This window comes from Scyliorhinus torazame, chromosome 1, assembly GCF_047496885.1.
Source record: "Scyliorhinus torazame isolate Kashiwa2021f chromosome 1, sScyTor2.1, whole genome shotgun sequence".
Lineage (NCBI taxonomy): Eukaryota > Metazoa > Chordata > Chondrichthyes > Carcharhiniformes > Scyliorhinidae > Scyliorhinus > Scyliorhinus torazame.
Genome location: NC_092707.1, coordinates 7,909,399 through 8,972,442, shown reverse-complemented (window position 1 = coordinate 8,972,442; position 1,063,044 = coordinate 7,909,399). Strand labels below are relative to the sequence as shown.

The window sequence follows — 1,063,044 nt, the reverse complement described above, 5'->3', positions numbered from 1 at the left end:
ATTAGCAAAAGCACCCCCTAGGACATTGGTTCCAGTCCTGCCCAGGTGTAGACCATCTGATTTGTAATGGTCCCACTGCCCCCAGAACCGGTTCCAATGTCCCAAAAATCTGAACCCCTCCCTCCTGCACCATCTCTCAAGCCACGTATTCATTCTGACTATTCTTGAATTTCTACTCTGACTGTCTCGTGGCACTGGTAGAAATTCTGAGATTACTACCTTTGAGGTCCTACTTTTTAACTTATCTCCTAACTCCCTAAATTCTGATTTTCGGACCTCATCCCGTTTTTTACCTATATTGTTGGTGCCTATATACACCACGACAACTGGATGTTCACCCTCCCCCTTCAGTATGTCCTGCAGCCGATCTGAGACATCCCTGACCCGTGCACCCGGGAGGCAACATACCATTCGGGAGTCTCGTTTTCGACCACAGAAACGTCTGTCTGCTCCCCTTACGGTTGAATCCCCTATGACTATAGCCCTGCCAGTCTTTTTCCCACCCTTCTGTGCAGCAGAGCCAGCCACGGTGCCATGAGCCTGGCTACTACTGCCTTCCCCTGGTGAGTCATCTCCCCCACCAGTATCCAAAACGGTATACCTGTTTTGGAGGGAGATGACCGCAGGGGACACCTGCACTGCCTTCCTGCCTATTGGTCACCCATTCCCTTTCTCCCTCACCAATCCTAATCTGCGGTGTGACCAACTCATTGAACGTGCTATCCACGACCTCCTCAGCATCGCGGATGCTCCAAAGTGAGTCCATCCGCAGCTTCAGAGCCGTCATGCGGTCTAACAGGAGCTGCAGCTGGACACACTTCCCGCACATGAAGGAGTCAGGGGCATCGGCCGCGTCCCTGAACTCCCACATTGAGAACGAGGAGCAGAACACGGGTCTGGGATCTCCTGCCATTTTTACACTTTACCTTAACTGATTACAAATATAATATCAAATAATGAATAGGTGAAAGGAATAAAGATTTTACTTACCAATCACAATACTTACCAACACACGAAGAGTTAAATTTCTCCCAGCTTTCTTCGAGCACTTTCCTTACCAGCCAATCAGATCACTGCTTTGCTGTGATGTCACCCTTCAAGGTAAATTTTTAAAGTTCTTAAAGAGGAAAACTTACCTTCCCGACAGACCCCTGGCCACTGCTACCACCGAAAATCTGAAGGCCGCTTCTCCTGCAGCTGTGTCCCCGCCGCTCTCCTCGCGCTATTTTATCCTGTGTCCCCGCAGCTCCGTCCCCGCCGTTCTCCTCGCGCACTTTCACTGAGTCCCCGCCGCTCTTCTCGCCCTCTTTCACTGTAAATACAGGTAAAAATAAAACACTTAACCAGCAACCACTGCGCCCCTCACGAGAACAGCAATCAGCTGTTATGGGCCTGTGCAAACAATTTAAATCTTTACTACTTACCCAGCAGTCACTCTGTCCTCTCTCCGACCGGATTCAGCTGGAAACTCCCTACAGTAAGTTTTTTGAAAAATGTGCGCCCCTTCTCAGCAAGCACTCACTCAGCAATCACTGCACCCCGCACGATAACACCTCAGGGAAAAGAAAAACTACTTACCAGTCACCAGCCAATCACTTACCTGCAGGCTGTGACGCCACGGTTCAACTTCTTTCCACTTCTACCTGCCCTCGAGTCTCCTTCTTGATCTTTACTCGGCTGGGATCCTTACAGTGATTGTCCTTTTTTTTTGGTTAGAGGAGGAGGTAGGGAGGGAAACACTGAAGAAGTGTTTTGGGTTCAACTGTCACTTGACAACAGCTCCTCGATTCCACCGTCAAGATTTAGTGTTGGGTGGGGTTACTGGGTTATGGGGATCAGGTGGAGGTGTTAACCTTGGGTAGGGTGCTCTTTCCAAGAGCCGGTGCAGACTCGATGGGCGGAATGGCCTCCTTCTGCACTGTAAATTCTATGTTCTATGTAAGATACGGTGACCGCACTGCACTGATGCAAATTTTCCCTGCAGCAGCCAATCAGCAGCTCTGCTCTACTGCCCTCTGCTGGATGCTTGCTTTGACTTAAACACCTAGGGTGTCTTGCTCAGGTACACTTTCTGGATGCAGTGACCGCAATGCACTGATGCAAATTTTCCCCGCAACAGCCAAAACAGCAGCTCCGCTCTACTGCCCTCTGCTGGATGCTTGCCTTGACCTGAACACCTAGGGTGTCTTGCTCAGGTACACTTTCTGGATGCAGTGACCGCAATGCACTGATGCAAATTTTCCCCGCAACAGCCAATCAGCAGCTCCGCTCTACAGCCCTCTGCTGGACCCGCATAGTCAAGAAGGACCGGTGGCCATGGGCGTCCCAGCCACTCCTAGGTCTGGAGACCGGCCGATGGAGAAGTGATTATTGAGTCTCAGAGAATCTTAGAGAATCACAGAATTTACAGTACAGAAAGAGGCCATTCGACCCATTTGAGTCTGCACCGGCCCTTGGGTCCACTTAGGTCCATGCCTCCACCCTATCCGTGTAACCCAGTAACTCCACCTAACCTTTTTGGACACTAAGGGCAATTTATCATGGCCAATCCACCTAACCTGCACATCTTTGGACTGTGGGAGGAAACTGGAGCACCCGGAGGAAACCCACGCAGACACGGGGGAGGATGTGCAGACTCCGCACAGACAGTGACCCAAGCGGGGAATCGAACCCGGGACCCTGGCGCTGTGAAACAACAGCGCTAGCCACTGTGCCACTGTGCCACCTGGGATATTACAGAGGAGACATTGCTATGCCATTTCTTTAATGGCTTTATCAATGGCTGGCCACCATATATACCAGCACCTCCATCTTTACTCTGGCTGGGCACCAGGTATGTCCTGGGGGAGAGGTCCCCTGGCTAGTGGTGCAGTGATGTCCTCACCGACCTGTGGAATACACAGTGTCAGGTCTCAAGAGTAAGTTAAAGATGCTCTTTTTATTTAAGAGCTGTTGTAGCCAGGTCTGTCTGTCGTTCCAGTTTGCCATGGGATTTTAGTCTGCCAAGACGTGTCTTCCAGTTTGCTCCTGAAATATTCTCCCCAAGGGCTCTGTGCAGAGAAACGCGAGTCAACCTGATTGTTAACTTTATTGAAAGGTGGTATTTGAACTATATTGGTTTGCTTAATTGGAATTATACAGTGTCAGGTGTCAGGAGTAAGTTAAAGATGTGCCTTATATTTAAGACCTGTTGTAACTGTTAATTATAAAGCTATTTATGTGATGTTAATGTGGTTAATTCAGTGTTTCAATTAAAGTTTGTTTTCACATAAAAGATAGCTGTTGGTCAGCGTTCTCACTCCTGTGGCACAGTGACATTCCCTCACAGTTTTATAATTTGTAAACAGTTGGATTTTTATCCGGCATCCGAACATTGGTGTAATGCTGCCAAGGTTGTGGCTAAATCCGGAACGAAGCGGCCATGATAATTTACCATGCTGAGGAGCTCAGTTACATTCTCAGGTGCTGGAACCTCATAGATAGCCGTGGCTTTCTCCTCGAGAGAATGCGAACCTGTCGCATCGACACGGAATTCTAAATACCTCAGCTCTCAGGCGTGGAATGTACATTTTCTGTGTTTGAGGCAGACACCCGCCCCTCCTCCAGGCTGGACATGTGCTCTTCAGGAGTAGTCCCGGTGACTAAAACGCCGGCAAAGTAGACCATGGCCGGCATTCTCCCGCAATTACCGGGACGGCCCGACGCCGGCTTTAAGAGAGGCGCGAACCGCTCCAGCGTCGGGCCGTCCCGGAAGTTGCGGAACGCTCCGCATTTCCGGGGGCTAGGCCGGCACGGAGGGGTTGGCACAGTGCCAACTGGTGCTGAAGGGCCGCCGTGGGCCGGCGCGAGTTGGCGCATTCGCAGAACTGCCGGCATGTTTCCTGCGCATGCGCGGGGGGTTTCTTCTCCACGCCGGTCATGGCGGAGCCTTACAGTGGTCGGCGTGGAGGGAAAGAATGCCCCCACGGCACAGGCCCGCCCGCAGATCGGTGGCCCCGATCGCGGACCAGGCCACTGTGCCCCCCCCCCGCCCCCGGGGCCGGATCCCCCCGCGCTCCCCCGAGGACTCCGCTAGCCACCCTCCAAGCCAGGTCCCGCCAGGATGGACCATGTCCATATCGCGCCGGCCAGACTGGCCAGAATCACGCGGCCGCTCGGCCCATCAGGGCCTGGAGAATTGCCAGGGGGGCCGCTGCTAACGGCCCCTGACTGGCGCGGTGTGAACCCCACCCCCGCCCGAAAACCGCCGCCGGGGAATTCGGCAGCCGCCGTCGGAGCGGCGGGGCGGGATTCACGCCGCCCATCAGCGATGCTCCGCCCCGGCGGGGGGTCGGAGAATCCCACCCCATCACTTTGGGAATCCCTTGAAGGAGGTTTTCCACCATACACTGGATAATAGAGCAGGCGGATGCTGTGCCACTTGGCAACTTCATGTGTTGAATTAGGTCCATGTGTTTATTTATCGTGGCAAACATGTTGGATTCTTCATCCAATTCTAATTGTAGGTATGCATGGCTGAGAACTAACTTAGAGTAGGTGAGCCCTCCTGCCAGCTTGGCGTAGAGGCCTTCGATCCTGGGGATCGGGGACCTATCCACCTGGGCAGCTTGATTTATGGTTAATTGTGGTCCCCACAGATTCTTATGGATCGATCAAGCTTGAGTACAGGGACTATGGAGGTTGCCCATTCAGAAAACTGAATCAGTCTAATGCCCAGTCCTTCTAATTGCTTAAGCTCAGCTTCAAGCTGCTGATGCAGAGCACAGGGAACTGGTCTGTCTCTAAAAAACCTGGGTGTCGAATCCAGATAGGCATAAATTTTGTTTTTTGTTGCTTTAATCTGGCCTAGTTCGCTGTGAAAAACGTCCTTGTATCTTCTCAGGGCATCTCGAAGGACACCGTTGGAAATTTTAGACATTTCTAGCCAATTGAGTTTGATCGGGTGTAACCAGCCCGATGCCATGAGGCTGGGTCTGTGCCCTTCCACAACACACCTGGGTTGATGGGCATCCTGCACTTTGTAAGCCAATGTTGTGTTTCCCGGGTGTAAATGGAAAGCTTGCCTGTGGCGCTGCTCGAATTGAAAGTTTGAGCTCGGTCACGGAGGTACTTGAACGTCTGCGTCTGTACCCCACACCTGTCACTGAGGCCCAAGTGAATGCCCAATTCACCGAACAAGCACATCTTTCGGGACTTGTGGGAGGAAACCGGAGCACCCGGAGGAGACCCACGCAGACACGGGGAGAACGTGCAGACTCCGCACAGACAGTGACCCAAGCCGGGAATCGAACCTGGGACCCTGGCGCTGTGAAGCCATAGTGCTAACCACTGTGCTACTGTGCCGCCCATTCAGGGACATTGCATTCTCCATCTCACTTGGTTCAGTGGTATTGTGGACTGCTGCTGTTGTATTTTTTTGCATGGGCGCGCACTGCCTTACACGACAATGTGCTTGACTATGGGCCCTTACAACGGAAATACACAAACCTGCTACAATGGCAAATCTCAGGGGTATAGTCCTGCGCCCCCCCCCCCCCACCCCCAACACACAACAGTTGGACTTCACCTCTGACTTAGGTCCATGTTCCCAGTCCTTTGACTCCAGCCCAGTCCTGAAGACCATGTCTGTTTTTTTGCTGTGTCTGCTGCTCCTGCCACACACTTGGCGGCCACACCGCCCCATACTTGATTGTCCTCTCCTTCAGCCACACGGGACTGAGTGGTACCTCGCCCACTGCACTCCATTACCTCAGCTACCTCGATCACTTTTTCCAATGTTGTGGTAGAATCAGCCAAGAGATTCTTTCGGGTGTTGAGGTTGTGGATTCCACAAACTAACCGATCGTGCAGCAGATCACCAAGCACGGTCCCAAACTCACAGTGCTCAGAGAGTTGACGAAGCCTGGTTATGAAAGCTGAGACAGACTCTTCAGAGTCTGTGACAGCGGATTGAATTTATACCGCTGGAGGATGGTCGAAGGTCGGAGGTGAAAATGGTCCTTGACCAACTTGAATATCTGATCAAAGGTCTTTGAGTCGGGCGCCTCCGAGGACGTGAGGTTCCTAATTCCATTGTAGGTTTGGGGCCTACAAACTGTCAGAAGTATCACCTTCTGCTTGTCTTCCCCTGGGAACTCATGGAACAGTCTGGAAGCTTCCAACAGTAACAATGGGGTTTACTACTGAATGGCAAAGGCATAAGATGATGGGTCTTATCTCTTCGGCTCCAGGGTCCACAATGCCCAGGCCCCTGATCCCAAGGCCCCGCACTAACTTGCTATTGGCTTCAGCACGATTGGCCCCCAGCAGGTCACATGACCCGCCAGGCCCGCCCCCTTAAAGGTGCCTCGCGACCACAGCAGCCTCTCACACTACTGGTGCTCGCGATCTCAAGAGTTACATTTTGTCAACAATGGTTGTCCACGTTAGCACAACCTTCTCGCGTCTTGGAAATGTCCAATCCCATTTTTGTTCTATTCATTCATAGGATGTGGGCGTTGCTAGCTGGGCCAGCATTTGTTGCTTATTTCAGAGGGCAGCAAAGAGTCAACCAGTCAACTGTGGGTCTGGAGTCACATGTCGGCCAGACCAGGTAAGGACGGCTGATTCCCACCCTAAAGGACATGAGTGAACCAGATGGCTTTTTACAACAAATGATTCAGTCAACTATTAATTCTATTTTTTTTTCTGAATTTAAACTTTACCATGTACTGCCTCCCCAGAGTATTACCCTGGGTGTCTGGATTACTAGTCCAGTGACAATACCACTACGGGGCACGGTAGCATTGTGGATAGCACAATTGCTTCACAGCTCCAGGGTCCCAGGTTCGATTCCGGCTTGGGTCACTGTCTGTGTGGAGTCTGCACATCCTCCCCGTGTCTGCGTGGGTTTCCTCCGGGTGCTCCGGTTTCCTCCCACAGTCCAAAGATGTGCAGGTTAGGTGTATTGGCCATGCTAAATTGCCCTTAGGGTCCAGAAAAAGGTTGTGTTGTGTTGGGTGGGTTGCTGGGTTACGGGGATAGGGTGGGATGTGGGCTTAGGTAGGGCCGGTGCAGACTCGATGAGCCGAATAGCCTCCTTCTGCGCTGTAAATTCTCTGATTGCATCCCCAGTTTTGCTGGTTTTTTAAGCTGTCTGCTCAATCAGTATTAACTTTCAATTCATTATGTTTCTTTCTTTCTTTCTTCAGAGTGAGACCAGCAGCTACGTGTCCAGGGCGAACTTTGGAATTGGGTTTATGAGACTGTGATTTAAATGACAATTTCTGACCACTGCGATATTTAACTTGGATTTGGATAGGCTAAGTGAATGGGCTAGGGTCTGGCAGATGGAATACAATGTTGACAAATGTGAGGTTATCCATTTTGGTAGGAATAACAGCAAAAGGGATTATTATTTAAATGATAAAATATTAAAACATGCTGCTGTGCAGAGAGACCTGGGTGTGCTAGTGCATGAGTCGCAAAAAGTTGGTTTTCAGGTGCAACAGGTGATTAAGAAGGCAAATGGAATTTTGTCCTTCATTGCTAGAGGGATGGAGTTTAAGACTAGGGGGGTTCTGCTGCAATTGAATAAGGTGTTAGTGAGGCCACACCTGGAGTATTGTGTTCAGTTTTGGTCTCCTTACTTGAGAAATGACGTACTGGCACTGGAGGGTGTGCAGAGGAGATTCACTAGGTTAATCCCAGAGCTAAAGGGGTTGGATTACGAGGAGAGGTTGAGTAGACTGGGACTGTACTCGTTGGAATTTAGAAGAATGAGGGGGGATCTTATAGAAACATATAAGATTATGAAGGGAATAGATAGGATAGATGCGGGCAGGTTGTTTCCACTGGCGGGTGAAAGCAGAACTAGGGAGCATGGCCTCAAAATAAGGGGAAGTAGATTTAGGACTGAGTTTAGGAGGAACTTCTTCACCCAAAGGGTTGTGAATCTATGGAATTCCTTGCCCAGTGAAGCAGTAGAGGCTCCTTCATTAAATGTTTTTAAGATAAAGATAGATAGTTTTTTGAAGAATAAAGGGATTAAGGGTTATGGTGTTCGGGCCGGAAAGTGGAGCCGAGTCCACAAAAGATCAGCCATGATCTCATTGAATGGTGGAGCAGGCTCGAGGGGCCAGATGGCCTACTCCTGCTCCTAGTTCTTATGTTCTTATGTTCAGGCATTGTATTGTCCAGGAATTTTAAATTCTCAGCTCACTACTGCTAGGTTTGCTGACTCTGGATATTGAAGCTGGGCTTTCACGCGATTCAGTGCAGTGAGGAACTTAATTTCTGCCGTCAGCTTGTAGCCAGTTAAAATGGCTAACTCCCGATTTAGAATGGCTAACCCCGATTTAAAATGGCGAACGGCAAAGGCTGATGGGAAAATCAGCCAACAGGACTAAAACTAGCAGCTGCAGGTTGAGTGTGTATTTACCTCTGGAAAGGCCAGACAAGATCGATACCGGCAACCATCAGCATAACAAAACACCAGCCATCCGCATATTAATGAGCAATCCCCGAGAACAATAAGCAACATTTAGACACACAAAGCAAAACCAGACTCTTTGGCGCCAGCAGAAGCCTACACAAAGGGAGGTGAACGACCACCTCAATACCGCCCATCGATCAGGGAACCGCTCCAGCATTGGAGAAAATCGAACCAAGTGATTGGGACAAAGTCCAATCACTTGGGACCAGGTACAGGGTCCACCCGAAAGGCGGGAAGCCCCTGGGGACTATAAGAATAGAGTCCAAGTTCAAATCGACCCTTCTGCTACCCCTTCAGCATCCTCCTGCACCCCTCTGCTTCTTCTTCTGACCGGGTCACTCAGCAACGCAGACCAACCCTTGACAGTGACCGGTCCAGCCATCGCGAAACATCCCGTAAGTCTTACTTCAACGCTCGCTACGAGATAGGCACTCCTAGCTACCAATCTGTACCAACTTCGAATCCCGCAGGCTCAGAACCCGAACGAAAGGCCATTTGTTCCCCTGACCTGGTGGGCCAGTTCCAAGTTAAGCATTGGCCTGTTAGTTGTAGGAAGTAGCTTAGACGTAGAATTTGTACATGAGTAGTGATTGCTGTGTATAATAAATGTGCTTTGATTTAACTCTTACTAATCGGTGTATTGGGTTATTGATCATTACTCGGACTTGAACCACGTGGCGGTATCATAAAGATACCTGGCGACTCGAGAGCAAAGGTGATAGAACAGAACAATTAAACTAAGGCAAAAGTTAGCAACATTTATTTGGCGACATCCTGACGGGACCCAATCTAGAAGTGGAAAACCACTCCGGGAGAACCCAGAATTTGAATGAGAGATCCAATTGGGAACAGAAAACCACAAGTGTTCAAGCAGTTCTGATCAATACTCATAATTCGGAAGTGTGTGTATGCATGCGTAACTAACAGGGCGATAAGGTAAAACTGATAGATTTTTTTGTTGCGACAAAACTGTCGGAAGTTTGTATATCGGAAAGTAGCGAAAGCCGTACCTGTATTTACAACACCGCCTTAATACCCCTGTTCCAAATTTAAAAGAAGCATTCGGATAGGAAAGATGGCAATGCAGGCAATGCAGCACCTCATGAATCCTGAGGAATTTGCGGTCGCAGCAACCAGCAGCAGTAGAGTGGGACAATGTCCCATTTGGGAGGAAGAGATCAGGAAATATCTCAAAGGGAAAGGATGGCACTTTTGGAATGATTTCTGTGATAACGAGGAATCAGGCCCCGGGAGTATAGGACATACTTGGTGGGAGAACCTGAGCGAGATCCACAAAAAGAGCTTAGGGAAAGCTCGCAAGCCGATGGCAATCGTGTCCTGCTTGGCACAATAGCGAGGCACAGAGGAGGTTGTTCGGATGCTCTGGAAAGAAGTTGAGGGCATACATCGGATGAGTAAAGTCGATGTAAGCGAGGTAGAAAAGGAGAATATGGAATTGAGGAGGAAATTGGCAGCAAAAGATGGAGAGGTGGATGACGCCAAAAGGGCACACCAGTCTTGTCTGGCGCATTTAAGCAGCTTCCAGTCTCAATACGAAAAGGCCTATCAGGACACGCAACGTGCAGTCCTGGTACGAGAACAGGTAGAGGCATTACAGAGACAGTGTAGCGATCTAAAGGCAGCATTAAGAGCACTCCATGCTGCCACCACAGAACAAAGACAAAGCACGTTAGATCACGCAAAGTGCCGGAAGCAGATTGCAGAGCTGCAATCGCTGCTTTCAGTTCAGAAAGGTTTCCAGGAAACCTTTGGAGAAAAATTAGATCAGGAAGACGGCACTGATTGGGAAGAATTGAATGAAATAGCGCAGAGATATGTTCAGGGAACATGTGCGCAGGGAAAGCCCCAAAAAAGGAAAGCGCCCCAACCCCCCACACAGCAGATAGTTCAAGCTCCAATGAACCCAGTAACCACACACCGCACTGCCACATCAGACGATGCGGAATTTCTATACTCCACCCCCTTAACAGTGACCCAATTACGGGACGCGTGCGATAAGATCACACCGTTCGTCCCCACCTCAGACCCCCACCATTTCTTTGCCACAGTCAAGCATAAGGCGACCATGTACGGCCTGGATGAGCGAGAGCATGTAAAGCTCACCGTTTTAAGTTTAGATCCGTCAGTAGCAGCAGCCCTTCCCGACCCACAGAATGTAGGAGGAGGCACCCTTACAGAAATGCATGCCGCGATCCTGGATGCGATCGGGTATAACCGGGGTGACCCCGTAGATGGCCTCAACAAATGTAGGCAAAAGAAATCCGAGCACCCCACAGCGTTTGCTGGACGCCTGTGGATCCACTTTGCAGCAGTCTTTGGAGACTTAGACCGTGCCCATTTGTCCCCAGACAACATGGCCAAATGGACCCGCACCCTTATCTCCCATGCCACAGAAACAGGACAGAAAGCTTGTACGAGTTATGATCCCTCAGAGGAGGCCCATAACGAGACGTGGGTAGTGAAAAGATTGTCCCGCACTTGGGAGCAATCTGTTCAAACCAAACCCGCAGTTAAGAATACCGAGGAAAAGCAGGCCGGTGCAGATATGCAGGCAGTAAAAACAACACACCAGAACCCCGCATGGGTGAATGAGGGAAAGAACAGCCCCCCACCCAAGTCACTGGAGTGTTACAACTGCGGACAGTTGGGACACTTCGCAAGAGAGTGCAATGCCCCTTAAAAGCCACAGAGAGCCCAGCAGACGGGCACTCTGATTAAGAAAAAGGCAGAGCCCATTCATAGCGTTAGCGCCCGTTCAGATCAGGCGGACTTGACCGGAACGGACTGATGGTGTACGGGTTCCCCCAGTTGGGTCTGCGACACCCTTTGGGATAGGTCCAGACGACCGGTAGTTGCAGCGAAAATTTGGGGACAGCCCATCGAATTTCTCTGGGACACAGGAGGGTCCCGCACCACAATAAATTCCTCCATCCTGTTTCAAAAAGACACGTGGCCCACTACAGCCACTATCACCCTCAGCGGCTTTACAGGCCACTCACAGCAGGGACACATCACAGCCCCTGTACCCATCCAAATCGGCACCATCACCACCAAGCACCCCGTAGTTTTCGTTGACCTGCCCCACACAGCAGAACACATTCTAGAAATCGATTTCATGAATTCCCATAATCTTTCATTCGATCCAGTCAACCAGTGTGTCTGGAAGATGGCAAAATCCGCAAGAGCCCCCGCAACGCTCAACATAGGAGAGTACGCGAACAAAATTAGCGGCGTAGGCGAATTTTGGTTCAACCCGACCACGCTTAGTACGGACAAGCAGGTTAGGGCAGTTCTGCAAAAGAACAGGGCAGCATTCGCGACCCACAAACACGACTGTGGACGGATGACAGGCTCCGTACAAATAACAGGACCTGACCCTAGACCCCAAAAACAGTATGGATTTCCCCAAGAGGCAGAGGGAGAAATCTCCAAGGTAATAGAAAGCTTATTAGAGCAGGGCGTACGTAGATCAGTAGCCTCCACTAATAATGCCCCGATTTGGCCAGTGAGAAAGCCCGATGGATCATGGCGACTGACCATCGATTACCGGGAACTCAACAAAGTCACCCCCGCAGCAGCCCCCACAGTAGCAACAAGTCCCGAGACCATGCTCAAGCAGGGACTCAATTCCCGATTCTTTACTGTTTTGGACATCAGTAATGGATTCTGGTCCATTCCATTGGCAAAGGCGTGACAGTACAAATTTGCCTTCACCTTTAAAGCGCAGCAGTACATGTGGACATGCCTGCCACAAGGATTCCACAACTCCCCCTCCATTTTCCACCGACAGCTGGCAAATGGTTTAGCCAAATTCTCTTGCCCCGAATGTCTGGTACAGTATGGAGACGACCTACTGCTGCAGACCGACACCAAGGAAGAGCACATTGAGCTTCTGTCCGAACTCCTGGAACTCTTACACTCAATCGGTTCTAAAGTCAACCCCAAAAATGCCCAGATTTTGGAAGATAAGGTGATATATTTGGGAACAATTATCACGCATGGTAAACGTGAGATTGAGCATAAAAGGATTGACTCGATTGCTAAATTGCCCCTTCCCCAGAACGTTTCAGCCCGCTGGTCGTTGTTAGGACTGGTTGGCTACTGCCGAAACCACATTGACGGTTTCGCCAGCAAGGCAGCGCCCCTCTCAGACCTCCTAAAGAAAGGAGCCCCCTGGGAATGGCTTCCCCGGCATACGGATGCTGTGAACTCTTTAAAACAGGCACTCATAGCAGCCCCCGCACTACAAGTTCCAGACCCGCTTTCCCCTTACGCCATAGAGGTAGCGACCACAGACCGCACCCTTTCGGCCGTGCTCCTCCAGGAACGGCACGACCCAGTTAAGGCCCGTAGCTTACGCCTCCAGAATTTTAGATGCTGTGGAGCAGGGATTTTCAGCCTGTGAGAGGCACCTGCTTGCAGTATTCTGGGCAGTCAAGTATTTTTCGTATATTACCGGACTGAACCCCATCACAATTCTCACCGAACACACCCCCACCCAACTTTTACTGGACGGACGACTCAAGGACGGTACAGTAAGCCAGATTAGAGCAGCGAGATGGACCCTTCTCTTGCAGGGACGGGACATCACTGTTAAAAGGACAAAGACACACACCTATTTAGCCGACAACATACAGTACCCCGGAACCCCCCATGAATGCGAAATTATCTCTCCACACCACAACACAGGACCCTTTATCGCTAAAACACCCCCCAGACAGATAGATAGTTCAACCCAGAGCCCCCCGCACACGGACAAGTGTGAGCCCATAAAGATCTATGTGGATGGATCTTCCACAGTCTTGGATGGGAAGCGCATAACAGGTTGCGGTATCTATGTCGAGGATGCGCAGGGACGCGCCCTCGAGGAAATATCGTTAAAACTTCCAGGCCACTTAGGCGCGCAGGCAGCAGAGCTCGCGGCTATCGCATATATAGTGGACCACCCAGATTCCTTCCCCAGCCCAGCAGACATATACTCGGACAGCCTCTATGTCTGCAACAGCATCACGGAATTCCTGCCCCTGTGGAAAGCAAGAGGATTTGTTTCCGCAGACGGAAAACCCCTCCCCTCAGCCCCATTGCTCCATCATATTTTAGAAAGAGCCCAGAACAGGACTTTTGGGATAATCAAAGTTTGCAGCAACCATCGTTCCTCCCCCCCTGGAAATGTGAAAGCCGACACACTGGCTAAAGCAGGTTCCAGGCATGGATACCTTTGGACACCCCCCGAAAGCGCACCAGTGAGCGCAGTTCAGGTCTCACAGACAAAGATCGAGGATCTAGTGGAGGCCCAGAAGCAGGACAGCAATCTCAGGGAGATTGTAAAGGGAAAATATCCAGCTCCCTCTGAGAGGTTTAAAAATGCACTGACCACACATGACGGTGTGGTGTTAAAGGACACCCTCCCTTTATGTGGTTCCTGAACAGGACAGGAATCAATTGATTTGCTTGTTCCATGACGGTCATGGACATCAGGGAATCGATCCCACTACAGCCCATCTCAAGCAGCTTTGTTGGTGGCCAAATTTAAAGGAAGATGTAAACCATTATATCGAGAATTGTCTTATCTGTGCCCAGAATAATCTGGACAGATACGCCAAAAAGGCTCAACTCAGCCACACCCGACCCGTTAATGGCCCCTGGACTAACCTCCAGATCGATTTTATAGGACCATTGCCCCCTTGTAGGAAGGGCTATAAATATGTACTTGTGGTAATTGACACATTTACAAAATGGGTGGAAGCATTCCCAGCCCGCACAAACACTGCAAAAACCACAGCCAAGATTTTGACCCACCACATCTTTACAAGATGAGGACTCCCCCGCAGCATTAAATCCGACCAAGGCTCCCATTTTACGGGACGTGTCATGCAGAACGTCCTCACAATATTTGGCATCACCCAAAAATTCCACATAGCATACCACCCACAGTCGAGTGGTATCGTGGAGCGCATGAATCGGACCCTAAAATCCACCCTCAGAAAAATGGTCCAGCAGAACAACACCACTTGGGACTCAGTCCTCCCATTTGCGCTGATGTTTTTGCGTAATACAGTTTCAACATCCACAGGTTACACCCCACACACCCTCATGACCGGATGCCCCATGAAAGGCACAGATTTAGACCTGACCAGCCCCGAAGTGACGGCCCTCACACACGAGAAAGCCGTGGAGCAATTAGTGGAAAATGTTAAAACGGCTCAGTTAGCAGCCTCAGTGAAATTGGGCACAAGAAAGGAACAGAGTAAGGCTTGTTTCGACAAGACAGTGCATGCGACTGAGTACGATATCGGACAGCAAGTGATGCTCTCTGTATATAACCCCAGCACATTCCTGTCACCAAAATACTCGGGTCCGTACTCCATTGCGGACAATGTAAGCCCTTCCGTCTACAAGATAAAGTACCCCAATGGTAAGACTGCGTGGTTTCATATCAACCAGCTGAAGGCACATGGAACACAGTCTAACCACGCACACCACGTCATGCTTGACGCAGCACACCACACCCCGCCCACAGCCAACGTAACCCTACCATCCCCCAACCTGTCCAGCCCAGCCACGGACTCGACCTCGACTCCACCCCCGAAATATACACTCCGCCCCGGAACGCCCAGACTGCAGCAGCAGAGACAGCGACTGTGACTCGGACGATAGCCACAGCACGCCTCCCTACTATCCTCATACAACCGGACCCATACCCAGCGACTCCGACTACGATCCGAGTGATCCCTTCATGATCACTTTCCTGAACAAACCCCACCACCGACCACCGAACCACACTGACGACCCCGATTCTGTCCCCACACAACTAGACACCAATTACTGGCACCGTGACAACTCATTCCGACTCGTCCGCAACGGCGAGAGCAACCCCAACTCACACCATGCAGCCCTGTCAGCCCTAATCCACTCCAGAGTTTGGCACCCGGGAGAAGAGGACGACCTTGGGTCTGACTCCCAAACCGCCAACCCCTTTGCGACCCTGTTCGCAACCGAGAACTGAGATGTCCAGATGATGTTTTAAAAGGAACCGCTTGGGAGAAGTGGTGTCCTTTCTGATGGAACCTGCAGAATGTTCTATGTTGTTTGTAAGTTTGTTAAATGTTGTATGTCCGACAGGAGAATTTTTTCTCACTGCCCCACGCCTATTCGGCCGAAACCTCTGAGGACTTGCCCACAGAGACTCACCAGTTCAGCAGAAACCTCTGAGAGCTTGTCTGCAGAGATTGGTTACGGAACCAGACGCCCGTTCGTAACTGTCCTTCTGGATCGAGGGAAGAACCACTACGGCAGCCCCACCACGATGACTACATTTCTTGCCCGTTCTTGTCGGTTGCTCAGGCAGTGGAGAAACGACTTGAGACCCGCCCTGCCTGGGAACCCCCCCTCTGGTCAACTACGCTCGGGTAGGAGAGACACGGCATTGGTAGCCGTCCTACCGGGGACTCCATCCAACTCTTACCCGTCGCGGCCCATACGCACCTCATTTTGGCTTTTTCAGTTCAAAAAGTTTTGTTTTGTTTAGGTAACCTTTAGGTTGCCGGCCATCTGCTATTTCCATCCTGGAACATTTGGATGGTAAATCAGCACTGGCTCATTATTGGGAAGTGTGCCGTGTCCTAAAATTAGTTTTTTGAAAAAAAAATGAGGGAGTCACACATAGTGACCAATTATAAAGGGAATAATTGGCACTACAGGACAGACACACTAGCGTATGAGATATTAAACAAAGATAGTTACAGACACTATGCTTGTTTCTACAGAACTCCAGAAGCTCCAGGACCGGAGAAGACAAAGAAAGAAAAGGAAAGAGAAGAGCCATGGGGACTTCCTTCAAGTGGATCACCCTTGTGCTTTTGGACATTTGGTTGCGCGTGACCGCGAACCCCATGACTTCAAGACGCCCAGCCGTTAATGTTTCACTATCCTGCAGAGCCCAGTCACCAGCGACAACACATCTTGGTGTGCCAGGTTTATAACCTGGTACTCTCTGTCCTATGTAATCGAAACATTACTCGCATTAGCGATACTCTGCTGCATTGTGCAGACTATGCGTCTACGGAAATGGAGAAGGAGAGCCTACCGCTCTCGAACCCCGATATATAGGATCAGATCCCCTATGTTCGGTTACGACCAGACTCCCGACCCTCGTGATCTATAATAAAGTACATTCACTTGCATTTATTGATATTGTAAATAAAGAACTATAAAGAACTTTTTCATGAGCAAATTGTATGATCCTGAGCTTGACTGCCAAGCCAGGAAAGACTGTATGAAATGCTATGATTTTGTTGTACGATTGAGGAGGTTAGGATAATGGAATGTTTAAATGAGTTTAGTATATTAAGAATAAGTTCGAGGTTCCCAGTTTATTGTTTCATAAAGCATGTCCTTGTCTGACATAGCACCCTTAGAATTGTTAGTTAAACATTTTTTGCATAGCTATGGTCAGTGCAGAGGCCATGAAAGAAGTGTCCCCCCACCCAGGTCAGGGAATGGAAAGCAACATAGTGATGTGATCCTTCACGCTTCGCGTTAGGATCACAAGGAGGGAATGTAGCCAGTTAAAATGGCTAACTCCCGATTTAGAATGGCTAACCCCGATTTAAAATGGCGAACGGCAAAGGCTGATGGGAAAATCAGCTAACAGGACTAAAACAAGCAGCTACAGGTAGACTGTGTATTCACCTCTGGGAAGGCCAGACAAGATCGATACCAGGAACCATCAGCACAACAAAACACCAGCCATCTGCATACTAATGAGCAATCCCCGGGAACAATGTGCAACAATTTAGACACACAAAGCAAAACCAGACGTTTCGGCGCCAACAGGAGCCTACACAAAGGGAGGTGAACAATTACCTCAAGACTGCCCATCGATCAAGGAATCGCCCCAGCATTGGAGAATATCGAACCAAGTGATTGGGACAAAGTCCAATCACTTGTAACCAGGTACAGGGTCTGCCCTGAAAGGCGGGAAGCCCCTGGGGACTATAAGAATAGAGTCCAAGTTCAAATCGACCCTTCTGCTACCTCTTCTGCATCCTCCTGCACCCTTCTGCTTCTTCTTCTGACCGGGTCACTCAGCAACGCAGACCAACCCTTGACAGTGACCGGTCCAGCCATCGCGAAACATCCCGTAAGTCTTACTTCAACGCTCGCAACGAGATAGGCGCTCCTAGCTACCAATCTGTACCAGCTTCGAATCCCGCAGGCCATTGGTTTCCCTGACCTGGTGGGCCATTTCTAAGTTAAGTATTGGCCTGTTAGTTGTAGGAAGTAGGTTAGACGTAGGATTTGTACATGAGTAGTGATTACTGTGTATAATAAATGTGCTTTGATTTAAACCTTACTAAGCGGTGTGTTGGATTATTGATCATTACTCGGACTTGAACCACGTGGCGGTATCAGAAAGATACCTGGCGACTCAAGAGCAAAGGTGATAGAACAGAGCAATTAAACTAAGGCTAAAGTTAGCAACAACAAGCTTCCAAGCCTTTCTGTGGCGCTTCCCTCTGACCATTTTACCAGGTCAGAGTTTGAAATTTCCTTCAGTTTTCCAGGATTTTAATTTTCTTCTGCAGTTTCTTTGAGGTCCTGTGTTGTTCCATTCACTACAACCATGTTGTAAGGTGTTGGGCGTAGTACAGTCGGTCTTAAGATATTCGTAGTCTTGGGTAGTTCAACAGTGAGTGTTTATTAAGTACGAGAAACTATGTACACGATGACAGAGAAGGTCCACGCTCGGGAGCTGTCTCCAAGCTTGCTTCTGTACACGTCTCTGTCCGACACTACTACACTGACCCCCAGGTCATACATCACTGGGTGGGTGGCACTCGGGCCCATGTTAACCCTTTATGTTCAAGACCCTTTTCCTACAGACGGTACGAGGAGGGTGACAATGTGGGGATCGCATGCATCCCTTGCGAAAGAAATCCTCGGAATTCAAAGCCCTATTTTTCTTTGCACTCTCGGTTACGATGTGAGGTGAAAAATATAAACAGGCTTAAACTCAGTCACAGTTCTCATTCAGCAACGGACAAAGTCAAGGAAGCCAATCCCCGAAGCACCAATAAAAATCCCAGAATACCAGGCAATAAAAACAGAGTCTGACCTATTCAGTCAGTTTAAATAAGTCTTACACTCGCAGAATTTTAAACACTCGCATACTTAGTCAGGCAGTGACATTACAGGCCAGGTGGGATGTGAATATCACAGTTAAACACCAGCACGGTAGCATAGTGGTTAGCACAATTGCTTCACAGCTCCAGGGTCCCAGGTTCGATTCCTGGCTTGGGTCACTGTCTGTGCGGAGTCTGCACGTTCTCCCCGTGTGTGCGTGGGTTTCCTCCGGGTGCTCCCGTTTCCTCCCACAGTCCAAAGATGTGCAGGTTAGGTGGATTGCACATGGTAAATTGCCCCCAGTGTCCAAAATTGGGGTTACTGGGTTACGGGGATAGGGTGGAGGTGTGGGCTTGGGTAGGGTGCTCTTTCCAAGAGCCGGTGCAGACTCGATGGGCCGAATGGCCTCCTTCGGCACTGTAAATTCTATGAAATACTTCAAAACAATTAATTTTTTTAAACCAGGTTTCGAAAGCTTGAAGAGAGGTGTACGTAGGAATAGCCCTGAACAATGGAATGGGACTGATGGGTATCACTCACACCCATCAGCCGGTTCCAAGATTCATTAAGGTCATGGCTGATCTTCATCTTAACTCCACTCACCCGCCTTGACTCCATGACCCTTAACGCCCTTACCCAATAAAAATCTATCAATAAAAATCTATCAATTTCCGGTTTGAAATTTTTAGTTGACTCCTGTGGTGTTCACTGTGTGGTAAATTCAGGATGGTTGGCGTAGTGTTCACAAAGACCGCAAAATAGCTTGACCCTAAAACTATAAATGTATTCACACTATGATGCACGATCAATGACCACTAAAGCGAGGTTGTAGTCCAACTGAAGGCTTTAATAAGCTAGATGTTTGCTCCTGGTGGCGACGGGTTTGCAATCCGGGGTGAGATTCGCAAACAGGGGTGAGATTCGCAAACAGGGGTGAGGTTCGCAAACAGCGAAGGCGGATCGACCCTGAGGGTCGCGAGGCCGCAGACAGTGAGGGGGGGTATAGGGCCACCGAATTTGAAAGTTAGACTTTGGAGATTGCACTGGAAGTCTAAACCTAGGAGTGTGGCCGCACAGAGGTGGGGAAGGACGTAGAGTCGGTAATTTTTAAACTCCCTTCCCTGGACTGTGAGGTTTGCTACACAAAACCCCTTTATCTCTACTGAGTGGGAACCGGAGGCCAGGGAGATTTTTTGATTACCGGGGTGAACGAGGAAAGAACAGCGCCTTACCGTGTCGGGGTGTATGAAGCTCTCCGTGCTCCCAGAGTCGATTAGGCAGGACGTCTCGTGTCCCTTGATAAATACAGTCGTTGTAGCCGTTGAGAGTGTTCAAGGCCGGGACTGACCCAGAGTCACCGAGGCTAACCTCAGCAGTTGAGAGTTCTCTTCGGGCAGTGCGTGGTCCGCCGAGCTGGGGTCCTGGGGGTTCATCCAAGATGGCGGCTCCCATTGGTCGCACATGGCTGGGGGTGCACAAAATGGCAGCGCCCATCCATCTAACGTGGCGTCCACAGGACAAGATGGCAGCCCCCGGGGGCCGAACGTGGCCCTGGAGTAGGAAGATGGCGGCGCCCGCTGGCCGCATGGGGACCGTGGAGAGGTTTGTGGTGGCGGTCCACATTCGCCACCTGAGACGGCGGCAATGAAATGAAATGAAAATCGCTTATTGTCACAAGTAGGCTTCAAATGAAGTTACTGTGAAAAGCCCCTAGTCGCCACATTCCGGCGCCTGTTTGGGGAGGCTGTTACGGGAATTGAACCGAGCTGCTGGCCTGCCTTGGTCTGCTTGCAAAGCCAGCGATTTAGCCCTGTGCTAAACGCACGAGCCTGACATACCACCACGAAGTGGCCCTTTTTACCGCATCCCTGGCAGGTGGATGCGCGGGCCGGGCAGCGCTGGCGCGGGTGCTTGCCCACAAAAGTAGCAGCGGGGCACCCTGGAGTTGCCAGGCTGCCTGGCAGCGCAAGCTTTTGGGGGATGGGAGATGTCTCGGGGTCGGCTGCGGAGGGATTCCATGCTGCCCAGGGGGCTGCTGCGCGGTCGGGAACATAAGCGCGGGCGTTTCGGGAGGCCACATCCAGGGAGCCTGCGAGGGCCCGAGCCTCCTTGAGACCTAGAGTGTCTTTTTCCAGCAATCGCTGGCGGATTTGGGAGGACAGCATACCTGCCACGAAAGCGTCCCTGACCAAGAGTTCAGTGTATTCGCTCGCCGAAACTTGCGGGCTGCTGCAGTTTCTCCCCAACACCAGGAGTGCACGGTAGAATTCTTCCAGCGATTCCCCAGGGATTTGTCGCCTCGTCTCTAGCAGATGTCGGGCGTAGACCTGGTTTACCAGGCGAATATAATGTCTTTTTAGCAGCTCTATTGCCGCATCGAAGTCTTCCGCTTCTCGATGAGGTATAAATCTCCGGGCTCACCCTCGAGTGCAGGACGTGCAGTTTCTGCTCTCCCGTGGGTGTGTTTTCGGCCGTCCCAAGATATCCTTTAAAACACGCCAGCCAGTGCTTGAAGATTGCCACTGAGTTCGCCGCGTGGGGGCTGAGTTGCAGACACTCCGGCTTGATTCGGAGCTCCATCCTTTTAAATCTAGCTTATTAAATTGATGCATGATCAATGACCACTAAAGCGAGGTTGTAGTCCAACTGAAGGCTTTAATAAGCTACATGTTTCCCCCAGCAGCTCAGGTACAGAATGAAGGCTGCTGGGGCGGCACGGGCTCTTATACCCCGCCTAGCAGGGCGGAGCTACCATGCAGCTTGACCAATAGAAAGCATACAGTTTCTACCAATGGTGTTCCAGCATTACCAGGTACCGTAATACCTCTACTACCACACACTACTAATTTGGATTCGACACCTACTCCTAAAGAATGCACAGTTGATTATTAACATTTAAACTACACTCATCTACAACTAATCTTAATCCTGATATAAACTATGATCTGCTCTCCCTCACACTATTTGTACTTCTGACTATCTCTAGCTAGCTCCTGCACACACAAGGCTTAGCATCACTGCCCTATATACTTGTAATTGTAGCTCCTCTAGTGGCTACTCTAGACACTTCATCAACCCTTGCAGTTCTTACAGTTATGATAATACCACAACTCCCAGTTTCGGAAACATTTTGACAGAGAGAGTTCTGGATTCCCCTTCATGTGCTTCTTGTCGAGAACCCCGCTGGCTGTGCAATGCGAGACTATCCCGAAACCCAGAAGGATAACTTGGAATACCAGCTCTCAGTGTGTGTCTTTTCAATTTGGTGTGCGGTGAGAAAAATATGTGAACCAGGGAGGAATAGTCCAACAATTAATAAAGATTGTTCATTAACTTTTTTTAAATGCACTACAAGAAGGATTATAATGCGTTACAATGCTTAAGCAGCACACTGATGGCCACACACGCAGTATTACAGGAAAATACCTCTTGGTTCCAACTATGGATGTTCCCTGAATTCTGAGACACCCCTTTGTTCACAAGTAGCAGCAAATATTAAATACCTCTACGAGCTAACTCCAGCAAATAGTTACCACGCACAGGTTATGTGGCCACATTTGGGGGGGACAAATGAAAATGAAAAGAAAATCGCTTATTGTCACGAGTGGGCTTCAAATTAAGTTACCGTGAAAAGCCCCTAGTCGCCACATTCCGGCGCCTGTTCGGGGAGGCCGGTACGGGAATCGAACCGTCTTCAGTTTCAGCAAGGCCGGTATCTGCTCGTTTTGAGTTTTGACCTTAACCAGCTGCCTGTTCAGCACTAACTTGTTTTTGGGAGCTTGTTTCTGCAGCCGCGTGTGGCTGGTGGTAGCTGTGTCTGTGTTTGTTTCCTCTCTCCCTTTTCTCCCAGTCATTGTGTTGTGGATATATCATTTTTCCCTTTGACGGTAACCACCCTGTGAAGCCGGCTTTTTGCATATCCATGTCACCAGTGGCCCCTTCCCGCCGATTGGAGCACATTCCCATCATGCTGACTCTCCGTCTCCCACCTCCTGACTAACTATCCAATTCCAAACGCAATATACTGTGAAGGTTGGAAATCTGAAATGAAAACAGAAGGCAGTGCTAAATATTCAGCAGGTCAGGCATCCCCTTTGGAGTGAGGAATGGAATTTATGGGTAATATTTAATATAAGTGACAGAGGGGGGGGGGGGGGGGGGGGGTTCGCACCCACCCACTGGAGAGCTGGCCCGAGCTCAATGTTGACCCTTTTCAGAAAGGCCCATTGAATTTTGTGTCACTCAGGCATCAAAGACCCTGGGGGGGGGGGTCCCCTGGGTCCCTATCCCCATCCCCCCATGAGCTGCCAGCAGCTTCAATGGCAATGCCACGAAGAAGGCTGTGGTTGCTGCCAGTACAATATCCAGCCGAGGTTTAGGATTAGGATCGTCACTGGATCCCAGACCATGCCAGATGTGTTGGGGGTGGTTGAGGAGTGTGGGAAATAGGGATAATATCAAGGGCAGGGGGCTGTCTCTCACTGGGACCCTTTTCCTGATGCCAGATCCCTCGATTAGACACTGAGTGCCTTTGAATTCAGTGGAACTCCGTGGTTTCAACAAAGAACAAAGAACAAAGAACAAAGAAATGTACAGCACAGGAACAGGCCCTTCGGCCCTCCAAGCCCGTGCCGACCATGCTGCCCGGTTAAACTACAATCTTCTACACGTCCTGGGCCCGTATCCCTCTATTCCCATCCTATTCATGTATTTGTCAAGATGCCCCTTAAATGTCCCTATCGTCCCTGCTTCCACCACCTCCTCCGGCAGCGAGTTCCAGGCACCTCTGTGTAAAAAACTTGCCTCGTACATCTACTCTAAACCTTGCCCCTCTCACCTTAAACCTATGTCCCCTGGTAATTGACCCCACTACCCTGGGGAAAAGCCTCTGACTATCCACTCTGTCGATGCCCCTCATAATTTTGTAGACCTCTATCAGGTCGCCCCTCAACCTCCGTCGTTCCAGTGAGAACAAACTGAGTTTATTCAACCGCTCCTCATAGCTAATGCCCTCCATAAGAGGCAACATTCTGGTAAATCTCTTCTGCACCCTCTCTAAAGCCTCCACATCCTTCTGGTAGTGTAGCGACCAGAATTGAACACTATACTCCAAGTGTGGCAAAACTAAGGTTCTATACATCTGCAACATGACTTGCCAATTCTTATACTCAATGCCCCGGCCAATGAAGGCAAGCATGCCGTATGCCTTCTTGACTACCTTCTCCACCTGTGTTGCCCCTTTCAGTGACCTGTGGACCTGTACACCTAGATCTCTCTGACTTTCAATACTCTTGAGGGTTCTACCATTCACTGTGTATTCCCTATCTGCATTAGACCTTCCAAAATGCATTACCTCACATTTGTCCGGATTAAACTCCATCTGCCATCTCTCCGCCCAAGTCTCCAAACAATCTAAATCCTGCTGTATCCTCTGACAGCCCTCATCGCTATCCGCAATTCCGCCAACCTATGTGTCGTCTGCAAACTTACTAATCAGACCAGTTACATTTTCCTCCAAATCATTTATATTCCTACAAACAGCAAAGGTCCCAGCACTGATCCCTACCGAACACCACTAGTCACAGCCCTCCAATTAGAAAAGCATCCTTCCATTGCTACTCTCTGCCTTCTATGACCTAGCCAGTTCTGTATCCACCTTGCCAGCTCACCCCTGATCCCGTGTGACTTCACCTTTTGTACTAGTCTACCATGAGGGACCTTGTCAAAGGCCTTACTGAAGTCCATATAGACACCATCCACTGCCTCGCACTAATACGTCCATTTGCTTCCAAATGGGAGTAGATCCTGTCTCGAATAATTCTCTCCAGTAATTTCCCTACCACTGACGTAAGGCTCACCAGCCTGTAGTTCCCTGGATTATCCTTGCTACCCTTCTTAAACAAAGGAACAACGTTGGCTATTCTCCAGTCCTCCGGGATATCACCTGAAGTCAGTGGGGATCCAAAGATTTCTGTCAAAGCCTCAGCAATTTCCTCTCTAGCCTCCTTCAGTATTCTGGGGTAGATCCCATCAGCCCCTGGGGACTTATCTACCTTAATATTTTTTAAGACACCCAACACCTCGTCTTTTTGGATCTCAATGTGACCCAGGCTATCTACACATCCTTCTCCAGACTCAACATCCACCAATTCCTTCTCTTTGGTGAATACTGATGCAAAGTATTCATTTAGTACCTCGCCCATTTCCTCTGGCTCCACACATAGATTCCCTTGCCTATCCTTCAGTGGGCCATCCCTTTCCCTGGCTACCCTCTTGCTTTTTATGTACGTGTAAAAAGCCTTGGGATTTTCCTTAACTCTATTTGCCAATGACTTTTCGTGACCCCTTCTAGCCCTCCTGACTCCTTGCTTAAGTTCCTTCCTACTTTCCTTATATTCCACGCAGGCTTCATCTGTTCCCAGCCTTTTAGCCCTGACAAATGCCTCCTTTTTCTTTTTGACGAGGCTCTCGTTATCCAAGGTTCCCGAAAATTGCCGTATTTATCCTTTGCTCGTCATAGTGTCTGCACGGCGAGTCCACCGCCTGCCACTGGGTGAATACCAGCAACGGTTGGATGATTAATGCCCCTGCAGCAGGCATTCATTGATCACTTAGAGGCCTCAGGAAGTGGCATGGTAGGAAGCCGTCCAGGGGCTTCTCCCCGTTGACTTAATTGGAGTGGGGACGGGGAGATATTGGTGTCCATCACCTGCCACTCTCCTGCCCAATCAAGTGCCCCATCTCGACAAAACCTGCCATTAAATGCTGCCCAATGTTTCAGACTGTGAGCCTCCATTTCCAAGGCAAAAGGTCACTTCTAATTTTACCAGGATGCTACTAATTAAATAGAAAAGAAAAAGTAAATGTATATAGAACCATCCGGAGCCTCATGGCATCCCAACACACTTCACCGTAAACGACGAGGTACTTTTGAAATGTAGTCCCTCCTGCAATGTAAGAAACACGGCTTCCAATTTGCGCACAACAGGATCCCACAAACGGCAATGGAATAACGGCCAGGCAAGCTGCTTTAGTGATGTTGGACATGTGGAGGGGGGGAGCTCTCCCCCCCCTCCCCGCCCACCCCCCCCCCCCCCGTTCTTCTTCAAAATAGCCTCATCATAGGATCTTCACATCTGTTCGAGGGGGCTGACTGTCGTCATGGTAACATGTGACTGCCCAATAGAAAACAGTCCTGCAGACATGAAATGAAAAGTGAATCTCTCCTGAACGGTGCCCCCAGTTGAACAGGGGCAGCTGAGATTTCATTGTGCTGTTTAATAACCAAGGTAGAATCATCTAGCATGTTCTGTGCACCAAGGGAAGCTAAACATATGGAGGAGCAGGACCGTGGGGGACTCGAACACCAGCCGCTTTCAGAGCTGCAGTCCCCAGATAATTCTTCATTACATTAAAAAGCGCTTGCACTGTGAGCAAAACCCAGCTGAACACATCAATCAGAATATCGATATCAGAGAGAAAGCCACAGACACAGCTTGATAAACAAGGGACTATTTTCCGTCTGTAAATCCACCTCTTGAGGAGATGAACATGCAGTGTTGCTGATCTATAGTTGCTCAATCCCCTGGAGGACATGTTGCCATCTTCCTGTCCAGCACTTTGCAGGATAAACAAGCTTCACTTACCGTCTATCTCCAGTTTGATTTAGCAGAATGTTCATTAGGCAGTTGAACTTGGAGAGCAACATTGGCAAGCAGCTAAAGGCTACAAATATCACAGACTACACTAGGAGAATGAGACGTCTCAGCAAGTCTGATTAATAGGGAAGAATGGATGGGACAGCAATAACAACTTGCATTGATATAGCACACTAATATAGTAAAACACTCCAAAGAGCTTTGCAGGAGTACAAAATGTGACACCAAAATACAGGTGACTGATATCAGAGCAGGTGAGTGAAAACCAAATAACCTTCGACCGTCACATTCTGCGTCCTGTCACAGAACCAATTTTGCCATGGACTCTGACCTTCTTGGTCAGTCCCCCATGCATGGGCCTTGTCAAAAGCCTTCTTGAACTCCATGTAGACTACATCAACTGCACTGCTCCCATCTGTACACCTAGTCACCTCCTCAAAAGATTCAATCAAATGTGTTGGACATGATCTCCCCTTGTCTATCCTGGATAAATCCTTGCTTCTCCGAGTGGAGATTAATTCTGTACCTCAGACTGTTTTCCAATAATCTCCCTTACTGGAGTTTCCCTATTTCCCTTCTTGAATAATGGTAACACATTATAAGACCATAAGACATAGGAGCAGAATTAGGCCACTCGGCCCCTTGAGTCTGCCCCACCATTCAATCATGGCTGATATGTTTCGCTTCCCCATTCTCCTGCCTGCTCCCCATCACCCATGATCTCCTTATTAATCAAGAACCTATCTATCTCTGGCTTAAAGACACTCAGTGATTTGGCCTCCACAGCCTTCTGCGGCAAAGAGTTCCACAGATTCACCGCCCTCTGGCCGAAGAAATGCCTCCTCATCTCTGTTTTAAAGGATCGTCCCTTTAGTCTGAGATTGTGCCCTCTGGTTCTAGTTTTTCCTATAAGTGGAAACATCCTCTCCACATCCACTCTATCCAGGCCTCACAGTATCTTGTAAGTTTCAATAAGATCACCCCTCATCCTTCTAAACTCCAATGAGTACAGACCCAGAGTCCTCAACTGTTCCTCATATGACAAGCTCTTCATTCCAGGGATCATTCTTGTGAACCTCCTCTGGACCCTTTCCAAGGCCAGCACATCCTTCCTTAGATACGGGGCCCAAAACTGCTCACAATACTCCAAATGGGGCTGACCAGAGCATTATACAGCCTCAGAAGTACATCCCTGGTCTTGTATTCTAGCCCTCTTGACATGAATGCTAACATTGCATGTGCCTTCTTAACTGTCGACTCAACCTGCACGTTAATCTTAAGAGAATCGTGAGCAAGGAGTCTGTTATTGAAAATATGGAAAGATGTGTCATTTGAAACATGGAAGTCTGGCAATATCTGGTCTGAGAGAAACACGAGAGGATACAGGGAAAGATCCCACAAAGGGTAATCAGCAGCTGCCAGGAGCAGGATTGTAAAACGCAGATAGGCTTGGTCAAGCAGGCTTAGCAAACAAGACAAACAGGATTTTGAATGAAGACAAAAACAATGTTTCACACCTTCATTGAAATTAAATATCTTAGTAAACATCTGGAAAGGAAAGGCTGAGGTTCAGTTGAATCTGGTGACAATTCTAGGTGTGAAATTTTGCTAAACCAGGTAAATTAAGGAAAACTGGAGACTATCTGTCTCCGAGAAACATAATTCAAAGCCAAAATCAAAGCCAAAATTATGAGCTGAGGACACAATTGGAAAATAAAACTATAGAAATGACAGGAACCAAACCAAAACTCACAGCTCTATTGAAGTTAAAGCATTTTGAACATCACGGGCGTGTTTCTCCGACCGCCCGCCAGGTCGGAGAATCGCCAGGGGCTGACGTGAATCCCACCCCCGCCGTGTCCCGAATTCTCCGCCACCGGAGAATCGGCGGGGGTGGGAATCGCGCCGCGCCGGTCGGCGGGCCCACCCCCGGCGATTCCCGGCCCGCGATGGGCCGAAGTCCCGCCGCTGTCAACCATCTCCCGCCAACGTGGATTCAACCACCTTTTGAACGGCGGGAGCAGGCAGCGCGGGCGGGCTCCGGGGTCCTGGGGGGGGGGGGGGGCGCGGGGTGATCTGGCCCCGGGGTGTGCCCCCACAGGGGCCTGGCCCGCGATCGGGGACCACCGATCTGCGGGCGGGCCTGTGCCGCTCCCGCGCATGCGTCGCCCGGCGGAGACCTTTCAGCCCCGGCTGGCGTGGTGCCAAAGGCCTTTCCCGCAAGCCGGCGGAACGGAAACCACTCCGGCGCGGGCCTAGCCCCTCAAGGTGAGGGTTTGGCCCCTAAAGGTGCGGAGAATTCCGCACCTTTTGGGGCGGCCCGACGCCGGAGTGGTTCCCGCCACTCCATCCCGTCGGAACCCCCCGCCCCGCTGGGTAGGGGAGAATCCCGCCCCACAAAGGAAACAATGTAATCAGAGACCAGGGGCGAAATTCTCCGGTGTCGGCGCGATGTCCGCCGATCAGCGCCCAAAACGACACAAATCAGTCGGGCATCGCGCCGCCCCAAAGGTACGGAATCCTCCGCATCTTGGGGGCCGAGCCCCAACCTTAAGGGGCTAGGCCCGCGCCGGACTAATTTCCGCCCCGCCAGCTGGCGGAAAAGGCCTTTGGTGCCCCGCCTGCTGGCGCGGAAATGACATCTCCGGGCGACGCATGCACGGGAGCGTCAGCGGCCGCTCACGGCATCCCCGTGCGTGCGCTGTAGAGGGAGTCTCTTCCGCCTCCGCCATGGTGGAGACCATGGTGAAGGCAGAAGGAAAAGAGTGCCCCCATGGCACAGGCCCGCCCGCGGATCGGTGGGCCCCGATCGCGGGCCAGGCCACCGTGGGGGCCCCTCCAGGACCCCGGAGCCCGCCCGCGCCGCCTTGTCCCGCCGGTAAGAGAGGTGGTTTAATCCACGCCGGCGGGACAGGCATTCTAGCAGTGGGACTTCGGCCCATCCGGGCCGGAGAATCGCCGGGGGGGGGGGGGGGCCGCCAACGGGCGCGGCGCGATTTCCGCCCCCGCTGAATCTCCGGTGCCAGAGAATTCGGCAACCGGCTGGGACGGGATTCACGCCAGCCCCCGGCGATTCTCCAACCCGGCGTGGGGTCGAAGAATCTCGCCCCTGAGAGCTGGAGGGACAAATTCTCCGTTATCGGCGGAAAGTCCGCCGATCGGCGCAAAAAACGGCGCAAATCCGACTTGCGTCACGTCGGAAAAATGGGTCGATAGTCTCCGGCCCGAAATGGGCTAGCAGCGACGTAACGGGATCCGCGCAGTGGTTCATGCCGTGCAGCGTCATACGCGCTGCACGGCGTGACGGCTCATAAGGCCGCGCTGCTCCCCCCCACCCGACCGGAACACCCGACCGCAACACCCGACTGGATGGCTGGCCGTCGCTCAGCCCCGAGGTTTGAGTCACGCGATGTGGAGGCGCTCCTGGACGCGGTGGAGCAGAGGAGGGACGCCCTGTATCCCGGGCACGGCCGCAGAGTTGCCCCACGCCACAGCCGGCGTCTGTGGAGGGAAGTGGCAGAGGCCGTCACCGCTGTGGCCCTGACACCACGGACAGGCACCCAGTGCCACAAGAAGGTGAATGACCTCGTCAGAGCAGGCAGGGTGAGCCTCCCCCATATCCCCCCTCCCCCATATCACCCCCTCCCCATATCCCCCCTCCCCATATTCCCCGTATCCCCATATTCCCCCTCCCCTATATCCCCCCTTCCCCCATATCCCCCCTCCCCCATCTCCCCCTCCCCGTATCCCCCCTCCCCCATATCCCCACTCCCCCATATCCCCCCTCCCCATATCCCCCCTCCCCCATAACCCCCCTACCCCATATCCGCCCTCCCCCATATCCCCCCTCCCCCATATCTCCCATATCCCCCCTCCCCCATATCCCCCACTCCCCCATATCCCCCATATCCCCCATTTCCCCCATATCCCCCCTCCCCCATATCCCCCCTCCCCCATATCCCACATATACCCCCTCCCCCATATCCCCCCTCCCCCATATCCCCCTCCCCCATATCCCCCTCCCCCATATCCCCCTCCCCCATATCCCCCATATCCCCCCTCCCCCATATCCCCACTCCCCCATATCCCCCATATCCCCCTCCCCCATATCCCCCTCCCCCATATCCCCCTCCCCCATATCCCCCCTCCCCCATATCCCCCTCCCCCATATCCCCCCTCCCCCATATCCCCCCTCCCCCATATCCCCCATATCCCCCTGCCCCATATCCCCCTCCCCATATCCCCCATATCCCCTCCCCCATATCCCCCCCACCCCCATATCCCCCATATCCCCCCTCCCCATATCCCCACTCCCCCATATCCCCCACTCCCCCATATCCCCCATATACCCCCTCCCCCATATCCCCCCTCCCCATATCCCCCATATCCCCCCTCCCCCATATCCCCCCCTCCCCCATATCCCCCCTCCCCATATCCCCCCTCCCCCATATCCCCCATATCCCCCCCTCCCCCATATCCCCCCCTCCCCCATATCCCCCATACCCCCCCTCCCCCATATCCCCCCTCCCCCATATCCCCCATATCCCCCCTCCCCCATATCCCCCTCCCCCATATCCCCCCTCCCCATATCCCCCCTCTCCCATATCCCCCCTCCCCCATATCCCCCATATCCCCCCTCCCCCATATCCCCCCCTCCCCCATATCCCCCCTCCCCCATATCCCCCCCCTCCCCCATATCCCCCATATCCCCCCTCCCCCATATCCCCAAGTGAATCCAGCCCTAACCTTAACCTCTGCAATGCACGCGCAACCGATGGCGTGCATTCATATACCTGCCTAACACTGTTGCCTTTTACCCCTGCCGCCCCCCCCCCCCCACAGGAGAAGCGCGCACACAACAATAGGGAGCATGTGAGGACTGGAGGAGGCCCTGCTGATGAGAGGCCACTGACCGTACACGAGGAAAGGGCCCTGGAACTGGCTGGCGGACCTGAGGACCGGGAGGTTGCTGATGTAGAGGCGTACTAGCGAGTGAGCCACCGACAGCCCGTCCCCATAGCCCCCCTCCCCTATATCCCCCTCCCCCGTATCACCTGATCACTGCCTGATGTCTAACCATGCATGCTTCATTGTGTATCGCAGGACCAAACGTCCAGGCACCCATCCCCGCAGATGCAGACCGCCCGCAGGATGCCCCTCGGAGACCACAGGAGACGGAGAGACCCGGACCCTCCAGCATGCGACGCCCGCAGGATGCCCCTCGGAGACCACGGGAGAGGAGAGACCCGCACCCTCCAGCATGCGACGCCCGCAGGATGCCCCTCGGAGACCACAGGAGATGGAGAGAACCGCACCCTCCAGCATGCGACGCCCGCAGGATGCCCCTCGGAGACCACAGGAGACGGAGAGACCCGCACCCTCCAGCATGCGACGCCCGCAGGATGCCCCTCGGAGACCACGGGAGACGGAGAGACCCGCACCCTCCAGCATGCGACAACCGCAGGATGCCCATCGCACACCACGGGAGACGGAGAGACCTGGAGCAACAGGGAGACGACACCCCCGTCACGTGCGGGAGCGACCACCCAGCGATGAGGGGGGCAGCCACAGGCCCCGTCACATCCGAGCCAGGACACCACTACCCAGGACACCACTACCCAGGACACCACTACCCGGGACACCACTACCCAGGACACCCCTACCCGGGACACCACTACCCAGGACACCACTACCCAGGACACCCCTACCCGGGACAGCACTACCCAGGACACCCCTACACGGGACAGCACTACCCAGGAAGACAAAATACCGGACAGTGAGTCAGAGTGGATGGGTGGAGACGAACCCCCCACCCCAAAGTGCCATGGACTCAGAGTGGGACGAAGAGCACGACACAACGCCACTGCTGTCACCAACACCCTCCACCATCGCAAAAACACTCAACTCGGTTGGGCACTTTAGTGATGAGGTGTCTGGTACACTCACTGGTGCGCACAACACAGCCGTCCCGGTACAGCAGGTGGAGGTAGGAGCAGCAGAGGGACCGGGCGGTCGGAGGGCAGCCCAAGCGAACATCTGCCGCCCAGATGGATCCCGGGTTCCTGCAGTTACCACACCCACACATAGATCCGATGCAACCACCGACCCGGAGACGAGCGAAGAGGGTGACGGGCGGCTTGCGGCGGCTGCGGTCGCAGGTGGAGGAGTCCACCCGCGTCCAGGAGCTGGGAGTGGTGCCGGTCATGCGTGCCACCCAGGCTGACACCGCACGGGTGGCGTCCGCGGTGGAGGCAATGGGTGCGACGGTGTCAGACATGGGGAACGGTTTGCGAGGCCTGGGGCCTTCCGTGCAGGCGGCGCCTGTGGCCCAGGAAATGGCTGCCCTCTCACAGGAGGCCATGAGCCAGCGCCAGCGCCAGATGCCAGAGGCGCTCAACGCCATAGCCCAGTCTCAGCAGGCCATGGCCCAGTCTCAGCAGGCCATGGCCCAGTCTCTGCAGGCCATCGCTGAGGGCATCGGCGCCAGTGGCCAAGTGCGAGCCGGCGTCGCACTGTCACAGACAGGGTTTGCCAACACCCTGGGCTCCATGGCTGCAAACCTGCAGACCCCTGTCGATACCAGCACGGGCCTCCAGGACTGGCAGCGCCAGATGTCGGGGGGGCATTGGATGGCCAGTCCGTTCGCATCCCCCACCCATGTAGAGGCCTGGGGGCCATCGGGCAACCCGAGGGAGGAGGAGGTGGTGTGGTCCGTCCCGGCTCCCTCTGTAGGGGAGGTCCCGGTACACCGCGACACCTCGGACTCCCCCCCTTCCGTCCCAGGTGCATCGGGTGGGCAACGGGCAGGACAGGCTGGCAGCTCGCCATCCCAGTCGCCCGGGCCGCAGTCTGGCCCATCTAGGCCAGGACGCCCCAGGAAACGGCCGCCAAAGGGATCCAGTGTCAGAGGGCAGGAATCACAGGAGTCCACCTCCAGTTCTGCTGTACCATCTGGGGAACCACGTAGACGTAGTCAAAGGGCCCGTAAGGCCAAACAATTAGACACTGAGTAAGTTGGCACGGGTGCAGGGCACAGATGAGTTTTAGGGGCTAGGGCACGTGCATGAACTCGTTTGGTTATTATAGTCAATGTTACACCTACAGAAGCTGCCTTTGTGCTCTGTCCAAAGTGTGCGGGGGTGTCATGTACGTTGAGCGCAAGTGTGTGTGTGAGGGGTGGTCTTACCTCAGCCCCAGGTGAGTCTGCCCCCTTCCCCCTGGGCCGCCATCAACATCCCCCGGGCATAGGACGGGACCGTGCGCTGCAGTGTCACAGCCGCATGCAGGGATGGTCCGGGTGGATGGTGGTACTGTGGCCATGGGTCAGACATAGTCCAACGATGTAGAGCCAGGAGCTCATCGCAGGGCGGGTTGTCATCATCCTCCATGGCCTGCGATAGACACGCGTCCACCCGCAACTGTGTGAGCCCGGCCCGTTGTGCCGCAGGTGGATCGGCAATGGGGGGGGGCGGGTGGTGTGCATGCGGGTGGGGTGGGTGGGGTTCGGGAGGGGGGTGAGGGTGCTGGGTGGGTGGATGGGTGGGGGGTGTGGGTGGTCGGCTGTTGCCATGGTGTGCGGTCTGTGGCCATACTACCCGATTCCCACGCCCACCTAGTCAGTGAAGTGGGCGTCTATCAGTCTGTCCCGTGCCCGCTGGGCCAGCCGGCAATGGTGGACAGCCACCCGCCTGTGTCTACCCCGTCTGCCCTGACCATTGCCCCCATCCCCCTCATCTGGGGAGGACTGGGCCTCTTCCTGCTGCTCCTCCACTCCACCCTCCTCTGCCTGCGGCACATCGCCCCTCTGCTGGGCTATGTTGTGCAGGACGCAGCACACCACAATGATGCGGCCGACCCTATCTGACCGATACTGGAGGGCGCCCCCAGAGAGGTCCAGGCACCTGAAACGCATCTTCAGCATGCCAAAGCACCTCTCGATCACTCCCCTTGTCGCTACATGGGCATCATTGTAGCGGTTCTCCGCCTCATTGCGTGGCCTCCGTATAGGCGTCATCAGCCACGATCGCAATGGGTAGCCCCTGTCGCCCAGCAACCAGCCCCTCAGCCGGGGATGGCGTCCCTCGTACATGCCGGGGATGGATGACCGCGACAACACGAATGAGTCGTGTACACTGCCTGGGTAATGGGCGCAGACGTGCAGGATCATCATGCGGTGGTCGCAGACCACCTGTACGTTCATCGAATAGGTCCCCTTCCTATTAGTGAACACGGCCCTGTTATCTGCAGGTGGCCGCACGGCGACGTGCATCCCATCGATCGCGCCCTGGACCATGGGGAACCCGGCCACGGCAGAGAAGCCCATGGCCCGGGCATCTTGGCTGGCCCGGTCCACGGGGAAGCGGATGTAGCGGTGCGCCATGGCATATAGGGCATCTATCACTGCCCGGATGCACCGATGCACCGATGTCTGCGATATGCCGGACAGGTCCCCACTCGGCGCCTGGAATGTTGCATAAAAGTTCAGGGCCACCGTAACCTTGACGGACACGGGGAGAGGGTGTCCCCCGCCAGTGCCACGCGGTGACAAGCGTGCCAGCAGGTGGCAGATGTGTGCCACGGTTTCCCGCCTCATCCGGAGTCTCCTCCTGCATTCCCGGTCCGTGAGGTCCTGGTATGACTGCCGGGGCCGGTACACACGGGGCGCCCTCGGGTGCCTCCGTTGCCGTGGGGCCGCGACGTCCTCCTCCCCCTCCTCCTCCTGTCGGTCAGGTGTCCCTCCAGCCTGGGCGGCTGCCGCCTGTCCCTCTGCGGCAGCCTGCGCCGCCTCTTTGGCACGCTCCTCCTCCTCCTCCTCCTCCTCATCCAGGGCAACATAGACATTAGCGCCTGCCGCCACGGCGGCCAACATCGCTGGATGATCGGAAAACATGACGGCCTGGTGGGGGGGAGGGGAACGACGACATGTCATCATTGCCCATATCCCCTCCTCCCCCCAGCCAGGTGGCATGGACCGCATGGGTCCAACTGTTGGAGGCTGGCACCTGGCCAGGTGGACCAACTCACTTGCCCTCACATCCCCCTCCCCGGCACGGACCCCCCCCCCCCAACCACCACACCGGCACGGACCCCCTCAGCCTCCACCCCGGCACGGACCCCCCATCCCCCTCCCCGGCACGGACCCCCCCCCCCCAACCTCCACCCCGGCACGGACACCAACCTCCATCCCCGCACGGACCCCACATCCCCCTCCCCAGCACGGACCCCCCCCAACCTCCACCCCGGCACGGACCCCCCCCCAACCTCCACCCCGGCACGGACCCCCGCCCAACATCCACCCCGGCACGGACCTCAACCTCCACCCCGGCACGGACCCCCCATCCCCCTCCCCGGCACGGACCCCCCCAACCTCCACCCCGGCACGGACCCCCCCCCCCAACCTCCACCCCGGCACGGACCCCCCAACCTCCACCCCGGCACGGACCCCCCCCCCAACCTCCACCCCGGCACGGACCCCCCCCCCAACCTCCACCCCGGCACGGACCCCAACCTCCACCCCGGCACGGACCCCCCATCACCCTCCCCGGCACGGACCCCCCCCCAACCTCCACCCCGGCACGGACCGCAACCTCCACCCCGGCACGGACCCCCCATCACCCTCCCCGGCACGGACCCCCCCCCCAACCTCCACCCAGGCACGGACCCCCTCCCAACCTCCACCCCGGCACGGACCCCCCCCCCTCAACCTCCACCCCGGCACGGACCCCCCCCAAACCTCCACCCCGGCACGGACCCCCCCCAATCTCCACCCCGGCACAGACCCCCCCAACCTCCACCCCGGCACGGACCCCCAATCCCCCTCCCCGGCACGGACCCCCCCTCCCCCTCCCCGGCACGGACCCCCCATCCCCCTCCCCGGCACGGACCCCCCCCCAACCTCCACCCTGGCACGGACCCCCCCCCAACCTCCTCCCCGGCATGGACCCCCCCCCCCCATCCCCCTCCCCGGCACGGACCCCCTCCCGGCACTCCCCCGGAGCCCAGCCCACTCTAACCACCCACCCCACCCCCCCCCCCGCCGCACACGCACACACACACAACCCGAGACACACCTCTCCCCACACATTCAGACTGCGGCCACACCATCGCCTGCCCAGAGCCAACCCCCCCAGGCCGTCACTCACCTCCACGCTGGTCGGCGTGAACCTGGAGCACCGGGTCACGCCGATGAAAAGGAGGTTTAATTTACGTCGACGTGAACGGTCATCACGTCGACAGGACTTCGGCCCTTCCGGAAGGGAGAATATCGGCAGGCCGAAAATCGGCTGCCTTGCGCAGACCCGTGACATTCTCCGACGGCAGCGGCGCCATTAACGCCCCGCCGACTTTTCTCCCTTCGGAGACTTCGGCAACCGGCGGGGGCGGGATTCACGGCGGCCAACGGCCATTCTCCGACCCGCTGGGGGGTCGGAGAATGACGCCCAAGATCTTTTTCCTTTGTGTAAAGACGGTGATTGCATCTTTTGAAAGAGAAAATATAATAATAAAATAACTTTATTTAACCTGAAATAGTGGTTATTCCAAAGTCTACTTTACTTACTTAGCAATGTGGGAGCCAGGATTGATGCTACTAAGTGGTAAGTACTAAGATGAAATCTTCGTTGAAGGTATGGGTTATACTGGGGGATAACTTGAAAACATAGTTTGACCTGAATAGCACCCTCTGAAGCCTGCACCGGAGTCAGGGAGTGAGAATCCCTGATCACCATTTAGAATGTCGGCCCTTTCTGGTATAGGGGGACTTCTAAGAATAGTGGTGAGTTTTCAAAAACAACTCCCAAGTCCCTTTGTGCTTCTGATTTCCTAAGCGTATTCCCATTTAGAAAATAGCCTTTACCTCCATTTCTCCTTCCAAAGTGCATAACCTCACACTTTTCCACATTGTATTCCATCTGCCACTTCACTGCCCACTCTCCTAGCCTGTCCAAGTCCTTCTGCAGCCCTCTTGCTTCCTCAATACTACCTGTCCCTCTACCGGTCTTTGTACCGTCTGCAAACTTAGTAACAATGCCTTCAGTTCCTTCTTCCAGATCGTTAATGTATATTGTGAAAAGTTGTGGTCCCAGCACAGACCCCTGAGTCGCACCACTAGTCACCGGCTGCCATCCTGAAAAAGACCCCTTTATCCCCACTCTCTGCCTTCTGCCAGTCAGCCAATCCTCTATCCACGCCAGGATCTTACCCTGAACACCATGGGCTCTTAACTTATTGAACAGTCTCCTATGTGGCACCTTGTCAAAGGCCTTCTGGAAATCTAAATAAATCCCGTCCATCCGATCCAGGTGATTTATCCATCTTCAGACTGACAGTTTCCCCAGAACCTTCTCCTTAGTGATGGCGACTACATTCTCTTGGTGTTCTGGCATCCCACTGGTATCTTCCACAGTGAGGACTGTTGCAAATTAACTATTTTCTTTGTTTTCTATTACTTCTTCTGCAGCCGAATTTTCCAGTGGTCCAATGTCTATTCTTGCCTCTCTCTTAACTTTTGTATATTGAAAAAATCTCTTCCTGTCTTCTTTTATATTACGAGCTAGCTTGCATTCATACTTCATCATCTCCCACATTATGGCTTGTTTAGTTGTCCTCCAGTCCTCTGGCACCTTTCCCCTGGCCAGAGAGAACATAGAACATAGAACATTACAGCGCAGTACAGGCTCTTCGGCCCTCGATGTTGCGCCGACCTGTGAAACCACTCTAAAGCCCATCTACACTATTCCCTTATTGAGAGGATTTGGAAATTAGCATCAGAGCCCCTGCAATCTCCTCCCTTACCTCCCACATCAGCCTGGGACACATCTCAGCCGTGGCCAGCACGGTAGCACAGTGGTTAGCACTATGGCTTCACAGCTCCAGGGTCCCAGGCTCGATTCCCCGCTTGGATCACTGTCTGTACGGAGTCTACACGTTCTCCCCGTGTCTGCATGGGTTTCCTCCGGGTGCTCCGGTTTCCTCCCACAGTCCAAAGACGTGCAGGTCAGGTGGATTGGTCATCCTAAATTGCCCTTTGTGTCCAAAAAAGGTTAGGAGGGGTTATTGGGTTACGGGGATAGGGTGGAAGTGAGGGCTTAAGTGAGTCGGTGCATACTCGATGGGCTGAATGGCCTCCTTCTGCACTGTATGTTCTATGTTCTATGTTCTATCTGGGCCTGGGGATTTATTCATTTCTAAGCACTGTAACACCTCCTCCCTCCCAATGTTAATCTATCCAATTATATCACAGCCCCCTCCCTGCTTTCTGTACCTAGATTGTCCTTCTCCAAAGTGAACACAGATGCAAAATATTCATTTAAAATCTCACCTCCACCTTCAGATGCACATAGAGGTTACCACCAAGATCCCTAATGGGTCCTACTCTTTCTCTGGTCACCCTCTTACCCATAATATCATAGAAACATAAAAACATAGAAAATAGGTGTAGGAGTGGACCATTCGGCCCTTCGAGCCTGCTCCCCCATTCATTATGATCATGGCTGACCGTGCAAATTGAGTATCCCACTCCCGCATTCTCTCCACACCCCATATCGCTTTAGCCTCGAGGGCCACGTCCAGCCCCCTCCTGAACATATCCTGCAAACCGGCCCCAGCAGCTTCCTGTGGGAGAGAATTCCACAATTCACACCTCTCTGAGAGAAGTTCTTCCTCATCTCAGTCCTGAAAGGCTGACCCCTTATTCTCAGGCTGTGACCCCGAGTTCTGGACATCCCCAACATGGGGAACATTCTTCCCTCATCTAGTGTGTCCAGTCCCATCAGGATTTTTTATGTTTCTATGAGATCTCCTCTCATTCTTCTAAACTCCAGTGAGTACAAGCCCAGTCGATCCAGTCTTTCTTCATCTGTCAGTCCTGCCATCCCGGGAATCTCCTCTGCACGCCCTCCATCACCAGTACGTCCTTTCTCAGGTAAGGAGACCAAAACTGAACACAATACTCCAGGTGTGGCCTCACTAACACCATATACAGTTGCATTTGTCAACATTGTATTCCATCTGCCAGACCCTAGCCCATTCACTTAACCTATCCAAATCCCTCTGCAGACTTCCAGTATCCATCGCCCGGTTGGGGCGATGGATAGTTACAAGGTAGCAAGGAAGGATCTAAAGAGAGAGCTAAGACGAGCAAGGAGGAGACATGAGAAGTATTTGGCAGGAAGGATCAAGGAAAACCCAAAAGCTTTCTATAGGTATGTCAGGAATAAGCGAATGACTAGGGAAAGAGTAGGACCAGTCAAGGACAGGGATGGGAAGTTGTGTGTGGAGTCTGAAGAGATAGGCGAGATACTAAATGAATATTTTTCGTCAGTATTCACTCAGGAAAAAGATAATGTTGTGGAGGAGAATGCTGAGCCCCAGGCTAATAGAATAGATGGCATTGAGGTACGTAGGGAAGAGGTGTTGGCAATTCTGGACAGGCTGAAAATAGATAAGTCCCCGGGACCTGATGGGATTTATCCTAGGATTCTATGGGAGGCCAGGGAAGAGATTGCTGGACCTTTGGCTTTGATTTTTATGTCATCATTGGCTACAGGAATAGTGCCAGAGGACTGGAGGACAGCAAATGTGGTCCCTTTGTTCAAAAAGGGGAGCAGAGACAACCCCGGCAACTATAGACCGGTGAGCCTCACGTCTGTAGTGGGTAAAGTCTTGGAGGGGATTATAAGGGACAAGATTTATAATCATCTAGATAGGAATGATATGATCAGGGATAGTCAGCATGGCTTTGTGAAGGGTAGGTCATGCCTCACAAACCTTATTGAGTTCTTTGAGAAGGTGACTGAACAGGTAGACGAGGGTAGAGCAGTTGATGTGGTGTATATGGATTTCAGCAAAGCGTTTGATAAGGTTCCCCACGGTAGGCTATTGCAAAAAATACGGAGGCTGGGGATTAAGGGTGATTTAGAGATGTGGATCAGAAATTGGCTAGCTGAAAGAAGACAGAGGGTGGTGGTTGATGGGAAATGTTCAGAATGGAGTACAGTCACAAGTGGAGTACCACAAGGATCTGTTCTGGGGCCGTTGCTGTTTGTCATTTTTATCAATGACCTAGAGGAAGGCACAGAAGGGTGGGTGAGTAAATTTGCAGATGATACTAAAGTCGGTGGTGTTGTCGATAGTGTGGAAGGATGTAGCAGGTTACAGAGGGATATAGATAAGCTGCAGAGCTGGGCTGAGAGGTGGCAAATGGAGTTTAATGTAGAGAAGTGTGAGGTGATTCACTTTGGAAGGAATAACAGGAATGCGGAATATTTGGCTAATGGTAAAGTTCTTGAAAGTGTGGCTGAGCAGAGGGATCTAGGTGTCCATGTACATAGATCCCTGAAAGTTGCCACCCAGGTTGATAGGGTTGTGAAGAAGGCCTATGGAGTGTTGGCCTTTATTGGTAGAGGGTTTGAGTTCCGGAGTCGGGAGGTCATGTTGCAGCTGTACAGAACTCTGGTCCGGCCGCATTTGGAGTATTGCGTACAGTTCTGGTCACCGCATTATAGGAAGGACGTGGAGGCTTTGGAGCGGGTGCAGAGGAGATTTACCAGGATGTTGCCTGGTATGGAGGGAAAATCTTATGAGGAAAGGCTGACGGACTTGAGGTTGTTTTCGTTGGAGAGAAGAAGGTTAAGAGGAGACTTAATAGAGGCATACAAAATGATCAGGGGGTTGGATAGGGTGGACAGTGAGAGCCTTCTCCCGCGGATGGATATGGCTGGCACGAGGGGACATAACTTTAAACTGAGGGGTAATAGATATAGGACAGAGGTCAGAGGTAGGTTCTTTACGCAAAGAGTAGTGAGGCCGTGGAATGCCCTACCTGCTACAGTAGTGAACTCGCCAACATTGAGGGCATTTAAAAGTTTATTGGATAAACATATGGATGATAATGGCATAGTGTAGGTTAGATGGCTTTTGTTTCGGTGCAACATCGTGGGCCGAAGGGCCTGTACTGCGCTGTATTGTTCTATGTTCTATGTTCTATGTTCTATCCTCTGCACTTTTTGCTTTACCACTCATTTTAGTGTCGTCTGCAAACCTGGACACATTGCCCTTGGTCCCCAACTCCAAATCATCTATGTAAATTGTGAACAATTGTGGGCCCAACACTGATCCCTGAGGGACACCACTAGCTACTGATTGCCAACCAGAGAAACACCCATTAATCCCCACTCTTTGCTTTCTATTAATTAACCAATCCTCTATCCATGCTACTACTTTCCCCTTAATGCCATGCATCTTTATCTTATGCAGCAACCTTTTGTGTGGCATTAATGTGTATTGTGAAGAGCTGGGGTCCCAGCACTGAACCCTGCAGTACCCCACTAGTCACTGCCTGCCACTCTGAAAAGGACCCGTTTATCCCCACTCTCTGCTTCCTGTCCGCCAACCAGTTCTCTCTCCACGTCAGTACGTTACCCCCAATACCATGAGCTTCAATTTTGCTCATTAATCTCTTGTATGCTTGATTGTCAAAAGCCTTTTGAAAGTCCACAACAACCGCTGGTTCCCCCTTGTCCACTCTGCTGGTCACATCCTCAAAAAAGTCCAGACGATTTGTCAAGCATGATTTCCCTTTCGTGAATCCATGCTGACGTGGGCCGATCCTGTCCCCACTTTCCAAACACTCAGTTATTCCATCCCTAATAATTGACTCCAGAATTTTCCCCACCACTGATGTCAGGCTAACCGGTCTATAATTCCCTGTTTTCTCTCTCCCTCATTTAAAAAAATGTTGGGTTACATTGGCTACTCTCCAATCCATTGGAGCTCTTCCAGAGTCTATAGAACGCTGGAAAATGATCGACAATGTGCCCACTATTTCTAGGGCCACTTCCTTAAGTACTCTGAGATACAGAGCATCAGGTCCTGGGGACTTATTGAATTTTAATCCCATCAATTTCCTCAAAATGTGGGCGCACTGTAGTACAGTGGTTAGCACTTTTTTTAAAAAAAAAATTTTATTCAAATGTTCACAGAACATCAACAACAAAATACAGAAATAAAAGAACACCCCCCACCTTATAAACAATAAATTTACAGCCATCATCAACACAGAACAAATATACACGCCCACTCAAGAAAAACGAACCAACACCTCCAAACAAACCCCCCCCCACTCCGGGCTACCCCCCCCCACCCTCCGAGCAACCCCCCCCCCACCCTCCGAGCAACCCCCCCCCCACCCTCCGAGCAACCCCCACCCCCCTCTGAGCAACCCCCCCCCCCCCCCCCGGGTTGCTGCTGCTGACCATCTTCTAACGCTCTGCTAGGAAGTCTAGGAACAGTTGCGACCACCTGAAGAACCTTTGCACCGATCCCCTTAAGGCAAATTTCACCCTCTCCAATTTAATGAACCCTGCCATATCGCTGATCCAGGATCCCACGCTTGGAGGCCTCGTATCTTTCCACTGAAGGAGAATCCTTCGCCGGGCTACCAGGGACACAAAGGCCAGAATTCCGGCCTCTTTCGCCTCCTGTATTCCCGGCTCCTCTGCCACCCCAAATATTGCGAGCCCCCAGCCCGGCTTGACCCTGGAACCTACCACCCTCAACACCATCCTCGCTACACCTTTCCAAAAGTCCTCCAGCGCTGGGCACGCCCAGAACATGTGGGTGTGGTTTGCTGGGCTCCCTGAGCACCTAACACACCTGTCCTCACACCCAAAGAACCAGCTTATCCATGCCCCAGTCATGTGTGCCCTGTGCAGCACCTTAAACTGTATGAGGCTGAGCCTCGCGCAAGAGGAGGAAGAGGTCACTCTCCTCAGGGCATCCGCCCACATCCCCTCATCAATCTCCTCACCTAACTCCTCCTCCCACTTACCCTTTAGCTCCTCCACCGAGGCCTCCTCCTCCTCCTGCATCACCTGATACGTTGCCGAGATCCTCCCCTCTCCAACCCACACCCCCGACAGCACCCTGTCCTGGACCCTGCGTGGCGGCAGCAGTGCGAACTCCACCACCTGCCGCCGAACAAACGCCCTTACCTGTAAATATCTGAAGGTGTTCCCGGGGGGAGCCCAAACTTCTCCTCCAGCTCACCCAGGCTCGCGAACTTCCCGTCCACAAACAGGTCCCCCATCCTTCTAATACCTGCCCTGTGCCATCTCAGGAACCCTCCGTCCATCCTCCTCTGGACAAACCGGTGGTTCCCCCGTATCGGGGACCACTCCTCCCCCCCGTGCCGTCACCATTGCCCCCAAAATTTGAGGGTAGCCGCCACCACCGGGCTCGTGGTATACCTCATTGGAGGAAGCGGCAGCGGCGCCGTCACCAGCGCCTCCAGGCTCGTGCCTACACAGGACGCCATCTCCAGCCTCTTCCATGCCGTCCCCTCCCCCTCCATCACCCACTTACGCACCATCGCCACATTGGCGGCCCAATAATACCCACAGAGGTTAGGCAGTGCCAACCCCCCCCCCTCCCTACTCCGCTCTAGGAACACCCTTCTCACCCTTGGGGTCTTCTGCGCCCACAAAAACCCCATAACGCTCCTGTTAACCCGCCTGAAGAAGGCCTTTGGGATCAGGATGGGGAGGCACTGGAACAGGAACAAAAATCTCGGGAGCACCGTCATTTTAACTAACTGCTCCCTACCCGCCAGGGAGAGTGGCAGCACGTCCCACCTCCTCAACTCCTCCTCCATTTGCTCCACCAGTCTCGTGAAGTTAAACTTATGCAGGGCCCCCCAACTCCTAGCCACCTGGACCCCCAGGTACCTAAAACTCCTCTCCGCCCTTTTTAGTGGGAGCTCACTGAAGTGTCGGGTGCTCTGCTACACGGACGAACCAACACGGTTGCGAATGGTACAACGCAGTTTTATTTCAATCAACTATTAACAGAGTAAACTCTGGTACTCAGCACATGGTGAATGTCTGAGTAGCTGGCAATGAGGTCTGTGCCCTGAGCCGTCTCCTGCTCGAGTGCCCAGGATGTGTCGTGTTCCCTGTTTTGTACTGTGTATGCTCTTGTCTGTTGTGTTGTGTGTGTTGATTGGCCCGTTGATCTGTCCATCATTATGTATGTATGTATGTGCTATGATGGTCACCTGAATATCATGACACTCACCAATCCCCCTCTCCTGGTCCCCTGGGTGAACAACAAACAACTTGCTCTTCCCCATGAACAGAACACCCGGAGGCCTTGTTCATCGTGGCCGGAGACTTCAACAAGGCCAACCTCAAGAGTGTACTGCCAAAATTCCACCAGCACATCTCTTGTCCCACCAGGGGCAACAACACTCTTGACCACTGCTACTCAAAAATCAAGGGCGCCTACCGTTCCATCCCCCGACCGCAATTTGGGAAATCAGACTATAAGACGGTGCTCCTTCTCCCGGCATACAAGCAGAAACTCAAGCGGGAGAATCCAGCTAAGAAAGTTGTGCAGTGCTGGTCCGAGGAGACAGAAGAGCTCTTACGTGACTGCTTAGAGACAGTGGACTGATCCATATTTAAGAACTCAGCGACCAACTTAAATGAGTATGCCACCACCGTCGCAGACTTCATCAGCAGATGTGTGGACGACTGCATGCCAAAGAAAGCAGTACGTGCGTTCCCCAACCGGAATCCATGGCTCAATCGCGAGATTGACTCCCTACTGAAGGACAGATCTGAGGTGTTCAAGTCAGACGACCCTGACCTATACAAGAAATCCAGGTACGACCTCCGCAAAGCCATCCGGAATGCCAAGAGAGAATATCAAACCAAGCTAGAGTCACAGACAGACTCTCGGCGGTTGTGGCAAGGACTAAACAACATAATGGGCTACAAAGTGAAGCCGAGCAGTATCTCTGGCAGCAGCGCACCCCTCCCCGATGAACTCAATGCATTCTATGCTCGGTTCGAGCAGGTAACCAACAATCCGCTGGCGAGTGCCCCAGCAGCCCATAATTCACCCATACCCACCATCACAGCTTCCGAAGTCAGATTGGCCTTCCTGAAAGTGAACCCTCGGAAGGCAACGGGCCCAGACGGGATCCCTGGTCATGCACTCAGAGCCTGCACGGACCAGCTGGCAGAGGTATTCGCGGACATCTTTAACCTGTCCCTACTCCACTCCGAGGTCCCCACCTGCTTCAAGAAGACCACCATCATACCGGTACCAAAGAAGAACCAGGCAACGTGCCTCAATGACTACCGTCCGGTGGCCCTGACTTCAGTCGTAATGAAGTGCTTCGAGAGGTTGATCATGAAGCGTATCACCTCCATACTCCCAGAACGCCTTGATCCACTGCAATTCGCATACCGCTGCAACCGGTCCACATCAGACACCATTTCCCTGGTCCTACACTCATCCCTAGAGCATCTCGACAACAAGGACTCCTACATCAGACTCCTATTTATTGACTACAGCTCCGCCTTCATCACCATAATCCCAGCCAAGCTCATATCAAAGCTCCAAAACCTAGGACTTGGCTCCCCACTCTGCAACTGGATCCTCGACTTTCTGACCCACAGACCACAATCAGTAAGAATGAACAACAACACCTCCTCCACAATAGTCCTCAACACCGGCGCCCCGCAAGGCTGCATACTTAGCCCCCTACTCTACTCCCTACACACACACGACTGCGTGGCAAAACTTGGTTCCAACTCCATCTACAAATTTGCTGATGATACGACCATAGTGGGCCGGATCGCGAATAACGATGAGTCCGAATACAGGAGGGAGATAGAGAACCTAGTGGAGTGGTGTAGCGACAACAATCTCTCCCTCAATGCCAGCAAAACTAAAGAGCTGGTAATTGACTTCAGGAAGCAAAGTACTGTACACACCCCTGTCAGCATCAACGGGGCCGAGGTGGAGATGGTTAGCAGTTTCAAATTCCTAGGGGTGCACATCTCCAAAAATCTGTCCTAGTCCACCCACGTTGACGCTACCACCAAGAAAGCACAACAGCGCCTATACTTCCTCAGGAAACTAAGGAAATTCGGCATGTCCCCATTGACTCTTACCAACTTTTACAGATGCACCATAGAAAGCATCCTATCAGGCTGCATCACAGCCTGGTATGGCAACTGCTCGGCCCAGGACCGCAAGAAACTTCAGAGAGTCGTGAACACCGCCTCGTCCATCACACGAACCTGCCTCCCATCCACTGACTCCATCTACATCTCCCGCTGCCTGGGGAAAGCGGGCAGTTTATCAAAGATCCCTCCCACCCGGCTTACTCACTCTTCCAACTTCTTCCATCGGGCAGGAGATACAGAAGTCTGAGAACACGCACGAACAGACTCAAAAACAGCTTCTTCCCCACTGTCACCAGACTCCTAAATGACCCTCTTATGGACTGACCTCATTAACACTACACCCTGTATGATTCACCCGATGCCGGTGCTTATGTAGTTACATTGTATATGTTGTGTTGCCCCATTATGTATTTTCTTTTATTCCCTTTTCTTCTCATGTACTTAATGATCTGTTGAGCTGCTCACAGAAAAATACTTTTCACTGTACCTCGGTACACGTGACAATAAACAAATCCAATCCAATCCAATCCAATCCAATGTTGAGCTTGTACCCTGAGAAATCCCCGAACCCCCTGAGAATCCTCATCACCTCCGGCATTCCCCCCATCGGGTCCGCCACATATAACAGCAAATCGTCCGCATAGAGCGACACCCGATGTTCCTCCCCACCCCGCACCAGCCCCCACCAATTCCTCGACTCCCCCAATGCCATGGCCAGGGACTCAATCGCCAACACAAAGAGCAGGGGGGACAGTGGACACCCTTGCCTCGTACCCCGGTGTAACCAAAAATACTCTGACCTCCTTCTGTTCGTGGCCACACTCACCACCGGGGCCTCAAACAGCAACTTAACCCACCTGGCAAACCCCTACCCAAACCCGGACCTTTTCAGCACCTTCCACAGGTCCCCCCACTCTACCCTATCAAAGGCCTTCTCCGCATCCATCGCCGCCACTATCTCCGCCTCCCCTTCCACCACCGGCATCATTATAACATTCAAGAGCCTCCGTACATTCGTATTCAGCTGTCTCCCTTTCATGAACCCCGTGCGATCCTCGTGAATGACCTGCGGCACACAGGCCTCTATCCTCTTGGCTAAAATCTTCGCCAACAACTTTGCATCTACATTTAGGAGTGAGATCGGCCTGTATGACCCACATTTTAGGGGATCCTTGTCCCGCTTCAGGATCAATGAGATCAGCGCCCGAGATATCGTCGGGGGCAAAGCCCCTCCTTCCCTTGCCTCGTTAAAGGTCCCTACCAACAGAGGGTCCAGCAGGTCCGCATACTTCTTATAAAATTCGACCGGGAACCCATCTGGCCCCGGTGCCTTCCCCGCCTGCATGCTTCCTATCCCTTTGACCAACTCCTCCAACCCAACCAACGCCCCCAGCCCCGTCAGCTGCCCCTCCTCCACCCTCGGGAATCTCAACCGGTCCAGAAAGCGACCCATTCCTCCCTCCTCCAGTGGGGGCTCGGACCGATACAGTTCGTCGTAGAAGTCCCTGAAGACCCCATTGATACCCACCCCACTTCGCACCATGCTCCCTCCCCAATCCTTAACTCCCCCGATCTCCCTAGCTGCCTCTCGCTTCCGAAGCTGGTGCGCCAGCATCCGGCTCGCCTTTTCTCCATATTCATATAACGCCCCCTACGCCTTCCTCCACTGCGCCTGCACCTCCCTGGTGGTCAGCAGATCGAACTCGGCCTGGAGGCTGCGCCGCACCCCAAGCAATCCATCCTCCGGGACCTCCGCGTACCTCCTGTCCATCCTCGCCATCTTCCCCACCAGCCTCTCCCTCTCTCTCTTCTCCCTCCTCTCCTTATGGGCCCTAATGGAGATCAGCTCTCCCCTGACCATCTCCTTCAGCGCCTCCCAGACCACCCCCACTTGGACCTCCCCATTGTCATTAGCCTCCAGGTACCTCTCTATGCACCCTCGGACCCGCCCGCTCACCTCCTCGTCCACCAGCAACCCCACCTCTAAGCGCCACAGCGGGTGCTGGTCACTCTCCTCCCCCAGCTCGAGGTCTACCCAATGCGGAGCGTGATCGAAAATGGCTATCGCCGAGTACTCTGTATCTTCCACTCTCGGAATCAGCGCCCTACTCATAACAAAGAAGTCAATCCGGGAATAGGCCATGTGAACATGGGAGAAGAATGAGAATTCCCTGGCCCCCGGCCTCGCAAACCTCCATGGGTCCACCCCTCCCATCTGGTCCATGAACCCCCTCAGCACCTTGGCCGCCACCGGCCTCCTGCCCGTCTTAGACCTGGAGCGATCTAGTGCCGGGTCCAGCACTGTACTGAAATCCCCCCCCCCCCCCCCCCCCCCCCACCCCCCCATTATCAGGCCCCCTGTCTCCAGGTCCGGAATCCGGCCCAACATACGCCGCATGAACCCCGCATCGTCCCAATTCGGGGCATATACATTGACCAACACCACCCGCCCCCCTTGCAGCTTGCCACTTACCATCACATACCTACCGCCATTGTCTGCCACGATGCTCGACGCCTCGAACGACACCCTCTTCCCCACCAAGATCGCCACCCCCCGATTTTTTGCATCCAACCCCGAATGAAACACCTGGCCTACCCACCCCTTTCTCAACCTTACCTGATCCGCCACCCTCAGGTGCGTCTCCTGAAGCATGGCCACATCCGCCTTCAGCCCCTTCAGGTGCACGAACACCCAGGCCCGCTTGACCGGCCCGTTCAGTCCCCTTACGTTACAGGTTATCAGCCGGATCAGGGGGCTACCCACCCCCCTCCCCCGCCGACTAGCCATATCCCTTCCTCGGCCAGCCACGTGCCCGTGACCCCTGCACGGCCCGTTCTCCACAGCGGCAAACCCCCGCCCCGATCTCCTCGACCGACTCCAGCTCCCTCTTGGCCATTCCAGCAACAATAGGAAGAGGTTCCACTCACTGAATGTATAGTTGGCGTGTGACCATCAGCTGCCCATCATCCATGCCTGCGCCCAAAACCCGGGATGTGCGCACAACCAATACATCCTGGTGCCGGCGGTTCCTGCTACCTTTGAGGCGCTCCCTCTCGCACACCGTGGTGGCCTGTTGCATCCTTCTCCGGAGCAATGCAGCAATGTCCCTGTGCACAATCTCCTGAAGGCGGTTCGACTCCTCCAACTGCCCCTGTAGGTACTGGAATGTGCACCGGTGATGGGATTATACATTCCAGAAGCTCGATACCTGTCTCATCTACAGCTAATTCCTGGGATCTGGCAGCCCTCCGAGGGGAAGATCAAACAGAGAAAGAAAGCGTACAATAGGCACCAAGAACTAAACACTGCAAATAGCCCAGACGAGTGTAGAAAGTGCGGGGACAAAGTCAAAAAGGAAATAAGAAAATCAAAGAGAGGCCATGAAAAAAGATTAGCAAGTAAAGTTAAAGAAGACCCAAAGATATTCTACCAATATATTAATGGGAAAGGTTAGTTGACGAAAAAGTGGGACCTATCAGCGATGGAAAGGGGAACTTGTGTGTAGATGCAGAGGCTGAGGGAAGGGTTTTAAATAAATATTTTGTCTTTGTGTTTACAAAGGAAATGGATGATTGAGATATAATAGCCCAGGAGGAACACCGTGAGATATTGGATAGGATAAGCATAGGGAGGAAATACTCGAAGGATTGAAATCCTTGAAAGTTGATAAGTCGCCAGGACCAGATGGATTGTTTCCAAGGTTTCTGAAGGAGGTCAGGGAGGAGATAGCAGATGCCCTGAGGATGATTTTCCAATCCTCTCTCGGTACAGGGAAGGTACCGGAGGACTGGAGAAATACAATCATGGTACCATTGTTTAAAAAGGGATTGAAGGAAATGCCAAACAAGTATAGGCCAGTTAGTCTTACGTTGGTGGTGGGGAAATTAGTACAATAAATCCTGAGAGATAGAACATAAGAACATAAGAACTAGGAACAGGAGTAGGCCATCTGGTCCCTCGAGCCTGCTCCGCCATTTAATGAGATCATGGCTGATCTTTGTGGACTCAGCTCCACTCTCCGGCCCGTACACCATATCCCCGAATCCCTTTATTCTTTAGAAAGGCATCTATCTTTTTCTTAAAAACGTTTAAAGAAGGAGCTGAACTGCTTCACTGGGCAAGGAATTCCAGAGATTCACAACCCTTTGGGTGAAGAAGTTCCTCCTACACTCCGTCCTAAATCTACCTCCCCTTATTTTGAGGCTATGCCCCCTAGTTCTGCTTTCCCTGACCAGTGGAAACAACCTGCCCGCATCTATCCTATCTATTCCCTTCATAATTTTATATGTCTCAATAAGATCCCCCGCATCCTTCTAAACTCCAATGAGTACAGTCCCAGTCTACTCAACCTCTCGTCATAATCTAATCCCCTCAACTCTGGGATCAACCTAGTGAATCTCCTCTGCACTCCCTCCAGTGCCAATATGTCCTTTCTCAGGTAAGGAGACCAAAACTGAACACAATACTCCAGATGCGGCCTCACCAACACCCTATACAATTGCAGCATAACCTCACTAGTCTTGAACTCCATCCCTCCAGCAATGAAAGACAAAACCCGATTAGCCTTCTTAATCACCTGTTGCACCTGCACACCAACTTTTTGCGACTCGTGCACCAGCACACCCAGGTCCCTCTGCACAGCAGCATGTTTTAACATCTTACCATTTAAATAATAATCCATTCTGCTGTTATTGCTCCCAAAATGGATAGCCTCACACTTGGCAACATTGAATTCCATCTGCCAGACCCTAGCCCAATCACCTAACCTATCCAAATCCTTCTGCAGACTTCCGGTATCCTCTGCACTTTTTGCTTTACCACTCATCTTAGTGTCGTCTGCAAACTTTGACACATTGCACTTGGTCCCCAACTCCAAATCGTCTATGTAAATTGTGAACAACTGCGGGCCCAACACTGATCCTTGAGGGACCCCACTAGTTACAGGTTGCCAACCAGAGAAACACCCATTTATCCCCACTCTCTGCTTTCTGTTAGTTAACCAATCCTCTACCCATGCTACCATTTTACCCTCAATGCCATGCATCTTTAGTTTATGCAGCAACCTTTTGTGTGGCACCTTGTCAAAAGGATTAACTGTCACATAGAAAGGCATGGACTAGTCAGGGATAGTCAACATGGGTTTGTTGAAGGAAGGTCTTGCCTCACAAATTTGATTAAATTCTTTGAGGAAGTGACAAGAAGGGTTGATGAAGGTAGTGCAGTGGATGTGGTGTACATGGATCTTAGCAAGGCGTTTGACAAAATTCCAAATGGCAGATTGGTCAAGAAACAGGGGCTGGTTTAGCACAGGGCTAAATCGCTGGCTTTGAAAGCAGACCAAGGCAGGCCAGCAGCACGGTTCAATTCCCGTATCAGCCTCCCCGAACAGGCTGCGGAATGTGGCGACTAGGGGCTTTTCACAGTAACTTCATTTGAAGCCTACTTGTGACAACAAGCGATTTTCATTTTCATTTTTCATTTTCAAAGTGAAAGCCCATGGGGTACAGGGCAATGTGGCGAACTGGATAGAAAGTTGGCTTCGTCGCAGGAAACAAAGGTCGATGGCTGCCTTTGCAATTGGAAAGTTGTTTCAAGTGGTGCTGCACAGAGCTCGGTGCTGGGACCGTTACTGTCTGTGTTATACATTAACGATTTTGACGTGAACGTAGGGAGCACGATTAGGAAATTTGCAGATGACATAAAGATTGGCTGAGTGGTGGAAATTGTAGAGGATAGCTATAATCTCCGGAATGATATAGAACATACAGTGCAGAAGGAGGCCATTCAGCCCATCGAGTCTGCACCGACCCACTTAAGCCCTCACTTCCACCCTATCCCCTCCTTACCTTTTTTGGTCACGAAGGGCAATTTAGGATGACCAATCCACCTGCACGTCTTTGGACTGTGGGAAGAAACCGGAACACCCGGAGGAAACCCACGCAGACATGGGGAGAAGGTGCAGACTCCGCACAGGCAGTGACCCAGCAGGGAATCGAACCTGGGACCCTGGAGCTGTGAAGCCACAGTGCTGCCCATAGATGGGTTATGGATATAGATGGGTTGGTGGAGTGGGCTATAAAGTGGCAGATGGAATTTAACTCCGAGAAGTATGAGGTCATGCATTTAGGGAGGTCAAGCAGTTATCAGGAGTATACAATAAAAGTGAATATACTAAGAGGGGTGGATGAAGTGAGAGATTCAGGTGGACAGATACACAGGCCCCTAAAAGCAGCAGTTCAGGTGGATAAGGTTTTTAAGAAAGAATACAGAATGCTCTCTTTCATTGGCTGAGGTATAGAATATAGAAGTAAGGGGTGTTATAACCCATTTCCCATGACCCCCTCGGAATATGACCTTCCCCTTAAGACAGGCAGGCCCTTCCCTTTTAAGGGGGCGAGGTTTCCCTTTTACAAGGAGAGCCCCAGCTGTATAAAAACCCCGGCCCAGCTGCAGGTCGGGGAAGGAGACCCTGAGGGGAGTGGTGGAGTTCTGTAAGTGTATCGAAATGAACCTTGTTCGGTAATTTCTACTTCCATCTATGCGTTTGCTTACCTTAAATTCAACAGGATATAATGTTGGAATTGTATAAAACACTGGTGAGGCCACAACTGGAATATTGTGCGCAGTTCTGGTCACCACATTACAGGAAGGAGGTTATTGCTCTGGAGAGAGTGCAGAGGAGGTTTACAAGAATGTTGCCAGGGCTGGAATAGTGTGGCGATGAGAAGAGATTGGATAGGTTGGGGTTATTTTCCTTAGAACAAAGAAGGCTGAGGGGCGACTTAATTGAGGAGAACAAAATTATGATGATAAGAGATAGAGTGGACAGGATAAAATTGTTTCCCCTGGTGGAGAATTCTAGAACCAGGGGACATAGATTCAAGATGAGAGGCAGAAGGTGTAGAGGGGACATGAGGAAGAACTTTTTACACAGAGGGTGGTGGGAGTCTGGGATTCGCTGCCCGAGTTGGTGGTGGAGGCAGAGACCCTAAACTCTTTTAAACAACACCTGGATCTGCACCTTCAGTGCTGTGAGCTACAGAGCTATGGACTGGGTGCAGGGAGGTGGGTTTAGAAAGAACCCTGGGTGTCCTCAGGCTGGTATGGGAAAGGTGGGCCGAATGGCCTCCTCTGTGCTGTAGCTTTTCTATGATTCTGTGACTCCCTCAGGAGTTCCTACCTCCATGGATGTGCTGCAGCACGCGTGACGTGCTCACCAGATGGTGACCCAGGAGTCTCTTCAGTAAGATGACCCTCCGCGATTCTGGGATGACGGACGGTGCAGGTGAATGCAAATGTCGAGAAGTCGATGTCATCCCTGGAATGGCCCTCTGAGCTATGTTGCAGTTGTGGCTGTGGGCGGGTTGCCCCGGATGGGCCAGCCTGGTCAGTCGGTGGCCTTGCAAGACCAAAGACCAGGTAAGATCTTAGGAAGGAGTGGCCGAGGGAGATCACTTTGAATTAGGGGCTCCCTTCGTTGTCCCATGCTGACCCCTGCCTGGGAGATAGCCCTCTCCTCCGTCTCCCCGGCTAACTCCATCACTCTCTGCTTGGCTGCGGTGAGCACCCTGAGGTCCAGCAAGCCCCCTCCGGTCTGCTCCCGCTCCCAGCAGTTGTAGCCCGTCTAATCCTAGGGGATAGATATAGGACATGGTGCAAATGCATCGCTGTATTCTCTCCTCAATAATCAACTCTAATATTTTCCAGAATTTTGCCCCCTTCCCTTTTGAAACAAGGGGGCCACACTGGCAGTTTTCCAATAATTTGGCACAGGCCCAGAATCCAAGGAATTTTGGAGAATGACTACAATTGCATGCATGACCTTGTAGCTACCTCCTTCAAAAAAGCCCCTATTGCCTGTTTTTCCATTTCTCGCTAGCTTGCCCTCATAGTTTATTATCTCCTTCCAGTCTATCTTTGCTAGATTCTCAATCTAGCCCATTCTTCTGGCCCGCCACTAACTGTTGCCATTATTTTTTCTGCTTTCAACTATATACCCTCCTTGCCTTATTGGTTATCCACAGTGGGATCTTCCTCCCCTTAAGAGTCTTTCCTCCTCATTGGGATGTATGTTTGCTGGGAGTCATGAATTATCTCCCTCAATGTCCCCCACAGCTCACCTGTTATCTTACCTACTGTCCCATATGACCAGCCCACTTAGTCCAATTCCAACCTTCTTTAAATTTAACACTGATATTTTGTCCCAATTTTCTCCCACTCGAGCTGAATGCTGAATTATATCATCCTGTGATCACTACTTCCTAGGGGAACTCGAAGCTAGCAGAGTCCAACGGGTTTCTTAAAAGTCTTTTTATGCAGCAAACATTACCTACAATAGGCCCAGTTACACCTCACCGGGTCCTCTCTGCTTTCCAATTGTCTCCTTAGTGGCCGAGCTTCATAGTCATGTGGGTAAGCTACCCCTCCCACAGCAGGGGAGCACACAGTTCCAATGAGCACGGGGAAACAGTCATCCCCAACTGGATGAGTCCCATGCAGGTTATTACAGCGTCCTTAACCTGTCCAGTCCTGTTAGAATTTTATAGGTTTCTACGAGATTCCCCCTCATTCTTCTGAACTCCAGTGAATACAATCCTAACCGATTCAATCTCTCCTCGTACGTCTGTCCTGCCATCCCAGGAATCAGTCTGGTAAACCTTCGCTGCACTCCCTCGAGAGCAAGAACATCCTTCCTCAGGTAAGGAGACCAAAACTGCCCACAATACTCCAGGTGTGGCCTCACCAAGGCCCTGTACAATTGCAGCAACACACCCCTGCCTCTATACTCGAAACCTCTCGCAATGAAGGCCAACATACCATTAGCCTTCTTTACCGCCTGCTGCACCTGCATGCTTACCTTCAGTGACTGGTGCACAAGGACACCCAGGTCCCGCTGCACACTACCCTCTCCTAATTTATGGCCATTCAGATAATACTCTGCCTTCTCGCTTTTGCTCCCAAAGTGGGTAACCTCACATTTATCCACATTATACTGCACCTGCCATTCATTTGTCCACTCACTGAAACTAGTCCAAATCTCACTGAAGAACCTCTGCATCCGCCTCACAGCTCACCCTCCCACCCAACTTTGTGGCATCTGCAAATTTGGAGATATGACATTTCGTTCCCTCAACCAAATCATTAATATATATTGTGATTAGCTGGGGACCCAGCGCCGATCCCTGTGGCACCCCACTAGTCACTGCCTCCCAATTTGAAAAAGATGTGTTAATTCCTACTCCTTGTTTCCTGTCTGCTGACCAGTTTTCCATCTATCTTAATACAGTAGCTACCTCACTACACATTGTCAGATCCAAAATAGTCTGATCGCTAGTTGGCTTCATAGCATATTGCTCGAAGAAACCTAGCCGAAAACACTATGAATTCATTGTCTTGGCTGCCATTTCCAATTTGGTCAGTCAATCTATCTGAAAAGTGAAATCGACCATGATTAAAGCAGTGCTCTTTTTACATGCATTTGTTATTTTTTGATATAAACTCTTTCCTACAATGTGGTTATTTTTTGGGGACGATACAATACTCTTACCACTCTCGTCATTCCTTTGGTATTTGTCTCTTCCACCAAATCAACTCCCCATCCTCTGAGCCTGGATCATCTCTCAGGTCTGTACTTACCTCCTCTCGCATTAGCAGAGCTACCCCACCACCTTCTCCTTCCAGCCTGTCCTTCCGAGGAATAAAATTACGCTGAATATTGACTTCCCCACTTTGATCTCTTGCGATCATGTCTCAGTAACGGCCATCACATCATTTAACTCTATTTGTGCCTCAGTTCATTTATCTTGATTTTTATGTTGGGGGGGTACGGCAGGGTAGCACAGTGGTTAGCACTGTTGCTTCACAGCGCCAGGGTCCCAGGTTCAATTCCCGGCTTGGGTCACTGTCTGTGCGGAGTCGGCACGTTCTCCTCGTGTCTGCGTGGGTTTCCTCCGGGTGCTCCGGTTTCCTCCCACAATTCCCGAAAGACGTGCTTGTTAGGTGAATTGGACATTCTGAATTCTCCCTCTGTGTACCCGAACAGGCGCCGGAGTGTGGTGACTAGGGGCTTTTCACAGTCACTCCATTGCAGAGTTAATGTAAGCCTGCTTGTGACAATAAAGATTTTTGTTATAAAAAAGGTGCTCAAACTCGCTGCTCGCCCTCTGTCGTACTTCTGCAAAGAAATCACCTCTTGAGAACCTATTGAATCATAAGAATTTATTTTAGAACATTAAGAGTTAGTTGCATCAGAGCACTGAGCTCCAACAGTGGTTGCACTAATGACAAATCCCTCTCTCCTCAAATCTGAAATATTTCAAGTTGCATGTTCTGAGAAATCTGTTGCCGCAAATTAATTGTCTCCCTGTTGCTTTGACATCTGATTAATATTAATGTAACGTCTAGATGAATGGGAGAGGATTGCAATAACATTGCTTAGATAAAAGGGCTTTTTTTGATCAGTTCTTCAAATGTAAATGATTGGCGGTATCAATGTGGACGGATTTCCGTCTACACAACTTCATTTAAAGGAGAAAGTGGATGGTACTCCGCTAAAATTTTATGCATTGAATTGAACTCATGTTTAGCTTCATCATAAATCTGATCCTTCCTTTAAAGGCTGAAGCTGAGGAGGCGGCACCTTTGATTGAGGTGAGGGTGGGGGGAACATTTCTGGCCCTGGGTCAGCAGGTGTAGGGCCTGTTGAGTGAACAAAGAACAAAGAACAAGGAAGAGTACAGCACAGGAACAGGCCCTTCCGCCCTCCAAGCCTGTGCCAATCACGATGCCCCAACTAAAAAACAAAACCTTCTGCCCTTACTCGGTCCGTAGCCCTCTATTTCCTCCCTATTCATGGATCCATCCAGATGCCTCTTAAATGTGGCTAATGTGCTGCTTCCTCCACATCCTCTGGCAGCGCGTTCCAGGCACCCACCACTCTCTGTGTGAAAAACTTACCCCACACATCTCCCTTAAACTTTCCCCTCTCACCCTGAACCTGTGCCCCCTTGTAATTGACACTTCCACCCTTGGAAAAAGCCTCTGACTATCCACACTGTCTATGCCTCTCATAATTTTGGAGACCTCTATCAGGCCTTCCCTCAACCTCCGTCTTTCCAGTGAAAACAATCCTAGTTTATTCAACCTCGCCTCCTAGCCAACACCCTGGAGACCAGGCAACGTCCTGGTGAACCTTCTTTGCACTCTCTCCAAAGCTTCCACATCCTTCTGATAATGTGGTGACCAGAACTGCCCGTTCTGAGTGCAGGCTGAAAATAAGGTGAATAGTAGCTGTGGGGCACTTGTAACTGGAGAACGCAACCAATGTTCGCAGGGCAACTGGCTGAGGTGGACTTGCGTTTGGGCCGTGCTGACCAGTGGATATAGTGAGTGGCTGACTAGTGTCGCGATTGTGTCACTGGGTAGGGAAAGAGGGATGAATCTGATATGGAGAATGACTGCAGAATGCCAAGGTGAAGAGGTATTCAGGTGTTCTTGCGCAGGAGAGAAGTAGTATTCAGGTGCAGCATGTAATCAAGAAGTCATGGAATGCAGTCCTTTATTGGAGTTGAACGTAACAGTAAGGATGTTGGACGGGATTCTCCGACCCCCGCAGGGTGGGACAATCGACGGGAGTCGGCATGAATCCCGCCCCCGCCGTCCTCCTAATTCTCCCGCCCCCCCCCAAAAAACCGGCCCGGCATGAGTCGCGCCGCCCGCCTCGGAGAATGATGGGGTCCGGCACGACTCAACGGGCCCCGGGGCTGTCCGGATTCTCCGGCCCGCGAGGGGCCAAAGTGCCGCCCGCCTGTAGCCGGTCCTGCCGGCGTAAATCAGAGTAGGTCCCTTACCGGCGGGACCTGGCAACGCGGGCAGGCTCCGGGGTTCCTGGGGGGGCCCGCGGGGGGATCTTGCCCCGGGAGGTGCCCCCACGGTGGCCTGGCTCACGGTCGGGGCCCACCGATCCGCGGGGGGGGCCTGTGCCATGGGGGGCACTCTTTTCCTTCCGCGTGGATGACGCCAGCACGCGCTGGCACTCCCGCGTATGCGCCGGCTCGCGCCGGCCAGCGGAGGCTCTTCCGCACCGGTTGGCATGCGCCAACCACTCTGGGGCGGGCCTAGCCCCTGAAGGTGCAGAGGATTCCGCACATTTGGGGTGGCCCGATGCTGGAGTGGTTCACGCCACTCCGTCCCGCCGGGACCCCCCGCCCCGCCGGGGAGGGGAGAATCCCGCCCATTGTCTTTCTGTTATACGGAGAATTGGTGAGATCACCTCGGATACTGTGGGCAGTTTTAGCCTCTTATTTAAGGAAGGATGCAATTCAGAAGAGGTTCACTAGATTGACACTGGAATGGGCGGGTTGTTTTCGAGGGTAGGTTGGACAGACTGGGACTCTTTCTATTGGAGTTTAGAAGAGTGAGGGGTGATCTGATTGGAATTTATAAGATCCAGAACGGTGTTGAGAAGGTGGTCAAGGAAAAGATGAACCCTCTTGTGGCTGAGTCCAGAACTAAGGGGGCACTGTTTTAAAACTAGGGGGTCACCCTTTTAGGACAGAAATTAGGAAAATATTTTTCTCTCACAAGAGGTTTGTGCGACTTTAGAATTCTGTCGCAGAAGGCGGTGGAGGAGAAGTCATTGAATATTTTTAAGGCAGAAGTAGACAGATTCTTGATGGTGAAGGGGATCAAAGGTTATTCTTGATGGGGAAGGGGATCAAAGGTTATCGGGATAGGTGGGAATGTGGAAGTTGAAACACGCAGACCAGCCATGATCTTATTGATTAGGGCCAAATGGCCTACTGCTGCTCCTATTTCACATAGAACACATAGAACATACAGTGCAGAAGGAGGCCATTCGACCCATCGAGTCTGCACCAACCCACTTAAACCCTCACTTACACCCTATCCCCGTAACCCAATAACTCCTCCTAACTTTTTTGGTCACTCAGGGCAATTTATCATGGCCAATCCACCTAACCTGCACGTCTTTGGACTGTGGGAGGAAACCGGAGCACCCGGAGGAAACCCACGCACACACGGGGAGAACGTGCAGACTCCGCACAGACAGTGATCCAGCGGGGAATCGAACCTGGGACCCTGGTGCCGTGAAGCCACAGTGCTAACCACTGTGCTACCATGCTGCCCATTTCGTCGGTTTGTATATAACTTTCATCTGGCATGATGTTACTGCCGTTTATTGCCCATCCTTCTCCCATTCCCTGTCTTGTTTAATCTTTTCAGAGGGTAAGTAAGAGTTAACCACATTGCTGAGTCATCTGTGGGCCAGTCCGGAAGATGGCAGCGAGGAAACCTGCTCCTCGCTTCATCGAGGGTGCCTCAGCTGGGTGCTGTGGGGGAGAGGCCCGCCACTATATACCACCGCTCTGAAAGGAGGCCCTCCAGCAGGGGGACAAATCCCGCCTGGGAGATAGGGGCAGCAGCCTGACCAAAAAGGACAGGTGTCCGGTGCAGATCAAAAGCAATGACCTACTGCACCCAGCAGGGGTAAGTGCTCCCGGTCTCCCCTTGATCCTCTGCCTACCGTCACTGCCCGGAATGTCACCGCAAACCCTCATGCCCCCTCCTCACAGGGCTCTGGTACCTAAACTCCCAGCAACATCCTGTGGATCGGGTGGCGTGTATCTCGAAGGTGAACACCGCTTCCGAGATGGACGAGATGGCGGCTGCCATTCCCGAGGCTGCGGATCCAAAGGTTCCACATTGGAGACCTCCGGCATCTCCATCTCCCAGTCTGAGTCGGCGACCTCAGTCATCGTGACATCTTGACCCCCTTGGGGGTTCTGCTGAGGCCCTCAGTTGCCGGAGATGCAAAGGCTGAGCAGCGAATAGCAGCAGGTGTTGTCAGTGACATTCTTGCAACTGGAAAGTTGAATGGAGGCGTGTTCCATCGCAGGAGATGGTGCAAGCAGCAGGTGCCACCCACTCCTACACTGCAAGGGTGGCGTCTGCGGTGGAATGCCTGTAGCAAGAGATCAGATCCATGATGGGAGAACCCCGAGGCATGGCTCAGTCCCTGTGGACTATGGATCAGGGTTTCAGCTGTACGTTGCAGGCCATGGTGGGCCTCTAGGTCTGATAATGCCAGATGATGTTGATGCGTTTGGAGCTCACTCCAGCTGCCCCTCCGTCCATGGAGTAGCCCAGGGGCCCACAAGCCCCCGTAGGGAGGAGGGTGCCCTGACCACCTCCCGGGCCTTCCACCCAGGAGAACCTCGGAGTGCCCAGCCAACCTCAATGCTCCCTTCCTGAGTCCGGCACAACTCGGACACAGCGAGCAGAACGGGGTGACACAACAACACTAGTGCCACCCAAACGTAGGCACGGGCCCTCCAGTGGATGCCCACCAAGGGCACCTCGGGCAACAAGGCGTGGAAGACAGAAGGCCATCTCCACCTCTGATGTGGTTAGAACATAGAACATAGAACGATACAGCGCAGTACAGGCCCTTCGGCCCACGATGTTGCACCGAAAGAAAAGCCATCTAACCTACACTATGCCATTATCATCCATATGCTTATCCAATAAACTTTTAAATGCCCTCAATGTTGGCGAGTTCACTACTGTAGCAGGTAGGGCATTCCACGGCCTCACTACTCTTTGCGTAAAGAACCTACCTCTGATCTCTGTCCTATATCTATTACCCCTCAGTTTAAAGCTATGTCCCCTCGTGCTAGCCATTTCCATCCGCGGGAGAAGGCTCTCACTGTCCACCCTATCTAACCCCCTGATCATTTTGTATGCCTCTATTAAGTCTCCTCTTAACCTTCTTCTCTCCAACGAAAACAACCTCAAGTCCATCAGCCTTTCCTCATAAGATTTTCCCTCCATACCAGGCAACATCCTGGTAAATCTCCTCTGCACCCGCTCCAAAGCCTCCACGTCCTTCCTATAATGCGGTGACCAGAACTGTACGCAATACTCCAAATGCGGCCGTACCAGAGTTTTGTACAGCTGCAACATGACCTCCTGACTCCGGAACTCAATCCCTCTACCGATAAAGGCCAACACTCCATAGGCCTTCTTCACAACCCTATCAACCTGGGAATATTCCTGGGAATATACTCAGTGCAAGGCCAAGGAGGCTGACGGGCACAGAGTGGCCGCGGGCGAGGTTAGGCACAGGTAGTTGGTGGTCGTTATCACTTGTTAATCTGCGCTTGTCACTGAATTCAATGTTATTGTTGTTCATCACCTCAACACCTCATATTCCCGAACCCTCCTCCCAGTGACAGAGGCTTCTCCCCCTCTCACTGGCCCTCAACGTCGGGCAGACGGTCTCACCCACTCATTGCGACTGTTTCATTCGCAGTGATAGGACTCAGGCAAGATTGAGTGAACTCTACACCCTCATCCCTAACCGCCCTGTAGAGCCAAGAGCCAAGAATGTAGCTCAGACCCTCACTCTCACACTAACTGGGGAGTCAGCGTGCTGGCTTCAGACGTAAGCGATAGCTGAGGAATATCACAGATCAGGTTATGAACCAAGTGCTGGTAAATGGGATAGTACAGATTGGTATTTGATGGTCGGCATAGCTATGGTGGGCCAAAGGGCCTGTTTCTGTGCCGGATGACTGACTATAGAACATAGAACATAGAAAATACAGCACAGAACAGGCCCTTCGGCCCACGATGTTGTGCCGAACCTTTGTCCTAGATTAATCATAGATTATCATAGAATTTACAGTGCAGAAGGAGGCCATTCAGCCCATTGAGTCTGCACCAGCTCTTGGAAAGAGCACCCTACCCAAAGTCAACACCTCCACCCAACACTAAGGGCAATTTATCATTGCCAATCCACCTAACCTGCACATCTTTGGACTGTGGGAGGAAACCGGAGCACCCGGAGGAAACCCACGCACACACGGGGAGGACGTGCAGACTCCGCACAGACAATGACCCAAGCCGGAATCGAACCTGGGACCATGGAGCTGTGAAGCAATTGTGCTATCCACAATGCTACCGTGCTGCCCTTAAGAACAAATAAATCTACACTATATAATTTTACCGTAATCCATGTACCTATCCAATAGCTGCTTGAAGGTCCCTAATGTTTCCGACTCAACTACTTCCACAGACAGTGCATTCCATGCCCCCACTACTCTCTGGGTAAAGAACCTATCTCTGACATCACCCCTATATCTTCCACCATTCACCTTAAATTTATGTCGACTTGTAATGGTTTGTTCCACCCGGGGGAAAAGTCTCTGACTGTCTACTCTATCTATTCCCCTGATCATCTTATAAACCTCTATCAAGTCGACCCTCATCCTTCTCCGTTCTAAGGAGAAAAGGCCGAGCACCCTCAACCTTTCCTCGTAAGACCTACTCTCCATTCCAGGCAACATCCTGGTAAATCTCCTTTGCACCTTTTCCAAAGCTTCCACATCCTTCCTAAAATGAGGTGACCAGAACTGTACACAGTACTCCAAATGTGGCCTTACCAAAGTTTTGTACAGCTGCATCATCACCTCATGGCTCTTAAATTCACTCCCTCTGCTCATGAACGCGAGCACACCATAGGCCTTCTTCACAGCTCTATCCACTTGAGTGGCTATGATCATTCCTCACAGCGAGTCGTCATCACTCTCCTGCAATGACTGGGCAAGAGGCACTCAAAAACTCTGCAGCCCCAGCACCCTGATAGGTCAGGTAACCTTTAACCCCTGGGGGGTGGGGGAGGGCAGGGTTATTGAACTACCGGGCAACTTGCTAGTGCTTGTCCATGAAGTGGGAGGCAATGAGGGCACCCCAGGCCCTCCTGGCCATGCGCAGCCTCGCCCCTGCCTGGCCTCCATCCTCCTGTTCCTCAGCAGCCTCCGACCTCAACGACCTCCTCATCCAAGGACACAAGCCACTCTTCCAGGTCCTCCTCACGAAGGTCGTCGCCCCTCTGCGGAGCCGGGTTTTTTAGGGCACAGCAGGCCGCACAGCAAATGCGGGAGACTCTCTGGGGTCAGTACCGGAGGGCCCCGCCAGACCTGTCAAGGCAGCAGAAGCAGATCATCAGGAGGCCAATGCACCATATCTCAGACTGAGTGGCACCCTGAGCCGCTGCACCGGGCCCCTGCTGCGGTCTCTACCCTCCACACTGGTGTCGTCTGCCAAGACTTCAGGCGATGTCCCTTGTCCACTACAAACCGACCCTGCAGCCTGGGATGACCCTCGAAAATGCCAGGGATCTGCGATTGTCCGTACGATCGTACCATCTCTGGAAAATGGTGACACACTGTCAGGAATCACATCTGCTGCTCGCTCACCAATTGCGCATTGAGGGAGTGGGGCCCACTTCCTGTTTATAAAGGGAACTCCCATGGTGCCATAGGGTGCACAGAATGACATGGGTGTGGTCGATCACTCACTGCACCTGTGACACATCAGCAATTGTGCTGAATCCCATAGCTCTCTTAGAGAGAGAGGGAGAGATCACAGCTCCAGGGAGCTGGGGCTTGGGTGACTGTCTGTGCGGAGTCTGCACGTTCTCCCCGTGTCTGCGTGGGTTTCCTCCGGGTGCTCTGGTTTCCTCCCACAGTCCAAAGATGCGCAGGTTTGGTGGATTGGCCGTGATAAATCGCCCCTGAGTGTCCAAAAAAGGTTGGGTGGGGTTACTGGGTTACGGGGATAGGGTGGAGGATGCTCTTTCCAAGGGTCGGCACGGGCACAATATGCCGAATGGCCCTGTATATTCTACGTCTAAACCCGCCTCCTGAACACGATCGAATAACTCTGTCAGCCAGCCCCACACCTTGTCCATTGGCTATCGCTCACTCACCGCTCAGGGGCCCTCCCACCTGCAGAGCATGATGGTCCCCGGCCTTCGACCTCGCCCAGACAGAGTTGCCTTTGGCCTCCCGTTCCCCCGCCCCTATTTTCCATGTCACTGGGAGTTCTGACAGGAGGTTTATAAACCTCGCACATGACTAAGGTGCAGGGTCAACAGAATCGTGATGTCCGCCAATTTATCAATTAATTTAGAGCACCCAATTATTTTTTTCCCCCCAATTAAGGGGCAATTTAGCGTGGCCAATCCACCTACCCTGCACATCTTTGGGTTGTGGGGGTGAGACCCACGCAGACACGGGGAGAATGTGCAAACTCCACACGGACAGTGACCCGGGGCTGAGATCGAACCCGGGTCCTCAGCTGTGAGGCAGCAGTGCTAACCACTGCGCCACCATGCTGTCCCATGATGTCTGCCTTTAGGGTTCATGGATCCTCACTGGCCGACATCCGGGTCCGGCCCAGTGCTTCTTGATCCCATGTCCCCGAGCATTCAGCCTTGAACCTTGAGTATGTGGAGGCTGACGTTGTTAAGGGTTAACCCTGGTTCACTAATGTCCTTGAGGGAAGGAATCTGCCGCCCTTACCTGGTCTGGCCTACATTTGACTCCAGACCCACAGCAATGTGGCTGACTCTGAACTGCCCCCTGAAGGGCAATTAGGGCTGGACAATAAATGCTGGCCCAGCCTGCGACGCATCCCGTTTTTTAAAAGCAGTAGTAATTCGCATGAGCGTGACGTCACGTCTGGGAGTGGGGGGGCGGGGGAGGATGATTCAATAAGGTCTGAAAATACGACATTCGCCACGCTAAGTATATTATAATGCATTCGAATTGATGCAAATCAGGTCTGCGCCCTTCCTGGACATGAACCTGATCGGATCATCGAGGAGGGCTCGCGATGATCGCGTTCCGAAATCTCTCCAGCGCAAATCCCGCTTTGGTCTCTCGCGAGATTTTGCGAGATTTGCGCCTGCGGCTGTCGGACCCTCGAAATCCCGCCCCTCATGCCTGAGACTAGAATTGACATCCACTGAGGCAGAACACAATATTGGGTTGATATTTGTTCGATGGTCTTGTACTGATCACATTTCCCCTTGCTATTTCTGGATGAACAATGTAGGCATTCTTACCCTGACAGAGGTTCTTGTACCTACAAGTGGTGCAGCACGAGACGCGTTCTGTTTTATCATAGCTGCAATTAGTAGATCATTATGTTAAAATCCCAAATGGACCCAGTGTTCTAATGAGTTTGATTAATGTTAAATCACTTCACTGCGTTCGATATGTCACTTGGTACAATCCTGCTCCCTATCTCACAAAGACAGACTCCTGTGCAGAATATTGATGACCGTAGAGCAGTTGATCGATCTAGCTGGGGGGGGGGGGGTTCATGATGTTGATTTGTTGGCTGTTCAAACCATCCAATCTTCGCTTTTCTAATGTGGTCCCTCAGTTAATAAACGTGCATCAAATCCTGGCCAGAAAATTGAACACGTCCAAGTGTTCTGAGGCTCAATCACAATGAGGGAAATCTCACTTTCAGCAGCCTCAAGCCCACAGAATAATGTCTCCTCCTTTAAACCCCCCTGAAATTCAACCTTCTTGACCAAGCTCAGAGTCACCTCACCGAACACATTTCTTTTTGATTTGATGCCCGCGTTTCCCTGATTACGTTTTTGTGAATCACCCAGGGGGCATTTCTCTCTGTTAATGACGTTGTTGCCATGGTCATGGCTTTGGATTCTTGTCCGTCTGCAATGTCGCTAGCCAACAAAAACCTCGAGGCCCTATGAGACTTTCAGACTTTTGGGAAATAAATTCTGGAACGCTGCGCCCGTATCCATTCTGAGTCGACACCCAGTGGGGTTCACAGCACTGCTGTAAATTAGAATTGAGGTTAACGGTGACAGGAGCAATGTGGAGGGGTCTGGGCGGTGTCGGTCGGGAAATACTGTTCAAGAAGCAGAGGACACAGATTTGAGGTGAATGAACGACAAAGAACTAAAAGTGACGCCTTGTCTATGCAGCAAGTGGTCAGCATTTAGAACGCACCCCCTGAGGGTGCAGTGGAGGTAGATTCAAGCGTGGCTTTTACAAGAGAAGTGGAGGTGAAGGAGGAAAAGCAGAGGAGCGAGTGGCGGACTTGTTCTTTGGGGCAACATGAATGCGATGGGCCAAGTGGCCTCCTTCTGTGCTGTAGCCATTTTTCCACTCTATGGTCTACATCTCTGAAGGAAACCAGAGCCAAACAGACCAAGCTCCAAGCTGCCATCGACCTCAGAGATCAGGGCACGCCCCCCACTTGGTTCAGCCTCTTAGGCAACATATTTCAGGCCTGAATCATCATACCCCTGCCTTCCTGTCCAGCTATCCCTCCAGCGCTTAATTCAGTGCATGTTTGCTGGGTGGCCAATGCAAAAGGCACCCACACTCCCAATACAATCTTCAGGCTCCGCCATACTGGTGACAAACTTCACGCCAGCCATCACTCCGGTAACTCATCCACTGGCCCTGCTAAATAAGAAAGAACGTGCATTTATATACAAGACCAATCGAGGTCTCGGCTTGCCCCAAAGTGCTTTAAACCAAAGAAGTACTTTTGAAGTGTAGTCTCTGTGGTAATGTAGGAAACACGGCAGCCATTTTGCACACAGCAAGATCCCACAAACAGCGTTGTTGTAAACCCCCGCACCTTCTCCACTTACTGGACATTTGGTCCAATTCTTTAATGCCCTTAATTACTTCCCAAGTCTATTAATCTCAAGTCATTAAAAACTCAAATTAACCCCCAGCCCCAACAGCTTTTTTGGTGATACAGTTCCAGAGTTCCAGTAGCAAGGTCTATTTGCATGGAACATGTATAAAAGTAAAACATCCCGAGGTACGCCATAGCAGCACGGCAGCACATTGGTTAGCACTGTTGCTTCGCAGCTCCAGGGTCCCAGGTTCATAGAACGCATCACACAGAACATACAGTGCAGAAGGAGGCCATTCAGCCCATCGAGTCTGCACCGATCCACATTAAGCCCTCACTTCCACCCTATCCCCGTAACCCAATAACCCCTCCTAACCTTTTGGTCACTAAGGGCAATTTATCATGGTCAATCCTCCTAACCTGCTCGTCTTTGGACTGTGGGAGGAAACCGGAGCACCCGGAGGAAACCCACGCACACACGGGGAGAACATGCAGACTCCGCACAGACAGTGACCCAAGCCGGAATCGAACCCGGGACCCTGGCGCTGTGAAGCCACAATGCTAACCACTTGTGCTAATGTGCTGCCCCGGCTTCAGTTCCCAGCTTGGGATGACTGTCTATGCGGAGTCTGCACGTCCTCCCCGTGTGTGCGTGGGTTTCCTCCGGGTGCTCCGGTTTCCTCCCACAGTCCAAAGATGTGCAGGTTAGGTGGATTGGCCGTGATAAATTGCCCCTTAGTGTCCAAAAAGGTGAGGTTACAGCGTTAGGATGGAGGTGTGGGCTTGAGTAGGGTGCTCTTTCAAGGGCCGGTGCAGACTCGATGGGCCGAATGGCCTCCTTCTGCACTGTAAATTCTATGAAAACAAAATGCAACACTGAGACACATGAAGAGCTAGTTGTTCAGATGACCCTGGTCCAGGAGGTTGGTTTTAAGGAGTGTCTTGAAGGGGGAGAGCAAGGCACAGAGGTCCAGGGAGATAATCCCAGGGCTCAGGAAGCTGAAGGCACTGCCACCAATGGCAGGGTCATTAAGATCGTGGATGGTTAAGAGGCCAGAATTAGAGAAGCGCAGAGATTTCTGAGCGTCGTGAGGTTGGGGGAGATCACAGAGGTGGTGGGAGGGGAGGGCCAAGAAAATGGAGGGATTTGCAAACAAGGTTGAGAATTTTAAGATCAAGGTGATGCTCGAATTGGTTCAGTGAGGCTGGGGGGGTAATAGGGGAATGGGACTCGTTGCAAGATAAGGCATGGGGAGAAGAACTCTGGTTTATGGCGGATAAAATGAGGGTGAGCAGCCGGGAGTGCATTTGAATCTCAAGGTCACCAAGAATGAGGGTTTCACACACGGATGAGCAGAGACTGGGCGACCTCGATGATGTTGCGGAAGTGGAAGTAGGTGGTCTTAATGATGGTTTAAATCTGTGGGCGGAAACTCGTCTCGGGGCTGAATATGACACGAAGGGTACGAACAGACTGGTTTAGTCTTGGGCAGCATGCAGCCAGCGGGAGACAGAGCGGGGGAGGTGGGAAGGGATTTTGGAGTATGGATTGAAACAGTGGTTCCAGTCTCCCCAATTTTTAATTGGAGAAAATTCCTACTCGCCCAGTACTGGGAAAATGCGTGATTGTTCATTTTGGAAGAAAGAATGAAGAGGCGGATTATTATTTAGATGGAGAGACTGCTGAAAGCTGTGGTACAAAGGGACCTGGGGGTCCTTGTTCCTGTAACCCAGAAAGTTTGCATACAGGTGCAGAAGATAATAGAGAAGACAACTGGAATGCTAGCCTTTAATTCAAGGGGGCTGGAGAATAGAAGTGAGGTTTATGCCCTGCGCCTGCAACAGGATGCAAATGGGTCATTATAGGCAGCACAGTGGCTAGCACTACTGACTCACAATGCCAAGGACCCAGGTTCGATTCCGGCCTTGGGTCACTGTCTGTGCGGAGTCTGCACGTTCTCCCCGTGTCTGCGTGGGTTTCCTCCGGTTTCCTCCCACAAGTCCAAAGATGTGCAGGTTCGATGGGGTTATGGGGCTACTGGGGATAGGAGCTGGGCCGTGGGGTGGTCGCTCAGAGAGTCGCTGCAGAATCAATGGACCAAATTACTTCCTTCTGCACCGTGGAAAGGTGATAGTTCTATAGTTCTATAGTATGGGGGGTGGGGTGGGGGGGGGGGGGTGGGGTGGGGGGGGGGGTGGGGTGGGGGGGGGGGGGGGGGTGGGGGGGGGGGGTGGGGTGGGGTGGGGGGGGGGGTGGGGTGGGGTGGGGGGGGGGGGCATGTGGAAGCAGCTGTCAATCACAGCACAGTAATAATAATAACCTTTTATTGTCACAAGTATGAAGTTACTGTGAAAAGCCCCTAGTCACCACATTCCAGCGCCTGTTCGGGGAGGCTGGTACGGGAATTGAACCCGCGCTGCTGGCCTTGTTCTGCATCACAAACCAGCTGTCTAGCCCATTGAGCTAAACCAGCCCAAATCAACATCACAGAGAAATGAATGAATGGCTTGCAGATCGAATCTCTGAAGGAGTCGTTTTAATTCGGGGGTCTCAGGCTGGGAGGGGGGTTTGGGGGGCTTCGGCCTACCCCCATACTGTCGGAGGGAGTAGGGGGTGATCCAGAGAATCTCGGGGGAGGGGGGGGGGGGGACTGAATTGCGTTGCAGGAGTTGGGGCTCAGCCGCCGGACCTTGGGATCGGACCGTCCACTCGGATTGGCGGCCCAAAAGCGGGATTCGCTCGGGGAACCCTTGCCATTCTCGCCTCTGGCAAAGGATTGGAACTCGCTTCCTGATTTGTGCTCCCAGCGCGAGGGCAGATCCGGTGCAATTCTGCTCCGATGGGAGAACAATTCAGCGGAATTGTCCACCAGCGGGATCCTCCGCTTCGCCAGCAGCGCACCCACGCCCAAGTTTCCCAACAGGTGGGGGGGGGGGGGTGACAATGAAAACCCCATTGGCTGGCTGGGGGAACAGAGAATCCCGCTGGCGGCAGGGGGTTCGCCGCGCAGAAAAACGGGGCCGGCGGGATGGAGAATCCCACACATTGTCTCCCGGACGAAGAATCCTGCCCGCTGTGGACAGTTTTGCTGCCCTTATTTAGGGAAAGATATATTATCATTGGAAGCAGTGCAGGGGTGGTTTACTGAGATGATCCCGGGTAAGGAGGGACTCCCGTAGGGGGAAAGAACAAAGACAAAGAACAAAGAACAAAGAAATGTACAGCACAGGAACAGGCCCTTCGGCCCTCCAAGCCCGTGCCGACCATGCTGCCCGACTAAACTACAACTTCTACACTTCCTGGGTCCGTATCCTTCTATTCCCATCCTATTCATGTATTTGTCAAGATGCCCCATAAATGTCACTATCATCCCTGCTTCCACCACCTCCTCCGGTAGCGAGTTCCAGGCACCCACTACCCTCTGTGTAAAAACCTTGCCTCGTACATCTCCTCTAAACCTTGCCCCTCGCACCTTAAACCTATGCCCCCTAGTAATTGACCCCTCTACCCTGGGAAAAAGCCTCTGACTATCCACTCTGTCTATGCCCCTCATAATTTTGTAGACCTCTATCAGGTTGCCCCTCAACCTCCGTCGTTCCAGTGAGAACAAACCGAGTTTATTCAACCGCTCCTCATAGCTAATGCCCTCCATACCAGGCAACATCCTGGAAAATCTCTTCTGCACCCTCTCTAAAGCCTCCACATCCTTCTGGCAGTGTGGCGACCATAATTGAACACTATACTCCAAGTGTGGCCTAACTAAGGTTCTATACAGATTAAACAGGTGGGGTCTCTGGAGTTCAGAAGAATGAGAGGAGATATGAGGAGCAGCACGGTAGCCTTGTGGATAGCATAATTGCTTCACAGCTCCAGGGTCCCAGGTTCGATTCCGGCTTGGGTTACTGTCTGTGCGGAGTCTGCATATCCTCCCCGTGTGCGCGTGGGTTTCCTCCGGGTACTCCGGTTTCCTCCCACAGTCCAAAGATGTGCGGGTTAGGTGGATTGGCCATGATAAATTGCCCTTAGTGTCCAAAATTGCCCTTAGTGTTGGGTGGGGTTACTGGGTTATGGGGATAGGGTGGAGGTGTTGACCTTGGGTAGGGTGCTCTTTCCAAGAGCCGGTGCAGACTCGATGGGCTGAATGGCCTCCTTCTGCACTGTAAATTCTATGATAATCTATGATATGATTGAAACATACCAGATTCTTAGGGGGTTAGACAAGGTAAAGGTTGGGAGAATGTTTCCCCTCGTGAGAGGGTGAAGTCGCAGAGTACGGGGAAGCTCATTTCAGATGGATTTGAGGAAGAATTTCTTCTCTCAGATTGGTGAATCTTTGGAATTCTGTGCCCCAGGGTGCTGTGGAGGTCGAGTCCTTGAACATTTTCCAGGCTGTGATCCATAAGTTTTTAATCAGTGGGGGCATTAAGGCTTACAGAGACAAGGCAGGAAAGTAGACTTAGTGAGTGTTCGATCAGCCATGATCTTATTAAATGGTAAGCAGGCTCGACGGGCCGAATGGCCCCCTCCTGTTTCTATTTTTTATGATCCTTTGGATGTCTGTTCGTTTCTTAGTTTGTTATTCACAGCACAGAAGCAGGCCATTCGGCCCATCCTGTCTGCCCCGGCTCCCAAAAGAGCTCCCCAGCTAGTCCCATTCCCCAGCCCTCCCCAGCTAGTCCCATTCCCCAGTCCTCCCCAGCTAGTCCCATTCCCCAGTCCTCCCCAGCTAGTCCCATTCCCCAGCCCTCCCCAGCTAGTCCCATTCCCCAGCCCTCCCAGCTAGTCCCATTCCCCAGCCCTCCCCAGCTAGTCCCATTCCCCAGCCCTCCTCAGCTAGTCCCATTCCCCAGCCCTCCCCAGCTAGTCCCATTCCCCAGCCCTCCCCAGCTAGCCCCATTCCCCAGCCCTCCCCAGCTAGTCCCATTCCCTAGCCCTCCTCAGCTAGTCCCATTCCCCAGCCCTCGCCAGCTAGTCCCATTCCCCAGCCCTCCCCAGCTAGTCCCATTCCCCAGCCCTCCCAGCTAGTCCCATTCCCCAGCCCTCCCCAGCTAGTCCCATTCCCCAGCCCTATCTCCACAATCCTCCAAATTCATCACTTTCAAATATATATCCAACCCTCTTTTGAAACCTCCTGTGGAATCCGCCTCCACCACTCCCCAGGCAGCACATCCCAAACCCCAACAGCTCTCTGAGTAAAGAAGTTTCTCCTCATCTCACACCTAACTCTCTTGCTGACCACCTTGAAATTGTGACCCCGAGTCACTGACTTACCAACCAGTGGAAACAGAATATCCTTCTTTACCCTGTCAAAATTCTTCAGAATTTTGAACACCTCAATAAGGTCGCCTCTTAGTCGTCTCTGCTCCAAGGAGAATAACAATTTCTCCAACCTTTCCTTGTATCTAAAATTCCTCATTCCTGGTATCATTCCAGTAAATCTCCTCTGCACTCTCTCCAGGGATTTAACATCCTTCCTTAAACAAGGTGCCCAGAACTGAACACAATACTCCAAATGTGGCCTGACCAATGATTTGTAGAGGTGTAGCATCACTTCCTTGCTTTTATACTCTGTGCCTCTATTTATAAACCCAAGGATGCTATTAGCCTTCTTAACAATTGTTTCAACTTGTCTGGCCACCTTCAGAGAGTTATGCACTTGAACCCCGAGGTCCCTCTGCTCCTGTACTCCCCTCAAAGTTGTACCATTGAGCCTAAAACGTCTCCCCGTGTTTCTTCTACCAAAATGCATTCTGCTGCATTGACGTTCACCTGCCAGGTGTCTGTCCATGTTTCATAGAATTTACAGTGCAGAAGGAGGCCATTCGGCCCATCGAGTCTGCACCGGCCCTTGGAAAGAGCACCCCACTTAAGCCCACACTTCCAACCTATCCCCATAACCCAGTCACCCCACCTAAGCTTTTTCGACACTAAGGGCAATTTATCATGGCCAATCCACCTAACCTGCACATCTTTGGACTGTGGGAGGAAACCCACACACACACGGGGAGAACGTGCAGACTCCGCACAGACAGTGACCCAAGCCGGGAATTGAACCTGGGACCCTGGAGCTGTGGAGCTGTGCTAACCAATGTGCTACCTTGCTGCCCCTTGTCAATGTCCCTCTGGAGTCATTCAGCGTCATCATCACTATCTTGTCAAATACATGAATAGGATGGGAATAGAGGGATACGGACCCAGGAAGTGCAGAAGATTGTAGTTTAGACGGGCAGCATGGTCGGCACGGGCTTGGAGGGCCGAAGGGCCTGTTCCTGTGCTGTACTTTTCTTTGTTCTTTGTTTTGTTATTCACTCTGCTCTCTAGCTTAGTATCATCTGCAAATTTTGAGATTTTTCCCTCAACACCCACTTCTTTTTTTAATATAAATTTAGAGTACCCAATTTATTTTTTCCAATTAAGGGGCAATTTAACGTGGCCAATCCATCTACTCTGCACATCTTTGGGTTGTGGGGGCGAAACCCACGCAGCCACGGGGAGAATGTGCAAACTCCACACGGACAGTGACCCAGAGCCGGGATTCGAACCTGGGACCTCGGCGCCGTGAGGCAGCAGTGCTAGCCACTGCGCCGCCCTGCTGCCCCTAACACCCACTTCGAAATCAATTATATGAATCAGAAAAAGCAAGGTCCCAGCACTGAGTCCTGGGGATCATCACTTTAAACTCGTCTCCAGTCTGAGAATTGCCCATCTCCACCTACCCTCCGTTTCCTATCTCTTCGCCAACCTCTATTCCATGCTGCCAAGGAGCGAGGGAAAAAGCAGACACTTCAGGCGAGGGAAGCGAGCGGGGCCGGTCAAACGATAATGTTGGATGGGCAGCAGAAATTTGAGTTTGCGCTGGCCGCCCAAGATGTTGTAGGATTGACCAGGACCAGGATGACAAGGGGAGTTGGGAGGGTAATGGGAAGGAACCTTCCTGACTGTCTTTCTCTCCTCCCTCCAAGACTGCCGAGCCGTGTCAGGATGGAGCCAGTATAATTAGCAATCATTCCCAATACAGCGCTGGAGGAGAACAGACTCCAGCGGCTCAGAGATGTCCAACCCAGGGGGCCGCTGGGCAGGCTGAAGGACCGGCCGCCCATCGGGCCAGAGCGGGGCCTCGAAGGAATCTGAGAAGGAGATTGCGAGTTTACTGGACCTGGGTGTTCCTCACGGAGCTGTCAGACACCCTGTGCAGCAGGAGGCACCGGGACCATGTTTTAGCAGATCCCATGTCAGGTGGAGGGGGGCACTCGCTTCCTGTGGCCGTGAAGGTCATGGCAGACCTGATACTTTATGTGTGGTTAGACAGCAGGTCGGACGGGGCGTGGGAGGAGGGGGTAAGGGTGAAGGCGGTGAGGGAGGGTGAGGGGGTGGGCCGAGGGGGGGATGCCCACACATGTGTTATGGGCAGGGTCTCACTTGCTCGCCCGCCGCTGACCTCCGTGTCAGCGACCTCCCTTTCCTCTGGGCCGCTGACCAGGTCCAGTGCCCTCTGCTGGGCATGGTGAGGGGCCGCAGGGCTGGTGGGCCCCCTCCGGTCTTCTCCTGCTCTCGGCGATTGTGCACGGGGAGGGGGCACAATGGCACTGTGAGACATTCAGACACAAGCAGCCCAGGGGCTGGGTAGGCGATGGCATCAGTGGCTGGGCACCCGGCCATTGCGGCTGAAATGGGTGCTGGCATGTGGGGCAGGGTGGGGGTTTGGCTGCCCCCCGGGGTGGAGGGGCCAGGTTATAGGTGTGTGTGTGTGGGGGGGGGCGGGGGGGTGTTAGTTCCAGGGGCACAGCGCTGCCGACTCACCCTGGGCACCCTGAGGAGGTCGTGCAGTTTCTTCCTGCACCTGATGCCAGTCCGGACGACGTTGCCCACGGCACTGACCGCCTCTCCCACCTGGTCGCAGGCATGGCGAACGGCGGCGCCTGGTGTCCTTCCTCCCGGGCCGGGGTACAGGGTCATCCGCCTCTCCTCCACATCGTCCAGGAGCGTGCCCAGCTCAGCGTCCCTGAACCATGCCACTCCTCTCCTTCCAGCCATCTGGTTGGCTGGGACGGTGTGTGTGTGGGGGGGGGGTACACCATTTAAGTGCTGCAGCAGCTGTGAGCCTCATGTGCGCCAATCACAGAGCCGGCGAACCCAACGCCGTTTCGCTTGGAACCGTTGTGTTCCACGTGGCGACGGTGCTCGCCTAGTTAGAGTTGCTGAATCAGTGCCGCAGTTGCACCGTTTTTGCCGAGGTAAAACACCACCGTTCCCACTCCGGCGTCAGCACCTTAGTCTCGAAATCGGAGAATCCAGCCCAGGGTCTAAGTTGTTCACAACCTTCAATACGTTGTTTGGAAGGTTTTTCTCCATCGACAGCGACTGAGTAGCGAAGAGCAGCAATGGATGGAGAAAGAAGCATTGGCCCAACTTGTGAAAGGTTCGCACATTGTGTTCTCTGTCCCCACTTCAAGATCGAGACAGATCATAAACCCTCAGTAAAAATAATGCTAACAATCGCTCATTGTCACGAGTAGGCTTCAAATGAAGTTACTGTGAAAAGCCCCTAGTCGCCACATTCCGGCGCCTGTTCGGGGAGGCCGGTACGGGAATTGAACCCGCGCTGCTGGCCGCGTTCTGTATTACAAGCCAGCTGTTCAGCCCACTGTGCCAAGCCAGCCCCTACATTCCATGGCTGGATTCTGCGGTCAATGGGGTTTCCCATTGTGGGGCAGTTCCACGCCGTCAGGAGACCCTCGGGCTGCCGGCAAGACGGAGTGTCCCGCCAGCGGAGTGTCCCGCCCCATGAGGACGAGAATTCAGACCGAGAATGCTGCGGTAAAACAGGAGATGCTGTGCCCCGTATCCTAGTTTCAAAGCCTGCACGAGGGCCGAGAACCTTTGTTGAAGAGGTAGAAACCTTTGCAATGAACAACCATGATGTCTCGACCAGCAATAGTTGAGCAACAGATTGGATTCAGAGCTGCACAGGAAGCAGGGGAAGAATGTACTCTGGTCAGAGAGAACGGCGTCAAACGATGGCTCGCATACATGCCACGCAGTCCCATTCTCAGACAGGATGTGAACAGAGGGGACACCTCCGTCCAGTTGACCATTTCCTCATCCACGAACACCGGTCCAGTACGGGTCAATCCCCACCTTGAGCTTCGTGCAATGCTTGTGGGCCCAGCATGCTTCTACCTCGCCACTCTGCTACCTTCTGGACAATGATCACACTCAGTACATTTGGGCATCGCAACATGTCGATCCAGAAGAAGATATTCTATTTTGTGGCCAGGGTGTCTCAAAGTCACTGGGAGGGGCGGTAACAAACTGTATTACTTGTGCTATTCATCATCAAGAGACAAGAGGACCATTAATGTCATCTTCCTTTCCATCAAGACCATGGGCAAGTCTTGTGATGGAACTCTCCAAACACAGAGGTTAAATGTTCTTGATCATAGTTGACGACTCCTCCAGGTGGGTGGAAGTTAGTCAACTGCAGGGTCACACATCTGGAGCAATAATTAGATTGTTGAAGGAGATATTTGCGACACGTTTCATTTTGGAAGGAATAACAGGAAGACTGAGTACTGGGCTAATGGTAAGATTCTTGGCAGTGTGGATGAGCAGAGAGATCTCGGTGTCCATGTACATAGATCCCTGAAAGTTGCCACCCAGGTTGAGAGGGTTGTTAAGAAGGCGTACGGTGTGTTAGCTTTTATTGGTAGAGGGATTGAGTTTCGGAGCCATGAGGTCATGTTGCAGCTGTACAAAACTCTGGTGCGGCCGCATTTGGAGTATTGCGTGCAATTCTGGTCGCCGCATTATAGGAAGGATGTGGAAGCATTGGAAAGGGTGCAGAGGAGATTTACCAGAATGTTGCCTGGTATGGAGGGAAGATCTTATGAGGAAAGGCTGAGGGACTTGAGGCTGTTTTCGTGAGAGAGAAGAAGGTTAAGAGGTGACTTAATTGAGGCATACAAGATGATCAGAGGATTGGATAGGGTGGACAGTGAGAGCCTTTTTCCTCGGATGTGATGTCCAGCACGAGGGGACATAGCTTTAAATTGAGGGGAGATAGATATAAGACAGATGTCAGAGGTAGGTTCTTTACTCAGAGAGTAGTAAGGGCGTGGAATGCCCTGCCTGTAACAGTAGTGGACTCGCCAACACTAAGGGCATTCAAATGGTCATTGGATAGACATATGGATGATAAGGGAATAGTGTAGATGGGCTTTAGAGTGGTTTCACAGGTCGGCGTAACATCGAGGGCCGAAGGGCCTGTACTGCGCTGTAATGTTCTATGTTCTATGTTCTACGTGGGATCCCAGGGGCGAAATTCTCCTACCCGCCCCGCCACATTTCTGCGCCGACCGGCCGGCGGGAGTCTCCGTAACACCGGCCGGTCAATGGGGTTTCCCATTGTGGGGCAGCCCCACGCCGTCGGGAAACTTCCCGGTGCCGGCAGAACGGAGACTCCCGCCAGCGGAGAATGACGCCCCACGTCTTGTAACCTCAGACAATGAGCTGCTATTTGCCAATGAATACTTTAAAGAGTTCATTGCAATGTACAGATTTGCGCTATCCTTCAACTCCACTCCTCAATGATTCAGCACCTTGTGATCTCCAAATAGGAAGAAGACTGAAACTCTGTGTCCGCTCTCTCACCTCCCTATTCTCCTGTGCACTCACGCTGTGAGTTGCTGACTTGGACCAAAGTGAGAGAGAAACAGGATGAGTGTTGTTCCAACCAGATGGGGACCGATGACAAATGTCACAAATCGTACAATCTCCAATCAGGAGAGCGAGCTGGGATCTGAGACCAAGCTGATTATGGATGAGGAGTTTAACAGGCACCCCATCCACAGTGCTACTTGATCCAAACAAAGCATGGTATGGTGACACCAAACAGACGGTCACCGTCTCTCTGACGGTGGAAGCGGTCACACACCCACTCTGAGGTCAACCAGCAACCCAGGTGACTTCCTGACTGCTGAACATTGACTGGTCCCCCTCCTGCCCAGCAGAGTCTGAAAGATTACTTGTGGGGTTCTAACACCCAATCCCCTCCAAAAGAGGAAGAGGACCTGTTCAGGTAGACTGGGGCAATCCACACAGCCGTTATCCATATGATAAGACAGGGTAGGACGCAAAGGCAGGGAAATGCACTTTTGGTGCAAATCGAATTGTCCCTTAGTGTCCAAGGATATACAGGTTAGCTTACAGGGCTAGGGCGAGGGAATGGGCCTGTCTGGGCTGCTCTTTCAGAGGTCCAGTGCAGACTCGATGGGCAGAATGGCCTCCTACTGTACCTCAGGGATTTTACGGATTCGAAGTGCTTCATGAAGGTTCTGGTTGCATGAAATGGACAGGGTTGCACTCCCAATGGAACACGAGTCTTTAATCCACCTTGATAAGTGAAGGAGAAAAAGTGATGATACCCACACATGGGGGGGGGGGGGGGCGCGATTTACTGGCCGTGTCTCGCCGGAATCTGGACGGGAGGAGGCTGGAAGATCCCGGGAAAGGCCTTTTCCGGGATTCCCAACTGTCGCTGTACCTCATGAGATCTAGCAAAATTTCGCGAGACGTTGCGATAGGTATTCCGCCCACAATGGTTTTCAAAAACACACTTAACCCCCCCCGCCCCCCTGCCTTCGCCAGGTTGGACCGGCTCCCTGGACCTATTGGTTCCACTGAGGAGATCCCAGTGGCACGCCGGTGGGTTCTGGTCGCCACAAACGGGGACCAGGCGTACCGCCACTCGGGGGTGGGGGTCTCCCTGGCGATCGGAGGCCTCCGGGTGGCTGGTATTCTGGGTCGGGTGGCAACCTGGCAGTGATGATGCCACTTGGGAACCTTGGCACTGCCAGCCTGGCACCCTGGGAGTGCCAAAACTGGCACCTTGGGAGTGCCACCGAGGTGCCAGCCTGGCACCCAGGCGTCAGTGCCAGAGTGTCCGGTGGCATTTTCCCACGCTGGAGACCGGTCGCGGGGTTGCCCTGCCTGCGTGAGGTGGGCTGCGGGAAGGGCCTCGAAGAACTCCCAACATGTGAGTTGGGGCATTGGGGGGGGGGGTCCAGGGGTCAAGTCAGGGGGCCGAGAGGTCGGGGTGGCATTTAAAAACGGTGCCCCGATCTCTCCTTGCACTGAGGGACTCCGCTCGATGGAGCTCTTCAGTGCAGGAAATGTGACTGAGTGCTTCCTCGGCAGGGCGTTCCCCGTTCCACCCCGAAAGAAACGCCAATGCCGTGAGATAGTGGGGCGTCGCCCGCGCTCCAAGTGGCGGGAACAACCTCTCTAATCCAATCCAGATCGGACTCTATTTATATTCTGGTCAGAGTCATAGTGCCATATATGTGTACAGCACGGAAACAGGCCCTTCGGCCCAGCTGGTCCATGCTGCCCAGTTTCTATCACTAAGCTAGTCCCACTTGCCCACATTTGGCCCATATCGGGTCCGAAGTTTGCTTCCAAGTAACAACCAGAAGGCCTGTGATCAGAGCTAATTTGCAGAGTGGATTGGTCATGTGGCTTGATTTTACGTGAAATGTGACATTAATAGAAATATTGATGAGCATTAAAAATTGAGAAGTCATTCAGTGGTAGATTGAGAGTTCATAGATTTCCCTCCCCCAGCCTCGCACATATTTGGAATTTTAAACGGACAGTTTTTGGCATCATTTTTTTCTGAAATGAGCAATTTGATGCAGAACAGTGCCCCACAACACAGGAGGAGCTGACACTCTGCCCATTGTGTCCAGCGTGGCCCTCGGAAAGAGCTGTCCAATTCACCTCACGACCCAGCGCCCAGCGCCCTGCATAATCCTCCATTCTGGTTCTTTCTGGGCCGCGTCGCAGGAAAATAGGTGACTGGGTGAGAATGTCCATATTGTCTCGATGCACGCTGGACAGCTTCGACCTCAAATGATTACAGTCCTGTGACTCATTTTGACATCAAAACAGCCTGACAAGGATAGAAACCAGTTTAACTGGCCATCAGCTTGTTCAGTGTGACAGGGGTGACTGGGATCAGTGACGTGTGGGTGAGAAAAAGAGCCAACTCAGCGAATACCAGCGAACGGGAATTCATGGAATTTCAGCCAATCTCTTTTCAGGCCCGAGAGTGAAGCCCTGTCAGCTGACCAGGGGAAATTCAACCAGGAAGGGGGATGTAGTTAAATCCATCCACACCCTTATTGTTCTGAATCTGGGGCGTCATTCCCCGACCCCCCAGAGGGTCGGAGAATGGCCGTTGGCCGCTGTGAATCCCGCCCCCGCCGGTTGCCGAAGTCTCCGAAGGGAGAAAAGTCGTCGGGGCGTTAATGCTGCCGTCGGAGAATGTCACGAGTCTGCGCAAGGCAGCTGATTTTCGGGTGATGACCGTTCACGTCGACGTAAATTAAACCTCCTTTTCATCGGCGTGACCTGGTGCTCCAGGTTCACGCCGACCAGCGTGGAGGTGAGTGACGGCCTGGGGGGTTGGCGCTGGGCAGGCGATGGCGTGGCCGCAGTCTGAATGCGTGAGGAGAGGTGTGTCTCGGGTTGTGTGTGTGTGTGTGTGTGCGGCGGGGGGGGGGTGGTGGTTAGAGTGGGCTGGGCTCCGGGGAGTGCCAGGAGATGGGTCCGTGCCGGGGAGGGGTATGGGGGGGTCCGTGCCGGGGAGGGGGATGGGGGGGTCCGTGCCGGGGTGGAGGTTCGGGGGGGTCCTTGCCGGGGAGGGGGATGGGGGGTCCGTTCCGGGGAGGAGGTTGGGGTCTGTGCCGGGGAGGGGGATGGGGGGGTCCGTGCCGGGGAGGGGGATGGGGGGCCGTTCCGGGGAGGAGGTTGGGGTCCGTGCCGTGGTGGAGGTTGGGGGGGGGTCCGTGCCGGGTAGGGGGATGGGGGGTTGTGCCGGGGAGGAGGTTGGGGTTCGTGCCGGGGTGGAGGTTGGGGGGGGGGTCCGTGCCGGGGAAGGAGATCGGGGGGGTCCGTGCCGGGGAGGGGGATATGAGGGCAAGTGAGTTGGTCCACCTGGCCAGGTGCCAGCCTCCAACAGTTGGACCCATGCGGTCCATGCCACCTGGCTGGGGGGGAGGAGGGGATATGGGCAATGATGACATGTCGTCGTTCCCCTCCCCCCCACCAGGCCGTCATGTTTTCCGATTATCCAGCGATGTTGGCCGCCGTGGCGGCAGTCACTAATGACTATGTTGCCCTGGATGAGGACGAGGAGGAGGAGCATGCCAGAGAGGCGGCGCAGCCTGCCGCAGAGGGACAGGCGGCAGCCGCCCAGGCTGGATGGACACCTGACCGACAGGACGAGGAGGGGGAGGAGGACATCGCGGCCCCACGGCAACGGAGGCACCCGAGGGCGCCCCGTGTATACCGGCCCCGGCAGTCATACCAGGACCTCACGGACCGGGAATGCAGGAGGAGACTCCAGATGAGGCGGGAAACCGTGGCACACATCTGCCACCTGCTGGCACACCTGTCACCGCGTGGCACTGGCGGGGGAAACCCTCTCCCCGTGTCCGTCAAGGTTACGGTGGCCCTGAACTTTTATGCAACGGGGTCATTTCAGGCACCGAGTGGGGACCTGTCCGGCATATCGCAGACATCGGTGCATCGGTGCATCCGGGCAGTGACAGATGCCCTATATGCCATGGCGCACCGCTAGATCCGCTTCCCCGTGGACCGGGCCAGCCAAGATGCCCGGGCCGTGGGCTTCTCTGCCGCGGCCGGGTTCCCCATGGTCCAGGGCGCGATCGATGGGATGCACGTCGCCGTGCGGCCACCTGCAGATAACAGGGCCGTGTTCGCCAATAGGAAGGGGACCTATTCGATGAACATACATAGAACATAGAACATAGAACATAGAACAATACAGCGCAGTACAGGCCCTTCGGCCCACGATGTTGCACCGAAACAAAAGCCATCTAACCTGCACTGTGCCATTATCATCCATATGTTTATCCAATAAACTTTTAAATGCCCTCAATGTTGGCGAGTTCACTACTGTAGCAGGTAGGGCATTCCACGGCCTCACTACTCTTTGCGTAAAGAACCTACCTCTGACCTCTGTCCTATATCTATTACCCCTCAGTTTAAAGCTATGTCCCCTCGTGCCAGCCATTTCCATCCGCGGGAGAAGGCTCTCACTGTCCACCCTATCCAACCCCCTGATCATTTTGTATGCCTCTATTAAGTCTCCTCTTAACCTTCTTCTCTCCAACGAAAACAACCTCAAGTCCATCAGCCTTTCCTCATAAGATTTTCCCTCCATACCAGGCAACATCCTGGTAAATCTCCTCTGCACCCGCTCCAAAGCCTCCACGTCCTTCCTATAATGCGGTGACCAGAACTGTACGCAATATTCCAAATGCGGCCGTACCAGAGTTCTGTACAGCTGCAACATGACCTCCCGACTCCGGAACTCAATCCCTCTACCAATAAAGGCCAACACTCCATAGGCCTTCTTCACAACCCTATCAACCTGGGTGGCAACTTTCAGGGATCGATGTACATGGACACCTAGATCCCTCTGCTCATCCACACTTTCAAGAACTTTACCATTAGCCAAATATTCCGCATTCCTGTTATTCCTTCCAAAGTGAATTACCTCACACTTCTCTACATTAAACTCCATTTGCCACCTCTCAGCCCAGCTCTGCAGCTTATCTATATCCCTCTGTAACCTGCTACATCCTTCCACACTATCGACAACACCACCGACTTTAGTATCGTCTGCAAATTTACTCACCCACCCTTCTGCGCCTTCCTCTAGATCATTGATAAAAATGACAAACAGCAACGGCCCCAGAACAGATCCTTGTGGTACTCCACTTGTGACTGTACTCCATTCTGAACATTTCCCATCAACCACCACCCTCTGTCTTCTTTCAGCTAGCCAATTTCTGATCCACATCTCTAAATCACCCTCAATCCCCAGCCTCCGTATTTTCTGCAATAGCCTACCGTGGGGAACCTTATCAAACGCTTTGCTGAAATCCATATACACCACATCAACTGCTCTACCCTCATCTACCTGTTCAGTCACCTTCTCAAAGAACTCAATAAGGTTTGTGAGGCATGACCTACCCTTCACAAAGCCATGCTAACTATCCCTGATCATATTATTCCTACCCAGATGATTATAAATCTTGTCTCTTATAATCCCCTCCAAGACTTTACCCACTCAGACGTGAGGCTCATCGGTCTATAGTTGCCGGGGTTGTCTCTGCTCCCCTTTTTGAACAAAGGGACCACATTTGCTGTCCTCCAGTCCTCTGGTACTATTCCTGTAGCCAATGATGACATAAAAATCAAAGCCAAAGGTCCAGCAATCTCTTCCCTAGCCTCCCAGAGAATCCTAGGATAAATCCCATCAGTTCCCGGGGACTTATCTATTTTAAGCCTGTCCAGAATTGCCAACACCTCTTCCCTACGTACCTCAATGCCATCTATTCTATTAGCCTGGGGCTCAGCATTCTCCTCCACAACATTATCTTTTTCCTGAGTGAATACTGACGAAAAATATTCATTTAGTATCTCGCCTATCTCTTCAGACTCCACACACAATTTCCCATCCCTGTCCTTGACTGGTCCTACTCTTTCCCTAGTCATTCGCTTATTCCTGACATACCTATAGAAAGCTTTAGGGTTTTCCTTGATCCTTCCTGCCAAATACTTCTCATGTCCCCTCCTTGCTCGTCTTAGCTCTCTCTTTAGATCCTTCCTCGCTACCTTGTAACTATCCATCGCCCCAACTGAAACTTCACACCTCATCTTCACATAGGCCTCCTTCTTCCTCTTAACAAGAGATTCCACTTCCTTGATAAACCACGGTTCCCTCGCTCGACGCCTTCCTCCCTGCCTGACCGGTACATACTTATCAAGAACACGCAGTAGCTGATCCTTGAACAAGCCCCACTTATCCAGTGTGCCCAACACTTGCAGCCTACTTCTCCACCTTATCCCCCCCAAGTCACGTCTAATGGCATCATAATTGCCCTTCCCCCAGCTATAACTCTTGCCCTGCGGTATATACTTATCCATTTCCATCATTAACGTAAATGTCACCGAATTGTGGTCACTGTCCCCAAAGTGCTCTCCTACCTCCAAATCCAACACCTGGCCTGGTTCATTACCCAAAACCAAATCCAACGTGGCCTCGCCTCTTGTTGGCCTGTCAACATATTGTTTCAGGAAACCCTCCTGCACACACTGTACAAAAAACGACCCATCTATTGTACTCGAACTATATCTTTTCCAGTCAATATTTGGAAAGTTAAAGTCTCCCATAATAACTTCCCTGTTACTTTCGCTCTTATCCAGAATCATCTTCGCCATCCTTTCCTCTACATCCCTAGAACTATTAGGAGGCCTATAAAAAACTCCCAACAGGGTGACCTCTCCTTTCCTGTTTCTAACTTCAGTCCATACTACCTCGGAAGAAGAGTCCCCATCTCGCATCCTCTCCGCCACCGTAATACTGCTCTTGACTAGCAGCGCCACACCTCCCCCTCTTTTGCCTCCTTCTCTGAGCTTACTAAAACACCTAAACCCCGGAACCTGCAACATCCATTCCTGGCCCTGCTCTATCCATGTCTCCGAAATGGCCACAACATCGAAGTCCCAGGTACCAACCCATGCTGCCAGTTCCCCTACCTTGTTTCGTATACTCCTGGCATTGAAGTAGACACACTTCAAACCACCTACCTGAACACTGGCCCCCTCCTGCGACGTCAAATCTGTGCTCCTGACCTCTATACTCTCATTCTCCCTTACCCTAAAACTACAATCCAGGTTCCCATGCCCCTGCTGCATTAGTTTAAACCCCCCCAAAGAGCACTAACAAATCTCCCCCCCAGGATATTTGTGCCCCTCAGGTTCAGATGTAGACCATCCTGTCTGTAGAGGTCCCACCTTCCCCAGAAAGAGCCCCAGTTATCCAGAAATCTGAATCCCTCCCGCCTGCACCATCCCTGTAGCCACGTGTTTAAATGCTCTCTCTCCCTATTCCTCATCTCACTATCACGTGGCACGGGCAACAACCCAGAGATAACAACTCTGTTTGTTCTAGTTCTGAGCTTCCATCCTAGCTCCCTGAAAGCCTGCCTGACATCCTTGTCCCCTTTCCTACCTATGTCGTTAGTGCCAATGTGGACCACGGCTTGGGGCTGCTCCCCCTCCCCCCTAAGGACCCGGAAAACACGATCCGAGACATCACGTACCCTTGCACCTGGGAGGCAACATACCAAACGTGAGTCTCTCACGCTCCCACAAAATCTCCTATCTGTGCCCCTGACTATAGAGTCCCCAATTACTAATGCTCTGCTCCTCTCCCCCCTTCCCTTCTGAGCAACAGGGACAGACTCCGTGCCAGAGGCCCGTACCCCATGGCTTACCCCTGGTAAGTCCCCCCCCCCACAAGTATCGAAAGCGGTATACTTGTTTCTCAGGGGAACGACCGCAGGGGATCCCTGCACTGACTGCTTTTTCCCAGTCCCTCTTACAGTTACCCACCTATCCCCAATCTTTGGTGTAACTAATTCCCTTAAGCTGCTGTCTATGACCCCTTCTGCCTCCCGAATGATCCGAAGTTCTTCCAACTCCAGCTCCAGTTCCCTAACTCGGTCTTGGAGGAGCTGGAGATGGCAGCACTTCCTGCAGGTAAAATCAGCAGGGACACTAACTGCATCCCTCACCTCAAACATCCTGCAGGAGGAATATTGCACTCCCTTCCCTGCCATTCCTCTTACTTTCTACCAAGATCTGGCTAACAACTAAATTAAATTTTTTATAAAAAATAATAATAATATAATAAAATATGGTACTTACCTCAGACCAATGGGTTTTATTATTAGGTTAGAGGAGGAGGGCGGGTGGGAGACACTACACGTGTAGTGTCTCGGGTTTCCTCTCCACCAGAATTTATTGGTGAGGGTCTACCCAGAAGTCCGCGGGTCGACTTCCTGTTCCCGCCTAAAACACTAATTTGGAAAAAAAAAAAAAATTCTCAGCTCCTGCTGAAATTGACTAACCAGCCAGCTCCACTCCCGCCGAAATCGACTGGCCTGCCCCTGCAAAGACAAGTGGACAGGACAAGGACAGACTTACCTCCCAGCAGCCACTTCCGCACTGCTCCCGCGGAAACTGACTCACCAGCTGTTCTCCCGCCGAAATCGACTGGCCTGCCCCTGCAAAGACAAGTGCTTTTAAAGGACAGACTTACCTCCCAGCAGCCACTTCCGCACTGCTCCCGCTGAAACTGACTCACCAGCTGTTCTCCCGCCGAAATCGACTGGCCTGCCCCTGCAAAGACAAGTGCTTTTAAAGGACAGACTCACCTCCCAGCAGCCACTTGCGCACTGCTCCCGCTGAAACTGACTCACCAGCTGTTCTCCCGCCGAAATCGACTGGCCTGCCCCTGCAAAGACAAATGCTTTTAAAGGACAGACTTACCTCCCAGCAGCCACTTCCGCACTGCTCCCGCTGAAACTGACTCACCAGCTGTTCTCCCGCCGAAATCGACTGGCCTGCCCCTGCAAAGACAAGTGCTTTTAAAGGACAGACTTACCTCCCAGCAGCCACTTCCGCACTGCTCCTGCTGAAACTGACTCACCAGCTGTTCTCCCGCTGAAATCGACCACCGCATGATGATCCTGCACGTCTGCGCCCGTTACCCAGGCAGTGTGCACGACTCATACGTGTTGTCGCGGTCATCCATCCCCGGCATGTACGAGGGATGCCATCCCGGCTGAGGGGCTGGTTGCTGGGCGACAGGGGCTACCCATTGCGATCGTGGCTGATGACGCCTATACGGAGGCCACGCAATGAGGCGGAGAACCGCTACAATGATGCCCATGTAGCGACAAGGGGAGTGATCGAGAGGTGCTTTGGCGTGCTGAAGATGCGTTTCAGGTGCCTGGACCTCTCTGGGGACGCCCTCCTGTATCGGTCAGATAGGGCCGGCCGCATCATTGTGGTGTACTGCGTCCTGCACAACATAGCCCAACAGAGGGGCGATGTGCCGCAGGCAGAGGAGGGCGGAGTGGAGGAGCAGCAGGAAGAGGCGCAGTCCTCCCCAGATGAGGGGGATGGGGGTAATGGTCAGGGCAGACGGGGTAGACACAGGCGGGTGGCTGTCCACCGTTACCGGCTGGCCCAGCGGGCACGGGACAGACTGATAGCCGCCCGCTTCACTGACTAGATGGGCGTGGGAATCGGGTAGTATGGCCACAGACCGCACACCATGGCAACAGCCGACCACCCACACCCCCCACCCATCCACCCACCCAACACCCTCACCCCCCTCCCCAACCCCACCCACCCCACCCGCATGCACACCACCCCCCCCATTGTCGATCCACCTGCGGCACAACGGGCCGGGCTCACACAGTTGCGGGTGGACGCGTGTCTATTGCAGGCCACGGAGGATGATGACAACCCGCCCTGCGGTGAGCTCCTGGCTCTACATCGTTGGACTATGTCTGACCCATGGCCACAGTACCACCATCCACCCGGACCATCCCTGCATGCGGCTGTGGCACTGCAGTGCACGGTCCCGTCCTCTGCCCGGGGGATGTTGATGGCGGCCCAGGGGGAAGGGGGCAGACTCACCTGGGGTTGAGGTAAGACCACCCCTCACACACACACTTGCACTCAACGTACATGACACCCCCGCACGCTTTGGACAAAGCACAAAGGCAGCTTCTGTAGGTGTAACATTGACTTTAATAACCAAAGGAGTTCATGCACGTGCCCTAGCACCAAAAACTCATCTGTGCCCTGCACCCGTGCCAACTTACTCAGTGTCTAATTGTTTGGCCTTATGGGCCCTTTGACTACGTCTATGTGGTTCCCCAGACGGTACAGCAGAACTGGAGGTGGACTCCTGTGATTCCTGCCTCTGACACTGGATCCCTTTGGCGGCCGTTTCCTGGGGCGTCCTGGCCTAGATGGGCCAGGCTGCGGCCCGGGCGACTGGGATGGCGAGCTGCCAGTCTGTCCTGCCCGTTGCCCACCCGATGCACCTGGGACGGAAGGGGGGGAGTCCGAGGTGTTGCGGTGTACCGGGACCTCCCCTACAGGGGGAGCCGGGACGGACCACACCACCTCCTCCTCCCTCGGGGTGCCCGATGGCCCCCAGGCCTCTACATGGGTGGGGGATGCGAACAGACTGGCCATCCGACGCCCACCCGACATCTGGCGCTGCCAGTCCTGGAGGCCCGTGCTGGTATCGACAGGGGTCTGCAGGTTTGCAGCCATGGAGCCCAGGGGGTTGGCAAACCCTGTCTGTGACAGTGCGACGCCAGCTAGCACATGGCCACTGGCGCCGATGCCCTCAGCGATGGCCTGCTCAGACTGGGCCATGGCCTGCTGAGACTGGGCCATGGCCTGCAGAGACTGGGCTATGGCGTTGAGCGCCTCTGCCATCTGGCGCTGGCACTGGCTCATGACCTCCTGTGAGAGGGCAGCCATGTCCTGGGCCACAGACGCCGCCTGCACGGAAAGCCCCAGGCCTCGCAAACTGTTCCCCATGTCTGACACCGTCGCACCCATTGCCTCCACCGCGGACGCCACCCGTGCGGTGTCAGCCTGGGTGGCACGCATGACCGGCACCACTCCCAGCTCCTGGACGCGGGTGGACTCCTCCACCTGCGACTGCAGCCGCCGCAAGCCGGCCGTCACCCTCTTCGCTCATCTCCGGGTCGGTGGTTGCATCGGATCTATGTGTGGGTGTGGTAACTGCAGGAACCCGGGATCCATCTGGGCGGCAGATGTTCGCTTGGGCTGGGCTGCCCTCCGACCGCCCGGCCCCTCTGCTGCTCCTACCTCCACCTGCTGTACCGGGACGGCTGTGTTGTGCGCACCAGTGAGTGTACCAGACGCCTCATCACTAAAGTGCCCAACCGAGGTGAGTGTTTCTGCGATGGTGGAGGGTGTTGGTGACAGCAGTGGCGTTGTGTCGTGCTCTTCGTCCCACTCTGAGTCCATGGCACTTTGGGGTGGGGGTTCGTCTCCACCCATCCACTCGGAGTCACTGTCCGCCATACTCAGCGATTGAAAACGGAAAATTCTATGATTCTATGAAACGGCAAAACGATTTGATTGAAGTTAAACTCTGGGAGGGGTGGTCGGTGCGCTGCAGGCAGGAAGGGGACTGGGTGTGGGTGCAATGTTCTGTGAAATTTCTGGTTCATTTTCAAAGAAGTTCTGTTACAAAGAGACAGCTCGGATCTGTTGAATGTTTTTGAAGTCCAGCGGGTGATTTTAATGAAGTTCCAGTATTTTGCAATCAGAAACAGCACAAGGAAAACCAAAACGATATTTAGCTTGGGGGAAAAAATAACTTACAAACTCAATATCGGGCGAAATTCTCCCGAAACGGCGCGATGTCCGCCGACTGGCGCCCAAAACGGCGCCAATCAGACGGGCATCGTGCCGCCCCAAAGGTGCGGTATGCTCCGCATCTTTGGGGGCCGAGCCCCAACATTGAGGGGCTTGGTCGGCGCCGGACGAATTTCCGCCCCGCCAGCTGGCGGAAACGGCCTTTGTTGCCCCGCCAGCTGGCACGGAAATGACATCCCCGGGTGGCGCATGCGCGGGAGCATCAGCGGCCGCCGACAGTTTCCCACGCATACGCAGTGGAGGGAGTCTCTTCCGCCTCCGCCATGGTGGAGACCGTGGCGGAGGCGGAAGGGAAAGAGTGCCCCCACGGCACAGGACCGCCCGCAGATCGGTGGGCCCCGATCGCGGGTCAGGCCACTGTGGGGCACCCCCCGGGGTCAGATCGCCCCGCGCCCCCTCCAGGACCCCGAAGCCCGCCCACGCCGCCTTGTCCCGCCGGTAAGGTAGGTGATTTAATTTACGCCGGCGGGACAGGCAATTTATCGGCGGGACTTTGGCCCGTCCGGGCCAGAGAATCGAGCGGGGGGGCCCGCCAACCGGCGCGGCGCGATTCCCGCCCCCGCCGAATCTCTGGTGCCGGAGACTTCAGCAACTGGTGGGGGCGGGATTCACGCCAGCCCCCGGCGATTCTCCGACCCGGCGGGGGGACGGAGAATGTCGCCCATAATCTTTATTAGTGTCACAAGTAGGCTTACATTAACACTGCAATGAAGTTACTGCGAAAAGCCCCTAGTCGCCACCCTCCGGCGCCTGTTCGTGTACACAGAGGGAGAATTCAGAATGTTCAATTCACCTAACAAGCACATCTTTAGGGACTTGTGGGGGGAAACCGGAGCACCCGGAGGAAACCCACGCAGACACGGGGAGAACGTGCAGACTCCGCACAGACAGTGACCCAAGCCGGGAATCGAGCCCGGGTCCCTGGCGCTGTGAAGCAGCAGTGCTAACCACTGTGACACCGTGCCGCCCAATAATGGAATTGTTGTGATGTAGGATGCACTTCCCTCGATTATCATTGTTAGATAACGGATTACCCTCCCGTTCGAGCATTACTGGGATTTTGCTGTGCACAAATTGGCTGCCGGGTTTCCGAAATTATAGCCTTCAAAAAAGTGCCGTTGGATGTCCCGGGATTGCAAAAGGTGCTACAAATTCGTAAACACTTTCCTTTTTTATCTTTCGGCACGACTTGGGCTATTGCTGAGGTTTTGTGGCAGTTCCCAGCCAGCTGTTCCCACATCTGGGATGTATTCTGCTCTTGGCAGCTGTTCAATATCTGGGAAGAAAGATTCCAAGTGCCCAGCAGTAACGGGATGGGATCATCTGCTCCATCTTCCCCCTTCATTTCTACCAGAGCAACATTGGCTGCACCCTGGGCTCGGTCTGGGGAGGAGGGCTGGGGCGGTGAAATTGGCCCTGGGACCTGTCGAGGTCCCAAACTGTGACAGAAGGTGAACAGGAACGTTTCTTTGGCTCAGTGCTTACAGGTTATCCCGGATTCCAACGCAGTGAATGGAGACTGGAACTCTGCCAGGAGGAACACCTTGCCCAGTGAAGCAGTTGAGGCTCCTTCTTTCAACGTTTTAAGAAAAAGATAGACGCCTTTCTAAAGAATAAAGTGATTCGGGGATATGGTGTTTGGGCCGGAGAGTGGAGCTGAGTCCACAAAGATCAGCCATGATCTCATTGAATGGCGGAGCAGGCTCGAGGGGCCAGATGGCCTACTCCTGCTCCTAGTTCTTATGTTCTAGGTTAATCTCTAACAGGAGCCTCTTATCCATTGGGTGTGGGTGAACGCCCTCATTGCACGGCTCATGGGAGCCCAGAGAATCTTCTAACTGTATCGGACTTAACCTGCCTCCCAGCGACTTGGGAAAAGGCAATCCCTGCCACAGAAGGAGTGTTAATCAGCCCAAGGAAGAATCCTTCCTCACAGAGACGCAAGTTGCACACAAGAGTCAGGCAATGCCCATCTCCTACAAGAGAGGATCTAACCATCGCCCCTTGACATTCAAGGACATTACCATCGCTGAATCCCCCACAATCAACATCCTGGGGGTTACCATTGATCAGAAACTGAACTGGACCCAGCCACATTAATACTGTGGCTACCAGAGCAGGTCAGAGGCTGGGAATCCTGCGGAGAGTAACTCACCTCCTGAGCCCCCCCCCCCCCCCACTCCCTCCCCCCAAAGCCTGTCTACAAGGCACAAGTCAGGAGTGTGAGGGAATACTCTCCACTTTCCTGGCTGAGTGCAGCTCCAACAACACTCAAGAAGCTCAACAGCACCCAGGACAAAGCAGCCCGCCTGGTCGTGGTCGTGGGTTTGGAAGGTGCTGTTGAAGGAACCTTGCCGAGTTGCTGCAGTTCATCTTGTCGATGGTACACACGGCTGCCACAGTGCGTCGGTGGTGGAGGGAGTGAATGTTTGTGGAAGGGGGAGCAATCAAGAACAGCAGATACCTGGGAGCCACCTGGAGGTTCCCCTCCAAGTCACTCACCCCCCTGACTTGGAAATACATCACCGCTCCTTCACTGTCGCTGGGGCAGCATCCTGGCAGCCCCTCCCTAACAGCACAGTGGGTGTACGTACACCTGAAGGGCTGCAGTGGTTCAAGAAGGCAGCTCACCACCACCTTCTGAAGGGTAACTAGGGATGGGCAATAAATGCTGGCCTAACCAGCGACGCCCACATCCTGCAAATGAATTAAAGAAAACTTTTCTTCAAAGGAAACGGAGAAAGATACAAAAACCAGGCAGACACCATCTTGCAAGAATGCTAACCCATCCCTGGGTCCTTCCACCGGAGGAGAAGATAAAGATACAACAAAGTAACAAAACCACATTGAGTACTCCTGCCTGCAAATACCAAACACGTGCGTATTTCTGAGTTGATCCAACACTCTGCTGGAGATGTTTAAACACGACCCTATCCACCTGTCTTGGCACAAAGTCTTACTCAAGGAGCCTCGCCTCTCCTTCGATTCCCACCGAAGTTCCTGTGAATAGGAATCAATCTGAGGGAGCTTTATTTTTACAAAGGTTGAACGGAGCTGGTTCCCGCGGCAGACTTCTGTGAACGCAACTTTCTCACTGCCTGTTACCCGGTTTGAAAAAGAGATTGGTGCTCAGCTGTACCGTCTCAGTAATGTCTCCTTCATGACCACCGAAAGGAAACCAAGTTAGTCTTTCCACAGATCGTAGGGCGGTATAGTGGTTAGAGAACAGAAAAATGTTCTTCCGTCATGTCTGTGCCAACTCTGCAAAGAGCAATTCAATCGTCCCACTCCCCCGCCCTGTACCCCAGAGTCCTGCAGTTGTCTCTTCAAGTTAATTATCCAGTCCCCTTTTGAAAGTCATGCTTGATTCTGCCTCCATCAGACTGCCAGGCGGTCCATTCCAGATCCGAATCATTCGCTGTGTGCCATAAACCTTTCCTCGTGCCGCATTTGGCTCTTTGCAGTCAGTGTTCTCTGGTTCTCAGATCTCCACCAATGGAAACAGGTTCTCTCTAATCAACCCTGTCCACACCCTTCATGATTTCTGAATACCTAGAACATAGAACATAGAACATTACAGCGCAGTACAGGCCCTTCGGCCCTCGATGTTGCGCCGACCTGTGAAACCACTCTAAAGCCCATCTACACTATTCGCTTATCGTCCATATGTCTACCCAATGACCATTTGAATGCCCTTAGTGTTGGCGAGTCCACTACTGTTGCAGGCAGGGCATTCCACGCCCTTACTACTTTCTCAGTAAAGAACCTACCTCTGACATCTGTCCTATATCTATCTCCCCTCAATTTAAAGCTATGTCCCCTCGTGCTAGACATCACCATCCGAGGAAAAAGGCTCTCACTGTCCACCCTATCCAATCCTCTGATCATCTTGTATGCCTCAATTAAGTCACCTCTTAACCTTCTTCTCTCTAACGAAAACAGCCTCAAGTCCCTCAGCCTTTCCTCATAAGATCTTCCCTCCATACCAGGCAACTTTCTGGTAAATCTCCCCTGCACCCTTTCCAATGCTTCCACATCCTTCCTATAATGCAGCGACCAGAATTGCACGCAATACTCCAAATGCAGCCGCACCAGAGTTTTGTACAGCTACAACATGACCTCATGGCTCCGAAACTCAATCCCTCTACCAATAAAAGCTAACACACCGAACGCCTTCTTAACAACCCTCTCAACCTGGGTGGCAACTTTCAGGGATCTATGTACATGGACACCGAGATCTCTCTGCTCATCCACACTGCCAAGAATCTTGCCATTAGCCCAGTACTCTGTCTTCCTGTTATTCCTTCCAAAATTAATCACCTCACACTTTTCTGCATTCAACTCCATTTGCCACCTCTCAGCCCAGCGCTGCAGCTTATCTATGTCCCTCTGTAACTTGTAACATCCTTCTGCACTGTCCACAACTCCACCGACTTTAGTGTCATCTGCAAATTTACTCACCCATCCTTCTACGCCCTCCTCCAGGTCATTTATAAAAATGACAAACAGCAGTGGCCCCAAAACAGAGCCTTGTGGTACACCACTAGTAACTGGACTCCAGTCTGAACATTTCCCATCAACCACCACCCTTTGTCTTCTTCCAGCTAGCCAATTTCTAATCCAAACTGCTAAATCACCCTGAATCCCATGCCTCCGTATTTTCTGCAGTAGCCTACCGTGGGGAACCTTATCAAACACTTTACTGAAATTCATATACATCACATCAACTGCTTTACCCTCATCCACCTGTTTGGTCACCTTCTCAAAGAACTCAATAAGGTTTGTGAGGCACGACCTACCCTTCACAAAACCGTGTTGACTATCTCTAATCAAATTATTCCTTTCCAGATGATTATACATCCTATCTCTTATAAACCTTTCCAAGATTTTTCCCACAACAGAAGTAAGGCTCACTAGTCTATAGTTACCGAGGTTGTCTCTACTCCCCTTCTTGAACAAGGGGACAACATTTGCTATCCTCCAGTCTTCTGGCACTATTCCTGTTGACAAAGATGACTCAAAGATCAAAGCCAAAGGCTCAGCAATCTCCTCCCTAGCTTCCCAGAGAATCCTAGGATAAATCCCATCCGGCCCAGGGGACTTATCTATTTTCACACTTTCCAGAATTGCGAACACCTCCTCCTTATGAACCTCAAGCCCTTCAAGTCTAATAGGCTGAATCTCAGTATTCTCCTCGACAACATTGTCTTTTTCCTGTGTGAATACTGACGAAAAATATTCATTTAGCACCTCTCCTATCTCCTCGGACTCCAAGCACAACTTCCCACTACTGTCCTTGACTGGCCCTACTCTTACCCTAGTCATTCGTTTATTCCTGACATATCTATAGAAAGCTTTAGGGTTATCCTTGATCCTACCTGCCAAAGACTTCTCATGTCCCCTCCTGGCTCTTCCTAGCTCTCTCTTTAGGTCCTTCCTAGATAACTTGTAACTCTCGAACGCCCTAACTGAACTTTCATGTCTCATCTTTACATAAGCCTCCTTCTTCCTCTTGACAAGTGTTTTGACTGCTTTAATAAATCACGGTTCCCTTGCTCGACCACTTCCTCCCTGCCTGACAGGTACATACTTATCAAGGACATGCAGTAGTTGTTCCTTGAACAAGCTCCACCTTTCCATTGTGCCCATCCCCTGCAGTTTTCCTCTCCATCCGATGCATCCTATGTCTTGCCTCATCGCATCATAATTGCCTTTCTCCCAGATATAACTCTTGCCCTGCGGTATATACCTAGCCCTTTCCATCACTAAAGTAAACTTAATCGAATTGTGGTCACTATCACCAAAGTGCTCACCTACCTCCAAATCTAACACCTGTCCTGGTTCATTATCAATTACCAAATCCAATATGGCCTCGCCTCTCGTTGGCCTATCTACATACTGTGTCAGGAAACCCTCCTGCACACATTGGACAAAAACAGACCCATCTAAAGTACTCAAACTATTACGTTTCCAGTCAATATTTGGAAAGTTAAAGTCCCCCATAACAACTACCCTGTTGCTTTCGCTCCTATCCAGAATCACCTTTGCAATCCTTTCCTCTACATCTCTGGAACTTTTCGGAGGCCTATAGAAAACCCCTAACAGGGTGACCTCTCCTTTCCTATTTCTAACCTCAGCCCATACTACCTCAGTAGACGAGTCCTCATCAAACGTCCTTTCTGCCACCGTAATACTGTCCTTGACTAACAATGCTACCCCTCCCCCTCTTTTACCACCTTCCCTGAGCTTACTGAAATATCTAAACCCCGGCAACTGCAACAACCATTCCTGTCCCTGCTCTATCCATGTCTCCGAAATGGACACAACATTGAAGTCCCAGGTGCCAACCCATACAAACAAAGAACAAAGAACAAAGAAATGTACAGCACAGGAACAGGACCTTCGGCCCTCCAAGCCCGTGCTGACCATGCTGCCCGACTAAACTACAATCTTCTACACTTCCTGGGTCCGTATCCCTCTATTCCCATCCTATTCATGTATTTGTCAAGATGCCCCTTGTAGCGCACAAAGACTCCGTGAGACGAATAGAGTGAAGTGTAACCGAACAGCGTGAAGATGCTGTTCAGGGCTTTAATGACTGTGGCCGCGGTCATGTCGGAGCAGGGAATGGCAAAAGGGAAGCGGGAGTATTCGTCCACTACATTAAGGAAATACGCGTTGCGGTCGGTGGAGGGGAGGGGCCCTTTGAAATCGAGACTGAGGCGTTCAAAGGGGCGGGAAGCCTTAATCAGGTGCACTCCATCTGGCCTGAAAAAATGCGGCTTGCATTCCGCGCAGATGTGGCAGTCCCTTGTGACTGTACGGACCTCCTCTAAAGAGTATGGGAGATTGCGGGACTTGATGAAGTGGTAAAACCGAGTGAACCCCGGGTGGCAGAGGTCCTCGTGGAGGGTTTGGAGGCGGTCAATTTGTGCGTTGGCACATGTGCCGCGGGATAGGGCATCGGACGGCTCGTTCAGCTTTCCGGGCCGGTACAAGATCTCATAGTTGAAGGTGGAGAGCTCGATCCTCCACCTTAAGATCTTGTCATTTTTAATCTTGCCCCGCTGTGCATTATCGTACATGAAGGCTACCGACCGTTGGTCAGTGAGGAGAGTGAATCTCCTGCCGGCCAGGTAATGCCTCCAATGTCGCACAGCTTCCACTATGGCTTGGGCTTCCTTTTCCACTGAGGAGTGGCGGATTTCTGAGGCGTGGAGGGTTCGGGAGAAGAAGGCCACGGGTCTGCCCGCTTGGTTAAGGGTAGCCGCTAGAGCTACGTCGGAGGCGTCGCTCTCGACCTGGAAGGGGAGGGACTCGTCGATGGCGCGCATCGTGGCCTTTGCGATGTCCGCTTTGATGCGGCTGAAGGCCTGGCAAGCCTCTGTCGACAGAGGGAAGGTCGTGGTCTGTATTAGGGGGCGGGCCTTGTCTGCGTACTGGGGGACCCACTGGGCGTAGTACGAAAAGAACCCCAGGCAGCGTTTCAGGGCTTTTGGGCAGTGCGGGAGGGGAAATTCCATGAGTGCGCGCATACGTTCGGGGTCGGGGCCTATTATCCCATTGCGCACTATGTAGCCCAGAATGGCTAGCCGATCGGTGCTAAAAACGCACTTGTCCTCGTTGTACGTGAGGTTCAAGGCTTTGGCGGTCTGGAGGAATTTTTGGAGGTTGGCGTCGTGGTCCTGCTGATCGTGGCCGCAGATGGTGACATTGTCGAGGTACGGGAACGTGGCCCGTAACCCATGTTGATCAACCATTCGGTCCATCTCCCGTTGGAAGACCGAGACCCCGTTTGTGACGCTAAAAGGGACCCGTAGGAAATGGTATAATCGCCCGTCTGCCTCGAAGGCTGTGTACTTGCGGTCACTTGGGCGGATGGGGAGCTGATGGTAGGCGGACTTGAGGCCCACGGTGGAGAAGACTTTATACTGGGCAATCCGATTGACCACGTCGGATATGCGGGGGAGAGGGTACGTGTCTAGTTGTGTGTACCTGTTGATGGTCTGGCTATAGTCAATGACCATCCTTTGTTTCTCCCCTGTCTTCACTACTACCACCTGCGCTCTCCAGGGACTATTGCTGGCCTGGATTATGCCCTCCTTTAGTAGCCGCTGGACTTCGGACCGAATGAAGGTCCGGTCCTGGGCGCTGTACCGTCTGCTCCTAGTGGCGACGGGTTTGCAATCCGGGGTGAGGTTCGCAAACAAGGACGGGGGTTGCACCTTGAGGGTAGCGAGGCCGCAGATAGTGAGTGGGGGTATGGGGCCGCCGAATTTAAACGTAAGGCTCTGTAGGTTACATTGGAAATCTAAGCCCAGCAAGGTGGGGGCACAGAGTTGGGGAAGGACGTTAAGTTTGTAGTTTTTGAATTCCCTCCCCTGTACCGTTAGGGTAACTATGCAGAATCCCTGGATCTGTACGCAATTCCACCAACCTTTGTGTCGTCTGCAAACTTACTGATCAGACCAGTTACATTTTCCTCCAAATCATTTATATATACTACAAACAGCAAAGGTCCCAGCACTGATCCCTGTGGACCACTGGTCACAGCCCTCCAATTAGAAAAGCATCCTTCCATTGCTACTGTCTGCCTTCTATGACCTAGCCAGTTCTGTATCCACCTTGCCAGCTCACCCCTGATCCCGTGTGACTTCACCTTTTGTACTAGTCTACCATGAGGGACCTTGTCAAAGGCCTTACTGAAGTCCATATAGATAACATCTACTGCCCTACCTGCATCAATCATCTTTGTGACCTCCTCGAAAAACTCTATCAAGTTAGTGAGACACGACCTCCCCTTCACAAAACCATGCTGCCTCTCACTAATACGTCCATTTGCTTCCAAATGGGAGTAGATCCTGTCTCGAAGAATTCTCTCCAGTAATTTCCCTACCACTGAAGTAAGGCTCACCGGCCTGTAGTTCCCTGGATTATCCTTGCTACCCTTCTTAAACAGAGGAACAACGTTGGCTATTCTCCAGTCCTCCGGGACATCACCTGAAGAGAGTGAGGATCCAAAGATTTCTGTCAAGGCCTCAGCAATTTCCTCTCCAGCCTCCTTCAGTATTCTGGGGTAGATCCCATCAGGCCCTGGGGACTTATCTACCTTAATATTTTTTAAGACGCCCAACACCTCGTCTTTTTTGGATCTCAATGTGACCCAGGCTATCTACACACCCTTCTCCAGACTCAACATCTACCAATTCCTTCTCTTTGGTGAATACTGATGCAAAGTATTCATTTAGTACCTCGCCCATTTCCTCTGGCTCCACACATAGATTCCCTTGCCTATCCTTCAGTGGGCCAACCCTTTCCCTGGCTACCCTCTTGCTTTTTATGTACGTGTAAAAAGCCTTGGGATTTTCCTTAACCCTATTTGCCAATGACTTTTCGTGACCCCTTCTAGCCCTCCTGACTCCTTGCTTAAGTTCCTTCCTACTTTCCTTATATTCCACTCAGGCTTCGTCTGTTCCCAGCCTTTTAGCCCTGACAAATGCCTCCTTTTTCTTTTTGATGAGGCTCTCGTTATCCAAGGTTCCCGGAAATTGCCGTTTTTATCCTTCTTCCTCACAGGAACATGCCGGTCCTGAATTCCTTTCAACTGACACTTGAAAACCTCCCATATGTCAGATGTTGATTTGCCCTCAAACATCCGCCCCCAATCTATGTTCTTCAGTTCCCGCCTAATATTGTTATAATTAGCCTTCCCCCAATTTAGCACATTCATCCTAGGACCACTCTTATCCACCAGCACTTTAAAATTTACTGAATTGTGGTCACTGTTCCCGAAATGATCCCCTACTGAAACATCTACCACCTGGCCGGGCTCATTCCCCAATACCAGGTCCAGTACCGCCCCTTCCCTAGTTGGACTGTCCACATATTGTTTTAAGAAGCCCTCCTGGATGCTCCTTACAAACTCTGACACTAGCAAACATCGCGGCCAGGATATTTATGCCTCTCCAGTTTAGATGCAACCTGTCCTTCTTATATAGGTCACATCTGCCCCGGAAGAGCTCCCAGTGGTCCAAATAATGGAAACCCTCCCTCCTACACCAGCTGTTTAGCCACGTGTTTAGCTGCTCTATCTTCCTATTTCTAGCCTCACTGGGACTATCCTGCAGATAGACTGGGGACTGGGAGATCCTGCTGGTGTAGACATCAGCGGGACTGGGAGATCCTGCTGGTGTAGACATCATTTGGACTGGGAGATCCTGCTGGTGCCGACATCATTGGGCCTGGGAGATCCTACTGGTATAGACACCAGTGGGATTGGGGATCCTGCTGGTGTAGACATCATCGGGACTGGGAGATCCTGCTGGTGTGGACATCAGCGGGACTGGGAGATCCTGCTTGTGGGGACATCATCGGGACTGGGAGATCCTGCTGGTGCAGATACTAGTGAGACTGGGAGATCCTGCTGGTATAGACATCATCGGGACTGGGAGATCCTGCTGGTATAGACATCATCGGGACTGGGAGATCCTGCTGGTGCACACATCATCGGGACTGGGAGATCCTGCTGGTGTAGACATCATCGGGAATGGAAGATCCTGCTGGTGTAGACATCATCGGGACTGGGAGACCCTGCTGGTGTAGACATCAGCGGGATTGGGAGATCCTGCTGGTATAGACATCATCGGGACGGGGAGATCCTGCTGGTATAGACATCAGCGGGACGGGGAGATCCTGCTGGTATAGACATCATCGGGACTGGGAGATCCTGCTGGTGTAGACATCAGCGGGACGGGGAGATCCTGCTGGTATAGACATCATCGGGACTGGGAGATCCTGCTGGTGTAGACATCAGCGGGACTGGGAGATCCTGCTGGTGTAGACATCAGCGGGACTGGCAGATCGTGCTGGTGTAGACATCAGCGCGACTAGGAGATCTTGCTGGTGTAGACATCAGCGGGACTGGGAGATCCTGCTGGTGTAGACATCAGCGGGACTGGGAGTTCCTGCTGGTGTAGACATCAGCAGGACTGGGAGATCCTGCTGGTGTAGACATCAGCGGGACTAGGAGATCTTGCTGGTGTAGACATCATTTGGACTGGGAGATCCTGCTTTTGCCGACATCATCGGGACTGGGAGATCCTGCTGGTATAGACATCACCGGGACTGGGAGATCCTGCTGGTATAGACATCATCGGGACTGGGAGATCCTGCTGGTGTAGACATTATGGGGACTGGGAGATCCTGCTGGTATAGACATCATCGGGACTGGGAGATCCTGCTGGTATAGACATCAGCGGGACTGGGAGATCCTGCTGGTGTAGACATCATCGGGACTGGGAGATCCTGCTGGTATGGACATCAGCGGGACTGGGAGATCCTGCTGGTGGGGACATCATCGGGACTGGGAGATCCTGCTGGTGCAGCTACCAGTGGGATTGGGAGATCCTGCTGGTATAGACATCATTGGGACTTGGAGATCCTGCTGGTGCAGATACCAGTGAGACTGGGAGATCCTGCTGGTGCAGATACCAGTGAGACTGGGAGATCCTGCTGGTATAGACATCATCGGGACTGGGAGATCCTGCTGGTATAGGCATCATCGGGACTGGGAGATCCTGCTGGTGCACACATCATCGGGACTGGGAGATCCTGCTGGTGTAGACATCATCGGGAATGGAAGATCCTGCTGGTGTAGACATCATCGGGACTGGGAGACCCTGCTGGTGTAGACATCAGCGGGATTGGGAGATCCTGCTGGTATAGACATCATCGGGACTGGGAGATCCTGCTGGTATAGACATCAGCGGGACGGGGAGATCCTGCTGGTATAGACATCATCGGGACTGGGAGATCCTGCTGGTGTAGACATCAGCGGGACGGGGAGATCCTGCTGGTATAGACATCATCGGGACTGGGAGATCCTGCTGGTGTAGACATCAGCGCGACTAGGAGATCTTGCTGGTGTAGACATCAGCGGGACTGGGAGATCCTGCTGGTGTAGACATCAGCGGGACTGGGAGATCTTGTTGGTGTAGACATCAGCAGGACTGGGAGATCGTGCTGGTGTAGACATCAGAGGGACTGGGAGATCCTGCTGGTATGGACATCAGCGGGACTGGGAGATCCTGCTGGTGGGGACATCATCGGGACTGGGAGATCCTGCTGGTGCAGCTACCAGTGGGATTGGGAGATCCTGCTGGTATAGACATCATTGGGACTTGGAGATCCTGCTGGTGCAGATACCAGTGAGACTGGGAGATCCTGCTGGTGCAGATACCAGTGAGACTGGGAGATCCTGCTGGTATAGACATCATCGGGACTGGGAGATCCTGCTGGTATAGGCATCATCGGGACTGGGAGATCCTGCTGGTGCACACATCATCGGGACTGGGAGATCCTGCTGGTGTAGACATCATCGGGAATGGAAGATCCTGCTGGTGTAGACATCATCGGGACTGGGAGACCCTGCTGGTGTAGACATCAGCGGGATTGGGAGATCCTGCTGGTATAGACATCATCGGGACTGGGAGATCCTGCTGGTATAGACATCAGCGGGACGGGGAGATCCTGCTGGTATAGACATCATCGGGACTGGGAGATCCTGCTGGTGTAGACATCAGCGGGACGGGGAGATCCTGCTGGTATAGACATCATCAGGACTGGGAGATCCTGCTGGTGTAGACATCAGCGCGACTAGGAGATCTTGCTGGTGTAGACATCAGCGGGACTGGGAGATCCTGCTGGTGTAGACATCAGCGGGACTGGGAGATCTTGTTGGTGTAGACATCAGCAGGACTGGGAGATCGTGCTGGTGTAGACATCAGAGGGACTGGGAGATCCTGCTGGTGTAGACATCAGCGGGACTGGAAGACCCTGCTGGTGTAGACATCATCGGGACTAGGAAATCTTGTTGGTGTAGACATCATTTGGACTGGGAGGTCCTGCTGGTGCCGACATCATCGGGATTGGGAGATCCTGCTGGTATAGACACCAGTGGGACTGGGAGATCCTGCTTGTGTAGACATCATCGGGACTGGGGGATCCTGCTGGTATAGACATCACCGGGACTGGGAGATCCTGCTGGTATAGACATCACCGGGACTGGGAGATCCTGCTGGTATAGACATCACCGGGACTGGGAGATCCTGCTGGTATGGACATCAGCGGGACTGGGAGATCCTGCTGGTGTGGACATCATCGGGACTGGGAGATCCTGCTGGTGCAGATACCAGTGAGATTGGGAGATCCTGCTTGTGTAGACATCATCGGGACTGGGAGATCCTGCTGGTGCAGCTACCAGTGGGATTGGGAGATCCTGCTGGTATAGACATCATTGGGACTTGGAGATCCTGCTGGTGCAGATACCAGTGAGACTGGGAGATCCTGCTGGTGCAGATACCAGTGAGACTGGGAGATCCTGCTGGTATAGACATCATCGGGACTGGGAGATCCTGCTGGTATAGGCATCATCGGGACTGGGAGATCCTGCTGGTGCACACATCATCGGGACTGGGAGATCCTGCTGGTGTAGACATCATCGGGAATGGAAGATCCTGCTGGTGTAGACATCATCGGGACTGGGAGACCCTGCTGGTGTAGACATCAGCGGGATTGGGAGATCCTGCTGGTATAGACATCATCGGGACTGGGAGATCCTGCTGGTATAGACATCAGCGGGACGGGGAGATCCTGCTGGTATAGACATCATCGGGACTGGGAGATCCTGCTGGTGTAGACATCAGCGGGACGGGGAGATCCTGCTGGTATAGACATCATCGGGACTGGGAGATCCTGCTGGTGTAGACATCAGCGCGACTAGGAGATCTTGCTGGTGTAGACATCAGCGGGACTGGGAGATCCTGCTGGTGTAGACATCAGCGGGACTGGGAGATCTTGTTGGTGTAGACATCAGCAGGACTGGGAGATCGTGCTGGTGTAGACATCAGAGGGACTGGGAGATCCTGCTGGTGTAGACATCAGCGGGACTGGAAGACCCTGCTGGTGTAGACATCATCGGGACTAGGAAATCTTGTTGGTGTAGACATCATTTGGACTGGGAGGTCCTGCTGGTGCCGACATCATCGGGATTGGGAGATCCTGCTGGTATAGACACCAGTGGGACTGGGAGATCCTGCTTGTGTAGACATCATCGGGACTGGGGGATCCTGCTGGTATAGACATCACCGGGACTGGGAGATCCTGCTGGTATAGACATCACCGGGACTGGGAGATCCTGCTGGTATAGACATCACCGGGACTGGGAGATCCTGCTGGTATGGACATCAGCGGGACTGGGAGATCCTGCTGGTGTGGACATCATCGGGACTGGGAGATCCTGCTGGTGCAGATACCAGTGAGATTGGGAGATCCTGCTTGTGTAGACATCATCGGGACTGGGAGTTCCTGCTGGTATAGACATCATTGAGACTTGGAGATCCTGCTGGTGCAGATACCAGTGGGACTGGGAGTTCCTGCTGGTCTAGACATCATTGAGACTTGGAGATCCTGCTGGTGCAGATACCAGTGAGACTGGGAGATCCTGCTGGTGTAGACATCATTGGGTCTGGGAGATCCTGCTGGTGTAGACATCAGGGGGACTGGGAGACCCTGCTGGTGTAGACATCATCGGGACTGGGAGTTCCTGCTTTTGTAGACATCAGCGGGACTGGGAGATCCTGCTGGTGTAGACATCATTTGGACTGGGAGATCCTGCTGGTGCCGACATCATCGGGACTGGGAGATCCTGCTGGTATAGACATCACCGGGACTGGGAGATCCTGCTGGTATAGACATCAGCGGGACTGGGAGATCCTGCTGGGATAGACATCACCGGGTCTGGGAGATCCTGCTGGTATAGACATCAGCGGGACTGGGAGATCCTGCTGGTGGGGACATCATCGGGACTGGGAGATCCTGCTGGTGCAGCTACCAGTGGGATTGGGAGATCCTGCTGGTATAGACATCATTGGGACTTGGAGATCCTGCTGGTAGAGACATCATTGGGACTTGGAGATCCTGCTGGTATAGGCATCATTGGGATTGGAGATCCTGCTGGTGCAGATGCCAGTGAGACTGGGAGATCCTGCTGGTGCAGACATCATCGGGACTGGGAGATCCTGCTGGTGTAGACATCAGCGGGACTGGGAGATCCTGCTGGTATAGACATCATCGGGACTGGGAGATCCTGCTGGTGTAGACATTATGGGGACTGGGAGATCCTGCTGGTGTAGACATCAGCGGGACTGGGAGACCTTGCTGGTGTAGACATCAGCGGGACTGGGAGACCCTGCTGGTGTAGACATCCTCGGGACTGGGAGATCCAGCTGGTATAGACATCAGCGGGACTGGGAGATCCTGCTGGTGGGGACATCATCGGGACAGGGAGATCCTGCTGGTGCAGCTACCAGTGGGATTGGGAGATCCTGCTGGTGTAGACATCATTGGGACTTGGAGATCCTGCTGGTGCAGATAACAGTGAGACTGGGAGATCCTGCTGGTTAGATGCCAGTGAGACTGGGTGATCCTGCTGGTGTAGACATCATCGGGACTGGGAGATCCTGCTGGTGCCGACATCATCAGGACTGGAAGATCCTGCTGGTGTAGACATCATCGGGACTGGGAGATCCTGCTGGTGCAGATGCCAGTGAGACTGGGAGATCCTGCTGGTGTAGACATTATGGGGACTGGGAGATCCTGCTGGTGTAGACATCAGCGGGACTTGGAGACCCTGCGGGTGTAGACATCAGCGGGACTGGGAGATCCGGCTGGTGTAGACATCAGCGGGACTGGGAGATCCTGATGGTATAGGCATCATCGGGACTGGGAGATCCTGCTGGTGTAGACATCAGCGGGACTGGGAGATCCTGCTGGTATAGACATCATCGGGACTGGGAGATCCTGCTGGTGTAGACATCAGCGGGCCTGGGAGATCGTGCTGGTATAGACATCATCGGAACTGGGAGATCCTGCTGGTATAGACATCATCGGGACTGGGAGATCCTGCTGGTGTAGACATCAGCGGGACTGGGAGATCCTGCTGGTGTAGACATCAGCGGGCCTGGGAGATCGTGCTGGTGTAGACATCAGCGGGACTTGGAGACCCTGCTGGTGTAGACATCAGCGGGACTGGGAGATCCTGCTGGTGTAGACATCAGCGGGACTGGGAGATCCTGCTGGTATAGACATCATCGGGACTGGGAGATCGTGCTGGTGTAGACATCATCGGGACTGGGAGATCCTGCTGGTGTAGACATCAGCGGGACTGGCAGATCGTGCTGGTGTAGACATCAGCGGGACTAGGAGATCTTGCTGGTGTAGACATCAGCGGGACTGGGAGATCCTGCTGGTGTAGACATCAGCGGGCCTGGGAGATCGTGCTGGTGTAGACATCAGTGGGACTGGGAGATCCTGCTGGTGTAGACATCAGCGGGACTGGAAGATCCTGCTGGTGTAGACATCATCGGGACTGGGAGTTCCTGCTGGTGTAGACATCAGCGGGACTGGGAGGTCTTGCTGGTGTAGACATCATTTGGACTGGGAGATCCTGCTTTTGCCGACATCATCGGGACTGGGAGATCCTGCTGGTATAGACATCACTGGGACTGGGAGATCCTGCTGGTATAGACATCATCGGGACTGGGAGATCCTGCTGGTGTACACATTATGGGGACTGGGAGATCCCGCTGGTAGAGACATCATCGGGACTGGGAGATCCTGCTGGTATAGACATCAGCGGGACTGGGAGATCCTGCTGGTGGGGACATCATCGGGACTGGGAGACCCTGCTGGTGCAGCTACCAGTGGGATTGGGAGATCCTGCTGGTGTAGACATCATCGGGACTGGGAGATCCTGCTGGTGTAGACATCCTCGGGACTGGGAGATCCTGCTGTTGCAGCTACCAGTGGGATTGGGAGATCCTGCTCGTGTAGACATCATCGGGACTGGGAGATCCTGCTGGTATAGACATCAGCGGGACTGGGAGATCCTGCTGGTGGGGACATCATCGGGACAGGGAGATCCTGCTGGTGCAGCTACCAGTGGGATTGGGAGATCCTGCTGGTGTAGACATCAAAGAACAAAGAACAAAGAAATGTACAGCACAGGAACAGGCCCTTCGGCCCTCCAAGCCCGTGCCGACCATACTGCCCGACTAAACTACAATCTTCTACACTTCCTGGGTCCGTATCCTTCTATTCCCATCCTATTCATATATTTGTCAAGATGCCCCTTAAATGTCCCTATCGTCCCTGCCTCCACTACCTCCTCCGGTAGTGAGTTCCAGGCACCCACTACCCTCTGCGTAAAAAACTTGCCTCGTACATCTACTCTAAACTTTGCCTCTCTCACCTTAAACCTATGCCCCCTAGTAATTGACCCCTCTACCCTGGGGAAAAGCCTCTGACTATCCACTCTGTCTATGCCCCTCATAATTTTGTATACCTCTATCAGGTCGCCCCTCAACCTCCTTCGTTCCAGTGAGAACAAACCGAGTTTATTCAATCGCTCCTCATAGCTTATGCCCTCCATACCAGGCAACATTCTGGTAAATCTCTTCTGCACCCTCTCTAAAGCCTCCACATCCTTCTGGTAGTGTGGCGACCAGAATTGAACACTATACTCCAAGTGTGGCCTAACTAAGGTTCTATACAGCTGACATCATTGGGACTTGGAGATCCTGCTGGTGCAGGTAACAGTGAGACTGGGAGATCCTGCTGGTTAGATGCCAGTGAGACTGGGAGATCCTGCTGGTGTAGACATCATCGGGACTGGGAGATCCTGCTGGTGCCGACATCATCAGGACTGGAAGATCCTGCTGGTGTAGACATCATCGGGACTGGGAGATCCTGCTGGTGCAGATGCCAGTTAGACTGGGAGATCCTGCTGGTGTAGACATTATGGGGACTGGGAGATCCTGCTGGTGTAGACATCAGCGGGACTTGGAGACCCTGCGGGTGTAGACATCAGCGGGACTGGGAGATCCGCCTGGTGTAGACATCAGCGGGACTGGGAGATCCTGATGGTATAGGCATCATCGGGACTGGGAGATCCTGCTGGTGTAGACATCAGCGGGACTGGGAGATCCTGCTGGTATAGACATCATCGGGACTGGGAGATCCTGCTGGTGTAGACATCAGCGGGCCTGGGAGATCGTGCTGGTATAGACATCATCGGGACTGGGAGATCCTGCTGGTATAGACATCATCGGGACTGGGAGATCCTGCTGGTGTAGACATCAGCAGGACTGGGAGATCCTGCTGGTGTAGACATCAGCGGGCCTGGGAGATCGTGCTGGTGTAGACATCAGCGGGACTTGGAGACCCTGCTGGTGTAGACATCAGCGGGACTGGGAGATCCTGCTGGTGTAGACATCAGCGGGACTGGGAGATCCTGCTGGTATAGACATCATCGGGACTGGGAGATCGTGCTGGTGTAGACATCATCGGGACTGGGAGATCCTGCTGGTGTAGACATCAGCGGGACTGGCAGATCGTGCTGGTGTAGACATCAGCGGGACTAGGAGATCTTGCTGGTGTAGACATCAGCGGGACTGGGAGATCCTGCTGGTGTAGACATCAGCGGGCCTGGGAGATCGTGCTGGTGTAGACATCAGTGGGACTGGGAGATCCTGCTGGTGGGGACATCATCGGGACTGGGAGATCCTGCTGGTATAGACATCATCGGGACTGGGAGATCCTGCTGGTGTAGACATCAGCGGGACTGGGAGATCCTGCTGGTGTAGACATCAGCGGGACTGGCAGATCGTGCTGGTGTAGACATCAGCGCGACTAGGAGATCTTGCTGGTGTAGACATCAGCGGGACTGGGGGATCCTGCTGGTGTAGACATCAGCGGGACTGGGAGTTCCTGCTGGTGTAGACATCAGCGGGACTGGGAGATCCTGCTGGTGTAGACATGAGCGGGACTAGGAGATCTTGCTGGTGTAGACATCATTTGGACTGGGAGATCCTGTTTTTGCCGACATCATCGGGACTGGGAGATCCTGCTGGTATAGACATCACCGGGACTGGGAGATCCTGCTGGTATAGACATCATCGGGACTGGGAGATCCTGCTGGTGTAGACATTATGGGGACTGGGAGATCCTGCTGGTATAGACATCATCGGGACTGGGAGATCCTGCTGGTATAGACATCAGCGGGACTGGGAGATCCTGCTGGTGGGGACATCATCGGGACTGGGAGATCCTGCTGGTGCAGCTACCAATGGGATTGGGAGATCCTGCTGGTGTAGACATCATCGGGACTGGGAGATCCTGCTGGTATGGAGATCAGCGGGACTGGGAGATCCTGCTGGTGGGGACATCATCGGGACTGGGAGATCCTGCTGGTGCAGCTACCAGTGGGTTTGGGAGATCCTGCTGGTATGGACATCATTGGGACTTGGAGATCCTGCTGGTGCAGATACCAGTGAGACTGGGAGATCCTGCTGGTGCAGATACCAGTGAGACTGGGAGATCCTGCTGGTATAGACATCATCGGGACTGGGAGATCCTGCTGGTATAGGCATCATCGGGACTGGGAGATCCTGCTGGTGCACACATCATCGGGACTGGGAGATCCTGCTGGTGTAGACATCATCGGTAATGGAAGATCCTGCTGGTGTAGACATCATCGGGACTGGGAGACCCTGCTGGTGTAGACATCAGCGGGATTGGGAGATCCTGCTGGTATAGACATCATCGGGACTGGGAGATCCTGCTGGTATAGACATCAGCGGGACGGGGAGATCCTGCTGGTATAGACATCATCGGGACTGGGAGATCCTGCTGGTGTAGACATCAGCGGGACGGGGAGATCCTGCTGGTATAGACATCATCGGGACTGGGAGACCCTGCTGGTGTAGACATCAGCGGGACTGGCAGATCGTGCTGGTGTAGACATCAGCGCGACTAGGAGATCTTGCTGGTGTAGACATCAGCGGGACTGGGAGATCGTGCTGGTGTAGACATCAGCGGGACTGGGAGTTCGTGCTGGTGTAGACATCAGTGGGACTGGGAGATCCTGCTGGTGTAGACATCAGCGGGACTGGAAGACCCTGCTGGTGTAGACATCATCGGGACTGGGAGTTCCTGCTGGTGTAGACATCAGCGGGACTCGGAGATCTTGTTGGTGTAGACATCATTTGGACTGGGAGATCCTGCTGGTGCCGACATCATCGGGATTGGGAGATCCTGCTGGTATAGACACCAGTGGGACTGGGAGATCCTGCTTGTGTAGACATGATCGGGACTGGGAGATCCTGCTGGTATAGACATCACCGGGACTGGGAGATCCTGCTGGTATAGACATCACCGGGACTGGGAGATCCTGCTGGTATAGATATCACCGGGACTGGGAGATCCTGCTGGTATGGACATCAACGGGACTGGGAGATCCTGCTGGTGTGGACATCATCGGGACTGGGAGATCCTGCTGGTGCAGATACCAGTGAGATTGGGAGATCCTGCTTGTGTAGACATCATCGGGACTGGGAGTTCCTGCTGGTATAGACATCATTGAGACTTGGAGATCCTGCTGGTGCAGATACCAGTGGGACTGGGAGTTCCTGCTGGTCTAGACATCATTGAGACTTGGAGATCCTGCTGGTGCAGATACCAGTGAGACTGGGAGATCCTGCTGGTGTAGACATCATTGGGTCTGGGAGATCCTGCTGGTGTAGACATCATCGGGACTGGGAGTTCCTGCTTTTGTAGACATCAGCGGGACTGGGAGATCCTGCTGGTGTAGACATCATTTGGACTGGGAGATCCTGCTGGTGCCGACATCATCGGGACAGGGAGATCCTGCTGGTATAGACATCACCGGGACTGGGAGATCCTGCTGGTATAGACATCAGCGGGACTGGGAGATCCTGCTGGTATAGACATCACCGGGACTGGGAGATCCTGCTGGTATAGACATCAGCGGGACTGGGAGATCCTGCTGGTGGGGACATCATCGGGACTGGGAGATGCTGCTGGTGCAGCTACCAGTGGGATTGGGAGATCCTGCTGGTATAGACATCATTGGGACTTGGAGATCCTGCTGGTATAGACATCATTGGGACTTGGAGATCCTGCTGGTATAGACATCATTGGGATTGGCGATCCTGCTGGTGAAGATACCAGTGAGATTGGGAGATCCTGCTGGTGCAGACATCATCGGGACTGGGAGATCCTGCTGGTGTAGACATCAGCGGGACTGGGAGATCCTGCTGGTATAGACATGATCGGGACTGGGAGATCCTGCTGGTGTAGACATTATGGGGACTGGGAGATCCTGCTGGTGTAGACATCAGTGGGACTGGGAGACCCTTCTGGTGTAGACATCAGCGGGACTGGGAGACCCTGCTGGTGTAGACATCAGCGGGACTGGGAGATCCTGCTGGTGTAGACATCAGCGGGACTGGTAGATCCTGCTGGTGTAGACATCAGCGGGACTGGGAGATTGTGCTGGTGTAGACATCAGTGGGACTGGGAGATCCTGCTGGTGTAGACATCATCGGGAATGGGAGTTCCTGCTGGTGTAGACATCAGCGGGACTGGGAGATCCTGCTGGTGTAGACATCAGCGGGACTGGGAGATTGTGCTGGTGTAGACCTAAGTGGGACTGGGAGATCCTGCTGTTGTAGACATCAGCGGGGCTGGGAGATCCTGCTGGTGTAGACATCAGCGGGACTAGGAGATCTTGCTGGTGTAGACATCATTTGGACTGGGAGATCCTGCTGGTGCCGACATCATCGGGACTGGGAGATCCTGCCGGTATAGACACCAGTGGGACTGGGAGATCCTGCTGGTGTAGACATTAGGGGGACTGGGAGATCCTGCTGGTGTAGACATCAGCGGGACTGGGAGACCCTGCTGGTGTAGACATCAGCGGGACTGGGAAATCCTGCTGGTGCAGATACCAGTGAGACTGGGAGATCCTGCTGGTGCAGATACCAGTGAGACTGGGAGATCCTGCTGGTATAGACATCATCGGGACTGGGAGATCGTGCTGGTGTAGACATCAGCGGGACTGGGAGATCCTGCTGGTGTAGACATCAGCGGGACTGGGAGACCCTGCTGGTGTAGACATCAGCGGGACTGGGAGATCCTGCTGGTGTAGACATCAGCGGGACTGGGAGACCCTGCTGGTGTAGACATCAGCGGGACTGGGAGACCCTGCTGCTTTAGACATCATCGGGACTGGGAGATCCTGCTGGTGTAGACATTATGGGGACTGGGAGATTGTGCTGGTGTAGACATCATCGGGACTGGGAGACCCTGCTGGTGTAGACATCAGCGGGACTGGGAGATCCTGCTGGTATAGACATCATCGGGACTGGGAGATCCTGCTGGTGTAGACATCATCGGGACTGGGAGATCCTGCTGGTGTAGACATCAGCGGGACTGGGAGATCCTGCTGGTGTGGACATCAGCGAGACTGGGAGATCCTGCTGGTGTGGACATCAGCGGGACTGGAAGATCCTGCTGGTGTAGACATCAGCGGGACTGGGAGATCCTGCTGGTGTAGACATCATCAGGACTGGGAGATCCTGCTCGTATAGACATCAGCGGGACTGGCAGATCGTGCTGGTGTAGACATCAGCGCGACTAGGAGATCTTGCTGGTGTAGACATCAGCGGGACTGGGAGATCCTGCTGGTGTAGACATCATCGGGACTAGGAGATCCTGCTGGTGTAGACATCAGCGCGACTGGGAGATCCTGCTGGTATAGACATCAGCGCGACTAGAAGATCTTGCTGGTGTAGACATCAGCGGGACTGGGAGATCCTGCTGGTATAGACATCAGCGCGACTAGGAGATCTTGCTGGTGTAGACATCAGCGCGACTAGGAGATCTTGCTGGTGTAGATATCAGTGGGACTGGGAGATCCTGCTGGTGTAGACATCAGCGGGACTGGAAGATCCTGCTGGTGTAGACATCAGTGGGACTGGGAGATCCTGCTGGTGTAGACATCATCGGGACTGGGAGATGCTGCTGGTGTAGACATCAGTGGGACTGGAAGATCCTGCTGGTGTAGACATCATCGGGACTGGGAGATCCTGCTGTTGTAGACATCAGCGGGACTGGGAGATCCTGCTGGTATAGACATCAGCGCGACTAGGAGATCTTGCTGGTGTAGACATCAGCGCGACTAGGAGATCTTGCTGGTGTAGATATCAGTGGGACTGGGAGATCCTGCTGGTGTAGACATCAGCGGGACTGGAAGATCCTGCTGGTGTAGACATCAGCGGGACTGGGAGATCCTGCTGGTGTAGACATCATCGGGACTAGGAGATCCTGCTGGTGTAGACATCAGCGCGACTGGGAGATCCTGCTGGTATAGACATCAGCGCGACTAGAAGATCTTGCTGGTGTAGACATCAGCGGGACTGGGAGATCCTGCTGGTATAGACATCAGCGCGACTAGGAGATCTTGCTGGTGTAGACATCAGCGCGACTAGGAGATCTTGCTGGTGTAGATATCAGTGGGACTGGGAGATCCTGCTGGTGTAGACATCAGCGGGACTGGAAGATCCTGCTGGTGTAGACATCAGTGGGACTGGGAGATCCTGCTGGTGTAGACATCATCGGGACTGGGAGATGCTGCTGGTGTAGACATCAGTGGGACTGGGAGATCCTGCTGGTGTAGACATCAACGGGACTGGGAGATCCTGCTGGTGTAGACATTATGGGGACTGGGAGATCCTGCTGGTATAGACATCATCGGGACTGGGAGATCCTGCTGGTGTAGACATCAGCGGGACTGGAAGATCCTGCTGGTGTAGACATCAGTGGGACTGGGAGATCCTGCTGGTGTAGACATCAGCGGGACTGGGAGATCGTGATGGTGTAGACATCAGTGGGACTGGGAGAACCTGCTGGTGTAGACATCAGCGGGACTGGGAGATCCTGCTGGTGTAGACATCAGTGGGACTGGGAGATCGTGATGGTGTAGACATCAGTGGGACTGGGAGATCCTGCTGGTGTAGACATCATCGGGACTGGGAGATCCTGCTGGTATAGACATCATCGGGACTGGGAGATCCTGCTGGTATAGACATCATCGGGACTGGGAGATCCTGCTGGTATAGACATCATCGGGACTGGGAGATCCTGCTGGTATAGACATCATCGGGACTGGGAGATCCTTCTGGTGTGGACATCATCGGGACTGGGAGATCCTGCTGGTATTGACACCAGCGGGACTGGGAGATCCTGCTGGTGCCGACATCATCGGGACTGGGAGTTCCTGCTGGTATAGACACCAGCGGGACTGGGAGATCCTGCTGGTATTGACATCATCGGGACTGGGAGATCTTGCTGGTGCAGATCCCAGTGAGACTTGGATATCCTGCTGGTGTAGACATAATTTCGACTGGGAGATCCTGCTGGTGCCGACATCATCGGGACTGGGAGATCCTGCTGGTATAGACACCAGCGGGACTGGGAGATCCTGCTGGTATAGACATCATCGGGACTGGGAGATCCTGCTGGTATAGACATCATCGGGACTGGGAGATCCTGCTGGTATAGACACCAGCGGGACTGGGAGATCCTGCTGGTGCCGACATCATCGGGACTGGGAGATCCTGCTGGTATAGACACCAGCGGGACTGGGAGATCCTGCTGGTATAGACATCATCGGGACTGGGAGATCCTGCTGGTATAGTCATCATCGGGACTGGGAGATCCTGCTGGTGTAGACATCAGCGGGACTGGGAGATCCTGCTGGTGTAGACATCACCGGGACTGGGAGATCCTGCTGGTGCAGACATCAGCGGGATTGGGAGATCTTGCTGGTGTAGACATCACCGGGGCTGGGAGATCGTGCTGGTGTAGACATCACCGGGACTGGGAGATCCTGCTGGTGTAGACATCATCGGGACTGGGAGACCCTGCTGGTGTGGACATCATCGGGACTGGGAGATCCTGCTTGTGTGGACATCATCGGGACTGGGAGATCCTTCTGGTGTGGACATCATCGGGTCTGGGAGATCCTGCTGGTGTAGACATCAGCGGGACTGGGAGATCCTTCTGGTGTAGGCATCAGTGGGATTGGGAGATCCTGCTGTTGTAGACATCAGCGGGACTGGGAGTTCCTGCTGTTGTAGACATCAGCTGGACTGGGAGATCCTGCTGGTATAGACATCATCGGGACTGGGAGATCTTGCTGGTGCAGATACCAGTGAGACTTGGAGATCCTGCTGGTGTAGACATCATTTGGACTGGGAGATCCTGCTGGTGCCGACATCATCGGGACTGGGAGATCCTGCTGGTATAGACACCAGTGGGACTGGAAGATCCTGCTGGTGTGGACATCATCGGGACTGGGAGATCCTGCTGGTGTGGACATCATCGGGACTGGGAGATCTTGCTGGTGCAGATACCAGTGAGACTTGGAGATCCTGCTGGTATAGACACCAGTGGGACTGGGAGATCCTGCTGGTGTAGACATCATCGGGACTGGGAGATCCTGCTGGTATAGACACCAGTGGGACTGGGAGATCCTTCTGGTGTGGACATCAGCGGGACTGGGAGATCCTGCTGGTGTGGACATCAGCGGGACTGGAAGATCCTGCTGGTGTAGACATCAGCGGGACTGGGAGATCCTGCTGGTGTAGACATCATCAGGACTGGGAGATCCTGCTCGTATAGACATCAGCGGGACTGGCAGATCGTGCTGGTGTAGACATCAGCGCGACTAGGAGATCTTGCTGGTGTAGACATCAGCGGGACTGGGAGATCCTGCTGGTGTAGACATAATCGGGACTAGGAGATCCTTCTGGTGTGGACATCGCCGGGACTGGGAGATCCTGCTGGTATAGACATCAGCGGATCTGGAGATCCTGCTGGTGTGGACATCATCGGGACTGGGAGATCGTGCTGGTATAGACATCATTGGGACTTGGAGATCCTGCTGGTGCAGATACCAGTGAGACTTGGAGATCCTGCTGGTGCAGATACCAGTGAGACTGGGAGATCCTGCTGGTGTAGACATCATCGGGACTGGGAGATCCTGCTGGTGTAGACACCATCGGGACTGGGAGATCCTGCTGGTGTAGACATTATGGGGACTGGGAGATCCTGCTGGTGTAGACATCAGCGGGACTGGGAGACCCAGCTGGTGTAGACATCAGCAGTACTGGGAGATCCTGCTGGTATAGACATCATCGGGACTGGGAGATCCTGCTAGTGTAGATATCAGCGGGACTGGGAGATCCTGCTGGTATAGACATCATCGGGACTGGGAGATCGTGCTGGAGTAGATATCATCGGGACTGGGAGATCCTGCTGGTGTAGACATCAGCGGGACTGGCAGATCGTGCTGGTGTAGACATCAGCGCGACTAGGAGATCTTGCTGGTGTAGACATCAGCGGGACTGGGAGATCCTGCTGGTGTAGACATCAGCGGGACTGGGAGATCATGCTGGTGTCGACATCAGTGGGACTGGGAGATCCTGCTGGTGTAGACATCAGCGGGACTGGAAGATCCTGCTGGTGTAGACATCATCGCGACTGGGAGTTCCTGCTGGTGTAGACATCAGCGGGACTGGGAGATCCTGCTGGTGTAGACATCAGCGGGACTAGGAGATCTTGCTGGTGTAGACATCATTTGGACTGGGAGATCCTGCTGGCGCCGACATCATCGGGACTGGGAGATCCTGCTGGTATAGACACCAGTCGGACTGGGAGATCCTGCTGGTGTAGACACCAGGGGGGGCTGGGAGATTCTGCTGGTTTAGACACCAGTGGGACTAGGAGATCCTGCTGGTGTAGTCATCAGCCGGACTGACAGATCCTGCTGGTGTAGACACCAAGGGGGACTGGGAGGTCCTGCTGGTGTAGACACCAGGGGGGGCTGGGAGATTCTGCTGGTTTAGACACCAGCGGGACTGGGAGGTCCTGCTGGTGCAGAAACCAGTGGGGCAGGGAGATCCTGCTGGTTTACACACCAGTGGGGCTGGGAGATCCTGCTGGTGTAGACTCCAGGGGGGCTGGGAGATCCTCCTGGTTTAGACACCAGTAGGACTAGGAGATCCTGCTGGTGTAGTCATCAGCCGGACCCTCAGATCCTGCTGGTGTAGACATCAGAGGGACTGGGAGATCCTGCTGGTGTGGACAGTGGGGCTTAGAGATCCTGATGGTGTAGTTATCAGTGGGACTGGGAGATCCTGCTGGTTTAGACACCAGTGGGACTAGGAGATCCTGCTGGTGTAGTCATCAGCCGGACTGACAGATCCTGCTGGTGTAGACATCAGAGGGACTGGGAGATCCTGCTGGTGTGGTCAAGCGGGGCTGGAAGATCCTGCTCGTGTAGATAATAATAATAGTTCCTTGTCAGAAGTAGGCTTCAATGAAGTTATTGTGAAAAGCCCCTAGTCGCCACATTCCAGCGCCTGGTCGGAGAGGCTGGTACGGGAATTGAACCCGCGCTGCTGGTCTTGTTCTGCATTACAAGCCAGCTGTTTTAGCCCACTGTGCTAAACCAGCCCCATAGAAGCGGGACTGGGAGATCCTGCTGGTGTTGACAAGCGGGACTGGGAGATCCTGCTGGTTTAGACACCAGCGGGACTGGGGATCCTGCTGGTGTAGACACCAGCGGGACTGGGAGATCCTGCTGGTTTAGACACCAGCGGGACTGGGGATCCTGCTGGCGTAGACACCAGCGGGACTGGGAGATCCTGCTGGTTTCGACACCAGTGGGACTGGGGATCCTGCTGGTGTAGACATCAGCGGGACTGGGAGATCCTGCTGGTGTAGACAAGCGGTACTGAGAGATCCTGCTGGTTTTGACACCAGCGGGACTGGGGATCCTGCAGGTGTAGACATCAATGGGACTGGGAGATCCTGCTGGTGTAGACATCAATGGGACTGGGAGATCCTGCTGGTGTAGACATCAATGGGACTGGGAGATCTTGCTGGTGTAGACATCAGCGGGACTGGGAGATCCTGCTGGTGTAGACATCAATGGGACTGGGAGATCCTGCTGGTGTAGACATCAATGGGACTGGAAGATCCTGCTGGCCAACGTTGAGCCCCCAGCACCAGGAAACACCCCATGGGGAGAGGGCCAGAATCCTGCCCATAGTCAGATGTCCCTGTGTTAGAATCTAATTAACGACTTGTTTAAATATCCGTTTTAATGAACACCTTTGACCTGTTCCGTGTTGATGCTGATCATTAAAATGCTTTGTTATACTTACCCTAATTGAAATCTTTATCTTCCCAGCTCATAGTTTCGAGATTAAATGATTAGAAAGAGGAATGCTCACTTTGATTTTTATAAAACGCAGTCTGTCTGCTCCCAACTCTGCCAAACACCCGGCCCGATACTCCGCAGAACGTTCACTAGCGGCAGGTTTCACAGGGAGTTCCCCGCCGGTTTCACAGGGAGTTCCTCGCCGGTTTCACAGGGAGTTCCCGCCGGTTTCACAGGGAGTTTCCCGCCGGTTTCACAGGGAGTTCCCCGCCGGTTTCACAGGGAGTTCCCCGCCGGTTTCACAGGGAGTTCCCCGCCGGTTTCGCTGGCGAGTTTCCCGCCGGTTTCACAGGGAGTTTCCTGCCGGTTTCACAGGGAGTTTCCCGCCGGTTTCACAGGGAGTTTCCCGCCGGTTTCACAGGGAGTTTCCCGCCGGTTTCACAGGGAGTTCCCCGCCGGTTTTGCCGGCGAGTTTCCCGCCGGTTTCACAGGGAGTTCCCCGCCGGTTTTGCCGGCGAGTTTCCCGCCGGTTTCACAGGGAGTTCCCCGCCGGTTTTGCCGGCGAGTTTCCCGCCGGTTTCACAGGGAGTTTCCCGCCGGTTTCACAGGGAGTTTCCCGCCGGTTTCACAGGGAGTTCCCCGCCGGTTTCACAGGGAGTTCCCCGCCGGTTTCACAGGGAGTTCCCCGCCGGTTTTGCTGGCGAATTTCCCGCCGGTTTTGCCGGCGAGTTTCCCGCCGGTTTCACAGGGCGTTCCCGTCGGTTTCACAGGGAGTTCCCCGCCGGTTTTGCCGGCGGGTTTCCCGCCGGTTTCACAGGGAGTTCCCCGCTGGTTTTGCCGGCAAGTTTCCCGCCGGTTTCACAGGGAGTTCCCGCCGGTTTCACAGGGAGTATCCCGCCGGTTTTGCCGGCGAGTTTCCCGCCGGTTTCACAGGGAGTTCCCCGCCGGTTTTGCTGGCGAGTTTCCCGCCGGTTTCACAGGGAGTATCCCACCGGTTTCACAGGGAGTTCTCCGCCGGTTTTGCTGGCGGGTTTCCCGCCGGTTTCACAGGGAGTTCCCCGCCGGTTTCACAGTAACACAGTGGTTAGCACTGTGGCCTCACAGCTCCAGGGTTCCGGGTTCGATTCCGGCCTCGGGTCACTGTCTGTGCGGAGTCTGCACGTTATCCCCGTGTCTGCGTGGGTTTCCTCCGGGTGCTCCGGTTTCCTCCCACAAGTCCCGAAAGACGTGCCGTTAGGTGAATTGGACATTCTGAATTCTCCCTCAGTCACTTCATTGCAGAGTTAATGTAAGCCTGCTTGTAAGAATATTAAAGATTATTATTATCATATTCTCTGGAATTAGGGAAAAGGATCTGGTTGAAATGTAACATTCTTCGAGGGTTTGGCAGGATCGATGCTGAGCAGCTGTTTAGACGACTGGAGAGTCTGGAAGGGGGAGTCACTGGAACCCACAGTCTCAGGATAGCCATTTTGGACTCAGCTGAGGAGATATACCTTCATTCAAAAGGTTGTGGATCTTTGGAATTCTCCACACTGAAGGATTGTGGATGTTGGCTTTTGAGTATTGTGGTGATACCAGGTATTGCGGTACCTAAGAGGTGGATGACCATTGGTTAGACCCAGGAGTCTACCATTGGCTGTTGTACATAGCTCCGCCCTGAGAGGCGGAGTATAAGAACCGGTGCCGTCCCAGCAGCCTTCACTTTCTGTATCGAAGCTGCTGGGGAAGAGTTCTAGCAGATTAAAGCCTTCAGTTATGAATCACTTCGTCTTGAGAGTAATTGATTGCGCATCAAGAAAATTCAACACAGAGGTAAATAAATGTTTGGATACTAAGGGGCCAAGGGAAATGGGAAGCAGGCGGCAGTGAAGTAGAACGTTACCCATGATCTTACTAAATGCTGGAGCAGGCTGGATGGGCCGATAGGGGCTGTTTAGCACAGGGCTAAATCGCTGGCTTTGAAAGCAAACCAAGGCAGGCCAGCAGCACGGTTCGATTCCCGTAACAGCCTCCCCGAACAGGCGTCGGAATGTGGCGACTAGGGGCTTTTCACAATAACTTCATCTGAAGCCTACTTGTGACAATAAGCGATTCTCATTTCATTTCATTCATTTCATTTTCATGGCCCACTCCTGCTCCTATTTCTTCTACCTGTCAGGATTGTGGATGGGCTGATTGGTAACAATTACCCTTCAGCCGTTTGATTGTTGGAGAAAGGCTCGAGAAATAACCTTCAACGTGAGATAGGAACAATAGGGACCTTCAAGCAGCTGTTGGATAGGTACATGGATTACGGGAAAATGATATAGTGTAGATTTATTTGTTCTTAAGGGCAGCACGGTAGCATTGTGGATAGCACAATTGCTTCACAGATCCATGGTCCCAGGTTCGATTCCGGCTTGGGTCATTGTCTGTGCGGAGTCTGCACGTCCTCCCCGTGTCTGCGTGGGTTTCCTCCGGGTGCTCCGGTTTCCTCCCACAGTCCAAAGATGTGCGGGTTAGGTGAATTGGCCAATGATAAATTGCCCTTAATGTCCAAATTGCCCTTGGTGTTGGGTGGAGGTGTTGAGTTTGGGTAGGGTGCTCTTTCCAAGAGCTGGTGCAGACTCAAAGGGCCGAATGGCCTCCTTCTGCACTGTAAATTCAATGATAATCTATGATTAATCTAGGACAAAGGTTCGGCACAACATCGTGGGCCGAAGGGCCTGTTCTGTGCTGTATTTTCTATGTTCTATGTTCTATGTTCTAATAGGCGGCAGGGCAGCACAGTGGTTAGCACCGCTGCCTCACAGCGCCAGGGTCCCAGGTTCGATTCCCGGCTCGGGTCACTGTCTGTGCGGAGTCTGCACGTTCTCCCTGTGTCTGCGTGGGTTTCCTCCGGGTGCTCCGGTTTCCTCCCACAAGTCCACTAAGATGTGGGGCTGGATTCTCCGATTTGGAGATTAAGTGCTGATGCCAGCGTGGGAATGGTCGCTTCTTACAACTAAAAGAGCGCCGCAGAATGGCCCCGTCTGGTGGGGGGCTCGCAGGCAGGCAGCGTCTGGTGGGGGGCTCGCAGGCAGGCAGCGTCTGGTGGGGGGCTCGCAGGCAGGCAGCGTCTGGTGGGGGGCTCGCAGGCAGGCAGCGTCTGGTGGGGGGCTCGCAGGCAGGCAGCGTCTGGTGGGGGGCTCGCAGGCAGGCAGCGTCTGGTGGGGGGCTCGCAGGCAGGCAGCGTCTGGTGGGGGGCTCGCAGGCAGGCAGCGTCTGGTGGGGGGCTCGCAGGCAGGCAGCGTCTGGTGGGGGGCTCGCAGGCAGGCAGCGTCTGGTGGGGGGCTCGCAGGCAGGCAGCGTCTGGTGGGGGGCTCGCAGGCAGGCAGCGTCTGGTGGGGGGCTCGCAGGCAGGCAGCGTCTGGTGGGGGGCTCGCAGGCAGGCAGCGTCTGGTGGGGGGCTCGCAGGCAGGCAGCGTCTGGTGGGGGGCTCGTAGGCAGGCAGCTCTAGCTGCGAATACGGCTGGAGAATTGCCGGATTTGTGGTCGCGCATGCGCATGGCGGAGGCCTGAAAATAGTGACCCCCTTTGGCCAGCTCCCCACTCCCGGACCATCCCCCAACAGTGCCCCCAGCCCCTGCCAAAGCCCCCCCCCCCCCTGCCCGCGGATCGGCTCTCCCCCGACTGTGGCTGCGTTGGACTCAGTCTGCAGCTGTCATGCCGAGTGCCCGACAGAAGATAGCATGAGTGACCCACGCCGTCGAGAACTGGGCCCGTCGGGGGCGGAGCATCGGTGAGTGGGCCTCAGGGGTGTGGCGTACTCCGAGAGTACCCTGTGTTAGAGTGGGCGGAGCATTGCAAAAGCAGCGCCCACCCGCCCCGATTTCGCCGCCAACGTGGATTCACTAGCCGACAGCCGAACGCATCGGAGACCAGAGAATCCAGTCCGTGCTGTTGGGTGAATTGGACATTCTGAATTCTCCCTCAGTGTACTCGAACAGGCGCCGGAGTGTGGCGACAAGGGGATTTTCACAGTAACTTCATTGCAGTGTTAAGTGCTGCTCGACCTTGTGAGCAGGGAGTTGGCGAGTGCGGTCCCGGCGAATCAGCTGGCGAGCCTTCATTTGCGGCGAGAAGCCTACTTGTGACACTAAAGATTATTATTATTAACTCGGAGACCAGGCCGCCATTTTGAAAGAGTGCCCTGATCTCGAAGTGAGTTTGTTGTACACCCATCCCCCCACCCAGGGGCAATGTCACCCCCACACACATGGGCAATGTCACCCCCCCCACCCTGGGCAATGTCAGCCCCCCACCCTGGGCAATGTCACCCCCCCACCCTGGGCAATGTCACCCCCCCACCCTGGGCAATGTCACCCCCCAACCATGGGCAATGTCACCCCCACACCCTGGGCAATGTCACCCCCCCACCCTGGGCAATGTCACCCCCCCCACCCTGGGCAATGCCACCCCCACACCCATGGGCAATGTCACCCTCATACTCATGGGCAATGTCACCCCCCCACCCATGGGCAATGTCACCCCCAAACACATGGGCAATGTCACCCTCATACTCATGGGCAATGTCACCCCCCCACCCTGGGCAATGTCACCCCCACACCCATGGGCAATGTCACCCTCACACTCATGGGCAATGTCACCCCCACACACATGGGCAATGTCACCCTCACACTCATGGGCAATGTCACCCCCACACACATGGGCAATGTCACCCCCACACACATGGGCAATGTCACCTCCACACACATGGGCAATGTCACCATCACACACATGGGCAATGTCACCCCCCCACCCTGGGCAATGTCACCCCCACACACATGGGCAATGTCACCCTCACACTCATGGGCAATGTCACCCCCACACCCATGGGAAATGTCACCCCCACACACAAGAGCAATGTCACCCCTACACTCATGGGCAATGTCACCCCCACACACATGGGAAATGTCACCCCCACACACAAGAGCAATGTCACCCCTACACTCATGGGCAATGTCACCCCCACACACATGGGAAATGTCACCCCCACACACAAGAGCAATGTCACCCCTACACTCATGGGCAATGTCACCCCCACACCCATGGGAAATGTCACCCCCACACACAAGAGCAATGTCACCCCTACACTCATGGGCAATGTCACCCCCACACACAAGAGCAATGTCACCCCTACACTCATGGGCAATGTCACCCCCACACCCATGGGAAATGTCACCCCCACACACAAGAGCAATGTCACCCCTACACTCATGGGCAATGTCACCCCCACACACATGGGAAATGTCACCCCCACACACAAGAGCAATGTCACCCCTACACTCATGGGCAATGTCACCCCCACACCCATGGGAAATGTCACCCCCACACACATGGGCAATGTCACCCCCACACACATGGGAAATGTCACCCCCACACACAAGAGCAATGTCACCCCTACACTCATGGGCAATGTCACCTCCACACACATGGGCAATGTCACCCCCACACACATGGGCAATGTCACCCCCACACACATGGGCAATGTCACCCCCACACACATGGGCAATGTCACCCCCACACACATGGGCAATGTCACCCCCACACACATGGGCAATACACCACACCCTTCTTCAGGCCCCCCCAAGCCCCCTCACAGCACCCTCGCCCTTGCAGGACCCCCATCCATCACCCCCCCCCAACCTCCCAGAGGTCCTTACTTACCTGCCCTGCATTCTCCCACCCTTCAAACCCCCCTCCCCCCTCATTTTGTGGGCAAGGTGCCACTCGCCCCCTGGCTCTTGGCACTCGGGAACCCTGGTCCTGCCACCCTGGCACTCACGCCGTGCTCCTGCTGGCTTGGCAGATCCATCCGGGCACCTTGACAGTGCCAAGGTGCCCACGTTCCAGGGGGAGGGTCAAGGGGTCCACCAGGCATCCTGACCACCCAGGGGTCTCTGATGTCCCAGGAGACCGCCCCGGGTTCCGTTCTGCCTGGCCCATGTTTGCGTGGAGCCGCACTGACTGGCACCTGGCTGCAGCCTCCCTGGGGAGGCCGGAGAATCGCGGGAGGCCAGTGGATCCCGGGCAGGTAGGTTTACGGCCTACTTCCGCCAGCATCATTCCGCCCCACCCATTTGGAGCGGAGATCCGACTCCAACGCCTAGCGGGGCTTCGGAGAATCCCTGGAGGCACGAACCTGTCGGGAGGTTTGCTGGAGGCCGTTCCCGGCATTCCCGGCATTCTCAGGCCCCGTTGCATTCAAGCGAGAGCCCAACCCCAGAGGGCATGATTCTCCGGAAAAATTGTGGGTGCGAGCGGGAATGGCCGTGAGTTTCCCGTCGCTTGGCCCAGCGAGGCCGGCAACGCAATTCAACATTAATTAACTGGTCCACTCAATGAGGCCTCACGGGCTCCTCGCTGCAAATGAAGGATCGCCAGCTGATTGGCCAGGACCCCCCCCCCCCCCACACAGCGAACTAGATCGAGCAGCACTTAAGCTGCACTTGCTCAGCCAGCCCCAGCCAGCTCGCAACAATGGTGCCGTGGAGACCAGACCCAAGATTCGGGGACGCTGCGCTGGGAGGCTCCTGTTCCCCCGAGGGTCCCGGAGAGTCAGCTACAAGGCAGCCAGTGCTGCATGGGGCGAGGTGGCGGCAGCTGTCAGCTCGGGCAGTGGGACCAGGACTGGCCTTCAGTGCCGGAGAAAGGTCAACGGCCTACACCGGGCAGCACGAGTGAGTAGAACTCCCTCCCCCGCAATGAGAACATCCAACCCCCAACCCCCCAGGGGACCCCCAGCCCTCCGTCTAACCTCCCCCCCTCCCCAACCCTCCTCCCGCACCCCCTATCCCAGCACTGTGAACCGCGCGTTTGGCTAACGATGCCCTCTCTGTGTCTCCTCAGGGAAAGCTCTCCCATAATCGTCGGGAGAGAGCCCAGACTGGCGGTAGGGTGCCGGATGTAAAATTTCTCACCGCCTCCGAGGGGCGGGCCCTGGAGGTGACCGGTGTCGCCGAGGACAGGGCGGTCACCCACGCGGAGGCTGGCGGACGCCGCAGAGGTGAGGAACCACCGGCCCCACCCGGAGGACCTGTCACACGTGAGCAGTGATCCTCCTACAGACTGACCCATCCCTCCCACTGACCATACGTCCATTCTCCCGCAGGTCCCCCAGCCAGCACCGCCGGCCCTGACTCCCAGGAGAACACCTCGGAGGCGAGCTCCGAGGAAGACACGATCGAGGTTGTCATCCCCACCCTCCACCAGCACCGATACACACACCTCGGTGGGAAATGTTAGTGGTCAGGCTTCTGGGGCACAATCTGGTGAGCACCCCACAGCTGCTGTTGTACATCAGGTGGAGGCAGGAACCCCCCCAGGCCAGACAGCAGTCGGGGGTCTGCTGGATCCCAGGACCCAGCTGGGTCCCAGCTTGGTGCTGAGCCTGTGGAACAGGTATTCCCGGAGCTTATGGAGACGATAGGGAACATTCGGAGGGAGGTGTCAGCGTCTCTCCAGCAGATCCATAACTGATTGGAGGAGTAGCCAGAGTCGATGTCATCAGCATTGCGTGGCACCGGGGCCTAGGGCGGCGACCGCAGTGGAGAGCCTGGTACACGACGTTGCCTCCATTAGGGAAGGTGTCCAAGGTGTCGCAGAGTTGGTGACGGCCATGGCTGAGGGTCGCAACAGAATGTCCGACAGGCTGGGGAATGTCACCCAGCGCCAGGCTGACCTTGATGAGGTTCTGTGGGACATGTCCTGCCTCGCAGGTGAGCATGGCCCAGTCACTGAGGAGCATTGCCGGGTGCGATAGCCGGCTCAAACCAGCCGCCCCTCCATCTCAAAGTGAACCCCAGGGCCCGATGGGCACCATTTGAGCGAGAGCACAACGAGGCCGGAGAATCGCGGCCATTGAAAATAGTAGCTGGAAGATGCCATTGGGCCCTTAGCGCCTGCTGCATCATGTGGTGATACTAGGTATTGCGGTACCTAAGAGGTGGATGACCATTGGTTAGACCCAGGAGTCTACCATTGGCTGTTGTACATAGCTCCGCCCTGAGAGGCGGAGTATAAGAACCGGTGCCGTCCCAGCAGCCTTCACTTTCTGTATCGAAGCTGCTGGGGAAGAGTTCTAGCAGATTAAAGCCGATTAGTTATGAATCACTTCGTCTTGAGAGTAATTGATTGCGCATCACATCATTCATGGCTGATCACCCAACTCAAAAGCCTAACCCCGTCTTTCCTCATATCCTTCATCCCAAGTGCTGTATCTAACTGACCTTGGAGCGGAACTTCCAGGTGCTGGGGTTCCCAGGTGGCTGCTGCCCTTGTCCTTCTAGATGGTCGTGGGTTTGGAGGTTGCTGCCTAAGCAGCTACTGTGTGTCGGTGGTGGAGGGAGTGAATGTTTGTGGAAGGGGGAGCAATCAAGCGGGGTTGCTTTGTCCTGGATGGTGTTGAGCTTCTTGAGTGTTGTTGGAGCTGTGCTCATCCAGGCAAGTGGAGAGTATTCCCTCACACTCCTGACTTGTTTAATATTTGAATAAATAATCAATTGAAGTTTGATGTTGATTAATGATGACTCTGGAAATGACAGGAACCACACACATTCATGCACACTCTCACTCGCACAAACCCTCGTACACCTGCTGTCACGTACACATTCTCTCCCACACACTCAATCAGTATTTTCCACTCATGGAATTAATAAAACATCAAAATAACAACTTAACTGACTCCCAATTATATGCCAGAATTTTCAGAGAGATCAATTTTGGGCCCCACACCTCAGGAAGGACATACCGGCACTGGAGCGGGTCCAGCGGAGATTCACACGGATGATCCCAGGAATGGTAGGCCTAACATACGATGGACGTCTGAGGATTCTGGGATTATATTCATTGGAGTTTAGGAGGTTGAGGGGAGATCTAATAGAAACTTACAAGATAATGAATGGCTTACATAGAGTGGACGTAGGGAAGTTGTTTCCATTAGCAGGGGAGACTAGGACCCGGGGGCACAGCCTTAGAATAAAAGGGAGTCACTTTAGAACAGAGATGAGGAGAAATTTCTTCAGCCAGAGAGTGGTGGGTCTGTGGAATTCATTGCCACAGAGGGCGGTGGGGGCCGGGACGTTGAGTGTCTTTAAGACAGAAGTTGATAAATTCTTGATTTCTCGAGGAATTAAGGGCTATGGAGAGAGAGCGGGTAAATGGAGTTGAAATCAGCCATGATTGAATGGTGGAGTGGACTCGATGGGCCGAATGGCCTTACTTCCGCTCCTATGTCTTATGGTCTTATGGTCTTAATCCATCTGATCTGATTACTTTAATCAGCGTTTGGCTCGGGCCTGCTGAATCAGGCTCCAACTCCAGAGAGAGTTCCACCCTCAGGCCGGGGGAGGTTCAAACAGCATGGCAGAGGCCCAGCTGAAGCGGCAAAGTGTCTAAGAAGCGGAGCAAAGGAGTACGCCACCCCCCCCCCCCCCCCCACCACCACTCACCCACCCACCCCGTCCAGCTGCCGTTGAGCAGATCAAAGGTCCCATTGGAAAAAAGCAACAAGCGAGACGTCAAGTGTTTGAGGTAAATGTATGGTGGGAGTCGGGTCGAGAAGTGCAGACGGAGGGCCCGAGAGGCGGTATACTGGCCGGGCATCATTGATGACATTGCCAATATGGTGCTCAACTGCCCCACCTGCCAAAGATTTCTACCGGCGCAACCTCCTGAAACGCTTCAGCCCCATGAGCTGGTGACATCCCCCTGGGCGAAGGTGCGTGTGGACCTTTTTCACGCGCTTGGCAGGGACTATGTAATCGTCATTGATTACTTTTCAAACTATCCAGAGGTCATACGCCTGCACGATTTGACATCATCCGCTGTCATAAGGACCTGCAAAGACACCTTCGCTCGCCACGGCATTCCGATTACTGTCATGTCGGACAATGGGCCCTGTTTTGCCAGCCAGGAATGGTCGTCCTTTGCTGCTTCATATGGTTTCACACACGTGACGTCCAGCCCTCTGCATCCCCAGTCCAATGGAAAGGCGGAGAAGGGCGTTCACATCGTCAAGCGGCTCTTCTGCAAGGCTGCTGCTGCCGGATCGGATTTCTGCCTCGCCCTGCTGGCCTATCGCTCGGCCCCACTAGCCCCTGGCCTCTCACCAGCCCAGCTGTTGTTGGGTCGCGCCCTCAGGACCACTGTGCCATCCATTCTGGTACCCACAACCAACCATGCTCCGGTACTGCGTAGGATGCAACAGCAGCGCGTCGCCAGAGGAGGGCGTATGACACACGGGCAACTGATCTTCCCGCCCTGGCGCCTGGAGACAAAGTCCGCATCCACCTACCAGAAGGTGGCTGGTCAGCACCTGCCGAAGTTCTCCGACGCGTAGCTCCCCGCTCGTTCCCGGTTCGCATGCCTGATGGATCCATTCGTAGGCGCAATCGCCGGGCTCTTCGCCTACTTCCACGTTCGCTACGGGAACTTACACCGACACCCCGCCCTCCTGTTGTTCCTGATATCGACTTTGTAGAGCTTCCTGCCACCATGCCCCTTCCGTCGTCGTCCGTGGCCAGGCCCATTCCTCAGCCGGTGGTTCCAGACCCACCCTTGAGGCGGTCAACCTGAATTTGTCGCCCACCTACTAGACTGGACTTATGAGCCTGTTTGTACATTGAACTCATAATACCACTGTGTTAATATGTTTCTGTTCGTCCTTGTCGTTACAGGAGTTCGTTTTGTCGTTCAACATTTCCCCGTTCTTTGTTTATGGTACAACCTCGTTGTTATGTCACACCCGACATCGCCCCTTGTATATAGTTTAGCCCCATGTACATGCTGTAAATACTGCACACACACACATTTAGCTGCACTCAGTACACATCTCTATTTATAACCACACAGGCACGTGTTCTTGTAAAAAGGGGGGATTGTAGCCAGTTAAAATGGCTAACTCCCGATTTAAAATGGCGAACGGCAAAGGCTGATGGGAAAGTCAGCCAACAAGACAAAAACGAGCAGCTGCAGGTTGAGTGTGTAGTTAACTCTGGAAAGGCTAGACAAGATCGATACCAGCAACCATCAGCATAACAAAACACCAGCCATCTGCATACTAATGAGCAATCCCCGGGAACAATGAGCAACATTTAGACACACAAAGCAAAACCAGACTCTTCGGCGCCAACAGAAGCCTACACAAAGGGAGGTGAACGACCACCTCAGGACCACCCATCGATCAGGGAACCGCTCCAGCATTGGAGAAAATCGAACCAAGTGATTGGGACAAAGTCCAATCACTTGGGACCAGGTACAGGGTCCACCCGAAAGGCGGGAAGCCCCTGGGGACTATAAGAATTAAGCCCAAGTTCAAATCGTTCTTCTTGACCGGGTCACTCAGCAACGCGAACCAACCCTTGACAGTGACCGGTTCAGCCGCCGCCGATATCCAGTAAGTCTTACTTCAACGCTCGCTACGAGATAGGCGCTCCTAGCTACCAATCTGTACCAACTTCGAATCCCGCAGGCTCAGAACCCGAACAAAAGGCCATTTGTTTCCCTGACCTGGTGGGCCAGTTCCAAGTTAAGTATAGGCCTGTTAGTTGTAGAAGTAGCTTAGACGTAGAATTTGTGCATGAGTAGTGATTACTGTGTATAATAAATGTGCTTTGATTTAACTCTTACTAAGCGGTGTATTGGATTATTAATCATTACTCGGACTTGAACCACGTGGCGGTATCATAAAGATACCTGGCGACTCAAGAGCAAAGGTGATAGAACAGAGCAATTAAACTGAGGCAAAGTTAGCAACATTTATTTGGCGACATCCTGACGGGACCCGATCTAGAAGTGGAAAACCACTCCAGGAGATCCCAGAATTTGAATTAGAGATCCAATTGGAAACAGAAAACCACAAGTGTTCAAGCAGTTCTGATCAATACTCATAATTCGGAAGTGTGTGTATGCATGCGTAACTAACAGGGCGATAAGGTAAAACTGATAGATTTTTTGTTGCGTCAAATCTGTCGGAAGGTTGTACATCGGAAAGTAGCGAAAGCCGTACCCGTATTTACAGCACCGCCTTAGCTCCCCTGTTCCAAATTTAAAAGAAGCATTCGGATAGGAAAGATGGCAATGCAGGCAATGCAGCACCTCATGAATCCTGAGGAATGTGCAGTCGCAGCGACCAGCAACAGTAGAGTGGGACAATGTCCCATTTGGGAGGAAGAGATCAGGAAATATCTCAAAGGGAAAGGATGGCCCCTTTGGAATGAATTCTGTGACAACGAGGAATCAGGCCCCGGGAGTATAGGACATAGTTGGTGGGAGAACCTGAGCAAGATCCACAAAAAGAGCTTAGGGAACGCTCGCAAGCCGATGGCAATCGTGTCCTGCTTGGCACAATTGCAAGGCACAGAGGAGGTTGTTAGGATGTTCTGGAAAGAAATAGAAGGCATACATCGGATGAGTAAGGTCGATGTAAGCGAGGTAGAAAAGGAGAATTTAGACTTGAGAAGGAAGTTGGCAGCAAAAGATGGAGAGGTGGATGACGCCAAAAGGGCACACCAGTCTTGTCTGACGCATTTAAGCAGCTTCCAGTCTCGATATGAAAAGGCCTATCAGGACACGCAACGTGCAGTCCTGGTACGTGAAGAAACGGAAAAACGGGTAGAGACATTACAGAGACAGTGTAGCGATCTAAAGGCAGCATTAAGAGCACTCCATGCTGCCACCACAGAACAAAGACAAAGCACGTTAGATCACACAAAGTGCCGGAAGCAGATTGCAGAGCTGCAATCGCTGCTTTCTGTTCAAAAAGGTTTTCAGGAAACCTTTGGAGAAAAATTAGATCAGGAAGACGGCCCTGATTGGGAAGAACTGAATGAAACAGCGCAGAGATATGTTCAGGGAACATGTGCGCAGGGAACACCACAAAAGAGAAAAGCACCCCAACCCCCCAACAGCAGATAGTTCAGGCTCCAATGAACCCAGTAACCACCCACCGCACTGCCACATCGGACGATGCGGAATTTCTATACTCCACCCCCTTAACAGTGACCCAATTACGGGACGCGTGCGATAAGATCACACCGTTCGTCCCCACCTCAGACCCCCACCATTTCTTTGCCACAGTCAAACATCAGGCGACCATGTATGGCCTGGATGAGCGAGAGCATGTAAAGCTCACCGTTTTAAGTTTAGATCCGTCAGTCGCAGCAGCCCTTCCCGACCCACAGAATGTAGGAGGAGGCACCCTTGCAGAAATGCATGCCGTGATCCTGGATGCGATCGGGTATAACCGGGGTGACCCCGTAGATGGCCTCAATAAATGTAGGCAGAAGAAGTCTGAGCACACCACAGCGTTCGCTGGACGCCTGTGGATCCACTTTGCAGCAGTCTTTGGAGACGTAGACCGTGCCCATTTGTCCCCAGACAACATGGCCAAATGGACCCGCACCCTTATCTCCCATGCCACAGAAACAGGCCAGAAAGCTTGTACGAGTTATGATCCCTCAGAGGATCCACTGCATGCTCTGACCCATAACGAGACGTGGGTAGTGAAAAGATTGTCCCACACTTGGGAGCAATCTGTTCAAACCAAACCCGCAGTTAAGGATAGCGAGGAAAAGCAGGCCGGTGCAGATATGCAGGCAGTAAAAACAACACACCAGAACCCCGCATGGGTGAATGAGGGAAAGAACAGCCCCCCACCCAAGTCACTGGAGTGTTACAACTGCGGACAGTTGGGACACTTCGCAAAAGAGTGCAATGCCCCTTAAAAGCCACAGAGAGCCCAGCAGACGGGCACTCTGATTAAGAAAAAGACAGAGCCCATTCATAGCGTTAGCGCCCATTCAGATCAGACAGACTTGACCGGAACGGACTGACGGTGTTCGGGCTCCCCCAGTTGGGTCTGCGACATCCTTTGGGATAGGTCCAGAAGACCGGTAGTTGCAGCGAAAATTCGGGCACAGCCCATCGAATTTCTCTGGGACACAGGAGGGTCCCGCACCATGATAAATTCCTCCACCCTGTTTCGAAAAGACACGTGGCCCACTACAGCCACTATCACCCTCAGCGGCTTTACAGGCCACTCACAGCAGGGACACATCACAGCCCCTGTACCCATTCAAATCGGCACCATCACCACCAAAGTTAGCAACAGGATGTCATGATATTCAGGCAAACATCATAGTACAAACATAGATACAGATGGACAGATCAATGGACCAATCAACACACACACAACACCACAGCCAATCACAGGCAAGAGCATACACACTACAAAACAGGGAACACGACACTTCCCGGGCATTCCAACAGGAGACAGCTCAGGGCACAGAGCTCATAGCAAGCCACTCAGACATCCACCATGTGCTGAGTGCAATTACAAGATAGTATTAGGAATAGGTCCACAGATTCTCGGGTTATGATCGAAACTCAGTAACCAGTTTGCCACTGTAAATAAATGTTAGCAATAAAACTGAGTTGTACCATTCGCAACCGTGTTGGTTTGTCCGTGTAGCAGAGCACCCAACACATCAGTCGTGGGTTTGGAGGTAGCTGCCTAAGCAGCTACTGGTTATCAGTGGTGGAGGGAGTGAATGTTTGTGGAAGGGGGAACAATCAATCACCTGGATGGTGTCGAGCTTCTTGAGTGTTGCTGGGTCTGCACTCATCCAGGTAAGTGGAGAGTATTGCACCACGCACGCCTGGATTGAATCTGCCTCCACCACATTTCCAGGCCGTGCATTCCAGGCCCCACTCGCTGTGTGAAAAAGCTTTTTCTGACATGCCATTTGCCTCTTTCGCGAATCACCTTAGGTCTGTGTCCTCTCACTCTTGATTTTTTTCAGCAGCAGGAACAGTTTCTCCCTGGGCTGGATTCCCCGATTTGCAGACTATGGGCGGGATTCTCCCAGCCCTGGGCCGAGCCGGAGAATCCCCACGAGGGAGCCACGCCGCCCCGACGCTGGCACGCCATTCTCCATAGAGTGGAGAATCGGCGCCATTGGCGCCAGCGTGGTTGGCGTGGCGCCGGTTGCGGGTCGGTCACCGCGGCCGGCCCGCTGATTCGGTCCGCGGCCATAAGAAAAGAGCCGAGTCCCGCCGGCGCCGTTCTAACTTGCTCTGGGCCGGCGAGACCTCGGCGTGGAAGGGTCGGGTGGTGGCCTGTGGGGGGGGGTCCGGGGGGTCCGACCCCAGGGGGGGCCTCCGATGTGACCTGGCCCGCGATCGGGGCCCACCGATCGGCGGGCCGACCTCACTGGCTGGGGGCCTCCTTTCCTACCCGCCGGCCCCTGTCGCCCTGCGCCATGTTGCGTCGGGGCCAGCTCGTTGAAGGAGGCCACTGCGCATGTCCGCGTTGGCGCCGGTGCAACTGCGCATGGGCGGATCCCGCGGTGCACAGTTCGTGCTGGGATCGGCAGCTTGAGCGACGCAAACCGCTCTAGCGCCATGCTGGCCCCTGTTAGTCCTGGGAGTGGCCCGTACGATGGCGTGGACACTCCGCCGCGGGATGGGAAAATCCCGCCCCATGTGTTGACGCTGGCGTGCGAACATTGCCGTTGTACGCCTGAAAAACTGCGCAAAAGCTGCACCGATCCTCCACCTGGGGGGGGAGCAGGCACACAGTGTGGAGCCCCCGGCTTTACCTGTGGCTGCGGCCAGAGAAATGCCGGGTCCGTGACCACGCATGCGCATGGTGCTGGCCACGCACGCACCCGGCCTGCCAAAATCTGCCCCCTTTGACCAGGCTCACCGCCCCAGACTACCCCCCACCAGTGCCCCCAGCCTCTACCAGTGCCCCCCCCCCCCCGCCAGCGGAATGGCTCCCCCACAACTGTGGGGGCGCTGGACACAGTCCGCAGCCACCACGCCGGGTTCATAAAAATTAATAGGATAAGTGTTTAGGGAAGTCGGTCCATCGGGGGCAGAGCATCGCGGGAGGGCCTCTTGAGGGGGCGGAGCATCGGGGGAGGGCCTCTTGAGGGGGCGGAGCATCGCGGGAGGGCCTCTTGAGGGGGCGGAGCATCAGGGGAGGGCCTCTTGAGGGGGCGGAGCATCGCGGGAGGGCCTCTTGAGGGGGCGGAGCATCGCAAAGCGTCGCCGCCCCCGATTTCGCCATCGGTGACCGGAGAACCCCACCCAATATCTACTCCGTCCAGCCCATCAAGGTTTTGAACATCTCTGCCTTCTTCTCTCCTAGGACAACAGTCCCAATCTCTCCAATCTATCTTCATAATTGAAGTTTCCACAGGACATGTGCGTGTTACTGATTCAAACAAAGCTGGTAGGTAGAGCTAGTGAAGTGTTTGCATCACTACCGGGGGAGGTAGCTGAAACATATGAGGAGGTGAAGAAATCCATCGTAAGTGCATATGAGCTAGTGCCTGAAGCTTACAGACAAAGGTTTAGAAATTTAAGGAAAGAATTTGGTCAAACATGCATGGAGTTTGAAAGGCTCAAACACAGTAATTTTGATAGGTGGCTAAGGGCTTTGAAAATAGACCAAACCCATGAAGCTCTCAGAGAAATTATACTTTTGGAGGAGTTTAAAAATTCAATTCCTGATGTAGTGAGAACTCATGTGGAAGAACAGAGGGTTAAAACTGCGAGATTAGCAGCAGAAATGGCAGATGATTATGAATTAGTTCATAAATCAAAGATTGGTTTCCGACATCAGTTTCAGCCAGTGAGGGGTAGAAACTGGGGACATGAGAAATACTCAAGTGGTAAAGGTAAAGGTGATCTGATGGGAGATAATACCTCAGATAAGTGTACCTCAGATTAAAAAAGAAATCCAGGAGGGTGGAAAAGAAATGAAAAGCTTCAAATGTTTTCACTGGAATAAACTAGGCCATGTAAAGTCACAGTGTTGGTGGTTGAAGAAAAGCATTGGGAAGGCTGATGTGGTAAAACAGGATAAGACAGTGGGGTTTGTTAAAGTGGTAAAGGAAAGCCCAAGGGAAGCGAAGGAGGTGCTGAAAATAGATAAGTCCCCGGGACCTGATGGGATTTATCCTAGGATTCTATGGGAGGCCAGGGAAGAGATTGCTGGACCTTTGGCTTTGATTTTTATGTCATCATTGGCTACAGGAATAGTGCCAGAGGACTGGAGGACAGCAAATGTGGTCCCTTTGTTCAAAAAGGGGAGCAGAGACAACCCCGGCAACTATAGACCGGTGAGCCTCACGTCTGTAGTGGGTAAAGTCTTGGAGGGGATTATAAGGGACAAGATTTATAATCATCTAGATAGGAATAATATGATCAGGGATAGTCAGCATGGCTTTGTGAAGGGTAGGTCATGCCTCACAAACCTTATTGAGTTCTTTGAGAAGGTGACTGAACAGGTAGACGAGGGTAGAGCAGTTGATGTGGTGTATATGGATTTCATCAAAGCGTTTGATAAGGTTCCCCACGGTAGGCTATTGCAAAAAATACGGAGGCTGGGGATTGAGGGTGATTTAGAGATGTGGATCAGAAATTGGCTAGCTGAAAGAAGACAGAGGGTGGTGGTTGATGGGAAATGTTCAGAATGGAGTACAGTCACAAGTGGAGTAGCACAAGGATCTGTTCTGGGGCCGTTGCTGTTTGTCATTTTTATCAATGACCGAGAGGAAGGCGCAGAAGGGTGGGTGAGTAAATTTGCAGACGATACTAAAGTCGGTGGTGTTGTCGATAGTGTGGAAGGATGTAGCAGGTTACAGAGGGATATAGATAAGCTGCAGAGCTGGGCTGAGAGGTGGCAAATGGAGTTTAATGTAGAGAAGTGTGAGGTGATTCACTTTGGAAGGAATAACAGGAATGCGGAATATTTGGCTAATGGTAAAGTTCTTGAAAGTGTGGCTGAGCAGAGGGATCTAGGTGTCCATGTACATAGATCCCTGAAAGTTGCCACCCAGGTTGATAGGGTTGTGAAGAAGGCCTATGGAGTGTTGGCCTTTATTGGTAGAGGGATTGAGTTCCGGAGTCGGGAGGTCATGTTGCAGCTGTACAGAACTCTGGTCCGGCCGCATTTGGAGTATTGCGTACAGTTCTGGTCACCGCATTATAGGAAGGACGTGGAGGCTTTGGAGCGGGTGCAGAGGAGATTTACCAGGATGTTGCCTGGTATGGAGGGAAAATCTTATGAGGAAAGGCTGACGGACTTGAGGTTGTTTTCGTTGGAGAGAAGAAGGTTAAGAGGAGACTTAATAGAGGCATACAAAATGATCAGGGGGTTGGATAGGGTGGACAGTGAGAGCCTTCTCCCGCGGATGGATATGGCTGGCACGAGGGGACATAACTTTAAACTGAGGGGTAATAGATATAGGACAGAGGTCAGAGGTAGGTTCTTTACGCAAAGAGTAGTGAGGCCGTGGAATGCCCTACCTGTTACAGTAGTGAACTCGCCAACATTGAGGGCATTTAAAAGTTTATTGGATAAACATATGGATGATAATGGCATAGTGTAGGTTAGATGGCTTTTGTTTCGGTGCAACATCGTGGGCCGAAGGGCCTGTACTGCGCTGTATTGTTCTATGTTCTATGTTCTAAAAGATTGTACAGCCTGATCAAGATGTGATTGATAAGAAGGTGCCAGATGTCTTTAAAGAATTTACTTGTGTGGGTAAAGTTTACTCATGTGTATCAGGAGGAGCAGGTAAAGAAGTCACAATTTTAAGAGATACGGGAGCTAGTCATTCTTTAATGGTAAGAGATGAGGAGTTATGTAGTTTGGGAAGAATGTTGCTAGAAAAGGTGGTGATATGTGGAATTCAGGGTGAGAGGAGTAGCGTTCCATTATGTAAGGTAAGGTTGGAAAGTCCAGTGAAGAGTGGTGAAGTGGTAGTAGGAGTAATAGAGAAACTATCTTGTCCAGGAATACAGTTTATCTTGGGTAATGATATAGCTGGATTGCAAGTGTGAATGATGCCTACTGTGGTTGATAAGCCAGTAGAAAATCAGACAACTGAAGTGTTGAAGGACGAATATCCTTGGATTTTTCCGGATTGTGTAGTAACAAGGTCGCAAAGTCACAGGTTAAGACAAGAGGAGAAATCAAAGAGTGAAGAGGAAGTTGAAGTGCAATTATCAGAAACGATTTTTGATCAGGTGGTTGAAAAAGAATAAGAACAGGTGACTGAACAGGTAGACGAGGGTAGAGCAGTTGATGTAGTGTATATGGATTTCAGCAAAGCGTTTGATAAGGTTCCCCACGGTAGGCTATTGCAAGAAATACGGAGGCTGGGGATTGAGGGTGATTTAGAGATGTGGATCAGAAATTGGCTAGCTGAAAGAAGACAGAGGGTGGTGGTTGATGGGAAATGTTCAGAATGGAGTACAGTCACAAGTGGAGTACCACAAGGATCTGTTCTGGGGCCGTTGCTGTTTGTCATTTTTATCAATGACCTAGAGGAAGGCGCAGAAGGGTGGGTGAGTAAATTTGCAGACGATACTAAAGTCGGTGGTGTTGTCGATTGTGTGGAAGGATGTAGCAGGTTACAGAGGGATATAGATAAGCTGCAGAGCTGGGCTGAGAGGTGGCAAATGGAGTTTAATGTAGAGAAGTGTGAGGTGATTCACTTTGGAAGGAATAACAGGAATGCGGAATATTTGGCTAATGGTAAAGTTCTTGAAAGTGTGGATGAGCAGAGGGATCTAGATGTCCATGTACATAGATCCCTGAAAGTTGCCACCCAGGTTGATAGGGTTGTGAAGAAGGCCTATGGAGTGTTGGCCTTTATTGGTAGAGGGATTGAGTTCCGGAGTCGGGAGGTCATGTTGCAGCTGTACAGAACTCTGGTCCGGCCGCATTTGGAGTATTGCGTACAGTTCTGGTCACCGCATTATAGGAAGGACGTGGAGGCTTTGGAGCGGGTGCAGAGGAGATTTACCAGGATGTTGCCTGGTATGGAGGGAAAATCTTATGAGGAAAGGCTGATGGACTTGAGGTTGTTTTCGTTGGAGAGAAGAAGGTTAAGAGGAGACTTAATAGAGGCATACAAAATGATCAGGGGGTTGGATAGGGTGGACAGTGAGAGCCTTCTCCCGCGGATGGATATGGCTGGCACGAGGGGACATAACTTTAAACTGAGGGGTAATAGATATAGGACAGAGGTCAGAGGTAGGTTCTTTACGCAAAGAGTAGTGAGGCCGTGGAATGCCCTACCTGCTACAGTAGTGAACTCGCCAACATTGAGGGCATTTAAAAGTTTATTGGATAAACATATGGATGATAATGGCATAGTGTAGGTTAGATGGCTTTTGTTTCGGTGCAACATCGTGGGCCGAACGGCCTGTACTGCGCTGTATTGTTCTATGTTCTATGTTCTAGTAAGCTCAGAGAAGGAGGCAAAAGAGGGGGAGGTGTGGCGCTGCTAGTCAAGAGCAGTATTACGGTGGCGGAGAGGATGCTAGATGGGGACTCTTCTTCCGAGGTAGTATTGGCTGAAGTTAGAAACAGGAAAGGAGAGGTCACCCTGTTGGGAGTTTTTTATAGGCCTCCTAATAGTTCTAGGGATGTAGAGGAAAGGATGGCGAAGATGATTCTGGATATGAGCGAAGGTAACAGGGTAGTTATTATGGGAGACTTTAACTTTCCAAATATTGACTGGAAAAGATATAGTTCGAGTACAATAGATGGGTCGTTTTTTGTACAGTGTGTGCAGGAGGGTTTCCTGAAACAATATGTTGACAGGCCAACAAGAGGCGAGGCCACGTTGGATTTGGTTTTGGGTAATGAACCAGGCCAGGTGTTGGATTTGGAGGTAGGAGAGCACTTTGGGGACAGTGACCACAATTCGGTGACGTTTACGTTAATGATGGAAAGGGATAAGTATACACCGCAGGGCAAGAGTTATAGCTGGGGGAAGGGCAATTATGATGCCATTAGACGTGACTTGGGGGGGATAAGGTGGAGAAGTAGGCTGCAAGTGTTGGGCACACTGGATAAGTGGGGCTTGTTCAAGGATCAGCTACTGCGTGTTCTTGATAAGTATGTACCGGTCAGACAGGGAGGAAGGCGTCGAGCGAGGGAACCGTGGTTTACCAAGGAAGTGGAATCTCTTGTTAAGAGGAAGAAGGAGGCCTATGTGAAGATGAAGTGTGAAGTTTCGGTTGGGGCGATGGATTGTTACAAGGTAGCGAGGAAGGATCTAAAGAGAGAGCTAAGACGAGCAAGGAGGGGACATGAGAAGTATTTGGCAGGAAGGATCAAGGAAAACCCAAAAGCTTTCTATAGGTATGTCAGGAATAAGCGAATGACTAGGGAAAGAGTAGGACCAGTCAAGGACAGGGATGGGAAATTGTGTGTGGAGTCTGAAGAGATAGGCGAGATACTAAATGAATATTTTTCGTCAGTATTCACTCAGGAAAAAGATAATGTTGTGGAGGAGAATGCTGAGGCCCAGGCTAATAGAATAGATGGCATTGAGGTACGTAGGGAAGAGGTGTTGGCAATTCTGGACAGGCTAAAAATAGATAAGTCCCCGGGACCTGATGGGATTTATCCTAGGATTCTATGGGAGGCCAGGGAAGAGATTGCTGGACCTTTGGCTTTGATTTTTATGTCATCATTGGCTACAGGAATAGTGCCAGAGGACTGGAGGACAGCAAATGTGGTCCCTTTGTTCAAAAAGGGGAGCAGAGACAACTCCGGCAACTATAGACCGGTGAGCCTCACGTCTGTAGTGGGTAAAGTCTTGGAGGGGATTATAAGAGACAAGATTTATAATCATCTAGATAGGAATAATATGATCAGGGATAGTCAGCATGGCTTTGTGAAGGGTAGGTCATGCCTCACAAACCTTATTGAGTTCTTTGAGAAGGTGACTGAACAGGTAGACGAGGGTAGAGCAGTTGATGTGGTGTATATGGATTTCAGCAAAGCGTTTGATAAGGTTCCCCACGGTAGGCTATTGCAAAAAATACGGAGGCTGGGGATTGAGGGTGATTTAGAGATGTGGATCAGAAATTGGCTAGCTGAAAGAAGACAGAGGGTGGTGATTGATGGGAAATGTTCAGAATGGAGTACAGTCACAAGTGGAGTACCACAAGGATCTGTTCTGGGGCCGTTGCTGTTTGTCATTTTTATCAATGACCTAGAGGAAGGCGCAGAAGGGTGGGTGAGTAAATTTGCAGGCGATACTAAAGTCGGTGGTGTTGTCGATAGTGTGGAAGGATGTAGCAGGTTACAGAGGGATATAGATAAGCTGCAGAGCTGGGCTGAGAGGTGGCAAATGGAGGTTAATGTAGAGAAGTGTGAGGTGATTCACTTTGGAAGGAATAACAGGAATGCGGAATATTTGGCGAATGGTAAAGTTCTTGAAAGTGTGGATGAGCAGAGGGATCTAGGTGTCCATGTACATAGATCCCTGAAAGTTGCCACCCAGGTTGATAGGGTTGTGAAGAAGGCCTATGGAGTGTTGGCCTTTATTGGTAGAGGGATTGAGTTCCGGAGTCGGGAGGTCATGTTGCAGCTGTACAGAACTCTGGTCCGGCCGCATTTGGAGTATTGCGTACAGTTCTGGTCACCGCATTATAGGAAGGACGTGGAGGCTTTGGAGCGGGTGCAGAGGAGATTTACCAGGATGTTGCCTGGTATGGAGGGAAAATCTTATGAGGAAAGGCTGATGGACTTGAGGTTGTTTTCGTTGGAGAGAAGAAGGTTAAGAGGAGACTTAATAGAGGCATACAAAATGATCAGGGGGTTGGATAGGGTGGACAGTGAGAGCCTTCTTCCGCGGATGGATATGGCTGGCACGAGGGGACATAACTTTAAACTGAGGGGTAATAGATATAGGACAGAGGTCAGAGGTAGGTTCTTTACGCAAAGAGTAGTGAGGCCGTGGAATGCCCTACCTGCTACAGTAGTGAACTCGCCAACATTGAGGGCATTTAAAAGTTTATTGGATAAATATATGGATGATAATGGCATAGTGTAGGTTAGATGGCTTTTGTTTCGGTGCAACATCGTGGGCCGAAGGGCCTGTACTGCGCTGTATTGTTCTATGTTCTATGTTCTAAAAGATTGTACAGCCTGATCAAGATGTGATTGATAAGAAGGTGCCAGATGTCTTTAAAGAATTTACTTGTGTGGGTAAAGTTTACTCATGTGTATCAGGAGGAGCAGGTAAAGAAGTCACAATTTTAAGAGATACGGGAGCTAGTCATTCTTTAATGGTAAGAGATGAGGAGTTATGTAGTTTGGGAAGAATGTTGCTAGAAAAGGTGGTGATATGTGGAATTCAGGGTGAGAGGAGTAGCGTTCCATTATGTAAGGTAAGGTTGGAAAGTCCAGTGAAGAGTGGTGAAGTGGTAGTAGGAGTAATAGAGAAACTATCTTGTCCAGGAATACAGTTTATCTTGGGTAATGATATAGCTGGATTGCAAGTGTGAATGATGCCTACTGTGGTTGATAAGCCAGTAGAAAATCAGACAACTGAAGTGTTGAAGGACGAATATCCTTGGATTTTTCCGGATTGTGTAGTAACAAGGTCGCAAAGTCACAGGTTAAGACAAGAGGAGAAATCAAAGAGTGAAGAGGAAGTTGAAGTGCAATTATCAGAAACGATTTTTGATCAGGTGGTTGAAAAAGAATAAGAACAGGTGACTGAACAGGTAGACGAGGGTAGAGCAGTTGATGTAGTGTATATGGATTTCAGCAAAGCGTTTGATAAGGTTCCCCACGGTAGGCTATTGCAAGAAATACGGAGGCTGGGGATTGAGGGTGATTTAGAGATGTGGATCAGAAATTGGCTAGCTGAAAGAAGACAGAGGGTGGTGGTTGATGGGAAATGTTCAGAATGGAGTACAGTCACAAGTGGAGTACCACAAGGATCTGTTCTGGGGCCGTTGCTGTTTGTCATTTTTATCAATGACCTAGAGGAAGGCGCAGAAGGGTGGGTGAGTAAATTTGCAGGCGATACTAAAGTCGGTGGTGTTGTCGATAGTGTGGAAGGATGTAGCAGGTTACAGAGGGATATAGATAAGCTGCAGAGCTGGGCTGAGAGGTGGCAAATGGAGTTTAATGTAGAGAAGTGTGAGGTGATTCACTTTGGAAGGAATAACAGGAATGCGGAATATTTGGCGAATGGTAAAGTTCTTGAAAGTGTGGATGAGCAGAGGGATCTAGGTGTCCATGTACATAGATCCCTGAAAGTTGCCACCCAGGTTGATAGGGTTGTGAAGAAGGCCTATGGAGTGTTGGCCTTTATTGGTAGAGGGATTGAGTTCCGGAGTCGGGAGGTCATGTTGCAGCTGTACAGAACTCTGGTCCGGCCGCATTTGGAGTATTGCGTACAGTTCTGGTCACCGCATTATAGGAAGGACGTGGAGGCTTTGGAGCGGGTGCAGAGGAGATTTACCAGGATGTTGCCTGGTATGGAGGGAAAATCTTATGAGGAAAGGCTGATGGACTTGAGGTTGTTTTCGTTGGAGAGAAGAAGGTTAAGAGGAGACTTAATAGAGGCATACAAAATGATCAGGGGGTTGGATAGGGTGGACAGTGAGAGCCTTCTCCCGCGGATGGATATGGCTGGCACGAGGGGACATAACTTTAAACTGAGGGGTAATAGATATAGGACAGAGGTCAGAGGTAGGTTCTTTACGCAAAGAGTAGTGAGGCCGTGGAATGCCCTACCTGCTACAGTAGTGAACTCGCCAACATTGAGGGCATTTAAAAGTTTATTGGATAAATATATGGATGATAATGGCATAGTGTAGGTTAGATGGCTTTTGTTTCGGTGCAACATCGTGGGCCGAAGGGCCTGTACTGCGCTGTATTGTTCTATGTTCTATGTTCTATTAACAGATGGCGGATGAGGCAGATATTTTTAGTTCAGGAAAATTGGCGGAGGTACAACAAAAAGATCTAGAAATAAAATGGATGTATCAGAAAGCATATACGGAAGAGGAATCTGAGTGTATACCAGAGTGTTATTATCGTAAAAGTGATGTCTTGATGAGAAAATGGAGACCTTTACATATGCAGACGGATGAAAAGTGGGCAGAAGTTCATCAAGTAGTATTGCCGGTAGGGTATAGAAAGGAGGTGTTGCGAGTTGCACATGAGGTACCAGTGGGAGGTCATTTGGGAATAAGGAAAACTCAAGCTAAAATCCAGAAACATTTTTATTGGCCTGGACTACATAAAGATGTAGTTAAATTTTGTCAATCATGTCACACATGTCAAGTGATAGGGAAACCTCAAGCAGTGATAAAACCAGCACCCTTAATACCCATTCCAGCATTTGAGGAACCTTTTACAAGGGCCCTAATTGATTGCGTAGGACTGCTTCCTAAAACAAAAAGTGGGAATCAATATCTTTTGACTATAATGGATGTGTCTATTAGGTTTCCAGAGGCCATTCCAGTACGTAATATTACAGCTAAAACCATTGTGGCCGAGTTACTTAAATTCTTTACTAGATATGGACTACCCACAGAAATACAATCGGATTAAGGATCAAATTTTATCTCAAAGTTATTCAAGGAAGGTTATGGATAGCTTAGGAATAAAACAATTTAAATCAACTGTGTACCATCTAGAATCGCAGGGAGCGTTAGAAAGCTGGCATCAGACATTAAAGACAATGTTGAGGGCGTATTGTCAAGATTAACCAGAGGATTGGGATAAAGGAATCCCATTCGTATTGTTTGCAATTAGGGATGCACCTAATGAGTCTACCAAATTTAGTCCTTTTGACCTAATTTTTGGTCATGAGGTAAGAGGACCACTTAAATTGATTAAGGAAAAATTGGTGGGTAAGAAATCGGAAATTACACTATTGGATTATGTGTCAAATTTTAGGGAACGATTAAATAGAGCAGGTGAATTGGCGAGACAACATTTGAAAGTTGCACAAAATGTGATGAAATGGGTAGTGGACAAGAAATCCAAAGTTCGTAGTTTTGCCAGTGGGATAAAGTTTTAGTGTTGTTACCAGTGGTAGGTGAGCCTTTAAAAGCTAGGTTTTGTGGACCGTATCAGATTGAAAGGAAATTAAGTGAGGTGAATTATGTGGTAAAAACACCAGATAGAAGGAAGAATCACGAAGGTGTCATGTGAATATGCTTAAAAGGTACTTTAAAAGGGAAGGAGAGAAAAAGGAGGTTTTAATGATTCTAACTCAAAGTGACGAACCAAATCCAGATGACTGTGAATTTGACATACCTCAAATTAAATTGGAAAATGAGGATGTTCTTAAAAATTGGGATAAATTGTTGAGTTAACTTCCAGAGGAAAAATGAACTGACCTGAAAGAGTTATTGATAGCACATGGGCAAGTTTGTAGAGATAAATTGGGAAGTACTAAAATGGCTATACATGATGTAGATGTGGGAAATGCTGTTCCTATCAAACAACATCCATATAGACTTAACCCTTTAAAATTGGCACAGGTTAACAAAGAGATTGAGAGTATGCTTAAAAATGACATAATTGAAGTGGGTTGCAGCCAATGGAGCTCACCCATAGTGATGGTATCAAAACCAGATGGTACCCAACGGTTGTGTGTGGACTATAGAAAGGTTAATGCAATTACAAGAATGGACTCTTATCCTATCCCACGTTTGGAGGATTGCATTGAGAAAGTGGGACAATCAGCTTTTATTTCCAAATTGGATTTACTTAAAGGTTACTGGCAGGTACCTTTATCCGAAAGGGCGAAGGAGATTTCAGCTTTTGTGACTCCAGATGGTATATACCAATTCAAAGTTATGCCATTTGGCATGAAAAACGTCCCAGCCACATTTCAACGGTTAACGAACAAAGTTGTTTCAGGATTACCCAATTGTGCGGTACACATTGATGATCTGGTAATTTTCAGCCAGACATGGAAAGAACATTTAAAACATCTGATGGAGTTATTCGATCGACTTCAGGAGGCGGGTTTAGTGGTAAACCTAGCCAAAAGTGAATTTGGAGAAGCCCGAATCACTTTCCTTGCGGAGTTTCCGATACCCTCAAGACAAAGGGAAATAATGCGGTTTCTTAGCATGAGTGGATTTGATCGAACATTTGTGCAAAAGTTTTGTAGCATGATTACTCCACTGATGGACTTGCTTAAGAAACATTGAAAATTTCAATGGACAGCGGACTTTCGACAGGCATTTGACTGCCTGAAAGCTGTGATAACCAATGATCCTGTGTTGGAGAATTGCAAGGGACTTAAATTATCTAACTTTAAAGAGAAATGCTGAGGCGTAGAGCAATGGATGGATCGTGCAGAGACCTTCTTGTTCAAAGCGACTATCAATCGAGACAAATTTCAGTTGGAGGAAGAAGGAAAAAAAATGGACTATATTATTGGACCTGTTTGTGTGTGTTGTTTTTTTGAAACAAAAAGTACATTTACTGTGTGTATTTCTTAAAGGATGGTGAAAAGGTGAAAAATGAAACCATCTTGAAGTTGATGGGGTTTTTTTCTTGGGGGGGGGGGGGGAAATGTCATGTGAGAGTACCGTTTAAGAAATGGGTGTTTAAGAGATGTACCTTTAAGAAATGGAGCTGCTCATGTTACTGGAGTGATGTCAGAGTGTGGGTGGAGCTGAGCTCAACTTCTGTTTTTTTAGTTTCAGTTTGAGAAAGCTTGGGTGTGTCTGTGAGCTGCACTGCTGTTGATCTCTGCCATCCAAAAACTATCTATGGATCATTTGGTGAATTCAGAAGAAGTATAAATGTTTTCAGTCTTGAATGTAAACCCTGGTGTGCTCCTGTTTGGAGGTTTGTTAAGTCTTTTGGATGTTAAAACAACAGCATAGAGATTACTTAGTGTTGTATTCTTTGGGGGGTGTATTTGATTTACTGGTTGCTAAGATATTCACTGTTTGTTTTAGAAAGGTTAACTTGAGTTCACAGAATAAACATTGTTTTGTTTTTAAAAATACTCGTCCATTTCTGCTGTCCCACACCTGTAGAGTGAGCCGTGTGCTCCCCATACCACAATCTATTAAAAGTTGTGGGTCAGGTGAACTCCATGATACATTTTGGGATTTTCTAAATCCTGGCCCATAACAACGCCCTGCTCGGTCATTGTCTGTGCGGAGTCTGCACGTTCTCCCCGTGTCTGTGTGGGTTTCCTCCGGGTGCTCCGGTTTCCTCCCACAGTCCAAAGACATGCGGGTTAGGTGGATTGGCCATGCTAAATTGCTCTTAGTGACCAAAAAAGGTCAAGAGGGATAATTGGGTTACGGGGATAGGGCTTAAGTGAGTTGGTGCAGACTCAATGGGCTGAATGGCCTCCTTCTGCACTGTATGTTCTATGTTCTATGTTCTACATTCACCCCCCCACCATCTGGCCTAGGTTTGTGAAACCCTACCAACTGTCCTGGCTTGAGACAATTCACACCTCTTTAACCTGGGGTTACCCCTCTCTCTGGCTCTGTGAAGACTTAATTACCTGGAAATGCTCGCATTCAAAGTATCGTCTTGCATCTTTGACTTTGTCTATATAAATGTTTCTGGAACATACCTCTCCATTTACCTGAGGAAGGAGCAGTGCTCCGAAAACTAGTGATTCGAAACAAACCTGTTGGACTTTAACCTGGTGTTGTCAGACTTCTTACTGTGCTCCCCCCAGTCCAACGCCGGCATCTCCACATCATGTTCTCTGTCAGAACACTATTCACGAAGCCCTATGCTGCTCTTGCTCGTGTATCTGCTTTGTTTGGCCCCTGGTCCCGCACTGTACCCAATCACTGTTTGCTGATGTACTTTGTTGATTATTCTTTTAGTCTGCCGTGTACGTACTGTGCACATTCCCTTGGCCGCAGAAAAATACTTTTCACTGTACTTTGGTACATCAATCAATCAAACAATGAAGAGAAGGAGGAAGAAACAAAGAAATGCAATAAAAAGAAAAAAGAACGAGAGAGAAAAATGGAAACTAAAAGAGAGAAACATGTGAGAGAGCAAAAGAATGCTTTGGACTGTGTCGATGGGCGCTCGATGATGATGCCTCAGATTGGGTTTGACACCAGCTTGAAGAACTCAGTTGACTCCATTTGACCACAATGACATTAACAAATGAATTAAACACAGTCGTCTGTTTAATTTGCAACCCAATGAACCATTCAGAGTCACTTCAAGCATCGAACGCTCTGGGCTTCATGGAGCTCTCTGGTGCTCATTGAGCTCTGGTCATCAAACGGCCATTTATCCTGGGGTCCGGATTCCAACCACACAACAGTTTACACAGAAAAATCCAAAGTAAAATATTTGCTGAATCGGACGATGAATGCAGCAGATTCCCAGACATCGCAAGCAGTATATATATAAATGCCAGATCAATGGCAGGCACCAGAATATGCCAGCAGCAAGGGAGATCAGCACACAGGTCGATGCTGGGTATAATTACTTTCTAACTCAATTTCGTATCCGAAGGTGTGAGCTTTCTCACATCACTGTTGATGAAGAATCCCAGGTGCAAGGGTTGGGGGTGACAGACTAGACTAAAACTGGATGAGGGGCTTTGTTTAAAAGACAAACTAGTAGCTAATGGAGACAACGATCTTATCAATCTATCAATGGAATGATAGGTGAGGGCATGAGGGGTGCAAGGGTGGAGGGGCAGGGAGGGGTACGATGGAACGGAGGGTATACAGGCCGTGGGGAAGGGAAAGCAAGGGGAAGGGTGGGGAGCAGAGGGTGCACAGAAGAGTGGAGGACAGTGCAGCATTGAGGGTGCAGGGCACACAGGGAGAGGGATGGGGAACAGAGAGGCACACTGTGCCGGGGGGGGGGGGGGGAGGGGGGGGGGGGGCAGGCGCTGTCTCGGGCAATGTATAATGTTCAAGAGGACATCCGAAAGTAGACATCAACTCCTGCAAGAAACACCGGACCCAAGGTTGGATAAAAAATTTCCCCTGTTTAAATGATCCACTTCTCGAAACCTGCAGTGCTGCCTGCCTTCATCAATAAGACATCAGGCATGTTTGACGTAAGTGCCGTTTCTGGTACAGTAGGTCCATCAGTGCCCATTAAATCGGCACTGCGCTGCCCAATTTCCCAGCCAGGCGATGTTGCTCCTGAGCTCGGATCCAAACGCTGCTGATTCCATTATCACTTTGACCTATCCTCACTCGCTGTTCTGCCAACAGCTCGTTTTAAACATTTTCATTCCCATTTTCAAATCCCTCTATGTCTCGCCCCCTCCCTACCTCTGTAATCTCCTTCAGTCGCACAACTCCGAGATATCTGTGTTCCTAATGCAAAATGGACAAGTTCACATTTTCCTGCATTAAACTCAATCTGCCAGGTTCTCCCCCATTCTGCCTGTATCCCTTTGTGGACTCTGCACTGCCGCTTGACAACTTACTTTCCTCCCTATCTTGGTGCCATTGGTGGATTTAGCTTCCAGACATTTGGTCCCTCCATCCCACTCATTGATGTAAGTTGTAGCTAGCCAAGGCCCCAGCACTGATCCCAGTGGCATTCCCCTAGTTACATGTTGCCACCCCAAAAATAACCCATTCATTCCTACTCTTCCATTAGCTAACCAGTCCTTTATCCATGCTAATATATTACTGATGCACGATCAATGACCACTAAAGTGAGGTTGTAGTCCAACTGGCTTTAATAAGCTTGATGTTTCCCCCTGCAGCTCAGGTACATAATGAAGGCTGCTGGGGCAGCAGAGGCTCTTATACCCCGCCTTGCAGGGTGGAGCTACCGTACAGCTTGACCAATGGGAAACATACAATATCTACCAATGGTGTTCCAGCATTACCAGGTACCGTAATACCTCTACACCGACTACCACAGTTACCCCCCAACACCGCAAGTTCAAATTTGGTGTAGTGACCTTTAATTCACACCCTATCAAGTGATTTTTGGAAAGCCAAGTCTGCCACATCCACAGTTTCCCCTTTAGCTACCTTGCTTGATACTTAGAACTCTAAGAAATTAATTATTTTTTCCGTTCACAAAAGCATGTTAAGACTGACTGATCCCGTTATGTTTTTCCAAGTAACTCCTTCATAATGGACTCCAGCAATTTCCCAATGACAGATGTTCGGCTAACTGGCCTATAGTTTCCTGCCTTCTGACTCTCTCATTCTCTGAATAAATGAGCTGTTCTTCAACAACAAACAAAACCAGTAAACCCTGGACAATCCCAGCAGGCTTGACAGCATCTGTGGAGGGAGAAGGGAGCTAACATTTTGATGACTCTTTGACAAAGGTATTTTGTAATCTGGTGGGACCCTTCCAATATCTAAGGAGGTTTGGAACATGAGAACCAACACCTCTATTATCTCTGCAACCACTCATTCGGAGACCCTCGGGTGCAGGCCAGCTGGTCCTGGGGACTTGTCAGCCTTTAGGTTTGCTAGTTTTCCCAACACCTTTTCCTCACTGATGGTGATTTCCAAACCTGCCTCCCTTCTTTTTATCTCCTGATTTTCAAGTACCTTCAGCAAATGTTCGAAGGCTTCTGCAATGAAGACGGACACAACATATCTGTGCACGTTAATGTGAAAAATCGTGCACCATTTTCTTGTTTCCCATCAATAAATACTGGCCTAGCCACTGATGGCCACATCCAAGAATGAATTTAAAAAATTAATTCCCTAGATTCTCCCTCGACGACCAAAGCTTACTTTATTTACTCTTTTTGTTTTTACTTACTTGTAGAAACACTTACTTCCTGGTTTTATCTTTCAAGCTATCTGTATCTCGTATTCTAATTTCTCCTCTTTGTCAGTCTTTTCGTTGATGCGTCTTAAAATCTGTCCTTCCGCGAATTCAGCCACAGATGGTGCATCCTTCTCAAAGAGGGCAGGATCCCCCGGTCATCGATGCCAAACTCGCGTTCGGCGATCGGCCGGAGAATCCCCGTTTGCGCCGAAATCGGGGGGGGGGGGGGGGGGGGGGCCTCTTTTGCGAGGCTCCGCCCCCTTGAAAAATGCGTACCCTTCGAGTACGCCGCGCGCCGTCGGGACCGCCTCAGGACGTCACCCGAGGCCCTCCCCCAATGGGCAGAGGTCCCGACGGCGTGGAACACTAATCCATTTGTTCCCCGTGACTGAGACCAGTGCCGTCACAATCGGGGAGGGGAGCCGTTCTGCGGGGGGGGGGCGGGGGCACTGGTGGGGGGTGGTCCGGCAGTGGTGAGGGAGGTTACTGGGGGACAGTACGTGGCAGTCCTAGTCCGTGCGCAGCCGGCGCCATGTTGCACAGCGTGGACGCTGCAGGTACCCCGGCGTGCGCATGCCCAGCCACGGGACCTGGCCATTCTCTGGCCGTATCCGCAGGTAAAGCCTGCCCCCCCCCCCCCCCCCCCCCCCAACACCAGACGGAGGATCGGTGCAGCTTTGGTGCCGTTTTTTCTGACGTAAAACACGGCTGTTCCCACACCGGCGATAGCACTTATTCTGCAAATCGGAGGATCCAGCCCAGACACTGGGATAAATGGTTGCTGTCGGGACGCAGAATCCCGCTGCTGACAGGGGCGCTCAGACGGCGGGGCGGGGGGGGGGGGGGGTCCCGGCGGGATGGCGTGGCGGGAACCACTCCGGCGTCGGGCCGCCCCAAAGGTGCGGAAGTCTCCGCCCCTTTCGGGGCCAAGCCCTCACCGTGAGGGGCTAGGTCCGCGCCGGAGTGGTTTCCGCTCCACCGGCTGGCGGGAAAGGCCTTTGGCGCCACGCCAGCCGGGGCCGAAAGGTCCTCGCCGGGCGACGCGGGTCATCGCATGTGCGGGAGCGTCAGCAGCTGCTGACATCAACCCCGCGAATGCGCAGGGTTGGGGGTCTCTTCCACCTCCGCCATAGTGAAGGTGGAAGAAAAAGAGTGCCCCCACGGCACAGGCCCGCCCGCGGATCAGTGGGCCCCGATCGCGGGCCAGGCCACCGTGGGGGCACCCCCCGGGGCCAGATCGCTCGGCACGCCTCCCCCCCCCCCCCCCCGGACCCCGGAGCCCACCCGCGCCGCCTTGTCCTGCCGTTCAAAAGGTGGTTTAATCCACGCCGGCGAGAGAAGGTTGACAGCGGCGGGACTTCGGCCCATCGCGGGCCGGAGAATCGCCGGGGGCTGGCGTGATTCCCGCCCCCGCCAAATCTCGGAGGAGAATTCGGGACACGGCGGGGGCGGGATTCACGCCAGCCCCCGGCGATTCTCCGGACCGATGTGGGGTCGGAGAATCGCGCCCCGGATTTCTCCTCAGCCCACTGAATTCAATCCTCCACCAGTTGAGGGGTGTTATTCTCGCCCCCTTTAGAACTTACCGCTTGAGCCAAAGCATTGACCAAACACGTCCTTCTGTGTCTCGGTGTCCAAATTCTGTTTGACAATCACTCAATGAACTGGCATTTTAACACATTAAAAAACATTAGCGTTGCACGGTTGTTATTTACAATGATAGACCATGATCACTATCCCTGTGGAGAAGATTTTACTCTGCTTTCAAAGTTGTTTTCTTCCAGCATTTTCTCTGTCTCTCTCTGAGGCGCAGTCAATCTCAACCTATAATTTAAATCGAAATAAAATGACCAGATCGTAACAGAGTACAAAGAGGAGCAATTGCTTCATTCGCAAGTGTGACAGTCATTTATTTATCAGCCGCAGATTCTGTATGATACGTTCACAAAGTACACTCCAGCAAAATAGCTTTCCTCATTACAAAACAGTTTGAGGAAGATTACTATTCACTACCCATCAGCCAAGGTTAAGAGGTTGAAACAGGAGCGTGGCATCATCACGCTCAGTCAGGCACTGGCATTGAACAAAAAGCAGGGCAACAAGTTTAAAGAAAAGATCAATTTCCCTTCAGTTTTTCTGCTCCACCTTTGTTGCTTCTTCCGACATTCCCCTGAGCGGGTGCTCATTATTTGTGAATGGTCTGGACTTGGAAGAGGTGAGGGGTTTTAACCTTTCCCAGCCAGCAAGCCCCCGTAGCCCTCCTGGCCCCACCCCCGCCCCCCTCCTCGCCCCCGCACCACTCACTTCTACATTTGCCATAATGCAATGTACACTAGACAGAGGAGCAGGACAAGGCCATGGACCCTGCTCGAGGACAAGGCCATGCATCCTGCTCGAGGACAAGGCCATGGATCCTGCTCGAGGACAAGGCCATGGATCCTGCTCGAGGACAAGGCCATGGATCCTGCTCGAGGACAAGGCCATGCATCCTGCTCGAGGACAAGGCCATGGATCCTGCTCGAGGACAAGGCCATGGATCCTGCTCGAGGACAAGGCCATGCATCCTGCTCGAGGACAAGGCCATGCATCCTGCTCGAGGACAAGGCCATGGATCCTGCTCGAGGACAAGGCTATGGATCCTGCTCGAGGACAAGGCCATGGATCCTGCTCGAGGACAAGGCCATGGATCCTGCTCGTGGACAAGGCCATGGATCCTGCTCGAGGACAAGGCCATGGATCCTGCTCGAGGACAAGGCCATGGATCCTGCTCGAGGACAAGGCCATGGATCCTGCTCGAGGACAAGGCCATGGATCCTGCTCGAGGACAAGGCCATGGATCGTGCTCGACACATTAATAAAATCACGGGTGATCAACATCATGAACTGCAATCCCCACATCCCCTAGAATCCCTTAGATTTTTGGGCACTGTTGACTGCAGTCTTGAATAAGCTCATTGACTGAGATCCACACTGCTGCGAGATTGAGAATTCCGTGGGTGCATACTCAATGACTGAAGCAGCTCCTCATTCTTGGCTGACCCATTATTCTGAGGCTATAACCCCCTCGCTCTGGACTCTGACACCAGGAGGAAACAACCTCTCAGAGTCTACCCTGTCAAACAGTCTTTCAACAGATCATTTTTCTGAGCTCCAGGGAATGTCAGCGCATTCCACTCACCCTCTCCTGATGGGGTGATCTCTCATTCCAGGAATCAGTCCCTTGTGAGGCAAATACATCCTCCGCAGGTCAAGACCAAGATGTGTACAATATGACAGATATGGTCTCACCAAGGCCCCATATAACTGTTTACTCCAATCACCTTTGCCTTCATACTTGCCCAGTGTCTGCGTTCTAAGGCTTGTCTACAATTCCCTTTGAATACAGCCCAGAATGTCTGGGTTTCCCTCGGAATGCAGTTACCCCCACCCCCACACCATGCAGCCGGCCCCCCCCCCCCCCCACCCCCACACCCCACCCCCACCACCTTCATGGTCAGTCCGAGGGCCAAGGGGAGTTTACCGTGAGCAGCTCGTTGTGATGGATGGCGGGGATCTCACTGAAACTAAAATCCGAAACCTCGCCCCTGGCCCTCAGACCACCCTCCGAAACCCCGACACCCCATCGCACCGGGGCCCGGAACCCTTCGCTTCTTTTCCTGTTGATCAAGGGTACCTGTTTTCCACACCCTCCCGCTCACACACCACCTTTCCCCTTGGCGTTCCCCCCCCACCCCCTGATTAAACTCACCAAGCCGTCAGAGACTCCCAGCAACAAGTCATTAGGTTGATTCCGCAATGGAGCCCCAATCACCTCCCACTCTGGGGCTGGTTCAGCACACTGGGCTAAATCGCTGGCTTTGAAAGCAGACCAAGGCAGGCCAGCAGCACGGTTCAATTCCCGTAACAGCCTCCCCGAACAGGCGCCGGAATGTGGCGACTAGGGGCTTTTCACAGTAACTTCATTTGATGCCTACTTGTGACAATAAGCGATTTTCATTTCATTTCATTCACTCCGAGGGAGAGTTTTGGAAAAACATGAGCGGGAAAGGATAGGAAAATCGAATCTGTTGCTGCGATAAATTGACCGCTTTGCAAAGGTGCAAATGTCAGGAAGGTATATAGAAAAAACGTCAGTCTTTGACCTGTGTCACAATTAAATGATATATATTCACACCAAACACACATAAATTCTAATAATTCCCTCTCACCCCCACAACACATGCTCTTCACCATTTTACACTCAATGTAGTTAGCTTAAAGTTACAGTACACTTTTATATGTGCTTGTCATAATGGTTTGAGAACTCACAAAACAATCCCCCACACAAAAGGGGTGAATGATACACTCATATTAAACACTCATTAAACACAGGCTGGTAAAATGGCACAAAGCATTTCCTCCATCAGGGTGCCAGCTTTTAGATTTGCCGATGGCTGCAGATAATCCGACTTTCCTGTAATGAGTTTCACCTTTGGAGATACGCCCGTGTAACAAATACCTCAAATTCGCAAGTTTCTCTCCTTTTGAGTTTGAAAACAAAAAGAGAAATAATTGTACACTTCCTTCCTCTCCTGCTCACATCTGGTTTGTTGGGTGTTCTTCACATTGCGCCTGGACGAGATTCGGACTGTGGGTCAGGCCAGGAGGTCTGAGGTCACACTGCAGACAAGTCCATTCGGTTTCCAAACTCTGTGCTCTTGTCCCAGGTGTTCAGCTTTGTCGGGGTGGTGATGGCTCGATTTCCATTCATCTGCAGGGTGGAGAGGGAAGAGATTGCATTTCCGAGGAGCAGGCACGAGCTTGTTTTCTCTTTCATCAGTAATCTCTCTCGCTCTCTCTCTCCGTGACCTCCTCCAGCCCTCTGGGCGCTCGGTGGTCTTCTAAACCTCTTCTACACCCACGCCCATAATCCTCAGTTGATCCAAAAACTCTGTTCCCCATGAACCAATTCACACCGAGTCCCATTCCCACAATACCTCGTTGACCTACGATAGCTCCCACTCTGGCAGGTTTTAAAATCTCATGCTTGCATTCAAATCCCTCTTACCACTGTAGCATTCTCTGATTTACTTCCCGACAAAGATCTTCCCGCTCCTCCATTTCTGGCCCCTTGTGCATCCTCGATATTAATCATTCCACAAGTGGCAGCTGTCAGTTCAACTGTCTGGGCCCTAAGCTCTGCACGTCCCTCCCTCCCTAACCTTTCTCTCTCTCTGGCTCTCTCGCTCTGTCTATCACAGAATCTTAGAATTTACAGCCCATTGAGTCTGCACCGGCCCTTGGAAAGAGCACTCTACTCGAGCCCCACGTCTCCACCCTATCCCCGAAACCCGACCTAACCTTTTTGGACACTAAGGGGCAATTTAGCGTGGCCAATCCACCTAACCTGCACGCTTTGGACTGTGGGAGGAAACCGGAGCACCCGGAGGAAACCCACGCAGACACGGGGAGAACGTGCAGACTCCGCACAGACAGTGAGCCAAGCTGGGAATCGAACCTGGGTCCCTGGCGCTGTGAGGCAGCAGTGCTAACCGCTGTGCCGCCGCGGAGATTCTCTTATAAACAGCAGGGGCTGTTTAGCACAGGGCTAAATAGCTGGCTTTGAAAGCAGACCAAGGCAGGCCAGCAGCACGGTTCAATTCCCGTACCAGCCTCCCCGAACAGGCGCCGGAATGTGGCGACTAGGGGCTTTTCACAGTAACTTCATTTGAAGCCTACTTGTGACAATAAGCGATATTCATTCATTCATTATGTTTTTAGTTTCTGTTGCAAATAAATGAACATTTTGTCATAATACAGCCCAGTGAGAATAGGGCTATCTAAAAATAAACAAAAGCTTTGGAACTCAGGGACAGGATGCAGCCGTCCATTCTACCAGACCTTCACCTCAACTCCATCTATCAGCCCTGTTTCCATGTACCATCAGCCTACCCTTGGACAAGCAACTACTTCTCCAGTCACTGTTATTGATGGGAAGGCATTGAATATTTCCCATATCTCAGTGATGACCTTTCGCAAAAGGTTCCCATTGAAGAGTATACACGACACAGAATGCGCTGTGCTAGCAGAGACTCACAAAACACTGTGCAAATGGGGCGGCACAGTAGCACAAGTGGTTAGCACTGTGGCTTCACAGCGCCAGGGTCCCAGGTTCGATTCCCGGCTTGGGTCACTGTCTGTGCGGAGTCTGCACGTTCTCCCCGTGTCTGCGTGGGTTTCCTCCGGGTGCTCCGGTTTCCTCCCACAGTCCAAATACGTGCAGGTTAGGTGGATTGGCCATGATAAATTACCCTTAGTGTCCAATAAGGTTAGGAGGGGTTATTGGGTTGCGGGGATAGGGTGGAAGTGAGGGCTTAAGTGGGTCGGTGCAGACTCGATGGGCCGAATGGCCTCCTTCTGCACTGTATGTTCTATGTCAACTATGTCAAATGGGTCTTTGACCAACAGAGATCTTCAGAACAGGACAATGGCTGTAGTCTACAATGTTATTGTTGTTATCACTCCTCCATACAGCAATGTGACTTGGGGTCCCTTGTAACAAAAAACAAAGAACATTAGAGGAACAGGCCCTTCGGCCCTCCAAGCCTGTACCAGTCATGATACCAACCTTGGCTAAAACCCTCAGCACTTCCTTGTGCCGTATCCCTCTATACCCGTCCTATCCATGTGTTTGTCGAGATGCCTTTTGAACGCCGTTAATGTATCTGTTTCCACAACCTCCCCTGGCAACGCGTTCCAGGCACTCACCACCCTCTGTGTAAAAAAACCCGCCTCGCACATCTCCTCTAAACTTTGCCCCACGGACCTTAAACTAATGCCCCCTGGTGACTGACCCCTCCACCCTGGGAAAGAGTGCCTGCCCATCCACTTAAGGGTGACACGGCCGCACAGTGGTTAGCTCAGTTGCTTCACAGCTCCGGGTCCCAGGTTTGATTCCCGGCTTGGGTCACTGTCTGTGCGGAGTCTGCACGTCCTCCCCGTGTCTGCGTGGGTTTCCTCCGGGTGCTCCGGTTTCCTCTCCCAGTCCAAAGATGTGCAGGTTAGGTGGATTGGCCATGATAAATTGCCCCTTAGTGTCCAAAAAGGTTAGGAGTGTTTCCTGGGTTGTGGGCTAGGGTGGAGGTCTGGGCTGAGGTGGGGTGGTCTTTCCGGTGCGGACTCGATGGGCCGAATGGCCTCCTTCTGCACTGTAAATTCTATGTCTATGTTTCTATCCATGCCCCTCATAATCTTGTAAACCTCTATCAGATCACCCCTCACCCTCAGTCTTTCTAAAGAAAACAGTCCAAGTTTATTCAGAATCATAAAAATAATAATCTTTACTGTCACAAATAGGATTGCATTAACACAAAAACTGCAATCAAGTTACTGTGAAAAAGCCTCTCCTCATAGCTAACACCCTCCAGACCAGACAACATCCTGGTAAACCTCCTCTGCACCATCTCCAAAGCCTCCACATCCTTCTAGTAGTGTGGCGGCCAGAATTGTGCTCAATATTCCAAGTCAAACATCTAGACTTACTGTACATCGTTCAGGCAGAGCCATCACAAGCTCCCTTAAGGCACTAAGCTGTTTAATTATCAGCCTTTCTTAAGAAGTGTAAACTCCTCAGTGAGTGCTGGGGATTAGAAAGATTTACTCTGACATTACGAGATATGCTAACTGAGCTATCTATTTGGGTTTCGACAGTCTGAGGAAGGGTGACAAAACAAACTGGGCCCAGGAAGAATTTACCTCAACATTTAACATTCAAGCCATCATTCAAGGCTTGAACTTAGCCCCAGGTTCCAGCGGACCTCATTTCCGGGAGCGGGAGAGAGAGAGGGAGCCGGAGTGCAGCTTGGGATTCAGGTAGGTGCCTAAATTTACCCCCAGGTTCCAGCGGCCTTCATTTCCGGGAGCGGGAGAGAGAGAGGGAGCCGGAGTGCAGCTTGGGATTCAAGTAGGTGCCTAAATTTACCCCCAGGTTCCAGCGGCCTTCATTTCCGGGAGCGGAAGAGAGTGAGCCGGAGTGCAGCTTGGGATTCAGGTAGGTGCTTAAGTGTTTTATTTTTACCTCTATTTAAGTTGGGCGATTGCTAAACCCGAGACACTACACTTGTAGTGTCCCCCACCCTTCCACCTCCTCTAAGCTAAGGGGGTGAGTGAATATCAGGTAAGCTCTTTCTTTTCTTTTATCCGCAAGTTATAGCTTCAGATTTTCGGCGGGAGCAGTGGCCAGGGGTCTGTCGGGAAGTTAAGTTTACCTCTTTATAAACTTACCTTGTAGGAGAAGCGGTCTTCAGATTTTCGGCGGGAGCAGTGGCCAGGGGCCTGTCGGGAAAGTAAGTTTACCTCTTTAAAAACTTACCTTGAAGAGTGATATCACAGCAAAGCACTGACCTGATTGGCTGGTAAGGAAAGTGCTCCAATTAGCAGTAGCTGGGAGAAATGTAATTCTTCGTGGGTTGGTAAGTATTGTGATTGGTAAGTAAAATCCTTATTCCTTTCACTTATTAATTATTTGATATTATATTTGTAATCAGTTAAGGTAAAGTGTAAAAATGGCAGGAGATCCCAGACCCGTGTAATGCTCCTCGTGCTCAATGTGGGAGTTCCGGGACGCGGCCGATGCCCCTGACTCCTTCATGTGCGGGAAGTGTGTCCAGCTGCAGCTCCTGTTAGACCGCATGACGGCTCTGAAGCTGCGGATGGACTCACTTTGGAGCATCCGCGATGCTGAGGAGGTCGTGGACAGCACGTTCAGTGAGTTGGTCACACCGCAGATTAGGATTGGTGAGGGAGACAGGGAATGGGTGACCAAAAGGCAGAGAAAAAGCAGGAAGGCAGTGCAGGTGTCCCCTGCGGTCATCTCCTTCCAAAACAGGTATACCGTTTTGGATACTGTTGGGGGAGATGACTCACCAGGGGAACGCAGTAGTAGCCAGGCTCATGGCACTGTGGCTGGCTCTGCTGCACAGAAGGGCAGGAAAAAGACTGGCAGGGCTAGAGTCATAGGGGATTCAATTGTAAGGGGAGTAGACAGGCGTTTCTGTGGTCGAAAACGAGAGTCCCGAATGGTATGTTGCCTCCCGGGTGCACGGGTCAGGGATGTCTCAGATCAGCTGCAGGACATACTGAAGGGGGAGGGTGAACAGCCAGTTGTTGTGGTGTATATAGGCACCAACGATATAGGTAAAAAACGGAATGAGGTCCTGCAATCAGAATTTAGGGAGTTAGGAGATAAGTTAAAAAGTAGGACCTCAAAGGTAGTAATCTCAGGATTGCTACCAGTGCCACGAGACAGTCAGAGTAGAAATTCAAGAATAGTCAGAATGAATACGGGGCTTGAGAGATGGTGCAGGAGGGAGGGGTTCAGATTTTTGGGACATTGGAACCGGTTCTGGGGGCGGTGGGACCATTACAAATCGGATGGTCTACACCTGGGCAGGACTGGAACCAATGTCCTGGGGGTTGCTTTTGCTAACACTGTTGGGGAGATTTTAAACAAATGTGGCAGGGGGGGTGGGAACCAGATTAGGAAGTTAGAGGTCAGTAAAGAGGCAGCAACTAAAGCCAGTAAGGTTCTAGATAATAAACTCAATGTGACTAAGGGGAAGAGTAGACAGGGAAGAGATGATGAACGCAAAGGGACAGGTGGTCTGAGGTGCATTTGTTTTAATGCGAGAAGTGTAGCAGGTAAGGGAGATGAACTTAGGGCTTGGATTAGTACCTGTGAATATGATGTTATTGGTATTACTGAGACTTGGTTGAGGGAAGGGCAAGACTGGCAACTAAATATCCCAGGGTATAGATGCTTCAGGAGGGATAGAGAGGGAGGTAAAAGGGGTGGAGGATTTGCATTACTGGTCAGAGATTATATCACAGCTGTGATTAAGGAGGGCACGATGGAGGATTCGAGCACTGAGGCAATATGGGTATAGCTAAGAAATAGGAAGGGTGCAGTAACATTGTTGGGACTTTACTACAGGCCTCCCAAAAGCGAGCGTGAAGTAGAGGTACAAATATGTAGACAGATTATCGAAAAATGTAGGAGCAATAGGGTGGTCGTGATGGGAGATTTTAACTTCCCCAACATTGAATGGGACTCATGTAGTGTTGGAGGCGTAGATGGAGCAGAATTTGTAAGGAGCATCCAGGAGAGTTTTTTAGAGCAGTATGTAAATAGTCCAACTCGGGAAGGGGCCATACTGGACCTGGTATTGGGGAATGATCCCGACCAGGTGGTTGAAGTTTCAGTCGGTGATTACTTTGGGAATAGCGATCACAATTCTGTAAGTTTTAGTATACTCATGGACAAAGACGAGAGTGGTCCTAAAGGAAGAGTGCTAAATTGGGGAAAGGCCAAGGATAACAAAATTCGGCAGGAGCAACGGAATGTGGATTGGGAGCAGCTCTTTAAGGGCAAATCCACATTTGAAATCTGGGAGTCTTTTAAGGGAAGGTTGATTAGAGTGCAGGACAGACATGTCCCCTGTGAAAATGAGGGATAGAAATGGCAAGATTAGGGAACCATGGGTGACGGGTGGAATTGTGAGACTAGCTAAGATGAAAAAGGAAGCATACATAAGATCTAGGCGACTTAAAACTGATGAAGCTTTGGAGGAATATCGGGAAAGTAGGACAAATCTCAAATGCGCAATAAAGAGGGCTAAAAGGGGTCATGAAATATCTTTGGCTAACAGGGTTAAGGAAAATCCCAAAGCCTTTTATTCATCTCTAAGGAGCAAGAGGGTAACTAGAGAAAGGATTGGCCCACTCAAAGACAAAAGAGGGAATTTATGCGTGGAGTCAGAGGAAATGGGTGAGATTCTTAATGAGTACTTTGCATCGGTATTCACCAAGGAGAAGGGCATGATGGATATTGAAGTTAAGGATGGGTGTGTGGATACTCTAGGTCAAGTCGGCATAAGGAAGGGGGAAGTTTTGGGTATTCTAAAAGGCATTAAGGTGGACAAGTCCCCAGGTCCGAATGGGATCTATCCCAGGTTACTGAGAGAAGCGAGGGAAGAAATAGCTGGGGCCTTAACAGATACCTTTGCAGCATCCTTGAGCACAGGTGAGGTCCTGGAGGACTGGAAAATTGCTAATGCTGTCCCTTTGTTTAAGAAGGGTGGCAGGGATAATCCAGGGAACTATCGACATGTGAGCTTGACGTCAGTGGTAGGCAAACTGTTGGAGAAGATACTGAGGGGATAGGATCTATTCACATTTGGAAGAAAATAGACTTATCAGTGATAGGCAGCATAGTTTTGTGCAGGGAAGGTCATGTCGTACAAACCTAATAGAATTCTTTGACGAAGTGACAAAGTTAATTGATGAGGGAAGGGCTGTAGATGTCATATACATGGACTTCAGTAAGGCGTTTGATAAAGTTTCCCATGGCAGGTTGATGGTAAAAGTGAAGTCGTATGGGGTTCAGGGTGTACTAGCTAGATGGATAAAGAACTGGCTGGGCAACAGGAGACAGAGAGTAGTGGTGGAAGGGAGTGTCTCAAAATGGAGAAAGGTGACTAGTGGTGTTCCACAGGGATCTGTGCTCGGACCACTGTTGTTTGTCATATACATAAATGATCTGGACGAAGGTATAGGTGGTATGATTAGCTAGTTTGCAGATGATACTAAGATTGGTGGAGTTGCAGATAGCGAGGAGGACTGTCAGAGAATACAGCAGAATATAAATAGATTGGAGAGTTGGGCAGGGAAATGGCAGATGGAGTTCAATCCAGGCAAATGCGAGGTGATGCATTTTGGAAGATCTAATTCAAGAGCGGACTATACGGTCAATGGAAGAGTCCTGGGGAAAATTGATGTACAGAGAGATCTGGGAGTTCAGGTCCATTGTACCCTGAAGGTGGCATCGCCGGTCGATAGAGTGGTCAAGAAGGCATACAGCATGCTTGCCTTCATCGGACGGGGTATTGAGTACAAGAGTCGGGAGGTCATGTTACAGTTGTATAGGACTTTGGTTAGGCCACATTTGGAATACTGCGTGCAGTTCTGGTCGCCACATTACCAGAAGGATGTGGATGCTTTAGAGAGGGTGCAGAGGAGGTTCACCAGGATGTTGCCTGGTATGGAGGGTGCTAGCTATGAAGAAAGGTTGTGTAGATTAGGATTGTTTTCGTTGGAATGACGGAGGTTGAGGGGGGACCTGATTGAGGTCTACAAAATTATGAGAGGTATAGACAGGGTGGGTAGCAAAAAGCTTTTTCCAAGAGTGGGGGTGTCAATTACAAGGGGTCACAATTTCAAGGTGAGAGGGGGAAAGTTTAAGGGAGATGTGCGTGGAAAGTTTTTTACGCAGAGGGTGGTGGGTGCCTGGAACGCTTTGCCAGCGGAGGTGGTAGAGGCGGGCACAATAGCATCATTCAAGATGCATCTAGACAGATATATGAACAGACCGGGAACAGAGGGAAGTAGATCCTTGGAAAATAGGTGACAGGTTTAGATAAAGGATCTGGATCGGCGCAGGCTGGGAGGGCCGAAGGGCCTGTTCCTGTGCTGTAATTTTCTTTGTTCTTTGTATTATTTATCTTTAATATTCTGCAAATATAGAGCCATGTGGTGCCAGAACCGTTTTAATATTAATAAAGATAATTAACATTTGAAAAGAATTGGAAGCTTGAAGGGCAAGCGAGATAAGATAATCCTCCTTGTTAGGGATCAAAGTATAAAATTCTGATGACGTGACAAGGTAGATGCTGAGGAACTGTTTCCTTGGTTGGAGAGACTGAAGCTAAAGGGAGTCATAGCATCAGAATAAGAGGGCCAGCTATTTACGTCTGAGGTGAAGAGACATTTCTGCACTGATATGATTGTGAATTCTCTTTCCAAGGGAGCAGGTAGTGCTCAGTATTTGAGTAAATCGAAAGCTGAGATTGATGGTTTGTTGGACAGTCAGGAAATTAAGGGATATGCGAATATACAACGAATGGTAGGACCCTCGCAAACACTTCTGACCAGCTCAGTGGTTAGGAGTCCAGAATAAGACTTTGGATGGGATTTTCCTTCTGGTCCGCCGAGTGTTTGTAGCAGCGGAGGGTGGCTCGTCAGTGGTTGGCGGCAGGATCTCCATCCCACCGTTGTCAACGGGGGTTCCCATTGAACGAGCCCCTCGCCACCACGAAACCCGCGGCTGGTGGTGCACCGGCAGGAGGACCAGAAGGTCCCTCCAGGGCGTAATGGCCAGAAACTCCGACCCATTGAGTGAGAAGCAGGTGTTCAGGGCTGACGTCAGCAAGAACTTCGTCACAAAAGTTTGGGAGGGAGGGGGCGAGGGGGGAGTCTGGAACTCTTCCACAAACAGCTGTGATGTTGGGGTCAATTTCAGCTTTCAAGGGTGAGATAAGGTGAATATGGGGTAAACTTAGGTCGCTGGAGTCGAGTTATAGGTCAGTCATGTGAATCGAAGTGATTTGAAGAACAGTGCCTCATCTTCCAATAACCTGGTTTGTGCATTCCCAACTCAACACTGAACAAAGAACAAAGAACAATACAGCACAGGAACAGGCCCTTCGGCCCTCCAAGCCTGTACCAGCCATGATACCAACCTTGGCCAAAACCCTCAGCACTTCCTAGTGCCGTATCCCTCTATACCCATCCTATTCATGTATTTGTCAAGATGCCCCTTAAACGTCACTATCGTCCCTGGTTCCACCACCTCCTCCAGTAGCGAGTTCCACGCACCCACTACCCTCTGTGTAAAAAACCTGCCTCGTACATCTCCTCTAAACCTTGCCCCTCGCACCTTAAACCTATGCCCCCTAGTAATTGACCCCTCTACCCTGGGGAAAAGCCTCTGACTATCCACTCTGTCTATGCCCCTCATAATTTTGTAGACCTCTATCAGGTTGCCCCTCAACCTCTGTCATTCCAGTGCGAACAGTTCATTGGTCTTGATTGAATGAAGCAAATGTAAAGTCGCCACAGTCCCAGATGGCCATAGGCTGCTTTCCCCTTTCAGGTGGTGATTTAACCTGAGGGTCGCCACACCTCAGGCGAGGGGCAAGGTTGAGAAGGCGGCCTTCATGAATAACCTCGGCCAGTACAGGAATTGAACCCTAGCGTCTGGCCTTGTTCTGCATCACGGACCAGCCGTCCAGCCCACTGAGCTAAACCGGCCAGCTGAGGTTATTCATGAAGGCCCCGCCTTCTCAACCTCACCCCTCACCTGATGGGCGGTGACCCTCAGGTTAACTCACCACCAGTCAGCTCCTCCCCTCAAAGGGGAAAGCAGCCTCTGGTCATCTGGGACTAGGATGACTTTATTTGATTGAATACTTCTCCAATGTTTGAACGGTGTTTCTTGGTGGAAAGGGGAGGGATTTGCAAATTTGTACTTCTTCCGACTCCTTTTCGATCATGTATATTATTTGGTATTCATTTGATGTATGCAATGCTTATTTTGCTATCTTGTCATCGAATCCTAGAATTTACAGTGCAGAAGGAGGCCATTCAGCCCATCGAGTCTGCATCGGCCCTTGGAAAGAGCCCCCTACCTCAACCCAGATCTCCACCCTATCCCTGTAACCCAGTAACCCCACCTAGTCTTTCGCACACTAAGGGGCAATCTATCTTGGCCAGTCCACCTAACTTGCACTGTGGACTGTGGGAGGAAAGAGGAGCACCCGGAGGAAACCCACGCAGACACGGGGAGAACGTGCAGACTCCACACAATCACCCAAGGCCGGAATTGAACCTGGGACCCTGGAGCTGTGGGACAGCGCTGCCAACCACTGAGCTACTGTACCACCCCAGTTAAAAACAAATAAATAAATGTTACTCCTGCAGACTAACCCAAAATCTCCCAATCCCTTACCCGTCTTTATTCCAAAGCTGAGGTTGACAAGCCTTCTTCAGTCTCCCAGTTTTGAATAGTGTTATGCAATGGGAGTGGATTGTACTTACAATGTCTGAATTGAAAGGCTTCACATTGATGTTACGCATGGAGCTACTGTTGAGGGACCAGACCTTAGTTTTGTGTTTCAGCGCAGCTCTGACCTAAAAAGATTGAAACAAAAAAGAAACAAGCCATTAGCACAGGTGGAATGGAAGACACAAAAAGAGTATTCATCTTCTGCTCGACTAGTAACATCCTGCTTGTGACATTATGAGAAATGTACAGAACTGCAAGGGTTAATGTTATGTCCAAATCAACCACTAGAGGGAGCTAGATGCAGACCCATATGAAGCATTGTGCTAAGCCTTCTGGGAGAGTTTTGAGGAGAAGGCTAGAAGGCTAGGAAAGATAGTGTGAGTGAGAGCAGATCATAGTTATTGTATTAGTGTAGACATTAGTAGTAGATGAGGGTAGATTGTATGTTTATTATCAACTGTTTATTATAAAGGAATAAGTGTCGAATCCAAATAAGTAGTGTAAATAAATCTTCAGTTTTGTTGAATATAAAAGCCACTTGTGGTCTTTGTGAACACTACACCAACCATCCTTGGATCAGAACCACAAAGAGGCTGGTTTAGCACACTGGGCTAAATCGCTGGCTTTGAAAGCAGACCAGGGCAGGCCAGCAGCACGGTTCCATTCCCGTACCACCCGAACAGGTGCCGGAATGTGGCGACTAGGGGCTTTTCACAGTAACTTCATTTGACGCCTACTTGAGACAATAAGCGATTTTCATTTTCATTTTCAAGAGCACCACACTGCTGAAGAGCAAAATTCTCAAAACCTATCGCAGGAAACCTCCACAGTTCTTTCTGAGCAGATTCCAATTGCAACAAAGATGTTTCTTCTCCACAGACTCCATTTCAAAGATGCGTCCAAAACTATTTGAATTTCAACTCAGTTGTACTCAAGCCACTAATAATTACATTCGGTTTTGGAACTGTTGCCTCTTTGAAGCTGTGTCCTGCACACTGAGTGGTGACTTCTAAAGCTTAATCCAAAACTGGTTTGGATGGATTGAAAGCTGGTGGCCTGATCCTGGCTAATCCAGTTCCAGGTCTTTGAACAGTTTGACAGTGGCTCAAAGTGTCTGACAGAAAGATGAACTCACTTCTGTCCAATTCCCTTGGATATTAGTCAGTGAAATCCTAATCCAGCCCCAACTGACCCGAGGAACCATCAAAGCTCATCTCCGAACCGTCGACACAAATGGGTTTCCCCAACTCTAGGTTAACACCTGGCCAATGCCTCGCGAACCATTTTTCACACCGCGATGATTTAGCCTCAGCACTTGCAGGTTTGAAGTGTCCACCTTGATTTCCGGGTCGTACTCTCTCCCACTTCTGAGTCAGGAGGCAATCGGTTCAGGTCCCACGCCAGAGACGTGAGCACAAATTCCAGGCTGACACAGTGCAGTACTGAGGGAGTGCTGCACTGTTGGGGGTGCAGTCTTCCAGATGTTATGGGCCAGGGTTTAAAAACTCCAAAGTGCATCATAGAACATTACAGCGCAGTACAGGCCCTTCGGCCCTCGATGTTGCGCCGACCGGTGAAACCACTCTAAAGCCCATCTACACTATTCCCTTATCGTCCATATGTCTATCCAATGACCATTTGAATGCCCTTAGTGTTGGCGAGTCCACTACTGTTGCAGGCAGGGCATTCCACGCCCTTACTACTCTCTGAGTAAAGAACCTACCTCTGACATCTGTCCTATATCTATCTTCCCTCAATTTAAAGCTATGTCCCCTCGTGCGAGACATCTCCATCCGAGGAAGAAGGCTCTCACTGTCCACCCTGTGCAATCCTCTGATCATCTTGTATGCCTCAAGCAAGTCACCTCTTAACCTTCTTCTCTCTAACGAAAACAGTCCCTCAGCCTTATGGAGTTCACCTGACCTGTAACGTTTTGTTGAATTTGGTTAGGGTGAGCACAGAAGCCGACCGTTCCGGTGTTATTCAACAGTCCTCCTCGGCACTTCATCAAAATAAGCTTTATTCTAAGAACTTAGTTAACATTTATATATCACCAAACAGCAAGAATTTTCATCAATTACAAACACAGGGGCTGGTTTAGCACAGTGGGCTAAATCGCTGGCTTGTAATGCAGAACACAGCCAGCAGCGCGGGTTCAATTCCCGTACCAGCCTCCCCAAACAGGTGGTGGAATGTGGTGACTAGGGGCTTTTCACAGTAACTTCAGTGAAGCCTACTTGTGACAATAAGCAATTATTATTATTAAAGACCCAACACCGATACATGTATCGGTATCACCCTTAATGAATTCCCCCTTAACTGTTCCAATTCAAAAACAACATCCCATGAACTAAAGACCCCTTTGTAAGGGTGAGGCCCAGCACTCTGAATTCTCACTTGAATAAAACTGGCTTTTCCTAAGATTTTGACCCCATCTCATCACCAGGTTTAAACCCTTCCGGAAAGCAAACTATATATTTTAAGTTACCAAAACAGGAGGCAGATTTAATCAATGATTTTTTTTTTCTGGAACAACACTTTTAAATGGAAATAGAGAGAGACAGGCCAAAACACTTCTGTTCTCCGCCTCAGTCCACAGCAGCCAAAATGTGAAAGCCAAACGAAGAACGGCTCACAGAGCCACAGCCCAGCTCCACCCATACGATGACATAACTGAAGCCATGTGATAAGACAAAAACCTTTCTTATGAGACATGAAACCAATGCTCGCACTGCTTTCTCAAATGGATGTCAAAGACCCCGTTGCATTGCTGAAAGCTAAACCGCAGTGAAATGAAAAAGAATGAAAATCGCTTATTGTCACAAGTTGGCTTCAAATGAAGTTACTGTGAAAAGCCCCTAGTCACCACATTCCGGCGCCTGTTCGGGGAGGCCGGTACGGGAATATATCCGTGACAATATATCCATCAATAAATATCCCACAAGCTGGTTTCAGGGTTGCCAACTCTGGTTGACTGCATTCCCGGAGCTTTCACCTCGTGACCTCTGACTGGTTCCCCCCCCCCCCCCCCCCCACCCCCCCACAGTCCCACTATTGGTCAGCCCACACATCAATCCTTCCCACAGCCAATCAGAAAGCAAAAAAGCTCTTAGTTGCGTGATTGGATGACTCGTGACTGTTGATCACAACCTTTCCTCAGCCTTTCACAACATTGAAAGAAAATTAAACAAAACACCGTTCTGTGTTTGATGCTCCGAGGATTTTCTCCTCGGATGAATCTCCAATTGCTGGAGGCTCCAGGCCAATCCTGGCGAGTTGGCAACCCCTTGACTTTCGTTACATTTTGCCTCCAGCTGCGGCTCAAGTCTGCTTCTCGCAGCTCACGTACCGACAGACTTGTGAGCAGATAAGAAAAACACAAATCAAGATGCAAAGAACCTTGATCTGCATCGAATGTTCTTGCCTAAAAGATCACACCTTCTAATCTCAGAATCTCTTGCAGTGACGTCCAACTCCCTCAGGGTCCTTGATGCCTTTGGCCCGCTGCTCAGCCACTAACAAGTCACTCTGCAGTTTAACCGCTTCAGAGACGTTCACAGTCCAGTTCCTGAGCTCCCAACTTCATCCCTCCTCCCGGTACCTGCTCAGGCGGAATCAGAGAGCCCACAACCTCAATGTCAACATGGATAGTCAGAGGCTTTTTCCCAGGGTAGAGGGGTCAATTACTAGGGGGCATAGGTTTAAGGTGAGAGGGGCAAGGTTTAGAGTAGATGTACGAGGCAAGTTTTTTACACAGAGGGTAGTGGGTGCCTGGAACTCGCTGCCGGAGGAGGTGGTGGAAGCAGGGACGATAGTGACGTTTAACGGGCATCTTGACAAATACATGAATAGGATGGGAATAGAGGGATACGGATCCAGGAAGTGTAGAAGATTGTAGAAGATCGGGCAGCATGGTCGGCACGGGCTTGGAGGGCTGAAGGGCCTGTTCCTGTGCTCACAGAATCACAGAATTTAATCATAGAATTTACAGTGCAGAAGGAGGCCATTCGGCCCATCGAGTCTGCACCGGCTCTTGGAAAGAGCACCCTACCCAAGGTCAACACCTCCACCCTATCCCCATAACCCAGTAACCCCACTTAACACTAAGGGCAATTTTGGACACTAAGGACAATTTATCACGGCCAATCCACCTAACCTGCACATCTTTGGACTGTGGGAGGAAACCGGAGCACCCGGAGGAAACCCACGCACACACGGGGAGGATGTGCAGACTCCGCACAGACAGTGACACAAGCCGGAATCGAACCTGGGACCCTGGAGCTGTGAAGCAATTGTGCTATCCACAATGCTACCATGCTGCCCACAATGTACCTTGCTGTACATTTCTTTGTTCTTTGTCACTAAGAACCCCGATTCCCACCATCTTATCTTCGCCCATCTCCTTCCTTGGGCGGGGTAATTGCTAGGGAAGTGAGCTTGCTTGAGTCGGGACATTTTCCTACCGGCCAGATGCTTCTGTTTAAGCAGTGCCATATTTCACTCCAGGGGGGCAGGGGTGTGTTAGGGTTGGGCTTGTCTACCCTGGAAGCAGGTCCTGGCTGGCCACATACGAATGCCAGGGCGGGCTGGTAAGGAAGCCCACCACGCTCTCTGGAATTTTGTCCCAGTTGTTTTCGAAGCTGTTATATCCTATAGCCCCCCCCCCCACCCCTCATGCACCTCATACCCCATGCCACCTTCATGCCAACTCATGCCCCCACCCATCCCCCATCCCCCCTCATACCACCCAGTCACTCACCCAGAATTCACCTGGGGAAGATCACAGGATCATAGAATCAAAAAATCCCTACAGTGCAGCAGGAGGCCATTCGGCCCATCGAGACTGCACCAACTCCCCGAAAGAATACTCCACCCAAGCTCACTCCCCCACCCTATCCCAATAACCCCTAAACCTAACCTACGCATCTTTATGAAAACGAAATGAAATGAAAATGAAATGAAAATCGCTTATTGTCACAAGTAGGCTTCAAATGAAGTTACAGTGAAAAGCCCCTAGTCGCCACATTCCGGCGCCTGTTCGGGGAGGATGGTACGGGAATTGAACCGTGCTGCTGGCCTGCCTTGGTCTGCTTTCAAAGCCAGCGATTTATTGGACATTAAGGGGCAATTTAGCATAGACAATCCAGCACGTCTTTGGACTGTGGGAAGAAACCGGAGCACCCGGAGGAAACCCACGTGGACACGGGGAGAAAGTGCAGACTCCGCACAGACAGTGACCCGAGGCCAGAATTGAACCCGGGTCCCTGGCGCTGTGAGGTTGCAATGCTAACCACTGCTCATGTGGAGTCATGTGGAGCTGCAAATGAAACTTGGAACAATCTTCTGTCGCTCTCAGTCAATCACTTGATAGAGAAAACAAACTCCCTGACATAAAACCTGTGGTGGCTCAAGATGTACACTGGAGGCTTGCAGTACCTAACAAAAAGGTTCACTGATGAAAGGAAAAGGCTGATATGTAACACTTTGATCCCAGAGTCTACACTGCCCAGGGCCCACGCTGCCCTGGGGTCCCGTGCAAACTCCTATTGACCGGTCCAGTCCCGAGGACCTTGTCTTTTTCAAATTGGCAGGCAGTGACGAGTGGGGTACCGCGGGGATCGGTGCTAGGACCCCAGTTATTCACAATATATATCAATGATTTAGATGAGGGAACGAAATGTAATATCTCCAGATTTGCAGTTGACACCAAGTTGGGTGAGAGGGTGAGCTGTGAGGAGGACACAGAGATCCTTCAGTGTTATTTGGACAAGTTGAGCGAGTGGGCAAATGAATGGCAGATGCAGTTTAATTTGGATAAACGTGAGGTTATCCACTTTGGGAGCAAAAACGAGAAGGCAGACTATTATCTGGATGGCCATAAATTAGGAGAGGGGAATGTGCAACGAGACCTGGGTGCCCTCGTGCACCAGTCACTGAAGGTAAGCATGCAGGTACAGCAGGCGGTAAAGAAGGTAAATGGTATGTTGGCCTTCATTGCGAGAGGATTCGAGTACAGGAGCTGGGATGTGTTGCTGCACTTATTGAGGTTGAGGCCACACCTGGAGTAGTGTGTGCAGTTTTGGTCTCCTTCTCTGAGGAAGGATGTTCTTGCTCTCGCAGGAGCGCAGCGAAGGTTTACCAGACTGATTCCAGGGATGGCAGGGCTGACGTATGAGGAGAGATTGACTGGGTTGGGATTGTTCTCGCTGGAGTTCAGAAGAATGAGGGGGGGATCTCATAGAAACCTATGAAATTCTAGCAGGACTGGACAGGGTAGATGTAGGAAGGATGTTCCCGGTGGTCGATGTGTCCAGAACCAGGGGTCGCAGTCTGAGGATACAGAGTAGACCATTGAGGACAGAGATTAGGAGAAATGTCTTCACCCAGAGAGTGTCGGCTTGTGGAATTCGTTACCACAGAAAATAGTTGAGGCCGAAAAAGTGAATGGTTTCAGGAAGCAGTTAGATACAGAACTTAGGGCGCAGGGGGCCAAAGGATATGGGGGGAAAGCGGGATTAGGCCGTTGGATTGATTTGATCTGAATATTGAGTTGGATGATGAGCCATGGTCATAATGAATGGTGGAGTGGGCTTGATGGGCCGAATGGCCTCCTCCTGATCCTATTTTCGATGTGTCTCTGTCCAGTTCCCTGCCGTACCTGTTGATCCTGTCGCGCACATCACGGTCATACCGACCCATACTTGATTGCCCTCCCCTTCAGCCACACTTTGAGGCCTAGTGGCCTCTTTCTCGGCACACTCCATCGCCCGATCTATCTCGATCACTTTGTCCAACGTTATTGTGGTTTCAGCCAGAACCCTCTTCTGAATATTAAGGTTATTGATCCCACAAACCAGCCAGTCGCACAACATGTCACGGATCACAGGTCTCTTACTGCAGAGCTACATTTATAGGTTGGAGGATATCGAGGACCTTGGGTTGAAGTGTTCTTTGACCCATTTCACTAACTAGTCAAGTGCCTCCGGGGCCGTGAAATTAAACAATATGTTTGGGGCTCGCAAACTGTCAGAGAAGGATGTCATTCTGAATGCTTGCCTGAGTTTCAAAAGTGATTGTTATCTCAGCAGGGAGTTCTGAGTTCACTGTTTTAAGAGCCTGTTAAAGGTATGTCCTCACCTGTGATCTTGCTCACGGTTAAAAAAGAACCATGGCCGGGATTCGGAGCGCTGTGAACAACTCCGGCATCGGGCCGCCCGGGAGTTTCAGAATCCTCCGCACATCCGCGGGCTAGGCCGGCGCTGGAGGGGTTGGCGCTGCGCCCACCGGCACCGAAGGGCCTCCGCCAGCCGCCGCGAGTTGGCGCATGCGCAGGACCACTGGTGTATTTCCTGCTCATGAGCGGGGGGTTTCTTCTCCACGCCGGCCATGGCGGAGCCTTACACAGGCCGGCGCGGAGGGAAAGAGTGCCCCCACGGCACAGGCCCGCCCGCAGATCGGTGGGCCCCGATCGCAGGCCAGGCCACCGTGGGGGCACCCCCCGGGGCCGGATCCCCCCATGCCCCCCCCCCCCCCCCCGGAGGGCTCGGCTAGCTGCCGTCCAAGCCAGGTCCCGCCGGTATGGACCATGTCTAACCCACGCCGGCGGGACTGGGCGAAAACGGGCGGCCACTCGGCCCATCGGGGCCCGTAGAATTGCCAGGGGGGGCCACTGCCAACAGCCCCCGACCGGCACAGTGCGATCCCCGCCCCAGCCCGAAAACTGGAGCCAGAGAATTCGGCAGCCAGTGTCGGAGCGGCAGGGCGGGATTCACGCCGCCCCCCCCCCGGCGATTCTTCGACCTGGCCCCGGGGGAGAATCCTGCCCCATATTGCCACAGCATGCTGGTCACAGCAAACTTCATCAACATCGAAGATGTGTAAGGAAAAAAAAACACCTTAGCTTATTAGTCGACTCTACAAGATGATCGACTAAGTTCAAGGTCCCTTTGGAGACGATGTACCCAAACAACTTGAAGAACTGAAACTAGGTGTCTTGTCGGTACGGGGCAATCAATGTTTCTGGGTACTCTCTGTGGTGTTGGGTGTTCTAACACACAGAAGAGCCAACACAGTTGCATATGGTACAACACTTGTTTATTTAAACTCACTATTTACAACTTGGTCTTTGCACTCTGCACGTGGGGGGCTCCCTGCTTGTGGTGTTTCAACAGCTCTTTCATGCTTCCTTCTCCCCAGACCTACTGACCTCCAGGTGTCGTGCTCGTGCTTTTTATGTGGTTGGTGTTCTTGTCTGTGATTGGTTGTGGTGTTGTGTACTCTGATTTGCCTGTTAGTGTGTCCATCATGATGTGTGTGTTTGAATATCATGACATCCCCCCTTTTTACAAAGATATGTGCCTACGTGGTAATAAATATGATCGTGACGTGAGTGCATCTAAGAGTGTGTGTGTGTCGTGTGCAGCATGTGTCTATGACGGAACTATGTACATGGGGCGATGTCGAGTGCGTCACATGAATCCAGTTGTACCATAACATAACAGAAATGCGAACGAGAGAAGAAGAAAAAAAATTTTGAACAGTTGTCCAGTCAGACGACATCTGGAACGATAAACAACAACAGGTTATCATGTAAAATTGTCCAACTTATTAAACATATGAACTGTGTTATAAGTCCATTCTAATGGGTTTGCGACGAATTCGGGTTGACCGCCTTAAGGGTGGATCAAGAACCACCGGCTGCTGTGCAGGCATGGCCATGGGTGGCGATGGAAAGGGCGTGATGTGCGGCAGCTCCACAAAGTCATCCTCGGAAGCCTGTTGAGGATCTGGCGTGTTGTGTGGCTGTGAACGTGGAAGTCGGCGAAGGGCGCGCCGATTGCGGCGACGCACGGAACCATCCGGCATGCGAACCAGGAACGAGCGGGGAGCCACTTGTCGGAGGACTTCGGCCGGTGCTGACCAGCCACCATACGGTTGATGGACGCGTACTTTGTCTCCGGAGGACAGGGGGGGCAGGTCCGTCGCTCGTGTGTCGTACCGACCTTTCTGGCGATCACGCTGCAGTTGCATGTCCCGAAGAACCGCCTCATGGTCTGTTGTCGGTGCCAGGACGGAAGGTACCGTCGTCCTGAGGGAGCGACCCATTAGTAGCTGCGCTGGCGAGAGGCCCGTGGATAACGGGGCCGATCGATAGGCCAGCAAGGCAAGGTTAAAGTCCGATCCGGCATCAGCCGCCTTGCACAGGAGCCGCTTTGCGATGTGGACACCCTTTTCAGCCTTCCCGTTCGATTGTGGATGCAGAGGGCTGGATGTCACATGAGTGAAACCATATGCTGCGGCAAAGGACGACCATTCACGGCTGGCAAAACAAGGTCCATTGTCTGACATGACAGTCCTTGGAATGCCATGGCGAGCAAACGTTTCCTTGCAGGCCCCAATGACTGCGGACGACGTCAGATCATGGAGAGGCATGACTTCCGGGTAGTTTGAGAAGTAGTCTATAATAACAATGTAATCTCTGCCGAGCGCGTGAAATAGGTCAACACCCACCTTCGCCCAGGGGGACGTCACCATCTCGTGTGGTAGAAGTGTTTCCGGAGGTTGCGCCGGCTGAAACCTCTGACAGGTTGTGCAGTTGAGCACCATGTTGGCTATGTCTTCATTAATACCCGGCCAATATACCGCCGCCCGGGCCCTTCGTCTGCATTTTTCGACACCCAAGTGGCCTTCGTGTAGTTGACGAAGAATCATCTGGCGCACACTGTGTGGAATGACGATCCTATGCGATTTCATAAGGACCCCGTCTATATTGGTGAGATCATCTCGCACATTGTAAAACTGGGGGCACTGCCCTTTTAGCCACCCTTCCGTCATGTGGCGCATCACTCGCTGCAGCAGAGGGTCAGTCGCCGTCTCTGCGCGTATGTGGGCCAGACAAGGATCATCAGCTGGCATATTTGCTGCTGTCAGAGTCACGTGTGCCTCAATTTGACGCACGAACCCCTCCGCATCTGGTGGTGTGCTCACTGCTCGGGAAAGAGTGTCCGCCACTATGAGTTCCTTCCCCGGAGTGTAGATCAGTTCAAAATCGTACCTCCTGAGTTTGAGTAAGATGCGCTGGAGGCGAGGAGTCATGTCGTTCAGGTCTTTGTTAATGATGTTGACCAGGGGGCGGTGGTCAGTTTCGACCGTGAATCGTGGCAGGCCATACACATAGTCGTGGAACTTGTCCAGTCCAGTTAACAAGCCCAGGCATTCTTTTTCGATTTGCGCGTAGCGCTGTTCGGTAGGGGTCATGGCTCGTGAGGCATACGCAACCGGGGCCCATGATGACGTGCTGTCTTTTTGCAGGAGTACCGCTCCAATACCAGATTGGCTGGCGTCTGTTGAGATCTTTGTAGGGCGAGTCGCGTCAAAGAAGGCCAGCACTGGTGCCGTGACCAGTTTGTGCTTGAGCTCCTCCCATTCCTGCTGATGCGACTGGTGCCAGTTGAATTCCGTCGATTTTTTTACGAGATGGCGCATGTTTGTTGTATGAGAAGCCAGGTTGGGAATGAACTTCCCAAGGAAGTTGACCATGCCCAGGAATCTTAAGACAGCCTTCTTGTCAGCCGGTCGTGGCATGGCTGTGATGGCGCTAACCTTGTCTGCATCGGGACGGACCCCGGACCTTGAGATGTGGTCCCCGAGGAATTTCAGCTCCGTCTGGCCGAAAGCACACTTCGCACGGTTGAGACGCAGGCCATTTTGCCGTATGCGGGTGAAGACACGTCGAAGACGATGCATGTGTTCCTGCGGAGTGGTGGACCAAATGATGATATCGTCCACATATACACGTACCCCTTCGATGCCTTCCATCATCTGCTCCATAATGCGGTGGAATACTTCAGATGCCGAAATGATGCCGAATGGCATCCGGTTGTAGCAGAATCTGCCAAAAGGGGTGTTGAATGTGCATAGTCTTCGGCTGGCCGGGTCCAGTTGGATCTGCCAGAATCCTTTGGACGCATCCAATTTAGTGAATATGTTGGCTCGCGCCATCTCGCTGGTGAGGTCTTCTCGTTTTGGGATGGGATAGTGTTCCCGCATGATGTTGTTGTTCAGATCTTTTGGATCTATACATATACGGAGCTCGCCAGAGGGCTTCTTTACACAGACCATGGAGCTGACCCATGGCGTGGGCTCCGTGACCTTGGATAGGACCCCTTGGTCCTGAAGAATCTGCAGTTGTGCCTTGAGGCGGTCTTTGAGAGGCGCAGGAACCCTGCGAGGTGCGTGAACGACAGGGATGGCGTCCGGTCTGAGTCGAATCTTGTACGTGTGTGGCAATGTCCCCATGCCTTCAAAAACCTCCTGGTTGTGAGCGAGGAGGGAATGGAGATTCGCGTGGAACTCAGCATCCGGGAAGTCGGATATCTCATCTGGAGAGAGAGACATGATGCGCTGTACCAGGTGAAGGACCTTACACGCTTGTGCGCCCAGTAACGAGTCCTTTGATGAGCCCACAACTTCGAAGGGGAGTGTGGCCGTGTACCCCTTGTGAGTCACCTGTAGCTGGCAAGATCCTACGGACGGGATAACGTTCCCGTTATAGTCAACCATCTTAAGCCGGGATGGTGTGATGAGTGGTTTGACCTTCATGGCCTGGACTGCAGAGTAAGCAATCAGGTTGGCGGATGCGCCGGTGTCCAGACGGAAGGCGACGCGCGATCGGTTGACCGTCAGGGTGGCACACCACTCATCGTCTGGATTGATGGCATTGACCTTGTTGACATCAATGACGGCAACTCTGAAGTCATCCTGGTCATCTGCATCACTTAACTGGAAGTCTTGATGCGTGGGCTGGACGGTCCTGACTCGTGTGCGAGGTTGTCGAGGATGCGCCGGATCCATGGGTTGAGCCGCACGACAGCGGGCTGCGTAGTGGCCTATCATGGCACATCTGTTGCACTGTTGGTATTTTGCAGGACATTGCCCTTTTAAGTGTAGACCTCCACACTTGCTGCACGTCATGACGTCACGGCGTTCGTTGCGCCACTGCGCATGCGCAGTGCGATCTTGCGGTGGGCGCGCCTGCGCAGTGCGTCCCTCGTTGTGGCCGTTATTCTTGGCGCGCACCTGCGCGGGAGACCGCGAAAAGCGCGGGAAGCGGCCGCTGTCGTCCGGGCCGTGGGGCGGGAAGAAATCGACGGCCTGGATGCGTTCAACGTCGTGGGCGGCCTGGCTTGCCGATTCGACGGCTGGGGACCCCCTCCGTGCCAACTCGGACGCCTGGAATCGGGCAAAACGGCAGGTCGCATTTTCATGGAGGACACAGGCTTCCACAGCAGACGCTAAGGTGAGGCTCTTTATTTTAAGAAGCTGCTGGCGTAGGCCACTGGAGGCAACGCCAAAAACAATCTGGTCCCTGATCATGGACTCTGTGGTGGTGCCGTAACCGCAGGACTGCGCTAGAATCCGGAGGTGCGTCAAAAAGGGTTGAAAAAGCTCCTCCTTACCTTGCAGGCGTTGCTGAAAGATGTATCTTTCGAAAGTTTCGTTTACTTCAGTTTGAAAGTGCTGGTCCATTTTGAGGATGACCGTGTCATATTTGGCCTGGTTTTCGCCTTCCTCGAACACCAGTGAATTAAAGACATCATTTGGGTGGGGGCCTGCGTAGAAGAGGAGCATTGCAATCTTCGAATCATCCGAGACATTCTGTTTTTCGGTGGCACGGATGTACAGGTCAAATCGCTGCCTGTAGAGCTTCCAGTTGGTGCCTAGGTTCCCCGTGACTTGCATCGGCTGCGGTTTGCCGGTGTGGTCCATGTCCAGAATGGCAGGTTGGTAGGCAGGTATCGATCCACTCCTGTACCATGTGGTGTTGGGTGTTCTAACACACAGAAGAGCCAACACAGTTGCATATGGTACAACACTTGTTTATTTAAACTCACTATTTACAACTTGGTCTTTGCACTCTGCACGTGGGGGGCTCCCTGCTTGTGGTGTTTCAACAGCTCTTTCATGCTTCCTTCTCCCCAGACCTACTGACCTCCAGGTGTCGTGCTCGTGCTTTTTATGTGGTTGGTGTTCTTGTCTGTGATTGGTTGTGGTGTTGTGTACTCTGATTTGCCTGTTAGTGTGTCCATCATGATGTGTGTGTTTGAATATCATGACACTCTCAAAACTTGATGATCATCAAGTCAAAATAAAGTGGATACGGGTGCGGCTGTATCATTGATACCGGACACAATCTATCATGAGAAATTAAAGCACCTGCCATTGATTCCATCAAACGTTTTCCTGCAGACGGACACAGAAAAGGTCGTCCCAGTACCCAGAAGAAGCGTTACAGTAAAAGTGAATGTATATGGACAAACAGCAGAGTAGCCTCTGCATGTTGTCCGGGGAAAGTGTTCCTGCTTTATTCTGTCGAGCACGATTGGCAAAAATCAAACTCAACCGGGGAGCAGTGAATCTCCTGGTTGATTCAGGGAATGACCTACAAAAAGTTCTGGAAAAGTATAAAAACTCACTGGACTCAATGACAGAGGGTGAAGTCCAACTGAAAGTTAAGCCAAATAGTACATCAAAATGTCTCAAAGCCAGAACCGTACTCTACGCCATCAGGCCAACAGACGAAGAACAACTAGAAAGACTAGTCCAAACAGGAGTCATTGAACCAGTTACTACAGGTGATTGGGTTACAGCACTAGTTCCTGTGCTAAAACGAGATGGTTCAATCAGGATATGTGGAGATTTTAAGATAACTATAAACCGGGTATTGTGTGCAGATCACTATCCACTGCCATGGATTGAAGACTTGTTTTCTGGGATTTCTGGAGGTCCATCGCAGGCATGTTTACAAATGAACGTGGCCTGCAGAATCACAGCCGTTACTCACTATCGTGGGGCACAGAGGTCTGTTCCGCTACAGGAGACTTCCATTTGGGGTAACCTCTGCACCCGTCCTATTTCAGAGGTCCATGGACCAATTCTGAGTGGGCTAAATGGGGCGGGAATCTCTACTCCCCCAGCCGGGTGTTTCTCGGCAGCGCATCGTTCGCTGGCAGTGGGATCCTGTCTTCCCGCTGCTTGTTAATGGGGATTTCCCATTTAACCACCCGAGGCCGCCGCGAACCCCGGGGACGTGGTGTGGCTGTGAGCGGTAAAAGTGAATCCCGACGACCGGAGAATCCCCCCTGGTGTGGAATGTTATCTGGGTGAGATCCTCATCACCGGCTCAGGTGGACAAGAGCCCCCGAAGAACAAAATTGGAACATCTCCAAAACCATAATCCCGGGAGTTAGAAAGACATCCGTGAATTATTGGGTCACATGGACGATAAAGATGGTTTCCATCAGGAGCCAAAAAAGAAGATAGAAATCTTCGAAGTACCACGTCCTCAAAATGTGATGCAACTGAGGTGGGTTCCGGGATTAATAAACTATTATTGTAAATTTGTTCCAAACTTAGCAACGCTATTGAAGTCTTTACCTACTTTGTTATTTGTCAAAAAGTACGGCACTGGATAAAAGAATGGAAAAGAACAAAGAACAAAGAAATGTACAGCACAGGAACAGGCCCTTCGGCCCTCCAAGCCTGTGCCGACCATGCTGCCTGTCTAAACTACAATCTTCTACACTTTCGGGGTCCGTATCCCTCTATTCCCATCCTATTCATGTATTTGTCAAGATGCCCCTTAAATGTCACTATCGTCCCTGCTTCCACCACCTCCTCCGGCAGCGAGTTCCAGGCACCCACTACCCTCTGCGTAAAAAACTTGCCTCGTACATCTCCTCTAAACCTTGCCCCTCTCACCTTAAACCTATGCCCCCTAGTAATTGACCCCTCTACCCTGGGGAAAGGCCTCTGGCTATCCACTCTGTCTATGCCCCTCATAGTGCGCACAAAGTGTTAAAAAAAGCCTTCAAGAAGGCAGAGCTGTTCCTTCCCGACAATCCCAAACTGAGGTTACAGCTTGCTTGCGATGCATCACCCTATCGAGTTGGTGCAGTTGTCTCGCACATAACACCCTCAGGAGAGGAACGGTCAATAGCATTCACTTCACAGGCTCTTACTAGCGCAGAAATGAATTACTTTCAGCTGGAAGAAGAGGCGTTGAGTATTATATTTGGAGTTAAAAGGTTTCACCACTAACTTTATGGACAACATTTTACACTCTTGACAGATCAACGACCTTTGACGACAGTCTTCAAGTTGTATAAAGCAGTGTTTTCAAACTTCTTTTCCCGGGACCCGCTTTTGTCAATTGGCCGACCTTTGGGACCCACGCCACATTCGCTTACCCAGTCTATCCTGAGGCAAGGCAGTATTTGCGAAGCTAAAGTTTTCTTGCTCTCAGGCAAGGGAGGGAAAGGAAAGTATTTGGTTGTCCTGTGCTGGCTGCGGTCCTTCGCCTTGGCGCTGTCAAAAGGTCTGCGGAGATGCTAAAGGAACAATGTAAAATAAGTAACTATTCTGGTACTCCACTGCCAAAGAAACTTCATCCTGGGTTTCAGGCTGGTTCGGTTATTCTCACTTCCTGAGTGAGCTGGTCTAATGGCCACGACGGCCTTTTGCAAAAGGCACCTGGTGATTTACCAGCTGGAGATTTTCAGGTTAACAGGTCCTCCGAGGAGGATCTGTACTCCCTTCCCGCCCCTTTCTCCTTTCTCAAACCGAAGTCCAGAAATACATTTTTCCATTCCTTGTTGCGATCCTTTTGGGGAAAAAAGCCCATTGCAAAACTCTCAGGATGAAAAACAAAAGGCGAATCGGAAACGCAAGCAGAAGATGTTGGAATTGTACGGGGCCGGGTTAACCTAACCTCGTGAGGAGCAGCACCTGGGTTCAAACAGGAGTCCTGCCGCACATTCATCATTTCTCCCACCTCAAGGGACAGAAGACAATGGAAGCTTCTGATCGGAGTTAATGCAGCCAGTGTTCACCTTGGGAATTATAAAGCGGCGATTTCAACCTCTGTACCTTCCTCCAACAAATGCAGAGGCCAAGTGAGTCTTACAGTCACTTAAATGCTCAGTCAAGGCATCGAAGCACCAAGGTGCATTGTTCAGATGAGTAAATTACATCTTGATGGCCCGACAGCACAGTGGTTAGCACTGTTGCCTCACCGATCCAGGGTCCCAGGTTCGATTACCGGCTTGGGTCACTGTCTGTGCGGAGTCTGCGCGTTCTCGCCGTGTCTGCGTGGGTTCCCTCCGGGTGCTCCGGTTTCCTCCCACAGTCCAAAGATGTGACATGCTGAATTGCCCCCGAGTGTACAAAAAGGTTGGATTGGGTGACGGGGATAGGGTGGGGGTGCGGGCTTGGGTAGGGTGCTTTTTCTACGGGCCGTTGCAGACTTGATGGGCCGAAAGGTCTCCTTCTGGTTTAGCACAGTGGGCTAAACGGCTGGCTTGTAATGCAGAACAAGGCCAGCTGCGCGGGATCAATTCCCGTACCGGCCTCCCCGAACAGGCGCCGGAATGTGGCGACTAGGGGCTTTTCACAGTAACTTCATTGAAGCCTACTTGTGACAATACGTGATTATTATTATTATTCTGCACTGTAAATTCTGTGATTCCATGATCAGCCGAGCATTCGCGCAGTTCTCCATCTTGTATTGTGTGAGCGACGCCTCCGAATAAACCCCCCTTAATTCTGGTGGGTGGAGTGATCTGGCGCCGAGCTTACCAGTCGGTGTGTGTGAAATAATCAGAGTGGCTCAATGGGGGGCTTTCGTTCTGCCATTGAGGTGAAGAGCTCGGACCCTCCTGCATCGCTCCATTAATGACGAAAGGAGTCCTAGCTCGAATTGTGAGCGATGGTAGGAGGCCGGCAGCAGATGTTGGGGACGATGCAATCAATGGAAATCAGGCCTCTGAGCAAACAACCTGACTCCCACAGCAATGCGTCAGCCAATTATAATGTTTTCTCTCAGTGGTTATATATTTTCCTTCCCTCATAATATACTGCCCAACTTCTAAATTAAACTAGTCTCAAATGATGGCAGAGCACTTCCATTGTAATAAAACAACTGAGCTTAATGGGCCGTGACCATAACGGATGAGTTTGGTTCATTCTAATGCATTTGATATCGAGTCTGGGGCCAAGTTACAAAGGCAATATTCGGAAGGGAAATCATCACAGCTAAGGGTGAATTTACAACGTGTGCAACACAGGGAGAAAGTTATTTTCAAGGTGACTGGCATTGCAGGTGAATCTCGTTACAATCGGGGTCAGGGTTTGAAAGAGCCGGGAGCTGAGTCCTTACCAATCAATATCCCAGAGTGATTAGGTGTCGGATTGCTGATCACGCTGGTTTCAACTTGACCGTTAAAGTACCACAACGAAGGGAGCCCGGAAATGCAGCATTGTTACAGAATCAGGCCGTTTGGCCCAATCAGGCTGGGTCGGTGTTCTCCTCCGCCATGTGTGATGAATGCTATCTGTATACATATGTACCTTTAATGCGTAGGCCCCTTTAAGACCGGGTTTGGAATCCTGGGGGACTCCGCCCCCAGGGAACTGTATATAAGGTTACGTTCAGTAGGCAGCGTGCAGGGAGCACACTTCTTGGCAGCTGTCTGGTTCTCTGGTAATTAAAGCCTTTGAATTATCAATCTTCTCTCCTGAGTCGTAATTGAGGGTATCGCAATTTAATAACCAGACTCCATCGAGATGGACAGCGGTCTAAAGCTGGAGAAGCTCAATCTGGACCCTCGGTCGCCGGAGGCCACTGAAATTTTAAAATACTGGCTCTGGTGTTTTGAGGCCTACCTGAATTCCTCAGAGACTGAAGTTGACGGACCTCGCAAGCTGAGCTTACGACATGCCCGGGTGGGCCACCGACTATCCTCCGCGATCGAGAAAGCTACAACGTACGAAACGGCGGTCGAAATCCTCCAGAAGCGCTTCGTAAAGCCGATAAACGAGGTACACGCCAGACATGTGCTCTTGACCTGCCGCCAGCGGCCCAGAAATCAAACTCCCGGGACCACAGGCCCCGCAACGCAGCCGCGCGGCGGCCGGACATACCTACTTCCGGCGCGTCATCGGCCTCGTGCGAGTTATGGGGGCGGCCATCCTGGCGGCATCCATCTTCAAAACCCATTTTGCGAGTCCGATTCAACCGAGGACTCTGACTGCCCGCAACGAGGAGCGATCACGCTCGATCAATCTGCCCGCAACGAGGAGCGATCGCGCTCGGTCAATCTGCCCGCAACGAGGAGCGATCGCGCTCGGTCAATCTGCCCGCAACGAGGAGCGATCACGCTCGGTCAATCTCGGCCGAAGCACCTGCGAGACTCAATGACGCAGGTTCAAATCAACGGTCGCAACACCCCCTGCCTACTTGAGTCCGGGAGCACGGAGAGTTTTATCCATCCAGACACGGTAAGACGCTGCTTCCTGTGCACCTATCCCGCCTCCCAAACTATCGCCCTCGCATCTGGGTCTTATTCGGTCCAAATCACGGGGTATTGCGTCCCGAACCTCGCTATTCAAGGCACCAAATACGCCCGTTTTAAACTTTATGTCCTCCCTCACCTCTGCGCCCCCCTGCTGCTCGGTCTGGACTTTCATTGCAGCCACCGAAGCTTGACACTGAAGTTCGGCGGACCCCTGCCCCCGCTCACGGTATGTAGCCTGGCAACACTCAAAGTTGCACCACCCCCCCTCTTCGCGAACCTCACTCCCGACTGTAAGCCCGTCGCCACCAGCAGTCGGCGGTACAGAGCCCAAGACATGACTTTCATCAAGTCAGAGGTCCAGCGGCTACTAAAAGAAAGGGTCATAGAGGCTAGCAACAGCCCTTGGAGGGCACAAGTACTGGTAGTCCGTTCTGGAAAAAAACAACGTATGGTGGTGGACTATAGCCAGACCATAAATCGCTTTACGCAACTCGATGCGTACCCACTTCCCCCCCATAGCAGAAATGGTGAACCAAATCGCCCAGTGTCGAGTATTCTCCACGGTCGACCTAAAATCCGCTTATCATCAGCTCCCTATCCGCCCGGAGGACCGCCCCTACACGGCCTTCGAAGCAGCCGGTCGGCTCTTCCACTTCCTCAGGGTCCTTTTTGGCGTCACAAATGGAGTCTTCGTTTTCCAAAGGGCAATGGATCAAATGGTGGACCAGTACGGCTTACGGGCTACATACCTGTACTTGGACAACGTCAGCATCTGCGGCCATGACCAGCAGGACCACGACGCGTACCTGAGGAAGTTCCTCCAGACCGCCCGGGCCCTCAATCTGACATACAACAAAGAGAAATGCGTGTTCCACACAACCCGGCTAGCCATCCTCGGCTACGTCGTGGAAAACAGGGTCCTAGGCCCAGACCCCGACCGCTTGCGCCCCCTTAGGGAACTTCCCCTTCCCCGTAGCCTCAAGGCCCTCAAACGGTGCCTGGGGCTCTTTTCCTATTATGCCCAGTGGGTCCCCAGATATGCGGACAAAGCCCGTCCACTCATTAAGACCACGGGTTTTCCCCTGACGACTGAGGCTCAGTCGGCCTTCAGTCGTATCAAGGCCAATATCATCGAGGCCGCCATGCACGCGATGGGCGAAACCATTCCCTTCCAGGTAGAAAGCGACGCATCAGACGTCGCCCTGGCTGCTACCCTCAACCAGGTGGGCAGACAGGTAGCGTTCTTCTCCCGGACCCTCACCGCCTTGGAAATTCAACACTCTGCAGTCGAGAAGGAGGCACAAGCCATAGTGGAGGCCGTGCGGCACTGGAGGCACTACCTAGCCGGTAGGAGGTTCGCCCTCGTCACCGATCAACGGTCGGTCGCCTATATGTTCGATAATGCACAACGGGGCAAAATAAAAAGGGTGATAAAATTCCGAGGTGGAGGATCGAACTCTCCGCCTACACGTACGATATTACATATCGTCCGGGGAAGCTCAACGAGCCCCCAGATGCCCTGTCCCACGGCACGTGTGCCAACGCGCAAAAAGACCGCCTGAGGGCCATCCACGATGACCTCTGCCACCCGGGGGTCACCCGGCTTGCCCATTTCATCAAGTCCCGCAACCTACCTTACTCCACCGAGGCGGTCAAGACCATGACCAAGGCTTGCCAGATCTGCGCGGAGTGCAAACCGCACTTCTATCGACCAGACAGGGCCCGCCTGGTAAAGGCCTCTGGGCCCTTTGAGCGACTAAGTGTGGACTTCAAAGGGCCCCTCCCATCCACCAACCGCAACATTTATTTCCTCACTGCCATCGATGAATTCTCCCTCTTCCCCTTCGCTGTCCCCTGCCCCGATATGACCTCGGCCTCCTTAATCAAGGCAGTGCACAGCATCTTCACGTTGTTTGGTTTCCCGCTTATATCCACAGCGCTGGGGTACATCGTTCATGAGCGATGAGCTGCGTCGATATCTGCTCAACAAGGGCATCGCCTCGAGCAGAATGACCAGCTATAACCCGCGGGGAAACGGGCAGGTGGAGAGGGAGAACGCAACAGTTTGGAAGGCTGTCCTTCTAGCCCTACGGTCAAGAAATCTCCAATCGCCCGCTGGCAGGAAGTCCTACCCGATGCCCTACACTCCATTAGGTCGCTCCTCTGTACGGCCACGAACGAGACCCCTCACAACCATTTGTTTGTCTTCCCCTGGGGTCTCGCGTCCACGTTGGCTGCCGACTCCGGGACCAGTTCTACTCCGGAGGCACGTGAGGAGCCATAAGACAGATCCACTGGTCGAGAGGGTCCAACTATTACACGCAAACCCTCAATACGCCTACATCGAGCACCCCGACGGCAGGCAGGACACCGTTTCCCCGCGAGACGTGGCACCCGCTGGCTCGCCCACCGACGCCCCCCCTTCTACCGACGCTCCTCTCCCCACACCGGCTGCCAACTCCGACAGCGCCCCCCCCCCCCCCCCCCAAAGCGCCCCCCTCCCCCCAGCCGGCGCCAGCACCAATCACCCTAGTCACCCCGGATACCCCCCTGCTCCAACGCGGGCAAAGGCTCAGACAACCGTTCTCTCGGATATACCACCACCGAGGACGACTGTACCCACCGCACCACCACCGGAGCTGAGAAGGTCGACACGGACAATCAGGCCACCCAAAAGACTGAACCTGTAACTCCACTTCACCCCTGATGGACTATGCATTTTTTTTTTTAAACAGGGGGTAAATGATATCTGTATACACCTGTACCTTTAATGCGTAGGCCCCTTTAAGACTGGGTTTAGAACCCTGGGGGACTCCGCCTCCGGCTCCGCCCCCAGGGAACTGTATATAAGGTTATGTTCAGTGGGCAGCGTGCAGTCAGCACACTTCTCGGCAGCTGTCTGGTTCTCTGGTAATTAAAGCCTTTGAATTATCAATCTTCTCTCCTGAGTCGTAATTGAGGGTATCTCACCATGTGAGTAAGCAGTCCCAGTGGTCACCTCTGTTTGACCACATTGGCTCCTGGTCAAGACATGTCCTGATTTTAAAAGTCTCTTCCTTGTTTGCAAATCCCTTCATGGCCTCACCTCTGGAACCCCTGACCCCTCCCTGAAGTGTGGTCCCGGGACCTTGGCTCAGGCATGGTGCTGCAATGCCTCTCCCGACCACTGCAGCGCTGTGCCTGGTGGGGCTGCAAAGCTGCCAGCCGGTCTGATTGGCTGACATCCCTCCAAGGAGGGACTCCTGTCCCAGGGTGGACGGCGGTCTTCCCTGCTGCCGGTCATGCTCATTGGACTGGATTCTCCGATTTTGGGGCTGTGTCCGGAGGATCCGTGTTTTTTTTATGTGGGAATAATCGGCGAGGCCCCAGCACCAATCCTCCGACTGGTGAGAGGCTAACAGCTGCCCCATGTAAAGCTCACGCCCGATATAAACGTGAGGCAACCGCGCGTTGGGGAACGCAGCCCATTGGGGGAAGCCCTTCAGGTAACGTTGTGAGGCGCGCACTCCTCCATGACGATGTTTTGGAGGGGGCTGGGCATCCGAAAACAGGCGCTGCCCCCGATTCGGCCGTAAAAATGGGATCCTCCGCCCGATCGCCGATTACGAAATCAGTGCCAGGGAAGGAAGAATCTCACCCAGTGAGTGTGACAGAGCGGTGGGTCTGTCAGAGTCAATGGGGATGCCTTCACCACCAACACTCAGCGTGACAGCTGGCGAGCTCCTGCCGTCCTGAAAATCCAGGTCCTAGGAACGATCTGTTGTTATTCTAGAATTAAACGTGGCTGCACGCAGCACTGGAGTCACAGGTAACAGGTGTGCTGTGTACGTTCTGAGGATATCTTACCGATAGCGTTGACCCAATGGACAGAACAACTCTTGAAGATAAATAATTTTGTACAAACACTCACCTCTGAATTCAAAAGGCAATGGAAGAGAAAGATGAAAAACCCCTAAAGGGGAGAGAGAGAAAGAGTTAATCAACAAAAAAGGTGCATTGAAATGATCAAGACAAGTCAGAGGATTGGATTTGTTTATTGTCACGGGTACAGTGAAAAGTATTTTCCTGCGAGCAGCTCAAACAGATCATTAACAGAGGATAATTATCAAACTGTCGAGTCATGGATGGATGGCTGGTGATAGAAAATTGGTGATGTGGCTGCTTAACTACGCAAATTGTGATCCTAAACATTGATTCACTTGTACAAGGTGGCGGGTGGTCTTTAATAGACACACAAGCAAAGATCTGAAACTAATCTCAGAGGGCGGGAAGGGTTTTTTGGGGGGCCAGGAGGGGTGAAGTTGGTCTTGTCAGCAACTGAGTGCCCCCAGCCGCCATTTACCCTCCATTCCGCCACTCCTCTCATCCACCCCCACACTCCTCCACCCCCCACACTCATCCACCCCTCACACTCCTCCACCCCTCACACTCCTCCACCCCCACACTCCTCCACCCCCCACACTCCTCCACCCCCCACACTCCTCCACCCCCCACACTCCTCCACCCCTCACACTCCTCCACACCCCACACTCCTCCACACCCACACTCCTCCACCCCCCACACTCCTCCACCCTCCACACTCCTCCACCCCTCACACTCCTCCACCCCTCACACTCCTCCACCCCCTACACTCCTCCACCCCCCACACTCCTCCACCCCCCACACTCCTCCACCCCTCACACTCCTCCACCCCTCACACTCCTCCACACCCACACTCCTCCACCCCCCACACTCCTCCACCCTCCACACTCCTCCACCCCTCACACTCCTCCACCCCTCACACTCCTCCACCCTCCACACTCCTCCACCCCCCACACTCCTCCACCCCCCACACTCCTCCACCCCCCACACTCCTCCACACCCACACTCCTCCACACCCACACTCCTCCACCCCCCACACTCCTCCACCCTCCACACTCCTCCACCCCTCACACTCCTCCACCCCTCACACTCCTCCACCCCCCACACTCCTCCACCCCCCACACTCCTCCACCCCCCACACTCCTCCCTCCATTTACCACTCTTCCACTTATGCCCCCCACCCTTACCCTGCCACCCACACCCTATACCCCTCCGTCCCATCCTTCATGAACTTTTCCTCCTATTCTCCAGCCTGTGGAGCTATCAGACGCCTTAGTGCCCCACCAGCCCCCCCCCTCGCCCCCGCATCCACCCCCACCCCCACCCCCCGGCCCGGTGGGCTCCCCTCCCACCAGCCCCCCCACTCGCCCCCGTACACCCCCCCCCCTCGCCCCAGGCCTGGTCGCTCCCCTCCCACCAGCCCCCCAACTCGCCCCCGTACACCCCCCCCCTCCCCCCAGGCCCGGTGGGCCCCCCTCCCACCAGCCCCCTGCCCTCGGTGTGCTGAGTTGTCTGCCAGAACTCAATGAGCTACAGGGACCAGACTTGAACCTGGGAAGTGAAAAGAGGGGGTGGATAGGACATCCTCACCCAAACAAGAGCCCTCGCCCCCCCCCCCCCCCCCCCCGCCCCCACCGCTCACCCAGAGCACTTCCATGCCTGTCGATGTTTGACCTGATGCAGTTTCTCTGAGGATCATTTGTGCAAAATGAGTGGAACAAGGTGGAAGTTCGATCCAGGGTTGCCAACTCTGACAACAGCCATTCCTGGAGGATGCGCCCTTACCACGATCACCAGAAACACCAGTCCTCATTACACACCCACCCCTAACCCCCCGTCCCCCACCACCCCCAACCCCCCAGTCCCCCACCACCCCCAACCCCCCAGTCCCCCACCACCCCCAACCCCCCATTCCCCCACCACCCCCAAACACCCAGTCCCGCACTCTCCGCCACCCCCACCACCCCCAACCCCCCATTCCCCCACCACCCATAACCCCCCATTCCCCCACCACCCCCAACCACCCAGTCACCCACCACCCCCAACCCCCCATTCCCCCACCACCCCCAAACACCCAGTCCCACACTCCCCACCACCCCCACCACCCCCAACCCCCCATTCCCCCACCACCCATAACCCCACAGTCCCCCACCACCCCCAACCCCCCACCATCCCGAACCCCCCAGTCCCCCACCACCCCCAACACCCCAGTCCCGCACTCCCCACCACCCCCACCACCCCTAAACCCCCATTCCCCCACCACCCCCAACCCCCCAGACCCCACCACCCCCAACCCCCCAGACCCCACCACCCCCAACCCCCCAGTTCCCCACCACCTCCAACCCCCCAGTCCCCTACCATCCCCAGCCCCCCAGTCCCCCACCAGCCCCAACCCCAGCACTCCCCCACACTGCCCACCACCTCCACCACTGTAGACCAGCTCAGACTAAAAGCTCTTGTTTCACTGACCTGTAATGAGTTGAAGACGGCGAATATATATTGAAACATGAGGGCATAGTTATTAACCGCCAGCACTCCGCTTGCCCACGATATTCCCAGGATTGGAAGCAGAACGACCACGGCTTTGGCTGTCAGCCTAGAATGAAAAAGGTCAAAAACGTTTACAATGCAACCGGCCAATCAGCTTCCACCCCAACTGAGTGAACACTGCACTGTCAGAGGGTCAGTACTGAGGGAGTGCTGCACAGACAGAGGGTCAGTACTGAGGGAGTGCCGCACTGTCAGAGGGGCAGTACTGAGGGAGTGCCGCACTGTCAGAGGGTCAGTACTGAAGGAGTGCCGCACTGTCAGAGGGGCAGTACTGAGGGAGTGCTGTATTGTCAGAGGGTCAGTACTGAGGGAGTGCTGCACTGTCAGAGGGTCAGTACTGAGGGAGTGCTGCACTGTCAGAGGGTCAGTACTGAGGGAGTGCTGCACTGTCAGAGGGTCAGGACTGAGGGAGTGCCGCATTGTCAGAGGGTCAGTACTGAGGGAGTGCCGCACGGTGAGAGGGTCAGTACTGAGGGAGTGCCGCACTGTCAGAGGGTCAGTACTGAGGGAGTGCCGCACTGTCAGAGAGTCAGTACTGAGGGAGTGCTGCACTGTCAGAGGGTCAGTACTGAGGGAGTGCGGCACTGCCAGAGGGTCAGTACTGAGGGAGTGCTGCACTGTCAGAGGGTCAGTACTGAGGGAGTGCGGCACTGCCAGAGGATCAGTACTGAGGGAGTGCGGTACTGTCAGAGGGTCAGTACTGAGGGAGTGCGGCACTGCCAGAGGGTCAGTACTGAGGGAGTGCTGCACTGTCCGAGGGTCAGTACTGAGGGAGTGCGGCACTGCCAGAGGGTCAGTACTGAGGGAGTGCGGCACTGTCAGAGGGTCAGTACAGAGGGAGTGCCGCACTGTCAGAGGGTCAGTACTGAGGGAGTGCTGCACTGTCAGAGGGTCAGTACTGAGGGAGCGCTGCACTATCAGAGGGTCAGTACTGAGGGAATGCTGCACTGTCAGAGGGTCAGTGCTGAGGGAGTGCTGCACTGTCAGAGGGGCAGTGCTGAGGGAGTGCTGCAATGTCAGAGGGTCAGTGCTGAGGGAGTGCTGCACTGTCAGAAGGTCTGTACTGAGGGAGTGCTGCACTGTCAGAGGGTCAGTGCCGAGGGAGTGCCGCACTGTCAGAGGGCCAGTGCTGAGGGAGTGCCGCACTGTCAGAGGGTCAGTACTGAGGGAGTGCCGCACTGTCAGAGGGTCAGTACTGAGGGAGTGCCGCACTGTCAGAGGGTCAGTACTGAGTGAACACTGCACAGTCAGAGGGTCAGTACTGAGGGTGTGCTGCACTGTCAGAGGGTCAGTACTGAGGGAGTGCCGCACTGTCAGAGGGTCAGTACTGAGGGAGTGCTGCACCGTCAGAGGGTCTGTACTGAGGGAGTGCTGTATTGTCAGAGGGTCAGTACTGAGGGATCGCCGCACTGCCAGAGGGTCAGTACTGAGGGAGTGCTGCACTGTTAGAGGGTCAGTTCTGAGGGAGTGCGGCACTGCCAGAGGGTCAGTACAGAGGGAGTGCCGCACTGTCAGAGGGTCAGTCCTGAGGGAGTGCTGCACTGTCAGAGGGTCAGTACTGAGGGAGCGCTGCACTATCAGAGGGTCAGTACTGAGGGAGTGCTGCACTGTCAGAGGGTCAGTGCTGAGGGAGTGCTGCACTGTCAGAGGGGCAGTGCTGAGGGAGTGCCGCACTGTCAGAGGGTCAGTACTGAGGGAGTGCTGCACTGTCAGAGGGGCAGTGCTGAGGGAGTGCCGCACTGTCAGAGGGTCAGTACTGAGGGAGTGCTGCAATGTCAGAGGGTCAGTGCTGAGGGAGTGCTGCACTGTCAGAAGGTCAGTACTGAGGGAGTGCTGCACTGTCAGAGGGTCAGTGCTGAGGGAGTGCCGCACTGTCAGAGGGCCAGTGCTGAGGGAGTGCCGCACTGTCAGAGGGTCAGTACTGAGCGAGTGCTGCACTGTCAGAGGGTCAGTACTGAGGGAGTGCTGCACTGTCAGAGGGTCAGTACTGAGGGAGTGCTGCACTGTCAGAGGGTCAGTACTGAGGGAGTGCTGCACTGTCAGAGAGTCAGTACTGAGGGAGTGCTGCACTGTCAGAGGGTCAGTACTGAGGGAGTGCTGCGCTGTCAGAGGGTCAGTACTGAGGGAGTGCTGCACTGTCAGAGAGTCAGTACTGAGGGAGTGCCGCACTGTCAGAGAGTCACTGCTGAGGGAGTGCCGCACTGTCAGAGGGTCAGTACTGAGGGAGTGCTGCAATGTCAGAGGGTCAATACTGAGGGAGAGCTGCACTGTCAGAGGGTCAGTGCTGAGGGAGTGCGGCACTGTCAGAGGGTCAGTACCGAGGGAGTGCCGCACTGTCAGAGGGTCAGTACTGAGGGAGTGCAGCACTGTCAGAGGGTCAGTACTGAGGGAGTGCTGCACTGTCAGAGGATCAGTGCTGAGGGAGTGCTGCACTGTCAGAGGGTCAGTACTGAGGGAGTGCCGCACTGTCAGAGGGTCAGTACTGAGGGAGTGCTGCACTGTCAGAGGGTCAGTACTGAGGGAGTGCCGCACTGTCAGAGGGTCAGTACTGAGGGAGTGCTGCACTGTCAGAGGTGTTGTTTGAATTTAGATTGAAACAAGGACCCATTTACCCTTTGAAAGTGCTGAAAAAATTCCCCGTAAATTGAAACAGAATAGTAAATAGTAATAAATAAATAGTAAATAGAATAGCCGCTCTTTGAACGGAATAGAAAGCTCCACGCCAATTTGGTCAATATTTATTACTTACGAAAACTCCAGTCAGTCTGATGTTAGTTGCTTGTGGGAGCTTCCTTTGCAAAACATGGAGGCTGGTTTTCTACACTCCCGCTGTATATAAACTTTGAAAGCACAATTTGGCTTGACGATTCTTTGGGATGCAATGAAGGTTGTGGAAACGCGATCGAAATGCTCCTTTCTTTTATTATGCCTCAGTCATCAACCCGCTCATTCATACTTTGCAATCTTTCTGCCAAGAAACTGCAATTACCGCCAATGTCACACCCAATTAACATCGGCAACGGTGCCTGCTAGTCATTCCATTAACTCCACCTGCCTCCGTAAATAGACGTGTAGCTGTATCCAATATCGTGAACTCAGTGTGACTCCAATATCTCAACATTTCACAAAGTGCCCACTGCTGTTTGCAGCAAATCAGCTCCCGTAATGTCCCCTCGACGGAGGGAGCGGGGGGGGGGGGGGGGGGGGGGCTGGTGGCCCTTGGACCTTTGTTGTAAGTTTCTTTTACTTTGTCCTTTCTGTGGCTCTGTTCAAGTTATGGCAATCAGTGAGTTTGCCCTTCTTTCTATGTTGTCTCTGTCCGAATGCTTAGAGTCGGCAGGTATCGAATGATACCACCACAAATTTCAACCGGCTATCGATCAAAGAACCAAACTCCAGTTAGTTAGTTCAAGGTCAGGGATACTTTATTTACGGACAATTAGTCATGCAGCATAAACACTACTAGTTAACAACACCTATCAACTCAGACAACCTGTACTTAACCTCGGGCACCCGGCTTAGGTCAGAAAACAGTGGCCGCTGTTGGATTCTGGATCTCTCGGGTTCGAAGGAGTAACTGCTGCTCAGCGAGGCTCATCCGCCTGGTAGCGAGCGTTGAACTTGGGCTGTGTGTCTGAGGACTGTGTTCATGACCTAAAGCTCCAATGTCGTGTGTGAAGTTGGCCTTTCTATTCCACTTCATTGGGGTACAAAGGATAAAGAAAAGTACAGCAGAGGAACAGGCCCTTCGGCCCTCCAAACCAGCCTAGACTATGCTGCCCGTCTCACCTAAAACCTTCTACACTTCCGGGTCCGTATCGGATTGGATTGGATTGGATTTGTTTATTGTCACGTGTACCGAGGTACAGTGAAAAGTATTTTTCTGCGAGCAGCTCAACAGATCATTCCGTGCATGAAAAGAAATACATAATAGGGCAAACACAAAAGACACAATGTAAATACATAGACACAGACGCAGCATACGGAGTGTAGCACTACTCAGTAGAGAAGAGGTGTGAAGAGATCAGATCAGTCCATAAGAGGGTCATTTTGGAGACTGGTAATAGGCACGGTTACACAGTGGTTAGCACTGTTGCTTCACAGGCAGCACGGTGGCGCAGTGCATAGCGCTGGGACTATGGCGCTGAGGACCCAGGTTCGATTCCCGGCTTGGGTCACTGTCTGTGTGGAGTCTGCGCGTTCTCCCCGTGTCTGCGTGGGTTTCCTCCGGGTGCTCCGGTTTCCTCCCACAAGTCCCAAAAGACTTTAGGTAATTTGGACATTCCGAATTCTCCCTCTGTGTACCCGAACAGGCGCCGGAATGTGGCGACTAGGAGATTTTCACAGTAACTTCATTGCAGCGTTAATGTAAGCCTACTTGTGACAATAAAGATTATTATAAAGATTATTATTATAACAGTGGGGAAGATGCTGTTTTTGAATCTGTTAGTGCGTGTTCTCATATCCCTCTATTCCCAGTCTATTCGTGTATTTGTCAAGATGCCCCTCAAACGTCACTATCGTCCCTGCTTCCACCACCTCCTCCGGCAGCGAGTTCCAGGCACCCACTACCCGCTGTGTAAAAAAAACTTGCCTCGTACATCTCCTCTAAACCTTGCCTGGGAAAAAGCTTCTGAAAAAGCTACTGCACACTTCTTTGCAAGCACCAGATCTGCCTTTTGATTGGATGTGACACCAGTATCTATGGTGACCGTGCTCTCGGTGAGTCATAATGGGTGAAAATTATCATTAAAACTAAATGAAATCAGAAAATTGAATTCTGAGCCGAGAAATTGGAGCAACGTTTTGTTTTGCTATTCTTTCGCAGCACCTGGGTGTCGCTGGCCAAGTCCATCCCTAGATGCCCTTCAGAAGGTGGTGGCAAGTTGCCTTCTGGATCCGCTGCAGCCCTTGAGGCGTAGGTACACCCCCTGTGCTGTTGGGAAGCGAATTCCAGGATGTTGCCCCAGCGACACTGAAGGAACGGTCGATATATTTCCAAGTCGGTGAGTGACTTGGAGGGGAACCTCCAGGTGGTGGGGTTCCCAGGTATCTGCTGCTCCTGTCCTTCTAGATGGCGGTGGTCGTGGGTTCGGGAGGTGCTGTCTAAGGAACCTGCAGTGCATCTTGCAGATGGTGCACACGGCTGCTGCTGTGCATCGGTGGTGGAGGGAATGAAGATTTAAGATGGGGGATGGGGTGCGAATCATTTGGGCTGCTTTGTCCTGGATGGTGTCGAGTGTTGCTGTCATCCAGGCCAGTGGAGAGTTTTCCATTACACTCCTGACTTGTACCTTGTAGATGGTGGACAGGCTTTGGGGAGCAAGGAGGTGAGTTACTTGCTGCAGGATTCCCTGCTCTGACCACAGTATTTATATAGCTAGTCCAGTTCAGTTTGTGATAAGCCCCAGGGTATTGATAGTGGGGGGTTCAGCAATGATAATGTTTTGAATGTTAAGGGGACATGGTTGGATTCTCTGACTTGAAATGGTCATTGGCTGATACCTGTGTGGTATGAATGTTATTGGCCATTCATCAGTTTGAGACTGAGTGCAGTCTTGCTACATACGGACACAGCTTGCCTCATTACTGCAGGAGTTGTGACTGGAACTGACACTGTGCACCGACCGTGTGTTTTGATGTTTACATTCCATGGAATGTTCCAGTTCATAGAATTTACAGTGCAGAAGGAGGCCATTCAACCCATCGAGTCTGCAGCGGACCTACCTACCCCCCCCCCACCCCACCCACCCCCCACCCCTATCTCCATAACCCAGTAACCCCACCCACCCTTTTTGGATAATAAGGGCAATTTAGCACGGCCAATCCACCTAACCCGCACATCTTCGGACTGTGGGAGGAAACCGGAGCACCCGGAGGAAACCCACGCACACACGGGGAGGACGTGCAGACTCCGCACAGACAGTGACCCAAGCCGGGAATCGAACCTGGGACCTCTTGTGAAGCAAGAGTGCTAACCACTGTGCTACCGTGCCGCCCAGTTTGCCGAGGCCCTGTGTTCCACACCATCCCTCGAACTCGCTATGTGATACCTCCTAGTTGACAGGGTAGGGTGATAGCTGATAGGCTGTAAACGTGGTCCTTGCACTTACAAGAACAATCTCTTCAAACAGCAATATCAAAGTAGACTCAATCCTGGAGTCTGGAGACAGTCACCGTTTTAGAAACCGATTCAATCTGATTGGCCTGAATTTTCAGGAAGGCAAGGGCCACCCTCTATATCACCACCCCTTTCTCCATCGCCATCACCACCATCCTTCACCTTGCCAAGAACAAGCTTCCCTGTGGCGTGGACATCATCTGCAGGGTGGACGGGAAACTTGTCAACCGCAGCGAGTGAAATCCAATCTGAAAACGACACTGACATCGCTCGTGGAACTTCAGTGTGTGGATGGCGTCATCACCTCCACCCTCTCAGAAGAGAATCTCCTCGCCAGTTTGACACCTTCACGGAAGCGGATTGAAGAATTGGTGCCAGCCCCGACCTCAAAAAGCCTCAAGTCCTTAACCAACCCGCCCCCCCAGGGTAAGATCCAGTCTCTCTCCCCATCAAGATCAACGGGGAAACCCTACCAAACGTGGGACATTTCCCACACCTGGGGAGCCACCTCTCCTCCACGGCTGACATTGATGTGGAGATCCAACATTGTATCCAATCCGTAAGTGCCCCTTTCGGATGCCTAAGGTTGGGAGTCTTTGACAACCGCGACATTCATGATGACACCAAGATCCTCGTGTACAAGGCAGTTGTCTTCCCAACTCTTCCATACAGCTCAGAAATATGGACTGGGTGCAGACACCAACTCAAGGCCCTGGACAGGTACCATCACCACTCTCTGAGATGGATTCTCCGCATCATCTAGGAGGACAGGCGTACTAACGTCAGTGACCTTGAAGAAGACATGAGCACCAACAGCAAGGCTATGATCATCCGAAACCAACTCCGCCGGGGCAGCCACGTGCTTGGGATGTCAGAATCCCCGCTGCCAAAGCAAATCATCTTCGCCCATCCCAATGAAGGATTCCAAACAAGAGGAGGACAAAGGAAACTATTCAAAGACACCCTGAAAGGCTAATCTCAAGAAATGGAACATCAGCATCAATGCCTGGGAGATCCTTGCTCAGGAGAAACCAACGTGAAGGAATACTCCTGATTGAAGTGACACAATTCTTCGAGGAAACCCAATGGGAAGAGGAGGCAGTCGGGAAACCGGAGAGAAGGTCCTCTTGCACATCCACTCCACCCACCCCCCCCCCTCCCCCCCTCCCCACACCCCCAATTCTGCTGGGGGAGCATAAATATCTGGCCGTTAATCCCAATCTCTCTGTATAAACCTCTTCAGGAACACGCACCTCCCTATCTTTGTAAATGGGCCTCTTTCAGGTCCAATGCTCTGGTTTTCACAAGAGAATGGGGCTGATCATTCTGTGAGTTCAGAGGTCAAATTACTGTCATGGTATCGTGCTGTGCCAACTGTTTCCAATCAACTTTAATCTTTGGCTGCAGCTCTCCGTCTCTGAGCCTACCCTTCAATGTCAGGATCAAATCCTGATCTGTTGTGTCCATTTGCTTCTGATAACTTGGCCTTTCCATCGATTCAGGTGGTGCATCTCTGATGGGATTGTAGTGACGACAGATCACAACAGGAGGGCGTACTCGATCTCTACCATCCACCGCCCCGGCTCAGAGTGCAGCTCTCTCGCCTCTCGAGTTGTGGGTTCAAGCAGCTGCTCCCAATGCAGAACGGGGGGAGCACTGCACTGGTGGGAGTGGGCTGGATTTTCCGTCCCTGAGGCTAAGAGCTGACGCCGAGGGAGACTCCGTGGTGTTCCACAACGGGAAAACTGGCACGAAGCCCTCATCGATTCCACTACCGATGAGGGGCTAGCACCGGTGCCGCGTGAAACACCCGCGGAACGCGTGGAAAACGGATGAAGAATCGGCTGGACACGCACGGGGCCGTCAAGCTGCAGGCCCGGGGACGCCTGCAACCCCCCCCCACACGCGCGCCGATCGCGCCGGGAAAGACCGCGCAAGTTGTGCTGGGCTGCGTACCCGCCCACCCCCATCCCGCAGCCCACCTTCTGGCCGCCCCCTACCACTCCCCCCCGGCCCTGGCAGAAGCCGCCCGGCCAGCGGCACGGACCTCGCGCGAGCGTGGTGCCGCCAGCTCCTGACCGCTGGGCCCACACGCGGCCCACGCCGCCGGGAACCCGGCCCATCGGAGGCGAAGCATCGCGGGTGGGCCTGCTGATGACGTACCAACGGCGCTGCGACGGCGCGCGGCCCAATAACACCGACTTGGAGGAGGCGGAGCATCGCGACCCGGCGTCAAGCCGACGCCTGGCCCGATTCCGGCCTCAGGAACCATTCTCCGCCCGATCGCCGTTCCCGATTTCGGCGTCGGGCAACAGAGATTTTAAATGAGACCTCATCTGCCCTTTGTCCATTATTTCAAAGAAGGGGAAGGGTGTGCCGACCAATCTTTACCTCTCAATCAACATCGCAGAAAAAAAGACGACCTGGTAATTATCGCACTGCTGTGTGAGGGATCTTGCTGTGTTAAAATTGGCTGTTGTTGTGTTTCCGACACGACAGCAGTGACTACACTTCAAATATTTCTCCATTGATTGTAAAATTCTTTCACAACATCCCGAGGCTGTGACAGGCGCCATATAAGTTCTTTCTTTAGAAATGTTGGCTGACGGGGTAATGAATTTGGCTGCTCCCAATCCTGGCCATTCCCAGTCTTTAGCGGTTATGCTAATACCCCTGTCATAATCTACGGGCCTCACTTTCAGTCAGCCTCTCCCGCTATTTCCAATTTGGTGCTGGATAACCCACCCCCAGTTACCGACTCCCCTCAGCTTTCGCTCCTCGCTCAAGGTGGCTCCAGATTGTACTTTGCACCCTGTGCCTTTCCCTGGTAACTGCAGCTGGTGGGATTTATCAGCGACCGGCTCCTGGAGGAGGTGGCTCTGTAAATATTGGCCCCGAGGCCAATTGATGATTGGGCCAATTTCCAGGATGATTGAATTTGTTGAGCAGGAACAGGTACCAATGGATACGTTTTTGGAGGCAGGCTGGGGTTGCACACGGTGCCATTTTGACCCAGGTTCAGGGAGAGGGAGGCAGCCGGGGAGGCAGAGGGACAGAGGCAGCTGGGGTGGGCAGGGCTGTGGGGCAGGAGGTTGGAAATAGCGAGATAGGTTTGAAAAGCCTGGCCAAAAGTGAGGTGTGTAAATTATCTCAGGGGCATTGGCACAACAGATAAAGGAACATAAGTGGCATCGTATGAAAAATATATGGGGCCAGATTGTTCGATTCTGAGGCTAAGTGCGGAGGATCTGTGTCGTTTTACGTGGAAAAAAGATCGGGGGCGCCCCCGCACCGATGCTGCGACCGGTGAGGGGCGAGCAGCCACGGCACGTTAAACTCCCGGTCTCCAGGAGATAAACGGCAGGAGAATTGCCGGCTCGATGTTGTGGGTTCGGAATCACTGACAGCAAATATTCTCAATAAAAAATATTTTGTTCACGAGCTCCGCAACTACTTCAACACTTGTGTCCTGCTCGAGCTGCCGGCGATAACTCCCGGGGATAACTCCCGGGAATAACTGCCGCAGTCCCGGGAATAACACCCACACTCCCGGGATAACTCCCGGGGATAACTCCCACACTCCCGGCATAACTCCCACACTCCCGGCATAACTCCCACACTCCTGTGATAACTCCCACACTCCCGGGATAACTCCCACACTCCCGTGATAACTCCTGCTCTCCCGGGGATAACTCCAACTCTCCCGGGAATAACTCACGGGGATAACTCCCACACTCCCGGGATAACTCCCACACTCCCGGGATAACTCCCACACTCCTGGGGATAACTCACGGGGATAACTCCCACACTCACAGGGATAACTCCCACACTCCCGGGATAAATCCCACACTTCCAGGGATAACTCCCACACACCCGGGGATAACTCACGGGGATAACTCCAACACTCCCAGGGATAACTCCCACACTCCCGGGATAAATCCCACACTTCCAGGGATAACTCCCACACTCCCGGGGATAACTCCCGCATTCCCGGGATAACTCCCGCACTCCCAGGATAACTCCCACATTCCCAGGATAACTCCCACACTCCCGGGATAAATCCCACATTCCCAGGGATAACTCCCACATTCTCGGGGGTAATTCCCACACTCCCGGAATAACTCCCACATTCCGGGAGATAACTCCCATACACCCGGGATAACACCCACACTCTCGGGATAACTCCCACACTCCCGGGGTAACTCCCACACTCCCAGTATAACTCCCACATTCCCAGGGATAATTCCCGTACTCCGGGGATAACTCCCACACTCCCGGGGATAATATCCACACTCCCGGGGTAACTGCCACACACCTGGGATAACTCCCGCACTCCCGGAATAACTCCCACACTCCCGGGGATAATTCCCGCATTCCCGGGATAAGTCCCGCACTCCCAGGATAACTCCCACATTCCCAGGATAACTCCCACACTCCCGGAATAACTCCCACATTCCGGGAGATAACTGCCAAACTCCCGGGATAACACCCACACTCTCGGGATAACTCCCACACTCACGGGGTAGCTCCCACACTCCCAGGATAACTCCCACATTCCAAGGGATAATTCCCACACTCCCGGGGATAACTCCTGCACTCACGGTGACAACTCCCGTGCTCCCAGAGAAAGTCCTCGCCACCGGGAGACAACTCTCGGCTTGGGTCACCGTCTATGCGCAGTCCGTACAGAGGGAATGCCGCACTGTCATAGGGTCAGTACTGAGGGAGTGCCGCACTGTCAGAGTGTCAGTACTGAGGGAGTGCTGCACTGTCAGAGGGTCAGTACTGAGGGAGTGCCGCACTGTCATAGGATCAGTACTGAGGGAGTGCTGCACTGTCAGAGGGTCAGTACTGAGGGAGTGCTGCATTGTCAGAGGGTCAGTACTGAGGGAGCGCCGCACTGTCATAGGGTCAGTACTGAGGGAGTGCCGCACTGTCAGACTGTCAGTACTGAGGGAGTGCTGCACTGTCAGAGGGTCAGTACTGAGGGAGTGCCGCACTGTCAGAGGGTCAGTACTGAGGGAGTGCTGCACTGTCAGAGGGTCAGTACTGAGGAGTGCTGCACTGCCAGAGGGTCAGTACTGAGGGAGTGCTGCACTGTCAGAGGGTCAGTACTGAGGGAGTGCCGCACTGTCAGAGGGTCAGTACTGAGGGAGTGCTGCACTGTCAGAGGGTCAGTACTGAGGAGTGCTGCACTGCCAGAGGGTCAGTACTGAGGGAGTGCTGCACTGTCAGAGGGTCAGTACTGAGAGAGTGCTGCACTGTCAGAGGGTCAGTGCTGAGGGAGTGCTGCACTGTCAGAGGGTCAGTACTGAGGGAGTGCCGCACTGTCAGAGGGTCAATACTGAGGGAGTGCTGCACTGTCAGAGGGTCAGTACTGAGGGACTGCTGCACTGTCAGAGGGTCAGTACTGAGGGAGTGCTGCACTGTCAGAGGGTCAGTACTGAGGAGTGCTGCACTGCCAGAGGGTCAGTACTGAGGGAGTGCTGCACTGTCAGAGGGTCAGTACTGAGAGAGTGCTGCACTGTCAGAGGGTCAGTGCTGAGGGAGTGCTGCACTGTCAGAGGGTCAGTACAGAGGGAGTGCCGCACTGTCAGAGGGTCAGTACTGAGGGAGTGCTGCACTGTCAGAGGGTCAGTACTGAGGGAGTGCTGCACTGTCAGAGGGTCAGTACTGAGGGAGTGCCGCACTGTCAGAGGGTCAGTACTGAGGGAGTGCTGCACTGTCAGAGGGTCAGTACTGAGGAGTGCTGCACTGCCAGAGGGTCAGTACTGAGGGAGTGCTGCACTGTCAGAGGGTCAGTACTGAGAGAGTGCTGCACTGTCAGAGGGTCCGTGCTGAGGGAGTGCTGCACTGTCAGAGGGTCAGTACTGAGGGAGTGCTGCACTGTCAGAGCGTCAGTACTGAGGGACTGCTGCACTGTCAGAGGGTCAGTACTGAGGGAGTGCTGCACTGTCAGAGGGTCAGTACTGAGGGACTACTGCACTGTCAGAGGGTCAGTACTGAGGGAATGCTGTACTGTCAGAGGGTCAGTACTGAGGAGTGCTGCACTGCCAGAGGGTCAGTACTGAGGGAGTGCTGCACTGTCAGAGGGTCAGTACTGACTGAGTGCTGCACTGTCAGAGGGTCAGTGCTGAGGGAGTGCTGCACTGTCAGCGGGTCAGTACAGAGGGAGTGCCGCACTGTCATAGGGTCAGTACTGAGGGAGTGCTGCACTGTCAGGGGGTCAGTACTGAGGGAGTGCCGCACTGTCAGAGGGTCAGTACTGAGGGAGTGCTGCACTGTCAGAGGGTCAGGATGAGGGAGTGCTGCACTGTCAGAGGGACAGTACTGAGGGAGTGCTGCACTGTCAGGGGGTCTGTACTGAGGGAGTGCTGCACTGTCAGAGGGTCAGTACTGAGGGAGTGCCGCACTGTCAGAGGGTCAGTACTGAGGCAGTGCTGTATTGTCAGAGGGTCAGTACTGAGGGAGTGCTGTATTGTCAGAGGGTCAGTACTGAGGGAGTGCTGCACTGTCAGAGGGTCAGTACTGAGGGAGTGCCGCACTGTCAGAGGGTCAGTACTGAGGGAGTGCCGCACTGTCAGAGGGTCAGTACTGAGGTAGTGCTGCACTGTCAGAGGGTCAGTACTGAGGGTGTGCCGCACTGTCAGAGGGTCAGTACTGACGGAGTGCCGCACTGTCAGAGGGTTAGTACTGAGGGAGTGCCGCACTGCCAGAGGGTCAGTACTGAGGGAGTGCTGTATTGTCAGAGGGTCAGTACTGAGGGAGCGCCGCACTATCAGAGGGTCAGTACTGAGGGAGTGCCGCACTGTCAGAGGGTCAGTACTGAGGGAGTGCTGTATTGTCAGAGGGTCAGTACTGAGGGAGTGCTGCACTGTCAGAGGGTCAGTACTGAGGGAGTGCTGTAATGTCAGAGGGTCAGTACTGAGGGAGTGCTGCACTGTCAGAGGGTCAGTACTGAGGGAGCGCTGCACTGTCAGAGGGTCAGTACTGAGGGAGTGCTGCACTGTCAGAGGGTCAGTACTGAGGGAGTGCTGCACTGTCAGAGGGTCAGTACTGAGGAGTGCTGCACTGCCAGAGGGTCAGTACTGAGGGAGTGCTGCACTGTCAGAGGGTCAGTACTGAGAGAGTGCTGCACTGTCAGAGGGTCAGTGCTGAGGGAGTGCTGCACTGTCAGAGGGTCAGTACTGAGAGAGTGCTGCACTGTCAGAGGGTCAGTGCTGAGGGAGTGCTGCACTGTCAGAGGGTCAGTACAGAGGGAGTGCCGCACTGTCATTGGGTCGGTACTGAGGGAGTGCTGCACTGTCAGAGGGTCAGTACTGAGGGAGTGCCGCACTGTCAGAGGGTCAGTACTGAGGGAGTGCTGCACTGTCAGAGGGTCAGTACTGAGGGAATGCTGCACTGTCAGAGGGTCAGTACTGACTGAGTGCTGCACTGTCAGAGGGTCAGTGCTGAGGGAGTGCTGCACTGTCAGCGGGTCAGTACAGAGGGAGTGCCGCACTGTCATAGGGTCAGTACTGAGGGAGTGCTGCACTGTCAGGGGGTCAGTACTGAGGGAGTGCCGCACTGTCAGAGGGTCAGTACTGAGGGAGTGCTGCACTGTCAGAGGGTCAGGATGAGGGAGTGCTGCACTGTCAGAGGGACAGTACTGAGGGAGTGCTGCACTGTCAGGGGGTCTGTTCTGAGGGAGTGCTGCACTGTCAGAGGGTCAGTACTGAGGGAGTGCCGCACTGTCAGAGGGTCAGTACTGAGGCAGTGCTGTATTGTCAGAGGGTCAGTACTGAGGGAGTGCTGTATTGTCAGAGGGTCAGTACTGAGGGAGTGCTGCACTGTCAGAGGGTCAGTACTGAGGGAGTGCCGCACTGTCAGAGGGTCAGTACTGAGGGAGTGCCGCACTGTCAGAGGGTCAGTACTGAGGTAGTGCTGCACTGTCAGAGGGTCAGTACTGAGGGTGTGCCGCACTGTCAGAGGGTCAGTACTGACGGAGTGCCGCACTGTCAGAGGGTTAGTACTGAGGGAGTGCCGCACTGCCAGAGGGTCAGTACTGAGGGAGTGCTGTATTGTCAGAGGGTCAGTACTGAGGGAGCGCCGCACTATCAGAGGGTCAGTACTGAGGGAGTGCCGCACTGTCAGAGGGTCAGTACTGAGGGAGTGCTGTATTGTCAGAGGGTCAGTACTGAGGGAGTGCTGCACTGTCAGAGGGTCAGTACTGAGGGAGTGCTGTATTGTCAGAGGGTCAGTACTGAGGGAGTGCTGCACTGTCAGAGGGTCAGTACTGAGGGAGCGCTGCACTGTCAGAGGGTCAGTACTGAGGGAGTGCTGCACTGTCAGAGGGTCAGTACTGAGGGAGTGCTGCACTGTCAGAGGGTCAGTACTGAGGAGTGCTGCACTGCCAGAGGGTCAGTACTGAGGGAGTGCTGCACTGTCAGAGGGTCAGTACTGAGAGAGTGCTGCACTGTCAGAGGGTCAGTGCTGAGGGAGTGCTGCACTGTCAGAGGGTCAGTACTGAGAGAGTGCTGCACTGTCAGAGGGTCAGTGCTGAGGGAGTGCTGCACTGTCAGAGGGTCAGTACAGAGGGAGTGCCGCACTGTCATTGGGTCGGTACTGAGGGAGTGCTGCACTGTCAGAGGGTCAGTACTGAGGGAGTGCCGCACTGTCAGAGGGTCAGTACTGAGGGAGTGCTGCACTGTCAGAGGGTCAGTACTGAGGGAGTGCCGCACTGTCAGAGGGTCAGTGTTGAGGGAGAGCTGCACTGTCAGAGTGTCAGTACTGAGGGAGCGCCGCACTGTCATAGGGTCAGTACTGAGGGAGTGGCGCACTGTCAGAGTGTCAGTACTGAGGGAGTGCTGCACTGTCAGAGGGTCAGTACTGAGGGAGTGCCGCACTGTCAGAGGGTCAGTACTGAGGGAGTGCTGCACTGTCAGAGGGTCAGTGCTGAGGGAGTGCTGCACTGTCAGCGGGTCAGTACAGAGGGAGTGCCGCACTGTCAGAGGGTCAGTACTGAGGGAGTGCTGCACTGTCAGAGGGTCAGTACTGAGGGAGTGCCGCGCTGTGAGAGGGTCAGTACTGAGGGAGTGCCGCACTGTCAGAGGGTCAGTACTGAGGGAGTGCTGCACTGTCAGAGGGTCTGTACTGAGGGAGTGCTGCACTGTCAGAGGGTCAGTACTGAGGGAGTGCCGCACTGTCAGAGGGTCAGTACTGAGGGAGTGCCGCACTGTCAGAGGGTCAGTACTGAGGGAGCGCCGCACTGTCAGAGGGTCAGTACTGAGGTAGTGCTGCACTGTCAGAGGGTCAGTACTGAGGGTGTGCCGCACTGTCAGAGGGTCAGTACTGAGGGAGTGCCGCACTGTCAGAGGGTTAGTACTGAGGGAGTGCCGCACTGCCAGAGGGTCAGTACTGAGGGAGTGCTGTATTGTCAGAGGGTCAGTACTGAGGGAGCGCCGCACTATCAGAGGGTCAGTACTGAGGGAGTGCCGCACTGTCAGAGGGTCAGTACTGAGGGAGTGCTGTATTGTCAGAGGGTCAGTACTGAGGGAGTGCTGCACTGTCAGAGGGTCAGCACTGAGGGAGTGCTGTATTGTCAGAGGGTCAGTACTGAGGGAGTGCTGCACTGTCAGAGGGTCAGTACTGAGGGAGCGCTGCACTGTCAGAGGGTCAGTACTGAGGGAGTGCTGCACTGTCAGAGGGTCAGTACTGAGGGACTGCTGCACTGTCAGTGGGTCAGTACTGAGGGAGTGCTGCACTGTCAGAGAGTCAGTACTGAGGGAGTGCTGCACTGTCAGAGGGTCAGTACTGAGGGAGTGCCGCACTGTCAGAGGGTCAGTACTGAGGGAGTGCTGCACTGTCAGAGGGTCAGTACTGAGGGAGTGCTGCACTGTCAGTGGGTCAGTACTGAGGGAGTGCTGCACTGTCAGAGGGTCAGTACTGAGGGAGTGCTGCACTGTCAGAGGGTCAGTACTGAGGGAGTACTGCACAGCCAGAGGGGTAGTACTGAGGGAGCGCCGCACTGTCAGAGTGTCAGTACTGAGGGAGTGCCGCACTGTCAGAGAGTCAGTACTGAGGGAGTGCTGCACTGTCAGAGGGTCAGTACTGAGGGATTGCTGCACTGTCAGAGGGTCAGTACTGAGGGAGTGCTGCACTGTCAGAGAGTCAGTACTGAGGGAGTGCTGCACTGTCAGAGGGTCAGTACTGAGGGAGTGCCGCACTGTCAGATGGTCAGTACTGAGGGAGTGCCGCACTGTCAGAGGGTCAGTACTGAGGGAGTGCTGCACTGTCAGAGGGTCAGTACTGAGGGAGTGCTGCACTGTCAGAGGGTCAGTACTGAGGGAGTGCCGCACTGTCAGTGGGTCAGTACTGAGGGAGTGCTGCATTGTCAGAGGGTCAGTACTGAGGGCGTGCTGCACTGTCAGAGGGTCAGTACTGAGGGAGTGCCGCTCTGTCAGAGAGTCAGTACTGAGGGAGTGCTGGACAATTGAAGGTATCGAATGCTGGGTCTGGAGCCAGTTCCTAACACAGAGACGTCAGTTTTATTCTTTGCTTTATGACAACGTGGGCTGCAGTTTGGCCAGGATTCTGTGTTGACTCTTTGAGGCCCCACCATGTTTGATTTGCTGAATGTATTGCTGCTGACAGACAGTGTGTGATAGTGTGATCTTGAGCCAGATTTACCGGCAGAACTCCTGGGTTCAGCCTCAATTCTGCTGCCAGAAAATTGGATCTGCAATGCCAACACTTCAAGTTTGACGTCCTTGGCTGTTAAGTGCTTTTGGATGCCCTGAAGTCGCGAGTGATGTGATATAAATTCATTCGATAACTGCGCCCTGCCTTCATAGAAAAGTTTCATTCTGAAGACCCTCTAAAAAAAATCGCTTTAATGGTTTGAGGTTAATGTCTCCCTTAATGGAGCAGCAAACAGTGAAACATTCCCAACTTTGTATCATTGCACAGGAGTGTTGACAAGACAGAGTAACTAAACTCACAATAGGTGATCAAAGACCCAATAAACTATCATCTCCAAAATCCCTCCCTCCATACTGAAGTCCTGGCCTTGGGCCATGAAGTATTTCATTGTTGTTTGGGCAGGAAAGGGAGTTTTAAAGGATTTACGTTGGTAAATATTAGAAATAAGAGATGCGATTTAATGAAAAATATTGGGGTGTTTCCCGTAGCGCGCAGCACCGAGAAGGACCCCGGTATCAAACGGGACTTTGTTGTTTTGTGGGGGCCTCTGTGCAGCAAGAAACTGCGGCGCAATTTTTAAATGTCGCCACGATCTCTCGACCCCTACCCCCGGCCTCCTGACCCACCCACCCCCCCCAACTTACCAATCGGGGGGGGGGGGTTCTTTCAGCCCTCCCCCCTCCTCACCCCACCTCAGAAGGGCACCTCACCCTGCAATGGCAACCTGGCACCCAGGCACCTTGGCTCTGCCCCGTACCCCCACCGCCAGGATGGCAGAGCGGCAGGTCTCAGGGGCCAGGCTGGCAATGCCAAGGTGTGCCTGGCTGGTATCGGGGGTGCCAGGGTCCACCCTCCCCAGAGTCTGACCACTCGATCGCCCCCCCCTCCCCCTCCCCGCACATACATGCAAGTGCCGTCATGCGTGGACCACGTCTGTGGAAAGCATTGCTAAACGGCATCACAACGCGGTCTCCCAGATGTTTGGCCTTCCATTCCCCGGTCTCCGGAGCAGACTCATTTAGGTGGCAGATATAGGCAGGCTAGGAGATTGGGCCAAAATTTGGCAGATGAAGTTTAATGTGGGTAAGTGAGGTTATCCATTGTAGAAAAAATAAAAAGCAAATTATTATCTAAATGGAAAGGAGATTCAAGATGTGTCTGGGCAGAGGGATCTGGGCAGGGGGAGCTGGGCAGAGGGATCTGGGCAGGGGGAGCTGGGCAGAGGGATCTGGGCAGGGGGAGCTGGGCAGAGGGATCTGGGCAGAGGGATCTGGGCAGAGGGATCTGGGCAGGGGGAGCTGGGCAGAGGGATCGGGCAGTGGGAGCTGGGCAGAGGGAGCTGGTCAGAGGGAGCTGGGCAGAGGGAGCTGGGCAGAGGGAGCTGGGCAGAGGGAGCTGGGCAGAGGGAGCTGGGCAGAGGGATCTGGGTGTATAACCACCCTCCTCCGAAATGGCATCATTGCGTCGCACGCCGCAGGAACGGTTTTGACCCTGCCCGATGCTCTGCCCCCGATGGGCTGAATTCCTGACCGCGTGGCTGTTTTGTGGTCTGAGCTGCCGGGAACCCGGCGTGGCGGCTGCGGACTGCGTCCAGCACCGCCACGCTCAGCCGGGATCCATGCCGCTGGCCGGTGGGGGGGCTTCCGCGGGGGCTGGGGTGACTGGTAGGGGGTGGCCAGGGGTGGCCTGTGGGGTCGTAGATGGCGGGTGGGACCCGCTCACGGCCAGCACCATGTTGCACGGCGCGACTGCGGCAGGTCATCGCCGTGCGCATGCTCGGCCAGGGGCCCGGCCATTCTCTGGCCACTTTCGGCGCGGGAGTCGGGAGTTTCGCACGGGAGTCGGGAGTTTCGCGCGGGAGTCGGGAGTTTCGCGCGGGAGTCGGGAGTTTCGCGCGGGAGTCGGGAGTTTCGCGCGGGAGTTGGGAGTTTCACCCGGCGCTGCTGCCAGTCCCTCATCGATCCCGGAATCAGTGAGAGTTCGGCACCGAATTTGCCGCCGTAAAACGCCCGCAAAATCTTCTTTTCAGCCGGCACTTAGTCGCTGAAATTGAGAATCCAGACTCATACGTTTTTGAAAACTCTCAAACAATAAAAGAGCAGGTAAATGAAAGGCTTTTGTTCCCTTGTCCGGTTGTCCGACACCAAGACTCCCGAAACAATTGCTCTACTCCGAGCTCCGCAAGCGATCACTGGGAGGGCAGAGGAAACGATACAAGGGGCTGTTTAGCACAGGGCTAAATCGCTGGCTTTGAAAGCAGACCAAGGCAGGCCAGCAGCACGGTTCAATTCCTGTACCAGCCTCCCCGAACAGGCAGCGGAATGTGGCGACTAGGGGCTTTTCACAGTAACTTCATTGAAGCCTACTTGTGACAATAAGCGATTTTCATTTCATTTTCATTTTCAAGGGCACTCTGAAAGCCTCCCTAAATAAATGCAACATCCCCCATCGACAAATGGGAATCGCTGCCTCAGAACCCACACCTGGAGAAGAAGCATCGGCGAAGGCGCCAGTCACCTCGAGCGTCGCAGCGTGGAGCAAGCGGAGGCCAAGTATAAACAGCAGAAAGAGAGCGGGGAGTGCAGAGCGTCCCAGCCACCCACCTCATCAAACACCACCTGCCAAACCTGTGGCAGAGTCTGTGGATCGAGGATCGGACTATTCGTTGACGCAGAACGCACCTCCCCGGAGTGGGAGCGAGTCAGCCTCGACCCTGAGGGACTAGCCGAGAGAGAGAAGAGGTCCCTGCCGCACTCAACCATCTGGTCACAATTTGAATTTTTAAAAAAAATTTAAGTAACCAATTCATTTTTTCCAATTAAGGGGCAATTTCGCGGGGCCAATCCACCTACCCTGCACATCTTTGGGTTGTAGGGGTGAGACCCACGCAGACTCGGGCAGTACGTGCTTGAGCAGTTGTGAGGCTCAGGAATGTGGGTCATTGTTCTGGGAAAAGGTTTCCAAGGACTTTTGAGGGAATGATAGGCCGATTTATGTCAAAACACCACGGAGCATTTGGGCACATTATCCTTAGAAACTGTGTACAGTTCTGGTCGCCTAATTTTAGGAAGGATGTGGAAGCTTTGGAAAAGGTGCAAAGGAGATTTACCAGGATGTTGCCTGGAATGGAGAGTAGGTCTTACGAGGAAAGGTTGAGGGTGCTAGGCCTTTTCTCATTAGAACGGAGAAGGATGAGGGGCGACTTGATAGAGGTTTATAAGATGATCAGGGGAATAGATAGAGTAGACAGTCAGAGACATTTTCCCCGGGTAGAACAAACGATTACAAGGGGACATAAATTTAAGACGAATGGTGGAAGATATAGGGGGGACGTCAGAGGGGGTTCTTTACCCAGAGAGTAGTGGGGGCATGGAATGCACTGTCTGTGGAAGTAGTTGAGTCGGAAACATTAGGGACCTTCAAGCGGCTATTGGATAGGTACATGGATTACGGTAGAATGATGGGGTGTAGATTAATTTGTTCTTAATCTAGGACAAAAGTTCGGCACAACATCGTGGGCCTGTTATGTGCTGTAGTTTTCTATCTTCTATGTTCTAAACGTTACTCACTGACATCCAAAGTTCCGTGATCTTTAATCCCGCATGTCTGACTTACGCCCAGATTACGAGTGCCCCACACTTGAATAGGCAGGCGTTCAGAGTCCCGTATTGGTGACCCTCAACAGGTAACAACTGCCTCTTCCGCCAATTCCTCACACTGACACTCCGACATTATATTGCTGTTCAGCATGATGCCAGTGGGATGTAACATTATAGCGTGGAGTAATCATAGGGTATCAGTCAGACATGTGTTTGTACATCAGCAGCAACAACTCCTGCAGTTCTCACTCCTGGTGATGATTAAATATCTTCTCAGTAACTGCTTCTGATAACATTTCGAAATGGATCCCGGAACCTTAGACCCCCCACCAAGGCCTTCGGATCCACCCCAATGCCTCAACTTACCCCGAGACTCCCGCACCCCACCTCATCACCCCCGGCCGGATCCCTGGTGTGGGCGAGATGCCACCCGCCCAGGCACCCTAGCAGTGCCACAGTGCCCAGGTGGCATCGGGGGTGCAAGGGTACCACTCTGCCCAGAGCCCGACCGCCCAGGGGCCCCCGGTCAAGGAGCAGGAGGAGGCCATTCGGCCCCTCGAGTCTGCTCCACCGTTCAATATCACCACGGCTGGTCCTCGATCTCAATGGTTTTTTTCTATTTCTCCCCACGCCCCTTTGATGCCATTAAAATCTGAATAAAATCTCTCTCCTTCATGAACACGTTCAGTGACTGGGCCTCCACAGCCTTCTGTGGGAGAGAATTCCGCAGGTTCACCACCCTCTGAGTGAAGAAATGTTCCCTCATCTCGGTCCTGAATGGTCCACGTCCTACCCTGAGACGGTGCCCCTGGTTCTAGATTCCCCAACCAAGGGAAACACCCACCCTGCATCCAGTCTGCCCAGCCCTGTTTGTACGTTTCAATCAGATCTCCTCTCATCCTTCTAAACTCTAGCAAATACAGGCCCAGTCAAACACATCTCTCATAGAAACATAGAAAATAGAAGCAGGAGGAGGCCATTCGGCCCTTCCAGCCCGCTCCGCCATTCATTACGATCATGGCTGGCCATCCAATTCAATAGCCTAATTCCACTTTCCCCCCATATCATTTGATCTCCTTCACCCTAATTGCTATACCTAACTGCTTCTTGAAGACGTGCAAAGTTATGGCCTCAACTACTTTCTATGGTAATGAATTCCTCAGGCCAGCCACTCTCTGGGTGAAGAAATTTCTCCTCGTCTCTGTCCTAAATGGACTGTGACCCCTGGTTCTGGACACCCCCACCATCGGACAGTCCCCCCCATCCCCAGTATCAGCCTTGTGAACCTCCGCTGCACTCCCTCTACAAGTATATCCTTTCTCAGGTAGGGAGACACAAACTGCACGCAATACTCCGGGTGTGTTCTCTCCCAGGCCCTGTATAACTCCTGAACTCAAATCCTCTCGCAATGAATTTGCCTTCCTAATTCACCTGCGTCTCCACTTTCATTGGCCGGTGAACCCGGGTCCCTTTGTACAAAGGGGATTAAGTATCGGCAGATCATAGAAACACAAATCAAATTAGCAAAGAGTGTACGCAGTACACGGAGGAGGGAGTGAATGTTTCAGGGCTGGATTGGGCACCAACCAAGTGGGCTGCTTTATCCTGAATGGTGTTGGGTTTCCTGACTGTTATTGGAGCTGTACTCATCCATAGAGCATTCCATCTGACTTATGCCTCGTCGCGGGCGGCCAGGCTTTGGCGGGTCAGGAGGTGAGTTACTGTCTGCTGGATTCCTAGATTCTGACCTGCTCTTGTAGCCACAGTATTTCTTTTACACATTTGCGGGATGTGGGTGTCGCTGGTTAGGCCAGCGTTTATTGCCCATCCCTAGTTGCCCTTCAGAATTGTATGGTTACTCATAGAATCAGCTGGAGACAGGCCCTTCAGCCCTAACTGGTCCATGCCAGCCAAAAAGCCCATCTAAGCCAACCCCATTTACCTGCATTTGGCCCATATCCCTCTCAACCTTTCTATCCATGTATCTGTCCAAATGCCTTTTCAATGTTGTCAAGTCCCAGCCTCAACTACTTCCTCCAGCAGCTCATTCCACATACGTCCCACCCTCTGTGTAAAAAACATTGTTCCTCAGGTACCCACTAATTCTTTGCCCTCTTGACGTAAACCTATGCCCTCTATAGACATAGATAAACTGCAGCGCTGGGCTGAGAGGTGGCAAATGGAGTTTAATGCAGAAAAGTGTGAGGTGATTCATTTTGGAAGGAATAACAGGAAGACAGAGTACTGGGCTAATGGTAAGATTCTTGGCAGTGTGGATGAGCAGAGAGATCTCGGTGTCCATGTACATAGATCCCTGAAAGTTGCCAGCCAGGTTGAGAGCGTTGTTAAGAAGGCGTACGGTGTGTTAGCTTTTATTGGTAGAGGGATTGAGTTTCGGAGCCATGAGGTCATGTTGCAGCTGTACAAAACTCTGGTGCGGCCGCATTTAGAGTATTGCGTGCAATTCTGGTCGCCGCATTATAGGAAGGATGTGGAAGCATTGGAAAGGGTGCAGAGGAGATTTACCAGAATGTTGCCTGGTATGGAGGGAAGATCTTATGAGGAAAGGCTGAGGGACTTGAGGCTGTTTTCGTTAGAGAGAAGAAGGTTAAGAGGTGACTTAATTGAGGCATACAAGATGATCAGAGGATTGGATAGGGTGGACAGTGAGAGCCTTTTTCCTCGGATGTGATGTCCAGCACGAGGGGACATAGCTTTAAATTAACGGGAGATAGATATAAGACAGATATCAGAGGCAGTTTCTTTACTCAGAGAGTAGTAAGGGCGTGGAATGCCCTGCCTGTAACAGTAGTGGACTCGCCAACACTAAGGGCATTCAAATGGTCATTGGATAGACATATGGACGATAAGGGAATAGTGTAGATGGGCTTTAGAGTGGTTTCACAGGTCGGCGCAACATCGAGGGCCGAAGGGCCTGTACTGCGCTGTAATGTTCTATGTTCTAGTTCTCGAGTTCAGTCTCTGATCAATGGATGTTGATAGTGGGGGTTCAGCGATGGCAATGCCATTGAATGTCAAGGGGTGATGGTTAGATTCTCTCTTGCTGGAGATGGTCATTTCCTGGCACTTGTGTGGCGCGACTGTCACTTGAGGTTATTGACCAATTTGCTGCTGCTTTGGGCAGGAGTTAGATTTCCCGGCCCGATTGTATAATCAATGGGTATAAATTGAAGTGGTTTGGCAAAAACCCAGAAGGTGATGGTGCGGAATGTTTTTACCTGAGATGTTGTGATCTGAACTGTGCGCTGCCTGAAAGAGCAGCGGAAGCAGATTCAATCGGGAAAAGGGAATGTTCTCAGGGCTAGCAGAGGTGTTGGCCAAATGGCCTCATTCTGTGCTGTAAGGTTTTATGATTCAAAAAATGAGTGCGTGGGCTAATTTTGCAATTTACAGCAGATGCATCTGGGTGTTTAGACATACAATTCTAGTCAATCTCTCATGACACTGGCATTAAGACAGCCAAGATGAAGATCAGTCTTCAATGAAGTGGGATTAGAGAATGGTGATAATAGACCAGAGGGTAATTCAATCCCCATTTTAAACATTCATACAATTCACCCATTGTATGAATTGTTATCTCCGTGTTTATAATGGGAACTGCTTGTGTGAATGTGTCACACTGTAATTACTGCCTCTTGCTCATGGAGGTACCTGTAACAATGAAAAATGTAATGCTGAAGCTTCACTTGAAGTGCGGTTTAACACCGTTTAATGTACTTTCAGGATGGGGAGCACGGCAGCACAGTGGTTAGCACTGTTGCTTCACAGCTCCAGGGTCCCAGGTTTGATTCACGGCTTGGGTCACTGTCTGTGCGGAGTCTGCACCTTCTCCCCGTGTCTGCGTGGGTTTCCTCCAGTTTCCTCCCATGGCCAAAGATGTGCAGATTGGCCAACCTAAATTGCCCTTAGTGTCCAAAAAGGTTAGATTATTGGGTCACGGGGGTAGGGTGGAGGCGTGAGCTTGGGTAGGGTGCTTTTTCCAAAGGACCAGTGCAGACTCGATGGGCCGAATGGCCTCCTTCTGTACTGTAAATCCTACGGACTCTATGTGTGCGTGGCTGACAAGGTTGGCATTTGGTGCCCACCTCACATTACCATGATTGAACTGAGGAACGTTCCTGATCACTTCTGAGGGCAGTCAAAGGTCAGCCTCATTGCCATGGGGACTGGGATCCAGCCAGATTGGTTAAAGATGGCAGGTTTCCTTCCCCTAGTGGACATGAGGGAGCCAGCTGGCCTTCAAAGACAATCCGACAGCTTTCTGGCCGCTTTTACTGATCCCATTTTTATTTCCATGTTTTTGAAATGGATTTTCCAATTCCCAGGCAGGCCATGATGGGATTTGAACTCACATTCTCCGGATTATTTGCCGATTAAGCAATGATAAATAGATGTGGACTCCGAGGATGTCAAGCTGAGTGCGATAATTTAGCGTCTGGTATATTCACAGAAATCCCACCTGAGAAATGCTAATTAGAATGAAGAGACATTGGAAGATTTTTTTCTGCTTCTCCTTGAGGCATCACACTGGTGCACATCTCCAACAATCTGTCCTGGTCCACCCACGTCGACGCTACCACCAAGAAAGCACAACAGCGCCTATACTTCCTCAGGAAACTAAGGAAATTCGGCATGTCCACACTGACTCTTACCAACTTTTACAGATGCACCATAGAAAGCATCCTATCGGGCTGCATCACAGCCTGGTATGGCAACTGCTCGGCCCAGGACCGCAAGAAACTTCAGAGAGTCGTGAACACCGCCCAGTCCATCACACGAACCTGCCTCCCATCCATTGACTCCATCTACACCTCCCGCTGCCTGGGGAAAGCGGGCAGCATAATCAAAGACCCCTCCCACCCGGCTTACTCACTCTTCCAACTTCCTCCATTGGGCAGGAGATACAGAAGTCTGAGAACATGCACGAACAGACTCAAAAACAGCTTCTTCCACACTGTCACCAGACTCCTAAACAACCCTCTTATGGACTGACCTCATTAACACTACACCCTGTATGCTTCATCCGATGCCAGTGCTTATGTAGTTACATTGTATATGTTGTGTTACCCTATTATGTATTTTCTTTTATTCCCTTTTCTTCTCATGTACTTAATGATCTGTTGAGCTGCTCGCAGAAAAATACTTTTCACCGTACCTCGGTACACGTGACAATAAACAAATCCAATCCAATCCAATCCAATCAAACAACCATTGTCTCCAGAGAACGTGCGCTTGCAAAACATACACCCCTGGTAGCTGCAGAAACTGGATCCCACTGTCCGCGCCCATGAAACCTCCAATAGACAGCAGAACTGAGCAAGAGAGGGACTTTCGGCCGATTTCTCCACTCCCTTGCTGAAGACCAAATTAAACTATTAAATGTCCCCCACCCTTCCTCCCAGCCTCCCAGTTGAGATCATAGTCAAGAACGGCACCTTTAACATAGCAGAACATTCCAGAGTCCTTCACAGGAATCGGGAATAAGTTGATACTGAACCACATACACAGATGTTGGAATGGGTGAGCAAGAGTCCGGTCAGAGGGGGAGATTTTAATTGGAGGGAGACTGCAGAACTCTGTGGTACAGGGAGATCTGGATGCCTGCTACATGAATCAAAAAACACGAGGCTGCAGGCACAGCAAGTGATCAGGAAGGCGAATGGAATGTTGCCGTTTACTGTAAAGGCTCCTGGAGGAGCTCAGAGATCTCGGAGGGTTAGAACAAGGAACAAACGCAGAACAAAGAAAAGTACAGCACAGGAACAGGCCCTTCGGCCCTCCAAGCCTACGCCGACCATGCTGCCCGTCTAAACTAAAATCTTCTACATTTCCTAGGGTCCGTATCCCTCTATTCCCATCCTATTCATGTATTTGTCAAGATGCCCCTTAAATGTCACTATCGTTCCTGCTTCCACCACCTCCTCCAGCAGTGAGTTCCAAGCACCCACTACCCTCTGTGTAAAAAAACTTGCCTCATACATCTCCTCTAAACCTTGCCCCTCACACCGTAAACCTGTGCCCCCTAGTAATTGACCCCTCTACCCTGGTAAAAAGTCTCTGACCATCCACTCTGTCTATGCCCCTCATAATTTTGTAGACCTCTATCAGGTCGCCCCTCAACCTCCGTCGTTCCAGTGAGAACAAACCGAGTTTATTCAACCTCTCCTCATAGCTAATGCCCCCCATACCAGGCAACATTCTGGTAAATCTCTTCTGCACCCTCTCTAAAGCCTCCACATCCTTCTGGTAGTGTGGCGACCAGAATTGAACACTATACTCCAAGTGCGGCTTAACTAAGGTTCTATACAGCTGCAACATGACTTGCCAATTCTTATACTCCATGCCCCGGCCAATGAAGGCAAGCATGCCGTATGCCTTCTTGACTACCTTCTCCACCTGTGTTGCCCCTTTCAGTGACCTATGGACCTGTACACCTAGATCTCTCTGACTGTCGATACTCTTGAGGGTTCTACCATTCACTGTTTTTTCCCTACCTGCATTAGACCTTCCAAAATGCATGGGTTGTAGAACTGGAAGGGCCTACAGCGTTGGGAGGCACAGCGGCGCAATGGTTAGCACTTCTGCCTCACAGCACCAGGGACCCGAACTTGGGTCACTGTGTGTATGGAGTTTGCACGTTCTCCCCGTGTCTGCGTGGGTTTCCTCCGGGTGCTCCGGTTTCCTCCCACAGTCCGAAGATGTGCAGGTTAGGTGAATTGCCCTTTAGTGTCCAAAAGGTTAGGGGGGTTACTGGGCTACGGGGATAGGGCGTGGTTTTATGAGGGTCGGTGCAGACTCAATGGGCTGAATGGCCTCCTTCTGCACTGTCGGGCTTTTATGATTCGATGTTGGAAAGGGATGGTGTTATACATCATGCACACACACACACACACCAACCACATCTGAATAGATGGCCCTGGCTCTGCTGGACCATGTCCCCGTCCACTCTGACCCCACAGCCCACATCCTGGCCACCCCCCACTGCTCCCCCCAGCCCTGGCAGAAGCCCCCCCTGGCCAGTGGCACAGTTCTCGGTAGAGTGTGGCGGTGCTGGGCACCATCCATACGCCCTTTCTCTCTCTCCGCGGCCGGCTCGTCAGGTTCACGATCATTGAGAGCACGCGGACCGCGTCGTCGGGAACTCGGCCTATCGGAGGCGGAGCATCGCAGGTGGGCCCGCTAATGAGATGCGAACGCGGTTGCAACTGTGCGCGCCGTGCGTCGCAATGGCGCCTTTTTGGAGGGGGGGGGCGGAGCAGCACGATTCGGCGTCAAACCAGCGCCCGCCGTGATTTCAGCGTCGTAAGCTATTCTCCGCCCGAGTGCCGTGCCCAATTGCGGCGTCGACCAACGGAGACTCCCGCCCAAGAAGACTGCACTCTGCATCAGCCACAGTGCCCGCCAGGCCCCGAGCAGAGTGTGCGCAGGAAATGTGCTCTATTCCAAGGACTGTTCCTGGAAGCAGGTCAGCCTCACCTCCTCCACCATGAAGGCCATCACCAAGGGGGTCAGCATGGCTGCCAACCGGACCCCAAACAAAATCCAGGGCAGGGAGAAGAGGAATGATCTGATCCGTTCTGCCAGGGTAAGTCATCCTTCAATTCCCTTCAATCGCATCATGGCATCATGTACTCAATTGGCTGCTCTCTTCACGGATCTCACACAACCATTAGCAGGGGACACATCTCAACACCGATTGACTAACAGAAGCTTTCACATCACTACCATCCCATCGATCATCCTGCATACCCTCCATCCTCAATGCTGTCGGGGAGGGTTCACCACACACAGGGGATATGAATCTTTGCTAGTCTATAGAATGCGTAGAATCTCTACAATGCAGAGGGAGGCTATTCGACCCTTACAGTCTGCACCGACCCTCTGAAAGAGCACCCAATCAAGGCCCACTTAACCCCGTGATCCAACCTAACCTAACCTGCACATCTTTGGACACTAAGGGGCAATTTTAGCCTCGCCAGTCCACCTAATCTATGCTTCATCCATTCTCTTGACTAGCCTTTCTTGTGTCCTCATCCAGGGCAAGCTTGCCCACAACGCGTGGGATAAATCCCGGACTAGGAGAGGGAGGGGGACACACAGCTGACATCATTGGCCTGGCAGAGTTTGAGGAGTTTGTGGTTGAAATTGGTGAGGAGGATAGGGATCGCTTCTGTGGGGAAGGGGAGATGGGATTGCCTCAGCCATCCAGTTCGAATCACTGCTCCATGAATTCATCATATCCTGACAATCAGAGTGAGTTGCACATTCCTCCTGCCCTTCCATTAAAAACTCCACCCTCCAACATTTAGTGGACCTGCAGATCGAGACCCACAAGAAACGTCGCTCAAGCTCCCAGCCCCCACACCGTGTGTGAGGAGGAAAGTGATGAAGATCTGTCACAGTGCTCACCCCACCCTCCAGCTGTGCAGACACACATCTGGGCAGTAAGAGGCGGGGGAACATCACCCAATGGTGTTGGAAGCCCTCAGAGAGGGCAACCCCTGAAGTCATCAGAGGCAGGAGGGAAACAACTCCACGGGCTGTCTCCCCCCCCCTGCTGCAGATGTCAGGGTCGCACCTAGAGAGAGCGTAAGGCCGAGGGACATCAAAACATTTGGTTCACAGCTTGTTGCTGTTAGGTAATTTGGACATTCTGAATTCTCCCTCAGTGTCCCCGAACAGGTGCCGGAATGTGGCGACTAGGGGATTTTCACAGGAACTTCATTGCAGTGTTAAGCCTACTTGTGACATTAAAGATTATTATTATTATTGCTCAGCTGAATACAATAATTGTAACTAATCGAACCACTGGAAATATTTTCACTTTCACTGCGTGCCGTCGACTGTTTTCTTTCAGTGTCCTTCAAAAGGCCTCACGAGCCCCCACCGCCCTACCCCCACCCCCCCAACACTGCCCCCTCCACTCTGGCCAAGCAATTCCCCTGCACACAGCTGACCCCACAGGTGGATCTGCTGGGAGCCTCATGTAAACACACACACACACACACACACACACACACACACAGAGCCTTCATCCATCAAACTCATCTCATTGGTCCCTGACAAATTCAATAGGGCCTGCCGTGTGAAAAGAACTGGAACGGAATTACATTATCGGTAATGACCAATAAACAGGCGCTGTTTAGCACAGGGCTAAATCGCTGGCTTTGAAAGCAGACCAAGGCAGGCCAGCAGCACGGTTCAATTCCCGCACCAGCCTCCCCGAACAGGCACCGGAATGTGGCGACTAGGGGCTTTTCACAGTAACTTCATTTAAAGCCTACTTGTGACAATAAGCGATTTTCATTTCATTTCATTTCATTTCATTTGAGCTATTGTGGAATGTGATATTACCATTTGTATCAATAAAAAACCCCTGTGATATTAAATGGCAAGCAATTGAAGCAATCTCTCTGCCCGGTAAACACCCTGTTCTTTTATTTACCGTCTGACTGTCGCAAAAGCTCAAATGTTTTGGAGGCTACATCGAACCTTGTACTAATTGGTGACTTAGGCCACACTTTCCCTTTGTCTCTTTGACATCAACTCACTCGGCAGCGCTAACTTTTGTTTTGAGAGGTTGTGTGGCCAGTTCACCCTCCTCGGTGATGTGACAGGGCGTTCCCCTCAAGAATGTGGAGTCCGATCCTTATCTCCTTGTGACCTTGTCGGCCTGTGTGGTTCTGACTGCTGTAACAGCCAGTGCTTGGGCACTGTCCCTCTGATCGCCACACTTGATTCTCATGACTCAACTTGTTCTGTGCACACACACACGCAGGTAAACAGAAAAGGTCCCTCTGGTGCCGCTGTAAAGACCTTCAAACGGCTTTAGAATTCTCAACCTCTCATTTGCTTGGTGTCCTCAAAATGTAAATTTTTGGCCTGACACATTATACGTTACCCGGCTGCAGGATTTCATTCGAATAATAATCTTTATTAGCGTCACAAGTAGGCTTGCATTAACACTGCAATGAAGTTACTGTGACAAGCCCCTAGTTGCCACACTCCGGCCCCTGTTCGGGTACACGGAGGGAGAATTCAGAATGTCCAATCCACCTAACCGGCACATCTTTGGACTGTGGGAGGAAACCGGAGCACCCGGAGGAAACTCAATGTCAACAAAACGAAGGAGATTGTCATCGACTTCAGGAAGCGTAGTGGAGAACATGCCCCGTCTACATCAATGGGAACGAAGTAGAAAGGGTCGAGAGCTTCAAGTTTTTAGGTGTCCAGATCACCAACAGCCTGTCCTGGTCCCCCCATGCCGACACTATAGTTCAGAAAGCCCACCAACGACTCTACTTTCTCAGAAGACTAAGGAAATTTGGCATGTCACCTACAACTCTCACCAACTTCTACAGATGCACCATAGAAAGCATTCTTTCTGGTTGTATCACAGCTTGGTACGGAGCCTGCTCTGCCCAAGACCGCAGGAAACTACAAAAGGTTGTGAATGTAGCCCAGTCCATCACACAAACCAGCCTCCCATCCCCTGACGCAGTCTATAATTCCCGCTGCCTCGGAAAGGCAGCCAGCATAATTAAGGACCCCACGCACCCCGGACATACTCTCTTCCACCTTCTTCCATCAGGAAAAAGATACCAAAGTTTGAGGTCACGTACCAACTGACTCAAGAACAGCTTCTTCCCTACTGCCATCAGACTTATAGAACATAGAACATAGAAAAATACAGCACAGAACAGGCCCACGATGTTGTGCCGAACCTTTGTCCGAGATTAATCATAGATTATCATTGAATTTACAGAGCAGAAGGAGGCCACTCGGTCCATTGAGTCTGCACATCGACACGGGGAGAACGTGCAGACTCTGCACAGACAGTGATCCAAGCTGGGAATCCGAACCTGGGTCCCTGGCGCTGTGAAGCCACAGTGCTAACCACTGTGCTGTGCTACCCCACTTTTAATTAAACTCAAACTATTTCAATGCCACAATCAGGAGTGACCCTCAGCGGATAAAGTGTAAGGTTGGAGATGGGTACAATTATTCTAATAGGTAAAAGTAATTATACCCTCCCCTGCTCCCCCACAAATCAGGACTGGCCTTTGTTACAACTGGCTTATAATCAGTATATTGCTCAATTCAAGAGTGCAACTCGCTCCCAGCTACGAGTTTAAACTGGGGGTTGCCAACCCTCCTGGATTGGCCCAGAGGGGAGTTTAACCTCCAATACACTGCCAGCAAAAACATTATGGGGGGTCATTAAAAGCACTGAGACCTCCAATGAGACGTCCAACAGGCCACGAGAGGATGGGGCATTGTAGCAATGGGCATGTTATGTCTCGTGATTGTTATGATCAGAAGGAACATTCACATGTATGTCGATGTCATCCTGGCTACTTTAGAAAAGGATCCTGTTTTTAAAAATAGACAAATGGCTGGACAGCCAGAAGGGCCACTGCTAACCACATGATGATAGTGCTGGAAGTTCCCGGAAAGTTCAAAGAGAGATAAAGGCTGTCTCCTCAAACTCCTGGGGTCTTACACTCCTTGCATTGTATGAACGTTCCAGTCAAGCCAACACAAAAGGGGCAGGAGACGAGGGTTCTGCACCAGCCAGCTGTGGGCAAAGGCAGAGCTGTTGGAGACCCCCCCTTGTCTTGACGTCTCTGCAGTTACCTGCTCAAAACACAATGGGTTTTAATGAGGGGTCTCGTTCGCTGAATAGTTCACCCCAAAAACACCCTGCCGTACGACAAAGACAGGAGTTATTTAAATTACTTTAATTATACAGCTTCTATCTTCAGTCACTGTTTAACCTCAGAACTAGGACTCCAGGATAGCAGCCTGCCTCCGTCTACCGTTTATCACTTCACAGGGAGCAACAGAAAGAACCCTTCCCAGGTTTGAACTGCCTGACCCTCACCTACACTGCATTTTACTGGACCAATTTTACACTTGTATCGGTGTCGATAAGACAAATCCATCTCTGCGCGTTTTCATCCATCATGGGATTTCTGGAAAGCTGGATTAACCTGTAACAGATCCAGTCTGTTCCCCTCTGAAGGGATACACCAGTGGACATTTTCATTCTGGATTCTGGACTCACGTGAAACGATGATTTTATTTTTGTTTGCGGTCTTGGCCCTAGACCCCTTTCTTTCTCTTTTTCCTGTTTTGTGAATGCATAAGTGGGGGTTATTGCAACCCTAGGGATGGGCAATAAATGCTGACCTAAACAGTGGTTCCCGCATCCTGTAAATGAATTTTAAAAATGTTTTAAATGTGCTTCCCGTGTTTTTCAGAGTGTGTAAAATAAACTAACCTGCTGAGTTCACCCTATCTCGAGTTTGCTATGGTGTTATGAACAGAGGACCGGATCACTCCATAACTGAAGGACGGGGGAGGATATGCCATCACTTATGAAGAGGGAAATAAAAAAATCAAAACCACCTTTCTGCTTACGGACAGCTAGTGAGTGGCAAAATCAGAGATATTCCACCTGGTCACCTTGGCAGTGCCAGCCTGGTACCTGCCACCTGGGCACCCTGGCAATGCCAGAGTGGCTATCAGGTGACACTGCCAGGGTGCCAAAGTGGCACTGCCAAGGTGCCAAGGGGGCACTGCCAGGGTGCCACGGAGCCCGGGTGGCATTGGCAGTGCTGGGGTGCTCCCCTGCTGAGATTGCAACCATCCAGGAACTCCAGTCACCTGAGTAACCCTAACCCACCCCCCCCTGCACCCCGTTTGTGGGGACCAGTGCTAAACGGCGCCTGGCTGGGGTCTCCTCGGCGAGGCCGGTTGATCACGGGGGCCGGTTACACCTGACGGAGGCACAGTTAGGTGAGCCGTTAAGCTCACTTCACTGTGCAAGTGTGGAGCCCGCCCACAATGTCCTGCGAGAGATCTCGTGGGGCCTCAGGGCCGTCGGGAATCCCGGAAGAGTCCTCTCTCAGGAGTTACCGGCCTTGTCCCGTCCGGATTCCGGAGGGGCCCAGCCGGTAAATCGCAACCTCGATTTCCTCCTCTCACACACTCCTTAAAACCAACCACTTTTGATCACCTGCCCTAATATCTCCTTTTGCGACTGTGCGTCATACTTTGTTTTATAATGTTCCTGCGGAACACCTTGGGATGGTTCATCGTGTCAATGGCGCTATATACATTGTCATTGGTTAACTTCCACGGGAGTCCCCAGCCCATGTCCAATGCTGGGCATCACCGACAGACCCAGCTTTACTGGGCACGGTACCAGGGCTGAAAGAGTTCAATTACGAGGGTGTGTAACAGAAGGTAGGTTTGTATTTCCCCGAGGAGAGGGAATTGAGGGGTGGTGTGATTGGGGTGTTTAAAATGATGCAAGGGTTTGACTGGGGGAGACAGAGAGAAAGGATTTTCTCTGGAAGGGGAGTCGAGAGGACATGGTCCAGGCCGTTGATGTCAGGAAGCATTTTCTCCGCACTGGCAATGTTGGAAATCTGGAACTCTCTCTCCCTGGAAGCGCTGTGGATGGAAGGGAAATAGTTGGAGCTTTTAGAGACTGAGGTGGATGGTTTTTGGTGGGTAAGAATATCGTGCAAAAACATGGGGCTGACTGGCCTCCTCCTGTTCCTTATGTTCCCAAACCCCAGGCTGGCAGTGTTACGGTGCCCGGGTGGCATCGGCAGTGCCAGGGTGCCACCTTGACCAGATTTCAACACCCCGGGAGCCTCCGATTGCCTGTGAGACCCCGCTCCAGTTGCCATTCCCACTGGATCCCGTCTGTGGGGCAAGAGGGATCACAGGATATGGGGGGGGGGGGGGGGGGGGGGGGGGGGGATCAGGGTATGAACTTGATCAGCCATGTTCACAATCAATGACGGAGCAGGCTCGAAGGGCCGAATGGCCTCCTCCTGCTTCTATTTCAGAACTTTGACAGTGGAGGATAATGAAGAAAAACATGTTGGAAAGTTTATGGGCGGCACGGTGGCATAGTGGTTAGCACTGCTGCTTCACAGCATCAGGGTCCCAGGTTCGATTCCCGGCTTGGGTCACTGTCTGTGCGGAGTCTGCACGTTCTCCCCGTGCCTGCGTGGGTTTCCTCCGGGTGCTCCGGTTTCCCCCCACAAGTCCCGAAAGACGTGCTGTTAGGTGAATTGGACATTCTGAATTCTCCCTCTGTGTACCCGAACAGGCGCCGGAATGTGGCGACTAGGGGCTTTTCACAGTAACTTCATTGCAGTGTTAATGTGAGCTTACTTATGACACTAATAAAGATTATTATTATTTCTATTGATTATCTTTTAGCTTCAGATTTTCGGCGGGAGCAGTGGCCAGGGGTCTGTCGGGAAGGTAGGTTTACCCTTTAAAAACTTACCTTGCAGGAGAAGCGGCCTTCAGATTTTCGGCGGGAGCAGTGGCTAGGGGTCTGTCGGAAGGTAAGTAGCTGGGAGAAATTTAACTCTTCGTGGGTTGGTAAGTATTATGATTGGTCCTTTCACTTATTCATTATTTGATATTATATTTGTAATCAGTTAAGGTAAAGTGTAAAAATGGCAGGAGATCCCAGACCCGTGTTATGCTCCTCGTGCTCAATGGGGGAGTTCAGGGACACGGCCGATGCCCCTGACTCCTTCATGTGCAGGAAGTGTGTCCAGCTGCAGCTCCTGTTAGACCGCATGACGGCTCTGAAGCTGCAGATGGACTCACTTTGGAGCATCCGCGATGCTGAGGAGGTCGTGGATAGCACGTTCAGTGAGTTGGTCACACCGCAGATTAGGATTGCTGAGGGAGAAAGGGAATGGGTGACCAATAGGCAGGAAGGCAATGCAGGTGCCCCTGCAGTCATCTCCCTCCAAAACAGGTATACCGTTTTGGATACTGTTGGGGGAGATGACTCACCAGGGGAAGGCAGTACTAGCCAGGCCCATGGCACCGTGGCTGGCTCTGCTGCACAGAAGGGCAGGAAAAAGACTGGCAGGGCTATAGTCATAGGGGATTCAACCGTAAGGGGAGTAGACAGGCGTTTCTGTGGTCGAAAACGAGACTCCCGAATGGTACGTTGCCTCCCGGGTGCACGGGTCAGGGATGTCTCAGATCGGCTGCAGGACATACTGAAGGGGGAGGGTGAACATCCAGTTGTCGTGGTGCGTATAGGCACCAACGATATAGGTAAAAAACGGGATGAGGTGCTACAATCAGAATTTAGGGAGTTAGGAGATAAGTTAACAAGTGGGACCTCAAAGGTAGTAATCTCAGGATTGCTACCAGTGCCACGAGACAGTCAGAGTAGAAATTCAAGAATAGTCAGAATTAATACGTGGTTTTAGAGATGGTGCAGGAGGGAGGGGTTCAGATTTTTGGGACATTGGAACCGGTTCTGGGGGCGGCGGGACCATTACAAATCGGATGGTCTACACCTGGGCAGGACTGGAACCAATGTCCTAGGGGGTGCCTTTGCTAACATTGTTGGGGAGGTTTTAAACTAATGTGGCAGGGGGATGGGAACCAGATTAGGAAGTTAGTGGTCAGTAAAGAGGCAGCAACTAAAGCCAGTAAGGTACAGGTACTAGATAATAAACTCAGTGTGACGAAGGGGAAGAGTAGACAGGGAAGAGATGAAGAACGCAAAGGGATAGGTGGTCTGAGGTGCATTTGTTTCAATGCAAGAAGTGTAGCAGGTAAGGCAGATGAACTTAGGGCTTGGATTAGTACCTGGGAGTATGATGTATTGGTATTATGGAGACTTGGTTGAGGGAAGGGCAAGACTGGCAACTAAATATCCCAGGGTATAGATGCTTCAGGAGGGATAGAGAGGGAGGTAAAAGGGGTGGAGGAGTTGCATTACTGGTCAGAGATTATATCATAGCTATGATTAAGGAGGGCACGATGGAGGATTCGAGCACTGAGGCAATATGGGTAGAGCTAAGAAATAGGAAGGGTGCACTAACATTGTTGGGACTTTACTACAGGCCTCCCAAAAGCGAGCGTGAAGTAGAGGTACAAATATGTGGACAGATTATAGAAAAATGTAGGAGCAATAGGGTGGTCGTGATGGGAGATTTTAACTTCCCCATCATTGAATGGGACTCATGTAGTGTTGGAGGCGTAGCTGAAGCAGAATTTGTAAGGAGCATCCAGGAGAGTTTTTTAGAGCAGTATGTAAATAGTCCAACTCGGGAAGGGGCTATAGTGGACCTGGTATTGGGGAATGATCCTGGCCAGGTGGTTAAAGTTTCAGTCGGTGATTACTTTGGGAATAGCGATCACAATTCCGTAAGTTTTAGAATACTCATGGACAAAGACGAGAGTGGTCCTAAAGGAAGAGTGCTAAATTGGGGAAAGGCCAAGTAGAACAAAATTCGGCAGGAGCTGGGGAATGTGGATTGGGAGCAGCTCTTTAAGGGTAAATCCACATTTGAAATGTGGGCGTCTTTTAAGGAAAGATTGATTAGAGTGCAGGACAGACATGTCCCTGCGAAAATGAGGGATAGAAATGGCGAGATTAGGGAACCATGGATGACGGGTGGAATTGTGAGACTAGCTAAGATGAAAAAGGAAGCATACATAGGATCTAGGCTGAAGTGTTGGGTGCTCTGCTACACGGACGAACCAACACGGTTGCGAATGGTACAACTCAGTTTTATTGCTAACATTTATTTACAGTGGTAAACTGGTTACTGAGGTTCGATCATAACCCTAGAATCTGGGGACCTATTCCTAATACTATCTTGTAGTTGCACTCAGCACATGGTGGATGTCTGAGTGGCTTGCTGTGAGCTCTGTGCCCTGTGCTGTCTCCTGCTGGAAAGCCCAGGAAGTGTCGTGTTCCCTGTTTTGTACTGTGTACGCTCTTGCCTGTGATTGGCTGTGGTGTTGTGTGTGTGTTGATTGGTCCGTTGATCTGTCCATCAGTATGTATGTATGTTTGTGCTATGATGTTTACCTGAATATCATGATATAGGCGACTTAAATCTGATGAAGCTTTGGAGGAATATCGGGAAAGTAGGACAAATCTCAAATGTGCAATAAAGAGGGCTGAAAGCGGTCATGAAATATGTTTGGCTAACACGGTTAAGGAAAATACCAAAGCCTTTTATTTGTATATAAGGAGCAAGAGGGTAACTGAGAGGTGGGAAATGGAGTTTAATGCAGAAAAGTGTGAGGTGATTCATTTTGGAAGGAATAACAGGAAGACAGAGTACTGGGCTAAGAGGAAAGGCTGAGGGACTTGAGGCTGTTTTCGTTAGAGAGAAGAAGGTTAAGAGGTGACTTAATTGAGGCATACAAGATGATCAGAGGATTGGATAGGGTGGACAGTGAGAGCCTTTTTCCTCGGATGGTGATGTCTAGCACAAGGGAACATAGCTTTAAATTGAGGGAAGATAGATATAGGACAGATGTCAGAGGTAGGTTCTTTACTCAGAGAGTAGTAAGGGCGTGGAATGCCCTGCCTGCAACAGTAGTGGACTCGCCAACACTAAGGGCATTCAGATGGGCATTGGATAGACATATGGACGATAAGGGAATAATGTAGATGGGCTTTAGAGTGGTTTCACAGGTCGGCGCAACATCGAGGGCCAAAGGGCCTGTACTGCGCTGTAATATTCTATGGTCTATGTTTTATGTTCTAGAGAAAGGATTGGCCCACTCAAAGACAAAAGAGGGAATTTATGCGTGGAATGAGAGGAAATGGGTGAGATTCTTAATGAGTACTTTGCATCGGTATTCACCAAGGCGAGGGACATGACGGATGTTGAGACCATAAGACATAGGAGCGGAAGTAAGGCCATTTGGCCCATCGAGTCCACTCCACCATTCAATCACGGCTGATTTCAACTCCATTTACCCGCTCTCTCTCCATAGCCCTTAATTCCTCGAGAAATCAAGAATTTATCAACTTCTGTTGAGGCTGAGGATGGATGTTTAAATACTCTAGGTCAAGTCGGCAGAAGGAAGGGGAAGTTGTGGGTATTCTAAAAGGCATTAAGGTGGACAAGTCCCCAGGTTACTGAGGGAAGCGAGAGAAGAAATAGCTGGGGCCTTAACAGATATCTTTGCAGCATCCTTGAGCACGGGTGAGGTCCCGGAGGACTGGAGAATTGCTAATGTTGTCCCTTTGTTTAAGAAGGGTAGCAGGGATAATCCAGGGAATTATAGACCTGTGAGCTTGACGTCAGTGGTAGGCAAACTGTTGGAGAAGATACTGAGGGGATAGGATCTATTCACATTTGGAAGAAAATAGACTTATCAGTGATAGGCAGCATGGTTTTGTGCAGGGAAGGTCATGTCTTACAAACCTAATAGAATTCTTTGAGGAAGTGACAACGTTAATTGATGAGGGAAGGGCTGTAGATGTCATATACATGGACTTCAGTAAGGCATTTGATAAAGTTTCCCATGGCAGGTTGATGGAAAAAGTGAAGTCGTATGGGGTTCAGGGTGTACTAGCTAGATGGATAAAGAACTGGCTGGGCAACAGGAGACAGAGAGTAGTGGTGGAAGGGAGTGTCTCAAAATGGTGAAGGGTGACTAGTGGTGTTCCACAGGGATTCGTGCTCAGACCACTGTTGTTTGTGATATACATAAATGATCTGGACGAAGGGTCTGATTCGCAAGTTTGCAGATGATACTAAGGTTGGTGGAGTTGCAGATAGCGAGGAGGACTGTCAGAGAATACAGCAAAATATCAATAGATTGGAGAGTTGGGCAGAGAAATGGCAGATGGAGTTCAATCCAGGCAAATGCGAAGTGATGCATTTTGGAAGATCTAATTCAAGAGCGGACTATACGGCCAATGGAAGAGTCCTGGGGAAAATTGATGTACAGAGAGATCTGGGAGTTCAGGTCCATTGTACCCTGAAGGTGGCAACGCAGGTCGATAGAGTGGTCAAGAAGGCACACAGCATGCTTGCCTTCATCGGACGGGGTATTGAGTACAAGAGTCGGCAGGTCATGTTACAGTTGTATAGGACTTTGGTTAGGCCACATTTGGAATGCTGCGTGCAGTTCTGGTCGCCACATTACCAGAAGGATGTGGATGCTTTAGAGGGGGTGCAGAGGAGGTTCACCAGGATGTTGACTGGTATGGAGGGTGCTAGCTATGAAGAGTGCTAGCTATGAAGAAAGGTTGAGTAGATTAGGATTGTTTTCGTTGGAAAGACGGAGGTTGAGGGGGGACCTGATTGAGGTCTACAAAATTATGAGAGGTATGGACAGGGTGGATAGCAACAAGCTTTTTCCAATAGTGGGGCTGGGAGGGCCGAAGGGCCTGTTCCTGTGCTGTAATTTTCTTTGTTCTTTGTTCTTTCATTTGGAAAATTAAGATCCTTGCCAGTAGTTTTTATGTAATATTAATTCACCTGAGCTGAAGGTCTAATTAAAAGCCTCCTACAAAATTGTTATAATTATTAAATGAAGCCTCAAACGTTTTATTCCGCTATACACACAGCTGCTGCTGTAGATTTTTTGATACATTATACAATCAATTCATTTTCATCAAACATTCCTTATCACCGCTCTGTAATTAATAATTAGTTGCACAGAATGAATTTTAAAATGACAATTAAATACACTTGTTGGGTGCGATGTAATGAAAAACAGCATGCCATTCTGAGGGGCATTAGTTGTGTCGTTCCCGGTGAGTATAGCGGCAGGGACGTTGCGCTGAGATCGCGCTCAGTAACATTTCCTGCTCTCAGGAGCTCGCACGCCAGTGCAGGAAGAGCTCGGGGCGCCATTTCCGATCTCTCGATCCCCAGATGCGTCCCACGGTCCTTCCCAAGTCATCTGTGGGGTGTCCTCGCGCGCCCCTCGCACCGCACCTCCTAGGGGCAGGGCACCCCTGGACCCAATCCCCAGTGTGGGCAAAATGGTACCTGGGCACATTGGCACTGCAAGCCTGGCACTGCCAGGGTGGCAGGTGGCATCAGCAGTGTTAGAGCGCCACCTTGTCCAGATTTCAACCACCTGGGGGCCTCCGATTGCCTGTGAGAACACCCCCCCCCCACCTCAAGTGTCCTTCCTCCTGGTCCCAATGCTAAGCGGTGCGCAGCTGGGGTCTCCAATGCGAGATGGGTAGATCCCAGGGCCGGTTGGATCTGGCATGGCATAGATAAGTGAGCAGTTAAGCTACTTAAATATGCAAGTCTGGATCCTGCCCACGTAAGAATCCTAGAATCCCTACAGCGCAGAAGAATGCCATTCGGCCCATCGAGTCTGCACCAACCCTCTGAAAGAGCACTCAACCTAAGCCCACTCCCCCGCCCTATCCCCGGAATCCCACCTAACTTTTTAGACACTAAGGGGCAACTTATGATGGTCAATCGGCCTAACCTGCACATCTTCGGACTGTGGGAGGAAACCGGAGCACCAGGAGGAAACGCACGCACACACGGGGAGGACGTGCAGACTCCGCACAGACAGTCACCCAAGGCCAGAATTGAACCCGGGTCACTGGCGTTGTGAGGCAGCAGTGCTAACCACTGTGCCACCGTGCCGCCCATCCAGCATCAAGGATTAGGTCCAAGAGATCTCTTCTTCGGTAGATTCGCTGTCCCCGGAAATCGCTTCTCCAGCCGCAGCAGCTACTGGATCCAGCTGCAGGGTATGCGCATCCTCGGCATGTCCCCCAGGCACCGCGCTCACGGCCTGCTCGGGTCGTTACGGAGCCCCACGATTCACTTAGTGTCTCAAGTAGGCTTCAACGAAGTTACTGTGAAAAGCCCCTAGTCTCCACATTCCGGCGCCTGTTCGGGGAGGCTGAAAATAGGGACACCGAGATGGCGGAGGTTCGGACTCCGACATGGACAGGCAGGACGTCTCCGAGGGGGGAGGGCTCTGGTCCACAGCCCACGGACTTGCAGCCGTTACAACGTTCGTCTCAGAAGCGCTGTCTGCCCTCTTGATACACGCCGCCTGATCTGGCACCTCGTACGCATGATGCCCAGCCTGATGTCAAAAGTGTCCCACACTCTCCTTCACCAGGGTCTTCGGTGGTTTCCTCGGACTGTGGGGGGGGGGGGGGAGAATGTTGTAACCTGCCAGGACCCTATTGGGTGAGGACAGTTGGTTACCCCTTGGATCTTGGCGAATTTGTGCTCCCCGATAAGGGGATGGGACAATCGTTAACCTTTTAGCTGCATAAATAGAGCTAGCCAGTGCGGTACCGGTAGAGAGAGAGAACCAGTAGTGAACCACTGGCACTGTGTAAATATTGTTGGAAATAAAAGTTACTTCCTGTTTGACGCATGCTGGACTCTTTATGACACTCACAAAAGTGGGATTTTCCGCGCCCCCCCATGGCGTCTTTTGCGGAAGGAGAGGCGCTCCCCAATTACGGGATCTTCTGGTTCCGCGATTGTCAACGGGATTTCCTGTTGTACCCCCTGCGCCACGTGGGAAACCGACGTCGGGTATTCACCGTCAGCGGGACTGCAAGGTTCTGTCAGGGGGAATGGCCGGAACATTCCGGCCGATGAGCTGAATGACTTCCTGTGTTGGATGATTCTAACTGAGTTTCTGGGCATTCCAAACCAGCCCCAGTTCCAGGGAGCTAAACCTGTCAAGTTAACCCTCTGGGCATCTACACCCCATGTAGGGCTTGAATGTCCAACCTTCTGAATCAAAAGGTGACAGCCAAGTTAGCAAGTTCTGCTCTCATATGTACTAAAGTCAACACCTTACATACTGATAAACGTCAATCCCTGCTCTGTAGGGAGCTAGGTACTGCCCGAGATAACATTACAAAAGATACACAAGCAGACTTTATTGGGGAACTTTCACCATGACCCTAGTAACACTATCCTTCCAACAACAATGATCAACAGTACATGCTGAAATGGAAGCAGTGGGGGGAAGCACTTCTGATTGTTTGGTCATTAACCTTTCATTCTGCTACTTCCAGTGAGGAGTAAGGCACTTGGTTCTTCGAGCCTGCTCTGCTTTTTGTCATAATATACACCAGTGTATCATGGTGCAGACACACACACGCACACTGATGGACATGCAGTGGGACCAATCAGCATACACAACACCGCAGCCAATCACCAGTGAGAGCACACGCACTATAAAGACAGGGGACAGGAGAGTTCCCGCTCATTCCAGTAGCAGCTAGCTAGGAGCACAGAGCTCACAGCCTGCAACACAGACATTCACCATGTGCTGAGTGCATCACCTGGTTAGGACTAGGCAAGGGTCAACAGTTAAAGCTGGTATTGCATTTACCCACAGTTCAAGTATGTTAATATAGTTAACCTTGTAATAAAATAGAGTTGCACCACTTCCAGTGTTGGTGACCTGTTTGGGATCCAGAACACCCAACACATCACTTTTCAGTAAGATTAAGGCTGGTCCGACTTCCTCCAGCCTACCCCCGATAACAATCCCCACCCCCCCACCCCACCCCCTGATCTATGAAGAATCTATCTATCGCTGCCTTGACATTATTCAAAGACTGCCTTCTACTGCCTTTTGAGGAAGAGTCCCAAAGACTCAAAACCCTCTTGAGAGGACAACTATCACCTCGTCCCTGCCTCTCGGCACTCTCCACACCCTGCCCTTTCCTGAACACGGTGCTAACGCTGGGACATCACAAAACAGTCATTCAGCAGCTCACAGCTGTCAGCTGAACTTTGAAACTCGAAGGGAACCCGATCACATTGCAACGAAATAGCTCCGACATCACACGGCACGAAGCACCAACTGGCTCGATGATTGGGTAAAGGAGCAGGGAAGGGATTGGTTCGCATTTCCATTCTCAGCGGTGAACCATTTTTTTTCCAGGGTGACTACTTCAACGCTGACAATTAATTCTAATCTGGTGGTGTCAACTCCAACCCGGTTGATAAAGTGTTGAGGCGGCTCTCATTGTCAACAATGTTGATTAGTGACCCTTTTTCGCAAAATGGGTGACAGACAGTACAGGGGTTGAGGTCATCTCTCATGTGTTGGAATTACTTTTACCCCGTCACCGCTAGCTTTTCCTAATTCCTCATGGCTCTTTGGTTTTAAATGTGCACAAGCATTTATCATTAGCAGTGAAATAGGTGATTTTCCAACTCACTGGATAATGATGCGAAAATACTCGCTAAAGCGCTCCTGATTTCTCTGTTTTTTATTGAGTGAAATCTAACAATGGGACAGAGATGCATTGACTGACCTGAACGCATTCGCGTCTCCATGTATCTTGTAGTTGTCCGTACTGATTCGTGAAATGATCCTCGTTACGGCGATAAGAATGCCAATATTCACCTAAAATCAACAGAATGAATAAGGTTACTTTAATAGCATCTGCACACCACTCCTTTCAGCTAGCATTGGTAGCTGTGGTTTGATGCATCGCACTCCCACCCATTAGTCTAAAGGTGGAAGATGCAAGCCTGGGCCGGGGACTTGAGCACATTAACCCAGATTGACACCCCCAGTGCCAGTCCGGAGGGAATGCTGCACTGTCACAGATGGCTCCTGTGACATTATGGGAAAGACAAAGGATTAATGTCATATTATAATTAACCACTACATGGAGCTAGATGCAGAGCTAAATAAATAAAATAACCTTTATTGTCACAAGTAGGCTTACATTCACACTGCAATGAAGTTAGTGTGGAAATCCCCTCGTCGCCACATTCCGGCCCCTGTTCGGGTACACAAAAGGAGAATTCAGAATTCTCAGCCAGTACGGGATTTGAACTCGCGCTGCTGGCCTTCTTCTGCATCACAAACCAGCTGTCTAGCCCACTGAGCTAAACCAGCACTGACTCACAGACACCTGGGAGAGAGCTGGAGGAGAGCTCGAGAGAGCAGTGATAGAGAGGACAGTTATAGATAGAGTGGTGAGACTAGCGTAGTTGAGTGTAGATTGTAGATTAGATTATTGTTTACGATAGGAGTAAGTGGTCGAGCTTTGTTAACCAGTGTAACTAAAGGTTAGCTTTATTAATGAATTTAGCTTCTGTGGTCTTTGTGAACACGACAACATTCGTCCTGACAACAAGAATCACAAAGAACACCACAGCTCCTTGCAGTCGGAATGCTAACCCGAGACCTCTCATACGGGGTTATAGGTCCCGCGACTGTTCTCCCCGGTGGCCTGACCAATATTTATCCTTCAACCAACATCGCTGTTGTGTTGGGTAGGCTGGGTCGATGTGGACTGCACTTGATGCAGTGTAGCGAGAGACGACCTCCAAGACTTGATAAGATGCAACACAATTTTATTTAACATCTGAACTATTATACATGTTCAACTGTGGGTCGGCACTATGCTGACTTGACTGGAGACCTGACACTAGCCTAACCAGACTTACTAGCTACCACATGGTGTTTGCACTGGCCAGCTCACTAACTCTGACTGTCTCAGAGGCTGGGTCCCGAGAGAACGGGAAAACTGGTGCCCTCTGGCTTTATAGTGGTCGTGTCCTGTCTGGTGATTGGCTGCTCTGTTCTGTGTGCTTACTGGTCATCCTGTGTGTCAATCACTGCCTGTCTGCACTCCATTGTATACATAGATGTATATTATGACAATCGCTACAACAGAGTATTGCATTGCTGCTTGTGGGAGCTTGCTGTGCATGAATTGGCTGCAGCATTTTCTACATGGCAACAGCGTTTGCAGAAGCACTCCATAGGCTGCGATACAGTTTAGATTATCCTGTGGACATGAGAGGTGCTATATAAATATAGGGCGTGATGCACCCGAATGGGGACAGAGGTCCAGAGCAGTCGCGATTAGTCGGGTGTGTCCCGGCACTCGGAGCGCTGGAAAACAGCATGCTATCGAAAGGCCGAGTAGCTCGGAGCCTCAGCGGGGAACACGTGGCCGCACTGACTCCCGTTTTCTGCAGTGAGGAGCTCAGCTTGCCGCAACTCCTCTCAGCAGGGAGAGATCAGGACGCCGTTTTCAAATGACGTCCTGATCTCTCGACCCCTGACCTGACCCCAGAACCCCACCCCAAGCCACTGATAAGGGGGTCACAGATGTCATCTCCCCCCCCCCTGCATAGGGCATCCCCAGCCCCATCGGGCAAACAGTGCCAGCTTGGCACCCTGGAAGTGCCCCTGGCAAAACCACCTGGGCACCAAGGCAGTTCCACAGTGCCAGGGTGCCACTCTGTCCAGAGGGCAAGCACCCATGAGTGCCATTCGGGCTGGTCCCTGCTTGTGAGGACCAGCACTGAACAGCGTTTGCCCAGGAGTTCGATCCCATGCCTAGGGTAGATCTCGGGAATGCACATTAAAGCAGGACTAGCTGTCTCGCTCTAATATGCAGATTTGCCAGAAAGTGATCCCACCCACAATGGGGCGTGCCACGCTGCTTTCTGGGCATCACGCAGCTGGTAGATCTCACCCATAATCTTTAATAATAATAATCACTTATTGTCACGAGTAGGCTTCAATGAAGTTACTGTGAAAAGCCCCTAGTCGCCACATTCCGGCGCCTATTCGGGGAGGTCGGTACGGGAATTGAACCCGCGCTGCTGGCCTTGTTCTGCTTTACAAGCCAGCTGTTTAGCCCACTGTGCTAAACCAGCCCCCCGCATTATTTAATTATGCCTTAATTATTCCATCAAAGTTTAGAAGAGTTCGTTATTTTGCAATTCATCACAAATATGTATGAAAATGATCAAATATTTATGGAAGGCTCATCACCTTTGACAGATCATGGCTAATGGGGAGTTAAATAAACCCGGTTTAGCTCAGTTGGCTAGACAGCTGGTTTGTGATGTGGAGCAAGGCGAACAGCGAGGGTTCAGTTCCCGTACCGGCTGAGGTTATTCATGAAGGCCCCGCCTTCTCAACCGTGCCCCTCGCCTGAGGTGTGGTGACCCTCAGGTTAAATCACCACCAGTCAGCTCTCCCCCCCCCCCCCCCCCCAAAGGGGAAAGCAGCCTGTGGTTATCTGGGACTGTGGCAACTTTACTTACTTAATTACATAAAGGGCATTGACCTTTCCAAACTGTTTGTGCAAAATAAATTGCACTCATATAGTACCTATTACATAAGAACTAGGAGCAGGAGTAGGCCATCTGGCCCCTCGAGCCTGCTCCGCCATTCAATGAGATCATGGCTGATCTTTTGTGGACTCAGCTCCACTTTCCGGCTCAAACACCATAACCCTTAAACCCTTTATTCTTCAAAAAACTATCTATCTTTATCTTAAAAACATTTAATGAAGGAGCCTCAACTGCTTCACTGGGTAAGTAATTCCATAGATTCACAACCCTTTGGGTGAAGAAGTTCTTCCTAAGCTCAGTCCTAAATCTACTTCCCCTTATTTTGAGGCTATGCCCCCTAGTTCTGCTTTCACCCGCCAGTGGAAACAACCTGCCCACATCTATCCTATCTATTCCCTTCATAATCTTATATGTTTCTATAAGATTCCCCCCGCATCCTTCTAAATTCGAACGAGTACAGTCGCAGTCTACTCAACCTCTCCTCGTAATCCAACCCCTTCAGCTCTGGGAATAACCTAGTGAATCTCCTCTGCACACCCCCCAGTGCCAGTACGTCCTTTCTCAAGTAAGGAGACCAAAACTGAACACAATACTCCAGGTGTGGCCTCACTAACACCTTATTCAATTGCAGCAGAACCTCCCTAGTCTTAAACTCCACCCCTCTAGCAATGAAGGACAAAATTCCATTTGCCTTCTTAATCACCTGTTGCACCAGTAAACCAACTTTTTGGGACTCATGCACTAGCACATCCAGGTCTCTGCACAGTGGCATGTTTTAATATTTTATCATTTAAATAATAATCCCTTTTGCTGTTATTCCTACCAAAATGGATAACCTCACATTTGTCAACATTGTGTTCCATCTGCCAGACCCTAGCCCATTCACTTAGCCTATCCAAATCCCTCTGCAGACTTCCAGTATCCTCTGCACTTTTTGCTTTACAACTCATCTTAGTGTCGTCTGCAAACTTGGACACATTGCCCTTGGTTCCCAACTCCAAATCATCTATGTAAATTGTGAACAGTTGTGGGACCAACACTGATCCCTGAGGGACACCACTAGCTACTGATTGCTAACCAGAGAAACACCCATTAATCCCCACTCTTTGCTTTCTATTAATTAACCAATCCTCTATCCATGCAACTACTTTACCCTTAATGCCATGCATCTTTATCTTATGCAGCAACCTTTTGTGTGGCACCTTGTCAAAAGCTTTCTGGAAATCCAGATATACCACATCCATTGGCACCCCGTTATCTACCGCACTGGTAATGTCCTCAAAAAATTCCACTAAATTAGTTAGGCACGACCTGCCCTTTATGAGCCCATGCTGCGCCTGCCCAATGGGACAATTTCCATCCAGATGCCTCGCTATTTCTTCCTTGATGATATATTCCAGCATCTTCCCTACTACCAAAGTTAAGCTCACTGGCCTATAATTACCCGCTTTCTGCTTACCTCCTTTTTTAAACAGTGGTGTCACGTTTTCGAATTTCCAATCTGCCGGGACCACCCCAGGGTCTGGTGAATTTTGGTAAATTATCACTAGTGCATTTGCAATTTCCCTAGCCATCTCTTTTACCACTCTGGGATGCATTCCATCAGGGCCAGGAGACTTGTCTACCTTTAGCCCCATTAGCTTGCCCATCACTACTTCCTTAGTGATAACAATCCTCTCAAGGTCCACAGCTGTCATAGCCTCATTTCCATCAGTCAAATCCTCAAATGTCACAAACCACTTCACACCCAAAGATGTAACTTTTGTAAGTAGCCACTGTAGTTTCTGGACAAATGGAGCAGCCACTTTGTCCAGAAGACGTTTGCAGAAGCAGCAAAGCAATAAATGACCAGGTAATCTATCGTGATGAGGTGAAGGGATATATGTAGGTTAGGACTCTTCTAATTGTCTTAAAATGGGGGGGGGCACAGATAGGTTTACACAAGGTTTAGCACAGGGCTAAATTGCTGGCTTTGAAAGCAGACCAAGGCAGGCCAGCAGCACGGTTCGATTTCCGTAACAGCCTCCCCGAACAGGCGCCGGAATGTGGCGACTAGGGGCTTTTCACAGTAACTTCATTTGAAGCCTACTTGTGACAATAAGCGATTTTCATTTCATTTCATTCCAGTTTTCTGAACAAGGCCTCGGTTAATGTGATATCCGGAAGATGACATCCCGCTCAGTTTGGCACAGGTACCCATCCAGATTCTGGACTAAACTATCAGCGGGTTGATTTTGAAATCTGACCAAACATGGCTACATTTTTTTAAAAATGCAATTAATTGAGAGGTTCACCTCACAAAGAAAGTTTAGGTCAACTGTAAACTTCATCTTTAATACTTCAGAATCAAGAACACAACAGTTATGTAGCTTTGTTTCCGAAAATACATCTTGCATTAGTCTGGTTTGACTGCGAATTGTGAAGACTGATAAAATCCCCTGGTGAACCTTGCAGGCTGTGGGTTATGAGATTACCTGACTGCACCTCACCATAGAATCTTTTATCGATTGGCAGGTAGTGACTAGTGGGATACCGCAAGGATCGGTGCTAGGAACTCAACTGTTCACAATAGTGAGTTTTGGTAAATTATCACTCGTTTGGACGAGGGAACTGTCTCGAAATTTGCAGGTGATACAAAGTTGGGTGGGAGGGTGAGCTGTGAGGAGGATGCAGAGATGCTTCAGCGGGATTTGGACAGGCTGAGTGAGTAGCCACATGCATGGCAGATGCAGTATAATGTGGATAAATGTGAGGTTATCCGGTTCGGTAGCAAAAACAGGAAGGCAGATTATTATTTGTATGGGTTTTAATTGAGAGAGGTGGATACTCAGCGAGACCTTGGCATCCTCGTGCATCAGTCGCTGAAAGTAAGCGCGTGGGTACAGCAGGCGGTAAAGAAGGCAAATGGTATGTTGGCCTTCATAGCGAGAGGATTTGAGTATAGGAATAGGGAAGTTTTGCTGCAATTGTACAGGGCATTGGTGAGGCCACACCTGGAGTATTGTGTGCAGTTTTGGTCTCCTTCTCTGAGGAAGGATGTTCTTGCTCTCGAGGGAGCGCAGCGAAGGTTTACCAGACTGATTCCAGGGATGGCGGGACTGTCATATGAGGAGAGACTAAGTTGGTTAGGATTATATTCATTGGAGTTTAAAAGAGTGAGAGGGGATCTTATAGAAACTTATAAAATTCTAACAGGACTGGACAGGGTAGATGCAGGAAGGATGTTCCCGATGGTGGGGGAGTCCAGAACTAGGGGTCATAGTTTGAGGATAAGGGGTAAACCTTTTAGGACTGAGGTGAGGAGAAATGTCTTCACCCAGAGAGCGGTGAACCTGTGGAATTCACTCCCACAGAAAGTAGTTGAGGCTGAAACATTGTGTAATTTCAAGAAGGAATTAGATTTCGCTCTTGGGGCTAAAGGGATCAAAGGATATGGGGGGAAGGCGGGATCAGGGTATTGAACTTGATGATCGGCCATGATCATAATGATGGTGGAGCGGGCTCGAAGGGCCGAACGGCCTCCTCCTGCTTCTATTTTCTCTGCCTGTTTCCCCTTCTCTGCAACAGTCATTCTCAATCCGGGGTCCACGGACCACTGACGCAATGCAAGGGTCCTCCAGGTGTTCTGCACTGGTGCAAAATGCAAGTTCTTGATGCGCGGAGACACAGCCAAGGTCATGCGAGAGGACAAACCAGAACGCGGGCGCACCTGAGACCACACAGGAGGCCATTCGGCCCATCTTGTCCATGCCAGCCTGAGGTACCCAGGTGCCCTTTCTAAACCCACCTTCCTACACCCACCCCATAGCCCTGTGGCTTTTGGCACTGACGGTGCAGATCCAGGTTCCTTTACAAACAGGATTTACGTCACTGTTAATTTGGTTTGATTAATCTAGACTTGAGGCAATTATTAGTTCAGCAGAAGATTATGATAATTTTATAACATATTAGAATGTCTCAAATGAATGTGTTCTCCTGTGCTATTATATGTAAATATCTTTATTTGAGTTTCTCGCATGAATTAATCATTTACTTATGGTATCTAGTTACAAAAATTAATGCTCACATTTGTCACATCTGGCAGCGAAATAGTAGCAAAATATTTATAGTTTCCGTAACTGCATTCTACAAATCCAGAGGCCAGTCAGGCAGTCCAATAGCAGCGTCCTCTCCAGGAGAGCTTGACCAACATTGGGGCAGTAATCACTCAGATCTAGCTCCGCTGAGTGGGACATTCCCACTCATGCCTGACACTAGCCTCCCGAACCAAGAGCCCCACCCGCAACTCCGCCATGGCCGGAGTCTCCCATCAGGACAATGGGAATGCTCTTGGCGTGTCCTCAAAGCAACCCCGACGTGATCAAACATTCCCACCAGTTGACCGGCTGTTGAGCGGCCAAAATGGAGAAGGTTCACCCGGGATAGTCAACATCTTTCCCCAGAGGTAGGGGGAGTCTACAACTAGAGGTTTAAGGTGGGAGGGGGGAGATACAAAAGGGCCCAGAGGGGCAATTGTTTCACACAGAGGGAGGTGAGTGTCTGGAACGAGCTGCCAGAGGCAGTAGTAGAGGCGGGCACACTTTTGTCTCTTACAAAGCATTTAGACAGTTGTATGGAAAAGATGGGTATAGAGGGATATGGGCCAAATGTGGGCAAGTGGGACGAGCTTAGTGGTAAAAACTGGGCAGCGTGGACAAGCGGGGCCGAAGGGCCTGTTCTCATGCTGTAAACCTCTATGACTCCATGACCACATCAAGAGACCCTGTCAGAATGACGCATAGACAAAGTCAAAGTGTCCGAGGGAGCACACAAACCTTCTAATCACCCATTTGTCCAGCCCTTCAAACACCACCTCCCCTACAGGTGGCAGAGCCTACAGATCTTGTATTAAGCTTAACAGCCACATTAGAACCTAGTGATCTGAGCGTGGAAGCCAGGCATCAGCAATCACGGGGTTGGGGGGGGGGGGGGGGGGCTGCTTCAGAAGAAAATACACTGCGACTATTCTTCAGATTAATTCTGATGAGTTTTTTCATGGTACTAAGTGAAAGTGTGTTCAGGCCTTGTCGACGATCCACGGGGCCTTTTGACCCACCTAAGCGATCCACTGATGACAGAGTTTGAGAAGCACTGGTCATAACTATCTCAAATAATTTGAATGTTCGATGTGACTCATGAAGACCTAAAGGCTGGAGATGTGATCGTTAACACTCAGAGCAGGAATGGACCCAACTCCCAGATCCTGTGGACTTCTACACAACAGGATTCTGCCACCATGGTGAGATGAAAGGCGATGGATTTGTAGCAGGCGATTCTGAGAGAGTGCTACACTGACAAAGGAATGTGAATAAATGCTCAGTGTTCAGGGCCCATCAGCTACCATTAATAAAATGGTAGCCCGAAAATTATTAGAATGGTAGTAACTTCTGGCACAGGAGGAGGCCAGTCAGATCATCGTGCAGATGCTGGCTCTCTGAAAGAGCATTCTCATTCGTCCCAACCCCAACCCCTCCCATTGTCCCAAACCCTGCAATTTCATTTAAGTATTTATCAAATTCCTTTTTGGAGGTTATTATTGAATCGCAGCACCTCCCAGGTCACAACACCTCGCTGTGCAAAAACAAAACTGCTCATCTTCCCTTTGATTTGTTAGCCAATCTCTCCAATCGGTATTCCTGTGGTTCCCGAGCCTCCCGCCACTGGAAACACTTGGGCTGGATTCTCCGGCTAAGTGCCGGCTGAAACGGAGGATTTGCGGGCATTTTACGACGCCAAAATCAGCACTGAGCCGTCACCGATCCCGGGACCGGCGAGGGGCTAGCAGCGCGCAGGGTGAAACTCTCGGCTCCCGTGCCAAACACAGCCGGAGAATGGCCGGGTCCGTGGCCGCACATACACACACCGGCGTCCTGCAGCGGTCGTGCCGAACAAACCCCCGGACAGCGGCAACAACATGATCAATGAGGTAGATTTAAAGGAGCGACTTGGAAGAGGGGAGTGAAGTGGGGAGACTTAGGGAGGAGGTTTTAGAGCCAAGCATCTGAAGACAATGACAATCTTAGATACACCGGAGACCAGAATTGGAGGAGGGAGTGCAGACATCTCCAGGGCCTGAATGGTCCCCTCCTGATCCTACAAAGCATCTTCAGTCTGAATCAAGGAGATCTGATTGAATAAGAGAAAGTCCAGAAGTAAATCAGGTGTTTGGGGAACAAGCAGAGGCTCAGAGGCTTGGGGGCACAGGGAATGTGAGCAGAAATCTATCAACAACGTCTGTAAAATGTGTCTGCCTGTGAGATTAGCTTCACAGCGTTACTGCTCCTGGTCCTGTCTGTATCTGGGGGACAACCCGTCTCCCAGAGAATCACAGTGCAGAAGGAGGCCTTTCGGCCAATCAAGTCTGCATCAACCCCCCCAAAAGTCCACCCTACCTCGGCCCGCTCCCCCATCCTACGTCGTAACCCCACCCAACCTGCACATATTTGCACACTGAAGGGGAATTTAGCATGGCCAATCCACTTAACCTGCTCGTCTTTGGACTGTGGGAGGAAATCGGAGCACCCGGAGGAAACCCACGCAGACACGGGGAGAACGTGCAGACTCCGCACAGACAGTGACCCAAGCCGGGAATCGAACCTGGGTCCCTGGCGCTGTGAGGCAGCAGTGCTAACCACTGTGCTACCGTGCCGTTCGCCACACCCCTGACAAAGGAAGTTGCCCAAAGACTGATAGGTGCCAATCAATGTGTCAATTTAAATTTGAGAAGCACCGACAAGGGTATAAAAGGATCTGGATCTGGGGGGGTGTTGGAGTTGGGTTGCAGAGCGTTCTTTAAATTGTGGAATAAACACAAGGAGCTGAATGATCTCCTGATCCTGGAACCTCTAAAGCTGGCTTCTCCTTCACATTTTAGTGCACTGGCGTATCTGATCACATTTCGAGACTTAGCCAGGGGAGTGCCTGTGAAAGGCGACTCTCTTCACCCATTCAAACCAGACCCTTTGCCATGTTTGATGACCGAGGCTTTGATGCTCCAGCATTTGCAGCTGAGAAGGCAGCGAATCACAGCAGATTTCTGGGAAAGTCACTCTGCAGGGCAGCTCAGTTTCTCTGCAACAGAACCAAATGTGAGATAAGATTATCTTATCCTTCACTTGAAGGTGGATGACTCAGTGAGGTACAGGAGCTCATGGAGTGCACCAACGTACCAGGTGTGGGCCTGGGGGGGGGGGGGGGGGCAGCGGGGGCAGGGAGACGGGTAGAAATGGCATCTCCACTACCGATCATCAATTCACTGACAACCAAGGACTGGATTTTATGGGGCCCCACTCCTCCTCCCTCACCGCTACCCCCCCCACCCCCCCCCCCCCCCACCCCACCCCCACCGCTTACAGCACGTGAAAAATGCCAGCTTGGCGCTGCTAACCTGGCAGAGCCCATGCCAGCTGGCAGTGCCACCTGGGCACCTGGGCAGTGCCAGGCAGGCACCCAGCCGGCACCTCCAGGTGTCACCAGCAGTGCCAGGGCACCACCCCACCCAAAGGGCATGCACCTGGGGGCCTCCGATCCCCCTGGAAGGCCCCCATGAGTGCCGTTCCGTCCAGTCCCCGTCTGTGGAGACCGGCGCTGAACGGCGCTCGCCCGAGGTCCCCGAGGCGAAGAGGCTGAATCCCAGATCCTCAGGTACCCCAGGAACCTGCTTGCTCTGATATGTAGATTTACTAAAAGGTGATCTTGCCCAGCCGGGATTCACGTCGTAACGTCTCACGAGATCGCGTTGAATCTCGCGAGGCGGTGCGAGCCGGGTATATCCCGGGAGCGGGGTCTCCAGACTTTCGACGCCCACACTGCGCCGCGGGGAGCTGCTTTTCGGCTGAGGGATCGCGCCCGGAGTGTTTATTAACCATTCAGAACTAGTTACATCTCCAGGGTGTCGCCCAGTCAGAGTCGCAGAGTTTTACAGCCCATCAGGTCTGCGGCAACCATCAAAGCTCCGATTCTAATCCCAATTTTCAGCACTTGGTCCTGAGCCTTGTCTGCAATCGAGTTTCCAACTCACATCTAAATACTTGTTAAATATTGTGAGGGTTCCCGCCTCGACCACCCTGTCAGGCAGCGAGTTCCAGATCCTCCAACACCCACACCCCACCCCACTGACCTCCCACAGCCCCCACCCAGCACTCCCTCTACACCCAGCCCAACACACCCCTCACACTCATCCCGTAAAACTCACTGCCAGGGTGCCCAGGTGGCACTGCCAAGGATTGGGGCTTGAGAGGGGCCATGCCCTTGAAATGGGGAATGAGGGGGGTATGAAAGGTGGGGGTGGGGAAGGGCGGGTATGAAGGGGCCTCTTAAAAGTGTGGGGGGGGGGGTGGGTGTGAAGATTGGGGATCCAGGAAGGGGGGGGGGGCCTGAAAGGGGGGGGAGGGGGGTGAGGAGGCCTGCACAGAGGGGGTCCTCAGCGATGCCATAGTGTTGTGTCCTCACTTGGGGGGAGGGGGGGGTGGAGTAATGCCCATGTGTGCGGGGGGGGGGGGGGGGGGGGGGGGGGGAGGGGGGAGGCACCACCAACCTGGCAATGCCCTTGCCGCTGCCACCTGGCTCCTTCGCAGCGCCAGACTGGCACCCATGTGGCGGGTAGACCCTGGGAGCAGGGTCTCCCGGCTTTCCCTGTCCACGCTGCTTTTCCAGCGCCCGGAGGATCGCCTCGTCAGGTATGTTTCGGTTAAATTGAGCCCAGTGTGCATAAGTGTGTCTTGTGCAGATAAATGAAGTCTTTGTGAGTGAATGATTTGCATGTTTTGCATTACTGCACAATGTCAATCTATCCCTATCACCTTCGGTCACTGGGAAAGGTTCATAGTCACGGTTACAAAAAAACCCTTCTTGTATTCACAGAGTTAAGTTAACTGACAAGTCTCCCAGCTGAGCGGGTCTGGGTCTGGGAGCCAATGAAATGATACAAACACATGAAGAACTGTAAAAAATGCCCAAAATTTTGGCCTGATAACCACACCACAGCGAGGGAATGATTAGACCCGAGCAGAGCCAGCTCCCCATCATAGCTCACTATTCATTCAATCAACTCCACAATGTCAGCGTGGCAGCCCGCTGGGACAGGTCCAGCCAGCCAGGGTGTCTGTGCAAATCACCTTCCAACTGCTTTTATGTACTGCAATCACATTCTGCATCACAAAAATCTCAAGAAATAAATGATCAACCTCGCCATGAACTCGTCTGAGACAGGAAACATTCGACAACTTCAGTGCACCCCTGAGGGTGTCAGAGACCAGGAGGTGTCACAGCACTCATGCACACTCAGATATCGCAGCAACTACTGCACACTCAGACATCGCAGCAACTACTGCACACTCAGACATCGCAGAAACTACTGCACACTCAGACATCGCAGCAACTACTGCACACTCAGACATCGCAGCAACTGCTGCACTCAGACATCGCAGCAACTACTGCACACTCAGACATCGCAGCAACTGCTGCACTCAGACATCGCAGCAACTACTGCACACTCAGACATCGCAGCAACTACTGCACACTCAGACATCGCAGCAACTACTGCACACTCAGACATCGCAGTAACTGCAGCACTCAGACATCGCAGCAACTACTGCACACTCAGACATGGCATCAACTGCTGCACTCAGACATCGCAGCAACTACTGCACACTCAGACATCGCAGCAACTACTGCACTCAGACATCGCAGCAACTACTGCACACTCAGACATCGCAGCAACTACTGCACACTCAGACATCGCAGCAACTACTGCACACTCAGACATCGCAGCAACTGCTGCACTCAGACATCGCAGCAACTACTGCACACTCAGACATCGCAGCAACTACTGCACACTCAGACATGGCATCAACTGCTGCACTCAGACATCGCAGCAACTACTGCACACTCAGACATCGCAGCAACTACTGCACTCAGGCATCGCAGCAACTACTGCACACTCAGACATCGCAGCAACTACTGCACTCAGATATCGCAGCAACTGCTGCACTCAGACATCGCAGCAACTAATGCACACTCAGACATCGCAGCAACTACTGCACACTCAGACATCGCAGCAACTACCGCACACTCAGATATCGCAGCAACTACTGCACACTCAGACATGGCATCAACTGCTGCACTCAGACATCGCAGCAACTACTGCACAGTCAGACATCGCAGCAACTACTGCCCTCAGGCATCGCAGCAACTACTGCGCTCAGACATCGCAGCAACTACTGCACACTCAGACATCGCAGCAACTACTGCACAGTCAGACATCGCAGCAACTACTGCCCTCAGGCATCGCAGCAACTACTGCACTCAGACATCGCAGCAACTACTGCACACTCAGACATCACAGCAACTACTTCACTCAGACATCGCAGCAACTGCTGCACTCACACATCGCAGCAACTGCTGCACTCAGACATCGCAGCAACTGCTGCACTCAGACATCGCAGCAACTACTGCACACTCAGACATCGCAGCAACTGCTGCACTCAGACATCGCAGCAACAGCTGCACTCAGACTTCGCAGCAACTACTGCACTCAGACATCGCAACAACTACTGCACGCTCAGACATCGCAGCAACTGCTGCACTCAGACATCGCAGCAACTGCTGCACTCAGACATCGCAGCAACTGCTGCACTCACACATTGCAGGAACTGCTGCACTCAGACATCGCAGCAACTGCTGCACTCACACATCGCAGCAACTACTGCACACTCAGACATCGCAGCAACTACTGCACACTCAGACATAGCAGCAACTGCTGCACTCAGACATCGCAGCAACTGCTGCACTCACACATTGCAGCAACTGCTGCACTCAGACATCGCAGCAACTGCTGCACTCAGACATCGCAGCAACTACTGCACACTCAGACATCGCAGCAACTGCTGCACTCAGACATCGCAGCAACTACTGCACACTCAGACATCGCAGCAACTACTGCACACTCAGACATCGCAGCAACTACTGCACTCAGGCATCGCAGCAACTACTGCACTCAGACATCGCAGCAACTACTGCACACTCAGACATCGCAGCAACTACTGCACACTCAGACATCGCAGCAACTACTGCACACTCAGACATCGCAGCAACTACTGCACACTCAGACATCGCAGCAACTACTGCACACTCAGGCATCGCAGCAACTACTGCACACTCAGACATCGCAGGAACTACTGCACTCAGGCATCGCTGCAACTACTGCACTCAGGCATCGCAGGAACTACTGCACACTCAGGCATCGCAGCAACTACTGCACACTCAGACATCGCAGCAACTGCTGCACTCAGACATCGCAGCAACTGCTGCACTCACACATTGCAGGAACTGCTGCACTCAGACATCGCAGCAACTGCTGCACTCAGACATCGCAGCAACTACTGCACACTCAGACATCGCAGCAACTGCTGCACACTCAGACATAGCAGCAACTGCTGCACTCAGACATCGCAGCAACTGCTGCACTCACACATTGCAGCAACTGCTGCACTCAGACATCGCAGCAACTGCTGCACTCAGACATCGCAGCAACTAATGCACACTCAGACATCGCAGCAACTACTGCACACTCAGACATCGCAGCAACTACTGCACTCAGGCATCGCAGCAACTACTGCACACTCAGACATCGCAGCAACTACTGCACACTCAGACATCGCAGCAACTACTGCACACTCAGACATCGCAGCAACTGCTGCACACTCAGACATCGCAGCAAATACTGCACACTCAGACATCGCAGCAACTACTGCACCCAGACATCGCAGCAACTACTGCACACTCAGACATCGCAGCAACTACTGCACACTCAGACATCGCAGCACCTACAGCACACTCAGACATCGCAGCAACTACTGCACACTCAGACATCGCAGCAACTACTGCACACTCAGACATCGCAGCAACTACTGCACACTCAGGCATCGCAGCAACTACTGCACACTCAGACATCGCAGGAACTACTGCACTCAGGCATCGCTGCAACTACTGCACTCAGGCATCGCAGGAACTACTGCACACTCAGGCATCGCAGCAACTACTGCACACTCAGATATTGCAGCAACTACTGCACTCAGACATCGCAGCAACTACTGCACACTCAGACATCGCAGCAACTACTGCACACTCAGGCATCGCAGCAACTACTGCACACTCAGACATCGCAGCAACTACTGCGCACTCAGACATCGCAGGAACTACTGCACTCAGGCATCGCAGCAACTACTGCACACTCAGACATTGCAGCAACTAATGCACTCAGACATCGCAGCAACTACTGCACTCAGACATCGCAGCAACTACTGCACACTCAGACATCGCAGCAACTACTGCACACTCGCACATCGCAGCAACTACTGCACACTCGCACATCGCAGCAACTACTGCACACTCAGACATCGCAGCAACTACTGCCCTCAGGCATCGCAGCAACTACTGCACTCAGGCATCGCAGCAACTACTGCACACTCACACATCGCAGCAACTACTGCACACTCAGACATCGCAGCAACTACTCCACACTCAGACATCGCAGCAACTACTGCACACTCAGACATCGCAGCAACTACTGCACACTCAGACATCGCAGCAACTACTTCACTCAGACATCGCAGCAACTACTGCACACTCAGACATCGCAGCAACTACTGCCCTCAGGCATCGCAGCAACTACTGTGCACTCAGACATCGCAGCAACTACTGCACACTCAGACATCGCAGCAACTACTGTGCACTCAGACATCGCAGCAACTACTGCACACTCAGATATCGCAGCAACTACTGCACACTCACACATCGCAGCAACTACTGCACACCGACATCGCAGCAACTACTGCACATTCAGACATCGCAGCAACTACTGCACACTCAGACATCGCAGCAACTACTGCACTCAGACATCGCAGCAACTACAGCACACTCACACATCGCAGCAACTACTGCACACTCAGACATCGCAGCAACTACTGCACACTCAGACATCGCACCAACTACTTCCCTCAGGCATCGCAGCAACTACTGTACACTCATACATTGCAGCAACTACTGCACTCAGGCATCGCAGCAACTACGGCACACTCACACATCGCAGCAACTACTGCACTCCGGCATCGCAGCAACTACTGTACACTCATACATTGCAGAAACTACTGCACACTCAGACATCGCAGCAACTACTGCACACTCACACATCGCAGAAACTACTGCACTCAGACATCGCAGCAACGACTGCACACTCACACATCGCAGCAACTACTGCACACTCAGACATCGCAGCAACTACTGCACACTCAGACATCGCAGCAACTAATGCACTCAGACATCGCAGCAACTACTGCACTCCGGCATCGCAGCAACTACTGTGCACTCAGGCATTGCAGCAACTACTGCCCTCAGACATCGCAGCAACTACTGCACTCAGGCATCGCAGCAACTACTGCACACTCCCACATCGCAGCAACTAATGCACTCAGACATCGCAGCAACTACTGCACACTCAGACTTCGCAGCAACTACTGCGCACTCAGACATCGCAGCAACTACTGCACTCAGACATCGCAGCAACTACTGCACACTCAGACATCGCAGTAACTACTGTGCACTCAGACATCGCAGCAACTACTGCACACTCAGACATCGCAGCAACTACTGCACACTCACACATCGCAGCAACGACTGCACTCAGACATCGCAGCAACTACTGCACACTCAGACATCGCAGCAACTACTGCACACTCAGACATCGCAGCACCTACAGCACACTCAGACATCGCAGCAACTACTGCACACTCAGACATCGCAGCAACTACTGCACACTCAGGCATCGCACCAACTACTGCACACTCAGACATCGCAGGAACTACTGCACTCAGGCATCGCTGCAACTACTGCACTCAGCCATCGCAGGAAATACTGCACACTCAGGCATCGCAGCAACTACTGCACACTCAGACATTGCAGCAACTACTGCACACTCAGACATCGCAGCAACTAATGCACTCAGACATCGCAGCAACTACTGCACTCAGACATCGCAGCAACTACTGCACATACAGACATCGCAGCAACTACAGCACACTCGCACATCGCAGCAACTACTGCACACTCGCACATCGCAGCAACTACTGCACACTCAGACATCGCAGCAACTACTGCCCTCAGGCATCGCAGCAACTACTGCACTCAGGCATCGCAACAACTACTGCACACTCACACATCGCAGAAACTACTGCACACTCAGACATCGCAGCAACTACTCCACACTCAAACATCGCAGCAACTACTGCACACTCAGACATCGCAGCAACTACTGCACACTCAGACATCGCACCAACTACTTCCCTCAGGCATCGCAGCAACTACTGTACACTCATACATTGCAGCAACTACTGCACTCAGGCATCGCAGCAACTACTGCACACTCACACATCGCAGCAACTACTGCACTCCGGCATCGCAGCAACTACTGTACACTCATACATTGCAGCAACTACTGCACACTCAGACATCGCAGCAACTACTGCACACTCACACATCGCAGAAACTACTGCACTCAGACATCGCAGCAACTACTGCACACTCACACATCGCAGCAACTACTGCACACTCAGACATCGCAGCAACTACTGCACTCAGACATCGCAGCAACTACTGCACACTCAGACATCGCAGCAACTACTGCACACTCGCACATCGCAGCAACTACTGCACACTCGCACATCGCAGCAACTACTGCACACTCAGACATCGCAGCAACTACTGCCCTCAGGCATCGCAGCAACTACTGCACTCAGGCATCGCAGCAACTACTGCACACTCACACATCGCAGCAACTACTGCACACTCAGACATCGCAGCAACTACTCCACACTCAGACATCGCAGCAACTACTGCACACTCAGACATCGCAGCAACTACTGCACACTCAGACATCGCAGCAACTACTTCACTCAGACATCGCAGCAACTACTGCACACTCAGACATCGCAGCAACTACTGCCCTCAGGCATCGCAGCAACTACTGTGCACTCAGACATCGCAGCAACTACTGCACACTCAGACATCGCAGCAACTACCGTGCACTCAGACATCGCAGCAACTACTGCGCACTCAGACATCGCAGCACCTACTGCGCACTCAGACATCGCGGCAACTACTGCACACTCAGATATCGCAGCAACTACTGCACACTCACACATCGCAGCAACTACTGCACACCGACATCGCAGCAACTATTGCACATTCAGACATCGCAGCAACTGCTGCACACTCAGACATCGCAGCAACTACTGCACTCAGACATCGCAGCAACTACAGCACACTCACACATCGCAGCAACTACTGCACACTCAGACATCGCAGCAACTACTGCACACTCAGACATCGCACCAACTACTTCCCTCAGGCATCGCAGCAACTACTGTACACTCATACATTGCAGCAACTACTGCACTCAGGCATCGCAGCAACTACTGCACACTCACACATCGCAGCAACTACTGCACTCCGGCATCGCAGCAACTACTGTACACTCATACATTGCAGCAACTACTGCACACTCAGACATCGCAGCAACTACTGCACACTCACACATCGCAGAAACTACTGCACTCAGACATCGCAGCAACTACTGCACACTCACACATCGCAGCAACTACTGCACACTCAGACATCGCAGCAACTACTGCACTCCGGCATCGCAGCAACTACTGTACACTCATACATTGCAGCAACTACTGCACACTCAGACATCGCAGCAACTACTGCACACTCAGACATCGCACCAACTACTGCACACTCAGACATCGCAGCAACTAGTGCACTCCGGCATCGCAGCAACTACTGTGCACTCAGGCATTGCAGAAACTACTGCCCTCAGACATCGCAGCAACTACTGCACTCAGGCATCGCAGCAACTACTGCACACTCCCACATCGCAGCAACTAATGCACTCAGACATCGCAGCAACTACTGTGCACTCAGACATCGCAGCAACTGCTGCACTCAGACATCGCAGCAACTACTGCACTCAGACATCGCAGCAACTACTGCACTCAGACATCGCAGTAACTACTGCACACTCAGACATCGCAGCAACTACTGCACACTCAGACATCGCAGCACCTACAGCACACTCAGACATCGCAGCAACTACTGCACACTCAGACATCGCAGCAACTACTGCACACTCAGACATCGCAGTAACTACTGCACACTCAGACATCGCAGCAACTACTGCGCACTCAGACATCGCAGCAACTACTGCACTCAGACATCGCAGCAACTACTGCACACTCAGACATCGCAGCAACTACTGCGCACTCAGACATCGCAGCAACTACTGCACTCAGACATCGCAGCAACTACTGCACACTCAAACATCGCAGTAACTACTGCACACACAGACATCGCAGTAACTACTGCGCACTCAGATATCGCAGCAACTACAGCACACTCAGACATCGCAGCAACTACTGCAAACTCAGACATCGCAGCAACTACTGCACACTCAGACATCGCAGCAACTACTGCACTCAGGCATCGCAGCAACTACTGCGCACTCAGACATCACAGCAACTACTGCACACTCCGACATCGCAGCAACTACTTCACACTCAGACATCGCAGCAACTACTGCACACTCAGACATCGCAGCAACTGCTGCTCACTCTGACATCGCAGCAACTACTGTACACTCAGACATCGCAGCAACTACTGCACTCAGACATCGCAGCAACTACTGCACTCAGACATCGCAGCAACTACTGCACTCAGACATCGCAGCAACTGCTGCACTCAGACATCGCAGCAACTACTGCACACTCAGACATCGCAGCAACTGCTGCACTCAGACATCGCAGCAACTACTGCACACTCAGACATCGCAGCAACTACTGCACACTCAGACATCGCAGCAACTACTGCACTCAGACATCGCAGCAACTACTGCACACTCAGACATCACAGCAACTACTGCACTCAGGCATCGCAGCAACTACTGCACACTCACACATCGCAGCAACTACTGCACTTAGGCATCGCAGCAACTACTGTACACTCATACATTGCAGAAACTACTGCACACTCAGACATCGCAGGAACTACTGCACACTCACACATCGCAGAAACTACTGCACTCAGATATCGCAGCAACTACTGCACACTCAGACATCGCAGCAACTACTGCACACTCAGACATCGCAGCAACTACTGCACTCCGGCATCGCAGCAACTACTGTACACTCATACATTGCAGCAACTACTGCACACTCAGACATCGCAACAACTACTGCACACTCAGACATCGCAGCAACTACTGCACTCCGGCATCGCAGCAACTACTGTGCACTCAGGCATTGCAGCAACTACTGCCCTCAGACATCGCAGCAACTACTGCACTCAGGCATCGCAGCAACTACTGCACACTCCCACATCGCAGCAACTAATGCACTCAGATATCGCAGCAACTACTGCACTCAGACATCGCAGCAACTACTGCACACTCAGACATCGCAGCAACTACTGCACACTCAGACATCGCAGCACCTACAGCACACTCAGACATCGCAGCAACTACTGCACACTCAGACATCGCAGCAACTACTGCACTCAGACATCGCAGCAACTACTGCACACTCAGACATCGCAGTAACTACTGCACACTCAGACATCGCAGCAACTACTGCGCACTCAGACATCGCAGCAACTACTGCACTCAGACATCGCAGCAACTACTGCACACTCAGACATCGCAGCAACTACTGCGCACTCAGACATCGCAGCAACTACTGCACTCAGACATCGCAGCAACTACTGCACACTCAAACATCGCAGTAACTACTGCACACACAGACATCGCAGTAACTACTGCGCACTCAGATATCGCAGCAACTACAGCACACTCAGACATCGCAGCAACTACTGCAAACTCAGACATCGCAGCAACTACTGCACACTCAGACATCGCAGCAACTACTGCACTCAGGCATCGCAGCAACTACTGCGCACTCAGACATCACAGCAACTACTGCACACTCCGACATCGCAGCAACTACTTCACACTCAGACATCGCAGCAACTACTGCACACTCAGACATCGCAGCAACTGCTGCTCACTCTGACATCGCAGCAACTACTGTACACTCAGACATCGCAGCAACTACTGCACTCAGACATCGCAGCAACTACTGCACTCAGACATCGCAGCAACTACTGCACTCAGACATCGCAGCAACTGCTGCACTCAGACATCGCAGCAACTACTGCACACTCAGACATCGCAGCAACTGCTGCACTCAGACATCGCAGCAACTACTGCACACTCAGACATCGCAGCAACTACTGCACACTCAGACATCGCAGCAACTACTGCACTCAGACATCGCAGCAACTACTGCACACTCAGACATCGCAGCAACTACTGCACTCAGGCATCGCAGCAACTACTGCACACTCACACATCGCAGCAACTACTGCACTTAGGCATCGCAGCAACTACTGTACACTCATACATTGCAGAAACTACTGCACACTCAGACATCGCAGGAACTACTGCACACTCACACATCGCAGAAACTACTGCACTCAGATATCGCAGCAACTACTGCACACTCAGACATCGCAGCAACTACTGCACACTCAGACATCGCAGCAACTACTGCACTCCGGCATCGCAGCAACTACTGTACACTCATACATTGCAGCAACTACTGCACACTCAGACATCGCAACAACTACTGCACACTCAGACATCGCAGCAACTACTGCACTCCGGCATCGCAGCAACTACTGTGCACTCAGGCATTGCAGCAACTACTGCCCTCAGACATCGCAGCAACTACTGCACTCAGGCATCGCAGCAACTACTGCACACTCCCACATCGCAGCAACTAATGCACTCAGATATCGCAGCAACTACTGCACTCAGACATCGCAGCAACTACTGCACACTCAGACATCGCAGCAACTACTGCACACTCAGACATCGCAGCACCTACAGCACACTCAGACATCGCAGCAACTACTGCACACTCAGACATCGCAGCAACTACTGCACTCAGACATCGCAGCAACTACTGCACACTCAGACATCGCAGTAACTACTGCACACTCAGACATCGCAGCAACTACTGCGCACTCAGACATCGCAGCAACTACTGCACTCAGACATCGCAGCAACTACTGCACACTCAGACATCGCAGCAACTACTGCGCACTCAGACATCGCAGCAACTACTGCACTCAGACATCGCAGCAACTACTGCACACTCAAACATCGCAGTAACTACTGCACACACAGACATCGCAGTAACTACTGCGCACTCAGATATCGCAGCAACTACAGCACACTCAGACATCGCAGCAACTACTGCAAACTCAGACATCGCAGCAACTACTGCACACTCAGACATCGCAGCAACTACTGCACTCAGGCATCGCAGCAACTACTGCGCACTCAGACATCACAGCAACTACTGCACACTCCGACATCGCAGCAACTACTTCACACTCAGACATCGCAGCAACTACTGCACACTCAGACATCGCAGCAACTGCTGCTCACTCTGACATCGCAGCAACTACTGTACACTCAGACATCGCAGCAACTACTGCACTCAGACATCGCAGCAACTACTGCACTCAGACATCGCAGCAACTACTGCACTCAGACATCGCAGCAACTGCTGCACTCAGACATCGCAGCAACTACTGCACACTCAGACATCGCAGCAACTGCTGCACTCAGACATCGCAGCAACTACTGCACACTCAGACATCGCAGCAACTACTGCACACTCAGACATCGCAGCAACTACTGCACTCAGACATCGCAGCAACTACTGCACACTCAGACATCGCAGCAACTACTGCACACTCAGACATCGCAGCAACTACTGCACACTCAGACATCGCAGCAACTACTGCACTCAGGCATCGCAGCAACTACTGCACACTCAGACATCGCAGCAACTACTGCACTCAGACATCGCAGCAACTACAGCACACTCAGACATCGCAGCAACTACTGCACACTCAGACATCGCAGCAACTACTGCACACTCAGACATCACAGCAACTGCTGCACACTCAGACATCGCAGCAACTACTGCACACTCCGACATCACAGCAACTGCTGCTCACTCAGATATCGCAGCAACTACTCCACACTCAGACATCGCAGCAACTACTGCACACTCACACATCGCAGCAACTACTGCACACTCAGACATCGCAGCAACTACTGCACACTCAGACATCACAGCAACTGCTGCACACTCAGACATCGCAGCAAATAATGCACATTCAGACATCGCAGCAACTACTGCACACTCAGACATCGCAGCAACTACTGCACTCAGACATAGCAGCAACTACTGCACACTCAGACATCGCAGCAAATAATGCACATTCAGACATCGCAGCAACTACTGCACACTCAGACATCGCAGCAACTACTGCACTCAGACATCGCAGCAACTACTGCACTCATACATTGCAGCAACTACTGCACACTCAGACATCGCAGCAACTACTGCACACTCAGACATCGCACCAACTACTGCACACTCAGACATCGCAGCAACTACTGCACTCCGGCATCGCAGCAACTACTGTGCACTCAGGCATTGCAGCAACTACTGCCCTCAGACATCGCAGCAACTACTGCACTCGGGCATCGCAGCAACTACTGCACACTCCCACATCGCAGCAACTAATGCACTCAGACATCGCAGCAACTACTGCACTCAGACATCGCAGCAACTACTGCACACTCAGACATCGCAGCAACTACTGCACACTCAGACATCGCAGCACCTACAGCACACTCAGACATCGCAGCAACTACTGCACACTCAGACATCGCAGCAACTACTGCACTCAGACATCGCAGCAACTACTGCACACTCAGACATCGCAGTAACTACTGCACACTCAGACATCGCAGCAACTACTGCGCACTCAGACATCGCAGCAACTACTGCACTCAGACATCGCAGCAACTACTGCACACTCAGACATCGCAGTAACTACTGCACACTCAGACATCGCAGCAACTACTGCGCACTCAGACATCGCAGCAACTACTGCACTCAGACATCGCAGCAACTACTGCACACTCAGACATCGCAGTAACTACTGCACACACAGACATCGCAGCAACTACTGCGCACTCAGATATCGCAGCAACTACAGCACACTCAGACATCGCAGCAACTACTGCAAACTCAGACATAGCAGAAACTACTGCACACTCAGACATCGCAGCAACTACTGCACTCAGGCATCGCAGCAACTACTGCGCACTCAGACATCACAGCAACTACTGCACACTCCGACATCGCAGCAACTACTGCACACTCAGACATCGCAGCAACTACTGCACACTCAGACATCGCAGCAACTGCTGCTCACTCTGACATCGCAGCAACTACTGTACACTCAGACATCGCAGCAACTACTGCACTCAGACATCGCAGCAACTACTGCACTCAGACATCGCAGCAACTACTGCACTCAGACATCGCAGCAACTGCTGCACTCAGACATCGCAGCAACTACTGCACACTCAGACATCGCAGCAACTGCTGCACTCAGACATCGCAGCAACTACTGCACACTCAGACATCGCAGCAACTACTGCACACTCAGACATCGCAGCAACTACTGCACTCAGACATCGCAGCAACTACTGCACACTCAGACATCGCAGCAACTACTGCACACTCAGACATCGCAGCAACTACTGCACACTCAGACATCGCAGCAACTACTGCACACTCAGACATCGCAGCAACTACTGCACTCAGGCATCGCAGCAACTACTGCACACTCAGACATCGCAGCAACTACTGCACTCAGACATCGCAGCAACTACAGCACACTCAGACATCGCAGCAACTACTGCACACTCAGACATCGCAGCAACTACTGCACACTCAGACATCACAGCAACTGCTGCACACTCAGACATCGCAGCAACTACTGCACTCAGACATCGCAGCAACTACTGCACACTCAGACATCGCAGCAACTACTGCACACTCAGACATCGCAGCAACTACTGCACACTCACACATCGCAGCAACTACTGCACACTCAGACATCACAGCAACTGCTGCACGCTCAGACATCGCAGCAACTACTGCACACTCAGACATCGCAGCAATTACTGCACTCAGACATCGCAGCAACTACTGCACACTCAGACATCGCAGCAACTACTGCACTCAGGCATTGCAGCTACTACTGCACTCAGACATCACAGCAACTACTGCAGACTCAGACATCGCAGCAACTACTGCACTCAGACATCGCAGCAACTACTCCACACTCAGACATCGCATCAACTACTGCACACTCCGACATCACAGCAACTGCTGCTCACTCAGATATCGCAGCAACTACTGCACACTCACACATCGCAGCAACTACTGCACTCAGACATCGCAGCAACTACTGCACACTCAGACATCGCAGCAACTACTGCACACTCAGACATCGCAGCAACTAATGCACTCAGACATCGCAGCAACTACTGCACACTCAGACAGCGCAGCAACTACTGCGCACTCAGACATCGCAGCAACTACTGCACTCAGACATCGCAGCAACTACTGCACTCAGACATCGCAGCAACTACTGCACTCAGACATCGCAGCAACTACTGCACTCAGACATCGCAGCAACTACTGAACTCAGGCATCGCAGCAACTACTGCACACTCAGACATTGCAGCAACTACTGCACTCAGACATCGCAGCAACTACTGCACACTCAGACATCGCAGCAAATAATGCACATTCAGACATCGCAGCAACTACTGCACACTCAGACATCGCAGCAACTACTGCACTCAGACATCGCAGCAACTACTGCACTCAGACATCGCAGCAACTACTGCACACTCAGATATCGCAGCATCTACTGCCCTCAGGCATCGCAGCAAGTACTGCACTGACACATCGCAGCAACTACTGCACTGACACATCGCAGCAACTACTGCACTCAGACATCGCAGCAACTGCTGCACTCAGACATCGCAGTAACTACTGCACACTCAGACATCGCAGCAACTACTGCACACTCACACATCGCAGCAACTACTGCACACTCAGACATCGCAGCAACTACTGCACACTCAGACACCACAGCAACTGCTGCACACTCAGACATCGCAGCAAATAATGCACATTCAGACATCGCAGCAACTACTGCACACTCAGACATCGCAGCAACTACTGCACTCAGACATCGCAGCAACTACTGCACACTCAGACATCGCAGCAACTACTGCACACTCAGACATCACAGCAACTGCTGCACACTCAGACATCGCGGCAACTACTGCACACTCACACATCGCAGCAACTACTGCACACTCAGACATCGCAGCAACTACTGCACACTCAGACATCACAGCAACTGCTGCACACTCAGACATCGCAGCAAATAATGCACATTCAGACATCGCAGCAACTACTGCACTCAGACATCGCAGCAACTACTGCACACTCAGACATCGCAGCAAATAATGCACATTCAGACATCGCAGCAACTACTGCACACTCAGACATCGCAGCAACTACTGCACTCAGACATCGCAGCAACTACTGCACTCAGACATCGCAGCAACTACTGCACACTCAGATATCGCAGCATCTACTGCCCTCAGGCATCGCAGCAAGTACTGCACTGACACATCGCAGCAACTACTGCACTGACACATCGCAGCAACTACTGCACTCAGACATCGCAGCAACTACTGCACTCAGACATCGCAGCAACTACTGCACACTCAGACAGCGCAGCAACTACTGCGCACTCAGACATCGCAGCAACTACTGCACTCAGACATCGCAGCAACTACTGCACTCAGACATCGCAGCAACTACTGCACTCAGACATCGCAGCAACTACTGCACTCAGACATCGCAGCAACTACTGCACTCAGACATCGCAGCAACTACTGAACTCAGGCATCGCAGCAACTACTGCACACTCAGACATCGCAGCAACTACTGCACTCAGACATCGCAGCAACTACTGCACACTCAGACATCGCAGCAAATAATGCACATTCAGACATCGCAGCAACTACTGCACACGCAGACATCGCAGCAACTACTGCACTCAGACATCGCAGCAACTACTGCACTCAGACATCGCAGCAACTACTGCACACTCAGATATTGCAGCATCTACTGCCCTCAGGCATCGCAGCAAGTACTGCACTGACACATCGCAGCAACTACTGCACTGACACATCGCAGCAACTACTGCACTCAGACATCGCAGCAACTGCTGCACTCAGACATCGCAGTAACTACTGCACATTCAGACATCGCAGCAACTACTGCACACTCAGACATCGCAGCAACTACTGCACTCAGACATAGCAGCAACTACTGCACACTCAGACATCGCAGCAAATAATGCACATTCAGACATCGCAGCAACTACTGCACACTCAGACATCGCAGCAACTACTGCACTCAGACATCGCAGCAACTACTGCACTCATACATTGCAGCAACTACTGCACACTCAGACATCGCAGCAACTACTGCACACTCAGACATCGCACCAACTACTGCACACTCAGACATCGCAGCAACTACTGCACTCCGGCATCGCAGCAACTACTGTGCACTCAGGCATTGCAGCAACTACTGCCCTCAGACATCGCAGCAACTACTGCACTCGGGCATCGCAGCAACTACTGCACACTCCCACATCGCAGCAACTAATGCACTCAGACATCGCAGCAACTACTGCACTCAGACATCGCAGCAACTACTGCACACTCAGACATCGCAGCAACTACTGCACACTCAGACATCGCAGCACCTACAGCACACTCAGACATCGCAGCAACTACTGCACACTCAGACATCGCAGCAACTACTGCACTCAGACATCGCAGCAACTACTGCACACTCAGACATCGCAGTAACTACTGCACACTCAGACATCGCAGCAACTACTGCGCACTCAGACATCGCAGCAACTACTGCACTCAGACATCGCAGCAACTACTGCACACTCAGACATCGCAGTAACTACTGCACACTCAGACATCGCAGCAACTACTGCGCACACAGACATCGCAGCAACTACTGCACTCAGACATCGCAGCAACTACTGCACACTCAGACATCGCAGTAACTACTGCACACACAGACATCGCAGCAACTACTGCGCACTCAGATATCGCAGCAACTACAGCACACTCAGACATCGCAGCAACTACTGCAAACTCAGACATAGCAGCAACTACTGCACACTCAGACATCGCAGCAACTACTGCACTCAGGCATCGCAGCAACTACTGCGCACTCAGACATCACAGCAACTACTGCACACTCCGACATCGCAGCAACTACTGCACACTCAGACATCGCAGCAACTACTGCACACTCAGACATCGCAGCAACTGCTGCTCACTCTGACATCGCAGCAACTACTGTACACTCAGACATCGCAGCAACTACTGCACTCAGACATCGCAGCAACTACTGCACTCAGACATCGCAGCAACTACTGCACTCAGACATCGCAGCAACTGCTGCACTCAGACATCGCAGCAACTACTGCACACTCAGACATCGCAGCAACTGCTGCACTCAGACATCGCAGCAACTACTGCACACTCAGACATCGCAGCAACTACTGCACACTCAGACATCGCAGCAACTACTGCACTCAGACATCGCAGCAACTACTGCACACTCAGACATCGCAGCAACTACTGCACACTCAGACATCGCAGCAACTACTGCACACTCAGACATCGCAGCAACTACTGCACACTCAGACATCGCAGCAACTACTGCACTCAGGCATCGCAGCAACTACTGCACACTCAGACATCGCAGCAACTACTGCACTCAGACATCGCAGCAACTACAGCACACTCAGACATCGCAGCAACTACTGCACACTCAGACATCGCAGCAACTACTGCACACTCAGACATCACAGCAACTGCTGCACACTCAGACATCGCAGCAACTACTGAACTCAGACATCGCAGCAACTACTGCACACTCAGACATCGCAGCAACTACTGCACACTCAGACATCGCAGCAACTACTGCACACTCACACATCGCAGCAACTACTGCACACTCAGACATCACAGCAACTGCTGCACGCTCAGACATCGCAGCAACAACTGCACACTCAGACATCGCAGCAATTACTGCACTCAGACATCGCAGCAACTACTGCACACTCAGACATCGCAGCAACTACTGCACTCAGGCATTGCAGCTACTACTGCACTCAGACATCACAGCAACTACTGCAGACTCAGACATCGCAGCAACTACTGCACTCAGACATCGCAGCAACTACTCCACACTCAGACATCGCATCAACTACTGCACACTCCGACATCACAGCAACTGCTGCTCACTCAGATATCGCAGCAACTACTGCACACTCACACATCGCAGCAACTACTGCACTCAGACATCGCAGCAACTACTGCACACTCAGACATCGCAGCAACTACTGCACACTCAGACATCGCAGCAACTAATGCACTCAGACATCGCAGCAACTACTGCACACTCAGACAGCGCAGCAACTACTGCGCACTCAGACATCGCAGCAACTACTGCACTCAGACATCGCAGCAACTACTGCACTCAGACATCGCAGCAACTACTGCACTCAGACATCGCAGCAACTACTGCACTCAGACATCGCAGCAACTACTGAACTCAGGCATCGCAGCAACTACTGCACACTCAGACATCGCAGCAACTACTGCACTCAGACATCGCAGCAACTACTGCACACTCAGACATCGCAGCAAATAATGCACATTCAGACATCGCAGCAACTACTGCACACTCAGACATCGCAGCAACTACTGCACTCAGACATCGCAGCAACTACTGCACTCAGACATCGCAGCAACTACTGCACACTCAGATATCGCAGCATCTACTGCCCTCAGGCATCGCAGCAAGTACTGCACTGACACATCGCAGCAACTACTGCACTGACACATCGCAGCAACTACTGCACTCAGACATCGCAGCAACTGCTGCACTCAGACATCGCAGTAACTACTGCACACTCAGACATCGCAGCAACTACTGCACACTCACACATCGCAGCAACTACTGCACACTCAGACATCGCAGCAACTACTGCACACTCAGACATCACAGCAACTGCTGCACACTCAGACATCGCAGCAAATAATGCACATTCAGACATCGCAGCAACTACTGCACACTCAGACATCGCAGCAACTACTGCACTCAGACATCGCAGCAACTACTGCACACTCAGACATCGCAGCAACTACTGCACACTCAGACATCACAGCAACTGCTGCACACTCAGACATCGCGGCAACTACTGCACACTCACACATCGCAGCAACTACTGCACACTCAGACATCGCAGCAACTACTGCACACTCAGACATCACAGCAACTGCTGCACACTCAGACATCGCAGCAAATAATGCACATTCAGACATCGCAGCAACTACTGCACTCAGACATCGCAGCAACTACTGCACACTCAGACATCGCAGCAAATAATGCACATTCAGACATCGCAGCAACTACTGCACACTCAGACATCGCAGCAACTACTGCACTCAGACATCGCAGCAACTACTGCACTCAGACATCGCAGCAACTACTGCACACTCAGATATCGCAGCATCTACTGCCCTCAGGCATCGCAGCAAGTACTGCACTGACACATCGCAGCAACTACTGCACTGACACATCGCAGCAACTACTGCACTCAGACATCGCAGCAACTACTGCACTCAGACATCGCAGCAACTACTGCACACTCAGACAGCGCAGCAACTACTGCGCACTCAGACATCGCAGCAACTACTGCACTCAGACATCGCAGCAACTACTGCACTCAGACATCGCAGCAACTACTGCACTCAGACATCGCAGCAACTACTGCACTCAGACATCGCAGCAACTACTGCACTCAGACATCGCAGCAACTACTGCACTCAGACATCGCAGCAACTACTGAACTCAGGCATCGCAGCAACTACTGCACACTCAGACATCGCAGCAACTACTGCACTCAGACATCGCAGCAACTACTGCACACTCAGACATCGCAGCAAATAATGCACATTCAGACATCGCAGCAACTACTGCACACGCAGACATCGCAGCAACTACTGCACTCAGACATCGCAGCAACTACTGCACTCAGACATCGCAGCAACTACTGCACACTCAGATATTGCAGCATCTACTGCCCTCAGGCATCGCAGCAAGTACTGCACTGACACATCGCAGCAACTACTGCACTGACACATCGCAGCAACTACTGCACTCAGACATCGCAGCAACTGCTGCACTCAGACATCGCAGTAACTACTGCACACTCAGACATCGCAGCAACTACTGCACACTCACACATCGCAGCAACTACTGCACACTCAGACATCGCAGCAACTACTGCACACTCAGACATCACAGCAACTGCTGCACACTCAGACATCGCAGCAAATAATGCACATTCAGACATCGCAGCAACTACTGCACACTCAGACATCGCAGCAACTACTGCACTCAGACATAGCAGCAACTACTGCACACTCAGACATCGCAGCAAATAATGCACATTCAGACATCGCAGCAACTACTGCACACTCAGACATCGCAGCAACTACTGCACTCAGACATCGCAGCAACTACTGCACTCATACATTGCAGCAACTACTGCACACTCAGACATCGCAGCAACTACTGCACACTCAGACATCGCACCAACTACTGCACACTCAGACATCGCAGCAACTACTGTGCACTCAGGCATTGCAGCAACTACTGCCCTCAGACATCGCAGCAACTACTGCACTCAGGCATCGCAGCAACTACTGCACACTCACACATCGCAGCAACTAATGCACTCAGACATCGCAGCAACTACTGCACTCAGACATCGCAGCAACTACTGCACACTCAGACATCGCAGCAACTACTGCACACTCAGACATCGCAGCACCTACAGCACACTCAGACATCGCAGCAACTACTGCACACTCAGACATCGCAGCAACTACTGCACTCAGACATCGCAGCAACTACTGCACACTCAGACATCGCAGCAAATAATGCACATTCAGACATCGCAGCAACTACTGCACACTCAGACATCGCAGCAACTACTGCACTCAGACATCGCAGCAACTACTGCACTCAGACATCGCAGCAACTACTGCACACTCAGATATCGCAGCATCTACTGCCCTCAGGCATCGCAGCAAGTACTGCACTGACACATCGCAGCAACTACTGCACTGACACATCGCAGCAACTACTGCACTCAGACATCGCAGCAACTGCTGCACTCAGACATCGCAGTAACTACTGCACACTCAGACATCGCAGCAACTACTGCACACTCACACATCGCAGCAACTACTGCACACTCAGACATCGCAGCAACTACTGCACACTCAGACATCACAGCAACTGCTGCACACTCAGACATCGCAGCAAATAATGCACATTCAGACATCGCAGCAACTACTGCACACTCAGACATCGCAGCAACTACTGCACTCAGACATCGCAGCAACTACTGCACACTAAGACATCGCAGCAACTACTGCACACTCAGACATCACAGCAACTGCTGCACACTCAGACATCGCGGCAACTACTGCACACTCACACATCGCAGCAACTACTGCACACTCAGACATCGCAGCAACTACTGCACACTCAGACATCACAGCAACTGCTGCACACTCAGACATCGCAGCAAATAATGCACATTCAGACATCGCAGCAACTACTGCACTCAGACATCGCAGCAACTACTGCACACTCAGACATCGCAGCAAATAATGCACATTCAGACATCGCAGCAACTACTGCACACTCAGACATCGCAGCAACTACTGCACTCAGACATCGCAGCAACTACTGCACTCAGACATCGCAGCAACTACTGCACACTCAGATATCGCAGCATCTACTGCCCTCAGGCATCGCAGCAAGTACTGCACTGACACATCGCAGCAACTACTGCACTGACACTTCGCAGCAACTACTGCACTCAGACATCGCAGCAACTACTGCACTCAGACATCGCAGCAACTACTGCACACTCAGACAGCGCAGCAACTACTGCGCACTCAGACATCGCAGCAACTACTGCACTCAGACATCGCAGCAACTACTGCACTCAGACATCGCAGCAACTACTGCACTCAGACATCGCAGCAACTACTGCACTCAGACATCGCAGCAACTACTGCACTCAGACATCGCAGCAACTACTGAACTCAGGCATCGCAGCAACTACTGCACACTCAGACATCGCAGCAACTACTGCACTCAGACATCGCAGCAACTACTGCACACTCAGACATCGCAGCAAATAATGCACATTCAGACATCGCAGCAACTACTGCACACGCAGACATCGCAGCAACTACTGCACTCAGACATCGCAGCAACTACTGCACTCAGACATCGCAGCAACTACTGCACACTCAGATATTGCAGCATCTACTGCCCTCAGGCATCGCAGCAAGTACTGCACTGACACATCGCAGCAACTACTGCACTGACACATCGCAGCAACTACTGCACTCAGACATCGCAGCAACTGCTGCACTCAGACATCGCAGTAACTACTGCACACTCAGACATCGCAGCAACTATTGCACACTCACACATCGCAGCAACTACTGCACACTCAGACATCGCAGCAACTACTGCACACTCAGACATCACAGCAACTGCTGCACACTCAGACATCGCAGCAAATAATGCACATTCAGACATCGCAGCAACTACTGCACACTCAGACATCGCAGCAACTACTGCACTCAGACATAGCAGCAACTACTGCACACTCAGACATCGCAGCAACTACTGCACTCAGACATCGCAGCAACTACTGCACTCATACATTGCAGCAACTACTGCACACTCAGACATCGCAGCAACTACTGCACACTCAGACATCGCACCAACTACTGCACACTCAGACATCGCAGCAACTACTGCACTCCGGCATCGCAGCAACTACTGTGCACTCAGGCATTGCAGCAACTACTGCCCTCAGACATCGCAGCAACTACTGCACTCAGGCATCGCAGCAACTACTGCACACTCCCACATCGCAGCAACTAATGCACTCAGACATCGCAGCAACTACTGCACTCAGACATCGCAGCAACTACTGCACACTCAGACATCGCAGCAACTACTGCACACTCAGACATCGCAGCACCTACAGCACACTCAGACATCGCAGCAACTACTGCACACTCAGACATCGCAGCAACTACTGCACTCAGACATCGCAGCAACTACTGCACACTCAGACATCGCAGTAACTACTGCGCACTCAGACATCGCAGCAACTACTGCACTCAGACATCGCAGCAACTACTGCACACTCAGACATCGCAGTAACTACTGCACACTCAGACATCGCAGCAACTACTGCGCACTCAGACATCGCAGCAACTACTGCACTCAGACATCGCAGCAACTACTGCACACTCAGACATCGCAGTAACTACTGCACACACAGACATCGCAGCAACTACTGCGCACTCAGATATCGCAGCAACTACTGCGCACTCAGACATCACAGCAACTACTGCACACTCCGACATCGCAGCAACTACTGCACACTCAGACATCGCAGCAACTACTGCACACTCAGACATCGCAGCAACTGCTGCTCACTCTGACATCGCAGCAACTACTGTACACTCAGACATCGCAGCAACTACTGCACTCAGACATCGCAGCAACTACTGCACTCAGACATCGCAGCAACTGCTGCACTCAGACATCGCAGCAACTACTGCACACTCAGACATCGCAGCAACTGCTGCACTCAGACATCGCAGCAACTACTGCACACTCAGACATCGCAGCAACTACTGCACACTCAGACATCGCAGCAACTACTGCACTCAGACATCGCAGCAACTACTGCACACTCAGACATCGCAGCAACTACTGCACACTCAGACATCGCAGCAACTACTGCACTCTCAGACATCGCAGCAACTACTGCACTCAGGCATCGCAGCAACTACTGCACACTCAGACATCGCAGCAACTACTGCACTCAGACATCGCAGCAACTACAGCACACTCAGACATCGCAGCAACTACTGCACACTCAGACATCGCAGCAACTACTGCACACTCAGACATCACAGCAACTGCTGCACACTCAGACATCGCAGCAACTACTGCACTCAGACATCGCAGCAACTACTGCACACTCAGACATCGCAGCAACTACTGCACACTCAGACATCGCAGCAACTACTGCACACTCACACATCGCAGCAACTACTGCACACTCAGACATCACAGCAACTGCTGCACACTCAGACATCACAGCAACTACTGCACACTCAGACATCGCAGCAATTACTGCACTCAGACATCGCAGCAACTACTGCACACTCAGACATCGCAGCAACTACTGCACTCAGACATCGCAGCAACTACTGCACTCAGACATCGCAGCAACTACTGCACACTCAGATATTGCAGCATCTACTGCCCTCAGGCATCGCAGCAAGTACTGCACTGACACATCGCAGCAACTACTGCACTGACACATCGCAGCAACTACTGCACTCAGACATCGCAGCAACTACTGCACTCAGACATCGCAGCAACTACTGCACTCAGACATCGCAGCAACTACTGCACTCAGACATCGCAGCAACTACTGAACTCAGGCATCGCAGCAACTACTGCACACTCAGACATCGCAGCAACTACTGCACACTCAGACATCGCAGCAAATAATGCACATTCAGACATCGCAGCAACTACTGCACACGCAGACATCGCAGCAACTACTGCACTCAGACATCGCAGCAACTACTGCACTCAGACATCGCAGCAACTACTGCACACTCAGATATTGCAGCATCTACTGCCCTCAGGCATCGCAGCAAGTACTGCACTGACACATCGCAGCAACTACTGCACTGACACATCGCAGCAACTACTGCACTCAGACATCGCAGCAACTGCTGCACTCAGACATCGCAGTAACTACTGCACACTCAGACATCGCAGCAACTACTGCACTCAGACATCGCAGCAACTACTGCACTCATACATTGCAGCAACTACTGCACACTCAGACATCGCAGCAACTACTGCACACTCAGACATCGCAGCAACTACTGCACACTCAGATATTGCAGCATCTACTGCCCTCAGGCATCGCAGCAAGTACTGCACTGACACATCGCAGCAACTACTGCACTGACACATCGCAGCAACTACTGCACTCAGACATCGCAGCAACTACTGCACTCAGACATCGCAGCAACTACTGCACTCAGACATCGCAGCAACTACTGCACTCAGACATCGCAGCAACTACTGAACTCAGGCATCGCAGCAACTACTGCACACTCAGACATCGCAGCAACTACTGCACTCAGACATCGCAGCAACTACTGCACTCAGACATCGCAGCAACTGCTGCACTCAGACATCGCAGCAACTACTGCACACTCAGACATCGCAGCAACTGCTGCACTCAGACATCGCAGCAACTACTGCACACTCAGACATCGCAGCAACTACTGCACACTCAGACATCGCAGCAACTACTGCACTCAGACATCGCAGCAACTACTGCACACTCAGACATCGCAGCAACTACTGCACACTCAGACATCGCAGCAACTACTGCACTCTCAGACATCGCAGCAACTACTGCACTCAGGCATCGCAGCAACTACTGCACACTCAGACATCGCAGCAACTACTGCACTCAGACATCGCAGCAACTACAGCACACTCAGACATCGCAGCAACTACTGCACACTCAGACATCGCAGCAACTACTGCACACTCAGACATCACAGCAACTGCTGCACACTCAGACATCGCAGCAACTACTGCACTCAGACATCGCAGCAACTACTGCACACTCAGACATCGCAGCAACTACTGCACACTCAGACATCGCAGCAACTACTGCACACTCACACATCGCAGCAACTACTGCACACTCAGACATCACAGCAACTGCTGCACACTCAGACATCACAGCAACTACTGCACACTCAGACATCGCAGCAATTACTGCACTCAGACATCGCAGCAACTACTGCACACTCAGACATCGCAGCAACTACTGCACTCAGACATCGCAGCAACTACTGCACTCAGACATCGCAGCAACTACTGCACACTCAGATATTGCAGCATCTACTGCCCTCAGGCATCGCAGCAAGTACTGCACTGACACATCGCAGCAACTACTGCACTGACACATCGCAGCAACTACTGCACTCAGACATCGCAGCAACTACTGCACTCAGACATCGCAGCAACTACTGCACTCAGACATCGCAGCAACTACTGCACTCAGACATCGCAGCAACTACTGAACTCAGGCATCGCAGCAACTACTGCACACTCAGACATCGCAGCAACTACTGCACACTCAGACATCGCAGCAAATAATGCACATTCAGACATCGCAGCAACTACTGCACACGCAGACATCGCAGCAACTACTGCACTCAGACATCGCAGCAACTACTGCACTCAGACATCGCAGCAACTACTGCACACTCAGATATTGCAGCATCTACTGCCCTCAGGCATCGCAGCAAGTACTGCACTGACACATCGCAGCAACTACTGCACTGACACATCGCAGCAACTACTGCACTCAGACATCGCAGCAACTGCTGCACTCAGACATCGCAGTAACTACTGCACACTCAGACATCGCAGCAACTACTGCACTCAGACATCGCAGCAACTACTGCACTCATACATTGCAGCAACTACTGCACACTCAGACATCGCAGCAACTACTGCACACTCAGACATCGCAGCAACTACTGCACACTCAGATATTGCAGCATCTACTGCCCTCAGGCATCGCAGCAAGTACTGCACTGACACATCGCAGCAACTACTGCACTGACACATCGCAGCAACTACTGCACTCAGACATCGCAGCAACTACTGCACTCAGACATCGCAGCAACTACTGCACTCAGACATCGCAGCAACTACTGCACTCAGACATCGCAGCAACTACTGAACTCAGGCATCGCAGCAGCTACTGCACACTCAGACATCGCAGCAACTACTGCACACTCAGACATCGCAGCAAATAATGCACATTCAGACATCGCAGCAACTACTGCACACGCAGACATCGCAGCAACTACTGCACTCAGACATCGCAGCAACTACTGCACTCAGACATCGCAGCAACTACTGCACACTCAGATATTGCAGCATCTACTGCCCTCAGGCATCGCAGCAAGTACTGCACTGACACATCGCAGCAACTACTGCACTGACACATCGCAGCAACTACTGCACTCAGACATCGCAGCAACTGCTGCACTCAGACATCGCAGTAACTACTGCACACTCAGACATCGCAGCAACTACTGCACTCAGACATCGCAGCAACTACTGCACTCATACATTGCAGCAACTACTGCACACTCAGACATCGCAGCAACTACTGCACACTCAGACATCGCACCAACTACTGCACACTCAGACATCGCAGCAACTACTGCACTCCGGCATCGCAGCAACTACTGTGCACTCAGGCATTGCAGCAACTACTGCCCTCAGACATCGCAGCAACTACTGCACTCAGGCATCGCAGCAACTACTGCACACTCCCACATCGCAGCAACTAATGCACTCAGACATCGCAGCAACTACTGCACTCAGACATCGCAGCAACTACTGCATACTCAGACATCGCAGCAACTACTGCACACTCAGACATCGCAGCACCTACAGCACACTCAGACATCGCAGCAACTACTGCACACTCAGACATCGCAGCAACTACTGCACTCAGACATCGCAGCAACTACTGCACACTCAGACATCGCAGCAAATAATGCACATTCAGACATCGCAGCAACTACTGCACACTCAGACATCGCAGCAACTACTGCACTCAGACATCGCAGCAACTACTGCACTCAGACATCGCAGCAACTACTGCACACTCAGATATCGCAGCATCTACTGCCCTCAGGCATCGCAGCAAGTACTGCACTGACACATCGCAGCAACTACTGCACTGACACATCGCAGCAACTACTGCACTCAGACATCGCAGCAACTGCTGCACTCAGACATCGCAGTAACTACTGCACACTCAGACATCGCAGCAACTACTGCACACTCACACATCGCAGCAACTACTGCACACTCAGACATCGCAGCAACTACTGCACACTCAGACATCACAGCAACTGCTGCACACTCAGACATCGCAGCAAATAATGCACATTCAGACATCGCAGCAACTACTGCACACTCAGACATCGCAGCAACTACTGCACTCAGACATCGCAGCAACTACTGCACACTCAGACATCGCAGCAACTACTGCACACTCAGACATCACAGCAACTGCTGCACACTCAGACATCGCGGCAACTACTGCACACTCACACATCGCAGCAACTATTGCACACTCAGACATCGCAGCAACTACTGCACACTCAGACATCACAGCAACTGCTGCACACTCAGACATCGCAGCAAATAATGCACATTCAGACATCGCAGCAACTACTGCACTCAGACATCGCAGCAACTACTGCACACTCAGACATCGCAGCAAATAATGCACATTCAGACATCGCAGCAACTACTGCACACTCAGACATCGCAGCAACTACTGCACTCAGACATCGCAGCAACTACTGCACTCAGACATCGCAGCAACTACTGCACACTCAGATATCGCAGCATCTACTGCCCTCAGGCATCGCAGCAAGTACTGCACTGACACATCGCAGCAACTACTGCACTGACACTTCGCAGCAACTACTGCACTCAGACATCGCAGCAACTACTGCACTCAGACATCGCAGCAACTACTGCACACTCAGACAGCGCAGCAACTACTGCGCACTCAGACATCGCAGCAACTACTGCACTCAGACATCGCAGCAACTACTGCACTCAGACATCGCAGCAACTACTGCACTCAGACATCGCAGCAACTACTGCACTCAGACATCGCAGCAACTACTGCACTCAGACATCGCAGCAACTACTGAACTCAGGCATCGCAGCAACTACTGCACACTCAGACATCGCATCAACTACTGCACTCAGACATCGCAGCAACTACTGCACACTCAGACATCGCAGCAAATAATGCACATTCAGACATCGCAGCAACTACTGCACACGCAGACATCGCAGCAACTACTGCACTCAGACATCGCAGCAACTACTGCACTCAGACATCGCAGCAACTACTGCACACTCAGATATTGCAGCATCTACTGCCCTCAGGCATCGCAGCAAGTACTGCACTGACACATCGCAGCAACTACTGCACTGACACATCGCAGCAACTACTGCACTCAGACATCGCAGCAACTGCTGCACTCAGACATCGCAGTAACTACTGCACACTCAGACATCGCAGCAACTATTGCACACTCACACATCGCAGCAACTACTGCACACTCAGACATCGCAGCAACTACTGCACACTCAGACATCACAGCAACTGCTGCACACTCAGACATCGCAGCAAATAATGCACATTCAGACATCGCAGCAACTACTGCACACTCAGACATCGCAGCAACTACTGCACTCAGACATAGCAGCAACTACTGCACACTCAGACATCGCAGCAAATAATGCACATTCAGACATCGCAGCAACTACTGCACACTCAGACATCGCAGCAACTACTGCACTCAGACATCGCAGCAACTACTGCACTCATACATTGCAGCAACTACTGCACACTCAGACATCGCAGCAACTACTGCACACTCAGACATCGCACCAACTACTGCACACTCAGACATCGCAGCAACTACTGCACTCCGGCATCGCAGCAACTACTGTGCACTCAGGCATTGCAGCAACTACTGCCCTCAGACATCGCAGCAACTACTGCACTCAGGCATCGCAGCAACTACTGCACACTCCCACATCGCAGCAACTAATGCACTCAGACATCGCAGCAACTACTGCACTCAGACATCGCAGCAACTACTGCACACTCAGACATCGCAGCAACTACTGCACACTCAGACATCGCAGCACCTACAGCACACTCAGACATCGCAGCAACTACTGCACACTCAGACATCGCAGCAACTACTGCACTCAGACATCGCAGCAACTACTGCACACTCAGACATCGCAGTAACTACTGCACACTCAGACATCGCAGCAACTACTGCGCACTCAGACATCGCAGCAACTACTGCACTCAGACATCGCAGCAACTACTGCACACTCAGACATCGCAGTAACTACTGCACACTCAGACATCGCAGCAACTACTGCGCACTCAGACATCGCAGCAACTACTGCACTCAGACATCGCAGCAACTACTGCACACTCAGACATCGCAGTAACTACTGCACACACAGACATCGCAGCAACTACTGCGCACTCAGATATCGCAGCAACTACTGCGCACTCAGACATCACAGCAACTACTGCACACTCCGACATCGCAGCAACTATTGCACACTCAGACATCGCAGCAACTACTGCACACTCAGACATCGCAGCAACTGCTGCTCACTCGGACATCGCAGCAACTACTGTACACTCAGACATCGCAGCAACTACTGCACTCAGACATCGCAGCAACTACTGCACTCAGACATCGCAGCAACTGCTGCACTCAGACATCGCAGCAACTACTGCACACTCAGACATCGCAGCAACTGCTGCACTCAGACATCGCAGCAACTACTGCACACTCAGACATCGCAGCAACTACTGCACACTCAGACATCGCAGCAACTACTGCACTCAGACATCGCAGCAACTACTGCACACTCAGACATCGCAGCAACTACTGCACACTCAGACATCGCAGCAACTACTGCACTCTCAGACATCGCAGCAACTACTGCACTCAGGCATCGCAGCAACTACTGCACACTCAGACATCGCAGCAACTACTGCACTCAGACATCGCAGCAACTACAGCACACTCAGACATCGCAGCAACTACTGCACACTCAGACATCGCAGCAACTACTGCACACTCAGACATCACAGCAACTGCTGCACACTCAGACATCGCAGCAACTACTGCACTCAGACATCGCAGCAACTACTGCACACTCAGACATCGCAGCAACTACTGCACACTCAGACATCGCAGCAACTACTGCACACTCACACATCGCAGCAACTACTGCACACTCAGACATCACAGCAACTGCTGCACACTCAGACATCACAGCAACTACTGCACACTCAGACATCGCAGCAATTACTGCACTCAGACATCGCAGCAACTACTGCACACTCAGACATCGCAGCAACTACTGCACTCAGACATCGCAGCAACTACTGCACTCATACATCGCAGCAACTACTGCACACTCAGATATTGCAGCATCTACTGCCCTCAGGCATCGCAGCAAGTACTGCACTGACACATCGCAGCAACTACTGCACTGACACATCGCAGCAACTACTGCACTCAGACATCGCAGCAACTGCTGCACTCAGACATCGCAGTAACTACTGCACACTCAGACATCGCAGCAACTACTGCACACTCACACATCGCAGCAACTACTGCACACTCAGACATCGCAGCAACTACTGCACACTCAGACATCACAGCAACTGCTGCACACTCAGACATCGCAGCAAATAATGCACATTCAGACATCGCAGCAACTACTGCACACTCAGACATCGCAGCAACTACTGCACTCAGACATAGCAGCAACTACTGCACACTCAGACATCGCAGCAAATAATGCACATTCAGACATCGCAGCAACTACTGCACACTCAGACATCGCAGCAACTACTGCACTCAGACATCGCAGCAACTACTGCACTCATACATTGCAGCAACTACTGCACACTCAGACATCGCAGCAACTACTGCACACTCAGACATCGCACCAACTACTGCACACTCAGACATCGCAGCAACTACTGCACTCCGGCATCGCAGCAACTACTGTGCACTCAGGCATTGCAGCAACTACTGCCCTCAGACATCGCAGCAACTACTGCACTCAGGCATCGCAGCAACTACTGCACACTCCCACATCGCAGCAACTAATGCACTCAGACATCGCAGCAACTACTGCACTCAGACATCGCAGCAACTACTGCACACTCAGACATCGCAGCAACTACTGCACACTCAGACATCGCAGCACCTACAGCACACTCAGACATCGCAGCAACTACTGCACACTCAGACATCGCAGCAACTACTGCACTCAGACATCGCAGCAACTACTGCACACTCAGACATCGCAGCAAATAATGCACATTCAGACATCGCAGCAACTACTGCACACTCAGACATCGCAGCAACTACTGCACTCAGACATCGCAGCAACTACTGCACTCAGACATCGCAGCAACTACTGCACACTCAGATATCGCAGCATCTACTGCCCTCAGGCATCGCAGCAAGTACTGCACTGACACATCGCAGCAACTACTGCACTGACACATCGCAGCAACTACTGCACTCAGACATCGCAGCAACTGCTGCACTCAGACATCGCAGTAACTACTGCACACTCAGACATCGCAGCAACTACTGCACACTCACACATCGCAGCAACTACTGCACACTCAGACATCGCAGCAACTACTGCACACTCAGACATCACAGCAACTGCTGCACACTCAGACATCGCAGCAAATAATGCACATTCAGACATCGCAGCAACTACTGCACACTCAGACATCGCAGCAACTACTGCACTCAGACATCGCAGCAACTACTGCACACTCAGACATCGCAGCAACTACTGCACACTCAGACATCACAGCAACTGCTGCACACTCAGACATCGCGGCAACTACTGCACACTCACACATCGCAGCAACTACTGCACACTCAGATATCGCAGCAACTACTGCACACTCAGACATCGCAGCAACTACTGCACACTCAGACATCACAGCAACTGCTGCACACTCAGACATCGCAGCAAATAATGCACATTCAGACATCGCAGCAACTACTGCACTCAGACATCGCAGCAACTACTGCACACTCAGACATCGCAGCAAATAATGCACATTCAGACATCGCAGCAACTACTGCACACTCAGACATCGCAGCAACTACTGCACTCAGACATCGCAGCAACTACTGCACTCAGACATCGCAGCAACTACTGCACACTCAGATATCGCAGCATCTACTGCCCTCAGGCATCACAGCAAGTACTGCACTGACACATCGCAGCAACTACTGCACTGACACTTCGCAGCAACTACTGCACTCAGACATCGCAGCAACAACTGCACTCAGACATCGCAGCAACTACTGCACACTCAGACAGCGCAGCAACTACTGCGCACTCAGACATCGCAGCAACTACTGCACTCAGACATCGCAGCAACTACTGCACTCAGACATCGCAGCAACTACTGCACTCAGACATCGCAGCAACTACTGCACTCAGACATCGCAGCAACTACTGCACTCAGACATCGCAGCAACTACTGAACTCAGGCATCGCAGCAACTACTGCACACTCAGACATCGCAGCAACTACTGCACTCAGACATCGCAGCAACTACTGCACACTCAGACATCGCAGCAAATAATGCACATTCAGACATCGCAGCAACTACTGCACACGCAGACATCGCAGCAACTACTGCACTCAGACATCGCAGCAACTACTGCACTCAGACATCGCAGCAACTACTGCACACTCAGATATTGCAGCATCTACTGCCCTCCGGCATCGCAGCAAGTACTGCACTGACACATCGCAGCAACTACTGCACTGACACATCGCAGCAACTACTGCACTCAGACATCGCAGCAACTGCTGCACTCAGACATCGCAGTAACTACTGCACACTCAGACATCGCAGCAACTATTGCACACTCACACATCGCAGCAACTACTGCACACTCAGACATCGCAGCAACTACTGCACACTCAGACATCACAGCAACTGCTGCACACTCAGACATCGCAGCAAATAATGCACATTCAGACATCGCAGCAACTACTGCACACTCAGACATCGCAGCAACTACTGCACTCAGACATAGCAGCAACTACTGCACACTCAGACATCGCAGCAAATAATGCACATTCAGACATCGCAGCAACTACTGCACACTCAGACATCGCAGCAACTACTGCACTCAGACATCGCAGCAACTACTGCACTCATACATTGCAGCAACTACTGCACACTCAGACATCGCAGCAACTACTGCACACTCAGACATCGCACCAACTACTGCACACTCAGACATCGCAGCAACTACTGCACTCCGGCATCGCAGCAACTACTGTGCACTCAGGCATTGCAGCAACTACTGCCCTCAGACATCGCAGCAACTACTGCACTCAGGCATCGCAGCAACTACTGCACACTCCCACATCGCAGCAACTAATGCACTCAGACATCGCAGCAACTACTGCACTCAGACATCGCAGCAACTACTGCACACTCAGACATCGCAGCAACTACTGCACACTCAGACATCGCAGCACCTACAGCACACTCAGACATCGCAGCAACTACTGCACACTCAGACATCGCAGCAACTACTGCACTCAGACATCGCAGCAACTACTGCACACTCAGACATCGCAGTAACTACTGCACACTCAGACATCGCAGCAACTACTGCGCACTCAGACATCGCAGCAACTACTGCACTCAGACATCGCAGCAACTACTGCACACTCAGACATCGCAGTAACTACTGCACACTCAGACATCGCAGCAACTACTGCGCACTCAGACATCGCAGCAACTACTGCACTCAGACATCGCAGCAACTACTGCACACTCAGACATCGCAGTAACTACTGCACACACAGACATCGCAGCAACTACTGCGCACTCAGATATCGCAGCAACTACTGCGCACTCAGACATCACAGCAACTACTGCACACTCCGACATCGCAGCAACTACTGCACACTCAGACATCGCAGCAACTACTGCACACTCAGACATCGCAGCAACTGCTGCTCACTCTGACATCGCAGCAACTACTGTACACTCAGACATCGCAGCAACTACTGCACTCAGACATCGCAGCAACTACTGCACTCAGACATCGCAGCAACTGCTGCACTCAGACATCGCAGCAACTACTGCACACTCAGACATCGCAGCAACTGCTGCACTCAGACATCGCAGCAACTACTGCACACTCAGACATCGCAGCAACTACTGCACACTCAGACATCGCAGCAACTACTGCACTCAGACATCGCAGCAACTACTGCACACTCAGACATCGCAGCAACTACTGCACACTCAGACATCGCAGCAACAACTGCACTCTCAGACATCGCAGCAACTACTGCACTCAGGCATCGCAGCAACTACTGCACACTCAGACATCGCAGCAACTACTGCACTCAGACATCGCAGCAACTACAGCACACTCAGACATCGCAGCAACTACTGCACACTCAGACATCGCAGCAACTACTGCACACTCAGACATCACAGCAACTGCTGCACACTCAGACATCGCAGCAACTACTGCACTCAGACATCGCAGCAACTACTGCACACTCAGACATCGCAGCAACTACTGCACACTCAGACATCGCAGCAACTACTGCACACTCACACATCGCAGCAACTACTGCACACTCAGACATCACAGCAACTGCTGCACACTCAGACATCGCAGCAACTACTGCACACTCAGACATCGCAGCAATTACTGCACTCAGACATCGCAGCAACTACTGCACACTCAGACATCGCAGCAACTACTGCACTCAGACATCGCAGCAACTACTGCACACTCAGACATCGCAGCAACTACTGCACACTCAGACATCGCAGCACCTACAGCACACTCAGACATCGCAGCAACTACTGCACACTCAGACATCGCAGCAACTACTGCACTCAGACATCGCAGCAACTACTGCACACTCAGACATCGCAGTAACTGCTGCACACTCAGACATCGCAGCAACTACTGCGCACTCAGACATCGCAGCAACTACTGCACTCAGACATCGCAGCAACTACTGCACACTCAGACATCGCAGTAACTACTGCACACTCAGACATCGCAGCAACTACTGCGCACTCAGACATCGCAGCAACTACTGCACTCAGACATCGCAGCAACTACTGCACACTCAGACATTGCAGTAACTACTGCACACACAGACATCGCAGCAACTACTGCGCACTCAGATATCGCAGCAACTACTGCGCACTCAGACATCACAGCAACTACTGCACACTCCGACATCGCAGCAACTACTGCACACTCAGACATCGCAGCAACTACTGCACACTCAGACATCGCAGCAACTGCTGCTCACTCTGACATCGCAGCAACTACTGTACACTCAGACATCGCAGCAACTACTGCACTCAGACATCGCAGCAACTACTGCACTCAGACATCGCAGCAACTGCTGCACTCAGACATCGCAGCAACTACTGCACACTCAGACATCGCAGCAACTGCTGCACTCAGACATCGCAGCAACTACTGCACACTCAGACATCGCAGCAACTACTGCACACTCCCACATCGCAGCAACTACTGCACTCAGACATCGCAGCAACTGCTGCACTCAGACATCGCAGCAACTACTGCACACTCAGACATCGCAGCAACTGCTGCACTCAGACATCGCAGCAACTACTGCACACTCAGACATCGCAGCAACTACTGCACTCAGACATCGCAGCAACTACTGCACTCATACATTGCAGCAACTACTGCACACTCAGACATCGCAGCAACTACTGCACACTCAGACATCGCACCAACTACTGCACACTCAGACATCGCAGCAACTACTGCACTCCGGCATCGCAGCAACTACTGTGCACTCAGGCATTGCAGCAACTACTGCCCTCAGACATCGCAGCAACTACTGCACTCAGGCATCGCAGCAACTACTGCACACTCCCACATCGCAGCAACTAATGCACTCAGACATCGCAGCAACTACTGCACTCAGACATCGCAGCAACTACTGCACACTCAGACATCGCAGCAACTACTGCACACTCAGACATCGCAGCACCTACAGCACACTCAGACATCGCAGCAACTACTGCACACTCAGACATCGCAGCAACTACTGCACTCAGACATCGCAGCAACTACTGCACACTCAGACATCGCAGCAAATAATGCACATTCAGACATCGCAGCAACTACTGCACACTCAGACATCGCAGCAACTACTGCACTCAGACATCGCAGCAACTACTGCACTCAGACATCGCAGCAACTACTGCACACTCAGATATCGCAGCATCTACTGCCCTCAGGCATCGCAGCAAGTACTGCACTGACACATCGCAGCAACTACTGCACTGACACATCGCAGCAACTACTGCACTCAGACATCGCAGCAACTGCTGCACTCAGACATCGCAGTAACTACTGCACACTCAGACATCGCAGCAACTACTGCACACTCACACATCGCAGCAACTACTGCACACTCAGACATCGCAGCAACTACTGCACACTCAGACATCACAGCAACTGCTGCACACTCAGACATCGCAGCAAATAATGCACATTCAGACATCGCAGCAACTACTGCACACTCAGACATCGCAGCAACTACTGCACTCAGACATCGCAGCAACTACTGCACACTCAGACATCGCAGCAACTACTGCACACTCAGACATCACAGCAACTGCTGCACACTCAGACATCGCGGCAACTACTGCACACTCACACATCGCAGCAACTACTGCACACTCAGATATCGCAGCAACTACTGCACACTCAGACATCACAGCAACTGCTGCACACTCAGACATCGCAGCAAATAATGCACATTCAGACATCGCAGCAACTACTGCACTCAGACATCGCAGCAACTACTGCACACTCAGACATCGCAGCAAATAATGCACATTCAGACATCGCAGCAACTACTGCACACTCAGACATCGCAGCAACTACTGCACTCAGACATCGCAGCAACTACTGCACTCAGACATCGCAGCAACTACTGCACACTCAGATATCGCAGCATCTACTGCCCTCAGGCATCACAGCAAGTACTGCACTGACACATCGCAGCAACTACTGCACTGACACTTCGCAGCAACTACTGCACTCAGACATCGCAGCAACAACTGCACTCAGACATCGCAGCAACTACTGCACACTCAGACAGCGCAGCAACTACTGCGCACTCAGACATCGCAGCAACTACTGCACTCAGACATCGCAGCAACTACTGCACTCAGACATCGCAGCAACTACTGCACTCAGACATCGCAGCAACTACTGCACTCAGACATCGCAGCAACTACTGCACTCAGACATCGCAGCAACTACTGAACTCAGGCATCGCAGCAACTACTGCACACTCAGACATCGCAGCAACTACTGCACTCAGACATCGCAGCAACTACTGCACACTCAGACATCGCAGCAAATAATGCACATTCAGACATCGCAGCAACTACTGCACACGCAGACATCGCAGCAACTACTGCACTCAGACATCGCAGCAACTACTGCACTCAGACATCGCAGCAACTACTGCACACTCAGATATTGCAGCATCTACTGCCCTCCGGCATCGCAGCAAGTACTGCACTGACACATCGCAGCAACTACTGCACTGACACATCGCAGCAACTACTGCACTCAGACATCGCAGCAACTGCTGCACTCAGACATCGCAGTAACTACTGCACACTCAGACATCGCAGCAACTATTGCACACTCACACATCGCAGCAACTACTGCACACTCAGACATCGCAGCAACTACTGCACACTCAGACATCACAGCAACTGCTGCACACTCAGACATCGCAGCAAATAATGCACATTCAGACATCGCAGCAACTACTGCACACTCAGACATCGCAGCAACTACTGCACTCAGACATAGCAGCAACTACTGCACACTCAGACATCGCAGCAAATAATGCACATTCAGACATCGCAGCAACTACTGCACACTCAGACATCGCAGCAACTACTGCACTCAGACATCGCAGCAACTACTGCACTCATACATTGCAGCAACTACTGCACACTCAGACATCGCAGCAACTACTGCACACTCAGACATCGCACCAACTACTGCACACTCAGACATCGCAGCAACTACTGCACTCCGGCATCGCAGCAACTACTGTGCACTCAGGCATTGCAGCAACTACTGCCCTCAGACATCGCAGCAACTACTGCACTCAGGCATCGCAGCAACTACTGCACACTCCCACATCGCAGCAACTAATGCACTCAGACATCGCAGCAACTACTGCACTCAGACATCGCAGCAACTACTGCACACTCAGACATCGCAGCAACTACTGCACACTCAGACATCGCAGCACCTACAGCACACTCAGACATCGCAGCAACTACTGCACACTCAGACATCGCAGCAACTACTGCACTCAGACATCGCAGCAACTACTGCACACTCAGACATCGCAGTAACTACTGCACACTCAGACATCGCAGCAACTACTGCGCACTCAGACATCGCAGCAACTACTGCACTCAGACATCGCAGCAACTACTGCACACTCAGACATCGCAGTAACTACTGCACACTCAGACATCGCAGCAACTACTGCGCACTCAGACATCGCAGCAACTACTGCACTCAGACATCGCAGCAACTACTGCACACTCAGACATCGCAGTAACTACTGCACACACAGACATCGCAGCAACTACTGCGCACTCAGATATCGCAGCAACTACTGCGCACTCAGACATCACAGCAACTACTGCACACTCCGACATCGCAGCAACTACTGCACACTCAGACATCGCAGCAACTACTGCACACTCAGACATCGCAGCAACTGCTGCTCACTCTGACATCGCAGCAACTACTGTACACTCAGACATCGCAGCAACTACTGCACTCAGACATCGCAGCAACTACTGCACTCAGACATCGCAGCAACTGCTGCACTCAGACATCGCAGCAACTACTGCACACTCAGACATCGCAGCAACTGCTGCACTCAGACATCGCAGCAACTACTGCACACTCAGACATCGCAGCAACTACTGCACACTCAGACATCGCAGCAACTACTGCACTCAGACATCGCAGCAACTACTGCACACTCAGACATCGCAGCAACTACTGCACACTCAGACATCGCAGCAACTACTGCACTCTCAGACATCGCAGCAACTACTGCACTCAGGCATCGCAGCAACTACTGCACACTCAGACATCGCAGCAACTACTGCACTCAGACATCGCAGCAACTACAGCACACTCAGACATCGCAGCAACTACTGCACACTCAGACATCGCAGCAACTACTGCACACTCAGACATCACAGCAACTGCTGCACACTCAGACATCGCAGCAACTACTGCACTCAGACATCGCAGCAACTACTGCACACTCAGACATCGCAGCAACTACTGCACACTCAGACATCGCAGCAACTACTGCACACTCACACATCGCAGCAACTACTGCACACTCAGACATCACAGCAACTGCTGCACACTCAGACATCGCAGCAACTACTGCACACTCAGACATCGCAGCAATTACTGCACTCAGACATCGCAGCAACTACTGCACACTCAGACATCGCAGCAACTACTGCACTCAGACATCGCAGCAACTACTGCACACTCAGACATCGCAGCAACTACTGCACACTCAGACATCGCAGCACCTACAGCACACTCAGACATCGCAGCAACTACTGCACACTCAGACATCGCAGCAACTACTGCACTCAGACATCGCAGCAACTACTGCACACTCAGACATCGCAGTAACTGCTGCACACTCAGACATCGCAGCAACTACTGCGCACTCAGACATCGCAGCAACTACTGCACTCAGACATCGCAGCAACTACTGCACACTCAGACATCGCAGTAACTACTGCACACTCAGACATCGCAGCAACTACTGCGCACTCAGACATCGCAGCAACTACTGCACTCAGACATCGCAGCAACTACTGCACACTCAGACATTGCAGTAACTACTGCACACACAGACATCGCAGCAACTACTGCGCACTCAGATATCGCAGCAACTACTGCGCACTCAGACATCACAGCAACTACTGCACACTCCGACATCGCAGCAACTACTGCACACTCAGACATCGCAGCAACTACTGCACACTCAGACATCGCAGCAACTGCTGCTCACTCTGACATCGCAGCAACTACTGTACACTCAGACATCGCAGCAACTACTGCACTCAGACATCGCAGCAACTACTGCACTCAGACATCGCAGCAACTGCTGCACTCAGACATCGCAGCAACTACTGCACACTCAGACATCGCAGCAACTGCTGCACTCAGACATCGCAGCAACTACTGCACACTCAGACATCGCAGCAACTACTGCACACTCAGACATCGCAGCAACTACTGCACTCAGACATCGCAGCAACTACTGCACACTCAGACATCGCAGCAACTACTGCACACTCAGACATCGCAGCAACTACTGCACTCTCAGACATCGCAGCAACTACTGCACTCAGGCATCGCAGCAACTACTGCACACTCAGACATCGCAGCAACTACTGCACTCAGACATCGCAGCAACTACAGCACACTCAGACATCGCAGCAACTACTGCACACTCAGACATCGCAGCAACTACTGCACACTCAGACATCACAGCAACTGCTGCACACTCAGACATCGCAGCAACTACTGCACTCAGACATCGCAGCAACTACTGCACACTCAGACATCGCAGCAACTACTGCACACTCAGACATCGCAGCAACTACTGCACACTCACACATCGCAGCAACTACTGCACACTCAGACATCACAGCAACTGCTGCACACTCAGACATCGCAGCAACTACTGCACACTCAGACATCGCAGCAATTACTGCACTCAGACATCGCAGCAACTACTGCACACTCAGACATCGCAGCAACTACTGCACTCAGGCATTGCAGCTACTACTGCACACTCAGACATCGCAGCAACTACTGCACTCAGGCATTGCAGCTACTACTGCACACTCAGACATCACAGCAACTACTGCAGACTCAGACATCGCAGCAACTACTGCACTCAGACATCGCAGCAACTACTCCACACTCAGACATCGCATCAACTACTGCACACTCCGACATCACAGCAACTGCTGCTCACTCAGATATCGCAGCAACTACTGCACACTCACCCATCGCAGCAACTACTGCACTCAGACATCGCACCAACTACTGCACACTCAGACATCGCAGCAACTACTGCACTCCGGCATCGCAGCAACTACTGTGCACTCAGGCATTGCAGCAACTACTGCCCTCAGACATCGCAGCAACTACTGCACTCAGGCATCGCAGCAACTACTGCACACTCCCACATCGCAGCAACTAATGCACTCAGACATCGCAGCAACTACTGCACACTCAGACATCGCAGCAACTACAGCACACTCAGACATCACAGCAACTACTGCACACTCAGACATCGCAGCAACTACTGCACTCAGACATCGCAGCAACTACTGCACACTCAGACATCGCAGCAAATAATGCACATTCAGACATCGCAGCAACTACTGCACACTCAGACATCGCAGCAACTACTGCACTCAGACATCGCAGCAACTACTGCACTCAGACATCGCAGCAACTACTGCACACTCAGATATCGCAGCATCTACTGCCCTCAGGCATCGCAGCAAGTACTGCACTGACACATCGCAGCAACTACTGCACTGACACATCGCAGCAACTACTGCACTCAGACATCGCAGCAACTGCTGCACTCAGACATCGCAGTAACTACTGCACACTCAGACATCGCAGCAACTACTGCACACTCACACATCGCAGCAACTACTGCACACTCAGACATCGCAGCAACTACTGCACACTCAGACATCACAGCAACTGCTGCACACTCAGACATCGCAGCAAATAATGCACATTCAGACATCGCAGCAACTACTGCACACTCAGACATCGCAGCAACTACTGCACTCAGACATCGCAGCAACTACTGCACACTCAGACATCGCAGCAACTACTGCACACTCAGACATCACAGCAACTGCTGCACACTCAGACATCGCGGCAACTACTGCACACTCACACATCGCAGCAACTACTGCACACTCAGACATCGCAGCAACTACTGCACACTCAGACATCACAGCAACTGCTGCACACTCAGACATCGCAGCAAATAATGCACATTCAGACATCGCAGCAACTACTGCACTCAGACATCGCAGCAACTACTGCACACTCAGACATCGCAGCAAATAATGCACATTCAGACATCGCAGCAACTACTGCACACTCAGACATCGCAGCAACTACTGCACTCAGACATCGCAGCAACTACTGCACTCAGACATCGCAGCAACTACTGCACACTCAGATATCGCAGCATCTACTGCCCTCAGGCATCGCAGCAAGTACTGCACTGACACATCGCAGCAACTACTGCACTGACACATCGCAGCAACTACTGCACTCAGACATCGCAGCAACTACTGCACTCAGACATCGCAGCAACTACTGCACACTCAGACAGCGCAGCAACTACTGCGCACTCAGACATCGCAGCAACTACTGCACTCAGACATCGCAGCAACTACTGCACTCAGACATCGCAGCAACTACTGCACTCAGACATCGCAGCAACTACTGCACTCAGACATCGCAGCAACTACTGCACTCAGACATCGCAGCAACTACTGAACTCAGGCATCGCAGCAACTACTGCACACTCAGACATCGCAGCAACTACTGCACTCAGACATCGCAGCAACTACTGCACACTCAGACATCGCAGCAAATAATGCACATTCAGACATCGCAGCAACTACTGCACACGCAGACATCGCAGCAACTACTGCACTCAGACATCGCAGCAACCAATGCACTCAGACATCGCAGCAACTACTGCACACTCAGATATTGCAGCATCTACTGCCCTCAGGCATCGCAGCAAGTACTGCACTGACACATCGCAGCAACTACTGCACTGACACATCGCAGCAACTACTGCACTCAGACATCGCAGCAACTGCTGCACTCAGACATCGCAGTAACTACTGCACACTCAGACATCGCAGCAACTATTGCACACTCACACATCGCAGCAACTACTGCACACTCAGACATCGCAGCAACTACTGCACACTCAGACATCACAGCAACTGCTGCACACTCAGACATCGCAGCAAATAATGCACATTCAGACATCGCAGCAACTACTGCACACTCAGACATCGCAGCAACTACTGCACTCAGACATAGCAGCAACTACTGCACACTCAGACATCGCAGCAAATAATGCACATTCAGACATCGCAGCAACTACTGCACACTCAGACATCGCAGCAACTACTGCACTCAGACATCGCAGCAACTACTGCACTCATACATTGCAGCAACTACTGCACACTCAGACATCGCAGCAACTACTGCACACTCAGACATCGCACCAACTACTGCACACTCAGACATCGCAGCAACTACTGCACTCCGGCATCGCAGCAACTACTGTGCACTCAGGCATTGCAGCAACTACTGCCCTCAGACATCGCAGCAACTACTGCACTCAGGCATCGCAGCAACTACTGCACACTCCCACATCGCAGCAACTAATGCACTCAGACATCGCAGCAACTACTGCACTCAGACATCGCAGCAACTACTGCACACTCAGACATCGCAGCAACTACTGCACACTCAGACATCGCAGCACCTACAGCACACTCAGACATCGCAGCAACTACTGCACACTCAGACATCGCAGCAACTACTGCACTCAGACATCGCAGCAACTACTGCACACTCAGACATCGCAGTAACTACTGCACACTCAGACATCGCAGCAACTACTGCGCACTCAGACATCGCAGCAACTACTGCACTCAGACATCGCAGCAACTACTGCACACTCAGACATCGCAGTAACTACTGCACACTCAGACATCGCAGCAACTACTGCGCACTCAGACATCGCAGCAACTACTGCACTCAGACATCGCAGCAACTACTGCACACTCAGACATCGCAGTAACTACTGCACACACAGACATCGCAGCAACTACTGCGCACTCAGATATCGCAGCAACTACTGCGCACTCAGACATCACAGCAACTACTGCACACTCCGACGTCGCAGCAACTACTGCACACTCAGACATCGCAGCAACTACTGCACACTCAGACATCGCAGCAACTGCTGCTCACTCTGACATCGCAGCAACTACTGTACACTCAGACATCGCAGCAACTACTGCACTCAGACATCGCAGCAACTACTGCACTCAGACATCGCAGCAACTGCTGCACTCAGACATCGCAGCAACTACTGCACACTCAGACATCGCAGCAACTGCTGCACTCAGACATCGCAGCAACTACTGCACACTCAGACATCGCAGCAACTACTGCACACTCAGACATCGCAGCAACTACTGCACTCAGACATCGCAGCAACTACTGCACACTCAGACATCGCAGCAACTACTGCACACTCAGACATCGCAGCAACTACTGCACTCTCAGACATCGCAGCAACTACTGCACTCAGGCATCGCAGCAACTACTGCACACTCAGACATCGCAGCAACTACTGCACTCAGACATCGCAGCAACTACAGCACACTCAGACATCGCAGCAACTACTGCACACTCAGACATCGCAGCAACTACTGCACTCAGACATCGCAGCAACTACTGCACACTCAGACATCGCAGCAACTACTGCACACTCAGACATCGCAGCAACTACTGCACACTCACACATTGCAGCAACTACTGCACACTCAGACATCACAGCAACTGCTGCACACTCAGACATCGCAGCAACTACTGAACTCAGACATCGCAGCAACTACTGCACACTCAGACATCGCAGCAATTACTGCACTCAGACATCGCAGCAACTACTGCACACTCAGACATCGCAGCAACTACTGCACTCAGGCATTGCAGCTACTACTGCACACTCAGACATCGCAGCAACTACTGCTCTCAGGCATTGCAGCTACTACTGCACACTCAGACATCACAGCAACTACTGCAGACTCAGACATCGCAGCAACTACTGCACTCAGACATCGCAGCAACTACTCCACACTCAGACATCGCATCAACTACTGCACACTCCGACATCACAGCAACTGCTGCTCACTCAGATATCGCAGCAACTACTGCACACTCACCCATCGCAGCAACTACTGCACTCAGACATCGCAGCAACTACTGCACACTCAGACATCGCAGCAACTACTGCACACTCACACATCGCAGCAACTACTGCACACTCAGACAGCGCAGCAACTACTGCGCACTCAGACATCGCAGCAACTACTGCACTCAGACATCGCAGCAACTACTGCACTCAGACATCGCAGCAACTACTGCACTCAGACATCGCAGCAACTACTGCACTCAGACATCGCAGCAACTACTGAACTCAGGCATCGCAGCAACTACTGCACACTCAGACATCGCAGCAACTACTGCACTCAGACATCGCAGCAACTACTGCACACTCAGACATCGCAGCAAATAATGCACATTCAGACATCGCAGCAACTACTGCACACTCAGACATCGCAGCAACTACTGCACTCAGACATCGCAGCAACTACTGCACTCAGACATCGCAGCAACTACTGCACACTCAGACATCGCAGTAACTACTGCACACTCAGACATCGCAGCAACTACTGCGCACTCAGACATCGCAGCAACTACTGCACTCAGACATCGCAGCAACTACTGCACACTCAGACATCGCAGTAACTACTGCACACACAGACATCGCAGCAACTACTGCGCACTCAGATATCGCAGCAACTACTGCGCACTCAGACATCACAGCAACTACTGCACACTCCGACGTCGCAGCAACTACTGCACACTCAGACATCGCAGCAACTACTGCACACTCAGACATCGCAGCAACTGCTGCTCACTCTGACATCGCAGCAACTACTGTACACTCAGACATCGCAGCAACTACTGCACTCAGACATCGCAGCAACTACTGCACTCAGACATCGCAGCAACTGCTGCACTCAGACATCGCAGCAACTACTGCACACTCAGACATCGCAGCAACTGCTGCACTCAGACATCGCAGCAACTACTGCACACTCAGACATCGCAGCAACTACTGCACACTCAGACATCGCAGCAACTACTGCACTCAGACATCGCAGCAACTACTGCACACTCAGACATCGCAGCAACTACTGCACACTCAGACATCGCAGCAACTACTGCACTCTCAGACATCGCAGCAACTACTGCACTCAGGCATCGCAGCAACTACTGCACACTCAGACATCGCAGCAACTACTGCACTCAGACATCGCAGCAACTACAGCACACTCAGACATCGCAGCAACTACTGCACACTCAGACATCGCAGCAACTACTGCACTCAGACATCGCAGCAACTACTGCACACTCAGACATCGCAGCAACTACTGCACACTCAGACATCGCAGCAACTACTGCACACTCACACATTGCAGCAACTACTGCACACTCAGACATCACAGCAACTGCTGCACACTCAGACATCGCAGCAACTACTGAACTCAGACATCGCAGCAACTACTGCACACTCAGACATCGCAGCAATTACTGCACTCAGACATCGCAGCAACTACTGCACACTCAGACATCGCAGCAACTACTGCACTCAGGCATTGCAGCTACTACTGCACACTCAGACATCGCAGCAACTACTGCACTCAGGCATTGCAGCTACTACTGCACACTCAGACATCACAGCAACTACTGCAGACTCAGACATCGCAGCAACTACTGCACTCAGACATCGCAGCAACTACTCCACACTCAGACATCGCATCAACTACTGCACACTCCGACATCACAGCAACTGCTGCTCACTCAGATATCGCAGCAACTACTGCACACTCACCCATCGCAGCAACTACTGCACTCAGACATCGCAGCAACTACTGCACACTCAGACATCGCAGCAACTACTGCACACTCACACATCGCAGCAACTACTGCACACTCAGACAGCGCAGCAACTACTGCGCACTCAGACATCGCAGCAACTACTGCACTCAGACATCGCAGCAACTACTGCACTCAGACATCGCAGCAACTACTGCACTCAGACATCGCAGCAACTACTGCACTCAGACATCGCAGCAACTACTGAACTCAGGCATCGCAGCAACTACTGCACACTCAGACATCGCAGCAACTACTGCACTCAGACATCGCAGCAACTACTGCACACTCAGACATCGCAGCAAATAATGCACATTCAGACATCGCAGCAACTACTGCACACTCAGACATCGCAGCAACTACTGCACTCAGACATCGCAGCAACTACTGCACTCAGACATCGCAGCAACTACTGCACACTCAGATATCGCAGCATCTACTGCCCTCAGGCATCGCAGCAAGTACTGCACTGACACATCGCAGCAACTACTGCACTGACACATCGCAGCAACTACTGCACTCAGACATCGCAGCAACTGCTGCACTCAGACATCGCAGCAACTACTGCACACTCACACATCGCAGCAACTACTGCACACTCAGACATCGCAGCAACTACTGCACACTCACACATCGCAGCAACTACTGCACACTCAGACATCGCAGCAACTACTGCACACTCAGACGTCGCAGCAACTACTGCACACTCAGACATCACAGCAACTGCTGCACACTCAGACATCGCAGCAAATAATGCACATTCAGACATCGCAGCAACTACTGCACACTCAGACATCGCAGCAACTACTGCACTCAGACATCGCAGCAACTACTGCACACTCAGACATCGCAGCAACTACTGCACACTCAGACATCACAGCAACTGCTGCACACTCAGACATCGCAGCAAATAATGCACATTCAGACATCGCAGCAACTACTGCACTCAGACATCGCAGCAACTACTGCACACTCAGACATCGCAGCAAATAATGCACATTCAGACATCGCAGCAACTACTGCACACTCAGACATCGCAGCAACTACTGCACTCAGACATCGCAGCAACTACTGCACTCAGACATCGCAGCAGCTACTGCACACTCAGATATCGCAGCATCTACTGCCCTCAGGCATCGCAGCAAGTACTGCACTGACACATCGCAGCAACTACTGCACTGACACATCGCAGCAACTACTGCACTCAGACATCGCAGCAACTACTGCACTCAGACATCGCAGCAACTACTGCACACTCAGACATCGCAGCAACTACTGCACACTCACACATCGCAGCAACTACTGCACACTCAGACATCACAGCAACTGCTGCACACTCAGACATCGCAGCAACTACTGCACACTCAGACATCGCAGCAACTACTGCACTCAGACATCGCAGCAACTACTGCACACTCAGACATCGCAGCAACTACTGCACTCAGGCATTGCAGCTACTACTGCACTCAGACATCACAGCAACTACTGCACACTCAGACATCGCAGCAACTACTGCACTCAGACATCGCAGCAACTACTCCTCACTCAGACATCGCATCAACTACTGCACACTCAGACATCACAGCAACTGCTGCTCACTCAGACATCGCAGCAACTACTGCACACTCACATATCGCAGCAACTACTGCACTCAGACATCGCAGCAACTACTGCACACTCAGACATCGCAGCAACTACTGCACACTCAGACATCGCAGCAACTAATGCACTCAGACATCGCAGCAACTACTGCCACTCAGACATCGCAGCAACTACTGCGCACTCAGACATCGCAGCAACTACTGCACTCAGACATCGCAGCAACTACTGCACTCAGACATCGCAGCAACTACTGCACTCAGACATCGCAGCAACTACTGCACTCAGACATCGCAGCAACTACTGAACTCAGGCATCGCAGCAACTACTGCACACTCAGACATCGCAGCAACTACTGCACTCAGACATCGCAGCAACTACTGCACACTCAGACATCGCAGCAAATAATGCACATTCAGACATCGCAGCAACTACTGCACACTCAGACATCGCAGCAACTACTGCACTCAGACATCGCAGCAACTACTGCACTCAGACATCGCAGCAACTACTGCACACTCAGATATCGCAGCATCTACTGCCCTCAGGCATCGCAGCAAGTACTGCACTGACACATCGCAGCAACTACTGCACTGACACATCGCAGCAACTACTGCACTCAGACATCGCAGCAACTGCTGCACTCAGACATCGCAGCAACTACTGCACACTCACACATCGCAGCAACTACTGCACACTCAGACATCGCAGCAACTACTGCACACTCACACATCGCAGCAACTACTGCACACTTAGACATCGCAGCAACTACTGCACACTCAGACGTCGCAGCAACTACTGCACACTCAGACATCACAGCAACTGCTGCACACTCAGACATCGCAGCAAATAATGCACATTCAGACATCGCAGCAACTACTGCACACTCAGACATCGCAGCAACTACTGCACTCAGACATCGCAGCAACTACTGCACACTCAGACATCGCAGCAACTACTGCACACTCAGACATCACAGCAACTGCTGCACACTCAGACATCGCAGCAAATAATGCACATTCAGACATCGCAGCAACTACTGCACTCAGACATCGCAGCAACTACTGCACACTCAGACATCGCAGCAAATAATGCACATTCAGACATCGCAGCAACTACTGCACACTCAGACATCGCAGCAACTACTGCACTCAGACATCGCAGCAACTACTGCACTCAGACATCGCAGCAACTACTGCACACTCAGATATCGCAGCATCTACTGCCCTCAGGCATCGCAGCAAGTACTGCACTGACACATCGCAGCAACTACTGCACTGACACATCGCAGCAACTACTGCACTCAGACATCGCAGCAACTACTGCACTCAGACATCGCAGCAACTACTGCACACTCAGACATCGCAGCAACTACTGCACACTCACACATCGCAGCAACTACTGCACACTCAGACATCACAGCAACTGCTGCACACTCAGACATCGCAGCAACTACTGCACACTCAGACATCGCAGCAACTACTGCACTCAGACATCGCAGCAACTACTGCACACTCAGACATCGCAGCAACTACTGCACTCAGGCATTGCAGCTACTACTGCACTCAGACATCACAGCAACTACTGCACACTCAGACATCGCAGCAACTACTGCACTCAGACATCGCAGCAACTACTCCTCACTTAGACATCGCATCAACTACTGCACACTCAGACATCACAGCAACTGCTGCTCACTCAGACATCGCAGCAACTACTGCACACTCACATATCGCAGCAACTACTGCACTCAGACATCGCAGCAACTACTGCACACTCAGACATCGCAGCAACTACTGCACACTCAGACATCGCAGCAACTAATGCACTCAGACATCGCAGCAACTACTGCCACTCAGACATCGCAGCAACTACTGCGCACTCAGACATCGCAGCAACTACTGCACTCAGACATCGCAGCAACTACTGCACTCAGACATCGCAGCAACTACTGCACTCAGACATCGCAGCAACTACTGCACTCAGACATTGCAGCAACTACTGCACTCAGGCATCGCAGCAACTACTGCACACTCAGACATCGCAGCAACTACTGCACTCAGACATCGCAGCAACTGCTGCACTCAGACATCGCAGCAACTACTGCACACTCAGACATCGCAGCAACTACTGCACACTCAGACATCGCAGCAACTACTGCACTCAGACATCGCAGCAACTACTGCACACTCAGACATCGCAGCAACTACTGCACACTCAGACATCGCAGCAACTACTGCACACTCAGACATCGCAGCAACTACTGCACTCAGGCATCGCAGCAACTACTGCACACTCAGACATCGCAGCAACTACTGCACTCAGACATCGCAGCAACTACAGCACACTCAGACATCGCAGCAACTACTGCACACTCAGACATCGCAGCAACTACTGCACACTCAGACATCACAGCAACTGCTGCACACTCAGACATCGCAGCAACTACTGCACTCAGACATCGCAGCAACTACTGCACACTCAGACATCGCAGCAACTACTGCACACTCAGACATCGCAGCAACTACTGCACACTCACACATCGCAGCAACTACTGCACACTCAGACATCACAGCAACTGCTGCACACTCAGACATCGCAGCAACTACTGCACACTCAGACATCGCAGCAATTACTGCACTCAGACATCGCAGCAACTACTGCACACTCAGACATCGCAGCAACTACTGCACTCAGGCATTGCAGCTACTACTGCACACTCAGACATCGCAGCAACTACTGCACTCAGGCATTGCAGCTACTACTGCACACTCAGACATCACAGCAACTACTGCAGACTCAGACATCGCAGCAACTACTGCACTCAGACATCGCAGCAACTACTCCACACTCAGACATCGCATCAACTACTGCACACTCCGACATCACAGCAACTGCTGCTCACTCAGATATCGCAGCAACTACTGCACACTCACCCATCGCAGCAACTACTGCACTCAGACATCGCAGCAACTACTGCACACTCAGACATCGCAGCAACTACTGCACACTCACACATCGCAGCAACTACTGCACACTCAGACAGCGCAGCAACTACTGCGCACTCAGACATCGCAGCAACTACTGCACTCAGACATCGCAGCAACTACTGCACTCAGACATCGCAGCAACTACTGCACTCAGACATCGCAGCAACTACTGCACTCAGACATCGCAGCAACTACTGAACTCAGGCATCGCAGCAACTACTGCACACTCAGACATCGCAGCAACTACTGCACACTCAGACATCGCAGCAACTACTGCACACTCAGACATCGCAGCAACTACTGCACACTCACACATTGCAGCAACTACTGCACACTCAGACATCACAGCAACTGCTGCACACTCAGACATCGCAGCAACTACTGAACTCAGACATCGCAGCAACTACTGCACACTCAGACATCGCAGCAATTACTGCACTCAGACATCGCAGCAACTACTGCACACTCAGACATCGCAGCAACTACTGCACTCAGGCATTGCAGCTACTACTGCACACTCAGACATCGCAGCAACTACTGCACTCAGGCATTGCAGCTACTACTGCACACTCAGACATCACAGCAACTACTGCAGACTCAGACATCGCAGCAACTACTGCACTCAGACATCGCAGCAACTACTCCACACTCAGACATCGCATCAACTACTGCACACTCCGACATCACAGCAACTGCTGCTCACTCAGATATCGCAGCAACTACTGCACACTCACCCATCGCAGCAACTACTGCACTCAGACATCGCAGCAACTACTGCACACTCAGACATCGCAGCAACTACTGCACACTCACACATCGCAGCAACTACTGCACACTCAGACAGCGCAGCAACTACTGCGCACTCAGACATCGCAGCAACTACTGCACTCAGACATCGCAGCAACTACTGCACTCAGACATCGCAGCAACTACTGCACTCAGACATCGCAGCAACTACTGCACTCAGACATCGCAGCAACTACTGAACTCAGGCATCGCAGCAACTACTGCACACTCAGACATCGCAGCAACTACTGCACTCAGACATCGCAGCAACTACTGCACACTCAGACATCGCAGCAAATAATGCACATTCAGACATCGCAGCAACTACTGCACACTCAGACATCGCAGCAACTACTGCACTCAGACATCGCAGCAACTACTGCACTCAGACATCGCAGCAACTACTGCACACTCAGATATCGCAGCATCTACTGCCCTCAGGCATCGCAGCAAGTACTGCACTGACACATCGCAGCAACTACTGCACTGACACATCGCAGCAACTACTGCACTCAGACATCGCAGCAACTGCTGCACTCAGACATCGCAGCAACTACTGCACACTCACACATCGCAGCAACTACTGCACACTCAGACATCGCAGCAACTACTGCACACTCACACATCGCAGCAACTACTGCACACTCAGACATCGCAGCAACTACTGCACACTCAGACGTCGCAGCAACTACTGCACAATCAGACATCACAGCAACTGCTGCACACTCAGACATCGCAGCAAATAATGCACATTCAGACATCGCAGCAACTACTGCACACTCAGACATCGCAGCAACTACTGCACTCAGACATCGCAGCAACTACTGCACACTCAGACATCGCAGCAACTACTGCACACTCAGACATCACAGCAACTGCTGCACACTCAGACATCGCAGCAAATAATGCACATTCAGACATCGCAGCAACTACTGCACTCAGACATCGCAGCAACTACTGCACACTCAGACATCGCAGCAAATAATGCACATTCAGACATCGCAGCAACTACTGCACACTCAGACATCGCAGCAACTACTGCACTCAGACATCGCAGCAACTACTGCACTCAGACATCGCAGCAGCTACTGCACACTCAGATATCGCAGCATCTACTGCCCTCAGGCATCGCAGCAAGTACTGCACTGACACATCGCAGCAACTACTGCACTGACACATCGCAGCAACTACTGCACTCAGACATCGCAGCAACTACTGCACTCAGACATCGCAGCAACTACTGCACACTCAGACATCGCAGCAACTACTGCACACTCACACATCGCAGCAACTACTGCACACTCAGACATCACAGCAACTGCTGCACACTCAGACATCGCAGCAACTACTGCACACTCAGACATCGCAGCAACTACTGCACTCAGACATCGCAGCAACTACTGCACACTCAGACATCGCAGCAACTACTGCACTCAGGCATTGCAGCTACTACTGCACTCAGACATCACAGCAACTACTGCACACTCAGACATCGCAGCAACTACTGCACTCAGACATCGCAGCAACTACTCCTCACTCAGACATCGCATCAACTACTGCACACTCAGACATCACAGCAACTGCTGCTCACTCAGACATCGCAGCAACTACTGCACACTCACATATCGCAGCAACTACTGCACTCAGACATCGCAGCAACTACTGCACACTCAGACATCGCAGCAACTACTGCACACTCAGACATCGCAGCAACTAATGCACTCAGACATCGCAGCAACTACTGCCACTCAGACATCGCAGCAACTACTGCGCACTCAGACATCGCAGCAACTACTGCACTCAGACATCGCAGCAACTACTGCACTCAGACATCGCAGCAACTACTGCACTCAGACATCGCAGCAACTACTGCACTCAGACATCGCAGCAACTACTGAACTCAGGCATCGCAGCAACTACTGCACACTCAGACATCGCAGCAACTACTGCACTCAGACATCGCAGCAACTACTGCACACTCAGACATCGCAGCAAATAATGCACATTCAGACATCGCAGCAACTACTGCACACTCAGACATCGCAGCAACTACTGCACTCAGACATCGCAGCAACTACTGCACTCAGACATCGCAGCAACTACTGCACACTCAGATATCGCAGCATCTACTGCCCTCAGGCATCGCAGCAAGTACTGCACTGACACATCGCAGCAACTACTGCACTGACACATCGCAGCAACTACTGCACTCAGACATCGCAGCAACTGCTGCACTCAGACATCGCAGCAACTACTGCACACTCACACATCGCAGCAACTACTGCACACTCAGACATCGCAGCAACTACTGCACACTCACACATCGCAGCAACTACTGCACACTTAGACATCGCAGCAACTACTGCACACTCAGACGTCGCAGCAACTACTGCACACTCAGACATCACAGCAACTGCTGCACACTCAGACATCGCAGCAAATAATGCACATTCAGACATCGCAGCAACTACTGCACACTCAGACATCGCAGCAACTACTGCACTCAGACATCGCAGCAACTACTGCACACTCAGACATCGCAGCAACTACTGCACACTCAGACATCACAGCAACTGCTGCACACTCAGACATCGCAGCAAATAATGCACATTCAGACATCGCAGCAACTACTGCACTCAGACATCGCAGCAACTACTGCACACTCAGACATCGCAGCAAATAATGCACATTCAGACATCGCAGCAACTACTGCACACTCAGACATCGCAGCAACTACTGCACTCAGACATCGCAGCAACTACTGCACTCAGACATCGCAGCAACTACTGCACACTCAGATATCGCAGCATCTACTGCCCTCAGGCATCGCAGCAAGTACTGCACTGACACATCGCAGCAACTACTGCACTGACACATCGCAGCAACTACTGCACTCAGACATCGCAGCAACTACTGCACTCAGACATCGCAGCAACTACTGCACACTCAGACATCGCAGCAACTACTGCACACTCACACATCGCAGCAACTACTGCACACTCAGACATCACAGCAACTGCTGCACACTCAGACATCGCAGCAACTACTGCACACTCAGACATCGCAGCAACTACTGCACTCAGACATCGCAGCAACTACTGCACACTCAGACATCGCAGCAACTACTGCACTCAGGCATTGCAGCTACTACTGCACTCAGACATCACAGCAACTACTGCACACTCAGACATCGCAGCAACTACTGCACTCAGACATCGCAGCAACTACTCCTCACTTAGACATCGCATCAACTACTGCACACTCAGACATCACAGCAACTGCTGCTCACTCAGACATCGCAGCAACTACTGCACACTCACATATCGCAGCAACTACTGCACTCAGACATCGCAGCAACTACTGCACACTCAGACATCGCAGCAACTACTGCACACTCAGACATCGCAGCAACTAATGCACTCAGACATCGCAGCAACTACTGCCACTCAGACATCGCAGCAACTACTGCGCACTCAGACATCGCAGCAACTACTGCACTCAGACATCGCAGCAACTACTGCACTCAGACATCGCAGCAACTACTGCACTCAGACATCGCAGCAACTACTGCACTCAGACATTGCAGCAACTACTGCACTCAGGCATCGCAGCAACTACTGCACACTCAGACATCGCAGCAACTACTGCACTCAGACATCGCAGCAACTGCTGCACTCAGACATCGCAGCAACTACTGCACACTCAGACATCGCAGCAACTACTGCACACTCAGACATCGCAGCAACTACTGCACTCAGACATCGCAGCAACTACTGCACACTCAGACATCGCAGCAACTACTGCACACTCAGACATCGCAGCAACTACTGCACACTCAGACATCGCAGCAACTACTGCACTCAGGCATCGCAGCAACTACTGCACACTCAGACATCGCAGCAACTACTGCACTCAGACATCGCAGCAACTACAGCACACTCAGACATCGCAGCAACTACTGCACACTCAGACATCGCAGCAACTACTGCACACTCAGACATCACAGCAACTGCTGCACACTCAGACATCGCAGCAACTACTGCACTCAGACATCGCAGCAACTACTGCACACTCAGACATCGCAGCAACTACTGCACACTCAGACATCGCAGCAACTACTGCACACTCACACATCGCAGCAACTACTGCACACTCAGACATCACAGCAACTGCTGCACACTCAGACATCGCAGCAACTACTGCACACTCAGACATCGCAGCAATTACTGCACTCAGACATCGCAGCAACTACTGCACACTCAGACATCGCAGCAACTACTGCACTCAGGCATTGCAGCTACTACTGCACACTCAGACATCGCAGCAACTACTGCACTCAGGCATTGCAGCTACTACTGCACACTCAGACATCACAGCAACTACTGCAGACTCAGACATCGCAGCAACTACTGCACTCAGACATCGCAGCAACTACTCCACACTCAGACATCGCATCAACTACTGCACACTCCGACATCACAGCAACTGCTGCTCACTCAGATATCGCAGCAACTACTGCACACTCACCCATCGCAGCAACTACTGCACTCAGACATCGCAGCAACTACTGCACACTCAGACATCGCAGCAACTACTGCACACTCACACATCGCAGCAACTACTGCACACTCAGACAGCGCAGCAACTACTGCGCACTCAGACATCGCAGCAACTACTGCACTCAGACATCGCAGCAACTACTGCACTCAGACATCGCAGCAACTACTGCACTCAGACATCGCAGCAACTACTGCACTCAGACATCGCAGCAACTACTGAACTCAGGCATCGCAGCAACTACTGCACACTCAGACATCGCAGCAACTACTGCACTCAGACATCGCAGCAACTACTGCACGCTCAGACATCGCAGCAAATAATGCACATTCAGACATCGCAGCAACTACTGCACACTCAGACATCGCAGCAACTACTGCACTCAGACATCGCAGCAACTACTGCACTCAGACATCGCAGCAACTACTGCACACTCAGATATCGCAGCATCTACTGCCCTCAGGCATCGCAGCAAGTACTGCACTGACACATCGCAGCAACTACTGCACTGACACATCGCAGCAACTACTGCACTCAGACATCGCAGCAACTGCTGCACTCAGACATCGCAGTAACTACTGCACACTCAGACATCGCAGCAACTACTGCACACTCACACATCGCAGCAACTACTTCACACTCAGACATCGCAGCAACTACTGCACACTCAGACGTCGCAGCAACTACTGCACACTCAGACATCACAGCAACTGCTGCACACTCAGACATCGCAGCAAATAATGCACATTCAGACATCGCAGCAACTACTGCACACTCAGACATCGCAGCAACTACTGCACTCAGACATCGCAGCAACTACTGCACACTCAGACATCGCAGCAACTACTGCACACTCAGACATCACAGCAACTGCTGCACACTCAGACATCGCAGCAAATAATGCACATTCAGACATCGCAGCAACTACTGCACTCAGACATCGCAGCAACTACTGCACACTCAGACATCGCAGCAAATAATGCACATTCAGACATCGCAGCAACTACTGCACACTCAGACATCGCAGCAACTACTGCACTCAGACATCGCAGCAACTACTGCACTCAGACATCGCAGCAACTACTGCACACTCAGATATCGCAGCATCTACTGCCCTCAGGCATCGCAGCAAGTACTGCACTGACACATCGCAGCAACTACTGCACTGACACATCGCAGCAACTACTGCACTCAGACATCGCAGCAACTACTGCACTCAGACATCGCAGCAACTACTGCACACTCAGACATCGCAGCAACTACTGCACACTCACACATCGCAGCAACTACTGCACACTCAGACATCACAGCAACTGCTGCACACTCAGACATCGCAGCAACTACTGCACACTCAGACATCGCAGCAACTACTGCACTCAGACATCGCAGCAACTACTGCACACTCAGACATCGCAGCAACTACTGCACTCAGGCATTGCAGCTACTACTGCACTCAGACATCACAGCAACTACTGCACACTCAGACATCGCAGCAACTACTGCACTCAGACATCGCAGCAACTACTCCTCACTCAGACATCGCATCAACTACTGCACACTCAGACATCACAGCAACTGCTGCTCACTCAGACATCGCAGCAACTACTGCACACTCACATATCGCAGCAACTACTGCACTCAGACATCGCAGCAACTACTGCACACTCAGACATCGCAGCAACTACTGCACACTCAGACATCGCAGCAACTAATGCACTCAGACATCGCAGCAACTACTGCACACTCAGACATCGCAGCAACTACTGCGCACTCAGACATCGCAGCAACTACTGCACTCAGACATCGCAGCAACTACTGCACTCAGACATCGCAGCAACTACTGCACTCAGACATCGCAGCAACTACTGCACTCAGACATTGCAGCAACTACTGCACTCAGGCATCGCAGCAACTACTGCACACTCAGACATCGCAGCAACTACTGCACTCAGACATCGCAGCAACTACTGCACTCAGACATCGCAGCAACTACTGCACTCAGACATCGCAGCAACTACTGCACACTCAGACATCGCAGCAACTAATGCACATTCAGACATCGCAGCAACTACTGCACTCAGACATCGCAGCAACTACTGCACTCAGACATCGCAGCAACTACTGCACACTCAGACATCGCAGCAACTACTGCACACTCAGACATCACAGCAACTGCTGCACACTCAGACATCGCAGCAAATAATGCACATTCAGACATCGCAGCAACTACTGCACTCAGACATCGCAGCAACTACTGCACACTCAGACATCGCAGCAAATAATGCACATTCAGACATCGCAGCAACTACTGCACACTCAGACATCGCAGCAACTACTGCACTCAGACATCGCAGCAACTACTGCACTCAGACATCGCAGCAACTACTGCACACTCAGATATCGCAGCATCTACTGCCCTCAGGCATCGCAGCAAGTACTGCACTGACACATCGCAGCAACTACTGCACTGACACATCGCAGCAACTACTGCACTCAGACATCGCAGCAACTACTGCACTCAGACATCGCAGCAACTACTGCACACTCAGACATCGCAGCAACTACTGCACACTCACACATCGCAGCAACTACTGCACACTCAGACATCACAGCAACTGCTGCACACTCAGACATCGCAGCAACTACTGCACACTCAGACATCGCAGCAACTACTGCACTCAGACATCGCAGCAACTACTGCACACTCAGACATCGCAGCAACTACTGCACTCAGGCATTGCAGCTACTACTGCACTCAGACATCACAGCAACTACTGCACACTCAGACATCGCAGCAACTACTGCACTCAGACATCGCCGCAACTACTCCTCACTCAGACATCGCATCAACTACTGCACACTCAGACATCACAGCAACTGCTGCTCACTCAGACATCGCAGCAACTACTGCACACTCACATATCGCAGCAACTACTGCACTCAGACATCGCAGCAACTACTGCACACTCAGACATCGCAGCAACTACTGCACACTCAGACATCGCAGCAACTAATGCACTCAGACATCGCAGCAACTACTGCCACTCAGACATCGCAGCAACTACTGCGCACTCAGACATCGCAGCAACTACTGCACTCAGACATCGCAGCAACTACTGCACTCAGACATCGCAGCAACTACTGCACTCAGACATCGCAGCAACTACTGCACTCAGACATTGCAGCAACTACTGCACTCAGGCATCGCAGCAACTACTGCACACTCAGACATCGCAGCAACTACTGCACTCAGACATCGCAGCAACTGCTGCACTCAGACATCGCAGCAACTACTGCACACTCAGACATCGCAGCAACTACTGCACACTCAGACATCGCAGCAACTACTGCACTCAGACATCGCAGCAACTACTGCACACTCAGACATCGCAGCAACTACTGCACACTCAGACATCGCAGCAACTACTGCACACTCAGACATCGCAGCAACTACTGCACTCAGGCATCGCAGCAACTACTGCACACTCAGACATCGCAGCAACTACTGCACTCAGACATCGCAGCAACTACAGCACACTCAGACATCGCAGCAACTACTGCACACTCAGACATCGCAGCAACTACTGCACACTCAGACATCACAGCAACTGCTGCACACTCAGACATCGCAGCAACTACTGCACTCAGACATCGCAGCAACTACTGCACACTCAGACATCGCAGCAACTACTGCACACTCAGACATCGCAGCAACTACTGCACACTCACACATCGCAGCAACTACTGCACACTCAGACATCACAGCAACTGCTGCACACTCAGACATCGCAGCAACTACTGCACACTCAGACATCGCAGCAATTACTGCACTCAGACATCGCAGCAACTACTGCACACTCAGACATCGCAGCAACTACTGCACTCAGGCATTGCAGCTACTACTGCACACTCAGACATCGCAGCAACTACTGCACTCAGGCATTGCAGCTACTACTGCACACTCAGACATCACAGCAACTACTGCAGACTCAGACATCGCAGCAACTACTGCACTCAGACATCGCAGCAACTACTCCACACTCAGACATCGCATCAACTACTGCACACTCCGACATCACAGCAACTGCTGCTCACTCAGATATCGCAGCAACTACTGCACACTCACCCATCGCAGCAACTACTGCACTCAGACATCGCAGCAACTACTGCACACTCAGACATCGCAGCAACTACTGCACACTCACACATCGCAGCAACTACTGCACACTCAGACAGCGCAGCAACTACTGCGCACTCAGACATCGCAGCAACTACTGCACTCAGACATCGCAGCAACTACTGCACTCAGACATCGCAGCAACTACTGCACTCAGACATCGCAGCAACTACTGCACTCAGACATCGCAGCAACTACTGAACTCAGGCATCGCAGCAACTACTGCACACTCAGACATCGCAGCAACTACTGCACTCAGACATCGCAGCAACTACTGCACGCTCAGACATCGCAGCAAATAATGCACATTCAGACATCGCAGCAACTACTGCACACTCAGACATCGCAGCAACTACTGCACTCAGACATCGCAGCAACTACTGCACTCAGACATCGCAGCAACTACTGCACACTCAGATATCGCAGCATCTACTGCCCTCAGGCATCGCAGCAAGTACTGCACTGACACATCGCAGCAACTACTGCACTGACACATCGCAGCAACTACTGCACTCAGACATCGCAGCAACTGCTGCACTCAGACATCGCAGTAACTACTGCACACTCAGACATCGCAGCAACTACTGCACACTCACACATCGCAGCAACTACTTCACACTCAGACATCGCAGCAACTACTGCACACTCAGACGTCGCAGCAACTACTGCACACTCAGACATCACAGCAACTGCTGCACACTCAGACATCGCAGCAAATAATGCACATTCAGACATCGCAGCAACTACTGCACACTCAGACATCGCAGCAACTACTGCACTCAGACATCGCAGCAACTACTGCACACTCAGACATCGCAGCAACTACTGCACACTCAGACATCACAGCAACTGCTGCACACTCAGACATCGCAGCAAATAATGCACATTCAGACATCGCAGCAACTACTGCACTCAGACATCGCAGCAACTACTGCACACTCAGACATCGCAGCAAATAATGCACATTCAGACATCGCAGCAACTACTGCACACTCAGACATCGCAGCAACTACTGCACTCAGACATCGCAGCAACTACTGCACTCAGACATCGCAGCAACTACTGCACACTCAGATATCGCAGCATCTACTGCCCTCAGGCATCGCAGCAAGTACTGCACTGACACATCGCAGCAACTACTGCACTGACACATCGCAGCAACTACTGCACTCAGACATCGCAGCAACTACTGCACTCAGACATCGCAGCAACTACTGCACACTCAGACATCGCAGCAACTACTGCACACTCACACATCGCAGCAACTACTGCACACTCAGACATCACAGCAACTGCTGCACACTCAGACATCGCAGCAACTACTGCACACTCAGACATCGCAGCAACTACTGCACTCAGACATCGCAGCAACTACTGCACACTCAGACATCGCAGCAACTACTGCACTCAGGCATTGCAGCTACTACTGCACTCAGACATCACAGCAACTACTGCACACTCAGACATCGCAGCAACTACTGCACTCAGACATCGCAGCAACTACTCCTCACTCAGACATCGCATCAACTACTGCACACTCAGACATCACAGCAACTGCTGCTCACTCAGACATCGCAGCAACTACTGCACACTCACATATCGCAGCAACTACTGCACTCAGACATCGCAGCAACTACTGCACACTCAGACATCGCAGCAACTACTGCACACTCAGACATCGCAGCAACTAATGCACTCAGACATCGCAGCAACTACTGCACACTCAGACATCGCAGCAACTACTGCGCACTCAGACATCGCAGCAACTACTGCACTCAGACATCGCAGCAACTACTGCACTCAGACATCGCAGCAACTACTGCACTCAGACATCGCAGCAACTACTGCACTCAGACATTGCAGCAACTACTGCACTCAGGCATCGCAGCAACTACTGCACACTCAGACATCGCAGCAACTACTGCACACTCAGACATCGCAGCAACTACTGCACTCAGACATCGCAGCAACTACTGCACTCAGACATCGCAGCAACTACTGCACTCAGACATCGCAGCAACTACTGCACACCCAGACATCGCAGCAACTAATGCACATTCAGACATCGCAGCAACTACTGCACTCAGACATCGCAGCAACTACTGCACTCAGACATCGCAGCAACTATTGCACACTCAGACATCGCAGCAATTACTGCACACTCAGACATCGCAGCAACTACTGCCCTCAGGCATCGCAGCAAGTACTGCACTGACACATCGCAGCAACTACTGCACTGACACATCGCAGCAACTACTGCACTCAGACATCGCAGCAACTACTGCACTCAGACATCGCAGCAAATACTGCACACTCAGACATCGCAGCAACAACTGCACACTCAGACATCGCAGCAACTACTGCACTCCGGCATCGCAGCAACTACTGTGCACTCAGACATCGCAGCAACTACTGCACACTCAGATATCGCAGCAACTACCGCCCTCAGGCATCGCAGCAACTACTGCACTGACACATCGCAGCAACTGCTGCTCTGACACATCGCAGCAACTACTGCACACTCAGACATCGCAGCAACTACTGCACACTTAGACATTGCAGCAACTACTGCACACTCAGACATCACAGCAACTACTTCACACTCAGACATCGCAGCAACTACTGCACTCAGACATCGCAGCAACTACTGCACACTCAGACATCGCAGCAACTACTTCGCACTCAGACATCGCAGCAACTACTGCACTCAGACATCGCAGCAACTACTGCACACTCAGACATCGCAGCAACTACTGCACACTCAGACATCGCAGCAACTACTGCACACTCAGACAGCGCAGCAACTACTGCGCACTCAGACAGTGCAGCAACTACTGCACTCAGACATCGCAGCAACTACTGCACACTCAGACATCGCAGCAACTACTGCGCACTCAGATATCGCAGCAACTACTGCACTCAGGCATCGCAGCAACTACTGCACACTCAGACATCGCAGCAACTACTGCGCACTCAGACATCGCAGTAACTACTGCACTCAGACATCGCAGCAACTACTGCGCACTCAGACATCGCAGCAACTACTGCACTCAGACATCGCAGCGACTACTGCACACTCACACATTGCAGGAACTACTGCACACTCCGACATCGCAGCAACTACTGCACACTCATACATCGCAGCAACTACTGCACTCAGACATCGCAGCGACTACTGCACTCAGGCATCGCAGCAACTACTGCACACTCAGACATCACAGCAACTGCTGCTCACTCAGACATCACAGCAACTGCTGCTCACTCATACATCGCAGCAACTACTGCACTCAGACATCGCAGCAACTACTGCACACTCAGACATCGCATCAACTACTGCACACTCAGACATCACAGCAACTGCTGCTCACTCAGACATCACAGCAACTGCTGCTCACTCAGACATCGCAGCAACTACTGCACACTCAGATATCGCAGCAACTACTGCACACTCAGACATCGCAGCAACTACTGCACACTCACATATCGCAGCAACTACTGCACTCAGACATCGCAGCAACTACTGCACTCAGACATCGCAGCAACTACTGCACACTCAGACATCGCAGCAACTAATGCACTCAGACATCGCAGCAACTACTGCACACTCAGACATCGCAGCAACTACTGCGCACTCAGACATCGCAGCAACTACTGCACTCAGACATCGCAGCAACTACTGCACTCAGACATCGCAGCAACTACTGCACTCAGACATCGCAGCAACTACTGCACTCAGACATCGCAGCAACTACTGCACACTCAGACATCACAGCAACTGCTGCACTCAGACATCGCAGCAACTACTGCACTCAGACATCGCAGCAACTACTGCACACTCAGATATCGCAGCATCTACTGCCCACAGGCATCGCAGCAAGTACTGCACTGACACATCGCAGCAACTACTGCACTGACACATCGCAGCAACTACTGCACTCAGACATCGCAGCAACTGCTGCACTCAGACATCGCAGTAACTACTGCACACTCAGACATCGCAGCAACTACTGCACTCAGACATCGCAGCAACTACTGCACACTCAGACATCGCAGCAACAACTGCACACTCAGACATCGCAGCAACTACTGCACTCCGGCATCGCAGCAACTACTGTGCACTCAGACATCGCAGCAACTACTGCACACTCAGATATCGCAGCAACTACTGCCCTCAGGCATCGCAGCAACTACTGCACTGACACATCACAGCAACTGCTGCACTGACACATCGCAGCAACTACTGCACACTCAGACATCGCAGCAACTACTGCACACTTAGACATTGCAGCAACTACTGCACACTCAGACATCACAGCAACTACTTCACACTCAGACATCGCAGCAACTACTGCACTCAGACATCGCAGCAACTACTGCACACTCAGACATCGCAGCAACTACTTCGCACTCAGACATCGCAGCAACTACTGCACTCAGACATCGCAGCAACTACTGCACACTCAGACATCGCAGCAACTACTGCACACTCAGACATCGCAGCAACTACTGCACACTCAGACAGCGCAGCAACTACTGCGCACTCAGACAGTGCAGCAACTACTGCACTCAGACATCGCAGCAACTACTGCACACACAGACATCGCAGCAACTACTGCGCACTCAGACATCGCAGCAACTACTGCACTCAGGCATCGCAGCAACTACTGCACACTCAGACATCGCAGCAACTACTGCGCACTCAGACATCGCAGCAACTACTGCACTCAGACATCGCAGCAACTACTGCGCACTCAGACATTGCAGCAACTACTGCACACTCAGACATCGCAGCAACTACTGCACACTCAGACATCGCAGCAACTACTGCACACTCAGACAGCGCAGCAACTACTGCACACTCAGACATCGCAGCAACTACTGCGCACTCAGACATCGCATCAACTACTGCACACTCAGACATCACAGCAACTGCTGCTCACTCAGACATCGCAGCAACTACTGCACACTCACATATCGCAGCAACTACTGCACTCAGACATCGCAGCAACTACTGCACACTCAGACATCGCAGCAACTACTGCACACTCAGACATCGCAGCAACTAATGCACTCAGACATCGCAGCAACTACTGCACACTCAGACATCGCAGCAACTACTGCGCACTCAGACATCGCAGCAACTACTGCACTCAGACATCGCAGCAACTAATGCACTCAGACATCGCAGCAACTACTGCACACTCAGACATCGCAGCAACTACTGCGCACTCAGACATCGCAGCAACTACTGCACTCAGACATCGCAGCAACTACTGCACTCAGACATCGCAGCAACTACTGCACTCAGACATCGCAGCAACTACTGCACACTCAGACATCGCAGCAACTAATGCACATTCAGACATCGCAGCAACTACTGCACTCAGACATCGCAGCAACTACTGCACTCAGACATCGCAGCAACTATTGCACACTCAGACATCGCAGCAATTACTGCACACTCAGACATCGCAGCAACTACTGCCCTCAGGCATCGCAGCAAGTACTGCACTGACACATCGCAGCAACTACTGCACTGACACATCGCAGCAACTTCTGCACTCAGACATCGCAGCAACTACTGCACTCAGACATCGCAGCAAATACTGCACACTCAGACATCGCAGCAACAACTGCACACTCAGACATCAAAGCAACTACTGCACTCCGGCATCGCAGCAACTACTGTGCACTCAGACATCGCAGCAACTACTGCACACTCAGATATCGCAGCAACTACCGCCCTCAGGCATCGCAGCAACTACTGCACTGACACATCGCAGCAACTGCTGCACTGACACATCGCAGCAACTACTGCACACTCAGACATCGCAGCAACTACTGCACACTTAGACATTGCAGCAACTACTGCACACTCAGACATCACAGCAACTACTTCACACTCAGACATCGCAGCAACTACTGCACTCAGACATCGCAGCAACTACTGCACACTCAGACATCGCAGCAACTATTTCGCACTCAGACATCGCAGCAACTACTGCACTCAGACATCGCAGCAACTACTGCACACTCAGACATCGCAGCAACTACTGCACACTCAGACATCGCAGCAACTACTGCACACTCAGACAGCGCAGCAACTACTGCGCACTCAGACAGTGCAGCAACTACTGCACTCAGACATCGCAGCAACTACTGCACACTCAGACATCGCAGCAACTACTGCGCACTCAGACATCGCAGCAACTACTGCACTCAGGCATCGCAGCAACTACTGCACACTCAGACATCGCAGCAACTACTGCGCACTCAGACATCGCAGCAACTACTGCACTCAGACATCGCAGCAACTACTGCGCACTCAGACATCGCAGCAACTACTGCACTCAGACATCGCAGCGACTACTGCACACTCACACATTGCAGGAACTACTGCACACTCCGACATCGCAGCAACTACTGCACACTCATACATCGCAGCAACTACTGCACTCAGACATCGCAGCGACTACTGCACTCAGGCATCGCAGCAACTACTGCACACTCAGACATCACAGCAACTGCTGCTCACTCAGACATCACAGCAACTGCTGCTCACTCATACATCGCAGCAACTACTGCACTCAGACATCGCAGCAACTACTGCACACTCAGACATCGCATCAACTACTGCACACTCAGACATCACAGCAACTGCTGCTCACTCAGACATCACAGCAACTGCTGCTCACTCATACATCGCAGCAACTACTGCACACTCAGACAGCGCAGCAACTACTGCGCACTCAGACAGTGCAGCAACTACTGCACTCAGACATCGCAGCAACTACTGCACACTCAGACATCGCAGCAACTACTGCGCACTCAGACATCGCAGCAACTACTGCACTCAGGCATCGCAGCAACTACTGCACACTCAGACATCGCAGCAACTACTGCGCACTCAGACATCGCAGCAACTACTGCACTCAGACATCGCAGCAACTACTGCGCACTCAGACATCGCAGCAACTACTGCACTCAGACATCGCAGCGACTACTGCACACTCACACATTGCAGGAACTACTGCACACTCCGACATCGCAGCAACTACTGCACACTCATACATCGCAGCAACTACTGCACTCAGACATCGCAGCGACTACTGCACTCAGGCATCGCAGCAACTACTGCACACTCAGACATCACAGCAACTGCTGCTCACTCAGACATCACAGCAACTGCTGCTCACTCATACATCGCAGCAACTACTGCACTCAGACATCGCAGCAACTACTGCACACTCAGACATCGCATCAACTACTGCACACTCAGACATCACAGCAACTGCTGCTCACTCAGACATCACAGCAACTGCTGCTCACTCAGACATCGCAGCAACTACTGCACACTCAGACATCGCAGCAACTACTGCACACTCACATATCGCAGCAACTACTGCACTCAGACATCGCAGCAACTACTGCACTCAGACATCGCAGCAACTACTGCACACTCAGACATCGCAGCAACTAATGCACTCAGACATCGCAGCAACTACTGCACACTCAGACATCGCAGCAACTACTGCGCACTCAGACATCACAGCAACTGCTGCACACTCAGACATCGCAGCAAATAATGCACATTCAGACATCGCAGCAACTACTGCACACTCAGACATCGCAGCAACTACTGCACACTTAGACATCACAGCAACTGCTGCACACTCAGACATCGCAGCAAATACTGCACACTCACACATCGCAGCAACTACTGCACACTCAGACATCGCAGCAACTACTGCACTCAGACATCGCAGCAACTACTGCACACTCAGACATCGCAGCAACTACTGCACTCAGGCATTGCAGCTACTACTGCACTCAGACATCACAGCAACTACTGCACACTCAGACATCGCAGCAACTACTGCACTCAGACATCGCAGCAACTACTCCACACTCAGACATCGCATCAACTACTGCACACTCAGACATCACAGCAACTGCTGCTCACTCAGACATCGCAGCAACTACTGCACACTCACATATCGCAGCAACTACTGCACTCAGACATCGCAGCAACTACTGCACACTCAGACATCGCAGCAACTACTGCGCACTCAGACATCGCAGCAACTACTGCACTCAGACATCGCAGCAACTACTGCACTCAGACATCGCAGCAACTACTGCACTCAGACATCGCAGCAACTACTGCACTCAGACATCGCAGCAACTACTGCACTCAGGCATCGCAGCAACTACTGCACACTCAGACATCGCAGCAACTACTGCACTCAGACATCGCAGCAACTACTGCACTCAGACATCGCAGCAACTACTGCACTCAGACATCGCAGCAACTACTGCACACTCAGACATCGCAGCAACTACTGCACACTCAGACATCGCAGCAATTACTGCACACTCAGACATCGCAGCAACTACTGCACTCCGGCATCGCAGCAACTACTGTGCACTCAGACATCGCAGCAACTACTGCACACTCAGATATCGCAGCAACTACTGCCCTCAGGCATCGCAGCAACTACTGCACTGACACATCGCAGCAACTGCTGCACTGACACATCGCAGCAACTACTGCACACTCAGACATCGCAGCAACTACTGCACACTTAGACATTGCAGCAACTACTGCACACTCAGACATCACAGCAACTACTTCACACTCAGACATCGCAGCAACTACTGCACTCAGACATCGCAGCAACTACTGCACTCAGACATCGCAGCAACTACTGCACACTCAGACATCGCAGCAACTACTGCACACTCAGACATCGCAGCAACTACTGCACACTCAGACATCACAGCAACTGCTGCACACTCAGACATCGCAGCAACTACTGCACTCAGACATCGCAGCAACTACTGCACACTCAGACATCGCAGCAACTACTGCACATTCAGACATCGCAGCAACTACTGCACATTCAGACATCGCAGCAACTACTGCACACTCATACATCGCAGCAACTACTGCACACTCACACATCGCAGCAACTACTGCACACTCAGACAGTGCAGCAACTACTGCACTCAGACATTGCAGCAACTACTGCACACTCAGACATCGCAGCAACTACTGCGCACTCAGACAGTGCAGCAACTACTGCACTCAGACATTGCAGCAACTACTGCACACTCAGACATCGCAGCAACTACTGCGCACTCAGACATCGCAGCAACTACTGCACTCAGGCATCGCAGCAACTACTGCACACTCAGACATCGCAGCAACTACTGCGCACTCAGACATCGCAGCAACTACTGCACTCAGACATCGCAGCAACTACTGCGCACTCAGACATCGCAGCAACTACTGCACTCAGACATCGCAGCGACTACTGCACACTCACACATCGCAGCAACTACTGCACACTCAGACATCGCAGCAACTACTGCACTCAGACATCGCAGCGACTACTGCACACTCACACATTGCAGGAACTACTGCACACTCCGACATCGCAGCAACTACTGCACACTCATACATCGCAGCAACTACTGCACTCAGACATCGCAGCGACTACTGCACTCAGGCATCGCAGCAACTACTGCACACTCAGACATCGCAGCAACTACTGCACACTCAGACATCGCATCAACTACTGCACACTCAGACATCACAGCAACTGCTGCTCACTCAGACATCACAGCAACTGCTGCTCACTCAGACATCGCAGCAACTACTGCACACTCAGATATCGCAGCAACTACTGCACACTCAGACATCGCAGCAACTAATGCACTCAGACATCGCAGCAACTACTGCACACTCAGACATCGCAGCAACTACTGCGCACTCAGACATCGCAGCAACTACTGCACTCAGACATCGCAGCAACTACTGCACTCAGGCATCGCAGCAACTACTGCACTCAGGCATCGCAGCAACTACTGCACACTCAGACATCGCAGCAACTACTGCACTCAGACATCGCAGCAACTACTGCACACTCAGACATCGCAGCAACTAATGCACATTCAGACATCGCAGCAACTACTGCACACTCAGACATCGCAGCAACTACTTCGCACTCAGACATCGCAGCAACTACTGCACTCAGACATCGCAGCAACTACTGCACACTCAGACATCGCAGCAACTACTGCACACTCAGACATCGCAGCAACTACTGCACACTCAGACAGCGCAGCAACTACTGCGCACTCAGACAGTGCAGCAACTACTGCACTCAGACATCGCAGCAACTACTGCACACTCAGACATCGCAGCAACTACTGCGCACTCAGACATCGCAGCAACTACTGCACTCAGGCATCGCAGCAACTACTGCACACTCAGACATCGCAGCAACTACTGCGCACTCAGACATCGCAGCAACTACTGCACTCAGACATCGCAGCAACTACTGCGCACTCAGACATCGCAGCAACTACTGCACTCAGACATCGCAGCGACTACTGCACACTCACACATTGCAGGAACTACTGCACACTCCGACATCGCAGCAACTACTGCACACTCATACATCGCAGCAACTACTGCACTCAGACATCGCAGCGACTACTGCACTCAGGCATCGCAGCAACTACTGCACACTCAGACATCACAGCAACTGCTGCTCACTCAGACATCACAGCAACTGCTGCTCACTCATACATCGCAGCAACTACTGCACTCAGACATCGCAGCAACTACTGCACACTCAGACATCGCATCAACTACTGCACACTCAGACATCACAGCAACTGCTGCTCACTCAGACATCACAGCAACTGCTGCTCACTCAGACATCGCAGCAACTACTGCACACTCAGATATCGCAGCAACTACTGCACACTCAGACATCGCAGCAACTACTGCACACTCACATATCGCAGCAACTACTGCACTCAGACATCGCAGCAACTACTGCACTCAGACATCGCAGCAACTACTGCACACTCAGACATCGCAGCAACTAATGCACTCAGACATCGCAGCAACTACTGCACACTCAGACATCGCAGCAACTACTGCGCACTCAGACATCACAGCAACTGCTGCACACTCAGACATCGCAGCAAATAATGCACATTCAGACATCGCAGCAACTACTGCACACTCAGACATCGCAGCAACTACTGCACACTTAGACATCACAGCAACTGCTGCACACTCAGACATCGCAGCAAATACTGCACACTCACACATCGCAGCAACTACTGCACACTCAGACATCGCAGCAACTACTGCACTCAGACATCGCAGCAACTACTGCACACTCAGACATCGCAGCAACTACTGCACTCAGGCATTGCAGCTACTACTGCACTCAGACATCACAGCAACTACTGCACACTCAGACATCGCAGCAACTACTGCACTCAGACATCGCAGCAACTACTCCACACTCAGACATCGCATCAACTACTGCACACTCAGACATCACAGCAACTGCTGCTCACTCACATATCGCAGCAACTACTGCACTCAGGCATTGCAGCTACTACTGCACTCAGACATCACAGCAACTACTGCACACTCAGACATCGCAGCAACTACTGCACTCAGACATCGCAGCAACTACTCCACACTCAGACATCGCATCAACTACTGCACACTCAGACATCGCAGCAACTACTGCACACTCAGACATCGCAGCAACTACTCCACACTCAGACATCGCAGCAACTACTGCACACTCACATATCGCAGCAACTACTGCACTCAGACATCGCAGCAACTACTGCACACTCAGACATCGCAGCAACTACTGCGCACTCAGACATCGCAGCAACTACTGCACTCAGACATCGCAGCAACTACTGCACTCAGACATCGCTGCAACTACTGCACTCAGACATCGCAGCAACTACTGCACTCAGACATCGCAGCAACTACTGCACTCAGGCATCGCAGCAACTACTGCACACTCAGACATCGCAGCAACTACTGCACTCAGACATCGCAGCAACTACTGCACTCAGACATCGCAGCAACTACTGCACTCAGACATCGCAGCAACTACTGCACACTCAGACATCGCAGCAACTACTGCACACTCAGACATCGCAGCAATTACTGCACACTCAGACATCGCAGCAACTGCTGCCCTCAGGCATCGCAGCAAGTACTGCACTGATACATCGCAGCAACTACTGCACTGACACATCGCAGCAACTACTGCACTCAGACATCGCAGCAACTACTGCACTCAGACATCGCAGCAACTACTGCACACTCAGACATCGCAGCAACAACTGCACACTCAGACATCGCAGCAACTACTGCACTCCGGCATCGCAGCAACTACTGTGCACTCAGACATCGCAGCAACTACTGCACACTCAGATATCGCAGCAACTACTGCCCTCAGGCATCGCAGCAACTACTGCACTGACACATCGCAGCAACTGCTGCACTGACACATCGCAGCAACTACTGCACACTCAGACATCGCAGCAACTACTGCACACTCAGACATCGCAGCAACTACTGCACACTCACACATCGCAGCAACTACTGCACACTCAGACATCGCAGCAACTACTGCACACTTAGACATTGCAGCAACTACTGCACACTCAGACATCACAGCAACTACTTCACACTCAGACATCGCAGCAACTACTGCACTCAGACATCGCAGCAACTACTGCACACTCAGACATCGCAGCAACTACTGCACTCAGACATCGCAGCAACTACTGCACACTCAGACATCGCAGCAACTACTGCACTCAGACATCGCAGCAACTACTGTGCACTCAGACATCGCAGCAAATAATGCACATTCAGACATCGCAGCAACTACTGCACACTCAGACAGTGCAGCAACTACTGCACTCAGACATTGCAGCAACTACTGCGCACTCAGACAGTGCAGCAACTACTGCACATTCAGACATCGCAGCAACTACTGCACATTCAGACATCGCAGCAACTACTGCACACTCAGACATCGCAGCAACTACTGCACACTCAGACATCGCAGCAACTACTGCACTCAGACATTGCAGCAACTACTGCGCACTCAGACAGTGCAGCAACTACTGCACTCAGACATTGCAGCAACTACTGCACACTCAGACATCGCAGCAACTACTGCGCACTCAGACATCGCAGCAACTACTGCACTCAGGCATCGCAGCAACTACTGCACACTCAGACATCGCAGCAACTACTGCGCACTCAGACATCGCAGCAACTACTGCACTCAGACATCGCAGCGACTACTGCACACTCACACATCGCAGCAACTACTGCACACTCAGACATCGCAGCAACTACTGCACTCAGACATCGCAGCGACTACTGCACACTCACACATTGCAGGAACTACTGCACACTCCGACATCGCAGCAACTACTGCACACTCATACATCGCAGCAACTACTGCACTCAGACATCGCAGCGACTACTGCACTCAGGCATCGCAGCAACTACTGCACACTCAGACATCGCAGCAACTACTGCACACTCAGACATCGCATCAACTACTGCACACTCAGACATCACAGCAACTGCTGCTCACTCAGACATCACAGCAACTGCTGCTCACTCAGACATCGCAGCAACTACTGCACACTCAGATATCGCAGCAACTACTGCACACTCAGACATCGCAGCAACTAATGCACTCAGACATCGCAGCAACTACTGCACACTCAGACATCGCAGCAACTACTGCGCACTCAGACATCGCAGCAACTACTGCACTCAGACATCGCAGCAACTACTGCACTCAGGCATCGCAGCAACTACTGCACTCAGGCATCGCAGCAACTACTGCACACTCAGACATCGCAGCAACTACTGCACTCAGACATCGCAGCAACTACTGCACACTCAGACATCGCAGCAACTAATGCACATTCAGACATCGCAGCAACTAATGCACACTCAGACATCGCAGCAACTGCTGCACACTCAGACATCGCAGCAACTAATGCACATTCAGACATCGCAGCAACTAATGCACACTCAGACATCGCAGCAACTACTGCACACTCAGACATCGCAGCAACTAATGCACATTCAGACATCGCAGCAACTAATGCACACTCAGACATCGCAGCAACTACTGCACTCAGACATCGCAGCAACTACTGCACACTCAGACATCGCAGCAACTACTGCCCTCAGGCATCGCAGCAAGTACTGCACTGACACATCGCAGCAACTACTGCACTGACACATCGCAGCAACTACTGCACTCAGACATCGCAGCAACTACTGCACTCAGACATCGCAGCAACTACTGCACACTCAGACATCGCAGCAACAACTGCACACTCAGACATCGCAGCAACTACTGCACTCCGGCATCGCAGCAACTACTGTGCACTCAGACATCGCAGCAACTACTGCACACTCAGATATCGCAGCAACTACTGCCCTCAGGCATCGCAGCAACTACTGCACTGACACATCGCAGCAACTGCTGCACTGACACATCGCAGCAACTACTGCACACTCAGACATCGCAGCAACTACTGCACACTTAGACATTGCAGCAACTACTGCACACTCAGACATCGCAGCAACTACTGCACTCAGACATCGCAGCAACTACTGCACACTCAGACATCGCAGCAACTACTTCGCACTCAGACATCGCAGCAACTACTGCACTCAGACATCGCAGCAACTACTGCACACTCAGACATCGCAGCAACTACTGCACACTCAGACATCGCAGCAACTACTGCAAACTCAGACAGCGCAGCAACTACTGCACACTCAGACATCGCAGCAACTACTGCACACTCAGACATCGCAGCAACTACTGCACTCAGACATCGCAGCAACTACTGCACACCCAGACATCGCAGCAACTACTGCGCACTCAGACATCGCAGCAACTACTGCACTCAGGCATCGCAGCAACTACTGCACACTCAGACATCGCAGCAACTACTGCGCACTCAGACATCGCAGCAACTACTGCACTCAGACATCGCAGCAACTACTGCACACTCAGACATCGCAGCAACTACTGCACTCAGACATCGCAGCGACTACTGCACACTCACACATTGCAGGAACTACTGCACACTCATACATCGCAGCAACTACTGCACTCAGACATCGCAGCGACTACTGCACTCAGGCATCGCAGCGACTACAGCACACTCAGACATCGCAGCAACTACTGCGCACTCAGACATCGCAGCAACTACTGCACACTCAGACATCGCAGCAACTACTGCGCACTCAGATATCGCAGCAACTACTGCACACTCACACATCGCAGCAACTACTGCACTCCGACATCGCAGCAACTACTGCGCACTCCGACATCGCAGCAACTACTGCACTCAGACATCGCAGCAACTACTGCACACTCAGACTTCGCAGCAACTACTGCACACTCAGACATCGCAGCAACTACTGCACTCCGACATCGCAGCAACTACTGCGCACTCAGACATCGCAGCAACTACTGCACACTCAGACATCGCAGCAACTACTGCACACTCAGACATCACAGCAACTACTGCACACTCAGACATCGCAGCAACTACTGCACTCAGGCATCGCAGCAACTACTGCACACTCAGACATCGCAGCAACTACTGCACTCAGACATCGCAGCAACTACTGCACACTCAGACATCGCAGCAACTACTGCACCCTCAGACATCGCAGCAACTACTGCACACTCAGACATCGCAGCAACTACTGCACACTCAGACATCGCAGCAACTACTGCACTCAGGCATCGCAGCAACTACTGCACACTCAGACATCGCAGCAACTACTGCACTCAGACATCACAGCAACTACTGCACACTCAGACATCGCAGCAACTACTGCACACTCAGACATTGCAGCAACTACTGCACACTCAGACATCGCAGCAACTACTGCACACTCAGATATCGCAGCAACTACTGCACTCACACATCGCAGCAACTACTGCACACTCACACATCGCAGCAAAGTCACTCTCTCTCCCGAGACTGCAGGCCACACCACCACAACTCAGTTCGAGTTGAATGCATACACCAGCTGTCATACAATCTTCCTTCAGTGACTCCGCTGCTTGGGCAATACTTCACTTCTCATGACACAATAACACTCAAAAACAGGAAAAAGGATGAAACTCGAACCCCTTTCATGACCTCAGCAATGTTGAAGATGTTTTCCTGCCAACCAAGTACTTTTCGGGATGACTGACCATTGTAATGTGAGAAATACGGCACTCAATTTGTGCACAGCAAGCTCCCAGAAGCAGCAATGCGACTGCCGGCCTGATAATCTGCATTGCTGAAGTTGCTTTGTCGATAAATATTACCCCAGGATACCGGGGTGAACACCCCTCCCAGTGTAGTGCTGTGGGAGAACTGCACTGTCGGGGCTCCAGCCTTGCCCACGCGATATTAAACCCAGACCCTCTCGGCCCACGAAGGTGAATGTCGAACATCTCAGAGCCATTAGTTCGAAGAATAGAGCTCTCCCCAATATTTATCCTCCCAACATCAGTCGAATGGATTGTCTAACCATTAATTCTAGTTACTGGCTGTGGGACCTTGTTGGGTGTAAGGTGCCAGTCCCAAAACAACTCAGGTTGTAATTCAAAAGTTATTAATTGGCTGTAAACACCTTGGGGTATCGCGAGGAAATGACAAATCCTACGGAAACTCACTTTCTTCTGAAATGTGCGTGGATGGGCAGATAGAACGCGACTTAAATATCCTCAGCATCATCAACCCAGAAAAACTATCCCACAATATTCCTCCAACTCTGACGCTAATCGAACAGTCAGCGCACAGCAGATCGATACAGGCAGGCTACAGGATGGTTCTCCTGAACCTCATCAGCAAAGAATCTGACCATTCTGCCCACGGACTGCCCCTTGACAAAGTTTCCGGTGTGAGGCTCAGTGAGAAACATTCCCCTCGCTGAGGCAGGAGGCTCTGGGTTCCAGTCACCACTCCAGGTCAGCACAAAATCTACGCCTATATTCCCAGTGCAGTGTTGAGGGAGGGCTGCCCCGTCAGAGCTGCCAGGCGGGACCTCCGTTTCTGAGACTAAGTGTTGACGCCAGGACAGGGTTCGTGGACATACCCGACAGCAAAGCCAGCTCCGAATCTGGACCGATTCAGCTCCTGCGGAGGGGCAGCACCGGGGCCGCGTGGAACACAATCGATTCCAATGGGAAACGGTGCGGGATTCACCGGGTCCGGGATTGACTCAGGGGAGACTGACAGGCTGCAGCCGCCACACACATTACACTCCCCACACACACTCATCCCAGCCACACACACACATTACACTCCCCACACACACTCATCCCAGCCACACACACACATTACACTCCCCACACACACTCATCCCAGCCGCACACACACATTACACTCCCCACACACACTCATCCCAGCCGCACACACACATTACACTCCCCACACACACTCATCCCAGCCGCACACACACATTACACTCCCCACACACACTCATCCCAGCCGCACACACACATTGCACTCCCCACACACACTCACCCCAGCCGCACACACACATTAAACTCCCCACACACACTCATCCCAGCCACACACACACATTACACTCCCCACACACACTCATCCCAGCCGCACACACACATTACACTCCCCACACACACTCATCCCAGCCGCACACACACATTACACTCCCCACACACACTCATCCCAGCCGCACACACACATTACACTCCCCACACACACTCACCCCAGCCGCACACACACATTACACTCCCCACACACACTCATCCCAGCCGCACACACACATTACACTCCCCACACACACTCATCCCAGCTGCACACACACATTACACTCCCCACACACACTCATCCCAGCCACACACACACATTACACTCCCCACACACACTCATCCCAGCCGCACACACACATTACACACCCCACACACACTCATCCCAGCCACACACACACATTACACTCCCCACACACACATCCCAGCCGCACACACACATTACACTCCCCACACACACTCATCCCAGCCGCACACACACATTACACTCCCCACACACACACTCATCCCAGCCGCACACACACATTACACTCCCCACACACGCTCATCCCAGCCGCACACACACATTCCACTCCCCACACACACTCATCCCAGACACACACACACATTACACTCCCCACACACACTCATCCCAGCCGCATACACACATTACACTCACGACACACACTCACCCCAGCCGCACACACACATTACACTCCCCACACACACTCATCCCAGCCGCATACACACATTAGACTCCCGACACACACTCACCCCAGCCGCACACACACATTACACACCCGACACACACTCATCCCAGCCGCACACACACATTACACTCCCCGCACACACTCATCCCAGCCGCACACACACATTACACTCCCCACACACACTCATCCCAGCTGCACACACACATTACACTCCCCACACACACTCATCCCAGCCGCACACACACATTACACTCCCCACACACACTCATCCCAGCCGCACACACACATTACACTCCCCACACACACTCATCCCAGCCACACACACACATTACACTCCCCACACACACATCCCAGCCGCACACACACATTACACTCCCCACACACACTCATCCCAGCCGCACACACACATTACACTCCCCACACACACACTCATCCCAGCCGCACACACACATTACACTCCCCACACACGCTCATCCCAGCCGCACACACACATTCCACTCCCCACACACACTCATCCCAGACACACACACACATTACACTCACCACACACACTCATCCCAGCCGCATACACACATTACACTCCCGACACACACTCACCCCAGCCGCACACACACATTACACTCCCCACACACACTCATCACAGCCGCATACACACATTAGACTCCCGACACACACTCACCCCAGCCGCACACACACATTACACTCCCGACACACACTCATCCCAGCCGCACACACACATTACACTCCCAAACACACACTCACCCCAGCCGCACACACACATTACACTCCCCACACACACTCATCCCAGCTGCACACACACATTACACTCCCCACACACACTCATCCCAGCCGCACACACACATTCCACTCCCCACACACACTCATCCCAGACACACACACACATTACACTCCCGACACACACTCATCCCAGCTGCACACACACATTACACTCCCCACACACACTCATCCCAGCCGCACACACACATCACACTCCCCACACACACTCATCCCAGCCGCACACACACATTACACTCCCCACACTCACTCATCCCAGCTGCACACACACATTACACTCCCCGCACACACTCATCCCAGCCGCACACACACATTACACTCCCCGCACACACTCATCCCAGCCGCACACACACATTACACTCCCCGCACACACTCATCCCAGCTGCACACACACATTACACTCCCCACACACACTCATCCCAGCCGCACACACACATTACACTCCCCACACACACTCATCCCAGCCGCACACACACATTACACTCCCCACACACACTCATCCCAGCCACACACACACATTACACTCCCCACACACACATCCCAGCCGCACACACACATTACACTCCCCACACACACTCATCCCAGCCGCACACACACATTACACTCCCCACACACACACTCATCCCAGCCGCACACACACATTACACTCCCCACACACGCTCATCCCAGCCGCACACACACATTCCACTCCCCACACACACTCATCCCAGACACACACACACATTACACTCACCACACACACTCATCCCAGCCGCATACACACATTACACTCCCGACACACACTCACCCCAGCCGCACACACACATTACACTCCCCACACACACTCATCACAGCCGCATACACACATTAGACTCCCGACACACACTCACCCCAGCCGCACACACACATTACACTCCCGACACACACTCATCCCAGCCGCACACACACATTACACTCCCCACACACACTCACCCCAGCCGCACACACACATTACACTCCCCACACACACTCATCCCAGCTGCACACACACATTACACTCCCCACACACACTCATCCCAGCCGCACACACACATTACACTCCCCGCACACACTCATCCCAGCCGCACACACACATTACACTCCCGACACACACTCATCCCAGCTGCACACACACATTACACTCCCCACACACACTCATCCCAGCCGCACACACACATCACACTCCCCACACACACTCATCCCAGCCGCACACACACATTACACTCCCCACACTCACTCATCCCAGCTGCACACACACATTACACTCCCCACACACACTCATCCCAGCCGCACACACACATTACACTCCCCGCACACACTCATCCCAGCCGCACACACACATTACACTCCCCGCACACACTCATCCCAGCTGCACACACACATTACACTCCCCACACACACTCATCCCAGCCGCACACACACATTACACTCCCCACACACACTCATCCCAGCCGCACACACACATTACACTCCCCAAACACACTCATCCCAGCCTCACACACACATTACACTCCCCACACACACATCCCAGCCGCACACACACATTACACTCCCCACACACACTCATCCCAGCCGCACACACACATTACACTCCCCACACACACACTCATCCCAGCCGCACACACACATTACACTCCCCACACACGCTCATCCCAGCCGCACACACACATTCCACTCCCCACTCACACTCATCCCAGACACACACACACATTACACTCCCCACACACACTCACCCGACCCGCACACACACAATACACTCCCCACACACACTCACCCCACCCGCACACACACATTACACTCCCCACACACACTCATCCCAGCCGCACACACACATTACACTCCCCACACACACTCATCCCAGCCGCACGCACACATTACACTCTCCACACACACTCATGCCAGCTGCACACACACATTACACTCCCCACACACACTCATCCCAGCCGCACACACACATTACACTCCCCACACACACTCATCCCAGCCGCACACACACATTGCACTCCCCACACACACTCACCCCAGCCGCACACACACATTAAACTCCCCACACACACTCATCCCAGCCACACACACACATTACACTCCACACACACACTCATCCCAGCCGCACACACACATTACACTCCCCACACACACTCATCCCAGCCGCACACACACATTACACTCCCCACACACACTCATCCCAGCCGCACACACACATTACACTCCCCACACACACTCACCCCAGCCGCACACACACATTACACTCCCCACACACACTCATCCCAGCCGCACACACACATTACACTCCCCACACACACTCATCCCAGCTGCACACACACATTACACTCCCCACACACACTCATCCCAGCCACACACACACATTACACTCCCCACACACACTCATCCCAGCCGCACACACACATTACACACCCCACACACACTCATCCCAGCCACACACACACATTACACTCCCCACACACACATCCCAGCCGCACACACACATTCCACTCCCCACACACACTCATCCCAGACACACACACACATTACACTCACCACACACACTCATCCCAGCCGCATACACACATTACACTCCCGACACACACTCACCCCAGCCGCACACACACATTACACTCCCCACACACATTAAACTCCCCACACACACTCATCCCAGCCGCACACACACATTACACTCCCCACACACACACTCATCCCAGCCGCACACACACATTACACTCCCCACACACACTCATCCCAGCCGCATACACACATTAGACTCCCGACACACACTCACCCCAGCCGCACACACACATTACACACCCGACACACACTCATCCCAGCCGCACACACACATTACACTCCCCACACACACTCATCCCAGCTGCACATACACATTACACTCCGCACACACACTCATCCCAGCCGCACACACACATTACACTCCCCACACACACTCATCCCAGCCGCACACACACATTACACTCCCCACACACACTCATCCCAGCCACACACACACATTACACTCCCCACACACACATCCCAGCCGCACACACACATTACACTCCCCACACACACTCATCCCAGCCGCACACACACATTACACTCCCCACACACACACTCATCCCAGCCGCACACACACATTACACTCCCCACACACACACTCATCCCAGCCGCACACACACATTACACTCCCCACACACGCTCATCCCAGCCGCACACACACATTCCACTCCCCACACACACTCATCCCAGACACACACACACATTACACTCACCACACACACTCATCCCAGCCGCATACACACATTACACTCCCGACACACACTCACCCCAGCCGCACACACACATTACACTCCCCACACACACTCATCACAGCCGCATACACACATTAGACTCCCGACACACACTCACCCCAGCCGCACACACACATTACACTCCCGACACACACTCATCCCAGCCGCACACACACATTACACTCCCCACACACACTCACCCCAGCCGCACACACACATTACACTCCCCACACACACTCATCCCAGCTGCACACACACATTACACTCCCCACACACACTCATCCCAGCCGCACACACACATTACACTCCCCGCACACACTCATCCCAGCCGCACACACACATTACACTCCCGACACACACTCATCCCAGCTGCACACACACATTACACTCCCCACACACACTCATCCCAGCCGCACACACACATCACACTCCCCACACACACTCATCCCAGCCGCACACACACATTACACTCCCCACACACACTCATCCCAGCTGCACACACACATTACACTCCCCACACACACTCATCCCAGCCGCACACACACATTACACTCCCCGCACACACTCATCCCAGCCGCACACACACATTACACTCCCCGCACACACTCATCCCAGCTGCACACACACATTACACTCCCCACACACACTCATCCCAGCCGCACACACACATTACACTCCCCACACACACTCATCCCAGCCGCACACACACATTACACTCCCCAAACACACTCATCCCAGCCACACACACACATTACACTCCCCACACACACATCCCAGCCGCACACACACATTACACTCCCCACACACACTCATCCCAGCCGCACACACACATTACACTCCCCACACACACACTCATCCCAGCCGCACACACACATTACACTCCCCACACACGCTCATCCCAGCCGCACACACACATTCCACTCCCCACTCACACTCATCCCAGACACACACACACATTACACTCCCCACACACACTCACCCGACCCGCACACACACAATACACTCCCCACACACACTCACCCCACCCGCACACACACATTACACTCCCCACACACACTCATCCCAGCCGCACACACACATTACACTCCCCACACACACTCATCCCAGCCGCACGCACACATTACACTCTTCACACACACTCATGCCAGCTGCACACACACATTACACTCCCCACACACACTCATCCCAGCCGCACACACACATTACACTCCCCACACACACTCATCCCAGCCGCACACATACATTGCACTCCCCACACACACTCACCCCAGCCGCACACACACATTAAACTCCCCACACACACTCATCCCAGCCACACACACACATTACACTCCCCACACACACTCATCCCAGCCGCACACACACATTACACTCCCCACACACACTCATCCCAGCCGCACACACACATTACACTCCCCACACACACTCATCCCAGCCGCACACACACATTACACTCCCCACACACACTCACCCCAGCCGCACACACACATTACACTCCCCACACACACTCATCCCAGCCGCACACACACATTACACTCCCCACACACACTCATCCCAGCTGCACACACACATTACACTCCCCACACACACTCATCCCAGCCACACACACACATTACACTCCCCACACACACTCATCCCAGCCGCACACACACATTACACACCCCACACACACTCATCCCAGCCACACACACACATTACACTCCCCACACACACATCCCAGCCGCACACACACATTACACTCCCCACACACACTCATCCCAGCCGCACACACACATTACACTCCCCACACACACACTCATCCCAGCCGCACACACACATTACACTCCCCACACACGCTCATCCCAGCCGCACACACACATTCCACTCCCCACACACACTCATCCCAGACACACACACATTACACTCCCCACACACACTCATCCCAGCCGCATACACACATTACACTCCCGACACACACTCACCCCAGCCGCACACACACATTACACTCCCCACACACACTCATCCCAGCCGCATACACACATTAGACTCCCGACACACACTCACCCCAGCCGCACACACACATTACACACCCGACACACACTCATCCCAGCCGCACACACACATTACACTCCCCGCACACACTCATCCCAGCCGCACACACACATTACACTCCCCACACACACTCATCCCAGCTGCACACACACATTACACTCCCCACACACACTCATCCCAGCCGCACAGACACATTACACTCCCCACACACACTCATCCCAGCCACACACACACATTACACTCCCCACACACACATCCCAGCCGCACACACACATTACACTCCCCACACACACTCATCCCAGCCGCACACACACATTACACTCCCCACACACACACTCATCCCAGCCGCACACACACATTACACTCCCCACACACGCTCATCCCAGCCGCACACACACATTCCACTCCCCACACACACTCATCCCAGACACACACACACATTACACTCACCACACACACTCATCCCAGCCGCATACACACATTACACTCCCGACACACACTCACCCCAGCCGCACACACACATTACACTCCCCACACACACTCATCACAGCCGCATACACACATTAGACTCCCGACACACACTCACCCCAGCCGCACACACACATTACACTCCCGACACACACTCATCCCAGCCGCACACACACATTACACTCCCCACACACACTCACCCCAGCCGCACACACACATTACACTCCCCACACACACTCATCCCAGCTGCACACACACATTACACTCCCCACACACACTCATCCCAGCCGCACACACACATTACACTCCCCGCACACACTCATCCCAGCCGCACACACACATTACACTCCCCACACACACTCATCCCAGCTGCACACACACATTACACTCCCCACACACACTCATCCCAGCCGCACACACACATTACACTCCCCGCACACACTCATCCCAGCCGCACACACACATTACACTCCCCGCACACACTCATCCCAGCTGCACACACACATTACACTCCCCACACACACTCATCCCAGCCGCACACACACATTACACTCCCCACACACACTCATCCCTGCCGCACACACACATTACACTCCCCAAACACACTCATCCCAGCCACACACACACATTACACTCCCCACACACACATCCCAGCCGCACACACACATTACACTCCCCACACACACTCATCCCAGCCGCACACACACATTACACTCCCCACACACACACTCATCCCAGCCGCACACACACATTACACTCCCCACACACGCTCATCCCAGCCGCACACACACATTCCACTCCCCACTCACACTCATCCCAGACACACACACACATTACACTCCCCACACACACTCACCCGACCCGCACACACACAATACACTCCCCACACACACTCACCCCACCCGCACACACACATTACACTCCCCACACACACTCATCCCAGCCGCACACACACATTACACTCCCCACACACACTCATCCCAGCCGCACGCACACATTACACTCTCCACACACACTCATGCCAGCTGCACACACACATTACACTCCCCACACACACTCATCCCAGCCGCACACACACATTACACTCCCCACACACACTCATCCCAGCCGCACACACACATTGCACTCCCCACACACACTCACCCCAGCCGCACACACACATTAAACTCCCCACACACACTCATCCCAGCCACACACACACATTACAATCCCCACACACACTCATCCCAGCCGCACACACACATTACACTCCCCACACACACTCATCCCAGCCGCACACACACATTACACTCCCCACACACACTCATCCCAGCCGCACACACACATTACACTCCCCACACACACTCACCCCAGCCGCACACACACATTACACTCCCCACACACACTCATCCCAGCCGCACACACACATTACACTCCCCACACACACTCATCCCAGCCGCACACACACATTGCACTCCCCACACACACTCATCCCAGCCGCACACACACATTACACTCCCCACACACACTCATCCCAGCCGCACACACATTACACTCCCCACACACACTCATCCCAGCCGCACACACATTACACTCCCCACACACACTCATCCCAGCCGCACACACACATTATACTCCCCACACACACTCATCCCAGCCGCACACACACATTACACTCCCCACACACACTCATCCCAGCCGCACACACACATTACACTCCCCACACACACTCATCCCAGCCGCACACACACATTACACTCCCCACACACACTCATCCCAGCCGCACACACACATTACACTCCCCACACACACTCATCCCAGCCGCACACACACATTACACTCCCCACACACACTCATCCCAGCCGCACACACACATTACACTCCCCACACACACTCATCCCAGCCGCACACACATTACACTCCCCACACACACTCATCCCAGCCGCACACACACATTACACTCCCCACACACACTCATCCCAGCCGCACACACATTACACTCCCCACACACACTCATCCCAGCCGCACACACACATTACACTACCACACACACTCATCCCAGCCGCACACACACATTACACTCCCCACACACACTCATCCCAGCCGCACACACACATTACACTCCCCACACACACTCATCCCAGCCGCACACACATTACACTCCCCACACACACTCATCCCAGCCGCACACACACATTACACTCCTCACACACACTCATCCCAGCCACACACACACATTACACTCCCCACACACACTCATCCCAGCCGCACACACACATTACACTCCCCACACACACTCACCCCAGCCGCGCACACACATTACACTCCCCACACACACTCATCCCAGCCGCACACCCACATTACACTCCCCACACACACTCATCCCAGCCGCACACACACATTACACTCCTCACACACATTCATCCCAGCCGCACACACACATTACACTCCCCACACACACTCATCCCAGCTGCACACACACATTACACTCCCCACACACACTCATCCCAGCCACACACACACATTACACTCCCCACACACACTCATCCCAGCCGCACACACACATTACACACCCCACACACACTCATCCCAGCCACACACACACATTACACTCCCCACACACACATCCCAGCCGCACACACACATTACACTCCCCACACACACTCATCCCAGCCGCACACACACATTACACTCCCTACACACACACTCATCCCAGCCGCACACACACATTACACTCCCCACACACGCTCATCCCAGCCGCACACACACATTCCACTCCCCACACACACTCATCCCAGACACACACACACATTACACTCCCCACACACACTCATCCCAGCCGCATACACACATTACACTCCCGACACACACTCACCCCAGCCGCACACACACATTACACTCCCCACACACACTCATTCCAGCCGCATACACACATTAGACTCCCGACACACACTCACCCCAGCCGCACACACACATTACACACCCGACACACACTCATCCCAGCCGCACACACACATTACACTCCCCACACACACTCACCCCAGCTGCACACACACATTACACTCCCCACACACACTCATCCCAGCTGCACACACACATTACACTCCCCACACACACTCATCCCAGCCGCACACACACATTACACTCCCCGCACACACTCATCCCAGCCGCACACACACATTACACTCCCCACACACACTCATCCCAGCTGCACACACACATTACACTCCCCACACACACTCATCCCAGCCGCACACACACATTACACTCCCCACACACACTCATCCCAGCCGCACACACACATTACACTCCCCACACACACTCATCCCAGCCACACACACACATTACACTCCCCACACACACATCCCAGCCGCACACACACATTACACTCCCCACACACACTCATCCCAGCCGCACACACACATTACACTCCCCACACACACACTCATCCCAGCCGCACACACACATTACACTCCCCACACACGCTCATCCCAGCCGCACACACACATTCCACTCCCCACACACACTCATCCCAGACACACACACACATTACACTCACCACACACACTCATCCCAGCCGCATACACACATTACACTCCCGACACACACTCACCCCAGCCGCACACACACATTACACTCCCCACACACACACATCACAGCCGCATACACACATTAGACTCCCGACACACACTCACCCCAGCCGCACACACACATTACACTCCCGACACACACTCATCCCAGCCGCACACACACATTACACTCCCCACACACACTCACCCCAGCCGCACACACACATTACACTCCCCACACACACTCATCCCAGCTGCACACACACATTACACTCCCCACACACACTCATCCCAGCCGCACACACACATTACACTCCCCGCACACACTCATCCCAGCCGCACACACACATTACACTCCCGACACACACTCATCCCAGCTGCACACACACATTACACTCCCCACACACACTCATCCCAGCCGCACACACACATCACACTCCCCACACACACTCATCCCAGCCGCACACACACATTACACTCCCCACACACACTCATCCCAGCTGCACACACACATTACACTCCCCACACACACTCATCCCAGCCGCACACACACATTACACTCCCCGCACACACTCATCCCAGCCGCACACACACATTACACTCCCCGCGCACACTCATCCCAGCTGCACACACACATTACACTCCCCACACACACTCATCCCAGCCGCACACACACATTACACTCCCCACACACACTCATCCCAGCCGCACACACACATTACACTCCCCAAACACACTCATCCCAGCCACACACACACATTACACTCCCCACACACACATCCCAGCCGCACACACACATTACACTCCCCACACACACTCATCCCAGCCGCACACACACATTACACTCCCCACACACACACTCATCCCAGCCGCACACACACATTACACTCCCCACACACGCTCATCCCAGCCGCACACACACATTCCACTCCCCACTCACACTCATCCCAGACACACACACACATTACACTCCCCACACACACTCACCCGACCCGCACACACACAATACACTCCCCACACACACTCACCCCACCCGCACACACACATTACACTCCCCACACACACTCATCCCAGCCGCACACACACATTACACTCCCCACACACACTCATCCCAGCCGCACGCACACATTACACTCTCCACACACACTCATGCCAGCTGCACACACACATTACACTCCCCACACACACTCATCCCAGCCGCACACACACATTACACTCCCCACACACACTCATCCCAGCCGCACACACACATTACACTCCCCGCACACACTCATCCCAGCCGCACACACACATTACACTCCCCACACACACTCATCCCAGCCGCACACACATTACACTCCCCACACACACTCATCCCAGCCACACACACACATTACACTCCTCACACACACTCATCCCAGCCGCACACACACATTACACTCCCCACACACACTCATCCCAGCCGCACACACACATTGCACTCCCCACACACACACTCATCCCAGCCGCACACACACATTACACTCCCCACACACGCTCATCCCAGCCGCACACACACATTCCACTCCCCACACACACTCATCCAAGACACACACACACATTACACTCCCCACACACACTCACCCCACCCGCACACACACATTACACTCCCCACACACACTCACCCCACCCGCACACACACATTACACTCCCCACACACACTCATCCCAGCCGCACACACATTACACTCCCCACACACACTCATCCCAGCCGCACGCACACATTACACTCCCCACACACACTCATCCCAGCCGCACACACACATTACACTCCCCACACACACTCATCCCAGCCGCACACACACATTACACTCCCCACACACACTCATCCCAGCCGCACACACACATTACACTCCCCACACACACTCATCCCAGCCGCACACACACATTACACTCCCCACACACACTCACCCCAGCTGCACACACACATTACACTCCCCACACACACTCATCCCAGCTGCACACACACATTACACTCCCCACACACACTCATCCCAGCCGCACACACACATTACACTCCCCGCACACACTCATCCCAGCCGCACACACACATTACACTCCCCACACACACTCATCCCATCTGCACACACACATTACACTCCCCACACACACTCATCCCAGCCGCACACACACATTACACTCCCCACACACACTCATCCCAGCCGCACACACACATTACACTCCCCACACACACTCATCCCAGCCACACACACACATTACACTCCCCACACACACATCCCAGCCGCACACACACATTACACTCCCCACACACACTCATCCCAGCCGCACACACACATTACACTCCCCACACACACACTCATCCCAGCCGCACACACACATTACACTCCCCACACACGCTCATCCCAGCCGCACACACACATTCCACTCCCCACACACACTCATCCCAGACACACACACACATTACACTCACCACACACACTCATCCCAGCCGCATACACACATTACACTCCCGACACACACTCACCCCAGCCGCACACACACATTACACTCCCCACACACACTCATCACAGCCGCATACACACATTACACTCCCGACACACACTCACCCCAGCCGCACACACACATTACACTCCCGACACACACTCATCCCAGCGCACACACACATTACACTCCCCACACACACTCACCCCAGCCGCACACACACATTACACTCCCCACACACACTCATCCCAGCTGCACACACACATTACACTCCCCACACACACTCATCCCAGCCGCACACACACATTACACTCCCCGCACACACTCATCCCAGCCGCACACACACATTACACTCCCGACACACACTCATCCCAGCTGCACACACACATTACACTCCCCACACACACTCATCCCAGCCGCACACACACATCACACTCCCCACACACACTCATCCCAGCCGCACACACACATTACACTCCCCACACACACTCATCCCAGCCGCACACACACATTACACTCCCCACACACACTCATCCCAGCCGCACACACACATTACACTCCCCGCACACACTCATCCCAGCCGCACACACACATTACACTCCCCGCACACACTCATCCCAGCTGCACACACACATTACACTCCCCACACACACTCATCCCAGCCGCACACACACATTACACTCCCCACACACACTCATCCCAGCCGCACACACACATTACACTCCCCAAACACACTCATCCCAGCCACACACACACATTACACTCCCCACACACACATCCCAGCCGCACACACACATTACACTCCCCACACACACTCATCCCAGCCGCACACACACATTACACTCCCCACACACACACTCATCCCAGCCGCACACACACATTACACTCCCCACACACGCTCATCCCAGCCGCACACACACATTCCACTCCCCACTCACACTCATCCCAGACACACACACACATTACACTCCCCACACACACTCACCCGACCCGCACACACACATTACACTCCCCACACACACTCACCCCACCCGCACACACACATTACACTCCCCACACACACTCATCCCAGCCGCACACACACATTACACTCCCCACACACACTCATCCCAGCCGCACGCACACATTACACTCTCCACACACACTCATGCCAGCTGCACACACACATTACACTCCCCACACACACTCATCCCAGCCGCACACACACATTACACTCACCACACACACTCATCGCAGCCGCACACACACATTACACTCCCCACACACACTCATCCCAGCCGCACACACACATTACACTCCCCGCACACACTCATCCCAGCCGCACACACACATTACACTCCCCACACACACTCATCCCAGCCGCACACACATTACACTCCCCACACACACTCATCCCAGCCACACACACACATTACACTCCTCACACACACTCATCCCAGCCGCACACACACATTACACTCCCCACACACACTCATCCCAGCCGCACACACACATTGCACTCCCCACACACACACTCATCCCAGCCGCACACACACATTACACTCCCCACACACGCTCATCCCAGCCGCACACACACATTCCACTCCCCACACACACTCATCCAAGACACACACACACATTACACTCCCCACACACACTCACCCCACCCGCACACACACATTACACTCCCCACACACACTCACCCCACCCGCACACACACATTACACTCCCCACACACACTCATCCCAGCCGCACACACATTACACTCCCCACACACACTCATCCCAGCCGCACGCACACATTACACTCCCCACACACACTCATCCCAGCCGCACACACACATTACACTCCCCACACACACTCATCCCAGCCGCACACACACATTACACTCCCCACACACACTCATCCCAGCCGCACACACACATTACACTCCCCACACACACTCATCCCAGCCGCACACACACATTACACTCCCCACACACACTCATCCAAGCCGCACACACACATTACACTCCCCGCACACACTCATCCCAGCCGCACACACACATTACACTCCCCACACACACTCACCCCAGCCGCACACACACATTACACTACCCACACACACTCATCCCAGCCGCACACACACATTACACTCCCCACATACACTCATCCCAGCCGCACACACACATTACACTCCCCACACACACTCATTCCAGCCGCACGCACACATTACACTTCCCACACACACTCATCCCAGCCGTACACACACATTACACTCCCCAGACACACTCATCCCAGCCGCGCACAGATATTACACTCCCCACACACACTCATCCCAGCCGCACAGACATTACACTCCCCACACACACTCATCCCAGCCGCACACACACATTACACTCCCCACACACACTCATCCCAGCCTCACACACACATTATATTCCCTACACACACTCATCCCAGCCGCGCACACACATTACACTCCCCACAAACACTCATCCCAGCCGCACACACACATTACACTCCCCACACACACTCATCCCAGCCCCACACACACATTACACTCCCCACACACACTCCCCCCAGCCGCACACACACAGTACACTCCCCAAACACACTCATCCCAGCCGCACACACACATTACACACCCCACACACACTCATCCCAGCCGCACACACACATTACACTCCCCACACACACTCATCCCAGCCCCACACACACATTACACGCCCCACACACACTCATCCCAGCCGCACACACACATTACACTCCGCCCACACACTCATCCCAGCCGCGCACACACATTACACTCCCCACACACACTCATGCCAGCCGCACACACACATTACACTCTCCACACACACTCATCCCAGCCGCACACACACATTACACTCCCCATACACACTCATCCCAGCCACACACACATTACACTCCCCACACACGCTCATCCCAGCCACACACACACATTACACTCCCCATACACACTCATCCCAGCCGCACACACACATTACACTCCCCACACACACTCATCCCAGCCGCACACACATTACACTCCCCACACACACTCATCCCAGCCGCACACACACATTACACTCCCCACACACACTCATTCCAGCCGTACACACACATTACACTCCCCACTCACACTCACCCCAGCCGCACACACACATTACACTCCCCACACACACTCTACACTCCCCACACACACTCATCCCAGCCGCACACACATTACACTCCCCACACACACTCATCCCAGCCTCACACACACTCACCACACACACACTCATCCCAGCTACACACATACATTACGCTCCCCACACACACTAACCCAGCCGCACATACACATTACAATCCCCACACACACTCAGCCCAGCCGCACACACATTACACTCCCCACACACACTCATCCCAGCCGCACACACACATTACAATCCCCACACACACTCACCCCAGCCGCACACACACATTACACTCCCCACACACACTCATCCCAGCCGCACACACACATTACACCCGCCACACACACTCAGCCCAGCCGCACACACACATTACACTCCCCACACACACTCATCGCAGCCGCACACACACATTTCAATCCCCACACACACTCACCCCAGCCGCACACACACATTACACTCCCCACACACACTCATCCCAGCCGCACACACATTACACTCCCCACACACACTCATCCCAGCCTCACACACACTCATCCCAGCTACACACATACATTACACTCCCCACACACACACATCCCAGCCGCGCACACACATTACACTCCCCACACACACTCGTCCCAGCCGCACACACACATTACACTCCCCACACACACTCATCCCAGCCGCACACACACATTACACTCCCCACGCACACTCATCCCAGCCGCACACACACATTACACTCCCCACACACACACATCCCAGCCGCACACACACATTACACTCCCCACACACACTCATCCCAGCCTCACACACACATTACACTCCCCACACACACTCATCCCAGCCGCACACACACATTACACTCCCCACACACACTCACCCCAGCCGCACACACACATTACACTCCCCAAACACACTCATCCCAGCCGCACACACACATTACACTCCCCACACACACTCATCCCAGCCGTACACACACATTACACTCCCCACACACACTCACCTCAGCCGCACACACACATTACACTCCCCACACACACTCATCCCAGCCGCACACAAACATTACACTCCGCACACACACTCATCCCAGCCGCACACACACATTACACTCCCCACACACACTCATCCCAGCCGCACACTCACATTACACTCCCCACACACACTCATCCCAGCCGCACACACACATTACACTCCCCACACACACTCATCCCAGCCGCACACACACATTACACTCCCCACGCACACTCATCCCACTCCCCACGCACACTCATCCCAGCCTCACACACACATTACACTCGCCACACACACTCATCCCAGCCGCACACATACATTACACTCCCCACACACACTCATCCCAGCCGCACACACACATTACACTCCCCACACACACTAACCCAGCCGCACACACACATTACACTCCCCACACACACTCAGCCCAGCCACACACACACATTACACTCCCCACACACACTCATCCCAGCCGCACACACACATTACAATCCCCACACACACTCACCCCAGCCGCACACACACATTACACTCCCCACACACACTCATCCCAGCCGCACACACATTACACTCCCCACACACACTCATCCCAGCCTCACACACACTCACCACACACACTCATCCCAGCTACACACATACATTACACTCCCCACACACACTCATCCCAGCCGCACACACACATTACACTCCCCACACACACTCATCCCAGCCGCACACACACATTACACTCCCCACACACACTCATTCCAGACGCACGCACACATTACACATCCCACACACACTCATCCCAGCCGCACACACACATTACAATCCCCACACACACTCACCCCAGCCGCACACACATATTACACTCCCCACACACACTCATCCCAGCCGCACACACACATTACACTCCCCACACACACTCATCCCAGCCGCACACACACATTACACTCCCCACACACACTCACCCCAGCCGCACACACACATAACACTCCCCACACACACTCATCCCAGCCGCACACACACATTACACTCCCCACACACACTCATTCCAGCCGCACGCACACATTACACTTCCCACACACACTCATCCCAGCCGTACACACACATTACACTCCCCAGACACACTCATCCCAGCCGCGCACAGATATTACACTCCCCACACACACTCATCCCAGCCGCACAGACATTACACTCCCCACACACACTCATCCCAGCCGCACACACACATTACACTCCCCACACACACTCATCCCAGCCTCACACACACATTACATTCCCCACACACACTCATCCCAGCCGCGCACACACATTACACTCCCCACAAACACTCATCCCAGCCGCACACACACATTACACTCACCACACACACTCATCCCAGCCGCATACACACATTACACTCCCGACACACACTCACCCCAGCCGCACACACACATTACAAGCCCCACACACACTCATCACAGCCGAATACACACATTAGACTCCCGACACACACTCACCCCAGCCGCACACACACATTACACTCCCGACACACACTCATCCCAGCCGCACACACACATTACACTCCCCACACACACTCACCCCAGCCGCACACACACATTACACTCCCCACACACACTCATCCCAGCTGCACACACACATTACACTCCCCACACACACTCATCCCAGCCGCACACACACATTACACTCCCCGCACACACTCATCCCAGCCGCACACACACATTACACTCCCGAAACACACTCATCCCAGCTGCACACACACATTACACTCCCCACACACACTCATCCCAGCCGCACACACACATCACACTCCCCACACACACTCATCCCAGCCGCACACACACATTACACTCCCCACACACACTCATCCCAGCTGCACACACACATTACACTCCCCACACACACTCATCCCAGCCGCACACACACATTACACTCCCCGCACACACTCATCCCAGCCGCACACACACATTACACTCCCCGCACACACTCATCCCAGCTGCACACACACATTACACTCCCCACACACACTCATCCCAGCCGCACACACACATTACACTCCCCACACACACTCATCCCAGCCGCACACACACATTACACTCCCCAAACACACTCATCCCAGCCACACACACACATTACACTCCCCACACACACATCCCAGCCGCACACACACATTACACTCCCCACACACACTCATCCCAGCCGCACACACACATTACACTCCCCACACACACACTCATCCCAGCCGCACACACACATTACACTCCCCACACACGCTCATCCCAGCCGCACACACACATTCCACTCCCCACTCACACTCATCCCAGACACACACACACATTACACTCCCCACACACACTCACCCGACCCGCACACACACATTACACTCCCCACACACACTCACCCCACCCGCACACACACATTACACTCCCCACACACACTCATCCCAGCCGCACACACACATTACACTCCCCACACACACTCATCCCAGCCGCACGCACACATTACACTCTCCACACACACTCATGCCAGCCGCACACACACATTACACTCCCCACACACACTCATCCCAGCCGCACACACACATTACACTCCCCACACACACTCATCCCAGCCGCACACACACATTACACTCACCACACACACTCATCGCAGCCGCACACACACATTACACTCCCCATACACACTCATCCCAGCCGCACACACACATTACACTCCCCGCACACACTCATCCCAGCCGCACACACATTACACTCCCCACACACACTCATCCCAGCCGCACACACATTACACTCCCCACACACACTCATCCCAGCCACACACACACATTACACTCCCCACACACACTCATCCCAGCCGCACACACACATTACACTCCCCACACACACTCATCCCAGCCGCACACACACATTGCACTCCCCACACACACACTCATCCCAGCCGCACACACACATTACACTCCCCACACACGCTCATCCCAGCCGCACACACACATTCCACTCCTCACACACACTCATCCAAGACACACACACACATTACACTCCCCACACACACTCACCCCACCCGCACACACACATTACACTCCCCACACACACTCACCCCACCCGCACACACACATTACACTCCCCACACACACTCATCCCAGCCGCACACACACATTACACTCCCCACACACACTCATCCCAGCCGCACGCACACATTACACTCCCCACACACACTCATCCCAGCCGCACACACACATTACACTCCCCACACACACTCATCCCAGCCGCACACACACATTACACTCCCCACACACACTCATCCCAGCCGCACACACACATTACACTCCCCACGCACACTCATCCCAGCCGCACACACACATTACACTCCCCACACACACTCTACACTCCCCAGACACACTCATCCCAGCCGCACACACACATTAGACTCCCCACACACACTCATCCCAGCCGCACACACACATTACAATCCCCACACACACTCACCCCAGCCGCACACACACATTACACTCCCCACACACACTAACCCAGCCGCACACACACATTACACTCCCCACACATACTCAGCCCAGCCACACACACACATTACACTCCCCACTCACACTCATCCCAGCCGCACACACACATTACAATCCCCACACACACTCACCCCAGCCGCACACACACATTACACTCCCCACACACACTCATCCCAGCCGCACACACATTACACTCCCCACACACATTCATCCCAGCCTCACACACACTCATCCCAGCGACACACATACATTACACTCCCCACACACACTCATCCCAGCCGCACACACACATTACACTCCCCACACACACTAACACAGCCGCACACACACATTACACTCCCCACACACACTCAGCCCAGCCGCACACACACATTACACTCCCCACACACACTCATCCCAGCCGCACACACACATTACAATCCACACACACACTCACCCCAGCCGCACACACAGATTACACTCCCCACACACACTCATCCCAGCCGCACACACACATTACACTCCCCACACACACTCACCCCAGCCGCACACACACATTACACTACCCACACACACTCATCCCAGCCGCACACACACATTACACTCCCCACACACACTCATCCCAGCCGCACACACACCTTACACTCCCCACACACACTCATCCCAGCCGCACACACACATTACACTCCCCACACACACTCATCCCAGCCGCACACACACATTACACTCCCCACACACACTCACCCCAGCCGCACACACACATTACACTCCCCACATACACTCATCCCAGCCGCACACACACATTACACTCCCCACACACACTCATTCCAGCCGCACGCACACATTACACTTCCCACACACACTCATCCCAGCCGTACACACACACTACACTCCCCAGACACACTCATCCCAGCCGCGCACAGATATTACACTCCCCACACACACTCATCCCAGCCGCACAGACATTACACTCCCCACACACACTCATCCCAGCCGCACACACACATTACACTCCCCACACACACTCATCCCAGCCTCACACACACATTACATTCCCCACACACACTCATCCCAGCCGCGCACACACATTACACTCCCCACAAACACTCATCCCAGCCACACACACACATTACACTCCCCACACACACTCATCCCAGCCCCACACACACATTACACTCCCCACACACACTCCCCCCAGCCGCACACACACATTACACTCCCCACACACACTCATCCCAGCCGCATACACACATTACACTCCCCACACACACTCATCCCAGCCGCACGCACACATTACACTCCCCACACACACTCATCCCAGCCGCACACACACATTACACTCCCCACACACACTCATCCCAGCCGCACACACACATTACACTCCCCACACACACTGATCCCAGCCGCACGCACACATTACACTCTCCACACACACTCATGCCAGCCGCACACACACATTACACTCCCCACACACACTCATCCCAGCCGCACACACACATTACACTCCCCACACACACTCATCCCAGCCGCACACACACATTACACTCACCACACACACTCATCGCAGCCGCACACACACATTACACTCCCCATACACACTCATCCCAGCCGCACACACACATTACACTCCCCGCACACACTCATCCCAGCCGCACACACACATTACACTCCCCACACACACTCATCCCAGCCGCACACACATTACACTCCCCACACACACTCATCCCAGCCACACACACACATTACACTCCCCACACACACTCATCCCAGCCGCACACACACATTACACTCCCCACACACACTCATCCCAGCCGCACACACACATTGCACTCCCCACACACACACTCATCCCAGCCGCACACACACATTACACTCCCCACACACGCTCATCCCAGCCGCACACACACATTCCACTCCTCACACACACTCATCCAAGACACACACACACATTACACTCCCCACACACACTCACCCCACCCGCACACACACATTACACTCCCCACACACACTCACCCCACCCGCACACACACATTACACTCCCCACACACACTCATCCCAGCCGCACACACACATTACACTCCCCACACACACTCATCCCAGCCGCACGCACACATTACACTGCCCACACACACTCATCCCAGCCGCACACACACATTACACTCCCCACACACACTCATCCCAGCCGCACACACACATTACACTCCCCACACACACTCATCCCAGCCGCACACACACATTACACTCCCCACACACACTCATCCCAGCCGCACACACACATTACACTCCCCACACACACTCATCCAAGCGGCACACACACATTACACTCCCCGCACACACTCATCCCAGCCGCACACACACATTACACTCCCCACACACACTCACCCCAGCCGCACACACACATTACACTACCCACACACACTCATCCCAGCCGCACACACACATTACACTCCCCACACACACTCATCCCAGCCGCACACACACATTACACTCCCCACACACACTCATCCCAGCCGCACACACACATTACACTCCCCACACACACTCATCCCAGCCGCACACACACATTACACTCCCCACACACACTCACCCCAGCCGCACACACACATTACACTCCCCACATACACTCATCCCAGCCGCACACACACATTACACTCCCCACACACACTTATTCCAGCCGCACGCACACATTACACTTCCCACACACACTCATCCCAGCCGTACACACACACTACACTCCCCAGACACACTCATCCCAGCCGCGCACAGATATTACACTCCCCACACACACTCATCCCAGCCGCACAGACATTACACTCCCCACACACACTCATCCCAGCCGCACACACACATTACACTCCCCACACACACTCATCCCAGCCTCACACACACATTACATTCCCCACACACACTCATCCCAGCCGCGCACACACATTACACTCCCCACAAACACTCATCCCAGCCGCACACACACATTACACTCCCCACACACACTCATCCCAGCCCCACACACACATTACACTCCCCACACACACTCCCCCCAGCCGCACACACACAGTACACTCCCCAAACACACTCATCCCAGCCGCACACACACATTACACACCCCACACACACTCATCCCAGCCGCACACACACATTACACTCCCCACACACACTCATCCCAGCCCCACACACACATTACACGCCCCACACACACTCATCCCAGCCGCACACACACATTACACTCCGCCCACACACTCATCCCAGCCGCGCACACACATTACAATCGCCACACACACTCATCCCAGCCGCACACACACATTACACTCCCCACACCCACTCATCCCAGCCGCACACACACATTACACTCCCCATACACACTCATCCCAGCCACACACACATTACACTCCCCACACACGCTCATCCCAGCCACACACACACATTACACTCCCCATACACACTCATCCCAGCCGCACACACACATTACACTCCCCACACACACTCATCCCAGCCGCACACACATTACACTCCCCACACACACTCATCCCAGCCGCACACACACATTACACTCCCCACACACACTCATTCCAGCCGTACACACACATTACACTCCCCACTCACACTCACCCCAGACGCACACACACATTACACTCCCCACACACACTCTACACTCCCCACACACACTCATCCCAGCCGCACACACATTACACTCCCCACACACACTCATCCCAGCCTCACACACACTCACCACACACACACTCATCCCAGCTACACACATACATTACGCTCCCCACACACACTAACCCAGCCGCACATACACATTACACTCCCCACACACACTCAGCCCAGCCGCACACACATTACACTCCCCACACACACTCATCCCAGCCGCACACACACATTACAATCCCCACACACACTCACCCCAGCCGCACACACACATTACACTCCCCACACACACTCATCCCAGCCGCACACACACATTACACTCCCCACACACACTCAGCCCAGCCGCACACACACATTACACTCCCCACACACACTCATCCCAGCCGCACACACACATTTCAATCCCCACACACACTCACCCCAGCCGCACACACACATTACACTCCCCACACACACTCATCCCAGCCGCACACACATTACACTCCCCACACACACTCATCCCAGCCTCACACACACTCACCACACACACTCATCCCAGCTACACACATACATTACACTCCCCACACACACACATCCCAGCCGCGCACACACATTACACTCCCCACACACACTCGTCCCAGCCGCACACACACATTACACTCCCCACACACACTCATCCCAGCCGCACACACACATTACACTCCCCACGCACACTCACCCCAGCCGCACACACACATTACACTCCCCACACACACACATCCCAGCCGCACACACACATTACACTCCCCACACACACTCATCCCAGCCGCACACACACATTACACTCCCCACACACACTCATCCCAGCCGCACACACACATTACACTCCCCACACACACTCACCCCAGCCGCACACACACATTACACTCCCCAAACACACTCATCCCAGCCGCACACACACATTACACTCCCCACACACACTCATCCCAGCCGTACACACACATTACACTCCCCACACACACTCACCTCAGCCGCACACACACATTACACTCCCCACACACACTCATCCCAGCCGCACACAAACATTACACTCCGCACACACACTCATCCCAGCCGCACACACACATTACACTCCCCACACACACTCATCCCAGCCGCACACTCACATTACACTCCCCACACACACTCATCCCAGCCGCACACACACATTACACTCCCCACACACACTCATCCCAGCCGCGCACACACATTACACTCCCCACGCACACTCATCCCACTCCCCACGCACACTCATCCCAGCCTCACACACACATTACACTCGCCACACACACTCATCCCAGCCGCACACATACATTACACTCCCCACACACACTCATCCCAGCCGCACACACACATTACACTCCCCACACACACTAACCCAGCCGCACACACACATTACACTCCCCACACACACTCAGCCCAGCCACACACACACATTACACTCCCCACACACACTGATCCCAGCCGCACACACACATTACAATCCCCACACACACTCACCCCAGCCGCACACACACATTACACTCCCCACACACACTCATCCCAGCCGCACACACATTACACTCCCCACACACACTCATCCCAGCCTCACACACACTCACCACACACACTCATCCCAGCTACACACATACATTACACTCCCCACACACACTCATCCCAGCCGCACACACACATTACACTCCCCACACACACTCATCCCAGCCGCACACACACATTACACTCCCCACACACACTCATTCCAGACGCACGCACACATTACACTTCCCACACACACTCATCCCAGCCGCACACACACATTACAATCCCCACACACACTCACCCCAGCCGCACACACATATTACACTCCCCACACACACTCATCCCAGCCGCACACACACATTACACTCCCCACACACACTCATCCCAGCCGCACACACACATTACACTCCCCACACACACTCACCCCAGCCGCACACACACATAACACTCCCCACACACACTCATCCCAGCCGCACACACACATTACACTCCCCACACACACTCATTCCAGCCGCACGCACACATTACACTTCCCACACACACTCATCCCAGCCGTACACACACATTACACTCCCCAGACACACTCATCCCAGCCGCGCACAGATATTACACTCCCCACACACACTCATCCCAGCCGCACAGACATTACACTCCCCACACACACTCATCCCAGCCGCACACACACATTACACTCCCCACACACACTCATCCCAGCCTCACACACACATTACATTCCCCACACACACTCATCCCAGCCGCGCACACACATTACACTCCCCACAAACACTCATCCCAGCCGCACACACACATTACACTCCCCACACACACTCATCCCAGCCCCACACACACATTACACTCCCCACACACACTCCCCCCAGCCGCACACACACAGTACACTCCCCAAACACACTCATCCCAGCCGCACACACACATTACACACCCCACACACACTCATCCCAGCCGCACACACACATTACACTCCCCACACACACTCATCCCAGCCCCACACACACATTACACGCCCCACACACACTCATCCCAGCCGCACACACACATTACACTCCGCCCACACACTCATCCCAGCCGCGCACACACATTACAATCGCCACACACACTCATCCCAGCCGCACACACAATACACTCCCCACACACACTCATCCCAGCCGCACACACACATTACACTCCCCATACACACTCATCCCAGCCACACACACATTACACTCCCCACACACGCTCATCCCAGCCACACACACACATTACACTCCCCATACACACTCATCCCAGCCGCACACACACATTATACTCCCCACACACACTCATCCCAGCCGCACACACATTACACTCCCCACACACACTCATCCCAGCCGCACACACACATTACACTCCCCACACACACTCATTCCAGCCGTACACACACATTACACTCCCCACTCACACTCACCCCAGCCGCACACACACATTACACTCCCCACACACACTCTACACTCCCCACACACACTCATCCCAGCCGCACACACATTACACTCCCCACACACACTCATCCCAGCCTCACACACACTCACCACACACACACTCATCCCAGCTACACACATACATTACACTCCCCACACACACTAACCCAGCCGCACATACACATTACACTCCCCACACACACTCAGCCCAGCCGCACACACACATTACACTCCCCACACACACTCATCCCAGCCGCACACACACATTACACTCCCCACACACACTCAGCCCAGCCGCACACACACATTACACTCCCCACACACACTCATCCCAGCCGCACACACACATTTCAATCCCCACACACACTCACCCCAGCCGCACACACACATTACACTCCCCACACACACTCATCCCAGCCGCACACACATTACACTCCCCACACACACTCATCCCAGCCTCACACACACTCACCACACACACTCATCCCAGCTACACACATACATTACACTCCCCACACACACACATCCCAGCCGCGCACACACATTACACTCCCCACACACACTCGTCCCAGCCGCACACACACATTACACTCCCCACACACACTCATCCCAGCCGCACACACACATTACACTCCCCACGCACACTCATCCCAGCCGCACACACACATTACACTCCCCACACACACACATCCCAGCCGCACACACACATTACACTCCCCACACACACTCATCCCAGCCGCACACACACATTACACTCCCCACACACACTCATCCCAGCCGCACACACACATTACACTCCCCACACACACTCACCCCAGCCGCACACACACATTACACTCCCCAAACACACTCATCCCAGCCGCACACACACATTACACTCCCCACACACACTCATCCCAGCCGTACACACACATTACACTCCCCACACACACTCACCTCAGCCGCACACACACATTACACTCCCCACACACACTCATCCCAGCCGCACACAAACATTACACTCCGCACACACACTCATCCCAGCCGCACACACACATTACACTCCCCACACACACTCATCCCAGCCGCACACTCACATTACACTCCCCACACACACTCATCCCAGCCGCACACTCACATTACACTCCCCACACACACTCATCCCAGCCGCACACACACATTACACTCCCCACACACACTCATCCCACTCCCCACGCACACTCATCCCAGCCTCACACACACATTACACTCGCCACACACACTCATCCCAGCCGCACACATACATTACACTCCCCACACACACTCATCCCAGCCGCACACACACATTACACTCCCCACACACACTAACCCAGCTGCACACACACATTACACTCCCCACACACACTCAGCCCAGCCACACACACACATTACACTCCCCACACACACTCATCCCAGCCGCACACACACATTACAATCCCCACACACACTCACCCCAGCCGCACACACACATTACACTCCCCACACACACTCATCCCAGCCGCACACACATTACACTCCCCACACACACTTATCCCAGCCTCACACACACTCACCACACACACTCATCCCAGCTACACACATACATTACACTCCCCACACACACTCATCCCAGCCGCACACACACATTACACTCCCCACACACACTCATCCCAGCCGCACACACACATTACACTCCCCACACACACTCATTCCAGACGCACGCACACATTACACTTCCCACACACACTCATCCCAGCCGCACACACACATTACAATCCCCACACACACTCACCCCAGCCGCACACACATATTACACTCCCCACACACACTCATCCCAGCCGCACACACACATTACACTCCCCACACACACTCATCCCAGCCGCACACACACATTAGACTCCCCACACACACTCATCCCAGCCGCACACACACATTACAATCCCCACACACACTCACCCCAGCCGCACACACACATTACACTCCCCACACACACTAACCCAGCCGCACACACACATTACACTCCCCACACATACTCAGCCCAGCCACACACACACATTACACTCCCCACTCACACTCATCCCAGCCGCACACACACATTACAATCCCCACACACACTCACCCCAGCCGCACACACACATTACACTCCCCACACACACTCATCCCAGCCGCACACACATTACACTCCCCACACACATTCATCCCAGCCTCACACACACTCATCCCAGCTACACACATACATTACACTCCCCACACACACTCATCCCAGCCGCACACACACATTACACTCCCCACACACACTAACACAGCCGCACACACACATTACACTCCCCACACACACTCAGCCCAGCCGCACACACACATTACACTCCCCACACACACTCATCCCAGCCGCACACACACATTACAATCCACACACACACTCACCCCAGCCGCACACACATATTACACTCCCCACACACACTCATCCCAGCCGCACACACACATTACACTCCCCACACACACTCATCCCAGCCGCACACACACATTACACTCCCCACACACACTCATCCCAGCCGCACACACACATTACAATCCCCACACACACTCATCCCAGCCGCACACACACATTACACTCCCCACACACACTAACCCAGCCGCACACACACATTACACTCCCCACACACACTCAGCCCAGCCACACACACACATTACACTCCCCACACACACTCATCCCAGCCGCACACACACATTACAATCCCCACACACACTCACCCCAGCCGCACACACACATTACGCTCCCCACACACACTCATCCCAGCCGCACACACATTACACTCCGCACACACACTCATCCCAGCCTCACACACACTCACCACACACACTCATCCCAGCTACACACATACATTACACTCCCCACACACACTCATCCCAGCCGCACACACACATTACACTCCCCACACACACTCATCCCAGCCGCACACACACATTACACTCCCCACACACACTCATTCCAGATGCACGCACACATTACACTTCCCACACACACTCATCCCAGCCGTACCCACACATTACACTCCCCACACACACTCATCCCAGCCGCGCACAGACATTCTACTCCCCACACACACTCATTCCAGCCGCACAGACATTACACTCCCCACACACACTCATCCCAGCCGCACACACACATTACACTCCCCACACACACTCATCCCAGCCTCACACACACATTACATTCCCCACACACACTCATCCCAGCCACGCACACACATTACACTCCCCACAAACACTCATCCCAGCCGCACACACACATTACACTCCCCACACACACTCATCCCTGCCCCACACACACATTACACTCCCCACACACATTCACCCCAGGCGCACTTACACAGTACACGCCCCAAACATACTCATCCCAGCCGCACACACACATTACTCTCCCCACACACACTCATCCCAGCCGCACACACACATTACACTCCCCAAACACACTCATCCCAGCCCAACACACACATTACACGCCCCACACACACTCATTCCAGCCGCACACACACATTACACTCCCCACACACACTCATCCCAGCCCAAGACACACATTACACTCCGCCCACACACTCATCCCAGCCGCGCACACACATTACACTCGCCACACACACTCATCCCAGCCGCACACACACATTACACTCCCCACACACACTCATCCCAGCCGCACACACACATTACACTCCCCACACACACTCATCCCAGCAACATACACATTACACTCCCCACACACGCTCATCCCAGCCTCACACAAACTCACCACACACACTCATCCCAGCCGCACACACACATTACACTCCCCACACACACTCATCCCAGCCGCACACACACATTACACTCCCCACACACACTCATTCCAGCCGCAACCACACATTACACTTCCCACACACACTCATCCCAGCCGTACACACACATTACACTCCCCACACACACTCATCCCAGCCGCGCACAGACATTACACTCCCCACACACACTCATCCCAGCCGCACAGACATTACACTCCCCACACACACTCATCCCAGCCGCACACACACATTACACTCCCCACACACACTCATCCCAGCCTCACACACACATTACATTCCCCACACACACTCATCCCAGCCGCGCACACACATTACACTCCCCACAAACACTCATCCCAGCCGCACACACACATTACACTCCCCACACACACTCATCCCAGCCCCACACACACATTACACTCCCCAAACACACTCCACCCAGCCGCACACACACAGTACACTCCCCAAACACACTCATCCCAGCCGCACACACACATTACACACCCCACACACACTCATCCCAGCCGCACACACACATTACACGCCCCACACACACTCATCCCAGCCCCACACACACATTACACGCCCCACACACACTCATCCCAGCCGCACACACACATTACACTCCGCCCACACACTCATCCCAGCCGCGCACACACATTACACTCGCCACACACACTCATCCCAGCCGCACACACACATTACACTCCCCACACACACTCATCCCAGCCGCACACACACATTACACTCCCCACACACACTCATCCCAGCCACACACACATTACACTCCCCACACACGCTCATCCCAGCCACACACACACACATTACACTCCCCACACACACTCATCCCAGCCGCACACACACATTACACTCCCCACACACACTCATCCCAGCCGCACACACATTACACTCCCCACACACACTCATCCCAGCCGCACACACACATTACACTCCCCACACACACTCATCCCAGCCGTACACACACATTACACTCCCCACACACACTCACCTCAGCCGCACACACACATTACACTCCCCACACACACTCATCCCAGCCGCACACAAACATTACACTCCGCACACACACTCATCCCAGCCGCACACACACATTACACTCCCCACACACACTCATCCCAGCCGCACACTCACATTACACTCCCCACACACACTCATCCCAGCCGCAAACTCACATTACACTCCCCACACACACTCATCCCAGCCGCACACACACATTACACTCCCCACACACACTCATCCCACTCCCCACGCACACTCATCCCAGCCTCACACACACATTACACTCGCCACACACACTCATCCCAGCCGCACACATACATTACACTCCCCACACACACTCATCCCAGCCGCACACACACATTACACTCCCCACACACACTAACCCAGCTGCACACACACATTACACTCCCCACACACACTCAGCCCAGCCACACACACACATTACACTCCCCACACACACTCATCCCAGCCGCACACACACATTACAATCCCCACACACACTCACCCCAGCCGCACACACACATTACACTCCCCACACACACTCATCCCAGCCGCACACACATTACACTCCCCACACACACTTATCCCAGCCTCACACACACTCACCACACACACTCATCCCAGCTACACACATACATTACACTCCCCACACACACTCATCCCAGCCGCACACACACATTACACTCCCCACACACACTCATCCCAGCCGCACACACACATTACACTCCCCACACACACTCATTCCAGACGCACGCACACATTACACTTCCCACACACACTCATCCCAGCCGCACACACACATTACAATCCCCACACACACTCACCCCAGCCGCACACACATATTACACTCCCCACACACACTCATCCCAGCCGCACACACACATTACACTCCCCACACACACTCATCCCAGCCGCACACACACATTAGACTCCCCACACACACTCATCCCAGCCGCACACACACATTACAATCCCCACACACACTCACCCCAGCCGCACACACACATTACACTCCCCACACACACTAACCCAGCCGCACACACACATTACACTCCCCACACATACTCAGCCCAGCCACACACACACATTACACTCCCCACTCACACTCATCCCAGCCGCACACACACATTACAATCCCCACACACACTCACCCCAGCCGCACACACACATTACACTCCCCACACACACTCATCCCAGCCGCACACACATTACACTCCCCACACACATTCATCCCAGCCTCACACACACTCATCCCAGCTACACACATACATTACACTCCCCACACACACTCATCCCAGCCGCACACACACATTACACTCCCCACACACACTAACACAGCCGCACACACACATTACACTCCCCACACACACTCAGCCCAGCCGCACACACACATTACACTCCCCACACACACTCATCCCAGCCGCACACACACATTACAATCCACACACACACTCACCCCAGCCGCACACACATATTACACTCCCCACACACACTCATCCCAGCCGCACACACACATTACACTCCCCACACACACTCATCCCAGCCGCACACACACATTACACTCCCCACACACACTCATCCCAGCCGCACACACACATTACAATCCCCACACACACTCATCCCAGCCGCACACACACATTACACTCCCCACACACACTAACCCAGCCGCACACACACATTACACTCCCCACACACACTCAGCCCAGCCACACACACACATTACACTCCCCACACACACTCATCCCAGCCGCACACACACATTACAATCCCCACACACACTCACCCCAGCCGCACACACACATTACACTCCCCACACACACTCATCCCAGCCGCACACACATTACACTCCCCACACACACTCATCCCAGCCTCACACACACTCACCACACACACTCATCCCAGCTACACACATACATTACACTCCCCACACACACTCATCCCAGCCGCACACACACATTACACTCCCCACACACACTCATCCCAGCCGCACACACACATTACACTCCCCACACACACTCATTCCAGATGCACGCACACATTACACTTCCCACACACACTCATCCCAGCCGTACCCACACATTACACTCCCCACACACACTCATCCCAGCCGCGCACAGACATTCCACTCCCCACACACACTCATTCCAGCCGCACAGACATTACACTCCCCACACACACTCATCCCAGCCGCACACACATTACACTCCCCACACACACTCATCCCAGCCTCACACACACATTACATTCCCCACACACACTCATCCCAGCCGCGCACACACATTACACTCCCCACAAACACTGATCCCAGCCGCACACACACATTACACTCCCCACACACACTCATCCCTGCCCCACACACACATTACACTCCCCACACACATTCACCCCAGGCGCACTTACACAGTACACGCCCCAAACATACTCATCCCAGCCGCACACACACATTACTCTCCCCACACACACTCATCCCAGCCGCACACACACATTACACTCCCCAAACACACTCATCCCAGCCCAACACACACATTACACGCCCCACACACACTCATTCCAGCCGCACACACACATTACACTCCCCACACACACTCATCCCAGCCCAAGACACACATTACACTCCGCCCACACACTCATCCCAGCCGCGCACACACATTACACTCGCCACACACACTCATCCCAGCCGCACACACACATTACACTCCCCACACACACTCATCCCAGCCGCACACACACATTACACTCCCCACACACACTCATCCCAGCAACACACACATTACACTCCCCACACACGCTCATCCCAGCCTCACACAAACTCACCACACACACTCATCCCAGCCGCACACACACATTACACTCCCCACACACACTCATCCCAGCCGCACACACACATTACACTCCCCACACACACTCATTCCAGCCGCACGCACACATTACACTTCCCACACACACTCATCCCAGCCGTACACACACATTACACTCCCCACACACACTCATCCCAGCCGCGCACAGACATTACACTCCCCACACACACTCATCCCAGCCGCACAGACATTACACTCCCCACACACACTCATCCCAGCCGCACACACACATTACACTCCCCACACACACTCATCCCAGCCTCACACACACATTACATTCCCCACACACACTCATCCCAGCCGCGCACACACATTACACTCCCCACAAACACTCATCCCAGCCGCACACACACATTACACTCCCCACACACACTCATCCCAGCCCCACACACACATTACACTCCCCAAACACACTCCACCCAGCCGCACACACACAGTACACTCCCCAAACACACTCATCCCAGCCGCACACACACATTACACACCCCACACACACTCATCCCAGCCGCACACACACATTACACTCCCCACACACACTCATCCCAGCCCCACACACACATTACACGCCCCACACACACTCATCCCAGCCGCACACACACATTACACTCCGCCCACACACTCATCCCAGCCGCGCACACACATTACACTCGCCACACACACTCATCCCAGCCGCACACACACATTACACTCCCCACACACACTCATCCCAGCCGCACACACACATTACACTCCCCACACACACTCATCCCAGCCACACACACATTACACTCCCCACACACGCTCATCCCAGCCACACACACACACATTACACTCCCCACACACACTCATCCCAGCCGCACACACACATTACACTCCCCACACACACTCATCCCAGCCGCACACACATTACACTCCCCACACACACTCATCCCAGCCGCACACACACATTACACTCCCCACACACACTCATCCCAGCCGTACACACACATTACACTCCCCACTCACACTCACCCCAGCCGCACACACACATTACACTCCCCACACACACTCTACACTCCCCACACACACTCATCCCAGCTGCACACACATTACACTCCCCACACACACTCATCCCAGCCTCACACACACTCACCACACACACTCATCCCAGCTACACACATACATTACACTCCCCACACACACTAACCCAGCCGCACATACACATTACACTCCCCACACACACTCAGCCCAGCCGCACACACACATTACACTCCCCACACACACTCATCCCAGCCGCACACACACATTACAATCCCCACACACACTCACCCCAGCCGCACACACACATTATACTCCCCCTACACACTCATCCCAGCCGCACACACACATTACACTCCCCACACACACTCAGCCCAGCCGCACACACACATTACACTCCCCACACACACTCATCCCAGCCGCACACACACATTACAATCCCCACACACACTCACCCCAGCCGCACACACACATTACACTCCCCACACACACTCATCCCAGCCGTACACACACATTACACTCCCCACACACACTCATCCCAGCCTCACACACACTCACCACACACACTCATCCCAGCTACACACATACATTACACTCCCCACACACACTCATCCCAGCCGCACACACACATTACACTCCCCACACACACTCGTCCCAGCCGCACACACACATTACACTCCCCACACACACTCATCCCAGCCGCACACACACATTACACTCCCCACACACACTCATCCCAGCCGCACACACACATTAAACTCCCCACACACACACATCCCAGCCGCACACACACATTACACTCCCCACACACACTCATCCCAGCCGCACACACACATTACACTCCCCACACACACTCATCCCAGCCGCACACACACATTACACTCCCCACACACACTCACCCCAGCCGCACACACACATTACACTCCCCAAACACACTCATCCCAGCCGCACACACACATTACACTCCCCACACACACTCATCCCAGCCGTACACACACATTACACTCCCCACACACACTCACCTCAGCCGCACACACACATTACACTCCCCAAACACACTCATCCCAGCCGCACACACACATTACACTCCCCACACACACTCATCCCAGCAACACACACATTACACTCCCCACACACGCTCATCCCAGCCTCACACAAACTCACCACACACACTCATCCCAGCCGCACACACACATTACACTCCCCACACACACTCATCCCAGCCGCACACACACATTACACTCCCCACACACACTCATTCCAGCCGCACGCACACATTACACTTCCCACACACACTCATCCCAGCCGTACACACACATTACACTCCCCACACACACTCATCCCAGCCGCGCACAGACATTACACTCCCCACACACACTCATCCCAGCCGCACAGACATTACACTCCCCACACACACTCATCCCAGCCGCACACACACATTACACTCCCCACACACACTCATCCCAGCCTCACACACACATTACATTCCCCACACACACTCATCCCAGCCGCGCACACACATTACACTCCCCACAAACACTCATCCCAGCCGCACACACACATTACACTCCCCACACACACTCATCCCAGCCCCACACACACATTACACTCCCCAAACACACTCCACCCAGCCGCACACACACAGTACACTCCCCAAACACACTCATCCCAGCCGCACACACACATTACACACCCCACACACACTCATCCCAGCCGCACACACACATTACACTCCCCACACACACTCATCCCAGCCCCACACACACATTACACGCCCCACACACACTCATCCCAGCCGCACACACACATTACACTCCGCCCACACACTCATCCCAGCCGCGCACACACATTACACTCGCCACACACACTCATCCCAGCCGCACACACACATTACACTCCCCACACACACTCATCCCAGCCGCACACACACATTACACTCCCCACACACACTCATCCCAGCCACACACACATTACACTCCCCACACACGCTCATCCCAGCCACACACACACACATTACACTCCCCACACACACTCATCCCAGCCGCACACACACATTACACTCCCCACACACACTCATCCCAGCCGCACACACATTACACTCCCCACACACACTCATCCCAGCCGCACACACACATTACACTCCCCACACACACTCATCCCAGCCGTACACACACATTACACTCCCCACTCACACTCACCCCAGCCGCACACACACATTACACTCCCCACACACACTCTACACTCCCCACACACACTCATCCCAGCTGCACACACATTACACTCCCCACACACACTCATCCCAGCCTCACACACACTCACCACACACACTCATCCCAGCTACACACATACATTACACTCCCCACACACACTAACCCAGCCGCACATGCACATTACACTCCCCACACACACTCAGCCCAGCCGCACACACACATTACACTCCCCACACACACTCATCCCAGCCGCACACACACATTACAATCCCCACACACACTCACCCCAGCCGCACACACACATTATACTCCCCCTACACACTCATCCCAGCCGCACACACACATTACACTCCCCACACACACTCAGCCCAGCCGCACACACACATTACACTCCCCACACACACTCATCCCAGCCGCACACACACATTACAATCCCCACACACACTCACCCCAGCCGCACACACACATTACACTCCCCACACACACTCATCCCAGCCGTACACACACATTACACTCCCCACACACACTCATCCCAGCCTCACACACACTCACCACACACACTCATCCCAGCTACACACATACATGACACTCCCCACACACACTCATCCCAGCCGCACACACACATTACACTCCCCACACACACTCGTCCCAGCCGCACACACACATTACACTCCCCACACACACTCATCCCAGCCGCACACACACATTACACTCCCCACACACACTCATCCCAGCCGCACACACACATTAAACTCCCCACACACACACATCCCAGCCGCACACACACATTACACTCCCCACACACACTCATCCCAGCCGCACACACACATTACACTCCCCACACACACTCATCCCAGCCGCACACACACATTACACTCCCCACACACACTCACCCCAGCCGCACACACACATTACACTCCCCAAACACACTCATCCCAGCCGCACACACACATTACACTCCCCACACACACTCATCCCAGCCGTACACACACATTACACTCCCCACACACACTCACCTCAGCCGCACACACACATTACACTCCCCACACACACTCATCCCAGCCGCACACACACATTACACTCCGCACACACACTCATCCCAGCCGTACACACACATTACACTCCCCACACACACTCATCCCAGCCACACACACACATTACACTCCCCACACACACTCATCCCAGCCGCACACACACATTACACTCCCCACACACACTCATCCCAGCCGCACACACACATTACACTCCCCACGCACACTCATCTCACTCCCCACGCACACTCATCCCAGCCTCACACACACATTACACTCCCCACACACACTCATCCCAGCCGCACACATACATTACACTCCCCACACACACTCATCCCAGCCGCACACACACGTTACACTCCCCACACACACTAACCCAGCCGCACACACACATTACACTCCCCACACACACTCAGCCCAGCCGCACACACACATTACACTCCCCACACACACTCATCCCAGCCGCACACACACATTACAATCCCCACACACACTCACCCCAGCCGCACACACATATTACACTCCCCACACACACTCATCCCAGCCGCACACACACATTACACTCCCCACACACACTCATCCCAGCCGCACACACACATTACACTCCCCACACACACTCATCCCAGCCGCACACACACATTACAATCCCCACACACACTCACCCCAGCCGCACACACACATTACACTCCCCACACACACTAACCCAGCCGCACACACACATTACACTCCCCACACACACTCAGCCCAGCCACACACACACATTACACTCCCCACACACACTCATCCCAGCCGCACACACATTACACTCCCCACACACACTCATCCCAGCCTCACACACACTCACCACACACACTCATCCCAGCTACACACATACATTACACTCCCCACACACACTCATCCCAGCCGCACACACACATTACACTCCCCACACACACTAACCCAGCCGCACACACACATTACACTCCCCACACACACTCAGCCCAACCGCACACACACATTACACTCCCCACACACACTCATCCCAGCCACACACACACATTACAATCCCCACACACACTCACCCCAGCCGCACACACACATTACACTCCCCACACACACTCATCCCAGCCGCACACACATTACACTGCCCACACACACTCATCCCAGCCTCACACACACTCACCACACACACTCATCCCAGCTACACACATACATTACACTCCCCACACACACTCATCCCAGCCGCACACACACATTACACTCCCCACACACACTCGTCCCAGCCGCACACACACATTACACTCCCCACACACACTCATCCCAGCCGCACACACACATTACACTCCCCACACACACTCATCCCAGCCGCGCACACACATTACACTCCCCACACACACACATCCCAGCCGCACACACACATTACACTCCCCACACACACTCATCCCAGCCGCACACACACATTACACTCCCCACACACACTCATCCCAGCCGCACACACACATTACACTCCCCACACACACTCACCCCAGCCGCACACACACATTACACTCCCCAAACACACTCATCCCAGCCGCACACACACATTACACTCCCCACACACACTCATCCCAGCCGTACACACACATTACACTCCCCACACACACTCACCTCAGCCGCACACACACATTACACTCCCCACACACACTCATCCCAGCCGCACACACACATTACACTCCGCACACACACTCATCCCAGCCGCACACACACATTACACTCCCCACACACACTCATCCCAGCCACACACACACATTACACTCCCCACACACACTCATCCCAGCCGCACACACACATTACACTCCCCACACACACTCATCCCAGCCGCACACACACATTACACTCCCCACGCACACTCATCCCACTCCCCACGCACACTCATCCCAGCCTCACACACACATATCACTCCCCACACACACTCATCCCAGCCGCACACATACATTACACTCCCCACACACACTCAGCCCAGCCGCACACACACATTACACTCCCCACACACACTCATCCCAGCCGCACACACACATTACAATCCCCACACACACTCACCCCAGCCGCACACACATATCACACTCCCCACACACACTCATCCCAGCCGCACACACACATTACACTCCCCACACACACTCATCCCAGCCGCACACACACATTACACTCCCCACACACACTAACCCAGCCGCACACACACATTACACTCCCCACACACACTAACCCAGCCGCACACACACATTACACTCCCCACACACACTCAGCCCAGCCGCACACACACATTACACTCCCCACACACACTCATCCCAGCCGCACACACACATTACAATCCCCACACACACTCACCCCAGCCGCACACACATATTACACTCCCACACACACTCATCCCAGCCGCACACACACATTACACTCCCCACACACACTCATCCCAGCCGCACACACACATTACAATCCCCACACACACTCACCCCAGCCGCACACACACATTACACTCCCCACACACACTCATCCCAGCCGCGCACAGACATTCCACTCCCCACACACACTCATTCCAGCCGCACAGACATTACACTCCCCACACACACTCATCCCAGCCGCACACACACATTACAATCCCCACACACACTCACCCCAGCCGCACACACACATTACACTCCCCACACACACTCATCCCAGCCGCGCACAGACATTCCACTCCCCACACACACTCATTCCAGCCGCACAGACATTACACTCCCCACACACACTCATCCCAGCCGCACACACACATTACACTCCCCACACACATTCACCCCAGGCGCACTTACACAGTACACGCCCCAAACATACTCATCCCAGCCGCACACACACATTACTCTCCCCACACACACTCATCCCAGCCGCACACACACATTACACTCCCCAAACACACTCATCCCAGCCCAACACACACATTACACGCCACACACACACTCATCCCAGCCGCACACACACATTTCACGCCCCACACACACTCATCCCAGCCGCAAACACACATTACACTCCCCACACACACTCATCCCAGCCCAACACACACATTACACTCCGCCCACACACTCATCCCAGCCGCGCACACACATTACACTCGCCACACACACTCATCCCAGCCGCACACACACATTACACTCCCCACACACACTCATCCCAGCCGCACACACACATTACACTCCCCACACACACTCATCCCAGCCACACACACATTACACTCCCCACACACGCTCATCCCAGCCTCACACAAACTCACCACACACACTCATCACAGCTACACACATACATTACACTCCCCACACACACTCATCCCAGCCGCACACACACATTACACTCCCCACACACACTCATCCCAGCCGCACACACACATTACACTCCCCACACACACTAACCCAGCCGCACACACACATTACACTCCCCACACACACTAACCCAGCCGCACACACACATTACACTCCCCACACACACTCAGCCCAGCCGCACACACACATTACACTCCCCACACACACTCATCCCAGCCGCACACACACATTACAATCCCCACACACACTCACCCCAGCCGCACACACATATTACACTCCCACACACACTCATCCCAGCCGCACACACACATTACACTCCCCACACACACTCATCCCAGCCGCACACACACATTACAATCCCCACACACACTCACCCCAGCCGCACACACACATTACACTCCCCACACACACTCATCCCAGCCGCGCACAGACATTCCACTCCCCACACACACTCATTCCAGCCGCACAGACATTACACTCCCCACACACACTCATCCCAGCCGCACACACACATTACAATCCCCACACACACTCACCCCAGCCGCACACACACATTACACTCCCCACACACACTCATCCCAGCCGCGCACAGACATTCCACTCCCCACACACACTCATTCCAGCCGCACAGACATTACACTCCCCACACACACTCATCCCAGCCGCACACACACATTACACTCCCCACACACATTCACCCCAGGCGCACTTACACAGTACACGCCCCAAACATACTCATCCCAGCCGCACACACACATTACTCTCCCCACACACACTCATCCCAGCCGCACACACACATTACACTCCCCAAACACACTCATCCCAGCCCAACACACACATTACACGCCACACACACACTCATCCCAGCCGCACACACACATTTCACGCCCCACACACACTCATCCCAGCCGCAAACACACATTACACTCCCCACACACACTCATCCCAGCCCAACACACACATTACACTCCGCCCACACACTCATCCCAGCCGCGCACACACATTACACTCGCCACACACACTCATCCCAGCCGCACACACACATTACACTCCCCACACACACTCATCCCAGCCGCACACACACATTACACTCCCCACACACACTCATCCCAGCCACACACACATTACACTCCCCACACACGCTCATCCCAGCCTCACACAAACTCACCACACACACTCATCACAGCTACACACATACATTACACTCCCCACACACACTCATCCCAGCCGCACACACACATTACACTCCCCACACACACTCATCCCAGCCGCACACACACATTACACTCCCCACACACACTCATTCCAGCCGCACGCACACATTACACTTCCCACACACACTCATCCCAGCCGTACACACACATTACACTCCCCACACACACTCATCCCAGCCGCGCACAGACATTACACTCCCCACACACACTCATCCCAGCCGCACAGACATTACACTCCCCACACACACTCATCCCAGCCGCACACACACATTACACTCCCCACACACACTCATCCCAGCCTCACACACACATTACATTCCCCACACACACTCCCCCCAGCCGCACACACACAGTACACTCCCCAAACACACTCATCCCAGCCGCACACACACATTACACACCCCACACACACTCATCCCAGCCGCACACACACATTACACTCCCCACACACACTCATCCCAGCCCCACACACATATTACACGCCCCACACACACTCATCCCAGCCGCACACACACATTACACTCCGCCCACACACTCATCCCAGCCGCGCACACACATTACACTCGCCACACACACTCATCCCAGCCACACACACACATTACAATCCCCACACACACTCACCCCAGCCGCACACACACATTACACTCCCCACACACACTCATCCCAGCCGCACACACATTACACTCCCCACACACACTCATCCCAGCCTCACACACACTCACCACACACACTCATCCCAGCTACACACATACATTACACTCCCCACACACACTCATCCCAGCCGCACACACACATTACACTCCCCACACACACTCGTCCCAGCCGCACACACACATTACACTCCCCACACACACTCATCCCAGCCGCACACACACATTACACTCCCCACACACACTCATCCCAGCCGCACACACACATTGCACTCCCCACACACACACATCCCAGCCGCACACACACATTACACTCCCCACACACACTCATCCCAGCCGCACACACACATTACACTCCCCACACACACTCATCCCAGCCGCACACACATATTACACTCCCCACACACACTCACCCCAGCCGCACACACACATTACACTCCCCAAACACACTCATCCCAGCCGCACACACACATTACACTCCCCACACACACTCATCCCAGCCGTACACACACATTACACTCCCCACACACACTCACCTCAGCCGCACACACACATTACACTCCCCACACACACTCATCCCAGCCGCACACACACATTACACTCCGCACACACACTCATCCCAGCCGCACACACACATTACACTCCCCACACACACTCATCCCAGCCACACACACACATTACACTCCCCACACACACTCATCCCAGCCGCACACACACATTACACTCCCCACACACACTCATCCCAGCCGCACACACACATTACACTCCCCACGCACACTCATCCCACTCCCCACGCACACTCATCCCAGCCTCACACACACATTACACTCCCCACACACACTCATCCCAGCCGCACACATACATTACACTCCCCACACACACTCATCCCAGCCGCACACACACGTTACACTCCCCACACACACTAACCCAGCCGCACACACACATTACACTCCCCACACACACTCAGCCCTGCCGCACACACACATTACACTCCCCACACACACTCATCCCAGCCGCACACACACATTACAATCCCCACACACACTCACCCCAGCCGCACACACATATTACACTCCCCACACACACTCATCCCAGCCGCACACACACATTACACTCCCCACACACACTCATCCCAGCCGCACACACACATTACACTCCCCACACACACTCATCCCAGCCGCACACACATTACAATCCCCACACACACTCACCCCAGCCGCACACACACATTACACTCCCCACACACACTCAGCCCAGCCACACACACACATTACACTCCCCACACACACTCATCCCACCGCACACACACATTACAATCCCCACACACACTCACCCCAGCCGCACACACACATTACACTCCCCACACACACTCATCCCAGCCGCAAACACATTACACTCCCCACACACACTCATCCCAGCCTCACACACACTCATCCCAGCTACACACACACATTACACTCCCCACACACACTCATCCCAGCCGCACACACACATTACACTCCCCACACACACTCATCCCAGCCGCACACACACATTACACTCCCCACACACACTAACCCAGCCGCACACACACATTACACTCCCCACACACACTCATCCCAGCCTCACACACACTCACCACACACACTCATCCCAGCTACACACATACATTACACTCCCCACACACACTCATCCCAGCCGCACACACACATTACACTCCCCACACACACTAACCCAGCCGCACACACACATTACACTCCCCACACACACTCAGCCCAACCGCACACACACATTACACTCCCCACACACACTCATCCCAGCCACACACACACATTACAATCCCCACACACACTCACCCCAGCCGCACACACACATTACACTCCCCACACACACTCATCCCAGCCGCACACACATTACACTCCCCACACACACTCATCCCAGCCTCACACACACTCACCACACACACTCATCCCAGCTACACACATACATTACACTCCCCACACACACTCATCCCAGCCGCACACACACATTACACTCCCCACACACACTCGTCCCAGCCGCACACACACATTACACTCCCCACACACACTCATCCCAGCCGCACACACACATTACACTCCCCACACACACTCATCCCAGCCGCGCACACACATTACACTCCCCACACACACACATCCCAGCCGCACACACACATTACACTCCCCACACACACTCATCCCAGCCGCACACACACATTACACTCCCCACACACACTCATCCCAGCCGCACACACACATTACACTCCCCACACACACTCACCCCAGCCGCACACACACATTACACTCCCCAAACACACTCATCCCAGCCGCACACACACATTACACTCCCCACACACACTCATCCCAGCCGTACACACACATTACACTCCCCACACACACTCACCCCAGCCGCACACACACATTACACTCCCCAAACACACTCATCCCAGCCGCACACACACATTACACTCCCCACACACACTCATCCCAGCCGTACACACACATTACACTCCCCACACACACTCACCTCAGCCGCACACACACATTACACTCCCCACACACACTCATCCCAGCCGCACACACACATTACACTCCGCACACACACTCATCCCAGCCGCACACACACATTACACTCCCCACACACACTCATCCCAGCCACACACACACATTACACTCCCCACACACACTCATCCCAGCCGCACACACACATTACACTCCCCACACACACTCATCCCAGCCGCACACACACATTACACTCCCCACGCACACTCATCCCACTCCCCACGCACACTCATCCCAGCCTCACACACACATTACACTCCCCACACACACTCATCCCAGCCGCACACATACATTACACTCCCCACACACACTCATCCCAGCCGCACACACACGTTACACTCCCCACACACACTAACCCAGCCGCACACACACATTACACTCCCCACACACACTCAGCCCTGCCGCACACACACATTACACTCCCCACACACACTCACCCCAGCCGCACACACATATTACACTCCCCACACACACTCATCCCAGCCGCACACACACATTACACTCCCCACACACACTCATCCCAGCCGCACACACACATTACACTCCCCACACACACTCATCCCAGCCGCACACACATTACAATCCCCACACACACTCACCCCAGCCGCACACACACATTACACTCCCCACACACACTCAGCCCAGCCACACACACACATTACACTCCCCACACACACTCATCCCACCGCACACACACATTACAATCCCCACACACACTAACCCAGCCGCACACACACATTACACTCCCCACACACACTAACCCAGCCGCACACACACATTACACTCCCCACACACACTCAGCCCAGCCGCACACACACATTACACTCCCCACACACACTCATCCCAGCCGCACACACACATTACAATCCCCACACACACTCACCCCAGCCGCACACACATATTACACTCCCACACACACTCATCCCAGCCGCACACACACATTACACTCCCCACACACACTCATCCCAGCCGCACACACACATTACAATCCCCACACACACTCACCCCAGCCGCACACACACATTACACTCCCCACACACACTCATCCCAGCCGCGCACAGACATTCCACTCCCCACACACACTCATTCCAGCCGCACAGACATTACACTCCCCACACACACTCATCCCAGCCGCACACACACATTACAATCCCCACACACACTCACCCCAGCCGCACACACACATTACACTCCCCACACACACTCATCCCAGCCGCGCACAGACATTCCACTCCCCACACACACTCATTCCAGCCGCACAGACATTACACTCCCCACACACACTCATCCCAGCCGCACACACACATTACACTCCCCACACACATTCACCCCAGGCGCACTTACACAGTACACGCCCCAAACATACTCATCCCAGCCGCATACACACATTACTCTCCCCACACACACTCATCCCAGCCGCACACACACATTACACTCCCCAAACACACTCATCCCAGCCCAACACACACATTACACGCCACACACACACTCATCCCAGCCGCACACACACATTTCACGCCCCACACACACTCATCCCAGCCGCAAACACACATTACACTCCCCACACACACTCATCCCAGCCCAACACACACATTACACTCCGCCCACACACTCATCCCAGCCGCGCACACACATTACACTCGCCACACACACTCATCCCAGCCGCACACACACATTACACTCCCCACACACACTCATCCCAGCCGCACACACACATTACACTCCCCACACACACTCATCCCAGCCACACACACATTACACTCCCCACACACGCTCATCCCAGCCTCACACAAACTCACCACACACACTCATCACAGCTACACACATACATTACACTCCCCACACACACTCATCCCAGCCGCACACACACATTACACTCCCCACACACACTCATCCCAGCCGCACACACACATTACACTCCCCACACACACTCATTCCAGCCGCACGCACACATTACACTTCCCACACACACTCATCCCAGCCGTACACACACATTACACTCCCCACACACACTCATCCCAGCCGCGCACAGACATTACACTCCCCACACACACTCATCCCAGCCGCACAGACATTACACTCCCCACACACACTCATCCCAGCCGCACACACACATTACACTCCCCACACACACTCATCCCAGCCTCACACACACATTACATTCCCCACACACACTCCCCCCAGCCGCACACACACAGTACACTCCCCAAACACACTCATCCCAGCCGCACACACACATTACACACCCCACACACACTCATCCCAGCCGCACACACACATTACACTCCCCACACACACTCATCCCAGCCCCACACACATATTACACGCCCCACACACACTCATCCCAGCCGCACACACACATTACACTCCGCCCACACACTCATCCCAGCCGCGCACACACATTACACTCGCCACACACACTCATCCCAGCCACACACACACATTACAATCCCCACACACACTCACCCCAGCCGCACACACACATTACACTCCCCACACACACTCATCCCAGCCGCACACACATTACACTCCCCACACACACTCATCCCAGCCTCACACACACTCACCACACACACTCATCCCAGCTACACACATACATTACACTCCCCACACACACTCATCCCAGCCGCACACACACATTACACTCCCCACACACACTCGTCCCAGCCGCACACACACATTACACTCCCCACACACACTCATCCCAGCCGCACACACACATTACACTCCCCACACACACTCATCCCAGCCGCACACACACATTGCACTCCCCACACACACACATCCCAGCCGCACACACACATTACACTCCCCACACACACTCATCCCAGCCGCACACACACATTACACTCCCCACACACACTCATCCCAGCCGCACACACATATTACACTCCCCACACACACTCACCCCAGCCGCACACACACATTACACTCCCCAAACACACTCATCCCAGCCGCACACACACATTACACTCCCCACACACACTCATCCCAGCCGTACACACACATTACACTCCCCACACACACTCACCTCAGCCGCACACACACATTACACTCCCCACACACACTCATCCCAGCCGCACACACACATTACACTCCGCACACACACTCATCCCAGCCGCACACACACATTACACTCCCCACACACACTCATCCCAGCCACACACACACATTACACTCCCCACACACACTCATCCCAGCCGCACACACACATTACACTCCCCACACACACTCATCCCAGCCGCACACACACATTACACTCCCCACGCACACTCATCCCACTCCCCACGCACACTCATCCCAGCCTCACACACACATTACACTCCCCACACACACTCATCCCAGCCGCACACATACATTACACACCCCACACACACTCATCCCAGCCGCACACACACGTTACACTCCCCACACACACTAACCCAGCCGCACACACACATTACACTCCCCACACACACTCAGCCCTGCCGCACACACACATTACACTCCCCACACACACTCATCCCAGCCGCACACACACATTACAATCCCCACACACACTCACCCCAGCCGCACACACATATTACACTCCCCACACACACTCATCCCAGCCGCACACACACATTACACTCCCCACACACACTCATCCCAGCCGCACACACACATTACACTCCCCACACACACTCATCCCAGCCGCACACACATTACAATCCCCACACACACTCACCCCAGCCGCACACACACATTACACTCCCCACACACACTCAGCCCAGCCACACACACACATTACACTCCCCACACACACTCATCCCACCGCACACACACATTACAATCCCCACACACACTCACCCCAGCCGCACACACACATTACACTCCCCACACACACTCATCCCAGCCGCAAACACATTACACTCCCCACACACACTCATCCCAGCCTCACACACACTCATCCCAGCTACACACACACATTACACTCCCCACACACACTCATCCCAGCCGCACACACACATTACACTCCCCACACACACTCATCCCAGCCGCACACACACATTACACTCCCCACACACACTAACCCAGCCGCACACACACATTACACTCCCCACACACACTCATCCCAGCCTCACACACACTCACCACACACACTCATCCCAGCTACACACATACATTACACTCCCCACACACACTCATCCCAGCCGCACACACACATTACACTCCCCACACACACTAACCCAGCCGCACACACACATTACACTCCCCACACACACTCAGCCCAACCGCACACACACATTACACTCCCCACACACACTCATCCCAGCCACACACACACATTACAATCCCCACACACACTCACCCCAGCCGCACACACACATAACACTCCCCACACACACTCATCCCAGCCGCACACACATTACACTCCCCACACACACTCATCCCAGCCTCACACACACTCACCACACACACTCATCCCAGCTACACACATACATTACACTCCCCACACACACTCATCCCAGCCGCACACACACATTACACTCCCCACACACACTCGTCCCAGCCGCACACACACATTACACTCCCCACACACACTCATCCCAGCCGCACACACACATTACACTCCCCACACACACTCATCCCAGCCGCGCACACACATTACACTCCCCACACACACACATCCCAGCCGCACACACACATTACACTCCCCACACACACTCATCCCAGCCGCACACACACATTACACTCCCCACACACACTCATCCCAGCCGCACACACACATTACACTCCCCACACACACTCACCCCAGCCGCACACACACATTACACTCCCCAAACACACTCATCCCAGCCGCACACACACATTACACTCCCCACACACACTCATCCCAGCCGTACACACACATTACACTCCCCACACACACTCACCTCAGCCGCACACACACATTACACTCCCCACACACACTCATCCCAGCCGCACACACACATTACACTCCGCACACACACTCATCCCAGCCGCACACACACATTACACTCCCCACACACACTCTTCCCAGCCACACACACACATTACACTCCCCACACACACTCATCCCAGCCGCACACACACATTACACTCCCCACACACACTCATCCCAGCCGCACACACACATTACACTCCCCACGCACACTCATCCCACTCCCCACGCACACTCATCCCAGCCTCACACACACATTACACTCCCCACACACACTCATCCCAGCCGCACACATACATTACACTCCCCACACACACTCAGCCCAGCCGCACACACACATTACACTCCCCACACACACTCATCCCAGCCGCACACACACATTACAATCCCCACACACACTCACCCCAGCCGCACACACATATCACACTCCCCACACACACTCATCCCAGCCGCACACACACATTACACTCCCCACACACACTCATCCCAGCCGCACACACACATTACACTCCCCACACACACTAACCCAGCCGCACACACACATTACACTCCCCACACACACTAACCCAGCCGCACACACACATTACACTCCCCACACACACTCAGCCCAGCCGCACACACACATTACACTCCCCACACACACTCATCCCAGCCGCACACACACATTACAATCCCCACACACACTCACCCCAGCCGCACACACATATTACACTCCCACACACACTCATCCCAGCCGCACACACACATTACACTCCCCACACACACTCATCCCAGCCGCACACACACATTACACTCCCCACGCACACTCATCCCACTCCCCACGCACACTCATCCCAGCCTCACACACACATTACACTCCCCACACACACTCATCCCAGCCGCACACATACATTACACTCCCCACACACACTCATCCCAGCCGCACACACACGTTACACTCCCCACACACACTAACCCAGCCGCACACACACATTACACTCCCCACACACACTCAGCCCTGCCGCACACACACATTACACTCCCCACACACACTCATCCCAGCCGCACACACACATTACAATCCCCACACACACTCACCCCAGCCGCACACACATATTACACTCCCCACACACACTCATCCCAGCCGCACACACACATTACACTCCCCACACACACTCATCCCAGCCGCACACACACATTACACTCCCCACACACACTCATCCCAGCCGCACACACATTACAATCCCCACACACACTCACCCCAGCCGCACACACACATTACACTCCCCACACACACTCAGCCCAGCCACACACACACATTACACTCCCCACACACACTCATCCCACCGCACACACACATTACAATCCCCACACACACTCACCCCAGCCGCACACACACATTACACTCCCCACACACACTCATCCCAGCCGCAAACACATTACACTCCCCACACACACTCATCCCAGCCTCACACACACTCATCCCAGCTACACACACACATTACACTCCCCACACACACTCATCCCAGCCGCACACACACATTACACTCCCCACACACACTCATCCCAGCCGCACACACACATTACACTCCCCACACACACAAACCCAGCCGCACACACACATTACACTCCCCACACACACTCATCCCAGCCTCACACACACTCACCACACACACTCATCCCAGCTACACACATACATTACACTCCCCACACACACTCATCCCAGCCGCACACACACATTACACTCCCCACACACACTAACCCAGCCGCACACACACATTACACTCCCCACACACACTCAGCCCAACCGCACACACACATTACACTCCCCACACACACTCATCCCAGCCACACACACACATTACAATCCCCACACACACTCACCCCAGCCGCACACACACATTACACTCCCCACACACACTCATCCCAGCCGCACACACATTACACTCCCCACACACACTCATCCCAGCCTCACACACACTCACCACACACACTCATCCCAGCTACACACATACATTACACTCCCCACACACACTCATCCCAGCCGCACACACACATTACACTCCCCACACACACTCGTCCCAGCCGCACACACACATTACACTCCCCACACACACTCATCCCAGCCGCACACACACATTACACTCCCCACACACACTCATCCCAGCCGCGCACACACATTACACTCCCCACACACACACATCCCAGCCGCACACACACATTACACTCCCCACACACACTCATCCCAGCCGCACACACACATTACACTCCCCACACACACTCATCCCAGCCGCACACACACATTACACTCCCCACACACACTCACCCCAGCCGCACACACACATTACACTCCCCAAACACACTCATCCCAGCCGCACACACACATTACACTCCCCACACACACTCATCCCAGCCGTACACACACATTACACTCCCCACACACACTCACCTCAGCCGCACACACACATTACACTCCCCACACACACTCATCCCAGCCGCACACACACATTACACTCCGCACACACACTCATCCCAGCCGCACACACACATTACACTCCCCACACACACTCTTCCCAGCCACACACACACATTACACTCCCCACACACACTCATCCCAGCCGCACACGCACATTACACTCCCCACACACACTCATCCCAGCCGCACACACACATTACACTCCCCACGCACACTCATCCCACTCCCCACGCACACTCATCCCAGCCTCACACACACATTACACTCCCCACACACACTCATCCCAGCCGCACACATACATTACACTCCCCACACACACTCAGCCCAGCCGCACACACACATTACACTCCCCACACACACTCATCCCAGCCGCACACACACATTACAATCCCCACACACACTCACCCCAGCCGCACACACATATCACACTCCCCACACACACTCATCCCAGCCGCACACATACATTACACTCCCCACACACACTCATCCCAGCCGCACACACACATTACACTCCCCACACACACTAACCCAGCCGCACACACACATTACACTCCCCACACACACTAACCCAGCCGCACACACACATTACACTCCCCACACACACTCAGCCCAGCCGCACACACACATTACACTCCCCACACACACTCATCCCAGCCGCACACACACATTACAATCCCCACACACACTCACCCCAGCCGCACACACATATTACACTCCCACACACACTCATCCCAGCCGCACACACACATTACACTCCCCACACACACTCATCCCAGCCGCACACACACATTACAATCCCCACACACACTCACCCCAGCCGCACACACACATTACACTCCCCACACACACTCATCCCAGCCGCGCACAGACATTCCACTCCCCACACACACTCATTCCAGCCGCACAGACATTACACTCCCCACACACACTCATCCCAGCCGCACACACACATTACAATCCCCACACACACTCACCCCAGCCGCACACACACATTACACTCCCCACACACACTCATCCCAGCCGCGCACAGACATTCCACTCCCCACACACACTCATTCCAGCCGCACAGACATTACACTCCCCACACACACTCATCCCAGCCGCACACACACATTACACTCCCCACACACATTCACCCCAGGCGCACTTACACAGTACACGCCCCAAACATACTCATTCCAGCCGCACACACACATTACTCTCCCCACACACACTCATCCCAGCCGCACACACACATTACACTCCCCAAACACACTCATCCCAGCCCAACACACACATTACACGCCACACACACACTCATCCCAGCCGCACACACACATTTCACGCCCCACACACACTCATCCCAGCCGCAAACACACATTACACTCCCCACACACACTCATCCCAGCCCAACACACACATTACACTCCGCCCACACACTCATCCCAGCCGCGCACACACATTACACTCGCCACACACACTCATCCCAGCCGCACACACACATTACACTCCCCACACACACTCATCCCAGCCGCACACACACATTACACTCCCCACACACACTCATCCCAGCCACACACACATTACACTCCCCACACACGCTCATCCCAGCCTCACACAAACTCACCACACACACTCATCACAGCTACACACATACATTACACTCCCCACACACACTCATCCCAGCCGCACACACACATTACACTCCCCACACACACTCATCCCAGCCGCACACACACATTACACTCCCCACACACACTCATTCCAGCCGCACGCACACATTACACTTCCCACACACACTCATCCCAGCCGTACACACACATTACACTCCCCACACACACTCATCCCAGCCGCGCACAGACATTACACTCCACACACACACTCATCCCAGCCGCACAGACATTACACTCCCCACACACACTCATCCCAGCCGCACACACACATTACACTCCCCACACACACTCATCCCAGCCTCACACACACATTACATTCCCCACACACACTCCCCCCAGCCGCACACACACAGTACACTCCCCAAACACACTCATCCCAGCCGCACACACACATTACACACCCCACACACACTCATCCCAGCCGCACACACACATTACACTCCCCACACACACTCATCCCAGCCCCACACACATATTACACGCCCCACACACACTCATCCCAGCCGCACACACACATTACACTCCGCCCACACACTCATCCCAGCCGCGCACACACATTACACTCGCCACACACACTCATCCCAGCCACACACACACATTACAATCCCCACACACACTCACCCCAGCCGCACACACACATTACACTCCCCACACACACTCATCCCAGCCGCACACACATTACACTCCCCACACACACTCATCCCAGCCTCACACACACTCACCACACACACTCATCCCAGCTACACACATACATTACACTCCCCACACACACTCATCCCAGCCGCACACACACATTACACTCCCCACACACACTCGTCCCAGCCGCACACACACATTACACTCCCCACACACACTCATCCCAGCCGCACACACACATTACACTCCCCACACACACTCATCCCAGCCGCACACACACATTGCACTCCCCACACACACACATCCCAGCCGCACACACACATTACACTCCCCACACACACTCATCCCAGCCGCACACACACATTACACTCCCCACACACACTCATCCCAGCCGCACACACACATTACACTCCCCACACACACTCACCCCAGCCGCACACACACATTACACTCCCCAAACACACTCATCCCAGCCGCACACACACATTACACTCCCCACACACACTCATCCCAGCCGTACACACACATTACACTCCCCACACACACTCACCTCAGCCGCACACACACATTACACTCCCCACACACACTCATCCCAGCCGCACACACACATTACACTCCGCACACACACTCATCCCAGCCGCACACACACATTACACTCCCCACACACACTCATCCCAGCCACACACACACATTACACTCCCCACACACACTCATCCCAGCCGCACACACACATTACACTCCCCACACACACTCATCCCAGCCGCACACACACATTACACTCCCCACGCACACTCATCCCACTCCCCACGCACACTCATCCCAGCCTCACACACACATTACACTCCCCACACACACTCATCCCAGCCGCACACATACATTACACTCCCCACACACACTCATCCCAGCCGCACACACACGTTACACTCCCCACACACACTAACCCAGCCGCACACACACATTACACTCCCCACACACACTCAGCCCTGCCGCACACACACATTACACTCCCCACACACACTCATCCCAGCCGCACACACACATTACAATCCCCACACACACTCACCCCAGCCGCACACACATATTACACTCCCCACACACACTCATCCCAGCCGCACACACACATTACACTCCCCACACACACTCATCCCAGCCGCACACACACATTACACTCCCCACACACACTCATCCCAGCCGCACACACATTACAATCCCCACACACACTCACCCCAGCCGCACACACACATTACACTCCCCACACACACTCAGCCCAGCCACACACACACATTACACTCCCCACACACACTCATCCCACCGCACACACACATTACAATCCCCACACACACTCACCCCAGCCGCACACACACATTACACTCCCCACACACACTCATCCCAGCCGCAAACACATTACACTCCCCACACACACTCATCCCAGCCTCACACACACTCATCCCAGCTACACACACACATTACACTCCCCACACACACTCATCCCAGCCGCACACACACATTACACTCCCCACACACACTCATCCCAGCCGCACACACACATTACACTCCCCACACACACTAACCCAGCCGCACACACACATTACACTCCCCACACACACTCAGCCCAGCCGCACACACACATTACACTCCCCACACACACTCATCCCAGCCGCACACACACATTACAATCCCCACACACACTCACCCCAGCCGCACACACATATTACACTCCCACACACACTCATCCCAGCCGCACACACACATTACACTCCCCACACACACTCATCCCAGCCGCACACACACATTACACTCCCCACACACACTCATCCCAGCCGCACACACACATTACAATCCCCACACACACTCACCCCAGCCGCACACACACATTACACTCCCCACACACACTCATCCCAGCCGCGCACAGACATTCCACTCCCCACACACACTCATTCCAGCCGCACAGACATTACACTCCCCACACACACTCATCCCAGCCGCACACACACATTACACTCCCCACACACACTCATCCCAGACTCACACACACATTACATTCCCCACACACACTCATCACAGCCGCGCACACACATTACACTCCCCACAAACACTCATCCCAGCCGCACACACACATTACACTCCCCACACACATTCACCCCAGGCGCACTTACACAGTACACGCCCCAAACATACTCATCCCAGCCGCACACACACATTACTCTCCCCACACACACTCATCCCAGCCGCACACACACATTACACTCCCCAAACACACTCATCCCAGCCCAACACACACATTACACGCCCCACACACACTCATCCCAGCCGCACACACACATTACACGCCCCACACACACTCATCGCAGCTGCACACACACATTACACTCCCCACACACACTCATCCCAGCCGCACACACATTACACTCCCCACACACACTCATCCCAGCCTCACACACACTCATCCCAGCTACACACACACATTACACTCCCCACACACACTCATCCCAGCCGCACACACACATTACACTCCCCACACACACTCATCCCAGCCGCACACACACATTACACTCCCCACACACACTCATCCCAGCCGCACACACATTACAATCCCCACACACACTCACCCCAGCCGCACACACACATTACACTCCCCACACACACTCAGCCCAGCCACACACACACATTACACTCCCCACACACACTCATCCCACCGCACACACACATTACAATCCCCACACACACTCACCCCAGCCGCACACACACATTACACTCCCCACACACACTCATCCCAGCCGCAAACACATTACACTCCCCACACACACTCATCCCAGCCTCACACACACTCATCCCAGCTACACACACACATTACACTCCCCACACACACTCATCCCAGCCGCACACACACATTACACTCCCCACACACACTCATCCCAGCCGCACACACACATTACACTCCCCACACACACTAACCCAGCCGCACACACACATTACACTCCCCACACACACTCAGCCCAGCCGCACACACACATTACACTCCCCACACACACTCATCCCAGCCGCACACACACATTACAATCCCCACACACACTCACCCCAGCCGCACACACATATTACACTCCCACACACACTCATCCCAGCCGCACACACACATTACACTCCCCACACACACTCATCCCAGCCGCACACACACATTACACTCCCCACACACACTCATCCCAGCCGCACACACACATTACAATCCCCACACACACTCACCCCAGCCGCACACACACATTACACTCCCCACACACACTCATCCCAGCCGCGCACAGACATTCCACTCCCCACACACACTCATTCCAGCCGCACAGACATTACACTCCCCACACACACTCATCCCAGCCGCACACACACATTACACTCCCCACACACACTCATCCCAGACTCACACACACATTACATTCCCCACACACACTCATCACAGCCGCGCACACACATTACACTCCCCACAAACACTCATCCCAGCCGCACACACACATTACACTCCCCACACACATTCACCCCAGGCGCACTTACACAGTACACGCCCCAAACGTACTCATCCCAGCCGCACACACACATTACTCTCCCCACACACACTCATCCCAGCCGCACACACACATTACACTCCCCAAACACACTCATCCCAGCCCAACACACACATTACACGCCCCACACACACTCATCCCAGCCGCACACACACATTACACGCCCCACACACACTCATCGCAGCTGCACACACACATTACACTCCCCACACACACTCATCCCAGCCGCACACACATTACACTCCCCACACACACTCATCCCAGCCTCACACACACTCATCCCAGCTACACACACACATTACACTCCCCACACACACTCATCCCAGCCGCACACACACATTACACTCCCCACACACACTCATCCCAGCCGCACACACACATTACACTCCCCACACACACTAACCCAGCCGCACACACACATTACACTCCCCACACACACTCAGCCCAGCCGCACACACACATTACACTCCCCACACACACTCATCCCAGCCGCACACACACATTACAATCCCCACACACACTCACCCCAGCCGCACACACATATTACACTCCCACACACACTCATCCCAGCCGCACACACACATTACACTCCCCACACACACTCATCCCAGCCGCACACACACATTACACTCCCCACACACACTCATCCCAGCCGCACACACACATTACAATCCCCACACACACTCACCCCAGCCGCACACACACATTACACTCCCCACACACACTCATCCCAGCCGCGCACAGACATTCCACTCCCCACACACACTCATTCCAGCCGCACAGACATTACACTCCCCACACACACTCATCCCAGCCGCACACACACATTACACTCCCCACACACACTCATCCCAGACTCACACACACATTACATTCCCCACACACACTCATCACAGCCGCGCACACACATTACACTCCCCACAAACACTCATCCCAGCCGCACACACACATTACACTCCCCACACACATTCACCCCAGGCGCACTTACACAGTACACGTCCCAAACATACTCATCCCAGCCGCACACACACATTACTCTCCCCACACACACTCATCCCAGCCGCACACACACATTACACTCCCCAAACACACTCATCCCAGCCCAACACACACATTACACGCCCCACACACACTCATCCCAGCCGCACACACACATTACACGCACCACACACACTCATCGCAGCCGCACACACACATTACACTCCCCACACACACTCATCCCAGCCCAACACACACATTACACTCCGCCCACACACTCATCCCAGCCGCGCACACACATTACACTCGCCACACACACTCATCCCAGCCGCACACACACATTACACTCCCCACACACACTCATCCCAGCCGCACACACACATTACACTCCCCACACACACTCATCCCAGCCACACACACATTACACTCCCCACACACGCTCATCCCAGCCTCACACAAACTCACCACACACACTCATCACAGCTACACACATACATTACACTCCCCACACACACTCATCCCAGCCACACACACACATTACACTCCCCACACACACTCATCCCAGCCGCACACACACATTACACTCCCCACACACACTCATTCCAGCCGCACGCACACATTACACTTCCCACACACACTCATCCCAGCCGTACACACACATTACACTCCCCACACACACTCATCCCAGCCGCGCACAGACATTACACTCCCCACACACACTCATCCCAGCCGCACAGACATTACACTCCCCACACACACTCATCCCAGCCGCACACACACATTACACTCCCCACACACACTCATCCCAGCCTCACACACACATTACATTCCCCACACACACTCCCCCCAGCCGCACACACACAGTACACTCCCCAAACACACTCATCCCAGCCGCACACACACATTACACACCCCACACACACTCATCCCAGCCCCACACACATATTACACGCCCCACACACACTCATCCCAGCCGCACACACACATTACACTCCGCCCACACACTCATCCCAGCCGCGCACACACATTACACTCGCCACACACACTCATCCCAGCCACACACACACATTACAATCCCCACACACACTCACCCCAGCCGCACACACACATTACACTCCCCACACACACTCATCCCAGCCGCACACACATTACACTCCCCACACACACTCATCCCAGCCTCACACACACTCACCACACACACTCATCCCAGCTACACACATACATTACACTCCCCACACACACTCATCCCAGCCGCACACACACATTACACTCCCCACACACACTCGTCCCAGCCGCACACACACATTACACTCCCCACACACACTCATCCCAGCCGCACACACACATTACACTCCCCACACACACTCATCCCAGCCGCACACACACATTGCACTCCCCACACACACACATCCCAGCCGCACACACACATTACACTCCCCACACACACTCATCCCAGCCGCACACACACATTACACTCCCCACACACACTCATCCCAGCCGCACACACACATTACACTCCCCACACACACTCACCCCAGCCGCACACACACATTACACTCCCCAAACACACTCATCCCAGCCGCACACACACATTACACTCCCCACACACACTCATCCCAGCCGTACACACACATTACACTCCCCACACACACTCACCTCAGCCGCACACACACATTACACTCCCCACACACACTCATCCCAGCCGCACACACACATTACACTCCCCACACACACTCATCCCAGCCGCACACACACATTACACTCCCCACACACACTCATCCCAGCCGCACACACACATTACACTCCCCACGCACACTCATCCCACTCCCCACGCACACTCATCCCAGCCTCACACACACATTACACTCCCCACACACACTCATCCCAGCCGCACACATACATTACACTCCCCACACACACTCATCCCAGCCGCACACACACGTTACACTCCCCACACACACTAACCCAGCCGCACACACACATTACACTCCCCACACACACTCAGCCCTGCCGCACACACACATTACACTCCCCACACACACTCATCCCAGCCGCACACACACATTACAATCCCCACACACACTCACCCCAGCCGCACACACATATTACACTCCCCACACACACTCATCCCAGCCGCACACACACATTACACTCCCCACACACACTCATCCCAGCCGCACACACACATTACACTCCCCACACACACTCATCCCAGCCGCACACACATTACAATCCCCACACACACTCACCCCAGCCGCACACACACATTACACTCCCCACACACACTCAGCCCAGCCACACACACACATTACACTCCCCACACACACTCATCCCAGCCTCACACACACTCACCACACACACTCATCCCAGCTACACACATACATTACACTCCCCACACACACTCATCCCAGCCGCACACACACATTACACTCCCCACACACACTAACCCAGCCGCACACACACATTACACTCCCCACACACACTCAGCCCAACCGCACACACACATTACACTCCCCACACACACTCATCCCAGCCACACACACACATTACAATCCCCACACACACTCACCCCAGCCGCACACACACATTACACTCCCCACACACACTCATCCCAGCCGCACACACATTACACTCCCCACACACACTCATCCCAGCCTCACACACACTCACCACACACACTCATCCCAGCTACACACATACATTACACTCCCCACACACACTCATCCCAGCCGCACACACACATTACACTCCCCACACACACTCGTCCCAGCCGCACACACACATTACACTCCCCACACACACTCATCCCAGCCGCGCACACACATTACACTCCCCACACACACACATCCCAGCCGCACACACACATTACACTCCCCACACACACTCATCCCAGCCGCACACACACATTACACTCCCCACACACACTCATCCCAGCCGCACACACACATTACACTCCCCACACACACTCACCCCAGCCGCACACACACATTACACTCCCCAAACACACTCATCCCAGCCGCACACACACATTACACTCCCCACACACACTCATCCCAGCCGTACACACACATTACACTCCCCACACACACTCACCTCAGCCGCACACACACATTACACTCCCCACACACACTCATCCCAGCCGCACACACACATTACACTCCCCACACACACTCATCCCAGCCGCACACACACATTACACTCCCCACACACACTCATCCCAGCCGCACACACACATTACACTCCCCACGCACACTCATCCCACTCCCCACGCACACTCATCCCAGCCTCACACACACATTACACTCCCCACACACACTCATCCCAGCCGCACACACACATTACACTCCCCACACACACTCATCCCAGCCGCACACACACATTACACTCCCCACGCACACTCATCCCACTCCCCACGCACACTCATCCCAGCCTCACACACACATTACACTCCCCACACACACTCATCCCAGCCGCACACATACATTACACTCCCCACACACACTCAGCCCAGCCGCACACACACATTACACTCCCCACACACACTCATCCCAGCCGCACACACACATTACAATCCCCACACACACTCACCCCAGCCGCACACACATATCACACTCCCCACACACACTCATCCCAGCCGCACACACACATTACACTCCCCACACACACTCATCCCAGCCGCACACACACATTACACTCCCCACACACACTAACCCAGCCGCACACACACATTACACTCCCCACACACACTAACCCAGCCGCACACACACATTACACTCCCCACACACACTCAGCCCAGCCGCACACACACATTACACTCCCCACACACACTCATCCCAGCCGCACACACACATTACAATCCCCACACACACTCACCCCAGCCGCACACACATATTACACTCCCACACACACTCATCCCAGCCGCACACACACATTACACTCCCCACACACACTCATCCCAGCCGCACACACACATTACACTCCCCACGCACACTCATCCCACTCCCCACGCACACTCATCCCAGCCTCACACACACATTACACTCCCCACACACACTCATCCCAGCCGCACACATACATTACACTCCCCACACACACTCATCCCAGCCGCACACACACGTTACACTCCCCACACACACTAACCCAGCCGCACACACACATTACACTCCCCACACACACTCAGCCCTGCCGCACACACACATTACACTCCCCACACACACTCATCCCAGCCGCACACACACATTACAATCCCCACACACACTCACCCCAGCCGCACACACATATTACACTCCCCACACACACTCATCCCAGCCGCACACACACATTACACTCCCCACACACACTCATCCCAGCCGCACACACACATTACACTCCCCACACACACTCATCCCAGCCGCACACACATTACAATCCCCACACACACTCACCCCAGCCGCACACACACATTACACTCCCCACACACACTCAGCCCAGCCACACACACACATTACACTCCCCACACACACTCATCCCACCGCACACACACATTACAATCCCCACACACACTCACCCCAGCCGCACACACACATTACACTCCCCACACACACTCATCCCAGCCGCAAACACATTACACTCCCCACACACACTCATCCCAGCCTCACACACACTCATCCCAGCTACACACACACATTACACTCCCCACACACACTCATCCCAGCCGCACACACACATTACACTCCCCACACACACTCATCCCAGCCGCACACACACATTACACTCCCCACACACACTAACCCAGCCGCACACACACATTACACTCCCCACACACACTCATCCCAGCCTCACACACACTCACCACACACACTCATCCCAGCTACACACATACATTACACTCCCCACACACACTCATCCCAGCCGCACACACACATTACACTCCCCACACACACTAACCCAGCCGCACACACACATTACACTCCCCACACACACTCAGCCCAACCGCACACACACATTACACTCCCCACACACACTCATCCCAGCCACACACACACATTACAATCCCCACACACACTCACCCCAGCCGCACACACACATTACACTCCCCACACACACTCATCCCAGCCGCACACACATTACACTCCCCACACACACTCATCCCAGCCTCACACACACTCACCACACACACTCATCCCAGCTACACACATACATTACACTCCCCACACACACTCATCCCAGCCGCACACACACATTACACTCCCCACACACACTCGTCCCAGCCGCACACACACATTACACTCCCCACACACACTCATCCCAGCCGCACACACACATTACACTCCCCACACACACTCATCCCAGCCGCGCACACACATTACACTCCCCACACACACACATCCCAGCCGCACACACACATTACACTCCCCACACACACTCATCCCAGCCGCACACACACATTACACTCCCCACACACACTCATCCCAGCCGCACACACACATTACACTCCCCACACACACTCACCCCAGCCGCACACACACATTACACTCCCCAAACACACTCATCCCAGCCGCACACACACATTACACTCCCCACACACACTCATCCCAGCCGTACACACACATTACACTCCCCACACACACTCACCTCAGCCGCACACACACATTACACTCCCCACACACACTCATCCCAGCCGCACACACACATTACACTCCGCACACACACTCATCCCAGCCGCACACACACATTACACTCCCCACACACACTCTTCCCAGCCACACACACACATTACACTCCCCACACACACTCATCCCAGCCGCACACACACATTACACTCCCCACACACACTCATCCCAGCCGCACACACACATTACACTCCCCACGCACATTCATCCCACTCCCCACGCACACTCATCCCAGCCTCACACACACATTACACTCCCCACACACACTCATCCCAGCCGCACACATACATTACACTCCCCACACACACTCAGCCCAGCCGCACACACACATTACACTCCCCACACACACTCATCCCAGCCGCACACACACATTACAATCCCCACACACACTCACCCCAGCCGCACACACATATCACACTCCCCACACACACTCATCCCAGCCGCACACATACATTACACTCCCCACACACACTCATCCCAGCCGCACACACACATTACACTCCCCACACACACTAACCCAGCCGCACACACACATTACACTCCCCACACACACTAACCCAGCCGCACACACACATTACACTCCCCACACACACTCAGCCCAGCCGCACACACACATTACACTCCCCACACACACTCATCCCAGCCGCACACACACATTACAATCCCCACACACACTCACCCCAGCCGCACACACATATTACACTCCCACACACACTCATCCCAGCCGCACACACACATTACACTCCCCACACACACTCATCCCAGCCGCACACACACATTACAATCCCCACACACTCACCCCAGCCGCACACACACATTACACTCCCCACACACACTCATCCCAGCCGCGCACAGACATTCCACTCCCCACACACACTCATTCCAGCCGCACAGACATTACACTCCCCACACACACTCATCCCAGCCGCACACACACATTACAATCCCCACACACACTCACCCCAGCCGCACACACACATTACACTCCCCACACACACTCATCCCAGCCGCGCACAGACATTCCACTCCCCACACACACTCATTCCAGCCGCACAGACATTACACTCCCCACACACACTCATCCCAGCCGCACACACACATTACACTCCCCACACACATTCACCCCAGGCGCACTTACACAGTACACGCCCCAAACATACTCATTCCAGCCGCACACACACATTACTCTCCCCACACACACTCATCCCAGCCGCACACACACATTACACTCCCCAAACACACTCATCCCAGCCCAACACACACATTACACGCCACACACACACTCATCCCAGCCGCACACACACATTTCACGCCCCACACACACTCATCCCAGCCGCAAACACACATTACACTCCCCACACACACTCATCCCAGCCCAACACACACATTACACTCCGCCCACACACTCATCCCAGCCGCGCACACACATTACACTCGCCACACACACTCATCCCAGCCGCACACACACATTACACTCCCCACACACACTCATCCCAGCCGCACACACACATTACACTCCCCACACACACTCATCCCAGCCACACACACATTACACTCCCCACACACGCTCATCCCAGCCTCACACAAACTCACCACACACACTCATCACAGCTACACACATACATTACACTCCCCACACACACTCATCCCAGCCGCACACACACATTACACTCCCCACACACACTCATCCCAGCCGCACACACACATTACACTCCCCACACACACTCATTCCAGCCGCACGCACACATTACACTTCCCACACACACTCATCCCAGCCGTACACACACATTACACTCCCCACACACACTCATCCCAGCCGCGCACAGACATTACACTCCCCACACACACTCATCCCAGCCGCACAGACATTACACTCCCCACACACACTCATCCCAGCCGCACACACACATTACACTCCCCACACACACTCATCCCAGCCTCACACACACATTACATTCCCCACACACACTCCCCCCAGCCGCACACACACAGTACACTCCCCAAACACACTCATCCCAGCCGCACACACACATTACACACCCCACACACACTCATCCCAGCCGCACACACACATTACACTCCCCACACACACTCATCCCAGCCCCACACACATATTACACGCCCCACACACACTCATCCCAGCCGCACACACACATTACACTCCGCCCACACACTCATCCCAGCCGCGCACACACATTACACTCGCCACACACACTCATCCCAGCCACACACACACATTACAATCCCCACACACACTCACCCCAGCCGCACACACACATTACACTCCCCACACACACTCATCCCAGCCGCACACACATTACACTCCCCACACACACTCATCCCAGCCTCACACACACTCACCACACACACTCATCCCAGCTACACACATACATTACACTCCCCACACACACTCATCCCAGCCGCACACACACATTACACTCCCCACACACACTCGTCCCAGCCGCACACACACATTACACTCCCCACACACACTCATCCCAGCCGCACACACACATTACACTCCCCACACACACTCATCCCAGCCGCACACACACATTGCACTCCCCATACACACACATCCCAGCCGCACACACACATTACACTCCCCACACACACTCATCCCAGCCGCACACACACATTACACTCCCCACACACACTCATCCCAGCCGCACACACACATTACACTCCCCACACACACTCACCCCAGCCGCACACACACATTACACTCCCCAAACACACTCATCCCAGCCGCACACACACATTACACTCCCCACACACACTCATCCCAGCCGTACACACACATTACACTCCCCACACACACTCACCTCAGCCGCACACACACATTACACTCCCCACACACACTCATCCCAGCCGCACACACACATTACACTCCGCACACACACTCATCCCAGCCGCACACACACATTACACTCCCCACACACACTCATCCCAGCCACACACACACATTACACTCCCCACACACACTCATCCCAGCCGCACACACACATTACACTCCCCACACACACTCATCCCAGCCGCACACACACATTACACTCCCCACGCACACTCATCCCACTCCCCACGCACACTCATCCCAGCCTCACACACACATTACACTCCCCACACACACTCATCCCAGCCGCACACATACATTACACTCCCCACACACACTCATCCCAGCCGCACACACACGTTACACTCCCCACACACACTAACCCAGCCGCACACACACATTACACTCCCCACACACACTCAGCCCTGCCGCACACACACATTACACTCCCCACACACACTCATCCCAGCCGCACACACACATTACAATCCCCACACACACTCACCCCAGCCGCACACACATATTACACTCCCCACACACACTCATCCCAGCCGCACACACACATTACACTCCCCACACACACTCATCCCAGCCGCACACACACATTACACTCCCCACACACACTCATCCCAGCCGCACACACATTACAATCCCCACACACACTCACCCCAGCCGCACACACACATTACACTCCCCACACACACTCAGCCCAGCCACACACACACATTACACTCCCCACACACACTCATCCCACCGCACACACACATTACAATCCCCACACACACTCACCCCAGCCGCACACACACATTACACTCCCCACACACACTCATCCCAGCCGCAAACACATTACACTCCCCACACACACTCATCCCAGCCTCACACACACTCATCCCAGCTACACACACACATTACACTCCCCACACACACTCATCCCAGCCGCACACACACATTACACTCCCCACACACACTCATCCCAGCCGCACACACACATTACACTCCCCACACACACTAACCCAGCCGCACACACACATTACACTCCCCACACACACTCAGCCCAGCCGCACACACACATTACACTCCCCACACACACTCATCCCAGCCGCACACACACATTACAATCCCCACACACACTCACCCCAGCCGCACACACATATTACACTCCCACACACACTCATCCCAGCCGCACACACACATTACACTCCCCACACACACTCATCCCAGCCGCACACACACATTACACTCCCCACACACACTCATCCCAGCCGCACACACACATTACAATCCCCACACACACTCACCCCAGCCGCACACACACATTACACTCCCCACACACACTCATCCCAGCCGCGCACAGACATTCCACTCCCCACACACACTCATTCCAGCCGCACAGACATTACACTCCCCACACACACTCATCCCAGCCGCACACACACATTACACTCCCCACACACACTCATCCCAGACTCACACACACATTACATTCCCCACACACACTCATCACAGCCGCGCACACACATTACACTCCCCACAAACACTCATCCCAGCCGCACACACACATTACACTCCCCACACACATTCACCCCAGGCGCACTTACACAGTACACGCCCCAAACATACTCATCCCAGCCGCACACACACATTACTCTCCCCACACACACTCATCCCAGCCGCACACACACATTACACTCCCCAAACACACTCATCCCAGCCCAACACACACATTACACGCCCCACACACACTCATCCCAGCCGCACACACACATTACACGCCCCACACACACTCATCGCAGCTGCACACACACATTACACTCCCCACACACACTCATCCCAGCCGCACACACATTACACTCCCCACACACACTCATCCCAGCCTCACACACACTCATCCCAGCTACACACACACATTACACTCCCCACACACACTCATCCCAGCCGCACACACACATTACACTCCCCACACACACTCATCCCAGCCGCACACACACATTACACTCCCCACACACACTAACCCAGCCGCACACACACATTACACTCCCCACACACACTCAGCCCAGCCGCACACACACATTACACTCCCCACACACACTCATCCCAGCCGCACACACACATTACAATCCCCACACACACTCACCCCAGCCGCACACACATATTACACTCCCACACACACTCATCCCAGCCGCACACACACATTACACTCCCCACACACACTCATCCCAGCCGCACACACACATTACACTCCCCACACACACTCATCCCAGCCGCACACACACATTACAATCCCCACACACACTCACCCCAGCCGCACACACACATTACACTCCCCACACACACTCATCCCAGCCGCGCACAGACATTCCACTCCCCACACACACTCATTCCAGCCGCACAGACATTACACTCCCCACACACACTCATCCCAGCCGCACACACACATTACACTCCCCACACACACTCATCCCAGACTCACACACACATTACATTCCCCACACACACTCATCACAGCCGCGCACACACATTACACTCCCCACAAACACTCATCCCAGCCGCACACACACATTACACTCCCCACACACATTCACCCCAGGCGCACTTACACAGTACACGCCCCAAACATACTCATCCCAGCCGCACACACACATTACTCTCCCCACACACACTCATCCCAGCCGCACACACACATTACACTCCCCAAACACACTCATCCCAGCCCAACACACACATTACACGCCCCACACACACTCATCCCAGCCGCACACACACATTACACGCACCACACACACTCATCGCAGCCGCACACATACATTACACTCCCCACACACACTCATCCCAGCCCAACACACACATTACACTCCGCCCACACACTCATCCCAGCCGCGCACACACATTACACTCGCCACACACACTCATCCCAGCCGCACACACACATTACACTCCCCACACACACTCATCCCAGCCGCACACACACATTACACTCCCCACACACACTCATCCCAGCCACACACACATTACACTCCCCACACACGCTCATCCCAGCCTCACACAAACTCACCACACACACTCATCACAGCTACACACATACATTACACTCCCCACACACACTCATCCCAGCCACACACACACATTACACTCCCCACACACACTCATCCCAGCCGCACACACACATTACACTCCCCACACACACTCATTCCAGCCGCACGCACACATTACACTTCCCACACACACTCATCCCAGCCGTACACACACATTACACTCCCCACACACACTCATCCCAGCCGCGCACAGACATTACACTCCCCACACACACTCATCCCAGCCGCACAGACATTACACTCCCCACACACACTCATCCCAGCCGCACACACACATTACACTCCCCACACACACTCATCCCAGCCTCACACACACATTACATTCCCCACACACACTCCCCCCAGCCGCACACACACAGTACACTCCCCAAACACACTCATCCCAGCCGCACACACACATTACACACCCCACACACACTCATCCCAGCCCCACACACATATTACACGCCCCACACACACTCATCCCAGCCGCACACACACATTACACTCCGCCCACACACTCATCCCAGCCGCGCACACACATTACACTCGCCACACACACTCATCCCAGCCACACACACACATTACAATCCCCACACACACTCACCCCAGCCGCACACACACATTACACTCCCCACACACACTCATCCCAGCCGCACACACATTACACTCCCCACACACACTCATCCCAGCCTCACACACACTCACCACACACACTCATCCCAGCTACACACATACATTACACTCCCCACACACACTCATCCCAGCCGCACACACACATTACACTCCCCACACACACTCGTCCCAGCCGCACACACACATTACACTCCCCACACACACTCATCCCAGCCGCACACACACATTACACTCCCCACACACACTCATCCCAGCCGCACACACACATTGCACTCCCCACACACACACATCCCAGCCGCACACACACATTACACTCCCCACACACACTCATCCCAGCCGCACACACACATTACACTCCCCACACACACTCATCCCAGCCGCACACACACATTACACTCCCCACACACACTCACCCCAGCCGCACACACACATTACACTCCCCAAACACACTCATCCCAGCCGCACACACACATTACACTCCCCACACACACTCATCCCAGCCGTACACACACATTACACTCCCCACACACACTCACCTCAGCCGCACACACACATTACACTCCCCACACACACTCATCCCAGCCGCACACACACATTACACTCCCCACACACACTCATCCCAGCCGCACACACACATTACACTCCCCACACACACTCATCCCAGCCGCACACACACATTACACTCCCCACGCACACTCATCCCACTCCCCACGCACACTCATCCCAGCCTCACACACACATTACACTCCCCACACACACTCATCCCAGCCGCACACATACATTACACTCCCCACACACACTCATCCCAGCCGCACACACACGTTACACTCCCCACACACACTAACCCAGCCGCACACACACATTACACTCCCCACACACACTCAGCCCTGCCGCACACACACATTACACTCCCCACACACACTCATCCCAGCCGCACACACACATTACAATCCCCACACACACTCACCCCAGCCGCACACACATATTACACTCCCCACACACACTCATCCCAGCCGCACACACACATTACACTCCCCACACACACTCATCCCAGCCGCACACACACATTACACTCCCCACACACACTCATCCCAGCCGCACACACATTACAATCCCCACACACACTCACCCCAGCCGCACACACACATTACACTCCCCACACACACTCAGCCCAGCCACACACACACATTACACTCCCCACACACACTCATCCCACCGCACACACACATTACAATCCCCACACACACTCACCCCAGCCGCACACACACATTACACTCCCCACACACACTCATCCCAGCCGCACACACATTACACTCCCCACACACACTCATCCCAGCCTCACACACACTCATCCCAGCTACACACACACATTACACTCCCCACACACACTCATCCCAGCCGCACACACACATTACACTCCCCACACACACTCATCCCAGCCGCACACACACATTACACTCCCCACACACACTAACCCAGCCGCACACACACATTACACTCCCCACACACACTCAGCCCAGCCGCACACACACATTACACTCCCCACGCACACTCATCCCAGCCGCACACACACATTACAATCCCCACACACACTCACCCCAGCCGCACACACATATTACACTCCCACACACACTCATCCCAGCCGCACACACACATTACACTCCCCACACACACTCATCCCAGCCGCACACACACATTACACTCCCCACACACACTCATCCCAGCCGCACACACACATTACAATCCCCACACACACTCACCCCAGCCGCACACACACATTACACTCCCCACACACACTCATCCCAGCCGCGCACAGACATTCCACTCCCCACACACACTCATTCCAGCCGCACAGACATTACACTCCCCACACACACTCATCCCAGCCGCACACACACATTACACTCCCCACACACACTCATCCCAGACTCACACACACATTACATTCCCCACACACACTCATCACAGCCGCGCACACACATTACACTCCCCACAAACACTCATCCCAGCCGCACACACACATTACACTCCCCACACACATTCACCCCAGGCGCACTTACACAGTACACGCCCCAAACATACTCATCCCAGCCGCACACACACATTACTCTCCCCACACACACTCATCCCAGCCGCACACACACATTACACTCCCCAAACACACTCATCCCAGCCCAACACACACATTACACGCCCCACACACACTCATCCCAGCCGCACACACACATTACACGCCCCACACACACTCATCGCAGCCGCACACACACATTACACTCCCCACACACACTCATCCCAGCCCAACACACACATTACACTCCGCCCACACACTCATCCCAGCCGCGCACACACATTACACTCGCCACACACACTCATCCCAGCCGCACACACACATTACACTCCCCACACACACACATCCCAGCCGCACACACACATTACACTCCCCACACACACTCATCCCAGCCACACACACATTACACTCCCCACACACGCTCATCCCAGCCTCACACAAACTCACCACACACACTCATCCCAGCTACACACATACATTACACTCCCCACACACACTCATCCCAGCCGCACACACACATTACACTCCCCACACACACTCATCCCAGCCGCACACACACATTACACTCCCCACACACACTCATTCCAGCCGCACGCACACATTACACTTCCCACACACACTCATCCCAGCCGTACACACACATTACACTCCCCACACACACTCATCCCAGCCGCGCACAGACATTACACTCCCCACACACACTCATCCCAGCCGCACAGACATTACACTCCCCACACACACTCATCCCAGCCGCACACACACATTACACTCCCCACACACACTCATCCCAGCCTCACACACACATTACATTCCCCACACACACTTATCCCAGCCGCGCACACACATTACACTCCCCACAAACACTCATCCCAGCCGCACACACACATTACACTCCACACACACACTCATCCCAGCCCCACACACACATTACACTCCCCACACACACTCCACCCAGCCGCACACACACAGTACACTCCCCAAACACACTCATCCCAGCCGCACACACACATTACACACCCCACACACACTCATCCCAGCCGCACACACACATTACACTCCCCACACACACTCATCCCAGCCCCACACACATATTACACGCCCCACACACACTCATCCCAGCCGCACACACACATTACACTCCGCCCACACACTCATCCCAGCCGCGCACACACATTACACTCGCCACACACACTCATCCCAGCCGCACACACACATTACACTCCCCACACACACTCATCCCAGCCGCACACACACATTACACTCCCCACACACACTCATCCCAGCCACACACACATTACACTCCCCACACACGCTCATCCCAGCCACACACACACATTACACTCCCCACACACACTCATCCCAGCCGCACACACACATTACACTCCCCACACACACTCATCCCAGCCGCACACACATTACACTCCCCACACACACTCATCCCAGCCGCACACACACATTACACTCCCCACACACACTCATCCCAGCCGTACACACACATTACACTCCCCACTCACACTCACCCCAGCCGCACACACACATTACACTCCCCACACACACTCATCCCAGCCGCACACACATTACACTCCCCACACACATTCATCCCAGCCTCACACACACTCACCACACACACTCATCCCAGCTACACACATACATTACACTCCCCACACACACTAACCCAGCCGCACATACACATTACACTCCCCACACACACTCAGCCCAGCCGCACACACACATTACACTCCCCACACACACTCATCCCAGCCGCACACACACATTACAATCCCCACACACACTCACCCCAGCCGCACACACACATTACACTCCCCAAACACACTCATCCCAGCCGCACACACACATTACACTCCCCACACACACTCAGCCCAGCCGCACACACACATTACACTCCCCACACACACTCATCCCAGCCGCACACACACATTACATTCCCCACACACACTCCCCCCAGCCGCACACACACAGTACACTCCCCAAACACACTCATCCCAGCCGCACACACACATTACACACCCCACACACACTCATCCCAGCCCCACACACATATTACACGCCCCACACACACTCATCCCAGCCGCACACACACATTACACTCCGCCCACACACTCATCCCAGCCGCGCACACACATTACACTCGCCACACACACTCATCCCAGCCACACACACACATTACAATCCCCACACACACTCACCCCAGCCGCACACACACATTACACTCCCCACACACACTCATCCCAGCCGCACACACATTACACTCCCCACACACACTCATCCCAGCCTCACACACACTCACCACACACACTCATCCCAGCTACACACATACATTACACTCCCCACACACACTCATCCCAGCCGCACACACACATTACACTCCCCACACACACTCGTCCCAGCCGCACACACACATTACACTCCCCACACACACTCATCCCAGCCGCACACACACATTACACTCCCCACACACACTCATCCCAGCCGCACACACACATTGCACTCCCCACACACACACATCCCAGCCGCACACACACATTACACTCCCCACACACACTCATCCCAGCCGCACACACACATTACACTCCCCACACACACTCATCCCAGCCGCACACACACATTACACTCCCCACACACACTCACCCCAGCCGCACACACACATTACACTCCCCAAACACACTCATCCCAGCCGCACACACACATTACACTCCCCACACACACTCATCCCAGCCGTACACACACATTACACTCCCCACACACACTCACCTCAGCCGCACACACACATTACACTCCCCACACACACTCATCCCAGCCGCACACACACATTACACTCCCCACACACACTCATCCCAGCCGCACACACACATTACACTCCCCACACACACTCATCCCAGCCGCACACACACATTACACTCCCCACGCACACTCATCCCACTCCCCACGCACACTCATCCCAGCCTCACACACACATTACACTCCCCACACACACTCATCCCAGCCGCACACATACATTACACTCCCCACACACACTCATCCCAGCCGCACACACACGTTACACTCCCCACACACACTAACCCAGCCGCACACACACATTACACTCCCCACACACACTCAGCCCTGCCGCACACACACATTACACTCCCCACACACACTCATCCCAGCCGCACACACACATTACAATCCCCACACACACTCACCCCAGCCGCACACACATATTACACTCCCCACACACACTCATCCCAGCCGCACACACACATTACACTCCCCACACACACTCATCCCAGCCGCACACACACATTACACTCCCCACACACACTCATCCCAGCCGCACACACATTACAATCCCCACACACACTCACCCCAGCCGCACACACACATTACACTCCCCACACACACTCAGCCCAGCCACACACACACATTACACTCCCCACACACACTCATCCCACCGCACACACACATTACAATCCCCACACACACTCACCCCAGCCGCACACACACATTACACTCCCCACACACACTCATCCCAGCCGCACACACATTACACTCCCCACACACACTCATCCCAGCCTCACACACACTCATCCCAGCTACACACACACATTACACTCCCCACACACACTCATCCCAGCCGCACACACACATTACACTCCCCACACACACTCATCCCAGCCGCACACACACATTACACTCCCCACACACACTAACCCAGCCGCACACACACATTACACTCCCCACACACACTCAGCCCAGCCGCACACACACATTACACTCCCCACGCACACTCATCCCAGCCGCACACACACATTACAATCCCCACACACACTCACCCCAGCCGCACACACATATTACACTCCCACACACACTCATCCCAGCCGCACACACACATTACACTCCCCACACACACTCATCCCAGCCGCACACACACATTACACTCCCCACACACACTCATCCCAGCCGCACACACACATTACAATCCCCACACACACTCACCCCAGCCGCACACACACATTACACTCCCCACACACACTCATCCCAGCCGCGCACAGACATTCCACTCCCCACACACACTCATTCCAGCCGCACAGACATTACACTCCCCACACACACTCATCCCAGCCGCACACACACATTACACTCCCCACACACACTCATCCCAGACTCACACACACATTACATTCCCCACACACACTCATCACAGCCGCGCACACACATTACACTCCCCACAAACACTCATCCCAGCCGCACACACACATTACACTCCCCACACACATTCACCCCAGGCGCACTTACACAGTACACGCCCCAAACATACTCATCCCAGCCGCACACACACATTACTCTCCCCACACACACTCATCCCAGCCGCACACACACATTACACTCCCCAAACACACTCATCCCAGCCCAACACACACATTACACGCCCCACACACACTCATCCCAGCCGCACACACACATTACACGCCCCACACACACTCATCGCAGCCGCACACACACATTACACTCCCCACACACACTCATCCCAGCCCAACACACACATTACACTCCGCCCACACACTCATCCCAGCCGCGCACACACATTACACTCGCCACACACACTCATCCCAGCCGCACACACACATTACACTCCCCACACACACACATCCCAGCCGCACACACACATTACACTCCCCACACACACTCATCCCAGCCACACACACATTACACTCCCCACACACGCTCATCCCAGCCTCACACAAACTCACCACACACACTCATCCCAGCTACACACATACATTACACTCCCCACACACACTCATCCCAGCCGCACACACACATTACACTCCCCACACACACTCATCCCAGCCGCACACACACATTACACTCCCCACACACACTCATTCCAGCCGCACGCACACATTACACTTCCCACACACACTCATCCCAGCCGTACACACACATTACACTCCCCACACACACTCATCCCAGCCGCGCACAGACATTACACTCCCCACACACACTCATCCCAGCCGCACAGACATTACACTCCCCACACACACTCATCCCAGCCGCACACACACATTACACTCCCCACACACACTCATCCCAGCCTCACACACACATTACATTCCCCACACACACTTATCCCAGCCGCGCACACACATTACACTCCCCACAAACACTCATCCCAGCCGCACACACACATTACACTCCACACACACACTCATCCCAGCCCCACACACACATTACACTCCCCACACACACTCCACCCAGCCGCACACACACAGTACACTCCCCAAACACACTCATCCCAGCCGCACACACACATTACACACCCCACACACACTCATCCCAGCCGCACACACACATTACACTCCCCACACACACTCATCCCAGCCCCACACACATATTACACGCCCCACACACACTCATCCCAGCCGCACACACACATTACACTCCGCCCACACACTCATCCCAGCCGCGCACACACATTACACTCGCCACACACACTCATCCCAGCCGCACACACACATTACACTCCCCACACACACTCATCCCAGCCGCACACACACATTACACTCCCCACACACACTCATCCCAGCCACACACACATTACACTCCCCACACACGCTCATCCCAGCCACACACACACATTACACTCCCCACACACACTCATCCCAGCCGCACACACACATTACACTCCCCACACACACTCATCCCAGCCGCACACACATTACACTCCCCACACACACTCATCCCAGCCGCACACACACATTACACTCCCCACACACACTCATCCCAGCCGTACACACACATTACACTCCCCACTCACACTCACCCCAGCCGCACACACACATTACACTCCCCACACACACTCATCCCAGCCGCACACACATTACACTCCCCACACACATTCATCCCAGCCTCACACACACTCACCACACACACTCATCCCAGCTACACACATACATTACACTCCCCACACACACTAACCCAGCCGCACATACACATTACACTCCCCACACACACTCAGCCCAGCCGCACACACACATTACACTCCCCACACACACTCATCCCAGCCGCACACACACATTACAATCCCCACACACACTCACCCCAGCCGCACACACACATTACACTCCCCAAACACACTCATCCCAGCCGCACACACACATTACACTCCCCACACACACTCAGCCCAGCCGCACACACACATTACACTCCCCACACACACTCATCCCAGCCGCACACACACATTACAATCCCCACACACACTCACCCCAGCCGCACACACACATTACACTCCCCACACACACTCATCCCAGCCGCACACATATTACACTCCACACACACACTCATCCCAGCCTCACACACACTCACCACACACACTCATCCCAGCTACACACATACATTACACTCCCCACACACACTCATCCCAGCCGCACACACACATTACACTCCCCACACACACTCGTCCCAGCCGCACACACACATTACACTCCCCACACACACTCATCCCAGCCGCACACACACATTACACTCCCCACACACACTCATCCCAGCCGCACACACACATTACACTCCCCACACACACACATCCCAGCCGCACACACACATTACACTCCCCACACACACTCATCCCAGCCGCACACACACATTACACGCCCCACACACACTCATCCCAGCCGCACACACACATTACACTCCCCACACACACTCACCCCAGCCGCACACACCCATTACACACCCCAAACACACTCATCCCAGCCGCACACACTCATTACACTCCCCACACACACTCATCCCAGCCGTACACACACATTACACTCCCCACACACACTCACCTCAGCCGCACACCCACATTACACTCCCCACACACACTCATCCCAGCCGCACACACACATTACACTCCGCACACACACTCATCCCAGCCGCACACACACATTACACTCCCCACACACACTCATCCCAGCCACACACACACATTACACTCCCCACACACACTCATCCCAGCCGCACACACACATTACACTCCCGACACACACTCATCCCAGCCGCACACACACATTACACTCCCCACGCACACTCATCCCACTCCCCACGCACACTCATCCCAGCCTCACACACACATTACACTCCCCACACACACTCATCCCAGCCGCACACACACATTACACTCCCCACACACACTCATCCCAGCCGCACACACACATTACAATCCCCACACACACTCACCCCAGCCGCACACACACATTACACTCCCCACACACACTAACCCAGCCGCACACACACATTACACTCCCCACACACACTCAGCCCAGCCACACACACACATTACACTCCCCACACACACTCATCCCAGCCGCACACACACATTACAATCCCCACACACACTCACCCCAGCCGCACACACACATTACACTCCCCACACACACTCATCCCAGCCGCACACACATTACACTCCCCACACACACTCATCCCAGCCTCACACACACTCTCCACACACACTCATCCCAGCTACTCACATACATTACACTCCCCACACACACTCATCCCAGCCGCACACACACATTACACTCCCCACACACACTAACCCAGCCGCACACACACATTACACTCCCCACACACACTCAGCTCAGCCGCACACACACATTACACTCCCCACACACACTCATCCCAGCCGCACACACACATTACAATCCCCACACACACTCACCCCAGCCGCACACACATATTACACTCCCACACACACTCATCCCAGCCGCACACAGACATTACACTCCCCACACACACTCATCCCAGCCGCTCACACACATTACACTCCCCACACACACTCATCCCAGCCGCACACACACATTACAATCCCCACACACACTCACCCCAGCCGCACACACACATTACACTCCCCAAACACACTGAGCCCAGCCACACACACACATTACACTCTCCACACACACTCATCCCAGCCGCACACACACATTACAATCCCCACACACACTCACCCCAGCCGCACACACACTCACCACACACACTCATCCCAGCTACACACATACATTACACTCCCCACACACACTCATCCCAGCCGCACACACACATTACACTCCCCACACACACTCATCCCAGCCGCACACACAGATTACACTCCCCACACACACTCATTCCAGCCGCACGCACACATTACACTTCCCACACACACTCATCCCAGCCGTACACACACATTACACTCCCCACACACACTCATCCCAGCCGCGCACAGACATTACACTCCCCACACACACTCATTCCAGCCGCACAGACATTACACTCCCCACACACACTCATCCCAGCCGCACACACACATTACACTCCCCACACACACTCATCCCAGCCTCACACACACATTACATTCCCCACACACACTCATCCCAGCCGTGCACACACATTACACTCCCCACAAACACTCATCCCAGCCGCACACACACATTACACTCCCCACACACACTCATCCCAGCCCCACACACACATTACACTCCCCACACACACTCACCCCAGGCGCACTTACACAGTACACGCCCCAAACATACTCATCCCAGCCGCACACACATATTACACGCCCCACACACACTCATCCCAGCCGCACACACATTACACTCCCCACACACACTCATCCCAGCCGAACACACACATTACACTCCGCCCACACACTCATCCCAGCCGCGCACACACATTACACTCGCCACACACACTCATCCCAGCCGCACACACACATTACACTCCCCACACACACCCATCCCAGCCGCACACACACATTACACTCCCCACACACACTCATCCCAGCCACACACACATTACACTCCCCACACACGCTTATCCCAGCCACACACACACATTACACTCCCCACACACACTCATCCCAGCCGCACACACACATTACACTCCCCACACACACTCATCCCAGCCGCACACACATATTACACTCCCCACACACACTCATCCCAGCCGCACACACATTACACGCCCCACACACACTCATCCCAGCCGCACACACACATTACACTCCCCACACACACTCATCCCAGCCGTACACACACATTACACTCCCCACTCACACTCACCCCAGCCGCACACACACATTACACTCCCCACTCACACTCATCCCATCCGCACACACACATTACACTCCCCACTCACACTCACCCCAGCCGCACACACACATTACACTCCCCACACACACTCATCCCAGCCACACATACACATTGCACTCCCCACACACACTCATCCCAGCCGCACACACACATTACACTCCCCACTCACACTCACCCCAGCCGCACACACACATTACACTCCCCACACACACTCATCCCAGCCACACACACACATTACACTCCCCACACCCACTCCCCCCCAGCCGCACACACACATTACACTCTCCACACACACTCATCCCAGCCGCACACACACATTACACTCCCCACACACACTCATCCCAGCCACACACACACATTACACTCCCCACACACACTCATCCCAGCCGCACACACACATTCCACTCCCCGCACACACTCATCCCAGCTGCACACACACATTACACACCCCACACACACTCAACCTAGCCGCACACACACATTACACTCCCCACACACACTCATCCCAGCCACATACACATTACACTCCCCACACACGCTCATCCCAGCCGCACACACATTACACTCCCCACACACACTCATCACAGCCGCACACACACATTCCACTCCCCACACACACTCATCCCAGCCGCACACACACATTACACTCCCCACACACACTCATCCCAGCCGCACACGCACATTACACTCCCCGCACACACTCATCCCAGCCGCACACACACATTACACCCCGCACTCACACTCACCCCAGCCGCACACACATTACACTCCCCACACACACTCATCCCAGCCACACACACATTACACTCCCCACACACGCTCATCCCAGCCGCACACACACATTACACTCCCCACACACACTCATCCCAGCCGCACACACACATTACACTCCCCACACACACTCATCCCAGCCGCACACACACATTACACTCCCCACACACACTCATCCCAGCCGCACACACATTACACTCCCCACACACACTCATCCCAGCCGCACACACACATTACACTCCGCACTCACACTCACCCCAGCCGCACACACACATTACACTCCCCACACACACTCTTCCCAGCCGCACACACACATTACACTCCCCGCACACACTCATCCCAGCTGCACACACACATTACACACCCCACACACACTCATCCCAGCCGCACACACACATTACACTCCCCACACACACTCATCACAGCCGCACACACACATTCCACTCCCCACACACACTCATCCCAGCCGCACACACACATTACACTCCCCACACACACTCATCCCAGCCGCACACGCACATTACACTCCCCGCACACACTCATCCCAGCCGCACACACACATTACACCCCGCACTCACACTCACCCCAGCCGCACACACATTACACTCCCCACACACACTCATCCCAGCCACACACACATTACACTCCCCACACACGCTCATCCCAGCCGCACACACACATTACACTCCCCACACACACTCATCCCAGCCGCACACACACATTACACTCCCCACACACACTCATCCCAGCCGCACACACACATTACACTCCCCACACACACTCATCCCAGCCGCACACACATTACACTCCCCACACACACTCATCCCAGCCGCACACACACATTACACTCCGCACTCACACTCACCCCAGCCGCACACACACATTACACTCCCCACACACACTCTTCCCAGCCGCACACACACATTACACTCCCCGCACACACTCATCCCAGCTGCACACACACATTACACACCCCACACACACTCATCCCAGCCGCACACACACATTACACTCCCCACACACACTCATCCCAGCCGCACACACACATTACACTCCCCACTCACACTCACCCCTGCCGCACACACACATTACACTCCCCACACACACTCATCCCAGCCGCACACACACATTACACTCCCCACTCACACTCACACTGATGCAGGTAGGGCAGTAGATGTTGTCTATATGGACTTCAGTAAGGCCTTTGACAAGGTCCCTCATGGTAGACTAGTACAAAAGGTGAAGTCACACGGGATCAGGGGTGAACTGGCAAGGTGGATACAGAACTGGCTAGGCCATAGAAGGCAGAGGGTAGCAATGGAGGGATGCTTTTCTAATTGGAGGGCTGTGACCAGTGGTGTTCCACAGGGATCAGTGCTGGGACCTTTGCTCTTTGTAGTATATATAAATGATTTGGAGGAAAATGTAACTGGTCTGATTAGTAAGTTTGCAGACGACACAAAGGTTGGTGGAATTGCGGATAGCGATGAGGACTGTCTGAGGATACAGCAGGATTTAGATTGTCTGGAGACTTGGGCGGAGAGATGGCAGATGGAGTTTAACCTGGACAAATGTGAGGTAATGCATTTTGGAAGGGCTAATGCAGGTAGGGAATATACAGTGAATGGTAGAACCCTCAGGAGTATTGAAAGTCAAAGAGATCTAGGAGTACAGGTCCACAGATCACTGAAAGGGGCTACACAGGTGGAGAAGGTAGTCAAGAAGGCATACGGCATGCTTGCCTTCATTGGCCGGGGCATTGAGTATAAGAATTGGCAAGTCATGTTGCAGCTGTATAGAACCTTAGTTAGGCCACACTTGGAGTATAGTGTTCAATTCTGGTCGCCACACTACCAGAAGGATGTGGAGGCTTTAGAGAGGGTGCAGAAGAGATTTACCAGAATGTTGCCTGGTATGGAGGGCATAAGCTATGAGGAGCGATTGAATAAACTCGGTTTGTTCTCACTGGAACGAAGGAGGTTGAGGGGCGACCTGATAGAGGTATACAAAATTATGAGGGGCATAGACAGAGTGGATAGTCAGAGGCTTTTCCCCAGGGTAGAGGGGTCAATTACTAGGGGGCATAGGTTTAAGGTGAGAGGGGCAAAGTTTAGAGTAGATGTACGAGGCAAGTTTTTTACGCAGAGGGTAGTGGGTGCCTGGAACTCACTACCGGAGGAGGTAGTGGAGGCAGGGACGATAGGGACATTTAAGGGGCATCTTGACAAATATATGAATAGGATGGGAATAGAAGGATACGGACCCAGGAAGTGTAGAAGATTGTAGTTTAGTCGGGCAGTATGGTCGGCACGGGCTTGGAGGGCCGAAGGGCCTGTTCCTGTGCTGTACATTTCTTTGTTCTTTGTTTGTTCACCCCAGCCGCACACACACATTACACTCCCCACACACACTCATCCCAGCCAAACATACACATTACACTCCCCACACACACTCATCCCAGCCGCACACACACATTACACTCCCCACTCACACTCACCCCAGCCGCACACACACATTACACTCCCCACACACACTCATCCCAGCCGCACACACACATTACACTCCCCACACACACTCACCCCAGCCGCACACACACATTACACTCCCCACTCACACTCAACCCAGCCGCGCACACATTACACTCCCCACACACACTCCCCCCCAGCCGCACACACACATTACACTCTCCACACACACTCATCCCAGCCGCACACACACATGACACTCCCCACACACACTCATCCCAGCCACACACATGCATTACACTCCCCACACACACTCATCCCAGCCGCACGCACACATTACACTCCCCACACACACTCATCCCAGCCGCACACACACATTACACTCCCCACACACACTCATCCCAGCTGCACATACACATTACACACTCCACACACACTCATCCCAGCCGCACACACATTACACTCCCCACACACACTCACCCCAGCCGCACACACACATTACACTCTCCACTCACACTCACCCCAGCCGCACACACACATTACACTCCCCACACACACTCATCCCAGCCGCACACACATTACACTCCCCACACACACTCATCCCAGCCGCACACACACATTACACTCCCCACTCACACTCAACCCAGCCGCACACACACATTACACTCCCCACACACACTCATCCCAGCCAAACATACACATTACACTCCCCACACACAATCATCCCAGCCGCACACACACATTACACTCCCCACTCACACTCACCCCAGCCGCACACACACATTACACTCCCCACACACACTCATCCCAGCCGCACACACACATTACACTCCCCACACACACTCACTCCAGCCGCACACACACATTACACTCCCCACTCACACTCACCCCAGCCGCACACACACATTACACTCCCCACACACACTCCCCCCCAGCCGCACACACACATTACACTCTCCACACACACTCATCCCAGCCGCACACACACATGACACTCCCCACACACACTCATCCCAGCCACACACATGCATTACACTCCCCACACACACTCATCCCAGCCGCACGCACACATTACACTCCCCACACACACTCATCCCAGCCGCACACACACATTACACTCCCCACACACACTCATCCCAGCCGCACACACACATTACACTCCCCACACACACTCACCCCAGCCGCACACACACATTACACTCTCCACTCACACTCATCCCAGCCGCACACACACATTACACTCCCCACACACACTCATCCCAGCCGCACACACACATTACACTCCCCACACACACTCACCCCAGCCGCACACACACATTACACTCTCCACTCACACTCACCCCAGCCGCACACACACATTACACTCCCCACACACACTCATCCCAGCCGCACACACATTACACTCCCCACACACACTCATCCCAGCCGCACACACATTACACTCCCCACACACACTCACCCCAGCCGCACACACACATTACACTCCCCACTCACACACACCCCAGCCGCACATCCATTACACTCCCCACACACACTCCCCCCCAGCCGCACACACACATTACACTCTACACACACACTCATCCCAGCCGCACACACACATTACACTCCCCACACACACTCATCGCAGCCACACACACGCATTACACTCCCCACACACACTCATACCAGCCGCACGCACACATTACACTCCCCACACACACTCATCCCAGCCGCACACACACATTACACACCTCACACACACTCATCCCAGCCGCACACACACATTACACTCCCCACACACACTCACCCCAGCCGCACACACACATTACACTCTCCACTCACACTCACCCCAGCCGCACACACACATTACACTCCCCACACACACTCATCCCAGCTGCACACACATTACACTCCCCACACACACTCATCCCAGCCGCACACACACATTACACTCCCCACACACACTCCTCCCAGCCGCACACACACATTACACTCCCCACACACACTCACCCCAGCCGCACACACACATTACACTCCCCACTCACACACACCCCAGTCGCACATCCATTACACTCCCCACACACACTCCCCCGCAGCCGCACACACACATTACACTCTCCACACACACTCATCCCAGCCGCACACACACATTACACTCCCCACACACACTCATCCCAGCCACACACACGCATTACACTCCCCACACACACTCATACCAGCCGCACGCACACATTACACTCCCCACACACACTCATCCCAGCCGCACACACACATTACACTCTCCACACACACTCATCCCAGCTGCACACACACATTACACACCCCACACACACTCATCCGAGCCGCACACACACATTACACTCCCCACACACACTCACCCCAGCCGCACACACACATTACACACCCCACACACACTCATCCCAGCCGCACACACACATTACACTCCCCACACACACTCATCCCAGCCGCACACACACATTACACTCCCCACACACACTCATCCCAGCCACAAACACACATTACACGCCCCACACACACTCATCCCAGCCACACATACACATTACACTCCCCACACACACTCATCCCAGCCGCACACACACATTACACTCCCCACACACACTCACCCCAGCCGCACACACACATTACACTCCCCACACACACTCATCCCAGCCGCACACACACATTACACTCCCCACACACACTCATCCCAGCCACACACACACATTACACTCTCCACTCACACTCATCCCAGCCGCACACACACATTACACTCCCCACACACACTCATCCCAGCCGCACACACACATTACACTCCCCACACACACTCATCCCAGCCGCACACACACATTACACTCCCCACACACACCATCCCAGCCAACACGATGGCACTGGTTGTGCTGGAGCGCGCCCGTAATGGCGCTCGGTTTGAAGTGGGCACTCAGCGGTGTGCGCAGCTGCGTGGCTGCCTCCCCGGCTGCAGCAATGGTGTTCCGTGCCCGTCCACCCCGACCCCACAGCCCACCTCCTGGCCACCCCCCCGCTACTCCCCCCGGCCCTGGCAGAAGCCCCCCCGCCCAGCGGCACAACTGTCAGCACACTCTAGCGATGGTGGACCCTTTCCATCCCCCCTCTCTCCCCCTCAGCAGCCACGATGTCGGTTTGATGATTTGTAAAGTACAAGTGATCCTCGCCGTCGGGGACTCAGCCCCTCGGATGCGGAGCATCACGGAGCGCGCTAATTGGGCCCGCTAATGATATTGTCATGTGTGAGTCCCTTTTAAGAAATGGGGGTTCATCAAATAGCTGTAGTGGGTGTACTTTTTTGAAATGGGTGTTTAGTAGAGAACTGCAGTGATGTCAGAGAGTGGGTGGAGCTGGGCTGTCTGTCTGCTTTACTTTCATTTTAGGCTGTTTGCTACAGTGTGTGGTTAGTTTCGTTTTGGGAGCTGGATAGCTGCAGGCAAAGCCAGGAGCTGCATAAGGATCTCTCTACAATCTAAAGACTGTCTCCAAATCAATTGGATGATTGCAAAGTGCTGACTGCTCTCAATAGTGAATTTAAACCTGATCTTTGTGTTAAAAAGGGTCTTTTGTCTTCTGGATGTTGTTTGGGAATTTATTAAGGGTTATCTATAGAGTACTGTATTCTTTGGGGGATTTATTGGTGTTGATAGTTGTTAAGATGTTTACTGTGGGTTTATAAAGTGTTAACTGGTTTCATAAATAAACATTGTTTTAATTTAAAAGTTCTTTAGTTCTCTGTTGCACCACACCTGTAAAGTGGGCCGTGTGCTCCCCATAGCACAATACATTAAAAGTTGTGGGTCAGGTGAACTCCATGATACATTTTGCGGTTCTCTAAAGCCTGGCCCATAACAATATGCAAACGGTGTTTGCTGTACGTGCGTTCTGGAACGCATTGACGCCGCTGTCAAGGTGACGGAGAATCACAATTTGGCATCAAATCGCCACCCGCCGCGATTTTAGCGTTGGAACCCATTCTCCGCCCAATCGAGTTTCGCAATTTCGTCATCAGCCAAAGGACAATCCCGCCCACCGTCTTATGGACGAGATGTTAAACTGAGGCCCATTCTGCAATCTCAAGGGAATGTTAGATTCCCCCATGTTCTGGGCCATTAATTTTCCCTCAGCCATTATTAGGAGGAGATGTCTTATTGTTGCTTGTGGGAGCTTGCTGTGCACAATTTTCCCCCTGCGCTTCCCCATGTACAGCAGCGATCAGACTCTGCAAAGTATTTCATTGGCTGGAAAGCACTTTGGGATAGCATGCGGTCGTGAAAGGCACTCTATCGGCACAAGTGCTTCCTTGAGAAACAAAAAGGTCATGGCACAGGAGGAGGCCATTTTGACCCTGTACCTGGGTCAGTTAAGAAAGAGCTGTCCTGCCTAACCCCACTTCCCAATTCTTGGTCCTCATCCTCATGGGCAGCACGGTAGCACAGTGGTTAGCACTGTTGCTTCACAGCTCCAGGGTCCCAGGTTCGATTCCCGGCTTGGGTCACTGTCTGTGCGGAGTCTGCACATCCTCCCCGTGTCTGCGTGGGTTTCCTCCGGGTGCTCCGGTTTCCTCCCACAGTCCAAAGATGTGCAGGTTAGGTGGATTGGCCATGCTAAATTGCCCTTAGTGTCCAAAATTGCCCTTAGTGTTGGGTGGGGTTACTGGGTTATGGGGATAGGGTGGAGGTGTTGACTTTGGGTAGGGTGCTCTTTCCAAGAGCCGGTGCAGACTCGATGGGCCGAATGGCCTCCTTCTGCACAGTAAATTCTATGATTTTTTTATATTCACAGCTCCAGGGTCCCAGGCTCGATTCTGGCTTGGGTCACTGTCTGTGCGGAGTCTGCACATTCTCCCCGTGTGTGCGTGGGTTTCCTCCGGGTGCTCCGGTTTCCTCCCACAGTCCAAAGATGTGCAGGTTAGGTGGATTGGCCATGCTAAATTGCCCTTAGTGTCCAAAATTGCCCTTAGTGTTGGGTGGGGTTACTGGGTTATGGGGATAGGGTGGAGGTGTTGACTTTGGGTAGGGTGCTCTTTCCAAGAGCCGGTGCAGACTCGATGGGCCGAATGGCCTCCTTCTGCACTGTAAATTCTATGATTTTTTTATATTCACAGCTCCAGGGTCCCAGGCTCGATTCTGGCTTGGGTCATTGTCTGTGCGGAGTCTGCACATTCTCCCCGTGTGTGCGTGGGTTTCCTCCGGGTGCTCCGGTTTCCTCCCACAGTTCAAAGACGTGCGGGTTAGGTGGATTGGCCAATTGCTAAATTGTCCTTCGTGTCCAAAAAGGTTGGGAGGGGTTATTGGGTTACGGGGATAGGGTGGAAGAGGGCTTAAAGTGGGTCGGTGCAGACTCGATGGGCCGAATGGCCTCCTTCTGCACTGTATGTTCTATCCCCAGGGGTTACATGAGCTCGAGTGCCAACTGAGTGGTTTTTAAAAAAATTTCCAATTAAGGGAAATTTTAGCATGGCCAATCCATCTACCCTGCAAATGCTCAAACTCCACATGGGCAGTGAACCAGGGACGGGATTGAACCCGGGTCCTCGGCGCCACGGGACAACGGTGCTGCCCTATCCCAGTGTTTTTTAAATGCAATGTGGAACACTGATGGAAACAGACTCCTGGTCACAAAAACACTCAGCAACTATCGTCCTTCCCTCACATCACATGGGCTTTTACTTTTTTAACCAGTCTGCCGTGTGGAACCTTGTCAAAAGCCTTGCTAAAATCCATCTGGACTACATGAAATATGATTCCCTCAATGACCCTCCTGTTACCTTCACAATGTTAATCAGACACAACTTTCACTTCGCAAATCCATTCTGTCTGCTTAATCCATGCTTTTTTAAATGATTATTCTCAGAAATCTTTCCCATAATTAGACCACCAGCGAGGTTAGCCTGACTGACTGCTAATTATTCGGCCTATCCCCCTCTCCCTTTGAAACAGCAGCCGGGTATTAGCTGGGAACCCATGTGTAAGAACGGAGGACATAGTTGTAGGAGACTGGTTCGTCAGTCTGAGTAGCTATAGCAGGATTAACAGTAGCGTCGAATCCAAGTAGGAGAATTGTTGATAGTTTAATAAACGTGTTAAAGCTATCTCCAAGTCTGAACCTTCCTTTGTCAGAGTGCACGTCAAGGAAACAGCTTATGCTACGACAAGAGCGTAACAAAACATGGTTCCAGGAGTGAACTGTTTCAATCCATATCGTTAAAACTCAGCAAACAGTGACTACCAGCAACAGCAGCCAGGCAAGATGATGTTCGAGATTCCGGTCCCACAGCAGCTCAGGTACCACGGCAATCTCAGTGAAAACTGGAGTTGGTTCAGGCAGAGATCCGAGATCTACCTGGTAGCATCAGACCTAGTTGGCGTGGCGGATGCAGAGAAAATAAAGCTTCTACTTAACAGAAGCAGCTGAAATCTTCCAGACCTTCAAATACTCAAAGGGGCAACACAGGCAGTCCTGGATAAATTCCAAGAATTTTGCGAGGAACATACAAGAAGAAAAGGTAAAAGAGGCGCCAAAACTCACCGTGAGGCAGGCTTGCAGCAACGAACGGCAGTTTTGAATTGCAGCCATCTTGGAAAAGGTGCCGCACATGCGCAGTTGCGTGAAGAGCGCACAGAACGGGAAGGTGTTTGCAGCCAGAGAGGTTTGGAAAATGATGATCAGTACCTCCCATGCTTCTCGTATGGCGGCCTGGGATATCTTCCATCCAGACCTGGAGACTTACCCACTCTCACAGGTGCTAAACCTCTTAATATTTCCTCTCTCACTATGTTTATCCTAGTACAAAGTCTTACAACACCAGGTTAAAGTCCAACAGGTTTGTTTCGATGTCACTAGCTTTCGGAGCACTGCTCCTTCCTCAGGTGAATGCAGAGGTCTGTTCAGTGAATACTTTGTGCCTGTCTTCACAAAGTTCAGGGGAAGGAATGTGAAATATTGAACAGGATAAACATAATGTGGAGATGCCGGCGTTGGACTGGGGGGAGCACAGTAAGAAGTCTTACAACACCAGGTTAAAGTCCAACAGGTTTGTTCCAAATCACTAGATTTTTGAGCACTGCTCCTTCCTCAGGTGAATGACGAGGTATGTTCCAGAAACATATATATATAGACAGATTCAAAGATGCCAGACAATGCTTGGAATGCGAGCATTAGCAGGTGATTAAATCTTTACAGATCCAGAGATGGGGTAACCCCAGGTTAAAGAGGTGTGAATTGTCTCAAGCCAGGACAGTTGGTAGGATTTTGCAGGCCCGATGGTGGGGGGTGAATGTAATGCGACATGAATCCCAGGTCCCGGTTGAGGCCGCACTCATGTGTGCGGAACTTGGCTATAAGCTTCTGCTCGGCGATTCTGCGTTGTCGCGCGTCCTGAAGGCCGCCTTGGAGAACGCTTACCCGGAGATCAGAGGCTGAATGCCCTTGACTGCTGAAGTGTTCCCCGACTGGAAGGGAACATTCCTGCCTGGTGATTGTCGCGCGATGTCCGTTCATTCGTTGTCGCAGCGTCTGCATGGTCTCGCCAATGTACCACGCTTCGGGACATCCTTTCCTGCAGCGTATGAGGTAGGCAACATATGAGGGAGACAACCAGGACCTGGGATTCATGTCGCATTACATTCACCCCCCACCATCTGGCCTGGGCTTGTGAAATCCTACCAACTGTCTGTAAAGACTTAATTACCTGCTAATGCTCGCATTCTAAGCATTGTCTGGCATCTTTGACTTTGTCCATATATATGTTTCTGGAACATATCTCTTCATTCACCTGAGGAAGGAGCAGCGCTCCGAAAGCTAGTGATTTGAAACAATCCTGTTGGACTTTAACCTGGTTTATAACAAAGTTTGTGCTCGGGGGAAAGCCAGACAGGGAAGGTGTGGAAAGGGCTGGAGTGTCTGAACTCCATTTCACAATTGCTTTGAGCGACTGGGTGGTCAGAAAAAGCCGGAGGGAAGTGCACCAAACAGAGGCAGGAGCATACAGGAAGTGGTATAAAGAAGCGTTGAAGTGTTTTTATTTAGTCAGGAAGAATGTGTTGCTGTCTTCAAAACCTGGTGACATGAAGAGGTTTGTAGGAGCCACCTTCACAGTCCTCGTCAAGCTCCAGGCGGCAAATCTTCAGCTGTGTCACTGCTGAGCATTGCTCTGATGGGGGTTTCAGATGAATGGTTTGTCAATAGTAAATAAAGTGAACCAGCAGGCAACATTTTACTGGCTGCAGTTTAAGGATTTACCCGAGACTCAGGAAGGCAGTTGTGCCTGGGGAAAGGAGCGGACGGTGGATTCCGACTGAAGACCCAATGAGCATTCCTGACCCTCCTGGGCCCCAGGAACAAATCAATACAAAATGTCCAACCGCTTACTTTCGTCTGTGGGTCCTCAGTCAGGTCGGCTCTTCCTCATATAAGGCTCAGCCCCCCGAGCCTCGTCTACCATGGCTCCATTTATACACTGAGTTAGCAACATTCTATTGACCTCAGATCTAAAATGATTACTTGAGCCCCCACCATAGTATCCCTGCAGTGCAGAAAGAGGCCATTCAGGCCATCAAGTTTGCACTGACCCTCGGAAAGAGCGCTCTACCTAGGCCCAATTCCCTCGCCCTATTCCCGTAACCCCACCTAACCTTTGGACACTAAGGGGCAATTTAGCACGGCCAATCCACCTAACCTGCACATCTTTGGACAGTGGGAGGAAACCGGAGCACCCGGAGGAAACCCACGCACACACGGGGAGAAAGTGCAGACTCCGCAGTCACCCGAGGACTTGAACCCAGGTCCCTGGCGCTGTGAAGCAGCAGTGCTAACCACTGTGCCACCTTGCCGAATCTACAACTCTTTGTGGGAGAGAGGATAGCACTTTTACTTATCAGCTTGGATAGAAGACTGGCTAAGCTACAGAGAGTCGGGATGAATGGGTCTTTTTCTGGTTGGCGCGATGTAACTAGTGGGGTGCCACAGGGTTCGGTCCTCGAGCCCCAACTATTTACAATTTCTATTAATGACTTGGGTACAGGGATAGAAGGTTCTATAGCCAAATCTGCAGATTACACTAAAATAAGTGGACATTAAGTTGCAATAAAGAAATATGAGATTAACAAATGGATGGATAAGTTTGGGGAGTGGGCCAAAATGTGGCAGGTGGAGTTTAATGTGGATCAGTGTGAAATTATCCATTTTGGTCAAATTAATGGAAAGGCAACTTATTATGTAAATGGAGAGAAACGTCAAGAGTATTTCAGTGCAGAGGGATCTGGGTGTCCGAGTGCATGAACGGCAGAAAGCTAGCATGCAGGTGCAGCAGGTAGTAAGGAAGACAACTGGAATGTTGGTCTTTACAGCTAAAGGAATAGAGCATAAAAGTAGGGAAGTGTAGCTGCAACTGTACAAGGCGTCGGTGAGACCGTGCCTGGAGTACTGTGTACAGTCTGGGTCCCCTTAGTTGAAGAGGGATGTAGTGGCATTGGAGGCAGTTCAGAGGAGGTTGACTGATTCCACAGATGAGGGCTCTGTCTTGTGAAGAGAGATTGAGAATTGTAGGCCTATACTCTCTGGAGTTTAGAAGGATGAGGGGAGATCTAATTGAGTTTTGTAAGATGATAAAAGGTATGGATAAAGTTGTTGTGGAGTGGATACTTCCTCTTCTGGGGCAACGAGAGGTCAGGGAGGTAGCAGATTTAAAACAAGTGAATCTGTGCAATTCGCTACCCCAGAATGCTGGGGTGGATTTTGGGACAATGAGTAAATTTAAGGAGGAGTGAGACAGATTTTTAATTGTTAGTGGGTTGAAGGGTTATGGAGAACGGGCAGGACGGTGGAGTTGAGGCCAGGATGAGATCAGCCATGAAGGTATTGAATGGTGGAACGGGCTCGAGGGGCTGAATTGCCGACTCCTGTTCCGGGTTCTTGTGTTCCTCGGTCTTTTGTGTGAAGACAAGTTTTCAAATTTCTCTCCTGAATGTTTGGCTCCAATTTTAAGGTTCTTGTCCTGCGCTCTGGGTAACATTCTAGTGGACTTGCACTGCGTTCCTTCCAATATCAATATATCCTCTTGAAGGGGCAGTTCCCAGAACTGTACAGACTGCTCCTGGTATGATGGAACCAGGGTTTTGTACTCCAATGTTTGGTCACAGGGAAGCTTACTATCTGCATCTTTAAAGGGTGCCATTGGTTTCCAGTCATCGTTCCTCTCACCTGTTTGAAATGGGTTAAGTTCAGAACCTGAGGGAAGACTGCGGGATCAGTGGGGGAAATTCCCCAGGTCAGTCTAACTGTACCTCCACCACCACACCCTCCCCACCCAGCCCGAATCCCCATCACCGTCAGACTGACAGGGTTAAAGTCATCACCTGAGAGTGCGCTATCTGTCAGAGCAGGATGAATTTGGCTGAAGCCACCTTATTTGATAAACATTGCCACACTTCGACTGATATTTCTCCCTCGGTCATTGTCTGAAATGATTTTCAGTTTCAGGAGGAACATTTGGCGATTTGCATTTGAGAATGGAATTGTGACCTTGTCCCTGACATTGCCCGTAGCCCAGGATTACTGCTGAATAGCAACAAGAATAACATCTCAGCAATTGGAAATACTGCTCGAAAGGGGTCACCTACTGATGAACACACTGTCGCACACTCACACTCACTCACTTTCTCACACGCTCACTTTCTCACACACACACTCACACTGATTCAAACATTCACTCATGCACACGCTCATACATACATGTATATAAACATACACTATATGCTTGTATCTCTGTATGGCCTGGTGGTAATGTCACTGGAGTACCAACACAGAGGCCCAGGCTAACGTCCTGGGCACATTGGGATCAAATCCCACCCCAACAGCACGTGGAATTTAAATTCAATGAATAAATCCGGAATATAAAGTTGGTCTCAGTGATCATGACCATGAAACTATCACCGATTGCCATAAAAACCCATGTGGTCCACTAATATCCTTTAGGGAAGGAAACCTGCTGTCCTTACCTGGTCTGGCCTACCTGTGACTCCAGACCCACAGCAGTGTGGTTGATTCGTAACTGCGCTCTTTTGAAATGGTCTTGCAAGACACCGAGTTCAAGGGCAATGGGGGGTAGGTCACAAATGCCGACCTTGGGGGAGATATCATATACCCATTGGCTTTCTATCATCACCTCCCAAATTATTTCAGTACCACTGGTGCCAGAAATTGTTTGTCAGAAATGGTTCAGGGGGTAATCTCTTGCCTCGCACTTCAGAGAGCTGAGCCCATCATCCAGGCTGACAAGCCCAGGGCAGTACCGAGGGAGTGTTGCACTGTCGGAGGTGCTGCCTCTGAGAGGAAACCATGTTGGAGAAGTGAGGCCCTGTCAGAGCTCTCAGGTGGATGAGAAAGATCCCATGGTGCTATTTTAACAAAGAGTAAGTGAGTTATCCCCAGTATCCTGGGGCCAATATTTTTGCTCAGTTGACATCACTGTAACGGATTGTCTGGTCTTTATGACATTGCTGTTTTTGGGAGATTCCTGTGCAAATATTCCCTGTCATCTTTACTGCATTAAGAATCCCACATAAGTAATGATGATAGGTACGGATAAAGTGGACGTGGAGCCGATGCTTCCTCTTGTGGGCGTTCTAAAACGAGAGATCATAATCTCAGAATAAGAGGGAGCAAATTTAAAACAGATTTGAGGAAAAACTACTTCTCCCAAAGGGTTGTGAGTCTGTGGAATTCGCTGCCCCCGAGTGCGGTGGATGCTGGGACAGTGAGTAAATTTAAGGAGGAGTTTGACAGATTTTTAAATGGCAATGGGTTGAAGGGTTATGGAGAACGGGCAGGACAGTGGAGTTATGACCAGGATGGGATCAGCCATGATCACATTGAGGGTGTTAGGCTCGGGAGGCTAAATTGCCGACTCCCGCTCCTGGGTCATGTGTTCTAGGGAGGAGATGCTCTGGCTGATTTTGCAATCCAGCTCTTGGTCTGTTGCATTGTAGGTAGCAGACGAGGATTATGTCAGCCATGATAGATGGGCCGAATAGCCTAATTCTGCTCCTATATCTTATGAACTTATGAACTGATGTCTCGAGTTTTCTCAGACGCTAACCTACAACCATGATACTGAGGGGATTTGGTGTGAGTGTTGGTTTTAGACGAAGGTTAAGACCTTTGTTTTACCTTATCGGAAGTGCCAATGCGTCATCTGGATGGATCACATTACAAACACCAGGAGCCTACAGGAAGGAGACGTCCTGAGCGTGGAGGTGACCTCTCCCACAGGACATTGCATCAGAATACCAAACGCTCATCTTCCAATGCGCGCACTCGATACCCAGCTCACGACTGGTCAAGGATCACAGGGCGGGCAGGGGAAAATGATTCAGCAATACCCTGACACCCCCACCGGAAGACGATTTACTTGACTTCCACAGCTGGGAAGAGAGCGCCCCGGACCGTCCCGCTCCGCTCCAGCGAGGCGTTGCTGGTTGTGAAGCAGAGTGGACGACAAAGGCCAAAGACAGAAGAGCAAGAAGAAAGCACAAGAAAGAGATTGTCCCTGAGAAGGTGGTGGTGAGCTGCCTTCTTGAACTGCTGCAACCTATGTGGTGTAGGTACATCCACAGCGCTGTTAGGGGGAGGGTGTTCCAGGATTTTAGCCCAGCGACAGTGAAGGAACGGCGATATATTTCCCAAGTCAGAATGGTGTGTGACTTGGAGGGCAACCTCCAGGTTGTGGGGTTCCCGGTATCTGCTGCTCTTTACTTCTAGATATAAGTGGACCTTGGTGAGTTCCTCCAGTGCATCTTCTAGATGCTACACACTGGTGCTACTGTGCATTGGTGGTGGAGGGTTTGAATGTTTGTGGAAGGGGAGCCAATCAAGCGGGGCTGTTTTGTCCTGGATGGTGTCGAGCTTCTTGAGTGTTGTTGGAGCTGCGCTCATCCAGGCAAGTGGAGAGTATTCCATTACACTCCTAACTTTTGTCCTATAGACTATGGACAGGTTTTGGGGAGTCAGGAGTGAGTTATTCACCGCAGTCCCAGCTCGCTCCCAGGGACCGCCAACACTACATTCGGGCCGTGATTATATTTCAAAAGCACTTGATTGGCTGCAAAGTGCATTGAGATGTCCTGAGATCAGGAAAGGCGCTATATAAATGTAAGTCATTCTATTTCTATGTTGAGGAGTCTATTTCTTTAGACAAAGGTGCACCGCACATAGCGAGGAAGCTTTGCCCCCACATTGCACCTTGCCGCATCTCAAAATATTTTGTACACGGTGAGGAAAAGCAACTTAAATGTCAGTGCTTTTCACAAGCTGCGCACAGGGGCTGGTTTAGCACACTGGGCTAAATCGCTGGCTTTGAAAGCAGACCAAGGCAGGCCAGCAGCACGGTTCAATTCCCGTGCCAGCCTCCCCGAACAGGCGCCGGAATGTGGCGACTAGGGGCTTTTCACAGTAACTTCATTGAAGCCTACTTGTGACAATAAGCAATTTTCATTTTCATTTCATTTCATCCCAAAACATCCGCAGCCAGTGTGGTCGCTAACCTAATGTGAAAACCTCACTGCAGTGTTCTCTGCTTCAATCACTCCCTGCAGCAATGAATTCGAGCCTCACACAAAGCTATGTGTGAAATATTGCTTCCTGCTCTCGATCTTAACTCCGGCTTTCAATCTTCCATTTATATCCCCTCGTTCCAGACCCATCAGTCATTGCAAACCGTCTGAGGTCGGGAAGTGTGGGGGTGGTGGGGAGGGGGGGAGGGGGGAGAGAGGGGGGGCGGGGGGCGGGGGGGTCCTCCTTGTTGCTTCCTTCTCCAGGTCAGTAAAGATGGCCGACAGCTTGGGAGGATGGTGAATAAAGTGTACAGAATCCTGGCCCTTCTCAATTGCAACATAGAGGACGAAAGCAATGAGGTTTTGTTAAACTCGTATACGACATTAGTTCACCCTCAATTGGAGCATTGTGTCCAGTCCTGGGCATTAGAGAGAGTACAAATTAGATTCACGAGAATGGTTCCAGGAGTGAGGGAGTTCAGGTGCGAGGATAGATTGGAGAAGTTGGGACTGTTTTCTTTGGAGAGAAGATTGAGGGGAGATTTGATTGAGATGTTCAACATCATGAGGGGTCTGGACAGAGTAGACAGGGAGAAACTGTCCCCATAGGTGGAAACACGGAGAGCCAGAGGGCACGGATTTAAGTTCATTGGGAAAAGAAGCAATGGAGACACGAGGAAAAACGTCAACACGGTGAGTGGTTAGGATCTGGAATGTACTGTCTGTGAGTGTGGTGGAGGCAGATTCACACAGCGAGTAGTTAGGATCTGGAATGTACTGTCTGTGAGTGTGGTGGAGGCAGATTTACACAGCGAGTGGTTAGGATCTGGAATGTACTGTCTGTGAGTGTGGTGGAGGCAGGTTCACACAGCGAGTAGTTAGGATCTGGAATGGACTGTCTGGGAGTGTGGTGGAGGCAGATTCACACAGCGAGTGGTTAGGATCTGGAATGTACTGTCTGTGAGTGTGGTGGAGACAGATTCACACAGCGAGTGGTTAGGATCTGGAATGTACTGTCTGTGAGTGTGGTGGAGACAGATTCACACAGCGAGTGGTTAGGATCTGGAATGTACAGTCTGTGAGTGTGGTGGAGACAGATTCACACAGCGAGTGGTTAGGATCTGGAATGTACTGTCTGTGAGTGTGATGGAGACAGATTCACACAGCGAGTGGTTAGGATCTGGAATGTACTGTCTGTGAGTGTGGTGGAGGCAGATTCACACAGCGAGTGGTTAGGATCTGGAATGCACTGTCTGTGAGTGTGGTGGAGACAGATTCACACAGCGAGTGGTTAGGATCTGGAATGTACTGTCTGTGAGTGTGGTGGAGGCAGATTCACACAGCGAGTGGTTAGGATCTGGAATGTACTGTCTGTGAGTGTGGTGGAGGCAGATTCACAAGCGAGTGGTTAGGATCTGGAATGTACTGTCTGAGAGTGTGGTGGAGACAGATTCACACAGCGAGTGGTTAGGCTCTGGAATGTACTGTGTGAGAGTGTGGTGGAGACAGATTCACACAGTGAGTGGTTAGGATCTGGAATGTACTGTCTGAGAGTGTGGTGGAGACAGATTCACACCGGGAGTGGTTAGGATCTGGAATGTACTGTCTGTGAGTGTGGTGGAGGCAGATTCACACAGCGAGTGGTTAGGATCTGGAATGTACTGTCTGTGAGTGTGGTGGAGACAGATTCACACAGCGAGTGGTTAGGATCTGGAATGTACTGTCTGTGAGTGTGGTGGAGACAGATTCACACAGCGAGTGGTTAGGATCTGGAATACAATGAACAAAGAACAAAGAAAAGTACAGCACAGGAACAGGCCCTTCGATCCTCCAAGCCTGCGCCGACCATGCTGCCCGACTAAACTACAATCTTCTACACTTCCTGGGTCCATATCCCTCTATTCCCATCCTATTCATGTATTTGACAAGATGCCCCTTAAATGTCACTATCGGCCCTGCTTCCACCACCTCCTCCGGCAGCGAGTTCCAGGCACCCACTACCCTCTGTGTACCTTCGTACATCTCCTCTAAACCTTGCCCCTCGCACCTTAAACCTATGCCCCCTAGTAATTGACCCCTCTGCCCTGGGGAAAGCCTCTGACTATCCACTCTGTCTATGCCCTTCATAATTTTATAGACCTCTATCAGATCATCCCTCAACCTCCTTCGTTCCAGTGAGAACAAGCCGAGTTTATTCAACCTGTGTTGATAGCTAATGCCCTCCATACCAGGCAACATTCTGGCAAATCTCTTCTGCACCCTCTCTAAAGCCTCCACATCCTTCTGGTAGTGTGGCGGCCAGAATTGAACACTATACTCCAAGTGTGGCCTAACTAAGGTTCTATACAGCTGCAACATGACTTGCCAATTCTTATACTCACTGTCCCGGCCAATGAAGGCAAGTATGCCGTATGCCTTCTTGACTACCTTCTCCATCTGTGTTGCCCTTTCAGTGACCTGGGGACCTGTATTCCTAGATCTCTTTGACTTTCAACACTTTTGAGGGTTCTACCATTCACTGTATATTCCCTACCTGCATCAGACCTTCCAAAATGCATTGCCTCACATTTGTCCAGATTAAACTCCATCTGCCATCTCTCCGCCCAAGTCTCCAAACATCTAAATCCTGCTGTATACTCAAACAGTCCTCATCGCTATCCACAATTCCACCAACCTTTGTGTCGTCTGTAAACTTACTAATCAGACTAGTTACATTTTCCACCAAATCATTTATATATACTACAAACAGCAAAGGTCCCAGCACTGATCCCTGTGGACCACTGGTCACAGCCCTCCAATTAGAAAAGCACCCTTCCATTGCTGCTCTCTGCCTTCTGTGACCTAGCCAGTTCTGTATCCATCTTGCCAGCTCACCCCTGATCCTGTGTGACTTCACCTTTTGTATCAGTCTACCATGAGGGACCTTGTCAAAGGCCTTACTGAAGTGCATGTAGACAACATTCACTGCCCTACCTGCATCAATCATCTTTGTGACCTCAGACACTCACACTGTCTGTGAGTGTGGTGGAGACAGATTCACACAGCGAGTGGTTAGGATCTGGAATGCACTGTCTGTGAGTGTGGTGGAGACAGATTCACACAGCGAGTGGTTAGGATCTGGAATGCACTGTCTATGTGTGGTGGAGAGAGATTCACACAGCGAGTGGTTAGGATCTGGAATGCACTGTCTGCGAGTGTGGTGGAGGCAGATTCACACAGCGAGTGGTTAGGATCTGGAATGCACTGTCTGTGAGTGTGGTGGAGGCAGATTCACACAGCAAGTGGTTAGGGTCTGGAATGTACTGTCTGTGAGTGTGGTGGAGACAGATTCACAAAGCGAGTGGTTAGGATCTGGAATGCACTGTCTATGTGTGGTGGAGAGAGATTCACACAGCGAGTGGTTAGGATCCAGAATGTACTGTCTGAGAGTGTGGTGGAGGCAGATTCACACAGCGAGTGGTTAGGATCTGGAATGTACTGTCTGTGAGTGTGGTGGAGAGAGATTCACACAGCGAGTGGTTAGGATCCGGAATGTACTGTCTGAGAGTGGGGTGGAGGCTGATTCACACAGCGAGTGGTTAGGATCTGGAATGTACTGTCTGTGAGTGTGGTGGAGGCAGATTCACACAGCGAGTGGTTAGGATCTGGAATGTACTGTCTGTGAGTGTGGTGGAGGCAGATTCACACAGCGAGTGGTTAGGATCTGGAATGTACTGTCTGTGAGTGTGGTGAAGGCAGATTCACACAGCGAGTGGTTAGGATCTGGAATGTACTGTCTGTGAGTGTGGTGGAGGCAGATTCACACAGTGTGTGGTTAGGATCTGGAATGCACTGTCTGTGAGTGTGGTGGAGGCAGATTCACACAGCGAGTGGTTAGGATCTGGAATGTACTGTCTGTGAGTGTGGTGGAGGCAGATTCACACAGCGAGTGGTTAGGATCTGGAATGCACTGTCTGTGAGTGTGGTGGAGGCAGATTCACACAGCAAGTGGTTAGGGTCTGGAATGTACTGTCTGTGAGTGTGGTGGAGACAGATTCACACAGCGAGTAGTTAGGATCTGGAATGCACTGTCTGTGAGCGTGGTAGAGGCAGATTCACACAGCGAGTGGTAAGGATCTGGAATGTACTGTCTGAGAGTGTGGTGGAGAGAGATTCACACAGCGAGTGGTTAGGATCCGGAATGTACTGTCTGAGAGTGTGGTGGAGGCAGATTCACACAGCGAGTGGTTAGGATCTGGAATGTACTGTCTGTGAGTGTGGTGGAGAGAGATTCACACAGCGAGTGGTTAGGATCCGGAATGTACTGTCTGAGAGTGTGGTGGAGGCAGATTCACACAGCGAGTGGTTAGGATCTGGAATGTACTGTCTGTGAGTGTGGTGGAGGCAGATTCACACAGCGAGTGGTTAGGATCTGGAATGTACTGTCTGTGAGTGTGGTGGAGGCAGATTCACACAGCGAGTGGTTAGGATCTGGAATGTACTGTCTGTGAGTGTGGTGAAGGCAGATTCACACAGCGAGTGGTTAGGATCTGGAATGTACTGTCTGTGAGTGTGGTGGAGGCAGATTCACACAGCGAGTGGTTAGGATCTGGAATGTACTGTCTGTGAGTGTGGTGGAGGCAGATTCACACAGCGAGTGGTTAGGATCTGGAATGTACTGTCTGTGAGTGTGGTGGAGGCAGATTCACACAGCGAGTGGTTAGGATCTGGAATGTACTGTCTGTGAGTGTGGTGGAGGCAGATTCACACAGCGAGTGGTTAGGATCTGGAATGTACTGTCTGAGAAATGTGGTGGAGACAGATTCACACAGCGAGTGGTTAGGATCCGGAATGTACTGTCTGGGAGTGTGGTGGAGACAGATTCACACAGCGAGTGGTTAGGATCTGGAATGCACTGTCTGAGAGTGTGGTGGAGACAGATTCACACAGTGTGTGGTTAGGATCTGGAATGCACTGTCTGAGAGTGTGGTGGAGGCAGATTCACACAGCGAGCGGTTAGGATCTGGAATGTACTGTCTGTGAGTGTGGTGGAGGCAGATTCACACAGCGAGTGGTTAGGATCTGGAATGTACTGTCTGTGAGTGTGGTGAAGGCAGATTCACACAGCGAGTGGTTAGGATCTGGAATGTACTGTCTGTGAGTGTGGTGGAGGCAGATTCACACAGCGAGTGGTTAGGATCTGGAATGCACTGTCTGTGAGTGTGGTGGAGACAGATTCACACAGCGAGTGGTTAGGATCTGGAATGCACTGTCTATGTGTGGTGGAGAGAGATTCACACAGCGAGTGGTTAGGATCTGGAATGCACTGTCTGTGAGTGTGGTGGAGGCAGATTCACACAGCGAGTGGTTAGGATCTGGAATGCACTGTCTGTGAGTGTGGTGGAGGCAGATTCACACAGCAAGTAGTTAGGGTCTGGAATGTACTGTCTGTGAGTGTGGTGGAGACAGATTCACACAGCGAGTGGTTAGGATCTGGAATGCACTGTCTATGTGTGGTGGAGAGAGATTCACACAGCGAGTGGTTAGGATCCGGAATGTACTGTCTGAGAGTGTGGTGGAGGCAGATTCACACAGCGAGTGGTTAGGATCTGGAATGTACTGTCTGTGAGTGTGGTGGAGGCAGATTCACACAGCGAGTGGTTAGGATCTGGAATGTACTGTCTGTGAGTGTGGTGGAGGCAGATTCACACAGCGAGTGGTTAGGATCTGGAATGTACTGTCTGTGAGTGTGGTGGAGGCAGATTCACACAGCGAGTGGTTAGGATCTGGAATGTACTGTCTGTGAGTGTGGTGGAGGCAGATTCACACAGCGAGTGGTTAGGATCTGGAATGTACTGTCTGAGAGTGTGGTGGAGGCAGATTCACACAGCGAGTGGTTAGGATCTGGAATGTACTGTCTGTGAGTGTGGTGAAGGCAGATTCACACAGCGAGTGGTTAGGATCTGGAATGTACTGTCTGTGAGTGTGGTGGAGGCAGATTCACACAGCGAGTGGTTAGGATCTGGAATGTACTGTCTGTGAGTGTGGTGGAGGCAGATTCACACAGCGAGTGGTTAGGATCTGGAATGTACTGTCTGTGAGTGTGGTGGAGGCAGATTCACACAGCGAGTGGTTAGGATCTGGAATGTACTGTCTGTGAGTGTGGTGGAGGCAGATTCACACAGCGAGTGGTTAGGATCTGGAATGTACTGTCTGAGAAATGTGGTGGAGACAGATTCACACAGCGAGTGGTTAGGATCCGGAATGTACTGTCTGGGAGTGTGGTGGAGACAGATTCACACAGCGAGTGGTTAGGATCTGGAATGCACTGTCTGAGAGTGTGGTGGAGACAGATTCACACAGTGTGTGGTTAGGATCTGGAATGCACTGTCTGAGAGTGTGGTGGAGGCAGATTCACACAGCGAGCGGTTAGGATCTGGAATGTACTGTCTGTGAGTGTGGTGGAGGCAGATTCACACAGCGAGTGGTTAGGATCTGGAATGTACTGTCTGTGAGTGTGGTGAAGGCAGATTCACACAGCGAGTGGTTAGGATCTGGAATGTACTGTCTGTGAGTGTGGTGGAGGCAGATTCACACAGCGAGTGGTTAGGATCTGGAATGCACTGTCTGTGAGTGTGGTGGAGACAGATTCACACAGCGAGTGGTTAGGATCTGGAATGCACTGTCTATGTGTGGTGGAGAGAGATTCACACAGCGAGTGGTTAGGATCTGGAATGCACTGTCTGTGAGTGTGGTGGAGGCAGATTCACACAGCGAGTGGTTAGGATCTGGAATGCACTGTCTGTGAGTGTGGTGGAGGCAGATTCACACAGCAAGTAGTTAGGGTCTGGAATGTACTGTCTGTGAGTGTGGTGGAGACAGATTCACACAGCGAGTGGTTAGGATCTGGAATGCACTGTCTATGTGTGGTGGAGAGAGATTCACACAGCGAGTGGTTAGGATCCGGAATGTACTGTCTGAGAGTGTGGTGGAGGCAGATTCACACAGCGAGTGGTTAGGATCTGGAATGTACTGTCTGTGAGTGTGGTGGAGAGAGATTCACACAGCGAGTGGTTAGGATCCGGAATGTACTGTCTGTGAGTGTGGTGGAGGCAGATTCACACAGCGAGTGGTTAGGATCTGGAATGTACTGTCTGTGAGTGTGGTGGAGGCAGATTCACACAGCGAGTGGTTAGGATCTGGAATGTACTGTCTGTGAGTGTGGTGGAGGCAGATTCACACAGCGAGTGGTTAGGATCTGGAATGTACTGTCTGTGAGTGTGGTGGAGGCAGATTCACACAGCGAGTGGTTAGGATCTGGAATGTACTGTCTGTGAGTGTGGTGGAGGCAGATTCACACAGCGAGTGGTTAGGATCTGGAATGTACTGTCTGAGAGATGTGGTGGAGACAGATTCACACAGCGAGTGGTTAGGATCTGGAATGTACTGTCTGGGAGTGTGGTGGAGACAGATTCACACAGCGAGTGGTTAGGATCTGGAATGTACTGTCTGTGAGAGTGGTGGAGGCAGATTCACACAGCGAGTGGTTTGGATCTGGAATGTACTGTCTGTGAGTGTGGGGGAGGCAGATTCACACAGCGAGTGATTAGGATCTGGAATATACTGTCTGTGAGTGTGGTGGAGGCAGATTCACATAGCGAGGGGTTAGGATCTGGAATGCACTGTCTGAGAGTGTGGTGGAGACAGATTCACACAGCGAGTGGTTAGGATCTGGAATGTACTGTGAGTGTGGTGGAGGCAGATTCACACAGCGAGTGGTTAGGATCTGGAATGTACTGTCTGTGAGTGTGGTGGAGGCAGATTCACACAGCGAGTGGTTAGGATCTGGAATGTACTGTCTGAGAGTGTGGTGGAGACAGATTCACACAGCGAATGGTTAGGATCTGGAATGTACTGTCTGTGAGTGTGGTGGAGGCAGATTCACACAGCGAGTGGTTAGGATCTGGAATGTACTTTCTGAGAGTGTGGTGGAGACAGATTCACACAGCGAGTGGTTAGGATCTGGAATATACTGTCTGAGAGTGTGGTGGAGGCAGATTCACACAGCGAGTGGTTAGGATCTGGAATGTACTGTCTGTGAGTGTGGTGGAGAGAGATTCACACAGCGAGTGGTTAGGATCCGGAATGTACTGTCTGAGAGTGTGGTGGAGGCAGATTCACACAGCGAGTGGTTAGGATCTGGAATGTACTGTCTGTGAGTGTGGTGGAGGCAGATTCACACAGCGAGTGGTTAGGATCTGGAATGTACTGTCTGTGAGTGTGGTGGAGGCAGATTCACACAGCGAGTGGTTAGGATCTGGAATGTACTGTCTGTGAGTGTGGTGAAGGCAGATTCACACAGCGAGTGGTTAGGATCTGGAATGTACTGTCTGTGAGTGTGGTGGAGGCAGATTCACACAGCGAGTGGTTAGGATCTGGAATGTACTGTCTGTGAGTGTGATGGAGGCAGATTCACACAGCGAGTGGTTAGGATCTGGAATGTACTGTCTGAGTGTGGTGGAGGCAGATTCACACAGCGATTGGTTAGGATCTGGAATGTACTGTCTGTGAGTGTGGTGGAGGCAGATTCACACAGCGAGTGGTTAGGATCTGGACTGTACTGTCTGAGAAATGTGGTGGAGACAGATTCACACAGCGAGTGGTTAGGATCTGGAATGTACTGTCTGGGAGTGTGGTGGAGACAGATTCACACAGCGAGTGGTTAGGATCTGGAATGCACTGTCTATGTGTGGTGGAGAGAGATTCACACAGCGAGTGGTTAGGATCTGGAATGCACTGTCTGTGAGTGTGGTGGAGGCAGATTCACACAGCGAGTGGTTAGGATCTGGAATGCACTGTCTGAGAGTGTGGTGGAGACAGATTCACACAGCGAGTGGTTAGGATCTGGAATATACTGTCTGAGAGTGTGGTGGAGGCAGATTCACACAGCGAGTGGTTAGGATCTGGAATGTACTGTCTGTGAGTGTGGTGGAGAGAGATTCACACAGCGAGTGGTTAGGATCCGGAATGTACTGTCTGAGAGTGTGGTGGAGGCAGATTCACACAGCGAGTGGTTAGGATCTGGAATGTACTGTCTGTGAGTGTGGTGGAGGCAGATTCACACAGCGAGTGGTTAGGATCTGGAATGTACTGTCTGTGAGTGTGGTGGAGGCAGATTCACACAGCGAGTGGTTAGGATCTGGAATGTACTGTCTGTGAGTGTGGTGGAGGCAGATTCACACAGCGAGTGGTTAGGATCTGGAATGTACTGTCTGTGAGTGTGGTGGAGGCAGATTCACACAGCGAGTGGTTAGGATCTGGAATGTACTGTCTGAGAAATGTGGTGGAGACAGATTCACACAGCGAGTGGTTAGGATCCGGAATGTACTGTCTGGGAGTGTGGTGGAGACAGATTCACACAGCGAGTGGTTAGGATCTGGAATGCACTGTCTGAGAGTGTGGTGGAGACAGATTCACACAGTGTGTGGTTAGGATCTGGAATGCACTGTCTGAGAGTGTGGTGGAGGCAGATTCACACAGCGAGCGGTTAGGATCTGGAATGTACTGTCTGTGAGTGTGGTGGAGGCAGATTCACACAGCGAGTGGTTAGGATCTGGAATGTACTGTCTGTGAGTGTGGTGAAGGCAGATTCACACAGCGAGTGGTTAGGATCTGGAATGTACTGTCTGTGAGTGTGGTGGAGGCAGATTCACACAGCGAGTGGTTAGGATCTGGAATGCACTGTCTGTGAGTGTGGTGGAGACAGATTCACACAGCGAGTGGTTAGGATCTGGAATGCACTGTCTATGTGTGGTGGAGAGAGATTCACACAGCGAGTGGTTAGGATCTGGAATGCACTGTCTGTGAGTGTGGTGGAGGCAGATTCACACAGCGAGTGGTTAGGATCTGGAATGCACTGTCTGTGAGTGTGGTGGAGGCAGATTCACACAGCAAGTAGTTAGGGTCTGGAATGTACTGTCTGTGAGTGTGGTGGAGACAGATTCACACAGCGAGTGGTTAGGATCTGGAATGCACTGTCTATGTGTGGTGGAGAGAGATTCACACAGCGAGTGGTTAGGATCCGGAATGTACTGTCTGAGAGTGTGGTGGAGGCAGATTCACATAGCGAGGGGTTAGGATCTGGAATGCACTGTCTGAGAGTGTGGTGGAGACAGATTCACACAGCGAGTGGTTAGGATCTGGAATGTACTGTGAGTGTGGTGGAGGCAGATTCACACAGCGAGTGGTTAGGATCTGGAATGTACTGTCTGTGAGTGTGGTGGAGGCAGATTCACACAGCGAGTGGTTAGGATCTGGAATGTACTGTCTGAGAGTGTGGTGGAGACAGATTCACACAGCGAATGGTTAGGATCTGGAATGTACTGTCTGTGAGTGTGGTGGAGGCAGATTCACACAGCGAGTGGTTAGGATCTGGAATGTACTTTCTGAGAGTGTGGTGGAGACAGATTCACACAGCGAGTGGTTAGGATCTGGAATATACTGTCTGAGAGTGTGGTGGAGGCAGATTCACACAGCGAGTGGTTAGGATCTGGAATGTACTGTCTGTGAGTGTGGTGGAGAGAGATTCACACAGCGAGTGGTTAGGATCCGGAATGTACTGTCTGAGAGTGTGGTGGAGGCAGATTCACACAGCGAGTGGTTAGGATCTGGAATGTACTGTCTGTGAGTGTGGTGGAGGCAGATTCACACAGCGAGTGGTTAGGATCTGGAATGTACTGTCTGTGAGTGTGGTGGAGGCAGATTCACACAGCGAGTGGTTAGGATCTGGAATGTACTGTCTGTGAGTGTGGTGAAGGCAGATTCACACAGCGAGTGGTTAGGATCTGGAATGTACTGTCTGTGAGTGTGGTGGAGGCAGATTCACACAGCGAGTGGTTAGGATCTGGAATGTACTGTCTGTGAGTGTGATGGAGGCAGATTCACACAGCGAGTGGTTAGGATCTGGAATGTACTGTCTGAGTGTGGTGGAGGCAGATTCACACAGCGAGTGGTTAGGATCTGGAATGTACTGTCTGTGAGTGTGGTGGAGGCAGATTCACACAGCGAGTGGTTAGGATCTGGACTGTACTGTCTGAGAAATGTGGTGGAGACAGATTCACACAGCGAGTGGTTAGGATCTGGAATGTACTGTCTGGGAGTGTGGTGGAGACAGATTCACACAGCGAGTGGTTAGGATCTGGAATGCACTGTCTATGTGTGGTGGAGAGAGATTCACACAGCGAGTGGTTAGGATCTGGAATGCACTGTCTGTGAGTGTGGTGGAGGCAGATTCACACAGCGAGTGGTTAGGATCTGGAATGCACTGTCTGAGAGTGTGGTGGAGACAGATTCACACAGCGAGTGGTTAGGATCTGGAATATACTGTCTGAGAGTGTGGTGGAGGCAGATTCACACAGCGAGTGGTTAGGATCTGGAATGTACTGTCTGTGAGTGTGGTGGAGAGAGATTCACACAGCGAGTGGTTAGGATCCGGAATGTACTGTCTGAGAGTGTGGTGGAGGCAGATTCACACAGCGAGTGGTTAGGATCTGGAATGTACTGTCTGTGAGTGTGGTGGAGGCAGATTCACACAGCGAGTGGTTAGGATCTGGAATGTACTGTCTGTGAGTGTGGTGGAGGCAGATTCACACAGCGAGTGGTTAGGATCTGGAATGTACTGTCTGTGAGTGTGGTGAAGGCAGATTCACACAGCGAGTGGTTAGGATCTGGAATGTACTGTCTGTGAGTGTGGTGGAGGCAGATTCACACAGCGAGTGGTTAGGATCTGGAATGTACTGTCTGTGAGTGTGGTGGAGGCAGATTCACACAGCGAGTGGTTAGGATCTGGAATGTACTGTCTGTGAGTGTGGTGGAGGCAGATTCACACAGCGAGTGGTTAGGATCTGGAATGTACTGTCTGTGAGTGTGGTGGAGGCAGATTCACACAGCGAGTGGTTAGGATCTGGAATGTACTGTCTGAGAAATGTGGTGGAGACAGATTCACACAGCGAGTGGTTAGGATCTGGAATGTACTGTCTGGGAGTGTGGTGGAGACAGATTCACACAGCGAGTGGTTAGGATCTGGAATGCACTGTCTGAGAGTGTGGTGGAGACAGATTCACACAGTGTGTGGTTAGGATCTGGAATGCACTGTCTGAGAGTGTGGTGGAGGCAGATTCACACAGCGAGCGGTTAGGATCTGGAATGTACTGTCTGTGAGTGTGGTGGAGGCAGATTCACACAGCGAGTGGTTAGGATCTGGAATGTACTGTCTGTGAGTGTGGTGAAGGCAGATTCACACAGCGAGTGGTTAGGATCTGGAATGTACTGTCTGTGAGTGTGGTGGAGGCAGATTCACACAGCGAGTGGTTAGGATCTGGAATGCACTGTCTGTGAGTGTGGTGGAGACAGATTCACACAGCGAGTGGTTAGGATCTGGAATGCACTGTCTATGTGTGGTGGAGAGAGATTCACACAGCGAGTGGTTAGGATCTGGAATGCACTGTCTGTGAGTGTGGTGGAGGCAGATTCACACAGCGAGTGGTTAGGATCTGGAATGCACTGTCTGTGAGTGTGGTGGAGGCAGATTCACACAGCAAGTGGTTAGGGTCTGGAATGTACTGTCTGTGAGTGTGGTGGAGACAGATTCACACAGCGAGTGGTTAGGATCTGGAATGCACTGTCTATGTGTGGTGGAGAGAGATTCACACAGCGAGTGGTTAGGATCCGGAATGTACTGTCTGAGAGTGTGGTGGAGGCAGATTCACACAGCGAGTGGTTAGGATCTGGAATGTACTGTCTGTGAGTGTGGTGGAGAGAGATTCACACAGCGAGTGGTTAGGATCCGGAATGTACTGTCTGTGAGTGTGGTGGAGGCAGATTCACACAGCGAGTGGTTAGGATCTGGAATGTACTGTCTGTGAGTGTGGTGGAGGCAGATTCACACAGCGAGTGGTTAGGATCTGGAATGTACTGTCTGTGAGTGTGGTGGAGGCAGATTCACACAGCGAGTGGTTAGGATCTGGAATGTACTGTCTGTGAGTGTGGTGGAGGCAGATTCACACAGCGAGTGGTTAGGATCTGGAATGTACTGTCTGTGAGTGTGGTGGAGGCAGATTCACACAGCGAGTGGTTAGGATCTGGAATGTACTGTCTGAGAGATGTTGTGGAGACAGATTCACACAGCGAGTGGTTAGGATCTGGAATGTACTGTCTGGGAGTGTGGTGGAGACAGATTCACACAGCGAGTGGTTAGGATCTGGAATGTACTGTCTGTGAGAGTGGTGGAGGCAGATTCACACAGCGAGTGGTTTGGATCTGGAATGTACTGTCTGTGAGTGTGGGGGAGGCAGATTCACACAGCGAGTGATTAGGATCTGGAATATACTGTCTGTGAGTGTGGTGGAGGCAGATTCACATAGCGAGGGGTTAGGATCTGGAATGCACTGTCTGAGAGTGTGGTGGAGACAGATTCACACAGCGAGTGGTTAGGATCTGGAATGTACTGTGAGTGTGGTGGAGGCAGATTCACACAGCGAGTGGTTAGGATCTGGAATGTACTGTCTGTGAGTGTGGTGGAGGCAGATTCACACAGCGAGTGGTTAGGATCTGGAATGTACTGTCTGAGAGTGTGGTGGAGACAGATTCACACAGCGAATGGTTAGGATCTGGAATGTACTGTCTGTGAGTGTGGTGGAGGCAGATTCACACAGCGAGTGGTTAGGATCTGGAATGTACTTTCTGAGAGTGTGGTGGAGACAGATTCACACAGCGAGTGGTTAGGATCTGGAATATACTGTCTGTGAGTGTCGTGGAGACAGATTCACACAGCGAATGGTTAGGATCTGGAATGTACTGTCTGAGAGTGTGGTGGAGGCAGATTCACACAGCGAGTGGTTCGGATCCGGAATGTACTGTCTGTGAGTGTGGTGGAGGCAGATTCACACAGCGAGTGGTTAGGATCTGAAATGTTCTCTCAGAGTGTGGTGGAGGCAGATTCACACAGCGAGTGGTTAGGATCTGGAATGTACTGTCTGTGAGTGTGGTGGAGGCAGATTCACACAGCGAGTGGTTAGGATCTGGAATGTACTGTCTGTGAGTGTGGTGGAGGCAGATTCACACAGCGAGTGGTTAGGATCTGGAATGTACTGTCTGAGAGATGTGGTGGAGACAGATTCACACAGCGAGTGGTTAGGATCTGGAATGTACTGTCTGGGAGTGTGGTGGAGACAGATTCACACAGCGAGTGGTTAGGATCTGGAATGCACTGTCTGAGAGTGTGGTGGAGACAGATTCACACAGTGTGTGGTTAGGATCTGGAATGCACTGTCTGAGAGTGTGGTGGAGGCAGATTCACATAGCGAGCGGTTAGGATCTGGAATGTACTGTCTGTGAGTGTGGTGGAGGCAGATTCACACAGCGAGTGGTTAGGATCTGGAATGTACTGTCTGTGAGTGTGGTGAAGGCAGATTCACACAGCGAGTGGTTAGGATCTGGAATGTACTGTCTGTGAGTGTGGTGGAGGCAGATTCACACAGCGAGTGGTTAGGATCTGGAATGCACTGTCTGTGAGTGTGGTGGAGACAGATTCACACAGCGAGTGGTTAGGATCTGGAATGCACTGTCTATGTGTGGTGGAGAGAGATTCACACAGCGAGTGGTTAGGATCTGGAATGCACTGTCTGTGAGTGTGGTGGAGGCAGATTCACACAGCGAGTGGTTAGGATCTGGAATGCACTGTCTGTGAGTGTGGTGGAGGCAGATTCACACAGCAAGTGGTTAGGGTCTGGAATGTCCTGTCTGTGAGTGTGGTGGAGACAGATTCACACAGCGAGTGGTTAGGATATGGAATGCACTGGCTATGTGTGGTGGAGAGAGATTCACACAGCGAGTGGTTAGGATCCGGAATGTACTGTCTGAGAGTGTGGTGGAGGCAGATTCACACAGCGAGTGGTTAGGATCTGGAATGTACTGTCTGTGAGTGTGGTGGAGAGAGATTCACACAGCGAGTGGGTAGGATCCGGAATGTACTGTCTGTGAGTGTGGTGGAGGCAGATTCACACAGCGAGTGGTTAGGATCTGGAATGTACTGTCTGTGAGTGTGGTGGAGGCAGATTCACACAGCGAGTGGTTAGGATCTGGAATGTACTGTCTGTGAGTGTGGTGGAGGCAGATTCACACAGCGAGTGGTTAGGATCTGGAATGTACTGTCTGTGAGTGTGGTGGAGGCAGATTCACAAGCGAGTGGTTAGGATCTGGAATGTACTGTCTGAGAGTGTGGTGGAGACAGATTCACACAGCGAGTGCTTAGGCTCTGGAATGTACTGTGTGAGAGTGTGGTGGAGACAGATTCACACAGTGAGTGGTTAGGATCTGGAATGTACTGTGAGTGTGGTGGAGGCAGATTCACACAGCGAGTGGTTAGGATCTGGAATGTACTGTCTGTGAGTGTGGTGGAGGCAGATTCACACAGCGAGTGGTTAGGATCTGGAATGTACTGTCTGAGAGTGTGGTGGAGACAGATTCACACAGCGAATGGTTAGGATCTGGAATGTACTGTCTGTGAGTGTGGTGGAGGCAGATTCACACAGCGAGTGGTTAGGATCTGGAATGTACTTTCTGAGAGTGTGGTGGAGACAGATTCACACAGCGAGTGGTTAGGATCTGGAATATACTGTCTGTGAGTGTGGTGGAGACAGATTCACACAGCGAATGGTTAGGATCTGGAATGTACTGTCTGAGAGTGTGGTGGAGGCAGATTCACACAGCGAGTGGTTCGGATCCGGAATGTACTGTCTGTGAGTGTGGTGGAGGCAGATTCACACAGCGAGTGGTTAGGATCTGGAATGCTCTGTCTGTGAGTGTGGTGGAGACAGATTCACACAGCGAGTGGTTAGGATCTGGAATGTTCTCTCAGAGTGTGGTGGAGGCAGATTCACACAGCGAGTGGTTAGGATCTGGAATGTACTGTCTGTGAGTGTGGTGGAGGCAGATTCACACAGCGAGTGGTTAGGATCTGGAATGTACTGTCTGTGAGTGTGGTGGAGGCAGATTCACACAGCGAGTGGTTAGGATCTGGAATGTACTGTCTGAGAGATGTGGTGGAGACAGATTCACACAGCGAGTGGTTAGGATCTGGAATGTACTGTCTGGGAGTGTGGTGGAGACAGATTCACACAGCGAGTGGTTAGGATCTGGAATGCACTGTCTGAGAGTGTGGTGGAGACAGATTCACACAGTGTGTGGTTAGGATCTGGAATGCACTGTCTGAGAGTGTGGTGGAGGCAGATTCACATAGCGAGCGGTTAGTATCTGGAATGTACTGTCTGTGAGTGTGGTGGAGGCAGATTCACACAGCGAGTGGTTAGGATCTGGAATGCACTGTCTGTGAGTGTGGTGGAGACAGATTCACACAGCGAGTGGTTAGGATCTGGAATGCACTGTCTATGTGTGGTGGAGAGAGATTCACACAGCGAGTGGTTAGGATCTGGAATGCACTGTCTGTGAGTGTGGTGGAGGCAGATTCACACAGCGAGTGGTTAGGATCTGGAATGCACTGTCTGTGAGTGTGGTGGAGGCAGATTCGCACAGCAAGTGGTTAGGGTCTGGAATGTCCTGTCTGTGAGTGTGGTGGAGACAGATTCACACAGCGAGTGGTTAGGATCTGGAATGCACTGGCTATGTGTGGTGGAGAGAGATTCACACAGCGAGTGGTTAGGATCCGGAATGTACTGTCTGAGAGTGTGGTGGAGGCAGATTCACACAGCGAGTGGTTAGGATCTGGAATGTACTGTCTGTGAGTGTGGTGGAGAGAGATTCACACAGCGAGTGGGTAGGATCCGGAATGTACTGTCTGTGAGTGTGGTGGAGGCAGATTCACACAGCGAGTGGTTAGGATCTGGAATGTACTGTCTATGAGTGTGGTGGAGGCAGATTCACACAGCGAGTGGTTAGGATCTGGAATGTACTGTCTGTGAGTGTGGTGGAGGCAGATTCACACAGCGAGTGGTTAGGATCTGGAATGTACTGTCTGTGAGTGTGGTGAAGGCAGATTCACACAGCGAGTGGTTAGGATCTGGAATGTACTGTCTGTGAGTGTGGTGGAGGCAGATTCACACAGCGAGTGGTTAGGATCTGGAATGTACTGTCTGTGAGTGTGGTGGAGGCAGATTCACACAGCGAGTGGTTAGGATCTGGAATGTACTGTCTGAGAGATGTGGTGGAGACAGATTCACACAGCGAGTGGTTAGGATCTGGAATATACTGTCTGTGAGTGTGGTGGAGGCAGATTCACATAGCGAGGGGTTAGGATCTGGAATGCACTGTCTGAGAGTGTGGTGGACACAGATTCACACAGCGAGTGGTTAGGATCTGGAATGTACTGTGAGTGTGGTGGAGGCAGATTCACACAGCGAGTGGTTAGGATCTGGAATGTACTGTCTGTGAGTGTGGTGGAGGCAGATTCACACAGCGAGTGGTTAGGATCTGGAATGTACTGTCTGAGAGTGTGGTGGAGACAGATTCACACAGCGAATGGTTAGGATCTGGAATGTACTGTCTGTGAGTGTGGTGGAGGCAGATTCACACAGCGAGTGGTTAGGATCTGGAATGTACTTTCTGAGAGTGTGGTGGAGACAGATTCACACAGCGAGTGGTTAGGATCTGGAATATACTGTCTGTGAGTGTGGTGGAGACAGATTCACACAGCGAATTGTTAGGATCTGGAATGTACTGTCTGAGAGTGTGGTGGAGGCAGATTCACACAGCGAGTGGTTCGGATCTGGAATGTACTGTCTGTGAGTGTGGTGGAGACAGATTCAATCAAAGTATCTGAAGAGGATGAATGCAAAGGCTGGTGGGAGGAGATCTGGGAGTGAATTGCTTCTTTAGAAAGCCAAATAGACACGATAGACTGAAGAGCCTCCTTATGTGCTGTAACGATTGTGTGATTTCCTATTGGACAACTTTATATCTTAGAAAACCTTGCTCTGAACCCGAGTGGTTATCAAAGATCAACAGCAGCAACTTCTCTTCAAAGGTCATCTCTGCTTTTCTCAATTGGTATTTAATACCTGGCACAAAAACCCTGAAAACCTGTCAAGCACAAACTCCTTAATGCCCTTCACCCTTCAGATTTCACCTCGTCTTCAAACGCTTCTGATCCCAGAGCTTTGTCTTCAAATCCTGGCCACAAAACATTTGTAGCAGAAGCACACTTGTCTGCTTCTAAACCTTTTGAAGTTGCCAGATTTAGAATGTGTTTGTTCCGGCAATGAGGCTGAAATACACTTCAAGGCAGAATCTCGGATGGATCCGGTGACTGAGCGAAGTATCGGAAGATAGAGACAGACAGAAGCTGTGGATCGCTCGCGCCTTTCTGTATCTTAGAATATCCCAACGTGCTTTACAGCCAATGGTGTACTTTTTGAAGGGTTGCAATGAGGGGATGTGACAGCCAATGAGCACAATGCAAGCTCCCCCAATCAGCAACGTGATAATTGATGTTGAGGGTCTCCAAGCAGGTGAGCACAAAACTGAATTTGGCCATCCCACTGCAGTACTGAGCGAGTGTCATAGAATCCCTACAGTGCCGAGGGAGGTCATTCAGCCCATCAGGTCTGCACACACCCTCTGAAAGAGCCCCCTACCTAGGCCCAACCCTCCCCCGCCCTCTCCCCGTAACCCCAGTTAACCTTCACGTCTTCAGACACCAAGGGGCAATTTAGCACGGCCAATCCACCTCACCTGCACTTCCGGTTGAGAAACTGAAGTCTAGGCCCTGACATTAGGTAGGTAAAACAGTAGGGAAAACCCCTTCACGCCCTCGCCCCTCCCTATCCCTATAATCTCCTCCTGGCTACAGCTCTCCGAGATTTGAGCATTCCTCCAATTCTGGCCGCATGTGTTTCTCCCATTTTAATCGCACTGTCACCGGTGGAAGTCACACACTCCACGGCGGCACAGTGGTTAGCACTGCTGTCTCACAGCTCCAGGGACCCCGATTCGAATCCAGCCTCGGGTGACTACCTGTGCGGAGTCTGCACATCCTCCCCGTGTCTGCGTGGGTTTCCTCCGGGTGCTCCGGTTTCCTCCCACAGTCCAAAGATGTGCAGGTTAGGTGGATTGGCCATGATAAATTGCCCTTAGGGTCCAAACAGGTTAGGTGGGGTTACTGGGTTACGGAGCATGGGCCTAGGGGGGGGGGGGGGGGGGTCTGTTTCCAAGGGCCGGTGCAGATTCAAAGGGCTGAATGGCTTCCTTCTGCTCTGAGCGGATTCTACGCTCTATGCTTCTCTCTGGGCAGATGTTGCCAGACATTCGGAGTGTTCCAGCATTTTCTGCTTCTGGTTCAGAAACCCGACTTGGCTACGCATTGCATACATTAAAACCAAAGTCTTCTGAAAGAACTTGTCAGTGAGCATGTGAGGTCATTAAACAAGGCCTTGCCCCTCCTGCTACCAGTACCTGATTGGCTGCACTTCAGGCACTCTCTTGGGATTTACAAAGGTTCTACTCATCATATTTCCAACTTGATTATTCTTTGTACAAATAGCTGGTGGTGATGGTGATTGACACTGAAGCTTGGGAAAGGGGAACAAGGAGGACCAATGAGTTTAATTCCCAGTTTAAAGCATCATTACCAATATAGACAAAGAGTTCACTTTTCTCACATCAGTGACGTGCCGAATTATGGGCGATTTGATTGAAGTTCATGTGATAAAGGGAATAAATTGTGTTCTAATAGACAGCGTTCCAACAAAATCGTTTTTATGATTTCCTGAGGTGTAGGTACACCCACCGTGCTGATAGGGAGGGGGTTCCAGGATTTTGACCCAGTGAGAGTGAAGGAACGGCCGACCTGTCTCCAAGGCAGAGCCACAGTGGTCAACTGGGTGAGTTTGGATCTAAGGGAGTCAAAGAGGAATTTCCCAGGCTTTTCTTTACCCCGCCAATGATCTTCCGGTCCAGCTGATATCCATGGGGTGTTGCATGCCCCACACACTCCGTCACCGGGTGGCAGGGCAGGGTCACCTTCGGGGGGGTGGGGGGGGAGATCAGAATGCCCAGGTTTTTACGAAGCAAGCGATTGTCTCCCGGGTTTCTGAAGTCGAGTCACGTCTGTCCCACCGTTGAGATTGAGAGTGGATAACTCAATGTGGGCAGGTTGCTGCTGTCAGCACTGTTTCACGTGACACATTTACCAACGAGACTTCGGGGAGAGTCGTGAGATGCTAATCGGGTTTAAATGATGTCACCGAGGACACTCAACTAACCTTTGAGGCAGAGTTACTGGAACATAAATAGCATTGTGACAAGTGGTGGTTGATGCTGAACCAACAACTGTATTGAAGAAAGACACGAGGCACGATTCAACTACATGGGAACAAAGACCCATAGCGAGCGTGTTTAGCTGCGTGTCTCCCAGCACACGCAGCGACGAGAAACACAAGGCTATTACGACGCCACTCACGTTAAAGAAGGGGCCTCAGCGGGGAACGCACGGCCGAGGCTGCTCATAGCCCCGTTTCTTCACCGAGGAGCTCAACTCACCGGAACTCCTCAGTATAGAGAGAGATCGGGACGCCATTTAAAATTGGTGCCATTTAAAAACTCCAAGGCCCCCGACGCGACGCCCGACCCCCTCAAGCCCCAACTCACTGTGCGAGGGTCCCTGCCCCCCCCCCCCCCCCTCGCACACCCCCAACACCCACCCAGGGCACCCGAGCCAATCGCCAGCACATGAAAAATGCCACTTGGGCATTTTGGCAATGCCAGGCTGGCACCCAGGCTGGTACTGCCAGGGTACCCAGGGGCACCAGCAGTGACAGAGCACCACCCTGCACAAAGGGCATACATCTGGGGGCTTCCAATCACCTGGGAGACGCCCACGAGTGCCGTTCCATAGGTCCCCATTTGTGGAGACTGGATCGCGCCCGCTGCATAATTTAGCGAAAGACTCGAAAAAGGTTGAGGGAAAGGAAATGGAATGATGCGAACCTTAGCTCCCGACAGGGACCCGAATTCAGCCTGAGCAATAAAACGACCAACTGGCTAGCTCTTGGGCGAGAGGTTTTAGATTGCTGCGTTTGTGGAAGAACGACCAGCACTTGGGCATTCTGCACCGCAGGAAGGGAAGCTTCAGTAACCAGGGAATCCTACAGCACAGAAATAGGCCACTCAGCCCACTGTACGTGAGCCAGCTCTTTGGAAGAACAGTGCAATCAGTCACAAGCCAACTCTTACCCCGTATCCCTGCTATCGTCCCCCATTGCAAGCATTTACCTATCCTCCCGTCAGAGTGACAGTTAAATCTGCATTCCAGCTCACTGCATTAAAAAAATATTTGTCCTCATCATCCCTCTGCTTCTTTCGTCAATTATTTTAATTGCTGGATTATTTCACTCCAGCAAAGTTTCCATAAAGAAATCAGGAGCAAATTAATGATAAAATGATTATTTACAGAGCTGGAAAGGGTTCAAACTCTGATTCTAAACATTGTGGCCATTCGCCATTCCCGAGCCAGCAAAGCACACAGAGAAATCTTCAGCCTGATGCTATTAAAGTTTGTTCCAGATTCCCCCAGACGTCATTCCTATCGGGACTGCGAAAATGTCTATATTCAGCGTGCACGTTCAAACATGTGTAGTCTGACATTGGATGTGTGCGGTGCGCGATTGTCACTTACCACAACCACAAACAACGCAGGGGCCACAAACGCCCAGATGGCTCCTCGTTCAATAGACAACCAGCAGCTGCAGGAGCAAGAGGGAAATGAACAACAGCGTCAAGCAGTGATTACAGAAGAATACAAAATTCACAATCAAATCACAATCTGGGCAAATCCCAGGGAATGGTGTGCAATCAGTTTATTCACAGGCTCTGTACTGCCTGGGTAATGTTGACTCACACCTCAACGGGGTGTCCAGCAACACATATCAATTTAGCCGCCCGTTATACAGCCTTCTCAATGTTTGTTTCAATTCCACCGTCTGAGCGGTGAATCGGGGGCACAAATCTCACCTATGGGTCAGAAAATTCAGGTTTCACTTCAAAATACAAAAACAAGGCTGATACTTAGTACTGAGGGAGCACCGTGTTGTCAGAGGGTCAGTACTGAGGGAGAGTTGCTTGTCCGAGAGTCAGTACTGAGGGAGCGCTGCACTGTCAGAGGGTCAGTACTGAGGGAGTGCTGCACTGTCAGAGGGTCAGTACTGAGGGAGTGCTGCACTGTCAGAGGGTCAGTACTGAGGGAGTGCCGCACTGTCAGAGGGTCAGTACTGAGGGAGTGCCGCACTGTCAGAGGGTCAGTACTGAGGGAGTGCCGCACTGTCAGAGGGTCAGTACTGAGGGAGTGCTGCACTGTCAGAGGGTCAGTACTGAGGGAGTGCTGCACTGTCAGAGGGTCAGTACTGAGGGAGTGCCGCACTGTCAGAGGGTCAGTACTGAGGGAGTGCCGCACTGTCAGAGGCTCAGTACTGAGGGAGTGCCGCACTGTCAGAGGCTCAGTACTGAGGGAGTGCCGCACTGTCAGAGGGTCAGTACTGAGGGAGCGTTGCTTGTCTGAGAGTCAGTACTGAGGGAGTGCTGCACAGTCAGAGGGTCAGTACTGAGGGAGTGCTGTATTGTCAGAGGGTCAGTACTGAGGGAGTGCCGCACTGTCAGAGGGTCAGTACTGAGGGAGTGCCGCACTGTCAGAGGGTCAGTACTGAGGGAGTGCTACACTGTCAGAGGGTCAGTACTGAGGGTATGCTGCACTGTCAGAGGGTCAGTACTGAGGGAGTGCTGCACTGTCAGAGACTCAGTACTGAGGGAGCGCTGCACTGTCAGAGGGTCAGTACTGAGGGAGTGCTGCACTGTCTGAGAGTCAGTACTGACGGAGTGCTGCACAGTCAGAGGGTCAGTACTGAGGGAGTGCTGTATTGTCAGAGGGTCAGTACTGAGGGAGTGCCGCACTGTCAGAGGGTCAGTACTGAGGGAGTGCCGCACTGTCAGAGGGTCAGTACTGAGGGAGTGCTACACTGTCAGAGGGTCAGTACTGAGGGTATGCTGCACTGTCAGAGGGTCAGTACTGAGGGAGTGCTGCACTGTCAGAGACTCAGAACTGAGGGAGCGCTGCACTGTCAGAGGGTCAGTACTGAGGGAGTGCCGCACTGTCAGAGGGTCAGTAATGAGGGAGTGCTGCACTGTCAGAGGGTCAGTACTGAGGGAGTGCTGCACTGTCAGAGGGTCAGTACTGAGGGTGTGCTGCACTGTCAGAGGGTCAGTACTGAGGGAGTGCTGCACTGTCAGAGGGTCAGTACTGAGGGAGTGCTGCACTGTCAGAGGGACAGTACTGAGTGAGTGCTGCACTGTCAGAGGGTCAGTACTGAGGGAGTGCTGCACTGTCAGAGGGTCAGTACTGAGGGAGTGCCGCACTGTCAGAGGCTCAGTACTGAGGGAGTGCCGCACTGTCAGAGGGTCAGTACTGAGGGAGCGTTGCTTGTCTGAGAGTCAGTACTGAGGGAGTGCTGCACAGTCAGAGGGTCAGTACTGAGGGAGTGCTGTATTGTCAGAGGGTCAGTACTGAGGGAGTGCCGCACTGTCAGAGGGTCAGTACTGAGGGAGTGCCGCACTGTCAGAGGGTCAGTACTGAGGGAGTGCTACACTGTCAGAGGGTCAGTACTGAGGGTATGCTGCACTGTCAGAGGGTCAGTACTGAGGGAGTGCTGCACTGTCAGAGACTCAGTACTGAGGGAGCGCTGCACTGTCAGAGGGTCAGTACTGAGGGAGTGCCGCACTGTCAGAGGGTCAGTACTGAGGGAGTGCTGCACTGTCAGAGGGTCAGTACTGAGGGAGTGCTGCACTGTCAGAGGGTCAGTACTGAGGGAGTGCCGCACTGTCAGAGGGTCAGTACTGAGGGAGTGCCGCACTGTCAGAGGCTCAGTACTGAGGGAGTGCCGCACTGTCAGAGGCTCAGTACTGAGGGAGTGCCGCACTGTCAGAGGGTCAGTACTGAGGGAGCGTTGCTTGTCTGAGAGTCAGTACTGAGGGAGTGCTGCACAGTCAGAGGGTCAGTACTGAGGGAGTGCTGTATTGTCAGAGGGTCAGTACTGAGGGAGTGCCGCACTGTCAGAGGGTCAGTACTGAGGGAGTGCCGCACTGTCAGAGGGTCAGTACTGAGGGAGTGCTACACTGTCAGAGGGTCAGTACTGAGGGTATGCAGCACTGTCAGAGGGTCAGTACTGAGGGAGTGCTGCACTGTCAGAGACTCAGTACTGAGGGAGCGCTGCACTGTCAGAGGGTCAGTACTGAGGGAGTGCTGCACTGTCTGAGAGTCAGTACTGACGGAGTGCTGCACAGTCAGAGGGTCAGTACTGAGGGAGTGCTGTATTGTCAGAGGGTCAGTACTGAGGGAGTGCCGCACTGTCAGAGGGTCAGTACTGAGGGAGTGCCGCACTGTCAGAGGGTCAGTACTGAGGGAGTGCTGCACTGTCAGAGGGTCAGTACTGAGGGTATGCTGCACTGTCAGAGGGTCAGTACTGAGGGAGTGCTGCACTGTCAGAGACTCAGTACTGAGGGAGCGCTGCACTGTCAGAGGGTCAGTACTGAGGGAGTGCCGCACTGTCAGAGGGTCAGTAATGAGGGAGTGCTGCACTGTCAGAGGGTCAGTACTGAGGGAGTGCTGCACTGTCAGAGGGTCAGTACTGAGGGTGTGCTGCACTGTCAGAGGGTCAGTACTGAGGGAGTGCTGCACTGTCAGAGGGTCAGTACTGAGGGAGTGCTGCACTGTCAGAGGGACAGTACTGAGTGAGTGCTGCACTGTCAGAGGGTCAGTACTGAGGGAGCGTTGCTTGTCTGAGAGTCAGTACTGAGGGTGTGCTGCACTGTCAGAGGGTCAGTACTGAGGGAGTGCTGCACTGTCAGAGGGTCAGTACTGAGGGAGTGCAGCACTGTCAGAGGCTCAGTACTGAGGGAGTGCCGCACTGTCAGAGGCTCAGTACTGAGGGAGTGCCGCACTGTCAGAGGGTCAGTACTGAGGGAGCGTTGCTTGTCTGAGAGTCAGTACTGAGGGAGTGCTGCACAGTCAGAGGGTCAGTACTGAGGGAGTGCTGTATTGTCAGAGGGTCAGTACTGAGGGAGTGCCGCACTGTCAGAGGGTCAGTACTGAGGGAGTGCCGCACTGTCAGAGGGTCAGTACTGAGGGAGTGCTACACTGTCAGAGGGTCAGTACTGAGGGTATGCTGCACTGTCAGAGGGTCAGTACTGAGGGAGTGCTGCACTGTCAGAGACTCAGTACTGAGGGAGCGCTGCACTGTCAGAGGGTCAGTACTGAGGGAGTGCTGCACTGTCTGAGAGTCAGTACTGACGGAGTGCTGCACAGTCAGAGGGTCAGTACTGAGGGAGTGCTGTATTGTCAGAGGGTCAGTACTGAGGGAGTGCCGCACTGTCAGAGGGTCAGTACTGAGGGAGTGCCGCACTGTCAGAGGGTCAGTACTGAGGGAGTGCTACACTGTCAGAGGGTCAGTACTGAGGGTATGCTGCACTGTCAGAGGGTCAGTACTGAGGGAGTGCTGCACTGTCAGAGACTCAGTACTGAGGGAGCGCTGCACTGTCAGAGGGTCAGTACTGAGGGAGTGCCGCACTGTCAGAGGGTCAGTAATGAGGGAGTGCTGCACTGTCAGAGGGTCAGTACTGAGGGAGTGCTGCACTGTCAGAGGGTCAGTACTGAGGGTGTGCTGCACTGTCAGAGGGTCAGTACTGAGGGAGTGCTGCACTGTCAGAGGGTCAGTACTGAGGGAGTGCTGCACTGTCAGAGGGACAGTACTGAGTGAGTGCTGCACTGTCAGAGGGTCAGTACTGAGGGAGCGTTGCTTGTCTGAGAGTCAGTACTGAGGGTGTGCTGCACTGTCAGAGGGTCAGTACTGAGGGAGTGCTGCACTGTCAGAGGGTCAGTACTGAGGGAGTGCTGCACTGTCAGAGGGACAGTACTGAGTGAGTGCTGCACTGTCAGAGGGTCAGTACTGAGGGAGCGTTGCTTGTCTGAGAGTCAGTACTGAGGGAGTGCTGCACAGTCAGAGGGTCAGTACTGAGGGAGTGCTGTATTGTCAGAGGGTCAGTACTGAGGGAGTGCCGCACTGTCAGAGGGTCAGTACTGAGGGAGCGCTGCACTGTCAGAGAGACAGTACTGAGGGAGTGCTGCACTGTCAGAGGGTCAGTAATGAGGGAGTGCTGCACTGTCAGAGGGTCAGTACTGAGGGAGTGCTGCACTGTCAGAGGGTCAGTACTGAGGGTGTGCTGCACTGTCAGAGGGTCAGTACTGAGGGAGTGCTGCACTGTCAGAGGGTCAGTACTGAGGGAGTGCTGCACTGTCAGAGGGACAGTACTGAGTGAGTGCTGCACTGTCAGAGGGTCAGTACTGAGGGAGCGTTGCTTGTCTGAGAGTCAGTACTGAGGGAGTGCTGCACAGTCAGAGGGTCAGTACTGAGGGAGTGCTGTATTGTCAGAGGGTCAGTACTGAGGGAGTGCCGCACTGTCAGAGGGTCAGTACTGAGGGAGCGCTGCACTGTCAGAGAGACAGTACTGAGGGAGTGCTGCACTGTCAGAGGGTCAGTGCTGAGGGAGCATTGCTTGTCTGAGAGTCAGTACTGAGGGAGTGCTGCACTGTCAGAGGGTCAGTACTGAGGGAGCGCTGCACTGTCAGAGGGTCAGTACTGAGGGAGTGCCGCACTGTCAGAGAGTCAGTACTGAGGGAGTGCTGCACTGTCAGAGGGTCAGTACTGAGGGAGAGCTGCACTGTCAGAGGGTCAGTACTGAGTGAGCGCTGCACTGTCAGAGGGTCAGTACTGAGGGAGTGCAGCACTGTCAGAGGGTCAGTACTGAGGGAGTGCTGCACTGTCAGAGGGTCAGTACTGAGGGAGTGCTGCACTGTCAGAGGGTCAGTACTGAGGGAGCGTTGCTTGTCTGAGAGTCAGTACTGAGGGAGTGCTGCACTGTCAGAGGGTCAGTGCTGAGGGAGTGCTGCACTGTCAGAGGGTCAGTACTGAGGGAGTGCCGCACTGTCAGAGGTTCAGTACTGAGGGAGCGCTGCACTGTCAGAGGGTCAGTACTGAGGGAGTGCTGCACTGTCAGAAGGTCAGTACTGAGGGAGTGCCGCACTGTCAGAGGGTCAGTACTGAGGGAGTGCTGCACTGTCAGAGGGTCAGTACTGAGGGAGTGCTGCACTGTCAGAGGGTCAGTACTGAGGGAGTGCTGCACTGTCAGAGGGTCAGTACTGAGGGAGTGCCGCACTGTCAGAGGGTCAGTACTGAGGGAGTGCTGCACTGTCAGAGGGTCAGTACTGAGGGAGTGCCGCACTGTCAGAGGGTCAGTACTGAGGGTGTGCTGCACTGTCAGAGGGTCAGTACTGAGGGAGTGCTGCACTGTCAGAGAGTCAGTACTGAGGGAGTGCCGCACTGTCAGAGGGTCAGTACTGAGGGAGTGCTGCACTGTCAGAGGGTCAGTACTGAGGGAGGGCCGCACTGTCAGAGGGTCAGTACTGAGGGAGTGCCACACTGTCAGAGGGTCAGTACTGAGGGAGTGCCGCACTGTCAGAGGGTCAGTTCTGAGGGAGTGCCGCACTGTCAGAGGGTCAGTACTGAGGGAGTGCCACACTGTCAGAGGGTCAGTACTGAGGGAGTGCTACACTGTCAGAGGATGAGTACCGAGGGAGTGCTGCACTGTCAGAGGACCAGTTCTGAGTTGGTGCTGCACTGTCAGAGGGTCAGTACTGAGGGAGTGCCACACTGTCAGAGGATGAGTACTGAGGGAGTGCTGCACTGTCAGAGGACCAGTTCTGAGAGAGCGCCGCACGGTCAGAGGGTCAGGTCTGAGGGAGCGCCGCACGGTCAGAGGGTCAGTACTGAGGGAATGAACAAAGAACTAAGAAATGTACAGCACAGGAACAGGCCCTTCGGCCCTCCAAGCCCGCGCCGACCATGCAGCCCGACTAAACTACAACCTTCTGCACTTCCTGGGTCCGTATCCCTCTATTCCCATCCTATTCATATATTTGTCAAGATGCCCCTTAAATGTCACTATCGTCCCTGCTTCCACCACCTCCTCCGGCAGCAAGTTCCAGGCACCCACTACCCTCTGCATAAAAAACTTGCCTCGTACATCTACTCTAAACCTTGCCCCTCTCACCTTAAACCTATGCCCCCTAGTAATTGACCCCTCTACCCCGGGGAAAAGCCTCTGACTATCCACTCTGTCTATGCCCCTCATAATTTTATAGACCTCTATCAGGTCGCCCCTCAACCTCCTTTCTTCCAGTGAGAACAAACCGAGTTTATTCAACCGCTCCTCATAGCTAATGCCCTCCATACCAGGCAGCATTCTGGTAAATCTCTTCTGCACCCTCTCTAAAGCCTCCACATCCTTCTGGTAGTGTGGCGACCAGAATTGAACACTATACTCCAAGTGTGGCCTAACTAAGGTTCTATACAGCTGCAACATGACTTCCCAATTCTTATACTCAATGCCCCGGCCAATGAAGGCAAGCATGCCGTATGCCTTCTTGACTACCTTCTCCACCTGCGTTGCCCCTTTCAGTGACCTGTGGACCTGTACTCCTAGATCTCTTTGACTTTCAATACTCTTGAGGGTTCTACCATTCACTGTATATTCCCTACCTGCATTAGACCTTCCAAAATGCATTACCTCACATTTGTCCAGATTAAACTCCATCTGCCATCTCTCCGCCCAAGTCTCCAAACAATCTAAATCCTGCTGTATCCTCTGACAGTCCTCATCGCAATCCGCAATTCCACCAACCTTTGTGTCGTCTGCAAACTTACTAATCAGACCAGTTACATTTTCCTCCAAATCATTTATATATACTACAAACAGCAAGGGTCCCAGCACTGATCCCTGTGGAACACCACTGGTCACAGCCCTCCAGTTAGAAAAGCATCCTTCCATTGCTACTCTCTGCCTTCTATGACCTAGCCAGTTCTGTATCCACCTTGCCAGCTCACCCCTGATCCCGTGTGACTTCACCTTTTGTACTGATCTACCATGAGGGACCTTGTCAAAGGCCTTACTGAAGTCCATATAGACAACATCCACTGCCCTACCTGCATCCATCATCTTAGTGACCTCCTCGAAAAACTCTATCAAGTTAGTGAGACACGACCTCCCCTTCACAAAACCATGCTGCCTCTCACTAATAAGTCCATTTGCTTCCAAATGGGAGTAGATCCTGTCTTGAAGAATTCTCTCCAGTAATTTCCCTACCACTGAAGTAAGGCTCACCGGCCTGTAGTTCCCTGGATTATCCTTGCTACCCTTCTTAAACAGAGGACCAACATTGGCTATTCTCCAGTCCTCCGGGACATCACCTGAAGGCAGTGAGGATCCAAAGATTTCTGTCAAGGCCTCAGCTATTTCCTCTCCAGCCTCCTTCAGTATTCTGGGGTAGATCCCATCAGGCCCTGGGGACTTATCTACCTTAATATTTTTTTAAGACACCCAACACCTCGTCTTTTTGGATCTCAATGTGACCCAGGCTATCTACGCACCCTTCTCCAGACTCAACATCTACCAATTTCTTCTCTTTGGTGAATACTGATGCAAAGTATTCATTTAGTACGTCGCCCATTTCCTCTGGCTCCACACATAGATTCCCTTGCCTCTCCTTCAGTGGGCCAACCCTTTCCCTGGCTACCCTCTTGCTTTTTATGTAGTGTAAAAAGCCTTGGGATTTTCCTTAACCCTATTTGCCAATGACTTTTCGTGACCCCTTCTAGCCCTCCTGACTCCTTGCTTCAGTTCCTTCCTACTTTCCTTATATTCCACACAGGCTTCGTCTGTTCCCAGTCTTTTAGCCCTGACAAATGCCTCCTTTTTCTTTTTGACGAGGCCTACAATATCTCTCGTTATCCAAGGTTCCCGAAAATTGCCGTATTTATCCTTCTTCCTCACAGGAACATGCTGGTCCTGAATTCCTTTCAACTGCCACTTGAAAGCCTCCCACATGTCAGATGTTGATTTGCCCTCAAACATCCGCCCCCAATCTGTGTTCTTCAGTTCCCACCTAATATTGTTATAATTAGCCTTCCCCCAATTTAGCACATTCATCCTCGGACCACTCTTATCCTTGTCCACCAGTACTTTAAAACTTACTGAATTGTGGTCACTGTTACCGAAATGCTCCCCTACTGAAACATCTACCACCTGGCCGGGCTCATTCCCCAATACCAGGTCCAGTACCGCCCCTTCCCTAGTTGGACTGTCTCCATATTGTTTTAAGAAGCCCTCCTGGATGCTCCTTACAAACTCCGCCCCATCTCAGCCCCTGGCACTAAGTGAGTCCCAGTCAATATTGGGGAAGTTGAAGTCTCCCATCACCACAACCCTGTTGCTTTTACTCTTTTTTAAAATCTGTCTACCTATTTGATCCTCTATCTCCCGCTGGCTGTTGGGAGGCCTGTAGTAAACCCCCAACATTGTGACTGCACCCTTCTTATTCCTGATCTCTACCCATATAGCCTCACTGCCCTCTGAGGTGTCCTCCCGCAGTACAGCTGTGATATTCTCCCTAACCAGTAGCGCAACTCCGCCACCCCTTTTACATCCCCCTCTATCCCGCCTGAAACATCTAAATCCTGGAATGTTTAGCTGCCAATCCTGCCCTTCCCTCAACCAGGTCTCTGTAACGGCAACAACATCATAATTCCAAGTACTAATCCAAGCTCTAAGTTCATCTGCCTTACCCGTAATACTTCTTGCATTAAAACATATGCACTTCAGGCCACCAGACCCGCTGTGTTCAGCAACTTCTCCCTGTCTCCTCTGCCTCAGAGCCCCACTGTCCCTATTCCCTAGTTCTCCCTCAATGCTCTGACCTATTGCTCCCGTGCCCACCCCCCTGCCATACTAGTTTAAACCCTCCCGTGTGACACTAGCAAACCTCGCGGCCAGGATATTTATACCTCTCCAGTTTAAATGCAACCCGTCCATCTTATACAGGTCACACCTGCCCCGGAAGAGCTCCCAGTGGTCCAGATAACGGAAACCCTCCCTCCTACACCAGCTGTTTAGCCACGTGTTTAGCTGCTCTATTTTCCTATTTCTAGCCTCACTGGCACGTGGCACAGGGAGTAATCCCGAGATTACAACCCTAGAGGTCCTGTCTTTTAACTTTCTGCCTAGCTCCCTGAACTCCTGCTGCAGGACCTCATGCCCCTTCCTGCCTATGTCGTTAGTACCAATATGTACAACGACCTCTGCCTGTTTGCCCTCCCCCTTCAGGATGCCCTCTACCCGTTCGGAGACATCCTGGACCCTGGCACCAGGGAGGCAACATACCATCCTGGAGTCTCTTTCACGTCCACAGAAGCGCCTATCTGTGCCCCTGACTATCGAGACCCCTATTACTTTAGCTCTTCTGCGCTTTGACCCTCCCTTCTGAACATCAGAGCCAGCCGTGGTGCCACTGCTCTGGCTGCTGCTGTTTTCCCCTGATAGGCTATCCCCCCCGACAGTATCCAAAGGAGTATATCTGTTCGAGAGGGGGACAACCACAGGGGATTCCTGCACTGACTGCCTGCCCTTTCTGGTGGTCACCCATTTCTCTGCCTGCACCTTGGGTGTGACCACATTTACATAACTGCGATCTATGACTTTTTCCGCCACCTGCATGCTCCTAAGTGCATCCAATTGCTGCTCCAACCGAACCATGCGGTCTGTGAGGAGCTCCAGTTGGGTGCACTTTCTGCAGATGAAGCAATCCGGGACGCGGGAAGCCTCCTGGACATGCCATATCTCACAGTCAGAGCACTGCACCCCTCTAACTGACATTGCGTCAATTAATTAAAATTAAAAATTTAAAATATTTTTTATATATATATTTTTTAAAGTTACTGTTAACTATCTGTTTCCTAGCACTAGATTTCTAATATAAATGTGAAAGCTAAATATAGTACTCTCCATAGAATGCTGCACTGTCAGAGGGTCAGTACTGTACTGAGTCAGTACTGAGGGCATGCCGCACTGTCAGAGGGTCAGTACTGAAGGAGTGCCACACTGTCAGAGGGTCAGTACTGAGGGAGTGCCACACTGTCAGAGGGTCAGTACTGAGGGAGTGCTGCACTGTCAGAGGGTCAGTACTGAGGGAGTGCCGCACTGTCAGAGGGTCAGTTCTGAGGGAGTTCTGCACTGTCAGGGGATCAGTACTGAGTTGGTGCTGCACTGTCAGAGGGTCAGTACTGAGGGAGTGCTGCACTGTCAGAGGGTCAATGCTGAGGGAGTGCTGTACTGTCAGAGGGTCAGTACTGAGTGAGTGCTGCACTGTCAGAGGGTCAGTGCTGAGGGAGTGCCACACTGTCAGAGAGTCAGTACTGAGGGAGTGCTGCACTGCGAGAGGGTCAGTACTGAGGGAGTGCTGCACTGTCAGAGGGTCAGTACTGAGGAAGAGCTGCACTTGCAGAGGGTCAGTACTGAGGGAGTGCTGCACTGTCAGAGGGTCAGTTCTGAGAGAGCGCCGCATGGTCAGAGGGTCAGTACTGAGGGAGTGCTGCACTGTCAGAGGGTCAGTACTGAGGAAGAGCTGCACTTTCAGAGGTTCAGTACTGAGGGAGTGCTGCACTGTCAGAGGGTCAGTTCTGAGAGAGCGCCGCATGGTCAGAGGGTCAGTACTGAGGGAGTGCTGCACTGTCAGAGGGTCAGTTCTGAGGGAGTGCCGCACATTCAGAGGGTCAGTTCTGAGGGAGCGCCGCACAGTCAGAGGGTCAGTACTGAGGGAGCGCCGCATGGTCAGAGGGTCAGTACTGAGGGAGTGCTGCACTGTCAGAGGGTCAGTTCTGAGGGAGTTCTGCACTGTCAGGGGGTCAGTACTGAGTTGGTGCTGCACTGCCAGAGGGTCAGTACTGAGGAAGAGCTGCACTGTCAGAGGGTCAGTACTGAGGGAGTGCTGCACTGTCAGAGGGTCAGTTCTGAGAGAGCGCCGCATGGTCAGAGGGTCAGTACTGAGGGAGTGCTGCACTGTCGGAGTGCCGCACAGTCAGAGGGTCAGTTCTGAGGGAGCGCCGCACAGTCAGAGGGTCAGTACTGAGGAAGCGCCGCATGGTCAGAGGGTCAGTACTGAGGGAGTGCCGCACTATCAGAGGGTCAGTACTGAGGGAGCACCGCACTGTCGGAGGGTCAGTACTGAGGGAGTGCCGCACTGTCAGAGGGTCAGTACTGAGGGAGTGCGGCACTGTCAGAGGGTCAGTACTGAGGGAGTGCAGCACTGTCAGAGGGTCAGTACTGAGGGAGTGCTGTACTGTCAGAGGGTCAGTACTGAGGGAGTGCTACACTGTCAGAGGATGAGTACTGAGGGAGTGCTACACTGTCAGAGGGTCAGTACTGAGGGAGTGCTACACTGTCAGAGGATGAGTACTGAGGGAGTGCTGCACTGTCAGAGGGTCAGTACTGAGGGAGTGCCGCACTGTCAGAGGGTCAGTACTGAGGGAGTGCCGCACTGTCAGAGGGTCAGTAATGAGGGAATGCTGTATTGTCAGAGGGTCAGTACTGAGGGGGTGCTGCACTGTCAGAGGGTCAGTACTGAGGAAGAGCTGCACTGTCAGAGAGTCAGTACTGAGGAAGAGCTGCACTGTCAGAGAGTCAGTACTGAGGGAGTGCCGCACTGTCAGAGGGTCAGTACTGAGGGAGTGCCGCACTGTCAGAGGGTCAGTACTGAGGGAGTGCCGCACTGTCAGAGGGTCAGTAATGAGGGAATGCTGTATTGTCAGAGGGTCAGTACTGAGGGAGTGCCGCACTGTCAGAGGGTCAGTACTGAGGGAGTGCCGCACTGTCAGAGGGTCAGTACTGAGGGAGTGCCGCACTGTCAGAGGATGAGTACTGAGGGAGTGCTGCACTGCCAGAGAGTCAGTACTGAGGGAGTGCCGCACTGTCAGAGGGTCAGTACTGAGGGAGTGCTACACTGTCAGAGGGTCAGTACTGAGGAAGAGCTGCACTGTCAGAGAGTCAGTACTGAGGGAGTGCTGCACTGTCAGAGGGTCAGTACTGAGGGAGTGCTGCACTGTCAGAGAGTCAGTACTGGAGGAGTGCTGCACTGTCAGAGGGTCAGTACTGAGGGAGTGCTACACTGTCAGAGGATGAGTACTGAGGGAGTGCTGCACTGCCAGAGGATGAGTACTGAGGGAGTGCCGCACTGTCAGAGGGTCAGTACTGAGGGAGTGCCGCACTGTCAGAGGGTCAGTACTGAGGAAGAGCTGCACTGTCAGAGGGTCAGTACTGAGGGACTGCTGCACTGTCAGAGGGTTAGTACTGAGGGAGTGCTGCACTGTCAGAGGGTCAGTACTGAGGGAGCGCCGCACTGTCAGAGGGTCAGTAATGAGGGAGTGCTGCACTGTCAGAGGGTCAGTACTGAGTTGGTGCTGCACTGTCAGAGGGTCAGTACTGAGGGAGTGCTGCACTGTCAGAGAGTCAGTACTGAGGGAGTGCTACACTGTTCGAGGATGAGTACTGAGGGAGTGCTGCACTGTCAGAGGGTCAGTACTGAGGGAGCGCCGCACTGTCAGAGGGTCAGTACTGAGGGAGTGCTGCACTGCCAGAGGGTCAGTACTGAGGGAGTGCTGCACTGTCAGAGGGTCAGTACTGAGGGAGTGCCGCACTGTCAGAGGGTCAGTAATGAGGGAGTGCTGCCCTGTCAGAGGGTCAGTACTGAGGGAGCGCCACATGGTCAGAGGGTCAGTAATGAGGGAGCGCCGCACAGTCATAGGGACAGTACTGAGGGAGCGCCACATGGTCAGAGGGTCAGTACTGAGGGAGCGCCGCACAGTCAGAGGGACAGTACTGAGGGAGCGCTGCACTGTCAGAGGGTCAGTACTGAGGGAGCGCCGCACAGTCAGAGGGACAGTACTGAGGGAGCGCTGCACTGTCAGAGGGTCAGTACTGAGGGAGCGCCGCACAGTCAGAGGGACAGTACTGAGGGAGTGCTGCACTGTCAGAGGGTCAGTACTGAGGGAGCGCCGCACAGTCAGAGGGACAGTACTGAGGGAGCGCTGCACTGTCAGAGGGTCAGTACTGAGGGAGCGCCGCACAGTCAGAGGGACAGTACTGAGGGAGCGCTGCACTGTCAGAGGGTCAGTACTGAGGGAGCAGTACTATCTCCAACAAGAGAGTAACTAACCATCTCACCTTGGTAATAATAATAATTAATAATCTTTATTGTCACAAGTAGGCTTACATTAACACTGCAATGAAGTTACTGTGAAAAGCCCCTTGTCCCCACATTCCGGCGCCTGTTCGGGTACACAGAGGGAGAATTCAGAATGTCCAATTCACCTGACAGCACGTCTTTCGGGAATTGTTGGAGGAAACTGGAGCGCCCGGAGGAAACCCACGCAGACACGGGGAGAACGTGCAGACTCCGCACAGACAGTGACCCAAGCCGGGAATCGAACCTGGGACCCTGGCGCTGTGAAGCAACAGTGCTTGCCACTGTGCTATTGTGCTAATCAGTGGTATTTCCATCACTGAATCCCCCATTATCAGCAGCTTGGGTGGTTACCATTGACCAGTACCTGAACTAAACCTGTGACTACAAGAACAAGTCAGAGGTTGTGTGGTGAGTGGCTTACATGCCCAAAGCCTGTCCACCATCTACACGGCACAAGTCAGGAGTGTGAGGGAATACTCTCCACTTGCCTGGATGAGCGCAGCTCCAACAACACTCAAGAAGCTCAACACCATCCAGGACAAAGCAGCCCCGCTTGATTGCTCCCCTTCCACAAACATTCAAACCCTCCACCACCGATGCACAGTAGCAGCCGTGTGTACCATCTACAAGATGCACTGCAGGAACTCACCAAGTCTCCTCAGGCAGCATCTTCCAAACCCACGTCCTCCACCATCTAGAAGGACACGAGCAGCAGATACCTCGGAACCCCACCACCTGGAGGGTCCCCTCCAAGTCACTCACCGCCCCGACTTGGAAATATATCAAATAAATAGTCAACTCACAAAATTCAATTAAAACACAAGAAAGGCAAATATTTCATTTCTGATCATTCCTGGAGGAGTTTCTCACGGTGAGTGCAATGATGAATTGCTTTCGAAGGACCGGAATGTTAGACACATTCAATGTCTGAAGCGTTGTTTTGCGACAAAGGTTACTGCTTTGTCTTTTCAAGGTCGCTGCTAAGCTTCCATCCTCCCTCCTGTTCAATTCGCAAGATCAGAACAAAAAGCAGCAAATGATCAGCTTCCTCTCGCCATTTTTGCACTTTTGACTGCGGCAAGTTCCTCTCGCAGCCACTCACCATCCTGACTTGGAAATATATCGGCCGTTTCTTCACTGTCATAGAAACATAGAATTTACAGTGCCGAAGAAGGCCATTCGGCCCATCTAGTCTGCGCCGGCCCTTGGAAAGAGCACCCTACCCAAGCCCACACCTCCACACTATCCCCATTACCCCATCCATCCTTTTTGAACACAAAGGGCAATTTATCAAGGCCAATCCACCTAACCTGCACATCTTTGGACTGTGGGAGGAAACCGGAGCACCCGGAGGAAACCCACGCACACACGGGGAGAACGTGCAGACTCCGCACAGACAGTGACCCAAGCCGGGAATTGAACCTGGGACCCAGGAATGGTGAAGTAACTGTGCTAACCACTGTGCTACCCTGCTGCCCTGTCACTGGGTCAAAATCCTGGAATTCCCTTCCTAACAGCACTGTGGATGCGGAAACCGGAGCACCCGGAGGAAACCCACGCTGACACACCCGCCTCTCCACCACAGCGTCCAGCAGACAGGTGAGGGGCCCCCTCCGTGAATCGATTTCCTCGCTGCCACCTCCTGGGTTTGAATGAGAGTGAGCGCTGTGAGGCTGTTTAAATCCAGCGCCCCCTTCATTAAAGCGTTCGGATGACATCCCCCCCCCTCCCATCCCGGGGGCGGGTGTCTCAAATGCAGCATTTTTCACATGGGAACAAGTTTTTCTTCCAAGTCCCTGAAAACCGGGGCCGGCGGGAATCACACCGATTTTCACGCCACTTTGCAATTTTTTTTTAATGAAACCTTCTGCCCCAAAATCGTTTCTATTTTCCTCACACAACTGGAGGATCAAAGAGAAAACACTGGAATGCACTTCCACATCTCAAATTCTCACCTCGTCTCCGACTACCTGCAAAACGCAACTAATGAGGCGAAGATACAAAGATGGGGAAGCACACACTTCACCCAGGCTTCATAGTAATGAGCAAGAGACATGAATAATTGATCCCACTGGCAGAAGATTGAGTGATTGGCACCACACACACACGTCCTGCAGATTTCCATTCCAGGAATACCCGATGGAACTGCGGTTTAAAGTTTAATATATAATTCAGGATTGCACAAGCTCTTGTTATTCGCCCGCGCACACTGAGAATAATACATTGCAAAGCTACAGGGGCTGCATTAAACAGGGAGGTAGCTGCACCAACTGGGTTTCAGAGTAAAAGTTTATTCTTCCTGCTTTACAACAAATCTTTCACAGCTGCCCCCTTGCTACATAAAGTGACCGCTTTGAGCTGACTCCCGAGAATCTGAGTGCAACCTGAATCTGGGCACTTTTGCAAGAATGAGCAGGATTCAAAGAAACAGCAGCGCTGAATTTCTGCGCCCCCCCCCCCCCCCCCCCCCCCCCCACTCCCCCCGGCAGGGGAGGTAGATCACCATTGGCCGTCAGCAAGAAGCCAATGGCCATTTGCGTTGCTGGCCTGCTGCGCCACGGGGGGGGGGCCCACTGCGGGGGAGGGGTGGTATTATCATAGATGACGGTAATGCAAGGGTTAATGCAATGTGTGCAGGCAGTCACAAGAGGGAGCTATTCCTATAAGTATATAAGGGATGATGCTCAGCCTTGTGGGGCAGAAGGTTGGAGAAGGTGGTAGCAGCAGGAGTGAGGAGTTAGCTGAAGAGACTGAAGATAGAGAGATAGATAATCGTTTAATCTGGTAGTGAGTTAGTTGTAGAGAAGAATAGTTTATGTGTTCTTAATCAACTGTTTCTTAGGGATAAGTGTCGAACCCAGTTAAGTAGTGTTAATCAAGTAGTTTTGTTTGTCAAGAAGACTTGTTCTTCAATCAACAATATGGATAAACCATGAGGGTATAGCATAGTAGAGAACAACACGGGGAGAGGGGGAGGGGAGGGGGCTTCGCCGGGACCAGACATCCTGGCCAGCGAGAACGTTTGAAAGAATTACCTGATACGAAGTGTAGATACCTCGAAACAGGAGAGGCTCCATCCAACAACCACGCACAATAAATTAGGGGGCATCAACAACTTGCAAAGTGCCTCTGCTGTACTCAAACTCCCCAAGCTGCTTGACAGGAGTAATTATCGGACAGAATCTGTAACTGAATCACCAAAAACTCAGTCAAGCAAGGAGGTTTCAAGGAACTCCTTGAATGAGCGGAGAGAGGTCCAGGGAGGCAATCCCAGGCTCTTGGCACCACGTGATTTTCCTTGTTCTTACACAAACCCAAGGGAAATTGGACATCAGCGTTCTGAAGAAGTCGTGCGGGACTCGGAATGTTCGCTCGGTTTCTCTCTCCGTAGATGCTCCCAACCTGGCTGAGGTTTTCCAGGTTGTTCCTTCAGATTTCCAGCATTCACAGTATTTTGCTCTTGTTAAAGAATTTGGGAGAGTAAGGCGGGATCCAACAGCCACCCTGTGCCGGAAAAGCAGCCCGCCACGGCACAGCGTGGCCAATAGAAGGCGGGAGACCCCGTTCCCGGGATCGGCCCCGTTCCCGGGATCGGCCCCGTTCCCGGGGTCGACCTGGCTCGCCGCACCTCGCCAGATCCAACTTGATTTCGCGAGGCGTTGCGATGTAAATCCCGCCCATTGTGGGCAGGATCACGTTTTATCAAATCTGCATGTTCCAGCGAGACAGGTAGCCTCACTTTAATGTGCATATTCCCGAGGGGGTTGGAGGAGCAGCAGCAGGGTCAGCAATGCCGCCTGGGAGGCAGTGGCAGCGGCTGTCAGCGCGGGCAGCGTGACAGGGAGGACCGCCATACAACGTCCACCGACCTGCAAGGGCAAGTTACCACCTCCCTCCTGGCATCAGTTTCGCCTGCCACCCCTCAAATTCCCAACCCCCCCCCCAATCGACTGGCTGACACCTCGCACCCTCCCCACATCCGATCTTCAATCTTGTTCCTCACAATCCTCTGGCACCCACAGCACAATCCCTTCCTGCACAGATGTGGTGCCCACGCATGCCACCTGCTATATACCCCCCAATCCATCAAGCGTGCAGCTCACAATGCCCTCTATTTGTCTGTGCAGGAGAAGAGAGCCCATAATAAGCAGGAAAGGGCCAAGATGGTGAAGAAATCCCAGAGATTCAAGTCCTCACCCCCTATGAGGAACGGGCGGCGGAAATCGCGAGGCTGCCCGAGGTGAGAGCAGTCACCGACAGCGAGGGTGGCCTGTGCCAGAGGCAATAGGACCCACTGTCCCTTCACCCAGGTGACCGGTCTCAAGTGAGTTCTTCACGTCAGACAAAATGATCCTTCCCTCTGACTGACCACATGTCCATTCTTTCGCAGGAACCCCAGACCTCTGGCAGGAACATTAGGGAGGCCGTGCTCAGCTGCCCTCCCCTGGTCCACACACTTCCCCCTCCCCGCGAGGAGGTCGCAATTGGTGCAGATTTACTGTTTGATTGTTGTCAGCTGCCTTTATGGCACTGAGGCTCCTGGAGTTCAGGCTCACTGTTCAGCGTTCAAAGGTTGCTGGACATGCAGTGCACTAATCATCCTCTGAGACAGGGCACGTGAGCCCCCGAGGAGGCACTTGAGAGTTGAGGAGCGTGAAGTGCTCTCGCAACTAACGAGGCCAATTCCTCATTTGAAATAGCCTTCAGCTGTGAAGCTAGAGGCTGCTCACAGTCAAAGGGAGTGGGATTGAGTTTCAGGATAGAAGCCACAGCCGGGCTCTGTCCCGGGAGGGTTTGGTGGGACAGACAGGCTGCAGCTGTGGTCGCCCCTGTAGTGGGTCTCCACAATATTTAAACATGGCTTGAAGGCCTCACTGGCGCAAAGCCCCTAACCACCCCCACCCCCGGACCAGGGAGGACTCTTGACTTGAAGGCTTCAACCTCCTGACCAAGCCCAACCCCCCCTGAAGGGTCCCCCCCCACCGCCTCCCGACACATGCACAGGGGCAGCAGCTTTGGTGGCGTTGGGCTGCAAGCCGGACAATGGGAATGGCTGCTCCGCTCCTCTCTTCCCCGCGGCAGCCATTTCTGAAATGAAGTACTAAATGGCGCCGGCCGACTTCCCGCTGGGGAGCCGGTTAATTCCCAGGAAACTACTGAATCTGATAAAAGTCGATTGAAATGAATGCAAATCTGGAACTCGCAATCGGGAATGAGCCGAGATCCGGAACTCGATATCGGGAATGGGCCGGGATCCAGAGCTCGCCACCGGGAATGAGCCGAGATCCGGAACTCGCCACCGGGAAAGGGCCGAGATCCGGAACACGCCACCGGGAATGGGCCGAGATCCGGAACTTGCCATCGGAATGGGTTGGGATCCGGAACTCGCCATCGGGAATGGGCCGAGATCCGGAACTCGCCACCGGGAATGGGCCGAGATCCGGAACTCGCCACCGGGAATGGGCTGAGATCCGGAACTCGCCACTGGGAATGGGCCGAGATCCGGAACACGCCACCGGGAATGGGCAGAGATCCGGAACTCGCCATCGGAATGGGCTGGGATCCGGAACTCGCCATCGGGATTGGGCCGGGATACGGAACTCGCCACCGGGAATGGGCTGAGATCCGGAACTCGCCACCAGGAATGGGCCGAGATCCGAAACTCGCCGCCGGGAATGGGCCGGGATCCGGAACTCGCCGTCGGGAATGGGCCGGGATCCGGAGCTCGCCACCGGGAATGGGCCGGGATCCGGAACTCGCCACCGGGAATGGGTCGGGATCCGGAACTCGCCATCGGGAATGGGCCGCGATCCGGAACTCGCCACCGGGAATGGGCCGAGATCCGGAACCCGCGTCGGGAATGGACCGGGATCCGAAACTCGTCATCGGGAATGGGCCGGGATCCGGAGCTCGCCACCGGGAATGGGCCGGGATCCGGAACTCGCATCGGGAATGGGCCGGGATCCGGAACTCGTCATCGGGAATGGGTCGGGATCCGGAACTCGCCATCGGGAATGGGCCGGGATCCGGAACTCGCCACCGGGAATGGGCCGGGATCCGGAACTCGCCACCGAGAATGGGCCGGGATCCGGAACTCGCCATTGGGAATAGGCCGGGATCCAGAACACGCCATCGGGAATGGGCCGGGATCCGGAACTCGCCACCGGGAATGGGCCGGGATCCGGAGCTCGCCACCGGGAATGAGCCGGGATCCGGAACTCGATATCGGGAATGGGCCGGGACCCGGAACTCTGCATCGTGAATGGGCCGAGATCCGGAACTCGCCACCGGGAATGGGCCGAGATCCGAAACTCGCCACCAGGAATGGGCCGGGATCCGGAACTCGCCGTTGGGAATGGGCCGGGATCCGGAGCTTGCCACCGGGAATGGGTCGGGATCCGGAACTCGCCATCTGGAATGGCCCGTGATCCGGAACTCGCCACCGGGAATGGGCCGAGATCCAGAACTCGCATCGGAATGGACCGGGATCCGGAACTCGTCATCGGGAATGGGCCGGGATCTGGAGCTCGCCACCGGGAATGGGCCGGGATCCGGAACTCGCATCGGGAATGGGCCGGGATCCGGAACTCGATATCGGGATTGGGCCGGGATCCGGAACTCGATATAGGGAATGGGCCGGGATCCGGAGCTCGCCACCGGGAATGAGCCGAGATCCGGAACTCGCCACCGGGAATGGGCCGTGATCCGGAACTCTCCATCGGAATGGGATGGGATTTGGAACTCGCCATCGGAATGGGCTGGGATCTGGAACTCGCCATCGGAATGGGCTGGGATCTGGAACTCGCCATCGGGATTGGGCCGGGATCCGGAACTCCCACCGGGAATGAGCCGAAATCCGGAACTCGCCACCGGGAATGGGCCGAGACCCGGAACACGCCACCGGGAATGGGCCGAGATCCGGAACTTGCCATCGGAATGGGCTGGGATCCGGAACTCGCCATCGGGATTGGGCCGCGGTCCGGAACTCGCCACCGGGAATGGGCCGAGATCTGGAACTCGCCACCGGGAATGGGCCGAGATCCGGAACACGCCACCGGGAATGGGCAGAGATCCGGAACTCGCCATCGGAATGAGCTGGGATCCGGAACTCGCCATCGGGATTGGGCCGGGATCCGGAACTCGCCACCGGGAATGGGCCGAGATCCGGAACTCACCACCGGGAATGGGCCGAGATCCGGAACTCGCCACCGGGAATGGGCCGAGATCCGGAACTCGCCATCGGAATGGGCCGGGATCCGGAACTCGCCATCGGGAATGGGCCGGGATCCGGAGCTCGCCACCGGGAATGGGCCGGAATCCGGAACTCGCCACCGGGAATGGGTCGGGATCCGGAACTCGCCATCGGGAATGGGCCGGGATCCGGAACTCGCCACCGGGAATGGGCCGAGATCCGGAACTCGCGTCGGGAATGGACCGGGATCCGAAACTCGTCATCGGGAATGGGCCGGGATCCGGAGCTCGCCACCGGGAATGGGCCGGGATCCGGAACTTGCATCGGGAATGGGCCGGGATCCGGAACTCGCCATCGGGAATGGGTCGGGACCCGGAACTCGCCATCGGGAATGGGCCGGGATCCGGAACTCGCCACCGGGAATGGGCCGGGATCCGGAACTCGCCATTGGGAATGGGCCGGGATCCGGAACACGCCATCGGGAATGGGCCGGGATCCGGAACTCGCCACCGGGAATGGGCCGGGATCCGGAGCTCGCCACCGTGAATGAGCCGGGATCCGGAACTCGATATTGGGAATGGGCCGGGATCCGGAACTCTGCATCGGGAATGGGCCGAGATCCGGAACTCGCCACCGGGAATGGGCCGAGATCCGAAACTCGCCACCAGGAATGGGCCGGGATCCGGAACTCGCCGTCGGGAATGGGCCGGGATCCGGAGCTTGCCACCGGGAATGGGTCGGGATCCGGAACTCGCCATCGGGAATGGGCCGGGATCCGGAGCTCGCCGTCGGGAATGGGTCGGGATCCGGAACTCGCCATCGGGAATGGGCCGGGATCCGGAACTCGCCACCGGGAATGGGCCGGGATCCGGAGCTCGCCACCGTGAATGAGCCGGGATCCGGAACTCGATATTGGGAATGGGCCGGGATCCGGAACTCTGCATCGGGAATGGGCCGAGATCCGGAACTCGCCACCGGGAATGGGCCGGGATCCGGAACTCGCCGTCGGGAATGGGCCGGGATCCGGAACTCGCCATCGGGAACGGGCGGGAATCCGGAACTCGCCACCGGGAACGGGCCGAGATCCGGAACTCGCCACCGGGAACGGGCCGGGATCCGGAACTCGCCGTCGGGAATGGGCCGGGATACGGAGCTCGCCACCGGGAATGGGTCGGGATCCGGAACTCGCCACCGGGAATGGGCCGAGATCTGGAACTCGCATCGGGAATGGACCGGGATCCGGAACTCGCATCGGGAATGGGCCGGGATCCGGAACTCGTCATCGGGAATGGGCCAGGATCCGGAGCTCGCCACCGGGAATGGGTCGGGATCCGGAACTCGCACCGGGAATGGGCCGGGATCCGGAACTCGCCACCGGGAATGGGCCGGGATCCGGAACTCGCCACCGGGAATGGGCCGGGATCCGGAGCTCGCCACCGGGAATGGGCCGGTATCCGGAACTCGATATCGGGAATGGGCCGGGATCCGGAACTCTGCATCGGGAATGGGCCGAGATCCGGAACTCGCCACCGGGAATGGGCCGAGATCCGAAACTCGCCACCAGGAATGGGCCGGGATCTGGAGCTTGCCACCGGGAATGGGTCGGGATCTGGAACTCGCCATCGGGAATGGCCCGTGATCCGGAACTCGCCACCGGGAATGGGCCGAGATCCAGAACTCGTCATCGGGAATGGGCCGGAATCCGGAGCTCGCCACCGGGAATGGGCCGAGATCCGAAACTCGCCACCAGGAATGGGCCGAGATCCAGAACTCGTCATCGGGAATGGGCCGGAATCCGGAGCTCGCCACCAGGAATGGGCCGCGATCCGGAGCTCGCCACCGGGAATGGGCCGGGATCCGGAACTCGATATCGGGAATGGGCCGGGATCCGGAGCTCGCCACCGGGAATGGGCCGGGATCCGGAGCTCGCCACCGGGAATGGGCCGGGATCCGGAACTCGCCACCGGAAATGGGCCGGGATCCGGAACTCGTCATCGGGAATGGGCCAGGATCCGGAGCTCGCCACCGGGAATGGGTCGGGATCCGGAACTCGCACCGGGAATGGGCCGGGATCCGGAACTCGCCACCGGGAATGGGCCGGGATCCGGAACTCGCCACCGGGAATGGGCCGGGATCCGGAGCTCGCCACCGGGAATGGGCCGGTATCCGGAACTCGATATCGGGAATGGGCCGGGATCCGGAACTCTGCATCGGGAATGGGCCGAGATCCGGAACTCGCCACCGGGAATGGGCCGAGATCCGAAACTCGCCACCAGGAATGGGCCGGGATCCGGAACTCGCTGTCGGGAATGGGCCGGGATCTGGAGCTTGCCACCGGGAATGGGTCGGGATCTGGAACTCGCCATCGGGAATGGCCCGTGATCCGGAACTCGCCACCGGGAATGGGCCGAGATCCAGAACTCGTCATCGGGAATGGGCCGGAATCCGGAGCTCGCCACCGGGAATGGGCCGAGATCCGAAACTCGCCACCAGGAATGGGCCGAGATCCAGAACTCGTCATCGGGAATGGGCCGGAATCCGGAGCTCGCCACCAGGAATGGGCCGCGATCCGGAGCTCGCCACCGGGAATGGGCGGGGATCCGGAACTCGATATCGGGAATGGGCCGGGATCCGGAGCTCGCCACCGGGAATGAGCCGAGATCCGGAACTCACCACGGGGAATGGGCCGAGATCCGGAACTCACCACCGGGAATGGGCCGAGATCCGGAACTCGCCATCGGAATGGGCCGGGATCCGGAACTCGCCATCGGAATGGGCCGCGATCCGGAACTCGCCACCGGGAATGGGCCGAGATCCGGAACTCGCATCGGGAATGGACCGGGATCCGGAACTCGTCATCGGGAATGGGCCGGGATCCGGAGCTCGCCACCGGGAATGGGCCGGGATCCGGAACTCGCATCGGGAATGGGCCGGGATCCGGAACTCGCCACCGGAAATGGGCCGGGATCCGGAACTCGCCACCGGGAATGGGCCGGGATCCGGAACTCACCATCGGGAATGGGCCGGGCTCCGGAACACGCCATCGGGAATGGGCCGGGATCCGGAACTCGCCACCGGGAATGGGCCGGGATCCGGAGCTCGCCACCGGGAATGAGCCGGGATCCGGAACTCGATGTCGGGAATGGGCCGGGATCCGGAACTCGCCACCAGGAATGGGCCGGGATCTGGAGCTTGCCACCGGGAATGGGTCGGGATCTGGAACTCGCCATCGGGAATGGCCCGTGATCCGGAACTCGCCACCGGGAATGGGCCGAGATCCAGAACTCGTCATCGGGAATGGGCCGGAATCCGGAGCTCGCCACCGGGAATGGGCCGAGATCCGAAACTCGCCACCAGGAATGGGCCGAGATCCAGAACTCGTCATCGGGAATGGGCCGGAATCTGGAGCTCGCCACCAGGAATGGGCCGCGATCCGGAGCTCGCCACCGGGAATGGGCCGGGATCCGGAACTCGATATCGGGAATGGGCCGGGATCCGGAGCTCGCCACCGGGAATGGGCCGGGATCCGGAGCTCGCCACCGGGAATGGGCCGGGATCCGGAACTCGCCACCGGAAATGGGCCGGGATCCGGAACTCGTCATCGGGAATGGGCCAGGATCCGGAGCTCGCCACCGGGAATGGGTCGGGATCCGGAACTCGCACCGGGAATGGGCCGGGATCCGGAACTCGCCACCGGGAATGGGCCGGGATCCGGAACTCGCCACCGGGAATGGGCCGGGATCCGGAGCTCGCCACCGGGAATGGGCCGGTATCCGGAACTCGATATCGGGAATGGGCCGGGATCCGGAACTCTGCATCGGGAATGGGCCGAGATCCGGAACTCGCCACCGGGAATGGGCCGAGATCCGAAACTCGCCACCAGGAATGGGCCGGGATCCGGAACTCGCTGTCGGGAATGGGCCGGGATCTGGAGCTTGCCACCGGGAATGGGTCGGGATCTGGAACTCGCCATCGGGAATGGCCCGTGATCCGGAACTCGCCACCGGGAATGGGCCGAGATCCAGAACTCGTCATCGGGAATGGGCCGGAATCCGGAGCTCGCCACCGGGAATGGGCCGGAATCCGGAGCTCGCCATCAGGAATGGGCCGCGATCCGGAGCTCGCCACCGGGAATGGGCGGGGATCCGGAACTCGATATCGGGAATGGGCCGGGATCCGGAGCTCGCCACCGGGAATGAGCCGAGATCCGGAACTCACCACGGGGAATGGGCCGAGATCCGGAACTCACCACCGGGAATGGGCCGAGATCCGGAACTCGCCATCGGAATGGGCCGGGATCCGGAACTCGCCATCGGAATGGGCCGCGATCCGGAACTCGCCACCGGGAATGGGCCGAGATCCGGAACTCGCATCGGGAATGGACCGGGATCCGGAACTCGTCATCGGGAATGGGCCGGGATCCGGAGCTCGCCACCGGGAATGGGCCGGGATCCGGAACTCGCATCGGGAATGGGCCGGGATCCGGAACTCGCCACCGGAAATGGGCCGGGATCCGGAACTCGCCACCGGGAATGGGCCGGGATCCGGAACTCGCCATCGGGAATGGGCCGGGCTCCGGAACACGCCATCGGGAATGGGCCGGGATCCGGAACTCGCCACCGGGAATGGGCCGGGATCCGGAGCTCGCCACCGGGAATGAGCCGGGATCCGGAACTCGATGTCGGGAATGGGCCGGGATCCGGAACTCTGCATCGGGAATGGGCCGAGATCCGGAACTCGCCACCGGGAATGGGCCGAGATCCGAAACTCGCCACCAGGAATGGGCCAGGATCCGGAACTCGCCATCGGGAATGGGCCGGGATCCGAAGCTTGCCACCGGGAATGGGTCTGGATCCGGAACTCGCCATCGGGAATGGCCCGTGATCCGGAACTCGCCACCGGGAATGGGCCGAGATCCAGAACTCGTCATCGGGAATGGGCCGGGATCCGGAGCGCGCCACCGGGAATGGGCCGGGATCCGGAACTCTATATCGGGAATGGGCCGGGATCCGGAACTCGATATCGGGAATGGGCCGGGATCCGGAGCTCGCCACCGGGAATGAGCCGAGATCCGGAACTCACCACCGGGAATGGGCCGAGATCCGGAACTCGCCACCGGGAATGGGCCGAGATCCGGAACTCGCCACCGGGAATGGGCCGAGATCCGGAACTCGCCATCGGAATGGGCTGGGATCCGGAACTCGCCATCGGGATTGGGCCGGGATCTGGAACTCGCCACCGGGAATGGGCCGAGATCCGGAACTCGCCACCTGGAATGGGCCGAGATCCGGAACTCGCCACCGGGAATGGGCCGAGATCCGGAACCCGCGTCGGGAATGGACCGGGATCCGAAACTCGTCATGGGGAATGGGCCGGGATCCGGAGCTCGCCACCGGGAATGGGCCGGGATCCGGAACTCGCATCGGGAATGGGCCGGGATCCGAAACTCGCCATCGGGAATGGGCCGGGATCCGGAACTCGCCACCGGGAATGGGCCGGGATCCGGAACTCGCCATTGGGAATAGGCCGGGATCCAGAACACGCCATCGGGAATGGGCCGGGATCCGAAACTCGCCATCGGGAATGGGCCGGGATCCGGAACTCGCCACCGGGAATGGGCCGGGATCCGGAGCTCGCCACCGGGAATGAGCCGGGATCCGGAACTCGATGTCGGGAATGGGCCGGGATCCGGAACTCGCCACCAGGAATGGGCCGGGATCTGGAGCTTGCCACCGGGAATGGGTCGGGATCTGGAACTCGCCATCGGGAATGGCCCGTGATCCGGAACTCGCCACCGGGAATGGGCCGAGATCCAGAACTCGTCATCGGGAATGGGCCGGAATCCGGAGCTCGCCACCGGGAATGGGCCGAGATCCGAAACTCGCCACCAGGAATGGGCCGAGATCCAGAACTCGTCATCGGGAATGGGCCGGAATCCGGAGCTCGCCACCAGGAATGGGCCGCGATCCGGAGCTCGCCACCGGGAATGGGCCGGGATCCGGAACTCGATATCGGGAATGGGCCGGGATCCGGAGCTCGCCACCGGGAATGGGCCGGGATCCGGAACTCGCCACCGGGAATGGGCCGGGATCCGGAACTCGCCACCGGGAATGGGCCGGGATCCGGAACTCGCCACCGGGAATGGGCCGGGATCCGGAGCTCGCCACCGGGAATGGGCCGGTATCCGGAACTCGATATCGGAAATGGGCCGGGATCCGGAACTCTGCATCGGGAATGGGCCGAGATCCGGAACTCGCCACCGGGAATGGGCCGAGATCCGAAACTCGCCACCAGGAATGGGCCGGGATCTGGAGCTTGCCACCGGGAATGGGTCGGGATCTGGAACTCGCCATCGGGAATGGCCCGTGATCCGGAACTCGCCACCGGGAATGGGCCGAGATCCAGAACTCGTCATCGGGAATGGGCCGGAATCCGGAGCTCGCCACCGGGAATGGGCCGAGATCCGAAACTCGCCACCAGGAATGGGCCGAGATCCAGAACTCGTCATCGGGAATGGGCCGGAATCCGGAGCTCGCCACCAGGAATGGGCCGCGATCCGGAGCTCGCCACCGGGAATGGGCCGGGATCCGGAACTCGATATCGGGAATGGGCCGGGATCCGGAGCTCGCCACCGGGAATGGGCCGGGATCCGGAGCTCGCCACCGGGAATGGGCCGGGATCCGGAACTCGCCACCGGAAATGGGCCGGGATCCGGAACTCGTCATCGGGAATGGGCCAGGATCCGGAGCTCGCCACCGGGAATGGGTCGGGATCCGGAACTCGCACCGGGAATGGGCCGGGATCCGGAACTCGCCACCGGGAATGGGCCGGGATCCGGAACTCGCCACCGGGAATGGGCCGGGATCCGGAGCTCGCCACCGGGAATGGGCCGGTATCCGGAACTCGATATCGGGAATGGGCCGGGATCCGGAACTCTGCATCGGGAATGGGCCGAGATCCGGAACTCGCCACCGGGAATGGGCCGAGATCCGAAACTCGCCACCAGGAATGGGCCGGGATCCGGAACTCGCTGTCGGGAATGGGCCGGGATCTGGAGCTTGCCACCGGGAATGGGTCGGGATCTGGAACTCGCCATCGGGAATGGCCCGTGATCCGGAACTCGCCACCGGGAATGGGCCGAGATCCAGAACTCGTCATCGGGAATGGGCCGGAATCCGGAGCTCGCCACCGGGAATGGGCCGAGATCCGAAACTCGCCACCAGGAATGGGCCGAGATCCAGAACTCGTCATCGGGAATGGGCCGGAATCCGGAGCTCGCCACCAGGAATGGGCCGCGATCCGGAGCTCGCCACCGGGAATGGGCGGGGATCCGGAACTCGATATCGGGAATGGGCCGGGATCCGGAGCTCGCCACCGGGAATGAGCCGAGATCCGGAACTCACCACGGGGAATGGGCCGAGATCCGGAACTCACCACCGGGAATGGGCCGAGATCCGGAACTCGCCATCGGAATGGGCCGGGATCCGGAACTCGCCATCGGAATGGGCCGCGATCCGGAACTCGCCACCGGGAATGGGCCGAGATCCGGAACTCGCATCGGGAATGGACCGGGATCCGGAACTCGTCATCGGGAATGGGCCGGGATCCGGAGCTCGCCACCGGGAATGGGCCGGGATCCGGAACTCGCATCGGGAATGGGCCGGGATCCGGAACTCGCCACCGGAAATGGGCCGGGATCCGGAACTCGCCACCGGGAATGGGCCGGGATCCGGAACTCACCATCGGGAATGGGCCGGGCTCCGGAACACGCCATCGGGAATGGGCCGGGATCCGGAACTCGCCACCGGGAATGGGCCGGGATCCGGAGCTCGCCACCGGGAATGAGCCGGGATCCGGAACTCGATGTCGGGAATGGGCCGGGATCCGGAACTCGCCACCAGGAATGGGCCGGGATCTGGAGCTTGCCACCGGGAATGGGTCGGGATCTGGAACTCGCCATCGGGAATGGCCCGTGATCCGGAACTCGCCACCGGGAATGGGCCGAGATCCAGAACTCGTCATCGGGAATGGGCCGGAATCCGGAGCTCGCCACCGGGAATGGGCCGAGATCCGAAACTCGCCACCAGGAATGGGCCGAGATCCAGAACTCGTCATCGGGAATGGGCCGGAATCTGGAGCTCGCCACCAGGAATGGGCCGCGATCCGGAGCTCGCCACCGGGAATGGGCCGGGATCCGGAACTCGATATCGGGAATGGGCCGGGATCCGGAGCTCGCCACCGGGAATGGGCCGGGATCCGGAGCTCGCCACCGGGAATGGGCCGGGATCCGGAACTCGCCACCGGAAATGGGCCGGGATCCGGAACTCGTCATCGGGAATGGGCCAGGATCCGGAGCTCGCCACCGGGAATGGGTCGGGATCCGGAACTCGCACCGGGAATGGGCCGGGATCCGGAACTCGCCACCGGGAATGGGCCGGGATCCGGAACTCGCCACCGGGAATGGGCCGGGATCCGGAGCTCGCCACCGGGAATGGGCCGGTATCCGGAACTCGATATCGGGAATGGGCCGGGATCCGGAACTCTGCATCGGGAATGGGCCGAGATCCGGAACTCGCCACCGGGAATGGGCCGAGATCCGAAACTCGCCACCAGGAATGGGCCGGGATCCGGAACTCGCTGTCGGGAATGGGCCGGGATCTGGAGCTTGCCACCGGGAATGGGTCGGGATCTGGAACTCGCCATCGGGAATGGCCCGTGATCCGGAACTCGCCACCGGGAATGGGCCGAGATCCAGAACTCGTCATCGGGAATGGGCCGGAATCCGGAGCTCGCCACCGGGAATGGGCCGGAATCCGGAGCTCGCCATCAGGAATGGGCCGCGATCCGGAGCTCGCCACCGGGAATGGGCGGGGATCCGGAACTCGATATCGGGAATGGGCCGGGATCCGGAGCTCGCCACCGGGAATGAGCCGAGATCCGGAACTCACCACGGGGAATGGGCCGAGATCCGGAACTCACCACCGGGAATGGGCCGAGATCCGGAACTCGCCATCGGAATGGGCCGGGATCCGGAACTCGCCATCGGAATGGGCCGCGATCCGGAACTCGCCACCGGGAATGGGCCGAGATCCGGAACTCGCATCGGGAATGGACCGGGATCCGGAACTCGTCATCGGGAATGGGCCGGGATCCGGAGCTCGCCACCGGGAATGGGCCGGGATCCGGAACTCGCATCGGGAATGGGCCGGGATCCGGAACTCGCCACCGGAAATGGGCCGGGATCCGGAACTCGCCACCGGGAATGGGCCGGGATCCGGAACTCGCCATCGGGAATGGGCCGGGCTCCGGAACACGCCATCGGGAATGGGCCGGGATCCGGAACTCGCCACCGGGAATGGGCCGGGATCCGGAGCTCGCCACCGGGAATGAGCCGGGATCCGGAACTCGATGTCGGGAATGGGCCGGGATCCGGAACTCTGCATCGGGAATGGGCCGAGATCCGGAACTCGCCACCGGGAATGGGCCGAGATCCGAAACTCGCCACCAGGAATGGGCCAGGATCCGGAACTCGCCATCGGGAATGGGCCGGGATCCGAAGCTTGCCACCGGGAATGGGTCTGGATCCGGAACTCGCCATCGGGAATGGCCCGTGATCCGGAACTCGCCACCGGGAATGGGCCGAGATCCAGAACTCGTCATCGGGAATGGGCCGGGATCCGGAGCGCGCCACCGGGAATGGGCCGGGATCCGGAACTCTATATCGGGAATGGGCCGGGATCCGGAACTCGATATCGGGAATGGGCCGGGATCCGGAGCTCGCCACCGGGAATGAGCCGAGATCCGGAACTCACCACCGGGAATGGGCCGAGATCCGGAACTCGCCACCGGGAATGGGCCGAGATCCGGAACTCGCCACCGGGAATGGGCCGAGATCCGGAACTCGCCATCGGAATGGGCTGGGATCCGGAACTCGCCATCGGGATTGGGCCGGGATCTGGAACTCGCCACCGGGAATGGGCCGAGATCCGGAACTCGCCACCTGGAATGGGCCGAGATCCGGAACTCGCCACCGGGAATGGGCCGAGATCCGGAACCCGCGTCGGGAATGGACCGGGATCCGAAACTCGTCATGGGGAATGGGCCGGGATCCGGAGCTCGCCACCGGGAATGGGCCGGGATCCGGAACTCGCATCGGGAATGGGCCGGGATCCGAAACTCGCCATCGGGAATGGGCCGGGATCCGGAACTCGCCACCGGGAATGGGCCGGGATCCGGAACTCGCCATTGGGAATAGGCCGGGATCCAGAACACGCCATCGGGAATGGGCCGGGATCCGAAACTCGCCATCGGGAATGGGCCGGGATCCGGAACTCGCCACCGGGAATGGGCCGGGATCCGGAGCTCGCCACCGGGAATGAGCCGGGATCCGGAACTCGATGTCGGGAATGGGCCGGGATCCGGAACTCGCCACCAGGAATGGGCCGGGATCTGGAGCTTGCCACCGGGAATGGGTCGGGATCTGGAACTCGCCATCGGGAATGGCCCGTGATCCGGAACTCGCCACCGGGAATGGGCCGAGATCCAGAACTCGTCATCGGGAATGGGCCGGAATCCGGAGCTCGCCACCGGGAATGGGCCGAGATCCGAAACTCGCCACCAGGAATGGGCCGAGATCCAGAACTCGTCATCGGGAATGGGCCGGAATCCGGAGCTCGCCACCAGGAATGGGCCGCGATCCGGAGCTCGCCACCGGGAATGGGCCGGGATCCGGAACTCGATATCGGGAATGGGCCGGGATCCGGAGCTCGCCACCGGGAATGGGCCGGGATCCGGAGCTCGCCACCGGGAATGGGCCGGGATCCGGAACTCGCCACCGGAAATGGGCCGGGATCCGGAACTCGTCATCGGGAATGGGCCAGGATCCGGAGCTCGCCACCGGGAATGGGTCGGGATCCGGAACTCGCACCGGGAATGGGCCGGGATCCGGAACTCGCCACCGGGAATGGGCCGGGATCCGGAACTCGCCACCGGGAATGGGCCGGGATCCGGAGCTCGCCACCGGGAATGGGCCGGTATCCGGAACTCGATATCGGGAATGGGCCGGGATCCGGAACTCTGCATCGGGAATGGGCCGAGATCCGGAACTCGCCACCGGGAATGGGCCGAGATCCGAAACTCGCCACCAGGAATGGGCCGGGATCCGGAACTCGCTGTCGGGAATGGGCCGGGATCTGGAGCTTGCCACCGGGAATGGGTCGGGATCTGGAACTCGCCATCGGGAATGGCCCGTGATCCGGAACTCGCCACCGGGAATGGGCCGAGATCCAGAACTCGTCATCGGGAATGGGCCGGAATCCGGAGCTCGCCACCGGGAATGGGCCGAGATCCGAAACTCGCCACCAGGAATGGGCCGAGATCCAGAACTCGTCATCGGGAATGGGCCGGAATCCGGAGCTCCCCACCAGGAATGGGCCGCGATCCGGAGCTCGCCACCGGGAATGGGCGGGGATCCGGAACTCGATATCGGGAATGGGCCGGGATCCGGAGCTCGCCACCGGGAATGAGCCGAGATCCGGAACTCACCACGGGGAATGGGCCGAGATCCGGAACTCACCACCGGGAATGGGCCGAGATCCGGAACTCGCCATCGGAATGGGCCGGGATCCGGAACTCGCCATCGGAATGGGCCGCGATCCGGAACTCGCCACCGGGAATGGGCCGAGATCCGGAACTCGCATCGGGAATGGACCGGGATCCGGAACTCGTCATCGGGAATGGGCCGGGATCCGGAGCTCGCCACCGGGAATGGGCCGGGATCCGGAACTCGCATCGGGAATGGGCCGGGATCCGGAACTCGCCACCGGAAATGGGCCGGGATCCGGAACTCGCCACCGGGAATGGGCCGGGATCCGGAACTCGCCATCGGGAATGGGCCGGGCTCCGGAACACACCATCGGGAATGGGCCGGGATCCGGAACTCGCCACCGGGAATGGGCCGGGATCCGGAGCTCGCCACCGGGAATGAGCCGGGATCCGGAACTCGATGTCGGGAATGGGCCGGGATCCGGAACTCTGCATCGGGAATGGGCCGAGATCCGGAACTCGCCACCGGGAATGGGCCGAGATCCGAAACTCGCCACCAGGAATGGGCCAGGATCCGGAACTCGCCATCGGGAATGGGCCGGGATCCGAAGCTTGCCACCGGGAATGGGTCTGGATCCGGAACTCGCCATCGGGAATGGCCCGTGATCCGGAACTCGCCACCGGGAATGGGCCGAGATCCAGAACTCGTCATCGGGAATGGGCCGGGATCCGGAGCGCGCCACCGGGAATGGGCCGGGATCCGGAACTCTATATCGGGAATGGGCCGGGATCCGGAACTCGATATCGGGAATGGGCCGGGATCCGGAGCTCGCCACCGGGAATGAGCCGAGATCCGGAACTCACCACCGGGAATGGGCCGAGATCCGGAACTCGCCACCGGGAATGGGCCGAGATCCGGAACTCGCCACCGGGAATGGGCCGAGATCCGGAACTCGCCATCGGAATGGGCTGGGATCCGGAACTCGCCATCGGGATTGGGCCGGGATCTGGAACTCGCCACCGGGAATGGGCCGAGATCCGGAACTCGCCACCTGGAATGGGCCGAGATCCGGAACTCGCCACCGGGAATGGGCCGAGATCCGGAACCCGCGTCGGGAATGGACCGGGATCCGAAACTCGTCATGGGGAATGGGCCGGGATCCGGAGCTCGCCACCGGGAATGGGCCGGGATCCGGAACTCGCATCGGGAATGGGCCGGGATCCGAAACTCGCCATCGGGAATGGGCCGGGATCCGGAACTCGCCACCGGGAATGGGCCGGGATCCGGAACTCGCCATTGGGAATAGGCCGGGATCCAGAACACGCCATCGGGAATGGGCCGGGATCCGAAACTCGCCACCGGGAATGGGCCGGGATCCGGAGCTCGCCACCGGGAATGAGCCGGGATCCGGAACTCGATATCGGGAATGGGCCGTGACCCGGAACTCAGCATCGTGAATGGGCCGAGATCCGGAACTCGCCACCGGGAATGGGCCGAGATCCGAAACTCGCCACCGGGAATGGGCCGGGATCCGGAACTCGCCGTCGGGAATGGGCCGGGATCCGGAGCTTGCCACCGGGAATGGGTCGGGATCCGGAACTCGCCATCGGGAATGCCCCGTGATCCGGAACTCGCCACCGGGAATGGGCCGAGATCCAGAACTCGCATCGGAATGGACCGGGATCCGGAACTCGTCATCGGGAATGGGCCGGGATCTGGAGCTCGCCACCGGGAATGGGCCGGGATCCGGAACTCGCATCGGGAATGGGCAGGGATCCGGAACTCGCCATCGGAATGGGCCGGGATCCGGAACTCGCCATCGGGATTGGGCCGGGATCCGGAACTCGCCACCGGGAATGGGCCGAGATCCGGAACTCGCCACCGGGAATGGGCCGAGATCCGGAACTCGCCACCGGGAATGGGCCGAGATCCGGAACTCGCCATCGGAATGGGCCGGGATCCGGAACTCGCCATCGGGAATGGGCCGGGGTCCGGAGCTCGCCACCGGGAATGGGCCGGGATCCGGAACTCTCCACCGGGAATGGGTCGGGATCCGGAACTCGCCATCGGGAATGGGCCGCGATCCGGAACTCGCCACCGGGATTGGGCCGAGATCCGGAACTCGCGTCGGGAATGGACCGGGATCCGAAACTCGTCATCGGGAATGGGCCGGGATCCGGAGCTCGCCACCGGGAATGGGCCGGGATCCGGAACTCGCCACCGGAAATGGGCCGGGATCCGGAACTCGTCATCGGGAATGGGCCAGGATCCGGAGCTCGCCACCGGGAATGGGTCGGGATCCGGAACTCGCACCGGGAATGGGCCGGGATCCGGAACTCGCCACCGGGAATGGGCCGGGATCCGGAACTCGCCACCGGGAATGGGCCGGGATCCGGAGCTCGCCACCGGGAATGGGCCGGTATCCGGAACTCGATATCGGGAATGGGCCGGGATCCGGAACTCTGCATCGGGAATGGGCCGAGATCCGGAACTCGCCACCGGGAATGGGCCGAGATCCGAAACTCGCCACCAGGAATGGGCCGGGATCCGGAACTCGCTGTCGGGAATGGGCCGGGATCTGGAGCTTGCCACCGGGAATGGGTCGGGATCTGGAACTCGCCATCGGGAATGGCCCGTGATCCGGAACTCGCCACCGGGAATGGGCCGAGATCCAGAACTCGTCATCGGGAATGGGCCGGAATCCGGAGCTCGCCACCGGGAATGGGCCGAGATCCGAAACTCGCCACCAGGAATGGGCCGAGATCCAGAACTCGTCATCGGGAATGGGCCGGAATCCGGAGCTCGCCACCAGGAATGGGCCGCGATCCGGAGCTCGCCACCGGGAATGGGCGGGGATCCGGAACTCGATATCGGGAATGGGCCGGGATCCGGAGCTCGCCACCGGGAATGAGCCGAGATCCGGAACTCACCACGGGGAATGGGCCGAGATCCGGAACTCACCACCGGGAATGGGCCGAGATCCGGAACTCGCCATCGGAATGGGCCGGGATCCGGAACTCGCCATCGGAATGGGCCGCGATCCGGAACTCGCCACCGGGAATGGGCCGAGATCCGGAACTCGCATCGGGAATGGACCGGGATCCGGAACTCGTCATCGGGAATGGGCCGGGATCCGGAGCTCGCCACCGGGAATGGGCCGGGATCCGGAACTCGCATCGGGAATGGGCCGGGATCCGGAACTCGCCACCGGAAATGGGCCGGGATCCGGAACTCGCCACCGGGAATGGGCCGGGATCCGGAACTCACCATCGGGAATGGGCCGGGCTCCGGAACACGCCATCGGGAATGGGCCGGGATCCGGAACTCGCCACCGGGAATGGGCCGGGATCCGGAGCTCGCCACCGGGAATGAGCCGGGATCCGGAACTCGATGTCGGGAATGGGCCGGGATCCGGAACTCGCCACCAGGAATGGGCCGGGATCTGGAGCTTGCCACCGGGAATGGGTCGGGATCTGGAACTCGCCATCGGGAATGGCCCGTGATCCGGAACTCGCCACCGGGAATGGGCCGAGATCCAGAACTCGTCATCGGGAATGGGCCGGAATCCGGAGCTCGCCACCGGGAATGGGCCGAGATCCGAAACTCGCCACCAGGAATGGGCCGAGATCCAGAACTCGTCATCGGGAATGGGCCGGAATCTGGAGCTCGCCACCAGGAATGGGCCGCGATCCGGAGCTCGCCACCGGGAATGGGCCGGGATCCGGAACTCGATATCGGGAATGGGCCGGGATCCGGAGCTCGCCACCGGGAATGGGCCGGGATCCGGAGCTCGCCACCGGGAATGGGCCGGGATCCGGAACTCGCCACCGGAAATGGGCCGGGATCCGGAACTCGTCATCGGGAATGGGCCAGGATCCGGAGCTCGCCACCGGGAATGGGTCGGGATCCGGAACTCGCACCGGGAATGGGCCGGGATCCGGAACTCGCCACCGGGAATGGGCCGGGATCCGGAACTCGCCACCGGGAATGGGCCGGGATCCGGAGCTCGCCACCGGGAATGGGCCGGTATCCGGAACTCGATATCGGGAATGGGCCGGGATCCGGAACTCTGCATCGGGAATGGGCCGAGATCCGGAACTCGCCACCGGGAATGGGCCGAGATCCGAAACTCGCCACCAGGAATGGGCCGGGATCCGGAACTCGCTGTCGGGAATGGGCCGGGATCTGGAGCTTGCCACCGGGAATGGGTCGGGATCTGGAACTCGCCATCGGGAATGGCCCGTGATCCGGAACTCGCCACCGGGAATGGGCCGAGATCCAGAACTCGTCATCGGGAATGGGCCGGAATCCGGAGCTCGCCACCGGGAATGGGCCGGAATCCGGAGCTCGCCATCAGGAATGGGCCGCGATCCGGAGCTCGCCACCGGGAATGGGCGGGGATCCGGAACTCGATATCGGGAATGGGCCGGGATCCGGAGCTCGCCACCGGGAATGAGCCGAGATCCGGAACTCACCACGGGGAATGGGCCGAGATCCGGAACTCACCACCGGGAATGGGCCGAGATCCGGAACTCGCCATCGGAATGGGCCGGGATCCGGAACTCGCCATCGGAATGGGCCGCGATCCGGAACTCGCCACCGGGAATGGGCCGAGATCCGGAACTCGCATCGGGAATGGACCGGGATCCGGAACTCGTCATCGGGAATGGGCCGGGATCCGGAGCTCGCCACCGGGAATGGGCCGGGATCCGGAACTCGCATCGGGAATGGGCCGGGATCCGGAACTCGCCACCGGAAATGGGCCGGGATCCGGAACTCGCCACCGGGAATGGGCCGGGATCCGGAACTCGCCATCGGGAATGGGCCGGGCTCCGGAACACGCCATCGGGAATGGGCCGGGATCCGGAACTCGCCACCGGGAATGGGCCGGGATCCGGAGCTCGCCACCGGGAATGAGCCGGGATCCGGAACTCGATGTCGGGAATGGGCCGGGATCCGGAACTCTGCATCGGGAATGGGCCGAGATCCGGAACTCGCCACCGGGAATGGGCCGAGATCCGAAACTCGCCACCAGGAATGGGCCAGGATCCGGAACTCGCCATCGGGAATGGGCCGGGATCCGAAGCTTGCCACCGGGAATGGGTCTGGATCCGGAACTCGCCATCGGGAATGGCCCGTGATCCGGAACTCGCCACCGGGAATGGGCCGAGATCCAGAACTCGTCATCGGGAATGGGCCGGGATCCGGAGCGCGCCACCGGGAATGGGCCGGGATCCGGAACTCTATATCGGGAATGGGCCGGGATCCGGAACTCGATATCGGGAATGGGCCGGGATCCGGAGCTCGCCACCGGGAATGAGCCGAGATCCGGAACTCACCACCGGGAATGGGCCGAGATCCGGAACTCGCCACCGGGAATGGGCCGAGATCCGGAACTCGCCACCGGGAATGGGCCGAGATCCGGAACTCGCCATCGGAATGGGCTGGGATCCGGAACTCGCCATCGGGATTGGGCCGGGATCTGGAACTCGCCACCGGGAATGGGCCGAGATCCGGAACTCGCCACCTGGAATGGGCCGAGATCCGGAACTCGCCACCGGGAATGGGCCGAGATCCGGAACCCGCGTCGGGAATGGACCGGGATCCGAAACTCGTCATGGGGAATGGGCCGGGATCCGGAGCTCGCCACCGGGAATGGGCCGGGATCCGGAACTCGCATCGGGAATGGGCCGGGATCCGAAACTCGCCATCGGGAATGGGCCGGGATCCGGAACTCGCCACCGGGAATGGGCCGGGATCCGGAACTCGCCATTGGGAATAGGCCGGGATCCAGAACACGCCATCGGGAATGGGCCGGGATCCGAAACTCGCCATCGGGAATGGGCCGGGATCCGGAACTCGCCACCGGGAATGGGCCGGGATCCGGAGCTCGCCACCGGGAATGAGCCGGGATCCGGAACTCGATGTCGGGAATGGGCCGGGATCCGGAACTCGCCACCAGGAATGGGCCGGGATCTGGAGCTTGCCACCGGGAATGGGTCGGGATCTGGAACTCGCCATCGGGAATGGCCCGTGATCCGGAACTCGCCACCGGGAATGGGCCGAGATCCAGAACTCGTCATCGGGAATGGGCCGGAATCCGGAGCTCGCCACCGGGAATGGGCCGAGATCCGAAACTCGCCACCAGGAATGGGCCGAGATCCAGAACTCGTCATCGGGAATGGGCCGGAATCCGGAGCTCGCCACCAGGAATGGGCCGCGATCCGGAGCTCGCCACCGGGAATGGGCCGGGATCCGGAACTCGATATCGGGAATGGGCCGGGATCCGGAGCTCGCCACCGGGAATGGGCCGGGATCCGGAACTCGCCACCGGGAATGGGCCGGGATCCGGAACTCGCCACCGGGAATGGGCCGGGATCCGGAACTCGCCACCGGGAATGGGCCGGGATCCGGAGCTCGCCACCGGGAATGGGCCGGTATCCGGAACTCGATATCGGGAATGGGCCGGGATCCGGAACTCTGCATCGGGAATGGGCCGAGATCCGGAACTCGCCACCGGGAATGGGCCGAGATCCGAAACTCGCCACCAGGAATGGGCCGGGATCTGGAGCTTGCCACCGGGAATGGGTCGGGATCTGGAACTCGCCATCGGGAATGGCCCGTGATCCGGAACTCGCCACCGGGAATGGGCCGAGATCCAGAACTCGTCATCGGGAATGGGCCGGAATCCGGAGCTCGCCACCGGGAATGGGCCGAGATCCGAAACTCGCCACCAGGAATGGGCCGAGATCCAGAACTCGTCATCGGGAATGGGCCGGAATCCGGAGCTCGCCACCAGGAATGGGCCGCGATCCGGAGCTCGCCACCGGGAATGGGCCGGGATCCGGAACTCGATATCGGGAATGGGCCGGGATCCGGAGCTCGCCACCGGGAATGGGCCGGGATCCGGAGCTCGCCACCGGGAATGGGCCGGGATCCGGAACTCGCCACCGGAAATGGGCCGGGATCCGGAACTCGTCATCGGGAATGGGCCAGGATCCGGAGCTCGCCACCGGGAATGGGTCGGGATCCGGAACTCGCACCGGGAATGGGCCGGGATCCGGAACTCGCCACCGGGAATGGGCCGGGATCCGGAACTCGCCACCGGGAATGGGCCGGGATCCGGAGCTCGCCACCGGGAATGGGCCGGTATCCGGAACTCGATATCGGGAATGGGCCGGGATCCGGAACTCTGCATCGGGAATGGGCCGAGATCCGGAACTCGCCACCGGGAATGGGCCGAGATCCGAAACTCGCCACCAGGAATGGGCCGGGATCCGGAACTCGCTGTCGGGAATGGGCCGGGATCTGGAGCTTGCCACCGGGAATGGGTCGGGATCTGGAACTCGCCATCGGGAATGGCCCGTGATCCGGAACTCGCCACCGGGAATGGGCCGAGATCCAGAACTCGTCATCGGGAATGGGCCGGAATCCGGAGCTCGCCACCGGGAATGGGCCGAGATCCGAAACTCGCCACCAGGAATGGGCCGAGATCCAGAACTCGTCATCGGGAATGGGCCGGAATCCGGAGCTCGCCACCAGGAATGGGCCGCGATCCGGAGCTCGCCACCGGGAATGGGCGGGGATCCGGAACTCGATATCGGGAATGGGCCGGGATCCGGAGCTCGCCACCGGGAATGAGCCGAGATCCGGAACTCACCACGGGGAATGGGCCGAGATCCGGAACTCACCACCGGGAATGGGCCGAGATCCGGAACTCGCCATCGGAATGGGCCGGGATCCGGAACTCGCCATCGGAATGGGCCGCGATCCGGAACTCGCCACCGGGAATGGGCCGAGATCCGGAACTCGCATCGGGAATGGACCGGGATCCGGAACTCGTCATCGGGAATGGGCCGGGATCCGGAGCTCGCCACCGGGAATGGGCCGGGATCCGGAACTCGCATCGGGAATGGGCCGGGATCCGGAACTCGCCACCGGAAATGGGCCGGGATCCGGAACTCGCCACCGGGAATGGGCCGGGATCCGGAACTCACCATCGGGAATGGGCCGGGCTCCGGAACACGCCATCGGGAATGGGCCGGGATCCGGAACTCGCCACCGGGAATGGGCCGGGATCCGGAGCTCGCCACCGGGAATGAGCCGGGATCCGGAACTCGATGTCGGGAATGGGCCGGGATCCGGAACTCGCCACCAGGAATGGGCCGGGATCTGGAGCTTGCCACCGGGAATGGGTCGGGATCTGGAACTCGCCATCGGGAATGGCCCGTGATCCGGAACTCGCCACCGGGAATGGGCCGAGATCCAGAACTCGTCATCGGGAATGGGCCGGAATCCGGAGCTCGCCACCGGGAATGGGCCGAGATCCGAAACTCGCCACCAGGAATGGGCCGAGATCCAGAACTCGTCATCGGGAATGGGCCGGAATCTGGAGCTCGCCACCAGGAATGGGCCGCGATCCGGAGCTCGCCACCGGGAATGGGCCGGGATCCGGAACTCGATATCGGGAATGGGCCGGGATCCGGAGCTCGCCACCGGGAATGGGCCGGGATCCGGAGCTCGCCACCGGGAATGGGCCGGGATCCGGAACTCGCCACCGGAAATGGGCCGGGATCCGGAACTCGTCATCGGGAATGGGCCAGGATCCGGAGCTCGCCACCGGGAATGGGTCGGGATCCGGAACTCGCACCGGGAATGGGCCGGGATCCGGAACTCGCCACCGGGAATGGGCCGGGATCCGGAACTCGCCACCGGGAATGGGCCGGGATCCGGAGCTCGCCACCGGGAATGGGCCGGTATCCGGAACTCGATATCGGGAATGGGCCGGGATCCGGAACTCTGCATCGGGAATGGGCCGAGATCCGGAACTCGCCACCGGGAATGGGCCGAGATCCGAAACTCGCCACCAGGAATGGGCCGGGATCCGGAACTCGCTGTCGGGAATGGGCCGGGATCTGGAGCTTGCCACCGGGAATGGGTCGGGATCTGGAACTCGCCATCGGGAATGGCCCGTGATCCGGAACTCGCCACCGGGAATGGGCCGAGATCCAGAACTCGTCATCGGGAATGGGCCGGAATCCGGAGCTCGCCACCGGGAATGGGCCGGAATCCGGAGCTCGCCATCAGGAATGGGCCGCGATCCGGAGCTCGCCACCGGGAATGGGCGGGGATCCGGAACTCGATATCGGGAATGGGCCGGGATCCGGAGCTCGCCACCGGGAATGAGCCGAGATCCGGAACTCACCACGGGGAATGGGCCGAGATCCGGAACTCACCACCGGGAATGGGCCGAGATCCGGAACTCGCCATCGGAATGGGCCGGGATCCGGAACTCGCCATCGGAATGGGCCGCGATCCGGAACTCGCCACCGGGAATGGGCCGAGATCCGGAACTCGCATCGGGAATGGACCGGGATCCGGACCTCGTCATCGGGAATGGGCCGGGATCCGGAGCTCGCCACCGGGAATGGGCCGGGATCCGGAACTCGCATCGGGAATGGGCCGGGATCCGGAACTCGCCACCGGAAATGGGCCGGGATCCGGAACTCGCCACCGGGAATGGGCCGGGATCCGGAACTCGCCATCGGGAATGGGCCGGGCTCCGGAACACGCCATCGGGAATGGGCCGGGATCCGGAACTCGCCACCGGGAATGGGCCGGGATCCGGAGCTCGCCACCGGGAATGAGCCGGGATCCGGAACTCGATGTCGGGAATGGGCCGGGATCCGGAACTCTGCATCGGGAATGGGCCGAGATCCGGAACTCGCCACCGGGAATGGGCCGAGATCCGAAACTCGCCACCAGGAATGGGCCAGGATCCGGAACTCGCCATCGGGAATGGGCCGGGATCCGAAGCTTGCCACCGGGAATGGGTCTGGATCCGGAACTCGCCATCGGGAATGGCCCGTGATCCGGAACTCGCCACCGGGAATGGGCCGAGATCCAGAACTCGTCATCGGGAATGGGCCGGGATCCGGAGCGCGCCACCGGGAATGGGCCGGGATCCGGAACTCTATATCGGGAATGGGCCGGGATCCGGAACTCGATATCGGGAATGGGCCGGGATCCGGAGCTCGCCACCGGGAATGAGCCGAGATCCGGAACTCACCACCGGGAATGGGCCGAGATCCGGAACTCGCCACCGGGAATGGGCCGAGATCCGGAACTCGCCACCGGGAATGGGCCGAGATCCGGAACTCGCCATCGGAATGGGCTGGGATCCGGAACTCGCCATCGGGATTGGGCCGGGATCTGGAACTCGCCACCGGGAATGGGCCGAGATCCGGAACTCGCCACCTGGAATGGGCCGAGATCCGGAACTCGCCACCGGGAATGGGCCGAGATCCGGAACCCGCGTCGGGAATGGACCGGGATCCGAAACTCGTCATGGGGAATGGGCCGGGATCCGGAGCTCGCCACCGGGAATGGGCCGGGATCCGGAACTCGCATCGGGAATGGGCCGGGATCCGAAACTCGCCATCGGGAATGGGCCGGGATCCGGAACTCGCCACCGGGAATGGGCCGGGATCCGGAACTCGCCATTGGGAATAGGCCGGGATCCAGAACACGCCATCGGGAATGGGCCGGGATCCGAAACTCGCCATCGGGAATGGGCCGGGATCCGGAACTCGCCACCGGGAATGGGCCGGGATCCGGAGCTCGCCACCGGGAATGAGCCGGGATCCGGAACTCGATGTCGGGAATGGGCCGGGATCCGGAACTCGCCACCAGGAATGGGCCGGGATCTGGAGCTTGCCACCGGGAATGGGTCGGGATCTGGAACTCGCCATCGGGAATGGCCCGTGATCCGGAACTCGCCACCGGGAATGGGCCGAGATCCAGAACTCGTCATCGGGAATGGGCCGGAATCCGGAGCTCGCCACCGGGAATGGGCCGAGATCCGAAACTCGCCACCAGGAATGGGCCGAGATCCAGAACTCGTCATCGGGAATGGGCCGGAATCCGGAGCTCGCCACCAGGAATGGGCCGCGATCCGGAGCTCGCCACCGGGAATGGGCCGGGATCCGGAACTCGATATCGGGAATGGGCCGGGATCCGGAGCTCGCCACCGGGAATGGGCCGGGATCCGGAGCTCGCCACCGGGAATGGGCCGGGATCCGGAACTCGCCACCGGAAATGGGCCGGGATCCGGAACTCGTCATCGGGAATGGGCCAGGATCCGGAGCTCGCCACCGGGAATGGGTCGGGATCCGGAACTCGCACCGGGAATGGGCCGGGATCCGGAACTCGCCACCGGGAATGGGCCGGGATCCGGAACTCGCCACCGGGAATGGGCCGGGATCCGGAGCTCGCCACCGGGAATGGGCCGGTATCCGGAACTCGATATCGGGAATGGGCCGGGATCCGGAACTCTGCATCGGGAATGGGCCGAGATCCGGAACTCGCCACCGGGAATGGGCCGAGATCCGAAACTCGCCACCAGGAATGGGCCGGGATCCGGAACTCGCTGTCGGGAATGGGCCGGGATCTGGAGCTTGCCACCGGGAATGGGTCGGGATCTGGAACTCGCCATCGGGAATGGCCCGTGATCCGGAACTCGCCACCGGGAATGGGCCGAGATCCAGAACTCGTCATCGGGAATGGGCCGGAATCCGGAGCTCGCCACCGGGAATGGGCCGAGATCCGAAACTCGCCACCAGGAATGGGCCGAGATCCAGAACTCGTCATCGGGAATGGGCCGGAATCCGGAGCTCCCCACCAGGAATGGGCCGCGATCCGGAGCTCGCCACCGGGAATGGGCGGGGATCCGGAACTCGATATCGGGAATGGGCCGGGATCCGGAGCTCGCCACCGGGAATGAGCCGAGATCCGGAACTCACCACGGGGAATGGGCCGAGATCCGGAACTCACCACCGGGAATGGGCCGAGATCCGGAACTCGCCATCGGAATGGGCCGGGATCCGGAACTCGCCATCGGAATGGGCCGCGATCCGGAACTCGCCACCGGGAATGGGCCGAGATCCGGAACTCGCATCGGGAATGGACCGGGATCCGGAACTCGTCATCGGGAATGGGCCGGGATCCGGAGCTCGCCACCGGGAATGGGCCGGGATCCGGAACTCGCATCGGGAATGGGCCGGGATCCGGAACTCGCCACCGGAAATGGGCCGGGATCCGGAACTCGCCACCGGGAATGGGCCGGGATCCGGAACTCGCCATCGGGAATGGGCCGGGCTCCGGAACACACCATCGGGAATGGGCCGGGATCCGGAACTCGCCACCGGGAATGGGCCGGGATCCGGAGCTCGCCACCGGGAATGAGCCGGGATCCGGAACTCGATGTCGGGAATGGGCCGGGATCCGGAACTCTGCATCGGGAATGGGCCGAGATCCGGAACTCGCCACCGGGAATGGGCCGAGATCCGAAACTCGCCACCAGGAATGGGCCAGGATCCGGAACTCGCCATCGGGAATGGGCCGGGATCCGAAGCTTGCCACCGGGAATGGGTCTGGATCCGGAACTCGCCATCGGGAATGGCCCGTGATCCGGAACTCGCCACCGGGAATGGGCCGAGATCCAGAACTCGTCATCGGGAATGGGCCGGGATCCGGAGCGCGCCACCGGGAATGGGCCGGGATCCGGAACTCTATATCGGGAATGGGCCGGGATCCGGAACTCGATATCGGGAATGGGCCGGGATCCGGAGCTCGCCACCGGGAATGAGCCGAGATCCGGAACTCACCACCGGGAATGGGCCGAGATCCGGAACTCGCCACCGGGAATGGGCCGAGATCCGGAACTCGCCACCGGGAATGGGCCGAGATCCGGAACTCGCCATCGGAATGGGCTGGGATCCGGAACTCGCCATCGGGATTGGGCCGGGATCTGGAACTCGCCACCGGGAATGGGCCGAGATCCGGAACTCGCCACCTGGAATGGGCCGAGATCCGGAACTCGCCACCGGGAATGGGCCGAGATCCGGAACCCGCGTCGGGAATGGACCGGGATCCGAAACTCGTCATGGGGAATGGGCCGGGATCCGGAGCTCGCCACCGGGAATGGGCCGGGATCCGGAACTCGCATCGGGAATGGGCCGGGATCCGAAACTCGCCATCGGGAATGGGCCGGGATCCGGAACTCGCCACCGGGAATGGGCCGGGATCCGGAACTCGCCATTGGGAATAGGCCGGGATCCAGAACACGCCATCGGGAATGGGCCGGGATCCGAAACTCGCCACCGGGAATGGGCCGGGATCCGGAGCTCGCCACCGGGAATGAGCCGGGATCCGGAACTCGATATCGGGAATGGGCCGTGACCCGGAACTCTGCATCGTGAATGGGCCGAGATCCGGAACTCGCCACCGGGAATGGGCCGAGATCCGAAACTCGCCACCGGGAATGGGCCGGGATCCGGAACTCGCCGTCGGGAATGGGCCGGGATCCGGAGCTTGCCACCGGGAATGGGTCGGGATCCGGAACTCGCCATCGGGAATGCCCCGTGATCCGGAACTCGCCACCGGGAATGGGCCGAGATCCAGAACTCGCATCGGAATGGACCGGGATCCGGAACTCGTCATCGGGAATGGGCCGGGATCTGGAGCTCGCCACCGGGAATGGGCCGGGATCCGGAACTCGCATCGGGAATGGGCAGGGATCCGGAACTCGCCATCGGAATGGGCCGGGATCCGGAACTCGCCATCGGGATTGGGCCGGGATCCGGAACTCGCCACCGGGAATGGGCCGAGATCCGGAACTCGCCACCGGGAATGGGCCGAGATCCGGAACTCGCCACCGGGAATGGGCCGAGATCCGGAACTCGCCATCGGAATGGGCCGGGATCCGGAACTCGCCATCGGGAATGGGCCGGGGTCCGGAGCTCGCCACCGGGAATGGGCCGGGATCCGGAACTCTCCACCGGGAATGGGTCGGGATCCGGAACTCGCCATCGGGAATGGGCCGCGATCCGGAACTCGCCACCGGGAATGGGCCGAGATCCGGAACTCGCGTCGGGAATGGACCGGGATCCGAAACTCGTCATCGGGAATGGGCCGGGATCCGGAGCTCGCCACCGGGAATGGGCCGGGATCCGGAACTCGCATCGGAATGGACCGGGATCCGGAACTCGTCATCGGGAATGGGCCGGGATCTGGAGCTCGCCACCAGGAATGGGCCGGGATCCGGAACTCGCATCGGGAATGGGCCGGGATCCGGAACTCGATATCGGGATTGGGCCGGGATCCGGAACTCGATATAGGGAATGGGCCGGGATCCGGAGCTCGCCACCGGGAATGAGCCGAGATCCGGAACTCGCCACCGGGAATGGGCCGTGATCCGGAACTCTCCATCGGAATGGGATGGGATTCGGAACTCGCCATCGGAATGGGCTGGGATCTGGAACTCGCCATCGGGATTGGGCCGGGATCCGGAACTTGCCACCGGGAATGAGACGAGATCCGGAACTCGCCACCGGGAATGGGCCGAGACCCGGAACACGCCACCGGGAATGGGCCGAGATCCGGAACTTGCCATCGGAATGGGCTGGGATCCGGAACTCGCCATCGGGAATGGGCCGGGATCCGGAGCTCGCCACCGGGAATGGGCCGGGATCCGGAACTTGCATCGGGAATGGGCCGGGATCCGGAACTCGCCATCGGGAATGGGTCAGGATCCGGAACTCGCCATCGGGAATGGGCCGGGATCCGGAACTCGCCACCGGGAATGGGCCGGGATCCGGAACTCGCCAATGGGAATGGGCCGGGATCCGGAACACGCCATCGGGAATGGGCCGGGATCCGGAACTCGCCACCGGGAATGGGCCGGGATCCGGAGCTCGCCACCGTGAATGAGCCGGGATCCGGAACTCGATATTGGGAATGGGCCGGGATCCGGAACTCTGCATCGGGAATGGGCCGAGATCCGGAACTCGCCACCGGGAATGGGCCGAGATCCGAAACTCGCCACCAGGAATGGGCCGAGATCCGGAACTCGCCACCGGGAATGGGCCGAGATCCGAAACTCGCCACCAGGAATGGGTCGGGATCCGGAACTCGCCATCGGGAATGGGCCGGGATCCGGAACTCGCCACCGGGAATGGGCCGAGATCCAGAACTCGCATCGGAATGGACCAGGATCCGGAACTCGTCATCGGGAATGGGCCGAGATCTGGAGCTCGCCACCGGGAATAGGCCGGGATCCGGAGCGCGCCACCGGGAATGGGCCGGGATCCGGAACTCGATATCGGGAATGGGCCGGGATCCGGAACTCGATATCGGGAATGGGCCGGGATCCGGAGCTCGCCACCGGGAATGAGCCGAGATCCGGAACTCACCACTGGGAATGGGCCGAGATCCGGAACTCGCCACCGGGAATGGGCCGAGATCCGGAACTCGCCACCGGGAATGGGCCGAGATCCGGAACTCGCCATCGGAATGGGCTGGGATCCGGAACTCGCCATTGGAATGGGCTGGGATCCGGAACTCGCCATCGGGATTGGGCCGGGATCTGGAACTCGCCACCGGGAATGGGCCGAGATCCGGAACTCGCCACCTGGAATGGGCCGAGATCCGGAACTCGCCACCGGGAATGGGCCGAGATCCGGAACTCGCCATCGGAATGGGCCGGGATCCGGAACTCGCCATCGGAATGTGCTGGGATCCGGAACTCGCCATCGGGAATGGGCCGGGATCTGGAACTCGCCATCGGGAATGGGCCGGGATCCGGAACTCGCCATCGGGAATGGGCCGGGATCCGGAACTCGCCACCAGGAATGGGCCGAGATCCGAAACTCGCCGCCGGGAATGGGCCGGGATCCGGAACTCGCCGTCGGGAATGGGCCGGGATCCGGAGCTCGCCACCGGGAATGGGCCGGGATCCGGAACTCGCCACCGGGAATGGGTCGGGATCCGGAACTCGCCATCGGGAATGGGCCGCGATCCGGAACTCGCCACCGGGAATGGGCCGAGATCCGGGACCCGCGTCGGGAATGGACCGGGATCCGAAACTCGTCATCGGGAATGGGCCGGGATCCGGAGCTCGCCACCGGGAATGGGCCGGGATCCGGAACTCGCATCGGGAATGGGCCGGGATCCGGAACTCGTCATCGGGAATGGGTCGGGATCCGGAACTCGCCATCGGGAATGGGCCGGGATCCGGAACTCGCCACCGGGAATGGGCCGGGATCCGGAACTCGCCATTTGGAATAGGCCGGGATCCAGAACACGCCATCGGGAATGGGCCGGGATCCGGAACTCGCCACCGGGAATGGGCCAGGATCCGGAGCTCGCCACCGGGAATGAGCCGAGATCCGGAACTCGATATCGGGAATGGGCCGGGACCCGGAACTCTGCATCGTGAATGGGCCGAGATCCGGAACTCGCCACCGGGAATGGGCCGAGATCCGAAACTCGCCACCGGGAATGGGCCGGGATCCGGAACTCGCCGTCGGGAATGGGCCGGGATCCGGAGCTTGCCACCGGGAATGGGTCGGGATCCGGAACTCACCATCGGGAATGGCCCGTGATCCGGAACTCGCCACCGGGAATGGGCCGAGATCCAGAACTCGCATCGGAATGGACCGGGATCCGGAACTCGTCATCGGGAATGGGCCGGGATCTGGAGCTCGCCACCGGGAATGGGCCGGGATCCGGAACTCGCATCGGGAATGGGCCGGGATCCGGAACTCGATATCGGGATTGGGCCGGGATCCGGAACTCGATATAGGGAATGGGCCGGGATCCGGAGCTCGCCACCGGGAATGAGCCGAGATCCGGAACTCGCCACCGGGAATGGGCCGTGATCCGGAACTCTCCATCGGAATGGGATGGGATTTGGAACTCGCCATCGGAATGGGCTGGGATCTGGAACTCGCCATCGGGAATGGGCCGGGATCCGGAACTCGCCACCGGGAATGAGCCGAGATCCGGAACTTGCCACCGGGAATGGGCCGAGACCCGGAACACGCCACCGGGAATGGGCAGAGATCCGGAACTCGCCATCGGAATGGGCTGGGATCCGGAACTCGCCATCGGGATTGGGCCGGGATCCGGAACTCGCCACCGGGAATGGGCCGAGATCCGGAACTCGCCACCGGGAATGGGCCGAGATCCGGAACTCGCCACCGGGAATGGGCCGAGATCCGGAACTCGCCACCGGAATGGGCCGGGATCCGGAACTCGCCATCGGGAATGGGCCGGGATCCGGAGCTTGCCACCGGGAATGGGTCGGGATCCGGAACTCGCCATCGGGAATGGCCCGTGATCCGGAACTCGCCACCGGGAATGGGCCGAGATCCAGAACTCGCATCGGAATGGACCGGGATCCGGAACTCGTCATCGGGAATGGGCCGGGATCTGGAGCTCGCCACCGGGAATGGGTTGGGATCCGGAACTCGCATCGGGAATGGGCCGGGATCCGGAACTCGATATCGGGATTGGGCCAGGATCCGGAACTCGATATAGGGAATGGGCCGGGATCCGGAGCTCGCCACCGGGAATGAGCCGAGATCCGGAACTCGCCACCGGGAATGGGCCGTGATCCGGAACTCTCCATCGGAATGGGATGGGATTTGGAACTCGCCATCGGAATGGGCTGGGATCTGGAACTCGCCATCGGGATTGGGCCGGGATCCGGAACTCGCCACCGGGAATGAGCCGAGATCCGGAACTCGCCACCGGGAATGGGCCGAGACCCGGAACACGCCACCGGGAATGGGCAGAGATCCGGAACTCGCCATCGGAATGGGCTGGGATCCGGAACTCGCCATCGGGATTGGGCCGGGATCCGGAACTCGCCACCGGGAATGGGCCGAGATCCGGAACTCGCCACCGGGAATGGGCCGAGATCCGGAACTCGCCACCGGGAATGGGCCGAGATCCGGAACTCGCCATCGGAATGGGCCGGGATCCGGAACTCGCCATCGGGAATGGGCCGGGATCCGGAGCTCGCCACCGGGAATGGGCCGGGATCCGGAACTCGCCACCGGGAATGGGTCGGGATCCGGAACTCGCCATCGGGAATGGGCCGCGATCCGGAACTCGCCACCGGGAATGGGCCGAGATCCGGAACTCGCGTCGGGAATGGACCGGGATCCGAAACTCGTCATCGGGAATGGGCCGGGATCCGGAGCTCGCCACCGGGAATGGGCCGGGATCCGGAACTCGCATCGGAATGGACCGGGATCCGGAACTCGTCATCGGGAATGGGCCGGGATCTGGAGCTCGCCACCAGGAATGGGCCGGGATGCGGAACTCGCAACGGGAATGGGCCGGGATCCGGAACTCGATATCGGGATTGGGCCGGGATCCGGAACTCGATATAGGGAATGGGCCGGGATCCGGAGCTCGCCACCGGGAATGAGCCGAGATCCGGAACTCGCCACCGGGAATGGGCCGTGATCCGGAACTCTCCATCGGAATGGGATGGGATTCGGAACTCGCCATCGGAAGGGCTGGGATCTGGAACTCGCCATCGGGATTGGGCCGGGATCCGGAACTTGCCACCGGGAATGAGCCGAGATCCGGAACTCGCCACCGGGATTGGGCCGAGACCCGGAACACGCCACCGGGAATGGGCCGAGATCCGGAACTTGCCATCGGAATGGGCTGGGATCCGGAACTCGCCGTCGGGAATGGGCCGGGATCCGGAGCTCGCCACCGGGAATGGGTCGGGATCCGGAGCTCGCCATCGGGAATGGGCCGCGATCCGGAACTCGCCACCGGGAATGGGCCGAGATCCGGAACTCGCGTCGGGAATGGACCGGGATCCGAAACTCGTCATCGGGAATGGGCCGGGATCCGGAGCTCGCCACCAGGAATGGGCCGGGATCCGGAACTTGCATCGGGAATGGGCCGGGATCCGGAACTCGCCATCGGGAATGGGTCGGGATCCGGAACTCGCCATCGGGAATGGGCGGGGATCCGGAACTCGCCACCGGGAATGGGCCGGGATCCGCAACTCGCCATTGGGAATGGGCCGGGATCCGGAACACGCCAACGGGAATGGGCCAGGATCCGGAACTCGCCACAGGGAATGGGCCGGGATCCGGAGCTCGCCACCGTGAATGAGCCGGGATCCGGAACTCGATATTGGGAATGGGCCGGGATCCGGAACTCTGCATCGGGAATGGGCCGAGATCCGGAACTCGCCACCGGGAATGGGCCGAGATCCGAAACTCGCCACCAGGAATGGGCCGGGATCCGGAACTCGCCGTCGGGAATGGGCCAGGATCCGGAGCTTGCCACCGGGAATGGGTCGGGATCCGGAACTCGCCATCGGGAATGGCCCGTGATCCGGAACTCGCCACCGGGAATGGGCCGAGATCCAGAACACGCATCGGAATGGACCAGGATCCGGAACTCGTCATCGGGAATGGGCCGAGATCTGGAGCTCGCCACCGGGAATAGGCCGGGATCCGGAACTCGCATCGGGAATGGGCCGGGATCCGGAACTCGATATCGGGAATGGGCCGGGATCCGGAACTCGATATAGGGAATGGGCCGGGATCCGGAGCTCGCCACCGGGAATTAGCCGAGATCCGGAAATCGCCACCGGGAATGGGCCGAGATCCGGAACTCTCCATCGGAATGGGATGGGATTCGGAACTCGCCATCGGAATGGGCTGGGATCCGGAACTCGCCATCGGGATTGGGCCGAGATCCGGAACTCGCCACCGGGAATGGGCCGAGATCCGGAACTCGCCACCGGGAATGGGCCGAGATCCGGAACTCGCCATCGGAATGGGCCGAGATCCGGAACTCGCCACCGGGAATGGGCCGAGATCCGGAACACGCCACCGGGAATGGGCCGAGATCCGGAACTCGCCACCGGGAATGGGCCGAGATCCGGAACTCGCCACCGGGAATGGGCTGAGATCCGGAACTCGCCATCGGAATGGGCCGAGATCTGGAACTCGCCACCTGGAATGGGCCGAGATCCGGAACTCGCCATCGGAATGGGCCGAGATCCGGAACTCGCCACCGGGAATGGGCCGAGATCCGGAACACGCCACCGGGAATGGGCCGAGATCCGGAACTCTCCATCGGAATGGGCTGGGATCCGGAACTCGCCATCGGAATGGGCCGAGATCCAGAACTCGCCATCGGAATGGGCCGAGATCCGGAACTCGCCACCAGGAATGGGCCGAGATCCGGAACACGCCACCGGGAATGGGCCGGGATCCGGAACTCGCCATCGGGAATGGGCCGGGATCCGTAACTCGCCATCGGGAATGGGCCGGGATCCGGAGCTCGCCGTCGGGAATGGGTCGGGATCCGGAACTCGCCATCGGGAATGGGCCGGGATCCGGAACTCGCCACCGGGAATGGGCCAGGATCCGGAACTCGATATCGGGAATGGACCGGGATCCGGAACTCGCATCGGGAATGGGCCGGGATCCGGAGCTCGCCACCGGGAATGGGCCGGGATCCGGAACTCGCATCGGGAATGGGCCGGGATCCGGAACTCGCATCGGGAATGGGCCGGGATCCGGAACTCGCCACCGGGAATGGGCCGGGATCCGGAACTCGCCACCGGGAATGGGCCGGGATCTCCGGAACACGCCATCGGGAATGGGCCGGGAACCGGAACTCGCCACCGGGAATGGGCCGGGATCCGGAACTCGCCACCGGGAATGGGCCGGGATCCGGAGCTCGCCACCGGGAATGGGCCGGGATCCGGAACTCGATATCGGGAATGGGCCGGGATCCGGAACTCTGCATCGGGAATGGGCCGAGATCCGGAACTCGTCACCAGGAATGGGCCGGGTTCCGGAACTCACCGTCGGGAATGGGGCGGGATCCGGAGCTTACCACCGGGAATGGGCCGGGATCCGGAACTCGCCGTCGGGAATGGGCCGGGATCCGGAACTCGCCACCGGGAATGGGCCGAGATCCGGAACTCGCATCGGGAATGGACCGGGATCCGGACCTCGTCATCGGGAATGGGCCAGGATCCGGAGCTCGCCACCGGGAATGGGCCGGGATCCGGAACTCGCACCGGGAATGGGCCGGGATCCGGAACTCACCACCGGGAATGGGCCGGGATCCGGAACTCGCCACCGGGAATGGGCCGGGATCCGGAGCTCGCCACCGGGAATGGGCCGGTATCCGGAACTCGATATCGGGAATGGGCCGGGATCCGGAACTCTGCATCGGGAATGGGCCGAGATCCGGAACTCGCCACCGGGAATGGGCCGAGATCCGAAACTCGCCACCAGGAATGGGCCGGGATCCGGAACTCGCTGTCGGGAATGGGCCGGGATCTGGAACTCGCCATCGGGAATGGCCCGTGATCCGGAACTCGCCACCGGGAATGGGCCGAGATCCAGAACTCGTCATCGGGAATGGGCCGGAATCCGGAGCTCGCCACCGGGAATGGGCCGAGATCCGAAACTCGCCACCAGGAATGGGCCGAGATCCAGAACTCGTCATCGGGAATGGGCCGGAATCCGGAGCTCGCCACCAGGAATGGGCCGCGATCCGGAACTCGATATCGGGAATGGGCCGGGATCCGGAGCTCGCCACCGGGAATGAGCCGAGATCCGGAACTCACCACGGGGAATGGGCCGAGATCCGGAACTCACCACCGGGAATGGGCCGAGATCCGGAACTCGCCATCGGAATGGGCCGGGATCCGGAACTCGTCATCGGGAATGGGCCGGGATCCGGAGCTCGCCACCGGGAATGGGCCGAGATCCGGAACTCGCATCGGGAATGGACCGGGATCCGGAACTCGTCATCGGGAATGGGCCGGGATCCGGAGCTCGCCACCGGGAATGGGCCGGGATCCGGAACTCGCATCGGGAATGGGCCGGGATCCGGAACTCGCCACCGGGAATGGACCGGGATCCGGAACTCGCCACCGGGAATGGGCCGGGATCCGGAGCTCGCCACCGGGAATGAGCCGGCATCCGGAACACGCCACCGGGAATGGGCCGGGATCCGGAACTCTGCATCGGGAATGGGCCGAGATCCGGAACTCGCCACCGGGAATGGGCCGAGATCCGAAACTCGCCACCAGGAATGGGCCGGTATCCGGAACTCGCCGTCGGGAATGGGCCGGGATCCGGAGCTTGCCACCGGGAATGGGTCGGGATCCGGAACTCGCCATCGGGAATGGCCCGTGATCCGGAACTCGCCACCGGGAATGGGCCGAGATCCAGAACACGCATCGGAATGGACCAGGATCCGGAACTCGTCATCGGGAATGGGCCGAGATCTGGAGCTCGCCACCGGGAATAGGCCGGGATCCGGAACTCGCATCGGGAATGGGCCGGGATCCGGAACTCGATATCGGGAATGGGCCGGGATCCGGAACTCGATATAGGGAATGGGCCGGGATCCGGAGCTCGCCACCGGGAATTAGCCGAGATCCGGAAATCGCCACCGGGAATGGGCCGAGATCCGGAACTCTCCATCGGAATGGGATGGGATTCGGAACTCGCCATCGGAATGGGCTGGGATCCGGAACTCGCCATCGGGATTGGGCCGAGATCCGGAACTCGCCACCGGGAATGGGCCGAGATCCGGAACTCGCCACCGGGAGTGGGCCGAGATCCGGAACTCGCCATCGGAATGGGCCGAGATCCGGAACTCGCCACCGGGAATGGGCCGAGATCCGGAACACGCCACCGGGAATGGGCCGAGATCCGGAACTCGCCACCGGGAATGGGCCGAGATCCGGAACTCGCCACCGGGAATGGGCTGAGATCCGGAACTCGCCATCGGAATGGGCCGAGATCCGGAACTCGCCACCTGGAATGGGCCGAGATCCGGAACTCGCCATCGGAATGGGCCGAGATCCGGAACTCGCCACCGGGAATGGGCCGAGATCCGGAACACGCCACCGGGAATGGGCCGAGATCCGGAACTCTCCATCGGAATGGGCTGGGATCCGGAACTCGCCATCGGAATGGGCCGAGATCCAGAACTCGCCATCGGAATGGGCCGAGATCCGGAACTCGCCACCAGGAATGGGCCGAGATCCGGAACACGCCACCGGGAATGGGCCGGGATCCGGAACTCGCCATCGGGAATGGGCCGGGATCCGTAACTCGCCATCGGGAATGGGCCGGGATCCGGAGCTCGCCGTCGGGAATGGGTCGGGATCCGGAACTCGCCATCGGGAATGGGCCGGGATCCGGAACTCGCCACCGGGAATGGGCCAGGATCCGGAACTCGATATCGGGAATGGACCGGGATCCGGAACTCGCATCGGGAATGGGCCGGGATCCGGAGCTCGCCACCGGGAATGGGCCGGGATCCGGAACTCGCCACCGGGAATGGGCCGGGATCCGGAGCTCGCCACCGGGAATGGGCCGGGATCCGGAACTCGATATCGGGAATGGGCCGGGATCCGGAACTCTGCATCGGGAATGGGCCGAGATCCGGAACTCGCCACCAGGAATGGGCCGGGTTCCGGAACTCACCGTCGGGAATGGGCCGGGATCCGGAGCTTACCACCGGGAATGGGCCGGGATCCGGAACTCGCCGTCGGGAATGGGCCGGGATCCGGAACTCGCCACCGGGAATGGGCCGAGATCCGGAACTCGCATCGGGAATGGACCGGGATCCGGACCTCGTCATCGGGAATGGGCCAGGATCCGGAGCTCGCCACCGGGAATGGGCCGGGATCCGGAACTCGCACCGGGAATGGGCCGGGATCCGGAACTCACCACCGGGAATGGGCCGGGATCCGGAACTCGCCACCGGGAATGGGCCGGGATCCGGAGCTCGCCACCGGGAATGGGCCGGTATCCGGAACTCGATATCGGGAATGGGCCGGGATCCGGAACTCTGCATCGGGAATGGGCCGAGATCCGGAACTCGCCACCGGGAATGGGCCGAGATCCGAAACTCGCCACCAGGAATGGGCCGGGATCCGGAACTCGCTGTCGGGAATGGGCCGGGATCTGGAACTCGCCATCGGGAATGGCCCGTGATCCGGAACTCGCCACCGGGAATGGGCCGAGATCCAGAACTCGTCATCGGGAATGGGCCGGAATCCGGAGCTCGCCACCGGGAATGGGCCGAGATCCGAAACTCGCCACCAGGAATGGGCCGAGATCCAGAACTCGTCATCGGGAATGGGCCGGAATCCGGAGCTCGCCACCAGGAATGGGCCGCGATCCGGAACTCGATATCGGGAATGGGCCGGGATCCGGAGCTCGCCACCGGGAATGAGCCGAGATCCGGAACTCACCACGGGGAATGGGCCGAGATCCGGAACTCACCACCGGGAATGGGCCGAGATCCGGAACTCGCCATCGGAATGGGCCGGGATCCGGAACTCGTCATCGGGAATGGGCCGGGATCCGGAGCTCGCCACCGGGAATGGGCCGAGATCCGGAACTCGCATCGGGAATGGACCGGGATCCGGAACTCGTCATCGGGAATGGGCCGGGATCCGGAGCTCGCCACCGGGAATGGGCCGGGATCCGGAACTCGCATCGGGAATGGGCCGGGATCCGGAACTCGCCACCGGGAATGGACCGGGATCCGGAACTCGCCACCGGGAATGGGCCGGGATCCGGAGCTCGCCACCGGGAATGAGCCGGCATCCGGAACACGCCACCGGGAATGGGCCGGGATCCGGAACTCGCCACCGGGAATGGGCCGGGATCCGGAGCTCGCCACCGGGAATGAGCCGGGATCCGGAACTCGATATCGGGAATGGGCCGGGATCCGGAACTCTGCATCGGGAATGGGCCGAGATCCGGAACTCGCCACCGGGAATGGGCCGAGATCCGAAACTCGCCACCAGGAATGGGCCAGGATCCGGAACTCGCCATCGGGAATGGGCCGGGATCCGAAGCTTGCCACCGGGAATGGGTCGGGATCCGGAACTCGCCATCGGGAATGGCCCGTGATCCGGAACTCGCCACCGGGAATGGGCCGAGATCCAGAACTCGTCATCGGGAATGGGCCGGGATCCGGAGCGCGCCACCGGGAATGGGCCGGGATCCGGAACTTGATATCGGGAATGGGCCGGGATCCGGAACTCGATATCGGGAATGGGCCGGGATCCGGAGCTCGCCACCGGGAATGAGCCGAGATCCGGAACTCACCACCGGGAATGGGCCGAGATCCGGAACTCGCCATCGGAATGGGCTGGGATCCGGAACTCGCCATTGGAATGGGCTGGGATCCGGAACTCGCCATCGGGATTGGGCCGGGATCTGGAACTCGCCACCGGGAATGGGCCGAGATCCGGAACTCGCCACCTGGAATGGGCCGAGATCCGGAACTCGCCACCGGGAATGGGCCGAGATCCGGAACTCGCCACCGGGAATGGGCCGAGATCCGGAACTCGCCATCGGAATGGGCCGGGATCCGGAACTCGCCACCGGGAATGGGCCGAGATCCGGAACTCACCATCGGGAATGGGCCGGGATCCGGAACACACCACCGGGAATGGGCAGGGATCTGGAACTCGCCACCGGGAATAGGCTGGGATCCGGAACTTGCCACCGGGAATGGGCTGGGATCCGGAACTCGATATCGGGAATGGGCCGGGATCCGGAACTCGATATCGGGAATGGGCCGGGATCCGGAACCCGCCATCGGGAATGGACCGGGATCCGGAACTCGCCATCGGGAATGGACCGGGATCCGGAACTCGCCATCGGGAATGGGCCGGGATCCGGAATTCGCCATCGGGAATGGGCCGAGATCCGGAACTCGCCATCGGGAATGGGCCGGGATCCGGAACACACCACCGGGAATGGGCCGGGATCTGGAACTCGCCACCGGGAATAGGCTGGGATCCGGAACTCGCCACCGGGAATGGGCTGGGATCCGGAACTCGCCACCGGGAATGGGCCGGGATCCGGAACTCGATATCGGGAATGGGCCGGGATCCAGAACCTGCCTTCAGGAATGGACCGGGATCCGGAACTCGCCATCGGGAATGGGCCGGGATCCGGAATTCGCCATCGGGAATGGGCCGGGATCCGGAACTCGCATTGGGAATGGGCCGAGATCCGGAACTCGCATCGGGAATGGGCCGAGATCCGGAACTCGCCACCGGGAATGGGCCGGGATCCGGAACTCGCATCGGGAATGGGCCGAGGTCCGGAACTCGCATCGGGAATGGGCCGAGATCCGGAACTCACCACCGGGAATGGGCCGGGATCCGGAACTCGCATCGGGAATGGGCCGGGATCCGGAATTCGCATCGGGAATGGGCCGGGATCCGGAGCTCGACATCGGGAATGGGCCGGGATCCGGAACTCGCCACCGGGAATGGGCCGGGATCCGGAACTTGCCACCGGGAATGGGCTGGGATCCGGAGCTCGACATTGGGAATGGGCCGGGATCCGGAACTCAATATCGGGAATGGGCCGGGATCCGGAACTCGATATCGGGAATGGGTTGGGATCCGGAACTCGCCGTCGGGAATGGGTTGGGATCCGGAACTCGCCACCGGGCCGGGTGAATCTCAAAACGGTTCACGCCAGGCACAAGTCTCGATTTTGCCCTCTCCCGCTATTCACCCTGATACACTCCCGCCCTAATGTGGTCGTTGAATCGCTCCCATTATCCATGTGGGACATTGACCACAGCTATCCTCTCAGTATCACAGCGGGTTGCTGCTGGCTCTGTAAAATTGTGGATTGTTCAGGTCGCTGTCCCCTTTTGACAATGGAAGAAATAACGTGCATTTACGTAGCGCCTTCCCCAACCTCAGCACCTCCCAAAGTGCTTTACAGCAACTGAAGTATGTTTTTGAAGTGTAGCCGCTCTTGTCGTTCAGGACACACAGCATCCAACTTGAGCACAGAAAGATCCCACAAATGGCATCGTGATTGTGACCAGATAATCTGTTTTTACTGATGTTGGATGAAGATTCAATAATAAAAATAACAATAATCATTCTTGTCACAAGTAGGCTCACATTGACACTGCAATGAAGTTACTGTGAAAAGCCTTATATTGGTCAGAACGGTGGGGACAATGCCCCTCTTCTTCTTTGAAGCAGTGACATGGAATCTTTTAATGTCTCACCCACAGGACCGCCCCCTCCAACAATGTGGCACTCCCTCAGCACTCAAGCTGTGGCCTCACCAAGGTTCTATACAACTGCAATACGACCTCCCTGCTTTTGTAATCTATGCCACGATTGATAAAGGCAAGTGTCCTATATGCCTTTTTTAACACCCTATTAACCTTCTGCCTTCAGAGATCGGTGCTCCTCGGAACGTCCCAGTGTGGAGCCATTCATTGAATTCTTCCTTGTTAAATTACTCCTTCCAAAGTGTAACACCTCACCCTCTTCAGGGTTAAATTCCATCTATCACTTATCTGCCCATTTGGCCATCCTGTTTGTATCTTCCTGTAACCCAAGATGCTCAACCTCACTGCTAACCAGCCGGACAATCTTTGTGTCATCCGCAAATCCGTAATTCCCTGGCTTGTCTCCACAGCCTTGCCTAAATAGTGGGACCACATTAGCTGTCCTCTGGCAGCTCTCTCCTGGCCAGAGAGGAATTCAAAATGGTACAATATCTTGGGGATTTTCCCTACTTTTACCAGCCAGAGCTTTCTCATATTCCATATTCCACTAATGCCCCTGCAGACCTGCTCCCCTTGCACTTGTTAAAAGCCTCTCTTTCCCTTCTCATCATCTCCTGACCGTCTCCAGCCATCCATGGTTCTCTGGGCTTGTTACTCCTTCCAATTACCCAAGAGGGAACATGTTGGGCCTGGACCCTCCCCCTTTCCTAGCCCACTGTGCTAAACCAGTCCACCTTGGCCAGATCCTGACTTCTTTCACTAAAATCCGCTCTCCCCCAATCCAAAACCTGTTTTTGCAACTTGTCCATTTCTTTGTCCATAACAGATTTAAGAGATTGGAAGAGATTGAAACGTTCTGATGACATTTTTCTGCGACAATGCTTGTTATTCTGCTATTGTGGCTTCACAATGGGTGAGAGTTTGTGTCGCCAAGAGGGGTCGTGCTTCCCGGTTAGGGGTCTGGCAGGAACTCTCCGTCACCTGTCCATGGGCGGGGGGGAGGGGGGGTCTGGCAGGAGCTCTCCGTCACCTGTCCATGGGCGGGGGGGAGGGGGGGTCTCGCAGGAACTCTCAGTCACCTGTCCATGGGCGTCAGGGGAGGGGGGGTCTGGCAGGAACTCTCCGTCACCTGTCCATGGGCGTCGGGGGAGGGGGGGTCTGGCAGGAACTCTCCGTCACCTGTCCATGGGCGGGGGGGGGGGGATCTGGCAGGAGCTCTCCGTCACCTGTCCATGGGCGGGGGGGAGTGGGGGGGGTCTGGCAGGAGCTCTCAGTCACCTGTCCATGTGCGGGGGGGGAGGGGGGCTCTGGCAGGAGCTCTCAGTCACCTGTCCATGGGCGGGGGGGGGGAGGGGGGGGGATCTGGCAGGAGCTCTCAGTCACGTGTCCATGGGCGGGGGGGGGGGAGTGGGGGGGGTCTGGCAGGAGCTCTCAGTCACCTGTCCATGGGCGGGGGGGAGGGGGGGTCTCGCAGGAGCTCTCAGTCACCTGTCCATGGGCGGGGGGGGGGGGATCTGGCAGGAGCTCTCAGTCACCTGTCCGTGGGCGGGGGGGGGGGGAGGGGGGGGTCTGACCCTATTCTGAGGCAATCAGGCAGTTACTTGGACAGGCCTCGCCCGGAATTAAGGTCCCACTAGGGCAAAATTCCCACCCTTGAGAGCTGCCAGCCAATGAGAGGCCAACAGCTTTCTGTACCAGCCCGTGCCAGCAGGAACAGCAGCTACAGCCAGTGTTGCACAAGGGCCTGGCTAGAAAATTGGGGCAGGATTCTCCCCTACCCGGCGGGGCGTACCGGCGCCGAGGAGCGGCGTGAACCACTCCGGCACGGCGCCGCCCCGAAGATGCGGAATCCTCCGCACATTCAGGGACTAGGCGGCGCCAGCGGGGTTGGCGCCGTGCCAGCCGCGCAGAAGGGCCTCCGCTGGCCGGCGCGAGCTGCCGCATGCGCGGGAGCTCCAGCGTGTGCAGGCGTCATCCCAGCGCAGGCGCGGGGGGTTCTTCGGCCATGCCGGAGGTTGACAGCAGCCGGCGCGGAGGGAAAGAGTGCCCCCACGGCGCACGCCCGCCCGTGGATCGGGCCCCGATCGTGGGCCAGGCCACCGTGGGGGGCACCCCCCCGGGCCATATCCCCCCCCCCCCCCGGGCCATCTCCCCCCCCGCACCCCCCCCCCCCTCCCCCCGAGGACTCCGCAGGCCGCCGCCGAGCCAGGTCCCGACGGTACGGACCTGGTTTGATTTACGCCGGCGGGACCGGACGAAAACGGGCGGCCACTCGGCCCATTGCGGGCCGGAGAATTGCCGGGGGGGGGGGGGCACTGCCAACGGCCCCCGAACGGCGCAACGCGATTTCCGCCCCCACCGAAAAACCGGCGCCGGAGAATCCGGCAGCCAGCATCGGGGCGGCGGGGCGGGATTCACACCGCCCCCCCCCCCCCCCCGGCGATTCTCCGACCCGGCGGGGGGGGGGTCAGAGAATCCCGCCCTTGATGACGGACCATTTGGAGACAGGTAAGTGGGGCAGGATGGGATTCTGAGCGAGAAGGCTCATGCCCGAGGGAGGGTGGGGGCATGTCGACAGCAAGGGCAGGCCAATGGCTTCCTGTAGGATTGAATACAAATATTTAAACAGAAGCAATTTGCAGGGCTATGGAGTAGGGACGTGGGGGTAATTGGGAGAGCTGTTTGAAAAAAGCCCACACAGGTGCAATGGGGCAATGGTCTCTTTCTGTGCCCTGCGACTCCATGAACTCTGCTAAGTTTCCTGCCTTTCGTGCTGTCACACTCCAATTCTTTCCAGATTTTATTAACGTTTAAAAGATTCAGTCACACGAGGGCTCTTTGATGGCACTTGAGAAAGTCAAATCAACTGCAGCTAAGCCAGCAAAGCTTCTCAAAGCTGTTTGCCGATCTGGCACTCAGCTCCCACTGCATCACTCACATTATCCAGGATTGTAAACCTCCCTGTCATTTCCCTTGGGCTTTCTGTTAGAAATGATTCTGAAGCAACACGGTCTGTAATTAATGACTGTACCACATGGTTAATTCGAGCAGTGGGTCTAGAAAACTGAGCCAGAAATGGCTCAATGCATGTCCTTAAGACCATACGACACAGGGGCAGAATTAGGCCACTCGGCCCATCGAGTCTGCTCCGCCATTCAATCATGGCTGATATTTTCTCATCCCCATTCTCCTGCCTTCTCCCCATAACCCCTGATCCCTTTATTGATCAAGAACCTATCTATCTCTGTCTTAAAGACACTCAGTGATTTGGCCTCCCCAGCCTTCTGCGGCAAAGAGTTCCACAGATTCACCACCCTCTGGCTGAAGAAATCCAATCGGGAATTCAGGAGAAACTTCCCGAAGCAGAGAGGGTCAAGAATGGGGAACTCAGGGCAGCACAGTGGTGCAGTGGGTTAGCCCTGCTGCCTCACGGCGCCGAGGTCCCAGGTTCAATCCCGGCTCTGGGTCACTGTCCGTGTGGAGTTTGCACATTCTCCCCGTGTCTGCGTGGGTTTCACCCCCACAACCCAAAGATGTGCAGAGTAGGTGGATTGGCCACGCTAAATTGCCCCTTAATTGGAAAAAATTAATTGGGTACTCTAAATTTATTTATTTTTAAATGGGGAACTCGCTGTCACAGCAAATGATTGAAACTAATATCATAGCTACATTTAAGAGGAAACTAGGTAACTTAGGATGGACAAAGGAGTAGAAGGAAATATTGAAAGGGTGAGATAACGAGGGACAGAGAAGGCTCATGGACCATTTGTACCAAATAGACTATTTTTGTGGCATAGGTTTTATGGTAGTCGAAGTTGTGAAATTTGCAATTTAGCCCACCCTACACCCAGCCCTCACTCTCCTTATTTTAACCATCTCTCTCTTAACTGTGCGGGTGACTTGAGCAGTGCGAGCTGTCACCGTTGAACTCAATCTGCACTCATACTTTCTGGACAGTGTCACTGGACAGGAACTGGTGCAGGGAATCCAACGAGATATCCCTCCTTCTCTTTACACTGTGCATGAAACTTGGGGATCCTTCACATGTAGATCCCCCACATGTGGATCCTCGCACGTCAATCCTCTGCATGTATATCCCTCCCAGCTATATCCTCCACAAGTAGACCCTCCAGTCAACCTGTCCTCAAGACCAACACAACAAGTTGGATTCCATTCTTAACAGACTGGAGAAATGCCGTACAGAGTTTTAGTAATTTTACCGACAATTATTTTTGGTATTTTCTAACAGATAGTCACGTCGCCTCTTTGTAGACACGATAATAACTGACACGTTAATTAGCTGTATGGGGCTTGATTATTTATATCTTTCACCCTGTCCCAAAATGCAATAATTTTTGTCTAATTATTCAACTTTCTTCAGAGGATTAAAGAGTCCCTTTTCTGTCAGAGGAATGTAAATCTCACATCCTCCCCTCGAGATTACCTGAAACAGCAAAACCTAAACATAGGAAAATCGGATAATTAGTCAGAGAAGGAAGTAGGTAGTTCTGCCTGGTTTCATTTGTAATGAACTAATTTGAACAAATGAGGATGAAGGCGGTGATTTACAGTAAAACCCCTCAGCATGCCAAAGTCTGGCTTAATCACTGGGAAATCCTGTTCACAAGATAAATCAGAACTCAAATGGGTGGGAATGTCTGAGATCAAAAGACCATAAAAGTAGGAGCCATTCGGCCCCTCGAGCCTGCTCCTCCATTCAATAAGACCATGCCTGATCTGAGTGGCCTTAATGCCACCTTCTGGCCTGTCCCCTTTTGACACCAGAATAGCTCATGGAAACCTTCCAGAAACCTTCTAAAGGATCAAAAAGTGATGGAACTGGATTTGATACTAAATAGGAAGTAAAGATGAACGGAAAGGGGGGAAACAGAGGCATTGTCAAGTCCTTTCATTCGAAGAACTGTGATTGAAGACATGGGGCGTCACTCTCCGACACCCCGCCGGGTCGGAGAATGGCCGTTGGCCGCCGTGAATCCCGCCCCCGCCGGTTGCCGAAGTCTCCGAAGGGAGAAAAGTCGGCGGGGCGTTAATGGCGCCGCTGCCGTCGGAGAATGTCACGGGTCTGCGCAAGGCAGCCGATTTTGGGCCTGCCGATATTCTCCCTTCCGGATGGGCCGAAGTCCCGTCGACGTGATGACCGTTCACGTCGACGTAAATCAAACCTCCTTTTCATCTGCGTGACCCGGTGCTCCAGGTTCACGCCGACCAGCGTGGAGGTGAGTGACGGCCTGGGGGGTTGGCCGCTGGACAGGCGATGGTGTGGCCGCAGTCTGAATGTGTGGGGAGAGGTGTGTCTCGGGTTGTGTGTGTGTGTGTGCGGCCGGGGGGTGGTTAGAGTAGGCTGGACTCCGGGGGAGTGCCGGGAGGGGGGTCTGTGCCGGGGAGGGGGATGGGGGGTCCGTGCCGGGGAGGAGGATGGGGGGTGTCCGTGACGGGGAGGAGGTTGGGGGGGTCCGTGCCGGGGAGGAGGATGGGGGGTCCGTGCCGGGGAGGAGGATGGGGGGTCCGTGCCGGGGAGGAGGTTGGGGGGGTCCGTGCTGGGGAGGGGGATGGGGGGTCCGTGCCGGGGAGGAGGTTGGGGTCCGTGCCGGGGAGGAGGTTGGGGGGGTCCGTGCCGGGGAGGGGGATGGGGGGTCCGTGCCGGGGAGGAGGTTGGGGTCCGTGCCGGGGAGGAGGTTGGGGGGGTCCATGCCGGGGAGGGGGATGGTGGGTCCGTGCCGGGGAGGAGGATGGGGGGTCCGTGCCGGGGAGGAGGTTGGGGGGGGGTCCGTGCCGGGGCGGGGGATGGGGGGTCCGTGCCTGGGAGGGGGATGGGGGGTCCGTGCCAAGGAGGAGGTTGGGGTCCGTGCCGGGGAGGAGGTTGGGGGGGTCCGTGCCGGGGAGGGGGATGGGGGGTCCGTGCCGGGGAGGAGGTTGGGGTCCGTGCCGGGGAGGATGTTGGGGGGGTCTGCGCCGGGGAGGAGGTTGGGGGGGGTCCGTGCCGGGGAGGGGGATGGTGGGTCCGTGCCGGGGAGGAGGATGGGGGGTCCGTGCCGGGGAGGAGGATGGGGGATCCGGGCCGGGGAGGGGGATGGGGGGTCCGTGCCGGGGAGGAGGTTGGGGGGGTCCGTGCCGGGATGGGGGGTCTGTGCCGGGAAGGAGGTTGGGGTCCGTGCCGGGGAGGAGGTTGGGGGGGTCCGTGCCGGGGAGGGGGATGGGGGGTCCGTGCCGGGGAGGGGGATGGGGTCAGTGCCGGGGAGGAGGTTGGGGGGGTCCATGCCGGGGTGGGGGATGGGGGGGGGTCCGTGCCGGGGAGGAGGTTGGGGGGGTCCGTGCCAGGGAGGAGGTTGGGGGGGGGTCCGTGCAGGGAGGAGGATGGGGAGTCCGTGCCGGGGAGGAGGTTGGGGGGGTCCGTGCCGGGGAGGGGGATGGGGAGTCCGTGCCGGGGAGGAGGGTGGGGGGATCCGCGCCGGGGTGGGGGATGGGGGGGTCCGTGCCGGGGAGGAGGATGGGGGGGGTCCGGTCCGGGGAGAAGGGTGGGGGGGTCCGTGCCGGGTAGGGGGATGGGGGGGGGTCATTGCCGGGGAGGGGGATGGGGGGTGTCCGTGCCGGGGAGGAGGTTGGGGGGTCCGTGCCGGGGAGGAGGATGGGGGGTCCGTGCCGGGGAGGAGGTTGGGGGGGTCCGTGCCGGGGAGGGGGATGGGGGGGGTCCGTGCCGGGGAGGAGTTGGGGGTTCTGTGCTGGGTAGGGGGATGGGGGGGTCCGTGCCGGGGAGGAGGATGGGGTGTCCGTGCCGGGGAGGAGTTTGGGGGGTCCGGCCCGGGGAGGGGGATGGGGTGTCCGTGCCGGGGAGGAGTTTGGGGGGTCCGGCCCGGGGAGGGGGATGGGGGGTCTGTGCCGGGGAGGAGATTGGGGTCCATGCCGGGGAGGAGGTTGGGGGGGGGTCCGTGCCGGGGAGGGGGATGGGGGGTCCGTGCCAGGGAGGGGGATGTGGTCCGTGCCATGGAGGAGGTTGGGGGGGTCCGTGCCGCGGAGGGGGATGGGGGGTGTCCGTGCCGGGGAGGAGGTTGGGGCGTCCGTGCCGGGGAGGAGGATGGGGGGTGTCCGTGACGGGGAGGAGGTTGGGGGGGTCCGTGCCGGGGAGGAGGATGGGGGATCCGTGCCGGGGAGGAGGTTGGGGGTGTCCGTGCCGGGGAGGGAGATGGGGGGTGTCCGTGCCGGGGAGGGGGATGGGGGGGTCCGTGCCGGGGAGGGGGATGGGGGGTTCCGTGCCGGGGAGGGGGATGGGGGTCCGTGCCGGGGAGGGGGATGGGTGGGTCCGTGCCGGGGAGGGGGATGGGGGGTCCGTGCCAGTGAGGGGGATGTGGTCCGTGCCATGGAGGAGGTTGGGGGGGTCCGTGCCGCGGAGGGGGATGGGGGGTGTCCGTGCCGGGGAGGAGGTTGGGGCGTCCGTGCCGGGGAGGAGGATGGGGGGTGTCCGTGACGGGGAGGAGGTTGGGGGGGTCCGTGCCGGGGAGGAGGATGGGGGATCCGTGCCGGGGAGGAGGTTGGGGGTGTCCGTGCCGGGGAGGGAGATGGGGGGTGTCCGTGCCGGGGAGGGGGATGGGGGGGTCCGTGCCGGGGAGGGGGATGGGGGGTTCCGTGCCGGGGAGGGGGATGGGGGTCCGTGCCGGGGAGGGGGATGGGGGGGTCCGTGCCGGGGAGGAGATTGGGGGGGTCCGTGCCGGGGAGGGGGATGCGAGGGCAAGTGAGTTGGTCCACCTGGCCAGGTGCCAGTCTCCAACAGTTGGATCAATGCGGTCCATGCCACCTGGCTGGGGGGAGGAGGGGATATGGGCAACTATGACATGTCGTCGTTCCCCTCCCCCTCCACCAGGCCGTCATGTTTTCAGATCATCCAGCGATGTTGGCCGCCGTGATGGCAGCCGCTCATGTCTATGTTGCCCTGGATGAGGAGGAGGAGGAGCGTGCCAGAGAGGCGGCGCAGGCTGCCGCAGAGGGACAGGCGGCAGCCGCCCAGGCTGGAGGGACACCTGACCGACAGGACGAGGAGGGGGAGGAGGACCTCGCGGCCCCACGGCAACGGAGGCACCCGAGGGCGCCCCGTGTGTACCGGCCCCGGCAGTCATACCTGGACCTCACGGACCGGGAATGCAGGAGGAGACTCCGGATGAGGCGGGAAACCGTGGCACACATCTGCCACCTGCTGGCACACCTTTCACCGCATGGCACTGGCGGGGGACACCCTCTCCCGTGTCCGTCAATGTTACGGTGGCCCTGAACATTTATGCAACGGGGTCATTCCAGGCACCGAGTGGGTACCTGTCCGGCATATCGCAGATATCGGTGCATCGGTGCATCCGGGCAGTGACAGATGCCCTATATGCCATGGCGCACCGCTACATCCGCTTCCCCGTGGACCGGGCCAGCCAAGATGCCCGGGCCGTGGGCTTCTCTGCCGTGGCCGGGTTCCCCATGGTCCAGGGTGTGATCGATGGGATGCACATCGCCGTGCGGCCACCTGCAGATAACAGGGCCGTGTTCACTAATGGGAAGGGGACCTATTCGATGAACATACAGGTGGTCTGCGACCACCGCATGATGATCCTGCACGTCTGCGCCCGTTACCCAGGCAGTGCACACGACTCATACGTGTTGTCGCGGTCATCCATCCCCGGCATGTACGAGGGACGCCATCCCCGGCTGAGGGGCTGGTTGCTGGGGCTGAGGTAAGACCACCCCTCACACACACACTTGCGCTCAATGTACATGACACCCCCGCACGCTTTGGACAAAGCACAAAGGCAGCTTCTGTAGGTGTAACATTGACTTTAATAACCAAAGGAGTTCATGCACGTGCCCTAGCCCCTAAAACTCATCTGTGCCCTGCACCCGTGCCAACTTACTCAGTGCCTAATTGTTTGGCCTTACGGGCCCTTTGACTATGTCTACGTGGTTCCCCAGACGGTACAGCAAAACTGGAGGTGGACTCCTGTGATTCCTGCCCTCTGACACTGGATCCCTTTGGCAGCCGTTTCCTGGGGCGTCCTGGCCTAGATGGGCCAGGCTGTGGCCCGGGCGACTGGGGTGGCGAGCTGCCAACCTGTCCTGCCCGTTGCCCACCCGATGCACCTGGGACGGAAGGGGGGGGAGAAGTCCGAGGTGTCGCGGTGTTCCCGGACCTCCCCTACAGGGGGACCCGGGACGGACCACACCACCTCCTCCTCCCTCGTGTGCCCGATGGCCCCCAGGCCTCTACATGGGTGGGGGATGCGAACGGACTGGCCATCCGACGCCCCCCCGGCATCTGGCGCTGCCAGTCCTGGAGGCCCGTGCTGGTATCGACAGGGGTCTGTAGGTTTGCAGCCATGGAGCCCAGGGTGTTGGCAAACCCTGTCTGTGACAGTGCGACGCCGGCTCGCACATGGCCACTGGTGCCGATGCCCTCAGCGATGGCCTGCAGAGACTGGGCCATGGCCTGCAGAGACTGGGCCATGGCCTGCAGAGACTGGGCTATGGTGTTGAGCGCCTCTGCCATCTGGCGCTGGCACTGGCTCATGGCCTCCTGTGAGAGGGCAGCCATGTCCTGGGCCACAGACACCGCCTGCACAGAAAGCCCCAGGCCTCGCAAACCGTTCCCCATGTCTGACACCGACGCACCCATTGCCTCCACCGCAGACGCCACCCGTGCGGTGTCGGCCTGGGTGGCACGTATGACCGGCACCACTTCCAGCTCCTGGACGCGGGTCGACTCCGCCACCTGCGACTGCAGCCGCCGCAAGCCGCCCGTCACCCTCTTCGCTCGTCTCCGGGTCGGTGGTTGCATCGGATCTATGTGTGGGTGTGGTAACTGCAGGAACCCGGGATCCATCTGGGCGGCAGATGTTCGCTTGGGCTGGGCTGCCCTTCGACCGCCCGGCCCCTCTGCTGCTCCTACCTCCACCTGCTGTACCGGGACGGCTGTGTTGTGCGCACCAGTGAGTGTAGCAGACGCCTCATCACTAAAGTGCCCAACCAAGGTGAGTGTTTCTGCGATGGTGGAGGGTGTTGGTGACAGCAGTGGCGTTGTGTCGTGCTCTTTGTCCCACTCTGAGTCCATGGCACTTTGGGGTGGGGGTTCGTCGCCACCCATCCACTCTGAGTCACTGTCCGGTATTTCGTCTTCCTGGGTAGTGCTGTCCCGGGTAGGGGTGTCCTGGGCAGTGCTGTACCGGGTAGTGGAGTCCTGGGTAGTGGTGTCCTGGGTAGTGGTGTCCTGGGTAGTGGTGTCCTGGGTAGTGGTGTCCTGGGTAGTGGTGTCCTGGGTAGTGGTGTCCTGGGTAGTAGTGTCCTGGGTAGTGGTGTCCTGGCTCGGATGTGACGGGGGCCTGTGGCTGCCCCCCTCGTCGCTGGGTGGTCACTCCCGCACGTGACGGGGGTGTCGTCTCCCTGTTGCTCCAGGTCTCTCCGTCTCCCGTGGTGTGCGAGGGGCATCCTGCGGGCGTCGCATGCTGGAGGGTGCGGGTCTCTCCGTCTCCCGTGGTCTCGGAGGGGCATCCTGCGGGCGGTGTGCATCTGCGGGGATGGGTGCCTGGACGTTTGGTCCTGCGATACACAATGAAGCATGCATGTTTAGACACGCAGGCAGTGATCAGGTGATACGGGGGAGGGGGATATAGGGGAGGGGGGATATGGGGACGGGCTGTCGGTGGCTCACTTGCTAGTACGCCCCCGACCTCTGCATCAGCAACCTCCCGGTCGTCAGGCCCGCCAGCCAGTTCCAGGGCCCTTTCCTCGTGTACGGTCAGTGGCCTCTCATCAGCGGGGCCTCCTCCAGTCCTCACATGCTCCCTAATGTTGTGTGCGCGTTTCTCCTGTGGGAGGGGGGGGGGTGGTGGCAGGGGTAAAAGGCAACAGTGTTAGGCAGGTATATGAATGCACGCCATCGGTTGCGCGTGCATTGCAGAGGTTAAGGTTAGGGCTGGATTCACTTGGGGATATGGGGGAGGGGGGATATGGGGGAGGGGGGATATGGGGGTTATGGGGGAGGGGGGATATGGGGAGGGGGGATATGGGGGAGGGGGGATATGGGGGTTATGGGGGAGGGGGGATATGGGGAGGGGGGATATGGGGGATATGGGGGATATGGGGGAGGGGGGATATGGGGGAGGGGGGATATGGGGGAGGGGGGATATGGGGGAGGGGGGATATGGGGGAGGGGGGATATGGGGGAGGGGGGATATGGGGGAGGGGGGGATATGGGGGAGGGGGGGATATGGGGGAGGGGGGGATATGGGGGAGGGGGGATATGGGGGAGGGGGGATATGGGGAAGGGGGGATATGGGGGAGGGGGGTATGGGGAGGGGGGATATGGGGGAGGGGGGATATGGGGGAGGGGGGATATGGGGGAGGGGGGATATGGGGAGGCTCACCCTGCCTGCTCTGACGAGGTTGTTCACCTTCTTGTGGCACTGGGTGCCTGTCCGTGGTGTCAGGGCCACAGCGGTGACGGCCTCTGCCACCTCCCTCCACAGACACCGGCTGTGGCGTGGGGCAACTCTGCGGCCGTGCCCGGGATACAGGGCGTCCCTCCTCTGCTCCACCGCGTCCAGGAGCGCCTCCACATCGCGTGACTCGAACCTCGGGGCTGAGCGACGGCCAGCCATCCAGTCGGGTGTTGCGGCCGGGTGCTCCGGTCGGGTGGGGCGGGGAGCAGCGCGGCCTTATGAGCCGTCACGCCGTGCGGCGCGTATGACGCTGCACGGCGTGAACCACTGCGCAAGCGCGGATCCCGTTACGTCGCTGCTAGCCCATTTCGGGTCGGAGACTTTCGACCCATTTTTCCGACGTGACGCAAGTCGGATTTGCGCCGTTTTTTGCGCCGATAACGGAGAATTTCGCCCATGATTTCTCAAATAAACATCATGACAAACCATGCATGTTTCTGAGGGAGTGGTGGGTATAGTGGATCGAGAGAGAGGTAACATGACCGAGGTGTTTGGATAGATGGAAACTGTTTAACCCGGTGGGGGTGGAGACCTGAAAACGGGATGGTAACCTGGTGTTCGGGAGTGACGTCAGGAACCATTTCTTCACACAATGGGTAGCGGAAATTTGGAACCATCTCCCGCAAATGTTGCTAAAATTGGGGGGGGGGGGGGCGGTGCCACTTGGAAATTTCACAACGAAGATTGCTGGATTTCTGTTAGCTCAGGGTGTTCAGGGCTATAGAAACAAGGCGGATTAATGGATTTAAGATTCAGATAGCCATGATCTCACTGAAAGGCAGGGCAGGCTCACGACCTTGGCCTCCTCCTGTTCCGACGTTCAATGCACAGCAGTTTTGGACTGGATTGGTTAAACAGGCCGGGCATGTCCCCCTCTCTACCATTCCCACCAAGCCAGGGATCAACCCTGGTTCAATGAAGACTGCAGGAGGGCGCGCCAGGAGAAGCGCCAGGCATACCAGAAAATGAGATGTCAACCTGGTGAAGCTACAAAACAGGAGTACAAAGAACAATACAGGACAGGAACAGGCCATTCAGCCCTCCAGCCTGTACTGGTCATGCTGCCCATCTAACCTAAAACTGTATGCACTTACAGAGTCCGTCCTGAGTCTTCCATTCCCACCCGAGTCTTATATTTGTCTAGATGCTCCTTAAATGCCGCTATCGCCCCTGCTCCCACCCCCTCCCCAGGCAGCGCGTTCCATATATTTACCCCCCTCTGTGTAAGAAACTTGCCTCGCACATCTGTTCTAAACTTTTCCCCAGGCACTTTAAACCCATGTCCCCCAGTACTGGACTCTCCTACCCTAGGAAAGAGCATCTGACTATCCACTCTGTCCATGCTACTCATAGTCCTGGAGACCTCTATCAGGTCGCCTCTCAACCTCCGTCATTCCAGTGAGAACAGACCGAGTTTATCTAACCTCCCCTCAGCCTCCCCGAACAGGCGCCGGAATGTGGCGACTAGGGGCTTTTCACAGTAACTTAATTGAAGCCTACTCGTGACAATAAGCGATTTTCATTTTTCATTTTCGTAGCTAATGCCCTCCACACCAGGCAACATCCGAGTAAACCGCTTCTGCACCCTCTCCAAAGCATCCACATCCTTCAGGTAGTGTGGTGACCAGAACTGTACAAAATATTCCAAGTGAGGCCTAACTAAGGTCCTGTGCAGCTGCAACATGACTTGCCAATTTTTATATTCAATGCCCCGACGGATGAAGGCCAGCATGCCATATGCCTTCTTGACTACCTTATCCACATGCGTTGCCACGTTCAGTGATCGGTGGACATGCACGTCCAGATCTCTCTGCCTTCAGGACTCACAAGAGTTCTACCATATATTGTGTAATTTGTGTACTTGTGAGCCAAACAGCAGAAGCAGCAGTGATAGACAGAGCTAAGCGATTCCACAACCAATGCATCAGATCTAAGCTCTGCGGTCCTGCCACATCCAGCCATGAAGGGTGGTGGACTATTGTCATGAGAATGTCGCTTTAAGAAATGTTTGGCTGCTCCTATTACTGCGGTGATGTCAGAGAGTGGGTGGAGCTGGGCTGTCTGTCAGCTTTTTACTTTCCTTTTAGGCTGTCTGCTGCAGGGTGTGTTTTAGTTTCGTTTTCAGAGCTGGATAGCTGCAGTCACAGCCAGAAGGTGTATGAGTCTCTCTCTGTAATCGAAGGACTGTAAATCGATTCTGGTGATTTAAAACTCATAACAGTAGTGACTTTAACCTGATGGGTTTTTGTTTGAAGGTTTGTTAAGCCTTTTGGATGTTAAAAGGACAGCTTACAGGTTACTTAGTGTTGTATTCTTTGGGTGTATTTGATTTACTGGTTGCTGAGATGTTCAGTTTGTTTTAGAAAGGTTAACTTGAGTTCAGAGAATAAACATTGTTTTGCTGTTTTAAAAAATACTCGTCCATTTCTGCTGTCCCACACCTGTAGAGTGGGCCGTGTGCTCCCCATACCACAATCTATTAAAAATTGTGGGTCAGGTGAACTCCATGATACACTTTGGGGTTCTCTAAACCCTGGCCCATAACACTATTAAACAACTCACTGGAGGAGGAGGCTCCACAAATATCTCCATCCTCAATGATGGAGGAGCCCAGCACATCTATGCAAAAGACAAGGCCAGATTTTCGAATCAAAGCAAAATACTGTGGATGTTGTAAATTTGTTGCATTCGCAACAATCTTTAGCCAGAAGTGCCGAAGCAGGAAAACTTGCTGAGTTAACCCATATCATTAATCGTAAGAGGGCTGAATGCATAAAAATGACAGGCAATTTGGCTAAATTGATCAAGGACTTTTAATCGACATGAGTAATTGGAGCAGCAATGAAAAATTGCGTACGATTAAAATCATTCTTCTGCATCAGGAAGCCATATATACCTCTCAGTGAAAAGCAAGTTGTGTTATAATAAAAAGCCAAGTGACTAATTGTACTGTCCAAACTTAAACTAAAGTGGAAATATTTTCCACCAGGTAGATGGTAAACAAACCTCCAGGAAACAGGGATAAGGTATCAGATTCAGTTGCTGGCAACAAGTTCAATGGAATTTACCAAAATAACATTGCCAAAGGGGAAAGTGAATAGGTTCTGGCAGGAACAACAGAGCGTTTTTAATTCTTTAGAATGACCCATCAAAGTCACCTTTTTAGGAGTGAGAGTTGCCGTAGACCATGAGGTGTCACGTTAGAATTCTGCAGCACACATTTGTGTAGAGTCAACATAAAAGTGTTGAGCCACAGAAGGGGGCAGCACGGTGGCACAGTGGTTAGCACTGCTGCCTCGCAGCTTCAGGGTCCGGGGTTCAATTCCGGCCTAGGGTGACCCTGTGTGCGGAGTCTGCACTTTCTCCCCGTGTGTGCGTGGGTTTCCTCCGGGTGCTCCGGTTCCCTCCCACAGTCCAAAGATGTGCAGGTTAGGTGGGTTGGCCGTGATAAATTGCCCTTAGTGTCCAAAAGGGGAGTTGGGGTTACTGGGTTACGGGGACAGGATGGAGGCGTGGGCTTAAGTAGGATGCTGCTTCCAAGAGCCGGTGCAGACTCGATGGGCTGAATGGCCTCCTTCTGCACGGTAAATTCTGTGATTCTATGATCCATCTCGGTCTCCTCCGGAGGTCCCCAGCATCACAGATGTCAGTCTTCAGCCAATACGATTCACTCCACATGATATCAAGAAACGGCTGAAGGCACTGGAAACTGTAAAGGCTCTGGGCCCTGACAATATCCCAGCAATGGTACTGAAGACTTGTGCTCCAGAACTTGCCGCACCCCGAGCCAAGCTGTTCCAGTACAGCTACAACACTGGCATCTACTCAGCAATGTGGAAAGTTGCCCAGGTGTGTCCTGTACACAAGAAACAGAACAAATCCAACCCAGCCAATTACCGCCCTATCAGTCTACTCTCCATCATCAGCAAAGTGATGGAAGGAGTCATCAACAGTGCTATCAAGCGGCACTTACTCAGCAATAACCTGCTCACGGACACTCAGTTTGGGTCCCGCCAGGGTCACTCAGCTCCTGACCTCATTACAGCCTTGGCTCAAACATGGACAAAAGAGCTGAATGCCAGAGGTGAGGCGAGAGTGACTGTCCTCGACATCAAGGCTGATTTGACCGAGTGTGGCATCAAGGAGCCCGAGCTAAACTGGAGTCAATGAATTGGGGAGAAAACTCTCCGCTGGTTGGAGTCAGACCCGGCACAAAGGAAGATGGTTGTGGTGGTTGGAGGTCAATCATCTCAGCTCCAGGACGTCACTGCAGGAGTTCCTCAGGGTGGTGTCCTCGGCCCAAACATCTTCAGCTGCTTCATCAGTGACCTCCCTTCCATCATAAGGTCAGAAGTGGGGATGTTTGCGGATGACTGCACAATGTTCAGCACCATTCGCTATTCCTCAGATAATGAAGCAGTCCATGTCCAAATACAGCAAGACCTGGACAATATCCAGGCTCGGGCCGACAAGTGACAAGTTGCATTCACGCTACACAAGTGCCCGGCAATGACCATCTCCTACAAGAGAGAACCTAACCACTGCCCCTTGACATTCAATGACAATACCATCGCTGAATCCCCCACAGTCAACATCCTGGAGGTTACCACTGATCAGAAACTCAGCTGGACTCAGTCACATTAATACTGTGACTACCAGGTCAAAGGCTAGGAATCCTATTACCTCCTGACCCCCCCAAAGCCTGTCCACCATCCACAAGGCACAAGTCAGGAGTGTGATGGAATACTCCCCACTTGCCTGGATGAGTGCAGCTCCAACACTCAAGCAGCTCGACACCATCCAGGCCAAAGCAGCCCCGCTTGATTGCTCCTCATTCCACAAACATTCAATCCCTCCACCACCGACACACAATGGCAACCATTTGTACCATCGACAAGATGCACTGCAGTAACTCACCAAGGTTCCTTCGACAACACCTTCCAAAACCATGACCACTGCCATCTAGAAGGACGAGAAGTAGATTCCTGGGAATCCCATCACCTGGAGGTTCCCCTCCAAGTTAGTCACCACCCTGACTGGGAAATATATCGGCCTTTCCTTCACTGTCACTGGGGCAACAGCCTGGAACTCCCTCCCTAACAGCACAGAGGGTGAACCTACTGTTCAAGGACTGCAGCGGGTCAAGAAGGCAGTTCGCCCCCACTTTCCCCTAAATTAATTTTTTAAAAGGGGCGGGATTCTCCCATCCCGCGGCAGAGTGTCCACGCTGTCGTAAACGGCGGGAACGGGCCGCTGCCAGGAGTAATTCTGGCCCCTACAGGGGGCCAGCACAGCGCTGGAGTGGTTCGCGCCGCTCCAGCTGCCGGTCCCAGCGCGAACTGTGCGCCGCGGGATCCGTGCATGCGCAGTCGCACCGGCGCCAACGCGCACATGCGGGGTGGCCTCCGTCAACACGCACATGCGGGGTGGCCTCCGTCAACACGCACATGCGGGGTGGCCTCCGTCAACACGCACATGCGGGGTGGCCTCCATCAACACGCCAGCCCCGAAGCAACATGGCGCAGGAATACAGGGGCCGGCGCGTAGGAAAAGAGGCCGGGGGACAGAGAGGCCGGCCCACCGATCGGTGGGCCCTGATCGCGGGCCAGGCCGCATCGGAGCCACCCCACACCGGGGTCGGGGTCAGAGGCCCCCCCCCCCCCCCCCGCCACCCCCACAGGCCGCCACCCGACCCTTGCACACAGAGTTCCCGCTGGCTGCGAGCAGGTGTGGACGGCGCCGGTGGTCCCCGTTTTTTTTTTTCACGGCCGCTCGGCCCATCTGGGCGGGAGAATCGGCGAGCCGGCCGCGTAGGGCGGCCCGCGACTGGAGCCGGTGGCGGGGATTCGCCGGCCCGGACCAGGGCTGGGAGAATCCCGCCCACGGTTTTCGTACACCGAAAGCCGAATGAAACAGTGAGAGATCCGATCGACGGACTCCAATAATACTCACTTGTCTGCGTTGCCGTAGCTATCGAAAGCGGAGGTAACAGAAACGATGCAAATCACCAAAGGGGAGCCTAGAAACAGAGACAGGTAAATAGCAACACACTTTCCGCTGTTAATCAAACCAACAACACTGACAGTCTGACATCCTCATTTGTCTGTGAAACATTGAGGCCATTTCAGCAGCACTTCTTAACAAAATAAGTGTCTAGCAAACCACTGGCGTTCCCATCAGCACACACTGAAGCTGTCACCCAGGGCCAATCGGGTAGCACTCTGCTCTCGGAGTCAAAACGTCATAGTCCCATCCCATAGACTTGTGCAGAAGGATCCATGCCAACCCTTCAGTGCAGCACTGAGGTGGGGCTGCATGGTCAGGGGAACCAGCTATCAGTTGAGATGTTAAGGGAGAACTAGGGAATAGGGACAGTGGGGCTCTGAGGCAGAGCAGACGGGGAGAAGTTGCTGAACACAGCGGGTCTGGTGGCCTGAAGTGCATATGTTTTAATGCAAGAAGCATTACGGGTAAGGCAGATGAACTTAGAGCTTGGATTAGTACTTGGAACTATGATGTTGTTGCCATTACAGAGACCTGGTTGAGGGAAGGGCAGGATTGGCAGCTAAACGTTCCAGGATTTAGATGTTTCAGGCGGGATAGAGGGGGATGTAAAAGGGGTGGCGGAGTTGCACTACGGGTTAGGGAGAATATCACAGCTATACTGCGGGAGGACACCTCAGAGGGCAGTGAGGCTATATGGGTAGAGATCAGGAATAAGAAGGGTGCAGTCACAATGTTGGGGGTTTACTACAGGCCTCCCAACAGCCAGCGGGAGATAGAGGAGCAGATAGGTAGACAGATTTTGGAAAAGAGTAAAAACAACAGGGTTGTGGTGATGGGAGACTTCAACTTCCCCAATATTGACTGAGACTCACTTAGTGCCAGGGGCTTAGACGGGGCGGAGTTTGTAAGGAGCATCCGGGAGGGCTGCTTAAAACAATATGTAGACAGTCCAACTAGGGAAGGGGCAGTACTAGACCTGGTATTGGGGAATGAGCCCGGCCAGGTGGTAGAAGTTTCAGTAGGGGAGCATTTCGGGAACAGTGACCACAATTCAGTAAGTTTTAAAGTGCTGGTGGACAAGGATAAGAGTGGTCCTAGGATGAATGTGTTAAATTGGAGGAAGGCTAATTGTAACAATATTAGGTGGGAACTGAAGAACCTAGATTGGGGGCGGATGTTTGACGGCAAATCAACATCTGACATGTGGGAGGCTTTCAAGTGTCAGTTGAAAGGAATTCAGGACCGGCATGTTCCTGTGAGGAAGAAGGATAAATACGGCAATTTTCGGGAACGAGAGATATTGTAGGCCTCGTCAAAAAGAAAAAGGAGGCATTTGTCAGGGCTAAAAGACTGGGAACAGACGAAGCCTGTGTGGAATATAAGGAAAGTAGGAAGGAACTTAAGCAAGGAGTCAGGAGGGCTAGAAAGGGTCACGAAAAGTCTTTGGCAAATAGGGTTAAGGAAAATCCCAAGGCTTTTTACACGTACATAAAAAGCAAGAGGGTAGCCAGGGAAAGGGTTGGCCCACTGAAGGATAGGCAAGGGAATCTATGTGTGGAGCCAGAGGAAATGGGCGAGGTACTAAATGAATACTTTGCATCAGTATTCACCAAAGAGAAGGAATTGGTAGATGTTGAGTCTGGAGAAGGGTGTGTAGAAAGCCTGGGTCACATTGAGATCCAAAAAGACGAGGTGTTGGGCGTCTTAAAAAATATTAAGGTAGATAAGTCCCCAGGGCCTGATGGGATCTACCCCAGAATACTGAAGGAGGCTGGAGAGGAAATTGCTGAGGCCTTGACAGAAATCTTTGGATCCTCACTGTCTTCAGGTGATGTCGCGAAGGACTGGAGAATAGCCAATGTTGTTCCTCTGTTTAAGAGGGGTAGCAAGGATAATCCAGGGAACTACAGGCCGGTGAACCTTACTTCAGTGGTAGGGAAATTACTGGAGAGAATTCTTCGAGACAGGATCTACTCCCATTTGGAAGCAAATGGACGTATTAGTGAGAGGCAGCATGGTTTTGTGAAGGGGAGGTCGTGTCTCACTAACTTGATCGAGTTTTTCGAGGAGGTCACAAAGATGATTGATGCAGGTAGGGCAGTAAATGTTGTCTATATGGACTTCAGTAAGGCCTTTGACAAGGTCCCTCATGGTAGACTAGTACAAAAGGTGAAGTCACACGGGATCAGGGGTGAGTGGCACGGTGGATACAGAACTGGCTAGGTCATAGAAGGCAGAGAGTAGCAATGGAAGGATGCTTTTCTAATTGGAGGGCTGTGACCAGTGGTGTTCCGCAGGGATCAGTGCTGGGACCTTTGCTGTTTGTAATATATATATATAAATGATTTGGAGGAAAATGTAACTGGTCTGATTAGTAAGTTTGCAGACGACACAAAGGTTGGTGGAATTGCAGATAGCGATGAGGACTGTCAGAGGATACAACAGGATTTAGATTGTTTGGAGACTTGGGCGGAGAGATGGCAGATGGAGTTCAATCCGGACAAATGTGAGGTATTGCATTTTGGAAGGTCTCATGCAGGTAGGGAATATACAGTGAATGGTAGAACCCTCAAGAGTATTGACAGTCAGAGAGATCTAGGAGTACACGTCCACAGGTCACTGAAACGGGCAACACAGGTGGAGAAGGTAGTCAAGAAGGCATACGGCATGCTTGCCTTCATTGGCCGGGGCATTGAGTATAAGAATTGGCAAGTCATGTTGCAGCTGTATAGAACCTTAGTTAGGCCACACTTGGAGTATAGTGTTCAATTCTGGTCGCCACACTACCAGAAGGATGTGGAGGCTTTAGAGAGGGTGCAGAAGAGATTCACCAGAATGTTGCCTGGTATGGAGGGCATTAGCTATGAGGAGCGGTTGAATAAACTCGGTTTGTTCTCACTGGAACGACGGAGGTCGAGGGGCGACCTGATAGAGGTCTACAAAATTATGAGGGGCATAGACAGAGTGGATAGTCAGAGGCTTTTCCCCAGGGTAGAGGGGTCAATTACTAGGGGGCATAGGTTTAAGGTGAGAGGGGCAAGGTTTAGTGTAGATGTACGAAGCAAGTTTTTTTACATAGAGGGTAGTGGGTGCCTGGAACTCACTACCGGAGGAGGTGGTGGAAGCAGGGACAATAGTGACATTTAAGGGGCATCTTGACAAATACATGAATAGGATGGGAATAGAGGGATACGGACCCAGGAAGTGTAGAAGATTGTAGTTTAGTCGGGCAGCATGGTCAGCATGGGCTTGGAGGGCTGAAGGGCCTGTTCCTGTGCTGTACATTTCTTTGTTCTTTGATCTTTGTTAAACCAGGGCCGCCATCTACCCTCTCAGGTGAATGTAAAAGATTCTCCAGAAGAGCAGAGCAGCTCCCCACCGGTGTCCTAGCAAATGGTCATCCCTCAACCAACATCGCTTGAAACAAAAAGGATCTGATGATTGCCACAATAATCTCTCCGATAAACCTGCTGTCAATCATTATCAGCCGGATGCTGCTAACCCATCGCTAATCCCCAGCCACCGGGAATCTCACCACCTTGTGTAGTCACTGATTGATTGTTTTATTGTCACATGTACCGAAGTACAGTGAAAAGTATTTTCCTGCGGCCAAGGGGATGTACACAGTATGTACACAGGAGACAAAAAGAATAATCGACAGAGAACATCGACAAATAAGTAATTGTCCTCCACCTGCAGGGCTTGATCACAATATTCGGCGAGTTTTTTTTAACTAAATTGTGACCTCACTGGACATCTGAAAAATGTGTTGCCCTATTATGTATTTTCTTTTCTTTTCATGTACTAACTGCTCTGTTGAGCTGCTCACAGAAAAATACTTTTCACTGTAGCCCGGTACATGTGACAATAAACAATCCAATCCATTACTTAGCAAACGATCGGCATTATTGTTCCCCATTTCATCCCCACTTCTCTACTCCTGCTGTTCTACTCATCCTCCAACTGTCCTGAAGCCTGGTCCAATTATACTCACCCCAGCCTATCCCGTAGTAGTAAAAGTGTTTGCTTTCCTCTGAACCGAAGACTTTGATAACCATGCTGTACAGGTGGAGACCTTCGACCAACATCCAGGAGAAAACGCCAAGGAAGAAGAAATGAAGAAGAATTGCCAGGGCCTTGCATGGGAGCTGGAGGGAGGAGGATGGATTCCGTTATTATCACATCCCAAATATACACTGATGTGTAAAATACTGGGAAAGGTTTGTCACACGGTACGCAAGTTGGGTATCACAACTAAACGGCCGACGTGGCCATGAACTTGATTGATCTCTAAGGACGCTGCACACAAAATGACTCTAATACAAAACTGACTCACTTTAAAGCGTTTTTGGATATCCTCGGGTTATAAAATTGTTTTTTTTTAAAGTAGAAAAACAATTTCAGCGACCGTAACGCGTGGCCATTGCGTACATCTCAACACTTATATTCATAAAGTAGCTATGTACCACAGTTCTTACAAACAGAAATGTATTGATCCGATTAAACACGACCCATTGTAAATGTCATGCACTCCACTCCGATCTCAGTTGTTTACCTGCAGTAACCGTAACAACAGTCAATCATTTGGAATTACAAACACCTTTGAACAATCACTCCCGTTAGCCGTGTGCGATTAAATTTCCCACAGACACGGAAAGTGGAACTTTCAGCAACTAATCTGATGGCGGCCAAGTCCTTCTCCAGACTTCTGAAGTTGACTTTGTCGTATTCTACACGCCACAGGCTCTGCTAATCCGTCACGCAAACTGCGGCGCTAATTATTCTGACTTGAGTTCCAGTCAATGATATGAAGTGTTTTAAAATGGGTTTGTTTAGCACGAATCTTTGCAAAACGCCACTTTCCAGATTTGCTGCTAATCAGGACATGACCAATTATAGAACCACATTCACTAATTAGTCTTTCTCTTCATTAAACTGTCTCCCTTTTAAGGTAATTAGAACATTGTACATTTTTAATCCCATTCAAAGTGATAGCAGGCCTTTGCTGAGCTGCACTTGTCCTGGACAATTAGCCTTTCTCTCTCTCTCCATACCAATGAGAGACTCGTACACAAAAGTTAATTGAGTATCTGAGTAACTAAGAGCAATTTATCGGCAGTAGTGATCCTGCAAAAAATTTTAATCTTTATCAGTGCCTAATGTGGGCAAGCAGAACGGATAAATCATGAGGCAATGGATGACATATTGCAGCTTGACATCTGACCTTCATGTGATGGGCGCATCAATTTAGGAATTTATGTCGGTCGGTAATTTTCTAATTACATAGAACTGCATAAAATGTACAGCACAGAATCGGGTCATCTGTCTAACATATGCTCACTGGTGTTCATGCTTCACATGAACCTTCTGTCGACCCTTTACATCTCACCCTATCACATGTCTTTCTCTTCCTTTCTCCCTGTATGTGTAGCTTTCCCTTAAATGCATCTCGTCTCTTCACTTCAACCACTCCCCCGGTAGCGAGTTCCACATTTTCACCACTCTCTGGCTAAAGACGTTTTTCCTGAATCGCTGCTGTTGGATGTATTGTCAGCTTTCCGAGCTAGTTCTGATGAAAAGCCATCAACCTGAACTGTTTTTCTCTCTCTCTCTCTCTCTCTCTCCACAGATGCTGCCAGGTTTGCTGAGCGCTTCTAGCGTTTTCTCTCTTTATTTCAGACTTCCAGCGTCCGCAAATTTAGATTTTTTTTTTGTGCGGGGAAGGACGGTCTGTGGCCAAGACCCTGAAGAGTGCGGAGAACAGAGAGGTTCAGAGGTTCCCACAGACAATTCCCCAGAAAGGGGCTGCTAAGCTTCATAGAAGCCAAGACACATCAGATGGCTTCAACCCCCCTCAGACCCTTTAATCTGTGAGGCCTCCATTCGCTTTCAAATAAAAATAGTTTTTTGTAGGTTGCAATTGACAGGATAATAGCTTCCAAACAGCCAGGTGTCTGGACTGTTTATTGTCATTGCCCTTCACGCTTGATTACACCTTAGGTAACCTGCTGTGAAGCTAACCATAATGTTCAGAAACATCTAGCTATGGTTGACAGCTCCTCGCCACATCAAAATAAGTTGAGTGCTTTCTGTTGAGAAAAAGAGGAAGTGAATGCATTTATCTCCTCCGATGTTTACAAACAGTGTGGTTAGCTTTGAAGCAGAGTAGTTGAGATGCATTCATGCATGAAGGGAAATGAAAATCAACAATCCAGGCACCTAGCTGGTCTGGAAGCAATTACCCTGTCAGTAACAACCTACTATAAACTATTTATCTTTGAAAGTTGATAGAAACCTCGCAGATCAAAGGATCTGAGGTGGTTTAAAACCTTGTGATGTGTCTTGGCTTTATACGAAGTAATAGCTGCTGCTTTCTACGCTGCTGTCTGAGGCAGCAGGTGTAAGGGACGGATAAGTGAAAAAGTAGTGCGTTGTCACTGTTTCTACCTGTACTGCTCTTTAGCTTCCAGATGGGGGTGACTAATATGAAAGGGGTCTCTGATATGGAGGGGGTCTCTGATGTGGGGAGTCTCTGATATGCACGGGGTCTCTGATATGGACCGGGTCTCTGATATGGACGGGGTCTCTGATATGGGGGGCCTCTGATGTGGGGGGGGGGGTCTCTGATATGGGGGGGTTCTCTGATATGGGGTGGTTTAGCTCAGTGGGCTAGACAGCAGATTTGTAATGCAGAATATTGCCAGCAGCGCGGGTTCAATTCCCGGACCAACTTACCTGAACGGGCGCCGGAATTTGGCGACTAGGGGCGTTTCACAGTAACTTCATACTTGTGACTGTCATGATATGCAAACATGCAGCTAATGAACACATAGAATAGGACACGACCAATGAGCAGTCAGGACACTCAGGGGTGGTATCTCACTATAAAAGGGATGAGGCACTCACACCCCGCCTCTTTCCACAGACCAACATCTACAGAGTGAGACAGGGTGTATCCTCAGCATCACACCCCAGCACGTGGCTCAGAGCAAGGCTGGTTCAGTTAGACTGAGTTACTATGTTTAGATTAGCAGATGGTCGAACTCATTGAGAACTGTGCTAATAGTTCAATAAAACACTTTGAACTCACTTCAAAGTCTGGAGCATCTTTTACTCAAAACTGCATCAAGTGGCAGCTTGTGTTATTCCAAGTTACAGAACACAACATGATACCAAGACTCTGTTCAGATGAGATGGTAGTTCTCATCCGTGATGAGACAGCCAAGGACCCCCTATTGCGGCATCCACAATCTCACCAATGGCTGGCAGAAAGGGCAGTGCCCACAATTTTACAATGTGAAGGATGACCTGACGGTGATTGGTGGTATCCTCCTCAAGCTGGACCGGATTGTCATTCCGCTCAGTCTCCAGAGCTTGTGACAATAAAGGATTATTATTATCTCTGATATGGAGTGGGTCTCTGATAGGGAGGGGGTCTCTGATATGGAGGGGGTCCCTGATAGGGAGGGGGTCTCTGATAGGGAGGGGGTCTCTGATAGGGAGGGGGTCTCTGATAGGGAGGGGGTCTCCGATATGGAGGGGATCCCTTATAGGGAGGGGGTCTCTGATAGGGAGGGGGTCTCTGATAGGGAGGGGGGTCTCTGATAGGGAGGGGGGTCTCTGATAGGGAGGGGGGTCTCTGATAGGGAGGGGGGTCTCTGATAGGGAGGGGGGTCTCTGATAGGGAGGGGGGTCTCTGATAGGGAGGGGGTCTCTTATAGGGAGGGGGTCTCTTATAGGGAGGGAGTCTCTGATAGGGAGGGGGTCTCTGATAGGGAGGGGGTCTCTGATAGGGAGGGGGTCTCTGATAGGGAGGGGGTCTCTGATAGGGAGGGGGTCTCTGATAGGGAGGGGGTCTCTGATAGGGAGGGGGTCTCTGATAGGGAGGGGGTCTCTGAGTTGGGGAGTTCTCTGATATGCAGAGGGTTGATGGGGATTTGATGTGGTGCGATCAGGTCACCGTCATGCGTGCATGTTGTGGGGGGGGGGTGACCCATAATTCCCGTGTTGGGGGTTGGGGAAGGATGTCCCTACTTGTCAGCGGGGGAGGGCAGGATTTGTGTTGGGAGGGGAGGGGGACCAGCCACGGGACAATGGTATCGGGCTGCCTGCTGTAAATGGCGGCCTGACCCCGGGAATCCCGTGGGTTCCAGGCCGTGCGTGGCAAGGGTGCGGGAATCATTCCTTGGCGCCGCTCCCAGCGCCAGCGCAGACCAGGAGCAATTCTACTCCAGTGTGAGAACCTAGTCTCCCAAACGGAGAATCCAGCCCATTCTTTAGTTAGAGGGCCAGGTACTGGTTTGTATGTTCCACTACAGAAAGGAAATTTAAGACAGAGAGAGTGCCCAGTGTCAATTCACCAGGATGATCCTCGCGAAGGGCAATAATTGTCATCGGGAGAACTGGAAAATACTGGAATTGTTTCCACTGGATCAGAAAAGACAAAGAGAAAATTTAATAGAAGATTTTTAAAAAAGTTTTGTTCGAGTGAATATTTTTTTAAAAATAAATTTAGAGTACCCAATTCATTTTTACAATTGAGGAACAATTTAGCGTGGCCAATCCACCTACCCTGCACATCTTTGGGTTGTGGGGGCGAAACGCACGCAAACACGGGGAGAATGTGCAAACCCCACACGGACAGTGACCCAGAGCCGGGATCGAACCTGGGATCTCGGCGCCGTGAGGCAGCAGTGCTAACCACTGCGCCACCGTGCTGCCCTCGTTCGAGTGACTATTGAAATGCCAAATGCTCTGGTGGGGCAGCTGCAACAAAGGGCAATTTAAAATCGGTATGCAGAGAGATTAGCAATAATGTCTTCGCACAAAGCCTTTTAGGAGATTGTATAACCCGAGACTGTGAATGGTTGAAAGCAGGGGCGATTCATCACTTAACAAAAAACTGGATAAATATCTGAAGCAGAGGAGGATACGGGTGATGGCAAGAGACGGGGAGAAGGGGTAGGTAGGGTTTTGACAGCATCATCGAGGAGTAAGCTCAATGGGCTAAACGTCCACGTCTTCGCTTTAAACCATGATTCAATAGTCCAAATTCTACCCTTTTAGTCCTTGGGCGAGATATCATTCCAGCTGCTATCCTCCACTAACCCCATCTCTCCTTCACCATGTAACGAGGCCCTGAAAATGAAATGAAATGAAATGAAAATGAAATGAAATGAAAATCGCTTATTGTCACAAGTAGGCTTCAAATGAAGTTACTGTGGGACTTCCGGGTGCGGCGATGACCAGCTGGGTCGCACGTTTCGGCACCTCCCGTTGGAACGGACTTTTGGGCTCTTATTAGGAGCCCCAACGGCAATTTTTAACGGCAAAAATCACTGTGCGGTGAAATAGAAAGGAATCCCCCCGGATATATATGGAAAAAGGAGAGGATAGCGGCCGGATTGCAGTGGATCCTTTGGAGCAGCGGCAAGGAAGGGAAGCTCGAAGCAAGATGGCGTCGGAAGGTGGCCGTTTGGTATGGGGCCTGGAGCAACAAGAGTTCCTGCGGCGCTGTGTGGAAGAGCCGAAGAAGGAGGTGTTGGCCCCGATGCTACAGGCGATTGAAGGGCTAAAGGAGGCGCAGAGGACCCAGGAGCTGGAGCTTCGGGTCGTGAAGGCAAAGGCTGCTGAAAATGAAGATGAAATACAGGGCCTGGTGATGAAGACAGAGACGCACGAGGCACAACACAAAAGGTGTGTGGAAAGGTTGGAAGCCCTGGAGAATAATTCGAGGAGGAAGAATTTATGAGTCCTGGGTCTTCCCGAAGGCGCAGAGGGGGCGGACGTCGGGGCATATGTGAGCACCATGCTTCACTCGCTAATGGGATCGGAGGCCCCGACGGGCCCTTTGGAGGTGGAGGGAGCTTATCGAGTTCTGGCGTGAAGACCGAGGCCTGGAGAAATTCCTCGAGCCATAGTGGTGAGATTTCACCGCTACAATGACAGAGAGATGGTCCTAAGATGGGCGTAGAAAACTCGGAGCTGTAGGTGGGAGAACGCGGTGATCCGCGTGTACCAGGATTGGAGTGCGGAGGTGGCGAGAAGGAGGGCAAGTTTCAACCGGGCCAAGGTGGTGCTCCACAAAAAGGTTAAATTTGGAATGTTGCAATCGGCGAGACTGTGGGTCACACACCAAGGGAAGCACCACTACTTTGAGACGGCAGAAGAGGCGTGGACATTCATTGTGGACGAGAAGCTGGAATATTCCGGCGAGAGAAAGAGCTTCTGGGATAAAGTGGTGGGATGATTATGTGGGGCGGGGAAGGGGAAGATTTTTCAATTTGTTAATTCTTCAATCCTGTAACTTTTCTCTCTTCCCCTCATTTGGGGGGGGGGGGGGGGGGGGGGGGGGGGGGGGGGGGAGTATGAGGAACTGTGGGCGCCGGTGGGAAGGAAAGGGGAAGGAGAAGGGAACTGCGCCATTAGGGGCGGGGCCAAGTGGGAAACACGGGAGTTGCTCCCGCGCTAGGGTAATTGTGGCGGGAACGGGGACGCAGGAAGGAGGGGGCCTCGCACAATGAGGGGCCGAGGGCAAACGGGGAAGCAGAGGTCAGCCAGAGTTCGCTGACTTCTGGGAGTAACATGGGGGGTATAATTACGCTAGAGGGGGATCTAGCGGAGGGGGGGGGGGGAGTTACCTGGGTTGCTGCTGCTAAGGGGAAGGGGGGGCTGTTATGGGGCGGGGTGGTCGAGACGGGAGGGCACCGTCAGTGGGATATACGGGTACGTGGGAACCGGGTAAGGAGCTGGGTTAGAAAAGGGGATGGCTAGTCGACAAGGCGGTGGAGGGGTAAAGAGCCCCCCAACCCGGCTGATCACGTGGAACGTGAGAGGGCTGAATGGGCCGATTAAAAGGGCACGGGTACTCGCACACCTAAAGAAATTAAAGGCAGATGTGGTTATGTTGCAGGAGACGTACCTGAAATGGACAGACCAGGTTAGACTACGTAAAGGATGGGTGGGACAGGTGTTTCATTCAGGTCTAGATACGAAGCATAGGGGGGTGGCTATTTTAGTGGGGAAACGGTACTGTTTGAGTCAAAGACCATAGTGGCGGACAGTGGGGGTAGATACGTGATGGTGAGTGGCAGATTGCAAGGGGAGGCGGTGGTTCTGGTGAACGTATACGCCCCGAACTGGGATGATGCAAACTTCATGAGGCGTATGTTGGGGCGTATCCCGGACCTGGAGGCGGGAAAGTTGGTAATCGGGGGGAGACTTCAATACGGTGCTTGATCCAGGGCTGGACCGGCCAAGGTCCAGGACCGGGAGGATGCCGGCAGCGGCCAAGGTGATTAAGGACTTCATGGAGCAGATGGGAGGAGTAGACCCCTGGAGATTTATTAGGCCTAGGAGTAAGGAGTTCTCATTTTTCTCCCATGTTCACAAGGTATATTCACGGATAGACTTTTTTGTCCTGGGAAGGGCACTGATCCCGAAGGTGACAGGGACGGAGTATACGACCATAGCCATCTCGGACCACGCTCCACATTGGGTAGACCTGGAGGTAGGAGAGGAAAAAGAACAGCACCCACTCTGGAGAATGGATATGGGCTTATTGGCGGATGAGGGGGTATGTCTAAGGGTGAGGGGGTGTATCGAAAGGTACTTGGAGCTTAATGACAATGGAGAGGTTCAGGTGGGAGTGGTCTGGGAGGCGCTGAAGGCGGTGGTCAGAGGGGAATTGATATCCATAAGGGCATATAAAGGGAAGCAAGAGAGTAAAGAAAGGGAGCGATTGTTGAGAGAACGTCTGAGGGTGGATAGGCAGTATGCAGAGGCACCGGAGGAGGGACTGTACAGGGAAAGACAAAGGTTACATGTGGAATTTGACCTGCTGACCACGGGTAAGGCAGAGGCACAGTGGAGGAGGGCACAGGGAGTACAGTATGAGTATGGAGAGAAGGCGAGCCAGCTACTGGCCCAACAATTGAGGAAAAGGGGAGCGGCGAGGGAGATAGGTGGGGTGAGAGATGAGGAGGGAGAGATGGAATGGCGAGCGGAGAGAGTGAACGGGGTGTTCAAGGCATTTTATGAGAGGTTGTATAAGGCTCAGCCCCCGGAAGGGAAGGAGGGAATGATGCATTTCCTGGATCAGCTGGAATTCCCGAAGGTGGAGGAGCAGGAGAGGGCGGGACTGGGAGCACAGATTGAGGTGGAGGAGGTGGTAAAAGGGATTAGGAGCATGCAGGCAGGGAAGGCCCCGGGACTGGATGGGTTCCCGGTGGAATTTTACAGGAAATATATGGACCTACTGGCCCCGCTTTTGACGAGAACCTTTAATGAGGCCAGGGAAAGGGGGAAGTTGCCCCCGACTATGTCGGAGGCGACGATATCGTTACTTTTGAAGAAGGAAAAAGACCCGCTGCAGTGTGGGTCCTACAGGCCCATTTCCCTTTTGAATGTAGATGCTAAGCTCCTGGCCAAGGTGATGGCGACGAGGATAGAGGATTGTGTCCCGGGGGTGGTCCACGAGGATCAAACTGGGTTCGTTAAGGGGAGACAGCTGAACACGAATATACGGAGGCTGCTAGGGGTGATGATGATGCCCCCACCAGAGGGGGAGGCGGAGATAGTGGTGGCGATGGACGCCGAGAAAGCATTCGACAGAGTGGAATGGGACTACCTGTGGGAAGTGTTGAGGAGATTTGGTTTTGGAGAAGGGTTTATTGGATGGGTACAGCTGCTGTATAGGGCCCCGGTGGCAAGTGTGATCACGAACAGGCAGAGGTCTGACTACTTCCGTCTTTATAGAGGGACGAGGCAGGGGTGTCCCCTGTCTCCGTTACTGTTTGCATTGGTAATTGAGCCCCTGGCCATAGCATTGAGGGGCTCCAGGAAGTGGAGGGGAGTACTCAGGGGAGGAGAAGAACACCGGGTATCATTGTATGCAGCTGATTTATTGCTGTATGTTGCGGACCCAGTGGAGGGGATGCCTGAGATAATGCAGACACTCAGGGAGTTTGGGGAATTCTCGGGGTACAAATTGAATATGGGGAAGAGTGAGTTGTTTGTGGTGCATCCGGGGGAGCAGAGCAGGGGAATAGATGATTTACCGCTGAGGAAGGTAACAAGAGATTTCCGGTACTTAGGGATTCAGATAGCCAGGAGTTGGGGAACCTTACACCGGCTTAATCTAACACGATTGGTGGAACAGATGGAGGAGGATTTTAAGAGATGGGACATGGTGCCCCTGTCACTAGTGGGTAGGGTGCAGGCGGTCAAAATGGTAGTCCTCCCGAGATTCCTTTTTGTGTTTCAGTGCCTCCCGGTGATGGTCACGAAGGCTTTTTTCAAGAAAATCGAGAAAAGTGTCATAAGTGTCAAAAGAGTTTTGTGTGGGCTGGGAAGACCCCGAGAGTGAGGAGAGGGTTTTTGCAGCGGAGCAGGGATAGGGGGGGACTGGCACCACCGAGCTTAAGTGAGTACTATTGGGCCGCTAATATCTCAATGGTGTGTAAGTGGATGGGAGAAGGGGAGGGAGCGGCGTGGAAGAGATTGGAGATGGCGTCCTGCAAAGGAACCAGCCTACAAGCACTGGCGATGGCGCCGTTGCCGTTCTCCCCGAAGAAATACACCACAAGTCCAGTGGTGGTGGCAACACTGAAAATTTGGGGGCAGTGGAGATGGCATAGGGGAATGACGGGAGCCTCGGTGCGGTCCCCGATAAGAAATAATCATAGGTTTGTCCCAGGGAGAATAGATGGGGGATTTAGAGCATGGCAGAGAGCTGGGATTGTACAACTGAGGGATCTGTTCCTAGACGGGACGTTTGCGAGTCTGGGAGTGCTGACGGACAAATATGGGTTGCCCCAAGGGAATGTATTTCGGTATATGCAACTGAGGGCTTTTGCGAGGCAACAGGGGAGGGAATTCCCGCAGCTCCTGTAAGGTTTTCGGGCAATTCGGCCCTTTTTGGACTGCCCAAGAATAAAACCCAGAGACTGTAAACTGGACACTTTTCAGCCAAAGGAACGTAACCAAATTTCCCAGCAGGCTTGGTCCGCTGAGCTGAGTAGGGGCATAGGTATTTACAAACCCCCCCCAGGAGCTACAAGGAAGAAGGAGCCAGACAACTAGATAAGATTAAACACAGAGACAAAGGGGCACGGGAATACACAGGGGGCCTGCCTGCAAGCAGGACAATGGGATGGTCATAGCAGAATCCAATCAATACCCCATCAACATAGCGAGGTGAGAATAGCAGCGATCTTCGGAGCAGATGGAAGACTTTGAAAATCTTCACAAGAGAGCTTAACCTTGTTACCCCAAAAGGCAGACTGTCTGGGCACAGTATATTGCGCTGGAAAAGCCCCTTGAAGATAAACGGTAGAAAAACCCAAGTTGGAGGCGGACCTGGGGGAGGTACTCCAATCCTGACAGAAGCCACCGGCAGGAACTCACTGGGTGGAGGGGGCGGAGTTGGCGCCAAATTCAAATCGCGGCAGGTCTGCCTGGCTGGAAGGAGCGGACCTGCGAGGAGAACCCGGAAGTTAACAGGTCTGCCCGGCTCAAAGGGGGCGGGACCAGCGGGAACTTTAAACTTGGACCGATTCAACGCAATGGGGAGGAAAACCCGGAAGTCGACAGGTCTTACCGGCTCAAAGGGGGCGGGACCAGCGGGAACTTTAAACCTTACCAATTCAATGCAAAAGGGGCTGGCCGAACACAGGAAAAAGCCAGGTAAAACGGATATAAAAGGGGCTGTGTTGCGATTGAGGGTCTCTTGGCTTGACCTCTCCACCTTTGACTTGACCTCTCGCAGCCTGTGACCGTAAGTACCCTGCAGCAGCGTGCGAAACTCCCTTGACTTTGATAGTGGTTGAGGCTTTGGGGCAGGGGGACTTGATTTGTGTTTTGTACCATTGCTAAAATTGTGTAACAATAAGATTTTACGTTGTGTCCGTTATAGCACTTCCTGAATAGACTTAGTTGTGTTAGAGCTGAAGATTTTATTATAATTTCTTCTGTTTGATGATTTTGACCTGGGTTTTGCAATAAACCTCGATTTGCTGATAATTGGAGTCGTTTAAATTCTTCAATCTCTCACCAGCGATCTCTGACTAAGTCATTGTTAAGATATTCCTCACCTTAATTCCGGGGTCGAGAATCTGGGGTCATCTTGAACGATTCGAACCCGTTCACTCAGGACAGGCTGCTGGTTAGGTAATAAACAGCAGTGTCCTATTCTCTCTCTTGGGAAAGCTACTCCAGCGAAGTAGGAACCGGGTGGGTGTTGCACCACCGGCAAGAGAGAGAATCACCTGGGCATTGGTGGGGGTCTGGATATCTGTGTGATATAAGCCTCAGGCTTCCAGTTAGGGATAAACGGCAGGCTTGATTCAGTGCTCTCTTCCGTGGAGGTGTCCCAGTGCGGCATCCCCTGGTCTCTGAAGTTTCAGTGCCAGCTGGAGAGACACACACACAGATACTCAAACCCCAGATATCGGCCCAGTAGTGGAGTAGCAGAGATGGAACCCTCTACACTCCTGACGCAGGAGATTCAGGATAGAGTGATCTCAGGGACATAGGTGGGGGACGGTAAGGTGTCGGATATATACAGGGAAATGAGAGACGAGGGGGAGATCATGGTGGATGAGCTGAAGGGAAAATGGGAAGAGGAGCTGGGGGAAGAGATTGAAGAGGGGCTGTGGGCAGATGCCCTACGTAGGGTAAACTCTTCGTCCTCGTGCGCCAGGCTTAGCCTGATACAATTCAAGGTTTTGCACAGGGCACATATGACCGGAGCAAGGCTCAGTAAATTTTTCGGGGTAGAGGATAGGTGTGGGAGATGCTCAAGCAGCCCAGCGAACCACACCCACATGTTTTGGTCATGCCCAGCACTGCAGGGGTTCTGGGTGGGGGTGGCGAATGTGCTTTTGAAGGTGGTGGGGGTCCGGGTCGAGCCAGACTGGGGTGTTGGCTATATTTGGGGTTGCAGAAGACCCCGGAGTGCAGGAGGCGAGAGAGGCTGATGTTTTGGCCTTTGCGTCCCTAGTAGCCCGGCGAAGGATATTGCTTATGTGGAAGGAAGCCAAACCTCCGGGCGTGGAGACCTGGATAAACGACATGGCAGGGTTTATAAAACTAGAACGGATAAAGTTCGGCTCAAGGGTTCACCAGGCGGTGGCGACCGTTCATTAACTACCTCGCAGAACGATAAAGGAAATGGGAAGGTAACAGCAGCGACCCGGGGGGGGGGGGGCTCGGGTGGGTCCTCAGGGGTGTTTTTGTATAGATATTTGTACTTGGTTATGTATATTGGTTTGCTTGATGTTATTATTTGGGAGAGCTATTATTTTTGTTATGGCAGTTGCCATTTAGTTTATATATTATTTATTTGTTAAAAACGGTCACTGTTATTTATATTGTTTTATTGTTGTAAAAAGGGGAAAAACCTTTGTACTGTTTTGTTTGGTCGTTGGTCGAAAAATTTGAATAAAATATATTTTTTTTTAAAATGAAGTGACTGTGAAAAGCCCCTAGTCGCCACATTCCGCCGCCTGTTCGGGGAGGCTGGTACAGGAATTGAACCGTGCTGCTGGCCTGCCTTGGTCTGCTTTCAAAGCCAGCGATTTAGCCCTGTGCTAAACAGCCCTGGATGGAGTGATTAAGATGAGAATAAAGTGCTATATTACCAGAGGATAGTGCTCCTATAAGTCAATAATCCCAGCTCCGAGCTACGCAGGCTCAAACACTGTTTACTTTCCAACCGGCACAGCTCTTGCAGCTGGATGAATGTTTGTTATTACGCTCAGCCTCGTTCTTTGTCCATTGCCTTTAACAGACATTCTCTGCCTGGTATCAACCTGCCTGCAGCTTTCCAATGATTGACATTACAATGATATCCATTAAACAACATCTGCCACACACACATGCATTTCCCCAACCTCATGAAATATTCCCCTAACTTGTCTTCCATTAAGTTGATCCTATACCTTCTCTCATCTCATTTAATCCTTTAGTTTTGTGTGCCAGCAGCCTCTCACTGATCAGCACTCTCACTTCTGGGTAAGAAGATTGTAAATTCAAACCGCACTCCTGCCGGCCGAGGCGGAGTGTGGGGAGGACTCAATCAAACATGGTCTGAAATCATATTCATGAGTTGAATGAATCCAAAACTGCTTTTCAAATCTGTTAAATCAATTTCCTTCAACAAATCATAATAGCAACGGTGGATCCGATTGAAACCCAGCTCAGATCAACAGTAGAGATACTCTTGGCAATAACATTCTCATATGGAATTATGAATCTACACACTCTATTTTTCCATTCGCAAAGGCAAGCTTTTAGATTCTGTCGTCTTCACTGAGGGAAATGGACACACATCCTGCCCAACTCTGCTCCTCCTTCCTGTTCCCCAGTGATGGAAGAGCTTTCGATCACCTTACCCCTACTCCCTTTATGATATATTAGTCTTTGAGGGGGTTCAGTGTTAATTCTTCAGACTAATTCCAGGATTGATAGGGTTAAATGATGAGGGGTAGTGTCATAGACTAGCAGCGAGATTTTCCGAACCCTCGTCGGGTCGGGGGGGGGGGGGGGGGGGTGAATCCCACCCAGCCGCCCCAACGGCAGCTGCCATATTCTCCGGTGCCGTTTCTCGGGCGGGACGGTCGAGGGGGTCCGTTGGCAGCGCCCCCCCCCCCCGCCCCCCCCCCCCGGCAATTCTCCGGGCCCTGACAGCCCGAGCGGCCGTGCATTTTTGGCCAGTCCCATCGGCGTGGGTTTCGCACGGTCCCACACGGCGGGACCTGGCAGGTAAGTCGGCTGGGACGGTCCTCGGGGGGGGGGGGGGGATCTGGCCCTGGGGGGGGCCCCCACGGCGGTGCCCTGTCCCGCGATCGGGGCCCACCGATCTGCGGGCGGGCCTGTGCCATGGGGGCACTCATTCCTTCCGCTCGGCCCCTGCAGGGCTCCGCCATGGCCAACGCGGAGAAGAGAACCCCCCGCGCAAGCACGGGGTCACGCCGGTCCTTTGGCGCATGCCGGACTCGCGCAGTCCCTTCGGCGCCGGCTGGCTCAGTGCCAACCCCTTCGGCGTCCACCCAGTCCTCGGAAGTGCCGGAGTGGTTGGCGCCGGGATTCCCGCCGGCGTGGGGACTTAGTCCCCGGACAGGAGAATCCCGCCCTAGAGGGTTAAAGGGTTTGTTAGGGCGGCACAGTGGTTAGCACTGTTGCTTCACAGCTCCAGGGTCCCAGGTTCGATTCCCGGCTTGCGTCACTGTCTCTACGGAGTCTGCACATTCTCCCCGTGTGTGCGTGGGTTTCCTCCGGGTGCTCCGGTTTCCTCCCACAGTCCAAAGATGTGCAGGTTAGGTGGATTGGCCGTGATAAATTGCCCCTAGTGTCCAAAAAAGGTTAGGTGGGGTTACTGGGTATGGGGATACAGTGGAGGCATGGGCTTAAGTAGGGAGCTCTTTCCATGGGCTGGTGCAGACTCGATGGGCTGAATGGCCTCCTTCTGCACTGTGAATTCTATGATAATTCTATGTCAGGAAGCAGTTCCTCAGCCAAAGGGGATTGGGAATCTGGAACACTCCCTGCCAGGAAGCTGTTGAGGGTGGGGATTGACTGGGAAGGTGGATTTCTCTTCGACAAGGATATGAGGATCCAAGATGGGGAAATAGAGTTGAGACGTTTCAATTGACTAACAGAGCGTGCTCGAAAGAGCTGAATGATCTCCTGTTGTTACAGCACAGAGGAGGCCATTCAGCCCACCTTGTCCATACCAGCCTGAGGACACCCAGGGTCCTTTCTAATCCCACCTCCCTGCACCCAGCCCATTGCCCTGTATCCTACAGCATTTAAGGTGCAGATCCAGGTGTTGTTTAAAAGAGTTCAGTGTCTCTGCCTCCACCACCAACCCGGGCAGCGAATCCCAGACTCCCACCGCCCTCTGTGTAAAAAGGGGTCATGAATTATCTTTGGCTAACAGGGTTAAGGAAAATCCCAGAGCCTTTTATTCATATATAAGGAGCAAGAGGGTAACTAGAGAAAGGATTGGCCCGCTCAAAGACAAAAGAGGGAATTTATGCGTGGAGTCAGAGGAAATGGGTGAGATTCTTAATGAGTACTTTGCATCGGTATTCACCAAGGAGAGGGACATGACGGATGTTGAGGCTAAGGGTGGATATTTAAATACTCTAGGTCAAGTCGGCATAAGGAAGGGGGAAGTTTTGGGTATTCTAAAAGGCATTAAGGTGGACAAGTCCCCAGGTCCGGATGGGATCTATCCCAGGTTACTGAGGGAAGCGAGGGAAGAAATAGCTGGGGCCTTAACAGATATCTTTGCAGCATCCTTGAGCACGGGTGAGGTCCCGGAGGACTGGAGAATTGCTAATGTTGTCCCTTTGTTTAAGAAGGGTAGCAGGGATAATCCAGGGAATTATAGACCTGTGAGCATGACGTCAGTGGTAGGCAAACTGTTGGAGAAGATACTGAGGGATAGGATCTATTCACATTTGGAAGAAAATAGACTTATCAGTGATAGGCAGCATGGTTTTGTGCAGGGAAGGTCATGTCTTACAAACCTAATAGAATTCTTTCAGGAAGTGACAAAATTAATTGATGAGGGAAGGGCTGTAGATGTCATATACATGGACTTCAGTAAGGCGTTTGATAAAGTTTCCCATGGCAGGTTGATGGAAAAAGATGGAAAATGTGAATTTGCATGCGGTTCAGGGTGTACTAGCTAGATGGATAAAGAACTGGCTGGGCAACAGGAGAGAGAGAGTAGTGGTGGAAGGGAGTGTCTCAAAATGGCGAAAGGTGACTAGTGGTGTTCCACAGGGATCCGTGCTCGGACCACTGTTGTTTGTGATATACATAAATGATCTGGACGAAGGTATCGGTGGTCTGATTACCAAGTTTGCAGATGATACTAAGGTTGGTGGAGTTGCAGATAGCGAGGAGGACTGTCAGAGAATACAGCAAAATATCAATAGATTGGATAGTTGGGCAGAGAAATGGCAGATGGAGTTCAATCCAGGCAAATGCGAAGTGATGCATTTTGGAAGATCTAATTCAAGAGCGGACTATACGGTCAATGGAAGAGTCCTGGGGAAAATTGATGTACAGCGAGATCTGGGAGTTCAGGTCCATTGTACCCTGAAGGTGGCAACGCAGGTCGATAGAGTGGTCAAGAAGGCATACAGCATGCTTGCCTTCATCGGACGGGGTATTGAGTACAAGAGTCGGCAGGTCATGTTACAGGTGTATAGGACTTTGGTTAGGCCACATTTGGAATACTGCGTGCAGTTCTGGTCGCCACATTACCAGAAGGATGTGGATGTTTTAGAGAGGGTGCAGAGGAGGTTCACCAGGATGTTGCCTGGTATGGAGGGTGCTAGCTATGAAGAAAGGTTGAGTAGATTAGGATTGTTTTCGCTGGAAAGACGGAGGTTGAGGGGGGACCTGATTGAGGTCTACAAAATTATGAGAGGTATGGACAGGGTGGGTAGCAACAAGCTTTTTCCAAGAGTGGGGGTGTCAATTACAAGGGGTCACAATTTCAAGGTGAGAGGGGGAAAGTTTAAGGGAGATGTGCGTGGAAAGTTTTTTACGCAGAGAGTGGTGGGTGCCTGGAACGCTTTGCCAGCGGAGGTGGTAGAGACGGGCACAATAGCATCATTCAAGATGCATCTAGATAGATTGGACCCAAGTTCGATTCCGGCTTGGGTCACTGTCTGTGCAGAATTTGCACGGTCTCCCCGTGTCTGCGTAGGTTTCCTCCGGGTGCTCCGGTGGATTGGCCATGATAAATTGCCCTTAGTGTCCAAAATTGCCCATAGTGTTGAGTGGGGTTACTGGGTTATGGGGATCGGGTGGAGGTGTTGACCTTGGGTAGGGTGCTCTTTCCAAGAGCCGGTGCAGTCTCGATGGGCCGAATGGCCTCCTTCTGCACTGTAAATTCTATGTTAATCTATGTTAATCTAGACATTTATATGAACAGGCGGGGAACAGAGGGAAGTAGATCCTTGGAAAATAGGCGACGGGTTTAGATAGAGGATCTGGATCGGCGCAGGCTGGGAGGGCCGAAGGGCCTGTTCCTGTGCTGTAATTTTCTTTGTTCTTTGTTCATGTTCCCTCTACACCTTCTGCCTCTCATCTTGAATCTATGTCCCCTGGTTCTAGAATTCTCCACCAAGGGAAACAATTTTCTCCTGTCCACTCTATCTCTTCCCCTCACAATTTTGTTCACCTCAATTAAGTCACCCCTCAGCCTTCTTTGTTCTAAGGAAAATAACCCCAACCTATCCAATCTCTCCTCATCGCCACACTTTTCCAGCCCTGGCAACATTCTTGGAAATCTCCTCTGCACTCTCTCCAGAGCAATAACCTCCTTCCTGTAATGTGCTGACCAGAACGGCACACAATACTCCAGTTGTGGCCTCACAAGTGTTGTTTACAATTCCAACACTCTATTCATACTTTTATATTCCATACCTCTGCCAATGAAGGAGAGCATTCCATACACTTTCTGAACAACCTGGTCCAAGGGAACAGAGTGCTAATAGCCACAGAAACTAAGGGAACAGAGTGATAATGGCCACAGAAACCAAGGGAACAGAGTGCTAATGGCTACAGAAACCAAGGGAACAGAGTGCTAGTGACAGTCCCCAGAGAGAACAAAAGGTGTGAAAGGCAGAAACAGCAGCGAAACTAACATCAGAGGGTAAACTGTGACAGATGTAGATGAGGGGAAGGGGGAAGCAAAGGGGAGAAAATGTAAGGTAATGGGTTTATAAGATAGGGAGGGTAAATATACATAAAGAAAGACAAGAAAGAAATAGTAAAAGACAGTTAAAATTAAGTGGGATGAAAACAAAGGGGTCGAGGTGGGGTTATCCAGTGGAATTTATCATGTTCTCCTCAGTAGGTGCTGAGGTCAGAGGTTGTGAGCTGGAATGTTGTGGGTTCAGAGACATAATCCAGGCTGATGCTCCCGATGCAGTACTGAGGGTGTGCTGCCCCGTCTGAGGAGCCATCCTTCTGGTGAGCTGTTAAACTGAGGCTCCTTCTGCCCTCTCAGAGGGAGGTCAAATATCCCACAGCACTATTATGAAGACGTGTGTGTGTGTGTGTGTGTGTGTGTGTGTGTGTGTGTGTGAAGGGGGTGCGGGGGGGGGGGGGGGGGGGGGGCGGGGGGGGGGTTCCTCCTGATTCCCTGGCCAACATTCATCCCTCAGCCAACATTACTAAAACAGATCCCATTGCTGCTGGTGAGAGGTTCCTGTCGCTACCACAGAAGCCGGCAGACACAGGCTTCAGTATCACTGAAACCAGCGGGGAAGAGTAAATCGATGGCTCACAAAGCTTCTCCCATTAAACATCGAGGTTCGCTTTAGAGCATTGATGTTCTAAGTACCAGCTCCTGGGATATTTCCCAGGAGAAATCATCAACACTTAATTGTGAGGTTTGAAAAGTGCCAGAGAATTGTTGCATGGGGGGGAATGCAGGAACATTGGAAGATCGGGTCCCATCACTTGTAAACGAGGTTACGGGTTTCTTAAATTTTTAGCTTTTTGGTCAAAGTGTGATTAATATTTGACTGATAACCACCTTAACCACATTATTTTTGAATAGAAATTAGATTATTTTATTTATCACTTTATTATGAAGGACATCCTGTACAGGCATGTGCAATGAATCAGCTTCACCTGGACACGCCTGTCAGTTGAATATTGGGATCATGAGCGTCACGGTAGCACAGTGGTTAGCACAGTTGCTTCACAGCTCCAGGGTCCCAGGTTCGATTCCCGGCTTGGGTCACTGTCTGTGCGGAGTCTGCACGTTCTCCCCGTGTCTGCGTGGGTTTCCTCCGGGTGCTCCGGTTTCCTCTCACAAGCCCCGAAAGATGTGCTTGTTAGGTGAATTGGACATTCTGAATTCTCGCTCTGTGTACCCGAACAGGTGCCGGAGTGTGGCAACTAGGGGATTTTCACAGTAACTTCATTGCAGGGTCAATGTAAGCCTACTTGTGACACTAATAAAGATTATTATTAGGTTTGTCATAATATGCACCCATGAACATGATGAGGTAAAAGCAGGCAGTGACAGATACCAGGTGAGCCAATCAACATACAGAACAGAACACGACCAATCACCAGACAGAACACCAGAGGGGGGGTTCCAACTATAAAACACACGCGGCATCAGCACTCCGCCTCTTTCCACTGGTGACAACTGTAGTGACAGTCAGGGTGTACAAATCATTCAACACCTTCTACACGGGGATCAGAGCTAGCCTGGTCTAGATAGTTAATGTTAGTTTACTTAGAGTAATAGAGTCAACCCACAGGCAGCTGTGTGCTTCGTTACTGAAGTACAATAAATCTTATTGAACCAACGCCTACGTTTGGTGTATGCTTGATCATTTCACTGCATCGTGTTGCAGTCCGTGTTACCCCAGGGTGAGCAACACAAGGTCAGCTTTAACACAATGGCAGCACGAGCGAGATTTCAGAAACTTGTTCTGTGACGCCATCTAATGGCCAGAAACTGTAACTACATTGTGACAAGTGACAGCCAAAGTGACCAGAAAATGTTGACATAGTAATTTATAACAGTGAATGTCAACACAAAACGCGTGATTAGAAATTGTACCAACATCTTGCATTTATATAGCACCTTTAGCATTAGTGAAATGTCCCGAGGAGCAGTACAGGACTGTAACTAAACAAAATTTGGTACCCAGTCATCTGAGTTATTAAACCTGGTCAAAAAGATAGGTTTTAAGGATGATTGTAAAGGGAAAGAGAGAAGTAGAGAGGCAGAGAGATTTAGGGAGGGACTTCCAGAGCTTAGGGCAGTTGCATGGTTGTGTCACCAATGGTGGAGGGCTTAAAATGATGGCCGTTCAGAGGGCTGGTGTTCGGGATGAGCTGATATGAAAGACAGGCGACTGGTGGGGCGTACATTGGAATAGTTGAATGTTCCGGTATCCAGGTAACGGAAGAGGTTTCAGCATCAAATGAGATGAGACGAGGTGGATGTAAGGGGCATCTTGACAAATACATGAATAGGATGGGAATAGAAGGATACGGACCCAGGAAGTGTAGAAGATTGTAGTTTAGTCGGGCAGTCTGGTCGGCACGGGCTTGGGGGGCCGAAGGGCCTGTTCCTGTGCTGTACATTTCTTTGTTCTTTGTTCTTTGTAAGCAGTCTTGTTAAAGGAGAGAAAAATGACCAAAACCTCAGCCTGGGACCAAGAAGGACCAGTAAACCGGGGAAATGGAAATACTGGCCTGAAATGTTTATTCCTTCTGGGGACGGAATAGGACGTCACAACAGGAAGTTAAGTGTGCAAACAGGAAATGGGTAGCCTTCGGACGCCCCACGCCCACCATGGTGCCCCCTCACTTACCCACGCCCACCATGGTGCCCCCTCACTTACCCACGCCCACCATGGTGCCCCCTCACTTACCCACGCCCACCATGGTGCCCCCTCACTTACCCACGCCCACCATGGTGCCCCCTCACTTACCCACGCCCACCACGGTGCCCCCTCACTTACCCACGCCCACCATGGTGCCCCCTCACTTACCCACACCCACCATGGTGCCCCCTCACTTACCCACGCCCACCATGGTGCCCCCTCACTTACCCACGCCCACCATGGTGCCCCCTCACTTACCGTATTTGGCAAAAAGCAGAAGCTGATCAGGAGAAGAATCTGGGCCACTAGGATGGCAAACGAGAGGTTGGCATGGATGTGGTAACGCTGGTTTCGGATCGTACTCACGGACCTGCCAATTGTCAAGAGATGTCACAGGAATGAACACAAATCAATGTATATTGTCAAGTAACATCATCAGATTCAACAATAAAGTCGATCAATACAGATATTGACTCAATCATCAATCATCTGATTCAGTGACCAAAGCCATTGTCACAACAACTTGGGCGAGATTCTCCGACCCCCCGCCGGGTCGGAGAATCGCCGGGGGCTGGCGTGGATCTCGCCCCCACCGGTTGCCGAATTCTCCGGCACCAGAGATTCGGCGGGGGCGGGAATCGCACCGCACCGGTTGGCGGCCCCCCCCCCCCCCGCGATTCTCCGGCCCGGATGGGCCGAAGTCCCGCCGCTAGAATGCCTGTCCCGCCAGCGTGGATTAAACCATCTCTCTTACCGGCGGGACAAGGCGGCGGGGACGGGCTCCGGGGTCCTGGGGGCGGGCGCGGGGCGATCTGGCCCCGCGGGGTGCCCCCACGGTGGCCTGGCCCGTGATTGGGGCCCACCGATCCGCGGGCGGGCCAGTGCCGTGGGGGCACTCTTTCCCTTCCGCCTTCGCCACGGTCTCCACCATGGCGGAGGCGGAAGAGACTCCTTCCACAGCGCATGCGCGGGGATGCCGTGAGCGGCCGCTAACGCTCCCGTGCGTGCGCCGCCCGGAGATGTCATTTCCGCGCCAGCTGGCGGGGCGGAAATCAGTCTGGCGCGGGCCTAGCCCCTCAAGGTTAGGGCTCGGCCGCTCAAGGGACGGAGGATTCCGCACCTTTGGGGCGGCGCAATGCCCGACTGATTTGCGCCGTTTTTGGTGCCGTTCGGCGGACATCGCGCCGATACCGGAGAATTTCGCCCCATGTCTTTAGCAAAATGTCCCAATACACTACCACAGAGAGGGCGGGATTCTCCGCTCCCGCGCCGGTTGGGAGTATCGCCTGGGTCGCCAAATTTTCCCGCGACGCCGGTCCGACGCCCTCCCGCGATTCTCCCAAGCGGTGAAAACGGCCCCGTTGAGTTCCGCACGGCGCAGGCCGGAGAATCGCCCGAGACACTGAAAATGGCGATTCTCCGGCACCCCCGCTATTCTCAGGCCCGGATGGGCCGAGCGGCCAGCCCAAAACGGCGGGTCCCCCCGGCGGCATCCATACCTGGTCGCTGCTGGCGGGAACAGTGCGGGAACGCTGGGGGGGGGCACCCTTGTGGGGGGGGGGGGGAAAAAAAAATCGGTGCCCACCGATCGTTGGGCCGTCCTCTCTGAAGGAGGCCCTCCTTTCTTCCGCAAGATCCGTCTGACATCTTCTTGCGGGGCGGACTCGGCCGCGTCATGTATGCGGCGCCGCTCGTAGCCCATTATCGGGCCCTGAATCGGTCGGGATAGGGGCCGTTTCGCGCCGTCCTGAACATCGACGGCGTTCACGACGGCGCAAACACTCTGGCTCCATTTCGGAGAATCCCGCCCAGAGAGTTTTAAACTGTATTTAACACCAATTCACATAGCAAGGCGTTAGGACATGTGGCCAAACGCTTAGCCAAAGAAATTGGTTTAAAGGAGCGTTTTAGAGGAGGAAAGAGAGACAGAGAGAGGGGGAGAGACGGAGGGAGCGGGAGAGACGGAGAGAGCGGGAGAGACGGAGAGAGCGGGAGAGACGGAGAGAGCGGGAGAGACGGAGAGAGCGGGAGAGACGGAGAGAGCGGGAGAGATGGAGAGAGTGAGAGAGATGGAGAGTGGGAGAGACGGAGAGAGAGAGACGGAGAGAGTGGGAGAGACGGAGAGAGTGGGAGAGATGGAGAGCGTGGGAGAGACGGAGGGAGTGGGAGAGACAGAGAGAGACGGAGAGAGAGAGAGAGAGAGAGACGGAGAGAGCGGGAGAGACGGAGAGAGCGGGAGAGACGGAGAGAGCGGGAGAGACGGAGAGAGCGGGAGAGACGGAGAATGGGAGAGAGACGGAGAGAGAGAGAGAGACGGAGAGAGCGGGAGAGATGGAGAGAGCGGGAGAGATGGAGAGAGTGAGAGAGATGGAGAGTGGGAGAGACGGAGAGAGAGAGACGGAGAGAGTGGGAGAGACGGAGAGAGTGGGAGAGACGGAGAGCGTGGGAGAGACGGAGGGAGTGGGAGAGACAGAGAGAGACGGAGAGAGAGAGAGAGAGAGAGACGGAGAGAGCGGGAGAGACGGAGAGAGTGGGAGAGACAGAGAGAGTGGGAGAGGTGGAGAGAGTGGGAGAGACAGAGAGAGTGGGAGAGGCGGAGAGAGTGGGAGAGACGGAGAGCGTGGGAGAGACGGAGAGAGAGACAGAGAGAGAGAGACGGAGAGAGTGGGAGAGACGGAGAGAGTGGGAGAGACGGAGAGAGTGGGAGAGACGGAGAGAGTGGGAGAGGCGGAGAGCGTGGGAGAGGCGGAGAGCGTGGGAGAGACGGAGAGAGAGAGAGAGAGAGAGACGGAGAGAGAGAGAGAGAGAGACGGAGAGAGTGGGAGAGACGGAGAGAGTGGGAGAGACGGGGAGAGTGGGAGAGGTGGAGAGACGGAGAGAGTGGCAGAGACGGAGAGCGTGGGAGAGACGGAGAGAGTGGGAGAGACGGAGAGAGTGGGAGAGACGGAGAGAGTGGGGGCGACATCCTGGAACTCCCTCCCTAACAGCACCGTGGGTGTACCTACGCCTGAAGGAGATCAGCAGCTCACCCCCATCTTCTGAAGGGCAACTAGGGCAGGGCAAAAATGCTGGCCGAGCCTGCCACGCCCACATCCCGTGTGATAGATTTGGAATGTCTGCTCGTCACAGACTCTGGCTGACCAGTGAGGAGTTTCTAGCATTTTCCGTCTGTATTTCGGTTCAGGCCTTGTTTGAATAAATCCAGGATAGAAAGGAGTGCAGCTTCATTAAACTAATGTCCATGCTTGAGGGGTTTATCACCGAGGGCAGTGTTGCTGACCCTCCCAGATTGCTCGGATCTCGCTGAATGAAGATTAATTCCCGTGATGATGCTGTGACCTTCCCTTTATTTGTGAGAAAAACGTCAGCGATGAAACATAACGGTTGTTTGACAGTGAAGAATTATCCAATTGGTTAATGAACAATCTTTCACCCACAGAAACCTGGGCCATTCAGCCCATCACATTGGGAAAGAATTGCCCCGTAATTTACCTTTAGTCCTTTAATCACCTCAGTTAATATCAGTCGCTGAAAGGAAGCGTGCAGGAGCAGCAGGCAGTGAAGAAGGCAAGAGGTGTGTTGGCCTTCACAGAATCCACAGTGCAGAAGGAGGCCATTCGGCCCATCGAGTCTGCACCGGCTCTTGGAAAGAGCACCCTCCTTAAACCCACGCCTCCACCCTATCCCCGTAACCCAGTAACCCCACCTAACCTTTTTGGACACTAAGGGCAATTTAGCGTGGCCAATCCACCTAACCTGCACATCTTTGCTGGGAGATTTGAGTTTAGGAATAGGGAAGTTTTGCTACAATTGTACAGGGCCTTGGTGAGGCCACACTTGGAGTATTGTGGGCAGTTTTGGTCTCCTTCTCTGAGGAAGGATGTTCTTGCTCTCGAGGGAGCGCAGCGAAGGTTTACCAGGCTGATTCCAGGGATGGCGGGACTGTCATATGAGGAGAGATTGACTCGGTTGGGAATGTTCTCACTGGGGTTCAGAAGAATGAGGGGGGATCTCATAGAGACTTATAAAATTCTAACAGGACTGGACAGGGTAGATTCAGAAAGAATGTTCCCGATGGTGGGTGTGTCCAGAACCAGGGGTCACAGTTTGAGGATAAGGGGTAAACCTTTAAAACTGAGGTGAGGAGAAATGTCTTCACCCAGAGAGCGGTGAATAGGTGGAATTCACAAACGCTCTCTCTCACGCACACACACCCTCAACTCACACCCGCACTCTCACTCTCACACCTGTATGCACCCTTTGTGTATGTGAGAGTTTGTGAATGGGGGTGTCTTTCCATGAGAAATTTGGCGGGATTTCTGCTCACCCAGCGACAGCCCATCATTAGCTGGAAGCGGGTCGTCTGGATCTCCAAATGTATGTGTGTGTCGGTGTGTATCGATGTTTGTGTGTATTGGTGTGTGTGTATCGGTGTGTATATCAGTGTGTGTGTATCGGTGTGTGTGTATCGGTGTGTGTGTATCAGTGTGTATATCAGTGTGTGTATTGGTGTGTGTGTATTGGTGTGTGTGTATCGGTGTGTATATCAGTGTGTGTGTATCAGTCTGTATCGGTGTGTGTGAATCGGTGTGTGTGAATCGGTGTGTGTGAATCGGTGTGTGTGTATCGGTGTGTGTGTATCGGTGTGTATATCAGTGTGTGTGTAACAGTGTGTATCGGTGTGTGTGTGTGTGTATCGGTGTGTGTGTATCGGTGTGTGTGTATGTCAGTGTGTGTGTATGTCAGTGTGTGTGTGTATCGGTGCGTGTGTATCGGTGTGTATATCCGTGTGTGTGTGTATCGGTGTGTGTGTGTATCGGTGAGTGTGTATCAGTGTGAGTGTATCGGTGTGAGTGTATCGGTGTGTGTGTATCGGTGTGTGTGTATCGGTGTGTGTGTATCGGTGTGTGTGTATCGGTGTGTGTGTATCGGTGTGTGTGTATCGGTGTGTGTGTATCGGTGTGTGTGTGTATCGGTGTGTGTGTATCAGTGTGTATCAGTGTGTATCGGTGTGTGTGTATCGGTGTGTGTGTATCGGTGTGTGTGTATCGGTGTGTGTGTATCGGTGTGTGTGTACCGGTGTGTGTGTATCGGTGTGTGTGTATCGGTGTGTGTGTATCGGTGTGTGTGTGTATCGGTGTGTGTGTATCGGTGTGTATCAGTGTGTATCGGTGTGTGTGTATCGGTGTGTGTGTATCGGTGTGTGTGTATCGGTGTGTGTGTATCGGTGTGTGTGTATCGGTGTGTGTGTGTGTGTCTATGTATCGGTGTGTGTATCAGTGTGTATCGGTGTGTGTGTGTGTGGATCGGTGTGTGTGGATCGGTGTGTGTGTGGATCGGTGTGTGTGTATCGGTGTGTGTGTATCGGTGTGTGTGTGTATCGGTGTGTGTGTATCGGTGTGTGTGTATCGGTGTGTGTGTGTATCGGTGTGTGTGTGTATCGGTGTGTGAGTATCGGTGTGTGTGTGTATCAGTATGTGTGTATCGGTGTGTGTATCGGTGTGTGTATCCGTGTGTGTGTATCGGTGTGCATGTATCGGTGTGTGTGTGTATCGGTGTGTGTGTATCAGTGTGTGTGTGTATCGGTGTGTGTGTGCGTATCGGTGTGTGTGTTTCGGTGTGTGTGTTTCGGTATGTGTGTATCGGTGTGTGTGTGTATCAGTGTGTATCGGTGTGTGTGTATCAGTGTGTATCGGTGTGTGTGTATCGGTGTGTATATCAGTGTGTGTGTAGCGGTGTGTATATCAGGGTGTGTGTATCAGTGTGTGTGTATATCGGTGTGTGTGTGTATATCGGTGTGTGTGTAACAGTGTGTATCGGTGTGTGTGTGTGTATCGGTGTGTGTGTATCGGTGTGTGTGTATCGGTGTGTGTGTATCACTGTGTGTGTATATATCGGTGTGTGTGTGTATCGGTGTGTATCAGTGTGTATCGGTGTGTGTGTGTATCGGTGTGTGTGTGTGTATCGGTGTGTGTGTGTGTATATCGGTCTGTGTGTATCGGTGTGTGTGTATCGGTGTGTGTGTATCGGTGTGTGTGTATCAGTGTGTGTGTATATCGGTGTGTGTGTGTGTGTATCGGTGTGTGTGTATCAGTGTGTATCGGTGTGTGTGTGTATCGGTGTGTGTGTATCGGTGTGTGTGTATCGGTGTGTGTGTATCGGTGTGTGTGTATCGGTGTGTGAGTATCGGTGTGTGTGTATCAGTGTGTATCGGTGTGTGTGTGTATCGGTGTGTGTGTGTATCGGTGTGTGTGTGTATCGGTGTGTGTGTATATCAGTGTGTGTATATCAGTGTGTGTGTGTATCGGTGTGTATATCAGTGTGTGTGTATCGGTGTGTGTGTGTGTATCGGTGTGTGTGTGTGTATCGGTGTGTGTGTATCGGTGTGTGTGTGTATCGGTGTGTGTGTATCGGTGTGTGTGTGTATCGGTGTGTGTGTGTATATCGGTGTGTGTGTGTATATCGGTGTGTGTGTGTATCGGTGTGTGTGTATCGGTGTGTGTGTGTGTATCAGTGTGTGTGTGTATATCGGTGTGTGTGTATATCGGTGTGTGTGTGTATCGGTGTGTGTGTGTATCGGTGTGTGTGTGTATCGGTGTGTGTGTGTATCGGTGTGTGTGTATCGGTGGTTGTGTGTATCGGTGGTTGTGTGTATCGGTGTGTGTGTGTATCGGTGTGTGCGTGTATCGGTCTGTGTGTATCGGTGTGTGTGTATCAGTGTGTATCGGTGTGTGTGTGTATCGTGTGTGTGTATCGGTGTGTGTGTATCAGTGTGTATCGGTGTGTGTGTGTGTGTATCGGTGTGTGTGTATCGGTGTGTGTGTGTATCAGTGTGTATCGGTGTGTGTGTGTGTATCGGTGTGTGTGTATCGGTCTGTGTGTACCAGTGTGTATCGGTGTGTGTGTGTGTATCGGTGTGTGTGTATCGGTGTGTGTGTGTATATCAGTGTGTATCGGTGAGTGTGTGTATCGGTGTGTGTGTATCGGTGTGTGTGTGTGTATCGGTGTGTGTGTGTGTATCGGTGTGTGTGTGTGTGTATCGGTGTGTGTGTGTGTGTATCGGTGTGTGTGTGTGTGTATCGGTGTGTGTGTGTGTGTGTCGGTGTGTGTGTGTGTGTATCGGTGTGTGTGTGTGTGTCGGTGTGTGTATCGGTGTGTGTGTGTGTATCGGTGTTCGTGTGTGTATCGGTGTGTGTGTGTGTATCGGTGTTCGTGTGTGTATCGGTGTTCGTGTGTGTGTCGGTGTTCGTGTGTGTATCGGTGTTCGTGTGTGTGTATCGGTGTGTGTGTGTGTGTATCGGTGTGTGTGTGTGTGTATCGGTGTGTGTGTGTGTGTATCGGTGTGTGTGTGTGTGTATGTGTGTATCGGTGTGTGTGTGTGTGTATCGGTGTGTGTGTGTGTGTATCGGTGTGTGTGTGTATCGGTGTGTGTGTGTGTGTATCGGTGTGTGTGTGTATCGGTGTGTGTGTGTGTGTATCGGTGTGTGTGTGTGTGTATCGGTGTGTGTGTGTGTGTATAAGTGTGTGTGTGTGTGTATCAGTGTGTGTGTGAGTGTATCGGTGTGTGTGTATCAGTGTGTGTGTATTAGTGTGTATCAGTGTGTGTGTATTAGTGTGTATCGGTGTGTGTGTATCGGTGTGTGTGTGTATCGGTGTGTGTGTGTGTATTGGTGTGTATCGGTGTGTGTGTGTATCGGTGTGTGTGTATGTATCGGTGTGTGTGTGTGTATCGGTGTGGGTGTGTATCGGTGTGGGTGTGTATCGGTGTGGGTGTGTATCGGTGGGTGTGTATCGGTGGGTGTGTATCGGTGGGTGTGTATCGGTGGGTGTGTATCGGTGGGTGTGTATCGGTGGGTGTGTATCGGTGGGTGTGTATCGGTGGGTGTGTATCGGTGGGTGTGTATCGGTGGGTGTGTATCGGTGGGTGTGTATCGGTGGGTGTGTATCGGTGGGTGTGTATCGGTGGTTGTGTATCGGTGGTTGTGTATCGGTGGGTGTGTATCGGTGGGTGTGTATCGGTGGGTGTGTATCGGTGGGTGTGTATCGGTGGGTGTGTATCGGTGGGTGTGTATCGGTGGGTGTGTATCGGTGGGTGTGTATCGGTGGGTGTGTATCGGTGGGTGTGTATCGGTGGGTGTGTATCGGTGTGTATGTGTATCGGTGTGTGTGTGTATCGGTGGGTGTGTATCGGTGGGTGTGTATCGGTGGGTGTGTATCGGTGGGTGTGTATCGGTGTTCGTGTGTGTGTGTGTATCGGTGTGTGTGTGTGTATCGGTGTGTGTGTGTGTATCGGTGTGTGTGTGTGTATCGGTGTGTGTGTATCAGTGTGTGTGTATCAGTGTGTATCGGTGTGTGTGTGTGTATCGGTGTGTGTGTGTGTATCGGTGTGTATCGGTGTGTGTGTGTGTATCGGTGTGTGTGTGTGTGTATCGGTGTGTGTGTGTGTATCGGTGTGTGTGTGTGTATCGGTGTGTGTGTGTATCGGTGTGTATCGGTGTGTGTGTGTGTATCAGTGTGTGTGTGTGTATCGGTGTGTATCGGTGTGTGTGTGTGTGTATCGGTGTGTGTGTGTGTGTGTGTGTATCGGTGTGTATCGGTGTGTGTGTGTATCGGTGTGTGTGTGTGTGTATCGGTGTGTGTGTGTGTGTGTATCGGCGTGTGTGTGTGTATCGGCGTGTGTGTGTGTATCGGCGTGTGTGTGTGTATCGGCGTGTGTGTGTATCGGCGTGTGTGTGTATCGGCGGGTGTGTATCGGCGGGTGTGTATCGGCGTGCGCGTATCGGCGTGCGCGTATCGGCGTGCGCGTATCGGCGTGCGCGTATCGGCGTGCGCGTATCGGCGTGCGCGTATCGGCGTGCGCGTATCGGCGTGCGCGTGCGCGTATCGGCGTGCGCGTATCGGCGTGCGCGTGCACGTATCGGCGTGCGCGTGCGCGTATCGGCGTGCGCGTATCGGCGTGCGCGTATCGGCGCGCGCGTATCGGCGCGCGCGTATCGGCGCGCGCGTGCGCGTATCGGCGCGCGCGGGCATCGGTGTGCGAGTGTATCGGTGTGCGTGTATCGGTGTGCGTGAATCGGTGTGCGTGAATCGGTGTGCGTGAATCGGTGTGCGTGAATCAGTGTGCGTGAATCAGTGTGCGTGTATCGGTGTGCGTGTGTATCGGTGTGTGTATCGGTGTTTGTGTGTGTATCGGTGTGTGTGTATCGGTGTGTGTTGGGTATCGGTGTGTGTGTGTGTGTATTGGTGTGTATCGTTGTGTGTGTATCGGTGTGTGTGTATCGGTGTGTGTGTGTATCGGTGTGTGTGTGTATCGGTGTGTGTGTGTATCGGTGTGTGTGTATCGGTGTGTGTGTATCGGTGTGTGTGTTGGGTATCGGTGTATGTGTGTGTATCGGTGTGTGTGTGTGTATTGGTGTGTATCAGTGTGTGTGTATCGGTGTTTGTGTGTGTGTGTCGGTGTGTGTATCAGTGTGTGTTGGGTATCGGTGTATGTGTGTGTACGTGTGTATCGATGTGTGTGTGTATCAGTGTGTGTGTATCGGTGTGTGTGTGTATATCGGTGTGTGTGTATATCGGTGTGTGTGTGTATCGGTGTGTGTGTGTATCGGTGTGTGTGTGTATCGGTGTGTGTGTGTGTATCCGTGTGTGTGTATCGGTGTGTGTGTATCGGTGTGTGTGTGTATCGGTGTGTGTATCGATGTGTGTGTGTATCGGTGTGTGTGTATCAGTGTGTGTGTATCAGTGTGTGTGTATCGGTGTGTGTGTATCGGTGTGTGTGTATCGGTGTGTGTGTATCGGTGTGTGTTGGGTATCAGTCTGTATCGGTGTTTGTGTATCAGTGTGTGTGTATCAGTGTGTATGTATCGGTATGTGTGTGTATCGGTGTGTGTGTGTATCGGTGTGTGTGTGTATCGGTGTGTGTGTGTATCGGTGTGTGTGTGTATCGGTGTGTGTGTGTATCGGTGTGTGTGTGTATCGGTGTGTGTGTGTATCGGTGTGTGTGTATTGGTGTTTGTGTGTGTATCGGTGTGTGTGTGTATCAGTGTGTGTGTGTGTATATCGGTGTGTGTGTGTGTGTGTATCAGTGTGCCAGTGTGGGTGTGTAAGCGTGTCAGCGTGGGTGTGAAGCGTGTCAGTGTGGGTGTGGAAGTGTGTCAGTGTGGACATGTAAGTGTGTCAGTGTGGTGTGTAAGCATGTCAGTGTGGGTGTGTAAGGGAAGTGTGTCAGTGTGGGTGTGTAAGTGTGTCAGTGTGGGTGTGTGAGGGAAGTGTGTCCGTGTGGGCGTGTAAGGGAAGTGTGTCAGTGTGGGTATGTAAGTGTGTTAGTGTGTGTGTGTAAGGGAAGTGGCTCAGTGTGGGTGTGTAAGGGAAGTGTGTCAGTGTGGGCATATAAGTGTGTCCGTGTGGGTGTGTAAGGGAAGTGTGTCAGTGTGGGTGTGTAAGTGTGTCAGTGCAGGTGTGCAAGTGTGTCAGTGAGGGTGTGTAAGGGAAGTGTGTCAGCGTGGGTGTGTAAGGGAAGTGCATCAGTGTGGGTTTGTAAGTGTGTCAGTGTGGGTGTGTAAGTGTGTCAGTGTGGGTGTGTCAGTATGTCAGTGTGGGTGTGTCAGTGTGGGTGTGTCAGTGTAGGTGTGTAAGGGAAGTGTGTCAGTGTGGGTGTGTACGTGTATCAGTGTGGGGTGTAAGGGAAGTGTGTCAGGGTGGGTGTGTAAGTGTGTCAGTGTGGGTGTGTAAGTGTGTCAGTGTGGGTGTATCAGTGTGTCAGTGCGGGTGTGTACGTGAGTCAGTGTGGGTGTGTAAGGGAAGTGTGTCAGTGTGGGTGTGTAAGGGATGTGCATCCGTGTGGGTGTGTAAGTGTGTCAGTGTGGGTGTGTAAGTGTGTTCCATGTGGGTGTGTAAGGGAAGTGTGTCAGTATGGGTGTGTAAGTATGTCAGTGTGGGTGTGTCAGTGTGGGTGTGTAAGTGTGTCCGTGTGGGTGTGTAAGGGAAGTGTGTCAGTGTGGGTGTGTCAGTGTGGGCATGTAAGTTTGTCAGTGTGGGCGTGTAAGGGAAGTGTGTCAGCGTGGGTGTGTAGGTGGGTCAGTGTGGGCGTGCCAGTGTGTCCGTGTGGGTGTGTAAGGGATGTGTGTCAGTGTGGGTGTGTAAGTGTGTCAGTGTGGGTGTGTCAGTGTGGGTGTGTCAGTGTGGGGTGTAAGTGTGTCAGTGTGGGTTTGTCAGTGTGAGTGTGTCAGTGTGAGTGTGTCAGTGTGAGTGTGTCAGTGTGGGTGTGGAAGTGTGTCAGTGTCAGTGTGTCAGTGTGGGTGTGTCAGTGTCAGTGTGTCAGTGTGGGTGGGTCAGTGTGGGTGGGTCAGTGTGGGTGGGTCAGTGTGTCAGTGTGGGTGTGTCAGTGTGGGTGTGTAAGTGTGTCAGTGTGGGTGTGTAAGGGATGGGTGGGATTACTCTGAGGTTTTTTTAAACAATAAAATACATTTGACTGAATTTACCATTTTAGAAAGTTATGAAAATGTGCCTCTTTAGTCGTCATTTAACCCACTTTCTGGCTGAGCCCTGTGGGTACTTCCAGCAATAAACTCCAGCTGGTGTGGTGCAGTGGGACAGTGAAGAGAGTGTGTCAGATACTCACCACAGAACGCCAAATATGATGAGTGTGACCGTCAGGCAGACAATGGAGAGCGAACAGCCAACATATGTGATGGCAGAGAGCGCCACCTGGTGTACTGGCTCCAACTGTTCAGGACGAGAGAGACAGAAAAAAATACACAAATTCAGAAAGAAAATACCAAATCACTAGACCACACTCCCATTTTTGAGGGTTCTTTTGAACCACCATTTCTCCCATCATTTTGACGTGGAGCAAGGGAGCTCCCCCACCGTATCCTGGCCCAGAGTTTGACCCTCCATCAGTGTCATTGGAAGACAGATTATTTGGTCATTATCCCATTGCTGTTTACGGGGTCTTGCTGTGCGCACGGAGGCTGCCACCGTTTCCACGTGACAACAGTGGGGCAGTAACTGCACCTTGGGATGTCCTGGAGTAAGTGTTAGAAATGAGACACTCTGTTGACCCTGAGTCCCGATCCCAGTTTCCGACACTCAGTGACACCGAGCACAGCAGCTATTCCGGGACAACAGCAACAAGACTCGGGAATCCGGACACCCGGGAATGGGAGACGGGTGACCAGGGACTCGGATTCGACTCGCTTAGTCTGCAGTGACTAAAGGCTTCTCAACAAACGCTCACCCCCCCACACACACCCCCACACACACCCCCACACACACCCGTACATACACACCCGTACATACACCCCCACACACACCCCCACACACACCCCCACACACACCCCCACACACACACCCACACACACCCGTACATACACCCCCACACACACCCCCACACACCCCCCCACACACACCCCCACACACACCCCCACACACACCCGTACATACACACCCACACACACCCCCACACACACCCCCACACACACCCGTACATACACCCCCACACACACCCCCACACACACCCCCACACACACCCCCACACACACCCCCACACACACCCCCACACACACCCGTACATACACACCCACACACACCCGTACATACACACCCACACACACACCCCCACACACACCCCCACACACACCCCCACACACACCCCCACACACACCCGTACATACACACCCACACACACCCCCACACACACCCCCACACACACCCCCACACACACCCCCACACACACCCCCACACACACCCGTACATACACCCCCACACACACCCCCACACACACACCCACACACACACCCACACACACACCCACACCCCCCCACACACACCCCCACACCCACCCCCACACACACCCCCACACACACCCCCCCACACACCCCCACACACACCCCCCCACACACACCCCCCACACACACCCCCCACACACACCCCCCACACACACCCCCCACACACCCCCCCACACACACCCCCCACACACCCCCCCACACACACCCCCACACACACCCCCACACACACACCCGTACATACACACCCCCACACACACCCCCACACACACCCCCACACACCCCCACACACACCCCCACACACACCCCCACACACACACCCACACACACCCCCCCACACACCCCCCCACACACCCCCACACACACCCCCACACACACACCCACACACACACCCACACACACCCGTACATACACACCCACACACACACCCACACACACACACACCCCCATACATACACACCCACACACACACCCACACACACACACACACACACACCCGTACATACACACCCACACACACACACACGTACATACACGTACATACACGCGCACACACACACTCACACACACCAACACACACACCCACACACACACCCCAACACACACACCCACACACACACATACACACACAGCCACCCCCCACACACAGCCCCCCACACACAGCCCCCCACACACAGCCCCCCCACACACAACTACACACACACACACACCATACACACACACACCAACACACACCCCCACACACACACACACCCACACACACCCCACACCCCCACCCACACACACACACACCAACACACACCAACACACACACACACACACACACACACCAACACACACACACACCAACACACACACACACCAACACACACACACACGTACACACACACACCTCCACACCCCCACACATAGCTCCACACACACCTACACACACACCCCACACCCCCACCCACACACACCCACACACACACACACACACCCACACACACCAACACACACACCACCACACACACACCTCCACACCCCCCACTCCCCCACACATAGCTCCACACACACCTACACACACACGTACACACATACCCACACACCCCACCCCGCACACACACGTACACACACCCCCACACCCACACCTCCACACACACACACACACCTCCACAAACACCCCCACACCCCCCACACACACACCTACACACACACACATCCACACACCCCTCCACACACCCCCACACACACACATACACACCCCCACCCACTAACAAACACACTCACTCACACACACTCACCCTCATACACACCCATACACACACCCATACACACACCCATACACACATCCCCACATACCCCCACATACACCCCCCCCACAAACACCCACACACCTGTACACACACTTACTCACACACCCACACTCACCCACTAACAAACACACTCACTCACACACACTCACTGAGTCACTAACAAACATACTCGCACACACATACCTACCCATCCACATCCACAAACATTTGCACACCCACCCATCACCCACCCAGACACTCAATCACACCCAAACTCAAACACACACCCATTCATACCTGTCCATGAACTCACCCTGCACTCACTCACTCACTCACTCACTCACTCACTCACTCACTCACTCACTCACTCACTCACTCACTCACTCACACACATTTATTCTTGAACTTGAAGAGGGCTGCAGTTGTAAAAACAAGAGAAATAGGAGCAGGTGTTGGTCATTCAGCATCTTTAAGCAGCTTTGGTCATCCAATACAATCAGAGCTAATCCACTACGTCAGCTCCACCTCCCTCCCCAATCCCCCAATTCTCTGCATTTCCTTGGTATCCAAGTCGGTATTTCTCTCAATCCTGAACGTACTCAATGACTGATCGCCCAGAACTCTCAATCCTCTCAATGAAGACATTTCTCCTCATCTCAGTGTTAAGTTGCTCGTCCCTTATCCTGATACTGTGGGCTGGATTCTCTGCTGCCCCACAATGAGAAACCCCATTGACCAGCCGGTGAAACAGAGAGTCCCCACGGAGTCCCCACGGCCTCCCCACGGCGTCCCCACGGAGTCCCCACGGCGTCCCCACGGCGTCCCCACGGAGTCCCCACGGCCTCCCCACGGCCTCCCCACAGAGTCCCCACGGCCTCCCCACGGCGTCCCCACGGCGTCCTCACGGCGTGCTGAACCAGAAATCTGCCGTGGCAGGACAGAGGAACCTGTCCTAAGACCCGAAGGAAACAATCTCCCAGCCCCTTCCTGGTGAACACCTCAAAGAATTTTACACATTTCAATCAAAGAGAGAGCGGGTAAATGGAGTTGAAATCAGCCATGATTGAATGGTGGAGCGGACTCGATGGGCCGAATGGCCTTACTTCCGCTCCTATGTCTTATGGTCTTATGGTCTTAAATCGCCTCACTTCCTTCTGAACTCCAGGGTGGCACAGTAGCACAGTGGGTAGCACAGTTGCTTCACAGCGCCAGGGTCCCAGGTTCGATTCCCAGCTTGGGTCACTGTCTGTGCGGAGTCTGCACGTTCTCCCCGTGTCTGCGTGGGTTTCCTCCGGGTGCTCCGGTTTCCTCCCACAGTCCAAAGATGTGCAGGTTAGGTGGATTGGCCGTGATAAATTGCCCTTAGTGTCCAAAAAGGTTAGGAAGGGTTATTGGGTTACGGGGATAGGGGAGAAGTGAGGGCTTAAGTGTGTCGGTGCAGACTCAATGGGCCAAATGGCCTCCTTCTGCACTGTACAACAATTCTATGAATGTAGGTCGAGTTTACTCAGTCTGTTACGGTACCCGGAAAAGGTATTTATATTTATATTAATTATATATTATATTGCATTTATATTAAGAAATCAGACGAGACTCCAACAGTGTTTCAATTTGTAAACTGTGAGAATAGGGGGCGCGATTCTCCGCTCCCGCGCCATTTCAGAGAATCGCCTGGGTCGCCAAATTTTCCCGCGACGCCGGTCCGACGCCCTCCCGCGATTCACGGAAGCGGCCAGATCGGCACAATCGCGTTTTGCGCGGCGCGGTCCAGTGAATCGCCCGAGACAGCCAAAATGGCGATTCACCGGTACCCCCGCGATCCTCAGTGCCGGATGGGCCGAGCGGCCGGCCCAAAATGGTGGGTTCCCCCCGGCGCCGTCCACACCTGGTCGCTGCCGGCGGGAACAGCGCGGGATCCTGGGAGATGCTATTCCAGAATGCTAAGAGCATCATGGCTTTTGGCCTGTTTTTAATGTCTCACAGGTCAGCTACAGAAGCATTGTCATTTCAGTTGGAGTCAGCTCTACGTTAATAACGGACTCTGGGGTCTCAACCCCAAAAGGGATTTTACACCCACCTTTTCTCTTTCAAAATCTGAAAGTTTCCCTCTCATTTGTCAGTACCTCCCTGCAGATAACACACATGGGATTTGCATTGGCACAATTGACAAAACCACACCTCAAAAAATCATCTTTATACTGCTTTGCTCCCGAGTTGAGTTTCTTCTTTGTAGGCTGTTAACTAACAAGAGGCCCTGCAGCTCTGTACAGAGCTAACGCTAGCACAGCTCTGTCCTGCCCTGGACTCTCCTGCGCAGCTCTCTCCAACAGATTCTGCTGTGAGATCCTCTCTATTTGATCTTGCCTATTTGTGTCTCTGGCCATCTCTTATTTTGAAGAAAATTATCCATCTTCACAGTCCTCTTTCCAGTAGTTGGAAAATGGAAGTGGCTCTGCTCCGTGATTTAGCGGCAAAAGCGCTTGCACAGATGACGCTGCTCGTCCCGTGGATATGCAGGGCATGTGACCTGCTCTCTGCTGCCACTTCTGTCCGGAAGACTGCACACAGCCTCATTTATTTTTATTTAAAAGGCAGCAGCAGCCTGCATCCCCAATGTAAAAGCTGGTAGCAGCCATTGGGCACATCGCCCATAGAATTTACAGTGCAGAAGGAGGCCATTCAGCCCATCGAGTCTGCACCGGCCCTGGGAAAGAGCACCCTACCACCACCCTATCCCCGTAACCCAGCAACTCCACCTAACCTTTTTGAAACTAAGGGCAATTTATCACGGCCAATCCACCCAACCAGCACGTCTTTGGACTGTGGGAGGAAACCGGAGCACCCGGAGGAAACCCACACAGACGCGGGGAGGACGTGCAGACTCCGCACAGACAGTGACCCAAGCCGGGAATGGAACCTGGGACCCTGGTGCAGTGAGGTGGCAGTGCTAACCGCTGTGCCCATTTGTTGAGAGAATTTCTTCACTTGCACTGATCCTGAAGTGTATAATTGTAACATTTGCGCTACACAAGTGCCAGGCAATGACCGTCTCCAACCAGAGAGATTGTCACCATCCCCCCTTGACAATGGCATCACCATCGCTGAGTCCCCCACTACCCACCTCTTGGGGGTTGCCATTGACTACAAACTGAACCGGACTAGCCATATAAATACCGTGGCTACAAGAGCAGGCCAGAGGCTGGGAATCCTGCGGAGAGAAACTCACCTGATTCCCCAAAGTTTGTCCACCATCAACAAGGCACAAGTCAGCACAATACTCCCCACTTGCCTGGATGAGCGCAGCTCCAACAACACTCAAGAAGCTCGACACCATCCAGGACAAAGCAGCTCACCTGATCGGCATCACTTTAAACATTCACTCCCTCCACCACTAACGCACAGTGACTGCCGTATGTAACATCTACAAGATGCACTGCAGCAATTCACCAAGGCAGCACCTTAAAAACCTTGAGATGTCTACCCCTAAAAGAGCAAGGACTGAAGGTGCATGGAAATGCCACAAGTTCTTCTCCAAGCTGTACACCGACTTGACTTGGAAATATATCACCGTTCCTTCACTGTCACGGGGTCAAAATCCTGGAACTCCCTCCCTAACAGCACAGTGGGTGTACCTACACTACATGGACTGCAGCGGCTCACTGAAGGCGGCTCACCACCACCGTCTCAAGAGCCAGAAGGGATGTGCAATAAATGCTGGCCTAGTCAGCAACGCCCACATCCCGTGGAATAACTTTTTAAAAGTGGACATCACGCTCTTCTCAAATTGTATTGCGGGTGGAAAGTTACAGGATGTGCGCGCACTATTGTCTGATAGGCAGTCCGCAAAGCATAAGGTTCCATCCTGGAGAGAGTGTACAGAAAATGAACTTGCCAAACTGTGCAACTTCTCCTGAATCAATGGCCGGAGCTTATGTTGAGATATTTAGAGAACCGTCTGTTCATTACATCATCATAATCCAGGCAGAGTTGACCAAACAGAAGATTGGGGAATTTTAAAGATTGGTGCGTCATGCCCAAAGCCCCTTGCGTGGCTGTTTAAGATTGAATTTGACCTGGATCAGACCCTGCCCATTGCAAATTGTGAGATTTAACTCATTCAAAATCAAATTTCACTGGTTTCTCAGTCACACAGGCAAGAAGAGTTAATTTTGTTTTAAAAGATGGTTCAATTAAAAATTAAATTACTACGAAACCAACTGGTGCACACCAATTAAACTATTAAACGGTTCTGAATCATTTTTAATGTAATTTGCAGAGATTTTAAATCAGATTCCTCACAGATGCAGGTCTAGCCGCCCTGATTAATCAGAAATTATACTTGGTGAGGAATCCATTTTCAGCCGTACTAATCAAATGCATCTGCTCTTAAATACATCGAGAAATATTTATTGGAAAGGAATAATTGTGTTCTCTTGTACCGCCTGTACTAACCCACCAAGCCAGTTGGTGCAAGATGGTCACTGGGCGATATTTTCCTACCTCCTATTGGCCGTCAGCGGGATCTTCCAGCCCCGTCAATGTTGACGGCGTCTTGTATTACTCGGCTGTTCCGCCGATGAGGAACCCCCCCCCCCCACGGCGCGGGGTCACCTTCCGCAGGGCTGGAAAATCCCCTCAGTCTTACGTTTATTTGCAGAGTGAAACGTTACAGGCATAAACCTCCTAACCCTCACCGCTCCCCATTTTCAGTAAGTGCCTCCTTATATCTACTCAAACGAAACTCCAATTAATTCTCCCCATCCGTATATCATTAAACACGCACATATTTAATTACCAACGTGCGATTGTACCAGGGCAGGGAAGGTTTTGCATTTGGAATCCCTCCTCCCTTGGACTTTAGAAAATCCAAACATTCGAGCACAGCTGAAGGGAGCTGATTGAGATCATTTCAACATCGCATAAGAATCTGCCATCAGCTCACAGTCCAGTGCCAACAACAACATCGCATGAAACCTGATTGTTCAGAATGCTCTGTAATCTGCTTTTCATTAGCGGGCTGGGGATAAATATATTAAATACAGGTTGAATGTATTGCTCGTACAAATCCAGATTTTGGAGAGTATTTGTGATCTTGGATTACCAATGTGAAATACTTTGTCACAGCGATGGAAACTGATTCGTGATTCAACAATTACTTAGCACATTCAGTGAAACTGAAAGTTTATCAACTGTCCAAGAGCCAACACTATTGCCGATCGCCTAACTCGGACCAGGTCACATTCACCCGGTACCCCACTGTACCCCACTGATTTACATTGGTCCAAGTCCAGCAGCTCCATTTTATAATTCTCATCCTTGGTTTCAAATCCCCTCCCCTCCCCTCGCTATCTCTGTAACCGCCTCCAGCCACACAACTCTCTGAGATCTTCCCCAATCTGGCCTCATGACCATCCCTGATTTTAATCACTCCAACATTGGTGACCGTGCCGTCAGCTGTCTGCACCCGAAGGACTGGAATTCCCTCCCTAACCACCCCTCACCCCCCCCCCCCCCACCCCCATCTCTCACACCTCCTTTAAAACACTCGACAAACACATGGATAGGATGGCTTTGGAGGGATACGGCTCCAGGAAGTGCTGAGGGTTTTGACCAAGGGTGGTATCATGACCGGTACAGGCTCGGAGGGCCGAAGGGCCTGTTCCTGGGCTCTATTGTTCTTTGTTCTTTGTCTCCTTGTGTTAAAGCGGGATTGATGATACCTCAGTACCTTCAGATGTTTGGCTATGTTAAAGATGCTATATAAATACAAGCTGTTGTTGAGGCAAATTCGAAATATTTGATCTTGTTTGGAGCTTTAGAAAATGCTGGAGACCAGGGAAAGCACCAGAGGGAAAAGACCAGCAATGCCATCAATTTAAAAAATTCCAGTGTCTATAACGAACCCTCAAACAACTCCCTCTCCCTCCCTTCCTTCCATTCTCCTTTACTCCTTCCTCCATTGTCTCTCTCTGTCCATTCCTATTCTTGTTCTCTCTCTCTCTCTCTCCCTCTCGTCATGGCACCTTCTTAAGTCAAATTGTGTATGTATATGTAATCAAACTGGAATAAACTAGTTTCTCAGTTGGACACCTTGAACTCCACGCACTGCACATGATCTCTTTTCTGTCCTTCAAAGGTATCCCAGCCTGACAATGAGGATTGGATATTGGATTCCCCAGCCGAACAGAGTTGATTGGAAAAGCTTCCAGCAAACCAGGCGGGGAACTATAAGGTATTTTTGCTGAGAAATAACTAATCCAGGCTGAGTGAAAAGGCTGTTTGTGCATATGGGCGGACTGAGCTTCGAAGATGGCTGCATCAATGGGCATTATGGGGTGACTGGGAGTACAGCCATGACCGAGAGTCTTTCGATGTGTATGTGAAATGACGAGAGACTAATACCCTCGACATCACTGATAACCCAGCTGTGAACCAGGCAGTAGAGGAAGAGAAAAAGAGCGATATTCCTCCCGACGACAGGCTGAGGAGTGTACGAAATGTTCAAGGATTAGCTTGTCCTGGCTAAGCCGAAAGATAGGCCGCAGTCACACCTTCTGTTGAAGTTTGAGTAGCACTACAGACCCAACACACTGGATATTGCAGGAAGCTATTGGTTTGGTAGAAGGAATCAGGACACCAGAGAGTTTATCGTGGATTTGAGAAAGCTTTGCATTCATTGCAGTGTTGGAGAATTTCGAGATAGAGAATTGTGAGACAGGTTGTGTGCAGTTTAGGAAGTGAATGGATCCACAGTATGTTTTTTGGCATTGTCAAAGTTAATCGCTTGTCAAACAGCATCGTCCGTGGCCTTGGTGGAAGGTGGTTCGGGAGGCGTCAGAGTTAACAATCGGCAGTCATCTGCTGAAGTAAGTAAGCCACAGCTGAAAAAGCAGAAGGCCCAAACGACAGCTGTTAGTAGTAGCAGGAGGTACAAAGAAGTTTGGTCAACACTGAGCGCAGAAGTGTCCATTTGTGAACATAGAGTGCTGCAGCGGCAAGAGTGAGGGTCATCTTGCCGAGTATTGTGAGCAGTTTTGGGCCCTATCTAAGGAAGGATGTGCTGGCCTTGGAAAGGGTCCAGAGGAGGCTCACAAGAATGATCCCTGGAATGAAGAGCTTGTCGTATGAGGAACGTTTGAGGACTCTGGGTGTGTATTTGTTGGAGTTTAGAAGGATGAGCGGGGATCTGATTGAAACTTACAGGATACTGCGAGGTCTGGATAGAGTGGACGTGGAGAGGATGTTTCCATTAGTAGGAAAAACTAGAGCCAGAGGACACAATCTCAGACTAAAGGGACGATCCTTTAAAACCGAGATGAGGAGGAATTTCTTCAGCCAGAGGGTGGTGAATCTATGGAACTCTTTGCCGCAGAAGGCTGTGGGGGCAAATCACTGAGTGTCTTTAAGACAGAGATAGATAGGTTCTTGATTAATAAGGGGATCAGGGGTTATGGGGAGAAGGCAGGAGAATGGGGATGAGAAAAATATCAGCCATGATTATCTTGACAAATATATGAATAGGATGGGAATATCTTGACAAATATATGAATAGGATGGGAATATCTTGACAAATATGTGAATAGGATGGGAATAGAAGGATACGGACCCAGGAAGTGTAGAAGATTGTAGTTTAGTCGGGCAGTATGGTCGGCACGGGCTTGGAGGGCCGAAGGGCCTGTTCCTGTGCTGTACATTTCTTTGTTCTTTGTTCTTTGTTCTTTGATTGAATGGCGGAGCAGACTCGATGGGCCGAGTGGCCTAATTCTGCTCCTATGTCTTATGGTCTTATGGACATGACAACAGAATGCAAATGGTGAAAACATGGGCTGAAGGAAATGGAAGTCACTGGATACATAGAAACGTAGAAAATGGGAGGAGGGGGAGTCCATTCGGCCCTCCGAGCCTGCTCCGCCATTCCTTATGATCATGGCCGATCATCAAGTTCAATGCCCTGATCCCATTTTCCTCCCTTGATCCCTTTAGACCCAAGAGCAGCAGGTCAATGAGGGGTCAGTTGAGACCCGTGCAATCCGATGCACAAGGATGCCCCGTGGAAGCTCACAGGGCATCACGGTCCGGGTAATGTTGGATGGAGCTCTGATAAACTTGGAGGTTGACACGGGGGGTATCTGTCAGCACGATCCCTGAATCGCTATCCCATCCAAAGTTGAGTTAGCATCAGCCCGAGAAATCACACATAGAATTCTGAAGTTATGGAGGAGAGAAAATCCCCAAAATGGAAATGTGTTGGTTCCAGTCACAAATAAGGAGCAATGTGCAAACTCTCCCAACATTGTGGTGAATGATAACGATCCGGCCTTGTTACCTAGTTGACGGCACTTAGATTAACCGGAAGAAGCTTTTTCATGTAGGAGACACATTTACAACACGAGACAAAGTGACCACCAAGTATCCGCAGGTGTTTAGTCACACCGGCAAACTGATTGGCGGATACAAGGCCTAGGTACAGGCTGAGGGGAGCACAAGGTCAGTTTACTGTAGGCCTCATCCAGTATCCTTTGCTCCAAGGAAGAAAGTAGAGCAAGAACTGGAAAGATTTAAGACTGAGAAGTCTGTCCTTTAAAAGCACTTGTCTTTGCAGGGGCAGACCAGTCGATTTCGGCGGGAGAACAGCTGGTGAGTCAGTTTCAGCGGGAGCAGTGCGGAAGTGGCTGCTGGGAGGTAAGTCAACCTTTAAAAGCACTTGTCTTTGCAGGGGCAGACCAGTCGATTTTGGCGTGAGAACAGCTGGTGAGTCAGTTTCAGCGGGAGCAGTGCGGAAGTGGCTGCTGGGAGGTAAGTCTGTCCTTTAAAAGCACTTGTCTTTGCAGGGGCAGGCCAGTCGATTTCGGCGGGAGTGGAGCTGGCTGGTTAGTCAATTTCAGCAGCAGCTGTTTTAGGCGGGAACAGGAAGTCGACCCGCGGACGTCTGGGAAGACCATCACCAATAAATTCTGGTGGAGAGGAAACCCGAGACATTACACGTGTAGTGTCTCCCACCCGCCCTCCTCCTCTAACCTAATAATAAAACCCATTGGTCTGAGGTAAGTACCATATTTTATTATATTATTATTTTTTATAAAAAATTTAATTTAGTTGTTAGCCAGCTCTTGGTAGAAAGTTAGAGGAATGGCAGGGAAGGGAGTGCAATGTTCCTCCTGCAGGATGTTTGAGGTGAGGGATGCAGTTAGTGTCCCTGCTGATTTTACCTGCAGGAAGTGCTACCATCTCCAGCTCCTCCAAGACCGAGTTAGGGAACTGGAGCTGGAGTTGGAAGAACTTCGGATCATTCAGGAGGCAGAAGGGGTCATAGATAGCAGCTTCAGGGAATTAGTTACACCAAAGATTGGAGATAGGTGGGTAACTGTAAGAGGGGCTGGGAAAAAGCAGTCAGTGCAGGGATCCCCTGCAGTCGTTCCCCTGAGAAACAAGTATACCGCTTTGGATACTTGTGGGGGGGGGGGACTTACCAGGGGTAAGCCATGGGGTACGGGCCTCTGGCCTGTGTCCCTGTTGCTCAGAAGGGAAGGGGGAGAGGAGCAGTGCATTAGTAATTGGGGATTCTATAGTCAGGGGCACAGATAGGAGATTTTGTGGGAGCGTGAGAGACTCACGTTTGGTATGTTGCCTCCCAGGTGCAAGGGTACGTGATGTCTCGGATCGTGTTTTCCGGGTCCTTAGGGGGGAGGGGGAGCAGCCCCAAGTCGTGGTCCACATTGGCACTAACGACATAGGTAGGAAAGGGGACAAGGATGTCAGGCAGGCTTTCAGGGAGCTAGGATGGAAGCTCAGAACTAGAACAAACAGAGTTGTTATCTCTGGGTTGTTGCCCGTGCCACGTGATAGTGAGATGAGGAATAGGGAGAGAGAGCAATTAAACACGTGGCTACAGGGATGGTGCAGGCGGGAGGGATTCAGATTTTTGGATAACTGGGGCTCTTTCTGGGGAAGGTGGGACCTCTACAGACAGGATGGTCTACATCTGAACCTGAGGGGCACAAATATCCTGGGGGGGAGATTTGTTAGTGCTCTTTGGGGGGGTTTAAACTAATGCAGCAGGGGCATGGGAACCTGGATTGTAGTTTTAGGGTAAGGGAGAATGAGAGTATAGAGGTCAGGAGCACAGATTTGACGTCGCAGGAGGGGGCCAGTGTTCAGGTAGGTGGTTTGAAGTGTGTCTACTTCAATGCCAAGAGTATACGAAACAAGGTAGGGGAACTGGCAGCATGGGTTGGTACCTGGGACTTCGATGTTGTGGCCATTTCGGAGACATGGATAGAGCAGGGACAGGAATGGATGTTGCAGGTTCCGGGGTTTAGGTGTTTTAGTAAGCTCAGAGAAGGAGGCAAAAGAGGGGGAGGTGTGGCGCTGCTAGTCAAGAGCAGTATTACGGTGGCGGAGAGGATGCTAGATGGACTCTTCTTCCGAGGTAGTATGGGTTGAAGTTGGAAACAGGAAAGGAGAGGTCACCCTGTTGGGAGTTTTTTATAGGCCTCCTAATAGTTCTAGGGATGTAGAGGAAAGGATGGCGAAGATGATTCTGGATAAGAGCGAAAGTAACAGGGTAGTTATTATGGGAGACTTTAACTTTCCAAATATTGACTGGAAAAGATATAGTTCGAGTACAATAGATGGGTCGTTTTTTGTACAGTGTGTGCAGGAGGGTTTCCTGAAACAATATGTTGACAGGCCAACAAGAGGCGAGGCCACGTTGGATTTGGTTTTGGGTAATGAACCAGGCCAGGTGTTGGATTTGGAGGTAGGAGAGCACTTTGGGGACAGTGACCACAATTCGGTGACGTTTACATTAATGATGGAAAGGGATAAGTATACACCGCAGGGCAAGAATTATAGCTGGGGGAAGGGCAATTATGATGCCATTAGACGTGACTTGGGGGGGATAAGGTGGAGAAGTAGGCTGCAAGTGTTGGGCACACTGGATAAGTGGGGCTTGTTCAAGGATCAGCTACTGCGTGTTCTTGATAAGTATGTACCGGTCAGGCAGGGAGGAAGGCGTCGAGCGAGGGAACCGTGGTTTACCAAGGAAGTGGAATCTCTTGTTAAGAGGAAGAAGGAGGCCTATGTGAAGATGAGGTGTGAAGTTTCAGTTGGGGCGATGGATAGTTACAAGGTAGCGAGGAAGGATCTAAAGAGAGAGCTAAGACGAGCAAGGAGGGGACATGAGAAGTATTTGGCAGGAAGGATCAAGGAAAACCCAAAAGCTTTCTATAGGTATGTCAGGAATAAGCGAATGACTAGGGAAAGAGTAGGACCAGTCAAGGACAGGGATGGGAAGTTGTGTGTGGAGTCTGAAGAGATAGGCGAGATACTAAATGAATATTTTTCGTCAGTATTCACTCAGAAAAAAGATAATGTTGTGGAGGAGAATGCTGAGCCCCGGGCTAATAGAATAGATGATGATGTGGAGATGCCGGCGTTGGACTGGGGTGAGCACAGTACGAAGTCTTACAACACCAGGTTAAAGTCTAACAGGTTTGTTTCGATGTCACTAGCTTTCGGAGCGCTGCTCCTTCCTCAGGTGAATGCAGAGGTCTGTTCCAGAAACACATATATAGACAAATTCAAAGATGCCAGACAATGCTCGGAATGTGAGCATTAGCAGATGATTAAATCTTTACCCGCGACAACGCAGAATCGCCGAACAGAAACTTATAGCCAAGTTCCGCACACATGAGTGCGGCCTCAACCGGGACCTGGGATTCATGTCGCATTACATTCATCCCCCACCATCTGGCCTGCAAAATCCTACCAACTGTCCTGGCTTGATACAATTCACACCTCTTTAACCTGGGGTTACCCCATCTCTGGATCCGTAAAGATTTAATCACCTGCTAATGCTCGCATTCCAAGCATTGTCTGGCATCTTTGAATTTGTCTATATATGTGTTTCTGGAACAGACCTCTGCATTCACCTGAGGAAGGAGCAGCGCTCCGAAAGCTAGTGACATCGAAACAAACCTGTTGGACTTTAACCTGGTGTTGTAAGACTTCGTACAATAGAATAGATGGCATTGAGGTACGGAGGGAAGAGGTGTTGGCAATTCTGGACAGGCTGAAAATAGATAAGTCCCCGGGACCTGATGGGATTTATCCTAGGATTCTCTGGGAGGCCAGGGAAGAGATTGCTGGACCTTTGGCTTTGATTTTTATGTCATCATTGGCTACAGGAATAGTGCCAGAGGACTGGAGGACAGCAAATGTGGTCCCTTTGTTCAAAAAGGGGAGCAGAGACAACCCCGGCAACTATAGACCGGTGAGCCTCACGTCTGTAGTGGGTAAAGTCTTGGAGGGGATTATAAGAGACAAGATTTATAATCATCTAGATAGGAATAATATGATCAGGGATAGTCAGCATGGCTTTGTGAAGGGTAGGTCATGCCTCACAAACCTTATTGAGTTCTTTGAGAAGGTGACTGAACAGGTAGATGAGGGTAGAGCAGTTGATGTGGTGTATATGGATTTCAGCAAAGCGTTTGATAAGGTTCCCCACGGTAGGCTATTGCAGAAAATACGGAGGCTGGGGATTGAGGGTGATTTAGAGATGTGGATCAGAAATTGGCTAGCTGAAAGAAGACAGAGGGTGGTGGTTGATGGGATATGTTCAGAATGGAGTACAGTCACAAGTGGAGTACCACAAGGATCTGTTCTGGGGCCGTTGCTGTTTGTCATTTTTATCAATGACCTCGAGGAAGGCGCAGAAGGGTGGGTGAGTAAATTTGCAGACGATACTAAAGTCGGTGGTGTTGTCGATAGTGTGGAAGGATGTAGCAGGTTACAGAGGGATATAGATAAGCTGCAGAGCTGGGCTGAGAGGTGGCAAATGGAGTTTAATGTAGAGAAGTGTGAGGTGATTCACTTTGGAAGGAATAACAGGAATGCGGAATATTTGGCTAATGGTAAAGTTCTTGAAAGTGTGGATGATCAGAGGGATCTAGGTGTCCATGTACATAGATCCCTGAAAGTTGCCACCCAGGTTGATAGGGTTGTGAAGAAGGCCTATGGAGTGTTGGCCTTTATTGGTAGAGGGATTGAGTTCCGGAGTCAGGAGGTCATGTTGCAGCTGTACAGAACTCTGGTACGGCCGCATTTGGAGTATTGCGTACAGTTCTGGTCACCGCATTATAGGAAGGACGTGGAGGCTTTGGAGCGGGTGCAGAGGAGATTTACCAGGATGTTGCCTGGTATGGAGGGAAAATCTTATGAGGAAAGGCTGATGGACTTGAGGTTGTTTTCGTTGGAGAGAAGAAGGTTAAGAGGAGACTTAATAGAGGCATACAAAATGATCAGGGGGTTGGATAGGGTGGACAGTGAGAGCCTTCTCCCGCGGATGGAAATGGCTGGCACGAGGGGACATAACTTTAAACTGAGGGGTAATAGATATACGACAGAGGTCAGAGGTAGGTTCTTTACGCAAAGAGTGGTGAGGCCGTGGAATGCCCTACCTGCTACAGTAGTGAACTCGCCAACATTGAGGGCATTTAAAAGTTTATTGGATAAACATATGGATGATAATGGCATAGTGTAGGTTAGATGGCTTTTGTTTTGGTGCAACATCGTGGGCCGAAGGGCCTGTACTGCGCTGTATTGTTCTATGTTCTATGTTCTATGAGAACTGATTTGGATGATTTGTTATGTTCACGGTGTAACATAAGCAGCTTCCTTGTGGTGCACTTGACAAAGGAAGGTTCGGACGTGGAGATAACTTCAACACGTTTATTAAACTATTTACACTTCTATTACTCGGGTTCGACACTACTGCTAATCCTACTATAGCTACCCAGACTGACTAACCAGTTGCTGCAATCCACGTGGTGGGTGTAATATTGAATCAACCCTGTGTCTCTACTCACTGACTGTCTCCACTGGAAAGAGGCAGATAATGTGTCTGGTGTCCTTTATATATGGGTTGGTGTAATGCCCCCCTGTGGTCGTGTCACCTCTGTGTGTATCGTGAATGTCCATTGGTCGCCTCCTATCTAACTGATCTATTGGTTGAGCGTGTGTGTGTGATGTTTCTGGTGCTCCCTCTAGTGTCTAGCTAGCCTACAGGAATTTACATTGATGCACATCACCACAAGAACATCATCTGTAAGGTAGGACAGAGTAATTGGGCTACTCCCTTATGGTTGTTGAAGACTCTGTGGGGTTCCTTCGGGAATGGTGAATCAGAAACTGGGATGTAATCCACGCAATTCTTCACTCCCATGTTGTCAGAAGGCCAGATATTTCCATAATTAGATTTGACAAATTACTACCTGCATCTTGAGTGGGTCAATGAGTCTAAGTCATATTTGATTATTAATACACGATTGGGTCTATTTCAGCTCCAACGACTGTCCTTTGGTGTTTCTGTGACCTTTCCAAGGGGTAAGAAGAGAATGTTGTCAGAATTCAGGGAGCAGTGCGCTGTTTGGATGGTGGAGTTATTTCCGCTCCAAACAGGCAGACCCACCACGACAGGATGAATAAGATGCTCCAATGTTTGGAAAGCCTCGGGAGCTCAGTCAAAGGCACAAAAATGTGAAATGTTCCCAAACTCTGTCCAGTATTTGGGTCACAGGTGGTCTAAAGGATGGGCTACTTACTGCCAAGAGTAAGGTTCAAGCAAAGGAAACGTGCCAGACGCTCTGAATCTCTGAGCTCAGATCATTCTGAACTCGGTGAATTACTGTGGCAAATCCAGAACAAATATGGCAACCTTACAGCACCCATTGAACTCTTGAGGAAGGATGGCCATGAAATTGGGCCAGGGAATATAACCAACTGTAGTGTAAAGAGTTGATTGATTGATTGATTGTCACATGTACTGAAGTGAAAATAATAATCGCATATTGTCACAAGTAGGCTTCAATGAAAAGCCCCTAGACACCACATTCCAGCACCTGTTCGCGGAGGCCGGTACGGGAATTGAACCCGCGCTGCTGGCCTTGTTCTGCATTACAAGTCAGCTGTTTAGCCCCCTGTGCTAAACCAGCCCCTAATCTTTATTGTCACAGGTAGGTTTACATTAACGCTGCAATGAAGTTACTGTGAAAAGCCCCTAGTCGCCACATTCCGGCGCCTGTTCGGGTACACAGAGGGAGAATTCAGAATGTCCAAATTACCTAACAGCACGTCTTTCGGGACTTGTGGGAGGAAACCGGAGCACCCGGAGGAAACCCACGCTGACACGGCGAGAACGTGCAGACTCCGCACAGACAGTGATCCAAGCCGGGAATCGAATCTGGGACCCTGGCGCTGTGAAGCAACAGTGCTAACCACTGTTCTACTGAGTAAACTATTTTTTCGCGGCCAAGGGAATGTACACAGTAGACAAAAAGAATAATCAACAGAGTGCATTGACAAATAGGACAGCGTGCATTTCAACGTGGTAACAGAATATAAGAACATAAGAACTAGGAGCAGGAGTAGGCCATCTGGCCCCTCGAGCCTGCTCTGCCATTTAATGAGATCATGGCTGATCTTTGTGGACTCAGCTCCACTCTCCGGCCCGTACACTATATCCCCGAATCCCTTTATTCTTTAGAAAGGCATCTATCTTTTTCTTAAAAACGTTTAAAGAAGGAGCCTCAACTGCTTCACTGGGCAAGGAATTCCAGAGATTCACAACCCTTTGGGTGAAGAAGTTCCTCCTACACTCAGTCCTAAATCTACCTCCCCTTATTTTGAGGCTATGCCCCCTAGTTCTGCTTTCCCCGACCAGTGGAAACAACCTGCCCGCATCTATCCTATCTATTCTCTTCATAATTTTATATGTTTCAATAAAATCCCCCCGCATCCTTCTAAACTCCAATGAGTACAGTCCCAGTCTACTCAACCTCTCGTCATAATCTAATCCCCTCAACTCTGGGATCAACCTAGTGAATCTCCTCTGCACTCCCTCCAGTGCCAATATGTCCTTTCTCAGGATAGGAGACCAAAACTGAACACAATACTCCAGATGCGGCCTCACAAACACCCTATACAATTGCAGCATAACCTCACTAGTCTTGAACTCCATCCCTCTAGCAATGAAAGACAAAACTCGATTAGCCTTCTTAATCACCTGTTGCACCTGCACACCAACTTTTTGCGACTCGTGCACCAGCACACCCAGGTCCCTCTGCACAGCAGCATGTTTTAACATCTTACCGTTTAAATAATAATCCATTCTGCTGTTAGTTCTCTGTGAAGCCCTGTGCTAGGATTTCTACTGTACACGCAAACATATGAATTAGGAGCAGGAGTATGCCACTCGGCCCCTCGAGCCTGCTTCCCCGTTCAATAAGGTCATAGCTGATCTGATTGTAACCCCAATGCCACTGTTGTACCCTCAATAACGACGCTTAGAGAGTACACGGTAAAGAAGGCTTTAATAAGCTTAGAACTAGCCTGGTGCCGAGACGGGTGCTAACTGGGTGCCGCCCACAAGACGGACCCTTATATACGGCTCCCAGGCGGGCGGAGCCAGAGGTGGAGTCCCCCAGGGTTCCAAGCCCGGTCTTAAAGGGCACATCACCTTACATGATGATAAGGGTACAGTCATACAGTAACCATTCATCACAGCCACATTCCTGCTGACCCCCGATAACCTTTCACCCCCGTGTTGATCAAGAATCTATCCAGCTCGGCCTTAAAAACATTCAAAGATTCTGCTTCCATTGGCTTCTGAGGAAGAGAGTTCCACAGACTCACTGCTCTCAGAGAAAACATTTCTCCTCATCGCTGTCTTAATTTAGCAACCCCTTATTTTTAGCTCTTGGTTCAAAAAGGGAGGGAGGCAGAAAGCAGAAATCCACCAGCCAGTTAGCCTAACATCTGTCACAGGGAAAGTTCCAGATCCTCCCACAACTGGAAGCATCCTCTTCACTTCCTCTCAACACCCCTCAGGATCTTAGCGTTTCAATCAAGTCGCCTCTTACTCGTCTCACCTCTCGTGGATACAAACCTAACATCTCCAACCTGTCCTGACCAGGCAACCAGCTCATTCTTGGTATTAGTCCAGTAAACCTTCTCTGAACTGCATCTAATGCATTTACATCTTCTCTTCACCTGTGAGCAGTTCTGGATTGCACGTTATTGGAGGGATGTGATAGCACTGGGTAGGATGCAGAGGCGATTTACCAGGATGTTGCCTGGGCTGGAGAGTGTTCGTTATGAAGAGAGATTGGACAGACTGGGGTTGTTTTCCTTGGAGCAGAGGAGACTGAGGGGGGACAGGATTGAGATGTATAAAATTATGAGGGGCACAGACAGAGTAGACAGGAAGAAACCTTTCCAATTGGTGGAGGGATCAATGACCAGGGGGCAGAGATTTAAGGGGTGGGATTCTCTCACCCCGGGGCCGGAGAATCGGCGGGACCGGCGCGAATCACGGGATGCCACCCCGACACCGGTCCGCCGATTCTCCAGAGAGCGGAGAACCGGCGGCATTCAAGCCGGCGCGGTCGGCGTGGCGCCGGTCGGGGGCCGCCCCCCCCCCCGGCGATTCTCGGTCCGGGTTGGGCTGAGCGGCACGCTAAAAATGCCGAGTCGCACCGGCGCCGTCCACACCTGCTCTGAGCCGGCGGGACTTACGGCCTGGATGCATCTGGGGGCGGCCTAGTGGGGGGGGGGGGGGGGGGGGCCTCCGCTGTGGCCTAGCCCGTGATCGGGGCTTACCGACCGGCGGGCCGGCTTCTCGGGCTGGAAAATCTCAGCAGGTCAGGCAGCATCTGGAGGGAGAGAAAAGAGAAAAGAGCGAACGTTTCGAGTCCGATGACTCTTTGTTGAAGTGAGACGCTTTCTAGCTTTCTATTTTTGGTGGCCAGGGTTGGATAAGGACACAGAAGACCGTGAAAAACAATGTAGAGTTCCTCAAGCTGTAGAAAAGAAGCCACGATTGGTACCTTTGTAACCATGGAAATGACCCGCTGGAGTATGGCAGAAGCTGCACGCAGATTTAGCAGAATTTGAAGGGCGACAGCAATTGGTTGCGATCGATTATCCCTCAAAGTGGGTCGATGTGTTTCCAAAGAATCAAACAACAACTCGCAAAACTCTCGATATTCTGTGTTGTTTGTCTGAAGCTTCGGGGTCCCAGAGGGAATTGTGTCTGACAACCAGCTTCCTCAGTCTCATTGCGACGGATTTTCAGATTTCTGAGAATGAATGTGATAAAAGGGACTGGAATTCCATTGGATCCTCCTGCTTCGAATGGAGCAGCAGGACACACAGAACAAATTGTTCAGCAAGCTCTCGTTAAACCAGTCAATTTCGGCGGGAGAACAGCTGGTGAGTCAGTTTCAGCGGGAGCAGTGCGGAAGTGGCTGCTGGGAGGTAAGTCTGTCCTTTAAAAGCACTTGTCTTTGCAGGGGCAGGCCAGTCGATTTCGGCGGGAGAACAGCTGGTGAGTCAGTTTCAGCGGGAGCTGAGAATTTTTTTTTTTTAAATTAGTGTTTTAGGCGGGAACAGGAAATCGACCCGCGGAAGTCTGGGAAGACCCTCACCAATAAATTCTGGTGGAGAGGAAACCCGAGACACTACACATGTAGTGTCTCCCACCCGCCCTCCTCCTCTAACCTAATAATAAAACCCATTTGTCTGAGGTAAGTACCATATTTTATTATATTATTATTATTTTTTATAAAAAATTTAATTTAGTTGTTAGCCAGATCTTGGTAGAAAGTTAGAGGAATGGCAGGGAAGGGAGTGCAATGTTCCTCCTGCAGGATGTTTGAGGTGAGGGATGCAGTTAGTGTCCCTGCTGATTTTACCTGCAGGAAGTGCTGCCATCTCCAGCTCCTCCAAGACCGAGTTAGGGAACTGGAGCTGGAGTTGGAAGAACTTCGGATCATTCGGGAGGCAGAAGGGGTCATAGATAGCAGCTTCAGGGAATTAGTTACACCAAAGATTGGAGATAGGTGGGTAACTGTAAGAGGGGCTGGGAAAAAGCAGTCAGTGCAGGGATCCCCTGCGGTCGTTCCCCTGAGAAACAAGTATACCGCTTTGGATACTTGTGGGGGGGGACGACTTACCAGGGGTAAGCCATGGGGTACGGGCCTCTGGCACGGAGTCTGTCCCTGTTGCTCAGAAGGGAAGGGGGGAGAGGAGCAGTGCATTAGTAATTGGGGATTCTATAGTCAGGGGCACAGATAGGAGATTTTGTGGGAGCGTGAGAGACTCACGTTTGGTATGTTGCCTCCCAGGTGCAAGGGTACGTGATGTCTCGGATCGTGTTTTCCGGGTCCTTAGGGGGAGGGGGAGCAGCCCCAAGTCGTGGTCCACATTGGCACTAACGACATAGGTAGGAAAGGGGACAAGGATCTCAGGCAGGCTTTCAGGGAGCTAGGATGGAAGCTCAGAACTAGAACAAACAGAGTTGTTATCTCTGGGTTGTTGCCCGTGCCACGTGATAGTGAGATGAGGAATAGGGAGAGAGAGCAATTAAACACGTGGCTACAGGGATGGTGCAGGCGGGAGGGATTCAGATTTTTGGATAACTGGGGCTCTTTCTGGGGAAGGTGGGACCTCTACAGACAGGATGGTCTACATCTGAACCTGAGGGGCACAAATATCCTGGGGGGGAGATTTGTTAGTGCTCTTTGGGGGGGTTTAAACTAATGCAGCAGGGGCATGGGAACCTGGATTGTAGTTTTAGGGTAAGGGAGAATGAGAGTATAGAGGTCAGGAGCACAGATTTGACGTCGCAGGAGGGGGCCAGTGTTCAGGTAGGTGGTTTGAAGTGTGTCTACTTCAATGCCAAGAGTATACGAAACAAGGTAGGGGAACTGGCAGCATGGGTTGGTACCTGGGACTTCGATGTTGTGGCCATTTCGGAGACATGGATAGAGCAGGGACAGGAATGGATGTTGCAGGTTCCGGGGTTTAGGTGTTTTAGTAAGCTCAGAGAAGGAGGCAAAAGAGGGGGAGGTGTGGCGCTGCTAGTCAAGAGCAGTATTACGGTGGCGGAGAGGATGCTAGATGGGGACTCTTCTTCCGAGGTAGTATGGGTTGAAGTTAGAAACAGGAAAGGAGAGGTCACCCTGTTGGGAGTTTTTTTATAGGCCTCCTAATAGTTCTAGGGATGTAGAGGAAAGGATGGCGAAGATGATTCTGGATAAGAGCGAAAGTAACAGGGTAGTTATTATGGGAGACTTTAACTTTCCAAATATTGATTGGAAAAGATATAGTTTGAGTACAATAGATGGGTCGTTTTTTGTACAGTGTGTGCAGGAGGGTTTCCTGAAACAATATGTTGACAGGCCAACAAGAGGCGAGGCCACGTTGGATTTGGTTTTGGGTAATGAACCAGGCCAGGTGTTGGATTTGGAGGTAGGAGAGCACTTTGGGGACAGTGACCACAATTCAGGAAGGATCAAGGAAAACCCAAAAGCTTTCTATAGGTATGTCAGGAATAAGTGATTGACTAGGGAAAGAGTAGGACCAGTCAAGGACAGGGATGGGAAATTGTGTGTGGAGTCTGAAGAGATAGGCGAGATACTAAATGAATATTTTTCGTCAGTATTCACTCAGGAAAAAGATAATGTTGTGGAGGAGAATGCTGAGCCCCAGGCTAATAGAATAGATTGCATTGAGGTACGTAGGGAAGAGGTGTTGGCAATTCTGGACAGGCTGAAAATAGATAAGTCCCCGGGGCCTGATGGGATTTATCCTAGGATTCTCTGGGAGGCCAGGGAAGAGATTGCTGGACCTTTGGCTTTGATTTTTATGTCATCATTGGCTACAGGAATAGTGCCAGAGGACTGGAGGACAGCAAATGTGGTCCCTTTGTTCAAAAAGGGGAGCAGAGACAACCCCGGCAACTATAGACCGGTGAGCCTCACGTCTGTAGTGGGTAAAGTCTTGGAGGGGATTATAAGGGACAAGATTTATAATCATCTAGATAGGAATAATATGATCAGGGATAGTCAGCATGGCTTTGTGAAGGGTAGGTCATGCCTCACAAACCTTATTGAGTTCTTTGAGAAGGTGACTGAACAGGTAGACGAGGGTATATATGGATTTCAGCAAAGCGTTTGATAAGGTTCCCCACGGTAGGCTATTGCAGAAAATATGGAGGCTGGGGATTGAGGGTGATTTAGAGATGTGGATCAGAAATTGGCTAGCTGAAAGAAGACAGAGGGTGGTGGTTGATGGGAAATGTTCAGAATGGAGTACAGTCACAAGTGGAGTACCACAAGGATCTTTTCTGGGGCCGTTGCTGTTTGTCATTTTTATCAATGACCTAGAGGAAGGCGCAGAAGGGTGGGTGAGTAAATTTGCAGACGATACTAAAGTCGGTGGTGTTGTCGATAGTGTGGAAGGATGTAGCAGGTTACAGAGGGATATAGATAAGCTGCAGAGCTGGGCTGAGAGGTGGCAAATGGAGTTTAATGTAGAGAAGTGTGAGGTGATTCACTTTGGAAGGAATAACAGGAATGCGGAATATTTGGCTAATGGTAAAGTTCTTGAAAGTGTGGATGATCAGAGGGATCTAGGTGTCCATGTACATAGATCCCTGAAAGTTGCCACCCAGGTTGATAGGGTTGCGAAGAAGGCCTATGGAGTGTTGGCCTTTATTGGTAGAGGGATTGAGTTCCGGAGTCGGGAGGTCATGTTGCAGCTGTACAGAACTCTGGTACGGCCGCATTTGGAGTATTGCGTACAGTTTTGGTCACCGCATTATAGGAAGGACGTGGAGGCTTTGGAGCGGGTGCAGAGGAGATTTACCAGGATGTTGCCTGGTTATGGAGGGAAAATCTTATGAGGAAAGGCTGATGGACTTGAGGTTGTTTTCGTTGGAGAGAAGAAGGTTAAGAGGAGACTTAATAGAGGCATACAAAATGATCAGGGGGTTGGATAGGGTGGACAGTGAGAGCCTTCTCCCGCGGATGGAAATGGCTGGCACGAGGGGACATAACTTTAAACTGAGGGGTAATAGATATAGGACAGAGGTCAGAGGTAGGTTCTTTACGCAAAAAGTAGTGAGGCCGTGGAATGCCCTACCTGCTACAGTAGTGAACTCGCCAACATTGAGGGCATTTAAAAGTTTATTGGGTAAACATATGGATGATAATGGCATAGTGTAGGTTAGATGGCTTTTCTTTCGGTGCAACATCGTGGGCCGAAGGGCCTGTACTGCGCTGTATTGTTCTATGTTCTATGTTCTAAACAAATACTAGACACAAATTGGAAGAAATGTCAGATGTCATTGAATCAAAAACTGTTCATATTTTTGTTCATTTACTGTAGCACACCTCACACTAATACTTCAGGTTTACTCCCCTTTCAGTAAACATAAGAACTAGGAGCAGGAGTAGGCTATCTGCCCCCTCGAGCCTGCTCCACCATTCAATGAGATCATGGCTGATCTTTTGTGGACTCAGCTCCACTTTCCGGCCCGAACACCATAACCCCTAATCCCTTTATTCTTCAAAAAACTATCTATCTTTATCTTAAAAACATTTAATGAAGGAGCCTCTACTGCTTCACTGGGCAAGGAATTCCATAGATTCACAACCCTTTGGGTGAAGAAGTTCCTCCTAAGCTCAGTCCTAATGGAAAACCTCACATTTGTCAACATTGTATTCCATCTGCCAGACCCTAGCCCATTCACTTACCCTATCCAAATCCCTCGGCAGACTTCTAGTATCCTCTGCACTTTATGCTTTACCACTCATCTTAGTGTCGTCTGCAAACTTGGACACAATGCCCTTGGTCCCCAACTCCAAATCATCTATGTAAATTGTGAACAATTGTGGGCCCAAGACTGAACCCTGAGGGACACCACTAGCTACTGATTGCCAACCAGAGAAACACCCATTAATCCCCACCCTTTGCTTTCTATTAATTAAGCAATCCTCTATCCATGCTAATGCTTTACCCTTAATGCCATGCATCTTTATCTTATGTAGCAACCTCTTGTGTGGCACCTTGTCAAAAGCTTTCTGGAAATCCAGATATACCACATCCATTGGCTCCCCGTTATCTACCTCACTGGTAATGTCCTCAAAAAATTCCACTAAATTAGTTCGGCACGACCTGCCCTTTATGAACCCATGCTGCGTCTGCCCAATGGGACAATTTCCATTCAGATGCCTCGCTATTTCTTCCTTGATGATAGATTCCAGCATCTTCCCCACTACCGAAGTTAAGCTAACTTGCCTATACTTACCCATTATCTGCCTACTACCTTTTTTAAACAGTGGTGTCACGTTTGCTAATTTCCAATCCGCCGGTACCCCAAAGTCGAGTGAATTTTAGTAAATTATCACTAGTGCATTTGCAATTTCCCATGCCATCTCTTTTAGCACTCTGGGATGCATTCCATCAGGGCCAGGAGACTTGTCTACCTTTAGCCCAATTAGCTTGCCCATCACTACTGAGTGATAACAATCATCTCAAGGTCCTCACCTGTCATCGCCTCATTTCCATCAGTCACTGGCATGTTATTTGTGTCTTCCACTGTGAAGACCGACCCAAAAAAACCTGTTCAGTTCCTCAGCCATTTCCTCATCTCCCATTATTAAATCTCCCTTCTCATCCTCTGAAGGACCAATATTTACCTTAGCAACTCTTTTTGTTTTATATATTTGTAGAAACTTTTACTATCTGTTTTTATATTCTGAGCATGTTTACTCTCATAATCTATCTTACTCTTCTTTATAGATTTTTTAGTAGCTTTCTGTTGCCCCCTAAAGATTTCCCAGTCCACTAGTCTCCCACTAATCTTTGCCACTTTGTATGCTTTTTCCTTCAATTTGATACTCTCCCTTATTTCTTTAGATATCCACAGTCGATTTTTCCTCTTTCTACCGTCCTTCCTTTTTGTTGGTATAAACCTTTGCCGAGCACTGTGAAAAATCGCTTGGAATGTTCTCCACTGTTCCTCAACTGTTTCACCATAAAGTTTTTGCTCCCAGTCTACCTTAGCTAGCTCTTCTCTCATCCCATTGTAATCTCCTTTGTTTAAGCACAAACACTAGTGTTTGATTTTACCTTCTCGCCCCCATCTGTATTTTAAATTCCACCATATTGTGATCGCTCCTTCCGAGAGGATCCCTAACTATGAGATCCTGAATCAATCCTGTCTCATACACAGGACCAGGTCCAGGATCGCTTGTTCCCTCGTAGGTTCCATTACATACTATTCTCGGAAATTATCGCGGATACATTCTATAAACTGCTCCTCAAGGGTGCCTTGACCAAAAAGAAATGTTCCCTCATCTTGGTCCTGAATGGTCCACGTCCTACCCTGAGACGGTGCCCCTTGTTCTAGATTCCCCAACCAGGGGAAACATCCTCCCTGCATCCAGTCTGCCCAGCCCTGTTTGTACGTTTCAATCAGATCTCCTCTCATCTAAACTCTAGTGAATACAGGCCCAGTCAAACCAATCTCTCCTCATAGGACAGTTCTGTTTTGAATCTCCGCTGCACTCCCTCTCGGGCAAGTATATCCTTTCTCAGGTCGGGAGACAAAAACTGCACGCAATACTCCAGGTGTGGTCTATCCAAGGTCCTGTATAACTGCAGAAAGACATCTCTACTTCTGAACTCAAATCCTCTCGCAATGAAGGCCAACAAACAAAGAACAAAGAAATGTACAGCACAGGAACAGGCCCTTCGGCCCTCCAAGCCTGTGCCGACCATGCTGCCCGACTTAACTACAATCTTCTACACTTCCTGGGTCCGTATCCCTCTATTCCCATCCTATTCATGTATTTGTCAAGGTACCCCTTAAATGTCACTATCGTCCCTGCTTCCACCACCTCCTACTGCAGCGAGTTCCAGGCACCCACTACACTCTGTGTAAAAAACTTGCCTCGTACATCTCTAAACCTTGCCCCTCGCACCTTAAACCTATGCCCCCTAGTAATTGACCCCTCTACCCTGGGGAAAAGCCTCTGACTATCCACTCTGTCTATGCCCCTCATAATTTTATAGACCTCTATCAGGTCGCCCCTCAACCTCCGTCATTCCAGTGAGAACAAACCGAGTTTATTCAACCGGTCCTCATAGCTAATGCCCTCCATAACCAGGCAACATCCTGGTAAATCTGGTAAAACCATTTGCCTCCCCGATTTCTTGCAGCACCTGCGTCTCCACTTTCATCGACTGGTGTACAAGGACACCCAGATCCCTCTGTACACCCACATTTCCCAATATGTCACCATTTAAATAATAATCTTCTTTTCTGTTTTCCACATATAATTTCAGATTTAACCAGGCTGTACTCCATCTGCCATGTGTTTGCTCACTCGCTCAACGTTCTAAACCACCTTGAAGCCACTTTGCATCCTCCTCACAACTCACAATTCCACCCAGTTTTGTGCCATCACAAACTTGGAAATGATACATTTGGTTCCCTCATCCAGGTCATTTATATCACAGCTGGGGCCCAAGCACTGACCCCTGCGGTACTCCACTCGTCACTGCCAGAAAGGAGACCCATTTATTCACACTCTCTAGTTCCCTGTCTATCAACCAATTCTCAATCCGTGCCAATACATTACCCCCTATCCCATGTACTTTAACTTTGCCCGATACCCTCTTATGAGGGATTTTACCAAAAGACTTCTGAAAGTCCAAATATACCACACCCACTGGTTCTCCCTTATCTATTCTACTGGTCCAATAGGTTTGTTAAGCATGAGATGCCTTTGATAAACACATGCTGACTTTGCCCAATTGTAATAAATATAGAAATTGTTCTCTGTGATATTTTATATCTGTTGCAGTAATGTTATTAGCAGCCTGGGTTAAGGTATATATTTGCTCAGTAATATTATGAAAGAACCTAGGTTAAGGTATCCAGACTGTATGCCTGCTAAAGCTGTACTTTAGGAGTCATAAAAGAGTGAGGTAATTATTGATTTTAACCACTTACATGCTTAGAGATAAAGGGCTAATGGAATAGTGTTTTGATTGCTGGAGATTCCCTGGAGTGTAGATAATTTATGGGTGGAGTGGTGTTTAGTACTAGCTAAGCAGGTCGTGCAATTTAGCAGGATATGGGATTAATGCCACGCCAGTCGAGGGCCATTGGCAGCGGCCCCCCCCCCAGCAATTCTCCGGGCCCCGATAGGCTGAGCGGCCGCCTGTTTTTGGCCAGTTCCACATGGCAGGACCTGGCAGGTAAATCGGCTACTGGGGCCCTCGGGGGGGGGGGGGTGCGGGGGTATCCGACCGTGGGGGGGGGGGGGGGCCCACCGTGGCCTGGCCCGCGATCGGGGCCCACCGATCTGCGGGCGGGCCTGTGCTGTGGGGGCACGCCTTCCCTCCGCGCCTGCCCCTGTGGGGCTCCGCCATGGCCGGCGCGGAGAAGCCAACCCCCTGCGCAAGCGCCAGAATACGCCGTCCGGTCTGCGCATGCGCGGAACCACACCGGCGGTTCTGCGCATGCGCTAACTCGCGCAGTCCCTTCGGCACCGGCTGGTGTGGCGCCAACCCCTCCGCCGTCCACCTAGACCCCAGAAGTGCGGAGAATTCCACTCCTTCCGGTCGGCCTGATGCCGGAGTGGTTCGCGCCGTTTGTGATGCCGGTGTCGGGCCATCGCGCCGATTTCGGTGAATCCCGCCTCCCATGTCAGGCTAACTGCTCTGCAATTCCATTTGCCACTCTCCAATCTGTTCAACTGCTACAGAGACTATAGAATTTGAGAAGGTGATCACCAAAACATCCAATATTTCCTGGGCCACGTCCTTTCATACTCTGGGGTGTAGATTAACAGGCCCTGGTGAATTGTCAGCCTTAAACCCCAATCATGTCCCCAGCACCATTTTCTTATTAATACTGATCTCCTTCAATTCCACCCTCTCACTGCACCCTTGGTTCCACAACATCTCTGGGCGGTTACCCGTAACCTCTTTTGTGCAGACAGAGCTAACGTATGTGTTCAATTCTTCTTGAATTAATATATATTGTGAAAGCTCCACTGAATCTATCCACCAGCTTCTCCCATGGCTTTAAATGCTTCCCTCACAGTGAGCTCGCACCATCGACATTAGTTATGATAATAAACAGAAACAATTCGTTCGTCACCTTGGTGAATATGTAAATCATACCAATGCGCATTTATATCGTGGCACAAACACGATAAAATCTGCCAAGCACCTTCACAGGAACATTGTCATGTTCGACACTGAACACACGAGGTGTTTATGAGCAGCTGAATGAAAGTTTGGTTAAAGAGGTAGGTTTTAAAAGCGTCCTAAAATAGGTGGAGAGCCAGAGGGCGGGAGTCTCTGATCCTGAGGCTAAGTGTTGACGCTGTCGTAAACGCCGTCGCATTTTACGACGGCGTCAACAGGCCCCCAGGAGCAGCGATTCTGACCCCTACAGGGGGCCAGCACGGCACTGGAACGACCCATGTGAACCGCTCCAGTCCCGTGCTGGCCCCCTGTAGGGGCCAGAATTGCTGATCCTGAGGCCATGTCGGCGCCGTCAGGAAACGCGACGGCCTTTCCGACGGCGTCAACACTTAGACTCAGGATCAGAGAATCCCGCCCAGGGAGTGGTGAAGGGGCTAGAGGAGGTTGCAGAGGTAGGGAGGGTAGTATGAGTTGGAGGAGGTTACAGAGATAAGGAGGGTCGTTGGGGTTGGAGAAGGTTGCAGAGATAGGGAGGATTCTAGTGGCTGGAGGAAGTTACTGCGATAGGGAGGGGGTCCGGGGCTGGAGGAGGTTACAGAGAAAGGGAGGGGTTTAGGGACTGAAGAAGGCTACAGAGATAGGGAGGGTAGTAGGGGCTGGAGGAGGTTGCAGAGATAGGGAAGGGGTGTTCGGGCTGAAGGAGGTTACAGAGATATGGAGGGGTTTAGGGGCTGCAGGAGGTTGCAGAGATAGGGAGGGTTGGAGGGGCTGGAGGAGGTTACAGAGATATGGAGGGTTGTGGGGGCTGGAGGAGGTTACAGAGATAGGGAGGGGTGTAGGGGCTGGAGGAGGTTACAGAGATAGGGAGGGGTGTAGGGGCTGGAGGAGGTTACAGAGATAGAGAGGATTATAGGGGCTGGAGAAGGTTGCAGAGATAGAGAGGATTGTAGTGGCTGTAGGAGATTACAGCGATAGGGAGGGATGAAAGGGATGGAGGTGGTTACAGAGATAGGGATGGTTGTAGGGGCTGGAGGAGGTTACAGAGATAGGGAGGGCTGTAGGGGCTGGAGGAGGTTACAGAGATAGGGAGGGGTTGTAGGAGCTGGAGAAGGTTGCAGAGATAGGGAGGGTAGTAGTGGCTGGAGGAGGTTACAGAGATAGGGAGGGTAGGAGGGGCTGGAGGAGGTTACAGAGATAGGGAGGGTTGTAGAGGCTGGAGAAGGTTGCAGAGATAGGGAGGGGTGTAGTGGCTGTAGGAGATTACAGAGATAGGGAGGGTTGAAGGGGCTGGAGGAGGTTACAGAGATAGGGAGGGTTGGAGAGGCTGGAGGAGGTTACAGAGATAGAGAGGATTGTAGGGGCTGCAGGAGGTTGCAGAGATAGGGAGGGTTGGAGGGGCTGGAGGAGGTTACAGAGATAGAGAGGATTGTAGGGGCTGGAGAAGGTTGCAGAGATAGAGAGGATTGTAGTGGCTGTAGGAGATTACAGCGATAGGGAGGGATGAAAGGGCTGGAGGTGGTTACAGAGATAGGGATGGTTGTAGGGGCTGGAGGAGGTTACAGAGATAGGGAGGGCTGGAGGAGGTTACAGAGATAGGGAGGGGTTGTAGGAGCTGGAGAAGGTTGCAGAGATAGGAAGGGTAGTAGTGGCTGGAGGAGGTTACAGAGATAGGGAGGGTAGGAGGGGCTGGAGGAGGTTACAGAGATAGGGAGGGTTGTAGAGGCTGGAGGTGGTTGCAGAGATAGGGAGGGTAGGAGGGGCTGGAGGAGGTTACAGAGATAGGGAGGATTGTAGGGCTTGGAGAAGGTTGCAGAGAAAAGGAGGGTAGGAGGGGCTGGAGAAGGTTGCAGAGATAGGGAGGGTTGTAGGGGCTGGGGGAAATTAGAATCCAATTTAATAAGAATTTAAAAGTGAGGGGCTGGATTTTCCGATAACTGACGGCGAAATTGCTTTTGGCGATCAGCCGGAGAATCCATATTTACACTGGAATCGGGTGCGGTGCCGTTTTCCTGATGCTCCGCCTCCTCAAACACAACAGCTGATGTCCTCCCCCGATGCTCCGCCCCCGATGGGCCGAGTCGCCAGTGGCTTGGGGCGGCTGTGCTCACACCTTTCTGGGGCCTCGCGTGGCGGCTGGGGATTGTGTGCAGCGCTGTCACGGCGGTGGGGGGGGGGGGGGGCGTTCCGCTGGCTTCGGCGGGGGCTGGGGGGCTGGTGGCGGATGGTCCGGGGGTGGTGAGGGGTGTTACAGGGGGTGTTACAGAGGGACAATTGTTGCCAGGCCGGCTCCTCGTGCGCGGCCACGAACCCGGCCATTCTGCGTCCGTCTCCGCAGGTAAAGCGGGGGGGGGGGGGTTACGTGCCGCGGCTGCCCGCCCCCACATCGGGCGGAGGATGCTTGTAGGGGCGTCATCGACGTTTTGGTTGAAAGACATAGCCGCAGAATCGGAGAATCGAGCCCAAGTTGTCTTTCATTAATAAATCTGTCAAAGCAGTGCGAGCCAGACTGTGCAAAGAGGTAACTTAACTGAAGCCGACTTGTGGCAATAAGCGATTATTATTGTTATTATGAAATGAAAATGACTTATTGTCACAAGTAGGCTTCAAATGAAGTTACTGTGAAAAGCTCCTAGTCGCCACATTCCGCCACCTGTTCGGGGAGGCTGGTACGGGAATTGAACGGTGCTGCTGGCCTGCCTTGGTCTGCTTTCAAAGCCAGCAATTTAGCCCTGTGCTAAACAGCCCCTGCTGCTACTAATGCTCTCTTGATAAATGGCAACATCTCATATGAGTGAAATCCAATCGATGTTAAGGGCTGAATCTTCCAAGGTATGTTCCAGAGTTTGCTGTGCTCCCTCCGGCGTTGAGGACTGAAACGCTGGGATAAGCACACACTGACTGATCTTACTGCCGGGGAATGAGGCTGGATTATCTGAAAATGAGACTCAGTGTTGAGGCCGTCGTGAAAACGCTGGGGTTCCACGACGGCGTGATCGGGTCCCCAGCTGCAGCGATTCAACCGCTCCCAAGGGGCTAGCACGGGCGGAGTGGGAAACCCATCACGATGTTCACGCTCCGGCGGCCGATTCGCTGGGTCCGTGACTGTCGCGACACCACAGCTGCACAGAACGGAGTCTCCCCCTCACACACACACACACACACACACACACACAGGCGTCGCCCCAAGATGGCCGCAAGGTGAACAGCGCCGCGATCCCGGGACGCCGAATTGGAGACCCTCCTTGGCTCCATGGAGGCGAGAAAGCTGATACCATACCCCGGGCCGGGTCGGAGGTCACCCTGCGCCACCGTTTGCTGTGCCTGGGCGGAAGCGGGAGCCGCCATCAGCGCCATCGGGGTGGTGACCCGGAAAAATGCTGGACGACCTCCTCAGGTGAGTCCTGAGGAAGGAGCAGCGCTCTGAAAGCTAGTGATTCGAAACATACCTGTTGGACTTTAACCTGGTGCTGTAAGGCCTCTTACTGTATTTCAACACGGGGTTTTCCCCTGGAAGGAGGTTGTTTTTTAGACAGGAAGAGAGAGGATCCAGAAATTACAGTGCAAAAGGAGGCCATTCGGCCCATCGAGTCTGCACCGGCTCTTGGAAAGAGCACCCTACCTAAGGTCAACACCTCCACCCGATCCCCATAACCCAGTAACCCCACTCAACACAAAGGGCAATTTTGGACACTAAGGGCAATTTATCATGGCCAATCCACCTAACCTGCACATCTTTGGACTGTGGGAGGAAACCAGAGCACCCGGAGGAAACCCACGCACACACGGGGAGGATGTGCAGACTCCGCACAGACAGTGACCCAAGCCGGAATCGAACCTGGGACCCTGGAGCTGTGAAACAACTGTGCTATCCACAATGCTACCAGGAAGAGTGGAAACGGGTATTTGTACTGAACTATAATACAACAAAACAGTTGTGAATCATCAGAATGACTTCCGCTGCCTGATTCGGTAAATGGATATTCACATATAAAACATGCTTGTCTGAGTCACTAATCGTGGCTCCAGCTGTTAGTTTAGTTGGATAGCAAAAAACAATGTTCCTGGAATAGGAGCAGGGATAACCTGAGAACACAAGGGAGAGGGTCAGGACCATTCAGCCCATCGAACATGCTCCACCGCTCAATATGATCATGGCTGATCTTTGAGCTTCAACCCCACTTCTCCGCCTGCTCCCTTCACTCACTAAGAGACTAAAAATCTGTCTATCTTGGCCTTAAATATATTCAACGTTGGAGCATCCACAACCCTCTGGGGTACAGAATTCCAAAGCTTCACAATCCTTTGAGACATTTCTCCTCATCTCAGACCTGAATCAGCGGCCCCCTGATCCTGAGGCTGGGCCCTGTGTTTGAAAGTCCCCGACCAATGGAGACAATCTCCCGGTGTGTCCACCCTGTCAGGCCTCCCTCAATCAGATCAACTCAGCTTCTCACCATGGGGCAGTCGCCTCGCCCCGGACACTACTGCGGTGAGCCTTCGCTGTATCGTCTCCAAGGCAAACATGTCCTTCCTTAAACTCCTCCCCCCGGTGTCCCGACCAGTCCTCCCTCAACTAACACCAACGACATTAACGTAACTAATCATTCATCTGATTTGACTGTGGGATCTTACTGTGCACAAGATGGCTGACAGTTCCACTTGCAACATGAACTAAACTTGAAGGCAAGGCCCGCGAGGCAAGCTGGATCGTTATTTAAGTTCTATTGTTCCCTTTATTTCTCCCTGGAAGATGTTTATTGAGTATGTAACCCGCTCACCTCTAAGGGGACCACTTGCATGAGGATGGCAAAATTGGTGAGGTGGTTGCAGAGGCAAACAGAGTACGAAATGTTCCCATCAATCCGAATGCAGCCTTCATTGGACCAAACAGCAGAGCCCGAGCTGTGAGGAGGTGAGAGAGGTAAAAGGTCACTGAAGATTCCTAACCAATCGAGAGATCGAGCGCTAGTTAACAGGCTGCAGGTTTGTATTAATCAAGCGATTCACTACATGTCAAAGGACAGCATTCAGTTATTTCACAGGCCAGTGGGGGACTGTGTCGGAGCATTGGGAACCCACACATTGCGGGTGACAGGTGGACTTGGCAATGATTCAGTGGAATGCGACAATGATCCCTGAATTTAACAACCTTGGGCATTCACTCAAGCTCAAGGGCCATGTCCGATTTACAGTTGAGTAGTTTAGACAGACGGGGCCTTATCGAGGTCTAAAAAGGTCTAGATGGGCGGCACGGTAGCACAGTGGTTAGCACAGTTGCTTCACACCTCCCAGGGTCCCAGGTTCGATTCCGGCTTGGGTCACTGTCTGTGCGGAGTCTGCACGTTCTCCCCATGTCTGCGTGGGTTTCCTCCGGGGGCTCCGGTTTCCTCCCACAAGTCCCGAAAGACGTGCTGTTAGGTGAATTGGACATTCTGAATTCTCCCTCTGTGTCCCCGAACAGGCGCCGGAATGTGGCGACTAGGGGCTTTTCACAGTAACTTCATTGCAGATTGATGTGAGCTGACTTGTGACACTAATAAAGATTATTATTATTATTAAACCAATGATAGGACTGGGGATTGTCCCTATTGGTGAATTATTCCAGTTCAGGAGATTGGGGAGGATGACAGGGGCATGAGTTTGAAGAGTATTGGAGCAGGAGCAGACTGACTGATTGATGGTTCCTCCTTTCCCAGTGAGTCTCTGGAATGTGTTGCTAGATGGTGTGTTGGGTGCTGGCTCTCTGTCCTCAATCAGGAGCTCCTGACTGGAACAGGTATCGCATGGTGTCCAATGTCAGGGTCTTTATGGACAACACATGGTCCCTGTGATCTCCTTTACTGCTTTCAACTGGAGAGGGGTGATCCAGAATATATTTCCTCCTAATGATTCTGGGATTTCTCCCCCTTTTTTCAGGGGGGGAGCGGATGTAGGTGTTGGGAGGGTCAGTGGGGAGTGTTGAATACATTGGCCAGCATGAGGAAAGTTGGTCTTTCTCTTGCCATCAGAAGGTTCTGGATGGAATTTCAGACGGGCCTGTTTCCTGTGTGGCAGGAAGTGATGTACCATATCAACATGCCCGCTCATTAATATGTAAACAAAGTGTCCACGGACGAGAGAGCGAACACCAGGAGACAGAGAATAAAGGCTTGGAGTCCGAGCCCATCTCCCCCCGCCCCCCCCCCCCCCCTCTCTCACATACCACAGTCATGTAAACAAATCTAGGAGCGAGCACAGAATGAGTTTACTGCCAGGAGAAAAAGCTTCCGGGGCTGGGTCCTCACCACTCCCAATGTCTCATCCACCATGAGAGAAACACTCTACGCCGCACCCAGAGCAAATGGGCCTTCCTGGGGGAGGCGAACGGACAGGTCGAGACCGAGGAAAATCAGGGGTGAGAACTCCTCTCTGACCCCTTTCCCTGTGACAGCTGTTCCTCAGGGAGTAGTACTCTCACCAACGAATCAGGAAATCTTGGGTGCAAGTAGCACGGCCCAGGATTTGAGTTTGACAGTCGGGCCTGGCTATCAATCTCAGCGCTGAGTGAGTGCTGACCTGTCAGAGTTTAGACCAAAGATCTGTCTCCCCTCTCAGGTAAGTGAAGCCCCACAGCCAATACGTAGAGGAAGAGTTTGTCTGAGCATTACAACATTGCTGTTTGTGGGATCTTGCTTTGCTTCCCCCTCCCCACCCCCACGGATAAGTGACCCCCCCCCCCACCCCCACGAGCACTGGGGCGAACCTCCCTCACGGAGACATACATAATGATTGATGCAGGTAGGGCAGTGGATGTTGTCTATATGGACTTCAGTAAGGCCTTTGACAAGGTCCCTCATGGTAGACTAGTACAAAAGGTGAAGTCACAGGGGTTCAGGGGTGAGCTGGCAAGATGGATACAGAACTGGCTAGGTCATCGAAGGCAGAGAGTAGCAATGGAAGGGTACTTTTCTGGTTGGAGGGCTGTGACCAGTGGTGTTCCACAGGGATCAGTGCTGGGACCCTTGCTGTTTGTAGTATATATAAATGATTTGGAGGAAAATGTAACTGGTCTGATTAGTAAGTTTGCAGATGACAGAAAGGTTGGTGGAATTGCGGATAGCGATGAGGACTGTCAGAGGATACAACAGGATTTAGATCGTTTGGAGACTTGGGCGGAGAGATGGCAAATGGAGTTTAATCCGGACAAATGTGAGGTAATGCATTTTGGAAGGTCTAATACAGGTAGGGAATATACAGTGAATGGTAGAACCCTCAAGAGTATTGACAGTCAGAGAGATCTAGGTGTACAAGTCCACAGGTCACTGAAAGGGGCAACACAGGTGGAGAAGGTAGTCAAGAAGGCATACGGCATGCCTGCCTTCATTGGCCAGGGCATTGAGTATAAGAATTGGCAAGTCATGTTGCAGCTGTATAGAACCTTAGTTAGGCCACACTTGGAGTATAGTGTTCAATTCTGGTCGCCACACTACCAGAAGGATGTGGAGGCTTTAGAGAGGGTGCAGAAGAGATTTACCAGAATGTTGCCTGGTATGGAGGGCATTAGCTATGAGGAGGGGTTGAATAAACTCGGTTTGTTCTCACTGGAACGACGGAGGTTGAGGGGCGACCTGATAGAGGTATACAAAATTATGAGGGGCATAGACAGAGTGGATAGTCAGAGGCTTTTCCCCAGGGTAGAGGGGTCAATTACTAGGGGGCATAGGTTTAAGGTGCGAGGGGCAAGGTTTAGAGTAGATGTACGAGGCAAGTTTTTACACAGAGGATAGTGGGTGCCTGGAACTCGCTACCGGAGGAGGTGGTGGAAGCAGGGACGATAGTGACATTTAAGGGGCACCATCATCCCAAGGATGATCAGAGAACGAGATCTCGCCGCCGAGATTCTCGTTTCCGCGGTCTGGCGGGTTCCCATCACTGGTGTCGCCATTTTCACCCGCGGAAAACGCCGGCAGAAAATCCCAGCCCAGACTTTAAAAGTACTCTATCGTCTGTGAAGCACCTGGAGCTGCCTGCTGCCCAGGAGAGATTAAAGGAACATGCGCACAGACATGACTTTCTCGAAGCGATTGAAGTTAGACTTGGCTCTGATTTATAGAACAGGGAACCTCAACCACTCACCTGAAATCCAGAAAGGCGCACCACAGGTAGACATGATTGGTTTTGTTCGAGGCGGAGTGATACTGCGCCGCTGTCTGCAAGACATGGAGAGCCCAGAACGTTAGACATCTTAGAATCACAGAGGCTTGCCTCAGGATATTGAGCCAGTGAATCATTTATCGCCATTTACTCCATGAAAGCCTCTCATCATCTTGAAAGCCTCCATTTGTCAACTGTTAACCATCTCTCTACCGGCTGGAACTGCCTGAAATTTGCCAAACTCTCTAATTCCTCTGGAACTAAAGTCCTGAGATTCCTGGTGCCAGAAGTATCCAGCGTTGCCATGTAGCCAGGATTAATGATTTAGTAGTAGATTTAGGACTGAGTTTAGGAGGAACTTCTTCACCCAAAGGGTTGTGAATCTATGGAATTCCTTGCCCAGTGAAGCAGTTGAGGCTCCTTCATTAAATGTTTTTAAGATAAAGATAGATAGTTTTTGGAAGAATAAAGGGATTAAGGGTTATGGTGTTCGGGCCGGAAAGTGGAGCTGAGTCCACAAAAGGTCAGCCATGATATCATTGAATGGTGGAGCAGGCTCGAGGGGCCAGGTGGCCTACTCCTGCTCCTAGTTCTTATGTTCTTATGTTCTGATAGAATTGAGAAACAAATTTATAAAAAACTCTGGTGATTTTTGTTTCGTAAGGATTCCGAGGGTCAGTAAACACAAGGCAAAGAGGAATCAACCATAATCTCATCGACGGGCGGAACAGACTTGAGGGGCTGAATGGCCTTCTGCTAATGCGATGTTCCTTCCTCTGCGTCACCACACCATTCTAAAGGCCTTCTGTGATTTGTTGTCAGAGAGACACTCAACCCACACAGAGATCCGCCAAGCCCAAATGTTCCATGTGTCATGTGAGGGTACCTTTAAGAACTGGATGTTTAAGCAATGCACCTTTAAGAAAACAGTGATGTCATAGAGTGGGTGAAGCTCAGCTCAGTTCAGCCATTTTGCAGTTTTGCAGTTTAGTTTTGCAGTTTGGAGGGAAAGAGCTGTGTGTATGTCTGTGTTTTGCAGTGAGCTGGATCTCTGCCATGAAAGACTATCTCTGGATCATTTGGGTGATTTAAAGTAAAGCCTTTAACCTGATGTGATTTTGTTTAAAGGTGTTAAGTCTCTTGGAAGTTTGAAGGAACATTTTGAGGAATTATTTACTGTTGCAATATTTTCTGAGTTATCTTTGAAGTAAGGGGTGTTTAAGAGATCCAATGTTTATTTAAGATGTTAAGGTGAGTTCATGGATTAACAGTGTTTTGTGTTTAAAAATCCACGTGTCCATAATTGCAATCCCACACCTGGGGAACAAGCCGTGTGCTCGGAAAAGCAACAAATCCATTAAAGGGAGAGGTTGGTTGAACTCCATGATACATTTTGGGGTTCTGAAAACGCCTCGCCCATAACACATGCTACAGAAAGCATTGATTATCTTTCTCAGCAGTCAGTTAACCCCTTTGAGATCCTCCAGTATTTGCTGGGACTGTTTTCACTTTTTCAATCTTTTTAACCAATCTCTGTAGCCTTTTGTTTGAAAGCATCCCAGGCCAGTCAGTTCAACTGAACTCCAAACATGATTCCATCCATATTATAGATTTCAGGGCAAGCTTTCTTAAGGAGCTTCTTGGATCCCGAGCATCGGACATAGAGGACGCGATCTACCGGAATGGGAACGGGATGCGGCCAGTAAATGTCGGGAGAGGCCTCCCCACGGATCTCCGATGGGAGCAAAGCCTTGCGGGAGACATCACGATCTGGGTATCGGAATATTGTGAGCAGTTTTGGGCCCCGTATCTAAGGAAGGATGTGCTGGCCTTGGAAAGGGTCCAGAGGCGGTTCACAAGAATGATCCCTGGAATGAAGAGCTTGTCGTATGAGGAACGTTTGAGGACTCTGGGTCTGTACTCGTTGGAGTTTAGAAGGGTGAGGGGGGATCTTATTGAAACTTACAGGATACTGCGAGGCCTGGATAGAGTGGACATGGAGAGGGTGTTTTCACTTGTAGGAAAAACTAGAACCAGAGGACACAGCCTCAGACTAAACAGAGATGAGGAGGAATTTCTTCAGCCAGAGGGTGGTGAATCTGTGGAACTCTTTGCCGCAGAAGGCTGTGGAGGCCAAATCACTGAGTGTCTTTAAGACAGAGATAGATAGATTCTTGATTAATAAGGGGATCAGGGGTTATGGGGAGAAGGGAGGAGAATGGGGATGAGAAAATATCAGCCATGATTGAATGGCGGAGCAGACTCGATGGGCCGAGTGGCCTAATTCTGCTTCTATGTCTTATGGTCTTATGGGCGCCACCCACAATGCCCCAGTCTCGCATAGTTAACCGTGCTGATGCAGGGTCTAACCAGCTCTTGGCATCTATCGGCCTCGCCAAGGAGACCCCAGTTGGGCACTGTTCTGTACAGGTGGAGCAGCTCCCAGGCCTTTGGAGGGCCCTGCAGAGTCAGGGATGGGGCAGGGTGCCACCCTGCTACTGCCAAGTTTCCTGGGTGGCACTGCCAGACTGGCAGGAGCACTGCCAGGGTGGCACTGCTAAGGCTCAGGGCCTAAGGGATTTACCAAGGTTACCAAGGTTACAGGGGCATTAACAGAGACGTACACACCCACGCGGGATTGTGATGGGGTAAATAATGCCCATTAAAGGAGAGATGAGGGATGATAGGAAGATTTGGGGGGGGGGTCGGGATGAAGGGTGGGGGGCCCGAAAGGGGGGAGTCCATCAGGGGATGTGGGAAGGCCTGAAAAGAGGAGACCCAAAGCGGAGTGCCCTCACTTGGGGTGGTGTGGGGGTAATGCCCGTGTGTGTGGAGGAACATTGCCCGTGGGTGGGTGGGTGGTGTGGGGGGCCCTCAAGCCCACTTAACCTGCTTTGCTGCTAGAGGCAGACACCCTCAACCTATTGAAAAGGTGCCGGCTTCTGCAGCTGAAGTGCTGGGACCTGCAAGGCCAGGGATTGGGTGCTGGAAAGTGGGGTTAGAATGGTGCAGACACGAGGGGCTGAGAGTGGCCTCTTTCTGTGCCATAACTTTCCTTTGGTTTCCAAGGTTACAGGGGCATTAACAGAGACGTACACACCCACGCGGGATTGTGATGGGGTCAGTAAGGTGTCAGTTTCCTCTGGCAGGAAGATGGTAACCAGAGGGAGACAGATTGAAGATCATTAACAACCAGAGGGGAGATGTGGTGGAGGCAGATTCAGCGATAACCTTTACAGCTACTGGGCCTCTGGTTGACCTCAATATGAACCTCGAACATAAAAAATGACATTTAATGGCCAAGAAAGTGGTCAGCCATTTTAAACATCACTCTACTTTAGCGGCAGAATAATACACAATGCCCCGCATGATACAACAAATCGGAGCACTGCCATCTCCTGGTTCCACTCCCAAGTCACACGCCATTCTGATTGGGAAAATCATATCGTAATGTCTTCAACCGGCGTTGAGTCGAAATCCTGAAACTCCTTTGTTAACAGCACCATGGTTGTACCTACACCTGACCGGGCGTCTTCCAGCCATTACTCCTCTGGATGATGTTGCAATCATCTTAAATCTGAGTCCTCCTGTTGCTGCCCTGCCTGCCCACAAATGGAGACACATTCTCCACATCATAAGAACATAAGAACATAAGAACTAGGAGCAGGAGTAGGCCATCTGGCCCCTCGAGCCTGCTCCGCCATTCAATGAGATCATGGCTGATCTTTGTGGACTCAGCTCCACTCTCCGGCCCGTACACCATATCCCCAAATCCCTTTATTCTTTAGAAAGGTATCTATCTTTTTCTTAAAAATGTTTAAAGAAGGAGCCTCAACTGCTTCACTGGGCAAGGAATTCCAGAGATTCACAACCCTTTGGGTGAAGAGGTTCCTCCTACACTCCGTCCTAAATCTACTTCCCCTTATTTTGAGGCTATGCCCCCTAGTTCTGCTTTCACCCGCCAGTGGAAACAACCTGCCCGCATCTATTCTATCTATTCCCTTCATCATTTTATATGTTTCAATAAGATCCCCCCGCATCCTTCTAAACTCCAATGAGTACAGTCCCAGTCTACTCAACCTCTCGTCATAATCTAATCCCCTCAACTCTGGGATCAACCTAGTGAATCTACCCTATCGAAACCCTTTGTGATTTTCAACATCTCCTTTTTACCTCGCTCTGCTCGAAGGAGAACATCCTCAACCTCTCTACTCTTGGTGGGTGGGTGCAGACTCGGTGGGCCGAATGGCCTCCTTCTGCACTGTATGTTCTGTGTACTCTCTCCGCTAAACCGAAATACCTTCTCCCCTCATCCCTGGTCCCATTCGAGTAAAATCTCCTCTCCTCCCTCTCCAAGGCCTTAGCGTCCTTACCATTGCGCAGTGCCCAGAATTGAACACAATCCTCCATTTGAGGCCTAACCTGTGATTTATAAATGTTTAGCTTTGCTTCCTTGCTGTTGTACTTTGCGCCTCTGTTTATAAAAGCCAGGATACCAAATTTCTTTTTAAAGAGCTCGAGCTAAATATTTATAGTGTCAGTTCAACAAGACACTCATCACCTTCTCAGGGGTAACCAAGGCTGAACAGCACATACTGGCCAGGTCAGCAAAGTCTCCCGAAATGAATCACGTCTAGAAAAATCAGATCCAGGGACTCAGTTCAAACATTGCACTGTCTGGTTCAAAAACATGAGCATTAGTGATACCTTTCCCCTTTAGACGATCACGAGAGCTGGTGAATAAGCTGGTGTCAGGTGTCTTTCAAATGTCTGTCTGTAGGCAGGCACTGAGCGGTTTCTCAATATCTGCCTCCCTCCACAGTCAGCCTCTCCGCCTGTTTGGCAGTCTGCATGATCAGGGGGCTGCTGCATGCTGACCAGAGAATGTGTTCCATATCCCACCGCCCTGCAGCGAAGCAACACGCGGATGCTAATTAGCACTGTGCGCCGACTCTTGTCCAATATCGAACCGGCACCAACAACTTGCAAAAGAAAGACTTGCATTCATATAGCACCATTTATGACCATCAGGTGTCTCAAAGTGCTTTACCACCAATGAGGTGCCTTTTGCAGAATTACTGTTGTAATGAGAGAAATGTAGGATGGATTCTCACAAGTATGTGCCTTACGGTTCCAATTAAGGATTGTTCTGGGTTTGATAAGAATCAAACCGAATTGACGTAAGGACTGGAGTCACGTAGACCAGACTGGGTAAAGAACATGAGGGAACCAGTTAGGTTTCTACGAAAGCCCGACAGTTCCTCGTTCACTCTTACTAAGAGCAGCTTTCTTATTCCAGATTGCTTATAAATTATATTCAAATTCTCAAACTGTTCTCAAACTCAAGTTGGCAGATTTTAAATTTAATAACATAAACCACTGCACTCTGGCATAATTGAAAACACGGGTGGTAAAGTGACCTGTACCACGGGACTGAGAGATTGCGGGCAGGGTCCTCCATCCCGCCATATGCGGTTTCTGGTGCTGCGCGCCTCCGCCGGCTGGGGACGGTTGGCGTTTCCCATTGTGGCCACCCCCACACCGTCAGGAGATCCGCGGGCGTGAGTGCGCTGTCGATGAAGCGGGGGATCGCGCCGAGGGGCAGTCCAGCCCCACAGCTTTGGGCAAAGAACGAACAGGCTGGGGCTTTAATCTCTGGGCTACAGAAGACTTCGAAGTGATTCTATTGAGGACTTTAAAATGGTGAATGGGTTGGACGGGTAAATGAGGAGGGCATGTTGGAGGGAGCATTCAAAACCAAAACCTTAAATACCAGGTAGTCAGTAATGTCTTTCCCCAGAGTGTGGTTAGAATGTGGAGCCTGTGACCATGGAAAGTGACTGCGGCAAAACGCACGGATCCTTCAAAAGGAAACTAGATGAGTACATGAGAGATAAGGGGATTGTAGAGTACCCTCAATAACGACGCGAGAGAGTAGAACGGTAAAGAAGGCTTTAATAAGCTGAGAACTAGCCTGATGCTGAGACGGGTGCTAACTGGGTGCCGCCTACAGAGCAGCCCCTTATATACGACTCCCTGGTGGGCGGAGCCAGAGGCGGAGTCCCCCAGGGTTCCAAGCCCGGTCTTAAAGGGGACATCACCTTACATGATGATAAGGGTACAGTAACACAGTAACCATTCAGCACAGGGATAGAAAGATTCACTGAGATGAGGATAGGATGAGACTTGCGTGTGGCAACAACACCAGTGCAGATTGATTGTACTGAATGGTCTGGTGTACATTATTTATAATTCTATGTACAAAAAAATAAGTTCTTGTTTTACACCTGTAAGAGCCAGATCCAAAACATACGGAGGTTTCTTTTGTGTGTGTGTGTGTGTGTCTGAGAGAGCCAGCTACACTTGGATGGGATCTTGGCACTTGTACGTTGGCTATTAATAGACATCCTGTGATCACCAGATGTAGCGAGGCATAAAAAGGCAAATCCGGCAGTCCTTGGATGTAGCAAGTTCTGTGAGTATTCGGTAAATACTGAGAGACTCCAGATGGAGAGGCAGGAGCGGGGCTAAATATTTAGCAGACAAGACAGATCAGATTGCAGCGCTCAATGTTTTGGGGATTGAAGGAATGCGATTCGTCGCACTGGGGACATTACAATTCTCTTCAAATAAGAGGCAGGTTTAATCCTTGGCCCTGCGTCCCTGCTCCGTTTGGGTCCAGACTCACTTGACTGGAGTTAGGAATGAATGAGGGAAAGGATGTATTCTTGTCCTTCAACACCATCTGATTAAAAATACACCCACTAAATTTCAGGCTTGCCACAGCCGATTTTGGAATCGATGATTTATTGGTGGTTGCCATTTACATTTACAGGAAGGGAGGACGAATGATTTGACTCTCTTTTATTGCATTTTACTGTTCTCCATGTCAGTTATTTTATGCTTCTAATAAAACCTTTATAGCCCAGCCGATCTGATGATTGTAAAGCTGCCTATCAAAGGTAGGTCACATCATCCTGAGCTTTACTGGTCCATTGCCCAGGAATCTCCCGCTCCACTGCCAAACATTAATCAGCAGTACACCATGCACTGCTAATTAACTATTTTTATATTCACTCTCAAGATGTAAGTGTCGCTGGCTGGGCCAGACTTTATTGCTTAGCCCCAGTTGCATTCAGGAATGTGGGAGTGAGCTGCCTTCTTGAGCTGCCGCAGTCCATGTAGTGTAGGTACACCCACAACGCTGTTAGGGAGGGAGTTCCAGCATTTTGACCCAGCGACGGTGAAGGAACAGAGCTGTAATCAAGGTGGTGAGTGGCTGAGAGGGGAACTTGCAGGTGGTGACGTCTACCTATCCTTCCCGATGGTAGAGGTCGTGGGTTTGGAAGGTGCTGACGAAGGAGGGTTGCTAGATGCTGCAAGGTGTATTGTAGAGAGTGTACACGCCTGCTGCTGAACATTGCGGGTGGAGGGAGTGGATGTTGAAGGGGGTGAATGGGGTGCCAGTCAAATTGATTGCTTTGTCCTGGATGGTGTCGAGCTTCTTGAGTGTTGTCGGAGCTGCACCTATCCTGGCAAGTGGAGAGTATTCCATCACACTCCTGACTGGTGTCCTGTAGATGGTGGACAGGCTTTGGGAAGGGGTCAGCAGGTGAGTTACTCACCGCAGTTGTAAATACACATCCCAGTCTCAGAATCGGAGCAGGCAGGTGTGACGTGTTACAAGAGGAACACTGGGGGCTTTAGAAACTCATTTCAATATTTTACAGCCATTGTTAATTTTTTGAGGCAAATCAAATTCAGTGAAAAGATTTGACTCAAAACAGGAGAACGAGTTAATGTCGGCAGGCTGGGCTGGGCCGGTTTGGCTCAGTGGGCTAGACAGCTGGTTTGTGATGCAGAACAAGGCCAGCAGCGCGGGTTCAATTCCCGTACCAGCTTACCGGAACAGGTGCCGGAATGTGGCGACTAGGGGCTTTTCACAGTAACTTCATACTTGTGACAATTAAAGGTTATTATTATTGGGTTGAGGAGAGCTGGAAATGACACTGTGGTGATGATGTGATTGGCTTGAACTCACTGACTGCTTCCCTCTGACTACTTCGCCACATGAAACCCCGGAATCCAATGACTTCACTGAGAAATGATTGGAACTTTCCAGAATCCACCCTGCAAGCCTAGATCTTTCACAGGCAGATTTGACGAAGCAACTAGAATATCTCTCCTGACAGACCACAGCAATATTTTAGCAATTACCAGCCACAGCCTGCTGTTGTTGGGTCCGTTACTAAGTCCCGCAAAGAATACTCTTTTCACATCAGTGACAATGGGGGGGAAGTCCACAATCCACAACTTAGTCCTGCTGCATTGCTAGCAAGGCCTTCATTTCTGTCGGAACCTCATTGTAGAAAAACATCCGAAACTACTTCACAGGAACGATCATTAAACAGAACTTGTCACCCAGCCACATGGGGGATTTTAAAAAAAATTAATTTATGGGATGTGGGTGTCGCCAGTTTGGGCATTTATTACCCATCCCTAACTGCCCACCATTTCAGAGGACGATGGAGGGACAACCACACTGCTGTGGGTTTGGAGTCACATGAAATGAAATGAAATGAAAATCGCTTATTGTCACAAGTAGGCTTCAAATGAAGTTACTGTGAAAAGCCCCTAGTCGCCACATTTCCGGCGCCTGTTCGGGGAGGCTGTTACGGGAATTGAACCGTGCTGCTGGCCTGCCTTGGTCTGCTTTCAAAGCCAGCGATTTAGCCCGGGTAAGGACGGCAGACTTCCTTCCCTAAAGGACATCACTGAACCAAAATGGTTTCATTGTCGGCATTCGACTTTTGATCCTGGGTTTCTATGGAATTCAAATTTCACCCGTCTGCCGTGGTGGGACTTGAACCCGAGACCCCAGGTGCTGCCCCGGGGTGGCCGGATTACCAGTCCGACGACAAGACCACTGCGACACTGCTTGCCCCTCATATTAGGTCAGGTGACCACAGGTTTGGTCAAAGAGATGAGTTTTTAAGGAGTGTGTTAAAGGAGGGAGGGCGAGAGGGAGGTGGAGAGGTTTAGGGAGGTATTATAATCCCAGGAGTCCCGAGAAAGGTTTCAAATGGAAAGGTTTATTCCAAAGGAATGTCGCAAAGCAGCGGGATACATCCAGTCCTAGCCGGGACGACGATCCGAGGATGCCGATTCCCTTCCTGGCCGTCTTCTATAATGGATATTAACGGGTCCCAGTTTGTGAGCCTCCACCATCCCCATTGGGTCGGGTCGTTCCCGTGGGTCTCACGGGCGTTGTAACATCCCTCCCGCCCCGAAGCCCCTCTGTCGTAGTGGGTGGAGGCGGCCTCCTTCGTCGCATCACCCACGGTTGCTTTTCCAGCGGTTGCGGGGCTGGATCAAGGGGGAGGTGCAACACATCTGGAGGCGCCGTTTCCGCGCCGAACATCTGGGGGATGTTGCCGGTGGCCGCTCCCTGGTGAAACTGTGGTCCGTGACGATGGACGGTTGTGTTTCCATGTCTGACCCTGAGTCTACAACCTGGGGCGGAGGGCTGGGGGGAGGGGGTTCCTCAACCTTCGGTCCATCAGTAGTTTCGCTGCCGTTATGTGAGGTGCGGTACGATTAGCTGAATGGGAACCGCGCTAACTTTGTCTCCATGGATCCCGTGGCCGGCTTCTTCATGCCCCTGTTAAACATCTGTACCGCCTGTTCAGATGGGCCATTTGCAGAGGGGCAGAATGGGGTGGGTCTGAATGTGCCTTACCCCCGTTCAACTTCCTCGCCAGTAAACGAGGTGCCGCTATCCGTCACCGGCACCTCCAGGAGTGCCAGGGGGACTGAACGAAAGCAACTGTGCCCAGGGTCGGGCTGGCCACTCCCGGGGGGAAGGGGGGCTGCTGGTGGGCACCTGATGCTCCTGACATGCGGTGGTTTGCTCCACCAGCCGCTCGGTGTTGCTCTCACGTCCTGGCCACCAAACGTAGCGCCCGGCGCACATCATCACCTTGGACGTTCCCGGGTCTCCCAGTGTGCAGGTCCCACAACATAGACTTCCTGCCTTGGCTCGGGACCAGAACCCGGCATCCCCACAGGAGAAAGCCGCCCTCCACGCTGAGCTCTTGCTGCTCGGAAACAGGCACCTCCTCCGGCACTCTTCCCTGCTGACCCGCCGAATTGAATCAAGGCTGACAACCTCCTCGGGAACCTCACACTGTCAGGGGGTCAGGGTAGTTCGCTCTGTAGTTCTCCCACACACAGCCCAAAAAGAAACCGTGGGGATGCTTTAGTTGGGTCGGGGTCAGAGTGGATGGAAATATTCTCCCTTTCTCTCGCTGGCAGCGAGCTGGCTAACTAACTAAAAGCTAATGTTTGGTGGTTCTGGCTCTCCAGTCCAAACTCAAAAACCACATTTCCCACAAGAATCCCTCACCACAATCAGGATTACAGTTTAATAGTCGGTTGGGCATCACAGAGGGAATTAATTTGAGGTGGACGCTTTGCCAGAAGGAGATATCAAAAGAACCGCTACTGGTGAATGTACAAATCTGGTGGTATCGCACACAACCTGGACTGGGATCACACACCAAAAGGGAGAGTCATTTAAGGAGTCCATTCAGCCCATCCAGTCCTTCCACAGAGAGTTTGGATTCCCCAACATAGCATTGGGCTGGTCCCCATATGATTCCAGTCATTATCCATTCCAATTTCCATCATTCTCCCATCTAACGCAGTGTCATCAACACCGACAGACGCGAGGGATCACCACCACTTGCAAGTTCCCTCCCAGACCACAGGCTATCCTGACTTGGAAATATCTCACTCTTCACTCACTGTCCCTGGGTCAGAATCCTGGGACTCCATCCCTGGGACGCCATCCCGAACAGCGCTGTGACCTGGGGAGCGATTCTCTGATCCTCAGGCTAAGTGTTGACGCCGTCGGACACGGCCTCAGGAGCAGCAATTCTGGCCCCTACTGGGGGCCAGCACGGCGCTGGAGCGACCCACGCCTCTCCAGCTGCCGATCCCGGCGTCAACTGGGCGCCGCGGGATCCGCGCGTGCACAGTGGCACCGGCGCCAACGCGAGCCTGCACAGTGTCTCCCTTCTCCGCGCTGGCCCCGATGCAACATGGCGCAGGGCTACAGGGGCCGGCGCGGAAGAAAGGAGGCCCCCATTTCGAGAGGCCGGCCCACCGATTGGTGGGCCCCGATCGCGGGCCAGGCCACAACGGAGGCCCCCCCCCCCCCCACCCCCTTGTTCTAGACCCTCCTGCAGCAGCGGAAACAACATTCCTGCATCCAGCCTGTCCATCCCTGTCAGAATATTACACATTTCCAATTAGACCCCCTCTCTGAACTCCAGTGAATCCAGGCCCAGTCGACCCAATCTCTCCTCATGCGTCAATCCTGCCATCACAGCAATCAGTCGGGTGAACATTCACAGCACTCCCTCTGTGACAAGTATGCCCTGTCTTAGATAAGGAGACCAAAACTGGACACAATACTCCACGTGTGTCTCACTAAGGTCCTGTACAGCTGCAGTAATAATAATAATGATTTTAATAATCTTTATTGTTACAAGTACTGTGACAATGAAGTTACTGTCAAAAGCCCCTAGTCGCCACATTCCGGCGCCTGTTCGGGTACACAGAGAGGGAATTCAGAATGTCCAAATTACCTAACAGCTTGTCTTTCGGGACTTGTGGGAGAAAACCGGAGCGCCCGGAGGAAACCCACGCAGACACGGGGAGAACGTGCAGACTCCGCACAGACAGTGACCCAGCGGGGAATCAAACCCACTAAGGCATCCTTGCTCAAACTTCTTGCAATGAAGGCCACCATATAATTTGCCTTGCGAACTGCTTGCTGCGCCTGTCTGCTTGGTTTCAGTGACTGGTGCCCAAGGACACCCAGGCCCCTGTGTACATCAACATTTCCCAATCTATCACCACATAAACAATACTCTGCCATTCTGTTTCTCTGTCCGAAGTGGATAACATCACACGTATCCACGTTATACTGCATCTGCCGTGTATTTGTCCACTCACACAACTTGTCGAAACCACCTTGAAGCCTCGTCACAGCCTCCTCACCACCCACATTCACACCTAGTTTTGTGATGTCAGCAAACTGGGAAATTTGGTTCCCTCATCCAAATCATTGAGGAGTCTAGAACCAGAGGGCATAATTTTTTTTAAAAAGGGGGGGATGCCAATTGGGACCGAGATGAGGAGAAATTTCTTTTCACAGGGAGTTGTGAATCTTTGGAATTCTCTATCCCAGAGGGCTGTGGAAGCTCAGTCATTGGCATGTTTAAAGCAGAGATTGATAAACTTCTGATTTACAATAACGTAAAGGGTTATGGGGATAGTTCGGTGTAAAAGGCATCAAAGTAGCCAATCGGCCATGATCGTATTGAATGGCAGAGCAGGCTCGATGGGCTGAATGGCCTGCTCCGGCTCCTATGTTCTTTTCCTATGTTTCCATATATGTTGTGAATAGCTGGGACTCAAGCTCTGTGACCCGTGGAACCCCACAAACCACCGCCTGACACTTTGAAAAAAAAAACATTTATTCCTCCCCTCTGCTGTCCGCGAACCAATCCTCAATCCATGCCAAAAATGCAGATGCAGTATAATTGGGATAAGTGTGAGGTTATTCATTTTGGAAGCAAATACAGGAAGGCAGATTACTACCTGAATGGTTGTAAATTGGGAGAGGGGAGTGTGCAGCGGGACCTGGGTGTCCTTGTGCACCAGTCGCTGAAGGTAAGCATGCAGGTGCAGCAGGTGGTAAAGAAGGCTAATGGTATGTTGGCCTTCATTGCGAGAGGATTCGAGTACAGAAGCAGGGATGTGTTGCTGCAATTATACAGGGCCTTGGTGAGGCCACACCTGGAGTATTGTGGGCAGTTTTGGTCTCCTTCTCTGAGGAAGGATGTTCTTGCTCTCGAGGGAGAGCAGCGAAGGTTTACCAGACTGATTCCAGGGATGGTGGGACTGTCATACGAGAGATTGACTAGGTTGGGAATGTTCTCGCTGGAGTTCAGAAGAATGAGGGGGGATCTCATAGAGACGTATAAAATTCTAACAGGACTGGACAGGGTAGATGCAGAGAAGATGTTACCAATGATGGGTGTGTCCAGAACCAGGGGTCACAGCCTGAGGATTCAGGGTAAACCATTTCAGACATGGATAAGGAGACAATTCTTCACACAAAGAGTGGTGAGCCTGTGGAATTCATTACCACAGGAAGTAGCTGATGCTAAAACTTTGAATATATTCAAGAGGCGGCTGGATATAGCACTTGGGGAGAATGGGATCAAAGGCTATTGGGAGAAAGCAGGATTAGGCTATTGAGTTGGATGATCAGCCATGATCGTGATGAATGGCGGAGCAGGCTCGAAGAGCCAAAAGGCCTCCTCCTGCTCCTATCTTCTATGTATCTCTGTATCGATATTACCCACAATCCCATGTATTTTTACTTTTCACACTAACCTCTTATGTGGGACTGAATCAAAAGCTTTCTGAAAATCTAAATACACCACATCCACTGGTTCACCCTTATCTACTCTGCTAGTTCCATCCTCACAAAGCTCCAGTGGTTTAGTTAAACATATTCCCTTTCATAAATCCATGTTGACTTTGTCCATTTCTGTTGATATTTTCTAAGTGTCCTTTATTCACATTCTTTATAATATATATATTTAGATAAAACAAATTTTCTTGATGGACTTAAAGTGCAAAAATATTTGCATCAAATGGCACTAGAAACTGTGATGAACAAAATTATCTAGCTCGAGTTTTCTGTTGGAATGACAAGGTGCACGATTTAACTAAATGGGAACTGTGACCCATACCGAGCGCGTTTAGCCGTGTGTATCCCAGCACTCAGAGTGTCGAGGAACACAACGCTACCTAACATGGCTCTGGTTAGGTATCGAGCCTCAGCGGGGAATGTGTGTGTAACATTATGGGAATGTTCAGAATACAAAGGGTTAATGTCATATCATAACTAATCCCTAGATGGAGCTAGATGCAGAACCATATAAAGCACTGGCACACAGACATCTGGGAGACAACTGGAGGGGAGCCCGAGAAAGCAGTGATAGAGAGGAGAGTACAGTGAGAGACAAACTGTCGAGATGGTGTTAGTTGAGCGCAGATTGTAGATTACTAGACTATTGTTGACTATAGGAGTAAGTGGTCCAACTTAATTAAGCAGTGTAAATAAATGTTATCTTAGAACATAGAAAAATACAGCACAGAACAGGCCCTTCGGCCCACAATGTTGTGCCAAACCTTTATCCTAGATTAATCATAGATTATCATAGTGCAGAAGGAGGCCATTCGGCCCATCGAGTCTGCACCGGCTCTTGGAAAGAGCACCCTACCCAATGTCAACACCTCCACCCTATCCCCACAACCCAGCAACCCCACCCAACACTAAAGGCAATTTTGGACACTAAGGGCAATTTATCATGGCCAATCCACCTAACCTGCACATCTTTGGACTGTGGGAGGAAACCGGAGCACCCGGAGGAAACCCACGCAGACACGGGGAGGATGTGCAGACTCCGCACAGACAGTGACCCAAGCCGGAATCGAACCTGGGACCCTGGAGCTGTGAAGCAATTGTGCTACCCACAATGCTACCATGCTGCCCTTAAGAACAAATAAATCTACATTATATCATTCTACCGTAATCCATGTACCTATCCAATAGCTGCTTAAAGGTCCCTAATGTTTCCGACTCAACTACTTCCACAGGCAGTGCATTCCATGCCCCCACTACTCTCTGGGTAAAGAACCTACCTCTGACATTCCCCCTATATCTTCCACCTTTCACCTTAAATTTATGTCCCCTTGTAATGGTTTGTTCCACCCGGGGAAAACGTCTCTGACTGTCCACTCTATCTATTCCCCTGATCATCTTATAAACCTCTATCAAGTCATCCCTCATCCTTCTCCGTTCTAATGAGAAAAGGCCTAGCACCCTCAACCTTTCCTCGTAAGACCTACTCTCCATTCCAGGGAACATCCTGGTAAATCTCCTTTGCACCTTTTCCAAAGCTTCCACATCCTTCCTAAAATGAGGCGACCAGAACTGTACACAGTACTCCAAATGTGGCCTTACCAAAGTTTTGTACAGCTGCATCATCACCTCACAGCTCTTAAATTCAATCCCTCTGTTAATGAACGCTAGCACACCATAGGCCTTCTTCACAGCTCTATCCACTTCAGTGGCAAATTTCAAAGATGTATGAACATAGACCCCCAAGATCTCTCTGCTCCTCCACATTGCCAAGAACCCTACCATTAACCCTGTATTCCGCATTCATATTTGTCCTTCCAAAATGGACAACCTCACACTTTTCAGGGTTAAACTCCATTTGCCACTTCTCAGCCCAGCTCTGCATCCTATCTATGTCTCTTTGCAACCGACACCAGCCCTCCTCACTATCCACAACTCCACCAATCTTCGTATCGTCTGCAAATTTACTGACCCACCCTTCAACTCCCTCATCCAAGTTATTAATGAAAATCACAAACAGCAGAGGACCCAGAGCTGATCCCTGTGGTACGCCACTGGTAACTGGGATCCAGGCTGAATATTTGCCATCCACCACCACTCTCTGACTTCTATCAGTTAGCCAGTTCGTTATCCAACTGGCCAAATGTCTTCTGTTGTCTTTGTGAACGCTACAACATCCATCCTGAGAACAAGAATGACAAAGAACACCAAGGCCACACTCGCCAAAACTCCATAGTGCAGGGAGAGATCGGGACGCCATGTTCCCACGTGCCCCCCAAAGCCCCCCCCCCCCCCCCCCCCCCCCCGGCCCAAGTCACTGGAGGAGTCATCAGTCCACCCAGACACTGGCAGCATGCCGATGAATGATGCTTACTGCACAGCAGGTGTCAGCATTTTATACAGGCCGAGGAACAGCCTGTGGGATCAATGGGTCTTTGGCATTGGGTTCAAATGGATTCGATACACCCCTCAGGCTGATCCGAAATACATCACTTCATAGACAGGCAAGAGAACAGGCCACGATTCATTTGTCCTGGAAAAGGGAGGAGCAGACTGACAGAGAAATTGTTAAAATTATGAAATGTGGGACAGTACGGTGGCGCAGTGGTTAGCACTGGGACTGTGGCGTTGAGGACCCGGGTTCGATCCCGGCTCTGGGTCACTGTCCGTGTGGAGTTTGCACATTCTCCCCGTGTCTGCGTGGGTTTCACCCCCACAACCCAAAGACTTGCAGGGGAGGTGGATTGGCCACACTAAATTGCCCCTTAATTGGAGAAAAATAATTGGGTACAGTAATTTAATTTTTTTTCAAATTATGAAATGTTTTGATAGAGTAGACAGAGAGAAGATGTTTCCACTTGTGGGGGGAGACTTGAACTAGGGCCCATTAACATCGAAAAGTCACTCATAAAAAGGGGCTGGTTTAGCACACTGGGCTAAATCGCTGGCTTGTAAAGGTTCAATTCCCCTACTGGCCTCCCCGAACAGGCGCCGGAATGTGGCGACTAGGGGCTTTTCACAGTAACTTCATTGAAGCCGACTTGTGACAATAAGCGATTATTATTATTATTAAATCCCAAGGGGAATTCGGGAGAAGCCTCTTTATCCAGAGACTGGGGTGAGTGTAGAACTCACTGGGCGGGATTCTCTGATACCCCGCTGGCTCGAAGAATCCCCGGGGGGTGGTGTGAATCCCGCCCCGCTGCCCCGACGCTGGCTGCTGTATTCTCCGGCGCCATTTTTCGGGCGGGGGCGGGATTCGCGCCACGCCGGTCGGGGGCCGTTGCCAGCGGCCGCCCCCCCCCGGTAATTCTCCAGTGCCGATGGGCCGAGCGGCCATCCAACTCAGGGGGGGCCCACACGGTGGCCTGGCCCGCGATCGGGGCCCACCCATCTGCGGGCGGGCTTGTTCCGTGGGGACACTCCTTCCTTCCGCGCCGGCAAATGTCGGGCTCCGCCATGGCCGGCACGGAGAGGAGAACCCCCCGCGCATGCGCCAAAATACGCCGGCCCGTTCTGCACATGCGCGAGATTACGCCGGCCCTTCGGCGAATGCACGGAGCGGCGCAAACCCCTCTGGCGTCCACCTAGCCCCGGAAAGTTCGGCGTGGTTGCCGCCTGTCCTCCCGCCGGCGTGGGGACTCCCCAGAAGGGAGAATACTGGCCACTGTCACAGGTCGTAGTTAAGGTAAATAAAAGGGATACATTTAGAGGGGGTTGTACAAACAAGGGAGAAAGGAATAGAAAGACATGTCGATGGGGTGGGACGGTGAGGAGGTGGGAGAAGGCTCATGTGGAGCAGATAGACCAGCACGGAGCAGTGGGGCTGAATGGGCTGTTTCTCTGCTGTTTATCCCACATAATTTGATGTAATAGCGATGAGTGAAATTTGACTCATTTCCCAGTGTGTAAAAAGGCCCGATATAACCTCCATTCAGACACAGGAAAGAGGCACTGATTACGAAACTGCACAAACAGACAAATGATAAAGCCAATTAATAATCTGTCACAAGGTGACAGGCTAGGGTTACAGTAATTGATCATGAGGTTTAATAGCTCTTTAATGGTTATTGTGACTGTCAGTTGTGATATGCATTGGGGGAGGTTCGGGATATAATGAGGCCCATCGCTGGGAATGTAGATCCAAGTTTTCTGTTCTGCCTGGCATGGCTTTCAATTGACCAGAACCACATTTTGATGAAAAATAAAACAAATTCCTTCATCTGATTCCATCGTTGCAGCTTTCACTCCCACAGAAAATTGATCTCATGGCTTCAAGATTGTAGCGGCTCTGAGTAAGGGCCTCTAGCGAGCGGTTCCCCAGTCCAAACCAGGCCCGCACCACTTTCCAAGTAGATGCAGAACCCAAAGACCCAGGGTGACAATCTGCTCCAGGATAGTTGGGTTCGGGGAGCTTGGCCCTGCCATTTTCTCCGACCACCATGCGTAACGGTGACAGTTCTTTGGCTCCTGAGTATGTCCCTGAGTCACCATCGCAACCAGTTTACCCGGCAAAGAACGGCCACAGATCAACACACGGGAAAAATAACCTGTGGATAAGAACACAGCTGCTGGAGCAGGCCACTCGGCCCATCGAGCCTGCACCGCCATTCAAGAAGTTCTGACTGTGGTCTTGACTTTGCCCCGTCTTAATGCTCGATTCCCTTGGAGATCAAACACCTGTCGAAGTCAGCCTCAAATATATCTCATGACCCAGCCTCCACTGGGTAGTGGATTCTAAAGACGAATGACCCCCCCCCCTTCCCCGAGAGAGGAAATGGGAGACTCCTTGGGCGAGATTCTCCGACCCCCCGCCGGGTCGGAGAATCGCCGGGGGTTGGCGTGAATCCCGCCCCCGCCGGTTGCCGAAGTCTCCGGCACCGGATATTCCGCGGGGGCGGGAATCGCGCCGCGCCGGTTGGCGGGCCTCCCCGCTCGATTCTCCGGCCCGGATGGGCCGAAGTCCCGCCGCTAAAATGCCTGTCCCGCCAGCGTAAATTAAACCACCTACCTTACCGGCGGGACAAGGCGGCGCGGGCGGGCTCCGGTGTCCTGGGGGGCGCGCGGGGCGATCTGGCCCCGGGGGGTGCCCCCACGGTGGCCTGGTCCACGATCGGGGCCCACCAATCCGCGGGCGGGCCTGTGCCGTGGGGGCACTCTTTCCCTTCAGCCTCCGCCACGGTCTCCACCATGGCGGAGGCAGAAGAGACTCCCTCCACTGCGCATGCGCGGGAATGCCGTCAGCGGCCGCTGACGCTCCCGCGCATGCGCCGCCCGGAGATGTCATTTCCGTGCCAGCTGGCGGGGCACCAAAGGCCGTTTCCGCCAGCTTGCGGGGCGGAAATTCGTCCGGCGCCGACCGAGCCCCTCAATGTTGGGGCTCGGCCCCCAAAGATGCGGAGCATTCCGCACCTTTGGGGCGGCGCGATGCCCGTCTGATTTGCGCCGTTTTGGGCGCCAGTCGGCGGACATCGTGCCGTTTCCGGAGAATTTCGCCCCTTATTCTGAAACTGTGCCCCCGAGTTGTAGATTCTCCCCCTGAGAGGAAATATCAGCATCCACCCTATCCAAGCCCCTTCAGAGTCTTCTACGTTTCAATAAAATCACCTCTCATCCTGTTGAACACCAATGAGAAAGGCCCAACCTGCCCAACCTTTCCTGATCAGATAAACCCTTTCATCACAGGGATCAGCTCAGTGAACTTCCACATTTTTGTCAGTAAACAACCAGATGATACATTTCGATTTGCTGGACTCTTTTCTGACATCCTCTCTCATTATTTATTACTGGTTGCTCCGCATCTGGAGCCTTGTGCACAGTTCTGGTCTCCTTATTTGAGGAGGGATGTAGTGACATTGGAGGCAGTTCAGAGGAGATTCACTAGATTGATTCCAGAGGTGAGGGGTTTGTTTGTCGTATGAGGAGAGATTGAACAGTTTAGGCCGATACTCTCTAGAGTTTAGAAGGATGAGGGGAGATCTGATTGAGGTGCACAAGATGATAAAAGTAGACATGAAGCAAATTCTTCCTCTTGTGTGGCATTCTAGAACGTGGGGCGAACTTCTCCAGTATCGGCGCGATGTCTGCCGACTGGCGCCCAAAATGGCGCAAATCAGTCGGGCATCGCGCCGCCCCAAAGGTGCGGAATGCTCCGCATCTTTGGGGGCCGAGCCCCAACCTTCACACCCCTGGAGTTCCACCAGAGTTACAGTGACAGAGCTGAACTTGTGCTTTTCATACCCAACACACATATTTCAGGACCCAGTGTGTGCAGGGTTATGACCCAATATTTCCACAACACTTATCCCCAGTAACACTCCTTTCCTTCGGGAATCTGCTGAAGATGCCGCTCACTTTATTTCCATCTTTCCTCTTCCAAATGACTTGTAATCGTCAGCACAGGGCTGGGTTTGAGACACTCTGCTCCTGATGTTGATCAGGCAAGAGTCTGAGAAAGGTCTTTCAGAAAACATAGCGCTGGGAAACAGTGAAAGTTGCAAGAAAGTTATAAACTTTTATTTTGTTTTTTGAAAATGATCCGGACTCTGTAAGTAAGACATCACTGAAAATATCAGCTAAGTGACTGAAATGATGTTTATAAAGACGCACTATGAAGGCTGAAGTAAGGCTGATAATTTACAGAAAGAACTTGTGGTCCCAGTCCATGAGGTTTCGATTTGGCAGATGAAGACAGTGCTGAACATTTCCAGTCCTCATTTAGCATTTTAATTCATAACATACACTGAGGTAATGTTAGCAGTGCTCCCCAGCAAAACAAGATATGCTTAATCTTTGCAAGTCCGTGCACATTCCACGGCTGGTTGTTAACCCCCCCGCCTCACTGGGAGGACTCAGCACTCTCCATCTCTCTGAAACAGTGGACAGGCTGAAGGGGTTTCGGAGCAGTGTGTGCAACATGGTGGGATGCTGCAGAACTGCAGGAGAGCTGCCCGTCAAAATGCACTGAAATGACTTAAGTCCAAATGAACATTTACATAGATACATAGAACATACAGTGCAGAAGGAGGCCATTCGGCCCTTTGAGTCTGCACCGACTCACTTAAGCCCTCACTTCCACCCTATCCCCGTAACCGAATAACCCCTCCTAACCTTTTTGGACACTAAAGGCAATTTATTGAGGGGATTGAGGGTGATTTAGAGATGTGGATCAGAAATTGGCTAGCTGAAAGAAGACAGAGGGTGGTGGTTGATGGGAAATGTTCAGAATGGAGTTCAGTTACAAGTGGCGTACCACAAGGATCTGTTCTGGGGCCGTTGCTGTTTGTCATTTTTATCAATGACCTAGAGGAAGGCGCAGAAGGGTGGGTGAGTAAATTTGCAGACGATACTAAAGTCGGTGGTGTTGTCGACAGTGTGGAAGGATGTAGCAGGTTACAGAGGGACATAGATAAGCTGCAGAGCTGGGCTGAGAGGTAGTAAATGGAGTTTAATGTAGAGAAGTGTGAGGTGATTCACTTTGGAAGCAATAACAGGAATGCGGAATATTTGGCTAATGGTAAAGTTCTTGGAAGTGTGGATGAGCAGAGGGATCTAGGTGTCCATGTACATAGATCCCTGAAAGTTGCCACCCAGGTTGATAGGGTTGTGAAGAAGGCCTATGGAGTGTTGGCCTTTATTGGTAGAGGGATTGAGTTCCGGAGTCAGGAGGTCATGTTGCACCTGTACAAAACTCTGGTACGGCCGCATTTGGAGTATTGCGTACAGTTCTGGTCACCGCATTATAGGAAGGACGTGGAGGCTTTGGAGCGGGTGCAGAGGAGATTTACCAGGATGTTTCCGGGTATGGAGGGAAAATCTTATGAGGAAAGGCTGATGGACTTGAGGTTGTTTTCGTTGGAAGAAGGTTAAGAGGAGACTTAATAGAGGCATACAAAATGATCAGGGGGTTAGATAGGGTGGGTAGTGAGAGCCTTCTCCCGCGGATGGAAATGGCAAGCACGAGGGGACATAGCTTTAAACTGAGGGGTAATAGATATAGGACAGAGGTCAGAGGTAGGTTCTTTACGCAAAGAGTGGTGAGGCCGTGGAATGCCCTACCTGCAACAGTAGTGAACTCGCCAACATTGAGGGCATTTAAAAGTTTATTGGATAAGCATATGGATGATAATGGCATAGTGTAGGTTAGATGGCTTTTGTTTCGCTGCAACATCGTGGGCCGAAGGGCCTGTACTGCGCTGTATCGTTCTATGTTCTATGTTCTATGTAGTCCCATTCCCCAGCCCTCCCCAGCTAGTCCCATTCCCCAGCTCTCCCCAGCTAGTCCCATTCCCCAGCCCTCCCCAGCTAGTCCCATTCCCCAGCCCTCCCCAGCTAGTCCCATTCCCCAGCCCTCCCCAGCTAGTCCCATTTCCCAGCCATCCCCAGCTAGTCCCATTCCCCAGCCATCCTCAGCTAGTCCCATTCCCCAGCCCTCCCAGCTAGTCCCATTCCCCAGCCCTCCTCAGCTAGTCCCATTCCCCAGCCCTCCCCAGCTAGTCCCATTCCCACTCTTCTGGTGGAGAGGAAACCCGAGACACTACACGTGTAGTGTCTCCCACCCACCCTCCTCCTCTAACCTAATAATAAAACCCATTGGTCTGAGGTAAGTACCATATTTTATTATATTATTATTATTTTTTATAAAAATTTAATTTAGTTTTTAGCCAGATCTTGGTAGAAAGTTAGAGGAATGGCAGGGAAGGGAGTGCAATGTTCCTCCTGCAGGATGTTTGAGGTGAGGGATGCAGTTAGTGTCCCTGCTGATTTTACCTGCAGGAAGTGCTGCCATCTCCAGCTCCTCCAAGACCGAGTTAGGGAACTGGAGCTGGAGTTGGAAGAACTTCGGATCATTCGGGAGGCAGAAGGGGTCATAGATAGCAGCTTCAGGGAATTAGTTACACCAAAGATTGGAGATAGGTGGGTAACTGTAAGAGGGACTGGGAAAAAGCAGTCAGTGCAGGGATCCCCTGCGGTCGTCCCCCTGAGAAACAAGTATTCCGCTTTGGATACTTGCGGGGGGGGGGACTTACCAGGGGTAAGCCATGGGGTACGGGCCTCTGGAGTCTGTCCCTGTTGCTCAGAAGGGAAGGGGGGAGAGGAGCAGAGCATTAGTAATTGGGGACTCTATAGTCAGGGGCACAGATAGGAGATTTTGTGGGAGCGTGAGAGACTCGCGTTTGGTATGTTGCCTCCCAGGTGCAAGGGTACGTGATGTCTCGGATCGTGTTTTCCGGGTCCTTAGGGGGGAGGGGGAGCAGCCCCAAGTCATGGTCCACATTGGCACTAACGACATAGGTAGGAAAGGGGACAAGGATGTCAGGCAGGCTTTCAGGGAGCTAGGATGGAAGCTCAGAACTAGAACAAACAGAGTTGTTATCTCTGGGTTGTTGCCCGTGCCACGTGATAGTGAGATGAGGAATAGGGAGAGAGAGCATTTAAACACGTGGCTACAGGGATGGTGCAGGCGGGAGGGATTCAGATTTTTGGATAACTGGGGCTCTTTCTGGGGAAGGTGGGACCTCTACAGACAGGATAGTCTACATCTGAACCTGAGGGGCACAAATATCCTGGGGGGGAGATTTGTTAGTGCTCTTTGGGGGGGTTTAAACTAATGCAGCAGGGGCATGGGAACCTGGATTGTAGTTTTAGGGTAAGGGAGAATGAGAGTATAGAGGTCAGGAGCACAGATTTGACGTCGCAGGAGGGGGCCAGTGTTCAGGTAGGTGGTTTGAAGTGTGTCTACTTCAATGCCAGGAGTATACGAAACAAGGTAGGGGAACTGGCAGCATGGGTTGGTACCTGGGACTTCGATGTTGTGGCCATTTCGGAGACATGGATAGAGCAGGGACAGGAATGGATGCTGCAGGTTCCGGGGTTTAGGTGTTTTAGTAAGCTCAGAGAAGGAGGCAAAAGAGGGGGAGGTGTGGCGCTGCTAGTCAAGAGCAGTATTACGGTGGTGGAGAGGATGCTAGATGGGGACTCTTCTTCCGAGGTAGTATGGGCTGAAGTTAGAAACAGGAAAGGAGAGGTCACCCTGTTGGGAGTTTTTTATAGGCCTCCTAATAGTTCTAGGGATGTAGAGGAAAGGATGGCGAAGATGATTCTGGATAAGAGCGAAAGTAACAGGGTAGTTATTATGGGAGACTTTAACTTTCCAAATATTGACTGGAAAAGATATAGTTCGAGTACAATAGATGGGTCGTTTTTTGTACAGTGTGTGCAGGAGGGTTTCCTGAAACAATATGTTGACAGGCCAACAAGAGGCGAGGCCACGTTGGATTTGGTTTTGGGTAATGAACCAGGCCAGGTGTTGGATTTGGAGGGAGGAGAGCACTTTGGGGACAGTGACCACAATTCGGTGACGTTTACGTTAATGATGGAAAGGGATAAGTATACACCGCAGGGCAAGAGTTATAGCTGGGGGAAGGGCAATTATGATGCCATTAGACATGACTTGGGGGGGATAAGGTGGAGAAGTAGGCTGCAAGTGTTGGGCACACTGGATAAGTGGGGCTTGTTCAAGGATCAGCTACTGCGTGTTCTTGATAAGTATGTACCGGTCAGACAGGGAGGAAGGCGTCGAGCGAGGGAACCGTGGTTTACCAAGGAAGTGGAATCTCTTGTTAAGAGGAAGAAGGAGACCTATGTGAAGATGAGGTGTGAAGTTTCAGTTGGGGCGATGGATAGTTACAAGGTAGCGAGGAAGGATCTAAAGAGAGAGCTAAGACGAGCAAGGAGGGGACATGAGAAGTATTTGGCAGGAAGGATCAAGGAAAACCCAAAAGCTTTCTATAGGTATGTCAGGAATAAGCGAATGACTAGGGAAAGAGTAGGACCAGTCAAGGACAGGGATGGGAAATTGTGTGTGGAGTCTGAAGAGATAGGCGAGATACTAAATGAATATTTTTCGTCAGTATTCACTCAGGAAAAAGATAATGTTGTGGAGGAGAATGCTGAGCCCCAGGCTAATAGAATAGATGGCATTGAGGTAAGTAGGGAAGAGGTGTTGGCAATTCTGGACAGGCTTAAAATAGATAAATCCCCGGGAACTGATGGGATTTATCCTAGGATTCTCTGGGAGGCCAGGGAAGAGATTGCTGGACCTTTGGCTTTGATTTTTATGTCATCATTGGCTACAGGAATAGTGCCAGAGGACTGGAGGACAGCAAATGTGGTCCCTTTGTTCAAAAAGGGGAGCAGAGACAACCCCGGCAACTATAGACCGGTGAGCCTCACGTCTGTAGTGGGTAAAGTCTTGGAGGGGATTATAAGAGACAAGATTTATAATCACCTAGATAGGAATAATATGATCAGGGATAGTCAGCATGGCTTTGTGAACGGTAGGTCATGCCTCACAAACCTTATTGAGTTCTTTGAGAAGGTGACTGAACAGGTAGACGAGGGTAGAGCAGTTGATGTGGTGTCTATGGATTTCAGCAAAGCGTTTGATAAGGTTCCCCACGGTAGGCTATTGCAGAAAATACGGAGGCTGGGGATTGAGGGTGATTTAGAGATGTGGATCAGAAATTGGCTAGCTGAAAGAAGACAGAGGGTGGTGGTTGATGGGAAATGTTCAGAATGGAGTACAGCCACAAGTGGAGTACCACAAGGATCTGTTCTGGGGCCGTTGCTGTTTGTCATTTTTATCAATGACCTAGAGGAAGGCGTAGAAGGGTGGGTGAGTAAATTTGCAGACGATACTAAAGTCGGTGGTGTTGTCGATAGTGTGGAAGGATGTAGCAGGTTACAGAGGGATATAGATAAGCTGCAGAGCTGGGCTGAGAGGTGGCAAATGGAGTTTAATGTAGAGAAGTGTGAGGTGATTCACTTTGGAAGGAATAACAGGAATGCGGAATATTTGGCTAATGGTAAAGTTCTTGAAAGTGTGGATGAGCAGAGGGATCTAGGTGTCCATGTACATAGATCCCTGAAAGTTGCCACCCAGGTTGATAGGGTTGTGAAGAAGGCCTATGGAGTGTTGGCCTTTATTGGTCGAGGGATTGAGTTCCGGAGTCGGGAGGTCATGTTGCAGCTGTACAGAACTCTGGTACGGCCACATTTGGAGTATTGCGTACAGTTCTGGTCACCGCATTATAGGAAGGACGTGGAGGCTTTGGAGCGGGTGCAGAGGAGATTTACCAGGATGTTGCCTGGTATGGAGGGAAAATCTTATGAGGAAAGGCTGATGGACTTGAGGTTGGTTTCGTTGGAGAGAAGAAGGTTAAGAGGAGACTTAATAGAGGCATACAAAATGATCAGGGGGTTGGATAGGGTGGACAGTGAGAGCCTTCTCCCGCGGATGGATATGGCTGGCACGAGGGGACATAACTTTAAACTGAGGGGTAATAGATATAGGACAGAGGTCAGAGGTAGGTTCTTTACGCAAAGAGTAGTGAGGCCGTGGAATGCCCTACCTGCTACAGTAGTGAACTCGCCAACATTGAGGGCATTTAAAAGTTTATTGGATAAACATATGGATGATAATGGCATAGTGTAGGTTAGATGGCTTTTGTTTCGGTGCAACATCGTGGGCCGAAGGGCCTGTACTGCGCTGTATTGTTCTATGTTCTATGTTCTAGAAAGAATTGGTGGATGTTGAGTTTGGAGAAGGGTTTGAAGATAGCCTGGGTCACATTGAGATCCAAAAAGACGAGGTGTTGGGCGTCTTGAAAAGTATTAAGGTAGATAAGTCCCCAGGGCCTGATGGGATCTAACCCGGAATACTGAAGGAGGCTAGAGAGGAAATTGCTGAGGCCTTGACAGAAATCTTTGGATCCTCACGGTCTTCAGGTGATGTCCCGGAGGAATGGAGAATAGCCAATGTTGTTCCTTTCTTTAAGAAGGGTAGCAAGGATAATCCAGGGAACTACAGGCCGGTGAGCCTTACATCAGTGGTAGGGAAATTACTGGAGAGAATTCTTCGAGACAGGATCTACTCCCATTTGGAAGCAAATGGACGTATTAGTGAGAGGCAGCACGGTTTTGTGAATGGGAGGTCATGTCTCACTAACTTGATAGAGTTTGTCGAGGAGGTCACAAAGATGATTGCTGTAGGTAGGGCAGTTGCTGTTGTCTATATGGACTTCAGTAAGGCCTTTGACAAGGTCCCTCATGGTAGACTGGTACAAAAGGTGAAGTCACACAGGATCAGGGGTGAGCTGGCAAGGTGGATACAGACTGGTTAGGTCATAGAAGGCAGAGAGTAGCAATGGAAGGGTGCTTTTCTGATTGGAGGGCTGTGACTAGTGGTGTTCCGCAGGGATCAGTGCTGGGACCTTTGCTGTTCGTAGTATATATAAATGATTTGGAGGAAAATATAACTGGTCTGATTAGTAAATTTGCAGATGACACAATGGTTGGTGGAATTGCAGATAGCGATGAGGACTGTCAGAGGATACAGCAGGATTTAGATCGTTTGGAAACTTGGGCGGAGAGATGGCAGATGGAGTTTAAAATCGAACAAATGTGAGGCAATGCATTTTGGAAGGTCTAATGCAGGTAGGGAATATACAATGAATGGTAGAACCCTCAAGAGTATTGACAGTCAGAGAGATCTAGGTGTACAGGTCCACAGGTCAATGAAAGGGGCAACACAGGTGGAGAAGGTAGTCAAGAAGGCATACGGCATGCTTGCCTTCATTGGCCGGGGCACTGAGTATAAAAATTGGCAAGTCATGTCGCAGCTGTATAGAACCTTAGTTAGGCCACACTTGGAGTATAGTGTTCAATTCTGGTCGCCACACTACCAGAAGGATGTGGAGGCTTTAGAGAGGGTGCAGAAGAGATTTACCAGAATGTTGCCTGGTATGAAGGGCATTAGCTATCAACACAGGTTGAATAAACTCGGTTTGTTGTCACTGGAACGACGGAGGTTGAGGGGCGACCTGATAGAGGTCTACAAAATTATGAGGGGCATAGACAGAGTGGATAGCCAGAGGCTTTTCCCCAGGGTAGAGGGGTCAATTAGTAGGGGGCATAGGTTTAAGATGCGAGGGGCAAGGTTTAGAGGAGATGTGCGAGGCAAGTTTTTTACCCAGAGGGTAGTGGGTGCCTGGAACTCGCTGCCGGAGGAGGTGGTGGAAGCAGGGACGATAGTGACGTTTGAGGGGCATCTTGACAAATACATGAATAGGATGGGAATAAAGGGATATGGACGCCGGAAGTGCATAGGATTTTAGTTTAGTCGGGCAGCATGGTCAGCACGGGCTTGGAGGGCCGAAGGGCCTGTTCCTATGCTGTACTTTTCTTTGTTCTTTGTTCTGAAGTCGCTCAGCATCATCCTCACAATTCACTATTCTCCCGAGCTCAGTATTATTTGGAAATTTTAGAGATTTTGCCCTCAACACCCAATTCTAACTCATTCATATAAATCAGAAAAAGCAAGGGTCCCCACTGAGCCTTGGGGAACACAACTTTCAACAGGATTCTCCGAGGCTGCGGCGGGTCGGAGAATTGGTGGGTGGGAGCGCGCAAATCCCGCCACCCCGCTCCGATACCAGGCCGCCAATTCTCCAGCGACCGGAGAATCCGCGCTGGCGCGGCCCACGACCGGTGCCACGGCCTGCCTGAAACCCCTCAGAAGGATTTTACTAGGCTGTGATTGACAGCTTCCATAAACAACCAGCTGTCTGTATTGTTTCATTCATCTCACTTCATGCTTGAGTGGTTTTGAAATTGTCAGCTGTGAAACTAGCTGCAATGTTTCCAAACATCAAGCTATGATCGACAGCTCCAGGATCACATCAAAGAGAGTTAAGTGCTTTCTGTTAGTTTCACAGCCTGGAAGAAGATGAATGGAACAATGCAGACAGCTGGACGAATGTGGAAGCTGTAAATCACAGTCTTGTAAAATCAATTTCACAGAGAAATGAATGAAATGCTTGCAGATCAAAGATCTGGGGCGTCATTCTCCGACCCCCCGCCGGGTCGGAGAATGGCCGTAGGCCGCCGTGAATCCCGCCCCCGCCCCCGCCGAAGTCTCCGGTACCGGAGATTGGGCAGGGGCGGGAATCGGGCCGCGCCGGTTGGCGGGACCCCCCGCTGGATTCTCCGGCCCGGATGGGCCGAAGTGCCGCCCAGAAATTGCCTGTCCCGCCGGCGTAAATCAAACCTGGTATTTACCGGCGGGACCAGGCGGCGTGGGCGGGCTCCGGGGTCCTGGGGGGGGGCGCGGGGCGATCTGACCCCGGGGGGTGCCCCCACGGTGGCCTGGCCCGCGATCGGGGCCCACCGATCCGCGGGCGGGCCTGTGCCGTGGGGGCACTCTTTCCCTTCCGCCTCCGCCACGGTCTCCACCATGGCGGAGGCGGAAGAGACTCTCCCCACTGCACATGCGCGGGAAACTTTCAGCGGCCGCTGACGCTCCCGCGCATTCGCCGCATTTCCGCGCCAGCTGGCGGGGCAACAAACGCCATTTCCGCCAGCTAGCGGGGCGGAAATCCCTCCGGCGTCGGCCTAGCCCCTCAATGTTGGGGCTAGGCCGCCAAAGATGCGGAGCATTCCGCACCTTTGGGCCAGCGCAATGCCCGTCTGATTGGCGCCATCTTTGGCGCCAGTCGGCAGACATCCCGCCGTTGGGGGAGAATTTTGCCCCATATTCGGGAAAAAAGCGAGGTTAGTAATCTGGGGTGAAATTCTCCCGAAACAGCGCGATGTCCGCCGAATGGCGCCCAAAACGGCGCCAATCTGATGGGCATCGCGCCGCCCCAAAGGTGCGCAATGCTCTGCATCTTTGGGGGACGAGCCCCAACATTGAGGGCCTAGGCCGGCGCCGGAGGAATTTCCGCCCCGCCAGCTGGCGGAAACGGCCTTTGTTGCCCCGCCAGCTGGCGCGGAAATGACATCCCCAGGCGGCGCATGCGCGGGAGCGTCAGCGGCCGCTGACAGTTTCCCGCGCATGCGCAGTGGAGGGAGTCTCTTCCGCCTCCGCCATGGTGGAGACCATGGCGGAGGCGGAAGGAAAAGAGTGCCCCCACGGCACAGGCCCGCCCGCGGATCGGTGGGCCCCGATCGTGGGCCAGGCCACCGTGGGGGCACCCCCCGGGGCCAGATCGCCCCGCGCCCCCCCCAGGACCCCGGAGCCCGCCCACGCCGCCATGTCCCGCCGTTCAAAAGGTGGTTTAATCCACGCCGGCGGGACAGGCATTTATCGGCGGGACTTCGGCCCATCCGGGCCGGAGAATCCAGCGGGGGGGGCCGCCAACCGGCGCGGCCCGATTCCCGCCCCCGCCGAATATCCGGTACCGGAGACTTCAGCAACCGGCGGGGGCGGGATTCACGGCAGCCCCCGGCGATTCTCCGACCCGGCGGGGGGTCGGAGAATGACGCCCCTCTCCTCTAACTCTTCAACCCCGTCTGTAGACACTTCATCAAAATCTGTGACGGTAGCTGGAATCTTACAGAATTGTGCCTGGATTTTCTCACATCATAATCTAGTCTCAAATTTAAAATAGGAAAAAGACTGAGGTTCATCGAGTTTAGCTTCCCCCACCCTGATAGTCACATGAAACAATGATGGTGGAGTTATTGACCAATCAGAGTTACCAATGGGCTGGATTTTACAGTCCCATCTTGGCAGGGGCGGGGCCAGAATATGCAGCGAGTCATTAAAATCACCAGTGAGGTCGGCGAGACTGGAAGATCCCGCCTCTGGGAGGGGCCATGAGATTCCACCCAATGAGTCAACAACAGAGACAGACATGAGGGCGGGGATTCTCCCCTACCCGGCGGGGCGGGGGTCCCGGCGGGGGGGGAGTGGCGGGAACCACTCCGGCGTCGGGCCGCCCCAAAGGTGCGGATTTCTCCGCACCGTTAGGGGCCAAGCCCTCACCTTTAGTGCTAGGCCCGCGCCGGAGTGGTTGGAGCGCCGCCGTCCAGCGGGAAAGGCCTTTGGCGCCACGCCAGCCAGGGCCGAAAGGACTTCGCCGGCCGGCGGAAGTCCGCGCCTGCGCGGGAGCGTCAGCGGCTGCTGACGTCCCCCCGTGCATGTGCGGGGGGGGGGGTGTCTCTTACGCGTCGGCCATGGTGAAGGCTGTGGCGGAGGCAGAGGGAAAAGAGTGCCCCCACGGCACAGGCCCGCCCGCCGATCAGTGGGCCCCGATCACGGGCCAGGCCACCATGGGGGCACCCCCCCGGGCCAGATCGCACCGCGACCCCCCCAGGACCCCAGAGCCCGCCCGCGCCGCCTAGTCCCGCCGGTAAGGGAGGTGGTTTGATTCTCGCCGGCGGGACCGGCATTCCAGCAGCGGGACTTCGGCCCATCGCGATTTCGACCGCCGACAAATATCCGGTACCGGAGAATTCGGCAACCGGCGGGGGCGGGATTCACGCCTCTGGCCTCAGTCAGCACATTATGGAGTTCTGACCCCTCAGCAAGTATTCTAACTGGGTGCACATGCCGTGTAGAGGGAGTGCTACATTGTTGGAGGCCCCTTGGAACAATCTGTATATTTACATTCCTGGAACATACGAACTAGGAGCAGGAGTAGGCCATCTGGCCCCTCGAGCCTGCTCCGCCATTCAATGAGATCATGGCTGATCTTTGTGGACTCAGCTCCACTCTCCGGCCCGTACTCCATATCCCCGAATCCCTTTATTCTTTAGAAAGGCATCTATCTTTTTCTTAAAGACGTTTAATGAAGGAGCCTCAACTGCTTCACTGGGCAAGGAATTCCAGAGATTCACAACCCTTTGGGTGAAGAAGTTCCTCCTACACTCCGTCCTAAATCTACTTCCCCTTATTTTGAGGCTATGCCCCCTAGTTCTGCTTTCCCCGACCAGTGGAAACAACCTGCCCGCATCTATCCTATCTATTTCCTTCATAATTTTATATGTCTCAATAAGATCCCCCCGCATCCTTCTAAACTCCAATGAGTACAGTCCCAGTCTACTCAACCTCTCGTCATAATCTAATCCCCTCAACTCTGGGATCAACCTAGTGAATCTCCTCTGCACTCCCTCCAGTGCCAACATGTCCTTTCTCAGGTAAGGAGACCAAAACTGAACACAATACTCCAGATGCGGCCTCACCAACACCCTGTACAATTGCAGCATAACCTCCCTAGTCTTGAACTCCATCCCTCTAGCAATGAAAGACAAAACTCGATTAGCCTTCTTAATCACCTGTTGCACCTGCACACCAACTTTTTGCGACTCGTGCACCAGCACACCCAGGTCCCTCTGCACAGCAGCATGTTTTAACATCTTACCGTTTAAATAATAATCCATTCTGCTGTTATTCCTCCCAAAATGGATAGCCTCACACTTGGCAACATTGAATTCCATCTGCCAGACCCTAGCCCAATCACCTAACCTATCCAAATCCTTCTGCAGACTTCCGGTATCCTCTGCACTTTTTGCTTTACCACTCATCTTAGTGTCGTCTGCAAACTTTGACACATTGCACTTGGTCCCCAACTCCAAATCGTCTATGTAAATTGTGAACAACTGCGGGCCCAACACTGATCCTTGAGGGACCCCACTAGTTACAGGTTGCCAACCAGAGAAACACCCATTTATCCCCATCCTCTGCTTTCTGTTAGTTAACCAATCCTCTACCCATGCTACCACTTTACCCTCAATGCCATGCATCTTTAGTTTATGCAGCAACCTTTTGTGTGGCACCTTGTCAAAAGCTTTCTGGAAATCCAGATATACCACATCCATTGGCTCCCCGTTATCTACTGCACTGGTAACGTCCTCAAAAAATTCTACCAAATTAGTCAGACACGACCCACCCTTTGTGAACCCATGCTGCATCTGCCCAATGGGACAATTTCCCTCCAGGTGCCCCGCTATTTCCTCCTTAATGATAGATTCCAGCATTTTCCCAACAACCGAAGTTAAGCTTACCGGCCTATAATTACCCGCTTTCTGCCGACCTCCTTTTTTAAACAGTGGTGTCATGTTTGCTACTTTCCAAGCCTCTGGGACCACCCCAGAGTCTAGTGAATTTTGATAAATTATCACTAGTGCGTTTACAATTTCCCTAGCCATCTCTTTTAACACGCTGGGATGCATCCCATCAGGGCCAGGAGACCTGTCTACCTTTAGCCCCATTAGCTTGCCCAATACTGCCTCCTTAGTGATTACAATCATCTCAAGGTCCTCACCTATCATATCCTTATTTCCATCAGTCACTGGCATGTTATTTGTGTCTTCCACTGTGAAGACTGACCCAAAAAATCTGTTCAGCTCCTCAGCCATTTCCCTGTCTCCTATTATTAAATCTCCCTTCTCATCTTCCAAAGGACCAATAGTTACCTTAGCCACTCTTTTTTGTCTTATATATTTGTAGAAGCTTTTACTATCTGCTTTTATGTTCTGAGCCAGTTTACTTTCATAGTCTACCTTACTCTTCTTTATAGCTTTTTTAGTAGCTTTCTGTTGTCCCCTAAAGACTTCCCAGTCCTATAGTCTCCCACTGATTTTTGCCACTTTGTATGCTTTTTCCTTCAATTTGATACTCTCCCTCACCTCCTTAGATATCCACGGTCGATTTTTCCCCTTTCTACCATCTTTCTTTTTTGTCGGTATGAACCTTTTCTGAACACTGTCAAAGATCGCTCGGAAGGTTCTCCACTGTTCCTCAACTGCTTCACCATGAAGTCTTTGCTCCCAGTCTACCTTAGCTAGTTCTTCTCTCATCCCATTTTAATCACCTTTGTTTAAGCACAAAACACTAGTGTTTGATTTTACCTTGTCATCCTCCAACTGTATTTTAAATTCCACCATATTGTGGTCGCTCCTTCCAAGAGGATCCCGAATTATGAGATCATAAATCAATCCTGCCTCATTACACAGGACCAGATCTAGGACCGCTTGTTCCCTTGTAGGTTCCATTACATATTGTTCCAGGAAATTATCCTGGGCACATTCTATAAACTTCTCCTCAAGGCTGCCTTTACCAACCTGGTTAAACCAATCGATATGCAGATTAAAATCTCCCATGATAACCGCTGTACCATTTCTACATGCATCCGTTATTTCTTTGCTTATTGCCTGCCCTACCATCCTGTTACTATTTGGTGGCCTATAGACGACTCCTATCAGTGACCTTTTCGCCTTACTATTCCTGATTTCCAGTAAAATTGATTCAACCTTGTCCTCCATAGCACCAATATCATCCCTTACTATTGCCCGGATCCCATCCTTAAACAACAAAGCTACACCACCGCCCTTACCGTCCATTCTATCCTTTCGTATAGTCTGATACCCTTGGATATTTAACTCCCAGTCGTGACCATCTTTTAACCATGTTTCAGTAATGGCCACTAAATCATAGTCATTCACGATGATTTGCGCCATCAACTCATTTACCTTATTTCGTACACTACGAGCATTCAGGTAAAGTACACTAATGCTGTTTTTTATGTCTTTGTATAGATAAAGAACAGCACCAAGAACAGATAAAGAATAAAGATTCTGTGCCAGCAGGTTCGCTGATCTCCTGGCCAACATTCTTTCCTCACCCACATCACCAATGAAACACCTGAACCAATCATCAGCCTCATTGACCCCTATGGGATCTTGCTCTACACATGGTGGCAGTGAAGGGCTTTTAATTTTTTAATGCATTCATTGGACGTGGGGATGACACCGACAAGGCCAGCATTTATTGCCCATCCCTAATTGCCCCTTGAGAAGGTGCCTTCTTGAACCCCTGCAGACCATGTGGTGTAGGTACATCCACAGTGCTGTTAGAGAGGGGGACCCCAGTGACAGTGAAGGAAAGGTGATATGTTTCCAAGTTAGGATGGCGAGTGGCTTGGAGGGGAAACTCCAGATGGTGGTATTCCCACAGGTGCGATTCAGCTGCCTCATGGCAAAGTACGTCGAACGGCACGTTTTAGCGGGTCTCGGTGGGTGCAGCGCCAAGAAAGACCCCGCTATTCAACGGCACATTGATGGGGTTTTTTGGCCTTGACGATGAACTCGCAGCTGCCGCCAGTCTCTAAGTCATTTCTTGCACTGACGAGCTCAGCTCGCCTATTCAGGAAGACTATTCGCAATTGGGCAGACTCCGATCAGACAGTGACCCAAGCCGGGAATCGAATCTGGGACCCTGGCGCTGTGAAGCCACAGTGCTAACCACTGTGCTGTCCACATTGAACACGGTTGATCCCCTGGCTTGGTGGTAGTGGGGGGACACTACCCGGCCGTGATTGTGGTTGGATACAATTCTGCTGTTGCTGATGTGACAGTTTTCTATAATTCACTCCTTCGGCCTACTCCGTCACAACTAGTGAAAAACAAACCCCGACAAAAGAGCTCACTGGACAGAGATTAAAACCGAATATATTTCAGCAGCAAAAGCAGCTGGCGATGGGACAATCATCCTGGCGGCCTCTTTGGTCCGACTGTCTTTCCAGGTCCAACAATCCTGGACGATAGCAACGGTCAGAGTCAGTAATGAAACAAAACTAAACGAGTAGAAGAATCTCGACATGGACCAAACTCCGAAATGAACTTGTTCAGCGACGACGTCATCTGCTGCCTCCAACAATGTCACAGCTGGATGCACCATCAAAACACAACATCACTCAAAACCAGAGCGAGAAGCCACTTTTGATTTAATTTTCGCCACAGTTGGCAGGTTTTACTGGCTGTAACATCTCATGCTCGATAAGGTAAAGGTGCTGTGGATATTACCGTTTTCTCAGCTTTACTGCTCTTTCGTCTGATTCATTCCAGGAGCAAATTCTAATCTGCTTTTCCTTATTTTCACATTATTGGGTGAGTGGCTGACAGGGCTATCGACTGGGCTCGAGGAATTTAAATTCAGACCATATGGCCATTTGCTTGGTGCTGTTTTGTCAGCGTATTTAGAATTGGCAGATGTTTTGTTAAAGATTTCAGGGCAGAGTCAAGCGGCGTTGCTGCAATTTCGTGAGCTGACAAAGGACGTCACATTAAAGAGGAACATTGAAACAAGGAGGAGGCCATTCAGCCCCTCGAACTTGTACAACCAGTCAGTGAGATCTTGGCTGACCCACAACCCTGCTCCCTACAACTGGCTTTGCGCCAAATCCTGTAATACCTTTGGATTACAAAGATTAATCTCAGAAAGGGAAGGAAGAAAAAAACATGCATTTCTGTAGCGCCTTTCACAATCTCAGGATGTCACAAAAGCATCTTCACGCAAGACATTTAAAGTTTAAAGGACTGATGTAGGAGATGTAATCGTCCAGATTTGAGCGCTCGAGCTTGGGCATTGAACCCCCAATCAAATGTCTCGGACGGAAGAGTGCTGCCCACTGAACCACTGCCGACCCCTCAATAACCTACACACACACGCACGTATACACAAACATGCACACGTATACACAAACAGGCACATGTATACACCCACACACCCATATATGCACACGTATACGCACACACACACGTATATGCACACACACACGTATACGCACACATGTACACACACAAGTATGCACACACATGCACATGTATACACACACATACACACGCACACATATGTACATACACTCACATGTACAACACACACCCATACACATATATACACACACATGCACATGTATACACACACACATGTATGCACATACATGCACATGTACACACACAATGTACACACACACATGTACACACACTCACATGTACAACACACACACATACACATATATGCACACACACACATGTATACACACACACACATGTATACACACACACGCACATAGACACGCACACATACACATCACGCACATACACACACAAAGTAGACATTTCTTAAGATCCAATAATGAATTGAACCTATGGCCGGAATTCTCTGGCCATTCGTTGGTGGCAGGATTCTCTGGACCCATCGGCAGCGCACCCCCACCATGGGAGCAGAGAATCCCGCCGGCAGCGAACGGTGCTCCGCCCCTCGCTGCCAGGAATCCCACCCCACACCTCACTGTCACAGAGCAATCAAGATCAAGAAAGCAGCAGGAAATTCCCCTGTGCTTTCTCTTTGATGACTGAAGTTGGTGCAATTGACCGAGGGAGAGATGAACTGGGGCCGGTTTAGCTCAGTGGGCTGGACAGCTGGTTGGTGATGCAGAGCGAGGCCAGCAGCGCGGGTTCAATCCCCGTACCAGCTGAGGTTATTCATGAAGGCCCCTCCCTCTCAACCTTGCCCCTCGCCTGAGGTGTGGTGAGTCAGCTCCCCCTCTCAAAGGGGAAAGCAGCTGATGGTTCTCGGGGACTGTGGTGAGCTTACCTTCCATGTGTGATATACTTTTAATCAACAGACTTGTTCAATCTAGAGATGCGGCCGTCGCTGGCTAGGCCAGCATTCATTGTCCATCTCAAATTACCCTTGAGAAGGTGGTGGTGAGCTGCCCCTTTGAAACGTTGCAGTCCATGTGGTGTAGGTGCATCCACTGTGCTGTTAGGGAGGGAGTTCCAAGCAACATTGCACTGGAAATAAACTCACTCCTTGCCATTTTTAAAACGCTCAATGTCCAGAGCTCCTGCACAGCAGAGTGGCCTGGAGTGTGCACCAGCGAAGTACAAGAACGTTTGAGAAATTCCATCATCAATGCCTCTGCCCCATCCTCCAGATTCAAGAGGAGGACCATCAAACAAACCCCAGCGTCCTTATTGAAGCCAGATCCACAAATGCTCAGGCAAAACTCCTGCAAAGCCAACCGCGATGGGCTGGGCACTGAGGGTGTCCGAAAAGCATCTCCCCCACCAGATCCTGTCTTCTCAACTCTCGAATGGCCGATGGTCCAGGGAAAGGCAAAGAAAACACTTCAAAAAGCCACTATGCAGCCCTCCTGGAAACGTTGCAGCATTGACCGACAGCTGGGAGAAGCATCATGGGGAGGCAGTGGCGTAGTGATATTGTCGCTGGACTAGTTATCCGGGACCCAGAGCCATGGGTTCGAATCCTGCCAGGGCAGATGGTGAAATTTGAATTCAATAAAATTCTGGAATTAGAAGTCTAAGCGTGGCCGTGAAACCATTGTGGATTGTCGAACAAAAAACATCTGGTTCACTCATGTCCTTTAGGGAAGGAAATCTGCCGCCCTTACCCGGTCTGGCCTACATGTGACTCCACAGCAATGTGGTTGTCTCTTAAATGCCCCTCAGGGATGGACAATAAATGCTGACCCAGCCCCCAGCAATACCCACATCCCAGGAACAAATATTTTTAAAAATCGTTCAAAATGCAACAAGTTGTCCATCAAATTGCTTCACACTGAGGCCCAGAGACTTGCTGGTGAGGCAGGCACAGCAGCAACAGAGAAGAAAAGGAGGTAAATCCTGCTCTCTGCCTCCTGGGACGTCCTGCCCCGTGTGTCCAAAGATCTGACAGTCGAGGGTTGCCTGTTCAGTCAACATGAAGACTCGCGACTGAAGCCTGTGACCCTGAGCAGATGTCAACTTCGAATGGACAGGCAGCCCAAGACTGCTTTCAAAGTGCAAAAGTAAAACGGCAATCCAAACAGCAGCTCACCCAGAAGGTCTAACTGAGAGGATGGGGTTTATTGGGGTCAAACATTACATGGCCATCCGCACACACACACACACACAGAGCTACATCGACCAGAAAATCACTGTGGATTAGCACAGATTTACAACCTGTTCGTTGTTTGATGCCAATTGTTCAAAGTTCCATGACATCATTAAACGTGAAATGCCACCAGTCTTGTCCTCAATAATTCAAAGCTCCTTTACACCAGCCAGAGCCCGATCAAAATCTCCTCCAACACATTTACAACCCAGGTTACAGACATTCCCGCTTCGGCCCTGCAAACCCTGCTGCCAGAACTGAGGATCGAGGCATTAAAAACCAGGCCATAATAATTCTCCCAGTTGTTTTTCCGCAGAGCCCGGGGTAATTAAAGAAAACCAAACTTCTCCCATGAAAAAATGTTTGAGAAATGACATAGCTGTTTAAACAGCATAAACAATGATCATTTAAAGACAATTCTCCACAGATTGGGTGGGGAGCAGCTTTGGGATGAAGAGGCTGATTTTAAACAGCGCACGCACTTCAGCGGCTCAATCCTACCCTTGTCAAAGCCACTGGTGAGAGCAGTCTGCCAATAGCTGGGGCCCTTGGCGTCACGCTTCAAGTGGAGGTTGTAACAGGAACTTTCCAGGGCTTTTTTGGCTTTATGGGACACACAGACTGGATGTAAAAATCAGGATATCAACGATGAAGCTATGCAGACCCTTTGCTGGGCCTGTCTGTGATGCTGTGGATTCCATGCTGCAGGCAAGGTCCTGAGGTAGGAGGACAGATTTAGAACATAGAACATAGAACATTACAGCGCAGTACTGGCCCTTCGGCCCTCGATGTTGCACCGACCTGTGAAACCACTCTAAAGCCCATCTACACTATTCCCTTATTGTCCATATGTCTATCCAATGACCATTTGAATGCCCTTAGTGTTGGCGAGTCCACTACTGTTGCAGGCAGGGCATTCCACGCCCTTACTACTCTCTGAGTAAAGAACCTACCTCTGACATCTGTCCCATATCTATCTCCCCTCAATTTAAAGCTATGTCCCCTCGTGCTAGACATCACCATCCGAGGAAAAAGGCTCTCACTGTCCACCCTATCCAATCCTCTGATCATCTTGTATGCCTCAATTAAGTCACCTCTTAACCTTCTTCTCTCTAACAAAAACATTGGATTCATTACAAGAAGGACGAAACATTGGGGCTGTTTTTCATGGAACAGCCCAGTACAAAGGCAGGCCATTCGGGCCAGCAGACCTGTGACAGCTCTTTGAAAGAGTTATTTAATTAATTAACCCCACTCCGCCCATAGCCCTACACATATCTCGTTTTCAAGACTCAGCCCAGTTGGGCTGAATTAATCCCGAGTGCTCAACTTAATTCAATGTCAACTTCATTCAATGTGGTCCCAGCGGTCGGGAGCGGACGTGCTGGCTGCGGAGAGAGAGGGCGTGCGGACAGTGTCCAGCACCGCCCCACTCGGCTGAGATCCATGCCACAGGCCAGGGGGCTTCCGCCAGGGCTGGGGGGGACTGGTGGGGGGTGGCCAGGGGCTGGGCTGTGGATTCGGGGTGGGCGGTGTCGTGTTGGGTGCTCTGCTACACAGACGAACCAACACGGTTGCGGAAGGTACAACTCAGTTTTATTACTAACAATATTAACATTTGTAAACTGGTTACTGCGGTTCGTTCATTACCCTCTAACCTGTGGACCCAGCCCTAACACTATCTTGGAGAGGCACTCAGCACATGGCGGATGTCTGAGTGACTTGCTGTGAGCTCTGTGCCCTGAGCTGTCTCCTGCTGGAATGAATCGGAAGTGTCGTGTTCCCCCTTTTATAGTGTGTCTGCTCTTGCTTGTGATTGGCTGTGATGTTGCGTGTGTATTGATTGGTCCGTTGATCTGTTCATCAGTGTGTATGTGTATTTGCACCATGATGTTTATCTGAATATCATGACATCCCCCCTTTTTTACAAGAATATGTGCCTATGTGGTAATAAATATAGATGTGTACTGAGTGCAGCTGAATGTGTGTGTGCAATATCTACAACATGTACATGAGGCTAAACTATATACAAAGGAAGGTGTCAGGTGCAACATAGCAATGAGGTTGTACCATCAACAAAACAAGTGTAAACATCAAGCATCAAAACAAACTCCTGTAACGACAAAAGAGAAACTTATTAACATAGTGGCATAAAACTTTTAGTGAGTCCAATGTTCAAACAGGCTCATAAGTCCAGCCTAGTAGGTGGGCGACAAATTTGGGTTGACCGCCTCAAGGGTGGGTCAGGAACCACCGGCTGAGGAATGGGCCTTGCCACAGGCAGCAGAGGAATGGGCATGGTGGCAGGATGCTCCACGAAGTCGACATCAGGAACAACAGGAGGGCATGGCACCGGCGTATGATCACGTAGCGACGTGGAAGCAGGCGAAGAGCCCGGCGATTGCGCCGGCGAATGGAGCCATCAGGCATGCGAACCAGGAACGAGCGGGGAGCCACGCGGCGGAGAACCTCGGCAGTTGCCGACCAGCCACCCTCTGGTAGGTGGATGCGGACGTTGTCTCCAGGCGCCAAGGCAGGAAGATCAGTTGTCCGAGTGTCGTGTGCCACCCTCTGCTGAGCACGCTGCTGTCGCATCCTTTGCAGTACTGGACTGTGGTTGAGTGTAAGGACAAGAATGAATGGCACAGTGGTCCTGAGGGCGCGACCCATCAACAGCTGGGCTGGTGAGAGGCCAGTGGCTAGTGGGGCCGAGCGATAGGCCAGCAGGGCTAAGCAGAAATCCGATCCGGCAGCAGCAGCCTTGCAGAGGAGACGCTTGACGATAAGAACGCCCTTCTCCGCCTTTCCATTTGACTGGGGATGCAGAGGGCTGGACGTCACGTGTGTGAAGCCATACGAAGCAGCAAAGGACGACCATTCCTGGCTGGCAAAACAGGGCCCATTGTCCGACATGACAGTAATCGGAATGCCGTGGCGAGCGAAGGTGTCTTTGCAGGCCCTTATGACAGCGGACGATGTTAAATTGTGCAGGCGTATGACCTCTGGATAATTTGAAAAGTAATCTATGATGATTACGTAGTCCCTGCCAAGCGCATGAAAGAGGTCCACACCCACCTTCGCCCAGGGGCACGTCACCAGCTCATGGGGCTGAAGCGTCTCAGGGGGTTGCGCCGGCTGAAACCTTTGGCAGGTGGGGCAGTTGAGCGATGTCGTCGCTGATGCCCGGCCAGTACACAGCTTCTCGGGCCCTCCGTCTGCACTTCTCAACCCCGAGATGGCCTTTGTGTAGTTGGTCGAGGACCAGCTTGTGCATGCTGTGTGGAATCACAATCCGGTCCAGCTTTAGGAGGACACCGTCAATGACGGCCAAGTCGTCCCGGACATTGTATAATTGTGGGCACTGTCCTTTGAGCCACCCTCCCGTCATGTGGCGCATCACATGTTGTAGAAGGGGGTCAGCCGCAGTCTCCCGGCGAATACGGGCCAGACTTGAATCGTAAGCTGGCAGATTTGCCGATGTGAACGCCACCTGCGCTTCGACTTGACAGACGAACCCCTCCAAATCTGGCGGTGTGCTCACTGCTCTAGATAGGGCATCCGCAATGATGAGGTCCTTACCCAGGGCGTAGACCAGTTGGAAGTCATACCTCCGGAGCTTGAGCAGGATGCGCTGGAGGGGAAGGGTTATCTCGTCAAGGTCGTTATGTATGATGCTGACCAGGGGGCGATGGTCGGTTTCCACGGTAAACTGGGGGAGACCATACACGTAATCATGGAACTTATCTATTCCGGTCAACAAACCCAGGCACTCCTTCTCGATCTGCGCATAGTGCTGTTCTGTGGGGGGTCATGGCCCGCGAGGCATAGGCGACCGGGGCCCATGATGCAGTGTCATCCTGCTGTAGGAGTACCGCCCCAATGCCGGACTGGCTGGCTTCAGTCGAGATCTTCGTATCCCGAGAGGTGACGAAGAACGCCAATACTGGGGCGTTGGTGAGCTTAATTTTGAGCTCCTCCCATTCCTTCTGGTGTGCGGGCAGCCACTGGAACTCCGTGGACTTCTTAACTAGGTGGCGAAGAGCCGTTGTGTGGGAGGCAAGGTTGGGAATAAACTTCCTCAGGAAGTTGACCATGCCAAGAAAGCGTAGGGCCCCTGCCGTGCCGATTCGGCATGGCTGTAATAGCGCTCACCTTGTCTGCATCCGGACGGACCCCTGGCCGGGATATATGGTCCCCCAGAAACTTTACCTCAGTTTGGCCAAAGGAGCACTTTGCTCGGTTGAGGCGCAGGCCGTGTTCCCGTATCCGCTCGAAGACGCGCTGGAGACGACTGATGTGCTCCTGTGGTGTGGTGGACCAGGTGATGACGTCGTCAACATAGACGCCCACCCCTTCGATGCCCTCCATCATCTGTTCCATGATTCAGTGGAATACCGTCTGTATGTCGTCCTGGTATGACTCGGTGTATGGAGGCTGAATGGTGCGCACGTCCCTGCGAGGTTGGCGGAATTGGGGAGCGTTGGCAGGTTGAGCTGCTCGGCAGCAGGCAGCGTAGTGGCCCATCTTGCCTAAGCGGAGGCATTGTCGGTTCTTTGCTGGACATTGCCGCTTTAAATGTGCGGATCCACAGTTGCCGCACGTTGTGGCGTCATGGCATTCGTTGCGCCATCGCGCATGCGCAGTTCGGTCCTGCGTAGAGCGTGCCTGCGCGTCACGTCCCTCTGCGTCGACGTCTCTTTTGGCGCGTACAAGCGCTGGAGGCTGCGAAAAGCGCGCAAAATGGCCGCCCGCGTCTGGGCCACAGGTCGGGAGGAACTCGATTGACTGGACCCGCTCGGCCTTGTAGGACGCCTGCCGTGCCGATTCGGCCGCGTAGGACCCCTGCCGTGCCGATTCGGCCGCTTGGAATTGGGAGTAGTGGCTGGTCGTGTTTTCATGGAGGACGCAGGCTTCGATGGCGGTGGCTAGGATGAGGCTTTTAATTTTGAGGAGCTGCTGGCGTAGGGTGCCCGAGGTGACCCCAAAAACTATCTGGTCCCGAATCATGGAATCGGAGGTGGCCTCGTAACCGCAGGACTGCGCGAGGATACGGAGGTGTGTCAGGAAAGATTGAAAAGGCTCACCCTTACCCTGCAGGCGCTGCTGGAAGAGATACCTCTCGAAACTCTCATTTACCTCAACGCTGAAGTGTTGCTCGAGTTTGAGAAAGACCGTCTTGTACTTCGTCTTGTCCTCACCTTCTGCGAACACCAGGGAGTTGTAGATGTGGATGGCGTGCTGCCCTGCCGTGGAGAGGAGGAGGGCGATTTTCCTGGTGTCCGAAGCATTCTCCCTTTCTGTGGCTTCTAGGAAGAACTGGAAGCGCTGTTTAAACAGCTTCCAGTTGACGCCGAGGTTTCCAGCGATTTGGAGCGGCTGCAGCGGGCTGATGGTGTCCATGGCGCAGGATGGCGGATTCCTGAAGATGCATAGGTAGGTCTCACAGGTATTGGACCCCACTCCTGGTACCATGTCGTGTTGGGTGCTCTGCTACACAGACGAACCAACACGGTTGCGGAAGGTGCAACTCAGTTTTATTACTAACAGTACTAACATTTGTAAACTGGTTACTGCGATTCGTTCATTACCCTCTAACCTGTGGACCCAGCCCTAACACTATCTTGGAGAAGCACTCAGCACATGGTGGATGTCTGAGTGGCTTGCTGTGAGCTCTGTGCCCTGAGCTGTCTCCTGCTGGAATGTGTCGTGTTCCCCCTTTTATAGTGTGTCTGCTCTTGCTTGTGATTGGCTGTGATGTTGCGTGTGTATTGATTGGTCTGTTGATCTGTCCATCAGTGTGTCTGAGTGTTTGCACCATGATGTTTATCTGAATATCATGACAGGCGGTTCTGGGGTCCAGCAAGGCCGGCGCCATTCATTCTGGCATGTCTGGTGCGTATGTGCAGGCGCGCGCGGCCGCAGCTTGTCAGCCCTGCGCATGTGCAGCACGGGACCCGGCAATTCTCCGGCCGTTTAGCACGCGTTCCGCGGGTGTTTCACGCGGTGCCGGTGCTAGTCCCTCACCGGTACCGGAATCGGTGAGGGTTTCCTGCCGATTTTCCCGTTGTGGATCACACACAGGACCGGAGAATCCAGCCCACTGTATTTAGCTGCCTGTTACCCTGACTGTGTACTTCAGACAGCAAAGGGGAAGAGTTCCTTTGTACTTTCCATTGGGAAATGGCTGCAATATTTCATGTTTATGGGTAAGTGTTGGTTACGGTAACCAAGGGGAGTGAAATTAAAGACAAAGTACGCCTATAACTCACAAAACTGCCTTGAAATGCACTGCAACTCCCAATGTTGCACTTAGTTTTAATAATCTGCCTTTAGTCTGACAGCATATTAAGCCTGGACATTGCGGAGTTGAATTGTGACCTATTCCCAGCTCTCTCCTACTTGCTCGAACTCAGAATGCTGCTCAGTTATTGCTGTGTGAAGCACAATCTCCGTTTTCAAATGATTTTCTGGGTGAGAGACGGTGAGGCTTCTGAGCAGGATCACCATCCTTGCTCGTCATGTGAAATCCAATCCCCTTTAATTCTTCCTTATTCCTCCATTGACCATTTCAATACTTCACCTTCCACTGTCAGACCTGGATGAGCAAAGGCCCGATCATCATCAATTTACACACCAGGATTCGTACAGGATAATACCCAATTTCCATACAGACGATTTAATCTGCAATCTTCAGAGGAACTGCAAGGTCACCACTTGGTGTGAACGGTGCCTCAGTTAATTGGATCTTTAACGTTTAATCCACGAATAAAGGAAAGAAAAGACTCAACATAAATTGAACAGGATAATACAGAAAGCCATTCGGCCCATTACGTTCATGCCAGCCCTTTGAAAACTATCCAATTGGCCCCACGCGCCAACACTTCCATCACATAATTCTGCATCTCCCCCCCCCCCCCCCCCCCCCCCCCCGACAATTCTCTGAATTTACTATTGAATCTGCTCCCGCTGGACTGTTGATCTGTTTATGGTTTTCAGATTGGATTGGGTGGGTTTATTGTCGTGTGTACCGAGGTACAGTCAAAAGAATTGTTCTGCGTACAGTCCAGGCAGATCATTGCGTACATGAAAAGAAATCACATAATAGGGCAAACGTGAAATACACAATGTAAATACATAGACACAGGTATCGGGTGAAGCACACAGGAGTGTAGTACTACTCAGTAGAGAAGATGCATGGAGAGATCAGTTCAGTCCATAAGAGGGTCATTCAGGAGTCTGGTGTCACTGGGGAAGAAGCTGTTTTTGAGTCTGTTCGTGCGTGTTCTCAGACTTTGGTATCTCCTGCCCGATGGAAGACGTTGGAAGAGTGAGTAAGCCGGGTGTGAGGGATCTTTGATTATGCTGCCCGCCTTCCCCAGGCAGCGGGAGGTGTAGATGGAGTCAATGGATGGGAGGCAGGTTCATGCGATGGACTGGGCGGTGTTCACGACTCTCTGAAGTTTCTTGCGGTCCTGGGCCGAACAGTTGCCATACCAGGCTGTGATGCAGCCCGATAGGATGCTTTCTATGGTGCATTTGTAAAAGTTGGTAAGAGCATAGCACGACACACACTCCCGTCTGCATCATTGGCTCTGAAGTGGAGATGGTCGATAGCTTTAAGTTCCTGGGGGTCACCATCACCAACAGTCTGTCCTGGTCCACTCACGTTGATGCAACAGTCAAGAAAGCCCAACAACATTGTGGGCAGCACGGTATCACAGTTGCTTCACAGCTCCAGGGTCCCAGGTTCGATTCCCGGCTTGGGTCACTGTCTGTGCGGAGTCTGCACATCCTCCCCGTGTGTGCGTGGGTTTACTCCGGGTGCTCCAGTTTCCTCCCACAGTCCAAAGATGTGCAAGTTAGGTGGATTGGCCATGCTAAATTGCCCTTAGTGTCCAAAATTGCCCTTAGTGTTGGGTGGGGTTACTGGGTTATGGGGATAGGGTGGAAGTGTGGGCTTGGGTAGGGTGCTCTTTCCAAGATCCGGTACAGACTCGATGGGCCGAATGGCCTCCTTCTGCACTGTAAATTCTCTAAAATCTATGAAACGTCTCCACTTCCTATGGAAGCTAAAGAAATTCGTCATGTCTGCATCGACTCTCACAAACTTCGACAGATGTACGATAGAGAGCATCCTATCCAGCTGCATCACAGCTTGGTATGGCAACTGCTCGGCCCAAGATCGCAAGAAACTGCAGAATGTGGTGAACTCAGCCCAACGCATCACACAAGCTTGCCACCCCCACATTGATTCTGTCTTCACCTCCCGCTGCCTCAGGAAGGCAGACAGCATTATCAGAGACCCCTCCCACCCAGGCTTTGCCTTATCCAGACCCTTCCATCAGGCAGAAGGTACAGAAGTCGGAGGACCCGCACATCCTGACACAGGAACAGCTTCTTCCCCACAGCTACTAGACTCCTCAACGACTCCCCCTCGGGCTGATCTGTTCCCTGTAAGAACACTATTCACGATGCCCTATGCTGCTCTTGCTCATGTATTTGCTTTGTTTGGCCCTTGCTCCGCACTGTAACTGATCACTGTTTGTCGATGTATCAATTGTCAATGTTCCCTGTTGATTATTCTTTTGTCTACTATGTACGTGCTGTGTACGTTCCCTCGGCCACAGAAAAATACTTTTCACTGTACTTCGGTACGTGTGACAATAAAATCAAAATCAAATCAAAAGTCAGTGTGGACATGCCGAATTCCCTTACTTTCCTGAGGAATGATAGGCGCTCTTGTGCTTTCTTTGTGATAGCGCGACGTGGGTGGACCAGGACAGATTTTTGGAGATGTGCACCCCTAGGAATTTGAAACTGCTAACCATCTCCACCTCGGCCCCGTTGATGCTGACAGGGGTGTGTACAGTACTTTGCTTCCTGAAGTCAATTACCAGCTCTTTAGTTTTGCTGGCATTGAGGGAGAGATTGTTGTCGCTACACCACTCCACTAGGTTCTCTATCTCCCTCCTGTATTCGGACTCGTCGTTATTCGAGATCCGACCCACTACGGTCATGTCTTCGGGTTTTTAAATGGCGAGGCCTTTCTTCACAGGCCTGAGTCCTGGCTATGAACCCAGAGTTTAAAAACCCTGTGCCTTGTTCTACTCCAATGTCCGGCGCGATTCAGCCGACTCATGTTAATATCCACTGGACGGTGCGTTTAGGGGAGTGTTTCTCGACGCCTGCGCAAGACCTTCAATTTGCTGACAAGTTCATTCTGTGGCACTTTCAAAAACACCGTTTGGAAGTCCAGATATACCACGTGAACTCATCGACCCTCTGTTATCTCCGCTCCACCAACCTTTTGAGATATCTGGGGCGGGATTGTCCGGTCGCCGACGCTGATATCGCCTTCGGCGATCGGCCGGAGAATCAACGTTTCCGACGAAATTGGGGGCGGCGCTGCTTTCGCAATGCTCCACCCCCTTCCAAAACGGCGTACTCTGGGAGTACGCAGAGCGCCGTACACGGAGAGTACGCTGCGTGCCGTATCAACGGCCTCAGGGCGTTGCCTGAGACACGCCTCCCCACGATGCTCCGCCCCCAACGGGCCGAGTTCCCGACGGCGTCGCCGCGTGTGCTATCATTTGTCGGGAACTCGGCGTGGCGGTTGCAGACTCAGTCCAGCTCCGCCACAGTCGGGGGAGAGCCGATCCGCGGGCAGGGGGGGACTTTGGCAGTGGCTAGGGGCACTGTTTGGAGGTGGGCCAGGGGTCGCGAGCTGGCCAAAGTGGGGGCACTATTTTGCAGGCCAGCTCCGCATGTGGCCGGCGCCATGTTGCACGGCCCGGCCACGGACCCGGCAATTCTCCACCCGTATCGGCAGCTAGAGCTGGGTGGTCTACGCTGCGCGCCTGCTAGCCCCCAGCCAAACGGAGGATTGGTGGCCGTTTCGCGCCGAATTTCCGGACATAAAAGGCCACCGTTCCCAAGCCGGCGACAGACATAGCCTGAAAATCGGAAAATCTAGCCCCTGGGCTCATATGATTCTGCCGTCTTAAGCATCCCCAATTTTAATCCCTCTGCCATTGGCTCCCATGCCTTCAGCTCTTTAGGTTTTAACTCTGGAATTCCCTCTCTCAGCCCCTCCGCTCTCCCCCACCCCGACCCCCAGTCTCTCTCCTGCATTCGGACACTCAATACACCCTACTTCGCTGACCCAGTTTTTCACCATGTACCCTGGTGTGTGCCTCAATATCAAATCCTAATTTTGTAAAGCTCTCGTAATTTAGGATGATTTGGGATTGGGATGATTTAGTTTAGCACAGGGCTAAATCGCTGGCTTTGAAAGCAGACCAAGGCAGGCCAGCAGCACGGTTCGATTCCCGTACCAGCCTCCCCGAACAGGCGCCCGAATGTGACGACTAGGGGCTTTTCACAGTAACTTCATTGAAGCCTACTCGTGACAATAAGCGATTTTCATTTCATTTTGTTTCATTTATCTCATCGAAGGTGCTAAATAAATACAGGCTGGTGCTTGTGAGAAAAGGGTAATTATTGATCATGGTGCCAAAGTGGGCCCCTACCCATTGGGACATTATCCAGGGGGATTTGAGTTTGGGAGATTGAACAATAAGTCATGACATTACCCACTTTGTGGAAACTTGGCCTGATTAACATTGGGTGATGAATGAAAACAATCAGGTGACATGTAAAACTAACACAAATTAAACCCAAACTTATTTCAGACTTCATAAAACAGTACCAAGCCAAAATCAGACCAGCGTCAGCACAAAAGCCAGACACAAGCGGGGCACCACTTATATTGTCAGTCAGTTAAGTACAGAGTAACTCGCTGCCAACTCTCTCTCTGCCACATGTTGGCCTTGTCGGATAACATCTTCGCACTGTCGTCCTACACAGCTCCTTCAAATCCTCCAACCTCTCACCAAGAACTGCAAATATCAGCGGGTGGCCTGAAAGCAGCCTGGAGTGAAGGCCTCGAGGAAGACTCACACCCTTCACAACCTCAGCAGGCCCAGGGGCTCCCGAGGTGTTACAAAGCGAGAAGCTTGCCAACCCAGTCGGTGCTCAGCAAGATCCCACAGTGAGACGTTGACCAGATAAGTAGTGATTAGTCGGTGAGGGAATAAATATAGGCAGGAACACCGGGTACAAACCCCCCCCCACCCCCCCCCCCCCCCCCCCCCCCACCCCCCACCCACCTAACCAAACTCTTTGTAGTTATGGCTGTGGGTTCTTTTCACCCACCAGGCCTCAGTTTAATGCCCCCTCCTGAAAGACTGTCGCAACGCTGGCTCCTGAAGTGCGGGCGAGTATTTCACCAGATCAGATGCTCAACAGCACAAGAGCGATACATTGGGCCAACGTTGGAAAAAACCTGCAGGAACGGGGATTGGATTTAGTGTTCTCAAGTTTCAAATCTGAAAGCTAAATTGCTTTCAGATAGCTTATGTGGTTCCCATGGTGACAGGAGGCACTCTCTTTCTCATACCAACCCCCCCTCCCAACCCCACCCCTCCCCCTTACCAGGGCGCTTGACAGTTCCTCCCTCCGGCTTCGGTTCCGAAAGTTAAACCGCCCTGTCCCAGACCAGCTGTTCCTGACGCGCCTCATTCACCGTCAGATTCAACGCTGCTGCACACACAGGTAACATTGCCAAGCACTTGCAAGTTCAAGAATCTCCAGGGCACCCTCTTCTCCAGCCCCAGCTGTCACTAAAATTTACTTTTTAACAGGGCAGATTGGCCGTTCGTACTTGACGTCACTTTGGTAGAAAAAGAAATGGCAGGCGCAAAATTACCGGTTTCCGGCCTGTGGACCATGCCGGCAGCCTTTCCCGGCATCGGCCTTGGTGAAGCTCCGCAATGGAGTTGCCAAGCCGGGTTGGACTCATTCCAGAGGCCCCTCGGCCCCCAACTGCCCCCACCCACCCTGGCCCTCACCCACAACCAGCCTGCCAACGTGCAACATCCAACGCCTGCGTCACTAATGGACAACAGTGTTCAGAGAAGATTTGCTGGGTCACGGGGATAGGGTGGAGACGTGGGCTTGGGTAGGGTGCTCTTTCCAAGGGCCGGTGCAGACTCGATGGGCCGAATGGCCTCCTTCTGCACTGTGAATTCTATGATTCCCTGAAGATGAAGGCACGTACTTTTTCTAATGCAGCCTCAGACTTTTCTCTTGGGTTGTTATCCACAGCAGAATTCCGGGCGGTGTAATTCCCGGAACCTCTGGGGTAACCCAGGAAAGGTAGACCACCTACGGACTGGGCAATTTCCTGATGTCACACAGACAGTGGGGAATCTGTTTAAAGGTCTCCGGGAGCGGGGAAGGGAGGGAGGAGGCGGATATTTAAAACTGTCGCCTCAATTCACCAGTACACGCTCCCAATGATATCGTGGACATGACCCCAGCATCCCAATATCCTTGTGAATTCTGTCAGTAACTTTGGAACAGCATTCCCAGGAAGGGGCAGCTTCCCTCTGACGGGCTGTCAACAAGCTTCACTTTGCTTTTATAACATTTAATGATCTCTGTAACAATCCGGCTGCTAATTTCCAATGTTGGCACTCCAGCAAACCTTGGGTGAAAGGTATTTGGAATGAATGCACAAGGGAGAGGAGAGAGAGGGGCTCAGCGTTCCACTCCTGGTCGACTATTCGGTGTTCAGTATCTTACCAGCTTGTGGCTCAGTGTTATCGAGGTCAGAGGGGATCCGGAGAGGTTGTGAGAAAGCGATGGAGGCGGTTCGATTTTCAGCGAGATGATGTAGCTCATCACCGTGATCTTGTGGTCTTTGTGGAGCACTGATTCACTAATTCTGAAACGAGAACGCGATGCACATTAAAGGTAACGTTCGAGAACATCAGCGCCACATTATACAAAAAGAACAAAATGTTACCCTCCCTTTCTGGGAGGAGTGTCGCACCGGCTACTCACAGGTTTCCTACATCGTGGTCCCCATCCCTCAGCTGGTAGGGTGATGCACTATCAATTACCACAAAGACCAGAGTAGTGGAATAATCGAGGCTTTATTGAGCAAAGATGTTGTGCCTCCTGTAGCTGGAACCAGAATGGCTGCAGCACGGTGAGCACACACATTTATACCCCGCCTAATGGGCGGAGCCAGCAGGCAGGGATTTACCCTTGTATCTCTAATATACGGGCAGTGCCCGTAATACATGTAATACACATGTGGTGACTACCACATACGGGAATTGAACCCACTCTATTGGCTTCACTCTGCATCACCAACCAGCTGTCCAGCCAACTGAGGTAAGCTGGCCAGTAGGTTCCTCGTGAAGGCCCCGCCTTCTCAACCCTGTCCCTCACCCGAGGTATGGTGACCCTCAAGTTAAATCACCACCAGTCAGCTCTCCCCCTCATAGGGAAAGCAACCTATGGCCATCTGGGACTATTTGACGGTGCAAGGAATCACAGGCAACACCTATTCTGATGCCCAAATGAAGCATTTTGTAAATTTGGACAATTCTCAATCATTTGCTGCTGTGTTGGGGGGGTTTCTGCTCCCAAGCTCAGTGTGGGTGGGTTCAGGAGTGGGGTGGGGTGGGGGTGGGGTTTGAGAGGGGTGGTGTATAGGTGTGTCTGTCCAAGCTACTCCACCAGTCTTGGTGGACGAGCGGGTATTGTTGGGCACCCCATTCGGGCGCCGTTTAGCACTGGTCCACACAAAATGGAGACCAGATGAAACGGCACTTGGGGTGGGGGGGGGGGGTCCTCCAAGCGATCGGAGACCCCCGGGTGATCGGCCACTGTCCAGGCTGGCGCCCTGACACTGTTGGTGCCACCTGGGCACCTTGACAGTGCCACCCGGTTGCCAGCTTGAGGTGGCACTGCCAGGCTGGCAGGGTGTTAGGCTGGCAACGCCAAGGAACCATGCTGGCATTTGCCCATGCTGTGAATCGGACCCGGGGGTGCCTTGCCATATGTAGTGGGTTGTTGGGGGTGGGGGGGGCTCGAGGACTTTGGGGGGTGTTCCCCACCGGAGCCCAAAACAAAAACAGAGTGCCATTGAATAACAGCGCCGGGTACGACCCTGCAAATCCCACCCAAAATGGACTCGGTTTTTGTAGTTAAATCGTGCCCACTGTCTCTATGGAGCTAATTTTGCCACCTTTTTTTTAACCGTCTCATAAACTTGTATTACCAACATCAAGGATTATTTTACACACATCACGTATTCTCCCTGCCCCTGCGCTCTGAGTGAAACTGTACCATTTTGGTAATATCGCCCCTTCCCACACACCCGTCCAAAATGCATCACGTTACAATTCCCCATGCTGAATGTCATCTGCATTAAAATAAACGTCAAGTCGCCACAGTCCCAGGTGACCATCGGCTGCTTTCCCCTTGGAGGGGGGGGGAGCTGACTGGTGGTGATTTAACCTGAGGGCCACCACACCTCAGGCGAGGGGTGAGGTGGAGAAGGCGGAAACCCTCATGAATAACCTCAGCCGCTAGTGGAATTGAACCCACGCGGCTGGCCTCGATCTGCATCACAAACTAGCCGTCCAGCCCACGGAGCTAAACCGGCCCCCATTTGACCTGCATTCGGGTCTGTTTGTGGTGTGAGTGCGTGACGATTCAGCGATCCAGGACATATCACACACTGCAGCCACCTGCCTGGGCACAAGCAAGTTTCCCGTTCGCAAACGGGTGTGAGCAGAAGGGGAGAAGCCTCAAAGAGAGCCGGTGGTGCCAACCTTGATATGGAAACTTCCATTTTCAGCTCAATGCGCAGGATAAAGGGCGGGTTCTTCCGTTACCCTCGTTGCGTGTTTCTTGGATTCAATGGGATTTCCCATTGAAGCTACCCCACACCATCGGGAACCCCACAGGCAGGGGTGCGCTGTCAGAAGGGAAGAGAATCCCAATAGCCAGAGAATCCCGGCCATGATTATTATTTGAAATGAAATGAAAATTGCTTATTGTCACAAGTAGGCTTCAAATAAAGTTACTGTGGAAAGCCCCTAGTCGCCACATTCCGGCGCCTGTTCGGGGAGGCTGGTACGGGAATTGAACCGTGCTGCTGGCCTGCCTTGGTCTGCTTTCAAAGCCAGCGATTTAGCCCAGTATGCTAAACCAGCCCCATTTTCATGCAAAGGAACTGACAATTACATATATTTTTTAAATTGTTCAAGTGGAACATGTGATAAAAAGCAGAAGACCATTTCGACTCTGGGTTTTAATGCAATGTATCTTCTTCAGCACATTCCTAAGTGTAACATTTATCTATTAAACCAAGTTCAGCAGAGATGCACAAGCAACTATTCGTCAAACACAACCGTTTGTCTCTCACAGGAATGCAGAGGTTGCTGAAGAAACACATTCCCCAAGAACAGAGATCCAACGGGACTGCCCTCCACACATTCAGAAACACTCCACAAAACACATAAGCTAGCTCGAACCAAATCTAATTCTAATTGAACGGGAACCTGATGGAGCAACACCAAATGGGTTTCCTAGTTTCGGGTATAGATACACAAAGTAATGACGCAGTTAATGGTCAACAATAAATACACGGGGGGTTCCTCTCTGGAGAGAGGGGATTGAAAAGGGAGGGAGTTTACGTTTTTAAAAAAGGAAAATATTGTGGACGCTGCAAATTTGAAACAAAGCGGGAAAATGCTGAAAACACTCAGCATGTCTCTCTCCACAAACTGCCTGAACATTTCAGACCTTCAGACCTTGAAGGTGTAAGCTAGATCATCAAAGTGAGCCGAATTTTCCCATCACTCCCTCTCCCTCAGAGTGATGGGGTGGGGAGAGGGGGGGGTGTAAAATCAGGTGGCACGGTAGGGGTCTTTTCAGACAGGGAGCAAGGCTGCCCACCACATCTCTGGACTGGTTGCCTCTGCAGATGCTGCCAAACCCGATGCGCTTTCCCACCATTTTTTGAAATAGTTCAACGTGCGCAGACCGCACGGAGCATTGTTCTGGGCTCCGTATTGTCGAAACAATCCATGGCACTGGGGGAGGTGCAAGAAATGGTTAAAAGCATGACGTCAGGACTGGGAGGTTGTCATTGTCGGGCATGATTGGACAGGCTGAGGATCTTCTGTCCTCTGGCAAAGAGAGGGCTGGCGAAGCGACGCGCTAGAGATTGCTTAAATCGTGCAAGGGGCTGATAGGGTCGATGCAGAGAAGATGCCTCCGCTTGTGAAACGGACCAGAACACGGGACGTTCACCAAGAAATGCAATGGGGACTTGGCCCGCGATCGAGGCCCACCAATCGGTGGGCCGGCCTCTCTAGCTGGGGGTCTCTTTTCCTACGCGCCGGCCCCTGTACTCCTACGCCATGTTGCGGCGGGGCCGGCACCACTACTCTGCCGCGGGAAGGGAGAATCCCGCTCCAAGTGTGGGAGGAGGCTCGTGTGCAAAATAAATATGGATATTATAATAATAATAATTTTTATTATTTTCACAAGTCGGCTTACATTAACACTGCAATGACGTTATTGTGAAAATCCCCTAGTTGCCACATTCCGGCGCCTGTTCGGGTACACAGAGGAACCATTCAGAATGTCCAATTCACCAAACAGCAGGGGGCGAAATTCTCCTACCCGCCCCGCCACATTTCTGCCCCGACCGGCCAGCGGGAGTCTCCGTAACACCGGCCGGTCAATGGGGTTTCCCATTGTGGGGCAGCCCCACGCCGTCGGGAAACCCCCCGGGCGCCGGCAAAACGGAGACTCCCGCCGGCGGAGAATGACGCCCCACGTCTTTGGACTGTGGGAGGAAACCGGAGCACCCGGAGGAAACCCACGCAGACACGGGGGAGAACGTGCAGACTCTGCACAGACAGTGACCCAAGCCGGGAATCGAACCCGGGACCCTGGCGCTGTGAAGCAACAGTGCTAACCACTGTGCTACCCTGCTGCCTATGATGTAGGGAATGGTCTTTTGCACTGCTGCACATTCTCTGTGTTCCTGATTTCAGTGCCGCTCTCTGATGGGCGCTAACAGCACCTCCTGTACTTTAACCTCACAAACAATCTTCAGTGCGCGAGATTGAAGATGAACCCTGGTTAAAGGCAGTATCGGGAGGTGGGCTGTGATGGTGGAGTTCGATACTGTCCGCACCCAGCTAACAGACACAGACTTTCCACAGTTCTTACTGGAGTGTGTCCAGGAGCCAGGAATATCGGCTAATTCGCTTTCTCCTCCCTACTCTGGAGCATTCAGGCGAATCGTAATGTTTTTAATCACTCTACTTGGCCAAAGCAGTTAATCTGACAGAGAGAGAGGGAAGGCTTCAAAATCCACATGTTCTTTTTAAGTGAAATGTAAAAACAGCTGGTGTAATTATGCAGCAAGTTGGTGCAATTGCCTTGGCAGCTCCTTTGACTGCAATAACAGAATTATGATGCTCAGAAAGACGCCACATAGCTCATCATGCCTGCCTGCATTGCCTCTTTAAAAGATTTATCCAATCACGTGCTACTCCCCATAACCCTGTCATTTTGAAAATGACTGAATCTGCTTTCACCAGCCCATAAGGCAGCGCATTCCACATTACAACTTGCTACGTAGAAATAGCTCATCTCCCCCTTGGTTCTTTTGCCAATTCGCTTCAATCTGTGTCCCTCTGATTACTGATCCTCCTGCGGTGAAAGCACGTTCTCCTTATTTACACTAATTGAAGACCTCTGTTAAATCTCCCCTTAACCTGCTCTGCTCCGAGGAGTCCCAGTCTCTCCACTACAACTGAAGTCTCTCAAGCCCATTACCTCCCTGGTAAACCTCCTCTCCAAGGCCTTGACATCCTCCGTAAAGTGTGGCGCCTGGACTGAACGACAGGTTTAACCCAATACTTCAGCTGATGACGAACCAATGTTTTATATCTTTTGTAAGGAGCAATGAAGAGTCCACACCGAATTGTTCAAAACAAAATCTTAACTTTATTTTGCAATAACTATTATTTACGGCCCCAGTGGACCCCTCCTGGCTCTTCATTGGTCGGTGCCTTACTGCCCGATTCTGACTGTCCCCTGCCCCCTTATCGGGGGAGCTCGTATTCTACAAGATAATGGGGTAGTTAATCATCCCCGCCCCGGAGGACCCGTGGGAGTTACACTATCTGAAAATCCAGGGGGCCAAATTGCTTAAAAAAAACCAACCTGACATAGAACATAGATTATCATAGAATTTACAGCGCAGAAGGAGGCCATTCGGCCCATCGAGTCTGCACCGGCTCTTGGAAAGAGCACCCTACCCAAGGTCAACACCTCCACCCTATCCCCACAACCCAGCAACCCCACCCAACACTAAGGGCAATTTTGGACACTAAGGGCAATTTATCACGGCCAATCCACCTAACCTGCACATCTTGAAATGAAAAATGAAAATCGCTTATTATCGCAAGTAGGCTTCAAATGAAGTTACTGTGAAAAGCCCCTAGTCGCCACATTCCGGCACCTGTTCAGGGAGGCTGTTACATGAACTGTGGGAGGAAACCGGACTGTGGGAGGAAACCGGAGCACCCGGAGGAAACCCGCGCACACACGGGGGAGAACGTGCAGACTCCGCACAGACAGTGACCCAGCGGGGAATCGAACCTGAGACCCTGGCGCCGTGAAGCCACAGTGCTAGCCACTTCTGCTACCGTGCTGCCCAAAAATAAATAGCTGACGAAAAAACGAAAAAAACGAAGGAGATTGTCATCAACTTCAGGAAGCGTAGTGGAGTACATGCCCCTGTCTACATCAATGGGAACGAAGTAGAAAGGGTCGAGAGCTTCAAGTTTTTAGGTGTCCAGATCACCAACAATCTGTCCTGGTCCCCCCATGCCGACACCATAGTTAAGAAAGCCCACCAACGACTCTACAGAAGACTAAGGAAATTTGGCATGTCAGCTACGACCCTCACCAACTTCTACAGATGCACCATAGAAAGCATTCTTTCTGGTTGTATCACAGCTTGGTACGGAGCCTGCTCTGCCCAAGACCGCAGGAAACTACAAAAGGCTGTGAATGTAGCCCAGTCCATCACGCAAACCAGCCTCCCATCCATTGACTCTGTCTATAATTCCCGCTGCCTCGGAAAGGCAGCCAGCATAATTAAGGACCCCACGCACCCCGGACATACTCTCTTCCACCTTCTTCCGTCAGGAAAAAGATACCAAAGTTTGAGGTCACGTACCAACCGACTCAAGAACAGCTTCTTCCCTACTGCCACCAGACTTTTGAATGGACCTACCTCGTATTAAGTTGATCTTTTGTCTACACCTTGCTATAACTGTAACATTACATTCTGCAGTCTCTCCTTCCTTCTCTATGTACGGTATGCATTGTTTGTACAGCAGGCAAGAAACAACACTTTTCACTGTACACTAATACATGTGACAATAATAAATCAAATCAAATCAAATCAATGACATTCCATCTTTCAATGTTTGTGATCATAAACCCCCAGACCCCTCTCTTTCTACACCTCTTTCAGCAATGCAATGCCATTGAACGTCAAGGGAGATGGTTAAATCCTTTCTTGTAGGAGATGATCATGACCTAGCACTTGTGTGGCGCGAATGTAACTTGCCACTTGTCAGCCCCGAGCCTGGATATTGTCCAGGTCTTGCTGCATTTGGATAGGGACTGCTTCAGTGTCTGAGGAGTCGCGAATGATGCTGAACATCGTGCAGTCACCCGCAAACATCCCCACTTCTGACCTTATGATGGAAGGGAGGTCATTGATGAAGCAGCTGAAGATGGTTGGGGCCGAGGACACAACCCTGAGGAACTCCTGCAGTGATGTCCTGGAACAGAGATGATTGACCTCCAACCACCAGAACCATCTTCCTTTGTGCCGGGTATGACTCCAACCAGCGGCGAGTTTCCCCCTGATTCCCACTGACTCCGGTTTAGCTCGGGCTCCATGATGCCACACTCGGTCAAATGCTGCCTTGATGTCAACGGCAGTCACTCTCACCTCACCTCTGGCATTCAGCTCTTTTGTCCATGTTTGAATCAAGGCTGTAATGAGGTCAGGAGCTGAGTGACCCTGGCGGAACCCAAACTGAGTGTCCGTGAGCAGGTTGTTGCTGAGTAAGTGCCGCTTGATAGCACTGTTGAGGACTCCTTCCATCCCTTTGCTGATGATGGAGAGGAGACTGATAGGGCGGTAATTGGCAGGGTTGGATTTGTTCTGTTTCTTGTGTAAAGGACACACCTGGGCAACTTTACACATTGCTGGGTAGATGCCAGTGTTGTAGCTGTACTGGAACAGCTTGGCTTGGGGTGCGGCAAGTTCTGGAGCACAAGTCTTCAGTACTATTGCTGGGGTATTGTCAGGGCCCAGAGCCTTTACAGTTTCCAGTGCCTTCAGCCGTTTCTTGATATCACGAGGAGTGAATCGTATTGGCTGAAGACTGACATCTGTGATGCTGGGACCTCCGGAGGAGACCGAGACGGATCATCCACTCGGCACTTCTGGCTGAAGATTGTTGCGAACGCCTCACCCTTGTCTTTTGCACAAATGTGCTGGGCTCCTCCATCATTGAGGATGGGGATATTTGTGGAACCTCCTCCTCCAGTGAGTTTAATTGTCCACCACCATTCACAGCTGGATGTGGCAGGGCTGCGGAGCTTAGATATGATCTGTTTGTTGTGAAATCGCTTAGTTCTGTCTAATACTTGCTCCTTATGCTGTTATGCTTATGTAGTCCTGTGTTATAGCTTCACCAGGTTGACACCTCATTTTTTGGTCTGTCTGATGTTGCTCCCGGCACGCCCTCCCGCACTCTTCATTGAACCAGGGTTGGTTACCGTGGTAATGGTAGAGTGGGGGATATGCCAGGTCATGAGTTCAAAGATGGTGGTCAAGTACAATTCTGCTGCTGCTGACCCACAGCGCCTCATGGATGTCCAGTCTTGAGTTGCTAGATCTGTTCGAAGTCTGTCCCTTTTAGCACGGTGGTAGTGCCACACAACACGAATCACCAAGATATGGCGCTAGGATTAGACAGTTGAAGAAGGTGGAGTTGCACAGCATGGGCACGGGTGTTAGCCACTTGTAGATAGTTTCCAGATTCATAAATAAACTTTCACTTATTGCACCGTCCTTCTAGCTCCTTGTTTTGATGAGTTAGCTTCCTTTATGTGCTGGCCCGAAAACGTGCTTCCTGTCCCACAGAAAGACTGGGTGTCTGGGTGCCAGAGCTCCCTCCATCTGCTTTCTGCAACATTGCCAGCACATTGGTGGCGTCCCCTCAGTCTCCCAACCATGCTGTGCCTCGTAGGGAATGAGGATGTCTCCCACAATGTTCAGGGTTACCGTCACTGATCCCAGTCTTTGTCGATGGGTGCTGTCTGGAATGCTGCCCTCCAGCTGGCCCCCATATTCCGTTAGCCTCAGCCTGAGATCACACTGAGCCTCAAGGGCACAGAGCACGAAGGAGAGCCTGAGATGAGGAGTGGGTGAAATCTCTGCTTGACATCACCATGATATGACCCTGGTCATTGAGGGGAAGTGAGCTGCCTTCAGCCAGTTCGGAGTCAAGCATTTACAGTAGCTCTTTGAGGATCTGTGCACTGTCCCCATTAAAGGTTGTCATCATTCTCCTGTAGTGTAGGGACTATGTGCAAACGACCCCTCCCCATAACATGAATCTTATCACTGAGGGTGTGCGCTGCCAGTGATCAGATGTGAGAACGTAGATGGTGCATATCCTTCCTGCAGATGAGTGACAACCATCTATAAACATCCATGTGATGTTTATAGAAAGGAAGTGAGGATGATGGGATGGGCTCATGTGGTTCACCTCATCATCATCCATGAACCGAGCGGCTATGAGTGCGTCCTAGTGGCCATCACCACTGCCATCCTCCCCCTCCAGGACATTCTCTCCCTCATCCAGCTCGACATCCGAGGAAATGTGCAGCTCCTCCATCTCTTCTCCGGGCAGTGGAAGCTCCAGGTTGTGAAGGGCGCAGCAGAAGACCACTTCATGCGACACCCTCTGTGGAATGTACTGCGGGGCTCCAATCAGACATCAGAGCTCAAGTTCAACATCCCGATGGTCTGCGAGTAGCAGAATGAGCCTTGTCATATCTGACCTCAGCTGCACTCTGACCTCCGCAGAGGTGACATCAGCCATGGCCCCAGAGGGTATCTCCTGTCCTAGAGGAGCCAATCCTGTAGCCGCTGCGGGTCCTCGAGCATGACGGGGGATCTGAGACCGGTTCAGGATGTAGGAGTCGTGCAAACGCCCCAGGAACTAAGCACACACTTGGGAGGATGCGCTCCGTGTGGTCGCAGACCAGCTGAACATTTGGGGGATGGAAGCCTTTGCGGTTCATGAACTGCACTCCTCCGTCCCACGGGGATTGGAGAGCTACATGAAGACAGTCAATGGCACGCTGCACCTGCGGAAAGCGAGGCACCTGGGCGAATCCCGTGGCTGTTGAATCCTGTCTTGACTGATCTCAATCGAAATGGACAGAGTTGTGTGCCCTCGCAAATAATGCATCCGTAATCTCCTGGATGCACTCATGTCTGGAAGCTTGCTAGATTTTGCAAATGTCACCTGTGGAGCCCTGGAAGGAGCCGGCCATGTAAAGGTTGAGGGCGGCTGTGACTTTCAATGCCACAGGTAGTGAATACCTTCCGAGTCCGTGTGGCGGCACCTCCTGCAGAGGGTGCATATGTGAGCCACCAGTTACCTGCACAGGCAAAGTCTTCAGCCGCACTGGTTCTCACTCACCTGCCGGAAGGACATGCACCATTCAGTGCGTACTCTGGGTGGTGGAAAGGTGAACGGCCGATCTCTGGGGTCACCCCTGTTCAGGCCCTGCCACCTTTTCCTCCTCAGAGTTCTCTTCACGACTCTGGAGCCCCAGCACCTCCGCTGACCTCTTCTCTCCTCTTTACGTGCCGGAAGAATGATGGGTGGTATTCTCCAACCCCCCGCCGAGCAGGGGAGAATCCCGCACAATAGCCAGTTCCACAGGCTCCATTTCTCCCTTGCACAAATCATGGCTACATTTAAGAGCGAGGGTTGACGGTTAGTCTTTGACTCCAGGGGGGGGGGGGCATCTTTTTCCCATTCACCTTCGTTAGCTGCGTCTCGACAGCCTGTGACCCATGTGCTGGCATGGGGGCGGGGGAGTGGGGGTGCAACGATCAAAACGCGCCTCCGCACACATCTGGTGGGTCAGAGCACTCTCCTCTGCCACTGCTCACTGTCGAAGGGGATGTAAATGCTTCCCACTCAGCCAATGGTGTAGGAAAACCACAGCAGTGACTCAATGAGGTCAGCGCACCAAGGGTTGACTGTTGATTTACTCCAATAGCGCTCGCACGCATCAGTGGTAAATTAGTGGGAATAATTGGCTTATCTGTCAGACTGCAGGAATGTTAGTTGACTTTTATTTGAACACTTTCAGCTGCAAAGGAATAGAAACATTGAAAATAGGAGCAGGGGGAGGCCATTCGGCCCTTCGAGCCTGCTCCGCTATTCAACATGATCATGGTTAATCATCCAACTCAATAGCCTGGTCCCTCTTTCCCCATATCCTTTGATCCCCTTCACCCAAAGTGCTTTATCTAACTGCTTCGTGAAACCGTACAATATTTTGGCCTCAAGTACTTCCTGTGGTAGCGAATTCCACCGGCTCACCGCTCTCTGGGTGAAGAAATTTCTCCTCATCTCTGTCCTAAATGGTTTCCCCCGTACCCTCAGACTGTGACCCCTGGTTCTGGACACCCCCACCATCCGGAACATCCTTCCTGCATCTATCCTGTCCAGTCCTGTATAGTTGCAGCAAGACATCCCTGCTCCTGTACTCGAAACCTCTCGCAACGAAGGCCAACGTACCATTAGCCTTCTTTACCGCTGCACCTGCATGCTTACCTGTAGCGGGGACACCCAGGTCCCGCTGCACATTCCCCTCTCCTAATTTATGGCCATTCAGATAATACTCTGCCTTCTCGTTTTTGCTCCCAAAGTGGATAACCTCACATTTATCCAAATTATACTGCACCTGCCATTCATTTGCCCACTCACTAAAACTAGTCCAAATCTCACTGAAGGAACTCTGCATCCTCCTCACAGCTCACCCTCCCACCCAACCTGGTGTCATCTACAAATTTGGAGATATTACATTTCGTTTCCTCATCCAAATCATTTATATATATTGTGATTATCTGGGGTCCCAGCACCGGTCCCTGCGGTACCCCACTCGTCACTGCCTGTCAATTTGAATAAGACCCGTTAATTCCTACTCTTTGTTTCCTCTCTGCCGACCAGTTTTCCATGAATACACTACGCCTAATCCCACGCGCTTTAACTTTACACACTAATGTCTTATACGGGACTTTGTCAAAAGCCTTCTGAAAGTCCGAATATACCACATCCACTGGCTCCCCCTCATCAACGCTCCTCGTTACATCCTCGAAGAATTCCAGTAGATTTGTCAAGTGTGATTTCCCTTCGCAAACCTCTGCTGACTCTGTCCGATCCTGCCACTGCTTTCTAAGTGCTCGGCTATAAAATCTTTGATAATGGATTCTGGAAGTTTCCCCACTACCGACATTAGGCTGACTGGTCTCTAATTCCCTGCTTTCTCTCTACCTCCCTTTTTAAATGTTGGGGTTACATTAGCTAACCTCCACTCTGCAGGAACTATTCCACAGTCTTTAGAATCTTGGAAGGTGAACACCAATGGCTTAAGTACTTCCTTAAGTAATGTTCATAATTGACATACCTCGCCATTACACATGCCCCTGTCAATAATGAACTCTCAGGCAACCCACCCCCACCCACCCAAAAATAAATGGGTGGATCTTTCTGTCTGTGATGAATGGTCAGCCTCGCAATGCACCACCAGCCCCTGCTTCCCTTCCCAGAGTCAGGGCCCTGGCCAGAGGCCCAGGAGCAGATGAATGGAGCCTTCAGGAAGGGTCATTTTAAAATGTGGCTTTCTTCCCCTTCTGGAGATGAGTCCCCCTCACCCCAAGGCCCCTTGCTGGTTCACGCCCCCACCCCCACCCCCCCCCCCACCCCACCTCACCCCGAGACCCTTTGCTGGTTCACGGCCCCCCCACCCCACCTCACCCCGAGACCCTTTGCTGGTCACCCCCTCTCCCCCGAAACCTTTATTGATCACCCCCTCGTCCTTCCCCTGGCCCTTGCCTTTGGGGGTGTTTGTATGCGGCCGCGGGGGGGGGGGGGGGGGGGGGTTGGAGACAATCGTGATGAGACTTCCCGACGACGTAAAACATGATGGGGCCATCTGGCGAGGTTGTCCGCACCCATCGCCATCCACGCTCGAGAAGAACGGAAGCCTGTGTGTCTGTTCAACTCACTCAGAACAAGATTTCCTTGTGGACGCAGAAGGCCCGGCTGAGGTAATAAACAAATACTTGACATCTGTCTCCATTAAATACGAGGATTCTGCCACAAGCTTCTAATTCTCCTTGGATATACGATTAGTGCCAAGTGCCTGGAGGGCTGCAAATGTTGTTCTGAAAAGGAGAGACGACTAAACCCATCAACTAAAGGCCAGTTAGCCTGACGTCATCGCTGCAGAGACAATAATCCCAGAATAAATTAATTGACATTTGGAGAGTGATGGCTTCAAAACTGACAGCCAACATGGGCATATTAAAGGCAAACTGTGTCTGACTTATCTCCTGGGAGAGCGTGATGTTTGTTATTATCCCTCTCACTATTTACTCCATTGCTGACTTTCGGACCATCTGCAAATTTTGTAATTATGCCCTGGTCAATAGTACAGATCAAGAACTGCAGCGATCCCAACACCGATCCCTCGGGAACACCACAGGACTTTATGCCCTCCTGTCTGAAAAACAATTGTTCTGCACAACCCTTCGCTTCCTGTCCCCGAGTACATTTTGTGCCGATGTTACCACTGTCCTTTAATCTCTTGGGATTTAATTTTGCTGACGGGTCTATTATGTTGTACTTTGTCAAATACTTTTCGAAGGTCCACATACACAACATCACCCACATTACCCTCATTCACCCTCTCCCTTAGGCCCAGAAACTCAAAGTTAAAAGAGGAGTTGGCGGGCGGGGGGGGGGGGGGGGGGGGGGGGGGCGGAGAGAGAGGGGTGGGGCAGGGGGGCTGGTGGTTGGGCACCAGCAGCGCTGGGCACCCACACCTGGTAGGGAGTCATCCGTCCGTCCCCCCGTAGGGGACATTTGAGGCCAATTTAAGGAACCTGACTGGGATTTTCCAACCGGCCTCGAGACCCCTGCAGGCACTGGTGGGAGGTTAACTACCCCGGGAGACGGTGGCAGACTGGAGGGAGGGCAGGGGGGTGGGGATGGGGTGCTCCAGCCAGGTTTAGCGGGACCTCCCCCCACTGCCTCTCTCTGGGTACTGCACCAGCGACAGGCAGAAAACTCACCCCGACAGCTGTGATCTGGCTGAAAACATCATTTTTTATTTTAAATTTTGGAAAGTCGGACAGAGGCCCCCTGCACTTCGAAGATCACAATGAACCTATCAGAACCTCCGGCTCTCACTGCTGGTGACTTGGAGACAGGAGAGGCATTGATTAGATGGCCAGATGTTGGACCACAACTCCGCTACCTCCCTGCCTCCGCCAGAATTAAGTTCTGGGTGGGAAGGCCCATGGTTGACCTCCCTGCCCACTGTCAATTGAGACCCTTAAGCGGTCAATCGATGACCATTTGAGGGCCTCATCGTGCTGCCTCTGGGATTAACCCAGCTACAGCAGGCCTGTCTTCAGACACTGTGCACAGCATGCGGTCAACTTGTCACCTGCTGTGTGGTGGTGGGGTGGGGTGGGAGGGGGGCTTGGATCAAAGATAATCACCGCCTGGTCGAGGGACTGGATATTGGGAAGGGTGGGGGGAGGTGTTTGCACAGCCCCTTGGTGCTGACCCTCTGCCATCGCCTCCCTGCCCCCTCCACATTACTTACCTGGGGCCTGGGTCACTCCGCCATCCCGGGAGTCCAGTGCCTGTCCTCTCGATAGCAGCCACTGCCATTCGGGTGACGCTGCTGAATACAGGAGCTGCCGGCCACTGATTTGCCAGCAGCTCTCGATGCGCAAGGCTTCCACCCCCGGGGCCTTCATTCCAGGGAAAGGCCCAGCGCTTACCTCGCCACTGCCTGTGGATGCATTCCCAATGTGGGTCTCTCGCTGCCTCTCCGGTCTCTAGGCGAGACCCCCAGGCGGGGCTTCCCAGCGGGTCCCTTCCTGGATCTCCAGCCACCAGGCAAGGCCCCCAGGCGAGACCCCCAGGCGAGACCCCTGGCACCTCAATGAGACTCATTTTCCAACTGATCGTTAGATTTAGAAACAGACGTGGGGACGGGGGGCAGGGGGGAGAGAGGAATCCTGCCTCACATTTCAAAGAGATTTCATTGGCCATAAAGTCCTTTGGGGTGTTTTGAGGTTGTGAATGGCACTATACAAATGAAAGTTCCCCTGACTGATGTGTCCCCATTTGCTTCAGGAACATATAAATCACTCGTTCATTTCACTTGAGCACAGGAATCATCAGGAGACCAGTCGATATCCACCCCACACATGCTCAGTGCCTGAAGCCAAAGGTAACACACATGACAGAATGTTCAATTGTAACCTTTCTCAGGGCAGTGCTCCTGGGGCTGTCAGCCCAGGCTGAATTTATAGAATACAGAATATTCCCACTGAGGGAACCGGCCTGTTCAGTAAATCAGTTAATGCAGAGAAAGAGTAAGAAAGAAAGTCAGATCCCAACATCCAATATATTAAGTGTTTACCGATGATCTGGATCTCCACGTGATTGCATCATTGCACAGAATCAGGCCGCACGGACTTACGGAGACCCGACTCCCCGTGGGACCCCTGCTCGTGCAGCACGCCCTTCACAAGCCGCTGGTTCAGCACACAGTGGCAGAGAGAATGGTCGTAGTCCGTCCTCAGAAAGGGGGCTCAAATCGACATTCGCACCTCAGAGGCCGATGTCACCTTGAGGCCGGCTGCTGGAAGTGCCTTCAACCAATACGGTCAATTCAGAATGAGACCATGCGCACCATTCAAAATCCATCCACTCATCTGACAACCAGGAGGCTGGGAGGGCGACACGGTACAATTTCTCGGCCTATAACCCCCTACGCCTGCCTGCAAGGTGTCTGTGGAATTCGTTTTCAAATCGCTGTGTAACCAGAGCGAAAGCCAGGCCTGGAGTATAAACTAACCAGCTGTTGAGGGAAATGGGCGCGAATTCAAAATGGGCCTTTTCCAAACAGACGTCCCGCTCGTCCACCCTACCCTTTTAGACACTGACAAGAATCTGGCTCCTTTCCCAGCGGAAAAGTACACGCTAATCCAACCAGATGTCTGTTCAAACTCCAGAAACAATATAATGGATCTACTTTGGGATAAAGAGTTGAGAGTCTGGCCCAGGGGAGATGCACAAACCTTCCGTGTGTGTGTGTGTGTTACAGCTGGCGAGGTGGGGGGGGGGGGGGGGTGCACGAGCAAACCCGGATGTCATTGCGCCCCAGTTACAACGTACTGGCTCAAACATCAACATTCCTGCAAACTAACAGGCCTGCGATGCCTTGAAATAGATTCAAACTAAACTTCATGAGGCTCGTCTTCCTCAGCTGGCGAAGTGGATCAGCAGCCAGGGTCTCACATTCTGAGGAAGAACAATTCAACCTTCTGTTAACACAGTTCTCACTACATCAGATAACAGAAAGAAAAGCACGATTTGTATTCAGACAACACGTCTCAGGACTTTATAACACCCCAAAGCGCTTCAACACAAAGGTTTTTGTTCAATTCTTTCACCGAGATGATGGCGTCACGGTCTAGGCCCAATGTTCATACCCCATCCCTAATTCCCCAGGACAAGCTGACTTCTTAAACCGCTGTGTGGTAGGTAAACACAGGGGGGTTTCGGGGAGGGGGGTTTGAGGATTTTGACCCAGTGACAGTGAAAGAACGGCGATGTATTTCCAAGTCAGGACTGTCATGATATTCAAACACACACATCATGATAGACAGACCAACAGACAGATGAGCACACACAACACGACAGCCAATGATAGACAAGGACAGAGACAGTATAAGAGAAGAAACACGACACCTGGTGGCCAGTAGATCTGGAGACCAGGACAAGGACAGGACCTGATTAACATCACACACAGGGAGTCACCACGTGCAGAGTATCAAGACAGAACTGTAAATAACAAGTTGAAATGAAACAGCGTTGTACCAAATACAACCGTGTTGGTTCATCTGTACATCAGAACACCCAACACTACAAGGACGGCGAGTGGTTTGGAGGGGAAGGTCCAGGTGGTGGGGTCTGTTTCCACGTGTTAGAGGTCACGGGTCTGGAAGTTGAGCTTCTGAAGGGCATCTTGTAGATTGTACACACGGCTGCGTCGGTGGGGAGGAAGAGAATGTTTGTGGATGGGATGCCACCACCTGGCTTGTGCTTTGTCGATGGTGGACAGGCTTTGGGGGGTCAGGAGGTGAGTTCTCGCCGCAGGATTGCTAACCTTTGACCTGATCCTGTATCCTCAGTATTTATACTGTGCCAGTTCAGTTTCTGGTCACTGCTGAGATGATTGACCTCCAACCACCACATCCATCTTCCTTTGTGCCGGGTATGACTCCAACCAGCGGAGAGTTTCCCCCTGATCCCCACTGACTCCAGTTTAGCTCGTGCTCCTTGATGCTAAACCAGGTACCTGGGTGGCACTGCAAGGGTGGGGCCAGGCTGGCAGTGCCAAGGTGCCCAGGCACCAGGTTGCCTGTGACGGGGATGGGTCTCGGGTGCCCTGACCTTAAGAGGTGGGGTGAGGTGGGGCCCGAGGACCCCTAAGAGGTAGGTTGGGGCGTTGGTGCGGTCCAGAGGCTGCCCTGGGGAGTCTGAGGGGGGGAGGAGGGGTCGCAAGATCAGATCGGCATTTAAAAATGGCGCCCGATCTCTTCCTGCACTGAGCTCTTTAGTGCAGGAAGTGAGGAAAGTGCGGCCTTGGCGGGGCGTTCCTTACCGAGTTCTTTTTCTCTACGCCTGCTACCCGCCCAAAATTGGAGTTTGTTCTTTGGGTGCTAAATCGAGCCCAATGTGCTTCAGTGACTTTAGTTCAAGGATAAATATTAGCCAGGACACTGTGGGAAACTCCCCCCCCCCCCTCCGCCCCCGCCCATCCCTTCAAAATAATGGTTATGGGATCTTTGACTGAGACCAATCAGGAGCTCATTTTAATGACCTCGAAAAGACGACCTCTGGAAATGTAGCATTCCCTCGGTCTCACACCAGGAGTGTCAGCCTGAATTATCAACTCAGGTTTGTGGCGTGAGACATGAATCGAAGGTGAAAATGTGACACACATTCCACGATTCACCTGAATTGACACATGGCAATTGCACTACAGGCTTGGAAAGAAATAACAGGGCCCTGCGCTCATTTATAGCGCGGTGCTCAACTACTGCCAGGATAATGAGACTCACACTGAGTCTCCGCTGAGTCTGTTGCTGACAGTATCCCTGCTAAGGGGGCCATGCCCAAGCCAGAGTTAGAGAACCCAGCACTAATTATTGCCCATTCAATCATCTTCCACACAAAGTTTAAATACTAGCTTTTGAAATGCTCTGTGACACGAGGCATCACTAAAACACAACATGTGACAAGATCTTCATAAGTTCCACTGAATCCCACAGATGGTGCAGCCTCTGTTGAGCTGCAAGTTGTGAATTGTCACAATCTCTCTGTATTGAACGGTCACTGTCTCTATATATTGAATAGTCACTGCCTCTCTATATTGAATGGTCACTGTCTCTATATATTGAATGGTCACTGTCTCTCTGTATTGAATGGTCACTGTCTCTCTATATTGAATGGTCACTGTCTCTCTATATTGAATGGTCACTGTCTCTCTATATTGAATGGTCACTGTCTCTCTATATTGAATGGTCTCTGTCTCGCTATATTGAATGGTCAGTGTCTCTCTATATTGAATGGTCTCTGTCGATCTATATTGAATGGTCAGTGTCTCTCTATATTGAATGGTCACTGTCTCTCTATATTGAATGGTCACTGTCTCTCTATATTAAATGGTCACTGTCTCTCTATATTGAATGGTCAGTGTCTCTCTATATTGAATGGTCACTGTCTCTCTATATTGAATGGTCAGTGTCTCTCTATATTGAATGGTCACTGTCTCTCTATATTGAATGGTCACTGTCTCTCTATATTGAATGGTCAGTGTCTCTCTATATTGAATGGTCACTGTCTCTCTATATTGAATGGTCAGTGTCTCTCTATATTGAATGGTCACTGTCTCTCTATATTGAATGCTCAGTGTCTCTCTATATTGAATGGTCACTGTCTCTCTATATTGAATGGTCACTGTCTCTCTATATTGAATGGTCAGTGTCTCTCTATATTGAATGGTCACTGTCTCTCTATATTGAATGGTCAGTGTCTCTCTATATTGAATGGTCACTGTCTCTCTATATTGAATGGTCAGTGTCTCTCTATATTGAATGGTCACTGTCTCTCTATATTGAATGGTCACTGTCTCTCTATATTGAATGGTCAGTGTCTCTCTATAATGAATGGTCACTGTCTCTCTATATTGAATGGTCAGTGTCTCTCTATATTGAATGGTCACTGTCTCTCTATATTGAATGGTCAGTGTCTCTCTATATTGAATGGTCACTGTCTCTCTATATTGAATGGTCACTGTCTCTCTATATTGAATGGTCACTGTCTCTCTATATTGAATGGTCACTGTCTCTCTATATTGAATGGTCACTGTTTCTCTATATTGAATGGTCACTGTCTCTCTATATTGAACGGTCAATGCCGGTCTAGATTGAATGGTCACATTCTCTCTATATTGAATGGTCACTGTCTCTCTATATTGAATGGTTACTGCCGGTATAGATTGAATGGTCACATTCTCTCTATATTGAATGGTCACTGTCTCTCTATATTGAATGGTCACTGTCTCCCTATATTGAATGGTCACTGTTACTCTATATTGAATGGTCACTGTCTCTCTGTATTGAATGGTCACTGTCTCTCTATATTGAATGGTCACTGTCTCTCTATATTGAATGGTCACAATCTCTCTATATTGAGTGGTCACTGTCACTCTATAGTGAATGGTCACTGTCTCCATGTATTGATTGATCACTGTCTCTCTATATTGAATGGTCACAATCTCTCTATATTGAATGGTCACATTCCCTCTATATTGACTGGTCACTGTCTCTGTATATTGAATGGTCACTGTCTCTCTATATTGAATGGTCACTGTCTCTCTATATTGAATGGTCACTGTCTCTCTATATTGAATGGTCAGTGTCTCTCTATATTGAATGGTCACTGTCTCTCTGTATTGAATGTTCACTGTCTCTCTATATTGAATGGTCATTGTCTCTCTATATTGAATGGTCACAATCTCTCTATATTGAATGGTCACTGTCGGTCCATATTGAATGGTCACTGTCTCTCTATATTGAATGGTCAGTGTCTCTCTATATTGAATGGTCACTGTCTCTCTATATTGAATGGTCAGTGTCTCTCTATATTGAATGGTCACTGTCTCTCTATATTGAATGGTCACTGTCTCTCTATATTGAATGGTCACTGTTTCTCTATATTGAGTGGTCACTGTCTCTCTGTATTGAATGGTCACTGTCTCTCTATATTGAATGGTCACTGTCTCTCTATATTGAATGGTCAATGTCTCTCTGTATTGAATGGTCACTGTATCTCTATATTGAATAGTCACTGTTTCTCTATATTGAGTGGTCACTGTCTCTCTGTATTGAATGGTCACTGTCTCTCTATATTGAATGGTCACTGTCTCTCTATATTGAATGGTCACTGTCTCTCTGTATTGAATGGTCACTGTCTCTCTATATTCACTGGTCACTGTCTCTCTATATTGAATGGTTACTGTCTCTCTATATTGAATGGTCACAATCTCTCTATATTGAATGGTCACTGTCGGTCCATATTGAATGGTCACTGTCTCTCTATATTGAATGGTCAGTGTCTCTCTATATTGAATGGTCACTGTCTCTCTATATTGAATGGTCACTGTCTCTCTATATTGAATGGTCACTGTCTCTCTATATTGAATGGTCACTGTCTCTCTATATTGAATGGTCACTGTTTCTCTATATTGAGTGGTCACTGTCTCTCTGTATTGAATGGTCACTGTCTCTCTATATTGAATGGTCACTGTCTCTCTATATTGAATGGTCACTGTCTCTCTGTATTGAATGGTCACTGTCTCTCTATATTGACTGGTCACTGTCTCTCTATATTGAATGGTTACTGTCTCTCTATATTGAATGGTCACTGTCTCTCTATATTGAATGGTCAGTGTCTCTCTATATTGAATGGTCACAATCTCTCTATATTGAATGGTCACTGTCTCTCTATATTGAATGGTCACTGTCTCTCTATATTGAATGGTCACTGTCTCTATATATTGAATGGTCACTGTCTCTCTATATTGAATGGTCACTGTTTCTCTATATTGAATGGTCACTGTCTCTCTATAGTGAATGGTCACTGTCTCTCTATATTGAATGGTCACTGTCTCTCTATATTGAATGGTCACTGTCTCTCTATAGTGAATGGTCACTGTCTCTCTATAGTGAATGGTCACTGTCTCTCTATATTGAATGGTCACTGTCTCTCTATATTGAATGGTCACTGTCTCTCTATATTGAATGGCCACTGTCTCTCTATAGTGAATGGTCACTGTCTCTCTATATTGAATGGTCACTGTCTCTCTATATTGAATGGTCACTGTCTCTCTATAGTGAATGGTCACTGTCTCTCTATATTGAATGGTCACTGTCTCTCTGTATTGAATGGTCACTGTCTCTCTATATTGATTGGTCACTGTCTCTCTATATTGAATGGTCAGTGTCTCTCTATATTGAATGGTCACTGTCTCTCTGTATTGAATGGTCACTGTCTCTCTATATTGCATGGTCACTGTCTCTCTGTATTGAATGGTCACTGTCTCTCTATATTGAATGGTCACTGTCTCTCTATATTGAATGGTCACTGTCTCTATATATTGAATGGTCACTGTCTCTCTATATTGAATGGTCACTGTTTCTCTATATTGAATGGTCACTGTCTCTCTATATTGAATGGTCACTGTCTCTCTATAGTGAATGGTCACTGTCTCTCTATATTGAATGGTCACTGTCTCTCTATATTGAATGGTCACTGTCTCTCTATAGTGAATGGTCACTGTCTCTCTATAGTGAATGGTCACTGTCTCTCTATATTGAATGGTCACTGTCTCTCTATATTGAATGGTCACTGTCTCTCTATATTGAATGGTCACTGTCTCTCTATAGTGAATGGTCACTGTCTCTCTATATTGAATGGTCACTGTCTCTCTATATTGAATGGTCACTGTCTCTCTATAGTGAATGGTCACTGTCTCTCTATATTGAACGGTCACTGTCTCTCTATATTGAATGGTCACTGTCTCTCTATATTGAATGGTCACTGTCTCTCTATATTCAATGGTCACTGTCTCTCTATATTGAATGGTCACAATCTCTCTATATTGAATGGTCACTGTCTCTCTATATTGAATGGTCACTGTCTCTCTATATTGAATGGTCACAATCTCTCTATATTGAATGGTCACTGTCTCTCTATATTGAATGGTCAGTGTCTCTCTATATTGAATGGTCAGTGTCTCTCTATATTGAATGGTCAGTGTCTCTCTATATTGAACGGTCACTGTCTCTCTATATTGAATGGTCACAATCACTCTATATTGAATGGTCACTGTCTCTCTATATTGAATGGTCACTGTCTCTCTGTATTGAATGGTCACTGTCTCTCTATATTGAATGGTCACTGTCTCTCTATATTGAATGGTCACAATCTCTCTATAATGAGTGGTTACTGTCTCTCTATATTGAATGGTCACTGTCTCTCTATATTGAATAGTCACTGTTTCTCTATATTGAGTGGTCACTGTCTCTCTGTATTGAATGGTCACTGTCTCTCTATATTGAATGGTCACTGTCTCTCTATATTGAATGGTCACTGTCTCTCTATATTGAATGGTCAGTGTCTCTCTATATTGAATGGTCACTGTCTCTCTGTATTAAATGGTCACTGTCTCTCTATATTGAATGGTCACTGTCTCTCTATATTGAATGGTCACAATCTCTCTATATTGAATGGTCACTGTCGGTCTATATTGAATGGTCACTGTCTCTCTATACTGAATGGTCAGTGTCTCTCTATATTGAATGGTCACTGTCTCTCTATATAGAATGGTCACTGTCTCTCTATATTGACTGGTCACTGTTTCTCTATATTGAATGGCCACTGTCTCTCTATATTGAATGGTCACTGTCTCTCTATATTGAATGGTCACTGTCTCTCTATATTGAATGGTCAGTGTCTCTCTATATTGAATGGTCACTGTCTCTCTGTACTGAATGGTCACTGTCTCTCTATATTGAATGGTCACTGTCTCTCTATATTGAATGGTCACAATCTCTCTATATTGAGTGGTCACTGTCGGTCTATATTGAATGGTCACTGTCTCTCTATATTGAATGGTCAGTGTCTCTCTATACTGAATGGTCACTGTCTCTCTATATTGAATGGTCACTGTCTCTCTATATTGACTGGTCACTGTTTCTCTATATTGAATGGTCACAATCTCTATATCGAATGGTCACTGTCTCTATATTGAATGGTCACTGTCTCTATATTGAATGGTCACTATTTCTCTATATTGAATGGTCACTGTACCTCTATATCGAATGGTCACTGTCTCTCTATATTGACTGGTCACTGTTTCTCTATATTGAATGGTCACAATCTCTATATTGAATGGTCACTGTCTCTATATTGAATGGTCACTGTCTCTATATTGAATGGTCACTGTTTCTCTATATTGAATGGTCACAATCTCTCTATATTGAATGGTCACTGTCTCTCTATATTGAATGGTCACTGTCTCTCTATATTGCATGGTCACTGTCTCTCTATATTGAATGGTCACTGTCTCTCTATATTGCATGGTCACTGTCTCTCTATATTGAATGGTCAAAATCTCTCTATATTGAGTGGTCACTGTCTCTCTATAGTGAATGGTCACTGTCTCTATATATTGATTGATCACTGTCTCTCTATATTGAATGGTCACAAACTCTCTATATTGAATGGTCACAATCTCTCTATATTGAATGGTCACTGTCTCTCTATATTGAATGGTCACCGTCTCTCTATATTGAATGGTCACTGTCTCTCTATATTGAATGGTCACTGTTTCTCTATATTGAATGGTCACTGTCTCTCTATATTGAACGGTCACTGCCGGTCTAGATTGAATGGTCACATTCTCTCTATATTGAATGGTCACATTATCTCAATATTGAATGCTCACTGTCTCTCTATATTGAATGGTTACTGCCGGTATAGATTGAATGGTCACATTCTCTCTATATTGAATGGTCACTGTCTCTCTATATTGAATGGTCACTGTCTCTCTATATTGAATGGTCACTGTTACTCTATATTGAATGGTCACTGTCTCTCTGTATTGAATGGTCACTGTCTCTCTATATTGAATGGTCACTGTCTCTCTATATTGAATGGTCACAATCTCTCTATATTGAGTGGTCACTGTCTCTCTATAGTGAATGGTCACTGTCTCCATGTATTGATTGATCACTGTCTCTCTATATTGAATGGTCACTGTCTCTATATTGAATGGTCACTGTCTCTCTATATTGAATGGTCACTGTCTCTCTATATTGAATGGTCACAATCTCTCTATATTGAATGGTCACTGTCTCTCTGTATTGAATGGTCACTGTCTCTCTATATTGAATGGACACTGTCTCTCTATATTGAATGGTCACTGTCTCTATATATTGAATGGTCACAATCCCTCTATATTGAGTGGTCACTGTCTCTCTGTATTGAATGGTCAGTGTCTCTCTATATTGAATGGTCACTGTCTCTCTATATTGAATGGTCACAATCTCTCTCTATTGAATGGTCACTGTCTCTCTATATTGAATGGTCAGTGTCTCTCTATATTGAATGGTCAGTGTCTCTCTATATTGAATGGTCACTGTCACTCTATATTGAATGGTCACAATCACTCTATATTGAATGGTCACTGTCTCTCTATATGGAATGGTCACAATCTCTCTGTATTGAATGGTCACTGTCTCTATATTGAATGGTCACAATCTCTCTATATTGAATGGTCACTGTCTTTCTATATGGAATGGTCACAATCTCTCTATATTGAATGGTCAGTGTCTCTATATTGAATGGTCACTGTCTCTCTATATTGAATGGTCACTGTCTCTCTATATTGACTGGTCACTGTTTCTCTATATTGAATGGTCACTGTTTCTCTATATTGAATGGTCACTGTTTCTCCATATTGAATGGTCACTGTATCTCTATATTGAATGGTCACTGTTTCTCTATATTGAATGGTCACTGTCTCTCTATATTGAACGGTCACTGCCGGTCTATATTGAATGGTCACATTCTCTCTATATTGAATGGTCACTGTCTCTCTATATTGAATGGTTACTGCCGGTATAGATTGAATGGTCACTGTCTCTCTATATTGAATGGTCACTGTCTCTCTATATTGAATTGTCACTGTTACTCTATATTGAATGGTCACTGTCTCTCTGTATTGAATGGTCACTGTCTCTCTATATTGAATGGTCACTGTCTCTCTATATTGAATGGTCACAATCTCTCTATATTGAGTGGTCACTGTCACCCTATAGTGAATGGTCACTGTCTCCATGTTTTGATTGATCACTGTCTCTCTATATTGAATGGTCACAATCTCTCTATATTGAATGGTCACATTCCCTCTATATTGAATGGTCACTGTCTCTCTATATTGAATGGTCACAATCTCTCTATATTGAATGGTCACATTCCCTCTATATTGAATGGTCACTGTCTCTCTATATTGAATGGTCACTGTCTCTCTATATTGAATGGTCACTGTCTCTCGATATTGAATGGTCACTGTCTCTCTATATTGAATGGTCAGTGTCTCTCTATATTGAATGGTCACTGTCTCTCTGTATTGAATGGTCACTGTCTCTCTATATTGAATGGTCACTGTCTCTCTATATTGAATGGTCACAATCTCTCTATATTGAATGGTCACTGTCGGTCTATATTGAATGGTCACTGTCTCTCTATATTGAATGGTCAGTGTCTCTCTATATTGAATGGTCACTGTCTCTCTATATAGAATGGTCACTGTCTCTCTATATTGACTGGTCACTGTTTCTCTATATTGAATGGTCACTGTCTCTCTCTATTGAATGGTCACTGTCTCTCTATATTGAATGGTCACTGTACCTCTATATTGAATGGTCACTGTCTCTCTATATTGACTGGTCACTGTTTCTCTATATTGAATGGTCACAATCTCTATATTGAATGGTCACTGTATCTCTATATTGAATGGTCACTGTCTCTTTATATTGCATGGTCACTGTCTCTCTATATTGAATGGTCACTATCTCTCTATATTGCATGGTCACTGTCTCTCTATATTGAATGGTCAAAATCTCTCTATATTGAGTGGTCACTGTCTCTCTATAGTGAATAGTCACTGTCTCTATATATTGATTGGTCACTGTCTCTCTATATTGAATGGTCACAATCTCTCTCTATTGAATGGTCACTGTCTCTCTATATTGAACGGTCACTGTCGGTCTAGATTGAATGGTCACATTCTCTCTATATTGAATGGTCACTGTCACTATATATTGAATGGTCACAATCTCTCTATATTGAATGGTCACTGTTTCTCTATATTGAATGGTCACAATCTCTCTATATTGAATGGTCACTGTCTCTCTATATTGAATGGTCACTGTCTCTCTATATTGCATGGTCACTGTCTCTCTATATTGAATGGTCACTATCTCTCTATATTGCATGGTCACTGTCTCTCTATATTGAATGGTCAAAATCTCTCTATATTGAGTGGTCACTGTTTCTCTATATTGAATGGTCACTGTCTCTCTATATTGAATGGTCACTGTCTCTCTATAGTGAATGGTCACTGTCTCTCTATATTGAATGGTCACTGTCTCTCTATATTGAATGGTCACTGTCTCTCTATAGTGAATGGTCACTGTCTCTCTATAGTGAATGGTCACTGTCTCTCTATATTGAATGGTCACTGTCTCTCTATATTGAATGGTCACTGTCTCTCTATATTGAATGGTCACTGTCTCTCTATAGTGAATGGTCACTGTCTCTGTATATTGAATGGTCACTGTCTCTCTATATTGAATGGTCACTGTCTCTCTATAGTGAATGGTCACTGTCTCTCTATATTGAATGGTCACTGTCTCTCTGTATTGAATGGTCACTGTCTCTCTATATTGATTGGTCACTGTCTCTCTATATTGAATGGTCAGTGTCTCTCTATATTGAATGGTCACTGTCTCTCTGTATTGAATGGTCACTGTCTCTCTATATTGCATGGTCACTGTCTCTCTGTATTGAATGGTCACTGTCTCTCTATATTGAATGGTCACTGTCTCTCTATATTGAATGGTCACTGTCTCTATATATTGAATGGTCACTGTCTCTATATATTGAATGGTCACTGTCTCTCTATATTGAATGGTCACTGTCTCTATATATTGAATGGTCACTGTCTCTCTATATTGCATGGTCACTGTCTCTCTGTATTGAATGGTCACTGTCTCTCTATATTGAATGGTCACAATCTCTCTATATTGAATGGTCACCGTCTCTCTATATTGAATGGTCACTGTCTCTCTATATTGAATGGTCACTGTTTCTCTATATTGAATGGTCACTGTCTCTCTATATTGAATGGTCACTGTCTCTCTATAGTGAATGGTCACTGTCTCTCTATATTGAATGGTCACTGTCTCTCTATACTGATTGGTCACTGTCTCTCTATAGTGAATGGTCACTGTCTCTCTATAGTGAATGGTCACTGTCTCTCTATATTGAATGGTCACTGTCTCTCTATATTGAATGGTCACTGTCTCTCTATATTGAATGGTCACTGTCTCTCTATAGTGAATGGTCACTGTCTCTCTATATTGAATGGTCACTGTCTCTCTATATTGCATGGTCACTGTCTCTCTATATTGAATGGTCACTGTCTCTCTATATTGCATGGTCACTGTCTCTCTATATTGAATGGTCAAAATCTCTCTATATTGAGTGGTCACTGTCTCTCTATCGTGAATGGTCACTGTCTCTATATATTGATTGATCACAGTCTCTCTATATTGAATGGTCACTGTCTCTCTATATTGAATGGTCACCGTCTCTCTATATTGAATGGTCACTGTCTCTCTATATTGAATGGTCACTGTTTCTCTATATTGAATGGTCACTGTCTCTCTATATTGAACGGTCACTGCCGGTCTAGATTGAATGGTCACATTCTCCCTATAATGAATGGTCACATTCTCTCTATATTGAATGGTCACTGTCTCTCTATATTGAATGGTTACTGCCGGTATAGATTGAATGGTCACATTCTCTCTATATTGAATGGTCACTGTCTCTCTATATTGAATGGTCACTGTCTCTCTATATTGAATGGTCACTGTTACTCTATATTGAATGGTCACTGTCTCTCTGTATTGAATGGTCACTGTTTCTCTATATTGAATGGTCACTGTTTCTCTATATTGAATGGTCACAATCTCTCTATATTGAGTGGTCACTGTCTCTCTATCGTGAATGGTCACTGTTTCTATATATTGATTGGTCACTGTCTCTCTATATTGAATGGTCACAATCTCTCTATATTGAATGGTCACTGTCTCTCTGTATTGAATGGTCACTGTCTCTCTATATTGAATGGTCACTGTCTCTCTATATTGAATGGTCACTGTCTCTATATATTGAATGGTCACAATCCCTCTATATTGAGTGGTCACTGTCTCTCTGTATTGAATGGTCAGTGTCTCTCTATATTGAATGGTCACTGTCTCTCTATATTGAATGGTCACAATCTCTCTCTATTGAATGGTCACTGTCTCTCTATATTGAATGGTCAGTGTCTCTCTATATTGAATGGTCAGTGTCTCTCTATATTGAATGGTCACTGTCACTCGATATTGAATGGTCACAATCACTCTATATTGAATGGTCACTGTCTCTCTATATGGAATGGTCACAATCTCTCTGTATTGAATGGTCACTGTCTCTATATTGAATGGTCACAATCTCTCTATATTGAATGGTCACTGTCTTTCTATATTGAATGGTCACAATCTCTCTATATTGAATGGTCAGTGTCTCTATATTGAATGGTCACTGTCTCTCTATATTGAATGGTCACTGTCTCTCTATATTGACTGGTCACTGTTTCTCTATATTGAATGGTCACTGTTTCTCTATATTGAATGGTCACTGTTTCTCCATATTGAATGGTCACTGTATCTCTATATTGAATGGTCACTGTTTCTCTATATTGAATGGTCACTGTCTCTCTATATTGAACGGTCACTGCCGGTCTAGATTGAACGGTCAAATTCTCTCTATATTGAATGGTCACTGTCTCTCTATATTGAATGGTTACTGCCGGTATAGATTGAATGGTCACTGTCTCTCTATATTGAATGGTCACTGTCTCTCTATATTGAATTGTCACTGTTACTCTATATTGAATGGTCACTGCCTCTCTGTATTGAATGGTCACTGTCTCTCTATATTGAATGGTCACTGTCTCTCTATATTGAATGGTCACAATCTCTCTATATTGAGTGGTCACTGTCACCCTATAGTGAATGGTCACTGTCTCCATGTATTGATTGATCACTGTCTCTCTATATTGAATGGTCACAATCTCTCTATATTGAATGGTCACATTCCCTCTATATTGAATGGTCACTGTCTCTCTATATTGAATGGTCACAATCTCTCTATATTGAATGGTCACATTCCCTCTATATTGAATGGTCACTGTCTCTCTATATTGAATGGTCACAATCTCTCTATATTGACTGGTCACTGTCTCTCTATATTGAATGGTCACTGTCTCTCTATATTGAATGGTCACTGTCTCTCTATATTGAATGGTCACTGTCTCTCTATATTGAATGGTCAGTGTCTCTCTATATTGAATGGTCACTGTCTCTCTGTATTGAATGTTCACTGTCTCTCTATATTGAATGGTCATTGTCTCTCTATATTGAATGGTCACAATCGCTCTATATTGAATGGTCACTGTCGGTCCATATTGAATGGTCACTGTCTCTCTATATTGAATGGTCAGTGTCTCTCTATATTGAATGGTCACTGTCTCTCTATATTGAATGGTCAGTGTCTCTCTATATTGAATGGTCACTGTCTCTCTATATTGAATGGTCAGTGTCTCTCGATCTTGAATGGTTACTGTCTCTCTATATTGAATGGTCACTGTCTCTCTATATTGAATGGTCACTGTTTCTCTATATTGAGTGGTCACTGTCTCTCTGTATTGAATGGTCACTGTCTCTCTATATTGAATGGTCACTGTCTCTCTATATTGAATGGTCACTGTCTCTCTGTATTGAATGGTCACTGTCTCTCTATATTGACTGGTCACTGTCTCTCTATATTGAATGGTTACTGTCTCTCTATATTGAATGGTCACTGTCTCTCTATATTGAATGGTCAGTGTCTCTCTATATTGAATGGTCACAATCTCCCTATATTGAATGGTCACTGTTTCTCTATATTGAATGGTCACTGTCTCTCTATATTGAATGGTCACTGTCTCTCTATAGTGAATGGTCACTGTCTCTCTATATTGAATGGTCACTGTCTCTCTATATTGAATGGTCACTGTCTCTCTATAGTGAATGGTCACTGTCTCTCTATAGTGAATGGTCACTGTCTCTCTATATTGAATGGTCACTGTCTCTCTATATTGAATGATCACTGTCTCTCTATATTGAATGGTCACTGTCTCTCTATAGTGAATGGTCACTGTCTCTCTATATTGAATGGTCACTGTCTCTCTATATTGAATGTTCACTGTCTCTCTATAGTGAATGGTCACTGTCTCTCTATATTGAATGGTCACTGTCTCTCTGTATTGAATGGTCACTGTCTCTCTATATTGATTGGTCACTGTCTCTCTATATTGAATGGTCAGTGTCTCTCTATATTGAATGGTCACTGTCTCTCTGTATTGAATGGTCACTGTCTCTCTATATTGAATGGTCACTGTCTCTCTATATTGAATGGTCACAATCTCTCTATATTGAGTGGTCACTGTCTCTCTATAGTGAATGGTCACTGTCTCCATGTATTGATTGATCACTGTCTCTCTATATTGAATGGTCACTGTCTCTATATTGAATGGTCACTGTCTCTCTATATTGAATGGTCACTGTCTCTCTATATTGAATGGTCACAATCTCTCTATATTGAATGGTCACTGTCTCTCTGTATTGAATGGTCACTGTCTCTCTATATTGAATGGACACTGTCTCTCTATATTGAATGGTCACTGTCTCTATATATTGAATGGTCACAATCCCTCTATATTGAGTGGTCACTGTCTCTCTGTATTGAATGGTCAGTGTCTCTCTATATTGAATGGTCACTGTCTCTCTATATTGAATGGTCACAATCTCTCTCTATTGAATGGTCACTGTCTCTCTATATTGAATGGTCAGTGTCTCTCTATATTGAATGGTCAGTGTCTCTCTATATTGAATGGTCACTGTCACTCTATATTGAATGGTCACAATCACTCTATATTGAATGGTCACTGTCTCTCTATATGGAATGGTCACAATCTCTCTGTATTGAATGGTCACTGTCTCTATATTGAATGGTCACAATCTCTCTATATTGAATGGTCACTGTCTTTCTATATGGAATGGTCACAATCTCTCTATATTGAATGGTCAGTGTCTCTATATTGAATGGTCACTGTCTCTCTATATTGAATGGTCACTGTCTCTCTATATTGACTGGTCACTGTTTCTCTATATTGAATGGTCACTGTTTCTCTATATTGAATGGTCACTGTTTCTCCATATTGAATGGTCACTGTATCTCTATATTGAATGGTCACTGTTTCTCTATATTGAATGGTCACTGTCTCTCTATATTGAACGGTCACTGCCGGTCTATATTGAATGGTCACATTCTCTCTATATTGAATGGTCACTGTCTCTCTATATTGAATGGTTACTGCCGGTATAGATTGAATGGTCACTGTCTCTCTATATTGAATGGTCACTGTCTCTCTATATTGAATTGTCACTGTTACTCTATATTGAATGGTCACTGTCTCTCTGTATTGAATGGTCACTGTCTCTCTATATTGAATGGTCACTGTCTCTCTATATTGAATGGTCACAATCTCTCTATATTGAGTGGTCACTGTCACCCTATAGTGAATGGTCACTGTCTCCATGTTTTGATTGATCACTGTCTCTCTATATTGAATGGTCACAATCTCTCTATATTGAATGGTCACATTCCCTCTATATTGAATGGTCACTGTCTCTCTATATTGAATGGTCACAATCTCTCTATATTGAATGGTCACATTCCCTCTATATTGAATGGTCACTGTCTCTCTATATTGAATGGTCACTGTCTCTCTATATTGAATGGTCACTGTCTCTCGATATTGAATGGTCACTGTCTCTCTATATTGAATGGTCAGTGTCTCTCTATATTGAATGGTCACTGTCTCTCTGTATTGAATGGTCACTGTCTCTCTATATTGAATGGTCACTGTCTCTCTATATTGAATGGTCACAATCTCTCTATATTGAATGGTCACTGTCGGTCTATATTGAATGGTCACTGTCTCTCTATATTGAATGGTCAGTGTCTCTCTATATTGAATGGTCACTGTCTCTCTATATAGAATGGTCACTGTCTCTCTATATTGACTGGTCACTGTTTCTCTATATTGAATGGTCACTGTCTCTCTCTATTGAATGGTCACTGTCTCTCTATATTGAATGGTCACTGTACCTCTATATTGAATGGTCACTGTCTCTCTATATTGACTGGTCACTGTTTCTCTATATTGAATGGTCACAATCTCTATATTGAATGGTCACTGTCTCTATATTGAATGGTCACTGTCTCTTTATATTGCATGGTCACTGTCTCTCTATATTGAATGGTCACTATCTCTCTATATTGCATGGTCACTGTCTCTCTATATTGAATGGTCAAAATCTCTCTATATTGAGTGGTCACTGTCTCTCTATAGTGAATAGTCACTGTCTCTATATATTGATTGGTCACTGTCTCTCTATATTGAATGGTCACAATCTCTCTCTATTGAATGGTCACTGTCTCTCTATATTGAACGGTCACTGTCGGTCTAGATTGAATGGTCACATTCTCTCTATATTGAATGGTCACTGTCACTATATATTGAATGGTCACAATCTCTCTATATTGAATGGTCACTGTTTCTCTATATTGAATGGTCACAATCTCTCTATATTGAATGGTCACTGTCTCTCTATATTGAATGGTCACTGTCTCTCTATATTGCATGGTCACTGTCTCTCTATATTGAATGGTCACTATCTCTCTATATTGCATGGTCACTGTCTCTCTATATTGAATGGTCAAAATCTCTCTATATTGAGTGGTCACTGTTTCTCTATATTGAATGGTCACTGTCTCTCTATATTGAATGGTCACTGTCTCTCTATAGTGAATGGTCACTGTCTCTCTATATTGAATGGTCACTGTCTCTCTATATTGAATGGTCACTGTCTCTCTATAGTGAATGGTCACTGTCTCTCTATAGTGAATGGTCACTGTCTCTCTATATTGAATGGTCACTGTCTCTCTATATTGAATGGTCACTGTCTCTCTATATTGAATGGTCACTGTCTCTCTATAGTGAATGGTCACTGTCTCTGTATATTGAATGGTCACTGTCTCTCTATATTGAATGGTCACTGTCTCTCTATAGTGAATGGTCACTGTCTCTCTATATTGAATGGTCACTGTCTCTCTGTATTGAATGGTCACTGTCTCTCTATATTGATTGGTCACTGTCTCTCTATATTGAATGGTCAGTGTCTCTCTATATTGAATGGTCACTGTCTCTCTGTATTGAATGGTCACTGTCTCTCTATATTGCATGGTCACTGTCTCTCTGTATTGAATGGTCACTGTCTCTCTATATTGAATGGTCACTGTCTCTCTATATTGAATGGTCACTGTCTCTATATATTGAATGGTCACTGTCTCTATATATTGAATGGTCACTGTCTCTCTATATTGAATGGTCACTGTCTCTATATATTGAATGGTCACTGTCTCTCTATATTGCATGGTCACTGTCTCTCTGTATTGAATGGTCACTGTCTCTCTATATTGAATGGTCACAATCTCTCTATATTGAATGGTCACCGTCTCTCTATATTGAATGGTCACTGTCTCTCTATATTGAATGGTCACTGTTTCTCTATATTGAATGGTCACTGTCTCTCTATATTGAATGGTCACTGTCTCTCTATAGTGAATGGTCACTGTCTCTCTATATTGAATGGTCACTGTCTCTCTATACTGATTGGTCACTGTCTCTCTATAGTGAATGGTCACTGTCTCTCTATAGTGAATGGTCACTGTCTCTCTATATTGAATGGTCACTGTCTCTCTATATTGAATGGTCACTGTCTCTCTATATTGAATGGTCACTGTCTCTCTATAGTGAATGGTCACTGTCTCTCTATATTGAATGGTCACTGTCTCTCTATATTGCATGGTCACTGTCTCTCTATATTGAATGGTCACTGTCTCTCTATATTGCATGGTCACTGTCTCTCTATATTGAATGGTCAAAATCTCTCTATATTGAGTGGTCACTGTCTCTCTATCGTGAATGGTCACTGTCTCTATATATTGATTGATCACAGTCTCTCTATATTGAATGGTCACTGTCTCTCTATATTGAATGGTCACCGTCTCTCTATATTGAATGGTCACTGTCTCTCTATATTGAATGGTCACTGTTTCTCTATATTGAATGGTCACTGTCTCTCTATATTGAACGGTCACTGCCGGTCTAGATTGAATGGTCACATTCTCCCTATAATGAATGGTCACATTCTCTCTATATTGAATGGTCACTGTCTCTCTATATTGAATGGTTACTGCCGGTATAGATTGAATGGTCACATTCTCTCTATATTGAATGGTCACTGTCTCTCTATATTGAATGGTCACTGTCTCTCTATATTGAATGGTCACTGTTACTCTATATTGAATGGTCACTGTCTCTCTGTATTGAATGGTCACTGTTTCTCTATATTGAATGGTCACTGTTTCTCTATATTGAATGGTCACAATCTCTCTATATTGAGTGGTCACTGTCTCTCTATCGTGAATGGTCACTGTTTCTATATATTGATTGGTCACTGTCTCTCTATATTGAATGGTCACAATCTCTCTATATTGAATGGTCACTGTCTCTCTGTATTGAATGGTCACTGTCTCTCTATATTGAATGGTCACTGTCTCTCTATATTGAATGGTCACTGTCTCTATATATTGAATGGTCACAATCCCTCTATATTGAGTGGTCACTGTCTCTCTGTATTGAATGGTCAGTGTCTCTCTATATTGAATGGTCACTGTCTCTCTATATTGAATGGTCACAATCTCTCTCTATTGAATGGTCACTGTCTCTCTATATTGAATGGTCAGTGTCTCTCTATATTGAATGGTCAGTGTCTCTCTATATTGAATGGTCACTGTCACTCGATATTGAATGGTCACAATCACTCTATATTGAATGGTCACTGTCTCTCTATATGGAATGGTCACAATCTCTCTGTATTGAATGGTCACTGTCTCTATATTGAATGGTCACAATCTCTCTATATTGAATGGTCACTGTCTTTCTATATTGAATGGTCACAATCTCTCTATATTGAATGGTCAGTGTCTCTATATTGAATGGTCACTGTCTCTCTATATTGAATGGTCACTGTCTCTCTATATTGACTGGTCACTGTTTCTCTATATTGAATGGTCACTGTTTCTCTATATTGAATGGTCACTGTTTCTCCATATTGAATGGTCACTGTATCTCTATATTGAATGGTCACTGTTTCTCTATATTGAATGGTCACTGTCTCTCTATATTGAACGGTCACTGCCGGTCTAGATTGAACGGTCAAATTCTCTCTATATTGAATGGTCACTGTCTCTCTATATTGAATGGTTACTGCCGGTATAGATTGAATGGTCACTGTCTCTCTATATTGAATGGTCACTGTCTCTCTATATTGAATTGTCACTGTTACTCTATATTGAATGGTCACTGCCTCTCTGTATTGAATGGTCACTGTCTCTCTATATTGAATGGTCACTGTCTCTCTATATTGAATGGTCACAATCTCTCTATATTGAGTGGTCACTGTCACCCTATAGTGAATGGTCACTGTCTCCATGTATTGATTGATCACTGTCTCTCTATATTGAATGGTCACAATCTCTCTATATTGAATGGTCACATTCCCTCTATATTGAATGGTCACTGTCTCTCTATATTGAATGGTCACAATCTCTCTATATTGAATGGTCACATTCCCTCTATATTGAATGGTCACTGTCTCTCTATATTGAATGGTCACAATCTCTCTATATTGACTGGTCACTGTCTCTCTATATTGAATGGTCACTGTCTCTCTATATTGAATGGTCACTGTCTCTCTATATTGAATGGTCACTGTCTCTCTATATTGAATGGTCAGTGTCTCTCTATATTGAATGGTCACTGTCTCTCTGTATTGAATGTTCACTGTCTCTCTATATTGAATGGTCATTGTCTCTCTATATTGAATGGTCACAATCGCTCTATATTGAATGGTCACTGTCGGTCCATATTGAATGGTCACTGTCTCTCTATATTGAATGGTCAGTGTCTCTCTATATTGAATGGTCACTGTCTCTCTATATTGAATGGTCAGTGTCTCTCTATATTGAATGGTCACTGTCTCTCTATATTGAATGGTCAGTGTCTCTCGATCTTGAATGGTTACTGTCTCTCTATATTGAATGGTCACTGTCTCTCTATATTGAATGGTCACTGTTTCTCTATATTGAGTGGTCACTGTCTCTCTGTATTGAATGGTCACTGTCTCTCTATATTGAATGGTCACTGTCTCTCTATATTGAATGGTCACTGTCTCTCTGTATTGAATGGTCACTGTCTCTCTATATTGACTGGTCACTGTCTCTCTATATTGAATGGTTACTGTCTCTCTATATTGAATGGTCACTGTCTCTCTATATTGAATGGTCAGTGTCTCTCTATATTGAATGGTCACAATCTCTCTATATTGAATGGTCACCGTCTCTCTATATTGAATGGTCACTGTCTCTCTATATTGAATGGTCACTGTCTCTATATATTGAATGGTCACTGTCTCCCTATATTGAATGGTCACTGTTTCTCTATATTGAATGGTCACTGTCTCTCTATATTGAATGGTCACTGTCTCTCTATAGTGAATGGTCACTGTCTCTCTATATTGAATGGTCACTGTCTCTCTATATTGAATGGTCACTGTCTCTCTATAGTGAATGGTCACTGTCTCTCTATAGTGAATGGTCACTGTCTCTCTATATTGAATGGTCACTGTCTCTCTATATTGAATGATCACTGTCTCTCTATATTGAATGGTCACTGTCTCTCTATAGTGAATGGTCACTGTCTCTCTATATTGAATGGTCACTGTCTCTCTATATTGAATGTTCACTGTCTCTCTATAGTGAATGGTCACTGTCTCTCTATATTGAATGGTCACTGTCTCTCTGTATTGAATGGTCACTGTCTCTCTATATTGATTGGTCACTGTCTCTCTATATTGAATGGTCAGTGTCTCTCTATATTGAATGGTCACTGTCTCTCTGTATTGAATGGTCACTGTCTCTCTATATTGCATGGTCACTGTCTCTCTGTATTGAATGGTCACTGTCTCTCTATATTGAATGGTCACTGTCTCTCTATATTGAATGGTCACTGTCTCTATATATTGAATGGTCACTGTCTCTCTATATTGAATGGTCACTGTTTCTCTATATTGAATGGTCACTGTCTCTCTATAGTGAATGGTCACTGTCTCTCTATATTGAATGGTCACTGTCTCTCTATATTGAATGGTCACTGTCTCTCTATAGTGAATGGTCACTGTCTCTCTATATTGAATGGTCACTGTCTCTCTATATTGAATGGTCACTGTCTCTCTATATTCAATGGTCACTGTCTCTCTATATTGAATGGTCACAATCTCTCTATATTGAATGGTCACTGTCTCTCTATATTGAATGGTCACTGTCTCTCTATATTGAATGGTCACAATCTCTCTATATTGAATGGTCACTGTCTCTCTATATTGAATGGTCAGTGTCTCTCTATATTGAATGGTCAGTGTCTCTCTATATTGAATGGTCAGTATCTCTCTATATTGAACGGTCACTGTCTCTCTATATTGAATGGTCACAATCACTCTATATTGAATGGTCACTGTCTCTCTATATTGAATGGTCACTGTCTCTCTGTATTGAATGGTCACTGTCTCTCTATATTGAATGGTCACTGTCTCTCTATATTAAATGGTCACAATCTCTCTATATTGAGTGGTTACTGTCTCTCTATATTGAATGGTCACTGTCTCTCTATATTGAATGGTCACTGTCTCTCTATATTGAATGGTCAGTGTCTCTCTATATTGAATGGTCACTGTCTCTCTGTATTAAATGGTCACTGTCTCTCTATATTGAATGGTCACTGTCTCTCTATATTGAATGGTCACAATCTCTCTATATTGAATGGTCACTGTCGGTCTATATTGAATGGTCACTCTCTCTCTATACTGAATGGTCAGTGTCTCTCTATATTGAATGGTCACTGTCTCTCTATATTGAATGGTCACTGTCTCTCTATATTGAATGGTCACTGTCTCTCTGTATTAAATGGTCACTGTCTCTCTATATTGAATGGTCACTGTCTCTCTATATTGAATGGTCACAATCTCTCTATATTGAATGGTCACTGTCGGTCTATATTGAATGGTCACTCTCTCTCTATACTGAATGGTCAGTGTCTCTCTATATTGAATGGTCACTGTCTCTCTATATAGAATGGTCACTGTCTCTCTATATTGACTGGTCACTGTTTCTCTATATTGAATGGCCACTGTCTCTCTATATTGAATGGTCACTGTCTCTCTATATTGAATGGTCACTGTCTCTCTATATTGAATGGTCAGTGTCTCTCTATATTGAATGGTCATTGTCTCTCTGTACTGAATGGTCACTGTCTCTCTATATTGAATGGTCACAATCTCTATATTGAATGGTCACTGTCTCTATATTGAATGGTCACTGTCTCTATATTGAATGGTCACTGTTTCTCTATATTGAATGGTCACTGTACCTCTATATTGAATGGTCACTGTCTCTCTATATTGACTGGTCACTGTTTCTCTATATTGAATGGTCACAATCTCTATATTGAATGGTCACTGTCTCTATATTGAATGGTCACTGTCTCTATATTGAATGGTCACTGTTTCTCTATATTGAATGGCCACTGTCTCTCTATATTGAATGGTCACTGTCTCTCTATATTGAATGGTCACTGTCTCTCTATATTGAATGGTCAGTGTCTCTCTATATTGAATGGTCATTGTCTCTCTGTACTGAATGGTCACTGTCTCTCTATATTGAATGGTCACTGTCTCTCTATATTGAATGGTCACAATGTCTCTATAGTGAATGGTCAATGTCGGTCTATATTGATTGGTCACTGTCTCTCTATATTGAATGGTCAGTGTCTCTCTATACCGAATGGTCACTGTCTCTCTATATTGAATGGTCACTGTCTCTCTATATTGACTGGTCACTGTTTCTCTTTCTTGAATGGTCACAATCTCTATATTGAATGGTCACTGTCTCTATATTGAATGGTCACTGTCTCTATATTGAATGGTCACTGTTTCTCTATATTGAATGGTGACTGTACCTCTATATTGAATGGTCACTGTCGGTCCATATTGAATGGTCACTGTCTCTCTATATTGAATGGTCAGTGTCTGTCTATATTGAATGGTCACTGTCTCTCTATATTGAATGGTCAGTGTCTCTCTATATTGAATGGTCACTGTCTCTCTATATTGAATGGTCAGTGTCTCTCGATCTTGAATGGTTACTGTCTCTCTATATTGAATGGTCACTGTCTCTCTATATTGAATGGTCACTGTTTCTCTATATTGAGTGGTCACTGTCTCTCTGTATTGAATGGTCACTGTCTCTCTATATTGAATGGTCACTGTCTCTCTATATTGAATGGTCACTGTCTCTCTGTATTGAATGGTCACTGTCTCTCTATATTGACTGGTCACTGTCTCTCTATATTGAATGGTTACTGTCTCTCTATATTGAATGGTCACTGTCTCTCTATATTGAATGGTCAGTGTCTCTCTATATTGAATGGTCACAATCTCTCTATATTGAATGGTCACTGTCTCTCTATATTGAATGGTCACTGTCTCTCTATATTGAATGGTCACTGTCTCTATATATTGAATGGTCACTGTCTCTCTATATTGAATGGTCACTGTTTCTCTATATTGAATGGTCACTGTCTCTCTATATTGAATGGTCACTGTCTCTCTATAGTGAATGGTCACTGTCTCTCTATATTGAATGGTCACTGTCTCTCTATATTGAATGGTCACTGTCTCTCTATAGTGAATGGTCACTGTCTCTCTATAGTGAATGGTCACTGTCTCTCTATATTGAATGGTCACTGTCTCTCTATATTGAATGGTCACTGTCTCTCTATATTGAATGGTCACTGTCTCTCTATAGTGAATGGTCACTGTCTCTCTATATTGAATGGTCACTGTCTCTCTATATTGAATGTTCACTGTCTCTCTATAGTGAATGGTCACTGTCTCTCTATATTGAATGGTCACTGTCTCTCTGTATTGAATGGTCACTGTCTCTCTATATTGATTGGTCACTGTCTCTCTATATTGAATGGTCAGTGTCTCTCTATATTGAATGGTCACTGTCTCTCTGTATTGAATGGTCACTGTCTCTCTATATTGTATGGTCACTGTCTCTCTGTATTGAATGGTCACTGTCTCTCTATATTGAATGTTCACTGTCTCTCTATATTGAATGGTCACTGTCTCTATATATTGAATGGTCACTGTCTCTCTATATTGAATGGTCACTGTTTCTCTATATTGAATGGTCACTGTCTCTCTATATTGAATGGTCACTGTCTCTCTATAGTGAATGGTCACTGTCTCTATATATTGAATGGTCACTGTCTCTCTATATTGAATGGTCACTGTCTCTCTATAGTGAATGGTCACTGTCTCTCTATAGTGAATGGTCACTGTCTCTCTATATTGAATGGTCACTGTCTCTCTATATTGAATGATCACTGTCTCTCTATATTGAATGGTCACTGTCTCTCTATAGTGAATGGTCACTGTCTCTCTATATTGAATGGTCACTGTCTCTCTATATTGAATGTTCACTGTCTCTCTATAGTGAATGGTCACTGTCTCTCTATATTGAATGGTCACTGTCTCTCTGTATTGAATGGTCACTGTCTCTATATATTGATTGGTCACTGTCTCTCTATATTGAATGGTCAGTGTCTCTCTATATTGAATGGTCACTGTCTCTCTGTATTGAATGGTCACTGTCTCTCTATATTGCATGGTCACTGTCTCTCTGTATTGAATGGTCACTGTCTCTCTATATTGAATGGTCACTGTCTCTCTATATTGAATGGTCACTGTCTCTATATATTGAATGGTCACTGTCTCTCTATATTGAATGGTCACTGTTTCTCTATATTGAATGGTCACTGTCTCTCTATATTGAATGGTCACTGTCTCTCTATAGTGAATGGTCACTGTCTCTCTATATTGAATGGTCACTGTCTCTCTATATTGAATGGTCACTGTCTCTCTATAGTGAATGGTCACTGTCTCTCTATATTGAATGGTCACTGTCTCTCTATATTGAATGGTCACTGTCTCTCTATAGTGAATGGTCACTGTCTCTCTATATTGAACGGTCAGTGTCTCTCTATATTGAATGGTCACTGTCTCTCTATATTGAATGGTCACTGTCTCTCTATATTCAATGGTCACTGTCTCTCTATATTGAATGGTCACAATCTCTCTATATTGAATGGTCACTGTCTCTCTATATTGAATGGTCACTGTCTCTCTATATTGAATGGTCACAATCTCTCTATATTGAATGGTCACTGTCTCTCTATATTGAATGGTCAGTGTCTCTCTATATTGAATGGTCAGTGTCTCTCTATATTGAATGGTCAGTGTCTCTCTATATTGAACGGTCACTGTCTCTCTATATTGAATGGTCACAATCACTCTATATTGAATGGTCACTGTCTCTCTATATTGAATGGTCACTGTCTCTCTGTATTGAATGGTCACTGTCTCTCTATATTGAATGGTCACTGTCTCTCTATATTAAATGGTCACAATCTCTCTATATTGAGTGGTTACTGTCTCTCTATATTGAATGGTCACTGTCTCTCTATATTGAATGGTCACTGTCTCTCTATATTGAATGGTCAGTGTCTCTCTATATTGAATGGTCACTGTCTCTCTGTATTAAATGGTCACTGTCTCTCTATATTGAATGGTCACTGTCTCTCTATATTGAATGGTCACAATCTCTCTATATTGAATGGTCACTGTCGGTCTATATTGAATGGTCACTCTCTCTCTATACTGAATGGTCAGTGTCTCTCTATATTGAATGGTCACTGTCTCTCTATATTGAATGGTCACTGTCTCTCTGTATTAAATGGTCACTGTCTCTCTATATTGAATGGTCACTGTCTCTCTATATTGAATGGTCACAATCTCTCTATATTGAATGGTCACTGTCGGTCTATATTGAATGGTCACTCTCTCTCTATACTGAATGGTCAATGTCTCTCTATATTGAATGGTCACTGTCTCTCTATATAGAATGGTCACTGTCTCTCTATATTGACTGGTCAGTGTCTCTCTATATTGAATGGTCATTGTCTCTCTGTATTGAATGGTCACTGTCTCTCTATATTGAATGGTCACAATCTCTATATTGAATGGTCACTGTCTCTATATTGAATGGTCACTGTCTCTATATTGAATGGTCACTGTTTCTCTATATTGAATGGTCACTGTACCTCTATATTGAATGGTCACTGTCTCTCTATATTGACTGGTCACTGTTTCTCTATATTGAATGGTCACAATCTCTATATTGAATGGTCACTGTCTCTATATTGAATGGTCACTGTCTCTATATTGAATGGTCACTGTTTCTCTATATTGAATGGCCACTGTCTCTCTATATTGAATGGTCACTGTCTCTCTATATTGAATGGTCACTGTCTCTCTATATTGAATGGTCAGTGTCTCTCTATATTGAATGGTCATTGTCTCTCTGTACTGAATGGTCACTGTCTCTCTATATTGAATGGTCACTGTCTCTCTATATTGAATGGTCACAATGTCTCTCTAGTGAATGGTCAATGTCGGTCTATATTGATTGGTCACTGTCTCTCTATATTGAATGGTCAGTGTCTCTCTATACCGAATGGTCACTGTCTCTCTATATTGAATGGTCACTGTCTCTCTATATTGACTGGTCACTGTTTCTCTTTCTTGAATGGTCACAATCTCTATATTGAATGGTCACTGTCTCTATATTGAATGGTCACTGTCTCTATATTGAATGGTCACTGTTTCTCTATATTGAATGGTGACTGTACCTCTATATTGAATGGTCACTGTCGGTCCATATTGAATGGTCACTGTCTCTCTATATTGAATGGTCAGTGTCTCTCTATATTGAATGGTCACTGTCTCTCTATATTGAATGGTCAGTGTCTCTCTATATTGAATGGTCACTGTCTCTCTATATTGAATGGTCAGTGTCTCTCGATCTTGAATGGTTACTGTCTCTCTATATTGAATGGTCACTGTCTCTCTATATTGAATGGTCACTGTTTCTCTATATTGAGTGGTCACTGTCTCTCTGTATTGAATGGTCACTGTCTCTCTATATTGAATGGTCACTGTCTCTCTATATTGAATGGTCACTGTCTCTCTGTATTGAATGGTCACTGTCTCTCTATATTGACTGGTCACTGTCTCTCTATATTGAATGGTTACTGTCTCTCTATATTGAATGGTCACTGTCTCTCTATATTGAATGGTCAGTGTCTCTCTATATTGAATGGTCACAATCTCTCTATATTGAATGGTCACTGTCTCTCTATATTGAATGGTCACTGTCTCTCTATATTGAATGGTCACTGTCTCTATATATTGAATGGTCACTGTCTCTCTATATTGAATGGTCACTGTTTCTCTATATTGAATGGTCACTGTCTCTCTATATTGAATGGTCACTGTCTCTCTATAGTGAATGGTCACTGTCTCTCTATATTGAATGGTCACTGTCTCTCTATATTGAATGGTCACTGTCTCTCTATAGTGAATGGTCACTGTCTCTCTATAGTGAATGGTCACTGTCTCTCTATATTGAATGGTCACTGTCTCTCTATATTGAATGGTCACTGTCTCTCTATATTGAATGGTCACTGTCTCTCTATAGTGAATGGTCACTGTCTCTCTATATTGAATGGTCACTGTCTCTCTATATTGAATGTTCACTGTCTCTCTATAGTGAATGGTCACTGTCTCTCTATATTGAATGGTCACTGTCTCTCTGTATTGAATGGTCACTGTCTCTCTATATTGATTGGTCACTGTCTCTCTATATTGAATGGTCAGTGTCTCTCTATATTGAATGGTCACTGTCTCTCTGTATTGAATGGTCACTGTCTCTCTATATTGTATGGTCACTGTCTCTCTGTATTGAATGGTCACTGTCTCTCTATATTGAATGGTCACTGTCTCTCTATATTGAATGGTCACTGTCTCTATATATTGAATGGTCACTGTCTCTCTATATTGAATGGTCAGTGTCTCTCTATATTGAATGGTCACTGTCTCTCTGTATTAAATGGTCACTGTCTCTCTATATTGAATGGTCACTGTCTCTCTATATTGAATGGTCACAATCTCTCTATATTGAATAGTCACTGTCGGTCTATATTGAATGGTCACTCTCTCTCTATACTGAATGGTCAGTGTCTCTCTATATTGAATGGTCACTGTCTCTCTATATTGAATGGTCACTGTCTCTCTGTATTAAATGGTCACTGTCTCTCTATATTGAATGGTCACTGTCTCTCTATATTGAATGGTCACAATCTCTCTATATTGAATGGTCACTGTCGGTCTATATTGAATGGTCACTCTCTCTCTATACTGAATGGTCAGTGTCTCTCTATATTGAATGGTCACTGTCTCTCTATATAGAATGGTCACTGTCTCTCTATATTGACTGGTCACTGTTTCTCTATATTGAATGGCCACTGTCTCTCTATATTGAATGGTCACTGTCTCTCTATATTGAATGGTCACTGTCTCTCTATATTGAATGGTCAGTGTCTCTCTATATTGAATGGTCATTGTCTCTCTGTACTGAATGGTCACTGTCTCTCTATATTGAATGGTCACAATCTCTATATTGAATGGTCACTGTCTCTATATTGAATGGTCACTGTCTCTATATTGAATGGTCACTGTTTCTCTATATTGAATGGTCACTGTACCTCTATATTGCATGGTCACTGTCTCTCTATATTGACTGGTCACTGTTTCTCTATATTGAATGGTCACAATCTCTATATTGAATGGTCACTGTCTCTATATTGAATGGTCACTGTCTCTATATTGAATGGTCACAGTTTCTCTATATTGAATGGCCACTGTCTCTCTATATTGAATGGTCACTGTCTCTCTATATTGAATGGTCACTGTCTCTCTATATTGAATGGTCAGTGTCTCTCTATATTGAATGGTCATTGTCTCTCTGTACTGAATGGTCACTGTCTCTCTATATTGAATGGTCACTGTCTCTCTATATTGAATGGTCACAATGTCTCTATAGTGAATGGTCAATGTCGGTCTATATTGATTGGTCACTGTCTCTCTATATTGAATGGTCAGTGTCTCTCTATACCGAATGGTCACTGTCTCTCTATATTGAATGGTCACTGTCTCTCTATATTGACTGGTCACTGTTTCTCTTTCTTGAATGGTCACAATCTCTATATTGAATGGTCACTGTCTCTATATTGAATGGTCACTGTCTCTATATTGAATGGTCACTGTTTCTCTATATTGAATGGTGACTGTACCTCTATATTGAATGGTCACTGTCTCTCTATATTGACTGGTCACTGTTTCTCTATATTGAATGGTCACAATCTCTATATTGAATGGTCACTGTCTCTATATTGAATGGTCACTGTCTCTATATTGAATGGTCACTGTTTCTCTATATTGAATGGTCACAATCTCTCTATATTGAATGGTCACTGTCTCTCTATATTGAATGGTCACTGTCTCTCTATATTGCATGGTCACTGTCTCTCTATATTGAATGGTCACTGTCTCTCTATATTGCATGGTCACTGTCTCTCTATATTGAATGGTCAAAATCTCTCTATATTGAGTGGTCACTGTCTCTCTATAGTGAATGGTCACTGTCTCTATATATTGATTGATCACTGTCTCTCTATATTGAATGGTCACAAACTCTCTATATTGAATGGTCACAATCTCTCTATATTGAATGGTCACTGTCTCTCTATATTGAATGGTCACCGTCTCTCTATATTGAATGGTCACTGTCTCTCTATATTGAATGGTCACTGTTTCTCTATATTGAATGGTCACTGTCTCTCTATATTGAACGGTCACTGCCGGTCTAGATTGAATGGTCACATTCTCTCTATATTGAATGGTCACATTCTCTCTATATTGAATGGTCACTGTCTCTCTATATTGAATGGTTACTGCCGGTATAGATTGAATGGTCACATTCTCTCTATATTGAATGGTCACTGTCTCTCTATATTGAATGGTCACTGTCTCTCTATATTGAATGGTCACTGTTACTCTATATTGAATGGTCACTGTCTCTCTGTATTGAATGGTAACTGTCTCTCTTTCTTGAATGGTCACTGTCTCTCTATATTGAATGGTCACAATCTCTCTATATTGAGTGGTCACTGTCTCTCTATAGTGAATGGTCACTGTCTCCATGTATTGATTGATCACTGTCTCTCTATATTGAATGGTCACTGTCTCTATATTGAATGGTCACTGTCTCTCTATATTGAATGGTCACTGTCTCTCTATATTGAATGGTCACAATCTCTCTATATTGAGTGGTGACTGTCTCTCTATCGTGAATGGTCACTGTCTCTATATATTGATTGGTCACTGTCTCTCTATATTGAATGGCCACTGTCTCTCTATATTGAATGGTCACTGTCTCTCTATATTGAATGGTCAGTGTCTCTCTATATTGAATGGTCACTGTCTCTCTATATTGAATGGTCACAATCTCTCTCTATTGAATGGTCACTGTCTCTCTATATTGAATGGTCAGTGTCTCTCTATATTGAATGGTCAGTGTCTCTCTATATTGAATGGTCACTGTCACTCTATATTGAATGGTCACAATCACTCTATATTGAATGGTCACTGTCTCTCTATATGGAATGGTCACAATCTCTCTGTATTGAATGGTCACTGTCTCTATATTGAATGGTCACAATCTCTCTATATTGAATGGTCACTGTCTTTCTATATTGAATGGTCACAATCTCTCTATATTGAATGGTCAGTGTCTCTATATTGAATGGTCACTGTCTCTCTATATTGAATGGTCACTTTCTCTCTATATTGACTGGTCACTGTTTCTCTATATTGAATGGTCACTGTTTCTCTATATTGAATGGTCACTGTTTCTCCATATTGAATGGTCACTGTATCTCTATATTGAATGGTCACTGTTTCTCTATATTGAATGGTCACTGTCTCTCTATATTGAACGGTCACTGCAGGTCTAGATTGAATGGTCACATTCTCTCTATATTGAATGGTCACTGTCTCTCTATATTGAATGGTTACTGCCGGTATAGATTGAATGGTCACTGTCTCTCTATATTGAATGGTCACTGTCTCTCTATATTGAATTGTCACTGTTACTCTATATTGAATGGTCACTGTCTCTCTGTATTGAATGGTCACTGTCTCTCTATATTGAATGGTCACTGTCTCTCTATATTGAATGGTCACAATCTCTCTATATTGAGTGGTCACTGTCACCCTATAGTGAATGGTCACTGTCTCCATGTATTGATTGATCACTGTCTCTCTATATTGAATGGTCACAATCTCTCTATATTGAATGGTCACCTTCCCTCTATATTGAATGGTCACTGTCTCTCTATATTGAATGGTCACAATCTCTCTATATTGAATGGTCACATTCCCTCTATATTGAATGGTCACTGTCTCTCTATATTGAATGGTCACTGTCTCTCTATATTGAATGGTCACTGTCTCTCTATATTGAATGGTCACTGTCTCTCTATATTGAATGGTCACTGTCGGTCTATATTGAATGGTCACTGTCTCTCTATATTGAATGGTCAGTGTCTCTCTATATTGAATGGTCACTGTCTCTCTATATAGAATGGTCACTGTCTCTCTATATTGACTGGTCACTGTTTCTCTATATTGAATGGTCACTGTCTCTCTCTATTGAATGGTCACTGTCTCTCTATATTGAATGGTCACTGTACCTCTATATTGAATGGTCACTGTCTCTCTATATTGACTGATCACTGTTTCTCTATATTGAATGGTCACAATCTCTATATTGAATGGTCACTGTCTCCATATTGAATGGTCACTGTCTCTCTATATTGCATGGTCACTGTCTCTCTATATTGAATGGTCACTATCTCTCTATATTGCATGGTCACTGTCTCTCTATATTGAATGGTCAAAATCTCTCTATATTGAGTGGTCACTGTCTCTCTATAGTGAATGGTCACTGTCTCTATATATTGATTGGTCACTGTCTCTCTATATTGAATGGTCACAATCTCTCTCTATTGAATGGTCACTGTCTCTCTATATTGAATGGTCACGGTTTCTCTATATTGAATGGTCACTGTCTCTCTATATTGAACGGTCACTGCCGGTCTAGATTGAATGGTCACATTCTCTCTATATTGAATGGTCACTGTCACTATATATTGAATGGTCACAATCTCTCTATATTGAATGGTCACTGTTTCTCTGTATTGAATGGTCACAATCTCTCTATAGTGAATGGTCACTGTCTCCATGTATTGATTGATCACTGTCTCTCTATATTGAATGGTCACTGTCTCTATATTGAATGGTCACTGTCTCTCTATATTGAATGGTCACTGTCTCTCTATATTGAATGGTCACAATCTCTCTATATTGAGTGGTGACTGTCTCTCTATCGTGAATGGTCACATTCTCTATATATTGATTGGTCACTGTCTCTCTATATTGAATGGTCACAATCTCTCTATATTGAATGGTCACTGTCTCTCTGTATTGAATGGTCACTGTCTCTCTATATTGAATGGTCACTGTCTCTCTATATTGAATGGTCACTGTCTCTATATATTGAATGGTCACAATCCCTCTATATTGAGTGGTTACTGTCTCTCTGTATTGAATGGTCAGTGTCTCTCTATATTGAATGGTCACTGTCTCTCTATATTGAATGGTCACAATCTCTCTCTATTGAATGGTCACTGTCTCTCTATATTGAATGGTCAGTGTCTCTCTATATTGAATGGTCAGTGTCTCTCTATATTGAATGGTCACTGTCACTCTATATTGAATGGTCACAATCACTCTATATTGAATGGTCACTGTCTCTCTATATGGAATGGTCACAATCTCTCTGTATTGAATGGTCACTGTCTCTATATTGAATGGTCACAATCTCTCTATATTGAATGGTCACTGTCTTTCTATATTGAATGGTCACAATCTCTCTATATTGAATGGTCAGTGTCTCTATATTGAATGGTCACTGTCTCTCTATATTGAATGGTCACTGTCTCTCTATATTGACTGGTCACTGTTTCTCTATATTGAATGGTCACTGTTTCTCTATATTGAATGGTCTCTGTTTCTCCATATTGAATGGTCACTGTATCTCTATATTGAATGGTCACTGTTTCTCTATATTGAATGGTCACTGTCTCTCTATATTGAACGGTCACTGCAGGTCTAGATTGAATGGTCACATTCTCTCTATATTGAATGGTCACTGTCTCTCTATATTGAATGGTTACTGCCGGTATAGATTGAATGGTCACTGTCTCTCTATATTGAATGGCCACTGTCTCTCTATATTGAATTGTCACTGTTACTCTATATTGAATGGTCACTGTCTCTCTGTATTGAATGGTCACTGTCTCTCTATATTGAATGGTCACTGTCTCTCTATATTGAATGGTCACAATCTCTCTATATTGAGTGGTCACTGTCACACTATAGTGAATGGTCACCTTCCCTCTATATTGAATGGTCACTGTCTCTCTATATTGAATGGTCACAATCTCTCTATATTGAATGGTCACATTCCCTCTATATTGAATGGTCACTGACTCTCTATATTGAATGGTCACTGTCTCTCTATATTGAATGGTCACTGTCTCTCTATATTGAATGGTCACTGTCTCTCTATATTGAATGGTCACTGTCGGTCTATATTGAATGGTCACTGTCTCTCTATTTTGAATGGTCACTGTCTCTCTATATAGAATGGTCACTGTCTCTCTATATTGACTGGTCACTGTTTCTCTATATTGAATGGTCACTGTCTCTCTCTATTGAATGGTCACTGTCTCTCTATATTGAATGGTCACTGTACCTCTATATTGAATGGTCACTGTCTCTCTATATTGACTGGTCACTGTTTCTCTATATTGAATGGTCACAATCTCTATATTGAATGGTCACAATCTCTCTATATTGAATGGTCACTGTCGGTCTATATTGAATGGTCACTGTCTCTCTATATTGAATGGTCACTGTCTCTCTATATTGAATGGTCACTGTCTCTCTATATTGACTGGTCACTGTTTCTCTATATTGAATGGTCACTGTCTCTATATTGAATGGTCACTGTCTCTTTATATTGAATGGTCACTGTACCTCTATATTGAGTGGTCACAATCTCTATATTGAATGGTCACATTCTCTCTATATTGAATGGTCACTGTCTCTCTATATTGAATCGTCACTATCTCTCTATATTGCATGGTCACTGTCTCTCTATATTGAATGGTCACTGTCTCTCTATATTGAATGGTCAAAATCTCTCTATATTGAGTGGTCACTGTCTCTCTATAGTGAATGGTCACTGTCTCTATATATTGATTGGTCACTGTCTCTCTATATTGAATGGTCACAATCTCTCTCTATTGAATGGTCACTGTCTCTCTATATTGAATGGTCACGGTTTCTCTATATTGAATGGTCACTGTCTCTCTATATTGAACGGTCACTGCCGGTCTAGATTGAATGGTCACATTCTCTCTATATTGAATGGTCACTGTCACTATATATTGAATGGTCACAATCTCTCTATATTGAATGGTCACTGTTTCTCTATATTGAATGGTCACAATCTCTCTATATTGAATGGTCACTGTCTCTCTATATTGAATGGTCACTGTCTCTCTATATTGCATGGTCACTGTCTCTCTATATTGAATGGTCGCTATCTCTCTATATTGCATGGTCACTGTCTCTCTATATTGAATGGTCAAAATCTCTCTATATTGAGTGGTCACTGTTTCTCTATATTGAATGGTCACTGTCTCTCTATATTGAATGGTCACTGTCTCTCTATAGTGAATGGTCACTGTCTCTCTATATTGAATGGTCACTGTCTCTCTATATTGAATGGTCACTGTCTCTCTATAGTGAATGGTCACTGTCTCTCTATAGTGAATGGTCACTGTCTCTCTATATTGAATGGTCACTGTCTCTCTATATTGAATGGTCACTGTCTCTCTATATTGAATGATCACTGTCTCTCTATAGTGAATGGTCACTGTCTCTGTATATTGAATGGTCACTGTCTCTCTATATTGAATGGTCACTGTCTCTCTATAGTGAATGGTCACTGTCTCTCTATATTGAATGATCACTGTCTCTCTGTATTGAATGGTCACTGTCTCTCTATATTGAATGGTCACTGTCTCTCTATATTGAATGGTCACTGTCTCTATATATTGAATGGTCACTGTCTCTCTATATTGAATGGTCACTGTTTCTCTATATTGAATGGTCACTGTCTCTCTATATTGAATGGTCACTGTTTCTCTATATTGAATGGTCACTGTCTCTCTATATTGAATGGTCACTGTCTCTCTATAGTGAATGGTCACTGTCTCTCTATATTGAATGGTCACTGTCTCTCTATATTGAATGGTCACTGTCTCTCTTTAGTGAATGGTCACTGTCTCTCTATAGTGAATGGTCACTGTCTCTCTATATTGAATGGTCACTGTCTCTCTATATTGAATGGTCACTGTCTCTCCATATTGAATGGTCACTGTCTCTCTATAGTGAATGGTCACTGTCTCTCTATATTGAATGGTCACTGTCTCTCTATATTGAATGGTCACTGTCTCTCTATAGTGAATGGTCACTGTCTCTCTATATTGAACGGTCACTGTCTCTCTATATTGAATGGTCACTGTCTCTCTATATTGAATGGTCACTGTCTCTCTATATTCAATGGTCACTGTCTCTCTATATTGAATGGTCACATTCTCTCGATATTGAATGGTCACTGTCTCTCTATAGTGAATGGTCACTGTCTCTCTATAGTGAATGGTCATTGTCTCTCTATAGTGAATGGTCACTGTCTCTCTATATTGAATGGTCACTGTCTCTCTATATTGAATGGTCACTGTCTCTCTATATTGAATGGTCACTGTCTCTCTATAGTGAATGGTCACTGTCTCTCTATATTGAATGGTCACTGTCTCTCTATATTGAATGGTCACTGTCTCTCTATAGTGAATGGTCACTGTCTCTCTATATTGAACGGTCACTGTCTCTCTATATTGAATGGTCACTGTCTCTCTATATTGAATGGTCACTGTCTCTCTATATTCAATGGTCACTGTCTCTCGATATTGAATGGTCACATTCTCTCGATATTGAATGGTCACTGTCTCTCTATATTGAATGGTCACTTTCTCTCTATATTGAATGGTCACAATCTCTCTATATTGAATGGTCACTGTCTCTCTCTATATAAAATGGTCAGTGTCTCTCTATATTGAATGGTCAGTGTCTCTCTATATTGAATGGTCAGTGTCTCTCTATATTGAACGGTCACTGTCTCTCTATATTGAATGGTCACAATCACTCTATATTGAATGGTCACTGTCTCTCTATATTGAATGGTCACTGTCTCTCTGTATTGAATGGTCACTGTCTCTCTATATTGAATGGTCACTGTCTCTCTATATTGAATGGTCACAATCTCTCTCTATTGAATGGTCACTGTCTCTCTATATTGAATGGTCACGGTTTCTCTATATTGAATGGTCACTGTCTCTCTATATTGAACGGTCACTGCCGGTCTAGATTGAATGGTCACATTCTCTCTATATTGAATGGTCACTGTCACTATATATTGAATGGTCACAATCTCTCTATATTGAATGGTCACTGTTTCTCTATATTGAATGGTCACAATCTCTCTATATTGAATGGTCACTGTCTCTCTATATTGAATGGTCACTGTCTCTCTATATTGCATGGTCACTGTCTCTCTATATTGAATGGTCACTATCTCTCTATATTGCATGGTCACTGTCTCTCTATATTGAATGGTCAAAATCTCTCTATATTGAGTGGTCACTGTTTCTCTATATTGAATGGTCACTGTCTCTCTATATTGAATGGTCACTGTCTCTCTATAGTGAATGGTCACTGTCTCTCTATATTGAATGGTCACTGTCTCTCTATATTGAATGGTCACTGTCTCTCTATAGTGAATGGTCACTGTCTCTCTATAATGAATGGTCACTGTCTCTCTATATTGAATGGTCACTGTCTCTCTATATTGAATGGTCACTGTCTCTCTATACTGAATGGTCACTGTCTCTCTATAGTGAATGGTCACTGTCTCTGTATATTGAATGGTCACTGTCTCTCTATATTGAATGGTCACTGTCTCTCTATAGTGAATGGTCACTGTCTCTCTATATTGAATGGTCACTGTCTCTCTGTATTGAATGGTCACTGTCTCTCTATATTGATTGGTCACTGTCTCTCTATATTGAATGGTCAGTGTCTCTCTATATTGAATGGTCACTGTCTCTCTGTATTGAATGGTCACTGTCTCTCTATATTGCATGGTCACTGTCTCTCTGTATTGAATGGTCACTGTCTCTCTATATTGAATGGTCACTGTCTCTCTATATTGAATGGTCACTGTCTCTATATATTGAATGGTCACTGTCTCTCTATATTGAATGGTCACTGTTTATCTATATTGAATGGTCACTGTCTCTCTATATTGAATGGTCACTGTCTCTCTATAGTGAATGGTCACTGTCTCTCTATATTGAATGGTCACTGTCCCTCTATATTGAATGGTCACTGTCTCTCTATAGTGAATGGTCACTGTCTCTCTATAGTGAATGGTCACTGTCTCTCTATATTGAATGGTCACTGTCTCTCTATATTGAATGGTCACTGTCTCTCTATATTGAATGGTCACTGTCTCTCTATAGTGAATGGTCACTGTCTCTCTATATTGAATGGTCACTGTCTCTCTATATTGAATGGTCACTGTCTCTCTATAGTGAATGGTCACTGTCTCTCTATATTGAACGGTCACTGTCTCTCTATATTGAATGGTCACTGTCTCTCTATATTGAATGGTCACTGTCTCTCTATATTCAATGGTCACTGTCTCTCTATATTGAATGGTCACATTCTCTCGATATTGAATGGTCACTGTCTCTCTATATTGAATGGTCACTTTCTCTCTATATTGAATGGTCACAATCTCTCTATATTGAATGGTCACTGTCTCTCTATATTGAATGGTCAGTGTCTCTCTATATTGAATGGTCAGTGTCTCTCTATATTGAATGGTCAGTGTCTCTCTATATTGAACGGTCACTGTCTCTCTATATTGAATGGTCACAATCACTCTATATTGATTGGTCACTGTCTCTCTATATTGAATGGTCACTGTCTCTCTGTATTGAATGGTCACTGTCTCTCTATATTGAATGGTCACTGTCTCTCTATATTGAATGGTCACAATCTCTCTATATTGAGTGGTTACTGTCTCTCTATATTGAATGGTCACTGTCTCTCTATATTGAATAGTCACTGTTTCTCTATATTGAGTGGTCACTGTCTCTCTGTATTGAATGGTCACTGTCTCTCTATATTGAATGGTCACTGTCTCTCTATATTGAATGGTCAGTGCCTCTCTATATTGAATGGTCACTGTCTCTCTGTATTAAATGGTCACTGTCTCTCTATATTGAATGGTCACTGTCTCTCTATATTGAATGGTCACAATCTCTCTATATTGAATGGTCACTGTCGGTCTATATTGAATGGTCAATGTCTCTCTATACTGAATGGTCAGTGTCTCTCTATATTGAATGGTCACTGTCTCTCTATATTGAATGGTCACTGTCTCTCTATATTGACTGGCCACTGTTTCTCTATATTGAATGGTCACAATCTCTATATTGAATGGTAACTGTCTCTATATTGAATGGTCACTGTCTCTATATTGAATGGTCACTGTTTCTCTATATTGAATGGTCACTGTACCTCTATATTGAATGGTCACTGTCTCTCTATATTGACTGGTCACTGTTTCTCTATATTGAATGGTCACAATCTCTATATTGAATGGTCACTGTCTCTATATTGAATGGTCACTGTCTCTATATTGAATGGTCACTGTTTCTCTATATTGAATGGTCACAATCTCTCTATATTGAATGGTCACTGTCTCTCTATATTGAATGGTCACTGTCTCTCTATATTGCATGGTCACTGTCTCTCTATATTGAATGGTCAATGTCTCTTTGTTGCATGGTCACTGTCTCTCAATATTGAATGGTCAAAATCTCTCTATATTGAGTGGTCACTGTCTCTCTATAGTGAATGGTCACTGTCTCTATATATTGATTGATCACTGTCTCTCTATATTGAATGGTCACAAACTCTCTATATTGAATGGTCACAATCTCTCTATATTGAATGGTCACTGTCTCTCTAGATTGAATGGTCACCGTCTCTCTATATTGAATGGTCACTGTCTCTCTATATTGAATGGTCACTGTTTCTCTATATTGAATGGTCACTGTCTCTCTATATTGAACGGTCACTGCCGGTCTAGATTGAATGGTCACATTCTCTCTATATTGAATGGTCACATTCTCTCTATATTGAATGGTCACTGTCTCTCTATATTGAATGGTTACTGCCGGTATAGATTGAATGGTCACATTCTCTCTATATTGAATGGTCACTGTCTCTCTATATCGAATGGTCACTGTCTCTCTATATTGAATGGTCACTGTTACTCTATATTGAATGGTCACTGTCTCTCTGTATTGAATGATCACTGTCTCTCTATATTGAATGGTCACTGTCTCTCTATATTGAATGGTCACAATCTCTCTATATTGAGTGGTCACTGTCTCTCTATAGTGAATGGTCACTGTCTCCATGTATTGATTGATCACTGTCTCTCTATCTTGAATGGTCACTGTCTCTATATTGAATGGTCACTGTCTCTCTATATTGAATGGTCACTGTCTCTCTATATTGAATGGTCACAATCTCTCTATATTGAGTGGTCACTGTCTCTCTATCGTGAATGGTCACTGTCTCTATATATTGATTGGTCACTGTCTCTCTATATTGAATGGTCACAATCTCTCTATATTGAATGGTCACTGTCTCTCTGTATTGAATGGTCACTGTCTCTCTATATTGAATGGTCACTGTCTCTCTATATTGAATGGTCACTGTCTCTATATATTGAATGGTCACAATCTCTCTATATTGAGTGGTCACTGTCTCTCTGTATTGAATGGTCAGTGTCTCTCTATATTGAATGGTCACTGTCTCTCTATATTGAATGGTCACAATCTCTCTCTATTGAATGGTCACTGTCTCTCTATATTGAATGGTCAGTGTCTCTCTATATTGAATGGTCAGTGTCTCTCTATATTGAATGGTCACTGTCTCTCTATATTGAATGGTCACAATCACTCTATATTGAATGGTCACTGTCTCTCTATATTGAATGGTCACAATCTCTCTGTATTGAATGGTCACTGTCTCTATATTGAATGGTCACAATCTCTCTATATTGAATGGTCACTGTCTTTCTATATTGAATGGTCACAATCTCTCTATATTGAATGGTCAGTGTCTCTATATTGAATGGTCACTGTCTCTATATATTGAATGGTCACTGTCTCTCTATATTGACTGGTCACTGTTTCTCTATATTGAATGGTCACTGTTTCTCTATATTGAATGGTCACTGTTTCTCCATATTGAATGGTCACTGTATCTCTATATTGAATGGTCACTGTTTCTCTATATTGAATGGTCACTGTCTCTCTATATTGAACGGTCACTGCCGGTCTAGATTGAATGGTCACATCTCTCTATATTGAATGGTCACTGTCTCTCTATATTGAATGGTTACTGCCGGTATAGATTGAATGGTCACTGTCTCTCTATATTGAACGGTCACTGTCTCTCTATATTGAATGGTCACTGTTACTCTATATTGAATGGTCACTGTCTCTCTGTATTGAATGGTCACTGTCTCTCTATATTGAATGGTCACTGTCTCTCTATATTGAATGGTCACAATCTCTCTATATTGAGTGGTCACTGTCACCCTATAGTGAATGGTCACTGTCTCCATGTATTGATTGATCACTGTCTCTCTATATTGAATGGTCACAATCTCTCCATATTAAATGGTCACATTCCCTCTATATTGAATGGTCACAATCTCTCTATATTGAATGGTCACATTCCCTCTATATTGACTGGCCACTGTTTCTCTATATTGAATGGTCACAATCTCTATATTGAATGGTAACTGTCTCTATATTGAATGGTCACTGTCTCTATATTGAATGGTCACTGTTTCTCTATATTGAATGGTCACTGTACCTCTATATTGAATGGTCACTGTCTCTCTATATTGACTGGTCACTGTTTCTCTATATTGAATGGTCACAATCTCTATATTGAATGGTCACTGTCTCTATATTGAATGGTCACTGTCTCTATATTGAATGGTCACTGTTTCTCTATATTGAATGGTCACAATCTCTCTATATTGAATGGTCACTGTCTCTCTATATTGAATGGTCACTGTCTCTCTATATTGCATGGTCACTGTCTCTCTATATTGAATGGTCAATGTCTCTTTGTTGCATGGTCACTGTCTCTCAATATTGAATGGTCAAAATCTCTCTATATTGAGTGGTCACTGTCTCTCTATAGTGAATGGTCACTGTCTCTATATTTTGATTGATCACTGTCTCTCTATATTGAATGGTCACAAACTCTCTATATTGAATGGTCACAATCTCTCTATATTGAATGGTCACTGTCTCTCTAGATTGAATGGTCACCGTCTCTCTATATTGAATGGTCACTGTCTCTCTATATTGAATGGTCACTGTTTCTCTATATTGAATGGTCACTGTCTCTCTATATTGAACGGTCACTGCCGGTCTAGATTGAATGGTCACATTCTCTCTATATTGAATGGTCACATTCTCTCTATATTGAATGGTCACTGTCTCTCTATATTGAATGGTTACTGCCGGTATAGATTGAATGGTCACATTCTCTCTATATTGAATGGTCACTGTCTCTCTATATCGAATGGTCACTGTCTCTCTATATTGAATGGTCACTGTTACTCTATATTGAATGGTCACTGTCTCTCTGTATTGAATGGTCACTGTCTCTCTATATTGAATGGTCACTGTCTCTCTATATTGAATGGTCACAATCTCTCTATATTGAGTGGTCACTGTCTCTCTATAGTGAATGGTCACTGTCTCCATGTATTGATTGATCACTGTCTCTCTATATTGAATGGTCACTGTCTCTATATTGAATGGTCACTGTCTCTCTATATTGAATGGTCACTGTCTCTCTATATTGAATGGTCACAATCTCTCTATATTGAGTGGTCACTGTCTCTCTATCGTGAATGGTCACTGTCTCTATATATTGATTGGTCACTGTCTCTCTATATTGAATGGTCACAATCTCTCTATATAGAATGGTCACTGTCTCTCTGTATTGAATGGTCACTGTCTCTCTATATTGAATGGTCACTGTCTCTCTATATTGAATGGTCACTGTCTCTATATATTGAATGGTCACAATCTCTCTATATTGAGTGGTCACTGTCTCTCTGTATTGAATGGTCAGTGTCTCTCTATATTGAATGGTCACTGTCTCTCTATATTGAATGGTCACAATCTCTCTCTATTGAATGGTCACTGTCTCTCTATATTGAATGGTCAGTGTCTCTCTATATTGAATGGTCAGTGTCTCTCTATATTGAATGGTCACTGTCTCTCTATATTGAATGGTCACAATCACTCTATATTGAATGGTCACTGTCTCTCTATATTGAATGGTCACAATCTCTCTGTATTGAATGGTCACTGTCTCTATATTGAATGGTCACAATCTCTCTATATTGAATGGTCACTGTCTTTCTATATTGAATGGTCACAATCTCTCTATATTGAATGGTCAGTGTCTCTATATTGAATGGTCACTGTCTCTCTATATTGAATGGTCACTGTCTCTCTATATTGACTGGTCACTGTTTCTCTATATTGAATGGTCACTGTTTCTCTATATTGAATGGTCACTGTTTCTCCATATTGAATGGTCACTGTATCTCTATATTGAATGGTCACTGTTTCTCGATATTGAATGGTCACTGTCTCGCTATATTGAACGGTCACTGCCGGTCTAGATTGAATGGTCACATTCTCTCTATATTGAATGGTCACTGTCTCTCTATATTGAATGGTTACTGCCGGTATAGATTGAATGGTCACTGTCTCTCTATATTGAACGGTCACTGTCTCTCTATATTGAATGGTCACTGTTACTCTATATTGAATGGTCACTGTCTCTCTGTATTGAATGGTCACTGTCTCTCTATATTGAATGGTCACTGTCTCTCTATATTGAATGGTCACAATCTCTCTATATTGAGTGGTCACTGTCACCCTATAGTGAATGGTCACTGTCTCCATGTATTGATTGATCACTGTCTCTCTATATTGAATGGTCACAATCTCTCCATATTAAATGGTCACATTCCCTCTATATTGAATGGTCACAATCTCTCTATATTGAATGGTCACATTCCCTCTATATTGAATGGTCACTGTCTCTCTATATTGAATGGTCACTGTCTCTCTATATTGAATGGTCAGTGTCTCTCTATATTGAATGGTCACTGTCTCTCTGTATTGAATGGTCACTGTCTCTCTATATTGAATGGTCACTGTCTCTCTATATTGAATGGTCACAATCTCTCTATATTGAATGGTCACTGTCGGTCTATATTGAATGGTCACTGTCTCTCTATATTGAATGGTCTGTGTCTCTCTATATTGAATGGTCACTGTCTCTCTATATAGAATGGTCACTGTCTCTCTATATTGACTGATCACTGTTTCTCTATATTGAATGGTCACTGTCTCTCTCTATTGAATGGTCACTGTCTCTCTATATTGACTGGTCACTGTTTCTCTATATTGAATGGTCACAATCTCTATATTGAATGGTCACTGTCTCTATATTGAATGGTCACTGTCACTATATATTGAATGGTCACAATCTCTCTATATTGAATGGTCACTGTTTCTCTATATTGAATGGTCACAATCTCTCTATATTGAATGGTCACTGTCTCTCTATATTGAATGGTCACTGTCTCTCTATATTGCATGGTCACTGTCTCTCCATATTGAATGGTCACTATCTCTCTATATTGCATGGTCACTGTCTCTCTATATTGAATGGTCAAAATCTCTCTATATTGAGTGGTCACTGTCTCTCTATAGTGAATGGTCACTGTCTCTATATATTGATTGGTCACTGTCTCTCTATATTGAATGGTCACAATCTCTCTCTATTGAATGGTCACTGTCTCTCTATATTGAATGGTCACGGTTTCTCTATATTGAATGGTCACTGTCTCTCCAAATTGAACGGTCACTGCCGGTCTAGATTGAATGGTCACATTCTCTCTATATTGAATGGTCACTTTCACTATATATTGAATGGTCACAATCTCTCTATACTGAATGGTCACTGTTTCTCTATATTGAATGGTCACAATCTCTCTATATTGAATGGTCACTGTCTCTCTATATTGAATGGTCACTGTCTCTCTATATTGCATGGTCACTGTCTCTCTATATTGAATGGTCACTATCTCTCTATATTGCATGGTCACTGTCTCTCTATATTGAATGGTCAAAATCTCTCTATATTGAGTGTTCACTGTCTCTCTATAGTGAATGGTCACTGTCTCTCTATATTGAATGGTCACCGTCTCTCTATATTGAATGGTCACTGTCTTTCTATATTGAATGGTCACCGTTTCTCTATATTGAATGGTCACTGTCTCTCTATATTGAACGGTCACTGCCGGTCTAGATTGAATGGTCACATTCTCTCTATATTGAATGGTCACTGTCTCTCTATATTGAATGGTTACTGCCGGTATAGATTGAATGGTCACATTCTCTCTATATTGAATGGTCACTGTCTCTCTATATTGAATCGTCACTGTCTCTCTATATTGAATCGTCACTGTCTTTCTGTATTGAATGGTCACTGTCTATATATATTGAATGGTCACTGTCTCTCTATATTGATTGGTCACTGTCTCTCTATATTGAACGGTCACTGTCTCTCTATATTGACTGGTCACTGTCTCTCTGTATTGAATGGTCACTGTCTCTCTATAGTGAATGGTCACTGTCTCTATGTATTGATTGGTCACGTTCTCTCTATATTGAATGGTCACAATCTCTCTATATTGAATGGTCACATTCTCTCTATATTGAATGGTCACTGTCTCTCTGTATTGAATGGTCACTGTCTCTCTATATTGAATGGTCACTGTCTCTCTATATTGAATGGTCACTGTCTCTATATATTGAATGGTCACAATCTCTCTATATTGAATGGTCACTGTTTCTCTATATTGAATGGTCACAGTCTCTCTATATTGAATGGTCACTGTCTCTCTATATTGAATGGTCACTATCTCTCTATATTGAATGGTCACTGTCTCTCTATATTGAATGGTCACTGTCTCTCTATATTGAGTGGTCACTGTCTCTCTATATTGAATGGCCACTGTTTCTCTATATTGAATGGTCACAATCTCTCTATATTGAATGGTCAAAATCTCTCTATATTGAGTGGTCTCTGTCTCTCTATATTGAATGGTCACTGTCTCTCTATATTGACTGGTCACTGTTTCTCTATATTGAATGGTCACAATCTCTATATTGAATGGTCACTGTCTCTATATTGAATGGTCACTGTCTCTATATTGAATGGTCACTGTTTCTCTATATTGAATGGTCACAATCTCTCTATATTGAATGGTCACTGTCTCTCTATATTGAATGGTCACTGTCTCTCTATATTGCATGGTCACTGTCTCTCTATATTGAATGGTCACTGTCTCTCTATATTGCATGGTCACTGTCTCTCTATATTGAATGGTCAAAATCTCTCTATATTGAGTGGTCACTGTCTCTCTATAGTGAATGGTCACTGTCTCTATATATTGATTGATCACTGTCTCTCTATATTGAATGGTCACAAACTCTCTATATTGAATGGTCACAATCTCTCTATATTGAATGGTCACTGTCTCTCTATATTGAATGGTCACCGTCTCTCTATATTGAATGGTCACTGTCTCTCTATATTGAATGGTCACTGTTTCTCTATATTGAATGGCCACTGTTTCTCTATATTGAATGGTCACAATCTCTCTATATTGAATGGTCAAAATCTCTCTATATTGAGTGGTCTCTGTCTCTCTATAGTGAATGGTCAATGTCTCTATATATTGTTTGGTCACTGTCTCTCTATATTGAATGGTCACTGTCTCTCTATATTGAACGGTCACTGTCTCTCTATATTGACTGGTCACTGTCTCTCTATATTCAACGGTCACTGTCGGTCTAGATTGAATTGTCACATTCTCTCTATATTGAATGGTTACTGTCTCTCTATATTGAATGGTCACTGTCTCTCTATATTGAATGGTCACTGTTTCTCTATATTGAGTGGTCACTGTCTCTCTGTACTGAATGGTCACTGTCTTTCTATATTGAATGGTCACAATCTCTCTATATTGAGTGGTCACTGTCTCTCTATAGTGAATGGTCACTGTCTCTATATATTGATTGGTCACTGTCTCTCTATATTGAATGGTCACAATCTCTCTATATTGAATGGTCACTGTCTCTCTATATTGAATGGTCACAATCTCTCTATATTGAACGGTCACCGTCTCTCTATATTGAATGGTCACTGTCTCTCTATATTGAATGGTCACTGTTTCTCTATATTGAATGGTCACTGTCTCTCTATATTGAACGGTCACTGCCGGTCTAGATTGAATGGTCACATTCTCTCTATATTGAATGGTCACATTCTCTCTATATTGAATGGTCACTGTCTCTCTATATTGAATGGTTACTGCCGGTATAGATTGAATGGTCACATTCTCTCTATATTGAATGGTCACTGTCTCTCTATATTGAATGGTCACTGTCTCTCTATATTGAATGGTCACTGTTGCTCTATATTGAATGGTCACTGTCTCTCTGTATTGAATGGTCACTGTCTCTCTATATTGAATGGTCACTGTCTCTCTATATTGAATGGTCACAATCTCTCTATATTGAGTGGTCACTGTGTCTCTATAGTGAATGGTCACTGTCTCCATGTATTGATTGATCACTTTTTCTCTATATTGAATGGTCACTGTCTCTATATTGAATGGTCACTGTCTCTCTATATTGAATGGTCACTGTCTCTCTATATTGAATGGTCACAATCTCTCTATATTGAGTGGTCACTGTCTCTCTATCGTGAATGGTCACTGTCTCTATATATTGATTGGTCACTGTCTCTCTATATTGAATGGTCACAATCTCTCTATATTGAATGGTCACTGTCTCTCTGTATTGAATGGTCACTGTCTCTCTATATTGAATGGTCACTGTCTCTCTATATTGAATGGTCACTGTCTCTATATATTGAATGGTCACAATCTCTCTATATTGAGTGGTCACTGTCTCTCTGTATTGAATGGTCAGTGTCTCTCTATATTGAATGGTCACTGTCTCTCTATATTGAATGGTCACAATCTCTCTCTATTGAATGGTCACTGTCTCTCTATATTGAATGGTCAGTGTCTCTCTATATTGAATGGTCAGTGTCTCTCTATATTGAATGGTCACTGTCACTCTATATTGAATGGTCACAATCACTCTATATTGAATGGTCACTGTCTCTCTATATTGAATGGTCACAATCTCTCTGTATTGAATGGTCACTGTCTCTATATTGAATGGTCACAATCTCTCTATATTGAATGGTCACTGTCTTTCTATATTGAATGGTCACAATCTCTCTATATTGAATGGTCAGTGTCTCTATATTGAATGGTCACTGTCTCTCTATATTGAATGGTCACTGTCTCTCTATATTGACTGGTCACTGTTTCTCTTTATTGAATGGTCACTGTTTCTCTATATTGAATGGTCACTGTTTCTCCATATTGAAAGGTCACTGTATCTCTATATTGAATGGTCACTGTTTCTCTATATTGAATGGTCACAATCTCTCTATAATGAATGGTCAAAATCTCTATATATTGAGTGGTCTCTGTCTCTCTATAGTGAATGGTCAATGTCTCTATATATTGTTTGGTCACTGTCTCTCTATATTGAATGGTCACTGTCTCTCTATATTGAATGGTCACTGTCTCTCTATATTGACTGGTCACTGTTTCTCTTTATTGAATGGTCACTGTTTCTCTATATTGAATGGTCACTGTTTCTCCATATTGAATGGTCACTGTATCTCTATATTGAATGGTCACTGTTTCTCTATATTGAATGGTCACAATCTCTCTATATTGAATGGTCAAAATCTCTCAATATTGAGTGGTCTCTGTCTCTCTATAGTGAATGGTCAATGTCTCTATATATTGTTTGGTCACTGTCTCTCTATATTGAATGGTCACTGTCTCTCTATATTGAACGGTCACTGTCTCTCTATATTGACTGGTCACTGTCTCTCTATATTCAACGGTCACTGTCGGTCTAGATTGAATTGTCACATTCTCTCTATATTGAATGGTTACTGTCTCTCTATATTGAATGGTCACTGTCTCTCTATATTGAATGGTCACTGTTTCTCTATATTGAGTGGTCACTGTCTCTCTGTACTGAATGGTCACTGTCTTTCTATATTGAATGGTCACAATCTCTCTATATTGAGTGGTCACTGTCTCTCTATAGTGAATGGTCACTGTCTCTATATATTGATTGGTCACTGTCTCTCTATATTGAATGGTCACAATCTCTCTATATTGAATGGTCACTGTCTCTCTATATTGAATGGTCACAATCTCTCTATATTGAACGGTCACCGTCTCTCTATATTGAATGGTCACTGTCTCTCTATATTGAATGGTCACTGTTTCTCTATATTGAATGGTCACTGTCTCTCTATATTGAACGGTCACTGCCGGTCTAGATTGAATGGTCACATTCTCTCTATATTGAATGGTCACATTCTCTCTATATTGAATGGTCACTGTCTCTCTATATTGAATGGTTACTGCCGGTATAGATTGAATGGTCACATTCTCTCTATATTGAATGGTCACTGTCTCTCTATATTGAATGGTCACTGTCTCTCTATATTGAATGGTCACTGTTGCTCTATATTGAATGGTCACTGTCTCTCTGTATTGAATGGTCACTGTCTCTCTATATTGAATGGTCACTGTCTCTCTATATTGAATGGTCACAATCTCTCTATATTGAGTGGTCACTGTCTCTCTATAGTGAATGGTCACTGTCTCCATGTATTGATTGATCACTTTTTCTCTATATTGAATGGTCACTGTCTCTATATTGAATGGTCACTGTCTCTCTATATTGAATGGTCACTGTCTCTCTATATTGAATGGTCACAATCTCTCTATATTGAGTGGTCACTGTCTCTCTATCGTGAATGGTCACTGTCTCTATATATTGATTGGTCACTGTCTCTCTATATTGAATGGTCACAATCTCTCTATATTGAATGGTCACTGTCTCTCTGTATTGAATGGTCACTGTCTCTCTATATTGAATGGTCACTGTCTCTCTATATTGAATGGTCACTGTCTCTATATATTGAATGGTCACTGTCTCTCTATATTGAATGGTCACAATCTCTCTCTATTGAATGGTCACTGTCTCTCTATATTGAATGGTCAGTGTCTCTCTATATTGAATGGTCAGTGTCTCTCTATATTGAATGGTCACTGTCACTCTATATTGAATGGTCACAATCACTCTATATTGAATGGTCACTGTCTCTCTATATTGAATGGTCACAATCTCTCTGTATTGAATGGTCACTGTCTCTATATTGAATGGTCACAATCTCTCTATATTGAATGGTCACTGTCTTTCTATATTGAATGGTCACAATCTCTCTATATTGAATGGTCAGTGTCTCTATATTGAATGGTCACTGTCTCTCTATATTGAATGGTCACTGTCTCTCTATATTGACTGGTCACTGTTTCTCTATATTGAATGGTCACTGTTTCTCTATATTGAATGGTCACTGTTTCTCCATATTGAATGGTCACTGTATCTCTATATTGAATGGTCACTGTTTCTCTATATTGAATGGTCACTGTCTCTCTATATTGAACGGTCACTGCCGGTCTAGATGGAATGGTCACATTCTCTCTATATTGAATGGTCACTGTCTCTCTATATTGAATGGTTACTGCCGGTATAGATTGAATGGTCACTGTCTCTCTATATTGAATGGTCACTGTCTCTCTATATTGAATCGTCACTGTTACTCTATATTGAATGGTCACTGTCTCTCTGTATTGAATGGTCACTGTCTCTCTATATTGAATGGTCACTGTCTCTCTATATTGAATGGTCACAATCTCTCTATATTGAGTGGTCACTGTCACCCTATAGTGAATGGTCACTGTCTCCATGTATTGATTGATCACTGTCTCTCTATATTGAATGGTCACAATCTCTCTATATTAAATGGTCACATTCCCTCTATATTGAATGGTCACAATCTCTCTATATTGAATGGTCACATTCCCTCTATATTGAATGGTCACTGTCTCTCTATATTGAATGGTCACTGTCTCTCTATATTGAATGGTCACTGTCTCTCTATATTGAATGGTCAGTGTCTCTCTATATTGAATGGTCACTGTCTCTCTGTATTGAATGGTCACTGTCTCTCTATATTGAATGGTCACTGTCTCTCTATATTGAATGGTCACAATCTCTCTATATTGAATGGTCACTGTCGGTCTATATTGAATGGTCACTGTCTCTCTATATTGAATGGTCTGTGTCTCTCTATATTGAATGGTCACTGTCTCTCTATATAGAATGGTCACTGTCTCTCTATATTGACTGGTCACTGTTTCTCTATATTGAATGGTCACTGTCTCTCTCTATTGAATGGTCACTGTCTCTCTATATTGAATGGTCACTGTACCTCTATATTGAATGGTCACTGTCTCTCTATATTGACTGGTCACTGTTTCTCTATATTGAATGGTCACAATCTCTATATTGAATGGTCACTGTCTCTATATTGAATGGTCACTGTCACTATATATTGAATGGTCACAATCTCTCTATATTGAATGGTCACTGTTTCTCTATATTGAATGGTCACAATCTCTCTATATTGAATGGTCACTGTCTCTCTATATTGAATGGTCACTGTCTCTCTATATTGCATGGTCACTGTCTCTCTATATTGAATGGTCACTATCTCTCTATATTGCATGGTCACTGTCTCTCTATATTGAATGGTCAAAATCTCTCTATATTGAGTGGTCACTGTCTCTCTATAGTGAATGGTCACTGTCTCTATATATTGATTGGTCACTGTCTCTCTATATTGAATGGTCACAATCTCTCTCTATTGAATGGTCACTGTCTCTCTATATTGAATGGTCACGGTTTCTCTATATTGAATGGTCACTGTCTCTCTATATTGAACGGTCACGGCCGGTCTAGATTGAATGGTCACATTCTCTCTATATTGAATGGTCACTTTCACTATATATTGAATGGTGACAATCTCTCTATATTGAATGGTCACTGTTTCTCTATATTGAATGGTCACAATCTCTCTATATTAAATGGTCACTGTCTCTCTATATTGAATGGTCACTGTCTCTCTATATTGCATGGTCACTGTCTCTCTATATTGAATGGTCACTATCTCTCTATATTGCATGGTCACTGTCTCTCTATATTGAATGGTCAAAATCTCTCTATATTGAGTGGTCACTGTCTCTCTATAGTGAATGGTCACTGTCTCTCTATATTGAATGGTCACCGTTTCTCTATATTGAATGGTCACTGTCTCTCTATATTGAACGGTCACTGCCGGTCTAGATTGAATGGTCACATTCTCTCTATATTGAATGGTCACTGTCTCTCTATATTGAATGGTTACTGCCGGTATAGATTGAATGGTCACATTCTCTCTATATTGAATGGTCACTGTCTCTCTATATTGAATCGTCACTGTCTCTCTATATTGAATCGTCACTGTCTTTCTGTATTGAATGGTCACTGTCTATCTATATTGAATGGTCACTGTCTCTCTATATTGATTGGTCACTGTCTCTCTATATTGAACGGTCACTGTCTCTCTATATTGACTGGTCACTGTCTCTCTATATTGAATGGTCACTGTCTCTCTATATTGAATGGCCACTGTTTCTCTATATTGAATGGTCACAAATCTCTCTATATTGAGTGGTCACTGTCTCTCTATAGTGAATGGTCACTGTCTCTTTCTATTGATTGGTCACTGTCTCTCTATATTGAATGGTCACTGTCTCTCTATATTGAACGGTCACTGTCTCTCTATATTGACTGGTCACTGTCTCTCTATATTGAACGGTCACTGTCGGTCTAGATTGAATTGTCACATTCTCTCTATATTGAATGGTTACTGTCTCTCTATATTGAATGGTCACTGTCTCTCTATATTGAATGGTCACTGTTTCTCTATATTGAGTGGTCACTGTCTCTCTGTACTGAATGGTCACTGTCTCTCTATATTGAATGGTCACTGTCTCTCTATATTGAATGGTCACAATCTCTCTATATTGAGTGGTCACTGTCTCTCTATATTGAATGGTCACTGTCTCTCTGTATTGAATGGTCACTGTCTCTCTATATTGAATGGTCACTGTCTCTCTATATTGAATGGTCACAATCTCTCTATATTGAGTGGTCACTGTCTCTCTATATTGAATGGTCACTGTCTCTTTATCTTGAATGGCCACTGCTCTCTATAATCAATGGTCACAATCTCTCTATATTGAATGGTCAAAATCTCTCTATATTGAGTGGTCACTGTCTCTCTATAGTGAATGGTCACTGTCTCTATGTATTGATTGGTCACTGTCTCTCTATAGTGAATGGTCACTGTCTCTATGTATTGATTGGTCACTGTCTCTCTATATTGAATGGTCACAATCTCTCTATATTGAATGGTCACATTCTCTCTATATTGAATGGTCACTGTCTCTCTGTATTGAATGGTCACTGTCTCTCTATATTGAATGGTCACTGTCTCCCTATATTGAATGGTCACTGTCTCTATATATTGAATGGTCACAATCTCTCTATATTGAATGGTCACTGTTTCTCTATATTGAATGGTCACAGTCTCTCTATATTGAATGGTCACTGTCTCTCTATATTGAATGGTCACTATCTCTCTATATTGAATGGTCACTGTCTCTCTATATTGAATGGTCACTGTCTCTCTATATTGAGTGGTCACTGTCTCTCTATATTGAATGGTCACTGTCTCTCTATATTGAATGGCCACTGTTTCTCTATATTGAATGGTCACAATCTCTCTATATTGAATGGTCAAAATCTCTCTATATTGAGTGGTCTCTGTCTCTCTATAGTGAATGGTCAATGTCTCTATATATTGTTTGGTCACTGTCTCTCTATATTGAATGGTCACTGTCTCTCTATATTGAACGGTCACTGTCTCTCTATATTGACTGGTCACTGTCTCTCTATATTCAACGGTCACTGTCGGTCTAGATTGAATTGTCACATTCTCTCTATATTGAATGGTTACTGTCTCTCTATATTGAATGGTCACTGTCTCTCTATATTGAATGGTCACTGTTTCTCTATATTGAGTGGTCACTGTCTCTCTGTATTGAATGGTCACTGTCTTTCTATATTGAATGGTCACAATCTCACTATATTGAGTGGTCACTGTCTCTCTATAGTGAATGGTCACTGTCTCTATATATTAATTGGTCACTGTCTCTCTATATTGAATGGACACAATTTCTCTATATTGAATGGTCACTGTCTCTCTATATTGAATGGTCACAAATCTCTCTATATTGAGTGGTCACTGTCTCTCTATAGTGAATGGTCACTGTCTCTTTCTATTGATTGGTCACTGTCTCTCTATATTGAATGGTCACTGTCTCTCTATATTGAGTGGTCACTGTCTCTCTATATTGAATGGTCACTGTCTCTCTATATTGAATGGCCACTGTTTCTCTATATTGAATGGTCACAATCTCTCTATATTGAGTGGTCACTGTCTCTCTATAGTGAATGGTCACTGTCTCTATGTATTGATTGGTCACTGTCTCTCTATAGTGAATGGTCACTGTCTCTATGTATTGATTGGTCACTGTCTCTCTATATTGAATGGTCACAATCTCTCTATATTGAATGGTCACATTCTCTCTATATTGAATGGTCACTGTCTCTCTGTATTGAATGGTCACTGTCTCTCTATATTGAATGGTCACTGTCTCCCTATATTGAATGGTCACTGTCTCTATATATTGAATGGTCACAATCTCTCTATATTGAATGGTCACTGTTTCTCTATATTGAATGGTCACAGTCTCTCTATATTGAATGGTCACTGTCTCTCTATATTGACTGGTCACTGTCTCTCTATATTCAACGGTCACTGTCGGTCTAGATTGAATTGTCACATTCTCTCTATATTGAATGGTTACTGTCTCTCTATATTGAATGGTCACTGTCTCTCTATATTGAATGGTCACTGTTTCTCTATATTGAGTGGTCACTGTCTCTCTGTATTGAATGGTCACTGTCTTTCTATATTGAATGGTCACAATCTCACTATATTGAGTGGTCACTGTCTCTCTATAGTGAATGGTCACTGTCTCTATATATTAATTGGTCACTGTCTCTCTATATTGAATGGACACAATTTCTCTATATTGAATGGTCACTGTCTCTCTATATTGAATGGTCACAATCTCTCTATATTGAACGGTCACTGTCGGTCTATATTGAATGGTCACTGTCTCTCTATATTGAATGGTCAGTGTCTCTCTATATTGAGTGGTCACTGTCTCTCTATAGTGAATGGTCACTGTCTCTATATATTGATTGGTCACTGTCTCTCTATATTGAATCGTCACTGTCTCTCTATATTGAACGGTCACTGTCTCTCTATATTGAATGGTCACTGTCACTCTATATTGAACGGTCACTGTCTCTCTATATTGGATGGTCACTGTCTCTCTATATTGAATGGTCACTGTCTCTCTATATTGAATGGTCACTGTCTCTCTATATTGACTGGTCTCTGTCTCTCTATATTGAACGGTCACTGTCGGTCTAGATTGAATTGTCACATTCTCTCTATATTGAATGGTTAATGTCTCTCTATATTGAATGGTCACTGTCTCTCTATATTGAATGGTCACTGTTTCTCTATATTGAGTGGTCACTGTCTCTCTGTATTGAATGGTCACTGTCTCTCTATATTGAATGGTCACTGTCTCTCTATATTGAGTGGTCACTGTCTCTCTGTATTGAATGGTCACTGTCTCTCTATATTGAATGGTCACTGTCTCTCTATATTGAATGGTCAGTGCCTCTCTATATTGAATGGTTACTGTCTCTCTGTATTAAATGGTCACTGTCTCTCTATATTGAATGGTCACTGTCTCTCTATATTGAATGGTCACAATCTCTCTATATTGAATGGTCACTGTCGGTCTATATTGAATGGTCAATGTCTCTCTATACTGAATGGTCAGTGTCTCTCTATATTGAATGGTCACTGTCTCTCTATATTGAATGGTCACTGTCTCTCTATATTGACTGGCCACTGTTTCTCTATATTGAATGGTCACAATCTCTATATTGAATGGTCACTGTCTCTATATTGAATGGTCACTGTCTCTATATTGAATGGTCACTGTTTCTCTATATTGAATGGTCACTGTACCTCTATATTGAATGGTCACTGTCTCTCTATATTGACTGGTCACTGTTTCTCTATATTGAATGGTCACAATCTCTATATTGAATGGTCACTGTCTCTATATTGAATGGTCACTGTCTCTATATTGAATGGTCACTGTTTCTCTATATTGAATGGTCACAATCTCTCTATATTGAATGGTCACTGTCTCTCTATATTGAATGGTCACTGTCTCTCTATATTGCATGGTCACTGTCTCTCTATATTGAATGGTCACTGTCTCTCTATATTGCATGGTCACTGTCTCTCTATATTGAATGGTCAAAATCTCTCTATATTGAGTGGTCACTGTCTCTCTATAGTGAATGGTCACTGTCTCTATATATTGATTGATCACTGTCTCTCTATATTGAATGGTCACAAACTCTCTATATTGAATGGTCACAATCTCTCTATATTGAATGGTCACTGTCTCTCTATATTGAATGGTCACCGTCTCTCAATATTGAATGGTCACTGTCTCTCTATATTGAATGGTCACTGTTTCTCTATATTGAATGGTCACTGTCTCTCTATATTGAACGGTCACTGCCGGTCTAGATTGAATGGTCACATTCTCTCTATATTGAATGGTCACATTCTCTCTATATTGAATGGTCACTGTCTCTCTATATTGAATGGTTACTGCCGGTATAGATTGAATGGTCACATTCTCTCTATATTGAATGGTCACTGTCTCTCTATATCGAATGGTCACTGTCTCTCTATATTGAATGGTCACAATCTCTCTATATTGAGTGGTCACTGTCTCTCTATAGTGAATGGTAACTGTCTCCATGTATTGATTGATCACTGTCTCTCTATATTGAATGGTAACTGTCTCTATATTGAATGGTCACTGTCTCTCTATATTGAATGGTCACTGTCTCTCTATATTGAATGGTCACAATCTCTCTATATTGAGTGGTCACTGTCTCTCTATCGTGAATGGTCACTGTCTCTATATATTGATTGGTCACTGTCTCTCTATATTGAATGGTCACAATCTCTCTATATTGAATGGTCGCTGTCTCTCTGTATTGAATGGTCACTGTCTCTCTATATTGAATGGTCACTGTCTCTCTATATTGAATGGTCACTGTCTCTATATATTGAATGGTCACAATCTCTCTATATTGAGTGGTCACTGTCTCTCTGTATTGAATGGTCAGTGTCTCTCTATATTGAATGGTCACTGTCTCTCTATATTGAATGGTCACAATCTCTCTCTATTGAATGGTCACTGTTTCTCTATATTGAGTGGTCACTGTCTCTCTGTATTGAATGGTCACTGTCTCTCTATATTGAATGGTCACTGTCTCTCTATATTGAATGGTCACAATCTCTCTATATTGAGTGGTCACTGTCTCTCTATATTGAATGGTCACTGTCTCTCTATCTTGAATGGTCACTGTCTCTCTATAATGAACGGTCACTGTCGGTCTAGATTGAATTGTCACATTCTCTCTATATTGAATGGTTAATGTCTCTCTATATTGAATGGTCACTGTCTCTCTATATTGAATGGTCACTGTTTCTCTATATTGAGTGGTCACTGTCTCTCTGTATTGAATGGTCACTGTCTCTCTATATTGAATGGTCACTGTCTCTCTATATTGAATGGTCACAATCTCTCTATATTGAGTGGTCACTGTCTCTCTATATTGAATGGTCACTGTCTCTCTATCTTGAATGGTCACTGTCTCTCTATAATGAATGGTCACTGTCTCTCTATATTGAATGGCCACTGCTCTCTATAATCAATGGTCACAATCTCTCTATATTGAATGGTCAAAATCTCTCTATATTGAGTGGTCACTGTCTCTCTGTATTGAATGGTCACTGTCTCTCTATATTGAATGGTCACTGTCTCTCTATATTGAATGGTCAGTGCCTCTCTATATTGAATGGTCACTGTCTCTCTGTATTAAATGGTCACTGTCTCTCTATATTGAATGGTCACTGTCTCTCTATATTGAATGGTCACAATCTCTCTATATTGAATGGTCACTGTCGGTCTATATTGAATGGTCAATGTCTCTCTATACTGAATGGTCAGTGTCTCTCTATATTGAATGGTCACTGTCTCTCTATATTGAATGGTCACTGTCTCTCTATATTGACTGGCCACTGTTTCTCTATATTGAATGGTCACAATCTCTATATTGAATGGTCACTGTCTCTATATTGAATGGTCACTGTCTCTATATTGAATGGTCACTGTTTCTCTATATTGAATGGTCACTGTACCTCTATATTGAATGGTCACTGTCTCTCTATATTGACTGGTCACTGTTTCTCTATATTGAATGGTCACAATCTCTATATTGAATGGTCACTGTCTCTATATTGAATGGTCACTGTCTCTATATTGAATGGTCACTGTTTCTCTATATTGAATGGTCACAATCTCTCTATATTGAATGGTCACTGTCTCTCTATATTGAATGGTCACTGTCTCTCTATATTGCATGGTCACTGTCTCTCTATATTGAATGGTCACTGTCTCTCTATATTGCATGGTCACTGTCTCTCTATATTGAATGGTCAAAATCTCTCTATATTGAGTGGTCACTGTCTCTCTATAGTGAATGGTCACTGTCTCTATATATTGATTGATCACTGTCTCTCTATATTGAATGGTCACAAACTCTCTATATTGAATGGTCACAATCTCTCTATATTGAATGGTCACTGTCTCTCTATATTGAATGGTCACCGTCTCTCAATATTGAATGGTCACTGTCTCTCTATATTGAATGGTCACTGTTTCTCTATATTGAATGGTCACTGTCTCTCTATATTGAACGGTCACTGCCGGTCTAGATTGAATGGTCACATTCTCTCTATATTGAATGGTCACATTCTCTCTATATTGAATGGTCACTGTCTCTCTATATTGAATGGTTACTGCCGGTATAGATTGAATGGTCACATTCTCTCTATATTGAATGGTCACTGTCTCTCTATATCGAATGGTCACTGTCTCTCTATATTGAATGGTCACAATCTCTCTATATTGAGTGGTCACTGTCTCTCTATAGTGAATGGTAACTGTCTCCATGTATTGATTGATCACTGTCTCTCTATATTGAATGGTAACTGTCTCTATATTGAATGGTCACTGTCTCTCTATATTGAATGGTCACTGTCTCTCTATATTGAATGGTCACAATCTCTCTATATTGAGTGGTCACTGTCTCTCTATCGTGAATGGTCACTGTCTCTATATATTGATTGGTCACTGTCTCTCTATATTGAATGGTCACAATCTCTCTATATTGAATGGTCGCTGTCTCTCTGTATTGAATGGTCACTGTCTCTCTATATTGAATGGTCACTGTCTCTCTATATTGAATGGTCACTGTCTCTATATATTGAATGGTCACAATCTCTCTATATTGAGTGGTCACTGTCTCTCTGTATTGAATGGTCAGTGTCTCTCTATATTGAATGGTCACTGTCTCTCTATATTGAATGGTCACAATCTCTCTCTATTGAATGGTCACTGTCTCTCTATATTGAATGGTCAGTGTCTCTCTATATTGAATGGTCAGTGTCTCTCTATATTGAATGGTCACTGTCACTCTATATTGAATGGTCACAATCACTCTATATTGAATGGTCACTGTCTCTCTATATTGAATGGTCACAATCTCTCTGTATTGAATGGTCACTGTCTCTATATTGAATGGTCACAATCTCTCTATATTGAATGGTCACTGTCTTTCTATATTGAATGGTCACAATCTCTCTATATTGAATGGTCAGTGTCTCTATATTGAATGGTCACTGTCTCTCTATATTGAATGGTCACTGTCTCTCTATATTGACTGGTCACTGTTTCTCTATATTGAATGGTCACTGTTTCTCTATATTGAATGGTCACTGTTTCTCCATATTGAATGGTCACTGTATCTCTATATTGAATGGTCACTGTTTCTCTATATTGAATGGTCACTGTCTCTCTATATTGAACGGTCACTGCCGGTCTAGATTGAATGGTCACATTGTCTCTATATTGAATGGTCACTGTCTCTCTATATTGAATGGTTACTGCCGGTATAGATTGAATGGTCACTGTCTCTCTATATTGAACGGTCACTGTCTCTCTATATTGAATGGTCACTGTTACTCTATATTGAATGGTCACTGTCTCTCTGTATTGAATGGTCACTGTCTCTCTATATTGAATGGTCACTGTCTCTCTATATTGAATGGTCACAATCTCTCTATATTGAGTGGTCACTGTCACCCTATAGTGAATGGTCACTGTCTCCATGTATTGATTGATCATTGTCTCTCTATATTGAATGGTCACAATCTCTCTATATTAAATGTTCACATTCCCTCTATATTGAATGGTCACAATCTCTCTATAGTGAATGGTCACATTCCCTCTATATTGAATGGTCACTGTCTCTCTATATTGAATGGCAGTGTCTCTCTCTATTGAATGGTCTCTGTCTCTCTATATTGAATGGTCACTGTCTCTCTATATTGAATGGTCACTGTCTCTCTATATTGAATGGTCACAATCTCGCTATATTGAGTGGTCACTGTCTCTCTATAGTGAATGGTCACTGTCTCTCTATAGTGAATGGTCACTGTACCTCTATATTGAATGGTCAGTGTCTCTATATTGAATGGTCACAATCTCTCTATATTGAACGGTCACTGTCGGTCTATATTGAATGGTCACTGTCTCTCTATATTGAACGGTCACTGTCTCTCTATATTGAATGGTTACTGCCGGTATAGATTGAATGGTCACATTCTCTCTATATTGAATGGTCACTGTCTCTCTATATTGAATCGTCACTGTCTCTCTATATTGAATCGTCACTGTCTTTCTGTATTGAATGGTCACTGTCTATCTATATTGAATGGTCACTGTCTCTCTATATTGATTGTTCACTGTCTCTCTATATTGAACGGTCACTGTCTCTCTATATTGACTGGTCACTGTCTCTCTATATTGAATGGTCACTGTCTCTCTATATTGAATGGCCACTGTTTCTCTATATTGAATGGTCACAATCTCTCTATATTGAATGGTCACAAATCTCTCTATATTGAGTGGTCACTGTCTCTCTATAGTGAATGGTCACTGTCTCTTTCTATTGATTGGTCACTGTCTCTCTATATTGAATGGTCACTGTCTCTCTATATTGAACGGTCACTGTCTCTCTATATTGACTGGTCACTGTCTCTCTATATTGAACGGTCACTGTCGGTCTAGATTGAATTGTCACATTCTCTCTATATTGAATGGTTACTGTCTCTCTATATTGAATGGTCACTGTCTCTCTATATTGAATGGTCACTGTTTCTCTATATTGAGTGGTCACTGTCTCTCTGTACTGAATGGTCACTGTCTCTCTATATTGAATGGTCACTGTCTCTCTATATTGAATGGTCACAATCTCTCTATATTGAGTGGTCACTGTCTCTCTATATTGAATGGTCACTGTCTCTTTATCTTGAATGGCCACTGCTCTCTATAATCAATGGTCACAATCTCTCTATATTGAATGGTCAAAATCTCTCTATATTGAGTGGTCACTGTCTCTCTATAGTGAATGGTCACTGTCTCTATGTATTGATTGGTCACTGTCTCTCTATAGTGAATGGTCACTGTCTCTATGTATTGATTGGTCACTGTCTCTCTATATTGAATGGTCACAATCTCTCTATATTGAATGGTCACTGTCTCTCTATATTGAATGGTCACTATCTCTCTATATTGAATGGTCACTGTCTCTCTATATTGAACGGTCACTGTCTCTCTATATTGAGTGGTCACTGTCTCTCTATATTGAATGGTCACTGTCTCTCTATATTGACTGGCCACTGTTTCTCTATATTGAATGGTCACAATCTCTCTATATTGAATGGTCAAAATCTCTCTATATTGAGTGGTCTCTGTCTCTCTATAGTGAATGGTCAATGTCTCTATATATTGTTTGGTCACTTTCTCTCTATATTGAATGGTCACTGTCTCTCTATATTGAACGGTCACTGTCTCTCTATATTGACTGGTCACTGTCTCTCTATATTCAACGGTCACTGTCGGTCTAGATTGAATTGTCACATTCTCTCTATATTGAATGGTTACTGTCTCTCTATATTGAATGGTCACTGTCTCTCTATATTGAATGGTCACTGTTTCTCTATATTGAGTGGTCACTGTCTCTCTGTATTGAAAGGTCACTGTCTTTCTATATTGAATTGTCACAATCTCACTATATTGAGTGGTCACTGTCTCTCTATAGTGAATGGTCACTGTCTCTATATATTTATTGGTCACTGTCTCTCTATATTGAATGGACACAAATTCTCTATATTGAATGGTCACTGTCTCTCTATATTGAATGGTCACAATCTCTCTATATTGAACGGTCACTGTCGGTCTATATTGAATGGTCACTGTCTCTCTATATTGAATGGTCAGTGTCTCTCTATATTGAGTGGTCACTGTCTCTCTATAGTGAATGGTCACTGTCTCTCTATATTGAGTGGTCACTGTCTCTCTGTACTGAATGGTCACTGTCTCTCTATATTGAATGGTCACTGTCTCTCTATATTGAATGGTCACAATCTCTCTATATTGAGTGGTCACTGTCTCTCTATATTGAATGGTCACTGTCTCTTTATCTTGAATGGTCACTGTCTCTCTATAATGAATGGTCACTGTCTCTCTATATTGAATGGCCACTGCTCTCTATAATCAATGGTCACAATCTCTCTATATTGAATGGTCAAAATCTCTCTATATTGAGTGGTCACTGTCTCTCTATAGTGAATGGTCACTGTTTCTATGTATTGATTGGTCACTGTCTCTCTATAGTGAATGGTCACTGTCTCTATGTATTGATTGGTCACTGTCTCTCTATATTGAATGGTCACAATCTCTCTATATTGAATGGTCACTGTCTCTCTATATTGAATGGTCACTATCTCTCTATATTGAATGGTCACTGTCTCTCTATATTGAACGGTCACTGTCTCTCTATATTGAGTGGTTACTGTCTCTCTATATTGAATGGTCACTGTCTCTCTATATTGACTGGCCACTGTTTCTCTATATTGAATGGTCACAATCTCTCTATATTGAATGGTCAAAATCTCTCTATATTGAGTGGTCTCTGTCTCTCTATAGTGAATGGTCAATGTCTCTATATATTGTTTGGTCACTTTCTCTCTATATTGAATGGTCACTGTCTCTCTATATTGAACGGTCACTGTCTCTCTATATTGACTGGTCACTGTCTCTCTATATTCAACGGTCACTGTCGGTCTAGATTGAATTGTCACATTCTCTCTATATTGAATGGTTACTGTCTCTCTATATTGAATGGTCACTGTCTCTCTATATTGAATGGTCACTGTTTCTCTATATTGAGTGGTCACTGTCTCTCTGTATTGAAAGGTCACTGTCTTTCTATATTGAATTGTCACAATCTCACTATATTGAGTGGTCACTGTCTCTCTATAGTGAATGGTCACTGTCTCTATATATTTATTGGTCACTGTCTCTCTATATTGAATGGACACAAATTCTCTATATTGAATGGTCACTGTCTCTCTATATTGAATGGTCACAATCTCTCTATATTGAACGGTCACTGTCGGTCTATATTGAATGGTCACTGTCTCTCTATATTGAATGGTCAGTGTCTCTCTATATTGAGTGGTCACTGTCTCTCTATAGTGAATGGTCACTGTCTCTATATATTGATTGGTCACTGTCTCTCTATATTGAATGGTCACTGTCTCTCTATATTGAACGGTCACTGTCTCTCTATATTGAATGGTCACTGTCTCTCTATATTGAACGGTCACTGTCTCTCTATATTGGATGGTCACTGTCTCTCTATATTGAATGGTCACTGTCTCTCTATATTGAATGGTCACTGTCTCTCTATATTGACTGGTCTCTGTCTCTCTATATTGAACGGTCACTGTCGGTCTAGATTGAATTGTCACATTCTCTCTATATTGAATGGTTAATGTCTCTCTATATTGAATGGTCACTGTCTCTCTATATTGAGTGGTCACTGTCTCTCTGTATTGAATGGTCACTGTCTCTCTATATTGAATGGTCACTGTCTCTCTATATTGAATGGTCACAATCTCTCTATATTGAGTGGTCACTGTCTCTCTATATTGAATGGTCACTGTCTCTCTATCTTGAATGGTCACTGGCTCTCTATAATGAATGGTCACTGTCTCTCTATATTGAATGGCCACTGCTCTCTATAATCAATGGTCACAATCTCTCTATATTGAATGGTCAAAATCTCTCTATATTGAGTGGTCACTGTCTCTCTATAGTGAATGGTCACTGTCTCTATGTATTGATTGGTCACTGTCTCTCTACAGTGAATGGTGACTGTCTCTATGTATTGATTGGTCACTGTCTCTCTATATTGAATGGTCACAATCTCTCTATATTGAATGGTCACATTCTCTCTATATTGAATGGTCACTGTCTCTCTATATTGAATGGTCACTGTCTCTCTATATTGAATGGTCACTGTCTCTATATATTGAATGGTCACAATCTCTCTATATTGAATGGTCACTGTTTCTCCATATTGAATGGTCACAGTCTCTCTATATTGAATGGTCACTGTCTCTCTATATTGAATGGTCACTATCTCTCTATATTGAATGGTCACTGTCTCTCTATATTGAATGGTCACTGTCTCTCTATATTGAGTGGTCACTGTATCTCTATATTGAATTGTCACTGTCTCTCTATATTGAATGGCCACTGTTTCTCGATATTGAATGGTCACAATCTCTCTATATTGAATGGTCAAAATCTCTCTATATTGAGTGGTCTCTGTCTCTCTATAGTGAATGGTCAATGTCTCTATATATTGTTTGGTCACTGTCTCTCTATATTGAATGGTCACTGTCTCTCTATATTGAACGGTCACTGTCTCTCTATATTGACTGGTCACTGTCTCTCTATATTCAACGGTCACTGTCGGTCTAGATTGAATTATCACATTCTCTCTATATTGAATGGTTACTGTCTCTCTATATTGAATGGTCACTGTCTCTCTATATTGAATGGTCACTGTTTCTCTATATTGAGTGGTCACTGTCTCTCTGTATTGAATGGTCACTGTCTTTCTATATTGAATGGTCACAATCTCTCTATATTGAGTGGTCACTGTCTCTCTATAGTGAATGGTCACTGTCTCTATATATTGATTGGTCACTGTCTCTCTATATTGAATGGTCACAATCTCTCTATATTGAATGGTCACTGTCTCTCTATATTGAATGGTCGCAATCTCTCTATATTGAACGGTCACTGTCGGTCTATATTGAATGGTCACTGTCTCTCTATATTGAATGGTCAGTGTCTCTCTATATTGAGTGGTCACTGTCTCTCTATAGTGAATGGTCACTGTCTCTATATATTGATTGGTCACTGTCTCTCTATATTGAATGGTCACTGTCTCTCTATATTGAATGGTCACTGGCTCTCTATATTGAATGGTCACTGTACCTCTATATTGAATGGTCACTGTCTCTATATATTGAATGGTCACAATCTCTCTATATTGAACGGTCACTGTCGATCTATATTGAATGGTCACTGTCTCTCTATATTGAATGGTCACTGTCTCTCTATATTGAATGGTCACAATCTCTCTATATTGAATGGTCACTGTCTCTATATATTGAATGGTCACAATCTCTCTATATTGAATGGTCACTGTCTCTCTATATTGAATGGTCACTGTACCTCTATATTGAATGGTCACTGTCTCTATATATTGATTGGTGACTGTCTCTCTATATTGAATGGTCACAATCTCTCTATATTGAATGGTCACAATCTCTCTATATTGAACGGTCACTGTCGATCTATATTGAATGGTCACTGTCTCTCTATATTGAATGGTCACTGTCTCTCTATATTGAATGGTCACAATCTCTCTATATTGAATGGTCACTGTCTCTATATATTGAATGATCAGTGTCTCTCTATCTTGAATGGTCATATTCTCTCTATAGTGAATGGTCACAATCTCTCTATATTGACTGGTCACTGTCTCTCTATATTGAACGGTCACTGTCTCTCTATATTGAACGGTCACTGTCTCTCTATATTGGATGGTCACTGTCTCTCTATATTGAACGGTCACTGTCTCTCTATATTGAATGGTCACTGGCTCTCTATAGTGAATGGTCACTGTCTCTATATATTGATTGGTGACTGTCTCTCTATATTGAATGGTCACAATCTCTCTATATTGAATGGTCACAATCTCTCTATATTGAACGGTCACTGTCGATCTATATTGAATGGTCACTGTCTCTCTATATTGAATGGTCACTGTCTCTATATATTGAATGGTCACAATCTCTCTATATTGAATGGTCACTGTTTCTCCATATTGAATGGTCACAGTCTCTCTATATTGAATGGTCACTGTCTCTCTATATTGAATGGTCACTATCTCTCTATATTGAATGGTCACTGTCTCTCTATATTGAATGGTCACTGTCTCTCTATATTGAGTGGTCACTGTATCTCTATATTGAATTGTCACTGTCTCTCTATATTGAATGGCCACTGTTTCTCGATATTGAATGGTCACAATCTCTCTATATTGAATGGTCAAAATCTCTCTATATTGAGTGGTCTCTGTCTCTCTATAGTGAATGGTCAATGTCTCTATATATTGTTTGGTCACTGTCTCTCTATATTGAATGGTCACTGTCTCTCTATATTGAACGGTCACTGTCTCTCTATATTGACTGGTCACTGTCTCTCTATATTCAACGGTCACTGTCGGTCTAGATTGAATTATCACATTCTCTCTATATTGAATGGTTACTGTCTCTCTATATTGAATGGTCACTGTCTCTCTATATTGAATGGTCACTGTTTCTCTATATTGAGTGGTCACTGTCTCTCTGTATTGAATGGTCACTGTCTTTCTATATTGAATGGTCACAATCTCTCTATATTGAGTGGTCACTGTCTCTCTATAGTGAATGGTCACTGTCTCTATATATTGATTGGTCACTGTCTCTCTATATTGAATGGTCACAATCTCTCTATATTGAATGGTCACTGTCTCTCTATATTGAATGGTCGCAATCTCTCTATATTGAACGGTCACTGTCGGTCTATATTGAATGGTCACTGTCTCTCTATATTGAATGGTCAGTGTCTCTCTATATTGAGTGGTCACTGTCTCTCTATAGTGAATGGTCACTGTCTCTATATATTGATTGGTCACTGTCTCTCTATATTGAATGGTCACTGTCTCTCTATATTGAATGGTCACTGGCTCTCTATATTGAATGGTCACTGTACCTCTATATTGAATGGTCACTGTCTCTATATATTGAATGGTCACAATCTCTCTATATTGAACGGTCACTGTCGATCTATATTGAATGGTCACTGTCTCTCTATATTGAATGGTCACTGTCTCTCTATATTGAATGGTCACAATCTCTCTATATTGAATGGTCACTGTCTCTATATATTGAATGGTCACAATCTCTCTATATTGAATGGTCACTGTCTCTCTATATTGAATGGTCACTGTACCTCTATATTGAATGGTCACTGTCTCTATATATTGATTGGTGACTGTCTCTCTATATTGAATGGTCACAATCTCTCTATATTGAATGGTCACAATCTCTCTATATTGAACGGTCACTGTCGATCTATATTGAATGGTCACTGTCTCTCTATATTGAATGGTCACTGTCTCTCTATATTGAATGGTCACAATCTCTCTATATTGAATGGTCACTGTCTCTATATATTGAATGATCAGTGTCTCTCTATCTTGAATGGTCATATTCTCTCTATAGTGAATGGTCACAATCTCTCTATATTGACTGGTCACTGTCTCTCTATATTGAACGGTCACTGTCTCTCTATATTGAACGGTCACTGTCTCTCTATATTGGATGGTCACTGTCTCTCTATATTGAACGGTCACTGTCTCTCTATATTGAATGGTCACTGGCTCTCTATAGTGAATGGTCACTGTCTCTATATATTGATTGGTGACTGTCTCTCTATATTGAATGGTCACAATCTCTCTATATTGAATGGTCACAATCTCTCTATATTGAACGGTCACTGTCGATCTATATTGAATGGTCACTGTCTCTCTATATTGAATGGTCACTGTCTCTCTATATTGAATGGTCACAATCTCTCTATATTGAATGGTCACTGTCTCTATATATTGAATGATCAGTGTCTCTCTATCTTGAATGGTCATATTCTCTCTATAGTGAATGGTCACAATCTCTCTATATTGACTGGTCACTGTCTCTCTATATTGAACGGTCACTGTCTCTCTATATTGAATGGTCACTGTTTCTCTATATTGAGTGGTCACTGTCTCTCTGTATTGAATGGTCACTGTCTCTCTATATTGAATGGTCACTGTCTCTCTATATTGAATGGTCACAATCTCTGTATATTGAGTGGTCACTGTCTCTCTATATTGAATGGTCACTGTCTCTATATATTGAATGGTCACAATCTCTCTCTATTGAATGGTCACTGTTTCTCTATATTGAATGGTCACAATCTCTCTAAATTGAATGGTCACTGTCTCTCTATATTGAATGGTCAGTCTCTCTATATTGAATGGTCACTGTCTCTCTATATTGAATGGTCACTGTCTCTCTATATTGAGTGGTCACTGTCTCTCTATATTGAATGGTCACTGTCTCTCTATATTGAATGGCCACTGTTTCTCTATATTGAATGGTCACAATCTCTCTATATTGAATGATCAAAATCTCTCTATATTGAGTGGTCACTGTCTCTCTATAGTGAATGGTCACTGTCTCTATATATTGATTGGTCACTGTCTCTCTATATTGAATGGTCACAATCTCTCTATATTGAATGGTCACAATCTCTCCATATTGAACGGTCACTGTCGATCTATATTGAATGGTCACTGTCTCTCTATATTGAATGGTCACTGTCTCTCTATATTGAATGGTCACTGTCTCTCTATATTGAATGGTCACTGTCTCTCTATATTGAATGGTTAGTGTCTCTCTATATTGAATGGTCACTGTCTCTCTGTATTGAATGGTCACTGTCTCTCTATATTGAATGGTCACAATCTCTCTATATTGAACGGTCACTGTCGGTCTAGATTGAATGGTCACAATCTCTCAATATTGAATGGTCACTGTCTCTCTATGTTGAATGGTCACTGTCTCTCTGTATTGAACGGTCACTGTCTCTCTATATTGACTGGTCACTGTCTCTCTATATTGAACGGTCACTGTCGGTCTAGATTGAATTGTCACATTCTCTCTATATTGAATGGTCACTGTCTCTCTATATTGAATGGTCACTGTTTCTCTATATTGAGTGGTCACTGTCTCTCTGTATTGAATGGTCACTGTCTCTCTATATTGAATGGTCACTGTCTCTCTATATTGAATGGTCACAATCTCTCTATATTGAGTGGTCACTGTCTCTCTATAGTGAATGGTCACTGTCTCTATATATTGATTGGTCACTGTCTCTCTATATTGAATGGTCACAATCTCTCTATATTGAATGGTCACATTCTCTCTATATTGAATGGTCATTGTCTCTCTATATTGAATGGTCACTGTCTCTCTATATTGAATGGTCACTGTCTCTCTATAATGAATGGTCACTGTCTCTCTATATTGAATGGTCACTGTCTCTCTATATTGAATGGTCAGTGTCTCTCGATATTGAATGGTCTCTTTCTCTCTGTATTGAATGGTCACTGTCTCTCTATATTGAATGGTCACAATCTCTCTATATTGAACGGTCACTGTCGGTCTATATTGAATGGTCACTGTCTCTCTATATTGAATGGTCAGTGTCTCTCTGTATTGAATGGTCACTGTTTCTCTCTATTGAATGGTCACTGTCTCTCTATATTGAATGGTCACTGTCTCTCTATATTGAATGGTCACAATCTCTCTATATTGAATGGTCACTGTCTCTCTATAGTCAATGGTCACTGTCTCTCTATAGTGAATGGTCACTGTACCTCCATATTGAATGGTCACAATCTTTCTATATTGAACGGTCACTGTCTGTCTATATTGAACGGTCACTGTCGGTCAATATTGAATGGTCACTGTCTCTCTATATTGAATGGCAGTGTCTCTCTCTATTGAATGGTCTCTGTCTCTCTATATTGAATGGTCACTGTCTCTCTATATTGAATGGTCACTGTCTCTCTATATTGAATGGTCACAATCTCGCTATATTGAGTGGTCACTGTCTCTCTATAGTGAATGGTCACTGTCTCTCTATAGTGAATATTCACTGTACCTCTATATTGAATGGTCAGTGTCTCTATATTGAATGGTCACAATCTCTCTATATTGAACGGTCACTGTCGGTCTATATTGAATGGTCACTGTCTCTCTATATTGAACGGTCACTGTCTCTCTATATTGAATGGTCACTGTCTCTCTATATTGAATGGTCCCTGTCTCTCTATATTGAATGGTCACAATCTCGCTATATTGAATGGTCACAATCTGTCTATATTGAACGGTCACTGTCGGTCTATATTGAATGGTCACTGTCTCTCTAGATTGAATGGTCACATTCTCTCTATATTGAATGGTCACAATCTCTCTATATTAAATGGTCACTGTCTCTCTATATTGAATGGTCACTGTCTCTCTAGATTGAATGGTCACTGTCTCTATATATTGAATGGTCACTGTCTCTCTATATTGAATGGTCACTGTCTCTCTGTAATGAATGGTCACAATCTCTCTATCTTGAATGGTCACATTCTCTCTACATTGAGTGGTCACAATCTCTCTATATTGAATGGTCACAATCTCTCTATATTGAATGGTCACTGTCCCTCTATCTTGAATGGTCACATTCTCTCTATATTGAATGATCACTCTCTCTCTATAGTGAATGGTCACAATCTCTCTATATTGAATGGTCACTGTCTCTATATTGAATGGTCACAATCTCTCTATATTGAACGGTCACTGTCGGTCTATATTGAATAGTCACAATCTCTCTATATTGAATGGTCACTGTCTCTCTATATTGAATGGTCACAATCTCTCTATATTGAATGGTCACTGTCTCTCTATAGTGAATGGTCACAATCTCTCTATCTTGAATGGTCACTGTCTCTATATTGAATGGTCACAATCTCTCTATATTGAATTGTCTCAATCTCTCTATTGAATGGTCACTGTCTCTCTAGATTGAATGGTCACTGTCTCTATTTATTGAGTGGTCACTGTCTCTATATTGAATGGTCACAATCTCTCTATATTGAATGGTCACAATCTCTCTATATTGAATGGTCACTGTCTCTATATATTGAATGATCAGTGTCTCTCTATCTTGAATGGTCATATTCTCTCTATATTGAATGGTCACAATCTCTCTATATTGAATGGTCACTGTCTCTCTATATTGAATGGTCAGTGTCTCTCTATATTGAATGGTCACAATCTCTCTATATTGAATGGTCACTGTCTCTATATTGAATGGTCACTGTCTCTCTATATTGAATGGTCACAATCTCTCTATATTGAATGGTCACAATCTCTCTTTATTGAACGGTCACTGTCGGTCTATATTGAATGGTCACAATCTCTCTCTATTGAATGGTCACTCTGTCTCTGTATTGAATGGTCACAATCTCTCTATATTGAACGGTCACTGTCTCTATATTGAATGGTCACTGTCTCTCTATATTGAATGGTCACTGTCTCTCTATATTGAATGGTCACTGTCTCTCTATATTGAATGGTCACAATCTCTCTATATTGAATGGTCACAATCTCTCTATATTGAATGGTCACTGTCGGTCTATATTGAATGGTCACAATCTCTCTATATTGAATGGTCACTCTGTCTCTATATTGAATGGTCAGTGTCTCTCTATATTGACGAGTCATAATCTCTCTATATTGGACGGTCACTGTCTCTCTATATTGAATGGTCAGTGTCTCTATATTGACGAGTCATAATCTCTCTATCTTGAACGGTCACTGTCTCTCTATATTGAATGGTCAGTGTCTCTATATTGACGAGTCATAATCTCTCTTTTGAACGGTCACTGTCTCTCTATAATGAAAGATCAGTGTCTCTCTATATTGAACGGTCACTGTCTCTCTATATTGAACGGTCACTGTCTCTCTATATTGAATGGTCAGTGTCTCTATATTGACGAGTCATAATCTCTCTGGATTGAACGGTCAGTGTCTCTCTATATTGAATGGTCAGTGTCTCTATATTGACGAGTCATAATCTCTCTGGATTGAACGGTCAGTGTCTCTCTATATCACAGCATTATTTTCACAAGTCCTATGTTTTTTCAGTTTGATGAACAAAGGAATGTTTCGTTAATGTATACAATGTCGTAATGTGTTGTTAAAAATTGACCTGCTGGTAATTATTAAATGTCAAAACAGTTGTTCACCTCACTCCTATCACCCAAATGCACAAAGCTCCAGCATTGCGGCATCAAAGTAATTCATTAGCTTGCGCAGTGTCTATGAATACACTTCAAAATGACCCTGTCTGACAGCTGCACATAAATCATAGCGACTCAATCTAAGCATTTATTGCACATTTCTTCAGTTATGTTGCAAGTTGAAATATCCCGTGAGAGAAAACTCCAAACATATCAGCAACATGTGAATTCACAGCAATGGCTATGGGCCCTGACAATATTGCTGCAATATTTCTGATGACTTGTGCTCCAGAACTTGCCGCACCCCTAGCCAAGCTGTTCCAGGACAGCTACAACACTGGCATCTACCCGGCAATGTGGAAAATTCCCAAGTGGGTCCTGTCCACAAGAGACAGGACAAATCCAACCCAGCCAATTACTGCCCTACCAGTCTACTCTCCATCCATAGAACCATTGACTTTAAATGCAGGTGACCATTTGGCCCATCAAGTCTGCACCGGCCCTTGGAAAGAGCATCCTACCGAAGCCCACACCTCCACCCTATCCCTGTAACCCAGTCACCCCCCCTATCCTTTTTGGACACTAAGGGGCAATTTAGCATGGCCAATCCACCTAACCCGTAAATCTTTGGACTGTGGGAGAAAACCGGAGCACCCGGAGGAAATCCACGCACACACGGGAAGAATGTGCAGCAACGTGATGGAAGGAGTCATCAACAGAGCTATCAAGCGGCACTTACTCAGCAATAACCTGCTCACGGACGCTCAGTTTGGGTTCCGCCAGGGTCACTCAGCTCCTGACCTCATTACAGCCTTGGTTCAAACATGGACTAAAGGGCTGAATGCCAGAGGTGAGGTGAGAGTGACTGCCCTCGACATCAAGGCAGCATTTGATCGAATGTGACATCAAGGAGCCCGAGCTAAACTGGAGTCAATGGGAATCAGGGGGAAAACTCTCCGCTGGTTGGAGTCGTACCCGGCACAAAGGAAGATGGTTCTGGTGGTTGGAGGTCAATCATCTCAGCTCCAGGACATCACTGCAGGAGTTCCCCAGGAAGGTGTCCTCGGCCCCAACCATCTTCAGCTGCTTCATCAATGACCTTCCTTCCAACATATGGTCAGAAGCGGGGATGTTCACTGATGATTTTACAGAGTTCAGTTCCATTCACAACTCCTCAGATACTGAATCAATCCACACGCAAATGCAGCAAGACCCGGACAATATTCAGGCTTGCACTGAAAAGTGGAAGGTAACATTCACCAAGTGCCAGCAATGACCATCTCCATAAGACAGAATCTAACCATTGCCCCTTGACATTCAATGGTATTGCATTCACTGAAACTCCCATTGTCAACATCTTGGGGGTTACCATTGAGCAGAAATTGAACTGGACTAACCTTGTAAATACAGTGGCTATAAAAGCAAGCCAGAGGCTGGGAATTCTGCAGCGAGTAACTCACCTCCTGACTCCCAAAGCCTGTCCACCATCTACATGGCACAGGCCAGGGTTGTGGTGGAATACTCTCCACTTGCCTGGATGAGCGCAGCTCCAACAACACTCTCAAGAAGCTCGACACCATCCAGGACAAACCAGCCCACTTGATTGGCATCCTTTCCACCACCTTTGAAATTCACCCCCTCCACCCCCAATGCACAGTGGCAACAGTGTGAATCATCTACAAGATGCATTTCAGCATCTCACGAAGGTTTCTTAGACAACACCTTCCAAATCCACAATCGCCATAATCTGGAAGGACAAAATCAGCAGACAAAGAACATAGAACATAGAACATACAGTGCAGAAGGAGGCCATTTGGCCCATCAAGTCTGCACCAACCCATTTAAGCTCTCACTTCCACCCCATCCCCGAAACCCAATAACCCCTCCTAACCTTTTTTGGTCATTAAGGGCAATTTAATCATGGCCAATCCACCTAACCTGCACGTCTTTGGACTGTGGGAGGAAACCGGAGCACCCGGAGGAAACCCACGCAGACACGGCGAGAACGTGCAGACTCCGCACAGACAGTGACCCAGCGAAACAAAGAACAATACAGCACAGGAACAGGCCCTTCGGCCCTCCAAGCCTGCGCCGACCATGGTACCTGCCTAAACTAAAGCCATCTGCACTCCCAGCGTCCAGTCCTTTCCATTCCCATCCTATTCATATATTTGTCTAGATGCCCCTTAAATTCCGCTATCGTACCTGCTCCCACCACCTCCCCAGGCAGCGCGTTCCATATATTTAAAACCCTTGTGCATAAAACTTGCCTCGCACATCTGTTCTAAACTTTTCCCCAGGCACTTTAAACCTATGTCCCCGAATAATAGACTCTCCTACTTCAGGAAAGAGCATCTGACTATCCACTTTGTCCATGTCACTCATAATCTTGTAGACCTCTATCAGGTCGCCTCTCAACCTCCGTCATTCCAGTGAGAACAAACCGGGTTTATCTAACCTCCCCTCATAGCTAATGCCCTCCACACCAGGCAACATCCTAGTAAACCGCTTCTGTACCCTCTCCAAAGCCTCCACATCCTTCTGGTAGTGTGGCGACCAGAACTGTACAAAATATTCCAAATGAGGCCTAACTAAGGTCCTGTGCAGCTGCAACATGATTTGCCAATTTTTATATTCAATGCCCCGACCGATGAAGGCCAGCATGCCATATGCCTTCTTGACCACCTTATCCACCTGCGTTGGCACTTTCAGTGATCGGTGGACATGCACGCCCAGATCTCTCTGCCTTCAGGATTCGCAAGAGTTCGACCATTTATTCTGTAATTCCGAAATGCATTGGACCTTCCAAAGTACATTACCTCACACTTGGCTGGATTAAACTCTGATTTCCCCTGACGTGTCCCAATGTCAAGTTTCGTAATTACCCCTCTGAATGGCCTTAGCCTGATTACCATGTTGAAGGCGCTCCATGAATGCAAGTTGTCTGAATCAAGAGAAAGGAGATTGAAACATTGGGGCATCTGCTTAAAACAATGCATCCTGCCCCCACGGATATGCCCCCCCCCCCCCACTTAAATGCACCCTAATTCCTTCTTGAAATTACACAATGTTTCGGCCTCAGCTACTTTCTGTGGGCGTGAATTCCACAGATTCACCACTCTCTGGGTGAAGACATTTCTCCTCACCTCAGTCCTAAAGGTTTACCCCTTATCCTCAAACTATGACCCCTAGTTCTGGACTCCCCCCACCATCGGGAACATTCCTTCTGAATCTACCCTGTCTAATCCTGTTAGAATTTTGTAAGTTTCTATGAGATCCCCTCTCACTCTTCGAAACTGCAATGAATATAATCCTAACCGACAAGTCTCTCCTCATGTGACAGTCCCGCCATCCCAGGAATCAGTCTGGTAAACCTTCGCTGCTCTCCCTCCATAGCAAGAACATCCTTCCTCAGATAGAGACACCAAAACTGCCCACAATACTCCAGGTGTGGCCTCACCAATGCCCTAGACAATTGCAGTAAAACATCTCTATTCCTATACTCAAATCCTCTCGCTATGAAGGCCAACATACCATTTGCCTTCTTTCCTGCCTGCTGTACCTGCGCGCTTACTTTCAGCGACTGATGCACGAGGACACCAAGGTCTCGCTGAGTATCGCTGAGGGGCAGCACAGTAGCATTGTGGATAGCACAATTGCTTCACAGCTCCAGGGTCCCAGGTTCGATCCCGGCTTGGGTCATTGTCTGTGCGGAGTCTGCACATCCTCCCCATTTGTGCGTGGGTTTCCTCCGGGTGCTCCGGTTTCCTCCCACAGTCCAAAGATGTGCAGGTTAGGTGGATTGGCCGTGATAAATTGCCCTTAGTGTCCAAAATTGCCCTTAGTGTTGGGTGGGGTTGCTGGGTTGTGGGGATAGGGTGGAGGTGTTGACCTTAGGTAGGGTGCTCTTTCCAAGAGCCGGTGCAGACTCGATGGGCCGAATGGCCTCCTTCTGCACTGTAAATTCTATAATCTATCCGCCTCTCTCAATTTACACCCATTCAAATAATAATCTGCCTTCCTATTTTTGATACTGAAGCGGATAACTTCACATTTATCCACATTATACGGCATCTGCCATGCATGTGGCTACTCACCCAAATCCTGATGAAGCATCTCTATATCCTCCTCACAGCTCACCCTCCCACCCAGCTTTGTATCATCTGCAAATTTGGAGATAATACATTTAGATCACTCGTCCAAATGATTAATACATAATGTGAACAGTTGGGGTCGGAGCACAGATCCCTGCGGTACCCCACCAGTCACTGTCTGCCAATCAGAGAAGGACCCATTTATTCCAACTATTTGCATCCTGACTGCTAACCAGCTTTCTATCCTTCTCAGGACACTACCCGATGTCCCATGCATTTTAACTTTACATAGTAGTCTTCTATGTGAGACCTTGCCGAAAGCCTTCTGAAAGTCTAAATTAACCACTTCCACTGGGTCTCCCTGGTCAACTCTACTAGTTACATCCTCAAAGAATTCCAGTAGATTTGTCAAGCATGATCTCCCTTTCATAAATCCATGCTGACTTTGTCTGATTACACCACTGCTCTCCAAATGCTGTGCTATGAAATCCTTGAGAATGGACTCCAGCAACTTCCCGACTACCGATGTTAAGCTCACTCGTCTATAGCTCCCTGTTTTCTCTCTACCTCCCTTTTTGAATAGCGGGCTTCTATTAGCTACCTTCCAATCTGGGGGAACCATCCCAGAGTCCAAGAATTTTGGAAAATGACCACCAATGAATCTACTATTTCTATGGCCACGTTCTTAAGTACTCTAGGATGAAGAGGGGACACATTTTATGCATATTCTGTGCCTCGGCTAAAGACAAGTATCCCATATGCCTTGTTAACCACCTTATCTACCTGTCCTGCTGCCCTGCCGGGATCTTTGGGCATCCCAAGATCCTTCTGGTCCTCTGTACTTCCTTACATCCTACTGCTCATTGTGTATTCCCTTCCCTTGCCTTGTTAGTCCTCCCACTATTCAGCGTTAAGTTCCATTTGCCACTGTTCTGTCCACCTGACCAGCCCATCTATTTAGTCCTGTAACCTCAGGCTTTCCTCCTCGCTATTTATCGCACCACCAATTTCTGTGTCATCTGTGAACTTACTGATCATACCTCCCACATTCACGTCCAGATCATTAATGTACACGACAAACAGCCAGGGAACCAGTACTGATCTTTATGGAATACCACTGGTCACAGGCTTCCAGTCACATAAACAATCTTCAACCATCACATTCTGCCTCCTGCCACTCAGCCAATTTTGGATCCAATTTGCCAAACTGCCCTGGATCCCAGGGGCTCTTACCTTCTTGATCAGCGTCCGATGCAAGACCCTGTCAAAAGCCTCACTGATGTCCATGTAGGCTACATCAACTGCACTGCCCTCATCTACACCAATTTGTTAGACCTGATCTTCCCCTGACAAAGCTATGCCGAGTATCCTTGCTTAATCCTTGCCACTGCAAGTGGAGATTAATTTTGTTCCTCATAATGTTCTCCAATAATTTACCTACTGCTGAAGTTAGACTCACTGACCTGTAATTACCTGGTTTTCCCCTACTTCCCTCCTTGAATAATGGTGTCACATGACGTTTCCTCCAGCCTCTGGCACCTCTCCTGTGGCCAGAGAGGGTTTGAAAATTCAGGTCAGAGCCTCTGCGATCTCCTGCCTTGCCTCACACAGCAGCCTGGGACACACATCCAGGGGCTGGTTCAGCACAGTGGGCCAAACAGCTGGCTTGTAATGCAGAACAAGGCCAGCAGCTCGGGTTCAATTCCCGTACCGGCCTCCCCGAACAGGCGGCGCAATGTGGCGACTAGGGGCTTTTCACAGCAACTTCATTGAAACCTACTTGAGACAATAAGTGATTATTATTATTATCTCATCTGGGCCTGGAAATTTATCCATTTAAACCCCCCTAACCCCACTAAAACCGTTAACACCTCCTCCCTCTCAATGCTAATTTGTTCATTGTATCACAGTCCCCCTCCCTGCTTTCTATACCTCACCATCTTTTGGCCCCACACATAGGTTGCCACTTTGCACCCTGATGGACCTGCTCTTTCTCTGGTTACCCTTTTACCCTTAATATCCTTATAAAACACTTGGGGTTTGCCTTTATTTTGCCAGCCATGCTCCACTCTCCGGCCCGTACACCATATCCCCGAATCCCTTTATTCTTCAAAAAACTATCTATCTTTATCTTAAAAACATTTAATGAAGGAGCCTCTACTGCTTCACTGGGCAAGGAATTCCATAGATTCACAACCCTTTGGGTGAAGAAGTTCCTCCTAAACTCAGTCCGAAATCTACTTCCCCTTATTTTGAGGCTATGCCCCCTAGTTCTGCTTTCACCCGCCAGTGGAAACAACCTGCCGCATCTATCCTATCTATTCCCTTCATAATCTTATATGTTTCTATAAGATCCCCCCTCATCCTTCTAAATTCCAACGAGTACAGTCCCAGTCTACTCAACCTCTCCTCGTAATCCAACCCCTTCAGCTCTGGGATTAACCTAGTGAATCTCCTCTGCACACCCTCCAGTGCCAGTACGTCCTTTCTCAAGTAAGGAGACCAAAACTGAACACAATACTCCAGGTGTGGCCTCACTAACACCTTATACAATTACAGCAGAATCTCCCTAGTCTTAAACTCCATCCCTCTAGCAATGAAGGACAAAATTCCATTTGCCTTCTTAATCACCTGTTGCACCTGTAAACCAACTTTTTGCGACTCATGCAGTAGCACACCCAGGTCTCTCTGCACAGCAGCATGTTTTAATATTTTATCATTTAAATAATAATCCCCTTCGCTGTTATTTCTACCAAAATGGATAACCTCACATTTGTCAACATTGTATTCCATCTGCCAGACCCTAGCCCATTCACTTAGCCTATCCAAATCCCTCTGCATACTTCCAGTATCCTCTGCACTTTTTGCTTTACCACTTATCTTAGTGTCGTCTGCAAACTTGGACACATTGCCCTTGGTTCCCAACTCCAAATCATCTATGTAAATTGTGAACAGTTGTGGGACCAACACTGATCCCTGAGGGACACCACTAGCTACTGATTGCTAACCAGTGAAACACCCATTAACCCCACTCTTTGCTTTCTATTAATTAACCAATCCTCTATCCATGCTACTACTTTCCCCTTAATGCCATGCATCTTTATCTTATGCAACAACCTTTTGGGTGGCACCTTGTCAAAGGCTTTCTGGAAATCCAGATATACCACATCCATTGGCTCCCCGTTATCTACCGCACTGTTAATGTCCTCAAAAAATTCCACTAAATTAGTTAGGCACGACCTGCCCTTTATGAACCCATGCTGCACCTGCCCAATGGGACAATTTTCATCCAGATGCCTCGCTATTTCTTCCTTGGTGATAGATTCCAGCATCTTCCCTACTACCGAAGTTAAGCTCACTGGCCTATAATTACCCGCTTTCTGCCTACCTCCTTTTTTAAACAGTGGTGTCACGTTTGCTAATTTCCAATCCGCTGGGACCACCCCAGAGTCTAGTGAATTTTGGTAAATTATCACTAGTGCACTAATTCATCCCTGCTTTTATATTCCAAGCTTCTTGAGATAAATTACAACATTGCATTTGCTTTCTTAATTACGGACTCAACCTGCAAGTTTACCTTTAGAGAATCCTGGACTAGGACTCCCAAGTCCCTTTGCACTTCAGCATTATGAATTTTGTCACCGTTTAGAAATTAGTCCATGCCTCTATTCTTTTTTCCAAAGTGCAAGACCTCGCACTTGCCCACGTTGAATTTCATCAGCCATTTCTTGGACCACTCTCCTAAACTGTCTAAATCTTTCTGTAACCTCCCCACCTCCTCAATACTACCTGCCCCTCCACCTATCTTTGTATCATCTTAGCCAGAATGCCCCCAGCCCCGTCATCTAGATCGTTAATATATAAAGAGAACAGCTGTGGCCCCAACACTGAACCCTGCGGGACACCACTCGTTACCGGTTGCCATTCCGAAAAAGAACCTTTTATCCCAACTCTCTGTCTTCTGCCTGACAGCCAATCATCAATCCATGTTAGTACCTTGCCTCGAATACCATGGGCCCTTATTTTACTCAGCAGTCTCCCGTGAGGCACCTTATCAAAGGCCTTTTGGAAGTCAAGATAGATAACATCCATTGGCTCTCCTTGGTCTAACCTATTTGTTATCTCTTCAAAGAACTCTAACAGGTTTGTCAGGCACGACCTCCCCTTACTAAATCCATGCTGACTTGTCCTAATCCGACCCTGCACTTCCAAGAATTTAGAAATCTCATCCTTAACAATGGATTCTAGAATCTTGCCAACAACCGAGGTTAGGCTAATTGGCCTATAATTTTCCATCTTTTTCCTTGTTCCCTTCTTGAACAGGGGGGTTACAACAGCGATTTTCCAATCCTCTGGGACTTTCCCTGACTCCAGTGACTTTTGAAAGATCATAACTAACGCCTCCACTATTTCTTCAGCTATCTCCTTTAGAACTCTAGGATGTAGCCCATCTGGGCCCGGAGATTTATCAATTTTTAGACCTCTCCAGCACTTTCTCCTTTGTGATGGCTACCATATTCAACTCTGCCCCCTGACTCTCCGGAATTGTTGGGCTATTACTCATGTCTTCTACTGTGAAGACTGACGCAAAGTACTTATTTAGTTCCTCAGCTATTTCCTTGTCTCCCATCACTAGATTACCAGCGTCATTTTGGAGCGACCCAATGTCAACTTTTGCCTCCCGTTTGTTTTTAATGTATTTAAAGAAACTTTTACTATCATTCCTAATGTTACTGGCTAGCCTACCTTCATATTTGATCCTCTCTTTCCTTATTTCTCTCTTTGTTATCCTCTGTTTGTTTTTGTAGCCTTCCCAATCTTCTGACTTCCCACTACTCTTTGCCACATTATAGGCTTTCTCTTTTGCTTTGATGCATTCCCTAACTTCCTTTTTCATCCATGGCTGCCTAATTCCCCCCTCTGATAACCTTTCTTTTCTTTGGGATGAACCTCTGTACTGTGTCCTCAGAAACTCCTGCCATTGCTGTTCTACTGTCTTTCCCACTATGCTCTGCTCCCAGTCGATTTTCGTCAGTTCCTCCCTCATGCCCCTGTAGTTACCTTTATTTAACTGTAACACCTTTACATCTGATTCTACCTTCTTTCTTTCAAATTGGAGATTGAATTCTACCATATTATGATCACTGCCTCCTAAGTGTTCCCTTACTTTAAGATCTTTAATCAAGTCTGGCTCATTACATAACACGAAGTCCAGAATGGCCTGTCCCCTCGTGGGCTCCATCACAAGCTGTTCCAAAAAGCCCTCCTGTAAACATTCAATGAATTCCCTTTCCTTGGGTCCACTGGCAGCATTATTTACCCAGTCCACCTGCATATTGAAGTCCCCCATGATCACTGTGACCTTGCCTTTCTGACATGCACTTTCTATTTCGTGGTGCATTTTGTGCCCCCGGTCCTGACCACTGTTAGGAGGCCTGTACATAACTCCCATTATGGTTTTTTTGCCTTTGTGGTTCCTCAACTCTACCCACATAGACTCCACATCATCTGACCCTATGCCGTTTAGTGCTATTGATTTAATTTCATTCCTAATTAACAAGGCAACCCCACCCCCTCTGCCCACCTCTCTGTCTTTTCGATAGGTTCTGAATCCCTGGATGTTTAAATGCCAGTCCTGAACCCCCTGCAACCACGTCTCTGTGATGCCTACCACATCATACCTGCCAGTCACAATCTGGGCCACAAGCTCATCTACCTTGTTCCGTACACTGCGCGCATTTAAATATAGCACCTTTAATTCTCTATTGACCGTCCCTTTTTGTTTTCTTAGTGTGGTGGACCTTGGTTTACTGAGCCTTTCCATACACTGTGTCATATTTTGTGGGATGGGGACTATCGTAACCTCTCCTGAGTTCTGTCTTTTTGTGCTTTTTTGTATTCCTAAGCAGCTACGCTTCCCACTGATTACTTCACCTCTTGGTTCCCTGACTTTCCCTTCCCCCTCAATCTCTAGTTTAAAGTCCTATTGACCACCCTATTTACTCTTTTCGCCAGAACACTGGTCCCAGCTCGGTTCAGGTGGAGACCATCCCAACGGTATAGGTCCCCCCTGTCCCAAAACTGATGCCAGTGTCCCATGAAAAGGAACCCCCCTTTCCCACACCACTCTTTCAGCCACGTGTTAACTTCCCTGATTCTTGCCTCCCTATGCCAATTTGCACGTGGCTCGGGCAGTAATCCGGAGATTATGACCCTTGAGGACCTGTTTTTTAATTTGAATCCTAGCTCTTTACAATCTCTAAACAGGTCCTCTTTTCTAGACTTGCCTTTGTTGTTGGTACCGACATGGACCACAACAACTGGATCCTCCCCCTCCCTCTCCAGTATCCTTTCAAGCCGGTCAGAGATGTCCCGCATCCTAGCACATACCATGCGGGACTCTTTATCCTGCTCACAAAGGATACTATCTATCCCCCTGATAATAGAATCCCCTACAACTACAACTTGCCTATTTGCTCCCTCCCCTTGAATGGCCTGCTGAACCATGGTGCCTTGGTCAGCTGACTCATCCTTCCTGCAGCCCTGTTCGCCATCCACACAGGGAGCAAGTGCCTCATACCTGTTGGACAGGGTCAAGGGCTGAGGCTCCTGAGTTCCTGACTGCTGGTTCCCTTTACCTGCCTGACTTGCAGTCACACCCTGCTGTCCCTGGCCACTGGCAGGATTTAAACTACTTACTCTGACAGGTGTGACTGCCTACTGAAACACAGTGTCCAGGTAAGTCTCCCCCTCCCGGATGTGCCTCAGTGTTTGAAGCTCAGACTCCAGCTCATCAACTCTGAGCCAGAGCTCTTCGAGCAGCTAACACTTACTGCAGATGTGGTCGCTGCAGCTCGCAATGGGATCTGCCAGCTCCCACATCAAGCAGCTCAAGCACATCACCTGACCAGCCATCTCTAATTAATTAATTAGTTTAATTTAAGTTTACGAGTTTAGCTGTGTTTTTTATAAATTTGGGGCAGATTTGCTATCAACCAATCAGATCACAGCTTCCCTCTGACGTCACTTTTGAAAAAAAAAACTGGAAATCAGGAAGTTACCGTTAGGTTTTTATACTCTCAGAGACTGCTCCTCCTCCTCCGAACGGCTCCCGAAACTTTCCTGGTTACCTCACTGCACCAAATTACCAAGTTTCAAATTCCCCACTCTGGATGTGTCTCTCTCACTCTCTCAGGCTGTGTCTCTTTGACCTGCGCAACACTTACTGAGTGCGCTTTCTGTCTGTCTTTTATACAGACTTTAGTATGACTCACACTACTTAAACTTCAAAGAGAAGAATACAATGTGTACCTTTGTGCCCCTTAACAGGCCTCAGGTGACTGCCAGATAACTGCCTCTCAGCAATTAGGGCGGGGGCAGCTTCAGCCAATCAGACACTAATCTACACTGCACTTTTAACTGAAAAACAGCACAATTAGATTAACCACTTACCTTTCCTGGTTACCTCACTGCACCAAATTACCAAGTTTCAAATTCCCACTCTGGATGTGCCTCACTCAGGCTGTGTCTCTTTGACATCAGGACAACACCAGTGAATCACTATTACATAAGAGAAAATCTCTCTTCATTGACCGGCTTTCTTTATTCGTTCACGGGATGTGGGTATCTCTGGTCAGGTCAACATTTATTGTCCATCCTTAATTGCCCCTTGTGAAGTTGGTGGATTGGATTTGTTTATTGTCACGTGTACCGAGGTACAGTGAAAAGTATTTTTCTGCGAGCAGCTCAACAGATCATTAAGTACATGGGAAGAAAAGGGAAGAAAAGAAAATACTTAATAGGGCAACACAACATATACAATGTAACTACATAAGCACCGGCATCGGATGAAGCATACAGGGTGTAGTGTTAATGAGGCCAGTCCATAAGAGGGTTGTTTAGGAGTCTGGTGACAGTGGGGAAGAAGCTGTCTTTGAGTCTGTTCGTGCGAGTTCACAGACTTCTGTATCTCCTGCCCGATGGAAGAAGTTGGAAGAGTGAGTAAGCCGGGTGGGAGGGGTCTTTGATTATGCTGCCCGCTTTCCCCAGGCAGCGGGAGGTGTAGATGGAGTCAATGGATGGGAGGCAGGCTCGTGTGAATGAATTGGGCGGTGTTCACGACTCTGTGAAGTTTCTTGCGGTCCTGGGCCGAGCAGTTGCCATACCAGGCTGTGATGCAGCCTGATAGGATGCTTTCTATGGTGCATCTGTAAAGGTTGGTAAGGGTTAATGTGGACCTGCCAAATTTCCTTAGTTTCCTGAGGAAGTATAGGCGCAGTTGTGCTTTCTTGGTGGTAGCGTCGACGTGGGTGGACCAGGACAGATTTTTGGAGATGTGCACCCCTAGGAATTTGAAACTGCTAACCATCTCCACCTCGGCCCCGTTGATGCTGACAGGGGTGTGTACAGTACTTTGCTTCCTGAAGTCAATGACCAGCTCTTTAGTTTTGCTGGCATTGAGGGAGAGATTGGTGTCGCTGCACCACTGCACTAGGTTCTCCATCTCCCTCCTGTATTATCCCACCAAAAACTGTGTTGAGCTACCTTCCTGAACTGCTGCAGTCGATGGGATGTAGGGACACCCACTGTGCTGTCAGAGAGGACGATACAGGATTTTGACCCCATGAAGGAGGGGTGATATATTTCCAAGTCAGGATGGTGAGTGACTTGGAGGTGAACCTGCAGGTGGTGGGATTCCCACATGTCTTACGTCAGTGGTAGGGAAATTATTGGAAAAGATTCTTAGAGATAAGACTTCCTCACATTTGGGAACAAATGTTTATTAGTGATGGACAGCATGGTTTTGTGAAGGGAAGGTCGTGCCTCACTAATTTGATCGAGTTCTTCGAGGAAGTGACAAAGATGATAGATGAGGGGAAGGCAGTAGATGTTGTGTACATGGACTTCAGTAAATCCTTTGACAAGGTACCTCACGGTAGACTGGTACAAAAGGTGGAGTCACATGGGATCAGAGGAGAGCTGGCACGTTGGATACAGAACTGGCTTGGGCACAGAAGACAGAGGGTAGCAGTAGAATGGTGCTTTTCTGAATGGAAGGCTGTGACTAGCGGCGTTCCACAGGGATCAGTTCGGGAGCCTTTGTTGTTCGTGGTGTATATAAATGATTTGGAAGAAAATGTAGCTGGTCTGATTAGTAAGTTGGAAGACGACACAAAAATTGATGGAGTTGCGGATAGTGACGAGGATTGTCAGAGGATGCAGCAGGGTATAAACTGGTTGTAGTCTTGGGAGTCGAAAGAGCGAGGTGTGAAGGAGCGAGTTGAAGCAGGGACAAGGCAGCACAGAGGTTTAGGGAGGGAATCCAAGAGCTTGGAACCCAGGCTGCTGAAGGCACGGCTGTCAATGGTGGAGCGGTTAAATCAGGGATGGTCACAGAATGAATGAGTGGAGCACAGAGATGTCAGAGGGCTGAGGGGCTGGAGGGGGTCACAGAGATAGGAAGGGGGCAAAGTGTTAAGGGGCGATTTGAAAAGAAGGGCATGAATTTTAAATTGAGGCGTTGCTTCGGTAAGAGCCAATTAGGGCCAGCGAGAGCAGAGATGATGGACCAAGAGGACTTGGTGCTAGTTAAAACACAGGGTGGGAGAATTTTGGGAGAATCAAGTGTCCAAAGGGAGCAAGGTTGGAGGCCACCAGGAGAGCTTTGGAATAGTCCAACTCCAGAGATTATACGTGGATCCAAGTAATCTCCAAACCAATAATGGGAACTGGGAAACGAGGGAATCAGACCAGTGGCAAGTTCGAATGTGCTTCTCCTCTTAAAAAAGATATGGGACGAGATTCTCCGACCCCCGCCGGGTCGGAGAATCGCCGGGGGCTGGCGTGAATGCCGCCGCCGCCGGTTGCCGAATTCTCCGGCACCGGATATTTGGCGGGGACGGGAATCGCGGCGCGCCGGTTGGCGGGCCCCCCCCCTCCCGATATTCTCCGGCCCGGATGGGCCGAAGTCCCGCTGCTAGAATGCCTGTCCCGCCGGCGTGAATTAAACCACCTCTCTTACCGGCAGGACAAGGTGGCGCGGGCGGGCTCCGGGGTCCTGGGGGGTGCGCAGGGCGATCTGGCCCCGGGGGGTGCCCCCACGGTGGCCTGGCCCGCGATCGGGGCACACCAATCCACGGGCGGGCCTGTGCCGTGGGGGCACTCTTTACCTTCCGCCTTCACCACGGTCTCCACCATGGCAGAGGCGGAAGAGATCCCCTCCACTGCGTATGCGCGGGGATGCCGTGAGCGACCGCTGTCGCTCCCGCGCATGCGCCGCCCGACAATGTCATTTCCGCGCCAGCTGGTGGGGCACCAAAGGCCTTTCCCGCCAGCGGGCGGGGCGGAAATCAGTCCGGCGTAGGCCTAGCCCCTCAGGGTGAGGGCTCGGCCGGTCAAGGTGCGGAGGATTCCGCACCTTTGGGGCGACGCGATGCCCGACTGATTTGCGCCGTTTTTGGTGCCGGTCGGCGGACATCGCGCCGATTACGGAGAACTTCGCCCATGATGTGGAGATGCCGCCGTTGGACGGGGTGAGCACAGTGAGAAGTCTTACAACACCAGGTTAAAGTCCAACAGGTTTGTTTTGAATCACTAGCTTTCGGAGCACTGCTCCTTCCTCACATTCACCTCAAAAAGGAGCAGTGCTCCGAAATCTAGTGATTTGAAACAAAGCTGTTGAACTTTAACCTGGTGTTGTAAGACTTCTTACTGTTAAAGAAGATAGACGAATAAAAAAGTTTAATTAGACAAAAAATTGTTAATTTAAGAATAAAAGAGAACAGAAATGGGGAAAGGGACGCTGTGCGGAGAAATTAAGTTTGCACTTTTATTTCAAATTGAGAATTGTGAAGTGCATGGTGGATTCTGGAGCAATTACTTTGGTGAACCAATCCCGACATCTGCAAAGCTGCTTAAGACGAAAGATTTTAAAAATGGCCATCGCAGAGAATCGGAAATGGATCGGATTGAGTAAACAGCAAAAAATAAAACAAATGAACTTGTATTTAAATAGCACCTTCCGCAATCTCAGACATTCCAATGTGTCATAGAACATAGAACATAGAACATTACAGCGCAGTACAGGCCCTTCGGCCCTCGATGTTGCGCCGACCTGTGAAACCACTCTAAAGCTCATCTACACTATTCGCTTATCGTCCATATGTCTATCCAATGACCATTTGAATGCCCTTAGTGTTGGCGAGTCCACTACTGTTGCAGGCAGGGCATTCCACGCCCTTACTACTCTCTGAGTAAAGAACCTACCTCTGACATCTGTCCCATATCTATCTCCCCTCAATTTAAAGCTATGTCCCCTCGTGCTAGACATCACCATCCGAGGAAAAAGGCTCTCACTGTCCACCCTATCCAATCCTCTGATCATCTTGTATGCCTCAACTAAGTCACCTCTTAACTTTCTTCTCTCTAACGAAAACAGCCTCAAGTCCCTCAGCCTTTCCTCATAAGATCTTCCCTCCATACCAGGCAACATTCTGGTAAATCTCATCTGCACCCTTTCCAATGCTTCCACATCCTTCCTATAATGCGGCGACCAGAGCTGCACGCAATACTCCAAATGCGGCCGCACCAGAGTTTTGTACAGCTGCAACATGACCTCATGGCTCCGAAACTCAATCCCTCTACCAATAAAAGCTAACACACCGTACGCCATCTCAACAACCCTCTCAACCTGGGTGGCAACTTTCGGGATCTATGTACATGGACACCGAGATCTCTCTGCTCATCCACACTGCCAAGAATCTTACCATTAGCCCAGTACTCTGTCTTCCTGTTATTCCTTCCAAAATGAATCACCTCACACTTTTCTGCATTAAACTCCATTTGCCACCTCTCAGCCCAGCGCTGCAGCTTATCTATGTCCCTATGTAACTTGTAACATCCTTCCGCACTGTCCACAACTCCACCGACTTTAGTGTCATCTGCAAATTTACTCACCCATCCTTCTACACCCTCCTCCAGGTCATTTATAAAAATGACAAACAGCAGTGGCCCCAAAACAGATCCTTGTGGTACACCACTAGTAAGTGGACTCCAGTCTGAACATTTCCCATCAACCACCACCCTTTGTCTTCTTCCAGCTAGCCAATTTCTGATCCAAACTGCTAAATCACCCTGAATCCCATGCCTCCGTATTTTCTACAGTAGCCTACCGTGGGGAACCTTATCAAACGCTTTACTGAAATCCATACACACCACATCAACTGCTCTACCCTCATCCACTTGTTTGGTCACCTTCTCAAAGAACTCTATAAGGTTTGTGAGGCACGACCTAACCTTCACAAAACCGTGTTGACTATCTCTAATCAAATTAATCCTTTCCAGATGATTATACATCCTATCTCTTCTAAACCTTTCCAAGATTTTGCCCACAACAGAAGTAAGGCTCACTGGTCTATAGTTACCGGGGTTGTCTCTACTCCCCTTCTTGAACAAGGGGACAACATTTGCTATCCTCCAGTCTTCTGGCACTATTCCTGTAGACAAAGATGACTTAAAGATCAAAACCAAAGGCTCAGCAATCTCCTCCCCAGAGAATCCTAGGATAAATCCCATCCGGCCCAGGGGACTTGTCTATTTTCACACTTTCCAGAATTGCTAACACCTCCTCCTTATGAACCTCAAGCCCTTCTAGTCTTGTAGCCTGAATCTCAGTATTCTCCTCGACAACATTGTCTTTTTCCTGTGTGAATACTGATGAAAAATATTCATTTAGCACCTCTCCTATCTCCTCGGACTCCAAGCACAACTTCCCACTACTGTCCTTGACTGGCCCTACTCTTACCCTAGTCATTCATTTATTCTTGACATATCTATAGAAAGCTTTAGGGCTATCCTTGATCCTACCTGCCAAAGACTTCTCATGTCCCCTCCTGGCTCTTCTTAGCTCTCTCTTTAGGCCCTTCCTGGCTAACTTGTAACTCTCGAGTGCCCGAACTGAACCTTCATGTCTCATTTTTACATAAGCCTCCTTCTTCCTCTTGACAAGTGTTTCGACTGCTTTAGTAAACCACGGTTACCTTGCTCGACCACTTCCTCCCTGCCTGACAGGTACATACTTATCAAGGACATGCAGTAGCTGTTCCTTGAACAAGCTCCACATTTCCATTGTGCCCATCCCCTGCAGTTTTCCTCTCCATCCGATGCATCCTAAGTCTTGCCTCATCGCATCATAATTGCCTTCCCCCCAGATATAACTCTTGCCCTGCGGTACATACCTAGCCCTTTCCATCACTAAAGTAAACTTAATCGAATTGTGGTCACTATGACCAAAGTGCTCACCTACCTCCAAATCTAACACCTGTCCTGGTTCATTACCCAGTACCAAATCCAATATGGCCTCGCCTCTCGTTGGCCTATTTACATACTGTGTCAGGAAACCCTCCTGCACACATTGGACAAAAACAGACCCATCTAAAGTACAAAGAACAAAGAACAAAGAAATGTACAGCACAGGAACAGGCCCTTCGGCCCTCCAAGCCCGTGCCGACCATACTGCCCGACTAAACTACAATCTTCTACACTTCCTGGGTCCGTATCCTTCTATTCCCATCCTATTCATATATTTGTCAAGATGCCCCTTAAATGTCCCTATCGTCCCTGCCTCCACTACCTCCTCCGGTAGTGAGTTCCAGGCACCCACTACCCTCTGTGTAAAAAACTTGCCTCGTACATCTACTCTAAACTTTGCCCCTCTCACCTTAAACCTATGCCCCCTAGTAATTGACCCCTCTACCCTGGGGAAAAGCCTCTGACTATCCACTCTGTCTATGCCCCTCATAATTTTGTATACCTCTATCAGGTCGCCCCTCAACCTCCTTCGTTCCAGTGAGAACAAACCGAGTTTATTCAATCGCTCCTCATAGCTTATGCCCTCCATACCAGGCAACATTCTGGTAAATCTCTTCTGCACCCTCTCTAAAGCCTCCACATCCTTCTGGTAGTGTGGCGACCAGAATTGAAAGTACTCGAACAATAGCGTTTCCAGTCAATATTTGGAAAGTTAAAGTCCCCCATAACAACTACCCTGTTGCTTTCGCTCCTATCCAGAATCATCTTTGCAATCCTTTCCTCTACATCTCTGGAACTTTTCGGAGGCCTATAGAAAACCCCTAACAGGGTGACCTCTCCTTTCCTGTTTCTAACCTCAGCCCATACTACCCCAGTAGACGAGTCCTCATCAAACGTCCTTTCTGCCACCGTAATACTGTCCTTGACTAACAATGCCACCCCTCCCCCTCTTTTACCACCTTCCCTGAGCTGACTGAAATATCTAAACCCCGGCATCTGCAACAACCATTCCTGTCCCTGCTCTATCCATGTCTCCGAAATGGCCACAACATCGAAGTCCCAGGTTCCAACCCATGCCGCAAGTTCACCCACCTTATTCCGGATGCTCCTGGCATTGAAGAAGACACACTTTAAACCACCTTCCTGCCTGCCGGTACACTCCTGCAACTTTAAAACCTTACTCATGACCTCACTACTCTCAACCTCCTGTATACTGGAACTACAATTCAGGTTCCCAAGACCCTGCTAAACTAGTTTCAACCCTCCTGAAGAGCATTAGCCAATTTCCCCCCCAGGATATTGGTACCCCTCTGGTCCAGGTGTAGACTATCCCCTTTGTAGAGGTCCCACTGACCCCAGAATGAGCCATGATTATCCAGAAATCTGAAACCCTCCCTCCTGCACCATCCCTGTAGCCACGTGTTCAACTCCTCTCTTTCCCTATTCCTCGTCTCACTATCATGTGGCACGGGTAACAACCCAGAAATAATAACTCTGTCCTCGATCTCAGTTTCCACCCTAGCTTCCTGAATTCCTGCCTTACATCCCTATCCCTTTTGTTCACAATTGTTCACAATTTACAAAAATGATTTGGAGTTGGGGACCAAGTGCAATGTGTCCAAGTTTGCAGACGACACTAAGATAAGTGGTAAAACAAACAGTGCAGAGGATACTGGAAGTCTGCAGAGGGATTTGGATAGGCTAAGTGAATGGGCTAGGGTCTGGCAGATGGAATACAATGTTGACAAATGTGAGGTTATCCATTTTGGTAGGAATAATAGCAAAAGGAATTATTATTTAAATGATAAAATATTAAAACATGCCGCTGTGCAGAGAGACCTGGGTGTGCTAGTGCATGAGTCGCAAAATGTTGGTTTAAAGGTGCAACAGGTGATTAAGAAGGCAAATTGAATTTTGTCCTTCATTGCTAGAGGGATGGAGTTTAAGACTAGGGAGGTTCTGCTGCAATTGTATAAGGTGTTAGTGAGGCCACACCTGGAGTATTGTGGACGTACTGGCACTGGAGGGTGTGCAGAGGAGATTCACTGGGTTAATCCCAGAGCTGAAGGGGTTGGATTCCAAGGAAAGGTTGAGTAAACTGGGACTGTACTCGTTGGAATTTAGAAGGATGAGGGGGGATCTTATAGAAACATATAAAATTATGAAGGGAATAGATAGGATAGATGCGGGCAGGTTGTTTCCACTGGCGGGTGAAAGCAGAACTAGGGGGCATAGCCTCAAAATAAGGGGAAGTAGATTTAGGACTGAGTTTAGGAGGAACTTCTTCACCCAAAGGGTTGTGAATCTATGGAATTCCTTGCCCAGTGAAGCAGTTGAGGCTCCTTCATTAAATGTTTTTAAGATAAAGATAGATAGTTTTTGAAGAAAAAAGGGATTAAGGGTTCTGGTGTTCGGGCCGGAAAGTGGAGCTGAGTCCGCAAAAGATCAGCCATGATCTCATTGAATGGTGGAGCAGGCTCGAGGGGCCAGATGGCCTACTCCTGCTCCTAGTTCTTATGTTCTTGTTCTTATATAATGTAGGCAACGAGGCAGTCAATTTGTGCACAGCAATATCCTGCAAAACAGCAATGTGGTAAAGGAATTGATCGTTTTTCTTTTGATTATTGGCCATGGCACCTGCTCATCTTCAAAACTGTGCCAAGCGATGGTTTATTTCTGACAGGACAAGCGGACAGTATGAGGAATTCTCCTATTTTGAGACTAAGTGCGGTGCCTGGCAGCTCAGGACGGGCTTTTCCCACTGGCCGGAAAGACGGGATCCCATGCCCGATTCGGCATCTGGATTATGCACAAGCCAGTTCCTGTCTGACTCCCCTGGTGGGCCGACAGCTGATTCATCCTCCTGCCCTCAGCTGGGATATTTAAACGCCAGTCCAGCACACTCCTCTCACTCTATCCCCGCTGTCTTCACCAGGGCGGGCAGGGTGCCAGCAACCCAGAGGGGAAAGGTGAGCCGCCTCATGAGGAAACCTGTTTCTCACGGCACGGTGGCACAGTGGTTAGCACTGTGGCTTCACAGCTCCAGGGACCCGGGTTCGATTCCCGGCTTGGGTCGCTGTCTGTGCGGAGTCTGCACGTTCTCCCCGTGTCTGCGTGGGTTTCCTCCGGGTGCTCCGGTTTCCTCCCGCAGCCCAAAGATGTGCAGGTTAGGTGGATTGGCCATGCTAAATTGCCCTTAGTGTCCAAAATTGCCCTTAGTGTTGGCTGGGGTTACTGGGTTATGGGGATAGGGTGGAGGTGTGGGCTTCGGTGGGGCGCTCTTTCCAAGGGCCGGTGCAGACTCGATGGGCCAAATGGCCTCATTCCGCACTGTAAATTCTATGATTCTATGATTCCTCGATTGAACCACCAGCCCCCCCAGCCCATTACCTTTGCGGCTCTTGGGGATTCCACCCACTGCCTCTGGAGTCTTCATATGTCCCCATCCAGGAAACAATGAGGTCGCCCTTTGACCCCCTTGTTTGTGAGATTTGTATGCAGCTCTGCCAGGGTCCAGCCCCGCCCCCGCCCAACCCCACCCCCCGGCTCAATTTTCCCTCTGCCTTCCATTCTTCACTTCTTCATCGACCACCTTGTCTCGCTGCCTGACAGCCTGAGCCCTCCCCCTTCCCCCATCACGCTCCTTGCACAGCCTTCCTTCCACATGGCCCCCTTCATCAGGCTACAGCCCCGCTCCTCCCCCACCCCCACCCCCAGCCTCGCACTCCCCGCACACCCGGTCACACACAAACCTTCATTGTGGTAGCTGCATGGGTCCCACAGTGCAATCCGGTCCAGACACTGGACAATCCGGTCCAGACACTGGACAATCCGGTCCAGACACTGGACAATCCGGTCCAGACACTGGACAATCCAGTCCAGACACTGGACAATCCAGTCCAGACAGACACTGGACAATCCAGTCCAGACAGACACTGGACAATTCTGTCCAGACAGACACTGGACAATCCTGTCCAGACATAGACTGGACAATTCTGTCCAGACAGACACTGGACAATCCTGTCCAGGCAGACACTGGACAATCCTGTCCAGGCAGACACTGGACAATCCTGTCCAGACAGACACTGGACAATCCTGTCCAGACAGACACTGGACAATCCTGTCCAGACACTGGACAATCCTGTCCAGACAGACACTGGACAATCCTGTCCAGACAGACACTGGACAATCCTGTCCAGACAGACACTGGACAATCCTGTCCAGACAGACACTGGACAATCCAGTCCAGAGAGACACTGGACAATCCTGTCAAGGCAGACACTGGACAATCCTGTCCAGACAGACACTGGACAATCCTGTCCAGACAGACACTGGACAATCCAGTCCAGACAGACACTGGACAATTCTGTCCAGACAGACACTGGACAATCCTGTCCAGACAGACACTGGACAATCCAGTCCAGAGAGACACTGGACAATCCTGTCAAGGCAGACACTGGACAATCCTGTCCAGACAGACACTGGACAATCCTGTCCAGACAGACACTGGACAATCCAGTCCAGACAGACACTGGACAATTCTGTCCAGACAGACACTGGACAATCCTGTCCAGACAGAGACTGGACAATTCTGTCCAGACAGACACTGGACAATCCTGTCCAGGCAGACACTGGACAATCCTGTCCAGACACTGGACAATCCTGTCCAGACAGACACTGGACAATCCAGTCCAGAGAGACCCTGGACAATCCTGTCAAGGCAGACACTGGACAATCCTGTCCAGACAGACACTGGACAATCCAGTCCAGACAGACACTGGACAATCCTGTCCAGGCAGACACTGGACAATTCTGTCCAGACAGACACTGGACAATCCTGTCCAGGCAGACACTGGACAATCCTGTCCAGACACTGGACAATCCTGTCCAGACAGACACTGGACAATCCAGTCCAGAGAGACACTGGACAATCCTGTCCAGACAGACACTGGACAATCCAGTCCAGAGAGACACTGGACAATCCTGTCCAGACACTGGACAATCCTGTCCAGACAGACACTGGACAATCCTGTCCAGACAGACACTGGACAATCCTGTCCAGACAGACACTGGACAATCCAGTCCAGACAGACACTGGACAATCCAGTCCAGACAGACACTGGACAATCCTGTCCAGGCAGACACTGGACAATCCTGTCCAGACAGACACTGGACAATCCTGTCCAGACAGACACCGGACAATCCTGTCCAGACAGACTCTGGATAATCCTGTACAGACACTGGACAATCCTGTCCAGACAGTGGACAATCCTGTCCAGACAGACACTGGACAATCCTGTCCAGACAGACACTGGACAATCCTGTCCAGACAGACACTGGACAATCCGGTCCAGACAGACACTGGACAATCCGGTCCAGACAGACACTGGACAATCCGGTCCAGACAGACACTGGACAATCCGGTCCAGACAGACACTGGACAATCCGGTCCAGACAGACTCTGGACAATCCTGTCCAGACAGACACTGGACAATCCGGTCCAGACAGACACTGGACAATCCTGTCCAGACAGACACTGGACAATCCGGTCCAGACAGACACTGGACAATCCGGTCCAGACAGACTCTGGACAATCCTGTCCAGACAGACTCTGGACAATCCTGTCCAGACAGACTCTGGACAATCCTGTCCAGACAGACACTGGACAATCCGGTCCAGACAGACACTGGACAATCCTGTCCAGACTCTGGACAATCCTGTCCAGACAGACACTGGACAATCCTGTCCAGACAGACACTGGACAATCTTGTCCAGACAGACACTGGACAATCTTGTCCAGACAGACACTGGACAATCCTGTCCAGACAGACACTGGACAAACCGGTCCAGACAGACACTGGACAATCCTGTCCAGACACTGGACAATCCTGTCCAGACAGACACTGGACAATCCGGTCCAGACAGACACTGGACAATCCTGTCCAGACAGACACTGGACAATCCTGTCCAGACAGACACTGGACAATCCTGTCCAGACAGACACTGGACAATCCTGTCCAGACAGACACTGGACAATCCCGTCCAGACAGACACTGGACAATCCGGTCCAGACTGACTCTGGACAATCCTGTCCAGACAGACACTGGACAATCCGGTCCAGACAGACACTGGACAATCCTGTCCAGACTCTGGACAATCCTGTCCAGACAGACACTGGACAATCCGGTCCAGACAGACACTGGACAATCCTGTCCTGACACTGGACAATCCTGTCCAGACAGACACTGGACAATCCGGTCCAGACAGACACTGGACAATCCTGTCCAGACAGACACTGGACAATCCTGTCCAGACAGACACTGGACAATCCTGTCCAGACAGACACTGGACAATCTTGTCCAGACACTGGACAATCCTGTCCAGACAGACACTGGACAATCCGGTCCAGACAGACACTGGACAATCCTGTCCAGACAGACACTGGACAATCCTGTCCAGACAGACACTGGACAATCCTGTCCAGACAGACACTGGACAATCCTGTCCAGACAGACACTGGACAATCCCGTCCAGACAGACACTGGACAATCCGGTCCAGACAGACTCTGGACAATCCTGTCCAGACAGACACTGGACAATCCGGTCCTGACAGACACTGGACAATCCTGTCCAGACTCTGGACAATCCTGTCCAGACAGACACTGGACAATCCTGTCCAGACAGACACTGGACAATCCTGTCCAGACAGACACTGGACAATCCTGTCCAGACAGACACTGGACAATCCGGTCCAGACAGGCACTGGACAATCCGGTCCAGACAGACACTGGACAATCCTGTCCAGACACTGGACAATCCTGTCCAGACAGACACTGGACAATCCAGTCCAGACAGACACTGGACAATCCTGTCCAGACAGACACTGGACAATCCTGTCCAGACAGACACTGGACAATCCTGTCCAGACAGACACTGGACAATCCCGTCCAGACAGACACTGGACAATCCGGTCCAGACAGACTCTGGACAATCCTGTCCAGACAGACACTGGACAATCCGGTCCTGACAGACACTGGACAATCCTGTCCAGACTCTGGACAATCCTGTCCAGACAGACACTGGACAATCCTGTCCAGACAGACACTGGACAATCCTGTCCAGACAGACACTGGACAATCCTGTCCAGACAGACACTGGACAATCCTGTCCAGACAGACACTGGACAATCCGGTCCAGACAGGCACTGGACAATCCGGTCCAGACAGACACTGGACAATCCTGTCCAGACACTGGACAATCCTGTCCAGACAGACACTGGACAATCCGGTCCAGACAGACTCTGGACAATCCTGTCCAGACAGACACTGGACAATCCTGTCCAGACAGACACTGGACAATCCTGTCCAGACAGACACTGGACAATCCTGTCCAGACAGACACTGGACAATCCTGTCCAGACAGACACTGGACAATCCGGTCCAGACAGACACTGGACAATCCTGTCCAGACAGACACTGGACAATCCTGTCCAGACAGACTCTGGACAATCCTGTCCAGACAGACACTGGACAATCCTGTCCAGACAGACACTGGACAATCCTGTCCAGACAGACACTGGACAATCCGGTCCAGACAGACACTGGACAATGCTGTCCAGACAGACACTGGACAATCCTGTCCAGACACTGGACAATCCTGTCCAGACAGACACTGGACAATCCTGTCCAGACAGACACTGGACAATCCTGTCCAGACAGACACTGGACAATCCGGTCCAGACAGACACTGGACAATCCTGTCCAGACAGACACTGGACAATCCTGTCCAGACACTGGACAATCCTGTCCAGACAGACACTGGACAATCCGGTCCAGACAGACACTGGACAATCCTGTCCAGACAGACACTGGACAATACGGTCCAGACAGACACTGGACAATCCTGTCCAGACTCTGGACAATCCTGTCCAGACAGACACTGGACAATCCTGTCCAGACAGACACTGGACAATCCTGTCCAGACAGACACTGGACAATCCTGTCCAGACAGACACTGGACAATCCGGTCCAGACACTGGACAATCCGGTCCAGACGGTGGTGAGTGGCAGCGTGGGCGATGGTGACCCCTGTCCTTGCCCACCCCAGACACAGCGCTGACCCGACTCGGTGATACGGGAGGGCCCGTAGGTCCAGCAGCAGCTTCGGAGCCTGGAGGTGGCGGCAGGAACCGGTCCACCCCGGTGAACCGTACGGCAGGAGCAGTGCCGCACGGTGGCAGAAAGGCCTTGTTACCCGCACACCGCTCTCTTCCCAATGGAGACCGTCTTGTGCAAGCTGCTGTTCAGCGGGTGGGTCTGACGTCGGCCTGATTTCCCGTCGGAGTGACACAAGATTGGAATGCCTGATGGGATGCCAGTGGCCAGCCGGTTTAATAAGCATTCATAAAATGCAAATTAATACAATTAGCCGCCAGCCAGGGCAAAGGCTGACCCACCATTAACTCGCCATTGGGAGAATCGAAACGAGATTTTACTGCCGGTGGATTTCCGACTTTTTGGTTCCCGCGAGATTCCCTGCCCCCGCCCGGGATGGGTGAATTCCCCCCAGCGTCTCGTTCACAAGACGGTACCCGGGAAATGGAAACCGATGGGTCCGCACGGCCCCAATTCCAGATCCTCCCATATCGGCCCTGACACAGAACTCCAGACTCCCTAATGTACCGTCAGAATGCCCATCAATCTTTCCTGTTGTTGTGTGAAACAAAATGACCCTCCGCAGACCGATTATCAAATCCTTGGCAGTACACTTTGTAAAATGTGTACTGTTCCATTAAAAACTGGCAGAGGAGATTAAATGGGCCCAGCGCTAAAATATCAGATCCATAACAGACACCATTTAAAACCTTACCTTCCTGCATCGCTCATGGATAGGAAGCTCGGCTCCCTGAATCTCACTTACTTGGTGTTGAGAGGTTCGATTTGCTTGTAGTACTGGTGCATGGTGTGATACAGCAAGCCCACAATGGTCATCTGTGCTGCAAAGGGGGGGAAGGGAGACACAAATCCAACAGCAACAGGTTAAGGGCAATCATCTCACACCTTGAGAGCACATTTTGTCTTGTGGCCGCTTGACCACCTATTAATTAGCACTCAGTCTTCTGTAGTTCCACATGTTAACTCTAATCGGATGCCATTGTGCCAACTGGCCTGATGGTCAGGCCTTGTGGCAATGACGCCAGTTGTATTACACATGAAGATCCCATTCAGCTGTTACCTCCCACGCCCAATTGTCAAATTCCACCCAAAGGTGGCTGTCACTAAAAATAGACAAGCTTGTGAAAGATCCATCAGCATTAGAGGGTTTAATAGGAAGAGCACGAGTCACCAAAACATCCAACCGTATCGTAAAGTTTCAGAAGTTATAGCCCAGAGTGAGTGATGGAACAGGACGAAAAGCAGCTTGCAGCATTTTAATTTGTCGCTCCTCACTGTCTTGGTTCAAACACTGGTATTGGTCACGTTGTTTCCATTCCGCACACACGTTCCGACTGTTGATTAACTCTCACCCCAAGAGCAGATTAGTTTGGGATTGTAAAACCCCAAACTCTCTCATGCAAAGAATCTTTCTTTAATCAGGACACGTGGAATCCGAGTAAAAACAAGAAGAAAGTTTTATTTATAAACGATATATTGTTTGCGTGGGCAAGCTTGACACTTGCCGGTCAAGCCCTAGTGGGTCCCCCTGGATTGATGCTGGCCGATCTGATATACACCGGGTGATTGAGATTCCCCGCCCATAGCAGAGAGAGCCCGTACTGCGCGAGGGGCATGGGGAAGACACGCATTCCCACCCCGTAGGTCCCGTGAGGGATATTAAACTTCCTTTGCCTGTTTCTTTTTCAGCCCAAGGAAATGGCGCACTCTGAGAAATGTCACGTTATATTCCCTCCCACCTCCCGACTAACCCCTCGGCCATATGATTCCAGTGGGGCGCGAACGGCCAAGTCGGCAAATTCCGCAAATGTCACAAAGCCGGGGAGATGGAGCGGGGGTGGGAACTCCCCCCTCCCGCCCATCCCAACCACGCACCCAAACGCCGCGCTGCCCCCCCACCCACCATTGAGTATGCAGCGAGGGGTTGTGATCTGGAATGCACCCCAGAAGCAGGGGTGGCTCGATAGGAACTTTCAAAAGGGACTGGGATGAATCGTTGAACAGAGCAATATATGGACAGGCTAAAGGAAACCCACGCCAGCCGACCTGCGCGACCCACGCCAGCCGACCTGCGCAACCCACGCCAGCCGACCTGCGCGATCCACGCCAGCCGACCTGCGCGACCCACGCCAGCCGACCTGCGCGACCCACGCCAGCCGACCTGCGCGATCCACGCCAGCCGACCTGCGCGACCCACGCCAGCCGACCTGCGCGACCCACGCCAGCCGACCTGCGCGACCCACGCCAGCCGACCTGCGCGACCCACGCCAGCCGACCTGCGCGATCCACGCCAGCCGACCTGCGCGACCCACGCCAGCCGACCTGCGCGACCCACGCCAGCCGACCTGCGCGACCCACGCCAGCCGACCTGCGCGACCCACGCCAGCCGACCTGCGCGACCCACGCCAGCCGACCTGCGCGACCCACGCCAGCCGACCTGCGCGACCCACGCCAGCCGACCTGCGCGACCCACGCCAGCCGACCTGCGCGACCCACGCCAGCCGACCTGCGCGACCCACGCCAGCCGACCTGCGCGACCCACGCCAGCCGACTTGCGCGACCCACGCCAGCCGACCTGCGCGACCCACGCCAGCCGACGTGCGCGACCCACGCCAGCCGACCTGCGCGACCCACGCCAGCCGACCTGCGCGACCCACGCCAGCCGACCTTTCGACCCACACCAGCCGACCTGCGCGACCCACGCCAGCCGACCTTTCGACCCACGCCAGCCGACCTGCGCGACCCACGCCAGCCGACCTGCGCGACCCACACCAGCCGACCTGCGCGACCCACGCCAGCCGACCTTTCGACCCACGCCAGCCGACCTGCGCGACCCACGCCAGCCGACCTGCGCGACCCACGCCAGCCGACCTGCGCGACCCACGCCAGCCGACCTGCGCGACCCACGCCAGCCGACCTGCGCGACCCACGCCAGCCGACCTTTCGACCCACACCAGCCGACCTGCGCGACCCACGCCAGCCGACCTGCGCGACCCACGCCAGCCGACCTGCGCGACCCACGCCAGCCGACCTGCGCGACCCACGCCAGCCGACCTGCGCGACCCACGCCAGCCGACCTGCGCGATCCACGCCAGCCGACCTGCGCGACCCACGCCAGCCGACCTGCGCGACCCACGCCAGCCGACCTGCGCGACCCACGCCAGCCGACCTGCGCGACCCACGCCAGCCGACCTGCGCGATCCACGCCAGCCGACCTGCGCGACCCACGCCAGCCGACCTGCGCGACCCACGCCAGCCGACCTGCGCGACCCACGCCAGCCGACCTTCGCGACCCACGCCAGCCGACCTGCGCGACCCACGCCGGCCGACCTTTCGACCCACACCAGCCGACCTGCGCGACCCACGCCAGCCGACCTGCGCGACCCACGCCAGCCGACCTTCAGGACCCACGCCAGCCGACCTTTGCGACCCACGCCAGCCGACCTTCGCGACCCACGCCAGCCGACCTGCGCGACCCACGCCGGCCGACCTTTCGACCCACACCAGCCGACCTGCGCGACCCACGCCAGCCGACCTGCGCGACCCACGCCAGCCGACCTTCAGGACCCACACCAGCCGACCTGCGCGACCCACGCCAGCCGACCTTCGCGACCCACGCCAGCCGACCTTCGCGACCCACGCCAGCCGACCTTCGCGACCCACGCCAGCCGACCTTCAGGACCCACGCCAGCCGACCTTCAGGACCCACGCCAGCCGACCTTCGCGACCCACGCCAGCCGACCTTCGCGACCCACGCCAGCCGACCTTCGCGACCCACGCCAGCCGACCTTCGCGACCCACGCCAGCCGACCTGCGCGACCCACGCCAGCCGACCTGCGTGACCCACGCCAGCCGACCTTCAGGACCCACGCCAGCCGACCTGCGCGACCCACGCCAGCCGACCTGCGCGACCCACGCCAGCCGACCTGCGCGACCCACGCCAGCCGACCTGCGCGACCCACGCCAGCCGACCTGCGCGATCCACGCCAGCCGACCTGCGCGACCTACGCCAGCCGACCTGCGCGGCCCACGCCAGCCGACCTGCGCGACCCACACCGGTCGACCTGCGTGACCCACGCCAGCCGACCTGCGTGACCCACGCCAGCCGACCTGCGCGACCCACGCCAGCCGACCTGCGCGGCCCACACCGGTCGACCTGCGTGACCCACGCCAGCCGACCTGCGTGACCCACGCCGGCCGACCTGCGCGACCCACGCCAGCCGACCTGCGTGACCCACGCCAGCCGACCTGCGCGATCCACGCCAGCCGACCTGCGCGACCCACGTCAGCCGACCTTCAGGACCCACGCCAGCCGACCTTCGCGACCCACGCCAGCCGACCTTCAGGACCCACGCCAGCCGACCTTCGCGACCCACGCCAACCGTCCTGCGCGGCCCACACCGGTCGACCTGCGTGACCCACGCCAGCCGACCTGCGTGACCCACGCCGGCCGACCTTCGCGACCCACGGCAGCCGACCTGCGCGATCCACGCCAACCGTCCTGCGCGGCCCACACCGGTCGACCTGCGTGACCCACGCCAACCGTCCTGCGCGGCCCACGCCAGCCGACCTGCGTGACCCACGCCAGCCGACCTGCGTGACCCACGCCAGCCGACCTGCGCGACCCACGCCAGCCGACCTTTGCGATCCACGCCAGCCGACCTGCGCGACCCACGCCAACCGTCCTGCGCGGCCCACACCGGTCGACCTGCGTGACCCACGCCAACCGTCCTGCGCGGCCCACACCGGTCGACCTGCGCGACCCACGCCAACCGTCCTGCGCGGCCCACACCGGTCGACCTACGTGACCCACGCCAACCGTCCTGCGCGACCCACGCCAGCCGACCTGCGCGATCCACGCCGGCCGACCTGCGCGATCCACGCCAGCCGACCTGCGCGACCCACGCCGGCCGACCTTTCGACCCACACCAGCCGACCTGCGCGACCCACGCCAGCCGACCTGCGCGACCCACGCCAGCCGACCTTCAGGACCCACACCAGCCGACCTGCGCGACCCACGCCAGCCGACCTTCGCGACCCACGCCAGCCGACCTTCGCGACCCACGCCAGCCGACCTTCGCGACCCACGCCAGCCGACCTTCAGGACCCACGCCAGCCGACCTTCAGGACCCACGCCAGCCGACCTTCGCGACCCACGCCAGCCGACCTGCGCGACCCACGCCAGCCGACCTTCGCGACCCACGCCAGCCGACCTGCGCGACCCACGCCAGCCGACCTGCGCGATCCACGCCAGCCGACCTGCGCGACCTACGCCAGCCGACCTGCGCGGCCCACGCCAGCCGACCTGCGCGACCCACGCCAGCCGACCTGCGCGATCCACGCCAGCCGACCTGCGCGACCTACGCCAGCCGACCTGCGCGATCCACGCCAGCCGACCTGCGCGACCCACGCCAGCCGACCTGCGCGACCCACGCCAGCCGACCTGCGCGACCCACGCCAGCCGACCTGCGCGACCCACGCCAGCCGACCTGCGCGACCCACGCCAGCCGACCTGCGCGACCCACGCCAGCCGACCTGCGCGACCCACGCCAGCCGACCTGCGCGACCCACGCCAGCCGACCTGCGCGACCCACGCCAGCCGACCTGCGCGACCCACGCCAGCCGACCTGCGCGACCCACGCCAGCCGACTTGCGCGACCCACGCCAGCCGACCTGCGCGACCCACGCCAGCCGACGTGCGCGACCCACGCCAGCCGACCTGCGCGACCCACGCCAGCCGACCTGCGCGACCCACGCCAGCCGACCTTTCGACCCACACCAGCCGACCTGCGCGACCCACGCCAGCCGACCTTTCGACCCACGCCAGCCGACCTGCGCGACCCACGCCAGCCGACCTGCGCGACCCACACCAGCCGACCTGCGCGACCCACGCCAGCCGACCTTTCGACCCACGCCAGCCGACCTGCGCGACCCACGCCAGCCGACCTGCGCGACCCACGCCAGCCGACCTGCGCGACCCACGCCAGCCGACCTGCGCGACCCACGCCAGCCGACCTGCGCGACCCACGCCAGCCGACCTTTCGACCCACACCAGCCGACCTGCGCGACCCACGCCAGCCGACCTGCGCGACCCACGCCAGCCGACCTGCGCGACCCACGCCAGCCGACCTGCGCGACCCACGCCAGCCGACCTGCGCGACCCACGCCAGCCGACCTGCGCGATCCACGCCAGCCGACCTGCGCGACCCACGCCAGCCGACCTGCGCGACCCACGCCAGCCGACCTGCGCGACCCACGCCAGCCGACCTGCGCGACCCACGCCAGCCGACCTGCGCGATCCACGCCAGCCGACCTGCGCGACCCACGCCAGCCGACCTGCGCGACCCACGCCAGCCGACCTGCGCGACCCACGCCAGCCGACCTTCGCGACCCACGCCAGCCGACCTGCGCGACCCACGCCGGCCGACCTTTCGACCCACACCAGCCGACCTGCGCGACCCACGCCAGCCGACCTGCGCGACCCACGCCAGCCGACCTTCAGGACCCACGCCAGCCGACCTTTGCGACCCACGCCAGCCGACCTTCGCGACCCACGCCAGCCGACCTGCGCGACCCACGCCGGCCGACCTTTCGACCCACACCAGCCGACCTGCGCGACCCACGCCAGCCGACCTGCGCGACCCACGCCAGCCGACCTTCAGGACCCACACCAGCCGACCTGCGCGACCCACGCCAGCCGACCTTCGCGACCCACGCCAGCCGACCTTCGCGACCCACGCCAGCCGACCTTCGCGACCCACGCCAGCCGACCTTCAGGACCCACGCCAGCCGACCTTCGCGACCCACGCCAGCCGACCTTCGCGACCCACGCCAGCCGACCTTCAGGACCCACGCCAGCCGACCTTCGCGACCCACACCAGCCGACCTTCGCGACCCACGCCAGCCGACCTTCAGGACCCACGCCAGCCGACCTTCGCGACCCACGCCAGCCGACCTTCGCGACCCACGCCAGCCGACCTTCGCGACCCACGCCAGCCGACCTTCGCGACCCACGCCAGCCGACCTGCGCGACCCACGCCAGCCGACCTGCGTGACCCACGCCAGCCGACCTTCAGGACCCACGCCAGCCGACCTGCGCGACCCACGCCAGCCGACCTGCGCGACCCACGCCAGCCGACCTGCGCGACCCACGCCAGCCGACCTGCGCGACCCACGCCAGCCGACCTGCGCGATCCACGCCAGCCGACCTGCGCGACCTACGCCAGCCGACCTGCGCGGCCCACGCCAGCCGACCTGCGCGACCCACACCGGTCGACCTGCGTGACCCACGCCAGCCGACCTGCGTGACCCACGCCAGCCGACCTGCGCGACCCACGCCAGCCGACCTGCGCGGCCCACACCGGTCGACCTGCGTGACCCACGCCAGCCGACCTGCGTGACCCACGCCAGCCGACCTGCGCGATCCACGCCAGCCGACCTGCGCGACCCACGTCAGCCGACCTTCAGGACCCACGCCAGCCGACCTTCGCGACCCACGCCAGCCGACCTTCAGGACCCACGCCAGCCGACCTTCGCGACCCACGCCAACCGTCCTGCGCGGCCCACACCGGTCGACCTGCGTGACCCACGCCAGCCGACCTGCGTGACCCACGCCGGCCGACCTTCGCGACCCACGGCAGCCGACCTGCGCGATCCACGCCAACCGTCCTGCGCGGCCCACACCGGTCGACCTGCGTGACCCACGCCAACCGTCCTGCGCGGCCCACGCCAGCCGACCTGCGTGACCCACGCCAGCCGACCTGCGTGACCCACGCCAGCCGACCTGCGCGACCCACGCCAGCCGACCTTTGCGATCCACGCCAGCCGACCTGCGCGACCCACGCCAACCGTCCTGCGCGGCCCACACCGGTCGACCTGCGTGACCCACGCCAACCGTCCTGCGCGGCCCACACCGGTCGACCTGCGCGACCCACGCCAACCGTCCTGCGCGGCCCACACCGGTCGACCTACGTGACCCACGCCAACCGTCCTGCGCGACCCACGCCAGCCGACCTGCGCGATCCACGCCAGCCGACCTGCGCGACCCACGCCGGCCGACCTTTCGACCCACACCAGCCGACCTGCGCGACCCACGCCAGCCGACCTGCGCGACCCACGCCAGCCGACCTTCAGGACCCACACCAGCCGACCTGCGCGACCCACGCCAGCCGACCTTCGCGACCCACGCCAGCCGACCTTCGCGACCCACGCCAGCCGACCTTCGCGACCCACGCCAGCCGACCTTCAGGACCCACGCCAGCCGACCTTCAGGACCCACGCCAGCCGACCTTCGCGACCCACGCCAGCCGACCTGCGCGACCCACGCCAGCCGACCTTCGCGACCCACGCCAGCCGACCTGCGCGACCCACGCCGGCCGACCTTTCGACCCACACCAGCCGACCTGCGCGACCCACGCCAGCCGACCTGCGCGACCCACGCCAGCCGACCTTCAGGACCCACGCCAGCCGACCTTTGCGACCCACGCCAGCCGACCTTCGCGACCCACGCCAGCCGACCTGCGCGACCCACGCCGGCCGACCTTTCGACCCACACCAGCCGACCTGCGCGACCCACGCCAGCCGACCTGCGCGACCCACGCCAGCCGACCTTCAGGACCCACACCAGCCGACCTGCGCGACCCACGCCAGCCGACCTTCGCGACCCACGCCAGCCGACCTTCGCGACCCACGCCAGCCGACCTTCGCGACCCACGCCAGCCGACCTTCAGGACCCACGCCAGCCGACCTTCAGGACCCACGCCAGCCGACCTTCGCGACCCACGCCAGCCGACCTTCGCGACCCACGCCAGCCGACCTTCGCGACCCACGCCAGCCGACCTTCGCGACCCACGCCAGCCGACCTGCGCGACCCACGCCAGCCGACCTGCGTGACCCACGCCAGCCGACCTTCAGGACCCACGCCAGCCGACCTGCGCGACCCACGCCAGCCGACCTGCGCGACCCACGCCAGCCGACCTGCGCGACCCACGCCAGCCGACCTGCGCGACCCACGCCAGCCGACCTGCGCGATCCACGCCAGCCGACCTGCGCGACCTACGCCAGCCGACCTGCGCGGCCCACGCCAGCCGACCTGCGCGACCCACACCGGTCGACCTGCGTGACCCACGCCAGCCGACCTGCGTGACCCACGCCAGCCGACCTGCGCGACCCACGCCAGCCGACCTGCGCGGCCCACACCGGTCGACCTGCGTGACCCACGCCAGCCGACCTGCGTGACCCACGCCAGCCGACCTGCGCGATCCACGCCAGCCGACCTGCGCGACCCACGTCAGCCGACCTTCAGGACCCACGCCAGCCGACCTTCGCGACCCACGCCAGCCGACCTTCGCGACCCACGCCAGCCGACCTTCAGGACCCACGCCAGCCGACCTTCGCGACCCACGCCAACCGTCCTGCGCGGCCCACACCGGTCGACCTGCGTGACCCACGCCAGCCGACCTGCGTGACCCACGCCGGCCGACCTTCGCGACCCACGGCAGCCGACCTGCGCGATCCACGCCAACCGTCCTGCGCGGCCCACACCGGTCGACCTGCGTGACCCACGCCAACCGTCCTGCGCGGCCCACGCCAGCCGACCTGCGTGACCCACGCCAGCCGACCTGCGTGACCCACGCCAGCCGACCTGCGCGACCCACGCCAGCCGACCTTTGCGATCCACGCCAGCCGACCTGCGCGACCCACGCCAACCGTCCTGCGCGGCCCACACCGGTCGACCTGCGTGACCCACGCCAACCGTCCTGCGCGGCCCACACCGGTCGACCTGCGCGACCCACGCCAACCGTCCTGCGCGGCCCACACCGGTCGACCTACGTGACCCACGCCAACCGTCCTGCGCGACCCACGCCAGCCGACCTGCGCGATCCACGCCAGCCGACCTGCGCGACCCACGCCGGCCGACCTTTCGACCCACACCAGCCGACCTGCGCGACCCACGCCAGCCGACCTGCGCGACCCACGCCAGCCGACCTTCAGGACCCACACCAGCCGACCTGCGCGACCCACGCCAGCCGACCTTCGCGACCCACGCCAGCCGACCTTCGCGACCCACGCCAGCCGACCTTCGCGACCCACGCCAGCCGACCTTCAGGACCCACGCCAGCCGACCTTCAGGACCTACGCCAGCCGACCTTCAGGACCCACGCCAGCCGACCTTCGCGACCCACGCCAGCCGACCTTCGCGACCCACGCCAGCCGACCTTCGCGACCCACGCCAGCCGACCTTCGCGACCCACGCCAGCCGACCTGCGCGACCCACGCCAGCCGACCTGCGTGACCCACGCCAGCCGACCTTCAGGACCCACGCCAGCCGACCTGCGCGACCCACGCCAGCCGACCTGCGCGACCCACGCCAGCCGACCTGCGCGACCCACGCCAGCCGACCTGCGCGACCCACGCCAGCCGACCTGCGCGATCCACGCCAGCCGACCTGCGCGACCTACGCCAGCCGACCTGCGCGGCCCACGCCAGCCGACCTGCGCGACCCACACCGGTCGACCTGCGTGACCCACGCCAGCCGACCTGCGTGACCCACGCCAGCCGACCTGCGCGACCCACGCCAGCCGACCTGCGCGGCCCACACCGGTCGACCTGCGTGACCCACGCCAGCCGACCTGCGTGACCCACGCCAGCCGACCTGCGCGATCCACGCCAGCCGACCTGCGCGACCCACGTCAGCCGACCTTCAGGACCCACGCCAGCCGACCTTCGCGACCCACGCCAGCCGACCTTCAGGACCCACGCCAGCCGACCTTCGCGACCCACGCCAACCGTCCTGCGCGGCCCACACCGGTCGACCTGCGTGACCCACGCCAGCCGACCTGCGTGACCCACGCCGGCCGACCTTCGCGACCCACGGCAGCCGACCTGCGCGATCCACGCCAACCGTCCTGCGCGGCCCACACCGGTCGACCTGCGTGACCCACGCCAACCGTCCTGCGCGGCCCACGCCAGCCGACCTGCGTGACCCACGCCAGCCGACCTGCGTGACCCACGCCAGCCGACCTGCGCGACCCACGCCAGCCGACCTTTGCGATCCACGCCAGCCGACCTGCGCGACCCACGCCAACCGTCCTGCGCGGCCCACACCGGTCGACCTGCGTGACCCACGCCAACCGTCCTGCGCGGCCCACACCGGTCGACCTGCGCGACCCACGCCAACCGTCCTGCGCGGCCCACACCGGTCGACCTACGTGACCCACGCCAACCGTCCTGCGCGACCCACGCCAGCCGACCTGCGCGATCCACGCCAACCGTCCTGCGCGGCCCACACCGGTCGACCTGCGTGACCCACGCCAACCGTCCTGCGCGGCCCACACCGGTCGACCTGCGTGACCCACGCCAGCCGACCTGCGCGACCCACGCCAGCCGACCTTTGCGATCCACGCCAGCCGACCTGCGCGACCCACGCCAGCCGACCTGCGCGACCCACGCCAGCCGACCTGCGCGACCCACACCAGCCGACCTTCGGGACCCACGCCAGCCGACCTGCGCGACCCACGCCAGCCGTCCTGCGCGGCCCACACCGGTCGACCTGCGTGACCCACGCCAACCGTCCTGCGCGGCCCACACCGGTCGACCTGCGTGACCCACGCCAGCCGACCTGCGCGACCCACGCCAGCCGACCTTTGCGATCCACGCCAGCCGACCTGCGCGACCCACGCCAGCCGACCTTTGCGATCCACGCCAGCCGACCTGCGCGACCCACGCCAGCCGACCTTTGCGATCCACGCCAGCCGACCTGCGCGACCCACGCCAGCCGACCTTTGCGATCCACGCCAGCCGACCTGCGCGACCCACGCCAGCCGACCTTTGCGATCCACGCCAGCCGACCTGCGCGACCCACGCCAGCCGACCTGCGCGATCCACGCCAGCCGACCTGCGCGACCCACGCCAGCCGACCTGCGCGATCCACGCCAGCCGACCTTTGCGATCCACGCCAGCCGACCTGCGCGACCCACGCCAGCCGACCTGCGCGATCCACGCCAGCCGACCTGCGCGACACACGCCAGCCGACCTGCGCGACCCACGCCAGCCGACCTGCGTGACCCACGCCAGCCGACCTGCGTGACCCACGCCAGCCGACCTGCGCGACCCACGCCAGCCGACCTTTGCGATCCACGCCAGCCGACCTGCGCGACCCACGCCAACCGTCCTGCGCGGCCCACACCGGTCGACCTGCGTGACCCACGCCAACCGTCCTGCGCGGCCCACACCGGTCGACCTGCGCGACCCACGCCAACCGTCCTGCGCGGCCCACACCGGTCGACCTGCGTGACCCACGCCAACCGTCCTGCGCGACCCACGCCAGCCGACCTGCGCGATCCACGCCAACCGTCCTGCGCGGCCCACACCGGTCGACCTGCGTGACCCACGCCAACCGTCCTGCGCGGCCCACACCGGTCGACCTGCGTGACCCACGCCAGCCGACCTGCGCGACCCACGCCAGCCGACCTTTGCGATCCACGCCAGCCGACCTGCGCGACCCACGCCAGCCGACCTGCGCGACCCACGCCAGCCGACCTGCGCGACCCACACCAGCCGACCTTCGGGACCCACGCCAGCCGACCTGCGCGACCCACGCCAGCCGTCCTGCGCGGCCCACACCGGTCGACCTGCGTGACCCACGCCAACCGTCCTGCGCGGCCCACACCGGTCGACCTGCGTGACCCACGCCAGCCGACCTGCGCGACCCACGCCAGCCGACCTTTGCGATCCACGCCAGCCGACCTGCGCGACCCACGCCAGCCGACCTTTGCGATCCACGCCAGCCGACCTGCGCGACCCACGCCAGCCGACCTTTGCGATCCACGCCAGCCGACCTGCGCGACCCACGCCAGCCGACCTTTGCGATCCACGCCAGCCGACCTGCGCGACCCACGCCAGCCGACCTTTGCGATCCACGCCAGCCGACCTGCGCGACCCACGCCAGCCGACCTGCGCGATCCACGCCAGCCGACCTGCGCGACCCACGCCAGCCGACCTGCGCGATCCACGCCAGCCGACCTTTGCGATCCACGCCAGCCGACCTGCGCGACCCACGCCAGCCGACCTGCGCGATCCACGCCAGCCGACCTGCGCGACACACGCCAGCCGACCTGCGCGACCCACGCCAGCCGACCTGCGCGATCCATGCCAGCCGACCTGCGCGACCCACGCCAGCCGACCTGCGCGATCCATGCCAGCCGACCTGCGCGATCCACGCCAGCCGACCTGCGCGATCCATGCCAGCCGACCTTTGCGACCCACGCCAGCCGACCTGCGCGACCCACGCCAGCCGACCTGCGCGATCCATGCCAGCCGACCTGCGCGACCCACGCCAGCCGACCTGCGCGATCCATGCCAGCCGACCTGCGCGATCCACGCCAGCCGACCTGCGCGATCCATGCCAGCCGACCTTTGCGACCCACGCCAGCCGACCTGCGCGACCCACGCCAGCCGACCTGCGCGATCCACGCCAGCCGACCTGCGCGATCCACGCCAGCCGACCTGCGCGATCCACGCCAGCCGACCTTTGCGATCCACGCCAGCCGACCTGCGCGATCCACGCCAGCCGACCTGCGCGATCCACACCAGCCGACCTTCGCGACCCACACCAGCCGACCTTTGCGATCCACGCCAGCCGACCTGCGCGATCCACACCAGCCGACCTGCGCGATCCATGCCAGCCGACCTGCGCGACCCACGCCAGCCGACCTGCGCGACCCACGCCAGCCGACCTGCGCGACCCACGCCAGCCGACCTTCGCGACCCACGCCAGCCGACCTGCGCGATCCACGCCAGCCGACCTGCGCGATCCACGCCAGCCGACCTGCGCGATCCACGCCAGCCGACCTGCGCGATCCACGCCAGCCGACCTTTGCGATCCACGCCAGCCGACCTGCGCGATCCACGCCAGCCGACCTGCGCGATCCACGCCAGCCGACCTGCGCGATCCACGCCAGCCGACCTGCGCGATCCACACCAGCCGACCTTCGCGACCCACACCAGCCGACCTTTGCGACCCACGCCAGCCGACCTGCGCGATCCACGCCAGCCGACCTGCGCGATCCACGCCAGCCGACCTGCGCGATCCATGCCAGCCGACCTGCGCGATCCATGCCAGCCGACCTGCGCGATCCACGCCAGCCGACCTGCGCGACCCACGCCAGCCGACCTGCGCGACCCACGCCAGCCGACCTGCGCGATCCATGCCAGCCGACCTGCGCGATCCACACCAGCCGACCTTTGCGATCCACACCAGCCGACCTGCGCGATCCATGCCAGCCGACCTTTGCGATCCACGCCAGCCGACCTGCGCGACCCACGCCAGCCGACCTGCGCGACCCACGCCAGCCGACCTGCGCGATCCACGCCAGCCGACCTGCGCGATCCACGCCAGCCGACCTGCGCGATCCACACCAGCCGACCTTCGCGACCCACACCAGCCGACCTTTGCGATCCACACCAGCCGACCTGCGCGACCCACGCCAGCCGACCTGCGCGATCCACGCCAGCCGACCTGCGCGATCCACACCAGCCGACCTGCGCGATCCACGCCAGCCGACCTGCGCGATCCACACCAGCCGACCTGCGCGATCCATGCCAGCCGACCTTTGCGATCCACGCCAGCCGACCTGCGCGACCCACGCCAGCCGACCTGCGCGACCCACGCCAGCCGACCTGCGCGACCCACGCCAGCCGACCTTTGCGATCCACGCCAGCCGACCTGCGCGACCCACGCCAGCCGACCTGCGCGATCCACGCCAGCCGACCTGCGCGATCCATGCCAGCCGACCTGCGCGATCCACGCCAGCCGACCTGCGCGACCCACGCCGGCCGACCTGCGCGACCCACGCCAGCCGACCTTTGCGATCCACGCCAGCCGACCTGCGCGATCCATGCCAGCCGACCTGCGCGATCCACGCCAGCCGACCTGCGCGATCCACGCCAGCCGACCTTTGCGATCCACGCCAGCCGACCTGCGCGACCCACGCCAGCCGACCTGCGCGACACACGCCAGCCGACCTGCGCGATCCACACCAGCCGACCTGCGCGACACACGCCAGCCGACCTGCGCGACCCACGCCAGCCGACCTGCGCGACCCACGCCAGCCGACCTGCGCGATCCATGCCAGCCGACCTGCGCGACCCACGCCAGCCGACCTGCGCGATCCACACCAGCCGACCTGCGCGACCCACGCCAGCCGACCTGCGCGACACACGCCAGCCGACCTGCGCGACCCACGCCAGCCGACCTGCGCGATCCATGCCAGCCGACCTGCGCGACACACGCCAGCCGACCTGCACGATCCACACCAGCCGACCTGCGCGACCCACGCCAGCCGACCTGCGCGACACACGCCAGCCGACCTGCGCGACCCACGCCAGCCGACCTGCGCGATCCACACCAGCCGACCTGCGCGACCCACGCCAGCCGACCTGCGCGACCCACGCCAGCCGACCTGCGCGACCCACGCCAGCCGACCTTTGCGATCCACGCCAGCCGACCTGCGCGACCCACGCCAGCCGACCTGCGCGACCCACGCCAGCCGACCTGCGCGACCCACGCCAGCCGACCTGCGCGACCCACGCCGGCCGACCTGCGCGACCCACGCCAGCCGACCTGCGCGACCCACGCCGGCCGACCTGCGCGATCCACGCCGGCCGACCTGCGCGACCCACGCCAGCCGACCTGCGCGACCCACGCCAGCCGACCTGCGCGACCCACGCCAGCCGACCTGCGCGACCCACGCCAGCCGACCTGCGCGACCCACGCCAGCCGACCTGCGCGATCCACGCCAGCCGACCTGCGCGATCCACGCCAGCCGACCTGCGCGACCCACGCCAGCCGACCTGCGCGATCCATGCCAGCCGACCTTTGCGATCCACGCCAGCCGACCTGCGCGACCCACGCCAGCCGACCTGCGCGACCCACACCAGCCGACCTTTGCGATCCACGCCAGCCGACCTTTGCGACCCACACCAGCCGACCTTTGCGATCCACGCCAGCCGACCTTTGCGATCCACGCCAGCCGACCTTTGCGATCCACGCCAGCCGACCTTTGCGACCCACGCCAGCCGACCTTTGCGATCCACGCCAGCCGACCTTTGCGATCCACGCCAGCCGACCTTTGCGACCCACGCCAGCCGACCTTTGCGATCCACGCCAGCCGACCTTTGCGATCCACGCCAGCCGACCTGCGTGACCCACGCCGGCCGACCTGCGCGACCCACGCCAGCCGACCTGCGCGACCCACGCCGGCCGACCTGCGCGATCCACGCCAGCCGACCTGCGCGACCCACGCCAGCCGACCTGCGCGATCCATGCCAGCCGACCTTTGCGACCCACGCCAGCCGACCTTTGCGATCCACGCCAGCCGACCTTTGCGATCCACACCAGCCGACCTTTGCGATCCACGCCAGCCGACCTTTGCGACCCACGCCAGCCGACCTGCGCGATCCACGCCAGCCGACCTGCGCGACCCACGCCAGCCGACCTGCGCGATCCATGCCAGCCGACCTGCGCGACCCACGCCAGCCGACCTTTGCGACCCACGCCGCCCGACCTTTGCGATCCACGCCAGCCGACCTGCGCGACCCACGCCAGCCGACCTGCGCGACCCACGCCAGCCGACCTGCGCGATCCACGCCAGTCGACCTGCGCGACCCACGCCAGTCGACCTGCGCGATCCACGCCAGCCGACCTTTGCGATCCACGCCAGCCGACCTTTGCGATCCACGCCAGCCGACCTTTGCGATCCACGCCAGCCGACCTTTGCGATCCACACCAGCCGACCTGCGCGACCCACGCCAGCCGACCTGCGCGACCCACGCCAGCCGACCTGCGTGACCCACGCCAGCCGACCTGCGCGACCCACGCCAGCCGACCTTTGCGATCCACGCCAGCCGACCTGCGCGACCCACGCCAGCCGACCTGCGCGACCCACGCCAGCCGACCTTTGCGATCCACGCCAGCCGACCTGCGCGACCCACGCCAGCCGACCTGCGCGACCCACGCCAGCCGACCTGCGTGACCCACGCCAGCCGACCTGCGCGACCCACGCCAGCCGACCTTTGCGATCCACGCCAGCCGACCTGCGCAACACACGCCAGCCGACCTTTGCGACCCACGCCAGCCGACCTGCGCGACCCACGCCAGCCGACCTTTGCGATCCACGCCAGCCGACCTGCGCGACCCACGCCAGCCGACCTGCGCAACACACGCCAGCCGACCTTTGCGACCCACGCCGCCCGACCTTCGCGACCCACGCCAGCCGACCTTCGCGACCCACACCAGCCGACCTTCGGGACCCACGGCAGCCGACCTGCGCGACCCACGCCAGCCGACCTGCGCGACCCACGCCAGCCGACCTTCGCGACCCACGGCAGCCGACCTGCGCGATCCACGCCAACCGTCCTGCGCAGCCCACACCGGTCGACCTGCGCGACACACGCCAGCCGACCTGCGCGACCCACGCCAGCCGACCTGCGCGACCCACGCCCGCCGACATTCGCGATCCACGCCAACCGTCCTGCGCAGCCCACACCGGTCGACCTTCGCGACCCACGCCAGCCGACCTTCGCGACCCACGCCAGCCGACCTTCGCGACCCACGCCAGCCGACCTTCGCGACCCACGCCAGCCGACCTTCGCGACCCACGCCAGCCGACCTTCAGGACCCACGCCAGCCGACCTTCGCGACCCACGCCAGCCGACCTTCGCGACCCACACCAGCCGACCTTCAGGACCCACGCCAACCGTCCTGCGCGGCCCACACCGGTCGACCTGCGTGACCCACGCCAGCTGACCTGCGCGACACACGCCAGCCGACCTTCGGGACCCACGGCAGCCGACCTGCGCGACCCACGCCAGCCGACCTGCGTGACCCACACCGGTCGACCTGCGTGACCCACGCCAACCGTCCTGCGCGGCCCACACCGGTCGACCTGCGTGACCCACGCCAACCGTCCTGCGCGGCCCACACCGGTCGACCTGCGTGACCCACGCCAACCGTCCTGCGCGGCCCACACCGGTCGACCTGCGTGACCCACGCCAGCCGACCTGCGCGACCCACGCCAGCCGACCTGCGCGACACACGCCAGCCGACCTGCGCGACCCACGCCAGCCGACCTTCAGGACCCACGCCAGCCGACCTTTGCGATCCACGCCAGCCGACCTGCGCGATCCACGCCAGCCGACCTGCGCAACCCACGCCAGCCGACCTGCGCGATCCACGCCAGCCGACCTTTGCGAGCCACGCCAGCCGACCTGCGCGATACACGCCAGCCGACCTTCGCGACCCACGCCAGCCGACCTGCGCGACCCACGCCAGCCGACCTTCAGGACCCACACCAGCCGACCTTCGGGACCCACGCCAGCCGACCTTCGCGACCCACGCCAGCCGACCTTCGGGACCCACGCCAGCCGACCTTCAGGACCCACGCCAGCCGACCTTCAGGACCCACGCCAGCCGACCTTCAGGACCCACGCCAGCCGACCTTCAGGACCCACGCCAGCCGACCTTCGCGACCCACGCCAGCCGACCTGCGCGACCCACGCCAGCCGACCTGCGCGACCCACGGCAGCCGACCTGCGCGACCCACGCCCGCCGACATTCGCGATCCATGCCGGCCGACCTGCGCAACACACGCCAGCCGACCTTCGGGACCCACGGCAGCCGACCTGCGCGATCCACACCGGTCGACCTGCGTGACCCACGCCAACCGTCCTGCGCGGCCCACACCGGTCGACCTGCGTGACCCACGCCAACCGTCCTGCGCGGCCCACACCGGTCGACCTGCGTGACCCACGCCAACCGTCCTGCGCGGCCCACGCCAGCCGACCTTTGCGATCCACGCCGGCCGACCTGCGCGACCCACGCCAGCCGACCTGCGCGACCTACGCCAGCCGACCTGCGTGACACACGCCAGCCGACCTTTGCGATCCACGCCGGCCGACCTGCGCGACACACGCCAGCTGACCTGCGCGACCCACGCCAGCCGACCTGCGCGATCCACGCCAGCCGACCTGCGCAACACACGCCAGCCGACCTTTGCGACCCACGCCGCCCGACCTTTGCGAGCCACGCCAGCCGACCTGCGCAACACACGCCAGCCGACCTTTGCGACCCACGCCGCCCGACCTTTGTGAGCCACGCCAGCTGACCTGCGCGATACACGCCAGCCGACCTGCGCGACCCACGCCAGCCGACCTGCGCGACCCACGCAGGCCGACCTGCGCGACCCACACCAGCTGACCTGCGCGACCTACGCCAGCCGACCTGCGCGACCCACGCCAGCCGACCTGCGCGACCCACGCCAGCCGACCTGCGCGACCCACACCAGCTGACCTGCGCGACCTACGCCAGCCGACCTGCGCGACCCACGCCAGCCGACCTGCGCGACACACGCCAGCCGACCTGCGCGACCCACGCCAGCCGACCTTTGCGATCCACGCCAGCCGACCTGCGCGACCCACACCAGCCGACCTGCGCGACCCACGCCAGCCGACCTGCGCGACCCACGCCAGCCGACCTGCGCGTCCCACGCCAGCCGACCTGCGCGATCCACGCCTGCCGACCTGCGCGACCCACGCCTGCCGACCTGCGCGACCCACGCCAGCCGACCTGCGCAACCCACGCCAGCCGACCTGCGCGACCCACGCCAGCCGACCTGCGCGACCCACGCCAGCCGACCTGCGCGACCCACGCCAGCCGACCTGCGCGACCCACGCCAGCCGACCTGCGCGACCCACGCCAGCCGACCTTTGCGATCCACGCCAGCTGACCTGCGCAACCCACGCCAGCCGACCTGCGCAACCCACGCCAGCCGACCTGCGCGACCCACGCCAGCCGACCTGCGCGACCCACGCCAGCCGACCTGCGCGACCCACGCCAGCCGACCTGCGCGACCCACACCAGCCGACCTGCGCGACCTACGCCAGCCGACCTGCGCGACCCACACCAGCCGACCTTTGCGATCCACGCCAGCCGACCTGCGCGACCCACGCCAGCCGACCTGCGCGACCCACACCAGCCGACCTGCGCGACCCACGCCAGCCGACCTGCGCGTCCCACGCCAGCCGACCTGCGCGATCCACGCCTGCCGACCTGCGCGACCCACGCCTGCCGACCTGCGCGACCCACGCCAGCCGACCTGCGCAACCCACGCCAGCCGACCTGCGCGACCCACGCCAGCCGACCTGCGCGACCCACGCCAGCCGACCTGCGCGACCCACGCCAGCTGACCTGCGCGATCCACGCCAGCCGACCTGCGCGACCCACGCCAGCCGACCTGCGCGACCCACGCCAGCCGACCTGCGCGACCCACGCCAGCCGACCTGCGCGACCCACGCCAGCCGACCTGCGCGACCCACACCAGCCGACCTGCGCGACCTACGCCAGCCGACCTGCGCGACCCACGCCAGCCGACCTTCGCGACCCACGCCAGCCGACCTTCGCGACCCACACCAGCCGACCTTTGCGATCCACGCCAGCCGACCTGCGCGACCCACGCCAGCCGACCTGCGCGACCCACGCCAGCCGACCTGCGCGTCCCACGCCAGCCGACCTGCGCGATCCACGCCTGCCGACCTGCGCGACCCACGCCTGCCGACCTGCGCGACCCACGCCAGCCGACCTGCGCAACCCACGCCAGCCGACCTGCGCGACCCACACCAGCCGACCTTTGCGATCCACGCCAGCCGACCTGCGCGACCCACACCAGCCGACCTGCGCGTCCCACGCCAGCCGACCTGCGCGATCCACGCCTGCCGACCTGCGCGACCCACGCCTGCCGACCTGCGCGACCCACGCCAGCCGACCTGCGCAACCCACGCCAGCCGACCTGCGCGACCCACGCCAGCCGACCTGCGCGACCCACGCCAGCCGACCTGCGCGACCCACGCCAGCTGACCTGCGCGATCCACGCCAGCCGACCTGCGCGACCCACGCCAGCCGACCTGCGCGATCCACGCCAGCTGACCTGCGCGACCCACGCCAGCCGACCTGCGCGACCCACGCCAGCCGACCTGCGCGACCCACGCCAGCTGACCTGCGCGATCCACGCCAGCCGACCTGCGTGACCCACGCCAGCCGACCTGCGCGACCCACGCCAGCCGACCTGCGCGACCCACGCCAGCCGACCTGCGCGACCCACGCCAGCCGACCTGCGCGACCCACGCCAGCCGACCTGCGCGACCCACGCCAGCCGACCTGCGCGACCCACGCCAGCCGACCTGCGCGACCCACGCCAGCCGACCTGCGCGACCCACGCCAGCCGACCTGCGCGACCCACGCCAGCCGACCTGCGCGACCCACGCCAGCCGACCTGCGCGACCTACGCCAGCCGACCTGCGCGACCCACGCCAGCCGACCTGCGCGACCCACGCCAGCCGACCTGCGCGACCCACGCCAGCCGACCTGCGCGACCCACTCCAGCTGACCTGCGCGACCCACGCCAGCCGACCTGCACGACCTACGCCAGCCGACCTGCGCGACCCACGCCAGCCGACCTGCGCGACCCACGCCAGCCGACCTGCGCGACCCACGCCAGCCGACCTGCGCGACCTACGCCAGCCGACCTGCGCGACCCACGCCAGCCGACCTGCGCGACCCACGCCAGCCGACCTGCGCGACCCACACCAGCTGACCTGCGCGACCTACGCCAGCCGACCTGCGCAACCCACGCCAGCCGACCTGCGCGACCCACGCCAGCCGACCTGCGCGACCCACACCAGCCGACCTGCGCGACCTACGCCAGCCGACCTGCGCAACCCACGCCAGCCGACCTGCGCGACCCACGCCAGCCGACCTGCACGACCCACGCCAGCCGACCTGCACGACCCACACCAGCTGACCTGCGCGACCCACACCAGCTGACCTGCGCGACCTACGCCAGCCGACCTGCGCAACCCACGCCAGCCGACCTGCGCGACCCACGCCAGCCGACCTGCGCGACCCACGCCAGCCGACCTGCACGACCCACGCCAGCCGACCTGCGCGACCCACGCCAGCCGACCTGCACGACCCACACCAGCTGACCTGCGCGACCTACGCCAGCCGACCTGCGCGACCCACGCCAGCCGACCTGCGCGACCCACGCCAGCCGACCTGCACGACCCACACCAGCTGACCTGCGCGACCTACGCCAGCCGACCTGCGCGACCCACGCCAGCTGACCTGCGCAACCCACGGCAGCCGACCTGCGCGACCCACGCCAGCTGACCTGCGCAACCCACGCCAGCCGACCTGCGCGACCCACGCCAGCCAACCTGCGCGACCCACGCCAGCCGACCTGCGCGTCCCACGCCAGCCGACCTGCGCGACCCACGCCAGCCAACCTGTGCGACCCACGCCAGCCGACCTGCGCGACCCACGCCAGTCGACCTGCGCGACCCACGCCAGCCGACCTGCGCGACCCACGCCAGCCGACCTGCGCGACCCACGCCAGCCGACCTGCGCGACCCACGCCAGCCGACCTGCGCGACCCACGCCAGCCGACCTGCGCGACCCACGCCAGCCGACCTGCGCGACCCACGCCAGCCGACCTGCGCGACCCACCCCCGCCGACCTGCGCGACCCACCCCCGCCGACCTGCGCGACCCACGCCAGCCATGCGGCCAAATTTTTAAAATCGGTTCCTGCCCATTTTGAAGGCCGCTCGCATTATTAAAAGCCGGCTGCGGCGGCTGATGCGTGCGGATTTGCGCGATCGGGAGCGCCGCGACAGATTGCTCCGCGACCCTCCCGACACCCGCTCGCGACAAATGTTTTAGATCTAAATGATCCCTCTGCAGAACCAATCCTATTGAAGTTCTTCAGTTGTGTAGAAGGATCATTTAGATCTGAAGCGTTAATTCTGTTTCTCGCTCCACAGACGCTGCCAGACCTGCTGAGTTTACGCAGCAGTTTCTGTTTTTATTTCAGATTTCCATCATCCGCAGAACTTTGCTTTAGTGCTCTTGTATCCATGTTGTCCACGTCACATTAACACAGGGGCAGCTACCCATGGTGGTGCTATAATACTATTCACAACTGGGACAGTCTTAGGTTAAAGAGATTCAGGTGGCTGCAGACATTGTGGAATGCTGTAAAACTGTCATTGGCAGCTTTTATACTTCATCCAATTTTGATTCGCTAACTCACACTCAGCAATTTGACATCATCCTACGATGTCAAGGTCAAACTTATTGGGCCAATTTGATAACAGCCTTAAAAAAAACACGTACGATAGCATAAGAAGCACAGAGCAAGGGGGCAATCAGCACATTGACGAACCTGCCTGTCTTTAAACTAGCTTTTCAATTTTCCTAATTGAGATGATTCTCTCTGCAATTCAGAGCCCAGGCTTTTTGTGCTCAACACAGATCCCTGCAGAATTGCAGGATGGTAAGACCAGTCTGTAAAGACTGTACACAATGCAATAGACACAGCTTCACAAACGTGCTTTACACATACAGCAGGAGGTAATTACTGACTTCCCTATGAATATAAGCTTTTATTTGCTTTTAAAACCAGGCCGTCTGCAATGGGACTTTGCATCTCAAATTGTTCGAGTAGAGGTAACTCAGGTGTATTAACTTTCCAGCTTTGCAATCACAGTGGAAAGAAATGCAACATGATGGGGGAAAGAAATTTGACGTTCTAACAATAATAATAATAATCTTTATTAGTGTCACAAGTGGGCTTACATTATCACTGCAATGAAGTTACTGTGAAAAGCCCCTCGTCGCCACACTCCGGCGCCTGTTCGGGTACACAGAGGGAGAATTCAGAATGTCCAATTCACCATGATGCCAAAATGCCCCATTAAAAATGTAAATGCTTCTATTTACATAGGACCAGGGGCAGCTCCTTCTCCATCTCGATCTGCTTCATCATTCAATCAGCATCATAATTCCATTCCATCCATCTTAGTTCTATAACCTTTTGTCCCTTCAGCAAACAAAAAACCTATTCACCTCGGTCTTAAAATTTCCAATTGATCCCAGTCTCAACAACGTTTTGGGACAGAGTGTTCCAGGTCTACCAGTCTTTGTGTAAGGATGTGCGTCCTGACATCACCTTGAACGCCTGGCTCTAATTTTAAGATTCCGCGCCGTTGTTCTGGACTCCAACCCCCGCCCCCACCCACAGCACTCCCCGAACCAGGCATATAGGGCGCTATTCTCCCCCCCCGGGTGGGAGAAGGGCCGGGGCGCCACGCGAATCGCGACACGCCGCCCTGACCCCCGCACGCGATTCTCCCACCCCCCTGGAAACCAGCGGCGTGCGATTCGCACCGGGCCGCTCGGAGAACCGGCGAGCGGCGATTCTCTGGCCGGATGGGCCGAGGCGGCCGCTACGACACAAAAGGTTCCCGCCGGCGCCGTTCAGCCCTGGTCGCTGCCGGCGGGAACTCTGCGGAAACGCTGGGGGGGGCGGCCTGTGGGGGGGGGGGGGCTCCTTCACCGGGGTGGCCTCCGATGGGGTCTGGCCCGCGATCGGGGCCCACCGATCGGCGGCCCGGCCTCTCCCCCCCCCCCCCCCCCCCCCGGGCCTACCTCCTTCCACGCGCGGCCCCAGAACACCGGCTCCATGTTGGTGAGGGGCCGGCGTGCGTAAGACGTTCCCTGCGCATGCGCGGGTTGGCGCGGCGCCGCTGGAGCTGCGTGAACCGCTCCAGCGCCGTGCTGGCCCCCTGTGGGGGACAGAATAGGTCGTGTCCGGGCCCTGTTCGCGATGGCGTTCACGACGTCCTCAATATCGGAGAATCGCCCCCATAGTTTCTCTCCATCTACCCAATCAAATCCCTTATTCATCATAGAAACCTCAATTACCTCATCCCTTAATCATCCATACGCGAGGGAACAAAAGCCTCATTTATACAGGCTGTGCTCAGAAATGAACTCTTTTAGGCCTGGTATCAAGCTGCTGAATCTGTGCTGTGCTCCCTCCAAGGTCAACATAACCTTTCCTGTGTTGTGGTGCCCAGAGCTGAGTGCACAAACTCCAAGTGATAAAGTCTAATCAGAGCTCTGAATGAATATAGATGGACTTCCATCCCTCATGTTAGGCTCCTTGAGTAATAGAGTCACCCTCACATTGATTCTGTATACACCTCCCGCTGCCTCAGGAAGGCAGACAGCATTATCAGAGACCCCTCCCACCCAGCCTTTGCCCTCTTCCAGACCCTTCCATCAGGCAGAAGATACAGAAGTCTGAAGACCCGCACATCCAGACATAGGAACAGTTTCTTCCCCATAGCTACCAGACTTCTCAACGACTCCCCCTCGGACTGATCTGTTACCTGTAAGAACACTATTCACGACGCCCTATGTTGCTCTTGCTGATGTATTTGCTTTGTTTGGCCACTTGTTCCGCACGGGAACCAATCACTGTTTGTCGATGTACCATTTGTCAACGTTCTCTGTCGATTAATCTTTTTGTCTACTATGTACGTACTGTGTACGTTCCCTCGGTCGCAGAAAAATACTTTTCACCGTACTTCGGGACGTGACATTCAGCTCGCTGTCTACACCGGGACTGCACTCAGCTCGCTGTCTACACCGGGAGTGCATTCAGCTCGCTGTCTAACCCGGGAGTGCACTCAGCTCGCTGTCTACACCGGGAGTGCATTCAGCTCGCTGTCTACACCGGGAGTGCATTCAGCTCGCTGTCTACACCGGGAGTGCACACACCTCGCTGTCTACACCGGGAGTGCATTCAGCTCGCTGTCTACACCGGGAGTGCATTCAGCTCGCTGTCTACACCGGGAGTGCACTCAGCTCGCTGTCTACACCGGGAGTGCGTTCAGCTCGCTGTCTACACCGGGAGTGCGTTCAGCTCGCTGTCTACACCGGGAGTGCACTCAGCTCGCTGTCTACATTGGGAGTGCACTCAGCTCGCTGTCTACACCGGGAGTGCACTCAGCTCGCTGTCAACACCGGGAGTGCACTCAGCTCGCTGTCTACACCGGGAGTGCGTTCAGCTCGCTGTCTACACCGGGAGTGCGTTCAGCTCGCTGTCTACACCGGGAGTGCACTCAGCTCGCTGTCTACATTGGGAGTGCACTCAGCTCGCTGTCTACACCGGGAGTGCACTCAGCTCGCTGTCAACACCGGGAGTGCATTCAGCTCGCTGTCTACACCGGGAGTGCATTCAGCTCGCTGTCTACACCGGGAGTGCATTCAGCTCGCTGTCTACACCGGGAGTGCATTCAACTCGCTGTCTACACCGGGAGTGCATTCAGCTCGCTGTCTACACCGGGAGTGCACTCAGCTCGCTGTCTACACCGGGAGTGGACTCAGCTTGCTGTCTACTCCGGGAGTGCACTCAGCTTGCTGTCTACACCGGGAGTGCACTCAGCTCGCTGTCTACACCGGGAGTGCACTCAGCTCGCTGTCTACACCGGGAGTGCATTCAGCTCGCTGTCTACACCGGGAGTGCACTCAGCTCGCTGTCTACACCGAAAGTGCACTCAGCTCGCTGTCTACACCGGGAGTGCACTCAGCTCGCTGTCTACACTGGGAGTGCACCCAGCTCGCTGTCTACACCGGGAGTGCACTCAGGTCGCTGTCTACACGGGGAGTGCACTCAGCTTGCTGTCTACACTGGGAGTGCACTCAGCTTGCTGTCTACACCGGGAGTGCACCCAGCTCGCTGTCTACACCGGGAGCGCACTCAGCTTGCTGTCTACTCCGGGAGTGCACTCAGCTTGCTGTCTACACCGGGAGTGCACCCAGCTCGCTGTCTACACAGGGAGTGCACCCAGCTCGCTGTCTACACCGGGAGTGCACTCAGCTCGCTGTCTACACCGGGAGTGCACTCAGCTCGCTGTCTACACCGGGAGTGCACTCAGCTCGCTGTCTACACCGGGAGTGCACTCCGCTCGCTGTCTACACCGGGAGGGCACTCAGCTCGCTGGCTACACTGGGAGTGCACCCAGCTCGCTGTCTACACCGGGAGTGCACTCAGCTCGCTGTCTACACCGGGAGTGCATTCTGCTCGCTCTCTATACCGGGAGTGCACTCAGCTCGCTGTCTACACCGGGAGTGCATTCAGCTCGCTGTCTACACCGGGAGTGCATCCAGCTCGCTGTCTACACCGGGAGTGCACTCACCTCGCTGTCTACACCGGGAGTGCACTCAGCTCGCTGTCTACACTGGGAGTGCATTCAGCTCGCTGTCTACACCGGGAGTGCACTCAGCTCGCTGTCTACACCGGGAGTGCATTCAGCTCGCTGTCTACACCGGGAGTGCATTCAGCTCGCTGTCTACACCGGGAGTGCCGTCAGCTCGCTGTCTACACCGGGAGTGCATTCAGCTCGCTGTCTACACCGGGAGTGCATTCAGCTCGCTGTCTACACCGGGAGTGCACTCAGCTCGCTGTCTACACCGGGAGTGCACTCAGCTCCCTGTCTACACCGGGAGTGCACTCAGCTCGCTGTCTACACCGGGAGTGCACTCCGCTCGCTGTCTACACCGGGAGTGCATTCAGCTCACTGTCTACACCGGGAGTGCATTCAGCTCGCTGTCTACACTGGGAGTGCACTCAGCTCGCTGTCTACACCGGGAGTGCATTCAGCTCGCTGTCTACACCGGGAGTGCATTCAGCTCGCTGTCTACACCGGGAGTGCCGTCAGCTCGCTGTCTACACCGGGAGTGCACTCAGCTCACTGTCTACACCGGGAGTGCATTCAGTTCGCTGTCTACACCGGGAGTGCACTCAGCTCGCTGTCTACACCGGGAGTGCACTCAGCTCCCTGTCTACACCGGGGGTGCACTCAGCTCGCTGTCTACACCGGGAGTGCACTCAGCTCGCTGTCTACACCGGGAGCGCGTTCAGCTCTCTGTCTACACCGGGAGTGCACTCAGCTCTCTGTCTACACCGGGAGTGCACTCAGCTCGCTGTCTACACCGGGAGTGCACTCAGCTCTCTGTCTACACCGGGAGTGCATTCAGCTCGCTGTCTACACCGGGAGCGCAGAGGGTCTACACTCCCTGTTATTTACAGAGAAAGTGGTTCCCTGATTGGGCCACTAATCGGGGAACTCGTATTCCAAGTGACCGATCTCAACGGCCTGGTCTAAGTCATTACACAACCTAAACTTTGATGAAAGCAAATTACTGCGGGTGCTGGAATCTGAAACAAAAACAGAGAATCCTGGACAATCTCAGCAGGTCTGACAGCCTCTGTGGAGAGAGAAGGGAGCTGACGTTTCCAGTCTGGATGACTGTTTGTCAAAGCGTCATCCAGACTTGAAACCTAAACTTTGGGACCAGGAATGGGGGAATACATGGAGATATTGGAGAAGCTGGAATTGTTCTCGACAGAACAGAGAACATCAAGATGATTTGGTGGAATAATTTCGGTGAAAGTGTTTCCACTGTTCAGAGGACTGAATCATAGAATCATGGAATTTACAGTGCAAAGGAGGCCATTCGGCCCATCGAGTCTGCACCGGCCCTTGGAAAGAACACCCTACCGAAGCCCTCACCTCCACCCTATCCCCGTAAACTCACCCAACCTTTTTGGGACACTAAGGGGCAATTTAGCGTGGCCAATTGTGGGAGGAAACCGGAGCCCCCGGGGGAAACCCACGCAGACACGGGGAGAACGTGCAGACTCTGCACAGACAATGGCGCAAGCCGGAATCGAACCTGGGACCCTGGAGCTGCGAAGCAACAGTGCTAACCACTGTGCTACCGTGCCGCCCGTACTGGAACCAGAGGGCAAAGAAGATTTACCAGGATGTTGCCTGGAATGGAGAGTAGGTCTTACGAGGAAAGGTTGAGGGTGCTAGGTCTTTTCTCATTAGAACAGAGAAGGATGAGGGGCGACTTGATAGAGGTTTATAAGATGATCAGGGGAATAGATAGAGTAGACAGTCAGAGACTTTTTCCCCGGGTGGAACAAACCATTACAAGGGGACATAAATTTAAGGTGAATGGTGGAAGATATAGAGGGGATGTCAGAGGTAGGTTCTTTACCCAGAGAGTAGTGGGGGCATGGAATGCACTGCCTGTGGAAGTAGTTGAGTCGGAAACATTAGGGACCTTCAAGCGGCTATTGGATAGGTACATGGATTACGGTAGAATGATGGGGTGTAGATTTATTTGTTCTTAATCTCGGACAAACGTTCGGCACAACATCGTGGGCCGAAGGGCCTGTTCTGTGCTGCATTTTTCCATGTCCTATGTTCTAAACTTTGCTGGGCTCGGGGAAAGCAGGGGGGTAGGTGGGACTAGTCAGTTAGCTCTTTCAAAGGGCGAGCACAGACGTGATGGCGGGATGACCTCCGCCTGTGCTGTGGGATTTGGCGATTGTATAAAAAGCTGACGTTCTTCGATTAAAATCTCCTGGGAGAGAGTCTTTTGGGATGATTCAAGGATGTGATAAGATTCGAAAGTTCCTTTACTTTTCCTGTCCTCATTTTCCTTCTAATCTTCCAAGGATTCCCTTTTGTGAACTATGTTGCAAAAGAAAATGTTGAAGTTGCCATTAATTTCCTCAGATGGTTCACAGAGACACAAGAAATGATAAACCCCGTATCCGATTCCAACATCCGTTTCCAAAAGTTGCAAATCATCTGAGTGCTGGAAACAATTTAAATCTGATAATCCCACAAATCTCTGTCCTTGATGTTACAACGTGATCCTCCCGGTTGCCGCTCACTCTCAAGGGAGCTCAATCATAACATTTACTCTTTGATCAAACTTTTGAAATCTGCAGGATAATTGAGTTGTTGGCAATATGTTGGAGCCAGGAATGTAAACTGGGACAGCAGCTCCAAAGAGACTCGATACTGACAGCACGGAGCCGGCTGGTTGTAACGTTTGCCTCTTCTGCCCATGTCACCAGCTAACTGCCCGCCTGACGCAGACGGAACCTGGGCATGAAGGTCTGGCTCACTGGCAAAGTGATACATTACAGGGAGGGGCTTTCCAGAGCGTCTGAGAAGAATGGATGGCACGGTGGCACAGCGGCTAGCACTGCTGCCTCACGGCGCCAGGGTCCCAGGTTCGATTCCGGCTTGGGTCACTGTCTGTGCGGAGTCTGCACCTTCTCCCCGTGTCTGCGTGGGTTTCCTCCAGGTGCTCCGGTTTCCTCCCACAGTCCATAGATGTGCACCCCCCCCCCACCCCCCACCCCAGGCTTTGGTGGCCCCGAGTCCCTCCACTCCAGCAAAATCCGTCTCCGGGCTACCAGTGAGGCAAAGGCCAAGACGTCGGCCTTCTCACCCCCAGGGCGCCCGGGTCTTCCGACGCTCTGGAGCACCCTTACCCTCAGCACCTCAGACATAACGTTAGCGAACCCCCACCAGAATCCTGCCACCTTCGGACAAGCCCCAAAACATGTGGACATGGTTCGCCGGCCCACCCACGTACCGCCCACTCCCATTCTCCACCCCTTCAAAAAACCTGCTCATCCTGGCCACCGTCACATGTGCCCGAAGAATCGCTTTGAATTGAATACCGCTAAGTCTACCACACAAAGAGCTCACTCTCCTCAGAGCTTGGCCCCGCAGCCCAGTCTCATCCCCCTCTCCAACTCTTCCCCCAACTTCCGCTTAAATTCTCCTCTCGGGATGCCCTCCCAATTCATTCATTCCTTATAAATCTCCGCCTCCTGATTCCGATCCCACCCTGTCCTGCAGCCGCGGAGATGGCAGCTCGGGAAAGGACGACACCTGCTCCCTGGTCGCTGTAAATACCGGAGACCACTCCCACCGGGCAGCTCACGCTCCACTTCCAATTCCTCTCAGCTCCAGAAGCTGCCCCCCCCCACAAGTAGGTTCCCAAACCGCTCAATCCCCACCGGTTGCCACCCCCGAAACCCCCCCACTGATCCCCTCCCCATCCCCAGGCCCCACTCGCACGCTGCTCGCACGCTGCTCGCACGCTGCTCGCACGCTGCTCGCACACTGCCATAGTGCAAACAACAATAAAAGGGGCCCTCACCATCCATCCTCGCCCGACCTCTGGCCTCCCCCAAAGAATCTCATAAAAAGCTAAACAGCCCCTAAACGAAGAGAGGTTCTCCCCTGACCATCACCCCAAAAAACCCATGGAGCAGTACAACTAAAAGAGGGGCAAGGAGAACTAACGCCCCCTCACATTTCCTCCCCCCTCTCCTGCCGGTTCATTGTCTCTCACACAAACTCCGTTGCTTCCTCCGATGTTGCAAAATAATATTCGCGGCCATTGTGGGTCAGCCGGAGGGGGGCCGGGTACTTTCTTAAAGAGGGCAGCCCCAGGTCCTGATATACCCGGAGCTCGTTACCTTCCCAGGTAAATCTCCCCATCTGCCTGGCCCACCGCAAGACTTTCTCTTTGTCCAGGAAGCGGTGTAACCTCACCACCCTCGCCCTCGGCCGCGCGTTCACCCGCGGCTCCCTCACCTGCGCCCTGTCTGCCCAATCAACCTCCAGGGGCCGGTCGAAGGCCCCCTCCCCCATGAGCTGCTCCAACATTTTGGCCACATAAGAGCCTGTGCCCGCTCCCTCGATGCCCTCCGGCACCCCCGCTATTCTCAGACTCCTGCCCCTGTCTGCCCCAAATCCTCCACTTTCTCCTTCAGCGGCTTCTGGGTCTCTCGCAGCATCCCAGCTCCAGCCGCCAAGGAGGGAAGCTGCTCTTCGTGCTCCCCCCATCGCCTCCTCCACTTCCTGGATCGCCGGGCTCTGGGACTCCAGCCTCAACGCCACACAATCAACCCCCTCTCTCAGCAGGTCTACCACCTTCCCCAGGTCCTCCTGAGCCGCCCTCCTCGATTGGCTGGACTTTTCATTCAGAATGTCCACCAGCTGCTCCGTCCACCATTGGTCTGGTCGGGCTGACCTTTCGCCCTCCGACATTTTCCCCTGTGTTCCTGCAGCTCCTTCCTTCTCGACCCTCTTCTGGTCCATGGATCCATCCACTGACCTCACCGGCGGAGTACAGCGTTCCTCCACCACCTCTGCACCTCCTCCCTTCAAAACATCCACCGGCAACCGGGGAAAAGGACCAAGAAACCCGCCTCGAGCGGGAGCTGCTAAACGTGCACCCACTCACAAAATGGCCGCCACAGGAAGTCGAGATTCTATGATGGAAGAGGGCTGCGAGGGGCAATACTGGGACAAAGGGAGGTCTAAACGTTCCTTGTTGGACTTGGGGAAGTTCTGATGTATCTGTAGGCCCCACCACAGAGAAAGTCAAAGTTTTAACTCAAGCTTTCCAATCCAGAGCCTCTTCCTTATCCGTTTGAGACAGGAATTCCTTGGCGGGGCCTGTAGGAAAAGCTGGGCTTCTCCAGGTCTCACGAGTAACGTTTAGGCCTTGCTCCACACCCCCAACTCCACAAACCCCCACCCCTCTCCCAAGACCCTCTGGAAACACCGGGGGCGATCCTCCCAAATGGAACCCAAGTGTTCGCGCCGTCGTGAACGGCGTCGTGTTTCACGACGGCACGAAATGGGCCCAGAGACGACTGATTCTGTCCCCCACAGAGGGCCAGCACGGCGCTGGAGCGGTTCACGCCGCTCCGGCCGCCCTTCCCGGCGCCAAATGGGCGCCACGCCAACCCGCGCATGCGCAGGGGACTTCCTCAGCGCGCCGGCCCCGACGCAACATGGCGTGGGGGATCAGGGGCCGCCCGCGCAGGGAAGTAGGCCCGGGGGGGGGGGGGGGGCGGGGCGAGGCCGGCCTGGCAATCGGTGGGCTCCCCGATCGCGGGCCAGACCCCATCGGAGGCCCCCCCACCCTCCCCGGGGTTGAAGCCCCCCCCCCCCCCCCCCGCAGGCCGCCCCTGACCGTTCGCGCAGAGTTCCCGCCCCAACCTTAAGGGGCCAGGCCCGCGCCGGCCTAATTTCCGCCCCGCCAGCTGGCGGGAAAGGCCTTTGGTGCCCCGCCAGCTGGCACGGAAATGACATCTCCGGGCGGCGCACGCGCGGGAGCGTCAGCGGCCGCTGACGGCATTCCCGCGCATGCGCAGTGGAGGGAGTCTCTTCCGCCTCCGCCATGGTGGAGACCGTGGCGGAGGCGGAAGGAAAATTGTGTCCCCACGGCACAGGCCCGCCCGCGGATTGGTGGGCCCCGATCGCGGGCCAGGCCACCGTGGGGGCACTCCCCGGGGCCAGATCGCCCCGCGCCCCCCCCCCCTGGACCCCGGAGCCCGCCCGCGCCGCCTTGCCCCGCCGGTAAGGTAGGTGGTTCAATCTACGCCGGCGGGACAGTCATTTTAGCGGCGGGACTTCGGCCCATCCGGGCCGGAGAATCGAGCTGGGGGGGGACCCCGCCAACCGGCGCGGCGCGATTCCCGCCCCCGCTGAATCTCCGTTGCCGGAGACTTCGGCAACCAGCGGGGGCGGGATTCACGCCAGCCCCCGGCGATTCTCCGACCCGGCGGGGGGGGTCAGGGCCGTCATTCTCCGACCCCCCGCCGGGTCGGAGAATGGCCGTTGGCCGCCGTGAATCCCGCCCCCGCCGAAGTCTCCGGTACCGGGGATTGGGTGGGGATGGGAATCGGGCCGCGCCGGTTGGCGGGACCCCCCGCTCAATTCTCCGGCCTGGATGGGCCGAAGTCCCGCCCAGAAATTGTCTGTCCCGCCGGCGTAAATCAAAGCTGGCATTTACTGGCGGGACAAGGGGGCGCGGGCGGGCTCCGGGGTCCTGGGGGGGGACGCGGGGCGATCTGGCCCCGGGGGCTGCCCCCACGGTGGCCTGGCCCGCGATCGGGACCCACCGATCCGTGGGCGGGCCTGTGCCGTGGGGGCACTCTTTCCCTTCCGCCTCCGCCACGGCCTCCACCATGGCGGAGGCGGAAGAGACTCTCCCCACTGCGCATGCGCGGGAAACTGTCAGCGGCCGCTGACGCTCCCGCGCATGCGCGCCATTTCCGCCCCAGCTGGCGGGGCGGAAATCCCTCCGGCGTCGGCCTAGCCCCTCAATGTTGGGGCTAGGCCCCCAAAGATGGGGAGCATTCCGCACCTTTGGGCCGGCGCGATGCCCGTCTGATTGGCGCCGTTTCTGGCGCCAGTCGGCGGACATCGCGCCGTTGGGGGAGAATTTCGCCCCAGAAAACTCAGGGGCGAAATTCTCCATCCCGCCCCGCCACATTTCTGCCCCGACCGGCCGGCGGGAGTCTCCGTAACACCGGCTGGTCAATGGGGTTTCCCGTTGTGGGGCAGCCCCACGCCGTCGGGAAACTTCCCGGTGCCGGCAGAACGGAGACTCCCGCCAGCGGAGAATGACGCCCCTGAATAGAGGCTTAAAAAAGTACCGGCACGGAACAGTTGGGAGATAGGCGATCAAGTTGAAATCACTTAAAATGTTGCAGGCACAGCTTGGCAGAGAAGGCAAACCAACATGAAGCAAAGGTATATTAACGTTACATTTCGACAGCAATGTCTTACCTTCCCTGTGAAAGGCTTCCCCAGGGATCAAGATGAAGCTCATTCCTTGAGACGGGAAACGGTAATTAGTCAGACTTGAGCCTCCGGGAACTTTGACTAACGAGTAATCTGTGAACAGAAAGTAATTAATTCCTTTATAATTCCCCTCCAACTCCAGAAACAGTGAGAAATTTCACCTGATTCACTCCGATATCCGTTTGCGAGACATTAACTATTGATGAAACAGCTCGAAGTGTGAACAGGTAGTTTGCGTCTGTTCATAGCAAAGGACCTGGGGCGACATTCACCGAACCCCCGCCGGGTCGGAGAATCGCCGGGGGCTGGCGTGAATCCCGCCCCCGCCGGTCGCCGAAGTCTCCGGCACCGGAGATTCGGCGGGGGCGGGAATCGTGCCGCGCCGGTTGGCGGGCCCCACCGCTCAATTCTCCGGCCCGGATGGGCCGAAGTCCCGCTGATAAATTGCCTGTACCGCCGGCGTGGATTAAACCACCTTTTGAACGGCGGGACAAGGCGGCGCGGGCGGGCTCCGGGGTCCTGGGGGGGGCGCGGGGCGATCTGGCCCGGGGTGTTTGTTCATGCCTGTGTGTGTCTGCGTGTTTGTTCATGTCTGTGTGTGTCTGCGTGTTTATTCGTGTCTGTGTGTGTCTGCGTGTTTATTCGTGCCTGTGTGTGTCTGCGTGTTTGTTCGTGCCTGTGTGTGTCTGCGTGTTTATTCGTGCCTGTGTGTGTGCGTGTTTGTTCGTGCCTGTGTGTGTGTGCGTGTTTTTTCGTGCCTGTGTGTGTCTGCGTGTTTGTTCGTGCCTGTGTGTGTGCGTGTTTGTTCGTGCCTGTGTGTGTCTGCGTGTTTGTTCGTGCCTGTGTGTGTGCGTGTTTGTTCGTGCCTGTGTGTGTCTGCGTGTTTGTTCATGTCTGTGTGTGTCTGCGTGTTTGTTCGTGCCTGTGTGTGTCTGCGTGTTTGTTCATGTCTGTGTGTGTCTGCGTGTTTGTTCATGTCTGTGTGTGTCTGCGTGTTTGTTCGTGCCTGTGTGTGTCTGCGTGTTTGTTCGTGCCTGTGTGTGTCTGCGTGTTTGTTCATGTCTGTGTGTGTCTGCGTGTTTGTTCATGTCTGTGTGTGTCTGCGTGTTTGTTCATGTCTGTGTGTGTCTGCGTGTTTGTTCGTGCCTGTGTGTGTCTGCGTGCTTGTTCATGTCTGTGTGTGTCTGCGTGTTTGTTCATGTCTGTGTGTGTCTGCGTGTTTGTTCATGTCTGTGTGTGTCTGCGTGTTTGTTCGTGCCTGTGTGTGTCTACGTGTTTGTTCGTGCCTGTGTGTGTCTGCGTGTTTGTTCATGTCTGTGTGTGTCTGCGTGTTTGTTCGTGCCTGTGTGTGCCTGCGTGTTTGTTGTGCCTGTGTGTGTCTGCATGTTTGTTCGTGCCTGGGTGTGTCTGCGTGTTTGTTCGTGCCTGTGTGTGTCTGCGTGTTTGTTCGTGCCTGTGTGTGTCTGCGTGTTTGTTCGTGCCTGTGTGTGTCTGCGTGTTTGTTCGTGCCTGTGTGTGTCTGCGTGTTTGTTCGTGCCTGTGTGTGTGCGTGTTTGTTCGTGCCTGTGTGTGTCTGCATGTTTGTTCATCTGTGTGTGTATCTGTGTTTGTTTGTGCCTGTGTGTGCCTGCGTGTTTGTTCGTGCGTGTGTGTGCGTGTTTGTTCATGTCTGTGTGTATCTGCGTGTTTGTTCGTGCCTGTGTGTATCTGCGTGTTTGTTTGTGCCTGTGTGTGTGCGTGTTTGTTCATGCCTGTGTGTGTGCGTGTTTGTTCATGCCTGTGTGTGTGCGTGTTTGTTCATGCCTGTGTGTGTGCGTGTTTGTTCGTGCCTCTGTGTGTCTGCGTGTTTGTTCGTGCCTGTGTGTATCTGCGTGTTTGTTCGTGCCTGTGTGTGTGCGTGTTTGTTCGTGCCTGTCTGTGTCTGCGTGTTTGTTCGTGCCTTTGTATGTGCGTGTTTGTTCGTGCCTGTGTGTGTCTGCGTGTTTGTTCATGTCTGTGTGTGTCTGCGTGTTTGTTCGTGCCTGTCTGTGTCTGCGTGTTTGTTCATGTCTGTGTGTGTCTGCGTGTTTGTTCGTGCCTGTGTGTGTGCGTGTTTGTTCGTGCCTGTGTGTCTGCGTGTTTGTTCATGTCTGTGTGTGTCTGCGTGTTTGTTCGTGCCTGTGTGTGTGCGTGTTTGTTCGTGCCTGTGTGTCTGCGTGTTTATTCGTGCCTGTCTGTGTCTGCGTGTTTGTTCGTGCCTTTGTATGTGCGTGTTTGTTCGTGCCTGTGTGTGTCTGCGTGTTTGTTCATGTCTGTGTGTGTCTGCGTGTTTGTTCGTGCCTGTGTGTGTCTGCGTGTTTGTTCGTGCCTGTGTGTGTCTGCGTGTTTGTTCGTGCCTGTGTGTGTCTGCGTGTTTATTCGTGCCTGTGTGTGTCTGCGTGTTTATTCGTGCCTGTGTGTGTGCGTGTTTGTTCGTACCTGTGTGTGTCTGCGTGTTTATTTGTGCCTGTGTGTGTGCGTGTTTGTTCGTGCCTGTGTGTGTCTGCGTGTTTATTCGTGCCTGTGTTTGTCTGCGTGTTTATTCGTGCCTGTGTGTGTGCGTGTTTGTTCGTGGCTGTGTGTGTGTGCGTGTTTTTTCGTGCCTGTGTGTGTGCGTGTTTGTTCGTGCCTGTGTGTGTGCGGGTTTGTTCGTGTCTGTGTGTGTCTGCGTGTTTGTTCGTGCCTGTGTGAGTCTGCGTGTTTGTTCGTGCCTGTGTGTGTCTGCGTGTTTGTTCCTGTCTGTGTGTGTCTGCGTGTTTGTTCGTGCCTGTGTGTGTGCGTGTTTTTTCATGCCTGTGTGTGTCTGCGTGTTTGTTGATCTGTGTGTGTCTGCGTGTTTGTTCGTGCCTGTGGTTATCTGCGTGTTTGTTTGTGCCTGTGTGTGAGCGTGTTTGTTCGTGCCTGTGTGTGTGCGTGTTTGTTCGTGCCTGTGTGTGTGCGTGTTTGTTTGTGCCTGTGTGTGTCTGCGTGTTTGTTCATCTCTGTATGTATCTGCGTGTTTGTTCGTGCCTGCGTGTGTGTGCGTGTTTGTTCGTGCCTGTGTGTGTGCGTGTTTGTTCGTGCCTCTGTGTGTCTGCGTGTTTGTTCGTGCCTGTGTGTATCTGCGTGTTTGTTCGTGCCTGTGTGTGTGCGTGTTTGTTCGTGCCTGTCTGTGTCTGCGTGTTTGTTCGTGCCTTTGTATGTGCGTGTTTGTTCGTGCCTGTGTGTGTCTGCGTGTTTGTTCATGTCTGTGTGTGTCTGCGTGTTTGTTCGTGCCTGTGTGTGTCTGCGTGTTTGTTCATGTCTGTGTGTGTCTGCGTGTTTGTTCGTGCCTGTGTGTGTGCGTGTTTGTTCGTGCCTGTCTGTGTCTGCGTGTTTGTTCGTGCCTTTGTATGTGCGTGTTTGTTCGTGCCTGTGTGTGTCTGCGTGTTTGTTCATGTCTGTGTGTGTCTGCGTGTTTGTTCGTGCCTGTGTGTGTCTGCGTGTTTGTTCGTGCCTGTGTGTGTCTGCGTGTTTGTTCGTGCCTGTGTGTGTCTGCGTGTTTATTCGTGCCTGTGTGTGTCTGCGTGTTTATTCGTGCCTGTGTGTGTGCGTGTTTGTTCGTACCTGTGTGTGTCTGCGTGTTTATTTGTGCCTGTGTGTGTGCGTGTTTGTTCGTGCCTGTGTGTGTCTGTGTGTTTATTCGTGCCTGTGTGTGTCTGCGTGTTTATTCGTGCCTGTGTGTGTGCGTGTTTGTTCGTGGCTGTGTGTGTGTGCGTGTTTTTTCGTGCCTGTGTGTGTGCGTGTTTGTTCGTGCCTGTGTGTGTGCGGGTTTGTTCGTGTCTGTGTGTGTCTGCGTGTTTGTTCGTGCCTGTGTGAGTCTGCGTGTTTGTTCGTGCCTGTGTGTGTCTGCGTGTTTGTTCCTGTCTGTGTGTGTCTGCGTGTTTGTTCGTGCCTGTGTGTGTGCGTGTTTTTTCATGCCTGTGTGTGTCTGCGTGTTTGTTGATCTGTGTGTGTCTGCGTGTTTGTTCGTGCCTGTGGTTATCTGCGTGTTTGTTTGTGCCTGTGTGTGAGCGTGTTTGTTCGTGCCTGTGTGTGTGCGTGTTTGTTCGTGCCTGTGTGTGAGCGTGTTTGTTCGTGCCTGTGTGTGTGCGTGTTTGTTCGTGCCTGTGTGTCTGCGTGTTTGTTCATCTCTGTATGTATCTGCGTGTTTGTTCGTGCCTGCGTGTGTGTGCGTGTTTGTTCGTGCCTGTGTGTGTGCGTGTTTGTTCTTGCCTGTGTGTGTGCATGTTTGTTCGTGCCTGTGTGTGTCTGCGTGATTGTTCGTGCCTGTGTGTGTCTGCGTGTTTGTTCGTGCCTGTGTGTGTCTGCGTGTTTGTTCGTGCCTGTGTGTGTCTGCGTGTTTGTTCGTGCATGTGTGTATGCGTGTTTGTTCGTGCCTGTGTGTGTGCGTGTTTGTTCGTGCCTGTGTGTGTCTGCGTGTTTGTTCGTGCCTGTGTGTGTGCGTGTTTGTTCGTGCCTCTGTGTGTCTGCGTGTTTGTTCGTGCCTGTGTATGTCTGCGTGTTTGTTCGTGCCTGTGTGTGTCTGCGTGTTTGTTCGTGCCTTTGTCTGTGCGTGTTTGTTCATGCCTATGTGTGTCTGCGTGTTTGTTCGTGCCTGTGTGTGTGCGTGTTTGTTCGTGCCTGTGTGTCTGCGTGTTTGTTCATGTTTGTGTGTGTCTGCGTGTTTGTTCATGTATGTCTGTGTGCGTGTTTGTTCGTGCCTGTGTGTGTGCGTGTTTGTTCGTCCCTGTGTGTGTCTGCGTGTTTGTTCATCTGTGTGTGTATCTGCGTGTTTGTTCGTGCCTGTGTGTGCGTGTTTGTTCGTCACTGTGTGTGTCTGCATGTTTGTTCATCTGTGTGTGTATCTGTGTTTGTTTGTGCCTGTGTGTGCCTGCGTGTTTGTTCGTGCGTGTGTGTGCGTGTTTGTTGATCTCGGTGTGTATCTGCGTTTTTTCGTGCCTGTATATGTCTGCGTGTTTGTTCGTGCCTGTCTGTGTGCGTGTTTTTTCGTGCCTGTGTGTCTGCATGTTTATTCGTGCCTGTGTGTGTGCGTGTTTGTTCATGTCTGTGTGTATCTGCGTGTTTGTTCGTGCCTGTGTGTATCTGCGTGTTTGTTTGTGCCTGTGTGTGTGCGTGTTTGTTCATGCCTGTGTGTGTGCGTGTTTGTTCATGCCTGTGTGTGTGCGTGTTTGTTCATGCCTGTGTGTGTGCGTGTTTGTTCGTGCCTCTGTGTGTCTGCGTGTTTGTTCGTGCCTGTGTGTATCTGCGTGTTTGTTCGTGCCTGTGTGTGTGCGTGTTTGTTCGTGCCTGTCTGTGTCTGCGTGTTTGTTCGTGCCTTTGTATGTGCGTGTTTGTTCGTGCCTGTGTGTGTCTGCGTGTTTGTTCATGTCTGTGTGTGTCTGCGTGTTTGTTCGTGCCTGTGTGTGTCTGCGTGTTTGTTCGTGCCTGTCTGTGTCTGCGTGTTTGTTCATGTCTGTGTGTGTCTGCGTGTTTGTTCGTGCCTGTGTGTGTGCGTGTTTGTTCGTGCCTGTCTGTGTCTGCGTGTTTGTTCGTGCCTTTGTATGTGCGTGTTTGTTCGTGCCTGTGTGTGTCTGCGTGTTTGTTCATGTCTGTGTGTGTCTGCGTGTTTGTTCGTGCCTGTGTGTGTCTGCGTGTTTGTTCGTGCCTGTGTGTGTCTGCGTGTTTGTTCGTGCCTGTGTGTGTCTGCGTGTTTATTCGTGCCTGTGTGTGTCTGCGTGTTTATTCGTGCCTGTGTGTGTGCGTGTTTGTTCGTACCTGTGTGTGTCTGCGTGTTTATTTGTGCCTGTGTGTGTGCGTGTTTGTTCGTGCCTGTGTGTGTCTGCGTGTTTATTCGTGCCTGTGTGTGTCTGCGTGTTTATTCGTGCCTGTGTGTGTGCGTGTTTGTTCGTGCCTGTGTGTGTGTGCGTGTTTTTTCGTGCCTGTGTGTGTGCGGGTTTGTTCGTGTCTGTGTGTGTCTGCGTGTTTGTTCGTGCCTGTGTGAGTCTGCGTGTTTTTTCGTGCCTGTGTGTGTCTGCGTGTTTGTTCCTGTCTGTGTGTGTCTGCGTGTTTGTTCGTGCCTGTGTGTGTGCGTGTTTTTTGATGCCTGTGTGTGTCTGCGTGTTTGTTGATCTGTGTGTGTCTGCGTGTTTGTTCGTGCCTGTGGTTATCTGCGTGTTTGTTTGTGCCTGTGTGTGAGCGTGTTTGTTCGTGCCTGTGTGTGTGCGTGTTTGTTCGTGCCTGTGTGTGTCTGCGTGTTTGTTCATCTCTGTATGTATCTGCGTGTTTGTTCGTGCCTGCGTGTGTGTGCGTGTTTGTTCGTGCCTGTGTGTGTGCGTGTTTGTTCTTGCCTGTGTGTGTCTGCATGTTTGTTCGTGCCTGTGTGTGTGCGTGTTTGTTCGTGCCTGTGTGTGTGCGTGTTTGTTCTTGCCTGTGTGTGTCTGCGTGTTTGTTCATCTCTGTATGTATCTGCGTGTTTGTTCGTGCCTGCGTGTGTGTGCGTGTTTGTTCGTGCCTGTGTGTGTGCATGTTTGTTCGTGCCTGTGTGTGTCTGCGTGATTGTTCGTGCCTGTGTGTGTCTGCGTGTTTGTTCGTGCCTGTGTGTGTGCGTGTTTGTTCGTGCCTGTGTGTGTCTGCGTGTTTGTTCGTGCCTGTGTGTGCGTGTTTATTTGTGCCTGTGTGGCTGCGTGTTTGTTCGTGCCTGTGTGTGTCTGCGTGTTTGTTCGTGCCTGTGTGTGTCTGCGTGTTTGTTCGTGCCTGTGTGTGTCTGCGTGTTTGTTCGTGCCTGTGTGTGTCTGCGTGTTTGTTCGTGCCTGTGTGTGTCTGCGTGTTTGTTCGTGCCTGTGTGTGTGCGTGTTTGTTTGTGCCTGTGTGTGTCTGCGTGTTTGTTCTATCACGTGTGTGTGCGCGTTTGTTCGTGCCTGTGTGTGTGCATGTTTGTTCGTGCGTGTGTGTGTGCGTGTTTATTTGTGCCTGTGTGTGTGCGTGTTTGTTCGTGCATGTGTGTATGCGTGTTTGTTCGTGCATGTGTGTCTGCGTGTTTGTTCGTGCCTGTGTGTGTGCGTGTTTGGTCATGTCTCTGTGTGTCTGCGTGTTTGTTCGTGCCTGTGTGTGTCTGCGTGTTTGTTCGTGCCTGTGTGTGTGCGTGTTTGTTCGTGCCTGTGTGTGTGCGTGTTTGTTCGTGCCTGTGTGTGTCTGCGTGTTTGTTCGTGCCTGTGTGTGTGCGTGTTTGTTCGTGCCTGTGTGTGTCTGCGTGTTTGTTCATGTTTGTGTGTGTCTGCGTGTTTGTTCGTGCCTGTGTGTGTGCGTGTTTGTTCATGTTTGTGTGTGTCTGCGTGTTTGTTCGTGCCTGTGTGTTTCTGCGTGTTTGTTCGTGCCGGTGCGTGTCTGCGTGTTTGTTCATGTTTGTGTGTGTCTGCGTGTTTGTTCATGTCTGTCTGTGTGCGTGTTTGTTCGTGCCTGTGTGTGTGCGTGTTTGTTCGTCCCTGTGTGTGTCTGCGTGTTTGTTCATCTGTGTGTGTATCTGCGTGTTTGTTTGTGCCTGTATATGTCTGCGTGTTTGCTCGTGCCTGTGTGTCTGCGTGTTTGTTCGTGCCTGTGTGTGTGCGTGTTTGTTCGTCCCTGTGTGTGTCTGCGTGTTTGTTCATCTGTGTGTGTATCTGCGTGTTTGTTTGTGCCTGTATATGTCTGCGTGTTTGTTCGTGCCTGTCTGTGTGCGTGTTTTTTCGTGCCTGTGTGTCTGCGTGTTTATTCGTGCCTGTGTGTGTGCGTGTTTGTTCGTGCCTCTGTGTGTCTGCGTGTTTGTTCGTGCCTGTGTGTGTGTGTGTTTGTTCATGTCTGTGTCTGTCTGCGTGTTTGTTCGTGCCTGTGTGTGTGCGTGTTTTTTCGTGGCTGTCTGTGTCTGCGTGTTTGTTCGTGCCTTTGTATGTGCGTGTTTGTTCGTGCCTGTGTGTGTGTGTGTTTGTTCATGTCTGTGTGTGTCTGCGTGTTTGTTCGTGCCTATGTGTGTGCGTGTTTGTTCAAGCCTGTGTGTGTCTGCGTGTTTGTTCGTGCCTGTGTGTGCGTGTTTGTTCGTGCCTGTGTGTGTCTGCGTGTTTGTTCGTGCCTTTGTATGTGCGTGTTTGTTCGTGCCTGTGTGCGTGCGTGTTTGTTCGTGCCTGTGTGCCTGCGTGTTTGTTCGTGCCTGTGTGTATCTGCGTGTTTGTGTGTGTGCGTGTTTGTTCGTGCCTGTGTGTGTGCGTGTTTGTTCGTGCCTGTGTGTGTGCGTGTTTTTACGTGCCTGTGTGTCTGCGTGTTTGTTCGTGCCTGTGTGTGTGCGTGTTTGTTCGTGCCTCTGTGTGTCTGCGTGTTTGTTCGTGCCTGTGTGTATCTGTGTGTTTGTTCGTGCCTGTGTGCCTGCGTGTTTTTTCGTGCCTGTGTGTGTGCGTGTTTGTTCGTGCCTGTGTGTGCGTGTGTTTGTTCGTGTCTGTGTGTGTCTGCGTGTTTGTTCGTGACTGTGTGTGTGCGTGTTTGTTCGTGCCTGTGTGTGTGCATGTTTGTTCGTGCTTGTGTGTGTGCGTGTTTGTTCGTGCCTGTGTGTCTGCGTGTTTGTTCGTGCCTGTGTGTCTGCGTGCTTGTTCGTGCCTGTGTGTGTCTGCGTGTTTGTTTGTGCCTGTGTGTGTCTGCGTGTTTGTTCGTGCCTGTGTGTGCCTGCGTGTTTGTTCGTGCCTGTGTGTGTACGTGTTTGTTCGTGCCTGTGTGTGTGCGTGTTTGTTCGTGCTTGTGTGTGTGCGTGTTTGTTCGTGCCTGTGTGTCTGCGTGTTTGTTCGTGCCTGTGTGTGTCTGCGTGTTTGTTCGTGCCTGTGTGTGTCTGCGTGTTTGTTCGTGCCTGTGTGTGTCTGCGGGTTTGTTCGTGCCTGTGTGTGTGCGTGTTTGTTCGTGCCTGTGTGTGTCTGCGTGTTTGTTTGTGCCTGTGTGTGCCTGCGTGTTTGTTCATGCCTGTGTGTGTGCGTGTTTATTCGTGCCTGTGTGTGTGCGTGTTTATTTGTGCCTGTGTGTGTGCGTGTTTGTTCGTGCCTGTGTGTGTCTGCGTGTTTGTTTGTGCCTGTGTGTGTGCGTGTTCGTTCGTGCCTGTATGTCTGCGTGTTTGTTCGGGCCTGTGTGTGTGCGTGTTTGTTCGTGCCTGTATGTCTGCGTGTTTGTTCGTGCCTGTGTGTGCGCGTGTTTGTTCGTACCTGTGTGTGTACGTGTTTGTTCGTGCCTGTGTGTGTGCGTGTTTATTTGTGCCTGTGTGTGTGCGTGTTTGTTCGTGCCTGTGTGTGTCTGCGTGTTTGTTCGTGCCTGTGTGTGCGCGTGTTTGTTCGTACCTGTGTGTGTACGTGTTTGTTCGTGCCTGTGTGTGTGCGTGTTTATTTGTGCCTGTGTGTGTGCGTGTTTGTTCGTGCCTGTGTGTGTCTGCGTGTTTCTTTGTGCCTGTGTGTGTCTGCGTGTTTGTTCGTGCCTGTGTGTGTGTGTTTGTTCGTGCCGGTGTGTGTCTGCGTCTTTGTTCGTGCCTGTGTGTGTGTGCGTGTTTGTTCGTGCCTGTGTGTCTGCATGTTTGTTCGTGCCTGTGCGTGTGCGTGTTTGTTCGTGCCTGTGTGTGTCTGCGTGTTTGTTCGTGCCTGTGTGTGTCTGCGTGTTTGTTCGTGCCTGTGTGTGTCTGAGTGTTTGTTCGTGCCTGTGTGTGTGCATGTTTGTTCGTGCCTGTGTGTCTGCGTGTTTGTTCGTGCCTGTGTGTGTCTGAGTGTTTGTTCGTGCCTGTGTGTGTGCGTGTTTGTTCGTGCTTGTGTGTGTGCGTGTTTGTTCGTGCCTGTGTGTCTGCGTGTTTGTTCGTGCCTGTGTGTGCCTGCGTGTTTGTTCGTGCCTGTGTGTGTGCGTGTTTGTTCGTGCCTGTGTGTGTGCGTGTTTGTTCGTGCCTGTGTGTGTGCGTGTTTGTTCGTGCTTGTGTGTGTGCGTGTTTGTTCGTGCCTGTGTGTCTGCGTGTTTGTTCGTGCCTGTGTGTGTCTGCGTGTTTGTTCGTGCCTGTGTGTGTCTGCGGGTTTGTTTGTGCCTGTGTGTGTGCGTGTTTGTTCGTGCCTGTGTGTGTTTGCGTGTTTGTTCGTGCCTGTGTGTGTGCGTGTTTGTTCGTGCCTGTGTGTGGCTGCGTGTTTGTTTGTGCCTGTGTGTGCCTGCGTGTTTGTTCATGCCTGTGTGTGTGCGTGTTTATTCGTGCCTGTGTGTGTGCGTGTTTATTTGTGCCTGTGTGTGTGCGTGTTTGTTCATGCCTGTGTGTGTCTGCGTGTTTGTTTGTGCCTGTGTGTGTGCGTGTTTGTTCGTGCCTGTATGTCTGCGTGTTTGTTAGTGCCTGTGTGTGCGCGTGTTTGTTCGTACCTGTGTGTGTACGTGTTTGTTCGTGCCTGTGTGTGTGCGTGTTTATTTGTGCCTGTGTGTGTGCGTGTTTGTTCGTGCCTGTGTGTGTCTGCGTGTTTGTTTGTGCCTGTGTGTGTGCGTGTTTGTTCGTGCCTGTGTGTGTCTGCGTGTTTGTTCGTGCCTGTGTGTGTCTGCGTGTTTGTTCGTGCCTGTGTGTCTGCATGTTTGTTCGTGCCTGTGTGTGTGCGTGTTTTTTCGTGCCTGTGCGTGTGCGTGTTTGTTCGTGCCTGTGTGTGTCTGCGTGTTTGTTCGTGCCTGTGTGTGTCTACGTGTTTGTTCGTGCCTGTGTGTGTCTGAGTGTTTGTTCGTGCCTGTGTGTGTGCATGTTTGTTCGTGCCTGTGTGTCTGCGTGTTTGTTCGTGCCTGTGTGTGTCTGAGTGTTTGTTCGTGCCTGTGTGTGTGCATGTTTGTTCGTGCCTGTGTGTGTGCGGGTTTGTTCGTGTCTGTGTGTGTCTGCGTGTTTGTTCGTGCCTGTGTGAGTCTGCGTGTATGTTCGTGCCTGTGTGTGTCTGCGTGTTTGTTCCTGTCTGTGTGTGTCTGCGTGTTTGTTCGTGCCTGTGTGTGTGCGTGTTTTTTCATGCCTGTGTGTGTCTGCGTGTTTGTTGATCTGTGTGTGTCTGCGTGTTTGTTCGTGCCTGTGGTTATCTGCGTGTTTGTTTGTGCCTGTGTGTGAGCGTGTTTGTTCGTGCCTGTGTGTGTGCGTGTTTGTTCGTGCCTGTGTGTGTGCGTGTTTGTTTGTGCCTGTGTGTGTCTGCGTGTTTGTTCATCTCTGTATGTATCTGCGTGTTTGTTCGTGCCTGCGTGTGTGTGCGTGTTTGTTCGTGCCTGTGTGTGTCTGCGTGTTTGTTCGTGCCTGTGTGTGTGCGTGTTTGTTCGTGCCTGTGTGTGTCTGCGTGTTTGTTCGTGCCTGTGTGTGCGTGTTTATTTGTGCCTGTGTGGCTGCGTGTTTGTTCGTGCCTGTGTGTGTCTGCGTGTTTGTTCGTGCCTGTGTGTGTCTGCGTGTTTGTTCGTGCCTGTGTGTGTCTGCGTGTTTGTTCGTGCATGTGTGTATGCGTGTTTGTTCGTGCCTGTGTGTGTGCGTGTTTGTTCGTGCCTGTGTGTGTCTGCGTGTTTGTTCGTGCCTGTGTGTGTGCGTGTTTGTTCGTGCCTCTGTGTGTCTGCGTGTTTGTTCGTGCCTGTGTGTGTCTGCGTGTTTGTTCGTGCCTGTGTGTGTCTGCGTGTTTGTTCGTGCCTTTGTCTGTGCGTGTTTGTTCATGCCTATGTGTGTCTGCGTGTTTGTTCGTGCCTGTGTGTGTGCGTGTTTGTTCGTGCCTGTGTGTCTGCGTGTTTGTTCATGTTTGTGTGTGTCTGCGTGTTTGTTCATGTCTGTCTGTGTGCGTGTTTGTTCGTGCCTGTGTGTGTGCGTGTTTGTTCGTCCCTGTGTGTGTCTGCGTGTTTGTTCATCTGTGTGTGTATCTGCGTGTTTGTTCGTGCCTGTGTGTGCGTGTTTGTTCGTCACTGTGTGTGTCTGCATGTTTGTTCATCTGTGTGTGTATCTGTGTTTGTTTGTGCCTGTGTGTGCCTGCGTGTTTGTTCGTGCGTGTGTGTGCGTGTTTGTTGATCTCGGTGTGTATCTGCGTTTTTTCGTGCCTGTATATGTCTGCGTGTTTGTTCGTGCCTGTCTGTGTGCGTGTTTTTTCGTGCCTGTGTGTCTGCATGTTTATTCGTGCCTGTGTGTGTGCGTGTTTGTTCATGTCTGTGTGTATCTGCGTGTTTGTTCGTGCCTGTGTGTATCTGCGTGTTTGTTTGTGCCTGTGTGTGTGCGTGTTTGTTCATGCCTGTGTGTGTGCGTGTTTGTTCATGCCTGTGTGTGTGCGTGTTTGTTCATGCCTGTGTGTGTGCGTGTTTGTTCGTGCCTGTGTGTGTGCGTGTTTGTTCGTGCCTCTGTGTGTCTGCGTGTTTGTTCGTGCCTGTGTGTATCTGCGTGTTTGTTCGTGCCTGTGTGTGTGCGTGTTTGTTCGTGCCTGTCTGTGTCTGCGTGTTTGTTCGTGCCTTTGTATGTGCGTGTTTGTTCGTGCCTGTGTGTGTCTGCGTGTTTGTTCATGTCTGTGTGTGTCTGCGTGTTTGTTCGTGCCTGTGTGTGTCTGCGTGTTTGTTCGTGCCTGTCTGTGTCTGCGTGTTTGTTCATGTCTGTGTGTGTCTGCGTGTTTGTTCGTGCCTGTGTGTGTGCGTGTTTGTTCGTGCCTGTCTGTGTCTGCGTGTTTGTTCGTGCCTTTGTATGTGCGTGTTTGTTCGTGCCTGTGTGTGTCTGCGTGTTTGTTCATGTCTGTGTGTGTCTGCGTGTTTGTTCGTGCCTGTGTGTGTCTGCGTGTTTGTTCGTGCCTGTGTGTGTCTGCGTGTTTGTTCGTGCCTGTGTGTGTCTGCGTGTTTATTCGTGCCTGTGTGTGTCTGCGTGTTTATTCGTGCCTGTGTGTGTGCGTGTTTGTTCGTACCTGTGTGTGTCTGCGTGTTTATTTGTGCCTGTGTGTGTGCGTGTTTGTTCGTGCCTGTGTGTGTCTGCGTGTTTATTCGTGCCTGTGTGTGTCTGCGTGTTTATTCGTGCCTGTGTGTGTGCGTGTTTGTTCGTGCCTGTGTGTGTGTGCGTGTTTTTTCGTGCCTGTGTGTGTGCGGGTTTGTTCGTGTCTGTGTGTGTCTGCGTGTTTGTTCGTGCCTGTGTGAGTCTGCGTGTTTTTTCGTGCCTGTGTGTGTCTGCGTGTTTGTTCCTGTCTGTGTGTGTCTGCGTGTTTGTTCGTGCCTGTGTGTGTGCGTGTTTTTTGATGCCTGTGTGTGTCTGCGTGTTTGTTGATCTGTGTGTGTCTGCGTGTTTGTTCGTGCCTGTGGTTATCTGCGTGTTTGTTTGTGCCTGTGTGTGAGCGTGTTTGTTCGTGCCTGTGTGTGTGCGTGTTTGTTCGTGCCTGTCTGTGTCTGCGTGTTTGTTCATCTCTGTATGTATCTGCGTGTTTGTTCGTGCCTGCGTGTGTGTGCGTGTTTGTTCGTGCCTGTGTGTGTGCGTGTTTGTTCTTGCCTGTGTGTGTCTGCATGTTTGTTCGTGCCTGTGTGTGTGCGTGTTTGTTCGTGCCTGTGTGTGTGCGTGTTTGTTCTTGCCTGTGTGTGTCTGCGTGTTTGTTCATCTCTGTATGTATCTGCGTGTTTGTTCGTGCCTGCGTGTGTGTGCGTGTTTGTTCGTGCCTGTGTGTGTGCATGTTTGTTCGTGCCTGTGTGTGTCTGCGTGATTGTTCGTGCCTGTGTGTGTGCGTGTTTGTTCGTGCCTGTGTGTGTGCGTGTTTGTTCGTGCCTGTGTGTGTCTGCGTGATTGTTCGTGCCTGTGTGTGTCTGCGTGTTTGTTCGTGCCTGTGTGTGTGCGTGTTTGTTCGTGCCTGTGTGTGTCTGCGTGTTTGTTCGTGCCTGTGTGTGCGTGTTTATTTGTGCCTGTGTGGCTGCGTGTTTGTTCGTGCCTGTGTGTGCCTGCGTGTTTGTTCGTGCCTGTGTGTGTCTGCGTGTTTGTTCGTGCCTGTGTGTGTCTGCGTGTTTGTTCGTGCCTGTGTGTGTCTGCGTGTTTGTTCGTGCCTGTGTGTGTCTGCGTGTTTGTTCGTGCCTGTGTGTGTGCGTGTTTGTTTGTGCCTGTGTGTGTCTGCGTGTTTGTTCTTGCATGTGTGTGTGCGCGTTTGTTCGTGCCTGTGTGTGTGCATGTTTGTTCGTGCGTGTGTGTGTGCGTGTTTATTTGTGCCTGTGTGTGTGCGTGTTTGTTCGTGCATGTGTGTATGCGTGTTTGTTCGTGCATGTGTGTCTGCGTGTTTGTTCGTGCCTGTGTGTGTGCGTGTTTGGTCATGTCTCTGTGTGTCTGCGTGTTTGTTCGTGCCTGTGTGTGTGCGTGTTTGTTCGTGCCTGTGTGTGTGCGTGTTTGTTCGTGCCTGTGTGTGTCTGCGTGTTTGTTCGTGCCTGTGTGTGTGCGTGTTTGTTCGTGCCTGTGTGTGTCTGCGTGTTTGTTCATGTTTGTGTGTGTCTGCGTGTTTGTTCGTGCCTGTGTGTGTGCGTGTTTGTTCATGTTTGTGTGTGTCTGCGTGTTTGTTCGTGCCTGTGTGTTTCTGCGTGTTTGTTCGTGCCGGTGTGTGTCTGCGTGTTTGTTCATGTTTGTGTGTGTCTGCGTGTTTGTTCATGTCTGTCTGTGTGCGTGTTTGTTCGTGCCTGTGTGTGTCTGCGTGTTTGTTCATCTGTGTGTGTATCTGCGTGTTTGTTTGTGCCTGTATATGTCTGCGTGTTTGTTCGTGCCTGTCTGTGTGCGTGTTTTTTCGTGCCTGTGTGTGTGCGTGTTTGTTCGTCCCTGTGTGTGTCTGCGTGTTTGTTCATCTGTGTGTGTATCTGCGTGTTTGTTTGTGCCTGTATATGTCTGCGTGTTTGTTCGTGCCTGTCTGTGTGCGTGTTTTTTCGTGCCTGTGTGTCTGCGTGTTTATTCGTGCCTGTGTGTGTGCGTGTTTGTTCGTGCCTCTGTGTGTCTGCGTGTTTGTTCGTGCCTGTGTGTGTGCGTGTTTGTTCATGTCTGTGTCTGTCTGCGTGTTTGTTCGTGCCTGTGTGTGTGCGTGTTTTTTCGTGGCTGTCTGTGTCTGCGTGTTTGTTCGTGCCTTTGTATGTGCGTGTTTGTTCGTGCCTGTGTGTGTGTGTGTTTGTTCATGTCTGTGTGTGTCTGCGTGTTTGTTCGTGCCTATGTGTGTGCGTGTTTGTTCAAGCCTGTGTGTGTCTGCGTGTTTGTTCGTGCCTGTGTGTGCGTGTTTGTTCGTGCCTGTGTGTGTCTGCGTGTTTGTTCGTGCCTTTGTATGTGCGTGTTTGTTCGTGCCTGTGTGCGTGCGTGTTTGTTCGTGCCTGTGTGCCTGCGTGTTTGTTCGTGCCTGTGTGTGTCTGCGTGTTTGTGTGTGTGCGTGTTTGTTCGTGCCTGTGTGTGTGCGTGTTTGTTCGTGCCTGTGTGTGTGCGTGTTTTTACGTGCCTGTGTGTCTGCGTGTTTGTTCGTGCCTGTGTGTGTGCGTGTTTGTTCGTGCCTCTGTGTGTCTGCGTGTTTGTTCGTGCCTGTGTGTATCTGTGTGTTTGTTCATGCCTGTGTGCCTGCGTGTTTTTTCGTGCCTGTGTGTGTGCGTGTTTGTTCGTGCCTGTGTGTGCGTGTGTTTGTTCGTGTCTGTGTGTGTCTGCGTGTTTGTTCGTGACTGTGTGTGTGCGTGTTTGTTCGTGCCTGTGTGTGTGCATGTTTGTTCGTGCTTGTGTGTGTGCGTGTTTGTTCGTGCCTGTGTGTCTGCGTGTTTGTTCGTGCCTGTGTGTCTGCGTGCTTGTTCGTGCCTGTGTGTGTCTGCGTGTTTGTTCGTGCCTGTGTGTGTCTGCGTGTTTGTTCGTGCCTGTGTGTGCCTGCGTGTTTGTTCGTGCCTGTGTGTGTGCGTGTTTGTTCGTGCCTGTGTGTGTGCGTGTTTGTTCGTGCTTGTGTGTGTGCGTGTTTGTTCGTGCCTGTGTGTCTGCGTGTTTGTTCGTGCCTGTGTGTGTCTGCGTGTTTGTTCGTGCCTGTGTGTGTCTGCGTGTTTGTTCGTGCCTGTGTGTGTCTGCGGGTTTGTTCGTGCCTGTGTGTGTGCGTGTTTGTTCGTGCCTGTGTGTGTCTGCGTGTTTGTTTGTGCCTGTGTGTGCCTGCGTGTTTGTTCATGCCTGTGTGTGTGCGTGTTTATTCGTGCCTGTGTGTGTGCGTGTTTATTTGTGCCTGTGTGTGTGCGTGTTTGTTCGTGCCTGTGTGTGTCTGCGTGTTTGTTTGTGCCTGTGTGTGTGCGTGTTTGTTCGTGCCTGTATGTCTGCGTGTTTGTTCGGGCCTGTGTGTGTGCGTGTTTGTTCGTGCCTGTATGTCTGCGTGTTTGTTCGTGCCTGTGTGTGTCTGCGTGTTTGTTCGTGCCTGTGTGTGCGCGTGTTTGTTCGTACCTGTGTGTGTACGTGTTTGTTCGTGCCTGTGTGTGTGCGTGTTTATTTGTGCCTGTGTGTGCGTGTTTGTTCGTGCCTGTGTGTGTCTGCGTGTTTGTTTGTGCCTGTGTGTGTGCGTGTTTGTTCGTGCCTGTGTGTGTCTGCGTGTTTCTTTGTGCCTGTGTGTGTCTGCGTGTTTGTTCGTGCCTGTGTGTGTGTGTTTGTTCGTGCCGGTGTGTGTCTGCGTCTTTGTGCGTGCCTGTGTGTGTCTGCGTGTTTGTTCGTGCCTGTGTGTCTGCATGTTTGTTCGTGCCTGTGCGTGTGCGTGTTTGTTCGTGCCTGTGTGTGTCTGCGTGTTTGTTCGTGCCTGTGTGTGTCTGCGTGTTTGTTCGTGCCTGTGTGTGTCTGAGTGTTTGTTCGTGCCTGTGTGTGTGCATGTTTGTTCGTGCCTGTGTGTCTGCGTGTTTGTTCGTGCCTGTGTGTGTCTGAGTGTTTGTTCGTGCCTGTGTGTGTGCATGTTTGTTCGTGCCTGTGTGTCTGCGTGTTTGTTCGTGCCTGTGTGTGTCTGAGTGTTTGTTCGTGCCTGTGTGTGTGCGTGTTTGTTCGTGCTTGTGTGTGTGCGTGTTTGTTCGTGCCTGTGTGTCTGCGTGTTTGTTCGTGCCTGTGTGTGCCTGCGTGTTTGTTCGTGCCTGTGTGTGTGCGTGTTTGTTCGTGCCTGTGTGTGTGCGTGTTTGTTCGTGCCTGTGTGTGTGCGTGTTTGTTCGTGCTTGTGTGTGTGCGTGTTTGTTCGTGCCTGTGTGTCTGCGTGTTTGTTCGTGCCTGTGTGTGTCTGCGTGTTTGTTCGTGCCTGTGTATGTCTGCGGGTTTGTTTGTGCCTGTGTGTGTGCGTGTTTGTTCGTGCCTGTGTGTGTTTGCGTGTTTGTTCGTGCCTGTGTGTGGCTGCGTGTTTGTTTGTGCCTGTGTGTGTGTGCGTGTTTGTTCGTGCCTGTGTGTGGCTGCGTGTTTGTTTGTGCCTGTGTGTGTGTGCGTGTTTGTTCATGCCTGTGTGTGTGTGCGTGTTTGTTCGTGCCTGTGTGTGTGCGTGTTTGTTCGTGCCTGTGTGTGTTTGCGTGTTTGTTCGTGCCTGTGTGTGGCTGCGTGTTTGTTTGTGCCTGTGTGTGTGTGCGTGTTTGTTCGTGCCTGTGTGTGTGTGCGTGTTTGTTCGTGCCTGTGTGTGGCTGCGTGTTTGTTTGTGCCTGTGTGTGCCTGCGTGTTTGTTCGTGCCTGTGTGTGTGCGTGTTTGTTCGTGCCTGTGTGTGTGTGCGTGTTTGTTCGTCCCTGTGTGTGGCTGCGTGTTTGTTTGTGCCTGTGTGTGCCTGCGTGTTTGTTCATGCCTGTGTGTGTGCGTGTTTATTCGTGCCTGTGTGTGTGCGTGTTTATTTGTGCCTGTGTGTGTGCGTGTTTGTTCATGCCTGTGTGTGTCTGCGTGTTTGTTTGTGCCTGTGTGTGTGCGTGTTTGTTCGTGCCTGTGTGTGTCTGCGTGTTTGTTCGTGCCTGTGTGTGCGCGTGTTTGTTCGTACCTGTGTGTGTACGTGTTTGTTCGTGCCTGTGTGTGTGCGTGTTTATTTGTGCCTGTGTGTGTGCGTGTTTGTTCGTGCCTGTGTGTGTCTGCGTGTTTGTTTGTGCCTGTGTGTGTGCGTGTTTGTTCGTGCCTGTGTGTGTCTGCGTGTTTGTTCGTGCCTGTGTGTGTCTGCGTGTTTGTTCGTGCCTGTGTGTCTGCATGTTTGTTCGTGCCTGTGTGTGTGCGTGTTTTTTCGTGCCTGTGCGTGTGCGTGTTTGTTCGTGCCTGTGTGTGTCTGCGTGTTTGTTCGTGCCTGTGTGTGTCTACGTGTTTGTTCGTGCCTGTGTGTGTCTGAGTGTTTGTTCGTGCCTGTGTGTGTGCATGTTTGTTCGTGCCTGTGTGTCTGCGTGTTTGTTCGTGCCTGTGTGTGTCTGAGTGTTTGTTCGTGCCTGTGTGTGTGCATGTTTGTTCGTGCCTGTGTGTGTCTGCGTGTTTGTTCGTGCCTGTGTGTGTCTGCGTGTTTGTTCGTGCCTGTGTGTGTCTGCGTGTTTGTTCGTGCCTGTGTGTGTGCGTGTTTGTTCGTGCCTGTGTGTGTGCGTGTTTGTTCGTGCCTGTGTGTGTCTGCGTGTTTGTTTGTGCCTGTGTGTGCCTGCGTGTTTGTTCGTGCCTGTGTGTGTGCGTGTTTGTTCGTGCCTGTGTGTGTGCGTGTTTGTTCGTGCCTGTGTGTGTGCGTGTTTGTTCGTGCCTGTGTGTGTGCGTGTTTGTTCGTGCCTGTGTGTGTCTGCGGGTTTGTTCGTGCCTGTGTGTGTGCGTGTTTGTTCGTGCCTGTGTGTGTTTGCGTGTTTGTTCGTGCCTGTGTGGGTTTGCGTGTTTGTTCGTGCCTGTGTGTGTGCGTGTTTGTTCGTGCCTGTGTGTGTGCGCGTGTTTGTTTGTGCCTGTGTGTGCCTGCGTGTTTGTTCATGCCTGTGTGTGTGCGTGTTTATTCGTGCCTGTGTGTGCGTGTTTATTTGTGCCTGTGTGTGTGCGTGTTTGTTCGTGCCTGTGTGTGTCTGCGTGTTTATTTGTGCCTGTATGTCTGCGTGTTTGTTCGTGCCTGTGTGTGCGCGTGTTTGTTCGTGCCTGTGTGTGTGCGTGTTTATTTGTGCCTGTGTGTGTGCGTGTTTGTTCGTGCCTGTGTGTGTCTGCGTGTTTGTTTGTGCCTGTGTGTGTGCGTGTTTGTTCGTGCCTGTGTGTCTGCGTGTTTGTTTGTGCCTGTGTGTGTGCGTGTTTGTTCGTGCCTGTGTGTGTCTGCGTGTTTGTTTGTGCCTGTGTGTGTGCGTGTTTGTTCGTGCCTGTGTGTGTCTGCGTGTTTGTTCGTGTCTGTGTGTGTCTGCGTGTTTGTGCGTGCCTGTGTGTGTCTGCGTGTTTGTTCGTGCCTGTGTGTGTCTGCGTGTTTGTTTGTGCCTGTGTGTGTCTACGTGTTTGTTCGTGCCTGTGTGTCTGCGTGTTTGTTCGTGCCTGTGTGTGTCTGCGTGTTTGTTCGTGCCTGTGTGTCTGCGTGTTTGTTCGTGCCTGTGTGTGTGCGTGTTTGTTCGTGCCTGTGCGTGTGCGTGTTTGTTCGTGCCTGTGTGTGTCTGCGTGTTTGTTCGTGCCTGTGTGTGTCTGCGTGTTTGTTCGTGCCTGTGTGTGTCTGCGTGTTTGTTCGTGCCTGTGTGTGTCTGCGTTTTTGTTCGTGCCTGTGTGTGTCTGCGTGTTTGTTCGTGCCTGTGTGTGTGCGTGTTTGTTCATGCCTGTGTGTGTCTGCGTGTTTGTTCGTGCGTGTGTGTCTGCGTGTTTGTTCGTGCCTGTGTGTGTCTGCGTGTTTGTTCGTGCCTGTGTGTGTGCGTGTTTGTTCATGCCTGTGTGTGTCTGCGTGTTTGTTCGTGCCTGTGTGTGTGCGTGTTTGTTCGTGCCTGTGTGTGTCTGCGTGTTTGTTCGTGTCTGTGTGTGTCTGCGTGTTTGTTCGTGCCTGTGTGTGTGTGCGTGTTTGTTCGTGCCTGTGTGTGTCTGCGTGTTTGTTTGTGCCTGTGTGTGTGCGTGTTTGTTCGTGCCTGTGTGTGTCTGCGTGTTTGTTCGTGTCTGTGTGTGTCTGCGTGTTTGTGCGTGCCTGTGTGTGTCTGCGTGTTTGTTCGTGCCTGTGTGTGTCTGCGTGTTTGTTTGTGCCTGTGTGTGTCTACGTGTTTGTTCGTGCCTGTGTGTCTGCGTGTTTGTTTGTGCCTGTGTGTGTCTGCGTGTTTGTTCGTGCCTGTGTGTCTGCGTGTTTGTTCGTGCCTGTGTTTGTTCGTGCCTGTGCGTGTGCGTGTTTGTTCGTGCCTGTGTGTGTCTGCGTGTTTGTTCGTGCCTGTGTGTGTCTGCGTGTTTGTTCGTGCCTGTGTGTGTCTGCGTGTTTGTTCGTGCCTGTGTGTGTCTGCGTTTTTGTTCGTGCCTGTGTGTGTCTGCGTGTTTGTTCGTGCCTGTGTGTGTGCGTGTTTGTTCATGCCTGTGTGTGTCTGCGTGTTTGTTCGTGCGTGTGTGTCTGCGTGTTTGTTCGTGCCTGTGTGTGTCTGCGTGTTTGTTCGTGCCTGTGTGTGTGCGTGTTTGTTCGTGCCTGTGTGTGTCTGCGTGTTTGTTCGTGCCTGTGTGTGTGCGTGTTTGTTCGTGCCTGTGTGTGTCTGCGTGTTTGTTCGTGTCTGTGTGTGTCTGCGTGTTTGTTCGTGCCTGTGTGTGTCTGCGTGTTTGTTCGTGTCTGTGTGTGTCTGCGTGTTTGTTCATGCCTGTGTGTCTGCGTGTTTGTTCGTGCCTGTGTGTCTGCGTGTTTGTTCGTGCCTGTGTGTGTCTGCGTGTTTGTTCGTGTCTGTGTGTGTCTGCGGGTTTGTTCGTGCCTGTGTGTGTCTGCGTGTTTGTTCGTGCCTGTGTGTCTGCGTGTTTGTTCGTGCCTGTGTGTGTCTGCGTGTTTGTTCGTGCCTGTGTGTGTGCGTGTTTGTTCGTGACTGTGTGTGTGCGTGTTTGTTCGTGCTTGTGTGTGTGCGTGTTTGTTCGTGCCTGTGTGTCTGCGTGTTTGTTCGTGCCTGTGTGTGTCTGCGTGTTTGTTCGTGCCTGTGTGTGTCTGCGGGTTTGTTTGTGCCTGTGTGTGTGCGTGTTTGTTCGTGCCTGTGTGTGTTTGCGTGTTTGTTCGTGCCTGTGTGTGTGCGTGTTTGTTCGTGCCTGTGTGTGGCTGCGTGTTTGTTTGTGCCTGTGTGTGCCTGCGTGTTTGTTCATGCCTGTGTGTGTGCGTGTTTATTCGTGCCTGTGTGTGTGCGTGTTTATTTGTGCCTGTGTGTGTGCGTGTTTGTTCATGCCTGTGTGTGTCTGCGTGTTTGTTTGTGCCTGTGTGTGTGCGTGTTTGTTCGTGCCTGTATGTCTGCGTGTTTGTTCGTGCCTGTGTGTGCGCGTGTTTGTTCGTACCTGTGTGTGTACGCGTTTGTTCGTGCCTGTGTGTGTGCGTGTTTATTTGTGCCTGTGTGTGTGCGTGTTTGTTCGTGCCTGTGTGTGCGCGTGTTTGTTCGTACCTGTGTGTGTACGTGTTTGTTCGTGCCTGTGTGTGTGCGTGTTTATTTGTGCCTGTGTGTGTGCGTGTTTGTTCGTGCCTGTGTGTGTCTGCGTGTTTGTTTGTGCCTGTGTGTATCTGCGTGTTTGTTTGTGCCTGTGTGTGTGCGTGTTTGTTCGTGCCTGTGTGTGTCTGCGTGTTTGTTCGTGCCTGTGTGTGTCTGCGTGTTTGTTCGTGCCTGTGTGTCTGCATGTTTGTTCGTGCCTGTGTGTGTGCGTGTTTTTTCGTGCCTGTGCGTGTGCGTGTTTGTTCGTGCCTGTGTGTGTCTGCGTGTTTGTTCGTGCCTGTGTGTGTCTGAGTGTTTGTTCGTGCCTGTGTGTGTGCATTTTTGTTCGTGCCTGTGTGTGTCTGCGTGTTTGTTCGTGCCTGTGTGTGTCTGAGTGTTTGTTCGTGCCTGTGTGTGTCTGAGTGTTTGTTCGTGCCTGTGTGTGTGCATGTTTGTTCGTGCCTGTGTGTGTCTGCGTGTTTGTTCGTGCCTGTGTGTGTCTGCGTGTTTGTTCGTGCCTGTGTGTGTCTGAGTGTTTGTTCGTGCCTGTGTGTGTCTGCGTGTTTGTTCGTGCCTGTGTGTGTCTACGTGTTTGTTCGTGCCTGTGTGTGTCTGAGTGTTTGTTCGTGCCTGTGTGTGTGCATGTTTGTTCGTGCCTGTGTGTGTCTGCGTGTTTGTTCGTGCCTGTGTGTGTCTACGTGTTTGTTCGTGCCTGTGTGTGTCTGAGTGTTTGTTCGTGCCTGTGTGTGTGCATGTTTGTTCGTGCCTGTGTGTGTCTGCGTGTTTGTTCGTGCCTGTGTGTGTCTGCGTGTTTATTCGTGCCTGTGTGTGTGCGTGTTTGTTCGTGCCTGTGTGTGTGCGTGTTTGTTCGTGCCTGTGTGTGTCTGAGTGTTTGTTCGTGCCTGTGTGTGTGCGTGTTTGTTCGTGCCTGTGTGTCTGCGTGTTTGTTCGTGCCTGTGTGTGTGCGTGTTTGTTCGTGCCTGTGTGTGTCTGCGTGTTTGTTCGTGCCTGTGTGTGTCTGCGTGTTTGTTCGTGCCTGTGTGTGTGCGTGTTTGTTCGTGCCTGTGTGTCTGCGTGTTTGTTCGTGCCTGTGTGTGTCTGCGTGTTTGTTCGTGCCTGTGTGTGTCTGCGTGTTTGTTCGTGCCTGTGTGTGTCTGCGTGTTTGTTCGTGCCTGTGTGTGTGCGTGTTTGTTCGTGCCTGTGTGTCTGCGTGTTTGTTCGTGCCTGTGTGTGTGCATGTTTGTTCGTGCCTGTGTGTGTCTGCGTGTTTGTTCGTGCCTGTGTGTGTCTGCGTGTTTGTTCGTGCCTGTGTGTGTGCGTGTTTGTTCGTGCCTGTGTGTCTGCGTGTTTGTTCGTGCCTGTGTGTGTCTGAGTGTTTGTTCGTGCCTGTGTGTGTGCGTGTTTGTTCGTGCCTGTGTGTGTCTGAGTGTTTGTTCGTGCCTGTGTGTGTGCATGTTTGTTCGTGCCTGTGTGTGTCTGCGTGTTTGTTCGTGCCTGTGTGTGTCTGCGTGTTTGTTCGTGCCTGTGTGTGTGCGTGTTTGTTCGTGCCTGTGTGTGTGCGTGTTTGTTCGTGCCTGTGTGTGTCTGCGTGTTTGTTTGTGCCTGTGTGTGCCTGCGTGTTTGTTCGTGCCTGTGTGTGTGCGTGTTTGTTCGTGCCTGTGTGTGTGCGTGTTTGTTCGTGCCTGTGTGTGTGCGTGTTTGTTCGTGCCTGTGTGTGTGCGTGTTTGTTCGTGCCTGTGTGTGTCTGCGGGTTTGTTCGTGCCTGTGTGTGTGCGTGTTTGTTCATGCCTGTGTGTGTTGGCGTGTTTGTTCGTGCCTGTGTGTGTTTGCGTGTTTGTTCGTGCCTGTGTGAGTGCGTGTTTGTTCGTGCCTGTGTGTGTGCGCGTGTTTGTTTGTGCCTGTGTGTGCCTGCGTGTTTGTTCATGCCTGTGTGTGTGCGTGTTTATTCGTGCCTGTGTGTGCGTGTTTGTTCGTGCCTGTGTGTGTCTGCGTGTTTATTTGTGCCTGTATGTCTGCGTGTTTGTTCGTGCCTGTGTGTGCGCGTGTTTGTTCGTGCCTGTGTGTGTGCGTGTTTATTTGTGCCTGTGTGTGTGCGTGTTTGTTCGTGCCTGTGTGTGTCTGCGTGTTTGTTTGTGCCTGTGTGTGTGCGTGTTTGTTCGTGCCTGTGTGTGTCTGCGTGTTTGTTTGTGCCTGTGTGTGTGCGTGTTTGTTCGTGCCTGTGTGTGTCTGCGTGTTTGTTTGTGCCTGTGTGTCTGCGTGTTTGTTCGTGCCTGTGTGTGTCTGCGTGTTTGTTCGTGTCTGTGTGTGTCTGCGTGTTTGTGCGTGCCTGTGTGTGTCTGCGTGTTTGTTCGTGCCTGTGTGTGTCTGCGTGTTTGTTTGTGCCTGTGTGTGTCTACGTGTTTGTTCGTGCCTGTGTGTCTGCGTGTTTGTTCGTGCCTGTGTGTGTCTGCGTGTTTGTTCGTGCCTGTGTGTCTGCGTGTTTGTTCGTGCCTGTGTGTGTGCGTGTTTGTTCGTGCCTGTGTGTGTCTGCGTGTTTGTTCGTGCCTGTGTGTGTCTGCGTGTTTGTTCGTGCCTGTGTGTGTCTGCGTGTTTGTTCGTGCCTGTGTGTGTCTGCGTTTTTGTTCGTGCCTGTGTGTGTCTGCGTGTTTGTTCGTGCCTGTGTGTGTGCGTGTTTGTTCATGCCTGTGTGTGTCTGCGTGTTTGTTCGTGCGTGTGTGTCTGCGTGTTTGTTCGTGCCTGTGTGTGTCTGCGTGTTTGTTCGTGCCTGTGTGTGTGCGTGTTTGTTCGTGCCTGTGTGTGTCTGCGTGTTTGTTCGTGCCTGTGTGTGTGCGTGTTTGTTCGTGCCTGTGTGTGTCTGCGTGTTTGTTCGTGTCTGTGTGTGTCTGCGTGTTTGTTCGTGCCTGTGTGTGTGTGCGTGTTTGTTCGTGCCTGTGTGTGTCTGCGTGTTTGTTTGTGCCTGTGTGTGTGCGTGTTTGTTCGTGCCTGTGTGTGTCTGCGTGTTTGTTCGTGTCTGTGTGTGTCTGCGTGTTTGTGCGTGCCTGTGTGTGTCTGCGTGTTTGTTCGTGCCTGTGTGTGTCTGCGTGTTTGTTTGTGCCTGTGTGTGTCTACGTGTTTGTTCGTGCCTGTGTGTCTGCGTGTTTGTTCGTGCCTGTGTGTGTCTGCGTGTTTGTTCGTGCCTGTGTGTCTGCGTGTTTGTTCGTGCCTGTGTGTGTGCGTGTTTGTTCGTGCCTGTGCGTGTGCGTGTTTGTTCGTGCCTGTGTGTGTCTGCGTGTTTGTTCGTGCCTGTGTGTGTCTGCGTGTTTGTTCGTGCCTGTGTGTGTCTGCGTGTTTGTTCGTGCCTGTGTGTGTCTGCGTTTTTGTTCGTGCCTGTGTGTGTCTGCGTGTTTGTTCGTGCCTGTGTGTGTGCGTGTTTGTTCATGCCTGTGTGTGTCTGCGTGTTTGTTCGTGCGTGTGTGTCTGCGTGTTTGTTCGTGCCTGTGTGTGTCTGCGTGTTTGTTCGTGCCTGTGTGTGTGCGTGTTTGTTCGTGCCTGTGTGTGTCTGCGTGTTTGTTCGTGCCTGTGTGTGTGCGTGTTTGTTCGTGCCTGTGTGTGTCTGCGTGTTTGTTCGTGTCTGTGTGTGTCTGCGTGTTTGTTCGTGCCTGTGTGTGTCTGAGTGTTTGTTCGTGCCTGTGTGTGTCTGCGTGTTTGTTCGTGCCTGTGTGTGTGCGTATTTGTTCGTGCCTGTGTGTGTCTGCGTGTTTGTTCGTGTCTGTGTGTGTCTGCGTGTTTGTTCGTGCCTGTGTGTCTGCGTGTTTGTTCGTGCCTGTGTGTCTGCGTGTTTGTTCGTGCCTGTGTGTGTCTGCGTGTTTGTTCGTGTCTGTGTGTGTCTGCGTGTTTGTTCGTGCCTGTGTGTGTCTGCGTGTTTGTTCGTGCCTGTGTGTCTGCGTGTTTGTTCGTGCCTGTGTGTGTCTGCGTGTTTGTTCGTGTCTGTGTGTGTCTGCGTGTTTGTTCGTGTCTGTGTGTGTCTGCGTGTTTGTTCGTGCCTGTGCGTGTGCATGTTTGTTCGTGCCTGTGTGTGTGCGTGTTTGTTCGTGCCTGTGTGTGTCTGCGTGTTTGTTCGTGCCTGTGTGTGACTGCGTGTTTGTTCGTGTCTGTGTGTGTCTGCGTGTTTGTGCGTGCCTGTGTGTGTCTGCGTGTTTGTTCGTGCCTGTGTGTGTCTGCGTGTTTGTTCGTGCCTGTGTGTGTGCGTGTTTGTTCGTGCCTGTGTGTGTGCGTGTTTGTTCGTGCCTGTGTGTGTGCGTGTTTGTTCGTGCCAGTGTGTGTCTGCGTGTTTGTTCGTGCCTGTGTGTGTGCGTGTTTGTTCGTGCCTGTGTGTGTCTGCGTGTTTGTTCGTGCCTGTGTGTGTATGCGTGTTTGTTCGTGCCTGTGTGTGTATGCGTGTTTGTTCGTGCCTGTGTGTGTCTGCGTGTTTGTTCGTGCCTGTGTGTGTCTGCGTGCTTGTTCATGTCTGTGTGTGTCTGCGTGTTTGTTCGTGTCTGTGTGTGTCTGCGTGTTTGTTCGTGCCTGTGTGTGTCTGCGTGTTTGTTCGTGCCTGTGTGTGTCTGCGTGTTTTTTCATGCCTGTGTGTCTGCGTGTTTGTTCGTGCCTGTGTGTGTCTGCGTGTTTGTTCGTGCCTGTGTGTGTCTGCGTGTTTGTTCGTGCCTGTGTGTGTCTGCGTGTTTGTTCGTGCCTGTGTGTGTGCGTGTTTGTTCGTGCCTGTGTGTGTCTGCGTGTTTGTTCATGCCTGTGTGTGTGCGTGTTTATTCGTGCCTGTGTGTGTGCGTGTTTATTTGTGCCTGTGTGTGTGCGTGTTTGTTCATGCCTGTGTGTGTCTGCGTGTTTGTTTGTGCCTGTGTGTGTGCGTGTTTGTTCGTGCCTGTATGTCTGCGTGTTTGTTCGTGCCTGTGTGTGCGCGTGTTTGTTCGTACCTGTGTGTGTACGCGTTTGTTCGTGCCTGTGTGTGTGCGTGTTTATTTGTGCCTGTGTGTGTGCGTGTTTGTTCGTGCCTGTGTGTGCGCGTGTTTGTTCGTACCTGTGTGTGTACGTGTTTGTTCGTGCCTGTGTGTGTGCGTGTTTATTTGTGCCTGTGTGTGTGCGTGTTTGTTCGTGCCTGTGTGTGTCTGCGTGTTTGTTTGTGCCTGTGTGTATCTGCGTGTTTGTTTGTGCCTGTGTGTGTGCGTGTTTGTTCGTGCCTGTGTGTGTCTGCGTGTTTGTTCGTGCCTGTGTGTGTCTGCGTGTTTGTTCGTGCCTGTGTGTCTGCATGTTTGTTCGTGCCTGTGTGTGTGCGTGTTTTTTCGTGCCTGTGCGTGTGCGTGTTTGTTCGTGCCTGTGTGTGTCTGCGTGTTTGTTCGTGCCTGTGTGTGTCTGAGTGTTTGTTCGTGCCTGTGTGTGTGCATTTTTGTTCGTGCCTGTGTGTGTCTGCGTGTTTGTTCGTGCCTGTGTGTGTCTGAGTGTTTGTTCGTGCCTGTGTGTGTCTGAGTGTTTGTTCGTGCCTGTGTGTGTGCATGTTTGTTCGTGCCTGTGTGTGTCTGCGTGTTTGTTCGTGCCTGTGTGTGTCTGCGTGTTTGTTCGTGCCTGTGTGTGTCTGAGTGTTTGTTCGTGCCTGTGTGTGTCTGCGTGTTTGTTCGTGCCTGTGTGTGTCTACGTGTTTGTTCGTGCCTGTGTGTGTCTGAGTGTTTGTTCGTGCCTGTGTGTGTGCATGTTTGTTCGTGCCTGTGTGTGTCTGCGTGTTTGTTCGTGCCTGTGTGTGTCTACGTGTTTGTTCGTGCCTGTGTGTGTCTGAGTGTTTGTTCGTGCCTGTGTGTGTGCATGTTTGTTCGTGCCTGTGTGTGTCTGCGTGTTTGTTCGTGCCTGTGTGTGTCTGCGTGTTTATTCGTGCCTGTGTGTGTGCGTGTTTGTTCGTGCCTGTGTGTGTGCGTGTTTGTTCGTGCCTGTGTGTGTCTGAGTGTTTGTTCGTGCCTGTGTGTGTGCGTGTTTGTTCGTGCCTGTGTGTCTGCGTGTTTGTTCGTGCCTGTGTGTGTGCGTGTTTGTTCGTGCCTGTGTGTGTCTGCGTGTTTGTTCGTGCCTGTGTGTGTCTGCGTGTTTGTTCGTGCCTGTGTGTGTGCGTGTTTGTTCGTGCCTGTGTGTCTGCGTGTTTGTTCGTGCCTGTGTGTGTCTGCGTGTTTGTTCGTGCCTGTGTGTGTCTGCGTGTTTGTTCGTGCCTGTGTGTGTCTGCGTGTTTGTTCGTGCCTGTGTGTGTGCGTGTTTGTTCGTGCCTGTGTGTCTGCGTGTTTGTTCGTGCCTGTGTGTGTGCATGTTTGTTCGTGCCTGTGTGTGTCTGCGTGTTTGTTCGTGCCTGTGTGTGTCTGCGTGTTTGTTCGTGCCTGTGTGTGTGCGTGTTTGTTCGTGCCTGTGTGTCTGCGTGTTTGTTCGTGCCTGTGTGTGTCTGAGTGTTTGTTCGTGCCTGTGTGTGTGCGTGTTTGTTCGTGCCTGTGTGTGTCTGAGTGTTTGTTCGTGCCTGTGTGTGTGCATGTTTGTTCGTGCCTGTGTGTGTCTGCGTGTTTGTTCGTGCCTGTGTGTGTCTGCGTGTTTGTTCGTGCCTGTGTGTGTGCGTGTTTGTTCGTGCCTGTGTGTGTGCGTGTTTGTTCGTGCCTGTGTGTGTCTGCGTGTTTGTTTGTGCCTGTGTGTGCCTGCGTGTTTGTTCGTGCCTGTGTGTGTGCGTGTTTGTTCGTGCCTGTGTGTGTGCGTGTTTGTTCGTGCCTGTGTGTGTGCGTGTTTGTTCGTGCCTGTGTGTGTGCGTGTTTGTTCGTGCCTGTGTGTGTCTGCGGGTTTGTTCGTGCCTGTGTGTGTGCGTGTTTGTTCATGCCTGTGTGTGTTGGCGTGTTTGTTCGTGCCTGTGTGTGTTTGCGTGTTTGTTCGTGCCTGTGTGTGTGCGTGTTTGTTCGTGCCTGTGTGTGTGCGCGTGTTTGTTTGTGCCTGTGTGTGCCTGCGTGTTTGTTCATGCCTGTGTGTGTGCGTGTTTATTCGTGCCTGTGTGTGCGTGTTTGTTCGTGCCTGTGTGTGTCTGCGTGTTTATTTGTGCCTGTATGTCTGCGTGTTTGTTCGTGCCTGTGTGTGCGCGTGTTTGTTCGTGCCTGTGTGTGTGCGTGTTTATTTGTGCCTGTGTGTGTGCGTGTTTGTTCGTGCCTGTGTGTGTCTGCGTGTTTGTTTGTGCCTGTGTGTGTGCGTGTTTGTTCGTGCCTGTGTGTGTCTGCGTGTTTGTTTGTGCCTGTGTGTGTGCGTGTTTGTTCGTGCCTGTGTGTGTCTGCGTGTTTGTTTGTGCCTGTGTGTGTGCGTGTTTGTTCGTGCCTGTGTGTGTCTGCGTGTTTGTTCGTGTCTGTGTGTGTCTGCGTGTTTGTGCGTGCCTGTGTGTGTCTGCGTGTTTGTTCGTGCCTGTGTGTGTCTGCGTGTTTGTTTGTGCCTGTGTGTGTCTACGTGTTTGTTCGTGCCTGTGTGTCTGCGTGTTTGTTCGTGCCTGTGTGTGTCTGCGTGTTTGTTCGTGCCTGTGTGTCTGCGTGTTTGTTCGTGCCTGTGTGTGTGCGTGTTTGTTCGTGCCTGTGTGTGTCTGCGTGTTTGTTCGTGCCTGTGTGTGTCTGCGTGTTTGTTCGTGCCTGTGTGTGTCTGCGTGTTTGTTCGTGCCTGTGTGTGTCTGCGTTTTTGTTCGTGCCTGTGTGTGTCTGCGTGTTTGTTCGTGCCTGTGTGTGTGCGTGTTTGTTCATGCCTGTGTGTGTCTGCGTGTTTGTTCGTGCGTGTGTGTCTGCGTGTTTGTTCGTGCCTGTGTGTGTCTGCGTGTTTGTTCGTGCCTGTGTGTGTGCGTGTTTGTTCGTGCCTGTGTGTGTCTGCGTGTTTGTTCGTGCCTGTGTGTGTGCGTGTTTGTTCGTGCCTGTGTGTGTCTGCGTGTTTGTTCGTGTCTGTGTGTGTCTGCGTGTTTGTTCGTGCCTGTGTGTGTGTGCGTGTTTGTTCGTGCCTGTGTGTGTCTGCGTGTTTGTTTGTGCCTGTGTGTGTGCGTGTTTGTTCGTGCCTGTGTGTGTCTGCGTGTTTGTTCGTGTCTGTGTGTGTCTGCGTGTTTGTGCGTGCCTGTGTGTGTCTGCGTGTTTGTTCGTGCCTGTGTGTGTCTGCGTGTTTGTTTGTGCCTGTGTGTGTCTACGTGTTTGTTCGTGCCTGTGTGTCTGCGTGTTTGTTCGTGCCTGTGTGTGTCTGCGTGTTTGTTCGTGCCTGTGTGTCTGCGTGTTTGTTCGTGCCTGTGTGTGTGCGTGTTTGTTCGTGCCTGTGCGTGTGCGTGTTTGTTCGTGCCTGTGTGTGTCTGCGTGTTTGTTCGTGCCTGTGTGTGTCTGCGTGTTTGTTCGTGCCTGTGTGTGTCTGCGTGTTTGTTCGTGCCTGTGTGTGTCTGCGTTTTTGTTCGTGCCTGTGTGTGTCTGCGTGTTTGTTCGTGCCTGTGTGTGTGCGTGTTTGTTCATGCCTGTGTGTGTCTGCGTGTTTGTTCGTGCGTGTGTGTCTGCGTGTTTGTTCGTGCCTGTGTGTGTCTGCGTGTTTGTTCGTGCCTGTGTGTGTGCGTGTTTGTTCGTGCCTGTGTGTGTCTGCGTGTTTGTTCGTGCCTGTGTGTGTGCGTGTTTGTTCGTGCCTGTGTGTGTCTGCGTGTTTGTTCGTGTCTGTGTGTGTCTGCGTGTTTGTTCGTGCCTGTGTGTGTCTGAGTGTTTGTTCGTGCCTGTGTGTGTCTGCGTGTTTGTTCGTGCCTGTGTGTGTGCGTATTTGTTCGTGCCTGTGTGTGTCTGCGTGTTTGTTCGTGTCTGTGTGTGTCTGCGTGTTTGTTCGTGCCTGTGTGTCTGCGTGTTTGTTCGTGCCTGTGTGTCTGCGTGTTTGTTCGTGCCTGTGTGTGTCTGCGTGTTTGTTCGTGTCTGTGTGTGTCTGCGTGTTTGTTCGTGCCTGTGTGTGTCTGCGTGTTTGTTCGTGCCTGTGTGTCTGCGTGTTTGTTCGTGCCTGTGTGTGTCTGCGTGTTTGTTCGTGTCTGTGTGTGTCTGCGTGTTTGTTCGTGTCTGTGTGTGTCTGCGTGTTTGTTCGTGCCTGTGCGTGTGCATGTTTGTTCGTGCCTGTGTGTGTGCGTGTTTGTTCGTGCCTGTGTGTGTCTGCGTGTTTGTTCGTGCCTGTGTGTGACTGCGTGTTTGTTCGTGTCTGTGTGTGTCTGCGTGTTTGTGCGTGCCTGTGTGTGTCTGCGTGTTTGTTCGTGCCTGTGTGTGTCTGCGTGTTTGTTCGTGCCTGTGTGTGTGCGTGTTTGTTCGTGCCTGTGTGTGTGCGTGTTTGTTCGTGCCTGTGTGTGTGCGTGTTTGTTCGTGCCAGTGTGTGTCTGCGTGTTTGTTCGTGCCTGTGTGTGTGCGTGTTTGTTCGTGCCTGTGTGTGTCTGCGTGTTTGTTCGTGCCTGTGTGTGTATGCGTGTTTGTTCGTGCCTGTGTGTGTATGCGTGTTTGTTCGTGCCTGTGTGTGTCTGCGTGTTTGTTCGTGCCTGTGTGTGTCTGCGTGCTTGTTCATGTCTGTGTGTGTCTGCGTGTTTGTTCGTGTCTGTGTGTGTCTGCGTGTTTGTTCGTGCCTGTGTGTGTCTGCGTGTTTGTTCGTGCCTGTGTGTGTCTGCGTGTTTTTTCATGCCTGTGTGTCTGCGTGTTTGTTCGTGCCTGTGTGTGTCTGCGTGTTTGTTCGTGCCTGTGTGTGTCTGCGTGTTTGTTCGTGCCTGTGTGTGTCTGCGTGTTTGTTCGTGCCTGTGTGTGTGCGTGTTTGTTCGTGCCTGTGTGTGTCTGCGTGTTTGTTCGTGCCTGTGTGTGTCTGCGTGTTTGTTCGTGTCTGTGTGTGTCTGCGTGTTTATTTGTGCCTGTGTGTGTCTGCGTGTTTGTTCGTGCCTGTGTGTGTCTGCGTGTTTGTTCGTGCCTGTGTGTGTCTGCGTGTTTGTTCGTGCCTGTGTGTGTCTGCGTGTTTGTTCGTGTCTGTGTGTGTCTGCGTGTTTGTTCGTGCCTGTGTGTGTCTGCGTGTTTGTTCGTGCCTGTGTGTGTCTGCGTGTTTGTTCGTGCCTGTGTGTGTGCGTGTTTGTTCGTGCCTGTGTGTGTCTGCGTGTTTGTTCGTGCCTGTGTGTGTCTGCGTGTTTGTTCGTGTCTGTGTGTGTCTGCGTGTTTGTGCGTGCCTGTGTGTGTCTGCGTGTTTGTTCGTGCCTGTGTGTGTCTGCGTGTTTGTTCGTGCCTGTGTGTGTGCGTGTTTGTTCGTGCCTGTGTGTGTCTGCGTGTTTGTTCGTGCCTGTGTGTGTCTGCGTGTTTGTTCGTGTCTGTGTGTGTCTGCGTGTTTGTGCGTGCCTGTGTGTGTCTGCGTGTTTGTTCGTGCCTGTGTGTGTCTGCGTGTTTGTTCGTGCCTGTGTGTGTGCGTGTTTGTTCGTGCCTGTGTGTGTGCGTGTTTGTTCGTGCCTGTGTGTGTGCGTGTTTGTTCGTGCCAGTGTGTGTCTGCGTGTTTGTTCGTGCCTGTGTGTGTGCGTGTTTGTTCGTGCCTGTGTGTGTCTGCGTGTTTGTTCGTGCCTGTGTGTGTATGCGTGTTTGTTCGTGCCTGTGTGTGTATGCGTGTTTGTTCGTGCCTGTGTGTGTCTGCGTGTTTGTTCGTGCCTGTGTGTGTCTGCGTGCTTGTTCATGTCTGTGTGTGTCTGCGTGTTTGTTCGTGTCTGTGTGTGTCTGCGTGTTTGTTCGTGCCTGTGTGTGTCTGCGTGTTTGTTCGTGCCTGTGTGTGTCTGCGTGTTTGTTCATACCTGTGTGTCTGCGTGTTTGTTCGTGCCTGTGTGTGTCTGCGTGTTTGTCCGTGCCTGTGTGTGTGCGTGTTTATTTGTGCCTGTGTGTGTCTGCGTGTTTGTTCGTGCCTGTGTGTGTCTGCGTGTTTGTTCGTGCCTGTGTGTGTCTGCGTGTTTGTTCGTGCCTGTGTGTGTCTGCGTGTTTGTTCGTGCCTGTGTGTGTCTGCGTGTTTGTTCGTGCCTGTGTGTGTCTGCGTGTTTGTTCGTGTCTGTGTGTGTCTGCGTGTTTGTTCGTGTCTGTGTGTGTCTGCGTGTTTGTTCGTGTCTGTGTGTGTCTGCGTGTTTGTTCGTGCCTGTGTGTGTGCGTGTTTGTTCGTGCCTGTGTGTGTCTGCGTGTTTGTTCGTGTCTGTGTGTGTCTGCGTGTTTGTTCGTGCCTGTGTGTGTCTGCGTGTTTGTTCGTGCCTGTGTGTGTGCGTGTTTGTTCGTGCCTGTGTGTGTCTGCGTGTTTGTTCGTGTCTGTGTGTGTCTGCGTGTTTGTTCGTGCCTGTGTGTGTCTGCGTGTTTGTTCGTGCCTGTGTGTGTGCGTGTTTGTTCGTGCCTGTGTGTGTCTGCGTGTTTGTTCATGCCTGTGTGTCTGCGTGTTTGTTCGTGCCTGTGTGTGTCTGCGTGTTTGTTCATGCCTGTGTGTCTGCGTGTTTGTTCGTGCCTGTGTGTGTCTGCGTGTTTGTTCGTGCCTGTGTGTGTCTGCGTGTTTGTTCGTGCCTGTGTGTGTGCGTGTTTGTTCGTGCCTGTGTGTGTCTGCGTGTTTGTTCGTGTCTGTGTGTGTCTGCGTGTTTGTTCGTGCCTGTGTGTGTCTGCGTGTTTGTTCGTGCCTGTGTGTGTCTGCGTGTTTGTTCGTGCCTGTGTGTGTGTGTGTTTGTTCGTGCCTGTGTGTGTCTGCGTGTTTGTTCGTGCCTGTGTGTGTCTGCGTGTTTGTTCGTGTCTGTGTGTGTCTGCGTGTTTGTTCGTGCCTGTGTGTGTCTGAGTGTTTGTTCGTGTCTGTGTGTGTGCATGTTTGTTCGTGTCTGTGTGTGTCTGCGTGTTTGTTCGTGTCTGTGTGTGTCTGCGTGTTTGTGCGTGCCTGTGTGTGTCTGCGTGTTTGTTCGTGCCTGTGTGTGTGCGTGTTTGTTTGTCCCTGTGTGTGTGCGTGTTTCTTCGTGCCTGTGTGTGTCTGCGTGTTACTTCGTGCCTGTGTGTGTGCGTGTTTCTTCTTGCCTGTGTGTCTGCGTGTTTCTTCGTGCCTGTGTGTGTCTCCGTGTTTGTTTGTGCCTGTGTGTGTCTGCATGTTTGTTCGTGCCTGTGTGTGTGCGTGTTTGTTCGTGCCTGTGTGTGTGCATGTTTGTTCGTGCCTGTGTGTGTGCGTGTTTATTTGTGCCTGTGTGTGTGCGTGTTTGTTCGTGCCTGTGCGTGTCTGCGTGTTTGTTCGTGCCTGTGTGTGTGCGTGTTTGTTTGTGCCTTTGTGTGTCTGCGTGTTTGTTCGTGCCTGTGTGTCTGCGTGTTTGTTTGTGCCTTTGTGTGTGTGCGTGTTTGTTCGTGCCTGTGTGTGTCTGCGTGTTTGTTCGTGCCTGTGTGTGTCTGCGTGTTTGTTCGTGCCTGTGTGTGTCTGCGTGTTTGTTCGTGTCTGTGTGTGTCTGCGTGTTTGTTCGTGCGTGTGTGTCTGCGTGTTTGTTCGTGCCTGTGTGTGTCTGCGTGTTTGTTCGTGTCTGTGTGTGTCTGCGTGTTTGTTCGTGCCTGTGTGTGTCTGCGTGTTTGTTCGTGTCTGCGTGTTTGTTCGTGCCTGTGTGTGTCTGCGTGTTTGTTCGTGCCTGTGTGTGTCTGCGTGTTTGTTCGTGCCTGTGTGTGTCTGCGTGTTTGTTCGTGCCTGTGTGTGTCTGCGTGTTTGTTCGTGTCTGTGTGTGTCTGCGTGTTTGTTCGTGCGTGTGTGTCTGCGTGTTTGTTCGTGCCTGTGTGTGTCTGCGTGTTTGTTCGTGCCTGTGTGTGTCTGCGTGTTTGTTCGTGTCTGTGTGTGTCTGCGTGTTTGTTCGTGCCTGTGTGTGTCTGCGTGTTTGTTCGTGCCTGTGTGTGTCTGCGTGTTTGTTCGTGCCTGTGTGTGTCTGCGTGTTTGTTCGTGCCTGTGTGTGTCTGCGTGTTTGTTCGTGCCTGTGTGTGTCTGCGTGTTTGTTCGTGCCTGTGTGTGTCTGCGTGTTTGTTCGTGCCTGTGTGTGTGCGTGTTTGTTCGTGTCTGTGTGTGTCTGCGTGTTTGTTCGTGCCTGTTTGTGTCTGCGTGTTTGTTCGTGCCTGTGTGTGTGCGTGTTTGTTCGTGCCTGTGTGTGTCTGCGTGTTTGTTCGTGCCTGTTTGTGTCTGCGTGTTTGTTCGTGCCTGTGTGTGTCTGCGTGTTTGTTCGTGCCTGTGTGTGTGCGTGTTTGTTCATGTCTGTGTGTGTCTGCGTGTTTGTTCGTGCCTGTGTGTGTCTGCGTGTTTGTTCGTGCCTGTGTGTGTGCGTGTTTGTTCATGTCTGTGTGTGTCTGCGTGTTTGTTCGTGCCTGTTTGTGTCTGCGTGTTTGTTCGTGCCTGTTTGTGTCTGCGTGTTTGTTTGTGCGTGTGTGTCTGCGTGTTTGTTCGTGCCTGTTTGTGTCTGCGTGTTTGTTCGTGCCTGTGTGTGTCTGCGTGTTTGTTCGTGCCTGTGTGTGTCTGCGTGTTTGTTCATGTCTGTGTGTGTCTGCGTGTTTGTTCGTGCCTGTTTGTGTCTGCGTGTTTGTTCGTGCCTGTGTGTGTGCGTGTTTGTCCATGCCTGTGTGTGTGCGTGTTTGTTCGTCCCTGTGTGTGTCTGCGTGTTTGTTCATCTGTGTGTGTATCTGCGTGTTTGTTCATGCCTGTGTGTGTCTGCGTGTTTGTTCGTGCCTGTGTGTATCTGCGTTTTTTCGTGCCTGTATATGTCTGCGTGTTTGTTCGTGCCTGTGTGTGTCTGAGTGTTTGTTCGTGCCTGTGTGTGTCTGCGTGTTTGTTCGTGCCTGTGTGTGTCTGCGTGTTTGTTCGTGCCTGTGTGTGTCTGCGTGTTTGTTCGTGCCTGTGTGTGCCTGCGTGTTTGTTCGTGCCTCTGTGTGTCTGCGTGTTTGTTCGTGCCTGTGTGTGTCTGCGTGTTTGTTCGTGCCTGTGTGTGTGTGTGTTTGTTCGTGCCTGTGTGTGTCTGCGTACTTGTTCGTGCCTGTGTGTGTGTGTGTTTGTTCGTGCCTGTGTGTGTCTGCGTGTTTGTTCGTGCCTGTGTGTGTATGCGTGTTTGTTCGTGCCTGTGTGTGTATGCGTGTTTGTTCGTGCCTGTGTGTGTCTGCGTGTTTGTTCGTGCCTGTGTGTGTCTGCGTGCTTGTTCATGTCTGTGTGTGTCTGCGTGTTTGTTCGTGTCTGTGTGTGTCTGCGTGTTTGTTCGTGCCTGGGTGTGTCTGCGTGTTTGTTCGTGCCTGTGTGTGTCTGCGTGTTTTTTCATGCCTGTGTGTCTGCGTGTTTGTTCGTGCCTGTGTGTGTCTGCGTGTTTGTTCGTGCCTGTGTGTGTCTGCGTGTTTGTTCGTGCCTGTGTGTGTCTGCGTGTTTGTTCGTGCCTGTGTGTGTGCGTGTTTGTTCGTGCCTGTGTGTGTCTGCGTGTTTGTTCGTGCCTGTGTGTGTCTGCGTGTTTGTTCGTGTCTGTGTGTGTCTGCGTGTTTATTTGTGCCTGTGTGTGTCTGCGTGTTTGTTCGTGCCTGTGTGTGTCTGCGTGTTTGTTCGTGCCTGTGTGTGTCTGCGTGTTTGTTCGTGCCTGTGTGTGTCTGCGTGTTTGTTCGTGTCTGTGTGTGTCTGCGTGTTTGTTCGTGCCTGTGTGTGTCTGCGTGTTTGTTCGTGCCTGTGTGTGTCTGCGTGTTTGTTCGTGCCTGTGTGTGTGCGTGTTTGTTCGTGCCTGTGTGTGTCTGCGTGTTTGTTCGTGCCTGTGTGTGTCTGCGTGTTTGTTCGTGTCTGTGTGTGTCTGCGTGTTTGTGCGTGCCTGTGTGTGTCTGCGTGTTTGTTCGTGCCTGTGTGTGTCTGCGTGTTTGTTCGTGCCTGTGTGTGTGCGTGTTTGTTCGTGCCTGTGTGTGTCTGCGTGTTTGTTCGTGCCTGTGTGTGTCTGCGTGTTTGTTCGTGTCTGTGTGTGTCTGCGTGTTTGTGCGTGCCTGTGTGTGTCTGCGTGTTTGTTCGTGCCTGTGTGTGTCTGCGTGTTTGTTCGTGCCTGTGTGTGTGCGTGTTTGTTCGTGCCTGTGTGTGTGCGTGTTTGTTCGTGCCTGTGTGTGTGCGTGTTTGTTCGTGCCAGTGTGTGTCTGCGTGTTTGTTCGTGCCTGTGTGTGTGCGTGTTTGTTCGTGCCTGTGTGTGTCTGCGTGTTTGTTCGTGCCTGTGTGTGTATGCGTGTTTGTTCGTGCCTGTGTGTGTATGCGTGTTTGTTCGTGCCTGTGTGTGTCTGCGTGTTTGTTCGTGCCTGTGTGTGTCTGCGTGCTTGTTCATGTCTGTGTGTGTCTGCGTGTTTGTTCGTGTCTGTGTGTGTCTGCGTGTTTGTTCGTGCCTGTGTGTGTCTGCGTGTTTGTTCGTGCCTGTGTGTGTCTGCGTGTTTGTTCATACCTGTGTGTCTGCGTGTTTGTTCGTGCCTGTGTGTGTCTGCGTGTTTGTTCGTGCCTGTGTGTGTGCGTGTTTATTTGTGCCTGTGTGTGTCTGCGTGTTTGTTCGTGCCTGTGTGTGTCTGCGTGTTTGTTCGTGCCTGTGTGTGTCTGCGTGTTTGTTCGTGCCTGTGTGTGTCTGCGTGTTTGTTCGTGCCTGTGTGTGTCTGCGTGTTTGTTCGTGCCTGTGTGTGTCTGCGTGTTTGTTCGTGTCTGTGTGTGTCTGCGTGTTTGTTCGTGTCTGTGTGTGTCTGCGTGTTTGTTCGTGTCTGTGTGTGTCTGCGTGTTTGTTCGTGCCTGTGTGTGTGCGTGTTTGTTCGTGCCTGTGTGTGTCTGCGTGTTTGTTCGTGTCTGTGTGTGTCTGCGTGTTTGTTCGTGCCTGTGTGTGTCTGCGTGTTTGTTCGTGCCTGTGTGTGTGCGTGTTTGTTCGTGCCTGTGTGTGTCTGCGTGTTTGTTCGTGTCTGTGTGTGTCTGCGTGTTTGTTCGTGCCTGTGTGTGTCTGCGTGTTTGTTCGTGCCTGTGTGTGTGCGTGTTTGTTCGTGCCTGTGTGTGTCTGCGTGTTTGTTCATGCCTGTGTGTCTGCGTGTTTGTTCGTGCCTGTGTGTGTCTGCGTGTTTGTTCATGCCTGTGTGTCTGCGTGTTTGTTCGTGCCTGTGTGTGTCTGCGTGTTTGTTCGTGCCTGTGTGTGTCTGCGTGTTTGTTCGTGCCTGTGTGTGTGCGTGTTTGTTCGTGCCTGTGTGTGTCTGCGTGTTTGTTCGTGTCTGTGTGTGTCTGCGTGTTTGTTCGTGCCTGTGTGTGTCTGCGTGTTTGTTCGTGCCTGTGTGTGTCTGCGTGTTTGTTCGTGCCTGTGTGTGTGCGTGTTTGTTCGTGCCTGTGTGTGTCTGCGTGTTTGTTCGTGCCTGTGTGTGTCTGCGTGTTTGTTCGTGTCTGTGTGTGTCTGCGTGTTTGTTCGTGCCTGTGTGTGTCTGAGTGTTTGTTCGTGTCTGTGTGTGTGCATGTTTGTTCGTGTCTGTGTGTGTCTGCGTGTTTGTTCGTGTCTGTGTGTGTCTGCGTGTTTGTGCGTGCCTGTGTGTGTCTGCGTGTTTGTTCGTGCCTGTGTGTGTGCGTGTTTGTTTGTCCCTGTGTGTGTGCGTGTTTCTTCGTGCCTGTGTGTGTCTGCGTGTTACTTCGTGCCTGTGTGTGTGCGTGTTTCTTCGTGCCTGTGTGTCTGCGTGTTTCTTCGTGCCTGTGTGTGTCTCCGTGTTTGTTTGTGCCTGTGTGTGTCTGCATGTTTGTTCGTGCCTGTGTGTGTGCGTGTTTGTTCGTGCCTGTGTGTGTGCATGTTTGTTCGTGCCTGTGTGTGTGCGTGTTTATTTGTGCCTGTGTGTGTGCGTGTTTGTTCGTGCCTGTGCGTGTCTGCGTGTTTGTTCGTGCCTGTGTGTGTGCGTGTTTGTTTGTGCCTTTGTGTGTCTGCGTGTTTGTTCGTGCCTGTGTGTCTGCGTGTTTGTTTGTGCCTTTGTGTGTGTGCGTGTTTGTTCGTGCCTGTGTGTGTCTGCGTGTTTGTTCGTGCCTGTGTGTGTCTGCGTGTTTGTTCGTGCCTGTGTGTGTCTGCGTGTTTGTTCGTGTCTGTGTGTGTCTGCGTGTTTGTTCGTGCGTGTGTGTCTGCGTGTTTGTTCGTGCCTGTGTGTGTCTGCGTGTTTGTTCGTGTCTGTGTGTGTCTGCGTGTTTGTTCGTGCCTGTGTGTGTCTGCGTGTTTGTTCGTGTCTGTGTGTGTCTGCGTGTTTGTTCGTGCCTGTGTGTGTCTGCGTGTTTGTTCGTGCCTGTGTGTGTCTGCGTGTTTGTTCGTGCCTGTGTGTGTCTGCGTGTTTGTTCGTGCCTGTGTGTGTCTGCGTGTTTGTTCGTGTCTGTGTGTGTCTGCGTGTTTGTTCGTGCGTGTGTGTCTGCGTGTTTGTTCGTGCCTGTGTGTGTCTGCGTGTTTGTTCGTGCCTGTGTGTGTCTGCGTGTTTGTTCGTGTCTGTGTGTGTCTGCGTGTTTGTTCGTGCCTGTGTGTGTCTGCGTGTTTGTTCGTGCCTGTGTGTGTCTGCGTGTTTGTTCGTGCCTGTGTGTGTCTGCGTGTTTGTTCGTGCCTGTGTGTGTCTGCGTGTTTGTTCGTGCCTGTGTGTGTCTGCGTGTTTGTTCGTGCCTGTGTGTGTCTGCGTGTTTGTTCGTGCCTGTGTGTGTGCGTGTTTGTTCGTGTCTGTGTGTGTCTGCGTGTTTGTTCGTGCCTGTTTGTGTCTGCGTGTTTGTTCGTGCCTGTGTGTGTGCGTGTTTGTTCGTGCCTGTGTGTGTCTGCGTGTTTGTTCGTGCCTGTTTGTGTCTGCGTGTTTGTTCGTGCCTGTGTGTGTCTGCGTGTTTGTTCGTGCCTGTGTGTGTGCGTGTTTGTTCATGTCTGTGTGTGTCTGCGTGTTTGTTCGTGCCTGTGTGTGTCTGCGTGTTTGTTCGTGCCTGTGTGTGTGCGTGTTTGTTCATGTCTGTGTGTGTCTGCGTGTTTGTTCGTGCCTGTTTGTGTCTGCGTGTTTGTTCGTGCCTGTTTGTGTCTGCGTGTTTGTTCGTGCGTGTGTGTCTGCGTGTTTGTTCGTGCCTGTTTGTGTCTGCGTGTTTGTTCGTGCCTGTGTGTGTCTGCGTGTTTGTTCGTGCCTGTGTGTGTCTGCGTGTTTGTTCATGTCTGTGTGTGTCTGCGTGTTTGTTCGTGCCTGTTTGTGTCTGCGTGTTTGTTCGTGCCTGTGTGTGTGCGTGTTTGTCCATGCCTGTGTGTGTGCGTGTTTGTTCGTCCCTGTGTGTGTCTGCGTGTTTGTTCATCTGTGTGTGTATCTGCGTGTTTGTTCATGCCTGTGTGTGTCTGCGTGTTTGTTCGTGCCTGTGTGTATCTGCGTTTTTTCGTGCCTGTATATGTCTGCGTGTTTGTTCGTGCCTGTGTGTGTCTGAGTGTTTGTTCGTGCCTGTGTGTGTCTGCGTGTTTGTTCGTGCCTGTGTGTGTCTGCGTGTTTGTTCGTGCCTGTGTGTGTCTGCGTGTTTGTTCGTGCCTGTGTGTGCCTGCGTGTTTGTTCGTGCCTCTGTGTGTCTGCGTGTTTGTTCGTGCCTGTGTGTGTCTGCGTGTTTGTTCGTGCCTGTGTGTGTCTGAGTGTTTGTTCGTGTCTGTGTGTGTCTACGTGTTTGTTCGTGCCTGTGTGTGTCTGCGTGTTTGTTCGTGCCTGTGTGTGTCTGCGTGTTTGTTCGTGCCTGTGTGTGTGTGTGTTTGTTCGTGCCTGTGTGTGTCTGCGTGCTTGTTCGTGCCTGTGTGTGTGTGTGTTTGTTCGTGCCTGTGTGTGTCTGCGTGCTTGTTCGTGCCTGTGTGTGTGTGTGTTTGTTCGTGCCTGTGTGTGTCTGCGTGCTTGTTCGTGCCTGTGTGTGTGTGTGTTTGTTCGTGCCTGTGTGTGTCTGCGTGCTTGTTCGTGCCTGTGTGTGTGTGTGTTTGTTCGTGCCTGTGTGTGTCTGCGTGCTTGTTCGTGCCTGTGTGTGTGTGTGTTTGTTCGTGCCTGTGTGTGTCTGCGTGCTTGTTCGTGCCTGTGTGTGTGTGTGTTTGTTCGTGCCTGTGTGTGTCTGCGTGCTTGTTCGTGCCTGTGTGTGTGTGTGTTTGTTCGTGCCTGTGTGTGTCTGCGTGCTTGTTCGTGCCTGTGTGTGTGTGTGTTTGTTCGTGCCTGTGTGTGTCTGCGTGTTTTTCTGCCAGTATCGTTTTGCAATGAGATGAATGAAGAAGAGAGGTTTGTGCAGACTCAGACGTTGACACACGTACCGGCCACTGCGGAGCTGCCCTCGATGTTCACCACCGAAGTCGGATTCCCTTCCAGGTTACTTCCCACATGAATCATCACCTTGTCAACCATCCCAATCAGTCCACTCACTACAGTCGCTGTCTGCGGGCATCAAAAATACATTAAAATGCAGCATCTGCCCTGTCGCCGTGTCAACAGGGCGCCGCGGGGTCCGCGCATGCACAGTGGCACCGGCGCCAACCCGCGCATGCGCAGTGGCACCGGCACCAACGCGAGCCTGCGCAGTGGCACCGGCACCAACCCGCGCATGCGCAGTGGCACCGGCACCAACGCGAGCCTGCGCAGTGGCACCGGCACCAACGCGAGCCTGCGCAGTGGCACCGGCACCAACGCGAGCCTGCGCAGTGGCACCGGCACCAACCCGCGCATGCTCAGTGGCACCGGCACCAACGTGAGCCTGCGCAGTGGCACCGGCACCAACGCGAGCCTGCGCAGTGGCACCGGCACCAACCCGCGTATGCACAGTGGCACCGGCACCAACCCGCGCATGCTCAGTGGCACCGGCACCAACGCGAGCCTGCGCAGTGGCACCGGCACCAACGCGAGCCTGCGCAGTGGCACCGGCACCAACGCGAGCCTGCGCAGTGGCACCGGCACCAACGCGAGCCTGCGCAGTGTTGCCCTTCTCCGTGCCGGCCCTGATGCAACATGGCGCAGGGCTACAGGGGCTGGCGCGGAAGAAAGGCGGCCCCCAGACCGAGAGGCCGTCCCACCGATTGATGGGTCCCGATCGCTGGCCAGGCCACAATGGAGGCTCCCCCCCTGGGATCGGACCCAACCCCCAGGCCGCCCCGGACCCTTCCATGCCGATGTACCGCTGGCCAGGAGCAGATTAGAACAGCGGCGGACGGACTTGGGATTTCTGTTACGGCCGCTCGGCCCATCCCGGGCCGAGAATCGGCAGGGGGACCGCGTACAGCAGCCCCCGACTGGCACCGCGCCAACCACGCCGGCGCCAATGGCGTCGATTCTCCGCTCTGCGGGGAATCGCGTCCCCGCGTCGGGGCGGCGTGGCACGATTCGCGGCGATCCTCCGGCCTGGTCCCGGGCTGAGAGAATCCTGCCCTATATTCTATTATCCTGCGGGATCGGCAGCTTATTCAAAATTTCTTACCCTGAAATCCAGGTGGATTCCAACTCAGGCGGGCGAGATCTGGGGGGGGCCGCGTGGCCGGAGCGCCCAGCGGCCGGGGCGGTGGAGCCACGGGCAAGTAATGCCCGCCCCCTTCTATTACTGACCGCTGGAAACCAGGTAGGTTTAAAGGTCAAGCCACGATTAAAGGTCGCTAACAATCTGGAAGAAAGTGTAAGGTTTTCGGGCAATTCGGCCCTTTTTGGACTGCCCAGGAATAAAACCCAGAGACTGTAAACTGCACACTTTTCAGCCAAGGGAACATAACCAAATTTCCCAGCAGGCTTGGTCCGCTGAGCTGAGTAGGGGCATAGGTATTTACAAACCCCCCCCCCCCCCAGGAGCTACAAGGAAGAAGGAGCCAGACAACTAGATAAGATTAAACCACAGACAAAGGGGCATGGTAATACAAAGGGGCCTGCCTGCAAGCAGGACAATGGGATGGTCATAGCCCCATGCAGATGTAAATGACTTTTGCCTCCACCAGAGCAGAATCCAATCAACACCCCATCAACATAGCGAGGTGAGAATAGCAGCGATCTCCGGAGCAGATGGAAGACTTTGAAAATCTTCACAAGGGAGCTCAACCTCGTTATCCCAAAAGGCAGACTGGAGGCGGACCTAGGGGAGGTACTCCCATCTTGACAGGTCTGACCGGCTCAAAGGGGGCAGGACCAGCGGGAACTTTAAACCTTACCAATTCAATGCAAAAGGGGCTGGCCGAACACAGGAAAAAGCCAGGTAAAACGGATATAAAAGGGGCTGTGTTTCGATTGAGGGTCTGTTGGCTTGACCTCTCCACCTTCGACTTGACCTCTCGCAGCCTGTGACCGTAAGTACCCTGCAGCAGCGTGCGAAACTCCCGGGACTTTGATAGTGGTTGAGGCTTTGGGGCAGGGGGCTTGATTTGTGTTTTGTGCCATTGCTAAAATTGTGCAACAATAAGATTTTACGTTGTGTCCGTTATAGTACTTCCTGAATAGTCTTAGTTTGTGTTAGAGTTTAAGATTTTATTATAATTTCTTCTGTTTGATGATTTTGACCTGGGTTTTGCAATAAACCTCGATTTGCTGATAATTGGAGTCGTTTCAATTCTTCAATCTCTCACCAGCGATCTCTGACCAAGTCATTGTTAAGATATTCCTCACCTTAATTCCGGGGTCGAGAATCTAGGGTCATCTTGAACGATTCGAACCCGTTCACTCAGGACAGGCTGCTGGTTAGGTAATAAACAGCAGTGTCCTATTCTCTCTCTTGGGAAAGCTACTCCAGCGAAGTAGGAACCGGGTGGGTGTTGCACCACCGGCAAGAGAGAGAATCACCTGGGCATTGGTGGGGGTCTGGATATCTGTGTGATATAAGCCTCAGGCTTCCGGTTAGGGATAAACGGCAGGCTTGATTCAGTGCTCTCTTCCGTGGAGGTGTCCCAGTGCGGCATCCCCTGGCCTCTGAAGTTTCAGTGCCAGCTGGAGAGAGACACACACAGATACTCAAACCCCAGATATCGGCCCAGTAGTGGAGTAGCAGCGTCTCACTTTGCAAAGAGCAATCACGTGGCCTTTTGTCCCTGAGTCCCAATATCGTGTTTCATTTTATCGACAGTCCTTGACAAGTGTTGAAAATCTCCCTAAACTGCATCAATCCAGATGTTAAACCCTAGAGGCGTTGCTCAACAGCCTGACCACCGACACTGTTGTGTTCTGTGCTGCCACTGTTGACAAGGATACACACAGAGCGTTTGTGTGTTTAACTGAGACGATGATTTATTGTCAAACACCTGGAAAAATAACTAACAGGTTTATGTGCAGACAAAGTTACTCAAATTCCTTCGAAGCTACTCTAAGTGCGACTGTCCTGTTATACGTCCTGCTCCCAACTGGCGGGTCACTCCAGTCACGTGATGGATGTCTGACGCCACCCACTGGTCGGAGGTCATACCGCTGGTTACATCTGCTGATATGCAACTTTATACATTGATACAGCTGTATACATTTATGTGTGCATGCGTATCACCACAGACACCGCCACACCAGATGCCAAACCTTCCATACCTCTGCTGCTCCACTCCAACTGGGCAACGCCAGAACTTCGCCAACAGTCTGTAGAAAGTTCTAGAAAAACAACAAGATAATCCAGTTAGATATTACCGTCCCTGACAGGGATGTCCTCCCTGGCACCAGACGAGACCTTGCACAACGTCTGGAAGTGGTGGCAACAGCAGACAGTCTGTGACGCCATGGGAGTTTCTTGAACATTTTGTCTTGACTCCAAAAGGAGGGGCAGCACGGTAGCATTGTGGTTAGCACAATTGCTTCACAGCTCCAGTGTCCCAGGTTCGATTCCGGCTTGGGTCACTGTCTGTGCGGAGTCTGCACATCCTCCCCGTGTCTGCGTGGGTTTCCTCCGGGTGCTCCGGTTTCCTCCCACAGTCCAAAGATGTGCAGGTTAGGTGGATTGGCCATGATAAATTGCCCTTAGTGTCCAAAATTGCCCTTAGTGTTGGGTGGGGTTGCTGGGTTGTGGGGATAGGGTGGAGGTGTTGACCTTGGGTAGGGTGCTCTTTCCAAGAGCCGGTGCAGACTCGATGGGCCGAATGGCCTCCTTCTGCGCTGTAAATTCTATGATAATCTATGATAGAGGAAAGACGCCTTTAATGCTCAAAACTGTCCCAAGGTGCTTTGCAGGACCATTATCAGACAAGACCTGACACCAAACACCGATAAAGAGTGAGCTTTTAAGGAGCATCTCTAGGGCAGCAGGGTAGCACAGTGGTTAGCACAGTTGCCTCACAGCTCCAGGGACCCGGGTTCGATTCCCGACTTGGGTCACTGTCCGTGCGGAGTCTGCACGTTCTCCCCGTGTGCGCGTGGGTTTCCTCCGGGTGCTCCGGTTTCTTCCCACAGTCCAAAGATGTGCCGGTTAGGTGGATTGGCCATGCTAAATTACCCCTCAGTGTCCAAAAAAAAAGGTTAAGTGGGGTTACTGGGTTACGGGGACAGGGTGGAGGCGTGGGCTTGGGTAGAGTGCCCTTTGCAAGGGCCGGTGCAGACTCGATGGGCCAAATGGCCTCCTTCTGCACTGTAAATTCTTTGATCTATGATTTTAAAGGAGAGAGGGGTGCAGTGGCGAGGAGGTATAAGCAGGTGATCGCAGGGCTTCATGCCAAGGCACTGGCACCATTGGCACAGTGATTAAAACTGGGGATGCGTAAAAGACCCGAATTGGAGGCACAGAAAGATAACAGGCTTAGAGCGGGAGGAAATTACAGAGGTAGGGAGGGACAAAGTCATGGAGGGATTTGAAAACAAGGTAAGAATCCTTCCTGGACTGGGTGACAATGTAGGTCAGTGAGCGCAGAAAGGTGCTGGGTAAATTCTGGATGAGCTTACGTGTCTAGAGGATGCAAGATGGGAGGCTGGTCAAGGCAGCATTGGGATTGTTGAGCCTGGAGATTAAAAGGATTCACTGAGTAGATTCTAGGAGGTTGTATCCCATGCCTGGAGAGTCTGGAACTAAGGCTCATACCCTCAGGTTAAGAGGTTGGCCATTTAGGACTGAGCTGAGGAGAATTTATGAATCTTTGGAATTCTCCATCAAGATCAAAATCGCTGGCTGTTTGGATACGAAGTGGATTACGGGATATGAAGATAATGTAGACTTGATGTGGAACATCAGCCATGATCTTTCTTTCAAAATAAATTTAGAGTACCCAATTTTTTTTCTCCAATTTAGCGTAGCCAATCCACCTACCCTGCACGTCTTTTTGGGTTGTGAGGGTGGGACCCACGCGGAGACGGGGAGAATGTGCAAACTCCACACGGACAGTGACCCAGGGTCGGGATTCGATCCTGGGCCCTCGGCGCCGTGAGGCAGCAGTGCTAACCGCTGCACCACCGTGCCGCCCCCTCATCAGACATGATCTTATTGAGTGGTGGAGCAGGCTCGAGGGCTCCAATAGACTACCCCTGCTCCCATCCTGAATGTCCTTCTTAGCAACAATCACCAGCTTTCATTTGCTCTGTTGCCATTTCACGAACTCTGTCAATTTCAATTTCACCGTTGCCATGGTGGCAATTGACCTCTCACACTTCAGCCCAGAACACCAGGAAGAATAACAGACTCAGAAAAATCTCCTCTCACTCTCTCTGGATTCCTGAAGTTACATCAACCCAGATCTTTTTCTGTAGGTTGTCAGTTAGTGCAATGCAACCTCTATTGTCCTGTGCTTCTTCTAAACGTGAAAGAAAGAAGTTTTATTACGATCCCAGACTGTAACAGTTGCTAGGATACTGGACAGACACTCCAATATTTTAATTTGTAAGACAGTGAAGAGAGGACACTTTGATTCCACGGACAAATAGGGATATGATAGATTAGAACAAACTTTATTACTAATAGGGTATTAAAATAACTTTTGACATCGTAAAGAAAATAGGTTACAATTAACAGCTAAACAATGCTTAACAATGACAATGAAACATTAATTCCTAACTGCTATCTTTTATCTCCACTCAAGCAAAGCCCATCCCAGGTCAAAATCCACCTTTAAATACAGTTAGCTAACCCAGGAATACTTGCTGTAAAAAGATGTCTTGGTTAAACCGTTTTGAGAGAGATCCTTCAGGAGCTAGCTTGCAGTTTCTTGCCTGTCTCAAACTTCTGCGTAACCTGCCAGCCTTTTCAGAAACTATTCTTCTGTTCACAGGTTAGATTTTTTTTAACTAAACTGCTTTGAAAGAAACTGAACTCCAAACCTCAGCACCTGACTGCTTCAGGTCTGGATCCTCCCATTAACTACATCATCGTTCTAAAGCCAATGGGCTGGATTCTCCAATTTTGAGGCTATGCTCCCAGGCCGGGATGGGAACAGTGGCATTTTGCGACAGAACAAATAGCAAAAAACGGCCACCGATTCTCCGTTCGGCTGGGGGGCGAGCATCAAGGATGCGTAGAGCACCTGGCTCTAGCTGCCGATATGGCCCAGGGAATTGCCGATTCTGTGGCCCGCATGCATTTGACAGCGGCCTGCAGCGGCCGCGCCGTGCAACATGGCACAGGTTGCTCGCAGAGCCGGACCACCCCTCTGGCAAAGTCCCCCCTGCCCGTGGATCGGTCCTTCCCCCCCCCCCCCCGACTGTGGCGCCGCTGGACTGGAGTCTGCAGCCGAAACGCCGAGTTCCCGATGGATGAGACCACACGCAATCGATACCGTCGGGAACTTGGCCGGCCGGGGGCGGGCCTCAGGCAACGTCCTGAGGCTGTTGATACGTCGCGCGGCGTACTCTCCAGGTACGCCGCTTTGGAGGGCGCGGAGTAAAGCCCCGATTTGGTCGTGAACCTTGATTCTCCGGCCGATGGCCGAACGCGATGTTGGCAACCGGAGAATCCCGCCCAGTGTCTCTAATTATCTTCTCCCCAGGGAACCTTTTCCATCTGAACAAAATTCCATTAGCCCAACTTTTACGGTTCTTTAATTGTCCCTTGTGGCCAAAGTCTCTACTCGTCTTGTAAACCAGGATTTAAAAAAAAACATGACCGCAGCAGTCACACACACTAACCCAGGTTTTTAACCCTTACTGCACCAAATACACATAACAAAATATCTCTGAAATCCCTACATTCATCACACTGTGTATGGAAAGCACAGGCAACTGAATCTTTGCTTTCATCAACGCAGCAGGCACAAGATCTTCGCACAAGTGATAAATTGTGATTATTAATTAAGGAATAAGAATTACCTTAGTCAGATTGGAAGCAGTTTGATGCTGCAGAGTTTCATTGGGAAGAACTAAGGAAGATTCAAGGAAACCATCCGTAGTGACTGGGTACTGAAATCTCCCTGTTCCCTCTTCCGGACTGACCCTGTCGGCGGAATAAGCCTTTGTTGGGGGCTGGAAAGAATAAAGAACATTTTGAAGTGACTGTACTGCCAACATTTCACTCAAACGCCCCCTTGCTCCGACCTGAGCAATGGCTCAGTGAATAATTAAGGTTGCCGGTTTGGAGACTTACTAAAGCATCTGTTGTTGCAAAGCTAGAATCCGACTCCCTGGGAGGTGGCATGGAGACTCTCTCAGTTGTGCAAACAGGGAGACCTGGGGAGAGATCATGGACAAAGTCGTTCATGGTTTGCCCTTTTTCGTTTAGATGTTTTATTGCTCATCATTTTCTGGTGATCTGTGAGCGGCTAAAAAGGTTAATAAAGAAGTGACAATTCTCAAAACAGAAGAGCGCGCTCCGTCAAAAAAATACATTTTCGCTGAGGTACCTCCTGGTGTCCCAAAGCATTTTCCAGCAAATGATGCACTTTCTGAAGGTTTGTGCAATCAGTGCTGCCGTGTGACAGGGGCAAGGCCGTGGGGCTTCCAGGTGTGGTGACGGGTGCTTTATCGATTTTGGTTTACCTGTAGCGGCGTCGTAATACAGCTGAATCTCGTGTGGTGTGAGCGCACGTTCCCAAATCACAAACTCGTCGAATGATCCTGTCACGTATTGACTGTAGGACTGCTCATCGCTTGTGCCAGCCACCAGGTTGGTGTACGGGTTTTGATAGTCTGGGGCCTGTTTCCCGTAAGTGTCGTTGGTGCTGAATGTGCCGTTGACATAAATCTTCAGGCCACTACCAGGTGTCCAGGTGAACAGGATGTGTGTCCATTCAGGCCCTGCAAAGCAATGAGCTGAAATAAATCCCTTCACAAAGTTACCCAGCTTTGTACCCAAATCGTTATTAGACTTTGGCTTTTCAAAACTTCACTTGCTTGAGTTTCTGATGTGCACCAGAGTTTTCTCAGAAGTTGTAATCGTTTGAAAAACAAATATTAGGGACTCTGGAGGTTCAGAATCTTTAACTTATTAACGATGGCACGACACTTTGAGCGAGAAAGCACAACAGCGCCTATACTTCCTCAGGAAACTAAGGAAATTTGGCATGTCCACATTAACCCTTACCAACCTTTACAGATGCACCATAGAAAGCATCCTATCGGACTGCATCACAGCCTGGTATGGCAACTGCTCGGCCCAGGACCGCAAGAAACTTCAGAGAGTCGTGAACACAGCCCAGTCCATCACACGACCCTGCCTCCCATCCATTGACTCCATCTACACCTCCCGCTGCCTGGGGAAAGCGGGCAGCATAATCAAAGACCCCTCCCACCCGGCTTACTCACTCTTCCAACTTCTTCCATCGGGCAGGAGGTACAGAAGTCTGAGAACACGCACGAACAGACTCAAAAACAGCTTCTTCCCCGCTGTCACCAGACTCCTAGAGGGGGCTGGAAGAACCCAAAGATCCAAAAAAGGGCTCCTGGAAAGGAAAGGAATTCGGGGGCCTGGCCTCCCGAAGCTACAGTTCTACCACTGGGCGGTCACAGCAGAAAGAGTGAGGGGCTGGGTGAAGGAACCAGGAGCGGAATAGGTGAAGGTGGGGGAGAGTTCCTGTTGGGACATCCTTCCGAGCCCTAGTCATGACAGAGCTCCCATCCCTTCCAGCCCAGTAGAAGTAGCAACATTCCAAATGTGATATCAAATGAGGCAGCTCTTCGGCCTGCCCGAAATGTCCTCCATGGCCCCCATCCAGTAACAATGGATGCCACCTCCAAATGGCGGAGACAGGACGAGGGGACACTGGTGATTAGCGACATGTACACCAAGGACAGACTCACAAATCTGGAGGAACGGACGGAGAGGCTCCAACTTACCAAAGGGAACGAAATAAGGTATATTCAGATCAAAACCTTTCTCTGTAGGGAAACGACGTACCCACAGACACCAAGACACTCGCTAGTTGACAAACGGTTGGATGCGGGCGACTTGGGGAAAGGGAGGCGTGGGGATCTATGCAGACGGCTGTTGGAGGGGGTACGCTCCCTCCCGGAGGGGTTAAGGCAAAAATAGAAGTGAGGGGAGACTCTGGATTGAAGCACTGCGCAGGGCGATCTCCACCTCCGCTTGCAGAGGGCTGAGCCTAACACAGGTGGTGCACAGAACACACCTGACCAGAACCCGAATGAGCAGGCTCTTCCCGGAGGTGGAGGACAAATGTGAATGGTGCCAGGGAGGCCCGGCCAACCCCGCCCACATGTTCTCGGCCTGCCCCAGCAATGTCCAGGGTTGTGGGGGTGAGAGTGGAGCTGTGCCCCAAAATGGCGGTCTTTGGGATTTCAGAGCAATCAGAACTACACCTGGGGAGGGGGGGCCGGCGCCCCAGCCTTTACTGCCCTGGTCACCCGCCAGAGTACAGAACAGAATCCTGCTCAGCTGGCGATCGGCAGCACCGCCCAAAGCTGCAGACTGGCTGGCAGACGTGTCAGAATTCCTGGAGAAGATAACACCCACCATCTGGGGGTGGGAAGAGGTTTCCGCACCATGTGAGAGCCCTTCACCAACTTGTCCCAAGATCTGTTTGAGGCCACCAACCGGTAGAGCGGAGGGGCTGGGGGGGTAGGGGGTGAAGGAAGGGGAGGGGAAGGGGTAGACGAGACCCGTAGCGGAAAGGAAAGGGAGAGGTGGGGGAGGAGGGGGGAAAGGGAGCGAAGGGGGGGGGGGGAGGGGCAAGTGCCCATTACAAAAGGCCACGGGTCACTGGCGACCCAGCCACAGAGGACGGGCCCGAGGACAAGCGGGAATAACAGTCAACATCAGCACACTGGGCAACCCACGCCAGGGCCGACTACGGAAGCCCAACGAAGGCAGAGCGGCCAAAGAGAGTCGACAGCCACGGGGACAGGGGGTCGGAGGGGACACGTAATTATTTATAATGCTCCTTGTTCGACTGGGTGTTTTTCTCTTTCTGTTTTGTGTGTTTCCTCCTGTTTTAACGCTGGCCAATTGCAGACTTCTAAATACAAATTTCTCTTTGGCTCAACAATAGTCACGATGATGAAGTCTGTAAGCATAAATGTACGGATGGGGGATGAGTAACATAAAAATGTGAAAACGAATAAAAACACTTTCAGAAAAAAGAAGAATTTGTGTTTTTTGAAAGAGCCCGGCTGGGATTCCCCAGCGGCCGACGCCGGAATCGCGAAAGGCGATTGGGCGAAGACTCGGTCGTAAGGCCAAAATCGCAGAGGCCCTGGAGAACACCAGGTCTGGCCCGCTATTGATACGCCCCGCTCCTCCGTCCTTCACCTTTGAACCACTGACTTTTAGTCTTGAGACAGAATTCCAGAATTTTGGGGTTTTTTTGGGGTGTTTATGAGTGAGTGAAGCTATTTTGCAAGAATAGTTATTGTGCTTTGATATTTCATACTGCGTTACTAAGCTTCACCTCTCTGCTGGAGAAGTCTGGTTTGACAATAAACTAATATTGCTGTTGTTTATTGATGGGACCTGGGCACTGAGCGGTCATTCTGAGGATCATGGGTAAAGCACAGGTTTGGCCGTGTAGCTCGCTGGAGGGGAATCATTGAAATATATGTTGTGCCTGTGGAACAGAGGAACAAGAGACAGACAATGCACTCCTCCCATCCCAGCCGTAACACCATACAAGCACATGCACAAACAGAACACGTGATCACACATACCTATAAACACCCATGAACACAGACATATGCAAAGGCCCAGAATACACGAATACAGACAGAAACATACACAGGCACACATCCACAGACATACACAGGCACACATCCACAGACATACACAGGCACACATCCACAAACATACACAGGCACACATCCACAAACATACACAGACACACATCCACAAACATACACAGGCACACATCCACAAACATACACAGGCACACGTCCACAAACATACACAGGCACACATCCACAAACATACACAGGCACACATCCACAGACATACACATGCACACATCCACAAATGTACACAGGCACACATCCACAGGCATACACAGGCACACATCCACAGACATACACAGGCACACATCAACCAACATACACAGGCACACATCCACAAACATAAGAACATAAGAACATAAGAACTAGGAGTAGGAGTAGGCCATCTGGCCCCTCGAGCCTGCTCCACCATTCAATGAGATCATGGCTGATCCTTTGTGGACTCAGCTCCACTTTCCGGCCCGAACACCATAACCCTTAATCCCTTTATTCTTCAAAAAACGATCTATCTTCATCTTAAAAACATTTAATGAAGGAGCCTCTACTGCTTCACTGGGCAAGGAATTCCATAGATTCACAACCCTTAGGGTGAAGAAGTTCCTCCCAAACTCAGTCCTAAATCTACTTCCCCTTATTTTGAGGCTAAGCCCCCTAGTTCTGCTTTCACCTGCCAGTGGAAACAACCTGCCCGCATTTATCCTATCTATTCCCTTCATAATCTTATATGTTTCTGTAAGATCCCCCCTCATCCTTCTAAATTCCAACGAGTACAGTCCCAGTCTCCTCAACCTCTCCTCGTAATCCAACCCCTTCAGCTCTGGGATTAACCTAGTGAATCTCCTCTGCACACCCTCCAGTGTCAGTACGTCCTTTGTCAAGTAAGGAGACCAAAACTGAACACAATACTCCAGGTGTGGCCTCACTAACACCTTATACAATTGCAGCAGAACCTCCCTAGTCTTAAATTCCATCCCTCTAGCAATGAAGGACAACATTCCATTTGCCTTCTTAATCACCTGTTGCACCTGTAAACCAACTTTTTGGGACTCATGCACTAGCACACCCAGGTCTCTCTGCACAGCAGCATGTTTTAATATTTTATCATTTAAATAATAATCCCTTTTGTTGTTATTCCTACCAAAATGGATAACCTCACATTTGTCAACATTGTATTCCATCTGCCAGACCCTAGCCCATTCACTTAGCCTATCCAACATCCACAAACATACACAGGCACACATCCACAGACATACACAGGCACACATCCACAAACATACACAGGCACACATCCACAAACATACACAGGCACACATCCACAAACATACACAGGCACACATCCACAAACATACACAGGCACACATCCACAAACATACACAGGCACACATCCACAGACATACACAGGCACACATCCACAGACATACACAGGCACACATCCACAGACATACACAGGCACACATCCACAGACATACACAGGCACACATCCACAAACATACACAGGCACACATCCACAAACATACACAGGCACACAGCCACAAACATACACAGGCACACATCCACAAACATACACAGGCACACATCCACAGACATACACAGGCACACATCCACAGACATACACAGGCACACATCCACAAACATACACAGGCACACATCCACAGACATACACAGGCACACATCCACAGACATACACAGGCACACATCCACAGACATACACAGGCACACATCCACAAACATACACAGGCACACATCCACAAACATACACAGGCACACAGCCACAAACATACACAGGCACACATCCACAAACATACACAGGCACACATCCACAGACATACACAGGCACACATCCACAAACATACACGGGCACACATCCACAAACATACACAGGCACACATCCACAGACATACACAGGCACACATCCACAAATATACACAGGCACACATCCACAAATATACACAGGCACACATCCACAAACATACACAGGCACACATCCACAAACATACACAGGCACACAGCCACAAACATCCACAGGCACACATCCACAGATGGACGTACACATGAATGGACAGAGAGAGAGGGAGAAACCCGTGCAAATTGAAAGAGGCGCTTACTTCGCACTGCCCAGTTAACCCCTGCCGTTCACAGGGGTTTCGGTCCCACTCGCTCTCACTACGTGTGAAACCGCGAACGGCGAACTTGCACTTTCTACATGAGAGCAAGGTGGCAAAGGTGAGAGAGGTCAATGTTCAAAATTGGGGTGTGAGTGAAGTTTTGGGGCCGCGACTCGCGATGACGTGAACAACTACACTTGCGTGAGCGACTGATTCACGATGGGGGGAGGGGTTGCGAATGGTGGTAGTTGACCATCAGCACATTTCTGACGGGATAAATAAACTGGTAGGCACGGTAACTGCTGGATTCGGACAAATGCAGAGGCAATTTTGAGAGACGAACCCTCTGTCCTTTTAACACAACCCAACCCGGGGCAGTGGAAAGGAAATCCCAACCCAACATTGTTTAAAAAGCGACTTTAAAACCACTTTCTCACAATTTGTCGCCTCAAAGAGCTGCATCTTGCGTGCAGTTCACACGCAGTTTAAATAAATCCTTCATTCCCCATTGGACTCTTTGTAAAACAGCTCCACATTAATCAAATAACCGCAGAAACACTGCCAAAACCTCCCAATGGAAAACTGAGTTGTTAAACGTCAGGGGAAAGACAAGTGTGCATCGTGTACATAGAAAACTGAACAACTAACAGACACTTGAGAAAGATTTGTAGGCATGTAATCTCACGGAGTTTCAGCTGGCCCCCTCGCAGAATTGACTGCCTCGGAATCTCTCTGAAGCCCTCGTTCTCCCGTGTGTTTAACTGTCAATTAGCAGCCGTTGCTGTTTCGATTTCCTCCCGCTGAATCATTTGTTAGAATTCCCCCAGGAAACCTCAGTTGACAGGAAGTCCAATCACACAGTTGATTTGTATCTGTGCCTGGGTGACATCAGGCAGGTGCGGCAGTGATTGATAATTCACCGGGAAGGACTACAGTCAGTGCGATAATTAAAATAATTAGAAGAATAACACTGGGACTGCGGCGCTGAGGACCCGGGTTCGAATCCCGTCCTGGGTCACTGTCCGTGTGGAGTTTGCACGTTCTCCCCGTGTTTGCCCCATATTCAACCCCACAACCCAAGATGTGCAGGGTAGGTGGATTGGCCACGCTAAATTGCCCCTTAATTGGAAAAAATGAATTGGGTACTCTAAAATTTGTTTTTAATAATTAGAAGAAAACGTGGGATCGATTTTGGCCATTGTTGCTCCCCCCACTGATGTTCCCTGGAACACAGGGACAGGAGGAGGCCATTCAGCCCCTCGAGCCTGTTCATTGAGGTCAGAGCTGATCTTCACTGCAACCATTCATCGCCTTGATTCCATCTCCTGCAAGACCTCACTCAACAGAAACATGCTCACTGCAGTTTGTGACATCTTCAGTTGATCCTCCAGGCGTAAGACCTCTTTGGCTGGGTTGACCGAGCAATGGGGCAGGAGAGAAAGAGCTCCAGTTCATCCAGGCTTCATTCTGTTTTTAAGCCGCTTTGCAATAGATCTGTCCAATAGGACTGAACATCATCCATTCTATTCTCCCACAATGCACATTCACCACTCCTTGCTGTGGGTTCACTGACCAGCCAGTTAAACATCACCATTGTCCCAACGACAATTCAGGTTCACAAACAAGTATTTGAAGAAAGGTCCTACAGACAACGTCATGCTGCATTCCAGACAAGACAGAGTTATTACCGGACCATTTCCCAACAGTTGCTCGGATAACAGACAGAATCCCCAATATTTTATTTAATTTGTAAGACTGTGAGGATCCAGGAGTGATTCCATGCACAAATAGGGATGTGGTATATTAAGACAAACTTTATTACTAACACAGTATTAAAATATCTTTAACATCATACAAGAAAATAGCTGACAATTACCCGATAAACAATGCTTAGCAACACAACGAAACAATCCTATCTGCTATCTTTTATCTCCACTCAAGCAAAACCCATCTCAGGTCACAGTCCACATTTAAATAGAGTTAGCAAACGCAGGGTTACCTGCTGCATAGTTGAATAGAGTTCCCTCTGAGTGAAGAGAGAGAAATCTGGTCAGGCAACAGTCTGCAGATTTTTGTTTGTCTCAGACAATTGTTTAACCTGCCAGCAAAAAGTTTCTGGTCTGTTCACAGCAGAATCTTCAACTGAACCAAACTGAAATCTCAACACATTACTCCTTCAGCCCCTGGCTCCCATTAACGATATCATCTTACTGAAGCTAAACACAATGGTCTGGATTCCCCGTTGGGAGACTAAGTCTCCATGCCGGCGTGAAAACAGTGATGTTTTGTGCCAGGAGAACTGGTGTAAAACGGCCACCGATTCCCTGTTCTGCTAGAGTGCGCCCCTTTTCAGGGGGCGGAGAATACGACAACTGGCGGCGCTCCCGATTTTGGCGTTGAAACGGATTCTCCGCCCTGTCGCCGAACATGATCGGGGGGGGGGGGCGGGGGGGGCCGAGAATCCAGCCCAATATTTCTAATTATCTACTCCCCAGGGAACCTTCTTTATATAAACAAAATTCCATTAGACCTTACTTTTACATTGCTTTAATTATCCCTATCGTAACCGCAAAGCCTGCCTGTCTTTCAAACCAGGATTTTAAAACAAAATACGACTGCAGCAGTCGTACACACACTAACCCAGGTTTTTGTTTAACTCTTACTGCACCAAATACATAGAATACAATATATATCTGAAGTTCCTGCATTCATCACAGAGTGCAAGAGTTCCTTGTCTAGGCTCTTTTCAATTTACTCTTTTTTTTTTGGGTTGCAAGGCCAGACATCCTTTAGCCTGTAGAAAGACCTGAGCCCCAAGGAAGGAAATGCTTGATTGACAGCACCGCCTCCCTGATCTATGCTGTCTATTTCACAATGTTTATTTACACGAGATAAAGAGGTTCCAAGTGCTTGCTGTGTCAGCTATCCATACTTTAAAGGGTGTGGATGATTCATACTTTTATTGGGCTATAATAAAATTGATTTTGTTTGAAAGTAAATGAAAATTTTGCGATGAATACCTTCTTTAAAATTTTTTTTACACATTCTGCTATTCAGTGTATGGTGGGTGAACAGGAATGGAGGTGCCATAGATTAGCATGGGGGGGCAGGAGAGGTTATACCTTAGCAAAAGGGCCATGGGAGTTCTGGGGGGTATGGTTTGGCATGAGGGGGCAAGGGGTGCGTGGGGGCTCATGAGGTGGCATGGTTAGGGCACAGGGAGAATGTGGAGGGTGAGTAAGGGGGTGTGAGGGGTGAGGGCAGGTGGGCCTCGCTGTTTTTATTATAACTGGGGTGTAGTCCCACAGATGTAAGGCGGGCCCATTTGGCTCTCGGTAGCTCTTGTGGCCGCCTCTGAACTTTTTCCCAGGTCAGCTGGCGTAACTCCATCCCGCTTTCACCGCCCCCCCCCCACCTTCCCCCCCACCCCTCAACAATGAAGGTCCCAACTTTGTGGGCACTTTCTCTGGAAGCGGGCGGGCAGACGGAGACAGAACTTCCCTCGACCACATAGCAGCATAAGCAGCAGTGATAGACAGAGCTAAGCGATTCCTCAATCAAAGCATCAGGTCTAAGTTCTGCAGTCAGCTGTGAATGGCGGTAGACAATTGAACAACTCACTGGAGGAGGAGGCTCCACAAATATCCCCATCCTCAATGACGGAGGAGCCCAGCACATCTGTGCTGAAGACAAGGCTGAGGCATTCGCAACAATCTTCAGCCAGAAGTGCCGAGTGGATGATCCATTTCGGTCTCCTCCGGAGGTCCCAGCATCACAGATGTCAGTCTTCAGCCAATACGATTCACTGCACATGATATCAAGAAACGGCTGAAGGCAGTGGATACTGTAAAGGCTCTGGGCCCTGACACTATTCCGACAATAGTACTGAAGACTTGTGCTCCAGAACTTGCCGCACCCCTAGCCAAGCTGTTCCAGTACAGCTACAACACTGGCATCTACCCAGCAATGTGAAAAATCACCCAGGTGTGTCCTGTACACAAGAAACAGGACAAATCCAACTGGGCCAATTACCGCCCTATCAATCTGCTCTCCATCATCAGCAAAGTGATGGAAGGAGTCATCAACAGTGCTACCAAGCGACACTTACTCAGCAATAACCTGCTCACGGACGCTCAGTTTGGGGTCCGCCAGGGTCACTCAGCTCCTGACCTCATGACAGCCTTGGTTCAAACATGGACAAAAGAGCTGAATGCCGGAGATGAGGTGAGAGTGACTGCCCTTGACATTGGCAGCATTTGACCGGGTGTGGCATCAAGGAGCCCGAGCTAAACTGGAGTCAGTGGGAATCAGGGGGAAAACTCTCTGCTAATTGGAGTCATACCCGGCACAAAGGAAGATGGTTGAGGTGGTTGGAGGTCAATCATCTCAGCTCCAGGACATCACTGCAGGAGTTCCTCAGGGTAGTGTCCTCGGCCCAACCATCTTCAGCTGCTTCATCAATGACCTCCCTTCCTTCATAAGGTCAGAATTGGGGATGTTCGCTGATGACTGCACAATATTCAGCACCATTCGCGACTCCTCAGATAATGAAGCAGTCCATGTACAAATGCAGCAAGACCTGGACAATATCCAGGCTCGGGGCTGGCAAGTGACAAGTTACATTCGCGCCACACAAGTGCCAGGCAATAACCATCTCCTACAAGAGAGGATCTAACCATCGCCCCTTGACATTCAATGGCATTACCCTCACTGAATCCCCCACAATCAACATCCTGGGGGTTACCATTGATCAGAAACTGAACTGGACCCAGCCACATTAATACTGTGGCTACCAGGTCAGGTCAAAGGTTAGGAATCCTACGGTGAGTAACTCACCTCCTGACATCCCAAAGCCTGTCCACCATCCACACGGCACAAGCCAGGAGTGTAATGGAATACTCCCTACTTGCCTGGAGGAGTGCGGTTCCAACAACACTCAAGAAGCTCAACACCATCCAGGACAAAGCAGCCCCACTTGATTGGCGCCCCTTCCACAAACATTCAAACCCTCCACCACCGACGCACAGTGGCAGCCGTGTGTACCATCTACAAGATGCACTGCAGGAACTCACCAAGGTTCCTTAGGCAGCACCTTCCAAACCCACGACCACTACCATCTAGAAGGACAAGAGCAGCAGATACTTGGGAACCCCACCACCTGGAGGTTCCCCTCCAAGTCACTCGCCGCCCTGACTTGGAAATATATCGCCGTTCCTTCACTGTCGCTGGGTCGAAATCCTGGAACCCCCTCCCTAACAGCACTGTGGATGTACCTACACCTGAAGGACTGCAGCGGTTCCAGAAGGCAGCTCACCTTCTGAAGGGCAACTAGAGATGGGTAATAAATGCTGGCCGGACCAGCGACACCCACATCCCATAAATAATTTTTTTAAAAAGCTCCCTCAAGAAATACATTTGAGAATGGGTAATCCCAACAAACTGCAGCAGGGACAATAATTGGTCACAAATCAACAAGTGGGGAACACACAGAAATCTAAAAGCAGACAGCCAATGACTCTGAATTCCCAACGGCTGCAGAAACTATTTGAAAACCTGTACCATTTGTCATGTGAGAGTACCTTTAAGAAATGGGTGTTTACTACTGCAGTGATGTCAGAGAGTGGGTGCAGCTGGGCTGTCTGTCAGCTTTTTACTTTCGTTTTTGAGCGGGCTGCAGGGTGTGTTTTAGTTTCGTTTTCAGCGTTGGAGCTGAAGCCAGACAGAGCAGGTGTACTGCTGTTCTCTCTGCCATCAAAAGCCTATCTCTTGATCATTTGGTAAATTCAGAATTATAAATGTTTTCAGTCGTGACTTTAACCTGATGTGCTTCTGATAAAGGTTTTGTTTTTAAGTCGTATGGATGTTAAAAAGGACAGCGTAAGCATTACTTAATGTTGTATTCTTTGGGGGTTGTATTTGAATTAATGGTTGCTAAAAATGTTCACTGTATGTTTTAAAAAGGTTAACTTGAGTTCATAGAATAAACATTGTTTTGTTTTTAAAAATACTTTTCCATTTCTGCTGTCCCACACCTGTAGAGTGGGCCGTGTGCTCCCCATACCACAATCTATCAAAAGCTGTGGGTCAGGTGAACTCCATGATACACTTTGGGGTTCTCTAACCCCTGGCCCAGAACACATTGGTGAGAATTCCAACAGCTCCTGTCTCAATGGGCACATAAAGCGAGGGGTCGCAAACTTACAAAACTCAGAGGGGAAAACATTCCTTCAGCCATGACCTACCTGGTGGGCTTATCATTGCTTTCCACTTCCGCGAGGTCTTCTGGGTGTAAAACTCGATATAGCCTCCGTTAACGTTCGCATAGATAGAGAATCCGTTCGACAGCACCTTCCCGCCGGAGGCCATGGCAGTGCGCGACTGCCTCTCCAGGTTTTTCCAGAAGAAGGAAAAGGTGACACCTGAGGGGAAGTTGGACAATGTTTAACTAACAAGCACAAGGGGGAAATTGCAATCACTTTGTGTCTGGTAGAAAGGCCCGGACGTGCGAGCATTGGACGGTGCCGGGAGGCATAGAAATGGGACTGATGCCACGTGACACCTGGGACATTCACTCCAGCTATTGGCTGTTACAGCCATTATGCTTCCAGATGTTCAAATCCCACTCCAAAAACATCCTGAATCTAATCTCGTTACTTACGTAGATGGAGAAGCAAAACTGTTGTTTCAAACCCAACCGGTAACTCCTGCCTCTCTAACCCTGGATAATATTTATAACTCGATAAACACCAATTTAAAACATTTACCTGGCATTACCTCATGCTGCCCGCTCATTGGTTGCTGCATGCCCTATCCTGCAACAGCGCCGTGTTCCAAAATGTATGTCACCGGCATTTCAGGACATTCTGAGGTTGTGAAAGTCGCTATAGAAATGCAATTGAGACCAACCTGCCTCACTGCACTGTGCTGGGTCACTAATGCAGGAGTTTTTGTCACTTCCGAAGTGCAGGAACGTACCATCGGAATCTCCATTGAAGTAAATTCCCTTGTTGACAACTCCCACAATATCTGAAAAATAAAAGAGAAACGGTTTACTGAATTTGTCGACAAGCCTCCTGGATTGCCCTGGAGTCCCCGGGGGTTGGAGATTGATCTCGCGAGCAGTGATGGGTAACCTGTGGCCCCTCAGGGCCCTGGGTACGACCCTGACTATTGCCCTGATGGTGCAGAGGAATCGCGCCGTTCGTTCCGCGTCTGGGATGGCCAGGATTGGGATGCTGCAGTTCCTGCTGTTCAAACAGCACGCCCAGCGCGTTCTGGGCCCACAAGTGCAGCAAGACCATCATGTTCAGTGCCAGAGCACACGTGGGCGGTTACACTTATTGCTATTGATATTTTGTGATGGTTGTCCACTTTGCCCCTGCCGTAATGGCTGGTTTTGCGTTGACGTGGGCACGGTGAGGAAGGAGAATCCAGTAAAAAAATCGAAACATGCACAGGAAGAAGTAGCAAAAAAGGAGGAAAGTTGGTGATGAGGGCCGAATGGTCAAAGAGAACTGGGAGCCGGATTATTTTGACATTCAACAGAACAGGAGAACTTGGCTCTTAATTTGCAATGGCAGTTCCAAAAAACTACAACATTAACAGACATTAAGAACACGCCATCTCTCTCACAGGGCAAGCTTTCCGGTACATTCTGCCAGACATCCCCGACTGCTTTCAAAGCTGAAGTAAGCCATGAACACAGAGGCGGGTACCTCGACAGGCATCAAGTGAGAGTGAGGCAGTGACTTTGGCCAGCTTTCGTATTACTGGTCACTGGCAAAAAATGGAAAGCCAGTCTCAGGTGGCGAATCAGGGAAAGGACGCATCATTGAATCTGCTGGATTTGAAAACCAAGAGGAAATTGTCAAACGCACTGAATTGTGAAGCGTCTGCACATCACTGAGTCCTAATCTAAAAAAGCTTGCAGAGGACAGATCCAACCAGAAATCACATTTGTTGTGTTATGCTTCTTTGTGTAGCATCAGGGGCTGTTTAGCACTGGGCTAAATAACTGGCTTTGATAAACAAACCAAGGCAGGCCAGCAGCACGGTTCAATTCCCGTACCAGCCTCCCCGAACAGGCTCCGGAATGTGGCGACTAGGGGCTTTTCACAGTAACTTCATTTGAAGCCTACTTGTGACAATAAGCGCATTTCATTTCATTTCATAAGCGGCTTCCTTGATGTGTGCTTTGACAAAGGAAGGTCCAGACTTTGTAATGAGTTCAATATGTTTTTTGAACTACTAACACAGTTCTTAAATGAGTTCGACTCTCCTGCTAATCTAACTGTAGTAACTCAGTCTAACTGTAGCAGCTTGCTCTAAGCCACGTGCTGGGTGTGATGCTGCTAATCAACCCTGATGTACACTCTAGATGTCTGTCTGTGGAAAGAACCGGAGTGTGAGTGCCTCGTGCATTTTATAGTGAGATACCACCCCTGAGTGTCCTGCCTGCACATTGGTCATGTCCTGTTCTCTGTGTTCATTAGCTGCCTGTCTGAGCCTGTCTGTATATCATTATCTGCACGTCTACATATCATGACAACATTAATAACGAAAGCATAAATATTACACTTCTTTTGCCATTTGAAGTTGCTGACAGCTCTATTAATAGAACAAAGAACAAAGAAAAGTACAGCACAGGAACAGGCCCTTCGGCCCTCCAAGCCTGTGCCGGCCATGCTGCCCGTCTAAACTAAAATCTTCTACGCTTCCGGGGTCCGTATCCCTCTCTTCCCATCCTATTCATGTATTTGTCAAGATGCCCCTTAAATGTCACTATCGTCCCTGCTTCCACCACCTCCTCCAGCAGCGAGTTCCAGGCACCCACTGCCCTCTGTGTAAAAAACTTGCCTCGTACATCTCCTCTAAACCTTGCCCCTCGCACCTTAAACCTATGCCCCCTAGTAATTGACCCCTCTACCCTGGGGAAAAGCCTCTGACTATCCACTCTGTCTATGCCCCTCATAATTTTGTAGACCTCTATCAGATCGCCCCTCAATCTCCGTCGTTCCAGTGAGAACAAACCTAGTTTATTCAACCGCTCCTCATAGCTTATGCCCTCCATACCAGGCAACATTCTGGTAAATCTCTTCTGCACCCTCTCTAAAGCCTCCACATCCTTCTGGTAGTGTGGCGACCAGAATTGAACACTATACTCCAAGTGTGGCCTAACTAAGGTTCTATACAGCTGCAACATGACCATAAGACCATAAGACATAGGAGCGGAAGTAAGGCCATTCGGCCCATCGAGTCCACTCCACCATTCAATCATGGCTGATTTCAACCCCATTTACCCGCTCTCTCTCCATAGCCCTTAATTCCTCGAGAAATCAAGAATTTATCAACTTCTGTCTTAAAGACACTCAACGTCCTGGCCTCCACTGCCCTCTGTGGCAATGAATTCCACAGACCCACCACTCTCTGGCTGAAGAAATTTCTCCTCATCTCTGTTCTAAAGTGACTCCCTTTTATTCTAAGGCTGTGCCTCCGGGTCCTAGTCTCCCCTGCTAATGGAAACAACTTCCCTACATCCACCCTATCTAAGCCATTCATTATCTTGTAAGTTTCTATTAGATCTCCCCTCAACCTCCTAAACTCCAATGAATATAATCCCAGGATCCTCAGATGTTCATCGTATGTTAGGCCTACCATTCCTGGGATCATCCGTGTGAATCTCCGCTGGACCCGCTCCAGAGCCAGTATGTCCTTCCTGAGGTGTGGGGCCCAAAATTGCTCTCAGTATTCTAAATGGGGCCTAACTAATGCTGTATAAAGCTTCAGAAGTACATCCCTGCTTTCATATTCCAAGCCTCTTGAGATAAATGACAACATTGCATTTGCTTTCTTAATTACGGGCTCAACCTGCAAGTTTACCTTTAGAGAATCCTGGACTAGGACTCCCAAGTCCCTTTGCACTTCAGCATTATGAATTTTGTCACCGTTTAGAAAATAGTCCATGCCTCTATTCTTTTTTCCAAAGTGCAAGACCTCGCACTTGCCCACGTTGAATTTCATCAGCCATTTCTTGGACCACTCTCCTAAACTGTCTAAATCTTTCTGCAGCCTCCCCACCTCCTCCATACTACCTGCCCCTCCATCTATCTTTGTATCATCGGCAAACTTAGCCAGAATGCCCCCAGTCCCGTCATCTAGATCGTTAATATATAAAGAGAACAGCTGTGGCCCCAACACTGAACTCTGCGGGACACCACTCGTCACCGGTTGCCATTCCGAAAAAGAACCTTTTATCCCAACTCTCTGCCTTCTGCCTGACAGCCAATCGTCAATCCATGTTAGTACCTTGCCTCGAATACCATGGGCCCTTATTTTACTCAGCAGTCTCCCGTGAGGCACCTTATCAAAGGCCTTTTGGAAGTCAAGATAGATAACATCCATTGGCTCTCCTTGGTCTAACCTATTTGTTATCTCTTCAAAGAACTCTAACAGGTTTGTCAGGCACGACCTCCCCTTACTAAATCCATGCTGACTTGTCTTAATCCGACCCTGCACTTCCAAGAATTTAGAAATCTCATCCTTAACAATGGATTCTAGAATCTTGCCAACAACCGAGGTTAGGCTAATTGGCCTATAATTTTCCATCTTTTTCCTTGTTCCCTTCTTGAACAGGGGGGTTACAACAGCGATTTTCCAATCCTCTGGGACTTTCCCTGACTCCAGTGACTTTTGAAAGATCATAACTAACGCCTCCACTATTTCTTCAGCTATCTCCTTTAGAACTCTAGGATGTAGCCCATCTGGGCCCGGAGATTTATCAATTTTTAGACCTCTTAGTTTCTCTAGCACTTTCTCCTTTGTGATGGCTACCATATTCAACTCTGCCCCCTGACTCTCCGGAATTGTTGGGTTATTACTCATGTCTTCTACTGTGAAGACTGACGCAAAGTACTTATTTAGTTCCTCAGCTATTTCCTTGTCTCCCATCACTAGATTACCAGCGTCATTTTGGAGCGGCCCAATGTCTACTTTTGCCTCCCGTTTGTTTTTAATGTATTAAAAGAAACTTTTACTATCATTCCTAATGTTACTGGCTAGCCTACCTTCATAATTGATCCTCTCTTTCCTTATTTCTCTCTTTGTTGTCCTCTGTTTGTTTTTGTAGCCTTCCCAATCTTCTGACTTCCCACTACTCTTTGCCACATTATAGGCTTTCTCTTTTGCTTTGATGCATTCCCTAACTTCCTTTGTCAGCCATGGCTGCCTAATCCTCCCTCTGATAACCTTTCTTTTTTGGGGGATGAACCTCTGTACTGTGTCCTCAATTACTCCCAGAAACTTCTGCCATTGCTGTTCTACTGTCTTTCCCACTAGGCTCTGCTCCCAGTCGATTTTCGTCAGTTCCTCCCTCATGCCCCTGTCGTTACCTTTATTTAACTGTAACAACTTTACATCTGATTCTACCTTCTTTCTTTCAAATTGCAGATTGAATTCTACCATATTATGATCACTGCCTCCTAAGTGTTCCCTTACTTTAAGATCTTTAATCAAGTCTGGCTCATTACATAACACAAAGTCCAGAATGGCCTGTTCCCTCGTGGGCTCCATCACAAGCTGTTCCAAAAAGCCCTCCTGTAAACATTCAATGAATTCCCTTTCCTTGGGTCCACTGGCAGCATTATTTACCCAGTCCACCTGCATATTGAAGTCCCCCATGATCACTGTGACCTTGCCTTTCTGACATGCACTTTCTATTTCGTGGTGCATTTTGTGCCCCTGGTCCTGACCACTGTTAGGAGGCCTGTACATAACTCCCATTATGGTTTTTTTGCCTTTGTGGTTCCTCAACTCTACCCACACAGACTCCACATCATCTGACCCTATGTCGTTTAGTGCTATTGATTTAATTTCATTCCTAATTAACAAGGCAACCCCACCCCCTCTGCCCACCTCTCTGTCTTTTCGATAGGTTGTGAATCCCTGGATGTTTAAATGCCAGTCCTGAACCCCCTGCAACCACGTCTCTGTGATGCCTACCACATCATACCTGCCAGTCACAATCTGGGCCACAAGCTCATCTACCTTGTTCCGTACACTGCGCGCATTTAAATATAGCACCTTTAATTCTCTATTGACCGTCCCTTTTTGTTTTCTTAGTGTGGTGGACCTTGGTTTACTGAGCCTTTCCATACACTGTGTCATATTTTGTGGGATGGGGACTATCGTAACCTCTCCTGAGTTCTGTCTTTTTGTGCTTTTTTGTATTCCTAAGCAGCTACGCTTCCCACTGATTACTTCACCTCTTGGTTCCCTGACTTTCCCTTCCCCCCCAATCTCTAGTTTAAAGTCCTATTGACCACCCTATTTACTCTTTTCGCCAGAACACTGGTCCCAGCTCGGTTCAGGTGGAGACCATCCCAACGGTATAGGTCCCCCCTGTCCCAAAACTGATGCCAGTGTCCCATGAAAAGGAACCCCTCTTTCCCACACCACTCTTTCAGCCACGTGTTAACTTCCCTTATTCTTGCCTCCCTATGCCAATTTGCACGTGGCTCGGGCAGTAATCCGGAGATTATGACCCTTGAGGACCTGTTTTTAAATTTGAATCCTAGCTCTTTATAATCTCGAAACAGGTCCTCTTTTCTAGACTTGCCTATGTTGTTGGTACCGACATGGACCACAACTGGATCCTCCCCCTCCCTCTACAGTATCCTTTCAAGCCGGTCAGAGATGTCCCGCACCCTAGCACCGGGCAGGCAACATACCATGCGGGACTCTTTATCCTGCTCACAAAGGATACTATCTATCCCCCTGATAATAGAATCCCCTACAACTACAACTTGCCTATTTACTCCCTCCCCTTGAATGGCCTGCTGAACCATGGTGCCTTGGTCAGCTGACTCATCCTTCCTGCAGCCCTGTTCGCCAATTTGACTTGCCAATTTTTATACTCAATGCCCCAGGCATAAAAGGCAAGCATGTCGTACGCCTTCTTGACTACCTTCTCTATCTGTGTTGCCCCTTTCAGTGACCTGTGGACCTAGATCTCTCTGACTGTCTATACTCTTGAGGGATGTACCATTCACTGTATATTCCCTACCTGTATTAGACCTTCCAAAATGCATTACCTCACATTTGTCCGGATTAAACTCCATCTGCCATCTCTCCGCCCAAGTCTCCAAACAATCTAAATCCTGCTGCATCCTCTGACAGTCCTCATCGCTATCCACAATTCCACCAACCTTTGTGTCGTCCGCAAACTTACTAATCAGACCAGTTACATTTTCCTCCAAATCATTTATATGTACTATGAACAGCAAATATCCAGGCACTGATCCCTGTGGAACACCACTGGTCACAGCCCTCCAATCAGAAAAGCACCCTTCCATTGCTACTCTCTGCTTTCTATGACCTAGCCAGTTCTGTATCCATCTTGCCAGCTCACCCCTGATCCCGTGTGACTTCACCTTTTGTACTAGTCTACCATGAGGGACCTTGTTAAAGGCCTTACTGAAATCCATATAGGCAACATATGAATATTTGTTTAAGCATCTTCTGCAACTGGTTCTGAAATATGTGGCGTGCGTTAAATGGTATTTAATCTTATTTGTGAAGTCGTGGTCAATGCAAATGCCCAATTTCAGTCTTGTGGCCCACTCACTAGCCGAGGTTGCCCGTTACTGTTCTCGAACATCTCCTCGGTAATCGAGAAAAACAACCCCGTTACTGGTTAAAAAAGGTTTGAGATGGAGAAAGGGCCATTTGACATTCACAATTCATCCACTGTGACAACAAGAAGTCTCTTTGCTTTCTGATTGGCTGCGGGAAATGGGCACTGCCATAGCGGGAGTCTGGAAGTGGCGCAGTTGAATTTCACAGAATCGTACAGTACAGAAGAGGCCCTTCGGCCCATCGAGTCTGTACCCACTAAAAAACCTACTGTCTTCTAATCTACACCAACCCCACTTCCCAGCACTTGGCCCAGAGTCATGAACGCTCTGACATTTCAAATGCTCAGCCAAGTACATTTTAAAGATTGCTGCGGTTTTCTGCCTCATCTCCCCTCCCAGGCAGCGAGTGCATTCCAGATTCCCACCACCCTCCCAGGCACTGAGTGCATTCCAGATTCCTCCCCCCTCCCAGACAGTGAGTGCATTCCAGATTCCCACCACCCTCCCAGGCACTGAGTGCATTCCAGATTCCCACCACCCTCCCAGGCACTGAGTGCATTCCAGATTCCCACCACCCTTCCAGGCACTGAGTGCATTCCAGATTCCCACCACCCTCCCAGGCAGTGAGTGCATTCCAGATTTCCACCACCCTCCCAGGCACTGAGTGCAATCCAGATTCCCACCACCCTCTAAGGCAGTGAGTGCATTCCAGATTCCCACCACCCTCCCAGGCACTGAATGCATTCCAGATTCCCACCACCCTCCCAGGCACTGAGTGCATTCCAGATTCCCACCACCCTCCCAGGCAGTGAGTGCATTCCAGATTCCCACCACCCTCCCAGGCACTGAGTGCATTCCAGATTCCCACCACCCTCCCAGGCAGTGAGTGCATTCCAGATTCCCAGCACCCTCCCAGGCAGTGAGTGCGTTCCAGATTCCCACCACCCTCCCAGGCACTGAGTGCATTCCAGGTTCCCACCACCCTCCCAGGCACTGAGTGCATTCCAGATTCCCACCACCCTCCCAGGCAGTGAGTGCATTCCACATTCCCACCCCTCTCCCAGACAGCGAGTGCGTTCCAGATTCCCACCCCCCTCCCAGACAGCGAGTGCGTTCCAGATTCCAACCACCCTCCCAGGCAGTGAGTGCATTCCAGATTCCCACCACCCTCCCAGGCACTGAGTGCATTCGAGATTCCCACCACCCTCCCAGGCACTGAGTGCATTCCAGATTCCCACCACCCTCCCAGGCACTGAGTGCATTCCAGATTCCCACCACCCTCCCAGGCACTGAGTGCATTCCAGATTCCCACCACCCTCCCAGGCAGTGAGTGCATTCCAGATTCCCACCACCCTCCCAGGCAGTGAGTGCATTCCAGATTCCCACCACCCTCCCTGGCACTGAGTGCATTCCAGATTCCCACGTCCCTCCCAGGCACTGAGTGCATTCCAGATTCCCACCACCCTCCCAGGCACTGAGTGCATTCCAGATTCCCACCACCCTCCCAGGCACTGAGTGCATTCCAGATTCCCACCACCCTCCCAGGCAGTGAGTGCATTCCAGATTCCCACCACCCTCCCAGGCAGTGAGTGCATTCCAGATTCCCACCACCCTCCCTGGCACTGAGTGCATTCCAGATTCCCACGTCCCTCCCAGGCACTGAGTGCATTCCAGATTCCCACCACCCTCCCAGGCACTGAGTGCATTCCAGATTCCCACCCCACTCTGGGTGAAAATGATTTTCCTCAGATCGTCTCTAAACCTCCTGCCTTTCACCTTAAAATCATGCCCCCTTTTTATTGACCCTTCAACAAGGGGGAACAGCTGTTTTCTATCCACCCTATCCATGCCTCTCCTAATCTTATACACCTCAATCAGGTCCCCTCTCAGCCTTCTCTGCTCGAAAGAAAAATCCCTGAACTTATCCAGCCTTTCTTCACAGCTAGAATGTTCCATCCCAGGCAACATCCTGGTGAATCTCTGCACCCCCTCCAGTGCAATCACATCCTTCCTGTAGTGCGGTGACCACAACTGAACACAGTACTCCAGCTGTGACCTAACCCAAGTCCAACAGCTCCAACATTACCTCCCTGCGCTTAGAATTTATGCCACGACGGATAACGGTAAGTGGCCTGCATGCCTTAACTGCCCTATTCACCTGTCCTGCCCCCTTCAGCCATCTGTGGACAAGTATGCCAAGGTCCTTCTGTTCCTCTGAGCTTCCTAGTGTCCTGCCATTCATTGACTGCTCCCTTGTCAGGTTTCTCCTTCCAAAGTGCATCACTTCACGCTTTTCAGGGTTAAATTCCATCTGCCACTGATCTGCCTATCTGACCAATCCGTATATATTCTTCTGTAACCTTTCTTCGTCACTATCAACCACCCGACCAACATAGAACATAGAACATAGAAAATACAGCACAGAACAGGCCCTTCGGCCCACGATGTTGTGCCGAACCTTTGTCCTAGATTAATCATAGCTTATCATTGAATTTACAGTGCAGAAGGAGGCCATTCGGCCCTTTGAGTCTGCACCGGCTCTTGGAAAGAGCACCCTACCCAAACTCAACACCTCCACCCAACACCAAGGGCAATTTGGACATTAAGGGCAATTTATCATTGCCAATCCACCTAACGTGCACATCTTTGGCCTGTGGGAGGAAACCGGAGCACCCGGAGGAAACCCACGCACACACGGGGAGAACGTGCAGACTCCGCACAGTGACCCAAGCCGGAATCGAACCTGGGACCCTGGAGCTGTGAAGCAATTGTGCTATCCACAATGCTACCGTGCTGCCCTTAGTGTCATCTGCAAACGTACTTATTATTTTCTTCTATATTGTTTGTGTATATCACAAACTATAAGGACCCCAGCACTGATCCTTATGGAACGCCACTGGACACCAGCCTCCAGTCACACAAACTGCCTTCTACCACACCCTCTGTCTCCTATCACTGAGCCACCTCACCCTGGATCCCAGGTGCTTTCACCTTCTTTATCAGTCTCCCACGTGGGACCTTATCAAAGGCTTTGCTGAAATCCATATAAACTACATCAACTGCACTACCCTCATCTACACACCTGGTCACCTTCTCAAAAACTTCAATCACCTCCCTCTGACAAAGCCATGCTGGCAGTCCGTGACCAACCATTGTCTCTCCAAGTGGAGATTGATTCTGTCCTTCAGAATCTTCTCTAATAGTTTCCCACCATTGATGTGAGACTCAGTGGCCTGTAATTTCCTGGCTTATCTCTTCTACCCACTTTGTAAAGTGGAACCACATTCGCCATCCTCCAATCCACTGGTATGTGAACTGAATTCGAGACGCTGGTTTAGCACAATGGGCTAAACAGCTGGCTTGTAATGTAGAACAATGCCAGCAGTGCGAGTTCGATTCCCATACCGGCCTCCCCGAACAGGCGCCAGAATGTGGCGACTAGGGGCTTTTCACAGGAACTTCATTGAAGCCTACTTCAATAAGCGATTATAATTATTATTATTATGTCCCCTGTGGCCAGAGAGGAATTAAAAATTTGAATCAAGAGCCCCCGCAATTTCCTCCCTTGCCTCCCATAGCATCCTGGGATACAACTCATCCGGACCTGAGGATTTATCCACTTTTAAGCCTACTAAAACCTCTAGTATCTCCTCACTCTCTGTGTCAAACTTCTCAAAACCTCACAGTCCCTCTGTCTGAATTCTGCACCCACACCCTCCTTCTCCAAAGTGAAGACAGATGTTAAGTACCCATTTAACCTACCGATATCACTCAGCTGAGCGCACAGATTACCGCCCTGGTCCCTGATGGGTCTGACTCTTTCCCTGGTTATCCTCCCCCCTTGATACACTTATCGAATATCTTGGGGTTTTCCCAAATATTTTCCCTAAGCTGGTTCGTTATCATGCTCCCGCTTTGCTCCCCTAAATAGCGTTTTGGGTTCCTTCCTCCACTTTTTATACTCCCCGAGGATCGCTGTAGATTTGCTCCCTTTGTACCTTCCTATCCGATCCTGAATATTCCTAGACATCCAAAGTTCTCTGGACTTGTTGCTCCTACATTTCACCCTGAAGGGAATATGTAGGACCTGTACTCTCGCCAATTCCATTTTGAACAACCCCTCACTGTTCTGCTGTAGATTTACCCAGAAGTAGCTGTTCCCAGTCTACTTTGACCAGATCCTGCCTTATTTCAATAAAATCAGCCTTCCCCTAATCCAAACCCTTTCTTTGCAGACCATCTTTTTCCTTTTGCATGATAAATTTAAAACATACCCAGTGTTGTGATCGCTATCACTGAAATGCTCCCCCACTGCTACTCGGACACCTGTCCACCTTCATTCCCAGAACTCGGTCCAGCCCTGCATCATCCCTTGTTGGACCTTCAACATGTTGATTTAAAAAACTCTTTTGAAAACATTTCCTGAAATCTGCTCCCTCTAAACCCTTTACAATGTGACTATTCCAATTAATGTTGGGAAAATTGAAACGTCCTAATATAATTACTCTATTCTTGTCTGTTATTAGTGAATTGTCTACATTTCTGCTCCCCTCTTGCCCGCTGGCTATTTGGGTATCTATATTACACTCCCATGACAGGTGTGCGAGATGTGCGGGAGGGCCAGCAAACCATGTCCATATGTTCTGGGTATGTCCGAAGCTTAGGAGATTTTGGCAGGGGTTTGCAGATGTCATGTCCACGGTGTTAAAAACACGGGTGGTGCCGAGTCCGGAGGTGGCAATTTTCGGACTGTCGGAAGATCCGGGAGCCCAGGGGGTGAGAGAGGCTGACGTCTTGACCTTTGCCTCCTAGGTAGCCCGGAGACGGATATTGTTAGCGCGGAGGGTCTGGAATGGGACTTGAAGACGGAGCTTGTGGTTCAGAGATAGAGACGCTACGCTATGCACTGCACTATAAGACTTCCTGATGCCGATATGCCTGAGACATAATTATGAAACTGATCCCTCTCTAAGTGAGGCATGGTAGCACAGCGGTTGGCACGGAGGCTTCACAGCGCCAGGGTCCCAGGTTCGATTCCCGGCTGTGGGTCACTGTCTGTGCGGAGTTTGCACGTTCTCCCCGTGTCTGCGTGGGTTTCCTCCGGGTGCTCCGGTTTCCTCCCACAAGTCCCGAAAGACGTGCTTGTTAGGTGAATTGGACATTCTGAATTCTCCCTCTGTGTACCCGAACAGGCGCCAGGATGTGGCAACTAGGGGATGTTCACAGTAACTTCATGTAAGCCTACTTGTGACAATAATAAAGATCATTTATTATTTTTAATTGAGGATTTCAGCAAAAATGAGCAGACAGTTGAAAAAGAGAAAAATGCAATGTTCAAATGCTGTGACGGAAATGAATCTTTCACTCCTAATTAGGTTCTAACTGATCAGTGATGCGTTTATAGCCAGGGCCCTCAACATTATTCACAGGCGTCAAGTTACAAAATTGAAGATTAACTTTGCCTTGCTGTTTTACCACAAAAAACAAAGCCGCATATTCTCACCTACAATTGTTGACAGATTAGAGAAGGCAGAATCAATGGTGTAGACAGAGGTAGAGTTATAGGAGGGAAGCACAGTGAAATTGTGGATTCTGAGCACTAAAGAGATAAAAGCAAAGTGTCTGTGAGATGGTAAACAATGAGACAGCCCATCAAGTCATGGTGCTTACAACATCCACAACACAACACTGGAAGAGAAACAAAATGACAAATACATTAAAACGTGCAAAGCTTCATGGCATTAGATCAATACATGACAATGTCTGGAGAATGTGGTAACATCTATTGAGCAGGAACAGGAATTTCAGCAGCAAGACATTGGAAAACATTACATAGAATGTACAGAGTGCCACAGGCCATTCAGCTGAAGTGCTCCATGCCAGCACTCACCATGTTCTTGGTAGATTAAACGTTTCAGTTCTTGTATCATCCTTGTAAATATTTTTTAGTTTCCCCTGCTCCAGTGCCTCTATCTCCTTTGTTTAACATGGAGATCAGAACAGTTCCCAGACACCAAGTGTGGTCCCAGCAAAGTTCAATACAAGTTTAACATAACTCCTCTGCATTTCAATTCTGGAAATAAATCCGTGCTTGAAATTAAATCGATGTAAAGGTTCAACCCCCCCCCCCCCCCAACTGCCTTGCACTAATATTTTTGAGCTTTGCAGCAATTGTAAGGAGCATTCTAAAATGCAGCAAGAACCGACATCATCACTAACCGGTACGCACATGCTTATTTTACAGCTATTGGCATGACCTGTTTGACTTCCGTTCACGTCGCACAGCTCGTTGAGTCCGACCACTGCGTCCAAGGGCCAATAATGTGATGCTGATTCCAACACCTGAAAACCTACAAAACAGTCAGTTAGTTCGCTGTGTCTCTTCCAGCAAACTCCAATCACAAATCCCAACACATGTTGGGGCAAATATTAATTCACAGCAAAGAACAAATGGCCCCGAGTTAGCATTCATGCACACGCTTCTCCCCCAGAGAGCAATGGGAATTAACATTTGTGGGCGGCACAGAAGCACAGTGGTTAGCACAGTTGCTTCACACCTCCCAGGGTCCCAGGTTCGATTCCTGGCTTGGGTCACTGTCTGTGCAGAGTCTGCATGTTCTCCCCGTGTCTGCGTGGGTTTCCTCCGGGTGCTCCGGTTTCCTCCCACAGTCCAAAGATGTGCAGGTTAGGTGGATTGGCCATGCTAAATTGTCCTTAGTGTCCAAAAGGTGGGTTGGGGTTCCTGGGTTATGGGAATTAGATGGAGGTGTGGCCTTGGGTAGGGTGCTCTTTCCAAGGGCCGGTGCAGACTCGATGGGCCGAATGGCCTCCTTCTGCGCTGTAAATTCTATGAAAAAGATAAAGGTTTACAAGATCACGAAGAGTCTCCCCGGGTGGAGGTGTGGGTTTCCACCCCACAACCCAAAAAGATGTGCGGGGTAGATGGATTGGCCACGCTGAATTGCCCCTTAATAAGGAAAAAAGAATTGGACACTCTAAATTTGTTAAAAAAAGAAACAATCTGACGGGTCGAAATATGAATACTCATTTCCGTGACATTCTTTACCCGAGGGTGGACTCGTCCTGTACAGCAGAAAGGTTTATGAGCTCCCACATCACGTATGATGAGGACAAAGGGACCCACACCTGCCAGACGTGAGTATCTCACTGGATACCAGCCCAGACTTCCAAGCTGGAACTCAAGAGGGTGTCCAGATTAGGATTCAATTCCCAGACCTTCTGAACCAGAGGATAAGGTCTTGCACCTCATGCTTTGAAGACAGCAAAACGAGGAGCGGTTGAGGACTCTGGGTCTGTACTCGTTGGCGTTTAGAAGGATGAGGGGGGCTCTTATTCAGACTTGTAGGATACTACGGGGCCTGGATAGAGTGGACGCAGAGAGGATGTTTCCACTTGTAGAAAAAACTAGAACCCGAGGGCACAGCCTCAGACTGAAGGGACGATCCTTTAAAACCGGGATGAGGAGGAATTTCTTCAGCCAGAGGGTGGTGAATCTGTGGAACTCTTTGCCGCAGAAGGCTGTGGAGGCCAAATCACTGAGTGTCTTTAAGACAGAGAGAGATAGGTTCTTGATCAATAAGGGGATCAGGGGTTATGGGGAGAAGGCAGGAGAATGGGGATGAGAAAATATCAGCCGTGATTGAATGGCGGAGCAGACTCGATGGGCCGAGTGGCCTAATTCTGCTCCTGTATCTTGTGGTCTTATTTGGGAACTGTGCTGCCTGACATCACAGAGGAAAGAAATCCAATAACAACTTTGAAAGTGGAATTGGATAGTTATTTTCAAATACGAAAAAATCAGATCACTGGAGAAATCAGTGCGGGGCTAATTGAATAATTCTTTCAAAAGGACAGCGCATGAGGATGGGCTGAATGGTTTCCTGTGCAGCAAGACTTTACGTTGGATGATATTCAGTTGATCCTGTCGACGTGTTGGTCGATCCTGGGCTTCTGGTCAGATTTCGCAGTTAGTTGATGAGTTTACATCACTCGACTGCGATAGTTTAGAACAGGAAAAGTAACTTGGAACCTTTCCAGAACATTTCTCCCCCTTATCCCACCAAAAAAGGAAAATTAACATTTGACACTTTTAACAATCTTCGACAAAACAATTCTTTGACGGATTTTGTTGGGTGCAGTCAGGGTTTCTACATCTGGAGTGATTTAGACAATTCCTTGATTTTCTCGGACCAGGATTAGATTGATCAAAGCTTTAGTTCTTTTGCTGTGCGTTAGGCTTCTATTACCTCATCCATAATCTTAAGGATAATTTGTTTTTAACAACTCCTTGCATTCCTTTGTCCTGCAAAAATAATCATTCAAACCGAATCACAATACCTGTCTGCCACCCTTAAATTACATTTCTGATGATTCATTGCTGTAATTATGTGAGAAGCTATTTTACTTAAATAAAATGGTAAAACAGGAAACCTGGGAATAGGATTGAGCAGTGGCCCAGCTTGGGTCGCTGTCTGTGCGGAGTCTGCACGTTCTCCCCGTGTCTGAGTGGGTTCCCTCCGGTGGGTGCTCCGGGTTCCTTTGTTCCCTCCCACAAGTCATAGAATCATCAAATCTACAATGCAGAAGGAGGCCATTCGGCCCATCGAATCTGCAGCAGCCCTTGAAAAGAGAAGCCCTACCCAGGCCCACACCTCCACCCTATGCCCACACCTCCCCTCTATCCCCGTAACCCCAACGAACCTCACGTCACGAAAGACGTGCTTGTGAGGTGAATTGGACATTCTGAATTCTCCCTCGGTGTACCCGAACAGGCGCCGGAGTGTGGCGACTAGGGGCTTTTCACAGTAACTTCATTGCAATGTTAATGTAAGCCGACTTGTGACACTGGTAAAGATTATTATTATTGGGGGCGGAAGGATTTCATTTGGAGGATGCACATTCTGAGCTGGGACTGGGGGGGTGCGGAGTGGAGCACCATATTGGTTAGGGTGTCCTGTTGACATGGAGGATGCCCACTTGGAATAGGTGTCGATTTAAATTGGGGTGGGGGGGGGGGGGGGCGGTAGATGAACCGCTATTTCAGTCCTTTTCCAATATTTGCTCTTGATCCGCAGCGTCGCGCCCCATCATGACGCCGGTCTGTTATCATCAGTTAAATCAATGGGACTGGTGACAAAAAACATTTGTGAAGGTGGATTCAGGAGAGCTTGAGTTAACAGTAGACACGATGTCGGTTTCCCATGTGCCCAATCTGATCCTCTTCCTGATTGGCGTGCAGCCCCCTTTGGGCATGATTGGTGCCAGCGAAACACCGCAGGCCAATGAGGCGAGATGAGCGACTTTGCGCATTTCGGCACATTCACTGGGTTGGGGCCTAAACCAGGCCGACAAGGCAAACGTCCTGGCATTAATTTTCTCCCAGTGACCAGGGTGTGGCAGGTGACATAAATCCCAGAGACATATATGGGCGAGATTCTCCGACCCCCCGCCGGGTCGGAGAATCGCCGGGGGCTGGCATGAATCCCGCCCCCGCCAGTTGCCGAATTCTCCGGCACCGGATATTCGGCGGGGCGGGAATCGTGCCGCGCCGGTTGGCGGGCCCCCCCCCCAGCCCCCCACCCCCCCCCCCCCCCCCTCCACCGGCGATTCTCCGGCCCAGATGGGCCGAAGTCCCGCTGCTAGAATGCCTGTCCCGCCGGCGTGGATGAAACCACCTCTCTTACTGGCGGGACAAGGCGGCGCAGGCAGGCTCCGGGGTCCTGGGGGGGGGCGCGGGGCGATCTGGCCCCGGGGGGTGCCCCCACGGTGACCTGGCCCGCGATCAGGGCCCACCGATCCGCGGGCGGGCCTGTGCCGTGGGGGCACTCTTTTCCTTCCGCTTTCGCCACGGTCTCCACCATGGCGGAGGCGGAAGAGACTCCCTCCACAGCGCACGCACGGGGATGCCGTGAGCGGCCGCTGACACTCCCGCGCATGCGCCGCCCGGCAATGTCATTTCCGCGCTAGCTGGCGGGGCACCAAAGGCCTTTCCCGCCAGCTGGCGGGGCGGAAATCAGTCCGGCACGGGCCTAGCCCCTCAGGGTGAGGGCTCGGCCGGTCAAGATGTGGAGGATTCCGCACCTTTGGGGCGGCGCGATGTCGGACTGATTCGCGCCGTTTTTGGCGCCGGTCAGCGGACATCGTGCCGATTACGGAGAATTTTGCCCATAAGCTCCATCAGGAATTCACTCCCATCTTTGGAATTCTCCACTTCACAGAGCTACGGAGGGGCAGCTGTTGAGCATGTTCAATCTGGACACTCGGGGAATGAAGGGATTCTATCTCGTGCAGGAAGGTGGAGTTCAAGTCGAAAGTCAGCCGCGATCTTATTGGATGGCGGAGCAAGGTTCGAGGCACTGATTGGCGGCCTCAGAGGCCAATGAATTTCTTCCCCAAAATGTTTCCAGATGGAACATAAATATGAATGAGTTAAAACACCTAAAACACAGTGTCAGAACCTTATACTGATCCAATTATGGACACATATTGCTGGTATCAAAAAAACAAAAGGGTTTCCTGATTTTAAAATTGATCCCAGAAATCCAATGAATTAATTGTTTAATGGGGAGGACATTGTCAAGTTGATGTATTAATACCATTTTACTGGCAATTATAACAACTTAAAAGTTTAGAGAAAAATATGAAAATGATTACAAGCTGTTGGTTACTCTTTTCGTTAAATGTTTTTTGTAACCGCAAATTGCATATTTGCTTCAAATATGCTTCCCCTCAATATTTGTACATAGGTTCTGTACCAGTCCATATGGTCGTATTGTTCAATTCTAAAGGTATTACTCAAGTGTAAAATTGAATCCTTTGGCTTATATTCAGTGAAGCAGTTTTCAATGTGATGGAATGCCTTGAGCAAAGGCACAGATGGGAGGGTGTCCTGGCTCAGGGTTGGCTGTGGCTGATGTGTCCAGGAACAGTGCGATTTTGATCTGCGAGCGTTGAGCGTGAGCAGCTTATTACCGGTTTACATCAAACTGAAGCTCCCAGGGATGATGTCTGCCTGGCCACCATCCCTAGAAATCTCATTTGGCCGTAAAACCATAAACAGACATTGACAAAGAAAGAGAAGACATTGCGGTAAACTACAGCAGGATTGAAAAGAGCACTCCCATTTATACGGCACCTTCAACAGCCCGAGGTGCTTCACAAGAGTGTTTATCAAACAGAGGTTTTCATCCAGCCACATAGGGATGTACCCAGGCGAGTGGGTAAAGGTTTGGTCAAATAGGTGAGCTTTGAGGAGCTCTTTAAAAGAGGGGAAAGAGGCAGAAGAGGTTTAAGGAGAGAATTTGAGAGATTCGAGCAGAACCCGAGCAGTATGACTGAGACCAACGCCCAAACCAAAGGCAGCACTGTGCGTGGTGCCCAGCAACGCCAACCTTGGGACATGGGTTTGAACTCCAGTACGAAGATAATCATTTGAATTGTCTGCCGTTGGTTTCTACTTGGCTTGGATACGCCCCTCGCTTTTTTGGCTGCCCTTGTGAGGGAACAGCATGAAAGCCACTGGCCTGTACGAAACAGGACATGTTGTTCTGGAAAGAGAAAACTCTCTCACTTCGACACATGACTCACCAAATCTTGAAGGCAAAAAAAACCCACGATAAATGACCACTCAAATAATTTAAAGCGAGCAAGTGGATACAAGATCCATCCAACAAGATAATAGAATATTTGGTTTTATTCATAAAGAGCAGAGTTCATATTACAATCATACAAAGCTCGGTGCTCTGGCACCGCATGTCAGAAAGAATCATGGAATTTACAGTGCAGAAGGAGGCCATTCGGCCCATCGAGTCTGCACCAGCCATTGAAAAGAGCACCCTACTTAAGCCCACACCTTCACCCTATTCCCACACCTCCACCCTATCCCCGTAACCCCACCTAATCTTTTTGGACACTAAGGGCAATTTATCACGGCCAATCCACCTAACCTGCACATCTTTGGACTGTGGGGGCAGCACGGTGGCGCAGTGGGTTAGCACTGTTGCCTCACGGCGCCGAGGTCCCAGGTTCAATCCCAGCTCTGGGTCACTGTCCGTGTGGAGTCTGCACGTTCTCCCCGTGTCTGCGTGGGTTTCGCCCCCACAACCCAAAGATGTGCAGGGTAGGTGGATTGGCCACCCTAAATTGCCCCTTAATTGGAAAAATGAATTGGGTACTCTAAATTTTAAAAATAAAGAAAAAAACAAAAACACAAATCTTTGGACAGTGGGAGGAAACTGGAGCACCCGGAGGAAACCCACGCGGACACAGAGGAGAACTCCGCACAGACAGTGGCCCAAGCCGGGAATCGAACCTGGGACCCTGGAGCTGTGAAGCAACTGTGCTAACCACTGTGCTACCCATCTGGGATCTATTGGGGGGGGGGGGGTGACGGAAGGAAGGGCCACAGTTGTAAATCCACAAGGGGGCTACACCTGAAAATGAGGCGGTGGGTGTTGGGGGTTTATTGGAACTTTCTAGGCTGAGATTGACAAGTGAGGGTATTGAGGGGATGGGACTGGGCTGGGCCAATGGGAGTGGGCCCACAGCCCAGTACAATGGTGGGACAGACCAGAGGGTTTGACTGACATCCTGCAGTCAGCATCCAAAAAGGAAAAATATTTACATGACGAAACAGACTGCAGGATGTCAGAGCCTGAATTAATGTTCACGAGGGTAATTTCACCTCTGTGGCGTTCCCAGATTTAACGGGGTATCTGCTGCAGATCCAGCTGTGTGCCTGCAGGAGTGATTCTCTGTCGCGGTCTGCAGGTTGAGAGTGAAGTCTCATATTCTGAGGGGTTTGGGGAGAAGGGGGGGGTGACGTTTGCAGGCAGGTGGGGGGGGGGACTAGAAAAAACACAAAACTAACCCGGACGGGATTCTCCGTCAGCCGACGGCGGAGCCGGGAATCGCGAGTGGGTGGAGAATCGGTTTTGACGCGGAAATCGCGGCGGGCGCCGATTTCACGCCAAATCGCAATTCTCCGTCGCCTCGACAGCGGTGACAATGCGTCCCAGTCCGCACGTACAGTAAGCACGGTTGGCACATACTTAGTGGGCCTGATCCGGGATTCTCCGTCTTCCCGACGGCGAGGGACACTTGTGTTTTTAAAAACCGTGAAACCGGCGCGGCGACTGCTGAGGGGGAGAGAGGGGATGCGGAAAGAGACCCAACATCGCCATAGTGCGCTGACAGTTGTGTCGCTGGCCGGGGGGGGGGGCTTCTGCCAGGGCCGGGGGGAGTAGTGGGAGGCAGCCAGGAGGTGGGCTGTGGGGTCAGGGTTTGCGGGCACGGAACACCATTGCCGCAGCCGGCAAGGCAGCCACGCAGCTGGGCACACCGCTAACTGCCCACTGTGAACCTAGGGTTACGGGTCGCCACAGACCACCACCCTCGTTGCCCTCTGGCCCCAGCCAACCCATCAGCTGCATGGGCGCGGTCCAGCACAACCAGTGCCATCCTGTTGTCTGGGAGGAGTGTGTGTGGGGAGTGTAATGTGTGTGTGTGTCTGGGATGAGTGTGTGTGGGGAGTGTAATGTGTGTGTGTGGGGAGTGTAATGTGTGTGTGCGGCTGGGATGAGTGTGAGTGGGGAGTGTAATGTGTGTGTGCGGCTGGGATGAGTGTGTGTGGGGAGTGTAATGTGTGTGTGAGGCTGGGATGAGTGTGTGTGGGGAGTGTAATGTGTGTGTGCGGCTGGGATGAGTGTGTGTGGGGAGTGTAATGTGTGTGCGGCTGGGATGAGTGTGTGTGGGGAGTGTAATGTGTGTGTGCAGCTGGGATGAGTGTGTGTGGGGAGTGTAATGTGTATGTGTGGCTGGGATGAGTGTGTGTGGGGAGTGTAATGTGTGTGGCGGCTGGGATGAGTGTGTGTGGGGAGTGTAATGTGTGTGTGCGGCTGGGATGAGTGTGTGTGGGGAGTGTAATGTGTGTGTGCGGCTGGGATGAGTGTGTGTGGGGAGTGTAATGTGTGTGTGCGGCTGAGATGAGTGTGTGTGGGGAGTGTAATGTGTGTGTGCGGCTGGGATGAGTGTGTGTGGGGAGTGTAATGTGTGTGTGCGGCTGGGATGAGTGTGTGTGGGGAGTGTAATGTGTGTGTGCGGCTGGGGTGAGTGTGTGTGGGGAGTGTAATGTGTGTGTGCGGCTGGGATGAGTGTGTGTGGGGAGTGTAATGTGTGTGTGCGGCTGGGATGAGTGTGTGTCGGGAGTGTAATGTGTGTGTGCGGCTGGGATGAGTGTGTGTGGGGAGTGTAATGTGTGTGCACGGCAGGGATGAGTGTGTGTGGGGAGTGTAATGTGTGTGTGCGGCTGGGATGAGTGTGTGTGGGGAGTGTAATGTGTGTGTGCGGCTGGGATGAGTGTGTGTGGGGAGTGTAATGTGTGTGTGCGGCTGGGATGAGTGTGTGTGGGGAGTGTAATGTGTGTGTGCGGCTGGGATGAGTGTGTGTGGGGAGTGTAATGTGTGTGTGCGGCTGGGATGAGTGTGTGTGGGGAGTGTAATGTGTGTGTGCGGCTGGGATGAGTGTGTGTGGGGAGTGTAATGTGTGTGTGCGGCTGGGATGAGTGTGTGTGGGGAGTGTAATGTGTGTGTGCGGCTGGGATGAGTGTGTGTGGGGAGTGTAATGTGTGTGTGCGGCTGGGGTGAGTGTGTGTGGGGAGTGTAATGTGTGTGTGCGGCTGGGATGAGTGTGTGTGGGGAGTGTAATGTGTGTGTGCGGCTGGGGTGAGTGTGTGTCGGGAGTGTAATGTGTGTGACGGCTGGGATGAGTGTGTGTGGGGAGTGTAATGTGTGTGTGCGGCTGGGATGAGTGTGTGGGGAGAGTGTAATGTGTGTGTGCGGCTGGGATGAGTGTGTGTGGGGAGTGTAATGTGTGTGTGCGGCTGGGATGAGTGTGTGTGGGGAGTGTAATGTGTGTGTGCGGCTGGGATGAGTGTGTGTGGGGAGTGTAATGTGTGTGTGCGGCTGGGATGAGTGTGTGTGGGGAGTGTAATGTGTGTGTGCGGCTGGGATGAGTGTGTGTGGGGAGTGTAATGTGTGTGTGTGTCTGGGATGAGTGTGTGTGGGGAGTGTAATGTGTGTGGCGGCTGGGATGAGTGTGTGTGGGGAGTGTAATGTGTGTGTGTGGCTGGGATGAGTGTGTGTGGGGAGTGTAATGTGTGTGTGTGGCTGGGATGAGTGTGTGTGGGGAGTGTAATGTGTGTGTGCGGCTGGGATGAGTGTGTGTGGGGAGTGTAATGTGTGTGTGGGGCTGGGATGAGTGTGTGTGGGGAGTGTAATGTGTGTGTGCGGCTGGGATGAGTGTGTGTGGGGAGTGTAATGTGTGTGTGCGGCTGGGAGGAGTGTGTGTGGGGGGTGTAATGTGTGTGTGGGGCTGGGATGAGTGTGTGTGGGGAGTGTAATGTGTGTGGCGGTTGGGATGAGTGTGTGTGGGGAGTGTAATGTGTGTGTGCGGCTCGGATGAGTGTGTGTGGGGAGTGTAATGTGTGTGGCGGCTGCAGCTTGTCAGCCTCCCGAGTGTCAATCCCGAACCCGGCGAATCCGGCCCCGTTTCCCATTGGAATGGATGGTGTTCCCGTGGTGCCGGAGCCCCTCCACGGTCACTGAATGGGTCCAGGTTTGGCGCCAGTTTTGCTGTCGTACTAGTCCTTTAGAACCCTACAGTGCAGAAGGAGGTCATTTGGCCCATCAAGTCACGACTGGCCCTCTCAAAGAGCACCCTTCCTAGGCCCAATCCCTCACTCTATCCCCATAACCCCAGCTAGGGGCAATTTAACACGGCCAATCCCTCATACCTGCACATCTTTGGACTGTGGGAGGAAACCGGAGCACCCGGAGGAAACCCACGCACACACGGGGAGAACGTGCAGACTCCGCACAGACAGTCACAGAACAAAGAACAATACAGCACAGGAACAGGCCCTTCGGCCTTCGAAACCTGCGCCGATCGCGTGTCCTTTCTAGACCAACCGCCTGTATCCAAGCATGCCATACGCTTTCTTTACCACCATTTCCACCTGTGCTGCCACTTTTAAGGATCTGTGGACTTGCACGCCCAGATCTCTCTGTGTCTCTATGCTCCTGATGGTTCTGCCATTTATTTTATAGCTCCCACCTGAATTGGATCTACCAAAATGCATCACCTCACATTTGTCCGGGTTAAATTCCATCTGCCATTTCGCTGCCCAATTTTGCAGCCTATCTATATCCTGTTGTATTCTCTGACAATCTTCATCACTATCCGCAACTCCTGCAATCTTAGTATCATCCGCAAACTTGCTAATCAGACCAGCTACATTTTCTTCCAAGTCATTTATACATATTACAAAGAGCAGAGGTCCCAGTACTGGTCCCTGCGGAACACCACTAGTTACAGACCTCCATTCGGAGAAACACCCTTCCACTGCTACCCTCTGTCCTCTACGGCCAAGCCAGTTCTGAATCCATCTAGCCAATTCACCCCTGACCCCGTGTGATCCAATCTTTTCCACCAGAATGCTATTATCAAATGCTGTACTAAAGTCCATGTAGACAACATCCTCAGCCCTTCCCCCGTCAATCGTTTTTGTCTCCTCCTCATAAAACACAATCAAATTAGTGAGACGCGACCCGAGGTCGGAATCGAACCCGAGCCCCTGACGCTGTGAGACAGCAGTGCTAACCACTGTGCCACCCACAAATCCTGCCCCAGCATCAACATTTAGTCTCAAGAACGGCGAATCCCGCTGCTTGCATTTATATAGCAACTTCAGCATGAGAGAATTTCCACTTCGCAGGAAGGTGATCTTGACACAAATGTTGACACCGAATCCCACTAAGGAGTTGCTAGGGAAGATGCACAAACGATTGGTCAAAGAGGCAGCAGAGTCATAAACAGGAGAGGCATTCTAGAGGGCATTAGATGGTCACTTGAACAGACACAATGTGCAGCGGCTACAGGGAAAAGACAGGCACTGAATCACGATGCTCATTTGGAGAGCTGCTGCAGACACGATGGGCCGAATGGGCTCATTCTGCACTGCAGCAATCCCGTGATTCTGTGGTGAAGGGGGATAGTGAGGGAGAAAGGAGGAGAGGTTTAGGCAGGGAATCCCAGAGGTGAGTCCCCAGGCAACTGAAGGCACGGCCGCTAACGCTGGGGCGAAGGGGGATGTGCCGGAGGCCAGGGTTGGGGGAGCGCAGAGACCCCAGAGCAGTGGGAGGTGGTTCTGGAGATAGGGCAGGGGCAAGATGACGCAGGAGGCTGGAAACAAGGATAAGAACGAGGTACTGCTTCACCGGAAACCAGCAAAGCAAACAGAACCCCAACATTGATGCGACGGACAGCAGAAAGGAATCTGCTTCTAAAACAATGCTGCTCTCTGCAGTGAGTCACGCCACAAGACAGGCAGGCCGCTTGCTCCTGGCCTTATGACCCCAACACACAGGCACAGGCGTGAAAGATAATTAAAATGGCCAATGGCCCCTTCTCACATACCACAAAAATTCTCTTAAACTCAACAAGCCATAAATCCAAAATCTCGCTGACACTCCATTTTCACCCACAATCACACTCTGCAATGCGGTCACCAGGCAATGTATCATTACCAGCTGTTTCATGTTCTGCAGTGTGCAAGGGCCGATCCCCAAACAGTGCTATTTATTTCAGGCTATCAGCATCATGTGCAGCATTTTTTTTCATAAATTGAGGTGGATTGGTTTTGCACGCCGCAGAGGGTTTGTGCAAATGTGTGTTCTGACCTTCGTCCAAGTCAGGGGTGTGAGAGGGAATCCTCTCCACTTGCCTGGAGGAGTGCAGCTCCAACAACACTCAACACCATCCTGGACACCCCTTCGATGAAACGTTCACGTCCTCCAACACCGAAGCACAGCCGTGTGTCCCATCTGCAAGATTCACTGCACCAACTCACCAAGTCTTCGCCGACAACACATCCCAAACCCCCGACCTTTACCACTTCAGTAACACACAGAGAAACGATGTACTTCCAAATTATATTATTAAGACTGCCGACATATCAGGCAGCATTTTCACATTCCCCCCTAAAGTGGAGAACATACACCATCAGGAGTATATTTTGAGTATTTTCTCATGCTCCGTGATCGATCCTCTAACGAATCACTTTCTGCCTTGGCAGAATCTGACAGGAGTTTGTGACAGAGATTTATTGGTCTGGTCGCCGGATATTTTCCTTTCTCTTTCCCAGGAATGAAGGCAGGAGATTGGTATTGAGTCCAGTAACAGGCAGGACAAGCGATCAGGAATCTGATTGACCTGAATTTAACACAAACCTTTTGTCGACTCCTCGCTCTCGGATCCCAAAGCTCCCCTGATCAAACCCTCATCCTCCATACTCTCAATTTCAGTCAATTCAAAAACCCAAGCTCACACACATCAGAACCGTGTTCGCACACCAACACGGGATTCCAGTTCAACAATGTCTCGGCCACCATCTCAATCCTAATTTTCAACACTTTCCATGGACACATGTGCTCCCTATCTCTGTAATCACCGAAACACCTCTCCCTCTTATCACCTCCAGTCTCGCTCTCTCTGGAATCACCTCCAGTCTCTCACTGTAATCACCTCCAGTCTCTCTCTGTAATCACCTCCAGTCTCTCTCTGTAATCACCTCCAACCTCTCTCTCTGGAATCACCTCCAGCCTCTCTCGCTGTAATCACCTCCAGTCTCTCACTGTAATCACCTCCAGTCTCTCTCTGTAATCACCTCCAGTCTCTCTCTCTCTGTAATCACCTCCAACCTCTCTCTCTGGAATCACCTCCAGCCTCTCTCGCTGTAATCACCTCCAGTCTCTCACTGTAATCACCTCCAGTCTCTCTCTCTCTGTAATCACCTCCCGTCTCTCTCTGTAATCACCTCCAACCTCTCTCTCTGTCATCACCTCCAGGCTCTCTCCCTGTAATCACCTCACGTCTCTCTCTGTAATCACCTCCAGTCTCTCTCTGTAATCACCTCCAGTCTCTCTCTGTAATCACCTCCAGTCTCTCGCTGTAATCACCTCCAGCCTCTCTCTCTGTAATCACCTCCAACCTCTCTCTCTGTAATCACCTCCTACATCTCTCTCTGTAATCACCTACAGTCTCTCGCTGTAATCACCTCCAGTCTCTCGCTGTAATCAACTCCAGTCTCTCTCTCTGTAATCACCTCCAGTCTCTCGCTGTAATCAACTCCAGTCTCTCGCTGTAATCAACTCCAGTCTCTCGCTGTAATCAACTCCAGTCTCTCTCTCTGGAATCACCTCCAGCCTCTCTCGCTGTAACCACCTCCAGTCTCTCTCTGTAATCACCTCCAGTCTCTCGCTGTAATCAACTCCAGTCTCTCTCTGTAATCACCTCCAGTCTCTCGCTGTAATCACCTCCAGTCGCTCTCTCTCTGTAATCACCTCCAGTCTCTCTCTCTGTAATCACCTACAGCCTCTCCCTCTTATCACCTCCAGTCTCTCTCTCTCTGTAATCACCTCCAGCCTCTCTCACTGCAATCACTTCCAGTCTCTCTCTCTGTAATCACCTCCAACCTCTCTCTCTGTAATCACCTCCAGTCTCTCTCTCTGTAATCACCTCCAAACTCTCTCTGTAATCACCTCCAGTCTCTCTCTCTCTGTAATTACCTCCAGCCTCTCTCTCTGTAATCACCTACAGTCTCTCTCTCTCTGTAATTACCTCCAGTCTCTCTCTCTGTAATCACCTCCAGTCTCTCTCTCTGTAATCACCTCCAGTCTCTCTCTGTAATCACCTCCAGTCTCTCTCTGTAATCACCTCCAACCTCTCGCTGTAATCACCTCCAGTCTCTCTCGGTAATCACCTCCAACCTCTCTCTCTGTAATCACCTCCAGCCTCTCTCTGTAATCACCTGCAGCCTCTCTCTGTAATCACCTCCAGCCTCTCTCTCTGTAATCACCTCCCCTCTCTCTCTGTAATCACCTCCAACCTCTCTCTCTGTAATCACCTCCAGTCTCTCTCTGTAATCACCTCCAGTCTCTCTCTCTGTAATCACCACCAGTCTCTCTCTCTCTGTAATCACCTCCACCCTCTCTCTGTAATCACCTCCAGCCTCTCTCTGTGTAATCATCTCCAGCCTCTCTCTCTGTAATCACCTCCCGTCTCTCTCTGTAATCACCCCCAACCTCTCTCTCTGTAATCACCTCCAGTCTCTCTCTGCAATCAGCTCCAGCCTCTCTCTGTAATCACCTCCAACCTCTCTCTCTGTAATCACCTCTTGTCGCTCTCTCTGTAATCACCTCCCGTCTCTCTCTGTAATCACCTCCAACCTCTCTCTGTGTAATCACCTCCAGTCTCATTCTCTGTAATCACCTCCCGTCTCTCTCTCTTTAATCACCTCCAGCCTCTCTCTCTGTAATCACCTCCAGTCTCTCTCTCTGTAATCACCTCCAGTGTCTCTCTCTGTAATCACCTCCAGTCTCTCTCTGTAATCACCTCCAGTCTCTCTCTCTCTGTAATCACCTCCAGTCTCTCTCTCTGTAATCACCTCCAGTCTCTCTCTGTAATCACCTCCAGTCTCTCTCTGTAAGCACCTCAAGCCTCACTCTCTGTAATCACCTCCAGTCTCTCCCTGGAATCACCTCCAGTCTCTCTCTCTCTGTAATCACCTCCAGTCTCTCTCTGTAATCACCTCCAGTCTCTCTCTCTCTGTAATCACCTCCAGTCTCTCTCTGTAATCACCTCCAGCCTCTCTCTGTAATCACCTCCAACCTCCCTCTCTGTAATCACCTCCAGTCTCTCTCTCTGTAATGACCTCCAGCCTCTCTCTCTGTAATCGCCTCCAACCTCTCTCTCTGTAATCACCTCCAGCCTCTCTCTCTGTAATCACCTCCAGCCTCATTCTCTGTAATCACCTCCAGCCACTCTCTTTAATCACCTCCAGCCTCGCTCTCTGTAATCACCTCCAGTCTCTCTCTCTGTAATCACCGCCAACCTCTCGCTCTGTAATCACCTCCAGCCGCTCTCTTTAATCACCTCCAGTCTCTCTCTGTAATCACCTCCAGTCTCTCTCTGTAATCACCTCCAGCCTCTCTCTCTGTACTCACCTCCAGTCTCTCTCTCTCTGTAATCACCTCCACTCTCTCTCTGTAATCACCTCCAGCCTCTCTCTCTCTGTAATCACCTCCAACGTCTCTCTCTGTAATCACCTCCAGTCTCTCTCTCTCTGTAATCACCTCCTGTCTCTCTCTGTAATCACCTCCAACCTCTCTCTCTGTCATCACCTCCAGGCTCTCTCTCTGTAATCATCTCACGTCTCTCTCTGTAATCACCTCCAGTCTCTCTCTGTAATCACCTCCAGCCTCTCTCTCTGTAATCACCTCCAACCTCTCTCTCTGTACTCACCTCCCGTCTCTCTCTGTAATCACCTCCAACCTCTCTCTCTGTCATCACCTCCAGCCTCTCTCTCTGTAATCACCTCCAACCTCTCTCTCTGTACTCACCTCCAGTCTCTCTCTGTAATCACCTCCAGCCTCTCTCTCTGTAATCACCTCCACTCTCTCTCTGTAATCACCTCCAACCTCTCTCTCTGTAATCAACTCCCGTCTCTCTCTGTAATCACCTCCAACCTCTCTCTCTGTCATCACCTCCAGGCTCTCTCTCTGTAATCACTTCACGTCTCTCTCTGTAATCACCTCCAGTCTCTCTCTGTAATCACCTCCAGCCTCTCTCTCTGTAATCACCTCCAGCCTCTCTCTCTGTAATCACCTCCAGTCTCTCTCTCTCTGGAATCACCTCCACTCTCTCTCTGTAATCACCTCCAGTCTCTCTCTTTAATCACCTCCAGCCTCGCTCTGTAATCACCTCCAGCCTCTCTCTCTGTAATCACCTCAAGCCTCACTCTCTGTAATCACCTCCATTCTATCTCTCTCTGTAATCACCTCCAGTCTCTCTCTGTAATCACCTCCAGTCTCTCTCTCTCTGTAATCACCTCCAGTCTCTCTCTGTAATCACCTCCAGCCTCTCTCTGTAATCACCTCCAACCTCACTCTCTGTAATCACCTCCAGTCTCTCTCTGTAATCACCTCCAACCTCTCTCTCTGTCATCACCTCCAGGCTCTCTCTCTGTAATCGCCTCCAACCTCTCTCTCTGTAATCACCTCCAGCCTCTCTCTCTGTAATAACCTCCAGTCTCTCTCTGTAATCACCTCCAGCCGCTCTCTGTAATCACCTCTAGTCTCTCTCTCTGTAATCACCTCCCGTCTCTCTCTGTAATCACCTCCAGCCTCATTCTCTGTAATCACCTCCAGCCACTCTCTTTAATCACCTCCAGCCTCTTTCTTTGTAATCACCTCCAGTCTCTCTCTCTGTAATCACCGCCAACCTCTCGCTCTGTAATCACCTCCAGCCGCTCTCTTTAATCACCTCCAGTCTCTCTCTCTGTAATCACCTCCTGACTCTCTCTGTAATCAACTCCAGCCTCTCTCTCTGTAATCATCTTCAACCTCTCTCTCTGTACTCACCTCCAGTCTCTCTCTCTCTGTAATCACCTCCACTCTCTCTCTGTAATCACCTCCAACCTCTCTCTCTCTGTAACCACCTCCAACATCTCTCTCTGTAATCACCTCCAGTCTCTCTCTCTCTGTAATCACCTCCCGTCTCTCTCTGTAATCACCTCCAACCTCTCTCTCTGTCATCACCTCCAGGCTCTCTCTCTGTAATCACCTCACGTCTCTCTCTGTAATCACCTCCAGTCTCTCTCTGTAATCACCTCCAGCCTCTCTCTCTGTAATCACCTCCAGTCTCTCTCTGTAATCACCTCCAGCCTCTCTCTCTGTAATCACCTCCAGCCTCTCTCTCTGTAATCACCTCCAGTCTCTCTCTCTCTGGAATCACCTCCACTCTCTCTGTAATCACCTCCAGCCTCTCTCTCTGTAATCACCTCCAGCCTCTCTCTCTGTAATCACCTCCCGTCTCTCTCTGTAATCACCTCCAACCTCTCTCTCTGTCATCACCTCCAGGCTCTCTCTCTGTAATCACTTCACGTCTCTCTCTGTAATCAACTCCAGTCTCTCTCTGTAATCACCTCCAGCCTCTCTCTCTGTAATCACCTCCAGCCTCTCTGTAATTACCTCCAGTCTCTCTCTCTCTCTGGAATCACCTCCACTCTCTCACTGTAATCACCTCCAGTCTCTCTCTGTAATCACCTCCAGCCTCGCTCTGTAATCACCTCCAACCTCTCTCTCTGTAATCACCTCTTGTCTCTCTCTCTGTAATCACCACCCAACTCTCTCTGTAATCACCTCCAACCTCTCTCTCTGTAATCACCTCCAGCCGCTCTCTTTAATCACCTCCAGCCTCACTCTCTGTAATCAGCTCCAGCCTCTCTCTCTGTAATCGCCTCCAACCTCTCTCTCTGTATTCACCTCCAGCCTCTCTCTCTGTAATAACCTCCAGTCTCTCTCTGTAATCACCTCCAGCCGCTCTCTGTAATCACCTCTAGTCTCTCTCTCTGTAATCACCTCCCGTCTCTCTCTGTAATCACCTCCAGCCTCATTCTCTGTAATCACCTCCAGCCACTCTCTCTGTAATAACCTCCAGTCTCTCTCTGTAATCACCTCCAGCCACTCTCTGTAATCACCTCTAGTCTCTCTCTCTGTAATCACCTCCCGTCTCTCTCTGTAATCACCTCCAACCTCTCTCTCTGTAATCACCTCCTGTCTCTCTCTCTGTAATCACCGCCAACCTCTCTCTATGTAATCATCTCCAGCCGCTCTCTTTAATCACCTCCAGTCTCTCTGTAATCACCTCCAGCCTCTCTCTCTGTAATCACCTCCTGTCTCTCTCTGTAATCACCTCCAGCCTCTCTATGTGTAATCACCTTCAGCCTCTCTCTCTGTAATCACCTCCCCTCTCTCTCTGTAATCACCTCCAACCTCTCTCTCTGTAATCACCTCCAGGCTCTCTCTCAGTAATCACCTCCCGTCTCTCTCTGTAATCACCTCCAGTCTCTCTCTCTGTAATCACCACCAGTCTCTCTCTCTCTGTAATCACCTCCACCCTCTCTCTGTAATCACCTCCAGCCTCTCTCTGTGTAATCATCTCCAGCCTCTCTCTCTGTAATCACCTCCCGTCTCTCTCTGTAATCACCCCCAACCTCTCTCTCTGTAATCACCTCCAGTCTCTCTCTGCAATCACCTCCAGCCTCTCTCTGTAATCACCTCCAACCTCTCTCTCTGTAATCACCTCTTGTCGCTCTCTCTGTAATCACCTCCCGTCTCTCTCTGTAATCACCTCCAACCTCTCTCTGTGTAATCACCTCCAGTCTCATTCTCTGTAATCACCTCCAGCCTCTCTCTCTGTAATCACCTCCAGCCTCCTTCTCTGTAATTACCTCCAGCCGCTCTCTTTAATCACCTCCAGCCTCTCTCTCTGTAATCACCTCCAGTCTCTCTCTCTGTAATCACCTCCAGTGTCTCTCTCTGTAATCACCTCCAGTCTCTCTCTGTAATCACCTCCAGTCTCTCTCTCTCTGTAATCACCTCCAGTCTCTCTCTCTGTAATCACCTCCAGTCTCTCTCTGTAATCACCTCCAGTCTCTCTCTGTAAGCACCTCAAGCCTCACTCTCTGTAATCACCTCCAGTCTCTCTCTCTCTGTAATCACCTCCAGTCTCTCTCTGAAAGCACCTCAAGCCTCACTCTCTGTAATCACCTCCAGTCTCTCTCTCTCTGTAACCACCTCCAGTCTCTCTCTGTAATCACATCCAGTCTCTCTCTCTCTGTAATCACCTCCAGTCTCTCTCTGTAATCACCTCCAGCCTCTCTCTGTAATCACCTCCAGTCTCTCTCTGTAATCACCTCCAGCCTCTCTCTGTAATCGCCTCCAACCTCTCTCTCTGTAATCACCTCCAGCCTCTCTCTGTAATCACCTCCAACCTCCCTCTCTGTAATCACCTCCAGTCTCTCTCTCTGTAATCACCTCCAGCCTCTCTCTCTGTAATCGCCTCCAACCTCTCGCTCTGTAATCACCTCCAGCCTCTCTCTCTGTAATCACCTCCAGCCTCATTCTCTGTAATCACCTCCAGCCACTCTCTTTAATCACCTCCAACCTCTCTCTCTGTAATCACCTCCAGTCTCTCTCTCTGTAATCACCTCCAGTCTCTCTCTGTAATCACCTCCAGCCTCTCTCTCTGTAATCACCTTCAACCTCTCTCTCTGTAATCACCTCCAGTCTCTCTCTCTCTGTAATCACCTCCACTCTCTCTCTGTAATCACCTCCAGCCTCTCTCTCTCTGTAATCACCTCCAACGTCTCTCTCTGTAATCACCTCCAGTCTCTCTCTCTCTGTAATCACCTCCCGTCTCTCTCTGTAATCACCTCCAACCTCTCTCTCTGTCATCACCTCCAGGCTCTCTCTCTGTAATCACCTCACGTCTCTCTCTGTAATCACCTCCAGTCTCTCTCTGTAATCACCTCCAGTCTCTCTCTGTAATCACCTCCAGCCTCTCTCTCTGTAATCACCTCCAGCCTCTCTCTCTGTAATCACCTCCAGTCTCTCTCTCTCTGGAATCACCTCCACTCTCTCTCTGTAATCACCTCCAGCCTCTCTCTCTGTAATCACCTCCAACCTATCTCTCTGTAATCACCTCCAGTCTCTCTCTCTCTGGAATCACCTCCACTCTCTCTCTGTACTCACCTCCCGTCTCTCTCTGCAATCACCTCCAACCTCTCTCTCTGTCATCACCTCCAGGCTCTCTCTCTGTAATCACTTCACGTCTCTCTCTGTAATCACCTCCAGTCTCTCTCTGTAATCACCTCCAGCCTCTCTCTCTGTAATCACCTCCAGCCTCTCTCTCTGTAATCACCTCCAGTCACTCTCTCTCTGGAATCACCTCCACTCTCTCTCTGTAATCACCTCCAGTCTCTCTCTGTAATCACCTCCAGCCTCGCTCTGTAATCACCTCCAGCCTCTCTCTCTGTAATCACCTCAAGCCTCACTCTCTGTAATCACCTCCATTCTATCTCTCTCTGTAATCACCTCCAGTCTCTCTCTGTAATCACCTCCAGTCTCTCTCTCTCTGTAATCACCTCCAGTCTCTCTCTGTAATCACCTCCAGCCTCTCTCTGTAATCACCTCCAACCTCACTCTCTGTAATCACCTCCAGTCTCTCTCTCTGTAATCACCTCCAGCCTCTCTCTCTGTAATAACCTCCAGTCTCTCTCTGTACTCACCTCCAGCCGCTCTCTGTAATCACCTCTAGTCTCTCTCTCTGTAATCACCTCCCGTCTCTCTCTGTAATCACCTCCAGCCTCATTCTCTGTAATCACCTCCAGCCACTCTCTTTAATCACCTCCAGCCTCTCTCTCTGTAATCACCTCCAGTCTCTCTCTGTAATCACCTCCAGCCGCTCTCTTTAATCACCTCCAGTCTCTCTCTCTGTAATCACCTCCTGTCTCTCTCTGTAATCACCTCCAGCCTCTCTCTCTGTAATCACCTTCAACCTCTCTCTCTGTACTCACCTCCAGTCTCTCTCTCTCTGTAATCACCTCCAGTCTCTCTCTCTGTAATCACCTCCAGTCTCTCTCTGTAATCACCTCCAGTCTCTCTCTGTAAGCACCTCAAGCCTCACTCTCTGTAATCACCTCCAGTCTCTCTCTCTCTGTAATCACCTCCAGTCTCTCTCTGTAATCACCTCCAGTCTCTCTCTCTCTGTAATCACCTCCAGTCTCTCTCTGTAATCACCTCCAGCCTCTCTCTGTAATCACCTCCAACCTCCCTCTCTGTAATCACCTCCAGTCTCTCTCTCTGTAATCACCTCCAGCCTCTCTCTCTGTAATCGCCTCCAACCTCTCTCTCTGTAATCACCTCCAGCCTCTCTCTCTGTAATCACCTCCAGCCTCATTATCTGTAATCACCTCCAGCCACTCTCTTTAATCACCTCCAGCCTCTCTCTCTGTAATCACCTCCAGTCTCTCTCTCTGTAATCACCGCCAACCTCTCGCTCTGTAATCATCTCCAGCCGCTCTCTTTAATCAGCTCCAGTCTCTCTCTCTGTAATCACCTCCAGTCTCTCTCTGTAATCACCTCCAGCCTCTCTCTCTGTAATCACCTTCAACCTCTCTCTCTGTACTCACCTCCAGTCTCTCTCTCTCTGTAATCACCTCCACTCTCTCTCTGTAATCACCTCCAGCCTCTCTCTCTCTGTAATCACCTCCAACGTCTCTCTCTGTAATCACCTCCAGTCTCTCTCTCTCTGTAATCACCTCCCGTCTCTCTCTGTAATCACCTCCAACCTCTCTCTCTGTCATCACCTCCAGGCTCTCTCTCTGTAATCACCTCACGTCTCTCTCTGTAATCACCTCCAGTCTCTCTCTGTAATCACCTCCAGCCTCTCTCTCTGTAATCACCTCCAGTCTCTCTCTCTCTGGAATCACCTCCACTCTCTCTCTGTAATCACCTCCAGCCTCTCTCTCTGTAATCACCTCCAACCTCTCTCTCTGTACTCACCTCCCGTCTCTCTCTGTAATCACCTCCAACCTCTCTCTCTGTCATCACCTCCAGGCTCTCTCTCTGTAATCACTTCACGTCTCTCTCTGTAATCACCTCCAGTCTCTCTCTGTAATCACCTCCAGCCTCTCTCTCTGTAATCACCTCCAGCCTCTCTCTCTGTAATCACCTCCACTCTCTCTCTGTAATCACCTCCAGTCTCTCTGTAATCACCTCCAGCCTCGCTCTGTAATCACCTCCAGCCTCTCTCTCTGTAATCACCTCAAGCCTCACTCTCTGTAATCACCTCCATTCTATCTCTCTCTGTAATCACCTCCAGCCTCCTTCTCTGTAATCACCTCCAGCCGCTCTCTTTAATCACCTCCAGCCTCTCTCTCTGTAATCACCTCCAGTCTCTCTCTCTGTAATCATCTCCAGTGTCTCTCTCTGTAATCACCTCCAGTCTCTCTCTGTAATCACCTCCAGTCTCTCTCTCTCTGTATTCACCTCCAGTCTCTCTCTCTGTAATCACCTCCAGTCTCTCTCTGTAATCACCTCCAGTCTCTCTCTGTAAGCACCTCAAGCCTCACTCTCTGTAATCACCTCCAGTCTCTCTCTCTCTGTAGTCACCTCCAGTCTCTCTCTGAAAGCACCTCAAGCCTCACTCTCTGTAATCACCTCCAGTCTCTCTCTCTCTGTAACCACCTCCAGTTTCTCTCTGTAATCACCTCCAGTCTCTCTCTCTCTGTAATCACCTCCAGTCTCTCTCTGTAATCACCTCCAGCCTCTCTCTGTAATCACCTCCAGTCTCTCTCTGTAATCACCTCCAGCCTCTCTCTGTAATCGCCTCCAACCTCTCTCTCTGTAATCACCTCCAGCCTCTCTCTCTGTAATCACCTCCAGCCTCTCTCTCTGTAATCGCCTCCAACCTCTCGCTCTGTAATCACCTCCAGACTCTCTCTCTGTAATCACCTCCAGCCTCATTCTCTGTAATCACCTCCAGCCACTCTCTTTAATCACCTCCAACCTCTCTCTCTGTAATCACCTCCAGTCTCTCTCTCTGTAATCACCTCCAGTCTCTCTCTGTAATCACCTCCAGCCTCTCTCTCTGTAATCACCTTCAACCTCTCTCTCTGTAATCACCTCCAGTCTCTCTCTCTCTGTAATCACCTCCACTCTCTCTCTGTAATCACCTCCAGCCTCTCTCTCTCTGTAATCACCTCCAACGTCTCTCTCTGTAATCACCTCCAGACTCTCTCTCACTGTAATCACCTCCCGTCTCTCTCTGTAATCACCTCCAACCTCTCTCTCTGTCATCACCTCCAGGCTCTCTCTCTGTAATCACCTCACGTCTCTCTCTGTAATCACCTCCAGTCTCTCTCTGTAATCACCTCCAGTCTCTCTCTGTAATCACCTCCAGCCTCTCTCTCTGTAATCACCTCCAGCCTCTCTCTCTGTAATCACCTCCAGTCGCTCTCTCTCTGGAATCACCTCCACTCTCTCTCTGTAATCACCTCCAGCCTCTCTCTCTGTAATCACCTCCAACCTCTCTCTCTGTACTCACCTCCCGTCTCTCTCTGCAATCACCTCCAACCTCTCTCTCTGTCATCACCTCCAGGCTCTCTCTCTGTAATCACTTCACGTCTCTCTCTGTAATCACCTCCAGGCTCTCTCTGTAATCACCTCCAGCCTCTCTCTCTGTAATCACCTCCAGCCTCTCTCTCTGTAATCACCTCCAGTCTCTCTCTCTCTGGAATCACCTCCACTCTCTCTCTGGAATCACCTCCAGTCTCTCTCTGTAATCACCTCCAGCCTCGCTCTGTAATCACCTCCAGCCTCTCTCTCTGTAATCACCTCAAGCCTCACTCTCTGTAATCACCTCCATTCTGTCTCTCTCTGTAATCACCTCCAGTCTCTCTCTGTAATCACCTCCAGTCTCTCTCTCTCTGTAATCACCTCCAGTCTCTCTCTGTAATCACCTCCAGTCTCTCTCTCTCTGTAATCACCTACCGTCTCTCTCTGTAATCACCTCCAACCTCTCTCTCTGTAATCACCTCCAGTCTCTCCCTCTCTGTAATCACCTCCAGTCTCTCTCTGTAATCACCTCCAGCCTCTCTCTGTAATCACCTCCAACATCACTCTCTGTAATCACCTCCAGTCTCTCTCTCTGTAATCACCTCCAGCCTCTCTCTCTGTAATCGCCTCCAACCTCTCTCTCTGTAATCACCTCCAGCCTCTCTCTCTGTAATAACCTCCAGTCTCTCTCTGTAATCACCTCCAGCCGCTCTCTGTAATCACCTCTAGTCTCTCTCTCTGTAATCACCTCCCGTCTCTCTCTGTAATCACCTCCAGCCTCATTCTCTCTAATCACCTCCAGCCACTCTCTTTAATCACCTCCAGCCTCTCTCTCTGTAATCACCTCCAGTCTCTCTCTCTGTAATCACCGCCAACCTCTCGCTCTGTAATCACCTCCAGCCGCTCTCTTTAATCACCTCCAGTCTCTCTCTCTGTAATCACCTCCTGTCTCTCTCTGTAATCACCTCCAGCCTTTCTCTCTGTAATCACCTTCAACCTCTCTCTCTGTACTCACCTCCAGTCTCTCTCTCTCTGTAATCACCTCCACTCTCTCTCTGTAATCACCTCCAACCTCTCTCTCTCTGTAATCACCTCCAACGTCTCTCTCTGTAATCACCTCCAGTCTCTCTCTCTCTGTAATCACCTCCCGTCTCTCTCTGTAATCACCTCCAACCTCTCTCTCTGTCATCACCTCCAGGCTCTCTCTCTGTAATCACCTCACGTCTCTCTCTGTAATCACCTCCAGTCTCTCTCTGTAATCACCTCCAGCCTCTCTCTCTGTAATCACCTCCAGTCTCTCTCTGTAATCACCTCCAGCCTCTCTCTCTGTAATCACCTCCAGCCTCTCTCTGTAATCACCTCCAGTCTCTCTCTCTCTGGAATCACCTCCACTCTCTCTCTGTAATCACCTCCAGCCTCTCTCTCTGTAATCACCTCCATCCTCTCTCTCTGTAATCACCTCCCGTCTCTCTCTGTAATCACCTCCAACCTCTCTCTCTGTCATCACCTCCAGGCTCTCTCTCTGTAATCACTTCACGTCTCTCTCTGTAATCACCTCCAGTCTCTCTCTGTAATCACCTCCAGCCTCTCTCTCTGTAATCACCTCCACTCTCTCACTGTAATCACCTCCAGTCTCTCTCTGTAATCACCTCCAGCCTCGCTCTGTAATCACCTCCAACCTCTCTCTCTGTAATCACCTCTTGGCTCTCTCTCTGTAATCACCACCCAACTCTCTCTGTAATCACCTCCAACCTCTCTCTCTGTAATCACCTCCAGCAGCTCTCTTTAATCACCTCCAGTCTCTCTCTCTGTATTCTCCTCCAGCCTCACTCTCTGTTATCACCTACAGCCGCTCTCTTTAATCACCTCCAGCCTCTCTCTCTGTAATCACCTCCAGCCTCTCTCTCTGTAATCACCTCCAGTCTCTCTCTGTAATCACCTCCAGTCTCTCTCTGTAATCACCTCCAGCCTCTCTCTGTAATCACCTCCAGTCTCTCACTGTAATCACCTCCAGCCTCTCTCTCTGTAATCACCTCCAGCCTCTCTCTCTGTAATTGCCTCCAACCTCTCTCTCTGTAATCACCTCCAGCCACTTTCTCTGTAATCACCTCCAGTCTCTCTCTGTAATCACCTCCAGCCGCTCTCTGCAATCACCTCTACTCTCTCTCTCTGTAATCACCTCCCGTCTCTCTGTGTAATCACCTCCAACCTCTCTCTCTGTAATCACCTCCCGTCTCCCTGTGTAATCACCTCCAACCTCTCTCTCTGTAATCACCTCCAGTCTCTCTCTGTAATCACCTCCAGCCTCTCTCTCTGTAATCAGCTCCTGTCTCTCTCTCCGTAATCACCTCAGTCTCTCTCTGTAATCACCTCTAGCCGCTCTCTGTAATCACCTCTAGTCTCTCTCTCTGTAATCACCTCCCGTCTCTCTCTGTAATCACCTCCAACCTCTCTCTCTGTAATCACCTCCAGCCTCTCTCTCTGTAATCACCTCCAGTCTCTCTCTCTGTAATCACCTCCCGTCTCTCTCTGTAATCACCTCCAGTCTCTCTCTCTCTGTAATCACCTCCAGCCTCTCTCTCTGTAATCACCTCCAGTCTCTCTCTCTGTAATCACCTCAGTCTCTCTCTCTGTAAACACTTCCAGCCTCTCTCTCTGTAATCACCTCCAGCCTCTCTCACTGTAATCGCCTCCAACCTCTCTCTCTGTAATCACCTCCAGCCTCTCTCTCTGTAATCACCTCCAGTCTCTCTCTGTAATCACCTCCAGCCGCTCTCTGTAATCACCTCTAGTCTCTCTCTCTGTAATCACCTCCCGTCTCTCTCTGTAATTACCTCCAACCTCTCTCTCTGTAATCATCTCAAGTCTCTCTCTGTAATCACCTCCAGCCTCTCTCTCTGTAATCAGCTCCAGTCTCTCTCTCCGTTATCACCTCCAGTCTCTCTCTGTAATCACCTCCAGCCGCTCTCTGTAATCACCTCCAGCCTCTCTCTCTGTAATCACCTCCAGTCTCTCTCTGTAATCACCTCCAGCATCTCTCTCTGTAATCAGCTCCAGCCTCTCTCTCTGTAATCACCTCCAGTCTCTCTCTGTAATCACCTCCAGCCTCTCTCTGTAATCACCTCCAGTCTCTCTCTCTGTAATCACCTCCAGTCTCTCTCTCCGTTATCACCTCTAGTCTCTTTCTGTAATCACCTCCAGTCTCTCTCTCCGTTATCACCTCCAGTCTCTCTCTCTGTAATCACCTCCCGTCTCTCTCTGTAATCACCTCCAGTCTCTCTCTGTAATCACCTCCAGGCTCTCTCTCAGTTATCACCTCCAGTCTCTCTCTGTAATCACCTCCAGTCTCTCTCTCTCTGTAATCACCTCCAGCCTCTCTCTCTGTAATCACCTCCAGTCTCTCTCTCTGTAATCACCTCCAGTCTCTCTCTCTGTAATCACCTCCAGCCTCTCTCTCTGTAAACACTTCCAGACTCTCTCTCTGTAAACACCTCCAGTCTCTCTCTGTAATCACCTCCAGCCTCTCTCTCTGTAATCACCTCCAGCCTCTCTCACTGTAATCACCTCCAGTCTCTCTCTGTAATCACCTCCAACCTCTCTCTCTGTAATCACCTCCAGCCTCTCTCTCTGTAATCACCTCCAGTCTCTCTCTGTAATCACCTCCAGCCGCTCTCTGTAATCACCTCTAGTCTCTCTCTCTGTAATCACCTCCCGTCTCTCTCTGTAATTACCTCCAACCTCTCTCTCTGTAATCACCTCCAGTCTCTCTCTGTAATCACCTCCAGCCTCTCTCTCTGTAATCATCTCCAGTCTCTCTCTCCGTTATCACCTCCAGTCTCTCTCTGTAATCACCTCCAGCCGCTCTCTGTAATCAGCTCCAGCCTCTCTCTCTGTAATCACCTCCAGTCTCTCTCTGTAATCACCTCCAGCCTCTCTCTCTGTAATCACCTCCAGCCTCTCTCTCTGTAATCACCTCCAGTCTCTCTCTGTAATCCCCTCCAGCCTCTCTCTGTAATCACCTCCAGTCTCTCTCTCTGTAATCACTTCCAGTCACTCTCTCTGTAATCACCTCCAGTCTCTCTCTGTAATCACCTCCAGCCTCTCTCTCTGTAATCACCTACAGCCTCTCTCTCTGTAATCACCTCAAGCCTCACTCTCTGTAATCACCTCCAGTCTCTCTCTCTGTAATCACCTCAAGCCTCTCTCTGTAATCACCTCCAGTCTCTCTCTCTGTAATCACTTGCAGTCACTCTCTCTGTAATCACCTCCAGTCTCTCTCTGTAATCACCTCCAGCCTCGCTCTGTAATCACCTACAACCTCTCTCTCTGTAATCACCTCAAGCCTCACTCTCTGTAATCACCTCCAGTCTCTCTCTCTGTAATCACCTCCAGCCTCTCTCTCTGTAATTGCCTCCAACCTCTCTCTCTGTAATCACCTCCAGCCACTTTCTCTGTAATCACCTCCAGTCTCTCTCTGTAATCACCTCCAACCGCTCTCTGTAATCACCTCTACTCTCTCTCTCTGTAATCACCTCGCCGTCTCTCTCTGTAATCACCTCCAACCTCTCTCTCTGTAATCACCTCCCGTCTCCCTGTGTAATCACCTCCAACCTCTCTCTCTGTAATCACCTCCAGTCTCTCTCTGTAATCACCTCCAGCCTCTCTCTCTGTAATCAGCTCCAGTCTCTCTCTCCGTAATCACCTCAGTCTCTCTCTGTAATCACCTCCAGCCGCTCTCTGTAATCACCTCTAGTCTCTCTCTCTGTAATCACCTCCCGTCTTTCTCTGTAATCACCTCCAACCTCTCTCTCTGTAATCACCTCCAGCCTCTCTCTCTGTAATCACCTCCAGTCTCTCTCTCTGTAATCACCTCCCGTCTCTCTCTGTAATCACCTCCAGTCACTCTCTGTAATCACCTCCAGTCTCTCTCTCAGTTATCACCTCCAGTCTCTCTCTGTAATCACCTCCAGTCTCACTCTCTCTGTAATCACCTCCAGCCTCTCTCTCTGGAATCACCTCCAGTCTCTCTCTCTGTAATCACCTCAGTCTCTCTCTCTGTAAACAATTCCAGCCTCTCTCTCTGTAATCACCTCCAGCCTCTCTCACTGTAATTGCCTCCAACCTCTCTCTCTGTAATCACCTCCAGCCTCTCTCTCTGTAATCACCTCCAGTCTCTCTCTGTAATCACCTCCAGCCGCTCTCTGTAATCACCTCTAGTCTCTCTCTCTGTAATCACCTCCCGTCTCTCTCTGTAATTACCTCCAACCTCTCTCTCTGTAATCACCTCAAGTCTCTCTCTGTAATCACCTCCAGCCCCTCTCTCTGTAATCAGCTCCAGTCTCTCTCTCCGTTATCACCTCCAGTCTCTCTCTGTAATCACCTCCAGCCGCTCTCTGTAATCAGCTCCAGTCTCTCTCTCTGTAATCACCTCCAGTCTCTCTCTGTAATCACCTCCAGCCTCTCTCTCTGTAATCACCTCCAGCCTCTCTCTCTGTAATCACCTCCAGTCTCTCTCTGTAATCACCTCCAGCCTCTCTCTGTAATCACCTCCAGTCTCTCTCTCTCTGTAATCACCTCCAGCCTCTCTCTCTCTGTAATCACCTCCAGTCTCTCTCTCTGTAATCACCTCCAGTCTCTCTCTCTGTAAACACTTCCAGTCTCTCTCTCTGTAATCTCCTCCAGTCTCTCTCTGTAATCACCTCCAGCCTCTCTCTCTGTAATCACCTCCAGCCTCTCTCACTGTAATCGCCTCCAACCTCTCTCTCTGTAATCACCTCCAGCCTCTCTCTCTGTAATCACCTCCAGTCTCTCTCTGTAATCACCTCCAGCCGCTCTCTGTAATCACCTCTAGTCTCTCTCTCTGTAATCACCTCCCGTCTCTCTCTGTAATTACCTCCAACCTCTCTCTCTGTAATCACCTCCAGTCTCTCTCTGTAATCACCTCCAGCCTCTCTCTCTGTAATCAGCTCCAGTCTCTCTCTCCGTTATCACCTCCAGTCTCTCTCTGTAATCACCTCCAGCCGCTCTCTATAATCACCTCCAGCCTCTCTCTCTGTAATCACCTCCAGTCTCTCTCTGTAATCACCTCCAGCCTCTCTCTCTGTAATCACCTCCAGCCTCTCTCTCTGTAATCACCTCCAGTCTCTCTCTGTAATCACCTCCAGCCTCTCTCTTTAATGACCTCCAGTCTCTCTCTCTGTAATCACTTCCAGTCACTCTCTCTGTAATCACCTCCAGTCTCTCTGTGTAATCACCTCCAGCCTCTCTCTCTGTAATCACCTACAGCCTCTCTCTCTGTAATTGCCTCCAACCTCCCTATCTGTAATCACCTCCAGTCTCTCTCTGTAATCACCTCCAACCTCTCTCTCTGTCATCACCTCCAGGCTCTCTCTCTGTAATCACTTCACGTCTCTCTCTGTAATCACCTCCAGTCTCTCTCTGTAATCACCTCCACCTCTCTCTCTGTAATCAGCTCCAGCCTCTCTCTCTGTAATCAGCTCCAGTCTCTCTCTCTCTGGAATCACCTCCACTCTCTCTCTGTAATCACCTCCAGTCTCTCTCTGTAATCACCTACAGCCTCTCTCTCTGTAATCACCTCAAGCCTCACTCTCTGTAATCACCTCCAGTCTCTCTCTCTCTGTAATCACCTCCAGTCTCTCTCTGTAATCACCTCCAGCCTCTCTCTGTAATCACCTCCAACCTCCCTCTCTGTAATCACCTCCAGTCTCTCTCTCTGTAATCACCTCCAGCCTCTCTCTGTAATCACCTCCACCTCTCTCTCTGTAATCAGCTCCAGCCTCTCTCTCTGTAATCAGCTCCAGTCTCTCTCTCTCTGGAATCACCTCCACTCTCTCTCTGTAATCACCTCCAGTCTCTCTCTGTAATCACCTACAGCCTCTCTCTCTGTAATCGCCTCCAACCTCTCTCTCTGTAATCACCTCCAGCCTCTCTCTCTGTAATAACTTCCAGTCTCTCTCTGTAATCACCTCCAGCCGCTCTCTGTAATCACCTCTAGTCTCTCTCTCTGTAATCACCTCTAGTCTCTCTCTCTGTAATCACCTCCCGTCTCTCTCTGTAATCACCTCCAGCCTCATTCTCTGTAATCACCTCCAGCCACTCTCTTTAATCACCTCCAGCCTCTCTCTCTGTAATCACCTCCAGTCTCTCTCTCTGTAATCACCGCCAACCTCTCGCTCTGTAATCACCTCCAGCCGCTCTCTTTAATCACCTCTAGTCTCTCTCTCTGTAATCACCTCCTGTCTCTCTCTGTAATCACCTCCAGCCTCTTTCTCTGTAATCACCTTCAACCTCTCTCTCTGTACTCACCTCCAGTCTCTCTCTCTCTGTAATCACCTCCACTCTCTCTCTGTAATCACCTCCAGCCTCTCTCTCTCTGTAATCACCTCCAACGTCTCTCTCTGTATTCACCTCCAGTCTCTCTCTCTCTGTAATCACCTCCCGTCTCTCTCTGTAATCACCTCCAACCTCTCTCTCTGTCATCACCTCCAGGCTCTCTCTCTGTAATCACCTCACGTCTCTCTCTGTAATCACCTCCAGTCTCTCCCTGTAATCACCTCCAGTCTCTCTCTCTGTAATCACCTCCAGTCTCTCTCTGTAATCACCTCCAGCCTCTCTCTCTGTAATCACCTCCAGCCTCTCTCTCTATAATCACCTCCAGTCTCTCTCTCTCTGGAATCACCTCCACTCTCTCTCTGTCATCACCTCCAGGCTCTCTCTCTGTAATCACTTCACGTCTCTCTCTGTAATCACCACCAGTCTCTCTCTGTAATCACCTCCAGCCTCCCTCTCTGTAATCACCTCCAGCCTCTCTCTCTGTAATCACCTCCAGTCTCTCTCTCTCTGGAATCACCTCCACTCTCTCTCTGTAATCACCTCCAGTCTCTCTCTGTAATCACCTCCAGTCTCTCCCTCTGTAATCACCTCCAACCTCTCTCTCTGTTATCACTTCCAGTCTCTCTCTCTGTAATCACCTCCAGCCTCTCTCTCTGTAATCACCTCCAGCCTCTCTCTCTGTAATCGCCTCCAACCTCTCTCTCAGTAATCACCTCCAGCCTCTCTCTCTGTAATCACCACCACTCTCTCTCTGTAATCACCTCCAGCCTCTCTCTCTGTAATCACCTCCAGCCTCTCTCTCTGTAATCACCTCCCGTCTCTCTCTGTAATCACTTCCAGCCTCTCTCTCTGTAATCACCACCAGCCTCTCTCTCTGTAATCACCACCACTCTCTCTCTGTAATCACCTCCAGCCTCTCTCTCAGTAATCACCCCCAACCTCTCTCTCTGTAATCACCTCCAGTCTCTCTCTGCAATCACCTCCAGCCTCTCTCTGTAATCACGTCCAACATCTCTCTCTTTAATCACCTCTAGTCTCTCTCTCTGTAATCACCTCCTGTCTCTCTCTGTAATCACCTCCAGCCTCTTTCTCTGTAATCACCTTCAACCTCTCTCTCTGCACTCACCTCCAGTCTCTCTCTCTCTGTAATCACCTCCACTCTCTCTCTGTAATCACCTCCAGCCTCTCTCTCTCTGTAATCATCTCCAACGTCTCTCTCTGTAATCACCTCCAGTCTCTCTCTCTCTGTAATCACCTCCCGTCTCTCTCTGTAATCACCTCCAACCTCCCTCTCTGTCATCACCTCCAGGCTCTCTCTCTGTAATCACCTCACGTCTCTCTCTGTAATCACCTCCAGTCTCTCCCTGTAATCACCTCTAGTCTCTCTCTCTCTAATCACCTCCAGTCTCTCTCTGTAATCACCTCCAGCCTCTCTCTCTGTAATCACCTCCAGCCTCTCTCTCTATAATCACCTCCAGTCTCTGTCTCTCTGGAATCACCTCCACTCTCTCTCTGTCATCACCTCCAGGCTCTCTCTCTGTAATCACTTCACGTCTCTCTCTGTAATCACCTCCAGTCTCTCTCTGTAATCACCTCCAGCCTCCCTCTCTGTAATCACCTCCAGCCTCTCTCTCTGTAATCACCTCCAGTCTCTCTCTCTCTGGAATCACCTCCACTCTCTCTCTGTAATCACCTCCAGTCTCTCTCTGTAATCACCTCCAGTCTCTCCCTCTGTAATCACCTCCAACCTCTCTCTCTGTTATCACTTCCAGTCTCTCTCTCTGTAATCACCTCCAGCCTCTCTCTCTGTAATCACCTCCAGCCTCTCTCTCTGTAATCGCCTCCAACCTCTCTCTCAGTAATCACCTCCAGCCTCTCTCTCTGTAATCACCACCACGCTCTCTCTGTAATCACCTCCTGCCTCTCTCTCTGTAATCACATCCAGCCTCTCTCTCTGTAATCACCTCCCGTCTCTCTCTGTAATCACCTCCAGCCTCTCTCTCTGTAATCACCACCAGCCTCTCTCTCTGTAATCACCACCACTCTCTCTCTGTAATCACCTCCAGCCTCTCTCTCAGTAATCACCCCCAACCTCTCTCTCTGTAATCACCTCCAGTCTCTCTCTGCAATCACCTCCAGCCTCTCTCTGTAATCACGTCCAACCTCTCTCTCTGTAATCACCTCTTGTCTCTCTCTCTGTCATCACCTCCCGTCTCTCTCTGTAATCACCTCCAACCTCTCTCTCTGTAATCACCTCCAGTCTCATTCTCTGTAATCACCTCCAGCCTCTCTCTCTGTAATCACATCCAGCCTCATTCTCTGTAATCACCTCCAGCCGCTCTCTTTAATCACCTCCAGCCTCTCTCTCGGTAATCACCTCCAGTCTCTCTCCCTGTAATCACCTCCAGTGTCTCTCTCTGTAATCACCTCCAGTCTCTCTCTGTAATCACCTCCAGTCTCTCTCTCCGTTATCACCTCCAGTCTCTCTCTCTAATCACCTCCAGTCTCTCTCTCCGTTATCACCTCCAGTCTCTCTCTCTATAATCACCTCCCGTCTCTCTCTGTAATCACCTCCAGTCTCTCTCTGTAATCACCTCCAGTCTCTCTCTCCGTTATCACCTCCAGTCTCTCTCTGTAATCACCTGCAGTCTCTCTCTCAGTAATCACCTCCAGCCTCTCTCTCTGTAATCACCTCCAGTCTCTCCCTCTGTAATCACCTCCAGTCTCTCTCTCTGTAATCACTTCCAGTCTCTCTCTGTAATCACCTCCAGTCTCTCTCTATGTAATCACCTCCAGCCTCTCTCTCTGTAATCACCTCCAGCCTCTCTCTTTAATGACCTCCAGTCTCTCTCTCTGTAATCACTTCCAGTCACTCTCTCTGTAATCACCTCCAGTCTCTCTGTGTAATCACCTCCAGCCTCTCTCTCTGTAATCACCTACAGCCTCTCTCTCTGTAATTGCCTCCAACCTCCCTATCTGTAATCACCTCCAGTCTCTCTCTGTAATCACCTCCAACCTCTCTCTCTGTCATCACCTCCAGGCTCTCTCTCTGTAATCACTTCACGTCTCTCTCTGTAATCACCTCCAGTCTCTCTCTGTAATCACCTCCACCTCTCTCTCTGTAATCAGCTCCAGCCTCTCTCTCTGTAATCAGCTCCAGTCTCTCTCTCTCTGGAATCACCTCCACTCTCTCTCTGTAATCACCTCCAGTCTCTCTCTGTAATCACCTACAGCCTCTCTCTCTGTAATCACCTCAAGCCTCACTCTCTGTAATCACCTCCAGTCTCTCTCTCTCTGTAATCACCTCCAGTCTCTCTCTGTAATCACCTCCAGCCTCTCTCTGTAATCACCTCCAACCTCCCTCTCTGTAATCACCTCCAGTCTCTCTCTCTGTAATCACCTCCAGCCTCTCTCTCTGTAATCGCCTCCAACCTCTCTCTCTGTAATCACCTCCAGCCTCTCTCTCTGTAATAACCTCCAGTCTCTCTCTGTAATCACCTCCAGCCGCTCTCTGTAATCACCTCTAGTCTCTCTCTCTGTAATCACCTCTAGTCTCTCTCTCTGTAATCACCTCCCGTCTCTCTCTGTAATCACCTCCAGCCTCATTCTCTGTAATCACCTCCAGCCACTCTCTTTAATCACCGCCAACCTCTCGCTCTGTAATCACCTCCAGCCGCTCTCTTTAATCACCTCTAGTCTCTCTCTCTGTAATCACCTCCTGTCTCTCTCTGTAATCACCTCCAGCCTCTTTCTCTGTAATCACCTTCAACCTCTCTCTCTGTACTCACCTCCAGTCTCTCTCTCTCTGTAATCACCTCCACTCTCTCTCTGTAATCACCTCCAGCCTCTCTCTCTCTGTAATCACCTCCAACGTCTCTCTCTGTATTCACCTCCAGTCTCTCTCTCTCTGTAATCACCTCCCGTCTCTCTCTGTAATCACCTCCAACCTCTCTCTCTGTCATCACCTCCAGGCTCTCTCTCTGTAATCACCTCACGTCTCTCTCTGTAATCACCTCCAGTCTCTCCCTGTAATCACCTCCAGTCTCTCTCTCTGTAATCACCTCCAGTCTTTCTCTGTAATCACCTCCAGCCTCTCTCTCTGTAATCACCTCCAGCCTCTCTCTCTATAATCACCTCCAGTCTCTCTCTCTCTGGAATCACCTCCACTCTCTCTCTGTCATCACCTCCAGGCTCTCTCTCTGTAATCACTTCACGTCTCTCTCTGTAATCACCACCAGTCTCTCTCTGTAATCACCTCCAGCCTCCCTCTCTGTAATCACCTCCAGCCTCTCTCTCTGTAATCACCTCCAGTCTCTCTCTCTCTGGAATCACCTCCACTCTCTCTCTGTAATCACCTCCAGTCTCTCTCTGTAATCACCTCCAGTCTCTCCCTCTGTAATCACCTCCAACCTCTCTCTCTGTTATCACTTCCAGTCTCTCTCTCTGTAATCACCTCCAGCCTCTCTCTCTGTAATCACCTCCAGCCTCTCTCTCTGTAATCGCCTCCAACCTCTCTCTCAGTAATCACCTCCAGCCTCTCTCTCTGTAATCACCACCACTCTCTCTCTGTAATCACCTCCAGCCTCTCTCTCTGTAATCACCTCCAGCCTCTCTCTCTGTAATCACCTCCCGTCTCTCTCTGTAATCACCTCCAGCCTCTCTCTCTGTAATCACCACCAGCCTCTCTCTCTGTAATCACCACCACTCTCTCTCTGTAATCACCTCCAGCCTCTCTCTCAGTAATCACCCCCAACCTCTCTCTCTGTAATCACCTCCAGTCTCTCTCTGCAATCACCTCCAGCCTCTCTCTGTAATCACGTCCAACATCTCTCTCTTTAATCACCTCTAGTCTCTCTCTCTTTAATCACCTCCTGTCTCTCTCTGTAATCACCTCCAGCCTCTTTCTCTGTAATCACCTTCAACCTCTCTCTCTGCACTCACCTCCAGTCTCTCTCTCTCTGTAATCACCTCCACTCTCTCTCTGTAATCACCTCCAGCCTCTCTCTCTCTGTAATCATCTCCAACGTCTCTCTCTGTAATCACCTCCAGTCTCTCTCTCTCTGTAATCACCTCCCGTCTCTCTCTGTAATCACCTCCAACCTCTCTCTCTGTCATCACCTCCAGGCTCTCTCTCTGTAATCACCTCACGTCTCTCTCTGTAATCACCTCCAGTCTCTCCCTGTAATCACCTCTAGTCTCTCTCTCTGTAATCACCTCCAGTCTCTCTCTGTAATCACCTCCAGCCTCTCTCTCTGTAATCACCTCCAGCCTCTCTCTCTATAATCACCTCCAGTCTCTCTCTCTCTGGAATCACCTCCACTCTCTCTCTGTCATCACCTCCAGGCTCTCTCTCTGTAATCACTTCACGTCTCTCTCTGTAATCACCTCCAGTCTCTCTCTGTAATCACCTCCAGCCTCCCTCTCTGTAATCACCTCCAGCCTCTCTCTCTGTAATCACCTCCAGTCTCTCTCTCTCTGGAATCACCTCCACTCTCTCTCTGTAATCACCTCCAGTCTCTCTCTGTAATCACCTCCAGTCTCTCCCTCTGTAATCACCTCCAACCTCTCTCTCTGTTATCACTTCCAGTCTCTCTCTCTGTAATCACCTCCAGCCTCTCTCTCTGTAATCACCTCCAGCCTCTCTCTCTGTAATCGCCTCCAACCTCTCTCTCAGTAATCACCTCCAGCCTCTCTCTCTGTAATCACCACCACGCTCTCTCTGTAATCACCTCCTGCCTCTCTCTCTGTAATCACATCCAGCCTCTCTCTCTGTAATCACCTCCCGTCTCTCTCTGTAATCACCTCCAGCCTCTCTCTCTGTAATCACCACCAGCCTCTCTCTCTGTAATCACCACCACTCTCTCTCTGTAATCACCTCCAGCCTCTCTCTCAGTAATCACCCCCAACCTCTCTCTCTGTAATCACCTCCAGTCTCTCTCTGCAATCACCTCCAGCCTCTCTCTGTAATCACGCCCAACCTCTCTCTCTGTAATCACCTCTTGTCTCTCTCTCTGTCATCACCTCCCGTCTCTCTCTGTAATCACCTCCAACCTCTCTCTCTGTAATCACCTCCAGTCTCATTCTCTGTAATCACCTCCAGCCTCTCTCTCTGTAATCACATCCAGCCTCATTCTCTGTAATCACCTCCAGCCGCTCTCTTTAATCACCTCCAGCCTCTCTCTCGGTAATCACCTCCAGTCTCTCTCCCTGTAATCACCTCCAGTGTCTCTCTCTGTAATCACCTCCAGTCTCTCTCTGTAATCACCTCCAGTCTCTCTCTCCGTTATCACCTCCAGTCTCTCTCTCTAATCACCTCCAGTCTCTCTCTCCGTTATCACCTCCAGTCTCTCTCTATATAATCACCTCCCGTCTCTCTCTGTAATCACCTCCAGTCTCTCTCTGTAATCACCTCCAGTCTCTCTCTCCGTTATCACCTCCAGTCTCTCTCTGTAATCACCTGCAGTCTCTCTCTCAGTAATCACCTCCAGCCTCTCTCTCTGTAATCACCTCCAGTCTCTCCCTCTGTAATCACCTCCAGTCTCTCTCTCTGTAATCACTTCCAGTCTCTCTCTGTAATCACCTCCAGTCTCTCTCTATGTAATCACCTCCAGCCTCTCTCTCTGTAATCACCTCCAGTCTCTCTCTCTGTAATCACCTCCAGTCTCTCTCTCTGTAATCACTTCCAGTCTCTCTCTCTGTAATCACCTCCAGTCTCTCTCTGTAATCACCTCCAGCCTCTCTCTCTGTAATCACCTCCAGTCTCTCTCTCTGTAAACATCTCCAGCCTCTCTCTCTGTAATCGCCTCCAACCTCTCTCTCTGTAATCACCTCCAGCCTCTCTCTCTGTAATCACCTCCAGCCTCATTCTCTGTAATCACCTCCAGTCTCTCTCTGTAATCACCTCCAGCCTCTCTCTCTGTAATCACCTCCAGCCTCTCTCTCTGTAATCACCTCCCGTCTCTCTCTGTAATCACCCCCAACCTCTCTCTCTGTAATCACCTCCAATATCTCTCTGCAATCACCTCCAGCCTCTCTCTGTAATCACCTCCAACCTCTCTCTCTGTAATCACCTCTTGTCTCTCTCTCTGTAATCACCTCCTGTCTCTCTCTGTAATCACCTCCAACCTCTCTCTCTGTAATCACCTCCAGCCTCATTCTCTGTAATCACCTCCAGCCGCTCTCTTAACTCAACTCCAGCCTCTCTCTCTGTAATCACCTCTAGTCTCTCTCCCTGTAATCACCTCCAGTGTCTCTCTCTGTAATCACCTTCAGTCTCTCTCTGTAATCACCTCCAGCCTGTCTCTCGCTGTAATCTCCTCCAGTCTCTCTTTCTGTAATCACCTCCAGTCTCTCTCTGTAATCACCTCCAGTCTCTCTCTGTAATCACCCCAAGCCTCACTCTCTGTAATCACCTCCAGTCTCTCTCTCTCTGTAATCACCTCCAGTCTCTCTCTGTAATCACCTCCAGTCTCTCTCTCTCTGTAATCACCTCCAGTCTCTCTCTGTAATCACCTCCAGTCTCTCTCTCTGTATTCTCCTCCAGCCTCACTCTCTGTTATCACCTCCAGCCGCTCTCTTTAAACACCCCCAGCCTCTCTCTCTGTAATCACCTCCAGCCTCTCTCTGTAATCACCTCCAGTCTCTCTCTGTAATCACCTCCAGCCTCTCTCTCTGTAATCACCTCCAGCCTCTCTCTCTGTAATCACCTCCAGTCTCTCTCTGTAATCACCTCCAGCCTCTCTCTGTAATCACCTCCAGTCTCTCTCTCTGTAATCACTTCCAGTCTCTCTCTCTGTAATCACCTCCAGTCTCTCTCTGTAATCACCTCCAGCCTCTCTCTCTGTAATCACCTCCAGCCTGTCTCTCTGTAATCACCTCCAGTCTCTCTCTGTAATCACCTTCAGCCTCTCTCTGTAATCACCTCCAGTCTCTCTCTGTGTAATCACTTCCAGTCTCTCTCTCTGTAATCACCTCCAGTCTCTCTCTCTGTAATCACTTCCAGTCTCTCACTCTGTAATCACCTCCAGTCTCTCTCTGTAATCACCTCCAGTCTCTCTCTCTGTAATCACTTCCAGTCTCTCTCTCTGTAATCACCTCCAGTCTCTCTCTGTAATCACTTCCAGTCTCTCTCTCTGTAATCACCTCCAGTCTCTCTCTGTAATCACCTCCAGCCTCTCTCTCTGTAATCACCTCCAGTCTCTCTCTGTAATCACCTCCAGTCTCTCTCTCTGTAATCACCTGCAGCCTCTCTCTCTGTAATCACCTCCAGCCTCTCTCTCTGTCATCCCCTCCAGTCTCTCTCTGTAATCACCTCCAGCCGCTCTCTGTAATCATCTCTACTCTCTCTCTCTGTAATCACCTCCCGTCTCCCTCTGTAATCACCTCCAACCTCTCTCTCTGTAATCACCTCCAGTCTCTCTCTGTAATCACCTCCAGCCTCTCTCTCTGTAATCAGCTCCAGTCTCTCTCTCCGTAATCACCTCAGTCTCTCTCTGTAATCACCTCCAGCCGCTCTCTGTCATCACCTCTAGTCTCACTCTCTGTAATCACCTCCCGTCTCTCTCTCCATTATCACCTCCAGTTTCTCTCTGTAATCACCTCCAGTCTCTCTCACTCTGTAATCACCTCCAGCCTCTCTCTCTGTAATCACCTCCAGTCTCTCTCTCTGTAATCACCTCCAGTCTCTCTCTCTGTAAACACTTCCAGTCTCTCTCTCTGTAATCACCTCCAGTCTCTCTCTGTAATCACCTCCAGCCTCTCTCTCTGTAATCACCTCCAGCCTCTCTCTCTGTAATCGCCTCCAACCTCTCTCTCTGTAATCACCTCCAGCCTCTCTCTCTGTAATCACCTCCAGCCTCTCTCTCTGTAATCACCTCCAGCCTCTCTCTGTAATCACCTCCAGTCTCTCTCTCTGTAATCACATCCAGTCTCTCTCTCTGTAATCACCTCCAGTCTCTCTCTGTAATCACCTCCAGCCTCCCTCTCTGTAATCACCTCCAGCCTCTCTCTCTGTAAGCACCTCCAGTCTCTCTCTGTAATCACCTCCAGCCGCTCTCTGTAATCACCTCTAGTGTCTCTTCTTGTAATCACCTCCCGTCTCTCTCTGTAATCACCTCCAACCTCTCTCTCTGTAATCACCTCCAGTCTCTCTCTGTAATCACCTCCAGTCTCTCTCCCTGTAATCACCTCCAGTCTCTCTCTCTGTAATCACCTCCAGTCTCTCTCTGTAATCACCTCCAGCCTCTCTCTGTAATCACCTCCAGTTTCTCTCTCTGTAATCACTTCCAGTCTCTCTCTCTGTAATCACCTCCAGTCTCTCTCTGTAATCACCTCCAGCCTCTCTCTCTGTAATCACCTCCAGCCTCTCTCTCTGTAATTGCCTCCAACCTCCCTCTCTGTAATCACCTCCAGCCTCTCTCTCTGTAAGCACCTCCAGTCTCTCTCTGTAATCACCTCCAGCCGCTCTCTGTAATCACCTCTAGTGCCTCTTCTTGTAATCACCTCCCGTCTCTCTCTGTAATCACCTCCAACCTCTCTCTCTGTAATCACCTCCAGTCTCTCTCTGTAATCACCTCCAGCCTCTCTCTCTGTAATCAGCTCCAGTCTCTCTCTCCGTAATCACCTCCAGCCTCTCTCTGTAATCACCTCCAGCCGCTCTCTGTAATCACCTCTAGTCTCTCTCTCTGTAATCACCTCCCGTCTCTCTCTGTAATCACCTCCAACCTCTCTCTCTGTAATCACCTCCAGTCTCTCTCTGTAATCACCTCCAGTCTCTCTCTCCGTTATCACCTCCAGTCTCTCTCTGTAATCACCTCCAGTCTCTCTCTCCGTTATCACCTCCAGTCTCTCTCTCTGTAATCACCTCCCGTCTCTCTCTGTAATCACCTCCAGTCTCTCTCTGTAATCACCTCCAGTCTCTCTCTCTCTAATCACCTCCAGCCTCTCTCTCTGTAATCACCTCCAGTCTCTCCCTCTGTAATCACCTCCAACCTCTCTCTCTGTTATCACTTCCAGTCTCTCTCTCTGTAATCACCTCCAGCCTCTCTCTCTGTAATCACCTCCAGCCTCTCTCTCTGTAATCGCCTCCAACCTCTCTCTCAGTAATCACCTTCAGCCTCTCTCTCTGTAATCACCACCACTCTCTCTCTGTAATCACCTCCAGCCTCTCTCTCTGTAATCACCTCCAGCCTCTCTCTCTGTAATCACCTCCCGTCTCTCTCTGTAATCACCTCCAGCCTCTCTCTCTGTAATCACCTCCAGCCTCTCTCTCTGTAATCACCACCACTCTCTCTCTGTAATCACCTCCAGCCTCTCTCTCAGTAATCACCCCCAACCTCTCTCTCTGTAATCACCTCCAGTCTCTCTCTGCAATCACCTCCAGCCTCTCTCTGTAATCACGTCCAACCTCTCTCTCTGTAATCACCTCTTGTCTCTCTCTCTGTCATCACCTCCCGTCTCTCTCTGTAATCACCTCCAACCTCTCTCTCTGTAATCACCTCCAGTCTCATTCTCTGTAATCACCTCCAGCCTCTCTCTCTGTAATCACCTCCAGCCTCATTCTCTGTAATCACCTCCAGCCGCTCTCTTTAATCACCTCCAGCCTCTCTCTCGGTAATCACCTCCAGTCTCTCTCCCTGTAATCACCTCCAGTGTCTCTCTCTGTAATCACCTCCAGTCTCTCTCTGTAATCACCTCCAGTCTCTCTCTCCGTTATCACCTCCAGTCTCTCTCTCTAATCACCTCCAGTCTCTCTCTCCGTTATCACCTCCAGTCTCTCTCTCTATAATCACCTCCCGTCTCTCTCTGTAATCACCTCCAGTCTCTCTCTGTAATCACCTCCAGTCTCTCTCTCCGTCATCACCTCCAGTCTCTCTCTGTAATCACCTGCAGTCTCTCTCTCTGTAATCACCTCCAGCCTCTCTCTCTGTAATCACCTCCAGTCTCTCCCTCTGTAATCACCTCCAGTCTCTCTCTCTGTAATCACTTCCAGTCTCTCTCTCTGTAATCACCTCCAGTCTCTCTCTGTAATCACCTCCAGTCTCTCTCTCTGTAATCACCTCCAGCCTCTCTCTCTGTAATCACCTCCAGTCTCTCTCTCTGTAATCACCTCCAGTCTCTCTCTCTGTAATCACTTCCAGTCTCTCTCTCTGTAATCACCTTCAGTCTCTCTCTGTAATCACCTCCAGCCTCTCTCTCTGTAATCACCTCCAGTCTCTCTCTCTGTAATCATCTCCAGCCTCTCTCTCTGTAATCGCCTCCAACCTCTCTCTCTGTAATCACCTGCAGCCTCTCTCTCTGTAATCACCTCCAGCCTCATTCTCTGTAATCACCTCCAGTCTCTCTCTGTAATCACCTCCAGCCTCTCTCTCTGTAATCACCTCCAGCCTCTCTCTCTGTAATCATCTCCCGTCTCTCTCTGTAATCACCCCCAACCTCTCTCTCTGTAATCACCTCCAATCTCTCTCTGCAATCACCTCCAGCCTCTCTCTGTAATCATCTCCAACCTCTCTCTCTGTAATCACCTCTTGTCTCTCTCTCTGTAATCACCTCCTGTCTCTCTCTGTAATCACCTCCAACCTCTCTCTCTGTAATCACCTCCAGCCTCATTCTATGTAATCACCTCCAGCCGCTCTCTTAAATCAACTCCAGCCTCTCTCTCTGTAATCACCTCTAGTCTCTCTCCCTGTAATCACCTCCAGTGTCTCTCTCTGTAATCACCACCAGTCTCTCTCTGTAATCACCTCCAGCCTGTCTCTCTCTGTAATCACCTCCAGTCTCTCTTTCTGTAATCACCTCCAGTCTCTCTCTGTAATCACCTCCAGTCTCTCTCTGTAATCACCCCAAGCCTCACTCTCTGTAATCACCTCCAGTCTCTCTCTCTCTGTAATCACCTCCAGTCTCTCTCTGTAATCACCTCCAGTCTCTCTCTCTCTGTAATCACCTCCAGTCTCTCTCTGTAATCACCTCCAGTCTCTCTCTCTGTATTCTCCTCCAACCTCACTCTCTGTTATCACCTCCAGCCGCTCTCTTTAATCACCTCCAGCCTCTCTCTCTGTAATCACCTCCAGCCTTTCTCTCTGTAATCACCTCCAGTCTCTCTCTGTAATCACCTCCAGCCTCTCTCTCTGTAATCACCTCCAGCCTCTCTCTCTGTAATCACCTCCAGTCTCTCTCTGTAATCACCTCCAGCCTCTCTCTGTAATCACCTCCAGTCTCTCTCTCTGTAATCACTTCCAGTCTCTCTCTCTGTAATCACCTCCAGTCTCTCTCTGTAATCACCTCCAGCCTCTCTCTCTGTAATCACCTCCAGCCTGTCTCTCTGTAATCACCTCCAGTCTCTCTCTGTAATCACCTCCAGTCTCTCTCTCTGCAATCACTTCCAGTCTCTCTCTCTGTAATCACCTCCAGTCTCTCTCTCTGTAATCACTTCCAGTCTCTCACTCTGTAATCACCTCCAGTCTCTCTCTGTAATCTCCTCCAGTCTCTCTCTCTGTAATCACTTCCAGTCTCTCTCTCTGTAATCACCTCCAGTCTCTCTCTGTAATCACTTCCAGTCTCTCTCTCTGTAATCACCTCCAGTCTCTCTCTGTAATCACCTCCAGCCTCTCTCTCTGTAATCACCTCCAGTCTCTCTCTGTAATCACCTCCAGTCTCTCTCTCTGTAATCACCTGCAGCCTCTCTCTCTGTAATCACCTCCAGCCTCTCTCTCTGTCATCCCCTCCAGTCTCTCTCTGTAATCACCTCCAGCCGCTCTCTGTAATCATCTCTACTCTCTCTCTCTGTAATCACCTCCCGTCTCCCTCTGTAATCACCTCCAACCTCTCTCTCTGTAATCACCTCCAGTCTCTCTCTGTAATCACCTCCAGCCTCTCTCTCTGTAATCAGCTCCAGTCTCTCTCTCCGTAATCACCTCAGTCTCTCTCTGTGATCACCTCGAGTCTCTCTCTGTAATCACCTCCAGTCTCTCTCTCCGTTATCACCTCCAGTTTCTCTCTGTAATCACCTCCAGTCTCTCTCACTCTGTAATCACCTCCAGCCTCTCTCTCTGTAATCACCTCCAGTCTCTCTCTCTGTAATCACCTCCAGTCTCTCTCTCTGTAAACACTTCCAGTCTCTCTCTCTGTAATCACCTCCAGCCTCTCTCTGTAATCACCTCCAGTCTCTCTCTCTGTAATCACATCCAGTCTCTCTCTCTGTAATCACCTCCAGTCTCTCTCTGTAATCACCTCCAGCCTCCCTCTCTGTAATCACCTCCAGCCTCTCTCTCTGTAAGCACCTCCAGTCTCTCTCTGTAATCACCTCCAGCCGCTCTCTGTAATCACCTCTAGTGTCTCTTCTTGTAATCACCTCCCGTCTCTCTCTGTAATCACCTCCAACCTCTCTCTCTGTAATCACCTCCAGTCTCTCTCTGTAATCACCTCCAGTCTCTCTCTCTGTAATCACCTCCAGTCTCTCTCTCTGTAATCACCTCCAGTCTCTCTCTGTAATCACCTCCAGCCTCTCTCTGTAATCACCTCCAGTCTCTCTCTCTGTAATCACTTCCAGTCTCTCTCTCTGTAATCACCTCCAGTCTCTCTCTGTAATCACCTCCAGCCTCTCTCTCTGTAATCACCTCCAGACTCTCTCTCTGTAATTGCCTCCAACCTCCCTCTCTGTAATCACCTCCAGCCTCTCTCTCTGTAAGCACCTCCAGTCTCTCTCTGTAATCACCTCCAGCCGCTCTCTGTAATCACCTCTAGTGCCTCTTCTTGTAATCACCTCCCGTCTCTCTCTGTAATCACCTCCAACCTCTCTCTCTGTAATCACCTCCAGTCTCTCTCTGTAATCACCTCCAGCCTCTCTCTCTGTAATCAGCTCCAGTCTCTCTCTCCGTAATCACCTCCAGCCTCTCTCTGTAATCACCTCCAGCCGCTCTCTGTAATCACCTCTAGTCTCTCTCTCTGTAATCACCTCCCGTCTCTCTCTGTAATCACCTCCAACCTCTCTCTCTGTAATCACCTCCAGTCTCTCTCTGTAATCACCTCCAGTCTCTCTCTCCGTTATCACCTCCAGTCTCTCTCTGTAATCACCTCCAGTCTCTCTCTCCGTTATCACCTCCAGTCTCTCTCTCTGTAATCACCTCCAGTCTCTCCCTCTGTAATCACCTCCAGTCTCTCTCTCTGTAATCACTTCCAGTCTCTCTCTCTGTAATCACCTCCAGTCTCTCTCTGTAATCACCTCCAGTCTCTCTCTCTGTAATCACCTCCAGCCTCTCTCTCTGTAATCACCTCCAGTCTCTCTCTCTGTAATCACCTCCAGTCTCTCTCTCTGTAATCACTTCCAGTCTCTCTCTCTGTAATCACCTTCAGTCTCTCTCTGTAATCACCTCCAGCCTCTCTCTCTGTAATCACCTCCAGTCTCTCTCTCTGTAATCATCTCCAGCCTCTCTCTCTGTAATCGCCTCCAACCTCTCTCTCTGTAATCACCTGCAGCCTCTCTCTCTGTAATCACCTCCAGCCTCATTCTCTGTAATCACCTCCAGTCTCTCTCTGTAATCACCTCCAGCCTCTCTCTCTGTAATCACCTCCAGCCTCTCTCTCTGTAATCATCTCCCGTCTCTCTCTGTAATCACCCCCAACCTCTCTCTCTGTAATCACCTCCAATCTCTCTCTGCAATCACCTCCAGCCTCTCTCTGTAATCATCTCCAACCTCTCTCTCTGTAATCACCTCTTGTCTCTCTCTCTGTAATCACCTCCTGTCTCTCTCTGTAATCACCTCCAACCTCTCTCTCTGTAATCACCTCCAGCCTCATTCTATGTAATCACCTCCAGCCGCTCTCTTAAATCAACTCCAGCCTCTCTCTCTGTAATCACCTCTAGTCTCTCTCCCTGTAATCACCTCCAGTGTCTCTCTCTGTAATCACCTCCAGTCTCTCTCTGTAATCACCTCCAGCCTGTCTCTCTCTGTAATCACCTCCAGTCTCTCTTTCTGTAATCACCTCCAGTCTCTCTCTGTAATCACCTCCAGTCTCTCTCTGTAATCACCCCAAGCCTCACTCTCTGTAATCACCTCCAGTCTCTCTCTCTCTGTAATCACCTCCAGTCTCTCTCTGTAATCACCTCCAGTCTCTCTCTCTCTGTAATCACCTCCAGTCTCTCTCTGTAATCACCTCCAGTCTCTCTCTCTGTATTCTCCTCCAGCCTCACTCTCTGTTATCACCTCCAGCCGCTCTCTTTAATCACCTCCAGCCTCTCTCTCTGTAATCACCTCCAGCCTTTCTCTCTGTAATCACCTCCAGTCTCTCTCTGTAATCACCTCCAGCCTCTCTCTCTGTAATCACCTCCAGCCTCTCTCTCTGTAATCACCTCCAGTCTCTCTCTGTAATCACCTCCAGCCTCTCTCTGTAATCACCTCCAGTCTCTCTCTCTGTAATCACTTCCAGTCTCTCTCTCTGTAATCACCTCCAGTCTCTCTCTGTAATCACCTCCAGCCTCTCTCTCTGTAATCACCTCCAGCCTGTCTCTCTGTAATCACCTCCAGTCTCTCTCTGTAATCACCTCCAGTCTCTCTCTCTGCAATCACTTCCAGTCTCTCTCTCTGTAATCACCTCCAGTCTCTCTCTCTGTAATCACTTCCAGTCTCTCACTCTGTAATCACCTCCAGTCTCTCTCTGTAATCTCCTCCAGTCTCTCTCTCTGTAATCACTTCCAGTCTCTCTCTCTGTAATCACCTCCAGTCTCTCTCTGTAATCACTTCCAGTCTCTCTCTCTGTAATCACCTCCAGTCTCTCTCTGTAATCACCTCCAGCCTCTCTCTCTGTAATCACCTCAAGTCTCTCTCTGTAATCACCTCCAGTCTCTCTCTCTGTAATCACCTGCAGCCTCTCTCTCTGTAATCACCTCCAGCCTCTCTCTCTGTCATCCCCTCCAGTCTCTCTCTGTAATCACCTCCAGCCGCTCTCTGTAATCATCTCTACTCTCTCTCTCTGTAATCACCTCCCGTCTCCCTCTGTAATCACCTCCAACCTCTCTCTCTGTAATCACCTCCAGTCTCTCTCTGTAATCACCTCCAGCCTCTCTCTCTGTAATCAGCTCCAGTCTCTCTCTCCGTAATCACCTCAGTCTCTCTCTGTAATCACCTCCAGTCTCTCTCTGTAATCACCTCCAGTCTCTCTCTCCGTTATCACCTCCAGTTTCTCTCTGTAATCACCTCCAGTCTCTCTCACTCTGTAATCACCTCCAGCCTCTCTCTCTGTAATCACCTCCAGTCTCTCTCTCTGTAATCACCTCCAGTCTCTCTCTCTGTAAACACTTCCAGTCTCTCTCTCTGTAATCACCTCCAGCCTCTCTCTGTAATCACCTCCAGTCTCTCTCTCTGTAATCACATCCAGTCTCTCTCTCTGTAATCACCTCCAGTCTCTCTCTGTAATCACCTCCAGCCTCCCTCTCTGTAATCACCTCCAGCCTCTCTCTCTGTAAGCACCTCCAGTCTCTCTCTGTAATCACCTCCAGCCGCTCTCTGTAATCACCTCTAGTGTCTCTTCTTGTAATCACCTCCCGTCTCTCTCTGTAATCACCTCCAACCTCTCTCTCTGTAATCACCTCCAGTCTCTCTCTGTAATCACCTCCAGTCTCTCTCTCTGTAATCACCTCCAGTCTCTCTCTCTGTAATCACCTCCAGTCTCTCTCTGTAATCACCTCCAGCCTCTCTCTGTAATCACCTCCAGTCTCTCTCTCTGTAATCACTTCCAGTCTCTCTCTCTGTAATCACCTCCAGTCTCTCTCTGTAATCACCTCCAGCCTCTCTCTCTGTAATCACCTCCAGCCTCTCTCTCTGTAATTGCCTCCAACCTCCCTCTCTGTAATCACCTCCAGCCTCTCTCTCTGTAAGCACCTCCAGTCTCTCTCTGTAATCACCTCCAGCCGCTCTCTGTAATCACCTCTAGTGCCTCTTCTTGTAATCACCTCCCGTCTCTCTCTGTAATCACCTCCAACCTCTCTCTCTGTAATCACCTCCAGTCTCTCTCTGTAATCACCTCCAGCCTCTCTCTCTGTAATCAGCTCCAGTCTCTCTCTCCGTAATCACCTCCAGCCTCTCTCTGTAATCACCTCCAGCCGCTCTCTGTAATCACCTCTAGTCTCTCTCTCTGTAATCACCTCCCGTCTCTCTCTGTAATCACCTCCAACCTCTCTCTCTGTAATCACCTCCAGTCTCTCTCTGTAATCACCTCCAGTCTCTCTCTCCGTTATCACCTCCAGTCTCTCTCTGTAATCACCTCCAGTCTCTCTCTCCGTTATCACCTCCAGTCTCTCTCTCTGTAATCACCTCCCGTCTCTCTCTGTAATCACCTCCAGTCTCTCTCTGTAATCACCTCCAGTCTCTCTCTCTCTAATCACCTCCAGCCTCTCTCTCTGTAATCACCTCCAGTCTCTCCCTCTGTAATCACCTCCAACCTCTCTCTCTGTTATCACTTCCAGTCTCTCTCTCTGTAATCACCTCCAGCCTCTCTCTCTGTAATCACCTCCAGCCTCTCTCTCTGTAATCGCCTCCAACCTCTCTCTCAGTAATCACCTTCAGCCTCTCTCTCTGTAATCACCACCACTCTCTCTCTGTAATCACCTCCAGCCTCTCTCTCTGTAATCACCTCCAGCCTCTCTCTCTGTAATCACCTCCCGTCTCTCTCTGTAATCACCTCCAGCCTCTCTCTCTGTAATCACCTCCAGCCTCTCTCTCTGTAATCACCACCACTCTCTCTCTGTAATCACCTCCAGCCTCTCTCTCAGTAATCACCCCCAACCTCTCTCTCTGTAATCACCTCCAGTCTCTCTCTGCAATCACCTCCAGCCTCTCTCTGTAATCACGTCCAACCTCTCTCTCTGTAATCACCTCTTGTCTCTCTCTCTGTCATCACCTCCCGTCTCTCTCTGTAATCACCTCCAACCTCTCTCTCTGTAATCACCTCCAGTCTCATTCTCTGTAATCACCTCCAGCCTCTCTCTCTGTAATCACCTCCAGCCTCATTCTCTGTAATCACCTCCAGCCGCTCTCTTTAATCACCTCCAGCCTCTCTCTCGGTAATCACCTCCAGTCTCTCTCCCTGTAATCACCTCCAGTGTCTCTCTCTGTAATCACCTCCAGTCTCTCTCTGTAATCACCTCCAGTCTCTCTCTCCGTTATCACCTCCAGTCTCTCTCTCTAATCACCTCCAGTCTCTCTCTCCGTTATCACCTCCAGTCTCTCTCTCTATAATCACCTCCCGTCTCTCTCTGTAATCACCTCCAGTCTCTCTCTGTAATCACCTCCAGTCTCTCTCTCCGTCATCACCTCCAGTCTCTCTCTGTAATCACCTGCAGTCTCTCTCTCTGTAATCACCTCCAGCCTCTCTCTCTGTAATCACCTCCAGTCTCTCCCTCTGTAATCACCTCCAGTCTCTCTCTCTGTAATCACTTCCAGTCTCTCTCTCTGTAATCACCTCCAGTCTCTCTCTGTAATCACCTCCAGTCTCTCTCTCTGTAATCACCTCCAGCCTCTCTCTGTAATCACCTCCAGTCTCTCTCTCTGTAATCACCTCCAGTCTCTCTCTCTGTAATCACTTCCAGTCTCTCTCTCTGTAATCACCTTCAGTCTCTCTCTGTAATCACCTCCAGCCTCTCTCTCTGTAATCACCTCCAGTCTCTCTCTCTGTAATCATCTCCAGCCTCTCTCTCTGTAATCGCCTCCAACCTCTCTCTCTGTAATCACCTGCAGCCTCTCTCTCTGTAATCACCTCCAGCCTCATTCTCTGTAATCACCTCCAGTCTCTCTCTGTAATCACCTCCAGCCTCTCTCTCTGTAATCACCTCCAGCCTCTCTCTCTGTAATCATCTCCCGTCTCTCTCTGTAATCACCCCCAACCTCTCTCTCTGTAATCACCTCCAATCTCTCTCTGCAATCACCTCCAGCCTCTCTCTGTAATCATCTCCTACCTCTCTCTCTGTAATCACCTCTTGTCTCTCTCTCTGTAATCACCTCCTGTCTCTCTCTGTAATCACCTCCAACCTCTCTCTCTGTAATCACCTCCAGCCTCATTCTATGTAATCACCTCCAGCCGCTCTCTTAAATCAACTCCAGCCTCTCTCTCTGTAATCACCTCTAGTCTCTCTCCCTGTAATCACCTCCAGTGTCTCTCTCTGTAATCACCTCCAGTCTCTCTCTGTAATCACCTCCAGCCTGTCTCTCTCTGTAATCACCTCCAGTCTCTCTTTCTGTAATCACCTCCAGTCTCTCTCTGTAATCACCTCCAGTCTCTCTCTGTAATCACCCCAAGCCTCACTCTCTGTAATCACCTCCAGTCTCTCTCTCTCTGTAATCACCTCCAGTCTCTCTCTGTAATCACCTCCAGTCTCTCTCTCTCTGTAATCACCTCCAGTCTCTCTCTGTAATCACCTCCAGTCTCTCTCTCTGTATTCTCCTCCAGCCTCACTCTCTGTTATCACCTCCAGCCGCTCTCTTTAATCACCTCCAGCCTCTCTCTCTGTAATCACCTCCAGCCTTTCTCTCTGTAATCACCTCCAGTCTCTCTCTGTAATCACCTCCAGCCTCTCTCTCTGTACTCACCTCCAGCCTCTCTCTCTGTAATCACCTCCAGTCTCTCTCTGTAATCACCTCCAGCCTCTCTCTGTAATCACCTCCAGTCTCTCTCTCTGTAATCACTTCCAGTCTCTCTCTCTGTAATCACCTCCAGTCTCTCTCTGTAATCACCTCCAGCCTCTCTCTCTGTAATCACCTCCAGCCTGTCTCTCTGTAATCACCTCCAGTCTCTCTCTGTAATCACCTCCAGTCTCTCTCTCTGCAATCACTTCCAGTCTCTCTCTCTGTAATCACCTCCAGTCTCTCTCTCTGTAATCACTTCCAGTCTCTCACTCTGTAATCACCTCCAGTCTCTCTCTGTAATCTCCTCCAGTCTCTCTCTCTGTAATCACTTCCAGTCTCTCTCTCTGTAATCACCTCCAGTCTCTCACTGTAATCACTTCCAGTCTCTCTCTCTGTAATCACCTCCAGTCTCTCTCTGTAATCACCTCCATCCTCTCTCTCTGTAATCACCTCCAGTCTCTCTCTGTAATCACCTCCAGTCTCTCTCTCTGTAATCACCTGCAGCCTCTCTCTCTGTAATCACCTCCAGCCTCTCTCTCTGTCATCCCCTCCAGTCTCTCTCTGTAATCACCTCCAGCCGCTCTCTGTAATCATCTCTACTCTCTCTCTCTGTAATCACCTCCCGTCTCCCTCTGTAATCACCTCCAACCTCTCTCTCTGTAATCACCTCCAGTCTCTCTCTGTAATCACCTCCAGCCTCTCTCTCTGTAATCAGCTCCAGTCTCTCTCTCCGTAATCACCTCAGTCTCTCTCTGTAATCACCTCCAGTCTCTCTCTGTAATCACCTCCAGTCTCTCTCTCCGTTATCACCTCCAGTTTCTCTCTGTAATCACCTCCAGTCTCTCTCACTCTGTAATCACCTCCAGCCTCTCTCTCTGTAATCACCTCCAGTCTCTCTCTCTGTAATCACCTCCAGTCTCTCTCTCTGTAAACACTTCCAGTCTCTCTCTCTGTAATCACCTCCAGTCTCTCTCTGTAATAACCTCCAGCCTCTCTCTCTGTAATCACCTCCAGCCTCTCTCTGTGTAATCGCCTCCAACCTCTCTCTCTGTAATCACCTCCAGCCTCTCTCTCTGTAATCACCTCCAGCCTCTCTCTCTGTAATCACCTCCAGCCTCTCTCTGTAATCACCTCCAGTCTCTCTCTCTGTAATCACCTCCAGTCTCTCTCTGTAATCACCTCCAGCCTCCCTCTCTGTAATCACCTCCAGCCTCTCTCTCTGTAAGCACCTCCAGTCTCTCTCTGTAATCACCTCCAGCCTCTCTCTCTGTAATCACCTCCAGCCTCTCTCTGTGTAATCGCCTCCAACCTCTCTCTCTGTAATCACCTCCAGCCTCTCTCTCTGTAATCACCTCCAGCCTCTCTCTCTGTAATCACCTCCAGCCTCTCTCTGTAATCACCTCCAGTCTCTCTCTCTGTAATCACCTCCAGTCTCTCTCTGTAATCACCTCCAGCCTCCCTCTCTGTAATCACCTCCAGCCTCTCTCTCTGTAAGCACCTCCAGTCTCTCTCTGTAATCACCTCCAGCCGCTCTCTGTAATCACCTCTAGTGTCTCTTCTTGTAATCACCTCCCGTCTCTCTCTGTAATCACCTCCAACCTCTCTCTCTGTAATCACCTCCAGTCTCTCTCTGTAATCACCTCCAGTCTCTCTCTCTGTAATCACCTCCAGTCTCTCTCTCTGTAATCACCTCCAGTCTCTCTCTGTAATCACCTCCAGCCTCTCTCTGTAATCACCTCCAGTCTCTCTCTCTGTAATCACTTCCAGTCTCTCTCTCTGTAATCACCTCCAGTCTCTCTCTGTAATCACCTCCAGCCTCTCTCTCTGTAATCACCTCCAGCCTCTCTCTCTGTAATTGCCTCCAACCTCCCTCTCTGTAATCACCTCCAGCCTCTCTCTCTGTAAGCACCTCCAGTCTCTCTCTGTAATCACCTCCAGCCGCTCTCTGTAATCACCTCTAGTGCCTCTTCTTGTAATCACCTCCCGTCTCTCTCTGTAATCACCTCCAACCTCTCTCTCTGTAATCACCTCCAGTCTCTCTCTGTAATCACCTCCAGCCTCTCTCTCTGTAATCAGCTCCAGTCTCTCTCTCCGTAATCACCTCCAGCCTCTCTCTGTAATCACCTCCAGCCGCTCTCTGTAATCACCTCTAGTCTCTCTCTCTGTAATCACCTCCCGTCTCTCTCTGTAATCACCTCCAACCTCTCTCTCTGTAATCACCTCCAGTCTCTCTCTCTAATCACCTCCAGTCTCTCTCTCCGTTATCACCTCCAGTCTCTCTCTGTAATCACCTCCAGTCTCTCTCTCCGTTATCACCTCCAGTCTCTCTCTCTGTAATCACCTCCCGTCTCTCTCTGTAATCACCTCCAGTCTCTCTCTGTAATCACCTCCAGTCTCTCTCTCTCTAATCACCTCCAGCCTCTCTCTCTGTAATCACCTCCAGTCTCTCCCTCTGTAATCACCTCCAACCTCTCTCTCTGTTATCACTTCCAGTCTCTCTCTCTGTAATCACCTCCAGCCTCTCTCTCTGTAATCACCTCCAGCCTCTCTCTCTGTAATCGCCTCCAACCTCTCTCTCAGTAATCACCTCCAGCCTCTCTCTCTGTAATCACCACCACTCTCTCTCTGTAATCACCTCCAGCCTCTCTCTCTGTAATCACCTCCAGCCTCTCTCTCTGTAATCACCTCCCGTCTCTCTCTGTAATCACCTCCAGCCTCTCTCTCTGTAATCACCTCCAGCCTCTCTCTCTGTAATCACCACCACTCTCTCTCTGTAATCACCTCCAGCCTCTCTCTCAGTAATCACCCCCAACCTCTCTCTCTGTAATCACCTCCAGTCTCTCTCTGCAATCACCTCCAGCCTCTCTCTGTAATCACGTCCAACCTCTCTCTCTGTAATCACCTCTTGTCTCTCTCTCTGTCATCACCTCCCGTCTCTCTCTGTAATCACCTCCAACCTCTCTCTCTGTAATCACCTCCAGTCTCATTCTCTGTAATCACCTCCAGCCTCTCTCTCTGTAATCACCTCCAGCCTCATTCTCTGTAATCACCTCCAGCCGCTCTCTTTAATCACCTCCAGCCTCTCTCTCGGTAATCACCTCCAGTCTCTCTCCCTGTAATCACCTCCAGTGTCTCTCTCTGTAATCACCTCCAGTCTCTCTCTGTAATCACCTCCAGTCTCTCTCTCCGTTATCACCTCCAGTCTCTCTCTCTAATCACCTCCAGTCTCTCTCTCCGTTATCACCTCCAGTCTCTCTCTCTATAATCACCTCCCGTCTCTCTCTGTAATCACCTCCAGTCTCTCTCTGTAATCACCTCCAGTCTCTCTCTCCGTCATCACCTCCAGTCTCTCTCTGTAATCACCTGCAGTCTCTCTCTCTGTAATCACCTCCAGCCTCTCTCTCTGTAATCACCTCCAGTCTCTCCCTCTGTAATCACCTCCAGTCTCTCTCTCTGTAATCACTTCCAGTCTCTCTCTCTGTAATCACCTCCAGTCTCTCTCTGTAATCACCTCCAGTCTCTCTCTCTGTAATCACCTCCAGCCTCTCTCTCTGTAATCACCTCCAGTCTCTCTCTCTGTAATCACCTCCAGTCTCTCTCTCTGTAATCACTTCCAGTCTCTCTCTCTGTAATCACCTCCAGCCTCTCTCTCTGTAATCACCTCCAGTCTCTCTCTCTGTAATCATCTCCAGCCTCTCTCTCTGTAATCGCCTCCAACCTCTCTCTCTGTAATCACCTCCAGCCTCTCTCTCTGTAATCACCTCCAGCCTCATTCTCTGTAATCACCTCCAGTCTCTCTCTGTAATCACCTCCAGCCTCTCTCTCTGTAATCACCTCCAGCCTCTCTCTCTGTAATCATCTCCCGTCTCTCTCTGTAATCACCCCCAACCTCTCTCTCTGTAATCACCTCCAATCTCTCTCTGCAATCACCTCCAGCCTCTCTCTGTAATCACCTCCAACCTCTCTCTCTGTAATCACCTCTTGTCTCTCTCTCTGTAATCACCTCCTGTCTCTCTCTGTAATCACCTCCAACCTCTCTCTCTGTAATCACCTCCAGCCTCATTCTATGTAATCACCTCCAGCCGCTCTCTTAAATCAACTCCAGCCCCTCTCTCTGTAATCACCTCTAGTCTCTCTCCCTGTAATCACCTCCAGTGTCTCTCTCTGTAATCACCTCCAGTCTCTCTCTGTAATCACCTCCAGCCTGTCTCTCTCTGTAATCACCTCCAGTCTCTCTTTCTGTAATCACCTCCAGTCTCTCTCTGTAATCACCTCCAGTCTCTCTCTGTAATCACCCCAAGCCTCACTCTCTGTAATCACCTCCAGTCTCTCTCTCTCTGTAATCACCTCCAGTCTCTCTCTGTAATCACCTCCAGTCTCTCTCTCTCTGTAATCACCTCCACTCTCTCTCTGTAATCACCTCCAGTCTCTCTCTCTGTATTCTCCTCCAGCCTCACTCTCTGTTATCACCTCCAGCCGCTCTCTTTAATCACCTCCAGCCTCTCTCTCTGTAATCACCTCCAGCCTTTCTCTCTGTAATCACCTCCAGTCTCTCTCTGTAATCACCTCCAGCCTCTCTCTCTGTAATCACCTCCAGCCTCTCTCTCTGTAATCACCTCCAGTCTCTCTCTGTAATCACCTCCAGCCTCTCTCTGTAATCACCTCCTGTCTCTCTCTCTGTAATCACTTCCAGTCTCTCTCTCTGTAATCACCTCCAGTCTCTCTCTGTAATCACCTCCAGCCTCTCTCTCTGTAATCACCTCCAGCCTGTCTCTCTGTAATCACCTCCAGTCTCTCTCTGTAATCACCTCCAGTCTCTCTCTCTGCAATCACTTCCAGTCTCTCTCTCTGTAATCACCTCCAGTCTCTCTCTCTGTAATCACTTCTAGTCTCTCACTCTGTAATCACCTCCAGTCTCTCTCTGTAATCACCTCCAGCCTCTCTCTCTGTAATCACCTCCAGTCTCTCTCCCTGTAATCACCTCCGGTGTCTCTCTCTGTAATCACCTCCAGTCTCTCTCTGTAATCACCTCCAGTCTCTCTCTCCGTTATCACCTCCAGTCTCTCTCTGTAATCACCTCCATTCTCTCTCTCCGTTATCACCTCCAGTCTCTCTCTCTGTAATCACCTCCCGTCTCTCTCTGTAATCACCTCCAGTCTCTCTCTGTAATCACCTCCAGTCTCTCTCCGTTATCACCTCCAGTCTCTCTCTGTAATCAGCTCCAGTCTCTCTCTCTGTAATCACCTCCAGCCTCTCTCTCTGTAATCACCTCCAGTCTCTCCCTCTGTAATCACCTCCAGTCTCTCTCTCTGTAATCACTTCCAGTCTCTCTCTCTGTAATCACCTCCAGTCTCGCTCTGTAATCACCTCCAGTCTCTCTCTCTGTAATCACCTCCAGCCTCTCTCTCTGTAATCACCTCCAGTCTCTCTCTCTGTAATCACCTCCAGTCTCTCTCTCTGTAATCACTTCCAGTCTCTCTCTCTGTAATCACCTCCAGTCTCTCTCTGTAATCACCTCCAGCCTCTCTCTTTGTAATCACCTCCAGTCTCTCTCTCTGTAATCACCTCCAGCCTCGCTCTCTGTAATCGCCTCCACCCTCTCTCTCTGTAATCACCTCCAGCCTCTCTCTCTGTAATCACCTCCACTCTCTCTCTGTAATCACCTCCAGCCTCTCTCTCTGTAATCACCTCCAGCCTCTCTCTCTGTAATCACCTCCCGTCTCTCTCTGTAATCACCCCCAACCTCTCTCTCTGTAATCACCTCCAGTCTCTCTCTGCAATCACCTCCAGCCTCTCTCTATAATCACCTCCAACCTCTCTCTCTGTAATCACCTCTTGTCTCTCTCTCTGTAATCACCTCCCGTATCTCTCTGTAATCACCTCCAACCTCTCTCTCTGTAATCACCTCCAGCCTCTCTCTCTGTAATCACCTCCAGCCGCTCTCCCTGTAATCACCTCCAGTGTCTCTCTCTGTAATCACCTCCAGTCTCTCTCTGTAATCACCTCCAGCCTCTCTCTCTGTAATCACCTCCAGTCTCTCTCCCTGTAATCACCTCCAGCCTGTCTCTCTGTAATCACCTCCAGTCTCTCTCTGTAATCACCTCCAGTCTCTCTCTCTGCAATCACTTCCAGTCTCTCTCTCTGTAATCACCTCCAGTCTCTCTCTCTGTAATCACTTCTAGTCTCTCACTCTGTAATCACCTCCAGTCTCTCTCTGTAATCACCTCCAGTCTCTCTCTCTGTAATCGCCTCCAACCTCTCTCTCTGTAATCACCTCCAGCCTCTCTCTCTGTAATCACCTCCAGCCTCATTCTCTGTAATCACCTCCAGTCTCTCTCTGTAATCACCTCCAGCCTCTCTCTCTGTAATCACCTCCAGCCTCTCTCTCTGTAATCATCTCCCGTCTCTCTCTGTAATCACCCCCAACCTCTCTCTCTGTAATCACCTCCAATCTCTCTCTGCAATCACCTCCAGCCTCTCTCTGTAATCACCTCCAACCTCTCTCTCTGTAATCACCTCTTGTCTCTCTCTCTGTAATCACCTCCTGTCTCTCTCTGTAATCACCTCCAACCTCTCTCTCTGTAATCACCTCCAGCCTCATTCTATGTAATCACCTCCAGCCGCTCTCTTAAATCAACTCCAGCCCCTCTCTCTGTAATCACCTCTAGTCTCTCTCCCTGTAATCACCTCCAGTGTCTCTCTCTGTAATCACCTCCAGTCTCTCTCTGTAATCACCTCCAGCCTGTCTCTCTCTGTAATCACCTCCAGTCTCTCTTTCTGTAATCACCTCCAGTCTCTCTCTGTAATCACCTCCAGTCTCTCTCTGTAATCACCCCAAGCCTCACTCTCTGTAATCACCTCCAGTCTCTCTCTCTCTGTAATCACCTCCAGTCTCTCTCTGTAATCACCTCCAGTCTCTCTCTCTCTGTAATCACCTCCACTCTCTCTCTGTAATCACCTCCAGTCTCTCTCTCTGTATTCTCCTCCAGCCTCACTCTCTGTTATCACCTCCAGCCGCTCTCTTTAATCACCTCCAGCCTCTCTCTCTGTAATCACCTCCAGCCTTTCTCTCTGTAATCACCTCCAGTCTCTCTCTGTAATCACCTCCAGCCTCTCTCTCTGTAATCACCTCCAGCCTCTCTCTCTGTAATCACCTCCAGTCTCTCTCTGTAATCACCTCCAGCCTCTCTCTGTAATCACCTCCTGTCTCTCTCTCTGTAATCACTTCCAGTCTCTCTCTCTGTAATCACCTCCAGTCTCTCTCTGTAATCACCTCCAGCCTCTCTCTCTGTAATCACCTCCAGCCTGTCTCTCTGTAATCACCTCCAGTCTCTCTCTGTAATCACCTCCAGTCTCTCTCTCTGCAATCACTTCCAGTCTCTCTCTCTGTAATCACCTCCAGTCTCTCTCTCTGTAATCACTTCTAGTCTCTCACTCTGTAATCACCTCCAGTCTCTCTCTGTAATCACCTCCAGCCTCTCTCTCTGTAATCACCTCCAGTCTCTCTCCCTGTAATCACCTCCGGTGTCTCTCTCTGTAATCACCTCCAGTCTCTCTCTGTAATCACCTCCAGTCTCTCTCTCCGTTATCACCTCCAGTCTCTCTCTGTAATCACCTCCATTCTCTCTCTCCGTTATCACCTCCAGTCTCTCTCTCTGTAATCACCTCCCGTCTCTCTCTGTAATCACCTCCAGTCTCTCTCTGTAATCACCTCCAGTCTCTCTCCGTTATCACCTCCAGTCTCTCTCTGTAATCAGCTCCAGTCTCTCTCTCTGTAATCACCTCCAGCCTCTCTCTCTGTAATCACCTCCAGTCTCTCCCTCTGTAATCACCTCCAGTCTCTCTCTCTGTAATCACTTCCAGTCTCTCTCTCTGTAATCACCTCCAGTCTCGCTCTGTAATCACCTCCAGTCTCTCTCTCTGTAATCACCTCCAGCCTCTCTCTCTGTAATCACCTCCAGTCTCTCTCTCTGTAATCACCTCCAGTCTCTCTCTCTGTAATCACTTCCAGTCTCTCTCTCTGTAATCACCTCCAGTCTCTCTCTGTAATCACCTCCAGCCTCTCTCTTTGTAATCACCTCCAGTCTCTCTCTCTGTAATCACCTCCAGCCTCGCTCTCTGTAATCGCCTCCAACCTCTCTCTCTGTAATCACCTCCAGCCTCTCTCTCTGTAATCACCTCCACTCTCTCTCTGTAATCACCTCCAGCCTCTCTCTCTGTAATCACCTCCAGCCTCTCTCTCTGTAATCACCTCCCGTCTCTCTCTGTAATCACCCCCAACCTCTCTCTCTGTAATCACCTCCAGTCTCTCTCTGCAATCACCTCCAGCCTCTCTCTATAATCACCTCCAACCTCTCTCTCTGTAATCACCTCTTGTCTCTCTCTCTGTAATCACCTCCCGTATCTCTCTGTAATCACCTCCAACCTCTCTCTCTGTAATCACCTCCAGCCTCTCTCTCTGTAATCACCTCCAGCCGCTCTCCCTGTAATCACCTCCAGTGTCTCTCTCTGTAATCACCTCCAGTCTCTCTCTGTAATCACCTCCAGCCTCTCTCTCTGTAATCACCTCCAGTCTCTCTCCCTGTAATCACCTCCAGCCTGTCTCTCTGTAATCACCTCCAGTCTCTCTCTGTAATCACCTCCAGTCTCTCTCTCTGCAATCACTTCCAGTCTCTCTCTCTGTAATCACCTCCAGTCTCTCTCTCTGTAATCACTTCTAGTCTCTCACTCTGTAATCACCTCCAGTCTCTCTCTGTAATCACCTCCAGTCTCTCTCTCTGTAATCACTTCCAGTCTCTCTCTCTCTAATCACCTCCAGTCTCTCTCTGTAATCACTTCCAGTCTCTCTCTCTGTAATCACCTCCAGTCTCTCTCTGTAATCACCTCCAGCCTCTCTCTCTGTAATCACCTCCAGTCTCTCTCTGTAATCACCTCCAGTCTCTCTCTCTGTAATCACCTGCAGCCTCTCTCTCTGTAATCACCTCCAGCCTCTCTCTCTGTCATCCCCTCCAGTCTCTCTCTGTAATCACCTCCAGCCGCTCTCTGTAATCATCTCTACTCTCTCTCTCTGTAATCACCTCCCGTCTCCCTCTGTAATCACCTCCAACCTCTCTCTCTGTAATCACCTCCAGTCTCTCTCTGTAATCACCTCCAGCCTCTCTCTCTGTAATCAGCTCCAGTCTCTCTCTCCGTAATCACCTCAGTCTCTCTCTGTAATCACCTCCCGTCTCTCTCTGTAATCACCTCCAACCTCTCTCTCTGTAATCACCTCCAGTCTCTCTCTGTAATCACCTCCAGTCTCTCTCTCCGTTATCACCTCCAGTTTCTCTCTGTAATCACCTCCAGTCTCTCTCACTCTGTAATCACCTCCAGCCTCTCTCTCTGTAATCACCTCCAGTCTCTCTCTCTGTAATCACCTCCAGTCTCTCTCTCTGTAAACACTTCCAGTCTCTCTCTCTGTAATCACCTCCAGTCTCTCTCTGTAATCACCTCCAGCCTCTCTCTCTGTAATCACCTCCAGCCTCTCTCTCTGTAATCGCCTCCAACCGCTCTCTCTGTAATCACCTCCAGCCTCTCTCTCTGTAATCACCTCCAGTCTCTCTCTGTAATCACCTCCAGCCGCTCTCTGTAATCACCTCTAGTCTCTCTCTCTGTAATCACCTCCCGTCTCTCTCTGTAATTACCTCCAGTCTCTCTCTGTAATCACCTCCAGCCGCTCTCTGTAATCACCTCTAGTCTCTCTCTCTGTAATCACCTCCCGTCTCTCTCTGTAATCACCTCCAGTCTCTCTCTCCGTTATCACCTCCAGTCTTTCTCTCTGTAATCACGTCCCGTCTCTCTCTGCAATCACCTCCAGTCTCTCTCTGTAATCACCTCCAGTCTCTCTCTCAGTTATCACCTCCAGTTTCTCTCTGTAATCACCTCCAGTCTCTCTCACTCTGTAATCACCTCCAGTCTCTCTCTCTGTAATCACCTCCAGTCTCTCTCTCTGTAAACACTTCCAGTCTCTCTCTCTGTAATCACCTCCAGTCTCTCTCTGTAATCACCTCCAGCCTCTCTCTCTGTAATCACCTCCAGCCTCTCTCTCTGTAATCGCCTCCAACCTCTCTCTCTGTAATCACCTCCAGCCTCTCTCTCAGTAATCACCTCCAGTCTCTCTCTGTAATCACCTCCAGCCGCTCTCTGTAATCACCTCTAGTCTCTCTCTCTGTAATCACCTCCCGTCTCTCTCTGTAATTACCTCCAACCTCTCTCTCTGTAATCACCTCCAGTCTCTCTCTGTAATCACCTCCAGCCTCTCTCTCTCTAATCAGCTCCAGTCTCTCTCTCCGTTATCACCTCCAGTCTCTCTCTGTAATCACCTCCAGCCGCTCTCTGTAATCACCTCCAGCCTCTCTCTCTGTAATCACCTCCAGCCTCTCTCTGTAATCACCTCCAGCCTCTCTCTCTTTAATCACCTCCAGTCTCTCTCTCTGTAATCACCTCCAGTCTCTCTCTGTAATCACCTCCAGCCTCTCTCTGTAATCACCTCCAGTCTCTCTCTCTCTGTAATCACTTCCAGTCTCTCTCTCTGTAATCACCTCCAGTCTCTCTCTGTAATCACCTCCAGCCTCTCTCTCTGTAATCACCTCCAGCCTCTCTCTCTGTAATTGGCTCCAACCTCCCTCTCTGTAATCACCTCCAGCCTCTCTCTCTGTAAGCACCTCCAGTCTCTCTCTGTAATCACCTCCAGCCGCTCTCTGTAATCACCTCTAGTCTCTCTCTCTGTAATCACCTCCCGTCTCTCTCTGTAATCACCTCCAACCTCTCTCTCTGTAATCACCTCCAGTCTCTCTCTGTAATCACCTCCAACCTCTCTCTCTGTAATCAGCTCCAGTCTCTCACTCCGTAATCACCTCCAGTCTCTCTCTGTAATCACCTCCAGCCGCTCTCTGTAATCACCTCTAGTCTCTCTCTCTGTAATCACCTCCCGTCTCTCTCTGTAATCACCTCCAACCTCTCTCTCTGTAATCACCTCCAGTCTCTCTCTGTAATCACCTCCAGTCTCTCTCTCCGTTATCACCTCCAGTCTCTCTCTGTAATCACCTCCAGTCTCTCTCTCCGTTATCACCTCCAGTCTCGCTCTCTGTAATCACCTCTCGTCTCTCTCTGTAATCACCTCCAGTCTCTCTCTCCGTTATCACCTCCAGTCTCTCTCTGTAATCACCTCCAGCCTCTCTCTCTGTAATCACCTCCAGCCTCTCACTCTGTAATCGCCTCCAACCTCTCTCTCTGTAATCAACTCCAGCCTCTCTCTCTGTAATCACCTCCACTCTCTCTCTGTAATCACCTCCAGCCTCTCTCTCTGTAATCACCTCCAGCTTCTCTCTCTGTAATCACCTCCCGTCTCTCTCAGTAATCACCCCCAACCTCTCTCTCTGTAATCACCTCCAGTCTCTCTCTGCAATCACCTCCAGCCTCTCTCTGTAATCACCTCCAACCTCTCTCTGTGTAATCACCTCTTGTCTCTCTCTCTGTAATCACCTCCCGTCTCTCTCTGTAATCACCTCCAACCTCTCTCTCTGTAATCACCTCCAGTCTCATTCTCTGTAATCACCTCCAGCCTCTCTCTCTGTAATCACCTCCAGCCTCATTCTCTGTAATCACCTCCAACCGCTCTCTTTAATCACCTCCAGCCTCTCTCTCTGTAATCACCTCCAGTCTCTCTCCCTGTAATCACCTCCGGTGTCTCTCTCTGTAATCACCTCCAGTCTCTCTCTGTAATCACCTCCAGTCTCTCTCTCAGTTATCACCTCCAGTCTCTCTCTGTAATCACCTCCATTCTCTCTCTCCGTTATCACCTCCAGTCTCTCTCTCTGTAATCACCTCCCGTCTCTCTCTGTAATCACCTCCAGTCTCTCTCTGTAATCACCTCCAGTCTCTCTCCGTTATCACCTCCAGTCTCTCTCTGTAATCAGCTCCAGTCTCTCTCTCTGTAATCACCTCCAGCCTCTCTCTCTGTAATCACCTCCAGTCTCTCCCTCTGTAATCACCTCCAGTCTCTCTCTCTGTAATCACTTCCAGTCTCTCTCTCTGTAATCACCTCCAGTCTCGCTCTGTAATCACCTCCAGTCTCTCTCTCTGTAATCACCTCCAGCCTCTCTCTCTGTAATCACCTCCAGTCTCTCTCTCTGTAATCACCTCCAGTCTCTCTCTCTGTAATCACTTCCAGTCTCTCTCTCTGTAATCACCTCCAGTCTCTCTCTGTAATCACCTCCAGCCTCTCTCTTTGTAATCACCTCCAGTCTCTCTCTCTGTAATCACCTCCAGCCTCGCTCTCTGTAATCGCCTCCAACCTCTCTCTCTGTAATCACCTCCAGCCTCTCTCTCTGTAATCACCTCCACTCTCTCTCTGTAATCACCTCCAGCCTCTCTCTCTGTAATCACCTCCAGCCTCTCTCTCTGTAATCACCTCCCGTCTCTCTCTGTAATCACCCCCAACCTCTCTCTCTGTAATCACCTCCAGTCTCTCTCTGCAATCACCTCCAGCCTCTCTCTATAATCACCTCCAACCTCTCTCTCTGTAATCACCTCTTGTCTCTCTCTCTGTAATCACCTCCCGTATCTCTCTGTAATCACCTCCAACCTCTCTCTCTGTAATCACCTCCAGCCTCTCTCTCTGTAATCACCTCCAGCCGCTCTCCCTGTAATCACCTCCAGTGTCTCTCTCTGTAATCACCTCCAGTCTCTCTCTGTAATCACCTCCAGCCTCTCTCTCTGTAATCACCTCCAGTCTCTCTCCCTGTAATCACCTCCAGTGTCTCTCTCTGTAATCACCTCCAGTCTCTCTCTGTAATCACCTCCAGTCTCTCTCTCCGTTATCACCTCCAGTCTCTCTCTGTAATCACCTCCAGTCTCTCTCTCTGTAATCACCTCCAGCCTCTCTCTCTGTAATCACCTCCAGCCTCTCACTCTGTAATCGCCTCCAACCTCTCTCTCTGTAATCACCTCCAGCCTCTCTCTCTGTAATCACCTCCAGTCTCTCTCTCCGTTATCACCTCCAGTCTCTCTCTGTAATCACCTCCAGCCTCTCTCTCTGTAATCACCTCCAGCCTCTCACTCTGTAATCGCCTCCAACCTCTCTCTCTGTAATCACCTCCAGCCTCTCTCTCTGTAATCACCTCCACTCTCTCTCTGTAATCACCTCCAGCCTCTCTCTCTGTAATCACCTCCAGCCTCTCTCTCTGTAATCACCTCCCGTCTCTCTCAGTAATCACCCCCAACCTCTCTCTCTGTAATCACCTCCAGTCTCTCTCGGCAATCACCTCCAGCCTCTCTCTGTAATCACCTCCAACCTCTCTCTGTGTAATCACCTCTTGTCTCTCTCTCTGTAATCACCTCCCGTCTCTCTCTGTAATCACCTCCAACCTCTCTCTCTGTAATCACCTCCAGTCTCATTCTCTGTAATCACCTCCAGCCTCTCTCTCTGTAATCACCTCCAGCCTCATTCTCTGTAATCACCTCCAACCGCTCTCTTTAATCACCTCCAGCCTCTCTCTCTGTAATCACCTCCAGTCTCTCTCCCTGTAATCACCTCCGGTGTCTCTCTCTGTAATCACCTCCAGTTTCTCTCTGTAATCACCTCCAGTCTCTCTCTCCGTTATCACCTCCAGTGTCTCTCTGTAATCACCTCCATTCTCTCTCTCCGTTATCACCTCCAGTCTCTCTCTCTGTAATCACCTCCCGTCTCTCTCTGTAATCGCCTCCAGTCTCTCTCTGCAATCACCTCCAGCCTCTCTCTATAATCACCTCCAACCTCTCTCTCTGTAATCACCTCTTGTCTCTCTCTCTGTAATCACCTCCCGTATCTCTCTGTAATCACCTCCAACCTCTCTCTCTGTAATCACCTCCAGCCTCTCTCTCTGTAATCACCTCCAGCCGCTCTCTTTAATCACCTCCAGCCTCTCTCTCTGTAATCACCTCCAGTCTCTCTCCCTGTAATCACCTCCAGTGTCTCTCTCTGTAATCACCTCCAGTCTCTCTCTGTAATCACCTCCAGTCTCTCTCTCTCTGTAATCACCTCCAGTCTCTCTCTCTGTAATCACCTCCAGTCTCTCTCTGTAATCACCTCCAGTCTCTCTCTGTAATCACCTCAAGCCTCACTCTCTGTAATCACCTCTCGTCTCTCTCTGTAATCACCTCCAGTCTCTCTCTGTAATCACCTCCAGTCTCTCTCTCCGTTATCACCTCCAGTCTCTCTCTGTAATCACCTCCAGTCTCTCTCTCTGTAATCACCTCCAGCCTCTCTCTCTGTAATTACCTCCAGCCTCTCACTCTGTAATCGCCTCCAACCTCTCTCTCTGTAATCACCTCCAGCCTCTCTCTCTGTAATCACCTCCACTCTCTCTCTGTAATCACCTCCAGCCTCTCTCTCTGTAATCACCTCCAGCCTCTCTCTCTGTAATCACCTCCCGTCTCTCTCAGTAATCACCCCCAACCTCTCTCTCTGTAATCACCTCCAGTCTCTCTCTGCAATCACCTCCAGCCTCTCTCTGTAATCACCTCCAACCTCTCTCTGTGTAATCACCTCTTGTCTCTCTCTCTGTAATCACCTCCCGTCTCTCTCTGTAATCACCTCCAACCTCTCTCTCTGTAATCACCTCCAGTCTCATTCTCTGTAATCACCTCCAGCCTCTCTCTCTGTAATCACCTCCAGCCTCATTCTCTGTAATCACCTCCAACCGCTCTCTTTAATCACCTCCAGCCTCTCTCTCTCTGTAATCACCTCCAGTCTCTCTCCCTGTAATCACCTCCGGTGTCTCTCTCTGTAATCACCTCCAGTCTCTCTCTGTAATCACCTCCAGTCTCTCTCTCCGTTATCACCTCCAGTCTCTCTCTGTAATCACCTCCAGTCTCTCTCTCCGTTATCACCTCCAGTCTCTCTCTCTGTAATCACCTCCCGTCTCTCTCTGTAATCACCTCCAGTCTCTCTCTGTAATCACCTCCAGCCTCTCTCTCTGTAATCACCTCCAGCCTCTCTCTCTGTAATCACCTCCAGCCTCTCACTCTGTAATCGCCTCCAGCCTCTCTCTCTGTAATCACCTCCAGCCTCTCTCTCTGTAATCACCTCCCGTCTCTCTCAGTAATCACCCCCAACCTCTCTCTCTGTAATCACCTCCAGTCTCTCTCTGCAATCACCTCCAGCCTCTCTCTGTAATCACCTCCAACCTCTCTCTGTGTAATCACCTCTTGTCTCTCTCTCTGTAATCACCTCCCGTCTCTCTCTGTAATCACCTCCAACCTCTCTCTCTGTAATCACCTCCAGTCTCATTCTCTGTAATCACCTCCAGCCTCTCTCTCTGTAATCACCTCCAGCCTCATTCTCTGTAATCACCTCCAACCGCTCTCTTTAATCACCTCCAGCCTCTCTCTCTGTAATCACCTCCAGTCTCTCTCCCTGTAATCACCTCCGGTGTCTCTCTCTGTAATCACCTCCAGTCTCTCTCTGTAATCACCTCCAGTCTCTCTCTCCGTTATCACCTCCAGTCTCTCTCTGTAATCACCTCCATTCTCTCTCTCCGTTATCACCTCCAGTCTCCGTCTCTGTAATCACCTCCCGTCTCTCTCTGTAATCACCTCCAGTCTCTCTCTGTAATCACCTCCAGTCTCTCTCCGTTATCACCTCCAGTCTCTCTCTGTAATCAGCTCCAGTCTCTCTCTCTGTAATCACCTCCAGCCTCTCTCTCTGTAATCACCTCCAGTCTCTCCCTCTGTAATCACCTCCAGTCTCTCTCTCTGTAATCACTTCCAGTCTCTCTCTCTGTAATCACCTCCAGTCTCGCTCTGTAATCACCTCCAGTCTCTCTCTCTGTAATCACCTCCAGCCTCTCTCTCTGTAATCACCTCCAGTCTCTCTCTCTGTAATCACCTCCAGTCTCTCTCTCTGTAATCACTTCCAGTCTCTCTCTCTGTAATCACCTCCAGTCTCTCTCTGTAATCACCTCCAGCCTCTCTCTTTGTAATCACCTCCAGTCTCTCTCTCTGTAATCACCTCCAGCCTCGCTCTCTGTAATCGCCTCCAACCTCTCTCTCTGTAATCACCTCCAGCCTCTCTCTCTGTAATCACCTCCACTCTCTCTCTGTAATCACCTCCAGCCTCTCTCTCTGTCATCACCTCCAGCCTCTCTCTCTGTAATCACCTCCCGTCTCTCTCTGTAATCACCCCCAACCTCTCTCTCTGTAATCACCTCCAGTCTCTCTCTGCAATCACCTCCAGCCTCTCTCTATAATCACCTCTAACCTCTCTCTCTGTAATCACCTCTTGTCTCTCTCTCTGTAATCACCTCCCGTATCTCTCTGTAATCACCTCCAACCTCTCTCTCTGTAATCACCTCCAGCCTCTCTCTCTGTAATCACCTCCAGCCGCTCTCTTTAATCACCTCCAGCCTCTCTCTCTGTAATCACCTCCAGTCTCTCTCCCTGTAATCACCTCTAGTGTCTCTCTCTGTAATCACCTCCAGTCTCTCTCTGTAATCACCTCCAGTCTCTCTCTCTCTGTAATCACCTCCAGTCTCTCTCTCTGTAATCACCTCCAGTCTTTCTCTGTAATCACCTCCAGTCTCTCTCTGTAATCACCTCAAGCCTCACTCTCTGTAATCACCTCTCGTCTCTCTCTGTAATCACCTCCAGTCTCTCTCTGTAATCACCTCCAGTCTCTCTCTCCGTTATCACCTCCAGTCTCTCTCTGTAATCACCTCCAGTCTCTCTCTCTGTAATCACCTCCAGCCTCTCTCTCTGTAATCACCTCCAGCCTCTCACTCTGTAATCGCCTCCAACCTCTCTCTCTGTAATCACCTCCAGCCTCTCTCTCTGTAATCACCTCCACTCTCTCTCTGTAATCACCTCCAGCCTCTCACTCTGTATTCACCTCCAGCCTCTCTCTCTGTAATCACCTCCCATCTCTCTCAGTAATCACCCCCAACCTCTCTCTCTGTAATCACCTCCAGTCTCTCTCTGCAATCACCTCCAGCCTCTCTCTGTAATCACCTCCAACCTCTCTCTGTGTAATCACCTCTTGTCTCTCTCTCTGTAATGACCTCCCGTCTCTCTCTGTAATCACCTCCAACCTCTCTCTCTGTAATCACCTCCAGTCTCATTCTCTGTAATCACCTCCAGCCTCTCTCTCTGTAATCACCTCCAGCCGCATTCTCTGAAATCACCTCCAACCGCTCTCTTTAATCACCTCCAGCCTCTCTCTCTCTGTAATCACCTCCAGTCTCTCTCTGTAATCACCTCCAGCCTCCCTCTCTGTAATCACCTCCAGCCTCTCTCTCTGTAAGCACATCCAGTCTCTCTCTGTAATCACCTCCAGCCGCTCTCTGTAATCACCTCTAGTGTCTCTTCTTGTAATCACCTCCCGTCTCTCTCTGTAATCACCTCCAACCTCTCTCTCTGTAATCACCTCCAGTCTCTCTCTGTAATCACCTCCAGTCTCTCTCTCTGTAATCACCTCCAGTCTCTCTCTCTGTAATCACCTCCAGTCTCTCTCTGTAATCACCTCCAGCCTCTCTCTGTAATCACCTCCAGTCTCTCTCTCTGTAATCACTTCCAGTCTCTCTCTCTGTAATCACCTCCAGTCTCTCTCTGTAATCACCTCCAGCCTCTCTCTCTGTAATCACCTCCAGCCTCTCTCTCTGTAATTGCCTCCAACCTCCCTCTCTGTAATCACCTCCAGCCTCTCTCTCTGTAAGCACCTCCAGTCTCTCTCTGTAATCACCTCCAGCCTCTCTCTCTGTAATCACCTCCAGTCTCTCTCTGTAATCACCTCCAGCCTCTCTCTCTGTAATCAGCTCCAGTCTCTCTCTCCGTAATCACCTCCAGTCTCTCTCTGTAATCACCTCCAGCCGCTCTCTGTAATCACCTCTAGTCTCTCTCTCTGTAATCACCTCCCGTCTCTCTCTGTAATCACCTCCAACCTCTCTCTCTGTAATCACCTCCAGTCTCTGCCTGTAATCACCTCCAGTCTCTCTCTCCGTTATCACCTCCAGTCTCTCTCTGTAATCACCTCCAGTCTCTCTCTCCGTTATCACCTCCAGTCTCTCTCTCTGTAATCACCTCCCGTCTCTCTCTGTAATCACCTCCAGTCTCTCTCTGTAATCACCTCCAGTCTCTCTCTCTCTAATCACCTCCAGCCTCTCTCTCTGTAATCACCTCCAGTCTCTCTCTGCAATCACCTCCAGCCTCTCTCTGTAATCACCTCCAACCTCTCTCTGTGTAATCACCTCTTGTCTCTCTCTCTGTAATCACCTCCCGTCTCTCTCTGTAATCACCTCCAACCTCTCTCTCTGTAATCACCTCCAGTCTCATTCTCTGTAATCACCTCCAGCCTCTCTCTCTGTAATCACCTCCAGCCTCATTCTCTGTAATCACCTCCAACCGCTCTCTTTAATCACCTCCAGCCTCTCTCTCTGTAATCACCTCCAGTCTCTCTCCCTGTAATCACCTCCGGTGTCTCTCTCTGTAATCACCTCCAGTCTCTCTCTGTAATCACCTCCAGTCTCTCTCTCCGTTATCACCTCCAGTCTCTCTCTGTAATCACCTCCATTCTCTCTCTCCGTTATCACCTCCAGTCTCCGTCTCTGTAATCACCTCCCGTCTCTCTCTGTAATCACCTCCAGTCTCTCTCTGTAATCACCTCCAGTCTCTCTCCGTTATCACCTCCAGTCTCTCTCTGTAATCAGCTCCAGTCTCTCTCTCTGTAATCACCTCCAGCCTCTCTCTCTGTAATCACCTCCAGTCTCTCCCTCTGTAATCACCTCCAGTCTCTCTCTCTGTAATCACTTCCAGTCTCTCTCTCTGTAATCACCTCCAGTCTCGCTCTGTAATCACCTCCAGTCTCTCTCTCTGTAATCACCTCCAGCCTCTCTCTCTGTAATCACCTCCAGTCTCTCTCTCTGTAATCACCTCCAGTCTCTCTCTCTGTAATCACTTCCAGTCTCTCTCTCTGTAATCACCTCCAGTCTCTCTCTGTAATCACCTCCAGCCTCTCTCTTTGTAATCACCTCCAGTCTCTCTCTCTGTAATCACCTCCAGCCTCGCTCTCTGTAATCGCCTCCAACCTCTCTCTCTGTAATCACCTCCAGCCTCTCTCTCTGTAATCACCTCCACTCTCTCTCTGTAATCACCTCCAGCCTCTCTCTCTGTAATCACCTCCAGCCTCTCTCTCTGTAATCACCTCCCGTCTCTCTCTGTAATCACCCCCAACCTCTCTCTCTGTAATCACCTCCAGTCTCTCTCTGCAATCACCTCCAGCCTCTCTCTATAATCACCTCCAACCTCTCTCTCTGTAATCACCTCTTGTCTCTCTCTCTGTAATCACCTCCCGTATCTCTCTGTAATCACCTCCAACCTCTCTCTCTGTAATCACCTCCAGCCTCTCTCTCTGTAATCACCTCCAGCCGCTCTCTTTAATCACCTCCAGCCTCTCTCTCTGTAATCACCTCCAGTCTCTCTCCCTGTAATCACCTCTAGTGTCTCTCTCTGTAATCACCTCCAGTCTCTCTCTGTAATCACCTCCAGTCTCTCTCTCTCTGTAATCACCTCCAGTCTCTCTCTCTGTAATCACCTCCAGTCTCTCTCTGTAATCACCTCCAGTCTCTCTCTGTAATCACCTCAAGCCTCACTCTCTGTAATCACCTCTCGTCTCTCTCTGTAATCACCTCCAGTCTCTCTCTGTAATCACCTCCAGTCTCTCTCTCCGTTATCACCTCCAGTCTCTCTCTGTAATCACCTCCAGTCTCTCTCTCTGTAATCACCTCCAGCCTCTCTCTCTGTAATCACCTCCAGCCTCTCACTCTGTAATCGCCTCCAACCTCTCTCTCTGTAATCACCTCCAGCCTCTCTCTCTGTAATCACCTCCACTCTCTCTCTGTAATCACCTCCAGCCTCTCACTCTGTAATCACCTCCAGCCTCTCTCTCTGTAATCACCTCCCATCTCTCTCAGTAATCACCCCCAACCTCTCTCTCTGTAATCACCTCCAGTCTCTCTCTGCAATCACCTCCAGCCTCTCTCTGTAATCACCTCCAACCTCTCTCTGTGTAATCACCTCTTGTCTCTCTCTCTGTAATCACCTCCCGTCTCTCTCTGTAATCACCTCCAACCTCTCTCTCTGTAATCACCTCCAGTCTCATTCTCTGTAATCACCTCCAGCCTCTCTCTCTGTAATCACCTCCAGCCGCATTCTCTGAAATCACCTCCAACCGCTCTCTTTAATCACCTCCAGCCTCTCTCTCTCTGTAATCACCTCCAGTCTCTCTCTGTAATCACCTCCAGCCTCCCTCTCTGTAATCACCTCCAGCCTCTCTCTCTGTAAGCACATCCAGTCTCTCTCTGTAATCACCTCCAGCCGCTCTCTGTAATCACCTCTAGTGTCTCTTCTTGTAATCACCTCCCGTCTCTCTCTGTAATCACCTCCAACCTCTCTCTCTGTAATCACCTCCAGTCTCTCTCTGTAATCACCTCCAGTCTCTCTCTCTGTAATCACCTCCAGTCTCTCTCTCTGTAATCACCTCCAGTCTCTCTCTGTAATCACCTCCAGCCTCTCTCTGTAATCACCTCCAGTCTCTCTCTCTGTAATCACTTCCAGTCTCTCTCTCTGTAATCACCTCCAGTCTCTCTCTGTAATCACCTCCAGCCTCTCTCTCTGTAATCACCTCCAGCCTCTCTCTCTGTAATTGCCTCCAACCTCCCTCTCTGTAATCACCTCCAGCCTCTCTCTCTGTAAGCACCTCCAGTCTCTCTCTGTAATCACCTCCAGCCGCTCTCTGTAATCACCTCTAGTGTCTCTTCTTGAAATCACCTCCCGTCTCTCTCTGTAATCACCTCCAACCTCTCTCTCTGTAATCACCTCCAGTCTCTCTCTGTAATCACCTCCAGCCTCTCTCTCTGTAATCAGCTCCAGTCTCTCTCTCCGTAATCACCTCCAGTCTCTCTCTGTAATCACCTCCAGCCGCTCTCTGTAATCACCTCTAGTCTCTCTCTCTGTAATCACCTCCCGTCTCTCTCTGTAATCACCTCCAACCTCTCTCTCTGTAATCACCTCCAGTCTCTCTCTGTAATCACCTCCAGTCTCTCTCTCCGTTATCACCTCCAGTCTCTCTCTGTAATCACCTCCAGTCTCTCTCTCCGTTATCACCTCCAGTCTCTCTCTCTGTAATCACCTCCCGTCTCTCTCTGTAATCACCTCCAGTCTCTCTCTGTAATCACCTCCAGTCTCTCTCTCTCTAATCACCTCCAGCCTCTCTCTCTGTAATCACCTCCAGTCTCTCCCTCTGTAATCACCTCCAACCTCTCTCTCTGTTATCACTTCCAGTCTCTCTCTCTGTAATCACCTCCAGCCTCTCTCTCTGTAATCACCTCCAGCCTCTCTCTCTGTAATCGCCTCCAACCTCTCTCTCAGTAATCACCTCCAGCCTCTCTCTCTGTAATCACCACCACTCTCTCTCTGTAATCACCTCCAGCCTCTCTCTCTGTAATCACCTCCAGCCTCTCTCTCTGTAATCACCTCCCGTCTCTCTCTGTAATCACCTCCAGCCTCTCTCTCTGTAATCACCTCCAGCCTCTCTCTCTGTAATCACCACCACTCTCTCTCTGTAATCACCTCCAGCCTCTCTCTCAGTAATCACCCCCAACCTCTCTCTCTGTAATCACCTCCAGTCTCTCTCTGCAATCACCTCCAGCCTCTCTCTGTAATCACGTCCAACCTCTCTCTCTGTAATCACCTCTTGTCTCTCTCTCTGTCATCACCTCCCGTCTCTCTCTGTAATCACCTCCAACCTCTCTCTCTGTAATCACCTCCAGTCTCATTCTCTGTAATCACCTCCAGCCTCTCTCTCTGTAATCACCTCCAGCCTCATTCTCTGTAATCACCTCCAGCCGCTCTCTTTAATCACCTCCAGTCTCTCTCTCGGTAATCACCTCCAGTCTCTCTCCCTGTAATCACCTCCAGTGTCTCTCTCTGTAATCACCTCCAGTCTCTCTCTGTAATCACCTCCAGTCTCTCTCTCCGTTATCACCTCCAGTCTCTCTCTCTAATCACCACCTGTCTCTCTCTCCGTTATCACCTCCAGTCTCTCTCTCTATAATCACCTCCCGTCTCTCTCTGTAATCACCTCCAGTCTCTCTCTGTAATCACCTCCAGTCTCTCTCTGTAATCACCTGCAGTCTCTCTCTCTGTAATCACCTCCAGCCTCTCTCTCTGTAATCACCTCCAGTCTCTCCCTCTGTAAACACCTCCAGTCTCTCTCTCTGTAATCACTTCCAGTCTCTCTCTCTGTAATCACCTCCAGTCTCTCTCTGTAATCACCTCCAGTCTCTCTCTCTGTAATCACCTCCAGCCTCTCTCTCTGTAATCACCTCCAGTCTCTCTCTCTGTAATCACCTCCAGTCTCTCTCTCTGTAATCACTTCCAGTCTCTCTCTCTGTAATCACCTTCAGTCTCTCTCTGTAATCACCTCCAGCCTCTCTCTCTGTAATCACCTCCAGTCTCTCTCTCTGTAATCATCTCCAGCCTCTCTCTCTGTAATCGCCTCCAACCTCTCTCTCTGTAATCACCTCCAGCCTCTCTCTCTGTAATCACCTCCAGCCTCATTCTCTGTAATCACCTCCAGTCTCTCTCTGTAATCACCTCCAGCCTCTCTCTCTGTAATCACCTCCAGCCTCTCTCTCTGTAATCACCTCCCGTCTCTCTCTGTAATCACCCCCAACCTCTCTCTCTGTAATCACCTCCAATCTCTCTCTGCAATCACCTCCAGCCTCTCTCTGTAATCACCTCCAACCTCTCTCTCTGTAATCACCTCTTGTCTCTCTCTCTGTAATCACCTCCTGTCTCTCTCTGTAATCACCTCCAACCTCTCTCTCTGTAATCACCTCCAGCCTCATTCTCTGTAATCACCTCCAGCCGCTCTCTTAAATCAACTCCAGCCTCTCTCTCTGTAATCACCTCTAGTCTCTCTCCCTGTAATCACCTCCAGTGTCTCTCTCTGTAATCACCTCCAGTCTCTCTATGTAATCACCTCCAGCCTGTCTCTCTCTGTAATCACCTCCAGTCTCTCTTTCTGTAATCACCTCCAGTCTCTCTCTGTAATCACCTCCAGTCTCTCTCTGTAATCACCCCAAGCCTCACTCTCTGTAATCACCTCCAGTCTCTCTCTCTCTGTAATCACCTCCAGTCTCTCTCTGTAATCACCTCCAGTCTCTCTCTCTCTGTAATCACCTCCAGTCTCTCTCTGTAATCACCTCCAGTCTCTCTCTCTGTATTCTCCTCCAGCCTCACTCTCTTTTATCACCTCCAGCCGCTCTCTTTAATCACCTCCAGCCTCTCTCTCTGTAATCACCTCCAGCCTTTCTCTCTGTAATCACCTCCAGTCTCTCTCTGTAATCACCTCCAGCCTCTCTCTCTGTAATCACCTCCAGCCTCTCTCTCTGTAATCACCTCCAGTCTCTCTCTGTAATCACCTCCAGCCTCTCTCTGTAATCACCTCCAGTCTCTCTCTCTGTAATCACTTCCAGTCTCTCTCTCTCTGTAATCACCTCCAGTCTCTCTCTGTAATCACCTCCAGCCTCTCTCTCTGTAATCACCTCCAGCCTGTCTCTCTGTAATCACCTCCAGTCTCTCTCTGTAATCACCTCCAGTCTCTCTCTCTGTAATCACTTCCAGTCTCTCTCTCTGTAATCACCTCCAGTCTCTCTCTCTGTAATCACTTCCAGTCTCTCACTCTGTAATCACCTCCAGTCTCTCTGTAATCACCTCCAGTCTCTCTCTCTGTAATCACCTGCAGCCTCTCTCTCTGTAATCACCTCCAGCCTCTCTCTCTGTCATCCCCTCCAGTCTCTCTCTGTAATCACCTCCAGCCGCTCTCTGTAATCATCTCTACTCTCTCTCTCTGTAATCACCTCCCGTCTCCCTCTGTAATCACCTCCAAACTCTCTCTCTGTAATCACCTCCAGTCTCTCTCTGTAATCACCTCCAGCCTCTCTCTCTGTAATCAGCTCCAGTCTCTCTCTCCGTAATCACCTCAGTCTCTCTCTGTAATCACCTCCAGCCGCTCTCTGTAATCACCTCTAGTCTCACTCTCTGTAATCACCTCCCGTCTCTCTCTGTAATCACCTCCAACCTCTCTCTCTGTAATCACCTCCAGTCTCTCTCTGTAATCACCTCCAGTCTCTCTCTCCGTTATCACCTCCAGTTTCTCTCTGTAATCACCTCCAGTCTCTCTCACTCTGTAATCACCTCCAGCCTCTCTCTCTGTAATCACCTCCAGTCTCTCTCTCTATAATCACCTCCAGTCTCTCTCTCTGTAAACACTTCCAGTCTCTCTCTCTGTAATCACCTCCAGTCTCTCTCTGTAATCACCTCCAGCCTCTCTCTCTGTAATCACCTCCAGCCTCTCTCTCTGTAATCGCCTCCAACCTCTCTCTCTGTAATCACCTCCAGCATCTCTCTCTGTAATCACCTCCAGTCTCTCTCTGTAATCACCTCCAGCCGCTCTCTGTAATCACCTCTAGTCTCTCTCTCTGTAATCACCTCCCGTCTCTCTCTGTAATTACCTCCAGTCTCTCTCTGTAATCACCTCCAGCCGCTCTCTGTAATCACCTCTAGTCTCTCTCTCTGTAATCACCTCCCGTCTCTCTCTGTAATCACCTCCAGTCTCTCTCTCCGTTATCACCTCCAGTCTCTCTCTCTGTAATCACCTCCCGTCTCTCTCTGCAATCACCTCCAGTCTCTCTCTGTAATCACCTCCAGTCTCTCTCTCAGTTATCACCTCCAGTTTCTCTCTGTAATCACCTCCAGTCTCTCTCACTCTGTAATCACCTCCAGCCTCTCTCTCTGTAATCACCTCCAGTCTCTCTCTCTGTAATCACCTCCAGTCTCTCTCTCTGTAAACACTTCCAGTCTCTCTCTCTGTAATCACCTCCAGTCTCTCTCTGTAATCACCTCCAGCCTCTCTCTCTGTAATCACGTCCAGCCTCTCTCTCTGTAATCGCCTCCAACCTCTCTCTCTGTAATCACCTCCAGCCTCTCTCTCAGTAATCACCTCCAGTCTCTCTCTGTAATCACCTCCAGCCGCTCTCTGTAATCACCTCTAGTCTCTCTCTCTGTAATCACCTCCCGTCTCTCTCTGTAATTACCTCCAACCTCTCTCTCTGTAATCACCTCCAGTCTCTCTCTGTAATCACCTCCAGCCTCTCTCTCTGTAATCAGCTCCAGTCTCTCTCTCCGTTATCACCTCCAGTCTCTCTCTGTAATCACCTCCAGCCGCTCTCTGTAATCACCTCCAGCCTCTCTCTCTGTAATCACCTCCAGCCTCTCTCTGTAATCACCTCCAGCCTCTCTCTCTTTAATCACCTCCAGTCTCTCTCTCTGTAATCACCTCCAGTCTCTCTCTGTAATCACCTCCAGCCTCTCTCTGTAATCACCTCCAGTCTCTCTCTCTCTGTAATCACTTCCAGTCTCTCTCTCTGTAATCACCTCCAGTCTCTCTCTGTAATCACCTCCAGCCTCTCTCTCTGTAATCACCTCCAGCCTCTCTCTCTGTAATTGGCTCCAACCTCCCTCTCTGTAATCACCTCCAGCCTCTCTCTCTGTAAGCACCTCCAGTCTCTCTCTGTAATCACCTCCAGCCGCTCTCTGTAATCACCTCTAGTCTCTCTCTCTGTAATCACCTCCCGTCTCTCTCTGTAATCACCTCCAACCTCTCTCTCTGTAATCACCTCCAGTCTCTCTCTGTAATCACCTCCAACCTCTCTCTCTGTAATCAGCTCCAGTCTCTCACTCCGTAATCACCTCCAGTCTCTCTCTGTAATCACCTGCAGCCGCTCTCTGTAATCAGCTCTAGTCTCTCTCTCTGTAATCACCTCCCGTCTCTCTCTGTAATCACCTCCAACCTCTCTCTCTGTAATCACCTCCAGTCTCTCTCTGTAATCACCTCCAGTCTCTCTCTCCGTTATCACCTCCAGTCTCTCTCTGTAATCACCTCCAGTCTCTCTCTCCGTTATCACCTCCAGTCTCGCTCTCTGTAATCACCTCTCGTCTCTCTCTGTAATCACCTCCAGTCTCTCTCTGTAATCACCTCCAGTCTCTCTCTCCGTTATCACCTCCAGTCTCTCTCTGTAATCACCTCCAGTCTCTCTCTCTGTAATCACCTCCAGCCTCTCTCTCTGTAATTACCTCCAGTCTCTCCCTCTGTAATCACCTCCAACCTCTCTCTCTGTTATCACTTCCAGTCTCTCTCTCTGTAATCACCTCCAGCCTCTCTCTCTGTAATCACCTCCAGCCTCTCACTCTGTAATCGCCTCCAACCTCTCTCTCTGTAATCACCTCCAGCCTCTCTCTCTGTAATCACCTCCACTCTCTCTCTGTAATCACCTCCAGCCTCTCTCTCTGTAATCACCTCCAGCCTCTCTCTCTGTAATCACCTCCCGTCTCTCTCAGTAATCACCCCCAACCTCTCTCTCTGTAATCACCTCCAGTCTCTCTCTGCAATCACCTCCAGCCTCTCTCTGTAATCACCTCCAACCTCTCTCTGTGTAATCACCTCTTGTCTCTCTCTCTGTAATCACCTCCCGTCTCTCTCTCTAATCACCTCCAACCTCTCTCTCTGTAATCACCTCCAGTCTCATTCTCTGTAATCACCTCCAGCCTCTCTCTCTGTAATCACCTCCAGCCTCATTCTCTGTAATCACCTCCAACCGCTCTCTTTAATCACCTCCAGCCTCTCTCTCTGTAATCACCTCCAGTCTCTCTCCCTGTAATCACCTCCGGTGTCTCTCTCTGTAATCACCTCCAGTCTCTCTCTGTAATCACCTCCAGTCTCTCTCTCCGTTATCACCTCCAGTCTCACTCTGTAATCACCTCCATTCTCTCTCTCCGTTATCACCTCCAGTCTCTCTCTCTGTAATCACCTCCCGTCTCTCTCTGTAATCACCTCCAGTCTCTCTCTGTAATCACCTCCAGTCTCTCACCGTTATCAACTCCAGTCTCTCTCTGTAATCAGCTCCAGTCTCTCTCTCTGTAATCACCTCCAGCCTCTCTCTCTGTAATCACCTCCAGTCTCTCCCTCTGTAATCACCTCCAGCCTCTCTCTCTGTAATCACTTCCAGTCTCTCTCTCTGTAATCACCTCCAGTCTCGCTCTGTAATCACCTCCAGTCTCTCTCGATGTAATCACCTCCAGCCTCTCTCTCTGTAATCACCTCCAGTCTCTCTCTCTGTAATCACCTCCAGTCTCTCTCTCTGTAATCACTTCCAGTCTCTCTCTCTGTAATCACCTCCAGTCTCTCTCTGTAATCACCTCCAGCCTCTCTCTTTGTAATCACCTCCAGTCTCTCTCTCTGTAATCACCTCCAGCCTCGCTCTCTGTAATCGCCTCCAACCTCTCTCTCTGTCATCACCTCCAGCCTCTCTCTCTGTAATCACCTCCACTCTCTCTCTGTAATCACCTCCAGCCTCTCTCTCTGTAATCACCTCCAGCCTCTCTCTCTGTAATCACCTCCCGTCTCTCTCTGTAATCACCCCCAACCTCTCTCTCTGTAATCACCTCCAGTCTCTCTCTGCAATCACCTCCAGCCTCTCTCTATAATCACCTCCAACCTCTCTCTCTGTAATCACCTCTTGTCTCTCTCTCTGTAATCACCTCCCGTATCTCTCTGTAATCACCTCCAACCTCTCTCTCTGTAATCACCTCCAGCCTCTCTCTCTGTAATCACCTCCAGCCGCTCTCTTTAATCACCTCCAGCCTCTCTCTCTGTAATCACCTCCAGTCTCTCTCCCTGTAATCACCTCCAGTGTCTCTCTCTGTAATCACCTCCAGTCTCTCTCTGTAATCTCCTCCAGTCTCTCTCTCTCTGTAATCACCTCCAGTCTCTCTCTCTGTAATCACCTCCAGTCTCTCTCTGTAATCACCTCCAGTCTCTCTCTGTAATCACCTCAAGCCTCACTCTCTGTAATCACCTCTCGTCTCTCTCTGTAATCACCTCCAGTCTCTCTCTGTAATCACCTCCAGTCTCTCTCTCCGTTATCACCTCCAGTCTCTCTCTGTAATCACCTCCAGTCTCTCTCTCTGTAATCACCTCCAGCCTCTCTCTCTGTAATCACCTCCAGCCTCTCACTCTGTAATCGCCTCCAACCTCTCTCTCTGTAATCACCTCCAGCCTCTCTCTCTGTAATCACCTCCACTCTCTCTCTGTAATCACCTCCAGCCTCTCTCTCTGTAATCACCTCCCGTCTCTCTCAGTAATCACCCCCAACCTCTCTCTCTGTAATCACCTCCAGTCTCTCTCTGCAATCACCTCCAGCCTCTCTCTGTAATCACCTCCAACCTCTCTCTGTGTAATCACCTCTTGTCTCTCTCTATGTAATCACCTACCGTCTCTCTCTGTAATCACCTCCAACCTCTCTCTCTGTAATCACCTCCAGTCTCATTCTCTGTAATCACCTCCAGCCTCTCTCTCTGTAATCACCTCCAGTCTCTCTCCCTGTAATCACCTCCGGTGTCTCTCTCTGTAATCACCTCCAGTCTCTCTCTGTAATCACCTCCAGTCTCTCTCTCCGTTATCACCTCCAGTCTCTCTCTGTAATCACCTCCAGTCTCTCTCTCCGTTATCACCTCCAGTCTCTCTCTCTGTAATCACCTCCCGTCTCTCTCTGTAATCACCTCCAGTCTCTCTCTGTAATCACCTCCAGTCTCTCTCTCCGTTATCACCTCCAGTCTCTCTCTGTAATCAGCTCCAGTCTCTCTCTCTGTAATCACCTCCAGCCTCTCTCTCTGTAATCACCTCCAGTCTCTCTCTCTGTAATCACCTCCAGTCTCTCTCTCTGTAATCACTTCCAGTCTCTCTCTCTGTAATCACCTCCAGTCTCGCTCTGTAATCACCTCCAGTCTCTCTCTCTGTAATCACCTCCAGCCTCTCTCTCTGTAATCACCTCCAGTCTCTCTCTCTGTAATCACCTCCAGTCTCTCTCTCTGTAATCACTTCCAGTCTCTCTCTCTGTAATCACCTCCAGTCTCTCTCTGTAATCACCTCCAGCCTCTCTCTTTGTAATCATCTCCTGTCTCTCTCTCTGTAATCACCTCCAGCCTCGCTCTCTGTAATCGCCTCCAACCTCTCTCTCTGTAATCACCTCCAGCCTCTCTCTCTGTAATCACCTCCACTCTCTCTCTGTAATAACCTCCAGCCTCTTTCTCTGTAATCACCTCCCGTCTCTCTCTGTAATCACCCCCAACCTCTCTCTCTTTAATCACCTCCAGTCTCTCTCTGAAATCACCTGCAGCCTCTCTCTATAATCACCTCCAACCTCTCTCTCTGTAATCACCTCTTGTCTCTCTCTCTGTAATCACCTCCCGTATCTCTCTGTAAACACCTCCAACCTCTCTCTCGGTAATCACCTCCAGCCTCTCTCTCTGTAATCACCTCCAGCCGCTCTCTTTAATCACCTCCAGCCTCTCTCTCTGTAATCACGTCCAGTCTCTCTCCCTGTAATCACCTCCAGTGTCTCTCTCTGTAATCACCTCCAGTCTCTCTCTGTAATCACCTCCAGTCTCTCTCTCTGTAATCACCTCCAGTCTCTCTCTCTGTAATCACCTCCAGTCTCTCTCTGTAATCACCTCCAGTCTCTCTCTGTAATCACCTCAAGCCTCACTCTCTGTAATCACCTCCAGTCTCTCTCTCTCTGTAATCACCTCCAGTCTCTCTCTGTAATCACCTCCAGTCTCTCTCTGTATTCTCCTCCAGCCTCACTCTCTGTTATCACCTCCAGCCGCTCTCTTTAATCACCTCCAACCTCTCTCTCTGTAATCACCTCCAGCCTCTCTCTCTGTAATCACCTCCAGTCTCTCTCTGTAATCACCTCCAGCCTCTCTCTCTGTAATCACCTCCAGCCTCTCTCTCTGTAATCACCTCCAGTCTCTCTCTGTAATCAGCTCCAGTTTCTCCCTGTCATCATCTCCAGTCTCTCTCTCTGTAATCACTTCCAGTCTCTCTCTCTTTAATCACCTCCAGTCTCTCTCTGTAATCACCTCCAGCCTCTCTCTCTGTAATCACCTCCAGCCTCTCTCTCTGTAATCACCTCCAGTCTCTCTCTGTAATCACCTCCAGCCTCTCTCTGTAATCACTTCCAGTCTCTCTCTCTGTAATCACTCCAGTCTCTCTCTCTGTAATCACCTCCAGTCTCTCTGTGTAATCACCTCCAGTCTCTCTCTCTGCAATCACTTCCAGTCTCTCTCTCTGTAATCACCTCCAGTCTCTCTCTGTAATCACCTCCAGTCTCTCTCTCTGTAATCACTTCCAGTCTCTCTCTCTGTAATCACCTCCAGTCTCTCTCTGTAATCACCTCCAGCCTCTCTCTCTGTAATCACCTCCAGTCTCTCTCTGTAATCACCTCCAGTCTCTCTCTCTGTAATCACCTGCAGCCTCTTTCTCTGTAATCACCTCCAGTCTCTCTCTGTAATCACCTCCAGCCGCTCTCTGTAATCACCTCTACTCTCTCTCTCTGTAATCACCTCCCGTCTCCCTCTGTAATCACCTCCAACCTCTCTCTCTGTAATCACCTCCAGTCTCTCTCTGTAATCACCTCCAGCCTCTCTCTCTGTAATCAGCGCCAGTCTCTCTCTCCGTAATCACCTCAGTCTCTCTCTGTAATCACCTCCAGCCGCTCTCTGTAATCACCTCTAGTCTCTCTCTCTGTAATCACCTCCCGTCTCTCTCTGTAATCACCTCCAACCTCTCTCTCTGTAATCACCTCCAGTCTCTCTCTGTAATCACCTCCAGTCTCTCTCTCCATTATCACCTCTAGTCTCTCTCTGTAATCACCTCCAGTCTCTCTCTCCGCTATCACCTCCAGTCTCTCTCTCTGTAATCACCTCCCGTCTCTCTCTGTAATCACCTCCAGTCTCTCTCTGTAATCACCTCCAGTCTCTCTCTCAGTTATCACCTCCAGTTTCTCTCTGTAATCACCTCCAGTCTCTCTCTCTCTCTAATCACCTCCAGCCTCTCTCTCTGTAATCACCTCCAGTCTCTCTCTCTGTAAACACTTCCAGTCGCTCTCTGTAATCACCTCCCGCCTCTCTCTCTGTAAACACCTCCAGTCTCTCTCTGTAATCACCTCCCGCCTCTCTCTCTGTAATCACCTCCAGCCTCTCTCTCTGTAATCGCCTCCAACCTCTCTCTCTGTAATCACCTCCAGTCTCTCTCTCTGTAATCACCTCCAGTCTCTCTCTCTGTAATCACCTCCAGTCTCTCTCTCTGTAAACACTTCCAGTCTCTCTCTCTGTAATCACCTCCAGCCTCTCTCTCTGTAATCACCTCCAGTCTCTCTCTGTAATCACCTCCAGCCGCCCTCTGTAATCACCTCTAGTTTCTCTCTCTGTAATCACTTCCCGTCTCTCTCTGTAATTACCTCCAACCTCTCTCTCTGTAATTACCTCCAGTCTCTCTCTGTAATCACCTCCAGCCTCTCTCTCTGTAATCAGCTCCAGTCTCTCTCTCCGTTATCACCTCCAGTCTCTCTCTGTAATCACCTCCAGCCTCTCTCTCTGTATTCTCCTCCAGCCTCACTCTCTGTTATCACCTCCAGCCGCTCTCTTTAATCACCTCCAGCCTCTCTCTCTGTAATCACCTCCAGCCTCTCTCTCTGTAATCACCTCCAGTCTCTCTCTGTAATCACCTCCAGCCTCTCTCTCTGTAATCACCTCCAGCCTCTCTCTCTGTAATCACCTCCAGTCTCTCTCTGTAATCAGCTCCAGCCTCTCTCTGTAATCACCTCCAGTCTCTCTCTCTGTAATCACTTCCAGTCTCTCTCTCTGTAATCACCTCCAGTCTCTCTCTGTTATCACCTCCAGCCTCTCTCTCTGTAATCACCTCCAGCCTCTCTCTCTGTAATCACCTCCAGTCTCTCTCTGTAATCACCTCCAGCCTCTCTCTCTCTGTAATCACCTCCAGTCTCTCTCTCTGTAATCACTCCAGTCTCTCTCTCTGTAATCACCTCCAGTCTCTCTGTGTGATCACCTCCAGTCTCTCTCTCTGTAATCACTTCCAGTCTCTCTCTCTGTAATCACCTCCAGTCTCTCTCTGTAATCACCTCCAGTCTCTCTCTCTGTAATCACTTCCAGTCTCTCTCTCTGTAATCACCTCCAGTCTCTCTCTGTAATCACCTCCAGCCTCTCTCTCTGTAATCACCTCCAGTCTCTCTCTGTAATCACCTCCAGTCTCTCTCTCTGTAATCACCTGCAGCCTCTTTCTCTGTAATCACCTCCAGTCTCTCTCTGTAATCACCTCCAGCCGCTCTCTGTAATCACCTCTACTCTCTCTCTCTGTAATCACCTCCCGTCTCCCTCTGTAATCACCTCCAACCTCTCTCTCTGTAATCACCTCCAGTCTTTCTCTGTAATCACCTCCAGCCTCTCTCTCTGTAATCAGCTCCAGTCTCTCTCTCCGTAATCACCTCAGTCTCTCTCTGTAATCACCTCCAGCCGCTCTCTGTAATCACCTCTAGTCTCTCTCTCTGTAATCACCTCCCGTCTCTCTCTGTAATCACCTCCAGTCTCTCTCTGTAATCACCTCCAGTCTCTCTCTCAGTTATCACCTCCAGTTTCACTCTGTAATCACCTACAGTCTCTCTCTCTCTGTAATCACCTCCAGCCTCTCTCTCTGTAATCACCTCCAGTCTCTCTCTCTGTAATCACCTCCAGTCTCTCTCTCTGTAAACACTTCCAGTCTCTCTCTCTGTAATCACCTCCAGTCTCTCTCTGTAATCACCTCCCGCCTCTCTCTCTGTAATCACCTCCAGCCTCTCTCTCTGTAATCACCTCCAGTCTCTCCCTCTGAAATCACCTCCAGTCTCTCTCTCTGTAATCACTTCCAGTCTCTCTCTCTGTAATCACCTCCAGTCTCTCTCTGTAATCACCTCCAGTCTCTCTCTCTGTAATCACCTCCAGCCTCTCTCTCTGTAATCACCTCCAGTCTCTCTCTCTGTAATCACCTCCAGTCTCTCTCTCTGTAATCACTTCCAGTCTCTCTCTCTGTAATCACCTTCAGTCTCTCTCTGTAATCACCTCCAGCCTCTCTCTCTGTAATCACCTCCAGTCTCTCTCTCTGTAATCATCTCCAGCCTCTCTCTCTGTAATCGCCTCCAACCTCTCTCTCTGTAATCACCTCCAGCCTCTCTCTCTGTAATCGCCTCCAACCTCTCTCTCTGTAATCACCTCCAGCCTCTCTCTCTGTAATCACCTCCAGCCTCATTCTCTGTAATCACCTCCAGTCTCTCTCTGTAATCACCTCCAGCCTCTCTCTCTGTAATCACCTCCCGTCTCTCTCTGTAATCACCCCCAACCTCTCTCTCTGTAATCACCTCCAATCTCTCTCTGCAATCACCTCCAGCCTCTCTCTGTAATCACCTCCAACCTCTCTCTCTGTAATCACCTCTTGTCTCTCTCTCTGTAATCACCTCCTGTCTCTCTCTGTAATCACCTCCAACCTCTCTCTCTGTAATCACCTCCAGCCTCACTCTCTGTAATCACCTCCAGCCGCTCTCTTAAATCAACTCCAGCCTCTCTCTCTGTAATCACCTCTAGTCTCTCTCCCTGTAATCACCTCCAGTGTCTCTCTCTGTAATCACCTCCAGTCTCTCTCTGTAATCACCTCCAGCCTGTCTCTCTCTGTAATCACCTCCAGTCTCTCTTTCTGTAATCACCTCCAGTCTCTCTCTGTAATCACCTCCAGTCTCTCTCTGTAATCACCCCAAGCCTCACTCTCTGTAATCACCTCCAGTCTCTCTCTCTCTGTAATCACCTCCAGTCTCTCTCTGTAATCACCTCCGGTCTCTCTCTCTCTCTAATCACCTCCAGTCTCTCTCTGTAATCACCTCCAGTCTCTCTCTCTGTATTCTCCTCCAGCCTCACTCTCTGTTATCACCTCCAGCCGCTCTCTTTAATCACCTCCAGCCTCTCTCTCTGTAATCACCTCCAGCCTTTCTCTCTGTAATCACCTCCAGTCTCTCTCTGTAATCACCTCCAGCCTCTCTCTCTGTAATCACCTCCAGCCTCTCTCTCTGTAATCACCTCCAGTCTCTCTCTGTAATCACCTCCAGCCTCTCTCTGTAATCACCTCCAGTCTCTCTCTCTGTAATCACTTCCAGTCTCTCTCTCTCTGTAATCACCTCCAGTCTCTCTCTGTAATCACCTCCAGCCTCTCTCTCTGTAATCACCTCCAGCCTGTCTCTCTGTAATCACCTCCAGTCTCTCTCTGTAATCACCTCCAGTCTCTCTCTCTGTAATCACTTCCAGTCTCTCTCTCTGTAATCACCTCCAGTCTCTCTCTCTGTAATCACTTCCAGTCTCTCACTCTGTAATCACCTCCAGTCTCTCTCTGTAATCACCTCCAGTCTCTCTCTCTGTAATCACTTCCAGTCTCTCTCTCTGTAATCACCTCCAGTCTCTCTCTGTAATCACTTCCAGTCTCTCTCTCTGTAATCACCTCCAGTCTCTCTCTGTAATCACCTCCAGCCTCTCTCTCTGTAATCACCTCCAGTCTCTCTCTGTAATCACCTCCAGTCTCTCTCTCTGTAATCACCTGCAGCCTCTCTCTCTGTAATCACCTCCAGCCTCTCTCTCTGTCATCCCCTCCAGTCTCTCTCTGTAATCACCTCCAGCCGCTCTCTGTAATCATCTCTACTCTCTCTCTCTGTAATCACCTCCCGTCTCCCTCTGTAATCACCTCCAACCTCTCTCTCTGTAATCACCTCCAGTCTCTCTCTGTAATCACCTCCAGCCTCTCTCTCTGTAATCAGCTCCAGTCTCTCTCTCCGTAATCACCTCAGTCTCTCTCTGTAATCACCTCCAGCCGCTCTCTGTAATCACCTCTAGTCTCACTCTCTGTAATCACCTCCCGTCTCTCTCTGTAATCACCTCCAACCTCTCTCTCTGTAATCACCTCCAGTCTCTCTCTGTAATCACCTCCAGTCTCTCTCTCCGTTATCACCTCCAGTTTCTCTCTGTAATCACCTCCAGTCTCTCTCACTCTGTAATCACCTCCAGCCTCTCTCTCTGTAATCACCTCCAGTCTCTCTCTCTGTAATCACCTCCAGTCTCTCTCTCTGTAAACACTTCCAGTCTCTCTCTCTGTAATCACCTCCAGTCTCTCTCTGTAATCACCTCAAGCCTCTCTCTCTGTAATCACCTCCAGCCTCTCTCTCTGTAATCGCCTCCAACCTCTCTCTCTGTAATCACCTCCAGCCTCTCTCTCTGTAATCACCTCCAGTCTCTCTCTGTAATCACCTCCAGCCGCTCTCTGTAATCACCTCTAGTCTCTCTCTCTGTAATCACCTCCCGTCTCTCTCTGTAATTACCTCCAGTCTCTCTCTGTAATCACCTCCAGCCGCTCTCTGTAATCACCTCTAGTCTCTCTCTCTGTAATCACCTCCCGTCTCTCTCTGTAATCACCTCCAGTCTCTCTCTCCGTTATCACCTCCAGTCTCTCTCTCTGTAATCACCTCCCGTCTCTCTCTGCAATCACCTCCAGTCTCTCTCTGTAATCACCTCCAGTCTCTCTCTCAGTTATCACCTCCAGTTTCTCTCTGTAATCACCTCCAGTCTCTCTCACTCTGTAATCACCTCCAGCCTCTCTCTCTGTAATCACCTCCAGTCTCTATCTCTGTAATCACCTCCAGTCTCTCTCTCTGTAAACACTTCCAGTCTCTCTCTCTGTAATCACCTCCAGTCTCTCTCTGTAATCACCTCCAGCCTCTCTCTCTGTAATCACGTCCAGCCTCTCTCTCTGTAATCGCCTCCAACCTCTCTCTCTGTAATCACCTCCAGCCTCTCTCTCAGTAATCACCTCCAGTCTCTCTCTGTAATCACCTCCAGCCGCTCACTGTAATCACCTCTAGTCTCTCTCTCTGTAATCACCTCCCGTCTCTCTCTGTAATTACCTCCAACCTCTCTCTCTGTAATCACCTCCAGTCTCTCTCTGTAATCACCTCCAGCCGCTCTCTCTGTAATCAGCTCCAGTCTCTCTCTCCGTTATCACCTCCAGTCTCTCTCTGTAATCACCTCCAGCCGCTCTCTGTAATCACCTCCAGCCTCTCTCTCTGTAATCACCTCCAGCCTCTCTCTGTAATCACCTCCAGCCTCTCTCTCTTTAATCACCTCCAGTCTCTCTCTCTGTAATCACCTCCAGTCTCTCTCTGTAATCACCTCCAGCCTCACTCTGTAATCACCTCCAGTCTCTCTCTCTCTGTAATCACTTCCAGTCTCTCTCTCTGTAATCACCTCCAGTCTCTCTCTGTAATCACCTCCAGCCTCTCTCTCTGTAATCACCTCCAGCCGCTCTCTCTGTAATTGGCTCCAACCTCCCTCTCTGTAATCACCTCCAGCCTCTCTCTCTGTAAGCACCTCCAGTCTCTCTCTGTAATCACCTCCAGCCGCTCTCTGTAATCACCTCTAGTCTCTCTCTCTGTAATCACCTCCCGTCTCTCTCTGTAATCACCTCCAACCTCTCTCTCTGTAATCACCTCCAGTCTCTCTCTGTAATCACCTCCAACCTCTCTCTCTGTAATCAGCTCCAGTCTCTCACTCCGTAATCACCTCCAGTCTCTCTCTGTAATCACCTCCAGCCGCTCTCTGTAATCACCTCTAGTCTCTCTCTCTGTAATCACCTCCCGTCTCTCTCTGTAATCACCTCCAACCTCTCTCTCTGTAATCACCTCCAGTCTCTCTCTGTAATCACCTCCAGTCTCTCTCTCCGTTATAACTTCCAGTCTCTCTCTGTAATCACCTCCAGTCTCTCTCTCCGTTATCACCTCCAGTCTCGCTCTCTGTAATCACCTCTCGTCTCTCTCTGTAATCACCTCCAGTCTCTCTCTGTAATCACCTCCAGTCTCTCTCTCCGTTATCACCTCCAGTCTCTCTCTGTAATCACCTCCAGTCTCTCTCTCTGTTATCACTTCCAGTCTCTCTCTCTGTAATCACCTCCAGCCTCTCTCTCTGTAATCACCTCCAGCCTCTCACTCTGTAATCGCCTCCAACCTCTCTCTCTGTAATCACCTCCAGCCTCTCTCTCTGTAATCACCTCCACTCTCTCTCTGTAATCACCTCCAGCCTCTCTCTCTGTAATCACCTCCAGCCTCTCTCTCTGTAATCACCTCCAGTGTCTCTCTCTGTAATCACCTCCAGTCTCTCTCTGTAATCACCTCCAGCCTGTCTCTCTCTGTAATCACCTCCAGTCTCTCTTTCTGTAATCACCTCCAGTCTCTCTCTGTAATCACCTCCAGTCTCTCTCTGTAATCACCCCAAGCCTCACTCTCTGTAATCACCTCCAGTCTCTCTCTCTCTGTAATCACCTCCAGTCTCTCTCTGTAATCACCTCCGGTCTCTCTCTCTCTGTAATCACCTCCAGTCTCTCTCTGTAATCACCTCCAGTCTCTCTCTCTGTATTCTCCTCCAGCCTCACTCTCTGTTATCACCTCCAGCCGCTCTCTTTAATCACCTCCAGCCTCTCTCTCTGTAATCACCTCCAGCCTTTCTCTCTGTAATCACCTCCAGTCTCTCTCTGTAATCACCTCCAGCCTCTCTCTCTGTAATCACCTCCAGCCTCTCTCTCTGTAATCACCTCCAGTCTCTCTCTGTAATCACCTCCAGCCTCTCTCTGTAATCACCTCCAGTCTCTCTCTCTGTAATCACTTCCAGTCTCTCTCTCTCTGTAATCACCTCCAGTCTCTCTCTGTAATCACCTCCAGCCTCTCTCTCTGTAATCACCTCCAGCCTGTCTCTCTGTAATCACCTCCAGTCTCTCTCTGTAATCACCTCCAGTCTCTCTCTCTGTAATCACTTCCAGTCTCTCTCTCTGTAATCACCTCCAGTCTCTCTCTCTGTAATCACTTCCAGTCTCTCACTCTGTAATCACCTCCAGTCTCTCTCTGTAATCACCTCCAGTCTCTCTCTCTGTAATCACTTCCAGTCTCTCTCTCTGTAATCACCTCCAGTCTCTCTCTGTAATCACTTCCAGTCTCTCTCTCTGTAATCACCTCCAGTCTCTCTCTGTAATCACCTCCAGCCTCTCTCTCTGTAATCACCTCCAGTCTCTCTCTGTAATCACCTCCAGTCTCTCTCTCTGTAATCACCTGCAGCCTCTCTCTCTGTAATCACCTCCAGCCTCTCTCTCTGTCATCCCCTCCAGTCTCTCTCTGTAATCACCTCCAGCCGCTCTCTGTAATCATCTCTACTCTCTCTCTCTGTAATCACCTCCCGTCTCCCTCTGTAATCACCTCCAACCTCTCTCTCTGTAATCACCTCCAGTCTCTCTCTGTAATCACCTCCAGCCTCTCTCTCTGTAATCAGCTCCAGTCTCTCTCTCCGTAATCACCTCAGTCTCTCTCTGTAATCACCTCCAGCCGCTCTCTGTAATCACCTCTAGTCTCACTCTCTGTAATCACCTCCCGTCTCTCTCTGTAATCACCTCCAACCTCTCTCTCTGTAATCACCTCCAGTCTCTCTCTGTAATCACCTCCAGTCTCTCTCTCCGTTATCACCTCCAGTTTCTCTCTGTAATCACCTCCAGTCTCTCTCACTCTGTAATCACCTCCAGCCTCTCTCTCTGTAATCACCTCCAGTCTCTCTCTCTGTAATCACCTCCAGTCTCTCTCTCTGTAAACACTTCCAGTCTCTCTCTCTGTAATCACCTCCAGTCTCTCTCTGTAATCACCTCAAGCCTCTCTCTCTGTAATCACCTCCAGCCTCTCTCTCTGTAATCGCCTCCAACCTCTCTCTCTGTAATCACCTCCAGCCTCTCTCTCTGTAATCACCTCCAGTCTCTCTCTGTAATCACCTCCAGCCGCTCTCTGTAATCACCTCTAGTCTCTCTCTCTGTAATCACCTCCCGTCTCTCTCTGTAATTACCTCCAGTCTCTCTCTGTAATCACCTCCAGCCGCTCTCTGTAATCACCTCTAGTCTCTCTCTCTGTAATCACCTCCCGTCTCTCTCTGTAATCACCTCCAGTCTCTCTCTCCGTTATCACCTCCAGTCTCTCTCTCTGTAATCACCTCCCGTCTCTCTCTGCAATCACCTCCAGTCTCTCTCTGTAATCACCTCCAGTCTCTCTCTCAGTTATCACCTCCAGTTTCTCTCTGTAATCACCTCCAGTCTCTCTCACTCTGTAATCACCTCCAGCCTCTCTCTCTGTAATCACCTCCAGTCTCTATCTCTGTAATCACCTCCAGTCTCTCTCTCTGTAAACACTTCCAGTCTCTCTCTCTGTAATCACCTCCAGTCTCTCTCTGTAATCACCTCCAGCCTCTCTCTCTGTAATCACGTCCAGCCTCTCTCTCTGTAATCGCCTCCAACCTCTCTCTCTGTAATCACCTCCAGCCTCTCTCTCAGTAATCACCTCCAGTCTCTCTCTGTAATCACCTCCAGCCGCTCACTGTAATCACCTCTAGTCTCTCTCTCTGTAATCACCTCCCGTCTCTCTCTGTAATTACCTCCAACCTCTCTCTCTGTAATCACCTCCAGTCTCTCTCTGTAATCACCTCCAGCCGCTCTCTCTGTAATCAGCTCCAGTCTCTCTCTCCGTTATCACCTCCAGTCTCTCTCTGTAATCACCTCCAGCCGCTCTCTGTAATCACCTCCAGCCTCTCTCTCTGTAATCACCTCCAGCCTCTCTCTGTAATCACCTCCAGCCTCTCTCTCTTTAATCACCTCCAGTCTCTCTCTCTGTAATCACCTCCAGTCTCTCTCTGTAATCACCTCCAGCCTCTCTCTGTAATCATCTCCAGTCTCTCTCTCTCTGTAATCACTTCCAGTCTCTCTCTCTGTAATCACCTCCAGTCTCTCTCTGTAATCACCTCCAGCCTCTCTCTCTGTAATCACCTCCAGCCGCTCTCTCTGTAATTGGCTCCAACCTCCCTCTCTGTAATCACCTCCAGCCTCTCTCTCTGTAAGCACCTCCAGTCTCTCTCTGTAATCACCTCCAGCCGCTCTCTGTAATCACCTCTAGTCTCTCTCTCTGTAATCACCTCCCGTCTCTCTCTGTAATCACCTCCAACCTCTCTCTCTGTAATCACCTCCAGTCTCTCTCTGTAATCACCTCCAACCTCTCTCTCTGTAATCAGCTCCAGTCTCTCACTCCGTAATCACCTCCAGTCTCTCTCTGTAATCACCTCCAGCCGCTCTCTGTAATCACCTCTAGTCTCTCTCTCTGTAATCACCTCCCGTCTCTCTCTGTAATCACCTCCAACCTCTCTCTCTGTAATCACCTCCAGTCTCTCTCTGTAATCACCTCCAGTCTCTCTCTCCGTTATAACCTCCAGTCTCTCTCTGTAATCACCTCCAGTCTCTCTCTCCGTTATCACCTCCAGTCTCGCTCTCTGTAATCACCTCTCGTCTCTCTCTGTAATCACCTCCAGTCTCTCTCTGTAATCACCTCCAGTCTCTCTCTCCGTTATCACCTCCAGTCTCTCTCTGTAATCACCTCCAGTCTCTCTCTCTGTAATCACCTCCAGCCTCTCTCTCTGTAATCACCTCCAGTCTCTCCCTCTGTAATCACCTCCAACCTCTCTCTCTGTTATCACTTCCAGTCTCTCTCTCTGTAATCACCTCCAGCCTCTCTCTCTGTAATCACCTCCAGCCTCTCACTCTGTAATCGCCTCCAACCTCTCTCTCTGTAATCACCTCCAGCCTCTCTCTCTGTAATCACCTCCACTCTCTCTCTGTAATCACCTCCAGCCTCTCTCTCTGTAATCACCTCCAGCCTCTCTCTCTGTAATCACCTCCCGTCTCTCTCAGTAATCACCCCCAACCTCTCTCTCTGTAATCACCTCCAGTCTCTCTCTGCAATCACCTCCAGCCTCTCTCTGTAATCACCTCCAACCTCTCTCTGTGTAATCACCTCTTGCCTCTCTCTCTGTAATCACCTCCCGTCTCTCTCTGTAATCACCTCCAACCTCTCTCTCTGTAATCACCTCCAGTCTCATTCTCTGTAATCACCTCCAGCCTCTCTCTCTGTAATCACCTCCAGCCTCATTCTCTGTAATCACCTCCAGTCTCTCTCTCTGTAAACACTTCCAGACTCTCTCTCTGTAATCACCTCCAGTCTCTCTCTGTAATCACCTCCCGCCTCTCTCTCTGTAATCACCTCCAGCCTCTCTCTCTGTAATCACCTCCAGTCTCTCCCTCTGAAATCACCTCCAGTCTCTCTATCTGTAATCACTTCCAGTCTCTCTCTCTGTAATCACCTCCAGTCTCTCTCTGTAATCACCTCCAGTCTCTCTCTCTGTAATCACCTCCAGCCTCTCTCTCTGTAATCACCTCCAGTCTCTCTCTTTGTAATCACCTCCAGTCTCTCTCTCTGTAATCACTTCCAGTCTCTCTCTCTGTAATCACCTTCAGTCTCTCTCTGTAATCACCTCCAGCCTCTCTCTCTGTAATCACCTCCAGTCTCTCTCTCTGTAATCATCTCCAGCCTCTCTCTCTGTAATCGCCTCCAACCTCTCTCTCTGTAATCTCCTCCAGCCTCTCTCTCTGTAATCGCCTCCAACCTCTCTCTCTGTAATCACCTCCAGCCTCTCTCTCTGTAATCACCTCCAGCCTCATTCTCTGTAATCACCTCCAGTCTCTCTCTGTAATCACCTCCAGCCTCTCTCTCTGTAATCACCTCCCGTCTCTCTCTGTAATCACCCCCAACCTCTCTCTCTGTAATCACCTCCAATCTCTCTCTGCAATCACCTCCAGCCTCTCTCTGTAATCACCTCCAACCTCTCTCTCTGTAACCACCTCTTGTCTCTCTCTCTGTAATCACCTCCTGTCTCTCTCTGTAATCACCTCCAACCTCTCTCTCTGTAATCACCTCCAGCCTCATTCTCTGTAATCACCTCCAGCCGCTCTCTTAAATCAACTCCAGCCTCTCTCTCTGTAATCACCTCTAGTCTCTCTCCCTGTAATCACCTCCAGTGTCTCTCTCTGTAATCACCTCCAGTCTCTCTCTGTAATCACCTCCAGCCTTTCTCTCTCTGTAATCACCTCCAGTCTCTCTTTCTGTAATCACCTCCAGTCTCTCTCTGTAATCACCTCCAGTCTCTCTCTGTAATCACCCCAAGCCTCACTCTCTGTAATCACCTCCAGTCTCTCTCTCTCTGTAATCACCTCCAGTCTCTCTCTGTAATCACCTCCGGTCTCTCTCTCTCTGTAATCACCTCCAGTCTCTCTCTGTAATCACCTCCAGTCTCTCTCTCTGTATTCTCCTCCAGCCTCACTCTCTGTTATCACCTCCAGCCGCTCTCTTTAATCACCTCCAGCCTCTCTCTCTGTAATCACCTCCAGCCTTTCTCTCTGTAATCACCTCCAGTCTCTCTCTGTAATCACCTCCAGCCTCTCTCTCTGTAATCACCTCCAGCCTCTCTCTCTGTAATCACCTCCAGTCTCTCTCTGTAAACACCTCCAGCCTCTCTCTGTAATCACCTCCAGTCTCTCTCTCTGTAATCACTTCCAGTCTCTCTCTCTCTGTAATCACCTCCAGTCTCTCTCTGTAATCACCTCCAGCCTCTCTCTCTGTAATCACCTCCAGCCTGTCTCTCTGTAATCACCTCCAGTCTCTCTCTGTAATCACCTCCAGTCTCTCTCTCTGTAATCACTTCCAGTCTCTCTCTCTGTAATCACCTCCAGTCTCTCTCTCTGTAATCACTTCCAGTCTCTCACTCTGTAATCACCTCCAGTCTCTCTCTGTAATCACCTCCAGTCTCTCTCTCTGTAATCACTTCCAGTCTCTCTCTCTGTAATCACCTCCAGTCTCTCTCTGTAATCACTTCCAGTCTCTCTCTCTGTAATCACCTCCAGTCTCTCTCTGTAATCACCTCCAGCCTCTCTCTCTGTAATCACCTCCAGTCTCTCTCTGTAATCACCTCCAGTCTCTCTCTCTGTAATCACCTGCAGCCTCTCTCTCTGTAATCACCTCCAGCCTCTCTCTGTCATCCCCTCCAGTCTCTCTCTGTAATCACCTCTAGCCGCTCTCTGTAATCATCTCTACTCTCTCTCTCTGTAATCACCTCCCGTCTCCCTCTGTAATCACCTCCAACCTCTCTCTCTGTAATCACCTCCAGTCTCTCTCTGTAATCACCTCCAGCCTCTCACTCTGTAATCAGCTCCAGTCTCTCTCTCCGTAATCACCTCAGTCTCTCTCTGTAATCACCTCCAGCCGCTCTCTGTAATCACCTCTAGTCTCACTCTCTGTAATCACCTCCCGTCTCTCTCTGTAATCACCTCCAACCTCTCTCTCTGTAATCACCTCCAGTCTCTCTCTGTAATCACCTCCAGTCTCTCTCTCCGTTATCACCTCCAGTTTCTCTCTGTAATCACCTCCAGTCTCTCTCACTCTGTAATCACCTCCAGCCTCTCTCTCTGTAATCACCACCAGTCTCTCTCTCTGTAATCACCTCCAGTCTCTCCCTCTGTAAACACTTCCAGTCTCTCTCTCTGTAATCACCTCCAGTCTCTCTCTGTAATCACCTCAAGCCTCTCTCTCTGTAATCACCTCCAGCCTCTCTCTCTGTAATCGCCTCCAACCTCTCTCTCTGTAATCACCTCCAGCCTCTCTCTCTGTAATCACCTCCAGTCTCTCTCTGTAATCACCTCCAGCCGCTGTCTGTAATCACCTCTAGTCTCTCTCTCTGTAATCACCTCCCGTCTCTCTCTGTAATTACCTCCAGTCTCTCTCTGTAATCACCTCCAGCCGCTCTCTGTAATCACCTCGAGTCTCTCTCTCTGTAATCACCTCCCGTCTCTCTCTGTAATCACCTCCAGTCTCTCTCTCCGTTATCACCTCCAGTCTCTCTCTCTGTAATCACCTCCCGTCTCTCTCTGCAATCACCTCCAGTCTCTCTCTGTAATCACCTCCAGTCTCTCTCTCAGTTATCACCTCCAGTTTCTCTCTGTAATCACCTCCAGTCTCTCTCACTCTGTAATCACCTCCAGCCTCTCTCTCTGTAATCACCTCCAGTCTCTATCTCTGTAATCACCTCCAGTCTCTCTCTCTGTAAACACTTCCAGTCTCTCTCTCTGGAATCACCTCCAGTCTCTCTCTGTAATCACCTCCAGCCTCTCTCTCTGTAATCACGTCCAGCCTCTCTCTCTGTAATCGCCTCCAACCTCTCTCTCTGTAATCACCTCCAGCCTCTCTCTCAGTAATCACCTCCAGTCTCTCTCTGTAATCACCTCCAGCCGCTCACTGTAATCACCTCTAGTCTCTCTCTCTGTAATCACCTCCCGTCTCTCTCTGTAATTACCTCCAACCTCTCTCTCTGTAATCACCTCCAGTCTCTCTCTGTAATCACCTCCAGCCTCTCTCTCTGTAATCAGCTCCAGTCTCTCTCTCCGTTATCACCTCCAGTCTCTCTCTGTAATCACCTCCAGCCGCTCTCTGTAATCACCTCCAGCCTCTCTCTCTGTAATCACCTCCAGCCTCTCTCTGTAATCACCTCCAGCCTCTCTCTCTTTAATCACCTCCAGTCTCTCTCTCTGTAATCACCTCCAGTCTCTCTCTGTAATCACCTCCAGCCTCTCTCTGTAATCACCTCCAGTCTCTCTCTCTCTGTAATCACTTCCAGTCTCTCTCTCTGTAATCACCTCCAGTCTCTCTCTGTAATCACCTCCAGCCTCTCTCTCTGTAATCACCTCCAGCCTCTCTCTCTGTAATTGGCTCCAACCTCCCTCTCTGTAATCACCTCCAGCCTCTCTCTCTGTAAGCACCTCCAGTCTCTCTCTGTAATCACCTCCAGCCGCTCTCTGTAATCACCTCTAGTCTCTCTCTCTGTAATCACCTCCCGTCTCTCTCTGTAATCACCTCCAACCTCTCTCTCTGTAATCACCTACAGTCTCTCTCTGTAATCACCTCCAACCTCTCTCTCTGTAATCAGCTCCAGTCTCTCACTCCGTAATCACCTCCAGTCTCTCTCTGTAATCACCTCCAGCCGCTCTCTGTAATCACCTCTAGTCTCTCTCTCTGTAATCACCTCCCGTCTCTCTCTGTAATCACCTCCAACCTCTCTCTCTGTAATCACCTCCAGTCTCTCTCTGTAATCACCTCCAGTCTCTCTCTCCGTTATCACCTCCAGTCTCTCTCTGTAATCACCTCCAGTCTCTCTCTCCGTTATCACCTCCAGTCTCGCTCTCTGTAATCACCTCCAGTCTCTCTCTGTAATCACCTCCAGTCTCTCTCTCTGTAATCACCTCCAGCCTCTCTCTCTGTAATCACCTCCAGTCTCCCCCTCTGTAATCACCTCCAACCTCTCTCTCTGTTATCACTTCCAGTCTCTCTCTCTGTAATCACCTCCAGCCTCTCTCTCTGTAATCACCTCCAGCCTCTCACTCTGTAATCGCCTCCAACCTCTCTCTCTGTAATCACCTCCAGCCTCTCTCTCTGTAATCACCTCCACTCTCTCTCTGTAATCACCTCCAGCCTCTCTCTCTGTAATCACCTCCAGCCTCTCTCTCTGTAATCACCTCCCGTCTCTCTCAGTAATCACCCCCAACCTCTCTCTCTGTAATCACCTCCAGTCTCTCTCTGCAATCACCTCCAGCCTCTCTCTGTAATCACCTCCAACCTCTCTCTGTGTAATCACCTCTTGCCTCTCTCTCTGTAATCACCTCCCGTCTCTCTCTGTAATCACCTCCAACCTCTCTCTCTGTAATCACCTCCAGTCTCATTCTCTGTAATCACCTCCAGCCTCTCTCTCTGTAATCACCTCCAGCCTCATTCTCTGTAATCACCTCCAACCGCTCTCTTTAATCACCTCCAGCCTCTCTCTCTGTAATCACCTCCAGTCTCTCTCCCTGTAATCACCTCCGGTGTCTCTCTCTGTAATCACCTCCAGTCTCTCTCTGTAATCACCTCCAGTCTCTCTCTCCGTTATCACCTCCAGTCTCTCTCTGTAATCACCTCCATTCTCTCTCTCCGTTATCACCTCCAGTCTCTCTCTCTGTAATCACCTCCCGTCTCTCTCTGTAATCACCTCCAGTCTCTCTCTGTAATCACCTCCAGTCTCTCTCCGTTATCACCTCCAGTCTCTCTCTGTAATCAGCTCCAGTCTCTCTCTCTGTAATCACCTCCAGCCTCTCTCTCTGTAATCACCTCCAGTCTCTCCCTCTGTAATCACCTCCAGTCTCTCTCTCTGTAATCACTTCCAGTCTCTCTCTCTGTAATCACCTCCAGTCTCGCTCTGTAATCACCTCCAGTCTCTCTCTCTGTAATCACCTCCAGTCTCTCTCTGTAATCACCTCCAGTCTCTCTCTCTGTAATCACCTCCAGCCTCTCTCTCTGTAATCACCTCCAGTCTCTCTCTCTGTAATCACCTCCAGTCTCTCTCTCTGTAATCACTTCCAGTCTCTCTCTCTGTAATCACCTCCAGTCTCTCTCTGTAATCACCTCCAGCCTCTCTCTTTGTAATCACCTCCAGTCTCTCTCTCTGTAATCACCTCCAGCCTCGCTCTCTGTAATCGCCTCCAACCTCCCTCTCTGTAATCACCTCCAGCCTCTCTCTCTGTAATCACCTCCACTCTCTCTCTGTAATCACCTCCAGCCTCTCTCTCTGTAATCACCTCCAGCCTCTCTCTCTGTAATCACCTCCAGTCTCTCTCTGCAATCACCTCCAGCCTCTCTCTATAATCACCTCCAACCTCTCTCTCTGTAATCACCTCTTGTCTCTCTCTCTGTAATCACCTCCCGTATCTCTCTGTAATCACCTCCAACCTCTCTCTCTGTAATCACCTCCAGCCTCTCTCTCTGTAATCACCTCCAGCCGCTCTCTTTAATCACCTCCAGCCTCTCTCTCTGTAATCACCTCCAGTCTCTCTCCCTGTAATCACCTCCAGTGTCTCTCTCTGTAATCACCTCCAGTCTCTCTCTGTAATCACCTCCAGTCTCTCTCTCTCTGTAATCACCTCCAGTCTCTCTCTCTGTAATCACCTCCAGTCTCTCTCTGTAATCACCTCCAGTCTCTCTCTGTAATCACCTCAAGCCTCACTCTCTGTAATCACCTCTCGTCTCTCTCTGTAATCACCTCCAGTCTCTCTCTCCGTTATCACCTCCAGTCTCTCTCTGTAATCACCTCCAGTCTCTCTCTCTGTAATCACCTCCAGCCTCTCTCTCTGTAATCACCTCCAGCCTCTCACTCTGTAATCGCCTCCAACCTCTCTCTCTGTAATCACCTCCAGCCTCTCTCTCTGTAATCACCTCCACTCTCTGTAATCACCTCCAGCCTCTCTCTCTGTAATCACCTCCCGTCTCTCTCAGTAATCACCCCCAACCTCTCTCTCTGTAATCACCTCCAGTCTCTCTCTGCAATCACCTCCAGCCTCTCTCTGTAATCACCTCCAACCTCTCTCTGTGTAATCACCTCTTGTCTCTCTCTCTGTAATCACCTACCGTCTCTCTCTGTAATCACCTCCAACCTCTCTCTCTGTAATCACCTCCAGTCTCATTCTCTGTAATCACCTCCAGCCTCTCTCTCTGTAATCACCTCCAGCCTCATTCTCTGTAATCACCTCCAACCGCTCTCTTTAATCACCTCCAGCCTCTCTCTCTGTAATCACCTCCAGTCTCTCTCCCTGTAATCACCTCCGGTGTCTCTCTCTGTAATCACCTCCAGTCTCTCTCTGTAATCACCTCCAGTCTCTCTCTCCGTTATCACCTCCAGTCTCTCTCTGTAATCACCTCCAGTCTCTCTCTCCGTTATCACCTCCAGTCTCTCTCTGTAATCACCTCCAGTCTCTCTCTCCGTTATCACCTCCAGTCTCTCTCTCTGTAATCACCTCCCGTCTCTCTCTGTAATCACCTCCAGTCTCTCTCTGTAATCACCTCCAGTCTCTCTCTCCGTTATCACCTCCAGTCTCTCTCTATAATCAGCTCCAGTCTCTCTCTCTGTAATCACCTCCAGCCTCTCTCTCTGTAATCACCTCCAGTCTCTCCCTCTGTAATCACCTCCAGCCTCTCTCTCTGTAATCACTTCCAGTCTCTCTCTCTGTAATCACCTCCAGTCTCGCTCTGTAATCACCTCCAGTCTCTCTCTCTGTAATCACCTCCAGCCTCTCTCTCTGTAATCACCTCCAGTCTCTCTCTCTGTAATCACCTCCAGTCTCTCTCTCTGTAATCACTTCCAGTCTCTCTCTCTGTAATCACCTCCAGTCTCTCTCTGTAATCACCTCCAGCCTCTCTCTTTGTAATCACCTCCTGTCTCTCTCTCTGTAATCACCTCCAGCCTCGCTCTCTGTAATCGCCTCCAACCTCTCTCTCTGTAATCACCTCCAGCCTCTCTCTCTGTAATCACCTCCACTCTCTCTCTGTAATAACCTCCAGCCTCTCTCTCTGTAATCACCTCCCGTCTCTCTCTGTAATCACCCCCAACCTCTCTCTCTTTAATCACCTCCAGTCTCTCTCTGCAATCACCTCCAGCCTCTCTCTATAATCACCTCCAACCTCTCTCTCTGTAATCACCTCTTGTCTCTCTCTCTGTAATCACCTCCCGTATCTCTCTGTAAACACCTCCAACCTCTCTCTCTGTAATCACCTCCAGCCTCTCTCTCTGTAATCACCTCCAGCCGCTCTCTTTAATCACCTCCAGCCTCTCTCTCTGTAATCACCTCCAGTCTCTCTCCCTGTAATCACCTCCAGTGTCTCTCTCTGTAATCACCTCCAGTCTCTCTCTGTAATCACCTCCAGTCTCTCTCTCTGTAATCACCTCCAGTCTCTCTCTCTGTAATCACCTCCAGTCTCTCTCTGTAATCACCTCCAGTCTCTCTCTGTAATCACCTCAAGCCTCACTCTCTGTAATCACCTCCAGTCTCTCTCTCTCTGTAATCACCTCCAGTCTCTCTCTGTAATCACCTCCAGTCTCTCTCTGTATTCTCCTCCAGCCTCACTCTCTGTTATCACCTCCAGCCGCTCTCTTTAATCACCTCCAGCCTCTCTCTCTGTAATCACCTCCAGCCTCTCTCTCTGTAATCACCTCCAGTCTCTCTCTGTAATCACCTCCAGCCTCTCTCTCTGTAATCACCTCCAGCCTCTCTCTCTGTAATCACCTCCAGTCTCTCTCTGTAATCAGCTCCAGCCTCTCCCTGTAATCACCTCCAGTCTCTCTCTCTGTAATCACTTCCAGTCTCTCTCTCTTTAATCACCTCCAGTCTCTCTCTGTAATCACCTCCAGCCTCTCTCTCTGTAATCACCTCCAGCCTCTCTCTCTGTAATCACCTCCAGTCTCTCTCTGTAATCACCTCCAGCCTCTCTCTGTAATCACCTCCAGTCTCTCTCTCTGTAATCACTCCAGTCTCTCTCTCTGTAATCACCTCCAGTCTCTCTGTGTAATCACCTCCAGTCTCTCTCTCTGTAATCACTTCCAGTCTCTCTCTCTGTAATCACCTCCAGTCTCTCTCTGTAATCACCTCCAGCCTCTCTCTCTGTAATCACCTCCAGTCTCTCTCTGTAATCACCTCCAGTCTCTCTCTCTGTAATCACCTGCAGCCTCTTTCTCTGTAATCACCTCCAGTCTCTCTCTGTAATCACCTCCAGCCGCTCTCTGTAATCACCTCTACTCTCTCTCTCTGTAATCACCTCCCGTCTCCCTCTGTAATCACCTCCAACCTCTCTCTCTGTAATCACCTCCAGTCTCTCTCTGTAATCACCTCCAGCCTCTCTCTCTGTAATCAGCGCCAGTCTCTCTCTCCGTAATCACCTCAGTCTCTCTCTGTAATCACCTCCAGCCGCTCTCTGTAATCACCTCTAGTCTCTCTCTCTGTAATCACCTCCAACCTCTCTCTCTGTAATCACCTCCAGTCTCTCTCTGTAATCACCTCCAGTCTCTCTCTCCATTATCACCTCTAGTCTCTCTCTGTAATCACCTCCAGTCTCTCTCTCCGCTATCACCTCCAGTCTCTCTCTCTGTAATCACCTCCCGTCTCTCTCTGTAATCACCTCCAGTCTCTCTCTGTAATCACCTCCAGTCTCTCTCTCAGTTATCACCTCCAGTTTCTCTCTGTAATCACCTCCAGTCTCTCTCTCTCTGTAATCACCTCCAGCCTCTCTCTCTGTAATCACCTCCAGTCTCTCTCTCTGTAAACACTTCCAGTCGCTCTCTGTAATCACCTCCCGCCTCTCTCTCTGTAAACACCTCCAGTCTCTCTCTGTAATCACCTCCCGCCTCTCTCTCTGTAATCACCTCCAGCCTCTCTTTCTGTAATCGCCTCCAACCTCTCTCTCTGTAATCACCTCCAGTCTCTCTCTCTGTAATCACCTCCAGTCTCTCTCTCTGTAATCACCTCCAGTCTCTCTCTCTGTAAACACTTCCAGTCTCTCTCTCTGTAATCACCTCCAGCCTCTCTCTCTGTAATCACCTCCAGTCTCTCTCTGTAATCACCTCCAGCCGCCCTCTGTAATCACCTCTAGTTTCTCTCTCTGTAATCACTCCCCGTCTCTCTCTGTAATTACCTCCAACCTCTCTCTCTGTAATTACCTCCAGTCTCTCTCTGTAATCACCTCCAGCCTCTCTCTCTGTAATCAGCTCCAGTCTCTCTCTCCGTTATCACCTCCAGTCTCTCTCTGTAATCACCTCCAGCCTCTCTCTCTGTATTCTCCTCCAGCCTCACTCTCTGTTATCACCTCCAGCCGCTCTCTTTAATCACCTCCAGCCTCTCTCTCTGTAATCACCTCCAGCCTCTCTCTCTGTAATCACCTCCAGTCTCTCTCTGTAATCACCTCCAGCCTCTCTCTCTGTAATCACCTCCAGCCTCTCTCTCTGTAATCACCTCCAGTCTCTCTCTGTAATCAGCTCCAGCCTCTCTCTGTAATCACCTCCAGTCTCTCTCTCTGTAATCACTTCCAGTCTCTCTCTCTGTAATCACCTCCAGTCTCTCTCTGTAATCACCTCCAGCCTCTCTCTCTGTAATCACCTCCAGCCTCTCTCTCTGTAATCACCTCCAGTCTCTCTCTGTAATCACCTCCAGCCTCTCTCTCTCTGTAATCACCTCCAGTCTCTCTCTCTGTAATCACTCCAGTCTCTCTCTCTGTAATCACCTCCAGTCTCTCTGTGTCATCACCTCCAGTCTCTCTCTCTGTAATCACTTCCAGTCTCTCTCTCTGTAATCACCTCCAGTCTCTCTCTGTAATCACCTCCAGTCTCTCTCTCTGTAATCACTTCCAGTCTCTCTCTCTGTAATCACCTCCAGTCTCTCTCTGTAATCACCTCCAGCCTCTCTCTCTGTAATCACCTCCAGTCTCTCTCTGTAATCACCTCCAGTCTCTCTCTCTGTAATCACCTGCAGCCTCTTTCTCTGTAATCACCTCCAGTCTCTCTCTGTAATCACCTCCAGCCGCTCTCTGTAATCACCTCTACTCTCTCTCTCTGTAATCACCTCCCGTCTCCCTCTGTAATCACCTCCAACCTCTCTCTCTGTAATCACCTCCAGTCTCTCTCTGTAATCACCTCCAGCCTCTCTCTCTGTAATCAGCTCCAGTCTCTCTCTCCGTAATCACCTCAGTCTCTCTCTGTAATCACCTCCAGCCGCTCTCTGTAATCACCTCTAGTCTCTCTCTCTGTAATCACCTCCCGTCTCTCTCTGTAATCACCTCCAATCTCTCTCTGTAATCACCTCCAGTCTCTCTCTCAGTTATCACCTCCAGTTTCACTCTGTAATCACCTCCAGTCTCTCTCTCTCTGTAATCACCTCCAGCCTCTCTCTCTGTAATCACCTCCAGTCTCTCTCTCTGTAATCACCTCCAGTCTCTCTCTCTGTAAACACTTCCAGTCTCTCTCTCTGTAATCACCTCCAGTCTCTCTCTGTAATCACCTCCCGCCTCTCTCTCTGTAATCACCTCCAGCCTCTCTCTCTGTAATCACCTCCAGTCTCTCTCTCTGTAATCACCTCCAGCCTCTCTCTCTGTAATCACCTCCAGCCTCATTCTCTGTAATCACCTCCAGCCGCTCTCTTTAATCACCTCCAGCCTCTCTCTCGGTAATCACCTCCAGTCTCTCTCCCTGTAATCACCTCCAGTGTCTCTCTCTGTAATCACCTCCAGTCTCTCTCTGTAATCACCTCCAGTCTCTCTCTCCGTTATCACCTCCAGTCTCTCTCTCTAATCACCTCCAGTCTCTCTCTCCGTTATCACCTCCAGTCTCTCTCTCTATAATCACCTCCCGTCTCTCTCTGTAATCACCTCCAGTCTCTCTCTGTAATCACCTCCAGTCTCTCTCTCCGTCATCACCTCCAGTCTCTCTCTGTAATCACCTGCAGTCTCTTTCTCTGTAATCACCTCCAGCCTCTCTCTCTGTAATCACCTCCAGTCTCTCCCTCTGTAATCACCTCCAGTCTCTCTCTCTGTAATCACTTCCAGTCTCTCTCTCTGTAATCACCTCCAGTCTCTCTCTGTAATCACCTCCAGTCTCTCTCTCTGTAATCACCTCCAGCCTCTCTCCCTGTAATCACCTCCAGTCTCTCTCTCTGTAATCACCTCCAGTCTCTCTCTCTGTAATCACTTCCAGTCTCTCTCTCTGTAATCACCTTCAGTCTCTCTCTGTAATCACCTCCAGCCTCTCTCTCTGTAATCACCTCCAGTCTCTCTCTCTGTAATCATCTCCAGCCTCTCTCTCTGTAATCACCTCCAACCTCTCTCTCTGTAATCACCTCCAGCCTCATTCTCTGTAATCACCTCCAGCCGCTCTCTTAAATCAACTCCAGCCTCTCTCTCTGTAATCACCTCTTGTCTCTCTCCCTGTAATCACCTCCAATGTCTCTCTCTGTAATCACCTCCAGTCTCTCTCTGTAATCACCTCCAGCCTGTCTCTCTCTGTAATCACCTCCAGTCTCTCTTTCTGTAATCACCTCCAGTCTCTCTCTGTAATCACCTCCAGTCTCTCTCTGTAATCACCCCAAGCCTCACTCTCTGTAATCACCTCCAGTCTCTCTCTCTCTGTAATCACCTCCAGTCTCTCTCTGTAATCACCTCCAGTCTCTCTCTCTCTGTAATCACCTCCAGTCTCTCTCTGTAATCACCTCCAGTCTCTCTCTCTGTATTCTCCTCCAGCCTCACTCTCTGTTATCACCTCCAGCCGCTCTCTTTAATCACCTCCAGCCTCTCTCTCTGTAATCACCTCCAGCCTTTCTCTCTGTAATCACCTCCAGTCTCTCTCTGTAATCACCTCCAGCCTCTCTCTCTGTAATCACCTCCAGCCTCTCTCTCTGTAATCACCTCCAGTCTCTCTCTGTAATCACCTCCAGCCACTCTCTGTAATCACCTCCAGTCTCTCTCTCTGTAATCACTTCCAGTCTCTCTCTCTGTAATCACCTCCAGTCTCTCTCTGTAATCACCTCCAGCCTCTCTCTCTGTAATCACCTCCAGCCTGTCTCTCTGTAATCACCTCCAGTCTCTCTCTGTAATCACCTCCAGTCTCTCTCTCTGTAATCACTTCCAGTCTCTCTCTCTGTAATCACCTCCAGTCTCTCTCTCTGGAATCACTTCCAGTCTCTCACTCTGTAATCACCTCCAGTCTCTCTCTGTAATCACCTCCAGTCTCTCTCTCTGTAATCACCTCCCGTATCTCTCTGTAAACACCTCCAACCTCTCTCTCTGTAATCACCTCCAGCCTCTCTCTCTGTAATCACCTCCAGCCGCTCTCTTTAATCACCTCCAGCCTCTCTCTCTGTAATCACGTCCAGTCTCTCTCCCTGTAATCACCTCCAGTGTCTCTCTCTGTAATCACCTCCAGTCTCTCTCTGTAATCACCTCCAGTCTCTCTCTCTCTGTAATCACCTCCAGTCTCTCTCTCTGTAATCACCTCCAGTCTCTCTCTGTAATCACCTCCAGTCTCTCTCTGTAATCACCTCAAGCCTCACTCTCTGTAATCACCTCCAGTCTCTCTCTCTCTGTAATCACCTCCAGTCTCTCTCTGTAATCACCTCCAGTCTCTCTCTGTATTCTCCTCCAGCCTCACTCTCTGTTATCACCTCCAGCCGCTCTCTTTAATCACCTCCAGCCTCTCTCTCTGTAATCACCTCCAGCCTCTCTCTCTGTAATCACCTCCAGTCTCTCTCTGTAATCACCTCCAGCCTCTCTCTCTGTAATCACCTCCAGCCTCTCTCTCTGTAATCACCTCCAGTCTCTCTCTGTAATCAGCTCCAGCCTCTCCCTGTAATCACCTCCAGTCTCTCTCTCTGTAATCACTTCCAGTCTCTCTCTCTTTAATCACCTCCAGTCTCTCTCTGTAATCACCTCCAGCCTCTCTCTCTGTAATCACCTCCAGCCTCTCTCTCTGTAATCACCTCCAGTCTCTCTCTGTAATCACCTCCAGCCTCTCTCTGTAATCACCTCCAGTCTCTCTCTCTGTAATCACTCCAGTCTCTCTCTCTGTAATCACCTTAAGTCTCTCTGTGTAATCACCTCCAGTCTCTCTCTCTGTAATCACTTCCAGTCTCTCTCTCTGTAATCACCTCCAGTCTCTCTCTGTAATCACCTCCAGTCTCTCTCTCTGTAATCACTTCCAGTCTCTCTCTCTGTAATCACCTCCAGTCTCTCTCTGTAATCACCTCCAGCCTCTCTCTCTGTAATCACCTCCAGTCTCTCTCTGTAATCACCTCCAGTCTCTCTCTCTGTAATCACCTGCAGCCTCTTTCTCTGTAATCACCTCCAGTCTCTCTCTGTAATCACCTCCCGTCTCCCTCTGTAATCACCTCCAACCAATCTCTCTGTAATCACCTCCAGTCTCTCTCTGTAATCACCTCCAGCCTCTCTCTCTGTAATCAGCGCCAGTCTCTCTCTCCGTAATCACCTCAGTCTCTCTCTGTAATCAGCTCTAGTCTCTCTCTGTAATCACCTCCAGTCTCTCTCTCTGCTATCACCTCCAGTCTCTCTCTCTGTAATCACCTCCCGTCTCTCTCTGTAATCACCTCCAGTCTCTCTCTGTAATCACCTCCAGTCTCTCTCTCAGTTATCACCTCCAGTTTCTCTCTGTAATCACCTCCAGTCTCTCTCTCTCTGTAATCACCTCCAGCCTCTCTCTCTGTAATCACCTCCAGTCTCTCTCTCTGTAAACACTTCCAGTCGCTCTCTGTAATCACCTCCCGCCTCTCTCTCTGTAAACACCTCCAGTCTCTCTCTGTAATCACCTCCCGCCTCTCTCTCTGTAATCACCTCCAGCCTCTCTCTCTGTAATCGCCTCCAACCTCTCTCTCTGTAATCACCTCCAGTCTCTCTCTCTGTAATCACCTCCAGTCTCTCTCTCTGTAATCACCTCCAGTCTCTCTCTCTGTAAACACTTCCAGTCTCTCTCTCTGTAATCACCTCCAGCCTCTCTCTCTGTAATCACCTCCAGTCTCTCTCTGTAATCACCTCCAGCCGCCCTTTGTAATCACCTCTAGTTTCTCTCTCTGTAATCACTTCCCGTCTCTCTCTGTAATTACCTCCAACCTCTCTCTCTGTAATTACCTCCAGTCTCTCTCTGTAATCACCTCCAGCCTCTCTCTCTGTAATCAGCTCCAGTCTCTCTCTCCGTTATCACCTCCAGTCTCTCTCTGTAATCACCTCCAGCCTCTCTCTCTGTATTCTCCTCCAGCCTCACTCTCTGTTATCACCTCCAGCCGCTCTCTTTAATCACCTCCAGCCTCTCTCTCTGTAATCACCTCCAGCCTCTCTCTCTGTAATCACCTCCAGTCTCTCTCTGTAATCACCTCCAGCCTCTCTCTCTGTAATCACCTCCAGCCTCTCTCTCTGTAATCACCTCCAGTCTCTCTCTGTAATCAGCTCCAGCCTCTCTCTGTAATCACCTCCAGTCTCTCTCTCTGTAATCACTTCCAGTCTCTCTCTCTGTAATCACCTCCAGTCTCTCTCTGTAATCACCTCCAGCCTCTCTGTCTGTAATCACCTCCAGCCTCTCTCTCTGTAATCACCTCCAGTCTCTCTCTGTAATCACCTCCAGCCTCTCTCTCTCTGTAATCACCTCCAGTCTCTCTCTCTGTAATCACTCCAGTCTCTCTCTCTGTAATCACCTCCAGTCTCTCTGTGTAATCACCTCCAGTCTCTCTCTCTGTAATCACTTCCAGTCTCTCTCTCTGTAATCACCTCCAGTCTCTCTCTGTAATCACCTCCAGTCTCTCTCTCTGTAATCACTTCCAGTCTCTCTCTCTGTAATCACCTCCAGTCTCTCTCTGTAATCACCTCCAGCCTCTCTCTCTGTAATCACCTCCAGTCTCTCTCTGTAATCACCTCCAGTCTCTCTCTCTGTAATCACCTGCAGCCTCTTTCTCTGTAATCACCTCCAGTCTCTCTCTGTAATCACCTCCAGCCGCTCTCTGTAATCACCTCTACTCTCTCTCTCTGTAATCACCTCCCGTCTCCCTCTGTAATCACCTCCAACCTCTCTCTCTGTAATCACCTCCAGTCTCTCTCTGTAATCACCTCCAGCCTCTCTCTCTGTAATCAGCTCCAGTCTCTCTCTCCGTAATCACCTCAGTCTCTCTCTGTAATCACCTCCAGCCGCTCTCTGTAATCACCTCTAGTCTCTCTCTCTGTAATCACCTCCCGTCTCTCTCTGTAATCACCTCCAGTCTCTCTCTGTAATCACCTCCAGTCTCTCTCTCAGTTATCACCTCCAGTTTCACTCTGTAATCACCTCCAGTCTCTCTCTCTCTGTAATCACCTCCAGCCTCTCTCTCTGTAATCACCTCCAGTCTCTCTCTCTGTAATCACCTCCAGCCTCTCTCTCTGTAATCACCTCCAGTCTCTCTCTCTCTGTAATCACCTCCAGCCTCTCTCTCTGTAATCACCTCCAGTCTCTCTCTCTGTAATCACCTCCAGCCTCTCTCTCTGTAATCACCTCCAGCCTCTCTCTCTGTAATCGCCTCCAACCTCTCTCTCTGTAATCACCTCCAGTCTCTCTCTCTGTAATCACCTCCAGTCTCTCTCTCTGTAAACACTTCCAGTCTCTCTCTCTGTAATCACCTCCCGCCTCTCTCTCTGTAATCACCTCCAGCCTCTCTCTCTGTAATCACCTCCAGTCTCTCTCTCTGTAATCACCTCCAGCCTCTCTCTCTGTAATCACCTCCAGCCTCATTCTCTGTAATCACCTCCAGCCGCTCTCTTTAATCACCTCCAGCCTCTCTCTCGGTAATCACCTCCAGTCTCTCTCCCTGTAATCACCTCCAGTGTCTCTCTCTGTAATCACCTCCAGTCTCTCTCTGTAATCACCTCCAGTCTCTCTCTCCGTTATCACCTCCAGTCTCTCTCTCTAATCACCTCCAGTCTCTCTCTCCGTTATCACGTCCAGTCTCTCTCTCTATAATCACCTCCCGTCTCTCTCTGTAATCACCTCCAGTCTCTCTCTGTAATCACCTCCAGTCTCTCTCTCCGTCATCACCTCCAGTCTCTCTCTGTAATCACCTGCAGTCTCTCTCTCTGTAATCACCTCCAGCCTCTCTCTCTGTAATCACCTCCAGTCTCTCCCTCTGTAATCACCTCCAATCTCTCTCTCTGTAATCACTTCCAGTCTCTCTCTCTGTAATCACCTCCAGTCTCTCTCTGTAATCACCTCCAGTCTCTCTCTCTGTAATCACCTCCAGCCTCTCTCCCTGTAATCACCTCCAGTCTCTCTCTCTGTAATCACCTCCAGTCTCTCTCTCTGTAATCACTTCCAGCCTCTCTCTCTGTAATCACCTTCAGTCTCTCTCTGTAATCACCTCCAGCCTCTCTCTCTGTAATCACCTCCAGTCTCTCTCTCTGTAATCATCTCCAGCCTCTCTCTCTGTAATCACCTCCAACCTCTCTCTCTGTAATCACCTCCAGCGTCATTCTCTGTAATCACCTCCAGCCGCTCTCTTAAATCAACTCCAGCCTCTCTCTCTGTAATCACCTCTAGTCTCTCTCCCTGTAATCACCTCCAGTGTCTCTCTCTGTAATCACCTCCAGTCTCTCTCTGTAATCACCTCCAGCCTGTCTCTCTCTGTAATCACCTCCAGTCTCTCTTTCTGTAATCACCTCCAGTCTCTCTCTGTAATCACCTCCAGTCTCTCTCTGTAATCACCCCAAGCCTCACTCTCTGTAATCACCTCCAGTCTCTCTCTCTCTGTAATCACCTCCAGTCTCTCTCTGTAATCACCTCCAGTCTCTCTCTCTCTGTAATCACCTCCAGTCTCTCTCTGTAATCACCTCCAGTCTCTCTCTCTGTATTCTCCTCCAGCCTCACTCTCTGTTATCACCTCCAGCCGCTCTCTTTAATCACCTCCAGCCTCTCTCTCTGTAATCACCTCCAGCCTTTCTCTCTGTAATCACCTCCAGTCTCTCTCTGTAATCACCTCCAGCCTCTCTCTCTGTAATCACCTCCAGCCTCTCTCTCTGTAATCACCTCCAGTCTCTCTCTGTAATCACCTCCAGCCTCTCTCTGTAATCACCTCCAGTCTCTCTCTCTGTAATCACTTCCAGTCTCTCTCTCTGTAATCACCTCCAGTCTCTCTCTGTAATCACCTCCAGCCTCTCTCTCTGTAATCACCTCCAGCCTGTCTCTCTGTAATCACCTCCAGTCTCTCTCTTTAATCACCTCCAGTCTCTCTCTCTGTAATCACTTCCAGTCTCTCTCTCTGTAATCACCTCCAGTCTCTCTCTCTGTAATCACTTCCAGTCTCTCTCTCTGTAATCACCTCCAGTCTCTCTCTGTAATCACCTCCAGTCTCTCTCTCTGTAATCACTTCCAGTCTCTCTCTCTGTAATCACCTCCAGTCTCTCTCTGTAATCACTTCCAGTCTCTCTCTCTGTAATCACCTCCAGTCTCTCTCTGTAATCACCTCCAGCCTCTCTCTCTGTAATCACCTCCAGTCTCTCTCTGTAATCACCTCCAGTCTCTCTCTCTGTAATCACCTGCAGCATCTCTCTCTGTAATCACCTCCAGCCTCTCTCTCTGTCATCCCCTCCAGTCTCTCTCTGTAATCACCTCCAGCCGCTCTCTGTAATCATCTCTACTCTCTCTCTCTGTAATCACCTCCCGTCTCCCTCTGTAATCACCTCCAACCTCTCTCTCTGTAATCACCTCCAGTCTCTCTCTGTAATCACCTCCAGCCTCTCTCTCTGTAATCAGCTCCAGTCTCTCTCTCCGTAATCACCTCAGTCTCTCTCTGTAATCACCTCCAGCCGCTCTCTGTAATCACCTCTTGTCTCACTCTCTGTAATCACCTCCCGTCTCTCTCTGTAATCACCTCCAACCTCTCTCTCTGTAATCACCTCCAGTCTCTCTCTGTAATCACCTCCAGTCTCTCTCTCCGTTATCACCTCCAGTTTCTCTCTGTAATCACCTCCAGTCTCTCTCACTCTGTAATCACCTCCAGCCTCTCTCTCTGTAATCACCTCCAGACTCTCTCTCTGTAATCACCTCCAGTCTCTCTCTCTAAACACTTCCAGTCTCTCTCTCTGTAATCACCTCCAGTCTCTCTCTGTAATCACCTCCAGCCTCTCTCTCTGTAATCACCTCCAGCCTCTCTCTCTGTAATCACCTCCAGTCTCTCTCTCTGTAATCACCTCCAGTCTCTCTCTCTGTAAACACTTCCAGTCTCTCTCTCTGTAATCACCTCCAGTCTCTCTCTGTAATCGCCTCCAACCTCTCTCTCTGTAATCACCTCCAGCCTCTCTCTCTGTAATCACCTCCAGTCTCTCTCTGTAATCACCTCCAGCCGCTCTCTGTAATCACCTCTAGTCTCTCTCTCTGTAATCACCTCCCGTCTCTCTCTGTAATTACCTCCAGTCTCTCTCTGTAATCACCTCCAGCCGCTCTCTGTAATCACCTCCAGTCTCTCTCTCTGTAATCACCTCCCGTCTCTCTCTGCAATCACCTCCAGTCTCTCTCTGTAATCACCTCCAGTCTCTCTCTCAGTTATCACCTCCAGTTTCTCTCTGTAATCACCTCCAGTCTCTCTCACTCTGTAATCACCTCCAGCCTCTCTCTCTGTAATCACCTCCAGTCTCTCTCTCTGTAATCACCTCCAGTCTCTCTCTCTGTAAACACTTCCAGTCTCTCTCTCTGTAATCACCTCCAGTCTCTCTCTGTAATCACCTCCAGCCTCTCTCTCTGTAATCACGTCCAGCCTCTCTCTCTGTAATCGCCTCCAACCTCTCTCTCTGTAATCACCTCCAGCCTCTCTCTCAGTAATCACCTCCAGTCTCTCTCTGTAATCACCTCCAGCCGCTCTCTGTAATCACCTCTAGTCTCTCTCTCTGTAATCACCTCCCGTCTCTCTCTGTAATTACCTCCAACCTCTCTCTCTGTAATCACCTCCAGTCTCTCTCTGTAATCACCTCCAGCCTCTCTCTCTGTAATCAGCTCCAGTCTCTCTCTCCGTTATCACCTCCAGTCTCTCTCTGTAATCACCTCCAGCCGCTCTCTGTAATCACCTCCAGCCTCTCTCTCTGTAATCACCTCCAGCCTCTCTCTGTAATCACCTCCAGCCTCTCTCTCTTTAATCACCTCCAGTCTCTCTCTCTGTAATCACCTCCAGTCTCTCTCTGTAATCACCTCCAGCCTCTCTCTGTAATCACCTCCAGTCTCTCTCTCTCTGTAATCACTTCCAGTCTCTCTCTCTGTAATCACCTCCAGTCTCTCTCTGTAATCACCTCCAGCCTCTCTCTCTGTAATCACCTCCAGCCTCTCTCTCTGTAATTGGCTCCAACCTCCCTCTCTGTAATCACCTCCAGCCTCTCTCTCTGTAAGCACCTCCAGTCTCTCTCTGTAATCACCTCCAGCCGCTCTCTGTAATCACCTCTAGTCTCTCTCTCTGTAATCACCTCCCGTCTCTCTCTGTAATCACCTCCAACCTCTCTCTCTGTAATCACCTCCAGTCTCTCACTCCGTAATCACCTCCAGTCTCTCTCTGTAATCACCTCCAGCCGCTCTCTGTAATCACCTCTAGTCTCTCTCTCTGTAATCACCTCCCGTCTCTCTCTGTAATCACCTCCAACCTCTCTCTCTGTAATCACCTCCAGTCTCTCTCTGTAATCACCTCCAGTCTCTCTCTCCGTTATCACCTCCAGTCTCTCTCTGTAATCACCTCCAGTCTCTCTCTCCGTTATCACCTCCAGTCTCGCTCTCTGTAATCACCTCTCGTCTCTCTCTGTAATCACCTCCAGTCTCTCTCTGTAATCACCTCCAGTCTCTCTCTCCGTTATCACCTCCAGTCTCTCTCTGTAATCACCTCCAGTCTCTCTCTCTGTAATCACCTCCAGCCTCTCTCTCTGTAATCACCTCCAGTCTCTCCCTCTGTAATCACCTCCAACCTCTCTCTCTGTTATCACTTCCAGTCTCTCTCTCTGTAATCACCTTCAGCCTCTCTCTCTGTAATCACCTCCAGCCTCTCACTCTGTAATCGCCTCCAACCTCTCTCTCTGTAATCACCTCCAGCCTCTCTCTCTGTAATCACCTCCACTCTCTCTCTGTAATCACCTCCAGCCTCTCTCTCTGTAATCACCTCCAGCCTCTCTCTCTGTAATCACCTCCCGTCTCTCTCAGTAATCACCCCCAACCTCTCTCTCTGTAATCACCTCCAGTCTCTCTCTGCAATCACCTCCAGCCTCTCTCTGTAATCACCTCCAACCTCTCTCTGTGTAATCACCTCTTGTCTCTCTCTCTGTAATCACCTCCCGTCTCTCTCTGTAATCACCTCCAACCTCTCTCTCTGTAATCACCTCCAGTCTCATTCTCTGTAATCACCTCCAGCCTCTCTCTCTGTAATCACCTCCAGCCTCATTCTCTGTAATCACCTCCAACCGCTCTCTTTAATCACCTCCAGCCTCTCTCTCTGTAATCACCTCCAGTCTCTCTCCCTGTAATCACCTCCGGTGTCTCTCTCTGTAATCACCTCCAGTCTCTCTCTGTAATCACCTCCAGTCTCTCTCTCTCTCTCCGTTATCACCTCAAGTCTCTCTCTGTAATCACCTCCATTCTCTCTCTCAGTTATCACCTCCAGTCTCTCTCTCTGTAATCACCTCCCGTCTCTCTCTGTAATCACCTCCAGTCTCTCTCTGTAATCACCTCCAGTCTCTCTCCGTTATCACCTCCAGTCTCTCTCTGTAATCAGCTCCAGTCTCTCTCTCTGTAATCACCTCCAGCCTCTCTCTCTGTAATCACCTCCAGTCTCTCCCTCTGTAATCACCTCCAGTCTCTCTCTCTGTAATCACTTCCAGTCTCTCTCTCTGTAATCACCTCCAGTCTCGCTCTGTAATCACCTCCAGTCTCTCTCTCTGTAATCACCTCCAGCCTCTCTCTCTGTAATCACCTCCAGTCTCTCTCTCTGTAATCACCTCCAGTCTCTCTCTCTGTAATCACTTCCAGTCTCTCTCTCTGTAATCACCTCCAGTCTCTCTCTCTGTAATCACCTCCAGCCGCTCTCTTTAATCACCTCCAGCCTCTCTCTCTGTAATCACCTCCAGTCTCTCTCCCTGTAATCACCTCCAGTGTCTCTCTCTGTAATCACCTCCAGTCTCTCTCTGTAATCACCTCCAGTCTCTCTCTCTCTGTAATCACCTCCAGTCTCTCTCTCTGCAATCACCTCCAGTCTCTCTCTGTAATCACCTCCAGTCTCTCTCTGTAATCACCTCAAGCCTCACTCTCTGTAATCACCTCTCGTCTCTCTCTGTAATCACCTCCAGTCTCTCTCTGTAATCACCTCCAGTCTCTCTCTCCGTTATCACCTCCAGTCTCTCTCTGTAATCACCTCCAGTCTCTCTCTCTGTAATCACCTCCAGCCTCTCTCTCTGTAATCACCTCCAGCCTCTCTCTGTAATCACCTCCAGCCGCTCTCTGTAATCACCTCTACTCTCTCTCTCTGTAATCACCTCCCGTCTCCCTCTGTAATCACCTCCAACCTCTCTCTCTGTAATCACCTCCAGTCTCTCTCTGTAATCACCTCCAGCCTCTCTCTCTGTAATCAGCTCCAGTCTCTCTCTCCGTAATCACCTCAGTCTCTCTCTGTAATCACCTCCAGCCGCTCTCTGTAATCACCTCTAGTCTCTCTCTCTGTAATCACCTCCCGTCTCTCTCTGTAATCACCTCCAGTCTCTCTCTGTAATCACCTCCAGTCTCTCTCTCAGTTATCACCTCCAGTTTCACTCTGTAATCACCTCCAGTCTCTCTCTCTCTGTAATCACCTCCAGCCTCTCTCTCTGTAATCACCTCCAGTCTCTCTCTCTGTAATCACCTCCAGCCTCTCTCTCTGTAATCACCTCCAGCCTCTCTCTCTGTAATCGCCTCCAACCTCTCTCTCTGTAATCACCTCCAGTCTCTCTCTCTGTAATCACCTCCAGTCTCTCTCTCTGTAAACACTTCCAGTCTCTCTCTCTGTAATCACCTCCAGTCTCTCTCTGTAATCACCTCCCGCCTCTCTCTCTGTAATCACCTCCAGCCTCTCTCTCTGTAATCCCCTCCAGTCTCTCTCTCTGTAATCACCTCCAGTCTCTCTCTGTAATCACCTCCAGTCTCTCTTTCTCTGTAATCACCTCCAGTCTCTCTCTCTCTGTAATCACCTCCAGTCTCTCTCTCTGTCATCACCTCCAGGCTCTCTCTCTGTAATCACCTCCAGTCTCTCTCTCTCTGTAATCACCTCCAGTCTCTCTCTCTGTAATCACCTCCAGCCGCTCTCTGTAATCACCTCTAGTTTCTCTCTCTGTAATCACCTCCCGTCTCTCTCTGTAATTACCTCCAACCTCTCTCTCTGTAATCACCTCCAGTCTCTCTCTGTAATCACCTCCAGCCTCTCTCTCTGTAATCAGCTCCAGTCTCTCTCTCCGTTATCACCTCCAGTCTCTCTCTGTAATCACCTCCAGCCTCTCTCTCTGTAATCACCTCCAGTCTCTCTCTGTAATCACCTCCAGCCTCTCTCTCTGTAATCACCTCCAGCCTCTCTCTCTGTAATCACCTCCAGTCTCTCTCTGTAATCACCTCCAGCCTCTCTCTGTAATCACCTCCAGTCTCTCTCTCTGTAATCACTTCCAGTCTCTCTCTCTGTAATCACCTCCAGTCTCTCTCTGTAATCACCTCCAGCCTCTCTCTCTGTAATCACCTCCAGTCTCTCTCTGTAATCACCTCCAGCCTCTCTCTCTGTAATCACCTCCAGCCTCTCTCTCTGTAATCACCTCCAGTCTCTCTCTGTAATCACCTCCAGCCTCTCTCTGTAATCACCTCCAGTCTCTCTCTCTGTAATCACTTCCAGTCTCTCTCTCTGTAATCACCTCCAGTCTCTCTCTGTAATCACCTCCAGCCTCTCTCTCTGTAATCACCTCCAGTCTCTCTCTGTAGTCGCCTCCAGTCTCTCTCTCCGTTATCACCTCCAGTCTCTCTCTCTGTAATCACCTCCCGTCTCTCTCTGTAATCACCTCCAGTCTCTCTCTGTAATCACCTCCAGTCTCTCTCTGTAATCACCTCCAGTCTCTCTCTCCGTTATCACCTCCAGCCTCTCTCTCTGTAATCACCTCCAGTCTCTCTCTGGAATGACATCCAGTCTCTCCAATCTCACCTGTCCACCGCCCTCCTGCTCCCATCCACCCCTCCCTGGTCACTTTGTCACAACCTGTGTGTCACAACCAGGACCTTCATCACATGGCAGCTACACTCCCAGCAGACACACGCTTCCTGCCTGACCCCCATCTGTAAGACCTGACCACACACCAGCCTCTAAGCATGGAGGTGATTGGTGAGGACACGGTGACCATCTCACCACACAACCAGGTGCCACCCTGCTGTTGGGATAATCCGCTATGTGCCCAATGAGAACACACACAGTAAATCCTGCTGGGGAAACAGGACAGGGGCCACAGAGCCTATCACTGGCATGGGTTGTGGCAGGCACTGACACCCCTGTGGACAGGGATGGTGGTGAGGGTACCAGCTCCCTGATGCCACTCACTGATGGGATCAGCGGTGTGGGTGGGGTGGGTTTGGGGGGACATGTGGAGGGTGGATCTGAAGTGCTGGTCAGGGTCACCATGAAGCCTGTTGGATTTGGATGGACAAGGGAATATCCATCGTGCTGATATGTCCCCTTTCCCCCCTGCAGAGGATGAATTTCAGAGTACAGCCAGTAATGCTCGCTATCGCAGCTTCCGTTGTGGACGCACGGAGGCTGGAGGCACAGGGCCTGCTCAGGGAGGCCCCTACACAAGAGGAGGTTGCCCCCGAAGATCAGGGGCCAGCTGGTCAGGCTCCGGTGCCGGCCGTCCAACAGGCCAAGGACCACGTGCGAAGGAAGCGTCCTATCAGGACGTGTGTCTACTATCGGCGCCTGTCCTTCGAGGAGCTGCCGGACTGCCTGTGGTGCCAAAGGCTTCAGCTCACCAGGGAGACCGTGCGCCACCTGTGCCAGATGGTGCCACAGCTGGCACCGTGAGGGCAGGGAGGAGGGTGCTCGCTCCCAGTGGCCCTGCAATTTTATGCCTCTGGGCTTTGCAGAGGTTGAGCGGGGACCTGTCTGGGATCGCAGGCACCTGCACAGAGGAGCATCTGCGCTGTGATGGATGCCCTGTGGACCCGGACAGGAATGATATAAACATCGGCCTGGACCAAGGAGTCCGGACAGAAGGATGTGCCGCCATCAGTGGCATGCACCAGGTCCTGGGGGGGGGGTGATCGAGGGCATTCCTGTCCCTCTACGAGCACTGGCTCCTCAGGGGGTGTCCCTCATCAATAGGAAGGGGCTCCGCTCCCTGAATGTGCAGTTGGTGAGTGACCATCAGCTGCACATCCCGCACGTCTGCGTCCCAGGCAGCGGGCACGACGCATCGATCCTGGTGCGCTCGTCGATTCGCGACACCTTTGAGCTGCTCCCTCAGCTGGGCTCTTGGCCAACAGAGGTTACCCACTGTGGTCCTGGCTAATGACGCCTTACCCGGAGGCCCCAGACCGACACGCAAACCCGTTATAACAATGCCCACGCAGCGACCAGGGGCGTCATTGAGCGGTGCTCTGGCGTCCTCAAAATGCGCTTCCATTGCCTGGACCCCTCCCCCAGGAGGGTCTCGCTAACATCGTGCTGGTCGGATACAGCATCACGCGGCGCTAACATCGTGCTGGTCGGATACAGCATCACGCAGCCGAAGGGGGCGGAGGAACACCAGCCCTCACCTGACGAGGCGGATGAGGAGTTTGGCCAGGAAGAACCGGGCACGGAGCTCGGGCTGGTAGGGCAGGATGCCCACCGTGCGCTCCAGGGCCAGGGCACCCAGGACATCGCCTCCAGATTTACCTCCTGGGGGTCTGGGCACTGGCCGCTCTGTCCCACCTCTCCACAATCTTTCCTCCCACCCCTTCCCAGTGCTGCCCACCTGCCCACAACCCCCCCACGTCCCTCCTCCCTACACCGTATAACCCCTGTCCCTCCTCCCCTCACTCCATCCCACACACCCCACCTCCCCTTCCTGCCTCCGAGGGTCCTACCAGCATCACCACAGGGTGGTAGCCCTGGGCAGGCAGTATAGACCATTAGACCAGAAGACATAGGCTGGTTTAGCACACTGGGCTAAATCGCTGGCTTTGAAAGCAGACCAAGGCAGGCCAGCAGCACGGTTCAATTCCCGTACCAGCCTCCCCGAACAGGCGCCGGAATGTGGCGACTAGGGGCTTTTCACAGTAACTTCATTTGAAGCCTACTTGTGACAATGAGCGACTTTCTTTTTCATTTCACATAGGATCAGAATTAGGCCACTCGGCCCATCGAGTCTGCTCCGCCATTCAACCATGGCTGATATTTTCTCATCCCCATTCTCCTGCCTTCTCCCCATAACCCCTGATCCCTTATTAATCAAGAACCTATCTATATCTGTCTGTATTGTATAAAGTATATATTATGTGTAGTATAGTAGCTGGTGTGTGTGTGCAAGGCACCTGGCCAAAGGGGAAAGACAGGTGTTGGGGTTTGGTGCAGGGTGGGATGTGAGGGAGATGTGGGGAGGTGGGTTTTGTTGGCGTCTATGGGAGTGGGGGAGGGGTGGGGGGGTGGGGGGGGTTGAGATGAGGAGAGAGGGACAAGACTGATGCCAGGGGAACAGAGGTGGTGGATCACCCAAGCTGCTTTAAGGAAATTGTTCATCCTCTTCCGACATTGCATTGCCAGTCTGCCTGGTGGGGATGGCAGCACAGACCACATGGGCTACCTCCACCGGGCCTGGTTAACCAGAGCGGCCAGGAGTCTGCTACCTACCCTGGAGCCCCCTACCCACCCTGGAGCCCCCTACCCACCCTGGAGCCCCCTACCCACCCTGGAGCCCCCTACCCACCCTGGAGCCCCCTACCCACCCTGGAGCTCCTTACCCACCCTGGAGCCCCCTACCCACCCTGGAGCCCCCTACCCACCCTGGAGCCCCCTCCCCACCCTGGAGCCCCCTACCCACCCTGGAGCCCCCTACCCACCCTGGAGCCCCCTCCCCACCCTGGAGCTCCTTATCCACCCTGGAGCCCCCTACCCATCCTGGAGCCCCCTACCCACCCTGGAGCCCCCTCCCCACCCTGGAGCCCCCTACCCACCCTGGAGCCCCCTACCCACCCTGGAGCCCCCTACCCACCCTGGAGCCCCCTCCCCACCCTGGCGCCCCCTACCCACCCTGGAGCCCCCTCCCCACCCTGGAGCCCCCTACCCACCCTGGAGCCCCCTACCCACCCTGGAGCCCCCTCCCCACCCTGGAGCTCCTTACCCACCCTGGAGCCCCCTACCCATCCTGGAGCCCCCTACCCACCCTGGAGCCCCCTCCCCACCCTGGAGCCCCCTACCCACCCTGGAGCCCCCTACCCACCCTGGAGCCCCCTACCCACCCTGGAGCCCCCTCCCCACCCTGGCGCCCCCTACCCACCCTGGAGCCCCCTACCCACCCTGGAGCCCCCTACCCACCCTGGAGCCCCCTACCCACCCTGGAGCCCCCTACCCACCCTGGCGCCCCCTACCCACCCTGGTGCCCCCTACCCACCCTGGAGCCTCCTGCCCACCCTGGAGCCCCCTACCCACCCTGGAGCCCCCTCCCCACCCTGGAGCCCCCTACCCACCCTGGAGCCCCCTACCCACCCTGGAGCCTCCTGCCCACCCTGGAGCCCCCTCCCCACCCTGGAGCCCCCTACCCAACCTGGAGCTCCTTACCCACCCTGGAGCCCCCTCCCCACCCTGGAGCCCCCTACCCACCCTGGAGCCCCCTACCCACCCTGGAGCCTCCTGCCCACCCTGGAGCCCCCTCCCCACCCTGGAGCCCCCTACCCACCCTGGAGCCCCCTACCCACCCTGGAGCCTCCTGCCCACCCTGGAGCCCCCTACCCACCCTGGATCCCCCTACCCACCCTAGAGCCCCCTCCCCACCCTGGAGCTCCTTACCCACCCTGGAGCTCCTTACCCACCCTGGAGCCCCCTACCCACCCTGGGGCCCCCTCCCCACCCTGGAGCCCCCTCCCCACCCTGGAGCCCCCTACCCACCCTGGAGCCCCCTACCCACCCTGGAGCCCCCTACCCACCCTGGAGCCTCCTGCCCACCCTGGAGCCCCCTACCCAACCTGGAGCCCCCTACCCACCCTGGAGCCCCCTACCGACCCTGGAGCCCCCTCCCCACCCTGGAGCCCCCTACCCACCCTGGAGCCTCCTGCCCACCCTGGAGCCCCCTCCCCACCCTGGAGCCCCCTACCCACCCTGGATCCCCCTACCCACCCTGGAGCCCCCTACCCACCCTGGAGCCCCCTCCCCACCCTGGAGCCCCCTACCCACCCTGGAGCTCCTTACCCACCCTGGAGCCCCCTACCCACCCTGGAGCTCCTTACCCACCCTGGAGCCCCCTACCCACCCTAGAGCCCCCTCCCCACCCTGGAGCTCCTTACCCACCCTGGAGCTCCTTACCCACCCTGGAGCCCCCTACCCACCCTGGGGCCCCCTCCCCACCCTGGAGCTCCTTACCCACCCTGGATCCCCCTACCCACCCTGGATCCCCCTACCCACCCTGGAGCCCCCTACCCACCCTGGAGCCTCCTGCCCACCCTGGAGCCTCCTGCCCACCCTGGAGCCCCCTGCCCACCCTGGAGCCCCCTCCCCACCCTGGAGCCTCCTGTCACCCTGGGGAAGAAGGCGCCCCTCCTCTCCTCCATGGCATCGAGCTCCGTGTCCGAACTCCGTGTCCGAGCTCCGTGTCCGTGTCCAAGTTCTGTGTCCAAGCTCCGTGTCCGAGATCCGTGCTCCGTGCTCCATGTCTGAGCTCCGTGTCCGAGCTCCGTGTCCGAGCTCCGTGTCCGAGCTCCGTGTCTGAGCTCCATGTCAGAGCTTTGTGTCCGAGCTCCGTGTCCGAGCTCCGTGTCCGAGCTCCGTGTCCGAGCTCCGTGTCCGAGCTCCGTGTCAGAGCTCCGTGTCCGAGCTCCGTGTCCGTGCTCCGTGCCCTAGCTCCGTGTCCGAGCACCGTGTCCGAGCTCCGTGTCCGAGCTCCGTGTCCTTGCTCCGTGTCCGAGCTCCGTGTCCGAGCTCCATGTCAGAACTCCGTGTCCGAGCTCCGTGTCCGAGCTCCGTGTTCGTGCTCCGTGTCCGAGCTCCGTGTCCGAGCTCCGTGTCCGAGCTCCGTGTCCGAGCTCTGTGCTTCGTGCTCCGTGTCCGAGTACTGTGTCCGAGCTCAGTGTCCGAGCTCCGTGTCCGTGCTCCGTGTCCGTGCTCCGTGTCAGAGCTCTGTGTCTGAGCTCCGTGTCCGAGCTCCATATCCAAATACTGTGTCCGAGTTCCGTGTCTGAGCTCCATGCCCGAGCTCTGTGTCCGAGCTCCGTGTCCGAGCTCCGTGTCCGAGCAACGTGTCCGAGCGCCATGTCCGAGCTCCGTGTCCGAGCTCCGAGCGCCATGACCGAGGTCTGTGTCCGAGCTCCGTGTCCGAGCTCCGAGCTCCGTGTCCAAGCTCCGTGTCAGAGCTCCGTGTCCGAGCTCCGTGTCCGAGCTCCGTGTCAGAGCTCCGTGTCCGAGCTCCGTGTCCGAGCTCCGTGTCAGAGCTCCGTGTCCGAGCTCCGAACTCCGTGTCCGAGGTCTGTGTCCGAGCTCCGTGTCCGAACTCCGAGCTCCATGTCCGAGCTCCGTGTCCGAGCTCCGTGCTCCATGTCCGAGGTCTGTTTCCAAGCTCCGTGTCCGAGCTCCGTATCCGTGCTCCGCGTCCGAGCTCCGTGTCCGAGCTCTGTGTCCGAGCTCCGTGTCCGAGCTCCGTTTCCGAGCTCTGAGCTCCGTGTCCGAGCTCCGTGTCCGAGCTCCGTGTCCGAGCTCCGTGTCTGTGCTCCGCGTCCGAGCTCCATGTCTGTGCTCCGCGTCCGAGCTCCATGTCAGAGCTCCGTGTCCGAGCTCCGTGTCCAATCTCCATGTCCGAGCTCCGTATCCGAGCTCTGTGTCCGAGCTCCAAGCTCCGGATCTGATCTCCGTGTCCGTGCTCCGCGTCCGAGCTCCGTGTCTGAGCTCCGTGTCAAAGCTCCGTGTCCAGGCTGGGTGTCCGAGCTCCGTGCTCCATGTGCGAGCTCCGTGCCCAGGCTCCGTGTCCGAGCTCCGTGCTCCATGTCCGGGTTACGTTTCCTAGCTCCATGTCCGAGCTCCGTGCTCCGTGCTCCGTGTCCGAGCTCCGTGTCCGAGCTCCGTGCTCCGTATCCGAGCTCCGTGTCCGGGCTCCATGTACGAGCTCCGTGTCTGAGCTCAGTGTCCGAGCTCCGTGTCCAAGCACAGTGCTCCGTGTCCGAGCTCCGAGTCCGTGCTCCATGTCCGGGTTACGTTTCCTAGCTCCGTGTCCGAGCTCCGTGTCCAAGCACAGTGCGCCGTGTCCGAGATCCGTGTCCGTGCTCCATGTCCGGGTTACGTTTCCTAGCTCCGTGTCCGAGCTCTGTGCCCAAGCACAGTGCGTCGTGTCCCAGCTCAGTGTCCATGCTCCGTGTCCGAGCTCCGTGTACGAGCTCCGTGTCTGAGCTCAGTGTCCGCGCTCCGTGTCCAAGCACAGTGCTCCGTGTCCGAGCTCCGTGTCCGTGCTCCATGTCCGGGTCACGTTTCCTAGCTCCGTGTCCGAGCTCCGTGCTCCGTATCCAAGCTCCGTGTTCGGGCTCCGCGTCCGAGCTCCGTGTCTGAGCTCAGTGTCCGAGCTCCGTGACCAGGCACAGTGCGCCATGTCCGAGCTCAGTGTCCGTGCTCCGTGTCCGAGCTCCGTGTCCGAGCTCCGTGTCCAAGCTCCGTGCTCCGTGTCTGAGCTCCGTCTCCGTGTCCGTGTTCCGTGTCAGAGCTCCGTGTCCGTGCTCCGTGTCCGAGCTCCATGTCCGAGCTCTGTACCCATGCTCCATGTCCGTGCTCCATGTCCGAGCTCCGTGTCCGAGCTCCGTGTCCGGGCTCCGTGTCCGAGCTCCGTGTCCGTGTCCGAGCTCCTTGTCCGAGCTCCGGGCTCCGTGTCCGAGCTCCGTGTCCATGCTCCGTGTCCGAGCTCCGTGTCCGAGCTCCGTGTCTGAGCTCCGTGTCCGTGCTCCGTGTCCGAGCTCAGTGTCGGAGCTCCGTGTCCGAGCTCCGTGCTCCGTGCTCTGTGTCCGAGTACTGTGTCCGAGCTCCGTGTCCGAGCTCCGTGTCCGTGCTCCGTGTCCGAGCTCCGTGTCCGAGCTCCGTGTCCGAATACTGTGTCCGAGCTCCGTGTCCGTGTTCCGTGTCTGAGCTCCGTGTCCGAGCTCCGTGTCCGAGCTCCGTGTCTGAGGTCTGTGTCCGGGTACTGTGTCCGAGCTCCGTGTCCAAGCTCCGTGTCCGAGCTCCGTGTCCAGGCTCCATGTCCGAGCTCTGTGCTCTGTGTCCGAGCTCCATGTCCGAGCTCCGTGTCAGAGCTCCGTGTCCGAGCTCTGAGCTCCATGACCGAGGTCTGTGTCCGAGCTCCGTGTCCGAGCTCCGTGCTCCATGCTCTGTGTCCGAGTACTGTGTCCGAGATCCGTGTCCGAGCTCCGTGTCCGTGCTCCGTGTCCGAGCTCCGTGTCCGAGCTCTGTGTCCGAGCTCCGTGTCCGAACTCCGTGTCCGAATACTGTGTCCGAGCTCCGTGTCCATGTTCCGTGTCTGAGCTTCGTGTCCGAGCTCCGTGTCCGAGTCCGTGTCCAAGCTCCGTGTCCGAGCTCCGTGTCCAGGCTCCATGTCCGAGCTCTGTGCTCTGTGTCCAAGCTCCATGTCCGAGCTCCGTGTCAGAGCTCCGTGTCCGAGCTCCGAGCTCCATGACCGAGGTCTGTGTCCGAGCTCCGTGTCGGAGCTCCATGTCCGAGCTCCGAGCTCCATGTCCGAGCTCTGTGTCCGAGCTCCGAGCTCCGTGTCCGAGCTCCGTGTCTGAGGTCTGTGTCCGGGTACTGTGTCCGAGCTCCGTGTCCAAGCTCCGTGTCCGAGCTCCGTGTCCAGGCTCCATGTCCGAGCTCTGTGCTCTGTGTCCGAGCTCCATGTCCGAGCTCCGTGTCAGAGCTCCGTGTCCGAGCTCCGAGCTCCATGACCGAGGTCTGTGTCCGAGCTCCGTGTCCGAGCTCTGTGCTCCATGCTCTGTGTCCGAGTACTGTGTCCGAGATCCGTGTCCGAGCTCCGTGTCCGTGCTCCGTGTCCGAGCTCCGTGTCTGAGCTCAGTGTCCGAGCTCCGTGACCAGGCACAGTGCGCCATGTCCGAGCTCAGTGTCCGTGCTCCGTGTCCGAGCTCCGTGTCCGAGCTCCGTGTCCAAGCTCCGTGTCCGGGCTCCGTGTCCGAGCTCCGTGTCCGTGTCCGAGCTCCTTGTCCGAGCTCCGGGCTCCGTGTCCGAGCTCCGTGTCCATGCTCCGTGTCCGAGCTCCGTGTCTGAGCTCCGTGTCCGTGCTCCGTGTCCGAGCTCAGTGTCGGAGCTCCGTGTCCGAGCTCCGTGCTCCGTGCTCTGTGTCCGAGTACTGTGTCCGAGCTCCGTGTCCGAGCTCCGTGTCCGTGCTCCGTGTCCAAGCTCCGTGTCCGAGCTCCGTGTCCGAACTCCGTGTCCGAATACTGTGTCCGAGCTCCGTGTCCGTGTTCCGTGTCTGAGCTTCGTGTCCGAGCTCCGTGTCCGAGTCCGTGTCCAAGCTCCGTGTCCGAGCTCCGTGTCCAGGCTCCATGTCCGAGCTCTGTGCTCTGTGTCCAAGCTCCATGTCCGAGCTCCGTGTCAGAGCTCCGTGTCCGAGCTCCGAGCTCCATGACCGAGGTCTGTGTCCGAGCTCCGTGTCGGAGCTCCATGTCCGAGCTCCGTGCTCCGTGTCCGAGCTCCGTGTCCGAGCTCTGTGTCCGAGCTCCGTGTCCGAACTCCGTGTCCGAATACTGTGTCCGAGCTCCGTGTCCGTGTTCCGTGTCTGAGCTTCGTGTCCGAGCTCCGTGTCCGAGTCCGTGTCCAAGCTCCGTGTCCGAGCTCCGTGTCCAGGCTCCATGTCCGAGCTCTGTGCTCTGTGTCCAAGCTCCATGTCCGAGCTCCGTGTCAGAGCTCCGTGTCCGAGCTCCGAGCTCCATGACCGAGGTCTGTGTCCGAGCTCCGTGTCGGAGCTCCATGTCCGAGCTCCGAGCTCCATGTCCGAGGTCTGTGTCCGAGCTCTGTGTCCGAGCTCCGAGCTCCGTGTCCGAGCTCCGTGTCCGAGCTCCGTGCTCCATGTCCGAGGTCTGTGTCCGAGCTCCGTGTCCAAGCTCCGATCTCCGTGTCCAAGCTCCGAGCTCCGTGTCCGAGCTCCGTGTCAGAGCTCCGTGTCCAAGCTCCGAGCTCCATGTCCGAGGTCTGTGTCCGAGTTCTGTGTCCGAGCTCCGTGCTCCATGTCCAAGGTCTGTGTCTGAGCTCCGTCTCCGAGCTTCGTGCCCGAGGTCTGTGTCTGAGCTCCGTGTCCGAGCTCCGAGCTCTGTGTCCGAGCTCCGTGTCTGTGCACCGCATCCGAGCTCCGTGCCGAGCTCCGTGTCCGAGCTCCGTGTCTGCGCTCCGTTTCCGAGCTCCCTGTCCGAGCTCCGTGTCCGAGCTCCGTATCCGAGCTCTGTGTCCGAGCTCCAAGCTCCGTGTCCGAGCTCCGTGTCCGTGCTCCGCGTCCGAGCTCCGTGTCTGAGCTCCGTGTCAGAGCTCCGTGTCCAGGCTCCGTGTCCAAGCTCCGTGCTCCGTGTGCGAGCTCCGTGTCAGAGCTCCATGTCCAGGCTCCGTGTCCGAGCTCCGTGCTCCATGTCCGGGTTACGTTTCCTAGCTCCGTGTCCGAGCTCCGTGTCCGAGCTCCGTATCCGAGCTCCGTGTCCGAGCTCCGTGTCCGGGCTCCGTGTCCGGGCTCCGTGTACGAGCTCCGTGTCTGAGCTCAGTGTCCGAGCTCCATGTCCAAGCACAGTGCTCCGTGTCCGAGCTCCGTGTCCGTGCTCCATGTCCGGGTTACGTTTCCTAGCTCCGTGTCCGATCTCCGTGCTCCGTGCTCCATATCCGAGCTCCGTGTCTGAGCTCAGTGTCTGAGCTCAGTGTCCGAGCTCCGTGTCCAAGCACAGTGCGCTGTGTCCCAGCTCAGTGTCCGGGCTCCGTGTCCGAGCTCCGTGTCCGAGCTCCGTATCTGAGCTCAGTGTCCGAGCTCCGTGTCCAAGCACAGTGCGCCGTGTCCCAGCTCAGTGTCCGTGCTCCGTGTCCGAGCTCCGTGTCCGAGCTCCGTGTCCGAGCTCCGTATCTGAGCTCAGTGTCCGAGCTCCGTGTCCAAGCACAGTGCGCCGTGTCCCAGCTCAGTGTCCGTGCTCCGTGTCCGAGCTCCGTGTCCGAGCTCCGTGTCCGAGCTCCGTGTCTGAGCTCAGTGTCCCAGCTCCGTGTCCAAGCACAGTGCGCCGTGTCCGAGCTCAGTGTCCGTGCTCCGTGACCGAGCTCCGTGTCTGAGCTCCGTGTCCTTGCTCCGTGTTCAAGCACAGTGCGCCGTGTCCGAGCTCAGTGTCCATGCTCCGTGTCCGAGCTCCGTGTCCAAACTCTGTGCTCCGTGTCCGTGCTCCGTGTCCGAGCTCTGTGTCCGTGCTCCGGGATGTCCAAGCTCCATGTTCGAGCTCCGTGCCCATGCTGCATGTCGTGCTCCGTATCCGAGCTCCGTGTGCGGGCTCCGTGTACGAGCTCCGTGTCCAAGCATAGTGCTCCGTGTCCGAGCTCTCTGTCCTTGCTCCATGTCCGGGTTACGTTTCCTAGCTCCGTTTCCGAGCTCCGTGCTCCGTGCTCCGTATCCGAGCTCCGTGTCCGGGCTCCGTGTCCGAGCTCAGTGTCCGAGCTCCCTGTCCAAGCACAGTGCGCCGTGTCCGAGCTCAGTGTCTATGCTCCGTGTCCGTGCTCCGTGTCCGAGCTCCGTGTCCAAGCACAGTGCTCCGTGTCCGAGCTCCGTGTCCATGCTCCATGTCCGGGTTACGTTTCCTAGCTCCGTGTCCGAGCTCCGTGCTGCGTGCTCCATATCCGAGCTCCGTGTCTGAGCTCCGTGCTGCGTGCTCCATATCCGAGCTCCGTGTCTGAGCTCAGTGTCTGAGCTCAGTGTCCGAGCTCCGTGTCCAAGCACAGTGCGCCGTGTCCCAGCTCAGTGTCCGGGCTCCGTGTCCGAGCTCCGTGTCTGAGTTCCGTGTCTGAGCTCCGTGTCCTTGCTCCATGTCCAAGCACAGTGCGCCGTGTCCGAGCTCAGTGTCCATGCTCCATGTCTGAGCTCCGTGTCCGAGCTCCGTGTCCAAGCTCTGTGGTCCGTGTCCGTGCTTCGTGTCCGAGCTCCGTGCCCGTGCTCCGGGATGTCCGAGCTCCATTTCCGAGCTCCGTGCCCATGCTGCATGTCGTGCTCCGCATCCGAGCTACGTGTCCGGGCTCCGTGTACGGGCTCCGTGTCTGAGCTCAGTGTCTGAGCTCCGTGTCCAAGCACAGTGCTCCGTGTCCGAGCTCTGTGTCCGTGCTCCATGTCCGGGTTACGTTTCCTAGCTCCCTGTCCGAGCTCCGTGCTCCCTATCCGAGCTCCGTGTCCGGGCTCCATGTCCGAGCTCCATGTCTGAGCTCAGTGTCCGAGCTCCGTGTCCAAGCTCCGTGTCCAAGCACAGTGCGCCGTGTCCGAGCTCCGTGTCCGAGCTCCGTGTCTGAGCTCCGAGTCCGAGCTCCGTGTCCGAGCTCCGGGTCTGAGCTCCGTGTCCGAGCTCCGTGTCCGAGCTCCGTGTCCGAGCTCCGTGTCCGAGCTCCGGGTCTGAGCTCCGTGTCCGAACTCCGTGTCCGTGCTCCGTGTCCGAGCTCCATATCCGACCTCCGTGTCCGTGCTCCGTGTCTGTGCTCCATGACCGAGCTCTGTGTCCGAGCTCCGTGTCAGATCTCCGTGTCCGAGCTCCTTGTCTGAGCTCCGTGTCTGATCTCCATGTCTGAGCTCCATGTCCGTGCTCCGTGTCTGAGCTCCGTGTCTGAGCTCCATTTCCGTGCTCCGTGTCTGAGCTCCATGTCTGAGCTCCATGTCCGTGCTCATTGTCTGAGCTCCATGTCTGAGCCCCATGTCCGAGCTCTGTGTCCGAGCACCGTGTCTGAGCTCCATGTCCGTGCTCCGTGTCTGAGCTCCATGTCCGAGCTCCGTGTCCAAGCTCCGTGTCCAAGCACCGTGCTCCATGTCTGAGCTCCGTCTCTGTGTCCGTGCTCCATGTCCGAGCTCCATGTCCGTGCTCCGTGTCCGAGCTCCGTGTCTGAGCTCCGTGTCCGAGCTCCGTGTCTGTGTCCGAGCTCCGTGTCCGTGTCCGAGCTCCCTGTTCGAACTTCGTGTCTGAGCTCCGAGTCCGAGCTCCGTGTCCGAGCTCCGTGTCTGAGCTCCGTGTCTGAGCTCCATATCTGAGCTCCGTGTCTGAGCTCCATGTCCGTGCTCCGTGTCTGAGGTCCATGTCCGTGCTCCGTGTCTGTGCTCCATGTCCGAGCTCTGTTTCCATGCTCCGTGTCTGTGCTCTGTGTCCGAGCGCCGTGTCTGAGCTCCATATCTGAGCTCCGTGTCTGAGCTCCATGTCCGTGCTCCGTGTCTGAGGTCCATGTCCGTGCTCCGTGTCTGTGCTCCATGTCCGAGCTCTGTTTCCATGCTCCGTGTCTGTGCTCTGTGTCCGAGCGCCGTGTCGGAGCTCCGTGTCTGAGCTCCGTGTCCGTGCTCCATGTCCATGCTCTGGGTCCGAGCTCCGTGTCTGTACTCCATGTCCGTGCTCCATGTCCAAGCTCCGTGTCCGGGCTCCGTGTCCGAGCTCCCTGTCCGAGTTCCGTGTCCGAGCTTTTGTCCGAGCTCCGTGACCAAGCTGCGTGTCTGGGCTCCGTGTCCGAACTCTGTGTCTGAGCTCCATGTCCGAGCTCCGTGTCCGAGCTCCGTGTCCGTGTCCGAGCTCCGTGTCCGAACTCTGTGTCTGAGCTCCGTGTCCGAGCTCCGTATCCGAGCTCCATGTCCGAGCTCCGTGTCCGTGCTCCGTGTCTGTGCTCCATGTCCGAGCTCTGTGTCCGAGCTCCGTGTCTGAGCTCCATGTCCGAGCTCCGTGTCTGTGCTCCATGTCCGTGCTCCGTGTCCGAGCTCCATGTCTGAGCTCCATGTCCGTGCTCCGTGTCTGAGCTCCATGTCCGAGCTCCGTGTCCGTGCTCCGTGTCTGTGCTCCGTGCCCGAGCACGGTGTCCGAGCGGCGTGTCTGAGCTCCATGTCCATGCTCCATGTAAGAGCTCCATGTCCGAGCTCCGTGTTCGTGCTCCATGTCCGAGCTCCGTGTCCGAGCTCCATGTCCGAGCTCCATGTCCGAGCTCCATGCTCCATGTCCGAGCTCTGTGTCCGTGCTCCGTGTCTGTGCTCCGTGCCCGAGCTCCGTGTCCGAGCGCCGTGTCTGAGCTCCATGTCCATGCTCCATGTAAGAGCTCCCTGTCTGTGCTCCGTGTCCGTGCTCCATGTCCGAGCTCCGTGTCCGAGCTCCGTGTCCGTGCTCCATGCACCGTGTCTGTGCTCCGTGTCCGAGCTCTGTGTCCGTGCTCCATGTCCGAGCTCCATGTCCGAGCTCCGTTGTCGAGCTCTGTGTCCGTGCTCCATGTCCGAGCTCCGTGTCCGAGCTCCGTGTCCGAGCTCCGTGTCCGAGCTCCGTGTCCGTGCTCCGTGTCCGAGCTCCGTGTCCGAGCTCCGTGTCCGAGCTCCGTCTCCGTGTCCGAGCTCCGTGCTCCGTGTCCGAGCTCCGTGTCCGAGTTCCGTGTCCGAGCTCCGTGTCTGAGCTCTGTGTCCGTGCTCCGTGTCCGAGCTCCGTGTCCGAGCTCCGTGTCCGAGCTCCGTCTCCGTGTCCGAGCTCCGTGCTCCGTGTCCGAGCTCCGTGTCCGAGCTCCGTCTCCATGTCCGAGCTCCGTGCTCCGTGTCCGAGCTCCGTGTCCGAGCTCCGTGTCCGAGCTCCGTGTCCGAGCTCCATGTCCGAGCTCCATGTCCGAGCTCCGTGTCTGTGAAGCGTGGTGCCTGCTCATCTTCGTGCCATTTTCTTGGTTGGAATGCGAGTGTGTGGAGGGCTTGTCAAGCTTTCCAGCTCCAATTCCGGCTCCAGCGAATCCGACGCCGACGGCAATGGGAATTCCTCTCTCCTCGCGTGGGCAGTGTGCTGCCCAATAACATGTCCTGAGGTACTCCACAAAGAGCGCCCCCCCCAACGGGAATGCGAACTGCACACAATTCAATCCCCTTTCAACGCTTAGGGCACAAACTCTCAGCTGAGTTGCACCCAAAAGGTGGTTCAGCTTGGCCGGTAGATGCCAGGAGATCCCTCTTCCGGGATCTACCCACTTCGCCATGCCCCCTGAGATCTAATCTCGCGGGACATCGCGATCTGAATCCCGCCCACTGCGGGGGGGCATCACTATTTTGCAAATCTGCCTATTACAGCGAGACAGGTGATCTCACTCGAATATGCTCTCCCCTGATGTACCCGTTGCATTGGAATCTAACCCCTTCGTCTCGGACACCTCGGGCCTTTGGGGGGGGGGGGGGTTTCGGGGGTCGCATCAGGGGCTCGAGAGATATCAGGACGCGATTTAAAAATGGTGTTCCGGTCTCCTGCAGCAGTGGAGTTCTGCAGGAATTGGACTAAGTGCAGCCTTGGCAGGGCATTCCCTGCAGAGACCCCGGATTTAAACAAAGTCCCAATAGATAGCGGGGTCTTTCCCGGTGCAGCGAGCGGCGGCAAACGCCCAGCGAAACGCGCTCATCACGGGGCGCTGTTCCAATGTGGTTCGATCACAGAATGGTCCATCTGCTCATTATCACATTGCTGTCTGTGGGACCTTGCTGGGTGCAAATTGACACATTTCCTACACTACAACAGTGACAAACCTGCAAAAGTACTTCATTACAGCGTCTTGTGGTCATGAAAAGCATAACATAAATGCAACAGAACCATTGCACACGTTTCACCAAGCATTTGATCATCCCTCTAGCTCAGGGGCAGCACGGTGGCGCAGTGGGTTAGCACTGCTGCCTCACGGTGCCGAGGATCCGGGTTCGATCCCGGCCCCGGGTCACTGTCCGTGTGGAGTTTGCACATTCTCCCTGTGTCTGCGTGGGTCTCACCCCCACAACCCAAAGATGTGCAGGGGAGGTGGATTGGCCACGCTAAATTGACCCTTTAAATGGGAAAAAAAATTGGGCACTTTAAATTTATTTTAAAAAGGGAAAAAAAGATCATCCCTCTCGTTTATCATTCTCTGACTACAGCTCCATGAAGCACCGGGGGATATTTATATAAATGCCAGTTGTTGTTTGGGTATATACCGTACATTAATGAAATAAAATTATAAGCAGTTTGTGCCCCCTTTGCACTTTTGATGCACCCCTAACACAAACACGAGAAGGATATTTGGGCAATGGGATTTGAAATAGTCTTCGGTAGCTCACAAGGATGATAACTGGGGTATAGATCTCTAGGCCGAATGCTCCGTGTCTGGGCTGCAGATTCTGCCTAATGCTTTGTAACTAACACCAAGCTGAAGTTTGCTCCTTGAGTGGGGGGGGGGCACCTTAGACTGGAAAGCTGCTACATCAGACTGTTGACATTTTTGTCTTCTGCAGCCACACACCAGGCCAAGGAAATCACTCGGGCACAAAGGAAACAGAAAAAGCTGCAAACAATCCCAGAGGGAAAACAGAGAGCAAGGATCTGGAGAGAGAGTAGGAGCAAACTAGAAAAATGAAAGATTGAAACCAGTTAGTCGGGAAAGAAAAAGGACGGATATTGAAAGCAGAATCAATCAAACCATAACTATTCAAAAATCTATTGAGATAAATTCACCCCCACTCGACCAAACATTATCAATGCAAAAACAATCTTCAATCAGGAGCTGTTTCTGTCAGTAACCAGAACATATTATAGACCAATATTGGTGTTACATTCAATTCATAATCAGAGCATTTCCATTGCCCTGTGTCAAACCAAACTAATCCCACTGCCCTGCTCTCTCCCCATAGCCCTGTATCAATCCCCAAACTAATCCCACTGCCCCGCTCTCTCCCCATAGCCCTGTATCAATCCCCAAACTAATCCCACTGCCCCGCTCTCTCCCCATAGCCCTGTATCAATCCCAAAACTAATCCCACAGCCCCGCACTCTCCCCATAGCCCTGTATCAATCCCCAAACTAATCCCACAGCCCCGCACTCTCCCCATAGCCCTGTATCAATCCCCAAACTAATCCCACTGCCCTGCTCTCTCCCCATAGCCCTGTATCAATCCCCAAACTAATCCCACTGCCCCGCTCTCTCCCCATAGCCCTGTATCAATCCCCAAACTAATCCCACAGCCCCGCACTCTCCCCATAGCCCTGTATCAATCCCCAAACTAATCCCACAGCCCCGCACTCTCCCCATAGCCCTGTGTCAAACCAAACTAATCCCACTGCCCTGCTCTCTCCCCATAGCCCTGTATCAATCCCCAAACTAATCCCACTGCCCCGCTCTCTCCCCATAGCCCTGTATCAATCCCCAAACTAATCCCACTGCCCCGCTCTCTCCCCATAGCCCTGTATCAATCCCCAAACTAATCCCACTGCCCCGCTCTCTCCCCATAGCCCTGTATCAATCCCCAAACTAATCCCACAGCCCCGCACTCTCCCCATAGCCCTGTATCAATCCCCAAACTAATCCCACTGCCCTGCTCTCTCCCCATAGCCCTGTATCAATCCCCAAACTAATCCCACTGCCCCGCTCTCTCCCCATAGCCCTGTATCAATCCCCAAACTAATCCCACAGCCCCGCACTCTCCCCATAGCCCTGTGTCAAACCAAACTAATCCCACTGCCCCGCTCTCTCCCCATAGCCCTGTATCAATCCCCAAACTAATCCCACTGCCCCACTCTCTCCCCATAGCCCTGTATCAAAAGCAAACTAATCCCACTGTCCCGCTCTCTCCCCATAGCCCTGTATCAATCCCAAACTAATCCCACTGCCCTGCTCTCTCCCCATAGCCCTGTATCAATCCCCAAACTAATCCCACAGCCCCGCACTCTCCCCATAGCCCTGTATCAATCCCAAACTAATCCCACTGCCCCACTCTCTCCATAGCCCTGTATCAATCCCAAACTAATCCCACTGCCCTGCTCTCTCCCCATAGCCCTGTATCAATCCCCAAACTAATCCCACTGCCCTGCTCTCTCCCCATAGCCCTGTATCAATCCCCAAACTAATCCCACAGCCCCGTACTCTGCCCATAGTCCTGTATCAATCCCAAACTAATCCCACTGCCCCACTCTCTCCCCATAGCCCTGTATCAACCCCAAACTAAACCCACTGACTCACTCTCTCCCCATAGCCCTGTATCAATCCCAAACTAATCCCACTGCCCTGCTCTCTCCCCATAGCCCTGTATCAATCCCCAAACTAATCCCACTGCCCTGCTCTCTCCCCATAGCCCTGTATCAATCCCCAAACTAATCCCACAGCCCCGCACTCTCCCCATAGCCCTGTATCAATCCCAAACTAATCCCACTGCCCCGCTCTCTCCCCATAGCCCTGTATCAAAAGCAAACTAATCCCACTGTCCCGCTCTCTCCCCATAGCCCTGTATCAATCCCAAACTAATCCCACTGCCCCGCTCTATCCCCAGAGCCCTGTATCAATCCCAAACTAATCCCACTGCCCCGCTCTATCCCCAGAGCCCTGTATCAATCCCAACCTAATCCCACTGCCCCACTTTCTCCCTATAGCCCTGTATCAACCCCCAAACTAATCCCACTGCCCCGCTCTCTCCCCATAGCCCTGTATCAATCCCCAAACTAATCCCACTGCCCAGCTCTCTCCCCAGAGCCCTATATCAATCCCAAACTAATCCCACTGCCCCACTCTCTCCCCATAGCCCTGTATCAATCCCCAAACTAATCCCACTGCCCCACTCCCTCCCCATAGCCCTGTATCAATCCCCAAACTAATCCCACTGCCCCACTCTCTCCCCATAGCCCTGTATCAATCCCCAAACTAATCCCACTGCCCCACTCCCTCCCCATAGCCCTGTATCAATCCCCAAACTAATCCCACTGCCCCGCTCTCTCCCCCCAGACCTGTATCAATTCCAAACTAATCCCACTGCCCCACTCTCTCCCCATAGACCTGTTTCAATCCCAAACTAATCCCACTGCCCCACCCTCTCCCCATAGCCCTGTATCAATCCCCAAACTAATCCCACTGCCCTGCTCTCTCCCCATAGCCCTGTATCAACCCCCAAACTAATCCCACTGCCCCCCTCTCTCCCCATAGCCCTGTATCAATCCCCAAACTAATCCCACTGCCCCGCTCTCTCCCCATAGCCGTGTATCAACCCCCAAACTAATCCCACTGCCCCGCTCTCTCCCCATAGCCCTGTATCAATCCCCAAACTAATCCCACTGCCCCGCTCTCTCCCCATAGCCCTGTATCAACCCCAAACTAATCCCACTGCCCCGCTCTCTCCCCATAGCCCTGTATCAATCCCCAAACTAATCCCACTGCCCCACTCCCTCCCCATAGCCCTGTATCAACCCCAAACTAATCCCACTGCCCCGCTCTCTCCCCACAGCCCTGTGTCAATCCCCCAACTAATCCCACTGCCCCGCTCTCTCCCCATAGCCCTGTATCAATCCCAAACTAATCCCACTGCCCCGCTCTCTCCCCATAGTCCTGTATCAACCCCAAACTAATCCCACTGCCCCGCTCTCTCGCCGTAGCCCTGTATCAATCCCAAACTAATCCCACTGCCCCGCTCTCTCCCCATTGCCCTGTATCAATCCCAAACTAATCCCACTGCCCCACTCTCTCCCCATAGCCCTGTATCAATCCCAAACTAATCCCACTGCCCCACTCTCTCCCCATAGCCCTGTATCAATCCCAAACTAATCCCACTGACTCACTCTCTCCCCATAGCCCTGTATCAATCCCAACCAATCCCACTGCCCAGCTCTCTCCCCATAGCCCTGTATCAACCCCAAACTAATCCCACTGCCACACTCTCAGCCATACTCCTGTAAATGACTTTGTTTGAATTGTTTATGCATCTCCTCCTGAAAAACTGCAATAATCGCAACCAATCACTGTGGCAAATTTTAAACCAATCTCTCTGAGTAAACATTTCATTGATTTGTAAAAGGATGTATTTGTGTGGGTGTACACATGGGTGTTATATGTGTATATGTGTGTATGGGTGTATATGTGTGGATGGTTTCTGTGTGACTATTGGAACATGCTGCGTCTCAGAGACTAAAACAATCGCGTGTACATCGCACTATTCGGGGAATACAGAGAATGCTGCGAGCTCGGGGCTGCTCAGACAGACTGTGGGCAGAGTTAACCTTGCATTCTGATCAACTGGCCTTACCTGTGAGTGCTGCCACCGTCTCCGACTGTCCGCTTACCTGGGGAAATAAAGAATAAAGGAGTGACCCTGTGGGAAAGCGGACAGGAGCGGATTGTAAATCCCCTGGGGGTGGATCAGGATACCTTCAGTGTGAGCAGCTGTAAAACACACAGCAGAAGCTCTCTCCTCATTGTCTCTGCACCCAGACCGCTTGCACACAGCACCGCACCTTCCTGCTGCCGCTTGTCCGGGCACTTCTCGATTTCCCTCCCAGCCAAGGTGGGGTCTTGACGCGGTGGAGTTTGATGGACTTTCGAAGTTGTCCCGGGCACCGGAGGGTCTCAGAGATTCAGGTTGGCCCCTTTCTGCCTCACCCCCAGTTCCAGCTCAGTCAGATCCAACTCTTCAAACTCACTCTGAAAACTGGAGCTGAACTGGAATCTCTGCCTCTGTCTGAACCCGTGCCTATCCCTGCCTTTCCTCTCTCCCTATCTCTAACTCCCAGTCTCTCTCTTCCCCAGTCTGTCTCTGCCCTGGTCTGCCTGTCTCCTAGTCCCTCTCTCCCAGACTCTGGACCTCAATCTGCCTCTTCCCAAATGTCTCTGTCTCCACCTCTCCCCCAGCCTCTCTCTCCCCTAGTCTCTCTCACTATTTCTGTCACTCCCTCAGTCTCTCTATTTCTCTCTTTCTGAGTCTCTATTTCACTGCCTCTCCCAATCTCTCAGTATAGTCTGTCTCGCTCGGCGCCCCCAGCCCCAGACTCTCTCTGTCTCTCTGCCTGTCCCCTAGTCTCCCCCCCCCCCCCCCTCTGCTTCCTGTCTCTCCCTCTCTCGATCTCTCTCACTCGCTCTCTCTCTCTCTCTCTCTCCCTATCTCTCTCACTCTCTCTCACTCTCTCTATCTCTCTCACTCTCTCTCTCTCTCTCTCTCACTCACTCTCTCTCACTCTCCCTATCTCTCTCACTCTCACTCTCTCTATCTCTCCCTATCTCTCTCACTCTCTCTATCTCTCTCACTCTCCCTATCTCTCTCACTCTCTCTATCTCTCTGACTCTCTCCCTCTCTCTCTCACTCACTGTCTCTCTCACTGTCTCTCACTCTCTGACTCTCTCTCTCTCTCTCTCTCTCCCTCTCGCGATCTCTCTCACTCTCTCTCTCACTCACTCTCTCACTCTCCCCATCTCTCTCACTCACTCTCTCACTGTCTCTCTCACTGTCTCTCACTCTCTCACTCTCTGACTCTCTCTCTCTCTCTCTCTCCCTCCCTCTCGCGATCTCTCTCACTCTCTCTCTCACTCACTCTCTCACTCACTCTCTCTCTCTCACTGTATCTCTCACTGTATCTCTCACTGTATCTCTCACTGTATCTCTCACTGTCTCTCACTCTCTCACTCTCTGACTCTCTCTCTCTCTCCCTCTCACTCTCTCTCTCTCTCACTCTCACTCTCCCTCTCTCCCTATCTCTCTGACTTTCTCTCTCTCTCTCACTCACTCTCCCTATCTCTATCTCTCTGATTCTCACTCTCTCGCTCACTCTCTCTCTCTCACTCAGTCTCTCCCTATCTCTCTCTCTCTCCCTATCTCTCTCACTCTCCCTATCTCTCTCTCTCCCTCTCTCCCTATCTCTCTGACTTTCTCTCTCTCTCTCACTCACTCTCACTATCTCTATCTCTCTGATTCTCACTCTCTCACTCTCCCTATCTCTCTCACTCTCTCTCCCTATCTCTCTCACTCTCTCTCTCTCTCTCTCACTCTCACTCTCCCTATCTCTCTCTCTCTCTCTCTCTCTCTCCCTATCTCTCTCACTCTCACTCTCTCTATCTCTCTCTCACTCACTCTCTCCCTCGCTCCCTATCTCTCTCACTCTCTCTCCCTATCTCTCTCACTCTCTCTCTCTCTCTCTCACTCTCACTCACTCTCTCACTCACTCTCCCTATCTCTCTCTCTCTCCCTATCTCTCTCACTCTCTCTCGCTCTCACTCACTCTCCCTATCTCTCTCTCTCTCCCTATCTCTCTCACTCTCTCTCGCTCTCACTCACTCTCCCTATCTCTATCTCTCTGATTCTCACTCTCTCACTCACTCTCTCTCTCTCACTCTCTCTCTCTCACTCTCTCTGCTGTCGCTGGGAACAGTTTGGAACTCTCTGCAGTCCGGGCTCCCCCTCCCCAATCCCACCCTGCCCGGTGGGAGAAAGCAAACTGACGCAATGTTGTCTCTGGGAATGTTTAACTTCGCTTTGAAGGTGTTTTCCAGCCTGCGGACTGTCCTAGTGCCTGCCGGAGGCAGAGTAACCGGCAGAGACCCTGCCCCATCCCTGCCCCCTGCCCCCTGTGCCCCTGTCCCCTGCCCCATCCCTGCCCCCTGCCCCATCCCTGCCCCCTACCACCTGTCCCCTGTCCCCCTGCCCCATTCCTGCCCCCTGCCCCCTTGCCCCATCCCTGCCCACTGCCCCCTGTCCCCCTGCCCCATGCCCCCTGTCCCCCTGCCCCATTCCTGCCCCCTACCCCCTGCCCCATCCCTGGCCCCCTGCCCCATCCCTGCCCCCTGCCCCATCCCTGTCCCCTGCCCCATCCCAGCCCTTGCCCCATCCCTGTCCCCCTGCCCCATCCCTGCCCCCTGCCCTATCCCTGCCCCCTGCCCCATACCTGTCCCCCTGCCCCCTGCCCCATCCCTGCCCCCTGCCCCATCCCTGCCCCTGCCCCATCCCTGTCCCCTTGCCCCCTGCCCCATCCCTGTCCCCTGCCCCATCCCTGCCCCCTGCCCCATCCCTGTCCCCCTGCCCCCTGCCCCATCCCTATCCCCTGCCCGCTGCCCCATCACTGTCCCCCTGCCCCGCCTCTATCCCTGTGCCCCTGCCCCCAACCCCCTGCCCCCACCCCCTGCCCCCTGCCCCCTGCCCCCTACCCCCTGTCCCCAACCCCCTGCCCCCTGCTCCTATCCCTGTCCCCCTGCTCCATCCCTGTCCCCTGCCCCCTGCTCCATCCCTGTCCCCTGCCCCGCCCCTATCCCTGTGCCCCTGCCCCCAGCCCCCTGCCCCCTGCCCCCTACCCCCTGCCTCCTACCCCCTGCCCCTTGCCCATGCCCCCTGCCCCCTGCCCCCTACCCCCTGCCCCCTACCCCCTGCCCCCTGCTCCTATCCCTGTGCCTCTGCCCCTGCCACCTGTCCCTGCCCCGTCCCTGCCCCTGCCCTGCCCCTGCCCCTTGCCCCCTGCCCCTGCCACCTGCCCCTATCCCTGTGCCCCCTACCCCCTGCCCCTTGCCCCCTGCCCCTGCCCCTATCCCTGTGCCCTCTGCCCCCTGCCCCCTGTCCCGGCCCCTGTCCGTGCCCCCGCCACTGCCCCCTGCCCCTCTCCCTGTGCCCCCTGTCCCTGCCCCTGCCCCTTTGTGGTAAACCACTGTTGCACCTCTATTAGGTGATGAATGGTAGGACCTGTACTACACGTTCGCCGGTAGTCCCTGTCTGCTGGCTCCGCCCAGTAGGCGGAGTATAAATGTGCGTGTCCTCCATGCTGCAGCCATTTCACCAGCAGCTGTGGGAGGCCACACATCTTAGAGCAATAAAACCTCAGTTGTACCCAACTCAAGTCTTCGTGCAATTGATCGTGCATCAATTTATTGCTCTAACATTTTCAAAAGATGGACCTCCGAATCAAACCAGATCGCCAGCAGCTGGATCCGCAATCAAGCGACGCCAAAAAGGACTTTCAACACTGGCCAGCTTGCTTCGAGGCCGATATCAACTCAGCGACCACCCCTGTTCCGGAGGCTCAGAAGATACAGATCCTGTACTCAAGATTGAGCTCCAACGTGTTTCCGCTGATCCAGGACGCCCCGATCTACGCTGACGCCATGGCGCTTCTCAAAGAAAACAACGCACAGAAAACGAACACGCTCTTCGCCAGGCACGTACTCGCCACTCGCTCTCAACTCCCTGGTGAGTCCATAGAAGACTTCTGGCGGGCCCAAATCCCACTTGTCCGGGAATGGGACTGTCAGGCCGTTACGGCCACGGAACATTCGAACCTCCTTATGCGGGATGCGTTCATTATGGGGATTGTGTCGGACCTCTTACGCCAATGACTGTTAGAAGGGGCCACGCTCGATCTAGCTGAGACAAAGAAGCTAGCGCTCTCTATGACGGTCGCCTCGCGCAACATTCAGGCCTACACCCCCCAGCCGCGCGGCCCACCCCTCCTACGCATCGTGGACCCCACAGACGGCTGCCCAGCGGGGGCCTTACCCAGCCAATACGCCTGCGCCACGCGCCAGCCAGCGAACCTCGGGGGTCCCCGATGTTACTTTTGCGGCCAGCAGAAACACCCCCGCCAACGCTGCCCGGCCTGCGCGGCCCTTTGCAAGGCTTGCGGTCAGAAGGGGCACTTCGCCGCGGTGTTCCAGGCCCGTGCAGTCGCCGCTATCGCCCCCACCCCCCTCGTTTTCAGACAATGGGCGCCGCCACCTTGTTCAACCCCCGCCACGTGCGGCCCATGGCTTCATCCACCCAGATACGGTAAGGCGCTTCTCCCTCGCGGTCCACTGCGCCAATCAAAGAATCTCCCTGGCCTCCAGATCCCATTCCGTGTCGATCCGGGGGTACTGTACGGTCACACTCACGGTCCAGGGCATAGAATTCAGCGTCTTCCGCCTCTACGTCCTCCCCAACCTCTGCGCTGCCTTGCTACTTGGCCTGGACTTCCAGTGCAACCTCCAGAGCCTAACCCTGAAATTCGGCGGATACTTACCTCCCCTTACTGTGTGCGGTCTCGCGACCCTAAAGGTCGGCCCACCTTCCCTCTTCGCAAATCTAACCTCGGATTGCAAACCCGTCGCCACCAGGAGCAGACGGTACAGCGCCCAGGACAGGACCTTCATCAGGTCCGAGGTCCAGCGGCTGCTTCGGGAGGGCATCATTGGGGAGCCCAAGAGGTGGTTGTTAAAACTGGGGAGAAACACAGAATGGTCGTGGACTACAGCCAGACCATCAGTCGGTACACGCAGCTCGACGCGTACCCCCTCCCAGGCATATCTGACATGGTCAATCAGATTGCACAGTACAGGGTCTTCTTGACGGTAGACCTAAAATCCGCCTACCACCAGCTCCCCATTCGTAAATCGGACGGGCCATACACTGCCTTCGAGGCGGACGGTCGCCTCTATCTCTTCCTCAGGGTTCCTTTCGGCGTCACCAACAGGGTCTCAGTCTTCCAAAGGGAGATGGACCGAATGGTCGACCGGTACGGTTTGCGGGCCACCTTCCCGTACCTAGACAACGTCACCATCTGCGGCCATGACCAGCAGGACCACGATGCCAACCTTGCCAAATTTCTCCGCACCGCCAGTCTCCTAAACCTCACCTACAACAAGGAGAAGTGCGTGTTCAGCACAACCCGCTTAGCCATCCTCGGCTATGTGGTCCAGAACGGAGTTCTGGGGCCCGATCCCGACCGCATGCGCCCCCTCATGGAACTCCCCCTCCCCCACTGCCCCAAGGCCCTCAAACGCTGCCTGGGGTTCTTTTCATACTACGCCCAGTGGGTCCCAAACTATGCGGACAAGGTTCCGCCCACTCATACAGTCCACCCAGTTTCCCTGATGGCCGAGGCACAGCAGGCCTTCGCCCGGATCAGAGCCGATATCGCCAAGGCAGGGATGCACGCAGGAGATGAGACACTACCCTTTCAAGTAGAAAGCGAAGCATCAGACGTCGCCCTTGCCGCTACCCTCAACCAGGCAGGCAGACCCGTGGCATTCTTTTCCCGCACCCTTCATGCCTCAGAAATTCGGCACTCATCCGTCGAAAAGGAGGCCCAGGCCATTGTGAAAGCTGTGCGACATTGGAGGCATTACCTGGCCGGTCGGAGATTCACTCTCCTCACTGACCAACGGACGGAAGCCTTCATGTTCGATAACACAAGGCGGGGAAAGATCAAAATGATAAAATCTTGTGGTGGAGAATCGAGCTCTCCACCCCCTGTCCCTGTCAATGCCCCCTACCCCCTACCTCCTACCCCCTACCCCCTGACCCCTACCCCATGACCCCTACCCCCTACCCCCTTACCCCCTACCCCCGACCCCCTAACCCCTACCCCCTACCCCCTGACCCCTACCCCCGACCCATACCCCCTGACCCCTGGCCCCAACCCCCTACCCCCTGACCCCTGCCCCCATCCCTGTCCCCTGCCCCCTGTCCCTACCCCCTGCCCCCTGCCCCCTGACCCCTGCCCCCTGTCCCCTGTCCCTACCCCCTGCCCCCTGTCCCCTGCCCCCTGTCCCTGTCCCTGTCCCTACCCCCTACCCCCTGACCCCTGCCCCCTGTTCCCTGCCCCCTGTCCCTGTCCCTACCCCGTGCCCCCTGCCCCTGACCCCTGCCCCCTGTCCCTGCCCCCTGCCCCCTGTCCCTGTCCCTGCCCCCTGCCCCCGTCCCTGTCCCTGACCCCTGCCCCTGTCCCCTGCCCCTGCCCCTTCCCCTGCCCCCTGCCCCCTGCCCCTGCCTCCTGACCCCTGTCCCTGTCCCTGTCCCTGCCCCCTGACCCCTGCCCCTCCCCTGCCCCTGTCCCTGTCCCTGCCCCCTGACCCCTGCCCCTGCCCCCTGACCCCTGTCCCTGTCCCTGCCCCCTGCCCCCTGTCCCCTGCCCCCTGCTCCCTGCCCCCTGCCCCCTGCCCCTGTCCCCTGCCCCTTGTCCCTGTCCCTGCCCCCTGACCCCTGCCCCATGTCCCTTGCCCCCTGTCCCCTGTCCCTGCCCCCTGCCCCCTGCCCCTGCCCCGCCCCTGCCCCCAGCCCCCTGCCCCTGCCCCGCCCCTGCCCTGTGCCACCTGCCCCCATCCCTGCCCCTGCCCCTGTGCCCCCTACCCCATGTCCCTGACCCATCCCAGCCGCTTCCCCACCCCTGCCCCTTGCCCCCTGCCCCCTGCCCCTGCCTCCTTGTGGTATTATCAGGTATTACAGTACCCAAGAGGCTGAAGACCATTGGTTAAACCTAGGAGTTTACCATTGGCTGTTGGTATGTAGCTCCGCCTTGACGGGCGGGGTATAAGAACCGGTGCCGTCCCAGCAGCCCTCATTTACTGCACCGAAGCTGCTGGGGGACAGTTCTAGTCGATTAAAGCCTTCAGTTATGTTACTACCTCATCTTTGAGTTTAATTGATCATGCACCAATTTAATCGACTAGACTTAAGCTGAAAGGATGGATCTCCGAATCAAACCGGAGTGTCTACAACTCAGCCCCCACGCGGAGAACTCGGCTGCGATATTTAAGCACTGGCTGGCGTGCTTTAAAGGCTACCTCGAGACGGCCGGAGGCGCCCCCTCAGCAGAACAGAAACTGCATCTCCTGCACTCGAGAGTAAGCCCTGGGATCTACACCCTCATCGAGGAGGCGGAGGACTTCGATGCTGCGATCGAACTGTTAAAAGGACATTATATCCGCCCTGTAAATCAGGTCTACGCACGTCACCTGCTTACAACTAGACGGCAAAGCCCCGGGGAATCGCTGGAGGACTTCTACCGTACGCTACTGGTGCTGGGCCGAAACTGTGGCTGCCCACAAATTTCGGGCAGCGAGCACACGGAACTTCTAATCCGGGATGCCTTCGTAGCAGGTATGAGCTCCGCAGAGATACGCCAAAGACTCTTAGACAAGGACAAACTGGGACTGAGAGAAGCACGGGCCCTGGCAGGGTCCATCGTTGTTGCCTCCAGAAACGCGCAGTCCTATGCGCCTGACTGCGCGGCAGCCCCCTGGGCTGCGTGGCACCCCGCAGCGGCAGCCCCACAGACCTTCCCCCTGACCCCGCAGGCCTGCGCTACGAGACAGCCTGCAAACTCCGTCGGGCCCCGCTGTTTCTTCTGCGGGCAGGCGAAGCAACGCCGCCCGCGCTGCCCGGCTCGCACCTCCACCTGCAAAGGGTGCGGCAAGAAGGGCCATTTTGTGGGGGTCTGCCAGGCACGAGCCGTGGCTGCGGTCTCCAGCGACTCCGGACCGCCGCGGCAATCTTCCCCTCGGGCCCCAGGCGGCCAGCACTCACCGCCACCCCCCTATCCTAGGGTCACGTCCGACCCACGGGCGTGGCCATCTTGCCCCTCGGACACCACGCTGGACGGATGGGCGCCGCCATTTTGTCCATCCCTGCCGCCATTTTGTCCATCCCCGACCACCATGTGCGATCTCTGGGAGACGCCATCTTGGATGGGGCCCCAGGCCCCCAGCACGGCCGACTACATGCTGCCCGATCAGAACTCACAACTGCTCCATCTGGCCTCGGTGACTTTGGACCAAAATCGACCCTGGACACTCGCGACTGCAACGACGACGGTGTTCATCAACGGCCACGAGACGTCTTGCCTGATCGACTCTGGGAGCACGGAGAGCTTTCTACACCCCGACACGGTAAGGCGCTGTTCACTTGTTACCCACCCTGTAAACCAAAGAATCTCCCTGGCCTCCGGGTCACACTCAGTGGAGATTAAGGGGTTCTGCCTAGCAAACCTCACTGTCCAAGGCAGGAAATTCAACAATTTCCGCCTTTATGTCCTTCCGCACCTCTGTGCGGCTACCCTCCTGGGGATGGACTTCCAATGTAACTTGCAAAGCCTGACCTTTAAATTTGGCGGCCCGATACCCCCCCTTACTGTCTGCGGCCCCACGACCCTTAAGGTCGACCCGCCTTCCCTGTTTGCGAACCTCACCCCAGATTGCAAACCCGTCGCCACCAGGAGCAGACGGTACAGTGCCCAGGACCGGACCTTCATCAAGTCCGAGGTCCAAAGGCTACTGAGGGAAGGGGTCATTGAAGCTATCAACAGCCCCTGGAGAGCCCAAGTAGTGGTGGTAAAGACCGGGGAGAAACATAGGATGGTCATCGACTACAGTCAGACGATCAACAGGTTTACGCAGCTGGACGCGTACCCTCTCCCCCGCATATCCGACCTGGTAAACAGGATTGCGCAATACATGGTCTTCTCCACGGTGGATCTCAAGTCCGCCTACCATCAGCTACCCCTCCGTAATAGTGACCGCAAGTACACTGCCTTCGAAGCAGATGGGCGGCTCTATCACTTTTTAAGGGTTCCCTTTGGTGTCACTAACGGGGTCTCGGTCTTCCAACATGAGATGGACCGAATGGTTGACCAGTACGGCTTACGGGCAACGTTCCCGTATCTTGATAACGTCACCATCTGCAGCCATGACCAGCAGGACCATGACACCAACCTCCGCAAATTTCTCCAGACCGCGAAAACCCTTAACTTAACGTACAATAAGGATAAATGCGTGTTTAGCACCGACCGTCTAGCCATTCTCAGCTACGTAGTGCGAAGTGGAGTTATAGGCCCCGACCCTGAATGCATGCGCCCCCTTATGGAGTTCCCCCTCCCTCACTGCCCCAAGGCCCTGAAGCGCTGCCTCGGGTTTTTCAGTTATTACGCACAGTGGGTCCCCAGTGGGTCCCGGGACCTGGCGCCCACCGGAACCCCACGCGCACCCGAACCATTACCCCCACTCCCACAGCACCTCACTGGAGGGTCAGTCTTCCCGCCGCTCCTGCCTAGGCCCTCCCACCCACCGACACCCCCTACAGGCGCCCCCCTGTTGGTCCAACCGTTGGCCCCACCAGCCAGGGGTCCCGCAGACAAACCCCGACCCCTGATCCAGTCCACAACCTTCCCCCTGTCGACGGAGGCCCGCCAGGCCTTCAGCCGCATCAAAGCAGACATTGCAAAGGCCACGATGCACGCCATCGACGAGTCCCTCCCCTTCCAGGTCGAGAGCGATGCGTCCGACGTAGCTCTGGCGGCCACCCTCAACCAAGCGGGCAGACCCGTGGCCTTCTTCTCACGTAAACCCGAAATCCGCCACTCCTCAGTCGAAAAGGAGGCCCAGGCCATAGTAGAAGCTGTGAGACATTGGAGGCATTACCTGGCTGGCAGGAGATTCACTCTCCTCACTGACCAATGGTCGGTTGCTTTCATTTTCGATAATGCACAGCGGGGCAAAATTAAAAACGACAAGATCTTGCGGTGGAGGAATGAACTCTCCACCTACAACTACGAGATCTTGTATCGTCCTGGGAAGCTAAACGTGTGCCACCGGACAAGTGGACCGCCTCCGAGCCCTCCACGAGGACCTCTGCCACCCGGGGGTCACTCGTTTTTTCCACTTCATTAAGACCCGCAATCTGCCCTACTCCATCGAGGAGGTCAGGACCGTCACCAGGGACTGCCGAATCTGCGCGGAGTGCAAACCGCACTTCTCCCGACCAGAGAGGGTGCACCTGATAAAGGCTTCCCGTCCCTTTGAACGCCTCAGCATGGATTTCAAAGGCCCCCTCCCCTCCACCGACCACAACACGTATTCCCTGAACGTGATTGACGAGTACTCCCGGTCCCCATTCGCTATCCCCTGCCCCGACATGACCGCAAACACCGTCATCAAGGCCCTCCAGGGTGTCTTTACACTGTTCGGTTTCCCCGCGTACATACACAGTGATAGGGGGTCCTCCTTTATAAGCGACGAACTGCGTCAATTCCTGCTCAGCATGGGCATCGCCTCGAGCAGGACGACCAGTTACAACCCCCGGGGAAACGGGCAGGTAGAGAGGGAGAACGGAACGGTCTGGAAGACCGTTCTACTGGCCGTACGGTCCAGGAATCTCCCCGTCTCCCGCTGGCAAGAAGTCCTCCCGGAGGCCCTCCACTCCATCCGATCACTGCTCTGTACTACCACAAATCAGACACCTCATGAACGTCTCCATGTTTTCCCCAGGAAGTCCTCCTCCGGGACCTCGCTCCCAACCTGGCTAGCGACACCCGGACCCATCCTGCTTCGGAAGCATGTGCGGGAGCACAAGTCGGACCCGTTGGTCGAGAGGGTCCACCTGCTGCACGCCAACCCTAAGTACGCCTACGTGGCGTACCCTGACGGCCGGCAAGATACAGTCTCCCTCCGGGACCTGGCGCCCGCCGGAACCCCACGCGCACCCGAACCATTACCCCCACCCCCACAGCACCTCACTGAAGGGTCAGTCCTCCCGCCGCTCCTGCCTCGGCCCTCCCACCCACCGACGCCCCCTACAGACCCCCCCCCCTCTCGGCCCAACTGTTGGCCCCACCAGCGCTGTCTAGGGGTGACGAAGCTGCCATGGAGGCCGAAGCCACGCTCCCGGAGTCGCAGACGCCCGGACCCCCACCAGAATCACCACCGAAGACCAGACGATCCAGGAGGACGACCAGGCCACCCGACCGACTGATTGCTTCACTGTAACCGTATCTGTAAATGAACACTGAATGTACATATCTTGCACGCTTGTAAAATATTCTCGACAACTCTGTAAAGAGGTATCACGGTACCTCCATATCTGATCATACCATGTAGATGCAATTGTAACCACTGGCCACCACCCCCGCTGGACTCCAGTACCCCCCAGTACGGCTACGTGGCGTTCCCTGACGGCCGGCAAGATACAGTCTCCCTCCGGGACCTGCCGCCCGCCGGACCCCCACGTGCACCCGAACCATTACCCCCACCCCCGCCTCCCCCACAGCACCTCACTGGAGGGTCAGTATTCCCGCCGCTCCTGCCTAGACCCACCCACCCACCGACGCCCCCTACAGGGCCCCCGCCCCCCCCCCCCGTGTCAACCGTTTGCCCCAACAGCGCCGCCTAGGGGTGACGAAGCTGCCATGGAGGCCAAAACCACGCTCCCGGAGTCGCAACCACCTGGACCCCCACCAGAATCACCACCGAAGCCCAGACGCTCCAGAAGGACGACCAGGCCGCCCGATCGACTGATTGCTTCGCTGTGACTTTAACTGTGAACGAACACTTTGTAAATATCCTCGACAGCACGGTACCTCCATACTTGATCATACCATGTTAAACGCGACTGTTACCACTGGCCACCACCCACGCCAGACTCTTTTTTAACAGGGGGTGAATGTGGTAGTACCAGGTATTGCGGTACCTAAGAGACTGATGACCATTGGTTAGACCCAGGAGTTTACCATTGGCTGTTGTTACGTAGCTCCGCCCTGACAGGCGGAGTATAAGAAGCGGTGCCGTCCCAGCAGCCTTCACTTTCTGTACCAAAGCTGCTGGGGAAGAGTTCTAGTAGATTAAAGCCTTCAGTTATGAAATCACTTCGACTTGAGTGTAATTGATCGCGCATCACCCAGGCAGCAGGAGGTGTAGATGGAGTCAATGGATGGGAGGCAGGTTCGTGTGATGGACTGGGCGGTGTTCACGACCCTCTGAAGTTTCTTGCGGTCCTGGGCCGAGCAGTTGCCATACCAGGCTGTGATGCAGCCCGATATGATGCTTTCTATGGTGCATCTGTAAAAGTTGGTACGAGTTAATGTGGACATGCCGAATTTCCTTAGTTTCCTGAGGAAGTATAGGCGCTGTTGTGCTTTCTTGGTGGTAGCGTTGACGTGGGTGGACCAGGACAGATTTTTGGAGATGTGCACCCCTAGGAATTTGAAACTGCTGACCTTCTCCACCTCGGCCTCGTTGATGCTGACAGGGGTGTGTACAGTACTTTGCTTCCTGAAGTCAATTACCAGCTCTTTAGTTTTGCTGGCATTGAGGGAGAGATTGTTGTCGCTGCACCACTCCACTAGGTTCTCTATCTCCCTCCTGTATTCTGACTCGTTGTTATTCGAGATCCGGCCCACTATGGTCGTATCGTCAGCAAACTTGTAGATGGAATTGGAACCAAGTTTTGCCACGCAGTCGTGTGTATACAGGGAGTAGAGTAGGGGGCTAAGTACGTAGCCTTGCGGGGCGCCGGTGTTGAGGACTATTGTGGAGGAGGTGTTGTTGTTCATTCTTACTGATTGTGGTCTGTTGGTCAGAAAATCGAGGATCCAGTTGCAGAGTGAGGAGTCTGTAATCGATCTCTTGCAATGTGGTTGCACAACCTGTAAGGTGTTTTGCTGCTCACCCAGTCCCTGTACATTGCCCACCACATTCAACCCTGGTCTAGTCCAGGGTCTAGTGGATTCCTCATCACTCTCAGCCCTTTCATATTGAAAATTGATTTTGATTTAAAGCGTCTCGTGGAAGCTGAATAGATAATTCACGCAGAAAGCATTGGAAATACCCATCAGCTCAGGTAGTATCTGCGGAGACAGCAAGAGACATGGGGCAGGATTCTCCGATTCTGAGACTAAGTGCTGACGCCGGCGTGGGGACCGTGGTGATTTACCTCGGTAAAAACGGTGCAACAGCTACACCGACTCAGCAACTTTCAACGGGCTTGCACCGTCGCCACGCGGAACGCAACCGGTTCCAAGCGAAACGGCGTCGGATTCAACGGGTCCGTGATTGGGGGGCATGAGGCTCACAGGCCGCAGATGCACTTAAACGGTCCGGATCCCCCCCACGCACACCGGTCCCAGCCAACAACACGGCTGGAAGGACGGCAGCAACATCGTTCAGGGACGCTGAGCTGGACACCCTCCTGCACAGCGTGGAATAGAGAAGGATGACTCTGTAGCCCGGCCATGGCGGAAGGCCGCCAAGCGCTGCCGTTCCCCGTGCCTGGGCGCAGGTGGCAGAGACGGTCAGAGCCGTGGGCAACACCGCCTGGACCGGCCAGCAGTGCAGGAAGTAACTGCGCCACCTCCTCAGGGTGGCCAGGGCGAGTCAGCAGCGCTGTCACCGGCCGCCAACTCCCCTTCCCTCCACACACACGTGACCCGCTCCCCCCCCCCCCCCGCCCAGGGGACAGCCGGTCCCCCACCCTGCCCCACGTGCCAGCGCCCACGCCAGCCGCAATGTGGGGCGCCCAGGCCACTGATGCCATCACCTACCCAGCCCCTGGGCTACATGCATCGGAACGTCTAACAGTGTCGTTTGAGAGCCCCCCCCCCCCACGGGGGAAGGCCGCGCACAACCGCCAGGAGAGGGAGAAGACCGGAGGGGGCCCACCAGACCTGCGGCCCCTCACCATGCCCGAGCAGAGGGGACTGGACGTGGTCAGTGGCCCCTCACCCCTCTCATCCCACCCCCCACCCTTCACCCCGAGCAGCCGCTGGGCCCATCCAGGCCAGGCCAGGCCGCCCCAGGAAACATACGCCAACGGAGACCCTTGTCGCAGGGCGGGAGTCAGAGCAGGCCACCTCCACTCCTGCTGTACCGTCTGGGGAACCACCGAGACGTAGTGTTAGGGCCCGTAAGGCCAGAAAGCTGCACACCAGTTAAGTTGGCACGGGTGCAGGGCACAGCTGAGTTATAGGGGCCAGGGCACAGACTGTGTATATTTCTCCACCTGTTACCACCATTGAAACCGGTCTCGGTGCTCTAACTGCTGGATGTGTGGGTGGGCTGGTCAGTAACGGCCGGGAGGGGGAGGCGGGGACCAGTGCAGGCCCCATTGGTGGACCGTCCTCCCTACCCTCCCTCCCTCCCCTCCGCTGGCCCACCCATCCCCAGCACCCCCATCCCAGGGATTCGACGGGACCGTGTGATAGAATGGCCAGCTCGCACGCAGGGATCACCCAGGTGGAAGGTGCTACTGTGGACATGAGTCAGACATTGTCAAATGGAGCATGGAGCTCATCGCAGAGCGGGCTGGCATCATCCTCCATCCCATAGACCAGACCCGCTTTCACTGCCAACCCACTACCCCCAGCTCGTCGCGCCGCAGGTATGTGTCATGGAGGGGGTGTGCATGCGGGTGGTTTGGTGGTGTGGGAGGTGAGGGGGTGTAGGTCTGGGACGTGGTGTCCATACTTCATGCCAGGAAACCCCCGCCCCCCCTCCTAGTCTGTGAATCGTGTCGCAATGAGGGCATCCCGTGCTAGGCCAGCCCCCACGTCCCCCTCCCATCACCCTTCTCGTCTGACAACTCCTGCCCTGCCTCCTCTTCCTCCTCTGCTGGGCTATGTTATGAAGGACGCAGCAGACCAGCACGATGTGGGTGACCCTCCCAGCCTGGTACTGGGGGGCCCCTCCAGAGTGGTCCAGGCACCTGAAACGCATCGTTAGGACTCCGAAGCACTGAGCGATCATGTCGGGGATCACCGAGTTTGCCAATACGAATGGGTTGTGCACGCTGCCCGGGTATCGGGCGCTGACGGGCGTGATGCGCAGCTGTTGATCGCAGACCAGCTGGACGGTCATGGAGCGGAGCCCCTTCCTGGTGGTGTACAGCGGCCTGTTACCCGCCGGTGCCCGTAGGGCAACATGAATGCCATCGATCACTCCCTGGCCCTGGGGCATTCTGGCGACGGCAGTGAACCCCGCTGCCCGGGCATCCTGGTGGGCGCGGTCCACAGGGTACTGGATGGACTGCTCCCCCCTGGGCATACAGGGCATCCGGGACGGCACGGATGTACCTGTGCGCCGATGTCAGTGAAATCCCGGACAGGTCCCCACTCGGCGACTGGAACGACCCCGTTTTTTTTAATATAGTTTATTGAAGTTTTTCAAACAAAGATTTTCCGTTTTTACATCTTAATAAAGGAATTATACATTAAACGTTATTTAAATAATATATTAAACTAACAACAGATGGAAAAAGAAATAAACAAAAAGCCAATATCAACAACTAACTAAGAAAAAACAAAAACACGGAATAATCCCCCCCCCCCCCCCCCCCCCCCGCTCTCCCCCCCTTCCCTCTGGGTTGCTGCTGCTGTCTTTTCTGTTTTTCCCTTATCGCTCTGCGAGATAGTCAAGGAACGGTTGCCACCGCCTGGTGAACCCCTGAGCCGATCCTCTTAACGCATATTTTATTCGTTCCAGTCTTATGAACCCTGCCATGTCGTTTATCCAGGCCTCCACGCCCGGGGGCTTCGCTTCCTTCCACATAAGTAGAATCCTTCGCCGGGCTATTAGGGACGCAAAGGCCAAAACGTCGGCCTCTTTCGCCTCCTGCACTCCCGGCTCTTCTGCAACCCCGAATATAGCCAACCCCCAGCTTGGTTCGACCCGGACTCCCACCACCTTTGAAATCACTCTTGCCACACCCACCCAGAACCCATGCAATACCGGACACGACCAGAACATGTGAGTGTGGTTCGCCGAGCTTCCCGAGCACCTCCCACACCTGTCCTCCACCCCAAAATACCTGCTCAGTCTTGCTCCCATCATATGCGCTCTGAACCTTAAATTGAATCAGGCTAAGCCTGGCACACGAGGACGAGGAATTTACCCTACTTAGGGCATCTGCCCACAGCCCCTCCTCAATCTCTTCCCCCAGCTCCTCTTCCCATTTTCCCTTCAGCTCCTCTATCATCGCCTCCCCCTCGTCTCTCATCTCCCTGTATATTTCCGACACTTTACCTTCTCCAACCCATGCCCCCGAAATCACTCTATCCTGGACCCCTTGCGTCGGGAGCCGCGGAAATTCCCTCACCTGTTGCCTCGTAAATGCCCTCACTTGCATGTATCGGAAAGCATTCCCTGGTGGCAACTTATATTTTTCTTCCAATGCTCCCAAACTCGCAAACGTCCCGTCCATAAACAGGTCCTTCAGCTTCCTAATTCCTGCTCGCTGCCAACATTGAAATCTGGAACGACCCCGTTGCATAGCGATTAAGCGTGTCCGTCACTGGGAGCGGGTGTCCTCCCCCATACCTCTGCGGTGTCAGGTGTGCCATCATCTGGCAGATGTGTCTCATATTCTCTCTGCTCATCCGGTCCAGCAGGCCCTTGAACGACATGCAGTTGCAGTACACGCGGGATGTGATCAGTGCCTCCTTGGCACCTCCTCCTGCTCGGCCTCTTGAGCGGCCGGCAATCCAGCCTATGCGGCCGCCACCTGCCCCTCTGCAGCCTGCTCCTCTGCAGCTCGGTCCTCTGCAGCCCGCTCCTCTGCAGCCTGCTCCTCTGCAGCCTGCTCCTCTGCAGCCCGGTCCTCTGCAGCCTGTTCCTCTGCAGCCCGCTCCTCTGCAGCCTGCACCTCTGCAGCCCGGTCCTCTGCAGCCTGCTCCTCTGCAGCCTGCTCCTCTGCAGCCTGCTCCTCTGCAGCCCGTTACTCTGCAGCTCGGTCCTCTGCAGCCCGGTCCTCTGCAGCTCGATCCTCTGCAGCCTGTTCTTCTGCAGCCCGCTCCTCTGCTGCAGCTTCCCCCTCCTCTCCGAGCGGCCCCCGCTCACATGGCCACAGGGTATCTCGCACGGCTGCAGCCATCGCCAGGGCGGCCAGCACTGCAGGTTGGTGTCCGAATGCCATTGTCTGTTGGGTGTGATGGTGCGTGCTCGCGTGCCCAACCAAGTTCCATGAGCTACATGGTGGCCCCAGTTGGCACTGCGGGCCCCGCCACACATGTCCAACACCACCCTCCGCACCCCTGTCCCGTCGGTACCCGGCCCCATCGGTGCCTCTGGTCCTGCTGCCCGTCCCTGTTGCCATGGGCAGCGTTGGCTGGCACTGCCCTCACTGGGGGCTACCTTGAGTGTGGCCTAGGGTGGTCCCTCGGTGGGTGGCCGCCGGTTGGCGGGGTGCTTGGGGCTGTGGGGGGGTCGCGCTGTGACGGGGGGTGGGGTGCAGGGCGGGGCACATCCATACGGCCGGTGTCACTGTGCAGGACCAGGGGCCGGGGTGGGTGGTCAACAAGATGGTCGCTGTAATGGTGGTCAGTGCCTGGGCACCGGCCCGGTCCCGTGGGGGTGCACCCCTGCTGCCCATTCCGCCCTCCCCTCCCCCATATTCAGGGTGCCAGAGCAGCCCGGTTTGGCATGAAACCGGCGCCGACCGTGATTTTGACGTCGGAAAATATTCTCCGCCCAATCGCATTTGCCGATTTTAGCGTCGGAAAAGGAGAATCCCGCCCATATTTGTTTTGCCTTGCGGTGTATATACCTGTACTTGCCGTGTATATACCTGTACTTGCGGTGTATATACCTGTACTTGCCGTGCATATACCTGTACTTGCCGTGCATATACCTGTACTTGCCATGTACGTACCTGTACTTGCCATGTATATACCTGTACTTGCCGTGCATATACCTGTACTTGCGATGTATATACCTGTACTTGCCGTGTATATACCTGTACTTGCGGTGTATATACCTGTACTTGCAGTGTATTTACCTGTACTTGCAGTGTATATACCTGTACTTGCCGTGTATATACCTGTACTTGCGGTGTATTTACCTGTACTTGCTGTATATATACCTGTACTTGCGATGTATCTACCTGTACTTGCGATGTATATACCTGTACCTGCGGTGTATATACCTGTACCTGCGATGTATATACCTGTACTTGCCGGGTATATACCTGTACTTGCTGTGTATATACCTGTACTTGCAATGTATCTACCTGTACTTGCATGTATATACCTGTACTTGCCGTGTATATACCTGTACTTGCGATGTATCTACCTGTACTTGCGATGTATATACCTGTACTTGCAGTGTATTTACCTGTACTTGCCGTGTATATACCTCTACTTGCGATGTATCTACCTGTACTTGCGATGTATATACCTGTACTTGCAGTGTATTTACCTGTACTTGCCGTGTATATACCTCTACTTGCCGTGTATATACCTGTACTTGCGATGTATCTACCTGTACTTGCGATGTATATACCTGTACTGGCCGTGTATATACCTGTACTTGCGATGTATATGTCTGTACTTGTGGTGTATCTACCTGTACTTGCGATGTATATGCCTGTACTTGCAGTGTATATACCTGTACTTGCGGTGTATATACCTGTACTAACGCTGTATATAGCTGTACTTACGGTGTATATACCTGTACTTGCGATGTATAAACCTGTACTTGCGATGTATATACCTGTACTTGCCATGTATATACCTGTACTTGCCATGTATATACCTGTACTAGCCATGTATATACCTGTACTTGCGATGTATATACCTGTACTTACGATGTATATACCTGTACTTGCCGTGTATATACCTGTACTTGCAGTGTATATACCTGTACTTGCGGTGTATATACCTGTACTTGCCATGTATATACCTGTACTTGCTGTGTATATACCTGTACTTGCCATGTATATACCTGTACTTGCGATGTATATACCTGTACTTACGATGTATATACCTGTACTTGCCGTGTATATACCTGTATTTGCAGTGTATATTCCTGTACTTGCGATGTATATATCTGTAGTTGCCGTGTATATACCTGTACTTGCCATGTATATACCTGTACTTGCAGTGTATATACCTGTACTTGCCATGTATATACCTGTACTTACCATGTATATACCTGTACTTGCGATGTATATACCTGTACTTGCCATGTATATACCTGTACTTGCAATGTATATACCTGTACTTGCCATGTATATACCTGTACTTACCATGTATATACCTATACTTGCGATGTATATACCTGTACTTGCCATGTATATACCTGTACTTGCGATGTATATACTTGAACTTGCAATGTATATCCCTGTACTTGCCGTGTATATACCTGTACTTGCAATGTATATGCCTGTACTTGCCGTGTATATACCTGTACTTACCATGTGTATACCTGTACTTGCCGTGTATATACCTGTACTTGCGATGTATATACCTGTACTTGCCATGTATATACCTGTACTTGCCATGTATATACCTGTACTTGCGATGTATATACCTGTACTTGCCATGTATATACTTGTACTTGCCATGTATATACCTGTACTTGCCGTGTGTATACCTGTACTTGCCGTGTATATACCTGTACTTGTGATGTATATACCTGTACTTGCCGTGTATATACCTGTACTTGCAATGTATATACCTGTACTTGCCGTGTATATACCTGTACTTGCGATGTATATACCTGTACTTGCCATGTATATACCTGTACTTGCCATGTATATACCTGTACTTGCGATGTATATACCTCTACTTGCCATGTATATACTTGTACTTGCCATGTATATACCTGTACTTGCCGTGTATATACCTGTACTTGCAGTGTATATACCTGTACTTGCCATGTATATACCTGTACTTGCGGGGTATATCCCTGTACTTGCGATGTATATACCTGTACTTGCGGTGTATATACCTGTACTTGCCGTGTATATACCTGTACTTGCGATGTATATACCTGTACTTCCCATGTATATACCTGTACTTGCGGTGTATATACCTGTACTTGCGATGTATATACCTGTAGTTGCAGTGTATACACCTGTACTTGCCGTGTATATACCTGTACTTGCGGTGTATATACCTGTACTTGCGATGTATATACCTGTACTTGCCGGGCATATACCTGTACTTGCCGTGTATATACCTGTACTTGCGATGTATATACCTGTACTTGCCATGTATATACTTGTACTTGCGATGTATATCCCTGTACTTGCCGTGTATATACATGTACTTGCAATGTATATACCTGTACTTGACGTGTATATACCTGTACTTACCATGTATATACATGTACTTGCGATGTATATACCTGTACTTGCCATGTATATACCTGTACTTGCCATGTATATACCTGTACTTGCCATGAATATACCTGTACTTGCCGTGTATATATCTGTACTTCCCATGTATATACCTGTACTTGCGGTGTATATACCTGTACTTCCCATGTATATACCTGTACTTGCGGTGTATATACCTGTACTTGCGATGTATATACCTGTACTTGCCGTGTATATACCTGTACTTGCCGTGCATATACCTGTACTTGCCGTGTATATATCTGTACTTCCCATGTATATACCTGTACTTGCGATGTATATACCTGTACTTGCCATGTATATACCTGTACTTACCATGTATATACCTGTACTTGCCATGTATATACCTGTACTTGCCATGTATATACCTGTACTTGCCATGTATATACTTGTATTTCCGTGTATATACCTGTACTTGCCGTGTATATACCTGTACTTGCAGTGTATATACCTGTACTTGCCATGTATATACCTGTACTTGCGGTGTATATACCTGTACTTGCGGTGTATATACCTGTACTTGCCGTGTATATACCTGTACTTGCAGTGTATATACCTGTACTTGCCATGTCTATACCTGTACTTGCCGTGTATATACCTGTACTTGCGATGTATATACCTGTACTTGCCGTACATATACCTGTACCTGCGGTGTATATACCTGTACTTGCCGTGTATATACCTGTACTACCCATGTATATACCTGTACTTGCGGTGTATATACCTGTACTTGCGATGTATATACCTGTACTTGCCGTGCATATACCTGTACTTGCCGTGTATATACCTGTACTTGCCATGTATATATCTGTAGTTGCAGTGTATACACCTGTACTTGCCGTGTATATACCTGTACTTGCCGTGTATATACCTGTACTTGCGGTGTATATACCTGTACTTGCGATGTATATATCTGCAGTTGCAGTGTATATACCTGTACTTGCGATGTATATACCTGTACTTGCCGTGCATATACCTGTACTTGCCGTGTATATACCTGTACTTGCGGTGTATATACCTGTACTTGCGATGTATATACCTGTACTTGCCGTGTATATACCTGTACTTGCCGTGCATATACCTGTACTTGCCGTGTATATACCTGTACTTGCCATGTATATATCTGTAGTTGCCATGTATATACCTGTACTTGCCGTGTATATTCCTGTACTTGCCGTGTATATACCTGTACTTCCCATGTATATACCTGTACTTGCCGTGCATATACCTGTACTTGCGATGTATATACCTGTACTTGCCGTGCATATACCTGTACTTGCCGTGTATATACCTGTACTTGCCGTGTATATATCTGTACTTCCCATGTATATACCTGTACTTGCGGTGTATATACCTGTACTTCCCATGTATATACCTGTACTTGCGGTGTATATACCTGTACTTGCGATGTATATACCTGTACTTGCCGTGTATATACCTGTACTTGCCGTGCATATACCTGTTCTTGCCGTGTATATACCTGTACTTCCCATGTATATACCTGTACTTGCGGTGTATATACCTGTACTTGCGATGTATATACCTGTACTTGCCGTGTATATACCTGTACTTGCCGTGTATATACCTGTACTTCCCATGTATATACCTGTACTTGCGATGTATATACCTGTACTTGCGGTGTATATACCTGTACTTGCCGTGTATATACCTGTACTTGCCATGTATACACCTGTACTTGCGGTGTATATACCTGTACTTGCAGTTTATATACCTTCACTTGCCGTGTATATACCTGTACTTGCCGTGTATATACCTGTTCTTGCCGTGTATATACCTGTACTTGCCATGTATATATCTGTAGTTGCAGTGTATATACCTGTACTTGCCGTGTATATACCTGTACTTGCCGTGTATATACCTGTATTTGCCATGTATATACCTGTACTTGCGTTGTATATACCTGTACTTGCGGTGTATATACCTGTACTTGCCATGTATATACCTGTACTTGCCGTGTATATACCTGTACTTGCGATGTATATACCTGTACTTGCCGTACATATTCCTGTACTTGCCGTGTATATACCTGTACTTGCCGTGTATATACCTGTACTTGCCGTGTATATACCTGTACTTGCAGTGTATATACCTGTACTAGCCGTGTATATACCTGTACTTCCCATGTATATACCTGTACTTGCCGTGTATATACCTGTACTTCCCATGTATACACCTGTACTTGCCGTGTATATACCTGTACTTCCCATGTATATACCTGTACTAGCCGTGTATATACCTGTACTTCCCATGTATACACCTGTAGTTGCCGTGTATATACCTGTACTTGCCGTGTATATACCTGTACTTGCAGTGTATATACCTGTACTAGCCGTGTATATACCTGTACTTCCCATGTATATACCTGTACTTGCCGTGTATATACCTGTACTTCCCATGTATATACCTGTACTAGCCGTGTATATACCTGTACTTCCCATGTATATACCTGTACTAGCCGTGTATATACCTGTACTTCCTATGTATACACCTGTACTTGCCGTGTATATACCTGTACTTGTGGTGTATATACCTGTACTTGCGATGTATATACCTGTACTTGCCGTGCATATACCTGTACTTGCCATGTATATACCTGTACTTGCCATGTATATATCTGTAGTTGCAGTGTATACACCTGTACTTGCCGTGTATATACCTGTACTTGCGGTGTGTATACCTGTACTTGCGATGTATATACCTGTACTTGCCATGTATATACCTGTACTTGCCGTGCATATACCTGTACTTGCCGTGTATATACCTGTACTTCCCATGTATATACCTGTACTTGCGATGTATATACCTGTACTTGCCATGTATATACCTGTACTTACCATGTATATACCTGTACTTGCCATGTATATACCTGTACTTGCCATGTATATACCTGTACTTGCCATGTATATACTTGTATTTCCGTGCATATACCTGTACTTGCCGTGTATATACCTGTACTTGCAGTGTATATACCTGTACTTGCCATGTATATACCTGTACTTGCGGTGTATATACCTGTACTTGCGGTGTATATACCTGTACTTGCCGTGTATATACCTGTACTTGCAGTGTATATACCTGTACTTGCCATGTATATACCTGTACTTGCCGTGTATATACCTGTACTTGTGATGTATATACCTGTACTTGCCGTACATATACCTGTACCTGCGGTGTATATACCTGTACTTGCCATGTATATACCTGTACTTCCCATGTATATACCTGTACTTGCGGTGTATATACCTGTACTTGCGATGTATATACCTGTACTTGCCGTGCATATACCTGTACTTGCCGTGTATATACCTGTACTTGCCATGTATATATCTGTAGTTGCAGTGTATACACCTGTACTTGCCGTGTATATACCTGTACTTGCCGTGTATATACCTGTACTTGCGGTGTATATACCTGTACTTGCGATGTATATATCTGCAGTTGCAGTGTATATACCTGTACTTGCGATGTATATACCTGTACTTGCCGTGCATATACCTGTACTTGCCGTGTATATACCTGTACTTGCGGTGTATATACCTGTACTTGCGATGTATATACCTGTACTTGCCGTGTATATACCTGTACTTGCCGTGCATATACCTGTACTTGCCGTGTATATACCTGTACTTGCCATGTATATATCTGTAGTTGCCATGTATATACCTGTACTTGCCGTGTATATACCTGTACTTGCCGTGTATATACCTGTACTTCCCATGTATATACCTGTACTTGCCGTGCATATACCTGTACTTGCGATGTATATACCTGTACTTGCCGTGCATATACCTGTACTTGCCGTGTATATACCTGTACTTGCCGTGTATATATCTGTACTTCCCATGTATATACCTGTACTTGCGGTGTATATACCTGTACTTCCCATGTATATACCTGTACTTGCGGTGTATATACCTGTACTTGCGATGTATATACCTGTACTTGCCGTGTATATACCTGTACTTGCCGTGCATATACCTGTACTTGCCGTGTATATACCTGTACTTCCCATGTATATACCTGTACTTGCGGTGTATATACCTGTACTTACGATGTATATACCTGTACTTGCCGTGTATATACCTGTACTTGCCGTGTATATACCTGTACTTCCCATGTATATACCTGTACTTGCGATGTATATACCTGTACTTGTGGTGTATATACCTGTACTTGCCGTGTATATACCTGTACTTGCCATGTATACACCTGTACTTGCGGTGTATATACCTGTACTTGCAGTTTATATACCTTCACTTGCCGTGTATATACCTGTACTTGCCGTGTATATACCTGTACTTGCCGTGTATATACCTGTACTTGCCATGTATATATCTGTAGTTGCAGTGTATATACCTGTACTTGCGGTGTATATACCTGTACTTGCCGTGTATATACCTGTATTTGCCATGTATATACCTGTACTTGCGTTGTATATACCTGTACTTGCGGTGTATATACCTGTACTTGCCATGTATATACCTGTACTTGCCGTGTATATACCTGTACTTGCGATGTATATACCTGTACTTGCCGTACATATACCTGTACTTGCCGTGTATATACCTGTACTTGCCGTGTATATACCTGTACTTGCCGTGTATATACCTGTACTTGCAGTGTATATACCTGTACTAGCCGTGTAAATACCTGTACTTCCCATGTATATACCTGTACTTGCCGTGTATATACCTGTACTTCCCATGTATACACCTGTACTTGCCGTGTATATACCTGTACTTCCCATGTATATACCTGTACTAGCCGTGTATATACCTGTACTTCCCATGTATACACCTGTACTTGCCGTGTATATACCTGTACTTGCCGTGTATATACCTGTACTTGCAGTGTATATACCTGTACTAGCCGTGTATATACCTGTACTTCCCATGTATATACCTGTACTTGCCGTGTATATACCTGTACTTCCCATGTATATACCTGTACTAGCCGTGTATATACCTGTACTTCCCATGTATATACCTGTACTAGCTGTGTATATACCTGTACTTCCCATGTATACACCTGTACTTGCCGTGTATATACCTGTACTTGTGGTGTATATACCTGTACTTGCGATGTATATACCTGTACTTGCCGTGCATATACCTGTACTTGCCGTGTATATACCTGTACTTGCCATGTATATATCTGTAGTTGCAGTGTATACACCTGTACTTGCCGTGTATATACCTGTACTTGCGGTGTATATACCTGTACTTGCGATGTATATACCTGTGCTTGCCGTGCATATACCTGTACTTGCCGTGTATATACCTGTACTTGCCGTGTATATACCTGTACTTGCCGTGTATATACCTGTACTTCCCATGTATATACCTGTACTTGCGGTGTATATACCTGTACTTGCGATGTATATACCTGTACTTGCCGTGCATATACCTGTACTTGCCGTGTATATACCTGTACTTGCCATGTATATATCTGTAGTTGCAGTGTATACACCTGTACTTGCTGTGTATATACCTGTACTTGCCATGTATATACCTGTACTTGCGATGTATATACCTGTACTTACGATGTATATACCTGTACTTGCCGTGTATATACCTGTATTTGCAGTGTATATACCTGTACTTGCGATGTATATACCTGTAGTTGCCGTGTATATACCTGTACTTGCGATGTATATACCTGTACTTGCCGTGCATATACCTGTACTTGCCGTGTATATACCTGTACTTGCCATGTATATATCTGTAGTTGCAGTGTATACACCTGTACTTGCTGTGTATATACCTGTACTTGCCATGTATATACCTGTACTTGCGATGTATATACCTGTACTTACGATGTATATACCTGTACTTGCCGTGTATATACCTGTATTTGCAGTGTATATACCTGTACTTGCGATGTATATACCTGTAGTTGCCGTGTATATACCTGTACTTGCGATGTATATACCTGTACTTGCCGTGTATTTACCTGTACTTGCCGTGTATATACCTGTACTTGCCATGTATATACCTGTACTTGCCATGTATATATCTGTAGTTGCAGTGTATATACCTGTACTTGCGGTGTATATACCTGTACTTGCCGTGTATATACCTGTACTTGCCGTGTATATACCTGTACTTGCCGTGTATATATCTGTAGTTGCAGTGTATATACCTGTACTTGCCGTGTATATACCTGTACTTGCAGTGTATATACCTGTACTTGCCGTGTATATACCTGTACTTGCCGTGTATATACCTGTACATCCCGTGGGACCAGTCGACCCTGTCTGATTTTATGGCCAAGGAAAGTGATTCGGGCGTTTCCAAATTCACTTTTGGCTAGGTTTATCACCAAACCCACCTCCTGAAGTCGATCGAATAACTCCATAAGTTGTTTTAAATGTTCTTTCCATGTCTGGCTGAAAACTACCAGATCGTCGATGTATACCGCACAATTGGGTAATCCTGAAACAACTTTGTTCGTTAAGCGTTGGAATGTGGCTGGGGCGGTTTTCATGTCAAATGGCATAACTTTGAATTGGTATATACCATCTGGAGTCACAAAAGCTGAAATCTCCTTCGCCGTTTCAGATAAAGGTACTGCATCTCCACCCCCAAAAACTTCTGAGCCTCTGAAAGAGCCATTGTCCACAACACATTTAAACTAAAATACCACACCGGAAAAGCAACAATCCTTCACTGTCTTTAAGTTCACAAAAGCCAATCCAATAGATAGACTTTTATCCCCCTCGAGCCCCCAATTGTTATTAGAGAGGTGTTTTCAGAACCCCAAAATGTATCATGGAGTCCAACCGACCTCCCCCTTTAATGGATTGTTGCTTTTGAGAGCACACGGCTTGTTCTCCAGGTGTGGGATTACAATTATGGACATGTGGTTTTTAACACAAAACAATGTTTATTCCATGAATGCAACTTAACCTTTTAAATAAACATTGGATCTCTTAACACCCCTTACTTCAAAGATAACCCTGAAAATAATACAACACGACCCAATCCTGCAAACTGTTCTTTTAAACCTCCAAAAAACTTCAGTCCTTCAAAAATAGGAGCACAACAAGTTACATTCAATATATTTATAGTCTTCGGATTTGCAGAAATCACCAGACCAGCTCTTTTCCTTCCTGCAGCTCTCAGCAAACCAGCCAGGCACTTTTCAGCTGCTCTCTCAAACTGAAACTAAAAGCTTCAAAATGGCTGAGCTAAAAGACCAGCTCCACCCACACTCTGACATCACTGCATTTCTTAAAGGTACATTGCTTAAACATCCATTTCTTAAAGGCACTCTCACGTGACAATAGCGATCGAGGAGAATGGCCTGCTAATGGGAAAGTGGAGTGGAGGTACAAGATCAACTGTGATTGCATTGAATGGGGGAACAGGCTTGAGGGGCCGAATGGCCTGTCTCTGCCCCCGTCGAGCACTGTTCTGTTTGTTTTAAATACCCAGAGAATTGCGGCCTTTGTGTTTGAAGGAATGCAGGCAAATCCGTCTGGGGACAGGCAAGAGGAAGGCGTGAATAACATCCTCGGCGTGTGTGAGATTCTCAAGATTGTGTTTTTTGTCTTCCTTTAAACTTGCTGCAATTTGCCGATTTAAAAATAACTGGAAGCGGGAAGGCAGGTGGAGCTGGAGAATGTGCCAACACTTTCCCACGCGAGCTTTGAAGAAACAAAGCTTTTCTTCTAATTAACTCCACGACCACAGTCTCGATGGACTGAGCAACATTTCCTATCGAGCGACAAAATGCATTCACGGCAAAAAGATAAGAGGATAAAGAACGAGAATTTCCCCAGGTTTCAATATCACTGATAAATCCACAGCGCTTGGTTGGCATCAATTCACTCCTTTCATTTAAATGTCACACAGTCCAACCATTCAGCTCTGGAAGTCCAGGCTCCCGTATCACATTTGCACATCAAAAAGTAATCTCTATTATAGACGTGCGGTGGTACAGAATATAGTGTTCTGAAGAAAAAGAAGTGCCCTGACGAAGCTTTTCACATTGCACTCATCAGGACAATTTGAAAGAATACCAATGACAGGAAAATCAAAATCTTTATATTGTGTGAGGAGAGGGTGCTGATTGGCCAGCAAGTAGCCTCTGAGAGGGTGAAGCAACTTTCTGCTCTGTGTTCCTCGAATTGGTTGGATAATTGCTGTGCGACCAGGATATCTTGTGCATTCCTCAATAAATGATCCATAGAATCATAGAACCATAGAATTTACAGTGCAGAAGGAGGCCATTTGGCCCATCGAGTCTGCACTGGCCCTTGGAAAGAGAGCTGTACCTAAAGCCACAAGTCCACCCTACCCTCGTAACCCAATAACCCCACCTAAACTTTTTGTACACTAAGGGACACTTTAGCGCGGCCAATCCACCTAACCTGCACATCTTTGGACTGTGGGAGGAAACTGGAGCACCCGGAGGAAACCCACGCACACACGGGGAGGATGTGCAGACTCCACACAGGCAGTGACCCAAGCCGGGAATCGAACCTGTGACCCTGGAGCTGTGAAGCAACTATGCTAACCACTGTGCTACTGTGCCGCCCAAGCGTGTTTCATTAGTGTTTCATTTTCCGCAATAAACTTCACAATAACATTGAGCCAAAGAACAACAAAAGTACACAATGCACCCAAACTGCGAAAATGTCACTGATAAAATCAGAGCTGGCCACAAACTTTGAGATGATGCTCGATCACGCCAAGGAACCCAGTCTAATCCCACTCTCCCCCGCACTCCCCACAAACTTTAATACCCCACCCAGTCTAATCCCACTCTCCCCCTCACTCCCCACACCCTTTAATATCCCACCCAGTCTAATCCCACTCTCCCCCTCACTCCCCACACCGTTTAATATCCCACCCAGTCTAATCCCACTCTCCCCCTCAATCCCCGCACCCTTTAATATCCCACCCAGTCTAATCCCACTCTCCCCCTCAATCCCCGCACCCTTTAATATCCCACCCAGTCTAATCCCACTCCCCCCCTCAATCCCCGCACCCTTTAATATCCCACCCAGTCTAATCCCACTCTCCCCCTCAATCCCCGCACCCTTTAATATCCCACCCAGTCTAATCCCACTCTCCCCCTCACTCCCCGCACACTTTAATCTCCCACCCAGTCCAATCCCACTCCCCCCTCACTCCCCACACCCTTTAATATCCCACCCAGTCCAATCCCACTCCCCCCTCAATCCCCGCACCCTTTAATATCCCACCCAGTCTAATCCCACTCTCCCCCTCAATCCCCGCACCCTTTAATATCCCACCCAGTCTAATCCCACTCCCCCCCTCAATCCCCGCACCCTTTAATATCCCACCCAGTCTAATCCCACTCTCCCCCTCAATCCCCGCACCCTTTAATATCCCACCCAGTCTAATCCCACTCTCCCCCTCACTCCCCGCACCCTTTAATATCCCACCCAGTCTAATCCCACTCTCCCCCTCAATCCCCGCACCCTTTAATATCCCACCCAGTCTAATCCCACTCTCCCCTCACTCCCCGCACCCTTTAATATCCCACCCAGTCCAAACCCACTCTCCCCCTCACTCCCCGCACCCTTTAATATCCCACCCAGTCCAATCCCACTCCACCCTCACTCCCCGCACCCTTTAATATCCCACCCAGTCCAATCCCGCTCTCCCCTCATTACCCGCACACTTTAATCTCCCACCCAGTCCAATCCCACTCTCCCCCTCAATCCCCGCACCCTTTAATATCCCACCCAGTCCAATCCCACTCTCCCCCTCATTACCCGCACACTTTAATATCCCACCCAGTCCAAACCCACTCTCCCCCTCACTCCCCGCACCCTTTAATATCCCACCCAGTCCAAACCCACTCTCCCCCTCACTCCCCGCACCCTTTAATATCCCACCCAGTCCAATCCCACTCTCCCCCTCAATCCCCGCACCCTTTAATATCCCACCCAGTCCAATCCCACTCTCCCCCTCAATCCCCACACCCTTTAATATCCCACCCAGTCTAATCCCACTCTCCCCCTCACTCCCCGCACCCTTTAATATCCCACCCAGTCTAATCCCACTCTCCCCCGCACTCCCCGCACCCTTTAATATCCCACCCAGTCTAATCCCACTCTCCCACTCACTCCTCACAGCCTTTAATATCCCACCCAGTCTAATCCCACTCTCCCCCTCACTCCCCACACCCTTTAATATCCCACCCAGTCCAAACCCACTCTCCCCCTCACTCCCCGCACCCTTTAATATCCCACCCAGTCCAATCCCACTCTCCCCCTCAATCCCCGCACCCTTTAATATCCCACCCAGTCCAAACCCACTCTCCCCCTCAATCCCCGCACCCTTTAATATCCCACCCAGTCTAATCCCACTCTCCCCCTCAATCCCCGCACCCTTTAATATCCCACCCAGTCTAATCCCACTCTCCCCCTCAATCCCCGCACCCTTTAATATCCCACCCAGTCGAATCCCACTCTCCCCCTCAATCCCCGCACCCTTTAATATCCCACCCAGTCCAATCCCACTCTCCCCCTCAATCCCCGCACCCTTTAATATCCCACCCAGTCTAATCCCACTCTCCCCCTCAATCCCCGCACCCTTTAATATCCCACCCAGTCTAATCCCACTCTCCCCCTCAATCCCCGCACCCTTTAATATCCCACCCAGTCTAATCCCACTCTCCCCTCACTCCCCACACCCTTTAATATCCCACCCAGTCTAATCCCACTCTCCCCCTCAATCCCCGCACCCTTTAATATCCCACCCAGTCTAATCCCACTCTCCCCCTCAATCCCCGCACCCTTTAATATCCCACCCAGTCTAATCCCACTCTACCCCTCACTCCCCGCACCCTTTAATATCCCACCCAGTCTAATCCCACACTCCCCCTCACTCTCCGCAGGGCCCGGTGGTATGAAGATCGTGGATAAGAAGGGGGGGCGGTGGTGAGAGACCCCCAGTTAGGATAGTCATGTGGAACGTGAGGGGGTTGGGAGGCCCAGTCAAGAGGTCAAGGGTGCTTGCGCATCTTAAAAGTTTAAAGGCCGATGTAGCAATGCTGCAGGAGACTCACCTGAGGGTGAAGGACCAGGTGAGACTTAAAAAGGGCTGGGTTAGTCAGGTGTTTCACTCTGGATTTGACGGAAGGGCTCGAGGGGTAGCGGTGCTGGCCAGCAAAAGGGTACGCTTCCAGATGGAGAATGTGGTTGCAGATCAGGGGCGCTGGAGGGGAGGTTAGTGGCGCTGTTAAGTGTATATGGTCCCAATTGGGACGATGTGGGATTCGCGAAGGTGTGTGGGGCCATCCCCGACTTGAACACACACAAACTGATAGTGGGGGGGGGGACTGGAACTTGGTGCAGGAGCCAAGGTTGGACAGATCACGGCCGCGCTCGCTGGTCCCGTCAGGGGGGGCGAAGGCACTGGCTGGGCTAATGGTGGAAATGGGAGGGGTGGACCCTTGGAGGTTTCTGCACCCGAGGGAGCGGGAGTACTCGTTTTTCTCAGCGGTCCATAAGGTATACTCGCAGATCAACTTTCTAAGGGTGGGGAAGTTACTGTGAAAAGCCCCTAGTCGCCACATTCCGGTGCCTGTTCGGGTACACAGAGGGAGAATTCAGAATTTCAGCTGGTACGGGAATTGAACCCGCGCTGCTGGCCTTGTTCTGCATCACAAACCAGCGGGCTAGCCCACTGAGCTAAACCAGCCCTTACCAGAGGCTGGTATTGAAGGAACACAGCTCACCTGGGAGTGTTGTGTGGCTGGAGGTGACTATCGAGATGGAGGGAGGAGGGGGGGGTGAGGGTGGGGGTGGGGAGTGGGGTGGGTGAGGGAGGGGGTGAGTGGGATGGGAGGGGGGGAGGGGGAGGGGGGAGGGGGTTGGGTGGGGGGGGAGATTGGGGGAAGAGCAGGGGAGGGGGAGGGAGGGGGAGGGAGTAGGAGGGGGAGGGGGTGGGGAGGGGGTAGGGAAGGGGAGGGATGTGGAGGAGGGGAGGGGAGAGAAGGGGGTGGGGGGAAGGATGGCGAGGGGGAGGGAGGGGGAGAAAGACGGGAGGGAGGGGGAGGGAGGGCGAGGGAGAGTGAGGGAGGGCAGAGGAGGGGGAGGCAGGGGAGGGTGGGCGAGGGAGGGTGAGGGAGGGGGAGGGGGTGGGGGAGGGGGGGCGAGGGCGAGGGGAGGGAGGGAGGGAGGGGGGTGGGAGGGTGTAGAAACCAACTATTTTCTAATACACCTGATAGGTAAGATATAGCTATTTAGTGTAAATATTATGCCCCAGTTTTTAAATACCCATTTTAAATCCACTCAAACCTCACGTCATCTCAAAATATACAGACACAAAACAGCATGAAACAGCATCATTCCATTATAGATTAAAACAGAACATTTGCAAGACTGTTTGACATTATACTTGTGCTGTCAGATCAAGGACATAGCAACACCATAGCAACGCCACAGTAATATGAAGGCACCATTGTTCACAATGCAGATAACAGCTAAGTCAGCAGAAGACCAGTTTAAGCTGGTCGTGATAACAGCACAGAATCACATTCCATAACATGCACAAGTATTCAGACATGAAACATTTAAAACTAATGTTGCACATTGAAGATTGACAGCTAACCGTCAAATCAAACTCATTTGATTCTAACCCAAACCAATTAGGATTACACAGGGGTGTAGATAGATGGCTAAAGACTGATTTGATTTAGTATAACCGTCAGGGTCCGTATGGCCATTTTTATCCGGATCGTTCTATACTTTGATCTAAACTATTCTCTATCTCTATACTTTAATTTTTCCACTCTAACTCTTGAAGTAAATGCAAGCTGTTTGCCATAAGCAAGAAATCATTTCAGTATTATTTTAAAAGTAAAATTGTGTACAAGTTGCTTCTCTTTAAGTGCTTCTTGCTAGCCGGACTTATTAGAGAATAAGATTTAAGTGACTCTCAATTATAATCAAATAGAAGCAATAAACAATTCTTATTTGCATCCGAGAAGTTTTAACTCAAATTTCTACTGAGTTTTAGTGTTTGCAAGTGCCACTAGATCCGCCTGGTAGATCTCTTACAATTGGCATAGTCGGCAGGAGGGGAGGAGCAAGTCAGGAAGAACTCAGAAGACCAAAGAAAGACCAGAAGGACGGAAGACCCAAGGAAAACAGGGTAAGAAATATCTTTTTCACCCATTAAAAGTCTTAAAGCCGCATCAAGCAGTGCTTCGACCCCTAGAAAGGACCTTTTTATAGACTGTGAATCCAATCGGGTGCCGGTCGTTGAAACTAAAATAAAACGGGACTGAAAGAATAGTCGCGGTAGTGTACACAGATTACACATAGTTGACGACCAAAAGATTGGGTGTAGGGCTGAGTTTATGGCGGACATGATTCCTAAAATAGATTCAGGACTTTCAAATGGTAGAGAACTACTTCCCACAACATCAAAGGGAGGTCGCGCTGTACCGAATGTCTCTGTTGATGATATATTGGGTGATCATACATCTTTGATTTGTAGACAATTTGGACTGTCTAAAGTTGCAAGAAAAATTGAATCAAAATACGATATCCCCAAAGGACAGTGGTCCCTTGATAGTATCAAGAAGGCATGGGGAAAAACCGCATGCTTAAATAGAGGAAAACGTATGAAATGGTCTTTTGCAGTAATGGCACAACTCCAAAAACACCAAGAGGCAATCGCCAAAACTAAATTTGATCATGACCTTAAGTCCACTAAAGACCAAGTAGCAGCAGTTGTTGAAGAATGACGAGATGCAAAACCTAAACTTGAACAATGTGATCAGATTAAAACATTATTGGAAAATGAAACCTTTAAAGTTCAACAACAATCATTGCAAATTGGTGAATTACAACGTAAAAATACTGACTCAGAATCCAAACTTCAGCAGTTAATATTAGAAAATAGTTGGTTTCTACAGAGGGGGAGGGAGGAGGGGGAGGGGGGAGGGGGAAGGGGGGGGGGGGGGGATGCCGTAGAAACATTTGGAAACTAAGTTGAGAATTTCCAAATTGAGTTATTGCCATAACAGGTGTGATATGGTACGAATTAAGTAATGGCAAGATGGGAAAACTGGTCAATGGGAAGACTGGTCAAAAGGTTTGATACAATGTAAGAAAGGCTGAAACTACTCCTTCCAGCTCCCCAGGCCCAGGTAAAGAATGCTGCCCGAACCATTTTCAGACTAGTCTGGCCGTAGGCCAACTCTGCATAACTTGAAGTCTGAAAAGATCAGCGAAGGTCGAGCCATTCCAAAACACCGGACCTCGGCAACTCCCGATAAAACTAACTTGTCATAACCCAGGGCCGGAGGAATTTAAAACAAAGATAAGTTCAGGAAGAAACAAGTCTATTCCGACCTTTCAATGTTCCCTCCGAGGACTAAATGATGGTATGAGTGATATGACCAAACATGGTCTGGTCTATGCTTCCGTTTGTATTTCCGATCAAACTCCTGACCATACTGTTGTCACATAAACTTGATAATGATAATGTATAAATATTGAGCTAGTTCTCCGCGAAAGCGCGGAACTTGTGAAAGACTCAGCAGTTTTGTTGACTGCTCTCTGACTTCAAGTTTCAGCCATTACTACATGCAGTTGTTTTCGAAAATAAAGCTTGTTATTCTGTCTTAACGAATGTGTTGAATCTTTCTACTACAGAAGCGGGAAAATATTGACTTTGACACAGGTGCCAGCGTGGATCAGTGGGCACCGAGGGGGTACTGGTTATGCAGCGTGGGTGCAGTTAGATCCAGACAGTCCAGTCTTGGGTGAGCTCAGGGTTTATATCAGGGGGCTGGTTCACACAGCTTTGCAATAGTCACATCTGCTGGTAGCAAGTTGTTCAGTTTCAAAGGACCTAGAAGGTGCTGCAAAAAGGCATCTGTGATGAAGCTGACACAGCATGGGCGAGCACCTCAACCTTTCTCAATCATACACAGTCGAGGTGCAGACAGTGCTGGCAAATCTGGGATTGAGCAGAAGATCATAGAGTCAAGCTTCACTCCAGGAGCAGAATATATTTCCAGTGTGAGGGAGCACGGTGTTTGGATTAAAAGTTAAAGCAAAACCTCAAACCGTCCCCTTAAGTTGATTTTTTTAAAATCCTACGCTGCTATTTTGAAGGTGGGGGGAGTTCTCCCCAGAGTCCAGGCCAACATTCATCCCCGGACAACATCACGAAACAGATTAGCTGGCTGCTATCACATTGCAGTTAGTGGGGGCTTGCCGTGTGAAATTCACTGTCATCTGTCCCTTAATGATTTAGCACAGGGCTAAATCGCTGGCTTTGAAAGCAGACCAAGGCAGGCCAGCTGCACGGTTCGATTCCCGTACCAGCCTCCCCGAACAGGCGCCGGAATGTGGCGACTAGGGGCTTTTCACAGTAACTTCATTTGAAGCATACTTGTGAAAATAAGCGATTTTCATTTCATTTCATTTCAATTGACAAAATAGTACTTAACAGCTGTAAAGCGCTTGCTACAGGGATGTTGCAGAAGATGCTATAGAAATGCAAGCATTTATTTCAAAAACACACTCCTGGAAATACATTTGAAGTTACAGGAAAAACAAGAACGATTGGAGACACATTTACTAGAATAACGTAATAACGGCACATGGAGAATGAATCTCTAAAGTACAGAACATGTGAAGGAACAATTGTGCACAGACCAGAGTTCCAGTACAATGCTGCCACCTACCCTCATTGCAAGAACTGCAGCTCAGTTTGCAATTAGTATTACTCGGTAACGATGTGTAATAAACTAGCAATTAAACCAGCATTAATCAGGTTTTCTTCTTGGATCAAAGTTGTAACATTGGATGTCGTGTTCTATGAGCTCCCCCCCCCCCCCCCCCCCCCCCCCCCGCTTTCCGGTGTGGCCTTAAATCAGCAATTGTGGAAGGAATAAAGTACTATTAGCAAAATATATAAATTGTCAATTGCCCACCTTCAGGCGGCAAAGGGACAACACACGGGGCAACATGGTGGCACCGTGGTTAGCACTGCTACCTGGCAGCGCCCGCAACCCGGGTTCAATTCCAGCCTCTGTGTGGAGTCTGCACGTTCTCCCCGTGTCTGCGTGGGTTTCCTCCGGTGTTATAACCTGCCTGCTTACCACTGGCTGGGGACTAATGGCAATCCCACAATCCTTAGGGAGAATGAGCTTCCCCAATGAGGGGGGGGGGCGGAGAAATCATTAGCAGATTCCCTGCATAAATAGAGCTGGGCAGTATGGAACCAGCTAGAGAGGAGTGAGCAGCAAGGGAGTTACTGTTGCTGTTGTATATAAATGTTATTGCAAATAAATGTTATTTATTTCTATCCTTCAACTCGTGCTGGATTCTTTGTGGCCCTCACAAAACTGGCGACGAAGGTAAAAGTGAATAGCTGTCTACACTGCTGAAGCCACCTCCCTGGATTTTTGTTGGATACAGGTTGGAAGTTGTTTTCTATTATACCATGCCTCTGTACGGACGTTTGGATGTTTTTGATGCTGCGCTGGAAAGCTGGAACCAGTACACACAACGGATGCGTTACTATTTCCGGGCAAACAATATCACCGAAAACGAGCACCAGGTGGTCATATTGCTCACCGCCTGCGGCCCGCATACGTTTGGGGTGATTAGGAGCCTTACGTACCCAGCTGCGTCGGACACCAAAACGTTCGATGAACTTGTGACCTTAGTGGTGCAACATCTTAACCCAACCCCATCCACGATAGTCCAGCGTTACCAGTTTAATACCGCTGAGAGGAACCCAGGAGAATCCCTTGCAGAGTTTCTATCCAGGCTACGCAGGATTGCGGAGTACTGTGACTATGGTGAGACCTTGTCAGAAATGTTACGCGACCGTTTGGTTTGCGGTATTAACAATGCGGCCACCCAGAGAAAGTTGTTAGCTGAGCCAACATTGACTTTTCAACAGGCCATTCAAATAGTATTGTCCCGACAGAGTGCAGAACGGGGAGTGTAGGTGTTACAGGGAATGGAGGTGCATGCCTTGGGGTGCAACCCCTTCCGTCCAAAAGCATCCCCCCACACTCCTGCGGTACCTTGGGCGAGACAACGTCCGGATCGACGCCAGTGGCCGTCGGACATTCCTCCCCGAAGGGAGCCTTCTCCAGAACCAATGGATGAGGAGCCATGTCAGTGTCAGACATGTAGGCGCCGACCCCATCGTGGACACCGGTCCTGGGGACGCCAGAGGCGCCGTCGTTCCGACAGAAACTGGGGCCAGCCCAGGAACCGTACCTTCCATTTGGATGAACCTGCGGCGACTACTCCCGAGGACGGGGAGACGGAGGACGACTGCCTGCAGCTGCATTGTGTGGCAGCTCCCCATGTGGCTCCCATTAAGGTGACAGTACGGGTCAATGGTCACCCGCTTGAGATGGAGTTGGGCACTGGCGCAGCGGTCTCCGTGATCGCCCAGAGGACATTCGACCACATCAAGCAGGGTATACAGACCCTTACATTAACCGACTCACAGGCCAGGTTGGCCACCTACACGGGGGAACCACTGGACATTGCAGGAACTACAATGACCCCTGTTGTTTATGGACGCTAGGAGGGGCGTTTCCCACTTATCGTAGTGCGCGGCCATGGGCCCAGCCTGTTGGGTCGGGACTGGTTGCGCCATTTGTGGCTGCAGTGGCAGCACATCCTCCAAACAGGTTATGGAGGGTTGACGGAGGTGCTAGGACGATACCCAAATGTATTCCAACCTGTTTTGGGGAAAATAAAAGGGGCCGTAGCCCGTATCCAAGTCGAACCAGGAGCCACGCCGCGCTATTTCCGGTCGTGCCCGGTGCCTTACGCCTTGCTCGAGAAGGTAGAAGGGGAGCTCACTCATTTGCGGTCCTTGGATATTATCAGGCCCATCCGTTTCGCTGACTGGGCAGCACCAATTGTACCTGTAATTAAGCCAGATGCCACAGTTCGCCTGTGCGGCGACGATAAACTTACAGTGAATACGGCTTCCCGGCTCAACCGATATCCAATGCCTCGCATAGAAGATCTCTACGCGAAGCTTGCAGGCAGACTCTCGTTCACAAAATTAGATATGAGTCACGCCTACCTCCAGTTGGAGCTGGACCCTGCCTCTCGGCCATATGTAACTATTAATACACACCGGGGCCTGTGCGAATATACATGGTTGCCCTTTGGGGTATCCCCTGCCTGCACTATCTTTCAACGCATCATGGAGGGCATCTTGAGAGGTTTACCGTGTGTCGCTGTCTACTTAGACAACGTTTTGATTACAGGGACGTCGGAGCAGGAACATTTGGATAATTTGGAGGCTGTCCTTAGTCGCTTTTCAGAGGCTGGAATCTGTTTACGTTGTACAAAATGCGTCTTTCAGGCGAAGGAAGTAATCTACCTGGGTTATCGGGTGAACCGCAAAGGTTTGCACCCGTCGCAGAGAAGGTGCGTGCGATTCAACAGGCCCCCGCCCGACTGACACTTTGCATCTTCGTTCTTTTCTCGGCCTCGTAAACTATTACGGGAAGTTCCTCCCCAATCTGGCAACTACGCTGGCCCCGTTGCACCTTTTGCTCATCACGTGTGATGCAGCCCATATGGTATTGAGGCCGTCCTGTCCCACAAGATAGAGAACGGGGCCGAGTGACCGATAGCTTTCGCCTCCCGCACATTGACTGCAGCGGAGAAAAAGTACGCGCAGATCGAGAAGGAGGGCCTGGCAGTGGTCTTTGCGGTGAAACGCTTCCACCAGTACGTGTATGGCCGGCACTTCACTATCGTGACTGATCATAAGCCCTTCTGGGACTTTTCCGAGAGGATAAGCCAATACCGCCCATTGCTTCTGCACGGATCCAGCGCTGGGCTTTGTTGCTTGCTGCATATGAGTATTCTCTGGAGCACAAACCAGGGACCCAGATAGCGAATGCCGACGCACTGAGCCGATTGCCTTTGTTCAACCGGCCCCCACAACCGATGAGGTGGTTGCAACCCTAAATTTTATGGACACCTTGCCTGTCACGGCATCACAGATCCGTGAGTGGACCCAGATGGAGCCAGTCCTGTCAAAGGTTCGGCACATAGTCCTGTATGGTGGGCAGCATAGACAGCTCCCAGGCGAGTTGTGGGCATTTTCCTCCAAGCTGTCAGAATTCAGCGTGGAAGACGGCATCCTCTTGTGGGGGACGCGTGTGATTGTCCCGGAAAAAGGCCAGGAGCTGATACTAACAGACTTGCACAATGGGCATCCGGGTGTGACCAAAATGAAAATGTTGGCCCGGAGTTATGTCTGGTGGCCAGGCCTCGACGCCGACATTGAGAAGGTGGCCAAAAACTGCCCCATTTGCCAGGAGCATAAGAAGCTTCCGCCGGCCGCGCCCCTACATCACTGGGAATGGCCAGGGATGCCTTGGGCACGCTTGCATGCGGATTTCGCCGGCCCTTTTCAAGGATCCATGTTCCTTCTATTAATCGATGCCCAGTCTAAATGGTTAGAGGTGCATAAGATGGTCAGCACAACGTCCTGCGCAACAATCATGAAGATGCGTTTGTCTTTCAGTACGCACGGCCTCCCCGAGGTGCTGGCCACGGACAACGGCACTCCATTCACGAGTGAGGAGTTTGTGGGGTTCACGAAGATGAACGGCATCCGCCATATCCGCACTGCCCCTTACCACCCGGCTTCCAATGGGTTGGTGGAGCGCGCAGTGCAGACATTCAAACAGGGCCTAAAGAAGCAGTCTTCCGGGTCTATGGACACGAGACTGGCTCGTTTTTTGTTTTATACATGACCACTCCACATGCGGTGACTGGGGTAGCTCCCGCGGAACTCCTAATGGGCCGGAGACTTCGCACCCGCCTTAGCATGGTTTTCCCGGACGTTGGTGCAAAGCGCTGCCTTGCTACTCAGCCTGGACTTCCAGTGCAACCTCCAGAGCCTAACCCTGAAATTTGGCAGGCCCCTACCACCCCTTACTGTGTGCGGTCTCACGACCCTTAAGGTCGACCCGCCTCCTCTGTTTGCAAACCTCAGCCCGGATTGCAAACCCGTCACCACCAGGAGCAGACGGTACAGCGCCCAGGACAGGACCTTCATCAGGTCTGAGGTCCAGCGGCTGCTGAGGAAAGGCATTACCGGGGCCAGCAACAGCCCCTGGAGAGCCCAAGTGGCAGTTGTGAAAACTGGGGAGAAAAACAGGATGGTCGTTGACTACAGTCAGACCATCAATCGGTACACGCAGCTCGACGCGTACCCCCTCCCACGCATATCTGATATGGTCAATCAGATTGCACGGTACCGGGTCTTTTCGACAGTGGACCTGAAATCTGCCTACCACCAGCTCCCCATTCGCAAGGCGGAGCGCCAGTACACCGCGTTTGAAGTGGACGGACACCTTTACCACATCCTTAGTGTTCCCTTCGGCGTCACTAATGGGTTCTCGGTCTTCCAACGGGAGACGGACCGAATGGTTAACCGGTACGGACTGCGGGCCACCTTCCCGTACCTGGATAACATCACCATCTGCAGCCACGACGCTAACCTTTTCAAATTCCTCCACACCGCCAAACTCCTCAACCTAACCTACAACAAGGAGAAGTGCATGTTCAGCACCAACCGATTAGCCATCCTTGGCTATGTGGTCCAGAACGGAGTTCCAGGGCCCGACCCCGATCGCATGCGCCCCCTCATGGAACTCCCCCTCCCCCACTGCCCCAAGGCCCTCAAACGATGCCTGGGGTTCTTTTCTTATTATGCCCAGTGGGTCCCAAACTATGCGGACATGGCCCGCCCACTCACTCAATCCACTCTTTTTCCCTTAACGGCCGAGGCTCACCAGGCCTTCAACCGTGTCAAGGCCGACATCGCCAAGGCCGCGATGCACGCGGTCGATGAGACGCTCCCCTTCCAAGTCGAGAGCGATGCATCAGACGTCGCTCTGGCCGCCACCCTCAACCAGGCAGGCAGGCCCGTGGCATTCTTTTGACGTACCCTCCATGCCTCCGAAATTCGGCACTCCTCTGTCGAGAAGGAGGCCCAAGCCATCGTAGAAGCTGTGCAACATTGGAGGCATTACCCGGCCGGCAGGAGATTCACTCTCCTCACTGACCAACGGTCGGTAGCCTTCATGTTCAACAACACACAGCGGGGCAAGATCAATAATGTTAAAATCTTGAGGTGGAGGATCGAGCTCTCCACCTATAATTACGAGATTTTGTATCGCCCCGGTAAGCTCAACGAGCCCCCAGACACCCTATCCCGAGGTACATGTGCCAGCGCACAAGTGGACCGACTCCGGACCCTGCACGACAGCCTTTGTCACCCAGGGGTCACCTGGTTCCTTCACTTCATAAAGGCCCAGAATCTGCCCCACTCCATTGAGGAAGTCAGGGCTATCACCAGGGACTGCCAGTTCTGCGCGGAGTGTAAACCGCACTCCTACCGGCCAGACCGCGTGCACCTGGTGAAGGCCTCCCGTCCCTTTGAACGCCTCAGCGTGGATTTCAAAGGGCCCCTCCCCTCCACCGACCGAAACACGTACATTCTCAGTGTGGTAGACGGATACTCCAGATTCCCCTTCACCGTCCCATGCCCCGATATGACATCTGCCACTGTCATCAAAGCCCTCAACACCGTCTTCGCTCTGTTGTTCGGTTTCCCCGCTTACGTCCACAGCGACTGGGGATCCTCCTTTATGAGTGATGAGCTGCATCAGTTCCTGCTCAGCAAGGGCATTGCCTCGAGCAGGACGACCAGCTACAACCCCCGGGGAAACGGGCAGGTGGAGAGGGAGAACGGGTCGGTCTGAAAGGCCATCCTGCTGGCCCTACAGTCCAGAAACCTCCTGGCCTCCCGCTGGCAGGAGGCCCTTCTCAACGCCCTCCACTCCATCCGATCGCTACTTTGCACTGCGACTAATGCAACCCCCCATGAATGTCTCCTTGCCTTCCCCAGGAAGTCCACCTCCGGGGTTTCGCTCCCAACGTGGCTGGCAGCTCCAGGACCCGTCCTCCTCCGCAAGCACGTGCGGCTCCACAAGGTGGACCCGTTGGTCGAGAGGGTACAACTACTCCATGCAAACCCGCAGTACGCCTATGTAGTGTACCCCGACGTGGCGTACCCCGAAGGCCGCCAAGACACAGTCTCCCTTAGGGACCTGGCACCAGCTGGGTCACCCCCACCCCCCCCCCCCTCGGCCCGGCGCCACCCTTCCTCCCCCCAGCGCACCTCACCACAGCCCCTGCTCCAGGACGATCCATCCTCCCCTTGGTCCCACCCGGGGATGAGGTCTACACGCTCCCGGAGTCACCGGTGACTGAGCCGATGCCTGCATCGCCACCGGGACTGCGGTGCTCTCAACGGAGGATCAAGGCACCCGACCGGCTGAATTTGTGAACTTTCCCCAAAATGTTAACCTTAAAATGCATGAAAATAGTTTTCCACCACCCCCGCTGGACTCTTTTTTAACAGGGGGTGAATGTGGTAGTCACCACTATTGTATATATCACATGCGAGATGTAATACGGTAAAGCTCCTGTACTACAGGTACGGGGGTAGATCCCTGCCTGCTGACTCCGCCCAGTAGGCGGAGTATAAATGTGTGTGCTCACCGAGCTGCAGCCATTTCGGTAGCTGCTGCAGGAGGCCACACATCTCTGCTTAATAAAGCCTCGATTACTCTCTACTCTCGTCTCGTCGTAATTGATAGTGCATCAGGGGGGGGAAGGGGGACGATGTTGCGGTCTTCGCCTCTCTAATTGCCCGACAATGAAGTGGAGGTCGGATACCCCACCAGAAGTTGCGGCCTGGCTGGGAGACCAGAACTGGTCTCTCCAGTTGGAAAAGATTAAGTTTGCCTTGAGGAGGTCAGGAGAGAGCTTTGTGGTCCAGTGAAGGCCATTCATGATGCACTGTATGTTCTATGTTCAATGATATTTGAGGAGTTGTTCGTTGCCGGTGGGGGGGTGGGGGGAGGGCCAATGAGGAAAAATGTACAAGCTGTTATTGGTGTTTTATTGGAATGTGGTGTTTTTGTTGTTGCTTGCATTTAGAATAAAGTATCTACTTTTTAAAAAAGACAATGGTTTTAGTTTCCAAACTTATGAAATTGTATATTTGCATTATGAACAGTTCAGAGAAAGTTCGCTGACTGATTCCTGGGATGAAAATGCCGTGTTGTATGAAACGGTTCACAGCTTTGTCCTTTCCCAATCAGAGTTGATTACAGGCTCGGTCCAACACAAGGGGCTGGATTCTCCGATTTCGAGGCTATGTCCGGAGGGAGTGTCTAGTTTGACGATGAAGAAACCGGCCAGGCCCCAGCAGCGACCCCCTGACCGGTGAAGGGCGAGCAGCCTCGCCCGGTAAGGGGCCCGGCCTTCACAAAATAAACGTCCGGAGAGTTGCCGGCTCCGTGCACGGCGCCGGCCTTGCGCGGACCCGACCTGCCAGATAGTGTCCCTCTCGCCACCCCGGGGCCACCCCCCCACCAGTCTCCCCTGTGCCGAAGCCCCGCTAGCCAGCGGCACGCCCCCCCCCCCCCCCCCCCCCGACTGTGGTGCCGCTGGACGGAAGCTGAGAGCACACGTGTCCAGTGCCGTGTCCAGCGCCGGCGTGAATTTGGCCCATTGGGGGTGGAGCATCGGGGAGGGCCTGCAGGATGCATTTCTGAGGCTGTATAAGGCTCTGGTCAGACCCCATTTGGAGTATTGTGAGCAGTTTTGGGCCCCGTATCTAAGGAAGGATGTGCTGCCCTTGGAAAGGGTCCAGAGGAGGTTCACAAGAATGATCCCTGGAATGAAGAGCTTGTCGTGTGAGGAACGGTTGAGGATTCTGGGTCTGAACTTGTTGGAGTTTAGAAGGATGAGGGGGGATCTTATTGAAACTTACAGGGAGCTACGAGGCCTGGATACAGTGGACGTGGAGAGGATGTTTCCACTTGTAGGAAAAACTAGAAGCAGAGGACACAATCTCAGACTAAAGGGATGATCCTTTAAAACCGAGATGAGGAGGAATTTCTTCAGCCAGAGGCTGGTGAATCTATGGAACTCATTGCCGCAGAAGGCTGTGGAGGCCAAATCACTGAGTGTCTTTAAGACAGAGATAGATAGGTTCTTGATTAAGAAGGGATCAGGGGTTATGGGGAGAAGGCAGGAGAATGGGGATGAGAAAATATCAGCCATGATTGAATGGCGGAGCAGACTCGATGGGCCGAGTGGCAATCTCCATGGATCGCTACTCCCACCAGACTCAGTCAGGAGGGAGGGGGGGTGGGTCAGTTAACGATTTTAAAATCGCTTGTGTCAGATGGTTCCCAGCGCAGTGCAGTTGTCCGTAGGAAGTTGGTGCTTCTGGGCACTTTCCGGGTGAACACTTACTGAGGAGGGATTCCCCAGTGCGTCATTGGGGTCCCCCTAAATGCCACATAGGGAACCTGGAAGATATGTGCCAATATGTAACAATTTGCTGGTTGGCGAGCGGCTCGCATCGAGAGGAGCTCCTGCCAGCGTGCGCTGTTTACGGTGCTTTCGGGGGGGTTGCCCCGTTTTTTCGCTCTCCCCCTGATTTTCGTCAGCCTTTGGGGCCGTCCCGGGCGCCAAGCCGGGCGGGTTTGAGAACCGGCGAGAAACCCGGGTGTCAGGCGGCCGGAGCTCAGGCGTCGGGCCCGGGGCCCACGCCATTTGGGGCGGCGGGGGCGGAGCTGAACTGAACACGAGGCGGCAGGTTCGAAGCCAGGGCGCGATGTAGTGGAGATGTCCCACATCCGGTGGCCCCCCTTTAAAATGTGATTTTAAGAAGTCTGAAGTCCGGTCCCGGTGGAATTTCTTTTTCTAATTTTTTTTTTTTTTTTAAGAATTTTTTTTTTTAAAAGAAAAAAAAAAATAATAAGTCGTTAAAGGATGCGACAAGCAGCTGTGAAGAAGGGAGGAAACAAGGGCTCGCCGTTGAGTGAGAGAACCAGCAAAAGCGCTGAAAAGATGGCTGAGGCCGTACCGCATGGTGGGGCCGCACTACTTACGGTGGAGATGGCGGTGGAGCTGGAAAAGCAGTTTGCGAGGCACTTGGAGGCTTTGAGGAAGGAGACGGCGGTCGCATTGAAGTCACTGGTGGAGGAGGCAATCGCCCCGGTGAGGGTAGCTGTGGCAAATACACCTGCCGAGGTGAGAGAGCTGGGCGAGAAGATGAAGGAAGTGGAGGAGGCCGTGTCGCAGCACAGCGACCAGCTCACCTCGATGGGGGACGAGCTGCGGAGGCTGGTGGAGGTCAACAGAGGACTCCGAGCAAAGCTCTAGGACTTGGAGAACCGCTCGAGGTGGCACAATCTGAGAATTGTGGGCTTGCCCGAAGGGACAGAGGGCTTGAGGCCAACTGAGTACTTCGCTAAGAAGTTGGCGGAGTTGATGGGGAGAGTGAGAACCCCTTCTGGTACGAGCTGGACCGAGCTCATCGGTTGTTAAGGCCGAAGCCCAAAGTGAACGAGCCGCCAAGAGCAGTAATTATCTGCTTCCATAAGTACTGCATGAAGGAGAAGGGGTTAAGCTGGGCGAAGCAGGAGCGCGAGGTGCAGTGGGATGGTGCTGGAGTCCGGATTTACCAGGACTGGACGGTGGAGTTGGCAAAGAGATGAGCGGCGTTCAGCCGAATGAAGGCAGCACTGTACAAAAAGGGGGTGCGATTTGGTATGGTGTACCCGGCAAAGCTGAGGGTGACGGACAACGCCAAAGATTTTTATTTTGAAACAGTGGAGGTGGCTGAGGCGTTCATGAAGGCAGAAGGCTTGGGACAGACGTGAGGAGTGAGTCGTGTTGTCCACCCTGGGGTAACACGGACTGCAACACGATGCAGTGAAATGATCAAGCATACACCAAACGTAGGCGTTGGTTCAATAAGATTTATTGTACTTCAGTAACGAAGCACACAGCTGCCTGTGGGTTGACTCTATTACTCTAAGTAAACTAACATTAACTATCTAGGCCAGGCTAGCTCTGATCCACGTGTAGAAGGTGTTGAATGATTTGTACACCCTGACTGTCACTACAGTTGTCACCAGTGGAAAGAGGCGGAGTGCTGATGCCTCGTGTGTTTTATAGTTGGAAGCCTCCCTCTGGTGTTCTGTCTGGTGATTGGTCGTGTTCTGTTCTGTATGTTGATTGGCTCACCTGGTATCTGTCACTGCCTGCTTTTACCTCATCATGTGCATGGGTGCATATTATGACATCCCCCCCTTTCTTAAAAACTTTGTCGGCTGCTTAGCGCATATACGGCATATTTACAAAAGTAACTGTATACAGCAATCGGTGAGTGGATGGATATGAACATGTATGGTGTTGCGTGCAGAAACATAACAGTATATATACAAAGGAACTATTTATAAGTCCAGTCGTTGGGGCTGTCGTCGGATTCTTGTGGACCGCCTGAGAGATGGAGGCGGGGATGATGGTGTCTTGACAGGTTGGCATGCAGCCAGATTGGTGGCCTCGTGGAGCGAGGTGTCCGGATCGGGCAGAACGACATCTGGGAACGTGAGATTCGGTGGTGGGCAGGCAAGTTTGCGTACTGCCCTTCTGTTGCCCCGGACAATAGAGCCATCAGCCATGCGAGCCACAAACGACCTGGGAGCAGCCTGTTGAACAACAACAGCTGGAGCTGACCAGCCTCCACCAGGCAACTCGACGCGAACAGCGTCCTTCGGAGGGAGCACGGGCAGATCAGTAGCATGAGCATCGTGTGTCAGCTTTTGTCGGGTTCTGATCTGCTGCATCTTTTGCAGCACTGGAAGGTGATCCAGGCCAGGTACATGAATGGCCGGAATCGTCGTCCGCAGGTTACGATTCATAAGGAGCTGTGCCAGAGACATACCGTTGGACAGAGGGGTTGCCCTGTACGCCAGAAGAGCAAGATTAAAGTCCGAAGCTGAGTCCGCAGCCTTACAGAGCATCTGCTTCACGATATGGACCCTTTCTCGACCTTCCCATTAGATTGCGGGCAATGCGGGCTCGAGGTGATGTGCTGGAAGTGGTATTGCTTTGCGAAGTTGGACCATTCTTGACTATAGAAACAGGGACCGTTGTCGCTCATAACCGTGAGCGGGATTCCATGTCTGGCAAAAGCCTCCTTGCAGCCTTTATGACAGCCCTGGATGTTAGGTCAGACAGTTTCACTACCTCGGGGTAACTGGACAAGTAATCAATTATCAGGACGTAATCACGTCCATTGGCGTGAAAAAGGTCAACGCCGACCTTAGACCACGGAAAGGTCACGATCTCGCGCTGCTGGAGCGTTTCTTTGGGCTGAGCAGGCTGGAAGCGCTGGCAGGTCGCGCAATTGAGGACCATGTTTGATATATCCTCACTGATGCCGGGCCAATAGACAGCCTGCCGGGCCCTGCGCCTGCACTTCTCAAAACCGAGGTGTCCCTCGTGTATCCGCGTGAGCACCAAGCTCTGGAGGCTGCGCGGAATGACGATGCGATCCAATTTCAGGAGGATCCCCTCGACAACAGTTAGGTCATCCTTTATATTATAGTTTGGGGGGCATTGCCCTTTCTGCCAGCCATTCGTGAGGTGATGGTTGACCCGCTGCAGAAGAGGGTCCTTGGCGGTCTCTTCTCGAATGGTGATGAGTTGTTCGTCGGATGTCGGGAGGGTGCTGGCACACAGTTGCACCTGTGCCTCAAGGTCGTGTATGAAGTCTACCTGCTCACATGGCGAGGTGATGGCACGCGACAGGGCATCCGCGATGATTAGCTCCTTTCCAGGTGTGTAAACCAGTTCAAAATCATACCTGCGGAGTGGAAGGAGAATGTGCTGGAGCCTGGGTGTCCTGTCATTTAAGTCCTTGTGTATAATGTGCACTCGGGGTCTATGGTCCGTCTCTGCTGTAAAGGTCAGGAGACCATAGACATAATGGTGGAATTTCACGATGCCAGTGAGAAGGCCCAGGCATTCTTTCTCTATTTGAGCATATCATTGATCAGTGGGGGTCATGGCCCTTGTCGCGTAGGCCACTGGAGCCCAGGACGAGGTGTCGTCCTTCTGGAGGAGCACCGCCCCAATGCCATCCTGTCTGGCGTCTGTGGAGATTTTAGTCTCTCTCGCTGGGTCAAAAAAAGCTCGAACAGGAGCAGTGATCAGCTTCGCTTTCAACTCAAGCCTCTCTGCGTGATGTGCGAGCAGCCACTGGACTTCTTCACCAGGGGCCTGAGGGCCGTGGTGTGTGACACGAGGTTGGGAATGAACTTCCCCCAAACATTTACCATCCCCAGGAAGCAGAGGACCGCCTTCTTGTCCTCTGGGGTCTTCATTGTGTTGATGGCTGTGATTTTGTCCGAGTCTGGTTGCACGCCCTGCTGGGCGATCTGATCACCCAGAAACTTAATTGACGACATGCCAAAGGAGCATTTGGTTTTATTTAATTTCAGGCCGTTGGCATGTATGCGCCTGAAGACGAGAAATATGTTCCTCTGGGGTCGTGGACCATATGATGACGTCGTCAACATGAACCCGCACACCGTCAATGCCCTCTAGCATTTGCTCCATTATTCGATGAAAGATTTCGGAGGCCGAAACAATACCAAACGGCATGCGGTTGTAGGAATATCTGCCGAAGGGTGTATTAAACGTGCAGAGCTTCCTGCCGGACTCGTCCAGTTGTGTCTGCCAGAAGCCACGCGATGCATCCAGCTTTGTAAAGAATTTGACATGTGCCATTTCACTGGTCAGCTCCTCCCGCTTTGGGATCGGGTAGTGTTCCCGCATAATGTTGCGGTTCAGATCCTTGGGATCGATACAAATGCGCAGTTCTCCAGAGGGCCTCTTGACACAGACCATCGAGCTGACCCAGTCAGTTGGTTCCGTCACCTTCGATATTATTCCCTGATCTTGGAGCTCCTGCAGCTGCGCCTTTAGACGGTCTTTGAGGGGCGCCGGCACCCGGCGTGGCGCATGGATGACAGGCGTGGCATCAGGCCTGAGCAGAATTTTATAGCGGTAGGGCAGCGTACCCATCCCACTGAACACATCCGGGTATTGCAATAGTAGCTCCTCAATGTCGGTCTGAAGAGTGCTGTTGGCAGAGGACATGGCATGTACACGCTGGACGAGATGGAGTAGCTTGCATGCATGGGCACCAAGCAGAGAAGCCTTGCCGGGCTTGACGATATCAAACCGCAAAGTGGCCTTGCTGGCCTTGTTGGATACATGCAGGTGACAGGACCCTAGCGCAGTGATGGCATTTCCATTGTAGTCGAGCAACTGGCAGGCCGGCGGAAGAATTGTTGGCTGCCTTTGGATATGAGCAAGATCTGCTCGGGATATTAGATTGTCTGAAGCACCGTTGTCCAGCTTGAACCGGACGCTACAATCGTTGACTTGTACTGTGGCACGCCACTCGTCCGCATAATCCACATTGAGGATGGGTGTGTATGTTGCTGAATGCGAGGTGGCCTTGTCATGCATGGTGATGATGCCCACTCGATATGGGGACTCCAGGACGCTCGATGCGTCATCGCACACGCGCAGTGCGGTCAGCCGCCGCTCAGACCTGCGCAGTGTAGTCTTCGGCCGCTTCGTTCTCCCGACCGTGGTGCGCATGCGTGGGACCCCTGGAAAAGCGCGTGAAATGGCCGCCTTCATCGATGCTCAGGCGCCGCATTCAGGCGATGGCCTGTACACTCGCAGCCTCGTGGGAGGCAAGTTGGTCCTGTTCTGCTGACTTCAGGCGGGAATAGCGACTTTTCGCCTGTTCGTGGACTTTGCACGTCTCGATGGCCACTGGCAGGGTCATATTTTTAATTTTTAGGAGCTGCTTCCGCAGGGCGTCGGAGTGGACGCCAAACGCGATCTGATCCCTGATGAGGGAGTCAGCGGTGTCTCCGTAGTTGCAGGATTGTGCTAGAATGCGCAGATGAGTGAGAAAAGACTGGAAAGGCTCATCCTTACCCTGAAGGCGCTGCTGGAAGACATAACTTTGTGGAGTTTGCACATTCTCCCCGTGTTCGCGTGGGTTTCGCCCCCACAACCCAAAGATGTGCAGGGTAGGTGGATTGGCCACGCTAAATTGCCCCTTAATTGGAAAAAATGAATTGGGTACTCTAAATTTTTTTTAAAATAATGGATAGGGGCAGGTCAGGGTCACGGGCAAGGCCCTGTGGTCTGATAATGGTGGCTAAGAAGGGGGCAGGATAGTCATGTGGAACGTGAGGGGCTGGGGGGCCCAGTCAAGAGGTCAAGGGTGCTTGCGCATCTTAAAAGTCTGAAAGCCAATATAGCAATGCTGCAGGAGACTCACCTGAGGGTGAAGGACCAGGTGAGACTTAAAAAGGGCTGGGTTAGTCAGGTGTTTCACTCTGGATTTGACGGAAGGGCTCGAGGGGTAGCGGTGCTGGCCAGCAAAAGGGTACGCTTCCAGATGGAGAATGTGGTTGCAGATCAGGGGCGATGGAGGGGAGGTTCGTGGCGCTGTTAAGTGTATATGGTCCCAATTGGGATGATGTGGGATTCGCGAAGGTGTTTGGGGCCATCCCCGACTTGGACACACACGAACCGATAGTGGGGGGGGGACTGGAACTTGGTGCAGGAGCCAAGGTTGGACAGATCACGGCCGCGCTCGCTGGTCCCGTCAGGGGGGGCGAAGGCACTGGCTGGGCTAATGGTGGAAATGGGAGGGGTGGACCCTTGGAGGTTTCTGCACCCGAGGGAGCGGGAGTATTCGTTTTTCTCAGCGGTCCATAAGGTGTACTCGCGGATCGACCTTTTAATGGTGGGGAAGGTGCTGCTGGCTGGGGTTAAGGGGTCGGAGTACTCGGCAATTGCAGTGTCAGATCATGCTCCGCATTGGGTGGATATGGTACCGGAAAGGGGATAGCGCAGAGGCCGGGGTGGAAATTAGATGTGGGACTGTTGGGGGACCGAGGGTTCTGTGACAAAATTGAAAAGGTAATGGAGGAATATGTAGGTTTTAACTGTACGGGTGAGTTGTCGAAGGCGGTCGTCTGGGAGGCTCTAAAGACGGTGGTGAGGGGTGAGGTGATCTCGTTCAAGGCTAGGGTGGACAAAGAGGAGAGGTTGGAGTGGCAGAGGGTAATAGATGAGATGCTGGAGGTAGACAGGAGGTATGCAGAAGATAGGGACCCAACACTGTTGGAAAAGAGGAAGGAACTCTAGGCGGGCTTTGACCGACTATCTACCAGGAAGGCAGTGTGCCAACTGAGGCGGGCAAGGGTGCAATTTACGAGCATGGAGAGAAGGCAGGACGTATGTTAGCAGGTCAGCTTTGGAGGGAGGCGGCGGCAAGGGAAATTGTTCAGGTGCGGGACAGGGCAGGGAAATTGTTGGTGGCTCCGGATCTGATTAACAACATCTTTCAAAGGCAGCACGGTGACGCAGTACTTTAGCCCTGCTGCCTCACGGCGCCGAGGTCCCAGGTTCGATCCCGGCTCTGGGTCACTGTCCGTGTGGAGTTTGCACATTCCCCCCGTGTTTGCGTGGATTTCGCCCCCACAACCCAAAGATGTGCAGGGTAGGTGAATTGGCCACGCTAAATTGCCCCTTAATTGGAAAAAATGAATTGGGTACTCTAAAAAAAATTTTTTTAAACAAAGTCTTTGAGGAATTCTATGAGAGGTTGTACAGGTCAGAGCCACCTGGGGGAGACTGGGAGACGCAGGAATTTCTAGATGTGTTGGAGTACCCGGGGCTAGGGGAGGGGGACAGGGCTACATTAGAAGGAGCGATAGTGGAGCAGGCGATAAAGGATGCGATTGGGAGGATGCAGTCGGGGAAGGTGGCAGGGCCGGATGGGTTTCCGGTGGAATATTATAAAAAATTCAAGGATAGGCTGGGACCCCTAATGATGGGGATGTTTGAGGAGGCGAAAGGGAAGGGGGTGTTACCACAAACTTTGGGGCAGACATCGATTTCCCTGTTGCTTAAAAAAGATAAGGATCTGACGGAGTGTGGGTCGTATCGGCCCATATCACTTTAAAAACGTGGACGCAAAAGTATTGATGAAGGTCCTGGCAGGTAGGCTAGAGGAGTGCCTCTCGAAGGTGATAGGTGAGGAACAGACGGGGTTTATGAGAGGGTGGCAGCTCTTTTCGAACATGAGGAGGGTATTGAGCTTGGTTATAGCATAGGGTGTCCTTATATGCCGATGACTTGTTATTATACGTGTCGGAACCGAGTGTGTCAATAGGGGGAATATTGGAGCTACTTCGGGTGTTTGGGGCTTTCTCCGAGTACAAATTAAATCTAGACAAGAGTGAGTATTTTGTGGTGGCTCGGCCGGGGGTGGGGACAGGGGTGGGGGGGGCTGCCATTCCGAAGGGCAGGGACCTGGGTGTGCGGGTTGCCCGGGAGTTGGGGGGGCTCCGCAGGTACAACATTTCTAGTTTGGTGGGGAGAGTGAAAGCTGATCTGGCAAGGTGGGATGGCCTTCCTGTGTCACTGACGGGTCGGGTACAGGCGGTTAAAATGAACGTGTTGCCGCGATTTCTGTTTATTTTCCAATGCATGCCGATTTTCCTGCCAAAGGCTTTTTTCAGAGAGATTGAAGGGATGATTACCTCGTTCGTATGGGGAGGGAAGGTGGCCAGAGTTAAAAAACTTTTACAGATGCACCATAGAAAGCATCCTATCGGGCTGCATCACAGCCTGGTATGGCAACTGCTCGGCCCAGGACCGCAAGAAACTTCAGAGAGTCGTGAACACCGCCCAGTCCATCACACGAACCTGCCTCCCTTCCATTGACTCCATCTACACCTCCCGCTGCCTGGGGAAAGCGGGCAGCATAATCTTTTTTAAAAATATATATTTATTAAAGTTTTTTACCAACACAATTTTTTCCCCTTACAAACAATAACCCCCGCCCCCCCCCCCCCCCGTAACAAAAGAACACAAAATCGCACTGAGCAAGATATATACATGGCAAAATGATATATTTACACAGCTTTGTACACTGGCCCTCACCCGCACGTGCCAGTTGACCCCCCGCCCTTCATGTTATCTCTTGCTCATCCATCCCCCCAAGCAATCCCCCCTACCCCCCCCCCCAGGGTTGCTGCTGCTGCTGACCGACCTTCCTCTAACGCTCCGCGAGATAGTCTAGGAACGGTTGCCACCGCCTGTAGAACCCCTGCGCAGACCCTCTCAAGGCGAACTTAATCCTCTCCAACTTTATGAACCCTGCCATGTCATTTATCCAGGCCTCCAGACTGGGGGGCTTCGCCTCCTTCCACATTAGCAAGATCCTTCGCCGGGCTACTAGGGACAAAAAGGCCAGAATGCCGGCCTCTTTCACCTCCTGCACTCCCGGCTCATCCACTACTCCGAATATTGCTAGCCCCCAGCTTGGCTTGAACCGGGCTTTCACCACCTGAGATATTGCTCCCGCCACTCCTCTCCAGAACCTCGCCAGTGCCGGGCATGACCAAAACATATGGACATGGTTCGCCGGACTTCCTGAGCACCTTCCACATCTGTCCTCTACCCCAAAGAACCTACTCAACCTCGCCCCCGTCAAGTGTGCTCTGTGGACCACCTTAAATTGTATCAGGCTGAGCCTGGCACATGAGGAGGAGGAATTAACCCTACCCAGGGCATCAGCCCACAAATCTTCCTCAATCTCCTCCCCCAGCTCCTCCTCCCATTTACCCTTCAACTCTTCTGCGAGCGCTTCCCCCTCTTCTTTCATCTCTTGGTGTATTGCCAAAACCTTGCCCTCCCCGACCCATACACCCGAGATCACCCTATCTTGAATTTCTTGTGCCGGGAGCAACGGGAATTCCCTGACCTGTCGCCTCACAAAAGCCCTCACCTGCATATATCTAAATGCATTTCCCGGGGGTAACTTAAACTTCTCCTCCAGTGCCCCTAGGCTCGCAAATGTCCCGTCAATGAACAGGTCCCCCATTCTTCTAATTCCCGCCCGATGCCAGCCCTGGAACCCCCCGTCCATCTCCCCCGGGACAAACCGGTGGTTACCCCTGATCGGGAACCACACCGAGGCTCCCACTGCACCCCTGTGCCGTCTCCACTGGCCCCAGATCCTTAACGTTGCCGCCACCACCGGGCTCGTGGTATACTTTGATGGCGAGAACGGCAGCGGTGCCGTCACCAACGCCCCCAAGCTCGTTCCTTTACAGGACGCCATCTCCATCCTCTTCCATGCCGCCCCCTCTCCCTCCATAACCCACTTGCGCATCATCGCCACATTTGCTGCCCAGTAGTAGCTCCCTAGGTTTGGCAGCGCCAACCCTCCTCGGTCCCTACTGCGCTCCAGGAACCCTCTACTTACCCTTGGGGTCTTATTCGCCCACACAAACCCCATAATACTCCTACCTACTCTCTTGAAAAAGCCCTTGGTGATCACGATGGGAAGGCACTGAAACACAAACAAAAACCTCGGAAGGACCACCATTTTGACCGACTGCACTCTACCCGCCAGCGAGAGCGGGAGCATGTCCCATCTTTTGAAGTCCTCCTCCATTTGGTCCACCAACCTCGTCAGATTCAGTTTATGTAGGGCCCCCAACTCAACCGAAAACTCCCCACCGCCCTCCTCAGCGGTAGGTCCCCGATCCCTCTTTCTTGGTCCCCTACCTGTAATACAAAAAGCTCACTTTTCCCTACATTGAGCTTATAGCCTGAGAACTCCCCAATCGCCCTCAGAGTCTGCATGACCTCCACCATCCCCTCCATTGGATCCGCCACGTACAGCAACAGGTCATCCGCATAAAGCGACACCCGATGCTCTTCTCCCCCTCGGACCACCCCCCTCCATTTATTAGACTCCCTCAGTGATATGGCCAAGGGTTCAATCGCCAATGCAAACAACAGGGGGGACAGGGGGTACCCCTGCCTCGTTCCTCGGTACAGCCGAAAGTACTCCGACCTCCTCCGGTTCGTCACTACACTCGCCACCGGGGCGCTATAAAGGAGCTTAACCCAGCTGATAAACCCTCCCCCGAACCCAAACCTACGCAGCACCTCCCAGAGGTACTCCCACTCTACTCGGTCAAAGGACTTTTCCGCGTCCATAGCTGCCACTATCTCCGCCTCTCCCTCCTCCGATGGCGTCATTATCGCGTTTAAGAGCCGCCGCACATTAGTGTTTAATTGCCTGCCCTTTACGAATCCCGTCTGGTCCTCATGAATCACCCCTGGGACACAGTCCTCAATCCTCATGGCCAGCACTTTTGCCAATAACTTAGCGTCCACATTGAGGAGCGAAATCGGCCTGTACGATCCACATTGCAGTGGGTCCTTGTCTCGCTTTAGAATCAAGGAAATTGTCGCCTCCGACATTGTCGGGGGCAGGGTCCCCTCCTCTCTTGCCTCATTAAAGGTCCTCACCAGTAGCAGGGCCAACAGGTCTACGTACTTTCTGTAGAACTCCACCGGGAATCCGTCCGGTCCCGGGGCCTTCCCCGCCTGCATGCTCCCCAAACCCTTGCTCAGCTCCTCCAACCCAATTGGTGCCCCCAAACCAGCCACCTCTTGCTCCTCCACCCTCGGGAATCTCAGCTGATCTAGGAATCGTCTCATCCCCTCTTCCCCCGCTGGGGGCTGGGATCTGTACAGCTCTTCATAGAAGGCCTTGAATACCTCGTTTATTTTTGTTGCACTCCGAACCGTGGCTCCCCTTCCATCTTTGATTTCCCCCTATTTCCCTCGCTGCCGTCCTCTTACTGAGCTGGTGCGCCAGCATCCGACTAGCCTTTTCCCCGTACTCGTAGGACGCCCCCTGCGCCTTCCTCCACTGTGCCTCCGCCTTCCCCGTGGTCAACAGGTCAAACTCTGTCTGGAGCCGTCGTCTTTCCCCAAGTAATCTTTCCTCCAGGGCCTCTGCGTATCTCCTGTCAAAATCTCCCCCACTAACCTCTCCTTTTCCATGCCCTCTGTCTTCTCCCTATGAGCCCTGATGGAGATTAGCTCTCCCCTGATCACCGCCTTCAACGCCTCCCATACTACCCCCACCCGCACCTCCCCGTTGTCGTTGGCCTCCAAGTACCTTTCGATACACCCTCTCACCTTCCCACACACCACCTCGTCCGCCAGCAGTCCCACATCCAGCCGCCACAACGGGCGTTGGTCCCTCTCTTCTCCCAGCTCCAGTTCCACGCAGTGCGGGGGGTGGTCCGAAACGGCTATGGCCGAATACTCCGTCCCCTCCACCCTCGGGATGAGCGCCCTGCCCAGAACAAAGAAATCGATCCGGGAGTAGGCTTTGTGTACATGGGAGAAGAAAGAAAATTCCCTGGCCTGCGGCCTTGCAAACCGCCATGGGTCCACTCCCCCCATCTGATCCATAAACCCCCTAAGTACCTTGGCCGCCGCCGGCCTCTTTCCCGTCCTTGATTTGGAGCAGTCCAGTGCTGGATCCAACACTGTATTGAAGTCCCCTCCCATTATCAGGCCTCCTATCTCCAGGTCCGGGATGCGCCCCAACATGCGCTTCATGAATCCTGCATCATCCCAGTTCGGGGCGTATATGTTTACCAACACCACCCTCGTCCCTTGCAGCCTACCGCTCACCATTACATATCGCCCTCCATTGTCCGCTACAATAGTCTTGGCCTCAAATGACACATGCTTTCCCACCAAAATTGCCACCCCTCTATTTTTCGTGTCCAGTCCCGCGTGAAATACCTGTCCTACCCATCCCCTTCTTAACCTGACCTGGTCCGTGCGGGCAGCATAATCAAAGACCCCTCCCACCCGGCTTACTCACTCTTCCAACTTCTTCCATCGGGCAGGAGATACAGAAGTCTGAGAACACGCACGAACAGACTCAAAAACAGCTTCTTCCCCGCTGTCACCAGACTCCTAAATGACCCTCTTATGGACTAACCTTGTGGTGAATGTATTCACCAGAATAAGTTGTCTGTAGAGTACTGTAATATGATCCCTTTTCCATGTAGTGTATTGGAACCCTGGTGGGCTCCGCCTCTGGCTCCGCCCCCCCCAGACAGTATATAGACTGGCCGCCTGGGGGCGGTGCTCTGTTGTTACAGCGATCTCAGGCAGGCAAGTTCTTGTGTAATAAAGCCTTTGTTCTCTCGCTCTCATCGTCTAGCGGTGGATTAATGGTCCATCAATTTATTACACAAAGACACTATGGAAGCCGCTCTGAAGCCTGATAAATTGGAACTCGACGCACGAGCAGCAGAAGCTGAGGAAATCTTCTCCCACTGGCTCCGCTGTTTTGAGACCTACCTCGACTCCTCTGCAACGCCTCCCTCTGACGCCCTCAAGCTGCGCCTCCTCCACGCCCGGGTGAGCCACCGAATCTCGGGTACGATTCAGGGCGACACGGCGGTCGCGATTCTAAAGAGACAATTAGTGAAGCCCGTGAACAAAGTGTTCGTGCGGCACCTCCTCGCTACCCGCCGACAACGCGCCGGGGAATCGCTGGACGAGTATCTGGAGAGCCTGATCCTATTCGCCCGCAACTGCAACTACAGGGAAGTGAAGGACGAGAAGCTGATGATCCGGGACGCCTACGTGGCTGGGGTCCTCACCTACAGGACGCGGTAAAGCTAGCCTCCTCGTTAGAGGTGGCCTACCAGAGCCTCAGCGCGTTCCCGGCACACCCAGCGAACCCCTCGTGGGCACCACAGACCCGAGACCCGACCAGACTCGACTATGTCCCAGGCCTGTGCCGCGCGGCTGCCCGTTCAGCCCGGGGGACCGCCTTGCTACTTCTGCAGGCAGGGCCAACACCCCCCGGCAGCGTTGCCCAGCCCGCACCGCACCTCCAGGCCGCCCAATCCCTCAACCTCACATGTAACAAAGAGAAGTGCGTTTTCCACACAACCCGGCGAGCCACCCACGGCTATGTCGTGGAAAACAGGGTCCTAGGGCCCGACCCCGACCGCATGCGGCCCCTCATAGAACCTCCCTTTCCCCACAGCCTCAAGGCCCTCAAACGCTGCCTGGGGCTCTTTTCCTACTACGCCCAGTGCGTCCCCAACTATGCGGACAAAGCCCGCCCACTTATCAAAGCCACTATATTTTCCCCTGACGGCTGAGGCCCGCGTGGCCTTCAGCCGCATCAAGGCAGATATTGCCAAAGCCGCGATGCACGCGGTGGACGAGTCCATCCCCTTCCAGGTGGAGAGCGATGTGTCTGACGTCGCCCTGGCCACCACCCTCAACAAGGCGGGCAGGCCCCTAGACTTCTTTTCTAGAACCCTCCACGCCTCCGAGATTCGACACTCCTCTGTCGAGAAGGAAGCGCAAGCCATTGTGGAAGCTGTGCGGCATTGGAGACACTACCTAGCCGGTAGGAGGTTCACCCTCGTCACCGACCAACGGTCGGTCGGTTGCCTTTATGTTCGACAACGCACAACGGGGCAAAATAAAAAACGACAAAACCTTGAGGTGGAGAATCGAACTCTCCACCTATACTTACGATATTATGTATCGTCCTGGGGAGCTCAACGAGCCCCCAGATGCCCTGTCCCGCGGCACATGCGCCAGCGCGCAAGACGACCGACTTCGGGCTATCCACAATGACCTCTGTCACCCGGGGGTCACTCGGCTTACCCACTTTATTAAAGCCCGCAACCTGCGCTACTCCACCGAGGAGGTCAGGGTCATAGAACATAGAACATAGAACAGTATAGGCCCTTCAGCCCACGATGTTGTGCCGACCATTTATCCTAATCTAAGACCAACCTAACCTACACCCCTTCAATTTACTGCTGTCCATGTGCCTGTCTAAGAGTCGCTTAAATGTCCCTAATGACCGACTCCACCACCTCTGCTGGCAGTGCATTCCACACACCCACCACTCTGTGTAAAGAACCGACCTCTGACATCTCCCCTATGCCTTCCTCCAATCACCTTAAAATTATGTCCCCTCGTGACAGCCATTTCCGCCCTGGGGAAAAGTCTCTGGCTATCCACTCTATCCATGCATCCAAGAATGCTATGGGAAGCAAGAGATTAAATTGCAGAGCTGTTGGCAATGAAAATCGCTTATTGTCACAAGTAGTCTTCAATGATTGCCAAGTCTGCGCGGAGTGCAAACCGCACTTTCTCCGGCCAGACAAGGCAGACCCGGTAAAGGCCTCCCGGCCCTTTGAGAGCCTCAGCATCGACTTCAAAGGGCCTCTCCCTTCCACCAATGGTAATATATACTTCCTAACCGTCATCGACGAATACTCCTGCTTCCCCTTCGCTGTCCCATGTCCCGACATGACCTCGGCCACTGTTATATAGACACTGCACAGCATCTTCACCCTGTTCGGTTTCCCTGCGTACGTCCACAGTGACCAGGGCACCTTGTTCATGAGCGATGAGCTGCGTCAGTACCTGCTCAGTAAAGGCATCGCCTCGAGCGGGACTACGAGCTACAACCCGCAGGGAAACGGGCAGGTGGAGAGGGAGAACGCGACGGTATGGAAGGCCGTCCTTCTTGCCCTCTGGTCTAGAAGTCTCCCGATTCCCTGCTGGCAGGAGGTCCTCCCCGATGCGCTCCACCCCATTAGATCGCTCCTCTGCACAGCCATGAACGAGACCCCTCACGACCGTTTGTTTGTCTTCCCTAGGAAGTCCATCTCCGGGGTCTCGCTTCCATCCTGGCTGACAACTCCGGGACCTGTCCTTCTCCGGAAGCATACGAGGAGCCGTAAGACCGACCCCCTGGTCGAGAGGGTCCAGCTGCTGCACGCCAACCCCCAGCACGCCTACGTCGCGCACCAAGACGGACGGCAAGCTACGGTCTCCCTCCAGGACCTGGCCCCTGCTGGATCCCATGCCAATGCACCCCCCCCCACCACCTACCGCCACCCCCCAAACCCTTTACGCCTCCCCCCGGGCTCCTGTACTGTGCCGAGCCTACGCTGCTGCCATCCACCTCCCCCTTACCGCTATCCACCACCCCCTGCCTACCCCCACTCCTCAACCGTCGCCGACACGCCGGACCGAAGCTCCAGACAACACGCTCCCGGAGTCAATGACCACGTCGGCAACACCCCCTGCACCGCCAGGGCTGAGGAGGTCCAATAGAACAGTCCGGCCTCCAGACAGACTGAACATTTGATGACCCTACCACCCCCGCTGGACTTCATTTTTTAAACAGGGGGTGAATGTGGTGAATGCATTCGCCAGAATAAGTTGTCTGTAGAGTACTGTAATATGATCCCTTTTCCATGTAGTGTACTGGAACCCTATATAGACCTGCCACCTGGGGGCGGCGCTCTGTTGTTACAGCGCTCTCAGGCAGACAAGTTCTTGTGTAATAAAGCCTATGTTCTCTCACTTTCATCGTCTAGCAGTGGATTAATGGTACATCAGACCTCATTAACACTACACCCCTGAGACTTCCGGTTGCGGCGATGCCTTGCTAGCCGCACGTTTCGGTGGCTCCAGCTCCGACGGACCTTCAGGCTCTTTTAAGAACCCTAACGGGAAATTTTTGGGTGACGCAACCCAGTGTGGGGTGAGTGAGTAGGGAGTCCCCCCCCAACGAAGGAGGAAAATATCGGCGGCGGCGGCTGCAGCGCGAGGAATCGTCGACGAAAGGGACAGAAAGGGAGAAGACACAAGATGGCGGCGGAGAAAGCTCAGGCGACATGGGGGCCCGAGCAGGACAAATTTTTGAGACGGTGTGTGGAGCTACTAAAGAGGGAGGTGCTGACCCCGATGCT

At 52.0% G+C, this 1,063,044-nt stretch overlaps 1 protein-coding gene across 2 annotated transcripts; it reads right to left on the bottom strand.

The window, feature by feature from the left end:
* Positions 1-152,344: 152,344 nt before the first annotated feature.
* Positions 152,345-1,002,785, bottom strand: adgrd1 (adhesion G protein-coupled receptor D1). 2 transcript variants are annotated; one of them, XM_072517886.1, is made up of 26 exons: positions 1,002,150-1,002,785; positions 1,002,028-1,002,064; positions 868,503-868,595; positions 867,749-867,844; positions 855,590-855,640; positions 854,857-855,033; positions 843,330-843,587; positions 842,938-843,020; positions 842,664-842,816; positions 838,977-839,036; positions 835,754-835,874; positions 795,009-795,116; positions 761,384-761,459; positions 646,494-646,635; positions 595,801-595,874; positions 592,464-592,587; positions 558,175-558,278; positions 546,813-546,924; positions 526,166-526,319; positions 522,118-522,184; positions 445,515-445,581; positions 232,022-232,113; positions 188,425-188,551; positions 186,005-186,046; positions 163,774-163,866; positions 152,345-153,613 (listed from the first exon to the last, which is right to left on the bottom strand). In XM_072517886.1, the coding sequence occupies exons 1-26, from the start codon at positions 1,002,195-1,002,197 to the stop codon at positions 153,518-153,520; spliced, it is 2,655 nt and encodes an 884-aa protein (XP_072373987.1). In that variant the 5' UTR covers positions 1,002,198-1,002,785; the 3' UTR covers positions 152,345-153,517. The 2 variants fall into 2 exon arrangements, with proteins under 2 accessions (XP_072373987.1, XP_072374057.1); XM_072517956.1 differs by lacking the exon at positions 867,749-867,844 and having other exon boundaries at positions 855,521-855,640.
* Between the last annotated feature and the right edge of the window lie 60,259 nt (positions 1,002,786-1,063,044).

Excerpts from the sequence above, each read along its gene's own strand:
- adgrd1 (XM_072517886.1), bottom strand. The coding sequence starts at position 1,002,197 with ATGAGGAGAGAGCTTCTGCTGTGTGTTTTACAGCTGCTCACACTGAAG. Across the intron at positions 842,817-842,937 it reads TTGCAACAACAGATGCTTTA|CCCCCAACAAAGGCTTATTC; the intron begins GTAAGTCTCCAA and ends TATTCTTTCCAG. Across the intron at positions 232,114-445,514 it reads CTGCGTTGTTTGTGGTTGTG|GTGAATATTGGCATTCTTAT; the intron begins GTAAGTGACAAT and ends TGTTGATTTTAG.